This window comes from Aythya fuligula, chromosome 4 (assembly GCF_009819795.1).
Source record: "Aythya fuligula isolate bAytFul2 chromosome 4, bAytFul2.pri, whole genome shotgun sequence".
NCBI lineage: Eukaryota > Metazoa > Chordata > Aves > Anseriformes > Anatidae > Aythya > Aythya fuligula.
The window spans coordinates 72,644,663-73,786,804 of record NC_045562.1 but is presented as its reverse complement, the minus strand read 5'-3'; the positions used below and the strand labels follow the sequence as shown (position 1 = coordinate 73,786,804).

The window sequence follows — 1,142,142 nt, the reverse complement described above, 5'->3', positions numbered from 1 at the left end:
AGTACACTCTGAGATGATTTAACTATTGCTCTAACAGAGCAAGGGAGGTATTAATTCACTGGGTATGAGAGTGAACAAAAAATAATAATAAAAATAATACTGCATATATTCTCTTATTTTCTTTGACAATCATTGCAGGAAATGACACATTTTTGATCTTCCTCATTTCTTCCATGCACTTTTGTGTCCCTTAAGATTTCACCCTTCTTCCTAGAGCTGGGTTTTTGACCCTGCTGGGAACATGCAAAGTAAAAGAACTGGAAAGTACAAGCAATTGGGAACAATTACTGTACAAGGAGAATGTTCAGAAGGATGGTTTTGGTGTTTGCTTTAAAAAGAAAAAAAAAAAAAGAAAGATTAAAAAAAAAAAAATTAAAAAAAGAAGAGCCCAAATACCCAGCACTCGAGGTCAAATTACTCATTTTCCTTATGTTTTGATGAAAACATGTCAAACAGCAAAATGAAGTATTGTTTCTTACTGGGGTGCTAAACTCAGCATGGGATGATCTCAACCCATGGAATTTTGATGCCATATCTCTGTGGCTACACAGATTGATGTCTAGATAAATATATCTCCTCTAATCTCTGTGGCATACAGAGATAAAGAAAATGTGCATTTCTCTGAAGTTAAGATTGGACTTCTCATGTAAAGCAGGACTTAAACCACCTATTTCGTTAACAAAGAAAGTTTTTTCCCAGATGACCGGACAGAAAATGCCACTAGGATGATGATTTCATCTGCTTTGCATCTTGCACTCCTGGGTGAGTTGTGCTCTTTTCCTGCTTCTGCTGCTTTTGGGCAGCCAAAGACAACTTGCCCACGTTGCTGAGAGCCTGGAGCTGGCCAGGACCACAGGGTTTGAAGGGGATGCAGGGAGGGGAAGGCTGAGGTGAAGCAGTGCTTTTTGGTCAGGATATGTGGAGCCACCTCGTGTGCTGTTTGGGGATAAGCCCCAGCCATGCCCAAAGCCTCTGGGGTTGCTGATTTCTTTCTCTCCCAGGAAGGGAGAGCACGTTGTGCGCCATCACTGCAGCTCAGCTAACGAGCATCAACTCATTAAGATCCAGTTACCTCATTCCTTTCCATCTGTCTCGTTTCAGCCTAAGATGGGGCTATTAGAGTTAACTTACGCTAATGAGGAACAGGTTTATGATGACGCACTCAAACCCAAATCAGTGTCCGCGTAGGACTGCACGGAGGGACTGAAATGCCCAAAGTGAAAAGGCACCGACCTTCAAGACCATAGGGCCAGAACGATCTGATGGGTTGGAGCTGAAGGAGGTGCAGCTCTTTCCTCCCTCTTTTTTGCCCTCCAGCTGGGGCCAAGCTTACCCTAGGACTTATACCCCAAGCTTAACCTAGGCACATATAGCTCCGTGTAGTGGTGTGCGCAGGGCTTTTTATGTAATAGACAGACATCCCAACCCCATGAACCCGAGGTAGTGTTCATCACAGTAACCCTTATGCCTGAGTCTTGAAAAGGAAAGGTGATTTGTCAGTGCTAGAGACCGTAGCTTAAAGCATTTGGTCCACATTTGTGTGTCGTCCAGATTTACACAGGCAGAGCCATGCCCTTGGTGAACCTTTTCTCTGCAAAGGGAGGTCAGCTGCGGTGCTGCTGCCTGCAGCATCTCCTGGGTTCAGAGCTGGGAGAGAGGGATCCTGTTCACATTGTGCTGAAGTGATGGTATTCAGGTGATTGTGAAGATGAGTTTGCCTTGCCATGGCTGGCAATTCAATGTTCCTTTGGGAAATGGGGGCTGGTCTTTGTTGTGTGTCCCTCTGAGTCTGTGTCCAGCTGGAGGCTGGTTAGCTCTGCTGGCTTCTCTGTCCATCTGACCCCAGCTCTGCAAACGTAATAAAAAATGGGCTAGAAGTGATTGTGAGCAATGATTCAAACTTGTACTGCTGTATTGTTTAAAAGGAAAAAAAATAATCCTAAAATTCACAGCTCGTCTCTCGCGGCATTGCTGCAATTTTATTTAAGCACGGTAAAAATCAGGCTACACCTTGAATGTTTATGTCTTAATTAATGAGGCGAGGAGGATAAGGAGAGGAAATAGCTTTTATTAGCTGTCTGATAAAGGTAGAGAAGAGAAAATCAGACAACCCTTTGTGACACCTACCTAAAATTGCCCAGACGTGTATCATGCTGTCCCATTCCTCTTGCCTTCCCTGTTCCCTGAACCATCCTGACCAGGGTCACATCAACACCATTCCCATATTTACTGCATTTGCTGGTGTTCTTCTGTGTCTCTGTGAATGCCTCTGGTTTGTTGCTGTTGCTTGTTTGCTTTGTGTGTGTGTTTGTGTGGTTTATTTTTACACTTTTGCTTTTCTTCTGCAGTTCTGGTGGCCATCAGTGGTCCCCAGACCACAGGTGGGAGGGACAATGGCTCATGCCCCCATACTGCAGATGGATCTCCTTCTTCCAAATCCACCCCTCACTGTGGCTTTCTCGACTGCAGTGCCCCTTAATGCCTCCCTATCCTCTTCATTAGAGCCTCCCCCAGTCTTCCCTAAACTTTCTTTGCTGCTATTTCGAGTCTTGCTGCCAGCTGACATGGAGAGTGATTTATTAGCTTCCTCTTCTGGGTTCTAATTTAACTTTTGGGCAACTGAATAGAAAAAGGTAAAATAAAGGGAAAAATAGGAAAAAAAAAAAAAAAAAAAAAAAAAAGGAAAGGAAAAGGGTAACCAAGCACATTAACTCCTTTTTTTCTGGTCACCCACTTAGTGCAATGAGGATGCTTGTACTGAGCTTGGCTGTAGTGGATGGTGAAGACCCTCAGAGGCAAAAATCACTTTGGCTTCTTGGGGTGCAAAGGCAATCCTTCACCCCAAATCTCAGACACAGCCTAATACAGTGGACAGAAGCCAAGGGAAGAGGCCAGGCTGTTCGGTGTCAGGAGAAAAGCTCTGAATGCCATGCTAAGGCAGGTAGGATGGGTAGATAGGACAAGCAGATGAGTGTGGTTTAAAAGGTTGGTCTGAAATGTTTGTTATTTCAGTGGAAATGTTGATGTGTTCAAAATGAAGCATTCCTCGGGGATGTTCTCTTTTGTCTTTTGCTCTTTTAAGAGACATATAATAAAACTCTTTAATACCGAGAAGAACATTTCAGATTTGCATTTCAAAACATTTTTTAAGGGGGGGAAGAAATGAACAAAATGTAAGGCCAATTACTTCAGAGATTGCCAACAGAAGTTAAAATTAACAGAACAATTGCTAATGACCAGTTTTAAAAGAACAGTTGTTGATGTATAGGAAAAAAATAAATAATGACGTAAAGATAAATCAAAGAAGAACTAAATATATAAATAAAAATGCTTCAAAAGGTCAAAATTGCAATGAAAGGTTTCTCTGTTATGACAGAAAAATATTTTTGTTGGCTGTTTGTTTCTCTTTGAGATATTTCCCTTCCCCCAAACGTTGGCATTTGTTTGCCATTGCTTTAGTTTTTTTTTCCAAGCAGTGAGAATTTCAGACCTTCAGCTGCCTCACATGGCAGGTATGGTAAAAAACCCAAACCTAAGCCCCCCTGGTTTGCAGAAGTCTGCCTCCCATGGCTGACTTTTGCTTATAAATAAAAGTCCTGAGAAGCAGCTTTTTAAAAAGGATGCCAAAATAGGACTTGGCCCACATGTGGAAATTTTCTTGACGTTATTCCATCCCAGCAAACACTAGATAACTATAAGAATTAGGAAAGTCCTTGTCCCAGCAGCTGCTTAAAGTAAATGTGGAATATAGAAGATGTATGGAGGAATGGGGATTTGGGGAGGATTAGGAGGAGAGAAGTGTTAGCAAAGAGGATCCAAGGTGTTGGCTTGAGGACTTCCCTGTGGCAATCAGGAGCAGGGGACACTTGTGTGTGGGTCCTTCTGGGCATGAAGAGCACATGGTGTCTAACATGTGAAGGTGCCTCGGAGCCTTGTCCTGCCACAGACCTGTCCGTGCATCCACCTGGGCACAAGGGCACAGAAAGGATGTGGCCAAGGGGACAGCAGGGATGGGGAAGGGGGAAGAAAGTGTGAAAGAGAGAAGAAGCTGGGGCAGAGGGTGGCACGGGATGGTTGTAGTGTTGCTCTGTCAGCAGATGGCTGAGCTGACCTTTGTGTGCTAGTCCAGGCCAGGGCTATGCTTTGGAAAGAAGATAGTAATCTTGATTTTATTAAAGCCCCAAACCTCTCGGCAAATAAGTTTGCATGATGAATGTATATTAATATAAATAAAAATAATAATAAAAACATATTTTATCTATAAATTCAAGTTACATTGCCATTTTCCCAGTAGCTTTTTTGCTTTATTAAGTGAACACAAAGACCTCTCAGGCTTCCACCCTTTAATTTAGCACAAGTAAATACAAACAAATACAAATACATGGCATGAAAATGACTGGCAGAGGCTCAGGCTAAAATTAAACACCACAAACTGGGTTCTGCTCCTCAGCTTTGCCTTCAGGAAAGAATAACTAGAATTGCTTTGGCAGCTAATTTGTGACAGAAAAAAAAAAAAAAACACATAAAAATCTCTGGGTTCAATACGCGTGTGTTTATTATTATTTTTGAATGTCACCTAAAGTATTAGAGAATGAGGAATAAACATAGGGCTCATTTATTTCTGTGGTATTAATCAGGTTCACAGCCTGCTCCTGGAAAACTAGTTCTCTTGCATTGATATCTTCAGTCACCAGCTTTGCTTGTTTCTTGCCATTTAGGTCCCATTTCGCGGGCTGTTTTTTCTTTGGTTTTCTTTATATTTAAACTCCATACCTATGACAGAAGTCAATATTTAAACAGTGAAAGTTGAGCTTGTACTTAGATAAAAGCACATGGAAGTCTCGTCTCCATGAAATGATTGCAAAGCAAAGGGGATGGAGGAAAAGAAAGCAATGCATCATTCTTTTCCCAGTTTTTAATACCAAAACAAGTGGCAATGTCTAATGGAGGCTTGTTCCCATGGCCTCTCTCAGCATGAGTAAGGGCATTCACTAGCAATCTGGGAACAAATTCTGACATCTTTCCTCCCACCAAAATAAAGGCACCATCCTGTTTTACATCTTCGGAGAAATCTGGCCCAACATGCCAATGTGCTGTCCAGCTGGCTTTCCCCTTCATCCAGCACAAACAAAACCCCTCACGGCAGAGGTTTGTCTTGCCAGTTCTGGTGATACGCAACACCAGCCAGCCCAGGCTCTGCTTGCTCATGGATTGCTTCTTCTCTTGTTGTGGCCATTTTGGGATCTCTGGTGCTACCTGGAGGGGTGAAAAGGCTGGGCTGAGCCTGGCCACGTCTGTGCTTCAAAATCTCAAAATATTGATTTTGTAGCATGGGTAAATGGAGTTGGAGAGAGTTACATCTCTCCTGTATGCTTCTTTTTTTCCTTTTGTTAAAATGTAACCCATCATGAAGTGGAAACCTATGGCAGCAAGAGGAAGATGCCTCCTTATCCCTGTGCCAACACCCCGTTGATCAGTTAAACCTGCCCTGGCCCCACATGAAAGGTAAGAAACACATTTCTGGGGCTTTTTGCTTACGTGGCTCATCTTTGTTCCTGCCAATCCCCCAGTCAAACCAAAGAAGAGTGTTCCCATGAGTGATGCCAACCCAACAGTTTCCAAACCTGGGAATATCATCTTCAATAAGGAGACCACACCTGTACAAACACAGAAAGTTATTAAAAGAAGAGCATAATATCCCTAGCTGCTGGTCAAAATATTACAACTTGATGCAACCTACAGAGTTAAAAGTGGTGATGAATTTCACAACAGGCATAGCAATGGGCATGTAAAAGCATTATTCAGATGTTTGCTTTTCACATGGCACGTGTACAATAGGCTTGGTCCCTCCCCTCTGGCTCTAAAACTACTGCATGACTGCATTCTGATTTAGAGGCCAGAAGGGAACATCGCCTTTATCTTGGCTAGCAGAAGTGAGAAAACACTGCTGATAGCTCTGTCGTCTGGAGGTGAACTAGGTCAGAGTAGCCCCATTAAGAGAGGTTTTGCTAAAGGAATAACCTTAGTGACCCAGCTGGGCTATTTGGATGGCAGCATCGGTTTCTTATTAGTTGTTTCCAAGTGTTTCTGTGGTCTTTGTTGCTGCAGTCAGGGATCTTGGCTTCCCAGGACAGGGCTTTCTGCTACCAGGCAGAGCTGGGGAGAAGAATGGGTAGTGCTAGATAGAAATATGCCTGGTACTCCAAAGCTTGAAATAGCGACTGCTTCAGGAGCCAGTGACCATTTCCATTACATAGTGACCAATATCCATTACCAGGTGAATGCCCATCCAAGATTATAACATGTGTGTTACAACTTAAGAGATGCCTTTAATCAGGTTTCCCTGTTGTTCACTGTATGGGTGTCTCTTCAGATGGGAAATGGCATGGAGTCGCAGTCCCCAAACTTCTTCACTTGTGGCTTTGCTATGGCTATGATTCTTATTTCTGCAAGTGAATTTACATCAGGTTTTGAAACCACATGGACATGGTACAACTTTACCCATAACTGTGACGCCTGGCTGCTCTTGAGATGGGGACATAGTTGTCTCCTCTTCTTCCACATTGCTTCTAGGTGCTTTTACCTTGGTATTTCTGATGCTGAAACTTTTCAAGAAACCACTTGGTAACTGTAGCCTATTCTCTATTTTCTGATTTCCCAGGGTGAAGGGTGGGAAATCCAAACCCCAAAAGTGTGATCAAATCTTTTTTCCCACTGCAAAGAACTGTCTCTATTTCCTGAGCATCTCCTTCATATCATGCCTCCTAGTTGCGAGGAAGGGGTTAAAGAGAAAATTCAAAAGCATTTAACATATTATCCCCCCCATTAAAGACAAAGAAACAAGGGTATTAATCAAGATCCTCCTGGGAAAGGAGCCAAATTTTCTGTCTCCGCCGTTAAATTTTCTGGATCACTGCAGCCCCACACGAGCCAGACTCAGTCACCTGCCCTCACGAGGCTGCAGGGCGCTAAGGCTGGGGGAGCTGAATTTCAGTCCGAGGATGTCTTGATAGCATTTAGTGTACAAACAGCCACTATTTTACAGGGCCTGATTTTGCTCGTTGCTATCCCATGTACCTCCTCGCTTTTTTCATTCTGAGCATTTCCTTAGAAGTCAGAGAGACCTTGCATATCCCATGCCAGCAAAGTGCCAGGTGTCAACACAAAATTCTCAGGGCACTTGATAAGGTTGTGCTGTCTTTTCATGGGGTCTGCATGTGTTACTACCTCTCATAAGAATTCCAGGTCTGACATGCTAGTCAGGACAGTCTCCCAGAAGATAATATCAGAATCAATCTTTCTGATCTTGGCTGTTAGGGATCTTCAAATCTAATGAGTCAATCAGACTGAAGACATGACTCCCAAAGACTCATGGAAATTACTGTGGAGAAGACAATGAATAATCTTCTTGCGTCAGCTAGCTAAAGAGCTAAATCAGGTCAAGGAAGATCAGTCATTATTAAAACCATCATCATTATTTTTAGTAGGGACTAGAATATAAATATACAGAGAGAAAAAGAAGAAAAATACACTTCCAGAAAAGTGTGTATTATAAGCAGCTTGACAGTCAGCGGGAGAAAATGGTACAGATTAGAGGCAGCAATCTGGAAAGTGAGGCAGAGAGAAATTAGTAAGGCCACATTAAAAACTGGTAGGAACTCAGAGAAGAATTTTTCAGCTCTGTTCCAGGAAGGAAATAGGATTTACTGTTTGCCGTGCAGTGTTTGGATAGAGACTTGTCCATAAAATCCAAAAAAAGAGGTCCTTGCTGTAAAAAAATATATTGCAACACTGTTAGATGGGGGAAGCCTGGAACAGTTTTAAAGTCTGCAGCTGCTTCCAGCTTCTGGTTTGGAGCAGTGGCTGATTGCATGCCATGATGCAGGAGCAAAAAGGAAAGTGCAGTAATGTAATACAGATGTTTAAGTAGTGGAAGAGATCCTTGGTTTTGACAGCAGTTCTCTGGTATTCAGGAAATGACTGTGGTTAGAGATTAGTGCTTTCTACCGCTCCTCTTTCCTTCCAGGATGAAGGAAAATTAAAAATGAAAAATGAATGCAAAAGTTATCGAAAGCTGAGAGGCAGTTTTAGAGTTTGTTTTTCCCCCCATGTCTAAAACCATGCTTGCTGGAGAAAGTGAGAGAAGCAAATGTTTGCCTTAGGTTATATTTGTTTATGCAAAATATAACCACCAATTGCTAGAGACAACAAAGTCCAGACATCAGGTTCTCACCATCCAGGGTGCCTCCTAAATCCAAATAATTCCATGTAATGGGAGCACCTTAGCACAGCAGGGTCAGGAGAAGGGGTGAATCTAAGCAAAATTAGCATGATTTTTTGCTGAATGCTAGGAAAATAATTTGTCTAGGAGTGCTATTAGCATCCACTCTGGTTGATTTCAGACTTTCCTTCAACACAGTGAGTCTGCTGCTGAAAGAGAGATCAAGATAGTCACTGACAAATGAAGGAAAAAAGTCATTACTGAATATCATTTCAGGTTTGATACAGGATTGGGTCTGTGTCCATGCACAGCTGGTTTAAAAGACTTTAGGTGCAGAATTTGATGATGGGAAACAGCAAGTGCAACAGGACAAGCAGGAAGTTACAAAACTATGGCTGTAATCTCTGCCAGATCTACCCACCATACTGTTGCTGGATCCATTTCAGCAGAGTATGTCTGAAATAGCAGCCATTCCAAGAAGTCTAAGATTTGTCAGGCAACCAAGCAACATGTATGATTAAAAAATAAATAAATAAAAAATCGATCACAGTTAAATATGACTTCCACAACTGTATTTTCAGAACAACAATGTAAGAAGATGTCTTTGTGTAATGGTGGCCCACCTCTCATCTCTTCCTGTTTTATGATCCAGCTGGGTGCAGTCCTGTGCTAGTAAGAAATTCTGGATTTTCCTGCCCTTAATGATGATGGCTGTGGCACAACTGCCAGATTACAAGAACAGAGTATGGATCTTCTCTTGGCTGCAGATTAACTGTTAAGGTAAAACGCTGCACAAGTTGCCAAGAAATGAGCTAGATGAAAGAAAAAGAGCTGTTAATGGTATCAGACATAGAGATGTCACCACATCTCTGATTGCTAGAGGCTAGGAGAGCATATAAGTGCAGTTCTACTTGCTCTGCTCTTAAACTCTTTCCTAGGCAGCTGGCTGCTCTCAGGGCAAGGACTTTAGACCTTTTTCTTGTCGCAACAAGGCCACTCTTCATGTTTACACTGGACAAAGAGGAGGAATAAATGAGGCAACTGCATAGGGAGATCTACTAACCTCTTCCCTCAGGGATTTCACATGAAAATAGAACTGAGAAATAATTGAAGAGAAACCAGAGATGCATCAGCTTGCTGTGGGCCAGGCAGCAGGACACTGGTAACACTTACATTAGACCTCTGGTCTCCTGAGTTTCCAACAAAATTTGCATAGAAATGACAGAGTGAAACTTAAAATATATGAAACCTATAAAGGTGCTGATGACATGATATAGAGTGAAATATTATTCTTTGTTTCCACACTCTAATATACATACATATATATTGAATATTTCCTTGTGTATTGTCTAACTCTTTAAAAATAACAAGCTGAATTCAGATTTTAAAAAAGTCTCCTTGACTTCATGGAGGTAAAACTAAATTTTTTTTGGTCTTACAGCATGTAGGAAGAGCTGAAGCTGTATGTGGTGAGAATAATGCAATACATTCAGCTGAAGCAATACTTCAGGTGTCAGCTTCAGGGACTGCAGGAAATTATTTCTGTTCACACTAGGCACCCAAAAAGCAATGAACTCCTGGGGTTCTGATAGATACTTCCATAAATACCTATCTGTGATTGCTATAAATCAGCCCAAGGCTCAATAGGGTGAAACAAGAAGTATCACAGAAGTTAGCAGTGGAAAAGAAAATGCAGAACATTATGACATAAATCTTTGAATATTCATATTTCCTACATCTTGAACACCACGTAGAAGTTTAGGATGCTTATTTCAAAGTTGATATAGGAGAACTGCAGAGCAGTGCAATAAATTCATGCAGCTGTTAGGAACGTTTTCTCCGTGAAGTCTGATCAAGTAGGTTAGGAGTCCTCAGTCTGAGAAGGAAGTATTTAAAGGTGGGGATAAAAAAATCTGTTGGAATGGAGGAGGTAAAGAAGGACCAACTAACAGTGCCTTGTCTCTTCCAAACTAAGAACTTGAATGAGACTAATGCATGTCTGCTTAAAAGAAGTCAAGGAGGTGTCCATTTATGTAACAGGCTTTCTTGTCAGAGGATGTTGTGGCACAGAAAGTGGTTCCAGTGGGGAGTCTGCACAAATATGTGAAGAAAGATCTATTGGGGCTTACTAAATGAGCAAATTGCATCAGATTCAGTAACTCCTCTGAGCTGGAAGTAACAGTAGGCAGTAGGTATGGTCAAGGGAAGTGTCATGTTTTTGTGCCATATTCTGTCTCTCCCTATGTCTGCACAAGTCTGACAGAGAAATATGTGTTACTTTGACAATTTTAAAGCCAGATCAGGGATCATCTCCATTAGAGTCCTTCCCAATCAAAAGAACACCTTTGATTCCTCTCTGTCCTGTTGGAGACCAATGTTGTCACCCTCAGCTTTGCCCTGTTAGGACTGATGTGCCTCATTAACCTGTGCTGCCATGATCATCCCATGATCCACCCCAAAGCAAGAGTATCGGGTTCTGTGTCCCAAGGCTGAGTGTGTTAGTACAGGTAAGAAGGGAGCTGGACCTACCATTGTACTGGTGCCACTACAGGTTCAGTAGGTGCTCAGCTCTACATGCTCAGCTGTGGGAAGTGGGGAGGATCTTGGACACTCTGCTAGGAAGCTGCCTTCAGGTTCTGGCACAAGACTAAGACAAAAGGTCTACAGCTTTTGTCTGAAATCTGCCATGATCGCCTTCTCTTTTCTGGCTGTAAGTGTTGTATTTTCCCAGAAAGGCTGTTTCAGAATCACCAGATTGGTTAATGAACTGGAACAGTTTCATCAGAGATGAACACAAGCTGGAATACAGCCAAGAAACATAAATGGTTCAAGTACCTGATTAGTATATGAGCTTAAGCCAATTTGCAAGCAAAAACAAGGTCTGTGGGATTTAAGTCAATTCTTATTGTGGTCATCATCTCAGGACATAAAATGTAAGAGAGATGAATCTCCACGCAGTTGGCAAAAATTAGTAAATGTGTTGTTTCCTTCTCATATGATACACTTAATTCCTAAGTATCTGCAGGATGGCTTGAGTGGATTTTTTAGTGCTGGCTGTCCCAAAGCAATACTACATCCTTCAAAACAATGTACTCAAAGCAATGTGTTCCTATTAAAAAAAATACAAAGCTGACAAATTTGCTTAATTGGAGCTTTTCTTCCAAAAGGAGGTCAGCTCCACAGCAGCAAATCACAAAGCAGGGCACGACAGGCAAGGCCTGAGCAGAACGTGATGCATATTCAGGTTTCTGGGACATTCATCCAAATTTTGTTGAACAAGCTGACCAGCTCAATACTTGCTGATCTATTTTGTATATTTGTACTGCATTCTTGCCTCTAATTCTTGACAATCATGATTGCAAGTCATAATAAATACCCCACTCAGACTACATTTTTTAGCCAGATGCCTTCAAATCAAGAAGAAGAGTTGAGCCATGATGAAGGTATCATGTTGTTCCAGGTGTTGCTCACCTAGCAAATTCATAATGTTGCAAGATTTGACAAAATGCCAGGCAGCAACACTTTCCCTAACAGAAAGTAAATTGGAAGTTTCAAAATGAGATTTACATTTAAGGTAAATTACGTCATATTACAGAGTAATTAGTGATTGCATACAGATGAAGATAAGTTATGGCCAAGATATGCAAAAGGTCAACAACATCCATGAAATGAAAATCCTGGCTAACATTTTCACTCTTCTGATGCAATGAACTTCCCTTGAACTGGACAAAGTTCATCTTATTCATGGCAAAACGCTGCTGGTGAGGCTGTTGAGCTAAGGATCACCACCTTTTTTTTCCCTTGATCCTGACATTTTTAAACATAAGTGTATGGTAATATGACTAATACAAACTGTGTATGTAGTAAAAAAGCAAAGGTCGGGAAAAGACTCCATACACACAGTGGAGTGGTAAAGATAAGAAGAGTACTGATCAGGCAAATAATGTGTGCAAGTCACACAGCTTAGTGCATTACCAAGAGTGGCTCAGACACGCTGGCTGTGAGCATGATATAGATGAGCATGCAGAACATAAAAAGAAACAGACGAGATAACCCATGCAATCAGTAATGTTCACCTTTTAAACCTATCAAAACAGCCAGATCTAACTAATTTTTCTTTTATTGTTCCTCTGTCAGTTGAACACAGAGCCTTAAATTAAAAGAAGCTAAGTGTGAGAAAGTTTCTAATTGAAGCATTAAAAGAAATTTTCTAGAGGATATTAAAATGCCCTAGAATCAGCTGCTAGAGGAAATACAATACAAAGAGCTTCAAGCAGCAATTAAGCAGAAAGATAAACCACAATCCAGCCAATAAACTGGGGAAAAGCTCTTCCCCATGGAACTTGGCTACAGTCTCTGTAAAAATGTGTATCCCAGGGAGCTGGAACAGTCTTTGGGTTTCCTATAAAGCTGGGATGAGAATCACCCCAACAAACACTCCAGCGACAGCAGAGAGTTGTGGAAAACAGCCTTTCCTGCTGTGTGCACCAGTTGGCTTTATTTGATGTTTGATTTGGTTTTAGTGTTTATGAGAGATGCCAGAACTGATATGCTTGTAGAAATGTCTCTTGTGTAGCAACAATTCACTCCTTTGCTAAACAGTGATTATATCTTGGTCATGTGCCACAGCTGCCTTCCAGCTCTCAGTGCGAAAGATTCACGTTTCATTTCTGAATCCATTTCTGGAAAATTAACAGAATTAGTCACAGTGATACACATCAGTGGCAACTAAGGGATGTGAGTAAGGAATTCCTTGACCCAGATGTTTCTGGAGACAAAATAGTACAGCAGGGTATATAAAGCACCTAGAAAGTTCCAGATGTTAATAAGCATAATAATGTAGTACACAATTACACAAAATAACCAAATATAAAAAGAGATGTTATGAGTTTTTAACATAATAGGTAGGAACTAACTGAGAAGACAGAGACAGAGGACAGCTTGGATGAAACTGAAATATTGTGGAGAGGTCTTAGGAAAAGAAGTAGCAATATAAGAGTCTTCAGGAAAATACTTCACATGAAATGGAAGTAGATAAGACCCAGGATAGAACAGTTCTGGAGAACTGGCAAAGCCTTAAGAAATTTCTGATAAAGGACAACATATAGATTATCCCAAAATGAATGATATGAAAGTTGTAGGAAAGTTGCTTGGCCAAGCAGGCCTTTAGGGATGTCAGAAAATAAAGCATACAGGGTCTGGAAGCTTCATCAAAACACTAGAGACAGCTTTAACAGACAAACACATAGGGACAAAAAATAGACAGTCAGAGTAACAAAATGCATCAGAAAAATATAAGAAGAGTGAGATGAACGTCCATGATATAGTTCCTCATCTCAAGAGGAAGATGGTATCCATAAAAAAATAGAGATTTTTAATGCCTTTTTTTTTTTTTTCCAGATGTTAGGGGTTTGGCACAATTACATTGACTGACACAGCAGCAAGAAGTCAGGCTGTGCTGAGAGAAGAAAAAAAAAAGTATCATTGATTCAAATGGTCTGGGTTTGATAACATTCACATGTATTTGATGAGAAAAGCACAGTGATATGGTGCTGATCGTTGAGAAAATATGACTGGGGATAGAAAAAGGTAAGCACAGTGCCAGTCCTTGGAAAGAGGGATGGGCTACTACACTGAGTTAGCATCATCTCGGATTCCAGAATAATGTTGAAATGTCGAAATAAATATTCAGCTTGGAAGTGTCAAGAAGACAACATATGGATGAATAACAGCCAAAACACTCTTTTTAAAAAGAATTATCTGTGCTGAGGAATTTATTTATTTATTTATTCTGACAAGCTAATAGGTCTAGAATATAGGAGAGATACCATAGACATCAAATATCATGACATAAGGCCTGAAAATTATTTCACAAGGTAGTCTCCTAAGCAATTTTGGTAAACAAGGATTAGATAATGGTGCTATTTATTGTGCTGGCATTTCAGTGGAAAATAGTGAAGTATTAATAACTATTCTCTGAGAAGTACCAGACTGGATGATGTATTAAGAAACAGAAGCAGAAGTCTGCGGTAGGGCAGGTACCAGTCAACATTTTTTTTTATGACTTCAAGATGTTACAGACTGACGGCATTTGCAATCCATATCAACAAGAAGCAGAAGGCTACCAGCATATGAGAGGACAATGGTGAAATTCAAAACTGTCTTGAAAAATTGAAAAAAATGTCTGGAAAAACGAAGTCCAATTCAATAAAGCCAAACGTAGAACTCTAGCTCTAGGTAGGAATCTGTGTGATACAGAAGAGTGGATGAGTGGCAGCAGAAGAGAAACTAGGGCCACAGCAGATATGCAATGAATGCTTGTCAGGAATTTACACTGTTGTGAAAAAGGGAACTGCCCTACAGAGATGGGAATGCATGAGGGCGCAATCTACAAGACACCATAATTCAGTAAGGAGCTCTTATGTACAGCTTCAGAACGATAATTTGGTTTATCTGCTGGGTCCAGTTTTTGGTACCACAGTTTGAAAAATATGGAGACCCCATAAAGGAGTTCATTAAAGAACAGTGCAAAATATCAGAGGAAATATGGCCTATAAGGAAAATAGAATTAAATAGCTGTTCATCTTGGTGAAGATGAAACCTGCTCTTGGTTTAAACTTGATTTAAGACTGACAAAGGTAGAAGCACTAGAAAGAGCTGAATTAAAGGACTTCGTAGCTGCCCTTACAAGACAGATCAGATCCTTGGATACTTTAAAGGGACCTTCAGGAAGCCTATTCTCCATATTATTACATCCCCATGATCCCCCTCTGCTCAACAATCCTCTCTGCACATACTAAGATTTTTTGTACTGGGGTTGTGTCTCTCCAGTCTGCTCTCCCTGGCTGCACCTCAAGAGAGATGATGGAAAGGCCATCTAATGATATGGTAATTGATATGGTAATGATATGGTAAATACAGAAATCCTGGTAATTCTGGTCATGAGAAAGCTTGTGGCTTGTGATGAGCTCTACTACTAATTCAGAAAGGACATGGTATAGGATTATTGATGGCAGTTGATGAAAGAAGGGCTATCTTTAGCTCCATTGGCTGATCCGTTGGCTGATCAGGTGGTCCCCAAATTCTGGGTAGTGCAACATGTCTATCAAGGAGGCCACGAATACCTCAAGGTGAACAGGAATTTAAAAGTTAGGTACCATGCCTCACTCATAGGACTACATTCCTTAGGTTCCAGTCCCTTTACTGGGAATGAAGAAGTCTGGCCAGTGTACTGATATTGGTCCTTGTGGGAAATGGAGTTCTGTTGGAATTTCATTTTCTGTTGGAAGGGACCTACAGAGACCACCTTGTCTGACACCCTGCTCAGAACAGGTTTAGATCAGATTAAATCAGGTAGCTCAGGACCATGGCCAGCTGACTCTTCTACACCTCCAAGGATCTCTATCCTTGTTGCTTTTGTTAACGGTACTTCTGCATTTTCAGGATAAAAGCCTATTTCCTGGAGAGACTGAAGGGATGAAACTGAAAGTAGTTTCAATCCTATGATAATCCCCAAAGACAAAAATCAGGTGTTAGAAGATGAAGATGCAGAAAAGAATGAATTACAAGTGTAAAATACTTTAAGTGTAGAACAAAAAGTGTTGGGAGTGAAGAGGGAAAGAGTTAATTCATCTTTTCTATGGATCACAGTATGTGCAGACAAACAGATAACGGGGTGCTAATGTCCCAGGGTCTATAATATTTTGATTGGCATGAACAGCATAATAAGTCAGATATAGTTAGAGCTTGTTCCTACATGTCCAGACAACACGGTAAAAATTTAGAAATTTAAGGAGGGGTGAATCCTGCCAGCGCTTACTCAGACATGTTAAACTGTTGAGTTCAACACCGCTACTTTGGTGAAGAAAAGTTTTCAAGACAGTGTGCCAGGCATGTCCCTTAAAGAGATTAGTTTGTAGTCTTTGGTCAACAGTCTTTTGAAAGCATATCCGATTCCCAGGCCCTTTGGAAACCTTACCTGGCAGTAATTTCATTTGTATTTACAAATGCTATAAATTATAGGTGCCACATGGACTGATATCTGCAAAAAAGGCTGTTATTTTTCAGATTCTATGGTTAGGAATAACAAGTCCTCTTGCAGGCCAAAAAGCATGATTTCCCATTTGGAAGAATTTAAAGAATTAATTATTTGGCAGAACAAATGTACTTGTAAAATTAAGCATCAGAACACATTTTGCCCTTTGATTCCCTCTAACATTCTCAGATAAACTAACTTACCCCAGATACACAAATCATATACATTAGATGTCTAGCAAGAAAAAAGGAATGTTATGAATAAATGAATAAAAACTCTGGATTTTGAGAGTAAATAACCTGAGTTGCCTAAAATCTTTTGTTCCACAGATAATTGAAAAATGTTTGAGGTGAATTTTTTCCTTGTTTTTGTACATGTTTTTCCATGGTTATCAAAGACTTTGTGTCTGGAGTATGTGAGAGCCGTTCAAGGTCAGTTTGTCAAAAATGGAGTACATACATCCATTTCTAATCCACGGATCCAGAAAATATCGTAATAACATGGTAGAGCCTGAATTCATTAATTCCTGCTTTCCACCACCACATTGAAAATCCTGGCAAGGAGGATTAATGTACATACTTCAATATATATTTATATAAATGCATTTTAAAAGTTATTTTTGCTATGGTCTTGTTTACAATAGATTGCATCAAGCAAAATAATTTCTTGCGTAATCTGGGAAAAATGGGCAGACGAACAACTGGAAGTCATTGAAGCCAAGAACTCTGGCATCCACATGTTTTTTTGGAAACACTAAAGATTCCTAAGGTAAAAAAGCATTTCATTTATGGGACAAGTGACCTGTCTTACAGGAGGGAAAGTCACAGAGGATACATCCAATAGTGGAGGAAAGACTTCCAATGACAGTGATGAAAACACGTATCTCAGACCATTTGTTTTGTGATCTATCTCTAACCTAGATAATGCTGCAGGTGACATGCTGCCTTTAGCCTTTATTTATGAAGTAATTGTTTGAACTGGGTATTTTCAATATTGGACAGCCCAAAATAATGACTATGTATAGGTGTAGTTTGGTATCCAACGGTACCCAAAGGGATTTCTCACAGCTCATACTAATCACAAAGGTTAATAAGGTAGTGATAAATGAATTAAGTGCTAATACTGTGTGCACTGTGACTACAGGTTTGTAATTCTGGATTTGTTTTGCATGATCACCAAACACAAAACAAGCTGCATTGACATTGACATTGAAGGAACTTGCAATAGAGCCAGGAATAACCAGATGACTGTGTGGCTGCAGCAAAACACTTCTGTTCAGTGAAATGTCTTCCAGACAAGGGTCACTCTGAAACGCTTTGCAGCATTAAAGCCAGAGCAAACAAGAAAGTGAAGCACAGCTTCCCCTGAGGGTTTTATGCTCTACCCCATAGCTGGGCATAAAGGGCATTTTTAGTGCTGGTCACAGAAGATATAGTCTTAGTAGCCTGCTGAAAATACAAAGTGATAGGTGGTGAAAAGGTGAAAAAAAAGGTGAAAAGTGCAAGGTTGTGATGGGGAAGGTGAAGACAAGGAAAAAGTAAAACATGACAATCTAGGTTTCTGTGCTGGCAATGAAGCTTCTAAGAAAAAGACAAGTTAAAAACAACACTCTGAAAGCATCAGAAAACCTCAGTACCTCTTAGACAAAGTTTGGATAGAAAGTGGCAGGGAAGTATGAAAAATAAATGCTGGAGAACTTAATTGTGTGGTTGCAGTGGTTAAGGAAATGGGGAGGAGGAGGAGATGAGGCCAACTACTTTCCTGATGAAGAAAAAGGTGAGGTCAACCATACAGTCTCCTACATCTGACCTCTTATTTTTACACAATGTAGAATACTTTTTGTCAGAAAAAATATAAGAAAAATCTTTGGACATGTAAAAGAAGTTGTACTGGTTATTTTTATAGGGAAGTTACAAGATGAACTCAGCAAATTGTGGGCAGTTAATAGCCTAGAAAGTTCAAAAACCATGTTTGATCCTAGAGAAGCAGAAATTCTTGTGAGAGCAAGCTTCTTTCTTCAGTGTAATCTGCTTTACATTGCTGGTCCCCCTATATGTTATAAATGAAATCATCATCTTTGTAAAAGATTAAAAATGAAAATGAAAAAATGAAATCAGTGTCTTTGTAAATAACAGTCTGTGTAACAGAAAACTTAGATATGGTAAGGAAAGCACATCATTTGAATCATCCCATCGAGCTGCTGGAATGAGACCTGTGATGGTTAGCTCGTAGCCTTCCTGGAACATTTGAGTTGTGTTTTATGGACATGACCAGCAGAAACTACATCACTGTACAGAGCAGAACTTCCTGTGAACTGTCAACACACAAGATTATTCTTACAAATTCCCATCTGTTCATAAATTGGGGTCAGTAGCAATCTAAGCTGAGGCACAGGCTATTGCAAAGGCTCTTGCTCAGATGTCTCTGGCAATTTCTTATATGGCCACTAAACTTTGTTGCCACTTCCAATTACAAATTAAACACTATATTTAGCTTTTAAAAAACTTTGTTTAAAAAAAAAGAAAGAATCAAAAGACAACAACAAAAAACAGCTCTGCAGAGAATGTCTGGATCTCTCCGAAATGGTGAGGTTTCATCCAGCATCTGGCACCTCAAGAGTAGTGCTGGCAGCATGCTGCTTGCCAGAGAGCAATTAATTCCTGTACTGATGCAGTGCCTTTAGCACATATCAACACAAGGGATGTCAGCACCACTTATTTGTTTAGGTTTAACAAAATGGTATGACTTGGAGGGAGAACAGCCTTCCAGAGCAGACAGACTGGAACAGGTAGCCACAAATCACTGAGATTTCACATGGTGGACTCACCTGCAATAAAGTTCTTCTGTGGTTCTGTATTTTACTCCATGGGCATGTAGTTTAATTTACCAAGCTGTAATCATGCCAATATTAATTATCCATAATGAATCAGTAATGCAAAGTAAAACCTGACCACCAGGGAGATATTAGAGGTGATGTATCTATTTTTATGTGCATATTAATCTGCTAACTTTGACTCCAAACAACGTTGTTAGACTAAAAAGGCCCTCATTATTAAAATCAGGGCTGAAACTCATAAGGCAGGAAAGATACCTAATGATCTCATGTGGCAACTGTGACTTACAAATATTCATTACTAAAAACAGTGAAAGGCAATATTTCAAGACTTTAATTATCAGGTAAACAGCATCAGGTTAACTTGTATTAATCTTATATTTGCTTGTTTTCTTGACCTGTGTGACTGGCACATGAATTTGTTAGCATTTGTCATTTATATCCATTTAACAAAGATGTCAAGGTGAAAGAGTAACTGAGGTTCCAAGGTAGGCAGGGAATGAAATGATAACCACTATCTACTTAGCAGAGTGTATTTAAACTAAGCAAATAACTGTGAACACAGCCATGCAATGTTTTTCAATTATGTTCGACTATCCTGAAATTGCAGTCTTTCTCAGACTTGTGTGACATCAAGCACATGACTCTGCTAGTACTGAAAACAGGGATATCATGTTAATGAGTAATTAAGCTAAGTAAACTATATATTTGCTGAGTTTGAGATATGTAAAGTTCCTCTATAGGAAAATAAGATAAGACTATAATCTAAAGTATTTTAGGAATCCTGTGGCAGCATGCTTAGTATAGTCTAAAGGGATAACCATATTTCTTTTTTGAGCATCCATTTTTGAGCAGATTTGAGGTAACCCTTGTGACTTTGCTTCCAAAGGAGAGCACTATGTCTAATTCATTGCAAAGTTGCCTGTGCCTTTTACAAATAATTAAACAGACTGAGCCTGGCACTTTGAAATTTGGGGTGTCTTTCATATTGAACCACGCATTTATGCCTATTAACGTAATATGAAATAGTGTCATTTCACAGATGCTGATGAGCTGGAGCGTGGAGATTGTCACAGTCCAGTGGAGAACAACAGAGAACTTATAAGAGCACTTCAGTGTACAGCCAATAACTATTAAGTAGTCAAATACATGGGAGCAATTTGCAGAAGAAACCACTCCATATGAAGTGATGACAGTCTCAGCACACAGGAGGTGAAGCTCAAGATAGTTACAGCGTTAGGACCACTTACAAGGGCCAATGTCAAGGCTGAGATGCCTTTAAAAAAGCATCATCTGTTAATTGGCTCGAGATAGGAAAGCTTTAAGAGGGCACATGAGCAATGCAGAGCCGCAACAAGCTGCCACTCTACACAACAGTAATGGCATTATAACAAGAGCTTTGTTCAAAGACTTTGAAAGATTAAAAAAGAGGTGAAGGGCTTGTGGCAAAAGCCACATGTCTAGGAAAAGAGTTGATAAAAGAGTTGATGACTTGTAACTCTACCTCCACCGATTCTTCAAGCAGCTCTTTAAGGAGCACACAATAGAAGGAGGTCAGTGGAAAGTGAAGCAACCTGCTTGGAGAAATTTTAGCACAGGTAGGAGTAGCACTATCTCTCATGAGCTCTTAGAGTGAAGACAGAGCTAATCTGAAAATGAGAGTCCTACTAAACGATTGCAGAGCGGACAGGGAGAGACAGGGCTCTTGGTAAGCTTCCAGCTGGGAAGACATACATAGGGAGAAGTCTCATATTCTCCATATGGTGGAACCCATGGAAGGGAACACCATGACTACGACTTATTTTCTTCTGTTCATGAGTTGTCTTCTTGTTGCTGATAAGTACAGCAAACATTTCAATTAACTGTCATGAAGATGAGCTTGGAATAAATCAAGTTCTGGTCTCTGAGGTGTTCAAGAGTCAATATAAGAGTGTCCTGACTTTGTGCAGGCAGCCAATTTCTTGGGTAGATGGATGTCTTGGTGAAAAGATGGGGTCACAACTCCAGTTTCAATTTATGAATATTCACAGCTTTCCAAGTATACCACTTTTTACCCCTCAAAGCCTATGTTTCAGCAACCAGACAGAGGGATAAACACATAAATTATGGTGACCAAACTCTTATGCGAAGGGTCTCAGCTTCCTAATTACCTGGGTGTAGGTGAACTGAGTGTTTCTGAGAGCAATGTAGACTCTGGAAATGCCCTGAGATTTTCTATGTGTTTTACAAATCCTTGGCACTAAAGGTGCAGGGATAAAACCCATCTTAGTCTAGCAGATACAGACACACCGAATTATGGTCATGTTGGTCCCTCTAGGTCAAGCCTGGAGGTTCCTGCATTTCAGGGGAAAGCAACTTCTTTACATACTAAACATATGGAGAATACATTAAGGGTCTCAGGCTCCAGCCCTGTCAACCAAAATGCTTTTGTCCCAGAAAAGACCGCTTTTAAAGACAGCACAGCCCACAGCATTCACTTTGTTATTTTAAATTGTTTATGCATTCAACATCATGGAGCAGCTGAGCATCAGGACTTGGTATTCACACTGGAATCCATTTTGGAGAGGTTCACCCATGTAGCACTTACAGAGGAATTTCTTGGTCTCGGTCCAGAGCAGTTAGATTTGATCCAATTGCCTGGGCTGCAGAACAGCTCTGAGCAGACCCCCGAAGGGTCAATGACTGGTTGCATTAAATAGCTAGAAAAATGGCTATGTGCCACAAAGTGCTGAGCTGTAGTTAGCTGTTATCCACCGGAAAATGACACTAATTGTTCTGATAGGCTGATAATGATTATCCCTGAAATGGTTTCGATCCGTCAGTTGTCTAAAAGAGTAGACATGTATCCAAAGCTATTTGTCCCTTCCATCAGCCATCCAACCTAGAAATCGTGATTGTCCCTTCAGCAGCTTAACCTTTTCCAACAGAATGGGGAAATGGCCAGGCAACAGAAATGCCCCCGGCGGCACCTGAACTAAGCATCGGCTCAGAAAGTTGTTACATTAAATTATATTTGCATGCACAGTCATAACATTCTTTTATTATCCATTTGGGTGAGACTGAAATGGCAAAAAAAGGGCAAAACTGCAGGAAACCAATTTGAAAGCTGCGTTTCATTGTTCCAGAGAGAGCAGGTAATGAACTCATGCAAGTCTGTGCTGGGATGTGTTCACATGATGAGATCTACACGCTCAGATTTCAGTTTTCTCATGGAAGTTAAAGTTCAGCATTTCCTGGCCGGTGAGAGCCTCCTTAATGCTGTTGATTAATGTAGAGAATTCTGGATGGATTTCTAAAGGAGAAAAAAAAAAAAAAAAACAAAAACACAAAACACAAAACACAAGTCAAGGATCTTAATTGCCTTAGTTGTAATGTCTCCACTGTTGTTTTGGGACAGTGGCTGTATTATAGCTTCACAGCACATTATTTCTGATGACTAAATAATAACACCCCCCTAGACTAAGGTAGCTGAGCATGATGTGGAGCTTCCTGGGTTGACAATGGGGTCTAGAGGATGTAGTGGGATGGGAGACCCCAGACACAACTCCACGACCTGAGAGGTCTCTTCCTGCTCAGGGTTCCTATGAGAAAGTCCTGACCTCCCTTTCCCTCTTCACACACCATCCCCTTCCTCCTCCCAGTCTGCACAAAAGAATTGCCCAAAATTCAGACCAGCCTGAGTCTACAATGGAAACTTGTCCTTACCAAGGACCTAGCTAAGCTGCATTTTGCTTTCTGCCTCCAGTACATCTCTCATTCAGTAGAAAAGTGGAGATAGATGACTTTTCACATACATTTCATTTGCTCTTTCCCCAAAGACTCTTGTTTTATTTTTCTGAAAGTCAGAATAATTCTTTCCCCTGTCTGCCTATGAGCAAAGTCATGTATTGGGAGTTTTCAAGAGAAGTAGAAATTTTGGGGATGTATGAAAAAGCAGAGGAAGAGCAGGGGAAAAGCTAGAGATAGCATTTATGCATTGTTTAAAGTTGTTGCTGCCTTCTTTGCTCTCTTTCTTGCTGCCTGTGAGGAATATTTATCCATAGAGTGCTTTAAAACAGCTTGCTTTAGTAAACTGTTTTTTGCTGTTGATTTTTTTTTTTTAATTAGTAGATCTCAATTTTTTGCTTCATCAAAAATACGGTAAGGTTCTTTACCTCATTTAACAGTAGAACAACTGAGGTTCTTGCTGGTGAAGTGAATTGGCCCTGGTCATGTATTTTCTGCCATTGTCAGTGCTGGAAAAACAACTGAGTCTTTTGAGCAATGCACTGCCCACCGTGCACCGCTGTCTGAGAGAGCAAAAAATACCCCATAATCCCCACAGCACACCTTATAAATAAATGCTCTGTAACACATTGACATAAAAATGTTGATTTTCCATGCTGGAAATGCCCTTCTGGCATGCGGTGATAGCAATCCCATAGTCACATCTAAAACACCTATGCATCATCAGTGCCCTGTGGCGCAACGACCTCCACGTCCTGCCAGGTTATGCCCATGAGTTGGCACCGATCAGGGGGAGCTGCAGCCCTGAAATGGCAGAATTTGAGAAAGACAGCTTGAAAATTAGCTTTATGCATATGCACCAACCCCGGGGGAAGCGACCGCTTGCCTGAAGTAGTCACAATGAATGTTTCATGGACCATAAAGATTGTGAGGATCCATTGCAAATGTGTCCCATGAGTTCCTTTGCAGCACAAGGAAAACAGTATTTGTGGCATTCAATGTTAACTTCTTTTTGGCTCTACAGAATATTAGTTTTATTTTATTTTATTTTATTTTATTTTATTTTATTTTATTTATTCTTTTTTATATTATTTTTAATCTAATGTTGACAGAGGTAAGACCGGGTCTTTTCTGCTCATTTAATGCAGTGGCAATGCTTGCCCAAAGCTGTAGGATGTGGAGATCAGAGTAAAGAAAATCAACCCACAATTTGGCACACAAAAAGTCACTACTTCATTTCAGAAATGTTAAGAGGCACTTAAAGCAGAGCATGGGGTACAACTCATCCCCATCTTAAATATATTTTCATTAGCTTTAAAAATTCAGTTGTCAAGTTGTCACTTCTGTGCCTCCCCTTTTATCCGACTCCCCAGTATTGTCGATGGCTATAAATAGGGAGGGCATCTCTGACCACAGAGCACTATCAACACTCCCTGGTGTCTGTCAACAGCCTCTAAAAGATGTATTTTTTTTTTTTTTTCCCTCCAGAAGAGACATTGGTTTTACTGGTGACTTGTGTTTTTCCCCTGCTTTTGTACATGATAAGAGAATAAAGACCGTATATGGTTTTTATTATTATTATTATTATATTTTATTTTTTTTTCCCTTACTTCAGTGGTCTCTGGAAGCAGAAATGAGCAACAGAGATATATAAAACTTCAGGGCAAGTCCTGCTTTCTGCTGGTGTGTCTTTGATCCCAAATGACAAATGCATCCTTTGTGATTTTGCCTGGCCACCTTTTCACAACGGATGTCTCTGGGCCAAAGTTGGAGTTTACAAAAATCTGTAAGAAGCTGCCACAAGCAGAAGACATTTTCACTATAGATGCAACAACTAGCATCTGTGGGCAACAGGGTGCTCAGTACTGACTGATCGCCTTGGGGCTGGGAGTTTGTCCGGCTGCATGACTCTTACCTGACTGCCCAACTGCAGGACTCCTGGGCATTTGCCTCCCAGTTCAGCCCATGGCCTGTCCAAGCAGAGGGGAAACAGACAGAGAAAACAATGAAGGGAAGCCTTACAGGTTGGCATTGCAAAAGGCTAGGCCAGTCTTTAGGGCAGTAACAGATACACTTTCTATTTTGAGAGGATTGGCTTATTCTGCACTAAATTCACAGATGTCTTCTGCACCTCGATTTACACAGAAGTGAAACAGAGACAATGCCAGGCTATAAGGACTGTGCATGCTGACCTGGCCATTAACGGGATTGTTCTGCTTTGGAGATGCTCCAAAATGCTATTATTGATTTTCTGCATCATGTGGCAAATGTTTAGCACAGCTCTTGAATGTCTGAAGTCCTTTCATGCTTGGAAGAAAACATGACTGCTGGAGTCCCATCTGCAACAGAACAGAAAGGGCTCAAAAACCATTTTCAATAAAAAAGGAAGCTTTTGGAAATGAAACCTTTTATTTTATCTCCTTATGTTTTTAATTTGCCAGACAAGTGGGAGAGAAGTGCTGAGAAAGACAGCAGCGTGAACAATAACAAGGCAAAGATAAAAGCCATGCTCTCCTCCTGCTTATGCTTTAATTTTTCTTAGCCTTTAGCTCACATTATCATGTACATAGCAGTTTGCCATTCTGGGCTAAAAAGGATCAGCAGAAAATAAAAGCTCTGTTTCCCTAAAGAGCAATAGTAATCGTGTGGTTAGAGAGAATCTTGCTCAGATGGAAGAGATACAAAGAGGGAGCCCAGATATTGCCCAGCTCTTCTGAGTGGAGAATATCTGATATGAAACAAGCTACGGGCTCCAGTCGCATCACAGAGGCACTGGGGATCAGTTCCACCTAGTACTTTAATGAAAATTTTTATCTTCCTTATGACATAATATCTTTCAGACTATACCCTGCTTGTCAAATTGTGTGAACACTTAAAAAAAAAGGGGCTAAAATTGTTTTAGGGCTGTCACAAGAAGGCGGATGACATACACAGTGCAAATGTGTTGCCTTATTTCCTTAAGAAAGTATGCTGAAATGCCACAGAACTGGTTCATAGTATTTTTTTCCTCAGTTTCCCTACTCTACTGGGATGCTATAAGATTTCCATTGCTTTCTAGAGCAGAAAACAGAAACTCCCTGGTTACTACAAATCGATACCACGTAAATGGATTTCATTTTATTTACTCCTTTGGCAAACAAATGATACCCTCATCGGAGCTATTTTATATGTCTGCAATACATCGTTGGAATTCTTGAATGTCTGGCCTTCCATGGGTCTGGAGACTTCACAGAGCCCTGCAAAAGTTTTCTCACAATGTCTGAGGCTCCAAGAAACTCCTCAGACCTAGAAACACCATTGTGTCATCAATAACATGGCTTCAACAAAATTGTCTTCTTCCATGCTGGTACAGCCTATTTCACAAGTCACCAACCTCTTTTGACACTGTCAGAAATGACTAATATTTCTGCAAGGTGGGCCTCACAAGGAAAAACTGAAAATTAAAGACTTTGGTTATGTAGTTTATAACAGCAGGAAGAGATGTAATTGAATGGTACAAAAAATATGATGGTGCACAGAGCACACTACAGAAATAGTAGCTGGTTGTTCAGCTAATCTGGGAGGTATTTTTTCCAGGTGCTTTTTTATCAATACATGAGCCATCTGTGTAGCTCATTGCCACAAATTGTTATTGAAACTGAATCTTCAGAGGACTTTAAAAGTTGTAGACAAGTTGTACTTGAGTAATCATACCTATTGCAACGTAATCCAAAATGATTTTCACTTTGATCTGGAAGTTAGGGAGTCCCTGAAGTATTACAGGATCTATGGAGAAGAAAAGCAGAGAGCTTGCTGTCAGTGAGCTTCTGTTTGTTATGCAAAAATTTGTACTGATGCAGGGTAAAAACAAGTGGCTCCCCCAGAAAAATCAGATCGAAAGACATTGACATATCATAGGCAGGTTTTTGTGTTGGGTCTGCAGACTGAAAATTTGGAAATGAACTCAGAGCGTAATAAGAAAATGTGTTGCAATGGGGTGAAGTGCAAGCAGGTCAAGTTACTGAAACCTTCAAAGAGGTTTCCAAACCCAAAGTCCCATATGAGGGGAAATATCTGTCCTTCAGGATGTTACAACAGAGGTAGTCTCAAAGTATGACACAAAGAGGAACAAGTTGGCTTTGTGCTACTAAAGCTCATTTTGAATTTAGTGGGGTGGGAAAACCTCTATCACATTCAGGATTGGATGGTGGGCCAGAGACCAGGGATGGGGAGAAGGAGGAATTTGGTCTTTAGAATAGGGAGCAGTCAAAAGTGGTGTTTTAAACTGGTGGCCCAGCTGTTGGACAGACACTGAACCAAGCCCCTGAGATGATGTCCACCTGCATATCTCTGCCCATAAAAGGCATTTAGAGAGGCAGGAATGGGGTGAATTGGGCTTGGAGAACCACAGAGACAAGGGGAGCAGAGCCTGGAGACCAGCTTGTCCAGCACAACTGCAGCATCACTTGGCAACCAAAGCTGCAGGAGTTTTAAACATGCACTGATGAATGAAACCCTGGTGTTCAATACAAAGAAAACCTGTCACTGCACCTTGACCTCCTCCCCCAAACAAATTAAATTGAATAAAGAAACAACCCAAGATTTTTTTTTTTTTTTTTTTTTTTTTTTTTTTTTTCCAAGTATCTCTTTTGCTTCTGAAGTGGAAGAACATGGTCTGTTTGTACACTCTCCCTTTAAACAGACAATGAGCCCTCTTGTAAAGAAAAAGAAGGGGGATGCAAAAGTTAGTGAAAATGACACCCTGCCGGGCACATACGTAGGTGTTTTATATTGAAATTCACCAAGCAAAAAAAGAGAAAAAACAGAAATTTGAGGTTATTGACTCTCATTTTCAACCCCCACCCATGTTTTGAGAAAACAAACAAGTCCATCTGATCAAAAAGTCACGCTCAGAATGAAAATACCTTTCTGTGAAAGATTGGCAGAAGAGCTAAGGTGACTCTACCAAAGACTGATCACATCTGAATGCATTCAGGGCTGCAGGAACAGTGGGTGGCCAGCAGGCATGCTGTGAGGTGGGAGCAGACCCAAGGCCATCCATCTGTCTGCGATCATGCCATGTTTCCGCACTTTTCCAGGGCTTGGGGATTCCCACCCTTTCAACCCCATTTGCTGAGAGCTTTATAGTCAGAAAGATCATCTGCATCTCTAACCAACTTTTCTCTTCCTGCAAAGGAATCTTATTACTTTGTGTCCTGCCCCAAAGAGTACTTTTCAGACACAAAGAAAACTATCATGGTCTTTTTATATGCAGGTTTTTTTTTTTTTTTTTATTCCAGAAAGGCAGACTATTATATCATCCTTTCAGTCTTCTTATTTCCAGGCTGAAAAAGCTCAGTTCTTTTCATTGATTCATTCAGGTCAATTTTTAACACACCTGCCACTCTTGCTGAACCCTGGACTTCCTCCAATTCATTTCTGACTTTCTTAAAGAGAAGTCTGCTAGATTGAATATAGGAGTGTAGGTAAAACTTCACCCATTTCAAGGCAGAGAGAATTAATTTCTTCTCATATCTAACACAAAGCAGTTTTCAAAGAGCCCAAGAAGGGATTTATTTATTAATTTATTTATTTAGCAACAGTGTGAAAAGAAACTGAAAGGGGACAGACAAAAGAAAAATCCTTTTTATAAGTCATGCCGTCACCTGCAGCAGTCTTCATCTTAAGATGCTACAGATGCCCAACCCCTATATGGCTTCAGAAAAAAGGTGGAGGAATTTATGGAATTAAAATCCACAGAAGAAACATGTTCCCAGGATTATCAATATATGGCATTGGTCCCGACCAAGGAAGATTTATCCAATGCTTGTGTTTTGAGTTTGGGAGATTTAGGAATCAGCATAGAGTCTTTCAGACATCCTAAGCCCAGGTGTGTGAAAGCAGCTTATGGGGGATGGTAGTGCAGGGAAATTAGCTATTCCATCAGCAAAATGTCTAATGCACAGGGGAGTGAGAAGAGTATTTCTGCACAAAATGGGATGATGTTTCAGTTGCAAGTTAAAGACAAAGCAGTAACCCAGAGAGGAAGAAGCAACCACAAGTCTGACAGCACGTATCTCATGAATATCAGCACAGGCTGTAAATGACATTGAAAAACACTTAATAGCAAAAGAGATCCAAACCGTAGATCTGTCATTTCTGCTGGGAAGTTTTAAAAACAGCAAGAAAAAAACCAAACACCCTGTTTGATGTTTTTCATAGAATATCACAGTGGGTGAAAACCAGAGACTGTCCATCAATGGCAAGAGTGGCAGGAGTGCAGTTATCCTCCAGGGGTTGTGGTGCTCTCAGAGGAAGAAAATCTATTAGAGTTTGCAGCTATACAAAGAGAGACACTGGCTGTTGTAGACTTTCCCTGGTACAGAAGTCCTCAGCCTTTTTTTTTTTTTTCCTTTTTTTTTTTTTTTTTTTTTTTTTTTTCAGGTATCTCAGCATTTTTTGCAGAGTGGCAGATCCTAAAATAGCACCCTGAAGCTTTCTGACAATAGCTTTGATTTCCTAATTACTTTCCATGGGCTCGGAAGCAGTCCACAGGCTACGTTTCCCCCTGGGATTTGTAGACAACAACCTGAAGGCAACTGATAAGTTTATTAAAGTATCTGCTGTTAATTCAAAGTCCTGGAGTTCCTGCAAATAGCCTAATGATATGTGGTCGGGGGGAGGAAATTGTTCCCCACTCTACTCTTGAATAAAGCTAGTGGGACTTTGACGCTGTTCATATATTCTGTGGAGGATGGGGCACTGCATCACGAGCACCTTTGGTTGCTAGCATGGCCAAACAGCACTGGGAAAGGAGATGGTTCATGCCTCAGCCTGGACTATTAGCAGAGCAATTATGCCCCTGTTTATAGAAAGCACACAGACAAGTCCTATATTAGAGGACTCTACAGTATTTAATCACAAGAGGCAATATCGTGTCCAGCTTAACCTCTAGCTGACAGCAGAGGAAGGACTTTCTCTATTGACTTTTGAACCGTTTCCAGTAGTTTGTTTTCTTAAGCAAGTACTTTCAGCCACATCACCTAGGCATGAAGAGTGAGACTTCAGGAGAGAAGAGGTTGTTTGCCATCACACTTCAAAACTTGCCCTCAACTCCTGCTGTTATAAAGAAAAAAAAAAATAAGGAAAAAAAGAAAGCAAACCTTAGTCCCAGTCAAAAGTTCTTGTTGTAACTCCAGAACCTAATTATGCATCTTAAGAGAGTTAAAGGAGAGGGTCAGTATCTCTTCTGCTAATCTAAGCACACATTGAATGTTCTCAGTTTGATCTTCATTCAGACCAAGAAGTACTTTCAGATCCAGGGGGTGAATCACTCAGGCCTGCACTGAAGTGAATAATTTACTCTGTCACAAAGGAGCTCTGCTCCCTCAGGAGCATCTGATGCTTGCTTTTGCTCCTGTACTTTTCTTTTCATGCCTTATGGCATAAATCAGCACTAATGCCAGTGGGCCAAAAACTGTCCACACACATGGAGGAAGACAGTTTAGAGATGCCCCTGATTCTGCATCCTGGGTCTGATTCTCCAGTGATACCACCTGGAGTAAATCCCAATTCGGTTACACCACTGCAGCACAATTGCAGTTGTGGGGCTGATATTACTTTGCCCTTCTACTGAAGAGGCTGTGAGCAGAATGTGGTCCAGCATTCCCCACTTTTCTGGCACAGGCATAAATGACTATGGAAGGCACGTTAACGAACCAGGTAGGGTGAGTCTGGCTCCTACGATTTCTGCTATCAGTGCCTCTGTTGGAAAGGTCTTCAGCTAATCTCTATAATTGCAAAACAATATATATACTTAGGGATTTCTGGCCCAATTAAGTTTCAGAACAGAATTTAATAAATGGAGGGTACAGGGGACTGTAGTTGAAGGGAGGTCAAGTACTAAACAAAGAACGATTTCCTTAGGCTATGGTTTGTGTAAGAGATAGCATCTTTCCCCAGCCTTAGCTATTACCAGATGGTTTAAAAAGAAAGAATTTTTCAGGACCTCAAAATTGGACTATGAGCCAGAAAAATGTTTTTGTTGTTGGTTTATTTTGACACTTGTTTTCAGTTGTACTAGCTGACCTAATAAAAGACGTTGCTAACACTTTCATACCTTGCCTTTTCTGTGCCTTGTGGCTGTTGCTGTTACTTCTGTCAGGTGATATAGCACCATATATATCTGGCAATATCACCGGTGATATTGCCAGATATACCACTGCCACCATCCTATGGTGGACCAGCAAAGAGTGCCTGACATTATGAATCTCACAGCTTGGACTTTACAGGTGAGTGTGAGAGAAGGAAAACAACTGCTTGCCCTTGGAGCAGTTTTTCAGACTCTGCTCATTAAGAAGCCCTTTTGCCCAAGAAGCAGGATGCTGTTTCTTCTCTCATCTTTCCCCCCACTGCACAGACTGAAAGCACAAGCCTTTGTCTAACATGAAAATGGATTCTGGAAAATGTGTTGCTGATGGCAATTTTGCAATGCTGAGAGGAATATCAGCCATGAGATCAGCTCTTTGCCATCCATATATTCTTATATATAGCATCACTGGCTTGATTTTTTTCTGAAGCTTTCAGCCAAATGCTCACCTGCTCGTCACCTACCATCAAAGCAAGACTGCCAGAAGAGTTCATCTACCATTTAGACTCTGAAAAAAAATTAATTAGAATTCCTCTCTGTCTTTCTGCTTCTAAGCCAATCCTTTTGAAAACCAGCATTACAGCCAAAAGTAAGGGCAGGGCTATCTGAAGAGTCTCCTGGAAGCCAAGGCAGGCAGATCTCTGGGTGTATAGCAGACGATGTATAAGGATGGACTTTCAAAGGGATATCTTCCTACTTCCCTGTAGCTGTAGTGCCTGTGTTTTTATTTCAGCAGCCCTCTTCATTTTCCTCTAGTAGTTACCACATCTATGGCCATTTGGACTGAGAGATCAAGGGAGAGATGGGTTTGGTACAGGGTGAGCAAATCTCAGCTTGGTTTCCCAATACTGTAAGAGTCCTGAACACTCTGCCTATTAAGGTGACCTTCCTCTGTCACCTTAGAATAAATTTCTATTTGTAAGATTTCCAAAAGTAAAGGAAAATCAGTCTAGTACCAGTGAAGTTAGAGCACAAGTCCTTGACTTTCAAGGCAGGTGACACAGTGGGAAACATAGCCAAAGCACTGATAATTCCACATCTGTTTGCAGTTAACAGGTCCCAAACCACGACAGCAAAATCAACAGAAAAGAGAAGAAAACAAAACAAAAGAAACCAAACCTGCAGCAATCACAGGCAAACACAGAGAACTGACTTCAAAACTGCTTTGTCTGTTCTCTTTGTCCTCCCACAGGCTGAGGGGCAAATACACAGTTTCTTGTACATTTTGTAAGAAATATGAAGCAATTCCCAGAACAGGACCAGGGTTATGTTTTCTGGGGTCATTTTTTTGCAATACCTGCGATGAAATACCACTAGAGGCAACCTCTCCCTACCCCTTGCATCTGCTTGCTGGAATACACACTGCAAAGGGATATCTTCCAAAGGATGTCAACAGCCTGATGTTTCCAATTTCCAACAGAGTCCTTAATCACCCTGGAAATCTGAATTTGGTTTGGATTCATTGAACTCTGAGCATTGCGCTTCAAGGCAGATTTTATTTCTCAAAAGAAAGCATTTGTGTTTGGGCTATAACTTGCCGTTTTCCTTCATGTTTTGTTGCTCTCCTATTGTGGTGCTCTCTCTGTTTATGCAAAATACTAATGAGGAATTATCTCAGGATCTGGGTATCATCCTGAGGATGATTGTTTCTGGGATAACACTGTCTCTGAGCTCAATCAAAGCAGTTTGGTTTGCATCATAGTAAGTAATTTCATTTTGGTTGCTTCCATACTCTCTTGTGTCCACCAGAACTGCTCTGGTTATTTCCAGAAGCCATCACTGAGATAACTCTTGTTGTAATTCCTTGATGTTTTCACAGTCAGACTGTATCATCACTGCATCATGACACCCTACAGCCAAAAAGTCAGAAAGGCAAAGAAATAGAAGGATATTTTGGAAAGCAAAGGGCCACCAGAGATTCTTGTCTGTAGAGGTTAATATACACAAAAGGTGTTCAAATGCAACTATCAAGCACATTTGCCAAGTACTCCAAAATAAAATAAAAAGTGATTTCTCACTAAAACTTGTTATTTGTTTCTACACAGGGTATCCTTTGTGTAATCATCAGAAGCTGGTTCAACCTGGAGTTGAAATCAAGCTTGTAGACAACCTGGCATTTCCCTATCAGTGCTTCTAATCACTAAAACCTGCCACTTGTCTGTTGAAAGACGTTTTTCATCTGTTTCTTCCCTTTCTCTGAGCCAGAAGGGAAGACTTACAGGCTGGTTCCTGTTGCAATCTTATCCTAAAACCAGGACAGCAATGAACCTTTCTCATCTGAGTGGGAGCCTGATAATGGCAACTGTCGCTCTTTGTGCAAAGAAAGCTTTGTCATTGCCTGCTTTGTTTTCCATCTGAAGTGTTTTCCTGGTCACCACTTTCACTTCCATCACTGATTATATTCCACAACTGCATAAATTAAATGTTTTATGCATTCCTTCTACTGTTGGTGCAGATTTAGTTTTCAGACAGGGGAAAAAATGCGCAAACAATTTAATAATTAAATCCCAAAGCCATCTGGATTTAAAGGCAAAGGCTAGACAAACCTTAATACCTGCAGCGGCTGTCCCATGGGGGTGAGGAATAGCTCTGACTTCCCCTCCACCCTTCCGAGGCCAGTCTGAAATCTCACCCTAAATCCCAGGGACAATGAAAATGAGAGAGGCCACGAAGATCAGCCTTCCCATGGAGTCAGCCCTCTGCCCAGCAATACTCACTCTCCCATCTGGCCCAGTCACGTACAGCTCCTGTGAGCTACAATCAGGCCAACAAGCAGAACACATGGGTGGGAGCAGGGCAGCTCCTATGAGAAGGATGCCAGGCTACATGGTCAGAGTGACACCAACAAGACAGCGGGAGGAATGGGTCCAACGCCTTGTGAATCAATGCTGAGGGTGCATTTCCTTTTCCTGAAAAAGAAGTGCTATGTAAGACTGAGGGGATGATGTCAAGTATTAATCTGTGTTCTAAAAGTCAGCTGGTGAAGGGTTTTTGCTTTTATGGTGGTTCCAAACAGATAAATGGCTTTTATTACATGCCTGACAAAGACAGAGGAGTTGAGTGTGCACAAGGTGGTAACACCAGCACAGGTAGCACTTCCTGGGGGATCTGCAGAGCATGGCAATTTACAGCAGTGCTGTAAGGCAATGTGAATTCTGTTGAAGGCATGCTAGTGCCTGAACATTCCCTATCTCTTCTGGTCAAACAATACGAGACGTGGGGGTGGGTGAGAATACAAGCTGCCATAATCCATCTGTGCCCAACAGCAGCTCATACCGTGTGATGGATGAGAAACTTTCATGCATAACTTTCCACCTGTTTGTTTATATAGCTTATTCACAACACTTCTGACATAAATAGCTGGGAAAAAGAAAAAGGCAGGATTTTCTGCCTTGGTATATGAATTACCTTTAAGTATACTTAGAAATACTTTTTGATTTTATGTAGCTATCTTATTTTCACTTGCATTTTGTGCCCACAAATATTTCATGCCACCACAGTATGCAAATTGGCCCTACCATAATTTTATTGCATTGTTATTTTATGTACTCCTTGCATTGTATATTGTTACATAAAATTCTTCTTTCTTGGAATGGCAGCTTAACCTCTTTGGTGGGTGTTCCTTGAACTGTCCTTGTTCACAGGCAGTGCCTGGGATTCAATAAAAATGACCATCAAAATCAATGGATCTGCAAAGAGCATCACACTGGTTTTGGTAAGCTAAGGATCTGCAGGATGATAACATTACTGCAGCATGGTGCTAAACCAGTTCTAACAGTGTAAAAGCATCCATAAATGGCAGTTTACAAAGGAAAAAAAAATGGGTAAGTTCTTGGATGTTTCAGTAGATCGATAAGATACTGTGATTTCCAAAGACAGCAATTAAAAACTTACTGCCCATGGAGGAACACCCGATGTGTTTCATGTTTGGCTCTGCAGACAAGGCGTTGTAAAAGCTGTGTGAGTATTAGAAGTGAAGTATTGTGAAGATATTCAGGAATCAACGTTAGTCACATATTACTTCATTTTGCACTAATTTTCAAGTCTATGCAAACCATTAGTTACTGGGAAACAAAACAGAACCCCTCTGTGTGTTTCCTATTCCTCTATTTTATCTATGCTGAACTTTTTCTGTGTTGTCTGTGTAACATTCTCTTGGTCATTTTACAGACTGGTATTTTATGCATGTTTTGCAACCTTTTCTGTTTTCATGTGATCAGTGAATTTTTCAGTGTTTGATCTTCACAAGAAAATAAAAATCACGGACAGGCAGTGCTGAAGGCCTCCCGCTGCTTGGGGCATGTTCAGTTTGGAAGTGCCTGAGATCCTGGGGAGAAGCTGCTGGTTCTGTGCCCAGTCTAGCACTTCTTGAGCAAGAAAATGGACAAGAATGATATAATTAAGGGTTGTCCTTAGGACATTCCTCACCACCTGACCTGCCATGCAGATTTATGGTTATAAATAGGCCATGCGCAAAAAGCAAAATATAAAGTCATCAGTTTAATGGTGTGTGATCATTTCACGTTCCTTCTTAAAAGGAGGAAATTCCTTCAAGTGGAATGTTCAGCAAGAACACCCAAAATAGGACCTTTTTTTCTTCCTAGCCAGCCTTGGCTTCGAGCTTCGGACTCCTCCCAAGCATATTTCATGTGAGGCTCCAGGCAGTCTCGCCCCAGTCACTGGGCACTCGATCGCTTGTCTGGGCTGCCTATGCCAGGCTTGTTTGGAAAGACAACAGGTAGATAGGCACACTGAGGACTGCAGCCCAGGGTCCCTTCCAAAATCCAAGGGAGCTCTTTCCTCAGCCAATGTGTGATCTAGTGACATTAACAAATAGCTGCATTGCATTACATGGGGTGAAACGAAAACTACATTTATTTAGTCAATGGTATCGAGAGACTAGCTCACAGGGTGATTGGAAGTACGGAGCGTGAGTCACCGAGGTCTCACACAGTCCTTTGCGTAATGACTACATAACTAGAATCGCAGGCTCGTTTGTGCTGAAATAAATAGTCACGCCAAGATCAGCTTATCGGGTACAACTGTTCTGTGACCCTGTTTATGAAGACATCGTTGCTGAACACAATTTTTGCCTGTCACCTCTGAGGCTAAATAAAATATTTTTGCAATTTCTTTTGCCTGAGGCCATGGGAAAGCTTTGCAGATCTGGAAGGATGGGAGCATCAGGTGCAAAAAAAGAAATGCACAGAAGTTGAAATACTACAAAACCTGTGGAAGAGACAGAAATGGAGAACTGCAGAAGAAAGACTGTAGCATGTGCCAATATGGAGAGGACCATTTCTAGCTTGTACCCTTTTTCTGTGGGCATACACTGAAATTGCTGTAGAACAGAAGAACCAAAACAACTGTGCCCAGTTCAGGAGTTTTCACTGTTAACATCCACCAGCATGACAGCTCACTAAGGTGGCACTACTCAGATACAGAGAGAGCCAAAACTCAAAACCAGCCCCAAACAAGGTCCTGTGGCCCAAATACAACTGGGGAAGAGAAGGGCCAAATGAGGACTGAGCATCTGTATTTTCCTGGACATGGAGCTACATCCATATAAAGGAGCTGCACTTTTGCATGGAGGGCTGATACAACTGATGGGGAAATTAACCCAATTTGGCCCATGGGACTGAGGTACTGGGGAAGCTACATAACTGCATTACAGATGTATAAATAACAAAATAAAAGCAAATAAAAAAATAAAAGCAAATAACAAAAATGCTAGTTTTACAGTATGTTGTGGAGACAAAAGTATATTGCGTGCACAAACCTGATTGATTTCCCAGGAGAATAGGAAGGATGAACATAAGACTGAGGTAAATCTGCATCTGTCTACCAGCTGATCTGTCTGCAGGTTCTGTATAAGTCACCCTGCTTTTGTGGCTCATGGCAGAAGACAGCTATGAATTTACAAGGATCTCATGGGTCTTTAAGAGAAGCCTTGAGCCACTTATTCCAGCCCTCATTTCCTGGATGTCAGGACATGCTGCAAAGCCCAGTGTGGAGGTAAATCTTCAAGAGAGACTTGAAAAGTCTTTTGGCCTGCTGGGTTTTAGAGATTTATGACAGATAATTCTTTGGGTGGGATGTTACAAGATAGAGGTGATTCAGCATAAATGTTTTAAAGTGTGAACTTTCATAGAGCAAAGTAAAGTCAGGGTGTAGTCTTGAACAAGGATGCATGACAAAAGGAAAAGATTATCAAAAAGGGATACATGTGGATGACCGAAGGGATTGTCCCACTGTCTGTCTCAAATCAGATGGAGGAGTGCAGCAAAGTCCTTTTCTCCTCTGTTCTCTTCCTGTTTAGGAGCAGATTTTCATCACTCCTATGGATATCAAAGCCCCAGTCTCTTCTCGGATTACAATCATTGCTGTATTCCCAATAAATGAGGATCATTCCCCTGTTGTCTCCTATGAACAAACTTTAGTTCTTATCACAAAAGAAGGCATAATTTGGAAACTTCCACCTCTTATTGTCTTTGCTGGTCATGTCTATATATTTATCTCCACTGAGCATCCTGACAGCAGATGAGATGTGAGCTATGAAAAAAAAATATAGCGTCTTGGGATTTTAATCTTCCTTGGGACATTTGCTTGCAAACATCTGTGTGTTTGTGCAATCTGGCTTCTTGCAGCACAAACTCTGTTCTTTAGAATCATTTTGATGAATCCTAGGACTGGTTTCCCTCTGGCATGGGTGGTTTTTGTGTCCCCAGAGCAGGGGGAGGGATGGGAAAAAGGGGTGATTTTGGCAGATGCAGGGAAACTAGCTCTGACCTTCCCGTCATTTCAGGGTAGGATATTAACAGAGAGGCTCCCTTGGGTTTCATCCACACCATCCTCGCCTCTCTGCATTGACAACGATGTAAACAAGAATGGCTCCAAAACCCAGAAATCTTGCAGCTGCATCCTCCAAATAGACATGTTAGTGAAGTCACCTTGCAGGTTGATGTGGACAGACGGCAACCAAATCTGCCAATGCCATAATTAAAGGAGGACTTGGATCCCTCGAGCCAGGCTTCACAGAGCAGCGGTAGCTGAGGTAGGGATTGGTAAAGAAGAGCTTTGCAAGTTCCCTATCACCTTCTGCTGTCCTTTTGGCAATAAGCTTCTGTCCCTCCTGGCTGGCTCAGAACAGGCACCACAGCTCAGCTGCTCAGCAGTCCTGCTGTCCTGGACAAATACTGCAGCTCACTGCCGTCCTTGGTATTTCATTCTGCAAATCTACTGATGATTTCAAATCTTGTGAGCAAAAATTTATCTGGCTTTATCAAAGCTGGAGTGACATATATCCACATCAAGAATTTCACATGCTCCTGTAAGGATTTCTTAGTGCCTTCAACCATTTGTTGCTGAGTTGCACAGAATCACTATTCTCATTTTAGAGATACTGCGTCAAGGAGAGGTTACGTGGGGGTATTCGTCTCCCTTAATGCTTTAGAAATCTAAAATGAGATGTTCTGCTCTACACCACCCACTGTGACCTCCCATTAGAGTGAAACAGGAGAAATTGGTGCCTGCAGGGAAGAATTCATCTGACAGGCCTTTGGTAAGGCAGTTTAGGAGGACATGTATCATCCTCTACCACATCTCTATAGGTTCTCATGGAGGCTAAAGAGACCTGAGGGTGACCAGCTTGCATAATGCAAGCTGATGATTCTCACCCAGACTCACCTGCTGAGTCTGGAACAGACCTAAGAGGCCCCAAATCCTCACCCTTATTTTCCAAGACTACTCAGCTTCACCTCAGCACTTGGCAGCATGCTTGGGGAGTTTTGTGGAGATAGTCATTTGATAGTCATATTCCTAGCTGAATGAAGTCAATGGCTGTTTTTTACCTTGTTAGTAGAAACTAAACTAAATGTAATATTGCAAATATGGATAATAAAGATCCATGTAGTCTCAAACATTTATGTCAAACTGCAGCAAACAGCAGCTATTTCAACAGAAAGCAGCTGCTACTGCATCGCTGAGTTGTTATGTTCTCAGTGCAACACTCTGCTTTGGTTGTGGTTTCTTTACTGGCGCTGTGTTAGGGGTTATTCTGCTCATTCGAAAAAATACTTTGCTGTACTAAGTTTTACTTTGAAATCAGATGTAGTCTCTTGTGTTAGAGTCTCTGAGCACCTAAATCAAAATCTAGTAACTGTTTGCTTTCACAAAATCCTCACTTGGCTCACTTCAAGGAAGCATGGATTTACTTACTGTGGAAAGAGAAATGGGGAACCTGCTTCTCTTTTTGTGTTTTCTGTCTTCTGCCTGATGGGATGTGTTTGCCTGACAGATGCAGACATGGAGGATGTTCTTCCCCACCTCCTCTTCCTTGTAACCTCAGGGGTGTCTTCTTAAAAGACATGTGCCCAGAGCATGAAAACCCTGTGGAAGACCCAGCAGGGCAGATGAGGTGAAATGAGAGAGAGATTCTGTCTGATTTGGTCATAAAATAACAGCCAGTTCCTAAATAATTTGACTTTTGCCTGACTTTTAGCCTAACTCCAGTTGTTGATCTCTCTTCATCTTGAAGTTACTGTTGATGTTCACCAGGTTATTCTCTTCCACTGTCTTGGACTTCACACCACAAGTCTTCGCCTCCCTCTGCATCCATACACAAGGAAGGGAGATGTCCATACTGCTGCCCCTCCTCCCTCCCTGTCTTTGCCTTTAGCCCTGGATCATTTGACCCAAAGAGATGATCTAACCTTTGATATGGGTACCTTGCACCTTCTGTCTAGTTAGAACAACTCAAGAGAGTAGAGAGTAAACAAAGACACAAAGACCACACAGCTAAACAATGTTTGTATGGTCTAAAGACAACAAATCATGTGAAAATTTAAATAAGTAACATCTGCTCCTCCTTAGTGTTTCCCACTCACTTCATCTTCATCTAACCAAAGTCTACTGGGAGTCACTGCAAAGAGGAGCTTGAGGACAATTTAAAATCACAAAGCAATAGTCTTGGGGTTTGGGTCAGGTCTGGGACATCAGCAAGTCCCACAGAAACATTTTTATTTGCTGGGAAGGAAGGGTTCAGAGACAAGGAGCTGAAGTGAAAGAAATGCTGAAATCCAAGCATGGATAACTGATGCCCTGCCTGACTGGTTAAGGAGAGTAACTGGAAAAACAAACTGATAAGAATTTTTTCTCGATATTTTCCCAGATGAAGATTTTTTTATGAGACTGTGCTACTTTCTCATTTTTCAAATGGCAATGCTGAAAACATCAAAATACAGATAAACCTGGAGAGCCTTGGAATAAAACTTTTCATTGTTATGAAGTTCCTTTTTGATGTTAAATTTCACTTTCAGCAAGGTTTTCTATTCTGAGCTGTTTAGTTTTACTACTAAAATCTCAACAGTATTTTTTAATTCATTACATATCTGAGAAAAAAAAAAGGAATGTTTGTAATTTACAAATCTGGGTTGCAGTAAACCAAGTTCAAGAGGGATTGTTAATCTTTTCAGCAGATGTGAATAAAGCATGTACTTTAAGTAGATGGAAAAGCATTTATTTTTATTATTTTATTTTATTTTATTTTATTTTATTTTATGCACTGAAGAAAACATCTGGCCTACAACAAGGCATGCGAACCCTCCTATTACACAACGAACTGGCAAGGTAGACTTAATACATAGAGCCTAATTTGATTTACAATAATTAAAGCTCAGAGAACATTTCAGTGTTAATATTCCAAGGTTGGAATGAAAATTGGAAGACTGAGACTGTATTCCTTCTGTAACAAGCTGGCGTAATTGTTCTCACCATTTAGGGATAAGTTTTCACCATCCCTGCTTGCTTCCTACCCTGACAAAGGAAGCTCAGCTCCCTGGGACATGGTGTGTTGGTCACAGAGGAAGTCATCCTGCTTGTTCTGCTCTCTAACCATATGCCCAGGCTTCCCCGCTCTTCTTCGTACCAGTAGTCTGCAAGGTCTTCAGAGCAAAGACTTTACCAAATTTTTCTACTGTTTTTCTTAGATATCAGATCTTGAAACAAGTTTGGGTCATATTCTGTTTTTTTTTTTTTTTTTTTTTTTTTTTTTTTTTTTTTTTTTTTTAATACCATCAGTGTGGTTTCAGGAAAGAACCAAAGTGCTATAAGAGTGTGGAGGCTACAACATGGGCTGAGCATTCAATAGTAAAGGCTTTCTCAGAGCTGGAAGAAGGAGGATTTGGAATCATAGAATGGCTTGGGTTGGAAGGGACCTTTAAAAATCATCCAGTTCCACCCTCTCTCCCCCAACCCTCTCCCCAGATGAGAAGAGAAAATTTCTCACTCCCATCTTTATGTCTTTTTCCCCTAACTTCCTCTTAAAGCAGTGCAAAATTCTTCACAATGATGGTTCTGTGTTGGGTACCTCAGGGTTTTTCTGGCAGTAAGTGGGAGACATGGAGCTTTCCTTTTTCTTCACTTGCAAGGAGCTTTTGATAGCCTGTTCCTTTCCCCAACACAGAGATGTTTATCCTTCTTTACTAAAGTCTGACTCTGCCAGCACTGTGTTGCTTTATGTACTTTTCTAAGACAAAAGCAAATCAGAATACACTTTAACCATTTTTTTTCCCACTGATAAATTTTTTTTGTATATAAAAGGAATTGATATGTAGAGATTTTTTTTTTTTTTTCCTGATGGCATAGTATTTTTTATTTTGTCTGGATACAAATATGACATTCCCCTTTCAGAGGAACCAGCACTAAATGCTGTCTCATTTTTTATCATGCCTTTGCTTTCTCTGACACACAAATGAAAGGTACACTAATACAGTCAAACTGTATAATTTATAAGTAGTCACTGTTTGGCCTATGAGTAAAGAGCAGCATCTTTACCAGCAGGTAATATACCAGTTCAGAGATGAGCCAGAGGCATGATCCTTGTTAAAAAGCTTTTCCCAGTGATAAATGGGAAGGTGAGAAATTGCTCTGAAAGCTGGGCTCCAGCTAGTCTGCTGCAAGCTTTGGGATGGGCCAAAGGTTATAGGCTGGAGGTCTTAGAGTCTGGGCCCCATCTCCTCCCTTGGATGACCCCTACCTGGTGAAGTAGGTACGTTTCTGGGAGGGGCATCCTTTGCAGCCATTTTCAGTTAAATCCCAAACCTTCAGTCATCCTTAGGACATTTATAGTTTTGCTGGGGGCTGTAGTCAGTTTGGGTATTTCACAGGGTCCGTGATGGATCGGGCTGGGGCACTGACGTGCAGCCAGAATCCCCTATCCAAGCACAACCTTGTGCTGCCTGACATGATACCATCCTCTTCACAAGCCATTTCCTCCCCAGGATGACTGTAGCTGAGCTTTCCGCGTAGCTAATCCTCTAGTGAGCCTTTTGCCCAAGAGATCTGAAATATTGTTTGCAATGCAAGAAGACCTATTCCTTTGTGGAGGCAGGTGGCCCTGCACAAAAATCCCAAAGGACTTTGTGCTTCCCAGTCCCTGTTAGCCACTTCATGCTAGCTTTATAACTAGGACTATAACCTCCTTTAGCTGTTGGAGGTGGATTAAATAGATGAAGTTGGGAATTCAGGGAGCATGGATGTGATCCTCCCAGATTCCCCATTCTAAGGAGCAGTTTTCCTCCACAGACAACAAAGAACCCATAATCTGCAGTTATTAACCACCAACAGTGGGCTTCATAGAATATCCCTGAGAAACAGGTTTCTTCAACAGAAAGAAAATTTCTGGGGAAAAGTAAAACCCTGCAAAAAAATAATTCACCAAAAAACTTTTTCCCGTGGTAGAAGCCTGGATGGCAGAAGTGTTGCTACAACATCTCAGAAACACTCTGTGTAGTCAAGCTGATTCAGAACAAGGTTATTCATTTGCTTCAGGGCAGCCTAAAAAATCCTCAAACACCCTCCAGCTTCTCTCTCACAAACTCACAAAAAAAAAAAAAAAAAAAAAAAAAAAAAAAAAAGGGAGAGTATTTGGCTTTTTGCTGTGCTTTTTTATTCAGCCTTTTGGATATATGAACTCTGAAATGCACACAGTGATGGACTTCACTGGTACTGTGAGAATCAGGCCTGTCAATGTCATTGCCTGATTTATCGACCATTGACCTTAGATACATTGCAGCTCTGCAGCAGTCTTGTCTGCCTGGCAGATGTGGCTTCTTGGTTAAATTTGTTGTGTTCAATAGCCGTGAGTACAAAGTACTACATGAAGGCAAATGATGAGATATCTTTCCTGATACAGACAAGGACAGAGAGCCAAGTCTGCTGAAGCCGAGCTGCATTACTATCAGCTTGCACCAGCTGAGCATCTGGACCTTGTGATTTCCAACCTTCTCCAGCTTGTGCAGCTCTAAAATTATATTAGCAGAGTTGCAGGCATCTGTGTAATGAATTTCAGCAGACTTACAATAGGTAAGGATCTTTCCCACACCCAACAGAGGTCCATGAACTGCAGCTGGAAACTATTGAAGATTCAAGACCAGTGGTTTTCTATTTCTCTAACACTGGCACTAATGTTAATCCAAACAAACGGAAGACTTCCAATTTCTCCCAGAGGATACAAAGGGAGATACCAAACCCCATTCTTTTCAGTTACTCTTTGTTCACAGGGTATTTTTAGTCTACCTAATGTTCTTTTTATGTATCCGGAATTTTTAATAAATACATTCCTCGAAGTGATGGATTTAAGGAATTTTTTGTAGCTCTTACTCACTACATCTAACATGTCACCTTCTTGCAATGACAATTTTACACTTCAATCTGGGAAGCTAGGCATGATGTTATTATACTATTTACTGTACCCAGAGTTCAAGAATTAACAAAAAATCACCACATCTCTCACTTCTGGAACCAAACTCTTCCTGTCAATGGTCATTGAAGCACCAGGGGAATGCACAGGAGAAACAGAGAGAGGAGCTACATCTTCAAAACAAAAAACTTCTGTTCTTTCAGGATGCATTATGATGCAAGAGGTCCTTACTATGTCACTTGGTGCTTTCCAGGCTGTGTCTCAAACCCAGATCCTCTTCACCTATTTTCCAGGCTCCTACCAGTTTGATGAAGTGAAGACCTGGAGGATATGGAGGAGATCATACTTCACGTCCCTTCATGTCCCTTAAAATGCAGTTCTGTTAAGCAAGGGGAAGAAAGCCTTCATCTGAGGCAGAGGGAGATGCACAGGAATGTCTGGATATCAGATAAAGCAACTAACCAGTGAGCTAAAGCAATCTTTACCTTCTGCAGTAGGGTTACATCTAAACGTTTAGCAAGAGATGAAGGGTGAAAATTATGTATGTGATCACAAACACTTATGGTACTTGTGGTAGAATTTGTAACCTTGCCTTGTCCCAGATTGGTGTTTCCATATCCACACAATGAATCTAACACATACCTACTTGCAAATTCACTCAGCTGGATGTGGCAAGTGCTACATCAGACACAGAGGGAGTTTCTCCCATGGTCTGCCTTCATCAAGCTCAACAAAGGAGAGCAAGAAACACCCCTGCTACACAGATTTGCCGATATGTAAGTGTTGTCAAGATCAAGCTTGGAGAGGGACATTGGACAAAAAGAGAGGACTATGTTCAAACAGAAGCATTGTGGGGCTTTAACACCCAGAAATAGTACATGGCACTGAATTTTCAAATTAAATTATTATTATTATTATTATTTTTGAAACATTTGAAAATTAGTTTTTAAAGCTCTAAATCATGGAGATCCATTCCTGGATACTGAGCTGCTTCTGAAGTACTGGCATATCAACTTGTGACAGGAGACGGAGTGAAAGTCTTCACTGAAACACGATCTTGCTGAATCCACTGCAAGCATGAGACAGTTCTTTCTCTCTTTCTTTCTTTCTTTCTTTCTTTCTTTCTTTCTTTCTTTCTTTCTTTCTTTCTTTCTTTCTTTCTTTCTTTCTTTCTTTCTTTCTTTCTCTCTCTCTCTCTCTCTCTCTCTCTCTCTCTCTCTCTCTCTCTTTTTCTTTCTCTCTTTCGTTCTCTTTCTTTTTCTTTCTTTCTTTCTTTCTTTCTTTCTTTCTTTCTTTCTTTCTTTCTTTCTTTCTTTCTTTCCTTCTTTCTTTCTTTCTTTCTTTCTTTCTTTCTTTCTTTCTTTCTTTCTTTCTTTCTTTCTTTCTTTCTTTCTTTCTTTCTTTCTTTCTTTTCCTTCCTTCCTTCCTTCCTTCCTTCCTCCCGCCCTCCCTCCCTCCCTCCCTCCTTCCCTCTCTCCCTCCCTCCCTCCCTCCCTCCCTCCCTCCCTCCTTCCCTCCCTCCCTCCCTCCCTCCCTCCTTCCCTTCCCCCTCCTTTCCTTTCCTTTCCTTTCCTTTCCTTTCCTTTCCTTTCCTTTCCTTTCCTTTCCTTTCCTTTCCTTTCCTTTCCTTTCCTTTCCTTTCCTTTCCTTTCCTTTCCTTTCCTTTCCTTTCCTTTCCTTTCCTTTCCTTTCCTTTCCTTTCCTTTCCTTTCCTTTCCTTTCCTTTCCTTTCCTTTCCTTTCCTTTCCTTTCCTTTCCTTTCCTTTCTCCTCAAAAAGCCAGGCAACAGCAGTATTACTCGTTTGTAAGAAAGTAAGCACAAGATTTACTCTCTTCTGAGCTTAACCTCCAGGCTGTTTGGAGATTTGAAACTGCAGCCTGGCAATGGGCCAACACAAAATAGTAGCTCATCACTTGAGCATGTTTCCAGAGGAAAAAGCAAAAACAAAAACAAAACAAGCAGAAAAAAAAAAAAAAAACACACACACACACAAAAAAACAAGAAAGATCCACCCATCCTCTCTGTAATTATAGTCATTGAAAGATTCAGGGCTGAGTTCTTCAGCAGAATTTCTAGCAGACGTTAGAAAGCTGTGGATATATAAAGAGGGGGTGCCAACACTCTCCATACTATTTCATGTTTCACATTAACTTTGCTTTGAACATAAGAAGATATGCGGGGTTCTTTTTTTTTTTTTTCTCACGTGGAATTCAGCAGGTGGATAATAAAAACACAGCTTACAGAGCAGATCCAGGAAAATGGTCATTTTCAGCTCATAAAACTAATCTCTCATATAAAATAACTGGAAGGAAATGAGTCCTCTAGTTCTTGTAAATATTGAAGCACCTCATTAGACCATTAAAACTACCTTCCTCAGCAGCTTTATGAGTGTCTCCTTGGCACTTGCAGAGCTCCAGACCATCAGCTGGGCCCAGGAGCTTCAGGAGACAGGGCAGGCTAGAAGGACTAAAGCCACGGACATCATGCTTTTGACCCTGAAAAACCCTGAAGTATTTTCCAATGTTTAAATGCTGCAGAAATGCAGCTGCCTGAGGGCTAGGAACTCAAGAGAATAAAACGGCAAAAAACAATTCAGTTAAATCCTGAAACATAATATGGAAAATCAAAATAAGACATAATACGATGAGATTTATTTTCACTTCAGATTAAGGTTGCCAGTAAAGGTTGGTGTTGAATGGGCCTGCTAAGGGTTTACTGGTGCAACTTTCTGCATACAGTACAAAGAAGGACACTGATTTTGCAAATCACAGACCAGCTTCAAAACAGAAGGAAAGATGAATCTATTTATCCTTGTTTCCACCTTTAAAAGTATACACAAAAAAAGAGCATTTGTTTTACCATGAAAGGTTGCTCTATATGAGAAAACATCATTTTTTCTTGTGGAAGTGTCAAAGATGCGATGCTTAATATCACACAGTTTGTCTCTTGTTTTCTCACAAAATTTCTGTTAAAAAATACAGCAGGAGATTTGCTGAAATCAGGTGTTTCCTGAAAATAGTTTTGTTTGCACAAATTGGTGTACTCCTCACAAAAAAAAAAATAATAAAAAAATCCAACAACCCTTACTTTTATCCAGAGAAATTGTTGGTTTTGGTAAAGTTTAATCAACTGTAATGTGGGACAAAAAAAAACAAACAAAAAAGAAGGAAAAAAAAAAAAGGCACTCTGTATAGAACAAAATCTTACTTTGGCAATGAATGACCAATCTGAATAATTTTGTTTTTCATTTCTTATGCCCCTAAAATTGGTTGGTTGAGATCATCAGTCATCAAAGAAGTGAGTTGTTATGTATTTAAAATGAGCACAGTGCTTCCCCTGCTGCAGCCATATAATGAACCAAAGTGTCACCTGGAATAAGGATGCTACCGGGATTTACATCAGCTATAATCTTTTGCCCTTATCTTTATGCATTTACCAAATAATCCATCTATGTTTTATTAACAGATGGCTTTGTTGTGCAATTTGGGTGTCTGGCCTTTGCAGAGACCTCTTGGTAGATTGTGTTTTGAAGCAAACTGGGACATAGTCTGGCAGCCACGGAATAGTTTGTGGGGTGGAGGTTGGCATAAACTGTGAGAGAGAAATGGTCTGTGCAAGGACATGGGTGGGACAAGAAGGACCACAATAAACTGGAGAAAGTTGGTTAGGTGCACCAGACTCCAGGGCATGTGAATTGTTGGTAGGGTGACAAGGCAGCAGAGAGGGTGTATGGACAATGCGGAATCTGTCTGGGAGCACAGCAAGAGTGAGTCAAGAAGATATGGCAGAATTAGGATATTAGTTTCATGATGGTAGGACCATTGCTCATTGGAGCAGAGGGTTTGTGTTAACGAACACAAGAAGTTCTATAAGAAAAACGGAAAGGGAACATCAGAGAGACTTAGATTATGTGGGAATGGATATATATGCTAATATTTCTATACTTGGTTAGGGCAGGAACAGAAGGTCAAAAAGTGCATTATATGTAGAAGTCAGTGTGGACCAGAGGGGGGAAAAAAAACAACAAAAACATTCTTATTTAGTTCAGAAAAATAATTGCTGTTTGCTAAAGCTGTTGCCTGCTTCCAAATCCAGTCTAGCCTTCAGGGATGATGTCTCTCTCTCTTCTGTTTGCTTTCCTGCAAAACATGGTATCTCTTCTTGACTTCCTCAGATCCCACCAGGAGTCTCAGACACCTGTTTTAGTGACTGCAGAAATACTAATGCAAGTAATTACACGCTTCAGCTTTGTGCTCTGAGCAGTTCACTGGGTCCATTATATCTACAAGCACAAAAATGCATCACCAACTTGTTTTTCCTTTTGCATCTAAATGAAGACTTCGTCTCACACGGCATCCCTAAATCTGTTTCTTCTGTGATATCTGTGCATTGACATTTGCAGTGCGTGAATATCTTTTCTTATACAAATGAGATAATAAGATATTAACATACGAAATGTTAGGTTTGTTCTGGTCTAAATTCCACTGACACGAGTCTGGAATCGTACTAATGAAACCAGTCCAATGAATAACCTCAGTGAGAACTAAATCTGTCCCTTTCAACTGACATCCACCTTTTACTGAGAAGAGGCAGTGTTGTTTTCTTTACCACATCTGAATGCTGTTTTCCTTTCTTTGCTTCTTATTGTCCTTTCCCCATAGTTCCTTGAATTTCTGGAGTAGAATGAAGACAATTCAGAGGGACAGCTGTGTGTTGTGGGTGGTAGTGTGGGTGTGATATATGCATACCACACAGGCAAACAGGTATATAAAAAAATTGTGTAAATAAAACACTGACAGACTCCTTTTGTAGCTTGGTTCATCATCTTGTCTTACAACTTGGTGAGATAATTTCACAGAATGTTTGACATCAGTTTGCTACACATTGTTACCATGACAACAGGTCTTTTTCACACTTTTTGTTTTGGTTTGGTTATTTCTTGAAATATCATCTTCTTCAAGAGCTAGCATTATCTGAGTGACGCTTCCCCCCTACCTGCCTTTTTAAAAAGGAATTAAGCTAATTAGCGAAAACTGTTTAGCTGAAAAGACATCACTTCCCCTTTCCGGTGTTTTTCTGTTTTTGTTTGACAACATGAGACAAAAACACACAAAAAGCCCCAAACACCCCCAAATCCTGAAAATAGTGCACTGAGGGGAATAGCTCACTGAACTTCATGTGCAGAGCTGAAGCAATGGTAGGAACCAGGGCTTCCTACCCCCCATAGGAAGGGGGTACTGATTTACAGCCAGTGGAAAGCAGGGGAAATACCTTTGTTGATTTTCACTCTGAGGTGACCGAGGGTGGCATTTCCATAGCAATCCCACAGATGAGGCAGGCGATCTCAGCCGTTACTACTGGCAGCTCCTATTAATAGTGCTTCACAGCCTCCCAGCACAACAATGTGCTCTTTCTGAGCAGAGGAGGAAGGAGATTTGGTTTGAGGACTTAGAGGACTGGTTGTTCCCCTTCTTCTTCAGGTCCTGATGAACATGTCTGCAGGCACTGAAAGATCACCCTTCTGTGTCAGTGAGTTTTAACCTGGGGTCTTTGCTGAAATACATGGAGAAGTCAATGTTAACCAAGGGGCTCACTGTGATTACCAGGATTTTGGATTTAACCCCCTCAGTCAGGGCAGGTATAACACTGCTCTGGTTTATCATGTTCTAACTGTTCAACAATTTCTCCCTAAATAAATCCCATCATAACTTGCTTTCATATTTCATCCCCTAACTGTTATTAAAACCAAATCCTGCTCTTCCACAACAATGCCTATTACATGGAGTTGCAGGGCAGGTATGAGGAAATTTATCTCATGACCCCTAACATCTTTTGATAACCTGCAGGCTGACTCATCCTCTCTTCTCTGTCTCAGAGGTTGTTATATCAGAAGGAAAAATACAGCAATGGAACTCATGTTTCTGTGAGGAGACAAGTGTATAGCTCAAAAATGCAGAATTTGGTGGTTTTTGAATTTGAATGGTTTTGTACCATTCATAGAATCGTTAAGTTGGAAAAGACCTCCAAGATGATCTGGTCCATCCCCTGTCCCTAAGTATAACGTGCAGCACCCTGAGGGATGGTGACTCCTCCCTGGACAACCCATTCCAATGCCTGACCACTCTTTCTGAGAAGAAATGTCTCCTAATTTCCAACCTGAACCTCCCCTGGCACAACTTGAGGCCATTCCCACTTGTCCTATCACTCAGTTACTTGGGAGGAGAGGCCAGCCCCCTGCTCCCCACACCTTCCCTTCAGGAAGTTGCAGAGAGCAATAAGATCTCCCCTGAGCCCTTCTTCAGACTAAACAACCCCATTCTGTCAGCTGCTCCTCATAGGTTTTGTTAAGCAAAAGCAGGCCATTCACCAGCTTTGTAGCCCTTCTCTGGATGTGCTCCAGAGCCTTGATGTCCTTCTTGTACTGAGAGGCCCAAACCTGAACACAGCACTCAAGTTGTGGCCTACCAACAGCTGAGTACAGAGTTCAGTAGGAACCTTCCTCACAGCACCAGCACTAAGTGAAAGGCTGTTCATTTAATGGCCTAAATATGAACTTGGGGCCCATCCTTCCAAAACTGTAAACAGCATAAGCATGTCACCAAATGGCCGGGCCTGTGGATGCCTAGGGATCCTTCCAAAGCCTGTGAAGGGAGCAGATACCAAAGGGAAAGGAAATAGTGAAGGTTTCCCCCAGGGGACAAACACACAGAGTATCAGGAAATGTTTCATAGCAGTGAAAGATATTTGGCTGCGGAGCTGACTCCCAGAGGAAGTCTTCTTGGAGGATCTCCAAACTATTGCATGGGGCTGCACAAGCTGCAGGGGAACACACTTCAGATAATGTTGTTATTGATCATGTTTGCTGTGATAGCACTACCAACCCAAACCAGTGCTCAGTGCATAAAAGGCCCTATCTGAATGTAATTCAAATTCCACTTCTCAGTCTGACTGGAGATGGAGTTGAGCGACTCCAATAAAAAACTACTTTAAGCCTGAGGTCCACAGAGATTTTCTTTCCCAGCTGCCCTATGGGTGTGATCATATACACAGACCAGCAGCACTGACTGGAGCAAAGAGCAGTGGCTACAATCCCTTTCCTCCAAGATATATCTAAGAGTAAAGGCAATGGTTGCCTTTTGTAAGCATTAGTTTGAGTGTTGCAGCTCTCATGTAGAAATTGGAGAATATGGCTGGGAATGTTCTCCTTAACCTTTCAATTTCTTTTAATTTCTTTTAATTTTGAATTTATACTTCCAAAATTTTTAATTTTTACCTCCAAAATCAGTGTCCAGAATGCTGGGTAGTGGTAGGCTGAACACAGATGTGATCATGTGATCCTCTCTGTCCCTTGGAATGGGCTACCAGCCTGGGGAACTGAAGAGGAGAGACAGAGAAGCTGCAGGAACAAGACCTCTCCCTGGCCTACCAACATGCCCTGAGAACCTTTGGCAGAGCTAGAAACAACAACAACAACAAAATGTATATTTTCATAATTTAATTGACAACTGTACATTCTTATAGACTCTGCTAGGTACCTCTGGTGAGGATGAAGGATGAAGGGATGGCAACATGTTGGGAGAGAAACAGACAGTTTTTCTTGTAGTCAGAGGAAATAAAAGCATGTTAATACAGCCAGGATTTATGAACAGAGAATGTAGAGCAGGACTATTTTTTTTTTTTTCAGTTCATTTGTAGCTGTGAGATACCAGCCTTGTTTTCAGCAGCTTTCTCCCAAGGCCCAGCACAATTTTAACTAACCAGCCTCCTCTGTATGTCCACATAATTTGGGAATAGTTTTACAGCAATGGGGACAGTATGTGCTTTGCAGTCATTTTCAAATTACAACTGCAGCAGTTGATGGTATCACAGAGTACTTGGAGTGGGAAAAGACCCTGTGCAAACAGCAATTCTGTGCAATCAAATGGAAATAACTTCTGGCCCAAGTGGACTGATCGAGCTCAACAGTGCAATGTGAATAACACCAGCACAGATAAATCATAAAATTTACAACAAGTATCCTGTGCCACAGTGAAATAGATGAGCATTTGCTCTTCCCAAGTCCTTTAGGGCTGATCAGTAGTTTGGAGAGGTTGGCCCAAAGGAGTTAAAGCTACTGCTATCGCAAGATAACAGTAAATGAAATAGCTTTAGTAGCTTTCCCTTAAGAAAGCATTGGTCTTTTATCATGATGACAAATATTAGCAGTTTTCTAAGATAGACGCAACCTGGGATTTTGCTAATCCATCATATGGATGCGAAAATAAATTCATCCCATGATACAGGACATAACAAGTAGGTGTGACTCATTACAGGTTTTTATATTCCTTTGAAGCACATAGCATTGATCAGAGAATGAAACCTAATAACAGTGGTAGGAATCTGGGGATGAGAAAAAAGGGAAGTTCCACAGATTAATTGTGTTGAGAATGATTTTCTTTGTGATCTTGCATGCAGTGAGGGTGCTGTGTGACTTTAAATCCTCTCCTATTACTGCATCATCTATCTTTATTCGGAAACTCCTCATTTGCAGCAGCATTGGTAGGAACATAGTAAGATGGTTCATGTATAAAGATCAGAAAAAGCAGTGTCTGAACCATTTATGACTTGATTTCTACCAAAATGAACTTATTTGTCTAAATTTGGTGCTACAGCCAAGTATAAATAGAATCTGTCTAGACAGACACTATAATGGAGAAATGAGATAAAAGGTTTTAACTGTACCAGGCTCCTGACTTCAGTAGACCAATCCAGAGGCATTTCCAGACTGAACTGTGCTATCAAGAAAAGAAAATGGAAATGGTTTATTATGCATTCATCTGTTAGGTTTCCATTACTTGGATTTAAAAAGTCTGGGAGGGAATAGTCTGCTGGGTGACTGCTTCTGTGCCCAAATATCCATGGCAGTCGTCATCTCAGAATGATACCATGACACCAGGAGCACAGTGAAGAAATATCATTATAATGTCTCTGCTGATTTAAATTAAAGCATTTTAAATGTTGGACAGCTGAACTGAGAGGTGAACTATCAACAGGCTGATGGATGTGACACTACCATACAGACAGGTTTGGGTTGGCCAGGCCAGTTTCAGGCCTGCCCTTCCTGGGCAGTTCCAGGGCAGGGACTTTCCTGTAACTAAACCAGGAAAGAACAGAACACTAACATCATCAACATATGATTTTCAAACAAATTTGCTCAATACTGAAACTCTGAACAAGAGTTCAGAGGCAGTAAGATCAAGCTTACACCTTCTTCTGTCTTATATTCCATCCATTCCCAATGGGATTTCTGCATTTGTGACTTTATCCCATCCCTGTGGGAAACAACAAGGGGCATAAACACCACTACTTTCCTGCACCTGCCTCATTTATAAACCGTTTTTCTCTGGGGATTTAAAAGTGCAGCACTTAAGAGGCCAACAACATTTGCTGAGAGTGACAACAAGGTCATGGTGGAAAAAAGTTGAACAGCATGAAGCTGTTGAATGTATGGCCAATGCTATGCTTTAGCATACTCACGGAAAAATAAGTTGTATTATCTTGAATGCAACCTTAATTACAGCTATATTTACTCAAGCCTGATATTTATATCTCAATGAGAATACTGAAAAAAATCTTTTTTTTTTTTTTTTTTTTTTTTTTTTTTTTTTTTTAAAAAAAGCAGCAACAATTGACCTTGGTCTCATTTCTGAAAATCTCCAGAAATACCTTCTGAGACAGTGCATCTATTTAACCTTTGAAAAAAGGATACTGTGATAAGTAGAGATCAAGCTAGAGTGAACTGTTGGAGAAATTCAGACTAGAAATAAAAAATATTTTAACAGTGAGAGCAATTAACCACTGGAACAACTTCCTTGAGACCTCATGATCCTTCATCAGCTGATTTCCTTAATAAGAGTTGTTTTTTTTTGTTGTTGTTTTTTGTTTTTTGTTTTGTTTTTTTAATACAAGATATGCATTCCCTCAGAGGGAAAGAGTAGGCATTGTATCTCCTGGCTACCTTGTCTGTTACGGCTCAGGTAGTGGTGTTTCTGGGATGCTCTTCCCACAATGTTCCCAGGAAAATTATTGAATTATTGTATGTTTAATATCTTCTCCATGCCATCTTATCAGAAGATCTCAGAACAAGTCGTGTTCATTGAGGAAAACAACAACAACAAAAATCCTCCCCTGTTTTTAACCTGGGTTTGTGTGAAGACTTTGTTTGCAAAGTCCCAAACTTCCAAAACAAGTGATACTAGTTAAACAAAGAAGGTAAATCAGAGGGCAGGCTGGGATGATAATTCAGGTCAGCCATGTTTTGAAATCATCATGAAATTACAGGCCTGAGAATGGGAAATGTTAGTAAGGCTAGGGTAAATAGCAAAGTGATTCTGCTTGAGTCACTGAATATACATCGATGAGATCCTATCTTTTTCTAAAAGAGGGGATTGCACATGCCAGAAATTGCACTGGCTCTTCCAGAAGTGATCATGAGCACAGTAGCAGAGATCTCACAAGATGATGTTAGCATGGGGCTTGTCTGATATTACTCTTAAGGAGAGTTCTGCTCATTTGTGCCTGACCTTAAGTGCAAGTGGGACCTGGCCTTGATTTTGCTTGCATAGATAAAAATATGAAACTAAGCTTGTGCTGTCTTTCAAACATGCAAACGTACCTTTTCCTTTTGAGAGGAGGGAACACTGGCTACCAAAATTGATTAGGGATGCTGTACTAGGACAAAAAAAGAGCAAAAGAACCATGGAAAAAAGGCAAGTTTATTTCCTGGCAGTTTTAAAGTGCACATCAAATCAGCAATTACAAAATGAAAACAACAATAAAAAAAAGTTTGTTGGACTTTCATAACAAGCAGATCTCTCAAAAAGATCTCTCTCTCTCTCTTTTTTTTTTTTTTTTTTTTTTTTTTTTTTTTTTTTTTCTTCTTCTTTCCTTTGATGTAGCTTTTTGCCTGGGCAACCAGGAGTAGCAAAATCACTTTGAGATGTGACCACAGTCTCCAGATTGCACGGTATTGTGCAGATAAGGTGGCAGGCTGAATGACTCACTCATCAGCCAGTGCGTAGGATAGTGCATGCACAAACAAGTGATAGTCCCAGAAGACATCCCTAGGATGAAGATTTAAAAGTCAGTTTGTTTCTATTTAAAGTAGTCTCAGTCAGATTGTAAAAATAGTTCTATACCTGTTCTTGTTGGAACTCTTCAGAAACCCAAGTGAGCTAGCAAATATTGTCTAGAAGTTACTTATTCAGAAAGTTTTTAACTTCATGGCAAAACTATTTTGAATATATAAGGTAATTAGGAGATTTGGGTCTAATCCCCTACCACAGTAAGGAAGGCTCCATTTGTCTGAAATGATGGATATTTTTAAAAAGAGCAAATAGACATTTTCCTGCAACACATTTACATATCCCTGATTGTCATGACATTGTAGGAGATCAGAAGCTTGTTCGCATGGGGGACAGGCTGATTCTGGTTATTCAAGAAACTTTCTATCAAGAAAAATGAAGTCTGCTTTTATGTTATTCTGGAATCTGGGTTGTGGGAATAGGTTGAAAAAAAAACACAATGTGATTATTAATCTGTTCAGCAAGATGATGGATTACTTGTTAAATCCTTTAGGTTTCCAAAAATCAGATAGAATAGTGTCTCCAAATAAGATATAAGAGTTTTGCAGATGAATTAACACAGGAAAAGATCCAGGAATTTGCAACCATTACAGTGAATTTAGCTGTTTAGTAGAAATGTTTATGGATAGTCTCAGTGTCCTGCAAGGCTCCATATGCAAAAGCAGTTATGGAGGTTTGCAGTGTGATCTGGAGTGGGGAAGGTACTCCATAATTGAAGTTATTTGAGCTGTTTTGCCAAGACAAATGGTCTTTTTCAACCCAACTGCCAACAGCAGTAGTCCCGCTGCCTGAGCTTGTACTGTGGTTACAATTAGTACCAAGCTCTGAATATGTCAGAGGAAGACTGAAAGCCTCAAGTCAGGGAAAATCATAGCACTACCAGAATTGAAGGAATTACATGGATTTAACCTGGCTGAGCACATGAAATAAGCTCTTTTAATCATTGCCTGTGTTTTTTTCTGAGGGGATTGAGGGCTTTTTTTGTTATTACACAGCACCCTTTAAATAAAGTTTGGAGGAAAATGGAAAGGAAAAGATGAGGGATGAAATTCTGAAGGTTTAGAAATCCTTCAGAAATTCTGACTTCCATGGAAACAGGATTTTGTCTCTGATATACTAGGCAAAAACATAATTTGATCACAAAAAAAAATGTAGCAAACACTTTATGATGTTTGCTACATTTATACTTATAAATATAATAAATATATACTTATAAAGCAAACATACTTTATACATTATACTCCATTTTATATCTGTTTTCAAGCTGTTGCTTTCATGCAAAAAAAAAAAAAAAAAGAGATATCTTCCATCTGAAACCTCTAGCACAGGGGTTTTCATGGTAGTTCCTGTTTCGACAGTAAACTTGATGATTCACCAAACAGAACCTTTAAGAGATGGCAAGGCTGAAATGTGAGACTTATCACTTCAAGAAAGTTCTCTCTCTGTTTAGAAGGACAAACATTTTGCTTTTCTTCTGTTTGGTTGTAGGAAATTAAAATGCATTTTTTATTCATATTACATCAATGGGATCTACTGAAGTGTGGCAGTTTATTTTTAGGATGGCTGAAGGGTTATTTTCAGAATTCTCTGTCTAAAAATACACCCATATATTTGAAACACTGCAAAATCTTGGCAGGATCCATAAATAGATATTTAACCCTCAAGATTCCTTTCTTAACACAAGCCTTTGAAAACCGGCTAGCCCTGGCTGTGAGCCAAGAGACTAAGAACAAGATAAGCATAGCAGTTAGGTGTCCCAGACCAGGCATCAAACTGGAGATAAACCAGGGACTGACCAGGTTTGACCTTGTTTGTTCTGTGAAGTTCTAACTGTCTTGAAGGCATATTCTACAAAAACAAAATTTTTCATAAAATCTGATTAGCTCTGAATAGCCCTGCTGGTCAATAGCCCAAGTTACATGATTTTCTCTAAGAAAATAGTCTTGCCAGTCAGAATATGACATTTTAAAATGCTTCTACATGACAACTTATGCATCTCACAAGCTTTTAGCTGTGCTAAAAGCACTAGTCTTCATATATGAGGTTAGACCTTGAACTCTGGTCCTCTACAGGTGTCTCCGAGCAATGAAGATTTCACAAAAATCCCAGAGTTTTCTTCATTTGCTCCTTGATGCCTTAAGGCTCCAGTTGAGCTTGATGTGTAGGAGCCAGAGGGACTGCCAAAGGGAATTACACCAGAAGCTGCAGCTGAAACACGTACACTGCTATTGGGAATGCACTGAGATGTTAATTCCCTTGCTGCACCACCAGATGAAGCCCTGCAGTGAATGCCTATCATGCTTGTTCCACCAGAAGGCCTTGAAGGCCTTCAGGGCTTCTGCAATCCTCTGAAATGATTTATGTGTTATAAAAAGGGCCATGTGTTAAATGTTACTTACTGTGTTCCTAGTCTAGAAGTACTTTACTGACTTTTCTTCCCTTCTGCAACATCCTGGTGTCTATCTGCTTGCCCTTTCTCCCCTGCCTGTTAATGTTTGTTGGATTTGGAGATGACGGGACTTCCTTCAGCAGCTGTTTCTTCTGCTGATGTCCTTTCCCAAAGACTCATATTTCATGTCCACAAGGACTATTCTGCCAGAGAAGCCACTTTTATACCCCCAAAAACTTTTTGCATGCATCTCATTTTCAGGAGCCATGAACTGTGTACTCATTTGCAGTACTGGGTACAGCCTAAGCAATCACCTGAAGAACAACCCTCATGGATGCTTTATGGTTTCATGAGGTGTTCTTGTTCTGCTTGACAACAGTGCTTGGGTTTACATGCCATCACTGGATGCTCTTGCATGCTGATAGCTTTGCTTTGCCTGAGTACTGGGCTTGTAAGAGCCCATGGAGGTCCTGGGACAGGGGCAATCTGCTTTTGCTTCCCCAGTCCTTGCAAGTTTCTCCACCTGTCTGAGAGGATGAAGTTCCTTGTCTGTCTTTCTTTTAAAAGACTATCAGGAAATTTTCCAACACTTCACTGCACAGTGACTGAGAAGAGGTTTCCTGGTGGCCTGACATATAATAAAGCTCAGATTACATTTTGGTGCTTGATATCAAGGTTGAGGGTCAAATTTTCAAAGACATACAGATGGGGAAGGAAGGATTTGTCCCATTCCTACATCTCAGGAATCCGATGATATTACCAGCTTTCTGGAAGTGGTCGGAAAAACTCACGAGAATGGAATTTTGTTCACATTTGTGAGGACATTTTCAATGTAATACAGCTAGAAACAACCTGCCAAAAGACAACTGGGCATGAGAGAATCTGGATATGATACTCCATACAGAACAGTGATTATCATATCTCTTTGACAGAAAACCTTAAACAGTTATTCAGAATACCCATGGATGAGGGATTCCCAGCTATTTTTCAGAAGTGCAGTAACTGATCACCAATTATGTAATTATTTTAATTGGAGAAAATTACATGCCTGGCACCCCTTAGCATTACACCTGCCACAAGCTGTTAAGAGTCTTGTGGTCTGATTCCAAGGCTGCTTCATTTAAAGCATGAGTATTCAAAATCATCACTGCATCATATCAGCCCTCTGTCATTTTTGGTTTTGACTCTAGCTCTGTTGTGTTGTCTTCCTGAGAGAGACTCAGCCTCATATTTTTTCCTCTAGCCTTCTATTTTTATTTTTTATTTTTATTTTTTAAATGATGACTTGTAGTAAAGCTTTTATGTGAATCAGAACCCAATTCAAGGACTGGAGATAGCTCTCTCTAGCTCAAGTCATGGCTTTATGCCAGGAAACCCGTTTCTCTAAGTAAAGGCTAAAAAGAGATGAAGAGGTCAATTCATGAGCAAAGGGAGCCTGGTTTTCTGATGTGTGCCTTTTGTGAACATTTAAGTGGTTTCTTCTCCCAGACAGGACATTAAAGAGAATCTCCCTCTTCTGTGTGGTCACATAATTACAAAGCTTAAGAAGTTGTAGTATCTCTGAGATTGGACAACTATCCATCCATAAAGTTCCTTTCCTTGAAGTTGGCTTATAGTCTTAAAATATATAGGATAAGGGGAGAGTCTGTAGATGTTAGTTTCCTACACACTTTGGGCTCCCAAAAGTCTTTTTCTCTTTCCTGTGTTCTCTCCAGGCCTGAAGAAAGATGGCCATCTACTGCCAGCTGTAAACCATTTATTAGAGGGACGTGCAGGAGCAGCTGAAATACTTGCTTTCCTCAACACAGCTATGGCTTTTTCTTAGTTCAATATTGCATTAAGAAGCATATAAGGAAAGAGAAACAAATTCTTTCCTAATCTTCATGAGTTTCACATCCTTGTTCCTCTCCTGAGTTAGACAAACAACTATGGACTAGCCAATTTTAGTCCCCAGGCAGCTTGATTTAAAGTTTTTAGAGATATTCCCAAGAATATGGTTTTCAGAGCACATTTTTCATGTTTCAGGGAGTCCTGTCCACACCTGGGCAGGGGCAGAGTTGGATCTCGGTATACCAACATCTCTGCTGATGATCAGTCCTTACTCTGGCTGTCTGAAGAACATTGTGAAAACCCCACTGTGGAGCAAAATCCTCAGGGTGCAGTGTTATCCAAATAAATGGACCAATGTAAGAACATCATTATTCCTGTGTAAATGCCAGAAATGTAAAAATATGCCATCAATCTCCTGAAGAAATAGAAAAGATTAAAACAAAAACAATTAGAAAAGGTTCACTATGAAGCACAGCAGGAGAAAGGGAGCCTGAAAGACTTGCTATGTAATTATAGACTCAAAGAGAATTTTTAGCAAGGAAGGGGGTGTGAATACAGATCTATTCATGTGGGGATAGAGAAATCTCCATAAAGAAGCACTTTTGACCATAAATGAGCATTCATCAGTGGAACTGTTAACATAAATTTTCCTCTCTTTTCAGAGGATAATGGTACCAAGGGATGATAAAGGTGCTGGGGGGACAAGGATGGTGTGGATACTATTTGGATATTGAGGTACTGAAAGGGGGAGGTGAAAAGTGAAGATTCAGGAAAGAAGAATCAGGGAGAGAAGCTAGAGTGTCTTCTGCTGAACTTTCACCTTTGCTTCTTCCTCTGCCTTTCCACTTTTCCTTTACATGCTGTCCATTTCTTGGATCTCCGTAACAGCTGGGAGGAGCAGATCTCATCTGTACAGGCAGAATGGTGCTGTGTGAAAGACAGCCCATCACTCCCTGCTCTGAGACATCCCCAGACATGTGTGCATGCAGGAAAGGCACATTTTGTGAACCCCAGCATATCTGCACAAGGATCTGTGCCCCACCCCTTCTATTACCTCTGTCTTGCACTTTCTGCGCTAATGTAAGCGGGAAGGGCAGCAAATGGCCTCTAGGGTCTAAGGGGGAAAATCCTTCCCTGAGGCTTGTTTGAATGGCATAAGCATCCCAGACCCTTCTTGTCCCCAACCACAGGGAAGTCTTCCTTTTGGCAAAGTAAGGTCTATTCATGACTTTGGGTATTTCATCCACAGTTGTGGCCAAGTGTTTTTGCCTGGGGACATTAAGTATCTTAGCCATGTGATGCCCACACTGCCAATCTAGAGACTGACTGTGAGGCCATTGCCTCCAGGACAAACATCTCCCTTCTTGCAGGGCCAGTTAACTCTTTGTAGTTTCAAGGTAAAGATTTGATTTTCAGTAGAGTAGACCAGGGAGAATAAAGTATATGTTGATGAGGACATGAGAATCTTTATGTCTGTTCTTGTGCTCTTTAACATTCTGAAAAAGGAGGCTCTTGATACTTGTTTTGTTTTGAGGACACTGATAGAGAAAATCATCCTGATAGGCAATACTGCTACAATGAACCATAACATCTCATGCATTGTTTTCAGAAGAAAAGGGTAAACAGTTTTGTATTACTACCTAAATATCATGTCGTGCTAGATTTTTCTAAAAAAATAATCATTACATGAATTGCATTTCTTTTGTTATAAACAAGGCTGAAAGATCACTTCATCTGGGAATGGAATGATGCACAGAGAAACAATCATTCAAATGTCTACTGAACGCGTGTTTTCAGCAAGTACATGTGTGTGCTTTAAATGTCATGCTTCTGTCCCTTTCACATTCATTCTCTTTGACATTCAAAGACTTTTAAATTTAAGGCCAGGACTCACATGGACTCACTGACCTGTTGCAGAACAAAGTCAGAAGGAAGAATGTCACCAAATTTTAAGATAACTTAATGCTTGAGCTGTAGCACATTGTTTTAGAAAACTATCCTGTCTTGATTTAAAGACGTGAGAAAAAGTGACTTTGGTATGTCCTGTGGTAAACTGACATAATCTTTAGTTATTTTGGAAGGCACAAATCAGAGTCTTGATCTTTCATCTGAATTTGCTCAGCTTCCCTAGCAGATATTTGATCTTGTTCTGAATCTTTCTGATAAATGAAAGTGTGCGCTCATGTCAGAAATTTTTACTTAGCTTGGCCAAATGCCTGGTATCTAGACGGCTTCTATCTTTCTCCTGGATAAATTAAACTGAACATCTATATTCTCACACGTGCATGAACTTCAATGGCATCTGAACATTTAGAGAAATATGGAGGAAAGTATACAAGAATAGCTATTGCAGCACATTAAAGCTCACATTGACCATGACTTCCAATATAACTAGATTTTCAGTATTGCTGTTCTTTCCTGTTTTTCCCCAAGCATCCTAAGCATCAGAAAATGACCTGTCACTGTATCTTTGCTATTATATATAATAGCACTCACTTGCTATTGTCACTGTGCTTCACTGCTATTGTCATTACGATACCTTGAAGTTAGGCATACAGAGACCCTCTGCATATAGTCCTAGCACATGTGCTAAACAGTACTGTTATGACTGTATACAAGAGCAGGAAAGTCAAGAGAAAACTAAACATATTTTCTCAGTCTTTGCACTGAGATGTGATCTCTATTATCAGAAAGTTAAAACCTAGCCTGTCAGGTCCTCACAGATCAACAGCATGCAGAATGTTCCATTCCTTATCCTCCAGCACTACGGATGCATTCTTTGAAATGCTCTACAAGACTATTTCTACTGGTACAAAGTTCTCATCTGCTTTCTAAAGAGGTCATTTTTCAGCAATATCATTAGCACCAACTGACCTAAGGCCACTGAGGAGAGTGTTTCCATGCAGAGTTGCTGATATAGTTGTGGTTGTGCTTAGGGCAAAGACTAATCTGGCAATCTACAATGAAAATAGAGTTATAAAATCTGACTTATTAATATTACTGCTCTACAAATGATTGCATAATGTCACCCCACCATACCCTTCAAAATAGCAGCATAGCAGCAGGAGGAACAGCTGCTATGGTACTTCTTTTTTGGTTGAGCACATACTGGGAAAAAACTAATTCTGAACTCACTTTGACTACATTCAAGGCAAGATCTTTCCAACACTGTGTGTTTTCCAAAATTAGTTTTTTCATGATCTCTCTGGAATGGGAGGTGTAGGAAATGCTGATGTGCTTTTTGAGTAGTTGGTGCACTTGAAGTCAAAGTGTGCCTCACTCCTTACTTCTAAATGCAAATGAAATCCTATAATGGTGTATCAAAGTCATATACATGTAAATGCCAAAAGATAACAATTCTGGATTTCTGTTTGTTTCTGTTCTCATGTGGAGTAGAGTTAAAATAAAGCTGCCTATTTTTTAATTACATTTTTTCATGACATCACCTGAAAGAGTATGAGTCAGCCACACAGATCACACTTCTGACTTCAAAACTTTTAAGATGTTCAATATGAGCTCAGTCACTGCAACCATAGGCCCAAGCAAATGTGTTCTGGGAATTGTCACCTTCTAGAACAAGGCAATTGAGCATCAGTCTTTCTGTTTAAATTTGTGTGAGCAAGGAAAGAAAATTAATTGAAAGGATTTTGGTCCTGTAAAATTTAAATGATGTATTTTCCAATAGAGCAGTTGATTGTAATGCATGAGCTGGCAAGTTTTCCACACTACCTTGTCAGCTTGCTTCATCATCCTATCCTGAGAAAATCTGGTAGGGCTATAAGATAAGCATAATAGAAGGCCAGGTAAGAAAAACAGGTGAGCTACCAGTAAGTATTTTTCCAATAATTTTATCCATGGTTATTTTCTCATAAGGTAGATATTTTTGCTCCAAAACCTGGACTAATGCGAAATTATTTTCAAAGTATGTCATATATCGTATGTAAGGGGTCATTGCTAATTAAATTTCTATCTAATTTGCACAGGCATGCATTTCACTAGGTGGTGTAAATTTAGAAATGATTTCAAAACCATTAATTTCCTCTGTTACAAAATAAAACAACTGCTAAACCAGTTAGGCTGGTTGCCAGTAAAATCTAAACTACACACGATAACCAGCAATTCACCAATTCTGTCTATTGTTTTAGGAAAACACAATCAGTTCAGAGACTACTGCATGAAAGAAAATTTATTTGTATTTGGTAGATGTTTGTACTAGTAATTAAGTATGCTTAGAGGAAAAAATATCTATCTGTCTATCTACCTACCTACCTATATCACGTTATTGCTTTGCTGGCTTCAGCTTCCAATGCATGGCTACATGAGACAACAGGAGATTATCATAACACTACAGCTTGATTCATGTCTGTGTATTAGTGAGATCCAGAGCCAGCAAATCCTAGCACCCACATGATATAGAGGGGGATGAAAACTTATTTTCCAGCCTCAGTCACCTGACCTCGGTCAGAGTTACAAAGGTTAACTTTGTCACATACATCACTTGGCAATATTATTGCTTTTCCCCCTTCAAGAAACTTGAAAAGAAATATCATCTCCTTAATGTTTTTATTATGATAAAACACTAATGAACTACAAATGGATAATCTTTAGCTGTCAGTGAACTGTATATTTATTTGGACAGGTCTCACTTTTTGAAATGTCTGCAAGAAGTTTCCAAGAAAATTGCACTGTTTCTTCCCTCTGAAATTAATTCATGTTTTCATCTCCTTGTCCTCAGTGAAATACAATATAGAAATATCTGTCAAGGATCAAGACTCCAATAAACTAAATGCTGAACCTGAAATCTCTTAAGCACAAAAGACAAAGTGCATTTAGTTTTTACACTAGACATCTCAGCTCACAGCTGGCAGTGAAAGAGCCAAGAGTGACTGAAAGTGTAGGAGGTGGCTACTACAACCAGTGTTACCCTAGAACATTTGCATACCTCTTCAGTAACACAACTAGCCCATGGACAGCAAGGTATCCTTCAAAGTGATCTACTCTCAATAGGAGATGGAGGATTCCAGCAGTAGCCCTGGAGTTTTGCTGTTCTCTTCTCCGCTCCCCACTACAATATTTAGAAATACTTATCTCTACACTTTCTCCCCCCCCCCCCCCAATCATAGCAATCCCAATCATAGCAGCCCCAAGAGTATTGAGCAATGCGGAAATGGCGCACAGTGAATCATATGGTGTCTTCAGCCAAGGCACTTAGCAAACTCCTTGGTTTCCCCATAAGGTCTTTTCATTATACAGGGATTGTTCTCACACTACGAGAGTGGTAAGCTTGAAGTTACATCTGCTTTGCTGACCTTGCCTGAAGACTGGACATTGTTTGCATGTTCTCTGACTTAGAACACTCTGTATAGCTCCTGTGCTGAAATGGGAAGGAAACATTTTTCTCTATTTCCTGTGTTCTATGTGAACTTTTCCATTGTAAAATGTGTTTTTGTTTGTTTGTTTTTGGATTTTTTTTTAAACATAGAAATTGACTGGAAATCAATATTTTACATCTGTTAGGTCCATTTAGACTTCACCTGCAAGAACTCTGTAGTTTTCAGCTGGTACAAGACCTTTAATAAAAAAGCAAACCAACAGCTAATGGAGAAGGCGGAGACTTGGGAACAGCCATAATCATCACTCATTGGATAACATATTATTTGACATATTAAAGTGCCTACTGCAAAAGACTGTGGATGTATCACTTTCAACACAAACTGAAGGCTAAAGGAAAGTTAAAAGTGCAATGTCTTTTTTAAAAACAAAATAGGTTATAAGTGACAAATGCACACCCCCGGCCTGTCACATCTCTAAGATTCACATGCTGTTGTGCCAGGAATTTAGACACATGCTTACTAAAAGACAACTTTACCATGGGAAAATTGCCATCTACATAGAGAAAACAGACAGAAACCTGGGTGAGCTCAACCATTTTTTTTTTTTTTTTTTTTAATAAAAGCCTCAGCCAAACAAGCTAAAGGGTTAGATCCAGAAGAAGATGTTCTCAGTAAGATTTATCTCACCTAGGTAAAATTTCTTGAAGATTGATACTGTGTCTAGTCTTTAACAGGTTGAATGGTGATAAGGGAGAAGGAAACTTCTAGAAAGTGGTGGATCCTGTATATAGCTTAGGATGCAACCAATTGTACTCTGGAAGAGCATTTTTTCTGTACTAACTTTAGGTTACATGACAGTCTTTGTAAGAAGGCCAAAGCCAAAGTACTTTAAACAGAGCTAGAATAGGTGAAACGAATGCCTAACAGTCATAATACCTAACTTGTATTTTTCTGACCCTTGAGCTCATCTGTTCGGCACTGGACCCTTAATATACAGGAAAAATAAATCAATGACTAGCAAACGAAGGCTAGTAGATGTGATAATAACCACCAAAGCAAGCTGTTTGTCTTAAACCCTTCCCTTTCTATAGTTTTGGTGTGTGACTCTTACACACCAGGAGGCCCTTATTAACTGGGCCACCTTTGCTGGCATTCCTGTATATATTTGCTATTAAAAGAATGAAGCAGGATGTATGCACTCTTCATGTGTCATAGAAGGAGAAGATAAGTGCTACCCCCTTTCAAGCATATTCTGGAAAGTGGAAAACCATCCTGTCCCTATCATCTGTGGAGATTCAAACTCTCTCCTCCCATGAGGCTCCATTAATGGCTTTGTCAGCAGACAGCCTACATGTTGGGGGGACATAGGACAGCATTCTTTGCCTGTTGTATTGAAACTGAGCCTTTATACAGCAGATCTCCCCTGGATCAAAGAGGGGTAGCAGGAAGGCCATCTGCTAGCCAAACTATTAGTGTTGTCACCTGAAATGGGGAGGCTGGTTTCCAGTTCCTGTTCCAAGGGCTATTTATACCTTTTTATCTAGTGACTTTGAAAGGATTGATTATGATGACGTGGTGTCCTTCCTATGCTCCACAAATAGGTTGGAAGACCTGGAACTAAGATATCGACTGGTTCAGGTTTGAGAGGCAGAAACTGGAGCCAGTCTGGGGATCAAACACCAATCCTGTCTCCATCTGACTATAACTATGTGACAGAGGGGCAGGCAATCTCACACTCTTGGATTTTCAATCAAGCAACATTTGCTGGAATAAAACCAAGTTGCAGTTAGAGGCTGGAAGAGATCACATGGACACAAGCTTCAGGAACAAGTTTCTTTCCAAAGTAAACGCTTATGGAATGAAACTTGAGTTTCCGGTCATGGGAACCTCTTATACAGTGAACTCTTATAGAGTGGGAGACATGGAGAGTTTGGGCCTTTGTGACAAGGATCTGCAGTCTAAGTGCTGTCAGGTTCACCATTTTTTCTTTACATTAAAGGCCATTCTGTTTCTTATTTACCACATGAATGGGAGAAAGTTAGAAACCCATCAACCAAGTTTACCAGAGAAACACTAAACAACGAGAACAGTGATCAAATCTTCCTTTCAGTGAAGAATTCATCTTGAAGAAAATTATTTTTTTTTTTTTTTAAAATGCACTAAAAATATACACAAATGAAATAACAATGACAGGCACTTCTTCATCTTAGGTACACTGCTAATTGGAAAAGAACAAAAGAAAACAAAACAGCTTCTGGAAAAAATTATTAAGATTTTAACAGATATAATGTATTTGCCACACACACTCACCTGTATGTGCTTTCCTGCTAAAGTTAAGTAGCAAGCTCAAAGAGGTTTTAAAACATATTTATTAGTGAACTCTTTCTTGTTTCAGCTTACAGCATCTTGCCCAAGGTCCTTGGCGCACAATCAGCAATGTTCAAATACAGAGGGCAGCTCTAAGGTACTGTCTTATTGTCCTGCGTAGGGACCTTCAGAAGATTGGGAAAGAATCTCAGAGCCACATGGAGAAAATGGACAATCCAGAGGAAAACTGAAGTGGAAGAAATCCTCTCACCCTGCATAGTGTGATACTTGAAGAGCAAGGACATGGACATGCTGGGGTGAAGCTCAGGAGGATGAGTCAGGGACACACTCTGCCAACATCCTTTAGATAGAAAAATCAGCTGGTAGGCTGAAGAGAACAGCAATTATAATTCAGCAACAAATTTGAAGGCAAAAAGATCCGAATTTCCCTACTGATTTTATACAGAAGAACTACAAGTAGCACAGAGATACTGAAGCTTAAAATATATTTCTAAAACAACTGTAGGCAATATCAGGATTATAATTAGGATTACTTTATCTTTTGAGCATCTAAAGATGATTTTTATCTCACATCTGTTATGGGATTAATAGTGGCTGTATAAAACATGGTACCTGGGGGGCCATTAGCATACTATAGAGAGTGTAGTTTATCTTCAAATCCTGATTCTGTCTGTTGTTAAAATTGTAAAATGTATCATGTCCATCCCTAGCACAAATAAAACAGGCTTGCTTAAGCAGATTTAGACTACAGGAGCCTGATTAATAAGAATTGTTAAAAGATGATCATAACTAATTTTAATGATTCCTATTAAAAAAAAATCAATTAACTTTGAAAGAAAAAAGATCTGTTTGAAAGTAAGAGAGCTGCTAAGTATCACTTTCAATAGTGTATCCAGGCTTGTCATAAGTTCTTTGTATGTGAAAACAACAAAAAAAGCACACTACTCAAATAACGTCCCTTACTTTCACATATATGTGTGCACTCACACACAGAGAAAGTTTTCCTTTTTCCCCACCCTAGAAAGATGATGACGGTACACTGAAGATGCACGTACTTGTTCTGATGAAAAAGCCAAAAATCACTGGGGAAAAAAAAAAAAAAAAGGCTGGCAGGAAGCCAAGGAGATTGTTTACTTTGTCCCCCTTTGAGAGGTGTGACAGCCCTGTCCCCTTTCCAAGGGATTCCTCTCGCTGCTGGTGCTCTGACTCCCTGTAGACACAGCTTTGCCCAGAAGGGTGTTGTTCAGCCGCAGGGCAAATGAATTCTTAGGCTCAGAATTTTGTTCATGTTTTGTTTTATGACATGCCCTCTCCAGTGACAGGAGCATAGTTTTACCAATTAAAGTCATCTATGGAAGCCAGGAAGCAGGGAGGACTCCTTGTCCCCATGGCTCTCCCTGTCCCTGCTGAGGTTTAGTAATGTCAAACATAGCTGTGGTGCTGCGGCTCCCGCAGGGGGGCTATTTAAACAGCTGCAGACTCCTGGGAAAGGCCATCCATACAACTCATCCGCCACCATCTGACCATAAATATTTGGAGCTGGCTGCCCACAGCCAGTATCAATTAAGATGGACCTTGGCAATCCTGACCAGACAAGGCACATTCCTGAACAATTGCTGCTTTCTGCATGATGAGTCCATTCTCTCCCCATGGAGATCATCAGCCTATTCAGATATCATCCATACCATATCTACGCCTAAATGTCCAAATTGCATACTGGGCCCAAGTTAGAGAAATAGATTTGGTTGACATTTTACCTGGGCAAAGTAATCTCTCTCTCTGTCTTTTAAATATATGTGTATATATATATTTTTTTCCTTTCACCAATCTTTAACCACATGACACACTACCCAGATCAATCATGGGTCAATACAGGATTAGTTATTTGCTGCATATCATGAATGCAAACTTTGTAGGACGCCCAAAGTTTCCCTGTGCATGGAAACTATCAGGAGCGGGGTGTGATATTCTACTAGTTGATGGATCTAGGAAATACTAAATTCCTGGTTTCTTCTTCTCAACTTATTTAAGCAGAATTCACACAGCGGTTGTAATTTATATACTACATACTCATTTATAAATCTAAATATTAAAAATAAAAAATGGCACTTTCTAAATTGTCTCCAAACTTTTATATTTTATCTTCAACTTGTCTAAAAATAATAGACACTCACTATAAATAAATAACCATGTTGCGTTTTGCAGCAGAAGCCCACAGAGAAAGGTGGGTATTCTAGAGAAAATGGATCTTCCAGGAGCTGAAGTTGCCCTCTCACTCATACAAGGCAGATCAGAAATGATAGGATATCTTTATTAATGTTCTTTCTGTCAGGTACGTACAATCAACTGGCAAATGAAAATTGTTCTGCCATTAGCTCTGTCTCATGCATGTGCCAGTTTTGCTATAATTGACCACAATCGCTTTTCATCTCAGAACGTGCAGAACAATACTCTCTTTAAAAATAAATGAAGGCATCTGAGCCTAGCTTTTTGCTAGGTATGATAGTCCTTCTTCATAGAATATAAGTACTCAGATATTGCAAAGGTTAGGTCACGGCAGTGCCTAAATACACCTTCAGACAAATCAAGCAGATTTATGTTTCAGAAAGTCTGTCTGAGGCTTTCTGTATCCATCAGGTGTCCTCACTTATTCCTGCTGTTTCAGGGAGCTGGAACCCAACTCCAGCTGGAAGATTTTAGAGAGAAGGAAATGGTAGAGGAATTAGCAGTGTTTTTCCTGGTCTAGGAAGTCTGGGAAGACAAAAAGGAACAAAACTCAAAGAATCTTTCAGAGGATAAGTTGCTATAGCACTGAAACATCCAGCAGACCCCTTCCACATTTTAATTAGCCCTTGCTGGGCCAAAATCCAATGCTCTTGCCTGAATGCATAGTTTAGTACACCAAGAGCTAAAAATATATTTCCTTTCACTAGAGAATTTATGGCTAATATCATAACAAAACAGCTCTTCGGGAATTGAGAAAAAGTAGCCTGAAGCAAAACACTGTTTTCTCTTTCCTCTTCCCTTTCATTCAGTGAAAATGTAAATCATTCAGACAAATCTCTATGACAGGAGCCACAAAGAACCAACATGTCCCTTGACCCAAAGGTTTTCCTCAGTTTTCTTCTAGACTAATATGGGTAATTCAGGTCAGAACTTCTTTATAGGAAATTGTTCAAAATACCTGAAAAATTTTGAGGTTCTTTCTCTGTACATTCTGAGGGTAACCATAAGCAGCTTGATTCAGCTGCGTCAAAACAAACAAACAACAACAAACACTTGCAGATATTTAACTCCAACTTGATCAGTTGATCACAGACACATGATCTGGATGAGCAAAAGAACTCAAAATGCAGGTGCGTCTGCCTCAAAATCATGATTTCAGTCTCTGTTGTTAGCTTTACATCATCATCCCTTGCAAAGATACTGGGCCATTTTGGGCTTTGCTCATGAGATGCCCACAGTTTTGCACCTGCCACAGCAAGTCCTGTATCATGCAGCTTCTTTCGTGCTCACAAGAGCTGAAGGCAAGTAAGGTCACCCTAATCCATGATTCATTGACCAGCTGTGGCTGGTACTTGTGCAGAGTGGAAAACAACCCAGAGAGCTGTGCTTGCATCTTAGGGGAAAAGTACTTTAAAAAAAAAAAAAAAAAAAAAAAAGAAAAAGAAAAAAGAAAAAACGAAAAAACAACAACAATAAAAAAAAAGAAGAAAAAGAACAACCCCCAAACAAAATACCAAACGAAACACCAGCAACCTCAGATTAGTGAGACTGCTCCACCTGTAGCTTTTTGACATTTCCTTCTCTCTTGTGTGATTCCTGTGGCAGGTGTATCATCAGTCAAAAGATCAAACTCAGTGATGTCTTTGGCACATTTGGGAAAGCTTGCAAGGCCTGACAGGGCTGTATAGTTAAAATAAATCCTAACAGGAGGAATATTTAAAGTCATATTTATTTAAAATATTTAAGCTAACCTACAAGTGCTGTATAATTTGCCTTTTTCACCAATAGGTGGTGCCAATAATTTATGCATTTGTATCTTCTTCTGGGTAGATGACTCAGAATAGATAATTTAGCTGTGGAGACTGTGAGCAAACCATCTACAGGGAAGAGTTTTACCCCAGTAAACTTCTGGGAAAAAGTAGATTTTGTTGAAGTAGCCACAGCACAGAGGTGGAAAGTGGCAAGAAAAACATTATGCTTCAGTGTAAGAGTCTGGCTAAACTGGCTGGCTAAACTGAAATAGTCTTCCTATGTGCTATTCAGAAAAAATAATAATAAAAAAAAATTAATTAAGCTCTTAGCCAGGCAAACATCCTCCTCTGCACTAATCAGCATTGGACTTTGAGATATGCAAGTCAGCCTTTACCCTTACTTTTGCACTAAGTCAATAGGAGTATGTCAGAAAGGTCAAGAGGGAATGTATTCATTGAAGGAAAAGAAACCAAAAATATCCCTTTGTTAAAGCTTTTTACATTAAAAATCCACAGCTGGCATTTCTGGTGGGGTACATGTCAATTTTTGCTGGACAGCAAAATGCTGAGGCTTTCTTCTTCAGGATATTAAATCCCCTGTTTAAAATAATTGATACTATTGTATTTTGCTTACTTGTTTTCTGCATTTTGCTGGGTTAAGCTTCTTCTTCACCCTTTCCTACTGCAAGTTTGTGATCTTGGATCAATATTACAGTGTAATAAAATGTCACAAATTAAATAAAAGATAAGGTAAACTTTGAAAAAAGATAAGGTAAGCAGCTTAATATTATTTACTCATTTATTTATGTTTTTCAAGGCAACATATTCAACAGTGTTCAAAAGATTGGAAGATGCCAGGAAAAAAAAAAGTGTGCCAGAAAGCAAATTCTAGAAGCCAATTTTTTTTCAAAATTCAGTCTACTTGGCTTTGGAAAGTCTTTATCATTAGAGGTTATTAGGCATAAATTGGTTGAGGTATGCTTGAACATTTGTAGAAGTGACCCTGTTCCCTGGCAGAAAGTGACATTAAACAGCCAGGATCCACTTCAACTCTACTTGTGTGTATCAAAAAACAAAGGTAGAGTGAAGTTTTCTCTCCCACACTGAGTCAGGAGTAAATCTTCTCCTCCAAAACCTCTGACTCATCTCATTTGGAAATATTTATTTATTTATTTATGTATTTTAATTTCTCACAGAAAACTTCCCCGTATGTTATTAGTGTTGTCAAAAAAAAAAAAAAAAAGAGAAAACAAACAAAAAAGCCACCACCAAAACAACAAAACAAAGCAAAACAAACAAACAAATAATAAAAAAATAAACAATGACAAAAAACAGTGTTCCAGCTCCTGCACTGAATGTTGGGGATGGGGAAAACTGGTCCTTGTGGCTTTATCAAATAATATTTACTGGTCTAGTGCCTTGGGTGTCAAACCTGGAAAACACAGCAGTTTCTTTTGTTGTTGATAATTTACTACTAAAATAAGTTTTCCTTTTCCCTGTGGTTGAGTCAGAGTGTACCAGACAGCTTTTGCCAGCTATTTTTGTGTCAAACTGCTTTGACAGCAAATACATTTTAAAAATAAAATTGTAAATTCACAGTGGGAGAGTGGTTTTCGGGAAACAAGCCACAAACTCATACTCACCAATGCAAGACCATTTCTACCATTAAGGCAATGGATCTAAGTGTTAGACAATTCACCATCAGTGTGCAAAGTGGAATTATAAAAGACATTACAACAATGATTAAATCAATACATCTATTTGTGTCAGTGATTGAAATAAATCTGTAGGTGTCTGGTTGAGGCCCTAAATATTAATTACCAATTTCTAAATATATAGCAGAAGTATGAAACAGGTTTTCAAGGGATGGATTGTATTTCAGGATTTATCATTCTTTGGTCTCTCCAGTCTTTTTCTTTACCCTCAGTAAAGTTAATTTCACGCATGAAAGTCTTCAGTTCAGCAGCAACCTCCCTATGCTACTGTAACCCTCTGCATTCAGAGAGAACAATAAATTGGGATATCCAACAAGTGTCAAGTTTTTGCTTCCCCTTATCCAGTTCCTGACCCCAACTGTGATAAAGCACAGTAGTTTTTTTTTTTTTTCTTTTTTTTTTTTTTTTTTTTTTTTTTCTCACAGTTGAACTCCAGAGAATTTTGGCGCTACAGCCTCTCAAAGCTTCCAAAATGAAGACAATCTGGTGTCCATGGCTGCAGAAACAAACCTCCCCAGACATGCTCTTAATTAAAAAGGAATTAATCAAAATGGAACTTTTGAGCATTGAATTTAATGGAGTTTTCCTTTTACACAGCTACAGGTCTGGCCCTGTATCTATTGCTTTAATTTATTTTAACTGGAGCATGACTTGCTAACATGGCATGCTGCTGCATGTTTACCCTTTACTTTTAACCTATATTTGAAAATAATAATAGTATTTTACCTTTTTAAAATACCCAGTTTTGTCAATCGTGTGCAAAAATTATCTGAAGTAATACTGAATTATTTCTTTTGGGTAGCCTTGGTGATGTTACAGCTACTTTGCATTTTCTTAAAATATCAACCTCTCTGCAGTTCCCAGAGGATCTGTCTAGAGAAAATCAATGAGCTTCAATTGACGAAAGGAAGAAGAGACTGAAGAGGTGATGTTTTCATGTACATAAATTGTAAAGTGTATTCATCAGAATGTGGAGTAGCAAAAAGCAAAATTAAAGTCTATGGGAACTTACTTTTCAAAATATAATGAGCTTCTCTTTCTCCCGTAGCAAAAAAAATATGCAAGAGGCTCATGGAACAAGGAGGAAAGTCATAAATGCAATTTAATTCTCTCTTCCATAGAGAAACACTAATCATAAACTTTCTATTTTAAGTGCATAACGAAAGTAATAAAATATATGCACTGCACAAGAAATATCTTTCATGGGTAAACTTTTGCATCTCTAAATATAGTGACTCAGTACCAACTCTATTAAGCCTATGATCTTTATCTGGAACATCCAGAAGATGGATATTCTAAGTCCTTCATATTTTACCATCTCAGGGGCATTATACAGAGAAATAATTAGCTGTTGACATGAGACAACACTAGAATCCAGTTTTCAAAGGGTCCCAGGAGTTGTATTTGTCCAGAACTGGGCAAATTGGTTGGTTTGTCTGGGGTCTGTTTTCTCTTCCAGCTAGCAAGATGTGCCAGCTGCCTTTGGAAAGCCTCAGGCAACCCAGTCTCTGGCCTGAGCAACCCTACAAATCCTGTCTTCAGCATCTGCCTCATGACTTCCAACTGTCCTTGCCATTCTCTCTAAAGACATTTACTAAACATTTGATGGTTTGCTGGTATGACATCCATAGAGAAAAGGTCTCTATCAAAACTAGGGACACATGAGGCTAGCACAGTTGTTGGCATGCCCTATCTCCTTTGACCTGCCAGGCTGAATTGACATCTTTTTGTAAAGGCACACATTGTGAGGAGTTATGGGAAGACATCATAAGTGGTCTGAATTAGCCTGGAAAATCCTAGGCCCACCATCATGTTATACCAAACTGTTTCTTTTCTTCTGCAGGTAAATGTATTTTGTTCAGTTAATGTTGTTGAGATCTACAGATCGAAACACCATTTAAGAAATGGACCTGTAACAAGGATTATTAGTGTGTGAGCACATCTCTGAAATATTATCACTTTCATGTTTAAGAACACTGCAATCTCCCATCTCTGTTTTATCATGATTAGCAGGTGTGTGAGCACTTTGCTCTCTGTTGCTTATTGTGAGGAGCAGGAGCATGAATCTCTGACTCCCATTAAATAGCAATTTTCTACTCCCTGTCTTTTTGGGCAAAAATGAAAGGAATTGTTAAAAATAAATGCATGTTGACTCTGAGCTTTTTGATTAAACATCAAATGTAAGGACTGAATTTACAGCAGTAAGTTGTGTCCCTATATTAAATGTGTGCCATATGGTTTTCCAGCCTGTTTGAATTGACTGAATAAAGTCCCAGTAACCACATTATCATTTTTAAGGCCATTGCCATCCTATGTAAAAAAGGCTGTGGGGTCACTTAGTAAATCTTGCATGAATTTCCAGCTTAGCTAAAATCTCAAATAAATGTATAAAATATATATATTTAAATATTTATATTTAAATTACACATATATATTTATATTATATATATATAAATTATATATATTTATATGTTAAATATTTAAAATACATTTCAATATATATTTAAATATATATTTTTAAAAGTAAACTTTCATATAATTATGAATTTTTGCAATGGAGGAACATATTGTTTTTACATTAACATTCCCAACCACTGAAATCTGCAACCTTGTTTCCTCACCCCCATTCCAGCTAACGGATCTTGTTGTAGTTTAGGTGGAAAAGAAAACTGAGTGGCTGTTTCGCATGTTTACAATGAGTCAAGCCATAGTCACTGCATCAGTTTGCAAGTGCCTAGAGTGGGTTTTCCAGATCCCCTGGCAAAATGGTCTCTATACAGGAGCTCGATGAAGGATATGAAATCTCTCTGCTACAAAGATCTTAGATCTGGCACATTATTTGCCGAAACATGTTCAGGGTGGAGAAGAGAGCATGAGCATATTCCCTGCTCTCCCTTCTTCAGAAGTTCAGGTTGGCCATAAGTGACTTCATTTCTCTATCCAGATCTTGAACAGATCTGGAACAGAAGAGAATGAAACTACTGAGTGCCATTACTATTTATTCCTAGGCTGCTGACATGATTGGTAAAAGGAAAGGGACTCCAAAATCCTTCCAAGAAGAAATTTTCCATCTCACTCAAATTCCTCCAGGAGTTTATGATGTGAAGTTTTTGGGCCTTTCCTACTTTTTGCTTTATCTGTAACAATTGAGATTTTTTGCATTCTCTATAAAAACTGAGATGAAGCAGGCTGTGAGCCCAACACTAAGACCTCATTTCTAAATATGAGCCCTCTTCTCCACCCCTAGTATAATCCTAAATGCCTATGGAAATGTAGCCTTTGATTAATCTTTCCTCCTAACATCTGCTGATGTATGTATTGCCGAAAAAAACCCAAACCACTAAATGTAGTATTATGTTCTTATGAATCAGATTGAAAGATTTTTGTGACTTTTATTTTAGGAACACAGTCCTCCCAATCCTTTATTTGATTGATGAAAACAAGCAAACAATCAAATAAGCAAAAATTCCAAGTGAAAGGCTTGTGCTAAGTCCTAAGAGAAGATACAGTAAATAGGTGGCTATTCTGCTGAGAACAGTGGTGGCTTTCAAGGTAGGTACATCCGTTCTGCTGGTTGCTTCCCACTGAATGGTAAAGAAAACTGTTTTAGGATTTGGGCCCTAGAAAGCAGAAATGTGCAGGAGAATGAACAGGATGAGAAATCCTAGAAAGACAATGCACAACTTGTGCTGGTCTGGTACACTTTGTTCTTAGCTTATGGAAGCAAAATGAGACCTCATTAAAAGGTCAGCTTGGAAAGAGAGGAAACAGGCCAGTTCTCAGGAGACATTTTTGTCAAATTTCCAAGAATACAAACGCAGTTTCATCTGAGAAAGGGCCCTGTTCAATATAATAAACTTCTAGAAAAGAACAGGCAGGCGAGAATTATGTCACCATGTTTTTCTTTCTTCTGTGACTCACATCATGGCTGCTCTGCCACTCTGGCAGTGTTCGCTCCCTCGGCACCTCAATACACCTCTCCCAGATATTTCTGTTCATCATCCAAGCCTCCACTTTCTCCTAATTGAATTACCCTTCTGTTTTTCTTCTATTCAAATATTATCACAATTCTAGGAGACAGACCACTTTCCAGTCCTTCCAAGAGATAAGAATTGAAGAGTTAATGCTTAAGGCTGTGCTATCATGGATGATATCTAAGCAGGAGACAGAAAAGAGCTCACTCCAACCATTGTTCCTCTCCACTGTCTCCTAGATTTGCTGAGGAGCAGAACTGTCATCCCTTTGAAGGGAATATTTAGCCATCAAACAACCATATCCTCTTATTAAGTCTTCTCCAGCCACTTCTAGAAAGGCAGGTAACTTGGGGAGAGAGGATCTGAGGAGTTCAACATCTCAGAGATTTCGGTTTTATCCCTGTGGATTCCAGAGACAAGTAGTAAAAGAGAGGTGCTAACATCTCCCTACCCTCTTGTGCATTGTGTACAATTGGCAAATAAGACAATTTTTTTGACTTAAGTGAAGCTAACTATAGAGTTTAGACTATTACGTCCAGTTGTCAGAGATTTATCACTTTAGGAGTGAATCTGAGTTTCACTTCCATGAGTGGAAATCAGAAGGAATGCTAGAGTTTAAAATCTGAGTAAATTGAAAGAAAAAATATAGACCACAATTTTTTTGCAATCAAGTTAAAGCATCAGCATGTGATGTATGTAAGCAAATACTTTTTTTTTTTTTTTTTTTTTTTTTTTCCGGAAGTGCTTAGGTACACAGAGATGCACATAGAAGACACTTTTGAAAGTCCCCAAGATCTTCTCTCATGCAGTACTGCAGAGGGAAGGGGTCATGTCATAAGAATTTTGTTAAATATCACAAAAACATGTGGAGCTGGACAACACAAGAACTCCCATGTTCCCGGGAGTGTTAATTGTGTCTCATCCTAACTCCTTCATGGTTAGCTGTGAGTGTAGTGGGAAATGAGAAAAAAAGTCTAATGGTTTGAGATCAGTACAGAGTCTGTGGAATTGGAAGGTTTTTCTCTGTGGGAGTAAGAGAGAGATGATATGTATGCCCTTGACTGAAAAAGGTACTAAAATGAGGAATGAGACAGATCAATGAGAAAACCAATAGAAATAATCTGCTGAGTCCCCAGCAAATAACACCAGCTGAGCCAGGAAGAGGGCTCTGTGACATAGGTCCTTTCAGCCACCAGCATCTTTGATCAGAAACCTGAATCAGCTTTAAAATGTCAGTTTCCTAATAGCAAGTTCAAATTTCAAAGCAGAAGCAGAGTTCATGGAAAGACAAAACTCCCTTTAAAGGTTAAAGGAAGGAAGCAACAAGGCTTTTTCTTTTAATGCCCTTGTTAAAAATTATTCTGCTGAGGTTGAAAAGCAGGAGTGAAATGTTAACTCTTTTCTCTTGCTTGCAAGGAGGAGACATTCAGCAAGAACTTGAAAGGTCAAGGCCTGGCAAAATGCATCTACAGAATAGAGTAATATACTTTGTGCTTCCCCAGCACTTTTCACCCACAAAACTCCCTGTATACACATAGTAGTTCCTGAAGTACTCTGGAAAGTTAGGTGAGGAGATGGAGAGGTCAGTCTTTGTAACATGGACCATAATCTGCAACTAGGGCTATGTCAGGCCAGTTTTGCAATCTGATACCAATGTCAGTGGCCATATTTCAAAAACCATCCAAGAGTACTGAAATTTTGTTACATTTTGTTCACTTGAAAACTGTTCCTGGAGTTGATTCTGACTGTGGTGAGGGAAGCAGACAAGGCACAGTCTTGTAACAAGGTACCTGAGCAGAATTTCCTTGCACTTTTCCTTGTTGGTCTGCAGGAAATGATGTTAGTCTCACTGCCCCATTTCACTCATTTTTCCAGAATCTTACACCTCCCAGAATTACTGAACATATCCTTAAAATACCCTTGCACAATACAGGTATGCTAACATTAGGAGTTTACATTTGGGAAGCTGAAGTAGACCAAGGGCTTAAGACTACCAGGAGTTATAGACAAAATTCTTCAATAGCCCAGAACTACAGGTGTAAAGCTCTAGTGGTAGCTGATGACTAAGAGACCTCATATCACCATGCCATCCAGTTGGGTTTGGAGTGTCTTGCTCAAGCTGGCTCTAATCCCCAAGATCTTGGGGGTCTCAGCACAACTTGGGAAAAACTGGGACCTAGCTCCAGTGCCATCTATTCTGCAGAACCAGAATAGTACCTGTCTCTGTCAAAACTAGACTATGCCAAAGAAATAGCTCAACTACTAGCATCATTGCCCTGGATTTTGCTTTGTCTATGTGGGTCATCAGCTCCACCAGTGAATACCAAACTTCATCATACTGTGCATTTTCCAGGTTCTTTGCATTCGTGTGAAAGAGCACAGTGAGTGCACAGCTCAGAATGTTGGATGCCTTATTATGCCTAAGTATATCAATAGTAATATATTTCACTCTCAGATTGTTATTTTACTGGATATATTTTACCCAGAAAGCCAAATCATTCAAAAAACCCTCTAAATCCATAAAAAATTTGCATGCTGTGTTCTTATTTGGTGTAAATCAGTGTGTCTTCAGTAACAAATCTGGCCCTGAATCAGAGACTTTCTAAAATAGGAAACAGGAAATAACAAGTTATGAATTAGAAATAGATGCAAATGATACAATTAGTTATTTCTGTCAACAACTGAGAATTGGCTGAGTATTATGTCCAGAAAACCTCAAATATATTACTCCAAAACTTTTTCCAAAACAGGATTGTTTTCATAGATCCTATTGGAAATCCAAGGGCCTGAACCAAGAAAAGAAGTTGCCTGATAAAGGGAAGAATACTGTTCACAAAGTCTGCCTTCACAGATCGCATGTATTATTGCCATATAACATCACAAAGTTGAGAGATGGTGACCTGACTGAAGTACCTGGAGGAGTACTCATTTTCTGAAGCCTTCTGTTTTGTCCCTTGTCCTGAAATCTGCATTTCCAATCTGCAAGATCCCAATCTGCGTCATTCCTCATTTGCATGAGTGTGTGGGTTCCTGCAGCATTTGCTGTAGCCAAGAGGATTTAACTGAGGAAATGGAAAATGCTGTTTGCTGGACACACAGAGAGGGAATATTCCAGCTGGCACTGTTTTCTAAAACTACTAAAAATTTCCATCAGATTCAGAACAATGAATCCATCTCTCAGTAGCAGGGACCATATAAGTAGTCAAAGTAGAACTTCATCTGCATAAAACTGGGGGATGTGGAGGGACTTGTGGGGAAAGAAAAGGAACATCCTGACAAAGTAGCATCAGCTCAGAAGGTGGGATAGGATTCTGCCCTCACATTATGGTGATGAGTAGTCTCAGGGAGAGAGCAGCAATGAGTCCTCCCTTGGGTTACATTGAGACCTAGTAGGGTTGTCTCCTAAATTACAATGTTTTTTAAGTTCTGTCCTTAGCTTGGAGGAGCTGCAGTCACTTTTCCACTAGACACAAATTGGGCCAGCTTGCTCTAAATACATTACCTCAAGCCAGGCAATGGGAAACCTGAGGAGAAACACCATGTAACCCAGAGAAAAAGGGACAAGAACCAGCTGTTCACTGCAGGCAGATATCCTGTCACAGCTGTGGCAAGGTGGACTGGAGCCAAGCCAAGCTATGCTGAACACAAACACAAGCAGTCTGACTGATAACTGCCCTCTGACACCTCTCAGGAGGAAAAGGGTCACTTAAGAGTAAATTGATTCTTCTTCAGCTCCTGCTGAAGAGTGGATCAGCCAAAGTATATGAACAAAACATATGAAAAGGTGCTGATGAGTAGGTGCAGGCTTACCATGACTGACTGTTGCCAGGAAGGGATTTCCAGTAATAGGGTTCCTTGTTCCATCTTCTACAAGATAAATTATTCTGACTGAAAGAAATTAAAAATTAGTATATTCCATGACCTGACAGGGTGCTGGGAGCCCCATATTGGTTGTACCTCCATGATCCACAATCAAAATAGTCCATTATGAAGACCAACCTCTTTCTTCTTCCCTCTGGAGGAAGCACAGACTTTGAAAGATCATCATAAGCTCTCTCTAATTGTTTGGATGGTGAGAACAATACTTGCATTGTGAAGCATTTAGATAAGGCTATAAAGCTCTGTAAGTCCACTGGTTATTTGGCTTATTGGAAAGATTTCTGTATAGTATTTCAGAGTGAGTAACTCAGATCTTCAAAATTGGACTGACTACTTGGCATATGCTCTGGCTTTAAAACTGACAAAAATGTCCATTTTAGAAGTTTTGTGGTCTGTACTGATTTTAGTCAACTTTAGGACCATATTTATCCCATTTAATAACTGCAGCTATAACTGGCAATAACCCGTATATCTCAGTAATGAAATTCAGACAAAACTCAGGAAGAGAGATGATTGAAAAATTATGCCTGACAGAAACAGAGGAATTGGGAATGTATCATTTCCATGGTCTTTCTTCTCCAAAGTCTGACCATTTCACACAAACAAGGAAATTTTCACTTGGCGAGGGGAAAATCAAGTGAGAAAATCTGGATTATGAGCAATAGATATGATATGAAAGTTGTGTCTCAAAGGAAACCATTGAGATAGTAAAATCTTGCCCACTCTGTGTGAGATCTTTGCTGTTTTCTTGTGAATTCTTATGGCTCATTGCAAGTTTTATACAAAATGATGTAGGATAAATTCAGGACTTCTATATCCCATGATAGACACTGTGCAAAGCTGCTGCAAATTTTTCTTCAGTTATCCATAAAACAATTTAATGTTGTCTCACTTAAAATTTAAATAATCTCCCTTGTCTTGGATCCAAATCCTGGCTGCATCTGCATTTTATGTAGGTACTTCTTGAATGAAACACTGGTTTTATCAGACATCTTGACAAGAGAAAATGGACTTAAGTTGCACCAGGGAAGGTTTAGGTTGGATATTAGGAAAAAATACTTCACGGAAAGGATTGTGAAGTACTGCAACAGGCTGCCCAGGGAAATTGTTGAGTCACCACTCCTGGAGGCCTTCAAAAAACATGTAGATGTACAGCTTAGTGACATGGTTTAATGATGGACTTGGTAGTGCTAGGTTAAAGGTTGGACCAGATGATCTTAGAGGTCTTTTCCAACCTAAATGATTCTATGATTCTGTGAATTAAACTCACCCTGGAGTTATGTCTGTTAAAGTTAAAATGTCATCTTCCATTTGGCTATTTAATTCTACCTGGTTTTGCTCATGGCAATACGTTCCAGGAAGGTTGCAAAAATATTCTGCATATTTGATGCAAAGAAGGATACTCTGGGAAAAGAAAATGAGGAAAAGAAAATATAGAAAAATTATGACTGGAAAAGCCATATCAAAATTTTGACTGGAAAAGCCTTATCTCAAGCCACATTTGTTTACACCTTTTTTAAAGTCATTTTCTCTTTCTCGCCAGGTATGAAAGCATCCTGGGAGACTGAACATATGATGAAAGTGTAACCATCACCTCTTCATCGTTGAGAAATCATGAGTGCAGCCTGGGAAGTGTGTTTGCCTGGAAACCTAACAGAGTAGCTGAAAGCTACCCAAACAACCACAGAGCAGACTTGTTTGTCAAGTGCTGGAAAGAAGCCAGAAGGGGGTGGAAGACAGAAAAAAAAGGAGAATAGCTGTTTGTAGGAAAAAATAAAAATAATTGTATTCTTCCTTCGGACTGAGAGGCAGTTCCCATCTGCAGGATAAGTTGGCATTAACTTGCTGCCAAAAGGGGACGTGTGTTGCTCCCTGATGTACAACACTGCTGCTAAGCTGGAGAAGACCTACCCTCTGCCTTTAGTCTTGTAGCCCTGCAAAGAAAGGCAGCCAAGCCTGCTTGCAGAAGGGATCATGACAGCAGAGAGTTGGCAAGGCAGGATGTGAGATCTAAGGATACATTCCAGCAAGGATATGTGTATTTCTTTTAAAAAACAGAGAAAATATCAAAGGTGGGATTCATCTTCTATCACTTTAGTTGTCTAGGAGGTACACATCTAGTCTAAGTGTATCATCCAGAATCCCTCTGCAGAAAAGGGAAAGGTGGGAGACCTCCAGGGGAGGACTCCAACCCTTGTCCCAAGCCTGGTATTTCAGATTTTAATTATTTTCTGAAGGCGTCTTTTCCTCACCACCACTTTTCAAGGCATCTGAGATTAGATGTGTAGGACACTTTTTTAGACTGAAAGTTTGGGGGGATCATTCCAATACATAAGACCTGATTGCAATTGTTAGCAGCCTTCTAGTGGATGCCTACTTTAATATTCACTCCATTATCTTCAGAGGCACCTGGAATATCACAGTGCTTGATGGGTCCTGACCTCAACTGGTCAGTGCTCTTTTTTAATGAGACATCACAGTAGTTTTAATTATTATTATTATTATTAGGTGTTCTTGTTGTTGCAGTATTGTAGTTATAAGGACAAAGTTAAGTACACACTGAAAAGTCTGCATGCCTCACAAATAAAATAATAAAAGCTATGGGAATTGAACATGAGAAAAAAAAATGCAACAAGCCACTTTAGAGTTGCAGAGTTTTTTTCCACATGAAACAAACAACAACAGAGTGACCAGTGAACACTGTGAGGATACTGAATTTCTCTTTTCTTTTTTCTTTCTTTCTCGCTAATTTATTTATTTATTTATTTTTCTCCAGTGGAACACAAAAATCAATGGGATCAATTCATCTCCTATAGCTCGTTGACTATGGTTTGATGTCAAGGATTGAACTTCATTTTTGGGATAGAAAATGTTTGCTGAATACAAATGTTTTGCAGTGTTTTTTTAAAGACTACCAGAACCTACACCTTAGCTCCCTTTTCCATTCTTCATGCTACCTCTCTTCTGCTGAAGTAAATCTCAAAAGAAAAAAAAAAGGAAAAAAAAGAAAAAAAGTTGTGAGTGATATTAAGGGAATACAACTAAGATATCCCACTTTTTAAGTAAAGGAAGCCAATCCTCACCTCCAGGGTAACTTAAGGTTACCTGCCTGTCCTTTTAAATTAAAAAAAAATTCCCTCTGCCAGACCACATTTGTCTTTGCTGCCTCCCGTAGCTCCAAACACACCCCACAGTTAAGCACAGCTCCCATTTTTGTTCCCAGCACTACGGATTGGTGCTGTCCAATCCCGTCCATACAGACTGTGTGTTCAGGTTAGGAGCAGTGTGAGTAGGTTCTGTTATGGATTAGATGAGTCCACTTAAATCACACTTCCTGCTCCCTGGAGAGTTTGTTTAAGATGAGGAAAAATTTTTGGCTGTCTTTTCCAATGAGGACATGAAAAATGTTGCTATGTATAGGCTGGCCAAGGGAAAATGTCAAATCCTTATGGCACAGTCTGTATTTTGCACTGTCCCCCAGATCTGTTTCCCATTTGGTTGTTCATTTTCTTTGCAGGTTCTGACAGCCTTGCTAGCTACAGTTTCTTCCTGTATATCCACCGATCCTGATGCTCAGTTTGAGATATGTCTAGGACTCTCCTGTCATTAGTCATCGATGTAGAGGAAAGTTTTTTATTCTGTGTAGGATGAGAACTGATCGTCTTCAGTGCCTGCAGATGCTCAGATAAGTGCTACCGTGTCCTGTAAATACACACACAAGTATGTCCCAAGCTGTGTGCTTTTAAACTTTTTTGGTTCTCATGAATTAATGAAAAACTTTATCCTCCCAAGTATATATATTTGTATGTAGGTTGTTAGGAGAATCTCTGCTAGACCAGTAAGGATGAAATAAAATAGTGTTCAAAGTCTCTCAAAGATCACGAACTATTAATACTAGTGTGGAATTAGCAGCCCTGAAATCAAACATTCCCAGACTCTTCACAGATATACACAAAAACATGAAAAGAAATAACAAGGATATAAGAAATGTCCATTTATTTTAACCACCTGAATAATGAGATTAAAAAGGGCTCTCATCAAGTTGGTGAACAATACCAAACTGGGGTGAGTGGTTGATATACTGGAGGACAGGACTGTCATTCAAAGGGACTTAAACAGGCTGAAGAAATGGGCTGAAATGAACATCATGAAGTTCAAGAAAAAAATAGTCCTCGATATGGAGTGGGATGTCCAAAAGAATGTGGTAGGTATCCTTGTAGTCCCTGGAAACACTCAGTTGAAAAATGTCACTGATCCACTGTTGACAATAGTCTCATTTGCATTGAAGAAATGATTTCCAATATGAGCAGTATATGTTCTTGTCACAAGTTGTTACTGTACAGAGGGGACCTTTGCACACAGCTTGGCAACCAACCCTGTACTGTGAATTTCAGAGACACAGCAAGGAATTCTTCTATTCTCAATACATACAAATGATATCAAGAAATTCACTACCTACTTGAAGATCTAGATCCAAAGCAGATGTAAGGAAGAGCAAAGGCTATTTCTGTACTGACCTTCTCTCTCTGGATGTGGGATGTGGGCCCTCTCAGGCTCAAGGAGGTAAGGAGCATGCAGGTATGTGACTTTCTTTGCTGCTTCCAAGCACTGTAGTTCAACCACGAGCTCTATCAGTGACCCAAAAGGTCTCCTTTGATAAAATAAGGAGCTGGTGGTCTGCTGGTTTTTAGCTAGGGTTTCCTCAGGATATAGAAGCTCTTTGGCAATATCTGAGCCACAAAAGAAAATTTGCATGGAAGCCACTGCACTCCTTTAATTGTTCTCATTTCCCTTCTTGGTAGCTTTTCTATTTATAATATATCATTTTTGTGCACTGAGTGGCAGAAAGGCTTGTGGTATTCAGAGTGGGAAGAACCATGAATTTATATAGTGTCATAATGATCTATTTTTCTTTCTATTTCTTTCCTAATGATTCCTAGCATTTGATTTAGCATTTTTTTGATTACTGTTGAGCTCTGAGATGATGTTTTCGTGGAACTGTTGCTATATCATCAAGCTCTTACTTGAGTTGTAATGTTTTGATGAGATCCCGTCAGATTTGTTTTCCAGCATTCACCTTCACATTTGCCTCCCCCTTCACATCACATTTACCCACAGTGAATTTCTTCTGTGATTTTATTTCTAACTCAGTCCTGTAGTCTTCTTCCAGTTCTTCACAATTGGTCCTTGTCCTTATTGTTCCAGAATAGGTTTATATCAATTGTAAATTTTGTCATTCTCACTGTTAAAGCCTTTTCTAGGTCACTAGTGAATATGCTCAGCAATAGTTCCCTACAGTGTCCTTTTTGTTACTTCCCTCCATTATGAAAGCTGCTCATTTACTCCTAAAATTCATTTCTTATCTTTTAACCCTATCAGGACCATCCCTTCTGTCATTCTTGCATAGTTTATCTTTTCACGTGTAATAACAGAACTGTCCTCACAAGACATCTAAAGTGGCTCCTGTTGCCCTTTAGGGAATCTCATTAGTTTGTGTATTCTGTTGGGCAGAAAAACAGGTTCTCATCCTTGCTAAATTTACTGAAATCTGGAATAAATCTTTAACACCATTTTTCTTGTGATTTTTGGAAGGAAAGGGTTTGTGGTTTAGATGTTGATTTTTCCGTGTTCTGCTCATGCCTCACTCAGTGCCTTGAAAGTTTCTTACTCTCACTGCATACATATCAAGAGAAAATTTCACTCATATAAGAACTAGACAGCTACATGTCAAAGCATGTCCTGGCCCAGATTTATCTTGCCTCAAATTAATCTAAATTTTAGCTTCAATATTTTTAAGATTCCTCTATGGTCTATGGAAAAAAAATGATCTTTTCCTCTCCAACTCTTTTCAGATAGAAGGAACACCTTAAAAGGTATTTCTCTCTATTGATTTCAATGACTTAACTGATGAGTTAATCCTCAAACGTGGCTATGATTAATGCAGCTAACCCCAGTAATAAAAAATATGCTATGTAGAGCCTCAGTGAAGGGAGCTTTTCAGATAACAGTATAGTTTTGCTCAAATAGTTCTGCATTTCATGAAATATCTTCTGACAGAACTTTTCAGGTCAAGACGTATACCATGTCCCATCTTTAACACGTGGACTTGTGCTGAAAGGAGTCTGAGATACTCTAGAGTTGAAGCTGGCTGTGTCTGTGAGAGAAAATAAAAAGGGTTTTTTTAGATATGTAAATGGAAAAAGGAGAACTAAAGAATACATAGGGCCGCTCCTTGATAGGGAAGGTCTCCTCACAGACAATGACCTAGGCAAAGCAGAGACGCTTAACGCCTTCTTTGCCTCTGTCTTCAATGCCGATGATGGGCTTCGGGACCCAGGGTGCCCTGAGCTGGAGGACCGGGACGGTGGGGATGACAAACTCCCAACTGACCCTGAACGTGTGCGGGATTTGCTACTCCACCTGGATCCCTACAAGTCCATGGGTCCGGATGGGATTCATCCCCGGGTGCTGAAAGAGCTGGCGGATGTCATCGCGGAACCTCTCTCAATTATTTTTCAATGATCCTGGGAATTTGGAGAGGTCCCGGTAGACTGGAAGCTGGCAAATGTTGTGCCGATTTTCAAGAAGGGTCAGAAAGAAGACCCTAGCAATTACAGGCCTGTCAGTCTCACGTCAGTGCCTGGTAAAATCATGGAGAAGTTGGTTCTCGGACTTATTGAGGCGCACCTGGGGGACAAAGCAGTCATTGGTCCCAGCCAGCATGGGTTTGTGAAGGGTAGGTCCTGCCTAACTAACCTGATTTCCTTTTATGATAAGATCACCCGTATGGTGGACCAAGGGAAACCAGCTGATGTGATTTTTTTGGACTTCAGCAAGGCTTTTGACACGGTTTCCCATAGGATCCTACTGGACAAAATGTCCACCATACAGCTAAATAAAAACATCATACGATGGGTGAGCAATTGGCTAACGGGCAGGGCCCAAAGGGTTATGGTAAATGGGGCTGTGTCAGGCTGGCAGGCGGTCACCAGTGGGGTCCCTCAAGGCTCCATTTTAGGGCCGGTACTTTTCAATATTTTTATAAACGATCTGGATGTAGGAATAGAGGGTATTTTGAGGAAGTTTGCTGATGACACCAAACTTGGAGGAGTTGTGGACTCAAATGAGGGCGTAAAGGCCTTGCAGAGGGATCTGTACAGGTTGGAGAGCTGGGCGATCACCAACCGCATGAAGTTCAATAAGAGCAAGTGCCGGGTCCTGCACCTGGGACGGGGAAACCCTGGCTGCACGTACAGACTGGGCGATGAGACGCTGGAGAGCAGCCTAGAAGAGAGGGATCTGGGGGTCGTGGTAGACAGCAAGTTGAATATGAGCCAGCAGTGTGCCCTGGCAGCCAGGAGGGCCAATCGTATCCTGGGGTGCATCAAGCACGGCATCGCTAGTAGGTCAAGGGAGGTGATTGTCCCGCTCTACTCTGCGCTGGTGCGGCCTCACCTCGAGTACTGTGTGCAGTTCTGGGCATGGGCACCACAGTATAAAAAGGACATGAAACTGTTGGAAAGTGTCCAGAGGAGGGCTACGAAGATGGTGAAAGGCCTTGAGGGGAAGACGTACGAGGAACGGCTGAGGTCACTGGGCCTGTTCAGCCTGGAGAAGAGGAGGCTGAGGGGGGACCTCATCACAGTCTACAACTTCCTCGCAAGGGGTTGTCAAGAGGCAGGAGACCTTTTCTCCATTAACACTAGTGACAGGACCCGCGGGAACGGGGTTAAGCTGAGGCAGGGGAAATTTAGGCTGGACGTCAGGAGGGGGTTCTTCACAGAGAGGGTGGTTGCACACTGGAACAGGCTCCCCAGGGAAGTGGTCACTGCACCGAGCCTGTCTGAATTTAAGAAAAGATTGGACTGTGAACTTAGGCACATGGTCTGAACTTTTGGGTAGACCTGTGCGGTGTCAAGAGTTGGACTTGATGATCCTTAAGGGTCCCTTCCAACTCAGGATATTCTATGATTCTATGATTCTATACAAATACATGAAGAGATAACTTACAGAAACCTTCAAGAAGTACATGTTCAGTGATAATTGCTACAGAAACATAACACAGTGCCTCTGCAGCTCTGGAGAAAAGAGTTCTTATAAGGCAAAGCACCACTGTTGTGTAACTTAACCAGGAGACAAACAGCTATCACAGAAATGTTTCACACAACCCTTCTGGTGGAAAATGAAACTCAGTTGGAAAGAACCATCCTGTTATGCACAGAGATCTGAATCTGTCTCCTCAGACCACTAATGTGTAAGTCAATAGGAATTAATTTTATAGCACTTATCACAAGGACTCTGACACATCTATGTTTACAAAAGCATAAAGTATTGGGATGGGTTACAGTTTTGCAAGTCTGCAGAAACCTAGCAGTAAATTTACTGCTTTTCTTTTTAAGGGTTTGCTGTTTTTTTTTTTTTTTTTTTTTTTTTTTGTTTTTGTTGTTGTTGTTGTTGTTGTTTTTTTTTTTTTTTTTTTTTTGTTTGTTTTGTTTTTTTTTTTTTTTTCTTTGAGAGTTTCCGTCAAAAGTCAGAAATACTCAGAATTAAAACCAGTTCTAGCTGTGCTTACACCTGCTGCTATTCTAGCCATGCTTACATCTCTGCTGCAACTCCATTGTGAGAGATGACAGATATGGCTGAAGTATTCAGCCTTCAGGAGCTCATGTTGCATCACTTGGGCTAACCTCAATGTTGTATGAGGTTAACCTTACTGTTGTATGAGGTTAACCTTACTCATGCTGGGAGACACCCTCACAAACCTCTTTTATAGGAATTCTCTTCAAGCAGATCCAAAATCACTACTGTGTTGGTAAGATGCATTTACTTTTTTACTATGGAGGTGGTTATAGCACCTGCACTGAACTACAACAAGGGAAGCCCCACACTGTTCATTTATGGACTAACAGAATTGCTTCCAGGATATACAAAGTCTTCCAAAAATATACTAGCTGAAGATCCATGCTGGGACAGGAAACATGACCTTCATGCATTTATGTGGAACATCTTATATTTACTATTTATATTTATATTAACTATTTTTAATGCAAAAATATGTAAATCTTTACAAGTGGAAGTGGTCCAAATACTAGGAGCAGAAGAGAATCAACCAGGAAAACCCAGATGCAGTCAGGATAGATGAATGGGCTTAGAGGGGGCAGCTGGGCTGGGAAGGGTAGCCAGGAGATTTCCATCTCTGAAATCTCTCCTGACTGCTGTAGGGGGGCTGGTGAAGGGGACACCACCAGCTGTCTGGATCCAGTCACTTCCATAAAGGAAGGGGCTTTCTTAGTCCTGATTTCTTTCTTGTGGAAAAGGAAATTCATTCCTCTACCTCCACTTGAGGATAAATTGCTGTAACTCCTGCAGGTGTGCTGATGCTTTCACCTTACATTACATCTGCTGAAGACTGCCCTGTCTTCATTAGAGGTATCATAGAACATCTGTGCTATTGCTCCATCTAAATTATACATTTAAAGTTAGGTGCTTTTGCATTTTCTTGGCATGGATATTTCTGAGTGTACCAAGCTGACTGAACTCTTCACAAGAAAGCTGCCAAACCCTCATGCAGTCTGTCCTTTAATGACTAGATAAGTAGCACGTCTGATCCATAATCTCCTCCTGCTGGTTATTCTCTGGCAGCAGTGCATAAAATGAATATCACAATAAGCTCCTGGAGGGTTGGCAGTGTCTCCATCGACTGGCTCTGGGCCTGATGCTCCAGCTCATCATCAATATGGGCAGCTGGAGTAACCACAGAGAGCAATGAATGAGGGGGAGCACTGCCATCCCCAAAGCATTTCCCAACAGTGGAGTAATTCTCTGACACACTACTTACTTGTGAGAGGTGTTAGAACATCCAGATATTGCCAGACAATACCTGAAGGACATTAATTGCCAAGGAAGGAATAGATTGCCATAGGCAGCATACTCTTCTGAGATTAAAAGCATTTTATAAAAGTAGGCAAACAGATGGGAAGGGATGAAAGTGAAGAGTATCTGAATGAGTAGCGAAGATTTCACAGGTATCACATCTACATGAAACAGAGCTAAATTTGTCTCTAAAGAAATTTTACTCACCTTTGTGAAACAGCCAATATTCAGGAGAATTCAGCAGCTGTGCAAGATTACAAAGAAATTTTACATTCTGGTTTGGTTCAGAAAATCAATAAATAACATTGACTAAAGTATTAGGGAGAATATTTATATACTATATAGAATACATTTGTATTGTCTGATTGAGATTTAGTGCTATGCTATGTATAAGACTGAAGTTAGAGTAAACCTTGACTCATTCAGTCAGCAACTGAATGATTGAAATGATCTAATGGAACTGTGAGTTTTTCTAAACACCCAGTCATTCCTCCACTTCTGTATTCACATCATTAAGGAACAGAATCACAGAAATGCTGGTTGAAAGGGAACTCTGAACATCCTGAATTACTCTTTAACAACCCAGCCACTCATAAGGCAGATATTTTGGTGTCTTGTCAATAAATGATATGGACATTTTTTTAGTTACATAGAAAAGGCAAGCTGCTGTTCAGAAGACCATCTTTCATTTTTCATAGAAATAGAAGACTGTCCTAAGGAGAATCATCCTGGACTGTTATAGAAATTCTTATCAATAATGCATCTGTAGACACTCCCAATTTCAAAGAAAGAACACTGTGTACTTTTGGCTCAACCTAAAACTTGTTATACATCACAGGAGTGTCAAAACTTTGGTTATAATTACAAGAGCTAATTAGGACATAGTCATTAGAGGCGGTACAGACCTCCTCAGAGAGCGACAGTGTGAATTCTTTATTCAGGTTTCTTTGTGTGGGTTCAGGAGCTGTCAGGGTCATTAAATGCAGTCAGCAAATTAGCACACCAGTGCTGAAATCAAGACATCAGTCTAGCTTCAGCTCGAGTAACTAACAGCTCTGGGAATCAAAAGGATCTCTCTGTCCCTTGTTGGTGTTCAACCAAAGTCAATGGGGCTGTGCCAATTAACACTGGTTGGCCCGAGGCTTACATCCACTGAACACATGCAGCATATATTGATAGAAATTACAGGTACCATCTTTTTAGTGCTTTATCAGTCTTCTTGATCTATGAAATGGAAATATCTGTGGAGAATTGCCAAATCAACTTCCCTTTGTATTTTAGGGGAGGGACTGTCTTTTCACATAGACGGATGTTCTGTAGTGCCTCTTGCACTTGTAGGAACCTCAAGCTAGGATCCAGGACTTTCAGGAAACAAAAGCAGCTACAGAAGAATAGTTTGATGACCACAGATTGTTGAATCAAGGGAAAATTTCCAGTTCTGCAATGATGTTACTGCAGGTGTTGCAGACAGAGAACTGAGGATAAAGCTGAAAAATGAAACATCAGTAGCATAAGACCATACGATGACATACAAACATAGTCATACCTTAAGGCCAAAAAAAGATAGACAAATTTCTTCATAAAATAAAATCCTACTATTCACTGTGTGCTATTTGGAATCTAAACCTTTCTTGTTTCTTTTGATCTCTAGCAGAAGGGACAGAAAATACAGGGCTAGAAAATTGAGTGAGTGCCATCTTCAGAAGAAGCAAGCAAATAAAATTTCTTCCTGGTTTAAACCGTGTACTTCTGAAACCCCAAAGGGTTTCTAATGTGGCAGTTTAAATTGAAGGAGGATGGATGAAAGCATAATAAGTAAATAAATAAGCCCAAGGATATATTGGACATCAATGCTCTCTTGCAAGATCTTCTACTTAGCTGAAAACTAACACTCCCCCTAATAATAATAATAAAAATAATAATAAAAAATGTCACCAGCCCTAATGAATAGGTACTGCAGCCAGTAGGATGAGTAAGTAAAAAAAAAAAAAAAAAATCAGCTCATTAAATTGCAGAATTTCTGGGCACTTTACCAAAACTTAAAGATGTTAATTGAAGAAGACAATAAAATCACTACATATAGTGATTATGACTGCAATATGTTATTCATGGAGGTTAGCTTGTTTCCTCTGTCTCTCAGCAGATACCATTACTTGCACTCAGCCTGTCATCTTGGTCTACTAGCCTAATGAGCATTCATGTTTTCCACTTCCTTGCACAAATCCACAAATCTGAACTGTTATCATCTCTGGCATAAAGTTTTCTTTCTTTCTTTCTTTCTTTCTTTCTTTCTTTCTTTCTTTCTTTCTTTCTTTCTTTCTTTCTTTCTTTCTTTCTTTCTTTCTTTCTTTCATTCTCTCTCTCTTTCTCTTTCTCTTTCTTTCTCTTTCTCTTTCTCTTTCTCTTTCTCTTTCTCTTTCTCTTTCTCTTTCTCTTTCTCTTTCTCTTTCTCTTTCTCTTTCTCTTTCTCTTTCTCTTTCTCTTTCTCTTTCTCTTTCTCTTTCTCTTTCTCTTTCTCTTTCTCTTTTCTCTTTCTCTCTTTCTCTCTCTTTCTTTCTCTCTCTCTTTCTTTCTCTCTCTCTTTCTTTCTCTCTTTCTCTTTCTTTCTCTTTCTTTCTTCTTCCAAAAACTGGTTGCGGAGTCATTTCACAGAGCTGTGTTTTTATTGCCCCATTTGTCTTTGTTGTCTTTCCTTTGCAGCTGCTGATTTGTGCCAAAAGGTCTCTTCCTCTTCCTCAGCTCACTCGTTTTCCAGTTTGTTTTCATCTTTAATATTATTGTCTCTTCTAGTGAATTTTCTCTACTTTAATACAAATTCTTGAGTAATTTTGTATCACGGATAGCATTAGAAGTACTGCAGTTACTCATCCAGAAAGCCCCATTATGACTCCTGTTATAAATATTGATTCTTATACATTATAAACTTTCATGTTCCTAGGATTAGTGCTCATTGGTATCATTCACAGTAACACCTACAAGATCAATGTGGGAGGCTCATGCCATCCTTCTTTTTCTTTTCCTTCTCATGGCTTAGCAAACAACATTTCAACACACTCTAAATTCACCAGATAGTTTTCAGGAGAAATAAATGACCTGTGCATGGATCTGAGGTGAATATTTTAGAACACGAAAAGCTTGTGTGGGCTAGGATAACTGGCAAGCTGCCTTCTGGGGACAGATTTACTAACAAAAAGGAAGAAACTCTCTTTGTTGCACGGGATTATCTGCTGGAATAGAACATGGGGAAGGAGGAGAGATGCTCTTATATTTGAAAGCTTTGATAGGTATAAAACAATTTTAATAGCCTCTCAGAAGTCAACCAAAGATGTACCTTTGGCTGTATCTGTGCTGCAACAAAAAGAGGAGGATTAAACATGCTGATTTTCAAGAGGGAAGTACCTTCCTTAGACTTTTCTAAGGGCTGTCTTGTGGCTTCAAAGCTTCTGTAACATGCTTAGTGAGCCCTGGCCAGCAGCATTAATGACTTTCTCCATGGCCAGGGTGACCTAGTGTCACAAGAACGTACTTACACCTGCAGTAAGACATCAAGTACTTGCAGCAGTACAACTTTCAGAAACCGTTTCCCCTGTACATCTTTGGAGTGTGTAAACTGGGTACTAGCAAATTAGCACAAAATTCACATAATTTTCCCAGGACCATCCTGATCACAAGAAGGTTTGTACTTGGTTTTCTAGCCTCTTCAACTACATCATTACTTTGTACCAATATGATCCATAATCTAACTAAGCCCTTATATAGTCCTTCTAAGATTATTGGGTCTGCAAGCACACCCATGCATTTGATTTGAAATGCACAAGCAACTCTTTCTGAAGCCCATAAACCAACTATCCTTCTGCAGGGAAGGATACCTCAAACCTCATTTGTGCTTAGGGTGCATACTCAGTAAATAACTTTACTAGCTGAGCATGGTTCGAATAAGATTTTTTCTTAGACTATGGATAATTATAGTAGGGAATAGTAGCAACTTTACTGGGAAGACATAGAATTTTATTTTAAAAAACGGGCAGTTGCAATTCACGGGTGTTTACCTGCAACATTTTCTGAACCAAGAAATTGAACAAATCTTGTTGAAGATAGTGGGCACTGTTATGACCAGTAAGGCCTGGTCATTTCAAGCACCAATGGGAATTTTTTTAGATAGTTGTCCTGAGGCCAAAGAAACAAATCTCATTAATAAAAATCATTGGCCTTAAATAAGTGATGTATACCTATTATCCTAAAAGGATATATTTTATTAGTATGAAAAGTTATCATTGTTCAAGTATAAAGAAGCTGCTGTCTGCACCTAAGTGCTACACCTGTATGTGAAATTCTTCATCCAGCCAGGATCTCTACTAGAAATATACAAGCTTACATCAGTGTAAAATATTGCAGTTACTAACTGCAGTTTTTAGATAAAGTTAATCTTCCTTTTGATGCATGAGTTCATATAATGTCTCAGAAAGAAGTGTACAACTTTATAGCAATGCAATTTGTCCCATCTTCTCTGCCCTAAGTGAATTATTTAGGAAAAAGGGAAAAATCAGAGTGAGCACTCATGAACCAGCCTGTATCCATGTGTCTGTACTATAACTTTCAGCATTCAGGTGCATTTTTTTATTTATTATTTTTTATTTTATTTTTTATACTGCTTAATTTTAGAAACCTGGGCAAGTATATGAAACACTAATAATGCAACAAATTTGAAGGTACCAGTCAAAATGCTATCAAAACAAAGAAACATCAAGGGTCCTTGGAATCCTATTTTGCAATTAATGAGCTGTTGTTTCCATTCACTACAAGCATCCTGTAGAGCTTTTTCTTTCTGTGGCAAAAGCACTGCTGACATCAGAAGAGACAGATCAACCCCCTGAAGCCAGTTTATCTCCATCCTCCCCACAACAGCACTGTTTCTACAGAATAAAAACTAGAAGGTCAAATAGCTATAGGTGTCCAGCTAACTTCCCCAGACCCTTTTCTTATTTCACCATTAAAAGAGGATGGCCATTAGTGTTGATGAAAGAAGTGGATCTGAACCCTTTACTGGGAAAATCTGTGCTCTGAAAGATGAAAAAGGCCAAGACTATTATTTAATGATAAGATTCATTCAGTCTTGTGGTGTGGGCTTTCAGCAGTTCTCCAGCAAAGAATACTCTTTATCAGGCACCTGGAATATATTGTCCCCAGGGACTTTAAGATAAGAAAACACATTCTCAGTTTCACATTCAGCCATGGTGTGATTTGAAGGGTGATAACATTTCTCCAGCTGACTGTGAGAATCATTCACTTTTTATTCAGCCATATCTCCAAGCCCCCTTGATCAAGGGTCCTTTTCCTTTCCGTCAAGCAGCATTGTGTTAAATGCTCCTGATTTCTTTACATTTCTCTCTTCAGTACTGTTATCTCTAACTTAGACTATCCCAGTGTTCAAACATAGGGTCCTTATTTTACCTTTGTAGGAAGAGAATTGTGGAAAACAATTCTGTGATGGGTATTTAATGTATTTCTGGGAGTTGTGTATTGCTCATTTAAAAACTAAACTTATCCTTTATGGAAAGGTAAAAAAAAAAAAAAAAAAAAAAAAAGTAAAAAAGCAGAATGAGGGAAGCTGCAATTTTTCAACACTTGATGTAAAACCCTCCGCTTCACTCCTTTCCCTGCCTTTATGGTTTTGTTGTTAACGATGTTTCTAATTGTTAATTGCTCTCATCAGTTTCATCTCCAAAAATCTCACTTGAAATTACTCCTATGATTTGAGAAGAATAAAGCAGTTTTTTTAGGACTGTGGTGTGTGTGGAATGAATCATGGAATTATCACTTCAAAAGCCTTTTGTAGCATTTCATGTTTACACACAGAGACCATTTCAGTAGCATCTCAGAATATTTCAATAGAAAAAAAAAAAAAAAAAAAGATTTATTCTGATAGCAAGTTTAATTCCTGCCAGAGGACAGCTAAATTCAGAATTTTTTGTTGAAGTTTCTTTCTGAGGCTACCCCCTGAAATCTATAAGGATGTGGAAGCCTTTGAGCCTCTCCAAGAACCATCCAGCTTTAGAGAAGGAATGGGATGGCTTGCAGGAGCTGCAGAGTGAGGTAATTATGCACCTGACTGCTCAGTCTTGGCAGATGATGTTGAGTTGCCCTTCTAAGATAGACTGAAGTTCACAGTTACATGCTTTTGGAGGAGGCGAACAAAATACCTACATCAATCTTTCAAACAGTGTTTTTCACACACTGCAAACTGTTAAGGTGTTTATGCATAGTGCTGCTAAGGTTTAATTTCATAAGGAAGAATGCTGAGGAGGACTGATCATTTCCCCGTGTTCAAGAAAAATCCATTACCAAAGTTTATAGAAGGACTGATTTAAAATCATGTATCAAAACATGACTTTGACATGTGTGCAGTTGCCAGTATGCCCAATATATCATTAAATTCCTTTGCCTGGACATACTGCATAATGCACACTGAAAAACAAATTGAATATTAATGCCTTAAGAAACCTGTGTTTACAACTCTTTTCTTTAACACTAGTTTGCTCATTCAAATTAACAGAAACTTAATTTATAATGAGCTCTGTAGAAGCAAATGAACATTTTATATTTTTATGTTTTCCAATTCTGTATCACTGATAGTATATTAGAAAACAGTATTTATTTACCATGGGCAGTTCTTACATTTGTACACTGTTCAGTGTATACTCGTCTTTACCCATAATAGAAGATCCTTGGGTCAAATAGGTCCCTGAAACAGAGTTTAAGAACCTGCTGACAAGAACAACTGAACAACCCCATTCAGAGGACAATAAAGTGTCACTGAATATAAGCACTAACTTATAGTTATTCTCATTATAATGTATACCTACTACAAACTCATTAAACATCATGTGAGGACACATCATTAAAGCCATGAGGCTGATGCAGAGCAATTTCACTTCAGCATAGAGTCCAACATAAGGAGTGAGTTTTCGCCCAGTCTGCACCAAAACTGATCATTTCTGTATTTCCAGTTTCTCCCGTTTACAACACAGGGTTTTCACATTACCACAATAGCCCTTTTCTCAACAGTTCTAAGCATGTGGCGTGACAATCATTTCAAGTGACATTAAGGCCTTTTCTAAATCATTATTATCCGAGCAAGAACTACTATGCTGAAGCTATAGTCTACATTTTGCCCTCTGAGAAACCTTTTCTACACTTGGATACTGCCTCAGAGAACAATGACCCAGTAAAAAATGTGACAGATACACAACTGCCAAATGGTGATGGACAAATGTTAATGACATAGATTTCCTGTTCACCCTTCAACATAATTCCACCACAAGATGGTCTATTTCACTAAAAACATACCTAAAAAAATCTCAAAAATTCTTATTCTCCAAAGACTGAGGATCATGCTTAAGAATCCCATTTCCTGTTTGTTGCTATCAGTGTATTGAACTGTGCAGTTTTCTCCAGCTTTGGATCAGAGGCCACCAGCTAGGATGTCTGATTGCACAATGTATTTGGTCACGGTTCACAAAGCATCCCTACTGGAGCGATCCCAAATGCCCTCAGAAAAATCTGCTTCCAGTTTCCTATCTTTTTTATTTAAAGCATCCTGCCTGTGAATTTGCTGTCAGTATAAAAGTACTTCATGCAGTGACCCAAAGTCATGAGCTTACCATGGCTGGTAATTGGCCTCACATCAACTTGTTTTCACATTGGCCATTTGTCAGTGGCTCAATTAACTGCAGATTCCACTCTTACTAGACAACACTGGCAGTGTCAAGGAAAATTGAGTGAGAATAATGAATTATCATTGGATCTCAGAGGCAAATTCTTCATAGTGAAAGCATCACACTTTGCTTCCTTCCACAACATGCTGGTTCTGTAGAAAGAAGGCTTCCTTTGGTGCTATTGGTATTCTCACTTTCCTTCCTAAACACTTGCCTCACTCACTTGACATAAGGAATATTCTCGGCATCAACCATGCCACTTTACAGGGCTTGTACACAGTAACTGCAGTCATGGGATAGCCTAGAGAAGCATTACACTTTCTTATTACACTATTATATGATGTAGCTGGAAAAAGAAATGGGAAAAAATGTTTGCTTTTAAAGTTAAATCCTCAAACACTGGTAAACACTGAGAAGATTCTTTCTTTATGACATCTTTCTATGTGATGTTAATGCATGGAATAACAAAAGCTTGGAACAAGCTTCTGGAGTTCTCCAGTCTCAGGCAAAGTTCCTAGGGGGGCATGTATGCACTTTGGCAATGGCAGAAGGTTGCTGGTATTTTGTCTGCTGCTAAAAGAAGACTAGTAACAGCAAAACTTAATCAAGATAGAAGCCTTTCTTTGCAAGGATAATAAACAAGACCTTTGCTTGGTGAGATAGGTGCATAAAACGTAGAGCTTGCTACTGTCCCTGCCAGCCAGTCTGCCATAAGCTCAAATGCCTTGTCACAACGGCGTTGATTTTTCTGGTTTATAATTGAATTAGGAACCTGTCAGGGAAAGTTGCAAAAGATTGTACCTTAAAGTTGGATATGACCCAGCTGTTAGATAGTAAATGAATAGCTCTAGGGCTTCTTTCTGATTCTGTAATTCTTCAGTTGCTAATTCCAGGCTCCAAACTGATTTAAAAAAAAAAAAAAAAAAAAAAAAATATCATAAACGATTTTATAAAGCAAGAAGGAAGTTTGAAGTGTTGCAATTCCTGGTGTTCAATGTGACAATCAAGAGTGTGAAGTGAACAACACTTCCAAGAAAATATATCTCAGTATAGGAAGTCAAACATCCCCCAAATCAATTTAATTTTCTCATCTTGTCCAGTCTTGCCTATAAGAGCATTGTACTGAGTTCTACATATGATCTTTTTTTTCCTTTGATCTTCTTGACACAAAAGAGATAAAGAATATATTTCATATCCCTTACTGTGCTACGTGATATGTTATTGTCACAGCTCCAGGACTCATAATACAAGTATCTTTGTGAAATGCTCATATCCTCATTTCGTTTTTTCCTACCAGTCAAATCTTGCTGAACACTTACAGGCCATTTCTATACCCCTGAAGTAGGAAGGTGCCTTGCAAATAAAGGTGAGATTTTCCACATTTTCTGTGTTCACAGCTACTGCAACAGCAAGAAGGGCATGCAGATGTGACTTACCTCTGATTCATCTGAATTTTTAGTAAAATATTCCTGAAAAGGAATGGTAAATTCCACTAAATATAAGCCAGTGCATTAGCAGAGAGAATCAACTTGTTATATAGGAAAGCTTTAACTGTTGAGGGCATTTATTAATTCTAGAGTTAAACAGAATTACTTCAGATTCCCTCTACCAATTTTAGGATGTTTACTTCAAATTTGTATTATGCACTTGGGTCTGTAATCTGCCACAATGTCTTCATGTAAAGGCTCCCCAGTACAGTGTTCATTTTCAAAATCAGTCACACTAAAATTCATTTTCTCCCAGAAAACAAGAGTGAATTGAAATATAATCAAGTAATATGATTATGATTAGGGAAAATCATACCTTTGGAAAAATACTTAGAATAAAGTAATGTTAAGAATATTAAGAACAAAATATAGAGAATATTAAGAATAAAGTAATCTCCTTTAGCATGGGGAAAAGATGACACCTCCCAAGGGAAATAACTAAGCCTTCTGGGAAGGTGTTCTTACTTTGCTTGTTCTATGAATATTGGATAAATGAAAAATAATTTTATACATACAAAGTGAATGCCACAATAGGGGCAGAGAAACTAAGTATGTAAAAATTTCTTCCAGCCTCATTCAGACGTTGACCTAAGTTACTTATTGAATTGCTGTGCATTGACCTTGAAAACTATTAAAATGGTAAGTGAAAACTTTTTTTCAAAAAACTTCTATGTAATTGAGCTATATGGATGGTCCTTTCTCAGCCATTACTATGCCACAACGATATGGAACAAGCAGCATGCTGGAAGCAAATCATCCTTTGCTTTCTCTGTCAGCCTGAAGAAATAAGTCATGTTTGCTACAGCAGTGAGCAATGACAGGGGCTGACTGGCAACCTCAGGCCCTTCAATCAGAGACCATTCATCTATAAACACTACAACTAAGGCAGGAAGAGCCACAAACTGGTTACTTTTTCTGTCAGTTTTACATGTGTCTTTCTCAACATGCTCTGAGGAATGGAGAACTACTTTTATTATTTTTTTTTTGTTTCATATCTTAGAAGAAGGACCATTGGCAAAGTTGTTGGAGAACATATTAATTGTCATACAACAATTTATATACTAAAACTCTGAATTAGCGTGTATAATTTTGACAATTAATCTGAAAAAAAGGTTATATAAAGACCTCACTGAGGGGGGTTACCTACAACTGAAGAAACTCTCTAATGAGTTTTTTGTTGTTGTTGTTGTTGCATTATTATTTTGCACACTGTCTTGGAATGTCCTTTTACTTTTGAATCATGAAACCACACACACACACAAAACAGAAGTAAAGCAGCAGTAATTTTCCAATGAGTAAGAGGAAACACGTTTAGAAAACAGATTCATAGCATCTTGTTAACTCTCCAGCTTCAAGGCTCAGGACTAATTTTAGCTATGAGAATTAAAGAGATTTCTTGCACCTTGCTTTACCCATGCTAAATGACTGATTGCTAAATTACAAGCCTAGCAATATGTACATTGTTACTGGGTGTGAAGATTGCCAGCTTCATTGCTGCTTATCAATACCAATGACCACTTTCCATCTCTCCAGCATACTTCATCTTTACTCTTAAGGAAGAGGGTTAAAAAACAAATACAACGGATGGTTGCTAAGCAGTTTGACAATACAGATCTTTGATAAGATCTACAGCATGCCAACTACTTGTCATTATTACCTCTTCTTGGAAAAAGTCATGTTATTGGGTGACAAAATCTCTCAGTCTCTCTCTTCATATGTCTCTGTGGGGTAGGAAGAAGTGCTGAGAAGCAGGTTGAAGTAGTTAAGGTGGATGAGTAAGTACGACAGATGTAAGTAAAATGATAAGAAAAGCAGATGATAAATTCAGACTATTTTACTATACTAATCTCAGCCATAGTCCTCTATTCACATACAGACACTGTGTTTATTTTTATTGCATCACATTTAAATATGCTATATGTGACAGATGCATTTAAAGCAATATTCCACAATAAATCTAAGCAGTTGAACTCATTTAAGTGATGCAACTAGCCTTTAGTCAGAAAAACTAAATTCATTAAACTCAATAATGATAGGAGTGAACCTTAAAAGGGAGAGTATTCTTTTTCTTCTCAAGATGTATGAATTTCTGAAGTTCTGTTAACTTCTCATTACAGAGGAATGTAAAATTACAGGTAGTTGGCTTACCTGTAATGGAGAACCTTCGTTTTTTCGTTCTAATTGATTTTCCAGCAATGAATGGAAGTCAACTACTTTTTGGTTTCTGTCCTAACTTCTCATATATGGACTTTGTGTCTAGCATTGCAGGTGGTAGTGTAGTAGATAAGTCATCTGGCTTTACTGAAGGAGTGTGAGAATCCTTGCAGGAGAAGCAAGCTGGCCTCTTTTCAAGGAAATACATTTCTGAGACAACAGTGAGTAGTTATCTTGCCTAAGGGATTTTGGCCAGGAAGGAACATCTGTTGTGAGAACTTGCCTTGGAAAAGCTGTTGAAATAAGCCACGTGAGAAAGCTTGCACTTTAACATGCAAGAGCACAGTGGCATGGAAGGAATCAATGGAAGGGGACAGAGGAGCACAAGGTCAGGGAGTGGATACCCTATGCCATTTGAATATGCTTCCAGTTCCACACAAGACCCTTGATTATCATTTCCTGTTGGTTAATTCAATGCCTTCATAAATGCCTAACTAATAGAAAACATCCGGCTCAGAGATTTTAGACCATGTGAATGTTGATGTATGTAATGACAGTTTTCTCTTTAGAACTAGCTCTGTCCCAAGCTACTTTCAACTACTTTTAATGGCTAAGGAACCAGAAGATTAGAAGAACAAGGCTGGCCATGCTTTTGAGAATCCAGTGAGAAGCTGCCAGCTGCACAAGTAGGTGCTGATGAGTTACCTTCAGTGCCTGATCAACAGGTGTTAGAAAGGGAGCATGGTGTCTTAGTGATAACAGTACAATACCTGGTTGTTAGTCAAGAATGAAAGAACTAACTCAGACCTGAATATTACTAGATTGGCATAGCAGACAGATGGACTTCAGGAGAACAGAAGGCAAAAGGTATAATCAAGGCACCACACAGCATCCTCACCAAAATGTCCATCAATGACTTTGAGCATGCTTTTGTTCGTGCTGGTTTCCAGCCCCTAGGTTTCATTGCAAAGGGATCAGCTATAGATTGTGGATCAAGGAGGAAAAACACAACTGTAAACTTGTCCTCTGTATTCTTTTCCTGTGAAAATGTTTTGTTGTGATTTTTCATTAAAGACCTGGTCACATGGCACTGGGAGATATTTTCAGAGTCAATGTTTATGAGCCACAGTCCAAGCTGTAGTCTTGTCACCATCAGCCAAATTTCTAAAACAATGTTTTATTAAAAATTTTCCTTACATCTGCTTCTCTCTACTTTTCTTTCTGTAAAACCAGAAATGTTGACTGGGTATACTGAGAACTATAATTTTGCCCATAGTCTACCAGAAATTTTTTTTTTGAGATCTTTTAAGGTGAGATTCTAGTATGATCTATGTCTGTGGCTAGAGCAATTGTCTTCATTGAACTTCATTCTCCATTTTATGGGAGAATACATGCTTATGTTTGTATTTGGCCACCTCCTCCAGAGCCTCATTCTGCAGTCCTATCTGTGAACCCTGTACTGTTGGCTGGGCATGCAACAGCCTGCATGTGTTTTAATTTCTATGGCTAACTCTATTCTCCTTAATGCCAGCTAGTGATACTGTAGTCAAGCTGAATTGGAATGCCTTTTGTTTTTTAAAATGGTAGCTGTGAACATTTCCATTGTGGTTAGTTTCTATTAATTATTTGCTACTGCTATAAAATCCACTTTGTGTCTGGGACACATTCTCTCTTACCAGCCTATTTAAATTGAGCTGATTCAAGACCTCAAAATCTACCATCCCCATTCTCATCAAAATTTGCTTCACTTGTTATAAAGTCTTGTTTACAATCCCCTCCTGTACTATTCCCCATTAACACAGTGTTCCTCTTTCTGGCATGATGTTCCATATATTGCCAGTTGATTAAGGGAGAGGAAGGGAGCTCTGTAAATATTGCAGCTCTCCTTGGATCAGCAACCACTGAGTGCTCAGTCCCAGAGGATGGGGAAGGACTCCAATGCCTTTCAGTGAACCACAGTTCCCGCACATTCCAGCTGTCAAGGCAGCCATTGGCCCCTCGAACCAGCTCTCATCTGAATGTTTTTAATCATCCCCCCGAGCCCTTTTCAACAGCAGTTGAGTTGTCCCAGGAAGCCTCAATTACACTCTTTGCAAAGGAAATTATTAGCGGGTTTGTTAGTTGTTTGTTGTTGCTTGTGTGGGAACAGTTTACAAAGACAGTGCAGGGTACTTTTCCTTTGGGAGCCACTGGAAAAGAAAGTTTAGAAAATTCATTTGCAAAATGAACATTTTGGATCCCTAAAGAGCAAACATTTGGTTATATTGCAGGATATTTTTGTTACTTCAGATAACTGAATAAACACACTGCTCCTGACACCTCTTTGCCATCTGCTTGGAGGCGACAGTAAGACTACTTTTGCTGCGTTCTTTCAGCAAAAAGTCATCTTACAGTCTCATGACTCAGCAGCATGCAACTCAAAGAGAAGATGCGTACCTCATCAAGCCAGACATGCAGGGAGAATGGTCATGAAAAAGGAGTGAAATGGTCTTGAAATGTTCATGAAAAAGCCTAGGATGCATTATGGGCCTGGTTTCATGCACTTATGTTGTCCCCAAGGGCAGCCAGTCTGCAGTTTATGCTTGGACCCAGCAGTGTCAGGACCTATCAAGAAATGTCTCTTGATTAGGCATCTTCTACTGAATCTGTCCTCATGGTGATGCTAGGCAAATGATACTGGTATTATGTCCATAGGAATGACATGTTATTTGCCTTGGAGGTGTAATACAAAGTAGAGCCTGCTCCAAATTTCCCTCTCAAAGCACACACAAATCACTTAAGAGCTGTTTCACCATGCATTTCCAACCAACAAATGATTTCATCTAGAAGCAGGCTCAGGGCCACTTGCTCACAAAACTGCTCCTTGGATCCTTTTACACATGCCCTCTATGCTTGCATAGCCAAGTACTTCCTGGCATGTCTTGCAGAAGGGATTATGAGCCTATAGGACTCAAATTCATTTACAAATTATCCTCCCTTGAAGCTGATTTAGGTATGCTCATACTGTATGTGCTCTTGATGTCTCATCCATCATTGACTTCCATGATTTTGTACAGCAGAAAGGAGCTGGCAGGTACTATTATTATTATTTTTTCTTCTACTGAAGTAGGTGACAGTTGTAAATATCCTCTAGACAGGTTCCACCACCACTACAACAGCAACTATATCACAACAATAGAAGATACCTCAATAGGATGAAATCAGTCTGGTTGCTTCTGCAAAAACAAATTTACCTATAAGACCAGTTTCAACAGACAGTGACATATAAGAGGAAGGAAAAAAAAACAAAACACAAACTTCTTTCCCCCCTAACAAAGTACTTTTGAATTTCTAATGCTGCAGCACCACAGCTTGCAAGCCAGCCTCGTTAATCCACTGCTTATTTCCTCACAATAATGCAGGTGGTTACTTCACATTCATTTATGGAGCCTATTACTATTACAAAAAACCTACAGTAATCGTTGCAAGAGAAGCCCAGTTTACCGTTTGTTTGTTTGTTTGTTTGTTTTTTACAAAACAGTAATCTGGTCATATTTTTTATTATTTTTTTATTATTTATTTTATTTTATTTTATTTTTTTTAAACTGTTTTTCATTTTATTTTTTCCCAGTCCAAAGGAGACAGTAGGAAGAAGGAAAAAAAAAAAGCAATGATGACAATCAAAATAGCTGAAGAATCCTAATTTATTTATATCAGTTTGTTTTGTTGGGTGTTGCAAAGGTGTTGCATCACCTTTATTTAGGCTTTCTGAGTATTGACAAACTAACATTCTATCACTCAAAGTTAAAAAAATGTCTATGAACAAGTCTTTCATGGGATATTTTCCAATTTTTGATACTTACTATTCTATAGCCTGTTGTAACCACATTTAGAAAAGTATAAACTACAGAGAAATACATCAGTGCCATGCTGCCTTTTCCCCATGATATATAACCCTAGCAGATGGCAAGTGGCTCAGTCCACACCCTAGGTCCCGCAGATTGATGCTAGTACAAGGAGATCAATTTCATCTACCCATTTAATCCTATGTGGAATTTTGTATTGTGTCTCAAAATAAACAGAATAAAATAAAGTTATCAAAATTCTAAAACAGGATTTTTTTTCCCCGTACTATAGTGTTAGATATTTTATTCTGCATTGTTAAAATTTCTGTGTGTCACTTGTAACAGGCTTTTATTAATGGAATTTAAAACTCACAACAAGGAAGAAGCAGTTTCAATTTTATTGTTGACTGTTCCCAGCTGAGGAACATGTCAGACACAATATAGCTTTGCAATTACACAAGACTTTAAAAGATGCTGGCAGATGTTTTGAGATTTTGGCATTCTGTATCAATAAGAAAACAAATGCATGACAGTTTCCCACTGAGACAAAACATTACTGGAACAGTACAGAATATTTTTACTGCACCTATATTCTATGCCATGAACCCTACTCTATTTTAAATATTTATTTCACCTTTGCTGAACTTTCCAGTAGTTCATCAACCAATATATAAACAGATGTATTTAGAAATCACCTTCATATTTTTTCTTGTGGAATTATATAAAAGACTCAGCTCTCTAGTAATAGCATTTTTCCTGCAGTGCCCATGAGTACAAAATAAAAAACAGAAGCCTTTAGGGTCCTACATGCAAAGGCACAGGGGAAATCCAGGACCATCCAGTGTAGCACTTCTATAGCTCCTGGGAAGTCAGAATCTTCCAAAACTACCGGTGCTAAGATCTGTTTTCCTGTGTACAGTTTTACAGCTCTTAGTCAATCTGGGTGTATGAAACCCACTTAAGGCTTCTTTCTTAAAGGCATATCTCAGATTAGCTTTTGCACTTTCCACTTATTTTTATCTTAAAGAGCTCCAGGTTTCCTGTATTGTTAACATAAAATTTGTCTGTTATTTGCATCAATAACATGTGAAGAGTTTAGGGGTAGCAGCAAAAGACTAACTTCTTGGTCTAGAAGTTTTTGGTACTTAAAGAATATTTAGAGAAGTATCAGGATGGATCTCCAGTAATAAATACAAGTAACCTTGACACTCAAGAGGGTGTTATTCATACTTTCTGAAGGCAGAGCATTTGCTTAATTTCAAGAAGTTTAATTTCAGGAAACAGCAAGTTGAATTCAGAGGGACAATATTAACCTGAAATAATTGTTAAGTTGTTGACTTCACTAAGCTGGAAGAGATGGTAACATGTTGCCTTGAATAAGAGTATAGTTAATTAGTAGACAAGTCTAGAAGTAGGTCACAGTAAGATGGCAATGCAACTTGAAGAACTGAAAAAATTAAAAACAAAAAGAACAACAAAAATGATTTAGGATGTATTTATTGGAGGGCCCAGATTTTGGTTCTGATAAACCAGTCTTTTGGGCAAATACTTAGTAGTTAGATAATTCTGACAGGAAGAATAAAAGAATGCGGGCCATAGCTTCCCATCAAGACAATTTTAATACAGTAGCCATAGTGATATAAAAGACTTAGCTAGTCTCCTCAAGAAGTTTCATATTCTTTTATGAAAAAAATAAATAAATAAATCAGGGATCACATATGGAAAAATAGTCCAGATATTATTATTTTTAATCTTTGGGTGAAACAATAGTGCATCTTACATACGTATTCTGAAAGCTAAGGATATTCTGTATTTCCAAGTTTTTACCCCGCACTTCTCCCTGGATATTTCGAACCTGGACACATTCAACTTTCCACTGGATCATGTACTGTTAATGAGTTCAGCTATTATTTTTTCCCAATATTTTTCACATTTCCTACCACTATTCACTTTGCCTTGCTCATCTCTGATATGTGAGCTGGTCTGTGCATCTACTCTGAGGACAATTCTTTAGGGGCATCACACCCCTAGTCTGAATCTAATTATAACTGGGATAGTGATCCCCAAACCCTAATACTAATAATGCACAAGAGAGAAAAACAGTCAATTCTGCTCTTAAATATAACATCATTTTTACGCTTACATTCTTTTTGTATCAAAATGCAAATTGGCCAATTTTGTTCAACACAAATATCCATTCCTACTCATTGCTGTACTTATTTGTATTAAAAATTCAATATACTTAAATGTGGATATAATTTTATTTGGTGTACAGACATGTCTTCTGAGCAGCGGAATTAATGAATGAGTTAGTACAAGCTGAAACACTAGCTTTTATAAAACCAGTTACTTACTTGAGTGGATCTACTAATTTATGCTATTTGAAAATTTAGCCTGGTGAGCAACTTCATTTTTAGATACTGTTGCCAATCAATGCAAGAGCATTACTCCAAATCTTTTTTTGAATACCCTTATTTGTCTGTAATTGTATCAGCTTTTTTAATCTTTCACACCTTTCTCACAAAGGGAGGATAATTAGCAGGAGAATTTCTAGTTTACTTTCTGTTTCAAGTATTGCTGGAAGAAGGAATAATGATCTTCCTCTAGATAAAAAATTATTTCCTAATAAAAAGGTCTATTTTTATTACAAAGTCATTAAGAAATGCACATGGATGTGTCCTTTGATTCTGAGAGCCTATATATTTGCCAATCCCACCCTGCACTGGCACCACTGACACAAAGTTTAATGTGATCTTGAACCAGAGCCTATTGTTCTTTCCTGCAATTATTTCATCTTTTTCTTTTCTCTGCCCTCAATGAATAATGTAGGATTACCTCCATAATCAGTCTACTTCACTTGCAGTCCTGTTTCAGAATTCTTCATAGGGAGCTGAATGCCTTTCTTTCCTAGCGGTGTCAGAGGTGAACAAGGAGGCTTTGTACTAAACATGCTGCTGACTAACCTGAACTTCTAACTAAAATTGTTCTCTCTCATCATCTCTTATGAATCCTTGCTCCTAATCTAGGAGGACACTGTAATCGAACTAACCTCTGCTCTCCTAGACATTTTCTTTTCCTTTCTCTCTCTCTTTCACACTTTTTTTTTTTTTTTAAAAAAAAAAGGAAAAGGAACAATAACTTTCTGAGAGCATTTTCTTTTACAACTGCTTTGTCTGTGGTTACTGAGAAGTTTTTAGTTTGGAAATGAGGCTGCAGTGGTGGGACTACATTGTGTTTGAGCATTAAGCACTGTCCACAAATCTTTTGTATTTGAAAAGAAACAGCAAAGGCCATCTATTGTGAAGCAGTTTCTACATATTTGTGTTGTTGGATAACCTATGTTTTAAAGTGCTTATTGCCTGGGAATACTCATGACCTACTCAAGGGATAGACCAATGGGACACAAACAAATCTGCATGTGGCAAAATCATTATCATGGTCCTCAAGGCCAACATCTAAATTCCGTTACTCCAAATAATTCATGAGGGACATTTCAGGCATGCCCAGTTCTTTGCATTTGGTGGTTTCCCAAACTGCATGGAGCCCCTGGCTGTAGGCACACCAAGACCCCATGCCTGGCTCACGGCAGCCAGGAATCCAAAGGGTGCTCTGATGGACTGGTAGTCTTTTGAGTTTTACAAATAAAGATTCTCAGCTGCCCTTATAGATAGATGCAATGGACAGCGAACACTGAAAATGTATCAATTTTGAGCCTGCAGTGGCCACACTGGTAGGTATTATTTAGAGTAAACTCATAGCTCTCTATCTCCTCACTGAATGTCTTTGTAAATTGGAAGTGGCATGGGAAGACATGTAAAGTCTTGAAAGGTGCTGCTACAAATACCCTCTAAGGGATTAAAAATCGGTGCTTAGTTCTAGCTAGTCATGCTGCTGTAGAAATATGAATTAATATAATGTCCTCAGAGAAGTACAGCTCTTGCAGGACTGCGAGACCAGGTTTGAAGTGCTGAACACCTGCAGTTATCTGCGTTCAGGCAAAAATTCATTATCGTGGACAAGGGAGCCAAAAGAAGTTGGTTTGTAAAGGATGAGGGTCCTATCGCATGCCTTTTTATTTTTGTATCCAAGTGGAAGTTAAAGCAATTTACACTTCCTCTGTCACCACTGAGGCCAGAAGAAGACAAGAATACTTTCAGAGAGCCATTCATTCCATCTTGTTTAAAAAGCACTCTCAGGGTGAGGTTTGAGGCTCTAAAATTTACATAGTGAAATCCAAAAAGTCCTGTCATTAATTTTGCCAAGTACATGACTGATATCATTGGCTGTGACACACAGTGAAATAGCTAAATATCAGGAATGAAGAAACAAAGTTAAAGGTCAAAGTTTGTACAAGAGCAGACAAAATATACTTGTTCTGAATGACTTGGCATTTTAAAATGGAGAAATTAAAAGCTCTTTTGCCAGCTGAATGAATCCAATTTTCTAAAATGACTGGTGGGACATGCACCTCAACTATTTCGATATACCAGGTAGAAGTTTGCTATATTTATGGACATGGTTATATGCTATGGTTTCATCACAGGAATGACTGATGGATGAATAACTTGGGAGGTTTTTTTTTGTGTTTTTTTTTTTTTTCTTTTTTTTCTTTTTTTTTTTTTTTTTTTTCTAGCTTTATATCAAACCATTTGGTTTCCTGCCCTCTATGAAAAGTATGATAGAGAAAGTGTCCTTGCAATACTGATACGAACAAGTCAATGCCTAAAGAAATGGCAGAGATAAACAGGCCTAACTGCTATGCAATATCCTATAAACATATACACAGTAAACAGCAGAAGTCAGACCCGGCAAAAAAAAAAAAAAAAAAGAGTCAAGAACTCTTTGAGGTTATTGAATAAGCACCTCAGCTCATGCTAAAAGAATTCATGTAGGGATGTAGGGCAGGAATAAGCCGTTTTAGAATTACACTGTGACTGTATTTAATGAATCTTTTGCCACCTAATCAAGAAACTCATCCTGAAATTTTGCAATACAGCTAAATCTTCCCACACAAGCTTATTTATCTGAACAACTTTTCTAAACCTCATTGAGGAAAAATTAAGTTATTCAACAAGTCTAATTTTTTCCATCTAATTTTTTCCAAAATGTAAGGATATATTCTTGTTTCATTACTTTTAATATCAAGAATTTATTCATCAGTTCAAACATCATCCATCACTTTTTATTGATAAAACAATTACTTTTGATCTAACCAGCTTCACACATAAATATCAACAAAACTGAAATGAATGTGTTAAAGCCATGCTGAGTAAAAGCAACAATTAATCTTCTTTATTTATTTTTTAGATATCCTAAGAAGTTAATCTCATTTATATACTCTGTGAATAAACCTTTAAGAAGAAAAATAACATCCATTTACATTTCTCATTTTCATTGACTCACTGTTTTAAAAAGTGGTGTCATTGGAATATCATGCACCTGTGTAACCTCACAGCCATTTTAATAAGTTAATAAATGTTAGCAATGTCCAGTGTATAGTATGTGCAATTACAAAGTAATAAGAAAAGATATTTCCCAGAGGCATTGTGCAATCTCTATCCATGGAGATTTTCAAGGCTAGACTGGATAAAGCCCTGAGCAGCCAGATCTGAATGTGGAGTTGACCCTGTTTAGAGCAGGAGGTTGAATCAGAGACATCCCAAGGTCCCTCCCAACCTGAATTATCCTAGTCTCTGCTTTGACATCAAGATCAGCCAAGTGTTTTTTAAGATGATAAAACTACTGTCCAACCTGATGTTTCCATGGTCAGTGTCAGTCTGAAATAAAACAAAACTCATACCCTATTTCAAGGGAAGCTGCCCAGAGGTGAAGCTCAACTGTGTTGAATGGAAAGTGCCCTACTGATTATTGCTGGCAACTAAAGGTTAGCTTGCAAGCAGCTGACTGCTACAGTTGTACTTATTCCACTCTATAAACAGTGAAAAAAAATCTTAAAAAGGGAAAATACAAGGCTTAAGATTTTTTCTCCTTATCAGTAACTCTCACAGACATGTATTTATAAAAAGTGAACAAATTAATCATTTCTGTGCTCACAAGTATCAAATAAGTAATTTAGCAGTTATATGCCTGGAAGTCGTGCCCACCTGAACGTTTTCTAGAGTGAATGCTATGCATTATTAAAGCAATTGTAAGTGCAGAGAGCTGAGCTTCATTGGATTCAGAATATTGGCACTTTTACTAAGGATAAGGAAAAATAACTACAAATATTTGAGCAAAAACAAGTCTCAGAATAGGAAAGGCTAAAAACTCTTCTTGCTGGCCTAATGAAAAACAGTTTTGCCAACTGTTTACAGTTTTACAGATTTTTGCATGCTTTTTTGTCACTGGCAAAAAAAAAAAAAAAAAAAAAAAAAAAGGCTTTTTTTTTCTCTACCCCTTTTTCTTTCGACAAACAGATTGTGGGAAAAATTCTGTGCAACAGAACATGACCAAGGCTCTGTGTGTAAAGAGAACTCAGTGTCTCTTCTGATAGCAAAATAATATGTGAAGTATTTGCCAGAAGTCAATCAAGCCTGTCATCATCATTTCTTCTTGGGTAAATCTTACATATTTTTTCTATTTCTTTCACTTATTTCTTTCACTGCTCACAATACTCTTGGCAGTTCAGTGATATAGTAGCTCATGTATAAAGAATGACTTTTTTAATAATTAAAATATATTTATAGAGCTAAATGGAAAGAATTAAATTGTAATGCAACTTTAGTTGTTTTTAGGATTCAGACATATATCAAATTATTTGTATTTTAAAAATAATGCCTTTGAATACTTTTCATTCAATAGGCTTTCAGTTATCTGATTCAAGAAATACCACCTCTCCACTCCCCTAGAGCTAACTAAAGCTTTTGAAATAAGGAAAGATTGCTTGTATTTATGAAACAGGTAAAAAGTACAATAAGGAGCCCTAGATAACACGCTAATGTATTTGAACATCAGGAGAAAATTTTTACATACAACTGCAGTTATAGAAAAAAAAAATCAATAATAAGCAACATTGAGATTTGTCCAGGGAACCTTTATTCTGCACTCCTGTGCATATGCATTAGGAAATTGTTTTAATAGCATTTACAACTTCTGCACAGAACTAATGCCTCATTTAATGAATGGCTATTTATTCATAGACTATTTTGTGTAGTATCCGAGTAAAGAGGTGACTCAAATTAAACAAAAGCCCTGCAAAAATCAGAGGAACAGTGATAGGTAGAGGCACCCACCCAGGCAGGAAGAATTGAGTGCATTGAATGGGCAACTCCCACAACCAGCAAAGGAGAGTAATTAGACCATTGTCCTTCCTATGAAACCCACCAGCAGTGGTGGGTTTCAACTCTCTCTCCAGAGTGCTGTATAACTAATGGGCATTATGCTATACCCTACAGGGGTATAGGATTTTTTATTTTTTTTTTTTATTTTTTTTAGGAATGCAGGAAATAAAGTTTGAATAGAGTTAAAGTTGGAGTAGAGATTTTAGGGATGTACAAAATTTATTACGGGATGTTTTGAGGAAGAGAAAACTTTTCATCTCATTGGCCTGGAGAGGGAGGAATCTGAGTCCTACTGTCCACACATTTAGCTAGCTCATTTTCTGCACCTTCACTTAGCTGTGAGCCTCTTTAAAAGGTGCAAGTTTATCTATATCTCCATGACCACTTCTATGGTGTTGATGGTAAAGAGTGATGTAAAAACAATAAGATTAGATTCCTGTTTTATAGCCAGAAAAGTTTTCTACATCTAGACTGCACTCAGAAGCCTGATTTTCAGTTTGGTGTTGTTACAATACTTTCTGTGTTCCACCAGACAGTCACAGCTTACCTACCTCAGTAGCAGTTGCCAGTATTGTACCTTGATCTTGGGCATTCAAGAAGTGAAGACCAAAGAACAACTGATTAGAAAAGTAATGTCTTGTCCTCCACAAAAGAAATATGGAGGAAGTTCCAGGTGATATTTATAAGTATCTGTCTCTTTTCCTTCTTGGATGCCCCATTCCTTACAAACCTTGTGCAAAGACAGCAGCTGCATCTTCACCAGCCCACATAGGAGAGCCCATGTCAGGAGCAGCAGCACAAGGCATGGTTTTGTTATAGGAAATTGTTGGAGCTTTAGCCAGAGAAAGCCAACCCAAGGTAGATGGTGATGACAGAAAATTTTAGCTTCCATGTTTAAAGTTTGTCCAAACAGAAGAAAATTCAAATTTGGGTCTTCTGAGTACAAGTACTGGACTTCTCTAAATGAAAGATATACTACCATACTTTGTAAATTTAGACTGGAGGAGAACTGCAGGATTTACTGGTTTTCATAGTAAGTTTGCAGGCATGCATTTATTTACTTATTTTTTAAAAAGTAGGGGAATATCATCATATACCATTTAACCTTTTTGTTCTGCAAAATACAGTTATTCTATATTATTCAGACACAAACTACTTCATGCATCTTTCCCTTACTTTGGATAACTGAAAGGAAAAAAATGTGAAAATACATCCTTCAAATTTATCCATCTGAAATTGTATATATTTTCTCAGGGAAAGAAAATTCAAGATATCTTATTCTGACAAAAAATAAAACTGACAACTGAACTGTGGAAATTCCCCCCACATATGCGAAAAGAAATTCACAGCTCCCTGCATTTTTGTTACAATAACGCAGCATCCCATATGTTTTTAACTTTCACGTTCATCTGTTCCCTTAATGAGGGCAATAAACGCTTGTTTTTTCTGAGATGTTCATACAGAAGCAAATTGAGCATTTCTCAGCTCAGAGAGGAAGGAAGATTGATATTTGCTCTGCCTGGTAGAAGTTGGAAAACTAGGAATAGACCAGAAGTGGGAATGGCAATGGCAGGTGCATAACTTCTCCTTGCAATGGAGACTGTCAAACAGTCAAAAAAAAAAAAAAAAAAAAAAATTAATTAATGTGACTCTAGGTCACATTAATGAGCATAGCCAATTAAACAGTTCACCACAAACCAAGAGCATGCTTCCCATTTGTCCTTACTCTTGATGTTGTAAGAGTTGGGTTCATAACTGGTGAAGAGAACCCAACACCAAACTGATGTTCTGCTGCACGCAGAGTCCCTGGTTGGCTGCACTGGAGTCCAGGCTGGATTACAGAATCCTTCAAAATAACAGCTTAAGTCAACCCGTGCTGAACTCTGTGTTGCAAAGGCAAATCTGATTTTTAACCCTCACAGACTTCATTCAGCTCTAGCAAAGTATTTTCTACCAGTATTTGCTATATTTGCTCATATAGAAAGTTGAAGTGCTGCATGATGTGCAGAGTCACCTCAGACTGACATTGCCATAAAGCAAAAATTTCACCAAAACTTTACATAAAAAAGGTGTATATATTTATTCATTGTTAAGGTATTGGCAGACAAACTGACAGCTAAGATTCACATCCAGTGAATTGCATTTGGCACGTATATGGCGAATTTATTTAAGGCTGTGAATTAATTACATTCCCTTCTAAAAGCAAAGGAAAAAAAATCTGACTGGAGCCAGGAAAAATTCCTGCTAGGCAAAGGCTGCACAACCAAACCCTGGAGTCAAAGCAACTTCAATTTCCAGTCTTTTTCATAAAATTCATCTGTAGCTGAAGATAAGACACATCTTGCTTATGTTTTAGGACCTTGCTTTTGATTCAAAGACTTCCCAAGTCTGTTTCTAAAGGAGATAGGACCATAGGGAATTTAAGTCTCTGGAGAAAGCCTGGCATTTCACTCTCCTTGACTCTAGCTCTAATTCAAAAGCTCCCTGGAGTATGTAAGGCAGGAAGGTGATGGATAATACCAGCTGTTTCAGAGGACCATTTTGCCAAGCTGCCATTTGATACTGAATATATTTGACTTATTGCCACCAGAGGGTGCAAGGAAAAACAAAACAAAACAAAACAGTCAGATCTTCTTTCTTGGAGAAAGATATCCCAAAATACATGTGAAGAAAGATTAAAGAGACAGCAGGATATTGAGGAATAAAAATGTGATTTTTTTTTCCTTTGTCCTCTGACTCTAGGGCCCTCCTTTTTTTCTAATTTCTCAAGAATCTAACTGAAGACTACTACTAGTTTATCCATATTAGATGATGGATTTCTGGAATAACCAGATATCGGAACAAAAGTCACAGCACTCTGGGAGTGAAGACTTGCATCCCAGATGTCATGAGACTTATAAAATCACAACCACATTTCTAGAATTATCTGCAATCAAATCAAGCCAAGAGGAGAGGAGATAATTTTATGATAATCACAGCAGATAGATTTGTTTTAGAAAAGAGAGTAGGCAAAGTAGTGTCTAAATGGAAAACCTTCTAGGCTGTTTACATCTCCTAACACTGAAATAAAGCTCAGAAAAGGGAAATACAGGCCACAAACTGACAACGTGGCTCAGGATGTGCTTATACTTTTCACCTAAGTTTTAATTTAATATTATGTGTGCTATATAAAGAATATCAATTGGTGAAAAAAGTGCTGTGAACTCCAGGATTTGGTCCAAAAACAGACACTTACCTGGTTCATTTTGTTCAATTAATTACAAGAGCAGCCTCATGCAAAACACGGTCTAACTAAATCCATGTAGCTCAAGCAATTACCTCTACCTCAAGAGCCTGTCCCATGCATGGTTGGATTTTGCTGCTTTGCTTATCTTTTTTTTTTTTTTTTTTTTTTTCTTTTTCTTTTTTTCACTAAATCTAAACCATTTGCTTCCAGTTAGATCTATAAATGCCAAGAAAGTTTTGTTTGACACAAGAACTGTGCTTTCACTCCAATTTAGACTTAAAAAGACTGAGAAACTTAATTATCCTCATTGAAAATGTGATCGTCTTTAAAAATTTAGTGCAAAGATATCCTTCCGTTTGCAGTCACTTCATTAAAACAGCATCTTCCAAGTTTAGGAAAAAAATCAGGTGAGCTACTTAAGAGTGAAATGTAAGGCACGGTGCATATTTGATCCAGAAGTCAAGTATCAGGAAGAGCAGAGCTGCTTATTTATTACCTATATTAGAAAACACATCTGGTTTTGACATTTGCTATATGTATTGCAGGGCAAAGAGAAACTATCTTGGTTTTCACACCCAGGAATTAACTACTGTAAGATTATCTTGTTCTATTACAGCAGTTCCCTTGAAAAACTGCTATTTAATGGGATACAGCTGGACATCTGACAAACAGTACATTTTTGATGGTCTATAGGAAGGTTTCATTTCATTCAAAAAGTTCAAATACTTTTAACACCAGATTGATTTAATCACTGAATTTAATCACTGAATTTATTTTTCTTATCAATAATTTTGGATTCTGTTTCTAGATTCTTTTTACACCAGAAAAGTCAACTTTAGCCCATGGGAAAAGTAGTTAAAAATTAGTGAAAACATACTGTCTTTGATGATTCAGATGGCTTCCACTTTCTGAAGAGGAAACCCAGATTTTCTTTCAATAGGTCATTCTGAGTTTATACAGCCTACAGTTTGGTCCACCCATGCTATTGAACTGCTTGGCATGTGGCCTCAGAGTAAATAATCAGAGCACAAAGCCCTTGACTGTATTGCACTTCGTCATAATGTTTGACAAGTGTTTACATTGCAGTGACTGAATCTGGTGTACGTTCTTTTTGGCATCTCTTCTCTGCGGTTTCTGCTTTAGGAAGGAAAAAGAAAAAAAAAAAAAGATGTGCAGATGGTGTGACATCAGACTCCTGCTCATGGGAAGTTTTTTTTTTTTTTTTTTTTTTTTTTTTTAAGGCATTAAAATCTGACGTTTATAAAGCATCACATACCATGAAAGGAGCTTTTGCCTCCATCAGCAAATTGTCATCTCATGAGAAAGCCATTCTTTTGAGAGGTGAAGAGTGAGAACTGATGCTCAGATGAGATTATGACTATGAGGCTTCATGACTTCATCAGCTAAACAATACCCTGATGATTGGGCACCCCAAAGTTATTTTCGAAAATCTGGGTACACTGCTCATCTCCTTGAGCCTCGGCAAAATGAAACTGTTCACACCACAAAGATGCTTTACCCACAGTTCCAGTGAGGGTAAATGGAGATAATGCTTCCCATAAAAATCACCTGTGCTGACGTTATACAGACACTACACTTGCAACAGTGAAGAAAGAGCCCAGGACACCGAACAAGACAATAGAGAAAGAATGCTCTGAAATCAGTGAGGTTTGGAATTTTATTATCAAGAAAAGTGTGTTTGTTTGTTTGTTTGTTTTTAAATAAAGAGCTTCATCTCCACCAGAAGCTCTCAGCTTTGTTCACCGTTGTTAGCAAAACAGATTAACATACTGAAGACCACAGGCAGAAGAAAAGCATTGCTTTGTTGCTTATAAATCAAGAAAACTCCTTATTTATTTATTTAGTTTTTAATTGCTTAACTAATTCAAAATTCTCCAAGGGGTAAACTTGGTCAATGAACTAAGCTTGACCTTTGTAAAAAAAATAAGACCAACTGTATGACTTCTCTATTTTTAAACTTTATGCTGTCTCCTCACGTGATTTTTATCAACAAAATGGCAGCCAGTTTGCTGGAAGCAGCCCAAATGTTTTGTGCAATAACATTTTTATAGCATGCTTAATCATAGGATATGCATGTCTCCAGCTTGCATTAAAAGCACGTATGGGCTTGAATTCCTGAGCCAGTCTTCCCTGAGGTCCCCATCATATTCTCTGCCTATAGGTCCAGGAACCTCACATAGGCTCAGGATGTACTGGATCACCCCTGGCTTCCTGACAGTGATTTATACTCTCTTAGATGTGAGATGGTTGCAAAAAGAGGCAATATTGATGTACTGAGAGGCCTCGTGTTATTTTGTGGTGTGAATCCAGATGGTGACACCCTTACAAAAGTCACAGTAGCGCAATGCTCCATCTCCAGGAACAAGAATTGGGTGGTGGAAGCCAGGTCTGCCAGGAAAGTCTGAGAGTTTTAACTGCCTCTATGATAACTTTTGGGTCATAGGCATGGTCTAGAAATATTCGCTGTGTGCTATCCAGGCAGCATTTTGTAATTATGAGAAAAGTTAACTTCCAAGCCTCTCAGATAGTGTAGATAACTTACTTGGTTATTCCTGAAAATCTGCAGTGTTACAGTAGTCAGCTGTTATATCAGGACGAAAATACATAATTTATATCAGGAAATATGTTTTCAATAAATCTGTGGAGAACTTCCATAGATTTATTGAAAACATATCTAACATATCTATCCAAGTATCCAAATAAGGATACTGCAAGTATCTATCCACATATTTTGTGTCAAGTATCTATCCATAGATACTTGCAGTATCCTCATTTCCCTCTAATTAAGAAGTTATAGCTGCAATTAACAAATTAATAAATCTTGCTAAGAGCTACAGAACTGAGAAATATTTCACTAAGTAAATACATCACAGGAATTTGTGTTCTGCACATTGTCCTCAGTGCTTTTATTTAAGGAAAATAAGGTCAAAACACTATTCTTGACACAAAATACTTGGTGTTATTTAGGAGAACAGCAGGGGCAGCTTACAGTGATTTAGTACTTCTCACTGGTGGACTCTGCTCAAAATGGAGCAACAGTAGTGGTGATATGGTGCAGGGTGTAGTCTCTGGCACCAGCTGGGACAACTGCCCCTAGCAAAAAGATGCCTTTTTTTTTTTTTTTTTTCTTCTCCTTTCTCCTCCCTCATCTCACCACCCCTACATTTATTTATTTATTTTATGAAAAAACGTGGCTGCAGTTCAAAGAGTCCTTGACAGTCTGGAGACATGAGCTGACAGGAACCCCACTTCAGCAAGGGAAATCCTCATTTGTTAAAAGGAAGAATTTCTTTGCAGTGGGGCAGTCACAAAGAAGATTCTGTCCAGCAGCCATGGAATTCACACCCTTGGAGGCTATCCAGACTCCCCAAGCACCCTCAATGCAATTCTGAAGTTTGCAGGGAGGTGGAGGGGAATAGTTGTTTTTGGAAGGCAACTCCTCATAGGATTGAGAGCTTTTAAAATCTTCTCCAAATATTTTAAGTTACAGAGATCAACACCAGGCTGAAGGGTTTATGTTTGTCTCCTCACGTTATCACTGCTGCAACTTTGAGTCACTGACAATGAAGTTTAACTTTGCGCTATGCCTGTGGCACTGAAATGAGTTGAGAATTTAAACTCTGCTGCAAATCCTATATTGATAGAGTAGCTTTACCCTAGTTTTGGAATTAGATCCTTTTTGAATGCAGGGAAACCAGGACCTGCAATTCAAGCATGGGACAAATAGGCCCAAAATTCTTGTGTGGGCTAAACAACATACACTTCACCTCTTTTTAATTGAACCAAGGACAGTCCTTATATTCCCTGCTCATCTCTCCTCCCTTTACTTTCCATCTCCAAGTCTATTACTTGCAGCAAAAGTTTCTCAGGATGTTGCAAGCCTCTGAGGTACTGCCACAAGAAGAAGCACTGTCAAGAACTGCTGAGGCATGCTGAGGAAAGACAAATTTGTTTAAAAGGAAAGAAACTGTTAGGGCAGTATGAATGATATATCCCTAAGGATTAGTGTGAGAAACTATTGAGATGTAAGGAGCTGGTGAATTAAGGGCATCATCTAAATAAGGGATTCAGTGTGCGTATAGGAATATTGAATAGGATCCTGGGTGCACTAGTCCCAGCTACAAACTGGTTTTGATACTGAACTGTCTTCTCTTTGACCAGCAGCCCTGTTGCTGTCTGGGTTAGCCTACAGCACAGAAAGCTTCTGCTTAAACAGCAGCACAAGACACACAATTTAGGGAAAACATTGCTTGTGAGAATATAGATATACTGTGCAATTTTTACAAGGCCAGGAGCTATGCGAGTTTCTGCATGAGAGTATATTGAATCAATCGGCACATAGAGCATGCAGTGGCAAAATGCATTTATATAGGCCAGTTCACCTTGCCAAGTAAGCATCTCACTGAGTTACATGTCCCTAAATGAAATATATCACAAGATGACAGTGTCTAATATTGTAGGTTATTTGTTGCATTATAAGACATTGACGCTGAATGCATTTCTCACTGGTTGCCAGTTAATAATATGCTATTAATATCAGTAAATTACTTCAAATCTTATTATGATTTTGCAGGCTGAGCAGTTTTCTGTTGTTGTTGCTCTTGTATCTGTTGCAACATGATTTTTGGTGGAAAATGATAACTTAATGATTTGGGTAATAAACTTAGGGATTATCTGGGCAGAAGTTTGGAAATAGCTGTCAGGAATTCTGGCACTTGAATAGGATAGCAATGAAAAATAGGAGCAAATCAGAAATGTTGTGGAACCTCTCTCCATGAGTCCATGATACCCAGCTGGCCAGACCATGGCAAGAATTGGATAAAGTAGCTGTGAGAATCCATGGACCCATTCCTTGGGGCAAGGACCAGACAGGATCAACGTAGCATGCTGGATAGGGTTGATCTGAGCTAGATGAAACAAGAAACAGTATGAGAAAACTGAATGTTTGGCATAGTGACGTTGGTTATTTACCAACACCTTTGAAGAGGGGAAGATAAGATTTGGAAGTTTTCCTGTGCAGAGGACTGTCAACAAATGTGTTTACAATGGCTGCTAAGAGGTAAGTGAGAGGTGCACAGGAGGCTCTAAGGTTAGTGCTGCTGACAGCAGTGACTGCTGCAAAGAGGGCTGAGTGCACCCAGAAGAAAAGGGACAAGAACTGAAAAGCCTTAATGGTATTCCAGAGTGAGGATAAAAGGTCGAACAGGACACCCATTTGGATACAGAAAATATCCCAGGGTCTGCAAGGCCCTTCTTAGGCATGTCTGAGCAGCCTTATTGAGCCTTTCTGCCAGAACTTAGAAGGAACTTTACCAGGAAAAAGGGAAGCAGTTCTGTGTGTCCCTGCAGGTGTAAAACAAAACTGCCACCTTCTGGAGGATAATGTTTGGTTTCACAATGGGGTTATATATTTCTAAATTACATAACTTTATCACTGAATGGAATAATGCAATTAAACTTTGAACAACTGAAATCAAAGCCAAAGAGAACATGACCCTTATCATCATCTCTGTCAGAGGAAAAGAAACTGCTGAAATAAGATAACTTGCACAAGAAGTAGGCAAAGGATACAACATTTCCTTAATTGGAAGAATTAACTACTGGAATTAGAATACTAGAAAAAGAACTGGAATTAGTCACCTTCAACAAATCAAACCAATTTTGCAATAAAGGAGACAACCAGTGGCAAAGGAAAATGCTTGGAGAAAACCAGGCTCATTTATATTTATAAGGTAAGCTTGGTAGGGTAATATTGGTCTAAAGCAACAAAATCCATATCTAATCTAAATGGGAATATATCATGTTTCTGAAATAGAGGTTAATGAGACTGACAGGAAAACATAGATATTACTATTGTTAGTGGAAGGAACAATTGAGGTCTGTATGGGCCCTCCAAGTGACTAGCATCAAATGAAGCTTAGAGCAGTAAGGAAAGACATTTTATCAGACGATCTCACAAGCAGATTGCTCTGGAAAATGATGAAAGCAGTAAGGAATTATAGGAAAAATGAAAGTCTTATCACGTACTTTAGACATTTTAAGAAATTCTCAGAGGAGAAACACAAATGGAGAAACTTTGAGCATGATTCCAAAATTTCACAATGGGAAAGAATCAGGCAGGACTGATTTGCAATGAGGTATATACAAGCCATAAAACTTGAATTTGGATTGAAATAAAAATTGCTCAATACTACTACAGTATCAGTGTTTTTATTTGCAAGGAGCAATAATGATTTCTTAAAGAATTTATGCTATTACATAATACCGTAATTACTTTTTATGGAAATGATAACATTTATGTCTCAAGTGAAGATGGATTGTGACAGGAAGTTTTTGACTGATTGCTAGGAAACAATAAGCTGCCTTGCATTACAAAGCTATAAAACACAACAGGTTCAGTGCAATAGTGTAAAAGATCAGGTCTAAATGGGTGGGGATAGAGAGCAAGGAAAGAAGTGGAAAAGACAGTTAATCCTCCAATGCTTTGTTAAAACTTCTTATGAGGCAATTAATTTTTTATTTTATTTTATTTTATTTTATTTGTATTACAACATTGTTAAGTCAAAAACAGAGCTTTATACACCTCAAAATGTTTTCAGCATGTCAATTAATACCTTAGCAATTGTTAGATATATGGTGATACAAAGCACCTATGTTCTTGAACACTATTAGAAGTGGAATGGATGAACATTGTCTTTTTGATTCAAATACCACCAACTGAATTTATGGAGAAAGTTTGCACAGGTTTTAAAGTCAAAATACTGTCCTTATCATTTTACAACGTGTATAAGTGCTGGATGGATATTAAGTGGAATGGAATGCAATTTCCAAAAAACAAAACAAAACAAACAAACAAACAAAAAAACGACTACCTGATTTAGCTTACATGAACTGAAGAGTTTTTTCCATGCAATGTAGACAATCCAGGCTCTGGAGCAGATGGTCATTATGATGAGGGTGTTGAGAGGACTCTGACAAGTTATTAAAGGTATTTTAACTGAAGAACAGCCATGGAAGAGAAAAACCGTGATTTCGTAATAGTCAATCCTCCTTTAGAGGATGGGGATAACATTGCATGATCATTATAAGGGTTTGCCTTCAAATTTAGGGACCTGAAGGATTTCCAGAAGGAGCAATGTAGATCAACGTGCATCTTCAAGACCATTAAAGACTGGGATCCCACTCTCAGAACTGTCTTGCAGGGAGCAACCTGTTGTGCCAAGCCTCCAGTGCAGTTCTGACTATGCTACAGCACACAAAACTACCTTCTGCCCCTCTACTCAGACAGTACTTACGTCACCTTAGACTTACACGAAGCCACATGTTAAACCAGCACTTCAGACAAAAACCCCCTGTTAGATGGGCAGTGACCACAAATAACTGATGGCCAACATTTGCCTTTGAGTCACACACATTTTTCCTCCTTAACAATACTCTTGTTCCTGCTGGACATGTTGGTCCCAGTTACTATTTTATTGGCAGTGATATTGCTAGGGAATCTGACAGTTGTGATGGGCAGCAACAGGGGGAATCAGCCCTTTCCACACCTCTAAAGGGTTGTTGCTGGTGCCTCGGTTGCTTTGCTGATGAATCATGTGAGACTCATGTATCCTGGGGAGGCACAAACCATCCTGGTATTGTGGGATAGGTGGTTTAGTTACAGAAGTCATCAAATACAGAGTGGGAGGGGATCAAATCAAACAAGCACTGAAGGGGAGAAACTCCCTGCAACAAGACCAAGAAAACATCCAGCAGTTTCAAGAAATATTTTAGACAAATATTTTGGTTATAAAAGATTGTAGTGTAAATCCAGCCTGTTTTTTCCTACAGAAAAGCTGCAGACAAAGGGAAATTGGACATGAACTGTTAACAAATCTCAGACCCAGGGAGCTTGCGAAGGAGTACTTCAGGTCTCCTCTCTAATCCTATGTGGTGACAGCTCCTTTCTACAAACCATCTGTTTCTCCATTGCCTGTCTGCCCTCATCTAAAAACATGTAGCCAACCAAATCTTGTTTTGGTAGATGTGTTGACAGATAATCAAACAGGGTTTCTAACCATCATCGAGAAGCAGCAATTAGGAAGACCCCAGAGCACAAGGTGACTGCATCTACAGTCAGATCAGAAACATCAGATGCAGATTCCCCTTAAGGGCTTAGAATTTTTGGGGAAAAAAAAAAATAAAAATAAAGACTAGTTCTTGAGTTTTGAAAAACCCTACTTCTTATGCTTGCAAAACAAGACAGCAATCCACAGGGAATAAATTTCTTTGTATGTTCAGACAAATCAGTGACCAATTAAAAACTTAGTAAGAAATAACCTTACTCTAACCTCTGTGTTCAATCCTGAGACATTCTTAAACTGCATATAAACATGAACAAAAAATACACTCTGAAATATAAGATGCCTGTTTAACCAGGAGATGGGTCATTTTAATTTTTATTTTAATTTTTGCTATTAGGTGGAAAAAACACTGATGTGAAAGACTTGGGGGGAATATTAAAAAAAAAGCAAAAGCTGAAATGAGACTCATGCTACTGAATTGCATGGAAGAGTCAAACTTGCAGCCACATGTTAGCCATCCATTTGCCCTTAGCCTTGGGAATTCAATGCTGTGCCTATGAGCCTAAAATTTAATTTTCCTCTTCATACCTGGTAAAAGCTATTTCTCGATAGGGCAGAACACCAATCAGGAAAACCATATTTTTCACCCCAAATCTCCAGATAAACTTGACAGGACTGCTTTTAGATCCATGATTTTTCTCAAGCACAGGCTCAGGCTCATGAATACATTAAGTATTACATTAGTATTCACTCTTATTTAAGAGTCTGGACACTACCAAGTTCACTATCTACTGCCAGCAAATAGGAAATTTACTTTCCCTCACTCTCAATAGTTAATCCACCAAAAGAAAACCATGTCCTTAACAAGATACCCAGTGTGCTTAGATTGTCAATAAACCAATTTCTTATGGTGAAAGTACCAAGTTAAGTTTTAGGATAATGAATAGTTTAATTGCTACCAGCAGTTTGTTTATTCTAGTGCTATTCAAGTGAACCTTGAAAGAAAAGAAGGTTCTACATTTCTTCGAGGTATATTCAATTTGTTCCCCAGCCCAACACCTGGGGGAATTTTTTCAGACCCTAGAAGTTTTTGCAAGAGAAGGAAGACAGTGCTGTGCGTACACAGATTCATACAGGCATTTGAATCATAGTGGGGGATAATTTGAATAGAGGTTCAGCAATAGAGTTTAGCTGCATTTGTATTTTCAAGAAGTAAAAACAGAATTTGTTAGCTTGAACAGCTTTTCTATCTCCCAGAGAAGAAGAGAATATATACACTAGAGGAAGACTGCACGTTGAAAGCATTTTTAAAATTCAAATTAACTGAATATGTTTGTCTAATTTCACACAGACACAATATGAGATAACATATTCAAAGAAGAAGCACACCTAACAAAACAGTCACTGGAGAGACCTGCAGCAAGTGAACTAGATGAAAAATAATGGTTTTGATTTAATTCTAGTAAATGTCATTTTTGAGATTCAGTATTTTCTGCAATGCCTCTGAGGGAAAGTTATTTTGCAGCTTGTCTTTCAGTTCACTAACAAGAGATGAAAAGAGAGAACAAGATGTTTTCTTCCAACTTTAAAAGCATTATTCCTAGACTAGGGTCCCAGGTTACTAACAGGCACTTGTTACTACTAAGGTAATTAGAAGAGGGCACTATAACCCATAGAAGCTATGCAGACCAAGAAAAAAAGCTAATAAATTTGGTGAGCAAGAAGTCCTATTTTCTCTTCCTCTTAGTTTGTCTCTAGAGGTCTTTTCATGCAGTGCAAATCCTAAGAGTCCCTAAAGCATTTTAATTCTAACTAAAAAAAAAAAAAAAAGCCCTACATAAAGATTTTATGCTATCTTATATTGCAGGTTAGCCTGTAATGCTCTTATATTCAGGACTGAGAATGAATACCCAAATACAGGAAGATTCAGCCAGGTGTTATTTGCTAAGGAAAATAATAAATTGGAAACCATTTAATTCTGTATAGGACACCGTGGGATGAATAGGAGTTCAGAACAGGCTCAGACAACCTAGAGAGAGAGCTTGGGTAGTAAGAAGAAACTGTAGTTGATTGCTAAAACAAAATTAACATTTCTGCACTACCATAAAAAACAACAGCCACTAACCATGCTAAAGAACTAGTTATCCTGTCTTTTATCCCTTCATCAGTAGACGCAAGCAAAAGACATTAGGAGTAAGGCACCTGGTTCTAGAAAACAATATTAAAAAAAAAAAAACAAAAAAACAAACAAAAAAAAACACTAACAATTAATCCTACTTTGTATTTTTTTATGAATACTTTCACTATACCACAAGCAGAGCTGCTGCATCCCTGCTTATGCCCAAACACACATGTTTATAGGAAGCTAAATTTTCCTTCAAGGCAAAGGAAATACCTGCAGGTGTTCTTGCATAATAACTTGACTTAATAATCAATTATTGGAGTCCCTCCCCTGGGGGAGGGGAAGTTCTCTCATAAATAGATCCTTCCAGGTCAGTAGCCTTTCTATAATGTCTTTCTGTTCTTTGCAAATACATGGGGAAGGCTGGGAGAGGATTAGGAAGGCTGGAAAAGGTGGTTATGAGATGAAAAAGAACAGCTGAAGTTTATTTTTTCTTTTGTATGGTATTTCAAATTCATTTCTATATCAGCTGTTGCTCAACATTTCATGTTAAGCTTAAACCCTGTAAAGCATGTGTTTTCTAATAACAGGGTACTTTTAAGTAGGGATATTAATAGCGTTGCTAAATTTTTAGCAGTATTAAGCTTGGATACAAGGAAGAAGGAAAACAACTATTGTTAAAAAAAACATTAAACATAAAATGATTTTAAGTTGATCAAAAGCATTTTTCTTCTGAGTGCTATCAAGGTAAGGCAAAGCTCTCAGCGCAGGTAAAAGTAAATTTAAAATTTGTCAGATCTACCAATAGTATTCAGTGTTTAATGTTTGCTGCAAGCACAGGAAGAAATAAAAGTTGGAAAGGTGTTGAAATATTCTGAGCTCTAAGGTGAAACTAGTTTTTTCAACTTGTTGAGTTGCAATCTTTAAGATTGAAAAAAAAAAAGGTACTAATCTAGGAATGAAATATTGCATCCAAATGAACAGTCCATGTTTTTATAGCATCGATTTGTAGCCTGCTAGAAATAGTTTTAAGTATTTTATTTTAAAGTATTAGCATGAAATGGTATTTTCTTTTCATAGTTTGTCTTCTTGAAGTCTGAAGTTCCTTACTAATTGTTAGAAAAGTTAGGTACCTCATTCTCAGTAGTTCTTCATTTGTAATCACTAAGAAGAAAAAGCGTTTGTAAGAACTCACTATTCTTCATTGTTGTGTTCTAGATGTGACCTTTGAACCATGTTCAGGTGCTGTGAGACATTATATTAGATGATGATAAGAGTGTCTGCTGTTGATTACTACATCCATAGAATTATTTCAAATCCTAATTATTTCATCTGACCAGACAATTAAGGAAGATTGGACATTTTTGTTCTGGTGTTTGAATTCTACTATTGCAGCACCTTGGTTATCTGTCCCATTACAAGAAGTTTTGAATCCCAGGTACAGGAAGAGCAGGAAAAAAAATCACCTTTTTTTGCATATACTTTGTGGTAAATAAGTTGTTGAGCATGAGTATATGAAATACCAGTATACAAATATTTGATTAAGTTCAAAACTTAATTCCATACCTCCTAGATGGTTATCCAGCAGGCTGGAACTGGAGAGCATTGTGAAAATCTACATCATTAAAACAAAGCACAAAGCTCAATAGATTTGACTATTCCTTGAAATCAGTCCCTTGAAACTACAGGGAAATGCATACAAAAAATTGCTATTTGTTGAAGTGTTATTTGCATTTGCCTAATGATATTTGCATAATTTAGTCACCATAATTAGACATACTGTACATTATAAATCAGCATTTTTCTTCACACAACTGTTTTTGCTGTATTTTTTACTGTTAAATGACTTTTGTTTTAAGGGTGCTGGCTTGCATGCTCTTGTGAAATTTGCAGTCCTACTTTGTTTTTGAAGAAAGTAGTAGTCTCTACTGTTTGATATTCTAGCACTTGTGACTATGTTAAGAGCTCTCTTCTCAGAAATTATATCAGCGCAGGACTGATCAAAGCAAAACCATAGATTAGCACCGTAGCAACAGGTGTTGAAGCTGGATGAACTCAGATCCCACCCATCATTACTGTATCTGCCCTACAGGTGTTTGGCTACAAGCTTGTAGTAAATGATGCAGTGCAGATCTGGTTGATCTCTGGCTGTATTTGTGGAAAAAAAAGTTTGTTAAACATGGAATGATCCTGGCAAAAATGTTCTTCCCAGAGGCAGAATGATGTCTAGTGCAGGAGATAAGAGTAAATAGTCTTGTCTATTTTGGGTTTGAACTGATTTTTAACTGCTACTGTTACTCATTGAAATGCTGTAGTAAATTTAGCCCAGTGCAGAATGGCCAGCTCTGGTTTTCAGCTATCCCCAGTTTATTAAAAATTCATCAAGCTTTTATCATAAGTATCTTTGCTTGTTACTTTACATTTTTCTTCAGAGGTAGGAATACTTTTCATGTACATATGACTGCAAGGACTGAAGTTCAAAACAAAATACCAAAATATGAGCCTTACAGTAAAACTGAATGGTGCCAGTGATGGTTTGATGTATTTAAACCAAAATTTCCCTTCACAAGAGTTGGTTTTGCCCAGCCTAAAACCCCCAGTACCTGTATCAGACCTTTTCTACTTTGAAAGTGGATGCAGTTTACACACTGTCCAGGACTTCTTATTCTCTACTTATGCTCTACGAGCTCATAAAGGATAATCTTCTTTAGTGATCCATAATGTCTATATTTAAAGAATTACAAATTTCCTGTTATGAAGTAGATTCTGAGAATGGAATGGCAACTGGACTTCTGAAGTACTTCTGCATTGGTTCTTGTTCTTCTCTAGAGATTTACACAAATTCTTAAGTAGTAAAAATTACGAATACTAAATTAAAGTGAAGACCACTGCCAGTCTCATCAGTGTCTATGAAAATCCTATTTCTAAACTGGGTTCATGCTCTTCTGTGTTCAAATAGAACTCTAGTCTAACTCTGATGACTTTGTTACTGTATCTTTTACTAAAATTATTCTGAACACTCAAATGTTATCTCTAAATAGTTTGTAGAGTTATCTTGTTTGTCATTAATTACCCAAATTGATGTTTCTAGCTACTCATCAGCAAGCCTTCCTGAGTATTAAATTCCTTCATTTATTGAATAATGTTATTAATTATCCTATAAGTGTCTAGATGAATGTAATTTCATCAGTGTAATATAAATTGCTAAAGAGTTGTATGGCTTAATTCTACCATCAGCATATAATTGCATCACTTGCTGCTCTTGCCTACTGCATGGCTTGTTCAGCCATGGGAGCCAAAGCTTGAACTGGCATCTCATTTGGCAACCTGCTTGGCAGTTGGTGTTCAGATACAGCAGCAATATAAAGCTTTATAAAATTAGAAATATAGGACTTTCTCCAACCAATCTGTCTTTCAGGTAAAAGAAAGAAATCTTTCTTTGTATCAGTGGGGAAATGTCCTCCTTTTTGATTATATGCTCAAATGTCCTGATGTCATCAGAACCTCCATTTCTTCAAAATTCTTGTCCATCATTACTTACTGGTGCAATTGCATTATTGTGCTAATGCTAATAACTTTTTCAGTGATATCAAGAGGCAAGAGCACTAATGCCCCTAATGTAATAAGTATTGCATCACAAGTTTCTAAGGAAAATTGGCAGCAGTTGAAGAACAGGAAAAATAATTATTTTTCACTGCCCAATATCTTATCCTGGTGACTGAATGCAGTTAATAAATTTGTGTTTGGGCCAGGAACAAGCCAGTGGTCATATGGATAGTCAAGGTGTCAGGAAGCAAATCAGTACATCACTGTTCTATTTGCTACTATGAATGCACATTACATAGCTAGTTACTACTGGTAATACTTATCAGTCAATCTTATATTATTTACCTAAATCCAGAAATCTAAATATGAGGCTAGTAGACCAGCCAAAGCACCCTTTAACTTGTGGGAGAGAGAGGGGATCTCCTGAAAGTTTTCTGGAATAAAATGTAATACCTGTCCTATGGAGCTGTTTATTTTCATTCGCTTTCATTTTGGGTACCTCAGCAACAAATTTAGTCTGATTATTTATTCTTTGAGACTGATCAGAGAAGTACTATGATTAGATAAAACTAACATAATTTTCCTATCCTGTAAGAGTCTTAAAGTGACATAAAACGTAGCAAAGTAAAATATTAGATTGGCAGACAGGTTAGTATTCTAGATCAAACCAATGTAGAACCTAGCCAGGACTGTTTCACACAGTGGTAATATCAGAGGAAAAAAGACAAAAATAAGTTACATTTTTTGTCCATTATACTCACCCACATACAGAGCCCTCAGAGTTCATTATCTGTGTGTAAGTATACCTGTGAAATTCACTGTAACTGGGATAAGAGTTCATTGCATTTCAAATGTTCACAGATAGAGATAGAAAATTAGGGCCATTTCTTTGAAAAAAATAAAATAACATTTCAGAAGTAAACCTGAACAACAATTACTATAGCTTTCTATTACTATAATTTTCAGTAGTCTGGCTTGCAAATGTTAATATTTATTTTTGGATCTTCTGAACACCAGTCTGGCAGTGAGCTACATAGTTTACAAATTTCAAGAAGCATTTCCATCAGTAATGTTTGTCAGCTGGAAAATTTGTTTTTTGACATGATAAAGGAAGAATAAGCTTTTCTTCTAACTTTTCAAGTCTTATCAAGATTTAATGTGTTTTCATCATAACTTCTTATATGAATCTTTTCTGTAAATAGTTGAACAATCTTTTAGTCCTCTTATGAAATTTTTATTCCAGGCTCCTGATCATTTTCCTAACCAATTTCTGAATCCCTTGTGATTCTGCAATACACTTCAGAAAGTTCTTTTGTATTTTTTATGAGAAGTAGAATAACATCATCTTTAACTGTAGCTTTTATTTTAATCTGCCTTCCTTTTCAGTCTTCGCTGCCTACCCATGACATTTTTTTCTGTTCTGCGCATACTCTTCTGTATTTCTAAAGAAACTATAGGATTTGTGCTAGGTACAGCTGAGATCTTGAATTTTGAGATCTCAATCTAAGTTGATATTACCATGATAGAAAATTGTAGATTTGCTTTCTGGAATTGTCTATGATGCTTGCCTTAAGATGGAAGTATTTAGTGCATGTATTAGAAAAATGGAACAGAGAATAGGAACCTTTGGTGTTTGACTACTGACAGGAGAAAACTGAGAAATTCAATATAGCCAGATTTAGTGTTAACATGCTGAATTCTTTGCTTTCAAATGTTGAAACCATATGTATAGTTAAAGTACCCATAAGGGAACGCCCATCCTATTTCCTGCTCCAAGACATGATCATATCTATTCACATTTTCTAGCAGATGACTGTCTAGATGTTTATTTTTAAAATCCTCCAAAGTCAAATGCATAACTTTTCTCTTTTAGCTGCTTAATTCACTTGTAAGTTTTTAACTGTCACCTGAAAAAATCTCCCATTCTCCATTTTTTTTTTGTCCATTTCTTCTAGCAATATCCTCTGTCAATGCAAAAAGTAGATTCTCTTCATAACAGCCTTTCAAATTTAAAAGTAAATATTGCATTACTTCCTCTGTCATCTGTAGGTTATCCCTTTATAGAAAGAAATGAACCTTGACTTTCCCTTCATAAAATACAATTCACTTGTTTCTTACATTTACCTTCTAGTTATTTAGAAATAATATGGCTATTTTTTCTGTCGTGTTACTGGGAATGGAAGTTAGAAAAGCTCAGTCTATAATTGTATTTCATTCTTTTCCCTGTTTTTAAGGTAGGCAAATGTTGGGCCCCTTCCCAGACTTCAGAAATCTTCCCCATCTACTGTGTTCCCAAGGCAGCTAACAAAAGCACTGAGATTGTTCTGGTAAACCTGAAATCTTGGAATGATTTTCTTCACATGCAGCATATTTGAAAACATCTGATGTGGCCAGGCAACTCTGTTACAAATAATTAGTTTTTACGGCACATTTCTAAACAATCTGGAGAGCATTTGGTACATTTGATAAAACCTCAAAGATTTTAGAGCCTGTGAACTGGCACTTGTGAATCTGCTGACTTGCTAGAACACAGTCAACATGATATAATCAGAACAGTGACATCCCAGGTCTTTTCATCAAAGAGATGACTGTAGTCCAGAATCTCCCTAGGAGCTTTACATCTAGTTCTAAGATCAGCATATGCTTTGTCCAGCCACAAGGACTCCCAGAGAGCATATTTTGATGTTTTCCATCACTCAATCCTTCTGTTCCAGGAGTTAATCCTTATAAGTAGCTTCTGGCTCAACTGGCCTGTCATCTGATACTCTCAGAAGGCATATCAATCATTTCTTCAAGATGATCTTGTGGTTTTGCTTCCGAAAAAGGATTCTGGTGCCAAAAGTGAAAAGGTGAAGGCTGGCTTGTAAAACAGCACAGGAAACTTCCTTTAGGCTGCTTTCTCCTTATGTTACTGCAAGTGAGGAGAGCTACAGTTCTGAAAGATATATCGGGGGTGGGGTGGGGGAACACACGCATAAGAATTGGTGCGAATGAGAATCAAAAGAGAAAAACAGATCACAAAATAAATTACACAGCTCTCAATTGCATCAATAGGGTATTGAGCATGTTTTAGTGTTGGGCAGGGTTTTATTGTTTTTCTTTGGTGTTCCTGCAATACTTTTCTTGTTCCTTCCTTGCATCTTCTTAAACCCAGAAAGATTATTACTGACTGTATGTTTTATTGTCGTTTAGGTTACAAGTCACCATTCTACTGAGTTTTTGTAACTTTCCTTTTTGTGTTTTTGATTTTTTTGATTTGAGATGGAACAAGTTAAATGATATGACTCCTTTTTTTTTTTTTTTTTTTATTTCTCCTTGGCTGGCAGGGACCTGATAATTATTCCTATGCTTTCACAAATCCCACATGGCTTGAATTAAATGATCTTGCAAAACACCAAATCTCTTGGCTGTTCAAGGGGTTGACTTCATCTGTTATGATGTGCTACCAGCTATGTTGTGAGTGGAAATAAAAATTAAACTGTTTCAAACCTCCAATCTTTTGTTAATCTCAGTATTTTTGCTAATGGCTCACAAAAATTAAATCTTATATAAATATGGTATTAATTATGTATACAGCAGTATTTGCCACAAGTTTTGATTTTTTTTCCTCTATTTTCCTCTGGTCAGTCCTCAAGCTGGGGAATGTTAGAAAAGAGTTCGGAGAGAATGCAGCTACTTCCATTACTGCTTTTGAAATCTCCTCAATGATGCCTTCACTCAGCACTTGAGGAAGAGTCTCACTGACTGAGAAGATATTTCCATGTTCTTAAGGGAAAAAAGTTGTTACTGCTGCACTGGTTTGGAGTATCCTCAGAGCCTTCCAGAAGGTTCCTTGAAAGATGTTCTGCTCTTTACTGGGGTTCAGCAAATAAAGTTCAGGACTGAGGGATTTTTTTTTTTCTCCAAAAATGTCTGCTCTTGCAGATATTCATTATAATTCCCCTTTCTATAAAGCAATTCTTTAGTTCTCTTTACTTTACATATGCATTTACTCAAGCTTGTATATAGACTCCCTCTGATATACTTGGGACAAGGCTGCAGAGCAGTCTCTACAGTAGTTACATGTGACAGAAAATAATGATGTCCCAGAGGGAGTTAGGTGGAAATCTAATTCAGGTAGCGGCAGAAGTAGAAATACAGTAATAGAGAAAGTAATGTGGACTATAAAATTGGCAGGATCCAAATTTCTTTCAGATCCATGTCTCTCATATCTCAGAGTTTCCTGTATGAAAAGATGCTCTAACTCTTCATCAGTCTTATAGAAGATTGCTCCTGAATCATCAGAAGCATCAAATTCACTTCTGATCAGTTGAATGAAATGATGAGAGAAACAACTTGGCCAGTATGTGCAAGGTAGGAGGTAATAAAAACATTGCAATTACAATATCAGAAAGTAACTCCACAGAGAAATGGAAGCCTAATCAATAATGTTTTATAGGTATTTAGATGTGTGTCTACACATAGCCTTTGTAAAAGCAGTTTGCCTGTTAGTATAGACATTCCCCCATTTACTATTAAACCCATTATCCTGAAATAATTCCTCAGCCCTGGTACTTTTTCTATTCTTTACTATAAGGTTCTACAACACTTGAACATATAATGGGAACTTGACTGCAGGTGCTATTGCAAATAAATATAAAGGCAACCAGGACTGACTGAGCCTAAAGAATAAGCTTCCTATGGAATAGGGATAATTTAATTCAAGGTCATGGGGAATGGTTGCATCCTGTAAAGGATCACAGTGTTTTCAGAGAAGTCCTTAAGAATTTGGAATAATGGTTATTTTATTGGTCATAGATCAGTTCATTTTTTTTTGTGTGTACTTTTTTTTCCTGTTCTATTAATGGAAATTTTAAAAAGAATCAAAGATAAAACTGTCAGTCAAAAATTTCAAGCAGATTAGTTTTGAGATTTCACCACAAGTTAGTTGCACTAATAACAAAAACACCACTGATTTAGAACAGTGTTAATAATGTACTGAATCAAATCATTTTAAGTCAAAAAAAATAAAACACCAAAATTTTTTCTTTGATCAGACAGATGATGCAAGTTTTCCTGTTTCTTAATTGTTACAGTAAAATAGTCTAGTTCTTCTGCTGTTGGTGTGTATGAGTCTGAAGACAATGGTTTTATCAGTTTGAGGTTTTAGCCCAGATGATTCTTTGTAAGCCAATGAAAATGCCTGCCTCAGAATGATTGTTCTAACAGGAAAGTGTTTACAGGAGCACGTAGCATTAAAATAAATTATCTGTCTGATTACACTTCTGCTAACTGCTTGCCTTGACTAGATAACGACAATACAAGAAAGGAGTATACTAGATGTTACTGAATGGATCTGGTGACAAAAATTAAATGCAAAAATAATTATATTGAGACAATTTTTAGAATTTATTTTCCAAGCGCAGGAAGGGACTAATTGCTGATGAATTTGTATCCAGTTGTATCATCTGCTTTGTTAGGACATCAACAGTACAAGAGGTTTCTCTGACAGCTGTTCTGGCTGTGCTTTGAATCTTAATCAGACATCTTTGCCAACGAGTTATAATAGCACTTACCACATACTTTCCTTTGTAAACATTAGTTAATTAAGCAGAACTCTTTCGAAACAACAGAAACTGGAAAGTCTACTTGGCAAAGATGAGAGATGAACAGAAACAGAAGAAATAAGAAAAGGTAGCGCACAACTAAAACTCTGAAAGATTTCTTGGCGCTTTGTTGCTGAACTGTTCCCAGAGACATGGAAGCCCATGGAAAGACATGTGTAGACTCCTGCTATGGTGGATGTTGTCCCTGATGATACTTTCTGCTTCAGCTGGTCACATGTAGCTGAGCTGGAAAAGCATGTTGGTCCCTTTGCCTTTTTTTTTTTTTTTTTTTTTTGCACTGGCTTTGGTAGGTCTAAGCAGACATAAATGTACTCTTTTTACTTGGTCGTTCAAAGTACTTCAATTAATTACTTGCATTCACAATGGTTAAGAATCAGCTAAAACTGTGTTAGATAATCTAAATAGGTACTTTCTGTAGAAGAAAAGGATATTATAAGGACTTCCTTTTCAATAAGGACTTTCTTTTCGATTCACTATGTATTTCTATCCTCTAACATGTGTATATATAGCTAATTACTCACTGAACAGCCTTGTCCTTTTTGTGAGGTAAATACTGCATGAAGTCTCACAGACACACTCCACAAATAGCAGGGTTATAGAACAAGTGCATTGACTTTTCTCCCTTATCAGCAAGCACTGTCCAGGCAACTCTTGAATTTTAGTTATATCTAGCTTCCTTTCCTAGCTTTAGAGAAGCTAGCTACACATTCAGCCTTGCCTGGAGGGGTCATAACTGTTCCAAGAGAGCTCAGTAGTGTTCTCAACAAATGTTTTACCAGTAACAAGGGTTTTGAGACACTGTGATTATCCCATTAAAACCACATGTTATAGAAAACAAAAACAAAAAAAATCTGTGCTAAGATTGGAGAAGAAAGGTGTTTTAACAAGTGTTGTCAGGAAATATTTTTTCCTTGTTAGATGGAAGTAAAGGTGAAAAGTATGGAAGAATGAAAAAGTGGGAAAATAAGTCTACAGCCAGCTGTGGCGCATCCAATTCATTGAAGAATGGAGTCCCATTATTTTCACAGGGATATTTTCATTTTAGGTTGTTTCCATGATGGTTCTTGGAAAATCTTCGAATTTTCATGAAAGGAATTTATTCTCTGTGGAAATTACAAACATTTCACTGAGAAACAAGATTTTTTTAATAACTTTCTGGGAGATGGCGGTGTAGAGAAAACACATGTACAACTGTTTTTGACAAATTCAAGTGTTTCTTCAAGAAAACAAATCAAAAGAAAATTTTTAGTCATTCTAATACTTTGTGTCTGGCAAGCTCTAGTGAAATATTAGTGACATTTGTACATCTGTGGTATTCACAAGTCTCAGCTGGAAATGGGATGGGGAAGCATTGCATTAAGGCAGTGTAGTGTCTCCCAGGTATTATTCTAGTTGCAATTTATTTTGCTCATTGTCTTTTTTTTTTTTTTTTTTTTTTGTTTCATCACTTTTCTGTATGTTACAGAGAAACTTAAAATTCAGGAGTGTTTCAAAGTTGAGAGTTACATTCTTCTAAGTTATGACTGTTCATCCCTTTAGAGCATCTATTGCATCAGTGAGATGTTCAAGAAACATACTGTGTTTTAGTATTTAGGATCATTATTAGCAAACAGTTAATGCAACAGTAGAAAAGATCATTATAACACAGATTGCTTATGAAATGCATATCATGGTCAGGAGAGGAATAAATTCTCCCATGTTCAAGGCTGGTTGTTTCTTTGTTTTTTTTTTTGTAGCTGGAAAAACCTCTGCTTTCTCTACTAATTGTGAATTAGTTTACAGCTATGAGTAAAGATTACTGTGCTGCTAGTAATGTAGTTGTGTATTTGATATTAATTATCCAGATTGAGCTTTTCAAGAGTAATGCCATCTTGACTTTATTTTTGTAAAAAACAAACTATTCCCTGAAGAAGAAAGGTTCTATGTTGACAGCAGACTTCTATCAAGTGAAAGCTGTTGGCACCTGCATCATTTTCCTGTGTAGCTGATGTAGCTAATGAGCATTAACTTACTATTATGGAATAGTAAATCTACAGAGTAATCCATATATTATACTTGTAAATGAGCTCATATGACATCTTTAAATCTCAGTAGGCAAACACTTAAAAACCTACTTTACAATATTTTATACATGAAATCTTTTTTCTATCTAATGTTGGCTCTGTTTGGAGATTGAGTTATAAATAACCTCTGAATGCCAGCTTCAGGAGGCCTGATAAAAGCTATTTTGTTGTTGTTTTAATGAATAAAATATTGTCGCTGAACAACCACTAGCAGAGTGAGCTTTCTGGTGTCAAAAGAAACATGAATCTGTGAATATGTTCAGTGTAAGAACTCAAACTGTGCTAACAAAAAAAAAAACACAAAAACACAAGACAAAACAAAAAAATAAAGAAGGAAGATGGTGTAAAATGCACTGTCAGAGTAAGCTTGATTGGGAGTTTTGAGAGAATATCAAAGTTTTATGAAACTTTCTTCTGTGTGATTAAGGCAGAAAAGGTATTGAGGGGAGAAATTAAGGTTTTATATGAGATCAGTCTGTAGCATATGATATTTGAAGACAAATCTCACCTCATTACAAGAGTAAATCCTGTTAAGAGAATTGGTTACATATTTAAAATGTTTGTGACTTTCATCTCTTTCTATTTACAGATCTATTTTTATTATTCTAAAACTCAATCACCTTTTTCCAGTGATGTTTTCATACCCTTTTCCCTTGTGGTTTGTATGGTGGGCAAGTTTAAACTGTCCTTTCTATTCTCCCCTGTCCATCCTCCCCAGTATATATCTTCACTTTGTCATCAGGTGGTAGGACTGTTGAATATTTATTTTTCATCATAATGCTCCAGGTAGTAGTATGACCAATTCATTTACAAACATAGCCCTAAACTTCTCACTGGGATCATAATTACTCTTCAATCTTATATTTTGTTTCTGTGAGTTTGGTAAGATAGAGCCAATATGCAACAAGTAGACTTTTCCCTTATTTTCAAGTATCTGCACGTGCAGAAAAATATTTGTAGTCTCAGGTACCAAAGTATCTCCCCTATTCTCTTAGTTCCAGAGAGGCAGAGCTCTACTCATTACTCAGTATCATTCTCTTCCTTACATAAGGAAAGATCCTCATCTTCCATGAATTTCCAGATAGTGCTCAAGTAGTCGGTTGAAAAGTAGAGGAGGAGAGATTTTTTTCCTCACACATTGTAAAGGCTTTCTGAAATAAGAGCTTTAATTTTCATTGTCCTGAGTGTGTTTCACATTTGGCTTTGGTTGACTTTCATAATCTTCCTCCTAGATCACCTAGATCTGTGCTGTCCAATTGGTTTGACCTAGGCATGGATTTCTGAACTTTTGTTACCAGTTCTTTTGCTTCATTCTCTCTCTTTTTTTTTTTTTTTTTTTTTTTTTTTTTTGTGTGTGTGTGTGATCTCCTGTAAAGATGACCAGTCATTTCTTACTGCTAACCCTTTCAATTTTTATTACTGAACCCTTTCATGTCCTTTTTATCTTTAGTCTCACAACATTCACATGTTTCTTCCTGGAACATTAGTTGCTAATGACCTTTCTGTCCTCTTTTCTCTTCCTCTGTTCCAGTAATATTTTGAAGTTAACTATGCTATGGAAGCTGACATGGCAGCAAAGAAATGAGTCATCTGCTAGAGAGTGGACTTTTTCTCTAGTCTGCAGTGGGAATTTCCTTGAATTAAAATAAAAGATCAGAATTCAGTGAACATCAGACAATGACAACACAGAATAATGAATCTCAATGCACAGTAAACGTGCATGTGACCAGGATTTAAAGAGGGAGAAGTTTGGAGAAATGTGATTTTTTTTTTTTTTTTTTTTGACAAATGATGCTGGGCATATAAGTGACTAGGAACTAACATCCTAAGCAGGCTGTTAGCTGTATGTATTATTCTTTCTTTTGTTCACATGCACATTCAGTCCTTGCTTTCAAATGCTTTTTAAACTCACTAGCTTTGTCCTTATTTAATTTAATCTTTCTAATGTTATTGCCTCTCCATGGCAGAGCTTTTGTATAGGGGTGTCATTTTTCAAGAGAAGGTCTTTGACCCTTGTAAATGATGGCAGAAGGAAATAGAGTAAATGATATGTGCAACATATATTCATGAGTATTTTTTTTAGAAGGAGCCTGTCTGGAGAACACTGAAAACATTAGATAGATGCAAAAATGCCTGTAACAAAAAAACAGGTCATCCTTTTCTTCATACTGCTCCAAATAAAACCACCTTTGAATAAAATCAAGCACATCGGAATGGGAAAGAACAGGCAAAAAATAAGAATAAAGCCTGGTGACTTCACTCAGCCCAAAAACTGTCTGCCTGATAAAATGCATTTACTCAGGATTTTAATTGCAAGGACTAGAACAGCAGCACTGTGTAGGGAAGGGCTGAGAGAAAGAAGGAATTGGGAGGGTGAAAATATGTAATAACCTCTGTAATGTAAAGCTGCTCAGATCCCTGAAGCTGACCTAGCTCAGCTCTGATTCTTCCCCAAATGCTTACTCTTGATGGTTCTTGGAGAAGCTTGCTGATTTATTCAGCAAGTAATTCTTTGGATGAAATCCTGGTACCACTGCTGCAGCTCGAAAACAAGTGGTGAAGGATCATGAAGAATGTCATTCTCCCTCTGACAGCATGCATACCACGTTGGGAATTGACACTTTACCAGATATTTCAATGTCAGACTTCTCTGTGTTACACATTTGTTTGCATACAGCAGGAATTAGCTGTATGCTAATTCACAGGAAGAGATCATTATGAGGGCTATCGAGGACCCAACCAAAGCTCTAATTTCTAATTTGTTTTGGCACAAGTGGAGAGGGATAGAAAGACAGAGCAGTCTGTTCTACCCAGCCTAGCAAAAACAATAGGTAGGATGTATCAGCTGTAGGAGTGGGTGCCAAGAGTCAGAAATCTGTGTACAGTGGTGAATGAAGATCTGAAAGTTTATTTCTTAGGCTCTGTGAAGGCCTATTCCAACCTCAAAATGTAGCCAGGTAATGTCCAAAACATCACATTGAAAGAAGAATGGCATAAATCCTGAAAGTAAATAACATAGTGCACACTTGGACTTCAGGAAAAGCAGTAAAGCAAGGATACAGAGTGACGCGCTGGGTGGATGAGGGAAAGGCTGCGGATGTGGTCTACCTTGACTTCAGCAAGGCTTTTGACACCGTCTCCCACAGCATTCTCCTCAAGAAACTGGCTGCTCTTGGCTTGGACTGGCGCACGCTTCGTTGGGTTAGAAACTGGCTGGATAGCCGGGCCCAAAGAATCGTGGTGAATGGAGCCAAGTCCAGTTGGAGGCCAGTCACTAGTGGCGTCCCCCAGGGCTCGGTGCTGGGGCCGGTCCTCTTTCATATCTTCATTGATGATCTGGACGAGGGCATTGAGTGCACCCTCAGTAAGTTCGCAGATGACACCAAGTTAGGTGCGTGTGTCGATCTGCTTGAGGGTAGGAAAGCTCTGCAGGAGGATCTGGATAGGCTGCACCGATGGGCTGAGGTCAACTGCATGAAGTTCAACAAGGCCAAGTGCCGGGTCCTGCACCTGGGGCGCAATAACCCCAAGCAGAGCTACAGGCTGGGAGAGGAATGGTTGGAGAGCTGCCAGGCAGAGAAGGACCTGGGAGTGATGGTGGATAGTCGGCTGAATATGAGCCAGCAGTGTGCTCAGGTGGCCAAGAAGGCCAACGGCATCCTGGCTTGTATCAGAAACAGTGTGACCAGCAGGGCTAGGGAGGTGATCGTCCCCCTGTACTCAGCTCTGGTGAGGCCGCACCTCAAGTACTGTGTTCAGTTTTGGGCCCCTCGCTACAAGAAGGACATCGAGGTGCTTGAGCGGGTGCAGAGAAGGGCGACGAAGCTGGTGAGGGGCCTGGAGAACAAGTCCTATGAGGAGCGGCTGAGGGAGCTGGGCTTGTTCAGCCTGGAGAAGAGGAGGCTCAGGGGCGACCTTATCGCTCTTTATAGGTACCTCAAGGGAGGCTGTAGCGAGGTGGGGGTTGGCCTGTTCTCCCACGTGCCTGGTGACAGGACGAGGGGGAATGGGCTTAAGTTGAGCCAGGGGAGTTTTAGGTTAGATGTTAGGAAGAACTTCTTCACTGAAAGGGTTGTGAGGCACTGGAACAGGCTGCCCAGGGAAGTGGTGGAGTCACCATCCCTGGAAGTCTTCAAAAGACGTTTAGATGTAGAGCTTAGGGATATGGTTTAGGGCTGTTAGCGTTAGGTCAGAGGTTGGACTCGATGACCTTGAGGTCTCTTCCAACCTAGAAAATTCTGTGATTCTGTGATATTATTTTCCCTGCTTGGATTTGAATGTCTACAATTCCCATGTAGCTTATATAGCCTCAAACAGTGCTACAGGCTTTCGGCTTTAGCTCACTTGTAGATACCAAAATTACTGATGCTGTCTGGTTTTTAGAAAATACACAGTACAGTAGGTGTTACTTTCGAGTGAAAGGGGAAGTTTTTAGACAATAACTTTTAATAAACCAAGAATGCATTAGGTAAAGGGAAAAACAAACAAAACAAAACAAAAAAAAAACACACCAGCTCCATTTTTCCATATTCATGTGGCAAGGACTGTGTGATAGTAATAAAGAGGCCTCATTGTGTTCTGTGCTGTAACAACCACTGAAGAGAATGATACCTGTTTGCCAAAATACCTTAGTGGTTAACTTTGGGGAAGGATGAGAAGTTGCATATATTCAGATTGTGACTGTACTTATTAGTGTCCTTTAGAGCCTTCAGAGGAAGGTGGCATCAGGCCTCTTCAGAATATTTCTGAAAATTCTATTAAAATCTCTGCATGTATCTGCTGAGATCCCATTGATAAACACAGCATGTTGGTTAGGAAATATGAAGGAGAAAAATACAAAAAGGAAACACCTCAATTTTTCATTCTCCCGTGTATGATCAAGGAGCCTTGGCCTTTGGTCATGCCAGTCTTCAGGTGTTTTCAATAAGATTATGATTTAATCCTCTTAAGTTAACAAATAATGCTCCATCAAAGCTTTTAAAATCATGAAGAAGAGCATTTACATGTTGTAGCTGAACATCTTTGTGTGCATGACTTCAGTCATTTTTTTGTACTACATTACTTCAGAGTCCAAGGCCTTCACCAGAGATACCTGAACTCTGTTAGAATGGACAACACTTGTAACTCTATAAATTAGAACTTCATGAAATGGTGCTCAAGTTTAGATCAGAAGATTTAGCATTCTTCTGATGAGCTAGAAAGAATGTAAGGCAAGTCAATACAAGGATAATGATGCCAAGTGTCTTGTTAAGGCCTTATGACAATCTTGGACAGAATTATGTTCTGAGACAGCTCTTTGATGGTGAAGATGAAATTTCTCTAAATGGAAAGCCTCATCTTAACAGATTTATAAAAGCACTTTTGCAAGAGAGGTGCTGTACACAACTTTGCAAGATACAATTAAATAATCAAATATAAAGATTGATAATCTTTGGGGAAGTGGATCTGACACAGACCCTATTTTGAATAGGTACTGAGTTGCTCATCAGTAGAATCTTATTGAGACCTTGGCAGAATGTGTCTGTGGATGTCTTGTTTGGCAAGGAGATGTACACCCTTGTCTGTAACAGACTTCTTTGCATCTTCTTTTGAATCATAATCCAAAATAATAATAAAAAGAAAATGGAAAAGACTCTTTCCTTGTCATTCAAGAGCCCATGATCATTTTGATTGACAGACACTCACCACAGGTTCTCCGAATCTCCATCAATTCTGTGCCTGACAGGATTTTGTAGGTGGTAACAGAACATTCTATATCTTTTTGGATTTAGTCTAGATGATCTTTAATACACTGCTTCTAAATCAATAAAATAAATTAAATGAAAGGGGGGCTTTTTAAATGCACCTCTAAAATGAACTGCTTAATTCAATGTCTGGTTTAAATGCCAGCTCGTTTGGCAAATGGATACTCTCCAGAAAACTCGTACTGGGCCAGAAAATTCTCTTTTCCATCTCAAGTGCTTTTAAAAGTGCTTCAGAACCAATTCTGGAAATAGCAACTTGCAACCAGAAAGTTTCACTAATAAATCAAAATAAAAATCAAAGAAAATATTTGAATACCTAATTTCAGGGAAAATGACAAGGTTAAATGCCTTGTTGGCATTTGGATATTGTGCTGAGCACATTAGAAATGCAGATAGATTGCTGGGGTGTTGGGAAGGCAGAGATCCTAGCACATAATTTATAACCTGTCACGGTAGAAATTGTTTAACAGAAAAGGGAATATCTCTGAAAATCTCAGTATGAAGACCAATGAAACTTGGTCAGAAAAGGAGTCACTGTGTGATGGGATGTGATTCAAAGTGAATATTTCTTTTTCATTAAAAAACAAAGAGACAATTCTTGAGAAAAAAAATACGGCTGGTTTCTGAAACTTGACAAATTTAAAACCATAAATATAATAACAACACAGGAGATGTCTTCCCCTGGGAAACCTCAAAAAATGGTACAAAGGTGATTTCAGTAAGAAAGATGGTGACAACAGAACAATAGAAATATCAGTGTTAAGAACAACACTAATCAAGTAAACTGAAAAGGAAAAATATACTGCAGGTTGAACCGGTTTTAACTCCACTCTTTTTGGTATTGAGCTTTGGTAAAATTAAAGTTTGAAAGACAACTTTTAGTTCTTCTCATGAACTAGAGTTTAAATGGTTGCTGACAGTACTTCTGAATTTGTGGTCTAAAGATAGGAGGATAAGGAAGTTAAACCAAACCAAACCAAACCAAAACAGAACACAATGTTGATTCTACACATTTTTATTTATTTATTTATTTATTTATTTATTTTCACTGTCAAAATGTTGGTTTGCAATGAAGTTTATGAGACTAATTGTATTTACTGAAGTCTTTGAAACATGGAATAATTTGGGTTTTGGAGCAAATGATATTCCACAAGAAGATAGTGGAGAAGATAAGGAGAAAGAACTAGTCTGATAGCTGGAAGCCATGTAGTTGCAGCTATATTGCAGAGCCTCCACTTTGTGTTTAATAACATTTATCAAGAGGCAAAGGGTGTTAGCCTATGCTGAGGACTGAGTTTGCATCACTGCCAGACTGAACTCTCAAAAGACCGCTTAGATAAACCCATGGAAATCTTTAAGTACATAATTTATTAACATGAGAATTATCTGTCCAGACCACAGTCTCAGTTCCCTCTAAAATGTAGAAGAAATAAAGTATTTGAAGAAAACTTGTTTTGATAAACTTCACTCATGAAATATTTCTTATTCCTATTCTATCATGTTTTAATAGCTCAAGGCTTTCTTTAGACAGTGTTTTTCTGTGAAATATATTGACACTACTAACTTTCTTTGTTTTCCTCTTTTTGAATCAACCAGAAGAACATCAAGGTTCACTGAATAGAGCTGTTGATCTCCACTGCCTGGGGATCCACAAGGTTGTTTGGATTTGAATTTCTCTTTGTAATCTGCATAGCTCTTGCTTACTCTTTTGCAGTTTTTTCCACTGAGCATGAATAGCTGAACTGCTGATGGGAACATCAACAATCTTTGCTCTCCTGAAATGCTTGCACAGATTCAAGAGGTCAAGAGGCAGTCCTACTTATAGGGGCCATGATGCCCTTTTTCCAGGCTGTATGAAGAAGCATTGGCAGATGGCTTTTAGCTAAAACACAAAATAGATTGTGCCGCTAGAAAATGAGGAAACATTGGCCTTTTGGCTAAATACACAATTAAGGGAAGGGACTGTCCCTGGCTTAGTGCTGCTCCATTGCCAGGCATGCCAGGAAGGCTCAATCTAGTTGTATGCTGCTGTAAATAAGCAAATGCACCTGCCCTGAACAAGGGATCTGTAAGAGTTGAGGATTTGTACTGATGTGTTTTAAGGTACCAAAGCAGGTTCAAGAGAGACCAGTTCAGGAGAACTGGGGTTTTAATATTGTCTTACATTCTCTTTCTGTGCCAGGGGAAACTCAAGCTAAACCTTCCTTATGTTTCTGCAAAACACAATCTTATCCACGTGCAAAGACTTCAAAAACAAGCAGCAAAAAGAGTATGTGTAATTGCAGAGACCAAATTAGAAAAAAAAAAAAAAAAAAAGGTGTATCTCCAGAGCTCTCAAGAACTTTTGAAGAGATTGAACAATTTCTGTGGGACACAAAAAAAAAAGAATGGCACATCCCATCCTAATAATTGCAATCAAGCAGTGTGATCTGTACAAACAAATATGCTGTTACTTTCCATCCCCTTCTCCTGAGCCCCTGACAAAATGTGACAACATAGCTGTTCTTTGGCAAAAGGAACACATATTTCTTCATAACAGCCTCCTCTGAGTATGTAAAAATGGCAGAATCACAGAAAATGTTCATGTTATTGAAAAAGAGACTCCATGCAATTCAAAACTCAAGGTCATTATGACTGACAGGATGCTGGAGAGTATACTAAACTATTTGACAGCATTTCAAACACATGCATCAGATGATAGTTTTCTTTCTAAATTAGACATTTGCTGGTGGAAATCCAATAGGGTCAGGAGAAATTGTGCTTCAGCGTTGATATGCTTCTCATCTGCTTATCTTTGACATCATGTTTTGGTGTTGCATCTCCTCTTTGCTCCTGATAAATTTTAAACAGATGTCTCAACTCCCACCCTGCAACATCCACCTGCAGCAATGCCTGTTATTCATACCATATTTTTCTGACCCCTGAATTAGATAACTGACTGATAACAGTCTACAGTAGCCTTGATTTGCTAACTGGTAACAGGCTTTTCTTTCAGAGGAATGCCACAATATTAAAAAAAAAAAAAAAAAAAAAAAAAAAAGTGAGAACTTTCAAATGATCTGCTGAAATGATGACAGTGATTTTTGGCTTAGTGAAGGGGCAGTTCTGGCAAGAGGAAATGTGTGAAGACTTTCCAAAGGTTTAAGGAACAGCAGCTTCACTGATTGGACTGAACTCTGAAATGCTGCTGTTGCTCCCATGTTCAGGAAAGTGAAGAGGTCTGGAACAGTCCCTGTACATCTGTAAAACAGAAGCTTTACTGAGATGAATTTGATGTGTGAAATTAATTAATTCTATTATTCTGTGATTTTGTTCATGCTTGGATCTTATTTTATTTTTATTTATTTTTTATTTTTTAATCTCTACTAGATATCTTATTCAACAGTGAATGTGTAAGTGGTAATTTGCAGGGATATCATCTAAAAATATGTTTGCTGCACTCACATATGCGGAGTGATCTCAGGATGTATTACATGTAATACATGTAGATGTGACATGTATTAGTACTTGTAGTCTCAGTCAAGCCTTGAACATTGCTTGTGTCAGAATATGAGTATCTAAGCAAAGGGAATATTACACAAGAATCCTGAAGAAATTTCCCAGTAATGTCCTTATTGAATACTTGTCTTACATTCCTTCTACTCCTTTCTTAAGTTTAGTTTTCCTTACATAAATATGCACTATGCTAAATACAATAAGATCAAACTTTTGTAAATATATATTGTTTAGAGTTTTTGAAGCACTGATGAGTTGTGTGTTGACTACAAACTTAAAATGATTGTGTATCAGGTGCCCTAGGAAATCTTCTTAGGGAAAGAAAAAGTTTAGACTCATGTTAAACATGCAGCAAAACATGATGCAGTCTTCAAGAGCTGAAACTGCTGAGTGAATGCCTTGACTCACACTGAATATTCCACTCCTTTTCAACCAGATCAATCTCAGGGGAAAAGGAATATAATTTCTGGAGGCATTCATGTGTCTGACATAGAACTAGACGTGGTCCCTTTTGAACTTAAACATTTGAGCTTTTACTATATCAAGCTCTAAAGGGAAAATACACCCTTTGGATAAGGGTTTTCCAAAGACTACAAGATGTGCTTTTATTGGAGCTGTCCTGGTTAACATTTTGTCTTGGAAGGTAAATTTTGTTCTGCTTGGGGTACAGGCACACCATAGCTAGTTGTTGGAGGGAAGGGATTGTCCTGCTCTGCACTGGTGAGGACTCACCTCAAGTACTGTGTGCAGATTTGAGCACCACAGTATAAGGACATAGAACTATTAGAGTGTCTAAAGGAGGGCTACAAGGCTGGTGAAGGGTCCAAAGGGGAAGATGTATGAGGAATGTCTGAAATCACTTGGTTTGTTCAGCCCAGAGAAGAGGAGATTTAGGGGAGGCCTTGTTGTGGCCTACAGCTTCCTCACGAGGCGAGTGTAGGACACTGTGTGGAGCCCAGCCTGTCCCTAAGCAGCAGCCTCACCCCCTGGCCCACACCCCCTATATTTATTGTTCAGCAAGATGTCATGTGGTATGGAATACCCCTTTGGACAGTTTGGGTCATCTGAGAAGCTGAAGGTCCTTGGCCTAGTGTAAGCACTGCTCTGCAACAACTAAAACATTGGTGTGTTATCAACATTATTTTTCTCCTAAATGCAAAACACAGCAACGTACTAGCCACAATGAAGAAAATTAACTCTATCTCAGCTGAAACCAGGACAAGAAGTCATGCTCTTAAACCTCTTCTATTTTTAGGACAGTTCCCTGAACTCTCTCCAATATGACTAAATTAAAAATCACAGTCCCAAAATCTGAAGGCAGTACTCCAGCTGGGCCCATCATGGTACAAATGAAGAATAATGATTACCTTGTATCAGTACATTCCAGACTGGAATTTAACTTTTTCTATCAGAATTCATGCTGATTCTATTTTGTCTGTGTTCTGCCACAGTCCACAGTCTGCTGTGTGCTGTAAAAGCCCTTTTTTTTTTTTTTTTTTTTTTTTTTTTTCCACCGTTCCTCTTGTTTCTTTCTTATACCACTTTGTATTTTTTGACCTCATATCAAATTTATTTAGGTAACTTAAAAATCTGGTTCTGTTCTTCAGAGTGTTCTCTCTCCACAGTCCAGTCACCAGTGGAAAATATTAAATAAAACCAGACAAGACTCCTTAGGACCTCCAGCTGAACCATCGTGCAATTTACAGAAAACAACAACAACAAAAATGTCCGTTTCCTTTCTTTTAATTTATTATACACTGATTTTCTGTTGCTTTTATATAGTCTGCATTCCCTAATTTGCTTGAAAACTTACTACCAGAGGAGTGTGAAAAGCTTTCAAGACACATTGCCCCTTCTTGTTTCTCTCTGTTTAGGTATGCTAAATTATCAGTCAGAGAGTATAATTAGGTTGCTTTAACATAATTTGTTTTTATGACATTTCCACATTGGCCACATTTTTATCACCTTACTATGATGTAAGCGCTTATGAAATGTTTCATAATTTCACTTCACTGTTTCTAGAAACTGAAGCTTAGGGAGTTCAAAGAGAGGTACTTGTGGTTCCCTTTTTAAAGTATAATGCTATGTTTACCATTTTCCTAAATCTGCTCCACTCCCCCATGTGCTATGAGATCTTACGGACATTTTTTACTGACTCAGATTTCTTCAGTATCTGTACAAAATACTGACTTGAAGGGAGAGTGAAAAAAAGATTCTAAAAGCCCAGTGTGTCTAAAACCTGAAATGAGCTATGCTTTTGGAGATTGGTTCCTATGTATGTCATTTCTCATGGAGGCAAAATTAGGCTGTTAGTGTCAGGAAAGGTATAAATCATGGAGGCAGCTGCAGAAATGACTCAGGCTTCTGAAGATAAAATGCGTGAGATGTTAGAGCTGAAATTAAAGAGCATTAGAAAGGTATAAATAATAATAAAGCTGTGTAACTGTATATCTTTCAGTTATCTCAGAACACTTCTGGCAATAATTTAACTGCAACTGGTGAGAAATATTATTCCTTTCTTAGAGGAAAAAAGTCCTTAAAATGATTAATTATGTCATACAACCTTCTGAAAATATTTTTTGCAAATTAGGAAACCAGACTACCATTTTTCTATACTGAGTATCAGATGGTTTTCTTTGATTTCATTAATATTGCAACTGGCTTAACATATGATGTTATAAATTGACAAGCAGAATGCACGCCTCATGAACAACACATACGGAACATGTTATGTAGTAGAATTGTTGCTCCTTTCTATAGTCCTTCCTTTAGGTTAATTCAGCCAAATGAAACCATGAAGCATACCTTTGTCTACCCAATTTATTTCTCTGTTTGTCTGCAAGTTCAGTGCTAAGCAGTGGCTGATAGCTGTTGCTCTGGTTTGGTGTCATACTTCATTCTGATTTGTTGTTGTTGTTGTTGTTTGTTTGTTTTATTTCCCTTGGGTGAATATGCCATTAAACAAACTTGGGGGATAAAGACAGGTAAAAATGAAGTTTATGCCAGAAAGTCTGTTCGTATGCTGCTTACGTCTACTACATCAATAGCTGGTTTACTGGCATGGGAAGGATGCAGGCAGAGACTATCAAAGATTTTCAGCGTGAGGGGATTATAAATGGCCTTATCATAAATAACAATATCAAACAATAACATGTGGTGGTAATGTTTTGGAACTTTTTCTATTTAATTCCTGTATTATTTTATCTAAAAACATTTTCTGGACTTGAAAGGATGTCAGTAACACTGCTCAGTATCAACTACAGTCTCCCTCCCAAAACCTTAAGAACTTGAGCTGGAACCAAAATCTATTCTAAAACTGTGGGATTTTTTTTTTTTTTAACTTGTGTATTTATTTTACATAGAAGTGTCTTATACAATTTAACAGTGCAATAAAATCCCCATTAAAAATAAACCTCTGGCATGGAAATGCAGTTAGCAAAGTACTCTCCTTTGGAGACTTCAGCTATGAATCAACATGTAAGAAGAGTCCAGATAAATCTAAGACTTCATTTCTTACAGCCTGCAGCAATGTGAATTTTTTCTCTTTACTATAAATAACACTTGAGCATGTGTTTAGGAGACCCACCAAATGTGTTTGAAAGGCTTGTGTAGCCCTCAGCAAGGAAAAGATTACAGACCAAGGAACTGAATATTCTGAGAACTTTCCTTTTTTGTGTGTGTCTTTTTTGAACTATTCCCCCCTTAAATAAATAAATAAATGAAAATAAAAAAGACAAGATATAAGTGTATAAGTGTAAGTGAGGCAAAGAACATGGCCACCTCCTCCAGCCCAGGACTGCTTTTGTCCAACCTGGGGTCTCTGCCCAGGCTGGGGAATGCAGCTGAGGCTTTCCTTTTTGCAGTAGCAAAACTGAACGCATATCCCAGAGACACACAGACACACTGACACTGATAGTCTCTACCTGCATCCTTCTGTCACTGCCACCCTTTCTTATTATCCACTGTTGCATTGGAAAAGGCCCTTGACCAAATACCCTTACCTCAAGGAGCAGACAACTCCCCTTCTATATACTTTTAAAACAAGCATCTGCTTAGACCCTAAGCACTTTTTTTTTTTTTTTTCAAGAATGAGAGGAGTATATAGAAAATGTCTCCTGAAGTTGTCATTTCTCTAGTTTTCCATATAAAAACAGAAATGTATGCAAGCATTATGCAAGCATTCCTGAAAAGCCTTATTGTGAATACATGCAGTTATATCTTGTTGTGTTATGACAGAAGAAAAAAATGACATCAATCAATATTGGAAGGTCCAATCTAGTCAATTCTTAAGTTAGAGTGTGAAGTCTTGATGATGGGTTTTCCTTTTTTTTTTTTTTTTTTTTTTTTTTTAAGTGGTATATCATGAAAACTCTACTTTTGCTTTAAAAATATCACTTTTCTAACCAAAATTTTGATTAGAAACCAAAACTGAATGCTAAAACTGCATTTTTCAGGTCAGTATGACTAACTCCAAAATAATTCAGTTTGAAATGATCAACTGATTTTTGTTGCAAGGCAGCTGAAGACTCATCGCCCGTAATCTCATGAGAATCATTGCTTCTGAAGTGTTATTTTTTGGGAACACTATGTGCTTTCCCTTCACAGTCCTCTTCTGCTCCCCTTCCTCAACTACATGTTGAATAATGCACTTCCCCCTTCATGGGTTGTGTTTGAGGTTATGTCTTGAATGATTAAATTTGTCACAAAAAGTTGAGGACCTGAGAATGAACTAACAAACCGCAGCAACAGATTGACTATTGTCAGAAATATGGATTTTAATCTGTATTTTTTTCAGACTGTATAATCTATAATGGTCACCCCTTCCCAATTTTACATGTAATTTTGGAAATACTAAGGGCTTACAATGCATTGATTCCTGCATTGAGAAAGATAAAGTTTTCTTTTTACTCCAAAATCAACTCCAGACTTTTGAACATCACATGTTGAATGATGTTTGAAATATAGTGTGATTGATTGTGATGGTATTCCTTTATAATGTGGATTTCAAGGCTAAAATGCCATGCCAATAGTCTGATACAAAGAACTGGTCTTAGTTTCCAAAGGTGAACTTTTCTGGTTGTATTTTGTAGCCACCTAAAGTAACTTCTGGCCTTAGCATGGCCCTGCTAGTCATTCCTTACAGCTATGCTCCTGAGGACAGCTAACAAACCTTTGCTCTGAATTGAACTGTACCTTTGCAAGACTCAAATGCAACCCAGGATGAACTGTTCTGATTCACCTTCTTAAAGCTTTGAGAATATTTGTACAAGTTAGCTAAGACTTTTCTCAAGAAGTGGAAAAAAAAAAAAAAAAAAAAAAAAAGAGAGAGAAAAAGAAAAAGAAAAAAAAAGTTAGGCAAACAGACAATCCTGAAAACTTTGCAGATTTTTTTTTTCTTTTCCTTTTGAGCATCCTGACCTAACTCATGAAAGTTTTGCAAAAGACAAATAAAGATGTTTCATTCCTAATGGTACAAGTGTTCTGGACTTCTAGTTAAAGAGCTGTTGCCCCTTTATGTGGGTGGAACACAACGTTTTAATAAACTCTACCATTCTGAGTCATTCTAATCCTATTAGCAGTGAATCCTCTTGTTATTCTGTATATGTACTTAGCTCTCAGAGATTAGACTGTTTTTTTGTTTTTGGTTTTGTTTTGTTTTGTTTTCTACTGAAATCACCTCTGCTTCTTTCACACTGGTCAGAGCAGCATCATAAAGTCACAGTGCTCTGTCCTCCCTAGGGCAAACTGCAACGCAAATTGCTGCACTTCTGACAGAGGCAGAATTGCCCTGGAAGCCAGCACATCTACTCCCACCACACCTGAAATTATGTTTATATTTTGAGCACAAAGTGTTGATTGGTAAAGGTGCAAGATATCACATCACCTGAACATAATATGATTCCATCCTTGTGCTGTTTATACTCTATTACCTGATTTTTTTTTTTTTTTTCTTGTGACCTGCTTGCTCAATATATTAAAACAGAAAGAGCAAACGTGAAAAAATTAGTGTTTATATTAGTGTTGCATACTGAAAAATAGCACTTCTTGATGTTATCCTTCTGACTTTGAATTTACTTCTGTTATCAGAGATTAACTTCCAGGTTTTTCTATTGTCAGAAAATGATATGGTAACGACAGCATTTTATTTATTTATTTATTTATTATCCTGTGGGGCCATTTCAGGGCTATTTCATTATTTATTTCCTGCTCTAAAGGTATCATAACTTTTCTCTTTCAGTAAATTCATGTCCTCATAGACTTTGCATACCATGATTATGAGCAACACTGAAAAATCTGGAGAAGCCAAAAGAGATATCACACTAAAAAACAACATTTATAACACCCTCAAGTGGCAGGTGTGCAATTTGCTTAGGAACTTAGAGATCAATTACACATGGTGGTTTTGTTTTGTAGTAATTAATCACCATGCCACTAAACTTCTTAACTACTTTATATGATAATATTAACTAGAAAGACGAAGCAAGATAGCTGCTTGCTTCTCTGCAGAAATGTCTACCACTGCCCCAAGGCTGCTTCTATTTGTAGACCAGTCTGAGAAACATGGAAATATTTTATTTTTGTTTTGTTGCAAAATAAATACTAGCTCATGTTTTCATTAATGATGAGTATTTAGTTTCTGGGAATCTATTATTTATTACTTCTATGCTAGTTTTAGTATGTATAAAATTTCATACATTACTGCACATTACTGTAAGATTATTTCAGCATCTTACATGCATCGTGAACACAGTCTGAGAAATATGCCTACCATGTGCACAATTTGATTAAGAAAAATTTCTGCTTTGCTTTGAGATTTTCTAAAATATTTGCTTGGCCCAGGTCCCAAATAAATTAATAATAACAGGATGTCCAAATTAAGAGAAAATAAGAGAAAACTATAAGAGAAAAAATTACTCATCCTTTCAAACCTTCACCGACTACACTTATTTGAAGCAATATCGTTTTACCTAAAACTGAACTGTGCTGAGTTCCTCTGACTTTTTATATAGAAGCTACATTTTCCAAAACATTCCTATTACTTTTTTTTAGACTTTAAATTATCCATTTATTTCTAAAGTTATACTGTCTGAACTGGTGACTGGGACAATTCCAGTGCTTGAGAAAAGAAGGATCTTTCCTTCACATACCTAACTAACTGAAATGTTGTAGGCATCCCAGTAAGAAGAATGGGTTCTTATGGTAAAGCTGATTTATGCTTTCTTTTACTGTACTTTCCACATACATTTTCCATAGAAATCTACAGCAAGGAGTTGTTCATCTTGTTTCCATGCAGTTGATTATTCCCAGTTAAAAGTAGTAGTTTGTAATTCCCTTCATTGAACCACATCCTATTTATTTCACACCATATCTTTAATTTGTTCAGATCATTTTGAATGTTATGCCTATCCTTCACAGTTCTCATGGGATATGTGAGACCTACTAGTTTATTATCCTTTGCAAACTAATTGCCTTTTCAGCTCCTAATGGGATGCTGTTCTAGTACTTAATTGCTCTGAAATGGCTAAAAGCTTTCTAATTTCCAACCCAAATATATTACTGGTCATGTTTGTTCTTGTACCTACCCAGTCTTAATCTCAAATAACTCATTTCACCAGTGACTTCAATTCTAGTCCAATGCATTTATGGATGACAATTGGATCTTCCATTCAGCTTGTCACTTTCATAGACTAAATAAACAAAATTGTCTGGATTTCTTCCTATAGTGGAGTTTCCATTGTCTCCCTCTTCCTGGCCCTTCTGAAAGCCTCTTACAGTTTGACCTTATTTTTCTTGTTCTTGATAGATCAAGTACTGAAAGCCAGCAGTTTCTTTCTGTATTTTCAGTTGCAGTCAACAGTTAAAAGTAACTGATAACATAGTTAGCACCCCTGTCTAAAATTTCTATATCTATTAAAAAAAATTAAAAAAAAAAAAAATCAAAAGTAAGTATTCTGTATCATAGAATTATAGAATATCCAGAGTTGGAAGGGATCCACAAGGATCATTGAGTCTGACTCCTGGGTCTGCACAGGATTAGCTAAAACTTAAACCATATGTCTAAATATCTATGTCCATATGTCTAAATGCATATGGCCAGCATTGTCTAAATGCTTCTTGAACTCCAGCAAGCTCAGTGCCATGACCATTTCCATGGGGAACCATTTCCAGCTGTTGGGAAAGACTCCTCTGAAGACTTAAGTCCCTATTCTGTACTTGGAGAAAATCATTGCTGTAGCTGTATGAGCTTTCTTAATTTCTCACATTTTGAGGATCAGGGCTTAGTGGGGAGCATTTAAAGACTGCATGAGGGAAGGACTTTCTGGTCCTCCTCTGATATGTGACGATTCCCATCTGCAGGACTTAGAAGTCCTTCCTCTCACTCCAGATACAACTCAGTTTCTTCGGCACTGATGAGCCTGTTCCAATCACTTTTCACATTCCAAACATAACACCCAACAGCTGTTTTTGGTAAGCTGGACTGTTTTTCACCACTCAGACCTCTGACACTGCTGGTGTGTGGGCTTACAAACTTCAGTAGGTGAGAGAAGTAAGATCCAAACAACAGTACTCCACCAGCCTGAAATTACTATTGTTTTCCTGGATATTGATATAAAAAAAAGTTTCTTATGGGTTGTTTGTAGTCAAAGCAGCAGAAGCTGAATAATAATTGATTTCAAGGTTTCTTTGAGCTGCCATCCAGTCTCAATACTTCTATTATTAATTAATCTTTTTTCATGTAAACCACATTTGGGTCTTCCATTTAAAATGAGAAGCAGAAACATTATGAAGCTTGCTAGCAGATCTTGCATGTGCAGGTATATTGCTTGTATTTCTATCTCTGGCTACTTTATAGACTGTACTAAAAGGTTTTTGGAGGATCTCTTCTCTGCTGTTCTGGAACATACATTCTGGGTTCTCTTTTCTTTCTTGTTGGAGCTCTTGTGCAGGGAAGGTAAAGCTCTAGTAACTATAGTAAAATCCACTCTTAGAATGGGCCTGTTTTAAACTGATGCTAAGGAAATTTGTGAAAAAGACTTAATAGGTCAGGGCCCTTCCTTTCTAGAAGTGCTGGGGGAAGAAGAGCCACTTCACATACTTGAAATCTGCATAAAAATTGGAAGGGTAAATAGATTAATCCAAAGCCCTCTTGAGTGAGAGAGAATCATCAGCTGCAAAATTATATGTCATGCTTTTCGCTTAACCCTTTCTGTTGATCAGTAAGAATGAAAAAAAATGTTTATTTCAAACAAGAATGGCTCATCAACATCCAGACCTGGCTTTTTTTCATAAAAAATAATTTAAAAACGAGGTTGGGAAGAATCTCTGGAGGTCACAACTCAAAACTCCTCTATTGTTCAAATCAAAGCTAGCTACAGAGGGAGATCAAGTTGCCCTGAGCTTTGCCCAGATGAATTTTGGATGTCTCCATGGGTGGACAGTCTATACCTCTTGAGGGAATTTGATCCATTGCCCAAACACTGTCTCAAAATTGTAACTTTTCCCTCATGCCCAAATGGAATTTTCTTTACTATTTGTCCTTACACTGTGTTTGTTTAATAAGAAGTCTTACTCCATCTTACTTACAAGGTAAGATATTTTTAGACAGTGGAAGACTCCAGCCCCATGAGTATCTCGGATGTTCCTCCTTTTGTCTCTCCTCCGTATCTCTCATGAGGCCCCAGACTGCACACAGTACTTCACATGTGGCCCTAGAAGCACCAAATAGAATAAAACAATCAATTGCCACGAGTTGGTGGCTGTCCTCTTGCTACTACAGCTGAGGATGCTGTTGCCTTTGTGGTAGCCAAGTGTTCTGCTGGCTCTTCTACATCTTGCAGTCCTCACGGCATCTTCTTCCTTCTCTGCAGAGCTGCTCCTCAGCCAGTTGCCGACTTGCATTGATTCCTGGTGCTGCTCTGTCCCAGGTCCTGAGTTTGTATTTGTCTGCATTGGAATGAATGAGATTCAAGTTGGTCCAATCCTCCAGCTTGCTGAGGACTCCCCAAATAGTAGCCCTGACCACCATTGCAGAAAAGTCTCCCCATCAGCATGGTGCTGTCCACAGACTTGCTGACAGCAAGGCAGCATTCTGCTGCCTTGTTGAGACTGTTTAGGAAGATGTTATCAGCACCTATCACAATATTGATGCTTGAATATTTCCACTTAAACCTGAAGCTATTGTCCACTATCCTTGTAGGCTGGTGGTCCAAAGAATTTTCCATTCACCTGGAAATCTAACCATCTAAAATATTCATTCTCAATTTGGCAAGCAGGATATTATGGGAGTCTGCGTTCAAAAATCTTACCACAGTTGAAGTAAAATATGTCTATTATTTTGCTTTGTCCATAGAACTCATTATTTCATCACAGAAGGCCATTAGGCTGTTGTCAAGCATCACTCACTCTTGAAAAAATCCTTATTTATTATTTCTGATTTCCTTCATATCCATTTGTTTTCTGTGCTTGGAAATATATCCCATCGGAATTTGTTCCACAGTCTGAGGTGAGTTTGGCTGGCTAGCAACTACCCAAATAATCCTTCTTGCTTTTTTCCCTCTAGCTCTAATAAAGAAGTCAACAGGACTTGATCTTGATGGAGACGTTGATGACTCTTGTCTAGTGTCCCTTTTTCTGTCAAAATACTGTGCTTCCAAACTCTGCAGCTGTTTTCCTGAGTGCAATAGGTTCTCTCTCAAAGCAGAGAGCAAAGTCCACCACTGGATTAATTTTTCCTTTACAAACATCAAGTTAGACTTTGAGATCTTCCTGTTCATCCTTGGACAAGGTTTTTCATAGTCTGCCCACATGTCCTTCTTGGTTTCTTGGTGCACAGTTTGTTGTTTTAATGCAGACATTCTTCAAAGCTTGGCAGATGCCTAAAATATGCAAGGCATGAAACTTGCTGTCTATGAATCACTCCAACGTTGTCCTTGCTCCAACTCCCAAAATCCCTGGTGGGATGAATGTTACCCGAAGTTCAAGGGCTATCAGCAGTTGCCACTCAAATACCCAAATATCCTGCTGTAAGTTATAAACCAGTCAATGCTGATTGGACATTTTTAAAAAAGACCCATTCTGCAGCCTTATCTTCATAGTTTGGTTTATTGTTTGAATTAACTATTTACTTACTTACAGGCCTTGGGAAAAAAATGGCTTAAATTAGAACTTCTAGCATATACTCATGGCTTGGAGGTTTCTAGTAGTGCTTTGGCTCAAAAATACTCTTTCTTTTCAGTATTTTTCTGGACTCACTTCTCACCCCCAAACAATTTGGTGGATCGTAGTGTCATTAGAGTGGGTTGGCCAATGTGAGAAGCAGCTTTCATATAAATTTAGTAAGTGTCATCACTCACAGCTCTCCATTTCTAGAACTGGCATATGGAAAACTGTTTTGTGTTTAAGCAAGAAGAAGGTACCTCTTCAATTACTGGTGTTGAGCACGGAGTGAGTGATCAGCTAGGTGAGTGTGTCTTGGGTTCTTGAGTACATGAAGCAGAGAAAGTTTCCCCAATTTCAGTAGTACCTTTACAATTGTCTAAGTCTGCTTCTTTCAATTTAGGAGCAACTACAATCTCAAGTATTTTCCAGACTTGCTGGAGGTCTCATTTTCAAACTTTCAGTTCCCCCCTTCTAGGCCTCACAGACATCATTTGTGAATTCCAGACATGAATTGTGAGTGGAATTAATACTAAATGCATAGTTCGTTTAAGAATGGGTCTTAAGGCCAGCAAAATTTGGACTCAATGATCCTTATGGGTCCCTTCCAACTTGGGATAATCTGTGATTCTATGATTCTAAAATAGCAAGAGGATACTGCAGTTGTCATGGTATAAATCATACCTTCATATGATTTGCTTAATAAAACTGAATAGCTGAGACTTCCATAGCAGTGCTCTTCCTTAATGATAACTATTGCCAATGCTTTCATGTTAGAAACTGCAGATCAATTTCCAGATGACTAGTGACACTAAGTCTCCTTATATGACCCCAGCTTTGACAGGGACTGCTTCTGTATGCTCCTCTCACTATTCTGTATCATTTTGGTCAAAAGCTTTGCCTTCCATCACACAGGAGATACACTCACGTTACTAAGTCAAAAAAAAAAAAAAAAATTTTTTTTTTTAAATTGGCAAGCTGCATATTGAGCTGCGGGATCCTTATTTTCTAAGCAGCTGGAAAGCAATATAATCCCTCTTTGTTAAAAGTTAATGGGGCATGTCTTTGTCACCCTAACAGAAAAGTATGCATGTAACTATTTGCAGCATTATCTATCTAGTGGTGATTGGCCTCCAGTTATTAATACATTTTCGGTTTTCAGTGTCCTTTCTCTTGAGGATTAGCACCCTTTAAAGCTGTTTGGAGTCATGGCTGGGATCAGCACATATTGAGTAAATGTGCTAACACAGCCCTTAGGATCCTCTTAATACAGACTTTTAAAGATGACTGTCCTGAACTTTTCTCCATTTCTCCTGTTATTTACTGTAATTATGGCTTTGAGTGCTGAATTGCCAACTACATTGCCACTTGAAAATGAGTCTAGGCCTTGAAATGTTATTGCTTGCTCTGACTTTCTGTGATATCTTATACATTTCTTCATCTGATACTGAAGAAACCACTTGCAGAAACATTGATATCTTCTGTCCTTTTTTTTATTTTTAAATTTAATCTCAATGGATTAAAGTCCAATTTTGATTTTTTTCTACCTCTTTTCAGAGTAACTGCTTGAAGAAAATCAGATCAGATGTCAATAGATGTGCTTATGATTAGAGGATTAGTTGCTGGACATCCGAACATTCATATGCCAAAGAAAATTACATTTCTTTCTTGTGTGATTTTATTATAAAAGTTTGAGTTTGAGTTGAGTCTTTAGAAAACATTTATCTTGAAATCCCTTTTTGTTCTGTTGTATTGGGAAGTCCACACCCTCTTTGGGTTCTAGTTCATTAGATGTGCCCTCCTTTGAGAGAGCTCTTTGCAACATTCAGCTTGAACAAGATGAGTTTAATTTGAATAGTTATAGGTAGGTGGTTAAGGTTTTCTTACACTTTTTTTTTTTTTTTTTTTTTTTTGTGTGTGTGTGTTAAAGCTCTCACATACACATATCTACCAGTTGACTCCTTTCGATGGCATTCCCTTACATTTAGGGATGTAGTAGAGGAAGGTATGTTGTTTTTCTTGTTTTTCATCAGTTACCCCACATAATATATACTTTTTTTTTTTTTTTTTTTTTTTTTTTTTTTTTTTTGAATGGCCAAAAAGAGTCTAGGCATATTGGATAAGGTGGATTATTATTGGAGAGTATCACCAAGTGAATATTTGGTCTCCATGGTGGGGATTGAGCAGTAATCTAATTGGAGAAGGACCTATCTCCATGTATAAATACGCCACACATTCAATCAAACTAGATGTGGCTTTATGTCCAAGTAACTCACCTGGTCCTTCAGCTGAAAGGATCTCCATACTTATCAAGGGTTTAGGTCCCTGTGTAAAAAGGTACTGTCAAATATTGTCAATTTTAGATTTAGAAGGAAGTTTAAGGAGATAAATACATTTTTGTTTGAAGACACTGGAAAAAAAAGTTTGTCTCAGAGGCCCTGCTGTCTCTGTACAAATCCGACTGGATGCTGCTGGTGACACTGGCAAAGCATTCTTTCTTAAAGTATGTTTTTTGAACCATTATTTGAATTCAGAATACTTTGCTTTATTGCAAACAGCTGTTAAGGCCATTAGCTGTGGAAGAAGATTTATTCTTCATCTACTGAAAGATTTGGTACAGCTCCCATGCATAATACAGAGTTAATTAAAGTATATACTCTTCACCTGTGCTTGCAACTTAACAGTGGCATGCTGTTGAGGTGCTTTGATGTTATTTCTGTTTAAAATGAATCTTAGACATCATCTTGCTGGGCAATATATGAATTCACACGTATATGATGGTCCTATTTCCCAGAAAGCTTACACAAGACAAAACAGAATATGAAAGGATCAACAGGAGCAGTTTAAGAAAATGTATACTTTTGCTGTAATAAAATATATCAATTGCCATGCAGCAATGGACTCACCCTGTTGAGCTTGTTTCCTTCTGTAGTCATTTTGAGAGCTGGATTTAAAGGACAGCAAGGTGACTGCATGGATATTTACTGAGTTCTTCCCACTCTTGAGGGCAGTGTGGGAGAAAGCACGACAGTTGCTGGGAATTTTGCAGAACAGAGCTGCAAGAGGGCAGCCAACCCTTGAAGCCAACCCCACCTATGACTAATCAGCTGTGACTCACTGGAAGCTTTGCTTTCTTTCATTAAGTCTTTTCAACAGCCTAGGAAACATACAGGCAATGCATGGGTACGATTAAGTCAGAGCAATCCACAGGCTTACAGGATATTACGAGAAATAACACCACTAATTCTTCTGAGTACTCATATACAGAAATAGCAAAGGAAAGTGAATAATTTCAAGAGTGGCACAACCCCTTGTATAATGCCATCATGTCACCTCAAAACAGCTCTGGTATCCTAGCACAAAACTTTCTGCTCAGTGGCAAATGTTTCCTGGTGACTCTCAGACTGCGCAATGCTTGTTGTTGGCATCACTATTCATAAATCATCCAAGGAATGAAGGAAGCACAGCCTTGTGAATACAGAGAATGTCCAGTTTTGCCCAGTAAGTTTGACCAATGGCTTTTTTTGTTTGTTTGTTTGTTTGTTTTGTTCTGCCTACTTTGTACAGAATCTCTTTTGAAAGTATTCCCAATTGTTATATTTTTTCTAATTTCCATAGCTTTAGTCTATCTCATGCTGTAAATTCAGGCTTCTGTTTCTTCAGGTAATAGCATAAGACCTATTTTATGAGAAAATAAAGTCTCTTGCCACTGTACACATACATCTCTCCTCTGATAACTTCATCAATTTCTTCAGAATTCACATTAGTGGTGGAAAATTAAACACATCAAAAGTACATGAAATTCTGACAAGTGCTTTTCAGAAGATATGGGACACTTGCCAACTTTCACAGCTTTCTACATGCCATTTGCAGCGTCTTTTCCTTGTTGCCTCTCTGTTTTCCCACACAGAAAACTAGCTCCAATTCTAAGCCAATGCTGCAGGCTCCACAGACCATGCAGGGGTAGGTCAGCCTATGTTCCTCACCTCATTTGGCAATTTGTTTTTTGAAGGCTAAGCCTGGTCCCTGAGGCACTCCCATTACTCTTCAGGCAGTAATTGAGTTTCTGAGGTTCTTTGACGTTGTGATTGTAATTAAAATGTCAAAAGAAAAGCCAAGTAACCCAAGAGGAACAAAACCCTGTTACTGCCAGCTTGAAGCTACTACTGGTCTTTAGATACGTGAAGGTGCTATGCACACCTGCTGGTGGCTGGATCTCAATAACCTTACAAGAGCCAGCCCATACAGGACTCAACAAATATCCTCCTGCTTGGTGCCTGCACATACTGATCACTCTACAGAAATTCTGCTTTTGGGAGGAAAGAGTCAAGCTCTTAGAGAAATGTTTTTCCTAAAGCTGAACCTTCATCTCTTTTCATCTGCAGAGCCAGCTGCTCACTCTGCCAAGGTGGAACTTAGAGGAACCAAACCTTGTAGTGGAGAAAGAGAAAGTAGAGTTGGTGTACCTAATAAATTTGGGTATATGCTACCAGCGGGGAATTACCAATCTCACTACTTTCTCTTCACCAACATTTCCCTTTCCAATATGTGAGACTTCTTTGTGTAGGAAGTGAGAAAAATCTCACATCAAGATGTTTCCGTAGGACTCCCAGAGTCATTTTTCACATCCATAGTCTTGAAAGTTGATAAAATCAAGCTTGTCCTTATTTCTTTGTTTGCTTTTGGATGTTCCTTAGTGCTGGATAAAGGATCAGGCCTGACTAAGATGGGGCTTTCAAAAAGAGGCAATGTGGGCTCTGCCTTAGAATCACAGAATGATTTGGGATGGAAGGGACTTTTAAAGATCTGGTTGAATCCCGGTGCCATGGACAGGGACAGTTTTCATGTTGCTCAAAGCCCCATCCAACCTGACTTTGAACACTTTCATTGATGGGACATCCGCAACTACTTTGGGCAACCTGTTCCTGCATCTCACCACCCTCATGTTAACAAATTTCTTCCTTATGTGGGATCTAAATCTACTCTATTTCAGTTTAAAACTGTTGTCCCTTGCCATCTCACTACAGGCCCTGGTAAAATATCATTATCCATCTTTCATATAAGATCCCTTTTGAAAAGGATATAACCTATATATTTCAATAACGTATTGAAAGGTTATGAGAAGGACTCTTCAAAGCTTTCTCTTCTCCAGACTGAATGACCCCAACTCTGTCACCCTTTCTTCATAGAAGAGGTACTCCAGCTCTCCAATTATCTGTGTGGCCACACTCTGGACTTTCTCTTACAGGTCTATGTACTTCTTGTGCTGGGCTCCCCAGTACTCCAGCTGGGGACACATGAGAGTGGGGAGAATCACCTCCCTAAATCTGCTGGCCACACTTCTTTTTATGCAGACCAGAATATAATTGTTTTTTAGGTCTGCAAGTACACATTATCTGTTCATATCCACTTTTTCCTAAGTCCTTCTCTGCAGGGCTACTCTCAACCAACAAATTGTCTGCATTTATATCAGGAATTGCCCCGGTTCAGATGCAAGACCTTACACTTCGACTTATCCTACAAGAGGTTCATGTGGCCTCTTCATAAAGAAGAAGAAAGGTAATGTATCATTGACATGAAATTTGTATTTATAAGCAAGAATTTTTTGGGGGAAGGAAAGCACGAAATTTGACAAACTTGCGGTTTGCTATGAAAAAATATTTAGTTGCATACGTTTATTGAATAAAATGGGTAGTTCAATAGCATTCTAAAGTTACTTGAAATACCCATGCAAAAGATTTTTCTTTTATTTTTATTTTTTTAATCACTGATGTACAGAGTGCTCCAAAGTCCTGATTAGATTCAGAGAAGTGAAAAGTTGTCTTTCGTCTTCTTCATGAGTCAATCAGATTTTCTTGGGAAACTCTATTCTTTGCTGCAACATTACTGGTGTCTGACTTTATTTAAAAGATAGCCACCCCATATATCTTTTCAATAAGGTAATTGCCATCTTCAAGACATTCCTAGCTCATTTTATACTTTCTTTGAGAATCTTCTTACAAAAACAAACAAACAAACAACAACAACAACAAAAACAACAAACAACCCTGAAGGAGATGTAAAATGACACTTAAATCTAATTTTCTTGGATTTAAATATCTGTTTGGGTTTTAATCAAATGATGATGTCTAGTATGTCTTTGGAAAACATTGGTTTATCTAGGACTGAGTAGAAAAGATGATATGATTGTTTTTTAATCTAGAGAAATCTGGAATGGGAAGACCATCAGTAAATGTGTGACTGTGCTGCCATCACACTAACTTTCTGGCCACAGATCTCAAGTACTAGAAACAACCCACAGATTTGTTCAGACATCTGAGACATCAAAGTGCATAATCAGTGTTTGATAGAACTGCCTATCTTACTGTCATTTGTTAGAAATGTCTATAAAATGAGAAATGTCACCATCTTGCATGCTTGTAGTGGAGAACAACTCTTCAGTGTCAGAACAGATGATTGAAGAGATAACTGCTCATTAAAAGGTTTTGTTAAAACAGTATTTGTGACACCGTTTCATTAACTGAAGTATAAGTCAGCTGAGGAAATGCGTAGGTGTCTTGAAGCATCTGCAAATTGAATTCCAAGCCTTGTAGAGCTAGCACCTGATTCTCTAGGACCAAGTGCCTATTTCTTTCTCAGAGATATTTGGATTGGACTTGATCTACTTTGCTGATAATGCTATAGAAATGCTGGTTTATATTTCATAAACTGCACACTGTTGAGAGTAGACAGAGTCTGTACAGTCTTCTGAACCTTCTTTGTCAAGCTAGAGCCAAGGACTAACAAAACATTATTGATCGTTCCCTACATGCTGCTCAGTGTACACACAGACCTAGGTCACCTTGCTATTAATTTCTTACAATCAGGTTTGATTGGTTAACACGGTAATAACTTGGTATAGATAGTCAGTGGAGCAAGATGATAATCTTTTCTTCTTCTGTTGCTACTTATCCAATATAATGGGAAAACATTAACCAGAGAAGGTAGAAGAGCAGATTTTTGAAAACTTCTGTAGTCACTGAAATACCTACTAGACTTTTTTTTTTTTTTTTTTTTTTTTTTTTTTTCTCTTTGCACCCTTTGCATCGCCTACAAAATACATACTTGTATAGTTCTCTGAGATATTCTATTTTGACACCTGTCCTCCTGATAAAGGGGGAAAATCAGTAGACAGACATTGGCACCATCACCACTTCCCTGTTAGAATATCTGTTTGATAAGGGCAGAGATGGTTTAACTGGAAGATAGAAATTGTATTAACAGCCCCCAAGGTCACCATCCCAAACAGTTCTTTTATTCATGTAAGGATCTTTTTTTTGTCACTGAGAGAAGCTCCACAGATGGGGAAGGAATGTTTCCATAGAGGAACTTTAAGCTTGATCTCTGGAAGAAAAGGCTTTTCTTTATAAATGACCAGAAAAATCAAATATTAAAAAAGTGCGTCCCCTCCTCAGTAGAGTCACAAGTGCCTTATCCTTTCTCTTCACCCCTTTCCACAAAACACCAAAACTCGGATGGTGGGATTCTCCACTTTTCAATAAGCCTCTTGTCAAAGGACATGATAGTCAAACTTTTTGTGGAGAAGTGCAATGCAAACATCTGCATCAGAGATAATCACTGTAGGATTCCTTAGTAGCTTGTGGGAATCAAATGAATACACTCAAATGAGTCTGGAGGATGAGTCAGCTCATGATGAAGGTCTGTAAAGTAGGTCTGATGATTCATGATTTAAAATTGCCTATTTCTCTTATTTAATTCTTAAGAGAGTTTGGGTGACTAGTTTCTGTGTGAGTGGAAAGGAAAAAAAATAAAGGTTAGATCAGATTAATTCTGTCTGGAGAATTCTCCCCTCCTGTCTTAACTCCTTTTTTTTCCTCCTTTATTTAAGTAGAGATTTGTGATGCTATGCTGTTTCTTTGCCTTCACTAATTTCTCAGTGATCATGATAACAGGTTAGACATAAACACATGGCTATGGTCTCAAATTTAAAGTTAAGTTAGGTGAGGCAAAAATAGATTTTGAAAAAGAAGAACAAAAATAGGTTTATAAATGAAAATCACTGTAATTTCTGACACTTTTAATATATTATAATCACTAACGAAAAAAAGGATGCTCCACCTAAAAACAATATTGATGGGCAGGAAGCGGTGTCAGGTGTCTCTATTGCATATATTCCAGACTTCTACATTTTTGACATGAAGCCATCCCATGCATCTTACATTACAGCACAAGCCTGCCACTGTAGTCTGCAGGTCCTCATTATGACACTGAAAAAATAGTCTTTTCTATTAATGTAATTATAGGATGCGGACACTGGGCAAATAGGGACATGTTTGGGATTCTTAGATCTTGAAAACCAGCAATTATGATCGCAGGGATATCTATTAACATGGGAGTAAAACTGGCAATTGCTTGTGAGCACAGCGGAGCCCGTGAAGGTTCTTTTGAAATATTCACCATGCATGCCTTTCCTTCTCCAAGCTTCTCGTTAGATAGTATTTACTGTGGTATATTGCAAGTTTCAATAACAGGGTTGCAACCCACTTCTCCTTTAGGACTGCCTGTTTAGCACGCTGAAGGATGGAGCTAAATTTTGTCAGAAGTATTGGGATTAGAGTATTTTTCAAGTTGAAGTTTTTCAGCAAGGTTTAGAAGCCCTAAACTTTTAATTTGAGCTTTTAACTGTATTTGTGAGTCAGTGATTCTGAAAGCACTCCCAGCAAGAGACTCTTCGTTTCTAAATCTAGACTCTGAATTCAGTCTTACACGCTACAAGAAAATGTGCAATCTGCTGCAGAAACCTCCAGACATTTCTATAGCATCTAATGTCTTGCCATTTTCATGATGTGGAACTGCCTCCTCTAAATCCCTTTTTCCCCAGCTCTATAAAACAGTTATTTTGCAGGATTTCTCCACTGCAGTCTGCAGCAACATAGCTGAAGTTTAAACAGAAAAGAACAATTATTCGTGGCTGACACCACTGGTTAGTATTGGCACTGTGAAAGAGAATAGAATGGAAAAGGTTGATCCAAACTGACACTAAACCAATTGAATATGAAGTCCCTAAGCTAAAAACTTACCTTGTAAATGTAAATTAGCATGATGGCTGACAAAGCAGTTCAGAGCGTACAGCTCAGACTGATATGAACATGGCTTTGGACAGTTGCTTGCCATCTCAAGTCAGATACACCCTTGGCTCCTGTCAACCCCCTCATCGTCTCAGCTTTCCAGCATGAGATATCCTTCAGCACTGAAAACTAAAACCATGATTACAAATTCTGTACAGCCAAAGCTGTGGTTATAAAGTTGGGTCATGGTTTCAACTCCACCAGAGCACATCCTTCCCTTAAATGTCCTCTCACTTCCTAAACAGATCCACTCAATTAAAGTGACATTTGCTGTCTTTGCATTATTTACTCTACTTGCAATTTCTGTAATTTCTTTATTTTATTTTTTTATACTTATGTCATCTTTACAGACATATCATCCTTTCTTTGCAATGAAGATTGTGCCTACCACAATGAGTCTTTGCATGTATGTATCCATGTATTTATCCATATGAGAAAGTACCATACTGAATGCCTGACCCTCAGGAAATTCATAACCCAACCCCTACCAAGCTGTTTTCACCCATGTGCCCATGGAGGTAACTATAAAATTGTGTCTGTGTGTGTGTTTGTGTGTGTGAGAGAGAGAGAGAGAATGAATTAATCTCATTTAGTTTATGAGGATACACATTTTTCTCATGACCTCTGAATCATGTATTTAGAATGCATCAAATATATATATATATATAATTTTATGGTTAAGAGGAAGCATCATGTTTCTAATCACTACGTCCCAAGTTCTGTCACAGATAGAATACTCTGAGGTGATACAAACCATATTGTTCTTCTGTGTGCAGTGCATATGTTAATGTCTGGGAGTGTCAACTCTATCCATGATACCTGGTAGGGACAGGAGAACATCAGGTCAGGCAACATTCGCCTTCCTAAAAATTCTCCATGTTGCTCCTAACAGGGAGACTAGAATAGAGATAAAATCCAGACTGCCTTATATTTTTTACTCGAAGAGGAGCTTTTTCTGCTTCTATGTGCCTCAGAAGTGAGTTCAGTTGGCAGGACCAGTTGCCTAGCTAAGTGAGGAACAAGTGAAATAAAGAAGATGTAACTCTTTTTTGCAGTTAACAAGGCAAATCATCATGTAAGCATCTCCTCCTCCACATGCTTGTTAGAAGCAATTGTGAAAAACTTTACAGTTTAATTAGCAGTACTAGTATGGATCAGTGGCTGCAAAAAAGATGTGCAAACCCAAAAGGAAGTGTTCGTCTCAATGAGCCTGGCAGCTGTGTTTCAAGGTACAAATAATAAGGAAAAACATGTTGAAATTTTGAATATTTGAATTATTTTCAACTTCTGGTATCAGGTTTACATACTTCAGGAAGATATATTTATAACTATATATGGTTTGGTATTGTATGGGTGTGATGAAAAACATTAAACAATTCATTTCTGCATCTAAAGTCATACTTTTTCTCATAAGACAAATGTAAATCAACTGTCTAGAAGAAAAGCTAAAAGACATTATCCTTCACTGGCTTTAGCATCAAACTGTTAAAATCATGAGCCACAAAAGACTGAGAACTGCTCAATCAGGACAGTCAAAATTACTGAACAGTAAATTATGAGCTCCAAAATAAACTGGCTAGTCAATTCTCAGGAAAAAAAAAAATAGAGAAAAGGTTGGCATTGCATCTTCATCCAAAAATAGTAGGGCAAGGAGAACTTGAGATATCACTCTTCAAGTAAGAGACATCTGAAGGATGTGAAATGAAACTCCTTTTTTTTTTTTTTTTTTTTTTTTTTTTTTTTTTTTTCCATTTTGCAGTTTCCTGATTGTTTAAGGTGTGAACAAAAAATGATAATAAAGAAAACAATTTTCTAATTTGTCAGGTTAGAAAGTAACACTTGTCATCTTCAGGAAATTAAGTAAATTAATGATAGTTTAAATTGCTGACATAGTGAAATGGTAGTATTTGGTGTTCTAGTAGTGCTTGGTCTGTGACTAGAAACCAGTTTATTTTACCAAAAAAGTATCAGTTTCTCACACCTGTTCTCAACCTTCCCAAACATCAGGTTCACTCAATGCAGTATTTAAAACAGTGTCAGAAAACAATGAAAATAATGTACCAGTCTTTGGATGAGGCAGATTTTTTTTTTTTCACAAAGTCATAGATTTCATTTATTTTAATGTGAGATGGATTCTAATAATGGAAAATATCTTCATCTAGATTTTAAAGTGGTTTTCATCAAAGCTTCTGAGCTGCTTTTATATTAATTTCCAGGACAAAATGTGAATGTCAAGGATAGTCAAGTTTTATAGTTTCCTTTTTTCGTCCCACATTTTTAGGTCCTTGCAAACCAAATTCCCTCAGCCTTGTTATTCTTAGATTAGTTCCTTGTCTCTAACAAGGCATCCAGTTTTTCTAGATAAGACAATACAATGAAAGGGCATTATTTATCACAAAATTGTTGGAGAGTACTCAGTTTAGGATTTAATAGATTGATTTTAATTAGTATTATAGGGTTATCACAGAACTATACATTCATGGGAATTTTTCTAAAAAAAAAAAAAAAAAAAGAAAAGCTTTTCTTTGGAATGAGCAATACTCATTCCAAATTCTGCTTGTATATCACTGGAAACTTTGGCATTTGTAGCTTTTTAAATTTAAATATTTCCTCAATATTTCATTCCTCCATTCACAATAATGATTTGCTGTGGTGCCTATCTGTTTCATGTTCTCTGTACTTAGATTTCCACTTTTTTAGGGCCTGAAACAGAAACGGGTAGATGACAGTGAGACACATACATGCCTGAAGTTGGACATCTGCCTTTTGGCAAAACATTTTAAAATGATGTCTTTCTCTCTTGACGAAATGAGTTCTGGAAGACAATGGATTGAAGTCTGGAGATTTTCATTGTAAATCAGTTTCTGCTGACTGCTTGTCTGAAGTCTGTATTAATCTCCTCCAGCACTGAAAGCCTTAACAAGAAATCCGATTTGAGGTCTTTTTGACTGGGGATTTTGAAATTAATACCATTTGGTTGAAGGAAAATCTTCAGATGAGTCTATTATGTTACATTCTGGTGGTTTGCTGCTGTATTGATCTCTGAATTAATGTTTGAGTTTGAATTGCATTGCTTCTCCCTTTAGCAAATGGCATCTGTGACAACTAGGGCTTTTTAAGCACAGGACACAGTCTGCACAAGATAGGAAAAATTTGGATGACTGAAATATGGTTGTGTCCCTCTCCCATATAAAAGGGCAGTCTGTCAGTTTGCAGGGGTCTTTGTGCTATTTACTCATGAAAAGTTCTTTGTTTCTCAAACAGTTAAAGAAGCTAATTATCTTAGTCTTTGCAAGTCAGTAACTTTCAAAACATTTCTGATGCAGGGCCTGTCCAGGAAAACTCCTTCCTGTGATGTCTTTAATAAAGCTGTTTTAACCCTGTGTGATGTGAATTAGTACCAGACCTCTACAATCATAAGGTACCCCACCTGCAACCCAAGCACCAATGGCAAGTTATTGAATGATTAGAGGTTTTAAAGCTTTCTTAGAGTTTATAAACATCCTTCAAAGAGGTGTGTGATGTTTCAGATTCCTTCTACCATACTATTTCAGTGTTGTGTTCACTGAGATCTACACATGGTGTTTGTGGGCTTTCATAATATTTTGTTCTCTTTCTTCAGGTGGGAACTGTCCAGTTGCTAAGAGTTTAGGAGACAAACATACAGTTTGGAGTAGTGTTTTTGCTGGCTAAGTGTAATGTGGAAACTGAGGCCAAAATGCACTTCTTTCCCTTTCTTGACAACAAAGGGAGCCTCGAAAGACTGTCTTGTGTGGAAACTAACTCTAGAGAAAGAGGAATTTCTTTTCTGCTGTCTTGGATCTAAAACATTTAGATTCATTTGTTGCTTATCACCATCAATCTCTTGTGCTTCCATGACAATGCCGACGTCCCCAAACCAAATAAAGAAATAAATGGATAACAGTGTGGAAATGGAGGTGACATGATCCAGTACCACCTTCCATTGGCATACTGCTTTGGGACACTGCTAGAATGGGGCCTTTAGCCAGTCATTCACATTGTAGCAATGCTATTTTTATTACACTGCTGACTATTTCCAACTCAAAGTACTTCTACCTAAGCTGACAGTATTTCATGTCAAAATAAAAAAAAAATAAAAAAAAATAAAAATCAAAGCTTCGCTGACTGCAAAGAGTCTATAAATGACAGAAAGGACTAATCCAAGAACACCGAAGTGCAGCAATTTGTGGGGATGGGCATCTCCAGGCGCAGCCTGTCCAAGAGCCTGGCAATAAGGCAAGGTGCTGCCTGTCCATGCAACTCTGGAGATTTTTTTCCCATGAGTTACTCAGGAGCTGAGTGTTATCATCACATACCAGCTCTTTTTTTAAGCTATCATTTAGAATACAGTGCCTTCCCACGATTTACAGGCGGATTTCGGGCCCTCGTTTCACTAAGGGGAGCCCGGGACGGCAGCACGACCAGGCCGCGCCCTCGCGTTACAAGGGCAATGGCGCCCAGGCCCTCTGCCTACCAACAGTCTCTGGGAGGGCTGCGAGTCCTCGCTGCCCACCAGGCACCGGCAGGGGGGCCCAGCACATTGTAACCACCCTCAGTGCTGCAGGAGAGGGTATGGGAGCTCCTGCAGGGGGCACAGGAGTTCTGTCCCTCCTCCCTTTCGAGTCCGTCCTGACTACTGGCAGTCTCTGTGGCCGCAGTTTTTGCCGTGGTCTCCACAGGGCAGAGAGCTTGCCCCCAAAAAAGACTGTGGCGACCCAAAGAGAGAGCCTGTCCAGAACTATGCTTGGACTAGATGATCTTTAAAAACATTTAAAATCTGTTTGTAAACATGTTTCTGGTGTACATTAGGATCTTTTGATCCGTTTTGTGCTTTGAGGTAAAATCCTTTCCCCTTCCTTACACTGTCATCGGTTTTTAGACATGAAAATTGCATTTAGGTCTAATGTAGAGTCCAATTTTTCACTCATTTTATATTTTTGCCCAATAGATTTGGAATAGCTGTGGAGAATTAAAACACATGCTAATAACCTGGGACTGAGCTGAAGTCCTCTTAGGTGCAGAAATTGGTCCTCATTCATCATCAAAGTAGAACTTACTGAAAATGAGGACTTCCAACCTGGAGTTGGAAAACAAAATTTCAGGTGTTTGTACTCACAAAGTCCATCTATTACCTCAAAATGAATGTGAATTGCACTATTCAGAAAAGCGAGATTGACTGAATTGCTCTCTATATTCACGTTATTCTCGGCACACACTGCAATTTTGGAAAGCTGGGCTAATGGCACTTCCTGCGCCATCAGTGACGGTGCATTCTGCTGTCTTGCACAAAAGGTCAGCGAAAGAAATATGCCATTAACTTAGATGGTTGAATGAATTAAGCTATCTCTTGAGATGTCCAAACATTTGGAGATCTTTAAAATAACAACATATTTAAAGCATGTTACGTTCTGTACTTCAGATCTTTAGAACAACACAATTTTATTTTATGCTGTGCCATACAATCTGTCAAGCCAAAGGCTTTCTTTCTGACATATTGTTTGCACATTGTGATTTATTTTAGTATACTATACAGTTAAGAGTTGAGGGGAAAAATCTAAAATATTCTTGCTTTCCTACTCCTCCCGCTACAAAAATCTGAGAGTAAGTTGTCAAAAAGTGAAAGTTGGGAGGTCTGCATAATTTAAAGAAGTCAATTTTAAAGTGTTCTTAATTAGGAGATGTGCATGTTTTGTCAGCCGTAGCTGGTGCAGTTTGGATAATAGCAGACAGTTTTGACACAATCTGTACAGTTTTGCTATAATTAGAGACAGACACACAGAACATCCTTCACAGCAGAAAATGATTGGTAAAATACATAATTTCCTGACAGGCTTTAAAGATCTCACGCTGTCCTCTGTCAACATTTATTCTGTCACATAACACATAACCTCACTGTAATGTCCGTAAGAGCAACACATGCCTGAAAATGACCTTCTAATGCTTTCCTTCAAGACAGCATATAACGTGAACAAGTCAACCATCTTTTTATGAATAAGGAAAGTGTTAAAATCATAAATGTAGGCAGAAGCACAAAGACGCATTGTTATTAAGCCACTTGAATAAGAACTTGCTTCTGGTTTGGGATCAAGACCAAGTGGGACTGAGGGTTGACTGGAATTTAAAATAGTTTGAACAGATGTAAGGATTTGTAGCAAATCAATCAGTTTATTGAGTTCGTGACTCCAATATGGAGTTCTTGTCTGTAGTGGAAAAGGCAGGTATATGTTACATTAGACTGCCTTTTTCTAAGAAAAGAGAGGAGTGAATGTCCTGAGCATGGAGCAATGCACTCTTTGTGCCTGGCTTGGTGTCACACTGCAGATGTATGCACATTTAACAGGACCTGTCCTTTCTCTATAAGGATCTAATTGGCGTGTCTGGGTGTCCCCTTTTGCATGTGCCAATGCAACATCCCACAGCTGTGGCAGTGGGCATTGCTCGAACATCCATTGATACTTTTCAGGAAAAGCAGCAGGGCGGAAGCGAACTTCCCATTGGCAGCTGCAACCGCAAATTAATACAAATGGGTCACAAGTGAATCCAAAATATTTGGCTCTTGACTTCTTCCAATGTCTATAAACCCTCTTCAGATCTCCAGCCCAGTTATTCTAAGATTATCACATGCTGCAGCACTCATCAGTCGGTTTAATTGTCTCTTCACTCAGGACAGCTTTTGGACGATCATGAGGGCAGCACCCTGTAGCTGTTAACATTTTCTGCTCATTAAGTGAAAGAGAGAAGAATTAAACTCCTTTTCTGTATTTGGCGGCCAGTTGCTCTATTGCTATCCTCGTTTGAGCGTACTTTGTTGAAAGGTTCTCTTATTGCTGCACAAGGTCACACAGATACTAGAATAAAGTCATTTTGTTTGTGCACAAGGAATTAAAAACTCTGCCCTCAACTATTCCACATGCTTCTTGCAAATTTTACTATTTATTACTTATTTTGTATTTGAACTAAAGAGTTTAACTTTTATGCAAAGATCTGTCTTTCTCTTTTCTATCCTGTGAAGCCTTTTCTACACAAGCCTTTCATATAGTTCAAAAACATTCATAAGTTACAACTTATAAAATGAAGTGATTTATAAATTTTGGTTTAAGAAGTTTGGTGAACTTTCTTAAAAATAGATAAAAAATACAATCAACACAAGCTGCATTTCCATTCCAAAAGAACGTCCAAGTTTCAAAACAAGTTAAAACGTGTCTTAACCTCCATTTGCTTCTACTGTGGTCAAAGTATGCAATATTGTGTGAAGTGAGGGTTTTTCTTATTATGGCACAGTGTAAATTTAGTATTGTCACTTCATTTCTTTTATTTCATATTTGAAACACACCCTTCAGAGATGGGCATTTGGAGCAGACTGCAGGCTATTGAGCTATTGAAAATTCTTTAAAACTTCAGGGTGTCTTCCAGCATATAAATTCTGACCTGTTAAAAAGTGACACAAGACTGTTTTTCCTATTTTTCTTGTAGTATACACTATGCAGGTTGAAAAAGCTGTAGTCTTCTAATCCTTTTCCTGAGCAGGAATGTGAAACAAACACCTTCACTGTGGTCAATTTATGGGTATGGATTTGAAAGAAAAAATGAAGTATATGTGAAGAAAAAGCATAAAATCTCTGAGGCATGGGTATGAACTTCCTCATCTAGTCAACATGAGGATTGGTTTTCTATTTCCTTGAAGTTCCTGTAGCAATATTGAAATAAACATGTTTTACACATAAATCTATGAGATTTTAAAGTTACCAGATGGGAATTTGGCTCAAGGATGAAAACAGAGGTCTTTTAATAAATACTTTTCAGGGCAATTATACTCACTGACCTAACTTTTCATAAGCCATTTTCTCTGTTTTATTACTTACTCTGTTTCCAAAGACTTTTTTTTTTTTTTTTTTTTCCTTTCAGGACTGTCACTACCTAACCAGTGACAATGTAATTCTGAGGCTGTCTGCTGAAAAACAGCTGGTGAAAAGGAGGTCATGTACCACATCTACAATTTGTCCAGAAGAACTCAATAGTATTGCTTCTGCTCCCATTTTGGGAAGAATCAAGAAAGCTAGAAGGTTGATGTGAAGAAGATTAATATTGCTTTCATGACTTACATTTCTCAGTTCAAAGGCAATTAAGACCTGAATGCCTTCATTCCACAAAACCGATAAAGCTTTTTCCATATCTGCTTTGACTCATCTGTACTCTTTTATTCCTAGAAGCCAGAACTATTTTTTTTTCATGCTGCTTCTCTCAGCTTTAACTACTTCAATGCTCTGTGGGGATTTTTGAAATTCATCACAGAGTGATAAGTTACTCTGGCAAACCAACAAGGAAAATGATGCAGTTCCATTTCCACCTTCATATTTCCAAATCTAAATCCAGATCCCTAAAAGTGGAAAATGGTCTCTCTCTCTCTCTTTTTTTTTTTTTTTTTTTTTTTTTTTTTTTCTTTTTTTCCTTTTATCTTCCTTTCTCTATTGAATACTCCAATACTCCTCTAGAAGGTAAGGTAATTAGTTCTTCCCAGATCAAAGTTTCTGGAGATGCCTGACTTCCCCCAGTAATGTGAATTAGGTTCACATGTACCTTTCAGTTCAGTGCATAAGTATGGGCAGCAATTGTAGACTTTCACTCCTTTTGTTACAAACCTCAGTAAAGAAGCTTACTCTGGCTTGACAGAATGGAGTTAGGTGATTGCTGGAATGTCTGTATAGATATATACTTCTATGCACTCATTTCAGCCAGAGGGCTGAAGAAACTCCCGCTTTATCCATATTTTCAGCTCTTTTATGCCAAAATTGCAGTATACTCAGTTCCTGAAAAAGAGACTTGCTTTCCACTGATGCTTTGGTGAGCAAGTTTTCCAAGTTGCACTATTTACTGAGTGCAGAACATGTAGCCCACCAGCAGTTTGTGAGGCTGTAGGCTTTACTGCAGGTAGTTCAGCCCAAGGCCTTTAGGTAGGTAGAATGAACATCGACAACTGCCTTTGAACCCATACCAAGACCTTCTTGTCTATAACAGGCTGTGAAGTACAGCACCAGGTACAATAGTGTGAATGTTTTCAGTGGAGTGGTAAAGACACCACAGCTAGCAGACAATTGCACCCTAACCCATCATCATCTAGTTTCATGGTGTTGGTACCAAAGAGCAGCTTTTAGAGTTCTGGGTATTAGAGATAAATATAAAAATAAAATATTTAAAAATAGCACAATTTTAGCAGGAGATTGGTAAGACTGCATGGAAACAACAGGGAAGATCAAAAAACGCATAGCTGTCATCTGTCAGTTTTCATTTCCAGTAATATCATATGAAATTGAGGGGCCTTTGTCCTCTCTTGCCAACAAAAGCCCTTGAGGATTTTTTCTTGAATTTTAAATTCTGTTCAATAGAAAAGGAGAACAAACTTTGTTACAAACCTCCCAGAACACACTGGAGCCAGAATTACAGGATCATGGAGATTTTATGCCTGTGACAGTGGAACATTTCAGTTTCCAAGCAGATGCTAATGAACTGTGTTGCTTTTGCCACTTCACAGTGTTGGCCATGAGAAAAGAAGGCAATCTCTGATTTTCAGTGTCTAGAAGGCAAGAAAGAATGCATTGCAAAAACCTGGAATGCACAGTAGAAATTTTCTATATCAAACAATTGTGCAGTTTTGCTCTCTTCTCCTGATGAACTACTTGAGCACTGTTTGTGCCATGCACAAAAATCCCAAATATTGCTTTTCTTGCAGATTAACTTTATTGATATGGACATAAACATTCAAACTAGTTCAGTTTAATGGATTACCTGTCCTCATCTGCGCCAGTGAATTCTTGCAGCCTTGTCCTTAGCCATGTCCTTGCTTGCATATGGGAAGGAATCCGTACTGGCTTAATCTGCCCTTAGGCTCTGAAGCAATGAAATTTATGGTTACATGAACACTTGCTCTAATAACTGATGTGCTGTCCAGGAGCAATGCATGTTAATGATGCTCTTAGTGATGTATTATGCATCATGACTAAAGTCAATCAATACCACTTTCTGTGACTACTGCCTATTGAGGTGATGTGACTCATTGCCAGGTCTTTGGGTAGATCAATGGTCTGGCACTTTTCCACTATAGTGAATTGCTGCTAATCTGAGGCTTTCTCATTGTGAAGATGATTTTATTTTTATAAAGACATTAATACTAATCTCTTTTTTTTTTTTTTTTTTTTCTCTGCCCAGATTACAGATATTACAAAATCAGGTTCAGAGGTCTTCACCTCCTGTAAACAAACAAATCAAAAAAAAAAAAAAAAAAAAAAAAGCCCATTTATCTTAAAGGTTAGTGAGGTAAGAAATGAGAAGAGTCCTGAGTGGATAAGCTGTAACTGACCATATTTTCTTATTTTCTTCCTTGGGTTAGTGCAAAGAATGCATATAAAAAGAGACAGGCATATTAGTCTCTTTTCAGTTGGTAAAAGAACACAGTGGAAAATTAATAAAGTAAACTAAACAGAAGTAACAGGCCTGTTGTGCTTCTGGGGTCCTTTCCACGTGTTTCCATTTCAGGCCAAATGCCTTACAGAGTCACAAAACTCCTTTGCAAGTCAGGTCAGGTGGAGCCACATCAGCATCACCAAAATAATATTCAGTATCCAGTTGTGTATAGAGATGGCAAATTTCAGTACACCTCCAAAATTGTGAAACCTAAATAAGCATATACAATAGTTTAAGAGCTGGAAAATCTTCATAAAAAGGCCCGTTGACCAGACCGTTGGCACTACCTCTCCTTTTCCTTGTCCAGTACCTTCTAGAGACCATCTTCGGTTTTCAGGCTTCATTTAGTGCCTTTTCAGTGGTTTCAGAGTCTAGAGATAACCTTAGTCCCATCAGAAAACATTATTAGCCAAAAAACTTTGTGGCTTTCTGGGATTTCATACGGTAACAATAATAAGCGATTTTTCCTTGGATGGAGGTCTGGCTTGAGGAGGTCTCTGGTGAAAAGCTAATTATACAGAACAGTTTCTCAAAGGAAAGGTATTAACAGATTACTGCTCTGTGTTGCCATTTAGGTGTCTACAGAGAAAATACACATTCAGAAACCTTCATCTTTGGGAAAAAATTACTTAGATAATGTAAGTAGTAGTTCTTTAAAGAGTAGTTTCTTAAAAAACATGCCTTATAGGCATTTTATTCTATGAAAGAGAAGACTGAAAAAGAATATTTGTAATAGTCAAACACAAAAGAATATGTGTATCTAAGGGGTAGAGGTGAGGATGGGGAGATCTTTGGAGCCTGAGAGCAAAAGATGAGGAAAAGGTAGGCCGGAAAAGGTCAGCAGGCGCAAACTATGGAAAATGTTGGTAAGATTTTAAGAAATGAAAGTGTCTGGAGAAACCTGAGAAGGAATAATTTCCCTTCTGTAGAGAGGACCCAGGGAGACAGGCATCTGCACTCCAAGTTCTTCTGTACAAACTTTAAGAAGCTATAAACAGTAGCTGTATTATTTTGCAAAGATGTCCACAGACTGGGTGAATGGCTTGGGGACACAAAGCCAATGTTCCTGTGTCTGTAAGTGGGAAGACACCATTTTTCCTTTCCTAAAACAGTGCAACCTTACATGGGCTTCATGTCTGAATCAGGAGCTGAATGCAGAGTTTCTAGTTGGTGGATAATTTTTTTTTTTTTTTTTTTTTTTTAATTACATAGAATCCAGGAATATTTGAAATTCTGCAGTAAACTGTCTTAGAAACAATGGAGTGCATGTTATAGGGCTATATCCAAAATAATCCATCTGGTTCACCATCTATTGTCCAGTCTCCTTCCTTCCAGGCTTAGCCCAGATTGATTTGAAATCCTGATGCCAGTGTAAAATCTCCTTAAAATGCTACTATTTTTTCCAGTTTTGAGTAGCAACTTTAACCCTCACTGTGGAAAGGATCTTTTGCTTCAGGCTTTTCTTTCCTCAGTGCCACTTCTTGCCAGTAGAACTGGTTTGGGTAGGCCAAGGTCCTGATTTCTGTGACAGTCCCTGTGGCATGCTGGACCATGAGATTTAAATGCTGGAAATAACCATTTACTAGACCTAAAGCCATCTACCAAATCCAAATTCTTGCAAATATAAAGTTCCTCAGTTTAATTTTAATATAAAAAAGGCAAAAAAACAACACCTCTACTGATTGTTATTTGAAACTCTGAGTTTCTAAGCATCATATTCCACAATAAACAACACTGAGCTTTTTGCTTTTTTACTTTGTGTGTTTGTAATAAGAAAAATTGCCAAGATTTCCTCTGGCCCTGAAGAACAGTCTCTACCAGCCAGTTCCAAGCTCAGAGCTGAGTGCAAGATATTTTTGCCAGTGATATTGCAGAGGGTTTCCTTGCTGGTATGGACTTCTGCAAATCTGTCTGATTAATTCAGTTTGTCAGCTGCAATGTCTACACTTTGGAAATGCTGATGTTGGCAGCATTCTTGTCCCAGGGCTGCCAGCTTAGGGACCTTGTTCAAGTACAGCAAACATCCACCTGTCCTGTACCTGTCCCAAGCAGGGTGATAATTAAACTCTCCCTTGGGCTTGATGTCAGCCTTACTGGAGACATGGGCATGAAGCCCTAACCCCAACTAGAGAGAGGCTTTTGGTTAAGAACTAATTAGACGGAGACAATTGATACAATAGAACAGCTGAATTGGGAGTTGGAGTGTTTTATCTTTATTCTGGGGCTTGTTCAGCCTGGAGAAGAGGAAGCTCAGGGGGAACCTATCAACATATATAAATACCTGAGGGAAGGTGCGGAGAGGCCGGAGCCAGGCTCTGCTCAGCAGTGCCCAGAGTGGATTAGGGTATTTTCAATGTAGCACATTTAAAAAGGTTCCTATGAGCCAGTGAGGACAACTTTCCCTCCAGTGACATCTGCCTGTCCTCCAGGATATCACTGGATATAAATAAATATTTTATAGTATCTTCCTTAAGTAATTTTATGAACTTTTAAAGAGGATATTTTAGCTCTTCTTTCCCACGACTTTGAATACTTGGAAGACTTTGGAGACTGAACATAATAAAAAATAAAATAGCTTTAACCTTGACTTGATAATTTGCTAAAGTGACCAAGGAGCATATGAATCAATTAAAAATCATACATAGATAAGATGTAAGAGCTGAAGCTGGTCAAAGTTTTAAGACTCCAGGATCAAAAACCATTGCCAGTTACCCCACATAGCCAGCTTCATGGCTATGTGTCAGCTGTATTTTGAGTACATCTCAATTTAAAAATCAAAGACATCCAAGCTCAGTGTCTATGAATAATCCTTCTGCAGGTACCCAGATTTTGAAGACTTCATATAGCCCTTGAGAAGCCTTGACTTGTGTGACTCGTGGCAAAGCATCACAGATAAGAGGGAATTGGGGCAACATAAGGACCTGCTTTGTGAGAGGGAAATTCCTGTATTTTTTTTCATAACTTTTAATAGTTTTTAGAGCTATTGTCATTCACCTTTTGCAGGTCTGCACCCCAATCACTGCCTGTAAGAAGAGTATGAAGAAGGCGTGTGAGACATTCATTTCTCAATATAAACAGAAAAAAAAACAGAAGCAGACAAGTAGGTGCCAGCACTGCAGTGACAATGACAAAACAATCTTTTTTTTTTTCTGAGATAAGTTAATATAAAGCTTCCAAAACAAAGCTTTGTAAAGGCTCCTGGAATGCAAACATAAGTGGTTTATGACCTCTCAAGTGCTGTGAAGATGATTCTTGCTATTTAAAATACAGCTATGCTTAATGTTGCATATTTTCAGATCACTTATGAGTTGCTTTAAATGGATGCCACAGTTAGTCCCCTTCTGTTACACAAAGGACAATGTATTCAATGTATTAACCTTTCATTCAGGCTCTGATGGGGATATTTATATAGCACTCAAAAGGGCACTTGATGCTGCATATAGCTATGCAGAGACCTAGCCCGGGCCCTGAAGAGGTCTTATTTAATGGGATTTTGGAGGTGAAGTTAACAACAGGCTTGGGGCAACAATGCAAAAAGATGACAAGGTGCTTGGATAAAATATGTTTTCTAGAGGTTTGATAAATGTGTTTTGGCTCTGTCTGCCCTCTGCAGCAGAAACTCTTCCTTTCACGCTCCTGTGCCTGGAGGGGACCTGTAAAAGTGAGCACGTGGTGACAAGTGTCCTGTCCTTTTGGGGGAATTTTTTCTGACATCTGGGATCTGTATGTCCATCACTCTCAGTTTGTGCTTTGCTTATTAGTCCACTTTCTGCTCTGCTGCCACACCAGCTTCACAAACAGCCACTCACAAATTTTGAATATCTTCAAGCATGGAGGTTCACCAGGTACCTGTTGACCACTGTCACAGTGATGTTAAAAGCTCCTTATGCAACATTTACTTTCACCATTTAACTTTTCTGGGTAGACAATCATGAGACTTGCCTGGAACTTTTCCTTCACTGTGAGCTGCTGTCACAAATATCAGTAAGGTTTAAAGTCAAAGAAAAGCTGGTTTTACTGGAATACGAATTAGATACTTAAGGGTCTTTTACTTAAGGGACTTTTTTTTTTTTTTTTTTTTTTTAAATTAGTTCAGACAGATTATGACAGGACTAAAATGTGAATCTCCCCTTGCCACTCCTTGCAGAGCAGACCATTGATTCTGGGTTAGGCTCCAGTCAATTCAGTGGTAAATTTGAGAATGTAAACCCTGAACATTGCTCTCCAGTCATGTTGAGGGAAAGTCTACCAGTCTCCAGAGGCATCACACTATTTTTAGCATCTCCTTTTTTCTGATCAGCAATTCTTCTCCTCCCAGAAAGTTTAACCCTATGGGTCAGTTTTGTGGGAGGACACTCACCACTGAAAACATGACAGGAAAGAGAAAGTCTCTCCTTCAGTATGTTCAAAGATGCATTAAAATTAGTTTTAGGGTACCTACTGCCAAACAGCAAGTGATGTAGTAAAATCACTGGAACACTCAGCTGCTAATTGGGCCTATATGAAATTTTGCTAATATCTCAAGATCCACAAGCTGGTGCAATAACACTCAGCCAGAACTAGACCACTATAGGTCAGACCAGCAAATGTCTAAAGAAACATAGGAAGCTTCTTGAGTCCCATAAGAAAAAAGCTGCATATCCTTGCAGAGCTAAGACTCACAGGATGGCCTAACCCAGTAGTTTATGGTGGTTTTTAGGGACAGCAACTAATTTCACAAGCAGCAGATCCACCTTCTCCAACATGCTGACTGAAATCTACCATCAATGCATTGCACAGAAGAGGCAAGTGAAGCCCTGACTTCTTTGCATAACTGTGCTCCATGAAATCAGTCAGGAGTACTGAATAATTCAGTGATGTCTATCAGTGATGTGCCCTCCTACTGACCCAGCTATATTGTGCCAAGTAAGCCAGAATTTGTGTTCATTTTATCTATGGTAGGTGAAGAGAAAAAAATATATTAATTTTCTTTTTCCATGATAATTTTACTTATTTTGAAGACTTATTCTGACTTCCATGAATCTTCTATTTCCAGACTAAAGAGTCGCTAACCTTTTCCACCTCTGAACTGCTATGTTTTGGGACAAAGTCACTCATTATATAAAAGCACATTTGGGGAGATATTACAGAAATCTCAGTTGATTTTGCTTTGGAAATCAACATGGTCAAAAAAACCCTTCTGGTTCATAAAAGGATTTGAAGCATGCTTGAGAAATCTTAATTTTCTGAGAAATGTGAGAACCTGTTTTTTAGGCATGAGAAATAAGACCTATATAACTTTGTCTTTTTTTTTTTTTTTTTTTTTTTTTTTTTTTTTCCACACTCATATGCATCTGTTGCATCAGACTTATCTTTGAAAATAAAGTAGATGAAAATAAATTACTACTACCTCTGACAATTTAGTTCTGTCTACAGAAAGGAAGAAACATGCTTTTTTGACTAAATATATTTTGTCTGCCTGAAGAAATATGAGAATGCTTTCTATCTGCTTTATAAAGATAAATTTCAGCGGAGGAGTTTTATGATGACTTTTGGTTTTCTGGCAGAATTTTTAAAACAAACTCTGTCTGAAAAAGTATATTATGAATTGTTCTCCTGCAGTTGTTCACCTGCCCTCACAGTTCGCAGAATTGTCTGAGGTTGCTGTAAGGACTATCTATAATAAAAGTACCGTGAAACTTTAAACACATTTATCATGGCAACAATTCTTGGAGACAGGAGAGTGTTGTTTTTGTCTATCGGTTTCAAGAGAGTAATAATACTGGTGCTTAGTAACTTGTCAGGGGCTTTACAGGAAGACAGTGATTGAGAAGTGAATTAAACGCAGGATTCCCTTGTCCTGGGTTAACATTGTAATGACAAGAACATTTTCTTTTACATATCAGGGAGGAGATGTCTCTGCCCTCCAGTGTGGCAGCACTAAAGATGATTGAGGCTTAAAGGCCACGGCTTTAGGACACAATACTGTTATTCAGAAATGATGGGAAATCAAAATATCTTTCTTTGGTTTATTAAAGAACCAATGACATCCTTTTTTTTTTTTTTTTTTTTTTTTTTTTTTTTTCCCTTCTTGTTTGTTTTTATTTTATTTTTCTGAGATACATCTTTCTTCCAATCTGGAAATTTGAGTTTGAGTCTCTGCACATTTCATCTACCAACATATATAGCCAGCATATATTTAATAGCATATACATATTCACCACATCCTGTCTATCTTCTGCTGTGAAGTGTGTTTCACTTCAGTGGTAGCTATGTATCACCTTTTCAGTTGTATTAGCTTAGTGAAGTTATTATTATGACGCAGATTTTAAGATCTTTAAAATTTTAAAAAACTAAGATGGCACTGGTAGTTGATGTAGCTGAGGCAAGGCTCACTCAAATTTTGAACATTTGGTGAAATTAAAGCTGTACCAAACTTTTGTAACCACATTTTAACTAAAAATTTCCTTTGGAGTTAATTGTTATTCAGACCTTTTTCTTCACAGAGAAGAAAATTATTTGAAAATTACTTCCAAATACACTAAATATGTCAGCTGTATAACTCTTGCAGCCAGTCTGGAATAAATGCTCTGAATACACAAACACTTACAATGGTTTTAACATATGAGTTGACCCACATAAGCATTGAAAATCAAATCCGTAATCTAGAAGGAGGTATATTATGTAAAAATCGTCTGCATTGTGGATATGCATAAATTAAAGGAACAATGACACATGCCTTTAGCCACCCACTCACAATTTAGTAACATATGTTCCAGGCGGGCAAAGGAAGAATCTTGGAGGGAAACCAAAGTCCTTGGAGATAGTGGCTCTGCTTGCTTTGAGCCAAAATCACAATAGAAATAACTGAAAAAGCACCAGAATCATTCCCTGATGCCTTCTGTGGTGTCTCAGAGACCAGACAAAATGAGAAAGATTGTTGTCACGTACAGACTCTAAGCCAGTGCTAGGTTGCAGTGTTAAGGCATCACAGAAATGCCGATAAGGATGGACTTTGTTTTTTTTTTTTTTTTTTTTTTTTTTTTTGGACTTTGTTTTCTTACAGCATTAGAGAATTGCCAAGACTAATTGAAATTCAACAATAGCTATTTAGGATAATTTGAGATATATCGGATAAATCACCAGCATAGCTACAAAGCCTAATAATCCAACCATCTTAGTGATGCAGATCTAACTGAAAGCTGATGTTGATCTAACTATAATTGACATAATCTTTAATAACAGGTATTTTATGCAGATCATAAACTTGTCTTCCCTGATTTAGATCTTTAGGACTAAACATTTATTTAGGTCTGGATGAAGAAAATGATGCAGAACAAGAAAATGATGCAGAACCAGGCCTGAAAATAGTGAGGTAGATAAGAAAACAATTCTAGAAAAGCCAGTAATACTAATGACCACAAGACTTGCAGGAAGGGGAAGAAAACCAGTCAAACAGCAATAGTCTTTGTATAACAGCATATATGCACACACACCCCTCCTTACTTTTAAAGAACACATTTTCAGGTGCAAATTTTCAACTCAAGAACATGGAAAAAGTGAAGGAGGAATTCCCTGGTCATCTAATCCTGATATCTGTTACTCATCTGTGTTTTTGAATTACAGAATCAAGTCTTGCTTTTCTGTTTACAGAAGCTCTGTCTCATTTTTGACCCAATATGGACAGTACTCCCTAGAACAGAAGATTTTCAATTTTTATCCCCCACTTCCCAGTGGCTGATGCCTCTGCCATATTCACAAAACATTTTTCAAAACCTTCAATTTTCTACTGGATTTTACTGTGACTCTCATTGATACAGTACTCTGCCTTCTGAATATGAATGTGTTTAATTTTCACAATGGCTAACAGAGGTGAATGAAGCTTCCTTTATTACTGGGCGTATTTTGCAGATGAGAAACTGAAACACAGGAAGATGAAGGTCAAATATATCTGCTAATTTGGAATCTTGATTTTAGGATTTGCCATGTAAATGAGGTCAGAATAAATGTCATGGGCTCTACTGGCCTTTTTGAATCCTACCTGTGTATCTCTATGCATAGACAACCGATTTCAGGCAGATGCAAAGTTCCTTTTGATATAGCAGGATACAAGCCAGCTCTACACCAGACTTAGTGTAGCAATGTACTGAGGCCATAATTCAAGCACGGAAGCCATATACATTTGGGATTTAGGCCAGTTCATGTCCAGCCAATCTGAAGGAACACAAACTTGCATCTGCCTACCATGTGCCATGATTTTGTTCTTTCTATCAGTCTAGTAGCTTGAGAAAGAAAGGTGGTTTTCATTCCTCTAGAGGCTTACCTCTAATGTGTTCTGAGCAATGGAAAAGCCAGGGCTGCAGATGAAAGACGGTAGGTAGGGGATGTCTGCAGGATCAGTGACAAAAGAAAGGGTGCAAAGGATGGATGGGAGCCCCTCTCTGCTTCCCATTCCTTGTGATTTCTTCCAGAATCCCAACCTGATGAATGTTGTGACCACAGATGTGATAATAGTGCATCTATCCAGTCTCTAACAAGGAAAGTTCTCTGTCTGCCTGGAGCACAATGACCTGCGCTGTTTTTGCCCTGCCTCCAGCTTCAGACAATGAAACCAAACCAAACCAAATCACATACACACAAGTATGTCTGCCTAACTTTGTACCAAGGGAAATTTAAATCCCGCTCAACTCACCCAGGAGACACAAAATTCTGAAGCATGAATATTCATTATAATCATTATCTTAATGCTGAGCAGAAAGTACCCTGAGAATTTTGAGGCATATTTTGTTCCATCTTTAGTCCAAAGAACTTAGCATATAGCTGAAACTATTATAAAAATACAGATTGAAATAATTATTCAGCCTTTGATTCATTTACATTGATTGGGAAGTATTAGGCTTAAACTGAATTGTGTGCTGAAAGGGTCACAAACACAATGTAAAACAATTACTTCCAGTGACCTTTTCTCCTAACTCAATCTCAGCTTGATGATTCCAAATGAATGGGATGAATTATTGAAGTGGTTAGTTAATTTCCATAGAAGATCTGTGTGTTGATGCTGTGTTCAACGTGACTGGCTCTAAATCCAGCCTCTCAGCCTCTTGATGTTGCTGTATGTCCACTCAGGAAGCCTGCTATCATAAAGCACCCCATCCTTCCTTAAAGAGAAGTATTTCTCCTCTTGACATCCCCAACAATTAAACTAATGGATTAAACACCTTTATCTTATCAGTACAATGCTTGCTTTCTTCACCTTGAACCATTTGCTTGACTCCTGAATGTCAAATGTGAACTCCTGACTGGTGTCCAACGGTAAATTAAGCAACATGTTCCCCAAATGTAATAACACCTATTTGGTACTAATCAGGATTCTTTGTTACCAACATAGACTTCTATCTGTGCTTTCTTCCGTAAGACATATGCCTCCACCTTAATCACAAGGAAGGCCTAAAAAAAGAAGTGCCTGTGTAGCACAGGTTGTTTATCTTTGTTGTTGTTGTTGTGTTTTTTTCCTTTTTTTTTTTTTTTTAATTATTATTTTATTTTCTACAAGACTGACCTGTTAGTTATCTGTTTTTATTGGGGCTGATCTGTGAAGAACAATTGAGTTCCCATTGTCTTCCAGTGCAAAATGGCATTGTCTTAATATCTGATGTATTATCAGGCTGTCTGCTTCTGTATTATGCCTTGCTGAGTAGAAATGCTGGCAGACATAAATGCCAGATATAAATGTATGCAGAAATAAATCTATGCAGACATAAATGTTGGTGTGTTGCACTGAGTAGAGGCAGGAATGGACACTGAAACAAGGGCAGAGGGACACCACTGGGGCTTGTGTGCAGAAGGCTAATCATGGGGTTCAGGGACTGTGTGGATGCTTCAGCTGTGGGCAGCTGAAAAAAGGATTCAGAAAGGTTTGGATTCCTCTACAGAAGTCTAGTAGGGATGAAAGAAGAGGTTTTTATGAATCTGCATCTGAAGACAGTGCTAAGTCCCACCCATACTGATTTTGTCATCTCTAATCCGGTGTGCTTTTGTCCACCTGAACATCCAGCTAACTCATTCCAGCCTTAAGCCTGACACCAGGTCAACACAAAAGCTTTGTAAAGGACTGGAGAGCTCTGCCTAAAATATGTGAATTGAAATCCTTACCTGACAGTAGATATGCACCTCCTTGTATTTAGCGTTGGTGTGGCCTCACTTGGAATATTGTGTCTATTTCTGGGTTCTGGAGTTTAAGAATTATATTAATACGCATCTCTCTACCCATGCTAGCTTCTGCATTAGTTATTGGAGATCTAGTAACACAGTAGCTAGAGCAACATGCAGTTTTCTGCAGGTTTTTAAAAGTTCAGCATAAACCTGCCTTGAGAGCTAAGTGAAAGAAAGCCTCCCCTCCAAGGCCAGACTGATGGTGATGTCCTAGCTCCCTTAATCCACACTGCATTCAAGTCATTGCAGGAAAAGACATACTCTTAAGGCAATCTTAAAACTATTGATTATGCTGATGGTAAGAGGTGAGATGGGAATTTTATGAGACCTGCAAGAGAAGTCTTAAAAAGTTCCACCAGTGACATTTCTTTCTCAAAAACATCAGGTTTTGCCAACGTGCTGGAATAAAGCTAGGAATAAAGGTCTGAAGACACCCTGGAGATGAGGTTCCATCCTTCACAAAGGGCCACTTTGCTTCTAAATCTGGATCTTTTTTTCCACCAATGACACAAACGGATCTTTTGTTAGTATAAACCTCATATAATCATCCAAGTTTCCTCATTTAAAAAGTTTTATTAAAAAAAAAAAAAAAAAAGCTTTCTAGTCTTAGAAACCTTAGCCTTAGGATCAGTGAGACAACTGTTATCTAAACATACAACTTTAAGAGCAAACCTGACATGTTTTATTAATGTCTCTGCTCTTGAAATTAACAATGACAACAACAACAAAAGTATAATTAAACCACTAGCCTTCCTATTCTTGGTACTAATGAAAACGCTTAAGAGATGACTGTTCATGACATAAGTAGTCTCGTGTGAATAATGTTTGGGCTTCGTTTCAGTTCTGTCCCCAACATTCGCTTTTGTCTACTCTACTGGTATATTTTGGCTCTTACTTTATTTTTGTCAGAGAAATCAGTAGTTTCTGACATCATTTCAGTGCCTTCAGGGTAGAATGCTAGCAACTGAACAACTGGTCCTCTCCATGACATTTTCCAAGCCAAGCAAGTTGCCTTGCTGCTATCCAGAGAGGTCATGGATGTCAGGCTTGTGAAAGGATGAATTTAATTGGGATCACTTTGAGAAGGAAGTTGTTTCTTGCTCTGTATTCACAGTTATAAGTTATACTTAAGTTATACTTATAACTTATAGTTATGCTTATAGATTTCTGTGTGTGTAGAACTGGCTGTTTTAATGTGCACCTCTTCTCTCAGAAATGACCAGTTTTTATATTAACTGGAGACATCGTGGCCAAGATTTATCATGGTTACTTTCCAGCATTCGCCAAATGAAGAAAATTATTTCAGCCATATCTCCTGTGCCTAGGCCACAAGAAAGACCATTCTCTACTGACTCCCTGTGTGTCATCAGGTTTTTCTGCAGGTAGAGAAAATTGCATTAATTTCTGGAGTCTTTTGAAGCAAAGCTCCAACTGAATAATTTACTTCCACCCACCCTCACTCCCCACCCCTCCCTCCCGTAACCTTATTGGAACACCATACTTAGCAGAATTTTCAAAGAAAATTCACCAACTGTTGACACTTGTCCTTGTGTCTACATTCAGAAATGACTTCCTACTGATTTAAGTATTCCATCAGTAAACTCAAAAGCCAGAGCTTTGTTTCAGGGATAATCATCACAAGCTGATTCATGGCAGCAGCATGGCCTCTACTCATAGAAGCCTCAGAAAAAGATCTGCCATTTAAAATTTCTGATTGCACCAGTTCAAGGCTTGATTTATGTTTGACACTCCCAGCTGTGCTTTTCCTCTGCAGAAACACTCCAAACTTTTTAATTTCTTTCAGATACAAAGTAGAAAGAGCAAATACTATTATTATTTTTCATAGTAAAACTCAACTTACCTATCTAGATTTGTCTTTAAAGGGGCCTATTTCTTCCATCTTGCTATTTCTCCATACTTAAGATGAGTCATTCTTAATGGTAAGTATAAATACAACTGAGATCTTGAAACTCACTTTTATTTGTCTGCAATTTCCCAATTTGTATACTTAACTGTAGCAGTTATTTGAGCAAATCAAGAGAATGGGTCTGAAAATAGGAACACTGGAGATGCTGACTGGAAAGAAAGGTCTTTTTTCTCATTTGAGGGTGTTCTTGCCAAGAGATATTGAGTGCCTTCAACTTTCCTTCACCTCACTGAGAATCAATGCAACTTGGTGCTTGACTGCTGCATTTCCACCCAGGCGGGCAGCAGTGATTCATATTCATTTGCATTTTCACATTCGTAGGAGGACTGAGGAGAGTAAGGATGGAAGAAGTAGGGATTGATTTCTCCTTTGAACTCCAGTATTTTTTTCACTCCAAATAAATTTGCCAATTACCAACTGGATATCTTGTAATGCTTTCTCTCTGCTCAAGGCAATCAGTAGATGGAACAGAGAGAACTAAGTCTGAATAGAGCATTTATCTTGATAACATTCAGTATGCCAGCACTGAAGTTATAAAAATGTCTTTCCAATTACTCCAATCTCTTCTAATTTGTTTCAGCAAAGTGAGGAGAGTTCATGTTTATAATACTGCAGATGGCCGGGTACAAATACATTCACGATTCTTGAATGTTTAGTATATATTTAGTGACTCTTGAACATTGAAATTGAGGATGTATGACCTATTATGGTACTATGTAGATTAATATGTAACACTGTCATCTGGACTAAGTTGCTTTATATTCTAGTGCCAGTTTTATTCATTCATTTATCATGTAGGTTGATGTTTACATAACATATCTCTTCATCTGACATCAGGAATGCATGCTTTTTCAAAATACTCTTTCTGTTGGTAAAAACTAAATGAAATTAGTTTATTCTTTTCTGTTTTATCTCTGTCAAGCTTATGCATCCTGGCTTTCCTGTTTGGAATGACAGATTCCAGCAGACTGTCTTACAGACTTCAGTCTTGGTTGCATCATCCCTCAATTAAATATGCTGGGACTCTTACCAAAGCTGTGACTCCTGCTCTGGATAGCTCTGATATGGGATAATTACTCTATGACCACAGAGTATTGTAAAATTACAAGCAATAAATTTCCCTGAACTATGACTCCTTAGGAGCTAAGAAACATAAGGTCTTAACCTTTAAGATCTGTTCACTTAAAAATATTTTGTATTATTAGGTAATAAATATTTATTAAGTTAATAAATATTAATTATTAACAGTATCAGCAACAATATGAATGGTGGTTAAAAATACAATATTTATACATTATTTAAGAGCAATAAGAGCAGTATTAATAGTAATTAAAGTAGTAAATATTTATTAATGTATAGTACAAAGAAAGAAGTTATGTGTTTGCTGTAATTTATCATCCTGATATGTGGGGTGCAATTCATCTCATCAAGCTCTGTAATTTATTTGTCTGTCAGAAATTAGATTGTCATTACATGGCGGAGAGAAATGGATGCTTGTAGAGCAGAGTGCATTTCTTCCCACAGCAGGATTTACCAATATGAGATTAAGTCTTTCCCAGTGGTTAGAAAGGAAGTCTAATTATAGGGTTCACATGCTGGGATCTTTTTCTAGGATATAGGAAGCCCATAACAGTCTCCTGAGAAATGCAAAACAATATATATATCTTATATATATATATATATTCTCTGTCTGTACAATAATTCTGCAAAATACTTTCCACATGGAAACTTTTCCAAGAATATTGGTATGTGAAATGTATACCTTTTCACTCTGATCAATTTCAGCAGTAAACTGCAAGATCATGCTTAGAATTGCTTAATGCAAATCGTCTCTTAAACTGCTTTCGCAAAATATTTTTGTCTTTTCATTGCTGAAGAAGCTGTGCATAAAGCCTAAGATGGGCAAACCTTACTTAACTTGCTGTTATCAGCAGATACCTCTCCAAAATGATGCAGAAAATTGAAATCATTCTTACTGACCTGTGTGTTTTCAGGGCATTTGGTATAGTGGAGCTTAGATTCTGAAGCGAGGGATTTGTGTGTGTATGTGCACGCCCACTTACAAGATGGAGGTATTAATTAATCCAATTAACCTATTTTGGCTGATTCTCGTCTGTCTTCAAATGCTCCCTAAGTTTCTCTGAAACAAGCAAGTAGCCCATATTGAAGTCTTGCAAGTCTGTGTATATTAGTACCATGGGTTTCAGGAAATTACTGCAAAATTAAACACTAGTCCAATGGGAAATAACACCCCCATATATTTATTTAAAGTACCCCATACATCAGTATTTCCAGTATTTCTCATGAGGCATATATATACACCAAGAAAAAAAAAATAACCTCTACATAGAACAAAAAAAAAAAAAAGAGGGATAGTCTCTCCAGAAATCTATTCTCATCACTGGTTTACTTTGGTAACCTCTCTTTTCAGGACTGTGACATTTGGAAAGTTTGCTAAGTTCAAATATTTCATGAAGCAGAAAGAGATGCAAGGCACATTTCCAACACAGTCACCACAGGGGTCACAGTAATGCAATGCCTTCAGTTTGGAACTAAACGTGTCCCATAAGCAACAGACATAAAACATATACAAACCTCTTCGTGTCATGTGGGAAGCTGAAACCATAACACAACTTTCAAATCCATAAGTATATACTTCAAGCAAGTGGTAAAGACAATCTTCCTTTATTTCTAGTTTAATCTTTTTGTTCTCTTGAAGGTAGAAGACCTCATCCATTGCACAGAATTTCCTCTGTCACACTCTGAAGTTCCTGTGCGCTATCATCATGGTTTACAATGGAAAATTAACTCCAGAACAGTAATGTCAACAGACTTGAGTATTTACTTTTTGTGTTATATCTTTATCAGTGGTAAATTGTGTGCTTTTCTGTTGTTTGTTTTTCCATCTCTGCTAAAATAAATAAATAAATAAATATATATATATATAAAATGACGTAATTCTTTTTTAAAAAAAGGAAAAATAAATCATTGCTACAGCTGTTTGGCTTCATCTTGAGAGACTGGCAAGAAATCAGTGCTGAATAAACATCTCTGAGATAGACAGCACAGTAAAGGAGAAGACTAATTGTTATGGAAAAGGGTAAGGAGCTTAAATCTTGAAGGCTTTTGTTGTAAAATTTCCACAATGAAAACATCTATTAGAGGGCAAAGGATTAAGATGAGAACATAGTGGAAACAGTTCAGCATTAACCTGGTGGCTCCATTATGTCTTCACACTGTCGTGCCTCAGAGCTTTATAGGAAGAAGGGTTTTATATTGAGACTGGATAATTCATTAAATATTATTTTCTATCCCTTATGTAAATCTGCTATAGATCCACATTGTTAAATACTGCTGAAGATGTAGACTTATAAATATTTAATATTTATTGTCCAGATCCTAAAAATCATGAGTCTTTGATAAGCACCAATGTATTGTAGTTGTTTTTCCTTGAATACTTTAAGTAGCAAATCCCCTTCCTACTTGTTAAAAGAAAAAAAAAAAAAAAAAAAAGAGAGAAAGTAATGGGGTAGTTTGAATATGCAGTCTTCATATCCTTCCTTAGATAATGGAGTTGGCTGTACCCAATAAATACCACTGTTAATTACTTAGGTTTAGAACGCTGTAAGGTAGCACAAAGCTATGGATATAGAAATGCATTACTGAAAAATACAGTCTACTTCTTGAACTTTCCCAGGACTTGTAGTCATTGCCATTCAACATACCAGAGTTTTAGCGTAAAAGCCATGTGTATAAGTAATGTGGCAGGCGGTTGGAATCACCTGGTGTAATGTAATGTGTCTTTGGTGTTGCCAGAGAGGGGTATGTTGCAGTAAACAGCTTCTGGTTGTACCATGCCAAGCACTTTAAGTTAGCGAAGGGTGGCAGAGCCACAGAGATTTGGCTTATGACTTAGTGTGGTGGTGGGTGACGTATCATGTATGTTTTGAATTGCCTTGCCTTGATGCAGAGGTAGTCTTGACATAGTGTAGGCCATGAGTCCTGCATTAGAAATCCCAGCTTCTGGCAGGTGCCAGACACTTATCTGGTAGGTAGATAATTGGTCACAGTGGTTTGGAAAGGAGTTCTTAAAATATATAATTTATATGACTCTGCTGCTCTGTTTATACTCTATATTTTTTTCCAGATATTTTTCTGATTTCCTATTTTTTATATACATGTACTGCAGTACTGTGGTTTCTCCCTCCATTCATTTCATCTTGTATATACTCAAGCCTGGTTTTGAAACTTCTCATTTTGGCTCTGCCTATTTATTTTTATTTTTTTAAAAGACATGTTGTTTTTTTTTTTTTTATCCGTTGTGAAGGCTGATTGCTATTAAAAGGGTTATATTTATTACTTCATTACTATTTTCCATAAATCTTACAGGTGATATTAATTTAATAATGTTAAACAGTCAGTGAATTGACTTTGACTTGAAAAATAATAATTCTGAGGTCATAACCAAAAATAGCTATGTTTTTAGAGCAAGCTCATAACAACGTTTTCCTTTTATTTTGATGCATAATTCCATTATATTAAACAAATAACAGAAAAAGAATCATAAAAATAGAAGGAACAAGACATAATTATTGACTCAGCTTGGCCAGAAGGAATAGAGCTATTTCAGCCAAACAAGATAGCATCAAATTTTTATTCCTTGCATTTTGTTACGTATGACTCATCTCTAGCCAACACAATTATCATTCTTAATATTGTAACTGCTTTCAAAACTTACTTCACATCATTTTAGACAACTTCCCCTGTACTATTTACCAAAATCAAAGGAGAAGTAAATTAAAGCAACATATGCTACCAATACATTAAGAAAGTTAGAACTGAGAACTGGTTTGCCCAGAAATAAAAGTGAGTGAGCTAAAACTAAGAAGATTCTAGAATCTGAGTTAAAAACCACACCATGGCAACAGCCATATGAAAACTCAGATTGTACTGTTTTCCTGCTCAGAAGACTACAGAGGACCAATTTTTGAGAAGAAAGAAATGAAAATATAGTATTTAAGACTGGAAATGAATTCAGTAGCCTGTCATAAGATGTAAAGTTTTGGATATTTTTTTCAAAGCATATATTATTGTGGTTTGGTTTGAGGTGCTTTAGTCTGTAGCAGCTGAGATGCTGGTCCTTGCAAATTTGTAAGTAATTTTACTCAGTAACCAACATATGGAGGCAGTAACTTTGGCACCTGGTCTCCACTTTTCATCTGACTGAATGTCCTGCCCTTTCACTTCATGCAGATCGTTAAACCTGATGTAATCCTCTGCCAAATCTTTGGATAAGAGAGAAAAGGTTTCTGGGCTCAGCCCCAGTCAAACCTCAGCTGCCCCAACAACTTTGCACTGGACTGCTTGGGGAGAGATGTGTAACTTATGTCAGGAGGTTTTAATTTTTGTTTTTAGTCCCAGGACACAGAACTCTCAGCTTCTGTTTCCCACTCAGCTTCTGTTTCCCACAGTAGAAGCCCAAAGCAATAAGCCATTGTGAGTATATGAAAAAACATACGGATTTGTTGGTTGCACTGGAAACGGGATTCTGGTTCTCTGATGTGCACCCTCCAAATTCAGCAAAGCAACACAAGTATCCAGAAGGATCTGCATTCTCTTGCAACAAAATAGTACATAGCCTCTGGTGGTCATACAACTCAAACTGTTGTTTAGTTATGCCTGGAAGGTTTTAAGCTTTTGCTTTTAGAAGCCTAAGCAGATTGTGAATAGAATGTTTTATTTGGATGTGTTTTTTAAGGGTGCTGTGGAGATGCTTGAGCCACCTGTAGCCTTTCCCAGAATACAGGCAGGATTAGGCCCACACTTGCAGTTTCAGCTTGTTTTATCCAGAATATATATATATATATATTTTCCACAAATCAAACTCTATAAGGTGGGGATTTAAATCTCTTTACCTCCTTTTACACATTTCAATGCTTAGGCTAATATATGCTAGAATTGTCCTACTGTTATAAGGCACGATAACCTACCCCATATTATGGCATGCTTGTTCTGAGTTAAAACTATGCCTAGGAACAGTTTTTGCAAGGTGAAAAATAATAGGCGAAAAATTCCTACCCAATAACCTTGTAGTAGCTTGTTCTCATGGCTCAATCCCATCTCATGGTATTTATTTAGAATTTTGTCTTCCGTAGTTACTAGATAAGAAATGGAAGGACAGCATGACTCTTGCATCCTTACTATGAAATGGGAAACATTTTATCTTAGAGGGCCCTACTCTGACACACTGGGAGCTTTGTAATAATTAATTAACTGGATGAGCTCATAAATGTAACAAACAAGTGTGCCAAATGTGACAATGGTTCCAATTTCCCTTGGGTGTATTACCTGATTAATATCGATTTACTATCCAGATCACTTCTGGATTAAATAAAGTTCTTTCAATCACATTATATTTCAAACAAGTGTATAAAATGAAAAGAAAAAAAAATGAAAAGAAAAAAATAGCCATGAGTCATGTCTTATTCATTACCTTGAAAAGTTACAATCCAGGATTCTCGTAAAGCCAAATGACATTTTGAGAGAAGACAAGTACCATAAAATAACACAGAAATCTTTTCCAGAGAGCTGTTTTGATAGCTATGAATGCTACCCCACACAGACTTTATGCTCCACTTGGCACCATAAAGACAATTAAATGTATTGTTTAGCAAACTTTTACAAGCAGGTATTTCTGCAGAAAGAACCAGGAAGGGACAAATAACATTTTTAACAATGTGAAACTGGTAAGGAGTGAAATTCAACTCTTTAAGTAAGTAGCCTTTCAAATGACAAAAGTCTCCATGACAGGAGCATTTCATAGTTGAAAGAAACCAAGAATGTATTTAAAGATCATCTTTTTAAAAATTATTATTTCTTTTTTTTTTTTTTTCTACAATTCAATTGCTGCAGAAGCTGGAAACTTCTTGGGAAGGATCAAAAAGGTTAATAAATACTTTTTCAGTGATAAGAGCTTTAAGTGTTTTCATTTAGTACTGATCTTAGATAACTAAAATCCCTCTGAGAATGAAGTGCAATTAAGATCAAATAAGAAAATTACATTGGGAAAATGGGGGACAAACCAAGGTCGGTGTAAATTCCTGGCTCCTGATGCTTCTACTTTTTGGAGGACTAGGACCAGAAAGTGGGTGGCTGTTGGAAGCAAACATGTCCTCAATGTTCCCTTTTTCTGTCTCATCTGTGCCAGTCTCTTCTCAATCAGAATCTGTGATCACACATCTTCCTGCAGCGCAGTGACCCTGTTGTCTCATCTTTTCTGAAACATCTTGATTTTCTCATAAAAGTTGCTGTTGTTGTCTAACTGCATGCAAAGACCTTCTTTATTTCTAACAAATGCTCTTCTAAAGATGCAACACTTGTATGCTCATTGAACGTGGAGATGTGTGCTCTGAAAATTTCTTTAAAGAAATGATCAGCCATAAGATAGTTGTATTTATTTATTTATTTATTTATTTATAAAAAGGGGAAATATACCCCCCAAAATGTTAATTTTCCTAATTAATGCTAATGAATATCTTATTAAAAATTTACTTTTCCTGAACAGCTGGTAATTTACACATTACTATATGATCTTTCTCCTAAAATGAGAAAGAGACAGCTGTATTTCCAATCAGTGGATGGTTTCTTAAATCAAAGTATTCATAAAATCTTTATGATATGTGTATAGCAGAGAAGCTATCTTCCACTGACTTTTTTTTTTTTTTTAATAAGGAAAGATTAAATCTTTTAGGTCAGAGAAGAATCAGTAATATCCTTCCCTCCATGGTCTCTACATTATCTGGTTATAATGCTTTTCTGTTAACTATTTTAGTAGATAATGCAGTTTTTATTGCAGAAATCTGTTAATCTACATTTAATTTCTTCTTATTATTAATTTTTCCTTAGGAACATGGATATTTTGAAAGAAATCTCTGTCCAAAGTCTGCAATTTGGGTGACTCATGGTAGCTACCAATATACATGCACTTTAGGCTGGCTTTAATAAGTAATAACCTCTGTTCAGCTTCTGAATTTAGATCATACATTTGTTAGGGTAAAGGCCTTTTTGTAATACACTACATTAAAAATCAAATTTCCATAATGCTTAAATAGCTATCTTAAGAGGCTTAGCTGAAGTTTATATAACATTTAGATTGCTACAGTGTCTAAAAAATCTCATAATCTATCGATTAAGATGTATTTTATGTTTCTGCTGTTGTTTCTACATTTTAAGGCTGCAGATGGGGATAAAAATGGCCTATTTATTTTTTCTCATATCTTTCTTTCAAAATAAACAGAAAGTATTTGGTTAATTCTCTAAAGCTGTGTGTTGCAAAGAAGTGCAAAACGTTATGCTCATTCTGCTTAACTACTGCAGAACCTCCACAGGCTAAACACCTATTTTTGCATTAGCTGTGGATACTTAGGGTAACAAGTAGTAAAGCACAGAAATTGTGTTTAGTCTTTTGGGCTTCAGTGATAATCAGTTAACCGTAATAAGTTGGTTGGAATTATATAATTTATTTTGTACTCCTCAACTGTGAGATCATAATTCAGATGACATATTAGGAAGAATGTGGTGGGCAGTTGTCTGCTTTGACCAGTGCATGTAGAAAACACACTTGTCAACAGCCAGTGGAAACTATTCCTGCAGTTGCAGAAATGACCATATAGAACAATCCTTTGTACACAGTTATTTGTGAGGTGCTTGACATGCATTTTAAGATAATCTATAACAATGAATTAGACATGAGTGGGATGGGGCAAATAGAACCACGACCCATCTGGATCATGAAAAAAATCTGAGCAAACTTTCCCATAAAACAACAATAGCTGTTCAAAAACCACCAAATGTGAGTGCTTGTGCAACAAATCAAAAACCCTCTTGGTACTTAAAGGGGTCTTATATGATGGAGATGTGACTTTCTATACAGGCAGATAGTGATAAGGGAACAGGGAACAGTTTTAAAGTGAAAGTGAGGAGATTTAGATTAGATATTAAAAGGAAATTCTTCTCTCAGAGGGTGGTGAGGCAATGCAATAGGTTGACCAGAGAAGTTGTAGATGGAGGTCCTTGTCCCTGGAGGTGTTCACAGTCAAGTCAGATGAGGCCCTGGACTACCTGATCTAGTGGGTGGCAGGGGGTAGGAAATAAATGATCTTTAATGTCCCAACCCAAATGGTTCTATAATGCCATGACTCTACGATTCTATGATTCTCCAGTTCTATGATGAATAACAATATGAACCTAATAATAACACATTCAGTTAGTTTGCTCTTAGGAAGGCAGGTGAAAGCTGGAAAAAAAAATAAAGTTGTTTATTAAACAGCAATCTGAAATGCACTTCACCGCAATTCCCTCTCCCATTTTTGCCTTGCTGCTTAGGAACTCCATGTAAATTACATCTTAGGCAGGGAGAAAAACTAATCATGAAGTCAATCCTTGTTATTAGGAGTCTTCAGAATATTAGCGGACTTCAGATAGGGAGACAGCTTTAAGGCAAGGAAATGTTTTCCTCTGTTAAATAAGAAAAAAGTAACAAATCTGAGAAATGGAAAACATCTGAAATTAAAACACGCTCAAGCCAAGTCTCATACTGCTTGCTCCTTAGTGTAAAATGATCTCCACATGGCACATACTCATTCTCTATCTACTGCAAAGCTTTTATGCTAAATATATATTTATATATATATATTTATTATATTAAAAATACTGTCAAACTAGCCCTGCCTACGACATAGGCTTGATAGTATGACCTTAGCCAGACCAAAACTTACCCATGTAACACCTAAAAATATTCATTAGCTTCATCTAGCTGTTGAGATGATGTAATTAAACAGTGACAACTGAAATGGCTGTCCAGATAGAGGTGGGTTTTGAAAGGAATTGGGATTTTAATTGGATTATTATTATCTCCACAGGATATTCTAATTTGGCATAAGCCAAATCAGATGTTATTACATGGGGTTCAGGTGAAAAGGAATCTGGTTGTGAAGGCATGCAAAATTCTTCATTAGCAGTTTTGTCTTAGCAAGGAATGAGTCATCATCTTGCAAGTACTTCAAGCTTTCCTTTCACTGTAGGATTTTAATTGGCAAAATACTTCAATGCTTAATGACTGCAAATACTAGGTGTTATTTCTGTTTTCCCCACCTCCTGAGCTAAATGTATCATCACAATCTTAATTACTTTCCATCCAAGCAATATTTGCCGTTTATCACTACAATTTGAAACTTTTCTACTTGAATGTACCTGCTAATTTTTGCTGTCAAATAACACACTGTGGAGCAGGTATATGTCAACCAATGACAAGGAAAAGGAGATATTAGTGCTTTGACTGGTATATTAAAACATCACTGGGTAAAATTTAAAACAGATGCTGGAACCAGCATCTAAGTGTCACCTGAGAGTTTGGTGTATCAATAAATACCAATTTTTACATATTTAATTTGCATGCCTGCATTGTTGAGTCACTGTCCGGAGTTCAACCTGCTGGTTGCAGCTTTTTAAGGCACAGAAAGAATTGAAGCTAGGCTTCCCATTTTCTAGTCAAATACTGTAACTTCTCTCATATTGCCTAAAAAGTGAGCTCAGCTCCTGTCCAGAAAGAAATTACTGATTGCCACTGCATTTTGCAAGAAACTTTTCTTGTTGAGTAGCTGTGTTTTGGATAACACCCCAGTGACCTGGGTGCCAGCCAAAGTTTAACTGAAATTGTTATGGGGCCTTTGGCATCCCCTGGTCTGTCTTTTAGCTTCCCCTGTGAAACCTGCATATAGTTTCTGCTCAGTCTGGATGGGGAAGAGGGCTTTGGTACTAACTTATGGATTTGTTATATTTTGGGGCTGGGCATGATTTTGCCAGAAAACAGCATGGAAAAACCTTTTGCACTATAGTAGATGTGCTGAACAGAGATGCTGCGGTGCTATCTGGCAATTATTTTTGCCGGCTTATGTTGTGTCATTAATGGAATGGAGCAACAACTATGATGGGAGATCTTTAACCAGCCTGTGTTCACAAGCAGGCTCTGCAGCCCTAAATCACAGCTATAGCCTGACTATATTGCTTTAATTTTTACCCCTGATTTGTTGGATGTGTGATAACTCGGTTACCTGAGAAGCTGAGCCCAGTATTTCACTTAGATAACTATTAATCAGTAGTAGTTTAGCTGCAGTCCCAAGGGAACTTCATCTCAAGATTCCCATTGTACCTGGTGCTCTTCAAAACTAGAACAAGGAGGATTTATAATCAGCAACACTATAAATTTATCAAGGCCATCTTTTGCCACAGAGAAAAATAAATAACACCAGTCAGGAGTGAGAACTACTTTGCTCTTACGCATTTACGTCTAAGGCAGTTTCACAAGCAAACTGAAGATTCTTCCAAAGTATGGAATAAGCATAGTACTCTCATTTTTTAATATCTAATTTCTTCTCATTCAAGCTGTGACATAATAGAGAAATTAATTAAACCAAATGTCACTGTAGCCATATCTATAATGAATCTCAGTGCCCTAAAACACTCCAAAAATTGACACAAGAGTACACGAAATTGTATTAAAAGGCTATGACATTTATTATGTACTCAGTAATGGGTACTGATATAAGTCGTACCAAAGGTTTTAAGTATTTGAAATAACAGTTTATTTATACATAGCTGTACTGTAACTGTGACTGTGTCCTGCCTGAACATCTGAGCAACTCAGGTGTTCATTGATAGCCTTATTATAATCTAAGGAGTAATAATGAAAGACTACAAGCGACAGTTGTGATATTAAAAAATTTCCCTTGTAGGTGGATGTGTCCTCTGTCCGTGCTGCTGTCCTGTATCTGGTGAGAGGCTAGGTGCTCAGGTAACCACAGAGGTCATCCCCATATGTGTAATCAATGTTAGCCTAGTTTCAGTCATTGTCTTTCTGAAAGCAAACAATTCTCTGCCACCACCCAGCCTGATGGCTCCACAGGAGTTCAAGAAGTGTTTGGATAATGATCTCAGCCACATGGTCTGATTTTTTGGGTGGCGATTTGGGGACACAGATTTGTATTCAATAGTCCTTGTAGGTCCCTTCCAACTCGAGATATTTTATAATTCTCTGATTCTATGAGTTCTTCTTTGTATTTAGCACTTCTTCAAGGCAGACTCTACAAAGTTCTCCTGTGTCTGTATAGGTTATTTGGTATGGTGCACCTCAATAAGTTGGCTGTATTCTTCTTTTACTATTCAGCAATTGGTGATGTGATTATACTTCAGAAGGCTTTGGTCTTTTCTTGCAGTGGAGCAACCAAAACGTAGCAAGCTTAACTCACAGTTTCACACACACAGGTTCATTCCTGCTTGTTTACCAGGCACAGTTCTACAGAATTCAGCTAAACTCCATCTGTCTATTTTAAAAGCAGATGTACAAAAATACCTAAATACCAGACACAAATTATCATAACTGGTATCCATCTGGCAATTGTAAAAACTGAAACATAAAAAAAAAATCCAGGCAAGGTACTCATGAAAAAAAAATTAGAAATATTTTGCAAAAATTCTTGTACAATGTAGCTAGTCTTCTTGACAAGAGCATCATGAATATTTGCTTTCCAGCTTTGCACAACAGAAAGATCCTTTAACCTTATAAACTATCCTAGTTAAACTATTCTTTAAATAGATATTATTGGCTAATACAGAACCATATACACTATATAGAATTAGAAGAAATTCTTCTATTTTCCAGACTAAATATATTCCAGGGTGGTTTATATCCAGTTAGTCTTCGGTTAAATTTTACCTTGAGTTATCAGTATGTACAGAGGCTTTCAGATTCAGTACACTGTAGTGGCACTCATGCCTGGGAAGTAACAACTTGAGTCAATGTGAGAAAAGAAGAAGCTCATATAGGAGAAAGAAGTCAGAGGATGAGTTGGAATGGAAATACTGAACGAAAAAAATTGGACTGTGTTTTCCCTTCAAATCTCTCAACTTGGAGAGCAACAGGAAAAGTTTCAGGTTTACAAGGCTTTTTGCTTTCTGAAAGTTTTCAGCATCTAACAGTTCTGGGTTATATTGGAAATGTTTTTGCTTCCTTTAGCTATGCTGTAATTTTCATGAGCGAAGCAGACAGCTTAACAATAATACTTATCATGTCATGCAGTTCTTCAAAGTCTTGCACAAATATTAAGGAACTCTCTGGAAGATTAGAAGAAAATCATAGTTAAACACAGCTGCATCTAAGTTAATATTTTTAAATATATGTATTTACAAGAGACGTGTAATTAAAACTAGGAGGGGAGAATTCTGCTCTTGCTACAGAGTACAGTTGTCAGTCAAACCATTTTTAGACCTTGGTCTGAGGCTGTGTCTATCTATAATACTTCAGATTGACAGCAAAGTTCCATTGCTGTGAATGCAACAACTTATTTTTGTATAATAATGTGGGTTTTGATTGGCAACTCCACAATGGCAGAATTTAGCCACCCATGTACCCTTTTTACACCCTAGTTATCTGCTGCTACACAGTTCTATTGTGATACACACCCAAGCTGTCAATAAAAATGGGTCTAGTGCTCAACAACATGCAACTAGCACAGTTCAGGGGATCTTAACTTCAGAATATGAATATTCAAATAAGAATATTACAAATCAATAAAAAAGAACAGAATAACATTAAAAAATTAATGCTCTACTCTCCATGACTGGTTGGCTGCATTCTGAGTAGTGTAACAGGTGTTCCCAAGTCCATTACAAAATATTTCTTTCTTACACCTTGGCATATGCATTTAAAGGATTGCAGAAAAGAAGCCCAGAGAAAGGGCTGTATGTGTTTGTAGGAGCAATTAAGTATAGATAAATATGTCTGTTATGACCTCTGGAGGTCTGATTCAGATCCCCATCTTAATGTTAGCCCTCTCAGATAAACAGTCTGCTGATGGCTGCTAGTAAAACAGCTCTTAAGAGATTTCTCAGGCACTCTGTCATACTTCTCAGGCATTCTCTTTTAACCTAAAAATAGTTTGGTTTTCCTGCTTAGTAACTGTCTTTCTGACAAGAAGTTAAAGCAACATTTGTAAATAAGGACACAGAAGAACTACTCCAATTTATTGTTACTTGTGAACTACAGTTATTCCAAGATCAATCTTTCCATCATTCAGTGTTGGCCCTAGGGTTCCCAGCCCAAGCTTTGTCTCATTCCTTAATGTGTGCACACCCTTTGAGTTTCTGAGATGACAAAAGAAATGGAAAAAAAAAAGTAAAAATAGAGATTTCACTTCATCTGTATGCTGATGGTTCCCCAGCAAGTCATTTAGGTGAAAATACTGTTACCACCTTCACCTTGAAAAACAAATTTGGGGTAAGGGAAGGGTAAAATGCAAGAGATATGAATGATGGTAGGAAAGAATGGGATTGGTATCACACTACTAAAAACTGTGACTGAGGTCAATGAATGAGTTCTTGTCTTGTCATAGCTTGGAAGGACAGCAGCTGTAGACTGGGCAATACTAATAGGGATACTAATAGGGATGTGGCTTGGAGGAGACAGGCTTTAGCAGGCTATCCCTGGTCCTGGGTCACATTTAGCTGTCAAGGTAGCCCCTAACAGGGAGTATGACTTCTCTTTTCCTGGTGAATGAGTGAATTGGTGGTGAAAACAGGTTGTCAGACTGTCAACAGAATAGCAGTAAATAACTGGATGGGACACTGCCAAGTGCCTGGCATTCTTAGCTGAGGGGCACTTATGTAACTCAAAGAGGAAATGAATAAACATCAAGTCCCAGAAGTACAGGTTGAAATGTACGTATGTAAAATGAATAAACAAGGATAATATCTGATTTCTAATTTAGCTCTGAATTTTTCATGGGTGCAGAAAACTCAGCAACCTCTAGTGAAACAACTTTGAAAACCCAATAAATTAATTAATCTGCTTAATATTTAACTTGCCAGTTGAACTTGTGGGTTGAATATTCTCAGGGTTGTATCTCTTCAGCTGATCTAAATTTTAAGTTTTGCTTGTTTGCTTGTTTTGGTTTAGCATTTTATGTCACTGTGGGAAAGATCTGTGGCCAAAGAGGGCATGTCATTTTGTATCACACAGACCATAAATATCAGAGAGAATATCCCCATCTTGTCACATGCCTAATAAATCACTTGGTATCTTACAAAATTGAGTTCCACCAAAGGTGGTAGAAGTTGTCCACTGTCTCTTCCAGACAGTGTTCAGCTTCTAAGAGCATTCAGGTTTTCTTCAATGCATTGTTTGATTTCTTCTTCTTCCACAGTAAAATTTGCCTTATAGTTTTACGAATGATGCAATGTTCTCAAATAAGAAAGTATTCAGATACTGTCATGTTTTTTTTTTCTTTTTTTTTTTTTCTTTACTTGTATGTTGATCTTCAATGTTTCAATGACTTTAAGCAGAGAGTTACTTTTTAAAAAAAATTAATATCATGAGTATAGATGACTGATTTATATCTTGGCAATGAAATCTTAAGCTAAGGAAAGCTAAAACAGGAGAAATAATTAAATTTGACAAGTGTCAAGCAACTTAAAATTACACTGGGGTATAGCTATGTCTGATAATACTCCCTCAAGATGTTTAGAATTTAAAGTAGGAGATATTTTTGCTAAATACTGCAAGAGTTTAAGTAGAAGAGAATGAATTTCAGCAAATAGGCTTACCTAAGTGTCATAATTTTGGCTGGGATAGAGTTATTTTTCCTCATAGAGGCTTGTATGAAGCTGTGTTTTGGATTTTTGAAGAATATAGTGGTGATAATGCACCAATGTTTCTAGTTTTTGCAGAGCAGTGCTTACACAGAGCCAAGGACTTCTCTATTTCTTGTGCTGTCCTGCCAGCGAGGGGACTGGAGGTGTACCAGAAGCTGGAGAGCCAGGAGAGCTGATCCTGACTGGCCAAAAGGATATCCCACACCATGGCATTATTGCTCCACCATCCCACCTGGGGAGAGTGAGCAAGTGGCTGGGTGGTGCTCAGCTGCCTGCCAGGGTTAAACCACAACACTGAGACAGTTCTGTGAGTGTGCAATGTGTTTATAGATAAAGCTGCTCTGTCTTTTAATTTCCTGGCATTTCTTAGATTAGGGAAGGAAAACATAATCATTCCATCCCATAAGGATGAAATTAATGACAAAAATGTAGGTTTATAAGATGCATCAAGGCTTGTACTCAGATACTAAAGTGAACTAAATATTGGTTAAAGTGAATGAAGAGATTTATAATTTTCACAAAAAAACTAATGAAACTGACTATGTTTACATGATAGATATTGTAGAAAAATAATGTGAAATTGGTCTTGCAATTGTCTACATGCAGATTAGGAGCTTAATATTTCTGACATTAAAAGAAAGAATTATTATGTAAGTTCAAATAATAAAAGTCAATGCCTGAATTACAAGGTCTTATTCCTGTGTATAATCCATCCCTGATGATTCTTTTTTTTTTTTTTTTTTTTTTTTTTTTTTTACGTAAAGAACTGTTTGAACTGAATTGTTTACCAAAATAATAATAATAATAATAAAATCTATAATATGCAATACTTTCTTCCAAAGGCATTCCAGTTCCACTGAAAAAAGATGAAACTTCATGCACAAATTCTTTGGTGAAATACTTATTTTTCTGGAGGCATCAGAGTAGGTGACAATGAAACTTCATTTCACAGAATCACACAGAATCACAGAATTTCTAGGTTGGAAGAGACCTCAAGATCATTGAGTCCAACCTCTGACCTAACGCTAACAGTCCCCACTAAACCATATCCCTAAGCTCTACATCTAAACGTCTTTTAAAGACTTCCAGGGATGGTGACTCCACCACTTCCCTGGGCAGCCTGTTCCAGTGCCTAACAACCCTTTCAGTAAAGAAGTTCTTCCTAACATCTAACCTAAAACTCCCCTGGCGCAACTTAAGCCCATTCCCCCTCGTCCTGTCACCAGGCACGTGGGAGAACAGGCCAACCCCCACCTCGCTACAGCCTCCCTTGATGTACCTATAGAGAGCGATAAGGTCGCCCCTGAGCCTCCTGTTCTCCAGGCTGAACAAGCCCAGCTCCCTCAGCCGCTCCTCGTAGGACTTGTTCTCCAGGCCCCTCACCAGCTTCGTTGCCCTTCTCTGCACCCGCTCAAGCACCTCGATGTCCTTCTTGTAGCGAGGGGCCCAAAACTGAACACAGTACTCTAGGTGCGGCCTCACCAGAGCTGAGTACAGGGGGATGATCACCTCCCTAGCCCTGCTGGCCACACTGTTCCTGATACAAGCCAGGATGCCATTGGCCTTCTTGGCCACCTGAGCACACTGCTGGCTCATATTCAGCCGACTATCCACCATCACTCCCAGGTCCTTCTCTGCCTGGCAGCTCTCCAACCATTCCTCTCCCAGCCTATAGCTCTGCTTGGGGTTATTGCGCCCCAGGTGCAGGACCCGGCACTTGGCCTTGTTGAACTTCATGCAGTTGACCTCAGCCCATTGGTGCAGCCTATCCAGATCCTCCTGCAGAGCTTTCCTACCCTCAAGCAGATCGACACACGCACCTAACTTGGTGTCATCTGCGAACTTACTGAGGGTGCACTCGATCCCCTCGTCCAGATCATCGATGAAGATATTAAAGAGGACCGGCCCCAGCACCGAGCCCTGGGGGACGCCACTAGTGTGGCCTTCAACTGGACTTGACTCCATTTACCACGATTCTTTGGGCCTGGCTATCCAGCCAGTTTCTAACCCAACGAAGCATGCGCCAGTCCAAGCCAAGAGCAGCCAGTTTCTTGAGGAGAATGCTGTGGGAGACAGTGTCAAAAGCCTTGCTGAAGTCAAGGTAGACCACATCCACAGCCTTTCCCTCGTCCACCCAGCACGTCACTTTGTCATAGAAGGAGATCAGGTTCGTCAAGCAGGATCTGCCTTTCATAAACCCATGCTGACTGGGCCTGATCGCCTGCTTGCCCTGCAAGTGCTGCGTGATGACTGTCAAGAGGATCTGCTCCATGAGCTTCCCTGGCACTGAGGTCAAACTGATAGGCCTGTAGTTTCCCGGGTCTGCCCTCCGGCCCTTCTTGTAGATGGGCGTCACATTTGCTAGCCACCAGTCAACTGGGACCTCCCCCGATCGCCAGGACTGCTGATAAATGATGGACAGTGGCTTGGCCAGCTCCTCTGCCAGTTCTCTCAGTATCCTTGGGTGGATCCCATCCGGCCCCATCGACTTGTGCACATCCAAGTGCTGTAGCAGGTCACCAACCAGTTCTTCATGGATAGTGAGGGCCACATCCTGCTCCCCATCCCCTTCCACCAGCTCAGGGTACTGAGTATCCAGAGAACAACCGGTATTGCCGCTAAAGACTGAGGCAAAGAAGGCATTGAGCACCTCCGCCTTTTCCTCATCTCTTGTAACTAAGTTTCCCCCTGCATCCAGTAAAGGATGGAGATTCTCCTTAGTCCTCCTTTTTGTGTTGATGTATTTATAGAAACGTTTTTTGTTATCTTTAACGGCAGTAGCCAGATTGAGCTCAAGATGAGCTTTGGCCTTCCTAATTTTGTCCCTGCACAGCCTCGCTACATCCTTATAGTCCTCCCTAGTGGCCTGCCCACTTTTCCAAAGCTTATAAACCCTCTTTTTCCTCCTAAGATCAAGCCACAATTCTCTGTTGAGCCAGGCTGGTCTTCTTCCCCGCCAGCTCGTCTTTGGGCACGTGGGGACAGACCATTCCTGCGCCATTAAGATTTCCCTCTTGAAGAGCGCCCAGCCTTCCTGGACCCCTCTGCCCTTCAGAACCGCCTCCCAAGGGACTCCACCAACTAGTGTCCTGAGCAGCTCAAAGTCAGCCCTCTGAAAGTCCAATACAGCGGTTTTACTGGTCCCCTTCCTGGCCTCGCCAAGAATAGTGAACTCCACCATTGCGTGGTCACTCTGCCCAAGACAGCTCCCGACAATCACATCCTCCACCAGTCCTTCTCTGTTTGTGAAGAGAAGGTCTAGCGGGGCACCACCCCTGGTAGGTTCACTAACCAGCTGCGTCAGGAAGCTATCTTCCACGCTCTCCAGAATATTATTTACACATAAGACTTGGCTGTTTCAATTTTTTCCCTCTCAGTATAAACCCACTTTTAAGTGACAGACAATATTCACAGTGAAACCTACTTAAAATGTGTTTTGAGCAGTGTGGTGTTTGTCATCTCTCCAGCTGGGTAACAGCAGGATTTTTAAACAGGTGTTATGAGAAGGGTTTTGAGATACTGTAAATCCTGTTATGGTAAAAATGAAGACTTATCAACAAGTGAGACATGTACTCAAGTGTCTGTGACTTTAAAGTCACTGGGAATAAAATAAGTGATACTTAGGATTCATTATTCATGGAAGATTGAATTAGTTAATTCTCTTAAGATGCTTTACAGAGAAAGTGCCATTAATTAATGACATAGTAGCATGCACTGCAACACATTTTTTCATTTGAACCAAGGCACAAGTTTGAAACAAACCCCTGAATTTTCTCTCAGTCTTGCCTAGGAGCTTGTAGAGAATACAGTATCAGTACATATTTTTGAGAACAGGTTACACAAATAATGACCTGGAATGACAGAGGGGACAATATGACCCCTCCAGCCTGCTTTCTGCTTTTCAGATCGGTTTTTGAATCTGCCCCGGAAGGCTCTGAGTGAACTTGCATTTTCCAGCACTTCAGATTTTTTTCCACTTTTATCCTATGAGGTACAATCATGGATAAGTTTTCATAAGGATTAACAGTACAAACATTTCTAATTCAAACTAGTAGAAAAATCAATTGGTACAGCTTTTCTGGGGTGTTTAACACCACAGATAACAAATAATTCAAAAAAAAAAATGTTTATGCTAGGCTAAAGAAAGCTTGCAAACATGAGCACTGTTGAAAATCCATGACTGCGTTACTGACTAGGAGATTCATTGCTTTTTCATGTACATTTTGATGAAGCTTGGAAGTAACCAGCAGGTACACACTAAACGTATTAGTGTTCTGTTTCTCTGATTATTTTCTCTCCCATCTGCCCATATTTGTTCTTCTGTCAGGAAAACAATATTCCTCTGGGCTATGTTGAAACCTGCCATGTTTAGATGGGGAAGCCAAAAGAGAAGAGGCAGCAGGTATTTTGTCCCCTTAGGCTGCCACTTTGATATTTGTAAATTTTATATATATATATATATATACATGGAGAGAGAGAGAGAGGAAAGTAGGGAATTTCTTGAGTAGATTCTCTGCCAGCTTGCTGTAGTGCTTGTTGCAAGAAATGTAGAGGAGAATAACTAGTAGTGAAGAGTTGTAAAACACCTAGTGCTGCAGAATGAGCAATTGACTGGATTGTGAGAATCATCCACACTCTGCCTGAAGAATATCTTGAGCTATAACTTATTTTCATTTGCTCCAATGCAGCGGAGTATTCAAGCTCATGATTTGATGTGATCCATATGGAAAGATGCTTACATTTCTGTAGAGTGGTTAAGTTAAAGGTTGAAGTGGATGACTATCTCGTTTGCACTTTTCACTTTTAAATATTGTAGCTGTTTTCACGTGGTAATCAAGAAAGGTGTTTGTGAGTTTTTGAGAGTGTTTCCTTCTTTAAAGATGACTGGGTGCAGAATCTGTGGGACTTGCTGCATTGCACTCAACAGAATAGGTGTTGGTAGAAACAGTATGAGTGCCATCTGCCAATTGCACAAGAAAATAAAAGTATTTTGCTGGGCTAGAGAAAACCCCTGATAGTGAAAAAATATGTGATTGGGAAACCAAAGGAAGCAAAGAACTAAGAATAAAGAATATGTGAATCAGCTGTGCTGAAAGAACAGGTAAATGTGGAAACTCCAAGGGAGAGAAGAGAAAACAGAGACAACTAGACGTAAGAACTCAAAAATAAAAACAAACCAACCTACCAACCAAAAAACAAAACAAACAAACATAGAGAATCACAGAAAAACAAAACAACAAACAAACAAACAAACAAACAAACAAAGAAAAAAAAATAAAGAATCACAGAACAACAGAGGAACTACAGCTGGAGGGAAAACAAAAACTGTAAAGATGATGACCAAAGTTTCAAATAAAATCCACAAAGAAGGAAGTCCGCTAGTCAAGTGCTTTTTAATGAGGAAGATTCAGAGAGTCTGCATGTGTCTAAAATAAAAGCATGCTGTCCATCAGGACAAAGAACACAAATGTAGATCTGAGTCTGGAAAAGACCCAGAAAGTAGCATAGAAGAATCTGGTCATCATTAGGGACAAGTTATGCTGCCAGATTCAGGCAATACTTCACTGGGAGAAATAGTAATGACTGGAGTCTTAGGGCTTTATTATGATGATCTTGCACTTCACAGAGGAAAAGAAGGTGCTGAGGTGATAGTCAACAGATGGTTCAAGGGTTTGTACTACCAGGAAGATTTGGGAATAGTGACTGCTGATAGAAGAACTTTCTCAACTCACATATGGCTCTAGAATAGTATGTTTCTTGGGTAGAAAGACAATTTTAGAACAAGAAAAGATAGGAGAAATTTGCTATTAGTTCAGAGAATAAAAATCAGAAAAAAAGATATGACAATGAAGGAAAACCAGTCCACTAACTGAAGTGTAAGAGCAATATTTTTAATGAGAGCAGTGGCTATGTCGTTGATTAATGTATTTTGTTGGAGCTGGTGGCTTCAGATCAACTGTATGCTGGAATTTAAGGCAACAAAAAGAGAATGCAAATGTCTGGTTCAGGCCAGTAGCATGAAGCTCTAGGGATAACGTGATTAGAAAAAAATATTTATAAATACATTGTGAAGTTAAGCCAGACTTAATTGTCTGTTTCAGCAAAAATCATTTAGTAAAAGTTTGATGCTAAGGTAGTATTGGTACACTTTCATGAGAATAAAAACAGACTCCAAATAAGGATAAAAATTCAAAAGAAAAACTGTTGATGGCTGAGATAAATAGCTGGTGGAGTTAATTCAATTCAAAAGTTTGAAGTTAGAAGCTTTCGAGAGTTTTTGTTTTGTTTTGTTTTAAGTCAGAGATGCAAAAATAATAAGTAATGTGCATATCAAGCAAAAAGAAGCACAGTAAGAAATAATTCCAGGCCTCTGTGAATAATTAGCTCTAAAAAATGAATAAAGAGCTTAGAAGAAGTAGAAAAAGGAGCAATCAGCAAAAAATGATAAGCTGTTGGGCTCAAGACATATATGATTGTAATGTAAATTGCCAAAAGTCAAGTGGAGGTTTATGAAACAATTAGAAAAGGTCCTTCAGTCCTATAAATAAAAGAAATTAAGGAAGGAATAAAAGAGGTTGCTATGCAGAGAGACCTACAAATTATGTTGAATATGACTAGAAGACAAAATAAATATTCTGTTTTAGTTAGGAACAAAAACTCGTAGGGGAATGAGAGGATGGATAATAGGAAGGAAAGTACCGGAAATGTGACAATACTAGTAGTGGTGGAAGGAACATGTGACACACTCCAAACAGGTGGGCCACATGATATTAGTGTGATATTTGTATGATCAAGAGTGGAAAACATAGTTGAAATAGATAAAGTAAGTACATTAAGAATGGGACAAAGACTAAAGACTTGGTATAATGGAAATGCGGTGAAAATCACTACTGAAATTTGCAAGGTTTTATACTTGGAAGTTTTGCACTTGTACCGGTATGGTCAGCTACATTGGTACTGACAAAGGTATGACAAATTTGTAAGACAAACTCAGACGCGCAGATTGTAGAGAGAAGTAGTACCATAAAAATAGAAAGCTTATTGAGAGGAAACCAAAAGAACTTCAACAAAAACAGGGCCTGAGAGAGGATTTGACTGCTCTCCCCATACTTTTCAAGAAGACAAACAATGGGGAAGATAAAAGGAACTGCTGCTAAAGAACCTTCTGGTACAAGTACAAAAGTCTATAGCATTTTTCATCACCTAAATTATTTTAGATACATTTGGAAAGAAGTTAGAAGAGACTTCATAGCTACTAAATTTTTGGGGTTCTGAAATAGCCTTTCTGTAAGATCAATAGATCAAAAATCTCTATTTTAGTAGAGATTTAGTAGGAAGAGGAGTTAAGAGTTCATTGAAAAAACAAGACAAGGAGCGTAAAATTAATTTCAGAAATTTTGTGAAAAATACAGAACGGCACAAGAATCCCATAGGCTGTGCACATCTGCCAACTCCATGCAGATGTCTCAAATGCTCTGAAACATCCTGAGTAGTACCAAACATCTGTTAGACAGTCATTGTTCTCCAATGCAGACACATCCATATAAGCATCTGCCCCATGGCTGTCTTTGTCATCAATAGAGAGCTTCAGATACACTTATTCATCTCTACTGACAAAGAAAAAAACCAGCATAATTAGCTAAAATGCAGATGGAATTGTATAGTTGGTTGAGACAACTTACGTCTGAGCTGTATCTCTCTCAACTATTTTAAAAATCAGTATGAGACTCCAAATAATGAACCTGAAGTTATGGATATTGATGAAGATTGAGATGGGATGCGTTGAGTCTTCCACTGAGTTAAAGGTAGCAATAAGGGTGTAGGAAACACACTTTTCCTGTTACCTGTATGTGGGAAAGGAGAAATGGTTTAAATTATAGCATGAGACTTGTATAAGGTACCCAGGAGACTTTTATAAGTGTAAAGAGAGTTAAGCCAGAGAATAAGCTGCACTGTGGGAAATTGCACCACTTCCTCCAGAAAAACATCCCTGGGAAAAGGGTCAAAGTGTTTCTCCCAGTATCACTTAGATACCAGGTTGGCAGTTTTCAAGTAGCAGCTGGGATTATGTCTTGAATCTCTGTAGAAAATCACACCAGGTTTAAGAATCTGTGTTTAACGTTTTGCTGAAGTTTTGGGTGGTCTTTAAGAAGATGTGTAGCTTATTACTCTGGAATCTTACATGTTTTTCTGCCCTTAAACATTTAAAGAGAGGTCAAAACAGACTGAACAATGAAGGAAGCATATATCTCTTCTCACCTAGTTTGTATCCAAACTGTCTTTTCCCCAGAATCCCTAACACCTTGGGTTTTGGTCACATAGCACAAAATTCTCTTTTTATTTCCCTAGAAATTCTGATTTTGATTATTGAAACTACTTCCAATGTAGTATATTCCATCCATTATCTTCCCTGTCTTCTGTAAATAACTCATGTGTTGCAAACATATTTTAATGTCATCAGCATTACCAATTATGGAAATGGCCTTCTCTTCATTCAGGCTTTTCTTAGACTTTCTTAACACAAAGTCCTGAATGTCAGATAGTTTTCTACTGAGAAAGTTTTTCATTTTCTTTTATGTTTGCAAGTAGAGGTACGGTTACAGAGAAGACTGAGGATTGTAACCAACTAGCAATGTTTTAAGAAAAAAGCACTATTTTTCCTTGCTTGTATTTTACATCAAGATACATGATATGAACTTGCATACAATTTTGTTGTTGTTATTTTTCCCTCTAGCTTTCTTTAAAGCTCTCTCTTTGCTGTTTGTGTTAAAGACAGTGGTGCTTTAAAAAGCATTACCTGCTCAAGGCTGGACCCTTCATCATGCAAAGTGGTATGTTCTTTGTTCAACCATTTACCCAGACCTGTAGCCACGTAGTGGTATTCTGGAGGAACAGTAAAGTAGTTCTGTTGGAGGAACTATGCAAGTTCAGATATGCACCTCAAGGATGGTTCATCATCATACTTGGAAGAGGAAAGCCTTGCCGATCCTTTCATCACATCTCTTTACATCACATATCTGCGAGCATTTAGAAGTTACAGTGGCTCCAAAGAGGGAGGTGGGGATTGCTGGATAGGTTCACACTAAATGAGTGGCTGTTGTTCACCCAGAACACATCTTGGTACTTGGTGTAGGCTTCTTTCTCAATGCCCCCACATGATCTGCTTGACATGTCATCTTTTGTTGCTTTTTCTTTTTTTTTTTTTTTCTTTTTTAATTTTCATTTATTTATTTATTGCAGCTTTGGGGAAGGTTCTATGTCGTCATGCCTGTTTGCACTTTGTTTAAACACAGGATGATTCTGGCATTGACTGAAGTTTCTGAGTGGCCTCTAAGTCATATCTTATCATGATTTTTGAGCCTTTTCAAAAAGCATCCTGTTTCAGCTCCTCTTTTTTACCCCTCTATTCTTGGCTTTTGAAGTCTGTAGTGCTCTCATGGCTTTGACTATTCAGTCCTGTGAATAATGGCTCTCAAATGACACTCAAGTTACTGCATTTTCTCTTGCAGTGGCTGTGTACACTCAAACCTAAGGGAAAAGAACAGGCAACATGACGTGATTGTGGAAGTTTTTATATATTCAAAGGCTGGTTCCAAAAACTGTTCTGGGCCAACAGTTGTATTAAATTACTGCAATAAGTTTTACATGCTTCCTAATATTTCTTTATGCCCTATTTGAGAAGACTGTACACCTTTTATGAACATCATTATTTGTTTTAACCTAAATACCAGCAGATATGGACACGACCACCTTGTGAATTCCCAGCTCATATATCTAAAGAAAAGCTATCCGCATTTCTGTGCACATCTGTAAAAGGCATGTCTTGTCTCAGTATCTAGGAACAGCCAAGTAGGACAGAAGAATTAACAATGTCCTACATTACTTGGTTTCTATTTCTTCAAAGGACGGTGAAAGATTTATAGGAAAAACATGCTAGAAAGAAATCTTCATTCTTGCACGGAAACCAGCAAGTACTTTCAGAGGTGTGGCCATTTAGGAGGATGAAAATGATGCTTTTGATCTTAACTCTGGAGAACAGATTATCCAACCTCTAAGGCTCACTCCAACAGCTTTTGTTTCCCTCAAGTGACAGTATCTTCCCTCTTGCTATTATCTGTATCAGTGTCTAATCCTTCTTGGAAATCTGTAAATTCTGTTTTCTAGCTAAAGATATAGTGAACTAAACCTTCTAAGGAAACCTTTCCACTTCTCTGATGTCTTCTCTTTTCTTTACTTTCCTTCCTTTTCATTGCTGTGGAAAAAAAAAAAAAAAAAAAAAAAAGGCAGTAGAAAACAGGAGTGTCTTGTTTTCATTTGCTGTATAATGCATTTGTTTGTATGCCTCTTTCTTTACGACTCACTTCTCTCAACAACAAATACCATCCACATTAAAAAAGATAATGACAGCATTTAAGGATTGGAAAGTTCCTCTCATTTCATTTGTCCTTCAAAATTAGTCTAATCACTTTCTAATGGCTGTCTGTGATATAGTTACCCAAATCCAATTGCATTTACTTCCACTTAATCAGTTATTTTATGGTTCAACCCAAGACTGTCACTTATGATAGCTGATTTTCCAAAGTGTTTTAAATCAATTTAATTAATTTCCATGTAATCTCTCCAAGAACTTTTGGGATGTTGCTTCCTACACCAATTAGCCTCTCAAATTACTGGCATGTGCTTGTTAAGAAATCTCCTCTTATCTTTTGGTTCCTATGCACGCAGCTGTTTGAGCTTGTGACTCCTTTGATAGTCGAATGAGCTTACAAATTGCAAATCCTGGCCCATGCACTGCTGCTCTCCCTTTCTATTAATGGGTTCTCCTCTGAATGGTATTTCCAGAAGAAGATTGCAAAAATGAGGTCAAACAGCTATTTAGCATGATAGTCATCTAGCTACTCTGAGATAAAGGTCCATTTCAGACTTTTAGTAATGCATCTGTTTAAGACAAACCACATGGACTGAAATGTAACCTCAGTTTTAATTAACATAGTTCATTTTTCTTTGGATACTATTTCACAACTTCACATGCAAGGTCCTGCATCTGGGTCAGGGCAATCCCAAGCACAAATACAGACTGGGAGGAGAATGGGTTGAGAGCAGCCCTGAGGAGTAAGACTTGGGGGTGGTGGTTGACAAGAAGCTTGACGTGAGCCGGCAACATGCACTTGCTGCCCAGAAAGTCAACCGTGTCCTGGGCTGCATCAAAAGCAGTGTGATATCAGGGTGATGGAAGTGATTGTTCCCCTCTGCTCTGCTCCTGTGAGGCCTTACCTGGAGCCCTGTGTTCAGCTCTGGGGCCTCCAGTACAAGAAGGACACAGAAGTATTAGAATGAGTTTAGATGAGATGAGATTAGAATGACGTTTAGATGTAGAGCTTAGGGATATGGTTTAGTGGGGACTGTTAGTGTTAGGTCAGAGGTTGGACTCGATGATCTTGAGGACTCTTCCAACCTAGAAATTCTGTGGTTCTGTGAGTCTAGAGGAGGCCATGAGGGTGCTCAGGGCCTGGAGCAGCTCTCCTGTGGAGCCAGGCTGAGGGAGCTGGGGTGTTCGACCTGGAGAAGGCCCCAGCAGGACCTCCCAGAGGCCTTCCAGTACCTAAAGGGGGCTGAAGGAAAGGTGGGAGAGACTATTTGTCAGGGTGTGTAGTGATAGGATAAAGCAGAACGGCTTCAAACTGAAAGAGGACAGGTTTTGTATTAGATATTTGGAAGAAATTTTTTATACTGATGGTGGTAAGTCACTGGCACAGGTTGCCCAGAGAAGCTGTGGATGTCCCATCCCTGGCAGTGTTCAAGGCCAGGCTGGATGGGGCTTTGGGTAGCCTGGTGTACTGGGGCGTGTGCCTGCCCATGGCAGGGGTATTGGAATTAGATGACCTTTAAGGTCCCTTCCAGTTCAAACTGTTCTGTGATTCTGTGATTCTATACATACACGTATATAAAATTGGATTTAGAAATATTTGTATATAAAATATGTTTAAATAAAGGTATATACATCATCTTTCCTTAAGATTTGCAATACGATCTCTTGCCTTCTGTAACTAAAATGTAACAAGCTTTGCATCTTTTACATTTTACGACCTTCTGTCTATTTAAAGGCTATTTTGGTGTCTCGGCCTTCCTGACTGACTGGATAAATACATTAGCACCTCAGTACTTTATTACAATTATTTAAGGCAGAAAGAAGAGGTTAGTACAGCACAAAAGAGTGAGAAGAGAGGTTACAGGTTACAATCCTACCTGGGGATGGAAAACAGGAAAAAGAGAACCACAGGCTGGATGTAGGAGAAGCAACACTGCAGAAGACCAGTGTTATGATGACATGTCGATGTGATGACTCAGTGTTGGCTTTATGCATCTCAGATTAATCTGTGTGATTAAATATGAATTGCATTTAACTCACTGCTTGCAGCAACTTATTTCCATTTAGTCTTAGAGGGCTTTGGCAGGAAAAGGGCAGACACTCCCCCTGCTGTCCTTCTATTTAGAGCAGGATAAAGGTCAGTCCTCTCATTTCAGGGCACTGGCTATCATCTTTCTTGATTTAACACATTTGTGTTGCTTACAGCCTGCCTTTTGAAATCCTTTCTAATTGCTCCAAACTGATTGGACTGAAATGAAGGAGGAAACTCTCTGCAAAAGTCCCCTCTGTATCAGGAATGGGACTAGGATAATGATTGTAGTGTTGTTGGACATTAGCAGCCCACTCGTAAACCAGGGATGCCCAGCACCATAAAAAATAAATAATAAAAAGATGGACTATTCTGTAAGGAACTTAGACTTGAAATGTGAAGATGAAGGAAAATTTCCTAGCTCCAGTGACTGATTATGCACTCAGATTGGGATCTGAAATGTTCCAGGACTGATAAACACACATTTACAGGGATCAGTGGGTTAATGAGAACTGAGGTCCCTTACTATCCCCATTAGTGGCAGTGGGCACCATGTGTCTGCTGCCTTTACACCCTATATAGTGCCCTTGCTCAGGAAGAGGCTCTTTGGTTATGTGCATTGTAGCTCCAGGATTAGTTTTCATTTGCTTTTAACACTGTCTGCTTCTCTGGAAAAGCTAAGCAAATCCTGGGGCCATATGTCCAACTCCCAGGTCACTGGAAGAACTCCCAGGTCACTGTTTTTGAATCTCCCACTAAAGCCTGCTTGCATTTCTCTTTGACACACAATCTAGGACAAAAAAAAAAAAAAAAAAAAAAAAAAAAAAAAAAAAAAAGATAGTTTTGCATGCCTTGGTTGCAAGCATCCAAAATTAACAATACCCTGACTCTCAACAGCTGCTCAGGTCAAACTTGCTTGTTCTCACTATTCTGATGCTGTAATTCTTCGTGTATATTCATTTTTTTTTTGTTTGTTTGTTTAAGTCAAAGGGTTAAAGAACAATTGTTTTTCATACAAACACTCTTGTTCAGCTGTAGATGGACTGATTTAGCTGGAAGCAAGAAAAGTCTTTGTCCATTACTGTCTATTCACTGTTTCTATGTAAGAAGTCAGGGGAATAGAAACACAGTGCAGAGCAACTAATATCCAATTATCCAGGACAGAGTGGTAAAATATTGTAGCTGAACAATTTGTGGAACTGGACATATTTGCCTTTGTTTGTCTCTGAGTGGGTGAGAACACAGAAGTTTAGAGAATAGAAAAGCCCTGAATAAATAGCTTATTGACACCAACCTGGAACTTCAAAAATCAGAGGATAGCTGTCAGAGGAATAAAAGAGAGGCAACTACAGATTTGTCACATAAGTGACAACTAACTAGCTCTTTTCTCTGGGATGTTTACAGATCCCAACTGAAAGTTTGCAAAATGATAAAAGATGTGAAATTGTGGAAGTTCAGCTGTCTCCACTATCTTTCAATAAATAGCAAGCTTTCACCTTTTAGATCGCCTTTGGGTCAGGGGTTGTTTCCTAGCTTTAGCGAGGATGAGGACACCTCTCTTCCATGAACACTTCACTTGTACAACATAACATACAGGCTAAATTGGTACCTGCTTCTGTGTGCTCTTTCATTCCTCCCACTCCTTTACTATCTGATTAGCCCTGCACGGAAGGGGTAATAATTTCCAGAGCAGCCTCTTAACATCATTGGACACCAGAAGAGATCAAGATGTCAGCCTTCAGATGTGGCTCTCAAGTAGCAGCAACTCTCTGGCCCTTTGCAAAATGTGCTCACATCTCCTCTTTCCCAGGAGCTGGAATGGGTCCCTCTGGCAGCACCGTGGTGGTGAGTTTGGGTCCCCTGACTCACAAGCTGCTATGAGAACTGACTTAGCATGGTCAACCCATTGTGTAGTTTCTTGTCATCCTTATATAGCACTGAGCCATGTACGAACCAAAAAAAGCCCAAGTACAGGAAAGCAGTGTGTAAATTGAGGGTGGGAATACTTAGAACAGATTATAGGCTTTGTGTCTCAAGAGTTTCTGTTCATAAATTCAATATGTGATGGAAAACATTGTGTACTACTTGGGTTCTAGAAAAAAGGAAGCAACTTGGGTATGACTGACAGGGCTAAAATTGTATCCTTAAACCATGGGGAAGATGCAGGAAGGGAAGACGCAAAAGGAGCACATGAAATATGGAAAGAATGAAAAACTGAATACAGCAGAGAGGAGGTGGGTATTAAGATCGATTAAATATTTAGTCCTTTTAAATATTTAATTTTATAGCTTCCTGTCTAACTTACCAGCACAGAGGGTGCTGGAAGAAAGAGTGACGTTTTATAGGAATGAGGAGCTTTGTTCTCAGGAGGCAACTGACTGCCCCATGCTTTGGTTTCCCAGATATAGAACAAAACAGAAACCTGCTTTGCAGGGACATAGAGAAGTCCAGTGTGTCTAAGTCATTTAAATAACCTCAGGCAAGAAGAACATTAAGTCCTTGCCAGGAGAAGGAGGCTGATGGAGACATTCTCTTCCATCTCCCCAGGGATATAGTTCACTGCCAGCAGCAGAGCCCTCAGTCCTGAGCAGGAGTCTGCTCCCAGGTTCATCTGCTTTCGGTCTGCTTTGAAGATAAGCAAGCATGGAGAAGTAGAACGGTTGTATTGCCATGAAGCTTTCATCTTCCCATTTTGCTGGCCTTCATTTATTGTTGTTTAGCTCTCATCTGGCTGCAACTATTTCTCAATGCTTTGTACGAAGTCTTTCTGGATGAAATCCTACAGTGGGAACACATTTGGAGTACTGTAGTCATAATAACTGTGTCATTTATTTATTCAAATATATTCAGAAATAATACTGTTTTGTTTAGCAGATATCCACTGCTGCAAACCAGTTGAAATCCATGTCACACAGGGACCCAACTGTGTATTATTTTAAAGGGGCATGGTCAACTTTTCTGATCTTGTGTTTAAATTTTCAGTGTCCTTTGTTCTTCCCTGTACTTCTCCAGAGAGGACCTTTCAGGCATGCTACCACTTATGGCATACTGTTGTTTGCATATAGGAATTTAGTACCAGCAAAGACCTTTCAGCCCCAAAATCCCATCATACTTTGCTTTGTGTACTTTGATTAAACACACCATTAAAATTATTTAAGGTTTTATAAATTAGAGCTGTCTTTAGGCTGGCATAGAATCATAGAATTCACAAAATGGTTTAAGCCACCAATTTTTCTTGCACATCACTAAAGCAAGAAATACCTATTTCAGCCTTGTATATTTGTTCTTTATTTGGGTCTCCTACTGAAGCCCTCAGGACCGTGAATAAGTGTCATCTCCCACGTCTGGTTCATCATCCCTGACTTTGTCTATACATGTAGTCCTATTCATGCAGGTAGAACAGCTCGGTAGCATTTTTTTTCCCCCATCATTCACTTCATTCATTGAAGGCTTTGAAAAATATGAGGGAGAGACTCAATTTTAGTTTGGCAGGAAATATACAGAAAAGAGATTCAGCCACCGTGTTTAAACAATCCTGTCCTCTCTACTTTAACACTCTGCACAGGAACTACCTAGTGTCATCCTCTGGAAATGAACATGGTTCACAGCCTCCCCTTGTCCATGATGAGATATAAAAATAAAGCAAACAATACCTGTTGAAACCTGTATGGGTTTTTCCTTATTTTTCTTCAAAGGGAATTGATGTTTAGGGAAAAATGCTGCAGGGTGCTGGACAAATCTGTGAGATGGGACTCTCCTCACTGTAGGCATATTCAATGGATGAAGAGAGCGAAGCATGCACATGAGACACCGACTCTGTAATGTGCCAAAACAAATGAGCGTCAGACTGGGAAAAGATGCTGCCTTTGAGAAAGACAGTGCCTGTCCTTTGTGATTTGCACCGACATTTTAGTGCAGTATCCTTATCTCTTGTGAGCCATTCCCCAACACATCTTCTCATGCTAATAATTGCCTTGCTCTCTGGAGAGACAGTGAGGATGTGGTGACACAGGCAGCACCATCTCTGCCAGCATCTCCTTGCTTCATGCCAGTTGCCCTTGAGCATCTCTTTTGCCACTTACCTTGGTGCCTCTCATGTCAGCCTACCAAAGCATGAACAGTGCCCTAGTGGAAATAATCCTGTGTGCAAAACAAGTCTCCAGGAAATGGGTTTTCTAACCTTCAGTTTTAATACCTCAGAGATTATTGGCTGTGACTATGCTGCCTGCTGGCATTGGGTATCTTCACCTTTCTCATGGTATCTGTTATCTCTCCCTACCTCAAAAATCACATATGCATGAAACACATATAGTTTATTCAAGAGAATGGGAAGAAAGTTAATTGATTGCAAAAGATGCCCTGAATTCCCGTCCTTCTGAAAGGTCTTGAGATCTTTAAATCCTTATAGGCTTCCATTTAAACGATCTTAAAGATAACACTTTTCTTCTTTAGTTTACATACTTGCTTATTTTTGAAGCTACTAGCTCATGTGTCTGTGTGCTATGGTTTAGTTTATAGCAATAGTTTTGTTTGTTTCTTTGTTTTTTACCTAATGATTTTATTATAATTGTTGCTCTTTCCTTCTTTCCTTTGTTTCTTTTTTCCCCTTTATGTTGATGTAATGTTCTTTCTTCTGTTTCTCCTTTTAGTAGTTGTATTTTGCCATATGGCTTCATTAGTTTAAATGGTTTGATGCTAGATATCTCATTCTTGTTTCTATTAGCCATTGCAGTGGCTAATAGCGGCTAATAATCGTCCTAGCTGGGAAGGGGATCCATAGAACTGGTGTTATGTTTTTCTACAAATTTGAAATTGATTTTTAAAAAAGAAGTAAGAAAAGAATTATTGCCATCCCCATTTTTCAAATAGCCTGGTGAAAGCCTGGTGAATCATTCAAGGATACTTGCAGCAGTGTCAGGAGCTCAAGCTGGTGCTTGGGGTCCCTGGGGTATTGCCTTGCAAGGACCAAGTTACTGCATACCAGCTGAGCTGTGGTAACTGACCACAGGCTGACATGGTTTTACAGCTCAGACACAGTTTTACAAGGGTGAGGGAAGCTCTGGTTCACTCCAGCACCAGTGTTAGACAAAGTGATGGGTGTTTGTTTGAATATCCTCGTCCAGGAAGGGAGACTTCCCAGAGAGATGCCAGGGCTCAGCCAAGCAGGACCAGGGACGTGATCATCCCCTTGTACTCAGCTCTGGTGAGGCTGCACCTGGAATGCTGTGTTCAGCTTTGGGCCCCTCACTACAAGAAAGACACCGAGGCCCTTCATCGTGTCCAGAGAAGGGCTACAAAGCTGCTGAAGGGCCTGGGACACAAGTCCTGTGAGAAGCGGTTGAGGGAACTGGGGGTGTTTGGTCTGGGGAAGAGGAGGCTCAGGGGAGACCTCATTGATCTCTGCAACTGCCTGAAAGGAAGCTGTGGGGAGCTGGGGGTTGGCCTCTTCTCACAGAAAACCAGTGATAGTACCAGAGGGAATGGCCTCAAGTTGTCCCAGGGGAGGTTCAGGTGAGAAATGAGGAGACATTTCTTCTCAGACAGAGCAGCCAGGCACTGTGGTGTGTTGCCAGGGAGGTGGTGGAGTCACCATCCCTGGGGGTGTTTAAGGAAAGGCTGGACGTGGTGCCTGGGGACGTGGTTTAGTGCGTGACAGTGGTGGTAGGGGGGTGGTTGGACCAGACAATCTTGTCAGTCTTTTCCAACCTTAATGATTCTATAATTCTACAATTCTATGATTCAACTGCAAATTTTGTCTTATTTTCTGTACTTCTCTCTCCCTGTCTCTCTCTCTCTTTGTCCAGAAACCGTCAGGCCAACAGTTAAAAGAGTTTCTATCCAGGCTCCTTCTGAGATTTGCTGTGTCAGGAGAGGCTTTTTCTAGAACTTTTATTGCAATCTAGCAACATCATAGTTTGTTAACATTTTAGATACAGTGAAGACAGATGAGCCAAGTTTTTATCAGGAGGGTTACAATGAATTTATTGCAGGATAACAGAAAACAGAGTTTGGAGCATTTGTTTCTAAACTGGCATTTCACTATAATGCCCCAAGGCGTTTTGTTATAATCATAAGGCTCCTTCTAAGGGCACTAAGCAATCTCCAGAGAAACTCTCATTTTGATTTGCTTTGAGTGTAAAGTCTTCAGGGCAAGTGGCAGATCTTAATCTGTTGTCTCTTGAAATAAATCCATGTTTTCCACTTTGAACTGCAGTTCAGACTTGAGTTTGAAGCTAACTTGAAACCTTAAGGCCATTTCTGCTTTGTGTTTTCAGTTTGGATTTTGATTTCATTTACTATTTGGTACCATATTATTATGATTATTATTATTATTAATTATTATTTATTTATTTATTTTTCTTTATATGTCTAATTTGGGTTCTTCATGAAAAACATGAAAGAATGTAAACCTGTCTTGCACCTTCAAAGACTGCAAGATGGTTTTATTATTCTTATTCCTTTTCTTTTTTTCATCTCCAATCTCATAGCTGTCATCAAGATCAACACGCTTTTCCCAGCATTAAATCTGTTTTCACTAGCAGGACTTTTGTGCTGTATTTACAGAAATCTGTTGTGTAGATGGTCCTATAAAAACAACTTGGAGCTTTCTAAACTTGGCTCTGAACACTGAACTGACTTTCTTACTGCTGCTAACTTCATCTGTGATATGTTGCTTTCCTCCATCAGAAAACCTTGAGGAAAAAAATGCCTGATGACTCAGAAAAAAGACACAACAAAGATGTTAAATGTCTCACAGTGAGAGGGGAAAAGAGGTCAAACCTTCAAGGTTATCAGAGAAGAAGATGGGGAGTTTCTTTGGCTAAAGTATGTAAGTACCTTCACAGAGATAAATCCTGAATGAATAAAATCTTTTTCAATGAAGTAGAGAAAATCTGAACAGAGTAAGGTAGAGAAAAATTTTACAGAGAAATAAAGTGTCTATTGCAACAGTGACTGGAACGACATACTCAGGAAAATGGTGTATATGTCAGCTTTGGATAAAGACTGGCTGATTTTCATGAAAACATGCAATCTTCAAGAGCAATACAGAAGAAAAGAAGGAAATGGTAGGATCTTTTTATGCATAAATATGTGGTACAAAGTGCTGTGTATATATATATACATATAGTGGTATTTCTTGATGGTTGTATGAGGCTTTCAAGCATATTTTGTACTATAGCACTATTTTGCCCTATAGCACTACTGTATATGTTGGAGTTGACAAGTGGCTTTTAGCTAATTACTTTCTGAGAGAAGTAGATCCAGGAGGAGCTCCTAGGACCAAGTAAATCTAGTCTCATTGGTTGCTCTCATTCTCCTCAGCTGTTCGAAACACACATCGTATACCTTGTGGTCACAGGAAAACTTCAGTAATGAGAATTTATCCAGCCACTGATCTAGATGATCTAATGGTCCTTTTTGAACTTTCACTGCCTAAATTTTTTAATCACAAATGCACATGAAATCACAAATCACCTGAAATCCTTCAAATTTTGGCCACCTTCAGACCATTCATTAACAGTGCCTGTTAAATAAAGATGATCTATTCTGCCCTGATTCAGACCCGCTAAGATACAGATCTTGTCTGGATGAAGTACCTCTCTGGTAGTACTATTTTACTACGACAACTTGGTTGTACTAAGCCAAAAAGTTTATTCCAATTCTTACTTTACCTTGTTTGCAGTTTTGCAACTACGTGAGCTCCTATTGAAAATTTAGCTGAGTATCAATGCCAGTTTTCCTTCCCCTTGACCAAAATGCAGCTGTGTTTTCCAATCCTAATGCATGAGCCAGAGTATAGATCTACCTCCTAAGCAGGATGAAATCATCACTGCCAGTGTCAGGCTGGCAGTGTTAAATCTGTGTTTTGTGTTAGTTAGTTGTGTACCTGGACTGGCAGTTGGCACTGAGTTAAGATTGGAATTGCTGTTTGGCTGGAAAGAAGGAGATTAAAAAAAAAAGGAGATGGAGATAGAATTTCATTTATATTTGCATTGCATCCAGCTGTCCATAGTAGAAATATAGGGCTGGACCTCAAACCATCTTTGGTATGTTTGTTCCAGAATTACTATGTGCAGATCTATGAGCTCATCCATCTCTTGAATATTTCATCCTTGAGTAATGTACTCAGGTTTCCCATATAATTCCTGGCAAAAATTAAAAAAAATCAATGGTGATCCTAAAAGGCCAATGAGAGCTGGCTAAGTGAGGAGGCTGAGGATGGGAGCATGACTAGTCCCTTAACACATGCACCTACCGAGAAATTAGTATCTCTTCTGACAAACTTCTATGCGGTTTCTTCAGTGTTCAGGGATGGTGAGTTTCAAACTGTATCTTTTAAGCGTTAAAAGCAGAGTCAGAAATATATTCAAATATTAGAAAGATTGAAGATTCATATATTCTCTATTTCCCAGTTTCTATGTCATTGTGTTGCATTATGTGTCTTGGAAATCCTGTTGGGCTATTCAGTTGGAAAACAGAAACTCATTCTAATGAAATAATTGCTGAAAGAGGACCTTCAAAACTGAAAGCCAAACAAAAGAAGAGAAATTCTATATTATTAGGAAGAGACAAAGACACAGAAAGATGGCATATACAGGTTAATGGCCAGCATTAAGTGTCTGGGTTGCAGGTGAAGTTAAACACTGTAATCTTAATATAGAAAAAGACCAAGGGTAACTGAAAAACACAAAAAATTACTGCTCAGAAATGAATATGAAATGTTATGCTTTGATAATCAACCACAAATTATCTGTTTGCTGAAGCCGTGGAAACTGGGATAGAAAAACTTAGGATGAAGGAGGTGGTACAGGAGTTAGTTCTAATGAAACACAACAGATGTCTTCCCAGATGTTTATGTACAAAATAGTGTTTTCATGCTGTTTTCATATGATGAAAGAACATACACAACATGTCCTAGTCATTAATTTTTCAATCTGAGAATGCATTTTCAAGGAGTCATTTGTTATTCTTCAAAGCAAATGACAGTAAGCATTATGGAAAATAGACCTGTTGGGAAAATACACTTCCTTGTTTTGTTCCTTGAAAGGTAGTTATTTCAGTTATTTTTTCTAGCACTTTAAGTTTCCAGTCTTGCAAAAACATATGCACAAGTGGTCCCCTTGTATTTATCTGTAAAATTAAGCATATATCTATGTCTTTCCAGAACCAGGACTTAAAAATATCTTAGTCTTAGTGTCTACTGAAAGATTTAAATGGAAAACATGTACCTTTAAATATTTTTAAATTAATTTAATAAATGATAAGTTGATTTTTAGTTCTGTGCTATTTAATAAAGAAAAAAGTATAATCATTTATCTGTACTCTATGGCAAGAGATAGAAAATATCCAGGGAAAGGAAGATGTTTACTGTAAAAATAAATATATATAGAAATTAACACAATAGTGTCTGAAAGATGATGTGCAAGAGGGAAAACCTGCACACATCTTTAGGATAAAAGGTGATGATATTCTGTAGAAAACTTGAATGAGCCAGACAGCATCATAATAATGAATTCATTACAGCCACCTGATCATGTACCAGTGACAAAACTTTGGGGACTTTTTGTTCTTTAAACGGCCTTTTCTTCAAAACTTACATTTCAATCTGTACTATGCTAACTGGTAAAATAGAAGAATTAACAGATCATAGTCCTAGGACAAAATTATTGCAAGAACCAATGCCTCAACTTCCTGATCTGTAAATGAAAAGTTTTTAGCTTTATTACAACCCATTAAAAAAATCATAAATGTACAGCATTAGCTTTGGGCACACAAATAACCAAGAATTTTGTTCCAGCAGCCACTGTTCTGCCAGTGAAGCTGCTTTGCACAGTGCTACACCTGAGCTAATGATGCTATCACTGAATGTTCTTAGCTTCACTGCAACTTCTTCTATGTAGACTTTAGACTGCATTTCTCACGTCCAGTCACTGGGACAATTTCTGTATTTTGGGTTTAGTCTGGATTGGGTTACGTCAAGTTTTTCAGATTTAACAGTTCAACCACTTGAATTCAATCCAATAGTGTATGTCAGTTTGGGGAAAAAATAAAATAAAATAAAATAAAATAAAATAAAATAAAATAAAATAAAATAAAATAAAATAAAATAAAATAAAGACATTAAAAAGAAAAGTTACTATAAACAGTGTTTCAGTGCTTCAAAATCAATATGTAGCTTCAAGTATGCATTACAGTAGGTGTACATCCATGTCCACTACATTCAGTGGGTATGTAGACAATGTAGACTGCTGAATGAGTTTAACTGAACCTAGGCAAATGTATCTCAGTGAAGAGCATCACAGTCATAGATATAATATAAATATTTATATATAAATATTTAATATATATTTATATTTATAAATAATATATATAAATATATATATATATAAATATATAAATATATATTTATATATTTATAAATATTTATATATATTTATTTATTTATTTATGGGAGCATTCCTGCTCTTGGTTATAGCAATATAACATAGCTACTGCTATTGTCAAAGGTCCATCTAACCCCTAAACCTATGTTGTAATGTATCAAATATCATATGCCTATATGGTGCTACTAGTTTCATCTTCCAAACTAGCAATCCACTTGTGTTTCCTTGTTCTCCTTCTCTACAGCCAATGGTCAGTCTCTGTGATACTCATCTTCCTTCCAGGCTTTAAATCTGAGAATGGATCAAATATTTTCTCCTGTTTCTGGGAGAAAATCATAATTTTCCTCCCTTTGAATACTATGTACTGCCCAAGACCTGTTTACTCTTCACAGGTGGCTAGTGATGCTCCATTTTTTCAGCAGTCATTTCAGGACATGCCCCTCTGCAATGTTGCATAAATGTACAAAGTATTTCTGGGCTTAAATTTAGTCTCTCCTGGAATCCTGTTTGACCTTTACCTGGTGTAATTTGTGTTCCAGCTATCTTTGTGTTCCTTTCCCTTTATACTGTATTCTCTCTTCTGCCCACAGAATGTGAAGAAACAGGTTTCATTATACTCTTTTCTGATGGAGGAATATCTTTCACCAGCAAAAAGTTAAAAACCATGTTAACTAAAGCCCTGAAGGCCCATAGAACTATGAAATCTATTCAAAGAGGATAAATTGAATAGTAATTAGAGATGAAAGCTTTGTTATGCTTATGTAACCCATAATAGCACAATTTTCCCATGACTTGCTGCTCACAAGATAGCTGACCTTCTAACAGTTAGCCTCTTCTTTACAAATCCACCCAATGTGCTTTTAATTAAAATTTGCCTTTGAAAGTAGGTCCAAATGAACTATCATTCAAAACAAAACCATGAAATAGGACCCCTCTCTCTAGTTATAGTCTGAATTGGATCCTGCTAATTTTATTCCCACTATAAACAACATTCCTTTCAGTGTCATCCTGCTAAAAACAAGGCTAGGATCTGCAAGTTGGTCTCACCTGTGATAACAGTGACAAGAAAGTCAGCTAGCAATCATGCCATTTTTTTTTATTTATTTTTTTTTCCTCGATCTGCCTCTAATGATTCTGATTTTTCCAATCTCTGACCACCAGGAGATACGGACATGGGAGCAGAGCATCCTTTAAGTTTGTCAAATAAGGAACAAAGATGGAAAAAAAAATAGATCAGGTTTAAGAAGAGCATTTCAGCAAACTCTTTTGTTGGCACATTGTACTTAGAGGTGGTTGCTACACTAAGTGCCAGTTTCAAACACAGGTGACAAGAGACACCTAGCTCCAGGAAAACATAAGAGTTGCAAGGGATGTCAAGTAATTTTTGGGTGAACAGCTTTCAAAGTTCGCTAGATTTACATGTTTCTCTCTGATTTAGAAGAAAGAAAAAAAAAAAAGGAAAAAAAAAAAAAGAGTCTAGGTTAATTATATGTTTCTCTCTAGTAATGTTATACATGTTTAAATGTAGTAACTAGAGGACATCTACATAGTCCATGTGAGAATCTCCAATATTTGTCCCAAATGAAAAGCCCTTGGAAAACACAAAGTCTTGTTCCTTGTCTTCAATTTATCTGCCAATTCACATCACTGAGCATCTTTCTGTACTGCACACACAAAGCCTGCTGGGACACTTTTCATCTGAACAGAGAAAAAGAGGCAAGAGTTAAAGTTAGGTGGAGTAGCCTTACAGGGATCTGTAAGAAACATCTAAAGAATTTTAAGGGAAGAGTTTAAAGGAAAATCAATGAACTGATCTGAGAAAAAACAGTTGCAAGTTTAGTCTGTGGAATCACACCCACTGCCTCCACTCAACAACATCTAGGAGCTGAACATAAGTGAAACAAAATACAGCTTTTTTTTTTTTCTTTTTTTTTTTTTCTTTTTTTTTTTTTTTTTTTCCCCCAGTGGCTAAGAGTCGCCAATGCTATTTTTTATGAAAATGTGTATAAAATTGCAAACCCCTACCAGAGTAGTGCTTAAATTGTTAGTGTTGGTCTGTGGTAGCAATATCTGAACTTGTGCAGCTTGGACAGAAGGTTGCAATCCAGGATCACCGATCAGGGTGAGTTATGTAAGGACTTATCAGCATGGGTAAAGAGTGTGAAGCCATCCCCATGGCTCTTCAGAGAAGAGTCTTTCGTCATCATACCCTCCTATAAAAACATAAAAGAAAATTTGTGAGTGGGGCCATTATTTTCCATGCTGTTATCTGCCAAAACAGAAATCATTGTATTGCTGTGCAGATTTAGAGATCTGCATTTAGACAGAATTTCCTAGAAAGATATCATAGTACATTGCTAAGAAAGACTTTATATTACATTGCTAAGAAAGACCTTCTGTCTTCTTGTGAAAGACATGAAAGCTGCAGTAGAATCCCACATGGCAGTTATTACAAAACTAGTTTCCTTCTCCCCTATTAAAAGACTATTCCAAAATTCCTCAATATTACTGTACAAATTCTGTAGTAGAGTTATCAGCTTAAAGGTACTCTTGAGCCATTAAATTCAATTGTTCTTGTTCCAGGATTGTTTAACTTTAAAAGATCTTTTCTTTCCCTGGAATTTGTTCCACTGATGTACTGATAGAGGACAAGCACATCTCTTCTTTTACGTTATGTAACAAGCCTGACTTTTCCCCCCTCCTTCATCTCATGAGGGTTCTCAGCCCCACTGATCAAGGCAGTCTTTCTTTACACCTCTTCAAGATTCATTATTTCTTGTCCATGAATGGCCAGATTTGAACAGATATTTTCCCTTTCTTATACCAGGGCATTAATATTGCTTCGGTCTACTTGGAATAGTTTTTGGCTATTGCATTCATATTCCTTGTTGGTGCATTGCTCTAGCATTTTACAGCCACCTTTCTATCAGTTACACTACACAATCATTCTCTTTTCTCACTCAGTTCCAACTGGTAAACCCACAGCTTGCAATGCCTACAGTGAGTGCATCTCCAAGTATGCAGTCTTACATTTTTTTCTATCATATTTCATTGAACTTTGTTTTAAGTCCAGTCTTCAAGGTCATGCAGCTTTTAGGTTACAAAGTCCTGATTTTTCTCTTAATAGAAGATGCCCTCTAGTTTCATGTCATCAGGAAATTGAATTAACAGAGTGTCATTTTGTGCCAATTCATCAGAGAAACTATGAAATGAGATGAGGTCTCACACTTGTCTCCTGAGAAACAGCAGCAGTGCCTTCTGTACATGCTGTCTATTGTCATCTCCTCTTTACCTGAGGTCTTCTCACCTGGTTCTGATAGTCACTCCATGGCATTGCATCAGATACTATAACCATGCCCAGCTAGATTAAATCTGTCACATTTTTCCTGGAAAATCTCCTGTATTTCCAGAGAAAGGTATCAAGTTATTCTGGAATTAACTACCCACAGTAAATTCAGTTTAAATCTTATCTTATCTTATCTTATCTTATCTTATCTTATCTTATCTATTTATTTATTTCTATCTCTTCACATACAATGTTCCAAAGTGTCCTCTAAAATTTCACACAGCCTACAAGCCTGCTATTTTAGCATGATAAAACTTTATATTTAGGGAAAACTCAGCATCAGATATTATAAACCATAACTTTAGTAAAAATGTTTGCTCATGGACCTTTGTGTATTCTTCAGAAATCTCAGGTGGAGATTATTTGGATCTTCAGCTTTCCATGAGCTTTTCATACTCCCCAAGATACTAATTTTCTCCCTTTGTCTGGATTTTTCTGTTTTCCAAGCTGTATACTACATACTTCAGATAGGTTAGTCACTTAGCTCATGACATAAATGTGGGTTGGAAAATGACAGTTCTCTGATTGTGAGGTACTTAGAGATACAATAAAAAAGCGCTTTAGACATGGAAATTGTTCTTTTCATTGATGAATCACAGCCTTTTTAAGGAGTTCTGGTTGAAGTGACAATTAGATGGATCTCCACCATGTCTGCTTTCAAATTTGCAATATGTTCCATTTTTACTGATATGGACAAGCAATTATTTTGTGAAATACCTCCATATTATGGTGGCCCATACAGTAAAGTATTTAATAATATTCTTTTAAAAGCCTATACGTTGATGTCCAAATTGAGTTTCTAAATGACAATAACAGATACATATCCAAGCAGGTAAAAGCATCTGAGTATTATTTTTTTTCTGAATATCTTGATCATTCCTGCAACGTGACAGTACTGACTGTTTTATAGGATTATGTGCAGATCCCTACTTTTCGTCAGGGCTTCAGCAACAACATTGTGTATTTCGAACAGGAAATACCAGATAAAAATCTCAACTATGTACAAGGTTTCCAATCCACTAAGGGTATGTAGCTATTGCTGTAGTATTTGCATAGCTGAAACTTGAATTATACCTTTAAATGATTTTCTTTTTTTTTTATTATTATTATTTTTTATTTTTTCTCTCAAACATTAAAGATCAAATAAGCACATTATTTACTTACTATCTGTTTACTACTGCTTCTGAGCTGCAGCAAATGGCAAATCATCATCATCAACATCAATAACAATAATAATCATTGTTGATGATAATTTACTCAAATACAAAAATAGCCTTCTACCAAAATAGTTTTCTAATGTAAAACACTTTTTCTTTGGGGGAAATGGAACTGCCTGTTCAAACAGATATTATTTTATATGCATTGATGATCCTCTCCAGTTTTAAGGCAGCTTTTACCATCTTTGAAAGCTCAATCATCATCCAGAAGCAGACAGAAATAACTGCTAACGTGTCTTAGTTCTGTAAGTGTCCTAGAGTGAAGTTAAACTAGCACAAGCCATTGGAGGCATTTTATGTACAAAAGAATGGCTGAGTCTCTTCTGTTCTTGTTGAAGTCTGAATCTTTCCTGTATGTTACAATGCTCCAGTACAGGAAAAAGCTATTTAATGGCAAACTGCTTGTGAAAGATTCCCCAGAACATTTTGTCCCAACCCTTAAAAAAAAAAAAAAAAAGTCTAAACTTTTTGTTTCACGAAACTTCAGAATGTATGAATTTCCTGTCTAATGTGAGATGTTCGTCTCTGTGCAAGGCTGAACATAACCTACTGACACTGATGCATTTTTGTCATTCAGAAATGTACAAAAAAACCAAAGACATGAAGAAGGTTATGAGAACACAGATGAAAAGGTCAGTGTCACAACCATCCTGTGATCAGGTCTTTCTTCTCAGACAGTTCAAGTGAAGAGTTCACAGATTACATCTGAAATCCCTGTCATTTACCCTGTATTTTTTTCTTTTTTTCCTGCTCAGTATATTATCATCACTGTAAATTCAGTTGCCATCGGTCCATGGAATTTCGGTTGAAAAGAGAGAACACAGCTCATTACAGCAGTGAATCCACAATTTCTGTAAGAAGCATCTTATTCCCATGTTTAAACAGACTCATGACTTCTTATTAGAAAATAACATTCAACCTGGAGATGAATTTACCCCACAAAATAAGCACAGTATGGTGACTAAACTTGGACTCTGAAGATTGTTGTACATGTAGGTTTAAATCTTGGGAATTATAGCTACTGAAAACAACTGAATTGTGCTAATTTCCAGAGTCTGAGGATTTTCTGGACTAACTTGAAAGAAAACTGTCCCGTGCCTGGCCTACTCCTTAAAGTTTTGCATTAAATGATATCCGTTCAGAGTTCTGTGGGGAATTGTTGTATTTAATTCCTTTAATATCTTAGTTTAACTTAGTTTTTAACTAAATCATGTGACTTTAATTATCTCACCATGCAAACAAATGATTGAAGACAAAAAATAAAAGGCTGAAATGTATTAAATACAAATGTGTTCAATATGTCTGAAGATGAAATCTCAGAACCTGAATCCCAGAGGGTTTGTTTTGAACCATCGTTTCCTTCTGTTTTACTTTATACAGTAAAGCCAAGGCTGCCCCCAGCCCCATCCAGCCTGGCTTTGGGCACTGCCAGGCATGGGGCAGCCACAGCTTCTCTGGGCAATCTGTTCCATTGCCTCATCACCCCCATAGTAATGAATTTCTTCCTTATACCTAGTCTAATTTAGTCACAAGGTCATACTTCCTTCTTTGATTCTCTGCAAGTCAGTTTTGGCCACTGAAGACTAGTTCAAGTCAGTATACAGCAGTGAGCTGACTGTGCAGCACTATTTAATTACCTCTTGCTTAGTTCATTACTTGGACACAGCAGGATCTTCAGTGTCAATGTGCTGAAGGACATTAATACAGGAAAAATAATACGGAAAAGTGAAAAATGAAAAAGCAACTCAATACATTCTGGTAGGGACATTCCAGAGTGAAGAACAGAAGACAAACAGGGATACAAAAAGTAGAAAATCAAAAAAAAAACTTAGGTCTGTGGTTGACTGTATAGGTTACATGTCCTTTTGCAACTGGGTCCAAACATAAATAACCTTCCCAGAAATGGAAAAATATATTTATTTTTTTTTCTCGTGTATTTACTATTTTTTTCTCATGAAACATCCTGTCATTTTGACTTCATTAGTAAGATGGAAGAACTGGGTGCTGAATGTGCTGAAATAGCAGTGAAAGAATGTACAGCAATGATGTACAGTAATGACAGAAGGCAACAAAAAATATTAGATAGCAACCTACAAATGCAAAAAAAAACAAATGCAAAAAAAAACAAATGCAGGTCTGCTCAAAATAAACAGGTAACAAAAATCGTGGAATTGACATTGAAGTTGTTTAAAAGGAAATAGAAAAAAAACAATGGTTCAAGATTTAAAGAAATTAGCTTGAAAAGGATATTTCTGCAACGCTAATAAATATCGTAGAGCTATGCCACTTCCAAACAAGATAAACTGTTCAGTTCAATTATTCTAAACAGGAATTGAAAGTCAGTATACACCAGTGAGCAAATTTTAATGGTTTCTCCCATTGATCCTAGTTTTACATTAAATAATGTAGTGGAACAAAGCAGCGAATTACAATTACTACTTGGCCTAAACACTTTTGAAAAGATATCAAGAATGAAGACAGAGATGCTTCACAATCAGATACTGGCAATCAGCTAGTTCTTCTGTAAACTACTGAAATTTCCAACTCTTTTATCAGCTTAAATGTGCTTGGCTGGATGAGAAACGTGAGTAAGACACCAACAGTTTTGAACCCTCCTCCTGCATTATTCTTGTTTTGTCTACAGAAAGATTGTGTACTCGCAGATTTGAACTTTACTGATGTTATTTGCTTCCTGAATACATCTATAAACAAAATACAACAAATCAGTGGTAAGCTAATCAGAAGTAATCAGAATTACTGATTAGACCATATGTTTGACCATATGTTCAATGAGGGAAGAAGAGGGATTAAAAGGGCATTCTGCATTTTGGGGGATCAGAGTGTTGGTAACTTATTGTTATTTACCCATTCATACTGTTTTGGCTGTCAGTTTGTGGTAATCATGGTAGTAGCTGTAAGTACGTAGGCATATATGACTAGCAGCAAAATCTGCCAAAAACTGAGAGGCAATTACCTTTAGCACAATCAAAGCTTTTGTGAAAACTCTCCTCTTCCCTGCAAAGAAAATTGGTTAGACATCAGCAAAGGCACGTGTAGCTAAGGAAACATGAATCCTGTAATTAAATCTGACAACAAGTAAAACTAACAGTTATTTATACACCATTAACAAGAAGATGTTTAAATGAGCACAGTCAGGTGTTGTGAGAAGTTGAGAACTAATGCGTTAAATGAGAAAAAGGTCTATAAGATAGGAGATAATGCAATTCTCCAGAACAGGAAAAAGACCAAAAGACTATTTGCATTGATTCTAGTGTAGCAGTTAAGAAACTGACCTTCTGCCTTATTACTGTATTTCAGAAACATCATTACAGTCGTTGCTGAATATGATTATGGTCATTTGTGTACAAAAGCAAGTCTGAAGCTTACTTACACAAATAGCCAAATATCTGCACTTAATTAATTAATACTGAATTACAAGCAACATGGTTGGAGGAGAGGGAAGCTATGATGATTCACTGGCTTGTATCGTTGCAGTGTCTGTGTCCAGCAACATCACATATTTAACCAACACACTTAAAAAAAATTATCTTTATTATCCAGAAAGAAATGATAACCTATCCTGAATGTCAACCATTCTCCCCAGGCTTGCAGCTCCAAAATTTTCACTCTGAGGTTTACAGTTGATCTATCTATATGAAAGTCAGCTCAAATTCATAAGTGAAGGTAACAGCAACTGATAAGGTTATATAGCATTTCATAATAGTATAAAGCAATTCATAATAGTATAAAATGATGTGTGGTGTCATACAGCTAATAATATCTGTAAATGCTTTTGTCCCCTTAGGTTCATAAGTAAGCTAATTATCATAAGCACAGTGAGTGAAGAGGTCAAGTGAGCTTTGCTGTTTCCATTTCATCCTGGATTGGCACACATCTGTGCTCTGTGACCCAGTAATCTTTCTGCAAATGTTGAAATGGTATATATGCATTTTTCCTCTTCCTAGCTAGTATATTTCAAAATTAGAAATGTAGTTTAATAGCTCCAGTAACTACGGCATGCCTGAGAGTCACAGTAGATATTTACTTTCTGTAAACTCACTAAAGATCATTCGAGTTCAACATGGTTGCATCTTGATGCATAAACCAGAGATCAGAATCTGCCAGGCTTGAATTCTGTAATTCATTACACAAATAGAATGCTGGAAAGGGAATATTCCATTGTATTGCCCATTGGCATAGAATTTCTTTATGTGAAACATGGCATTGGAATTACTGCACTCTGCTACACTCAGCATGTTCTTAATGTGAACTCATCTCATAGAATCATAGAATCACAGAATATCCTGAGTTGGAAGGGACACACAAGTATCATGAAGTCCAACTCCTGGGTCTAAACAGAACCACCCAAAACGCAGACCATGTGTCTGAGAGCATTGTCTGAACACTTCCTGATCTCCAGCAGGCTTGGTGACATGACCAGGCCCCTGGGGAGCCTGTCCCAGTGCCCTACCACCCTCTGGGTGCAGAACTTTTCCCTAACACCCAGCTTCACCCCTCCCTGTCCCAGCTTCAGGCTATTCCTTCAGGTCCTATCACTGTCCCCAGAGAGCAGAGCTCAGCACCTGCCCGTCCACTCCCCTGTGAGGGAGCTGCAGGCCGCCATGAGGCCTCCCCTCAGCCTGCTCTGCTCTGGACTGAGCAAACTTGAGCCACTCCTCATACAGACATAATTTCCATGATCTTTGGTGATTTTAAGCACTGCTCTGTGTCCTTGTTGATAAGTGAAGAAGGCCAATGATTCTTGTTGGTATGAAAGGGAAAACAAGGGGTTCAGTGGTGGAAAATATTTCCATCCTCCAGAAAAGATGGAAAAAAAAAAAAAAGAAAAAAAAAGAAAAAAAAAAAAAGAATTAGGGTACTAGAGTTAGCATTGGAAAATCAATAAATATTAAATATTACTGAAATTAGGCCAAAGTAAAAGCTAGCTAAAGACTGTGATATAGGAGATGAGTTATTATCCTCACCTTATTTACAGTGCACATAACCAAGGGAAGCTCTTGTGGAAAGCAGTGTCACTAAAATACCAGCTATTTCATGCGTTTCTGTTTTAATTCTCCATGTATAAAGAAGGTAAAGATATTGTACCTTCTACTGTATCTCCTGAACTTCTCCCTGAAGTGCTCATGTTCTAGAAGTTTAGCTGCTTGAATGTTCTGTTTTTACATCCTTTAAAGTTGAGGTTAATCAGAATCTGGATGAGGGCACACCAAAAAAAAAAGTTGTGTCGTACGGACTCTATCTCAGTTTTACATGCTTAATTTCAAATCATAGACACCCTGGAGCATCTTGTCTGGCTGTGTGAGTCAGCTGCCTGCCTGTGCATATGAGTGAGGTATCCTGGTGCATCTGTAATGGCTCTGGATGTCTATGTTTACACAGCCACAGCTGCTCCCTAGATGTCTTTTCTTGCTGAACTGGAGCATATCTTTCAGGAGATGAACAGCCATGCTGTTCAACAGGCAATGGGATGAAGATCTATGATATGTCTGATGTGTGTCAGCTTTATGTATCCAGAAAATTCCCTTTGGCCCTTGGTTTATGAGAAGAATCTCCAAATGTGTAAAGACAAAAAACAAACAACAACAACAACAACAAAAAACCTAATGTTTCAAAGGTGTAAATGTATTCAGCTTGATCTGTTTTCTTGGAATGGCAAGCTGGTAAGCAACAGTGATACTAAGAGAACGTGGATGTTTCCATAGGCAGAGGATTTCTATAAATCATAGATGTGCTGCTGTAAAACAGTGTGGGGCATCCAGCTATATTCTGACAGTCATTAAGAGCAGTCCCATTCTTCTGTGGCCCTCAAAAGTTTTAGTGTTTTTCTCTGACCAGTTTAAATACTCTGTTCATGCACGCTGTTGTATAACTAATGCCACTGTTTCATCTGTAATATTCTTCTCTAGAAGAGGTGATTCAGTTGTACACAGATCAAGCATCTATACACAAGGAGAGAGAATAAGATGGTCTTTGCAAAAAAAAAAAAAAAGAAAAAGAAAATGCATTCCCAGGCTGGTGGGTAGTCCAAATAATAAAGTATACAAAAAGCACACTGAAAACATGTGGTGATGTTAGCTTCAGGATACACAGTATCAGCACACATACTGTTAAGAAGAACTGGCACTACTGCATTCAGTGTCATGATGACGACTTGTTTACCATCATTTTGCTTGACTGGTTTTCTAGATTGATTCTGACTTAAATCTGGAAATGTTGCTCAAGCACAATCCCCACTGAGCTCAATAAACTTCTCACTAGCAAGGATTTGGAAAGGCAAATCTCCAAGTCATTTGTTTTCTTTCCATGAGGAATATTTTTTGTACATAATGAATAAAACTGTGGACTTTTGTGAAGTTTTTCATTTACGTTTTCTAAAGTTGAATCAATTTAAATTGATTTATACCTTTGCTCAGTTTAGGCAGGGCTGTTAAGCAATTCAGTGAACTGCTACTGGTCTTCGAGTATATAATTTATATTCATTAAAACTGGAGAGGGTTCCAGAACTTCCTAATTTCACTTTTACTAGACTATTGCAATGAAAAATGAATTAGTATAAACACAAGAGATTCTTCACCTCATTCAACTCAAGATTCATGGGTTTTCCTTATGTAGTCTAGGCAAATATGTTACATGGAAGCTGAGTAAATAAGTGGCTTTAATGCTGTACTCAAGGAGTTAATTTTTTTCTTAGTCAGGCCTAGATCTTTTCTGTCCTGAGGTTCATAGAAGCAGAATCCAAAGGTTTCTTAAGAAAAGTCTCAAAGACCAGGGATAACAACAGTCAGAATTACTCATTTTCCCTCCAACCTTTATTTTAGCTGTCATGATTGTTAAGGCTATTCTTGGTTTTAAACCTCTTCTCCCTCATTGTGTTCTCTACCTTTTAGTCTGCTCTCCTCTCATACAGGGAAACCACTGCTTGAACAGCACTTAGCCTTTGCAAAATGCTGCATACTTGGGAACAAAGAATCCAATTTCTCATTAAAGGTTATGTATCTCAGGGATGAAGAGTGATTACTCCATGACTCAGACCCTGCATAATGGTTATAAAATGTCAGGAAAGAACTTCATTCATAGATTTCCCCCAGACCTATTTTTCTCTGGACTAAGGTGCCACTTCTTACGCTAACACATCTTCCTCCACTGATGTGATTACAATAAACCCAAAGTGGATAAATGGTAGGCAAAGCAGAGGGGTATTCACCTAACCCTAGTGGCTGATTTTGATGGACAAAAAGAATCCATTTCAACTCTACTTACTTGGACATATTCATCATGGAAGATCACTCCAAAATTTTGATGCAGTATACAGCAGACCTGCTCACTGGTTATTCATGAAGGTGCAACTCCTGTCCTCCCAGAAATCATCTGCACCCATTTTCTGGGCTGACATACCTCCTGTTATCTCCATGACCCTTCTGCCTATTTCTGATCCAGAGGAGGGTTCATTTGGAATTGTTGTTAGTTTTTCCTTCATCACTTCTCAAAAAGGCTCCAAACTGCTGCTTTGCTTCATCCTCTACACCTCTAGACTTCAGCTGCTAGTTCAGAGTCACCAATTCTGAACTGGCAAGATCAAGTGTTGTTTTTAACCTGGTCCTCCATGGGTAACACTAATGTGGTTATGGATGCTGCTGGGTTCTTTGTAGTGAATTTCCTGCTTTTGTGTAAAGTACAGACACTTCATCCTTGTGTTACATGTTTCTTCTAATTGCCAGCTAAAAGGACCTCCTGATGCTGCAGATCAGATTTTCTTAATTATATTTTGTGTTTCTTGGACCTTAGATTTATTTCTTCTGTCTGTTCATAGACAGACAACAGTCAGATTCAAAGTCAGGGTAAGGATCTTTTGTCTATACTGAGTGAAAGACAGACCTCACAAAGGACCAGATATGTAAAAGTACTTGAGTGCTAAAGCATATTGATAGGTCTACTGTGGAATGGCCAAACTTTTAAGAAGGTATCTACCTGCAGCTTGTAATATAAAAGCAGTACAACTAATTTTAAATGAACAAAACCAAAGAGCCCTTTCAGAGTTTTCTCAGGGAAACAGTAATGTGCATCTCATTACATTTTCCAAGATTGTGAATGGTGGTCACTGTTCACCACAGCTGATGTTGCAGCCTGTTTCACCATTGGAAATTTGAATCGGATGAGATCAGAAGGGAAGCAGTAAGTAAAAATCTGACACCTGTGCACACCAAAGATCAAAGATCTTCTTCGGAGGGCTTTGTAGTTTAAATTAAACTGTTACAGTTAACTGTAGGTTAACCTATACAGGTTGCCTGTACAGGTTCCCTTTTGGAACTGCTGCTGTTAAATATCTTTATCAGTTGCATAGAAGGCGGGATCCAGTGGGCCCTCAGAAAGCTTGCAGATGACACCAAGATGAGTGGTGCAGTTGATACCAAAGAAGGAAGGGATGTCATTCACAGAGACCTGGATAGGCTGGAGAAGTGGGCCCACATGAACTTAATGAAGTTCAGCAAGTCCAAATGCAAGATGCTGCAACTGGGTTGGGGCAATCCCAGACAGGATTAAAGACTGGAAGAAGAATTCATTGAGAGCAGCCCTGCAGAGAAGGACTTGGAGGTTCTGGTGGACAAAAAGCTTCACATGAGCCAGCAGTGTGTGCTTGCAGCTCAGAAAGCCAACTGCATCCTGGGCTGCATTAAGAGAGGAGTGGCCAGAAGGTCAAGAGGTGTGATTGCCCCCTCTACTCTGCCCTTGTGAGGCCCCACTTGCAGTCCTGCATTCAGGTCTGGGGCCCCCAGAACAAGAAGGATGTGGGTCTATTAATGTGGGTCCAGAGGAGGGACATGAGGATGCTCAGAGGGCTGGCACACCTTGCCTGTGAAGAAAGGCTGTGAGAGCTGGGAATACTCAGCCTGGTTGTGGCCTTTTGGTACTTAAGGGGGGCTTATAAAAAAGATGGAGAGAGACTTTTTGCATGGGTAGATAGTGATAGAACAAGGGGGAATTATTTCAAACTAAATGAGGGGTGATTTAGATTTTATATAAGGAAGAAGCTTTTCACTCATAGGGTGGTGAGGCACTGGAACAGGCTGCCCAGAGAAGCTGTGGGTGCCCCATCTCTGGAAGTGTTCAAGACCAGGCTGGAAGAGGCTTTGGATAACCCCACGTAGTGGGTGACATCCCTGCCCATGGCAGAATTTGTCATCAGATGATCTTTAAGGTCCCTTCCAACCCAAGCTGTTCTGTGATTCTATTCTGTGAAACAAAACAAGAACACATAAACACTTCTGGGTAGAGGGACCAAAATCCTGCTTTCTCATGCTAGTGGATGAATGAATGAAGCTGAAAGCAAGACCTCCACTGACATCCCCACAGACATGCAGATACCAACTTACTGGCTTTCCTTGTGGAGCTCCTAGTAGTGGGAGCTACTTTCCCACTAGTAGTGGGAGCTACTTTCTGAATTAAGCCCCTTTCCTATTGAAACCAAACCCTGAAGCTAAACTGAGAAAATATCTTTTCAGGATTTCTTGTTTCTTAACAAAATTCTGACATTGCAACCGGTTTCCAGACTTGGGGGTGAAAACTCAATGTGAAAACAGATTTCTGAGACTTTGTGGTTTTGGGGGGTTGGATAGAGTGGTTTCTTTTTACCTCAGTGCTGCTGCCTAAATAGATAACTTCAGAAAGATGTAAGTGTCAGTAAATGTAGGAGGAAAGTCTCATTTGTTTGGATTATAAATCAGGGCAGTGTTGCTTAGATTACCAGTCAGGCTACCATGGCAGCTTTGCTCACTGTGGCTTACTTTGTCGTGCCCTTAATTTTATGCCTTTAATTGTGCAAATGTTTAGTGTGTTTCAATAATATCCTGTGACCTGCCTTTTCAACTTTTAAATAGTTCACAACCTTTCCACCTGTTTCAGGAGGAGCAGGAATATGGGCAGACAGCACCCTCTGCAGCAAACAACAGGGAAATGAGAGTTTGATCTTTGCCATGGACCTTTATTTGTGCTCTATCTGATTTTTCTGATCAGAGACCTGTTCCATACTTCACTTTTGATGGCCACGCAAAACTATGAAGTTTGAAGCTGGCATGAAAGCCAAGTTAGAAGGAGGAATCTGAGGATATCCTGAAGAATGAGGAGCTTTATGTATTCCAAACATTTGCATGCCTCAGGCTATGTATTGCACCTTGCAGCCTTACATGAGTCAGTTGGCACTGTGATGCAGGCAAAGGGAGATAGTGACTTAATTTAAGTTCATTATATCCAAAATTTTAAGGCATGTGATGTTTCAGGCACTTTGCCCCCAATGGTTATCTTATTTTCAAATATGACCTTGTCTTATGCTACAAATCTAAGTTACAAATCTAAGATATAAGTTACAAATCTAAGATATAAGCCTTGTTATTATCAAACTACAAAAGAATGAGAGTTTTCCCCAGTAACAGTGACAGCAATGCCCCCATAATATTCCAGGTTGAGTTACAATGATCCTTCTCACAAGGAAGACAGCCTTTGGCCTGCAAGAAGTTTAATACCATCATCCAGTCCTTGGTTGTTGTTTGTTTGTTTGTTTGCTTGTTTTAATCTGCTTTCTAACAGATGCTGGTCCAGCTCCCAGATGTGCAGCCTTTCCAAGCTGGTGTCCTCTACATAAGCTCCTGATTAAGACAGACTGGAAAAAGCAGTAGACCTCCAAAATTTGAGCAGTTTAAGAAAATAGTAAAATTGTTATTTGATGAAAACAACAGGTGGTAATTTCAGATATTATGGGGACTACCTGACTGTTTCAGGTCACTTCAGGGTCAGCAGAGTACTGAATATGTATACCTGAAAAAATTGGCACTGCAAATGCAATTTAATGGGCAGCAGCTGACAGTTATGGTGTGGGTTTTGTGGGGTAGGTTTGCCCAGGTTTCAGTCCATGTCGATGTGCTTTGTATTACCTTTGATACCTTAATAAACCAACCTTATTGTAGCTTGGACTGTTCTATGCTCTGCAACACTTTGCATCATGGGGACACATGCAACCTCTTTGTGTAAGTGGATACTTCTCTTAATCTGTTTGTACTTCTGCTGAGCTGCCACTAAGATTTCACATTACTCTTTGGATTATTTTATATGTCTTTCTGGGAATGCTCTCTCATATGAGAACAGACTCTTGAGATTCATAAACTCTCCTTCTGCTGGGGCAGGGCAGCAATAGTGCAATGACGTTTTCTCTCGGCTTTTTCCAAATGCTTCTAGAAAGACAGAGATGCCCTCAAAAATTGGAAGAGCTCTAAAAAATAAATAAAGATGTTTGTAAACTGCTAAATTATGTTTCAAATTTCAGGTAACTTCAGGATTTCAGATCTGGTTAAAAGCAACTGTGTGCATGTGTGTTTTGTACACACACACACACACCCTTGCCTGTACAGAAAACTAAGCACGGAGGAGCAGTAAGTTCTTACTATGCCCACAAGATGAAGATTTGATATCAAATTTCAAATCATAATTATAAGACATTATTACATCATGAGAAAATTAGAAGAATGAATTTGATTCTCTGCTCTTTGAAAAATGTTTTGGCTCGCAAATAACTCTCCCTTAAAATATTATCTTGTTAAGGTCACCAAGAGGTCCAATTTCACTGAGTTGGAACAAATTCTGGTCAAAATTAAATTCACAATGGTAGCTTAATCTTTTTCTTTCTTTCTTCCTTCCTTTCTTCCTTTTTTCCTTTCTTTCTTTCTCTCTCTCTCTCTCTCTGTCTCTCTCTTTTCTTTTTTTTAAGTCATAGAATATCCTGAGTTGGAAGGGACCCACAAGGGTCATTGAGTCCAACTTCTGACTTCACACAGGATCATCCAAAAATCAGACCATGTGTCTAAGAACATTGTCCAAAAGCCTCTTCATCTCTAGTAGGCTCAGTGTTGTGACCATATCCCTGGGGAGCCTGTTCCAGTGCCCAACCACCCTCTCAGTGAAGAACATTTCCCTAACACCCAATCTGACCCTCTCCTGTCACAGCTTGAAGACATTCCCTTGGATCATAAGAACTGTGGAAGACTAGCAGCACTTCCTCAAAATTTAAAGCATGTTGGAAATGTGAGTTATTCCTCTTTGATCTGAGGTTTGGTTGGACAGTAGGAAATTTAACCAAATGTCACATACCATCCCTCTCTTTATGTACCCACATTTAACATTTCACAGGTTAGTGTTTTTTGACTGAAACTGTTGCCTGAACACAAATAATGAAAAGAATTCTTCAGTTACAGTGTTTTCTCTCAACGTACCCAAAACCTATACGAGCCTCCAACCCAGATCAGACCTAAGAACCATGTGATATAAAATCCTCTCTCTTAAAGTGGTGTTGTGGGATATGGATGAGAAATAGAGCATGTAAAAGCCATTCCTTGCTTTCCAAGCTTCAGAACAGTCAGATGTTTGGAATAACCATTTGCCATGAAACAGTCAATAAATTTGAAAAATCAGCCAGAGGGTTTTATTTTTTGTTTTCCTTTTTTTTTTTTTTTTTTCTTTTCTTTTTTTTTTTTTTTTTTTCTTTTCCCTCCTGGCATTCATTGAAATAAAACATAGTAATTATTTCACTCAGCAAGCAACTTCTTTAAGTCTTTCTTCTTCTTTGATTGCTTGACATATCATATGAAAAGACTGAGGGCAGCTAATGTGCAATTCGAGGCACTGATACAAAGTGGTTTTTTGCAAACACAGAAAGTGTAGCCAATTACTTTATAATGAAGAATATGTTATCGACTAGCAAAAAATATCCCAACGACCACAGTTAATGATAGAGGGAAATAATGATTTCATCACGGTTTCATTTTTTTAATTATAGATACCATTGTTTTAACAAGATCACATTCAAGTTTATTTCTAGGTGAATAAGCCATGAACAGAAGGCTGTTGGTCCAGGAATCATGCTGAGTTACATGGAATCACTTCAGGATGGAGAACATGATGCCACTCTATATTACTTAGAAAGAAATAGACACCAGGTACAGCAACTTTGTTTTCTTACTTTGGAAATAAGTAAAAGTAGATACCAAAGTGTTTCCTTTTTTTTTTTTTTTTTTTTTTTTTTTTTCCTCTGATAAATCCTTGTAAGGAAAAATAAGTTCTATTTGTATTTTACAATGGGGAAAAAAATATCCGGTACAATTTTGCTGTACGGCTTAGACTTGCAAATACTGTAGATGGATGAAAGAGGAAAGCATTGAGAGCAAATTCCAAGAACAAGGTACTAAAGAATTTCCATTTAAAATCCACTTTCAAGTGACTTTTAGAAACTAAAGTAGTGATAATGGTGTTGATCCTCTTTGTAAATTGACTAGTGATTTTCTGATGAAAAGAAATATATAAAATGGATTATAATTCTTATTTTGGAATTATTAGTCTTAATCTATAACTATTGAGTATAACAAATGCCTACTAAAAGTGCCATTTCAGCCTGTACATTTCTGCCTGGTATCCATATTTTCCATTCACAAATGAAGAGCTTTCATGTTGAACTTTGTCATTTTTACCTTGTTGTATGAGTGGATGAGATCATGAAAAAGTAGTCAAGGCAACAGCCTCTGAAATACTACTAATGACTTTTAAAAGCAGTAGTGTTTTTTTTTTTTGTTGTTGTTTGTTTGTTTTTTTTTTTTCTTTTCTCTGTCTCCAAGGTGTTTTGTAAAACTTTTATCTAATTTAATGCAGCCACATAGGAGGTGGTTGGTTTTCTTTGTTCTCTGTTCAACCTTAGTACTTTGCTTGTCTTCCTATATGTAGATACCTTTATTTTTCTCAGAATTTGGAATAGTCTTACCCATGGCAGCATTGTGCCTTAGGTTTGCTGCTGGGGAAGCTGTCCATGGATTCTGCTTCAGTAATGATGTATTCCCAGCTGAAGAATCTGGCTTTAGTTTGGTGGCAGGAATTTAGGTGTAAGGCTTAGAGGATTTTCCATGTGCCACAGCTGGACATGTAATATCTTCCAGGACAGAAGAGCCTACGAGATTAGACTGCAGATGCAACTAAAGTGATGGGTCCTCTGTGATGGACCTCAGTATCTAAGAGAACAACACAGTATCTGACTACCTCATTTATACCTGTAGCTTTCTAGCAAGCCTTGATTTCTTGATTCCTTTTGGATCAAAAGTATTCTTTTTCTCCTACAAAAGGGTAATATAACTATTTCCATACTCGGAGTATTCAGGTACTTATGTTCCACTGCATAGAAATACAGAAATGAGACTCAAGGCATCAAAAGCATACATTTATATCAAGACTGAGGGATATGATGTGGGTTTTGGACACTGTCTGCCCTTGAAACCAACATGGAGCTAAGCAGCTTAAGCAAACTTTTGTGAGATCCTTCCGTATAAACGCTTTCCTCATTAAACTTAGTGTAGTTCAAATAAAAATAAATAAATAAATAAATAAATTAGACACCTGTACAATTTTAAGCTCTCTAATTTGCCTCAACTTCAGTGGAGCAGGCAGGATCATGCACTTTCTTCTCTGTGCATTTTAATATTCATTTCTAATAGCTTCTCTGAAAGCCTAAATGTTGGATAATATCTGATGACTGCTTTGTGTGTTGTTGACTAGCTTGCTGGCATTGATGATCTGTTCTCTGCTCTTCCATTTACTTTGCCTATCAATTAGCCTGTTATTGTTCTGTAAGTTACAATAATTGGCAAGTTTTGCATACAGCTGACAGCCACTATACTGAGAGGTGGGGGAGCATGAATAAATTTAAATACATATGCATATTGAAAATGAGCGCCTAACAGTATTAAATATAGACACACTTAAAATAGCTTCTAAAATAAACAGAAGTCAAGAAGAATAATCCAAAGTAGCCCACTGACTGCAATCTGGGAGACAAGAGAAGTGCCCAGCAGCCAGGGACACAAAGAAATCTGGGGTATATTTGGCTTCCTGTCTAATTTATCACACACATTTTGTGTGATCCTGTGCTAGTTACTTCTACTGTCTATTTTCAAAAGTGCATAAGCAAGGTTGAGCACTCATCTTGATTTTGGTGTGTCATTTTCCTTCTGTGAGGTGGAGGTGTTACTGCCAATATATTTTCTGTGAAGAAAGATTTTACCTTGTACTGAGTCTATCTGGGATGGAGTTAACTTTCCCCAGAGCAGCTCACAAAGTGCTGTGAAACTGCAGCTAGAGAAGCCTTGATATTGCACCAAAATTTTTTCTGTTGCTGAGCAGTGCTGGCAGAGCACCAAGACTACCTCCCAAACCCTCCAGAACCAGTAGGCTGGAGTAGGCAAGAGGTGTGGAGGGGACATTACCAGGGCAGCTGACCTACAGTCACAGCTGGGATTCATAATCATGCTTCGGGAGACTATTACTGTCTTTTGTCTTTATAATCATGGTTTTGGGGACTTGTCAATACCTCACGTCTGCACATTTTGAAAGTTTAATGCATTTGATCTTGCTGTGGTTGGAGCTAGAGTTTTGAGAAAAAACAGGACTAGGATCCCAAATGCTTCACAGACCAGAAGTCCAGGTCCAGATTTCCTGGTTTAATTTAACTACTGGCTTATGCTGATGTTATGTGCCCACATATTAACATTACAGGTCTATAAAAGTTATTACAAATAGAAAATAATGAAGGCGCTTGGCATTTTTTCCTGGATCATTGGCACAGTATAACAAGTTATAAAAAGACTGCAAAACTAGGCAGTCTGTGTGTCTTGTTCTCTCCCTTGCAAACCGTACCTGTTTGCCAGAAATGATAAATCGAAAATCTTATCTATCAAATAATAAAATGAAATTAAATGGAGCTTGCCAGGACAAGGTTAGAGGAATCAGTTATGTAAGAGAAAAATAACTGGCCTCACTGACAGAAACAAAATACCATTTTCTTAAAATCTAGTTAATGAAATTGAAATAACCACAGCACTGCATTGCACCATCAGTATTTATTTACATGAAATCCCCTAATAATACCAAAGCTCTCTAGATGGCAATGTCAACATAAGTTTCAGAATATCATGCAGACGCTTCTCTCTATCCCATAACTAACTACCTTTCCACCCTAGGGAACATGCTTTTCTTAAATTTTAAATTGCTGAGGTGAGGTGGATCCTACTAACAGAAGGTAAAATAACCCCTCATATTGATAAAGCAAAACACTTAAGGCTGCACTTCTGTTTAATCAGGAGTTTGTACCCTGTTGATTCCACTTATACCCTGCACTGAGTTCCAGTGTCCTTTTAAAGGAGAAATCTTGTGAAGAAAATGACAAAGGTGGGTCAGAGTGAAAGAATGAAGTGCCTATTAGTCAAGAGTGGGGTGGTTTTAACTTTTTTTTCCTTTCTCTCTTTTTTTTTTTTCCTCCTTTTTTTTTTTTTTTTTTTATTCCAGTCATCAGCAGTCCCAATATTAGCTAAAGCAAAGATGTAGAAATATAATGTGATCTTTTGTGAGCAGGAGATATGAATGTTCTCTTTTTGCCTGAATTGTATTCATCTTAGGATTGCATAGTAATTTGCATTACTTTCATCTCTGAGCTCACATTTTTCTTAACATACTAGACATAAGCATTTATACCTTACAAATTTAACCCAGAGGATATTCCCTGGTATTACATCTTAATGTCTAGGCAGCTTGCCTGGCTTTTCACTATTGCAAACCTGTCTTTATTATCCATGCAACATGAACTGCATAAGAATCAATGCACTTTAACTTGGGAGCCAATTACTCAATATTTCTGATTAATTAGTTGAAATTGTAGTCTACATGCTTGGATTTTTGTTTTAATTTTTGTTTCTGACATTTTATGGGAGCTGTCTTGATTCCTTTTTCATTTTTCTCAATGCAACTTCTGCTTTATTTTCCGTGGGGAAATTAGTTTTCTACTCAGTCTTTCATGCAGGCAAAGAATAACTCTGTAATATTTCTTTGCAGAATGACTAGAGGGCTTTTTTGTGGAACATTCTCCTACTGTATCTGGCATTCAGCAGCAGAACTGCTATCTGTTACAGCAGCAAAATGGGAAAGAAAAGAAAATCACTTTTAGAGATGTGAAGGTAGGAGAGGTATAAATCAATACAAAAATGTCTTCATGTCTCCCTGTATTCCTTCAGTCAAGTTAATTTCCCATAAAGTCTTTTGGTTCATTTAATACTTCAAACTCCAAACTGGCCAAGCTGCATTAATTTAAATCAGTTTAAAATATTGTCAGATATGACATGTTTAGTAGAGCTGGCAAAAAAGACATCTGGTTAAAATGCTATCAATATCTCAAATATTCATCACAAGCTTTGTGTGAACTTTAAAAAAAAATAGAGTGGATGAAGTTTTTTACCTAACTACTTTTCTTTGTGATTACAAAGTAATATATATACAATTAAATATTTGATTCATTAAAATTATATTGAATATTTCACCCCCCCCCCCCCCCAAAAAAAAAGGAATTATAATCTCTGAACATTGTTATTATTAAACATCTCTTCAGTGAGGACAGTGAGTTATTTCTTTAAGGGAAAATATATTGAAATCTGAATAATGCACAAAGTTATCATCAATTTTTAATATTCTGGAATAACAAGTCCACAGTTGTCTTCCACTTCCCTTCTTCCCCAAAGGGAAACGTCCTGTGTTTCCTGCTGGACCATCCCCAGACTATATTGGACTTGGCTCAACCATGACACCCTGGTGCAGAATAGCAAGCTTTATGTGTAGTGAAACCCACACATTTCAACATATGGACCTGAGAAGTGTCTTGCTGTTCATTACTTTTTTTTTTTTTTTCTTTCTTTCTTTTTAAATTACACCATTTCTCCCCAAATTTTCCAAACTTGTCAAAGACTTCAACAGACTCACCCATAAATAGAGCTTTTTGTTTGTTTTGTTTGGTGATGGGTACATTTCCGATTATCTGTATGTCTCATTTATCATATCCAAAGTGTTTGAAGGCTTCAACATTTAAAGTGTTTTTTCATTTGTTTGTTTGGGTTTTGTTTCTCTACAAGTTGACTACTGACAATATCATTGTTAAATAAAAATGCATACCTGCTCCCTGAATGACTTTGCCTTGGAGGGTTCTTAGAAATTAAGGAGATAAAATGGCCACATTGATGTTGCTAAATCTTCCTTTGATACCACTGATCAATATGAACTGCTCTCAGCTTGCTTCAGTATTTGCATTTTTAAGTTCTGTCAGGAACATAAGGGACCAACTGGTTGCATCTAGAAATTGCAGTCCATGTGTGTGCTCTGAATCCATCAATCCACACCTGCTGCTCACTCTTAATGACCAAGCAATTTTTTCAGTCAGAGGATGAAACTGTCAACAGTTACCTCAAAGAAATACACCTCATCTGCAGCAAAATTCTTCAATTATCGTTTTATTTCTACTGCTAGTGTCTACAAGCTCATCATTCTAAATAATAGGCTGGGAAGATGTAAGTAAGTCAAAAGAACGGGAAAACACACATACACAAATAACTGACAGAAGTCTTACTGCTTTTTACAATATGCTTTCCACAGTTCCACCACATATTGACCCTCACCAACAATTTAGTCTTGTTTCCACATCAGTCCCACCTAAAGTCCTCAGGGAGGCCAGGGCTTCCCCAGTGCTGCACAGATGCATTTCAGGGGGACCTACAAGGGAGGTGAAGCAGCTGTTCTGAAGACCTGCAGACTGGGACTGCCTTAGCCAAGATCATGGTCTTGGCCAAGATCACAGTACCAATTGCTGAGAATTATGCCTTTTCTGTAGGTCTTTTGCGTATGTAATAATTCACACTGCAGCTCAGCAAGAGGCTTCATTTGGGTTCATCAAATCATGTGTGACACTTAAATTTTACCAAGAGTTGGCCATAATAGACCAGTAACCATATACTAGAGGTGATTATGGGTGTAGGTTTGTCTCATTAACCAATACTAAAATCAGCTGAAAAGCCCCTTCCCTCCTCCTACTTTTCTACTCACAGGATGAATCCATGCATAACAAATAAGAAAGAAATTTAAAAGGACATTGCAGAATGTCCTTTTTAAAACAGTGTCCGAGAAATACTATTTGAATGCATTCAGATTGACATAGGAAGAAGCTACTGTAATGAAATGTTCCCAGGGAAAAGATGTCATGCATGTCTGTAAAATCTAAAAACCAAATGAATTATGCTGATAAGTAAGCATACAGTAGCTTGCAACCCTCTTTAAATTCCATTTCCTTATCCAAAAATCTTAAAAAAAAAAAAAAAAAAATTATTCAAGGTTTTGTCATTATTCTGGGACACAGATGAAAACTGATAGGAATGAGAGTTTAGTGTGTATAAGAATGTATTCTAGGGGAAAGAATCTGGAAAAGAGAAAGAGGGAAAGGATCAGAGATTGTCCTAAAAATGATCCTAAATACTAACCCAAAATTGCGAGAACTTTTAACAACACAGAAGAAAGGCATATCACCATTCTGTGTTATTTGGAAAGTTTCCTTATCATGCGATCATTAGATGATTAATGTATTCACCTACTAATAATTATGGTGCAAAATAATAGAAGACTCATTGCATAACCTGTCAAATAATGCAAACAAACATTGAAAAAAGTGTATCTTAAACTGCAGAGAGAGATCAATTTGATTGAATGAGTCAGGTAACAAATAATTAGAGTTGTACCAACCAAAACAAACAAAAAGCAACCAGGATGACTCAGGATTTAAAGCAACATCTATTTACTGTAGCTAGAAAAAACCTTTCTCTGGGGTAATCTATTCCTTAATTTTCTCATGCGAAAGACTAGTCTGAATTTTTCTCATGCAGCTTCCTGTGAAACACAGAATGACTGTTCTTGAAGCTACAAAACAACATGAGTGAGTGGCCTGGTCCAACTTGTAATCCAGTTTGTGAATATATTTTTGTATGTCCCTGTGAACTCATCTTTGAGGACAGAGAAATCTCTCTTCTCTCATCATTTGCTTATCTAGGGATATGACAGGTACATAGCTGGTAAATAGGAATATAAACAAAGCCCATTATAATCAACAGTGGTCTTACCCTAGATTTGGATGAGCATCAAATCTGATATTTGGGTATGCAAAGTTATCCTGAAATATCATGGAGAGAGAGAGGGAGAGAGAGAGGGGGAAACTATTGAAAATATTTTGGACTTGCAGTGATTTACATATCTACTTTAAGCTTACAGGAATTACAGAGATGTGATTGCTATATGAATTGCCTTTATGTTTCTTACAGAAATTTATTTTGTTTAGCCAGTAAGAGGTTAAAAAAATAAATGAACGCATGAGTAAATGAAACCCTAATAAGCTGTTTGGCAGCAGAAGGAATACACCTAATTGCAGGTTCTTCCTCATGACACTTGCTTGGTCTTGGAACTTACATTCTTTATTTCAGAACAGACATGAAAGGCATTGTGTTCCATGTTGCCACACCAAGGGAAGAAAAAAAAAAAAGAAAAAAGAATAATAGATTTTTTTTAAATCTTTTTTTTTTTTTTTTTTTTTTTAAGGCAACAGGGCAATTTGGTTTATTTTTAGAAGCATTTTTCTAAATGGTTTTAAAGTCATCATTCTTTAGGGAATTTCTGTCAAACCTCATTTAATCAAAATGGCTCTTTTTTTTTTTTTGGGGGGGGGACTTTTTTCCTATGGATGTTGATAAATAAGGCTAAAATGCAAATATGAATCTAAGGACTTCTGACAAATAGTGTTAATGGGAAGCTTTCTTTTTCATATGTCTGGGAAATGACTGAAGGTTTTCAAAGTCAGCTGATGCTGAGGGACCAACAGGTACCATGCTACACTCAGACTCTGTTCCATCTCCAGAAAGCTCCACCACATGTTGTTAGGGTATTAAAGAGGAACTAGATAAAGAAAGATCAAGTTCTCCATCTGGCAGAAACAACAACAAAGCAAAAAGTCAGTAGAAAAATGAGGTTCTAAAAGTTATTAGCTAGGGTCATCGATCTTCCAAATAACCTGATGCATATAGGATGACGCCAGGGAGAACTTCAGCTAAGCCACACACACTTTGGAAACACCAAGGCCTGGATTGAGACCATTTAACTTTAGGTATTCACCTGAGGCATCTGTAGTCACTCTGGAAATGGTCCATTTCCAGTAGAGGGAGAGAAGCAACCCTGAAAGCCTGAGATCTTTGGCATCCATCTCTATTCATGAACTCTAGCAAATGCAAGGCAGCTGGGTCCCTAAATAAGGTGTCTTGGTGAAATGCCTAATTAGTTGGAACCCATCTGAGTGGAGACCTCTGGATCTAGGAACCTGTGCGCAGTGTGCAATTGAACTTTTCTCACATTCTGCCCCCCCCCACCCCCCCAGTTCTTCCTTTCATCTCTCAGTGCTTCCTTCTCTTTGCAGTTCCCCACCTTCCTTCCTTCCCTTTTTCTCTTCTGTTTCTACATGCTCACACACATACTATAAGGAAACCCTTAACTGAAAAAATATCAGGTAGAAATGAGAGAAGTTCAGCTTCTGACACACTCTGTGTGTTACAGCTCTCCCTCTATCCTGGCTGCTACATTTCTACTGAAATTATAAGCTCCTTGGAAGCAGCACTGTCTGCTCCTCTTAGTGCAATGTCAAGCACAATAAGGACTTCTGAGTCCTTAAGTACAAACATAATAACAGCAGTTAATAACACTAAGGCAGTGAGCGGGTCAGCCAGCTTCACTTTCCTTTCATCTTTGTGAGCTTGAAGGTTCACACCAGTACAAATGGGAAGGCAGATGAATGAGAGCACTACTTTCATGTGGCAAAATGTCTGCAAATAAACTGCAGAGCAGGTGTTCAGAGGAATTAAGTGATTCAGAGTAATTTACGGTGGCAAAAGCATCAAATTGGGAATTGCTAAAATGTAAGTACTGAAACATCATATTTTATTACATTTCCAACTAGTAAATGTCAGCTGCTTTATTCATTTTAACATCATATCAGGTGCACCACTAAATTTACAAAGCACATCATTTAGATTTCTAACAAGCATGGACTCCTAACCTCACATACCATTAATTCTGCGTCATTTGTGAGTACCGTGAAACTGGAGATATATTTTCGGTTGTGATTGGCTTGCATTCTAATCAGTTTCTTAGCCAATTTATATAACAATTTCTATGTGTCTTAAACAAAGCATTAGTAGTTCATATATCACAGTGTTTGTTTTGGTTTTGCTCTTGTTCTAGTAACTAAGTTTTCCTAACTCATATCTAAGGGAATAACAAAGCTGATTTACAAGCTAAAAACTTGGCTTACCAAGTTAGATAACAGAAGGGACCTCCCCACTCCCAAACAAAAGAGTTGGCAATGAAATCATGAACTGGCTAAGCAGTCAGTTAAAGGCATGATGACTTCCAAAATCAATTAAAAGAGCTTACTGTAGGCCTTAAATCTTCAGTTAATGAAAAGGGAATGTTTCCTATTGCTAAAATTAAAGGCCAAAAATAAAAATCCCTTATCATGGGCAACTTAAAGACATTTATTTAATGACAAAGTAAGCAAAAAATCATGATGTGTTTAAAAACAGAGTTTGATGTCTAATGTCTGATGAGAAAACAAACAAACAAAAATCACCAAGGTCATTTATATGATTTTGAAGCTCTGCAAACATGACACCGACCCCTTTCTGTTGACATTGTATGTTGCATTACAATTCAGGTCTCTCTACTGTTACTAAAACCCTTTTTGGCTATGGCCTATTATTCTGGACTATTATATGGCTTATTATTCTGCCATATTGCATAATATTTCAATATTATATTATATTAATATATTATTATTATATAAAATATTTGTCATATTGCATAATATCTGCAATATTGCATAATATGCAATATGCATTGACTGAGTCTCTCTCTCATTGTAAATATTTTAGAGAACACTCTCTATATAACTCTGTCCAGGAATTACTTTTTGACCCACAGAGATTTGGACGTGTCCTTGGGGGAGGATAACGCTCACCTTTGTCATTTGACAGCAGCATTGTGAGTCATTCTTGAGCTGGAAGTGGGAACAGTATTGGATTGGTATTGAAGGGAAAGTTTGGGTAGGTGAGGTGAATTCAGTGTGGGTGGTGGGTCGACATAGCAACTAATATAAAAACTTACTGATGACAACAAGTGGGCAGAATCTCATTATTTATGCTTGCTAGAGAGCCTGTAGTGAATTCTAACTAAGCTGTTCCTTCCCTTCCTAACATAAAGGAAGGGTGCCATCTAATGAGCACTAGCAGCAATTCCTGCCATATTACAAGCTTTCTCTGCCTTATAAAGGAACAAACTTCATTTATTGCATGACAACTTCACAGAATCACAGAATCACAGAATTTCCTAGGTTGGAAGAGACCTCAAGGTCATTCTGTAGGTTCAGCAGCTCAGCAACTGTTGACCTGGACCATAAAGCAGTTAATCGTATTAGGACCTGGCTCATGGCAGAGCACTTACGGATAAAGATGCTTCTCTGCTACCTGTGTGCTTTCTAATTTTAAATTAACAATTTTAAATGCCATTTTTGCCTCTCTCTCTCTCTCTTTTTTTTTTTTTCCACCTTGCACCTCTGTGGCTATTGTAAGAATGCTTTTGTTGTCACCGTATCAGCTTTAGCCAACTTCAGTGCAAATAAGAACTTAGTAAGAACTTTTAAAGGTAAGGATAATTAAATGATGAAATTAATTGTCTGGAACATTGCTAAATCTCCATCACTGGAATCCTTTGAAAGTAAGCTGAGCAAAATACCTGATATGGTCAGAAGTAATACCTGATTGTTCCTTGGGACAGAAAGATAGACTAGGTCATCTTGAGAGGACATACACAATAATTTTACACATGATTCTAGCCTTAAGTGTATCAAAAAAAAAATGGACAAGGAGCAAGTTCTACATTTTTAAGACCATTTACATTCTTAAAAAAAAAATAAATTAATAATTCTCCTGAACATGAATCTAATTTATCCCATGTACTTGTGAAAAACTGACTGATTTATTGCCAGGACTAATGTTCTTTTTATCCAGTAGAGCAAACATTACTGACTTCTAGAATATTTTCCTCCTCGTGGCCATGTTCTGAAGCACTCAGGACTCTCAGATCAAAGGCACAACAGCTGTATAAACTTTAGGGCAGTTTGAAGGAAATCAGCTGCCATTCTTAGGCAGTGGCTTGCAGTTAGAAGTGAGGTCATTCCATAGTCTCTCACTTAAATCTACCTAAATTAAACTCTCTACAGGATCAAACGTTAATTTAGGAAGTGATTTTAATTTCAGCAGTGCTGTGATCAAGTGACCTCTAAAGGTACAAGTTAATATTCCCTGCTGCTGCAGCCACTTTTCCTCTATTCTTTTCTTGAAAATAAAACTGAAATTACTGCCATTCCTTTCGCCTATCCTGGGATTTGATACTGATGTACATGGCCATCACCAGCTCACACAAAAGACTCCCTCTGGAAAAAGAATTTTTTAATCCAACAAATACCACAGGCAGACTCTTGTACTGAGTTTTAAATGAAAGCTTCTTCAGACTTTTTGCTCAGCAGGGACCAGTGCAGTCCCTAGCCTGAGATTTGTTTTTCTTGCTTCATGGTGTTCTCAGAAAGAGATATCAGGCCCTTTCTAGTCAGCCCTTGCTGTCCATGGGTGCTTGCCTCAGGCACTGAGCTGTGAGCTTTAAATAACTTCCTAATGTTCAGCACCCCATCCCAATGCACATTTTTCCCAGGCTATAGCTTAAATGCAGTTAAGAATGCTTAAACTCATCAAGGTCCAACAGGAATGTTTGTCTAGAAGAAAACTATGGGCAGGTAGCACCAGACTGCACTAAATACAAAGTATTTGATAGACAAGTCATCATAAACCATGGGAAGTCTGAAAAGTCATATTGGGAATCAAAGTGTTATTTACAGCATAGACTGAGGCTGGACAACTGAGTGATGGTGCTGCCAGATGTAAAATCATGCCCAGCTCTCTGTTCCCACAGCTGCACTACAAAACACCTCAATTTATTCCTGTGAAGATTAAATCTCCACTCTTTGAAGATGAAAGAGGACAGTTGCAATGCAAATAGAGGATAGCATGCCTGTGTACCTGGCAAATGATGCAGGTAGGTGTGACGTGCCAGTCAGCACCAATAGTGTGGCTGAAACTTTCTCATCCTATTCAGTAAGCAATGCCAAAGCTCAAAATTTATGAGATAAAATACTGATAGTGATAGATTACTGGCTGAGACAAAAAGCTACCATGTAAGCCTGGAACTGATGGCAAGTATCCTCTGTAGTGTGGATACTGCAGAACAAGAGCCAAAGGCTACACACACATTGTACACAAGAGCTACAAAGCATTTGTGAGCCAATTTTTCACCTTTCCATGGGTTAGTGTTAGAGATGTAGTAGGTAGCTGCTAGCATCCTGCACCAAACCAACTCCTGCTGACCAGTGCAAAAATCTCCTCCCATTTAATCTGTTTTGTGACAATAGGGCAAAAAGTGGCAGTCAGGAAAAAAAAAAAAAAAAAAAAAGTTATTTATAGTTCATGTTGAAATGGATTTTAGAGGGATCCGATGGTGGCTTGGTAAAACGTTGTCTTTCCATACAGAGCCTTTGACATTAAGTATAACTTAGTGATATCATTTAGTGGAGGACTTGTTAGTGTTAGGTCAGAGATTGGACTAGATGATCTTGGAAGTCTCCTCCAACCTAACTGATTCTGTGATTCTGAACTTTTTCTGGCAGAGATTTTTATTCATTGACCAGCAACTTATTTTTTGGGGGATCTGTCTATCCTCCCACGTGCCTGGTGACAGGACGAGGGGGAACGGGCTAAAGTTGCACCAGGGGAGGTTTAGGTTGAATATTAGGAAGAACTTCTTTACTGAAAGGGTTGTGAGGCATTGGAATGGGCTACCCAGGGAAGTGATAGAGTCACCATCCCTGGAGGTCTTTAAAAGACATTTAGATTTAGAGCTTAGTGATATGGTTTAGTGGAAGACTTGTTAGTGTTAGGTCAGAGGTTGGACTAGATGATGTTGGAGGTCTCTTCCAATCTAGATGATTCTGTAACTCTGTGACTTCAACATGTGCTGATATGGTCAAGAAATAGCAAAAAGAGACTCCAAAGGATGAGCACTGAATATTGTATCTTCTGAACTCTGTGAAAACAATAAACATGGAGGTAATCATAAAGACATTATTCTTTACCCTTGACACCATCCAAAGTTCATTTTACAAATGACCTTGATCTATAAAGAATAGGGAGAAACAAAATATCTGTTATAGGAGACACCAGTAAGCATTGGATCTTTCCGCAAACTCCCTCCCAGAGATGAAGCTTCTGAAATGACTCCCAGACATGAGGCAAGGAGAAGATTCATGTATCTGTGAGTGGATTTTCTCATGTCCAGATAATATGGGAAGGAACAGAGGGAAGAGGAGGATTTTAACCCAGTTATCAATGCAAAACTGGGGCTTAGGAGTCCTAAATTAGGTTATGAAAGTCTTCTTTCAGAGACAGAGACCCATCTCTAATATCGCCTGGTGGTTCTCGTGCTGAAGGTATGTTAGCAAAAATGTTTAGAAATATTTCTTGACGGACAGTCCAAATAACCCCATTTCTCACAGATCCACTTTTTGACAAGCACAAGTATGAAGAAATTGCCTTTGGCAAGCTCACAACTGGCTTCAGTCCATCTCATTTATTAGGGCGGAGAATGGGTTTGTTGATCTGATCATTGTACTGAAGAGGGGTAAAGGATGTTCACGGCATGTGAATTTGTTTCTTTGTCAGGAAGAAAATAGTTTTATTTTTAGATAGGATCACACTGTGCAGAAGAATGTGTTGTATCTAAGTGAGAAATATCTAAATTACCTGATTTCCTTTTTGTTTTAAATTCACTTTTGCCCATTGTTTGTTTGTTTGTTTGTTTTTCCATTTTTGCCCTTCTGAATGGGAAGAAAAGGAACTTTTTTGACATGTATGCACAAACCAAAGTTATTTAATATGTATGTCCAATACATATATGTGTATATATAATGCATATGTATCTGTTTAGTTACAAAAATAAGTAACAGAATACAAAATAACCATATAAAAAATATTCTGAAATGAGTCAATGTAAAACAAAACATTGAAACGTATATAACCTGAACAGTGAAAAAGTTCCATTTCAGTTACATTAAATTCAAATATTTAGGTACTTTTTGGAATTAGATGTAGGTCTCCACGCATTCCAATGTATTTTCATTCCAAAGAATATTCCACAGAAATCTTTTGGTTAGATCTGATTTTATGTTCTGATTTTATTCAATGAGTATCTGTTCCCATGGAATGTAGCAACAGGACAAGGGTAATAGCTTTAAACTAAAAGAGGGAAGATTTAGGTTAGCTTCTGGGCAGAAATTCAGAAATTTTTCACTGTGAGGGCAGTGAGGTCCTGGCACAGGCTGCCCCAAGGAGCTGTGGCTGCCCCATTCCTGGAAGTGCCCAAGGCCAGGCTGGATGGGGCTGGAGACAAACTGGGCTGGGGGCAGGGGGCCCTGCCCATGGCAGGAGGCTGGGGAGGCTCTGAGGTCCTTTCCAACCCAAACCATTCTGTGATTCTATGATTAAGGCACTTACTAAACATAATGTTCAGAGAAATGCTTTCTCTACCTCCTGCTGTGACATCTGAATTTTCTTTTGTAATTCCTATTTTAAGAGAGATCTGAGCAGATTCAGCAATCTGTCAGACTTTTCTACTCTGCCATCAGTTAATATCTAATCAAGTGCTTCTGAGGTCTAGTGGAAGATACCTACTAACACAGCTCAAACCAAACAGCCAGAATTGGTGTTCAAATCAGTGGCTGTTTCTGAAATATTTATTCTGAAAACTGAACTCACCCTGACTCAAAGGAGCTGACACTCAGTAAAGCAGTGCTAAGACTTTATGCATTATCCTGTGAAAGGGCTATAAAGTATATAAAAACTGTTTCTTGCAGTCAAGGCTCATTTTTTTTTTCTTTTCTGATAGGACTGCTGCATGGAGTTTTGATGCAATTGACTCTACTGGTTTGGTGAAGAGTTGTGGGAACTGAGCAAGCCCTGGATGCAAACCCATATGTGAGCTGTCTTGTCACACTGCCATGGGGTGGTGTCTCCATGGCCATCAATAAATCTAATTTTGGATCAGGATCAGTTTGGTTGAAGAATATTGAAGCAGGGTCTCAGGTGGGTATGAAGAAAGGATGGATATTTCTCTCATAGGGAACACAATTTTTGTATTTGAAAAGACATGTCCTACATGCCAGATCTGCCACATGGGGATGCATTGAGTTATCTTGTATGGACAGGCTCACAACGTCCAGATATACAATAGTGGTTATGGGGCCATCCAGATGACACAAGAGACATGCTGGCAGACTGTGTGAGAATAGGGCAGTGCAATGCTACAGATAGAATGGCACTGTCATGGGCCTACAAAAACACTTCATGAGCTGGACAATGTGGTGAATACACAGGTACTATGGTCTTCAGAATTCCACAGGGGTACTGCAGCTGCATAGTTTCAACATGGCTTTTGGATTGACTGCATAAGGAGATAGAAAAAAAAAAAAAAAAAGATATATACATATACACACACCTGCAGGAATGACAGAGATGACTTGGGATACAGTTGCTGAAAGCTCTTTAATCACTCTTTGAATAATATATATATATATATATATATATTTTATGCACACCTCTGTTTGACACTCACTTTAAAAGAAAAATAAATTGCTATGCCAAAACTAAAGCTGTGATATTAAATCCTCTGAATATAACCACACTGGTTTGCCAAGTAAGTGAGCACTAACTGCAAATACAGCTTATTCTTCTCCACTGTTTCTATTTTTGTCATCATCTTTGGTTGCATGGTTACATCTTCAACAGACCACACGGTACTCAGCCAAAAGCTGTGAAACTGGTCAGGATATCCCATCTACTCTTGTATGTATTTTGTATGTATTAACCACATATCTCTAAGGTATCAAAGAAGCAAATACTCTCATTTAATTTTAATACTCTTTCCATAAAATATTAACACTGATCAATCAAACAAGCCTTACAGCATAGTAATTCTACAGGTCAGGTAGCAATGAATGATCAGTCATTCTGTGACAATATGGGTTTTTCCTTCTGCTGTGTATTACTGGGCAACTTTCTCAGCCTTGCTGGTGGTGTGCTAACCAAGATAGGGAGGGGAGGGTTTCACTCTTCACACCAGATCTTGAAATTCCCTGGGAAAATGTCCTAAAGCTTCCAGAATACTCATGTTGTCTCAGTTGGCAGAAAGCCTGAAAGATATGCCACTGACACCATTTTCTCTATATGTGCTAAAAGTCTGTCACTGGGGCACACTGTAAACCACATGCAAGATAAATCAGGCTTTATTCTAGCAGTATAAAAGGCCTATGCTTATTGTAACAAAACCAGAAGAAATGTATAAGAAATTAGAAAGCACATACTCAGAGCATTCATGACTTTCCAGTGGTTGCTACAAGTATACCTTGTAAGATGCATCAGAGACTCAAGACAGCTCACAAATCTTCCTCCTTTCAAACAGTGTCTTTTGGAGTGGGTTTCTACTGAAGGCTCTTCTCCTCTTAACCTTTCTACGTGCTATTGACAGTAAATGGCATTTCAAAGCATCTATTTAAAATATCCTTATACCTTTCGTAGAAGAATTCTTTGCACAGTGCACTTGTTCACGGGTACTTGGCATAAAAAAGAAAAAAAATTAAGTATTCTTCACTGTATTTGATAATGAATCACTTTCTGAGATAAGATCAATTGGATATTACTCCTCATCTTCTTCCCACTATCATTCCCAGTTTACCATCTTTTGGGAGACCTAATCAATTGCTTTTGATACAAAAGTATATTTTAACATTTTCAAAATCATTGTTATGGCAGTTTAATGACATTATATAGTTAGCCTTTATTTTGCAAAGACTATATGGAATAGCACCACCTAATTATACAGGACAATAACATTGAACTAGACCTTAGATGGCTACCAGGGGAAGACTTATTTCAGTTAAATGGTAACAATTAATAAGATTGATTAATTAATAGAATATTTAATAATTTATTTTTAAAAATCATAAATGAAAGGACTATAATGGTCTGGTCTGTCAATGGTCAGGAAAATTATATAGGAGGAAGATCTTCAAATTTTGACAGGGTAGGTTAATGAAAAATAGAGCAAGAAAGATTGTCGTAATTATTCTGTGACTGATCTCATGAAAACATGATGAGTAAAGGTCAACAAAGGTTTACAGGGCCTCAAACCTTCTAGTCATGGATGGCTGATGACAGAGGAAGTTAAATGACAGTAGAGTTTAATAGGTGCTCTTTGTTTCAGGGGCTTTTGTGCCACAGATGCTCACAGGGTCTTCAGGAGAGTGCATGGTCCTGTCCTTTCAGTCTGCTCTGCTATTTTAGAATAATTGGGGTAAATTTTAGTAGACTTATTCCAGCAAACCACAATTGTTTGTTTTTGTTTGAGGGGTTGAATTTCTGAGTAGGTACAGGGACAGGAAGGGTGGCTATTGTGGGTAATGCTACTAGATGAGATAAATGACAGTTTCCAATAATTTTAACAGATATTTGGAACAGTGAGTAATTTGAGTTTTATGGAAAAGACATTAAAGACATAGAGATCTTTCTTCAGTTTGAAGATCTATGTTGCTTGAATATATGTTTATCACACTCTCAAGCTAATGGAGAGAAAATATGGCAAGTTTTCAGTATTGGTTTATTATACCAGTATATTTAACGATATTTTAAAATTTTGATTGAATGTTTCTCAGTTGGTAAGATTAGATCATGGTATCTGATACTTAAATGATAAAAACAATAATATTTTATCCTATGTCTCACTTGAATAACCCCACACCACATAGTTTACTTGGAGCCTCAGCAGTGAAAGACTTCAAGAGACAATGAATTTCACACATTCCTTACTAAGATGTTCCCTTGGTTAATTGAAATACCTGTAAAAAATATTCGGACTTATTTATAGGTCTGAATTTTCCTAGATTTCTTTTCCAGATATTAAATCTTAATATGTCTTTGTCTGCTGGTTGAAAAGACATGTCTTCCTTCAGCTGCATGCCAAAGCTGACACTTTTTACTTTTTATCTTGAATGGAGTTTTCCAATGTAAATTCAGATTGGCAGTATGTCTAGTCCACGAAATACATCATCCAAAATTCGTGGATGTTATTTGATGAAAATAGTGAGTGCTCTAGAGATAGACTCCATGGTAGAAATGCAAAGTATTCTTTGGCTTAAGTTTTTAAATTACACTACATAAATTATTCAATGCTAACAAAATTGCTTGCTGAAGCTCTGTAGGAGCTAGCAGGATGGGTTGTGCTAACCAGTTTAAGGACAACTGCTAGGGTGAATAGCAGGTTGATAAGACCAGATTAAAAACAAAACAAAACAAAACAAAACAAAAAAAAAAAAAAAAAAAAGAGAGAGAGAGAGAGAGAGAGAAACAAACCAAAACAACAATAACAAACATCCACAACACCTTACGTAGTATTCTTTGGAGTTTGCTCAGGTTCAGCAAGATATCTAGTTCTGTCAGCTGCAAATTCCCAAACATTAAGAGCAAAGAAACAAACTGTTAACACCCTATCAAAATATGCATCTTTTGCAACATACGCAAAGCTCAAAATGCATATTTCATTAGATGATGTCAACAGTATTTTCATACCATTTGAGGGTGGAGGAGGAATATATCTTGATTTGAATAGCCAAATACTATAATTCAAGCAATACTTTTTTTGCAAACAGAGATTAAATTTGAAGCACGGAGATACTTGTTTTATAATGACACAAATTGCTACAAAAATTGACACCAAGTTAGGTGCGTGTGTCGATCTGCTTGAGGGTAGGAAAGCTCTGCAGGAGGATCTGGATAGGCTGCACCGATGGGCTGAGGTCAACTGCATGAAGTTCAACAAGGCCAAGTGCCGGGTCCTGCACCTGGGGCGCAATAACCCCAAGCAGAGCTACAGGCTGGGAGAGGAATGGTTGGAGAGCTGCCAGGCAGAGAAGGACCTGGGAGTGATGGTGGATAGTCGGCTGAATATGAGCCAGCAGTGTGCTCAGGTGGCCAAGAAGGCCAACGGCATCCTGGCTTGTATCAGAAACAGTGTGGCCAGCAGGGCTAGGGTAGTGATCGTCCCCCTGTACTCAGCTCTGGTGAGGCCGCACCTCGAGTACTGTGTTCAGTTTTGGGCCCCTCGCTACAAGAAGGACATCGAGGTGCTTGAGCGGGTGCAGAGAAGGGCGACGAAGCTGGTGAGGGGCCTGGAGAACAAGTCCTACGAGGAGCGGCTGAGGGAGCTGGGCTTGTTCAGCTTGGAGAAGAGGAGGCTCAGGGGCGACCTTATCGCTCTCTATAGGTACCTCAAGGGAGGCTGTAGCGAGGTGGGGGTTGGTCTGTTCTCCCACGTGCCTGGTGACAGGACGAGGGGGAATGGGCTTAAGTTGAGCCAGGGGAGTTTTAGGTTAGATGTTAGGAAGAACTTCTTCACTGAAAGGGTTGTGAGGCATTGGAACAGGCTGCCCAGGGAAGTTGGTGGAGTCACCATCCCTGGAAGTCTTCAAAAGACGTTTAGATGTAGAGCTTAGGGATATGGTTTAGTGGGGACTGTTAGCGTTAGGTCAGAGGTTGGACTCGATGATCTTGAGGTCTCTTCCAATCTAAAAATTCTGTGATTCTGTGATTCTGTGAAAAACTATCTTCTATTTTCAAGATTATTTTTCTAATAAACTTAGTGCATTAGGTGGTAGGAGCTGCAACCAGCTTAGCAGACTGAAAGCAAGAGATTTTACAAGGCACTGGGAGAAATTCTCAGAACTTTTTCTGTGTTTGCCTTTTGCTTCCAATCTCTTACATATTTTGATTAGAATTAGGTGTTAATTTCAGAAAAGTTACCAAAAAGCCATAAACATTTCTCCAGAGAGAGGATGTAACAAAGGGTTACTTCTACAAAGAAAAAATTACTTTGAAAGTGGTATAATCAGTTTAACAAACAAATAAAAAAAATTAATTTAAAAAAAAGGGGGGGGGGCGGCATTAAAACTTAAGGTAGAAGGTCTGTTTGGTATTAGGCAGTTATGAGATACAATTATATTAGATTCTAATTGTCATAGGGTTTCTCTATAGTTGGTGGAGAGACACAGGGCAGTCCAGCCCTCTGAAGATTTGGCACTTCTTCTGGCACTTACCTCTCTCCATTGCCTGTGGGTGGAACCCAAATCATGTAGACCACAGTTATTTGGGTCAGTTATTTGCCTAAAATAAGATGAGATGAATCTGTGCTACAGCGTACATCAGGATAAGAGATATTACAGCAAGAGGAGGACAATCTAGATCTAAGCACATGGGGATCATGGCTGAGTAAAAAATGTCATTACTTCATGAAAAATATATTGGATATAAACAAAGAAGGCATTTATCTAAAGATTTCATTCTGACCACCAATACAGAATCACAGAATTGTCTAGGTTGGAAGAGACCTCAAGATCATCAAGTCCAACCTCTGACTTAACACTAACAAGTCCTCCACTAAACCATATCACTAGGTTCAACATCTTTTAAAGACCTCCAGGGATGGTGACTCCACCACTTCCCTGGGCAGCCCATTCCAATGCCTCACAACCCTTTCAGTAAAGAAGTTCTTCCTAATATCCAACCTAAAACACCCCTGGCGGGTGTTTACCACCAATCTGTTGTAAATCCCATCTTACCAAAATGCTGATGTCATCAGGAGGTGTACATCCTTGAAGCATACACAGCACTATTTCGATAAAACCACATAAGTTTTGAGAATCAAGAGAAAAAGAGACCCTGCAAGATCACCTAGTGCATTTTCTAAATCTAAGGCAGGAAGTTAAATGTAAAAATTCTGAACTCAGGAATATGAAATGTATTCTTTTTGTATGTTTTCTTTTCTTTTAGTAAGACTTTCATGCTTTCTTGAATGTTTCCCAGTCAAATATCAATTTTAGTAATTAATCGGATCTCATCTGCCTCACAGGGTAACATATATTTCGTGTTCTTATGTTTATTTTTTTTTTTGATGAGCATATGACCTCTTAGGAAAACCAGTCACAAAGGAAAATGAGAATAGTTATTATTATTATTATTATTATTATTATTATTATTATTATTATTGTTGTTGTTGTTGTTGTTGTTGTCTGAAAGCTGCTTTCCTTGATTCACAAGCAAGAAAGTGTGGGGGAAAAGGACCACTTCACATAAATCCACTCTTAATTTGACTGTGGTAGAAGTTTCATTTAATACATAAACCCACTCTTAATTTGACTGTGGTAGAAGTTTCATTTAATACAAAGAAAACAAAGATTTTTTTTCCTAACTAATGCATGAAGAAAATAATTTTATCCTTCATTTCATTTGTGAAAACCACTGAACCAAACATCTAAAATAAATTTCCTTTAGCTAAATTAATTGTACCAGCCATCAGACAAGTGCACTCCACTGCTATACGCATGGAATAAAATGCTTGTCTTTTCAGATGCAGATCTCTGAGGAGCACTTTATAGTGCTGTGGAAAGGAAAGGTCAAATAATGCTCTGGATAAGGCATACAGTAGAGATAGTATAACAGACTTGAAGGCCCAGACTGCTTTTTTTCATGGCTCCCTTGAAAATTTCGGATAAATTCTCAACAAGCCCCTGCAGTAGTTTATCCTAACTCTGCTCCTATCCCAATGCTTGATTTCAACACGATTTGAGAGCCATCAGACAAAGATTCCACAGCCTTCCAAGAGATGATAAATGCTTAGAATATATAACAGACTGGTTATTTATGTAATTCCAATGACCTTATATGACGCAGACAATATTAGAAGTGACACATTTGCATGTGAACTCTGCAGACAAGCAGTGAAACAAAGCCATCTGCTGCAGTAAATTTTTTCAGAGCAGTGCACACATGATAAAGATTATGTAGATGTAGATTATGTAGTGATTACTACCATTGCATAAGTCTTGCAAAATTCATGGATACAAATCAAAAAGGAAGCAGAAGGGAAAAACTGAATCATTCTGCTTGACCTCTTGTATAGCATTACCCAGATAATCTCACCCAGTCTTTTTTTCGTCGCTTCTAGCTGCAGTTTACCTTCCAGAAAAGCAACTAGTCTTCTGATAGGGAATTCGCTATTGTTCTTAGCTGTCATCCTTAAAGTTAAATATTTCTGATTTGCATTTATTTTGTTGTTCCTTCCAACACATAGGTAAAACAAAACAAAAACAAACAAACAAACAAACAAACAAAAAAAACCACCTCAAAACGTTTTATTCCATGAAAGGTATGTTGTCCCATTGAAAGAGAGATGTTATTTACGGACATCATCTACCTAGAGTAGTGCAAAGCATTTGATGCTGTCCCCCATGATTCCTTGTCTCTAAATTAGAGAGACATGGAGTTGGCAGATGGACCACTCAGTGGGTAAGCAGCTGACAGGATGGTTGCACTCAGAGTTGTAGTCAACAGCTCAATGTCCAGGTGGAGATCAGTACAGAGTGGTGTTCCTCAGGGGCCAGTATTGGGACCAGCACCGTTTAACAACTTTGTCAGAGACACAGACAATGAAATTGTGTGCATCCTCAGCAAATTTACTGATAATAACAAGCTGGGGGGAAGGGATGCTGTGCAGAGGGGCCTGGACAGGCTTGAAAGATGGGCCTGTGTGAAACTCATGAAGTTCAGCAAGGCCTAGGGCAAGGTCTTGCATCTGCGTCAGGGCAATATCAAGCACAAATGCAGGCTGGGAGGAGAATGGACTGAGAGCAGCCCTGAGGAGAAGGACTTGGGGGTGGTGGTTAACAAGAATCTTGACATGAGCTGGTAATATTCACTTGCAGCCCAGAAAGCCACCAGTGTCCTGGGCTGCATCAGAAGCAACGTGGGCAGCAGGGCAAGGGAGGGCATTGTCCCCATTTGCTCTGCTCTCGTGAGGCCTCACCTGGAGCCCTGTACTCACTTCTGGGGCCCCCAGCACAAGAAGGACTCAGAAGTATTAGAATGAGTCTTAGAGGAGGCCATGAGGGTGCTCGGGGCTGGAGCAGCTCTCCTATGGAGCCAGGCTGAGGGAGCTGGGGATGTTCAGCCTGGAGAAGAGAAGGCCCCAGTGAGACCTCCCAGAGGCCTTCCAGTACCTAAAGGGGGCTGCAGAAAAGCTGGGGAGCGACTTTTTGTCAGGGGGTGTAGTGTCAGGACAAGGGGTAGTTTTACTCTGATGTTGGTGAGGCACTGGCACAGGTGGTCCATAGAAGCTGTAGATGCCCCATCCCTGTAAGCATTCAAGGTCAGGCTGGAAGGGGTTCTCAGCAACTTGATCTAATGGGAGGTGTCTCTGTCCATGACAGCGTGGTTGTAATTGTATGTTTTTTAAGGTCCCTTCCAACCCAAACCATTCTATGATTCTATTTAAAACCTTAAGGTGAGAACAAGACTTTGTACTGAAAAGACTGTAATATAGAATAGGTAAGTGTAGGAATGAATAAGGGCATGAGGTACACTAATCTTATTTCATACTTATTTAATGAGCAACTGTTTTTCTTATAGAAATTTAATCTGATTTCCATCAGCAGAAGGCTGAGGTGAAAACTGAACTGTTGGACAAACTCTGAAAGCATATTGCATTTTACTTAACCTCACAGCTTCCTGATTAATGAGAAAATCTTGTGCTTTTTCTGAATGTGCTTTCAACATTCCTGATCTGTCCATTAAAACAAATACTTGGTACTTTTTTGCAACCAAGGACACTTGCCCTTAGGAAAAATCACACCAATCAAATGGAAGTGTTCAGACATAGGATGGTTACCATGTGTTTCTCAATTAAAAGAGAAAGAGAATTTCTTTGAAAGATGTTTTTTCTTTATACTCTGAGAAAAAAAAAAAAAAAAAGCAAAAAAAAAATACAACAACAAAAAATGCTTCTCACCCACATAAAGAATTACAGATGAACTACACAAACTTTTAAATCTAAAAGTAGAAATGGTCAAATCAGTGAGAAATAAGTAATATATTGTGAAGTGGAAAAGCAGTGCTGAAATAAATATTATTTGACACTAGATAATGCCATAACAACTGGAGCTGGATTAACACTGACATGGTAATCAAAAATCAATCAAAAATCCTAGATTATACAGATTCTGCTTAGCTTATTTTTACATTTTCAGAAAGCCTCATGCAATCTTAATTTTTTTATTGCCACTAGGATGCATAAACATGAGCATGCTTGCCCTGGAAGATTCTTTTCAACCTTTAGGAAGCAGTGGAATCTTCAGGTAGTAGTCAAGCTTTTTGTAACAACAGCAGCTAAATTTTTATCCTTTCATTTCTTCCTTTTTTTTTTTTTTCTTGTCCTTCCCCCAGACTGTCATTTAATCAATAGTCAGAAGTTGCTGGAATTTTGAAATGGAACATCAAATATTTCTGCAAGAATTGGCAAAGCTGCTTGGGGCATGATAACTATAATGAAGAACACTCTGCATTGACTCACATCCTGTTTCATTCATGTGAGGAATTAAACTTGTACAAAGGATTAGTTGATGACAAATTTGGTTGTCTATGGATTACAAATGAGAAATTTACAAAAATATCAACATGCAAACAATGTAATCATGTATTACAATTGATTTTCACTGTAGTGTACAGGATTTCAGTTGTTCTTTCAAATTGCACACAACTCAAACTAAATGTTAAGGAAAATGGGAAATTCTGTCTTCTGATGAGGAAAAAATGGGATAACTACTCATACAGAAAAAGTATGTATTGAATGGGTATGGAACACTAGACTGGTAAATATGTGATCATGGCATAGAAATCGATCTTTTTACATAGCGCTATGGGGATATATATATTGTCCCAACATATGTATGTATCATTCTAGAGCCATAAAAAATGAAACAGGTGGCATTTATCCTCCATTCTCTCATAAAGTGAAGCCCCAAATGGTAAAGGACTAAAAGTAGGGTTAGGGAATGAAATATGGGATCCAAGCTACCTGAAAGGAGAAAAATCAGTTGTCATTAAAATACTCCAACACCAGGATCCCATTCCATTGTATAAAAAAAACTGAAGCAATTTACCCAAACTAAACTGAGATTTCAATAATAACCATTCTAATATGATATGGATTCTTGAAGTAAAATGATAATCAAATGTTAGTGTTACTGAAGACAGCCAGGCTGCAAAAGTCAGTAATTGTTTAGTTCTTGAGACAAGCCAGTGAAGTTATCCACACGCTTTTGTGGTGGACAGATTGCCATCCAGTGAGAGTAAAATGTAGAGGGAAACTGAGAAATCAACCTTAAATGGCATGAAATTCAAGTTTTTTAATGCTCACAGAGGCGGGGATAAGAGAAATAGAAGGGGCTCATTTGTTTCTTGGAAACAAAGTAGGTACCTGGAAAGATCTGTCAGATAAGTTATATATATATATATGGGATAATTTTATGCAGAATACAGAAAAAGTGTCAGCTAAGCAAAATCTCTGCAAACACTTCAGTGGTGAAGCTGGGATGTGGGTCTTTGGATGTCTCTGTCTTTCCTGTCAGCTCTTATGATGGGGGACATCATAACCCTGTTGATGGCAAAGGAATCTAAATGTCACTTTCAGAGAGGTTAAAAGGAAACTGAGCTAAAAAAGACCCTTGTTCAATTTGGGAAGAGAATCTTTTGTTCCTGCTAGAAGCATTTTCAATCAGCGTTATTCATGCAGACACCCTCCTGATGCGCAGATTATCTCTAGGATGTCTTGTTCAAGTTTTGACTGTATTCAGGTAATAGGAGAACATATGACTGATTGGTTGGACATTTGTAATCTACCTGGCAGCACAAACTGTATCGAGCAATTAGCATAATAAATGGCCTTGTTCTTTTGAACAAAGAAGAGAAACATCTTCTGCTTTGGTAGGTTCATGATTCAGTCCTGGTCCCCAGGAACACTTCTATCCAAAGTAATGCAGCAAACTCCACCCCACCTGCAGCTACTTTTGGAAGCTTTGGAAATGTGTGTGTTTGTGTATAACATACACACACCTATATCCATCTCTGTACAGATACATGTAGATCTGTTTTGAAAAAATTTTTAGGTGAATGTTTCAAGGCAGGTGTTGTGCCTAGAGGCAATGCAAAGCAATAAAAGGTCCAGGCTGTCCAGTTCTCAGCATATGAATAAATAATCTCCAAATTATTGAAAAGTCACATGGCCAAAAGAGAAGTTATCATACTTAATTCTTACTGAATTTAACTTCATCTGAGTGCAGCTACATTCTAACCTACAAGAGGTTGTGTTTGTCTGCTCTGAAACAAAATTTAAAGGACTACAATTACTCTTCCTTTTGAGAAAAGAATGCCTTTGCCATTAGATACAGTGATTTGATATCCGTGTGCTTTTCTAGTCAAACATTACCCACTCGATTTTGCAACACACTGGGAGCAAGATTGCTCAAAGAGTTCTCTGGAGACTTTCAACTCATGTGAGTGAGTAATTGATTTGAAGGGTGGTTTTATACATTGATTGTCCCTAAAGAGCTGATGTCCTGGCTTTTCAGGCTGTGAATAGCACAAATCTAAATATTTGTCCTGTATAAGAGAAGTTGTTTAATGGTGTGGTTTCTAGACAAGTTTTATGATGCAATGAGCACTTGGCTTCTTGTAATAGCATGAAAAAGACTCACACAGTCTGCTCAACAACTTTATTATTTAGTTTTAATTGAAGGAAAACTTAAATTGCTTGTTGAGCATGAAAAAGAAAACAAGACTTTACTTTCTTATAGTTTTGCTGAATTCACACCTGTAAAGTGTGAATCGGAGTTGTGACCTCTTAAAAATATCCTGAAAAAAAATTACTTTGATGAATTTGGCTTTCCCTGTGCCTCAAAAACAATACCATGTTTGCTGCATACCTTAAACTATTTATAAACCCCAGCAATGTTTTCTTTGACAACCATGCAATAATGTTTGTAAATTTAAAAAATAATAATAATCATGAAAATTTTTGATTTATATTCATTCCTTCTGTCCAGAAGTGCAGAAGTGGAAATTAAATTGCTTTAATTAAGATTAAGTTTCCAAAGAGAATTGTGGCATCCAGATCATGTTCTACAGAGAAAAACAGGTTGGAGTCATTTTGTCCTACTGGACCCCTACTCTTGCTTGCAGCAGCTTTAGAAAAGTGGGTATGCCTGGATGTCCATAACTTGTGAATTGCTGGAAAAGGACAGGGGATAGCCAGGAAAAAAGTTGTTTGTACTTACCCATTTTCTTATGAATTTCTTAAATAGCTGCTAATGATCTGTCAGAAACAAACAACTGGGTTCAGCTGGACTCTTCTGGAATAGTTTATGGATATAAGGAAAAGGAATAAACAACTTTCATTTCCTGCAATTTTAACAGGATGAAGCAACTCCTACAGACCAAAAGCTCAGGTTTTGACTCATTTTCTTTCTCCAGCTCTGTGATGTGCAACCACAGAATGTTATTAATTAAAATAGGTCCCAAAGGGCAAAGACTGTTGTTGTTGTGCTAAAAGATAAAAGAAAAGAAAGAAAGAAAAAAAAAGAAAAAAAGAAAAAAAAAAAGGAACCTTCACAGTTTTGCATTGAAAGGAACTGAAATAATACCATTTGAAATTCATTTCCACTGAGTGTTCTGAAATTTGATTACTTACCCTCAAAAAACACAATCACTGGGTCAAATCATCAAAATCATCAGGTGGTGTTGATCAGCATGGCTCAAACTGCAGTCATAGACTGCTGTGATTCACATGAGCTAAGCCTGCTGCCTTGCCTGTCTTATAAGTACATCAGAGTGCATGCCATGAAAAAGCATCGTGCTGAACCAGAGATTGATAGGCATCCCAGACTCAGCCACAAGAACTTGTTTTCCATTCTTGTTGACCAAAGTCACCTCTGATTGATTTAATATGTGTTTTCCTTTTCTTCTCCAAGGCCGCCTGAGCTATTGTTTTATAACTGTTTTGTGTTACAGCCCATGTTTGCTGTTTCATTCCCACTCTTATCCTTAGTGCTGTTTGCAATAAAATAACAGGTGAGCATTAAATACAGAGTTGGACATAAAGGAGAGGAAATTGCTTCAAAGACAGTGGCAAGATCATTGGAAGAGATATTTTCTTATCAAACATTGTATTACAGTAATGTGATGAGGTGTCAAGTGAAAATGACACAGGTTTTGTATGGATTATGTTACAAAAAACAGTCACTCTCTCCCTAGACCGCTTACTGAGTGCACTTCAATTTTGTTTCCATTTATTACTGAGAAACTTTCGCACACAAGGTTTGGTGAAGGTGACAAAAAAAGGTTCTCAGAATATTATTTTGCCTAGATTGAAATGACGCAAGGGACTAATAATCTTTTATACTGCCTCTTCAGGAGGAGCATGCAGGATTTTCTCTGCGCCCCATCTCACACAATCTAATCTAAGGGACATGTTACTTTTTTGTATGATAATCTGGGCACCAAGATTAAATTTTCACAGGCTACACAGTGCAAATCAAAGCAGGAAAAACAAGTATTTCACACATCAGTTCAGTGTTCCAAGTGTCCTTGCCTTTTTAATCTGTTTTACCTGAGGTTGCTCTCCTTACCTGCAATGTTGTCTGTCATGTTTTCCAGACCAAAATAACCAGTTTTTATAAAGGGTCTCAGCTCCATTCTGTCTCGTCTTGGAGCGATTGTATGAAATTAAAGGATGTGCAGTGAGAATACTTTGCCGAAAACCAGAAAATTGACCCCAGTTCCAAGAACTCATTTATCACAATTGTGGCTGAAATTTCACAAAGTCTAAAATCTCTTACAATAAGTACAGACACACATACAAAAAAAGCCTGTTGTGATACCTGAATAGAGCTCCCAGACAGATCTACAAGTCTGAGACAGAAATAGAAACCTGCTAATTCTTCATTTATATTCTGTGGTACCACCGGTGTCCAATAATGGTCCTTTGTGAGGAGTTCGTTAAATCAGTGTGAGTAGAAAGATATTACCTCAGTGAGAATGATATAGTCAGTACACAGGGATACAGAAGTATCTTGCAAAAGGTGATGGTCATCTAAAATAAGAGCTATAAATAGTTTTGGTGAAGTTTCCTGTATTGGCATTTTCCAGAGGCAACATGCTATTCTATTTTATTCTCTTATAGATAAATAAAAGGACAAGAAGAGTAGGGGACAGTTGCTTATTTCTTTCCCTTAATTTCCTCCAAAGTGCTCTACGTGCTTCAGGGCAAATTAATTAAAAAGATTATATTCTGTCTGCATAGACTGAAATGGAACCACAGCAAATAAATAAATAAATAAATAAATGAACAAATAATCACACACATTTAACTGTTAGTCTTCTCTCATTATTTGAGGCAAAGACTTGAAATCTCTCAGAATATTAATTTTCTGCTCTTCTCCTACAATCCACAGAGTTATAAGCTTCTGAAAACTCCCTTTTTTTCCTATTCTAAGGAGGCCTATTTCAATCTAGCAATGAAATACCTGCAACCTGCACTGATCATCCTATATCTCCTTACCACATCTTTAAAAAATATCTTATGGCTACAACACAGACCAATTAGACCTCTTTGGAGTTACAAGGATGAGGAGGATTTTCTCAAAAGCTGGATTTGTGACTGCCAAAACACTAACAGTCTCAAGGGAAATATATATAATGCAGTAATAGCATAAAATCCTGAAGTAAGGTTTGCAAAGGTGCACTTGACTTGGGTCATTCAGAAATTGAGTTTTTACTTTGTCACGAGTCATATTTTTTGCATGGTATTTTAACCAGTGGAAGGTATTTGCATCTTACTTATCTTGTAGAAAGGTAGATGGGATTGGAGGCTGGAAGGTAGCATACAGATGAAGAAAATCATATAAATAAATGCCTGAGAACTAGATTTTCATACTGCCTCTTCTGCTTTTTTAGGAGCAAATTATTACAAGATTGCAGCTTGCAAGGTTTTTTTTTTGTCTTAATTCTGGTTGCTCTTTTCTACTGGCATTTGCAAAGAGCAAAGCTTTTAGAACTGCATATTCAAACTGTAACCTCTAAAAGGGTGCATGTGAATGAGCTCCTTTTGCCAATCAATCCCTTCCTAAGCTGGGAAATAATATCCCTTACCAGCAAATTTCCTATCTCTTTCAAGAGATCAGACTATGATTGCATGTTGTTTCCTATGCCAGCTATTATTTCAGACAAATACCTTATGTTTTAGAGAAATGCTTCCTTTAATAGGATTCTAGATTTAATGTTGTGATATTGTTATATCTCAGTAAGATTTGACTCACTAACCTCCAGCAGCAAGTATCATTCTCTTTGGGTTCAGCTAACTTTGAGATGACAAGAGCTACTTTCTCCTACTGCTTTCTGTATGACACCATCCTCTTTAATAGGAACAAATTGCCATACAGCAGAGAAGTTTTCCTCTCTGGTGTTGCAAGTGTTACATAACTTCTGACACCTGTGAATAGTAACTAAGTGTTAACATTTCAAAAGGTAAAAGGGTTATGAGTATTTTACTCCAGGCCATTGTGTTTGAAGAATTTCTCATATTTCTGAAAATAAATAAATAGATAAATAAGAACTTTGTTGTTAAGATATTCTTTAGTAGAAAAAGTTGAGAAGAATTCTTCCACTCAGCTTGTTTTTATTTTACAGTTTTGTTTGGTGTTAGTACACTAGTACCCAAGCAACACTATCCTCAATGCTTTAACCACACTATTAATGTGGTCTCTGATCAGCCATTATAATTGCTTCAAGATAATATGCCTGGCCTTATTACTTTCCTGGTTTTTCTAAAACAAACAAATGAATCCTGAATAATAATGTGGGATTCTATGGCTTGGCTGCAAACATTTTCTTGACATCTTTTGCTTTAAAAAAGGAGCAGAATTTCCATCTGAGATGCCAGGAGCACTGTGTTGTTCTCATATATAATTAGAATGCCAGGAAAAATAAAAGCTTGCAACTAGTTTAGTGTTGAGACCAGGGCTTTCTCATCTGAAGGAGCAGAACAGAATGTCTTCATTAGGATTATAATCATTAGCATATAACTACTCACTTGAAAATCCTTAATGTAAAGTGCTCTTGATGCTACAGAACTATTACTCTAATCAGAGCACTTTTTTAAGTTCAAGGGTTTAACTGAAGATACAGACAGCAGATATGGAAAACTTACCCAGTACATAAAACTGTACCAGGAGTACGTTATCATGTAGGTGAATATGATTAACAGGATATAAACTTGGCCTACAGCTACAAAGGTGTGGATATATTAAATGACATCTATCTGTAGTTCAAAGATACGCTAGTGAGGGAGATAGAAGCAGATACAGAAAACCTCAGCTCCAACCTCTCTTCTCATTCTATCCTATGTTTTTATTCTTTGCCATGATCTTAGCAACTGCTACTACTTGTTAAACTACTTTTTTTAAGCAATAAACTTACCACCACTTGAAGGATTCATTAGCACCATCAAGTCCTGTCAACGTGTTACCATTTTCTAATGGTTTGATGCAAGCCAGCAAAATATAGCCATCTTTTCTTTTGAATGAAACTCCTCTCTTGAACTAGAAAGATCCTTGGCTGACCCATAGTTCCTGGCAAAATTTGGGGAAAAATTGTGCTCCAGTGAGGTAGCTGCTTCTATAAACTCTGGGCTCCTTGCCATGGGATGCTATATCATCCTCTGCCACAGTCCCTCACGGTGAGGACACACTGTACACTGAGTAACAACAGCAGCTGTTACACTGGCTCTAAAATAAGCTGGCTCTAAAGCTTTCTGCTAAATACATGTCCCATATGGACAAACAGACCATTTCTACTTTGTCATTAGAGCCAGAGTCATACAACGTTTGTATGTCAAAGAGCCTAAAAAGGTTAACTTAGATGCTTTGGTTTTGAGAGTCTCATATCCCATTTACACATAATGAGCTGTTTCTGAATGTCTGCAGCCCTCATCACAGAGTTTATTTTATCACAGATCTTTTTTTTTTTTTTTTTTTTTTTAATCATGAAGATCATCAGAGTGAAGTGAAGATATATTGCTTTTGCATCTTCCCATTCACAGTTATTTTTATAAGTCCACCAAAGGCCTCTGGCAATTGAATCTCATCAACTGACATTTAAAAATTTATTATGATTTTGTCAACAGTTTTGCCAAATGTATTCAAAAGTCTTATCTGCTGTTTCATAAGATACTCTCCCATGAATAAATCAGAAAAGAATAGGGAAGGAAGGAAGCCTAGTAAAACACAAAATATTTCTTAACTATGCTTCATACTGAGAAATGTTGAGAGAAACTCCTGCCAATACACACATACAAGTATAAAGATATACCCACAAAATTCTGGTGTTTCCTTTTCAAAAGAAAAAAAAAATATATATATATATGTACAACTTGACCTGAAAGATTCTCTGATACTCCAATCCTTTCTTTTCTATAAACAGTCTGTTTCTGAGTCGGGAGAGCCCTCTAGGGTTAGTTCACGCACTCAGTGTTCCTCTAATTAGGCCTTGGAGAATCTCAAGAAGCAGCACACAAACTGGGCTGCATCACAGTTGGCTGGCTGGCTGGACACAGGCACTTTTGCCTACAGGTACAATTACTCAGAAATCTGCTTCTGAAGAACACAGTTTAAATCTCTGTGCTCCTAAATCCTACACTTAGAGAGATCATGTCGTAGAACCAACTTTCCCCCCTCCAAACAAAATATGACAACTTCCTATTCTCACTACAAATATATATGTGTATATATATATAATTTTATAATTTCTAACTTTGGTACCAACTTTTTTCTGGGCTGTAGCAAAGAGGAATCCCACAACCCCAGTGAGAAAGGTAGGGAGTTGAGAAAATAGTCATGGTTTTGAGGGGTTTTAGGTACCAGTGTGCAGGTGTACATGTGAAATTGTGTTTCTTGCCTTGTCAGATTTAAGCTGATAATTTCCCTTATTTATCCTGATTATTTATTTATTTATTTATTTATTTATATTATTTTCACTTTTTGATTCTAAATCATGGCATAAAAAATGTTAGCTGAAAGACTCCATTCAAGTTCAGTGGATATTGGCTCCAGTTCATGTCAAATACAGGGGCTATCAGGATTCTTTCTTGCATGTCGCACACATCCCCAGAGCATATATTAATACAAAGACAAAAAACCTGGTAGGCAACTCAAACCACAGCCATGCTCAGAACAGGTTCTTTTCCAAACTTCAGAAGTCTTGTTATTCTTTCACATATAAATCATCATTGAGGACACACAGATGAATGGAAAATTAGAAGCAGTAACAGGAAACACAACAAAAACAAGATCAGCTTGTCTGAGATTACTACTACTATATATATATGGGCAGAAGTTTACCACATACTGTTTCAAATAAAAAGTCCCAAAGACAGCTTTTCCAGTGTCTGTTTGTAAAGAAGCAGGACTGTTGTACCAGCAGCAGACAAACAGTGGGCTACAAATACCTGTTTTTCAAAGTCATCAATCCCAAAATGTAGACAAACCATTTCTCTGGTATTGTATCTCTCCATGTCTCTCCCAGGGAGAGACATGCTCCCTGCTAGTATCCACTATTTCATGTTCTATTACCCATTTCCACTCTCAATATCAGAGTTTGTAAGTCAGTCTTACATCGGGTTTGGGGAAAAGGAAGCCAGTTCAAGTGGGCAATGATGTGTCTCAGAGTATCATGGCTAACTTCAAAACAAAAGAAACCCCTGGTGCTGTGAGCCACAGAAGCCTGAAATTGCTTTCTTTGAAGCCAGATGTTAATAGCTGTAGCCTCCACAACTTTTCTAAAAAGGAAAACAAAACCAACCAACCAAACAAACAAACAAAGAAACAGAGGCTGGTTTGTGACAGAAACACTCAGAAAGCCAAAGGTAAAGAACCCAAAATGTGCTTTTCATGTTGAAATTCCTTTAGAGGAAATTCAGATTCCCATCTGATTTTGCTGACAGAAAGACTCGTAACACTATAAAATGTGCCAGAATAACCTTTGTGGATACTTTAATGATTGGCAATTTAGTTACTGAGTTTTAGAGTTTCTGATCCCTTAGTGCTGGCAAGCGTATAAAACGTGCAGGTTAGCCTGAGCTGAGCATTAGCAGCTACATCAGAACATCTACAGTCACAACCTGTGCATATTTACCCACTTGTATTTCCAAATCTTCTTAATCCTTTGTGTGTGTGTATTAAAGAGATATCTGGTGGTTTTCTCAAAGTTTCACGTCTGTGCATAGAAAACAGGAGGGGACATGGGAAAATTAGACCGAAAATCTCTGTTCTCCATGCTGGTACCTGCAAGAACATGCTGGAACATAGCTTCTGGACACGTCTCCTTTTCAAATATCCCCTTCACCACCTCACAGTAGCAATAATGGTGAGCTGTAGCACATCTTGGATGAAATGTGCTCCTTCAAACTGAGCCAGAAGAGGGAGACCAAGGATGCACTAAGGCAGATGCCAGCTCCTTTCACTGCTGGCCAAGCCCCAGCTCACACCTTTTCAGGAAAGCCTGACTGCAATTTCTGGAACTCCATAAACTCTAATTTATGGAATTGAATAGATCCACAAACTAAAGTGCTGGATCTGTGCAACTGCTTCAATTTTAAAAGACATTGTCAAGATCTAACTTGCTTTTTCAAATGCGTGAAATTGTCAAGATACAAAAAAAAGCCTGTATAAACTGCTAGGAATACATAAAAGTGGACTTAATGAATGTTTGTTTTTACAGCTGGAAAATCTAAATGTTGTTGCAAGAAACCTGTTTGGTCATAAGGTGCAGCTTGATCTGTTTATGAATAAGATTATATCACAAGCCTATCTCTATTACTTGAAAATAGACCAGGCTAGCTCAGCAAGCTAGAATATTCCTATCATTTTTATGCTCCTAATATTTGGCCTTTCCTGGGTCTGCTTTGCAACTTTTCTCTTGATTTGCACATGCTTTCATGTTTTTCTCTCATTCTTTTTCTCATTATATTATCATTTTGTATTTGTAATGGTTTTGATACAATGAAACCTCAAAAATGGATCAAAGCCCTTCCATAGGAGATGGCATAGAAAGATATAACAGAAAGACAGCCCCTGCCACTTAAATCCTTCAGCTTGAGCTGATTTGTAATAGGAGTGGACAAAAAGGTGGATGCTCAGAGGGGCTGTAAGTGCCAGTAAAGATCAGGTGACTTTTGTAGTAAGATAACACATTAGGATATTCTCCTTACTCACCAGCTGCTCTAGGGGCATTTAGGATTCTGAATGGAAATAGCATGCATGATTTCCTTGTTCCTTACACTGGAGCTCTGAGCAGCACAGTGCAGAAATGGAGCTTTGTTATATGTTTCACTGTGCCTAAAAAAGACAATGTTAAAAAAACTCAAAAGGAGATGCAGTGTTGCATTCCCTTGTTCTTTAAGGAAAAAAAAAAAAAAAAAAAAAAAAAAAAAAGAATAAAAAAAAAATAAAGTACATTCTCAGAGAACTGAAAAATAAACATCCTATTCCCTACAATGCTGCTCCAGGTTCCAGGCAAGGCTCACTGAAACACATCAAGAATAAGAAGCTGCTTCAAAACTTGATACAATATTTGTAAAAATAAATGTTTCTAAGTGTCAAAATAAGTTCTTTCCTTACATCAGTTTCAACTGAGGTGTTCATGGGCAGATTTCGTTTACCCTACTTAATTACATGCATTGCAGATGATCAGATTTTCTACTGGCATTCTTAAATTCATACCCAGAGTTCACTGACATCTGTAAAAATGTAACCTGTGGCTTAGTGGGTTTTGAAGATGGTCAGTTCTAGGTTGTAGTTCCAGCTGACCTAAAAGAAAATTTAATACATATATATATAGCCATGAGCATTTAAATAAAATGATCCTATCTACTTCTGATAAAACTTGGAAAAGGCTTTAAAAATTTTGCATTTTTACAGTTTTTCCTCTCTTTCCAACATGTTCCATGAAAGTTAGATGGCTTCTATTTAGCTGGTAAGCAGCACTGAAAGACAATGTTCAGGCTCATCTGCATTGTTTTTATCCTGATGTAATTTTTATTTCAAGTACCATTATACAGTGTAGGGATGGAATTGGCTGAAGCTGATGGCAATATTTATTCTTCCATAGTAAATATGTAAACCTTCTTCCAAAGCTGAGCATCTTAAACAACAGGAACAACCAGCCAACATCAGAAATGAATATTACTTAATATACCAGTGCAATTACACAGGCATGAAGATGGCATATGAGCAGACAGAACTAGAAACAGCACACAGGCAAACATGGGACACAACAGAAAGTTCTGGATTAGAAGAAAATGCTTCCAGAAGGATCAGCAAAGCAATCTGAAAAAGGTTTATGGGGAAGAGTGCTGGAATATGATCTTCAGGCACTGAAGAAAGAAAAGGAAATCTGTACTGAGCAGAGAGTCGGGACTGTGTGATGCTTTCTGTACATAAGCAGCCTTGCAATCAAGGAAAAGCCCGAGGCAATATCGAGTCCTCCTTGTAATGGGAACAGCAAGGTTGACTATTAACAAACAAACTGTTCAGATCAGATGCAGAAAACTACAATTTGAGTCACCAGGCCCAGATTCAGAAGCATTTGAGGGTCACATCAGAGTCAAAGACACATAGCTGAGTTGACAGAAGCACAAGAAGCTAGACCCCATCTGAACAGGAAAAGGAAAGGAAGAGAGATATCTGACAGGTACTTTAGATGCTGCAACCTGACATTCAGGTGCAGCCAAGATTTCCAAATCCTGCATCTCAAAAAGATCTTATCATTTGGGTGTTCCCACACTTATTGCCGAGATTTTGTTTTACATAAAGAGGAAGGATGTGATAAGCCCTCTCAACAAGGATTTTATTTGATTTTTCCCTAATGTTTAGTAGTTAGGGGGTTTGTCTGGGATTTGGAAAACCTGTTTTCAATTCCTCTTGGTTTGAAGCAGGGACATAGGTTCAGCTTTCCTGTAGAGAAGTTGCTGTAGTCATGAGGCTGCTGGGTCATTTTGAATAAATTTATCCAATGGAACCTGCTCTGTTCTGTGTACATAGATATCCAAGGCACCTAAGGGTAAAAAAGAAAAATAAATAAATAAATAAATTTGACTGATAATTGTTCAAGCAACTGCTCCAATTAATACTTATTCATACAAAATGGAGTATTTCTATTCAAAGAGTTTATAAGAGATGTCTTTACAGAAAGGTCTGAGACTTGCAGGTTTTTTTTGTTTGTTTGTTTTGTTTTGTTTTGTTTTGTTTTCTGTCATTTAAGACAATATCTTCCATAACATGGAGCAGAGTGGAGATTTTAAAACATATCTTCATCTGTCCTCCCTTTCTTCTCCCTCTGCTAGGTATTCTTTTCGGAGGGATAAAAACAACTCTGGCTTCAGCATTCAACACAAGCTGAGAGCTCACAGATGAAAATCTGAAACAAAGATATGTACTAGATGCACATTATTTTGATTTTACTGGGGATCAGTTTCCTAAATGCCTTTAAAAGTGGGCCTTAAACATTAAGGATTAGAATACCAATAACTAAAACACCATCTATGAGTTGAATTGTGTGTTTAAATGTCTTTAAGACAATTAGCACTCTGGGCTAAATGGCACAGCATTAATTTATTTTCAGACTTGGTTCTCACTGCAACATATTCTTTTCTTAGAAAATGATGGAAAAAATAATCAAGTGGCTGCACAGACTAATAAATCAAGGCACCTTTTCACCAAACAGAGAAAAACAAAACTGCGCACTAATGAAAGAAATTATATCAAAAAGGGGCAGTTACAGACTGCATTAAATGCACATCAGGCAGTAATTTAACAACTGAGTAACCAGAGTTATAGTATTCAGGCCTGATCCCTACAAAACTGAAATATTGCACTGTGCTGACACCTGGTGCACAAATATATTTCCTCATGAAATCACAGTCCCCTGCCATGTCTTCCTAAAGAAGTTTTCCCTCCCAGAGAGGTTAGTCTTAAACCTTCAAAATCATCCAATGTTTGCAAAACACTTAAGGGACAAGTCAGGGAGTGATGTCTTCCTGAAAAATTCAGCACAATTAATTTTCATCTGTTTACAAGATGCATCCTACTACATTAAATATTTTATTAGAGGCTTGGGAGGCTTGCCTTTGAACTGATTCTCTTTGCTACTTCTTGTCTAATTTGGCAGCTCTGACAGGCAGAGGCTAGAACGGGCAGATCTTTAGGTCTCATTTGGCCCAGGTCACTCCCTAGGATTATAACTAGGAATGTTTCATGGTCATGCCTTACCGTGCTCCATCCAGCACCCAGTACTAGCTTTCAGCATTTGGGAACCAGACTTATCCATAAATGTATCCCAAATAATTCTCAGCAGAAGCCAGAGATTTTTCTCTCTGTTGGCCCTGTCTCCTGCATAACAAAGTGATACCTCATTTTAGGGTCTTAGTAATAATGGAGTCTTAGTAATAATAGGGTCTTACTGTAATAATTCATAATGAGCACTACTAAAACAACATGTAGGTAAAAGAGTGACCCACCAAAAAGCTTAAAATATTAAAATGGCTTTTTCCAAGTAGATCTTGTATCTTCGTGTTTGGCTGCAAAGTATCCAGCCCACTGAAGTAATAAATAATACCAATTACATTCTTTAGGCTTCTTTTAGACCACTTCTATTTAGCTCAGCTGTGAAATGAACACTTGGTCACCTGTTCTGGGAAGAATTTATTCACCTAGGCATGATGCTTCCATGTGCTGCAGGAAGAAGGCATACTGTAGCCAAGTTAATTTCAAGGGCTGGATTATTAGTTATGGCTGTCTTTGGTTTACGTGCATCTGTCTAAACCCCACATACTTCACCAGCCTTTTGCTCTTCAAAGTTCCCAACATCAGAGCTGTATTCCTTTCATAAAGAACAATACAAGTCTCTGTGCTTGAGGGCATTCATGAAAGTAAAACAGTGATGAGAATCTGTGACATTCCATATCAGATGTATCCTGCTAACAAGAGCAGTTTGTTGTAATTACCTGTGCAGGCATGGTGACCTAAAACACACATTACACCAGAAAAACAATCTCCAACAGCAAACAGTGTGCTTGTTTACTTCCCTTCAAGCTTGTTAGGCTTAATCCTCCACACCCCCTCTTTTTTTTTATTATTTTTTATGTTTTATTTTTTTCTATTTGGCAAATTGATTTATAGTATCAGTTTCAAAACTGAAGCTCTTTGCTTTCATTTTTTAATACTCTACACTACAAAGTGCTCTTCTCTCGGTATTTAATGTTAGGTTCAGTTTGCACATGTTGAAGAAAAATAGCTGCCTGTTAAGAGTATAATGTGCCTCATTTGATATAGAATTTAGAGACAGCCAATATATTACAAGAACCTCATATAATTACTTGTGGCTATTTTTTTTTTTTTTTTTCTGTTAGTTCATGCTAGACACACAATGACTAATCTTCCTCAGAGTCCTTCAGTCTTTTTTTTTTTTCTTCATCCCTTGGAAACTCCCACTTCTTACCTAGAGGCATCTCTGCTCAGCAGTCACTGGGTGTGGGACAGAGGGCGATGGCAACAGGTAGTTTTCAGATGTATCCAAACCATCTTTAAACAAGATAGCTCAGCTATCTGCAGTGATCAAACTGGATAAAAGAAGGCAAAAGTCCTGGGGATATGATGAGCTCTGGACTGAGTTAATGCTTTTGTAGGTGTTTCTTGGTGCACGGGGATGTTCTACACAGAGTACCACTGGGCTTTTATCTGGACTTCAGTGTCAGCGCAGACTACATCTGACAATTGCTGGTGCTTTTGGCATAATACCCCTAAACTGCTATGCCGTCACTGCAAGAGAGCTAAAGCCATCATGATTTCATGTCTTGATTATTACAAGGTGGGAAGGTTGCTGGTTGTCAGATCTGCACAACTTCCCCAACACACACACATCGCTAGACTTGGAGGAAGTACATCTGAGCACATCATTTCTTATCTGTGGCTATTCCCTTTTATTGTGATGCGAAGCAAGCCATTTGTCTTCTCTTATCTGCTGATCGATACTGTCGTGGCATTTTCTCCTTCTTAACCTGGCTGTTGTTCATTGCCCTGTACTTACACTGGAAAAAAAGGTAATCATTTAATTCGATATTTGTACAGCTCAGCACAGTGGAGATGTGCTCCAAACTAGAAGCTGCAAAGCCTTAAAACAATCCAGCTCAGGTGCAAGGACATTTGAGTGCACAGTTAAGTATTTTGCTCATGTTGTCATGTAAAACACGGATGGTTGTTGAGTTCTGGGTACTGAACCATCTGTACAGGCAAGCTGCTGCTAAATCAGCCTGGAAAGGGGTCTGAAAGTGCATTTACATGCACCCCACTGTCCTGGGCTGTTCAGAGTGGAGCAGCATGGTTGTCTACTCCAGCCCAAGACTGAATGTGTGTCAGAAAGACAACTGCCTACCCACTGCCCATCACATGTTTTTCTTTGGAAGGGAACCAGAGCAGAAAAGTGGCAAGAGACTCGCAAGGTACTATGCTACCTCTCCTGGAAGACGGATTCCCTTCCCATCCTGACAGGAAAGTTGCCCCCTCCTGAAGCACATGGTGAGCTCCTGTCAGCTGGGCTGCTGTGTGGCCTGCAGTTCAATCACATGTGCTATTCCCCTGTCTTACAGCAAAAAATATTTAAACAGTAAGGTCCTTATTATGTGTTGCTTCTCACAGCTCCTAGATATGTAAAGGACATGCTCAGGGCAACAGCTTTTAAGCTTTGTGTGGTACTGACTAGTTCTGCAGGCATTGATTAAAGGTAACAGGGAATAGTGGTTATGCCTCATTTGCAAATGGATAGACCAAGAAGGCAGCAAATCCCTGCCTGTTAATCCATTGAACAGGCACAATTTGTGTCAGACACATCAGCTGTTTCTCTAAAACAAAGAATGCTCCACAGCCCATCCACCATGCACGTGCATGCATTCTGATACTCCTTGTCCTGACTTCAGCACACTGTGCAGCAGTTAATATCAGAAGCAGAGCTCGAGGTCAGCATACAGTCTGGCTGGCATTATGGGAAAAGGTTTGTAAGAGCAAGTCATGTGTGAAAAAAATTAAATACAAAAACTCACTCTGGGTCACAGATGGGGTCAAGCAGGCAGCTAATTAACATCCCACAGTAACCTTGTCCCTGCCTGGCTCTGCCCTCACCAGTGTTACTGAAAACAGGTTTTAGAGATTTGATCCTGTAAATTAATGCTTTTTTTTTTTTTTTTTTTTTTTTTTTTTTTTTTTTTTCCCAATTCAAGGAAAAAAAAAGGAAAGAGAAGCAGTAGATTTTAAAGACAGGAAAAGGGACCTTAAACCATTTTTTTTTTCCTTAGCTGCCAGGAACCTAAGTTCTTCTTGCAGAAAGCAAAATCCTCTGTGGGCAATTTAACATTTAAGGATGCTCAGAGAAGTGAATAGTTATTTAGTGAGCAATTGGTATCCCTCTTTGTGCCCAGGGAGAAAGAAAGGGTGTGCTGCTTTTGCAGCCACCACTCATGAGATCCCGTCCTTCAGTTCATGTGGGAATGGTCTGAGGTCAATGATAATCACAGCTAAAGCTGTAACACAAACATGGGTCAAGACATTTTCCATACAATATTTGTAGAAAGTTTGACTGATAGCTTTCGCCTGACAGTCCTAGTCACAGTCTTTTCTAGGTCGACAGTTCCCCCCAAGCAGACAGAGAACACAAATATCTGCAATAGGAAGAGCCAAGTCAGAATTCTTGAACGGGATTTACGTTTCTGCAATTAATAAATCATCACCAAGAGATGTGATAGACTCTCTGGAGCTTTCTCTTCAGATGCCTCAAGATCTGAGCTCAGCAGGGAAACTGGTGACTTATGCCCTTTGTTCCTCGTAGGCTCGCTGGGGAGCGGTGTCAACACCCCATTAAAAAAACAGATAGGGAGAACTGGTGGTGCTCGCCTCATTGCCAGGAGCTTCAGAATAGACCTCTGGGAGAAAATTCAGTTAAGAAGGTCACAAGAGGGCAGCCACACTTGGAGTGCCACACAGACATGGTGAGTGTCTTAGACTGCTGTGGAAGGGGTTGGGGCGACGTCTCTTCAGACAGTGCAAACAGCAAAACTTTAGGCACTACCTTTGAACAGCAAGCAAGCTAAGTCCTTGCCCTATACTAGCTCCTGGCTGTGGTGATATAGAGTAAAATCAAACTAATTAAAACATACCAAAATGCAAAGCACTGATTTAGTCCTAGAGTGAGTGCAGTCAGCCCATATCTGACCTTAAGAAGAATTTGGGACAGCCCTTTCCACAGTAAAGTACGGCTTATTCATATTTTATCTCAATTTATGAGATTTGCTTTGGGCTATCACATTCCAAATTGGATATTCATGGCTACTGGCTTATCTGCTAGCTTGGAAGTTGCCCAGGATGTTCTCTTACAGAGCATACAGGGGTGTTGCTTGTTTTAAAACAAATTGTTTTCTCACACCATAACCCCATGATATTACCTCCTCTTTTATGGATGGGGGCAACATTGTCCTACAGATCATTCTGCTTCATAGCCCAGCTGCATTTTTTCTTCCCTTGGACACTGTTTAGGCAACCTAGAGGTGTGACAGCATTTTAGCTTATTGCTCATTTCTTGTGTATAGACAAAAACTTGCTGTCCATACAACAGGTAAGTTTGGCTTTCTGGTTGACATCAAGTTAGCTCACAAAAAAAAAAAAAAAAGTGATATAAATGTTTAAAGAAAAGTAAGTAATTGCTGAATTTTCTTTAAGTTTGACTAATCTTTTGTGTAAGCCTATTTATATTAACTTTTTTTGAACTTCCATTTAGATACTTCTGGTTATGAAGAGAGCTGAAAAAACGTAATGCTGTTTTACAAATAAAGAGCAACCTCCCTTTGCCAAACTAAACAAAACCCCTAAACCACACTGCTGAAGTGCTGTCCTTTTAATCCTTAAAATTATTTACATTTTTCATTGAGTTCCATATTTTTCTCTTTTCTATTACACTGCAGTTAAAAAGAATCAGTAACATTTCTTTATTTCTGTACAGGACTCCTTGAACATGAGAGAAAACACAGATTTGTTTAAATATTACATTCCCAAAAGGCCTGTAAAAACACTCACCTATAATTACTTCTTATTAGTCTGTTTCCTTTGGATTTGCAATAGGCACTTCTTGCCTTGCAGAAATATGACTTACTGTTAGTAAATGTGTCAAACAGAAATTTTGAGATCAAATACCTCTATTTAACTAACACTGTGGGAAAATATGAGCAAAGTGAAAGTTTCCACATCATTGTCCACTCTGAAAAGTAAGATCAAGAGATCGCAGTTCTTCTCCAGTAAGGGTGCCATGTGGTTTGAATTAACCAGGGTTTGAATACTGGGGTAGGTTTGAATGGATTTTAAAATCCCAATAGGGCTTGAGTTTGTACTGTGAACATCTCTTCTGAAGAGCAACCTGATGGTAAAGATCTCAATATATCTCAATATATCTTAATATACCTCAATATAAATAAATCAATGCCAATATATCTCATTCTTCCCAGCTAGGAAAAAAAAAAAGAAGAAAAAAATAAACAAAAAAGAAATGTTCCACAATTTTTAAGGCTTTTAAAGAATTTTTCAGGTGTTTGGTCTTCAGCTGAAAAATTTCACAAAACTTAACGCTTTGATCTTATAGGTTTCTGTAGACCTTGCCTTGCATTCTTCTTTTCCCCTTCTTGCACAAGTCCATGGAGCAACTGATAAAGTGGTGTTAAGATCCAAGGCTCTTCCAGGCTCAATGCAAAACAGACAGCTACAGTAAAGGGAGATAAAACTCATTTAAAACATCCAGCAGCTCGCTGTTCAGATGTTTCCTGGAAGAATTATAGTAGTGTCCAATCCTAAAAATAATGCTTATGCTAAAAAAAAAAAAAAAAAATAGAACTATAAATTAAAAATTGCTGGAAACATCAAAATTCATGTCACTGAGCTTGGATGCTCAACTGCTGGCCTTCCAACATATCATTTTCTCTATTTTGTACTTTACAAAATTTATTCAATTGTATGTTTCACAAAAAAAAAAAAAAGAAAAGAAAAGAAAAGACTGTCCATTGTGTAGACAAGTGCATCTTGTGATGTCAATTAAAGTTAAAATGAGATCTGCAAGCAAATGGACTGAAATCAATAGAAGGATGTTGGGAGCCATACTACAATGGGGGTGCACTATATATATCCACATACTGAACCCTCTGCAGAAGCAAATTCAGCAAAGGTAGGGTTTTCTAGAGGCTCACCATTTCAATACAGAAGCAAGGCAGACCTGGGCTCTCACATGTACCACTGCTTCCCTGGTATCATTTTACTAGCTTCTCTGAGCATTTGGCATCCCTTTATTTGTCAAATTCTGCTTTTTAACCACCTAATATTTCTGTTCATTTCATGGGTCTCCAGACTGAACCTGGTCATCTTCTGAAGTCCAGGTTTTGGCTTCCAAGAACATGGATTTCATAGATTTCTGGGAACTGTTGTAATTGTGATTGTAAGCTTGCCTTCTTGCCTGAACATTTTTTAATTTTTATTTTATTTTTTTAAGTAGAATAACATTCATCTGGACATATTGTTCATGAAAACAAGATCATCCCCATCATTTTCAGTGACTTGTTCTGGTGAGGCAGGATCATACATAGTCTATTAACTTGGACATGTCTTTCAAGCAGAAAATTATGAGTTATAATTAGGAAGACACAAGGGAGTCCTGAAAGCAAGAACAGTTACTCCCTGGGTGTAGATAATTTTTTCATTAAAACTAAAATTGTCAGTGATACCTTCTCAGACTCTTTTTTTTTTTTTTTTTTTTTTTTATTTTTTTTTGGTTCTAAGGAAATTCTATTTTTATTTCCTTTTAAAATAAGTATCCTAAAAAAAAGCTCTCATATTCCCTGTTCCATTCTCTTCCAGGAACTGTGTCAGGATACCAGTATCCTGTAACAAAAAAAAAAGTCCTATACCTATATATTACTAAAAAGATCTAAAATTATTTCTAAGTATCTCCATTAATTCACTGAGGTTCATCCACTAAATCAATAAATAAATAAGAACACATAACTTTTCTTTTTGCAAATTGTTTTTTCAAAATACCCATAAAATAGCAAAGACCAAGAGTCAGCTCTTAAACTCTAAGTTTTTAATTCCTTGTCTATCATCCCTTATTACCCAAAGAAAGGGTCAGACTTCACATTTGAGTTTGTCTTGCTTTCACAGCAGCTTCAGAACAAAGATGTCATGTATGGATTTGGACTGACCTTATGGTTGAGACCTTTTTCTGCTCACCGTTCCCCAGAAGCCTCACAGCCAGTTGCATGCAGTGATTTATTATTATTATTATTATTATTTGCAAAAGGATTTGGAGAGTAATAATTGGAAAAGAGATTGACACTGATGTGCTGTGGATGAAACGAGCTGTTTGGGGTTTTCAAATGTGACCCTGAAAGTAGAATTACATTATATCAGAATTAATAAAGGTTTTTCTTCATGCAAGGAGAAAATCAAATGCCACAAGGTGTCTAGATTAGTTATTTTCACACCCAGTGACCAGAATTATTCTTTCATCTGCCTTTCCCTCATCTTTCCACATGACCGTTAGAGAAGAGGAGAAAAAATGTACTTCCAGTTGCCTATTTGCTGCTGGAAATTAGTGCCTCTTGGCTCATCTAAATACTTTATTGAAGCTTTCTGAAATATTCTTGGGGGTTATAACTGTGGGTTCAGAAACACAGTGTTATCCTGACACATTAAATACAATATAATAGTCCTGATGGCTGCTTTCACAAAGATCATTAGCCGTTTTGACATCGCTACTTTCTAGCATTCAAGTATAAATCATTAAGATGTGCTTCATTTCCTAATGGGTAGACCACTTACTAAAATTAATCTCTGTGAATTATAGTCCTAATACGCAATGTATTTATGTGGGTGGATGTGGCTGAAAAACACTTTTCCATTATTCAAATCATTTTTCTGTAAAACAGGAAAATTTCCTTCAGCCCAAGGAATATCCCATTGCCCCATTACCTACAGCCAGAATTTGACCTCTTCTCTTATACCAGCATCACCTCCAGGCACTTCACAGAGCTTTTTTGTTGAAATTGTTGAATATTGTAATCTTGTCCCTTAATCTCAGTGTGTTTCTGCAAATTCTAAAGACAACGTTTGCTACTGAGCTGGTACAAAGCACATGCTTCTTATTTAATGACCCATCTTTTCACCTCCAAATGCTATGCAGGAAAAGAAAGCATCCTTGCAGCAAGCCTGGCACACCTGTGAATCTCAGCTCCCAGTTCAATCCTTCTCATTGGTGTAGTTGTATGAACCCATTCCTATATATGAGAAACTCTAAATTCAAGGAAACATGGCTAGAAAGGAACTTGGAGAGTCAAATTATCCATTCCTCTGCTTCAGGACAGATTCTGCTTTGTGTAAACCCATTGTGTCAGGCAGCATATGCTCTTAGAAATTTCTAAGGCTGAAGAAGGCCCATCTCAGGAACCCTATGTCAGTGTTTAATCCTTTCTTTGGCCATCCTAAATATCACCAAGACCATACCATTATTTTGGATAACCCAAGGATGTTTTAACAAACATTTTTAAACAAAGAAGCAGATTAGTCTTGTCAACTAATTAGTAAAGTACCCATGATACTAAACATCTTCCCCTTCTTGTATAATGAATATACTTGTCTTTTCTCTTTTCCAAGTGACAACGTTTCTTCACCCTCCTTAGGTAAAAGCATAAAACATTAACAGTGAGAAATACCTATTTATTCTCCATTTCACATCATCCTCCCACTTTTATTTTCATTATGTTATGAATCATTTTGCAATAAGATGTACACTGATGACATATTTATTTTCTCTTCAGTGAAGTCATATTTAACAGAAAATTATCACTTTAGCCTCTCATGTGCAGACAAACAAAACTTATTATCTAGACAGATATTTTAGTGGCTTTTTATCTCATGATTCATGGGCATTTTAAAATTCCCTTTGAGAGAAGGATGTGAGTTTGCTGAGGTAAGCAATAGATTTTTAGTACTCATCTAATAATAATATGCATGTCACCCTTCTTCAAAGAATTAAATAACTAGAAGACAGAGAAAACCCACCCAGGCCATGAACATGGTTTGATAATTATGCTTTCCTTACAACCTAAAAAATGATAGTTGCCACTATTCTTTTTAAAAGGTTTGGGGAACTCAAGTTGACAGACACAATAGTGCTTAGAGACTGCTTAGAGACATTTTTGTTTAGAAAAAATAGAAATGGGTGCAGGCACAAAATGGGTTGAGGGAGGCTGTGTTTGTGGGAGAGTAGATGAGGGAGGTGGTAAAAGTATTCTGGTGTCCTCTGAGGATTCATTTCCCCAGGCCTTCTCTGCTGAACCATGTTTGTACAGCATTGGGTGACTTTAGAAATCTGACTTTAGAATCTGTTCAGTTGCCTGTGACACTCTGTACCACAGGACTCCTACTGTTATGAGGTGGTTTTTCAGTGAAGTAAACAAGCCTCAAGGTCAACTTTGACAGCTCGTTTTTTAACCAAAACCTGCTTTTTGAAGAAGCCCAGCTATGTAGTTCCATCTGAATCTGGAATGTTGAGGTTGGCAGTAAAAGTCAGCCTTCACCCAAGTAACATGTAATGTGCATACAAATCTGCTCTTGTAGGACACCTAACTACCTTAACAAATCTGCTCTAAATAGTTGGTTTATGTTAAGAGAGAGGCAGACCTGAAGCCACATTTCATGAATTCCCAAATGACACTTTGACCACAAGACTGCTTTTGGCCAGTGAGTGGGTGGGTTTCAGCTCATTAATCACATAGTTTCTTAGGAGATTCTCTGTGAAGATCCTTTCAACACATAAAATACAAAAGCCGTCTGGGGCATCCTTGGCCCCCATGTTTAAGACATGCAGAATGACAGTTTTGTCCATGTAGGTGTTAAATGAACCTATAAATAACCACAAAGTATTATTTAATGGGATTTCTAGTTTGTTTTGTATTGCCTTTCTCTTTGGTTCCAAGTCTTCTTGCTTCCAAGTCCTATGAGGAGCAGCTGAGGGAGCTGGGCTTGTTCAGCTTGGAGAAGAGGAGGCTCAGGGGCGACCTTATCGCTCTCTATAGATACCCCAAGGGAGGCTGTAGCGAGGTGGGGGTTGGTCTGTTCTCCCACGTGCCTGGTGACAGGACGAGGGGGAACGGGCTAAAGTTGCACCAGGGGAGTTTTAGGTTAGATGTTAGGAAGAACTTCTTTACTGAAAGGGTTGTTAGGCATTGGAACAGGCTGCCCAGGGAAGTGGTGGAGTCACCATCCCTGGAAGTCTTCAAAAGAGGTTTAGATGTGGAGCTTAGGGATATGGTTTAGTGGGGACTGTTAGTGTTAGGTCAGAGGTTGGACTCGATGACCTTGAGGTCTCTTCCAACCTAGAAATTCTGTGATTCTAACAGCTTTAGAAAATTATTCTGTCATGAAAAAAATATATTTTTTTATCATAAAAACCAGGAATGTACAATAAAATGGGATGTTTTCAACAAGATCATTCTGGGTAAATAAGTTATAGTTTATGTGAATGAGCATCCTTTGAGTTTCAAAGGCAAAATTTTGTCCAGACTTGTAGCAAACTTCTACAAAATAACCATTCTCCAATGAGCTCGCTCAAAAGGATTGTGCAATTGTGAGCTGAGGGTGGCATTCTGATGGGATGCCACATATACAGGTACAGATACAGATCCAGGGAATTCCTGTAGTTGGGAGCTCAATGCCAAAAGCCTTAGTTTAGCATAATACAGACATGTTATAGTGTCATGTCCATGAATGTAGCTTAGTGTAAGCAAGTCTTTGAGTTGTGGGTACTTTTGAGTACTTTTAGGGTAAAACAAGTGAGAAAACAAGAGGATGAGTAAGTTATAGACAGGCAAAAGAGGTAAATATGTAAAAAACTGTAGCTAAACTGATTTTCATTGAGTGCAATATGTTCTCCCCGAAATTAGCAGTTGCTGCTGCTGACTTCAGCTTGCAAGGAGTGTGGGTGTGCAGGACTTTTGAAATTCTTACAACAAAACATCTCAACAAGAAAATCCATTATGAAACAGTGAGTGATTATATTAAGGAAAAAAAAAAAAAAAAAAAAGGACTTGTAAATGATATATAAATAGTTGTTTGATTTTTCCTGACATAATTTTTAGCGTTGCCTCTATGGAAGTGTGTGTATATCATAAATGCATACTTACTTTATGGTAAAATTTTAAAATGAAACTTCTGGAATTTTACTTTTCAAAACAACAACAACAACAACAAAACAAAAAAGAAACAAACAAACAAAAGACATCTATCCCAATATTTAATTTAGAACAGCATAATTTCACAAAGCTATTTTACTTCATTATTCTTCATGAAAAAGACATTTCTAAAAAGTGATGCAATAATTATGTAGATAGGTACTTCAACAAGACATCTCATATAAATCTTAAGATTTTATTGCAAATGTTCAGAGCAGTATTTGCCTGCTCAGGAAATCTCAGATAACCTTTAAAAAGTTCTCTGTGTACTTCTGTGTTGCCTGCCTGTTCTCATTCAGGAGACCATTCAATATTCATTACAGCATTTGAAATTAATGTCTTGAGGGAATAACTCTCCAAAACAGGAGTCATCTGAGAGGTATTGGGCTGACCACGAGACAATGCTAAGGAAAAATAAAGGAGGCATCAGACTTCATGTTCTCTTGATTTAATGTCAATTGTGCAAAATAAAAGTAACTCCTATACAAGGACCAGTTGAACAGGATAAGACTTTTCTGACTACAAGACAGCTAATGAAGGATCAGATATCGATCAGTGAAGTTATGAGTGGCATGAAGTGGATGGATGGGGTGTGAGTGTCTCTAAAGAAGCAATTTCAAAAATAAAACAAAAGGTATAATACCACGTAATATGTAGCTAAGATGTGGAAATACACAGGGAGTTGTAGTTGCAAAATTTTAGCGGGAAGACTTGACAGGTTCATGGAGTAGAAATCCATTAAATATTCTCAAATAGTTCTATATTTTTATTAATATTATATGGATACTGCAGACAATAGCTATGGCTATCTTGAGACATCTGGAAGTTGGGAGAACTATCACAAAGTGGAGAACTATCATTTTTCAGTTGTTCTTGTACTCTTCAGCAGACAGCTACATTTAAGCATCACTGCAGACAGACTACTTTTGATCTCACCCAGTGTGGTTACTCTTCCATTCTTACGGTTTGCAATCAAATATTAGATAAGGTTCATCTTACAATACTTGTCAACCAAGTCATCTGCCTTCTGTAACCTATTTATCAAGGTTCCCCCCTCTAGCTTTCAAAACAGACAAGCATCAGAAAATGATTTATTTCATTTATTTTAGGAAGGGATGAATCATTGTGTAGAGATGCTTATGCATCTCTGCTACCCATGGAGAGCCAAGGGCAAATTTCTTAGATCATCTGAACACATGGACATGATATCACCATCACACATACATGAAATGACATTTTGAGGTTTGTCTTTCTGACTGATTGCAACTTCCGTTTCATTTTTTAGATGCTCAGTTGATTGTAATCCCTCTGCAACATTCATTTTGCTTTATAATTTTTATGTGAGATCATGACTTCCTCATTTAAGTCACTGAAATCTAACCTGATAAGGACAAACAGTTTGGGACATAGTAATGATAAAGGCTGGAACACCTCCAGAAAGCGTGAGGGGTTAGATAATTAAGAATCAGGAATATCAGACAGATTTTTCCACTAGAAATGAGAGTTTGTATAGGCTATGTATACATTCATCCAGTGGTAATATCAGGAAAGGGGAATGAATCTCTTCTCTAAATCTTCCAGACAAGAAGCCCAGTTGTCGAGACCAACTTACAACCTACAGGTGAAAGCCTTCATAAAATGACTGTGTTCACTCTTTTCTACAGAATGACCAGGTAAGAATATGATTCATAGGTCTGATCTACATTCTGTCATTAGCAGGGTAAAACCCATGAATCCTTGGGTTTGAGAAAGTTGCAATGGAAACTTTGTTCAATGGTCTGTTGACTTTCCACAGATTTCTAAATTTTCTTTGATTATAAATTGCTCTTGACCAGAATCAGGAGACCACTGACCACAAACAGGACGTGGCAGTACGATGGAGATGCTCACAATGTGTAGCAAGGTCCTGGGGATCTTATGGGTGCTAAGATACAGCGATCCAAATCTGGTCCTTATTTGCTAGAAACAGCATGGGATGCAGAAGATCAAATTCCTCTTCCCTAGCTTACATGACACACAAAAACGTGTCATGTAAGTCCAGTTTAGTTATCCCAGATCCCTTTCTATTTATATATGCATGTCAAAAAGCAACTCACCTTAGATACCTGACAACATGAGTTACCTTGAAATTGCTTAGCTCTTTTTGTTGACTTTAAGGATGGTAAGACAATCTTAGATTTTGGCACTTTAGAGGTGGATGTCTTAATTAGGGCACAAACAAACACCAAGCACCTTAAGAAAACAGTCAGATGGGATGAGGTAACCAGCTGCCCATTTCAATAACTTCACATTGACTTTAAGTCTCCAGAATGGTTTTGTATGGATAATTTGTCTCTCTCATACTGTGAGACTCCTTTACATTCTTTTCTTCCCTACAGACAGTTACCAAGCCTGTGACTATTACTCTTTTTGATCCTTCCCTGTCTGTCACCTTTTTGGCATGCACTAACAGCGCTTTAAAGAGGTGGGTCCTCTTTAGTGAGGAGACAATGGGCTTTGATGAACCCTGTGAGAAAATTGCAGAGGGGAAAGAAATGGATTCCGATTGCCTAATTTTCACAAAATACAGGCAGACCAAACACATTTGTATAAAATGTTACCCATAATTGTCACCCAGACCACAAAGCAATACTGAGAACAATGTGTTCTTATGGCAACTGAGACCATTTCTGGAAGATCAGAAAAAGTCAAGAAGGAGGCTTTGTGGGACACATAGGATTTCTCTATCAATCACATTCAGATCCAGGAATTATTTAAGCTCTGGTGCAAGCATGCACAGAGGGTAGCAAGATTCAGTTCACCATCAACCTCACTGTGAACTACAGTTTGCCTCTTACAATGAGAACTGTGATTGCAGTGTCAGAAGTCACCTGTAAATGAGAAAGTACAGCCTCTGTTAAACAGCCTCTTATCTGGGAGTAAGCTAATATGATCAGTAAATTCAAGTTGAACAGCCAAGGTGGCAGGCTGAGGTCTAAATCAAAATTGATATTCATTAGGATAATTGTCTGGTATCACGTCACAAATGCAATGCAAATGAGTAAATGCATACCATTACATCTCTAAATTGCTAGTTGAGTTGAAATAATGCAATAGTTTGTTTAATCTTATTAAGCATTGGAAAGCCAGATGTGTAGCACTTAGCCACACAAAGGCAGAAAGATAAAAGATTTTCAGATGTGTAATGCTACATTCATTATAAAACTGAGTATGCAAAAACATCAGCCTTGGGATAATGAATAAAACCTTTCAAGAAAAAGCTGAAATTTAACAACATCTATCTAAATGAGTATATTTGAGATATTTCTGGTCAGGTTTCCACATCATTGTGGATGCCCCATCCTTGGAAGTGTTTAAGGCAAGGTTGGATAGGGCTTTGAGGTCTTCCACCTGGTCTGGTGGAAGGTGACCCCATGTGTGGCAGAGGGGTTGGAATTAGATGATCTTTAAGTTCCCTTCCAACCCAAACCTTTCCATTATTCTATGATTCTATGATCATCACCTGGGACAATGCTGGAGAAATACAGAAATGAGCTACAAGAAACATCTGAGGGCTGAGAGAAAAGCCTTATACTGTAGATTCTTGTCAAAAAGAATTTTTGTGTTTTAACCCAGCAGGCAGCTCAGCACCACACAGCCAGTTACTCACTCCCCTGCAGTGTGATGGGATAGTGCAGTGGGTTTACGTGGCAACGTTTTGGTAGCAGGGAGCCATAGGGGTGGTTTCTGTGAGAAAGATCTAGAAGCTGCCCCATGTTTGGGAAGGGCCCCATTGTTTTCCAGATCTGAGCCAATAAGCGATGTTGTTTTGTGCCTCTGTGAGAGCATATTTAAGACAGGGAAAAAATGCTGCGCCAGACAGCAGCCGGGAGTGAGAGAACAGCCTTGCAGGTGCCAAGGTCAGTGTAGAGGGAGGGGGAGAGGTGCTCCAGGTGCCGGAGCAGAAGTCCCCTGCGGCCTGTGGTGAGGACCATGGTGAAGCAGGATGTCCCCCTGCAGCCCATGGAGTACCACGGTGGAGCAGGGTTCCATGCTGCAGCCCGTGGAGGAGACCACGGTGGAGCAGGTGGCCCTGCACCGATGGAGGTTGCCGCCTGTGGAAGACCCCTTCCGGAGCAGATTCCAGGCCGGACCTGTAGCCCGTGGAGAGGAGCCCACGCAGGAGCAGGTGACCCGGCAGGAGCTGCTGCCCGTAGGGGAGCCAGGTTGGAGCAGTTTTCTCCTGAGGGATGGACCCCGTGGTACGGACCCATATCTGGAGCAGTTCTGGAAGAGCTGCTGCCTGTGGGAAGCCCATGCCGGATCAGTTCATCAAGGACTGCATCCCGTGGGTGGGACCCCACAGCACAGGGGACGAGAGTGACCGAGAAGGAGCGGCAGAGAAGAAGTGCTGTAGACTGACCATAACCCCCATTCCCCCATTCCCCTGCGCCGCTCGGGGGGAGGAGGTGGAAGAGGGTGGATGGGGGGAAGGTACTTTTGGTTTGCTTTTTCCTTTGTTTTCTCACTTCTCTCGCTTGTTAGTAATAGGCAATAAATCTTACTATCTCCTTATGCCGAGTCTGTTTTGCCCGTTACAATAATTATTGTGTGGTTTTCTCGTCCTTATCTCAACCCTTGAGCCCCTTTTCACATATTTTCTCCCCATTCCTCTTTGAGGAGGGGGAGTGAGAGAGCGGCTGTGGTGGAGCTCGGCTGCCCATTTGAGCGGAACCACGACAGATAGGGAGAGAGAATTTAAAAAAAAAAAAACAGTAAAAGTGTGAGGAATCTTCGACTCAGATAAGGACAGTTTAATATGAAAAGGAAGAAAACAATAATAACAACAACAAGATCAATAATAACAATAACAATAATAATAATAATAATAATAATAAAGTGATTAAATTTGTCACCACCCACCAACCAATACCAATCTAATCTCTAGCCAACAACAGCCCCAAACAACAGCCCCAAACATGGGTCAACTCTTCCTCTTCCCCTGAGTTTTATTGCTGAACATTATGCTAAATGGTATGGGATATCCCTTTGGCCAATCTGGGTCAGCTGGTCTGGCTCTGTCCCCTCCCATCCTCTTGTGTACCCCCAGGCTCCTTGTTGGTAGGGCAGCATGAGAAGCCAAAAGTCTGTTACTCAGTATAATCACTCTCAGTAACAACTAAAACATTGGTGTTATCAGCATTATTTTCATCCTATATCCAAAACACAGAACCATACCAGTTAGTCTGAAGAAAGTTCAGTCTATCCCAGTTGAAACAGGACAGAAACCTGAGAAAGAAAACTTGATAATCAGTATTGATTAGCTTGGTGGGGAGAAACCCCCAAATACAGGAGAGTCCTTTAATTTAGGAGGAAAAAGATTAGCCAGAACCAACAGCTGGAAAAAATAAAACTTGAGGTATTCAAATTGCCAGCAGGACATACATTTTTAACAGTGAAACAAACTCCCAGAGGAGGCAGCAGATTTTCCATCTTTGGCTATCTGCACATTAAGACTAGATGTGTTTCTGGAAGTGATGCAGGACAAGTGGATCAAATCTCATGAGCTTTATTTTGCAAGAAGTCAGACTGATTGATCTGTTGGTCCCTTATGGCCATTAAATTGGTGCTTATTAATCATAACGAAATGACTAAGTTCCCAGAGCCCTGACCCAGCCATGCACAGAACTCTATTAAAAATCTTGCTGTATTATCTGGGATCATTCCCAATCTGTGATAAGTCTAACTCTCTGGGCCAAAAGCAATATAAGTTCACAGCTCATTCTTCTCTAAACACTGGAGCAGCAGTTCAATGTGAAATTTCATTTTGACCTTCTCATTAACCTCACAGCTTTTTCTCTATTTTTTTTTTTTAAATTCTTTTTCAAAAAGGGTTATTAAAAGTTGACTGTAATTGGATTACAGCTGAACTTGGTATCTGATAGTCAGAATGTCCTTTTTTTTTTCCCTTTTCTTTTAGGAATTAACAAATTAAAAGATATTTTACAAGAAGTGTCTTTCTACATTAAAAAAAAAAAAAGTTGAGGAGAAGTCCCAAGAATGCAGTGAAATGTGCAGTGGAATGTTTAATTGAAAATTTAAAATAGTTTTAGGCCATATCCATTATAATCAGATATTTATTAGCAGTTGACAACAGATGGATAAATCCTTTCTGGTTGGACACATACCATTTTCTCCATCAGTAACCACACTTTCCTGTCAGATATTATCCCACAGTGCAAAAGGCTTCCTGTGTAACTACTGCTAGAAAAAAAGGCAAACTGCCAGTGGACACCATCTTTGTTATCACCAGCTTCCCTTCCCTAGCAGGTAAAATCAACTTTCTCAGCAGCTGTGGCTCAATGATACAGTACTTGGAATCTCATCTTGACATCTCTTCATGCTTTCTCCAATATCAGCTTAATTATTTTTAAAAAGATGTTGGAAATTAATTCACAGACCCTTAATTGTTAAATAGTTTCAGTTGTTATATACGCAGAAGTGTAAAATAGAGGAGCTACTGAGTTAGGCCACCTAAAACACCATTCACTTCTCCAGCATAGGTTTCTGTCCTCTCATCCTGGAATCACAGACTGGTTGAAGTTGGAAGGAAGGCACCTCTGGAGTCCAAGTCCCAGCTCAAGAAGGGTGCCCAGCCCCATGTCCAGGCAGCTGCTGAAGCTCTCCAAGGAGGAGTCCCCAAAGCTCTGGGCAGCCTGTGCCAGGGCTCCGGCACCCACCTGGCACAGAAGAGCTGCCTGAGGGGCCACCTGTGTTCTATTTTTTTTGCCTCTTGTGAATTATTTTGCTGCATGTCATGCTCTTCCTTCCCGAACCAAGGCCATAACTATATTTGCAATACAGTGCTGAGTAGCAGACCCTTTCTTCTAATCTGTCCTTCTGGTGATGCCCATTTGCCCAGCAGGTTTGTCTAAACTGTGTGGTCCGTGCAAGACCCTGTTGCCCTGGGCATTCCAGCTCTGTGAACAAAACTGTCAGAAACTCAAGATTATGGAAGTTTATCTTACTAAAAGGGCTTGTGGAGAAAGGTATTTGGTCTGTGGTGTAAAGCAGCTGTGGTCACAGAAAAATTTGTGGCTTAGAAAAAAAAGAAGGCAGTCAGCTAACTGAAATTTTCTTTTCCCAGGAACCTTTCAGCTGAATCACATAATGAGCTGTGCCTGAATTTATTTATTTATTTATTTATTTATTTATTTTATTTCTGTGGTTGAAATTAGCGATGTTTTGATCATGAAATTTAGTGATTGCAGCTGGGAAGCTATGAAATTGTTCTGCTTTTCATGCCCTTTTCTTTTTTTATTTTCCAGCCAATTTCTGAATATCTCTGAAAGCAAATGCCTTCATAGATTTTTTTTTTATTTTATTTTTTTTACATATAATAATGGTGGTTATGGGGAAAAGTAAAAAATACTATTTCCTAACAAGACTTTCTTCTCCCCTCTTTTTTATAATGACTCAAAATGAAAGTAATTCAGGGTGACAGGTTCTCACTGCTTGTAGTACAGCATACAGAGAAACAGCATAAGACTCAAATGCAAAGCAATGAAAGCCATGACTGCTTCAGAGCTTCATACAGCAGAGGAACATGACTGGTACTTTGAGCAGAATATATTTCTTGAAATAATCTAACTCCAGCAGGTGGATAAAAGTTTGTGTCATTTCTGTTGCAGAATTTCATGGTATCATGTATAACACTCTTGAAAGTTTTATTCCTGGAAAGTTCAGCTGTGACCAAAAGACTAGAAAGGCAGGGATTAAAAAAAATATATCCCCAAAGCTCTGAGCCAAAGATGTAGTATAGAATTTAAATAACATTTCAGGGAGGATCACATTTGGATGCATTTCAGAGAAGCTTATTTATTTTTTGAATAACCACATTACTCAATGCAGTTTAGAAACAGGCAGGAGGGAACTGCCTCAAGGATAAACAGAAGACATTGAAAAGGGTTGTTATACCCCAGCAATGTATTTGGTAGACTGTAAAAATAATAGAGTTAAGCTGAATGAAATATAAAGCAGAACAGTTATGAAATAAAATCTGGACAGCTCAGGATACACCCTGCAGTCTCTACTCTGGAAAACAGAGAGTAAGCATGTGCCTGGTTGCAGTAAAGGATTTGTTTGAGTGAAGTGTGTCAGGTTGATTTTCTTTCTGTACTTGTTTCCTTTACAAAAACATCTACATGTATAAGGCATTCCTCACTGTGGTAGGGAGACTGGTCCATATTCACATCTTTTTTATTGTGCAGGTCAATAAAACAATATTTGCTGATGGACCCATGCTTGCTGCAGGCTGTGACCATACTCTTGATAGATGGGAGTTCGTGTCTGATACGCAATGCATGGTGGTTTGTGGGTGACCAAAACAAGCAAAAGTCATAGGAAAGCGAGTGTGGAGGAAAGGAACTGAACAAATCCCATGCAGACAGCATCAAGAGTGATAGAGCATATAGTGCTGGGTGATTCTCTTAATAGTCACTGTTTGTTATATTATTTTACTACTCATGAAACCTTTTTCCACTATCGTCGTCTGAGTGTCAGCATAGTTTCCATCACTAATATCATTCCAACTGCTATGAAGAATGACTTATTCAATATCCTGATATATTTCCTTATGAATATTTGTCCAAGACATTGTTTCTTCATTGCATCCTCACCTCCATTGTCATAACATGCTGGCAATACACTTGCCCATAGCAAGAACTTCCATGACTTCCTTATCTCTTTTCAGTCCTGGACAAAGCATTTGTACAGCATGCACAGATTCTGTGTAATGAGCAAAACAAAACATAAAATGTGTCTTAATGAAGATTTTCAGTTTCGGTTCTATTCTAGAAGAGAAAGTAAAAGACAGTCATCCAAACATAACATTTTTCACAATTGTTTGTATGATAAGTTTTTCATCCTAAAAGCATTTTTTTTTTCCTCAGTTGTTTCTTGCTGGTCCTAGGAAGCTGGTTACTGTAAAAAGAGTTATTTAAGAGACTATTCTTTCATCTTCTATTGATGGCTACGAACCATTATAAGTACACTTATACTTGTGGGAGAAAATTCCAACTATAATTTAGCATACAAATAATAGTTAGATTTATGTAGACAAAAATATTTACTACCATGAGAGAAGTTTTCTTTGATCTTTTTAGTTGTTTACCATCTTTCCCAGAGACTTGATTACACCTCTCGTTCAGCATCTGGGTCTGTAAAGTTCATCTACACATGAGAGTATCTTCCATGAAGTTCTGAAATGTCCTGGAAAATAGTAGTGTACCTGAAAGTGTTCCCATATGGGACATTCTTTTCTGGACCTTTTCTTTATCTGAGTAACATCTTAACATTAAATTGATTGACATTCTTGTGAGAAAAGCTGCAGCTCCATAGTAAAAAATATATTAGTATTGTCTCCATAAAAAGCGTTTAACACAGTAGGTGAATATAGACAGCAATTAGTTTCCATCCCTTCTTCAGGGGGTTTTGTGTAAATCCCATGAGGTTTGTACATTTACCTAGTCTCTTACAGACCATTTTGTCACATTTAAAATGGACTTCAAGGCATTTTTAGAAAGCTATTACTCAATGTCAGGCTTAAAAAGAGACTAAAGACAGAGAGTATTCAGGACCCACAACGAAGATTGCAGTAAATAGGCTTGAACTGTTAGGAGATGCAAAGAAAGCCTTAGCAATAGGAAAGCTGCCAAGCTTCTCAGAGGAGCAGAAATAATTCTTTCGTCATTGTCATTGCTGACTCTCCAGTCAGGTTATGTTTATAGTAAACAGGGAAGCTGATTTATAGCAAATATGGAGACTATTTAACAGTGTAGTTCCCCTTAATCTCCAAATTTGTAAATTACAGCTAACAGGACTATGGCAATTATCATATTGGGGTTATTACACCTTCACCTTCTTGCAGAACAGTTCCCTTTCAGTGCCTCTTTTCAGCATGGATTTGTTTCTGCTCATCCTTTTCTTTGGATCTAATAGAGATCAATGGAAATACGTAGTGCATTTTGTTGTTGTTGTTGTTTTGTTCTTCCCCACAAATTGATTCACAGCAAGTTTGCTTCATTCAAAGCCAAAATCAGTTTGGCACGCCAGGAACCTCTGTATAACACAAGAACAAGTTCAAATTGGCTTGTTGGAAAGTTTCATGAGCTTCATACCCCACTAAGAAGTCTAATTTGATCTTTCTCTTAGACTTCTCAGAAAGAGTTGTCAGGCATTGGAATGGGTTGCCCAGGGAAGTGTTGGAGTCACCATCCCTGGGGGTGTTCAAGGAAAGGTTGGATGTGGTGCTTAGGGACATGGTATAGTGGGTGACATTGGTGGGAGGGGGATGGTTGGACCAGATGATCCTGGAGGTCTTTTCCAACCTTAGTGGTTCTGTGATTCTATGATGCTGTCCTCTTCTCGAGGCTTCTTTTCTGCAACAGTCCAGGAATTAAAGAAAATTGTAAAATAACGTTGGTGTGTTATAACACAGAATTACAAATGAAGACAAAGAGCGTTTGTCCATGTAGGAGCAGTAGAAGAAAAAAGGGTAAACCCCACATCTGGAACTCCTGGTACCTTCTCATTCATCAGATCCATCATTAATAAAATTACCAATAGTCTAATATATTTTGTTTTGAAATGTGTTAGAGAGAATCTCACCAAGTAACATTAGAACACATAAAACGGCAAATTTTTCTCCTGGTAGACAGATAAGCATTTGGGGAAAAACAGTGAAGATGGAATCATCATATGTGAGGTCCAAATCTGAAGTTATATTTACATGTAGGCTCCAAAATCCCATGTATTTTAGCAACAGCTTTTCAGGGTATATTTCTTAATACATCTGAGCTCTTATTTCCATGTCGGTCATGGGAAAGCATGAACTACTCATCATTTAGAGATTGTGCTCAGAAACTGAAAAATGGATATTTGAAATTCTCTGTGGAAAGAAGAAAAACACAGAACAGGTTGTTTAAAATAACAAAAATTGAACAGGGATTCCAAGTCCATGCAAGTGATAGTTGTCTTTGTCTACAGCTCTGGCAAGTCTAACTAAGCAAGCCTGGGCAACAGGGGTTTGGGAGAGAGAGTTATGCTGAGGGCTTGGAGACAGTGCTTCTGCCTCAGCCTCAGGAAAGCTGGAGTTACTGGCTCTCTTCCATGTAGCAGGATCTATCGTCAAGCCTTCAGTTCTGGAAAGCTGAGCTCCCCATTAGACCTCCCACAAGAGCTTTTCAGAAACATTTTCACCTGGGAAACTAGAAGATTTTTACTACAGATTTTCTGCAAATGTTTCACCTTTTGTTTAGCTTTCTTATCTTAAACAGTTTCTGACCAGCAGTATTTGTGATATTTTTTATCAATTAAAAGTTATACATATTATATCCAGAAAAGAGCCAAATATATAGGTAGTTTTAATAGGTATTTCTTTGCAATCACATTAGTGCACTGAAAAGCTTGAGAAAAACTTAAAGATGAAAGAAGCATTTTATTTCTTTGAAGAGGCTTTTCTTTTCTTTTTAGAAAAGGTTAGAGACTATGTCCAAGTAAAGCTCCTCGAGATACAGACTTGAGAAACAATTGAAAGAAGTAATTCTATATTAATATGTTTGCATTAGAGTATCAGCCCTAGTATCTGCTGAAATAACACATTGACAGAAGTGGTCATACACTGAAACTGAGAGACACTTAGCTAAATAGTAAATTTTATATTTTTTTTCTTGTGTTTCAGGAATGCCTACTTGTATCAAATCCAAATATTACACTGAGGACCACTCAGTAGTTAGTGGGGCCAGTCCTTAGCTTTCAATACCAGCCAAGCCAAATCGTAGCGGTGGGAGGAAAGTCATGTTTCTCCCTGCCCAAATCTGGTGATGGTATTTGTAATATACTATATTTCAATAATCAGACTCCTGCATATCCCACATTCATTTAAACACTGCGGTCACTGCAAATCTCTGTACTGCTCCCAAACTGTATAAAGCAACTGAAATTCAAAATTCTATGTACCCTCAAAAGTACATCCACACTCCCAATATTGGGTCAGATCCTGAGGTTTTGGCGAGAAGAGAATTTCAGCATTAATCTTGCCAGTTTGATCATTGGTTTGTGCAACTGGGAGCTTTCTGTCCAGGTTCTGTCCATTTGCTTGTTTAGCAGACTAACTTCTTAAAGAAGTTATAGAAACAGCTAGGAACACTATAAACTTTCATCACCAAAGCACTGGAGTAGTTACAAATCTCTTTTGTGCTGCTATATTAAAGTCAGCACTTTCTTTACATTCTCTTTCCTCTCAATTTGCCTGCTTTCATTTGCAGGTTTTGTTTTCTGTGTTACATGCAGCCTTGTTGTGGAAGAATAAAGTGATTTGTACGGATTGCTGAACATCCAGCTTTTGGGACAAAAGACGGTTCTGTACTTATATCTTAAAAATGCATCACCTGCTTAGCCATTTTGGTGCCTTCAGCATCTGTTGTGTATGCTCTGGTTAATTTTCTGAGCATACACATATTTCTGCTAAAAAAATTCTGTAGATACCAGTGGGTATCACACCTTCATTTTTTCTAGAGTTGCTGTGTATGGCTCCTGTCTGTGTATAGTATACATAAAAGTCATTGCAGTACCATCTTTGTCTCTTTCCTACTGGGAATATAAAAGCCTGCCAACAGGATGTTCATTCCATGTCTCTGTATAGTAGGTCTCTGGTTGTGACCCCAAGACCTATTATAATGTTAATGTATTCAGCAGCAACGGCTCAGGTTAGCGGTTGAAGGGGTGTCAGGAAACAAATGGCAGAAAGGAAGCATCTTGCCATTATTTCTTTGTTTAAGGAAACCTGTGGACTTTTCTTCATTGTTACAGAAACTGCCATGCTCTCCCAAGGGAAAAACATCTGAGGACAAGTATTTTCTGCAAGACCTACAAAGAAGGTTTAAACTCAGCACTGCCCGTTAGGCTTTCAGTTATCTCCAAGGCTCAACAAATCTGAGTTAAGTGCCTGAGCTTCCTACACAGCACCCAGGGAGAAGAAGGCAGATGTCAGACTGCTACAAAGGGGTTGTGTTAAAAAGTCGGTAAAATTTCCCAGACTGTCATCTTGCCAGATTTTGCTGCAGAGACAGCACTTCAAATCTAAAAGCTGGTGCAAAGCTAGGTTCATTTTTAACTCTTCAAGATGTAAAAAGCAGTGTAATCTTGTGCTGATGCCTCCTACCTGTTGAGTTTGTGCCAGAACTTGTGAGCTGTAGGTTATTCTGAAACAGGGCTTGCTTGGTTTCTCCTCTCACAGCTACAGATAATTAAATATTAGTTGCCAAATGGGCTCATGCTGCAATCTCCTGCTGCCTAGGAGAAACATCTGCAGATGAGTTGCATAGCAAATCTCTGTCTTGATTTGGCCTAGTAAATATTTAATTTTCCTAGGGATAAAGGAGACAGCTGGAAGCACATTCCTTCTCCAAGCCAGACTGAGAACCCAAAGTAGAAGATGAATTTATCACTTTATTCAACTGAAGGGGAAAATGCACAGCTATCTGCTTTGAACACATCATCCCTTACTGCTGACCTCTGAGGTTAGACTTGACCCTGGAGGGAATGTAGGCTAGGGACAGTTATTTTGTGATTGCTGTAGTACCTTTGAGGTCTAAGACACCAGAAACATAATGACTTGGGTATCTATGCCCACTGCCAAAAATATAAGTGACTGGGAAACTCAGGAGCGCAGGTATCAAAGTATTGCAGGATTTTGAAAATCTGAATTTAGGTTTTAATGCCAAAAGTACCAGATCTTTGTGACTTCTGATGAGACTGATTTTAACTATATTGCAATTCAATGGAGAAATAAAGATTACTTGAGCACTTTTGCCTTAGTTTAAATTATGGTTCTTACCTTCAGAATGTGCTTTCAGAGTGTGTGCTCAGAGTATGACTAACAAGTGAGGTAGAAAAAAAATATCAGAATGCAAACTGGGTATGAGGCAGTGCAGGATCCAAATACATTTGTTTGTACATCCCTGGGCAAATCATGTAAAACCATGAGCTTGAAGATCCCAGTCACAGCTCCAGTTGTATGCCACAGCAGGCTACATGTAACACACATCAGGCAAGGGGTTTGCTATTTGTATATTGCAGTAGTACATTGCCTATCCTCCTCTCAAAAAACACACATAAATGTAACTTGCCAACCCACATACCAGTGTCTAACTATAAAGGCATTGAATAGCATCACAGCACACTGTAAATTTGGAACTGTACCTTTTTTTTTTCTTTCTTTTTTCTTTTTCTTTTTTTTTTTTTCTTTTTTCTTTTTTTTTTTTTTCCTTGCAAACCTCTCTGTAAAGAAAGGGGAAAACGCCACAATGGGGAAGCATAGCTTCAAGTGATTATTCCTTAAAACTTCACAGACTTCAAAGGGTCTTCTGTAGCTTCCTTCAGACTGCCAGCGAAAATATGGACAAGTAATAAATTACAAATTAATGAATTGTGCTTGGCTTCTCTTTGTATACATTGCAAGCCCAAGGGACTTAAAGATATGGGATCAAATGACATAGTTTGTCACCTGATGAGCAACCTTTGTTTCATGCATTTACTTTCTCATTTCATGTCTAGTGATCAAAGTAAAGAGAATTTCCAGAAAGTTCCCTTTACTGTGGCTAAAACAAAATGTGACACAAAGATTCTAAATATGAAAATTGCATCAAGGCTTCTAAGGTTTCAGCTAAACGAAAAGCTCCTATTGACTCATTCAGGTCTTGTAAGATATAATTAATTTTTTTAATCTCCATTCCTCTTGAAATTTCATTCATTCCATTTCAAATGATGAAAATTGTTTTGTTTTCTTGTGCTTTTTTTTTTTTTTTTCAGTATCTTAATTTCTTCCCATTCTTGTCATTGTAACTACATTAAGCAATATTTTCCACATAATTAAAAGTTTCTACATAGTTATTGTAAAATTACATTTTTTTTTTTCCCTGAAATTGAGGCTCTTTTGAAGTGCAGATATTTCTCTTGTTTATCATTTCAGAAGCACTCACTATGAATGCAAGAATGGTTGGTCATCCAAGCCCATATACATTTTAGAATTTCTTTTGATAATTGCTTTTTAAAAGTGTCTGCTTCTAATTCTTTGATGTTTATCAAATTGCTAGGCTAATTATAAACTTCACTTCTGAGCTTGTTCTCTAATTTGAACATTAGAAATGAACGTCACCAACCCTTTACAGATGAAACACAAAGAACAAATTGCATCTTAACAGCAGGGTATAGAAGCAGCTTGCAATATTAAAATCTATTGTGTATAACAGACAGGGAACATTTGGGTGAGCAATTGAAAAGAAAATGCTATCTGCAAGATATGTCACAAAACATGATGTCAGATATCCTGAGGAGCCTGGTAGAAATATCATACTAGCATGAAAGTGCCAGATTTCTAAATGCCTTGGCCCATGGGAGTAAGCATTCAAAATTGCAAATAAAGTATCTGCAATCTGGCTTACATATTGCTAAGAATAAAACAGCCATTATTTATGCCGTATGATGCCTGTGGAATGAAAGCTGCTGGTTGTGTAACTGCCCTGGGTCTCATGCTGTTTTAACAAAGTATCCCAGTGTCAAATTGTTATCATTTATGGATTTAATGCAAGCCCTGGAGAAATCCACCACAACTTCAGAAGCAGACAAATGAAAGAAGTTCCAAAGCAAGAGACTAATGGTTAGGTCCAAGCAAGTTACTAAAATCATTTCCTGCACTTTTGAAAGAAGAGGTATGGACTCCTAAAAGAATCACAGAATCACAAAATTGTCTAGGTTGGAAGAGACCTCAAGATCAAGATCAAGATCAACCTCTGACCTAACAATAACAAGTCCTCCACTAAACCATATCGCTAAGTTCAACATCTAAATGTCTTTTAAAGACCTCCAGGGATGGTGACTCCACCACTTCCCTGGGCAGCCCGTTCCAATGCCTAACAAACCTCTCAGTAAAGAAGTTCTTCCTAATATCCAACCTAAATCTCCCCTAGTGCAACTTTAGCCCATTCCCCCTCGTCCTGTCACCAGGCACGTGGGAGAACAGACCAACCCCCACCTCGCTACAGCCTCCCTTGAGAGAGCGATAAGGTCACCCCTGAGCCTCCTTTTCTCCAGACTGAACAAGCCCAGATCCCTCAGCCGTTCCTCATAAGACTTGTTCTCCAGACCCCTCACCAGCTTTGTCACCCTTCTCTGGACTCTTTCGAGCACCTCGATATCCTTCTTGTAGCGAGGGGCCCAGAACCGAACACAGTACTCGAGATGCGGCCTCACCAGAGCCGAGTACAGGGGGACAATCACTTCCCTAGACCTGCTGGCCACACTGCTTCTTATGCAAGCCAGGATGCCGTTGGCCTTCTTGGCCACCTGAGCACACTGCTGGCTCATATTTAGCCGACTATCCACCAATACTCCAGGTCCTTCGCCGCCTGGCAGCTCTCCAACCACTCATCTCCCAGCCTGTAGCTCTGCTTGGGGTTATTGCGCCCCAGGTGCAGGACCTGGCACTTGGCCTTGTTGAACTTCATACAATGGGCTGAGGCCTTGTTGACCTCAGCCCATCGGTGCAGCCTATCCAGATCCTCCTGCCCTCGAGCAGATTGACACACGCACCTAACTTGGTGACATCTGCGAACTTACTGATGGTGCACTCGATCCCCTCATCCAGATCATCAATAAAGATATTAAAGAGGACTGGCCCCAGTACCAAGCCCTGGGGAACACCACTAGTGACTGGCCTCGAGCTGGATGGTGTTCCTTTTCTGTTGCAGTTTACCAAGCTTTCCATCCCCAAAGCCATCAAAATAGGAAAAAAGGTATTATATACCTTTATTCCAATAAGAAATGAAAGTTGTGCCCACTTCTGGAAAGTAGTAATAGAAAATATAGGAAGAGATCTTAACTGATAATTTAGTTTACCCCATATACTTAAGGATCTGTCTTGCTGGAAATTATTTTTACTAGTTCTTGTCTTACCTCTGTATACTGAAAGCAGAATATTGCCTTTGCATTTTCCTTTTTTCTGTTTGAAGACCCACACCATGGTATAGTGTGATCACCTACTGTTGTTTTCTCCAGGTTAAGTCACTGCAGTTCCCTCCATTTTTTCTATTGGTATTTTCAAAGCTTCTGATCTTTGTCCTTGCTTTCCTCTTGATGCAGAGAAAAGAGGCACAGCTTTACTGAAAAGTGGCATTCAAGTCAAGGACAGAAGATCCCAGATTAAGCTTTAGAAAGAGAGTGAATGACCCCTTCTCATGTCTTACAGATGCCACTCATGTTTATACAACCTAATATTAAGTTTGTTCTTTTCCAATAATTTTATTTTATTTTTTAACTGTGACGTTTCTTTATTGATGTCAATTTGAACTTCAGCAAACTTTTTTTTATAATGGATTAGCTGTCTAATCATTTTTCCTCTTTCTGCATTTGCAAAGATTATCCCCATCTAAATGTAGAACCATGCACCTATTTGCAATTAATAGCACCATTTTTCCCTTGTTTATCAAGAGTACTTATTATTCTATTTATCCCCTTCTGTGTGCTGATAACCTCTCTTTGCTACAAAATGTTACTTTGTTTACAACCCTGAAATCATACTTTTTTTTTTCTTTACTTTTTTTTTTTTTTTTTCTGTCAAGATTAATGGGTATATATAATAGCATAAAGAGATTCTGTGCCATGTCACTCTGTCTGAACTGGCAGTCAACCTTTGATAATTAGAGGACAGTTTTCTGCTCTTTTTGTACCCTCCGTAAAGCAGTTACACCCTTGGTACACCCAGCTAACACTTTCACATCTTACAGTGAGGATGTTATATAGGATAACATAAAATGCTTCATAACCACTATAACATCTTGAAAAGAAAATAGATCAGTCTGACTTTTTTTTTTTTTTTTTGATACATTCATGGCTCCTAAACTCCTGATTTTCTATGTATGTCAAATGTTTATTATGTGCTAGGTTTTTTGTTTTTGTTTTTGTTTTAGCAGCTGGATATTAACATGAATGATGATAATCCTGTAGAGTTGATTTTAGCAAATACATATGTATGTGTATATACATATACACACTTTTCCAGCTATTAGGACTTCTGTGTCCATTCTCTAGGAAAAAAAAAAAAAAAACAAAACCACTGTTTGGAAGTTATTTCAACCAGTTCTCCATATGAGTGCAACTAAACAGTATAAAGTTAGATAAGAACTTAAAGCTATTTTCTAACATTGTCTGCATGTTTTCAGTCTTCTAGTCTTTTGCATTTACTGGATCAGCCTTTCTGATTAGAACAACTTTTATTAGTATATCTGGCAAAGACTAACTATTTTACTGTTGGCTTCAGTAAAAAAGGATATTATGCATCATTATCTCCCTGCATTATTTGTTGACAACTCCCACTGCCTTTTGAAGCAGGATTAGAACTATCCTTGTTTTTTCATTTACTATTAATGTTGCCAAGATCGTCTTTTTGTAGCTCTGGCTAGTTGTCTCATAATAAATATCAACCTTTCTGATTTTCTTTTCTGATTCAGTCTTCCTTGTCAAATTGTGAAAATCAAAGGGTTTGATCTACCAACACATATGAACTGATTTTTAACTTCAGGATATTTTATTAAGGGTATGCAATAAAGTACTTTTTGAAAAGAAACATTTGGAAGATTATGACACAGATTTTGGTGTTTCTTGGAACAGCTTTAAAATATGTTCTGAGAAAAGTGCAAGAGGACCTATAACTTTTGAACTTATTCCATTTGTGAAGGAGAGAGTATATTTTAGTTGATTATTTTGAGTGGCTAAGACTCTGAGCATGCCTATAATCTGCCTAAAGCATTCAATAAACACTTCTCTAAATGAATAAATATGAAAGGCATCATCATGCAAATTCATCTCTTCCTCCTGTAATCCCAAATTACAATATGGTGCTTTCAAGCTCTGCATTTAGATTTCTTCACTTCCTGCTCCTTTCTTTCATAATCCTTTCTTTAATTAGACTACATTTTTAAAAACAGAAAAGAAATTAAAAGTAAATGACATGTGAAAATGTTTTTTGTTACATTAACTTCACAGATGGTGAAAGCCTACTTCACTGAATATGAGTATAAACATTAATCCTATTCTATTCTCTCTGCTAAGTAAGACCTAACCTGATGGAAAGAGAACCATATTGATATAAATATTTACAGTGCACAGACAGGCGGGATTATGCATTAGGATAAAGTAAGTTTGTTGGTTTTTTTTTTTTTTTTGTTTTGTTTTGTTTTGTTTTTTCTCCTCCTTGTTTTTCTAGAGAATGAGTTATTAGTTCTTGCATGGATCATCAACTTCATGGGGTTTTATTCCCTGACCTGTTACTAATATGCAAGTTGTAGCATAAGTCATCTTGCATTTTTAGTCCTTGGTGTATTCTTTAGGAAAATGGAGATAGAACTCAACTTTTAGGGGAATGTTTTTAAGTTTTGGGGAAATCCTAACTGGCATAGTGTTATAAAATTTTATGGATTTCAGCAACTTCAGGATAATTAATTAAACATTAATTTATTCTTGTAAAGTATATAAACTAGAAATTTGCCCAACCGTAGGACACATTAAAAAAATCTACTCTCTCCCATAGTCTGAAACCTTGAACCATTTACAACAATGGAAAATTCATTCATTTTCTTCTCTATATTTTTGCAGTTAGAAGATCAGATCTTTCCTTAATACTAGCTTTTTGTGCAAATCTGATGTCTGGCTTGGTCCCACTTGCACTGATCCCAATGCAAAATTCTCCCTCCCTGTTTCCACATATACACGCACACACAGACAAATCTGTTCACTAAAAATTCTTGGCAAGATCAACCAGCCAGATAAAATAAGTCATCTGAAAATAAATTTCTGTAGTGACTTACACAAAGCTTGAATAAACTGTGAAGTCCCTTGAAACAGAAGAAAAGAGAAAGAAAAAGAAAGAAAAAAAAAAAAAAAAAGAACACAGAAGAAAGAAGAAGGGTACAAAAAATAAACTATCAGAATGTTCATTCTAACAAGGATTTAGCTCCCTCCATGTCTTCGTGGCAGTCTGGCACAGATCACTCACCTTACAACTCACCTTACAGACAGCTCTTCAAATATACACTCTAGCTCCAGACACCAACCCCCTGGCATCCCACCTGAGAAGAGACACCCCACTTTCATTCCCTGATGGCTTCTGTGCTTAACAAGATGCTTGCTTAGGTATCAATATTATAAGTGTAGCCATGACCATTATATGTCAAGGTTCAAGGAGGATGTTCCCAAATGAATAGAGATACCTCCCTGGGACCTTGATCCAATCCCCTGAGGAGTCTGAGACATTGTGCCCATTAGTTGTTTTAACTTTAATCTTCTCTGAACTAATGAGGTTGGTTGTTTGGGGCCCCATTGTGGTTGTTTTTTCCCACCTGCTGCAGGAACTGTATGTGCCTGACATACCTCATTTCTGGGACCCATTTTGCAGACCATAATCCTGAAATTTATGTGCAGCAGCAACAGTCTTATGAAGAAGAAGAAAATAAAGAAATATCATCCAAAATAAAATATACAATACATCATATAAATTTCAAAATAAATTTTAACTTTACTTAAGTATACGTGTCAATTTTCCAATTCAAAATGATATTGTGCTTAGCTTTAAACAATTTTTAAATAGATCAAAATGAAAATTAGTTATTGGATTTTTAGAATGAAGAACCTATATCATTCTGATAGGGCTGAATTAATTTTAACAGTGCTAGAAAACCCAAGAAATCCCTGATTCACCTATACATTGCAGCTCTAACTGCAATACTAAAAATCCTTGCACAACTACTCACAACACTTGCAAAGTGAAAAAAAAAAAAAAAAAAAAATTAGAAGGATGTGAGCTCTATTTTGAAGGCATATTTCATTCTCTGTTTACACACTGAAATCTCCCTGTCAATATTAGATGCAGTCATGCAGGATGTGCTGGAACATGGATGGAGAACTGTGATAACTACAGCTGGATACAGACCTATATAGCCAGGGCAGTTTGTGACAAAGAATATGGAACATTATGAATCGGCTTGGATAAAACCCAGCCCTGCTTCATTTGGATAAAATGTGAGAAAACATACGTCCTCCAACTCCAGACTAACGAAGTTACATTTTGCATGGCACATACTGCCATGGGCTAGAATGATATTAATTATGTGGAAAAAGACCAGCCTGTCATTTCTGCTGAAAATGATAAGAGAAAACAATTCCCTGTAACAGTTGCAAAAACACTGCTGAGGAAAAACAAGATTAAAGGCTGGCTTGTCAACCTGGTGTCCTCCACTGCTGGGGCTGATAATTTACAACAGTACTGTATTGCTATGTGAGGAGAAATAATGTCAGCTGAAATCCCATTCAGCTCAGGGAAGATTTTTGTTCCTAAGAGATCAGGGTTAAGCTACGAGTTATTATTTCTCAGGGCTGGTTCTAGTTGCGAACAAAGTAAGCAGCTTTGCAATAGGCAGAAAAGTATCTATTGGTTTTGGCTACTCCAGAACCTTTGAAAGCCTGACTGGCTGCTGTTGCCACTGATGGAGGACAGGGTATGTGGGGAGGTGGCTAAAGTGGGCAGGAGATTCTTACCAGAATTATCCCTGACACTTTTTAGGATTCTCTGTGAATTACAACTTTATCCTCTTTTGGCTTGATATTTAGTGAGAACAGTCCTGGGAAACCAATATTGAATATTGCCAACAGTGCTAATAACCTTTACATTGAGCATTTTTCTTCTGACCATATTTCTCAAACTTTCCTAATGGAAAGTAGAATTGTACATGAAAAACTAATCTAATGAAATCTTAGACAGTCCAGAAACAAGGTGGCATTGTAGAGGAGCAGGATATTTGAGGTGGCTCTCTGATGATTACTGCGTTGACTCTTTCATAGACTGGTTTCTTACCATCAAGAGCTTTTCATATTCTGATAGTTTTAAAGACAGAGGGTTTCCACTGTGACTAATGGCAGCAAAAATGGGCACTGATAGAAAATGAAGTAAAGGAAAATTAGGTTTACTTTAAAAAAAAAAAAAAAAGAGAGAGAGAGAGAGAGAGAGAGGTAGAAGTAATTGGGCTCCAAGTAATATGGAGCCCAATTATTTTTAAATATTAGCAGGCTTGTTAATTGAGAATATATCAAAAAAGAGCTCATCAAAATTGACAAGAATTCAGCAGTAATCTTGATAGCATCAAGCAATAGTATTTTTTGACTGTTAACATATTCAAGCGCGTACATTAAAGGGTTCTGACAAAAACTCAGAGAAGTCAGGAACGTTTCTGAAGTTTATCTTTTAACAATCCTAAATAAGAAGTTATTTTCCTCCTCTCTCTTTCCCTCTTTCCTCTCCTCTTTCCCAATATCTTGGAAAAAGTTTCTTTCAGTATGTTTCATTTAATTCATAAACCGTCAAGACCTTATCCAAGGTCTGTTGAAATCAGTGGAAAAAATTTAATTGACTTCAGGATCTTAATCATCACCATTTGGATCAAACCAGCCAGCTGCATCAGTCCTTAGCAATGGAGACAATTGAAGTAAATTGATAGCACATGGTGCTCGTGTAGAACTCAGCTTAACAGTGCCTGAAATTCTGGAAGGATTTTGTCACTGAGGAGTCACAGATGAACCAACATAAAACAGGATCCTAGAATTTCAAAATGCCATTCTTCTCTTTCAGGGCATTGTATCTTACTCATGTTGAACTTCAGTTGGAGAAATGAAAAAGGGATGTTTGTGTGAGGGTTGATCTGAAGGCCATGCTGACAGACCTTATTGGCCTAATTCTGGAGCACAAAACAGGGCCCAGATGAATTTGTAAAAACTTAGTCTTAGGGGTGAAGTGAAATGTGATAAACGTGTACAGCTCCCAGTCCTCATTACTTCTTCTATATGTGTTCCTCTGATGTCCCAACTACTTACTTGTGACAGCTGCAGGCCTCTGTTTTGATATTCATTCATTTGGGTAATCAGAAGCTGGCAACAGAAATATAAGGGCTTTTTCAATACTGAGACAATGTGGGAGGGAAGTTAAAATAATGAACTTATTCCTATATCAAATAGTGTTTGTACTTCCTGATGTAGCAAAGACAGAGGAGATGGAAATAGTTCACTAAAAATCAGAATATTTTTGATGATCAAACAAAGTTAATAAAATCTGAGTATTATAATTCATCCGGAAACTTGGAATAAAGAACTTAATTGTTAGAAATTGAGAAGAAATATATTAAGAAGTATTCTTAAAACTTAAAAAATAACTTAAAAACTTAAAATCAACCACGTTGATAACAATAGTGATATTTAAATGAAATGTTGATTGTCCATTAAAAACTTTTTCCTTCACCATGGTTATCTTTTCCTTGCATAAGCTCCTTGCATAACTCTTTTGGGAAGGGCTGTCATCCTACATAATTAAAGAGTACCTGGTACTTCAGTTTAAAAGGTATTTGATGAAGTTTTATGAGGCATGTCTCAGATGTCCACAGGAATTTAATACACAGGTACTTTAAGCTACACAGGTACTTTAAACTAAACTGCAATAAAAAGCAATGTACACATTGTGTCTACTATAACTATTAAACTTGAGGTCAAGCTCACTTGACAGATTTTTGCAGGTGGGGAATGAAAAAGAAAAACAGCATATAATAAAAAAGCTCAGCCACACTATGTAGTTTCTACGATAAACACAGTACACCTGCCCAATTTAGTATGACAGGTCTTACTTTTGTGACCAGACTTTGATTACTGCTAAAGTTTAATCCACTAGAAATCAAAATGATGTTCTTGTGGCTGAAGATAAATATTAAACTGTTTTTAAAATTCCAGAAAAGATTTTGACTGAAGAGTGAGTTTCTATTCCCAGGCTATGGACGATGGAATGTTGTCATTTTTGGATCAACCAAGTTTAACGTTCTTACCCCCAAATTATCCCTCCTTTAGCTTATGTAACAGTTTTAAACTGCTGCTGCAAAAGCAGTTCTAGGAAATAACCACACTAATGGTGAAATTTCCATATGTACACACCATCTGAAAACAGTTCTTTTCTCCCAGCAGGCCTACTTATAGCCAGTTGGCATTTTAGCTGTTTTTTCTAACAGCATCTTTGTGTAAAACTTTTCAGAAGTGTCATATTTTCTGTTCATTAGCCAAAAAAAAAAAAAAAAAAAAAAAAGTGGTTTGCACAGCTTGGTAAAGTAGAAATGGTCATATTCATTGAAATTAGTTATTTTAGATAGTTTAGGAAGGGATTGAAACATATAATGTTTCAATATATATATTGAAACATATAATCTAAACCACGTAGTGAATGGATGCTGGGCACCCATTCACAAATGTACAATTGAAACATATTTTTGTCCATTTTCATAAATTATTTGCAACTCTTTAAACATAAATATTTCAGACATTATTTCAAATATATTCAGACAGTAATAAATCAGTGTGAAAATGAAAAGTGTCTTCTTCCTGTTTCTTAAATGGGGAAAATCACCTGGACTGATTTTCCTGTTAGTGTACAGGGAAATTCACATTCATAACTCATAGGTGTGATATTCCTCTCCATATAATCAGAGAAATAAGTCAATAAATTTTTACATTGATTATAGCTTGCAGTTAGATATATAGAGAGAGGAAGAAAAAAAAAGTACGCAAAGGAAGTGCTACAGTAATAACTCACATCAGAATTTCACATGATGGATAGGACCATCTAAGATCTCCAATATATACTAGATTGAGCTGTTCTTTGTAGGACAGACGACTTTCTAAAATTGCTTTAGGTCAAGTACTGTAGTATGTCACCATATTTATAGAGGTAGTTGTAGGAACTGTTAATGAAAGGATACTCTTTTCTTTCCTTCCCAGTAATTCTCACTGGAGGCATCATGAACTGGGACCATATGTCAGACCGATAGTGTTAAAAGTTCCCAAATTTAATCAGAGTTGTATAGGATTTCCTTTAGTAAAAGACGATATAAGGATCTTCCTGATCTTGTCAGCCAACTCTGCAAAAATTCTACCATCCGCTTCTGAGTAGGTTCAATGACTAGCTTTTTTGATAAGTTAATATGGAGCATCATAAAATCTCTTTATCCCATTTCATAAGCTAATCTTGTTTGATTAGAAATTATTAACCCTGCCTGGCTGTAATAAATATTTGAGAATGGTTTAATGATCAGCGCTGTTAAAGAGTAGTGACAGATCATAAACATTCAAGATGGAAGAGTGCTCATAAGTCATAGGTTGACCCTCAGCACGTGAAATACATGGTAGGAGATAATAGTATCAAAGACTCTGAAAAGGCAAAGCCCGGGAAAATAATATGGATCTTTAGGCAGGCACTGACATACTCACTGGTGGAAGGTAAAGGTATCATGTTCAAGGTGGAGAGCCTGTAAATGACATTTCTGAGATTATAGAACCCAACATACAAGAAAATCTCTGCCTTAGCTTGAGAAGATCTGATCTGCTCAGAAGATGCCTTAAAAAGCAGATGAAAGGCATACAAGTTGATACCTTTCTGCTTGAATGTGAAACTCCACAGTGTAGAAAAAAAAATCTCTACAACTAATGAAGAAGATGTTATGTGTGATGTTAAACCTCTGAAGTTAAGAGGTTCCAATCAAGATAAAAGATTTGGCTCCTGGTTTGAGGATGGCTGTCTATATATTTCATCCACATACTGCTCCATCCTCTGATGAGAATTCCACAAACCAAAAAGAACAGATGAACTTTTAATTTCTTCTTCCTTTTTTCATACAACAGTTGCACCTGTTTTATGGCTGGTGACATTTTTAAGAGGATTTTTAGAAATTCTAGCTATCCATTCTGATTAATTTTTTTTCCTTTGTTTTTCAATGGAAAGTAGAAATCACATGCTACTAACCTTGGGGAGGAATAGGTTGGATCAGTATTTCAAAATTGTACCAGGACTGGCTTTGCTGGGAAAAAGAAGGTAAGTGGGAAAGATTATTCCTTTTTTTTTTTTTTTTTTTTTTTTTTTTTTTTTTATGCTGCAGAAGTGAAACCTATCTTCACAGAAAATATTTAAAAATACAATGGTTTTTGTCATGAAAAAAATGAGTAGTTTATTTCCACTGTCACATGGTAGCTCCTGATCTATTATGTAAATCATCATGGGTTGAATATGGGTTGAATTACTTATTATTTCTTCACCTGCAGATCTTTTCTCCTGCAGTCTTCTGGGGCCTCCTGGCATTAGAAAGGCTTCAAAGAGACAGCTACTTCTTAGCCATTTATCTGTTTCCATTAGCATTAAAACATTAAGGAAGACAGAGGATGCAAGAAGCTGCAACTGAATTTATTTTATCTTAATGATGCAACCTGAAGCTTCAGCCCCATAGAGCTTGTACCCCTGAGGCCGATGCTAAACCCTATGCAGAAGCCTATTGTTTGCTGAATGTATCCATCATAAGATTATTGTGCTTGGCCAAGTTGCTTCACTTTCTCTTTGTTGAATGTATAAATTGAGGAACCCTCTGCTCCACTCATTGTCTTTGCAGTCAGCAGAAAAGCATTTTATGTTTAGCTAAGCGTAGATTCATGTAATTGCAGGATTATCTCTGGAGGGGGATATTGCTCAGACGGATGAGTGACAGTTTGGAGTAGAAGCATTTGTTACAGCAATGTTTCCATTGCTGATATTTATTTATTTATTTATTGTTAGTAATGTAGTCATTACTCACTTTTTCATTCATATTCCATAGCCCACTGGAAAATCATAGAATCATTGAATCATTCGGGTTGGAAAAGACCTCTAAGATCACCTAGTCATGAATGCCATTAAAGGAGAGGTCTGAGCCCCTGAACTCCATTACTTCATACAATTTACCTTTAGGTCATACTGTGCTTGGAAAAACTAAAAATAAAAAATTTACAATGCCTTACCTATTTGACCCACAACAGAGCAAAGACAAATTTCTTTTTCCTACCTGTTGTTCTCTATATGGCTCCTTATTGATCTGAATTCTCAGTGTTGGTCCACTTCTTTCAAGTGCCTTCATCAGATACTATATTTCAAAATAAATAAATAAAATTATTTCCCTGATAACCTACCAAAATTGTAAATACACCATAAAGGGAGAGAAACTGTTGAAGTTATGTCACACTGCTGCACTGCTGGGTTTGGGATCTTTGGATTGAACTGAAGCCATTACAATAGAGTACATATCGTTATATCTATACTATGCAATAAATCAGTAGAGTTATGAGGCTAGTGAGAGCATGGGCATGCAGTGAGGCAGCCTGCCTAAGGTAAGGTACTTGGTTTCTCTTAACGAACTTTTCATGCTGAGTGTAATATAATAAATATATTTGTTCCTGAAGCTCAAATTAACATGGGAATACTAGCTTAGGTATTTGTATATCTGCTTTTTACAAGCTATGATGTAAGAAGTAAGCTGTATCCTGGCAGAGAAATTCCTTACTTTCTTTCCACTTATCCTTTTAGTCTCTTATCCTCTGACTCACTCACTCACCAAAACCCCTTTCTATAGTACCACATCAGCTTCTAGCCAGTGAGATAAATACTGGCACACACTTCAAAGTGGGATAAGAAACTATTTGATAGGGTACATTTATTTTCCCATTTCCCTAATGTGCAAAATTATTTGGTGAATGGAGTTGAGCTTAACCTGAACTTCATTGTCTGAAACAACTGTATTCCCATTTCCAGCAGAAGCAGGTCTCAGGCAGGGAAAAGCAGCTGCTCTGGGGATTTTTCTTGAAGTATATAGGGACTGGAGGTAGGGAAGGGAAGGCTAGTAAAAGCTGCAGCTTAGAGGCTATTGAAGCTAGGAAGAACCAGACAAGATAATGTAGTGGTGCAGGGAGCTGCTCTTGAAGACAGAGACTGGACTATTACATTTGGCCAACCAAGAATGGATACAGTAGAAATAGCACAGTCCCCCAAAAGATACCTATCCACAGCCTTTACTTTATCCTTGGCTCCCCAAATCCCCAAGTCTTTGGCAAATATGTGGTGGTGGAGGACCCCAGAGGCATGCCAATACAAGCAGAGATGGGTTCACTTGAAACCCATAGCTGTTGAAAATGGAACTTACAATGAGTTGTTGTATTGTCACAGGTGAAGCTGAAGTTCTATGACAACATGTAGCTGATCAGCCATAAAGTCAAACCTATTTTTTATTTGTTTTGTTTGTTTGTTTTGCTTTTAATGGTAAATAAGTCTTATAAAGATGCTGAAGATACCTGATTCTCTCAGACTGTCCTTCTGTGTCCTATTCTCCACCACCCTCACCTTCTTCTTGTGATGTCCAGTGGTCTCCCTCCTCAATGACAATGTCTTCCTTGTGCTGGGGATTCCCAAACTGGGCAGAGCACTCCAGACACAGGCTCATAAGTGCCAAAGAGATGGTAAGCATCACAGATAATTCTGTCTTAAAATTATATGGGAACAAGACAAGAAAGAGTTTCATTTGGTAACATTCATTATTCCTTCTGTCTGAACCACTTTCCCAGCAGATTAATGTCGTCAAGAACATTAATACATTTTAAAATGTTATGGCCAATACTGTTCAGCTCTTGTTTAACAAATAAGTGTGAAACAGCAGCTTTTAATGACAATCCATCACCCAAAGTATGCAGTTAATGTGAAGAGCAGCATTAACTCAAGGAAATCTGCTAAAGCAAACAAATACTCCAGCACAAACTATGTGCAACATGGAAAGAAAGCATTGCCTGAAAGTGAAATGGTATCCCAGGCCCTGCTAATTGTGGGACTAAATGATGTTAAATCAGTCTCACAGGTGATATGCAGAGTCTCTGAGCAGACTTCAGATGTAAAATTGTCACAGAAAGCTCAGAAAATGCTTGAGCATGTCTCCCTAGTAGCTCCGATTATGTGTGTTCAGGCTAGTGCAATTCTCCAGCATGAACAAGTAACACCAGTAATTCCTGACAAATGGAAAATGTCTTTTGTCAGGACCTATATGGAATGCCATCATTGTTTCTGCAGTCCCCAAGTGTATACCAGTTGGTGTGGATTAATATGGAGCTATCTTCAAGGATTGACACACCTTTTGTCTTCTGCTTTGGGACTATGATCATAAGTCTTAGGTGATTCTTCATATATTCACAACCCAGTCAAATGAAGCAGTGGCAGGAACCTTAATTTAATCACTCATGTAAAGCCACGTATACCAATGTAACATAAAAAAATCTTTTTTTGAGAAAGGAACAGCTGTGTTTAGTAAGAGCAGGTAGGAAAGTGCAGGATGCAGTTGGACTCTTCCACAGTTACAATGATAATACTTTGCATTTCTGTCTGGAGATCCTTTAAATCCTAAAAATCCTTTAAAACTATTGATAAATGATATTTCAAATGGGTAAGGCAAAAACATTGTTATTATCATTTTACAGTCAGAGGAATTAAAGCACAAAGACATTAAATGTCAGATAAGGTTTAGAGACAAGCTGAAGACAGATGATAAATGCCCCTACTCCAGGATCAGAATTTTTGTGTCAGCATAATCTTAATTTATCAATGCTTTTATGTACAAAATGATATAATGGTTTCTTTTGATCACAAAACCTGCTAAATGAAATGCTTATGGGTAAATACTGAAATTTTTTCATTGACTTCTCAGGCAAGGTTTTTAAAACTTTTTTTTTTTTTTTTTTTTTTTTTTTTTTCTTAGACCTGCTCAAATTATTTCTCTTTATTCAGTATGTGAAATGCCTGTGAATTATTCAGTGGAATTTTTGTGCTTAATTAACCATTCTTGGGTTTCTAGAATTCAGCTAATGCTTTCAAAGTGAAATGCCTGAAATTGTACATGAAGCCCAACTGAAGCAGATAATTTAACTATGAGTTTTGAAAACATTGGCTTTATGGACTGTATAGACAAGTTTTCCCATTTTGAATTTATAGACATCCTTCCAACTCAGGTTCTCTTTGGTTATCAGGGACTAAGAGTAAGAGTTCTGACAGAAAATATCTTTTGACTTTCCACTATTATATTTTACTTTTGGATACTGTGGAAACTCCAAATGCTTTGTAAGCATTAGAGTGAAAACAATCATAAAGATACACATGGGACAAAGTGCATACTAGTTTTTGCTGGAAAACATCTGAAAACATCTGGATAATAAGTCATTCATTTATGAATTCAATCAATGGATGTATTGATGCTCACCTGTAATGTTTTTCATTTTTATTTTTCTTCCCCTGTTTGACACCAATGAGATAATGTAGGTTATATAATGATATAACATAGGTTCCCTCTACCACTGATGGAAAGGGGTAGAGACCTCTAAAGGTAGCCATATAAACTGCTTTGAGATGAGACTGATCTCCCTATCAGTAGATGCCCATCCATCTCCAGTAGCATGATAAATGTTTAGCAGGACAATTACCTGAATCCACAATCTAGTTTTTCTAGTTTTTGGGTTGATTTTTATCAAAACTGAAACTTTAATAAATAAATAAATAAATAAATAAATAAACAATTGCTGGCATATACTTCCCATAAGTGCCTGTACCCACTTGTTATACCAGACATTCTGTATCAGAACTGTGGAATTGCTTAGGAGAGTTCTTGGTGTCCACTTTGTCACTAAAGTCTGTGGTACCACCACCCATTGATAAAAGTTCAAGTAACATTTTGGTAGCCAGAGGTAGCTGAGTCCCAGGTATTCCTGCCTTTGCTGCTGAACACTAACAACACAGTATATGTAGATGCACAGCATTAGTGCTCAACACATTTAAGAGACATCATCACTCCCAGCCTGCTCTTGACTTTCTATGCCAGTTTTCCACAAAATATTAAGTCATCTTAAAGCACTGTTCTTGCTTTTCAAGTTGCTAAGTGGCTTCTGAGGCTCAAGTGACTGGAAATATCCTCTACACTCCAGGATGAGTACAGTGATTAGAAATTTTCCTCTGTAAATGGATCTTCCTCCATAAGAAAGCATAGATATTTGTGCAGGGTACTGAGCTCTGATGAATAAAAGAAAAAAAAAAAAAAAAAAAAAGAAAAAAAAAAAAGCATAATAAAGGAGAAAAAAAAATAGCTTAAGAATTTGAATTCAGTGAATTCGGTGAATTCAGTGAATTGAGAATGTGAATTCAGATGTTTTGCTACTTTCACTTTCAAATGAATGTACTGAATGCAATAATTTCTGGGTGCAGTCATAATAAGTCATAATATACACTTCGATACTGTTCAATGAAAAACAGCAGTCTATTTTAGCATTTAAAGTACCCTCTTAATTCTGCAGTGGTGGTAATTAAAATTATTACTGTTACATACTGCCAGGAGACAATGGCTTTCATTGTAAAATCAAAATCTCAGTTCCAGAGGATTCACATCAGTAGGTTTGCCAATAGTCCATTGATTTCTCAATGGGTTTTACACATGGGAAATAGATACAGCCATGGAGAATGGCAATGTTGATATTTGTCTTGCCACTGTAGAATATCCCTTGTGAAATCCCAGTCTGAGGCCAATGGAGAGTATCTAGGTTCCCAGATATGTTATTTATTCTGCCTCATATGCTCAGGCTCGAGTGGACACAGAGCAGCTATGGAAGTAGTTTTCACTTGCCCAGGACTATAATGGATAAACTAGAATGAGTTGTGCTACTTATTGCAACAAGGTTCAAAGGACAAGCCCTTATGACCATGCTGCAATCACAGTTCTAACTTGCGTGAATTACACTGCATTGCAGGTCACAGCACAATGTTAATTAAATTTTGATAAAATCAATTTGCAGTTCTTGTACTGCTTAAGTCAAGAATAGAACACTACTGAGCTGGGCGCCCAGTCGGAGAGAGTTATCAAGTAGAAAATTACAACTGCATTTTATGCATTCATCTTATTTTATATGCAGAAAAGGTTAACGCGCTGGAATCCTGGCTTTATAGGACAGGTAAGTTCAGCTGCCATTAGTGGGATTTTGTTCCTTTATGCCACCTTAGACAAACAGATAAAAGGGGAATAAGTGTTTTTAGGAAATCAGCCCTGGCTACAGACTTTAACCTCAGCACTGGACCTCAGGCTTTTCTATCATAGAAAGTTCCATATCATTTGTGATGACATATTGTTGTATCAGTCTCCAGAGAAGGACTACTTAGCAGTTGCAATATGATGTCCAAGGCTCTCCAGACATCTGGGACATAGCTGAGGCAGACAGCAATAACAAACAAGTTCTTTCTGCTTTCTAAAGCAGGACAGGCACTTGGAAGATCTGGGCCTAACACCAGCTGAGTGGTCTGGAACTTTTCAAGTCCTGGTCTTGGTCTAATCTGACTTTAGTAGAGGGATAACTGAGTGTCATGGTGCAAAAGGAATTGTTTTTGTCAGCTTCCATGGCAGAGAGCATCTGTGTTGTCATTTCGTGATAAGTGAGTATCCTAGGGAGCATCCTTGCTAACTAGTCTGTGATGCTCCATACTAGGAGGTGGACAGTGAGTTTCTACATGTGACCTACCCCTTCTATCTCCATGATTTATTTATTTATTTAATCATCAGCATGTTGCTTGGTTTGCTCCCTCTGGTCCTCACTCAGACAGAGCATCATCTTTCTTTCCAGAAAAAACCCTAGTTTACACATGCTTCGTGAATCCAGATTCATGGTGCCTCATCTTGTTCACTGAATGTTGATGAATAACTTGGCAGTGCCTCTGACCCAGGTGTGCCCTAAGTAACAGATACAGATCAATGCATATACATTAGAGATGTAGTTTCTGAGCCTAAGATTTTTCTGTGACAGCTACAAGGTTTCTGGACATGCTTATTGCACCCTCTTGTGTTTGTTCTCTATAAATGCATGATTTATTTAACTTTACACTTGTTCTGTATTTTGATGATGTCCCAGTTGATATCTAACACCAATCTTCCTCGTGGGCCTCAGTGGTAGAGCAAGAAGGTCTGGAGAAGAGAATAAGACATTTGTGTAGAATGGGGTTCTCAGTAATTTTGTAGCAAGTAGGGATTTAATCAATCAGTGGATCTAATTAGCATTATTTTTTCATTTCAGTAGCACCCATTAAGATTACAGTGGCTCATATAATTGATGCAAGTCACAGAAAAATATGTACAACTTAGAAGGGTAATTTCAATACCCTATGGAGTGCAATACAAGCAGTTTTTTAACATCATTCTGTGACTTAAGCATGAGGGATTAAATTCACTGTTACTTTGCCTGGCACTTAGCTGAAAGATTTTCCAAGCTATGAAGGATGTTATGTGGCTTTCCGGTCCTCCTCACATTTTCTGCTGGCCTGTGGTGGGCAGGTTGCCCAAGTCCCTTTCTTCCCTTGCTTTGCACTTTTTCCTGGGCAAGGAAGAGATCCTTCAAATAATTATCGATTCTGATACTGTCAGCACAAATTCTTCTTATTGATTTTTCCTTCTAGCTTCAAGTTCTTTCTTGCAGGTTAGGGCTTTCTAGGGCCATTGAACACACTGACAACTTTGAAAGACCAAAGCCAGATATAACCTTTCTTCTCTTTCATATTAAATTAAATGTTAAGCTTACTTTTATAAGACTTTTAAAATGATACTAGATTTTTTTCCTGCTTTGCTTGCATTGAAAGCAAAGTATATAAATTCCTTATATACTGTCCAGGAACAACTTTGTAGGAAGGTGACCAGTCTCCATGTTTGCTTTGTTATGGATATGTATTGCAGACTGAAATTATAGTAGGAAAGAAGGATTAAAAATTCTTTGCACATACTTTTAAGGCAGATTGTTAAAATCCACAGTTTAACTACATTGTTATAATGGTGATGTTTCACATTGATGTAAGCTTCTGGATTCCCATCATAAAACAGTAATATTAGAACTGGCCTCATTTTGAAATTTTCCAGTGGGGAAAGCAGGTAAAAATATTAGGAAAATGTCAGCAAAAAAAGTGTCTGTTCTGCTTGCTCAGCTATGATGATGCACAAATGTTTTTCAGCCCTGTGCTTTTGCTCAAAATACTCTGAGGATGTCAGGACCAAGGTATGCATCTGAGGGAAACTGGAGTTTCAGCAGGGAAGAGGCTTACATATTTTGCTTGTAAAGAACTAGAAAAACTGCTGGCAGTGTCATGATCAGAAAGTAAATGTCAGGTTAGAAATATTGTTTTGGACAGTATTTTTAAAGATGGTCAATTGAACAGGATGCATTTTTTTATTTCAGCTGGATAAGAACCCTGTGCAAAGCCATGAGTTATGTACATATAGACATACATGTAAAGTAAAAAGTAAGGTGGTTAAATTCAGATAGAAAAGAAATCATGTGGCATAGTTGTTGCCACTGTTGCTGTGGTAACCAAGCATGACAATGTGTCAGACAAGTTAATTTTAGACAAAATAAACTGTTTCTTAACAGTGTTGGAAAAACAGATTGATTTTGTCTTAAAATGAACTCATTCGCTCTTTGGAAATACTCGGATCAAATAAATATACATTCACCTCACAGTAACTCAGAAATAGGGCTTTTCAAACACTTTGGGACCATTTCTATTAGCCATATCTCACTTGTTAATGTATTTTTCTATACCTTCCCAAAGTGATGTGAGGGCCAGATGAGAAGGTAATTTCATTTTTTTTCCTGTATTTCTTCTGGGTTGCTTGGCCTTCATCCTCAGCATCCTCTCAAAGAGCTTCAAAACATTCCTTTATCTTTGAAATGCTGATTTAACTATATACTGTGTTTTCTCCTTAGTGTCTTCACCTTTGCTACTGTTTTAATGTCCTCCAGGCTGCTTCCATCAGACTACCATTAATTTTCAATGAAAAAGTAGCACACGTAATGCAGGGTAACTCTATTTGGAATCTGAGTAGGAAGAATTGAAATGAATTAATCAGTGGGCTAGAAGATGGCAGTTGTTAAGGCACCAGTGGTCATGACCTGATTATAAGCAGAATAAATAGAGGGCAGTCCTATGCAGTAATAATTTGCTTCAGTGCCAGAAAAGTGTCATTTCCCAATGTTGAGGAAAATTATCAGTCAAACATGGTGGGAATTTCTATCCCTATTTTTATAGGGATAGAAAAAATCAGATTTTCTTTTAAAAATAAATTCAAATAAATTATTTATTAGAGAGAGAGATACCATTTATGAATAATATCACAGAATATCAAGAAATGCTCCCTATGAAGTGTTGACCTGAAAATTAACAAGAAGTCATAACACATTTTTGGTGATGACTACTCTGTTTGTGTTTTAGTCAAGGAATAAATCTCCAAATGTACCAAGAACACCACTTTCAAGGTCAACAAGTTCAGATAACTTCTAGAAGACTTGGATAGATTTGGCAGAGAAGACATTTCATGTACTGCTATGAATGTTAATAAATCTTTTAATTCCAATGAAATTCCAAAATATGGAAAGACTATATGTGACATAATATTATATAAGGCACAGAAGAAGCTGGAGACCTAACATCTATCTATCCCAAGCAAAATAATAGAAAAGCTTATATGAGTTCTCTAGATAAAGACTGTGAATATAATTAATGCCAATCAAATCTGTCTCTGGAAAGTCGGCCTTGTCAAACAAATCTGATTTCATTCTTTAAGGAGATTACTGTTTTGGTTAGAAAACATACTGATAAATGCAGCAGATTTTGTTAAAGCACTCGCTTTCATATTGCACAACTTTCTGACTAAAAATACAACACTACAGAATATCAATATGGACTGCCAGGTAACATGGTTTGCCTGTGAAGGAGTCAAATCTTTGTGAAATAGATATACATGTAGAATCACTCATGACCAACACAAATTATCCTGTTGATTTACAGAGAATATGAAGGTGAACCTTAATGTCTGATAAGCTGAAAAATAATTCCAAGAAGTTATGACTAAGTGCCATTTTGAACTGTGCTCTCAAGATGTTTAATAGTGCCCCAGTGATGCTCACGGTTCCCAAGGGATGCTGAAATGAGACTGAGTATCTCATAAGCAACACTCAGAGTCTTGCAGGATCAAGGCTGTATTTCTTACCAGGAGAAAAAGATAGCCCTACTACTGAAGCCTACATTTTCTCTCACTTAATTTCTTCCAATTACTCTTAATTGTGCCCCCAGGAATAGGCCTCTGTGAATAATTGATTTGGGGGGTGGTTGTTGCCAAACTGGGGGGAGGGAAATTATTCAAGGTTGATGGGAAATGAAGAACATTTAATTTTTCTCACCATAATAAAAGTCCCCCTCTCCAGCATTTTTTTTTTTTCTTTGGGGGGGGGGGGAAGTAAAATAGTCCTTTTAATTTAAAACAAGGTGCTTTGGTTCATTTACTTTTTCTCATTGTAATAAACAATGAAGTGTAACTATATGCAACCATGAAGCATCATATGAAATGTGAAACAGTCAAAACAAGCCATTCAAAACCACTGAAAAAAAAATGTTTCAAATATATACCTATAACATTTTGGAGCAGTGGGTCTGATATATATCGAATTCAACCTAAATTTTTGAGAATCTTCATTTCCACTTTCAACAGGCATTTTATAGTAACTGAACGTTTTTCCCCTTCTCCCTCCCAACTCACTCAGTTTCGTTATAATTTTACTTAACCCTAGTTTTGGTATTGGTTTGCTATTCAGCCTACAGAAGCAGGTAAATTCATGCTCCTCTCCCAAGTTCTCCTTTAACCAAACTCTACCTAATTAGCTCTTCTGATCTTTCAAAAGGCAGAAAACTCTCTTCACACTAACCATTCTCTTTCTTGAATTTTGCTTCAGTTTATCAATGTGTGCCTGGGCTGGAGCTGCTAAGAAGTGAGCAGTGTGTTAACATGCCAGTCACAATGGCTACCTTTCATAGATGGATAGCTGGATTTTGCTATTTTTCTTGCAATTACCATTTTTGGCTCAGATTTCTTTGTTTTACCAATCTCCTTGAAACACATTTCAAGCTGGCAAAGGGCTGTTTAGCCCTTCTTTCTTCTAGAAAAATTGGAGGTAGCTCATTTGTAGGCATGTATGGGAAAAACATAAATCCTGGTTGCTCCAACATCTTTTAATAGTTCACAGTTTCTGAATATTTTACACTACTGTGTTCACTAAAATACCTGTTCTCTCCCAAATCAAATATTCATCAATTTTTCCTAAGGCAAAAATTTAATACACATACTCAGTGCTTCCAAACATTACTTATGAACATCTGCATGTGTAGATGCCTAAGGCTGTAATAAAGCCAAACCTGTCTGTATGAAATATTGCAAGTAAAGACACTGGAGGGTCACCAAATCTGGAAAAAGAGAGAGAAGAGAGAAAGGAAAAAACTACCAAAGTTTTCCAGCACATTCAAATGTCAGCTGTGCTCTAATATTCTCCTTTATGCAGTAAAGTGAAAGCAAATTGATTTGGTAAACAGTGAGGGATAGCTACAGATTACATGCCGGGGAGATATTCAAGCACAGGAAGAGTTATGAGAACCAGTGCACGTTTTCATAATTCATCTGAGCAGAACAATATTTGCTGTCCCTCAAGGTGATCCAGCACACAGTCCTGCTGCCTGTATTTAGTCCTTTCAAAAGCATGTTGAGGCTGATGGTGCCAGTGTTTTTCTGTTTCTAAACCTGCCAGTATTTTTCTGTTTTTGAGTTTTTCACTAAGAAATGTCACCCATGTTCATGTTTGTTCAGCACACATGCTTCATTGATTTAGGTTATATGAACATACCTTAGCTGTGTCCTTAAAACCGCATTAGTTGTCAGTTGAATATCCATTTAAATCTGCATTTTATTCATAAATGCAAATTTACAAACATTCTTAATTGTGTGTCATGCATCAGTGTGATTACAACTCCATCTCCTCTGTTTTGACATTGTGGATTTAATATTTTCCAAAACCACCAGCCTAGATAATGTATAATGACTTATTGCTTATACAGAGGCAAATGTTTCCCATCGTGTGCAAATTTGGTCAATACCTACTGAGAAAGAAGACATCCTGCAATTAACAGGAATAAACTAATAATAGCCACTGCTGTGGCCCTTTGTAAAAGCAGCACAATGTTTACTTTCTAACAGGAATCAAAGAATATTCATTTGTTGAGGAACAAAAACACAATAAAAAACATATGCTCTGCATTGTCTGCTTTTTTGTTGTTTATCAGATAATATTAACCAATAATAAAATATTAAAATCAATTAAGAGTAAGAATAGGAGGTCAAGATTTGTGTGATGTTATGTTTCTGGTCTTCATTTTGACATCCCTCCCTGTCATTTCACCTCTCCCATTCCCTCCAAGTTCTATTTTTCTCCCCTGATCCTTGAATTATTATTATGTCTGCCATGATTATACATTTAATAATTTCCCATGGCTGATCTTCACCTCCTTTCCTTAGAGTTGGCCTAATTATAGTTGGGCAGTGGGCGTGAAAAGCCAAAGCTGCAAACTTCCACCCCACATACCTGTTGCATGCTCAGAGTGAAATACCCCTATGAGTTCTAGTGTGATAGCCACAAGTGTTTCAGTGACCATTTGTCACTCAGCCTTGAGTGTCTGCTATTTCTTCACCTATGAACTGGAAAATGAAGTATGAGGGTGTGTAATTACAAACTCAATGACTTTTTAATTTGTCATCAGTAGGTTAGGTTGTTCAGCAGGACAATAATAATAGTTATAAACAACAACAATAATAAAAGAACTGGCTTGTTTGTATTGTGCAAAATGTGGATCTGCTTACTGAATTCTGAATTAAAAGTGGCTTCACTGCATGCAAACCTTCTTGACGGCATGGAATTGAAAAGGAAATGTTTTACCTTTGGCAAACATCTAGTAGAGTTATTCTACCTGTAAATCAATTGATGGTCTTCACTACCATTGACTTTTGTGCTTAAATAATCTGTTTTGTTTTTACTTTGCTTCATTTTTTTGGTAAAAGAGTTTACTGAAGCTGAGTCTTTAATGGTAGCTGTGTAAAGCAGGTCTGCCTCATCAGAATTACACTGCTCCCTGCTTCATAATCATTTAGGACTGCATGTAATAAGATGGAGGACAGTTATTCACCTGTCTCCCCACTGAACAAAGCAATCAGCCTTAGAACATGCTACTGCACAATGCCTTGCCGATGATTGAATTGTTGCAACACCACTCCAATCACGACCTTGCTCTTTTGTCAAATTTTGTACCTTTAATTGCAAATTGGTCCTTGACCTGGATACATCCTTTTTCACTGGAACACTTTTGTGTCATTTCTTTTTTGTCTGTGTAGACACAATGATTGACACCTCCTCTCTGATTCAAAAGGCACTCAGTGAAAAGCAAGAAATACTGAATCAGCAGTTCCAAATTCACGTGTAATCATCTTCCTTTCTCCATGATAGTCAGCCTTTGATCTTTATTCTTCAAAATATGTACTCAATCTCCGCGTAACAGTGACTTTTCCTTGGAAGCTGCTGATGTTGTGTTCAAACTTACCATTTCCTTTGGAATTCACTCTATACCATCCCCTTGCTGCCTATCAACAGCAGCAGAAGTGGAAGATTTGGGTCTCACTCATTCCCCAGCTGATATCATGAGTTATATTGAGCAAGGTAGAACTTCTGGGACTGTGCCAAGCAAGGTCACAAGGGCAGCTGTGCCAAAAAGAAAGGCTTCAAGGAACTTCTTTACTATAGGTGACTGGAGGACACTGGATAGATGATAAATAGTTACAAGATGGAGAGGGAATCATCCATCACATTGTTTTGTTGTTGTTGTTTTGCTTGTTGTTGTTATTATTATTATTATTATTTGTTTGTTTAATTGTTTTTAGATAATATAGCAGTAACTTGGTGACTATACTGAGCTACCCTTCTATTCTGCAAAGCTCTCCATCCCGCACTGAAAGGGTACAATTTGAAGAGAACAATCCTGTTAGGAGTGTTCCAGATATTAATTATTGTTAATTAAAAATATATAGATTATTGCTCAAAGTTCAGCTTCAAGGTGCAAGGTATGGCTAAGTCACTGTCTTCACATTCACAAACACTTCAGCATCAGCAAAATCCAAGATATATGCTCAGCATTCTCTTAACTCTGATGATTTACATCAGCATCAAAAATGTATCTGATTTCCTTTAGTTACACTTTTTAGCAGATTTTTCTCTTGTAGGTCCTTTCCAAACCCTTTTTAGTTTGTCTTTATGTTTCACAAATAGCAGACACCTGAATTTGACAAACTATTTCAAGACTATGCTCCAGAGAGATGCAGAAGAATTGTACAAAATAATAGACTTATTTTCCCAACAGCTCTGCTATGTAATATTGCAGTTTGTGTGTGTGTGTAGGGAGAGATGCAGAGGGGGAAAGGTAGAGTTAACTTTTTCCTCAGAGAAGTTACTCAAGCCAGATACCCTGGCATATGATTTTGACTTCTGTAGGATAGTGGAAATGTTCCTCTTCTTACTCTCTCTAATACTCTATTTGCAAATTTATACTAGGTATCTTGTCTTTAGCTTTTATGAAGCTATGGAGATTTGAAAATAATTAATCATGCCAAAAAGTCTTGGTGCTAAGGAGTGAGGAATCTGCAATTCTGCAGGCAGTTAGAAAATAGAGAGAGACTTTTCTGGCATTCTTAATTGACTATCATTTGTCAAGAATTTACACACAGCAAACTTATGTTAAGGATACCCTCGTAGGGCAGATTGCCAAATCAGAGTAAAACATAAGTTACAACACCCACCAAATAAAGTATCTGTAACTATTCCCCCAGCCCACTTCCCCTTACGTAGGTTTATGGTGTCTGAATTTGTAAAGAAATGAGGCTGGGAAACATGTGAACTTGTAAATGTCTACCAGGCTAAGCAGAATTTAAAAAAAACTATAAAGCAAAGTATCAAAAAATAGAGGAGAGACCTATAGAAAAGCTCCAGGTAGTCTAAAAAAAAAGTTGACTCCATAACCATGAAATCATCTGTTGCACAGATGAAATTGTTTAGCCTTGTTCAGGAGCAGAACACTAAAATTTATCCTGGGAACAGTCATCTCATCATGAAAAGGTCTGTGCAGGTTTTGCGAATGATGGGATGAATTTAAGGAATAAGAAATTAAGAAGAAAGATGTTCCAATACAGTGAGAACTGTTAAACTGTAGAATAGCCTCATAAGGAAACAGATAGAAATCCCATTGCTCAACATATTTAAAATTAGACAGAGTACAGCAGGTGTTATGTATCCCTCTCCGTCTGTAATAAAAAAATAATACAAAGAAATCACCCAGGCACAGCTGGGGATATAAATAACAGTGTTTAGTTCACATACGGCTTAGAAGGCTACTGCTATATTCCTATCATGTATCGCAGTATGGAGGGACAAATATTTTGCAGGGACAAATCTTGGAGGGAGATGGATTCCACACCTTGGTAAGCGTGATCTTGTCAGAAAGCATTGATCACACACCTTGGTAGAGTAGATGCATATTTATTTCACACTTGCACTTTGTTCCAGAGGATCTTGGAACTGTCTTGGCCCTGTGGCCTTTTATTTACATGGTCTTTTACTTACCTCCCCACCCTCTAAACTTTTATAAATGATAAAAACTAAAATATTTCTTCTTCTCATCCCATATTCCTTGATTTCTATATGTCCCAAAAGATCATGAAATGTCAAAACTAGGTATGTTTTTTCCCTAAATTGTCAGGATACTTAACTGCAACTGACCCAGGAAGGGAACCAGCTGGATATATATTATCTAGTTTCCATAGTCCAGATCTACAGACATTCAGGAAAATGTCAGAATACAAAATTAGCTGAATGGGTGATGTTTACAGTGATGGTGTCTATGGGAAAACAGGAAACATGGACACAATATGTCAGGTTCTGACAGAGTAAAATCATTTTGACAGACAGTGTCTGCCTCAGCAACCTGTTTAGATTTCACAGGAAAGTTAGCCATAATGTGGTGATGATGATTTTCTTTTGCAAGGATTAGCCCAACTAGCTTCTGCTGTGCAATTGGGTTAGACACCTTCATAATTGCTCTTTCTGTGAAAATAAGAAAGGAGAGTAACCGAAAGTTGACTGGATGTGTGAAAATAACACCTCTTGCTGTTGTTCAGCTTATAGTGAGGCTGTGCCAGGTTTGTCCAAAAAATCACCCCAGCTTTGTTATGTTTTCTGTCGCTCTGTTTAGTCCCCGGCATGTTGCATAAGTGAAGATGATGTATGTGGCTTAAAAAGAGGAGATGGAACAAAAAGTGGGCTTCTAAACTGAGCACTGATTTCTTCTGTTTCATCAAAACTGACTGAATTAAACAATAAAAAATAAAACAAAATAAAATAAAATAAAGCATAAAATAAAATAAAGCATAACAGAACATAACAAACATATAAAATAAAATAAAATAAAATAAAATAAAATAAAATAAAATAAAATAAAATAAAATAAAATAAAATAAAATAAAATAAAATAAAATAAAATAAAAATAAATAAGGAAATGCTTTCAGTTAAACATAACTAGTGTAGGATTGCTGTCAAGGTAGACAAAGCTGTGTAGGTAGTAGTAACATACTTATCTTCACACAGAAAAACAGTCTCTAACGTAATGATCTGGAAAGACTTTTGCAACTTTTCTGGATAATATACACTCAATTCCTATCTGTATAGTGGAAATGTTCAGCAATATGGATGGAGAGCTCTTCTGCCTGGCAGCATATTATGCTCTATTTGAACATAGGATGTTTGGGTTTGAATCTAGCTGATGAGACTAGCACTCCAATCTGCTCCATTTCCCCCAGGTGCTCTGATAAGAGGTATTTTGTAAATACCTAGTAGAAACAACCTGCTGTGCAGTGAAATACTGGAATAATGCACTGCCAGGCTCTGCAAGAAAGGTTCTCTGTTCCCACTTTCAGGAGAAGAGTTATCAGTCCTAAATAGGAAGGGCTTCCCTACAAATAAACTGCCCTAGGGAATGGGGTAAATAAAGGTAAAATGCTGTGTTCTGCCTTTCCCTCCCTGCAGAGCACCCTTAATTGAATGGCTCCTGGCTCAGTACACTGCATTTTAAGAATGCCTTTCTGAAACATCTTGCTCTGTCAAGCATTACCTACATCAAAGCACATGGCCAGTTTGGGGCTTCAGTTGCTGCTCTGCCAGGCCAGGTGCTGGTCTCCTGTGATGCATCTTGTTTTGGTATCCATGTTGTTTTACTACAACAGATGTTTACAGCAATGTAGAAGCAAATCTACTCCTTTTTTTTTTGTTGTTTTTTTTTTCTTTTTTTTTTCTTTTTTTTTTTTTTCCCCTCAGTTGTTATCTACTTTGATCCCAAACAAAACAGTTAATTTGTGTGCAATTGCTTTTTGGCTTTCACATGCACATTTTCCCTTTGTGATTTTTGCCTCAGAGTCATCTAGAGTGTTTAACAGATTCCTAATCTCATATAGTGTTGCTAACAAGGAAGCAAGATTTCTGGCAATCCTTATTGCCAATGCATTCAACTGTGGCCTATTTTACCTCACTACGTGGATGAAAGTTGTTTAACAAAACCCGTGGATGGCTCAAGCAAGACAAGTTTCAGCTACCTTAGATAAGTGTCAAGGGGACTGAGCCAAGGTCCACCAAGTTGAAAGAGTGTATTTATTTCATTGACTTCAATGAGCTTTAGATGGGGAAATAAGTCTATTTGCTACAAACCATAGTAAATTGTAAAAACCCTTCTGCAACCTACCACAGGGGAGGAACGGAGTCCCATAACATGTTAATGAGGATTGCAAGCACTTGAAAAGGTTGTTTTTATTGGACCCTGCTGCCTTCAGACTTTCTATAAGTTCTGTAAGACATTTCCTTTCATTTCTGTGTTTGGTTGCAACCTAGTGGTGATATCTGATGCCTTTTCCCCTCTTGCTACATGTGGTAAGTTCCTGTTTCAAAAAGAAATTCTACCTACACTTTTTTATTTTATTTTTTTTAAGTCAAAGTCAAAGTAAATTGCTTCTGGTGGAAAGTGGTTCTTTACAAAGAACCAAAATTTTACAAAGTCTGTACCGCAAAATTGTATAAAACCAAATAAGAAAGTAAATTTAATTGGGGATTGCATGATTTCAGAGTCTAGAATCAAACTCCTGTTCATCTACTGTTACAAACTGATACATAGCAAATACACAGATATTGAGGGTGCTGGAATTTTTTATTCAAAACTTTTCAGAAAAAAACTAATTTTCTGCTTGAGCTCTTAAGTGTCATTTCTACTGGGATTGAAGAGTGTGATTGCCAGTATCTGCTTCAAGTCTAATTCCCATATTAATCTCCAAATTACTTGTCAGCATTCTTCTGACATTGCCTGAGGGCATCAGTCATTACTCAAAATACCCATGGGAGTCCAGAACTGGTAGTTCTACTTGAGGAGACCAGGGAGCTATCTAACAGGCTTGCACTGTGGATGTGAGATCAAAATGCTGGAGCAAATAAAAGAACTTACAAATCAATCCACTGAACCTAAAATTGATTTGTTAAAACACTTCTCCAGGTTCATTTTCTTTCTCTGTTAGAAGGGATTCAAACTTTAATCTCCTAAAAGAATACTTAAGCAAAACACTGTGCTATAAATGGAGAATTACTGCAGAGTAAGAAAGAACATGATCATAACTCTTCTCATTCAACCTGGTCTTGCATAAATAGCCCCAAATTATCCTAAGGGGTTCAAATTATTTTTGCATGCTGAACTGCCCTGTGGACCAAAGAAAACTCCACTCTCATGAAAAAAATTAAGACATTAAAGGAAGATTATGATATCACAAGGATTCAATGAAGACTTCCATGGCCCTATCCCATACCCATATCTAATAGCTAACTCAGCATGACCAACAAGGTAAAGACAATTTTCTGCTAAACTTTAGCAAAAGAGAAGAGGTGAGAAGAAGTTGAGGGAAAGTTAAAAACTGAGTTATGTGGCTCCTTGTTGACAAAGGCTCTGTCTACATTGTAATCGTAATAATTGTGCATTGTAGTAGTAATAATTGTGCACAGAAATTACATCCTTTCTCTGTCCTTACTAGCAAGCAATAAAATGAGAGAAGGTTTGTGAAGAGTGGGGAGGGATGTGATGTACTGAGTAAGTTCTTAGAGGGAGACTGTAAGCATATCCACCTTCTTGAAAGAAGAAGAAACCCATTGGGGTGAACAGTAGTAAGAAAGGATGTGGACGAAAGTCAGGAAAGATCCGAAATGGATATTTTGGCACAGAGAAAGGTGCAATGAACTGAAGAGACCAACCTGTCAACCAATGGCAATCCATCACCCTCCACTTGTGTGATAGCTACATAGTTGTCCAAAATGTGAGCACAGGCAGAGGGATGAAAAAGGAGTAATAATTTTCATTTCCATTAAAAGGGCAAAACCAATGTAATATGAAGAAGTTTCATGGGAAGATATTAAAACTTTTTGCCTGACTCACATTTCTTTGTACTGTTTCATGTGCCTTGAAAAAAAAATACCAATTCTAGAACACTTCCAAACATGTCTCTTAATTGCAGTTAAAAGAAATATTTGTCCTGATGCTTTTGGAGGGTGGGGTCTGTCCTGAAGGACATTATTTTTATCTGCATTAAATTTAAAGACTTTTGGCGTGGCCAGAACATTAAGTACAAGCTTAGTATGCAGGAGAGTTGGGTCATGTGTGAAGAAGGAAGAGTTTTATTTCTGGAGAAGATCCCTAACACAGTGAGGCTTCCTTCTGTTTTGGACTCAGTCCAAGCAGCTGTCATGCACCTGACTGTTCAAGAACCATTTAGGCCAAAGGGTAAGCCAAGAGGCTGTCCACAGGTTTAAAATATATCTTCAGAATGCTACCATGCTCACTGTTAGCATTGCGTAGAATGCTGTGTCTACTGCTACAAAAGGTGAGGGATTATTCAGATATACTTTCCCCAAATTTGTAATCCCCTCACAAGACTAACTAAGAGAAAATGTATTTAAAGCAAAAAAATCAGCTGATTATTAATTTCTGCTTCCAAATGAGAAAGCAATAGTTATTACCACTTGCATGTTTTGCTCTGTTTGTTTCCTCTACAGGGCAGTATTAAATCACTAACTGTTCTGCCTAATGATAAAATCCACAAAATGAGTTTCTTCAGATTGGTACATAAAATTAAATTTAACTGAAGGTCTGACATGATTAATGAAATAGTGGAAGAATGCATTTTTCTGAGTCCTAAAACACACAGGAGTGCATGATGGTATCAGAGTAAAATGAGTTAAATTCCTAATAAAACACACAAAGACTCGCACCAACACATATACATTTTCCCTTGTGGTTTGTTGTGATAAAGAGGATTTGTATACTTCAGACATCACACACAGATATTTCAAAATAAATGGAAATGGTGTTTATGATGCTAGTCATCATGATGGAAAGAAGGATTAGAAAAATAATTTACAGTGTAATTTAATGTGGAGGCTAAATTGATCAAGTAGTTAATTTTATTCTTGTAAAGCAATGTAATATGTGTAAAGCCGTCTCTGTGTGGGATTATTAGGTGAAGAAGTAATAATACCCTATGTTATCTCACATTACTATGTTATCCCACACAAAGCCCATTAAGTCTATGTAAATGTTCCTGTTGTACTCAGTGGCCTCTTCTCTGAGTCATGAGCAAATCTGATTACCAGTTCTCAAAAAATAAATATTCCCTCTCCCAGAATTAGAATATTCATAAGTGGAGGTAGTCAGTGAAGTGAAAGAAGTGTCTTGTCACCTTAAAAAGTACACCCCTGTATTAAATCGCAAGCAAAATGTTATGGTTCAAAGTCTGTCAGCCTGAAACTAGGCAATACAACTGTTCTGATTACTTGCACCACCTGAATTTGCCCTCTTTCAACATATGCACTGGGGAAGCTGAATGCAAGGCCTGGGGTAACCCATTTGAATTCATCTGACTGTGATATGCTGACAAATGAACTGTACACCACAACTTGGGTTTAGTCTATGCTGACGAAAGTAAAAAATAGTTGGCTGTTGACAAGCACCGATTAGGTCTACATGAAAATGAGCTTAGGGGTCTCAGTGACACTCCCACATTGTAATTCGTTAATGATGCTTAATATCTTCTTGGTCTCCAAGCACCTTGTAATCATTACAATGTATTTATCTGCATAACACTTGTGAGACAGCAAAGGGCTACTTCATAACGTTTTACAGAAGGAGAATGCTTTAGAGAAGATAGGTCATCTAAGCAGGCCTCCACAGATCTAGGGACTACTCTACAAAGGGTTCTTGAATTCAACCAAACAGAATCTAGCTCTTCAATACTCAGTGCTTAGTTTTTCCATGCACAGGAGAAAAATGCCAGCATAGTAAGTGATGAATTGTTTATGATACAAAGTAGAAAATAAGTGGGGCTTAGGTGACCCCTAGGTACGATTACAAATTTTTGCCTGGGTTTGGTCACCTATTGAGGTGTGTGAATCTTACCAGTGGCCAAGAATGAAACCAAGCTTCTTAATAGAAACTCTCAGGGACTGAAGAATGATTTTCCAGTAGCTGCAAAATATGGATAATCTCTCCTTTTGTCCACGTGACTTTGCTCAGTGCTTGCTTGGTTGTCAATCTGACGTTTCTCATAATTCTAAAATTAATTTAAAATGAAGAACAAGGAATAAAGGAAGATCCCTCTGTTGTTTGCCTAGTGTCCCTCCAGTGGCTGACATGCGCCTGCTGAAAACTCGTTGTGTATATGTCATTCTTGTCCAATGTGACAGTAAAATTATACTTGACAAATGAGCTAGTTGTCATATCAATCAAAGGAAGATTTAAGGACAGGCTTACTTTTTTTTTCAGGCTTTCAACTTTTTCTTTTTTTTTTTTTTAACAGCATTTTGTTACCACATGAGGCGTTACAAATGGCCCAGGAAAGCAGCGCACTGCTCTCTTCCCCTTGGCTTCATTTATGAGTCTAGTACTTAAGCCATTTATGTAGAGAGATGGAATTATTTTTACCTCTCTGATTGAAGATCAGGAGGAATCTTTAGATTGATGTTAACAGGAGCAGGAACAATTAAATTTTTATCTGGATATCTATGGTCTGGAAACACTCCCACAAAGACAATTCTTTCATGGAAAGTCACATCTAGAAGGAAATTATATTCTATTTTCATCTACTGTAATATTCAAGGCAAAACTCAGCAGTCAGGGAAGACCAACCCATGTCCAGCATCTCAGTGGTGTCTGAAATCACATGGAAGCCCTGCTTGGCTGTAGTAGTGATTCCTTGTACTATATATGGGCCAATCATTTTGCACTTCACAAGATTTTTCACAAGGCATTTAAAATTTGAAATTGTGGTTTAGGCTAACTTTAGGGTCTTAGTCTAACATTTTTAGTCATGTGAAATCAGCCTCCCTCAGCTCTGCTTTACTGAGATTGTGTGCCTGTCGCGTGGTCTGATCAAGGGCACTCATTTTTGTGTCTTCCTATATCTTATGCTGCAGTACTGTCAAAGTACTAGGAAGCAAACAGGATTGAAAGGATTGTTTTATATTATTTATTTTACCTTTTCCTTCTTTTAGTGTTAGCCCCTCCCCCATTTTCCCCCCTTACCTTGAGCTTTGTTTTCATGCGTTCTGCTTTGTGCTGTGCCTGTTATTTTGGGTTATGTCCATCTTCTATATAATTGCTTCTGAAAGGCTTAAGGTAAACACAGAAGAGCAGACTGATAAACAATTGCTGCAAGAAAGCCAAGTATAATAAAAGATAGCAGCATGGAGCAATATTTGGGAGTAGGATATAATTTTAAAGGTCAATAATGCACCAAGAAAATTTTGCCTGAAGCACAGCTCACATTGATAACAGAGAGTTGGTATCTTTGGATTATTTAGCTGCTAAATAAGTTTAAGTCAACCTCTGAGTTTATCTTTCTATCTTCCACCTTGTTTCAGGCTTGTCTTTTCCTTCCTTCCTTCCTTCCTTCCTTCCTTCCTTCCTTCCTTCCTTCCTTCCTTCCTTCCTTCCTTCCTTCCTTCCTTCCTTCCTTCCTTCCTTCCTCCCTCCCTCCCTCCCTCCCTCCCTCCCTCCCTTCCTCCCTTCCTCCCTTCCTCCCTTCCTCCCTTCCTCCCTTCCTCCCTTCCCTGCTTTCCTTCTTCTCTTTCTTTCTCTCTCTCTTTCTCTATACCAGATTTATCATGGCTTATAGAGTCACTTAGAAAGTCTCAAAACACATCTTTGTATTGTTAATTAAAATTGTTTTTCACATCATAGGCTTCTGCAGCAAACACTTGCTGGATTAGTAAGTCAACAAATAGAGAGTAGGTTTTTAATTTCCAGGTTGTGTTACCTGTTGGATAAATATTATTATTTATCCATTATTAACACAGGTATGATTTTTAGTAGCTGTTTCTGTGAGCACAAAACTCATGGTCTTTCTGTGTTTGTTTCCCTCTCTATCCCTTGTCACTGTGGCAGATTCAGCTGAAATCTTAAAAACTGATGTTGTCACAGGAAGACCTGTGACATGGGGTCTTCGAGTCCTACAACAATACTACCAACAATCTTAAAAGCAAAAAAAACCAAACAGATTAATTTAATAATTCATCTGAATATAATGAGGTTTAGGAATTATTTATCCTGAATTTTGTTATCAAAATAGATAATTATTTGAAGTTTAAAAAATATTTAAATGCTGCATTACACTATAACAAGCTCTCAACTTCTAAGATAATAAAGCCCATGACAATAAAGATATAGTTGTACTTGTCCAGATTTTTCAGTAGTCAATTAGGATTCCTGAGTTCTTCATTTCTAAACTGGCATCATGAACAAACCTTGTTTTTGAAAGCTGGGTGCTCATATTCTTTTTTTTTTTTTTTCTTTTTTTTTTTTTTTCCAGTTGAGTGCTTCCAATTAAGACTAGGAAATTGTTGATTATTCCTCCAAATTTGACAATAAACATCCTACTATAGTAGCATGACTTAAGGGAAATCTACAGTTTGATCTAAAACTGCCAACATTTTGATGATTTTTCTCCCAGGCTGCTCAAAGCCCTGTGCAAAGGCAAGTGAAGGTTATCAATGGATTTTAGTTTTGATAAACACAAAGTTTACATTTGCAGACTCTGTTTGGTACTCTGCTGTTGTCTGTCTATCTGTCTGCATGGAAAAACTCCCCACTGACAAGCACAATTAGAAACTGGATGAGAAGAGTAAGGTCTGCCTGTTCCTTGTGTGGTAAAGTGCATCTTGGTTTTTATACGGTGTCCTGTTTCATCCCATAAGAAACCCATTCAGGATTTAATCTGTGTGTCTATAAATGCCAACACAAATTGCTAGGCAGGGAGGAACTTTGAGTAATGACCTATTCAATTTTCTTCACGTGTTAATTCAATGCTCCCACCATGTCCTGTGCAGGCCAGAATAGACTGGCTGCAATTAAGACCTCTCAGGCAGGCTCTGTGTTTATGGGATGCATGATAAATCATGAGGCTTTTTTCTGGCACAGGTTGTAAAAACGATAACAGAAAATGATTGCACTAGCCATTCTGGCTTTTGCATTTATAGACTCCTAAGCTATAACAGCATATATTTCAGAAACAGAGACTACAGCCCTATAACAGGCTTTATGCTATGGGCTAGTTACAATGAGCACTCGATTCTAAGTGCATGATGGCATGTGCCATCAAATACAGCCATGTTTGGGGCTGAAAGTGGGAACTTGTACACTCCTCCTAACAGTTCTCTGGGACAGACAATATAATCCACACATCAATACATGTTGCTATTTTGAGACTTTGTGAAGTGAGTGCTGTCCATGAGCACATCTGATGTTTTATTATCCCTAAGAACCAGCAGCATCGAAAGCTACATAGGGAAAATTAGGCATGGGGAAAAACGGGGCTGAAAAAATCCCTCGGGGCTACTCGGGAAAATCCCTCGGGGGAAAACGGGGCTGAAAAAATATTAAACTATACCCCATTATTACCACAAAGTTTGAACTTGAATACCGTAAGCCGCCTCTGGGACATCTGTGAGGCTTTTCCACATGGGGAGCTGACTTTTCTCTGATCTTCTTCTCAGTCTCCCCCAGTCTTACTTCTGAAAACAAAGATCAGAAAGAGGTTGTGGATGCAATAAAACTCTTACCATATCTGACATACAAATGCAAAAGACAATTAATACCATCAGCTACAATAAATTGTGCTAAAAAAAAAAAAAATGCCCAAGAGGCATCCACATATGGATCTCAACAAAACTGATGATTTTAAGAAAAGAAGAGCTATTTCCTGATATTAACTAATTATGCATTGCTCTAGGTATTTTCTTTCTTTTCTTGCAACGTAACATGTACCCACAAGAAGGAAGTTACTTCAGGTTGGCCAGTCTCAAGCTCTGATATTGATGTGCAACTAGTACAAATAAGCTAATGTTAAACTTTGGCTGTTTCTAATTATCCTCTTATTGAAGCCAAAAAAATCCTGTGTATATGTTTTAATGCCTGTTTAACTTCCTTTCATACTTCTATTTTTGGTTCAATAAAAATGAAAGAGAGAAAGAGAGAAAGAGAGAGAGAAAGAGAGAGAGAAAGAGAGAAAGAGAGAAAGAGAGAAAGAGAGAGAGAAAGAGAGAGAGAAAGAGAGAAAGAGAGAAAGAGAGAAAGAGAGAGAGAAAGAGAGAGAGAAAGAGAGAGAGAAAGAAGGAGAGAAGGAGAGAAGGAGAGAAGGAGAGAAGGAGAGAAGGAGAGAAGGAGAGAAAGAGAGAAAGAGAGAAAGAGAGAAAGAGAGAAAGAGAGAAAGGAAGGAAGGAAGGAAGGAAGGAAGGAAGGAAGGAAGGAAGGAAGGAAGGAAGGAAGGAAGGAAGGAAGGAAGGAAGGAAGGAAGGAAGGAAGGAAGGAAGGAAGGAAGGAAGGAAAAAACACCTTGGCTTTATTTGCTTTGGTTTTCCCTCTGTTGGTTCCTGAATTATGTGAAGGTGGACACATGACTGAATGCACTGAATTATTGCTCACTGGCTGATCCCTGAAAACCACCAGTTGGGTTCACAGCCCATCTCAGTTACAAAATAAAACATGCTGGCTTGAAATTCTTTTGTGGTGTTTTTACTACATAATTCAGTTTGGCTAACGATATTTCAGTTACTATTATGGGGTTGTGAATTAAACCAGCATGCTATGCTGTTCAGAATGACCTTGTATGATATCACCTTCTGTACCGCTTCATTTCTCTAACATAGGTAGAAAATCCTAACTCATTTGCCTAGACAAAGAATGTCAGTATCCCACAGTTCCCACTCAGGGATAAATTTCATATACATATTTTATATGCAATGTATGTATGTATGAAATGGTGAGGACCCCAAACACTAATCCTGCATATAAGTGATTAAACATGTATTCTGAATCTGGAACCAAACCCCAAAGCCCATTACAGACATAAATGCCCTGGCAGGATTGCAGCAGCATGTCTCTGATGCAGAAGAAACTCTAAAGCAACCTGCATTACATCATTCCAGGTTCACCTTCTCTTTCTTTTTAAATCAGTCCGTTCACCTTAATCAATAATTTCTTTGCTTGTTTCTGAGTGTCATTTGCCCTGCTTCTTTCTGGCATTCAGACACCCTGAACCAAGACAGGCCTATTCATCTTCCTGCATTGCAGCTCTCCATAAGTAAGCCTAGCAGCTTTAATATTTATTGGCAGTTTAGATTCACCTCAACACAGTCATGTCTCTAAAAAGTAGCCAGATACTGCTTTTTCATGTCCCCAGAAATGTTTCTTATCTCCGGTAAGTGTTTAGGGCCAGGCTGAAATAAGCAGCTGTTTTGCTATTGATTCTGAGAAGCCTTCACTTTGGCTGTTGCTCTGTTGATAAAAGCAATATCACGTTTTCAAAATGCAATGACATAAACATGCATTTATCATACAGCTTATCATCCTCCTCTCCACTCTGTGTACTTTTTGTGTAATAGGTTCTGCATGAGCACCCAAACCCAAAGATAAACAGAGCAGGAGTTAAACGAGCACAGAAAGCTGCTTCCCACAACAGTGAAGCTCCAAAGGTGATGCAAAATTTGCAGCTCTGTGGAGGTGACTTCGGTCCTTCCACTAGCACAAACAGAGATTTATTTCCATGTCTTTTCATTGCATTAGTCTGGCTCTTACCACCCAGATTTGCTGCCTTTTTGCCAGGAATCTGCCCAGAAGAGGCTCTTTGTCACCTTGTTCCAGGGACCTTTTTATACCTCAAAGACTCTCTTCTTTTCTGACTGACCTTCGCTTCTCCCTGTCCAACAAAATGAAAACCTTAGCATCTACTAGCTGTATTTACAGTGTCATAAAAGATTTCTTGCTGAGAGACATATATTCCTTGATATGATTCTTTTTAGGGTAATAGGAAATCATTGTGCAAGAATAAAAAACTCTGATTTTTATCTTGTGCCCTTGTCTTCCCTTTGTGTACCACAGTGTTTTAATTAAGCTGTAATTTCAAAGCTCTCTAAGATAGGGATATATCTGTCTTTGCTCACATTAAGTACTTTATAGCATGTTATAAAGACAGAAATTTTGCAAATCAGTCTGCTGGCATGTCACCAATATACTGGAGGTTAGTTAATAGTGAGCTCAGGAAATGGATAGCTCTGTGAAATCTAGTTGTTTTTGTTTTTTTTTGTTTTTTTTTTAATTGTGATTTGCTAATATCTCTTAATATCTCAGTGCATTCAGTTCATGCCCATTTGAAGGACTTCCTGGGACAGAGGATGGTAGATTTTGAAACCATATCATTATGTCTTCCTTTTCTATTAACTCAATCTATGACATCATATTATCAACAGCAACTATAATTAGGTTTATAAATCCCACACTGATCCAGAAAGGGGAAAACAGACCTTAAAAATACACTAACTTGCTCTTGCAATGATAAGGAAGGTATTAACAAACAAATAGGACAGCTGGAGAGAAGGAAGAACTTAGAAAAAAAGTATTTGTGACCTAAGGAAAAGTTTTAGGAAAAATAAAAGGGTACGCGGCAGTGGGGATCTATTGGAAAATAATAAAGACAGAAAGGAGTCAATCAAAATTAGGAGTTCAATTCAAACTAATGACTTTTACAGGACATTTAACATAGAAGCTAAAAATCCAACACACATTTTTTACTCTCTGCTACCTACCCTCCAGAGGAAATCACAGGAACCAAGCTTAAGACAAGTCAAAGGTCCAACAAATTCCACTAATAACAATTCCAAGAGACTTATTGTGCTGGAGAGGAGAAAAATGTTACTTCACTTTCCTTCTGTTTGAATTATTTGACTTCTACAGAGACACGCTTGGTATAAGCTGTGCGAAATTTTGTTTTAGAAAAGGAAAACAGAAAATAAACACAGGAGTCGGAGAATATATGTGCATAATCACTACTGCATTGGTCATTTATCACCTGGAACACCATTGCATGAAAGTGAGCATGCTTCAGCTTGAGACTACATTGAGTGTAGACTAAAACCTCATGAACTGCAGATTTTCAAAATCAATGCAGATTTTGTTGGGTACAGAGGTAAGAGGTAAACAGGGCCTCCTAGTAGCAAGGACAAACTTGCAAGAGCAAAAAGAACCTTGTTTATTAAGTATCCGTAAGCTACTGAAGTTCTGGAGTTTAGGTATGTTAAAGAAAAGGGAGGGCAAAGGCTGATTTTCTGACCATCTTTGGCTCCACTGTACTATTACAGTTTCCTTACTACTGTGACCAGAACTGTCTCATAGGGTTCTTTTGTATTATCTATTGGTCTGTAAATACCTATATGTTCTATCCATTATCTTACTGTTAAACCATAATTTATTAATGGAAGAAATTTTCTTGGTCTTCCTTGAATGACTTTTAGCACAGTGCACACATTTATCCTTAATTTATTTGTTAGTAAAGAAACAACCCATGTGTTTTTGGATAAGTTTCCTCTGTGTCTTCTTTGTGCATTTGGGATAATTTTCTCTAGAACATTCTCTCACCTTTCACAATCTTCCCCATTTTTTGCTACTGTATCATCACTGATAACAATTGTAAAAAGTTCTAACAAGTGTGCTAGAAAGAGTACTAATTCATTGGCTCTAATCAAGTGCCAGATTCAGAGGCAATGAGAGTGTAGACAAGAAGGATGTGAAATTCAGGTTGGAGAATTGAGATTGCAGCAATTAAAGGAGGGAGGAGAGCATGAAGAAAAGAACTCCATCTTCAAAGAAAGATAGGGAGGGACACCTTTTGGATATATTAGCAGTTAACAAGTGCCTCCAACCTATTTGGTAGAATTAAACATGTTTCCTACTAATTTTCTAGACATGTGCATGTTCTGGGAAGAGAAACATTAATTAATACTAAATATCTAACTCATGGCCTGCCTCAGCTTTCAAGGCAAATTATAAATATTGCCAGGAAAGATCATTAAAAACAACACAGATGGAATGTTCAGCTTGATTTGTAGAAATTGCCTAGAAGCAAAGGTGCTGTGAAGATGGATGAGTTTGTTAAAAAGGAAAGAATATTTCAAATATCTTTTCATAAGAAAATGAATAGCTTCTTCCTACCTCTGCAATGTGGTCAGAAATACCAAAAAAAAAAAAAAAAAAAGCTTTTCACAGACTGAAAAATAATGTGTGTCTGGTGCTTTCTCTTGACAGAAATTTTTCAAGGGTTGGAGCACAATTACCAGCAAATTCTAGAGTCCCTTATCAGCTTTTCCTTCCTCCAGCTCTCTGCTCTATCTCATGCTAACATGTTTCTTCTATCTTTTACCCCTGATTCTGATGGTCAGGATGAAATCCTGACCAGGGAAACCTCTGATATTCCTTGCCAGGGGGAATGTACACTTAGAAGTCTTAGTACACTTAGTTAAGGGCATTTTAATTCAGGTGTTAAAATTATTTGAAACATTTGGAAGACGATTTTCAGACCGGCTATTAGAATTAGTAAAATATATTCTTTTAACATCCAGGGAAATATCTGTATATCCAAATGTTTTTACATTTCTGATTTAGTTTCAAGATAATCAGTTTTGAAGAGATGATGATAATTTAGATTCAGAATCACAGAATTACCACATCACAGAATTACATAATGTCTGAGGCTGGAAGGGATCTCTGGAGATCATTTGGTAAAACCCTTCTGCTCAAGCAGGGTCACCTACTCAGGACTATGTCCAGTTGGCTTTGGAATATTTCCAAGGGTGGAGACTCCACAACCTCTCTGGGCTACTTCATGGTGAAAAAGTGTTTCCTGGTGTTTGGAGGGATAGTCCTTTATTTCAATTTGTGCTCATTTTCTTTTGTCTGGGCATCACTGAAAAGAGCATCATTCCATTCTCTTTGCACTCTCCCTTTATATAGAATAATAAGATACTCCTCCGAAGCTTCCCTTCTCGAGGCTGAGGAGTTCCAGCTCTCTTCACACTAGAGGTGATCCAGTCCCTTAATTTGCATAGAGTCTTCATGTTTCTCTTGTACTGGGGAGCTCAAAACTGAACACAGTACTCCAGGCATGACCTCAGTCCTGCTGAAGAGAGGGTAAGGATCATCTCCCTGGACTGCTGGCAAAACATTGACCTTTTTTTGGCACAATGGCACACTGCTGGCTCATGTTAAACTTGGTATCCAGCAGGTTCCTCAGGTCCTTCTCTGAAAAGCTGTTCCTCAGATAGGTGCTCCCCCCAGCATGTATTGGCGCATAAGATTGTTCCTCCCTGAGTACAGAACTTCACACTTCTTGTTGGACTTCATGAAGTTTTGTCAGTTCATTTCTCCAGCCTATCAAAGTCCCTTTGGGTGACAGCATAACTGGACCTAGCCTTTCAGCCAGTGTTCAATCCACTTCACACTCTGCCCACCCAGCCCATACATCTATGTTTTGTCTGAGGATCTTCTGGTAGCACAATATCCACTGCTCTTCTCTCACCTACCAGGCCAATAATTTCTTTGTACAAGTTCATCAAGCTGGTGTTCCGACATCTTCACAGGGATAAAAGCAAGGCTGAGCAGCTTGTAATCCCCTGGGTCCTCCTTCTTCCCATTCTTGAGGATAGGAGTGACATTTGTATTTCTCCAGTCTTTGGGCGCTGCTTCTAATCACCACGATTGTTCAGTTATATAGAGAGGGACCTCACAATGACATCTGCCAACTCCCTCAGCACTCATAAGTACATCCCATCAGGGCTCATGAGCTTGTGAATGTCTTTGCTTAAGTATTCCATTACCTGAGCCTCTTCCACCAAGGGTACATGTTCCTTGCTCCAGACTTTTCCTTTCATTTCTAAGTCTTTAGATTTCTAAGGACTAAAAGAGATCTCAGGATCTCAAGAAAGACCTCTAGAATTAAACAAACTTTCTATTCATAGCTACAGTCCCACAAGATGATATGTCTACTGACCCTCCTGATCTTCTGAGGGAACAGTTAGAGACTGAAGAGCATATCTAGAAATCAGGATTTTTATCTATAAAGATTTTTATTTTTTTTTTGAGGTCACAGTAACTTTTTCTGCCAAAATTCTTTACTGCCTTTATCTTGAACTATAGCTTCTATCTTGAAAGTGTGGGAGTACCCAATCTGTGTTATAACAAAAGGTTTTTCTCCTCTGTGGGCTCCTTTGATCACACAGATAAGTTAATTTATCAAAGATGTTTATTTGAACTTCAAATTTTATTTCATGGCACCAATCTCAGTAATATAGTGGCAATTGACTTAATCAGGGTTGAGGGTCAGACTTCAGGAAATACTAATGCTGTACTACAAGAAGTGGGAAAAATTTACCCAACACCAAGATTTGTAGTGAAATCACTTAAGTTTATGTGATCAGATGGAATACATGTATGGCTCTCACAATTTCACAGAAACAAACTGATATATCATAAACTGTTATGAACATTTTTATTATTTTTTTTTTTGCTTTTACAGAGAGCCAGAGAACAACCATGACAGATTCCCTAACATCTTGTAAGTAAATCTCTGTCAAATAATTTTAAGGATATTTAGACTCTTTGTTTAAAACAAACAAAACAACAACAACAACAAAACTCATTCTTTTCATTTTCATATTATTTTTATGCACTTTCCCTTTCTCCTGAACAGGCTTTATGAAACTGCTGCAGTACATAAAATATGGATTTTAGTACCATTTGGATAATATTTCCCTTCTCCTATTATGGGACAGATATTTTCCCAAGACAATGTAAAATAACATAGCTCTTCAGACGGCTGCCTGGCAATAGCTCAAAATCTAGGAAGGGAAGGCAGAGAAATCTTTGGAGAAACTGATGAAAATGTCAAGGATACAGGAGGAAAAAGATGAAATCTCCGTTGCTGAAACATTCTTGCCAACTGATAGGTTACATTTTGCTTTAGATAGACATTATTGCATAGAGGTTGAACATCATACATAAAATGGATGTGCCCACACAGGAGTCTTTCTCTCACTGCTTTTAAAACACCGTGGAAGCTTTATCACAAACCCATCCATGACTTTGACACCAGAGCTAAATATGCTGCTACAAAACCTAAAATCAATAGGCTGGAAGGTGAAATGATTCTTCAAATCAACCCTGACTGTCACAGTCACTACTGTGTGACCACATCCTTGTAGCTACATCTGCCAATGATCCATGCATAAGACTTCACTGTCAGAAACACTGCAAAGTTCTGCGTGAATTCAGAGGCCAGAATACAGTCAATTATTTGCCTTATAATGACATATTTCAGGCTTTGAAATGTAGAGAACCAAAAATAGTGAACAGAGCTACCCTGATAATCAAACACACCTTTACATTTATAGAGTATTTGAAAGTCCCTTGTTAAAAGTGCTGCTTAAATGTTAAATGGAAGTACATCTAAATATTTGGGAAGTATTATACTACTATTACTACTTTTATTTTCCAGAAAGGTTGCAGAACCAAGGCTTTCATTATCTGTAACCACTTAAGATTCCAAGTTACTTTTGCTAAAGAGGGAATGATAGCTTTGGTGTCTGGGCTAAGATCCAAATGAGTAATTACATTCTGCAAGCCTACATTCTTCCTCAAGTTTTATATTAGATCAAGTTCTTTTCACTTAGCAATGCTGCTTTTTAAAGACTGACATCGTCCAAGCCAGAGGCAGCTGCATTTCACTGATGGGTGAAATAATTCTTATGTAAACATAATTTGAATAAATCAAGTGCTTTGTGGTTTTCAAAAAGCAATGTCCACTTCAACTCATGTTTTTCATTTGTTACATGCATGGAATAAAATCCTGTAATGCAAACAAAACAAAAATCCATCAAATCTCTGATTTCAGGAAGCTGCCTAAGCACAGGCAATAGGGAAAAATGCTTTGGGCAGTTCACATTTACTTTCAAGTGTTTTGTTCATAAACAGCTTTTAATGAAATGGATTTAAACTGAGTATGATGCATATAAAAATAAAACAGCTATTCACCTGCTGAAAATCCCATTAGCAAAACTGCAAATAAGATGAACTGAAATTAATAAATCTGTGAACTTCCTTGAGATATATTTTAGAAGTCTCCAGCTCAGTAAATAATTAATTGGTATGAGATTTTGCTTCTGTTCAGAAATATAAACTCTTGCAGCATAGATTAAATGTGCTTTACTTACTAATGATTCTCAATGCATCAAAGCTGAGAGGTGGCAAGGCAGAAGAGCTGAAATGAATAAGTAAAAGGCAACAGTGAATTTGTCAGGCTGTACTAAGGTGTTTGTAAATCAGATCTTGAACTTAAAATGTAGTTCTGTTCACAAAGTATAATTCAGAGAACTGTTATGGGCAACTTGTAGCACAATACTCAGTACCTTGTTGCTATGTCCAAAGTTTTATTCTAGATGATTGGTTATAACCAAAGATAGTGAGTACTATCCTTCTGCTGTTTTCTCCATGATGAGCTTTTTACAAAGAAGAAAAGGAAAAGAAAAGGAAAAGAAAGAAAGAAGGAAGGAAGGAAGGAAGGAAGGAAGGAAGGAAGGAAGGAAGGAAGGAAGGAAGGAAGGAAGGAAGGAAGAGATAGAGAAAGAGAAAGAAAGGGAAAGAGAAAGAGAAAGAGAAAGAGAAAGAGAAAGAGAAAGAGAAAGAGAAAGAGAAAGAGAAAGAGAAAGAGAAAGAGAAAGAGAAAGAGAAAGAGAAAGAGAAAGAGAAAGAGAAAGAGAAAGAGAAAGAGAAAGAGAAAGAGAAAGAGAAAGAGAAAGAGAAAGAGAAAGAGAAAGAGAAAGAGAAAGAGAAGAGAAAGAGAAAGAGAAAGAGAAAGAGAAAGAGAAAGAGAAAGAGAAAGAGAAAGAGAAGAAAGAGTAATGTTAGCACGGGGAAACCTGTGCTAACAGAATACCTCCTTTTTCAAGGTATGTTGTGTTTGCACCAGCCATTTCTCTGAGGTAGGGTTTTCCTTGCTTTATTTCTGCTCTTGTGCCTTGCATGTGCTGGCACCCCACTCATCCCCATTCCTCCCAGCTTCCTCCCAGGCCAGGAACAAATTGTTTTCTTCTGGTAATATCCAAGTGTCTCTTCCCACTAGCACTGCTTTTTGATCCAGTTTTGCTGAAAGACATATTTTTTTTTGTCCTGAAATCTTGGAATTTAAGTGGAATCAATCATAAGCAATATTATTGCTACATAATAGCTCTTATTAGGCTCAATCTTGTTATTGCAAGCTATTGATTAGACTGGGCAAATTTCTTACAGCTTAAAGGATTTTACATCATTTACAGTAATTACCAGTCCTCCTAACTGGTAAAGATATCTCTGAACCCCCTGAAGGACATACCGGATGGGCTGAAGTTGTAGATAATTTCCTTTCACTTCTGTGAAGTCGGGATTTTCTCCACTTCAAGAAGTGGAGAATATTTTAAATTTAAATATAGATTTCCCAAACCAGCTCAGCACCATGGGGAGCAGCAACTTGAGGAAAGGGTGCACTCTCCCTGCTTCCCATATTGGATAACCCGGCACATCTCTTTTCTCCAGCTGCAGAGAAATCCCACACATTGTTTTGTTCACCTTAAGTCTGAAGCTGGGTATGGGGAGATATTTCATGTTCCCTCAGTACTGTGACTGAGCTAAAAGCACTGCAGCTTTCTACTGCTATGCATGTGGGCTCACTGACCTGGAATTTCCTTCTGAAAATTTATCTTCCCAAAGTCTAGCTATGTCTTGCTGTGACTGTGTGTATGCACCCCAATTTGAATAAAGTACATTGGCATTGTAGTCACCTTTCCACTCAGGAAATGTGTCCATTTTCTCTGGATGAATAAGTACTTTGCATGTTAGTTTCAGACACTAATCTACCTGTATAATCATTGTATAATAATTTATTTTTATTTTTACTTTGCTGCAAAGTAATCAAGGGCTAACACTTTCATAGTAAATCAGTTTATTGAAGAAGTAATAACAGCGAGTCATTTTCATTCATCTAAATGACGGCCACTGACATTAGAATATACCTTGGTACAAAGTTTAACTATTAGTACAGTGATTGAAGAGAAGAGTGCCTTTGAACCATGGACTTCATTCACCTTGACATTGACAGCTCATGACAGTTTTGTGTTGGCACCTGCAAGGCTGATCTGATACTTAGTGAAGTTTCTGCTGGTATCTCTGTATATAGAATCAGGTTTTCTGAGTGTAGCACCTCAAATGTAGTTCAGTGAGTACTTTCTGACATGTGGATTATATTGCAAAGGAGTGCAGAGGGACATAGTGACTCTTCAGTGTAGCAAAAAAAATTATAACGTTCCAAATAACAGGAAGCATATCAAAAGAGTTGTATAGCTTTTTTCAACCTTAAATGTTTTACTTCTTCTGGCGGCATAGTCTGAATCAAGTAAATAACTACAATGAGTCCAGGGCAATGACCCTTGAATTTGACTCCTAGTCCTGGCCAGGATTTAAAATACAACCTTGGGCAAGGTCAGGTTCAGACATTCTGTACCTCAGCTTCCCCATCTGCAGAATGACAATAATTCCTGTTCCACAAGAAGACTGTGGGGCTTAATTAACATCCATAAAGCACCTTGAAATCCTTAGATAAAAGGTTCTGTAAAAGGGCAAAAGTAATTACTGTTATTATAGTGATGCTGCTATAAAATATTCATGATATAATGGCAAGTCCAGTGAACATTCAGAAGCTTGTAAGATCAATTGCTGTGCATGAATGCACAAGCACATTAGCAGGTTGTACAAGATGCAAGGCAATTTCCTTCCAGCTACCAAGGTCCCATCCTGCCAAGGACCAAGAGCCCCTGTTCCCCTCTGAACTTGATGAGAAGCTTTTACTAATAAAAGGAAAAGTGGGATCTAGCATCTTGCAGAACCAGTCTCTTAAAAATGCAGTGGAGATTCTCATCATGGAAAAAGAAATACTGAGATTTTTTTCATATTGAAACTGTAGTAAACTTCAGTGGATTGTTGTGCTGGCACCCATCACCAAAGAGATCCATAGCTGACACAAAGCATGGCAGACTTTCTTAAGTCAATGCAGCTATGCTGATTTATGGCAGTGAAGTTCTTAAGAACACACAGTGTTCTCGAAGATGAATTTTTAAAACAAATGACAAATATTACCCCAAACTAAAGTAGTTTTGCACAGACAAAATAAAGAGATAAATACATAGACACTTTTTTCAGATTGTCTTGACTCGGTACATATTTAAATAGAATGTCAAAAAAAAGTGTCAAAATTATTTTATCATTTAAAAATATATAAAACATTACTTCTTTAGGATTTAAACCAGCAACTGGATACATTGTGGATTTAAATTATTACTATTCCTCCCGTTCTTGCATTCATTATTACTTAGAGGTTCACAGTACCAACTGTTTGGTTTTGAAGCAAATAATTATTCATCACCTTCTAACCAACTACAGGACATACCTAATAACTATCTGTGTTTTGCAATTCAGGTATTTAAGGACTTCTGACTTAAGGACTTCAAAGTAAGGAGTCTAAGTAAGTGCTAAAAGTCATATGAAGTCAAAATATTCTTGGCACTCAGGCTAGTTGCACCTTCTCAGCCTTGACAAGTTCTGTAGCATTTTATGACATCCCAGCCATTTTTTTACACATCTGAGCTTAAATCCACTACTTTTAGCCTATTCAAAAAACAGTACCATCTTTAGTGTCCCTCTGACCATTTCCTCAACTTTTATCCATACTTTAGCACTCTCATTTTCACTTCATTCATTCCAATATTCATTTGACATTTCCTCAGATTTTAATTGGTAACAAAGGAAGATTTCTTAAAACATCAATCCCAAAGATAATATCAAAATATATAATTACTTCAGTAGGATGTTCTGTGAATTTAATAGAATGTTTTTTGGGAAGAAAGTATTCCTCTTCAGCTCTATGAGTCTCAGTGACCTGTAAAGAAGGGGAAATTTCCCTATGCACAAGAACACAGCCAAAACAGTCAAAATTTACTTGTTAACCCAGTGTGAAGACTGTGGCTTGGAATAAATCACTGAAGCTCTGAAGAGACATAGTATAAGTAGAGCTAGGAGTTTTGAGAGGAAATTCTTCTTCACTGGAAATTGTATAGTTGAATCTGTGTCTATTAGTTAGAATTTCTATCTATTTGCAGTGAAGATCCGTGAAAACCACAAAAGAAAAAAAAAAGTGCCTAAAAATAACAGTGCACTCCTTGACTACCTCATAGATTTCCAGGAAGCTCTCAGTCTGAATGGTTTAGGATCAGACATTTGTAAGCTTCCCAGGACCTTGGAGTCTCATCTGGTTTCTTTTCATAGGAGAACTGCACCAGAACTTCAAATCCTTTGAATAAAAATCAAATTTCCTATCCTACAAGCATTTGGCAAGAAACTTTACCAATTTCCAAGCTTCTTGGCACTCTGTTTAACTGTTTTCCACAGAGGAAAGCATTCCAGTTCCCTTTCTCCAGCCCATTCCAACAAAAAGTCAGGGACAGTGGGAAGCAAATTTCAAGTTTGGATAAAAAAAATAGTCTTGATGTGATGGAGTGATCATAATACCTTCATGGATTTGTAATGAAATGCAGGCATATTTAAATTCTGCATATACATGTAATTATTAATAATAATATCAACAATAATGATAATAATAGAATAGTAAGACAAAATAAACCAACCATTTTCCTTTTGCCATTTATTTAATATTTACATTTTTCCAAGATTTCAGGATCATTTGTGGAACATGATTTTTCATTTCAAGGTGGCTCTTGGCTATGGAATGATACATAGATGACCTTAACAAAACTCTCTTGGAGTACAGGAGCCTGAAGCATTGCTATAATTCATGGCAGATGTCTTCAATTTGCATTCATAGCCTGTCCAGCACCCATGGTGTTTCTTGCATCCTGGTGTTTCATCAATTCACAGTATTACATAAATATGTAAATATAACATTTAAACCCATCAGATGACTGAGGGAGAAGAGATGCACCAAATGATGAAAAAAAAAAAAAAAGTATTTAAATATTTACTGAGAAAATATTAATGATATGGGAATATTCAAAAGAAATGGCAAGTGCCGTGTATGTTAGTAGCTAATAAAAACAGTGACTCGGAAGAAAGATCTTCTATTGTCTGAAATATTCAACACCCACAGCTTTCAAAACTAGCTTTATGACATAACAAAACTTTTTTTTTTTTCTTTCCCCCTAGGAAATATTTGTGAAACTACTTTCATACAATGTTTCATTGATTCTTTTCTCTCCTTTTATAAGGACATTTGGGGAATACATTTGTGATTTTTTTTAGCATTGGGCACTCATTTGTGTATGAATACAGTGGAAAGTCAGAATCCTCAAATCCATTAAAACTGTTAAAACATCCACAAAAATGCAGATTGTTTTGCAGAAGATAAGATTTGAAAAACCATTTAGAACACTTCCAATGAGATCAGTCCTTAGCCAGTGAGTAGAATTATCTGCAATCCCAAAGAAAGCCCAGACTACGCAAGGATATAGACCAATACTTTTCTCCTGCAATTATTAGTTGTAATGAAAGGGACTATTGACAATATTCAGATTAGACATACATATATCTTTGCAAATGGTCAAATGAATGAGGTCAATATATGGCAGGAGGGATATACTGGGAGGGAGAAAGGGTGTCATGATTTCTCTATTTAGGCAGATGGGATAATCCACATAGTGAACCATCCCAGTACCTGTAGCACTCAGACGCACGCTGGAAGAAGCAGCTGGAAAACAGTCATGTGGTACCTTTTAGCAGCATAATCCTTGCCTCCAAATACCATGTCCATTTGCTTGACAATCCTTCACATTGCACTTCAAGATGTTCTCATCCCGCATATGTGTCTTTTGGTCTGTTCCTCATACACTGAAGAAATTTCATCTTGTGGTAATGAATTCACAAAAAGAGTGTTTAAACAATCAGACCTTGTGAACAACAAGTTTATGCATATGCATTAGCTATTCTAAAATTTATGTTTAATGAATAATCATAATTATAATACAACCAGTTTCCTGCTTCAGGAGGAGTGTCATTTTGCATTACAGGCTTAAGGGATGTGAAAAATTAGGGCATTCCAAAGATGGTAATGACAAACAAAGCGATGACAAAGGAAATATCAAGGCTAAAATGACCAATGCAGTAGATGTGATTACTGCAGAAATTTAGTAACAGCAAAAAAGAATAAGGAAGAGGGAACTTGCGATGCATTTGATGCCTACAATAAAATACTGGACTAGGTACAAATTGGTTTATATCAGAAAAATATAAGGACTAAGATATTCAGTTAAAAGCATCATTTCCACAATCATGTTCTAGAAGGATCATTTCAAGAAGATGGGAATAATTTGGGAGCTGCACTTTGTCACGAGCAGAGGTGAGGATGGATGGTGCTATGCAGAACTGGCTGTGTAGGTCAACAAGAGGTTCAGCTTTTCTGCAAAAGCCTGGCTCTTCAAGATGTGATGGATGCAGAACTAAGCAGGCTTCAGCTAGCCAGGATGTCAGTGGATGATAACAGGAGACAACTGTCCAAGTGACAGAGTGGATCTTGTCAGAAGGGGGCTGGTGATGGAGTGAGAAAAGGAGGAAACCATCAAGCTCACAATGGGAAAATGAGGAGTTCAGAATAGGCCCTTATTAAGCCATCCCAGTAGAGCTGTCAGAGAGACAGTCTGATGCATGGGAGAAGGGCTGAGGGAAATATATTACAGGCTGAAGAGTGGTAAGGTTTCAAAAAGATGTTAATAGCTCTCCATCTTTCATGTAGGCTGGGTGTGGACTGAAGTTCCCTGCACAAAATATGTACTGTACAGGGGGAATTTCATCCCCCATTAATTTGCGGCCAACTCGCCAGTGGGTTGGTCCATTTCATTTCAGTTCATAACACTACCAAGTAGTTTTGGGAGAGTAAGCAAAGACTCATTTTCCTTCCTTGAAACTATTAAAGTCATTTATGTGAGCAAAATGTAATTATCTACACTGAAATTTAGCCAGCAGCCTGGCTTTGCATTTTTCTTCTGAAGGAAAGCCACCTGTAATAAGCAGGATTCCTTCTAGCATGAAGCCAAAGTATGGATTCGATTCTGTCTCCAGTGGAAAATAGTGTGCCCTGAAGCACTGCTCCTGAAAAGTGCTAAGTTGACTCCAGCCTTCAATCTTTTCAATGTAACAAGGGTGCCTATCACCTCTTCGCATGCCCTAATGCAGCACATGTATAGGGGTAATTTGAAAAGGTGATCTTTGTAAAGACAAAGGGAAGTTTACTCTCATCTTCTGTAAATACAGAATTTGGCAAGAGAACATGTTGTGCTTTCTAAAAAATAAAAATAATACATTAAAAAAAAAAAAAAGAGATCCTGTGTTAACAAATCCTGACCGTGCAAGGGAGCTGGGTTCAACAAAATCATAGTCCCAGATGGTATAGCTGGAAGGTGCCTGGGTATAATTCAGTGTGGAAAATCTATCTGGCCAGAATCACAGACTGGGTCTGGACCCCTTAGCACAGGTGGTGATGAGGAATGTCAAAAGCCAGCCATGAATTGCCCAGACAAGAATTCCCTGGTGGGACTTCTCTGCAGCCTGTGTGCAGAGCCCCAAGGCATCACACCTTCACTGCAACCTGGCCATATGGGTAAGTGGGTGGAAATAGGAGCAGACATGCTGGGGGCTGGGAGACTTAGTCTGGTTATCTTCTGCCATGGCAACCCTCCTCTGGCACATCTTTGCAGAGCATAAGGGACAATCTTGCCTTTGTAGTTAAAGATAAAATGGAAATCTCAGAAGCAAGTCTCCTGAGCATCTGTGCCACCGTATATTTTACTGTTTCATTTGTTCTCTGCAGTGTCCCACTGAAATAAGTAATTTTTTATTTGCAGAATTCTGTCACTTGGAGGATTATGTTTTGAAAATATTCCCTATGTATCATGTCACAGTTGTTCCCTCTTTATCAATGAGTTCATCTATGGAACTTTTCCATGAAAAAAAAAATATATATATATGAAAAAACAGTATAGAAGAACATATATATATATATTTACTGACATGTCTGTAAAACAGTCCTTCCCTGCTCTCTGCACCAGGTTGGTGTGAGGATAAATTTGTTGATGTTCATGGAACGATCTGAAAATAAAATGCATTACACAATCAGATTGCAACCATACAAGTCTTTTTGTCCGGTAGGAACCTTGTCTCATTTAACCACACATTAGTGACCTCTAAACTGGATTACCACATAGCTCTTGTGAATGTCTATTCTTTAAAATCATTGAAGATATAGCTTAGATAGATGTTGCCTCACTCTCTGAACTTGGATGGAAACAGTCCCTCAAAATTCATCCAGCAATCTATGTTCTGGTTGTTAATCCTGACCTAGAAGGCTGTCTAATTTGTGAGGCAACTTCTTTCAATGCTGTTCAATGTGGAAAAACAAAACAAAGAAACAAACAAACAAACAAACAACTGTTTAGAACTCACTTCTAAACTACAACTTGTGTCCAGCTGGAGAGAGTGTTTCATGGACAGCCCTTCCTTCAGAAATTACAGTCTTTGGTGAACCCCTACCTGTTGTTCTTTTGGGCCACAAGATGAGGGATAATTCATCTCTTAGTCAGCCCCTGGTACTGTTTAAAACGGCATTGCAAGTGTGATGAAGGGTACTGCTTTCTTCAAACTTCAGTACGTTCACTCCTGAATTCATCACAGATGTTTTGCTTGGAGCTCCAGCTCACTAAATCACTAAATCAGGTTCTTTGACAGCAATCTCACTTTTCATTGAAAACATAGTTTGGATGCACCACAGATCATAATAAAAGACCTTCTCTTCTCTTCTCTTCTCTTCTCTTCTCTTCTCTTCTCTTCTCTTCTCTTCTCTTCTCTTCTCTTCTCTTCTCTTCTCTTCTCTTCTCTTCTCTTCTCTTCTCTTCTCTTCTCTTCTCTTCTCTTCTCTTCTCTTCTCTTCTCTTCTCTTCTCTTCTCTTCTCTTCTCTTCTCTTCTCTTCTCTTCTCTTCTCTTCTCTTCTCTTCTCTTCTCTTCTCTTCTCTTCTCTTCTCTTCTCTTCTCTTCTCTTCTCTTCTCTTCTCTTCTCTTCCCTTCTCTTCTCTTCCCTTCTCTTCTCTTCTCTTCCCAGAACTGAAGGAAACTACTTATGGTCAGAGAAGAAGGCTATGGCCTTAACAAATAGAAAGGGATAGGAGGGATAGAAAGGAAGCTTTTTTTATTTTTATTTATTTATTTTTTAAGCAGGACACAATATCCTTAAATGCTTGGTACATATTGGCTTTTCTCTTGCTTTGCAGGCTGACCTGCAATATTTCTGCAACATCATCTGTTTAGGGCACTCCTTGAAGTCAATGTTTTGAGCCACACCAGACATTATTAACCTACCTTTGAGTGAAATGTTCAGTCCTGGTTAGAAGTCTGATCCTGTGAAATATACATATATATATATCTATATATAGGCATATAAATTTTTAACAGGACACTGCAACACATTATTTTAACACATTTTAGCAGCCGACTTCATGAAGCCATCTACAGATAAAAAGAACAGCGTTAAAGCTTCTTAAAGTCTTCTGGGGAGTCTGTGTCCTTAGGGATCTTACCACATGTCTTAAAATACTCTAATTTCTCTTCTGAGGGTATTGACTGCTCTAATTTTGCATTTGGGGATTGTACTCCCAAGATAACAGAACACTTGCACACTGTGATGGTTTCCCTGACTGGGCCAATCTATCTGAGTTCTCCATTTGCCACTACTAAACAGAAGCAGAAACATAACATATTACAAGGTAATAACTTTCTTCAGTATCTAATTTCTACCACCTCACAAATGAATATATATTTTCTTATTTCACTGCCCAAAATGGAGTTCTCCTTTCTTTCAAACCCCCTAGACAGCCACTGTATCCTCCTTGGGACAGATCCTAATACCCTATCTTTTTAGGAACATATCTCTAGCCTGCATACAATGTGCTTAATTTCATGGAGCAGTGATCCCTGTCTCATTGAGTTTGCAATCTAAAAAACAAATTGCACTTAAGTCTCTTTTTATGTATACATCTACTGAGAAAGAGAATTAAAGGCAGTTTTTCTTTCTGAATGGTACAACACTTTGCAAGTTTCAGAAGATGATGCCTAAAAAGAACTTGCTGGAAACAACTGAAAGATTTTGTGCTGTGATATTTGTACTCCTAACATTGTTTTCATTTTGAGTTGTTTGAAATTGATTCCTCTTCGGTTTCTTCAGTTTATGGAAAAATCCAACAAACAGATGTCTAAAACACTGTTTGAATAATTTTCAATATTTGATTACAAAACTGTTTTCTCTTTTGTTAATAATTATACTGAATTATTTACACTGTCTTATATATACAACATATACTTAATTTAATTTTGAATTTAGAAAGCCACAAACTTTTGAAAAAAATATTTTAAAAGTTTTTGACAACTTTTAATGAAAAACAGTAATTTTTCAACTCTATTTCTAAAGGAAATGTATTTTCCACAAAAAAACTCTCAACCAGCTGTACAGGCAATCTTAACAAAGCAGCATAAACTTTGTAAATCCATCATATAAATGCAAGATCCAGTGGGGTGAAATGTGGCAAATGTTTAATAATGCACAGCAGCACCATACAGCAATTTAAGAGGAGAAGACAAGAAGAATGACATATGGAATTTACAATGCAGGCTGAGTGTAAGTAGGCAAAATGTAATCATCTGAATGTGAATTTTGCCACGGCAACAGAGTAGGCATCCCTGCACTTATAGATATTGCCATGAAATCTTTAATGACAACTTGTCAAGGTGTCTTTTATGTCTTCTTTTTAAGAAATGACATCCAGAAACACAATGACCCCAACTTCCCACTTAAATATTGGTTAACAACAGCTGAATGGAAAGAGCTTCCCATGGTGAATCATTAGTACTATTTCTTTTTAATAGCGGTTGAGTTTTTGGAGATGTGTCTGGATGGATGACTTAAACACTGCTTAGACTTTGGGGTAGATGGGCAGGTCAAAAAGGCATCACATGGAATCTCATTTTGGTGTAGGAGGGTGGGGATGAAAACTTATAGTTTCTATTTTTTAACTTTTTTTTTTTTTTATATATATATATATTATTATTATTTTTAAGTTTGAATTCTTTCCTCCCTTCACCATTTGTGTGATAGATTCTTATTTGCTGTCAAGCCTCATTGGTTTCTTCCAATGTGTATGGGCTTATTTTGTAGCTGGAGTGATAATATAAAGCCATAAAGTATTGATGACCTGGCACATTGTTTTATTTTTTACATTTTTACTTCTTTTCTGTAGGGAAAAGGAAAAAGAGGAAAAGGAAAAGGAAAAGGAAAAGGAAAAGGAAAAGGAAAAGGAAAAGGAAAAGGAAAAGGAAAAGGAAAAGGAAAAGGAAAAGGAAAAGGAAAAGGAAAAGGAAAAGGAAAAGGAAAAGGAAACGCCCTTTGTTCAGTAGAGAATATATTATCAAGGATAAAACATAACTTCAATTCACCATGTTTGAATGCAAAATGAAATATTTCCTAAGACAAAATTAGTCAAAATGTAGACCAATTCAAAGGCCAGAATTTACAGTAATGCCATATTAACACCTAATAGAAACGTTCCCCAAGGTTAATGAATTGTTCCTATCTTTGTATAATATTTAAAATCTTAAATGTGTTCCTAGAGCCAAACTATTCTTTGTGATGTTTGTTTCCATGCACATCTCTTTGAGGAGGAGTAAAATCTGGCTTATTTCTTCCATAAAGAACAAAAACATTACCAGGATTTTCAGAATTGCCCAGGCAGTGGCTGCCAACTATGGCAAAGGGAGATGGCCATTAGAGCTCTGGAAGAATCTCAGGAAATGCCTGTCTGATCTTGGCTGGATTTTAGACAGTAACAGATATGGAAAAACAAATAAACAAACAAACAACAAAAAAAGCCCTCAGAATTAATTGTCTTTGGAATGGAAATATGACGCTGTTGTTTGAAGGATGCTGGATTTCAAAAAATGTTTCATTAGAAGGAAAAATTAGAGTCCAAAATGAATATAGAGCTTTCTATTATAAAATCATAATATTGTGCCTGAGGTGGTGATTATTTATTTATTTATTTATTTATTTTCCCAAACAACGTCTAGGTCAGTATCAGATGCAGAAGTCCTTAGACCCCTTCTAAATAGACATTGCATATACATGCACACATTGTTCTAGAAATCCCCTCCTCCAAAGTTCTAACAGTCTGGCCTGCCTTGATGTCAGTTTGGATCAGAATTCACAGTTTATACTATAATCTGCAAATTAATACCCAAAAAATAAATAAATAAATAAATAAATATGTTCTCTACCTTGAAAAGTTCATGAACTAATCTCTTATAAAACCACATCAAGATGGGGTTTAGCAATGATCACTGCAATCTGGTGCAATCCCTACCTTGGCTGTACACTTGTGCAGACTGCTGAGCACCTTGCCCTCGATCTTGCATGTAACCTTTGGCTCTATGCTTACAAAATAATAATAATAATAATAATAATAAATAATAATAATAATAATAATAATAATAATAATAATAATAATAATAATAATAATAATAATAATAATAATAATAATAATTTGTTCCTGAGAAGAGAAGAAGGAGACAAACCTAGGGACCAGATGAAACATTCCCCTTGAGAAAAAGTCACTTTCTCTATTGCAGAAGATGAAAGAGTGAACATATTATGGAGCTATTTTTGTATCATTAGTTCATTTTGCTATATGATATTGCCTGGAGTTCCATGACTGAAGGGATAAAGCTCTGTCCATCTACATCAGGAGAGATCTGGGAGACAGGGAAGTTGTTCATTAGATAGAGACATCAAGCCAGAGTCATATAAAAAGTATCAGAGAAGAGAGTATGGAGCTGGAGTAGAAAAACAACTATGATCAGGAAAAGGAACGGAGAGGGCAAACTGAAGAGTGAACAGAAGGAAGAAATGGAGTAGAGCCAAAACTGTATGTAAATCACAAGGTGAACCTTGAAGAAGTTACAGTAAGATGGAGAGAGGCAGGTTAGTGAGATGGTGGGATAGCATGGCCAGGGTAGTGACAACAAAGATAGAAAAAATACTGGCAAATATACTGGTAACATGGCCAAAGTAAGAAACCTAAATATAGCAAGGAAACAGAGATGTAAGTTATTGCTTCTGATTTCTCATGTTTTTGTCTTCATGTTTATTTCCTTTCTCCTTCATCTGCCTTATAGCTCATCCTAGAAAGGATCATGGCTTTTGTTGTCCCTCTGACAGTGCTGGGCACCTTGTTCTTGCTGAATCAAGGCACAAGGATGATAAGGAAGGAAATATTCAGCAGGAACTTTCTGTGCTTCAGTTTGTGCCTGTTGCCTCTTGTCCTGTCACTGGACAAAACTGAGAAGAGAATGGATAGGAATTGAATGGAAAAAAAATCGAAAGGAAACCTGACTTTCCCAGAATCCCTAGGAATTTGTCACTGATGTCAGCAGTCAGAACTTCAGACATGACATTTTGTGAAATTTTCAGGTGGGGCCTGTACTTCCAAAAGTAGGTATCTACACGTGGTGTGTAGATACCTACACGTCATAGTTAATGGAGAGAAGTAGGCATTTCAGGGCTGTCATTCATTTCATCCAGAGGGAAATGTGTAGAAGAGGTAAAATCCTTAAAAAAAGCCTATTTCTTTCTTATAAATAAACACTAAGCCTAGGAGGTCCTGGCTCATATGTAGATATTTCCGTAATACACTGAGATGAATCCTGCTGTGGCTGGAAAAGTGCACTGTGCAAAAAAAGCCATGAAATAAGCCTTGTGAAGGAAAGTAAAGTGTCAGGCTGAGGGTCATTCTTTTCACAGTGCTTCTCTCTTTGCTTTCTAAGATAAGTCATTCTCAAGAGTAAAAATGTGAATCCTGCAATCTGTGAATTATTCGAGTGTATAATATTGCTTGCAGTGAGGGTTGCTTGGGAGGCCTGAGGCAAGTCTTTTCATCAACTCCTCTGGGACTGGGGGAGTGATGAAGGTGGTGGATGGAGGAACTGGCTCGAGCTGGGGAGGCAGACACTGAATTAGTCATCTGTCGTGATGAGGAGTAGGAACCAAGCAGGTAAATTATGGAAAAAAAAGAGTAAATATGCATCATCCTTCAGTCTCCTAGTCTCTCATTTCCATTTCCTCATGAAAAAATGAACAAGCAAGCAACTGAAAGTTCCAAAAACTTTAAAAGGACATCCAAAACCTGTTGGGAAAGAAAAATCTGCAGCACTTCAGAAAGTACTGGATATTTAAACAGATGGTCTGTTTGCTTTCCTGACGAATAAAAATTAAATTGATGTTTCTAAAGCAGCATCCAGGCCTTTAAAGACAATAAACCGACACGATGTTGTTTCTACTGACGCGCAGAAAACTCTGGTAATGGATGATGGGAGCAGATTGGGTCCAGTCTACTTTCTGTGAACCAGAAGATGTACAGTGTTATAGGTACAGATGGCATAGGCGCACTGGGCTGCTCCTATACGTCTTTTGTTTAGTAAATACTATATTTAATGGCCTGCCATTAACCGGTGAAAATAGTAAGTTAATTTTGCATTTAAATAGTAAAACTTCAAGGAAGTTCATAATTGCATATCTTTTTACCAAATGACAGGCCATATGCTAGGAAATTTCAAGCTGCTAATTAAACAAAACATGCCCAAGCATGTTTTTTAACAAATACTGTACATCGTTATTTAAATTCAGGGCAAATACTGTTCTGAGCACTACAAATAGCTAAAATGGTGTTTAATAAGACACACCACCTGCATTTCAAATTGGTGCCACCCACATTGAAATCTCTTTCTTGAATAATCCCACTTAACAGTTACTGGGGAAAAGAAGCGCATTCATGGCTCTTTCTGTAAATTCGATACCACTGTTCTCGGCAATTCTCGTTGGTTATTAAACTCACTGGGGTAAAACTGCCAAAGTGCTGACTGCCAGCTTCCAGAGAAGTGTACAAACCAAATTAAACTGTCCTCAAAGAGCTCTGAAAATGGAATAAATGGAAAAAAATCAAGATAAAGATGGGGTTGTGACCACACACACACACACACCCCAACATACACAAACTGTATTTAGCTACTCAGAGCTACTCACAAAGCCTTTAAACATATGGAGCTCTACTGATTGTATAATCTTCAGATAACTGCTAGGTCCATCCCTTAATCATCTGGAATGCAGCATACAGGATGGGAATGCACAGAATAAATCTTAAAAAAAAAAAAAAAAAAAAAAAAAAAAAAAGGAAATTATGGCATTAGGACATAAATACATTTTTTCCCACTCCTCCTCCATTCTCCCCAAGAGAATGAATCTGAAACATAACAGCTGTTTGCTTTAGCATCCAAGCATCCACCATGCACTGGGTTTGCAGGTGTTCAGAATCCAAAGCCCATTGCTTCCTCTACGCCAAGACAGCTGGTGCAAAGTCACGAGCTAATTGTTACAATTCTCCTACCAAGGAACTATAGGGGATAGTTATGACAATTAGCATGGCAGAAATGGAGTAGGGAAGGGAGGGACTTCAGCAAAGACATCTGCTGGAAAAATAATGACAGTACATCCCTTTTCTAATTTTTGTTTGTTTGCTTTTTATCTTTTTTTTCCTTTTTTTTTTTTTTTTTTTTTTTTCATTCATTCTGCAGCTCATGTTTTCTTGCAGATGACTGTGCTCTCCCTGAGATTATTTATCAGTGTGCTGCTAAAACAACTTCCAGTAAAAGCTGTGGGATTGTCTTAAAATGTCTGAGAGCTTGGAAGTACTTTCAAGTCTTCCATTCTACCTGGTTGGGCAGAAATAAAGCCAGAGCTGGCCCTGGCACTATAAATAGCAAAGCAAAGAAACAACTTGAGGATTCTGCCTTTCAGCATTAATGGAAGTTACTTTTTGTGTGTGTGTGATTTAGAAGGGTGGCATAAAGATGAAATGTATCATTTATATCTGTGGTGTGAAAGGCTCTAAAACTTCTGTGCAGAACACCATTAAGATGCCCTTCCTGCAGTCTCTGTGGTGGCAAGGGGACTGTTTGTTTTCATAGGTGCACAGCCTTTTTACAGACATAAGCGGCAGGTCAGTTGTTTTATTTTATATCTTCTTCTCAATCTTATCCCTTAGGAAAGGGTCCTCTGTAATACACGCTGTCTTCCCCAATGGTAAGGATAAACCAAATGGGCTTCTATAGCAGAATGCATAGCGTGGCTTAAAATTTTGACCACCAGCCCTGTTGCCTTGGGTTACAGCAGATTTTATGAGTTTTTAAGATCTCACTGCACCATCAGCTCTGATGCTGCACTGTAGAGCTCTCCAAACTCTGCACCAGAATTCATATATCCAGCTTTGTTCATCCATACTTTTTGGTGTTCACTTTGGATTTCAAGTGGCCAGAGGTGAGGAAGATATTGCTGCCCATAGAAACAAATCCATTAGCTCTAAGTCCATTCTTGTAGTATATATTTGTTTTGTTTCAGCTTCCAAACACCACTACTTACTATATGTCCCATTCTCTTTACATATGCTTTTAATGTATTTTTCTTCTAACCAATCTGAATTACTAAACCAAACCACAACAGCTCAAGAGAATCCTTTTAAGTCCATGAAACCTGTTTGGAATGTATATTTTAAAAAGCACCAGCCACTTTTAGCCAAGAAAGAATAAACTAAACTTAATGGAAACCACAATGTTAAATAGCTTGTAATGCTTTGAAAATGATCCCTTCCCACACTCCATTTGGGTACAATTTTCAGAAATGTTCAACCTTGTTCTCTCTGTTCTTAATGAATTCAGCAGGAATTTCACCACCAACTTCAGTCAAAGCAGTTAGGCCAACATTGAGCAATTCTGAAAATCTCATCCTTTATGTATCAATCTATCCATTTTTAATTAAGTACAAAGAGGACTTTAGTCTATATTATAGATTAATGGGCTGAAAAAAAAAGCATTTAAATTTACATAAGACAAAGAAATTATAAGAAATGCAATAAATCTAACAGTTCTGGAACATTTTGTTTTCTTTCTTTATTCTCTCTTTTCCTTTTCCTTGTATTGCTATACTTGAAAAAGAGCCAAATAGATATTCTTAATTATTGTTAAAAAAAAAAAAAAAAAAAAAAAAAAAGAATTGCTGAGATCAGCATCAAGTCCATTTTGACTTCTAAGTTATGAATCTGGAGTTATTTCTAACAAGATTTTAAATAGAAATACTGAAAACCCTTTAATCTTTATAGTATTGCCAGCTAATATCCATAGGTAAGAATGAAAAGTAATTAATTCTATGTGATAAATAGAAATAGTTTCGAAAGCAGGAGGGAAGAAAGTTAGCACACAAAAAAAAAAAAAAATTACTTAATCAGCCTATTCAGCAGTATTTCATTTCATCATCTATTCTGAGACCTTGGTTATAATGATCTACATACTGAACGGCACCTGACTCTACTACCTTTTTGACAAAACCCTCCTTAAAGTCCTTCTTTTCTGTTAAATTTATTAGAAATCACATAAGACTAACCTTGTCCTGTCTCCTTTCCAGAAGATCTGTTCTTTTCTTGAGCTTCCCTGCTTCCTTTTAGCTGCTCTGCAGCCAGCTCTAGCACCAGCTCTGTGTAGGTACCTTATTTCTGCTCCATCTCATTTCAGAGATGTTATGGCAATGCAAAGAATAATTATAGTGATCTACATAAATAGCGGTAATGATACAGACAGCTCGGGTGAGAAGAGACTCAAAATTAACATACTTATTGAGTTGCAGATATTGCCATAGGAAGACATAGCAACCAGGACCTTATCCTGAAAGTCATTAAGGATTTCCAAATATATATATATAATATATTTAGTAGATTCAACAAACCTGAGGGCTGGTTTTGTGGGTGAGCACCACCCAAAAAATACAGCAGCCCTTGTTTTCTTAAGAAAGCTCATTTTTCATGGCCTATACAGATGAGGACTAATCAAGGAAAAAGTATTTATTTACCCAGTAGGTGCAGTCAGGGAGACCAAGAAGTCTGCAATACAAAACACCAGACAAAGAACAAAAATCTTTGCTGCTCACTGCACAAAATGCTCCCCCCGGGAATCCAAAGTCGTTTGCCACGCTGTGCTTGCCAGAAGCCTGCCTACCGCTAGGACAGAGATCAATCTGCACCGCTGCCTCAAAGGCAGAAACTTGCAGGGATTTCACAACACGTCTTGAAACTTATCTGTAACAAAAACACATCCACCACTATTGTCCAGATGAAGCGTGCAGGGTCCCTGCTGTATACAAGAGCCTAGATTGAGTTGGCTTTACCTACATAATATTTGCCAGCACATGCTCACATTTAGGCACTTGTCCGTGACGTGAATTATTGTATTGTAATTACTGTTTTATGCCATGTTCCAGCCACATTCTGAATGTCACACTTTTTAATTAGCTACAAGCCCATTAAAATGATGCCTTTTCAATCCGTGTGTCCTGGGAAGGTTGGGTTGTTTTAAAGGAGTGATTAAGGCTTGTAAACACCAGCAAGTGATATGGCAAAAATAACTGTATTTTTTGTAAAAATAAATAAATAAAACCAACCAAACAAACAAAAAAGGCCCTAACATTCTGTGAATAATTATTTTCTTCCATTAGATGGTATTCTGGCAAAACCCTCTCCAGAAATTGTTGTGTGTTTAAGTATTTTACAGTGTCACTCTCTTTAGATAGTGTGACGTTCTTTTAATAAGTCATCAAGTCACACCTCATGGCTTTCCTGTTTAAAGATGAAATGGACCCCTGACACTTCCAATAAATCATACTTATTACAGGCACACATACACAGAATCTTTAGGCTTCATGATTTTCATCTGATTTCTGTTAAGGGTTACGGTAATACAGAATGCTAGATTTGTTCACTTTTTAACGGAGCAGGATTTTTGAATCTGACCTTGAAACAGAGAAAGGATGGAAGGAAGGAAAAGAGAGAGAAGGAGAGAAAGAAGGAATAAAGGCAGGAAACACAGTGGAGTGATTGCAGGAAAAAGAAAGGGACATAACCAAGGAGGCAAGGGTACTGTAGAGAAGAAATAGGTTAAATTTGGTCTGCTAAGCCTTACTTGTGGTCTCACTGAGTAGCAGAATGGATTTTTCATAAATAAATAAATAAAAAGACCTATAGATTTTCAGACACAGATATTTGAGATAGAAACAGTTTAGTTTGGGGGGGAAGGTCATTTTTTCCTTTTATTTCCTTTTTCTTTCTCTCTCTCTCTCTCTCTCTCTTTTTTTTTTTTTTTTTTTTTTTTTTTAACAGAACTTACAAATTCTCTACAGAAAGAAATTTTTCATTAAAAAGAAAAAAAGATTTTGTTGACAACCCATTTTTCTATGACATGAATTTCTGTGGAAGTTCCTAATATGATCCCAAGGGACAGGACTGCTGCCACTGCAGTGACTCACAAAACAAAGCTCTGGTGGGGGTATGGCAAGGGGAAAAGAGACAAGAATCCCAGGTGGGCACTGAGTGGCTGTCTGTGTGTCATTGATCCAAGCAGATACCACTGACTGATAAAAGCCTTAGTAATGTCAGAAATGATGGCAAAACAGTCCTTTAATCCGAGGCATCAACATTGTTGGTTTTTTTTTGCACTGGCATGGAAGGAATAAATCTTAACTGAAACTAACTATATGTGGAACTGAAATGAGGAGAGTAATCTTCAGTTTTCTTCATTATTATTATTTTTTGAATGAAGTGCTTTTTAATTGCAGTTATTATTACTTGACCCCAGAGTACATCTCCTTTTTGCCTACTTCCCTTTCAGACACTGCACTGCTGATCATCAGCAGTAAATGTATAATCTTATCTAACTGCTTAACCTCAGCAAAGTACATTGTTAGTATTTTAAATATTAAGGGAAAATTGATTTTCCCCTTTAAAGAACTGTATTTCTGTACCGTGGTGATTAGGTGTGAATATTCCATTACCCTTTCCCAGATAAAGAGAGCCTCCTGGGAGTGCTTCGAGGGGAAGTATTGTACTGTAATGACTATTAGATGAGTTCCACCTCCTCAATATGGAAGTAAGCAGACTGCAGTGATGCAGTTTATTTACTAAAGGGTTGCTTAAAAAAAAAGAAAAAAAAAAATCACTTTAACAATACCATGGATGTTTCCTCCATGGAGGAGGAAACTTGAGAGCTGGGTAAGAAATGGAAGAGCAAGAAGTTAATCTACCAACAGAAAGCATTGTGTGGGTTTTCCCAAAAAAATTTAGGATTTCAGACTGCTCGCTAAGTGGCTGCAGCAGAAACAGAAAAGCAGAAAACAAAGGGGAGAAAGGGGAGCATTAGAGCTTCAAAATTGCCACAGCAGTTGTTAACCAGTGGTTCCAGACCTAAAATCCAACTTCTTCTTCTGCTTGGAGAGATTTCAGCCCACCTCTCCCAGAGGAGTCCCCATGCTGCTACGACGTGGCATGTTCCCATTAGGCAGAGAAAGCACTCAGTGCCTCTTGTTGATGCAGTTCCATCTGGCATTGCTAATTAAACTTTCACCTACCATAAGGTTTGATTATTAATTGTCCTGACTGCTAAACTTGTTCTTCTTCCCTGCCCCAGTGAAAGTGAAATAGCAATTTAGTGAGCCCCAGCTCAGACTTGGTTATGCATCCACGGGCACATCATTATTCCCTGCAGGCTGGAGTCTTCACTTTACATCTACACGCTGCTTGTTTCAGAGATTGCGGCCTCAGGTGAGTATTGTAGTGACATTTACTCCCTCAAATTCTCCTGTTGGACAGGTCCCATTTTGTGTTCGAAATTCCCTGAACCCAGGCATGAGGTGGGATACTCACATGGGAAATGGGACACCTCTCTCCTAATATCTACTCCAAGAATGGACTAGTAAAATGGAAAAGTAGTAACAGAAGCTGCTATGCCCATGTACCCAACAGCAGAATGATAAAAGGACGAGACACGGCTTCCAAGACCACCAAAGCAAAAGAAAGGGTGAAATATGTGAGTCCTCTGCATCCAGAGACTGTGTTTTGGTTAGCTGGGGATGGGAAATAACTGCTCTTCTCCAGTTCTCCAGTTTAGGGAATACAGTATTTATTTCTTCATTGATTTTCTTCCTGGTGCTGCAGATTAAAAATATTTAATCTTTGTATTCACAAGAGGATTTTTCACTAGGAATGAAGGGAACATGTTCATGTTGTCTCATTCATTTCAGTTTTCACCAAATTTATTGCTCCACTCCTGTATAGCTATCTATAATAAATATATATTTATATGTACTATATAAATGATAACTATCACTTCACTCTCCACTTATAGTTGAACTCCAGATCCTTTTGCATTCAGTTCTATACATTCAGAAGCAATTCAGTCTTGAGCTAGGAGTTGCCTTTTGTTAAAATTCAGCCATCAGTTTACAGAACAGCAATAAACCTTGCCTTGGATACGGTATCAGAGTGGCAGAGGAGCAGTGTGGAAACCTTGCTTGGGATACAACTCATCCGACAGAGTGAAAGAGGTCTCAGCCTCCTGAGGACATTCAGCATGTCATTTCACCTTGCACATGTTGGTGGTCTAGCAAGATAAGAGAGGTGCATTGCTACCAAATCCTCCAGGAAAGGAGAGGCTTGTGTGATCCCAGAGACATTTTGGGTTTGTTCCATGCTGATTTCTGTTTTGCCCATTGAAGAGACAGATTTGTCCTAAAAAGCTGGTATTCCACTAAAATGTCCCTGAGGAGGTGCATCTGCCAGTCCCTGTTACATGTGCTGACAGACACAGTCTCGCCCAGCATCTGAATATACAAAGAGCCAGAGCCTGGGCTGACTGAAGCGGTACAAAGCACCACAGGGAGGGCTCTGTACCTCTGACAATGTGTTCTGGAAAAAGAAACCAGCCCCTAATTAAATATCATGCTTTAGAAACCACATAATTCTTAGTGTTTTGTGCAGAACATGATTTAACATTTTCAGTGCTGTGTTTCTTCTTCCCTTTCTTGACAATACTGGGATTACCTGCACGTGGCCAGTCTGTAGCCACAACCCACTTGGCGATGACCCCCTTTATGGAGCTCCAATGCTTTACTCTTAGCAGTGTTATCACTGGTCTACTTTGAGGTCTCTTGCTGGTGGCATAAGAGGACAAGGACCATTTATATTGATGAGAATTTTGTGCATTTTGTGCTACTAAAATCAAGGCATGCCCAAGCCCTTTTACTGAGGTAGAAGCAGACTCTGGCTTGGGAGGCAGATGTCCTGACTTTGTGTCCCTGAAGTCTTAGCCCTTCTGTGCAGCCACAGGGAATTTGGTTAGAGTTTCTCACACAGCTTGATTATGCCTCTTCTTATTTACCAAGATGAGCATGAGCTCTAGACTGAGAAAAAATCAACTCAAGAGATGAAATTTTGCTTCCATCAAAAGCAGGAGGGATTTTGCCAGCTGTAATGGAGAGATGGAACAAGCTGGGTCAAGGGCTTGAGGACATTGCACCTGAGTACCCAGCTGTGGAGGAAGAAGGATTTAGATCACCAGTGAAACTCAGCCCACTGTCATGCTGCATGAACGTGACAGAGATTTTTTGGCTGATTAATCTGGCTTGTTAGAGTTGTAATATGTATTACATTCCTTTAAAAAGTCAGTGAAGTCTGACTTCAAAAAGTCAGATGAAAATCTGTTGAGGGAAAGGGAGCTGTTCTTTTAGATCTAAACTGACCATCTCGAGAAGGCTTCAAGACTGGAAGAGATGGCAGGTGGAGGAAAGGACCAAAACTGAGAGTTTAGCAAAAACCTGGAAGGCTACAGGCCAGTACTGGGGGATTGCTGAAGAAAACAAATTGCACAGAATTTGTTGCAAGCCAGACAACCACTGAGTTGACTGAAAACAAAAGGAGAAACAAGGACAAAGAATCTTGTTCAAAAACAACTTCTTGCTTTGCTTTACTTTATTGCTTTGAATCATTCTGATTAAAAAGGTAATTATTCTAGTCTGCTTTGAGTTTACAAGGCACTGTGGTCTTCATGGAGATATTAGTAAATAATCTAGGCACATCCTTCTGAAAGCTGTGCTTGATTTGTAGTCCCATCACAGTAGTGAAAAGAACAAAGAAAAACAAAACAAACAAACAAACAAAAAACATAACAACGCTTTCCAAACTGAATCAGAGTGCTATAGCCACAAGTAGGAATCAGCCTCATTAATGCTGGCTCTAGGCAACTCATTTTTTTTTTCTCTAAGCACTTCTCTCAAATAGCTGTGAGGTTTAACAAGAACTTAAAAGGGCCCAGATACATATTGACAGATTGTTGTCACCCCTTCCATGATTTGCAGAGGAGAGTGGATGTTTGCTCCTGTTAGCTGCTGCCTGAAACGTGAATAAGTCCCTGTTCTCTGACTCTGATATGGTGCTCAGCCCCTCCATCTATAAAGAAGGACTTCAGCTGCAATCTAGTTTGCTAATTATTCTAAATATCTCCCAAAAAATCGAGGGGAGGCTGCAACCTCCTTCATAATTAAAAATTGCTTCCTTAATGGAAGCATGACACTAAACCATGAAGTCTTAACCTCACTTTCCACTGATAAAGGTATTATGAAGCTAGAGACCAATTTTTTCTGTCTGACTTCCCAACCTCCCTCTTCCCTTCTGCTTATGGGAAGATGATGAATCTTTCCATCTGTGAATTACCCAACATAAATTATTCATGGAGCACTTTTATCAACCCTATTAGCAGCACACGAATCTAGGTAAATGTCAAGTCATCTTCGTTAATCCTTCATTCAGGCCGTTGGAAGTGATACTGCACTGACTGGTAATGCATTTGACCTCCTAGAGTATTCATTCTGCCAGAGAGTCGCATTTTGATGAGAAAGTCTCAGCGTTTCCTTGTGGCAGAGCTTGGACTCTATCCTTTCTGAATAATATGGTGGTAGGAGGTGGCCCTGATGTTTGTATATTTGCTTCTAGCTCATGTATTTCAAATGGAGAAAAATAAAGGACCTATTAGCTGATCTCATGTACATTTGTGTGATGCCTTTCCTAATGGCACCCAGCTCTCTAACACCTTTTAGAAGTTGCACTGCTTTGCACTTCTTCTGTGTCCTAGAAGATGACTGACTACCTCATATTTGGCTGATTTTACACAGAAGATCCAGTGAAACTAATTTTTCACTCTAAACCTCAGACAAGTTCCATGACTAACAGTACCAGTGTAGTGGGTTTAAAATGTGTCACTTGCTGTTATCTGGCACAACAGCCTTCCTTCCACAAAGACTTGGGTCCTTTTGAAAGAGACTTCAACCCAAACATGCAGTAATTAGCAAGTGCCTTTACAAGTTGTGATGTCCCAAGGGCTTCAACAAACCTTAAGAAACAACAGATGAGGAGAGAGAGAGAACCAAAGTACCTAAATTGGGATATTAATGGGAATTATTCCCATTTGTATGCTAGGCTTCATAGCCCATAACTTTCTGATTGCATAGATTTTATACTTTGCAGTATATTTAGTCACACACTTTCTTTCCAGTCCAGTGGATCCTGAATTTTTTCCTGGATGCTGGTGTGGTCTCCAGAGGTGGGGTAGTACAGCCTAGTGATGAGGACACCTTCTGCTTTTTTTGGACACATGGAGGCAGGATGGCAACAGAACTTGGCATGATGGCTCCCATGTGAGTGCTACATCCTGCACACAAGTGGGTTTGTTATTTTTAAATCATCCCTCACAATGAACAGTATGTCCTGATTTCGTTTGGTGGGCATCCCAGTACCACTGCTTTGTGTTAGTTGCAGTCCTAAGACTAAGAAGTTGCAGTCCTAAGAAGACCTAAGAGACTTAGAGATGTTTTCTGCATCAGCCAGGCTAGGGCACAAAATGTGTGTCATGCCACTCTGCCCAGCCAGGACAAGTCTATCTTGGAAAAAAAAAAGGCAAAATGGGAACATTTTGAATGCCTAATAAATATGTAAGCTTAAAACAGAGGTTTTCAAGAGCATAGGATCTAGGAACCTGCTTTCTCTGCTTTCTGTCTTTCCAGTATTGTTTGTGCTTTGCAAGAGTCTGGTGTGGAAATATCCATATTTCTGCCATGTTAACCAGAAGTAGCCACGTTTGAAAACTCTCTGTCAGCTTTCCCTTTGCCAGCCCTGAGCTGTGTGGTTCTGTATTGTCTGTGGAGACTTCATACCTCACCTGAATGTCCGTTTCACACCTCTGTTTTGTTCATTGTGGTCACACCTTATGGTTTCCAATCTGTCCTTAAATAGTTTGCCCTAGGATACACAGAGAGTCTGTGGCAAAGCGGGAACATGAATGTCAGCTAGTGTCTAAATCCTTCCTCCATGCTTCCTGTAGGTGCTGCGGTTGCCTGGAAAGCCGGCACTGCACTAAAGATAAAAGAATGAGAGCCGCCAGACAATATGCTTTCCACTTCCAGGCTTTCTAGTCTCTCTTTTTGCACCTCCTTTGTTGATCCCACATGTAAAATATAGAGTAAATAGTGACGGATGCCAGCTGGAGCACTGCCTTGGTACAGACGTGAGATGATGCCCCCCACCCCCCTCTAGTATCCTTCTTTTCCATAATCCTTTCCTAATCTGCTGGCAAGGAAAGAAAGACCATATTAGAGCTACAGCTGCCCCTCTCGGATGGATGTAGAGACACAAGTTTGCACATACGTTGCTCTGTTTCTGCCAACTCTGCAACAATAATGAGTTTTACTATTTAAAATAAGAGTGGCAGAAGTGAAGCCTTTGGGGAGAAGTAGAAGAAAATGCAAGAACTTTGTAGATAGAAAATGGGCAGCCACAGTGTCAGAAATGGGCTTGAACTCATTCCACTGAATAGGTTATGAAGCATGCAAAAAAAAAGAAAAAAAGTTTAGGATTATAAATCAAACCTGTTCATTTCACACACTTGTCAGCAGGCATTTAAAACTCAGCATCTCCTCCTTCCTGAATGTAAGAAGATAGATTGTATTATCTGTAAATGGGTATGGCTTTCTGGGCATAAAATAGTCTTTTCAACCATCTTCTCTGTACAACAGAAAGCCTCTTCCACATGTTTGACCAAGTAATTAAAGAGCAGTTGTAAAGTGGTCAGCCTGAGAGAGCAGGGGACAAAATGGACTGACCCTTTGGGCAGTGCAGCACTACACTATGCCCCTGCAGAGCTCCTTGTTACAGGACCCTCTATGAAAATTTATGTAGGTGCAGAAAGGAATTGAAGAGATTTATAGGAAAAAAAAAAAAAAAAAAAAAAAAAAAAAAAAAAAAAAAAAGCCTTCCATTGAGGTATGTTAAATATGAAAACAGCACCCTTCATTTAGGACAGCTCTAAGCCACATTGTAATAGCGATTGAGCCTGTCTTCTGAGGAAGAAAGATGACACTCATTCCTCTTCCTATGCTCTTCCCAGGCACCCAGAGTTGATTACAGCCTGAAACAGGATGATTAGGACTTATGACCTGACCCAACACAGCCAGTCTCAGAGTCTGCATGTGACTTGTGACTGTTGCTTTCCCAAGCAAGCCAGGGACGTGGCATGGTCCTAGGCTGCACATCTGCTGTGAAGGAAGCTCTGACACAGCATTGCCCTGGAAATAAAAGCACTCCTAAAGCTCTGGCTTGGAGAGCCCAGAGAGTTTGGCTGGTGAAAGCTAGAGCTACTTTCTCCAGAGAAAGAGAATCTGCCTCAGAATGTGTATTTGCTTATAAGCTGTAGGAACTCTGAGTACCCAACACTGGAGCCTCTTTCCCTTCTCCACCTGGAAGACAGGAGAACATTTCTCCATGCTTCCCTCTTCCTTTCATCTTCCTTTTGCTAGTTAAAACATTCTCCTTTGTTTCCATTGAACATTTTATGACTTAAAATTCTTAAAATATGTAGACCACGAAGGAAGTATTACAAGCACTCTCTTGCCCTGAGTGACCTACCAGGAATGTGAATGCTACAGAGGCTTGCAGTTAGATATCATGATTAAGTTAAGGGATTTCAATTTTACACTAGTCATAGTCATACCTTATTATCCATGACGTATGGATGGGGAAATGGGCATGCTGATAACAAAGATACCCAAAAGACATGCAGGCAAGAATCCGAGTTTCCTTTCCAAGAAAAAAGTGATCCCCAGAAATAAGTACTTGAATGTGGCTGATAGGATTTGCAGACCACAATCCAAGTGATACGCATATGCAATTTTTTTTTTAGCTCTGTGAGTATCTAGATAAGCCTATCTGGTAGTAGCAGCAGCTGATCCAGTGACATGTGCAAACCTCAAATTCCCCAAATATGAGATTACACTTTACATTTAAAAGCATCTTTCCTGAGGATACCATTCCATTTTGCAACTATTAAATATTAACTTGATAACAGACTAGCCCACCTCATGTGAGATGTGTAAGGGAACAAATAACTATATTTTGTATGAGGCACCCAAAAGCAAGGACAGAGAAACCCACAAGTATGGATTATCCTTATGCACCTGTTTGTTGTAAATGCTAAGACTACGAAGTCAATTTATTTTCACTTGACACAAGTGTAAACACCTGCCTGGAATGTAAGGACATGAATAACCCTGACTGGAAGGCTGCAGAGAAATAAGGCAGTTAAGAGAACTGGGAAAATTTTTGAATGTATCTCCCACCACTGACCTTATACCCCTTTTTATTTTTTATTTTATTTATATTTTTTTTCTGGGCAGATTGTTCAGTCTCTTCATGCCTGTTTTACACCCCCACAACACAGATGGAAGTCTTAATTTTCTTGGCCTGGCTTACCTTCTTACACTACTGTCCCCCAGGATGGGAAGTGGTTATTATTTTGAGTTTGCAAAGTGCTTAGCACGGAAGGGCCCTAGGCTCCAAAAGCTACACTAGTGTAAGCAATAATAAAAATCAACCAATTCTCTCCTTCTCATTGCACAGAACTGACCACAGTAGAGAAAACAGCGTCTGGTTTTCTACCTCTGGCAGGTGGAAAAATCTCCCTTCTTTCCCAGATGACTTTATCAGTAATTGGGAAGGAAAGTTTTCCTGCTGAAAGGCCAGCTTGTGTACCTGGTGGGGAGACATTATTATATCCAGACTTGAAGCTAATCCACCAATAGCTGGTATATGAGTCTGGGTCTCCTGGGTGTGAGAGGCTCCAGAAACTCACATACAGGTGAACCCAGTGAGCAGCCAGGTGCTAATCCCAATGCAGCAAATCTCAGGGAAGGCAATGCTTGTTGCAGGCTGGTGCTTCACAGAGATAACAAATGCTTGCTGCCTCCAGATTGGGAGGGTTGCAACCTTCTCCACAGAAAAGAAAAAAAAATAAAAAATAAAAAATAGCACCATCTTTTAGCCTCTCAGCAGCAAGGAGACAGATGTTCTTTTATGCACTAATCTTCCTCTATACCCCTAGAAAATCAAAGGATTTTGTCAGTGAGAAACTACATGGCCAAACTCACTTAAAATAACATATTGCGAAACGATTTGGGTCATTATGAATTAGGCAAGCTTCCCACTTTTCTAGGAAACTAAGCAACTCTTTAAAAGAGCTGTGTCAGATACAATCCTCTTTGATACACTCTGTCCCCTGTTGGTGTCTCATGAGGAGCTGTATGCAGAGAGTGACTGTATATCGAGAGCAACAGATTCCCCTCTCTCTCACATCAGTGTAAACCAGGAATAACTGTGTTACTGGGAACACACAGGGGCATCAGGGTTGGAGGCTCTGATGGGAGTAATCTTTGGGTGCAAGTGAGGGCATTGAGCAAATACCACTCAGGGGGATGCATACTATACAGTGACTTTAACGGCAGCTTCCAATTTTCCCCTTTTTCTTCTCTCTCCTCTTTCCTGTTGTGATCAAAAAGAGATTGAAAATCAAGTCTCCAGAGGTGGAAAGCTAAAGCATAAGTGTGCATTAGTTACCTTGTCTTATTTGCCTCTCCCAGGTGCTCTCTATTGTAATAGTTTCATTCATTGCATTTAAAATCTCATTCCTGCCAATCACATGCATAATGAAAATAGAAATCATTAGAGCTGAGCAAATGATTTCATGATTACTGACTTATTCAATGAAGTTGCTGTACTTGACAGCTACCTTTTCTGAAATTGAATGCCATAGACTGATCAGGGATGTTTAAAATGTAATCCATATTGCTTATTGCTTATTTATGACTGTCTGTAGAAGTTGCATGGCCTCAATGCACAACCTGGATGACCACGAACAGTCAATTTCTACCATCTACTGGCATAGGTCACTTTAGAGTTCACTTTATACATCACTTTTGATCTATGTATTTTCCATAATTTCACAGCATTTAAGGCTTGAGGGCTTTCTTAGGTCACATAATTTAAGTTTCCCCAATTTCTTCTAACATTAACAGTAACATTTTTTTGATGAAAATAGATGTGGTTCCTGGTTCAGTAACAGACAGGATGAAAGAAGTTGTTCAGTGAGCAGAGGAGGTAGCACACCAGCTTTGCTATAGATTGATGCTATCTCTGTGTGACTCCTAGTGTCTTGCTGGGTGAGAAGCAATGTGTGTTATGCCTATTTCAGAGCTATGTGTGCCAGTCTGTGGGCTGGTACCTGCATGGCTGGCCAGCTGCCACCAAATGAATTGGCTAATATGAGTTCTTCCTCTTTTAAATCCAGAGAGTATTAATTCTCTTTCCCCAATTACTTTAATGCAACACCCCCAACATCAGATTTCACCACCCTTGTGAATATTGAATTCTCACTCAACCTTCTCTCTCCTTCCCTTCAAATCTGATTGGGATTGACTAATGAGTTTTAAAGTCACCATGGGATATAGCGAGGAGCAGGAGGAGATCTGATTTTGTAGACCTAAGATCACATTGCTATGTCTTTTAAAGCAGACAATGATGCAAACATGACTGAAGATAGAAAGAAATAAATTAATGGCACAATGTTTATCTCTTTTCTTTAAGCTCTGACAAAAAAAATAAATAAATAAATAAAAAATAAAAAATCACAGAAATAAGCAAGTAGCCCATTGTAATTATGTTAGTTCATATTCTCAAGCAATAGAACTTTGGTTCTGGCCCCTCCAGCCTCTCAGGTAGGGTCAGCAGCTGTCCCTACCCATTTTATTTTTATTTTATTTTTATGCCCCTACCCATTTTTTTATAATAGATTTATATATATTTATTAGATATATGTTTGCTAGATTTATATATACATATTTACTATATATATATAACTATTTTATGTTATATATATATATATAAAAGAATAAAAGTGGATCATTTCTGAAGAGATTAAAAATCCAGTAGGTAGATTTTTAAAACTTTTTTTTTTTTTCTAGGTGTTTCAGAATTGTGATAGGCCTAGTTTTAAACTACCAATGCAAGCTACCAATGCTTTATGTATTTTTGAGAATTCATTCAGTGAATGCACCAGCCACAGAAAAACTTCAGTGCTCCTTGTGCACTGCTTTAAGAGCTTAATGTTTGGCATGGATTCCTTCCCCTCTTACCCTCCCTTGCCTTTCTTTCCATACTCTACTTTTACAATCCCCACAATGGCATTATCAGAAGCACTAACGTTTCGTTTAGATGGATGAAAGACCACAAAATCGTGTTTACCAAAGAAATCACAGGCAGAAAGTAAACATCTAGAGGTTAAGTTATTGTGCTGGTATGCCAAAGTCTAAATTGTAGCAAGCCTTGCAGAACTGGTAGGGAGGAGGTTGGAAGAGGATGTGAGAGCGAGTCCATATGCAAGGGTGGAAAACTGGTTCTATAAGAGGTTATCTCTGGAAATGGACTTTTCATTTCTAAGAAGTTGGTGTTACCTGGTCTTAGTGGGGAAAAAAATGGGGAGCAGCCTTCTCTGCAGTGTTGGCACTCAACTTGTGCCTGTTGGGAGCTGTTCTGTGATCCACCACATTCCCAGCACAGTTAAGCTGTCTGCTGGCTTGAGAGAAAGGAAGCTTTATCATCTGTATTTATGGTATCTCCTTTTCTAGAATACTTCAAAAAGAGCTAAAACACAGTAAGCACTGACTATAACAGAAAATACTGTGATATTATAATGACATTTACTCTGAGGAACAATGATTTCCAGAGGTAAAGAGCTTTTCCTCTGCATTAGGTTTCTGTATGGATGTAACTGTGTTGCTTGCATCTGAGTTGAATTAGCATGATCCCATATGATACAGATGTGCTGCAGTGGTAAGAAAGTGGTTTTCCTTGACTTACTCCCAAGTAGCGAGGGCTTGTACTGATACAGTCACACAGGTGTAGCTATAGTTTTGTTTAAAAGCCAAATGTGCAGTGGCACATAATAATGGCCTTCGAAGAACCAAGGGCAACTAAAACTCAAGCATGCAAAGCTGAGCTGTATTTGTAGCAGTCCAAGCAGCAACAACCCCAAGATGATTTCAATAAAAAAGGCAGGAAATTCCTTAGGCATATGATGGTCTGTAACCACAGCAGCACATTGCTGCATAGATCAATTTACAGGTACTTTCCAAGGAGAAGAAGTCATTGCATATTTTATTAATATTTGTTTAAAGAAAGCCAACTATGCAATTTATGACTTAATATGCCACCAGTCTTAGGAAATATTGATTTCTTTTTTAAATGAGTGAGAATATATACCTGATATGTCAGCTGAGAACAAGTTTTACAAAAACTACTTACCACTTTCATTTTGCAAATGGTGTGGGATTTTTCAAGTGGACATGCTGCAAAATCATAAATGCAGAAAATGCCACATCATATGATATGCATCAAGAGCAGAATCCCAAAGAGAAAACTTTGATTTCTGACTTATTCATAAAGGAGATAAATGATGGAATCACATGATTTTTAAATTTGAAGTAGTGGAGAATCTTAAATGATTTGCTTGGAGTGTAATTTTACATTGTATCTGAAAGGGTACTTTTTATAAATGAAAATACTGAGAAAATTTGTCCTTGGCTTCAAGGAAGGCATTTCAGCACAGAATATAGCCCAGAATCTGACTATCTGACTGTCACCTAGACTATTTTAAATATTTTTCTGTCTTAATAAAGCTAAGGTTTCTCTTTTACCTTTAAATTGTCCTAGAAACTTTGATCAATGCACAGATTACAATAACCATTTCAAATTAATCCTCTAATTCAGTGCATACAGGTTTTCAGAAAACATTATCACCCCTAGTGAAATGAAAACTGCACAGCCTGAAGTGTAATGTTGCTATCATTTTGCTGTAATTAACTGCTGAAGATCTGACTTAAATTTACAAAGACATAGGTCAAGTTAATTGCTTTGTTGCTTAGCAAAAGCAAAGAACTCAATAGGGCTACTGGAGCAGCAGCTACCTATGGTTAATAAGGATTTTGAAATACTGGTTTCCTGAGACCAATACAGCTTCAGAAATGTGATTTCCTGCAGCCTACAGAGTTCCACGAACAATGACTTGTTTCCAAAACATCTGCAGATGAACAAAGAATTTGCTTCAATTACATCCAAAGGCATGTAAAGGAGAAACACAAAGAAACTCAGTAAGCTGAAGATTTATAGCCTGGATCTCCTTTTGTTTAGTCAGAACAAGGTGCTTAAATACCAGATTTTTTTTTTTTTTTCCTAGAAATAAAACTGAAAAATACATGTATTGTAAAAACATAAGCTTCTTTAGAAAGGAAAAAACAGAGCCAATCCCTAAATATGGTATTATCAGTCAGATACGTGATTGCTTTTAAGGATTTGGCTACTAAGTCTGGTTGATATGGATATTTTCTTGATTATACTGGTATAGCTGCTTCTTAATAAGGGAACATTTTTTTTTTTTTTTTTTTTTTTTTTAGATTAAGAATCACCCTTTACACTCTGCCAGGAACAAGGGTGTCCACGTTATTGTCCTGGTCTAAATTCACTATGGTAACTTCAAAGGTTTAATCATCCCTTATAGGCTACTCATTGGGAATATGGATTTTAAGTCAGTGGAATTTAGGTTGCTTGAGGACAAATTTTTAAAAGTATAATCCTTTTGAAATCTGTAGCCAAATATCTGATTTTACAAATCAGGTTTACTAATCACTGTGGGTAAACATGGCTACATAAACCTGCAATTTGTTAGTCATACTAAAGTATTTTATTGAGGAAAAAAATAGGAGATGTGTTAATTAATGCTCTTGTTGCAAACTGGTAAAAAAAAAAAAAAAAAAAAAAAAAAGCCTACATTTTAATGTCTTCATCTTTTGTATCCCTTAGCACATACATGTAGATTGAATAATCTTGCTACTTTGGAGGGTCCCATATATTCAGGAGGACAATTCTGTTATAATTTCCCCCTCCTGTTTCTAGTTTCCATAATGTTTCACTGGTGATGTGATTTTATTTTCCTTTGCCCTACCAGGAACTGGCTGCAAACAGATTTATCTCTCTGTAACCAAATAAATTAACATCCAAAAGAACTTTCTATCAAAGCCTGCAAGCCTAGAGGCACGGTAAAATTGGTATTACTGTAGAAGACAATTATTTGGTTTAAGAAGGATAAAGATTCTGCAGGGATTTCATACTAGTTTAAAATTTGCAGGGGCATTATAACTATAAATCAGGAGGAAAGTAAAAAGCCTCAGATGGTCCAATTTACTGACAATTTTTCCTCCACATTTAAGTTAAAAAATATATGTAATAGCAAACAGGGTTTGTTACTGTTGGATTTGTTTGTACTGTGATAGCATCTAAAATAGTACTGGAAGCTTTCCAAACTCAGTACAAGTTTCAGTACCACTTTGAGAAGTGTACAGTACCTCAACAACATGCATCTCAGAAAAGTGCTGCGTGAGAAAGAAATCTCATTAAAGGACCAGATATTGCTGTCCTGACTTTAGGCAAATGCTGGAATTTGGCTCCTAATCCTGGTGTTGGAAAAGCAAGTAATTATTGCAGATGCTTCAGGCATTATGTACCTAGCTAGAAACACCTTGAAGAAGGCTGAATTTCAGAAAGTATTATGCTCTGAATATAATTAGTGGCTTTCAAAATTCTTGGCTTTCCGGGTGCTCTCTGACAGCGACTGAATTTTAAATTCCCACAGATGGATTTATTTTATCAGCCCTTTAGATTTTATGTTTTGCTGGATTGCTATTGTTTGGTTTGGATTTTTACAGGAACCAGGACAAAAGGTCATTCCTAAAAGGCTGTATTATATGTTTTGTTTTAAGCATTTATTAAACTGAATAGTAATATTAACAGCATCCAAACATGGATCATTTTGGTTAAAATGAAAGCTGAAATGCAAATGTCAATCTGATCCCTTGATAGGGTTTTGTGTGTTCACATTCCCTTTAAACCATCCATTTTCCAGTCAAAGAAAACCATCTCTGACAGATTTGTGATCTGTTCCAGCAGGGCAGATCTGACTAATTCCCATGTTGGCATTAGAATTGTATTTCTCCTATAGAATTAACCACTCAATCATCAAATAATGCACTGCTACACAATATATTTGTTTGACTACTGACAGTTTTATATGTATCCCTTTTATTCCCACATAAGCCTAATTACACTCTGCTGTACCTTTTCAAGACACACAGTATTATTTTATTCTCGTAAGCACAATGCACTAAAAAGTCTGACCCAAACTTTATGAAAATCTCACCATAATTTTAAAAGACTTATAACTGCCTATATTTTGTCTTGACGCTGAGCTTACCCTTTTTGTATTCATTTGTCATCATTTCCTGACAGTAGGGAAGAGAAATCCACTTAGGAACTTATATAAAATGATCTTGTATTTGTAAGTCTAAAATTAACTTCTCAGATTGATTTCTACTTCCCTCACATTCGCTCTTCAAACAGAATGCACATAAAGATGTAATATCAGTACATGAAAATGTCAGTTTATGGAACTATTAGGTGTATGACAAAAACAATGGGAAAACTATGAGCATAGCCTTTTTTAAATTTTTTTTTTTCTAAATATTTTTCTGACAAAGAATAGTATTCCGCTTGGATTCAGAGGTGGTTCCAGGTTTGTGTCTTGCTCTAGACTGTCAGCCAGCAACAAGACAATTCAGACTGTAAGAAAAAAAATATTTTTAATCATTTTACTTGGTTTCAATTTTTCTATCAGCAGAACATTGCTCATGGGGTAGTTGTTCTGAAATGTCATACCTGGAAGCAGTGAAAATTAAACCACTGGCCACAGAGATGCGGGATTTCTTGGGGACTCCAGTAGCACAATATGCTCCCTTAGCATTGTACTCATCCGCATTTCTTCTCTTGGTGCTCCTGATCTGTGGTTTTTCTGCTTTAGCACTAATGCTATCCACATAACTCTCAGATTATACCTTATCTCAAGTAATCTAGGGTAGAAAGGCCAATTTACGTATCTTAATCTTTGGTTTTTTTGTTTTTTTTTTTTTTTTTAAATAATATTTTTGTTGAGGAAAACAAACAAACAAACAAACAAAAACTCAACTGGGGCTGTAATGTGGCAACCAGTGTGCGCTGCCCACTGAGCATCTATCTGACTTCTCCTCAGCTTCCTTGGGAGGAGATCGGCTAAAAGGGAAAAATCCCCTTTTTCTCTATTCTTTATTTTGAGTATTTGACTTTCCAGTAAGTATTGCCTTAAACATCATTTGCTGGAATTTTGTGTCTTTATAGCAGTGAAGAGCTGACCATGTGCAAACCACCGAGTTCATACAGGACTGCTCCTATCTAACATCGTGTGGCACATCATTCAGAAGTTTATTCACTCCGGGATCCTCTCCTGCCATAGTGCAAGACAGGCATCTCCAACACACAGCAACCTCTTCAATTCTGAATCACCACCTGGAAATGCCTATTCTTTCCAGCTGAGAAGATATTAAGCTCTGTGTTAGATTGTCCTTCTCTTATGTTTGCTAGTTGGAATGAAGGCTGCTGGTCCTTGCAGGCTGCAAGTATCCTTCCTTGCCAAACAGATAAATGTCTTCTTGTGACATGTGTCACAGTTGCATAGCTACTTCTGACACTTTTACCTTCTGCCCTGCCTTGAAAACCTCTGAATCACAGAATAACAGAATCAAAGAATATCTCAGGTTGGAACTATTGACAGCTATCCATATTCAAAAAGTCATGATCCATGCCTCAAAAATTAATAGTACCTCTTCTCAGTGCTGAATTCTGCCATGTGCATAAAACTCTGTTCTCAGAACTAGTGAAGAGAAGTACAACTTCTATAGCCAGCTCCAAATGAGAGGTTTTTCAGCCTGTAAGATTGTCTCCAACAAAGAAACATATAATAAAAATGTTATAGGTATTCGACATATTATAAAGGGATCCTGCCTTCAGATATCCTTGTGAAGAATGAGAGGCTGAATCTGGATCACTATCAGTCTGGTGGCTTCTCTAGTTCCTGGCTCTAGTTTCTACACTGCAGTGTTTTACCCCTGGGAACATGGAAAAGGTCACTCCTCACCTCAGACCTTCTCTTCTGTTTCTTTTATATTTTCCCACTCTGTACCCTGGCTCTTCCTGCTCTTCATCTAGTTTTCCTTTTATTCCCCTTTTACTGCAGACTCAGCCCCTCTGTTGGCTGCAGTCAAGGGAAAACCCTTATGACGACAGTCAAAGAGATTTGACACTCTACAACATAAAGGGCAATGTCTTGGAAGGGCAGAGCCATGCAGCACAGATTCTGGATGTCAGATAACATTATCAAAGGGTAAAGTTTAACATAATTCTTAGTATGTGTTTTATCTTTGAAGCAAGCTTTGCCTTATGCTTCTTTCTGTGCTTCAGATGGTGATCAATCAGATGTATTTGTGCTTGCAATATTTTTAGTTAATAAATCCCTGTTACTTCCTCTTTTCATTCCATTCTAACCCTCATATAGAGTCAAAAAGTAGAGAAAAAACTGTTGCTTAGTGCTTGAGAAATGTTGCCTTCTTTTTCCCTCATATCATTCAATAACTTGTGCATTCATTAAGACTAGGATTTTAACATATACAGATTAATTGTACCTTCTTTCATAGATAAGTGTCCAGGACAGTGCATTTGAGAAATCTTGAACCCCTGTGAGTTTAGATCATTGTTTAGTTATCTAACTTTGCCATTAAAACCCATTGTTTTTGATATTTTTAATCTTGGATTGTGATTTGCATAAACAATTATGACCAGAGACCAAAATTTTTAACAGCAATGAACAAAGCTATGCACCCATTCCTGTATTTAGCACTCAGTTAAAATGATCTAATTTTAGAGGTGTTAAACACCCCTCTGGTTCTATCTCCAAGATTTTCATATGCTCATTAGGACCAAAATCCATGCAATGTTTGGGTAGATGGACTGTGGTGTCTCATTTCTGCTGACTAAATCCATACTTAAATATTCAATTTAAATCTTTTCTGTTTATTGAAGTACCTTGCCAGTGAATTATAAATAAATTGATGAAAATTTAGTGTGTTTGTTCTTTCCAGTGACAGTCATGCAGTCTATCCAGTTGTATCTTTTCGAGCCTCAGTATAACTGTCAACACTTTATTCATCCACTGCAATTGTGTTCCGGAACACATTTTGTAAAGCATTGAATCCATGCATTCCCAAAATGTCATCCAAGGGTGTCCAATCTTACTTAAACATTTAATTACATATTTCTATGGAGTCACAGTTATATTTCCCCCAAAGGTACATATTTGTCAAGATATCCTGTTATCTTAACTTTTTGGAGATTTTGGGTGATCCAATTCAAAGTAGCTTACCCCATTCCACCTGTTTTTGATATCTTGACAACAGCTAAACCATAGAAGAAAGAAATTACATCCATGCTATAACCTAGGTCTTAGTACCTGTTAGTGCTCCTGATCCTGAGCACAGTCCTTATTGCAAAGAATATGCTCATGAACCTCTTAAAGAATATGCTCATTCACCTCAAGGTGAATCTCCTTTCTGCTGTCAGAATTTTCAAGATACCTGTACGTAATATGTTTACTTGCCCTGCTGTGGCTTTTTTGGCTTCAGAAGAAAAAGAAAAAAAAAAAAAAAAAAAGAAAAAAAAAAGTACCAGTTATACTTTTCAGTTTTAATCTTGTTCGATTTTCTTTGCTATGAATTGCAAATAGATAAAAGGCACTTCCACTTTTCTGATGTCTTTATGTGCCTAGGGAATTATATGACCCAGTATCTGAACATTTGCTATTAGCTGTAGTTAAAATATCATTAGTAGAGCTCGGATTAGTAGATAGAAGCTACCACAAATACGTTTTGATATTTTATTTGAGGGAAGGTCAGGAGACTCTTTGCAAGCACGTCATCTCTGCTAAGCCCAACCAGCCCAGTCAATTAAGAGCACAGGCTCCAATCACAAGATGTAAACATTCTCATACCAAAGCTTTTATGTGTGATGTTTTGTTCTGAAGTTACTTATGTTTGTGGCTTTTATAAATGCTCTTTCTCCCTTGGGACAACTGACTTATATTGGTGAGTAAAGGTCCTTAAGGAACCATTCATTTACCCAAAGAGCTCAGACTGCAACCTTCTTATCTCACGTCTTCACATATCTTTCTGCCACATCCAGTACTTGAAGGCAATATATCATCCAATTATGCCAGCTAGCCACTAGCAGAAGGTTCCTATCAGATGAAGACATACAGCTAATATCCAGTATATTTGCAATGCAACCTAGGTGCAAAGTGATCATATCAGGGCTAGAAACAGACCGTCATTATCGTTTAAAATGACCTGTAACTATCAGGTCGTCTTGTTCACCAGCAGTATTGTGCTGCTGATTTCAGTGACCGGTTTTGATCTGTTATCTTTGGAACCCAGCTGTATTTTTCAAAGATAACTGCTGGCACTATATTAACTTCGTTATACTTTTCAAGCTAACTGTAAAAGGTAAACAGAAAGAATTTTCAGATTTCAATACATCATTTGCATTGTTACACCCACATTTACTTTATTATTAGCTTTAAAGAAAGGTTACTTCAATGCACATCAGTGGAAAATTGTTAGACTGTTAACAGAGGATCACAATAAAGAGTAAACAGAAATATAGTGGCTAGACAGAGGGCCTCCGACGTGATTTGTGCAGATTTAAGCCCAGTTTGAGTATACAGCAAAAACACATTAAGAATCTTTCATCCTCTTCTCTAAGATACTCTACACCAACTTTGCTGCAGTATTTCCTTCTTCATTTAGGAGCCTGGAAAAGATCTGAGTACTTCTGAAATTAAGTGCTCAAAAGCTTTCTCACAGACATTTCATGCAGTGGATGAAAGTCTCACTCACTTCAGTGGGACCCCAAATAATTTTTTTCTGTAATGAGCTTGTATACGTTTCCTATGTTTTACCCATGTCAAATAGCCATGCGGTATTTTATATCACAATATTTTGACCACTAATGCAGAGGGGGAAAAAAAAAAAGTAATTTTCTTTTTCTCAGTATGAATATCAATGTGTCTCAGTTCACATTATATACCCCTGAGATTTCAAGAGCCAGTGTGATTTAAGAATGACCTAAAGCAACACTTTATTTGAAAATGATGCCCCTGGTACCTAGGATGTCTGTTCATGCTGCAACCTGACATGTTTTTATCTCCACCTTAGGGGAGAGTTTAGCTTTGCATCACTCCCACATGACATGACTGGACAAACATATTCTACCAAGAGTTCTTCAACGTTATTTCCTCTCTGCTAATATCTCACCACATTACTTACTGCAGCTCCAATGAAAAGAAAAAGGAGAGCAGTTACAGCCCTTCTCCAAAAATTCAGAAAAAAAAAAAAAATCACATTAGCAGTATTCAATTTTGTCTGTAAAGCAGTACATGGCTCAAACCACAGGGTGACTTGCAGAGGATATCAGAGGGAAGGGAAGATGAGTCAAAGGACTTCTCCTCTTTCACTAACGAAAGTGACTGAAAGCCTTGGGAATGTACAGAAAAGGCTACTCCTTTATCCAGATGCATCTAAAATTACAGTGTCCAATCTAAGCTCATTGCTTAGGTTTTCTCAGTAGTAAATGGAAAAGGGTTGGCACCTCTAGAAGTGTGATTCATCCCATCCTTAGATATGGATCCTGGATACATGAAGGCTGTCATTGACTGGGTATGTTATGCAAAAGGCAGTGATAATGTTATTTCAGAGCAAGAGTACCTTCATAGACAACAGGTCATTTGTTTGACAAGCAGAATACTCCTATATATCTGTGAAGGTAGATTTAAAAATCTAGCTTTTTTAGCATTGAATGACTACTGTTGGCTTTGAGTCAAGACTTCAGCTAAATAAACTGAAATGCCACCATTTGGGAAAAAAAAAAAAAAAGGAAGAAAAAAAACCAATGTGCCATCCTATATGCAAAGATGGGAGAATATACATAGAAAGAAACAACAGCAACAAGTCTTCAGCAATTACGTTTGCTACACCTAGACAGAAGGACAGAAGGAGCTGTGAAAAAGAAGTCACAATATTTCTCCTGCTTATCTGAATCTTGCATTAAGGATGGTCAAGCTTAGTGGGAGGTGTTTTGTTTCTGTTTAGTTTTTATCTCATTTGATTTGATTTTGTTTAGCTCTCTTACTTCAGTATGAGATGTCAGCTTGTTTCTGTTGATTGAAGAAGGTACATGTGCTATGGCAGCAATTTCCTAAGGAAGAGACATCAAAATTGAAAGTGAACTGACTTAGCAGTGCCCTGCACCTGGCAAGGCAATGCAGCCTAAGAGGTAGGTTTACAATACCCACATTTCCCTATGTATGCTTGTACCTGAACTGCTGCTATGAATTTATCACCTCAGCAATAGCATTAGGACACACTTATTATTCCATGTCGTCCCATATTTACCTATCCCAGTAGAGCTGTATATTTTATATTCAGTTTCTCCTAACTCCCAGAGTAGACCATAGTATTGCTTAGTTTGGTAATTGTTTATATTCTCTGACACTTCTCTTTGTCTCTCCTTGCCCTGCCCCTCATCTAGTCTTGAGGTGAGGTGAGATGTTTGCCCTTCTTTCTCCACTTCATCATGCCTTTGGATACCTCAAAGGGTTCAAATTTGATACTTCTGTCCCAGGCCTTTTCTACCTCAGTAAACTCCACATGCCGTGAACTACGTCATTCATTTCAGGAAGGAGCATCCGTAACAACTCCAGGAACACCTCCTGAGTAAAGAGATGACTTTTTGACTCTTTGTTGGAGCTATTAGAGGTCATTCGATACCATCTAGAGCCCTGGACACCCATGAACATTGCCTAATCAATAAAAAAACAACTTCTGATACAATTGGGTTATTTTTTAACCTAGGAGAGGGGATCCTTCCCTGAAGAACAGGTATCAAGAAGAGTGGCTTATCTTCCCCTTCAAATATGATAACCTGGAGATACCTTGATACCTATGAGGTGGAAAGCAGGTTTTATAATGTGGAGTAGGACCACCAACAGGATGTGCAGACTCTGTTTGGTCACCTTTGTCCAGGTCTGACATCTTTTGCTCCAAAGTGTGTTTACAAGCCCAAAGGACCATCACAGCACTTAACACAGACCTTTCCATGGAGGTGCCCAAAGCCAGAAGGTAGAGCATCATTGATGCCTTCCAGGTTGCACCTCATTGGTCAACTCTTTCTAGGGCACCTAAGGACTCACAAGGATGGAAAATTAAAGGAAGAGAAATGGTCTCATACTTCCTCTGAAACTGTGCTTTCTACATGTATTGTGAAGTCTGATTGGAGCACATGTTTTCATTAAGAGCCTGATCCACAGATGATTGAAGAAAATTAAAGGAATTCCCTTTGTCCTGACGAACTCTTCGGTGGTTGTAGAAGACCAGACCCCAGTTAGGAGACCCGTAATCTGGGTCTCCAGTGTGAGCAAACTCTGGGGATGTGAGAAGATTTGCATCCGTATGAACCCATATCACTCATAGCCCAAAAGTTCTCAATTAAACGGAGGAAGCTTATAAAGGTTTGTAAATAACCTCTGGAGGTATGATTGTGGCCACAGCATGCATGACATCTCTGAGTGGGCAAGCAGCCCTTCTCTTTCACCGTTGTTTGAATAATTGGAAAATCACTCACCCATTACTATTTTACGGCCACTACCACAATCCTCCCCTGAGCTGACACCTCAGCTGGGGATGCTTCATTTCCATTTAATAGGATGAAAACCATGTGGCCGTGAGTCATCTGGTTCTGTCTCTGCCACCTTAACAGGAGCACATTTGCTGTATTCAATCAACTGTGCTACAGTTTAAATTGATGGCAGGGCTCACACCTCATTTCCACACAGAGGCTGTGAACTCTCTGAGGCTGTGAACATTTCCCCTACCAACCTCCTCTGTTCTAGAGGCTGGTTCATTTTTTATTTTATTTCTTCAACTGCCGTTGTATGCTAGATACTATGCAGACAGACTAGGTACCATCATTCCCTAAAGTTTTTGTTAACAGTACTTTTTCCTTCTGTCTAAGCTCTTCTGTTATATTTATTATCACATGTGATTGTGTGTGTGTGTGAGCGTGTTAGGATGCTCATAAATCACTGTTCAACCCTAACCACACTCTGAGACCGCAGTTCCATGGTGCTTTAGCTAATGTAAATCAGAGCTACTGCATTCAGTCTCTCCTTCACTCCCAGCTGCATGTTCCTACCTTCAGCTTTGAGCTGGCACTAGCAGATTTATTATAAAGGTTGATATTTTATGCAGTATCATGCAGTGAGCTGGCTCAGGGAGCCAATGCAGTTAGAAACCAGTCATATCAGGCTAGTTTTCAGCCCATCCATTTCCCTGAACGACATTATTCTGTACTGACAATGCAAGGCAGAAAATGACACCATGTGGGGAGAATGGGATTGAGGACATTATGACAGCAAACCTGATTTAGAATGGTTTAAAATGTCCTGGTGCCTCTCTTTCTCTGTGTGTGGGGTTGCGTGTATGTGTGGATTTTTATTTCTAGGTACATGTGAATAAAGCTCTATAGATCAGGAGTTTCTGGATGGTTACATATAGCACAGGGATGGATTGGGAGGCTTTTACAGGAGCTGCAAGGTGCTATTTCCCAGGCAGGCAAGCACTGATCATGTTCTAATCCTGACCTCCCTGCAGGTGACATTAGGTGATCACCTGAACACACCCATCAGTCAGCCAGTGATTAACACTGCTCAGCACAGCAGGAGTAATGAGTTGTAACTGCCACAGCTTCCCATTCTGCTCTGTTACTGGTGGGATGGGCATAAGTGGTGCTAACACCTGTATTTCCTGCTGATTGTTCTGGGACCAGGTCTGCATCAAGTATATAGGGGGGTTGTGACGAAACTAATATGTTTGTTTGTTTTTGTGGATTAAGGGCAGAGCTGGAATGATAAAGAGGGGGGAGTAATATGTAGAGGGGAAGATGCCCAACAGGCTTGTGGGTGTGAGATGGTGGACAGGTGTGCTAGGTAGTTGTGATATGCACACTAACATCTTAGCCTAGGAGGGTGGAGAATGGGATAAGAGTGTGGAAAATGAATAGAGAATTTTCTTTGTTTTTTGTTTGTTTTTTGTTTGTTGTTGTTGTTTGTTTGTTTGTTTTGTTTTCCCATTTTATTTTATTTTTTGCAAACCTAGATGTGGAAATTATTGCTAGTATGTGTTATGTACTGTTCTGCCACTATAGCTTATGGCTGTAGATCACAAGTATGCAGGTGGAAACAAGGGTAGTATTCTTCAAAGTCTGAGTGGGTCCAGCATTTATGGTGAGGTAGGAGAGACAAGGCTTGGATACCTCTTTTGATACTTTGTGGAGCAGATACCTTCACTTCTGGACAGTGGAAGGCAAATCATCTCCTTCTATCTGGTTATAGCAGTAATGGTTCCTCCAAGAGAAAAGCAGCAGTTTGATTGCTTTACCAGGTAATTCATTCTTAATTTGTGTTCCTCGATGATCTTTGAATTTTCTGTATTTTTTTTTTTAAATATTTTTTTTTTAATATTTTATGCAACTGTAAAATTGTAATGTTTTTTTTTTTTTTTTTCTAATATTTATTCAATCTTTATTACAAATACATTAGTTGTGCTATTATTGCAATTAATTAAGCTCTTTCTCCTGCCCCATGACCTATAGTTAAATGGACATCTTTGCTCTCTGCATAAGATATTTACTTTTTTAGCATTTCTCCTACATCTTCTGTGGTATACAAATCCTCTTTTTTTTTTTTTTTTTTTTTTTCATTAGCAGTTATATTTAAATGTCAAAAAAACCCTTGTTTTTCCTGCATCTCAAAGCTATTAAACTTTTCTTCATGGGTGGGTAGTTTTTTATCCCAACTTCTGAATCATTTGACAATTCATGTCTTAAAACTTATGTTGATTATAATTATAAAATAGTAATTGCTGGTAAAACAAGTCAAAAAATATTTTTTACATGATATGTTGTATTAAAGCTTGAATAAACATTTACCAAATATGCCAAAATGTTGATTCTTTTTTTCTTTTTTTCTTTTTTTTTTGGGGGGGGGGGGGGGGGGGTCAACAACTCTGGAAGAGTGAGTTTAAATTTCTTAAACAATTAATTTCTCTTCCTTTCTCCTTCTGACCCTGAAGGAAGCTTAAGATCACTTAGGTCTTAGTATAGTTCTCTTAGTTCTCAAGGACCTGGGAGTGATGGTGGATAGTCGGCTGAATATGAGCCAGCAGTGTGCTCAGGTGTCCAAGAAGGCCAACGGCATCCTGGCTTGTATCAGGAAGAGTGTGACCAGCAGGGCTAGGGAGGTGATCGTCCCCCTTTACTCAGCTCTGGTGAGGCCGCACCTCGAGTACTGTGTTCAGTTTTGGGCCCCTCGCTACAAGAAGGACATCGAGGTGCTTGAGCGGGTGCAGAGAAGGGCGACGAAGCTGGTGAGGGGCCTGGAGAACAAGTCCTACGAGGAGCGGCTGAGGGAGCTGGGCTTGTTCAGCCTGGAGAAGAGGAGGCTCAGGGGTGACCTTATCTCTCTCTATAGGTACCTCAAGGGAGGCTGTAGCGAGGTGGGGGTTGGTCTGTTCTCCCACGTGCCTGGTGACAGGATGAGGGGGAATGGGCTTAAGTTGAGGCAGGGGAGTTTTAGGTTAGATGTTAGGAAGAACTTCTTCACTGAAAGGGTTGTTAGGCATTGGAACAGGCTGCCCAGGGAAGTGGTGGAGTCACCATCCCTGGAAGTCTTCAAAAGACGTTTAGATGTAGAGCTTAGGGATATGGTTTAGTGGGGACTGCTAGCGTTAGGCCAGAGGTTGGACTCGATGATCTTGAGGTCTCTTCCAACCTAGAAATTCTGTGATTCTGTGATTCTTAGTTAAGTGTCTCTTGGCAAGTAGGGTGGATCAGAGCAAAGATGTGACTGGCAGAACACAAGTTCTATTTCCTTTCTTTTGTTTTTCTCCAAGTTTCTTTCAAGCTGCTAGATTAGACTATCTTGCTCTTGCTGTTCCTCATGTTTACTGGAGAGAAAAAAAAAAAAAAAGGAAGCAGAGCAATGCATTATGTGGCACTTGTGGCAGAAGAGAATAGGAATATCTGGATCCCAAGTCTGCCAAAAGTGACTTCAACCTACTACAGGGGCTGCTCAGAAACACCAGGTTAGCATAGAAAGGACAGCCAGATAGTGCTACTGCTCCAGTTTCTCAGGCTAATTAAACAGCGTTCAATAAAACAGGGCATTGGCTAAAGCACTAATCTGTAACTGTCCAAGCTGTTTAATTAGTAACATGCTCTTTTGCAGTTTTGATCTTGTCAACTAGTGCTCTCCCAGGCAGTGCCCAGGTTCATTCTGGGGAACATGACTTCTCTTGAGGTTGTGTGAACTTACTTTCCACCTTGTGCAGTTCTCCAAAGCCACTCTAGCATGCTTGGCATAGTAAAACATACTTATGTGAGCTCCTCCTGAACCTCACCAAAACTTGTTGGATCTACTGTAAGTTTCATTTTCCAACTTATTTTGGTCATAGAGACACAACATTGAAGAACTGCTGGAATGAAAAGTATACAGTTGGATGAATGGTTGAGTTACCTCAGTGGAATTGGTTTTGAATTAGGGTATCTTCTACATGCACATGTAAGTAGTTATTTTTTACAACTTTTAGAAACCTTCTGAAGATCTAGAAAGGCCTCCCAGTACCTTTCTGCTGGAAGATGAATTTCAGAACCTCTGAATCCTGACATAAACCCAATACTAACTTACTATTTACAGAGGAAATTTAGCTCTAGTAATGGTGTCATCATGCTAGCTCAAAATCTAAGTTTTGACTTTGTCTTTCACCCTGCCTCCTCCTCCCTTCTGCTGAATGCTTCCTGGATTTCATAAGGCTGTTTTCCTTGGTTCTTCTTCTTGATCTACTACTCTTTTGTAGGTAAATCTCTCACAAATATTCACCATTTTTAGCAGAAAGCTCACTGACTTATCCCTCTATTCTAGAATCTATCTCCAGGCAAACAAACATCTTCAGTGTGGGTATGCACCAGTTCAACCTCAGAAAGGTTGGAACAAGGTTTATAATCCTTTTCTGTAATCCCTCTGGTCTATCTTCATTCTCTATAGCTGTTCTTGTGTTCATCCATGAGTTCAGACATCATTTTCTGCTCATATTAACCTTCAGGCAAGGAAGGTTGGGGGCTAGGGAAGAATTATCTTAAAATACCTTTAAAAATCCCAGCCTTTCCTACCTAACCTCAAGGCAAAATTCTAATCCAAATTGCCATCACCTGGGTTTCATCTTCTGTGGTTTTACCAATGTTTAGTTAGGTTTAGTGTCTAGTTTAAGCTTGTGAACTAAGCTCCATGGGCAGTTGGTGAAGAGATATAGGAACCCTCCCTGGGTCAGTTTTTCCTACCTTTAAGACAGAAAATACAGTGTCAGTGTAAATGCATTCCTAGAGGTGTTCCTTTCCTCTGACCATTCATGAGTCATGTTGAGACTCTGTCCTGTCATACTGAACAGTTCTGTCTTTGTTTACCCCTAGTTCCCAGGGTAGCTGTATTATTCACTTGTCTTGGGTCTCTTAAGTTCAAGTTCTTTGGGGAAGGAACTGGCTTTTCATTGTGTGTTTCTACAGCAACTAACACAAGCTGCAGTGCCAGATCAAGATTCTCTTCATAGCATTAAGATAAATAATAACAGTGAATTAAGTATGGGTGTAGGATCAAACATACAAACATGTATAAAACTTTCCTTGGGAAGTAAGTCATTTATCTTAATAATAAATAACTTAATAATAATAAATATAATATAATAAATAAATAAACCCAGGAATTAATCTAGTCCATGACTAAAAGAAATGTGAGCATTAGGAATCCTTGCTGGACTAGTAGAGGTTGTGTTTATTTTTTCACCCTAAGAAACAAGTACAGCAATCTTTTTTTTTTTTTTTTTTTTTTTTTTCCCAATTTTAACTATTTTGATTAAGAAGAAGTTTTGTTATAACTGTAAAAGGAATTGTTACATAATATTACTACACTGCATATAAACCCATACACTGTCACTTCAGACAGAGGATTCAGAGATTGCATTTGACTAAAATGGCATTTGATAAATGATTGCAGATTGTTACAAAGACCTTAAAATGTTTAATATTTTTCAGTGCAAGTTCACATGGACTGCCTTGTCCAACAATGTTGTGACTGAGAAAGCTACTCTCTTTATCCATCAAATAGATTTGCACCCATATTTGAGTGTTTCTGAAAATGTTGATTAAGGACTACTCTTAATATCAAGACTAGACTAAATGCATGCAGAAGTATGAAGTGGTCTCTTCACAGCTCAGAGCAGGGCACTCAGTATGGCCAAGACTGCAGTTAGGTACTCAGTGTTAGTATGTGGTTATTCTCTCTCACTAGAGAGGGAAAAGGGGAGGGGAAAAAAAATAGACAAGTTAAAGTTAAGAGGTATTGAAAAGTATCACCAGACTGGGATCTGCAGTATCTTGTGCAAGAGGAAACCTATTGTTCTCACTATCAAATCTCAAGTGAACAACACAGAATCTGCTGACATCTCTGTCCTGGTCTTTTAGACAGAGTAGTAATACTTATCCCTACTGAAAGGAGATTTTACATAGAATCATGAAATGGTTTGGGTAGGAAGGGACCTTAAAGATCATCTACTCCCAAACCCCCCTGCCATGGACAGGGTCCCTGCCCCCAGCCCAGGCTGCTCAAAGCCCCTTCCAGCCTGGCATTGGGCACTGCCAGGGTTGGGGCACCTGCGGCTTCTACAAGCAACCTATTCTAGTGCCTCATCACCCTCATATAAAATAATTTCTTCCTAAAATCTAATCAACACCTACCCTCTTTTAAATTAAAGCTTTTACTCTTTGTCCTATTGCTAATGCCTCCACCCCACCCTCTGACAACGAGTTCCTCCCCAGCTTTCCTGTAGACCCCCCTTTATGTATAGGAAGGCTGCTATATGGTCTCCCCAGAGCTAAAACCCCCAGCTCTCTCAGCCTGTCTCCACAGGAGAGGTGCTTCTCTCCTATGGAGAGGACCATTCTCATGGCCTCCTTTGGACCTGTTCTCCAACAGGCCCATGTTCTTCTTGTGCTGGGAGCTCCAGAGCTGAATGTGGTAGTATTTTGCTCTAGAGTTTGAAGAGGGAACAATTCAGATTACTCAGGAAAAGGAAAGAGTGTAAGCCCCTACCACACATTCACAAACACTCATGCAAATGCTTAAAAAAGAAAGGTCTGGAGCTAATTCAATAAAAGCTAACTTTCCTTTACAAATTGTGTTATGATTATTCATCTACAGTTGATTTATTTATGAAGGTTGATATTAAATTGTGTCACAAATCCCTTCTCACCTCCCAAAAAGCCACAAATACCTTAAATGAAAACTTAGGTTTCTTTTCTGAAGGTTATGAATTTTGAGTCCAATATCCAAGCACACACTCAACTGTAATCGTCTTTGATGGGACTCCAAGTTAAGCATATGATTAAATGCTTTGTGGCAGAAGTAGAAATTGAGCATTTTTTAATATGCCCAGTGGAATTTGAGACTGATCATTAGGTTATTGGGCTCACCATATATTCTTGCTACTTCTGGAACTACTCAATGGCATACTAGCACTAGGAATACTAAAAGGAAAGGTGGTAGGTTTTGTGACATGATCAGTGTACACAGATCTTGTCATTTTTGCAGAGCCTTGAAACAGGCCTGGTAGTGCTATAGCTGAAAGCTGTAAGGGTCAGGTTGCTTTCCAAGAAAAGAAAAGGGTGGTCATGTTTTATTGAAGATTTTATGCATTAATAGATACTCACTTCGGAGAAAGAGTTTGTGGGCTAACTCAAGGTCAAAGTATGGTTATAACAGAGTATCCAGCTGGCTGGCTTGTTGGAGACTACAGAAAAGCTTACTGAATTCTTTGTTCTGTCTTCACATATTTTACAATCTCCTGTTTAAATATGCATCATATACATAATATAATGCAGAAGACGGAAATATGTTGTTCACTTGGCAACGATTGTAAACACCTCAGGTAATTACATGACAGCTGTGAAATGTGAAGCAAGGGAGAGGAAGCTGAAAATGAGGAGGGGGATTTGGAAGCATGCAGACTTTTATTGCTTGTATATGAAAGTAAACAATGAATTTGTCACTCCAGAGCTGAGAAAATCTTCCTCGGGATCTTTAAGACAAAAAAGTAAGTCCTTGTTTATTTACTTACATGTACGTGCATACACAGAAGAGTGCAGTTAACTGTGGTATGGCATTCAGATGCTTCCCATATTTGTCTGAGCTCATCTGGCAGTAAATGTTAAGGTCATTCCCAATTTCAAAGATTAGTGCAAGTCTAATCTTGCACTGAACTCAGGACAATTGGGAAAGTTCAGCATATGTTGTTTGCTGATGAACAAAGAAATTCAGGCAGGAAGTTGGCAGACTTAAATCTATGTCTATTAAAGTCTGCTTCTCCTGCATGGTTTAGCCATTTCATTATTACTTTTTTTTTTTTTTTTTTTTTTTTTTTTTGACATAAAAGATATTAGGGAAAATATAGGCAAGCCCCTTCAGAATATGAATCATGATACACAGTTGTTCAGACCTGGACTGCTTGATATGTTATTTCTTCCACTGTTCTGATACTAGCTTCCGCAAGAAGCTATTTCCACAGGGGTAGTTGTTTTTCATCTTCATAAATATAAACAGGTTTTAAACAACAAAAACATTTTAGATAGATGCAGATGATAAATATATGCACAAAAGACAGTTAAGGGAACACATACTTTTCTGAGGCTGTGCAGAAGAGGAAAGACAAACAAATATGTAGCTTCTACTTTCTTACTACTTGTTGAAAACAAGTAACAAAGAAGAAAATCATAAAGATTCTCTTTTTGCCTTTGTCTATAATGTGTTTTGGAAATCTCTTTTAAAACTTTGATATGTTACGCCTGTATATTTCCTGTTTATTTTGATTCTCAATATTTTAAAAATATTTATGAACTTAAAGGCGCATTTAATTTCTAACTAATGCTAGAAATCTGTTCTTTGGTGTGGAACAAGGCCTTAGAACAAAGCAAGAGTGGTCATTAAGATCAGGTATGTCAGATACTCTCTATATCCATCTTATATATCCTTATATCCCTCAAAGTGCTTTGAAGGCCACTATTGGTAATCCCATTTTACAGACTAAAACATTGACTTACCCCTACTATGGAATACATATATGGGAACTCTGCTTTGATATTTGATCCCATGAATCACAGATAAAATGATGAGCTAGAATAGCACTAAGAGAGGGTGAGTTTTCCCATCACAGATGGCTCTAACTCATGTCATTTGACTGTGGGCATTAGGAACATTAGGAACTTTTTCACCTAGAGTCACGAGAGAAAAAGAAGTATTTCTACCTAAAACCTAGGTCATCTTCTGGAACAGCTTATGTCTTTGCTCACACTCCTGATAGATTACCTAGTTTGATAGTTATTTTGACACTTACTAGGAAGAAGAAAGACCCTTTTATTTTTTTTTTTTTAATTTATTTTTAATATATCATGGAATGACAATATCTGAGCTGAAAGCAGAGATAGAAAGGAAACCGTTCCCAGATTCGTCTTTTACAAAATACAGCACCAAACTGAAACATCATAAGGTCTTCACAACAACATACAAAAAATAGTGCATTGTTACAATAACTATAGAACACACTACTTTTCAGCTGACTTCTGATTTAGAATTATTGGTCTGAGTTTACCAGATAGATCAGCTTTTGATAGATCAGGGAGATGTGCATTGTACTCCAGTGTGCAATGTCCACATAGCCTAAGAAGCTAAAGAGCTATAAGAAACCAAGAATTAAGAACCCAAATAAAAAAAACTCAATACCAAATGAAAAAGTAATGTCTAATGAATATTGTATTTATAAGGGACCTAGATTTATCATTTCCCCCCAGAGAAGACACCTGCTCAAATATTCTTGTTGGGATGATAATTAGAAAGATGACTCTCATGTCTGGGATGCTAATGAGCAAAGTCACACATTTGGCTGCAAAGTGTTCCCAGATAGGTCTGGATGAAGTAAGCTGAACTGTAACTTGTCACCATAAGAATTGGAGTTCCCTTGATCACAATAAATGAAAACTATGAACACCAAAAATTGGGGTGCTTTCATTATCTGTATATGCAAAATGGTCTGGGAGAACACGAGCAAGTTCTGGGGTTTGAGTGATTCATGACACACATCCTAGTTGATCTCTTGTGAGTCCTTTCCTTTCCTTTCCTTTCCTTTCCTTTCCTTTCCTTTCCTTTCCTTTCCTTTCCTTTCCTTTCCTTTCCTTTCCTTTCCTTTCCTTTCCTTTCCTTTCCTTTCCTTTCCTTTCCTTTCCTTTCCTTTCCTTTCCTTTCCTTTCCTTTCCTTTCCTTTCCTTTCCTTTCCTTTCCTTTCCTTTCCTTTCCTTTCCTTTCCTTTCCTTTCCTTTCCTTTCCTTTCCTTTCCTTTCCTTTCTAAAAAAAAGAAGGGAGGGATGGACTCTGAACAATCTGAGTCTGTTAAGAGACATTCTTGCTTGTTCAAGCAACAAAATCCTTCACAAATGAGAGCAGAGTGTGGTTCGTGTATTATCTTCAGAACACCGGATGCTTTCCTAGAAAGTACCATCAGTGCCAGGGGCTGAAACTGTCTTCATTTACGTGAAAAGCCCTAACTATCACTGACAAAATCTAACTTAGAAATGAGATCTTGTCAGATGGGACATGACAGCCACATTTAATAGACCATGTGAGAAACACCGTAAATTCTCAATGGCTGATCTTGCCATTGGATGATCTTGATCATCACAGGCAAATTCCCAGCAGTTTCTTTTTTCAAGTTTTCCTTTTTCAAGTTAACACTTTCATGAGCATTGCTTCAAACAGGAGATTTCATGTGAAATTCTTTGCAGTCCTCAGATAGAAGATGCAAACAAATATATTCTTGTGATTTATTATTACATACACGCAGTCTTTGTAGCGAAGCTGGAGTCTAGCTACTTCTTTTAAAGGAATTGAACACTACTATTAGAGAGGCAGAAAGTCATTCACTGACTGTGGTGGCTGAGCAGAGCTGGTATAAAAGCACAGTTAACCAGAAGACTGTCATCTAACTACTCCCAGTTCTGTAGTAGTGGCCATCTGGCAAGACCTGAAACATTTTCTGCTATACCTTGTGAAGAAGAAGGCGGTTTTGTGTGAAAAGCTCATGTGAGGTGATAAAAGTGAAATGACCTACTGAAAAAAAATTTGATGCCAGATTTGCACTGACAGATGTGCATGAACCTTTGACTACAGTAATTATGATTTTACATTGACAAAGCATTTCTCATACTTGGTCCCACAGTGCCCTATGTACTATCACACTGTTGAGGTGTTGACATTTTGTTGGCAGGAGGATACCAGCCAGCTAAATCAAGGGATGGTAAGTGGGGCATTGAGGAAAGTTAGGCAAGGAAACGAGAAAATATTGTGAGCATGGCGGGGGGGGGGAGGAGGGGAAACACTTGAAAAGGTAGCCCAAATGCATTTGCAGGGCTAGAAACAAAACATCTAGTTTTAATAGATTATTTATAAGTCAACTTTGCTGTACTTTGAGGATGGCTCATGACTTTTTAACACTCATTGTCAGTACTGACAGTGTGAGTTTTGATTTCAAGTGTTCTAATCCCTTTTTATTTTTTTCTCATACACTCTTTTTGTATAAGCAAGGTAGTTCTGAACATTCCGTTGTTAAGACTGGGGAGAAAGTCCACAGAGTTAAGATTATATTTGTAATTGAAAAGTATAGGGAAGGGGGAAGAAAACAAACAAACAAACAAAAAGCCTTCTCACATGTATATGCCTGTTTAGACAAAGGAGAGAAAGTATGAGGAAGTATTTTCTGGTGACAGCTCAGATTTTAGAAGTGTCCATCTCTTTACGCAAGAAAGTGTGGTTGGACCAGGCCATACCAAAGGGAATGTGTCTAATGACCTACAGTCATTAAGATCATTTAAATATGTTGATTAATAAGCTTGAGAGAAGGACTTGTCTGAGTCAAGTGAACCTTGAGATGGTTTTGAACCTGCAAAGTCATCAGTCCGAATCACAGATCTTTTTCTGCCATTTGAAGCATCCTACAGGGCTAAGGTCTTGGGACAGATTTTCTAGTGACCTATATGCTAGCATTTCCAGTGTTTTTGCTTTCAATTATTATAAAATGACCCTGCTTTTCTTCTGCATTTCAAGATTTGTTTGCATTTACTTTAGGTTGTAGCAGAAAAAAAAAAAAAAAAAAAAAAAAAAAAAAAAAAAAAAAAAAAGAACAGTATGAGGGATGTATTTGAATTCCCAGGAGGATTGACCTCCAGCATTGTCTCATATCTGGCACTTAATGATAAACAAACTCTCCATCTTTTTCATGGAAACAAACAAACAAAACCAAAACAAATAAACAGGAAAAAAAGAAAAACACAGATTTTAAATTCATACAGGCACTTTGGGGGTGGGGAGAAGAGAATTTGAGAATACATTTTGGGAAACATTTGTATTTTAATTTTGCTAGGAGATAATATGCTCTAATTAGATTGCAGCAGGCTGATAATATCCACACAGACTTACTCACGTTATTAATATTTCATGCTAACAGGGACCCATCATGCATTCTTTAACATTATTTCTTTGCGCTTCACAGGTCACAGACAGGTCTTCACTTTCAATGTCTATATAAGAACAAAGTCAATGTTTTAGCAAACACTTTACAAAAGAAAATGGGAAATTTTCTTGACATAGAAAGATAAGAATTATGATTTACCCACTTCTGGGACATATACTTATTCGGCAAATGACTGATAGAAAAGATAAAAATTTCCTTGTAAATTACTTTGAATTTTTTTATACAAAACTCATGTATTTGTGTGCATAGGGGAGGATAGCTGCAATACATCTTTGCAGCTAGGCTTATATGCATTTTTGTTTAGTGCGGGAGGTCAAGGCTTACGATTCTTCATTTCAACTTCAAAGAAGTAAAGTTTCCCAGGTACCTCCAGTCTATTTGTTCAGCAGTGTACACCCAGCTTCCCTTCATTTGATGGTTCAAGAAGGCATTTTTAAACAGATATTAGCAATTTGCCAATCACCTGCTCACACACAGAGTTGCCATTATCAATGAACTTTGATGTGAAAATGTTGTTTGTTTTTTTTCTACACAGATTTTGCTGTCCAGATTTCTTTTGGTAAGAAATGGACTAAAAGCCTGGTTTCATCCATTCAGTAATGAATATAAGCATATGTGAGCCTTCCTTTGCTTTATAAAGAAAATTGTGTCCTTTCTTTGCAGTCCAGCATGTAGGGTTTGACAGTGGAATTGAAAATACAAATGGAATGAACACTTTTCAGCTTGTGAAAAAAAATTAATTTCAAAAAGTTCATCTTTACCTTGTAGTAGTAAGCCTCTTGATCATGATTTTTTTGCTGGGAAAGAGGGCTCAGTTAAAATCACAGAGTATATATCTAAGAAAACAGCTGAGACCTTCATACCATATCCTTCAAATATCAAGGAAGTAGTGATCTGTCTCTTCAAAATAATATTCTGCTCTCCAAGCTTTTTTAGCCTAAAAAGGCTCTTCCTTTTCTGTTAATTCCTACTTCCCCCAATTTCCTCTTTCCTATCATTGTTTTCTGTTGATTTATAATTCCCTCCAACTCTTCCCTTGTCTCTTGTTTAAAATCAATTTAGTTTTTTCTCCCCTCTACTACTTCAAAACAAAATTATGTTGGACTTCTGTTTGGGTATTTCGTTTTAATCTCAAAGATCACTTGCCTTTCATCTTTCTTCTTCCATCTCCTTGATAGGGGAGTTTTCTTTCCATTGTGGTCTGTCTTCAGCTTCTGTTTCATCTTTTGAATATTTTTACCTTGCAGATTGATATTTTGCTCAGATTTCTTTTCATTTTTGTGCAGTTAAACCACTCATTCCCTGTTAGGCCTCTGACCTCATAAACCTATATCCTCTTTATCCATCAAGAAGATCAGAGAGAAAAATAAAAAAAAAAAAAATAAAAAAAAAAAAAAGAGAGAAAATGGGAACTAAGAGGGAAAAAATCGATACATTATATGCACAACACTCACTTGTGGGAACTGAAATCATCCTGCAATATCTGTGTTATTGTAGCATCTATGAAATTCCCTGGCATCAAGGTCTTACTGTCCTTCACAAAGGACCATCCTTACTTTAAAGGGTTTATAATGTAAGCAACATGGTGCATAAATAGCAGAACAAAGATGGACTGTTGCCTACCTCATGCAGATGGAGAATTGAGATTAAAGACAAGGTTTCCTAAAGAACTCGGCAACTATTTAGGAAGTAAAATAAGTCCAAATTCCTCTGGTCTAGCTTTTGTCTTCATGCTTCAGCCTGATATGTCCTTTGGGCTGGCTCCAGGCCTTCAGAGACCACTAACATATGGACTTGAGTGAAAGTCATGCAAGAAGAATGACTTTAAAGACTAGATTTTCCTCGGGACATTGGACATGAGGCAGTGAACTAAACTGGAAAATCTGGCCATAAATGTCACAGGAAGAATTGAGCACTTCTGAATTTGTGGCTTACTGCTTGCGGAGCAAAGCAGAACAGCAGACATAGTGACTCGCTGGCTGCTTTCAGCAGGGGTTCCTCATTCCTTCTGATCCTCTGTCAATCAGAAAAGTTGTGCCTAAATAGGAAAGTCCTTTCAGAAGAATTTGTATTTTTGCTAGTTGCTGTGAGAAGAGTTGGCTTCTTATGTATTTAGAGGATAGAAAGTAATCTTCTATGTCTTCATTGCAAATATGAAAATAAGGAAATTTAAAAGTCTCACATGGAGACTTCTTCCCTTCATACTTCTTCATGACCCCATGGTAATATTCCTCATCCTCACTTCTGTGAATGAGATTAGAGAAAATTATAAGGAAGAGAGTTTGTTGAAAAGTTAAGAAAAAATAAAACCAACCAAAACAAATGCACACACACAAAACCAAACCAAAACAACAACAAAAAAGACCAAAAATAAGAGTTTCAATGCAAATCATCTTTAAATAATTCTCTTTATACAAATAAACTTTTAAAAGCTTCAGGCTCATTGGGTAGCCTTCAAAAAAATCCAGAGTTTGACTGACAAGGTTCTCTGGAGAAATAGTTTCCTGTTATTTCTGTTCTGTAATGAAAGTTTCATTTGGGGGGGGGGGGGGGGGGGGGGAGAGAGAGGGGGGAAGGGAGTCAATTTAACACTGAGGATTTTGCAGTGAATCACAATGTGCCTCTGATTCAGTGTATTTATCACCATGTTTCACTTGAGTAAGCATGCTGTTGATTAGAAACCAAGCCAAATTATCAGGCAGCATGCTTAATGTCTGTTTTTCTGTTAAATTCACACCGTATTTTATTTAAAGACAAAAGCAACATTACAGGATTTACCAGCATCTTTTCTTGTTGCATAAGCAGTCCAAGTTTTAGCATCCCTGCAACACATACATTCTGAGTAAGTTACTACAAGCTGTTGTAGTCAGTGATTTGTTTGGCAAAGCTGGTCTTTAGCAAACCAGATTTGTACATATATTACTGAAGTAAGCAAATCACTGTCTTCCAATCATTCCAGTCAAATAGCAGTTTGAAAATGCTGCTGTGTAGCTTCCAAACATATTTGGAGAAAAACATTCACTCTTTCTACCACATTACTTTTCATTAGTGTAAGGGATGAACATGACAACAGAAAAGTTCACATAATAAAGGATAAAACTCAGGGCAGCATTTTTAAATCCCCTTAGGACCAGATTTTCAAAGATCTCCAGGCTCCAACAGATGTAAACACACAATTATTGGGATTTTCAAAACATGCCTATACACATTAAGTAAAAGAAGTACTGTGGAATAAAATAACTTATAATTGGGCCATTAATTATTTTTATAACAGACGTAGAAGATGATTTGTGAGTGATGATATCTGTGAAGGAGGAGAAATGGTCTGATTTATATGTGTCTTCCTGTCTATGTGAATACTCCTTGTGATGTGGTTTTAGTCTGACTTTTAAAAAATGTTCACTTTGGTAGGATTTATCCAACAGGCAGACATCAGATGCAGGCTAATTAAGTCATATCTTATTAAGTAAATCCCTCACCAGAAACAGGTAGGCTCTCCTAATGGTACTCAGGCTACTCATTTGGTTATCTGTTTCTGGGTAAGATGAAGAGAATAAAAATATTCATCACGTCACTGTTCCTACAGACAACTGACTCACTTAACTCTTCAACACTTAATTCTTACATGACTAAGGTTCATTTAGAAATCCTCAGTCTAATGGTTTGAACTGAGAGTTAAAGCAATCTTTTTTCTCCTTTCAAGAATCACATTTATTCTCAGAACTATCACTCGACATATATTTACAATATTTCAGAAATACATTATAACATTTTCATTTGTCACTGGCAGCCAACCAGAGGACTCACAAAGGACTGACAGAGTAAAAAATAGAAAAATAAACAAAAACATTAATAGGAGTGTACTTTCCTGTTCTTAATTTTTGCACTTTAAAAGAAAAAAAAATATGATGACTGCAAATACTTTATTATGGGGCTTTCTAAAATATAAATATTGTATTAATGCAACTCAATTACTTTTTCATTGAAAATGTTTTTAGATAAAAATAAAAGTTTATCTCATTATTATGAAAGTGCATTACAGAATCTCCCAGAAGATTTAACAGAAATTAGAGCTTCATTTTGCAAACTACCCTTCCATCTTAGAGTCCCTAATTCCTCAAAATCTTAGAAAAAGATGAAAAATCTAGGCCATTTATTTCCTCTTAAAACTGAATAAAGTCCAGATGTCACCTGTCTAACGTTAACCTTAAAAAGGTTAAGTAGTGTGTTTAAGGAAGTGGATGTTGTGATTTCCTAAAGTTTGCACAAAAAATGTCCAGTTCAGTCAGAAACTGTCTTACCTACAACAAACGACCAAATCTTCCCTCCCTGGTCCTGACTACTATATCCCTGGTCCAGGATATAAAATCACTTATTCTTTAGTTCAGAATGAAATTTTATGACTATTTAGATTTTATTTATTTATTTATTTATTTTTGCACTGATATACACAGAGTGCTTCAAGTTCTCTATGAATATTTAAAAAGACATCTCTAATTTTTAATCTCTTCCAAACTGAGATAACTAGCCTTGATTTCTTATTTTGGCCTAAGACTTGAGGAGCTGTTCTCTCAGATGATACAATTACTAGATGCTTTGCATTTTACTGTGCAGCTGGTGCAAAATGCAGCTTGAGCACATGTTTTTGTAAATGGAAAGTCACTAAATCCAATTTTTTTCTCCTCTCTAATTGCATTTTCTGCCATCAGCTATGAAAATGTGACCCACAGAAACTTAATGCTTCTGCTGGCATTACCTCACCTCCCATGTGGATACACACTCCCTGCTAACTGACTCCTTGTCAAATCCAATGATAAACTACCACTTGTGATAGCAATGTGCAGCCGTTCCTGTATTTTCCCAGTAACATCTACCAGAAGCTTGGCTGTAATCTTCCAGGCTACGAAGAGGGATAGGTAGCATGTACTTCCAGAAGAGGCAACCTGGCCGCAAGGACCTGAACATCCTTTTCCTCTTTTACAAGTGGGGATTTCAGATGAAGGCTGGACCATGTGAATAAGGCAATGGGTTTGGATGAGCAGGGTTCAGTCCCCAGCCTTGTTATAAACTTCTGTGGCTTCAGGTAAACCTTGCAAGTTTGCATTCAAATGTTGAAAGCCAGAGGTGTCCAGTGCTACTTCAGATGCTCTGGAGAGAGGCACTTGGCTTCCAGCTGTCTGTAGCACGCTATGATATATCTGTCAGTCTTAGTGTTTATCTCATACTCAGGATCATCTTGGGTAACGCTGGTGGCAGCTTTAACTCTGTTCTTCATAAAACGAGCTAATAAAGGTTGTTCTTTCTGCTGCCTTCATAAGGCTGGGATGTCCTCAGTGAAAGAACTGTAGTTGTTCATGTACAGCTCAGCACATCACTGCCCAGTTTCTGTTGACAGGTAAATCCAGATAAAACTCTGGAATCATTGTTTCTTTTGCTGCATTTCTGGATATTAGTAGTGTAGTAGTTTGTGTTAGTTTTTGTCAGTGAAATAGTAGAAAGGAACGCAGGCACAAAGTCAATTGTCAATTGCTTGTCAAGCAATAGGATTAGGCTTGAAATTTGTTTTTTTTAAGCATAAAAGGGAGAAAACAGACTTTCAGCAAATGAACAGGGAGAACAAAGGAATGAGGAGAAGGTTTATATTTATAGGCCAGATGTGCCCATGACGTGGGAGCAGGCCACTACCCTTTCCCCATGGGATTACATACATTGGAAGCGCTTCTGGCCTGATAGATGCAGAAGTGAGGTTTTGCAGAGACTGTCAGCACCCAGGCAGTGACTGACACCTAAAAAAGCTTACAGAAATTAAATCATGAGAAAAGAAGAAGAACAACAACAACAAAAGGTCTTGCCACGATTGTTCAGTTATAACACCCAGGTGAGAAGAGACACAGTTTGGCCATTCCTTTAAATGACAATATTCATTCAGTAAATAGGAAGAACTGGCCTTTTGCTGCATTATTTCCATGCTTTCTTGAGGCTTTATTTTTTTCTTTTTGTATGAGGGGATCTACCCAGCAGACCAGAGGGACTCTGGGTTTCTCATTTTCCTGATTACCCTGCAGTTGTGTACAAGACTGGCCACACAGTTAAAGAGCTCTTTGCACCCCCTTAATAGCTACAGCCTGGCCTGAGTCCTGCAGGTGACTGCTCCAAAATGTTTTCTGACAGGTCAGCTCTTTCCGTACTAAAGGAGACTGAATAAACCAGCATATGAAGAAAAATCCCTATTGTTTTAATAAAATGCAAGTCTGTCTACGGTACTTAAATCTCCTTGCAGAAAAGAAAATCTTTGCATTACACGACATCGATGTAGGAATACTGATAGTGTCTCTCTCTTTTTTTTTTTTTTTTTTTAAGTAAAAATAAAATTCCATCTTTGAAGGGCCCCAAGGGACTGTTATTAGCTGCTTTTGCTGCAGCCAGTTATTCTCTAGTCTCGCTGAAAATGTGTCACCTCATAGACATGCAGGATAGGTCTAAAGCATTATCAAACAGCCTTGACAGAGACAATTGCTCATCCAGTTGGGAAAGGGTTCATTGAGAATGGGCTTGTATCAGGTTTACAGTAATGCTGAACATTTGCTGTAGACAGCATGTCCAGTCCATGAATCGCTCACCCTTGATGGAGCAACTTTGCCTCTGGCCCTTTCAAGATCTAACACAGCCAACATTTCTGCTCTGCTGCTATTAAAGGATTGGATGATATGCAGACAAATAGGCTGCATCCAAGATAAACTGGGCTTGTTAAGGATTTTTCGATACTGGGTTTCCTGCCCAGCCAGTCATATTTATATGTCAGCTTGAAGCACATTTGCTAAATCTACCAGCACTGGATATTGCTGATTTGTGGGAAAGGTCCAGGAAAAGTCACACTTTTTTTTCTCTGTAGCCACAGCAACCTCCTATGCTCTGATAGTCATGAGACCCACAGATGCTGTCGAGATTAAAGCATGCTCTCCCAGCCCCTGGGCTGGCTACTCCTGATTTACATCAGCCTGGGTCTGCCTCTTTAGGAAGGCTTAAATTTAAATGGGTAACCAGTGCAGGAGTGCCATGCTGCCTTTTCTTTGCTAGAATTTTATCTCATAGTAATGATACCAAGTTAATTCAATTCAAGTTTAGAATAAAACTCCTTTTTTTTTTTTTTTTTTTTCTTTTCTTTCCTAAGCGAGATGGAAAACCAGATCACAAAGATGACTTCTAAAGGAGCATTGTTTTCAAAGCAAGCTTCAAGTGAGCTGCAGCAATCTATCAGCAAGACTTTACTGTGCAGTACACTAATTTCCCATTTCCACTTCATTTTGTGTGTTTAGCACTGTAATTTGTACATCTCAGAACTGCTACTGTAAAACCTTAGACAACCTCAGAAAAAAGAAATTTACAGCCCTAAAGCAAACCAGGAATAAAAAGCCCCACCAAAAAAAAAAAAAGAAAAAAAAGAAAAAAAAAAGTGTCTGGACTTATCTAGAATATAAATGTGTCCACAACAAAGGCTCTTTGTGAGTGAACCCAATCTGCATTGCCAGCGCTCTTAATTTTGCAAACTTTTCACATCTACTTAATTGTTCTCTGTATTAATTCATGTTTTGTTTTTTTTTTTTTTTTTTTTTTTTTTTTTTTAAACATTTAAATGTACATATAATAAGTAAATTATCTGTGAAATCCCTTAAAATGTGATTCACCTAGGTGCAAAACTGATAGGTCTTTTGTAGCTGTGAAGAATTTGCATACAGAAGCCGTAGGAGTCCCTGACATGTTGTTCAAAAATTAAATAACATGTATTCATCAGGCAATAGACTACTCTTATACAGTAAGAGAATATTCAATCAGCTGAGACAGATGTTTAGAGGAAACCTCCTTCTTGAGGCAATGTTATGTTACTGACAGGTGCATGAAGGAGTCTTAACTGTACAGAGCAAAGCTGCAAAATCAAATGCAAAATCCTTTACTTTTTTTTTTTTTTTTTTTTTTTTTTTGTCTCAGAGATGAAAAAGCATCACTTTTAACAGGGAACCATAGCCACTTTTTTGTGGCTGATGTCAGTTTTAACTGTTTCAATGTGTGATCTAAACATCAGCTGGGGAAACACTCACTTCCCTTGCAGTAAGTGGGAAACACTGTTGGGGTGTCCTATATCCAGCCAGGGGCTGACAGGGAAATTCAAAAGTCCCTGTATGGCAGGAATAACTATCGAGTGAGAAAAAGTTCCCATGTGACATTCCAAGAAAAGAGCTGCTGTGCTCCCCACATGTATTACATGTATGGCTCATTTTCTAACTGCTGTACAGGAAAGGCTTAAAATTCTATCTGTAGTTCACACAATAAGACAGAGGTTTTCAAAGAAAGGGCTGTCTTCTTTTTGGTGCCTTCAGAGGAAAGGAGTAACATTGGATAACTGAAGTGTGTATTGGGCAAGTGAATTTCCTAGCTAAGTAATATGAAGCAACTGAGGTAAAGGCATTACAGATTTCTGTTGCTGTCTTTAAAAGATGGTTATAGGTCTTCTGCATGTGCTAGCACTCTCAGCTCGGCATCACAGTTTTCTAAGCTCTGTTTGCAGCTGCACAATTAATCTGGGTGATACCCACACGGGACAGGTCTGGACATTAAGAAATATGAATGAATAAGGCTTCAGAAAGACAAGAAACTTCCAGAAATATAAGTAATGTCAGGCAAAAGAGCATTTTCTAACAGGAAAGCATTCTGTCAGAGAATATCTGACCAGCTCTACACAGCAACTGCAAAAATTAGTACCAGCACTTTTGCCAAGGGGCAGGGAAGGGGAAAAGGCTGTTAGTGAAGTTCACTTGCTTTCTTTTTCCTTTTTTTTTTTTTTTTTTTTTTTTTTTTTTCCTTCTAATTCCCTCCAGAATATCAAAGACTTTTTTTTGGCAGAGCATGAGGAGAGAAAAATTCACACTTGCATCTCCTCTGATGGCAAGAGATCTCAGCTGAAGGGAGTCAGCATCACTGTCTGTCTTCAGAGGGCTCCTTTTGCTTCACAACTGTAAGGTTTGTGTTGGGGGGAGAGGTTTTTTTTTTTTATCCTTTTTTTTGTTTTTTTTCTTCTACACTGTGTTTTTCGTTTTAAGAATTTCTTGGGTTTACTCAGAAACGCCTGCTGGTGTTTTCAGTGCTTCTCAGTGTCTCCAGTAACAATTATCCCAGGCCAGCTCTGCTCCAGAATCTCATAAAAATATGCTTTGAGATACGGAGACTGTCTCTCTCACACAAGGGTTGCAAATGTCATTCTCTGTCAATTATTTTCTGTGGGAAATTAACTTGCTGCAGGAGATGGGGCAAGTCTCATTGAAATCATCTGTGCTGAATGGTTTCTTGAGGATTTTTTTTTCCTTTTGGTAATAGATTCAACAGATCAGTGGCCAAGACTGTATTGTCTTAGTTTTTGCAAGCCACTGGTGAGCTTAAAATTGTGCGCTGGCACTTAGAGATACATGTCATTTTATAAACATGTACTAAGGACATGGATGCAGACGTCTTTACCATCTGAACAGCTCCAAATGCTTTTCAAGCTCTCATTTAAATGCAGCGCAGCTCTCACCACTGTTCTGGCATGGCTTTGCGGAGAGCTGGGTGATGCTTGCACCAAATGTAAATCATTACACTGACCAGCTCCATGGGGCTGTCTTGCAGCATGTTGTGAGTAAAAAAATAGCCCCCAGATCACTGTGACAACAGGAGGACTGTGGATGCAATCCTAAAAATCTGTATGGCCACAGTCATGGTTTCACCCTGACCAGGATGAGGGATGTGGCTGATGATCAAGGGCTGTTGCTGGAAATGCATGTGTCCAGATTTGGCTTGCTGGTACCCAGCTGCCAGAACAGATTTGGAGGCAGCTGGCTTAAGTTAAAAGCAGGAGCAGGAAAAAAAAAAATGCAAGAAGGATGTTCTTCACTCTCTCTTCTAAACTGGGGTGTTGCCCACAAAATAAAACATTTTTTTTTTTTTTTTTTTTTTTTTTTTTTTTTTTTTTTTGTGTAACTCTTAATATTATACATTTGAAAACTCCATACAGAAAAACTATTTGCTTGTAATGGAGGAAAAGAAAGTAGTCCTTCAGCTATGGGAGGAGAGGATTTGGTCTTGCAGGGTGAATTCTTTCAAATTGTTCCTTGTCTGGAAGGACAGCCAAACACACATGAACAAATACCTCTCTTATGTATAAATAAAATACATTTAAGCAAACACGTCAGTTCTAAACAAGATGTTCTGATAGCTAAGAGTCCTCTTCTGCTAACTTCCACCTGCTTTGTCTTATTAAAAACTAAAATTTCACCCTTTGTAGTGGATCAGCACTGAACTGCAGGGGGGTCTTGGACCATGGTGATGGCCTCCAGTGCTTCAAGAGAGAAGCGATAAATTATCAGTCCTCTGGCTGAACACATGCGGGGGCCTGGCAGCTTGTTCTCTTCAACTGTGTGCCCATCAGCATGGTCAGGGCTTTAGAGACCTTTTTTGTACAGTCAGTAAGTGATAACACCAGAGTGTTGTCAGAAAACTGCAGCAGGATGCTCTCAATTAGGCAAAAGCATTGGAACTGTGTTTCTTTTATCCCTATTCAGCTCAGTTTTGTGCATGTTGTCTCCAATTCTTTGAATCTGTTGTCCAAAGGAATGCTCCAAGTAGTTAAAAGGCACATGATGGAAATTCCTTTTTGCCCTTTCATGTTGTTACAGAAATGCTCTGAGCACCCTGTTGCGTGGCTGAGGAAAGCTTCTAACTCTGTGCTCAGGAAGTGTCAGCAGTGTCCTGCAAAAAAATTGCTGTTTTGCTCTTTGAAAAATGTCACTGACCTTATGAAAAATAATCTTCTGACACAGGTTAAAAGAGTACATTATAGTATAAAGTCCATGTATGATAGTAGTAGAAATCAAATGGTAGAGCTGCAAGACCAGCCAACCACATGGTCACAAAGTGAAACTTTCCCTCTGCTTATTTGCCAGGCAAAATGGGTAATCTCAGCTGCATACAGCAGTTTGAATTTTTACATTGTTTCTTCCATCACAGAGCATGGTGATGGAGGCCACATAGCTATCTAGGTAAACAGATCCCAGCCAATATCCTTGCTGCTTAAAGAGTTCGATTCTCCTGCCAAGTCACAGTCTTCTTGCATTGCACCATCAGCTGAGCACATGAGGTGATGGGGACAAACACCACCAAGAGGTTTTTATTTTTCAAATCACTGAGATGCTCCTTTCATTTCTTTTGGCTTCTGCTGAATCCATCCCTGCTGCATCTTTGCTGACTGTCTCTGCTGTATCTGCCTCCATGTACTAGTGCCATAGCCACTAAATCCTCTCTCAGCTTCCTTGGTATTAACCACTGTTGTCACCAACTATGTCTTGTCAACACTGCTTGATCTCCTTTGTGCTTCACCCTGTCTTGATTCATTCTACCTGAAATTCATCTGTATATATACAGGGACAGAAATATAAGGAGAGAATTCTGCCATTCAGTCTTTCTTTATTTGGAAAAAAAAGTCTCTCCCCTACATGCACAGCTGAAAAAAAAGGAATTGATTTATGTTGCTGCAACTCTACTGTTTCTACCTGAAGTTTCTCTAATTTCCACTGGTGTAAGGGAGCTTAAAATCCATCTCAGAGTACAGCACCTCACTGCTGTAGAATTGCTTTTGACTGGGTAAGAGATAGGAGGCATATTTCCATCCTGAAATGCATTTTCATTGTTATTTCATGCACAGGGCTCAGTGAAAGACTGTTACTGGAGTTCTCTGCAAATCACCTGAATTACCGATAATCCTTTAGCAGCCCATGAGCAATAGCATGCTGTAATAATAAATGTTTCTGTGTGCCCTGGATGCAGCAGAAGCCCAAAGCCTGGCTGCCAGATGCATATCCAGTGTAAGAGAGCAGAAGAATTGCCCCAGCTTGCACAAGGGCTGAATTTGGACCCTAGCATTTCTAACGGGAAGCCTTGCCATGTGATTATCTCACTGATTTGCAGCCCACAGTCTGGCTCTGGGTTACCTTCTTAAAATGGATCTTTTAGTAGCAAATGTTTTATTTAAGGCTAGGAATACATTTGCAAAGTATAATCTAATGTCCCAATTTGTCTTGCTACATATGCTTCATATATCATGGAATATGTTCTCTTTGCTCTACTACTGACGCCCCGCTTAGACGATAAACCATGCAAATGCACTGGTGTTAACAGGCCAAGGTAGGGGTGACCTTGCTTTTTTTCTGAGCCACTTCACCCAAAGTGAAGAGAAAGAAAGACTCCAATAGGTCTGACCCCTGCAAAAGTGATCCTCATCTGATCACTGCTCCATTACTTTCCAGTTTGCACCAGGTAAGACACAGCCCAACTCTTTCTGATTTCCTAAAATATTCATTTATACTTCCTTTAGCACAGATCCTTCCAGCATTTCTCTCTATGAGAGGAAAAAGTTCTAGTTCGGGCAAAGTTGCCCATCTGCTTCACTGCCTTACCAGGAGTCTCTACACTCCTCTCTTCTAATCAGTCAGTGGCTAAACAAATCATGCCACCCTAAGTCTCTACCTTACCCAGAGCCAATACTATTTTTTGTTCTATTATTTCATACCTTTTCTCACCATCATGACATCATCCCACCAGAGGTAAAGCAGCCACTTCTAACGGCTTCAAGTGTGCTTTTTTTTTTCTTCCAAATCATGAAAAAAATATTTAGTCACATTCATGTTGCAAAATAAATGTGTGATATCCATGTAAGCGTGAAGATTGGTCTGCAATAAAGACAGCAGAATGCCTCAAGCAAGATGGCTATGCAGAAATAATCACGTATTTTGGGTGGCAGAGTTCATTTTATTCGTGATTTCAAACATGCTGAAGGTACGCCATCAGTATTAGACAGTGTGCTGTCCCAGCTTCTGAAAAGTTCAAGAAGAACTGAACTTCTGAGAGTGTGAATCGTTGATGGGAGAGAAGTGAGCCAGCAAAGACTTTGGATATTGTATAACTCATCTCATCATTTAGGTTTATGTGAGAGAGAGAAGAAACGTGAATTCTGCTCTCAGGTCTCATGTTATCCTCAGACCTGACCTGAATTTCTTTGTGACCTAACAGACTTGGTGATGGGAATGAATCAACCTGAATAACCAATGCAAATAGCGTTGCATCAGGCCTATAGTCCAGATCTGTGCCTGATCTTGTCGTTTGTGGCTATAACCATAAATCTTTACCTATTAAAAGGTAAATTGTTATTTACCAATTATTGCATTCAGACATTGATAGCAGAGTTTTATTTTAAATACATAATTTAAAATATTTCAGTGGTAAACAGACTTACCAAACTTCACAGAAATGCCTAAGAGCAGTAGTAGATACTTGTTTTCTGCAGTCTTGACTACCAGTATTTGGCAGAGAAATTAAGTTCCCAGATTCATTTTGTTAATCTATGTCATTTCTGTTATTCGAGCAATACATGCACATTATTTGGCGTAGTGACTCATTATAAAAAGGGAAAGCTATAGTTCAGTGAGAACTTCTTACTGCTGCGAACGACAGGATCTTTTATCTTTGCTAATAATTGGTGTGAAGCCTCAAGTTGGGTCCACTCAGAACTATTACTTTTCTAAAGATAAAAATGGAATATTTACCTAGCAACACCAGGGAGCCAGAGCTTCATTGCACTGGGTACTGTGCAAATATCAGACCGAGAGGGAGTCGCTGCCACAGAGAGTTCAGGCAAGAGACTTTGTAGAAGGTAGGAGACAGAGAGAGAATCATCAAACAATCTGATCAGCCTGAAAAGCAGCAGCCTCATTAAACTATCTGCCTAATCATTGCCAAGATTGGCTCCTTTTTCATTGGCAACACAACAAAGGATTTCCAAGCAAAACGTGAAGGTGAGTAGTGAACTGGCTGTATGAGTAGACTGCAATTTTTACCTACGGAATTACAGAAAACAGGACTGGAAAGGAGTTGAGGTGATCATCTAGGCTATTTCACCTTCTCTTGTTCAGGGGCTGAGGAGAAGAAAGGAAGAAAACAAATGAAAAATATATTTAATAGAGAGTCATAAAGTCTGCATTCGTGTGGCAACACCTCAGTAGGTGTAGGACACCATCAGTGGAGTTGGGATAGGCTGAGAAAGTCTGTGAAAGTTCATGAGTGTTTAATGCCAAGTGCTTTGTGGTAGGTTTCCAGTGAAGGAATGCAAAATAAAATGGGCAAGGTGCTTTATTCCTTTTAATGATGAAGCATAAGAACAGTCGCTTCTCCTCTACTTCAAAACGATATAGTTGTGTGAAAAAATTGCAAGGGTAAGTGGAGGAGATGATGGTGTGACACTAGAACAACTTGGACAAGACAAGCCAAATCTTAGAGGCATTACCTTCCCCACAGCAGCATACCTTAGGTCTTAGAGATGTCTTAGGTCTTCATGGAGGGCCCAGAGACAAGTCAGAATCAAGCCAAACCTATTTGACAGAGCAACAGAGGAGAGGAACACACAAATCCCCCATGGCTGCATAAGCAGAGAGTGGATGTTTGATAGGGAAAAATAATAATAATTAAAACAACAACAACAACAACAACAACAACAACAGTTCTGACTATACAGATTTGAGGTCTACTTGGAACTTTCAGGTGGACAACACCATAGCCCAAGCTAGGAAATGTAAAAGATGAGCTGCTGCTGGCTGGGCTTATCTTACAATTACAGAGAGAGTGTCAAAATGTTGAGTGTGAAAGCCATGCTGCAGTTCAGGCATCCTGGCAGTTTTCTTCAGCTTTTCAGAAGCTTAAGCAAAACTTTGACCAAAATACAATTATGCAATTAAGTAAAAGGCTGAGGTTTCAATACTGGTAAAGCTGATTCATTGCCTATTGCTCCACTATTTAAAAGGGCAGGCTGCCAACTACTGAAACACTGACCCTAATGTTTTTCAGCAAGTGGGCCTCCCATCCCCTTAGAAACCCTGCCTGATCTTGTTGGTTTGAAAATGCTGCACGAGTAAATGTGCAAGAATATGTGACTTGCATAATTCTGAAACACAATAAGTTCATAAGCCCATAGCTTGCTGTTTACAAGCACATCTACAACTCTTTCAATTTGGTAATGTGAGTGAATGAGCAAACAGACTCAGCAGGCACTTACCTGATTTTGCTAGCATATTCAAGACACTTCATTTATGCCAAAAGATATAGAAGATGAGGTGGAAAGAGAAGCTCTTCCTGGTTCTAATATCTAAACATATTAAGTGTAAACACTTCACTTTTATGAGAAAGTTTAACACTTAAATCTATGAATATGAATCTCTGGTAGCAGTTCAGATGAAAATTATCATCCTTCACTCTCATCGCTTCTGTCACATCTATTAGATAAAGTCCTTTTCTGTCATTCTTCCATCTAGCTCAGGGTCCAAGATTACAAAATTAGCACAGTGCTATAAATTCTTCCTCCTGTCTGATTCTTTCCTCTGCAAATGTATTTTCCTTTCTCAATCCCATTTCTTACTTTGTTGATGCATTATTATGTTTCAGAAATAGATTGCTTTTTTCTTTTGCTTTCTCCTTTCTTTTTTTCTTCAATCAATTGACATGCTATAGCTAAAAAAAAAAAAAAGGCATTTGCCTTCATCTCAGAAGCCTTCAAGAAGACTTGTTCCTAAGCACCAATGTCTAATACTGTAACATGCTGCAAATCCTCAAATCCTTCATTTCTGTTTAGGTTTGGAGTGTGCCTTTTAGCATATAGGATGGTAACTGAAACAGCCTTCAATAGCAATTTAAAATGAAGTGAAGAACGAGTTGATTCTCATTAAAAATCTGTAATTTTACTAGGCATTTCAGTTTCTTGTTTTCTTTGTGAATACTGTACTTTAAATACTTTTCTGCAGTTAATTGTCAACCTACATTTAGTTTTCAGTATGGGCGATATTACCATGCATTTTTAGAAACTATAGTTACAATAGCAAAGTCTGCTCTCATCAAAGGACCAAGAATTTTCTGGGAACTGAATTTCCATTTGAGTCACTCAAAATTAGCCACATTATTTGTTTTATTAGCTTTACCTTAAAGCTTCTTTCTCCAGAGTTTTGTAAGTAGTATCTCTCAAAACTCCTTCTATACTGTTAGCAGATATCATTGCTTCTGGTATTTAACCTCTCACTGCTATCCAGACAACATATAGATTTACTATACCACTGATACTGATTTCCTATCATCAATGACAATTTAGGCTGGTTTAATCACCTTCAGTAATAAGACACCTGAAATACCCACACTGCACAAATTTTATGGTTTGAGAGCCAAGATTTTTTATATCTCTTAAGTGCACTTTCACTTTCTTTATTGCACCAAGTATGAAGTTAAATTCACCAAGTAGAATAAATCTCTTCCACTTGTGCACAGCATGAAAAAAAGTAATTAAAAGGAGAATCATCATGTCTGCTTGAAAGAAAGAAAAAACTGCTTGAAAGAAAGAAAAAAAAAAAAAAAAAAAAAAAAAAAAAAAGAGCTAAAACATTCACAGCTTGTTGCTTGGATTTTAGTATCCAGGGCAAGATGTATCTCTTCAAATTTCAGACATCTGTGGTGTTGACACCCATCCTACCTAAACTCCTTTTAGAGACAGTGGAGAAAACTGTGCCCTTGTAGGGGAAAATTCATGTGACCAATTTTAAGCATCTACTTAAGAATGTGATCATTTCTCATCAGTGCTTCTTGTCTCCATTGACTGAGGGCAATATGGACAACCAAGTCAAATGGCAATATTCACTTTTATTATTTTAAGTTGGGCAAGATGAATTCCACAACTATATATATATTTAGAAATATGACATAGAGCTTATTTGAACAAGAGATTGAGTAAATGTGTACTGTCTTGCCATTCTACGTTTAACAGATCAAAATTATAAAATGTTTGTTTTTCAGAAGAGCTAAGTGGTTCCTGTTCCCATCAAAATCAACATAGGGACATAAATTCTTCTTGAAAACTAGTACCTTGCCTCTAGAAATCCATATAGTTCTGCTGAGGATGGTTTTAAAACTTTAATTTAGCAAAAACTTTTCCTGACTACAAGTTTTAAGGAAGCGCTTTTGTATGCTTTCCTAAATCCATATTGTTAGGCACTAGCTTTAAAAAATCTCCATTTTCAAAATCTCTGCTGGCATTAGTCAGAAGCCTTTGTAACAACTGCCTTTGGTTATGATGATTATGCTTCTTTTTCTAACTTTTTAGTTGCTTTTCTCATTTTTCTCTGTTCAATGAAATTAAATAGATCTGCCTCAATTATAAGCCTTCCTGAATTACCAGTCTTGTGGGCTGTTCTGGGTTTCTGCAGAGAATGTTTAAAGTAACAAGAAAACCATGAAAACAGATGTAAGCATAATAAATTGGCAAAACTATTTCTTCTTTTCTTTGTTCAGGCTCCATTTTGGTGACCTACCTACTTGGCAAAGATTTTCCAATAGTTAAGGCATTTTATCTTCAGAGATTATTTTTTTTCTAAATACAATTCTATACATTTTGGTGAAAATGAGCCTGTGAAATTAACATTATTCTGGATAGCAGCAAAAAACTGGAATCGTCATCTAAAGGCATTTGCAAACGTTCCAGGAACATCATTACATATGTATTTTTAGTCTTCCTACTGGCAGCAAGAGCAGTGTAAGACAAATTTGCATTTCAAGGCTGGAACCAACTGCATTTTGCATGGATCTGATAAAAACATCAGGAGAACAACGAGATACTTTGGCATGCACATACATTTCCTAAAATGACAGAAAAATGAGAATTTCAAGGATGCATTTTTACACCTCCCACATCAAAGTCTTGCTGTTTAATATCCCTTGAATAAGCTGCAAATTTGTCTGACCTATTAGTAAAATTCATTCATTTCTACATTTTTTCCATTCCTGTAAATTCCCATAAAAAGGCTATTTCAGTAAGAGTAGAAATACTGTACAGATACTCAGCAAGAGTAGGGATACATTTAAATTCACCAAACACAGATTTTTGAAATAGTAACAAATGGGACTTCTCCACAGAAAGCTGTTCTGATTGGAACCCATTGAAACCTGTTTTTCATAACTTAACTGCAATATCTAATCTTTTATGGGCTCCCTACAGTAAAGATGGATCAAGAAGACACAATATGGCCTGGAGTCTCATTTCCAAAGGTCATTTCATCATGGGCTTAAAGAACAAAAATGGAAAAGTTTTCTGCACAAACTATACAATGCAGAGGGCTCTAAATGAAAATATACTGATTAAAAATGTCAATAATGCTCTATGGTGCAGAAAAAAAAAAAAAAGAAAAAAGTTTACTTGCGTAGGGTGTCTCACACCTCATATAACTTCTGGGATTGTTTGTCCTTTATCACACTTCCAAATTATGAAGAATCTCAACCTCTGTGTGATGGCAGAAGCCATTTTATTTTTAAAACTGCTCGATGATTGCACAGAAAAGATAGACACAATAAAATGTCCTTTGCAGATATTTTATTCTTGCACATAGTTTTGTTTTATCCTAGGTAAATTATGTTAGATTGAAAGTACACACTCATCAGTCTCTTGAAATAGCATATGCTCTTTTAGTATTGCAAACTGAAAAAAAAAAAAAAAAAAAAAATCAGAAACAAAAGAAATATCCTTATTTCTTGGAGAAAAGGTCAGAGAAAATAGAAAGCTTAACTGAATGTAAAATAAATATCCCCAGCTACTGTGGGATATACCACTTGCAGCTAGGATGGTGGTAACATGCTTAGTTTGACATGTGATGTTTCCAACAGTAATATGTTAGCAAATTTTCCTAATCTAGATGTTCTGTTACTTTTTCAAGTTCTCACATGTCAAATCTGGGCTCCAGCCCTGGCTTTCCCCCAGGAAATGTACTGGTCCAGTGCCTCTGCATTCAGCCAGGCACGGCTCTCCATCTCTTCCGTGCTCCTCCAGCTGGCTGTGAAGCTGGACGGGACAAGAGAAGAGTAGTCCTCATCAGTGGCTTATTCCTGGCCTCCTTGCTCAGCTGGAGCATTATCTGGCTTCAATGCTCAAGTGATACTGGAAAAGCATGCAAAATCTATTACAGCATCCCAGACCTGGTGGTATTTAGGTCTCAGAAGCTTCTCCAGGGTGAAAACTGAGCTGCAGTACAGAATAAATCACATTTGTCTATGAACAGGCAGGATCTCTTGTTCTTATTGATCAGATAGCCTCTTTATCATTTTCTCTTTTGAACATCTTGCTCAGTTACAACCAAGAAAGTCTTCAAACTACCAAGCTCCAACAGCCTTTTAGAAAGAAAAAAAAAAAAAAAAAAAAAAAAAGAGGAAAAATTGTTTTTATTAATGTATTAATTTTATCCCTTTCAGAAATATTTGCTACCCAGTCAATTTGTGAGTCCTGCCGAGGACAGATGTGAATCAGGAATACCCAAGTCACTTCCTTAATCCAGCAAGAGAAGTTGCAACTGAGGCAAGGGAACAGGAAGGATTTGGGATACAAATCTGTAGGAATCTCAGCTTCATTAGCTCTACTAAACAACATCTTTAAAGTTATTAACTTTATGATCACCACAATATCATGTAGCGATAAATTCCAAGGGTATTAATTGTGATTTTTACTGGAAAAAAATTATTTTGATTTCTGGTTTAAGATTTGCTGCTTTTCAATTTCAAAAAATTCTGTCTGTTCTAGAATTTTAAGAAAGTACTAACCAGAATTCTCCAGCTACTTTATCTGTACAGCTTCTTCATTTATACACCTTCATCATGCTCTGGTTCATTTTTTCTCATGTAAGTGAAATAATCTCACATTTTAATAATTGCTGCCACACATTATAGAATCATTTGTATTTCTGTTGTATCCAACTACACATGGTATTCAAGGTGAAGGAGCATTTTATTTTATACAGTTTCGTATTTTTTTTTAATAATTTTCCTTGCTCACTTTTTGCATCCTAGCAATCTTATTCATTTGACCTTGCCTCCACAATAAGCATGATTCTCATTATTTATGACTCACATATCTTCTATTAGAGCTGAAACAGTCGATGCAGAATTTGTGCAGCCACTAGTATAAAATATACATCAGTATTGCAAGATGTATTATTTTCATCCATTATTTTTGTATCTCATCATTGACTTTGCTGTTTATTCAACTTGGGAGGCTCCTTCTACCAAGATTTCTTCTATCTTGAAAACCATCATGGTTGTTACCTGTAAATTCCTCTCTACCCTGCTTAAAATCTCTTGTAGAATTTCAAAGCATTCTTTAAGCAAAACCATTTTTGGAGGTGCATCTTTCAGCTTGCCCGGTGATAGCTTCTTGCCATGAGGAAAAATGAGTGTGTCCCTCCTCCTTCATGAAATACTGAAGGGTTTCAGCAGATCACTCTTTAGGCCAGCACTTGTGCTTGCAGCAGTACACCTGGACAGAACAATAAGTTTGCAGACTAGGACAGATATCTTGGTGTTCTGTGTATGCTGGTGCAAAGCAAATGTAAGCTCAGCTCAGCTGGCTTGCTCAGGCCATTTCTAGAGACCTGTATATAGGCCATGTTTTTGGAAAATCCAGAACATGTAAACACCAAGCTATTTTCAAAGTCTGTGGTATACAACTTAGGTATTATTCATCCAACATAAGATGTGGATTTAAGCTAAATATCACAGAATCATACAATCACTTAGTCTGGAACAGATCTCCAAGATTATCAAGTTCAACCTTCAACCTAGCACTGCCAAGTCTACCACTAAACCATGTCCCTAGCACCACAACTATGTGTCTTTTGTAGACCTCCAGGTATGGTGTCTCAGCTACTACTCTGGGCAGCCTGTTCCAGTGCCTCACAGCCCTTTCAGTGAAGGAGTTTTTCCTAATATCCAGCCTAAACCTCCCTTGGCACAACTTGAGGCCATTTCCTCTTATTCTACTGCTTGTTGCTTGGGAGAAGAGGCTGACCCCCAGCTCCCCACAGCTTCCTTTCAGGCAGTTGCAGACAGCAATAAGGTCTCCCCTGAGCCTCCTCTTCCCCAGACTAAAAAACCCCAGTTCCCTCAGCCTCACAGGACTTGTGTTCCAGGCCTCAACAGCTTTGTAGCCCTTCTCTGGGCATGCTCCAGGGCCTCAGTGTCCTTCTGGTAATGAAAGGTCCAGAACTGAACACAGCACTCAAGGTGAGGCCTCACCAGAGCTGAGTTCAGAGGGACAATCACTGCCTTAGTCCTACTGGCCACACTTTTTCTGATACAGGCCAGGAAGGATACTGTTGGCCTTCTTGGCCACTTGAGCATATTGCTGGCTGATACTCTCAGGTCCTTTTCCACCAGCCAACTTTCCAGACACTCTTCCCTCAGCCTGGATCCATCCTGGTGTGATGATCTATTCACCTGTTATCTCCTGTGCTGAATTTCCGTATCATCAAAGTGTTTGTCTTGTAGTCTGAATGATTTCACAGCACTTTTAAAACAAACTATCTCCATGCTTTTTAACCAGACCCACCAAAATGCCATCCACAAACTATCATCTATCATACTGGAATGTCCATCCTAACTTCCAGGCAAAGGTTCTCTGCACCCTTCTCTCCACACCCTCTCACTGTTTATAATGGAAGGGTCTGCAGACACCATGTTGATTCAGAAGCAATGTGAGCTTTGAATAGATCTGTATTCACAAGTCACACAGAGGAAATGTTATATTAGCAGCACGCAGATGAGCAGTCTGTGCCAGCAGCTGCTCAGCTTTCCAATATCTGACAGCTATAGACCAAACCCATAACAGTGTCAGGAGGTGACCTGGCCAGAGTCTGTCTTGTTTCCAACAACAAGGCATGCAGTTGTTTTTTTCCACTAAAACTACTACCCAGGACAGCCAAAAGCCAAAAGAATTCATTGGCTGTTAATCTAAGTAACATAATGTTAAATTTAGCTACAACTGTGTTTGTATTTTGGGGATATTTACTTAACTTAATGAGGAATGTGATCAGCACTAATGGGGAAAGTGCTCTGTTTTCATATGTGTATGCAAATGTAAGCAATTAGCATGTGCAAATGAGGAGTAGGTGTCCAGGGGAAGGTTGCTGTTTGCTTTCTATGACTTGTGCATGTTAATTATCAAAATAAGATTTGAAAGTGGTCTTATAGTTTTTTTTTATTCCAAGGTTGATAATACAATTCATTGAGCATTAAAAAAGACAGGCTTGCATTGTAGCTTTGGTGAGCTTCCAGAAATGTTTTACAAACTCATAAGCTTTTCCTGATCTAAGACTTTTAAATTCTTCATTTGACAAGAAACTGTGTTTTTTTTTGTTTTTGTTTTTGTTACTGTTTCAGTAAATGTACAGTGGATCTGGACATGTGCAGATCTAATCTTTACGGTACTTTTATATCCAGGATAAAATTCAAGGTTTAAGTAAAATCAGCCAAAGTTTCCAAAGAATTTAATTGTAGGCAACTGATTCATACTTGAGTGCCTGACATTAATTGCCCACAAATGGCCAATTTGTGAGTGAAGGTTCTGTAGAGAATTCCTAGAAAAACAACCCCCATTTGAGTCATTGTACTTGAAATCAAGGACATTTCCTTAAATGATTGTGTATAACTGTCTAGCTCGATACTCCCAGATTAGAAAGTCTTGGTCATGTAAAGTTACGAACACACATGTAAAGGTATTGAAACTATTGTTAGTGATTCAGCTTGGAGCCTGCAACCTACTGTATACACTAGAGATGCAAGATAAGTGCCTGTCACAAAGAGACTGTATTTCAAACAGTGTAGGAAAATTCAAGGGAAACCCAAAGAGGACTTAGTTTCTCTTTTTGCTGTTGTTGTTGTTTTTCCTTTTAATATATTTTAGTATTTTTTTCTTTACTTAGGCATTAAGTCTTAAATTTATTTATTTATTTATTTGTAGGAATTAAGACTGAATTCTGGTCCAAGCTTTTGATTTCAATAAAACTTTACTGCTGTGAATGGCAAATAAACAACTATGCAAAGAAAGAGCTGATGATGGATAGAGAAAAGTTCATAAGCCTCTGTCAGACTGCTGTCAACCAGCTGTGGTTCAAACCAAATCCTCCAACAACTCTTAAAGTTATCAGTCCAAACTGAACCTTATCTTCTAACTTGACAAACCCATGTCCAAGTGGCAGCCTAGCATTTTGCACCTCACCATGTGAGGTGCTCCTTGCATCAAGGGTGGATGATACGTCTCTGTACCTAGCAGAAGAGAGTGGGAAGTGATGGAACCAGATTTGCAGAGCACAAGTGGACAGGGACATGTACTCATTCATACAAGGTTGAGAGATGACATTATACAGTTGTTCCAGACATCCTTATTCATGAAAAACTTCAAAACATTGTGATACATATTTCCCTTTATCCAAAGCAGGCTTTTTCCACGCATTTACATCCTGCTGTTTCCTAAGCAAATATGATGCCTGTTGGCTGGATCCCCAGGATTAGTGAAAAACTTGGAAATAAGAAAGGTATTTGCAGAGACAAACACCCTTCAGGGAGACATAAACAAAGATTTCTGCTTCACTGAACTCTGCATCCATTTATGGACACAATAACTGAAGAAAACTGTGGTCGAGCTGGAGAGAATCCAGAAAGGAGATCTGAGAGTGACCAAGTTGCTTGACTGAATTGTTTAGCTGAAGGAAAGGGAGGTTGAGATCAAGACTGATCATATGACTCCAGCCTTCAGGGGGACAGTGAAATCTCCGCTGCAGGATACCTTTTCAGAAGAAGGTGAATAAAATCTATCAGATATGGATTGGAAATAGTTGTCCTTGTCTTGAGAGAGAGGGAGTGACAAGAGGGCCACTTAGAGCCCTTCCAGAGAAATTCCTCTCTATATATTTATGTGGCATCCTATAGTCAGGTGAGCATCTATCGCATCTGAATGTCAAGAAGAGAAAGAGAGAATTGGGCTTGCTTAAATTTAGGAAGAAAAGTCATAGGGTAGATCTGTCATTAACTTTGTAGTGTGAGGGTTTGAAAAGACAGAGAAAGAAGTTTCTCAAGTGTGCACAGTGCAAGGACATAGGGCAACACAGACAAGTACTTCAGTGTCAAAAGGAAGTGTTTTTTCCTTTTTCTTTTTCTTTTTCTTTTTCTTTTTCTTTTTCTTTTTCTTTTCTTTTTTTTTTTTTTTTGTTTCCTTTTTTTTTTTTTTTTTGCTTTTGCTTTTCTTTCTTTATCTTAAGCTGTCTCTTGTATGGATGAGGACATCTCTTTGAGGGCTGCAGCTACAGAGCTCTGCATTGCTGCAATTTAGAGCTAAAGACCAAGAAACCATTTCAGTTGAGACATTATCTTCTCCCACAACTGATTACATACTTTACATTTGGTAACTATTGGGTTAAGGAAATGGTAAGGAAAAGAAGAAGGACATCATAGGAAATAAACCTAGTTTCCTTACCCCTACCTAAATGTTGTAGCCAGCATTCTACAAAGTCACAGCTCCTGTCCCTGGGAATCAAGCCTTGCTGCCTCCCACAGAGCTGTGGTTGAGTACATTTATCTCTAAGGTCATCTATGCAAAAAGTGCACATCAGCAGCCTTCAAACAGTAGTAGTGTTTAAATCAATCTCCCAGGAGATGGGTAACATAACTTTAATTTCTACCTCAGTGCAAGGAGATAGAAAGCTACTTCTGTGTCCTTCCACAGCCAAGCTTTAAGGACCTTTCTAAGATATTTTGCAAGGAAGCAAGACTCCCTCTTCGTCTTAGTGTTAATGTCACAAAGATGAAGGGACACCCATTAATCAGAAGAAATACCTTTTTGGCTACTATTTAGGGCAGGTGGAAGAAGGGACTGTTGTGTTCTCCTCAGGATTTATGTCTGGATTTTTAATGAAAGACCTTTTGTAACCCAGTGAGTATATAGACTCAGGCGATAGGAATAAAAAGTAAGAAGAAGAAGAAGAAGAAGAAAAAAAAAAAAAAAAAAAGGAAGAAGATGAAGCAGTTGTCTGAATTACCTGACTCTCCTGACTCTGGCTCTGGTCAAGCAGAAATATATCCTAAAGGCCAAATATAAACATATGATATTTAATAAACATAGGTCACACTTTCTGGCTCAATATTAAAGTGAATCAAGGCACTGCATTGCACTAATCTGCCTCAAAGGTTACAATCTTTTTTTCCCAGAGACCAGGACTTGTGTGATATTTCTGTGTCCCTCAACTCTAGCTTAGTCAGTAAAAGAATAAGATGTCAGCTCTGTAAGACAGCAGCTTAACTTAACTGTCTTCATTAAAATTTTAACCAGATAACATTAAGTATAAAATTTGCAGACAGATCCTAGAGAGGCGATCTAAACCATCTGCAAAAGAGTGATCATAGCCCTAGTAAGTCATTTTCAGCCACAGGCACTTTAACCAATCTTCTTCAGTAGTGCCAAATCCTTTTCCCCTTGAAGTGAGTGGACTTCTGCCATTATCTTCAATAGGACAACAACAACAACAACAACAAAAAGGACTCAGTCATAAAGCTCATCCCAGCCTGTTTGAATTTAAAAATGCAACAGAGCTCACACCATCAGAAGGACGTCCTGGAAAGAGTGCATTGCATATGTTAAAAAATGTGCTTGTCTAACTTAATTGTCCTTTAAAGCAATTAAAATGTTGAAAGCATATTGCAAATCCACATGAAACAATTTACATTTTTCTTAATGGATGTAAAGGAAGTTACAGTCAGTGACAGACAGGGAGGATATTCCTGACCATGCCACACTCAAGTCGCTCCACCTATGCCATGAAATGGGTTAGGTAAATCATACTCAGGAATATTTAAGACAAACTGTTATAACTCAAAATAAAAGTGATATTAAAATCAGACTATGTTCAGCTACTGTATCTCACGGAGTAGGTAGAGATTTCTCAATATACATTAATTCTGTTGCATTTAATTTTCCAAACATATTTTGATTTTTTTTTCAAGTCAGTAGTTTACAATTTAAACCATACTTATTATAGCCTGTATTCTTATATCTTAGGGTATAAAACTAGTAAAAACTATCTAGAAATTGAGGTTATGGTATTGGAAGACCTCTATGGAAACCAGCTGAACAACTCAAGTGCAATAGGTCCATCCAAGCATGCAAAATCTGTGCAATGACTGATGCTTTCCAAAATCATCCAAATTATTGTATATGGCTGTGTGTTCAGCATTGTGTGACAGGAGCTACAGGTAGGTGTATATATCATACACAAATCTTGACTACGAAACAGCTCTAAATGTGTGATCATGCACATATTCTCTAGTTTTATCTAATTTTTCCCTTAGGGTCATGCTCAACAGCACCATACAGGGAAACTTAGCTATCAGATAGTCCTAAAATTAAATTCTTAGGACTTTTATCATCTCATTCATAAATCAATCAAGTTTGAGTTTGATGCCAATTAGAAATGATGCTGCCATTCCTTCTTTTGGAAAGCTCTGACACGCAGCCACACTCTTGCAATTAGGAACTTAAATCCCAAATTTATTCATGTTTGGATAATTAAAGTGATTTTCATCCTGTGATCTGCAAGTATTGGGTAGTCTGCAGAGAGTTTCTAGAGGCCTCCTGGCCAGCACAGACTCAATAGATATGTATTAATTATTCAAGGTTCACAGCTCCAGTAGGAAACCTTTAGGTTTCTACAAACAAAATAAAGAATATCTGGTAATGTCAGGTATTAGCTAGTGTCAGCTAACTAATACCTAATACCTAATAACAGTTCCCCCTTTATAAATATGAAGTAGCAGGATGCTGTGCCATCATTCTGGGGATATGGAACTACTTCAGTTTTCTGGTATATGTCATATATATCATATATACAATATATGTGATATATATCTGTGACGTCTCACATTATATATATATATATATATATATATATAATGTTGTATGTGTTATGCACGTTGTATGTGTTATAGTACATTCACCCAGTCAGACTCTTAGTCTAATACCACTTTACCTTTGCAGAATAATTTTGAGCTAGCAGCCCTTTGCACCATGTTGAGAGAGTGCTTTATCCTGCCTAGGTGTAATCAATAGTGCTGCTAACTGTTTCATCAACATCACTTACTGCAATGTCTGAGTTTTCCTTGGGGAACACTGTCACACAAATATTACTTGGGCTTAGCACTTAAATCCATGTGAATATGGTCTATAAAGCACAAGCTGCAGGTACTGTAGCATAATGCAATGAAGCATTTCAGGTCATACTGGTATTTGACTGCATCTTTTAATAATTGTTGGTTGGGTGCACAGCAACTATTAAACACAATACAGCCAGATTATTTTATTTTTTTTCCACTGCAATAACAAAAGGCCATAAAATGCTCATGTCTAGCAATTCATTACTTTGACTTTGCTATGGTTTAGGGCAAAAAAAGCCCAGTAATATTTGGAACAAAATCAAATTGTCTTAAACTGATGTTGTCAATACCATCTAAAATCTCTTCATTATGCTCTGACTAAATGCAACCGACATAATACCCGACAACATCTACCTAAAACTCTCACAGAGAGGTTTAGAAATGTGGATGTGTTGAAGTGTGCTTTTTTTTTTTTTTTTTCAAAAGCAACATGAATTTGTACTCTTAAGTAAGAAGCCAAGTCCATGGCAACAAGCTTATACAAGCGTTCATTTTTAGGAACACATTTCGTAGAACCAGTCTAAACCAATTTTCAACTAATGAGAATTTCTGATGTGAAATAGGTTTCTTGAGTTTTATATATAATTTGGATTTTTCTCAGAAAAAGAACTCCCCTAAAACTGAAGTACAATTGCTCAGAACAACAAAATATTTCAGATGGGTTAAGAAGCTCTTTTTTGTTTTAAGATTGTGTTCAACTGCTGATTTGGATTAAGGTGACCCATTTTGAAATATGATGCATCCTGGGATCTTAAAGGACGTTTGGTGGCTATTTTTGCCCAAAGAGAAACAAGATTTTTTAAAAAAAAAAAAAAGAAAGAAAAACAAAACAAAACAAAAACGTTCAGGCTGAACAGGAAATTGATATTCTTCAATAAACTTTTTTTTTTTCTTTTTTTCTTTCTTTTTTTTTTTTTTTTTAAGAAAAAGCAGAGTCTTCATTATGAAGATTCACTACCTCTGAAGATTAACTTCATGAACTCAGCTATTCTTAGTGCATTAAGTTAAGCATGTGCTAAGTCCTTGCAGATAAAGAACTGTATTGTTAGGCATCTGCTTCATTTCTCTTGAGCATGATAGATTGTAGAGGGGCAATTTAGCAAAGTCAGACTTCTTGAATCACAGCAGAGGTTTTATGTTCCCTTTATTTGACTCTACACTTAATACAAATCTTCAGAATTTGTTGTTGTACATCATAATTATTTTTAAAGCTTTTAAAAGAGTAAATAAGGAATGGATGTTTAAAAAAATAAACCATTTATTTCTAAAGGTATTAAGAACCTGAAGCTTGGCCCCTGCAGCGTGAAATTTCTACAATAGGAAAGTTCTATACACTTTTTATTTATTTTCTGAGAATCATTTTTTTCTGTAAGGTTGCCTCTTCAGGTTTTTCTCCAGTTACTATGAGAACAGCAGTTCCTTTCTAGGCAAAAGCAGACATCTTCAAAAACATCATTACATTCCACAATTTGATGCTCTAAGAAAAAAATAACAATAACCTGATATTGTAAACCATGTGACAAGAGTCAACAAATAACTCAGCCTGGTCTCAATAAGGGTTTTTCTTCAAAAAAGAAACTCTTGAGAAACCTGCACTGTGGGACAAGAATCTCTTGTTAACACATGGTGAAAATCAGTCACACTACCACAAAATTAATTCTCTTTTCCTGACAGGTATCTTTTCAACTCCAGGATGACTAAGCTCAATGTGTACATCAGGGAGCAATAATAAGGTGTACAGTCATAGCTATCTCTTTACAGAACTCACAACACTTCTGAGCTTCTTCTTCTGTAGGGACTTTCTGTTTCCTGACATTCTTTGTGATGACTTGTACATCATGTTCTTTTACCTGGTGATTTCTGGTATGTTTTTGTCCTTTCACATTCTTTGTTTGTTTGTTGGGTAAACAACTAGAATTTCAGGTAGACTTTATCTCTGCTATCTCCAACTTTTCTTAAAGTTAGGAACCTAGCTGAAAGCTTGTCTGCAAAGAAAAGAAGCCTCTGAAGGTGAATCTGTAAAGACTCATTGACTTCATGATATCATTGACTATTGAGGAAACCTAGACCAAGCACCCAATTTCCATCTGTTCAGCAATAAGATTCAGATGAATCTCATCCAGATGAGACCAACTCTTTTACAATCAGTATCCTGACCATCCAAGAGCAAGGACAAGTGGAGACTTCAGTGTGGATGTAGAAGCTGCCTGAAAAGATGCAGGGTAAAGGCTAAGTGGAAGAATGACTGGGTGCATCCGATTACATTTATTGCTCAAAATTAACCCTCCCCATCTCTATAGTCTATCCAAGTTGAACATTCCTTGGTTGATTTATGTGCTTTTTTAAGCCTTTCAGAACAGACTTCCCTTCCCACAGGCTATAAACCTTTATTAATCAAACACATTTCTCCAGTTCTGGAATTCATAAACCAAAAATAAAATAAGAAAAGAACTTAAAAACAGCTGTATAAAGACAGATACAGAGTGGTCAGTGGCAGATCCTTACGGAAAGTGTATATCTAAGAAGACATTTATAGTGAAATCTTATCCCTGGCAAATCCTGCAGGCAGGCAGTGGCTTAAGGACTTGACATTGCAGTTAATAGCTCCTAACTGATATATAGTCATTGAAAAAGTCTAGTCAGTTTTTGAGCTCATTCATTCAAGTTTCCACAACTTTCTGGGACAATTTAATTATGCTCCTTATGAAGAAGTAATTCACTTTGTTTGTTTTGAACCTGCTGCCTGATAATTAAATTGTGTGTCCCCTATTACGTATATTTCAAGAAAGGAAGAATAATGATTCCCTGTTCATTTTTTCAGTATCATTAATTGCTTTCTACATCTCTGTTTGTGTCCATCCAAGCTAAAGAGGTTATTTTATAGGGTTTTTCCTATAATGGGGGAGGGGGGGGGGAGGGAGGAGGAGGAGTTCAGGGGTTCCCTCTTCCTTTTCTGATATCCATTTGGAATCTCCATTTTTCTCCTAATCATTCCTGATATGCCTTCTGCCTTTATCCAGACTCTTTAAGTTTTGTACAAGTCTGCAGTGTTTCCAGGATCCTTGCCCTGAGTGGCATTAATTAACATAGAGCCCACCAATGAGAATGGACATTTATGATTTTTTTTTTCTTTTCATATGGGTTACTTTGTGTATAGCAATGCTTAATTTCATCTGTCATTCCCTCTTCCAGTCAGCCATACCACAGTTTAAATAGAAAATAATCTAAAGAAGTAACAATTCATTCCTACAATGCTTCTTCCAGTGTCCAGTGAAGCTAGCAGGGAGAACTAGATGGACTTTCAGTTGGACCCAGATGGTATTAGGTTCCCATATATTTTACAACATTTTCAAAGCAGAAAACCACTTCTGAAACATAAATGTTTTCCAACCATGTTCAGCAGCTGAGCTGCACATTCTGGAAGTTAGAAAAGGGCTCTTTTGCCCACAAAAAGGCTGGATGGCAACACCACAAAAAAAAAAAAAAAAAAAAAAAAAAAAAAAAAGAAAAGGAAGTAGTACCACAACACAGTTATTCAGATGCATTTTAATTCAAATTGGATGGGACTGCGGGGGAGGAATGCTGAAAGCCACAGAAATAGAAGTTTTCCCCTCTTGCTTCAGTTTAATTTAAAACATCAAACCATTTTTAATGAGTTTTAGTGAAACCAAGTCTTGGCTGTGACCTTCTATGCCAAAATTTAGCCTGAAGAAAATTTTCAAAGCTAATTTATAAATCCTATAAAAGAGGGACATTGGTGGTGGAAACAGTGAGCTGTGGGCCCCAATAGGATATACTGTTACAGCCTTATTTTTAACTTTTAGCCTGAAAAGAGTCTCTGTAAGGTATTTACATTTCATTCCAATGCTGAAACTCTGCATGGAACCTTGTCTTTATAAAACTTTGTCTTTAGCATTTTGCATTTTATTAGAATCAAGGAGACATCTGTGTTAGCAAAATAAAGCATATAGAAGAGAGAATGCATCACTAAGATTTTATCTTGAACAGAGAGAGTAGTGGAGTAGAGTGGAGTAGAGTAGAGTAGAGTAGAGTAGAGTAGAGTGGAGTGGAGTAGAGTAGAGTAGAGTAATTCAGTTGGAAAGGACCCACAACCATCATCTAATCCAATTGCCTGAGTACTTCAGGGCTAACCAAAAGTTAAAGCATATTAATGAGGGCATCATCCAAATAACTCTTGAGCAATGAGAGGCACGAGACATCAACCACCTCACATGGAAGCTTGTTGTGGTGTTTGACAACTCTCAAAGTAAAGAAATTTTTCCTAAAGTCCAATGTGATCTGGTGCACCTGTGTGCCACACCTGTGAATCCTGCTATCAGTGAGAAGGGAAAAAGCAACCAGCACCTCTCTCTCCACTTCCCTTCTTCAGGGAGTTGCAGGGAGCCACAAAGCTGTTTCTCGGCCTCTTCTCCAGACAAGACAACCCACGTGTTCTCAGCCTCTTCTCATAAGGCATGTCTTCCAGCGCTTGAACCAGCTTTGTTACCCTCCTATGGATGCTTTCAAATACATTAACATACTTTTTATATTGTGGAGACCAGAACTGCACACAATATTCAAGGTGAGGCTCACCTCTTTTGACTGGCTGACTATGCTGTGCTTAATGCATCCTAAAATGCAGTTTGCCCCCTATCACTAGGCAATAACTTACGTAAAAAATAAAAATAAAAAAATATACAATTAGTAATGAATAAGTTACGTTGATCATTTTTTCTTACTGTCCTACAAAGACAGCAGAATTTAAGACAAAGAGAGGCAAAATGCCTTTTCATAGCCCCTCACTCCAGACATCTATTTTTTGAGGCATCCATGACTTAGGAATAATAAGAGTTTGCAAACATCTGGTCTACTGTGTAATGATGCCTTATTGATTTCCGTGTCAACAGTTCACACAATGCTTGGGACCTTTAGCTCCAAAATGTAATATCAGCTAAAGGTAAGGTCCATTATCTCACAGCCTCTGGCATTCTGCCTTGTACAGGTCAAGGGCACAGGTACACTGTGTCACATCACCGATCTGATCTATTCACTGTTCTGCACCATTCCCCACCATACATTCCCAGCATCTTCATGCCCCTCAGTAGTGTGGTCTCATATGTGTTACCTGCCTATATGAACTTATTTTCTCATCTAAGGAAGTTTCCAGTTTTACCACAGTCCTCTTATTTCCTGAATTTATCAGCTCTTGCTGAACGTACTAGTCTCCAGAGTTTATTATTCCTTGGGAAACTTTCATCCACTACCTTCTCAGGACATATTTCTGCACTCCTCACCCTATTGTTTTCTTGTAATTCTTTCTCTGCCCAAACCTACAGACTTATATAAAATTTGCATAAGCTCACACAACAAGAAATATTCATGACAAGCCAAGAAATAAAGTTAAGAAAAGAGATATGAAGGTACAAGAATTTTGGTTAGGATTCACCTTCCTTCTTAATTTTGACTTTATATAGTGCTGGTGTCCACATCTGAGCTGATCATTTAAATGGCTTTCACAGAAGATCACAGAACAGGTCATCACAGTATATGTTTCAGTCATCTATTTGCAGTGAGATAAATTGTGCTGTAGGCGGATTTATTTCTCTCCATTGACTGTGGAGGGATGCTTGACAGCTCACTCAGAGGTAATTACCTGCCTTGCAAAGGCCTGAGGTCAGTTGAGCTGGCTCTGTCCATATCTTTCCCCCACAGAACAGGAGGTCATCATAGTATTACTCTGTCCTGCACTGAGTTTGAAGAAGGGAGATTTCTTCACTCAATTTTGACTAATTAGTTAATAACGAGCTGCATTTGTCAGCTTTCTTTGTAAGAATTTCACTGTCTTCAAGTAAATGCTCTACACACAAACTTCCTGGCAAACTATAGCCTTCAGCCCTTTAAATCTAGCTCAAATCAACCACCACTGTGATTATACCAAGCAAAACAGAGAGAAAGGTTCAGCAATGTTGACAATAAACATATCCCCATGGGGAAAAAAAAAAAAAAAAGTTTTAATTCTGCGCAGAATAGTGGAAGTTGCTTCAGCTTTTAAAGAAAATATGCCCTTTACTTAACACTTTGGTGATGGTGGTGGCAGGGGTATTTTACGATTCTGTAGTTTTCTTTGTGTACTTTCTTCTTTTGTACCTCATTTCCAACGTATGTGAATGTGAACCTAGAGATCTGATGAATATTCCTGGGTCCATTATTGACTTGCTGGAGTAAATGAAGAGGTTTCTTAACCTTTCTGGACCTGATATCCCATTTGTGAAATAGGACTTATCCTTTTACCTCTACAAAGCACTTTGGGACTTAAGCAATTATCCTTACATTTGTGGTGGTTTAACCCAGCTGGGCAGCTAGCTGAGCACCACAACAACTGCATTCTTGCTCCCCCTCCTCAAAGGAAAAAGGGAAGAAAATACAATGGAAAGGGCTCAAGGGTTGAAATAAGGACAGGGAAATCATTCACCAGTTATCGTCATGGGCAAAACAGACTCAGCATAGGGAGATTTATATAATTGATTGCCTATTACTAACAGACTAGAGTAGTGAGAAACTAAAATCAAACTAAACATACCTTCCCCCCATTGACCCTCTCTTCACCCCAAGCAGAGCAGGGGAACAGGGAATGGGGGTTGCACTCAGTCCCTGACTCTTCATCTCTGCCACTCCTTCACGGTCACTCTCTACCCCTGCTCCCATATGGAGTCCCTCTCACAGGCAGCAGCCTCTTCAAGAACTGCTCCCACACGGCTCCGTACCATGGGGTCCATCCCCCAGGAGCAAACTGCTCCAGCACAGGTCCCCCACGGGTGGCAGCTCCCCCCAGACCCCCTGCTCCTGCGAGGGCTCTCCATGGGCTGCAGCCTCCTCCAGGCCACATCCACCTGCTCCACCGGGGGCTCCTCCATGGGCCGCAGCATGGAGATCTGCTCCATGTGGGACCCATGGGCTGCAGGGGGACAGCCTGCTCCACCAGGGGCCTCTCCACAGGCTGCAGGGGAGCTTCTGCTGCATGCCTGGAGCCCCTCCTGCCCTCCTTCTGCACTGGCCTTGGGGGCTGCAGGGCTGCTTCTCACTCCTCACTCTCCCAGCTGCTGCTGCCCAGCAGTTTTTTTTCCCCTTTATTAAATCTGCTCTCACAGAGGTGCAAAAAAAAACTCACTTCCAGATTCTAACACAGGCCACCCCTGCAGGCCGGCTCTCCCAAAACTTTGCCATGTAAACCCAATACGACATTCAGCCCAAAGCCAGCAGCTCAGAACAAGAAGCATGATGCTCGTTTTCACAACAGAAACCAGGAAAACTGTCCCTACCGAGAGCTCACTTAGAGATTGGGGGAAAAATAATAATAATAATAATAATAATAATAATAATAATAATAATAATAATTAATCTAAGATGTTTAAATATCTTCTCCAGTTTCCTGTCCACCCAAGAAAGAAAGGAAAGGAAAAAGGGGGGGGAAAGGGAAAAGGAAAAAAATAAAAACAAAAAGAAAATGAAAGAAAAAGCACTTCAAAGGGTCTCCTTGCCCAGAGCATGGAGATCTGAGAGTGTGCTGTTCAACATGGCTACAGCTCCCAAGCTAAAGAGAGATCAAAACTGCAGCTCCACTAGCTCTTCCCTACAATAAAGTTAATCACATTAGCCCCTTCACAAGAATAAATCTTTCATTTCCATTTCACTTTGATTTTCCCTTTTCATTTTTATCTTTAATATGAAATGGTTTGAATAAAATCTTTGGGTGCAAGGAGGACAAGTTGGTGGCAGTAGGCGTATTTAAGATGAGACTGCAAGGTGGATGCCCTGGAAAGGTCATCGTCTTATAGGGTAGGCTTAAAATTTGACCCTGTGTTCCATTAATCTGCTTAAGGATGTCTTTCTGCTTTTACAGTGTCTTGGCTTGAAGGAGGCTTTTGTTTTGAAGCTCACCTCTTCATCATGTAGAGAGAAATATATAAAGGAACGGAAAATAAAATGTAAGCAGAAAAATATTTCATTTTTCACGGATCTGAGTTTTGTGAGTGACAAGAAGAAAGAAGTTTGGTCTGATATTGCCTCAACCCTTCCAATAAAAGCCAATAACTATATGTCAAAGAAGACAGGAGAAAACAACACCTCGAAGCTAAGGAAACTAAAGGTGCTATCATTTCATTAACACTTTAATTCAGCTCTATGAGCCTGATTCTGTACACTGTGACCTCTGATGGAGTTCAAATGTCTCTAAAATACTGACTGTGAAGCTCATGTTAGTCCTTGCCACCTAATTTGCAATGGTTTGCATAAGCATGCATTATCTTCTGTTTTATATGTTTTTGAGAATCAGGCTCCTGATTTTTGGTAGATTAAGTGTAAAGAAACAAATTAAGATAAATAATGCAGAGATATGGCTGTCACTTAGGGTAAGGTGGGTTTTTGTTTGTTGGTTTGTTTGTTTTTTTCCACATCAATAATTTTACATATATTACTGCATGAATGATTTTGGCAGGTTCCCACTCCCTGAACTAGCTTGCTTTCCTGACTAGGGGGGGGTGAGAGGAAGGAAATAAAAATCAGTCTAGAAAAAGCAGAAAATGAATTCCCATGCTCTGAAAATCTTTTCAGCTTCTGGTATGCACAGCACATCAACCCAGTTTGTTGTCCCCTGAAGGGAGCTACTTATTCATGGCAGTATTAATCATTTTTTTCAATTGTTTTCTCACCCCTTCCTTCCCAAAATCCTTCTTTTCCTACCTTGTTAAATTTAAAGGCATTAAACAAAATTAAACCTAAACAGTCAAATTATGCCATCAGTTTCTTGCTGCAGTCTCATGCTAATGAATACCTGAGGAAAAATGTGCTGGATTTAAGAGGACTAACTCATGCTATAATTGTTTAGCTTGGGTAGAGCTCTACAAGCCTGTATGAAAAGGACAATAGTCTTTTCTTTTTTTTTTTTTTCTTTTTTTTTTTTTTCCTTTCTTTTCTTACAATTGTTTCTACATCTGCGGTTGTGGTTCAGGGCCCAGAGACTTGCTGTTCATGAAAAATTAGAATGTGCAGCATGTTGTCAAAGGAGCTGAAGTTGCAGAGGGATGTGAAGATCTCAGGTTCTGTGATTTGCGTGGGTGTGTGCCCACAGCTTTTTCTGTCCTTGTTATAAATACAAAGGTTTAAGGAAGTGCATGCTGTCTGGCTCCCTAGTACAAAGGCAGAGGGATTTGCAAAGCTCTTGTCACTGCTGTAAGCCAAGGGGTGATTTCAATTAGGACTATTAGGCTAAGTAAAAATCACACCCACAAAAGAGTTCAGGCATAGGATGGGGTGAGTGGAAGAGAAGAGATTCCCATATGCACTCAATCTGCACTGATCAAGGAAAGTCAAAATGCTCTGGGCAAAGTCAAGTGCACAAGTGGTAATGTGGGAGTACCTTTTGTTCAGTGTGCTGTGCCCTTCCTGAGATGAGGGAGGAAGGCTACATGAGCAAATATGTGATATGGTCCAATTCTCATCATGGGACAAAATTCAGTCTACTCCAAGCCCATTCCTAGTTCCTGTCAGAAGGAAAACAAAGAATATACTAAATGTTTTTTAAAGTAATGGAGAACCAAATATGCTATTAAAATTAATAATAATATTTTTTTCCTGTTTGTTTCAATAATTAATAATAATTACCAAAAAAATGCAGATATTTATGTTTTAGGTATCCAAAATTTGTAGTAGGTATGAATATGAACAGTTGAAATGGATCTACAGTTCATTCTAAGAATATAAAATGTAGAAATAGCTCCAACATTACACAAAACAAAGTACAGGCACCACAAATTCCTAAATATTTTACAGCAACAATGTGCTATACAATTTTGCCACATGTGTTAGAAAGCGTAAGAATAATAACAAGTCTCTCTTGCTGCAGAAACGCATTATGACTCAGGCATCAGGCAAGGGTTCACTGCTGTGATATGATAGAGCTGTCACCTTTTGATATGTGATGCCAAAGAAAAAGAAAGATTCATAGCTCCCTTCTCAATCAATTTTAATTAAGCTGAGAGAGGAGAAGGTTGGCTGTGGAGGGGGAGCCACCATATGCTGGTGTTATCTGGAAATATAAAGACAAATAAAAGAAGACATTGCTACTTCTGTGTTCAGGTCTATCTGCTGCCCTTTTTCCAGTATAGATTTAATAAGGAGGTCAGCGGGGAACAAAAGGAGAAAAAAAAATAAAAAAACAGAGTAAGTAATGTCTCTATGACTAGTCCTGGACCAGCTGTCTTAGCTGGAAATCTTGGACGTTTACCCAATGCATACCCTATTTTTAACTAAGAGGGCCCTAATCCTGCAAATGCAGACAGGTTTGTTTAGCCTCCCACATACAGATAATTTAATTGATTTCAGGGGAGCAGCTTTCACTGTTAGCATTAAACATCTGCTTAATTTTTGAAGGAGCAGCACCCTAATTTTCTTTTCCAAATAAACCTCATGACGCATAAAGTAATAACTGACAGACAATAACTGTGTAAAATTAATTCACTCCATATGTGTTTACAAGGCTAAAAAAGAAAACTAATAGAAAGAGAAATGTAGTTTTCAAAAATCTGTCAGGCAGAAGCAGTTTCACAGGAGATTCATAAACCGTCTTATGAGCAGTGTAAAATGCTTTGTCAGGGCGTTTGTGCCATGCTCATCCCTAGGGTAATCCTCCTGTTTGATGTAGGAATTAAGGAGGAGAAAAGGAGAAAAGGAAAAGAGCATGGGAAAATCAGCACAGCGGTCCTGCAATTAAGGTTCTGAGCTGTGATTTAGTGTCCTGTTCACTTTCCCTCTACAATGGTAAACACTCTTTGTAACCTTGGGAGTTACTGTAGGCTGTAGAAGCAGCACTCATTATTGGAGCACGAAATACCTCAGAGCAGCACCAGACCCCAATAATCCGATGGAAAACATTCCTCATTTCAAGATCTGTGGAAGGATGTGAAGTTTTCTAGTGCCACTTTCCATTTGGTTTTAAACAGAGCTTTCTTACACAAAGGCCAAAATAATGGTAAAGTAAGCAGTACCTCTGGCTCTCCTACTTTTCATGGTAAGAAATTTTGCAAGGCACACTTAGGTCCTACTTTCATTGGTTGGTTTCTCCATTTATTTTTATTTATTTCTTCTTTTCAAGAAAGGCAGAAGTGGGGGACAAGAGGGTTGAAAGATCTGAGGACCAGAAGTGAAAATAAGCTTTTGGAGTAGGAGCTTTTGGGAAACGTGATACCTTCTCGTGGGGCACAAGGCAGAAGAGTGAAGCAGCACAATTGCAACATATGCCTTTGAAAAATAGCATGCAATGATTGCAACCCTAGAGAGAGCCACTAGAAAGCCAAGGTCAAGTTTCATGAACAACCTTAACTGTGGCATTTCATGAGTTTCACATCACATATTTTGACTTTATAGCATTACTATTTTTTCTTCTGATTATTTTCTGTTATATATAGGAACACATTCAACCTGCACATTATTTGTAAGTATGGTGTTTAAAACCAAAACAGATGAAACCATGCTAGTAATACATGTTTGTGTGGGGAAAAAAAATAAAAATAAAAAAATAAATAAAAATAATAACCACAGGGGACCGGGGAACTCTTCATGATATCTCTTTGGCTTTTTTTTTTTTTTTTTTTTTTTAAGCAACTGCAGTGTGAAATATTACCCTCAGGACAGGGAAAAAAAAAAAAAAAAGTCATCTCAGTGTTACACACAGAAATTTCAGCCTTTGGCTCCAGGCATTGCATCATAATCTCAGTAACCCTCTATCCCTAGGCGATGTTTTCCTCCACAGTCACTATTTATAGGCTGAGAGAGAGTGCAGACAGTGCGGTATGTTACATGCACGTGGTGGTTTGTTTGGGTGTATGTGAGGATCTTGAGGTTTGTTTCTAACAATTTAGACAGCTTTATTTTATGTTCTCTGAACGTGTACATGCAGAAAGCTTTTTTCCTAACAATTCTAGACAGAGTAGTGAGAGGTGTTTCTCATATCAAATGATATTGCGGAAAAAAAGAAAAAAAAAAAAAAAGAAAAGAAAAAAAAAGACAGAAAGCCAGAAGACATCCAGAGACCCTTCTCTTTTTTCACATGTTCAGTTCCTGAAGTAAAAAAAAACATATCCAACAACAACAAAAAAAGTCAGTCAAGTGATGTTAGTGAAATTTTACATGGATGTAACTAATCAAAATTCATTCTATGACATCATTTTTATCTTAGCAATTTGTGAAATATTTGGTACAATGGGCCACATTTGAGGCAGGATTCATTTCATCAGTCTTAATCATGTAATGTCACAGATAATCCAAGCTTGGCACTTTTAGCATCCCCTGTGGAGTTAATGAAGAGTGATAGCCAGTTCATTCCAACTGAGAATGTACATATAGGAAACTTTGCCTTTGGAGAAATCTTTCTGTTGATATAGGTAACGTGGCACATAGATATTTATTTTTTGGGGCAGATGAAATAAAGTAAGATATGGGATCATAGTGTCAAAAGAAAAATCAAGTTGGAAGGCCCCTTTGGAGCCTCTGCTAAAAGCAAGGCAGCTCTAACATCAAAGTAGGCAACAAGGGGCTTTGTCCAGCCTAGACAAAGGCTGAAGACTGTGCAGCCCGTGTCACTCAGATGTTTTTTTTATCACATAAAAAGTTATTTGGGAAGGGAATGTCAGGGGACTGTGTGGTCCAACCTGCTGCTCAAAATATATGTCATCTTTCCAAGGTGATAGGATACTTCATGGCATATATCATTGGTTATGAACCTTGATATTATAACGTGAAAAACATTTTCTCCTTTGTCGCTGACATGGAAAATAGTTGTTTTTAACATACATTTGTCCTTTGGAAACTACTGATTTAGTTGTCAAATTGGGCCCTTTAGATGTAAGTGAAATTATTAGTAAGATGTGTCTATTTCAGTGGAAGAACAAAGGAGGAATTGCAGCTATAAAGTAAACAAGAGGATGAGAAGCAATTAGAGGATGTCAGTGAGCCGGCCTGAAGGAGAAGGAAAGAGGTTTTTTTTGATGAAGATTGGGTGCTGGGAATTATCTTATTTATTGTTTTCACTAATAAACACCCCAAAGTCAGAGGATGTTAATTAAACAGATGACAAAAACTGGGAGGCATCACTGATACAGAGGACTGAAATCTACTGAAATAGTTGAATGGGAGCTGAAATAAGAGAGATGGGATGAGATTTAATACTTCTAAGGTCACACATTTGGAAACTAAGAACAATTTATCTAGTAAAGCTGCAAGCTTTACGGTGCAAACAGCTGATAGAAAACTATACTATGGTATATTAGTCAGAGTATGGCTGTGAGCCATCAACATGGCATTGCCATGGAAAAGACAAATGTGATTCGAAGGGATATCAAGTGGAATGCATCAAATAGATATCAAAAAGTATTAATTCTGCTGTCGAAAGCAGAATTGTTTTCTCATCTGGGGCTGTGCAGACAATTCTGGCCACTCCTGTTCAATAAGAATATTTAATATTTAATATAGCATTCCTGTTTAGTAAAAGAAGGAAACTAAAATGATATGCAGATATGAAAGAGAGATTCCAGTGATCATCTAATCTGACAATAAAGATTGGGACTGAGGCAAACAGACAGTCTTTACATTTCCAATGTATTAGAGCAGCTAAGAAAGCAGAATCTAAAATTCTACTTGATTGATCTATGCTTCCTTCTGTAACAATGTTATAAATGTTATCTATTCAACCAGTACTCTAACAAATAAATAAAAGAAGAAAAAAAAAAAAAAAAAAAAAAAAAAAAAAAAGAGAGAAGAAGAAGAAAAGGAAAACAAAAGCTTTGTCTTCCTAGAATAAAGTGTTTTCCTCTTTAAGCTGCTGTTATGTAAAGAGTTCAGGTCAGCATGACAAATACAGACATATTAATTCCTCAGCAGGAACAGATTCAAATTCACTATCAAAACCAATGGAGTTTGCAACCCAGCACTTGCAAATGCAAGGAGCTTGCCTGCAAGATAAGACTAGGACTAGGCAAGCAGAGAATAATGTCTCCTGGTAGGGTGTCAACCAATATGGTATTTGCCAAAAAATGGTTGGCTAAGGGAGATACATTCCACAAAGCTGTATAGCTTCTGATTATCAGAATGACATACAACACTGAGCCTTATGTATTATCTCCCAGCTAACGCAAGTTACATTTTTTTCCTAACAAGACAAGATGGTCTGTGAAATCTTGAAATTGATTCACAAAAATATCAAACCAATCAAAATAATAATAATAAAAAAAACAACACACACTTTTTTCCATAGCGTTTTCTGTCTTTGGGGAATGGCGGATGGGGTGGGGATTAAATGACAACTGAGAATACAAGAAGTCAGGAAAATTACCTGTTTTCACTTGCTGTTGGAGCTGCTGTGCTCAAGATGAGGGTTGGAAATATGATAGCAGTCCTTGTGCCTGGAATTGCATAGTTTTAATGCCAGATTTTGTACCCAGAAGACTCCAGGCAGATGAGGAAAAGGAGAAAGACAGAGAAAGACCTGGCCTAAAGCTTGCCAGCTTGGATTTCAATAGCATAAAGAAGAACCTACCTCACCATTCTGGGCTTTACCTGGTTGTGTTTAAGCAGAGATAAGACAGGTGAAAGAAAGAAATATCTATCTACGATTTAAAAAAAAAAAAAAGAAAAAAAAAGAAAAAAAAAAAAAAGGAGTAGTCTGTATGAAAGGACCCTGACATGCTGTGGAAACAGAAGGGCGCTTTTCATAACTCAAGTCTTTTCTTTTCTGAAAATCAATTCCCTTTGCAACAGGTTACTTATTTTTACGTGGTTTTGGTTTTGGTTTTGTGTGTTGTTTTTTTTCCTTTTGAAAATCAGCAAGTTCCTCAGGCTAATTTAGCAAACAGCCAATTTATTTTAATTTGCATCGTATTTGTGCACAAATTTGAGTCATACAGCATGAGCATACTAGCAGGTATCCACTAAAGAGCTTCCCAAGTGAGCGTGTTTCTTGAGAAAACATCCAGAGAGAAGCCTAGGAAAACGAGCTGCAATTCCCTCTTCACTGTAGTCTTCCACAGCAGTAATTCCACAAACTTCAGCATCCTGACTGCAGGCCCACTTGAAAGTAATCTTGGCAAGCAGGAATTGAGCAGCACCGTGGTGTTGATATGCATCCTGGAGCAAAGGGAAGGAAAAACAAAAATCAAAATTAAGCCTCACTGAAGGTCATACTTAAGATGGAAAATTACATGGACTCACTGCTGTGGTGTATAATCCATCCTACGCATATTCTAATTTTTCTTGCTGTTAAATTTTGAATGTGTTGCACAAAGAGATTATGAAATTGCAAAGTGACTGAGGATAAAAACATTCTTCCTTCCTCTCTCTTGAGGGGTAAAGTCTACCTGTAGTTCTTGCAGTGGTATGCGAGCAAATACACATACCTCAGAAAAAGGACAGAGAACAAAATCCCTAACCTAGATTTTTTTCTGTGTGTCAAAAAGTATTTCAGTGAGCTCAAAACTAAGTGGAACTGAATGCCCTCAACAGCCATCCAGACAAAGAGAAGAACAGTAGAGGAAAAATAGAAAGATAGTAACAAGCAGAAAAGCAGACAAATTGAAGATAACAGCACCCAATGCAATAATCATAACAAGAGCAATTGAATTGCAGCTTGAAAGGTCACAGCTAGGTGGATGCCATGAGAGTCTTGAATGTGTATGTTTGTACAGAAGCCACAAAGCCAGATGCAGACCCTCCATAGAGAGCCTCCATTTCTATCTGTGCTTGGAGATCCCAAGGGTACGGTCACCTTCCTTGTCCTAGACATCCTGGAGGGATCTCCCTCTTAGCTGCAATGCTTGCAGACCTTCTCTTATGGTGCTCTGCCTCCATATACTGCCCTGCCTTCCATGGGCAGTGGCTTAAAGATACGCTTCAGCCCCAAATCCAGACGTATTTCTACTTCATCAAGCAGCCACTAGGCTAGGATTTATTGATGAGCACTTTATGAGCAGCTGATGGCAGGGATTTTATGAGAATTGCTGGTGAACGCACTAAACAGAAATGCAGCATTAATTGAATTATGCTGTGGTCTGGGATAGATCATTACACGCATAAAAGCACAGACCTGCTGGAGGTCTGACTTACTCCAAAGTACAAAAGCAGCTACAGGTTTTGTGCAGCATTTATCAGAGTGAATTTTGCTCTGTCACCAAAGTCCATAGCCAAAGCTCAGCACAAATAACATGAAGCTCAGAGTCACCTGAACAAAGAACTGATGTAAGAAAACCGTTGGCTGCTATATGTTTTCCTCTTAATTTCCCCATTAATTATCTTCACAAGCAACAGTGTTTAAATTAAAGTTATCAGTAAAAACATCTGAATTCAAGTTGCACATCAGATCACCAAGTCATGTCTGTGCCCAGGGACTAGCATTACCAGTGCCTGCCTAAGCCAGAATCACTTTGTAGATAGTTATGTTAGGAATTTATTCAAAACCAACTGCCTGTGCTCCTTCTATAGCTAATGGAGAGCATTAGGTGATGCCAGATGTGCATTCATCTTATCCTTAAACTGCATGCCTCCTTAAGATAAGATGACTAATTTTGCAAAGGCTGAAGATAGGCAACGTGATTCTCATCTCAGATGAACATACATCCGTGGGCAAGTGGGTAAGATGAGAACAAGTTGTGGCACAAACTCAGAGCACAGGTTGATTTTGCACCTCTGGATTTATCCCAAGATGCTTTAACTGATTTATTAATGTGTTCCTCATGATAACATTAAAATTACACCATTCTATGCTCCTTTATTATCTGGAATGAAGAGAATTCAGACAATTAACAAAACATTTTTTCCACTTGCATTTGGCCTCCCCCCAAAGGTCCTCTGCATCTTTGAATGAGTACGGGATAACCCTAAGAAAAAAAATTATGTGCAGCAGACAGCAGGTTTTAGTATGTCATTGGCTGGGAGAGGGGATAAGATATAAGGGTTCAGACTTTTTCAGTAGCTTCCTGGAAAGCACAAACCATCAGTATGTGGATGTTTGAAGGAAAAGGCTTTACTATATCTATGTGAACCAAGACCTTTCTCTTGCTACACTCCAGCCCCGAAGTTGCATAATCACATTAGTGTATTAGTACTTCTGGAGAGGGCTAACCGTGTCAGACTTATGGGGCTTTATGGTTTCCTGACAGCAGCTGGCTCAAATCCAGGCAGCTAAGAGCCTGGGCAGAGGAGGCTGGGACTGTCTGCACCACCCATGCAGGCGTGACCTTGGTTACCTTTAAATCTGCAATGAAGCATCTGACTCCTTTTCAGGAGCAACAATAGGCAACACTGCTGTTTGACCACGTCGTCGGAGCAACTGTAATTCAGCTTATGAAGAGAGCGAATGTAGCTGGCCGACTTCTTGCTTTCCAGCAAACAATAAAATCCATGTCTGGGTTTTAAGCAGCAGTTCAGAACAGTGAGGGTAGCTCAGATTGCAGGTTGTGCATCAAGGCACAGGGATAGGCAGGTGGATAGATATGGAAGTAGTGTCAATAAAAGCAATATGTGTTAAAGTTAATAAGCATCACACTGAAAATGCCAAGGGCAGCTGAGCTGTTCCAAGCCATGCAGCTACTGGAGTAACATCCAGCAAGTCACAGGCAGGAGGAGAATGAGGGAACCATGTGGGGAAGTGGTTGAGGGCATCAGCTGAATTGTTTTCAAATTAATTGCGATTAGAAGAGATTTTTCAAAAGCACCTATCATATGTTTGATTGTCCCATTGCCTTTGAAACAGTCAGTCCCTTGGAAGCCCCCACATTGGCCCTTCATAAAGCAGTTAATGTCTATGAAACTGAATCCATTTTACAAAGGCAGGCATTGCTCTCTGCACACTTTTAGGGGAACCAAGGGACATGGGCAAGGCAGACCCTCAGTGGGAGAAGTGTGACCTAGAAATCAAACAGGAATCTTACCCTTGTCTCACCCACTTGTCCTTGTCTTGTTTCCAATCCAGATACCAAACCCAGACTGTTGTACTTGCTCCAACAAGCACAGAAGCGTCCCCTGTGGCCCCTATGCTAATTTTCCATTCAAGAGCCTTATACATTTCTGTGACATTTATTACACTTTAAAGGTTTCTTCTTTCTCTTACTGGTTCCGCTGTTCTGCCCTTACAAGGCATAGCCATATTTTTCAAAGGTCAGGTTATGTTAGTCCATTCTGGCTTTAGAAACCGTAAGCTTTTCAAGCCAGTAGCCTCTTCTGGCTTGAAAAACTATAAACTTAACTGGATGTTTTAGTGGAAGAAATGCTGATACTGAAAATAAGTCAATGCCTCTTTTCTTCTTCCTATCTTTTTCAGTTTGTTGTTGTTGTTGTTGTTGTTGTTCCAGTAGATACAGTAAAAACTTAGTTTCTCAAGCTATGGCAACCAGTCCCAGCAATGAGGCTGCATTTCTGCTTTGGGGATGGCTATGTTTTTTTTATTTCCAGCCACGCACACTCACTGTCAAATTCCATGTCATTTTTATTTAATCCGATTCTCTATCAAGCTGATTCTCTGTCTCCCAAGCCTTCCTGTCTTCCAGCTGGGCATTTTTTAAGCAGTGATTTGCAAAACATTAAAGCAGGAATATAAATAAATTACTGTCTGGAGAGTGAGTCATCATTATTTAATAGGAGACTGTATCAAGTAGTGGCTGCATGTTTGCAAAGCAGATCCACAATGACCCCAATTTTATCCTGCAATTTTTTGCTGCTCTCCATCTTCCTGAAAGCTTGCCCTGCTGTATCATATCCCATGATATTTTGCCTGCTGGTAACTGAGGCTCTTGCTCTGGACCCCTGGTGTTACAGGAGCTAAGGGGAGGACTGAGAAGCACACTAAGACCTTGGGTACAAGTGCTGCCCTCTGGTTACATGGGTTCAGAAGACACACCTTATGCTTGGGGCCTCATTAATCACTAGTTGTTCCTGAGCTGAAAGGCACAGAGAGCACATGGATGAGAATCTGGCTGTACGCTAGTGTGCACAGGCTTCCCTTAAGGTATTTATGGCCTGTGACACATCCCTGCTCCTGAAAGCTCATTGTTGGGTGTTGGGATCAAGATGGGAACCTACTTAAATGCGAATGTGCACATGCCCCAGTGTGTCTCCAAATCATGGTTGCATTTCAATTTCTTGAGGCCTAAATTCAAGGAATTCATCCTGAGGAAGATCTGACTTCAATTTTACAATGTGCAAAGGAATAGAGTAGTGCTTCAGGGATCAGTTTGTTCAGAGACAGAGATCCTTCCTTCTTGCAGTAGCTCCTCTCAGTTGGGTCTCCCAACATCACTACAGAGACTGATCTTATTTCTTCACATCCAAAATCCTGCTACAGAGAATGGTGCAGGGAAGACATCATTAAAATAAACCTCAAGCACTACTTGTTCCTCTGTGCCACTTTATGCTTGCTATGGCATAGCTCCCAGTTATGTTTTATAAATATTTAAGCCTCACTCAAGAGCCATGTAACAATCCCACCTAGACTTCACTTTGAATTCTCCTTCCTTCCCATTACAGTCTCTCAATGCTTCTAGCTCCCAGTCACTCCACACTAGTCACTCCCAGTCACCATGTAGCCAGTGGAAAAGCTCCAGTCAACTAGAAGAGCTGCACATTACTACCTTTAAAAAAAATGCAAGAGCCTCCCAAACACTTGAATGATGCAGCCAAAACACTGCCATTTTTCATTTTGAATTCTCTATTCATGACTCTTCTGTAAGAACATAAGTTAGCTAAACCCATACTAGTCTCATATATAGTTTTCATATTGTTTTTAACAGTGATGCTCTACTGAATGGCAAAGTTTCCATGGATAGCCAACACAATACTGATAAATTCTTTATTATTCACATTGCTTGAAGTTTCTATCCCATCCTTTCTCCATGTAGAACAGATGTGCTCTCAGAGCATCTATTTTATAACCTCAGAATCATTTGAACAGGCATGAGAGACCTCCTGATGAAAATGCTAGCTAGGAAAATGTAAATCACATTTACATCTGGTGTCAAACAAAGTAATTCCCGTGAAGTAAAAATCCAGCACCCATTAAAACTACAATAACATCCACCACCCGAGGACCTGACTTGAGTCTGTGCATTTGCATGGGACCTAGTACAGCTAAAGAACCACTGTAATATAAACAAAGTACTGATTAATGATTTCCTACTTTTTGATGAAAATACTGTATTTACTTTTCTACACAGAGAGCTCATTTGTAGAGATCTCAGAGCAGAGCAAGATTTGGAGTCTCCTATTGGTGTTAATGGGTACATTTATGCACTCCATTCTTTTTTTCCCTCCAATAACTTGTAAAGAAAATCCAAGGGGGAAGAGAGAGGATATTCTTGAGATCGAAACAAAAGATTTCAACTTATGACCTAAGTAATGCCATTTCAGATTTCTACACATTTGTATCTTCTTTGGGTAATCAAAGCCTGTGTGTTTATACCATATTTAGGTTAGCAGGATCCTGGTCTTAAAGGGTACTTTTTGATAAGCGGTTATAAAAAAGATATTTACTCCTCTTAACTTATGCCCTAATGCATGTTTTATGTCCCACAGGGACTCCAAAGGGCAAAGAATCCAAGCTAAGTATCTGCCTCTCTCCAGCATTTATATGTGGAACAAACACTAAACACTTAACTCATGAATAAAGCATCTAATAGTAAAAGTGCCTTTCTCCATAAAAAAGTAACTATGAAGTAGTAGAATGCAACCTCTGAATCCTGAGTTATTTTGCTTTGAGTAACAAAGGAAAATTGGGAAATGTTACAATATACGGAAAATGAAATTAAATTTATCTTGGAAAGGAATCCCATTTTTAGTAATTTTAAGGTCACTGACAGCAATGCTTATACTCGACACCTATCACCAGCTATGGCAATCCTTATTCTTAGTAATGGCTATTTCTCCTAGCTGGGGAATGCAGAACAAAGTGATAGATAACTGTTATGCTTTTATACTCCTGGAGGCTGCAGATCAATGACCGAGGTTCTCTCCCCTTTTACCCTGAGGCTTTTCCCTTTCCTTGGCTGAGAGCCAGCATTGAAAATACCTTTACTCTCAGCCAACAAAACAAAGCCGTATAAAAGTAAGCAGAAAATAATAAATAATTAGTAGCCTTTTTAAAAATGTTTTGAGCTAAATCGCTTTCTACTAGCAAGGATAATCATCTTAATAGGTTGTTTGTATTTGGTTATGGTTTATCTGGAAATGGGAGTCATTAAAATGCCTTGACAATAGGACAACCAAAACTGCTAATGAAGTGTAATTATAACATAAGATATATATAATTAAACATAATAAATTGACAAGTCCTTGACAACCTGTAGTGAGCTAATCTCATGGCATTGCTCACAATTTCTAGGAGTATTCAACGCCCTTTCTGAGCTAAATGCACATTTAGATAATACATTTTCCTTTCTCAAGCTCTCCCTGCAACTAGATAGCACATTCGTCATTTCCTGGCAGTATTTAAAATAGAATTTTAAAAGACCAATTGAAACCTATTTGCCCTATAGCCCATGGTAATGACCATTACTACAAAATGTGAGTATACATATTTTATATACTGAGAAGTGCCAGTATCCTATATACTAATGCACTTGCATCCAGTGCTAAACTACTGTGAAGGTTGATGGTATTTTTCTGGAAAGGCTGAGGAGTATATGCACATCTCATTTAAAAATCCACCTGGTGTTGATATTCACATAATAAACTTCATAAGCAGATGATAAATTGCATTTTTATGTCTTCCTCACCTGCACCATACCCTTTAGTCTATTTCCTTCTCTGGGTTCCTTCCAACTTTCAAAATCTCTGAATAGCTTCAAGCAGTCAATATATTATCTTAAATATAAATATGTAAAATTTTTAGTTTGTCTAAACACGGTATTTTTCTTGCCTGAGCTTAGGGTGTTCTCAGCTGGATGCAAAATGAACAATAGTGTTTCTATGCAAGTTGAAAATCCAATAACTTATGATTCATTGAGTCCATAAGCAAGTACGGGAATTTTGCCATCACAAAACGAAAATCCCCAGCTCCTTAACAGGTGCAGCATTTGCACCTAGATCCCAAACTACAGGATTCATAATGTGTGTTGTCCTCCAACTATGGAAAACATTGTTTTATTTTATTTTCCTGTTTTTTAATCAGCTGCTCATATTTCCCCTACCTCTTGTTCTAGCTGGACTAATGGTAGCAAAAGCACATCACTTCAAGTGTGGGCAGTCCTGCTTCCCTCTTCCCCACAGAATTGTCCAAAAGTGAAGAGATTCTACAAACAGAACACTTATCGTGTGTTTTGTTCTAGCTATAAATAGTTTTAGAGGGTTCTGTAGCTTCCAGGTTACTCTTACTGCTTCATATGAATGTCTATTCACTATGCACTGGCAGGAAAACATCTCTGGTCAGAATCTCAGATGGTGCAAATAGGAGAGACTGGTTGAGTTTGCCAGCTGGTGATCTGAAACAATGTATTTTATAATTGAAAAGTTTTTTTTATGTTTGAGTAGACTGAGAAGAGAAACACTGTGTGATTTAAAAAACAGCTCTAGAAGCAATTATTTTGGGGAAATGAATGGGGAAAAATGTTAAAGTTTCACAAGTAGCATCAAACATTTAGGACTAGTCCAAGATTTTCTTCAATTTTAGAATGATTTATGTAGATGCTGTCAATGAGATCATCTCAATAATATGTGAACACTTCCCAGTACCACACTGATCAACATGATATCATTTGTCACATTTGTCCTTCTGTCTCTGTAGCAAATCAAGTATGTGCAGTGAAGTGCCTCTCTTCAAAAGGGTTGTGAGGTTTGTTTTGTTCTTACTTTTCAGAACAGTATTAATCAGGGCATGGGGAGGCTGTGTGTCTTTTAGTAAATTTATATATTTTCATGATGAGATTAAAAAATTAGAAAAAAAAAAAAAAGCAATCAAACAAGTATCCTGCACGTTGACAGAAAGATGATTAGATTTATAAGGACACTGTCCTGGCCTCAATGAATTTACTGCACACCTGACCTTTTACTGTATTGAAGAAAGTTGGTCTGTGACAAAGAAATGAACATTTCAGCCATGATATTTACTCTGGAGATTTACATGGTCTTTTAGTTATTCTGAGACTACATCCTAAGTCTTGAGGATAAGAAGTGAGTTCATGAATATAAAACAAATATGTCTTATTTTTTCTTTAAACAAGTAGAAAAGTTATGATCAATCTATCTTAGTCAAAAAGCTTAGTCAAAAAGAGTTCATTAAAAAAGTAGTCTTTTTAATAGAAAAAAAAAAAAAAAGATAACTCATATATTCTTACTTCACTCCTCAGACTTATTAAACATGCTACTATGCTACTCAAAGAAATCTGGAAGAGAAGCTCAAATGTCTGCAGAAAAGTAAAGTGATAAAGAGATTAATACATCATAAGAGAGACAACTACAAAGAGAAAGAAGAGAGAAAGGGAGAGCTGAGAAAGGTGGGTAACAGATGCAGAAACTCTACAAGAGCCTCTGGGCCAGAATTTACTGAGGAGTTTGTACCCTCAAACCACCTCCAAAACTAAAAACTTTGTGCTCACTCAAAGCCCTGAGGAGGGGAGGGAAAAATGCATTTCCTTTTTTTGTTTGTTTGTTGTTTGTTTTTCTCATGGAAAAATGCCTTATTTTGTCCTTTAGGATGACAATACTGAATGGTACTGAATGAACCTGACTCTCAATGTTCTTGCATTGCTATTTTGGCTGTTGTACCTGCCATAGTATAGGCTAGTACCAAGACAGGAAAATGGACGAAGCCCTCACCTGAGGTCCCTTTTAACCCAGTGCTTCTTTGATTGGTGCAGGAGGAAGGGAGAATTAGAAATCCAAGTACCACAGAGGGACTTGACAGAAGTTGTAATATTTGTGTTAGGATTACTTGGTCATGGTACTGATCCTGTGACTTTTTCATAAGACTGCTTTAAAGCACAAGACTTGTACACATTTCAGATCTGTCAGCATTGTGGGACATGCTAAGATTCTTCCTGTGTGCTTCTAGAAGTGGAGAAAAATACTTGGACAAGGATTAATTGCAAAGGAAGAAAAGCAAATCCTAGAAGTTCCTTCTACTTTGTTAAAAAGGAGCACCAATGCATGGAAAGTAGTTGCATTACACTAGCAGCTGGGGTAAGGAGGCAGAATGAAAGTAGAAAAGTATGTTTCACCCTTATGCTTCTTGTCTTCTGAATGTGGAAAAAAACTGCAGCCTCCCAGACAGCCAAAGGCAGCAGAGACCTGCAGGACAACACTGGCTTTTTCTGTGGCTGCCGCAGCCAGGTATCCTTAACAAGGTACTTGTTAAGTACCTTGCATGATAATCATTGCTAATTCCCTCTATACCCTATAGAGTAAGGATGAGGATACACAGAGATGACTTCCTCTTGAATAACACTACATGGGTCAGGGGATGGAGAGCCTCTTACTGAACAGTCATTTCCAGAGAAGGCAGACAAGTTAGAGGAGAAAAATGTGAGATGTACAAAAAGAAAAAAAAAAAAGGACCCCACTAACAAACATCTCATATTTGGTTTCTATTTCTTCTCCTTCCTCCTTCTAACTTCCTTGGAGAGTAATCATATTCACAAACACAAATTAGGTGTCTGTTCCTATGCAGATGAATCATAAATCAATCTTCCTCTTACAAAACTGACTCTTCCTGCTCATGCTAACATTTTGGCCTCACAGTTCTTCAGCTGTCAAGCCAAACTCAACATAATTAAGACAGGTTTCTTCATCTTTCCTCCAGACCCTCCTGTTTCTTCTTTCTTCTCTCTTGGTGGGCTCCTTTGCCTTTCATTCAGACCCATCAGCTGTGAGGTGGGTCTGTCCCCACAGACAGGAGCTGCCTCCTAAACCCTCTCCAGCAGCTTAACAGAGCCGTGCTGCCTGTTCTGCCAGGCTAACCACCAGCTTCATTCCTTCCTTGTACTTCCCTCTGACTCACTTGTCTCCTTTTATTCTCTGAGCTAATCTCTCAATGCCAAAACATCTGATCCCACCCACCCAGCCTTTGCACATATTACTTTGCTCAATGGAGTTTTGATCAATGATGTTGAAATGGAGATGTGACAGCCATAAAAACTATAAATAACGAGGGTAGATTTGGTAGGTCTTTAGTTCCAGACTAAAAGTTTTTAACTTAATCCTCTTGAGATAGAGTAAGGGGATGGATCAATCCAGACCAGCTCATTTTCAGTCCGCTCTTTCAGCATGAAATAACATAACTCACGATGACATCTGTGGGAGCAAAAGAACACAGGCCATGTTAAGCCCAGTCAGAAGAAAATAATGTATGTTGCTGTTTTGTTACCATGCATTGATTCATGCCAGCTTCTTTGGTTTTTCTTCTTATTTAGCTGTCTGTATTTTAGGAAAATATATAGAAGCTGTATTTATAGTAGATTTTTTTTTGTTTGTACACATAGGTGGAAATTTCTATGCCAGTAAATCCTAATAGCAATATGTATTAATTTTACAAATTTGGGTTGTTTATGTAACCAATTCAAACTATTTTACAGCAGTCAAAAATATGCCAAACATTTTCTAACTTACAAAAACTGTGATTAAACTCAGTTAGGATTCAATAAGCTCTTTAGAGGTTAATTAAATTTTTATAGATTTATTCTTCATTCAGTGCTGTAAAAGGCTCTTCTGCTCAGTTATCGTTGCCAAGTTGATGATGGGGGAAATTGAGAGCCCTGATCTACATCAATCTTCTGAGTTGCCAGACATTGAAATAATTTTCAGAATATCAGTATGGCATGAAATGGGGAAAGAAGGAAGAGATGGGATTACAGATGAAAGATGGTTGGGTGATCTGTGGGCTATCAGGAATGTTAGACAAGCACAACAGAGATATTGAAACTTTCTCTCACTGGGAATTAGCTACAGAAGAATGAACACTTTTAATCTCATTTTCAGGCAAAATGGAAGGACACTACTCCACTGAGGCTAAATAAAAATGGGATATGGCTATGTCAATTCCAGAAAATATTAGAGTCAAATACATTAATCAAAGAGTTGGGTTCTGTGCCTTTCCAAATTACTGGAAAGGCTGCTACCTACCACACTACTTGCAGTAGTAGTACAGTTTTCTCCAACATACCATCTAGAAAAGCCAAGTGGGGATGGGTGTTTTCTTGAACTAGGTGTCAGACAGATAGCAAAGCAAAGAAGTCAATATCCCAGGAGGATTACAAACAATCAATATATTACATCCATAGAAGGTGGTTGTGAAAAAAAAAAGGCTGAGAGATTAAGATAACAATATAAACTTTTAATGTGAAAGGTTCAGCTTCTGCTTAATCTACTCTGTAAGTCCCCTGTGCAGAGCAAAGCTGAAAACATGCTTAAGTCCATCTCTCTTCAGCAAAACACTGTGGCACGTTTAATTTTTAGTCTATGATGAAGTGTTCAGCTAAATATGGATTGACTGCTGAATCTGAGCCTGAGGATGTTGTTAAAATAGTGGTTAGAGGAGATCCAGTTAACATTATTTATTAAAAAGGTTTTAACAGTATTCCTTACAAGAATCTCCTTAAGAAACTAATCTATCATTGGTTAAAGTTCTGCCTGGGGCTAAAAACTGGTAGAAAGATAAAAAAAAGGGTCAGATTTGATAGTCATATTTTATCAAAGAAGGACAATTGTCACAGGAATCCACAACAGGAGTGAAATTGTATTATGTTGCCTACAGGGATAATAACTATGTTCACTGAGTAGGCAGAAAAGTGTCTGGGAACAGTTTGTTTGTTTGTTTACTTGTTTTCCCAAAAGTTATTACAAATTATAGCATGCTTACTTCTTATTTTATTTTATTTTAACCAAATGATCTTGAAGGTCTTTTTCAACGTTAATGATTCCACGATTCTCTGGTTTTATTTTATTTTATTTTAAAGAAGGTGTAGATAATGAACATCTTGAATATTCTAGTTAGGCCATGGATCTCTTGTCTCAAAACTGTGTTTAATAGCTGAACTCCTTGGAGGATAGTTCTTGCTTTCATATTGACTTGGAAAATATCTTGCTTATTCCCAGTAGTAGCTGAGACAAATAGCAATAAATATTGTTAATAATCTGGAACAAGGCCTTTAGCAGCAAAACAATTTTTTGCCAGGAAAAGTGTATTTTATGTCACATACTTTAGAACAGTCAAGACTAAATAAGACTTTGGAGAATTCTAGATGGCCAGACTAAACTGTCTGCACAACATTCATGACAGATGAAATTCACTGCAGATAAATTCAAGGTGATACACACTGTAAAGGACAATTCACCTGTTCATACGCATAGCTGAGTTATAAATTAACTGCAATCACTGAAGAAAAAGATCTTGCTTTCACTAAGGACAACTCCATGAAAACATCTGCTCAGTGCACAGCAGTGATCAAGAAGCAAACAAAATGTCAAGATGTATTAAGAGAGGATTACAATGAAAGGCTGGAAGCATTATAATGCAATGGCCATGCATGGTGTGCACTCACCTTGAACATTATGCCCCATTGTGGTCACCCACTTCAGAAGTAATTTACTGAAAATAGAAAGGATTCAGAAAAAAATCACCGTCTTCAAAACAGAGATTTTATTGGTGAGGGTAACAGCAAAATAAGCGACTCAAACATATATATTGGAAAGTTGTTTTCCCTCTCATACACTTCACATTTTGGGGTTGGCCACTATCTAAATGACAAACTGACAGAACGCACTTACAAAAAAAAAAAAAAAAAAAAGGACTTCAAGAACTTAACCACTTTCAAAATAACTGTCATGTTAAATTCATGTTAACATGAAGAAGAAACAAAACCAAACAAATAGATAAAATTGAATGGCAGATAAGGATGTTTGTAGGAAAAATCCAGGTTATTGAATATATACCATATGCATTAAAGACTTCTTTGGTTTTAGCACTGCAGATTCTCCAATTTGTCTTATATATCCTAGACCATTTTGCTTCATCTTCAATAGATGTATCATATGGAGATGTATTATAGCTAGCACACACATAGGTACATCAGCAGAAGAGCACATTAACAGAATTTTGCACCACAAGTACTGTATATTATTACCATATTGCATTACTCATAGTTTTTTGGCCTACTGACAGATTGTTTCAATGTGTTATGTTATGGTTTTGTGCTGGATTGCTTTAGGATTAAGCTACCTGAATCAATGATAACTGAATTGCTGTTACTCTATAAAAAACTTTTCAAGACAATGCATCATGATAAAAATGTTAAAACAAAGGTGTTAAAATAAACTTTAAAATAAGGATGTTATAATAAATAAACTCAGAAAATAGAGGGAAAGGTAAAATTTAGACTGGGACTTGATAAATGAGAGCAAAACTCATATCCTTCAGCAAGCAAAAAGCATAAGAAAAAAAGTTCAGTGAAGGAAAAGAAATACAAGACAAATACTGCTTTGGGAATTATTTCCTGACAAAAACATTTTAAGGATCTGAAGCACAAAAATCTATTTTATGCTTCTCTGTGCCGTTGATCATGCATTCCTTCAGGCAGCAAAATCCCATTGACTAAACAAGATTTATGAGCAGAGAGCAACAATGGGATCAAAACTGAGGTACCAACCAGTTAAAATCGGAGCAGGGCATGAAGCAGTTTTTCTGTCTTTGCAAAAATGTGTGTGATTTGAAGACCAGTTCATGTGTATGTAAAGATGGACTTCAAAACAATATTAATTGTGAAGAAGTAGAGAGAAAGAAGGAAAGATATACCTCCCAGTGTGAACAGCTAGAGAGAAAGCAGGAAAGATATACCTCCCAGTAAGTCTGCTTGCTAGGAGAGTGGAAAGGTATACACTGAAAAATAAGTTCTGATATGTTCACTCGTTTTCATGTAAAGTAAAATCCAACAGATTTTCAAAAGAGTTCACGTTAACAACACTTGAGTGATTCAGACACATTCTCAAGAAGGAACAGCTGGAGCTCAGGTTCCTCCTGAACCCCCTGGTACAAACAAAGAACATAGAAAAGAGGAAAAAAAGCTGTGGTGCATGTTGTTACTTTGTAGCACCTGGACCACAAAGGTTTACCTTCTTGTATTAGGAATGCAGTGCCCAAAATCTCTTTTCCACTAAACTAATGGCTCTTTGGAATAGCAGATGGTGTCCCTGGATCCCTTATCCCTATTCTTCAGTTTGACTAGAAATTCTGCCTGCACCCAAAGGTCGTTGCAAAATAAATAAATAAATATTTAAAATGTTTTGATGAAAGTGCATTTTATCAAAGAAAAGACAATTTCTTAGAAATGCCCCAAATAGCTGTAGGTAATACATAGTTTCCTTTCTTTAGACAGACCTACCTCACCTTAAAAATATGCACAATCTAGAAATACATTGCTACCCATCTCTTCCTTCAGATGCATACTTTCTCCATCTCCATATTCTAGCTACTCCCATACGTATAGCTAAGTAGTAGAGCTATATTTTGGTACATTCACTAGTTATCAGCCCACCTCCACAAAAAGAAGTGGCTGCTGTCACTAATATAATCCATATTATATTAAATATGTAATGTTAAACATTAAAGCTACTCTGCAACTGTACTTTAAGTAAGGCAGAACTAAATTTATAAAGGTTACTGAATAAGAACCTGATTCTAGCTTATGCTATTATGGCAGTTTTACCTTGCTATGCAGCTGAGCTACACCAAAACTGCTCTTTCTCTCCCTCTCCTCAAAGAAAAAGGGGAAGCAAACACAATGGAAAGGGCTTAAGGGTTGAAATAAGGACAGGGAGATCACTCACCAGTTATTGTCATGGGCAAAACAGACTCAGCATAGGGAGATTTATATAATTGATTGCCTATCACTAACAGACTACAGCAGCAAGACAATTAAAGTAAACTAAAAACACCTTCCCCTATCCACCCTCTTCTTCCTATTCACCTCCTCTCCTTAGCAGCACAGGGGAACAGGAAATGGGGGCTGTGGTCAGTCCCTGATGCTTCATCTCTGCCACTCCTTCACGGTCACTCTCTACCCCTGCTCCCATATGGGGTCCCTCTCACAGGCAGCAGCTGTTCAAGAACGGCTCCCACATGGCTCCGTACCACGGGGTCCATTCCCCAGGAGCAAACTGCTCCAGCACGGGTCCCCCACGGGCTCCCCCCAGGCTCCCTGCTCCTGTGTGAGCTCCTCTCCACCAGCTGCAGCTCCGGCCCGGGGCCTGCTCCTGCGAGGGCTCCTCCATGGGCTGCAGCGTGGAGATCTGCTCCATGTGGGACCCGTGGGCTGCAGGCAGACAGCCTGCTGCACCGGGGGGCCTCTCCACAGGCTGCAGGGGAACTTCTGCTGCGTGCCTGGAACCCCTCCTGCCATCCTGCTGCACTCACCTTGGGGGCTGTAGGGCTGATTCTCAGACTTCTCTCTGAGCTGCTGCTCAGGATTTTTTTCCTCTTTCTTAAATCTGCTCTCACAGAGATGCAAATAACATCAATCACTGGCTCGGCTCTGGCCAGCGAAGGGTACCCTTTAGAGCTAGTTGGAAGTAGCTCTTATCTAACATGGGGCAGCTTCTGGGCTCTCACAGAGGTCACCCCTGCAGCCCCCTGCTGCCAAAACTTTGCCATGTAAACCCAATACAACTATGCTTATTATTTACTTCAATTATTGTTATGTCAATTTCCTATTTTTCCAGTAGAACCTAGAAGCTCTGAGCTGAGTCTCCTCTGAGCTGGGTCAACAGTCTTCTAAGTAAATACTGTTTATACAGGCAGGTCCCTCTAGAAATATCAGTAAAGTTATTGTTGTTAATGCAGTTCCATTTCACAGATAAACTACAGTAACAGGTCTCTTGTATGCTGATATCCCATTGCAAATACAAGGTAAAAATGTTAACCAAAGACACCTTAATTCAAATTAACACGTTTTATTTTGTGTGTGTAACGGGTAAAGAGCCTGAATATGGCTACATGCTGTCCCTGAAGGCTTTCAAAAGCTGAATGGGCAAAGCCCCGAACAATCTAGTCAGATCTCTCAGCTGACCTTGCTTCAGGTAGGAGGTTAGACTAGAGACCTCCTCAGGTCTCCTCCAACCATAGTGATTTTACACAGTATCTTTTTTTGAGAGAATGGCCCATAACTCACAGTAAAATGCAACTTGCTGGTGTACCACCTTGAGTTAGATTTTTTTTGATTTTTTTTTGTTATTATTATGACCTACATCACTGAAAACTGATAAAAATTGACTGTCCCAAGAGTGAATATTTGCCCAAGCAATTCAAGAAGTTGACTAATTCAGATAAACTTATTTGCATCACAGTCAAAGCATTAGTTTCCCAGAGGATTAATAAGAAATAGTTTCTGCCCCAAAGAATCTGTAATCCATCTATTCAGGAGAGATATGTTGTGGAGGGTTTTGCTAAATGTTTCCAGTTCATTACACTTTCCTTTGCTTCTCAGGAAGGCCTGCATTTCCATCATCTTCTCATTACCTCAGCTGACTCTGTAGCATTTCTGTATTATTTGTGTGAGATTATTCATTCAACAGTTACAGCATCTATGGAGTAAAGGACATGACATATGGGGCCTTTCAAACTGTGAAACTGTGAGTTAAGACTTGAGTTTACCCTATAACATTAGGTTGGGTGTCTACCTCTTAGCATATAGTATAATGATCACAGTGCTTTGCAGTTGGCGATATCTGAAAAAAAAAAAAAAAAAAAAAAAGAAGAAAACAACAACAAAAACCTGTTTCTGAAGTGCTGCATGTTTGTCTTGTTGAATTCCATAGCTCTTGTGCAATGTCAATTTGCATCCATCTTGTAAATTGTTTTTCAGCTCAAGGTCAGCATGAGGATCAAGCAGTCACCATGAGTATCCTGTACATGTAGTTAGAAGCAGCTGTTGAAAGCAGCAGTTACCTAATGACTAAATACAATGAGACATTAAAAGATGACATAAATAAGGTATTGAAGGCCATCTTTAAATAGGAAGTAAAGGTTTTACTCAGTAAGGATGGTTTCAAAGTTACAGACAGCCTTTATGAAAGATGAATGGAAAACTGCTGTCCTCCAACTATTTTGGTGATATATGAGCCAAATAACACACAGACCATACTTTATTAACCTTTGCTCTCCTTCTTTCTCCTCTAGATTGCTAGCAACCTGGAGATATTTCTCTGCCCTCTGGCTTATTTACGTGACAAAACAGACAATTGCCATTACTTACGCATGTAGCATCTCATAGTGCTAGCTTAGTGGTATAAATTTGCCACTGCCTTTTGCCACATGAGAGGAAGAGAAAGGAAAAAAAGGAAAGGGGATAAAAAAGGCTGCTAGTCAATTTTTAGCTTTAGATTTCTTGATTGCATTTTTTTTTCTTATATCAGTGTGATTCATGAATGCTGTTGTAAGTACTTAGAGAAATGGTAAATTTTATTAATAGCCTATCTGGCCATGATTTGGTGGATGGAGATAATAATTTACTCTCATTCACTAATCACTATGCAATAGTCTTGATAGCTTGTTAAAGTAATCAACAAATCTGTTACAAGAGTAGGCTGCTAGAAAATTCCTTAAATTCTTTAGTATATCCTTTTGTATCAGTAGGCTTATCTTCCTTCCTGATAAAGTGATCAAGATAAATCACTCTGTTTTTGTAAACAATCTTCATACCTTTAGCTTTAATTTCAAATGGACAAACTTATACTTGCAGTCAACCATTTGTAAATGCCTCAGTTCTTGCTCTTAAGATATAGCATCCACCAAGCTGCCATACGGCTATAATAAACTGGATGAGAGCTTTCTGTGCAGTATCTACTCCATGAGGCATTCAGAGTTGGCACAAGCACTGCATATTCCAAAGCGATATGCTACAGTGTCAGTCTTACTTAAGTTTGAAAGCCATGCTCCCACTCCCTCCTGAATCCAGTTACATCTCCTATATATCAAAATCCTATATGAAAAATATGATATGGATCTTGGTATAGAATCCAGTCACAGAGATAAACCCGCTGCTCTGGATTGCATGTTGTATTGACTATCCCTGTTAAGCACTGGTCTAACCATTTCTCTAAAATATGTAGTGATGAAGAATACAACTTCTTCCATGGTCTGATACCAAATTACCTTTTGTAGGAAGACTTTTCTACTTCTAGACTTATCTTCCTTGAAGAAAACATAACGTTATCCATGGCATACCTCTATAGGATATATCACTATGGTATATGTCTATACTAAGAAAATCCTTTTTTTTTTTTTTTTTTTTCCATACTTTGTTGTAAGTTATGAATATAACTTATTCAGTATGAGTAAGTCATGAAAATAACTTATTCAGTAAATTTGTGGGTGACACAAAACTGAGAAGAGTGGATGACACACCAGAGGACCATACAGCCATCTAGAGGGACCTTGACAGGGTAGAGAGGTGGACTGACAAAAATATCATGAAGTTCAACATGAAAAAATTCAGAGTCCTGAATCCGGGGAGGAAAAACCCCTAACACCAGGACGTGTTGGGGGCCACCCAACAGGAAAGCAGCTCTGCAGAAAAGGATCTATGAGTCTTGGTGGACACCAAGTTGAACATGAGTCAGCAATGTGCCCTTGCTGATAAGAAGGCTAATGGAAAGCAGCCCCACAGAAAGGGATCTGAGGGTTCTGGTTTATAGCTAGCTGCATATGAGTCACTAGTGTGCCATAGCAGCCAAAAGGGCTGACTTTTTCCTGGACTACATCAGGCATGGCATTGCTAGCTGGTCAAGGGAAATTGTTGTCCTACTCTGTGCTGGGGCGGCCTCACCTTAAGCACTGTGTGCAGTTTTGGCCACCACGGGATAAAAAGGACATAAAAATATTAGAGTGTCCAAAGAAGCACTACAAAGATGGCGAAGGGTCTAGAGGGAAAGGAGTATGAGGAGCAGCTGAGGAGCTTTGTTTTGTTCAGCCCAGAGCAGAGCAGGCTGAGGGGAGGCCTCATGGCGGCCTGCAGCTTCCTCACTAGGGGAGCGGAGGGGCAGGCGCTGAGCTCTGCTCTCTGGGGACAGCGACAGGACCTAAGGAAACCGCATGGAGCTGGGACAGGGGAGGGTCAGGCTGAGTGTTAGGAAAAGGTTCTGCCTGAACATCAGGAAGCATTTTTATATGATGTTGGTGATAAAGCACTGGAAAAGGTGAATCAAGACTCCAGGCTTTGGAAGTTCCCAGCCTCTAACATTAGGAGCAGAAATGACTGTCCATGTGTAAACATTCTCAGATTACCATTATATTTCTCTTTGTTCTCCCTTTGACCATCTCATGGTGCAGCAAGGGCACAACTTCTGCATATCCCAAAATCATTTTCACTGATCCACTAAATCTAATCACATGCAAGAATGAGACATGGCCACAACAGTATGTAATCCACTAGCATAGTGATTTTTTTGAAAAGGGAGCTTTCCAAAATGTTTGTGAGAGCAATCCCATTGAGACTATTCTGGCATGCTTACAGTAATGGGAAAGCATTTGTTTTCTGCCCTCATTGTGAAAAGTATCAGTGCATTCACCTGAATGTTCTTGAACAAAACCTCAGCAACAAACTGGTCAGTCTTTTATTTGCACAAATGTTTGAAATGTTTTTCTCCTCTGTATTTGCCCTGCTCTATTGCACAATGCTACAATTAATTATGCTTATGTCAAAGTACAGAAATGAAGCTGCTTTAGAAATAAATGTATACAGTCATTGGTTTCATTTACTCTGTGTATTTCTTGTAGCCATTTGTCTAGGGCAAAAATCTGATTTGTTACCTTGCAGTTCTGAAATGAGGCATTACATTTTTATGTATTTTCAGAGCAGTGTTGGCATCTTTTTGAACCTGTTATAGTTGAAAAAAAAATGGAGAAATTGAGAGCATTTGCCCCTCTGAAGATAAAACACGATTAAGCAAAAGCAGTTTAGCATTATATTGCAATCTGATACAATAATGTCTCACCACTGACCTAGTGAACCTGTCACAGCACTGAGTCTAATACAATATTAATTGCTTTCAGCATAAGAAATGTTAAACAAATGGACACATTGAAAGCTAGTAAAATGATCAAAACCTAGAGTTGTCCTAGCCGCCTGAGCAGGGCAAATGGGCAAAATAATTATGCTACTCCCATTACCCATACTGCACAGAAGAAGGATAACACAAAATAAAAAATAAACATGCCCTTTGATAATCATTTGGGAGATATCCTACAAGTATCAAAACAAAATTAAACTCACTGAGATTAAATCTAAATACCATTAAATACAGAACATCTTTAACAAAAATGAGTCAGTGGGCCATAAATCTCTTAGCAATAGATTTTCTAACAGAAGTCTCACACAATCCATAAATCTCTGGTTTGCATTTAAGCTGAAGTATCACTGCATTAGAAGTATTACATACACCATATGCACCACTGCAGGAAGAGTTGGTGCTGAACAGCTGATGCACAGGTGGAGGTGCCCAACCTTTTGTATCCGTACCCTGGCTTTGCTATTCAGCAGCAACAAAGATCCCAGAGTTCAGCTTCTGCCTGCTCCAGGGTGAAGAGACAGTAAATGGGACCCTGTTTGCTAGTATTTGGTACCTTTTTGGTCTTGTTCTTGCAAGCCCCTCAGTCTTGTGCCAGTTCCCTGCAGTTCAGGGAAAGGGAGGACCAGAGAGAGATGACTCTGCCCACTGAACAGGTCATTTGGCAGCTCCAAGCTTAATGCATTGCTTGTCTGTTTGTCTTCAAAACTTTCATATGATGAGCTAATACATGGTTTCTATAGCATTTCTGCTACATTCTAAACATGGGTTTGGTTCTCTCTAAAGCCTCCTTCACTGTCTTCATATTTTGACAACTCTGAGCAGTTCAGCCTTAGGGAGTCAGTACTATTCATCCAGAAAGGTGCCTCAGTTTGTACAGACTTGTTGGGAGACAGAATAAACCTGATGCATTATCGGATTATGTCCTGTACAAATCCCAGAGCTACATGCATATGCCAAAAACATGCATTAAAAATGCACAAATATTTAACCTCTCTTTGAAGAATATGTTCAGAGTTCATTGCTGTCCTTTAAAACTGCACTGTGGCACTACCCTTCCCTGGAAGTGGTCAAGGCCAGGTCGTTGGGGTTTTGAGCAACCTGATCTAGTGGAAGGTATCTCTATCCATGGCAGGGGGGTTGGAACTAGATGGTCTTTAAGGTCCCTTCCAACCCAAACCATTCTGTGGTTCTACCTACCTTTCTTATTTTGCAGTGGTAGCTGAAGAACTCAAAATGAAAGCAAAAGACAGCTCAGTGCCCCTTTCACTCTGAAAGTGTTTCAGCCCACATCTTTCTCCTCACAGAATACAATTTCAATCTTTTTTGACTCTAGGCTATTCTGGGTGCAAGGTACTTCATTTTTCATGCATGCATAAGAGAAAGAGAAAAATGGCATAAACACATCTCTCTTACATATTGCTTCATTTGATATAGGAATGTTTGTGTTTCTAGTTGTTTTGCTGGGACAGTTTCTGTAGTTTAACAGCCATTGTATAACACACTTAAACTGTCCAGATAATGGAGAGAGAACCCAGAATTAGCTTTTTATATGACCTGAGAGCAAAAAAAATCAGTCACCTCTTTTTGGCATGATTATCTTTCCTGGCATCTTGACTTCTGTAGTTTTACAACCTACTCTTTGGGTTTTAAGTAGCAGTTTCAAATAAAATATTGCCAAGTATCTAGCCCATAGTGTTCCCACGTGATCCCATATATGATCCACATATGTCAGCTGGTGTTTTTTGCCTTCTTCAGCAAGGTAGGAAAAATAAGATTGAAAGTTCTCAAGCTTGAGGCTGATTTTAGCTCAAGACCCATACTTCATGAGTGAACGCACAGTCCAGTAAGTTACTGTATTTAAAGGTAAAGATCATAACAATAGCTATCCTTGGTTATCTTATGAATGTACTTGTTAGCTGGAGGTCCACAACATTCCTCGATTCTACTCAAACTTAGGTTGAAAACACGTTAAATTCTTTATTAGAGACCAGATGGATCTGTATGAAGACCTGCATGTTTGAGATGCTTTTAAGCAAAGTTAGAAGCAGAGCTGGGAATTGTATAGATTGTAATTTGGGAGCTATGTTCTTCAGTTTCACACAAGTCCTTCTTTGAGTTTCCGTTCCTTATGGGGATCTGCCCTCCAGCATAAGCAGTGGAGTCATCTACATCAGGAATCATATTCTCCAGGGTCTTGAGGCTCTCTTGCCAGTTGCTGCATACTGGATGTGAGTTTTGCCAAAATGCAGTGGTGATCAATTAGTTGCCTGAAGTGGAAAGGGTTTAGATGACATTCCTGTAGCCTATCAGAAGATTTTTTTCCTGTATCTGTACATATTTTGGACTTGCTGATTTTCTTTTTATCTGCAAGTCAAATAAAGCTCCAACTAATGCTTCTGACTTTAGATATCTGTATGAGCTGGTATCTACTTTTGCCTTTTATATTCCTTCAGCTACTTTAGGGGATCTATAATTCACAGTGTACACTCTAGGACTATTTAAAATGAACAATTCAGAAGTGCTGTTTTTATTTGGATAATCTTAATGTCATATAAACACTAGACAAACCAAACACTACGAAACTTGGCAGCCCTGGCTTCTTTTTGGGCTTTGTAACTTCAAAAATGTGTCAGAACTTATATATTCCAGTTGTTCAACATGTCCAGATGTAACAGGTAAAAACACAGGAAATTTACTTTCTTGCAAATTGAAATGGCTTCCATTTTGTTGTGTGGAATTAATACATACTTTTTCTTCTTACGTCCTTATGTGTTTGCAGTGTCATGTATTTTGCTGTAATAAATTAGCCTTGTATTTGCACTAAAAATATTTGCAGTAAAAATATAGGCCACATTGCAAAAGTCAATAATTTCAAAGGGCATGTTTTTTTGGGTTTTGTTTTTTTTTATAAGAGGCTTTTTTAAACCAGCCACTTTTCAACAGAGATGTTATATCTACAAGGGAAAAAAAAAATAGAATACAAACCAAGTCTAAAAGCTTTTTAGTATATATAAGGTTCTCTTGCATTAACATTCTGATGCATCACTTTTTGGGAGGGATAGTGCATCTATCCAACATCCTCTCTTCCATCCCCTCCTTTTTACATTTTTTTATGCTTTATTTTTGGTCTTGCTTTTCAGAGCAGGCTCATCGTGCTGGGCAGCCATGATAACAGGCTGATAGATGTGGGGCAGGCTCAAGGGAACCTGAAAAATGAGGCAGTTCTTCTGTTGCATGAGGTTTTGCCCTGGCATTTTTTGATGGGGGAGAAGAGCTTTTGGATGAAAAATCAGCAATGATCCAGGAACATGTAGCTGTATCCCTCTGGAAATTGGGAACTGCTGATTGCTACAAATCTGTTTAAGGTTGGAAAATCTGCAGCTGGCAGAGACAGCACTGAGGCTTATGGTATTGTCCCTGAGGCTTTCCATCTACTGATGAACTGATGCAGGATTTAAGTGAATGAGCATTTGCAGGTGTCATTCAGCCCCTCTTCCTTGCATTGAGCAGTGCTTTATTCTTTAGATCCTCTAAAATCAGTTGCAAAACATATGTCATAATGGGAATGAGAGCAGCTAAGTCTGGCCTGGAGAGAAGTGACAAAAATGACATATTGCACCTGAAGGAAGCTTGACACAATGCGAAGAAGAAAATAATAAATTAATTTTTAAAAAATAATAATAAATCAGTGTAAACTTAAGTTCATTTGCACAGCTACCCAAAACCCCATTTTTCATGCTGTGAATCATTGTTTCCTGTTCTCCAGCTCTCCAAACATACAGAGGTTAAGTAGGATGGAGGTTATATATGGAGATGAGCAGCTTTCAACTGCTGGTGGGCGACTTGCAGCTGAAATCGCCCATGGGCTCCCATGAGGAGGTGATGTAAGGCTAAATTAAAGAGAGCAAATGCAGGCAAATGTGACTGACCACAGGACACTAATGTGAGCCGCTGCCACTGCAAGTGCTCGAGACAGCTCACATTTCTGAGGCTGTCATTACTAGCAACTCCGAGACTTTGCTGAGAAAAAGCACTTTGTTTAAATTATTGCACTTGCTCTGAGTGCAAAACGCTTTGAGTTTAAATGAGTCAAAGGCAAAGAATACTGCTTATGCTAGACATGGAAATTTCAATCCTTCAGAGAGATGAAAAAGCACTAATGCTTAATGACTGTGTGCACATCCAGTAATTACTAAAGAATAAAGTCTGATATCAGTGGTATAGGAGAGTTAGGTTATGTAAGGCTTCCATTAAATGAAGAGAATTTGGGGAAGAGAAGGGTGTGCATTCATGGCTTCTTTTTCATTTGAAAAGTTTTACTTCTGGTAATGAAAATATGCTGCCTCTCCTTTTAATAAAATGGAAAATGTGCTATGTTGCTAGAAATACTTTACAAAAATGTTTCTCTGAGATTAAATCAGGGAGTTTGGACCCTGGATTCTTTTTCCTGCTCTATAACAACATCACTTCTATGTTTCCTTGATTAAATTATAAAAACTACTGTAATCTAGGAAAAAAAAAAAAAAAAAGAAATAAAAAGAAAAAACTTGGTCCACATACAAGGCTGCCAACTACCAAAGGTACTCAGTGCCAACAAATTTGGTTGAAATCAGTGAAGCCTGCAGATACGCATAGCCCTGTGAAGGCAATTGGTGTCCAAAAATAGTGGCAGATATAATTAGTGAGGACATCTGAAAATGGATTCCTATCCATGCATTGCAACATTGAATAGAAATACAGAGGGAAAAAGACTGAATCAGAAGATATACTCCAACAGATGCCCACAGTTCTGCCTGAGGTATTTAGTATTTCCTGTATTTAATTGATTTTTTTTCCATTAATCCAAACATTTTGCATTCTTGCAAGCACCTTTTGAGCACTAATTAATTCTTTCTTTTTTTTTTTTTTTTTTTCCTGTGGTCCAAGGACACTCTCCATCTTCTGGGTGATGAATCAAGGTGTTACAAGGTGAGACCAAAAGGCTGGAGATTACCAGTGCAAGAGACACTGCTCAGCACATGGGATGAGATGTCTTTGGATCCAATACTCTATGAATCTTTCTGAGTGTCACGCTGACCTTCTCATTTCAAGAGGAAATTAAAAACAACCTATAAATATGGTGAAATGGAATATAATGGTAACATCCCCCACCCCCTATATGCAGATGTACAAAACAACTGAACACTTTTTCACTACTGTTTGGTGCAAGAAAGATAAATCCTGTATTAGGATGGAGTTTCATTCTTTCCTCAAATTCCTCTGGCATTTAGATCTGTTTATTCACTTAGGACACCAGAGGTGCTTTTTGAAGACAGTCAGCACAGACATTTAAGTAGATTCCTTTTAATTTTCCAAGAAGTGGTAGCAGAAGTACTTCAGAATGTCATAAAATCTCAGTGTTTTGAAAATTTTAAGATTGCAATATCATAATAACAATAGTAATAAATGCAGGAAGCAAGTCTCCTGAGTGGGTTAAAAATTAGAAAAGGCAAACAGTGAGGGGGGGAATGACTCAGCCCAAGGTCACCCAAGCTCAGGAGCAATGTCAGTGAAAGAATGGGAAAATCCAGGCTCAGTGCCCTGGGGAGTGAGTGTGCTCCCCTTGGCAGCGGGCAGCGTCTGGGGAGTGAAAGCGTCTCTCCTGCCTGTTTCCTTGGAGATAGAAGAGCAATCTCTGCAGCAGCAAGCGTGATGCCTCCTTGCAGACAGAGCCAAGCATTACCTGCCCCTCAGCTTGGTGGGATCCATGCAAGCAAAAGTCTGCAGCATACAAAGGAGCTTCTGACCTCCTTCGAGTGAATGTGTGGGACGTGGTGAAAGGAGGTGAGGTTATTTCAGAGCTGGTTGTAGAAAATCCAAAGTAAAAGCTAAATCTTCCCCCAAAGCCTGTACTTTCAAGTCACTAGGAGTAAGGTACATTGAATATGCAGGAGACTGGAAAAGGAAGGAGCATGCCAAGTTATGTAATTCCATTGGATGTTCTTGCTCTAACTACTGACCTGGATCAAATCTGCCGCCAACTTGCTCATACAGAAGTTAGTGGCTGGTGCTAGTGAAGTCTGAGACACACCATTATGTTCACTGCATGCATTTTTCCAATGGAAAACTTATTAGAGAAATTAGAAAATAATATACTTTTACAGAATATGTATATCATATATATATAAACACACATATATAATCTTATATATATAAGAGTAGAAAAGATTTGTTTTTATGTGCTTCTATATAGGTTTGTGGCTTTTGGCATTTTGTACAAGCATCTGTGTTCTAGTGTGTTTGGTGGAGGAGTTTGTGTCTTGTGAGGTGGCGGAGTGATGGAAGAGATGTGAAACTTTGCTCATCTTACTCATCTATTGCCAGACCTCTCATGCCAGGGGACTGGACTCTGAGGACAAAACACTGCCATCTGAAGAGCTCTTCACTTTAATTCCAGTGTGCTATGGCCCCACACTCAGAAAACAGTATGCACCTTTTATAAAGCATGACCTGACAGATCTGTAGTGAGTATCAGAATTATGTCGCATTAAGCCATCTCAGATTTGTGACTCAGCCAGAGAGCTCAGCTATGCCCAGCAACCTCTCACTTTACCTGACCTGCCAATTAACTTGACCTGTCTTTTTTTTATAGGCAGCACCTTTTAGCAACTCTGTTCTTTTTTTCTTTACTTTCAGTTAATTTTCATTTACAAGAACAGATGTTAGTGGAGACTGCAGTCAGCATTCAGGCTGGCTGGTCTACACCTATCTTTTCTCTGGTGTGAAATAATCATGCTGTGAGATGCTGGAAGACTGAGACTTCTCCATCCTCCCACTACCACTACAACACAAATTCTTCAGTCACCTCAGCTGTGACAGCAACACTGCTCTAACATCTTTGCATTGAAGTCAAACTCATTACTCATACTTGCAGACAGTCATAACAATTCCACAGAATCATTGTTGCAGATAAAAGGGCAAATGAATTTATGACAGCCAATTAAAGCACAATTAATAATTAAATGGTGATGTGAGTTCTTAACTTGAATAGTATTTTTTCTAGAAAGAATGCTGGCATCTGACAGTGGAGTCTGTGGATAAATATCAAATAACATAACACATCAAAGGAGTGGTGTCACTCCACCAATGTTAAAGAAATATTATAGGGGAGCTTGGTCCATTTTTCTTAGCTTCCAAATAAAGTGCGCAGATTTTAAAACAATATATTAGATGTGAAAAAAATCAGTTTTGTGACAGGCACTTTCTCCAACAGAAATGTCTTTGTTGAGCATCTGTTGGATTAACTTTTTGCAAAGACCTGCAAAAGGGTCATAAATGAAACAAATAAAGAAATAGAGGCAAAATAGAATGCACAATATATCTATATTCTTCTTCTTCTTCAAACATTTGATTTAGGAAGACACACCTACATGCAAGACAAAAGGTTGCATGTGGGTTTTTGGTTATCAGAAGAGTAAAGAGGAAAGACATACATCACGGGTTATAAAGCACAGCTTCCTAAACCCATGTAGCTCAGAAGACAAAGGCATGTAGATTTGTGGATGTACTTGATTGAGTCTCCAGATACTAATGAGTGCACAGGGCATGAGTAAGAAGAGATTTGGGCATCTTCTTCCTGATGAACTTTTCTTATGGTAGGGAAGCATCTTGCAGTGACCTATTTTTGATTGTTTACTCTTCCCCAAAGCTTCACATTTCAGAGGTTTTCCAGTTAGGTTATTACACTTTGTTTTTCTGCCCCCTGTTTATTTTTAAACAGCTTCCCCTTTAAAATTTTAAAATAATTATTTCTCTGCATGTAACCAACATGAAAGCATAGTCTTCCACCTCAACTCATGTGGTTAGGGAGCTCTTATTTAAAATGCTTTCTTTCTCCCTACCCCCTTCCTGTACAAAAACAACCCAAACAAACAAAGGAGGCTTTCTTGGAAAGTTGGCAAGTATTTTCAGAGCTCCCACTGTCTTTTCTTCTTTAAGTTCTTCGGCTTGTTTGTTTAAATGTTCATGTCTTCAGGCCTTTCTTCCTGATTTTATTGCTGGAAACCATGAGAGATGCTATTTGTTCCAGAAAGCAAATTTATTATTTCTTCTCTACCCCATCTATGACTTTCCTCCTATTCAAAGTAAAAAAACAATTCACTTCTAATATGCATTTTAACTCCTATGACATAGAGCCTCAAGCAGTGAAACAGCACATCTTGGGTGGGTTTTCACAACTGAAAAGCAAAAGTGGAAGGCACTCTCTAAAGTTCGTGTGATGCAGACCACCAATGGCTGATGATGGGATTGAACGTGCTGTAATAAAATGTAAAATAAATAAATAAATAAATAAATAAATAAATATGTATTTTACATAACATGATACCAAATCTTGTAAGAATTGGCACATCTCATGAAGGTCCAGGGGGTGTAGCTGTTAGCAAGCCTTGCTGGGTAGTGTGTGAGCACTGTTTCTCTGATGGAGGACATGCTGCTCTGCCAGCAGAAGCCCAAAATGATACTCACACCAGGTTAGTGGAAAGCAGAATGCACAGACAAAGGGGAAAAGGAAAAGGGCACCTTCACATGGACGTGCACACAAAATTTTAAATAATTTGTCCAAATGAAAACGTTTCCAAGGAGCCAAGAAATGCATTGACTTTAGTGAAAAAAATTCCCCCTTCAAATGCAATTTTTCTTTGTATTCATTTTTTAAAGGATGAGAAAAACCAACATAGGATAATAATAGAACAATCCAGGAGATGGTGAATGCCCAGGAACACTTATTTCTATCTCATTTGAGAAGACTAGAATTTGACTCCAGTAATTCCGCAGCTCAGCGTAGGGCTCTAGACACAAGACCGTCCATGTATTCTAGAGGAGGCAAGGTCTTGTTTGGGAGTTGTAACTGAAAACACATTTACAAAATTTTAGTTATGTTCTGCATCAGACTGGAAAATATATTTCAAAACCTGAATTTTCCACTAATCAAAATTCTGGACTTCTTGCCATTCTGCTTCACAGATCGGCATCTAAAATTGTGCAATGGTCTTTTGATTACCTGCTGAGTCTTGGTTCATCTATATACATAAAAAGGTAATTCAGGTCATTCAGTTGTAAATAGAAAGATGATTTCTGGCAGGCACTGAAATGCATGTGGGAATTTATTTATTTTCTACACTGAATGAAGTTCTTCATGCTAACCATTCCTGCCTAAAATACAATCACAGCTAGTGGCAGCCAAGCATTCACCATGCTGTTCTTTTGAGATACATAGCCATCACAATAAAGAACACAAAGAAGAATTAGTGATAAGAAAGCCCTGGTAAAAAATGGTTCTGTGCTGATTGCATTTAAAGATTTCCTCAATTCAAAGTTAAAGTGTTAAAAAGCTTGTGATGAAAGATATTTTGCTTTTAATGAGAGCTGAATGGTGCGCCACCACTTTGACAAAAATAGGTAGAAGGCCAATAATTTGAAATGTTTAAGGGTCTCTTTGAGTATGTAGTACTACAGATTGCAACATCAAAGTATTGGAAGTTATAGTGGCTTCTTATGTTCCTTGTGATTTTTCTTTTTCCCTGTAAGAATTATAGTTTAAAATAGAATAAAAAATATAAAAACTCACCTCAAAGTAACAAGTTGATTTTTTCCAGCTGCTGGTTCTGGGGCAGTCTTGGCACTGTTATTTTGCAAGGTATCCGCAATGCTTTAATTGTCTTCCCCAGCAAGAGGGGATCAATAAGAGAGAGTGATATTGATTCAATATGGGAGTGGTCAAATTGGGCACCTTTTCAGGGACGACTCAGAGTCATCCTGGTTTGCTAACATTTTATCTACATTTAGCACAACAGTAAATGAATATACACTCCAAGAAAATGGAGAGTGCGGGTCAGTGTACGTTCAAGGATGTGTGTGCAGATATGTTTGCAGTTTCATTCCATCATTTTGCATTCCCTCTAATTTTCCCATGGGAGAATTTTTGTGTTATGAAGAGTCACTTGTGCAGATGAGGCTGTCTTCATGTATCAGGGTATTTTCTGCAGTCTTGTGTTCCCATTCTGTTTGTCTTCTAAATTCTTCTATCTCATGTCGCTGGCTGCTATGGAGATGCCGCACACTTTCTGGACGTTAGCTGAGATTGCTGTTAAAACTCATCTGGGGATAAAATGTCTTTTGACCAGCTAGGCATATAGTGGCTGACCTTCTTGTGGTTCTGTGGTTTGTCTTCTCAGGATTCAGGGGTGTGATAATAGGTAAAAGACCTGTCTCCATCTCACATAGCATTAACATTGCTTACAACCAGAAGACCAGATATGCCACTTTCAAAATTACAACTCCCCTGAAGTCCACAGAAATCTGGTGACTCAAGACCAGAGCTTTGTTTTCCAGTATCACTCTGAGAAAGCACTTAGAGATCAAGCTAAAAAAAACAGGAATGTAACCAAACTACAAGGAAAATGAATATGAAAAAATGACAAAGGATGTTGATTTTCCCTTGTGTGTCTTTTGCAGTTCTTACCATGAAAGGAGTACAAAAATGGAACCTCAAGCAAATTGGAAAGCTCATGTTCTCCTTTCCAAAGGGGTTGTGAGGGGTATCTATAAATTTGAGCAGAAATTCATCTTGTTTCCAAAAACATGGACACATTTTTGTCATGCTCATTTTCAAGCAGAGACCCCAAAAATTTCTAAGTGCAGTGTTTAATATAAAGTGCTATGTTTAATTGCAACACCAAAATGTTATACTAGAACAAGAAAGATCAACACATAGGGAAATCTTAAATCTTAGGTGAGACAGATGACAACGAAGACTAAAACTGCTTGTTCCTAATGTCCATGCAGGATAGGACCCTTTCTCCAGTACTGACTTCCAACTTAGCTATTTTCCTGCTTTGAAAAACTGTACCCAGGAGAGTCTTCCTTCCCCCATCACCTGCAAATAGAGTAAATTATACAAGAACAAATCAAACATCTTTACCATCTGTCACAGATGTAGATAAGGAGAGGCACAGACATGAGGCAGTAGAAACTTAGTAAAGACATGAAAAAGGTATAAGATAGTGAGTCAGTCCAACTCATGACTCCAGACTCATCAGGAACTTCCCTATAAATAACTATGATGTTGTTTTCATTTCTTTTTCTGGAGTTTGACTGTACTCCCACAGGCCTGTATGTGTATTTCCCACAGCGACTTAGTGGGAAAAAATCTGATTTTAATGTGAAGAAAACCTGTGTGCCAACAGCCGCAGTTGCAATCAATTCAAGCTACCCAATAAGGAGGCAAGGATGTCCCTTCCTTTGCAAGAAACAGAATTCAGGAATTCCCATCGAGGTGAAAACTGATAGCTGGGTAGGGATCAATACGATAAGGAAGGAAGGATCAATGTCTTCCCCTTCCCTTTTGCCTATGAAATTTCACTAGGATAAATTGTATTCAGTTTCTGTTTACTTGTCTTGCCTGCACTCACACAACTATTGGGTAAGAGTCTGTTTTCTATCTCGTATTTGCTGTTATAAAATTTATAAATTAGTCTGCTATTTCAGCATTCTCTCCCTCTGCGTTTTGATCCTTGAGTCTGGGTAAATTAGGACCATACGGCTGAAAATATCAGCAACTGCAGTTGATTTTTTTTTTCTTTAAAATTGTCTTAAGCCTCATAACATGCCATATGCACTAAGCAAATATAGTTTTAACAGAGCCTGTATAAGGCAACCATCCAATATCATCCTATAAGTGGATCCCTATCTAAAAAGTAAATAAAACAGTGTTAAGACTGGGAAGAAGGAAGTGGAGCTTAAGTTAAGAAGGATTTAAAAGCTGTTTCTTCTTTGAAGTGTGTTTCTTTTTTCTTTTTTTTTCCTTTTTTTCTTTTTCTTCTTTTTTTTTTTTTTTTTTTTTTTTTTTTTTTACAAATCATCTTAGAGTATAAAACTCAGCATTAAAATTTGTGTCCTCCCAGATCACCAGCATGGATTTCACCCATAGTTTATAGAGCCAAAAAATGTAGTTTGTACATCATTTAAGTATTGCCACATGAGGGGATGTTTCATAATCCATGGATGGTATCTGCTTCTCCTCTTGGCTCTCAAGTCACGTCCAAAGATGTTGCATGTTTAATTTGGATAACCACTTGATTTGGAAATGACTCAATCCCACTTAGCTCATATTAATTCATAGAATGGACTGGCCTTGGAGCAGCTTCTAGATGTTATGTTTGGAGGACTAGTACTATTCCAGCCTAAAGCCACCTGAAACAGACACAGTGTGGATGGTGGGTGCTCAGCAAAAAGTATTTTACCCTAAAAATCTGCCCTGATGGTATCACAATGCTTAGTAATGCAGAGATGGTCACAGATCATCACAGAAAGCCACAACCAGAGAAGAAGCGAGATTTTTTCATTAGCAAAGTCACCTCCAGAGGGATGGTAGCAGTGCTAGGAGCTGAATGCCCAAATCCTGAATGCCATTTCCTATTCTGAACAAATACAATGACATCCTCACTGGTTCTTCTTAAAGTGGAACATTAATTGAATTTCTCTGCTCGTTCTTAGTGGGATCATAGTTCGCAATTGTCCTCTAGTTGCATGCCTCACTGCAATTTTACTTTATCTCACATACTGTGATTATGAAAACTGGCTGTGTGGCACATAGTGAATCACGCCGTGATTTACTTTGAAGAGGTCAACTTAAAAAATTTCCTGAGAGGAATGTTATTAGATGCAAACGGCACCATGACTGAATTAAAATGCAGCCTAAGTATCCTAATGCCCATTTCATCATTACTATTGTATTTCTCCCTCTGTTTCACCATTTTAAACTGATTGGAGGTTGGTGCTTTCTTTCTTTAAGGTGAATGGGTCAAAAGAAGTTTTCTCCAAACACAAGGTCAGTTGTATTCCACTGCAAATGATAATAAATAGCTCCAAAGCCTCAGTTACACTTTGTGATAAGTGAACGAGACGGAAAGAGAATGTAATGGAAGGACAGATATGGAAAGTGTCATTTAGGAATCACTCAAACTAAAGCTCCCTCCCAGAGGTTTGCAAGCCTTTTCATCAACTGGCATGAAAGGATGGAAGCCACTGTGCAATGAAACAAGCATTTCCCTCTTCTTTCAAGCCAGACATTCTTATAGCATAGGTCTGCACACGTCTTTGCATGTGATTTGAATGTAGCAGGGGAAGTCCTCTCTCACGTCTAGAACAGCTGAGACAGACGATTATCTTTCTGTGTCAGCTAATAGATAAAGGGTAAATGAATGGTGCCAAAACTGGTGCAGCAGATAGTTTGAGTTTGTTAGTAAATTTGTTGTTCTGTACCTGGAATGGTTTCCTTTTGCCAGTCTGCATATGCTATTACCAACGGGATGTTTTAATTGCTGCTCTCGGATCCTGCACAGCTATTTAGTAACAACAGCTTGTTTGCAGTTTCTGCTGTGCTGCCATCTTTAATCATGTCACTCCAAAATGGTTTATGTAAATCAAAAAGGGACTTGAAGCAGCCATTAATCTCTACTTGTCAAGATTGAGCCGGCCGGTGGAAATGCAGTGTTTCCTGGCGTGACATAGCATCCTGGCAATCCGCCTGCAGATCTGGCAGCATGCAGATGAAGACACCTGGCAGTAGGAGAGAATGTGGAGGTATTTTTAGGATTGATGCATCTCTGCTCTGAAAGTAGCAGCAGCAATACTGCATGCACAATGAGTAAATGCCCAGTGCAAACATGCATTTTGACATGTTCTAGTTTATACATGCAGAAAACAGCTACTGAAATGTGACACATAATAATAGTTATAATAAAATGTATTTGCTGAATTCTACCTATTTCTCTTTTTTGAGTTATCCATCTTATACATTCTTTTGGAAAACATTATTTGTACAAGTAGCTGAATATTTTCTATGGCTCATTAGTCAACGTTTGATTGTAATGATTCCATATTCAAAGACTCAGCGATGCTCAACACGATTATTATATATACTTAAAAACACTTTCTGGATGGCTGTAAATCATAGAATTAAGTTTCATGAGGCTGTTACTAATTTCTAAGTTGATATCCCAAAATCTACTGGTATGGTTATTTGTGAGAGTGGGAATTATCAAAAAGAAAATACCGCTGTGATTTCAAATCACTTAAAATTAAAATATTCATGCAATCTTCCTCTGGTAGTGGCCAAAGTCATAATTAAGAGTCTTTTTTTTTTTTTTTTTTTTTCTTTTTTTTCTTTTTTCCAGCCACAGTGCCTATATACAAGATACATGATTAAGTGATTTCAACTTTGTTAATACCTGTACTAAACCAGAGCTTTAGGTCAGAAAGGCAGCACTAGAAGTCACAGAAATATTGTCATTTGAATCCCTCTAAAAATGTGATTGTACATCATCTGCATATAATTAGAAGCAGGTGCACTATTAGGCAACAAAGAGGTAACACTAAACATTCAGTATAACAGGAATCTGAGATACAAAGAACACTTAGAGAAGCAAATTAATCATCTTGGGACACCATAAAGACAAATTAAACTGGTTATCTGTTAAAAGATGTTTGGAAAATTCCTTTTTTAATTTTTCCTAAAAGACATATAAAAACTGTGAAAATGCCAAGAGTGAAGGTGATAGATTAGATGATATGCTACCTGGAGTAGACTGGATGTAGGTAAGGTATAGAATCTAGCCCTGTTGAAACATAAGGTCTTTGCTTCATACGCTACCAAATGTTCACATGATGCCAGTCCCCTGGCATCAGCAGCCATTCAGAGCTGTATTTAGAAAACCGGGGCTTGTGCAAATAAAAACAAGAGCCCATCTATGGGCTGGCTTTACTTGACCTAACAGTTGCCTCTCATACAACTAATTCTTCAGTTTTGCATTTCATTATTTCCTTTCTTGACCCAAGTCCATTCATATCAAAGGGAATTCTTCCATTGACACTGGCATTGACAATAGGCATTGGATCATATCCTAATTTAACCATTCCCAAGAGAGCGAGTCTAGAGCTGCTTAACTGCTGTAAAATCAGCATTCACAAAAATTCATTTAGAATCTGAATGGTTATTCAATTCTGCCAAGCCTGTATCCCCTTTTATCACTAAAAACTCCATAATCAGGTATTTGCCCAGTGAACAGCTGTACTGCACCTATATGTTCATGTGTACAATATTATATTATTCTTATTTGTTGTTCATCATTCATTATCCTCCAATTAGACCTTACTGATTATATTTTTTACAAAACCACCATTTCTAGAAGAGTGATATTTTTCACTTCACCCAGCATTTTGCAGCACTGTTTTTGCCAATCAGAAAAAATAAAGGCACACCATTATCCCTGGCTATCGTCTTCTTCGCATTTCCTAATCTTTCTCTTCCCCGTGGCTTTTAATAGATAATTTTGTGACTAGGGAAGGAAAATTAAAATCTGTATACATTTTGTTTGGTCAACAAACACAAGATGAGTGTGCGAAATGAATTATGATAATTTCTTTTTGAATCATCCCCACTTTAAAATTTCCAGACATCTATTCAAAGAAAGGAGACTAGCATGTCTCATTCAGAACTAGCAAAAAACAAAACAAACAAACAAAAAAAACGCTCTGAAATCTAACTAAATAGTGCATGAACACATCTTCAGATGAAATGTGTTTGCTTAAATTAGTCATTGAACAATTACAAATAAGAAATAAGTATGCAATAAAATCAGTGTGATTTGCAAATCATTTGTGAACAGAAAAAGAACAGCCAAATACACCGGATAACTGATTAATTGCAATTAGAATGTGGGGCCCTGATCATGCATAGCTAATTTCCTACTGATCTGATTTCATTGAAAATAGGTTTTGATCCATGCTAATGAATTCTCTTCTCAAATCAGTGACTTTACTCCTCCTAAGGAGAGTATTGGTTCACTTCTGCAATGAAAACAATTCCCATTTCCTAAAGAGCTTCATAAAAATTTTAACTTATTTGATTAACAATGTGACACATTTAGAAGCAGTATAAATAAATAAATAAATAAAATATTTCTCCGGGGCCTGTTGACATTTGCTTGGCAAAAGTATGCGGATCCCTGTTAGCGCATGGATGGGTGTGACAGCATCAAATGATCCAATAAGTGCATATCAATGCATTTGTTTTATTTAAAGAAAAGTTTTGCATACACATTCATCAGCATACTCAATGATATGTATTTATCACTCTTCTTCTCCATAAGTATAGCAAACTAGTAGCAGTGTTTGATTTTTCTGGAAAATCCATAGTCTGTACACGGCTTGATAGAGTCAGCATTTTGCTCAGAGTACTGGGCTCCTGGTCATGTTCCAGCTGAAGCTGTCAAGAATTTTGCTCGTGACCTGTTTGAGAGCAGAAATCGTTGGTATGTATACCTTGCCTGCAAAGAATGGATATAAAGCAGACCAGCACCATCAGCAATTTGCACAAATGTGCTCTCAGGCAGAGGAAGGACTGGCATCTGCTGAGAGCATCCAGGTGGGTTAGCAAACTGCCAGGGCAGATGATCTGCAGCGCAGTAATTGCAACAAAGCAGTGATGAAGAGAAAGTAACCTGAATGCACCAAAATCACTCCAACATTCAGATGTTTCCCTCCAAACAAGCTAATCCAGTGTTATTTTCATCTTTCTTACGTCTTTGTTCAGTCTCTGAAAAATCACGGGTGGGGGAGAATTTTAGCCTGTGTTCTGGGATGCACGTAAGCAAATGGGACTCACACTTGCAGAAGAGAGAAGAGGATCATTAAAAGTCATTAAGCTTACATCAAAGGTTAAAATGACTTTTGCTTCCTACCACATGCAAGCGTAAATTAAATAAGCTGAAACAAGCCAAAGGAAATGTAACAGCAGAGCAGACTCAAGCAGAAGCAGCAAGTTCTTTGTTTTCCACCTCTAAGATGAAAGATTTTGTGTAAGAACTCAAAGGGAGAATATATCCACAGTTTTGTACAGGGGAATTAATAACCTGCAGATGTATTAATCTTCTAACACAAGTGTTGAGAGAATTCCTGAAACATAGAAATCATACAGGCAATGATTACAGTTGGCAGAACGGAGCCTGACACCAGTTTAACCCTGAGGTAATGCTGATGATTTGCAGCAGCGTGGAGGCAGAAGCTGGAGATAGCCAACATGACAGACTTGTCACAAAGCACATAAAAGGGAAAACTGCATTTAAAATAAAAAATACTCAAATAATTTCAAGAGAAAAAAAATGCTCTGGAATAAAAGGGAAATTCATTGAAGAAATATCCTGCAAAGCACACAAAGCAAGAGCACCAGAGACAGTCAGACTTGTAGTAAATAAATGTTATTACACTGCCACGATTACAGCATCTTTCCTGTTTTCAGGCTGGTTGAGCCATCTGGCATGGGCGTCCGGATAAAAGTTATGCAATTATTAAAACAAGCTAAATTAAATTAATTTAAATTAATCACAGCATATGAAAATAAGTGGCCAGAAGCATCAAATCGTAGTTGTTTTGAACATGATGACCTATTTTTCTGGTTTTGCTGGGCTTTCTCTAATTATGGGCTAACATGCTGTCTTTGAAACCAGTGGCAAAAGTCCAGTTGAGTGAAAAGAGAGAAAGATCTGTGCAGGGTGTTGTTTCCCTGGTACACAAGCAGTGACATGCTTCATTAAACGGTGTCCACATACAGCACTCACTGAAGGATATCGATACTTCTTATGACTGTGTTTTGGCTAGTTGAGTAGAATGTGAAGTTAGTACTACATTATATCAAAATGTTTCCTATGCTATTTTGAGAAGGTCTAAAAGGCTTTTTTTTGTCCCTTTAAATGTGATGAAAGATTTGCTCTGCTAGATATTCAAAAAATAGGTCATTTTTATCCAAGTGTTTCCAAAATGATCATCTAAGGTCTTTATTTGTCACAAACGCAGGTTTTCTTTTAAGAATTTAGCCAAAGCCTCAGTGACAACGTGTTTAAAAAAAAAAAAAAAAAAAAAAAAAAAAAAAAAAAAAAAAAAAACAGTGTAAAAAATGACTAACAGAAAATGGCTTGATTTAAAGTGCTGAAGAAAATGGGAAGGCGTTCAACTAACTAACAGCCTCACAGAGCTGCTAGGAATACGAGCAGTTGAGAAGGAGAATCCCAAGAAGGAGAATCCGTTAAGTTATCTCTATATTTACCAAATCTGCTTGCCAGTACATGGAGGGAAAAGGCAGCAGCTTGCCTACTACTCGGTCAGAGGCAGCCTGGCTCCAGGTTTAAGAAGATGCTTATGTCCTACTGACTCACCAGGATGTGTTTTGCATATGCAAAGCTCCTGATGCATGCCTGAAACCAGGCAGTGGAGGCACTGAGGCTACTACTTTCCCCTGCTAAAGCCATGAGTAGCTCCAGCTTCAGTTACAGCTCCCTAAAATGCTTTTCTGCACTTTCATAATGCATTAAAATCCACCCACAAAGTACATACATACACTACAGCCCAGACAAAAGCTCCCTCTGAACTGTTTGGCTTTTCTTTCATTTATTCTCAAGTGTTTTTCCTATTTTTTTTCTTATTACATTGGCTTTAGATCAATCCTTTTACAGAACTTCTCCCAATCTATAACTGAATGTGTGTGAAGAGCCAGTTCAACTACTTTAACGCATTGGGTCGGAGTCAGAGCGGCAGACAAAACCCGCTGTTGATTTTTTTTTATGCTCCTAATGTGATGTCTCCCACTGGGCAGAACCATGTGGCACATATTGAAGGGGATTTTGTGGAATGCACAGAAAAACTGTACTAGATATTGACAAGTAGTTTCTCAAAATGTTCAGGGAGAAAAGGGAAAATTGTTTTAAAACAAATCATTTTTCTTAAGTGAGATCCATACTTCTTTCAATAAAGTACAGGCAGGAATTTTTATCAGTGGCATTTTATTTTCTTCTTTAAATAGAAAACAGTAAAAATGCATTCAGTGTAGGGTTCTATTCAAAAAACTAGCCTAGGCTTCCCATTCGTACCTTACCTAACACAATTAAAATGCAGAAGTGCTAATAGCTGTAGAGAAATCCAGGTGTGGAAGACATCACTTGAACCAATGTGGAATAAAATGTTAGGCAGAGGGGATTCTTTAACTGTAATTAGATTTTAACCATAAGTAGCTGCAATTTTACTACTTTCTCCCCCTTCCAAATTGTGAAGAAATTCATTAGAGTAAGGCTGATAATCTGCATACTTTCAGTATAAGGAAATTAAAATGAATAAATTATCCACCCAAAATGACACAGGCATTTACAATAGGGGTCTTATCTCTAATAGCATTGTTATTACCGTTATAATTGTTACAATAAATATTTTTGGAAAATCTCAGCCAGTTTCTCATATGCACATTTAATTCAGAGCCCCTTTCAAGTAAATATCATGCTCATTATGTCTGGGTTTCAGTAGACTAGCCTGAAATCTTTGCTTTCGTAACTTCTCACCTTCTGAGAATGTTATTGATCCCTAGATGTAACATGTTTATCTGTCGGGGAGAGGGATGAGGAGTCTAAAGATGCAATCCTATTCCTGGCCTTCTCATTTAAGACTTGTGAACTTTAGTAAAACACCTTTAAAAAAAAAAAGCCTCAATAGTGAAACAGGTTAATGCCCCAAATGTGCCTTCTCTATTTAAGGCAGTGTTTTTTGTTTTTGTTTTTGTTTTTGTTTTTTTTTTACAAAAGGGTTGGATTAAATGAAAGAATCGCTCGTTTTTATAAATAGGGGTTTAGATCCTTGGCTGAAAGGCTCTAGAAATGCTAATTATTTTTATTCCAGCATGTATGTATAAATGATCTCGCTGAACAATCAAATACTGCAGCCTTTTATATTTTCTTATGCGGTTAGTTCCACTAGGATTACAGTTATTTTAAAATATACATGAAAGACAGCAGTTATTAGCAAAAACCTTAGAGATTTGTATTGACAGCAAGGACCAGAGGGTTAAAGTCAGCTATTTGGAAATCTCTGTATATAAAAATACCCACTAGACATATCAAGCATTTGGGTGCGTATACAATTGAGCATCACATCAGCTATCGGTGCTTGTAAGCTAATAAAACCCCTGCACAAAAACCTGATTTATATGCATACCTTGGGGTTTGCTCGCATTAAAAATGGCAAGGGCAAATATCTGTGAAGAATTACATTTGGCTCGCTTTGAAAATCGGCCCATTAGCATCAGTCTGTATATTTAGATAAACAACCCGTCTCCCCCCTTCCTCCCAAGTGTTTATTGTTGTAATGACCACGTTAGCACAGAAACACAGTGAAAACAGGTGAGCGTTTAGAAAGGGGCAAGAGAGGGGAGTTCCCGTCATACAATTAATCAGACAAACGAGGTATTTGGAGAGAACTGCAGGCAGCTGAGTTTTCTGAAATGTTTGTTATGAAGTAATTGCATTATGAAAATAATCAGCTGCTCTGCATTCTGATCATTAGAAGCTGATGATATAATTGTGTTATAATGAAAAGCATTCTGGTGATTATTCCGCAGAGAACTTCTCTGCAGATGATATTCAAATTTACTTTATTTTGGTACCGTTTCAAAGAAGCTGGAGGTACAATGCAAACAGCTGGACTGTGAGGTAATGTTGCTATAACTTCTGAAGTATGTCCCTTTAAAAAAAAAAAAAACTATTATCTTGAAAAAGTTCTCTGTTTATCTGCATAATGCCAGCTGAACTTATTTGTGTTTTACAGTGGCTCATTAAGTAACTTTGTTCTGTAGCTGCAATGAGAACCAGCGGTTTTATTCTTCCTTTTGCCTGAATAATTAATTAGAAAGCATCCCACAGCCATAAAGAATTGGTAATACTGTAATTATTTCCTATTCTGAATGATGTTTCATCAGATGCTCTCTTCTGCTAATGCTTTATGTTAAATCCCAACTGCTCGCAGTACTGGTGACTGAACTAATTTGAGGTACTTCGCAGGGTATAATGCTAGTCAGATCTGTTCCCATTGGGAACTTCACTGTTGATTCAAAATAGGCATGTTATATTTCATAAATTTAACTAAAATATATATATATATATATATATACACACACACACATATATATATTATAAATCTTCAAACTAGCAATCTGGTGTAACCCATCATATATGTGAATGGAGGCTATCTCCTAAAGAATTCAATCCATTGAGCTTTGATAAAACAAATGATTTTATCGAGGAACCTATCCTATTGAATACCTAGGATCCGGGGGATGTAGGTAAATGAATCTCCCTACCCAATGAGAAAAACAAGTTATTCCCCTGTCTTGTTAAAAGCGGTGTATTTTTGTGCTGTTTCCCTGGTACCTGAGTGCACCTCAAGCAGTAAAACATAGTTTTATGCTCTATTGACTGTATTACTTGCAGGGAGATGTCTGGGCTACAACACTAGCTAATCTTTGACTTGTAACAAGCTCTTTGAAAAAAAAACATGAGTAGAAAACACTACCATTCCCCAGGTAAATGTAGATGCAGGCCTATTTGATGGGCAATACGGGTGAGAAAGCAGAGGTGAATGCTTTTTACTCAATAACACCCATCAGTATTTTTACTCAATAAGACCCATCACCCTGTGCTAGGAATAGGCATTTCCAATCTCTGAATTTCCCAGATGATTTAAATCCCCTCCCTACCTTTTTATTTGTGAATTTGAATTTTATACTTGTTATTTAGTGCAGAAAAATTAAAAATAGCCATACAACTTGGTGTGGGGCTAGCCAAGTAGCAGTAACGATAGCTGGGAGGAGGAAAGGACAAGCAGGTACAACCACAGCAGGATGCCCAGGTGGCTTTTGGAGATATTCCAGGAAGAAGCCCGCACAAGCTCTCTGGGCAAACTGTGCCAGTGCTCCATCAGTAAAGAAGCTCTTGCTGAGTCTTGGCCTTGAATGTCTTGTGGTATTGAAAATATCACCCTAATAACAAAATTGTTACATATTATGTAAATATAAGAAAAGGATATCGGGAGACCTTTAAGGACTTTGTAGTTACAGTCCTGCACAGCTGAACCTGCACCTTTTGGGAGGTCAAGGAAGTCTCAGGGTTGGCGTGTTCTTGTTCCACCTTTCCCTTGTACAGTTCTGCTGTACAACCACAGTAATCAAACAGCTGCAGCACTGCTTTGGTGCACAAGATGAACTCTCTCTGCTTTCCTAATTCTCAGCTCTTCCAAAGGTGTGTTCGCATCTTCACCACCCTGCACCTGCGAAGTGCTGAATCAAGTGAGAAGGCTGGAACAAAGTGCCCTGTTTCTCTTGATAATGCTCTTTTTCAGGGAAAGTAAAAGCCCACACCTTTCATTGACTCTAATTGGAACAGCACGTAATTGGCAGTGCTGAAAATAAAGCCACTAACACAGATGTTCCTTGTTGTCTTAGAAATTTAAAAAAGTAGCAGCACCTGAACATGAAAAGAATCTGTAAGCTTCTGAAAGGCATTTAGATGCTTAATTCCAAATTGCCTTAGTAAGATTTAAGTACCTAAATACAATTAAGAAAAAAAAAAAAAAAAAGCTGCCTATAATTTCTGAAGAAAACAACCAAGTCTTAGACCTCAAAAGCCTCATCTCCGTTTCCTGATTTAAGTACTGTATACTACTTCTAGGCAGAAGGAGATAGAAAATATCAATGGTATAGAAAAATGTTCTCCTCTGTTCTCTGCAGCTCAACCAACAAAGAGAACTTTGGCAGAGTCCAAGTGCATTAAAGCTGGAGTTGATGTCTCTTAGTCTATTGGTCTATGAAGCTGATGGCTGACATGCCCTTTCTTACTTTCCTACTGCAAGGGTCTCAAAATGGCATTGTAATAATGAAAAGCTATAGTGAAAGAGCTTGCTTGTGGCTGGAGGTACAGCTTTGACTCCCTCGTTATTATGCCTTTTGCAGGGAGCTGGATGTGTCATGTAACTGCGATGTAAGTTTTTGAGTAGTTGCTTTTTCAGTGCTTTTTATTTTACTGCAGTAATCAAAGAGAAAAATCATTTCTTTGACATGTTATGTGAATCCAACAGAGAAATGCTGGAGGGAGGCTTTGGGATTTGCTAGCTGCATATTCTACTGGCAACATAAAGGAAGGGTTGGGATAATTCCTGCACCTTTGATGGGTTTGTGCTATCTCCAGATATTGCTGAATCACTGAGGCTATAGAACTTCCACCTGGAACTCATTAAAACATGGAGGGCAAGCAATATTTGTGTCTAAAATGTACCATATTGATGCACATGTTGGATTAACTTTTGTTTCCTTTTTTAAATGCCACCACAGAGAAAGTCACTGCATGTACGTAATAAGGTCTCTTCTCACTACCACTTCCCAGAATATCCAGAGACATAAATGGATATGTGGTCCTTCTGGGTGTGCGTGGGAAAGCCTTTGGCAGCTTCTTGTTTGTAGCTTTTATTTACGAATTAGAAAAAAGTGTCAGAAGTCTTTGTTCCTCATGGGGTCCCCTTGCTGTCTATACATTGAACAACTGCAGGAGTGTACCTGTTAATGTCCAAGTGAGACAGTAAGAGGAACCATGAATAAAAACATGGTGTGGAAAATGTTTGGAAGCCACTGTTAATGGATATGGTATGTTCATGGTATATTTTGGCCACACCTTGAGTGCCTTGAGTGCTGTGTTCAGTTTTGGGCCCCTCACTACAAGAAGGACACCGAGGTCCTGGAGCGTGTCCAGAGAAGGGCTATGAAGCTGGTGAAGGGCCTGGGACACAAGTCCTGTGAGGAGCAGCTGAGGGAGCTGGGGGTGTTTGGTCTGGAGAAAAGAAGGCTCAGGGCAGAGCTCATTGCTCTCTGCAAGTGCCTGAAAGGAAAGGGTGGGAAGCTGGGGGTTGGCCTCTTCTCACAGGTAACTAGTGACAGTACCAGAGGGAATGGCCTCAAGGTTCAGGTTGGAAATGAGGAGACATTTCTTCTCAGAAAGAGCAGTAAGATGTGGTGACGGGGTGCCCAGGGAGGTGGTGGCATCACTGTCCCTGGAGGTGTTCAAGGAAAGGTTGGGCCTGGGCATGGTTCAATGGGTGACAGTGGTGTGTTTGGACCAGATGATCTTGAAGGTCTTCTTGAACCTTAATGATTCTAGGATTCTGAGACAGGTAACGCCTCTGTCATCTGTGACATCTGTGAACAGGGTCCTCACAAAGACATTCTGATATAGTTTGTTTATTTTAAGACCAGGCCTTTGTCTAACAGTTGCACTAATCTACAGGTATGCTCGATTATGTTGTTGCATATACTGCTATGGCACCTAATGTTGATGATATTCAATCATCCACTTCAGCAGCACCTATGAGCACGTCAGCCAGGCTGTCTTCTCCTGCCTGCATGCCCACTGTGCTAAGCAAATGATAAGTATGGTTCAAACAAAATAAATAACCATTCTTACCCCTAAGCCACACAGTCTAAAAATTATGCATAGCAGGGTGTTAGTAACAGATGGACTGTTACAGTGTATGCCATGAATACCTCCTAAGAAATGAATATATTGTGTATCAATATTGTGGTTGGGGAAATAAAAAAAAAAAAAAAAAAAAACCCTCGTGAAGAGTCATTACTGTGAGTAAGCAGTATAGTTTGGCACTTTTGACTGGGGTGGTGGTGGGGGAATAACAAAAGCAATCCTTCTGTATAATGGAATAAATGTCTGTAACACCTCCATTTACATCGGCAGTCAATTCTCACTTGTAAATAGCATGCAGGCTAAACTAAGGGAAATATTAATGGTTCACAGATTGAGAATTTGCAGAAGAAATTTTTAGTACGTAGTGTGCTTTTGCAGCCTATCCAAAAAGGGGGCAAGAGTATGTGTGGGGAGATGCTAACAGAAGTCTTGGAAGACCTTTAATTATAATGGTATAAATGAAGTCTTAGCAATTCACACCGATTTCTTTGTAATAAATGCATCATAGATGTCTTCAGTATCTGCCATAATGTTATAATTTCCTCTGGTAATTATAAGTCTAACTTCTGTGTAGTGAGTTTACATATCTATAAAGCTTAATGTTTCACATCCTACACCATGCTCCCCTGATAACAGCAGTTTGCTGCTACTATTGGCTTTTTATTATACGGCCCACTATTACTGAATATGGTTTGTAATAGCCCATTTCTTTTTTTCCTTACTCCTAGTTTAAAACCAACCATTTTTTTTTAACGCTTGTAATATGCATGTCAGTCAGAGCTGAAACATTTTGCTTGGGGGCAAATTCTGGTCTTCATTGACGGCAAAACTCCCATTCATGTGAACGAAGCCAAGATTTGTCTGCAGCTGCTTACAGCTCATTTCATTTGGAAAAGTGGGCTAGGCTTGTGCTTGGCTTTTGGTAGTGTGTCCTTCCAAGAAGCTGATAACCTTTCTACAAACGTCCTTCCTGAAAGGAAACAATCAGTGGAATGATAATTAAAATGAGTTGAAGCAGAGACTGAATCAACCAGGAGGCCTTAATGGATTAACTCCTTTTTATTCAGGGAACCTTACAGCACTCTTTCAAGAACAAGGGCAAGCATGAAAGGTGTGTCCCCTAATCTGGAGATCTGCCTAGCAAGAAACTAGCTCATCTGGTGAGAAAACCAAGCCCAATTTTCTGTACCATTTGTTGAACAAATGAACACCTAATCTCTGATTAATTAGGACACTTACACAACTGCCAAACCAGCTCTTAATAGATCTAGTCTCTGATGCCTCTAAAAGCTGAGAAGCCTTAGTCCTTTCTGGCTTTTCTCATGCAGTTGTTCTCATACTGAAGTTTTATTATGCTTTCTGCATTACAATCAGCAAAACCACCTGATTACATTATACAATAGAGTATCTGACTCACTCTTATAAATATCTCTGAGAATTTTTCAAAACCCCAGGTTGCTAATGTTTAAGTCAACAAGAAGAAAAAATTAGTTCTAGATCTCTTTTCTTAAGGAACTCAGACACTAAAAAAGAAAGTCACAGGGCAAAAATTGCTTCCTACTCTTAAATCCTGTGATGTGTTGCAAGCAAAATAATTCTAAGCTTCCACCAAGGCTGTCCATTCCCAAAGGAGGTAATCTATCAGCTTATTGTACTGTTGCAGGTTACATATTCACTAATGGTTTATTAGTGTGTGTATTGTAGATGATCAACTCTATGATTAATGCACAAGTGCTACCGAGTTTCTCATATTTAATAAATATTTTCAGTACTCTTATTGCTTTATCAACATAAATTACAATAAATGTCTAATAATTGTAAATCAATACAAACTCTGCAGTAAATCATTATGAACCACGGAGCTGTTAAAAAGCCAATCCAAATATTTTTCATTGTTTTATTGCATTTTTTTTTTTTTTTTTTTTTTAACAAGTGTGCTGGTTGAATCTCCTCTTTGGATACTTTTCCTCAAGATGAGGTTTGAGTTCTTAGTTTTCCTATAGGCTGATGAGGCAACTGTGATTCTTGAGGTCTGTGGTTAACTTAATTTTACCTAGTCTCTGGTAATCCTTTCCTTTCTCTTCTATTTAGTTATTATAATTGAAACTTGTGCATGCGCTGAAAACAAGGCACCCTTAACTTCTCAAAGAACAGACTGAACCACACATCCTTGGTTTCAGCACAGAGTGGGCCTTAGGATGAGCCTTCTTGTCTAAATTTATTTTGGACGATGTAGCTTTCCCATGGCTGCTCCTCTGGGCGTCCTCTACTAGCAACGTGAGAGGGAAGTCTTTAAAGAGCAAATCCCAAAGTAGCTCACTAAAGCAGGAAGGATGCATCTTCCTCCACAAGTGACAAAAAAGGGATGACTAACTTTGATTCAACACCTACCTATTGGATGGCTTAAGTTAAGGAGAATGAATCATTCTGCTAGTGTACTGGTTTCCCTCATCTTTGTAGAACAAGAATTCTGTTGTCGCTTCTGCTTTTATGTAGTTCTTGCTCCAACGTATCTAATAGTTCAATCTTCCAAAGAAATTTTACTGAATCATATTATTGAGTTGAAGGTACATGGAGTCTGGGTACGCAGAGACTAAAGCCTGCTGAATTTAACTGCAGGAAATGCCATTTAGTGAACAGGTTTTCAATAAATTTTAGTATGGCTATTTGCACTGGATTGGCCAATCTGTTTAATGCTTCCTGCCCTTACAATGTGAGCCATTATATATGAGATTATTTCAGATAGTCAGGATTGTAATGTGAGTGAAAGTACTTCTAACAACCAAGTCTTTACTCTGTTGGAGTGAGTCAGTCCCAGCCAGCAGAACTGTTCAAATTACTGCCCGTTCCTGAATTATCCATTTAAAAAATCACTTCTCACCAATTCCAATCACTAGCACTGAGGACTTCTATCACACCTCTGCTCAATATAGTTTATAACAAGTACAACTTAAGACACCTTCCACAAACAGCCCTTTGACTGGATATTTATACTTGCTTTCCTGTATGTAAATAGTCTATCTTAATTTTACTCACCAAATGAAACAATTGTAAACTACTGATGAGTAGATTTCAACGCATCTTTCTCTCTTAATCACCAGGAAATATTTGCCTGAAATTCTGCAGAGGGAAGATAGCCAGCAGCTGGGGAGTATTTTGCAAGGCAAGATATCATTACCAGTTTGGTGCTACTCTGCCTGTTAAACTTCAGAAAATTGTAATGCAAGGAGATATAGCTGCAGGTACAGCAGGTATTTAATCAAGTTTTCCCACTTCTCCCTTTCAAGTTGTGATTAACAATTAGTAAGCTCTGTTAAACTCTTGCCTGCTGCTCAATAAACGGATCTGATTGTCAACATATTTCCTTCCTAGTGACATCCTTAAATATGCCCACACAGATTGCTCCCACTTGAGGCGAACTTTTAAAACAGCATCCACAATTTCAGATGAAGGCAATATATGCAGACATGACCCAAAATACGACAGAAGCCTATTAGAGTATTTAGGTACCATTTGCTTTGCAGGAAGCTTTCTGTTGACTTTCTCAAAAAAAAATCAAGGATGATCAGAGAGAGGGGAAAAAAAAATAAGAAACTGATGTGCGTGGGAGAATGAAGGACAGAAGATATTAATTCTCAGAGTCAGTGAACTGTAGTGTATAAAATGAAGCCCTGGGAACATATGCCACATGCTTGTGAAGCGCTGAATGATACCAACACTCCTTTTCAGCAAGCACAAACAAGCCAGCCAGATAGGAAGATGCCATGAAATGAAAAGGGAAAGAAAACAATAGAATTATCTGTTTTAATTTTCCCCAAAGGACAATGCAACTTATCACACCAGCTACAAAAGTGCATAAACTGTGGCCTAATACTGAAGATTTATAGATTATAAACTCAGAAGAGACAATTACATTCACCTAGTCTAACCTGTGGTACAGTTCATAATATATAAGCTTTCCCTGAGCACTTCTTGCATCAAGGCTATAACTTCTTGCAGTGTTGGGGCTCTTCTAGAAAAGCATCCCAACATTAAGACTTAAAATGATGAGGGAATCAATACCATGCTTTAGTAATTTGTTACACAGGACATCAGTGGCTTAAAAATGTGTGTTTTATTTCCAAAATGATTTAAATGGTTTTGCCCACTGGCTTCTGCTATGCTTTTGTCAGCTTGATTAAAGAGCTTTCCATTATCAGAAATCTTCTCTCCGTGTTCCTACTTTATAGATTAGAAGGTGACTTAATCATAATCTGTTCTCAGATAAACTAAATAAATCAATCTTGTTTAGCTTTTAACCATAAAGAAGGATTCCAGACCTCTATGGATCCAAATACCCTTCTAGTCACTGCATGATGTGGTGCCAGATCTGATATCTCTGACATAGTTTCTGTCTTTCTGTGACATTTACCTTGTTTTAGTGAACCAAGTAGCTTAAGTTGGACCATCTTGTCAACTGATTCAGAATACTCTCTGAAACCAGCCATTTACTGTGGTTATTTCTTATAACTCAAAGCTCTCACTGATAAGTAGTGTAGGGATGCCATCTGATTGCTTATCACAGTTCTATAAGGCAGTACAGTTATATTGCAGATTTTTTTTCAGAGACTTCTGGTTGATTCTGTTCACATTACACTTGCAAACATTCCTCACAGAAAAACACAAGTATCTTGCTTGTACATATTTAGACTAGTTTCTGCATTCTTGTTCAGCTTTTCACCTCTGGATGGCACCTTCATAGCCCCCTTCTGATGACAAAGCTTGGAAGACATTATGACTTTATTTGCCTTTAATTAAATGGGCGTAGTGGTCTTGGTACCATTTTAGTGAGCAAATATCTGCTTCTTAAACTTATCAAAATAGCTAATACAGTTTACATACTGATTGGTCAGAGACTGTGAATACCACAATCTACTCTCTTTACTTGCACATATGAGAGGTGCTAACAGTATTTGTGGCAGCATATGGGCTAGTTTCACATCACTGCTAAAATATTTCCAAGCTGCATCAATACGGAAGAGTAGTCAGAGAGATTTTGACTTGGTTACTCTGTCACTTGTATGAGGAAAGGCTTTTGTAGCTCTAAGCGTAAGGGGGACAATTCTGGGGAAAAGGCTTACTACATTAACAACTTTTTTTAACCTTTCTTCTCATTTACATGTGTTTCAACAGTCTTACAGAAGGTGGTAGCAGCTACCCTAAAGAAAGGATTATGCATGACTCCCTTTTACAGGAAATACAAGATTTGTATTTATTTATTTATTTATTTATTCCTTCATATGGACACCACTTTGCTCTTTAATTCTCTATGATATTTATATAAGAAGCAGTTGAAGTAATTCTCAAAAAATATGCTAAGAAATAGGAACATTTCATGTGTTGTTCATGTGTTTATGGCCAAGAAGTCAAATTTAAATCGGAATCTCAGCACCATAATCTTTTAGCAAATGTTACCAGCTGTTCAGCTCCACGCTTTCTTCTAAAAGTGAGTAAGAAAATGAAAATCCATCATATCAGTCAGCTAGAGGTTCTTAGTACTCTTACCTTGACAGATGATACATCAGAGTGCCTGGAAATCTCAGTTTTAATGGGCTGGGATCCATCTTCCTGCAAATACTAAAATAAAAATATGTATCGAGTCATTTATCGAGTGAGTCTATACATATATAGGCTCACTTTTTATATGTTCTTCTGAGAAGTAGTACTTAATTTTTCTTCTACACCTAATATGTTTGACTATATTTTTCTTCATGGAAAGGCCCAATGAAAGTAGGATGAGGACTCTAGTGCTTTGATATCCTTCCAAATTCAAAGAAGTGTGAGAATACAATACTTAAGGGGAGGGGTTGGGGAGGGAAGGGATGCAGAGAAGTAAAATAGGTAGGAAATTTCTGAGAAGTTCCCCAGAAGTTTGGGGGGGGCGGGGGAGGGACTTTTGAAAGTGGAATAAAAATGCTACTGTTTTTCTTCCCCCTACATCTTACAGTCAATGGGATCTCAGGGCAAAAAAATCCTTCTTTGTATGCATATGTAATTTTATATTATATATATATAACTCCAAATTCTCTCTACATAGAATTATATATATAAATTGATATATTGTCATATATATGATATATTACCTAAATTTTGTTCTTCTCTCATAGCTGTGCAGGGTCCTGCATGAGAGAGCACAGATGCTGAACATGCTGTTAGATGTTACTGTAGTAAAGATCAATATATAAACTTAGCGTAATAAAGATAAATAAATTATCTGGGGGTGAGCATGGTTCTTAAACAGTATAACACAACAGTAAAACAGTGTTTTACAGTGGACAGCTGAAATATGTGATGTAAAATCACATCTAATCTAGGCTCTGTGCCAGATAGGTGTGACCTTGGTGGCAATGGGAAATAACACAGATTACACAGTACACTTCTAGTACCATAGAAACAGTCCTGGAAATATGATCTTTTAAATTATTTTTTCTCCTTTCTGGAGGGGAAAAAATAACAAAAAAACAAACAGACAAAACCCTATACAGAAAAGCTGGTTGCCTGTATGCCTTATACCAACCAAGCCTAACGACACTGGGGTTTGTTTGACAGCAAAACTGCTGGAATAACTGAGGAAAACAAATAGCGTTTAAATCCACAACGTTTAGTATTTCTTGTAGGAAGGAGCTGGCTAAGTATTAGAGTAACTCAGATGCTAGCTCCACTTGCGTTTCTATATCAAATAATATTTTGCCTTTAAAGGCAATCCCCTTCATTCCCCAGCACTAGCCTGTTTGACCCATTAATCTGTTATGACACTGACCTTTGGCAATATTCTCAAACTTTGCTGTCCAGCTGTCAATTTATCATCTATATAGCTCCATTTTTTTCCCTTGTGCTACTGTTTGACACTGGAAATGCTCCACACTAAAATCCAAACATCTATAACCTTATCTTTCTTCAGATCCCAACTTACAGTTCATCTTTCACAAAACCTACTCATGTCATTACAGACCAATTCTTCTCTTGGCTTCTCACCTCCAGCTTTTTCCCTTGCATTAGCAACAGTAAACATGCTAGAAATACATGAAAACCTGATTTCATTCTTCTTATTGTCTGCTGACCAAAATGAAAGAAAAAAAATCAATTTTTTGATAATACATTTTACTTTCATTTTTAGTCAGGCTGGCAAAAAATGAGAAGAAAGATGAAATTATTTAGAAATGGAAAAAAATGTTTGACCCTAGATACAGTAATTCAAATTGTTTCTTAAACTCCATTTGTATTATAGTAGAATTGATTTTTTTTTTTAATGAAACACTTTTATTTAAAAACAATATTTTCCAGCTTCTCCATTTTTCAAATAGTAAGTGCATATTTTCATTGACATGATTCAGTTTCTTTTCATTTTCATCAAAAAGACTTGATTGGAAAAACGTCTCATACTCAGTAGCATGGGTAGAACAGACAACATTGCAATACTTCTTTGCTATGTACATTTCTGTGCAAATTCAGTCTTCACATCTTGTGCTTTAATCTGGAAAGTTTTCTGGGCAATAACATCTCCATTTAGAGTTTGTACAACACCTGTCACAAAGAAATCTGGACTTCAGTACAGCCTTTCCGGATATATTCCAAAACAAATACCAGTGATGGGTGGAAATCACCTACCTATCCTGTTCTTTCCAGGTTTAGACTCACATGAGGTGTCTCACAAGAACTATACTGAGCAGAGATATTCACATGAATAAAGTAATGGTGTTTATATACCCAAGAGGAAGCACTTAAGTGTTGTTTAATGTAAAAGAACAGAACTATTAACAACAGCATAAATATTGCCAAGAATCTTGGCAAGAGATGATATATTACTTAAAGAATTTATCTATATCTATTATTGTAAACCTTTGGCAAGACAACAACAGAAAATTTAGCCAAGGTGTTGGCTTAAAGGTCTGAAAAAATGCTTGAGAAGCTTTGGATAGGAAAATTCACTATCTGGTATGCTTTAAATGGCTTTCAAAGCCAAACCTACTTGGTCACAACTGTACTTGAGGAGCACTGAGATGACCGTATATGGCTGCTGTTGGAAGACATGCATAGAAGACAAAACAAAACATCCAATCTAGGAGCCACCCACTATCTATCCATGCACCTGGTGCAGTCATTAAAAATGTATGTGCAGTCATTAAAAAGTGTATGTATGTGTGTGCATATACGTATACAGAATCATAAAGGTTGGAAAAGACCTTCAAGATTATCTGGTCCAACCTTCAAGATTAGACAAGATCAGACCTTCAAGATTATCTGGTCCAACCATCAACGATATATGTTTATATGTGTATATGTGTATTCATCTCCTGGCATTTGGAGACAATATTCCCATTGAGTCAGGGCTTGCTCCCACAGGTCATATCTAGCCAAAGCTCCCTAGCTCTATGTCCTGTTCAGCAGCAAAAATGCTGGTGGGAAGCAATGATCTCAAAGTTCTGGCCTGCTTTCTGTTAAGATATACAGTGCCCTTCCTTAATATCACACAAAGAACACAAAGTATATAAAGGACATAGGATATCATATAGAGTAACTGCAGTAATTATTCCTAGCTCAAGCACAGAACGAAGTCATCCCGTTTCTTTTTCCCCCTCCCCACTGATTCCCTCTTTCCTGCAGCACTTTGTAGGTTTGGGACTATAATCAGCAATTCTATGTGAAAACTTATCATCTGATTAAGCACCGTTGGTTCAAGCTGATAGGAAGAATTGCCTAAAAATAAGGAATCAATTCTGAGCCAAGTGTTGTAATTTTAAAACCACTACTTAAAAGGTATACAGTAATGTAATTAGTCAGGGATGTAATTAGAAACATTCTGATGATGGTGGTTTGAGTGAATGACATTTTATGCTTAGTTCCACATTTCGGAAATGCTACAACCTGATTCAAGATCTGAAAATAACTTTTGCCTTGAACTTTTTACACTGCAGAACTGGAAAAAATAATCAGGAATCTCTCTGAGGTGACATTCTCCCGACACTTCCCCAAAATGCCTTCTCTACAACACTGCTGTTGTATCATAGTCTTTATTCAGATGAAAAAGCAATTTCAGGTGCCCCAGCTTCATGTCAGATTGAGTAAAGACTAATCAGACTTTCAATCTTGAAGACGTTCTTTAGGGCAGCGTGTTATACAGACACATTTAATAGATGTTCTGCTGATGCACTCTAACTGTTGTATTTATTAGCATTAGGCTTCTTTCTCAATTCTGCCACATAAAATCTTGGCTTGTGGAAGTATTCAATTAAAAAGTTTCAATTTCCATGGAAAATGGCATTACTTATTTATTTTCTCAGCCATCTAGAGTAGAGCTTCAGGGTGAAGTTACCAACTTCTTAGCATGTAATCTTGTATACGGGTTTGTGGTTAACTGTCCCTGTATGCAAATGCAAGTTAAACTGACTTAAGCCATCCTAAAATGAAAGAGAATCAAACTTAATCAGTGTTGACTTATTTATTTAACAGGGCAAGGGCAAATACATGAAGACGTATCATGGTGTAACTTGTAAGACTTTTGTATCTGAACAGCACTTTACAGTTTAGACCAGGAAATAAATACTTGGGCTAGAACTACCATTTGGATAAGCTTCAGAGATTTTTCTGTGGGGAAAAAAAAAAAATTAAAAAAATAGTCAGGATTACTACTATTTTGTGAACGAGACCAAAAACTTATAAAATTAGGTGATACTTTGCAGTTACCTATCCTAGTGAGAGTACTGTTACCAGATGTCTTAATCTCATTGTTTTGGTGGAAAAGTAATAAAGATGTTTTTTCTAAGGATGTAATAATAACAAAAAGTTAATAATCATGAACAGAGAAATTTGAAATGGATATGAACAGAAAAGATTTCATTGAGGGTCAGTGTTATGGATGGTTCTTCATGAACATTAGCAAGGAAAAATATATAGTTTGGGGTAGAAGTTCAGACTAAAACTGTAAGAACACCTTCAAGTTTGGCAATATAGATCTGAAGTCCTTTGTGCATACAGTTATGAATCTGGAGTTTTATATTACATAAATTATATATTAAAAATTATTTATATATTAATATTATTTAAATATTAAGAAACCAAAAGGAATCAAACAAAAAAGTCTTCTCGGTATATTTGAAAACTGTTCATTCCAGGAGAAAGCAACTGATATATTTTTAATGGCAGAAGCATGCATCATTTTGCTTCTGTGTACACTGATGGAAAATTGGATAATTTCAAGGTTGTATAACCTGTTCCTTTTCTTTTTTTTTTTTTTTTTTTTTTTTTTTTTTTTTTTTTTTTTATTCTTCTGTGAAAGTTGGAAGGTTAGGTCTCTATAATTTGCAGAATCAAATGTTCTTTCACATAATCAGTGATGGATGGAACGTACAGATGTTTCATCATTTAATGCTTAGTGAAGCTCTATCCAGAGTTTCTTCAGATCTCCTTATCTGTTACATACTATCCTGCGTATAAGTATTACTGATTTTTGCTATACTAAATTCTTTCCACTGAGTGACTTTCTTTAACAGTGTTTCATGATCATTAATTATTCTCCCAATGGCATTCTGGTTTTATTTTTTTATCTTTGATCTTCTGTTTTTGTTTCTTTGCGTTTGGAGGGGATGTTTGCTATGGTGGGTTATTTCAGAATCAATCTATCATTGAGAGGTAGTATCAGTTAAATAACTCCTATTTACTGCAGACTTGGTATTTCTCTCTGAGCGCAGTAAAGTGTTAAATAGCTGCCTTATGCTTGGCACAATGCAGTAAGCCCACAACTCCATGACACTATACTCACTGTGAGAGAGGGACAGTAGCAGCAGACTGAGTGGACATCAGTGCCTTGGAGAAAAGCCTTGCATTGTACCCTGTGACTTGTTTTTCTTGCTTGTGACATCTTGCAGATTTTTGTTTAAAATGTGCATAATTTTGTAGATACAGCACTTACAGACTCTAATCAGCAGTTAAGATAAAACAGTATGGCTTTTGTTCCCCTCCTAAAGCTCTTTTCATGTAGTGTCACTAGTTGCTCAACAGCCGCATTTATTCTGAACATCTTGTACAGCCCATGCAGTCCACATCAAGAACGTTCCTCAATCATTTTTCCTACAACAAACACTTTCAAAATACTTTTTATCCCAGGTTTATGAACCAAGATTAATCCTGTGTTAATGTCTATCCTTACTCATCCTGCAGCTGTGCCTGACCCCCCAAAACGTCAAAGCACAACTCCCCCACTGTGCCATCATCCGCTCACTTTGCTGATGGCCCTGATTTGGCTAAAAAAAGCCCCAAATGTGAACACTGGAGGAGGAGGAGGTCAAGCTGATCCCTAACAAGACAGTTCTGACAAAATCATGTAGGAGGATTTCTTTTCATTTCAACCCTAGAGGCATATAAGTAGACCAAAACTAACAAGTGCCAGATATAAATCTGGTACAAATGGATCTCTTTTTAGTTGAATGGAGTAATGCATCTTTCTACCATCTGATGATTTGGCCCTTTACTTCTCATTAGTAAGAAATAAATACGTTTTTATAGATGGAGGAAAACCAAAACACATTAGCTTTGAAGGCTGTTCATCAGTTCTTGTGCAACACCACTTAGATTAAGTTGGGAAAACTTAATTAAAAACATGAAATTTAAATTTCTCTTGAGAAATTAAGTGCAGGTCACTTCTTTCTGTATATGTGACTGACCCCCTTATTGCTGTTTGCTTTCTGTACTACTGTAAATTAACTAAACAAAACTGAATCTGTGGATTAGAATTACACTGTGCTGTTTACAGGAAAACAGTTTTGTGCTGCCCTTATAGTAGGGGGGCAGACGAGAGCTTGACATTTGCCTCTGCTGTTTGCCAACAGCCAGCTGGTCTGACAGCATATGTGTACTAGCAGAAGAACTGGCACGAGTACAGCTTTAAGTAGCATGTGCTATTTCCTGCAACAAGGGGGTCAAAAACCTGGACACGGTGAAAGCTGGAGATACTTTAAGATTTTGAGAGCTATATATAGAAAATGTAGGACAGAAATCCATAGAAAGAGAAGTCTTCACTATTTATGGAGCAGTTTACTACACTTTGTGCATAAAGAACTGAATATTGGGGTCCTCTTAACAAGAATTTACCTAGAAAAGCTTCAATACCTTGTCAATCTTAGGGTCTGGTAAGTAATTTTGAGTTGGTTTTTGTAAATATATAGAGTCTATGGCTGCAAATTTTTCCCTCTCTGTTTAAATTTGTAGTACAAAAAATTACATTCCCCATTGAAATCAATACTGCTTTTTTTGTGCGGGCAAGAGTGTTTGCCCCATAGCATTGTAGAAAAGAAAAGAAAGGAAAAGAAAAGAAAAGAAAATAGAAGAAGAAAGAAGGGAGCGTATAAGCTGTTCACTTGATTACAATTTTAAGACCCAGCTCCCACAGTGGGATATCGCTGTATCCTAATACTTTGGTGCCTAGGAAGCTCCCCCAGAGAACTCACTAAACCACCTGCTTCTCTCTTATGCTGCACAAAGCACAAGCATCGAGGTTGCATCAGACGCTATTTGCAACCCAAGGCCACGTGCAGCTCACAAACATACCTTCAGATCACCTGAGCTGACAGGTATGTTCCAGCACTGGATGGGGGGCACACAAATCACTCACAGCCCCTTTCCACCATGAGCCCAGCGAAGGGGCAGAGCCAAGCCACTAAGGGACATTAGGAAGGTCTGGGACATCCAGGGTGTCTGATGGATTTCAAACCCATGGTTCCTGCTTCAAGGAGTGGGTACAAAGCTGGAAGAGTTGTTGAACTGCCTGTCAGCTGGACATGTACACATGTGCACAAAAGCACATATTCTGGGGATCTGGGGAGAAGAAGAAAAAAAAAAAAAAAAAGGAGGAACTTAATTTTGTAGCATCTATTAATTTGTTAGTCGTCAGGCTTGCTAAGCAGAGTGCAGGAGGTGAGGGGAGGGGGAGCAGTCCCCATTCCTGCTATTTGACATGAGGAATAAAGAAAAGAGAATCCATTTATTACCTGAATCTGTGGTCTACTGGTCTGTAGTCTGCTTTCCTTTAGCTCTAGGAAGACTATATTTCTAACTTGTATTTGGCTGATACTAAGATGGTTCTAGGTTGAATTGTAAAGACAGGAAGGTTCAGAAGGTGCATACGAGTCAATGTGCAGGAGGTCTGCATTACAGCCAGAAACAGCATCTTCTTCTCCCGTGCTGCAGTCCCAAGTCTAAGCACTCTGTTACTACTGCTCTGTTTCAGAAGAAAGGCTTTCAGTTTTACTTTAGCTTAGGTTTTGGTTCCAGATAGCTAGCATCTTATTTTTAATTTCCGCTACCCTATCGTGAGATAATTTTCCAAGTGTACATCATTAGGATCATTTACCTCAGTAATTTGGATAGACTCATTAAATTGCTTCCTTTTCGTCTTCACAAATGAACCATATTTAATGGCTGTATTACATAACATACACGAGCGAGAACTACTCTGAACTTTCTTGAAGGGCAGTTTAGTTCTGTTCTACCACATTTATCTAAGCATCTAACTCTCATTTTTAAGATGCCAAATGTTCTTTCAATTACTATTCTGGTCACTTTTTGAGTTTCATTATAATTTATAATGATACAGTACTCAGAGAGAATCTGGAGATAAAACAGAGGGAGATTAGGCAATTTTTCAAGTGATATCTGCTGTCACCTTATAAAGAAAAGGAAAGATTGTTATAAAATGTCTTCAGCATATTCGAGTGTATTGGAATACCTAAACGTTCACTTACTAAGAAAATGTTCTTTCACAAACATACTGTTTGCATATAACATTACAGAAAACTGGGTGGGAGAAGCGAGATGCATAATAACATGGTAGTATTAAAGCATATATGCTCTAGATGTTATAATTTCAGCTCAGACCTGACATCCATGCAGCTATAACTCAACTGCCTTGTAATTTACATCTTTATAATCCCCTGCAACTAATAAAAGGTACGCCAATTAAGATGTTAACTGAACAAACGGAGGATCTTGTGATAACAACCTTTGCTCACTCCTTCCCTTTTTACCACCAATATTAGCATGAGGTGCTTCATTATGGCCAGACCAGATCGTGCTGTTCCTTTGTTCCTGCAAAATCTTGCCTTGTGGGCAGCAACCTGGCAGCCTCCCCATCACCAGAGGCTCCCTGGTGTTCCTGTAATGTGATGGAGGGAGTTTCATATGGAGGCAGAGCGAAGAGCCAGTGTACATCATCATCACACTTCACCGGCACTGAAGACAGAAAGAGTTCAGGATATTTTGTCATTAACATAAATAAAAGTGGGTATAGTATATATTATTATACACTATAAAAGGCACTCACAATATGTTCAGCCACTCAGCAAATAATGAAAGTATATATTCAATATATTAATGCAGCATAATTAATATTCTAAATGGCTCACGGCCTGACACCCATGTTTATTTTTTAAAAAAATGCTCATCTTTTGTGATTGTTTGCATGCCTTTTCCTTAAAAAATCAGTAAGCTTTTAAAAACGTGTTTACAGAGTTGAATAAATCACAGATTTTAACTGCACAGGCAGCTTTTTAGTGTAGGTTAAGAAAGCGTATCAGTAATGAACAGCTTGAGCACCATTCATGTGATGGCCTATACTGACCATCTACTTTTAGAGTATCAGATGCTGAATAGTAAGGTGTTTTGTTTTGTTTTTCTCCTTTCCACATGTAAACATTTTTTTTAATTGGCTGTTATGCTGTTATTTCTGACTGTGCTCCTCCATGTGTCCATTGCTAGTGTAGCAATTACAGAAATGCTTAGTACCCCTGTCCTTCCGACCACAACGTAAATTTATACCTGTTGAGTGTTTAAACAAGCTGTGGAGAAACCAGGTCAGCGTGCATAATACATCTCAGACCTGAGTGAATGAATGCACGATGGCTCTCAGTGATAGCAGAAGGCTTCTTTGGAAATAGGAATTCACAGAATCAATTTACCTGCGTATTCCCAGTACATGCTGCCATGTTTGAGTTAGCAAAGATAGATACATAATAGAAAGCATCTGATGCATGCTGCTTTTTGGTGCACAGTACAAATAGTTTAACAACAGACACACCTAAATGCATGTGCAAACAATATATCATCCTCAAGCCAAATGTCTTTTAACAGAGCCAGAGCTCTGTTAAAAAAATCTTGACCAGGAGCACTTTTCTTTTTCTTTTCTGTTCCTCAAAGCTCTCCCAAACCACATGCATTTATACCTGCTGGCAGGAAAAAAAAATAAATAACAAAAGCTTTAAAATAAACAAATATACAATAATAATAATATACAAAAATAAACAAAAATAACAAAGCTTTAAAATAAAAGCATAAAATAAATATATATTGCTCCTTGCAATTCAACTACAAAAAGTCCTATTACTGTTGATGTGTGTGTGGAGAGTGGAGGTAGCTAGAGTTTGAATATTAAAAGCAATTGCTTAACATTTTGTAATAAGAATCATTTTTCATAGCACTACATAGCTCATACACAGTTATATGGGATCATCCTCCTCTTTCATTCCCAGCTGCATAACATCTCTGAGCCACCTCTGAGGTTTGGAGAGGAAAAGACCAAGAAAGAAGTCTGAACTGTACCCCTTCAAGCAGAATACCTTTCAACATGTGCTGAAAAAATGCAGGTAACTCCAGCTTCTGCAGTTCCTCGGCTCATCAATCTTAAATCAGCTCTTTTCTGCCCGCCTTTTCAGAATATTATACTTTCTGACTCTGTCTCCCTTCTTCTGTATGCACTCTGGTCATTTTATTCCTTTCTTTGAGACTTTCTCTTTTCCTTGTTTGTTAGCAACTTCAGAGAACCAAGAAATATGATACTATTAATCAAACTATTTGTAATTTCCTAACAGAACTCAAGCAAACCTTGCTGCTCTGTTGTAGTACTTGAATCACATTTTGAGGGTGTGTCATAAACCAACGCAGATGTCAGCTAGTCTTAGGAGATACAATCAACAGACATCCAAAAAAAAAAAACCCTTTTCCTTTAAAACCTAGGAGTAATACATGTATATAGGACACACCTGGGTCAGTTTCAGGGACTTATATCTATAAATTTTAATTGAACATCTTGAATTGAACAGTAATTTATCAAGTTTATTGCCTCACACAAGTAAACTGTCTTTTGCAGCTCTGTCTCCAACCTATAGTTCTTACACTGATGTCTAAAAACCTAAAAACAGAAAATAGCCTTTCTAAACTCCTTTCTATACTTCTTGAATGTGAGGACCCAATTCCCAGTTTGGGAAATCTTTTTCCTCATAGAAACTCTGGGTCAACTTCATCCTGTTGTATATGAATGGATGCAGAAAGACATTTCTTTTACTCTTGATGTAATCTCAATCAGCTAACACTTGCAGTGGCCCACTGGCAGCAATATTAAATGAGTTCCTTCTGTAAGATTTCATCAATAAAATTTGTAAGATAAATCTGTGCTGTTTTTATGTCTGTACCTTTAAGAGGCCACCTGTTTCTTATTTACAGAGGAGCAGATGCAATTCCCTGCTTCCATTTGGATTTCACATGGCATTGCGCTACTGGAACAAAACCTAGGACTGTTAATGTTTTCTGGCAATGATCTGCATCTACACCATTGACTTGAGAAACCACTAGAAACCATTTTGTCAATGTTAAATATCATTTATTTTTCAGTCACTTCTTACACAGAGCAGTAAGGAAAGTCAGTTAAGCTAACAATACTGTATATAATGACATCACTCATTTATAAGACTAAAGCTATGTTTATGTGGGTTTATGATTATGCAGGTATATGTTAAAGCCCTCAGATGTATGAAAGCAGATGTATGAAATTAGCCCTCATCTTGACTTTGATGAATATGGAAAATTAGAGCATTGAGAAAAGGCCTGGACATTTTTCCCAAAAGGAAAGATAACTTTGTTTTGACAAGAATGACTTCATCTTGACATATTTATAATACAAAATAAAGCTAAAATAGAAATATTTGTAGGAACTGTCATAGCAACCTGTTTTGATTTAATTTGCCAAAATTCCATTATGGAAATCCACTCAATTTTTAGAAAATGCCTCATGCAATTTGCATGAAGAAATCTTTAAATGGAATGGAACCTAGTTCCCTGTCATAGTAATTTCCAAAATAGGATAGCAGTAGTCTTTTTTTCCCCACCACCTACTGTTGCAAGTTCTATGATCATTATAATTTGCTAGATGTTCATTCCATACTTTTGAACAGGTTCATTAATTTAATGAAGTATCATTGTTTTCCTTCCCTTTTTTTTTTTTTAAGGGATGGTTCATTCAGCTGTCATTGAAAATGCAGAATGCTTTGAAAATGTAAATATTCTCGCAGCATCATTCCCATTTGATGTGTGCTTTAGGTAATGCGTAACTCTTGACCTGATCGATCAGGATGTACAACCATCTTGAGAAGTAGTATGCTGCATAATTCAACTTGAATGTGCATAGCATTTCTGACAGAGAAATCACAGTTTTTATTGAAATGCAGCATTCTCATTTTACATGGAGCATTATATATGCTTCTCTCACAATTAACAGGTGCATGTGGATTTTCGGAAAGCCATTTTCTTTCTGTTTGAAACTACATCCACCTACAGACTAGAAATGAATGAGCCTGCTGATAGATAATTGCCTGTCTTCCTAAGCCTATGTGATTTATTTGCACTGGTCATGTTGAACAGGCAAACACAAAAAGGAATTCTTTATATCATTCTTTAACTGTCACTGAAAAGTGAGGACAGTGTAAAAGGGTGTGAGACACTTCAGGTTTATTTCTTTTGATTTATGCATCTATTTTTAATCAAAAAAACTGAATTCCACATTGCTGTATTGCTACTGTAGATGATAATAGCTTTCTTAGCTGATCTTTGTGTACTTCATGAAAAAATACCTGAACTTTTATGAAAGTTAATTAAAAAGAAATAGACTCAGTAAATTAGGTTAAAAGATCCATTAAGATGCAAGCAAATGTACATGTAAGCTTGCAACGGATTAGTCACAAGCAGTAGCAGTTCTTGCCAGTGTCTTTCTCTATTTTTTTCTCCATTTTTCTCTTCTTTTTTACTTATAGCTGCTGGTTCTTCAGAAAAATCAACTTTCTGACATTTGCAGGTTTCATCAAGACCTGAAGGAAAAGACTAGAATCATCCATAGACTTTTCATTAGTGATGCAGACTACTAACAACCTTATTAACTTTCTTCAGGCGATGTCTTAGTTATAAGTCTCTTGTGCATTTTGCAGGTGTAAATGGAGAGATGCATCATCTTGGACTTCTGTCAATAGAAAAATAAATAAATTAGAAACTTCACCTACTTTAGGATATGGGAGATATTTTTTGTAATCATCACTGTGTCTAAAACAAATCTTGATTCTATCTCCTCGTGGCTTTGTGCCCACAAGATAGAAAATATATAATAGCATTTCTTCTGATAAAAAGTGTTTAGCAAGTAATATATCACACGTATCTGTTTTAAATCTTAATTAAATACTGAGAATCTTCAAAGTAGTGCAAACCAGACATTATAAGCAAACAAAGGTTAATTTTTATTTTTTTTTTAAATGGGAACAACAGTTCTACAGCTAGTTATCTCCAGATTACCATGACGCAATGTTGGATATAGATACTCTTTGTCGTGTTTTGTCTACTAAAAGTCTCATAAAGACAACATGAGTTTGTATAATAGGGCCTGAGTAAGAATCAAAATTTTGCCCAATACTTTTAAAGGACATTGCAAAGAAGGGCTATGATTCAGAAGAATCCCATTTTCACATGGATGAGCAAGTACCAGACAGACTTCCATCCCACCTTGTATGTAGAGAAAGCACAGCAGGATGCAGTGATTGAAAGAGCAGAAGGTTGAGGACAGTCATTTCCCTGAAGTGAAGCAAGTCCACTGGCTGTTTTCTTAAATGGAGGAATACTTACTGAACCACATTTGGAAGCCACGGCAGCACAGAACAACCCTTCTGTTCCTCAGACTGAAAATTGTGAAGGGAGTGATTCTTCCTCTGTGGCAGTTATTAGGGTTCAGATATTAATCTTTCTCCCTAAGCTTTTCTTTGGTAAGGAAAAGAAAGGTATTCTAGGGACTGAGCAGTGCCAGAGGAACTTCAGCTAGCTCTGCAGAGGAATGAGCAAAAATACTTCCTGCAATTTTTATCAGTGTACTTTCTGCCTAGGTCCTCTAACACCTTCTGTCCTCTCTCTTAGAAGCTCAGCCCAGCTTTCTCCTTTGGTCTCTCTCGCTCATCCTGTTGTTCTCCCACATAGGCAAGGTACCTGAACACATTCTCTGTGTACATATGTGGCATGTTGTCCTGTAGATTGCAACATAATTGTTTGTTTATCTCCGGTAAGTTTCACTAATTGAAATCCCCAGCAAGAAAAAAAAATATATTCTGGCATTGGATAGGATTCAGTCCTGGCCAGTTTTCCTGCTGCTTTGAAGCAGTATGCAAACATAAGAAAATAGAGCTTGTTTTGCAAGGAGCTAACAACATCAGCAGCACAAGACATGAGGTGTTTACAAACAACAGATGGGAAGCAGCTAGAGGGTGGTGGTCAACACGAAAAGCAGCGTGCTCTGCCTAAGAGCTGCTTGCTCAAGGTTTTGGTAAGAGCCAAGAGCTTTAAGGAAAGATAGAAAAAACAATTTTTCTCTTATATGTATAATTAACTCAACTTATATGTAGCTTTAAGGAAGTAAAGGTGGTCATTCAAGGAGGCTTGAAGACCCGAACAGTTACATTTTCCTGGTTTCATTCCTTTTCCTAGCTGCAACCTATGTCCAGACAGTTTATGTGAATCATTTTATAAGGGAGAGATTTTATGACATTTGAATTGTTTACAGCACATTCTCTGAACAGATGCAAGATTTCTAAACCTTTCTTTTCCCCAAGCCACTTTGAAATACGAAAGGGTACTGTACCTATTACGCATTGTCCTGTTGTGCAATTAAAGGATGAGAGAGACCTCCACAAACATACACTCCTCCTCTGATAACAGGTGGTAGCAAATCAAGTTCAAAATAAAATGTTAACAGACTTTAAAGTCTATTCCTGTGGTTTTGAGAAGTAAACATTTAAAGAAAAGGCCTTATAACACTCTCCAATAGTGGTCATTAATCTTGTGAGCATTATTCCAACAGGAGCAAAGAGCAGATTTCTTTCTTGTATTTCTTTTGAAATTTTCAGGTCAGCTTTCTGAAAGAAGCTAAGGCAGTTGCACCATCCTCTCCAGCACAAAAAAGTGCATAGCCATACCCCTTGTGTTTTGTTTTTTTTTTTTCCTAAACAAACTGCATCTGCTACTTGTCTTCTGGTTACTTCAGTGCTACAAGTCAGGGTAAGTCCCTGGATGCTCTTAACGACAGAATCTTTTGAGCCAGAGAAAACAGTCAAAAGGGAAGGCAGAGGGCATGGTATGCCAGAGACTCTTACTGGCAGCACCCACCTTGCAGATGACTCTTCATACAGAATCCAATTTAAATGACCTGCAGGATGTGGAGGTTTTACTTCTGCTTATTGTGCAGCTCATACTAACATGTGGCACAGCAGCATGCTGCTGCAGAGGAGAGACAAGAAATATTTGTGATCCAGTGCTCAAGCAAATGTGCCAAAAATGACATACCTACCCAAAAGGTACCCACATGTGTTCGGGGGTGGTGAATGATTTTAGTCATTCGCTCTATATTTATGTGTACTCAATCAAGTCTGAAAGGTAATGTCTCATTAATACAAGGTACTGAAATATCTTTCAGAGCTGCTGACAATCTCTCTTCAGCATAGGCAGGCAACAATCTACTTGAAAGAAACCATCTATTACTTAGTTTGTCTATAAAGATAACCGAGCCTAAAAGCAGCTTAAAGCATTCCAAGTTCCACCTGTAGCTTTCAAGTCTGCTCGAGTTGCTGAGCATCCGGGCACGTTTCACTTGAGCAAAATAATGTTTTTGTCTGCCTTGCTAATCAAACTGCACAGTAATCCTGATGGTTTCATGACGTCTCTTTTCTATATGTAGCTGAATGCTGGCAGTGGGAGATCCCATGGCAGTTGCAAGCGTTTGTTAGGAGCTGTCAGTCGGCCTCCCTTGGCTTGTGAGAGCTGCGTTCATTTACAGAGCAGCTTTGCAGCTTGCTCCAGTTTTTAGTAAACAATGGTAACAAACTCAGTTTTCTTCCTTTTCTTAAAGACAGTTAACAAAAGTTCTTTATCACGTTCTGGCAAACCTCTTAGCAACAGTCCAGCAATGCATGCCTTCTGTCTTAGGTAAAAATAATCTGGACTAGGTAAGTAATCTGATTTGTTTCTTAAAATGGTACACTTCAAACAGAAACGCACACAGATAGTTGAACAAATCCTTTGGTTCAAATTTACAGGAGATGTATTTGCAGCTTAGTTACTGCTGAAGGAAAGAGGTTCTAGCATTTTTCATAACCATGCTTATTTACTGTTTGTGGTTCTTACACGTACACTATAGCTCATGCTCAGTTTAGTCAAATGCCTGGAGATACATTTAGCTGACGTTCAATTAGCGATGCAAGGCACTGTGATAAAGCAGTAGACAATTTACTATATTCTATTTGGCAACCTTGCTTGTTTCCATTAATATTTACAATAGGCTAGCCACTTACTGCCCCTATCTAGGAGAATTAGCAATCTAAAAGACAGAGTACAGAAATGAAGGCAAGAAACTGAAGGACTGTCGGTGAAATTTACCTAACATCACATGGCTCGATTCAGCATGACAGGAAAGACAGTAGCAGTACCTAGAAAAGTGGTTTGATGCAACCTTAAAGCCTACTAAAGGCACAAACAAAAGACCTAGCTTACAGCAACAATTTACACATCATCACCAAGGGCAGGCCAGCCTAGCATGATCTCTGTTTATACACTCAGAACTGGTTGTGTGTCAGTCTTAAAAGATAGTGGGAGAAGGTTAAAGTAATTCAAAGTATTTCTGTATAATACCGACTTACACCTGTTATATGGCTGTACGAAGTATGTAAGTCATAATGAATCTGACCAGATTTAAATCCATATTTCAGTAAGTTCTTGCCTAAGAATTTTTTTCCCTGCTGCAGACTTTCCCATGGACGCTGTTGTTGTGCCTTGATAAACGGAATAGAGGTTCCAGTTCAGCTCCCTTCCTCATTTATTGGGAAAATGAACATACAGCCTTACAATACCTTTCTCAGGATGGGGAGAAAGGAAGAAAACCTACTGATGACTACTACCTCTACCTGAGGGCAGACAGATACCTGTAGAGGTTTTCTCATGGGTCGAGGCAAAGAAATAATTTTGGCAAATCCCCTCCAAGCCTAAAACAGGCAAGAAGAGGAGAAAGCCTGGAAGGCCTCATCTCACTCCCTTCCTTGTTGCCTGTTGGCTCACATAGAAGCCAAGAAGGCAGATGGACACCCCAAAAAGCTCAGAAGAACAAAAGCACAGCAGCAGGAGTCACGCTGCCTCAAAAATGGCCGGGTCCCTCCAGGAACACCATCTCTGAGGGGATGCTTGCCACTGGGATTTGTAGGACGCCAGGCACAGTGACACTGGAGCAGGATGGGGACAGCACAAGTCCCCCATGTCCCACCCAGGAGAAACAGCTGAAGAAAGTGCTGCAGGGCAGCAAAACTCACTTAAGCTTGGTACAATTTGCAACACTAATTAAAATGAAAAGAGAAAGAAGAGCAATGCTTTGTGGAGATGGACAAAACCTGGTATTTGGGGTGGTGAATGCAGGGCTGAGCAACACACGTGTAGCAGGAAGGCTGTATGAAAGGGTTTTTATAGTTTAGAAGAAAAGCAGAGGTGAACTTCTTGCTGTTGGTCCTGGCTGTATAATAATAACCATCCTCTCCCTGCCTTTCAAAGGTACCTGGAGCAGGGCAGGACCTTGTTATTCCCCAAATCCCCCAGCCCCACTTCTCCCCCGGCTCTGCCCGGTGGCCGCCCCCCCTCAGTGCTCCCAACGCCCTCCCTGGGGGGCCGGGGCCGGCATTCCCCCGCCTCGACCCCACAAGATGGCCATCCGCCCGGCCTCCCCCATCCCCTCCCGCAGCCCTTTAACCAAACCCCGACCTCAGAGCCCGATCCTCCCCGTTATCCCCCGACCCCCCCCCCGTTATCCCCATCGCCCCCCGCCGCCCACCTGCGCCTCGCCCTCCCCCTGCCGGCCTCCCTCGGGCGCCTCCCTCCCCTCACACCCCCAGCCCCGTGCCTCCTCCTCCTCCATCCTCCATCCTCCTCCTCCATCCTCCCCCCGTCCCTCCCTCACGCCGTCTCCATACCCACAGCCCCGGCGCCCCCCGAGCGGCGGAGCCCGGCGCGGCCTCCCGCTGGAGGCAGCAGCGGAGAGGCGCAGGCGCGCAGCCTCCACCCCGAGTGGCTGCCGCGGGGAGGCCGGCGGCGGCTCCCGGGTCCTCCCCGGAGCCGAACGGGAGGCGGGGGCCGTGTGAGGGAGCCAGAGCCGCGCACCCAGCCCGCCGGTGACCGTCGCTGCTGGGGAGGAGGTGGAGAAGTAGGAGGAGGTGGTGGTGGAGGAGGAGGAGGAGGAGGAAGAGGAGGCGGCGAGAGGTTCTCCCACCCCCACCCACCGAGCTGAGGTGAGGCCAGGGCAAAGCATCCTTTCTTCCCCTCATCCCTTCCTCCTTTTCATCCTTACCCCCCCCCCCTCCCCGAGCTCCTTTCATCCTCTTTTCCTTATCCTCCTTCCCCCTTATCTCGCCTTTCCCTCATCCTTCCTGGTCCTCCTTTCCTTTCTTCTCTCCTTAGCCACCTTTCTCCACTCCTCCCCATCCCCCAGACTCCTTCTCCCCGTCCCCACGTTTCACACCCACCAGAAATAATGCTTCCTTCCTTCCTTTCTTATTTTTAACGAGCATTTTTAATTTTCGGAGAGGGAAAAGAGCCGGGGAGAGCCGGTGGCAGACAGAGATAATCCCCCCTTTCTTTAAAGAACGGATCTGAATTAATGCTCGTTCGGTGCTGCGCGTATGACGGGAAGAGGGGGATTATATTTAGGGAAGAAAAGAAAGGGTCAAAGGTGTGTTGCTTCGCTTCGCCATCTATTTGCCTAGCGTCACTTCGAGGTGAAATCCAGCTCCGTGCTAAGAGCAATTTATGATTATTCTCCTTTCTTCAGGCGTCAGAGATCTCCTCGTGCCTTTTATCCTGGTGCGTCCCCATCGTGTGCGGCCACCGCCGCGCTCCTCATGCCCGAGGGTCGGGGAGGGGGCGGTGGTCGCTGGCCTCCCTCCGCTCCATCCCTGCCCTCTAGGCCTGTTGAAGCCCCGCCGGCTCCATTGGGTGACCTGCAGCTCCTGTCGGAGGAAAGTTTGCTGGGTGTAAGAGGCGGCTTTGTCCGACCATGGAGCGGGCTTTGGGTGATGCTTGGTGGATTTTGGCGACGAGGCGGTGGTCCCTTGAAGCGTTGGGAGGCTGATGGAGTGGAAGAAGTTTTGCTTGGAGGCGGCGGTGGGGAGCAGCGAGGCTCTGTCCCTGCTGACAGATCTTGTTTGTGCTGTGGCAGTGCCTGGGGAAGTAACTTCAACATATTTTATCCCAAGGAGTGCGTAGCATGCACCTGCTCCTCTGTGGGGTAAGGGGCTGGACGTGCTCCCTCGTGCCGGGCCGGCGGCGTGATGCCAGCTTGCTTTTGGAGGTGTCACGGGTGATTTTTGGCACGGTTCGGTGGTTTCGTGCCTCCTCAGCTGTGCAGTGGCACATCTCTGTGGTAGTTAGCGTGTTTCAGGCAATTTCAGCCTGTTCAGGCTTCTGTTTGCTGAGCTAGAAGTTTGTTTGTGCTTCGTGGGGATAAACACTTGGAAACCCCTGTTATTGTGGCAAACTATAGATGCTGCAGCAGCTGGTTGAATAGCAAAACTCTGTCAGCCCTAACGATGTGAACCCCTGCATGTTCTCCTCTACCTTGGCGTGTATTCCCTGAGAAATGTTGATTGTGTTAACTTGTCAAGATTGCAGTGACTGCGGTGTGTGCTGAAGCACAAGGTGGAGAAGTAGCATCAATAGGAGCAGCCTCAAACGCTGTTGGTGCACACAACAGAGCCGGTTGGCTTTGTGGCTCTCGCAGTGCTTCTCCTTTTCTCTTCTACCTATTGTTTCCATGATTAATATTATGTATTGTAGCAAGCTCCTTGTACTCCAGGTCAAAGGGAATTATTTCTAGAAGAGAAAAAGTACTGCCCCGGAGGGTGAACTTTTGCACTCAATTGTGTAAAGCTTTGTTTACAGACTGCTGCAGAAATCCCCTCAGCTGTGGTGTGGGTAAGGTAGCTGTAATGCCATCAGTGGGCTCTGCTGGTGACAAAAGCCTCCACAGGAAAGCTCTCATGTCACTTGAGCCCTGCATGGAAATGCAACCCTAATTTATGCAGATTTTTGAAAGCGCTTTTTTAATATTAATGCTGAACATGCATGCTACTACTGAAACGCCTTTGAAACTGAAAACCAGGAGTATTCATAGACTGAGACTTTAAAGCCAAAGGAAGCAATTAGATCTTCTACTCTGACCTCTTGACTGTTACAGTCAATTGGATTTTATCCAGTTACTTCTGAGTGCAATAACTTGCATTTGGCTGAAACACATTTTCCAGGAAAAAATGGAATTTTGATCGGAAGACGGTAAGAGGTGGGGAACCCGCTGCTTGTTAAGTTATTTGGCTCCAGCTCCCGGTCGCTGGTTGCTGCTGTGCCTTTCTCCTCTGTGCTAAAGAACTCAAAGTATTTTCTTACCATGGATGTGTTTATCTGCTAGTACCCTGTAATTTCTCTCTCTTCTGTTTATAAAAACAGACTCTTTTATTATTAGATTTGTCACTGCACACATTTTCCTCACTAGTCAATTTCGGTGGCTTTTTTTTTTTTTTTTTTTTTCCAAATCCACTTTTTCAACATTTTTGTGAAAATGTGAGCTGGGTGCAGCATGCCAATGCCTTGTCTCAGGAGTGTTGTGTGAGTTTAAATATTACCTTGCTAGCATTACTCTTCTGTTTATAGATCACATTTACATATTAACACTTTGGCTGCAGCACTGTAGTTTATAGTCTCATTTTTACTGCTAACATTCACCCTCACAAACCCTTGGCAGGACTGTTTCTTTCCAGAAGAATGTAAAGTAGAGCACGTTTCTTGGTTGTAGCTTTGTAACTTTGGATGTAACTTTATTTAAGAGTTTTTTTTTCCTAGCATATGTTGAGTATACCAAACACTCTTGCCTGCTTTTGCAACTGATTTATTTCAGTTGTGTAGCATTCAATCTATAACTTGGGTGTTTTTTTTTTTATTTTATTTTTCTTTTTTTGTTGTAAGTGATCATGTCTACTTACAAGTAATTGAAAAAGTGTTTCATGGTATTGGCTCTGTTTGGGGAATTGCTTTGGGGAGTTACATTGTGATGCATTCTTGAAAGCTCTTTCTTTATGAGATGTCCCTTAAACAGGTTAAGAATTGGTTACTGGGTGCTGTTTTGTAATCAGACTGCCACAGAATACCATACCAAGTGCCATAAAAATTTATACATGCATACTGGTGGTTACATTTTTTATTATTTTGCTCAGGACTGCCATCATTCTAACCTGGCTATAGCTATAAACACTGTCTCACTGATTTTTTGTTTTACAACCGTAGAGCACAGTTGTAACATTAGCATTCTTTCATGCTTCTGGAATTTCCCCGGTATTTTCAGACCTATTAAAAATCTTTATCGGTGGGGTAGGCATCTCCTCAGACACTTCTGAGGGAATCTTTCTCCATGGTGACCCTTTTTGGTCTTGCTGACCAAAACCGTTGCAGAGTAATGCTGTTTTAGTGTTGTTCATGTAACAGGCTGAAGAAGTAATTCATCATTCCCATGAGACACGAGGAAGTCATCTCATTTCTTTCCAAATGCAGAGCTACTTACTGAATGCATCTGACCTTTCTGCACTATTAGCGGAGATTGGCTTCCCTGTTCAGTAGCACACCTTTGTCAGGGCTGAGATGCCTTTTGTTCTTACAAAGCCCCCTGCTATTTTTCCCTTCTGCCAAGAAGTGTTTTCAGCCTCAGCCATCAATTTTTACATTTACTGATTCAAGAACTATCTGTGATCTCTTAAAACTCTTCTTGCTATGTATGGTTTCTTCTAATAACAGCATTTAATGAAATGTGTTTTGTTGCCAAATTAGAGCAGTTATGACAATGCCTTCTAGGTATTACATGCTGTTATGCTGTTTGAACATGTGAGTATAGGATTTTTTTTTTTTTCTCTATAATGACTCAGGTATACAAGTTACTGTATTTCAGGGCAAAGTAGGCTTTTGCTTTTAATATAGCATGTTTCAGGGCTTGGCTAAAGGAAGCTAAGCTATTTATTTTCTCCATCCTTTTTTCATAGCGAGTACAGAGGGTAGGACATACTTTGGTTTCAGATATAATAAAATACAATATGTAGCTGGAAATGTGCAGGGCAGCCATAGAGGAGTAAAGAAGAGCAACATGAACCTGATAGTAATTACACCAGCATACTTGGCCATAACTCATTTGGGGTTCAGGTTTGTAGTAATTGTCCCCCAACACTTAATTTGGGGTAAGATGCAAGAAGATAGAATAAGAACAGATTGTAGGGGACAACATAAGTCACAAAAATGCTATATTTTAGAGGCTAGCTAAGGGCTTGACTAACATAAACCTGTTTGTTTATTTTCTATCAACACAGCATTTGTTATGGTGTGCTTTCTTGAGGAATTCCATACATTTTAGTGTTTATCAGTTGGCCAGCAAGGACTTCCCCAAGGGAGGGCTTCCAACACATCGAGCTTCGGCAGGAAGCTGAGTTGTTGAGACTCCAGTCTCTCTGTGGGGTTCCCTTATTGATGGGTAAGAGCCACCAGCTGTATCAACTGTGCTAGGAATATGAGTGTTCTCAAACTGCTGCTGAGTCTAGAAGACCTTGAACGTTATTGGACAATAACTGTGTTAATATTTTAATATAAAAGAGACAAAAGTGGTTAATGCTGCAGTAACAAATTAGTTGAAGACACAGCAAAGAGCAGAAGCCAGGTTTTGGCATACTAAAAAAAGTGGTTAATAACTAAGTTAATCTTGTATTCCAGCTTATTGTCTTACAGGAATTCAGAATTTTAAGAATCCAGAATATTTTCAGAATTACGCGGAGTTGCTTGTGACTGTTTTTGGTTTCCTGGAGTTTGAAGCAGCAATCCTAGATTTCTTTTTGTGTTATTATATGGGTATACTTTACTGATCTGTATCGATTGCTGTTACCAAAAAGCTTATCCATTGAATGTTTTCTAAATACATCTCAAAGAGTGCTAACAGTACTTTATTGTATTGAATCTTCAGTTGGGCAGGCTCAGCACTCTACACTCCACTTTCTGGATAAAAGCAATACATTGTTTATAAATGTAAAATGCTTATAAATGGTTTCCTATAAATTGCTTATGAATGGTTTCCTCAACATCATGCATGAGCCAAAAAGAGAGTCCTAAAGTATCTGCTTCCAAATGATGGTTGTATACCAGAAGGCATTCTTGGGAGTAGTGAAGTAGGTTGAAGTCATATCTAAATAACAGAAGATTTCCTGCTATTGGAAATTAAATTTGTGAGACCATCATCTACCTATACAGAAAGTCAGGGTTTTTATGTTATGGAAAGTTACCATGCTTTGTAACAGTGTTTTCCTTTTGGGTTGGAACAAACAGGTGAAGTTTAGAGTTTCCAGCAAATTTATTTTTATTTATTTATTTATTTTTCCCCAGACGGGGAAAAGCATACCTTTCTTTGAAGTATTTTACTCTGCTAAATCAGCATTTTCTGACAGCATTTTCTCTTTTGGAATATTTTTTGGCTAGCTGTACTCTTCAGTTGCATCACCCATTGTGTTAATATTCTAGTACTGAGAACACTGGAGGACCATTTTCAACACTGCCCAAGTTTAGAGACTTAAGTAGTTAGAATTATTTGGTTAAGGGAAGCTGAATCCTGTAACACAGGAAAAACAGCTCAGAGTTTTCATTTGGGAGGTAAAAAAAATAGTAGTTTTTTTGCGGTTACACGAAAGAATCTCTGTATTCAGTATTTTTTAAAGCTATTTTTTATAAATAATCCAATCTGTTGTTATCACTGGTGTAATAATTACTAAACATTTCTCTCGGTGGTGTCCCTGTCCTTTTCTTTGAAGCTATGTATTTTAAAAACAAGACTATGTTTTGTAATGCCTAAAGGATACTAGGATGTTAGAAGACAATTTGAATGTTAAGTGGAGTGTAGATTTCACGTCCACTTTAATAAGCAGAAAGCAGAAGAGATTTGTGTCCAAGGTTCCACCCAGTTGTGTCCACCCAGTTGCCCAGGTGACTTCTGCAAATGGGACTTAAGCTTTTAAGTTACTTAAGGCTTCTTGTAAATGGATTAATCAGTTTGTCTTTTTTACAACTAATCAACTTTAATTTTTAACGCTATTATTTACTAACAAAACCTCCCCTGTATATCTCAGTGTGTATGGGAATAGAATGATTTTTCCTTAAAACCACTTTCAGCACAGCAGAGGCAGCTGAGGCTTTCAATTCCCTAAGTTTTACTCTAAAGAAATCAGTCAGTGGGAAATACTTTATTCCTTATGTTTTAAATGGAGAAACTTTGTACACTGTGTGCATAGCTGAGGAAACTGTTTTTATCAGTACTCTAAATCTTTTCAAACTTCAAAAGAAACTCCAAAAATCTCTTCATAAAAGGTGAACTTTCAAGTTAGATTATGGAATAAAAATACTACTGGTCTTGTTCTAAAATTTTAGTAGGCAGTGGTTTTATTTCTCTTATAGTATCGTAATAATGGTAGCAATAACTGTGCTTGTTCCAAAGAAGCCATATTGAAAAACATTAACAGAACCTCTTGAAAAGAGGCATAAAAATTATTTGCAGATTTAACTTGCTTGAATAATCTGGGGCAGGCTATTGATCTGATGAGGTTTTGTTTCTTTGTTTTCTGCTCCACTGGTTTGAGAAATATTTTCTTGTTTACTGCTTGGTAAAGTAGGATGTCCTTTTTAGTGGTGTTCTCTAGCTTTTGAGTCAACTTAGAATTTTTTGTAAGTGATAATATTAAATAAATGTGTGAATTTAAATAGAGATCTGAGTTGATGTTCTGTGTTATTACGTACTGGCTTCCTTGACAGGTAACTGAATGGTCTCTATGATACAAAACGTGATCAGCTGTGGCAAGCTACCCATGGTCAATCCTTCATACCTGTACCATCATACATCCCCCTCTGGATGCAATATCCCATCTGTAAGCAGGATGGGGCTAATGAGCATAGGTGAAATTTGTTTATGGCCTATGTTGTGAAATACAGCAGCTGATTATTTTGTTAGATTAAATTAAAAGATCTGTAGGAGATAACTCCTCTTGAGAGGACTAAACCTCATGCTTGAAGTCCTGGAAGCAAAAGCTGCAGTTGATGTAACGCATGCCACCATGTTTATTTTTACCAAAATAGAAAAGGATAGATAGTAATGTTTTTTATTGTGTTGGAACATTTATGTAGAAGAAATGCTTATTTACGCTTGATTTTGACAGAGAATTTATCAGAACTCTTCGTATATGGTTGTGTAATGGTTTTAAGAGTTGACTCTTTAGATAACAAAAGATGGTTAACACTTTGAAGGAAAGTTATAAAATGGGTAATAACTACAGTTTCAGGTGAGAAATATCAAAAGTAGAAAGGTTGCATATTTAAAGAATCTCTTTTCTGTTTGTTTACAGATAATAATCAAAACATAACCCCATATTTTAGGGCCAGCAGTGCTTGAACATAGACAAATTGAGCTTTGGAAATGCCATTTATTTTTCCTTTTTTTTTTTTGACTGAGCTTCTACTATCACTCCTTGGCATTAGCAGTCCTGCGTGAAATAATTTAGCAGTTTAAATCTGCAAGTAGGAAGATGCTTTCTCCATTTGAAAAATGTAGGAAAACTGGTGAAGTTAATTCTTGCAATTAAAATCCACAGGTGATTTTTTTTTTTTTAAATGGAGCTAGAGTTGCAAAGAAGCAGCTATGATTTATTACCAGTTAGAAAGAAACAAATGACATTTTGTAACCAGGTTGGTGTGTGTATGTTGGGTTTTTTATTTTATTTTTTTGATTGGGGTCAAACTGAGAGAGATTGATGTATTTTTATTACAGCATATGAACTCATTTCTGGTTCTCATACAAATTGTCTTGAGTGCTTACTATAATCAAGTCAGAAATGCAAATGCAGAATTACAGCTGCTTAGTCTAATTTTAAACGTATCTATTATCTCTGTAATCTACATTTCCAGTGCTTAGATGCTAGGCAGAAATACTTCTAAGAAAAATAAATTGTCAGGAAGTCCATGAATGAAGAAGGATGAGGCTGTGGAGGGGTAGAGTAGGAACAAATACATTCAAGCCCTTGCATTCAGGCCTGAGTCCTGGGAATTTTGGGTCAATGGTGGTGTAAGGCTACTGCACACGAAGTTTCCTGGGTGCTGAGGAGCAGCCAGGGCCCAAGTCCTGAGCAGGAATATCTTTTACACGGGTTGTGGTTGTGTGAAAACAGCATCAAACTGTATGTAAATACTGTCATTCCCTTGTCTGCTTTCCTCATCTTCTAAATAAACCTAAGTGTGCTTCCAAAGCATCTTCTGCAGCTTTACAAATACTTCTTGGCTTGCCTTGTTCTAATTCGGTATTTAGTAGCAACAATATTTTTGGTTATGAATTCAGCTAAGAACTGGAAAATCTAGTGAGCATGTATGTTCCATATTCACCTTCAGTGGGCAGGGAAGAAATAGTATTTTCTAATTTGTTATGTTATCATGTAAATTTCCTCATTGTGACTAGAGAAACTATCTGCTCTCTTCCTGCAGGATCTTCTTGGAGCGCCAGCTGGAGGTATTGTGTGGTCCCAAGAGACCTCAAATGCTGCAGCATAACCTAATGAACATGACAGAGTAATATAGAAGCATACATTAAATGCAAACATAGCTAAAAAGCCTTCGGAATTAATGTCTTCAAGTAGCTGAGAAAGCTGAGTGACTGTAGTAGCTATGTAGACCTCTTTTTTTTTTGCTTTTAAGTAGAAACCACTGATTGTTCGCCTTCATGTGCACTTTAAGCTGGGTACACATTCAGCAAGCTACAAATTTGGTGGCAGCAGAAGAAAATCATAGATGTGTGGACAGATTTAACACACAAAAACTGTTGTGGTTTGGATGCAAAAATAGCAGGCTTGCAAACAGAATGAGGTTGAGAGCTGTAATGATGGCATGAACGTAGTTTCTTTTTTGAGGCTCTGCACTCCGTGTTCTCCTTGGTTCCTGCTAGTTTTAGGACAGCTTTGGCTTGACAGGCACCAAACTTGTTCCCTTTTCTGAGATGCTGCGAGAGACTGTCTTAGGGTTGACAGACCCTTCCTAACTTGGTTGCATCTTAAGGGTGGAGTCAGGTTAACTTTAAGTGTTTGATGGCTTTTGGGCTTGTGAAAATGATGCTGAGATGCACTGACAACATGAGTGTGTTCGGGTCTCCTGTCAGGTTAATGAGTTTATTTTTGCTGGGTGGTTGACAGCCAGCCAAAAGAAACAAACAAAAAACATTGCATAGCCCAAGAGCAGCTTTTTGGCTGATTTTTTTTTTTCCATAAGAAGATCAGTCAGGAGGAAGGGGAAACGCTAGAGGTAACTTTCTTCTTTTAATTGGTTTTCCATAATGATGTAAAAATCAGGACCTTTTATTTTTGTGTACTTTGCACTGTAAAAGTGGTGGAGATGGCATGGGGTTCATTCTGTTGCTTTTGTTGGTTGCAATGTCCTGAAGAAAGGTCTGTTGTCTCATAAGGACATTGCAGCACTTGTGATGGCTGGAGCCTTTCCTGATCAACGTTTGGGATTTAATCCACAATGGGTAAGTATTTCTTGGAATAGGATGCGAGTGAGTCTGCTCTGTAAGAATTAGGATTAGCTACACTCCCCAAAGGTGTAAGATATTGGTAGTTTAACCACTTTTCTTTAGGTGTGTTTGAACTTAGTGGTCTGACTTGGACAGCTTGGATACCCAGGTTTAAAGTGTTATGATGTTGCTCGCTCAGCTCTTGGCTACACTGGCATGGGTTTTTCTCTTTCATTAGTGTTCTTTGTTAAAAAGTGTTTATTTTATTTGGAATGAAACTGTGACCATTTAAGTGAGGGAAGAAATTAGAAATCAGTCATAATAACATGTACTTTAGAAAGGACTAAAATAAAAAATAAGAGGAACATACATGTATGTAAATAGAAAAAAGTAGTCTTGAGTAGAATGAACTTCTTTTGTGCATTAAAAAAAATGAACACCCATATTGTTTCTCAGCACTATGGCTGCATTCATGTAATGCACCTTTTGTAGTAAGTGAAGTGCCCCAACTGTGTTTGTGAAATACGTTTCTACGATTTGGTGAAATGTGCAAAACATAAGAGAGACTTTTCCTTGACAAGGCAGAAAGGTTTGTTTTTGCTGAGGGCCTCTTCCAATGTAGTAGGCAGGTTATCTTAGCAAAAGGACCCATTTGAGTGTTCAGATCATGCAAGATAAAATCATTGGTCTTTTAATAGTAATGACAGAATTTTCGTTAATGTTGCAAGCATTAATGAAACCTAACACTTCTGGTGCTGGCTTTGCCTTTGGCTGTGGAATGTGTCTGTGTTTTCTGAGTTAAGTATAGTTCAGTCTAGTCCTGTGTGGCATTACAATGATACGTAACAAGTTGCTTAGATCTCTGCAAAATTAGAAATCTTACCTGTGTTACTTCACAGAGCTCTTGTGAGTACTGATTGTGCCTGCTACATGCTCTGGTAAGATGTATGTGAGCGGGATCTTATAACGTTGCAACATTAAAAAACAAACAAACAAAAACCAGTAAGTGTCCAGTATGTACTGTGTTTCTTTGCATCCAATTTCTCAGCTGCTGCAAATAGGTAATACATTCTGCTCAAACTTTCGTTTTAATGAGCTATTTTGTGTTCCTGTTTTGATCTAAAGATAGCTCTTCCTCTGAAGTGAGAAACTAGTTCTGTCATGTTGGGCCAGTTGAGCAAAACATTACAGATGGACTCAGTTAGCTAACATGAGCTTGCAGCGCGCCGCTGTAGATACCTTATGTTATCCAGCTTGCTCTTCACTTAGGTCCTGGGTCTTGTGCAGGCCCTGTCTGTCCTGGCTTCTTGCTTGTTGTCCAGCATCCTCAGCTCATCTCAGAATGGCCAAAAAGTGGCGTTGAATTATTTCAATATATTAACATGTTTCATTAGGTTTCTCTCAGATGGTGCTAACGTGGGTGGATGAATGCCATAGGAAGAACCACAATTCTTGGTTAGCCTTATGGTGGCAAGGTACACTAAAAAAATGTGAAATTTGGTGAGAATACTTACATATCAGAGATTCCTTGGATAAGTGGATAAGGAAAATTAGGTATGTAGTCTTTAAATGATGTGTATTATAGGTCTGTATGTCTGGTATGCAGAATATCATGTATGAAGTATCTAAATTCATTGTGGGCTGATGTTTCTAAATGCAGAGGGTTCTGCTGGAAGTATTACAAGGTAAAATACAAGATACATTGAGGGCCATGATCATTGTCACTATATTAGAAAGGTTTCGTAATTTGTTTCTCCAAGAAGCTTTAGGTGTCTGAAGACCAGCTGTTGTGTCTTCGCTTTAGGACTCCACTAAATAAAATAGATGAATTTGGTGAAGGTTTGGAATGTAAATTTCTTGCGTTGCAGTAGTGCCACTGCCATGTTCAGTCCTTGCACATCTTTAATCACTGTTAAAGAATGTGTTGAAACTAGTGGTGGTGGGGAGGGCACGTTTTATTTCTGTTAAAGAAGGTATTTGTTTATTGCTAATGCTATACCTTAGTCCAGACTTCAGTCCAAAGCCTGTGTGTCTGTATAATTCTAAATAGCTTAATGAAAACTGTGTTGGTATTAGAGGTTTTCTACGTTTAAAATATTTGAATATGTTAAAATTGAGTTTTGCAGAATACAAGGAAAAAGAGAAAAATAGACAACCTTATTGTGTTTTGTAATAAATTATGAACACTTCAGGTGATTTCCAAATATAATAGTTGCTATAGTACTGAACAGTTCTATTGCTGAGCAGTTTTATGGTAAGTTATGTGCTTAAGCCAAAGGAAAAGACAGTTTTCAGGAGCAGTGTGAACAAATTTTTATCATTGTGTTGAGGCCTTAGCAAAGTGTGATCTATTATTTCTTGCATTTCATTTCAAGACTGGTGAATGTAAGGAGATGCTTTTTTTTTTTTTCCTCTCCTACAGACTTTCTCAGTGTTGCTCCAATCCAGTATTTGTTGTCACTTTGCTATTTTTGTTACTGCTTTGTTTTTTTTTCTTTTTTTTTTTGTGGTGAAGGCTTGTGATTTCATTAACAGCTATTTTAAAACCTGAAAAACCTGACAGGGCTAAATAGGAAAATAATTCTGTTTGCCATGTAGATAAGGACAGAAATGCACGAATAAAAATCAGGTTGGCCTCTCCTCCACGCTTCACAACTCCTCAGCTTTAGGAACCGTTGGGGAACGGGTCGCGTTATCTTCAATTTTGTAAATAATTAGCATTCTTTGTGCGGTTATTTTTATAGAAAGGATATTTCTAGATTAATTTGTGGATAATAAAGCCAGCTTGATGTACTGAAGCTACACTGCCCTCCATCATTGGCCAGTTAAGAGGCTTTTGTGTTTTGTTGTTGTTTTTGTCTGTCCAGCGCAGGGGATGGGAGTTTATCCAGCGTGGGAAGCCCTGCACTGAGAGAGGGAGCTGAACAACCTGCACAGTTACCCTGGGATAACCCTTGAAACTAAAACACAAATGTTAACTCCACCTTTAATATCCACAAGATGTCTTAAGAAAGTTTTCTTGTCACTTGTAGCGTCAGAGCACGGGGTCGTGTTTGTCCCTTGAAGTAAGCACCAGTGGTTAAATTGCACAGGCTTCATGATCCATGTTTTTTCCACCTACCAAATAGCCTGGTGACCTCATGTTGATGCTGAGAATGTGAGTTTTGTTCATGCCATTCTAGATCAGCCCTTGAAGCTCAAACCAGGTGGGCACCAGTTTTAAAATACCTCCTCTGTTTTGGGGATTATCCCTATCACAACTGGACCCTTGCTACCTTGCAGTGGTACTCCCTTTGTTTTCGTGTGGTGTGCTTTGTTTAATATAAGAAAACAAGTCCACACTACATTTATTTTTAAGTGAAGAGAAAAAATGACTTTCTCTGGAATGATGACAATGAGCTGTTTATTACCACAAGCTGTGCATTTTATTTTCTTTTAGTTAGAAAGCAGTGATTTGTCTGAATTTTTGGAGTGGTTTTTAAGTGAATAATGATATAAGAGCCGTCTTACTTGAGGCTTCTTATAAATGTAGTTATTTATATGAGAAAAACTGTTCAAGCTTGGATTATTTATGCAGGGGAGAAATACTGGCTCTGGATTGATGTAATTTTTCTTTCCCATCTTCTCTGAACTAATTTGTTTTCTCTGTGCAGTGAGTGCTAAATACACTGGCAACTTTGTTGTAGACACTTAGGAGCTCCTTACAATGTTTCACTCGATAAAATGTTCAGATGTAGCCTCACCTTTTGTTCTTCAAGGCAAACTTTGTTCCTTCATGGCTTCAAGAACAACTGTTACGGCCTTTCCCCTTTCATTTTTACCAGACCTGGCTTCATTAAAAGTAGAACTGAGATACAGCCTGGTCCAATGGTTTTGGTGTGTTCTTTTCTTCACTTCTCTGTTTTTCCCCTTTGCAATGAAGGGATGGGTTATGAGATGTACTGCACCATTCTCCCTGTCTTTTGATTGTGCTTTTGATGCCAGTCTTCCCCATGACAGTCTTGTCTGAACTGGGGTTCAGACCCCCACGGAAATGGGATATGGATGCACTCTGTTTATCCAGCAGCTTGTTCCCAAATCCCTAACTCTGCTGTGGGGAATGCACGCTCAGTGGTGAAAAGAGGATCTAAAGAGTGTTGTTAGCAAGCAGAGGATTTTATTTCAATGAAAATTTTTGGCTCTCCTTCCTGGAGCCAAGAATGACCTAATTTCTTGTAGATCCACCAGCAGGGGCTGGGAATCTGTAAAGAGATTCTTACTAACAATTGCCTGTCCCCAAGAAAGGACATCGCCTTCTGTCCACAGCAGGGTTTGCTTCTGCTGACCCCTGGGTTTTGTAGCCCTTCTGCCGAAATCAGTGCTTTCAACTGGGATATATGCAACATCTTGGCAGGGATCGTGGTTCTCCTTTGCTTGTAGCAGCCACCTGAGGTTGGCCGAGGTGGGGTTGATACCAAATCGCTTTTTCTGTTATTATTGGCTTCCCAGCAGCTTTGCTGTTGCAGTCCAGCACTCTGAATTATGTTGGTGCAGTTTCATAAAAATTCTGGAATGGTGAAGGGCTCCTGTATTTCTGCTGCCTGCTTTGTCACCTCCTGGATTTTAACGAAACTTGTTATTTTTATTATTATTTAAGATAACGTGGTTTGAAATGGTATTGATGCAAACATTTAGCTTTTCTCACAGTTTAGCCAGTCTCTTTCTTCATTTGGACTTGTGCAGCATCTGTCTCTGAATCTGACTTCAGAGGCAAAGAACACTGGAGCCTTTTCAGATTGGATTTTTATTACCTGGAAACCTGCAGATCACATGGCCCTTTTTTGGAGATCTGTCTCCTTTAAACAGTATTGAATAATTTGCATCCACATGTCAAGCAGTGGCACCTGCAGGAGGAGTAGAACCAGCCTTTTCCATAGTAATACAGCAGTAAAGAGAAAGTGTGGGGGAGAGGGGGGAAAAAGAGTAATCTCACTGGACGTTATAAGCTCTCGTGATCAATTTTAAACAGAGATGTTATTTGAGAATAGCAATCTTTCTCCTTTAGGTAAAGATCCGTATAACATGAAGTATAGAAAAACAATTTTTTAATAATCTTTTTAAATTTAATTTTATTTCTTTAGTTTAATACTGGCAGCTTTTAAAAGACTCTTAACCTGGGGGCTGAGAACACGTAATTGGTGCAGGCTATTAGAAGTTTTAATGATCATAAATGTCAAGTTCTCTATCTTGCTGCTGATCTACCGTATCTTGCTGTAGCTGAGGCTGCTTTTGAGATGGGGAAACAGATCTTGTGGAAGTCAGGTTTTGCACCAAAAGGTGCTGGAATGGGGTATGATCATAAACTTTTTTAAACAAGTAGGGGAAGAGCAAGCATGAATCTGTCTCCATTGTATTCCAAGTAGCTTAGAAAAGCAGCCTTTGAGAAAATATGGTGCAGCATACATACAGAAAGTGTTCGACGTGTGAAGATAATAATTTTGTGCTCCAATTTATCAGTTGATTTCCGCAGATCTCACTTACACTGAGATGTGGAGAAATCATTCTCTGGAGATTGTGGAAGCGGAGGTGATTTTTCAGTTTGCTGAAGATCAGGAGAAATAGAGTAGTTGCATCAGTTACCATAGGTTGGTAGGACTTGTGTAGGTCTGTTGTTCTTTGTCCTTATTTATTTTTCATTCTCTCTTTCTCTTATCTGCTCCTGTGGGGGTTAAATATTACTTCAGTTTCAAAAAATGGTCTTGCTGCCTTTACTAATGGTCCCTGAAGAGAAGGTCTGTGGATATTGGAATCAGTTAGGTTTGAGGAATAGTTATGGCTGATAAAGTCTGTAGCCTATGGTATGATTTAAGGGAATTGTAGACTTTATTTCTGCCTCGGCAGAGGTAAAATCAAAGGTCTTTGAGTGGTTTTGAGAAAAAATAGAGGAAGCATATACAGAAATTGCGGTTAATGTGAGAAGCTGTCTTGTTTTTTAAAACTGTCTTTATTTCCTCCTCTGTGTTTGATTTGAAATTCAAAAATTTCTGCTCTGTACAGAATAAGGAATTAAAAAGTAATTGACGTATTTTTCTGGCTTGCAGTTAAGAAATAAAAATGAGTAGAAGGAATTCTGACTTATGAAAGAGAAGTTAGATGCTATTATGTGCAACTGGGAAACACAAAGGCAGTTTAAAATACTTCTGTGTTTAAAAAAGCTAACATTAAAGTGAAAAAAAAGAACATTGAGTAGAAAGACAGATGAAACATGAGCTTTTGAAGAACTTTCTATGAAAAGGGCAATAAAACTAAGATTTGTTATGTTTTTACTTTTTAGGAGCTGCTAGGGTGGCTTCCTGTCAAATAACATGAAAAATAGACTGTGATGAAAGACTGAGAGTAAATTCTATTTTTTACTGTTTTCAGCATTCTCCATTACATTTTGGCCAAGAATAGTGTATTGTTTTAAAACAACGTTTTTAAAAATACATTTTTGTTGCTTTTTTCTTTAACATAAATGAAACAGTAATCTCAGTCAATCACTATCACAAATTGGTTGATACTTCCTTCTAGATTTGGGCCAAACTTTCTGGATACTTTCTCTTTCATAGCTCCTAGTTTATTTAAAAAAATCAACAAAAAACCTCCTTCCTTTTTATAAGCAAATTATTGTAGCTCTATGAATGTTTGAAGACTGAAAGGAACAAATATGCATGAGTCATCTGTTGAGGATAAAACCTGATACATTTGTGAATGAAATCCGGCTTTGTGAAGTAGAGCATGTAGTTTGTTGTTATTGTGTTCTGGGGGATTTTTTTTTATATTTTTACTTTTAACATGTGTAAGCTAGGAAAGTTTTAATTAGACTTGTGAAGTGCTGTCTCTCATATTTGTCGACCTGCTAATATTGGGATTAATTGGATTTAGTAGAACTGTGACTGGGAGTATCTGCAGTAGCTGTGCGTAAACATTTTTGGAGCTGTCTCCATTCGTGATATTTAAGGAACTTTGATTCCCAAACCTAAGGACAAACACTAAGATGCCTGAGAAGTTTGAAAGTTATCTGTGAATCCCAAAATCTTGATGAAGATCCTCGATTACTAAGTAGCTTGTCAAAGAGCTAGAATTTTTAGCAGAAATGTGAGTTCATCTGACAAAATGTGTGAAATCTCCACAAGTCCAAATGTATGTGGTACATCTATGTTGATTTCTGCAACTCTTTTTGATAATTTTGACTATAAATGCTATGTTTAATAGCAAAATCTGGTATTATTATTGTAGTGGTGTTGGAAAACAAAGAGGATGTGTTATGGGTTGATTCTTCCCTGGCTGTTCCATCCTAGCCTGTAATAGCAAGCTGCTTATGGATTTCCTCAATCTCAGGGTAGCATCTGGACAAAACTTTGTAATTGAGGACAGCTACATTAATGTTTCATAACTTCTGTCGTTAACGTTACCGCCTTCATCTCCAAAACATTCTACTGCAATTGGCTCTGCAAATTTGCGGGAAGCACAGGCAAGATTAAAAATGTAGATTTGTAATGAATTTGGGCAGTGATATGTTAGTATTGCCCCCATCCCTCTTCTTTTCTGACCGAAGCTGTGCAGAACCTCTGGTTTTCAGATGGTTTCCAACTGAGACTTCAGCATCAGTTGCTTACTTAATCATTTTACATGTGAAGTAGGCTTGCTTTTCGCCTCATACTATATTTTGTACTGGTGTAAAATGCAGTTTCATCTGGCAGCCTTGCCCCCAGTCACCAAATATAAGATTTATACTGCAGTATTATAAACACCTATTTTTTTCTATCAGCAAATAGTCTCTTTACTCTTTACCTCCTTTCTTCCAAGTCATATATGAATATGTAAATGACTGTGGATTACAGCACGGGCTCTTGGGAGACCAGGTTCACTCTTTAATTTCTTCACAGTAAGGACTGTGTGATGACTTCTCCTGTAGGCGTTAAGTCCTCACGGAGTGTCCCAAAAGCTCTTGGGATGGTTGAGGAGCAGCATGGAGGTCAAGGTCCACACGGAGACTTATTTCAGAGGGAAGAATAAGTACTGAGGTGAAACCGAGGGCTGTGAAGTAGAAAACTGAATATTAGGATCTTCGCAGAACTGTTTTTTGAAATACTAAAGACTTGGTAATTTCATATGGTGAGAAAGAAGTTGGCAAATCTGAAGTGGAAAACAGCGAGGAAGAGCCCAAACAGCGCATGCAGGCTTCTGTACAAATATTATTGGTCCAAAATACAAAATATCAGAACTTGAATCGTAGGTTTCATGTAAGGATGTTGACAGAACCAGCGTGAAGAGTGGTACCAGGAGTTCAGTCCGTGGACTAGTGATCCTCTGTGAGCTACATAGGGATGATGTAGGGTTGTGCTTTCCCTTTCTAGAAAGCTTAGAAACCAGTGAGGTAAACACACTAACTCAATTCATATAAGCGTCCAAAAGTAAGCGTCCAAAGATGTTACAAAGAGGTGAGGAGAAAAGCCAAATTAACCATAATAGTGTTTAATTTTCAGAAGGAAATATGCATAAAGGAAGACATGCTTCTACGGAAACTAAAAGGAAAACTAAAATGTGTCGTGTGGCATGAGAACAGGCTGCCCAGGGAAGTGGTTGAGTCACCATCCCTGCAGGTCTTTAAGAAATGTGTCGATGTAGAGTTTGGCGGCATGGTTTAGTGATAGACATCAGTATTAGGGTAAAGGTTGGATGCGATGATCTCAGAGGTCTTTTCCAACCTGAATGATTCTATGCTTCTGTGATTCAAGGCAGTAAGAAAAATAAATAATATTCATTAAAACAGAAAATGAAGAAAAGTCATAATGAGAAATCAGAATAGTAGAAAAAAGGCTATTTTTAAGCTAGTAAATATTTTTCAAGAGGTATCTTCCAAATAATGTTCAAGTATTCAATGCCCAAAATATCATAATGCAAGCCAAAAATAATTCTGCAAAAATATTCAATACGTGAAAACTTAATAACGAATCTATTTCAGATCCTTCAGAAGCAAGAAGTGTTCCAGAGAGTTGGCAGCAGGAATACAAGTGAGGTAGGAGAGTCAAAGAGCAGGAGGCCCAGCAGAGAAGCCAGGGAAATTCTCTGCATCCTTGCTAACTGTGAAGCAGCTTGTGGGAGAGGTGTCTGAGGCTGAAGTGTTAGTCAAAGGTGTTTTGGAAGAAATAGATACAATTACTTGAATCAAGTCGCTATTATTGAGTGTTTTTTTTTTTTTTTGTGCTAAATCACACGTAGTGATCTCTTTGTCTTCTATGGCTGACATGAGTGCTAGGTTTCATTCCATGGTGAGGCGTAATTGGGTTCATTTCAACTTCCTTTATAATTATTCAGATGGATTGACATCTGAATTTTGCCAGTTATTAATGCTTAATGTAGTATTTTGTTTGAAAATACATGTAAGGTGACAGTATCACTTTTTTTTTTTTTTTTTTTTTTTTTTTTTTTCAACTACGCTTCCCATTATATTGAAAACTATCTGTATTCCGCCAAGGTGCCCTGTAGTAGCTTATTTACCTGATGACCTGAAAGGTTTCTTTTGCCATTTTCAAGTTTATCTCAAGTTTATTTCAAGTTTATCTGTGCCTCTTTGTTCTCTTAATCTTCATAGATACTATTTTTTCAGATACATTGATCAAAAATTCATTATTAAGATGGAAACTGCATATGAAAATGTCTTCTGTTGAAAATTAATCCGATGTTAGCTAATTTTTTTTTTTTTGAACACCCAGCACTTCATTGCCACCTGTTTACTTCTTGCATTTCCTATAGCCTGCAAAGGCTGGTTTCCCATCACAATTCGCAAATTTCTATGGATTTATGCAAGAAACTACCTCACGTTTTAAAGCCAGTAATGAAAAAAAAAAAGGCATTTTCTTCTTTCTCAGCTTCAGGGGATTTTCAGTTATAGTGAGATTCTTCTTGTAGTCAGTCTGGAAAGATGTTACGAAGACTGAAAAAGAAACAGGTTGACTATGTTAGTTTCCTCTATGGTCAGAGGAAAAATGTAATGGTAATCAATTGGACAGGTTGCAAAAAATGCTAAATACAACCCTGCATCTTTTGTCCTGGCTTTGAAGGTATGGAAAAAAAAAAATATATATATATATATATATATATATTTATCTGATATTATTCCATTCTGTATTGCCAGATTCTTCTCAGATCCATTAGTGATGAAGTCAGTTTCCTTCTGAGAATAGCACCATAGCATCAGAAACACTTTTAATTCTTTACCATATCCTCATACAGGACAGAGAGAAGCTTGTTTGATTTTTTTTTTTTTTTTTTTTGTAATTGCAATTCTTTTAGTGTGTGTGTGTGTGTGTGTGTATTAAAGTTTCATACTGATTTTGAAATGACTCTTTACAGAACTTGGAGCTGCAGAACTTTCAGCAGCTCAGATTTCAGCAGTTTGACCACATGGATGTGGCTGTCTTTCCCAGATGAATGACTTTTGAGGATTCTCACCGAGATATCCAGCAATGTATCTCTGGAACCATGCAGTCTGTATCCCTGTGTGTTTATAGCTCTCTGCTGGTTCAGAAAGTCAAGTTGTAGAGTGATGGCTGTTTTAAGCATTGCACTCCAGACTTGTTTATGTAAGAGATATAGAAAGATCCCATGTTAAAATTCTACTTGTCTTCTGGCATATGGATTTTTCTGAATTTTCAAAAGGGTCAGCCAGCTTTTTCCTCCATGAAGCTGAGGCAAAACCAGGTAACTCAACTTACTTCTGTATATTTGTTTGATAGTCTTTTACGTTACCCTTCTCAAGAACAGAGATTTACATCTGCAAAGCTGAGTATATTCCCTCTACTGTTGCAAAGCATGCTTTCACAAGGCAAACGCTGTCCTGTTTCTGGGTACAAATGGCTGCAAACAAGGGAATTTCTAGTTCATGATAACTGCAAATTTACTTGAAGTTGATGGATGTCCTGAGCATCCTCTTGCAGGCTCGGCAGAGGGGATGTTCAAACAGCTTTCCAAGTGTAGCAGGCTTGCCACCAGCTCCTATGAAGTTGCTGTACTTTTCTCATCTGTTCAAAATTCAGGTGCTCCTGGCTTCTCAAGACTGATTTTTTTTTTCCTTCTCCCTCTGTGTTCGTGATTCTTTCACCTTCAGTCAGTAATAGGAAATCCTGTGTGAATTGCAAAGCCTGTAGTACCAGGTGTCAGTTGGCAGTCACCAGGCTAGAGCGTTCCTTCAAGTCAGTTGTTTTCCAAGAAGAAAATTGTTCATTTTATATATATATATATTTAATAAAACCATGCTGTTCATTGCATTTTGTGCTGGTTTGCCTCGGGGTGTGAGTAAAAGCACGATCAACTTAAACAAGGCATCAGTTTCTTCAGCATTACTGTAAAAAGCATATTAAGCTTTTCATTATGGTTTTGCCGTTTTTTAGTTTTATATCACCTAGTAATTTACTCATTATAAGAACATTACATGGAAGGTCCATGTTGAACCAATCACACTTTACTTGCAGAAAAATGCTCTCTGAACAGGCTTTCTGCCTGTTAAGGAAGACATGCAGTTAGCAAAAGTTGTACTGAAAAATCCCAACCCTTCTGTTCAGTAAGAAGGAAGTGTCAGGTTAGGGTTTTTCTTGTGATGACAAAAAAAAAAAATAGTTTATGGACTCAAAACTATTTTTCTCAATAATTGCTATGCTTTTAATCCTATATGTATACTTAAAGAAGGAACAGTTTGAGAAATGTTCATTCCAAAGTTCAATGTATAATGGTGAACACTCTTAATGACTTTTAGCATTCAATATAAGATAAATAACATCTGCTTAGCAATCTCTGAAGACTTTTTTTTTTTTTTTTTTTTTTTTTTGTCATTACTTTGCTGTTAACTTACCTCCTAGATCTGTGTCAATATAGCAAGAACTTGATCCATAGTGGGTCATGCTGTGCTAGTGTTTCCAGATTTAATTCCTGTTTTCTAAAATGTGGAGGGTAGTGAGAGAACTTGACCTCGTAGTTGTTGTATGTATAGTTTAATGATGTTTTTCATGATTTTTACGAGGTAATGGGGTACTGATTCTGGCTTATTTTATTACCTTTGATTTTGAGTCTTGGACAAAGGTTTGTGCCAAGTGCTGTATAAATACAGGATGAAAATAGATTTGGTCTCCATTTATAATGACAGACAACAGCAGGATTTCGGTGGAATGCCACAGCAGGCTGAGTTCATACCAATTGCAAGGCAAGGTAAGGTCTGGTGGCAGCAACCTGTCCCCACCCCACCATTGCTGATTTTTACCTTTTCTTGGCTGCACCACCTATTACGAGCAGAGAAAGAAAGCACTGAGTAGACAGATCTTTGGAGAAGTTTTCTCCCAGGTGTCAAACGCAGCTTTTTGAGAAGGTGCTAAGAAGGTGTTTAACAATTCAGTCAGCTGCTTTATGGGGTGTTTGTAGCTGAAGTCAACTTCCTGATGCTGATGGCTTATTTTCAGTAATTCTTTAGCTGCAGGGCTAACTTCATCAGCTGCTATTGGTGATTCTCATTTTGCACCGCCTCCTGAGCTCTACTAGAACTGTTTGTGCACAGCTGATCCGTGCTAAATTAACTTTCTTTAAAACAAAACAAAACAAACAAAAAAAAAACAAAACAAAAAAACCCCCTTCATTTTAAACCTGGATATTTTTTCTTGGTTTCATTTGGTTCATTACTCAGCTGAACAAATACCTGTGTGAGCAAAACTCGAAGCACAGCTCAGGGATAGGAAGAGGTTGTGAAGAATAAGTAGATGCTCCTGAAACCAGCACTGCTGCAGAAGGAAAAGCTCATTAAACTACAGCCCAGGAGGTGTCTGTTGTAAAGTTTCAAAAAGCTTTGGAAGTGAAGGTGAGCAATATGATGCAGAAAGGTGATTTAGTTAGTGAAGGAATTTGGAGAAAGCACTGACTAAATAAAGCTAAAATATCTTTGTAATAGTTTCCTGAGTGCTCTGATGGAATAAGACTGCTGTTAACAGAAAGTATCATCCTGCATTTCACATTCTGTACCGTTGCAAAGAGGAAGGGAGGAAGCTGAGCTTCAGGTGTATCAATGGATCATAATGCATAAGAGTGAGATATCTAGAAGGTTTACATATAACTTGGATTGGATGATGTGGAAGGAAGGCCAAAAATAACACCTATATAACAGCACAGAGAGTAATTTAACTTCTGGTTGTGGATATGATTATCCAAGCCTAAGATACAGAAGCCACGTGACTTTGTTCTGTACCTCTCCAGTGTTTGATGATTGCTCTAAAATCTAAATACCAAGACTAAATGCAGTATAACAATTCTGTTGCTTTCCATAGGCCCCTTAAAACCTTTTAAAAGTCATTACTTTTCACACAATGCTCATTCTCTTCAGTGTAACCAGTGTTGTTTTTTTTTTCTTGCTTTATACTTTTGCATTTTGTAATATCGAAACAGTTTCCTTGAATGAGACCAATTTACCAAATAACTCAGATTTTGTGGCTGAACTGTCTTTATTGTTCTGTGTTGTTCTTTGTGGTGTTTGTTGTTTTTATTACTTTACCTGCTTTTTCTTTGTCACCTTTTTTTCTCTATAGAAAATATAAGGTACTTGGGAAAATATTTTACTTCAAGTAATGGATTGCCAGTCTCAAGAAGCTGACATTCTCTTCTATGCGAGAAACAACACCAATATCTAAATGGATTCTCTTGAGACAGGTAGATAAACTGGTGATGGCAGGCAGACACTTGCGCTGGAAAGGATCTGTAATAGGTAGCTAAAGCCTTTGATTCGATCAATGCTCATTAGTTGTAGTGAAAAGACGGTGAAACATCCTTTCAGGTGATTATTTATATTGGTCACCCGAATGCTGATGTAAGCCGTTGCCAGTTGCTCTACATGAAAAGTTGATGTGCAGGTGTTCTTAAATGGCATATCTGGTTTTGAAGGTATTTTGTGTGTGTCAATTACTTGATTAACATAGAGGATACACTGAAGAAGTGAAAAATACATTACTTGATAGTCGTCTTCAAGTTACCTGCAAAGCTAAGTATGTTTCTGCATAGATGAAAGGCTGGCAGTTGTGATTGAAGTCATGATTTGAATGAAGAGATGTATATAAACAGTAACCAATAATTTCAGTAATGTACATCACCTGTGCTTTATTGCTGCATTCATAGTGTTAGTAAAATTGAGGAAAAGTATGACCACATCAGTGAATATCTTTTTTTTTTTTTTTTTTTTTTCCTCAAGCATGCACGTTGATTAACTTTGAATTACACTTAAAAATCAGTGCAGAAAACCATTAAAGTATTCAATTAATATTTGGAATTAACCCCACCCTGTCTTAGGAGTGTGGGATGCTCCATGTGTGATTTGTGTAAAGATTTCATGTACAGGACACCCTTCCGAAATGTTTTCAGAGACTAAACAATTTAGAATCATTGAAGAAACCTTAAAATGTTATTAGAACTGAAATATTAGCTTAAAGGGGCTGAAAATGCCTCTATGGTCAAAATTTGTCTTAAAAAAAAATTAGATTTTAGAACTGATACACAAATTAAGAAGCTTAAGAGTTAATTTTCTGTTTACAAGGTAAAATAAACACAGTCAAGCTCTTCCATGGTGAAAATTGTGGTATTAAAAACTGTTCTCAAATACTCTAATTTTAAAGTGAGCAGAGTGTGTTTAGGACACATAAAAAGCAAGTAAACAAGCAAAACACTAGAGACGCACAGTATATATAATATTCTTTAAAAACTTTCTTTATAAAAAGAAATATTTCTTGAGTTGAAGAGGACTGATTTGCCTAAATGTTGAGTTTCCCATCTGTACAGTAAACTTCCTTATGTGGCATGAAGTCGTAAGTGATTAAGGAATCTCATCTGGGACCTGGAAAAGCAAAGCTGGAACCGACAAGACAGGCGGGAGGAATTTCTTGGCTCCCTTTCTGGAGGATCGGCATTGCAAGACTGGTAAAGGAAAACCCAGATTCTATTATTAGGTACAGGAAATAATTCTGTTGGGTTTATTCAGAACTGTCCTCATTTCATTTGTTTCCTTTCTGGCTATAATAAACCCTGCTAACTATTTAAGTAGTGGTGCTTTCACTACTGCTGTAGCAGTTTTGCTCGTGGTATGAAGTTGCAGGCTTTGTGTTTGAAGAAGCAGTGCTGTTACAGAACACGAAGAGCAGTATAAGGTGTCTGGTGTAGGTTTTCTGAATTGTATCTACCGGAGAGGTGTTTTCTCCCATTTCTAATTGCAGCCAGGAGTTCAAAACTAGCAAGTTTATTCAATCAGTTCCAGTTCAGCTGTATCTGAAATTTCCTCCCATCTCTTCCTCCAGTCCAGTGTTGATCAGGTTAGTAACAGCACACACTGCAGCATGTGAAATAAAGAACAGAAATTGCTGCTGTGGGAGCTGCAATGTGCAGCTTCACCTTGGGCAGAGCTTAGTGCCCGCATGTTGCCACTGCCCTGCAGGCACTATTTGTCCACAGTGTGTGTGGTGGGAGCAGCCCAGAACACACAGCCACCCACTCTGCCCTGGGATGGAGGTGGTGGCCTGGCTGTGGCCAGGGAGTACCAGCAGCACGTCAAGGGAGTACCAGCAGCACGTCAAGGAAGTTCCACTTCACGAAAAAGAAACGATTTCTTCTGGGTTTTGGTTGGGATTAAGTTTGGGGCTATGGAAATTTTGGTGCCTTTTGAGTTTGTTTTACTAAAATACCAAATTTAATGTGACTATGAATATGAAGCTGATGGTTTTGGAAACTGAAATCTGAAAGACAATTTTAAAAAACAAAACAAACAAACAAACAAAAGAACAGACAAACCATTTTGCTGCCTAAAACATCAAAAATTTGAAAAGTATGTATTTTCATGAAACAGCTTTTCTAAGTAATGTTAAAATCATTTTATTCCCTTGATTTTCATGAAGAAAAAAATAATTAGACATCCACCCTTTAGTTCTGATTATTCCTGTATTGGACCCAGAGCTTCACAAATGGAAATTTTGGGACTGAATTACATTTCAGTACAGGAACTTCTCAGTGTCTGATTTTACTGTGGAACTGTTTTATAAAAGCTTAAAAAAAATCCGGTGACTTAGGTCTCATAAAAAAGAAAAGTAAAAGGGAATAGCACAAACGAATTGGTTTTGATTGTTAGGCAGGCAAGCAGTGCCAGCAATATTAAGATCTTTTGTACAGAGTTACACCTTTAGAGGTAAGAAAAAGCTGAATAGAGCAGCTGTTTAGGTTGTTAGCCTCTGCTGCACCATCCTCTCTAGACTCTGTGGGAGGAATTTCCATGGCTTATGTCGCCATGTGGTAAATGCTTGTTGCATGCTGGGGTTAGATGCTCAGGATGGTAGCCTGGCACTGGAGAAGAACATGTTCTAGCAATGCATGCTCATCTTAAAAATATGCATGAGTTTGCATGGGTTTCTTGTTTCTGCTCTGTTAGGAACATGACTTTGAGACCCGTTTTGATAAATAGCAAAGAATAGAGAATGGGGATGAGGATTTGCAAAAATCTCATGTACATCAGTGCTTAGTAATAAATGCCAGTGTCCTTATTCCAGTACGTGAAAGAGCTCAAATCAATTCTCATGGACTCCCACTAACTCAGCCTTTTTTTTGAACTGAAGTTAGAGATTGAGCTCCACGTGAGGCACAAATGCAGTTTTAAGATCTGAGAGTACTTGTTGGGAACGCAAGGTCCTGAGAGCTTGTTCTTGGACAGTATTAATTTATTTTTAACCCCCACAGACTCACACCTTAACTGAATTTACTGACCTGTGAAAAATCCATTAAAAGGAGAGTATTTTTTGTTTCTGAGGGTGGGGAAGATCTCTTTTGGGTATATTTTTGTTTTTGAGAAGCGTGGATTTTTCTGCCTCAAGCTTTGGAGCTATTGAATCTCATATTTTTGCAAGCTGGATTTGCAGATCTCCTTTTTCTTCCCCAGGGTTGTTCTTTAGGAATTCGCTGAATCATTGCTGTTAATAATCTGTTGCTTCTTACTTTCTGAAACAATGCAAACCAACCAAAATCATACGAGACAAAGAGTTAATGGCATTCCACATGGGCAAACTCTCACATTTTTGAGGACCTGCAATCAAAGGCTGCAACAAGATACTTTATTCCATCTTTGGGTGTACTGTATGTGAGAAAGATGCTTAAATAATTCCACTTAGTTGAATTTATTGATGATCTCTGTCTCAAGTATCTTTTGTGAGAAGTTGCAGATGACATTTTTAGTTTCAATGACTGCTTTAAAACAGCATTTACAATGTCATGAAACATTTCATTGCTTCTGTGAAGAAAATGAAGGTTGAAAACAGCCTAAAATACTAGTCTGGACCGTAGAATAATGCTTGGAAATAAGGAAGACAGATCATGAACACACTTGTTCCTTAAAATCTCAGTTTCATTTAGGAGGGATATTCTCTGTTACTTAAATAAATTAGACTTTCTCTGGAAATGGATATAGTATCATCATTATTTAACTCTATGTTTATATATAGACATATATGTTTCTTTGTAGTGGATGAAGCATTTTAATTCCACTTTGATTAGATTAATAGTAGTCTTATGACTGTAGAAGAGTTGTTCTGTATTTGAATATTAATTACTAGATTAAAAGGGTGTAAGACTACTACAAGTGTATCTGTATAATGTAAGAACACACTGCTGGCAGACACAATTTAAATTTGAAAGGAGATCATTTCTTTTCTGGTATTTTATTGCTGGCATTTTAGGCAGCGGAGCTCTCTCTTAAACACTTCTTCCCCTGTTTAGCTGTGGGGTAATGCATAATTTGCAAGTCCTGAAGTCCTAGCAATTAGAGTGGGAAAAGACCTGTCAACTTAAACAGATCATGACAGAGAAGGATTTTTTTCCCTGAAACAACATCTTCGAATTTGTGATTAGAACAGACACACACATTCTCTTTCCAAAAGTCTATTTCACTCTCTGTAATATGGGTCATTGTTGGAAAAATGGCATATAGGTTCAGTTCTGCAGTTCCTTTGTCGTCTTTCTCATTTATGTGGAAGAATTTTCATTTAAAAAAAAGGAAATTGATGTTTTCTTCTTTTTATCCCCTCCCCCCCCAGACACTTTTCTAAGAGGCAGATGATGGTTCTTGATCGGTGACCTTTAAGAGTAGCTGATTTACATTTAAATACAATCTTTCATTTAAATTCCTAATAAAAATAACAAAACAGGAAGCTACCCAATATTCATACTCAAAATTGTAATTAAATTGCATAAAATTGGCAACTAAATGGTTCTTATTTTTTTTAAAAGTATCTGCAGGTTGCGTACACTACTTCCCTTACCATTTAAATCAGTATAAGAAATATCTCTAGTTAGGAACACTTTTTTGTGTGTGTATGTGTTCATGTCTTTTCAGGTTTAGAAATGGAGACTTCAGGCTATTACACTAATTTATTTAGTTTTTAAATGCCCAAGGATAGAAGGAGTAGAGTTTTCCTGCATTTTCAAATACCTGTTAGTTTCTGAACTTTGAATGAAAAAGATGTGGAATTGGACTAAAATAGACTGAAACAAAACCAGTTTTCTCTCTGTACCTCCTGAGAAGGCTGGTTTCATGAGCTGAACTCTTTTTCAGCTCCATCAGCTGTGAATTGCTCCCATTGAACAGTTTGGCTTTCATTAGGATGCTTGTAGTGAGTGAGTACTATTTGAGTTTATTTGTCATTTTCTTTATTTTTAATTAACAATTTATTAATGCTGTTCTGTGGAGTGTGTGCACATTATATATGAAATAACTTCTGAAGTAGAACCATAAAACCAACTGTGTTCTAAAGTATTTGTATAGCACTAAGAAACACAACTGGACCATCAGTTCTGGCCTTGGTAACTCCTGCAATGGAGTTATTTGGAGGCCTCCTATTTGGAGGCCAATACGTATAGTGATTCTTGGATTAAATTTAATGTTTTTTTATGGCAAAAAAAAAAAAAAAGAAAAAAAGAAATAAAATAGGATTTTGCAAAGTATTCCTGGAAAAGAAAGAGAAAATATTTATTGAAAAACATTTTTATGTAATTCCTCTGAATATGTATTTTGCCCTTCCACCCCTTCATTTCACCAATCTGACAGTTTTCTTTACCAAATTATTGATAGAATTTTTAGAACAAAGTATTCTCTTGCTTCTTCTAGGTAACTTGTACAAGATGGTCACTGTAAACTGAAAGAAAAATTTTAGTTTCCAAGGACATGCCATTAAAAAAAGGAAGTTTTTTATCCTAAGTGTCATTATAAACTGATGAACTTGCAAATTGAAATTAGTTTTGCTCGTTAGTTTTCACCTTAGTGAGCTAAAAGTTCATTGTATTGATGAGAAGTTCTAGAACTAATATGATTAAAACTCGTGAACGCTATGTGACAACACTGAAATGGAGTTGATCTCTGATGCCATTTCTGTTTCAAAATACAATAGAATCTTGTTAATTTGCTCAAATGGATGAGATCTATGCAGATTTAATAATTCAAGTTACAGAGTACGTAGTACTCTGAGTGACTGAGTGACACAGCTTATCTTTTTCATTTTACATCGGAGGGTCAATTTAATGTAACAGGGTAGCATGTTAACAGATACTCCTTTTTATATTAAAATTCTCTCTCAGGAACATGAAGTCAGGTTTCACTCCAGAAATGACATGAAGTCAGGTTTCACTCCAGAACTATGTTAAGAAGCAGGGTAAGATGGAGTAAACACAGCTGCAATGTGGTACTTGCCTGGAGGCAGATGTTCTTTGTACGTGTCTTTCTTTGACTAGAAGTAGCATAACCACAGCAGTCATACATGTATTTCAGTTGCCTCTGGAGAAGTTTTTCTGTATTTTTCCTTACTGTAGATGCCTTTATGACTGTAGCCAGATTCTCCAATGCAGAATATGGAGAGAAAAAAAAAAAAAAAAATTCTGCCAAAATGTGATGAATGTACCTACAGGACAGCTGGGGAGGGACTCTTTGTCATGGGGGCAGTGATAGGGCAAGGGGTAATGGCTTTAAACTAAAAAAAAGGCAGATTTATGTTAGATATAAGGCAGAAATTCTTTGCTATAAGGGCAATGAGGCCCTGGCCCAGGCTGCCCCTAGGAGCTGTGGCTGCCCCATCCCTGGCAGTGCCCAAGGCCAGGCTGGATGGGGCTGGGGGCAGGCTGGGCTTGATTCAAAGATCGAAGCCGAAATTCCTTTAAGTGGTATATTCTTTATTGCAGCGCTGGATGCACGGGGGATCTCTCCACCTATCGTGCATACTCAAAGCAGAAAGCAGTCTTGAATTTATACAATCAATCTATCAATATTCTACAAGCACCTATACATATGCATTACCTATCCCCGCCTTCCCTCGCTTCTCATGCTAATTAGTCTTTTGGCACCTTGCGCCTGCGCAGAGCCTTCCAAGAATTGTGGGCAGGGGTCTTTGGGACGTGGGCAGGGGTCTTTGGGAGGAAGACCCCGAGTCTTCCTCACAGTGTACTTTTCACCTTTGGTCAGGAATCTGCTGAATTGGCAGGTTTCTTAATTGCGAGAGCTGGTTGTTGCCAATTCTTCCGTTTGTTGTATCTTTATAATGAATTCCAATGTCCAGTTTTGAGATTTATAGTCCTTACGTTTGTTTCTCTGTCCGTCTGCCGCTTCCCTATCATGAGTTTCAGTGTCTTGTTTCGAGATATACAGTCCATGTCTGGGGATTGTCCTTGCCTCCCCAATGCCTCCCCAATGCCTCCTTAATCAATCCCCCCTTTTCTTTTCCCATGCAAATTCTTTTGCATCATATACTTTCATTATTTACAGTAACACAACAAAGCAGGCATCTAAACAACATGCACACAAATATTCCTAACACTACTAATGCGATTAGAGCAATGAATACTTGTTTCAACCATTGGAAATTGGGCAACCAGGAGGTTAACTTATTCCATAGTTCACTAAAACTCCATGAAAGATCATCTTTACTGATCTCATGTAGGATCCTGGTCTGCTTCCATATTTCTTCCAGGTCGGTAGAGATCCTTCCACTCTGATCTACATACACACAACAACTTGTGTTTATTACTGTACAGACTCCCCCTTGAGTGGCCAGTAACAAGTCTAGGGTCATCCGATTTTGTAATACTACCTGTGATAAACTAGATATCTCTTCTTGTTGAGCCTTTATAGCATCCAGAATTTTGTTTTCTAACTTCTCTATAATTGCAGAAATATTAACTATTGCCTTTTCCAATTCACTCACTCCTAACCATGTGATAAACCATCACACAAAACTATGAAAAGGGGTGTGTCTCTCTACCAATGTATTGTTAATTTTTCATCTGATTCTCCGGATATGATTTCTCAGGTAACCTCGAGGCACTACATCATGTACTGTCATATTGGGGAGTACCGCTCCAATAGTGCAAGTTCCCTTCCAATTCTCAGGCAAGACCTTACGGGCTGTATCGTTGCATAGCCAATACCACCCTTTTCCTTCTGGAACTGTCCAGCTGGTTGAATTTACCCAGCTGCTAGTCGTACTAATATTAATTGTTCAATTACAAGATGTCTGATTTCCCACATAAGTAGTATCCGTATTTATACAATGCTGTTTTCCTATACCCTTAGGCGGGTTACACCTTTGTACACATACATAATAGGATTCTAACGGCATGAAGCTACTCACTTCTAGTTCCAAAACTTCTTAATATTTTCGACCCCAAGATGTGTTTTCCCACAAATTAGTCCAAGATAAGTTTGCAGGCGAGGGAATCCCGATTAACGATACACCCTTATTCCCATGCTGTGGCAGATGGGTGCATACCCAACAGTTCGTCTTATTAGTTACTTGAGAAATTGTTTGTATTAAGGTCAGGTGTAAGTTCTCATACCAAGTTGCCCACCCCGAATCCGAGAATCGCACCCCTGCAATCATTAGGATCTGAAAAACCGTAATTTTGTTGGTCCAATTGGAGTGGTGGTCTATATCCTCGCCGGGACCTTCTTCACCCTTGAATTGTGGATCCAAGCTGCTTGCTTCTTAATCTTAATGGCGGTGTGTGTTGTCAGTAATACTTGGTATGGTCCCATCCACTTTCCTTCCATTTTTCCTGTAGGGGTTGTCCTGAAAAAGTCTTTATATATATATATAATTCCCGAGCTTAAAGGGGTGGATTGGTTGATCCAACCCTCTAGCCCTGGTCCCTAAAACAAATTTATGTACTTTATTTAATTGTTTCTGAAGTTCAGTTATATAAGCATATAAATATTCTGATCCTAACTGCGTTAGGTCCTCTCCACTAAATAGAAATTGCTATGGCCTTCCATGTAAGATTTTGAAGGGACTCAAATTCCCTTTTATTCTAGGTTTAACTCTAATTCCAAGTAATGCTAAAGGGAGGGATTGAGGCCATGACAAATTAGCTTCTTATCCAATTTTAGCTATTTATTGTTTAATTAAATGGTTCATTTTTTCTACCTGTCCACTTGCCTGTGGTCTATAAGGAGTATGCAGTTGCTAATCTATCTTTAGAATCTTACTTATCTGTTCTACCACTTGAGCACAAAAATGTGAACCTCTATCAGAAGACATTGCTACTAGAATCCCAAAGCATGGTATTATTTCATTTAACAAGACTTTAACCACTTCTCTTGCTTTGTTTGTTCGACAGGGAAAGGCTTCAGGCCTTCCTGAAAACGTGTCAGTCAGAACCAGTAAATAATGATACCCCCCTTTTCTAGGGAGTTCTGAAAAATCAATTTGCCACTGTTGCCCCAAATAATTTCCTTTACCGATTATTCCAAATTTTATTCTATTCTTGGTATTGGGGTTATTGTGTAAGCAAATGCTACATTGTTGAGTTACTTGTTTTATCATATCGTCCCACTAATGTCTGACTCAGGCTCTTCTGCAGTGTGCCAGCTCCCCAATGCGTTTTATTGTGTTCTGTAAGAACTATGGGCCATGTCAAACTAGAGGGTATTACTATGTGGTTATCTTTTAAATATACTCATCCATCTGGTTTCATTTTACCTTTCAAATCTTCAATTAATTTTAAGTCTTCTTTTATATAATTTGGATATAGTTTGGATTTTACCGTCTGGTATCAAAGACAATACCTTCACCTCAGTTATTTCAGCTGCCTGCTTAGCCTCTGCCAATCGATTTCCAATTTCAAAATCGGTGTTCCCCTTTTGGTGTCCCTGACAATGCATGATAGCTACCTTTTCTGGTTGTTTTACAGCCTCTAACAATTTTAAAATTTCTTCAGCATACTTTGTGTTTTCACTGAGTGGTCAGCAATCCATGTTCTTTCCAAATTGCTCCATGAGCATGTACCACGCCGAATGTATATTTAGAATCTGTCCAAATATTTACCCTTTTTCCCACTGCCAGTTCCAATGCTCTCGTGAGAGCAACTATCTCTGCCTTTTAAGCTGATGTTCCAGGGGGTAAAGGCTTAGACTCGATTACCTGCTGAGTAGTTGTTATAGCATATCCAGCTTTACGTTGTCTTTGCATAACAAAACTGCTCCCATCCGTGAACCAAGTTTCTTCCGCATCTTCCATGGGCTCCTCCTTAAGGTCTGGTCGGCTGGAATACACAGTCTCTATAGTTTCTAAACAATCGTGAATCACAGGTTGTGCTGGAGCATCACTAAGAAAAGAGGCTAGATTCACAATATTAGTTATCACAATTTCCACGTTGTCCTGTTCTACTAATATTGCTTGATATTTCAAAATCATCAATTCTTGTTTAAGTTGTTTAAAGACTTTTTGTGCTTCTCCAGTCCAGACTAACTTTGACTGGTTAATCTTTATCAATTCACATAGAGGCTTTACCAATAGTCCATAATTATAAATCCAAAGGCGACACCAACCTGTCATTCCTAAAAAGGTTTGTAGCTCCTTTACCATTTGAGGTTCTGGAGTCCGGCAAATGACTTCCTTATGTTCAGTTCCTAGTTCTCGTTGTCCTTCCGAAATTTCAAATCCCAGATAGGTCACACTTTGTTGAGCCAGCTGGACTTTCTGTCAAGAGACTTGATATCCATTTAAACCCAGAAAATTAAGACGACTTATAGTCCATTGAATACAACTCCCTTTAGTCTCAGTAGCTATTAAGAGATCATGTACATATTGTAACAAAGCACCTTCAGTGTCCGGAGGCATCCATGTTTCGAGTTTCCTTGCTAATTGGTTTCCAAAAATAGTGGGGCTATTCTTGAATCCTTGAGGTAGTAATGTCTACGTAAGCTGCGTCTTTCTGCCTGAATCGGGATTTTCCCATTCAAAGGCGAATAGGTTTTGGCTTTCTGTGGCTAAGCCTAGGCAGAAGAAGGCATCTTTTAAATCCAGTACGGTAAACCAGACTTGACTATTCTTTAATTTAGTCAGCAAAGTATAAGGGTTTGCCACTACTGGATGTATATCCTCAGTGATTTTATTTATGGCCCTCAAATCCTGAACTAGCCTATAGCTTTTTCATCTGCCTTTTTAATTGGCAATATGGGTGTATTTTATTCTGATTCGCATTCAATCAATAATCCATACTGTAAAAAATTATTAATTATCTCTTTAATTCCTTTCCTATCTTCTATCCTCAAAGGATATTACTTAACCTTAATGGGTTTCTCTCCTGGCTTTAATTTAATAATTATTAAGGTCACATTTTTACCTCTTTCAGGGGTTTCAGTAGCCCAAACTCCTGGACATACTTGATCTGTGATCTCTAAAGGTATTTCACTTTTAGGGTCAGTTTATATTAGTGCCAAACTTAACACATTTGTTAGTTGTTCTTCTCCTATACTTAATTCCATTTTCCCTTTTTTCAAAAACAATTTCTGCTCCTACTTGCTCTAATAAATCTCTACCTAAGAGTGCCCATGAGGAGTTAGGCATATATAAAAATCTGTGTATGCCCCATTGTTTCCCTAACTTGTACTTCAAAGGATCACAAAAATAAGCCTTTTCGGTTACACCTTGTCCTGGTTTCAGTTAGAACAGAGTTAATTTTCTTCCTAGTAGCTGGTAGAATGCTATGTTTTGGCTTAGGATGAGAAGAGTGTTGATAACACCCTGATGTTTTAATTGTTGCAGAGCAGTGCTTATACCAAGCCAAGGACATCTCAGCTTCTTGCTCTGTCCTGCCAACAGGCAGGCTGGGGGTGCAGTAAGAGCTGGGAGGGGACAGACCCAGGACAGGTGACCCAAACTAGCCAAAGGGGTATTCCATGCCATCTGACGTCAGGCTAAACAATACATAGGGGTGGCTAGCCGGGGGGAGGGGGCCGGACTGCTCGGGGTTAGGCTGGGCATCGGTCAGCCGGTGGTGAGCAATTGCATTGTGCATCACTTGTTTGTACACATTATTATTAGTAGTACTATTATCATCATTGTATTATTATTATTATTATTATTATTATTATTATTATTATTATTTTCCTGTCTTATTAAACTGTCTTTATCTCAACTCACGGGCTTCACTTTCCATTTCTCTCCCCCGTCCCAGAGAGGGAGGGGGAGGGTGAGCAAACGGCTGCATGGTGTTTAGCTGCCGGCCGGGTTAAACCACGACACATCTTTTACCCTAACATAATAATTCTGTGAAGGCATTAATGCTTGATTTAGAACTGAATACGTTGCCCCATATCAATAAGAAATTTCACTTCCATTCCTCCCCTAGCTTCATTATAACCAGCGGAGGTACTAGGGTAGATTCCCCAGGTCCCCGTTATTCCTGTTGAAATCAGGGGTCGATTACCCTAGAAAAGGCTAGTCAATTTGTCCTCCGAAGCCAGGTCCAAACCGTTTTGTTTTATTTATTTATTTATTTATTTTCATTACATTTCAGAGTTGGTCCAAAAATTCCATAGGGGTTTCTTTTAGACCTTGTTGGAAGCATATTCTCAATTCCCAATTCATCCAGGTTTTAGTATTTACTTAACCGTTCATAATTTTCAGGATGATTCGGGTCTTAGTGGGGGTCGGTCAGGGGAATGCAATTGTCCACAGTTCCCTGAGCGGTCCCATCGGCAATCTGAGCTCGCACATGAACTCAGGTTGTTTTAAGAGTTAACTGGTTTTCTGTTTCTGTGACAACTCTCTCGGACCCATCATGGTCCCTTTGCCCCAAAGGGCTAACACCCATGATTTTAAGATCTCTGCCTCGGGCAGAGGCAGAACTATTAACATTCCTACATCCTCTTTCCCTGCTCATTCAACTTCAAACACCTTTAACACTTTCAACAACCCTTTTAACACTTCCTTTATCTTTCTCCAGCCTGTACTTCTCTAATGCCATCATCAAAGGCTCAGTCAGGGGCCAACTTAATTCCGTACCTTTTCCCACCAAGATGCTGAAACATCAGTATACAACATTTCATCCTGTTCTGCTTCTCAAAAAACAACACTAACTGTAGCAAAATATTATAGTTTAAAGTTCCATTTAGGGGCCACTTTTCTCCACATTCCAGCTTATAAAGCAGCCACCACTGATTACGATATTTTATCAATGTTTTCCTGTTCACACTTCCACCGGCAGATCCTCCAATATCCTTCCAGTGACTTAAAACACATCCTAACACACTTTTCTTTAAAATTTCACTGCTTGTTTGCCCCCCCATTTTCCAGTTTACACTTTCAGAATACACATGTTACTTACAAAAGCGTATCACAAAACGTATCACTCACAAAAATACGGGCACGCAATATCTTTCAGTAGCGATGTCACAAAGCTACTATTACCAGCAATATTGCTAAAATCACAATAACAATAGTCAGAGTCAAATTCCACATGCGATAAGTCAGAAAACCGAACTGTGTAACACCGTAACGATATCTCTCTTATAACAATGCCACGAACCTACTATTACCACCAGAAAAATAGCCAAAATCACAGTAACAATAACCAAAGTTAAATACCATACTCCATGAGTCAGAAAACCGAAATAGACAACACAATTCCAGATGGACCTTAAAGCGAGCTCTTTCCTTAAGGTCCCCAAATATACTTATGGTGCTTACCACAAAGTATATACCAAACACTGCCTCGCAGAAGATCACCTTCTGACTTACAGACAGTTCCAGATACAGATGGACCCCAAGGTCCCCAGATATACTTGTGGTACTAACCACAAAGTATATACCAAATACTGTCCTGCAGAAGTCACCTTCCGACTTACTGGACAGTCCCAGATGACCGGTCTACCAGAAAACCAAACCAGAATAAAGAATATACTCACTTACAATGATGGGGTCCTTGTCTGCCTCCGCAGTGATCCGGTGAGTCGAGGAGTCCCTCCGGGAAATCCCGGGGGTACCCTAGGGAGTCCTGTCCCCAGCGGGTCCTGCGGTCCGGCAGAGAGGTCGTCCCATCTGGGTCGCCAGATTGATTCAAAGATCGAAGCCGAAATTCCTTTAAGTGGTATATTCTTTATTGCAGCGCTGGATGCACGGGGGATCTCTCCACCTATCGTGCATACTCAAAGCAGAAAGCAGTCTTGAATTTATACAATCAATCTATCAATATTCTACAAGCACCTATACATATGCATTACCTATCCCCGCCTTCCCTCGCTTCTCATGCTAATTAGTCTTTTGGCACCTTGCGCCTGCGCAGAGCCTTCCAAGAATTGTGGGCAGGGGTCTTTGGGACGTGGGCAGGGGTCTTTGGGAGGAAGACCCCGAGTCTTCCTCACAGTGTACTTTTCACCTTTGGTCAGGAATCTGCTGAATTGGCAGGTTTCTTAATTGCGAGAGCTGGTTGTTGCCAATTCTTCCGTTTGTTGTATCTTTATAATGAATTCCAATGTCCAGTTTTGAGATTTATAGTCCTTACGTTTGTTTCTCTGTCCGTCTGCCGCTTCCCTATCATGAGTTTCAGTGTCTTGTTTCGAGATATACAGTCCATGTCTGGGGATTGTCCTTGCCTCCCCAATGCCTCCCCAATGCCTCCTTAATCAGGCTGGGGGAGCTCTGAGGTCCCCTCCAGCCCAAGCCATTCAATGATGTGATGTAAAATCCATACATTGGGAAACTTGATCACACATACTGACACTGTATTTTGGTGGGGTGGGCCTAAACAAAAATATTTTCCTGCTTTTACCTGCACATTCCCCACCATAACCTGCCTGCTGAGAAGGAACCATCTGCTCTCTTTCTTCCACTGGTTTTCACTGTAGTTGATTTTGCAGAAATGCAAACATCTCCCCCTTGAAACGATGGGATGTCAGAGTAGAACATGCAGAAATGCATCTTAAAGTTAATAATTCAGACCATCTACAATGTGGGTTCTAAAGCAGGTGAAGCATATGAATGTCTCCAGCAAGTAAAAGTACGCATTTATTTAAGTCTTATACTGAGAAGCTGAACAACGGCAAATTTTATAAGCATTTTTGGGTAAGGTTGGAAAAGTTTTTTAGTCCTTGCTTTCTCCCCTCCTGAACCCATTAATGAGTTGATGCCAGTTGAAAGCTGTAATATACCTAAGGATTAAATTAAAAAGGTAGAGAAAATCAATGATTATTTGAATTGTAGGGAAGTCTTTCGTCCATTCATGCTCTGCATAAGTTTAGGAGGGGAATGTAGGAAATGGGATTTCATTACTTACTCTGTCATTCAATAACTCATTTATGTTTTGTTTTATTTTAAGAGACCTCTTATTGTAGAATAATTAATTCATTGGTTAAAATGAGATGTTTTAAATAAGCTTTTTGGCTTTTGTCACTTTGATTGTTGCTTTTCGTAGAGGCCTCTGTTTCTGCTAGTGTCCACTTATTTTTAGTTTATGGAAGCTTTTGTTAGTAGGATTTTGTTTAATTTTATTTATTTATGCATTCCTGTATCTGATTGTTTTGGGTAGTTTAATGTGTTTAGGGAGATGGTAAGTTGCGCTTTCTATATTTGGCCTTTTCCTGTTCTCTTTTACATTTTTCCTTTTTGCTTTATGCTGTAATTATTTATAGACTTTTTAATGGGAATAATTTACAGTTCAAGGCATTTGGACTTTAATACTTCAGGATTTATTTGGATTTTCTGGTTCTGTGTGGGTTTGTTTTTTGTTTTAAATCAGTGATGAAATCAGTACTACTGGAGACCTTGGAGCATCTTCTTCCTGAGTTGCTTGATTGTAAAGCTTCCATATTTCTATCATTCTGTAACTTTTTTTTTTTTTTTTTTTTTTTAACTTTGTGATCATTCTCAAACAGATACGTTGAAAACTCTCATTTTCTCATTTCTACGATCCTTTTTGTTTTCTCTTGAAGTTTATGTGAACTTCTGTTATGGGTTTAATACATTCCATTTTAATGAGGTAAAACTATTTCATTACAATTCAGCAGCGCAAATCAGGGGTTGAGATATACGTAGTCATTTCTCTGTTCCTACCTGTACCTCTAAAGTTAAATGCACGTATGAAATATATATGAAACCGTAAGCACATTTGTCTGTGTGCTTTTAATCAAGCAGCTAACGGTTTCTGTGGTCATTGCGTTATAAGAACAACTCTATCTTGATTTTGATTAAAGACTTCACTTTCAACATTAACTAATTGTTTCTTCAGTCATTGCCAGAACATTAGATGCTTAGACATCTTTGTATTTCAGTATGATCATCTGTTAATGAAGGTAATAAAAACATAAAAAAAAATCACTACTCTTTAGTGTCTTGAAAATCAGATATTTTTTTTTTGTACTTGCCATTATGAAACATGAGGTATGCAATCACATTGTTTTATGTACCTCTAGCTGTCTTTAAAGAAAGCCCTAATCTGAAAAAATAACCATTTATTTTGTGAAGTTCTGCTGTATTTAGCACTCTGGTAAAAGGAGGGTGGGGGAATGCTATCTCTGCAAGGACAAAAAGTCTGTGGAGGAGTATGTGCTCTGCTGCTCGGATGCTTTGCTAGTGAGCCTGGGTGAGAGAATCACAGAATCATTAAGGTTGGAAGAGCCCTCCAAAATCACCTGGTCCAACCATCCCCCTCCCACCAGTATCACCCATCACTGTTGGAACACTGTCTCATTCCTAAATTAGAGAAACCCCCTTGTAGGAAACCAATATTTTGTTCTGTTGGATAGGAATTTTCTCCTGACAAGGACTATACCTTTTATGTTTAAAAAAATGATCTATTTTGCAATAGAGTAGAATACAGCCAGGTGTATCTTAAGTGAATAGTCTCATGTAAATGAGCTTATTTTGGAGTAGCAACCATTTTGTCAACTCTCCTGTTATGAGCCTAAAAGTCCCCTGTTTTGAGACTCAGGTTATGCTAAATGTTTTTCTAGTCACAGTACAATTGGAACCTTGATCTGTGGTGTTTGAAGTTGACAGTTTAATAATTCTTTATATTTGATTATATGAAAGAATTATTATATAGCATGTACTACACTGGCTGTAACGTTTTGCCAGGAGAGAGCTAAATGGTGGTGTGTAAATCACAAAAGGATATACAAAAACAATCTACTTGAAGCGTTGGGGAAAAAAATTCTAAATGGGGAAAAAAAAAAAAAAAAACACCTCCACGCAACTAGTCTACATGTAGATTTTTAGCTTTTTAATCAGAAGCTTTGCTTCTGAATCTTTTGTTGCTATGGAAAATTCTTGTTTAATTAGCTAAAAATCTGTATAAATTCTCTATGTGATGTCACTATACATTTCAAATATTGAAGCAAATTCTTGCAGATCACCTGAAATGTCTTTTATAATCACAGTTTCAGAAAGTCTCTATATTTGAAGGTTAATACCAGTTGTTTGAGCGATCATGTGGAATTCTTTTGGAAAAAGTTTCATATTTTTATGATGTGTTCCTCTGAAATTGTTCACTATCAACACTAATATTTCCACTTAAATGTAGATAAAGAAATCCATTCATGTAAATGAAGACTTTGGTTAATCTACATACTTGTTGTTGTTGTTGTTATGAATTACTGAGCAGTATTCTTTGAAATAGTTGCTATGGAAATTATTTTTTTTATCAGTGCTTTTGGTATATATGCAATTAGGCATTCAAAGAACAGAAGAAATTACAGAGAAAGTTTGAAAAATGAAAGTAAACCTTTTAGTGGAAGTATTCGGAATAATCATTGAATTCTAGGCTGCCTAGCACTGTCCTGTACCTTTTTTGCTTCTGTTCTCAAATTGACTATCTGCTTCAGTGCTACTGGTAAAATTGAAGGCTTTCCAGGAAAATTTGACAAAAGAGAATAAATGTATATATGTATATATATGTAGTATAGCCATTGTTCTTATATCTGCCTGTCCAAAGCTCGGAGGAACAAGGTTGCTGTTGACCCAACTCAAGGACTAGTATTTGAGGTTTGGGTCTCCCCTCGATCTCAGGAGCACGGTAGTTGCTTCTCTGGCTTTTGAAATGAATGGTTGAGTGCATATTTCTTTGCAGTATGCATATTTCTTTGTAAATAGTTCATTTTCTTTCCATGTCTTGGATCTTAAAACTTTATGAGCTTTCTAGACCAAAGTTAGCAAGCACAGAACTGGCATTGCATATTAACAGTGATTATTGTTTGTATTGGTTTGCTGCTCTAAGAAGAACTTTCTTCTGATTTATTATGGAGTGTTAAGTGAGATCCATAATGTGATTCTGCTATGTGTATCACGTACCATCAAACTTGTAAGATAAAAGCAGACAAACGTATCAAAACCTCTCATCCTATTTCTCTGTTTGATATTTTGAGAATATATGCTGATGTTCATTGTATACTTGACTTCAAAACAAACAGATTCAAGGATAATCAGAAACTACCAGGAGAAAGTAACAGATCTTTTAAACACTGTACAGTTGGGAAAAGGTGGTCTTAGAAATGTTTTTAAGAGAGCTACTAAGAGAGGAAAGAATTGGAAAAATTGTCTGAAAAACAAAAAACATCAACAAAAAAACAAATCTGGAAATATTCTCCAAAGGTCCTTAATAGAGGAACAAGATGTGCACGCAATAGAAAGGGAATAGGTAATGTGCCCCCACACTCCCAACAGAAAAAAAAAGATCATTTTCAAAAGTACTAAGGAGGAAATCACAGTTGTAAATCTTCTCTGCTTTAGTCACCGTGTAGTCATCATCAGTCTTACATAATAGGAACTTTATAATAGGAACTGAATCTATTTCCTATTGAAGCCAATAGAGAAAATTGTTAATAGCTTCAATAAAACAGGATTGGAGCCTATATTGGGGTCTGTAACGGGGTGTGTGTGTGTGTATATAAAATCGCTTTGTGTCTGATGCACATTTTGGCAATTTGGCAGTTCAAATGAATGCTATACTAATTTGCAGCATTCAGGGTCATAATTATACCTTAAATGTGGTGTCTTGAGTTTAGCACCAGCAAGTATATCCTTAAAAAAAAAAAAAAAAAAAAAAAAAAAAAAAAGTAAATTTGATTTTGCCAGGGTATTTAATGAATCTAGTGAGATACTAGTAAATGGCATGGCTCAGATTTTAATAAACTGTATGTGCTGTTTCGGTTATTGTAAGTTGGCCATTTATTAAAAAGAAACACGCAATACATGGAGAAGAACAAGAGTAACCCTGAACAAATAGAGTTTCCAAAGTTCTGGTAGTTTTATATTGATTCTACTAGTGGAATGCTATCCGGAAAATAATTGCCACAAGATTTCATCATTAAGAAAACAATAGTGACTATTAGAGAAGTTAAGTTATACAAAGATTTACGTTTTTTAGAGAGTCTGAAGTACTCCGAAAAGTAATTGTAACAGAGCCCTCCTTAGTTTCTGGATGAATGAATTGAAAGTCCCTTAAGTGAGTAGTAAACCTGCTTTCTTCGAGTACACCAGGGTTTCATTCTAAATTTTATATATAATGTTTTCTTGCATAACACAATATATGTATTGCTAGTATGACTCTGCTGTCATAACATTGGATACCTCATACTCACAAAATTATTTTTTCCGTACCTCTGTGAAGTGAAGGAGCTGTATTTGTTTATTGCTAGCAAAGAGTGTGGCACAGCTGAAGTGACATCTTGAAACTACTAAAAAAGCCAAAAGCTGAGAAAGGATATGAAACTAAATTTCGTAGCTTCTAATCCAGTTCTCTGTCACTTACACCTCAAAATATCTAACACATGCCCGGTCGGAAAACAGTGTGTGCGAGCTTCTGGCTGCCGTCAGGACAAGGGATGCCGGTGTGGGATGCATCTTGCTGTGGAGCACGTACTGCACAGATAGTCACCAGGAATTATTGAATTTCTGTCCATGAGTAGCTTGGCTTCATCTTGCTTCAGTGCAGCCACCTGTCATGTCAATAGGGTAAGCTACTCTTCTCCTTGGCTGAAAAATTTGAGTATCACTGGACTTGCCAGTCATAGGAAAGTGGAGTTATTTCCTAGGATGCAGTCACTGCCATCATCGCAAGATTCTGCGTTAATTAAAACAATTTAGTGAACTGCATCACAAGTATCTGAAACTGTCGCTTTCTTTAAGCAACCAAGCTCATTGGCGTAATCTGTAGGACGGATACATTTCCAGTGATGGCCCCAGGAAGCTTTTATAAATAACTGCCGCTGCGCTGGGAGGCGGTGTCTGTGACTGGCATTACTGGTGTAATTCAAACTTATTAGTGTGGAGGTTCTGCAGTGAAATAAATGTTCCTGAAAGGTCAAATTGAATGTATGCAGTCAGGTCTGGCCCTGTTCCCAGAGTTTATGAATGAAAACATAATATTGTGCTTGTAAAATCATATCCTTTCTCTTTTAGTGCAAAGTAACTCTTTTAGCATACTTCCTTTAGAATTTGTAACTGCTTGCGTAGTCAGACGTGAAAAATCAAGTAGTTTGCTGTTCTGTATTCTTGGGTACAAGATTTTCTTCTGATTTTCATCTTCATTTCAGAGGATAGCTTCTTTTGTGTTACATACTGAATGCCTTATAACGTTTCGGCATGACTAAGCGTATGTGTATCTGTGATGGATACTGAATTTCTTTTCACCTAACACCTTGTAACTCCTTGATACCTAGGGCTTTGGGCTTCTGTAGTTAGCGAAGGAGAGAGGTAGAGACTGAAACAGCAAATGACGTTGGGAAAAACCTGAGGCTGTTTGCTGCAGTACAAGAAACTAACTCAGTAGTTTCTGTAGGAGTTGCACAGTGTTAGGTAAAGCTGAAGTGGTTTGTAACGCTGGAGTCCTAGGTAAAATACATATATATTCAAATCCTGGTTTGTTCTGATTATTATTTTATGAAGTTTAGCTCTCCTTCACTCTCCAAGACCTTTCATGAAAATCTCATAAATCACAGTGTAGCTATCAGTGTGAGCATAGCTTTTTATTTGGCCTTTCTGAAGTTGGTTGCATATTTTAACTACTTTCCATTTCCCATTATATGCTCTGAATTAAACAGCTATTAGAGAATTTGACTATTTTACTAGCTATCTTTTTTTGATCATTTTATTATGTCCAAACTACCTGAATACCTGCAGAGTACAATACCCAGGTTATAGAACAAGTAGTTAACATCAAGCTAGGGTACTGGTCTGAAGGCAAGCATGTTTTCTGTGCCCAGTGGCTTCCACTGTGGCTGGTGGAGTCATTAATCAAATGTAACTGTTTTTTTCAAACTGAGGTGAAACTGTTAAGGTAACATGTCTGTCTCAGGTATGATATTTTTAGACACTCTTTGTAGGTTCTCCTTCTGCTTGTTATTGCACGTTGGCTGTACTGAGCTGTGGCAGCGAGCCAGAACACATTTCCAGATGAGATTCAAGGAGTAAGGTGTGATCGACCAGCTGGTGGATAGCACCGCTCATCTTCTAGGTGGTGTGGAGTAATGCACTTTTGGCCTGAAATGGTAGAAATTGCCATAACTTGGGCCTGTGCTTGAGCAAATAAGTTTATTAAACAAGCTGAACTTAATATTATTAGTATACGGCAAGAGGTAGCACGTGGCACAGTCACGTGCCGGTGTTTCTAAACTAGTTGGGACCAAGCAGAGTTCCTATTCTGGACTGAAATGTAAATCCTGACATAACTGTTATGACTTCACTGATAACTTAATGAAACATAAGCAAGTATTAAGTATCAGTTATGTTATGTTTATTCAAGTATTATGTTTAGGTTGGATATTAGGAAAAACTTCCTCTCAGAAAGAGTCATCAGGCATTGGAATGGCCTGATGCCCAGGGAGGTGTCCGTCCCTGGGGGTGTTTAAGGAAAGCTTGGATGTGTTACTTTGGGATAGGGTTTAGTGGGTGACATGAGGGAGGGAGGGGTGTTAGATCATATGATCTTAGAGGTCTTTTTCAACCTTAATGATTCTGTGATAAAAAGGTTGTTTTCTTCCTCTGTCCTTCAACCAGGTTCTTTTCAGAAGTATGGTTTCTGCTTTTCTGTGTTTCACAAAAAGGGAAGAGCAAGAAGCTAAATGAGTTCAATAATGGTAATTTTGTTTTAAACAGTAGATTTGAGTAATTGGAGGTACAGGAATGCTATGCCTTTTATTTTAGTGAAAATAGAAATGCCATTCAGCCTTACTTGGAAATTAAACCCAGCTCACTCAGGTTTATGAGTTTTGCATTAGTATTAGTATTTGCAATTAGTATTGCATTGGGCAGAAATAATGCTATTTGTGAAACAGTGTTATTGTGCCCTTCAGTTGTTTTATTTAACCAAGGACAAATTCTGTCATTTTGAAGACCTAGTAGGTGGTGCAAATGATGACTATTTGGATGCTAGGTTCAAATCAGGAAGCCTGTATTACTTCAAAGGGCTAACAAAGTCCTCCAAAATGTGCTATTGTCTGGAGAAGGGCCTACTGGCCAGAAAATATACAAATACAGGATTTAAAGGTAATTTATATAAACTGATGGTCTAATACTGCTAATAATTGGAATTTAGGTATGTATTAGAGTTTAGGAAAAACTGCATGCCTAGTGGTTTATAATAGGAAATGGAAATGTACAGGCAAGATGTATGGTAGACTCATCATAGGCTTGTAAACAAGCACCACGATTCATATTTTTTGGATTCAGGCTTCTGTGTAGCTAGATGCCACAATGTTCTGTTGGATCAGCAATGTGCAGTGTTAAGCTCTCTGTGTACTACATGAAAAAATCCTGTGTGACAAATCCCATTTCAGCTTGAATTGTGTGGCTTGGCAAATCTGAGTCAGTCGGGTCCCTGCAAGAGGTGAGATTAGAAATGGACTCGGGGGCTATCAGCTCTGGCTAGAACACCAGTGGACACTGGAAAGCTGAAAGTGGATGGTGAGAAAGGCAGGTAATGCATGGAACCTCCCCAAACAAATTTACTTCATTAGAACTTTAGTACTTTAAATTTTCCTGACCAGCAGTCATAGGAAATATAGGGAATCGTAGGGAATTTCTGCTTTTGAACAAAAAAATGAAATTGTGGATGGAAGGGTTTTAGATTTTAAAGCATTTGTGTTTTTTCTCCTACGCTGTAGGAGAAGGCGTGTAGAAATGCTTAGTAAGTAAACTAGTGCTCCTTCCTGTTTAACTATTAAAAATGTTGAATCATTTGTATTAAAGGTTGTTTTTGCAGAGTTTCATACTCCTAATAAAGTGTATCTGTATATTATCTTCTGCAGTGAATATAGAAATTAAGAGTAACTTGACAAATTGATCTCTTTAATTTCTGGAAGAGCTACATATACATTTTTATTTTATTTTTTTCCTAGAAGGAGAACTTGAATTTCTTAATTCATTTTAAATTACATCTACATTTTTCAGTGTCTTATTGCCCCCTGCCCCCAGTATAAGAATAAAGAGGAAAGAATTACTAAAAGAACAACAGTCTTTTAGTCATAGAATCACATTCATATGATCTCACAAGAAGGTAAATTAAGTATTTAATATGTAACTGTAGACTTCTGTACATTTTTAGTTGTAATTTTTAATTGCAGTTTGCAATAACAGTGCAAAAGTATACTATGGTACTTTGGGACAGTATACTTTGTGAGATGTATTTGTAGTTTGGCAGCTGCTAAAAGGACAGGATAAGGATGTTGTATGGAAAAATCATAGCCATAAGGAATTGAAATGATAGAGGAGATGATTTATGTGATTCAAATGGGACAATGTAAAAAGGTGTTTCAGAGAACAAGGTCAACTGTGTCCATATTCTAAAAACTGTATGTTTATATTAAGTTTATTTCAATGGAACTAGTAGTAGTTGGGTCCCTATAGGGTACCTCTGCTCCTTTTTGTAAAACAGTACATTATCTTAAGGAATGAAGCTACGGATGATGGATGGATAAGTCTTAATGAAAGTAAGACACCAATGATGATTATGACACTGATTGTACCAAGAACATATAAGAAATGGTCATTTTTTACCCTTAGGCATTTGTCCCACTGATAGTATGAAAGCGAAATCTGCAAAATAATCTCACTGATTTCCTGCTTTCTTCTCAGGCATAAGTACTGTGTTACTAAAGGAATTGAGGTAGCATCAAAGATAGTAATGGAAAGAGATAAATGTGTGTCCCCTATTCTGAAAAGAGTGGTATAGAAATTGCAAGAGATGCCATAACTGTACAACTAAAAATGGGTGCTGATGTTTTGTTCCCTTTAGGTCCTCACATTCTTTGAAGCAATATTCCATGTGTCCTGAGATGAGTGCTGGTTTGGGTTTACATACCAAGGTTTTGGTAGTGGAGGGTTGCAGGGGTGTCCTCTATGAGAAGAGTCCAGAAGCTGCCCCATGTTAGATAAGGACCAGTTTCAGGGGGCTCCAAAGGCCCCACTGCTGCCCAGAGCCAAGCCAATAAGCGATGTGTCATAAATCCTACCCAAATAAGTACTTTCAAGATGTCTGATAATATGAAATACTAACCTTAATGGCATTACTTGATCTTCTTGAATTCAGGCTCTGACTGGGATATTTCAGTCGCTATACAAAATACAAAAGTTAAGCTTTTCCTCATGGTAATTGTTGTTATTATCTTGGTAAGAAAAAAAAAATGACTAGGTTGAAATCCTTTCTAACTCAATTTAAAATTGTATGCACATACATATTTCTTTGATAGTCCAGGCAAAAGACCTTGGCCCATAAATTTTATTTCCAGCATTATAATTTTTTAGCAAATACTTCCTTAAATTACAGCATGCAGGTCTAAATGTCAAACCTGTATTTCTATAAGCAAATTTTGCTGCGAAGGTAAGCAAGATAATGGTAGATTTGTGGGATTAATATGTTGTATGGTTCAGGAACACACTGTATAACATCATTGTTTGAATTTTGCATATGTTTATAGATCAGATTAATTTATAGGTTTGATTGAATGTGCTCTTTGTTGTGATGCAACATTTGCATAACTAAGATTTGGATTCAGTTGATATGTCAATTTACTTTGCATACCTACTTGCAAAAAATAGTGAGATTATGCAGTGAAATTATATAGAGTGATACTGATTATTTTTCCCCAAATTGCACCAGTGGTTTCCAATTATTGCTTAAATGTTCCTATATACTGTGCCAGCCACAAAGCAATGTTCCTAAATTCATATTCACCTCTTAAACAAAAAATAAATTAAAATATGGAAGACTTCATACTGCAAAATCATGATGAACTTCTAGGGAAAGCTGAAGAAATATTTCTAATGAAATGATATAAAAGGCAAAATAGGTTAAGGTTAGCAAATTTCTGATGCTACTGCACTTGAAAAGTTTCAATGTCATAGATGCTGTCTTTTGAGGTAATTTAAGGTAAATAAAAAGAAATGGAATTGTTTAGTTATCTTTTTGACGCTTAAACTTCAGTCCTTTTTACAGCAAAATTAGAGTTGTTAACTTATCTGGGCATTGCACAAGCCATTTTGTTATTAGCAATTTAATGTGTAAGCAATTTAACAGAATGAAAGAAAGCTGGCGATAATTTGATAGGATTTGAAGATATGACCTCATAGGTTATTACTTTTTTCCCCCTACTGGGGAAGCTTAAGAACAGGTCTTTCATGCTGGGAAAATTAGAACAGTAGTAGTTTATTGGTATCTCTTTTAAATACATTGTATTGTATATGTTGGGAATTGTTCAACTTTAAATTGTAGAAACAATTGCATATGATTTAGAAAACATTTAATAAACAAAATAATTAAACTAAGGGTAAAAATCAGGGGTTTGAATGGTGTAATAATTTTGTGTCTGGAGAAAAGTGATGTCTTCTACACTAACATTATTAGAGATAACAAAGGAAAGACAATCCTAAGAGTCATCCAAAAATGAAGTGGATTATTTATTGCTAAGGCTTCTATTTTTATTTGTCAGATGATATTATTGTGATGTATTCTAATAGGATACATTTTTACCCATGATACAGAAATAATTGTTTCAAAAGGAAAAAAACTTTCTTAATAATAACCTTGTTTCAAAAGAGTTTGACTATAGTAAATGATATTTTTAATTACTGGTAGGAATGTTTGAGCTCCTGTCTGTGATCTAAAGAAGCAATTAAATATTGTTAAGTAAAATCCTATTTTTTGAAACAATTTTGCTTTCTTTTGAATGTTCTCATTAGCTATTGTCTTGGCAGTAATTGTGCAAGAGTATCATGGCTTAAAAGTAGCATAGAGGACATAAACCTATAATGCTTCTTTGGAGAATGTTTGAACTATTGAATATCCTGTTAAAATCTGGAACTAAGGAAGAGAAGAAGTGCAGAAATTAAAGCAATGTGAGTATTTGACTGCATATGCCATTTGTCAAACTAAAAAAGGCTGATAAACCTGAGGTGAGCTAATGAGGTCTTACATTTTGTTGTTGATGCAAAGGGGAGAGAAGAGCACATACATTACCTGTGTGGTCAGTGTCTTTGTCTTGAGTAACAAATGGGTCGCGTAGACATCTACACCTTGTCTCCAACGTGTCTTCAACCTCTTCAGGAACCAGTAGGCTATGGAGTTTTGGCAGGTGAATTGGTACTGCCATCTCTGGGTGCACCCTCAATATCTACTGCATTACTTGCTTCCTGATCTGCCCTTGTCAAGGCAAAGTTACTGCTGCTGTAATTGCTTGGTACTGTGTGCCCTGGTTATTTTATCACACAGGAAGAGGAAAGGGCGTAGATTTATCTCACTCCAAAAAGCTGGCCCAATCTTTTATTCGCTTGAGGTTTCCTTATCTTCCAGGAGGTTGTCTCCAAGTGATTTGTCTTTCTTTTTATACTACAGTAGGCAGTAAGCCAGGGTGTGGACAGTTTTAGACTCCATTAAACAACAAGATGAAATGCTTGATGCCTCAGAGTAAAGGTGTAGAGAAAGCACTCAGTGGGACTTTTCAGACTGACCGCCAAGCCTCTGCCTTCATGTCAGGGGCTTCAGGTCAGTGGTTTATGTTGCTCATTTTTATTTTTTTGTTTGTTTTCCCTTTTCTGAATGTATCAAGTTAATTTTTGACCTGATATAAAACTTCTGGCATATGCAGTACACGGCGTTCCAAAACCCTTGCTGGTAACAACAGTTATTTTGTTGTTGTTAATATATATATTTCTTAATTTTGTGTTGGGAAAGACAAAAGCAAAAGATTGTTTCACTTCCTCCATAATACTTAAGATTTTGTCAGCTCAGTTTTGTTCCCCACTCTGGTCTTCTCTTTTATACAGTGAAGATTCTCAGTCTATTTGCTTGTTCCTTGAAGTCCTTGATTGTCCTTGTTGCCACTCTGTATTTCTCCATTCTGTTATACTCTTTTTAGAAAAGTGATGGACAAATAGTATTGATGATGGAGATTTATAGTGGCATAATGGTGTGTTCTGTTTTTTTCTTTCTCTGTCAGAATAATTCTTTGCTTTATTTTGGTTGTTACTCTGTGTTAAGCTGGCACTTACATAAAGCTATAATAATTCACAGATTGTGTTCATGCATATTAATAATCAATACAGAGTCCATCACTATGTATGTAATCAGGAATCTGGTCCTTTTTCCTGGTGTCTTTCACTTTACATTTAACAAAGTTAAATTTCATCTGTCTTTTTCATTGCCATTTTAAGACCTTCAAAGCACTTCTGTTCTGTAGTTCTTGTTTGATTGGAATGAAGGGAAAAAGGAGAAATGACTAAATGGCTGGATGGTGCAGGCTGGCATTTTGCACTTCAGTAGATGTATCTAGTCCTTAGATCAGTTATTCTCAGTACCTTGGTTTCTCAGGAAACCAAAGAGGAGGGGGAAAAGTAAAGTATTAATTCTTTTTAGAACAATTGATAGTTTGTTTGAATTGTAAAAGTATCTTGGGTCCCATGATCCATCAGTGTGAGTTACAGAGCTAATCTATATCAGCATTACCATGAATATGGCGTTTTTTAAAAAGTAAAGAGGAGGCACTCAAGAAGATGTGTTATAACAGTGTTGGAATTGAACTTTCTGCAATGATTAAAGACTTATGAAAAGTGTTGGCAGTCAACAAGTCTCCACAAAATGCTAGACTTGAGAGCAAGACCAAAGGAGAAGATCTACCCTGGAAGGGCTCAGTGGAAAAGAGAAAATACTTTTCATAATCTCTTTCATCTTGGTTTTCTTTCTAAATTTTCTTTGTTAAAATGTCTGTGTTCTAATAAAACCTAGTTTTACTAATTCAAAGCCCTTGTATTTTTGGTTTGCTTAATTGAAAGAAAAACTGCAAGTGGATTCTCCTCAAAGTAATGGTTGATGTAGAGCCTAATTACAGACACTGTGATTGGTCTGTGGAACTCTCTCAATCTGATAGCAAGTGCAGATGTCGTCTAGAGTGGCCACTAGTTTATTGGGGCTGTCTTGTGTTCACTTGTGATAATGTCACAGATTTCAGCAGCTTATTTAAAAAAAAAAAAAAAAAGAAAGTTTTTTTCTAAAGATTTCTGGAACACTTGTGTCAGTTTGCATAAGAACTGACTGATGAAAATCAGAAAATTTTAAGATTGTCACTATACTTTCTTTCCATATCTCAGTTGTTGGTTGATAACAGAACTTTGAGGAAATTATTGATCTTATAAATTTGAGTTTTGGGCCTCTAAAAAGGACAATATTATTGAAGGGCTATTTATGTTCTGCAGGTAATATTGGCCTGGAATTAATGCCAAGAGGACAAAGCAATTGCATCTTGGCAAAAAAATAAGTCTTGAAATGTATGAGAAGGGAAGTCACAGAAATAGCAGGCTCCCATTTGTCCTTGATTGGTTGCTTCCTCCTAGACTCCTTTATGAAGGAAGTGGGGAAAAAAGATCTTTAGCTATGAGTACTACACAGAAAGCAGAAAATTATGGACTAATGATAATTCATTAGATCTCACAGTGCGAGCTAAAGTATTAATAAAGTTGCAGTGTAGACTTGAATCAGCCATGGCTACTCTGCTTTCAGACATTAGAAAGCTGGAGCTGCAGTGATAAGAATTGTTTTAAAATAATATTGCACAGTGGAATTATGTTAAGACAAAGCGAATTTAAAAGGTAGGATGTAAACATGCAGTAAGAAATAGCTGAACAAGAACCACAAGATAGCCACAAGGGACAAACACAGTGCTTTGTAGGTCGCAGCAGAACAAGTGATAGGTTGCTGTGGAACGTCTTGAGCATGCAGCTGAGGAATAGCAAGAGCAGGACATCACCTACTGACTAGATAATTTGAGTACAGTACACAAAACCAAAAAACAGGTGGGCTTAAAAAGTGAATATATCATGATCAGGGACAAGTGGTGATAAGGGATGCTTTCCATGCCTCTGCAATGAAGAGAAGTGATGATGATGCTTGCTGCTATTAAATTATCTTCTCTGTTTTCTTCTGTCCTGGTGTGAAAAAAAAAAAGTAAATCTCTACAGTGTTTCTGCATTGTTGTGATGGCCAGCAACATACACTCATATTACGTGAGCCATGGATGGGAGCCAAAAAAAATAATTTTGCTCTCTTGAAAACTGGCTTTTTTTCCATCATAGTTTATCAAGGGAGAAATTTTAAAGTAGCGATATAGTCAGGAAATCAGCTACAATGAATTTTGTTTCTACTTTTCATGCTGCTATTCTGTATGTATAATGTAAGTACCAACCGTCACTAGATTGTTACCTTTCCATCTCTCACTTCTGTGAGTAATTCCTTTAGCTAAAGCTAAAGAAGCATTGCTTAAATCAAACAAACCTCAATGTGTTCATTCTTTACATGTATATCAAACAATTTGCTGTATTTTATGGGCACTTTAAAAGAAATACTGGATTGTACCAGTCAGTGCTTGTGGGTGTCAAACCACACAAATTATGTCTCCACGGAGCATAAATCTCTAGATGTCAGTGGCCTGTGTGACCTATACTGGCACATTTGTAATTAGCTGGAACTCTTAAATCCATGTGCTTCTTTAGTTAATGGAAAGTAGTGCAACAGATGGTATACAGTGCCCATTGCTAGAGTTCAGGGTTCTAGAATTCAGTTCGAAAAAAAAGCTGAATTTTGTTATTGCTGGGGCACGTAGATCTACTCTGGAGACCTGCTTATTTGTTGAGTGCCATCAGGTGGTTGTTGAAGAGTGAGCATGGTTGGAGGGGATTTTCTGAAAGCAGGCCAGCCCTTCGCTTTTTTTTTGTTTTGTTTTGTTTTTGTTTTCTGTCTTGTGATGCATTTAAGGTAAAGTAGCATGGTTCTCCAGGTGCAATGCTTTTATATTTTATTTTATTTTATTTTTTGATTGAACCAGGCGTCCCCTCTACAAAACTTTGGGCAATGTGTTTTCATACACTCACTGAACGAGTGCTGGAAGGCAGAGATGCGATTAGTGTAATCGCCTGCACAACACGCGCCGTATCTTTTAATGAATTAAGCCATGTTTACAGTAATCCTTACCTTTGAGGCAGTGAAGTCCTGAATTTAAAATAAGCAGTGATGGAAAATCCATCTCAAGTCCTTGTATATTTTTCCTTGTAAATAGTTTCACTATTCAACAATATTTTAAAAGCCATTTATTTCTATTAAGGATTTGCTTTGTTTCAGCTTTCACTCACTGCATTTAAGAATTGCTTGGCCTGGATTAAGAAGTTTGTCACAATCACTTTTTTTTTCTTTTAATGGTATCTGAAGTTTTCATAATTAAAAATCTATAAATCTATGAGAGCAGTGGAAATTTTGTAACCCTTGCATTAATTCTTGGTTAACAGTTTCAAGCACCTACGCTTCCCATTGTTTTGTGAGAGATTGATGGTGGATTGATAGCCTCACTGAGGTCATTCTATCATCTAAATTTGAACAGGCACAAGTTTTTGTTTGTTTGTTTGTTTTGTTTTGTTTTGTTTTCCTGCTTTTCTGGAGTGTCCTCCATGCTTTGAGGAAAAATAAGGACAACAAAATGAGTCACAGTGTAATAGATGAGAGAGGGAGTACAGGTGGGTTTGGTCTCCCTCCATGTCAGATTTTTTGTTAAAATTATGTGTTTTAGGAGAAATAGCTACTTTTGTTGTTTTCATTAAGCATGTCATTTACGCTGTTATTGCTTTGGATGTCATCTTTCAGATGAAGAATTGCGTGTGTTCTCTGATTGTCTACATTACTCATTTCCTCTTGAATAAAGGGCTGCCCTGAATATGAAACAAACCTTTATTATCCTTTAATTAAATTATTTCATTTGAAAACATATTGGGGGTGATGTGTTTCTTATGCCGTCACATGGTATTCCAAGATTAACTAATGAAAATACACCAAATTCTGTGAACGCACAGCCGGGGAATAGAAAAGATTTTGGATATCATCACAGATGCCTATCTATTGTGATTTAATTAGAACATCCATCAGCATAAGAATAACATCATGAAAATTCCAGTAATAAGAGATCAAGGAAAATTAATTAGTTTAGTTCTTGTTTCTAAAACTTACTATTTCCAGCATTGTGAAATCATATTTTGTTCCTTTGGGGATTAGTGGAAGCATGGGAAATAATTATGGAATGATGCATGTGGCTTCAGTGAGGATGACACCTATTCCTGCTAGGGAAAGAGCAACTTAACGGGAGTCTGAGATGTTCAAAGGAAGAGCAGATTTAATGAACACAAGGTTAGCTGATAGATTTCTCTAGGACTTGTAGGAATTTCTCACAGAGGCAGTCGATGAACAGTTTGACAAATGCAGATACCAGCAACAAGACAATATGAGCATCGAGGAGTTGGTGGGAGCTTTCAGAAAGGTTATTAACGTCCATAAATTCTTGTAGAGGGAAATGTCAACTGTGCTCCCACGGGGCTTTGTTTGAAAACAATCCTGTTTAATGTATTGGTTATGGAGTTGGAAAGTGGAACAGCTCCTTCTCCTTGGTACTGAAGCTTGGAGACTGTACAAGGGCAAGGGGGAAACTGTTGTCACCCAGTATGTCACAGTGAAATTGGACAAGCTTTGGGCTGGTTGTATCTATAGACGGATAACTAGAAGATCCTGCTCACTGCAGGAAACTAGCGTTGCATTTTCTGCAACAAAAGCGAAAAGCTCTTAAATGAAATAATTAATAGATAATTTAAAATGTAATAAAGAAGAAAGGCATATAGAGATGATGCTATCAGTATTGATATTGTAGTGAAACTAGCTGGGAAATAGTCTACTTGAAAAGATAGCCTAATAATAATAATAAAAAACAAAACCTCCCCCACCTAAGTTTGACTTGGAAAAATGTGTAAATTGTTTAATTTGAAGATAATCATGGCTAATCTTATGGAATAAAGGGTTCTCTTCCAGAGATATGAAGGAAAGCTGCAGGGAAGTATGGAGGTAATGCTTAATTCTAGTTTCCAAGTTGGAGGAATTGTAAATGGGAAATGGGATACTTTCAGTGAAAGGATAACCTCTGCATGCAGAAGCTTGCAAAATTATGGTTAGAACCAATTTTAAGATTTTTTTTTGAAAGAACCATTTGAATTTGAGGGAGAAATTCTGTATTCAAGGAAGCAAACATGCATTAGTTTAAATCAAGTATACTTGATACTTTTATGTAAACTTGATACTTCTAAAATGTAAACAGATATTACCTGTGCTAGTTTCATACATTGAATTAAAATAACAAGAGGGTAAGCAGATTATATATATATATATATATTTTGCAAGATCTGAGATTAATACCTGAAATTAATGTCTGTGATAAGGATGAGCAGAATTTGAAAGATATGTTTTAAAAAGGTATGGTTTTATTAGTAGAAAAAGAAAGAACATCTGTGTACATAGATCATATCTGCAATAATCTAAATAACTTAAAGGTATTATTTTTATTGTAATTACAAATTTGATGTTATTCTGGGGGGAAATGTGATGGAGTGAGAATGCATAGCATAGGACCTGCACACCAAGTAAGTACCTGAAATAAAATCTCTTTTTTCTTTTCTTTTCTTTTCTGGGTTTGCAATGTGACCCTGTGTGAACCAGCATCCCAGTACCAGCGATCTCAGATGCCTTGATCACATCCAGAAGTCTGAGAGAGGACTTCTATTAGGAGGCACTGAAGAGCTGTGAAAATACAGAGCGATTTGTGGGAAACTCTTTGGCTGTATGGAAGTGACTTGACAATCTTTTGTTGGGGCTTTGGCTCCTTTTGATATAGATTCTTTAAAATCTTCTAGCATTTTAGGAAACTCCTTTATCTTTACTTTAAAAATTTTTCAGTGGACAAAAGTGTGTTCTTATGAGTAAAGCAAGCAAAAAAATTGAACATGTGGATTTTACGCATGGCTGATTAAACCTGCTTTCAAGCACGTTCATTCTGGTTTAATACCATTTGGAATAAATTAATTTTCATATCAAACAATTCTACTCTTAATGTTTGTGACAACAGACAAATGGCAATCCCCCTTTTTTCCATCCTTCTTACTGCTAGCCCTCCCTGAATCACCAGGTTCCCTCAGAGAGAGCCAAACATTAGATTTGTAGGCGTTAAGAACTGGAAATTGTATCTAACATCCTCCTAGAGTGAAGACCTTCCATGTAGAAAATTCCACCTAAGGGTTGAATTGATAGCCCAGCTTCTTGTTCCAGCATCCACAAATTGTCCTCAGATTCATCTTACAGCTCGTCTAAAACTCTTTCTGAAGTGGGCCAGGTGAGGACTGGATGCAGCTCCAAGGTTTGCTGGACCAGATGGGATGTGCAACCGCTGCCACGTTGTGGTAGCACACCTCAGAGTGCCAGCTCCGGCAGCCCTTATGTGGGAGCCCGAACTGGCAGTCAGTCCAGAACTGTAGATGTTCGTAAGCCTTTAAACTAGAGTTGGTTTTCTAACCCATGTAGTAGATGGGAAAACCATTTGAGTATTGCTTGCAGCTAGGCTTGGCACAGAATTCTGAAATGTTGTTGATTTTGGTTAAAGCAGAAGTGGAAGGAAGTCCTGTGTGTGGGTGCAGGAGGAACCTTTCTGTTACAGTGACCTCTGTACTGAGCTTATACCTTCCTGATGAGTTCTTAGTGATCTCTTTAGTTCCTACAGGCATTTTTCCCTCTCAACTCAATCATGTCTCGGTGTAGGCAGTAGCCTCCAAGAATGAGCTGGTTAATGTGACTGAGAAGTGTGAGTGACTCAGGCTTTTTATAACTTCCCTGTTTGGGTGTCAGGGGACTCCATGGTCACCGTCCCCTTGACTTTGCTACCAAGATAATCCTCCCCTTCTCAAGGTTTTTCTCCTTGTTATTAAATGGCTTTCTTGGTAGAAGATGGGATTTCCATATTGGGCTGCTTTCATTTATGAAATAATTTTCCTTGAGGGCAGACCAGAATCTCAACCCAGCATGGAGGTGGAGGGTTAGCAGAGGGGGTGAGGACTGTGAATCCAAAAGGAAGTGAAGAGCTTAGAAAAGCTCAAAGTAAAATTTTGTGTGTAGTTGGGCTTGGGCGTGAGGCCAAACGGTTTATTTTGACTCGTTTTTCCTGTCTAAGTTTTAGGAAAGATGAGAGAAGAATCCAATTTCTGAGACAAAATAAACAAGTATGTCAAAAACTTGTTACTTAAACATGTAGAGACAGATACTCCTCCAAACCATCTTGATTCATCTTTTTTTTTTTTCTTCTATTTTTTCCACCTTATTTAAGCAAGGTGACGGGAACTGCCCATGTCAACTCTTCATTTCAGCCAGATCTGCTAAAGGCTGTACTGGCTGTCAGGGACCTAATGAGAGGTGGTGGTGTCTGTACGAGGTTACGCCATGTAGGTCAGCTCTCAGTGCATGTCTGCAGTGCTCCGTGCTGCAGATGGATGACTGGTAACAGCAGAATCTCAGCTTTATGTCCTATGAGGTATCACTGCAGTCCTCTGTCAGTCTGATTAGCCCAGAGGTGAAGTTTCTTAGGCTGAGTGCATTGCTCATACTTTTGATGGCTGAGCTTGTTTGTCCTGTGCTCCAGTGTGCTCTGTAACCATGCTAGGTAATCGAGGGCCAACATTGTGCATCCCTACTGTCAGGCTGTTAGACCCTGTAGGCATACCCAATGATATAACCGTTCAAGTATTTAAATTTCTAGCTCCCAGTTAAGCACAAAAATGCTTCTGTGAGGTGAGACAGAATTTTTCTGCACACTGGAACAGGCTTCCCAGGGATATAGTCACGGCATCAAGCCTGTCAGAGTTTAAGAAGCCTTTGGACCGTGCTCTTAGTCATATGGTCTGCATTTTTGGGTAGACCTGTGTGGAGCCAGGAGTTGGACTGTGATCCCTTCCAACTTGGGATATTCTATGATTTTCTGTATCTATTGGAATCCGCTGTGTGTGGAATTCCATACTCTTAACATAAGCATGTCTACATGGTGAGAAGTGTTTGTTTTGACAAAGTTCTCAATATAAGATGCAAACCAAGAATGCACAGAATATCTATCGTGCAGTTTTGCAGGCATCTTAAAGTTGTTTGTGTCCATGCTGCTGATGAAGAGGCAGTTCTGTCCTGCCCATCACCTCTGCTGCTGCATTCAGAGCTTTTCCTGCAGCTGGTGCTGCTGCCCACATGGCTCCGAAGTCAGGCAGTGAGCTGAAAACTCATTTTTCTTTTGCAGGATTAGTTAGTGTTCAACGGGGTTATGTTCTTAATGGAATTTATAGCGCTGTTATAGCAAAGAATCAAGCACACGCAGTAAAAGCTGAGCTGGCCTCTCAGCCTGGAAGATTATGTTGGTTTAAAGCATATATGGAAGCATGTTTGGGTGCATGGAGTGTAAACAGAGATGATGTGATAGAATTGTTTGCAAAGTGTACATTTTTCTTAATAGTCCAGAGAAATCTTTTGAAGTATTAGGCCTATAGTAAATTTAATGTTTTTGAACAAGGGATAATCTATGGTTGGATTTTTATTTTTATTTATTTATTTTTTTTGTCCTTCTCTTATCTGATTGTCTTTCTGCCTTACTTGTCCATCTTTCTCACCTTTTTCACCTATGAAGACTTTAGTAGTGAATATAATGTAATTACAGGTCTGTGCTGACAGTCTTTCCAGTCCAGTATTAATCCTACAGATTTGCTAGGAATCAAGTAGAATAGGTATTTCTTTGCAGAATCACAGAATTTCTAGGTTGGAAGAGACCTCAAGATCATCGAGTCCAACCTCTGACCTAACACTAACAAGTCTTCCACTAAACCATATCCCTAAGCTCTACATCTAAACATCTTTTGAAGACTTCCAGGGATGGTGACTCCACCACTTCCCTGGGCAGCCTGTTCCAATGTCTTTAATTCAGTAAGAAATATTGAGCACTTTTCTTTTGTCTCTGTAATATTCTGCATTGCACATGTGAACTGGACTAACAATTGGCGGTTCTAGACTGGCAATACTTATACTTGTAAACAAGTTGTAGAGTTAAGATTGTTCTTGTAGAGTTAAAATATTTTAAATATTACATTTAGGTTGCAGCATAGAAATGCTGGCACTTGTTTAGCCACCACAGTGGCCATTTATGTAAGTCAAAGGGAATTGGGTCTATTATGGAGGAAAGCAATATGTTATAGTGTGATGGACAAACAGGTAATTTCACATGCGAAATGCTGTGCTTTTGTAGAAGGTTCCAAACAGTAAAATACTGCTGTTCATAACAGGTTGATGCTAAGGGTGATTGTGGGATTAGACTTTTAGAGACTGCAATGTTAGAGCAGAATTCTGCTGGCATAGTTAGGACTTGGCTCTAGTATAGGAATCCAATCAAATGAATTGCTGACTGAAATAAACAGTTATTTTCTTTATAGATGATACTTTGAAGACAGACTGCCTAAACAAATTTTGTTCACATTGGAGAATTTGCTGGACTGGGGAGGGAAGAGACATTTCTCTATTGCTATATTTAGGAGAAGCTGAAAGCAAGAGATGCACGTACTTTGGCAAATATTCTGGGAAGAAAAGTACAGTTAGGCAGTAGAATTCCTTAGATATATTATTGAAAAAATGTGAAGTTAGTTTCAAGAGTAGGATTGCCAATCATCTCTGCAAAACATTTATTTAAAAGTCCAATGGCTAAAATACACTGCTATTAACATACTTTCCTTATGTGATAATATTAAATTTCAAATTCATACTTAATAATCACAGCCTGCCAGTAGATAATATATGTGAACAACAGAGAATGTTTCACAGAAAATTTATTCTAAAAATGTCTGAACTATGCAATTATAACAAAACCGCGCAAAGCTTAATTCAATGAGATTTACCCTGAAGAACAATTAGTTTGTATTTCTAAGTTACAGGGGTTGGAACTCAGTGGAGAAACCTAGTTTCACATTTTGAAAAATGAGTAGATGGTTGTCTAAGTGTGTTGCTGAGCATTTTTAAAAAATGACAATAAATTGAAAACTTTAGATAGAAGCAAAAAAATTAAGTTACCTAAGAAAATAGCGGATATCATTCTAGCCTAGACAGTAACAGGGGATCTCTTTTCCTTACATCTCCTTCTGTTTTCTTTCATCTGTCATAATAAACTTTTATGTTTGTATGAAAAATGTTATGTGATGCCATTATCCTGATAACACAGGATATCTTCCTCGTAGGTACTGCAAAGTATAAGCTATGAGTGATTTATGTTTTCAGTGAAGCACTTAAAGCTAATGGTTTGGGGGATATTTGGTCAAAGTAGAAATAAGATATTGTCATCATCCTTTCCTTTATCCAACTGAGCAGTTCTAGTTCACCTGTTCAGTCTAGGAAGATTGTTGTAGAAATGGTGAGGAAGAAATATTTCATTTGTTCATATATGCTTGGGCATGAAACTGCTTTTCATTCTTTTGTTATTCAAAATTTTTATTGTGACAACAGTTGGAGAAATGTTGGGGAAAATGCACTGATTTGACTTTTTTATTTCACTTGTTTGCTTTGGGAGCAGATTTGAAATGAAAAAACCTCTTAGAGGCTCTTAATGAGTTTTTATCTTGTATACATCTTTTATAGTTGAAAGCATTGCTTGCCCTTTCATACAGAGTTTTGAAAGATTTTTCTCCTATTTCTTAGTAAAGGTTGAAACTGAGGCAGTATTCCAATTGAAAAAACTGGTCATCCAGTTTGCATCTTTTTTGTCACCTGTATGATTGCCATCCACTGAAATTAGTTTGCTTTTGTAGGCTTTGGACTATCTTACAGCTTTTAATTAGGTATTGCATTATAATAAGTATGTGTTTCAGAACCCATGTTAATAGTAAGGAAAAGCACACTTACTAGAAAGAACTAAGCTGTATTTCACACATTTACAGGTATCGTAACTGATAAATTACTGACTATCATCATTGCCTACCTATAACTTGTTCTGTGAATGCAGAGGCCAACTGGAGTAGCAACCATCCTTTTATAGACAGACTTGCAGGTTCTGAAAGATGATTAAACATTGTTGGAAAAATGAGAATAGCTCCCACATTAACCATGTTTACAGCAACTAGAAGCTGTCTCATACTTTTATTTAATGACACACATGGGTGCTTTCAGTGCTGTAAAGCATGAAGCCTAATGATTTTTTGCATAAGAGTAGAAGCTGAATAATAGTAATTTTAGCATACACTAGATATTATCAGATAATTCTACTACTAAATATTTGCAGGTGGGAGGAGACTGAGGCCTGTATTTATATGTGATTTATAAATACACTGATTAGAGAGTTCTGTTATGCCTCTCTTTTTGAGCAAGTATTGCAAGTTGTCTGCCAGTTGCGCAGTGAAAATCTTTCACAGACTGTGAATGAATTTTGCATAGACTTACCAGTCTGTTAATTTTGAGTGATAGTAATTAGTCAAAGACATTCTCTTTACAAAAGTAGTGGAACCTATGTTGTATATTCTGGATGATATTTATAAGTACTGAATGTGTACCTTATTGAACTAAGCTTTATAAATTAGATTGTTACTCAAGAAAAGGTAGTTATAGTCTTGATTTTATTCACTCAGTTCTTTGTTGTTTTGTATTACTGGAATTAATTTGTCAGCTAAACATAGTAAGTTTTCTGAAGAAAACAATTTTTAACACTTGGGATATTATATACAGAGGCCTTAATCTGCATCTCAATGTATAATATGTTATTTTGTCTTTCCCTACTTTTAGTATGTTATTCTTATAGTGTTCCAATTACATGGGATTTCTAGTTTTTCTTTTCAATTAATTAGTTATTATATGATTAAAATAAAGGAAATATTTAAACCCGAATTATTTTAAATTAACATTTATGTGATTGGATTTCTCAGGGTCAGTGTTCTTTCAGTGTTTTTCAATAGACAAACTAGTTTACATGTGACATTGCTCTTCACTGAATAGTTTATCACTTTCAGTGCAAATTGCCAGTTCTCTGAGGTGGACTGTATGTGTCCTGCAACCTGATGGCTGGATTTTTCTGTCGCTGGAATTTAAAAATGAAGACAACTGTCTTGAAAATTTAATGAAAAGCCAAAATGGCAAATAAAATGACTGCTGTCTTTGTTTTAGGCCTTGTTTAAACTTTTAAGCCTAAGATGATCTAGAAAATCCTTTTTGTTTTTGAGCAAATACTGTTCTTCTTGGTGCAAAATTAAGAAATCATAACTACTAAGGGGAATTTTTATTCAGAAAGCGGCACAGGCTCATTGAATTACTTGTATTCCATGCAAGGAGGGTTGACCTTGGCTGGCTGTCAGACACCCACTGCCACTCTCTCACTTGTCTCCTTAGCAGGAGAAAATAAGATGGAAAGCTCGTGGGTGGGGATAAAGCAGAGATCGCTCACCAGTTACCATCCTTGGCAAAACTTGACTTGGAAAAAAAATAATTCAGTTTATTGCTAATTTAAATAGATTTGCATGCTGAGAAACAAAGGCAAAAACTTTTTTTTTTTTTTTTCCCTACTCCCTTTTCCCCTGGCTTAACTTACTCTTTCACTACTCTTTCTTCTTCCCCCATTTTCCCCTTGAGAGGCACAAGGAGGTGGGGAATAGGGGTTGTTGTCAGTCCGTAATGTTTGTCTGAGATGTTCAGTGCTTCACTTTCCTCACACTTCTCCCCACCTCCAGTGTGGGTCTTCTCCATGGGTGCAGTCCTTTTGGGGTAAACCTGCACGGGCTGCACTTGCTCCACTGTGGCTTCTTCCCAAAATTCCAAGGGCCATCCAATCCATACCAAGTACATTCAATACAGGATGTATGCAGCATGATAGGGTATCTTAAGGGTATAGGAGAGAAGAATTTTCTGAACACAGGCTTTTAAGCACTTGGTGGATGTGGCAGTGGTATGCTTGAGTGTTCTCAGGAGCAGAGGGACAGTAGCAATATTATGGAGAAGTATTATATGTATATGGGAACAACGTGTGCTGCTCCCTAAAATGTATACAGTATTTGGACTTTATAGTATTAATATGTGTTCATTTTGTGTCATTTTGTATCTTCTAGGGAGTATGACTTCTGCAACGTCACCTATCATTTTGAAATGGGACCCGAAAAGTTTGGAAATCAGGACTCTCACAGTAGAGAGGCTACTGGAGCCACTTGTTACTCAAGTAAGTAACTTCTATTTGTTTTACTTCTTCTTTTAGCATGATGCTATATTTACTCATTATATGTAATTATCTTAATAATTGTAAATAGTAAAATTTTAAATAGCTTTTGTTCGTGACCTCTAGTGGAAAACTCTGTTGAAATGTGTTCAGAAGTTCTTGTTCTAAATAATTAATAGTCTGAAAATATGAGTGGGAATACAGTAGCAACAACTGTTTAGCTATGCTTGTCTTTCAAAAACAGATTAGAAATTTATGAAGCAGTCGATTTAAGATAGGGATCTGACTGAGCATATGCCCTTGGTGTGTTGTGTTGGGAGACAGGTTCAGCAAAACCAACTAACCAAATTAAGGAAACATGCCCAGTCATTCCTAAATGGACTAAAAATGGTACGACAAAAGCGATAGTAGGTGATGTTTATAATGTATATATTAGTGGTATCTATCTTTTAACCAGAGAGATCAGTTTTTACATAGTCAACATCTTTGTGCATCTATGCCTATCAAGTTTCTTGTGTCTGTATAGAGTTAAATGTGCTGTGAATGCATGAGCAGGAGTGATGTGGTCTGGAGAAATATGGCAGTAGACATCAAGCTTCAGTCATCAGCAGGGTGAAACTTGCTGAAACTGTGACCTGGTGCCTTTCTTTTCCTGAGGTGCTATTAGAAATAGCCAGCTAGTTACATAACCACCATAGTAAGCTTTAATATGGGTAGCCCCTTTATTTAAAATACATAAATCATTTTCCTTATAATAATGCTAATCATATTAAAAATGAAGAATGCCAGCCAACGCCATCTGCCTAACCACCTGTTACTAACAATTTTCTTGTAGACATTATGGATCTTGACGGGTAGAAATGTAGGCCTTGTTTTGAGCATGAGACCAGACTTCGAGATGGTTTGTTTTCAGAATAAAACAGATATCAAATATAAATCCCTACTTCTTTATTTCTCTAAAACTGATGTCTGTGTATGGTTCCCACACTCTTTAAAAGCAGTCAATTCCCAAAGAAGTTACACCTAGTCTTCTTTCTTTGTTTTGGAGAAAAAAAAAAAAAAAAGCATTATCTTTCTACAGATAACTCTGGGAATGTCTGTGACACTGCACAAAACTTTACACATTCAAAGACAAATAAATGATGTGAAACGTACATCGATCTGTTGATAAAGTGATTATTAGCTATCATTATAAACCTTTACAATTGTTGATATGGAGGACAGGCTAAAATCCAGAAGACATTGCAATATGAAATGAAAATTATGTTATGAGCTCTATGTTATTCTGGTCCACCTGCTGGCAAGAGAAGTGAGGCTGCTGTGGCATCATGGTCAGTTGTGAAAAGAGTAAATTACTGAGTATTCTGAGAGTGATTTTCCTGTTTTCCTTTCATTTTGTTTTATTTTTCAACAATGTGCACAGAAGAGAGAAAATAATCTATCAGCTCAGAAATGAAAGCACTATCGTAATTTCATAGTTCCTGAAGTTAAGTTAAGGTTTAGCTAGATTTTGTTTGATGTTGGTCCTCAGCAACATAAATACAGCAATTACAAGTTGAACTACATGATGTGAATTTCTTCATTGCTGAAAACTGTTTCCAAGATCCTTACGTTTGTATATTTTTACATTTGTATTTATTTACTATTTCAGCAGTATGTCAAGAAGACTAGAAGAAACAAAATGCAGTCCAGGGGGGCTAAAGCAATGTCTGCAGTTTTATTCACAGTTTATGAATACTTCCATTCTGATTTCTTCATGTCATAGGCCTCTATATAGTATGAACATATAAAAAAGAACTTTCTGAACATGTGATTTATTTCTCGTTCTAGAGAAATAAGTAGTTCTACCTATTTTCCTCTAGTTTGAATCTAATAAAGTTTGTTTGACTAAAGCATGTTTTGTGAGCCACACAAACATAACCATGAAAATTTTGAGTGAGGAGAAATATGCTACCTTCAGAGTATGTTTATCTGTTGCATTTTTAGCTTAAGTTATTCATCTGTTCTTTGTTTTTCTCAGATAATTAACAAAAGTTAACAATCATCCCAGCTTGAAAGCTTTTCCTTTCTTAAAGCTACATAAACAGTCTGGTCAAGTCAAGAATAGTATCTTGTTTATCTCAGTTTGGGCTTGGATTGCAATCTGCCTATGCCGTGATAAACTCCACAAGAACTGAGCCCACATTGCATGTGCAAGCATGTTTCAATCTCCTTAGAAAATTTAAAACCATTTCCTAAAAAGAAAATCTACTTTGAAAGTTTCTTTTTAAAAAACAAATAAGTTATTTAATCTCTGTTCAATTTAAACTCAGAAGTCCAATGTAGATTGATAAGAGCTCCTTAACACGGAGATCTTACAGATGTTATTTCACAATTAATTAACAATAGGTCACTGATAGAAGAGAGATTCAATGGCCAGACTGCACAAGTTCCTGAGCAATCTGGTCTGACTTTGAAGGTAGCCCTACTAGATGACATCCTGTGCTCCTTTACAGCCAAAATTAGTTGGATGTTGTGATTTTTAGCACTGTCAAGACAAATCCATGCTTTGTTTTGGCATCACACTTGAATATTGTAGAAGATCCTTGTGCTATCCAGGCTGTGTATGATTTTGAAGAGTGCTTGGAAAAACAAACAAACAAACAAACAAACAAAACAAAACAAAACAAAAACCGAAACAGTTATACACTAGGCTTTAGGCTTCAAAAATACTGATCAAGCCTTTTGTGTCTATCTGGTGTGTGTGTGTAGGATTTAAGTTCTGAACTCAGGGTATATATAGGCTCATAAATGAGTAACGTTTATCAGAAATGAGATTTTCTCATGGTGGAGTATCCAGTGATTTCTGTTGAAATTCTGTGGAGTAATACGGAAATGTGATGTGGATTTGAAAAAGAACATGGAAGTGAGTCGGGAGAGTGGCACATTAAAACTTGAATTTTAGACAAGCTCATTAGTGTTCCAGATGAGAAAATATGGATAACCTATGAATTGATTTAGAAGAAATTATAAGACAGGAAGGTTGTCTGAGCTGGAGGCAAAAAAATCCATTAACTGATCATGAGAACGCATTAGAAATGACAGAATTGCATTTATTCTAGGCAGCCCTGAACTGGCAAACTAATTAAAACTTTCTTTGGCTGTCAGAGGTCTAAGTGTGTTGGAAGTTACTGAAGCATCCATTTGCCCAGTGCTTGTTGTCATATTTAAAGTGTAACACATACGTGCTCGTATCTGCCATATGTCTTTTTCATGTTGCTGTTACTGAGATTTTGTGGAAAAAAATAAATGTTTTGTGAGTTTATAAATGTTGACATTATTTATTATAAATCTTAAAATTTTTAATTCTATGAAAATTATAGAATGAAACCTGTAACTAAAATATGTCCTTAAGAATTAGTGCCTCTTATTCTCTCACCTTCATGCTTGTAACCAAAATGAATGACAAGTTTGTCAGACTGTGAGTGATTTTCAGAAGAAAAAAGAATTATTTTTTTACAAAGGAATTAAATGCCCTTACCTGATATTTTATGTACCTGATATTTTATGTGTAGCTGGAAGGTAGTGTTTGTGATTGAGATGTTTGTGGTTGAGATTGCCGATAATGACTCAGGATAGTTTTTGGTTTTGGTGATTTTCCATTTTAATTAAATACAAATGTGACTTTTCATGAGAATGAAAGAGATTATATAAATCATGAACACAATTGTTTTAGTCTTTTTCAAAAAAAAAAAAAAAACAAAAGTACTCACATGCAAACATATAAATGAAAAAAGAGTTATGTATAATTTTTGAAGATCAGGTATGCTTATGCTTTGTTGATGACATATCAATTTTCTAGTGTTAAATAGAACATTTTCTACTTTCTATTTGGTAGTTTGTCATAGGTATTTTAAATAGCAGTCTGGCTGTTCTACAAATGTACCTTTATTATCAGAGCCATGCAGCAGTTGCGCTTTCCAGAATATTCATTTTTGGAATATCATGCATAAGTTCAGAATTGTAAAAATAACACAAATAATAGTAAGTGTTCCAACTCTGAGTCCTGTTATAGTAGCTTAGAATGAAACAATAATATTTTGCAAGGCAGACAGATGCCATTGATTTAATGGTTTTGCATTTTTTCTTGTCTATAGTATCATTCAATAAAATGTAGTAACCTACATATAAAATAAACATATAATTATATAAAATTCCAAATAGTTTTAATTAGTGAGACATATTTAGAAAATTGTAATAATTATTGCTGATGTTATACTTGATTTCTCATCAAAGAGTTTGTGCCTAGTCTAATCCCTTGTGCAGTATATTTTGAAAATGAACTGATTTCTGTATAGCCTTGAGAAATATATTTATATACTCAACCTTTCCAGTTATTCAGAGATTATTTGTATTTGGTGAGCCATTATCACATTTGATCTGCAAATCTGGTGGACTAATTAATCTCCACGGGAAATTATTGATTGCTATTGTCTGGGAGCTGCATCTGAACCACAACACTGCACATGCACACATGCAAACACAGGCTTCCTTTTGGAGGTTTTGTGAATGTGTATGCATGTTTAAAACAATTTTCAGGAAAATGGTTACAGATGATGGAGTACTGTATGTCTGATGCACACGTCCCACTTGTGTTAGTAAGTGTGCAGAATTTTTGTGCAATTTCTCTATTTGATAGCTAAATTCAGCTGAAGCTGTCTTCAGGACAGGCCTAAAGGAAAATGAATTATAAAGGCTCATTTTTGATCATTTGAGCTCAATTTAGTAACATTATAAGGTCCAAATTGTTATTTTCTATTTGAGCACGACTATTTTCCCAATTGCAAAGTTATTTTTCATTTAAACACTCGGATCTGTGGCCTTTGTGGCAGTGCGGGAGGTTGGACTGTGCATCAGTCTTGTCTGGCGGGGGCTCATTAGGCAATAGCCATTAGTGTCAGGGAGCCCATGCTGCATCCCATCAGAAAATGAATGTGGGATTTTTCATTTCTAACTGAAACTAAACCTTACATCTCATTTATGAAGGATTTCTTGGTTGAGAAGGCACATCATCCACCTTGCTTTCTCCAGTGTTGCTCTATTTATTGCTTAAAATGCTCTCTGAACTCAAAATTAGCAGGTGCTTATTTAGCTCAGGGTGCTCTTTAATCTGTAAAATCCTTCAAGAAATGTCTGCTGCAGTCTGGCCTTGACAGTTTCTTCTTTGCCATAAGATTTACTAACATCTGTGCCTCTCTGTAAACTCTACTTGGGATCTTCTCGGTACAGAGACTTTTTGTGCTTGCTGAGAGATTATTTAACTCAATTTTATCATTTCTATTTTTGTTCTCCATGACTGGAAAACCTTGGGCTATTTATAGTATGTGGTGTCCTGCAAGGTCAGGACCTTGTCAGTCTATATTTGCCTTCCTGTGATTTTATTCGCTGTTTAAAGGTATTTATGTATGCGTCTGTACCTCTGAGCTTATGCATATGTAGCTTAGCATTTTCTGGAGGAAGAATGGAAACTCAGGGGGCTTTAGGTCTTGCCCACTGCGCCCATATTCCATTTTTATGACAAAATGGTGCCAAAACCCAGAGTAATTAAAAATATTGTCTACTTCCCTTCCACCACACAAGCCAATGTGGAGAGATGGTGAGAAAAAATTAATGCTGGAGATGTAAGTTTTGCTGGCACTATGATAGATTTGCCCCAAATTGTAACCGGAAAACCTTACAACTAAATGGGTCTACTGTATAGCTTTGTATTCATAAATGCTAGAGTTTTCATCCATTGAGAAATGTTTTGACTTTGGTCAACCTTAACAAATTCTTAGTGGTCAGGGTTACCAGAGGGGCACAAAGTGTCCTTGGCTTCATGTGGTATGGATGAAACTGTTTTCATCACAGTTTAATTTAAAAAAGCATTTACTGCTTTGACTCTTCACTCTGAGCTGTAACCTTCTGAAACAGGTTTGCAGTGTCCCAGTATGGCATAAATATATCCATGTGCAGTGAATAAGTTCTGAGAAGGAATATGCTGGATGTCTCTGCTACCGCCGTGAATAAATAAATCACATCTGACTTGATGCAATAGGTCATGTCATAGCTTTATCTGTTGTATGAACAGAAGATGGGTGCTCTTTCATGCCTACAGAGTTGATCTCTTCTCTCAAATTGAGACTCATTTATATTCTTAGAGATGGACTCTTCTGGGGTCAGAGCTGTGACTAAAGCCAAACAAAGAAAAGAGACATGGAAATAAACATGCATCTGCCCACAAGAATTTGTACAAACACAGCTTTATGTAGAAAAAAAATCATTAATTAACGTCCCCTCCACAAACCTCATTGCTTGGCTAGCAGCGATACCAGCTGTTTTTGTGAAGAATACCACCAGGACTACTTTGTTCAGCACTGGGGCCCTCAGCACAAGAAGGACGTGGACCTGTTGGAGTGAGTCCAGAGGAGGCCATGAGGATGGTCAAAAGGCTGGAGCACCTCTCCTATGAAGACAGGCTGAGGGACTTGGGGTTGTTCAGCCTGGGGAAGAGAAAGCCCCAGGGAAGCCTCCCTGTGTACTGCCCGTACCTAAAGGGGGCTGCACGAAAGGTGGGGAGGGCCTCTTTGTCTTGACTGGAAATAAATATGATATAGAAACAAACAATGACAACAAAACACACGAACAGGCACATAGCTGAATATTAAGCCAGAATTAACACTGAGAAGTTTTGTCAGTATTACCAGAGTATTACCAGTTGCTGCTCCAGTGCAGGAATGAATGTACAGAAGTGGGGCAGATGATGGGTGAGGGGGATTTGGACAGATCTTTCCTATAAGTGTAGGGCATTCAGCAGGGAAGGGCTAGTGCAAGCAATTGGATAGCTAAAAGCTGGGAGAGTCCTTGATAATGCCTTCATCCTGACTCTTGAAACAGTGCAGAGCTCCGAAACTTGTCTTCTTGTCTTTTTTTTTTTTTTTTTTTTTCCTAACAATATGGTTTTCCTGCACATGCTTTTCTTGTAAGCGTTTCATGGAAGAGTTTTCAGAAAGTGACGTTTCTTCCAGGAATTTCCAAATTCTAAGCAAAGAGCAAAAAGTATTCTGAATAATTTTTGTGATACTGTGGTGGTTTTACAGAGTACGGCACTGTATGGGCTGCTGCCGGGAAAGTTAACATTCCAGCCAGACCCAGTACAGATACCTTTTTTTTACTTGTGTCCTTGAAGACATAGCAATATGCACTTTAACAGAGCTGAGCCTTTTTCTGTTCTCAAAAATCCAACTCAGCTGGTTCTTAACAATTCTTCTGATTTATGTAAGGTCATCGCTATAGAAAGGGAATATCTAAAGTTTTGAGGGGAAAATGGCTTCTGTTGCATTTTTTGTAGATTCTTCTTAGTTTGCAGATTTTTTTTTTCCAAAATATCGTATGAATAACATGTCACTTCCAAAAGTTTTCGAAGTATAAAAAAGGATAGTTACAAATATATTAGCAAATTGTTCTCTTTCTTTCATGTCAAAAATACTAATTAAAGCAGGAGATCTAGATCCACTTATGCTTTAAAAGATGAACGCATAGTTATAGCCATTTGAATTGTTCAATGGATATATGGCCTTGTTACAAAACCAGTAATAGACTTTGATTTTGTCTGATAAGCAAAACCTTGTTGGTACTATGAACTTATGCTTAATAGAAGTATTTGACATAAGAGCTTTTTCAGTGATGAAAATAAAACACCTTAAATTATTGCAGTGGATATAATTGCTGATATAACAACTTTCTGAACTATAATACTTTTATGTTTAGTGTAGTTGAAAAATGCAACTTTGAGTGCTTTAGCAGGGGGTTAACTTGAAATAAACGTTTTTAACATCACCAAATGAGAATCAGATGCAATACAAATAACTAGTGCCAGGCCTACATACTGTATGAGCAGTGAGTTGGCATGGTTTCTTACGCAGCAGCTTCAAAATAGCTGTTACGATATCCAACTGAATCACTGTGTGAGCTCACAGTGGCGAAAGACAATGTGATCTGTAAATGGATCAGCTGGTGGGTATGAAGTAAATTTAGCGAGACAGTATTATTGTTAGAGCATTGCATTAATGAGATTATTATTGGAAGGATTTCCCATTCTCAAAAGTGATGTTGACAAATTGGATATGGATCAGGGAAGATTAGGTGAATGGCTCAAGTTTTGTTTTTTAATGGCATACTGAAGACTTTGGATGTATTTCATTCCTATGCAGGCTTATCAATAAAGAAAAATTGTCTTAAATTAACTTGCAGTGTAGATTTTAAGACTATTTCTTGTAGCATCCACAGAATAAATGATATTCTAGAACTAATTTAAAATAAATTCAAATATGGTATTCACACCCTGAAATTAAAATGTTCCAACATGAAAATGATATTCAGTAATAATTCTAGAGTAAGTACTTATGTGAGTAAGCTGTAGTAAGCTAAGAGGTATTTTGATCTCAACCAGTATCTGTATGGGGGAAGAAAAAAAAAAGCCCAAAATGTTTTCTCATATTGTAGGGTTTTTAATTGACAAAATGCCCTGGATGGAAGCTGAAAGTAGAAATAAGTGTAAACTATAAATAACACCCACTGGAATATTTTTATTAGAATGGTGGGGAACTGAGTGCTACTGGAATTATTTGATTAAAACCTGAGCATTTTATTTGGATGAAATGCTTTAAGTCTACCGGAAGTTAAAAACTGAGAAAAGAATGACTGGAAGAACTAAAAGTATGTGCAGTAATGGGCCTTCTCACTTTATGAAGAAGGGAGAAAGTAGGAGCAGGATTGCTTATTTGCTTTCATAGATCAGCTTTGCCACGAAAAAGAGAAAATTGATACAAAACTTATGTGATTAAATATGTATACTTCTAATGACTTCCGTAGTCTTTGGAAGAGATTTCGATATTAAGTTCTTGTAATCCATTTTAGCTTCGCTCTTGACAATGATGTAAAAATCCTTTTTCACTTTCTTATTTTTCAGTAACTTAATTTGCTGGATGTCATCATCAATCTATAAGAGTTAGAAAGGGTACAAAATAAGCATGATTGCAAAAAGAATATGCTAATTACAAGATTTTGCTTTGAAGTGTTAATTAACCTAATTATATGAGATCCATGTTCTGGAAAGCAATGCTAATTTTTTTCCATAGTCCTTCAATACATATATCTGAAGATTGGCTGATATATTTGAAGTCGAAAGAATTCAGGGCATGGATATGTGGATAATTTGTTTTCTTTCCTGTGTTAATCGATTTAGAATATCGATTCCATGGGGTGTGTACCTTTATATGCATTTTTATTTATTTTTTAGTAATCTTCAAATTTTTTGTAAAATGTGATAGTATGTAACTAGAGAGACCTGAGCATTTTGGGTATTTTTTAACAAGTCATTGCTTTTCAGTTAGAGAAATTCAGATATAAATTGCCATTTTGTTTTAATCATATGGCCAAAATTACAGTGTTTAGTTTCCTGTTTGGTAAATTGATTTTAGCATCTTTTCTGACAACCTCATAGGTAGTTCTTGAATATTTTGCATCTGGGCATCAAATGCTTATGTTGTGGGGAAATATCCCCTTCTACTTGTGAGCAATTGTCTTTGTCAATGGCTGATTGATATTTTCCCCCTTGATGTATTGATGTTTGTTTTTCTTTTATTTAAATTTTTGTGTGTACTACTAGAGTCATTCAGTAGTCATTGATGAGACTTCTCAGTTTATTATTGTATAACAAGTTATTAAGCATAGCTAGCATATGCTTAGCCAATTGAACACAGATGCATTCAATATTGTGATATGATGTTTGAAGAATATAAAATAAATAATGTTCTGTGGAATAGAAATTTTCTGTAGATATGTTCATGTATATTTTTTTAATTCTAAAAGACGTTAGTATAAGAATTTTCATTCTCGTTTAGTGTATTGGATCAATGTAAAGCAAAGGACTAGTTGCTCTAATTTTCATTACTGGCTAATAGCTCATAAATTAAAGGGTATTTAACAAAAAAAGCATAATCATAAATTAGCTACTTGCCTTCTTTTATGTGGATATTTTTTTGTTTAGAAATAAGTTTTAAAGATGAAAATAGATGGAATTGATTATACATACCCTTTTAAACCCAGAACGGTAGCTTAATTTTTAGCTTAGGAACCTGTTAGTGTGGAAGAGAATAAACCAGAAGTAATTCCTCCCAAGTTACTGCAAGCATGACTCGTCGGATTGCGCTCCCAGAACCACAGCAAGGCTGAGGCTGGAAGGCACGTCTGGAGGCCACCTGGTCCAAGCCCCTGCTCAAGGAGGGTGCCCAGCACGCATCGAGGATGGGCCCAGGGCCTCTGGGACTGGCCCTGGGCACCTCTGAGCAGAGCCTGGCTCCATCCTCTCCACACCTCCCTGCGGGGCTTGGCGGACACGGACGGGATCCCCCTGCCTTCCTCGTCCCCAGGCCCAGCAGCCCCAGCTCTCTCGGCCTCTCCTCACAGCAGAGGTGCCCCAGGCCCTGAAGTAGTTTGAAGGCAGATGTTGATCCAGTATGGATCTGATATTGAGTAGCCCACAGCTGGGCACAGTACTTCAGGCGTGGCCTCACCAATGCTGAGTAGAGCATACAAAGCAGTATAACATGAGTATGGTACATACCGATATACCAACCTTTCATATTGCAAGCTAAGCCTGTGTTTTGTGAACATCATTTTATTAGACACACCAGCAATTTTGTTGCATTTAACCATGGGAGTAGACCTTTTACTAAGTTGCATGCTCATTTTTTGCTTTCCTTGTTCTCAAACCTTATCTGCTTGTACAAATGGTTAAACTGACAGTTTTCAAAGAAGGATTTTAGGGAAATGAGATTTGCAACAGGAATTAATTTTCCTTATTCATTTCATGTTGCTCTATAGTAATGAAATTGTATTGTATCTGCTTATGCTAATGGTAACTTCTTTTATTAGAAGGTGTTCATATAGAAGCATAATGAATCTAGCATACTGAATAGTTTCAGAATGTTGTTTCCAGGGGATACGTATTAACCTATTCAATTTTTCCCAGCAAATTACACATATCTACACTTGGTAGTGGAGAACGATTAAGCTTTTATTACTTTGCTTGAAATATTTTAATTAACCATATATTATTCTGTAAGGTTATACTAATACAAGTACAAAACAGTGGCAGCTAAGGTACACCTATTCATTTTTGAAGGGAAGAGATATTCAGTTACATTTTCCTGAGCTATTGCCAGATATTTTTTCACTTCTCTGAAAAAGGAATTAGCTCAAAAAGCATTAAGCAAAATACATGCTCGAGGATCAACATGCACACACATTTTTTTCCCTGTCTTCCACTCAGTACACATTTTTCAAATCTGATTTCTTCATATATTTTACTACACGATCTCTTTGTATACTTCCATGAAGTATTTCTTTTGAAACTGAGAGGCTCTGTGCTTTCATGTACGTGCAATATGATATTGTTTGTTATGTGTATGTGATGAATTTAAAAGCTTGTTGTAGTGTTTTATTTTGTTTGTTTTTAATCCTTTCTAGAAAAGGAAATGTGCTTTATTTGAGAAGTTCTTGCCTGACATAATGGAAGTGTTTGTTAGAGTAACGGAAAAGATGCAGCTATATTATTGTTGTAGTACCAATTATGATCAGTTAGTTCATTTTATAATGATCAATGCCTGGTAAAATAAAGTTTTGTTTGTGAGCAACTTATGTGAAAAATAAACTCCCTGTCAAATAAATTTGGAGACTCTGAATTTAGAGTTCTAGCTTGCTTGTTCAAGATGTGTCAGGGTTATTAACCAGAAATGAATGGAAATTTATGGCCATGCCATCCTCATCCAGAGCATATGCTTAATGGCACTATCACTAATATCAAGAATTTAGGACTGATAATTTAATTGTGTGCAAATTTGGACACAAAACAAGTTATTTGAGGCTCTGACCTGCAGCTGGCTGCTTCTTCTTCACGTGGTAGACCGGTCTAGAAAGAGAACTTTCTCCTTCCTTGCTAGCTTATCTTGACAGCTAAAAATGAGTTGGTAATATTACTTTCTAGGCCATCATTTATTGCTTGGTGTCTGATTACTAGAGGCTTTCAGTCTCTTTGTCTGTTAGGGTCTCTCATGTGTTCCTGGCTCAGTTACCTTTCAGGTTTTCTAGAGTTCATTGCTTGCAGTAAAGTCAGGTAGAAAGCTGCAGTGATGTATCACGGAGGGTGAAAAGTTGACCTCCTGTTCTAAATCAAAGAAAAACTTAAGAGCCTTGGCACTTTATCTACTGTACTTTATCATCATTCCTCAGGCATCATTTTTCTGATCATTACTTGAAACTGAAAAGGCCAGACGTGGCTTTGAGGTGTGTGTACCTGCTAACATGACAGGCCACGTACTTTTTGTTATACCCTATTATACAAATATTATAAAGTCTTGGGACAGAGTAATCAAAGATGTACCTGTCATTATTGTCTGTCAACTTTTTTGGTAGGTATTATAGTATACAGAATGGACTGACACAGCTCACTATTTCTTTTTCTCTCAAAGGGCATGTTGTGAATGCATTTTTAATTCAATTTTAGTTTGTTTTGAACATTAGGTACAATGTAGCAGGAGTTTGTTGTTAAAGAAAAAGGTTTGGGGGGGTTGTCTGTGACACTAAAAAAAAAAAAAGTTGTGATCTTTCTGGTCTTTAGTCTCCTGTGAAAAATTTATTTCTTGCAGAAAAACTGCAAGAGGAGTGGAAATTACTGCTGCACTCCTCATTCTGGATTTTTGTGGGTGTTTTAATTTACTGAACAAAAGTTACTAAGCACTTTGAAACTGAAGACTGAAATTTTGAGCTCAGTATAGTAGTCATTGTATAATATTTTATACATCTTTAAAGAGAGCTTAGTACAGCATGTGTTCTTCACACTTCTCGGCCTTTTTCATTGAAGAGTAAAATTGGTATAATCAAGATATACAATCATGTCCTCTGTTCAAGTGATTGGCCCTGCAGTTTTCTCTTTAGACTTAAGAGTATCCTCAATTAATGGGAAGGATTTTGCTTTTTTTTTTTTTTTTTTTTTTTTTTTTTCTTTTCCTCTTTTGTTTTGTTTCTTGCTTTTGTAGTTGTGTAGTTGTTTTGTTTTTACAACCCAGCAAATAGTCTTTTATGCTGGATGAGCCAGCAAGAACGGTAAATGTCCATAGATCATTTATTTCACATCATGGAACTGAGATAGAAAGCCCGGAGTATCAGTTTGTAAGAAGCTCGTTTAGTTTATACCCAACCAGTTAGAATGCTATATTTTTATAACCCAACCAGTTAGAGTGGTGTATTTTTATATATACTTTGCTAGCATAGAAATTCTAAAATTGTGTCCCGGAGGCTGCTGCAGCTCCCCCCCAAGCTCTGGGCAGCCTGTGCCAGGGCTCCGGCACCTGCCTGGCCCAGCAGTGCTGCCTGAGGGGCAGGGGGAGCTGCCGGGGCTCCAGGCTGGGCCCACGGCCTCTGGGCCTGGCCCTGGGCACCACTGAGCAGAGCCTGGCTCTGGCATCTCCACCAACCCCCTTCAGCTGCTTTCAGAGACATTGATAAGCCTCCCCCCTCCCCCCGCCCAAGCCCCCAAGCCTCTTCTGTTCTCCAAGCTCTCCTGGCCTCTCCTCACAGCAGAGGTACTCCAGTCCTTTGATCATCTTGGTGACCCTACTACACTGGATCTTTCCAGTATGCCCACATCTCTCTTGTACTGGGGAGCCCAGATATCGCTGATGCTGCTTGGCCTTGAAATGAGGATCAGGTTGGCCTTGGAATGGGATGCATCCCACAGCTGTTCAACCAAGTCCCCTGTGGAAGCCAGGGAAGCAAGGCTGGTGTTGTTTCCTCTAGGGAAGTAGATGTAAGCCACCACAGACTGTAAAGGGAGAGTTGTGACTAGATCTGCTTGTCCGTAGCTATGTTTTTGTGAGCTTGTGCCCATAGAAGTACTATTAAGTAGCCAATAATTTGGCACTTAACTATCACAGAAATGGGATCGCTATTCTTGAGAGGAATCGAAGTGAAAGTTGCTATGCGTGGCCTTGAGTGATGGTCAAGAGGACTTTTTAGTTTTGTGTATCTAAAAATAATCACTCTAAGAAGGTACATGCTGATGCTCTCTTCAGATGAACTTGTTAACCCATTAACTCCGTTAATTCCTTACTCACTATAGTCCCTCGGCTACTTGAGATTGAGGACTTCAATGACTGCAGCACATACTTCTATCAGGAGTGCTGTTCTCTGGTGCTGTTATCTTTTATTTTTGTACAAAAATCATGTACGTTGTTGAGTTACTGTTTAATCGGTGCATACCACAGTCACATCCAATTGTGAAGTGTTTATCGAGTCATTAGCCAACCCTGTAACTGTGCCTGAGTTCCCAAGAAGATGCAGTGATATATAAAAAAAAAAAAAAAAAAAAAAAAGGCGGGGGGGGAGAGGGAGCACTAGAATAGCCAGTGGTCATGGCCACAGTGTGGATTTTGAACAAGCTGAGGAAAAGTCAGACAACAGTCAAAATCCCTTCATTTTCATGTTAGTATTTTCTTCATAGATCTCAATTCTTAAGAAACATTTGGCTCACAAAACTGTTTCAAAAAACGTGAAAATATTCTGATAGTATTTCTCTGTGCCAGTTTAGAACCAGGTGCAACTTCAGAGCTGCTGTGAAGGATGAAACCTTGACCTGAAATGATTATCTGCTATAGCTTCTGCAGACCTATGCCTTGTGGCTTCCAGTGGTCTTGATAGCAAATGTCAATGCATCATAAGGAAGCCAATGGATCTTTAAGTTAATGTAACATAGTCCTCTCATCTCCTTGTCCTTCTTGCCTCCCTTCCAATCTTTTACTTTTCCCAATTGCCTATTTTTATGTGCCAAAATACCAATAAAACTTATGAATTGCATGTCGAGAAAATGTAATTAAATATTTTTGATCTGGAAGGAAAACTACTGAAAATGTACAAGCTTTCATTCTTTATGGAGTGGAAATGTAGTGAGAAGAAGCAGTTATAGAACTTTGGAGATGATGATTTTAGTTTAATTTCAGGTTTTAGCTTCTTATAGCAATTTTGTGCAGTATTGTCTTACTACTCCTATTTGACCAGACCATTTCTGGCCACTCCTTCAAATATGTCCTTTGGCCAGAGAATTTCTAGTTATTACATCGTTTTCCTGTGATGATGTCCTGTGATCACATACGTCCTGTGATATTTTCTTACCTTTTTTCTTCTTCACTCTCCTTCTTGATATAATATCTAGATTCTTTTAAAATCAGTGCATTTACAAAATTACTGCTTATTTTAACTCAGAATTTCTTGTGCCTTTTTTTGATACCAGGCTCTGTGGAGTTCCTTGTTTTCCCCTTAGTAGGGCTGGCTAACAGTAGGTATGTCAGTCGTTCCTTAAGGCTCCCATGGTAACATCTGGTTCCGAAGTACTTTTCACTCTGACACAGCTTTTGGGCTGCTGTGTTTTTATTATATAAAAGAGCACGAATCAGCAAGGTTGCATGTTCTGGTTCAGAAATTCCTGTTTGAGAGAAAAAGTGGTTTTGGTTACCAGGCTGTTGGGTCTGATTTCATCAGCTGGTTATATATTGAGTTTTATAAGACTTCAGAGAAATCTGGTTCATTCATTGGAAAACCAGTCACGTAACAGTTTTTTTTCTATATAACTGGCAGTCAACTTCAAATTTAATTACTTTTTTTTTTTTTTTTTTCCACTGGACTGCTGGCAAATAGTTAGGTAATGTATACTCTTTATGAGTCAACTCAGTTGCAGCAAGTCAGCTGCTCTTCGAATGTGTGTCTTTCATTGGAAAGCTAAGGCTTCAAAGACTAAGAAGATATATATTTGGTCATAATATATTCTTTTTTTTAAAAAATATCCTATTTCTCCATCACACTGCCCAGTACTGTATAAAATATTATCTTCACCGATTTCCTTGTCAACAGTTGCTATAAGCCTATATGAAGCATTCTTTGAGGTTATATGATCTGCTATGCACATATATGATACTATCACTGTTCACTAAGTATTTATATGAGATGATACTTTTATCAGCATAGCATATGAATACTTTGAAAAAAGCTTATTTGGCCAGAATATGAATATGTGTAATTAGCATGTAATTTTACAAAAGTCCAACAGGGAAGCTTATGTTGGGTTTCTGTATTTCCATTTATTCAGGATGGAACTATCAAAAATCTAATTGTGTCATTAAAATGTGCCTTATGCTGCATTCATTAAAGTTCTACTTTTGTCCACTGAGAGTGTGTGGGCCACTTGATATCCATAAAGCCTTTATTAACATTTATAATTATGCTTCATATTACTGCATAAGTCATTTTTACTTTTCGTGAGACTTTTATGATGTTGTTCGTCCTTGAAATTTTATTTAGTGCCACTGTAACTTAGTAAATATCATACGATTTACTGAAGAACTTCACAAAAACAGAGTTTTTTTTGTTGGATTTTATTGTCATTGCTTTTTAAAAAAATCTGTTTCAAACAATCCTGTGACTTTAGAAGACATCTAGCTTTTAATAGATTCTAGGCTTAATAAATATCCTATCTTGATACAATCTGCATAAATGAAAAAAATACTGGAATTTTACATTAAATATTTCATGTTGGTCAAGTCAACGTGTTTTGTTGACCATATTAATCAATTCTGATTATTCACCTTATCCGTGAATATTCAATTTTATTATTCATTTTTATAAGTTTCATTATATTAATGAATATTAGTTTTTATCGCAAGAGTTCCAAATTCCTCAGTGGATTTAGAAAATATATTTTTCATATTTCTTCCAATATTAGACCTTGTATTAAATTGTGTTCCCTAGCACAGTCTATATGCTAAAATTGGTTTTATTTAGAGATGAAATGTGTACCATAGTTCATTATTTATTAGTTATTTCTGCTTGCCATATCATATTTATTTATTTAACTTGTACTTAGTTGTTCCACACAAGGAAACATAACCCAGTTGATGAGTTGCCATACATGTGATTGCGAAACAGTCAACTCATCTGCAGCTGCAGGCATCTGGATGTTTACTGGGAAACAATTGGCGAAAAAAAAAATGTTGGAGAGCAAAATGGTCACAGAACAGGTGCTCATAAACCAGTCTTGTCTTACTTTTCTGGGCATTGCATTGAGAATAAAGAAGCAGCTATAAGACACATCCTCCCAAGGTAAATTTTTGTATGGTAACAATGTTGTCCCTGAGTCTGTTACCAAACGTGTAGGTTCGCATAGATTAACATAAAGTTGTTAGATTAGCATAATCTACCTGTAATAATAAACAGATCTGCTTTTGCCTTGCTCTCTAAATGACTAAAGGCAAAAAGCATTCCTAGGTATGACAGATGAGCAGTTGCCTTCCTTTTTCAAAGCAGAAAAGAACTAACAAAAAACTCCATGTCTGGAGAATGCTATAGGCAAGTCAAAATTTTTAAAGCTCAAAAGAGATGTCGCTGTTTTTGTGAGGCCTTTTTTGAGGTGCTGGGGTACTGCAATGATGATGCATCAATGCACTTTGAAATAAGTTTATTGTAAAAGACTGGTGCTCTATCGGTTTTTATCAGTGTTTATTTTTCCCAGAAAAAAAAAAAAAAACTGTGATGGAAAAGATGGTGATTTAACATCTCCTTTACATAAAGCAATGCTTTTTATAGTTTGATATAAGAGAGGGAAACTTGAATATCCTTTTGATTGCCAACCAGGGACAGTCTCTCATTAGTCTGTCAAAATAAAGCAGTGTGCAGAAACTGTTTAAAGATACTAGCTACTACCACATACTAGCCACTGATTATTATTTTGGATGAGCCTCCTCTGCATATTTGCTTACCTCACCCGTGCCACCAGCTTTTTTCAGTGTGGGTAGAAAAAAATAAGAAATTGGGGAAAAGCCCTGTAAGTTTTTTTAAATTGTTTCTGCTTATTGCTCAGTTTGAGATTTCTGCAGTAGAGAGGTGGGATCACTTGGCATCCATGGCTTCCCTGGGCAACCATCCCCATCTTCCTACAGAGCAGCCTCTTCTCCCTTTGCTCCCTTCATACATTGCATGTCTGCAGTGCAAGATGTGAAGATGCTTGGTCTTCTTGACAGGAGGGCTGTGAGATGTTGGCAAAGTGATATATTTTGGGTAATATTGGTCTGGAAATGGTAGAACCATTGTTGATGACCATGTTCACAAAAACGTAGCGTAATCCAGAGTGGGAAACTGAAGCAAGTGGGAAATTGTAAGTTCATGCAAATTTATAAGTACTCAGAAAGAGGATTAGAGGTAGATTGTCTCAAGTCTAATACTCACTACCTAATTCTTTGTTTATGAGCTGATAATAAGTCAAACTGCTACTTCCCAGTTTTAACAAGTTTGTATTGTTAGAAATATTGTGGCTAAGAAGCTATATTCCTGATTTATAATGTGGTTTCTCATAATTCTGTTGCATGACTCTGGTATTTACTGCAGGCAATGTGCCGGTTCACTCTTACTCACATGATTTATGAAAACAATTGAAACTCCTGTTAATCCTACTGTAAGTAGTTGTTTAATGATAAGCAAACACTGAAGTGCCATTCTGACTACAGGTGTTTCCTTGAGATGGCTCCCTGGTAGGAAGTGTAGCTTTACTTTCCCTGTTTCTTTTTGATTCTTGCTTGGTTATGTGCAAGTGTCAGTTTGAGGGGAGAAAAAAAGATATAAATAAATAAATAAATAATAATAATAATAATAATAAAAAAAAAAACAGCAAAAAACAACCGACCACCACCAACAAAAATAAAAAAGACAGGATTCAATTCTGATTATCTTTCTCCGTGTGATGGTGGAAATCAGTTCCAGCTGTCATGAACTGATTTTGTACATGTACTAAGTAAAGAGACATTTACCTTATGTTATATAAAAGTGACATAATCTTCATTCTTCTTATAGATATGTGACAAGATTTGAAAATATGTTAATTTTGTTGTTGACATTTGACAGCAAATTGCATATAAAAAAAAAAAATACTGATAAAAGTTTTAGCATGTAGGTTCTGCAGATATCCCCAGAGTTATTTTAAATCACATATGCTTTAAGAAATTGATTCCTACAGATAAATGTAAAATTAAGTTATTCAAAGACAGAGTAAATGTGCAAGTGCTTTCTCTTGTGAAGGAACTTTATAGCTAGAAGTCTTTTTCATTTTAAATGTGTATTTTACTAGAAGAGATACTCTAGCTTTAAAATTCAATTTGCTACATGTTAGGATAAAAATTACATGGTAGCTCCATAGCTGTGTGGAGACTGCAAAAAGGTAATTAAAAAATCCTGCTGCAGCAGAGGTGTTTGTTTCCATACACTGCCACTGCAGATGAGTAATGCTCTACATTACTCATAGAGCCACTCAAAACCATCTTCAGATTTGTCAGTATCAAATGCAATAGTAGACTGGGACAGATTTATGACTATTTGTTAACATGTTAGTGGAGTTGTGACCCATTTGAAGGGCAATTTTTAAACAGATTTTTCAGGTGGGGCTGAGTATGCGTTTCAGTATTCTGGTAGCCAAGAAATGTGTTTTTCAGTGGCAAATAATCTTCTTGGTTATACTGAAGTTTTCTTCAAACCCTCTAACACTGAAACACACCAACGTGGGAATTACAAGTGCTGTGACATAGCTGCTGAGTCCAGGCAGCCTATTTCAGAGGCAAAGCCCTGCTAAAAACAGCCCAAAACTTCAAGGACAAGTACTTTGATAAGTACCTGGTGCTTATAAGGACAAGTTTCGTATTGTCATGTATCCTGTCTTCAGCTGTATCCAACAGGAGATGGTTCCAGAATGGGTTGTTATGGGTGACTGTAGGACTTGGTAAATGTGTAGTGATCACTGTCTTTGAACAGCCACTGGCAGGAGCCAACAACTCCTGAGTCTCACACAGGGGTTCAGAGTATATATCATAGGAACTAACAGGCTATAACAGAACACAGGATATATCATGAAGGTTTGTTTCTGGGGAGGGACAGTTACTCTCTCTGTTCATTCTTCCTCTGGTTTTTGTTCCACTGTATCTCTTTTTTGAGGGAGAAACTGGAATTTCTACAGTCAATAAAACTTCTGTTAAATCTGTACACAGGTATGAGATGTCTAAAAAATAACCCTCCTATGCTTTTTAGGTCTGGGTGTGTTGTACTGTCCAAGTAGCATGCCAGATGATGTCCAGTTTAAGCACTGCACTTGAAGAAAGATTTGAACAGGCACAGGGAATCTAGATAAGAGCCATAACAATGATCAGAAGTCTAGAAAGTAGGACCTTCTGTGAAACACGGTACAAATTGGAGCTGTTATTCTAAGGAAAGAAGACAGAAGTGGGATGTAACAATTCTCAAATGCATTAAGGGGGAGCAGGACAATTTATTTGCCATGCCTGTAGTGGATAGGATGGGAAATCATGGACTTAAATTGCAAAGGGGAAGATTCCAGCTAGATATCAAAAAACCTTTTTTGAAGTAAGGCTAGTGAAGCATTGCAATAGATTTGCCAAGGAGGTCATGCAATCCACCAGTATTCAAGGTCTTTGAAGCAATTAGGTTACGGTTCTGCCATACAACAGAGGTAGAGCTGATTCTGTTTTGGGGTGAGATGACCTAGATACTTTTTTTTGAGGTCTGTTCCATGCATATGGTGGCAGAATGACTTTTTTTTTTCTATTTTCTTTTTTTTTTTTCTTCTTCTGAATTTCTTTCCTATGCAGTCTTTGCCTTGTTGACCATCAGTGAGTAGAAGCATTTGGCATGCGAAGAGTCATTTCACAGCATCTCTTTGATCTCTTTTGAATAGTGATAGTTTTATGTGTATATCCTTGTTTCCTCACTTGAAATGTTAATAATTCTTAATATTTTCAGTATTGAAGTTTATCTACCATTTTACTACTAAAGGCAGCAAATGCCCTTAGTGCTTCTTTGTGGTCAGCTTTACTATTGATTAACTTCATTGACATAACAGTTTATGTGTAGTGTGTCATTTGTTTCTTTTTTACTTTATTCAAATATCAAACACCAGAATTGTTATTGAGTTCTCTTGTATCCTTTCTCCTCTGTCTTATGCGTGTCCTTCTCTAAGTTTGAAGTCTGAAGGATTTCAGTTAAAAATCTGTGTCACAGGCCCATGAGAAAGTAAGAAAACTGATGGAGACCTCTGATGATTTGGCATGTAAGCGCTTGGGTCAGGGAACTTAGCTGCTACGTTTTAATTACTTTTATTATTGAATTATATTACTCTGGGGTTTGTGGAAGATTGCAACTACAATATGAGCAATTTACTGAAGGAAAAAAAAAAAAGATGTGAACAAACTCAAGGCATAATATTAATTCATTCAGCTTACAGAAAGCAGGAAAGGTCACAGTGCTGTTTTGACCTTTTTTCTCTCTTCAATTCTCGAGACATTTTCCTTTAAGAAGAAAAGGATTGCCAGATTCTACTATCCTAAGCCAGTTGTAATATTTTTATTATGTGTTGGGATTGGGATGTGGACTGGGTCAAGTATAAACAGCCAGGAGGTTTGTCCTTACTCAGAAACCGATAATCAGAAATAACGAGCAATCAAGGCTTACTAAATGTTGGGGGAGTCTTCGTGGTGTTCTGCCTCTTCCTGTGAAAATTCCCTGTTATCTCTTTCAAGAGTGATTCTGATCTCTCTATTAAAACCAGGGAATGTGTTCCTCTTAGGTGTGTGTGTATATGTAGGTTTTCATTTTTGTTATTGTTACCGAGGGCACCGTTTCAGGTCAGCACTGAGGCTTCTTATTCTGCTAACAACTTATTCATTTCCACTTAGTCTAGGAGAGCCTAATATACTTGGTAAGGAACTTCTGGCTTCCCCCCAGCTGGTGCTCAACTTTGAGACTAATAAGCGACCTAATGCCTTCTTAAAAATCGGGGCATTTATCAGCCAGAGATAAATCAGCAGACGTTCCTCCTTTGGTAACAGCGTTTTAAATGGGGACTTTATCTTTGAGTGCAAGCTGTGCCCCCAAGTCATAGCGAAGCGAAGTTGTGATTCATTACAAAATGCTCCGGCACTAGCACCATATGCCTAATGAATAATGGCATGTTTTTGGGCTTCGGTTATCTTCTGGCGTGTGCCGCCGTGGATCAGAGCTTCGCTGTGCCATGTGCTGTACAAACTCACAACAAAGTGGCTGTTCATACTTTCAAGAGCTTTTAGCTTGCTTAGTCTGTGCAGCTTTCCTGTTTTGTTAGTTCTTTGTACATCCATCTTTTCAACTCAGCGTAGGGAGTTTTTAGAAAGCTGCTCAAGGATGGATTATTTGAAGCAAAGGGCATGGTTGCTATAGAGGGTACATTTTTTTTTTCCAAACGAATTGAAAAAGGGGAGGGGGAAATTCAGCCCCCCTATACTTACATAGCAAATATTTTGCTTTCAAAAGGTTAATAGGTGTGAAATCTTGCCTGTCACCTTCCTCGTGCCATCAAACATTAAAATAAATCAATTTTTCCATTCATAACTGATTGTATTAAAGAGATCATAAAAATTATATACTTAGCTGCTCGAATTCATATTCTGGCCAAAAATACTCAGCAAACGCAGAATGGATTTCTATGGTAATTTTTTCAGGTTCTCTAACTCAATATCCTTTCTGTGAGTTCAATTTCATGTATGAACTAAAAGTGAGTATTTAAGCTTCTTGAACCTTAGTTCCACCTGTACTTGCCCATGTAGAAAGCTATCAGGCTATTTAGATTTGGACTTAGAGATTGGTGGTTGGTGCCAGATACTGGACACACAAAAATCTAAGTGTAAATTCTCTTTGTAAAAGAAAATCTGTCATTTAGAGGCAAATGGTACTTCACTTAAAAGCCAGGTTTGTGGTTTGCTTCTTGTTTTCTAGTTATAATATCTATTTTGATTTGACATTTCATTTAATTGTTTTATTTATCTACTATGTAATCAATAGTATTAAATAAATTTGAATGCACAGAATTTTCTATTAATTCCCAAACAACACCCCCCCCCCCCAACCTGTGGCAGAGAATAAACATACCCAGTGGCTTTTCTGCTACCAAGTGGCTTCTAGCTTTTCTAGATGTGATTGTATTAACAGAAAGAGCTTCCCTTTATCTAATGCTGCAGGATATCTCTGGATGTTAAGTTTGGTTGGTTTTGTTACTTAAAAACAGATCCTTTCCTGCTGATTGTATTCTGATTAATCTACTTGCACACTGTTTGTATTCACAGTCATGGGTGAAAATCTTGCAAATTATTCAAGGTTTGTTGTTGTTTTTAATATGCAGAGGAGTATTAGATAAGAGAGAATGACAGCCAGGAAATGTAAATCTTCATAATTATTCTTAAATGGCACACTGAACTATTTATCTTCCTGAAAAGAAATGCTTCCTGCTATTCAATGTGTATAATCCCTTCCTTAATTTCAAATAAATACTTTTATTTGAAGCATTTGTACTCTGTAACACGTCTTTTTCAGCTGCTGATGTTGTCAAGATGTTTGTGAAGCTTTACAGTGTTTCTTGTTAGCTCACAACTAAGCAGTTGAAGCAAAATTCTCCTACTCGTTCACAAATTAATCATTTTAAAAACTCTGTTAGTATCTTTCTGTATAGCCACCGTATTGTGTGACCATCTTCTGGGAAGCACGCAGTGAGATTGCTCTTACAAATTCTTGGAGGCGTGGATTAGTTTACCACAGTTCAGCATAAATTGATATGCATATACATTAGTATGCAAATATATATATGTGTGTGTGTATTTTTTCTTCTGGAAGGTATGTTTTCCCACTTCAGAGACAAGCTAACCAACCAGCTGAAAAAAATATACCTAGCAAGCTTGAACCAGTTTGTGTTGAAGTGCAAGGTCTTTCTTTCTGTGTTAAAGCATAGAGATCCCAGGAAATGCATAACTTACATTTTTTTTCAGTGGGCTAATAGTTTTATTTGGCAGAAATATATACACTGAGCAGTCTCTTTACACTTCCTTTGGAGTGGTGGTCGAAGGCAAGGTAAAACTGAGAGTTTAAATGAAATGGTCTCAATATTGTCTGATGGCCTAATTAAATCTAACCTACATTTAGCTTTCAAAGGAATATGGGTGACTGACACTACATAACGTAAAACTGATGAAACTTTTGACAAGGATATTCCAGAGGATGTATTTAGTATTTTTCCTTCCAGTTCAGATCTTTAAAAATAAAAATAAATTGTTGGGCATGTGCTTTTGTATATCATACTCCCATGTCTACTTTTAAAACCTCTTTCTACCTTTCTGACAGTTTGTCAACAGAGCAAATCACATTTATTTGACCTAGAATTTCTTGGAAAACTAGATCATGTAATAAAGGCTTTCAGACTTTTTATTTTTAGAGCATTGTAATATTAGATGTTTCAAGTAATAAATGGTACCAAATAAATTGAATTTGAAAGTCTGATATTTAATCTTCAATCCTTAATATTAGTCCTCAGGAAATACCTTCTGGTTAGTGCTCTATCATGAAAATCATTTGTATGGGAAAAAGGTTGCATAGTTTATCATTAGAAAACTTAAGGCCAAAAATAGGAAAACAAAGTAAAAAAATGAAAGGACAAACCAGCTTGCAGTCAAATGCTGCTGGAACTTCTAAATGTAGCATTATAATTGATAAAAATAGTCTGAATGTGTTGACCTGTACTATATATAAGAAAGTTCATTCACTTCTCCTACTATTACTGTATTTTAAAGTTCAAGCTGACCAAAGAAAATTGCCTTCAAAAAGTCAAAGATTTACATATTAAATGGAAAAAGTGCATGATCATCTGTTTTGATAGCTAAAGCCTAAGTAGTATCTAAACATTAAAGTAATAGAGTTCATCTTCGCATAATGGTTCTTATTTCTGCTGAGTAACATTCTTCATACATTCATTAACATATATTCTGTATTTTAAGCCTTTCGTAGTCAGCCAGAACTCTAAAACAAAATGTTCTTGACTTTAAATTCACCGTAATTGGCCATGGTGGATTTGTACTAGTTTAACTCAACCAATTTCTGAATAAGGCCATTTATTTAAGCAAGCCAAGTGAAAACCCAGTGTAGGTATGGTCTGCTGGTGTAGCAGCATCAGCATCTGTGAGCCTGCCTAAACCATCCCTGCTGCAGATGCAGAGCACTGAACAGCTCTGCTTGTGCGAGAGGAGCTTAAGCAGTCAGCAACAGTTCTGGTAGCAAATCTTTCTAGTACAGATCTGGCCTCAGGTCAAGTTTTCTACCAATCCAAAATAAACAGATTTGGTCTCAGCTAGGCTTTTGTAGCTCTTTTATTTCTTCTTTTTCAAGAACCTCTTGTAACACCGCCCAGACTACATCCTTCAGCAATAAAGAAACATTTTTGGTTTCAATCACAGGCAAACCCCATCATTCTCTTATTCTTGTGGCTAATTCCCTAATTTAGTAAGTAAAAATGTATTTAATTTGTGTCGATACATATATCTTAGTGAAACTGATGTTCAGTGATATGGGATTATGTTGTATAGTGGTTCAATAGCAAAATCGTCTTTTGTTAGCTCCTTCATAAAAAGAAAGGCAAATCAGTTTTGTTCCTTCCATTATGTAGGTATTCATATAGTTATGGTAAAAATGAGGAATTATTTAGACACAGTACAAGGGATGTATTTATTTAAATGTAACTAATCAAATAATATGATTAATGAAAAAGAAATTTATTATTTTGTTTCATTATATCTAAGATAAAAGTGCCCAGGAATACCCAAACCAGATACAAATACACTTGTGGAAAAACATCCGGATAAGTACTTAGCCTGATGTACAAGCTTTCAAGTTGAACAGTGGAAGAATTTTACTTTCTCCTTGTTCTTTTAATCATTTGCTCTCCTTGTCCTCTGGTGCTTACACAATCATTTCCATTAATGCATACTAATCTTAGCGTTTGTTATCAGTGTCTAGTCTTTTAGGCTGTACTCAGATAAGATTTTTATAAGCTGTTACACATTCCTTGTTAACTGGCTGAAACCTTCCATATTGTCCTTTCAGATGTATTTATTTACACATTTTTGATACTTTGCAAGTCAATCCTTGCTTTTTTCTTGTTAGACATTTGCAAGTTTAGTCTGACTCATATGCATTGCTGTGAAGGTGTAGAAACTAAACTGCATCCTCAAACAGTAAGTTGGATGGCTTTTAACATCTCTAGTAGTATTTGGGAAGAAGTGTGATTCTTTTCTTGAGCAATACTTAGCTGCAGAAGAAAGTTATGCTATGGACCAGTTATGTTACAGAATGCTGGCATTTTGGCAAGGCTTTTCTTTTCATAATTATAGAAAACACAGTTAAGAAGTGCTTGTTAGGAAGGTGACTGGAGAAACTCTACTTTTTATTTTTAGCAGTAATATCCTACTGAGATAATTGGTGTAAAAATGTAATATGGAATTATATATTGTTAAGGATGACAACTTTGTTAAATAGCTTATTGTTAAGAATACAGCCTGAAGTCCACATACTTTAATGCTAAATAATATATTTGGTCTTTAATAAGAAGCTTATTTTGTGCGCCATCGCTGCCTGTGCTGGTATGAGTTGAAAACCAACTTAATGTCACTTTCAGTGTTTCAACACCTTCTCTTTGGCACCCGCTGTTCTGTTCTGCCAATTGCCACTTACTGCTGGGAATATATATATCAGATACTCTTCTTTTACATCTCTAAGACTTTTATTGGCTGTTACTGCCAGTTAGGATTATTTTCCCTCAAATTTGTAATTTTGTTCTTTCTTTCTCCATATGGTTAAGTTTAAGCCAAAGTTATTGTTACTGCACTACTATTCAGAAAATCAATGCTGCCAGTGGTAATGGTGAGAGAGAGTGGATTAGGAAAGACTATTCCATGTGCAGCAGGAGGGGAAAACAATCTCATCTCTTTACCCGTGGGGGGAAAAACACAAACCGAATTGAACTGTCAGGTAGGCAGACAAATGCCTAGTGCTGTGGTGATTAGACAGGTTTAGGTACCATATGCAATGGGATAATTAGATGGATTACTCATGCTTTTGTTGAAACAAACAAAGAAAAAAAATATGTTGATTTCTACTCAACTATATCTGTCTGTGGAATGTGTGGGACAGAATAGCTGTTAGATCTGTGTGGGATGATGTTACTGCTCTATGTTCTTCTGATAAGAAATCAGCATCAGCAGAAGGAATGAAGAAAGGGTTTCTGTTCCTAGCAGATCCTGGGAGAAAGCCAAGTAGGAGATGTTAGACAGGACTTGCTTCTAGTATGACCAACAGTGGTTTCTGGTGAGGTTCTCCTGACATGTCTAGAAGCCTGTCTCTAAATAGGCTATTTGAATTAGCAAGCTCAGCTGCCATGGCAGGTCCCCAAAGAATAAAATCATAAAATAAAATTAAATATGTTTAATATGTTTGTATGCCAACACAGAACAGTACCCTTTTTAACACATGGAATACGCTCTCCTAGGCAGTAATACCAGCCCACAGCCCAAATGGATGAGGTTGCTGTTCTGTAATAGCAGATACAGCATGTACAGATACATACATAGATGTATATAGTAGCAAGAAAAGACAGCATTGAGTCTCATTTTATTTGGATTGTATTAACTGGAAAGTTGAATTGATTTAAAAAGAAATAACAAAAGCTTCTAACAAGCTCCTTTGAGTTTCTCAGACAATTTGTTTGCAATTACACAATTACCTTTCATTTTGTAAGATAGGTTTCTTTCCTGTATTGTTATGTAAAAAGCACACAAAAGAGAGAAATCGAGTGTTTTGTCAAGGCAAGGGCTCTTGACTGTATTTGGAATATATCTGCATAAGGCTGTAATAGCCTAATGTCATGATGCAGGCTGACGATGGGCTGCCTAGGCACAGCTCTATAAAAAAAAGGTTGTTAGAGTCCTGGTGGGCAACAAACTCAATGTGAGACAAGTGCAAAGGAGTCCAACACGAGGAGAGGCTGAGAACCCTGACTTTGTTCAGCCTGGAGAAGAGAAGGGAGAACTTAGTGCTCTCTACAGCTACCCGATGGGAGAATGGAGAGCAGGTGGAGCCATGAGCCGTGTTCATTGAGGAGAGACACAATGAGAGGACAAGACGCAATGGGCACAAGTTGCAGAGAGGGAGGCTTAGTTGATGGGAGGAAAGAATTTTACATCGTGAAGGTGGTCAAATGTTACAAAGGCTTGTGCAGAGAGATGGTTCAATCTTGATGCTTGGATATACTCAAGGCTCAACGGGACAAGGCCTGTTGCAACCTTACTTTACATCAAAGTTGTCCTTACTATAATGAGGGGCTGGATGAGAGACCTACAGAGGTACCTTCCAACTGAAATATGATAACGTATTTAACATCCTGATTTTTGAATTTTAAGTTCATAGAATGGCTCGGGTTGGAAGGGACCTTAGTTCCAACCCCCAAGCTGGTGAAGGAGACTTTATCCATTGTGTGCAATGTGTAGAATAAGCAGTCCAAGAAAATAACATTCAGGTAATATTCTCTGCTATCTTTTCGACCAAGAATTTATCAGTGCCATGTATTTACAATCTCTGCAGGTGTTTTCTTCGCTTTTCATAATGCAAGCATGAATGCAATTGAATGGTGGAGGTGTAGCTATCGATACTGGTGGGTGATTCTTTAAAGATTGCATTTAAAGTTATTTCAGAAATGAAACAATTGGCAAATTAAAATGGAAAGACTGAAACAGTTATTACCTTCTGCCTGGATACTTCCACCTATTCAGGAGGTTGTCATCGTGGTGAAATGGGTAGCTGAACATGAAATGTACCAGCATCTGAAAACTCATCATTAGAAATTGTATTCTGTTCGAGTTCAGTAATTCAAGTCATTCTTTCCCCAAACTGGATATTCGAGTGCTCACTTACTGTTTGATCAAAGGTAAAAAAGCAAAACAAAACAAAAAACATTTTAGGAGAAGAAAACAAAAAAGTGTAGTAGTCTAGCATGGTCTGCTGTAGATGATTATATCATTTTGTAGAGTTACAATTTCATTTTAGTGAAGTTGTTTTGGGTACGGATTGAAATAACGTGGTAATAACAATTGCCTTAACCTGTCCGGATTTTACCTTAAAGAAATTTGCACAGTCTTCTTGGAAAAAAGATTTTTATTAATTTTCCTGGTAGTCATTTTAAATTGTTTTCTTCAGTTTCCCCAGTTGTTATTTAAAAGCAAAACAAAAAGCAAGCAAACAACAACAAACAATTTTTGACTCAAAGAATAAATTAATTTCATTATTCTTCATGCTGTTGGAAGTAGAACTCCCAGTAAATTGAATCATATCCATTTTGGGGAGATTTTGACTTTATCTGTTGCATAAATAGGGTTGGGAGATTTGTTTCATCTGTGGTTTTTTTTTTGTTGTTGTTGTTGTTGTTGTTTTTTTTTTGTTTTGTTTTGTTTTTCTGTTCCTTATGGGAAATATTTTTTTTTAAATAAAACTATATTGCATTTTACAGAGAAACTAGAGTACTAACTCACTGCATATGTCTGAAATATTTCACTTCCATTACTTTCCATTAACTGAAACTGAAACTCCTGGGAATCATTTTCCTTAGGTTTTTAGTGATGTATAAGACTTTGAATGCTGTTTAGGAGAGTTCACAAACAGTTTGTTCATCCTAAGGAAGGTTGTCTTCGAGGCTCCCTCAGTAGCTGAGAGACTGGAGAGAGGCTTTTGAAGTCACCACTACCCATGGTGGTCCAGCATCCTTCACCTCTGCCTCCTTCAGGAGCATCATCTTTTTCTGTTTTGCCCTTCCTGGGAGAAATTTCAACATAGTTTTATGTTGAAATATATATTTTTATATAGTTTATAGTTGCCTGCTGTCTTAGTTTGATATGCAGTTTAAGACTATTTGAATCTTCTTACGTTATTTTTTCTAATACAATGCCTTACTCACTGGAAAACAAACAAACAAAAACATAGTATTAAATCCTGTATTTTGGATACAATGGTTGGTAAGGAAATAGTGTTTTTTTTTCTTCAATAAAATAAACCCAGAATTACTTAGTAAAAGCGGGAGAAGCTTACTAAAGAAATTACCATCTATTTTGCCTTTTTTTTTTTCTCTTAATACTTTGTCTGCTTTACAGTTAAGTTCTTTAAAGAACTCAAATAATGTTGTCTTAACTGATTTTAACAGTTTTTTTAACCACAAAGATGTCAACAAAATATGTTGAATATCAGCTAACGATTTTGCTTTGTAAAATATGTGCTGTTTAGTGATAAGTACCATTCAGACCCAATAACACAGCCCCAAAGTCCCCTAAACCCAGGGATTTCACACATTGTGTGTTCTGCTGTTCCTGCAGTGTAGCGTGCCCTCATGTGGTTAGATGCAATATCTTCATGGAGTGAGTCAGGCATGCTCTGAATTTATTCTGCTGAAGAACTGAGAAAAATAAAGACTAAGAGCTAACTGGGAGCCTGTCTGACACTAAGATTTTAAATACTATTTTTTCTTCTAAAGCTCTCAAATGATTTGTTGCTTGGAGATAAAAAAAAAAAAAAAAAAAAAAAAAAAAAAAAGTGCTAACATTTGGTTCTGATTCAGCAACAGATGCGTGCGTTTTGTTTGTCTTGCCTTTTGAGATTTGGAGGATCCACTTACCAATATTTAGGACAAAGTGGCTTCATTTCTGATTGGTTAATGCTGATTACTTTAAATATGGCAGTGGAAATTTCTTTGTTGATTTTCTCTTGCTTAATACATAATACCAGCAGTCTTTTACTTTTGATACAGTTTGAGTACCACAAGGCTTAATCTTGTGCTAATAATAAATAGCAAGCCGTATATGCATTTCTCACATAATGCATGTTATGAGTTTGAAAGCTTGATTATTAGTTCAGTATTCAGCTTTGGAAGGAACTGAAGTTAATGAGGTGTTATTTTGGATCTTTTATTTCTCATGATTTACGTAGATTGCTAGCAGCTTGTCTTGAGGGCTTCATAGCCTTAAAGCAACTTGCATATCTTCATGACTTTTATTGTATTTATGCAAGTAATGTAACAAAGTCTTGCCCTAAAATAAAAACTGGTGAAATTCAAGAAGAATAGGAAAATGCACTTACTTTATTGATGGCATTCAGTATTTTAATTATCAAGGCAAAGAAACGGTGTCGGTATGACATTTGGACTAGTAATAGCTTAGAAGTTAAATTAAAAATATTGAATGCAAGGAATTACTTCATCCTCAGTTACTGCTCGCCTGTTGCTAAGATGATTGCACGCTACTGAAAGCTAATGCTTCTGCCTGCTTTGAGGTCACTGCTGCTTAGTGTGTATTTTCTAATCACTTGGAGCTAACTCACCTGCCTTTCCTGGTTTCAACATATGATGTTACCAAATGAGTGCATGCTGTTGTTTCACAAGGACAATGATAAACAATGAAGATGGTCAAAAGATCATGGGCGAGAGGAGTTGGTATCTCTAGACGTTGCTCCAAGTTCAGTCTATGCTATATGAAACCCATAAATGTCCTTGGTGTGGAGCTTGGGAAGACTCAGAGGTCTGGAGATGCCAAGTTCTTTCAGGCACCCTTTCAGGCTCCTGGCATGTAATTCATAAATCCAAATTCTGTGATAATGCTTAGGCTCCCTGCTCAACACACGGAGATGCTTATAGGAGGGACTGACAAAATAGCAAGTGGGAGAAATGTTGAAGGAAGAGGAGCTTTCTGAAATGCCGTCCCTTTCTGGAACTCATGCTTCACTCTGAGCCTGTTAATCTGGTGATTAACAGACAGTGAGTTTGCTTGGAGTTGGTCTAAGTCCTCCTTCAGGGATAAAAAATGTCTCACTCTCATTTCAAACCCAACCACATTAGCTTGGCAGCCTATGTTAGTTACAGGAGTGACTATATTAAATGTAGGAGATTGAGGAATGTTTAAGACGAGGTTTTGGGGCATGCTGCTAGGACTGCTGCTGCTTTTTTACCCTATCACTGTTTAGTGTAAAAGGAAGACAGAGTCTAGAGAGTAGAGACAAAAATAATGTCTTTTTGTTTTAGCCTTTCCTACCTGTATGTAATTGAAAATGAACATGACTTGAAATGGTATGACCACAATTGCTTAGTGTAACTGAAAAAGCTAAGAAGTACATGGTATAACCAGCACTGCTTGAGTACTTCAGTGTTAAGTAGCTTGAGTACTTTATACCAAGTCCGTTTGGGGCATTTGAGCAGGTTTACTATAACTGAAGACTCTGTCTTAAGGAAATGCTTAATGTTTCATAAGATGGATAAATGATGTGATATGTGGTTATAGCTTACATATAGCAATGAGTCGGTAAGAGGTTAAGATTGTCTGATCACTTTTGTGAGATGTGGCAGATTTGGTCAAAAAATACCAGAAGGGTGTATTTCATCCTGCCTTTGGCAGTTGTGCTTGACTTGGAGCCGGCTGTTTCTGGGAGGGAGTTTGGGCAGTCAGAAGATACAAAGGAGCATCTTAAATTTCACTTTTGGATTTTACATGCATTGTAGGCATTGAGCAGATTTTTGGGGAATCAAAACAATTTTGTTGAAGACTGTTTTCTCGGAGCGATAGTAACCTGGAAGTAATTACAGATTCCTTAATTGGACCAATTAAACGCCTCCTTAAGCATTTCCAGCTTGGCACGAGCTGGAATTGCCGACACTCCTAACAAGACACAAGAAACCTCTATGGAGGAAGAGGATTATTTAGTCCTTAAGACAAGTTCTGCAATCATAGCAGCACAGACAGAGGGGACCTTGTAATGAATGTCAGCGCTTGTCCTTCCTCCTCCAGGGGTTGGTCGTGGTCCCCAAGAAGATCCTAGCTGACGTGTCCACAGCACAGCATGGCCCCATTAACCAGTGGCACTAACTGGTGCTCTTGTCATCAAGTTTTGTACAAAGGTGGAATGAGCCCCAGCAACTGAACTACATTTTCAGTATCTTTAGGGATTTTCCTGGGGTCACAGCAGAGGCAAGGTGGCTGGGTGGTTTGGGGGAAACACACTGCGGGTTTGCTATGTCTGCTGTATAAAAGATGATGTGTAGGAGGAAAATGTGTGATGTGTTTTTTGTTGTTTTTGCTTCTTTTTGTTAACAGAACAAGTAGAAGGGAATTCCACAGAGAATTAATACTTTGAGAAGAACTTTAAAATACTTACTGAAGAACTTTAAAAGTGCCTTATACAATATTCATTCACATGGACTATAAGCCTCCTCCCGTAGTGTGAACACTGATAAGAAGAATATAAATGAACAGTGACAGAGTTGCTATCTCTAAATTACATCCTAAAGGTACATCATGTTGACAGAATAGAAATATGCAAATTTGTCCAGGAATTTGTATAAGATGGGGGAAAAGTGAATCAGAGCAGCTAGCTGTCCTCGAGCTAGATTGGCTGAAAATATTCTGGCTCCAGTCAGCATGCCCTGAGTTATCTATGTACTGACATCCATAAGGTAGGTGTGTCACTGGCTTATTTATTTATTTAACATCCTGGCCAAAAATGTATACATTAGAGAGAATTGTCTGCTGATTTGTTGGTTCTTCGATACAGCAGGTGTTTGCAAACATTGAAGGGATCTGGAATGAGAACAGAAAGACTGGATTAAAGCACTGGTGTTTAGTGTGGGTAGTCGCATTAGTCAATGAAAATTCAAATATCTGTTTTTAACAGAAAAAAGAATTTCAGTTTTAAGAATTAGGTGGACAGCTGGTGCTAATTGTGCAGAGATAATTACAAGAGTTAATTATGTAAGCTGTTAGAAAAAAACGGTTATGATTTATAGGCTAGGGGCAGTGGCAAATTACTTAAGTTGATCAAGAACTTTGAAGATTATTATTAAAAAAAAAAAAAAAAAAAGGAAAGAGTTATATTGAAGACTGAATCAGCAGGTCATGTGCGTTCCCAAGAGTAATAATGAAAAAAAAATCACACAGTTTTTCAGGCAGTACTTGAGACTAAGCACAGATAGGAAAAGAAACAAGTTATCTGCTCCCGTTTTTCATGTGAATGGAGCTGTAATTTGAAGGAATTTTTACCACATTTTGTTTCATAAATCTCATGGCTGGATTAGGATTACCTAATGAACTACTGCTGAGAGCCAGATTTTAAAGATTGCAGTATGCAGAGCTGGGATTATGTAAAGCCAAAAGTCCCACATAGTTTTTCCCTCGTTCTGGATAGTCAAAGTGAAGGTCACAAGCTCTGCGTTCAGACTGGTTCACAGACTGGTTCAGATTTTGATCTTCCCACAGCCATGGCAGTGCTTTAACCCATAACGCGATCTGTTTCTCTCACAAAGTATTTGAAAGGTTTCTGTTTCATCCTTCTGCCAAAGAAAACCAATTGTGAGAAAAAAATAATAAACCCTAAGACAGTTTGGAAAAAATTACATTCTTGTTTTCCGGACAGCTATGGTGATTTTTCTTCTGGATGAAATCAACTACTTTCAGAAACAGGAGGATTTTAAAAATGGTGCTCAGGGGGATATCATTAGTATAACCACTGAGGACATAAGCCTAGCTTTCCACTTGGATGAGTCTTATCTCTAGAAGCAAAAGGGTCCTTACGCTAAAATGTCACGGCTGTCTTTTTGCAGGTCATTGAGTGTTTCCAGCAGATTGGTGATACGGAAGCGTATGAGAAGAGAGGAATGAGAGGAATAACTTGTAGCTGCTCACATGCAAAGAAATGCCTCTGGGAAGAGCGAGTTAATATATACTCGAAAATAGGGGTGGCAGGGGCAAATAGCAGTGTTTTTCTTGTGAGCAATTAGTAATCTTTCCGACAGGCCCTTTTACACTAACTTCACATGTTGCAGACAAACCATTTATGTGAGTTGTTTTAAAATAATTCAGTTGAAAGAGACCTTCGAAGGTCATCTAGTCCTGACCTGACTTGTTTACGTAAGGTACGTTTTTATGGCCATGTTTGATTTAACTTCAGTATTAAAACACGAAAGCAGATGAATGTTGTCCTCCAGCTGGAAAACCCCACCAGCCCTCTGTCAATATTAATATATTTATCTAATTATATATAACTACTTACACTGTATATAATTATATACATATTTATATTTTCAATATTAAGAAATGACAAGGCCTGAGTACCTGGTGGGCAATCAGTGACGATCCCCAAGGAGTAGTATTACAGTGAAAAAATGCCTATCAGTATATTCCTCCAAAGTGTCCAGATTAGTACATTGTGTGATGTGGTTATAGAAAAGCTTCAGTAAATAAACCAATCCAATTCAAGCAGATTTAGGGGAAAGAGGTATGTGGGGGGAAAGTATTGCAATTCTTACATTTTCGGCCCATGCGTTTCAGAAATCTGCAGGGAGGACAGTTTAATTCACGCCGTCAGGGATGCTCTTCTTTCTATGAGCTGGAGCTGCTGACTGGGATTAATTTGATAAATGTCTGAGCCAGCTCTGGCCCCTTTCACTGCTGGCATTCCTGCCTGCCTGTGACCCCTGCAGCAGGGAAATCTGTGCTAATACAATTTTCTCCTTTTATCAACGACGTCTTCACCTTTCTTTTGTGCTGCTGGAGCTGTGTAAGGAAGACTTAATTCAGGGTGGGACTGAGCTATTAATTAGTGAAGTTCTGTTGTTCCAACAGAGATCTGTGCTAGAACTGCGTGAAGCTTCTTTAATAAAACAGGAGAACAAGGTTCCCTAGTGTGATCACAAAGCCAGGATCATTATAGGATTGCCAAATGAGCTTATGGTAATTATCAAGTGATATATTTGATAATTGTACTAAATTTTTGTGAGATCTGCATTAATTAGTAACTTCAACTGATACAGACATTCCTTCCTTTGTGTATGCATAGGTGGAGTAAATTATTTAAAGTAAACCAGTTAGCTTGAAAGCCCTGGCAGAAAAGTGAGCTATGTTCTTGTCTAATTTCTTTCTTTCTTTCTTTCTTTTTTTTTTCTTCTCCCCATGAATACAGTTAAAATCTTCCAGGTAGACACTTCTCAAAAACTCAAGCACGGTGTTAATAAGAACAGGTTATTTCTTTTCTTTCTTTTTTATTCTACAACTTCAGTTATAGGCTGATGTATGGCTTTGTTCGAAGGGGAAAGCAGCTAAAGTGTCATGGGTTTTTCTTTCACTGATGGGAGAAATTTTCCTCTCCCAGTGTGTCTGACTTCTCTGAGTGGTACTGCTAATTTTGGCAGAGACTGCTTTCTTAGCAGTTCCGACTGTTAATTTCATGTCATTTCAAATAAGCTGACACCAGGTATCCCAGGTGGGCAAAATTGCCAGATTCTGATTTTATGAGCAGTTTTCTTTCTGTAAGAGCTGTGTGTTGTACAGAACCCAACCTGGCCGTGCAAAGGCTGGAATCCAGAATTCCCCTTTCCGGAGCAGATGTCCTCAGCACATGCTGAAGAACATTTCCTCTCCTTGCTTTGCTGTTGCTCCATGATGATCCAGCTTTCTTTGGAGAGAAGAGAGCCCCCCAGCATTTCAGTTAGTAATACTAACTATTTAGAATTACTAACTGCAATACTTTTATGGGAGGTGGGAGATTTCCTTAAGTAAGGAGGTTCCAGAACTTTACCCCGCTTTAGCTCTTTTATCAGGTTATTCTATTAAAGAATATAGAATCTCCTCTGGGATCTTGAATAAAATCTGTTTTATAAAGGAAAATAAAATATTTGTACAAATCATTGTACATTTTTTTCCCCTTATATCCAGCCAGAAGCTCTTGTTTCAACATCTGCCTGTCTTCCGGTACTGGAGGGGTCCAAAGTGGTTGTTCCAGATGCTGTTCAAGGAGTGCTGGGTGGAGGGGGATGATCACTTCTCTCAGTCTGGCTATGTTCCACCTGAGGTGTAGGCAAAAACAGCATAGTGTAAGAGTATCTTAGTCTACTTACTAAGAGTATAGTGTATAGTATTAAGAGTTTATCTTAAGGTGTAAGAGCACAGGTATTTTTGGCTGCCTTTTCTGCCACGGCAGGCTGATGGCAGCTTGCTGCCTATGAAGGTCCATCAGGTTCCTCGAACCAGATTTGCCCCCCAGCCCATCAGTCCCTAAATCAGTCTTACAGCCAGGTGTTCCTCCGGTACTGCTGCATGACCGGGCTTTTGTCTTCGTTGACTTCTGTGTGGTTCCTGTGAGTGGCAGGCTTGCCACGAAGTGCATCAACTGGTCCCCAAGCTGCTGTCATCTGTGACTTGATGCAAGCCAACTTCACTGCTGGCACCAGGTCTTCATCCTTAATAGAGAGCTTAAGTCATCTAGGAATAAATGCAGAGGAGTATCTCTAGCAGTCCTGTAAGTCCGCACCAGTTTTCTCTGAATCAATGCAAACTGTGTTCAGTTTTGGGCCCCTCGCTACAAGAAGGACATGGAGGTGCTTGAGCGGGTACAGAGAAGGGCAACGAAGCTGGTGAGGGGCCTGGAGAACAAGTCCTACGAGGAGCGGCTGAGGGAGCTGGGCTTGTTCAGCCTGGAGAAGAGGAGGCTCAGGGGTGACCTTATCGCTCTTTATAGGTACCTCAAGGGAGGCTGTAGCGAGGTGGGGGTTGGCCTGTTCTCCCACGTGCCTGGTGACAGGACGAGGGGGAATGGGCTTAAGTTGAGCCAGGGGAGTTTTAGGTTAGATGTTAGGAAGAACTTCTTCACTGAAAGGGTTGTGAGGCACTGGAACAGGCTGCCCAGGGAAGTGGTGGAGTCACCATTCCTGTAAGTCTTCAAAAGACGTTTAGATGTAGAGCTTAGGGAAATGGTTTAGTGGGGACTGTTAGCGTTAGGTCAGAGGTTGGACTCGATGATCTTGAGGTCTCTTCCAACCTAGAAAATTCTGTGATTCTGTGATTCTGTGAAAAGGAAGATGGCCGTAAATGTTAATTGAATGAGGTGCTCAGCTTTCTAAGCATGGCAGTAGCAATTATAGTAGAGATTTCTGGCTCATCATGGCCCAAGACTAGGAAATTTCATCATGTCCTTTGGAAAACATTTATGTTTTGGAAAGAATATATGCACTCTGTGTCTGCTTGTCAATGCTTTCTTCTCTATATATGTCATTTCATCATCCTGAGCCTTTCTCATATGCTCAAATTTGTATGGGAATGGGATTTCTGGCACTTGCAGATTTTAGATGTTTTGCTATGCTCATAAGTTTTCATTATCTGGTCTTGATATGCTGATTACTTGTTGAGGCTGTACATTAGGAACAGTCCATGTTAGGCTGCATCATTCTGTACATGTTCACTCCTACACCTGCTGTGATTGACGAATTCAGAACTTGGAGGCTTTTCTGCAGGACACGTATTTACATGTATAAATTATTACTTGTGGCAGAGATTTCAATTTTATGCTTTTGTTATAAGTAGCTGAAAGGTGTGTATGTTAAAATAAATCAGGATATAGTGTGCGTTTTCTATTCTTAAGGAAACTAACCTCTGGTGTTTTCTTCTGGTGCAGTAAATGAGACTGTCTCTGAAATGAAGTATTTTTTTTTGATCAAATTAGTTTGGGACCTTGATTCAGCAAAGTAATTAGTTTAATCTATTAAGGTCATTTAAGTGAATGTGCTATTGAGTAATTTTCCAAGCAGATTGAAGTGTTTGGAATAGAGAAGTGAAATTAAACCGGAGTTGGGAGAGTTGATGTGCACAAGGTTGGATACCTGAGTGACTGTGCTGGGGCTGGAATCGATGGAGCCTCTCTGTCTCCCCTGTCCACAGGACATGTTACAGCAAGCGATGTTCAGATGTTGCACTGGTACATGCTGATGATTATAATGTTCTTTTTCTTTGTACTTACTATTAAGAAATGTTTTTTCATTAGCTGACATCAGTCTTTTCTCTGCCTTTGGAGTCTTTTTTTTTTTTTTTTTTTTTTTTTTTAGGGAATTTATTGTCAAGAAAAAACACTTTACGTGTATCTTAAAGCTCCAAACATTCAAGTTGTTGTTATTTATTTATTTACTTATTGCTTTCTTTCTAATAACAATGTGAAAAATCTCTATGTTCCTGCTCTTGTCCTCTTAACCTGGAATCAGAGAGAAAAATAAAACTGGCAGGTCACCAGTAATCTTATTGTTGAGGAGGGGTCTGTCAATGAGAGCAGGAACTGCTCTGTCTCCATTTCCTTTTAATTCTGTTTCAAATACTTAAAAACAAAAAAGCAGGTTTCTAGGATTTCATTTAAGACCTTGAAAATTGCCAGATAGAAGGGGTCTCTGCTGTAGTCCAATTCTTGTACTAATCTCGGTTTGCAGAACTAACCTAAAAATAGCAACGTACTAGGAAAAAACATCCAGAGTAGCAACCAACTTGGTTATAAGGGGCACTCAGTCACTTTCTTTTTGTTATTGTATTCAATAGAAATTAAATTTATGTAAAACTGATCTGAGAGTCAAGTTAGGCTCAAGATTTGTCCTTTGTTTCTTCTGTGAGTGTTGTTACCTGTTATGCCAGGTCACCTCTTTGTAAGCAAAATAAAAAATAAAAAATAAAAAAATGCTGGCCTCTGAATGCTGCTATTTAGGTAGTGGGGAGATGAAGTTGCTGTTTCTCTTACATGTTTCGAAATCTTTGCTTAAATTTACAAATCATCGAAGGTGTATTGGCAAACAATATGTTTGTAGCACCATTTGTGAACTTTGCTCTCTTGCTAGCCAGTATCGTGTGTGATTTTCTGGTTATGTTTGAGTCTGTGCTTTTGACATGCCAGAGATTTTTAAATGATTTTTTTAAAATGCTGGGGGAAAAAAAAATAAAACAAAACAAACAATAATAATAATAATAAACAAAACAAAAACAGAAAACAGCAAAACTTTAAGGAGAGAATTGGGATCAAGGGGAATACACCAGCATTTCTTTTTGAAAAAGCAGATTTACTCTGGTTATGCTGTGTTTTACATGTCCTTTACATGACATGGTAAGAGAAAACTCCATCTTCTGGGGCAGTTGGTGATCTCCTTTGTGCTGGGCTGATCTGGACTCACAGCAGCCTGGTGCATTAAGAAGGGCTTTACACTGCTGCTGCTTCCTCCTCCTCTCCAGAGCCTGTGTGTGTGAACCTGATTTGCAGAGACTGTGCCACAGAAGGAGGTTCTTCACCTTTCAGAAACACCAACAGACACCTCTGTGCCTCTTAGGAATTTTTCTGTGTTTCTGCATATCAGCTAGCGCAGGACAAACTAATTGGTATTGATGAAAATGTGATGAAATACTTTATTATTTTTTCATGTATTTTGGGAAGTTCTGATAAACTTTTCATAATGTTTTACGGTGTTTTGATTGCATTTCTGTGGGTGTCTGTAATTAGATATCTAAGAAAACTATTTAAATCTGACACAAGTATTTGCTGTGAGCACACTTTCTCTGAAAAAGACCACTCAGCTTTTTTCCTCTTCCCAAATAAGTGTTTCTTTATCTTTCTTTTTAAAGGGATATGAGTTATATTTTTGGCCATTCCTGTTCAAAAAGAACACTATTAAGTGTTACTTTGAAAACTCCTTAGACTTATGACAGGTACAGAGAGAAAAAGCTCCTGATGTAAAAGGCAAAATATATCAACATTTATTTCTCATTTCCTGATTTAACTGAACCTATTGTGTGCCCTTACAACCATCCTTTGAGCATCCTGAATAAGGTACGAGGCTTCTAACTGTTGGTGTTTTGGGAATTCAGCAAACCATCTCCCTCATCTGGGATACCAGCACCTGCAGCTCATCTGATTATGTGCAAAAAACTGAATTCAGCGTTTGTCCTTCTGCTTTCTTGGAAAGAAAAAGGAGCAGTAACTGATTCCCAGCCAGCTCCCATTAAGCAAAACACACATAATTAAAACTGATGTATGTTCAACCAATTACTATTTTTCATTCTGCTTTGCGCATTATGTGCTTATCTATTCACAAGATGGATTTTTGCAGGGCTTCTCCCATACTTAGCAGTTTTAGGAGGAAAGCCTCTCTTGTTGCACGACACAGTTTGTGTGAATTAAATCAAGATGTTTACTTTGCTATGTAAGTACATTTTATTTGAAATTGCCTGTTGAGAGTTGTTATGCCCTGAGGGCTATGTGTAAATGGCTTGTTGCTTCTACTGAGAACATTGTTGGGCTAGTAAATCCAGCATGTTGAACCATTTTATTAAAGCATACATGTACATATATCTAAAATACATATTCTATGTGTACCATCAAAATGTTTTGGAGATCATGGTGGTAAAATATTTATTCAGGATTTATTTCACTTAACTGAGAAATCTTATACCTATTTGATTGTTCTCACCCTGGTTTTCTGTGTTTCCCTCCTGTTTTATGAGACAGTATCTATTTCTAGGAACAAACTTGTTGTATTCTACGACAGTTATAGTCCCCATTCCTGTTCGTTGACTGCAGCAGTTCAGTACTTCTAGATGCTCTTACAAGAGATGTGTAACTCTTTTGTAGGTAAGGTTAGATGAGAAGAAATTTGGTAGTCGAATCATTCATAGAAGGAGCAGACTTGCAGATAGCACAATCCTGTCACATTGATTTTTATTATTTTTAATGGAAAACTATGTTTTTAGGGTACCAAAAGAGGTCTGTAATCTGACTGATCCTGTGTCTTCACAGGATTTCAGCAGTTAGTCTGCCAGTTACAAATTATTTGTGTTGGTGCTATTTGAAGAAGTTGATTCTTTTTCTAAAGCTATTGATATAGTATCTACCTGAGAGAGTTCTACAAAATACTCTGATTTGACTTCATTTATTGACCAATTTATCTTTACTTGAGATCTTTTTCTTCCCTTTATCTGTTTATTGCCACTGGTATGTATTGCCACTGTTCTGGCAATATACCTCTAGTTTGTTCATTAAGTTCAAACAATTAAGATCAAGTTCCAATGTTGTTCTCTTCCTTTTCAGATCACTTCTGTGAATTTCAGTAGGTGCTCAATAGTTTTGTTGCCTGTTGCATCTGAAAGGTTGTCTTAGTACTCCCCGTGATGTACTGGATAAATCCATTCTTTTGGATAAACCTGAGTTATATTACAGAATTATCCGAGTGTCTTCATAAAGTCCTAAAATTATTAAATAGATAATGATAAACCGTGAAAGGATATTCAGGAACTTTTATTGAATAATAATTTAATGGGAAAAATAATAAAAAAGAATTTATTTCTAAATATAAGTAGTGGAATAAAACAGATAACAGTAGAATACTATCCTGCTGTACCCAGGCATTTTTTCCCTGTACCTCTCTGTGTATGGTGTTTTCAAGCCTTGACAGCCTTTTCTATTTTATTTTTATTAAGCTTCCTTAGTCTCCCTGTTTTCAGATGTGGTTGAAAAGGCACAAAGAGTGTGATGAAAGGCTCTTTGGTCACAACTGTAACACATTGTCGTGCTTCCCGTAATAGGAACGGGATAGCAGTGAGGTTTTTTTTTACTTCCTTTTAGGATCTTTCTTGCTTTGTATTGTCTGTCTATTGCAAAGACTTTTTTATTATTATTATTTTTCTTACGGTAGATTTTTAGGTTAGCACACAGATATGCAACTTAAATAGACTGCCCTGGGTTGTATTCTGGCTAGGGTGAATTGGATCACCGATTGTTATGGATCCATTGCTTGTTTTCATGTATTTAACACCTGATGATATCTGATATTTGGGCTTTACAGAAAAACATCCTGCTAGAGCTGGAGCGACGTTAAATTTTTGTGGTCCATCCACCAAAAAGCTGTGATGTATGTGCTGTATTGTATATGCTGTGCTGTATTGTTAAGCTATGTGGTTCGGGTTTCTGATCTGACAACTGAATAAGGAATTCTTGTAGGAGATTCTAAAAATATGAAAGCAGATTTCCTTTCTTTTTAAACACTGGGGAGAAAGTATGATCATTTTACTGTCCACTGTTGTCCTACACTAATGTGTTCTAAATATACTTAAGCACTATTACACAGGATAGTTTTAACCTGTATAATCTTTGCAGCAGGAGCTACTCATTCCTTAATGTCTAGAAAACAGCCACAATGGTTTTGTCACTGCTTGAACGTAAGTGGTGGTACTTATCTCTAGAGGAGATTGCTTTTCAAATAGTTACTGACCTGTATGTTTGTTGGGTTTTCATTTTAATGGCTTATTCACTTTTTAAAATGAAGACCAGTGACAAAAGTTTCTCTTCTTTCTCTCTTTCACTGCTTGCCTGCTGATTTGCTTAGACCAGACTAAATACAAGCTAAAAGTAAAAACCTTTTTTTGGGGTGCATGTTGCTATGCTTCAGGCTTTGAACTTTAGATTTTATATATTCAATACATGTGACCATTGCATCATTTCAACAGAAAATATTGAGAATATTGAATTAGATGACTATCTATTTTGTTCTTAAGAGCAGAAGAATTGTTCAGACTTATAGAAACTTCTTTTCTCTTTCCCAAAGGTAACAACGCTTGTTAACACAAGCAATAAGGGACCGTCTGGCAAGAAGAAAGGGCGCTCTAAGAAGGCTCATGTGTTGGCTGCCTCGGTAGAGCAGGCTACTCAGAACTTTTTAGAAAAAGGAGATCAAATCGCCAAAGAGAGCCAGGATCTGAAGGAGGAACTGGTTGCTGCTGTAGAGGATGTACGCAAACAAGGTATGTGGAACAAACTACTCAAGGGTGTAACTGACATGGTTGAGTCTCTTCAAGATTTCTTCCAAAACAAGTGTATCAGCTTCTCTGATAGTGTAACATAAGACAAACCACTCTTATATTACACTACATGTATAATATATATGTAACATACAGATATTAATATACCTCTACCATTGTCACTGGCAATGAGTAATAAGACTGTTTTAACTTTGTAAAGCAGTATGTAGTTTTTTCCTTTTCCTTGTTCTACCACCCAGTAGTAAACTCAAATATTATTTACCAACCATGCTGCCTAATGCTAAAGCTTATTGTTTCATTTTGGACTTGTTTTTTATTCTGCTGTGTAACAAAATGATATAATTTGTCACTTAGCTAAACTTTGAGCAGTAGTTTAAAGTCTGTGAATGCAAATGTAGAATTAGTATTATGGTACATACTTTTCTGAACAATCTAATTGTGGTTTCAAGCATGTATTGAAATACACGCAAAGGTTGTCATGCTCTGAAAATATGCAGATATTAATATTAAAAACATTTTGGTGAGTATTGGTGATAATAAGATAAATGTTTTCAACCTGTGTAGGTAAAATTGCAAGTTTTAAGATAAGCAGCCTTACAGAAAATTGTTTGTTTGGGCATTGGAGTCAGCCATTGGATAATACGTACTGGCAGAACTTATGCTGGCTTTGCAAAATGTAATTTTTGAATAAATTGATATTATAAGAAAACTGCTTTGAATAAGAAAACTGCTTTGAACTGCTCTGAAACTTCACAAATATCATGGATATCCATGGTTCTGTGGGAATCATCTGACAGTTTTTCTTCAAAAGGTTAAACATATGTCAGACGCTTTCAGATTTACATGTGTAGTAGGGGAAAAATATATCTTCAGTACATGCCCATAAGAAAAACTTACCCTTTTATTGACATTTATTGTAATTATCTTTGTTGCAACAGACTTAAGTACCTTTTGGTATTTTCCATTGTAAATCCTATAATCTAAAGATACCATCTGCCCATACCATCATTCCTAGGCTTTAGAACAAGACTGGCGGATTTCCAACTGAGATTTAGAAAAAGAGTCTCAAGTACTTAAGTATAAAGTACTTACTGATTTTCAGTGAGGCCCCCAGCACTCATTTGATGTTTTTTTCAGTTCTTAAAAATTGGACTCAAGTGATCATATGAGTGGGCAGGGTTACAATCCTGTATACACAAACGTTGACCTGTGAATGTTCCAGTCTATTCTATCCTGAGGCTGTCTTCCACTATATGTATAGTTGATTTCACAGTTTTCCTGTTTCTATGTGTTTTTTGTTTTTTTTTTTTTTTATTTTTATTATTCAATCGCCAGTACATCATACTGTACTCTCATATATAGAACATTATGCCAGTTTTCTGTTTTTGTTCATTTCTTTTTGTTTTCTTTTAGAATTTTGAAGCTGATGCTTGGTGGTTCTGTCATGAAGTTTCATACGTCAGCTACTTCAGTTTCCTATTGCTTACATTATTTAGTTTGTCCTATGTCACATTCTAGATGAACATCTTCAGTGCTCCTTCTGAATTTGTAGCTGTCTTCCTTTGGGGCTGTGATGCTGACTCAATTTTGCTAGCTTCTCTCGAGGAGCTTTCTACTGTCTCAGAGTCATCAGCCCTGATCCATCAGTCATGCTCTCTGATCCAGGCGTATGCACCACATTCATTAGCACTGTGTCTGAGCTCCTTATTTAGCTTTCTTTGTCATTAGATCGTTATAGTAGTTAACAATGATTTCTTTGCACATTAATGCTTTGTAAAGCTAGAGGCATTTAAGAAGAATGCTGTGGAGAGTTTTGGTTTTCTTCCTGAAAATGGATTTCTGACTTTTAAATTGCTAACGAGCCTTTTATTTTTTTAAAATCCACCCCCCTTTTTTGTTTTGTTTTGGTATTTATTTATATATTTATTTATTTTAAAGTGCTGGCAGTAGAGAGACGAATAGAAAGCTTAAGCAGTATTGTGCAGAATGATACAGACGTCTTTTGTCAACAGCCTAGAAAAATGTATGTCAGAAAAGTGGAGCAGCTTTTTTGGGTTTGTACAACACGAGTCCATAATTAAGAAAGCAGGAGATGCGAAACGTCAATATTAGCACACGAGCCACATAAACTAGACCAGCCTTGGTGCAATGTGGAACGATATGTTTAGCTCAGTGGCATACAGAGCTGGATTAATAAACCGGGGCTGTGTTTTGCCAGACTATTGCTTGTTGATTTTCTGGCAAAATTCCAACTTGGATAATTACACCATCAACCTAAAAATGTCTTCTGCAGTTACAGCTGGCTCTGGTGTTCCTCATTTCCTGTCTTAAATTGCTTTATACTGTTTTGTGCTACTATATACAGTTGTAATTCATCCTGGACAGACTTGCTTTCGATTGATAGGTGTAGACTAACAAGTGAAGAAGTGTACTCTATCATTTGTGAAATACTTCGGAAAGAATGTGGATGAAAATAATATATAGCTTTAAGAATATATAGCTTTAAGAAAGAATATATAGCTTAAGACTCTTGGAATCTGAAAGGATAAATTATATTTGGATAGCTGTAGAAAATTCTGACGATCAACAGTTTTGATTTACAAAGCTAAGTTGTAAAAAAAAAATAAAATACAATCAACATATTTTTAATGTTTTTCTTACTGCATTTCACACAGCTTTATGAAAAATATTTTATGTATAAAACTCATAAGTGTGTAGGTATATGTGTGTGTATATCCCATAATAATTCTAATATATGTCCAGTTTGGTCCCATAGGTCTTAAGAAAGCCAAAATAGTGAAAATAAGCTTCAGTTCAAAGCCATATAAGTGAAATTATCCAGTTGCTGTACAACTGAATAATTTGTGGCATAGCTGTTTATTCACATGTTGTCAGATCTGTGTAAAATATCACTGAGATGGGGAGCAAACGAAGCACTGATGTTTGTCATTTGTGTCTTTGTTCATTAGAGGTGAGGGAAAGCAGACAGTCTTCTGCTTACTGAAATTTTGGGAGGAGTGAGATTTTATATATATATATATTTTGATTCTAATAACTCTAGGCCCTGAAACTGTAAAGCTTGAGAAATGCAGAGGATCAAAGAGGAACTCATAAAAAACAAGAAATGCGGTCTGGGGAGAGGACAAGATGGGCATGTTTCCCTGGCGTAGGTGTTACGCCTTTATTGATCATTGCAATTGATCCTTTACTGATCATTACAGAGGAAGTATGTTCCCTGTGGAGGAGACATTCAGGCTCTGATTCACATGAAAGAATTGTTGATCTGTTGGGCTCAGGTCAAATAAATTTATTAAGAAGCAGTTTAGAGTGCCAAGGGAAACAAGACAAGGAAATAGATAATGTATATTTATTGTATCTATTAAATGACTTAGGAAACATCTGTCCTTGGAAAATTAATGCTTTTAGTATAATTTACCTAGAAATTTTCTGGCAAATAACTGAAAACTTAATTAGAAGCATGATTAGGTCCAGCAGCAGGTTGTTGTGTGTTTAAAATTCGGCTTTTCAAGGAGCGTAGATGCAACTTTGCACCATAATCTGAAATTTATACTTCAATCAAGGAACAGGAGATAGAAGCTGACATTTTTCATGTTTGAAGATAACATAAACTTGAGGTAGAATTAATTTTCTGCTCATTGAGATTTATGCACGTTGCATAAAGAGAATACGATCCATGTGCTGTTATGAGCGTCAGTAACTTGAAAGTATATATCAACAACTGACACAAAATGACTAATATTCTTAGCAACATTTTTCTTGGTGATGGAACATGCTAAAAAGTATGTTTTTGATGCCCTTCTTAAATTCACATACACAATGCCATCTTTTTTATAACAATATATAATACTATTTTAGCACATATGCCTCTTTTGATTTCAAAGACAACAGTATGGCATAGACAGATTATGCTTTTTTAAATCCTTTCGGCCCCTTTTTCCCCAAGTTGCATTCCATTCTCACACTGAAGTCATTCCTAGTAAGCTTTTTTTTTTTTTTTTTTTTAAATTTACATTCAAGTCCAGGGTGTGAACATTCTCATAGCACGTTAAACTGATGGCTTGGATGTACTTGCTCAGGAGAGTCAGCTGCAGCAGGCTTTCCAAGAGCCCTCACACAACCTACTTTTTCTGCTGTCCTGATTTTTACTTATTTTTTTAATAGATGTTCCCATTAGTACCTAAAAACTTTCCTGGAACATCTTGGTTGTAGCGGTTAAATTTAAAATATTACAAACCTTGGTTGAATGAATTGAACTTTGGTTCACTTAGTCAATGAGAATTCAACAAATGGATGTAGTCTTGCTCTCTCTTTGTGCGTTCTCCAGCATTTTTCCAAATTTATAAATATAAATAAATAATGAAATCATGGAAGTAGAATTACGTCCTAAAGGCGTTTCTGTAGAAGCCATTGGGTATCACAATATAACCACCATCTGACGTGAAAAAGGAGGAAATCATTTTTATAGAAAAAACAAATGAGGAAATATCGTCTCATTTCTGCGTTTGTTTTCAACTGTGAATCCCAGGGACAGCATTCAGAATGAAGGGTTGATATGTGCTTGTATTTAAAACTTTCTATTACTCTAATATCTAAGCATGGGTTGCTTGAGGGCTTTTTTGGCATTTCTCTGAGTCTTTCTGACTGATCATTATTCCCAAAGTCCGAGTTGAATGGAAGAACTGTTGGATATTTGGTTTGAATCTGATGAATATGAAGGAAGAGCTGATACTAATATTTTATCACTTAGAATTTGTCTAAGTAACCTAAACTATTGCTTCCTACCTGGATTAGGGGCTATTATTTAAAAAATAATAATAATGAAAGGTTATCTTGCCTTTTCACTTAAAACTGTGTTCTTCTTATGTTTATTTGTAATCCTCTTCAGTGAAATACATGATAACTATTTTTTTCTGCTTACAGAAGTTAGTGACCACTATTTCTAGAGAGAGAAAAAGTCTGTGTGTACGTTTGTGTGTGTGTAGAAAGAAATAATTGAAGAGCAGTAATTTATTTTAGTCAAATTAATAATAATTTCTGAAAGATGAAGTTGGACTTGTGGTCAGTCCTTCTTAATGGGAGAATGAATTTTGGTCTACGCTTTTGAAAGAACCTGTGTGTATAATAAGCATATTCTGTATTTTGCCAATAGTGTCTATGATGAGGTACTCTATAACTTGTTTTTTGCCCGTCTCTCTGATGGCTCCCATTTGTGCAACAGGAAGCTTTGAGCTTGGAGATCTGAAGCTGTGTATTCAACAAGTCATTGAAGCTGTAGCCTGAAAACTCTATCTTCTTATTCAAAAATATTCATAATCTATTTTGAATTGCTTGTTACATTTAGAAGTGAATCCAATGATTATTCATGTTTGCAGTGCTCATCCTAGGAAATATAGCATGCTAAATGTCATTCTATGCAAATTCTCTAATGCTAGCTCTTTCAGTCTGTTTTCAAATCCATTAATTATTTCATCTCTCAGAGAATTTACCTTTTGAAAGACATTAATGTTCCCTTTGCAAAATGATTTAAAGCACTTGTGATGAATGAGCAGACACTGTATAGAATCTCAAAGAGTTGTTATATGCATAAATAGTGCCAGGGGTTGCTGAATCCAGTGGAGAGGCAGCTGCAGCTCCATGGCCCCAGCTCCAAGCAGCAGTAGGGCTGAGCATAAATTCACAGGAGGCACACGTATACAACTCACATATACCACAAGACATAGCTAGAGAAGTACACTGACCAGTAATTTGCTTGCACATGACCTTCTGTCTTCTTACTCCTTCATTTTCCCTTGCTTGTTCCTTCCCATGCCATCTTGATCACCAATGATTTCTCCCCTAAGCATCCCATAAGAAGCCTTGTGCAGTCCCAAGATACACATTCTGTAATTGGTCCCGGACCCCTGGGTAGTAAAGCAAAAAATAAGGAAGCGTTCAATGCATACAGGTTATTTTCGGTATACATCCCAAATAGCTCAAGCTGTTGGGGAGGTCTTGAACTGATGAAGGTACTTTTAAATTTTCCTGTAAAATGTTTCCAGTTAAAGCCAGCTGAGGACTAAGCGCCTGCACTTATTCTCTGCATCATTTTCAAAAGATGTGATTCTGTCACAGCCCTGGTTAGACTTTTTCTAGTATTCATTGCACTTTTCAATGTTTTGTTCTAGATCATGATTGTTCAAGTATATGAAAGTGACTTCAAGAAATATTTAGTATAAAGGGTGGTTGGCACTTGATATCTTGTCCAAATATCACAGATTTTTGACACAGATTTCACAAAAAAACACAGTGATATGTTTTAAAAGTAATAAAAATTAATGCTGGGTGATTTTGCCTTTTCAATACTACATTTAGCTACAATGTCTTTTTTGAAGATTATATTACTGTTGTAGCTTTGTAACAAGGGAAGCATGAAATTGCTTTAGAATGTCAGCTTCTGACAGTTGTCAAAATTTAAATTTTACTCCCAATTGTAAGTGATAAAAATACTGTACTTCCAGAAATAATTTAATTGAATTGTAAAATCAGATTCTGAAGACACCGCTTGTTTCTTTAGAAGCAATCCTTCTATTAAGAAGGATTGTAATTGAGAAAGAATTGTAGAAATACACTGTAATTAAAAAAAAAAAAAAAAAATCGAAGGATTTTAACTAAGGCATATTTTTCAGTATATATTTTGCTCCACCACTGATCAGAGTGTACTACTACAGTGCAAGAAATTTCTGAATTTAGGTCAAATTTTAAAAATAGTTAAATAGTGGTTTTTAATTTGTTTTAAAGTAGGGTCTTACAAATTGGAAAAGGTGCCATAGGCAGTTATCTTGCTCTGTTCTGTCTTCCAGCAGTACTTTCAAAACTAGGAAGTTTCAGCCCACAGTCAATAATCCCCAGCAGTATTAAATGTGAAGTATTTTCAATTAAGTTTTGAGATAACCATGAACAATGGGTCTGCAGGCAGATTTGACTGGCATGCATGAAATCTGTATTTAAGCCTCTGTATTAATTCAGTACAGAGATTTGAATTGAAGTCTCTGAGTCCTCAGAACAGTGCCATTACCATAAAGCTGTAGAGCACCATGGGACCAGCCTCTCAGCCCCTCTATTTGAAGTTGTTCTAATTTATGGTTCTGTGAAATATCGTCTGGATCGCAGCTGAGTGCCTGAAATCACTATTGATTCATTGGACAGAAATTCTGAACTGATTTTTTTTTTTCATGTTTGGTTGAACAAAAGATGTTTGATTCGTGCTTTGAACTGAAAAATTGGTTGTTTTGCAGCCTCAGATTCCAAGTACTTGGAAGGAGAACCTTTCGTAGCCTGGCAATGGAGTGACCTCTGATGACTGTGTGTAGGTGCCCTCTTCGACTTTCATCACCAATGATGGAAGTTTTCAACAGATCAAAAGCAATACAAGTTTCTCCAGCTGCCTAATGAAGCAATGGATAGGGTTAGGAAAACTGAGGGGGTGATCCAGAGATGTTGTCTTGGAGACCCTGGAGGTCTTCAAGAAACATGTAGATGTACAACTTGGTAGCGTGGTTTAGTGGTGGACTTCAATACTAGGTTAAAGGTTTGACTAGATGATCTTAGAGGTCTTTTCCAACCTGAATGACCCCATTATTCTATGTTTCATTCTGTGTTCTTTATTTTTGAATGCATTTTCCATGACCTGGTCATGGCAACCAACTTTAAAAGCAGCTCTAAAGACGCTTTGTTCTCCAGTACGGGTTAGGCTTAATTTTGGGTATGGTTTCAGAAAGTGGTAGTCAGTGAGAGAAGCAATACAAAATGACAGCATGAAAATTTGAATTACACTTCCTAGTGTCTGGATCATAAAAACTGCAGAAGATTTTAATTAATTATCTTTCCATTTACCATTTCAACACATTGTTTCTTGCAGTACATTTTTCGCATACTACAAAGGCTTACTATTCTGACTAATATTCTACAGACTGAGGGAACAGAAAATGTTTTAATTAAATAACGTGTTGCTCTCCTCTGATAAGTGTCAAATTACCATATTCTGATAGCCAGCTGTATCATTTTATCTCAGTTGTAGCCTCTTTGTCAAAGATAAACAAGTTTTGAAGTTTAGGTTTTCAAGATCTTATGGCTGCTGTTTCTGTAGGAAAACTGAAAAAGGAGGCAGTTCTCTCGAGTGTATGGAATTTATCATTAATTTTATATCAACTAAAAGTCTAGAATCTCTGTGATTTCTCATCTGATTGTGATTTGTGATGTTTGCAAATCTCATTCATTCATAATTGTTTTAAATTTGACTTGTTTTTTTTTTTTTTTTTTTTTGTGTGTGTGTCTTTTTCATTGTGGATACTTCAGTTTCTATCCTTTCATGATTTCTACAGTATTTGACAAAACATATGTTGTTTTTCTTCACAAAAATATATCACACCTTCTCATCAGTACTACCCATATTTCCTATCTTCCTTTCACCTGTTGGTTCTGTTTCTCACATTTTTTAAAGGAAAAAAAAAAGTGTTTTTTATTTTTTTTTTATTTTTTTTTTTACATTAAAAAACTTTAAGAATATGATGACACAAACCTGAGAGGAGTGGCTGATACCCCAGAGGGCTGTGCTGCCATTCAGTGCAGGTCAGGCTCGATGTGGAACCTCATGATGCTTAACAGGGGCAAGTGCAGGGTCCTGCACCTATAGGGTGGAAAAACCCCAAGCACCAGTACAGGCTGGAGAGCAGCTCTGCAGAGAGGGAGTCCTGCTGGACAACAGGTTAACTGTGAGCCAGCAATTTGCCCTTGTAGCCAAGAAGACCAATGGGATCCTGGGGTGCATTAAAAAGAGTGTTGCCAGCAGGTCAAGGGAGGTGATCCTCCTCCTCTACTCAGCCTGGAGTAGGCCACACCTGGAGTATTGTGTCCAGTTCTGGGCTCCCAGTATAAGAGGGACACGAAACTACTGGAATAAATCCTAGAGGAGGGCTATGAAGATGATCAGAGGACCGGAGCACCTGTCGTATGAGAACAGGTTGAGAGAGCTGAGCCTGTTTAGCCTGGAGAAGACTGAGAGGGGAACTTACCAACTTGTACAAATATCTGAAGGGAGGGTGTCAAGAAGATGGAGCCAGAGTCTTTTCAATGGTGTCCAGCAACAGGACGAGAGGCAACAGGCACAAACTGAAGCACAGGAAGTTCTGGCTAAAATGAGAAAACACTTCTTTACTGTGAGGGTGACAGAGTACTGGTATGGGCTGCCCAGAGAGACTGTGGAGTATCCTCAGGAGATATTCGAAACCTGCCTGGATGTGATCCTGTGCAATGTGCTCTACGTGACCCTGCTTAGCAGGGAGTTGGACTGGATAATCTCCAGAGGTCCCCCCCAACCTCAACTGTTCTGTATTGTGTGATCATGTTCATAATCTGCCTATATCTTTTATCTCACGCCCATCAGAAAGCCCATGTAACTGGTGAGCTGTGGGCAGCAATAACTCCTTCTTTATTAACCTCAGGCTGCATCGCACATGGAAATGTATTCTCATCAGAGCCAGGTAGTCCCTGCTTCTGTCGAGTCATTCACAAACAGGCACTAAGTGAGTAGAAATAAGAAATGGTATAAACTAGCAGGGATACAAAGCAATGGAAAACTTACCCTTTAAAACATCTAGTGAGCTGATCTAACCATCAGTCCTACCTACCTACTCCCTGCTTCCCAGGAGATGATTTACTTTGTCAGCTCTCAATGTGGAGTAACTTGCTGTTCCTTCCATTCTCAGTACTCTATGGTAATTTTTGGTAAACTTTGTTACAAAAATGTAGCTTGCTAGAAAATATCAACCCTTGAATCTGAAGCTTATCTCAGAAAATATCAATTTCAAGTGAATATTTCCTTTGGCATTTTTTTTCATGTGATAATACAGAATGATGGAGCTGATTCTAATTATGATTTTGAACTTCGTTGACAATGCCTAGCGCATAGATACAATCTACTGACTAACTTGCTTGGCTATACAGTATTTATAAGCCTCTTCAGGTCACAGAATGAAAGCAGTATCCAGAATGATGCAATCTGTTTGCCTGATGACAAACAGCACAGTAGTTCTCTCAGACTGCTTCTTTTTCACTGACTGTTGGAATATCTGTGCATGCTTTTCAGCTGTTGTTCCTTGCTATAGCTGATATGTTTCACTTGAGTACATTAATCACGTTTCACTTTACCATCAAATTCATAAATTGTTATGAAGAAACCCATTAAATGATTAAATTCAAGTCTTTAATTGCTAGGGCTTAGAACAAAAGATTTTTCATTGTCAGTTAAATTCTTCTTATTTTTTTTTTTTTTTGAATAATTATTTTAATAAACTTATAGTTCATTAAAAAAACAGCTTTTTCAAGTAATTCCCACTGTAGTTACTTAAATAGTTTGCTCTTGCTTATGTGAGGAAATACTCTGCTCATTTTGAATCTGCTTTTTGTCTCAGTTCTGTAGCTATATGAAGCTAAAATAAAAGCAAAGCCTTTTATTTTTAATATCTCAAATGTTTACGATAAGCATAAAAGTTGTGGAAAAATGTCTAGTTTAAAAAAGAAATAACAGGCTTTCTGCAGGTGTGAATCATGTACCTCAGTATCTTGCTGCACAGCAGAAATCCTTTCTGTTTCTTACTAATCTTTGGAAGACAGTTCTGCCACTCACAGCATCTGAACTGCTTTAACAAGCACACCCAGGTTTTCTTGAAAAGGATGTTATACCGTTGGGCTCACTTCTGGCTGCTGTGAGAGCAGGGTATCTTGCGTAAAGTGTTGGATAATCAGGTGTACCAGGAGCAAAGCAAGGAATAATTAGGCAGTACAGATGCTGCTTTGAGATAAACCCAAAAGCACTGTCCTTGTCTTCAGCAAAACTTTGAAGTTCAGCTGCATGACATTTGGCATGTGCCAGGAAACAAATGAGTCCACATTAGAATTCTGTTGTTTGATTTTTAAAATTTCCTTCTGCTTTTATTAATATCTTAAGAGGCCCAGTGTGTTTTTAAGTTCCCTAGCATCAACCACAATCTTAAATTTTTAAGATGTTCTTTACATCAGCTGTCCAATTCCATGAAGCCTAGTCAGTTGTTTAGTCTATCCCTGAAGGATGATAGTCTGAGAAGTAGCTGAGAGCTGTAGACAAAGAGGGATTAGAAATGGTAATGTGTTCTTACATCCAAAACAATTTACTTATGAATTGAAATTTAATTAAAGCTTTATTGTACTTAAGTGTATCAGTGATGTTTCAAATGAACTATTAATCTGACTATTAATTAGAAAAGTTCTTTCTGAAGTGTAGCATTTGTGAAATAATTGTATTAGATTGTCATAGATCTGTGGCTAAATGTCTTCAAATTCTGTGTTCTCAGTATTTTACTATCTCTTAGCAAAAAAGTAGTTGGGTTAATTTAAATGATGCATTTCAGTGATCTATGAAGTCAATGAGGTCGTAGTGTTATTGGATGTAAATGCGAATATCGAATCTAAAATATGTACTAGCTTTAAGGATATCCATTGTGCTATAAAATACATAGTGATTCATCTTCTGATATCACTCTATCTAAATGTCAAATGTAAAGCTAGTCAAATTTAAGTCAAATAGATTGTCTGTATAATCAATTCCAGAGGGATACAGCTCTAGTGGCTGCAATTTAATGGGAAAAGATCAAGTTAGATCATATGTGGCCTTTCCTGGCATTGAAATCTGTTAATACAATGAAAAAGTGGTCATTGTTCCACAGAAAGAGAACAAAGTCCTAACTGCTGATGAAAGAGGAAGTAAGTTTTAGAGGATACTGTACTAAAAATTTAAAACAAAGGTGTGTTCAGGTAGGAGAGATGAAAATTTAATAGCATTCATGTGAAGCTTTGGGAATTCTGATTAGCATTTAAAATGCACATTTATATTTAGTAAGAATACAGCACTCTTCAGTATGAAAATACTCTACAACTGACTTCCCAAATGCTAACAAATGATTATACGATGTCCAAATAGAGATTACTACTGAAATGCACTCATTTCAATTACAGAGAATGGAGTTTGAAATGCAATAAACAAAACATAATGTTTTAAGATAGGATATAAATAATGAAATATGATTAATAAGGCAGAAGGAATATAGAAAGTGAAAAACAGCCATCAAAGACGAGATTTAGACCATTATACCTGAACCAGAAACTTGACTGTAGATAAGTATACTGGGATGGTCAGTAGGGTGTCCCAGCCTATTTGATGGGATGACTGCAAAGGGGATAAAACTGCAGATCTTTGTGTCCTGAAGGGTTCTTTTTGTTTGGTTTAACATGGATGCATAACTGCATCCATGAGAAAAAGATTTAAAGCAAAGAGAAAAAAAAACACAAAAACAACCAAACAACAAAACAACAACAACAAAAAACTACTTATGTTATTTAAACACAGCCAATTAGCAATTATGGGTTGTTCAAATCTTTCATATTATCTAATATCATGAACAGTGTTCTACATGGAATCTGCAACTCAGTTTGGGTCTATACGTGATTATATTTTAGAACACTTTTATAGCGATGCTTTGTCTCCAATTAAAAAGACAGTACTCTAAAATACTTGTCAAAGAGAATAATATTTTCTAATCAGGATTCCTGTTCAATATCCATAAAAAACAAAGGGGTTGTTCTGTTTTCAGGATACAGAAAATTACATGTTAGTCCCAAAGAAGGCATAAGCAATTTGTTTTGTGTTTGCTGCTAGACTTAAACATTATGCTGTTATATATGAAGAAAAGAGCTGATAAGATCCAGAGGGTAGATCATTTTGACTTCCAGAGTTTAGAAATCACACGCTTCTGGTCTTGTACCAGCACTGCTGTAGTGCAAGATCCTGAAGTAGTTTAATGTCTGGAAGAGGGGGAGATTTCACACAGTCACAGAGGCTGGAAGGGACCTCTAAAGGTAGTGTAATTCAGTGGCCCTGCTTGAGGCAGAGTGATCTAAGCAGGTTGCTCAGCCACGTTTTGAGCATCTCTACTGATGGAGACTCCACAACTTCTCTGGGCACCACTGTCCCCTCATTGTATAAGGCTATGTGGTTGACTGGGCATGGTTTTCACTTCATAAATGTATGCTGACTGCTCTCAATCACCTTCCTTGTAAATTTGGAAAGAACTTCCAGGATCATTTGCTTCATCTCCTTCCCAGAGATCGAGGTGAAATAGACTGGCTCTCTGGATCCACATTCCTTTCCTTCTCAAAGAAAGGAACAATATCTGTTTTCTTCCTGTCTTCAGGAGACCTCAATCATGATGGTCTTTCAAAGATAATTGAGAATGACCTTGGCCAGCTCCTTTGAAATGTTCCCTAACCTCATCCTCCTCCACCAAGCCTGCCTTCCTGCTTTCCCACTGGTCTCAGGAACTGGGGATTCCCAAAGCCAAGTCATACCAATAACAGGTGGTTAGTTAGACAGATTACTATTTTTATAAATATGAGTAATCTGTTATTCCGCTTAATGTGGCCACACTGATATTTTTTAATGGGATTTTATCAGAATATTTTATTTGTAAATTCTATGAAAGTCCACATTTATGATAATAGCATGGTTGCTTTTTGACAGTTGCACTTGGAGGTTGTTTAATTTTCTTAAAAAAACAATCATGTCATCATCCTTTAATTTCTCTTCGATATGTGTGCATATATTTGTGTGCATATGTCTGTTTAAGAACAGCATAGGATGCTTGTTTATTAACACCTTTCCTGGCTACTGGTATAATAAAAATATTTTCAGTAAAAAAATAGGAACACGAATAGTTGCTAAATATACATATGCATATATGTAAAGATTCGTTGACTTCATCTGTTTGTCAGCCTCTTTTTTATTCCTCAAGTTAATTTTCCCTTTCAATATATAGTATTCACTTAACACAATCCAGTTTGCTGGAGCCTTGTTCCAATTTAAGACTTCAGTGATGAGAAGTAGAAATTTCAGTGGAATTCAGCATGAGATGTGCAGTGGATTGACCTTTCCTTTTGCACTTTTGACATTCCGTTCATTCTGTTTTTGGAGTGAATGAGCCAATATGTGCTGTATCTTTCAGAGTTTTGGTGACCTTTTCAATCATCCCTTGATAGCTTTTTGCAGAAGTTAAGCTTGTGTTACTTGAATTACCCAATGGAAATTACTGTGTGACCTGTATGTGTACATGATTCTGGATAAATACACTTAAAGACATCTTTATCTGCTCCTATATGACTCCTTGAATTTAATATTGCAAATCAAATGACATCTTATTTTGAAAATCTATGGAAAAAAGGTGGGTTCTTATTTTTTTGGTCATTTTGTTTTTTGCGAGAATGAGGTCTAGCAGACTTAATTTCTAGATGCTGTAATTTTGTTGGGAGAAAATGACTCAATCTGATTAATTTCAAATCTAAGCATGGATGGAGTAAGTTTCCTGATTAAATCTCATCAGAGTAACCGAAGTGATTTGATAGTGATACAGGGAGTCAGTAACTGCAGGCTCAAACCTTCTCAAGCAGATGAGTTCCCAGCACCTACATAATAGCTTTGTCATTAAAAAATCATAATAACTTAAACAAAACCTTCTAGTCATTACTGAGATTCAAAACAAAATAAACAAAAGCAACAGCAAAACAAAGAAACAAAAAAATCTCAAAAAACTCTGTCAGCCCCAACCCAAATGGATCCTAGCCTGTGAAATGTTGTCCATCTATGAGACCTAATTTCACAGTAGCAGCAGGGTTTGGAGTGATCATTAGTATTCAGGAATTAGGCTGGATTTCTCTCTTTTTGTTTGGTCTTTCTCTCACTTTATTTTTTGTTTGTTTGTTTGTTTGTTTGTTATTTATTAATGGTGAGCAGTTCTTATGTGGCTGATAGGGCCTTTCTCTGCTGAATGACCTAGGTTTTATAAATCACCTACTAACCCAACTCAGACTTCTCATTTAAGAAATGTAAATTAAATTTATACTTCATTGTTAAAGCAAGGTGCCAAAGAATCTAGTATATGGATGTTAGTCAGTAAATGGCAGACGTGATGTGCCTATGAAAAAGCTCTACATATACTTTGAGAGTATCAGGTGAAGTATTTCTAGTAGCCGAGAATGATAAGGTATCTCCCAGAGAACTGCAGTTCTTATCACATATATTCCAGAAACAGCCAGTTCATAGGGCTGCTGAAATGATTACAGGAATATCCGTGCAAATCCATGCAAGAGAGGAGACTGAAATGTTGTTAATCTGTCATGGCTCATCACAAAAAATGCAAGAAGTGAAAAAGGAACAGTAGGAAACATAGTGGAAGAAGAATACTTATTTAAATGGAAGGACAAATGGGGCATAAGAAGAAATGGGTATAAATTAGCTATAAATACAGCCAGTATGGAATTAAAGTGTCTCTAATGAGGAAAAAAAAAGTCAGATACTGGAGTTCATTTTGGAATGAATTTTCTACTTCCAGTAGGATTAATTGGGGTTAAATGTCTGAGCTGCTTCAAAGATAGAAGCTTGGTAAGTTTATGAGTGTAGTTATTATCATATTAAGATTATTATTAATTATATTATGACATGACTGTCTGCAGTAGCAAGGAAGCAGACCTGATGACTCAAGATGTCTGTGTTTCTTGCACTGACCTAATTTTCCCTGAAAGTAATTTAATACTGACTACAGAATAACTTGAAATGAATTTGGAAAGAAACAGATAACTGAAAATAATAGGGTTGGCTTTTTTCAGATAAAAAGGTTTCTCTGAAATGTAATTTTACTAGCTGTAGCTCCAACGTTTCTTTTGGCCTAAGAGTGGTTCAATACCACTGTTGTACAAGGATAAGAACATGTTAACTGGCACTGAGATAGACAACCCTTGGTCCCTAGTAACATCTAGCTTGCTAGACTATTAGATTTAAAATTGTGAAATGGTAGTTCTTTATAAGGGTCAAATGACCTGCTATGAACTTTTACATTAATTCCTTTCGTTTTTGCTTAGATGGTTGAATATATTTAATACTTTCTGCTTAATTACTTAGGAGAAGATTCTTTTTACTTAACTCTAGCTTTTAAATGCTAAATATCTAATCCAAACTTTTTAAGCTGCTGTTTTGCCTCTCCATATGTTCTTTGTCCACTACTGCTGATTCAAATATGTTTGCTAGTTACATCTGCTGGAGTAATCAAACCTAAGAAGGTAATTTTTCTGCTTGTTTTCCTGGTGCCACTGGACAATTACCAACTGTCATTCACTTCTTTTATGGTTCAATGTAAATATTCATCTGAATGATGAATATTAACAGTGCTACTGACTGAAAATTTGGCAAAGATCTATTAAGTCTTTTTAATATCTAAATGGAGTTTAAAGAACTCTTGGGCATATGGTTCCAAAATCCAGAGCTTTTTCAATATACTTAAAACCAAAATATTTTCATATACAAAAGGTTTTTAACTGGATGCTCAGCATCACTTCTGTCTCATCTGAAACCAACTTTGGGCTTAAATACCAAGACTTATAGCCTTGGTATTTTTATACCCTTATACATATCCCCTTGGGTTCAAATCAGCTCATTATGCTCTTTGAGATCATATTGGTTCAGGCTCTCTACAAAAAGCTGTGACAGTTTCTTTTAATAAGTGACTGGAGGAAAGATGATGCCTTCCTAGTTGTTACTCTGATTAAATTAGTCCCAGTTATCTACATTCTCGATCAAATGTTCAGAGATCTGAATCTAACTCTTGCCCACGATAGATTCTCAATTATTATGTGATTGCACTCAACCTCTTACTTTCCATGGAATATTTTGAGTAACTGATTCAAATGATTAGCAAAACTTTCATCCTTATTTTTCAGCACAATCTGAGCCAAGAGCTGTTGATACCTAGAACTTTGATTCTGGAGTGCTGTGCAATATAACACTAAAACATGTCTAGTTATTTGTTTTATTGTCTCTTTATCTGGCAGTCATTGCTTGTTCCTTGTCTTTTAAAAAACATTTTTGGAATTTTGACAACCTTATGGAAATTTAAGAAAAGTATGCAGCCATGGCCATGAGCAATTAGAGTTCTTCTTCTGAAAGTGTGTGCTATTGACTTATCATCCAAGATACATGTACACTGCACACAAATGACAATGTTTAGTTTTAATGGTAATAAAATAACAAAGAGTTCTGATGAGAATTACCCGTTTGGGCTATCTCCTTTACTATTTGCATTGTCTTATGGGAAACTATGCTTTCTGGTATTTTTTTGAATGTTGCTATAATGGTCCTAAAGGCAATGTAAACAGGTGTTGATTTGTTAGAAATTCTTTGAGAGTTTCTATATTGAAGAGAAACAGGATTTTTTTTCAACATTAATAGCAAAGTTTGTGTTACTATTTCATTCTAAATAGCTTTTGTTCCTCTTTTAGCCTGATTTCCTAGGGAAATGAGGCTTGTATAGTTATTGATCTTTTGTTAACTCCTAATATATTTGTTTTCTAGTTTCAACCAATACAAAAGAATATAAACATCATACGAAAACAATTAAAAAAAAATCAGCAACTGGAGGGAGAAGTAAAAATACAAACTCAGACTTGTGTTCGCATCAAGAGCATGGCAGGTCCAAACTGCTTTTGCCCCAGCATATGCTGCTCCTGCCTGATTGAAAGTGTCACTGTCCCACACTGGAGTGGGTTTGATGGCATTATAGTAGAAAGATAGGTGAAAATGAATATGAACCTTTTAATTCAGCTTCTTGTATTATATGAACAAATAAAACTGGTTTGAAAAGAAAGTCATAAACTCAAATATAGAAATTGCTGAAAGTTTATGATTTTAATGCTAGATTTTAAAAAGCAACTTGAATTTGGAGCTTTTGTTATTCAATGGCTATCAGTATAAAGAAAGCTAAATAGATTGTCTTAAAAACTGTTTTTGCTTGGCATAGCCACACCGTAATTCCAATAGATACATAGATGGGTTTGTATTCCATTGCTGGGCTGGCTTAGTTTTGAAATGTTTTGAAAGGTTAGTTTTGTGGTTTCTGTACTGGGTTGTTTTGCATTTTGAAGTCCCTTAAAACACACAAGTGTGTTTCTCATAGAGTGGATTAACAGTAGTATCCCCAAATTTCTACTTTGAATGCATACTTTTTCTCCCATTTCTTAAGGAAGATGATGTATTTTCACTTTATTTTTCAGCTGACACTGTTGAGAAGTAAGATATAATCACCCATTTCCTACAAGGATGAAGGTGACAGCAAGTGATGATATTCTCCCTGTTGAGTAGAATAGTGTTTTATTATTTTATAACAAATTTTAAGAGTAGTTTGCTTACTTAAAAACATTCTAATAACCTTTTAGAATCAGTGGATTTTTCTGGGAGCCTCAGCATATAATGTGAAGTTTATATTCTAGTCAGTTCATCCTTGATGCTCACATCACAATTAGGAATCAGTTGGATTTCAGTTCTGATGTTACAATACTGATTGCAGATTAGTTATTAGCATAAATATTTAGGTTTTAGTTTTAGTGTCAGCTTGAGGTTCCCATATCTGGAACTGTACAATTCTGCCAGTAACTTGTAAAATTTAAATGCATCTTGCTGTGTTCCAGATCATTAGCGAAAAACTTGCTTCTTAGGTGGCTGGCATAGTTTTGGGAAATTACGGTCTGTAATATGTTCTGTATTATTTCTGCATGGTCTATGTGTTCTATTGCTTTTCTGGTAGTTAGAGAAAAAACAAACGTCCTATAGTAGAAGCCACTTCATTGTCCTCTGTGAGTCATATACGAAAGGAAATGATGTGTGCAATTCTTTCTCTCTTACCACTGCATTAAACCATTAGTTTCTTTGACTTCCAGAGGTGTGCTGTTTATTTTTCATTCACATTTTTTATTTATTTTATTTCTTTTTTTTTTTTAACATATCCAGTTTTATCTGATCTCTGTGTGATGTTAATCACATTTCTGTGTAATTTAATGTAATACTTCCCTTTTAGTTGAGCTTCACAATCTGTGTTTGCTTAAATTGGATTACCAAATCTTTGTAAGAGAGTTATGATTTTTAAACTCTTTTATGCTTAGGTATGCCACTTATTCTTTGCTGTAAATAAGGGGAAAAGAAGTTCCTAATTTCATTTCAAAGCCTTTGCTGCTGTTATCTTATTTCTGTTGCTCACCCTTCTTTCTGATATTATCCTTCAGCTACTCCCTGCCCTTCTTTTGCTACCGTATTCCAACCTAGTCCTACTGTTACTCCTTTAAAAGCAGTATTTGCTATATTAGCATACAATTACTAGATCTCAGCTTTATGGAAGGCGCCTCAGCTCTTTCATTGCACAGGCACTAAGAAATGTTTATTCTTTTTTAATACTTCAGTCTACTCAAATGGAGAAGTGATGTTAGTCTTTAAAAATGTCAAACTGCTTACCAAGTATTGTATTGAATAACACGATTGTGTTTCTTGGCGAAGAAAGGATTCTGAGATCTTGGTTGACAGCAAGCTGAACATGAGCCAGCAGCGTGCCCTGGCAGCCAGGAGGGTCAACCGTGTCTTGGGGTGCCTCAGGCATGGCATGGCGAGCTGGCTGAGGGAAGGGATTGTCCTGCTCTGCTCTGTGCTGGGGTGGCCTCACTTTTGGAAACCATGTGCAGTTTTGGGTGCCGCAATATAAGGACAAAAAAACATTAAATAGTGTCCAAAGGAGGGCTACAAAGATGGTGAAAGGTCTAGAGGGCAAGACATAAGGGGAGCGGCTGAGGTGCCTTGGTTTGTTCAGCCCAGAACAGAGCAGGCTGAGGGGAGGCCTCATGGCGGCCTGCAGCTCCCTCACAGGGGAGCGGAGGGGCAGGCGCTGAGCTCTGCTCTCTGGGGACAGCGACAGGACCCGAGGGAACGGCATGGAGCTGGGACAGGGGAAGGTCAGGCTGGGTGCTAGGGAAAGGTTCTGCACCCAGAGGGTGGTCGGGCACTGGAACAGGATCCCAAGGAAAGCAGTCAAGATCAAGAAGCATTTGGACAGCGCTCTCTGACACATGGTCTGATTTTTGGGTGGTCCTGTGTGGAGCCAGGAGTTGGACTCCAGGACCCTTGTGGGTCCCTTCCAACTCAGGATATGGTATGATTCATTGCTAAAATTAAACAGGAATAATGTATCCAGGCAGCGCATGTGGTATTTATTATCCCAGAGAGTGTTTTGCTTTGTCCATAGAAAGGCAGCTATGGGAGCTATGGTGGGGGTGGGGAGGAGAAGGGGGGAAATGTGAGTATCAGGGCAGTTTGGGATGGAGAATACAAGGAGTGATAAGAGAAGACTGGACAGTGAAATTATGACAGCAATGGTTACTCTGTTACTCAGTTTTTTTGTTTGTTTGTTTATTTTTAAATTCTCTAGTAGAAGTGATAGCTCTTCTAGGTGGAAAAACACAGAGTAAATATGTATGTGAGCAAGAAGGCAAGGAGTTCTTGTAGGATTGAGGGAGGATGTAGCTGGTGGAAGAAGGAGTTGTAGAGAGATGCAGTAGGGGTGATAGTGTTGGTTTACTCTGTCCTCTCTGCCGGCAGAGGTGAGTTCTGTAATTGTGTAACACAGTGGTGTCTGTCTTTTGTTGTGGCGGTTTGCTCAGCAGTCTGTCTAGGTATTTTGTATTCCTTCTTAATTGTTACATGTGACTGCTCTAGAACAACAGCAACAGGTTGGGAATAAAGAAAAAAGGCAGGAAAACACCAAGGCAGCTGCTGTACACATTTTTACAATATATTTCCCTTGTGCAATTCAATGTTGGGTACTAAGCCATTAATATTTTCCTAACAGCACTTAATTAGTGGATGGTTTATACTTTCTGGAAAAAAAAAACAAAAAAACAAAAAAACAAAAACAACAACAAAAAAAAAACATGTAAAACTATTCTTTAATTATATTATTTTCAATTCTAGGAGAAACAATGAGAATCGCCTCTTCAGAGTTTGCTGACGACCCGTGCTCCTCAGTGAAACGAGGCACCATGGTGCGGGCTGCTCGTGCCTTGCTTTCTGCCGTTACTCGTTTGCTCATCCTGGCTGATATGGCTGACGTCATGAGGCTTCTGTCACATCTGAAAATTGTATGCATTTTTAACATTCTGTATTGTTTATGCATTTTGTATATGCACAAATAGGGACAAATCAGTAGTGAATATCAGTGTTCGCATTTCCTACTCTATTTCATTGTGTTTTTTTTTCTTAAAGTGCTGAGCAGGAATTAGGATGAAGCATGCATTTCTGTGTTGGTCTAATTCATTTTCTAATTTTAAGGAAATTAAATTTTGGAGACTTAAAGCAAAAATTGTCAGATGTCTTCCATGACTGGAGTAGTACTGCTGATAAGCACCCTGCAGAACCGAACAGATGCATCTGCTTGACTCACTTTGCATCTTACCTGGATCGTTTACTAACTCAGTACTTGTAAAGTATTGCTATCTTGTGGCAGAGTTTAGGTACTACAGTTGTGGTACTTGAAGTCTGCACAACTTCTGGAGGTGTCAGCAGATTGATTTTTTATTTTTTATTTTTTCTTTCTGAGAAAATAGTACAAGTGCTTAATTGGGTATCAATGAAACAGAAAAAGGGGAAATACAGTAAAGAGGAATTACAGATTACAGGATGTATTGGTATGGATTAGTATTCACATTTAATTGCAACTATTCATATTTTTATGTGGGCATGTTAAAACTCATTGAAACACAAAGTGTTTTTTTCTCATTTTTAGACTACTTTGTTTTTATTGCATAAATAACCCCAAAACTCTGAAACAAACAAAAAATCTGCAGAAGTTCGTATACAGAATACTTAGAGCCTTCAGAGTATATGTGTGTGTTTGGCAGAGGAATTGCCTTCTTTTTAATAACTGTCCACACAAAGTGGACAGCTTTTTTTTCTTTAGTTTGTCTTTTTAACAGTGTGACTGTACAATAAAATTATGTTCTTGCAAAACGATGGGAACCTTTCAACTGGAAAATTGTGCAGATAAGCTAAATAGTATGAAAACAGTTTTTATAATAAAAAAGCAGATTTTTCTGCATGTATACTAGTGAGTTCTGCTCTAGTAACAGAATGATGTTCTCGTAGCTATCACGCACGGCTCTGTGATTATGTTCAGTGTAAACATCATCTCTCTTGAATATGCTTTTAATTTTTCCCCACTATAATACTGCAAACAACTATAATTCAAATAATCCTTTGCTAGTGAGACTAACACTTAATATTATGAACAACAGCTTTCTCTAAGCACCACGATTAAAATTCAAGCTTTTTCATAGGTGGTGAGAAATATTGTTCTCACATCTGAGATTTCCTCCTTCAGTTACGGCAGTGTGCTATGTTATTGAGAAAACAAATGCCTAATAGTCTTTTGGAAATAGGTGTATTTACTTACACAGTTTGCACCCTGGATTTGCAAGGACAGTGTATGGCACTGTGGTTTGTAATCTCTGCATTTGTCAGTTATCACCGTGAATATCCTAGCCTCCAGTTCTCAATGAAGCCAGATGTCTGTGGCTGTTTGTAGCAAAATTAAATTTCAGGACCTTAAATTTGATTATCTTTTTCAGGTTAAAAAGTATAATTTATTTCTGAGGATTGGACATTGTAACTATTTTATCTTACCATTTTATAATGCAAACTAATTTTAAGTTAAAAATAAATTACTAGGAATAAAATGTTTATATATATATATGTACATGTATGTATATATTGAAAATCTGTTATGATGGGACGGCTCTTGTATTGACTCAGTGGTAACATTCAAAGATTGGTGTAAGTTAACCATAAAATTAATAAACTCAAATCATTCACCATGTCAAAGTTATGAAGGCTGATTGCAGGGATCCTGCAATGTACTACAATCAGTTTTCATTGAAAGCGTGTCAAAGAAGTGTGTTACACTTCAGACTTCATCAGAAATAGTGCATTTTAATTAATGTTTCAGAGGGGATATATGCAGTTGTGATCTGTAAGGACACTCAGTCATTTCTTTCAGTAACAATATAATATGTGATGTGATAATTTCACTAATATGTGATGATGGACATTGAGCATTATGAATCTATAGTAATTAAGTATATGCTAGTTAATCAGGGGAAGCTATCTGCATAGTTGAGTGTGGTTGTGTTTTTTAAGGATAGTGAAGTTACTCAGAAATGAATTTTAAAAAGTAATTTTATAAAAATAAATAAATAAGGGTTTCATGCCCATGTCCTTTCAAATAGCCTAAGTAACCAGTTTATTCATTTTGAAATTTTATGGTCTGTACAGTAGATAATGCACAGTAGAGCATGATCAACATCTTTCAAAATGTGATTATCAGAGTGGAATCTGTAACAAATCCTCTAGCAATTTTATTTAATAGAGGGCTGGTAGGGCTTACAAAAATGTACATCAGTTTGTCATGCCCATGTTTGTCATTACAAATGTTAGAGATTCAGGTGGTTTAATATAAATGCTTCATGATCTGAAAGAGCAATGTTCATATTTCGCAGCTAAACCTGCAGGAGCAAATTAGTTCGTGCAGCGATGCTTTTAAAATTTTTATTCAGTAGGTTAAGGAGTGAGATAGTTTAGCTTTAAAAACTGCTGTGTTTTCTAAGAAAAAAGGAGGTAATTGGATTTGGAATAAAGTGTAGCTTGCAGCTCTCCGGCTTAGAAAAATACTTCCAACAATGCTACAGATTTAAGTTCTGGAATTATACCTTTTCCTATAGAAATCTACGAGTTTTCTATTCTACTGCCTTGTAATTTGTGGATAGTCTTGAATCTACAGAAGGTAGTTAAGAGATCACAATACAAATATCCTCTCTCACAAGTAGAAAACCACAGTTAGAGCCACACAAATAACTAAAAGACAAGTTCTACACATATTTGTTTTTTTCTAAAATCGTTAGACGCCATCTTCTACCAAATTTATGGATTTCCAGTGGCATTTGAAGAATAAGCTGCGAGCATATTCTTGTATAGGAGTATGTCTCTATCAGAATTAGCTGTTCCTCTTAGAGGAGAAAATGTATCTGTTTAAAAGCTTATACACATTCTCATGAATTGAATCAATTGCTTTTAGAAAGAAGGATGAATAGAAGGTATTCAATTTTCAATCTTTTTGCTTGGAATTGAATTTTTATCTCATGAGGGAGAGAAATACAAATCTGAATTCCTGCCAAGTCACAGGAAAAGTTGCTTTGCTTTCTGTGTTGAAAGAACATTTTATCCCTTCATATATTTTTTTTTTCTTGCTGTACATAAGGCAAAGTTTTATGATAGATTTAATAGATTAACTTGTTAGTGTAACTAGGGCTTTATACGTTTGTCTGCTAGCTACAGGATGACTGAAGAACTGCAGCTCTGTTTTCCTTGATAGATTCTTTTTTGAGTTTTGAAGTAACTGAAAAGAATCTCCTGGTAAAGCTGAGAAAAAGGAAATAATAACTATGTTTTGGGTTAAATCTATTGTTCCGTTAGTTTAACAATAATGCATTTTTTAATATATTAGGGTAAATTTAAATATTAATAGTAAGTTTTAGTTTCCGTCTTTAAAATTCTTGTCCAGAACTAACAACTTCACTGTATTTTCACAAGAAGCTTATACCACACATTAAGAACATATCCATCTCTTTTGTTCCAAAACCCACAGATATTAAACATTTTATCTGATAAGTATGAGGGGGGAAATGAATATAGTTATTCCTTTTACACTGGCTTTACATGATTCCAAAGTACAGTACATGCAGAAAGGCAATCAGACAGCTCCTCTATTAAGAAACCTAATTAAAGTTAGTGGGACTATCATAAAGCCACTGTACAGTGATGGACCTAAAAGCTAAATTGGATCCATATAATAAAGAGTAATGAATAGAATAATTACAGATTTTGTCAAATAGTGCGACTGGATTAAAATGATAACAGAGCTAATGTGTCATGTTCTAGGTAGAGGAAGCACTTGAAGCAGTGAAAAATGCAACAAACGAGCAAGATTTAGCAAATCGCTTTAAAGAATTTGGGAAAGAGATGGTAAAACTGAACTATGTAGCTGCTAGACGACAACAGGTGAGTGAATTCTAAAGCAGTGGTTGAGAAAGTTAGACTTGGTTCTAAAGATCTTATGTTTTATGTTCAATTCTGGTTTAAAATGTACAATAATGAATTAATGTGTCATGGCCTATCATTTAATCATACTGATTTTTCTGAATGTGATGAAGTTTTTGAACATGCCTTTACTTTCTTTAAGAATATTGTTCAAGTGGATTCAATTAATAATGGAATAAAGGGTGAAAAGGCAAGTGATTCAGGAGGTTAAGAATAGTTTTTACTTGATTATTCCTGTTTAATTCTAACCTGTGCTGATTTGAGGGTGCTCTGGCAGCTGAAAAAGCATGAGCTCTTTAGTAGTCTAGTCTAATTCAACTTCTGGAAGAAGAGAAATCTAATTTTTGAAACCAATATTGTTAGTTTTTAGATACTTAAAAAGACAAATTATTTATTACTATAGCAGATGGAAAAAATAACAGAAAGTCATAACATTTATTCAGTGCCTATAATAATACAGCTTTGTGTTAAACAGAAATTTATCCTAAACGCCATTCTTTCAAAGAGTCTAGACAGTCTGTCATTATGGAGTTGTGTAAGGGTTCTTCAACTTGAGTTGTATTTGAATGCTGCTAATCATTCAGGGATGTTGTCTTTCTATGGCACAGCACACCTGGTTTAGAAAGCTGGCTTTTCACATCCATCCTTTTATTTATTTTTTGCATTACAGTGATACCAATTTACTTCCGTATCACATGTATATTTCTAACAAATTAAAAATGTAAAACCTAGTAATGTGTAACCAATGCTATTTTGTATATATTCAGACACTTCTTTTACAGAAGTGTAGTTATAATTACAGGAAAAAGTGAAAACAGAATAGGAAAGCTAATGAAGGTATATGTCTCGAGTTCTTATTGGAGATTGTATAAGAGAACAGAAAATCTTAGTATAAATCTTTTAAATTTTCCTTCTTAAAGCACGTTTTTACAATGCTACTAAAGAGTTCCATATACTTGTGGAAAATCTTGGCAGAATTAGAAGGTAGTACTTAGATTTTCATATGCTTTCCTTTAATCTCTTCTGTTTTGTAACTGACAAAGCTTTTAGTAACTTAATTCTCTTTGAGAACTGTCTATCAATCATGTGTTTGAAATTCATCAATGGCTAAAACCTTTAAACCCAGAATGTCTGGGTTCTTTCGTAGTTTTTGCCTTAGGTTTTATGCGTGAACATAAGTAAACTATTCAGCTCTCCAAGATTCTTTGTTCACAATTTTAAAACAGAATTAATAGTGTTTTCTTACTGCTTATGAATGTTGTTAGGACAACCTTACCTAATGTTTGGAAGGCTTTCATGGAGATTTTATGTATAAATAAATTTTCTCATGGATGTCTTCCTATTCTGGTAAGGTAATGCACAATATCTGATGTTTGTTGTCAGAGGAAACAAAAGAGAGTATATGTCAATAAAACAAACAGTAAAGTATATGAGAAATAGAGCAAAATATGAAGAAAAGGCAAAATGTGCCTTATATATGCAAGGAAAGCCCTAGGAAAAAGCATCTAAAAGCCAGTGGTAGACAGGAAAGCAAGACATATTCATGTGTTTTCCGTGACAAAAAGGGGGAAAAAAATCTTTAGGAGGAATCCAACTCATGAAATATTCATAATTCTTAAGAACCCATGAAGCATATGTTCCATGAATTAAATAACCATAATAAAAATATAATTATGCCTATAACAAAAATAATGAGGGGTGTATTTGCAAGGCCTTTGTGCACTAAAACCATACTCATTAATAAAATCTTTTTTTTTTTTTTTTAAAGGACGTAAGTGTAATATTTAACAAAAATATGATGCTGCAACGATACTGCTACAGTCTTGTTTTCTATGGAATCAGCAGACTGAATCCAGTCAATCAGGAAGGGAAAATACAGATTTTTTATATAAATATATATATATATATATTTTCTTGATTGTCTGCTGGTCTTTGAATAAGGCATACACATGGGCTCTTTAAGAGTAGTTCTGCTCTTTGTGAGCAGAATGTATGAGCTGTAGCTACACAGAAGGAGTGGACTTTACTGAGCAGGAGAGAGATTTTGTGGGATTTATGGTAGATTCTGTCATTAATTCCATTCCTGTGATATCGCTAGACAGTGACAGTGTAGACAATACATTCTAACACTAAAGGTTTCATTCACAACCAAATATTTACATGTTTTTCTGCAGGAACTGAAAGATCCTCACTGCAGGGATGAAATGGCTGCAGCTCGAGGTGCTCTGAAGAAGAATGCCACGATGTTGTACACTGCATCCCAAGCGTTTCTTCGTCACCCTGATGTTGCAGCCACTAGGGCCAACAGGGATTATGTCTTCAAGCAAGTCCAAGAAGCAATTGCTGGTATCTCCAATGCTGCCCAGGCCACCTCACCCACTGATGAGAACAAGGGACACACTGGCATAGGAGAGCTTGCTGCTGCACTAAATGAATTTGATGTAAGTATCAAAAGTGTGCAGAAAATGAAGTGTTTCACCATTAAATCGAGAGTGCTTTTTAACTGAGTGGGTTTTGAACAGGACTCAAATTTCTCTCTTCATTCATGTCAATTTCCTGAGACTGCAGAGGCAAAGTGCAGAGATTGATCTGCTACTTTTAATGAGGAATAGTTGCTGCTAATGGACTTGAATTATAAGAGCTTTTGCTCATACACTGCAGCTGTTATAAAGAAGTTGTCGTATGTCCTAGTGTCCTTGAAAACTCTACTACATAGTTCTAAATAATGCAAAGTGTGATTAATCTGTCAGTTTTAGTTCTGTGACGTTTTTCATGCCTTTTGTTGAATGGTAAAAACAGATTTTTCCTGCATGTCAAGGCGGAAGGTAGAACAGGAAAACAAAGATGCAGGTGGAAAATAGTGTCCTAGAAACATTAAAATGTGTTTGTTGAGTCATGAATTATGTTCATCAAATATATGAGTCAAACATCTTTTCAAGCACAGTTATCAGTAACTGTAGCTGCAGACAAGGTTCTGTTACAAGGCTCTGTTACAGTAGCAGCTCCAGTTTTGCTTCAGTAACTTTCTTAACACCTAATTTCATTAACAACCCTTTTTTCTTTATGTATATTTTTCCCCATTTTAGACTTGAGTGCAGTTTTTTAGAAAGTATAAAAACTTTATTTGAAGACAGTATATGAAAATATTTTTTCCCATTAATTCTGATTGTAGATAAGGGTCTGCTAAAATTATTATTAGGTAATGGTATATTTTTCTCTTAGACTAATGCAGGAATTTGCTATGCAAGCATCTTTAAGACCTTCAGGAGCTATTAAATCCTGCTGTATTTAGGACTGAAAGTGAAGGAATTTGGGGAGGATGTTCATCTCTTGTCCTAGTGAACTGGGCTTCTCTTCTGCATCTCTGGTTTGCTGTCATTGGGCCTGCTGTGGAGATAGTAATCGGAAAAGTAAAAATTACAGGAGCAATGGAAGCTCAAGGACTGAGAAAGATACTGTAAAAAAGGCAGAGAATGAGTATACAAAAAATAGCAAAAGGGAAATTGGGACAGATCAAGACACATGACAGCTGAAAATGTGTGGATAGGCACAGGAGGAGAGATACAGGCTGGTAGCTGAGAAGCAGAAGGGTTCATGCCATTAGAAAACATCCTCTGTTCATGTTGTGGTGCCTCATGTGGTGCACAGGAGAAGCCATGCTCTGGGAATGAGACAGGGTTGCATAAGGGTGGATAATCAATTTTCTCCTTCACTGGCCAAAGAAGTTGCAAATGTAGTGAATGAAAAGGATTTGCAGAAGGTGAAACTGATAAAACCGTTCAGAACTGCTGCAGGACGCTGAGATGGACTCAAGTTTCATCACGCTTTTAGATTAAAGAAGCAGTACTGCCTGTGTTGATGATACAATCTTTTTTAGTATCTATATTTCTAGTTTCTCCTGTAATATTGTTGTGGGTCAAGATTTAAAGAATTCTGCCTCGTTTTCAGAGCCTTCTCAGCTGACAGGTCCCATACTGGTAAGGTCCTGAGAATAATATCCCTGATTGCCCTCTGGCTTTGTGTGGGACTTTGCGTGCTATGGACAGCAGAGGTTTGACAAACTGACAGAAAACACATGACTCTTAGCAGTTCTAAACTGATGATGCTACTGCAATCTGGAAAAGGCAGCTGGTCAATGCAAAGGGAGTCATTGTGCTTAGTGAAAGTAAATTTAGTGATTCATGGGGCTGTGGAGACCGTGCGAGACATCTGATATTGTGCCCTGCCTCTTTGTGAGACTATTTGTTCATCGTTTATATCTGCAGGTAAAGTCTTTTCCAATTTACACAATGTCATCATAAATGTGTATGTGAGATGTGTAGTCATGGTATTATGTTCTCTACATAGTTACAACGAGGCTTTTTTTGAGAATTTTTCTAATTTTAAGAAACAAAAAATTTCTTCTCTTAGTGAGGTTACCAAGACTTAAAGTATTGCCTCATCTGCTCTCTACATTTCCTATTTTGCCTCCCTGCTTAGCTGTTGAATGAGATTTGTTTGGACCCAATTTTGTAGCAGAGACAACATTCTGCTAACTTCAGGGAAACCCTTGGTCATGGGATGATTCTGAATTTACCCTTATATTTAACAAGCTAGAAAGTAACTGAAATTACCAGTCTCACGTAACTATGTCATGGGTACAAATATGGCAGGAAAAAAGTATTATGTCAGCAAGGGAAATTAAGGTTATTTTTTGCAGCGAGAGTGATTTTATAGTACATTTATTTACAGTATCAGACATGTTGATTAAGATCAATTTGATTTTGTTATAAAGTGCATAGTAAGCCTGGTATTGTATGACAATTCTTCCATACCAATAAAAAAAAAAAAAAAAAGTTTGCAGACTTTTCCATAACATTTACCAGTTCTTGGGCTTCTGTATTTTAAATTTCAGAATCAGTGCTCTGTGGTTTAACACTTCAAATAACTGCAGTGTAAATTACCTTAATATTTTCTCTATCAAAATATCATCTCATGTAATGTAAATAATTATTCTACCTATTTTAAACACTTCTGTTGTTGTGTTTAATTAGGTTAATTGTCATACTGAATAGTGTCATATGCCTGAGTTATCAGCTGCAAAGTCTTTGGGAAGAGTTATCATTTATTGCCTCTCAGAGATTGTTTATGTAGAAGTGAAGAGTTCACAAATCTGTTTCTTCTCAGCGTTTGCTGCTTTAAAATACTGTTTGAGGTTGATTGATGAAAGTTAGAAAAATACATGTTCAGTGCCTGTTTTTTTTTCCTTTAGCTTACATGTTTCTGCATTATTTCCAGATCATTTAAATCCAGATATTCTTGGATTTACTATTGACAGAATTAATTATTAAAGTTTGGTATATACTTTATGTTCATTTAATATTCTGGGTTCTTGCTGCAACTAAGAGCACAACTTTTGCTCCACTCATGAAACTTACCCAAATTTCTGCAAGTTACTTTGCTAAGAACTTATTGTGAATTCTGAAAATACTGCTTACACTGAGTAAATGGTAGTTTTGGTCTGGAAAGGCTGAGCAGGTCTCAGCCTCTCCATTGCCAAGGGACTGCTGTTGCCACGTGCTGTCAGTGACATGCAGAAATGGTATTTATTGGGCACTGAGCATCTCCAGAGAGCCAGAAAGTGCCTCCAGGCAGATCATGGAATGAGGCTGGGACGTGGTATAGTGGGTGACATTAGTAGTAGGGTCTTGGGGGTCTTTTCCAACCTTAATGACTCTGTGATTCTATGATTCCAAGTTCCTGGAAATGCAGTTGTGGGATGTGCAAACAGCACTCTGATAGTGTAAGCATTGCTGAAATTCCAGTTATAGGAGTTTTGAATATGGCACCCTAAAATACTTAATACTTTAAATAATTGTAAATGTCTTGCTTGCATTTTGATAGGAACAAGTAGGGTAATCATCTTTCTGCTGTGAGGGTAAGAGTAAATATTGATCCATAAAAATTAATATTTCTGTGTTTGGAGCAGGGTTTGGGTTGTCCATGATGGATTATGAGTCAATGATAAAATAAATAAATAAAGTCTCTGACTTAGAAAGGGGGAGAAAAAAAAAAAGAGAGAAAAAAAATTGTTTTCCATTGATGAGAGAAGCCAATACCTGTCACCTTTTGTATTAATCCAGAAAGAAAATACGAAAACTGATAAGGCTGGTTAGCTGCCTTTCTCTTTGAGTTTTGTGTGTGTGTGTACACATAATAAATTGGCAAGTTCTGTATCTATCAATGGAATGAAATGAGATTGCATTTGTTAAAAATATATATATAGTCCCAGTTTTTTAACAGATGCTAATTCAAGCAGACACACCTTATACTTGATGTTATTTTATTGCTCCAGTGATTTATTGTTTCTCTGTGCAGACATTCACTTGTTTTTAAAGCAGCTCACCAGCAACATTCAGCTGTGTTACATCTTGAGCTGCTGTGCCTGTCACCCTTTAACTATCTGATTTCACAATCATATTATCTTGAATGAATATGGAAATTTCATTTATAAAGTGATTGATCTGCTAGAAAAGTGAAAGAGGTGGTCAAAATTATTTTTGTTTTTCCTATGTAAGGTATTTCTGTATTTAAGTTGCTGAAAATGCACCACATTTTGTTAGGATTTGAACAGAAAGCTTCCAGGCACAGTAAGTCAATCTTCAGTAACTTTTTAAAGAATTCAAGTCTAGCATTTGGGAGATGACTGCTTGTTATGAGAAACTGGTCCCTGTCCTCCAGGCTGTAAATGGAGTTCATAATTAATAAGTGGAATATCATAATGTACTTTTCTGAGATATGAATAATGTCTTGAAAATATTTTTCAGGGTTAGTGATTGCAGTGCTCTGTAAATGGAGCGAAATATCTAATATCTGTGTAATGGAAAAAATGGGTAGAAACGGAAGAGACAGCATACCTGAATACAAGAAAGGAATAACAAAGGACATTTTTTTAAAATTATTAATAAAATTAAGAGTAGTCCAAAGGTGACGTAAACGTAACAGACAGAAGGGATGCAGTATCATGTCATCATGAAATAACTACCTTTAAAATGTTGCTTTTTGGACAAATGACTATAGCAAATGGCCAACCTGGGAATGAATCTCTTAAAATGTTTATGCAGTCTCAATTTATTTGTAAATATGTTCTTCAGAGACGTGATTTGTGATGCTGGAAGAAAATGGACTAAATGTGAGCTTCAAAAAAAGAATTGAAATGTGTTTGTTTCAGAATTGAAGTCATAAGAAACAATTGCAAAAATGTACTGTGTGTCCCCCATAAGAAATTGAAACAGTGTCCAGGGGAGAAGAGTGAAATAACTATTTCTGCATAGCAGCAGTTATCTACTGAATTTAAATAAGACAGCCAGGTTCATGGAATGAATGGAATGGAGAGAACGTGATGCCAAATCAGATAATCTCATGTATGACTCTGAAATATACTTTGTTTTTCTTTTCACTTGTGGAGCTGAAGTGGCTTTCAAATTGCAGTAGTGCTGAGCTGATCATTTCACATACGAAAGCAATCCGGCTGCATCCCTGTATTTCAGGAGCTCCTGTTTGGTGAGGTGCTTTATGGCTCTTCCTTGGATCCCTTGAATGGGGAAAAATCCCAGAGTAGCCATCTTTCACATGTTAAGAAAACAGTAAACAACAGAACAAAGTTGTATATTAGAGAATATTTAAACATTTAATGTTTCCAAAAAATGGGGAATGGCCATAATTCACAATTTTCCATGCAGGATGAGATAGTTGAGCAGCAAGAAACTCAAATTGTTTTATTCACCTGCTCTGGAAGTTCTTTCTGCTTTTAGTCTTGGTAGCTGGCTTTATGACATTTTTTGGTTAATGCTTCATCTGTGCCTGTGTATATATGGGTAAGAATGTGTGTTATTGTGGAAATGTCAGCTCCACCGTACCAGTGGCTGCACTGTGACAGGATTTTGGTATCAAATGTCTAGCAGGGACGCGACCTCTGTAAAGGGAAACACTGCTCCCTGTCAGCAGTGAGGAGCACGTTCATTCTTTTCCCTTTCAGCATTGAGAATGCCGATGAGCGTTTATTTTCTGTTTAAGAGCACCACCTAGTGGACTTCTTGATTTCTCATTTCTGTTGCTTTGAAACACTTTATCCCAGTTCTCCTGGGTAGTAAATTAGCCTCGTGGAAAGATTTTCCCAGTCAATAATGCCATTTGTAAGTTTAATGCTAATACTTCTTTTGATTGTGTTTTCTTTTCAAATACAACTGCTTGTAATAGGCAATAATCAGGTTTTATTTGCAAAGCAGACTTTGTAGTGAACTCTCTTCCAAACAAATTTGTTAGAGACAGTAGAAACAAAAATGAAACACAGTGTAAGAATCCAATCAACACATACGTATATATGTCTATACATAACATAGATTTTTTCCAGCAATATAATTATTCCATCATTATTCAATGTATTGTGGGTTTCTTATTTTGTTGTTAATAATAAGTGTGACTAAATGATTATATCCAAAATATATTAAAGTTTTGTCAGCAGCTCAAAATTCATACTTAGTGAAACTATCCAATTAAAGTATACTCATTGCTATTTTGAGTGTGTTGATTTAGCACCTCTGAGATGCTCATATAACTCACACGTAATAAAGGAACACCACCAATATTTCACAGAAGTAATATCTCCATTTAGAGCAAGGAGTTGGGCAAGGCTCCTTGCTGTGTGGAGGTGGGATTGGAGCTGCTCCATGTGCCCCTGGCTCAGCTCATCTTCTATCTTCTTTACCTGAGTATTTTATTCATCAGACTTCTACAAATTTATTCATGCTATTTTCCCAGAAGAGAAGATGTTCACTTATTTCTCTATTCTTTTAGCAAATCAAACTGGCTGATCAAAAGGTTCAGTGCTGGATCAGAGCAAGCAGGAGGAGGGCATTTTGGGGGCTGGAAAAGGGGGACCTCCTTTGCCCTGTGCTGTTACACTGTTCCTCTGTTGGTGTTGTATTTTCCAAATCTCAGCTGTGTGGCATCTATCTGAAACACAGCATAGTGGCAGATGAAAACATTTGTTTTGTCACTAAGCAGGAATTAAATATAAATAGCCTTGTTTGCACTTTTGAGGGATATAGACGTACACACATAAAACAAACCTGTGAGCACGCTGCATTTATTTTCACGGTTGTGCAGGCACTTCTCCAAAGAAACACATTAAACACTTCTTTATACAGTGTTGGCTCCCACGTTGTTCTGAAAAACTGGGTCCCTCACTATATTATGTGCTCCTTTTTACACAGTGACAGTTTTTCATGCTGCCTTGTGGTAGTGACATTGTTCCTGTCTAAGATATATATCTTTTTTTTTAATATATGTTTTTTAATGGCATTTGTCACTGCAGTTTTGGTTCCTTGTTCTGACATATTGTTTGTTTTGCAGTAGCATTGGCCTTGAAAAGTGTATTTTCATTGTGGTAAATCACCAAGAATCATGTTATGAAATGGTCCCTGCCCTGAAGGTTTTACATTCTAAATAGAGGAACCAATAAAGTGTGAAAAGAGAAATAGAGGAAAGAAGGTATCATTTGTCCAGTTACACAACAGATTAATACAAGAGTCAGTAAAGGACCCTCAAAGCCCTAAATCCCAATTAAATTTCTCTACTGCTGTGCTCTGCTGTTTATCATGGTATTTAATATATCACTTCAGTTTACTGGAATTATCTTAGATTTTCATTTTTGCAAAACAGTATTATACAGAGATTTCACACTCGAAATGTATTTCTGTTCTATCTAGGTTATTTCCTCCTGCAGAGCTCCAGCTATAATTGCAGTTGCTGTTTATCAGTTTTATGCTACTACATGAATATTTTTCAAAATTTACAGGTTTTTTTTTTTTTTCTTTTTTTTTTTTTTCTTTCTTAGCTTCTCATATTAGATTCACACACTCCTGTCATTACACTCCCTGATAAAAAAAGTCTCTCTCCAGGGACATAACATCTCTTAGTTTTTCTTTCTATGTATTTTGGCATACTTGAGCAGATGCAGCAGAGAGACCTCAAGATGACAAGGGGGCTTTAGGACATGACAAATGGGGAGGTGCTGGCAGAGCTGGGAATTTTTCAGACTGCAGAAGAGAAGTTTTTTGGGCATGATCTTGTTGGCATTTTTCAGCTGCCTAGTGGGAGACTCATAGTAATGGGATGAGACACAACTGACACCAGGGAAATTCTATTTGAATATTAGGGGGGAAAAAAAAAAACAAAAAACAAAAACAAAACAGAAAACACAAAGGTGATAAAACAGTGAAAAGAGGCAGAGAGATTTAGAAAATCTCTAAGGGTAGAGATTTAACAGCATGACTGGATAAAACTTAGAGCAATCTGGCCCTATGTCAATGTAGTCTCTACTTTAAGGAGCTGTTTAAAGCAGGTGACATCTGGAAGTGCCTTCCAATCTAAGTTACTCTAGGATTCTGACTTTTCATTAATGTAATATCCCACTCAAATATTTAACAGACTTCTGTAGCACAGTAAATAAGAAATTTATTTATTATAAACAAATATTTTGTAGGATACGGATGAAAAATTCATGAATGCAGTTCTTTTGTCCTCTGTAAGCTATGTTTTGATGGTCATAAAGGCCTCTTGATTTACAAAGAGTTCACAAATATCTTCCTTTTCTGTTTTTATTATTTTTTTATTTATTTACTGTCACGGTAAGGAAAGCTGGCTTGGATGAATTATAACTCTTAACAATCCACACTTCATTATATAAAGCATAAATAGTATTTGAATGTAACTTGTACAGAACTTCCTAAATTTGTTAATGCAGTATGACATAACTGCTTGTGAAAATAGTGAGTTGGGTTTCAGTGATCAGAGATATTGGAAATGTTTGATCTGTGGCTTGTTCACACTGTAGGACAGCAAAGGATGGAAATAGTTTAGGAACATGTCCTTGGTAGGTCCTTGGCTCCCACAGAAGAATGTGGAGTTCCAGGTCTTCCAAAACCTCTAAGGAGAAAAATGGGATTTGTGACTCCCTGAGAGGTGTTTGAAAGTAAATGTGTAGGTAGGGAGCTTTACACTTTTGGATGTAAGGAAGAGGAGAAGTGAAACATTTATGAAAGAACTGGCTGCGTTGTTGTAGCTGAAACATGAAAATTACAACAGTGCTGTATAGAGGTTGCCTTGATCAACTTCATGGATTAAGAGGTTCACTACAAGTAGTAAAAGTTGCTTATCAGAAATCCTCTAGTCTCTAGTAAAGAGTACTTGCTATCTTTGATCATGACAAGTTCTAGGGTAATCAAAACCACAATTTTTCATCATTAACAGAAATATTGTATTTGAATAAGGGAACAGAAAATAATCTAAAAAATGCAGCTAATTATTGTTACACCTTTTCTTCTTGTTGGCACAAATTGCTAAAATAGGTCATTTGATGCAATTTCACTCTTAATTAAATATGCTATTGTAAAGATGAATTTCCATAGCCGATTTCTAAAAATTGTAGTGCTTACGAACGTAAGCATGACAGTGAACTCTAAGTATTAACATTTGACTGAAAAGCACAGATACATAAATATGCATAGGCCTAACTCTCAGAGAAGTCATTTCTAATTTAGATGCTTGTAAAACTGCTCTGCTTACTGCTGTGAAACACAGACCCTAGAAGATACGTGCAAGATGTTATTTTACAATCTAGTTTATGCTGCATTTGTTTCTTTGAAGTCAGCAGTTCTTGGAGCTGGAACAAAATGATATCTGGTTAGAATTCTTCCATTTTTTCCTTTTTATTAAATAATAAATTTTAATAAATTTCCTGACATCCTTGCATTTGTTCCTATCTAGCTGCTTTGCATTCACTTAGTTTACACATTTCTCAGAGATTTCTCAAGGATTTCTCATCCTTGTTCTGTACAGCGTAATGGGAGTTTTTTTTTTTTTTGTCTGTCGAATAATTAATTGAAAGTTTTATTGAGAACTAAGCAAATCTTTCAGGAAAGCCATACCTCGCTAAATTAAAGAAAACATATTGACTTGGAATCAGAATTTAGCCTAGAATAACTTTATTTGAACATCTGCTAATTCATAATACATGTAACTGATAAAATTTTCGGTGTTAAAGGAAGTTATTGGGTATATATCTTGTTGCTAAATCTCAATTTACGTTTTAATACACTATATGGTGTGTTTTCAAATTAACTGCAGTGTTTAGCTTGTGTCTGTTGATTGCTGTTGGCTATTTCAGCAAATAGACAAAAAAAAAAAATTTCAGCAAATAGCAAAAAAAAATGCTGTGAAAAATCAAATGGTTCATTAATAAAAAACTTATCTGCTTTAAAGTACTTGTGATAATTAAAAAACATATACTTTTTTTCAGATCTCTTTTATTCATGTCATGTTTTATTTTCTTTTAAAACTCAGATAGGAATTGCACAGTGTAGAGAACATTTTTAAACAATACGTTGTTATGAAACCTATTTGCATGACTGCAGCAAAAGGTTACTGAATGCCATTGTGTTGCTAAGGTGCCCAGGAGTGGGAGCACAAGATTCTTTCTTTGTGTTTGTTACCTTGAACTACAAGGAGAGAAAAGCAAGGCAGAAGATAATCTACTGATGACTCAAGGCTCATAATATGACATGAGATTGTACACCGCTGGGGAAGAATTTGTGTATATTAGCCCTACTTGATATTTGGTAGCACATTTGATATTATAAAGTGTTTAGCAGTGATTGTAATTTAAGAATTCAAACGCTGTAAATAGAAGACAGTCTTGGAAAAAACAAACATTTTCTAGTGCAGCAAAGATATTTTGCTAACCAGTGTACTATCTGACAAATTAAAGATGTGTCTAGACTGTCTTCCTGTAGTGTAGTCTCAGAGTTATTCAACTAAATGATCCAGCACTTTTTCCCAATATGATGATGATGATGATAATAATGGCTTAGAGAAGCTTTTAGAAAAAGGAATTAAAAAGATGTTTCACATATTTACGTAACGTAGTGTTCTTGTAGTGTTATCTCCCTCTTTTCTGAGGGAAAATTCCCTCAATTTTTTTAATTTATTATTGTACTAATGTAGTAGCATTTTAGCAGTATAGTCTACTAATACAACTAATCAAAATGAAGGAATTAATAAACATAGAGATTATTCACCTTTCTTTTCAGTCATAAAAAACTTGCACTTCTTAAAAAAAAAAAAAAAAGGCTGAATATTTACACCTTTCAAATTAATTTCCTGACCAGTGAAAAAAAAAATCAGAAGTTTCAGAAAAGAACATTATTCATGACTTTACTGTACATCAAGATAAAATATATACGCACAATGTATACAGTTAGAGATACAAACATATTACATACATGCTTCTATAGTTTGTGTTATTTTGTTTTTCACTTATGATTCCAAAATTCATATTTGAGCCAGTTGTGCTATTCATGCCAGTAGTGTTTTGTAACACATATATACGCGGTGAATTATTTTCGTACATGCATTGGCATTTCATAGTTGCCAGATATTCCTTTGATATAGATTTTTCAGGAATTTGGTAGATAATTCATCCATATGAAAGATTAATACCCCATGAAGCTGCTGAAAAAAGACTTTTTTTTTTTTTTTTTTTTTTAAAAAAAAAAAAAGAAGCAGCAAGGTGCTGCTAATCTTCTCACTCCTGTTTTGTTTTTCAGAATAAAATCATTTTAGACCCCATGACTTTCAGTGAGGCCCGATTCAGACCATCTCTTGAGGAGAGGCTGGAGAGCATTATCAGTGGAGCGGCACTGATGGCAGACTCCTCGTGCACGCGAGACGACCGCCGGGAGAGGATCGTAGCCGAATGCAACGCTGTGCGGCAGGCCCTGCAGGATCTGCTCAGCGAGTATATGAATAATGTAAGTTACACAAATTTAGTATTGGCTTCTTTTCTGTAGATGTTTAAATTTTCCATATATAATATTCTGGCTTTAATTATTAAAAAAAAAAAAAAATAAATACTTCTTCATACGGGGAGTAAAGGTAACACTATTTGAGTTACTTAATTTTTTAACGTGTTGCGAACTTATGACAGAACTTTGGTACAATTAGAAGTTCACAGGAATGTCTTTTGGTCTGTGAAGGAACTCCTTGCTCCCCATAGCTGTAGCATTGAAGTTGCTTCTTAGGTACTAAATAGCCAACAAATAATTATGTTGAGATTAAAATGAAACCTAACAGCAAGAAATGTCAGTGGGAAATGACCCAAGAAGAATTTTCCCTAATGAAAATGAATATATTTCATTATCAAAGTGATTTCCACTGTGCGATAATGGTCATTGCGTGTGCTTATTAGGATGATACCTGTAGATGCTCTGCTGTGTGGGTTAAACCACTGAAATTCTGTGCTTGCTGTTGGAGCTATTAAATATTCAGTTGCCCTGAAAGTAGTGAGTAATATTAATCAGTGTTGCTGCTCACACAAAGAGATGTCTGCAGTGTCTTTAATACGGCATCTTTATTCCTATGAAGGGATTCAAGAGATGTTGAATTGTTCAACATGGTGTTAACCTGCAGTGCATAACCTTTGTTCTGCCTAACTTATCCCAGAAAATTCTCTCCACCTAACGTATTAAAACTCATAAATACAACCCCTGTTTCCTGTGGAGGACATGTGAAGTCCTGAGCAACATCGACAACCTTTTTTAAATGGCAATTTAATGTTGCGAGAAATACAAGAAATGATATTTTCTTCCCTTCTAAAAACGTGGTAGTTGCCATTTGAAACAAGCAGTCATTGTACCTATGGTTGCCCCCTTTGCAACCCTTTGAGCACTGAAATATAACACTAACAAAGAGTCCTAAACTCTCTTTACAAACATACTTTATATGATCTGAAATATTTGAAAACAGGTATCTGAAAAAAAAAAACATTATTAGACTGACAATATGGTTTGCTGTTTCTTGTCTGTCATTGCTTGCTACCAGACTATAGGATTGCATATTTTGATCTTATTTTTCTGGAATTATTAAAACAATGTTCAAGGAGGAACCTTTAACATTGTTATTTACATCAGTACTCTTACGGTTACTTGGTAGACTGATACAACGTAGTATCAATCATGCAAAATTCAGTCATATATTTATTTATATATATGGAAAATGACAGATCATTTCTGGCTTATGGTTGTTGATCAAATGTGCGTACTCCTTTGGTACTTGTTATGAGGTACAAAAAAAAAAAAAGTCAAATTGAATTTTCTGTGGTCATACTTTCCGGTTACAGACAATGAATTGCTGGGTATTGGCAATGTCATTTACAGCCATTTCTAGTTCAATCTTTCTCTGGTTTAAAACTGTTCCCTTCAAGTTATCTACGTCTATGATTTGGGGGTCAGAGTGGAGTTTCAACTGTTTGGCTGCCAAGTAGATAATCCCATTTACCATGTTAGGCATTTACACTGCAAAGATCTGTATAAATTGGTTGTGGTTTACGTTCTATCTTATGTTAAATTTCCATAGATTCTAAGTAGAATATAGAATGCAAAAGAACACACTCAGAATAGAGTTGTCATTCTTGAAGTTTCATTCTTGATCTGTTGTTATTGCACCCATGGATGGTATTCTAGGCATGAACGGGGAGGGTTATAGGCAGCTCTGAAATACAAGGTTGGCTGTGCAATGATGTGAGGTGGTTGTGCTGAATGCTAAAGGCAATGCAAAGAGAAAAATGGGGCTTTGCCTGATTTTGCTTGCAAGACAAGGAAAGAGCATCCAGCTAAACAGCATACGAACTTCTGCCTTTTAGGTAGTGTAGGATGTATATGAAAACTTCCTCGACCTGCAGGACTCTCCCTGTGAGCATCTCTTTCTTAGAAAGTGTATTTCAGAGAGTCATGGATGCTCTGTGCTCATGCAGGGCATTTTTAGTATGTCTGTCACCTCTCCTGACACTCCCTGCACCTGTGATCTGTGTTTGTCATTAGTTGCTTCACTAGCCTCTAGTAGATCAATATGCTCTGCTACACAGGAAAGTAAAATTTAGCACTGACAACAATGTTGTTTCTTCTATTCATCTACCCAGTCTTTATGGATCCATCACGGTCTAGTACATAGGTAACAATGTTCTTTGTTAGTTTTGTAAAAGGGGTGAAATCTCTCTATTATCAAAAGTTTTACTGAAGTAAGTTAAAACTGGTTTTGCAATTCAGAAAACTTAGATAGTCAAATGCCATAGGTCACCTTATCATTTGGTGAGGGAGACACAAGACTGGTGAAACAAAAATTCAAGATATGTGGCGTAGGGATAAGAGTCTTTAAAAAATATGGAAATACCCACTTTCAGAATGTTGGCAACCAAATCAAAAATATGAAAAAAAATATGTGAAAGAGCAGGATAGGGCAGATTTCAACTTAGAAGTGTAAAAGTAATGCTGGTTTTGCATTTATATTATTGTCTGTTATAAAGGACTGTCACAGTGATAGAAGACCTTGAAAAGACACGTCTGGAAAGGTGTTTTGGTTCCTCCATCCTTCTCCTGAGATAAACGTTGGTTTATTCCATTTCCTACATATCGATTTAGATTTTTTTCAAGCTTTTTCCTATTCACAAATACTCAGATGTTCTGGTCCCAATTCAGAGGTTACTTAAGCAATTACTGTTGTAGGAGGTTTTTGAATTATTGTTACAGTAAAATTAGTCCCTAGGATCTTTACCAGTTCTATGAACAATTATGTATTTGTATAATACATTGCATTGATTGGAGTCTCACAGTGCATAAGCACTCAACAAGAACTTGTATGGAGATGAGATATAAACTGTTTCATTATCGTTTGTGTATCTTGTAGTAGATATCTATTAGTACATATGTTCCATTTGTCTTATCACTAGCTATGTCAAAACATTTTCACAGCATGGTATCTGTTATTTCCATGCTGAACTCAACTGAACTTTAAAATTTTTCATTTCTGGGAAGTGGGGGCAGAAGGAATCTCAGTCTGCTAGTCTAGATATGACATTTTCCATCTCTCAGAACATCAGAGTTTTTTTCCTCTGCATTCTTAGGTATCTGTAATAAAAATGATCATTTATTAAATTACATTACTAGTCTTCTGTCCTGCAGAGGACTAAATACAGCTCTGCAGAAGCTCTTAATACAATTGCTTTCCATTTATCTAAATGAAAAAAAAATGTTTAGCGGATGGTTAGCTCTGATTGTGGTCTATTTTTTTTTTTTTTCCTCCTGATTTTCTCTTGTGGATCCCTCGTCCTTTGTATTGCAGACTGACAGGGAGCAAAAATCTTAAAAATAAATAAATAAATAAATAAATAATATATATATATATATATATATATATATATATTTCTAGCTCTTAGACTCCTGTATTAGAAGTACACTGGCAAATTGATGTAAATCAGCTCTGGGTACCCTTTCCAGCAAGCATGAGGGTGTTGCTGTGTTGATGTCTGGTTACGATGAGAAGGGAAGAAAATAGTATCTTTAGAAAAATATGCTTAAAAAAGATGCTTTGAATACCTCTGACATCACTGGTTTCAGTGCCAAAAAGAGGCAGACTGTGAATTTTGGGTTGCTGTGGAGTATCCAAGACAATTTTGGAAAGCAGTTGACAAGTGAGTAAGCCACGACTGTTCAAGACCTCTATAATCACTTGAATCCTGGCTTGGATGAGTACAAGTCCACATTTGAAAAGACATTTCCCATCTGTTCAAATACCAGGTTATCTTCTCAAACCTTTGGGCTTGTTCTTAGGCCAGCTTTCATTCCCGTACCTTCACTGGCCTGGGACCTCATGCTCCTGCTCTCACCTACAGCTAGCATTTCAGAAGAGCTTGGGATTTGCTTTAATTGGATTAGGGTTTTGGGGTGGAAAACAATTCTTTGTATGCAAATGGAATGAACAGCCCTTTCTGAAGTCCTTGTATTACTATTTAATGTGTAGGTGTAAGATCCAGAACTCTACAGGCTAGGCTTGTTTTTGTTTATATTTTACTGATATTACCATAGGAATAATGTTGCTTTGTGTTTGCTATTTTTAATCTTGTTCTCTAAAGTTACTCCCCATTTCTGACTTCTGTTCACTGTAGCTGAGGTGTTACAGGCTCTAATTCCTGTTTCCTGCAGAGAAGAAAATGTCATATCTTGAAGATGCAAAATGTAAGAAAACAGCAAGAGTAAACACAAGTGTACTGTCAGCTTTTCTTCACAGATATATCAGTAAAAAGTTTGAATTGCTCAAAGTAGAATTGTAATGCTGCACTACATGAAAATGAAATGTCCTTAAAGGACAGCTAAAGTTATTGTGCTTGATTGGAGAATGAAAAAAACATGATAGCAAAGGGAAATCTATAAACTCTCAAGATAGTGTCAGCTCCCGTATTTAACAGCTCCATCTGAATTCATATTTAAAAGAGAAAAGTAATAACTCGTGAGTAACCTTGCATAAGGTTAGTCCGGGCGACAGTGAGCAGTAAATTACAGTTATGAGGCAGAGCGATGTCCGTAGCTGTCCGGAGATGAGCAGCCAGGGCTGAGTGACAGGAGGCTGGCTGCTGAGTCACCAGGATCTATTGACGTGGGCATAACCATCTTGGCAGGACAGGTACCATTGTTGAGCTCCTGTTTTTTTGAAGCATTTCTATAAAAGAATGGCTTGATTGAAGCTCCAGACTGTTTCAGGCTGGAAATAAGCTCATTTACTATTCACTTTGCTCTTTTGGAGGTTATACAGGCAGTTTTGTCCTTCTTAACTTGGAAGAAACAAGTAGAAACACAGTAGTTATGACCTGAGGAGTAGAATATATCCCCAAATTTGCAATTATTTTATGATGTGCCATAGCATTCCTTCTCAGTCACTTTAGGCTTTGCATTTATGCGTCCCCCCTGAGTGCCTCGACTTCTTCTGCCTGTACATAAATCACTGTCTGAGTCTGCCACCTGTAATATAACTTCAAAAGAATTCAGCCACGTTTTAAGGAACCTTCTGCATCTTCTTTTTTGATGGTATCATCAAGGCCCCATAGGGATGTGTAGTATTTTTATGATGGTTTTACAGAACTGCTGCACTGCTGAGGGTTTTTTTTTTCTTAATCTGTTCATTCTGGTATTTTCTGTTTTTTTTTTTTTTTTTTTTTTTTTTTTTTTTTTTTTTCAGGTCCATGTTCAGTGTTTCTTTTGTGTTTTTTTCCTAGCAGATCCAGGGAACCACAATAATGTTTGTCATCAAAAGCCACTTCAATAGAAAAGCCCTGTGTAAAAGTGGAACTTTATAGTGCAGAAATGACAAATAGGCTAACAATTTCCCTTAACTTTTGGCTTTGCTGGTCGTGAAATAACACAGCCCTGTGGTGTTTCATCTGTTTGGAGCTAGTAGGTTTTCAGATCCATTTGTGGGAGTAAATTCAGTTTCTGAACTGCCGTACTGATAGCTTTGGCTTGGTGGTGTGTCCAATGGAAAAGTTTTTATAGGTACCTACAGTATGCTTTGTGTCTGTAAAGCAAGACTGTGATGTGCCATTGGGAAAGCTTTGTGTCTTCTGTTAAAATGAAAATAAAGCAAATGAGATTTTTGGAATCCGAAGCTGAATTGATATATTAGGTTGAGTGATGTTTCTGAGTTATTAGGAGGAAATTCATCACTCACATGGTGAGGCCCTGGCACAGGTTGCCCAGAGAAGCTCCATCCCTGGAGGTGTTCAAGGCCAGGCTGGATGGGGCTTTGGGCATCCTGATCTAGGGAGTGCTGTTCCTGCCCATGGCAGGGAGTTGGAACAAGATGATCTTTTAAGGTCCCTTCCAACCCAAGCCATTCTATGGTATTTTCTATGATATTTTCTATTTTACAATTCTATGATATTTTCTGTTTTCCCTCTAAATTATCGTGGAAATTTTGAAAAAACTTGAAGGGTTTGGGGGAGGAAGGGAGTGGAAAGGTCTAAATTAAGGTACATTCCAGTGCCTCTACGAGTTCTTTTCCTTATTATCACTTCATTGTTATTCCATTATGATGTCAACTACATTTTTAAGGGTCTATTTACTACTATACGTGCTCATTATTGGAAACCATATGTTGAGTATTTCCATAACTGAGAAGGTGAACTTTCCTGCAATTGCAAGGAAAGTACAGATTTATGTTCACAGAAATCAATTTTTTAAAAAGTAATAGATCAATATTAAGGTATTTAAGTCATGTTGGATGTTAGTCATTTACATTTAAAAGTTTTGACATTTCCACACTAAAGAAAAATCTGTAATAATGTTACAGTATTTGTTTAATTGTAATGTTTGACTGGTAGAGGGTGTATTAATGTTTGTCTGTACAAAGATGTAGGATTTCTTTCAGTTTAATTCCCTCCTCTTTAAAGACTCTGTGCATCTCCTTTATTCACTGCACTACTTGTACTGGAATTAACTGGGCAAATATGGAATTGTGTTGGTTTGACTATTGAACTGAAAACTGGGAGAAAAGAATGAAGTGGGACAGAATGGCATGGGCTCAAAAGCCATGGGGAAGATGGTTTGGGATTTCATTTTGATGACTTTTTTTTTTTCTATTTAATATATATATATATTTGATTTTGTTTTGTTTCTAACCAACCCAAATTTTCCTATAGAATGTGAGTTTTTATTTCCTACATGCCATGGCTTGGAGAATGTGATTTAGTAAGTGTAGCCCAAATTATTAATACTTGGCCTCCAGAAAACTTTTTTTTTTCTTTTTTTTTAACAACTGTGTTTATTATCCATATTTGTTCTACCTCACGTAACTACACATGCATGCTATACTTCTGACACCTTATCAGAGTATGTGCCCCTTTTAAATTCAGTATATTCAAACAAAAAACATTTTGAAAAAAAAAAGAGCTTTACATTTTCTCCTACTGAATGAAATGTTACGACTCATTTTATTTTGCGTTAATTAGTTTTGATTTTTCTGAAGTGTGTTCTTACAGAAGTAATGACTTCTGCATCACTGCTTTTAATATTCTGGAAAGCACAGTGGTAATGTTTGTGAGACTTAGGCTATCTGAAAATAATGTCGTTAAAGCTATTTGTTCACCTGTAGAAAAGGCCTTTATCAATTTTGAGTATACAGCATGATTCATAACTTTTTTGTTTTTTCTTTGCACTGAAGTTAGCATTTATGGGTCATTAGTTTGTTATTTTTCCTTGTCTGCAAGTCAGCATCAGTGAGAAAGTAGTTTTTCATGCATTTTAGACTATACCAGTAGCAATATGATTATTATCCCTATGTACATGGTTTTTTTTTTTTTTTTTTTTTTGTGTATGCATCTTACTTTTAATGTTCGTGTAGTCCATATATATATTGTTGTGTGGTGTATGCTTTTGGATGCACAGTAAAACATGCAGAATATTTTCAGTGTTATTGGAAATTCACTAAAATAAGCACAGACCTAATGAAATTAGTGAGTGTTCAGAAACCCACGTCAAAACTCTGTCTCTTGAAGGCTCCATAAGATCTTCTGTTCACCTAAATGATTTTTATTTTTATTTTTTAATATTCATATTGTGGCCAAATTTTGGTAATCATGTGGAAAACCTGAAGGCATCAGTGGAAACATAAACAATAAATTAACTGTACACATTTGTTTCTCTTTCTTTGAGATCTGATTATTCTGCAGCTGAGCAGAGGAGGGAGTAGCTGCAAAGATGCCTTTGGGTTCCATGAGAGTGCAAGTGCACACCGGCAGTGTATTCTTGGTAAGGGCGTTTGTGTCCCAGGTTAGGAAATGGGTCTGTGTCAGTTCTCTCAAGCATTGCCAAAATCTGATGTAAATGGTATTAAATCTGTGATATGCTTGAAATCAGCTTTGAGCAGTGTGAGCAGTCTTTCCTACTTCTCATTACAAGTCTGTAGAAGTCACGTGCGAATGCTGAAGGGATAGAGGATGTGAAGGGAAACTGGTCCTGTCGAGTACCATACAATAGCGCCAAGGCAAACTTTTCCCCCAGGCAAAGGAGACAACTCGTTGTATTAATGTTACTACGGTGTTTACACTTCTTTTAGCAATCAAAACTACAAACCCAAGAAGATATTAGCATCCACTAAGCTCTGCCATATGCACACTGCATTGGTTTGTATTATCCATTTTTTATTTACACAAGGAATGTTTTTGCAGATAAGAGCAATGCACTGAAGAATTTGTATAATTTGGAGATGTCCAGAAGAGGGCACACTTGCCCTCTCCAGCTTTGTTTTCTACATAGCTGAAGATCTGCATTCTGATGTGGTATAGCTGTAATCAAAGAAAATGTAATAATATACAAAATGAAGAGGTTACTTTTTAGCAGTTAAAGGAAAAAAAAAAAAAAAGATTCAAATGGCTATTTGAGGAAAAGAGATATATATACATATATACATGTATTTAAATCAAATTAATAATAAGTGCATTAATTATCCAGTAGAAATTGGGTGTTAAGTTCTACTTGCGTTTTTGAAATGCATTGATATATTTATATTTCAGTAGCAAATTTGGCAGGCAAGGGATAAGAGCCTCCCATGCCCTTTTGGCATTATTTGAGATGTATGATGCAAAGCTCAAGAACACATGCAAAACAATAAAGGCTAATTTATGAATCACTTTCTAAAACAGTCGTATATGATAAAATGTGATGAGATATATCCATGTGCACTGGGCTTTGACATTTGACCTGGTAAATTATCTTATGGCTTCTGAAATACAGTAGAGCTGTGAGGACAGATAATGTCTCATGACCTGGTAACTTATTGCTTTTTCCAGAATTCTGTATTAGCCTGACTCCCGCAGCACGTGTAGTTCATTTTTGTATTTGGCCTTGAGAAATGAAAGAAAAAATAAGCATCTCTACTGTAATCAGCTCCCTAAACCTTCCATAGTGAAATAATAGAAAAAAAAAGGGCATTTATTCATTTCTTTAAGAAGGCTGAGCTGGAGGAATAAGTACTTTCTGTATTGGTTTGGATTATTTATTTATTTTTCAATTTTGAATATTGATCCAATTTTCATAATGTTTGGATTTTTTTTCAGAACCTCTCCTTTTAACAGATACAGCAACTAATTTAAAAATATTTTAGCATGCATTTGGCTTCAACACAATGGAATGAAACATTCTGTGAAATTGATTTATTTATAATAAAGCTTTGAGCTTATGTGCTTTGTAAAGTAAGCTATGATTAAGCTTAGGGTAACATATTGACTACATATTTTCACAATGCATATGTTATGTAGGTTGTTTACATGTTTGTCAGTTTAATTAACAGATATCTTGACCGATTCTTTCATTTGTTAGGCAATTGTTTTTAAAAAGAAACTGAGAGACTGAAAACCCAGATGGATGCATTACAGTACATGACAATGTTGGAAATTGTTTCAGGCACTTGGTAAAGCTTTGAGTTAAGTCTACAAATTATAATTTCTTTTTAATGGAAATTCTTCCAATTTATGTTGAGGATTGGCTCATATCTTTACTAACATCACTTTTTTTTTTTTTTAAATTCTAATGAAACTTCAAAAGACAGATCCCCAAAGATCCCCAAGAAACATCCCCAAAAGAAAAGATCCCCAAAAGACAGAAAGACACTTCTGGAGCTTTAAGTGAGTGAGCTCTTTCTGACAGCATCTAAAATACCTTGGGGCTTGATGTGTAGTAATCTAGTTACTATAAGGCTGTCAAATTCATTGCCAAACCGTACTTGAATCCCAGGATCAGATAAATTAGATTTTAATTGAGTTTTAAGACTAAGCCAAATAAGTAGATAAGGTAGAATTAACCAGAGACATATTAATGTAATGAAATCTTTGGTTCTCTTAAACCATTGTGTTAAACATTGTACAGATTCTTGCTGAAAAGAGCCAACATGGTAGAGTAGAAAGAGATTGACAAATCTTAAAAGAGGTAAGACAAATGATGGTATCTAATGTACTCAAACACATAATAATAACCACATTATTTGGAACACCAGGAATGCACAAAACTAGTTAACATTGCTTTTGTTATATTTTATTGTCACATTTTAAGGGGAGAAACATTTCTTGTCAGAAAGAACAGTCAGATATTGGAACAGGTTTGCCAGGGAGGTGGTGGAGTCATCCCTGAGGAAAGGGTTGGATGTGGTGCTTAGAAACATAGTTTAGTGGGTGATAGTGGTGGTAGGGGAATGGTTGGACCAGATGATTGTGGAGGGCTTTTCCAACCTCAGTGATTCCAGGATTTTGCATGGAGAGCCAGCACACAGTTAATCCAAACATTTGACTGCAAGCATTTTGTCAGTGTGAATTTAAATTAAAAGTTATGAAATGAAATGTTTAAAAGCCAAGCATAAAGAAGTTAATGCTTTGCAATTTCACATCATGGTTTAACTGATGAAATATATTTTGAAACAGAAAAACAGAGACAGTTTGTTTGTTTATTTATTTATTTTTGCCAGAAGCTAACAAGGAACTTCATTTACTGAAGCCTGCTCAGACCTTAAATGAACAACCATTTTATTTATTTCTTCAAGCAATTGTTTCTCCTTTCAATGTAAATAAATAAATAAGTGAATGAATAAATAAAAGGTATGCCTGATTGAGAGTGTTCAAGACTAGACTTGCAAAGTACATCTACATCCAACCATTTGTGTATACCAAACAATAAAACTTGAAGGCTCATTAGCCTGGAATGACCCAACTGTGTTTTATGCATAGGGGTCATTTCTTTACTAATGAGCCTCTAAGCCAGATGGCTAACCCCACAGTAGTCTAACTGCATTAGTGTGATTTAGATTTTTAGGCAACTTGCTTTTTTTTTTTTTTTTTTTTTTTTTTTTTTTAAAAAAAAGGAGCTACTGGCCCTGCTGAGGTACAGCTTTTGCTAGAACTGTGTAAAACACAGTGTTTTTGCCTTAGAAGATAAATGGTTAAGGTGAACTCTGCATCATCTTCCAATATATTTACTAATTTGTAATACCCTCGCTGTTCTGGTCAGGAAGTTTTTTGACTGCCTTTATCTCTACTGGATTTTGTTTCAATAAAAAATCAAATCCACTCTAACTGCCTCGTGTCTGAGTGTGTATGAAAGTGGTTGTGTATAAACTGTGGAAGAAGAATGACTCTGCACAGGTGTGACAGTGAAAGACTACTGTTGGCTTTTTAATGTCTTCCAGAATTTTTGGTTATTCTTATATATTCTTATATAACCTTCTTCAGGTATAAGGAACCTGAGCGTTGTGAATTCCCTTTGGTCAGTTGAAAGAGTTTGACACATTCAAAACACCATATTTTGAGTTGATTGTTTTTGAGGGATGCTTTTCTCTCAGCATGAACTAGAGTCCTCATGACAAGTTTGTAAAGACATGAAAATGTACACAAACAGGCCTTAAGAGAGGAGTTTAAGGGCAGTTTGCAAATGGAAAAGTCAGCAAGGGTGTCCTGCAGATGGTTTTGGAAGAGTGTGTCAGACATACTGTACAAATGATCCCCTATGTCTTTTCAGCAATCCCGTATGTGAAAGAAATTTTGATGTAGCAAATTTAGTGCCTGTTCACAGTGAGTAACTTCAAATGATGATTTGCTCATACCTTGTGGGATTTGCGGTGATGTTAAATAATTGTATATGGGTTTTCAGCACTGAAAATTGTTCTTGAAAGAAGGTGGCTGCATTTGAAGGGAAGAGGATGTAAAAGGGATCAGATATACGTGGCTTACCATCTAAGCTCTGATAATGGTCACAGAAGAGTGTAAGAACCTGACAAACATATTGTGATTGTGATTCTTTGCAAATTTATTCTCTCCGCCTCGAGCAATTTATGGTTCAGGGAGTTCCTGAACTGAAGTTGATCTTCTTTTGTTGAGAAATGAATAACTGAGGATCCTTACTTAAATTGTCTGTAGAGCATTAAGATTTTTAGAGATATACATAGGTCTCTGGAATATCTATTTTTTAATCATTTTGTCCTTTTTGCCCCCTTTAGTTTTGCAAATTGTTTAGTCCAGGATGTATAAGGAAGGAGAGAAATATAAGTACTATTACCTTTGGTAGTTTTCTTTGTAGGTATTTTAAATTTTAACTGAATAATTTTTTTTAGACATAATCAACTTTACCTGTTGTTGTTTTAAATCTTGAGTACTGAAACAAAACTCATTGTGGCCTTTCAACGTATCAAGTCTAATACATGGAGATTTGCTTGCTTTTCTGTGTGCTATTGGTTTCCAACTCTACCTGCCTCTTTCTAGCTCCAGTAACTTCCAAAGTAATGTGATAGCAATGTGATTTTGTGTGTTGGGGAAACCTGCCTAAAATTAGCTGTGAAGATGCAGAGTGGAAGATGGTCTGGAACGTTGTGTGGTCTTATTTTGTTCTTCCTAAATAAGCTGTGTCCTGGTAGGAAGGGCAGCATCTTCAGGTGCTCCTGATCTCATAGCCGCATTGAGTGATCATGCAGACTTGGCCAATGCACTTTTCTTTGTCAGAAAATATTGGAAAATGTTTAATAAAGCTTTGCTTCAGTAAAAGGGTTTTGCTATAATCGGTCAGACCCCAAAATGTGCAAGATAACAACTATTTTCCGTAAAAGGAGGAAGAAAAGCAGTCAAAACATTAAAAAAAAAATAATTTTAGATGTGAAAGCAAAAGAAAATCTTAATACTGTTGTGATTTCCCAGTGCTTATAAATTTCTCTTTAAGACTAGGACACAAGTCATTTTCTGATGGAGATACTAATCACAGTGGAAGAGAAAAGGTGTTTTTTTGTTTTATCCTGATTTGAGCTCATATTTCTGAGTTCACGTTTCTTGATATATTAGGATGTGTGTGCGCGTGTGTGTTTCTCACATTTCTAGCTTCTTTTTCTTTAACCAAAGCCAAATGAAGTCTCTCACTGAATATTAAGTGTTGGGTAGAAAGTTGTTTTCAAATCTGTCATTACTTTTAAGATTTATTTTTTGAAGATTAAACTACTTTCTAATTGAGAATGTGAATCTGGTCTCTGAGTCATACCTTAATTTGTAGTCTGGGAAACGTAAGTGGTATTTTTTCTCTTTACTTTGTGTTGCTAGACATAATGACAATAATATAACTGTTGTTTTTTCTTTTTTTTTTGTCAATCCATATAATTAAATGACTATGAAAACTAAAGAGCATTCCATTCACTAAAGAGTGGTTACACGTTTACTGCCATGTAAGCAAAATTGTAATAACAAAATGATAGAGCATCATATACTATGTACATTTTTATTTGTTAATAACAATTTTAAAATGATAAATACTTTTCCTTCTGTAAAATTCCTACTGAATCTCTTGAGAATTCAGCAGCACTGTAAATGTAATCTGCAGTTCTTTACAATTATAGTTTAAATAGACCAAGTCTAAAGGGAGTCTGCCTATTTGATTTTCAAATTTGCATCACTTAAAATCCAATCAGACCAACTGTTCAGATTTTTATTAGATATGAAATACACGAATGGGTTCAACGCCATACTATGTATAGCAAACACATACCTTGTTTTACAGCATGGATTATCTAACTTGTTACTTAGCATGTGGTTCGACCTTCAGCCCACAAAGGCTGCATACTGACTCCTTGAATAGTTACTGTATTAAACCCTTCGATTTTCAGTGACTGGTATTTTATAGGCCAGCAGACTGCATTTGATTTTGTGAATTTGCTGTAACATATTGAGTTTAACGGATTTATGCAGGAATGTAAAACAAAAATAATACAGCAGGCACTCAGAATTTTAGAACACAAGGGCATTAGGCTTGCAGATGGCTGATATCGATAATGACATTGAATAATTTAGTATGGAAGGTAATCTGGTTTTGACAGAATGCATTAACATTTAGCCAATACGTACAGGTGTTTGGGTAGTGATCTGCATGGTCTCATCTAAGGGAGACTGTGGTAGCGATCTGAAGTACAGCATTATATTCTCCTTGACTGTGCTTAAAGAAGGAGGATCTATTCAGAGCATGCTAAAATAGATTTTAAAGACACTCAGTACTGCAGTCTGTAAAATCTTTTCTCACTGTGTGGCATCCTTTGTTAATTTTGATCATGGGAGAAATGGAGGAGTGTTTGTTTAATGCTTTGATTATAGCTGTTCATTGCAGGGTGGGCCTAAGAAAACAAGTAGGGAAAAGAAAACAAACAAACAAAAAACAACAACAAACAAACAAACAAACAAAAAAATAACCATTAAAAAGAAGAGGTTTCTCTCCTCTGTTTATCTATTGTGTTAAAAAATGGCCTCTGCCTTTTCCATCCAAATTCATAATGATACACTCCAACTTTATGCCATGGAAACATTTTTAAAATACGGTAGACATAATGGTATTCTTGGTAGTTCAGAATTTGAGGGGAACAATCAGATCAGGAACAGCTTACTGGTGTTCAGATCAGCTGGCAGAAGCTGTTTGAGTTGTATTAGGTGGGTGGTATGTGCATCACAGGAATAAGTTGTCATATTTTTACAGTTATGATCCCATAACACATGCACACTCACACACGGATCATAGATCATACTAGTTTGTTTTACTTCAGCCTGAAGTCAGATTACCACCACCATTATTGTTCTTAATCATGTTTGGAAGATAGTAATCAATTTTCTCCAACTGTTCAATAAAATAAATTTCTCTAAAATCCATATTAATAATGTGCACCAATACAATACTTTAAGGAGTATTCACAATGACATCAAGTAATGAGTACACGACATGGATGATGATCATCATTTTTATTAAATTTAAGCTTAATATTTTTTTCAGGCAAATTGTGGATATTTTTTGCCTTGGTGGAACAGTTTGAATATTTGAGAAGATGGGGAACAAAACAGTTCCACAGGATGTATGCAAATGGTAACTTTTTCAGTGGTTTTGGGTGGCCAAATGTAGTGCTTGAGCCATGAATCTCTTGCAAGCCATGAATTTCTCCCTGGTTGTACGTCATCATCAGCAGAGCTGGGCTAATCTACAACTCCACCTTTTGGCAGAAACAAGGCATGGGGAGCTTGCTGAAGGAGACATTAGGGTTTGACTTCAAATGGGACCTTTTGTAGGCTAGATCATTTTTTGTGACCATTTAAACACTGGTTGAATCCCTGACTGTTATTATTGAACCCAAATAAGAATCTGATGAAAGAAAGGGAGGGAGCTTTGCTTTTAGTAATGCATAGTATGGGAGTTTAAATTGAGTTAAACTTGCAATTTGCTGCATCTTTTTTTTTTTTTTTTTCTTTTCTTGCCTATTCCAAAAATCAATACATTTTCTGAAAGAACTGAACACCAGGTAGAGCCAAATGTGGAGAATTTCAGCTGAACAGTTTTCAATATCACGGGAAATTGAAAATTAGAGAATACAAGGGGAAGAAAACTTAATACAGTTAGCACTCACTATTTTTATAAAATAGACGATAAGTATTATGAATGCCAAGAATATCCTAACCATCATATTGATTTTCTAATGTTTTTTCCTGACTCTGGTATTGCAGTGCAGTGACATTTCATTACAACCAATGGAACTATAATAACAGAAGTGCAACACCAGCTGATGGAAATAAAATTAAATCTATCTTCAGTAATAAAGAAGTGACATCCACCAAGAATAGAATACAAACCAGTTTTCTAGTTTTATAATGTTCAATTACAACAATCTATAAATAAAAAGTAGGTATTCGTTGTAGCAATACTTCTTGTATAGCAGCTAAAAGTCAGATACTGTAAATTCTCTTCGATTCTCTACAGAAAAGTTCCTCAAACAAATGCATATGCATGTACATAATTTCTCCTTTACTAGAAAGCTACACGATTGTTAAATTTGCATTCTGCAAAATATTTAACAAGTTTTCTTAAATACCTTCACATTTGTGGTGACAGGAACATTAAAAACAAGCCTCTGTTGTGAAAGAGATGCTTATGCTATTACAATTTATCCGAAATTTTCAAGACCTCGAAGGTTTAAGCAACATCAAGAATTACTTTGGATAGAAAATTCATTCTGATAATTTCAACAACTGAGTGCTAATACATTTGTTTAAAACAAATAAAAATCTGACCTAAAAATAAATATGCAGTCTATATATTTGCTGTGATAGGGTTGAAATACTACCACTTACATGAATATCATGATCCTGAGAACAACTTGGCTCCTAAAACATGCATAACTTAGTTATGCCCCAGTGCCTCAGCACTGACAGTCAGAAGTACATCTCCAAGTAATGGCAACAATTCCTGCATCTTGCTTTGTTTAATTGTTTACTCAAAATATTAATACTGTCCTTGTTTGGATCCCTCTTCAGCATTTTTGCAAGGCTTTTTACAAACTGCAAGATTTATTAAGCAGAGGCAAGAGGCTACATATTTTTTTAATTGTTTGTATTACTGCAAAAGAAATTATACTGCATGCACGTTGTGCGGTATATAAGGCATGATGTAAAAACTCATATTTTAGCTAATTTTGCTAGTTCAGGGAAAACAACATGGTAACGTTTGTCTTCTTGACTTTATTCAATTCTCTTTTGCAGAAGAAGAACCGAAATGCACAGTTGCTAAATGACCTTTTGAAAGAGTTATTAAGAATTCAGAGTAATTCTTACCATTTTCATCTAGATCTTGATGTCTGTATTACTCTTAGTAGAGTCATTTTCATTTCTCCATTTCCTTTCAAAATTTCCTGACATATAACTGACAAGATCTACCTGGAACATAATGCATGAAGACCCCAGCTGAAAGGGAGCAGAAAGAGCCTGACACAGGGATATGAAATGCAACCTTTGCCTGTCACTTTGATATTAAAGTGTGCCTGGCACCTGTGATTGTATTTCTTTGACGGGGATGGTAAAAAGTGTAGTTGAGGTAAGTTATAAACTGATCCATTTTTGCTTTATAAAGGTATTTTTTTTTTCCCATATCTGGAATTTTATATTTTATATACTTATAATTTATATTTTTGTAAAAACACATTCATTTTTTCATTTGTCCTCCAGGTTCTAGAAAAAATATGTCTTCCTATTCTGATGTATTTATTTAATTAAATAAGTTAGGGGTAGAAGTGGGCCATGGATGTTGGGAAAACCTGATTTCTTCCTGTCCTCTTTAAAACCTAAAAACATTTTCATTGAATTCTATTAAAATACTGTCCTGTGGGCAGAGGACATTTTTGGGAAAAGAAAAATCCCTGTCTCTCTTTCAACATTATATCAGGGTGATTCAGGGACACATCTGAGTTTGGCAGTTCATAAACATTGCATGGTTTGTTGGCCTGGTAAAAGTGCTTTTTTAGCTAGAGGTGTCTTGGACTTAAGTAATGAAATAAGAGAAAGGGAAGCAGGACATTCCTGATGGAAGTCTACATCTGTGGGAAGGGTTGGTCTCCCAGTTGCTGGCTTCCTTACATAGTTGCTAGCTAGCTTCTGTAATTTCTTGTATGGAACTCAAAGTAAATGTGACAAACTTCCGTCTGTATCTGCCATCTTAGTTTGTGAAGGGATTTGGCTTTTATCAAGTTTGCCACCAAGAGCAGAGTCAGCCTTTGGAACTGGTTGCCTAGAGGTCTCCATCCATGAAGTTTTTCAAGACCTGGGTGGAAGAAGTCCTGAGCAACCCGGTCTGGTCTCATAGCTGACACTACTTGGAGCAGGATTTGGACCGGGTGGCTCTGAAGTCCCTTCCAACCTTTAGTATTTTATGAGGCTATGATGTTTAAGAGGGTTTGGACACAGCAACAGGCCATTTGACATTCAGAGTTCTTGCACGTTTCCAGCTGACAACAAGCTTCTATTTCTGGCATTTTGCAGTGTGTGCTAGAACTGGTATTCTTGTCTGCTTAAGAAGTAGCACAAAAGTAGAATATTAATTAAAAATGGATACTGATTTCTTGTAGAAGAATGGTACCCACATATACTTAACTCCTAACTGATTTTCCATGTACCTCTGCCAATTTTTAAGCTAAAAGTAGATGTTGGCTACTTTCAACACATTTGCTCCTCCTTTGCTGATTATTATAATGCAGAAAGATCATAGTAGTAGTATTTTGCGTTTTTTCCGTAAATCCGGGAGAAAAAAATTGTTACTACATAATTTAATTAATGTCTCAAATTCGTGTAGTAAATTCACTACTTAAGAAGTGATCTTTTTTTTTTTTTTGCGTGAGCCCTGAACTCTACAAGCAAATTATGTTTCAGAATAAAATAAATAAAAAAACAAACACAACAAAAACACAAAAACCAACACCATTCATTTGATGACTTTTACTTGAAAAGCTTGAATCACTTTATCATACTATGTGACTATATATATGTACATGCATATATATATTTCATTTTCATGCATGGTGTGCACTTTAGCACAGCGAGACTTAAATTGCTGGCAATTAATCAAGAATTTACTAGCGGAGCTTGATAATCTAGTTCTTGTCATTGTATTCTCTAGTCCTCAAAAATTTCTTTGAATCTTTTTGATTCACTATATGAATATATGAATCTTTTTGATACCAGTAATTAAAATCCACTGCCGAGCAATGGATTTTTATGGTATGTTGTTCAAAGTTTAAAATGAATGGATTTGCAGAAGTATTATAGTTTTGTATTATAGATTTATTTACATAAATAGAATTTACATTGGGGCTTAATGATTTTACATTCATGTACACCTGCACTCATTGGCCAACTGGGAATTTCTTTTGCTTTTCTAAAGCATTTAGAGGGAAAAAAGAACACAAGTGATAAATTAGCAATAGTCGGTTATTAGAAAAAAAATGTTATTATATTTTGATAGCAGGCACGGGGGATTATTTTTTTTTACCTTAGAGATGCACTTACTCTATTATTGTTTTTTGATATGTTTTGCTTCTGCACATTATGACAAAAAAATAAAATTTGTAAGTTGGGCCCACAAGTACTTGCAAACTTTTGTTATGTTGATTTATTTTATTTTTTTTTTATATACTAGGTACTTATAAATGAAAGGTAAATTTGTTTAAGTACCTTTAAGAGGTACTTAAATTTTTTTGTTCTTGCTCAGGATGTTGGAAAAACATTTCCCTTCCTTCCTCAAAAATACATATGATTGGAATTTGCACATAAGTTAGGTAAATGTAAAGCTCAAAAGTCAAATAAGTTACATGTTATTAACTTGTATTACCTATATCATTACAGCATAAGGAAACTTCCAGATAAGTTCTTTGCTGCTTATCATTTCCAAAAGAAAGAATGATTTATGAGTATTCTAGCGGAAATGACATTCTGCCAACCTCATCTTTCATGAAGCAAAAGAAGACTAATGAGGTCCATCTTTGTTTTAGAAAATAATTTCACATTCCTTGAAAATGCTTCAGATTTCCCAGTGTGTCTGTATTTGTAAAGCAAATCTGTTGAAATAGCAATTTGCACTGGATTGTGCTAGGACAGACTAATTTATAAGGAAAGAACTGACTTTAAAAGTTTTCTTTTTGTAGTTTTCCAGTAATGTTCTTTGAATTCTGTGGCAGTACCATGTGTTGAGTTAACCTAATTAAAGCACATTGATTGATTGTCATTTAAACTATGTTCAAACTATGAAAGTAAAACTGCTATAGGAAGCAGACTTTAAAATGTGTTTTATGAGAACATAGACTATTCTTTGCTGATGATTTTGTTTTTATATAAGCCTTCAAAAAGATGAAGAAAGCTAACTAAATCACCAAATTACATCATACAAAGAGAAACCAATGAAAGAAGTTTCCTGATCCTAATTTATCTTTCACCAGATGATATAGTGACTGGACAAATGTATTCTCCACTTCTTTCTGCACCAATACCATTTCAGTTCCATTTCATTGTTCTCACTACTTGAACATGTGCTCAGGAAGTGGAAATTTAGGTAACTTACATTCTCCTCTTATGGAGGAATCTGAATCCCAGACTCCCTGCTAGTGTGCTAACACGGAACCTGGCATGTTGGGGTAGGGAGTATGTGAAAATACATTTCAACTTTTTATTGAAAATCATAAAATCCAGTAGAAAATTTGCATGTGCGTTTGGGGCAAGAGTTTGCTTCCAGTACAGTCAATGTGATTGTTTTGGAGATTTTATTTTCTCCCTCTTTCTCTCTTCCACTCCTCCTCTCTCCCCTTCTCTCTTTCTCTTTTTTTTGGTGTGGTGTTCTTAATTTTTGATTAAAAAAAAAAAAGAAAAAAAAAGTGGTTTTACATACTTTTAAAGGCTCAGAAGAAGAAAATATATATTATGGTCTAGCTAGCTTCTGGAGTACTCTTTTAATCCATATTCAGAGTAGTAAGAGGAATTACAAATCCCCCCCCCCCCCCGCACTTTGTGACTAAAGAACACCAAGATTTCTTGTATAGATTTCAACATGCTAATAATTGTTGTCTTAGAGTGAAAAGTATTGTAATCAAATCTTATAAGGTGAGCACTTCAGGTGAGTGATTAAGGAATAACAATTATGTTATCCAGTGAGTAAATTGAAATGTGGGGAAGGTAGGAGAGTTGTTCCTTTGTTCTCCGTCTTCACCAAGCTGAAGGTGAGTGACACTCAGCGGTATGTGACTGATCTGTCGCTTCATAGTCTCATCTTTATACTGTAAGAGTTTGGAAAAATCTGTCTGTCCATTATAAATAAATGTTAATAAGATACCATGTATCTTTAATTAGCTACTCATTCAAATTTTCAATGTTTTACTTACTTCTCTTTTAAAAATTGTAGATGAGTGCAGAGATTAAAATAAATACAAGAATCAGGGCTCTAGCCTGTAATCACCCTGGAAGAGATCTCCGTTCTCAGAAATAAGGTCACCTTGGCAACAAAATCTTCTATTGTCTGAAAGAAGCTAATCAGTGTGATTTGGCAGAGGAAGGGAATGAGAAAAGCCTCTGAGCCGCTTCTTCTCTTTTTGGTCATCTTTTGCTTTACGAGATGATGGTAAGGTGCTTGTATCAGAAGCTGGATAAGGTTCTGCCTTTCTTCAGTGCATACAGACTCAGAGCACCAAAGGGAATTAGCAAGTCCCCAAAAGGGATAGGAAGTATTCATCTTTTTCTACAGATCTGTATCAGCTTAGGGTTTACATGTATTCAAAGAATAAATGCAATGATGCATTGAGGTTGATGTAAAACTTTTCTGTGTATTCCCATGTGTTTGCTTGTTCTGTCTCGTTAGTCCTTGAGGATTAAACAGAAGACCAGGAGGTCCTTAGCTTTGGTGGGATTCTGGGAAATGAATTCCTGGGCACATGAGGACTGGTGAGTCCGGCCTGGTTCCTGGGAATAGGTACGTGGGCTATCAACTTGCAGGATGGAGTCATGTATACTATCTCAATATTCACAAATGTTACCTTTACTGCCAGAAACCTGCTTTTTCCTAAAAGCTTGAAACATTTTGATTGCTTCCTCTAATAATGATGTACCTTTTGAACCTGACTCCTGTAAAGCAAATCCCAAATCACTTATAGGGGTGAATGCTAGAGATGAAAATGTAATTGAATCTTCCCCCAGCTTAGATGGGCACGGGAACTTAAAACGTTTGCTTTATTTGTTTACTTTTGCCTTTCTCTGGCACCCTTTTGCTAGCATTGCTTTCACATTTCTCTCCTAATTAGTTTTCTGCCATTATGGTTGCCTATGCCTTTTTTATTTTCTTACTGTGGTGTGCCCTGTTTCTGTTTTTGTTTGAGAGGATAAGGGAAAGGGAGGATTGGAAATATTTAATCCAAGTGAAGTCTTTTTATAGCATATTTGGATGAAATATACTCATATGAGTTACACTAGATATCACACTAGATGATCTAGTGGTCCTCCTTGTCTTTGCTTTTTATTGACCCATGGATCAATAGCAAAACAGTATGTATCTACTTGTCTGAATATTCGCCTGTTTCCTCACCAGAAAACAAGTTCTGATATCATCAATAAGGCTTACAGTTTACAATGAACTCTGTAATGCCAAGGTAGAAACTGTACAGGAATGACAGGCTGAGTCTTGCCATGCACTTTGCATTAGAAAAGAAATATTTGAGTCAAATTGGATAAAGAAGTAAGGGTAGTCGAATCTATGATAGGATCGCCAGAATTAAATTCAGTGCAAAAAGAGGAATTTTAGCATACAGAACTACTGATAGGGTTAGAACTATTTTGTTGGACTCTGAGCTGCTCTGGTGAAAGGGTATGTAAAAGGAAAAGACAATTCGAGCCTCTGTGAAGGCCCTTACCTAGACCTCTTGCCTAACTTGGCACTGGTACTAGTGGAAAGGATGGTGACAAATATGACCCAACTTTAAAGAAAGACCTAAAGAGTACTGGAAGAAGCCAACACTAGCAGGTCTATACAAAAGGCTAAATAAGTGTGTGTGTGCAGGTATATATAAACTTAGCAAAGGTGTAAGTAATAAAGTAATGAAGTTTGCAGGTGGTACAGCATTGTTTAAGTGGTCTGAATGGTATCATACACAGAGTATCAACAGAAAAGAAATAGATGAAACTCAGTGGTGATGAATTTAGTGTCGCATCTCTGCAGCACATGATTAAAGACAAAATTATTAAATATATCTCTGCTTTACATTATCCATTATCGCTTGGGTCAAAGAGTTGGGGAGGAAGGGGAGAAAGCATCATCTCATGACCTCAAAAGGAGTACTTGCGAAGAAATAGACAGCCATATGGTAAATGCTTTTTTGCCACTGTACCAATTCATTGTACACCTGTATTTTGAATAAGTGTAGCTCTATTCATGTATTAAAACGAACAGAGAACATTCAAGGAAGATTGACAATAATGATTAGAAATAAAGAGTTGCCTCTGAAAAAGGGAGAGAAATTATATTTCGTCTTGCTTAAGGAACAGTTGAAGGGAGATACTGTAGGAGATCTGATAAAGACAAGAGTGTTACAGCAAACGTAGATTGGGAATGATTGTTCACTCTCTTGTACCATAAAGAAGTAGAGATAAGTTTAAGAAATCAGATTTAAAGCAAACAAGACATAAGTAATTTCTTTTGCATGTCATGTGTAGAATACTTAGCCTTTAGATGTTTTGAAAGCAGGAGTTTAAGTTATTTCAAAGAAGGATTATATAAATCCGTAGAAAATAGAACATTTGGTGGTACCTAATCCTGATAGTCCTCTGTAATCACCTGGAGAGTTTCTAACCTACAGACTGCGTGAAGGCAGACTAATGAGGAATTCTACCATTTCCCAGACAGGTCCTACATTTCTTCCACTTCTACATGCAATTGGCATCTGCTGAATTTCGTAAGCATTCTAAAGCACCTCTAAAATCTGATACAGCTTGAAAGTGTGTACATATAGTATATATGTTTATTACACCATTATTTAATTAAGTTGATAAGGGGGGGTTGCATCCTATTTTTTTCTATGTAGCTCTACCTCAGCACAACTTTAAAAGATGAAAAAAAAAATCTGTAAGGAGAATGTCATTTGCATAAGTCCAGTCCCAAATAAGAACTCTGGTTTCTACTATAAAAGTATATTTCTCTTGAATTCATATTTTGATTATATATCTCTTAAAAGTACATTGTGTGTGACCATCTTAACGTGCAAGTTTTTTACAATTGAGCTTACTGAAATTAGTAATAAAATGCCTTTGGAGCTCACTGACATTGATTCTAACCACGGAAAAAGCAAACACCCAATGTAATTTGGGTACTGTTACATAGTGATAAGGATTTCCTACTGCTAGCCGTAGATAAAAGAAATAAATAATCAAACATGCATGTTCTTGCACAAACCAAATTAAAGAAAAATCTGTATTTCTTTATTTACTACTTTTTTTTTTTTTTTTTGGTTACTGTAACCAGCGGTAGCTACTAAAAAGTATAACTGACATTGTAGATTGAAAAAGCAGCTATAAGCATGAAGTCAGCACATAACTCATTGCCCATTTTGCTCTTTATTTGCAATTTCTCGCTGGCATAATCTTTTCCTGCCTTCAAGACGTTGTATATACGTTTTCTAGATTATCTTCTGAACTTTTTAGGTTCCTTGGTTTAGTTTTAATCCATTAATAATTTCCATAGAATGATGTGCTGCATTTAGGAGGCAAGGACAGCACGATTCTGCAAGAAAATTTTGTTATTTAAAAAAGTCAAAATGATATTTTTTTCCAGTTAATTTGCAGAGGGAACACATTATTGCAATAAATCTTATAAAAGCAAGTAAACACAAAAGCAGAGTGAAACTTATTTTAGAGCACAAGGTGCAGAATACTTATTTCATTGTACTTGGTATTAATAGAGTCTGGTAATTCATGTAAATTGTTTGTGTTCAGTGACAATTGCCACTCAATCCTGCAATTCAATAAACGACTTTGTCATAGCTTTAAATGCCGATATTCAGACAGGCAGAGGGCATTGTTGTTACAATACACACAAGGTACTGGTTCAATAGTTATTAAATAACAAAAACCAACTTATCAGGTAAACCGCTGCTTAAACACTTAGCAGAAGAGTTATGATTAGAAAGATTTTTTGAAAAAAACAAAACCAAACCAAACCAAAAGGAAATAGAAAAGACAAAGGAAAGAAAGAGAAAATTGAAGCTTTATGGAAGAAGGCATAAAACTCATTGCACAATCAGAGCAAATGGTTCAGCACTTACTTGGAAGTCTTAATAATGAGTACAGACTGCAACATTGTTAATGAAAAACATTCGTGGCTTAATTTTATACCTGTAATTACAAATACATGCTGTATTATTTGCTTTTTAAGTGGAAAGTTGCACAGAATATCTTTCTGTTCAATCTTAACTTGCTGAATTCAAGAATAAGAAAGAGAAGGCATTCTGTAAAAGCCCTGCAGAGAAACTTGTACAGAGACCTTGCAGATACCTAAAATAGGCAATGAGGAAAATAAAAGTGGTTAAAGCTATTAGGGAGTGGTGTTACCACAGGTGCTTGAAGTAGAGAGCAAGTGTAGATATTTAACTGTATCTACAGGAGATATCCTGTTGTGAGAGAGAATTTGGCCTTCTGTGGAAACGTGGTCAACTTTTCAAACACTTTCTGCTCAAATGGCCCAAATAAATATTCTTTTACTGTTTTCTCATATATTACTTCCTGTCTTATTCTAAATAAATAACTAATCCAGCAATAAGTCATGGGATAACTGCAGAGGCACTGACTGATGGCAGCACTGCATCTTTCGGCTGACTGATGTCGTCCCTTCCTTCTGATCTACCTTATATTTCATTCTGATATAAAGTGCTGTGCCTATACAAAATAAGCCTTCATGTTTTAATGGCCTTGACATGATAAATAGGAGATCTGGTATAGATTGCAACAGCCACACAGGTGGTTAGAATTATTTGTGAATATAAATCAGAACTGCTATTCCTGATTTTATCTAGCTAAAGTTTTTCCAAGGGGGTGCATCTATATATTTTTGTGTAAATTTGTTTTCTGCTTACTTTTGCCTATTTCTGTGTATTTTGGTTTATGCTTGATTTATTTATTTTGATCAGTGCTGCAGTTAATGGTTTGAAATTTTGAGTATATTGAAAGTATATTCACTTGTGTGGATTTGAAAGTTAATATACTTTTTTTTTTCTTTTCTTTTCTTTTTTTTTTTTCTTTTTAATATTTATTTCAGATTTTTTTTCTCTTGCACTGTGTTTAGAAACTTTTTTGTAGCTTTACTGGGGAATTGCAAAGTAGATGAACCTGTCTATTTAATAAAAATTGAGAGTTAAATTCCTGACACTGCCCCAGGGTTATTTTTTTTTTCTGATATTTCAGTCCTCATGTTTAACAAGAGGTCAGGCCATCTCCTTCTTAGATGAATTCACAAATCTGAAACCTGTATCTAACTCCTGAAGTGTCTTTTCATCAACTATAGTCATTAAAACCTGCATAGGATTTGTATTGTCAGAGAAGGAGGCTGATTTTATAAGAGGTACTTGTCAAAATCTGGATAAATAGATTGTTTATGTACTATCTGCTATTGTTTATGTACTATCTGCTCTAAAGTGATTCAAGGCATTTTTATTTTATTTTATTTTATTTGTTTTTATTTATTTATTTATGGCTAATGCAAAATTAAGCACATTAAATGAAAAAAAATATTGAACGATTTCTATGCTGGTGTGAGAATCTGCATTCTCTCCTATAAAAGTAGAAGATACTTGTAGAGGGCACAGGAATGAGAGAATTAATACATGATTTTATTGGTGTGTCTCTATTATATCTTGTTTAGTTTTTATAAGGTATGATAGATTGATGTCATTGAAGTCCCTAGTAAAATATCCACTGTCAGATTTCCTTATGAATACTCCAGAAATTATTTGGTTTTAATCAGTATTGGCATTCTAGTTTCTTGTTGGGGTCACAAGAGATCTACAGAGATAAATATGAAGAGGATGTTTTATTTCTATACTCAGTATGGAAAAATGTATTTAATGAGAATATATAAATCTTTCTAGGAGGGGGAAAAAGGGAGCCTTCCTTTCATTTGCAAAAGCCAGCAATCATGATGAACAAGTACCACAGTGTTAGACATGACACCATCTGAAGAAAAAAAAAGGGAATTTTGTCTTCAGTTGAGCCATCTACAGGTAGTGCATCGTAAGCATCTAAATTATTTTGAAAATTCAGGTGATCGTCAAAAGACAGTAATAATCCCTGTAAGTCAATATTAAACTCTCATGGCACTCAGTGAGGAAGAGATTTCACCTTTTGCAACTGGTTAATACATAACATCACCCAGCAACTTCTTCATGTTGAAACTGCAGTTCACTGGACATCACGTAACAGCAGTGATAATGTGGATTTATTATAAGTAATTAGAGTAAATGGTGCAATGATTGTCATTGGTACATCTTTAACATCTTTTATTGTATATTTTCTTGAAGTTTACATCATGCTTAGGGCTGTCCTGTTTCTTTTGGCCCATAAGTAGCTTGAATTACATTTTTATGTCAGTAAATGTATGAACATAGACTGGAAATGAAAGTTTGCTTTTGCATGTGAATCTAAAATTTCTATGATTTTTATCAGTTTCTTCAGAATATTAAGTAATTTACTTTCTCATAGGGATAACAATCTCTTGAAGGTGAAAAGGAAAACAAGCCCATCTCTATTTCATTATTTTTTTGTTGTTAAAGAAAACTACTTATAACCATTTCCATTAAATATGAACTACTTTCTCGCTCTCTTTGAAGACTGCAATAATGGATCAAATTGCTCAGCACAGTGTGTTAGAAAAAATAAAGTAATATTTTATGGTATTTGCATTTCTGACCTGTTGACGTTACTCAGTGAAAAATCAGTACACCTCTGAAAAATACTGATAGCTTTGAGGCTTTTTATTTTTTTGATCAGCTTAATTTTTTCAGAGCCTTATCTAACTAATTAACTTACTTAAAATTGAAAATATATATATATAATATAAAAATAAGGGATTAATTTATCTCTATCAATACTGCCAAACTGTATGATCTAATAGGTTTATATAAACAAAGATGCTAATTGTGGCTCACTGAATCCCTAAGCCAAAATGACTTCAGGCATCTATCAGAGGTGATCCTGGGAGATTTTTCTTGGTTACAATCTCATTTTCAGACTGATATGAGAGCCAAGTAAACATCTACTGAATGCTTTACCATACTCTTTTAGTAATAATCAACATTTGTTTTTTAGCTATGAAAAGATAAGCATTTTAGAGACCTTCTTAAGAAATAGTACTGCCCAGTTAACAACAAAGTAATATATAAATTCTAACAGAAATCCTGTATCCATGGTAATCACAGGAATGCTGATCTATGAAATTATTGAATGGATATTCATGAATTGAAGGGAGCAAAATAGGAGGATCTTGAATATTTATCTTTCAAAACTAGCATACAACCTCCCCCACAAAAACTAAACTAATATATATATATATATATTACAATTTATGCGAAGTGTAATGCATAGAGAAGAGTGCTATCAACATATACATAGTAGAACCATAACAAAATAATAACATAAAATGTATATAGTGGTAGAAAACAAAATTAGTAGATGGTAGAAAAGCTTCTTAAATCACAGAGTTCCAAATTTTACCATTTACCAAATTTACCATTTTCAGGTATGCTGTATTTAATGGGAAATGATATCTTTTCTTTTGTAAATGGCTTCCAGATAAAGCCTCCAAGAACTTACTATGTTTTTGTTAATCCTTTCCCATTATAGCAAAAACTTCATTTTGTTCTGTAAGGCACATTTAATGAGATACAAGTGCACCTAGAAGATTAAAGAGGCAACAATTAGATCCTAGCTCTTGTTTGTTAATGAAGAAACTGCTTCTATAAGGTAGACAACGTGTTGGGTGTGTATTAATTAACTAATGCCTTCAGTTAGCACTAAATTCTTAATTAAATATGACTGTGCTTATAGTGGCAGAAAGAGTTCTTACCATCCTTTTGTCTGATTACATCACTTGCTACATTAAGTTCATTAGAGATATTAAACAGTGAATAAAGGCCAAGGGAGATGAACCATTTTTAATGAATGATGTACGTTATCGAAACCATTTATTGAGTAAGGAGATGTAATAGTTATGAAGAATGTTTTTTTTTCTTCTTGGATGTTTTACTGATATATTTTAATTCCCAGTGATTTGATGTGTGTTTGTTTATTTATTATAAATTATTCATTAAATATTGTAGGGAAAATAATTATGATCAGACCTCAACATCATCTAATATTTTATTTTAGTTTCCTTCAGATTTTTGAAAATGCACTGATAAATGCCTGTACAATCATTTCTGCTTGTAAATTTACTTATCTCAGCCTACACTGAATTAAGGATCTTTAGGGAATTCTTTGTAAAGAGGGAGAATACAATGCAATACTCTCAGTAGTATTTAAATCCTCTAAATCCATGAAGAAACTTAGGGTCCTGGAGGCTAGCTATGGATCCCAAGGACTATTCAGAAAATTCAGTGCTAGTGGCTTCCTCTCCATACATAGAGAAGAAGTACATCATGAATAACCAGTAGATCCCAACAATGCTAATTCAACAGCATATCAGCTAATAGGGGGTGATATTAGTAGGAGTAGTGATATAGTAGGAGATACCTACTATAACCTGGTTTTTCAAAATTTTTAGGCTGTATCATCAACACTTTCAATTCCAAACTTTTGGCATACATGTATTTCCTATATCTCCCCAAGTTTTTCCTTCCAAATACATTGTTGCGTGATCCCTCTGCTCCTTCTGTACAAATCATATTATTTCTTCTTTAGATTAGATTAACATCTAGAGGTTATTACTAATCTCATTTGAGATTAGATTAACATCTAGATTAACATCCTGAGATTAGGCAGTTTTTATGTATACTTTTTTTTTCCTGTTCTGTTTGGCTCTCACTCATATAGAGTTGTTCTATCCTGCCTTTTTACTTCTTCATCATTTCAGTGCCCTACTTTTGCAATCATTTTCCTGAATATTGACAGTAATTTCAGTTGAGTTTGTGGATCTCTTTCCTTAGGCAAAATCAGGTAAGAAATGGGAGCATGTTAGGAATGGAAGGAATAAATCATGTTTGCAGAAGCTACTGCTGGCTCAGAGACTACAAGAGCTTTGACATTTGCTGTTACTGAGTTTTGACATTTACTATTACTGAAACAGATTTTTAACACTATTATTCAATAATGTTTTATGAAGTAGTTTCCCTCTTTTTCCTTGATAACACAGCCATACATATAGCTGAGGGAGGGGATTGCATTTTTTTTAAAACTCAAAAGCAAACCCAACAATTTATTCGATCATTTCTGACGCTATTTCTCTTGCCTTGTATGTTGTTTTGACTCCTGTCTCCAAGCAGAATTTTACCCATGTAAGATTTTATAAGAAAAAATAAAAACACCGGTTCTCCAATAATGATGCTGCTGAACAGGACCAGTAACTACTTACAGGGTTTTGTAAGCAGACTTAAGGAAGCCTGTGGCTCTTGTAGGGAAACTTCTCAAGACATGGAATCAGGCTTTTTGCTTCATACATCTTGGGTACTGTAAAATAGTGCTACTTATCATTGAAAAACAGTAACAGTAGGTGGTATGAACACTGAAGCATTTAGTTAATCTTCCAACTGAATTGGTAAATAATCTTAATAACAGTTTATTTAATTTTTTGATACTTTGTCGGTTAAGTACCCTTTTCAGTCCTGGTAGGTGAAGATACTGCTAGAATTATATTATTATTAAAGCCATGTAAATGGAATAAATTATAATTCCTTAAGTATGCAGTTAGAGGCTTTTCTAGTTATGGCAGAGCAGCGTTGATTTCATAGTTAAGATTTTGTTGCGCACGATGTTCACATTGCTTGATAACAGAATACTTAATGTTTCCTCTAGTAGCTCTTCTCAAGAATCTCCCCCCAGCATTAGCACTCATCTTCAGCCAAGCTTATATAAAGAATTTTAAGTCCCAGCAGACAAAAAGTAATTGAAGAAATTCCGTTGATGTACTCCCATTTATGCACTTCATTGAGGAGAAGCTTACCCCTTAACAAGTTCATGTTATTTTAGTGTTTTAGGATTTGTGTACAACTCATATGACTCAAGACTGGGAACTTATGCAAGATACATTTGCATATTTAAGAAGAAGGATTTCACTGGCTTGTTTTTTCCTTGTATTTTAATTTCAAAAGTAAAGGGATGGAGAATGCATAAATATATTTTACCCATAATTATTTTGGTTTCTATAGTGATTTTATTGGCCTATGTAGGTTTATATTCATTAGATAAATAGTTTAACATTTTTTTTTTACTGGATTGCATGCAGAATAAAATACTCTAGGCAGCTAAGTATTAGAACTTGAGATATGTGGACTTTTACAGATGATCCTGTATTTCTGCGATATCATTGTCAGCACTTCTAGAATGAGCCAGGTAGGAGTCCTTTCTGGTAGGACTTCTGAAGGCAAACAGCTGATTGTAGAGGCTATTTCTGAAAGGGCTTAAGATGGTTTAGGCAAGAATCTCAAAGTAGTAGTAAAACTCACAATTTACATTAAAGAAAGAGAAGAAAAATAAGAAAAAGTCTTTGAGATTTTTCTGGTGATATAGCACCATATTAACAATGAAACAATTTTAGTTCTGTAAGACCTTTTCACCAGTCTTAACTTATTTTAAATTGAGATCACCTCCAACAGATCTATAATGCTGATTTGACCAGATATTCAGATATTCTAATTATCTTCATGTATAGAACATTTTTGAATTTTGTGTTCAAACTATTGCAAGTTTGCATCTTGATCACTAGATATATCAAGTGATCAAATGTTCTTTGCTTTTAGGATAAGAGATTTTTTTTTTTTTTATGCATAACAAATGTATTGTTGTTCCACTCATTACAAAAAAAAAAAAAAAAAAAAAAAAAAAGCCTTTTATTTGGGACTAGCTTGTAGTCACAGAACTAGATTCTTTGTCTGTTCTTTTTGCCTGTCAGTTCTCAGTCTCCTTGAAAGTTGCAAAGCCAAAGTTATTAAAGGCAAATATATCAAATGGCTTGTCAAATCTTTCTCTAATCTCAGTGCAAGCTTTCACCTCATCAGAGGTCCAGGAAGGTTGTGAAATGAAATTCAACAGTTAAAAGAAGCTTCTCTTCCAAATACAGAGAACAGTCTCTGATTCAGAGACTGTTTTCTTCTATGTATGCTGAAGAATATACCCATTATCCCAAGGGGCATGTGTGTGTGTTTGAATCAGAATATTCAGTGACACCAAACATTTATTTTTTTAACTATCCTTTTAATACATTTTTTTCCTAAAATTAAATATAAGAGCTCCATTTGAAAATACGTGTGTGTGGATATATATATATATATATATATATATATATATATATCTTTATGTATATATATATATATATAAATACTTCATTCCATATCTAGTCTTTTTGACTGGAGAAAAAAAGAGAATAAAGTCCAGAGACATTTCATTCTCAGGCCTTTACTAAATAATTTTGTTTTCTGACATAAATGAAGTTTCAGGAAGATACAGACCTGCTAGTTAGAAAATTGGTTCTTTTCTTCATTTTTCTGATCCTTTACCCATTTCTTTGATTTCAGCTTAAAGCAATAATGCAAACTAATTACAAGTAAAAGGATATTACTTTAATTGCCTTCCACTATAGGTGTGAAAACAAGCAAGCAGCAATCATAGCCATTACACCAAATGCTGCAACTTTAAATTTCTGACCCTACTACTCGCAGACAGAGCTGTTCAATCACGGTAGCATCTTAGTGTGGTTGAGTAGTTCTAATTATTGCCTTCTGTGAATGCTGCATTTTGAACTTTGTGCCCTGGACCATCTTGTTCACAGCAATGAATTCTCTGACATTTTCAAATAAGTGCTAGATCCAGCTGGGAAACAGAAAATAATTGCCATTCAAATATATCATAGTTTGGGATTTCCTTCTTTCTTCACTGGTCTCGTGTGCAGTGAAGTTTACTGAAGTTCCTAAACTGTAACTCAGAACAAACAGTTGGGAGGAAATCAATTCTGTTTAATTAGCTCCTTTCAACAGGTAATGCCTCACTGAAATCTTCCTCATGTGGATCTTGATGGAGAAGTTTGCTTTCCAACAACAACTGCATTTCTCCCTATTAGAGAAAGGTCAGTTCTCAAAACATATCAAAATGTGTGTTCTAGTTTCCCCCAAGCTTTCCACCGACACTGTGGGGAATGGGAAAATGTGAGGTGTTTTATACTTGTTTTGGGGTTTGTCAACCTAGAACTTCTCTGAGGACAGGTACCCTGATGGTAATTAGAGCCTTCTGTGTAAATGCGGCCTGTGCTTTTCAAAATGAACAGGAGGGTTTCACGTTGTATTTTAGTTTGTTCAACATGCAGCTCAACAAGGTCAAGTGCATGGTCCTACACCTGAATTGGGACAATCCCAAGCATGAATACAGGCTGGGCAATGAGTAGATTTAGAGCAGCCCTGTGAAGAAGGACCTAGGGGTGTTGCTGCATGAAAAGCTTGATGTGAGCTGGCAATGTGTGCTTTCAGCCCAGAAAGCCAACCGTGTCCTGGGCTTCATCTAAAACAGCACAGCCAGAAGGGTGAGGAAGGGGATTGGCCCCCTCTGCTCAGCTCTCATGAGACCCCACCTGGAGGCCTGCATTCAGCTCTGGGGCCCCCAGCACAAGATGAACATGGACCTAAAACAAGTCCAAAGGAGGCCATGAAGATGATCAGAGGCCTGAAGCACCTCTCCTATGGAGCCATGCTGAGGGAGCTTTGGGTATTTGGCCTGAGGAAGAGGAGGCTGCAGGGGAGAGCTTACAACAGTAGGCCCGGCATTTCCATAGCCCCCTTCAGGTACTGGGAGGGATACTGTCAGGGGGTATGTTGATATGACAAGGGGTAATGGCTGTAAACTAAAATAGGGCAGATTTAGGTTAGACATTAGGAAGAAATTCTTCCCCTTGAAGGTGGTGAGGCCCTGCCCAGGCTGCCCCGAGGAGCTGTGGCTGCCCCATCCCTGGCAGTGCCCAAGGCCAGGCTGGGGGCAGTGCCCCAGCCCCTGGATGGGGCTGGGGGCAGTCTGGGCTGAGGACAGGGGGCCCTGCCCATGGTAGGGGGCTGGAATTGGATGGACTTTAAGGACCCAACAAACCCAAAACAATCAGTGATTCTCTTTGATTGAAATCTGGTGGAAAAAAAGGCAGGAATTACAAGTTTTCATTACATACAAGAACATGCAGGTACAGGCTCCAAAATGTGTATCTTAGAGATTAAAATGTAACACTTCGTGTACGAGCAGTGTGAGAAATGCAGTCCGTGGGCTGCAAGAGAAAAAGTAAAATGTTCCTTCGAGTGTTAAGGAGTTGGGAGAATGATCTTGCTAGAGAGAGGAAGGGTGTAGGAATAGTGTTGAAGAAACTGTTTGTGGATTTTATTTAAATTATGTTTTTCCAGCTTCAGCAGGACAGGTTTTGCAGTGTATCTGCTGTGGTTGTTTGTGTGGGAAGTAAACAACCATATTTATAGGGGCTTTAAGTGTCCTGAAAGTTCAAGGACTGAATAAATTATGTTGAAGATGAAAGATTGAAGCAGTTGATTGTCATTAACTGTTCTATGTGATAAAGATCCTGAGCGTATCTATATCTGAAATTGTGGAATTTCAGATCTTCAGATATTTTTTTTTTTTTTTTTTTTTTTTTTTTTTTTTATGTACAAGATTTGTTTTTCAACTTCATTCTTAATGAACTGGAATACTGACATTTTTTTCCTCCTATTCACTGAGAAATGATAATCTTTTGTCAGCTCTTTGTAAGGATAGTTTAGGCATATTGTGTCCTGAACCTTCATTATAATTCCTGTACTGTAACATAGGTTTCACCTGTATTTTAATACGATTTTTTTTATCATTCCAATTAATATGTGTATTGTCAATTGCTTGTGATTCAGAAACTTCTTGCTGGATTGTGTGCATTAATTTGACTTAGTTTCTCTGTTATTTACTAATATATATATTTATTTGCTCATACACACACGTCTGCAGAATGGAAGCACAGACATTTTAGCAATGTTGTTCTGTCACCTGTCTCTGGGATACTTGTTGTAATATTGGTTGAGTTTTAAGGATAGGAAAAATTTGGAAGGTCAGTCGCTACTATTAGCCCTATTCTATGAATGGTTTCATCACACTAAGCTGTAAGTTTGCCTCCCATATTAATATATTGTTATACATATCCTAACTTCCAACTTAAGGGGAAAAGAAAGTCTTTCCTGATTGAGAATCCTGTGAAAAAGAACGTTGTTATATATATTGAGCTTGTAAAGTGTGGAAGGCAAATGCTTGTGCTTGCGCTGGATATTCAGAAGTACCTAGTTAATTGCATTAATTTTTAATATTCTTATTATACTCGTTATAATTGAAGAGTTTCAATGTTTCTATGTTTGCTATATAGTCAATGAGAGAATAGGAGTTGATTGAAGTAAGTTTCATGCTTCTTTTTTTTGTTTAAAGTCAAAGGAGGAAATGTTACATTTAAAAACAAACAAACAAACTTACCAGGAATCACTGTGTCATCTCTCTTGATACTTCCACTTGGTAGGTTTTGCTTGATATGGGGAGGTGTTCCCCCCCCCCCCCCCCCAGCACTGGTCTGTGTTTCTTTGTTCCACAGGGGCTATATAGCTTGTAGAATCTAAATGAACTTTATCATGAGAAGTGCTTCATATCCTTGTTCCTTGTTTATGCAGTATGGGCGAGCAGGAGTCAGAATGTGTTTCGAGCTTTTTTCAGGCCTCTGCATGGCCCTGAAGAATGTCCAGATAGTTGTGGCTCGTTACTATGACTCTTCTTTTTCCTTTTATTTCTTTTTCTGTTTTCAATTGAATAAACTTTCTTCCCCTGTAGATTTCGTAGAAGATGTTCTGAAGTTTTATGCTCTCTAATGATACTTTCTCTTGCAAAAGGGGAAACCTTTGAAGACAATCTATGCTAGTCATTTTGAAGACCACAGTCTAGCTCACTACTTTTTCCTTTTTTTTTTCTTTTTTTTCTTTTTTGACAAAAGCAAACGAAAATATAGTATTGTGTGGTGTACTTCATTCTGGTAACTTTATTTTTAGTACTGTGGTATTGTATGGTGCATTTCACTGTTGTAACTTTATTTTTAGTACCATGGTATTATATAAATAAATGTAGAGTATAATGTGGAAGTGAATTGAGAATATAGTTTAAGGAACTTCAGGTAATTATCTGGTTCATCCATACTTTCTTGAAGCCCTCAGTTATGACTGGACTATTTCTGACAAATGAAGCACTGATTTTCCTGTGTGTTAAAAAGTTGTATGAGGAATTTGAGAGTTTTAACTAGGAGGGGAAGCTAGCCAACAGCATAAATGTAATACATAGAAATATGCTCTTCAAGATACTCTTATGTAGATGGGTGTTTTAACCTCAGTCTTCATGGAAGTACTGCTCTGTAATATCAAAAGGTGATACAGATGGCTGTATTCATGGAAGGATTTCTTTTATAACCCAGTGCAACCTTACTTTTTTTTTTTTTTTTTTTTTTTTTTTTTTTAAAGATTGTTTCCACATTTATGTTTTATCTATTTGACTTTGAAAGAGAATTAGCAAGGAAATCTATATTTAAGATTTTAGAATCTCTGTACATTTTAATAAGGCTTAAATATAACATTCTGCTAAATACTGTGGGGAAAAGGCCAACTGAAATCACTAATTGCCAGCCACTTTTTTTAGAATGGCAGAATTATTTTTGCCTGTAATAATCCTCAGCAGTTTGCTTTGCTATTGTTGGAACATGTTTGACTACCAGTTGTTAAATGAGCCTGTATCATTTAAGAGTGGGAGAAGAGCATTTGAAAAAGGAATTGGAGTATATTTATTTTAAATAGGCAAATTAAGCTGTCACAAATACCATTAAGAATAATTTTTAATAGACAACCTTCACATCATTCTCTAAATTAGCAATTTAAACCTTCCTGTGTGTAGTTTTCCTTTATAAATTCCTTTTGGAATGATCAGGGTTTCTGTAAACGTTGGTTTCCCTAGCTTGCTTTGTGTTTGGTTTATTGTTATGTATTCCCAGCTCTGAGTTTTTTATTTTATTTTTTTTTAACCTCAATTAAATATAAGAGTATGCGAACATGCATTTCAGGACACTGTATTCGCAAAGACCTCAATATTATACACATTTCTATTACAAGAGGTTATTTCCCTGTTTGAAAAATTCTATTAGAAATCTTTCCGATGTTTTTAATACCCTGAGAACGTGATACACCAAAATGATACCTGCTGCTCCCATAAAGGTTCCTCTTACCAGTTTGTCAGCCTTTATGGGTTAAAATAACAAACATGGTTATTTTACCATGTGTTACCAACATGGTAACAAGTCTTCATGGACACCTCCATCCTCGTCACTAATCTCATGGTGGCATTATAAGGTGTTAGGTGGGAATCATATCACACGGAGCTGTTCGCTTTATAAAAATAGTGTTGAGTAACAAGAAGGATGAGGGGAGGGTCTTGAGATTGTTTTCACTCCAAGGTATTTACATGGGAAGCATCAGATCTGTTGGTACAAGGTCTATGTGCTGTTCTGCCCAGAAAAGACAGACCGATCATTAGAGACTGTCTCTGTGTATACGAGAACATATTTATATACTTTTTACATAAATATTTTCTCTCTGTCCATTCTGGATGCCTGTTTATGATGAGCTAATCTGTGTTATATCAGATCAAAGAGAGTGTTAGAGGAACTGAAAAGGAGAAGTCAAAATAGTGATCTAGATAAGGAAACACTTAAACCTGAATAGCGGGGGTAATTAGTTTTAAGGAAGATGCTGATTTAGTGCACAGCAGCTTAGATGACAGCATTGGAAAAGCAACAAGGAAAGCAGTCAAAAGCCAGTGGACAGTTAAGGGATTCATCTTGCAAATAAGGGAAGGGATCTGGAGAAAGGACCGTCAACTGCCTGAACAGGATGACGCACGAATCAATGCAAAAATAGGGAGTGGATCTGCGTAATACAGGCTCTTGGGTGCAGAAAGGAGATTCTGGAACTAAGTTGAATTATGCTTAGACAAGTTCATAAACAGCTGAGACAATGTGTCTGCACGTTAGGAAGAATGCAAGATTCATCTTCTGAAATGGTGTGTTTGCCTTGCAATGAGACTCTGTTTTATTTTTGGAAAGAATGGCTTCTGGAAAAAACAGTTTTGTTTATAGGAAATTTATTCTGTCACAGGTTTCTAGAGGAAAAGAGTTTACATTTTTCAGTCCAAACAACTTAATGCAACTTTTGACTGCCAAGTAAGGATGTCAGAATGGTGTAGATCCATCTAAAGAAAACTCCCAGTAGAGGGCAAGGAGGCTTGAAAGGCTTTAAAATTAAGGTTGCTCTGTAAATTGGCATGACCTGAGCAAGCACTCAAAATGAAGAAAATAAAAAGAAACAGAGACATACTTTAAAATGGATTCTGATTAAGAAAAATATATGTTGTCATATGATGTTCTGAAATGTAATTTAGTACATGCTCATATCATCACTTTTTCCCCCATTAAAGTACTTATTGTCACTTTGCTGAGTGTTTACTGAGGGAAAACAATGAAATTTGTCACCGAAAGAGTCTATAAAGATAGATTGCTTACATTATAGGAACTCTGGTATGAACATTAAACAGGAGGTTTGATATTCAATGAGGAGCCTGTATGCTTATTTCTTCTGCAAACAAATGAAGTAATACATTTTATTAGCTTTTAAACTCCTTTGCACACATTTCAGTTATTAATATGGAATCTTCATGTCCACAGAGTAACTGTGTAAGCAGTTTTAAATGTGGGATGGACATCAGTCACTAGAAATGTCCACTTTTCTAACATTTATCAGTTTCATATAATGGGCTGCTTTAAACATCCCATCAGAACTTTCATGTTGGAAAACTTGCTTTTCTGTGGTTATTTGGTGGTATAAACTACCTGTGGACCAAAATATGGTTTAAGAGTTAATCAGTATTGTCCATTGCACCTAATAAAGAACCAAATGTATACAGTTATGTTAATTTACAGTAATTTGAAAATTTGAAAACAAAACCAATTTCTAAGAGAAAAAAAAAAAGTGTTTCTTATTGATTAAAGCGTGGAGGATCTTTTAAGAAGTAGAGTCAGAGAAAAAAAAGTAGCCCAAAAGATATTTGAAGAATTTGATTGATAAGGTATATTATGCATAGAATTTCAACCCCATGTGAGATTAAGAAATATTTTATATTCTGTTTACATACAGTAACTATGCGATTAAAGTAAGATTAAAGATATTTGAACTTAAAACATGCTGGAGGGAAACATTTCAGCTAAATAGTGGAAATGGAATTCCCAAGCATTGGATACTTCTATTTGGTACCTGGACGCCATAAGAAATATTAATAATTTCTTCTTCTAAGAATAGGACAGTTCTCTAAATATCCAGAGTTAACAAAGTTTGAATACTGAAGGGAAAAAGCAAGAGAGGTTTGTAGCAAATTCCTATGTCTAAATAAAGGGATCAACAAACTTGAACGTGGATATCTAGAAGAACTTGAGGAAGAGACGGAGACCCAAATTATCTGTTTTTAACTAAAATTAAGTAGTACAGTTGTGTTTTAGGGCACCTTGGTTGTTTTTGTCCATTTTAACTCTAAAAGGTATATTTTACTTAGAGGTTGAGTAATCTCAGATAAATTCTTGAAAAAATAATAATTGTATAACCTAATTACCACTTTGAAATCTTTTCAAGTAAAACAGCCCTGAAACAAAACCTTGCAACCTTTTTTATATTTAGTGACTTAATCTGGAAATGTTTTATTTCACAGCTCTCACTAAAAAAAAAAAAAAAAAAAAAAAAAAAAAAAATAAAACAAAACAAAAGCCAGCTGTTCATTAACCCTTTGTCTAATTTGACAAATAGCTTGGATATCTCCCAGCTTTCCAACTTGGATAGATTGGGAGGCAGGATGGAAGGAAAGCTCAGGTTTCCTGAGGTCTCACAGCTGTAAATGAAAAAGTATGGTAGTTTAAGTTCACAAAAGTAACTGTGCTCGTCTTAAATTACATGGGCATACACATCTGAGTGTACATGTCTTATAAGAGTTGGATTGAATATGTATGGTGCATTTTGGTTAACATAAAAGACTTGTGAATGTCTGCTATTGAACCATGGATGCTTCAGGAGAAGGCTTCTGAAAAATAGAATGAATTCATACTAGTTATTTTCTAAATTATTTCTATCTTCAGCAGTCTCATTTGTCTTTTTAGGGCATCTGCCAGGTTCTTGAGCTGTGGCAATCACAGCCTGGTTGCAGAATTTCTTTTCAAACTGAAGAGCTGTTAAAGGGTTAAAAAATGCAGATATTGGGTAGGTTCCTCCAAGTGGATTTCATGATTTTTAACTTCAGATGCAAAACTCCATTTATTCTTAACTGTAGGATTTCCGCTTCTTATCATAATGTAAAGACTGCAATGAGAAAAATGCAGAATGCACTTTAGAGGTTATCCTGAAGGTATCTCCATGCTTAAAATAAGATCTGAGAGGTATTAGTTAAGTAGTTTAACTCTCCATTTCATTGCACTTTCTTACTATCGCTCCCTCTTTTAACACGATATCTTTAGAACTTCTGTACTCAGTTTAAATGTTTATGAAGTTGAGCGTACAAATAGCTGTTAGCTATTAAATCTACGTGATTGCATAATGAGCTATTGTCCTGACTCTTGCATCATTCTCTGAGGGATTTGTGATTTTTTTTTCTTTTAAAATTTTATGTAAAAAGGGAAGAAATACACAGAGGATATTTAATCTTTTCTTTTCCTGTCATTGCCATGGAAACATTAGAAGTAAAAGGAACTGTAGGAAGAAGATGAAAAGGTAGAGACAAAGAAGTAGAAGAAGTAAAGAAAAAAGGAAAGCATGCAGCAGGGCATTAAGTTTTAAGACATTTATTATTTGGATACTGTTTTGATTCAGAAACTCTGTCCCGTTTGGAAAAGCAATAGTATTTAGACCTGAAATACAGGTCAGTTTGATCAATTCCTATAAAAATAAGAATCATTTATCCATTCAGTAGAAATACTCAAAAACCACCACCAACAAAGAAACAAAAACAAACAAAAACCCTTCATTTTTATTTCTGATGTTTTCATGTCTTTTCTGATGTTTTCATGGTTTTACGAGTCTGATAATGGTAGAGATTTACAGCTGAGATGCATTACGCTAGGATGAATGCTTCTGGGGTAGGATGCGCATTCTGTTTGCTCTTCTATCTATTTTACATGCCTTGGACCATTGCCCAAAACCTTTGGAAAAAAGACATCCCTGATAAAGTGTAGAGATGTTGCTGAAGTCTGGATCCCTAAACATGATTTGTCTGAAGGATTTATCATTGTTCTTTTCTCAGATGTGTGAATCTAATCCAATTTTATCTTGATGTCCTTGCTATAAATATCACAATTTCCCTTGTAACCAGCCACTCCCTCTTTTTCTCCATCCAGCAGTCACTAATGTAGCAATCCTGCCTTAGATTTGTATTTTCTCAGACAGCATTCCAGTAGGTGGCAGCCCTGTAGCATTGTTTGTGGATTTTGTAGAATTAATAAAATGTACTGTGCCTTGCAAATGGCTTCTTTTGCAAAACTCCTTGTAATAATTCTGAAGTTCTCAACCCTTTCATGCCTATGATGTACCACATCAAGAAAATAATGTCCCCAAATCTCTATTCTATATATATAAATCATTTTTTTTTTTCCTATAATGATGTCTGCTACTATATTCTATAGCAGGTAGTGCATATAATATATATCAGTTCTTTCTTTTTGTTGCTGCCCTATGTTCTTCAACACCTTATTGTGGGTTAACTCTAAAACCCATCCAGCAGTTACAGCACATTAAGCTTGTGAAGCCAGCCAGTGTACAAACACCCATTCTCTGATTTATTTTGAATGAGTAGGTGCTGGGTGACCTGCTGCCACCATTTCACTTTTGGGAATTGATATTTTAGTCCCATAGCCCCGTTCTTTGGGCGAATGAAATAAGCTGTTGGAAAAAGTTAGGCTGGCATGAGCATCTCTGTATCCCCTCTCCAGTTCCCCCTTCTCCTAATCTGAAATAGTAACAGGAGCCCCACTGCAGCATTATTATTTATTTTTTTTTCCCCTTTCTCTTAGTCAAACAACCTTCATTTTACCCATTTTTAAAGACACTGTTAGATTTTATAAGCACAGGACAGGAAATCAACATCCTGTAATGTGTTAATTACTCCTACCAAAGGAGAATAAGTTTAGCCATAGCTTAATTGTTATGTCTGTACTGTTAAGGGATTTAAAACCAGAAATGTATGGTCTCCGAAACACTATTTTAGTTTTTCACATACAGACCCCGTGAAACTTACTTGGGTTGTGGGATGAGAACCTGCTCCTTCAAGAGAGGGAGGATACAAGGGAGAACACTGCTTTCTAGATAAAGCACCTGTATGAATGCCATGAAGCTGATATTTTCTGGACCTATTCACACATACAATATTGTCACAGTCCTTTAAATAATGTTGGTGTTGCTAAGCAGTATTCAAATCATTTAGAGATATTTTGAAAGCAGTGAATACCTGTTAGCAGGCCTTTGGGCTATGCTAGTTGATTTACTACTGAGCCATATTCATACATTTTTCTCTGTTTTTCACTTTTTCCGTGATTGTTTTCTTTTTGACTCCAAGATTTCGGCCTTTAAAAGTACAAAACCTGCAAGAATTGAAATGAGTGAGTTAGTGGAGAGGACTTGGGGAGGCATTGGGGAGGAAGGTACACAAACAGGGATACTCTGCTCATTAATGCACATTTCATACTGCTCTGCTCCTTACATTTGAGAAATTTAGGAAGTGGAGACAAGAATTGCCAGACAGCGTGTTGTTGCCTGGCAGCCTTTAAAAATCATACGATGCTGCATGAGTCTGCCTGACCTAAGTGAAATAGATATTTTTCGCCCCTTTTTGCTTCCTGTTAATTTTTGAAAGAGCTGTTGGGCTACTGCCTGGATATATCACTAAAAATTTCTTCAGATAAGGAACTCTTATAGATACCGGTATATTTTTAGAGGTGATGCAATTCATGTTTTAGTTAAGGTAGTATATTTTTATATTCTTAGTTGGAAATGATAAAAGATATTCTCTTAAAGAATCACTTTATTGCAGTTTGTAATGGTAGTGTAGGCTGCTAGTAATTATGAATAAAATAGGTAACCTGTGGATATTTTAGCTGTCTGATGCATAGGTTGTATGTCTTTCTGGAACTAAGACTTGGCTGTTAGTATTTTTGCTTTTATTTCAAAGGTGTTGTATCCTTTTCCTTTAAGTGAATTAAATTTTTACAGTAAATCATCCTCTTTAAATCATTTTTTTCCTTAATCTTATATATAAAACTCGCATTAATAGCAAAACAGAGAAATTCTTACTCTGATATGCTGCATGTGAATCTCCTGCATCTCAATGCAGGTTTTTCAAGCAAGATTTAAAGAGATACCATGTTGGGTGTATAGGGGTTCCTTTTAATATTGGCCAGTCCTATTAAGGACAGAAAACCAGGACTGAGTGTTAAATATATAGAACTAGTTAATTAACTTAGTGAACCTCTGCCTCTTATTTTCTTCTGATTGTGTCTTGAAGAAATCATTTACTAAAGAAATGACAGTTTTAAAATGTGTTGTTTTCTATGTGTGTTTTAAAAGGTCTACAGTGGGTCACCACTGCAGATAATAATGATGACAGCAGAGTTTATTACAGAAGGAAGTAAGTAACAACAACACAGTTCAGAGCTCTGTTCTGTAGGTGCCATACATACTAATTGGCACGGTGTTTTGAGGAGGTGATTAATGAGTTTTCTGAGACAGTCTGCAAATATTAGAGCTCTTTAATATATCAAATAACAAATATATGAATTTTAGGGGAAAGAGCTTGTGAGGAAAAAAATTGAAAGTCTAAAATATATGCTAAACACATATCTTCTCAGCCAAAATATGTTTGGGGCGTTCCTTGTTACATTTCAATGCATTTCATCTCAAAGGGCAGTTACCTTATGCTTTCTCCTGCCAAAAGAGGAATAATATGTTGAATGATAAGCTGTTGTGTACTTCATGAGTTCTCAGATATAATCGGACTTGTTCTTCTGAGTTTTTGTAGTCAAAGCTGCTTTTATAGATCACAGGTTTGAATGGTGCTCATTTCTTCCACTGCTGATAGGGTTGGAAGTTCAGACTGCACCCTGCACAGATAGTCTTGTGGTTGCAGAGGCTTTAATTTGTGTGAGTCTTTATTAATCTAAATGTTCACTTTCATCTCCCAATGTTTATAAAAATACAGATCCTTCTGTTTTTTAACTTTGCAGAGTACATGGTCAGATAAGATGGTCATAAGCTTTTCATTAAACACATTTCAATAGACAAGATTCTGAGATCCAGAATGTCACCTGAGAATTAAATAATGCCAAACACTAAATTTAGAGATGCCAAATATCTAAATTGCCAAATATCTACATTGGACTAGCCTAACTTTTGGCTAAAATGACTAAGCTTATGGTAATCCAGCCTTGAGGTACTGTGTTTAAATGCACATTATTTTATGAGCAACTGAGCTCATAAAGTTACATTTTTTGGTGATTATCTTCCATCATTGCATTTTAAAATTTTCTAACAAGCACACGTCAGATAATACCTTCAGCACCAGTGGTAGCAATGCTTCTTCTTGGAGGCAAAAATAAAAATTCAGAATCAATATCTAATTTTTCTGAACATACAAATCCAAGTCCAGTTGTAGAACATGGATCTGTAATGAGGTTTTGTTTTGTTTTTTAGGTCTTTGGGGAGTTTTTACTTAAGGATGTTTACATGGACCACTTTAATCTCTAGTCCGTCTTCTTGGGGGGTTGGACCCAATGATCTCTTGGGGTCCCTTCCAACCCCTACGATTCTGTGATTTTGTGATTCTGTGATTCTTCTAGCAATATTTGTGAGTGTCCAGCTTCTAAGTAGTGAGCAGGCTTTGTTTCTGATGGCATTAACACATAAAACCCACAAAATTTATGTGTTAGCAGGGTTTATGTTACTAACCAGTCTGCTATATATATAGCATTTTTTTTTTTTTTTTTTTTTTTTTTTTTTTTTTTTTTTTTTCCCTCTCAACAAAATGTGCTTTTAGGTTTAATTTACATGGGATAAGTGTTAACTGCTTAAACAACAACAACAAAAAAGATGTAGCCAGCAATGGACAAAAATTGACAGAAAACCATCTCCCTCGAGAAAAGAAGATAAAACCCCCAACCCCCATGAGTTCAATGGAAAAACTGGTTCTGAATTGGAAAGAGTTACCATACGTTTCATAGCCACATTTAAATATCTACACTTTTAAAATAGTAATTAAAAAATTTAGCTGTTTATTGAAGTCAATTCACCTCATGAATTGGGGCCATCACAGTGGAACACTTCTTTCTTTGTAATTAACTACTGTTAAATGAAATAATTCCTTACAAACAAGAGTTTGGCAGTACTAAGAGAAATAAATGCTGCTCCTAAAACCAGTGACAGTGTTCTTTTTTATTTTATACTCAGGTGCAGGTATTCCAAGATTTCTCCCACTCTGCTTAAGTTCAGGTCTCTTGACCTATTCTTTGTCAAACTGTGCAACTTCAGAGCATAATGCAGTTGGGAACAGCGTTTAAAAATCTTCTTTGTCCATGAGTGAGTCTATGTCAATGATTCAGTCTTTCATGTCAGTATTGTCAATGAATCCCATTTCTGTCTTTGAAGTGCTAAAATTACCCAACACTACATCCTGAGAGGAGATTGCTGATCTTATCCCATTAGGATCATTCCGGTGCTTGTGTCACCCATAGTTTTTGAGTTGTCCTGCCAGACACGTCTACTACTTCGTGCTGGCTGAGGGGGCAGTTACCTTCACAATATTGCCAGATATTCTGAGTGTATCATAGGTAATTAGGTTCTTCCTTTTATAGCCTTTCAATAGTGCTATATTCCTCACTCCTCACACTGTTTCAGGAGAAAAGAGGATGTTTTCTTTATCCACAGGACTCCTATCCGCTTCAGTCATGCAAAAACATGTTGCAGTACTTGTGACTATCAGTGACAAAGAAACTTTCTGTTCTGTGTATCTGCATCATGGATTCTAATGAACCATGTAACACTGCGCATTTGTTACTAACTCCGAGGTGATTGATCATTTTCATCATGTGTGGATAATGATTTCCTGAAATAGAATTCCTAATATCATGACAACGTGCACAGCCCACTCAAACTGATTCACTCACATAACTATGGCAGCTTCTTATTTTATTGTTCTGGCAAGGATTGTCTGATTAGTAAGAAATTATGATTTATTTAAATAATCACACTCAGTGTACTTAACAAGGAAACTTAGCTCTCTCTTAGAAGTTCTCACCATGAATTATCTTCTCAGTAGCATAGTAACACTAGGTGGTGTTTTTTTTTTTTTTTTTTTTTTTTGACAATGGTAGCACATAGAATTGAAGTTTCTGAACAGCCATTCCTACGCTAGTAAAATCAGTAATTTTGGTCAAAATTAACCAGGGGAAGTTATCTAGTTCAAATTTGCTCAAAGCAGAGCAAACCTCTATGTTAGATCATGTTGCTCAGAGCCTTGTCCTTCATGCCTGAAGTGTTCGTTTCCATTAAAGATCGTGTTTTCTAAAGTAGACAATTTAGAAAGAGTAATATGTTTCTGCCTACACTGAAGTAGGTATTTTGCTGTAAGGTTGAATCAAGTCATGTATAAATGGTAGACACTGCTATTGCATGCTCCCCCTCTATTCCACTCTCATGAGACCCCACCAGGAGTAATGTGTTCAGATCTGAGGTCTTCAGCACAAGAAGGACATGGACCTGTTGGAATGAGTTCAGAGGAAGCCACAAGGATAATGAGAGGGCTGGAGCACCACTTCTACGAAGACAGGCTGAGGGAGCTGGGGGTGTTTGGCCTGGAGAAGAGAAGGCCTTGGGGACACCTTACAGCGGCCTTCCAGTACCTAAGGGGGGCTGCAGGAAAGCTGGGGGGGGGGGAGGGGGGATGGTTTGTCAGGGAGTGTAGTGAGAGGGTAAGGCGTTTTACACTAAAAGAAGGTAGGTTTAGAGTAGACATTAGGAAGAAATTCTTTGCTGTGAGGGTGGCGCAGGCTGCCCCAAGGACCTGTGGCTGCCCTATGGCTGGCAGTGCACAAGACCAGGCTGGATGGGGCTGAGGGCAGCCTGGGCTGGATTAAGGACCCCCTGCCTATGACAGGGGGTTGGGGGGGCTCTGAGCTCCCTTCTAACCCAAACCGTTCTGTTATTCCATGCTACAGCTTCAGGGTAGTTTTTGTGTCCTGAATATTGGTTAGCAATAGTAAACTGATAATATATCTGATTGCCCTAATTAAGTGCATTTGATTACATCAGCTTGGAACATTTTCTATAATATGATTAAAATTGCACTGGAATTCATTCAGCGGTTTTATACTTCAATAATACACAATATGGAGTGAAAACCTGGCAGCAGTCTGATGAATTCAATGTTGCATGCAGGAATACAGAGTAAGCACAATTACAGGGTTTTAGAAGTAGTGGACAAGTAATGCATTTCAACATATTTTGCTTTTGTCTTTGCTTAGTCTTCAAATTGAAGCTTTAAATTTCACAAGTGCAACTTGAAACTCTTTCATGGTTGTTTTAATAGTTCTTTTTGAAACCATTCAAAAATGCATGCTTTATTGTTTGTACGTACTTCACATTTTGCATGAAGTGCCTAAGTTTTTTACTTCACTGAAATATCTTGCTCGGTTTACTTCCTGCTTCTTTTCTTTCCTCTCTTGTTTTTTCAAACCTGATGTCTAATACTTTTTTTTTTCTTTTTTTTTTTTTTCTTTTTTTTTCTTTCCCTCCCTTTAAATCTCCTATTTTTCATCCAATCCACTGGGGCTCTTTGTGTTGTTGTTGTTGTTGTTGCTTATTTTTGATTGTTTCCTTCATTTTACTTCTCCCCAGTACAGAAAAAATCCATATTGGTGTCACTAAAGGTGGATTCTTTGAAAATACCTTCCTTCCAAGTTAAACATCTCAGGGACACTTTCCTCACTTCAGTTATTTTCTCTCCTCTCCTTCCTTCAGTACTATTAGATTGTCTGTTTTGCTTTGTTATTTCTAAGTTTTACAAAACCAGGAGAAAGAGTCAGTGGAAAAGAAAGGAGTACCTTGGAATGAACCTTAAAGGTAACCAAGGAGTGGAAGGTTATGAAAGGGGAATGAGGGCATGGAACTGAGCTGTCAGTAAGCAAATGGTAGAATGGTGAAGAAATTCTGTAATGGTTAACATATATATATATTTTTTTTTCTTCATGTTGTTTTCTTCTTATTGGTTTGTCTTAATTTCCTAATATTGTAAAACTTGTGATGGGTATATTTTGTTGGTGGTAAAAAGCATGGAATTCTTTCAAAATAAAATGTAATAAAGTACATTCTGTACAGTCCTATAGGCTGAGAAGTGGGGTAACAATTTAGCATGATCTGGTAAAGGTAATATAAAACTGTTACTCCTATTTTTGAACTTATGATTTGTACTACATACTTAGCATCGGCTTCTGTGTGTTAATTTACTAGTATAAATCAGCTTCAACTTTATTGGGAGCATAAGGTCTCAAAGTGCTATGTTGCCAATCTCAAGATTTGCTCCAGAAATAGTCACTCATAAGATGGTATCAGAACCAAAGGATTTCATTGTGCCTTTGAAGTAACAAATTCACAGTGCCAAGCAAGCCATAGAACAGGCTTCTCACAGCAACTACTTACCCTTACCAAACGGATTGCAAAATAAAGTTCATGGTATTCTAGGATAAAGAAAAACTCCGTTGTCAGAGCAGAGAAAACTCAGTGGAAGCTGTGTCGTGGGAGGAGACCAACAGAAAAAGGAGTGCATCCGTGGGACAAAGTAGTTGGTGCTGAGGACCTGGTGTCCACATTACACCCATATCATAAGGATTTCTGTTGATCTAGGTCTGGTCCAGCCTCATGGTGCAAGCACCTGGCAGTGGCTGGAGCTCCCGAATTGCACCTTCTGGTTTAGTTTTTATCTGAAAGCAATCCTGTCCACATATCCTGAGGCCATATGTGAACCAAAGTGTACTGAGCAGGAGCCATCCCAGATGCACAATCTCAAAATGCAGATGCAGTCACTCATAGTTCCAAAATTGCTTCTTTATGGAGTTTTATCTATAAAGAGATATTTGGGTGGATGATTCCCCTAGCTCCTGCCCCATCTTTGGAGTAATGTATCGTAACTCTGTTCCTTTAGTTAAACATTTTTCTTTTTGCTGTCATGTTATGACTAGTAGTTTCCACTTGATGCCCATGATCGAAACCGTTATTTTCAAAAGAATTCATAAATAACAAGCAATTCTAAGTGCCAGGTGCTGTTTCTTGTATGTTCAAATAACATGATTGCATTAAAAAGCTGTCACTACAAAACTAAAACTAAAAATGATTTTTTTTTTTTTTTTAAATCAGTATTATTACTTATAATATAACTAAGGATTTTACATCCTTTTTCTGGTAGGTGGAAACCTTCTCCAAAATTTAATCATGTACTCTACTTTGTTACAGGAGTAACAAAGATTTTTCATATAGGGAAAAGACATTCCTGGGGCTGTTGGATAATTATTTTTCTGTCCTAACCAGAGAATTCAATCTCATTGACAGAGTACTGAGATTTTATGCATATGCTTTCCTTTTTGTGTGTAGTGTGCTCTTAAATAAATAAATAAATAAATAATGTTTAGGTTATATAGTAATTTAGTTAATTAAATGAATGTGTTTTCCTGAGAACTTTTATCAGCACCACCAGCAGATATTGTCTGTATCAATTCAAACATTCATACAGAAATTTCAATTTCACATATTATAGTCAAGACCTCATGTGTCATTCTTCACTGCAAAGTTAAAATAAACTGGAGTGAAGTTAGGGTTCACTTATGACTATTGGCTACCCAACATATTCAGTATATAAATGGAATGGAAACCACTTAGGATATAATTGCATCGTAAAAGACTGCTCTCAACAAGACATATAAGTCAGTATTACCACTTATATTCACTACATCAGTATTCATTTCTAGATTGAAATGGTGGTGGTCATTGAATTTTTTAACCATTTTTTTAATATGATTTGTTCAGCATTCTATTATTGCATGAACCATGCAAAAGTACTGGAAATGGTCAGAATCACTGTGAACTTAACATCAAAGTTGGTAAAGAGACATAGTCTCAAAGTAGCTTTGAAGAGAAAAGGTTAATGATTTTTTTTGTTGTTGTTTGGCTGAGATTTTCTAACTAATCTAATTTTCAACTAATTTTTAACTAATTTTCATTTTCATTCATGGGAGAATTTTTCAAACAGTCCATCCTGTTCCCAGGAAAAAGATTTTAGTGTTGGTTACTTTATACTATGTGTCTGTAGCTTGTATTGTTGAAACCAGGGTTCCTATTTAGGAAGAGTATAAGAGTAATATTTGGAAAATGATAACATCTGGCTACTTTCATACCAACGCTGTGTGAACCAGGAGAGCCCCACAGAGGTAAGCAAACCTGTGTCTCAAAATTGAGATCAATGTCTGGAAAATACTGAAGAGTGTATCTGCATGAGAAATTAAGCAGAAAAGATTTGCTCATTGCCTAATTCCATCAGGCAAAAACAAAACCCAGACAAGCAGGAATCATACTAAGTCATACAAGAGGTAATCGTACAAGTTATTGGTTGTTTCTTGCCAGAATCCTAGAATAATTTCGGTTGGAAAAGACTCTTTCGATTGTCAAGTCCAACCATCAACCTAATACTACCAAGTCCACCACTAAACCATGTCCCTTAGTGCCATGTCCACACATCTCTTAAATACCTCCAGGGCTGTGGACTCCACCAGTTCCCTGGGTGGCCTGTTCTAATGCTTGACCATCCTCACCAGGAAGAAATTCTTCCTGACATTCAATCCTCCCCTAGTGCAACTTGATGCTATTTTACTGTGTCCTATCACTTGTCACCTGAGAAAAGAGAACAACAAAGTCTGAAAGGAAAAAGAATCTACCACAGGGGAAAAGTTTTAACTGGGAAGAAATAGGATTTTGGGGAAAAACAAACAAACAATGACCTTGCCATTGTGGATCAGACCTTATAGTCCTTTAGCTTGGTGTTGTCAGGCTGATGTTTACCAGTAGCAGGTGTTTAGCAAAGAGTGCAAGGAGCAACGAAATCATGGGGCGAGCATTCCGCTGCTAAGCTTCCATTCAGCTGTGATTTAGAAACTTTCTGAGCTGAAATTAGCATCTGAATCACCATTTTAATAGCCATCAATGGACCTATAATCCACTCATTTTTCTAAAGACTTATTGAACCCACTCATATGTGTGAGCTTGCCTGCAACAGAGTTTCTGAAATTAATTAGATATTGTATGAAATAGTAATTATTGTTGTTCATTTTAAATGTCCTACCTTATTATTCTGTACTTTCAAGACATTCTGTTTTAGATCTCCTAATTTATTGATTAATGGCCAAGTTACAAAATAATGGTTTTGCCTTTCTGTATTTTGCAGTCTTAATGACCATTTTTTCATTGAAAGCCTAACTGCACCATACACTAGTCTCTCAAGAGATGCTAAGCCCTTAAATATATATTTTGCTTTGTCATTTTATTCTTAAAGAAAGAATATTCTGGTCACACAGTGTGTATATGATTATCTTTCAAAATCCCTTTTCATATAATGTTTAGTAACTTGGTACTATTTAATAAGTTAATTTAAAAATGTGGAGGCAGTGCTCATATTCAGCTGAATAATACATTCGAAGAAAGATGCTGTGATAAGTCATGCAGTACAACTTATTAACCTTAGGTGGACAGTTAGAGAATTGCTTTGCATCTTCACAGAATTGAACAGAATGAGGTCAAATCCCAATCTATACAGGGCTGGTTTCCAGCCAAGTGGTTCGGCAAAGTTTTCTTGGAATTGGCAGTGCTGTTACTCCTTCTGCACTGGAGTGAGAAGTGTCCAGAGAGGGTATCTTCATCGGTATTCATGGTAGCTACCAGCAGCACGGAACTACAACATGGCAAGTTTGTGTTGATGCTACACAATTTATTATCTTTGAGTGACCTTTGGCTGACAGTTAGCTACAGCTGAATAATATTGACAAATTAGGGTGGATCAATTTAATTTGTTTTTAATACAATATGCTAATTACTCTTGAAATTAGATTTTCAGGAGGTTTCGTTGTAATGTTGGAAAAGGATACTGGGGAAGGAATTCAAAACTTGCAGCAATAAGCACAATGCCTTAATTTTAGGCTATTTCTGTAAAACATTACTGCCATTTTAACAACAAACAAGGGATCAAAATAAGAAGTAGATGCTTGGAAAAAAAAATGAGACAAAGTAATGAAGTTACAGCGAGCTGTTTAATGGGATGTGATGATGGGGAAAATAAGTTTGTAGATTTGACATGCGTTCTCTCAATTTTGCCTAGATTCATTTGCAGTGTTAGACATATTCCTTAAACTTCCTTAATCCATGCATTCTTTTTTAGAGGGAAAAAAAAAAACACAACTTAATGTGGACCATCATGTGTTAATTTGTAATGTATTAAGATAATTAGCTTTTGCTAGCATTATAAAAATAATTATGGTAGTGTAAAATGAGTTGCTGGTCTTCCTAAATTAATTAAAGAATAATGAGATTAATCATGACTAGGAGGGAGTCTAACAATTTTAATATGGAAGAGCAAAATGGGATTATTTGGAATATACCATCTTTTATCCTCCTTCTGCTAGTATATATGCATATAGTTTGTCATGCGGATGGCTTCTCATAGGGCAGTATGTAGGTGCTAAGTAGGGAGTAAGTAAGTAAGGAGGTCAAAAGATAAAATCTCCCTGTAAATTGGTGTAGTGCCTTGAGTTTCATGCATCAAGAAGATACAAAATCAGTATTTTTTTGTATCTTCTAAAAGAGAATTCGTACGTGATAAACACTTAATAAACACTTAAAAACACCATTGTGGTGGTGATTTTACCCAGCTGGGCAGCTGAGCTCCACCTCACGGCTCCCTCACTCCACCTCCTCAAAGGGAAAGGGGGAGAAAATATGATGTGAAGGGCTCAAGTGTTGAGATAAGGACAGGGAGATCACTCAATAATTATTGTCATGGGCAAAACAGACTCAGCATAGGGAGATTAATAAAATGTATTGCCTATCACTAGCAGGCTAGAGCAGTAAGAAACTAAAAGCTGGAGCAGGCTGTGCTCTGACATGGAGCAACTGCTGGGATCTGCTCACAGAGGCCACCCCTGCAGCCCCCTGCTACCAAACCCTTGCCAAGTAGACCCAATACAACCACAAATGTGATGCTTTTTAAACACAGGGAAGACATAGGTTCTGCTTTAAGTTTTGACATGATGATCTTACCTCCAAGAGAAGAAGACTATGAGCATGCAGGAGGGAAAAGAATAAGGGCTGCAGATACTCCTGGAGGCTTTCCGTGTGCAAGTTGCTCTTACTGGCCTTTTCTTTGAGGTGGAAGAATAAAGAGCTAAGGATAGAAATGTCTCAGACTTTGATCTGTCCCTAATCTGCATGTGATAGGAATCTCCTTTCACCCACTGTCTTAAATAGAGTATGGACTGCTCATCAGAAGTTGTCACAGGTATTTTAACTTAGGCAAACACGTGTAGATCCATAGATTTCTCATTCTTTTTGTGCCCTGAGAAATATTCAGGTTTTCTCTACATAGAGCAAATTAATTTGATGGAAAAGTACGTGGTGGCTTAATCATTTTGGAGACTATTTTGTTTCAAATAATCAAAGAGGCTAATTAGATCACTGAATTTCACAGAAACATTTTGTCTAGTGAAGGTCTTGGACAACAGGGGATTTGCAGAAATGAGCAGATCTTTTCTCATTAGATACTGTTAAGCTATAAGATACCATGTCATATGGTGTATTAAGATAGACACTCATCCAATCACAAAAATCATTTTGCCATTTTAAGTCATACAAGCAGAAATGTTGTTAAAATCTAGACATTCATTAGAAAGGCAGTAGATGAAGCAAGGTAAGTGGGAAATTTGACTTAAATTAGTCAAACTTTTCTCATTAATGAGGTAAGTTTAAGCCTGGAAAAAAGCTGTCATAGGCTGTTTGTTCTGGAAGAGGGTCTGTATAGAACAGACAGCATTCTAGGCTTTTCCTTAAACTGCTCTTTTAAAGCATTGTAATCTGCTTCTGGTACAATTTATTGATAGTCTGACAGCAGCCTGCTGTCAGTATGAAAGCCTTGAGAGTGACCCAGCACTGTTTTGTACTTTGATAAGGTTGTGCTTTGAAAAAATACAGCTTTGGACCAAAAAAAACAAAACAAAACAAAACAAAACCTTTTTTTTTTTATTTTAGTGGCTATCACACAAATTTTTTGGGCTTGTTTTCATATCATCATTACTTAAGTTGTTTTGTCTTGGAATGGTTTATCAGCTTGTGTGATGAGATGTTAAGTAGCTCAAGAAATATCGTACTCATTCTGAAGTTCTTTGTTAACGATCTGCTTTAAAATGAACTTTTGAAGCTGTGAGAAAGAAGTTAGATCCATGCAGGTGATGGGAGTTGCCAAAGGAAGCAAATTACGAATGCTTTCTTTTGGGGCTTTTCTCAGGGCTCATCAAGACCTGGTCCAGGTTGTGTTACATCAAATGGTGTTTTACAGAGGTTCGTAGGGGGGTTGCAGGCTTTTAAATCTCCTTTCACAAGTATGTTTTAGTGTATTCTAAGGCAGCCTCAGAAATGAAACAGGTAGTTTCTAGATTGTCAAAGGATGTCATGGCTCTGGAAATGTTATTGTCAGTACAACTCTGCTGCCTTTCCTGAGGTTATTTATGGAGAATTCCCAAGGTGGTTTGCATTTGCCAAGAATAAACTTCTTTTGCCCTAGACACCTGCATTCTCTGTCCCCACTCATATGCCACAAAACTTTCTGTATAACTGTGTATGGGAATGATGGAAGAACTCTCAGGATACACACCCAGTTTCCAGTATGTATGCAGCTGGGTGCCGCTGGGGCTCTCAGAAGCCGCAGCAATACTGCCAACTGAGATGTGTTTTATGTCTCAACTGCAGTCTAAAAAATGACACACTGACATTTTCCCATTTTTTATGTTACTCATAAAAACGAGAGATAAGTAAACTAGCTACTTTGAGTCACTGATCTTTAATGTTTGACTTACTAGAAGATACACATAAAAACCCTAGGTACACCTAGGTATTAGCTACTAGGTAAGTTAGGAGCTGCAAGTGCAGGGCTTTGTGCATGAAAATCATTGACAACAGAACAGCAGAATTTGGTCCTTGTGATTCTTTTTTCCCATAGAGTCGTTTGTCAGAAACTGTTGTAAATTTGTTCTGAAAAATACTGAATATTCTCGAACCTGAGCAGGAGCGCCGTGTGTGCTGTCTGGGGCTCTGTGCGTCGTGGAACAGCCGGTTACACCAACAGTGCGGTTTGTGCTTTGGTGTAATTCATTTCCTTCCTTCTCTGCTGCTGTACTACAAACAGCCCATCTGTTAAAGTGAGTAGATTGCAGACAGCATTTTAACTTTTGCTGTATGAAGTATTTTTGATGTTTTCTGTAAAAACATGAAGCCCTCATAAATCTGCTATGTACTGGTTCTCTACAATGAAGGGTATATATTTTTTTCTACATTTGAGAGTTGAAAACATATAGATCAGTAAAAATAATGATGAAAGAAATGAATAATAAGGATAATTAACTTATTTCTGATTTTCTTTTTTTTTTTTTTTCTTAGTATTGTAAAACCCATGACAAAAACTATCAGAAACTATCTGTTATCACCAGGCAATTTTCATCTTTTTCAGTTTGATTTCTTTTTCCTGAGGATGACAGACAAATTGGATTTTTCTGATTGGCTGAGCGTCTCCTTTTATGGTCTCTCCCTACATGGTCAATATTTTTATTACAGCATCACAATGAAATATTAGAATGAAAACATTGCATAAACGATGATACACATTGCATGATTCATCAACACAAAGTGTTGATATATATCAAATTGGAAAATTTCAAATGGCACATGAAAATATCCAAAATATCAAATTGGACATGAATGAATTGTAACATGGGTGAATGTTATTTCTGTTTTACAACTTTTAGGGATTTTTTTGGATTTAACCAGGAAAATGCTGATTCATATACAAAGTTTATGTTGAGTTCATGGTGTTTGGAAGGGGAAGAGTCTTTAGTACAACCAACTGGCAATATATGTAGGACACTTGATGCTGAATGAGTGATGGCTTTTGCCTGAGTTGTCCTATTTTTGGTGGTGTGGTTGCACATTTGATTAGTTTCTTGGTTCTTTAGATTTCCATTAATGCAACTTCTATGGTAGCACTGGTGGAAAGGTTTGACACATCCACATTGATAGGCCTGAGCTGACATTTCTACTTAAGAACCACTTTCTTTCGTTGTTGCTGTTGAAATAAGGTAAGATATATTTAAGTCTTTGTGGGATGGTAAGCTTCTGTGTTTCGTCAGATTTCTCACAAATCTCTTAATTTATTTTCCCAACTAGAACACAAAAAACACAAAATACATTTCAGGTAAACAGTTCAGTGTAGGCACTTGGTCATGGTCAGTTTGCAATCCCTAGAATGAGTGGCAGGATAAATAGAATCATAGAATCATAGAATCATAGAATATCCTGAGTTGGAAGGGACCCTTAAGGATCTTCAAGTCCAACTCTTGACACCGCACAGGTCTACCCAAAAGTTCAGACCATGTGCCTAAGTGCACAGTCCAATCTCTTCTTAAATTCAGACAGGCTCGGTGCAGTGACCACTTCCCTGGGGAGCCTGTTCCAGTGTGCAACCACCCTCTCTGTGAAGAAACCCCTCCTGACGTCTAGCCTAAATTTCCCCTGCCTCAGCTTAACCCCGTTCCCGCGGGTCCTGTCACTAGTGTTAATGGAGAAAAGGTCTCCTGCCTCTCGAATAGATTATGCCTTTTTTTTTTTTTTTTTTTTTTTTGGCACAGAAGTACAATGGAATATCTGATACTAAGTCAATCTTAATGGCTATTTTCTTTAGTAAGTCTTTAATAATGTATTTCTGGGGTTTTGACTATTTCCACATAAGACTATATTTTTGTTTCATTGACTTCAACAAACAACTGGCATGCCAGAGGGAGTTTTTAAATTGTGATTATTTCACATCGCCATCTTATATTTTTTTATAATGTTATGCCACTATTCTTACTTGTACTTTTCTGCTATATATATATTTTCTTACAAGTTCCTTGGTACTCTGTTTTGAAACAGAAAATAGTTACATTTATAACATTAACATTTCACCATATGCAGTATTCTTAAGTCTGCCTTTAACACTGCCATATTTATTTATTTTCATTGGTGGTTCATCCTTACTATTATCATTCCAGTGACAACAGAACATCATGGTTATAAATTAAGCCAGATTGTAAAATACCTGGAGGGGTTACATGTCACTTAAAACATCTGTTATATTCTTTAATTACCAAGTAGCATTTAGATTATAATCCTTGGAAAGCACAAGAAAGCTCACAGTGAAAATCTGATTTTCCATTTTGAATTTAATCAGAGGAACTCAGTGCTGACCATCGGTGGGTTTTCTTGGTATCCTGGAGGGTCTGTGATGACTGTTGAGCTTGCCAAGTCTTTGTATGAAGGTCACAGTCCTGAATTTGGTGTGTGACTAAAATCCACACCTGTCTATTTTATTTTAGGGATGTTTCGCTTTTTAATGTGAGCAGAAGACTGAATTTTCAAGCCTCCTAACATACTGAATTTTTCTTAAGCAGCTGTATGTTTTGCCATCTTATAGAGCACTTAGACTATTGCAATACCAGCCTACATGATAGGCTAGCAAAATATTTATTTGCCTACAATTTAAAACAATAAGTATTTAAATACATTAAGCTGTTCCTCTTATTTTTTCTCCTCTATAATTCCTTTTGCTAGAAATCTTTTACTTCTTTTACTTGGCAGTTGACAATTCTCTGCAGGGTTGGTTTAGCAGACTAGTAGTCCTTAATTATTACGAAGGGAAGTTAAACCTCTAGATATAACAGTACTGATTGGTATAATAAATATAAAAATTTAGAATCTACAAAATATTGAAGAATACGTATCTAATAATAAGCTTTAAAAAAAAAAAAAAAAGCTTTTTAAAAATATATCTTTTTAGTATTGTTATTATAGGTCAGATTGACAGCTGGACTTGATGACCTTGAAGGTCTTTTCCAACCTAGATGATTCTATGAATATTTATTCCATTGATCGTAATTACAGGGAGCACTACAGATGCCTTTAAAAAATCGTAATTAAATTTTATTATTTTAATGACACGGATATATGTACAAAGAAAGTTAGCCCAACTGTTAATACTCTTATTGAATTGTTTATTTATTGACATCTACTTGACTGTAGATGCCCACCAGAACTGCCTACTGCAGTTTACTTCTAGGTTCTTCTTGTATTATCTCCATGCTTATAATGCTGGAGAGAGAGAAAGAAAGAAATAAAGGAAGAAAGATTGTGTTTTCAATAAGGAACATAATTACAGCACTATACACCTTATTTCATATAAGGTGTATAACATATAAATTTTAAGATTTAAGGTACAAATTTGCCAAGTCTTAGCTAGTGGAACTCAACTGTCCAGAAAGCTCATCCCGCTTTCCCACACAAGAATACAAGAGAAAGAAAATACATTTGTAGACTTTAAGAAAAAATATCTAGATAAAACAATATGTTTTATACATTATGTTTTCAGTTTAACCTGTTATTTAGGAATATAGCATTGCTATAAGTTGGTATCTAAAACTGATACATTTGAGAAGTTGGCTTTGTGGTAAAATGTAATGGAGATGTAGGTACCTCAAAAATAAAGAGGATAATTCAGAACCCCATATAATGTAGCATTTTTTGCATTGAATATTGTGATGTTGAAAACACAGTGGCATGGAAGTGATAAAAGCAGTATATTAATATTTTAAAACTTATTGGTATCAGAGGCTTGAAAATTAGAATCTTATTAAAACCATATTCCTAATTATATGACCCACAACAAACAGACTGCAAATTACTTTTTATTTAGCAATTTGGTTTTGGCATTTGCAGCATATGCTTCCTGTTGCATTTTACTGTGTCAGTTAGTAAGGGTTGGGGAATAAATGTATCACTTTGCAGCATCTCATAAACTGCTGGCTTCTAAACATTGATTTCAGGGAATTCAAAATGCTGAAAAATTGATAAGTCATTTCCTCTTTTTTATCTCTCTTTTGGAAAGCTTTCATTGTTGTGTCTTGCTATGAGATACATGGAAACAACATAAGCATTCAAATGATAAATAACTATATATATATATATATATATATATCTTTTATACTTTTATTCTTCTTATTACTGACATTTAATTCCAAAAATAATTTACATATGTTCAAAATGGATGCTTAAACAGAATGTATGCAATAAAAGTTTAATTAAAACACAAGTCAAGTTCTTTTACCCAGTAATTTATATAGAGAGAGGTTTTTATGATTGAGATTATTTGAAAATGTCCTTAAGAAAGTACATGATTTACTGTTGGATTTTGGTCTAAAAATGTCGTTCCAATACCAAACTTAAAGGTAGAAGTATTTACTACACCACATGCTAATATTCTTGCAGAAAGTTAAAGGAAATATTAAGTTGCTCTTCTCTGAATCTTATGCAACTGCAACTGTCGATTAAAAGACCTTTACTAGATTATTTGCTTGCTCTGTCTAAGGAAACACTGCACATATTGTTCATTTTGAAAATTGTCTATAATTGCCTCTTATCCAGCTTCAGGTTACTGCCGTGTTAGCGAGTCTTTCAATTTACTTAGAAATTATCCAGTAGTTAATTTAAATAATATAATGGGAAATTCTTTCTTGATTAGGAATCTCGTAATGTTTTATCAATATACAGTGCAAAACAGATTAAGATGTTATGTCAGCTCCTAGTGATGTGGATGTTCAAGGATAGGCTGAACATGTTGCTGGAGGTAGAGTGGGTCCAGAGGCCCCAAGGATGCTCAGAGGGCTGGAGCCTTCCAGTGCCTAAGGGGGGTTATAAAAAAAGATGAAGAAAGACATTTTACTAAGACGTGTAGAGGCAGGATGGAGAACAGTGTTTTAAACTGAAAGAAGTTAGATTTAAAATGGATATAAGGAAGAATTTTTAATCTTTCTGAACAAAATCCCTTGCAAAACAAGCAGTGCCAAAGTGGTGAGCCAATCCTTGAAGTTAATGAATTTCAGGACATGTGTGTAAAACAAATGGTACCTAATAACATTTCATGAGTCTTTTTTCTGTAGGTGCAGACAAGGAAAATTATTATTTTTTCCCTCTGTCTCTTGAAGCAGTGTGTCTGCACTGAAGTTCTTGTGTACTGGTAAGATAGAACTAAATGCTTCAGAATTATTTGCAGTCTCTGTGATGTGCTGCTTGCAGGATAGTTCTGGGATGCATGATTAGGAAAGCCTTGTAAATTTATAAATATCAATCTTACAAAGTGAAAAATGCTCACTTTGATAGGGCTGTGTTTCACTCACTGTCACTGCTGATCTGAACTTTTAGGTAGAAGATAAAAGATTTTTTTCTTTCTTCTCCTCTAATCACTGTTTCTGACAAATTCAGAACTGATGGAATATGCCATTAAAAAGAAAGAAGAGGAAAAAGAACAAGCAGAACCTCTGCTTTGTGCCATTAAGGATTTTTTCTTTAGTTGGGTGACATTTGGGGGATAGGCTGCAATTATTTATTGAATATTGTGCTTTTGAGTTGAAAGAAGAAGACACGTTCTCTTATTTCCTCTCTTTCTCCATATACTGCTGATAATAATTTTTCTTTTTCTTTTTTTTTTATTTTCTTTCCATTTTCTTTTCTTTCCATTTTATGTTTGTGTACCACTGCATTCCTATTAAGAAGGCCCTGTCAGCCAAATCAGCTAAGCCACTGCTTGTCTATTTACCTCTTTTACTTTTTCTCTGGACATTTCTAACTACTCTCATGAGCTCTTGTCTCCAGACCACACTATGCCATTTTTGGAAATATTTTAGTTCTGTTTATCCACATAAACAGCTTTATGTACCACATTCTATTATGAAACCATGACAATTGGGCTGATACTGACCTCTGTCTTTCTATGGGATTTGTTATTATTATTATTATTTATTATTATTATTACTATTATTATTATTATTATTAAGAGTGTGGTTATTTGAGGCTGTAGGGTTTCTCTGCAAAGAGATAGAGATGAATAAATGTTACCCAGTTAACTTTCTCAACCTTTCAGCCAAATGCAATAAAGAGCCCGTGCTGTAAAGACAGAAATACTGTGATATATGTAATATAATACTTGACTCTAATGCATCAATTTCTGCCATAAGATAATTTTACCATTTATTGTTGCAATCTCTGCTTGCAGTCAATTAGGAAAGAATAGAAGGAGATGTCCTATTCTCTCCTTCAATATATTAGTCGTCTGTGAGATGATGGGACTTTTCTAATGTAATGCATATTCCTACTGTATCATATTGGTGCTATCCATAATGGGAAAAGAGAGGAAAAAAGAGAGATGAGTGTAGAACCGTTCTTTTTCTTCACTTAGGGTTTTATCCAGAACAAATTAAAATGCAGTTAAATCACTGAAGTACAACATGAACATTTAAAAATAGGAAAGGTGATTGGAGATCGGTGAGATCAGCAAAGCTACTTGAAACTACACTTGCATTCTTTTATCAGACCGATAAAATTTCAAGGTACCAGTGTCCATTGGAACAGCTACTTCGATCTGCAGAGAATGTTCAAGTCAAGCTCATGACTGGGGAGAGGACTCATAGTGCTCTGCCCTGCTAAAATCACTAAGCCACATTTTTCTTTCAAGTAAGTATCAGGCCCAAACCAAAATAGCTCCTTTCAGCACTCATTTGTCATGATCAGGACAAGTATCATGCAAATATTAAGTATCATGCTTGAAATCCTGATATTATACAAGTGACCACAGGCTCACACAGCAAGGGAGAAAGTATATTAAAGTCCTTTAATTCTTGCTCCAGCAAATCCACATATTACATGCACATTTTTCATTTATCTGTGTCCTATTTTATTCCTCTGCTTGAAATTATTTATATTATATATCATAACATTATTATTAAATTTTATGAAAAAGTTAGTACTCTGTGGGAACTGGTACACTTGTAGCAATAGGGGGTTCTGGAAATAATTCTGAAAAAACAAGGCAAAACTATTGTTACATTTTCTTACAATATTTAACAGGATTTTTTTTGGTTGTTGTTGGGTTTTGCTTTTTTGTGTTTTTCCTCCTCTTCTGCCCTTGAGCTGGGTGGTTGCAGTAGAATGGCAGAAAGATATAATTTAATCTAAAAAAGCATGCTATGTTGAAAGTAACTTCAAAGCTATCATTAAACATACTTACAATAATTAGTTTCAAAGCATTCTAATTCCTAGCAGTGTTTGAAGAATTCAGCATCTAATGAAGTAAAATAAATTACACACCACTTTGTTCATTGAATAACCAATTTTCTTCCCCTAACCACCATTTATCAACAGAGCCTTTCACTGGAAAACTTCTCAGCTCTCTAACTCAGACCCAAGCACACTCATTTCCCCTCCCACACACACATAATGAGCTTGATTATAACACCTTTGTTGGATTATAATTTACAAAAAGTAATAGTTCACATTGGATTAGGGTTGAATCAAGATTTCAGATTCAGGAAATGCTCATTGCAAACTCTCTAATGCCTTACTTTAAAGAACTCTTGTTATTGGTGATGAATGAGGAAAAAATGCACATCCAAAATTCTGTATTATGATATCCTTAAATAATAATAAATTGAGAAGCTCTGTGCACTATGTAATTGAACTATATTTTCTTTTTGGAGAAAACATTTGAAATAGCATTTATTAACAGTGATTTGCATGAAGTCATGAAGTCAACAGGTTAGTAATTTAGTGACTTTCAAAGTAAAAGAAAAAAAAACAAAAAACAAAAACAAACCAAAACAACAACAAAAAAAGATTTTTATGTATACAAGTAATCCTGCTGGCATTAGGGGAAAAACTTCATCTCACATTTTGACCAGAGGATATGGAGTGTGGTTTCCCTCCCAGCGATACATTTCAGCAGCAATAAGAAATAGAAAGTGTGAAGTTTCCATGTGAGAGTGAGTGGAAAAGGAAAAGGGGCTAGGTGCTAGGTAGCGGTCATGTAGCCTGGCTTTCTTGCTTTTTATATTTTTCAAGTATAATGAGAAAGTATGTTTACTTGAAATTACTTCTGGACTAAAGGTGAACTGCAGTACAAGTCATGAGGTGGCTGTTGTGCAAATTATCCAGAAATACAGAGTGAGCTGAAATTGGATTCTTCATAAAGCTAGAAGAATCCAGTATGTGTGAAATCCCTGGTACCTCTGGGACATGGAAAAGTACCACCAAGAGCAGGGTTTAAAAGGAATGATATTTGTTGTTTCTAGTACATCTAAGGTTATCCATTTCCTCTATCCATTAGAAGAACATTTCCTTCCTTTTCTCAAAGGGAAAATCCCAGCTCACTTTTAATTTCTTCTCCAGTTTGACTTTTTTTTTTTCTTTCTGTGCAATTGGACCAAGCATTTATTATTTCATTTTTTACTCATTCTTTTATTATTTGTTTGCATATGTTTATCTCATGTTGCACATTGGGCCTGTCTAAATTTACATTTTGCATTGTGTCTGTTCACATAGTCATGACCAAAAGGGATAACCATTCCTAGGCCAATTAATAACAAAATTGGAAAGGATTTTGTGTAAGGGAGATATTGTTTGAGTGTTTACTGTGTTAGCTGTCTGCTGAGATTCTGAAATAATGTTAAAAATGACAAAACCACCAGAAGATTAATTGAATAGTAATTTTGAGAAACAATATGACTTATTTATGGCTAAGGACTGTAACATATCAAAATGAGCTTTCATGCACTTTTAAAATGGTGATCTTAAACCCCTGAGAAAATGAAGACAATTTTTAAACAAGTTTCCTCATTATTTTTCCTTTTATGATGAATATTGTGCAGAAACATCTTAAAACCTTGGGGAATGTTTTTTCATACATTAGTCTCTTTGTGACATAATATTTCTTTTAGGTAATGCAATGAATAAGCAGATATATATATATGTATATGTATGTACATATCAAATTATAGATACAGATATCTTGCTAATGTTTTTAGGACTAGATGTAAGCAGCAAAGATAAATACATAAATACAGGTAATACAGCAATTATTACACAAACTAGTGAAATTTTGGAAATTAAAAATGAAAGGCAATGCTCTGTCTCTACTGTAGATCTCTTGGTGTCATTCTGTGTTGATCATTCAACGAGGATTGTTTGTCGGGAAAAAAAAAAAAGTGATAAAATACATCGTTTACCCACTTTTCACTGAGGACGTGATGCATTAGAGCTCTGTTTTCTTCAAAATTATAATGGCTGGACATAGCAGACACAGTTGTTGATTTGCTGTCATTATTATAATGCCACATGGATACCAAACGTGACATTGAATGTAGAAGAAATAAAGTATTCTGTAAAAGTTGCCCTGGTTTTACTTTGAAAGTTTTGGTTTCTCTTCATTACTGTGCAGGAATTTTAGGACTATACTTGGCTATTCTGTGACCATATTGAGCAGGTTTTAGTTTTGTTTTGATTTTGGACTTCCTGTATAGAAAATACAGTCTGTTCTGCTTGTACTGAATTACCAGACCTAAATATATCTATTGCAGCTTTTGCACATGGAAGCTCTCCTGCCTCTGTATTCCCAGCTATGAAAGAAGCCTGTGGGACTAGACCCTTGCTTTCTCTCTCTCTCTCTTTTTTTTTTTTTTTTTTTCTGTAATTTAATATGCAGAATGAATGGCATAGCTTCTTTGGAAAACAGTTTCTAATAAAAATCCCTGCAACTTTGTGAAAAAAAAAATAGAACAGCATAGGCAACAGGAGGTGCCTAGGAGAAAAATATATTAATAGAAGAAGCGCGGAGTGACGGTTCCCTGCAATGTTTTCCCAGCCTGTGCTAAATCACAGCTTGTAAAGTAAGATGAGGCTGAATATGTAAAATGCATTTGTTAAAAAGTTAGTGGACAAGTTTTCTTTCCAATAATTCCTTCTGCAGATGTTATAAATATGTATCTAATAGCCACAGTTCTAAACCCTTATGGTTAACTGGTTACTGGTATTCTTGATTGTTTTTTGGCAAGAAAATACAAATTTGAATCAGGATGCATAAAGCACTGTTCATTATTTTATTTCTAAGGTACTGCCATACACATATTTTTCAAAATAGATGCATGTATTCAAATCATTACTTTCTTCAAGAGCCAGTGAATTCTTTTGTTTTGTTTATTTCTCAAGCAGCACCACAGACAAGTTGTAAAGAACTTTACAAGTTAAAAGGAAAAGTGAAAGGAATAAAAAGTCTGATATGTTTCTAAGTGCCAGCCCCTGCTTTATGTACAGAGTTGGGTGTTGCAGGTTATAAGGAGTTTACCATACTGAACTCCCTTCTTTGCGATTGTATTTCTGCTTTCTGTTATTAAAGCTGATGTGAGCTGTGCCGCGTAATGCTCCACTGGAAGGTGCTAAATTGATCTTTTGTAGTAATTGGGTTTGAATGAAAGTATGCCCAGAAAAGGAAAGAACATATTCTTTGCTGCTGAAGCTAAGCTGTTTGCACTGACTGGTGGAGCTGAAAGATATCCAGATACCCTTTACCAACACAGACTTCTCGCTATGCCAGGTTTTACTGTGGCCACAACAGAAAATGCAAGACTTCCCGTCATTTTGATGATTGGTGCCAAATGTTCTGTATTTCCCAGATTTATTTTCAAAATGTCATTTTAAGAAAGTGTTCTTAATCACCTTTGGCTTCTTGACTCCTAGAGATGGCTTGCCAAAAAATCAGGAAGCATATGAATTTGACCAGTTCAATTCTAAGCTTCCTGATAACTTGTCAGATAATTTTCCTCAAAGCTCAGGGAAGACAGCAGGTTAGATGGGACCCAGTCAATGTATCAATGATGTTAACAGAATCACACAGGCTATATAAATCTGTATAAATTAGCACTTTCAACAGAAAACTAATCAAGCCATAGACATTTTTTATTTTTGATAGTATTAATGGACCAATATTGCATGGAGTTAATCCTTTTTTTTTTTTTTTTTTTTTTTTTTTTTTTACCTTCTGCTGTAGATATATAGTATGTATTTTCATATAAATTCTCTTAGCGAGTATGCAGAGTTTGAGGCTCCTATCTCTATTACTCCCTTCTTTCCTCCAACATCATTTTTGACACTTTTTTCCAAGGGGTAGGTGTTTGGGTCCATACATGAGTATGTCAATGTAGCATTGACAGAAGGTTGAGAAAATTGTGGGCACCTCTGCAAATGTCCATTTAACCAGGACCTCTCTGGCCATCAGTCACTATGAGAGCTTGAATATCCACATCTTAAACCAGGCCAGTCCTTTAGCTCAGTTGCTTCCTTCTACAGCTATTTCAATCCCTCTGAATTCTCTTTTGGGCTCTGACTGTTGCCTGTGGAGGATGGCAGATGATGGTGGTGAGGCTCAGAGTGCTCTCATATCTTTGGGGTGGCTCTCATGCACCTGAAGAACGTTATACTTGAGTACCAAAAATGTAGTTTGGGGTGTGCATCTCAAGCCATGTCAACTGCTGTAAAAATGTCATCCAGAGGAAGAAGATTCATTGACCTGGTCCATTTTTAGTTCCAAAACAGTGGCCAAAAGCTAATGATTCAAATGAGAGAGAACTAACTCTGTGTTCAATGCTTTATTCATACAGTTGCTTTTCTTGTCCAAGGAAAAAAAAAAGACCGTCCTTGACTCCCACAGCATTGTTGTAAAAGAAATCATTGTTTTTGCATACAAAGAAGTAAAAGACAAGTATCAGCTAGGTGACTGAGGTTAGTTTTTATGGGACTTTTTTTTTCCTTTTCTTATTTCAGAGGCATGTCCTGCTTGTCTCTCTGCTGTTGAATTTTGCAGAAAGGAAATCAGCTTTTGCAGATCACAGATTAAAATCTAACAGCACTGGTGTTTTTCAAGGCAGACATGAAAATTAATAAGCGGTGAAGGTTGCAACCCTTCTTGTAACTGAAGACCAGGTAGTTAACCTATATTCTTGAATTTGTATTGTAGATCAAAGAAACGTAAATAAAATTACTTTCGGAGGTCATCTTATCCTAGAGGAAGAACAACTAAAACAATGCATATGTATGTGCATGAAAAATACATTCCGCAGAGTACAAGCGTATAGGATCTCATACTGACTGTCTCGCCTATATGATAGCTTTGCCCCCAGGTCATTATTCAGTGTAACCTTGGGTATTTGTATAATCACCACAACTCAAAGTATAGGTACTTTTGACTAATGCAGGGTCTTGTGATAACAGCAAGTGCCTTTGTCTGTACCTGGAATATCATGTTCTGGCTCCTGTAACTCTTTGAACAAGTAAGGTGAAAAATGTGGGAAATCTGAAAAACAGTGGGCCATAAATGTTAGAGGGACATTAATAATTAAATGCATTGCAAGTCAAAAAAAAAAAAATCAGTACAGCAATTCTTAATGATATCTTCCATGGGCCATATAAGTCAATGAATTTCAAGTACAACCATTTGTGCTAAACAAGGTTAAAATGGCTAAAAGACTGACTATATTTTAATGTGCTATAAAAGAATTAAAAGCCTCCAGCAGTCCATAAAATATCATCCTTCATTTCTGAATGCAATGCACATTACCATGGAGAGATTTAGTCAATCACAGGGCAATAACTAACCCTGTAGGGCTGCTGTAATTGCTAATGTAATTGTATAACTGAGGTTTACCCAGTTTTAATTCCACTGTTGCCTATTTCTTTATTTGGAAATAAAGTTTCTTCATTCTTTTAAAGAGGTATTATGTTTCACACTATTATATTTACTTCATTTGTTTAATATACAGCTAAATTGTCTAATTACTGCTGACATGTGGCACTCAGTATTTAGTTTATTGAAAATGAAATGCTACATTTGTTTACTTTGCTTATCTAAACATTTGCAAATAACTGACAATAAAATGTGTTTACTTTTATATGTTTCATTCTAGTGCTGCAGCCAGTTAGCCCCCTTGAATCTCAGGATTTTTCTGATACATGATGCATGGTCTTTTTGCGCTGTTGCAAAGTTTCCATACTCTAATCTCACCAATATTTTTATCTGTCCTCCTGATGTTGATGTAATCAGCAGCAGGATAGCCCAAGTATTTGATTATCTCCATGCTGGAAGGGGCAGTCTTGTTGAAAAAGATGTTGTAAGAAATGTATTTGAAGAGTTGTGTTGAGATAAATTAACATTTTTTGAGTGGGGTAGATGACGTCAAAGAGAAGTCTATGAATTCGTATCACAGCCATTAATCCCAGGTTGAAGTGATGACTGCCGTGTCCTATGTAGGGGCTGCACCAAAACGTGTGTATCCTTCAGGGTAGGGCACCTGTGTAACTGCCTGCAGGTAAAGCAACAGGCATGAGGCAATGGGCTGCTGTTCGTGGAAGTTGAGAAAGGACAAAAAGTACAGTGACAACAGAGTGAGCGAAGAGAAGGAACTAGGTACTTCCCGTCCTTCCTCTTCCTCCCCTGTGATCCAATTTTTCCCCTCTTTTCCCTTTTGCAGAACACCGTGCTTGCCTTTTAGAAAGAAAAATAGAAAAGTGCTTGCACTTTTTAATTGCAATCCTTTCTAATTGTCTGTCTGCATTACATAATCAGAACCTGTCATAGTAGAGAAGCAGAAAAGCAAAGATTTGACTTGTAAGTTTGTTAGGAGCAACAGCAAGTAGGGAGGAGGCATTCTGAAAAAAAAGTGAGAAAAGTTGCTTTTGTGTTTTGTTGCGTTTTTTTAATTTCACTCCCTGGTTGCTTGGCATCTCATTCTGAGCAGCAGCAGAGGCACAGCAGCTGTCAGGCTGAGGAGGCAGCTATGGCATTGATATTCTTGCTTTCATGTTTCAGCAGTTATCTTCGCGACTATAAATGACAGAACCTCTTCTTAATTCATTTAAAATAAAAGCTAGACTTCTGTAGACATTGATGGGAATCATGTGGGAAGTATTCCTACCTACCATGAAAATATAGCTTCGTTAAGCTTAGGGTAAGAAATGCATAAGATATTTTGAACCAAAAAAGGGGTTTTATTTCCCTTTTTGTTACTAACTAATGTAAATTTTGATATATATAAGGTCAGTTTTAGAGTGATACGTCCTCTGCTCCTGATATAGTAGGAGATTGAAGCACATCCTCAAGCAGTGTACAGCACGTGCATTTTCTTACAGGATTTCTTGTAAGGGTTGGAGCTGCACCTTAAAAACAGTTGAAAAAGAATAAGGAGCAATGCTTGCTGTACCAAAAGCAGCGAGGCAGGAGTAAGAATTTTGCTGGATGATAGTAAATGGAGAATTAATGACCATAAGGTCTGCTTAAAGGTGAAAAGAACAAAGAAGAAAAAGACAATCCATGCATTTTAGAGTCGTGGATAAATAGAAGGACTTTGTGAAAGCAGTCACCATTTATTAGTCAAGTACAAAATAATGAATGAAATGAATGTTTATTACACACAGAATATATGCTTTTGTCTATTGAGAATGAAATGTGGAAGAATAAATTACAAATAAATGGAATCTAAAACAGATTTTTCCATAATGTGAAAATAAAGCTACAGTTCAGTGCATCCTCCTAAAGCGAAGAGCAGAAGGAGAGTGGGAACAGAAGAACATGATTAATCTTTAACAGTAAACTTTTTTCTTGTCACTTTGAATGTCTTGAATCAAAGGCAACCATGCGTCAGATGTTGAGTTTGAACAAAATAAATTATAAAAAATGCCTGATTTGATGAAGTGAGTGAAAATTGCTGATTGCTGGTATCTGATCGCACAAAGTCTCCCTTCACCTGTCTTTAACATTGAAGGGCTGAAGAAAGTACCCATTTTTTTCTCCTATCTAACTTCTGTGTTTGTTTTTTTTTTTTTTCATTCGTTTCTTTTGTTTTTAAATTGCTTAATTTTAAAGCAAAAGAGAAAGGCGGAAGGGGATATTTTGAAGTTGTTACTTGTTTTTTAGTAGTAGGATACATTCCATGGACTAGTGTACAGTATTGCAGTAACTATCTTCAGGAATTTTGCAGGAGCAAACTTAGAGCAGCCCTAACTTTTAATTCCTGTCAGAAAGCTGTAACATCCATTGATAGTCACCTTTGAGCACAGGCAGAAATTCTGTTACCGTCATCAAATGAAATACAACAAAGGGCCACTACAGACGTGTCAGAGAAATAATGAAGCTTCAGTCCTGCATGTCAGTGATTTAGGAGTTGATTGCTTTTGTCAATGAATGCCTTTGCATCTCTTTGACCTACTGCAGATGGGTAAATTTTTGCAATCTTCCCTTCTAAACAAAAGAATAATAAAAATGAGGATCATCAGGCAAGAGAAGGACCCATGCTTGTGCCTGTACCCCTAGCTTGCAGCAAACTTTGTGTCCCTGGTGTCACACAGCCCACGGTGCAGTGGCTCAAGTCCGTCCTCCCATCACTCAATGTGGCTGGACCAAATGCCACAAATGCCCACACCACCAGGCAAACACACCAGGAGAATACAGGTATATGTGTGCTTCTTGGTGCTCGTTCCAGGAGTGAATCACGGTGCTATAATGCCAATAGGAAGGAAAGCTCGCCAAGGCAGAAACTTGCATTTCTAAAATCATACCTGAAACCTGTAGATTTTAGCTCTGCTTTTTTATATTTTGCAAGACATATTGGCTGTTTACTGTATAATGACATTTAGGCTTACAAACAAAAGCCAAATTTATTTTAATGCCGTAAAGATTTGGTTTTTTTTGGGGGGGGAAGGAAAAAAAAAAACACACACAAAAAAACACTGGTGCTATTTCTTTGCCTTATTGCGAGGCCGGAAAAAATGTGAAGAAAAAAGGACAAAAGTGCCCTCCACAAAAACCCTTTCTGCTGAGTCTGCGTGGCAAAGATGAGACAGAAGCATGCGTGGGAATTGAAATAAACTGAACCTCATACTGCATGTGAAGGGCTGAAGACCATTTCTGGTGCTAAAGTAAATTAATTCTGGCCTTGCTCTCTGCTCTTCTTTCTGCATTACCGGGCTCTTCAGAGCGTCAGTGCCAGAAGCAATTTCAGCCCAATAAAATATTTTGTATATTTACTTTGTGTACTTCAAATGCAGCACGAAATTATGCTGCCTATTTCTTTTCTCCAAATTCATGGAGATATGCTTAGAAATATTCTTTTGCCAAGAGGTTAACTGAGTGCTGTGAGAGCATTCTTCTTGGTGAAGTGGCCAGAGGGTAAGTCCTCTGGTTTGCTTATGAAGTGCATTGTGGAAGAAAAACTTAAGACCATGGATACCCCATGAAGTAGAAAACAAGTTTCAAGCTCTACAATAAAGGGCTTGACTGTAGCATGTACCTATTCCTAAATTATTTTTGTAGGAGTTTCCTTATTACCTTAATAGCTCATTGTGCACAAAAAAAAAATTACTTAGTGAGTAACCAGCAGTGACTTGCCCTTTGGTTTTGCTGCAGACTGAATCATATGCCACAATGCAAACAATAATTAAAACATCTCCGCTCATGTTTTCAGCATCCAGGATCCTTTATTCACACTTTCCCTCCTAGCAGTAGGGTTACAGCAGCCTGTTCTAATGCCGCCTTTGTGATGCTGTTGTTTCACTAAACAACAGCAGTGATGTGGAGTGGGGTCAAAAATGCTATTTGTGAGATTATAGACCATAGATAATAAATAAAATCTGAATTTTAATGGATTTAAATGAATAAAAGAAGCCATCTTATCTTCTATGTAATAGGTAAATATCTTCTTCCAACTTTTGTCCTTTGAAGATCTTTCAAAGAGAATATCACATTGTTCTGAGTGGCTGCTTTCAGGGAAAAAGTGGTAATTCTGTCCGTACAGGAAAGGGCAGATGTGTCTGACAGCTCCCCTCATAAAAATACTAGCAATAATAAAATACAAGAAAAGGACTGAGGAAAGTATGCTAACATTGCAAATATGGTTCTCCGGAACCCCGTGGATATGGCATGTGAATGCAGCACCATGGGTTGACTTGGAAGAGTGCAGCACCTTTTCCAACCAGCAGTTAGGATAATTCAGGGCTACTGGTTTCATGTCGGTACCAGCAATGAATTTGGTACCAACAGAGCTGCCGTGCCTGGCCCAACAGCCACGACGCGTCCTGCACCCATTGGAGTGGTTGCTCTTGGGGCACAGGCTGGGATGTGTTTTTTTTGCATAAAATAAGTGAAGTCCTTGCTGCTTCCTCTACACTGGAAGTTCTTCCGATTCCTTTCAAAATCGTAAGAATGGCATATATGAGGTGCTATAGTTGTGGATGACTGGAGAAACTTAAAATGCTTCTGAGAGATGGGGAGAAATGAGGCATTTTCTCCATCATCGGTTAAAGGAAAGCCATTAATGTCAAAATCTGAAGCTGGGGTATTAGTGTGGTGTCTGCCATGAGATGGCTGCAGTTTCAGCTCTTGGGAAGCTGCCATCGGGAAAGAGAAACACTGTTCCTCGTGGACAGTTGAAATTTCTCAGGCTTTTATCGTAAAGGGAGGTGGGAGGTGGGCTGGTTTCCTTCACTTAGTATTTGTTGTTGTTTGTTTTTTATTTATTTATTTATTTTTTTTAGCCAGACTACTCTCCCAGGTCACCTTTTTTGTTGCTGTCTTAATCGGGTGATGTTTGCTGAGTCGGGTCATTTTTTTTCTTTGCTATAGACCCAGACGTGGAAAAAAACATGTTTGTTAAGGTGGGAAGGAGCATTCAAAAGTGTAACACCCCACTTCAAAAAAAGAAATAATTCTGTGGGTACAAGCACACATGCAAAGGGATGTGTGAATGTGAAGGGAAAAGCATGATGAAAAATCTCTCTATTTTATGCTTTAGCAGTTAATTTAGTATCTATATTTAGCACATTTATTCTGGTAACTCTTTAAGTTTCTAGTTATTAATCAGTGAATGAGGATTTTATTCTGTCTTTTTAAAGTAGAGTTTGGGGGAGAAAAAAAAAGAGAATCACACCCAAATACCTCCCAAGTGTTGATTTATTTGGAAATACAAGAAGGCAAAAACTATCACTGTGAACCCTGTATTTCATATGCATATTTCCTCTCTTTTCATAAACAAGATAATTTTAATATTCTCTTTATTGTCTTCACTTTTTTTTTTTTCCCTCCACAAGACAGAAAAAAATGAACTTTTTTTTTTTTCTGTTCTTTTTTTCCATCTGCTTTTCAGTACCTCTCAGCCAGCTTCTTTACACCTCCAGGTATATTTATTTCATGTACCTTCACCACCCTTGATCTTTTATAAAGCAAGGTGGTCATTAGTGATAATTGGAGGATGAACATAGCTGTGTAGTGGAAATGAGATGTTAGCTGTTGCTGCAGTCAAGTGCACCAGAGAAATCGAGGCAAAGTTTTCATGTGGATTTATTTGAATAATGCATAATCCAGGAATTTGAACATGAGTCCACAAAGTTATTTAAACACTCGTGCAGATAGAAGTAGATAAGTAAACAAAAATTAGATATACTGAAATTGCTTGGTGGATCTGGTCTCCTGTTCAGGACACTGAGCTTTTGCTAGAAGACATGAAGACTAATTGACATCAATATAATTTCATTTTCCATTTGTATTGGCAATTGTGATTTGATCACACGCTTCTGGAGCCAGCGTTTTCTGTCACATTGTGCATGTTTGTGTCTGTTTCTTGTCTTTCAGATTGTAAACGATTTAGGATAAAACTATGTTACTGCCCTTTTCAACACGGGCATTTAACATGCAATGATTATAACCCCACTGGGAGGCAATTCTGTGTTTTAGGAGATATCAGTTGTCCACCCTAGCTTTTAGTGCTGTCTGTCAGAGTTGCATATTCCAGAGATTTTCACTGCTAGATAGGTACTGCTGGCCTTCAAGGCATAAGCGTTGTGATACCGAAATAAATGTGCATCTGAGAGATCCCTAAGCCCCATTTGCAATCAGTAGGAGCAAGGGCTGGAATGTGCTCGGTGTGCAGTGGGAAGCGGTGTCAAATTGTTATCAGCAGCTTGCACCCCGGAGCAACAGAGCAGGTGGTTCACAGCTCAGCTAAACTGGGAGAGATGGAAGGAAATGCCATTGGAAGTTGAATTTTCAGGCAGGTAGAGTCAAAGCTCTAGGTCATGGAAGGAAAACTTGGTCTGAAAACCTGCGAACATTTAAATCCTCCTTCCTTGATTTGCCTACTCTATTTCGACCAAATAGCAGAAATTCATCTTGTGGGGCCTTCTGTTTGTTTGTTTTGGCAAGTCAAGGTTTGCATTTCCAACATTAACTCTTCTGAAGGAAACTCTTCAGTTCTGTGACTCACCGTCCTATTGTTCTTGGTGTAGGCATCTCTATGCAGCTTAAAAACATCTTGTTTCTTTTTATTCTCTATAGTATAGTTATGTTTCTCCCTCTCTTTTTCTTATTTTCTCCATGTGGTTGATAATCTCTGACCAAGAGGTTTGGCCTCACTGTCCGCACATGCACCTGCCTGCTGAGTGGAGGGGGATTGCTGCATAAACTGAGGAAAGGAGAAGGAAAGGAGAGAGGATAAATAAAAGCAATGGAGCTGCTGCAATGGAATAAAGTAAGCTAGAAAAAGGGAAGTGAGGAGGAGATTAAATGAGGGGAGATAGGTGAGAAGAATGGCATGCACATTGTAAATCTTAAGCTCTGGCAGCTTTCTGTTTCAAGCATGAAAAAATAAATCAATACAAAGAATATTGCTCAGTACTAAGGTTATTAGCAAGTGGAGAACAAAGATCCTGCTGGGTTCTGCTTTTCCACAAAAAGAATACAGAAAGACAGGAAAAATATTTTAGAGAGTTATGTATAATATAACGTCCCTATGTACCACAAGACTGCGTTAAGAACCGTGTAAATGAAAGCAACCCTAAAAACATTTGTACCTCAGGTAGCAAAGGTAGGGGCATATATCTGCTTGCCTCCTGAAAGAAATGCATTTTTGTGGGCAGCAGAATTTAGGATTCTGTAGTACTTTGTGTGGATATCACATCAAGTTAAAGATCACTTTACTCTTTGCAATTGCAACACTTGATGGTTTATGAATAGTTGAATTCATTTTTCCAAATTTAGGCTACTTTTACTGTAATTAGCTAAATTTACTTTTAATTAATTAGTTCTAAATAATCGTATGCATCTTAATAAACACATCATAGTCTTGGTATAATATGTTTCCTTGTTTCCTTAATGAAAAAAGTGTTACTTTGCTGTCATTGCTACAGACTGCAGTGCAGCACAAGTAAAATTTCCTAAAGTTTTAATTAATTCCCATTATCCTTCAGAAACAAATAAATAGAATTTCTGGCAAAAAAAAACAGACATAGATGTACAGATGTTGTATCATTTCAATCATCTCTTTTGACCCCTGCATAACACAGAGCAATGAATTTCCCTCATTTTAATTCCTATTCAAAGTAGAGTATATCTTCCAGAAATAAATCCTTGCTTTCTTTTAAAGTGGCCCATTATCTAGCATAACCATTAGCAAACTTTTCTAATGGTTAATTAGTCTCATTGTTTAAAAAGTGTACCTATTTCTTGTCTGATTGATTTGACATTCAGTAGTTGTTTACTCTTATATTTCTGTCTGCCATTTAGGCTGCATTTAGCTATTTCATTTATGGACAGAAATAGAGCAGGAGTCTGGGGAGCAAGTAGTTGGTAACTCTTTATGTCTGCAGATAATTTTGGAGCCCTTCTGAGTGTCTCTGTAGATCAGGAGAGAAACTGGAGGGCTTCCAGGCACTCCTGCTCAACTCGCAGGTTTGAGAGCTGAGCAAGCAGAATCCTTTGTTTCTTTATAAATATTTTTTTCCGTATTGTTTTTAGGAGTGGAAAAAGGTATCATCTGCCAAAAGGTTCCTGTGTATCTGACAAATTTTGAACACTTTGTAGTAACTAATCACTGTTTGGCTAACTTTGCTCTTCTTTGGTTCAAGTAGCTTGCAGTCTGATTCCAAATTCATTATCTGGTGTGTTAGACAAGGTTACACTGTACTTGCATTTTGTCAGAAGTTATTTTGTTTTCTGGGGCTGCTGGTGTTTGCATCTCCAGCCAGGCTGTTATGAGTGCTCTTGTAGCAGAGCAAGAATTCAAAACTGCAGAGGTACTGGCAGTAAGAGAGCAATGGAGGGGTTATGGAGTGCCTACTGCTTTGGCAGCAGGAAAAAGCAAGACTTATTATGCTGAAAAAGAGAAGAAGGAAAAAAATAAAAATAAAAATAATAATAAAAAGCTTACTAATACAGCTTCTTAGTATAAAAATTCAAATTCCCATCACTTTCTTTTCGAATGGTTGATACAGGCTGTAATTCTGTGTTTTATCGTATTGAGCCCCTGTGCAAGAAATACTGAAGCAGACCAAAGAGCCATCGCCAACCTGGCAAAAGTCAGAGGAATACAAAGAAAGAAATGTGAAGGACCAGGGTAGGTATATGTGCTGAGAAGGTTGTAGAGGTCAGGGAGAGAAAAGCAGAAGAGCTCAGTCCAATTGCAGTTTCAAGGTAGCACAGCAAATGCCCAAAAAGCAGAGGAGGCTTCCAATCCCTTGCAGAGCATGGTTGGTGCACAGATGAGTTTTGTGAGGCTGTAAAGGAGTCTCTTACACTGGCTTTTCCAAGGTGGAAGCTGACAGACTTGACCTTTTCAAAGAGCATCAGCAGAACCCAATTGCCCGCTGAGGCTTGTCCCACTTTGTGTTTTGTTGTTTCTTTTTTTTTCTTAAAAAAAAAAAAAAAAAGCACTAACACAATCTAGTTACTATTTTTATGTAACAAACAAACCACGAAATACATTTATGTTCTGCAGATCGATAATAAGGGATTTCAAGCCTAAAAGACAACTGTCTTTCAGGTTCTTGAATTGTACACAAAGGCAAGTTGACATGTTGAGAGATGACTTCTGATGGGAGGAGCGGTTACAGCTCACTCCTTGACCCCTGTGTCGAGGTTTTATGAGAAGCTGGACCTCGATGACCTCAAATCGCAGTTGTTCAGTGATCTTGCAATTAAACAGAGAGTAAGAAAATGTGATTTGAGGTCAGTTGGTCATTACTTTTACTAATGGCTTTGACTGTAGGTCGTTATGTGGCATCTTTTCATTAGGAATATAGCTACTGCCACATTGGATTAGACTAATGGTCTTTTAGTTCCACTGGACTCTTGAAACTTGTATTACCAATAGCTTTTTTCTTAAAACAATCAACAACAACAAAAACCTGTGTTTTGTGTTTTGTGTTGTTTTTTTTTTTTTTTTTTTCTTCCAGGTTTGTTAGAAATGTCCTGTGAAAGTGATGGTCACCTGAAAGTAGTGTTTCAGTACTTATTTATTTGTGATCTGAAAGAAGAATCATTTGCTAAAATCTCACTGCCTTTTTGTCAAGTTGTGTATAGCTGAAGGTTAAAAATAATCAGATGATGCTTCAATATATGTATGTGCTCCTGTCTAAATTGATCGGATGGTTAGACGCAAGAAACTGTAATTTATCTAATGTATTTGTCAATCTGCAAAAGCATTTCAATTCATTAAATGCAGTTGGACTTGATGATCTTTTTAGGTCTCTTCCAACTGAACTATTCTATTCTAATTAGACCAGTGGCTTAGTAAGGGCACTGTTCCTGCATCTCACAGAGACGTATATAAATGGACTAATTGTTGCTGAAAGTCATCTGAAAGCAAACACACAAAATAAAGAGCAGAATAAGTTCAGAAAGATGTAGTTTATATTACTGTTTTTACAGAAAATATTCCTAAATATTGCTGTTAATACCTAATTGTAGAAGTAATCTTTCAGCTGGAAAAGGACACACTCAAAAGTAAACAGAGGCAAATTTGTTTTCTGCCCGTGCACAGAGTCTTTAGAGTTTAATATTGTTTGTTTGGGAATCGGGGTCTTCGGCTTGTATTTCCACCACCATTTAGAGGTTCATTTGCTTTGATAAGACAGTTAATCTCACTGGGCCTTTTCCCCAATGGTAAAAAAGAAATAATAAACCTTAGCAGTCTAATTATAGGTGTCTCGTTAGGCTTAATTAATTTGTTAGGAATGGTAATATGCCCATATGAAAATTGGTGTGTGGTGTGAAGTGTGTGTGTATAATTACATTTAATACACACACACACTCAGAGTTCTCAAACGAGCACTATTAGGGCTGCAAGGCCAAGCAGTCAGAAGGAAATGCGAGTTTTGCATATGGCTACTCCCTTGTGACTACTCATTATGGGAAATATTTAATTACACTCTGATACGCTGTTATCCCAGCAGAAACCCTGTCTCATTCACTTCATATCAGTTGCAAATGTTACCCAACACATTTCACAGGATCGCAGAATGGTTTGGGTTGGAAGGGACCTTAAAGATCCTCTAATTCCAATCCCCTGCCACGGGCAGGGACATCTCCCACTAGAATTTACTCCTCTGGTACTGCTCAGTTTCATTTCAGTTGTATTTCTTTCTCCTTTCTGACTCTTCTTCCAGCTCTTCCTTTTCCCCATCACCTTTATGTCATTGGGAAGTTCCTCAAGTGTTTTTTGTTCTTTTTTTCTTGACATCTCAAGAGCAGTTCTGGAGTTCAACAGACCGATGCTTAAGTGAACACAGTGGCACCATCTACCTAGTTACAGTTATGTTACATGAACCAATTTCTAACTTGACTTGCAGGACTGCAGAAGGCAGAAAGGTTTGCTCAGGTTGGATGTTGTCATGTCCCACTGACTTTGGAAATGATCATATACTGACCGATTTGGTGTAGCTTTTCAAAGTGTAATAAGAATCATGCTTTTGACAACAGATATTAAATTTTGGACCTATGTAAGATGAATCTTCTGGTAATACTCATTGCAGGGGATTTTGACATCCAAGCTTTTTGACATCCATGTTTCATGTTCCTGGAAATGAATCGTATATACTCAATAAACTGATGAGTAAGAAAGTTGCTATCTAACACGAGGAATGAGAAAACTCATGGGAAACCACTGAGACCGGTAACATGGAACTAGAGGACATATTATTGCAGAATGTGCACTGCATTTCACCAAGCTAGGTGTGCTCACTGACTGTTTTGGAATATTCTTTATAAAGGCCAATTTTGTTTTAAAGAACTTTTGCTGTTGAGGAGTGCAAATGCAGCCAATCTCTTATCTACTGAAGGTAGCTAAAATGTATGCATTTGTACTGTTTAGATATGCTGTATGGTGTTACAGTGGCACTACCTTCCGCTGCTCGGATATTTGAATTTATTGAGGTTCATTGAACAAAGCCTGTTTCAGTCAGCTGGGAGAAAGGGTTATGAAATTAGCAGAAGTGCCATCATTAAAACCTATTATTTTTGTACGTCAATAGAAGATAACCATGCTTACTGCTTTTCAGAAAATAGTTTTTTTTTCTTTTTTCTTTTTTTTTTTTTTTTCTGGGGCAAAAATTACAGCTTTATTTCTCTTTTGTCTAAAACTATTCATTATTTTGAAAGTAACAAGGAAAATACAAGTAGAATTGGTATTTCCCATATATTCAAATGTCTCTGAAAGCCAGGATTTTTGTAAAGGAAGAGAGTCACTACATAGGATGAAAAAATATCTTTAGTTTTACATTGTGGTGGAGACCAACTACTATAGGCTTTTCTTTTAATCATTATTTTATTTCTTATTCAACTAGTAGCTTGTTCTGAAGATGGAGACTGAGGTTTAGCTCCCCGTTCAAGGTGTACCCAAGGCTGTAGTGCAGAGATTATAAATGATAGAAAAGACCAAGAAGATCTGTATCTCAACAGAAGTGGGCAGGAGTGTTTCTAGCCCCCAGATCCACGTGCACAGCGCACATCATTGCTGTGGCTCAGCCCTGTGCCAGGACTGGATTCAAGAACCTCTGCCCTACCTTTGCTCCTTTGTTGTAAATCAGAGTGTAAAACCATTCTCCTAGCCCAACGTATCTGGACTGAGGAACATGCCATGAGCTGAGGGGAGCTGATGCTCGTTTTCTGCTTCTCTTAAAAGGATGTGGTCCCATCCAGTTACAGTGACTCAGTGCTGGTGACCAAAGTGGTACAGTTTTGGTTAAATTATACATGTTCAGTAAGAATAATAAATATATTGATTTGGTAATCCTAACTTTCTGGTTCTGAAATTGCTGCATACATAGATATATAACTGGATTGTCATGTAGATCACATGGGCACTAATGCTAGACTTCAGGCTTTAATTCTCACATGAAAAATGACTCTAGAATCTGTTCCTTCGCAAACTAATAAAAAACATCACAGTAGACAGCATTTAATAAGCTAGCAGATATGTCAGCTTATTGTTTGGTTCGAAGGCAGAGATAATCATGACATCAAAAGCATTGTAGCCAAGAATATTCCTGCTAACTTTGCAATATTAATGATAGCTGTAAAATCATATTTGAATGATGTCAATGGCAAATTATGCAGCACCTACTGTCTTAAGTATTTCAACTTTTTTAACCGTGTTGCATATTTCCCTGTGCAAATAGCTCTAGGGCTAAGATTTCAAATAATTCCAACAAAAAAAAAAAAAATGCCAAAACCATAATGATCATTTTAGAGATGACCTTTAATAGGTATTTCTACATAGTTTGTACCCAGATTGTTTGCAAACAATCAAACTTCTATTTTAAATTTTAAATCTGATATAATAAGTCTGGCACTGTTAATATGCAGATAAACAGACACTAAAATTCTGTTATAAAAATGTAAAATACGGGAAAACCTGTAACATCTGCATACTAACTATCTATGAGTCATTTAAAAGTATAATTCTCCCAGGTACTAAACAATTGCAAAGTAATATTAATGCATTTCTCTGACTCAGCTGAGTCTCTCCCTCTCTAATGCTATGAAGTAATTGTAGGTGCATGGGATGTGGTTTGAGTGATGAGGGAAATTTGTCAAAACCACTGAGCTGGAGGCTCATCCTCTGCGAGGTCTGCTAGGGATCATGTCTAATCTTGAATGTGCAGATGGTGAGGATTAGGTGTGAAAGGATGTAAAAAACAAAAGTGCAGCTGGGGACAATGAAGTTCATTATGAATCTGTTGAATATTTTTAACTGCTAGGTGACAGCTGTGTAAAATATTCAGCAAAAGATGGCATTTTATTGATTCATTGTACGTATTATTTAAAAAAAAATCTTGCTTAAAAGTGAACAACTATTTGATAAGAATCTGAAGCATCATAAAGCTTGAATGTATTTGTTGAAAGGTAAACGAATGTACCACGCAACCACTCCTTGAGTTTTCCAGATATCATCAGAGCTATATCTTAAAGGCTCAGTGAGCAGGACTACAGTGCAGCATGCTGCCAAACTTCTTTAATTCCCTCCAACTCCACCAACAATCTTAAAATGAAGAGTGTCAATAAAACAAGTCCCAAAATCAGAAGGCTTAATGAGGAGAAAGAAATAGTGTCTCTTTCCAGATGTAGACTTAAATTACTTCACAAAAGATTGTATATTAATATCTCCATTTTGTATGGAAATCTGAAGGACAGAGAGGTGGCACACCTCATACAGCATAATTCAAAGGTGAATAGAGCTGGGAATAGGGTCCCTGCACCTCGAGTTGTGCTCTTGTGGCCTTTACATGGGGTGCTCTGGTGTAACTGGTCCTGTGCCACTGGTGTGCCTTTTGCAGGTCAACTCAGAGCTAGCTGCTCTAATGGGGGAAGAAGGTGGAGCAGGTGGATGGAGAGGAGAGAAGACAACAGGGCTGGCATACAGACAGGGTAGTCGTCTGGAAAGAGGAGAAGAGACAATGTGCACTTTTTTTTTTTTTTTTTTTTGCTAACTTGGCTTACCTCCAGCAAAAAGAATTTGCATTGCTCTCAGACTTTAGGTTTATGAGGTCTCACATTTTCAGCATTTCAGTGGTGCTGCCTGACAGTGAAGAGCAATTATGAATGCAGCTACTGGTCACCAAGGGGAAGACCCTGGAAACAAATATGTGAGGGAAAAAAAAAAAAATAGAGAAGCAGTCCAAGTCTTAGGTCAAATCATATCCATGGAACAAAACAGGGAAGTCATGTAATGTTAAAACATGTTTCGTTTAGCTCCTTAAATATATTATTACGGGGACAGAAGATTACTATTTAGAGATTAAAAATCTTTTGGTACGTAAGATATCCATTGAAATAAAAGATTTTGTTTTGTTTTTTAAATCTCATTTTATCATGGTATTTACTCTCTATAATATCTGATAGTGCTGTCACAGTGGTAAAAATCTGTTAATCTTCTCCCTAGTATCTGAAACTCTTCTTGAATGCCCATGAAAAATATGCTTCTCATTAGAGTGTCCTAGTACCAAAACCCAAGCACGCTGTGGAAGAGCAGTGGAGACAGTCGCTAGCGACATGAATGTTCTCCCCTCCTTTCTTGGAGAAAATACCTAATTAGCAAAGCAATTCTACAGCCACATGAACAAACTCATGCAGGAATCAGATACAGTCATATTTACAGTAGTGCAATTTTCATCAATGCCATCTGCTGTCTACTGGGAGAGAAAAGACACTACCATTATGTTAATGAAGCTACGTCTCCGCAAGCTGTTCTGCCTGAGATCCATCTCTGAGATGATGCTCGTGATTCTCACCTTAGGACCACTCTCTAGACAAAGAAGAAAATAAGTTTTTGTTTTAAGGAGGTGAATGCTTTTTATCACGTATCCTAGAGATTCTTTAGAGCTCCAAATGTTGTACCCTGGGAGTTTAGATTTCTTCTTACTGACTATAAAGAAATCCTAGACAGTTAACTCCGACATAGACATTAGGGACATGTCTACTTAGAGAAGTCCCTCCCTGTATCCAGATAAGGGTGTAAAACTTAACTTGACAGAGCCATGTGGTAACTGCCTCTTGTTGGGAGAAAGCATGCCAAGATACACCATGAAGCTTTCTAATCTCCAAAATGTTTTCTTTTTCTTTTCCCTTTTAATACCAAAATACTACACAAGAATATCATAACTCTGGAAAAAAGACTCAAAAGCCATAGTGCAGAATTTAATGAAGAAGCTTGGAAATTAGTCTTGCTGTTTGCTGTGTCCCTGTAGATCCCTTCCTCCAGCCCAGCATTCCTGTCCAGCAGCTTACAAGTGATTTCCTGTTGAATAAATGCAATGCAGCCTTTTATGTGCTCCTAGGAAAGTGGAAGGGTATGTCAAAATACATGTTTTAGAAATGTCACTGATGTATCTTTTATCAGTACACAAGCAGTTCAGATCAGCGCTATTAGTAATCCTTCTTGTTTACAAATTTATCCTACCTCTTTAAAATAAAGCTTCTTATAAAATCTTCAAAAAACAAAAAGTTTTTTTTCCCCTTATTAAATTGGATTGGTACAGGGGTGAAAATCAGAGATGTGTTCAACTTTATTAAACCTCTAAGCACTTTTTAAGGCTTTTGAAAAATGATGCAAATACTTTATCCTTGGCCGATAAGACCTCTCTTTTTAAGCAATGCATTGGTCATTGAAGATGCCAGATTACCTGATTGCCAGATTGCCAAATTGTTACTGCGAAGTAACAATCTCCATTCATGAATGGATGCATTAGATGCAATGGATTGTGATGCTAATTTTCATACTTCCAGCTCTAAAGTTGTTCAGGGCATAGTATTTAAGCACAAAGGAGTTTTCAGACAATGCTGATGCTGTGAATTTTTTATTCCTTCCCCCTTTAGCTTGGAATGGCAAGTTAAAAATTGGATCCCTGACTACCTTCTCTTCATAAATGTGTCTCTGCTGAGGGTTCATACTGTGATTCTCATACATTATCTAAAGACGTTTGTTATTCTTCTTTCCTCAGTTTTATGTATTTTTATGTATAACTATTGACTTTAATGGAGCTGCTCCCAGTCTTCCCTGCATGTCTAGCTTTTTTTTTTTTTTTTTTTTTTTTTTTTTTTTCTTTTTTCTTTTTTCTTGTGTTTAGCTGGTATTGTGAATTGAGAATAAAGCCACCAGTTTGTCCTTTGGAAATATCCACCTCTATTACTATTTATTAGGAGCATTATGAAAACTATGAGCTGAAATGGAGACTGATGTGAGGAGAATTATAATTTTACTAATGCATAGAATATAAGCATTTAGGAAATGGTGCTTCTCACCCTGGGGATCAGGTTGATTGTTCTTACAGATATATATGGAAGATGATTCAATTATGCTCCTTTTAGTGTATTGATAAGGATATACAGTCATGGATAAAACTGATTTTTTTCTCTTTTAAGAACTCCAGGCTAAGTTATAAACTTTGTGTTTCTTCTTCTCTAATTTGTGAAAGAAAATCAACTTAGAAAAAATGAAGAATATGCAGTAAGACCTCTTCCATATCTTATATTTTCAAAGCAGAGTGATTTTTTCTACATAAATCCTATGTCTAAAGATGTATAAAACCACATACTGTACACTGAAAATAACTGGGAAATGTCTGAATCATTTGTTACACATAGGCACTGCACATCCTTTGTGCCAAGGGTATAAATAAGCAGTTTATATTTTGTTAGTTGATCTGTATTATAAACCATGTGGATGCTTTGTGAAACTCTGGAGTGCCAGATCCCGTTATCCTTAAGGTCAACAGTGAAACACCAGTAATTAACTTGTTGGCAGCACAATGGTGTAGTATCACTCAGACGTATCCCAGCTGCTATTTTAATTGAATGAGAACTTTAATGAGCAAAGTGAGGTTAATGTGCAATCCTGGCTTTCCAGCCGATTAGATTGACAGTGTTTCATTTTACTGTCAGAGTTATCAAAATGTGTTTTTTCCTCTCCATGATATTCCCTTATTATAAGTTTTGCAGTAGTAGGGGAATGCAATTGATATGCAGTCAAATTGTTCCTGACAGAGAAATTTTAAAAGCTTTTAGAGTGGATGTAAAGGAGGAAATTTTGTCTTCGCAGAGTCTGCTTAGCCCATCTATCTGCATTAAGCATCTAACAGTTACACTAAGCAGAAATGACATCCTACAGAAGTCTAAGTGCTGCTTAACTTTTTAATGTCATTCTTGGGAGATCTGAAGTTGATTTTTTTATTTTTTTTTCCTGGTTGCTATATCACTCTATCATAGCATTTTATGAAAAATAAAACAGTACCTGTGTTCTCAATAGTGGACTTCGTATTTCTTCTGTTGTGCCATGGAGATAGCAGTTTGTGTCTTGGCGTATGGAGTGAAAGCCCCATACTGATGAACAATTGATGCTTGTCTCTATAGTGATTTATGACAGAAAGAATACAAGCCAAAAAGAAAGTTCTTGCATTTCTTGTGACTAGACTCCTACTACTGCAAACAGATCTTTTTGCCTTGCTTGTGAACCTATGAAGGTTCTCACTATAATTAAAGCTTATTTTTGCCCCTGTTAATTCTGAAGTGCTGTTTCAGAACCTCAGTCTTGTTATTTTCAGAAATTTTATAGTTTTCAGATTGTATTTAGTTCCGGCCCATTCAAACCCAATTAGTTCTCTGCCATCATTGTCCTTCAACTTAAATAAATGTTACTCTGGACAGGTGCATTTCATGGCATCTTTCAATGGAACAGTCACCTTGCAGCCTTCCTCTGGCTAAAACTACACAATCCCAGCTTTGTCAGCCTTTTTCAACAACAGCATCCTAGCACATCCCCCTAACACCTTTTCCTGCTCTGCTCATATAAATTCCTCTTTCTTGAATATAAATGACTGAGGTGCACAGTGTTCCAGATGAAAACTCACCATTACCTTACACAATATCAATAATATTTTCTTTCTGTGCTCACCTGACAGTCCCAGTATTGCATTTCCCTTATTCACAGGCACATCATATTTATTTAAAGTAATGGACCGTCTTCCCTCCATTGCTATTTGCATGTGATGATTCCGTGACTTACAACAAATTCATATCAATAGTCCCTAGTTTAAGAGGTTGGGCTTCATACTCTTAATTTCTAACCCATGTCTAATATTTAACACTCATAGTTCCTCATGGTTATCCATTTTTTCATGTGTGATATTTTCATCTGATTTTGCATTGAAGATTCATACCAATTTTTCATGCACAATCAAATGTCATGACTGCCAGCATGAATATCCGAGGGTACGATGTGCCCTATCTTATCTACATTAAATCAAGGTATGTTATGCAAAAAAAACAGGGAGGTTGAGGGGGGAGAGTTGATGACTCTCCATAGTTATGTGGTTAACTGCAAATGATAAATATTACACTTCAGATCCAACCATCTTTTTATCAAAATGGTCATAGTGGCAGCCTGATTCAGATGGCAGTACGTGATCTTTTGGATGAGCAAGGTGAAGACCTGCTTGTTCACAGCCTCAGTGCACAGAGCTGCACTCAGTGCACTGCACATTTCCATCCTCAGTATTTGGCCTGTCAGGGTACAGAGACGTGGGATGAGCTTCAATAATTACTCCCCATCTCCGATAGCTGACCCTGCTTTGAGGTTGGGTGAGAGACTTCCTGAGGGCTCTTCCAACCTCAGTGTTTCTGTGGTCCAGGTTCCGTTTATGTGGAAGAATACAAACTTTTTTTTCTTTTTTTGCGAAGTGTTCTAATTCAAAAAACATTTTACATCGTATTTCTGCTTGGGCTCGGGATATTTGAACATGTGGATAACCTTCCTGAACACTTTTCTCTAATGAAATAACCCTGAAATGGAACATTTCTGAAAGTGTTTCTTTGTATTTAATATTACCCGCGAAGGCTTCATCTAAATTGACATTTCTGCCTCTCAGTTACGCTTACAAGAAGTATAGAAAAGGTCTATGATCACTTAATGTGCAATAGATATTACAGCTAAGAATAGTCCAAGGAAGTTTTACTTTGGAGAAAGATTTATTTGAGGGAAAAAGTACTTAGCTATTCACATGAGCTAGGTCATATAAGTATAAAAGTTATTTTCAACATTGTATCAAATTCAAGGTTAAAATCTCATTCAACTCTTTTTATTAAAGGTAATATTTATAGTATTGGTTACATTGGATTGTGCTGCTCGAGACATTTTAATATTAACAATGTAAATGGTACAACAATGGTACCTCTGAGAAATATGTAATATATGTATGTGCTGCTAATACTATTCTTATTACCATTATCTACTTTATCTCATTTCCATTAAAGTGATGGATACTAAGCAATATGAAATAGAAATAGCCATTTTCTCTGTGTTCTGCTTTGCTAGCCGGCAGTATGTAAGTGATGAAAACTCTTATTTTATCAAGCACATTTTATATTCCCAAACTGGACTGTAATAAGCGAAAAGCAGAAAGAATACTAACAATGAGTTTGGTCATTAGTATAGAGACTGAGTTGTGCTAAGGGTAGTCAGTGATTTACTTGAGAAACATGGCAATTCCTGTGGCCACCCATAATTTAAATATTTTTTGTTATGTAGTCAGGTAATGAGTATGTAGGAAATTATGGTGTATGTAACCTAGAAATGAAAGGTGATGGGCTTTTATAGATCTTAAAAATTCAGATGAAGTTGTTCAAGGTTGTGTTTTTTTTCAGTTTCAAATTTGCCTGTTCATCTTCTTTTTAAATCATCATAGAATTGTTTGCAGTACAACTAAAGAAATCACCCTGACCCTTCTTCTCATTTAACGGTGGGATAAAATAGAGCTTGTCTCTAAAAGATGCGCTTTTAGCCTGGTAAAGTCCTCCAGAGCTTGGCATTACTCATGCTGTACTTGACTAATGTGTAACAATCCATCCTTTTTTTTCTTCTTTAGAGTAAACAAATAATCTTCTCTCCTTGGGCATGTTCCCTGCATCTCTTCAAGGTGTTTGCAGTTTTCCTATGTACCTTCTCCAACAAGACTGCAGTTATCTTAAAGTACGATGCCCTAATTGGACTCAATGCTTTATCTAAGGATCTGTTCCCCTAGCCACTGTCACCTTTCCTTTGTCTTCTTATTTATTATTAACTCTACTAATACTGAAAAATATTTTAATTGACCTTCTCCACTCATGTAAATAGCAGATACTTCCCTACAGTACTGCCTTCAAGCATGTGATGCTCGGGTGTATAGATGTGGGATTTTCTTTAAAGCAAGGAAACAACGATTCTTTTAAAATTCATAACTGCTTGTTTGCCCTAGCCGCTAAAAAATATGCTGCAATTGATGTAATTACCATGTTGCACAGAAAAATTCCAGGAAAAAAAAAAAAAAAAAAAAAAAGGAAAGGAAATGAATATGAGCCATCAGTATGCAAAGCAGTAACTCAATACAGTAAAAAGAATTTATGGGTTTCTGATTACATTCAATACAGTTAATTGACTCACACTTCTTTATTACTTATAAACTATGAATAAAATTTGAGAAAGGCACACAAACGCACACTTATTTTATTAATCAGTAACTTTGTTTTGTGTTGCAATTAAATCCTAAAATAAACAGACCTAGGAGTGAAGAAATATATCTGGTTGCTCAGCTTTCTCGTGCTATCACAGGAACAGTGAAAGCTGTCAATGGCTAGGAGCCACTAGACCACCCTATATATTTTGTGAAGCAGATAGACAAGTCTTTTTTTTTTTTCATTTTCTGCTTACTTGCAGAATTCTTAACACCTTTATCTTTTTTTGAGCGAGGGCCATTTTTGATATTTCTTTGTTTGCAGATGCTGCAAAAGACTGAGAGGAGTTACAGCTCAGGATGCCCAACACTGCTAATATAAAGCCTCAGGAAATACGTAATTGAAAATTGTAATTGACTTCACATAATTATATCCCTAATTTTCCAAACATTAGTATGTTAATCCCCAACCAAAATTTGAAACCTACTCTTCCATTTTGTTTACTTGTTGAAAAGACCAAATATTAAAAAATACTTTATCTTCCTCCCTTGCCTGATTGTGCAGTACGGAGATGAAATTGTACAATTATGTGTTGGGACAATTCAGCACTGAGAGCAGCAGCCACCCTGCTACAAAATTGCTGGGTAGCTGCCAAGCAAACAAACAGAAAAAAAAATAATTTCATATCACATTATTTTGAATACTTTGACAAAATACTGGAAAGCAACAAACCTTACTAATTATCTGCCTCTGTCAAACACTGAAACTCCCAGTGAAACATTTTAACTCTTCTGAGCAAGAATTTGCTCGGTATTAACATGGTGCCGAGATCCACGTGTACCTTCTAGGTGCTGGTCAGTGTCATCAATCTGGAAACAGCGTCAGGATCAGCAATGACATAGAAAATCAAAATATTTTACTTATTATTTATTAGTCCTACTTTATTACAGTTCTGTCACACTCCAAGCTGTGGTTAAGACTCATGTGGACAAATACACTGAAGGCTTAACTGAGGAATGCAAACAGAAATGTACATGGATGGATTCTTCCTCAGCTTCTCCTTTTCCCTTATTCCCATTCAGCTCTTCTCCTAGCAACTGATTCAAAGCAGGGTCCTATACAGTATTTGTTTTATCCTTTGTTATTTGTCTTGAATGCGTAGAACTGAAAGCTGCTTTTATTATTTATGATGATTATTATTATTATTTTAATGTGTATGTATATATATTGTAACCTCTTCCAAAGTGCAAGATTTCCATCTTGGCCATATCTGAAGAATTTCCTTACACTGTTTTTTAAAGAAATTCGGGCAAAAACAGGGAGACTCCAGTTCTCAGAAAAATTCATTCTGCATCTCCCCGATCACTGAAGAATATTATGGTGGGAAAGCTGTCAAATCCCATCAAGTGCTTTAAATACTACTTTGCTAAGTAACTCCACAGGGCTTATGGCCAAGTTGTGCTTAAAAGTTTCTGCAGTAAGTTCACTGCTACAGGTGCATTCCTAAAGCCAGCATGTAACTTCGTGAGAGAGCCCTTCACCACATGAGCCTAAAAGGGATATTAGGAATTCTTAAAGGATATTTATGTAACACGGCTCCCAGGAGGGCAGACCTGGTTTCCAAATTTACCTGCTTCCTATTCCACGTGCTGGACTCCCCTCCTCTTCCAGCCAGACTGGCTGCCAGGAAGGCAGAAGCAATGCCAGCAGTGTTTTGATTTTCAGATTATAAGACTATTTTATCTCTTATTATCATTAGCGTCCATTTTGCTAAACTACTTCAGTCCAATGGGACTTAAGGCAAACAAGAACGGAAAGATGTGTGTGTAAAATCCTGCATTTGCTGCTTTGTTTCAAGTGCCCTCTGCAATTCTGCTAGCATCAACTGGCATCAGGATTTCCAAGACTTTGTCACAGCCCCAGTAGAGTGTCAGGGAAGGGGGATGTTCCTGCTCCACCCCAGCTCAGTGGAGGGTGTAGGAAATATTTGTGCTCGGGCATTAATCTAATTCTTTATACATAGCTGAGCCAGAAGGGGTTGAAATTTCTAAAAAGACTGGCATTCATCTCCAGTACATGTACCCCAGATAGGAACCTCTTTTTATTCACCTTGGTCTGGTGAGCGGAGAGGCTGAAACGCTGCCTTACACTGGGAGACAGCCTCCATTCCCCCCTTCTGGCGTAGGTCTTGAAAATGTAAATGTTATTGAATAGTGTCAATAAAGTCCATAAAAAAAAAAAAAATAATAATAATAATGCTAGAAAGGCTGATGGCTTTGGGCTGTTTTGGTTTGGTTTGGTTGGTTTTTGTTTGTTTGTTTGTTTGTTTTTCCCCTGCTCTTGCATCTCCTTGTTTCTACATTTGCCATATTTTCAAAATGTGCTTTCTGAACACAGGCTGATGAATGCTCAAACCCAAATAACTTTTTTTGTTTTTCTCCACTAGGAGGGGGAAAATAAGGAAACTACATTCAAATACAAAGGAAACAAACAACAACAACAACAAAAAACCCTCAGGCACTGAGTGAAAAAATCCATGTTTGTGTTAGAAATTGCAAAATAGTGACCTCTTGCTCAGGTGAACCTGAGAGAGCACTTTCTTGCTGATTGCAGCAGGGCCCAGGTTAGACCTACTGTGGTACGGAAATCTGTGCAGAAAGCTACAGCACTGCAAAATAATTTTGAAAGCACATGTAGAATCCTGCTAATAATTGTATGGCTCCAGTTGTCTGCACCAACATATTGCAGCTAATTTGACAAACAATAGAAAAAGGATTTTCAGCAAAAATGTGTGGGAAGGGATTAAAAGCATGGAAACCATCCTCTTGGATACCATGCTTTTGAGAAAGCAAAAAGTTGAGATGGATTCTTAAAGGACCTTGTTTGGCTTTAAGAGTATCTGCTGTCACAATAGGTGGCTTTTCCTTGTATTCTCTCTTGCACTTCACAACTAAGAGGAGGCAAAGCCCTCTGGGCTTGTGTAAAGATTTCAGGATTTTTCTTTCATAGGTAACACTTCAGTCTTCTCCATTGAAAGACCCTGACCCCCACTTATAAACAATTACCAAACAAAAATCTGCAGTTAAAGGTCTACTTTCACATACTGTCTGTTGAGTTACACAATATATCTTAAGTTGGCTTGTACAACCAAACCTCTATGTACTGTTTCTGGTTTCTCTTTTTTTTTTTTTCTTTTTTTTTTTTTTTTTCTATACTGGAGGGAAAAAAAATCAATCTAGAGTCAATTAGTTTTGTTTGGATTTCCAAAGCAACAGCTAGACAGTACTGATGAATTTAATTAGCAGTAGTGAAGTTTCACCTGTCAGCGCATCCCACTGTCTGAAAACTAGGAGCTTAAACACTCTCATAGTCTGTCAAACTGGGGAACTGTCTGGGTTGTAGTAAATGGACCACTCATCCTTTAACATACAAAAGGAAAAAAAAATAATAAAGAGGGACATTAAAAAAAAGAGTTATTCGTATAGTGTTTTAGTGTGGTGTGTGGGAGTCTCTGAGACTGACATGCTTTTGTCTGCTTTGTCTGCTAGTGATTTGCAAAACCTAAACCTTCCCCAGACTCAGCTACCTGCTGAGCAGCCTGATGGCTGCGACGAGCACCGAGCTCTCACCACTTCTTCCTGTATCCAGTGGTCATTGGAAAGAGAGGAGTATCTGATGAAGTAAGGGAATCCCATTCAAAACGCTGAAGAGCTGCTATGGTTTCATTTATCCAGATAAGCTTACTACATAGCTCTATAATGGCTGGGGAAAACTGAGAGATAACATGGTTGGGTCACTGAATTAGAATAGTTCAGTCAGAAGGGACTTTCAAGGATCATCAAATCCAACTGCCTGAGCACTTCAGGTCTAACCAAAAGTTAAAGTGTGTTCAGAAGGGCATCAACCAAAGGCCTGCTGAGCACTGCCAGGCAGGGGGCATCAGCCTCCTCTCCAGGAACCTGTCCCAGTGTCTGAGCCCTCACAGCAAGACAATTTTTCCTGATGTCCAGCCTGACCCTCAGGGTGCTGCAAGGAGGCCTCTCAGCCGCCTCTCCTCCAGACTAGGCAACCCAAGTCTCTTCAGCGTCTCCTCACAGGACATGCCCCCCAGCCCCATTACCAGCTTTGTTGCCTTCCTCTGTACACATTCAAATATCTTAATGTATTTTTAATAGGATACCCTGAAAATAAAGGAATGGGTTGAAAAGGGAATCCTTCAAAATATCCACAACCTCCTAAAGTCTAGAAAGGTGGTTTCATTTTCTTCTTTCTTTTTTTTTCCAGTGGCTTAGAGCCATGGTTAGATATCTGTGGGGTCAAGCCTTGTGAGAAATTCACTTAAACAAGGTATTAACTGAATCTTTTCTCTGTGCACAGTGGCTCATCCTGTAGCCCTTTGAGTATGATGAGATTCAGTTTACTACACAAGGATGTGTTTGAAGGATTGTGATAAGTCATGGGTAAAAATATACAGAGAAAGCCAAGCATTTAACCCTAAAATCTGCTGTCACTGTAGTCCAGATGTGGGAAATCGTCTTTTTAATTTCCATTTGAGTGCATTCCTGCTCTAGGATTAATTTACTAATTGGAGGGAGGGGGGCACCAACTGGTCTCATTCTCTGTCAAGGCATGTATTTCCTGAAAGTACCATAGTTACCCCTCAGTGTTTTCTTTCTCACCTGTATTATTTATGAATTCTTCATTTTAGTCTCACTGAGGACTGGAGAAGAGGAGGAGGTCCAGAAGGGGTAAATATGGGAACCTGCTCAAGGATTCTGCCTAATCAGTACAGGAAAACCAGACGGTGCCTCTGAGTTTCATACCTAGCTGTGCAGAGCATTTGCTGAAAGCCTCTTGGATATTGGGACATAATTTGAAATGGGAAACAAAATCTGACATTTAAGAAAAAGAAAACTATGACATACTTAATAGAAATGATTAGAATTGTAATCTCCCTGAGACATGTTAATTAAAATAACACAACAAATGGTGCCTCAGTGCAGAGTTTGACATGCACTGTGGCTTTAAGTTGTTTTTAATAAACATAGTAGACAGTAATATCAATTTAGGAAAAAAGATAAGCAAGAATAAAATTCAAATTTAAATGCAAAGGTTAGACTAGAACAGATGACTCATGCTTTATCTATATTGAAGTAATTATACAGTGAGAACTCAGAACACTGACTTTGGACTTATAAAGAGCAAATCACCATAGTGAGATTTATCTTCTAGCTAATTTTATGGGCAATACAAAAGTTTCTAAAAACTGCTGTTTGAAGGATGGGCAGGAAAGGTCATTGCTTCTTTAGTTCCCCCTATTTTCTGTTGAAGGACTTACTAATCATTCATGTTTACAAAATCTTTTTTTTTTTTTCTTTTTTTTTTTTCCTCCCTGAAATTTCCTGTTGAGGCTGCTGATTGCTTTTTCTGTGCATCTCTAAACTTTTCAAATTGCATTCATGTTTGTATATGATCTGCTAGAAATGCTTGTCAATACACTTGTAGTATAAGAGTCTGCAGGCACGGTGATAAACAACATGTTCTCCAAAGAGATTTGCTAGATTACTGTTCTTTTTATTGTGTCTTAACTCACCTGCGAGCATCTTGAATGCTTGCTGGGAGTGGCAGCTGTGTTTTCAGAAATGTTTGATCATAAAGCAGAACAAAGACATTTTAGTTATGAGGATTATACAGATCTTGACTGAAGCATTTTTAAAGTCTGATGCCAATAGATGTCAACCTGCAGTGTGTTAGAAAAGTCATATTAGTGGGAGGCTATGAGGTGGTTTGCAGATGGCTGAAATGCTGCACCAAAAATTGGAAAAGATGATTTGTAGTAATTATTTTCCCCTCAACCTCAATTTCTCATTTGAAATTTTTTTTTTTTTTTCTTTTTGGTTCCCTCAAAATCAAGGTTATAAAAAAAAACAATAATTGTCTAATCTGTTTTCTGTCAGCATTCATGAAAACCAAATTATTAAATACCATAATTAAATTCTTTGCAGATCAAATTATTTCTCCCTTGACAAAAAGATGTAAAGATGCATATGCTCTGTAGTACAGAGTAAGTTTTCACCATTCTAGGGAAAAAAGTTCAGGAGTGCAGGTGGAAAGACAAGACATGGGGACCGTCCTCCTTCCTTGTTACTTTCTTCTTTTTTTCTCTACACCCAGTTGCAGACCTGGATGAACTGCAGCAAAACTGCTCTGGCTGTGGAGTGAACAGAGGGATTCGGTGGTGAGAGGTGCAGGCTGCATTTTGCCTTGGAGATTTCCATGAAATGATTCCCTCTTCTCTCGTAACTATAAGACCCTTTTGGGCACATCTTCCCTAGCTGATTCTTCTGTTTGTGCTCATTAATAAGAATTCATCTGCAGCCTCTTTGTCACACACCATTTCCATTCTTGCTTCTCTCTTCAGGTGTCCTCTCCTGTAGATGCCTACTACCTCCATATTCCCGTTTCTTTAGACCACATTAGGACAGATTAATTGATTGATACTCCTAATAGAAGAGGACAGTTGTTGGGAGGTGGAAGTGTCCTAGAATCATTGAATCATTGAATTATAGAATGGATCAGGTTGGAAGAGACCTTAAAGGTGATCAAACTCCAACCCCACTGCCATAGGCAGGGATGCCACCCACTGGATCAGCTTGGTTAAGGCCTCATCCAACCCAGGCTTGATCATCTCCAGGGATGGGGCATACACCACTTCTCTGGGCAACAATTTATGCAATTCTGCAGAATTTGGTTGCCTTTTGTGAGTGCGCAGATTCATCAGGCTGCAGAGTACATAAGGACTCACCACTATCCTGGGGAATGGGGCTGGGGTTTGGTCTTTGGTGTTTGAGTGCCTATGAGCTGTAGAAAAAGTTATGATGAAAATACTTGAAGTAGTTAGTAGGAAAGTAAGTGTACCTAACCAAATACCGTATGCTATATTTACTGCTTTGGAAATGATTGATTTATACCTTTGAACAGCATTACAGATGTGTCTAGTGCTGTCCATCTTCAAACTTCTAAGAAACATCTGTCAGTCTTTCAATCCACTAACCAGACTGTTTCCTCTCTCTAGCCACTCATGAAACTGTGTCAGTTTTCTTTGTAAATTGCCTTTCATGTTAAATTTTCAGTTCACTCTTCTGTTTTATAGAGATTAACAGCACTTACTTTCCTCAGTGGTATGCTATGCACTGCAGTAGGTATTGTTCATAAACAGTTTACATTTTCATTTTACCTAAGAGTCCACTTAGCATGCCATAGTAGAAATATGTGGGCAGTCTCCTTCTTTGTGAGTGTTGGCAATCCATCTTCAATTCTGCTTGCAACAAGGGGAGTAAAGACCAGCAAAAAGAGTATGTAGGCTAGGAGAGGCGTGGAAGAATCTATTCACAGGATGAATCTGTAGGCATGGACATGTCTAAGAAATCATTTGATTTCTTCACTGTTTTGTGATATAAATTCCAATTGGTCCTATCATTTCTTTTTGACATTGCAGGAGGAATGGGTGGAGTCATTTTAGAACATTGCTCAGCCACCTGAATTTTCAGCATTCATGCTGGAAATTAAATTAATGGCTTTGTGTGTATATATAGAGAATCATATAATGATCTAGGTTGGAAAAGACTTTCCAAATCAGAAAGTCCAAGCATCAACCTGTCCATATTACTTATGGAGATGGGTCTAACCAGAGGGTCCCTACAGTTGAAGTTATCTACCCCAAGCAAACTATTCCAGTTTCTGCACTAGCTCAGACATTGTTGTACTATGCTTTTATTCAGTGCAGATATGCATGCAGTATGTGATATTTTACCTTATGCTGAGGTGCCATAATCAGTGAAGGAGTGCAGAGCTATTGGTTAGAGAGTTTGGCTAGAACCTTAGGCAATGTCTTTCTTGACAAGATGATGGAGAAAAGCAGGAAAACAAAGTCTTCTGTGACTCCAAGTCTAGTGTGATCAGTGGAAAAGACCTGGACAGAGCTCTCTCTTGATTTATTGCATCCCATGCAATGAAAGAAAGGCTGAAAGTCCTTCAGATAGTACTGATTATTTCCTTAAGTGTGAATACATCAGATAAGCTTGCCTCTTACCTTCAACATACTGCTGTCTTGTATCTTGTTCTAAAATAAAAATAAAAATAAAAAAGGACTTCTGCATTGTAACATAAGACTGTGTTCAGTGCTGAAAGATTAAAAAAAGTTATAGAAGCGAAGGTTCTCAGAATTTCTGGGTTAGCTTTTTGACTTTTAAAGGAAGAATTACAGTAAAAGCACATTTATTAAAGTTTAATAGCTTCTGTTTTAAAAACAAATAGGTGAAAGCAGAAGTGGGATTTTATTTTCTTCTGCACAATATAGCTTTGTCAGCTAATCAGTTAAAAAAATAAACTCCAGGCAATAAATAATTCTGTAAAACCTAAAGAATAATAGCCCTCAGGCAGCAAATGTTTTCAAGACTACAATGTGAAATGATGCTGGAGCCCCAAAGCAATTAGATGCCTATAATTACATGAAGGTATTTTTATAATATATGAAAAAAAATCTAAAAAAAAAAGAGAATTTCATAGAAAATAAAAGTCCACCAACAAAAACAATGAAGTCTACTGTAGTGTCAGGAGCTTTTGGTAGGTAGTGGTTAACAATATTTTTAACTGTGATAGCTATTTACATTTCACAAGTGTTACCTATTTCTAGACCTAATATAAAAATCTTTAGATATTTTAGATCTTCCGTTCCAGCTTCCCTAACTTTGCCCAAGCAGTTTTAGTGCGTCTGTTCAGAAAATAATTTTTTTCTTTAATGATACAAGCTTCATATTCAGCCTTGTTTTCTCCGAAGAGTCACTAATGTAATTTTAGACAGAGTTGTGACAGATGGGCTCTGAGGCAGATCTGTTTTCTGGAAGTTTAGGTAGTTGCTATGACATCATGAGCCCTGAAATGTTGGTGGGAGGATGGCTTTGGAAAAAAAAGTACTTTGCATGCATAAGCGATCACCTGTACGATGCCATGAATAGTCTTGGGAGATCTGACAGTGAAATGATAGCTTTGGAAAGATACACATTCACTTCATAAAAATACCCCACTAAACATGAAAATGTTGTGAACGGCAGGAAGATGATTCTAAAATTTGAAACCAGCCAGCGTGTTTCTGGTCTCCTGTCTTGAGTGAGAAAACAGGGAAGTATCCAGGTACACAGACCTTCTCAAAACAAACTGGTCCTGGACTTGATGTGTTAAGTCCATAGTAGCCTTCTTCTTCCTTGTCTGTTTTAATGATTGGTTTGGAAAGGTGCCGACCTGTTGAGGGATGGTGTGTCCCTCGTCTTCCCTTTTGGGAAAAAGAAATTCAATTTGGCATCTTGGAAGGGAGATCTTTTCTAAGGTTATATTATGCTAAATGTTTCTCTTCTCTAAGTTCATTTCATGTTTTTGGAATCAAGAATTGAATTCTTCAGTTATGATTGTTTTTTATCCGTTAACATTTTGGGGGTTGGAATTAGTGAAATGAACTTGGCAGGTATAAGGCTTCCCTGAAAGCAAGGAATCCAAGCAGAGCAGTGCATATAGACAAACCTATTGTGATATGTGAAATATTTAAAAAATTGTGGAGACGGAGGAAAATGGGGTACTTTTCTGATGTCTGTGGAAGGACAGTTTTTATAAGGTCCCTTGTGTGGCATGTCAGATCTGATCAGCCAGCTTTTTATATGTGGCAATGTCCAGCCTTGCTGGGGGTTAGCACAAATCTAGTAGGCAAACAGAGAAAATGAGTGAAGATGGACTTGCATTAACACTACACAAATATCAGCTGTGGTGGCCACGGCTTAAGCACTTTTGCTGAATTTCTAGGGGCAGTATTATTTAGCAGAGGGACAGACCGAGCATCAGGAGATCATCTTAAATCGCTACAGCTGTTTGCTTCTGTGCAGCTCAGCCACTTCTTCAGTCAATTCCCCATTAACTTAAACTGTAACAAGATAAATGGAAATAAAGCAAGGTTGCATTCAACTAAATCAAATTGTGATCGGTTAAATTGAAACAGCGTTCTCACGTGGATAAATCCTATTACACATGAGAAAGGATTTAAAATAGACCTAACTGCAGGAGGACTTAATTTAGGAGTCTGGATTAAGAAAAACAACAAAAATAATCTCTTCTCAAATGAGAATTTCTTATGTTGAAAGATGAAAGAGTGTGACTTGGAAAACAGCTTCATCATAATTTACACAGCTACTAGGAGAAGCTGAAATGTGAGAATAACTCTTTGCTCCCAGTCACCAACACCTAAGCTGCCACCAGCAGATAAATGCTCGATCGGCACGTTGAGTAAGCTATTTACTTCAGTAAAATTATTCTGAATTTAGGTTTGGGGGCCAGTATGAAAAATAGGTTTTTGCGTGCTAATGAGAGGTGGAAGAGCAGCAATCATGTCTGATGCGTATCTCCACTGTTGAAATTCTGGATGCAGGTTGGAGGTCGGCAGAGAAAAGCAGCTCAGAGGATGATGAGAAATGCAGATCCAGCTGGTTCCCAGCTTGGCCTATGTAAGAGTTCAGCTAGAGTCACCCAAAGAGTTTTCTTCAATAAAGTGTTTCAAAATAATAATAATTAAAGATATGGTAGGGGAGGGGAGGTGACTGCTGGGAGATGTTAATGCTACATTCTGATTGTTGTTCTCATATTCAGATTTTTTTTTTTTTCTCTGAATTGTGAAGTGGATTTTCTTTGTCATGTAATGCACAGCATAGGCATGCATGAGGTGGCCTACAGACCATGGGCCTGTTGGAAGAAGTCTCTTTGATGAATGGCAGTATTAAATTTGCTTGTTTAGTTGGAAGATTTTTCCAACCATTTTCTTTTACTTTAATACAGCAAACAGCTGCTATGAACTATTTATTTTTCCCCCAATCCTTTTCAGAGTAAAAATACTTTTGCCTGTAAGATAGACTTTGCATTATTAATGTTTAATATTCGTGACATTCTTCTCCAGATCTGTTTTCTTATCTCCTTATATCTGTGTTTTTATCTCAGTGTATCTACGTGTTTACATATTCCTTAGACTTCCTTATATGTCTACTGAGCATAGACTTTTTTGTTATTTTCTGTGTTTTTTCTTTTTTTCCCTATAGTTTCAAGCTAAGCAATAAAAAGCTGTGTCCTGCAGTGAAGAGTTTTGCCTTTCTCGAATGAGTGATGGACAACTTTGCTGATCTCTCTGGAGCCTGCATGGCTGAGAAATCAGTACTGTCCACTGGAAACTTAATTTTATCAATTTAAGTTTAATTAGATAATTTTTTTTTTTTTTTTTTTTTTTCCTGATGTGGCTTTAAGATACCTGTCTTGGGGAAGGTGGGGAAGAGTTGCTAACAGTTTGAGATGTTTGAAATGTTTCAGTTAGTTAGTGCGGGCACAGGGCTGGAATACACATAACATTATTTTCTTTTCATAGAATGCATTAGTCCTAGAAAGGACCTTAAAAAACATCTAGTTCCAACACCTGGCCATGGGCAGGGATACCTCCAACTAGACCAGGTTGCCCAAAGCTCCATCCAATCTTTTGACCTAGAAAAGTGTTATTCTGGTACAGGATTATTGCTTGCATCTGGCAAAAACCCAGGCCATACACACTGTGGACTGTTTGCCATTGTTAGATAAGGCTCACTGGGAAGTTTAATCATAAAGCATGTGTGGTAAGGACCATGATCAGATGACTGAATTGAACTGAGGAAGGTGATTTGGTAGACCAGATGTATCTTTCAATATGGAATACTGTATTATTGCTGACTTTCATCAACACTTGGCCTTTTTTTGATGGTGTGTAGCAATTGTAGCATGCGTATTGGGTAAGAAAAGATTTGTCTCATGGAGCAAGAATATCTTAAAAAAGAAAGTTATTGTGTCTTTTTTTTTTGTTTGTTTGCTTTCTTAACTGAATACAAAGTCTATGGTTGACATTTGAGAAGATCTGAGGCTGTTAATCCAAACTTCAGGTGAATTATTATTAGAATTTCCAAGCAATCTCTGCAGTCATGGATGAGGTCAGTTCCTGACCCTTTTTGAATCAAGGGAAGATCAGCCTGAGGGAGAAGAGAGACTAATTAAAATGAAGTCTCTGGGCCCGATCATCTTTCTGAGGCAGGTAGCTGCAGGATTTGAAAAATGACTTTGCTGTCCAGCCAAATTCTGACTATTTGCTTGGCTGGATGATAAAGCTATACATGACTTTAAACAATGTAGAAGGCTGCAAATCTTCTTTGGTGAAGAAATACCCAGAAGCAATAGGGGGACATTGCAATTTCTGAAGTGGAGTCTCTCAGATTCACTTTTATACCTATGTAAAAGAATTGCAAAAATATAGACTGGGGGGGAGAAAAAAGGCCATTGAAATGTCCAAGACAGGTTTATATTTAAAACATAACTTTAAATTGTTTTACTTTAATAGGCTTAACTTTTTTTATTTTTCTTTAATTATTTTGATTTGCATGAATACATAGCTTTTTACTTTCTCAAGATATTTAGTGGTATATTAGAAATTCAAAAATAGAAATTACAGGCAGTATTGGAAACAAGTGGGGATAACTGGGTAAAACCAGATAATTTGGAGTGTCTGGCAATTAAAATATATTAATACAACTATAAAGTATTATAGTGCAAAGTTCTAACTTTTTAGTAGTACTGACTGGGTTTGCTAGGACTATGATTATGTTAATTTCGCTGTTCAAACTATCTGAGTGGCAGATAATAATTACTAGGGCAAGCAGTCTGAAAACCTTGGTGCTAAAATGGAGTCATGCAAATTACTGATTATTGTGTTAGTCCACAAAATAATTCAGATGCAGGGACCAGCACTGTTTTCTTCTTGGAATTGTCCTTTTTTTATGCGTTTTCCTGTACTGTAGCTAAATGTAGTGCAGCTGCATTTACCTTTTCTTACAAGACAACCTCCCACTCTCTCACTAGTGCTTAGATACCTTTCTGATGTTGGTGGTGATGATGAAGAACAAAGATTTAAATTTATTTTGTTTGGGTAGTCTGCCATTAGTGGCAGCAGCAGGCAGGCTGAGGAAAAGACGTAACGTGAGTCAGCAGCACATCCCTGTAGCCAAAAAGCCAGAACTGTGCCCTGGGCTGCATCAGCAAGAGGGCAGCCAGGAGATGAAGGGATGTGCTTATTGCACTACATTCAGCACTTGTTAGGCCATCCAAGATAACCTGCAAATTTATTTCTGCATATGTATATAATGATAATACATTTCACTGCATTATACAGATATTAAGTGATGTTTGTGATATTGGTATATGGCATTTAATACCTGTGCTGTTTGATTTCATCATTCAGCTCTCCTCCGTATGAGTGTGCACCCTTATGATTTATAGACTGCCAACGCTTAGGGTCAGTACCTAAAAGACGGAGTCGCCCTGAAGCTCTGAGATTGGGTTATTTACTATTACTGGCTTGGCAGGGGTATAATTACACATAGCAGAACGATTTTTCCAGAGCTTTCCTGACTGCTCTGCAAAGACCCCCAGGGAAGGGAAAGGAAAGCCAGGACCATCTCAGCATTGTTATGATGCAGGCACAGGTTTTAAACTTCAGCAGCAATTGCTTTAACCCCGTCACCAGTGCAACCCTGGGGAAAAGTGAGAGGGGTGAGGTAGAGAGCCATTGTGTGTTCTCTGCAGAGTCCTAGGGTGCTCAAACAGCCAGTGCTTACACCTCCAGTTGTCACCTACTTGGTGCTTGCATCAGTGTTCAGGCTGCATCGCAGTAAAGGCTGCAGTAGGCTCCTTCCAGCCCCAGACAGCTTCGTTTTAGCCATTTTAATTCAAGATAAACAGTATTGTTTCCTTTAGCCCTTTACCATCAGCAGTATGCTTGCCTTTGGATATAAGGTAGATAATGTGATCAGAATATAAATGTTGAATTACTTTTAAACCCATTATTTTTTAATACAAAAATGTCTCTATAACAGTTTAAAATATGGTTGAAAAGAAAACAATATAAACTATTGCTGCAGAACAAATATTGGCTCTAGCCAGATTAGCAATATTAGAAAGTCTTCGTTATTTCGAGTAGCTGAGTTGTTCAGCTGGAATTGGAAGACAACTCTAAGAATGGACAATTATGTTTATTTGTAAATGAGTGGGAAATTATGGCTTATTTATAAGAGAGTTTATATGCATATATGTGTGTGCAGGTTTTATATCTAGTTTGCTCACTTGAATGCTTGTTATTTTCTTTCTCTGGAAGAAGTTTTTATTATATAGTGAGGAATTATCCTAGGTAGCTAAGCACCTACCTATATGCACATGGATTCTTTATGATTTTAAAGAGTTAAGTAGAAATGCAGAAAAAAAAAAAAAAAAAGGAATGTGTGTTTTTCTTTTTTTTTTTTTTTTTTTTTGTTTGTTTGTTTAATTTGAAAACAAATTTTAATTTTAATTTAAAACAAAGTAATGGTAGGTTTTTAAAACGTCTTGATTCACCCCCAAAATAATTACATCAAGCTCTCTTTTGCAGTTTTGTTCCCCTGATAAGGACGCAAGGACTGACACAGTGGTTCCACAGAAGCAGTGGCTCAATGATCGTGAGCTCCTCAAGACAACTGAGTTGTCTCTTAGTTGCCAAAATTCATAGCCAAAATAAAATATTGGCAATAAGCTCTTCCGATATGCATATCAAGACGATGCATGATAATCTCTGTTATGCTTTTATCCCCCTCCAATTAAAAATATGATTTTGTAACACACCAGCAACAAAATCCAACTTCCCAAATTATCACATCAATGAATTGGAAAAATGAGGAAAATTCACACTCCTTATTTAATGCATTTAGCTGAAAAATTTCATACTAAAAACATTCTGCACTTTTACAGTTTACAACCCCTAAGCTTTGAGATTAAGTCCCAAATCCTGACTTTCTGTGTGGATAAGGTTCTTATCAGCTAACTGTAACTGTGTAAAAATTAGGCACCTAATTTAAGATAATCATAGTCAATGGAGAGATACACAGAGGATAAAAAAAAGATCATAGACTATTTAAGATACCTATTTGTGATGGGATGAATTATCCCTTGGAACTGTCAAGTATAATAATCCTTTATTCTTTCTTTTTCTAAAGTAATATCATTTAGCATAATATAAAGTTAGATTTTGAAACTCTCTCCATACCTAACTATTCAAATTAAGAAAAGAAAAAAAAGAAAAAAAAAACACAGAAAGTTATGTGGATAAAGATAATTGCATTCATCACAAATAAAGAATTTAATATTACTTATCTGCCTTATTGCCTTTTATCTAGAGATGTCAAAATACATGCCAAAGGATAAGAAATATCACTACTGAATTTTGCAGATAAAGAAGCTAAGTACTGTCTGTTATTTTACTCAAAGTCACAGAAGACGACAGTAATACTTAAAGTTATTTTACCGTGTCTAATGCCCTGGCCATTGGGACATGGTGTTTCCAAGAAGTTTTCAGCCCAGGTTGGATTTCCATTACCACTCGTAACATTTGGTTGAACCATGTATATAGTCTATAGCACTGTTTAAAATAAATAATTAAATAAATAAGGTAATAAACTCTGACCAGCCATCTCAGTCATGGGGTCACATTCAAATTGTTGCTTTTCACAAAAATTACTATATCTTCCTTTTTCTTGGGAAAGAAAGAGTCAGCGTTTAGTGTCTTCTCCTGTTGCCAAGAAAGCTGGGTATGTTGCTGATTCCAGGTGAAAGGTTTATTCATATTTCTTAATAGGTTAAAATTATGTTGATATTTCATCACAAATAAGGGTGCTTTGTGTATTATCTGTAGATTTCTTCCTCTTTTCGTCTTTTGTTTAAGCAAATATCTCTTGTGCTTGATTCTTTCTCTTAACAACTCCTGTCCTTTCTTCTGTTATACTGGAGCTGAAAGGAAAATACTGCATTAAGCAGAAATTATTTTCCAAAGGCATTTTGATATTAAAACGAGCAGGTACTTTTAAAATGAAAACAACAGACAAGTTTGTAGTCATCTTAATAGTAAGGATTTGTTGTGGTCCTCATAACATTTTCATGTTTTGATACTTATTGCAGAAATTATCCTGCTTTTACCCCATTTTGTACTTTGTTTCTTTTTCCAAATCTTCCAAATCTTTACATATTAGAATCTTCATTTTGATTACTAAAGAATCTTAAAAAATTAGCATCAAATTTTCTGACAACGTCTGTATATTCATATTTATTTCCTAACCAAGCTTTGCTATGAGATTATAGTGTATTTTATTTTAGGGAAATAATTCCTTTGGATTTTACATGTTCTAAGGAACAGTGCCTAGTGAATTGTTAGGAACAGCAATACAACTGTGGGACTCAGACTGTATAAATGAGTTTTATGTTTTTGAAATACCAATAGCTACAGTGTAGGGAAAGAAGAAAAAAAAAAAAAAGAACAAAAGAAAAAAAATCAGCAGTTGCTAGCAAAAATAACAGCTTTTACAGGCAAAAGGGGCTCTGAGGTTAAATTTCACAGCTTACCTATCTTAGTTACAGTGAGAGCTGGATTGGAGCTGCATCTGAAAAGCAGCGCCTGAAACCCCTGTGGTTTTGTCTGGAGCTTCATAAGGATTTGCAGAGAGGGGTGGCAGGCTGTGAAAATTTGCAGCCCAGATCAAACTGGCTGAGGGACTTTGTGAAAAGGTTTCCAGACCATAAACTTACATGGGTGGTGACCATGCCAAAAATTAAGATCCTTTAATACTTGAATAATTTTTTTTTTTATTTATTTTTTTTAATTAAGTGTCTGTGTTTTATAACCATGGAAATAAACATTTAAAAATAGGGTTGTTATGTTTCAATAGATGGATGCATCTAAATGTGTGTGCATATGAGGAAATTCATAGTTTATATATATACATATATATGTAAGAATAAATATATATAGACAGAATAGAAAAAACAGAGTGGTTGGCAGTGGAGCTGAATATTTACTGCTTAAGGTACTTTTCAGCATTATCAGAAAGCAATGTAAGTTGCATCTGTTGTCCCTGGAAAATGCCAGAAAATATTTCTGATTTATTATGTGGGAGGAAGGAAGTGAAAAGAGATATGGTGCTGAAAAATTGTACACAGTAGGAGAAAGAATTGACTAAACAATAATTTGTAAAGTTTTACACTTGCTATATAAAAACACCCTCCACTGATCCGAATTTCAAGTTTGTAAATCATCTATCTCTTCTTGTTCTATGTGCTACACAGAAACAGTCCGTTGGCTTTTTGTTGGGTTTTGTTACTTTTTTTTTTTGTTCTTTTGCTAACAGAAAGGATGCAACTGTTAAGCTGGTATAGCTTATTTCTAACATAAAACAGTGCAAAACTGTAATATCCCATCTTCCCTTCTTAACACTATTTTAAACATGATGTCTTTTCCTTTGACCTATAATAATAATAATGTCATTCTATTTTGTGGTTTAGGTGAGTTTACCACTTAAATAGCAGACATCTCCATTCTCTCCTCTGTTTTACAGTGGTTGCAATTGCGTTTAATTTTTGATTCTTGCAAACTGCCTGGTTAAGCTTGAAGAATATGTTCTAAGTAGAATAAACCAAAAATCTTTGGTTTTCAGTAGTCAGATAGTTCTGCTTTTCTGATCTAAACGAGAATTGTACTTTTAATATGATTATGTTGAATGGATAATATAAAAAAATATCAGTCATTATAAAATAAAAGCTGGAATGATGTCAGGAAGTTTAGTAGGTCACTCTAAAACCCTACCAAATTTTAGAGACAAAGAATTGCTTGTGCAAAGTAGATGTGATGAAACTGAAAGGAAAAGTAAATAAATAAAAATTAAAAAAGGAAATTTCTGAAGTGAATGGCTGAATACAACAGGAGAGTTTAAGCTCTCAGGTTAAATGATAGTGTTGGCCAAAGTATAACATGTCTTACAATTAAACTTTAATATTTAAGCTTTGATCGTAACCACTGATCAGTGACTTATGCTGTGTTATATAATGAATGAGGCTGTCTATAGTTGAAAGATGACGAAAAGAAAAAGAAAAAAAAGCTTGTGGCTAAGCTTCAGGGTCCTGCCTTTTGTTTTGACGCTAAATAATTTGTATGTTTTTTTTGTTGTTGTTTTTTTTTGTTGTTTTTTTTTAATGCATGTCCCTAATCAAGGTGTGCAGCCTTGTACCTAGACTGGGCTTTCTGATGGCTGCTTTGGAAATGATATCTCATGTGTGTGCAAGTTACCTCTGATGCTGATGTAATGTCTGAAAGAATGTTGACTTCTAGATCTGCCTCCGCTTAGATTCACAGTGGGGCTCAGCCCCTGAAAAGAGGATGACCTAAATTGATTGGTAAATTCCTAGTATAACATTTTCCATTGGAAAATATTAGGATCAAAAATCTCACTTTGGGGTGAATTCTGGTGATGTCAACTTCCCAAACTCCCTATTCACTTTTTTACTGGTTGCTTATGGTGAAAGCATTATAGATAGCTCTGGGAGACTGAAAATATTTGGTAAGTGAATGGTAGCTTGAGTTTTCCTAGAAAACTGTGGCATTGCTATTTGATGAGTAATATGGTATTTGTTCAAAAATACTGTTCTTTGCGTCCCCAGAGAATTCTTTTCTGAAATAAGAATTTTAATTTCCATACAGCTTCTACAATATTACTCTACTGGATGGGACACTGCTCCAATATATTAGAAACATAGCTCTATTTCCTGTTTGTGGAGTCTGGGGGTTTTGATCCATCAATAGCTATTTTGAAAAGCAAAATCTAATTAAATGAAGTTAGTAGAAGACTACAGACCTTATGATTTCCTTATTTGCAATGTGGGTGTATCCTCTATCAGAGGATTATGGTCATGGAAGAAAGGGTAAGTTTAGTCTATGCTGTATGTGTTGCTCTGTGGCAGATCAATAAATAATTCTGGAGACATTGTGTGATACTCACTGTGGTTAGAAATTGAAAGGTTTTAGCAGCATGCTTCTGGCAAGCTCTTATTCTTCACAATAAAGAGTGAAAATAATGATTTTGTGAAACATAATTTGGCCAAGTACAAACAGGTTAGCTTAAGGACATCTCCTTGATAGCTGCTAACTCTTGGATAAAAGTCAAAGTACCATTGTAAATTTAAAAGTATTAGGGTTATTAAGAAAACAGCTGGGGACATGAATAGCATGGGATTTGTTAAATGACCTTAATAAAGGTATTGATACTGTTTTCTCATATCTGCCAATTATTGTCAAGAGGACATGGGAAAGAAATTAAAGTCATCATGCAAAACTGAAGTTGAAATACTAAGTTGTGAGGACATATATTCCAAAACAAGAAAAGCCTAGGATTTTAACAAAGTTTGGTTTGCACCAGAGTACACAAATGGAAGCTAGAGGGAAGGGAATAAAAAAGGGAAAAAAGAAACAGAAAAGGTATTCTAGTAAAACCCGAATGAACTTTACATTGTTTTCAGAAGTGGTTTGGAGATTAACATAGTTTCCTTCCACTTTCTGCCACTTTTATGATATTTATTTCACTTAACTTTCTCTTTCTCTTTGTTATTGTCTTCCTCTCCTTTCCCTCCTATTTTTTGTGTCTTTCCCTCTCTCTTTTCTTCTTAGGTTTAAAACAGCAACAGAAGAATATCTCCATGTGCCTCCTAAGATGTACTTTTTTAAAAAAATAACGATAAGTTTTATACATCCCTCTTCCCTTCAAAGCATACAAAGCATTTCATTTGCAATTATTTTTTAGTTATTGCCACAATGCAGCTACCCTTTAAAAGGTTGTAGCATTTTCAAAAAGATATAACAACATTTGGAAAATATGGAAGTATTGATCAATATGAATATTAGATGAAAATGTGGATAGAGAAAAAATAATTAAACAAATCAGAATATTGTGAAAATAGGGTTTTTTACTGGAATTGCCAGAAGCATTTTGGAGGCACATTGCAGTAGACATTGCAACATCCTAAAAAAAGAATTCTGCTCTGAAGAATTTAAACTCTAACTAGGCAATGAATAAAGGGTATTTTATCAATCTAAATATTAAGTTAGGCTACAGGAAAGAAGACTTTCTCCTGATAGTTACATTAAATCATTTCTTACTACAAAAATAGTCCCATCATTTAGAATAACAATGAACTTGGATAGCACCATCCATGTCTGAGAAATCTAATGTCATATCCCAAGTCATGCAAGACGTCTATTCTTCAGCTATGTCTTAATTACAAGAGCAGGATTTCTGTCTTGTTTTTCTTGCAATGTTTGCCATCTTCATTGCCAACTCTTGCCAACCTTCTTTGACGTCAAGTTGATTTTTTCATTTGATAGTAGTTTCTGTAATAGCTCACCACTGTCTCAGTAAGGTGTGTGTTCGTGCCAAGTCTTTAGTTTACTGTTAGCATGAAGAGAAGCAGGCCAACTGCGATCTCACGGCAACGCCACCACTTTCTGCAACAACCTTGATTGCTCTTGGAGGCTTCTTGTAAGTACTGACCACTGCTAGGATACCCCATGCATGCACTAAGTACCACTGTTACCTTTGCTGTAGGCAATCACTGAAGACACAGTAATGAATATGTTCCTTTCTGTACACATGGGTACATGGAGGTGCCATTCTCTGCTGAATGGGAAAGTGGGGAAGAAGAGGGTTCTAGGGAGATTTTATTTAACATTGCTGTGATAGGAGAATTGAGCAAAGAGCTGCGCTCAGGCAAAATTCCAGTGCTAAAGCAATCTAAAAGATCACACAAGCCTGAGATAGTCTTGAAATAGTATTTTCAGCTATGTTATGACATTTTAAGTCCTGCATTTTTGATTTTGCTTTTCCATTTTTTAATTTATATATATATATTAATCTGCTCCTCGACAAAAAGGTTGGGATTCTCTCTTTCTTCATAAATATGTTTTGATAAAATAATCATACTAGTCTCCATAGAATAGATAGTGCATATGTTATCTATGTATAGTTATATATGTAAGATAGTAACTCTCTTCTGGTAAGTCTTACAGGTAGTGGTGAATTTGCTGTTAGTAGTAGTCAAGCTGTTTTACTCCCAGCAGAAGACAGGTGAGTTTAGCATGCAGAAAGAGGAGGCATCAGAACAAATTCTCAAGATATGGACAGAATCCATATAAGATGTATAAAAAGAAAGCCCTCAGGACGCTATTGCTATGGGGTTACCAAGGACATGAGAATGATGAATAGGTAGAGGAAACAAAATTTTCATACGATCATAACTTAGGGTGTAACAGGGGAAACATTAGATATTTTCATGGATCATTTCACTCATATAAAGTAGGTGAGGTAATGGATGAACTAAGGTAAATATGAGAGACAGAACTCTTAGAGGAACATTTAATCCATCTCATGTCTCTTGGTAGGACATGTTGACTCAGGGTAACTCCAGTGGCAGGTGAGCTTTTGAAGCCACAGAAGTAGATAGTAAAATAAAATATAAAAAAGGAAAGGCTGTTACGTTAGTTCATGGTTAAGAAACTGAGGGAAACAGACTGAGCGTGGAGAAAAAAAAAAGAAAAAAAAAAAAAAAAAGTACAGTGGCAGAACAGTGCTAGAAAATTAATGTAAGGGGAGAGGTACAACAGAACCTTGCCTTGCAGCCCCAGGGACATGTGTTTTTATAGATGCCGTGAAGGCTGTGTGCAGTGGAGGCTTTTTCCTCAGGCAAGAAAGGAAAAAAAATCTATGTAATACTATTTTCAATGTTCTTTCTTTTGAGTTTGCCTTTACTGTCCAAAGAGTATCCCTTAAGTTTTTGGGATCACAGTCATATAATTCAAAGCATCAGAGAGGATATTGCAGCAGTCCAAGAGCAGATAAATACCATTTCTCTAAAGCCTAGTCTACCTCTTCTTCACTTCAAAGCTTGCTGACTTGGACACTATTAGTTCTTTGTTACTTCCATAGCACACATCCTATGTTATGATTGCATGATACTGGATAAAATTCTATGAGTTAATAAAAGGAAAATCATCAGTTTTTAGGTGTTTATTTATTTAACTTCCTGCAACACAAGCTTCATCTATATTTTGTACTACACATCTTTTAAGACATGGTGCATTTTGTTTCTGTACCACGACAATGTTGTTTAGCTCTTAATAAGTTTAAGCTCTCTCTTCTTAAGTAGGTAGCACCTTAGCATCACAGGGGTGGAATTCATCTCCATGCTCTAATGATCCGAAATGCAAGGGTCAAATCTAAGCTTGTTTAGGATCCCATGCATTCAGCTGAATTTTCTCCAGAAGTGGATTCCACTTCTGGGAGGAATCCTGGTAAGGCCTTCCCCTCTTTCTTGGTTGTTTGCAAAGACAGTCAAGATAATTAGCTCAGGCTTGATACATCAATTTTGCATGGCTATGTTTAGATAAAATGAATCCAGTCCTTAATCTGTCTGTGCTCTAGTCATCATATGTAAATTAACAATATTAATGGTTTATTTTCATCTATTTCCTATAGAAAAAAAATAATTAGATATGACAGAGATTATTGTTTTGGAACATACAAGCACACAGTACATCAGGAGAAGTAAAGAAGAGAAACAGGATAGGTGATTAATGGAACAGAAGGCTAATAAAGATATATATAATCATATTTTTACATTTAAATCCTCAGAAATCATAATGACCTAAAATGTTCGATATAGCCTCCATCATTTTCTGAAAGAAAATGTTATTCAACTGTCCGGTATTTCTCTTGGAAATTATTTTTTGCAAGGAAATGGAGAGACTTTCAGATTTGTTTTTGTTTTACATCTCCTCCTCCACCCTTCTGTTTGTTAGTCTTTCTGGCAACTCCCAGCTGCCTCATATGTTAACATAACTGTGGATGTTGATGGTACAGAAGAAGGTCAGTTTGAAAGACTCAGTGTTTTGAATTAAGTTATTTATTTTGACACTTCATGCCTATTAATTAGGTGAGTCATATCCTTGATTCACTGTAGAGTATATCTTTACAAATAGTCATGAAAGAATTACTGAAAGACCACCAGCCAGATCTCTAAATGGAAGCTGTCTTCTAAATATGTAATGCTACACTGTTTATTTTATTTTATTTTTTTTTTAAAGAAGAGAGCAAAAAAGAGTATACTATAGAAATATAGAATGAGAACTGGAAATATGTGAGGAAAGAAAAAATGACTACATCTACATTTAAGTTTTACTGTATTTAATTCCACAAATGACATTATGATGGACCTGTTATTTTGTACATTTACACAGTTATCTTTACCCTTATGTCAGTATTAAACTTAATTCATAATATCTATACAAATTGCTTTTGAACCAATAGAACAACTTTAATGTAGTCATTAAAAAAGTGGAGAATTTATAGAAATATAAAGTCACCAGTATTAATAATTATGTAATTCTCAGCATAATATATTCAGCATAATAATTACGCTGAATTAAGAGACTATTTGCACTTACTCAGAACATGCCATTGGATATCATAATATTAGTAGGAGAACTAAAGAATAATGATTCTGCTTTATAAATGTATGTTCTGCAAGAAAAAAAAATGTCAAGGGAACAAGTATTAGTAACAGAATATTATTCTAGTAAAATATGAGTTCAGCTTGCTGTTAGCCACATGCAATTGCATCTACCCAGAGGGAACAGTTTTTTAAAGAAAGTAAATCTGGACTGCAAGTTGATTGATCCTGGTGGATAGAACTTGGATTCATCTGGGAGGGATGACATAGACTGGACTTTATTACTTATGTTCTTGTTGTGTTTTGCTTTTTTTTTTTTTTTTTTTTTTTTGTGTGTGTGTGTGTGGTTAGGGAAGGGACAAGTTGATCTCAATGTTTGTTTAAGTTTGGAGAACTGGATTTCATTCATATACCTTCCAAACACTTTAGAAAACAACTGTATAGAAAACAACTGTATTTTTCACTGGAGACTTTGATTCATCCATCTTGGGATATTCTATCACAACGTGAAATGTAGTTTGCATTTGCTTTTTGTGAGTTGTGAGAAAGTAAATGTTTCAGAATTGGTGTGCATGTCTTACGAGATATGGCAAATTCAAAGCCAGCAGCATGGATGGATAGAACAGAAAGGCGTTCTCAGCTAGGTGGAAAGAGATGTTTTATTTAATGTAATTCAGATGACAAACCAAGTCAGTTTTCTTGCATCTGCTCAGCATCAACATATCTTGCAAATTCAAAAAACATGTTTGTAAGGAACATGATGTGAGGGCTGCAATTCATGAAAGCATCTGTTTTGTCCTTGACCTTTACATTTCAGCACTTCCACAGGCTCCTGGAGTCTGTTGTTAAATGCCAGCCTGGAATTTTGTAGGCATAAAAGATTATCAGGTAGCAAAAGCTTTGCCTTTCAAATGAAGATCAATACAAACCCTGATATTGAAGCACACAGAGCTACATGCAAAAGCATTCAAATGTGGAAACGCAGGAAAGTATTTGTATTCTGACAGCACTAACAATAGCAGAGTGAAAGAGGCCAACTTCTGCCGCGGTGGAGTCTGCATGACCAGCATTGCAACCTGATGGGAGACACATGTTTCATAGGAAGGCAGACATTCACCAGAATATTTGTAGTTTCTTGCTTTGCAAACAGGAAAGGGATATTGAGATATGTTGATGATGTAAGACATCTTGTGAGGATTTTATGCATCTATACCAGTGAAGTTCACATATCAACAGTTATTAGATGCTCAGCACCAAAGCAGCTATTGGTCTTCTGGTCTTCCAAAAAGCCACAGCCAGCTGACTTTTTCAGAAGCAGCATGATTCATCTCATCCTGTTTTCAGCTTTCACAGTGGGGAAGCCCACATCAAAACTGGCCTTAATGTTCCCATAGTTAATGGGAAAAAACAGGAATTTTTAGTGGATGCTTCAGCTGATATGCTTTACACATGTACTTGAAGATAACTTTATAGTGACCTCAAAGTGCCCTGTCCCTATTAACTGCAGAGGGACTTCAGAAATCTATCAGAATAGATATATATGCTGTAAGCATCTCTCTATACTTAGGTTAAAGTGCTGCTGTGTTTTTAGTTACTAATTGCCAAATTCCCACACTTTTGTTTTATTACAAAACTCCTTGTTTATTACTCTTCAGACTGATGTTTCATGTGAGCAAAATTATTGCATTAACAGACATACAATTCAGGTGTGAATTCATTTGTGGGGAAAAGAGAGCTGAAGTGATGACTACTTAGAACTTCTAATCTACCATATGTGCTCCAGGTTATGTTGTATACGAGAGTCTTTGCAGTTGAAAATCTCATTTTACACTCCAAATGGAGCAACGCACAGCCCTGATCCAATTTACACTGGAAATAAAGGTGCTTGAAGACTTTTGAAGTACAGAAAATATACTCTTAACTACTGAGAAGTAATAAATAATAATAAGTTTTACTAGATAATAGTAAATATTACTTCACAGTGATAAGGATAATAGGAAATTTGGAAGAGAGCCTGAAGAAGGTGTGAGATATTTTCACAAAGATGTTGACTCTCTAATCTGGTTAAAATCTTTGTTTTAAAACTTGAAAACAATATTTTCATCAATTCATCAATTCTGAGTTGTCTTAGATGACTTAAAGGTTTGCTTTTTCTTCCTTTTTTCCTTTTTTTTTTTTTTTTTTTTTTAAATTTTGAGGCTTTGCATTGTGCCAGTTGAGATGTTCCCTCTTGCCCCGCAAGTTTCTGCAAACACTTCCATTGCAATATGTGGCAGGACATAGGAGCGCTTACTAATTTCATGTTTTCAACATATTAACTAGTTGTAGAAAGAAAACAAACAAACAAACATGTTTTCAAAGAAATTTCATGTATTTGGGGGACAGAAGTATATGCAAATAGGTTGGAAGCATGATTTCTGTTTGTGAATCTTCAAGCAAGCTTGTCCACATAATCTTTTAATAAATAGAAAAAACTGACATATTAGCTGCTATTTATAATTGGTAGACTAAGTAATATTTTTAAATCATTTTCATAGAGCTTTTCTAATGCTTTTCAATGCTTACAAGAAAATTATATGATCAAGGACAGGGCATCCGTAATCACATCACAAGCGTATGAAATTTCATCTTCATCTTTCATTTTAATTGCTTGATCTTCTTCTATTTTTCAAAGATATTCCGTGCTGGAAAAGTCCATAAACAAACAAACAAATAAATACAATGTCAGTATGAAAGACAGAAAAAGTTATGACAGTTTAAGAAATTACCCGATTTTTCTATTCTGACCTGCAAAGTAAAGATTGTTATAAAATACGACAATAGAACAAAACACGAAGGCACTTCATTATCTTTAAAACCTACAGAAATAAAGGTTTCTATTAGATGTCTGCCTGTTTTATTTTTTTTTTCTCTTTTTTTTCTTTTTTTTTTTTTCTTTTTTTTTTTTTAAGCACTTCAGAGAATTGCATCTGAGATGAGATAAATGCAGCTGCACATTTAAATTAAGATTATCTTTAGGCTAGTAATCTCATTTACTGTTCAGCAATTTCGATTCAAGTCAAGACAGTACAATTAGTGTCATCATCCTGCTGATATTTCTCGTTGCTTCGTGGCTGTATTTACTGTTGTTAAGACAAGACAACTCATATAAAGTAGAAGTCAAGCCAATAAATTATTAAAGGCAAAGTAAGTCAGCAAGTATTGCTTCTGCAGCCTGATGAGCTGGACTTTCCTTCAGACATTGATTCTGTGTTAGCTCTAAAAAGAAGGTCTCATTAAAACACTTGGCAAAGTTAATAAGTTTCCATTTTAACATGGAGATAAATTTATTTCAAATGACATTCTGAAGTGTGTGTGTTGTTTTTTATTTTTTTTTACCCTTCTCTTAATTGCCTGCTTAAAATTATATTTGCTTTGAATATTTATGTTACGAGGATTGAAAACGTAAAACCATTTTCTCTATGATAAATGTTACCCACCCTAATAAGAAAAGATTTTGCTGTTACCTATCTAGGCTTGTGTTGGGTTGCATTAGTCTGCAGCTTGCATGGATACAATGTCAGACATTTTGGGTATACAAAATGGACAGTAGTTCTGAACAAATGTGTTTGCAACTAGCATAGATTTGAGGGCTTTTTATTCATAGTGTTTTTTTTATTGTTATCATTCTTATTATTTATTTATTTATTTTTATTTTTCATTAGAGGGTGCCAGAGGAAAATAGATTTCCATGGGTGGGTGATTTTCTTCAAGCCTGCAGCATTAATTCCATTTCTGAATTTCGAACCCTGATGGTCTAATTTTTTTGTTTTTAATAAAAGTATTATTTGTATGAGAGTTTCTGTATGTTATCGGGCAAGATATGGTGCTTGTGCTTCTTTTCAGTAGCAATGTATTCCCTGAGCCCCACTAGTAATGTTTCCTTTGCAAGGAACAGATAAGTTGCTGCGAGAATTGCATTCCAGGACTGGTTTGTCCTAAGGTTGCCTCCATGAATATATTGCTGTTATTTTCAATAATTTTCCAACAGTAAAGAGGAGACCTCCCCAGTATATAATCAGCTAAGTCAGATAGGGTTCAAGTATGAGGGATTTTTTTACAAGGAAAAGTGGAAATGGGGGAGATGGATCAAAAGAACAGGAAGGAAATATTAAACAAAAGCAGGAGATATGAGATATGGAATATGAGATATTTGAATTGCACATTCAATGCATAGGTTAGCATCAAACTTATAACTATGCATGTTGTTTAAAAACACAGAGGCAGAGGCCTGTATATATTGTTGCATCATAGACAATGTGAACTGTGCCAACAATATGTTGTGCCAGAAGCATTTTTAGTTTCTTATTGCTCAGCAAGGTGTTTAATATGTGCTTGTCTTTAAACTTATGAATAATGGGATTGATTTGAATGAGGTGTTCATGTCTACCTTACTGTTTCTGGAAACCAAAGCATATGGTGCTATTAAGACCCTGAAGTGTACTCAGAGCCAAGTGATTGTGTGTGATAAACACACACGTATGCTTGTCTATCTTTCTCTCCACTTCACTCTCCTCTGTATATCCATATATATTTTCAGTACGTTTTCAGAATTAAGGAAAAGATTATAGAAAGACTTCTCTGCTCTTACACAGATTGTCCTCTATGTATATTTGTGAATCAACCCTGCATCAAGTGTCTTTTTACCTGGCTAATAAATATACTTTTGAAGAGCTGATTTTCTGATTTGCGTTTTCTTCTTTTTTTTTTTTTTTTTTTTTTTTTTGAATATGCTCTACTGGGTTTAATAGAGGCTATCTGGGGGTAAAAAGGGGGATTGTGAAGAGAGAATGCCATGAATCATGGAGAATGCCACTATGATGGAGTCACTCGTGCCTCCCTTCTTGGTAAAGTATTGATTGCGTTTTGTACCATTCACAAGATAATGATCTAGCTTCCAGAATCTGATAATCCTGTCATGAAGTAGTGAGTAAAAATGTTGGAAAGTGACAGTGTTCAGCAGATGGATCAGAAATTCAAGTATAACCCAGGTAATTGCTTCGCTAGGGAGTTTCTAAAAATAAATAAATAAATAAACAGGGATGACCTGACAGTTGTTTTTATTGTATTATAATTCATTGGTTTACTGCTCATTATCCTGTCTGCAAATCAAGCCACATTAATTTTACACTTGTTCTTTACATAACTGAATAACTTGAGCAATAACAATTTGATGATGAAAAGCACCAGCAGAATTTCAGTTCTCCTGAGGCTGAGTCAAAGTGTGCCCAACAAGTTTTGGACCAGCAGAAGTCACCTAAGAAAATGGATCCCATTTTCTGAGGAATTAATTTAGGAATGTCCTCTTACCATAGTATATATATATATATATATATAGCAGAGGGAAAAACAAAACAAAACAAACAAATACACCTACAAAAGAAACTTAAGTATTTAAAATTTCATTCTTTCAGTAGTATTGCTGTATTTAACCACTTTTTCTAATATCTGCAGAGACACAGGAAAATAAAAAAATGTGAGTTAATGAAAAGTTTGGTGGATAGCACAGAGCCAAGGAAGTGAGATTTGATTATCCATATGGGAATCTAAATTGCAAAATGTAGTTGTCTTTAATGGGATTTGGACTAAGCCAACTACAAGCTCAGTTTTTGAGGTGAGTGTCAGCATCATTGGACTGAAAAAAAAATCATTCCCAAATGGCAAATTCATTAGTTAAATCGAACTTAAAAGACTTTTGCCATCTTGTTTTAAGTAAACTAGAACTTTAGGTTTTCTACCCTTAAATCTAGCCTAGAGCAAAGGAAAAAGAAATTCTTCTGTGCATAGCAGCACTACTGAAGATGTCTCATAATGGTGTGGTCCTAGGGTTGGGTTCTCTGGTTGGGTTCTCTGAGTGAAAATTGCTTATAGCTTATTTATAAGGGGCAGAACAAATAGGATGTCTCTTCTACTTCCCTGAATATGTGTTTTCAGAAGTCTGGTATCTGAAGAACCGCTACCACCCACCTATGCAGTAATCCTACATAGAGAGATGGGTTCATAAATTCTCTCTAGAGATGAGGAGATAATTTTTAAGTTTGTGTACATACATGGAAGCCAGCAAATGGGTTCACAATGACATGTGAGGGCACAAACCATGAACCTGATGGCTGCTAAAAGCATAGGATTCATATTCAGCAAAACCAGACCTACCATGTTAAGTTTGCATGCCCCATGTTTCAAATTTTAATTAGTTAACAAATATTTAGTTGAGATAAAAAAGTAGATTAAATGTACTCAGATTTACTGGGAAAGACTGTTTTGTTTGGCTATATATGTTTATCAGGCAGATTTGGTTCCTATGATGGTAAATGCTCTATACTCAATGAAAATTACATTTCCTGCCCTAAAGCAATAGCTTCATTTATGTATCTTCCTAAACATAATATTAGATGCAATTTACCACTGCTACATTTTTGACTTTGCAATCAAATTTTGGTATTTATTCCACAGTTATTTATTCAGTGGAATTGTTTGGATTATAGAAAGTTGCCATAAGACAGTGAAGATTGTGGCTACAAGTTTCTTTCATTGTTGAAGTAACTGCCTCTGTAGGCAATGAGAAATTCTGTATTTATACCACCTGTATATTTATAGTTCCTGTGGCAGGCAGTACCTGTAAAAATGCTAACGCCAATCGTAGGTCCCGGTAGTCCCATGTCAGTCTGTCTCAGAACATGCTGTTTGTATCCCATTGCTCTTGTTAGTGGAACTGATTGATACGGTAGGAAAAAGGGGAATAAAAATAAATGAAATCAGTTTATTTTTTCTCTCCTGTTTGTCGACGTTTTGTAGGAGATCTGGGAAGTTTCAACTGTCTGTATATTACATGAAAGGAAAGCAAATGGTAGAAGCAAATGGCTTTCTTAGCAGGTAGAAAGCCTGGGTCTACCCTACGTGTTAACACTGCAGAGTTCACTAACTGATATCTTATTAGTCTTTCAGGAGCAATATATTCTATCTTCAGAAGGCCCAGGATTTGGTTTGCAGGTAGTCCAATATACATAAGTCCACAATTAAGAAAATATAAGTTAATAAATGACAGGGAAAATATAAACTGGTATTTGAAACATCCCTTGAGTCATCTGGAAAATAGTTCTGTAGGTTCTTAAAATGTGCAAGTTAGTGGCTTTATACACTAATGACCAGAGTGTCTCCACTTGCAATGTAAAAGTAATAAATCTAGAGTCTGTGAAGCTGTGGGTATGAATTGAAAGGGTACTGATATGTTCAGCTTGAAGGAGTTGTTCTCATCTGGAATTACTTCAATTTTTGATCTTTGCTGTCCCTGCAGATTTTTTTTTTCAAGGGTTTTCCAACTATTTATGAACAAGTTGCAGCCCGTAATGTGCCGTTCTGTTGAACTATTGGCAAAGACTACTTTAAAAACTGGTCTTTATTTTAAAACAGTGGTACATTATTTTTTCACTGGTACCTTGGTCTGTTTTTCAAAAGCCTGGTATAGGATGAAAAGCATTAATTAGCTGAAAATGCATTCCTTAATTTATGCCACGCACACAGTGAAGTTCATCTAGATCACATAACATAGTTTGTTGTTGTTGTTGTTGTTGTTTTTTCAACAGACTGAATCAAGCACAAATCAGTATTAGGTAACCATTTCACAGCATTTTCATCATCCAGTAATACGACTCTAGACCAGCTTTTGAAGCTTGACAGTTGAGTTGAGTTCATAGCATAGTTAGAAAAAGCTATACTTGTTTTCTGTTATGCATGAACAAAAGAATGACAACTGCATATGTTTGGGGCAAACTCTGGTATTTCACCCTGAAAAAGAAGCAGCCTGTACTTGTGTTATTTCAGGAGTGAAGTAGGGATGAAATTTATATGTGTTTCTATTTGGATGCACAAGGAAACCATCAAAATCTAGATCATAGACCATTCTTCTTAATTTTCAGCCAGTGCTGATTCAGCTGTGCTGGGCTGTTGCAGGTACACAGCCAGGGCTCTGCCCTCTCTGGACTTCACCTCTCTTTAAAGGATTAAAAATAAGCATCTGCATGTTCTGTATATTGTCAGCAATGGGAGGCAAGAGGGTGATTTTATTGACCAAGCTGTCTGTCTTAGGGTGGGTAGCATAAAGCTCTGGATATGCATTTCTCTTTCCACTCTAATGCAGTTTATAGGCAGAATTTTATGGTGTTTCAAATCAGGTAGGATAAATTGTGTGCTCCTTCCCTTTCTCTACCTTAATGTTAGAGTGGATTGTTAGAGTGGATGTCCAGCTTTTGGTGCTCTTTTATGGGAACATCCATCCCATATTGACATACAGAGAAGTATTTCTGATTTGGCCGATAATTTTCCTACCTCTCTTGACTTTTTTTACTTGATGAATGAAATGCCATTTTAGGTTATTCATTCCATTTTGCTACAAAATGAGGGTCCTTCTCATACTGTCATGTTTTAAAAATTGATAATTAAACATCTTCTGCCTCTCACCCTGGGAGAATATTCCACCTTCAAACATACTTCACTTGGCAGAGTTTGGAAAGTTTTAGGTTGCTCCTTGAATGGATTTCAACCAATATTATAGTTATAGTTATAACTGGTGTTACAGTATTATAGTTTCCTTTAAAGCATTCTTAAATGAATGTTATGGGAGGCAATATGCTCACTGATGTTCAAGTTTTACCACTATCTTTACTATGGTCACAGTTTTTTTGTACAAAGCGTAAGTGTACCTGTGATGATGGTTTCCATGTTCCATCCTGTGGTCTGACTGCACATGATGTTGTGATTTTATTTGTGAGTTATACAATTAAGTTATATAAAACATGCCCAGAAGTCTTGTCTTACAAGTAGTAAAATTAAAAGCAGTGAATTATTTTATTTACATCCCAGATGTGCAAGCTGTATTAATGTTGCTGTACAAAATAGTTGTAGCTAGAATTTATGCATTAATATTTATACATAAATGTTATTTGCAATGGAAATTTGCTTAAAGATACTCCATTATGGTATACAACTGACTTCTGTAGAATGTGCAATTAACCTCACATACTGGTTTCTGGTTCTTTTTTCCCTACCATTGATACCTGCTTCATTAGAAACTGTGCTCTTTGCGATAGAGCTTTGCTTAAGTGAACTTTCTTTTAGACTGTTACATCTTCCAGAAATCAATGTGCTAAATACTGCCAATATTGGAAGTGGAAGTGATCTTTTTTAAAACTACTACAGATCTTACTTAATATTTCTGTGATAAGGTCAGGATTTTTTTTTTTTTTTTTTATAACTTTATCAATTTTTCTGTCACCCCTCTTTTCAACCCATAAGTAAAGAAATAACTAAAATAAGGTCATCCATGGAATTACTTGATAATTTGAACTTACGTATTTTAAAAGGGGGAAAATTTTCACGTAACTTGCATTATAATTTTGTCACTAGGTTAAGCACCCCTTTACTTTTATGCCTGCCACCTCAAAATTAATTAAAGCATCATGCTAAGCTCAGTGACAGAAAAAGTGAATGGGTTTGGCACCTGAGGCAGGCATGACTGTCTGAAAACCACATAAACCTCTATGTGGGTGGAGAAGCAGTAGCACTGCTTTTAAGATTGCTTCCAGAACTCACATTGTCACAGCTGGGGACCAATGACAGTCTTCAAAAAAACTTTAAACACACCACAAACTCATCCTGCCTCAAAAAGTTGCAGTATGGGTTACTTCCTGGATTTTATTTATTTTTTTTTCCATTTGATAGAATGAGGTTCTCTGCCAAAAGCCATGAAGCTTCAGGTTCTTTTTCTGCTGGATTTGACAGGATGTTTATCGGTTTACATTGCAACTGTACTCTCAGATATCTATTATTCAGGTTTCTCCTCTCAAGAAGTGGGTGTAGGTTGGCCACTGGAGCGATGTGCACTGTCTCAGAGAGATGGCATCATCCTGGGCTTCTCCAAATAACTTAAAGGGAAATACTTTGATATCTCCCCTGCATTCTGGTAGTGATTGTAGCACAAAGTCACTTTTTAATAATTATGACCATTATTTCTTCTATTAATATTTCTGGGAGCTTGGTTTTGATGTGATAAAGCACTTAAAATTTTCTTCTTACCTAAAATGTGCAGATGGGCTCTGTGTACGTACACAATAAAGCATTAGATCTGGGCTAAAATGCATGCCTTGATAAGAACCTGATTGCGTCTGCTTTCTGTAGTGATTTACAGCATTTCTTATTTGTGTTGTGCCTTATTTTCTGTGATTACATTATCAGTATTTATTGCAGTTTTGGATTAGTTCTGCTATCAGTGACATCAGATCAGCAAAGGGCATTAATATGCATTACAAAAAAACTCTGCAAGAGAAGTTGTAGATGGAAGAAGAGGCATTTCATATGATTTTATTGAGAAGCCATAAATTAAAGTACAGAACAGTATTGACATTTAGGTATGCACCCCTTTATTTGATTTGTTCAGTAGTATAATCAGGACTTTTTTTGCACTTGGAATATAGTAGCTTTGATTGAATTTTTTAAAAAGAGACAATTTTTTTTTTTTTTAAAAAAAAGAAAGAAAAGCAATAAAAATTCTGATGCTTACCTTCTTCCTTACAAATCCTGTTCCTCTGAAATACTTCTACTACTTCTGTGCCTAGAAGTTAAGTATGGCAAAATTTGGTGTGCCAGCATGACAGATCAAGTTCCAAATTGTTATCAAACAAAGAGAATGCTGAGCCTGTCCACAGGGCTCCGATTTTGCTGTGTTCACCAGCAGAGACACAGCTGAAGAAACTTAATCCTGGGAGGGATTAGTAGACTGAAGGTAAAGTGAAAAAATATTCTATTTAAGCCCACACAGGAAGAATGGGAAAAACTAGGTGGGCTGGGGAAAGGCATGTGCATTGGATGCCCTTCAGCCTGCTGACTCCCTCCAGTTTATTTATTTATTTATTTATTTTCTGTGAGCCCATATTCTGCAGGGGATCCATCATTGAGGGGATTCCCTTGGGCTATTGCAGTTTTCCATGTATTTTATTCTGGAAGGAGGGAGCATTCTGTCTAGGAGAGAGGGAAATGAAGCGAATCTCATTTAGAGAAGCTGTGCTGGTGCCTAATTTCTGTATTGTTAAAGCACAAAATTAAATTCTTGGTAGCTGTGCAGTTTTATGTAATTACCACCATTTTTCACTGAGCAAGGGGAAAAAAAAAGTGCTGTTTACATTAAGGACCATACAGTGACTCTACAGGAGAATCTGGCCAAGGTTCAGATCCTCCAGAAGTGAAAATATTGATGAGTTCACACCCTCTTGCCCTTAAACTTTTATTCCTGCAGTCTTTCATCTCCCAGACAACCTTCCACTCTGAAATTCATGATGTCCAGCAGTGGATCTCAAAACAGCTACTGCATCCCAATCCAGCAGATGCATCTGACATCCTGTAAGAAAAAAGGAAAGGAAAGGAAAGGAAAGGAAAGGAAAGGAAAGGAAAGGAAAGGAAAGGAAAGGAAAGGAAAGGAAAGGAAAGGAAAGGAAAGGAAAGGAAAGGAAAGGAAAGGAAAGGAAAGGAAAGGAAAGGAAAGGAAAGGAAAGGAAAGGAAAGGAAAGGAAAGGAAAGGAAAGGAAAGGAAAGGAAAGGAAAGGAAAGGAAAGGAAAGGAAAGGAAAAAGAAAAGATTCATGATCCTATTTGACCTGGCATTTGTATGGGAATGAGATTTTGCCATCATTTCTGCTCTGATGAAAAAAAAAAATCCTCATTTTCTATCATAACATTTCTATAGCTGTAATCGAGTATTGTGAATGTGCTCACCGGTTCTTCCCTGGCATGTTTTAAAAGTGCAGAATATAAAATTAGTGATTATCCCTAGAGGAATGTACATAATTTTGGATTAGCTTTTAATCTGCTGGTGGTTTGTGTTGTAAGTAAAGGTTCCCACCTTAACCACAGCCAAGTTTATCCAAATGTTCTTTCTTATCTGCAGGAAGAAACTTCCTCAAAGAACTTCAGTGCCATTGATTCGGATCCCCCCAGTCTGATTTAAGCAACGACATATGAAAAATCCAATTGATCCCCTAAAGAAAAGAGCACATGTTCCCACATATACTCTATTGAGAAGCCGAGAGCTCCATTGATAGATTATTTCTCAAACCACCACAAGAAATAAACAGCCTTGCAAATTGAATCAAACGGGAATCAGCAGCAGTATGAAGCCCTTTAAATGTTTAGAGCTAGAGAAAGGGGATATGGGAGTTAAATAAGGAGGAGGAGAGGAGGCGAAATTGTTACTTAACTACCAGTTTCGGAAGGGAAATATGTTTTGGGATTGCATTTTATCTTGTATGTATTGAAAAGGAGACAGCATTATGAGAAGATTTTTACAGCTACTGGGACTTTTATTTTGTTGTACACAGGGCTAGAAGAGCAGAATTGATGTTCTGCATGTTGGAAGCACATTGGTTTCAAAATTTCCCTGGATATAGCAGCATAACCTATTCTTTCACCTTTAACATTTGAAAACTTCGTTTTTGTTGGAATTCATTGCAGTGCTGCTATAAAAATACATTAGGCAATAATACAAACCTTGGGCTTGGTCCAGGTATGATAGTGTCAGTAGGAGTCTTCCTACTGACTTTGGATGAGACTCGCGATCCTTCTCCCAGCAATTATTTATGTGCTTGGGGAAAAGAAGCATTTTTAACAGAAAAATCTAACCCATCTACAGGCTTGTTGTGGCATTCTCAAGGTTTTTTTAAGCCTTTCTAAGATAAGATACAACAGTACAGAAACCATTGACTCTCAGTGTCCTATTTTTTTAAAAGCTGACAGAAAGGAAATCATTTTCTATTATATCCATTTTTAGACATTTGAATAAATTGCCTGATTGTTAAGGATACTAAGCATTCACACTTCAGAAGAGCATTTTGTGTTAGTAAATGACGCAGGATGTTTTTCCCCCCAAATGGAGCATTGAAAAGAAAAGGAAATATTCTGAAAATCAGTCAGTGTTACTTCTTCTGCATGGAAACAACCTATACATGCTTTTTTTTTTCTTTTCTTTTCTTTTTTTTGTTTTTTTCCTTTTTTTTTTTTCTTTATATCATTATATATTTTTCCTTTTTTTTTTTTTATTTTCTTCCATAGTTAAGTCAATTTTTGATAACACAATTTTTGATAACAGGTTTCTGCCTGAGGGTTTTTGTTTGTTTTTGATCTTTTTCATAGCAAGTGCAATGGCTTTACTTCTCTGGGGACAGCAAAGCTTGTAGGAGAACCAAACATCAAAAAGTAGCCGAGAGAGAATGACTGTTGGTGTGTGATTTGGGGTCTCAGCAAACCAAGCAGAAGGAGCCCTAACGTCCAGGAAGGGCTCTTTGAATTAAGGAATGTGAGGCAGGAGCTTGCAAAGAACTCAGGGTTGCATGGAAAGTCTGAGGATGGATGCATTCATCAGACTGGACAGCTGGTTGGGAAGACATGTTTTGAGTGACCTGGGGGAAAAAGAATTTTCAGCACAGTAAAAAAAAAATAAAAAATTTAAAGCATTCCTTTCTTTTTTTTTGAGGACATCGTGCAATGATGGGCTCTTTGTGGAAAGCAGTTTGAGATGTCGGGGCATGCTGGGGACTCAAAGTAAGGGATTTTGGAGAGATGAGAAGTTAGGGTGTTTCCAATGGGTTAAAAACATAGTTACATCAGCGGTGGTGGAGACCACAGATCTACCTAAGCAAAAACCTTTTACTCAGGTTCTTAAATAAAGAATACAGTGCTAAATGATCCTTCTCTTCTGGACTCGAGGAATTTTGAGATAGAAGTTGCATCTGGGACATCTTGTATAATAATTCTTGAATTTGTTTTACTGCTTTTTCAGTTCTTTTATATATGACTCCAAGATATATATGACAAATATTTGTATGAGAGTAAGTATTTATTTTCTTCTGTCTAATCATTCAGTGCACTTGTCCCCAAGGCCTTGTATAATGAGAACAGTGAATAATTGCCCTCTATTCACCTTTTCCATGAGGTTTATAAATGCATAGGTCTGCTTATTTTTTTCTTCAGAAAGCTCATTTTGAATGGAAAAAAAAATTAATATATATATATACAACTATATTACTCTTTTCTGTTCCTTCTTTATCCTTGTTTGTTGGTTCACTTGTGGCATTGCAGGTACATCCAACATCTATACGGATTCATGAAGAAACTGTCTTGTTCTTTAGTCCTTTTGAAATATTTCTGTTGGTTTATCTTCTTTATCATCCAAGAATATTGTAGTTGTGTTTCTAGGGAACAACCCAAACTGACACAAAATTTCTTTCCTGAGTGAATTGCTAAAATAGAAAGTTTTTTTTTAAATTATTATTATCATGATTATTATTTTTAATATACTGTGCTGGTGCAAGCACTTTAATTCTGAATTTCAGCTGATTTTGTTGTTGTTGTTGTTGTTGTTGTTGTTTTGTTTGTTTGTTTCTAAGCTCCTTGAAACCATTCACAGTGTTATTAGTTTTTACTGTGCTGAATGTTTTGGTATCATAAGTAGTTTTCACTAGCTCACCAACCCTAGATCAATTATGGATATACAGATGAGCCAAGACCCATAGCAGATGTCATTGGGATTCTGCTCATAACTTCCCCTCATTGGAAAAGTAATCATCTTTGATCACTTAACAGGACACAAACCTGTAAAAAAAAATAAAAATTGTCCATTGTAAAATTGTAGGGATATGGTAGTGCTGCCATTCAAGTGCCTTAAAAAGCTTAATTACATCTTGCTCATTTACCCTTGCCTGGTGCTACATTTGTATGCAGTCGATGTATCTTAAGATCTCTAACTTAGTACATCAAATATGGAGAGGAACAGCCTGAAAAACTTAATTTGTGCAATTGAGTAAGAATATTTTGATAGTAAGTAAAAGAGAAACAGGAGCAAATCCAAGCAGATTTGAAATTACAATAAAGTGTTTTATTTACTTATTTTCCTAGAAGTTATTATGATAATGTCTTGTTTCCAGAGAACATTTGAAAAAGCTCTTGATATACCTTATATTCAAAATGTTTTTATGCTATATTTATCTCATAATCCAAGGCTATCATTATTATTAAGACTTTACTCCTCTTCATTCTTTAGTTTCAGCATTTCTCTGACTCTTTTTGCCTTGCTCTGAGCCATTGGAGACTCGTATCACCTAGACATGTATTACAGACCGGGTGCTCCTACTGGCATTAAATTCTTCTGCTTAAGAATGTTAAAGTCACCAAATTTGGGATCAGCAGGATTTTGGTCTCTGTTACAATAAATGAACAAGAATTCTGGGGAGCAATTTGCCTGGTCTATATTTTGGAACTGTCTCATTCAATTAAGTCCATATGGTTAAAGGGAGCAGGACAATAATGATGTTTGTAAACTGACATGATCTCTTCTTATTGTTAGATTTACTTGTAGCTTTCACACACAGAAGTTAGGCTTTAAGTTAATTGTAAATTATTTTTTTAAGTGTTTTATGATCCCTGAGAAAACTTCTGCAGGCTGTCTAGTGGTCATGTTCAATTTTAAGTTTCAAAGTTCTTCTCAGAGTACAAATTGTTTTTATAATAATTTCTTAATTGTCTTCAGATAAGTAAATTAAAGAGAGAGAAATTGAGAATTGAAATCATATTAACAGTGCTTCAGAGAAAGTTGTAGCTATGAGATCTTGGTTCTCCTATCCATGGAACATCTGTACCCTTCACAGCTAGGATAAATAATCATTTCTCTTGTCGTTTATTATTTTGTTTCTGTTATGTCAGTGTATTAATAAAAATGTCAGTATATTAATAAGGTACATCATTCTGTTTTGTCAATGGAGAACTCTAGCCATTTTTTAAAAAAAATTAGTCTTTTATTGTTCTGTTTAATCATATTTAAACAAGCATCACAAAGATAAAAAATAAGAAGGGTTTGTGGTACGTGTTTTAAGAAAAAATATGTTCTCTGATTTTTCTGTTATATTCCTGTCTTACCAGTAAATTCGTCCTTTATACTGTTATATCTCATTCCTGCCCATTTAGGTGCATATATCTGGAAAATCCCAGCAAAAACATCTAAACTGAATGGGGTAAAATATTAGAACCTTGTCAGAAAATCTTTATTTAAAAAGGACATAAATCTGAGGTTATTCAGCTTCCCCCTACCCCACCCCCAGCTGAGTTATGTTTATTAAAGTGCTTGTTTGCATTATTTCCAGACACAAGTTGAAAAACAATATTCCATACAGATAAAATATATTTATTTGTTGGTAAATGGAAGAATTTTATGTCATCAGTCTTTTGAGACAGTATTAATATTTATTGGGTAAAAAAAAAAAAAAAGTGGGGCATTTTTAAAGATGTCAGCAAGTATGGGACAGCTTAGGATAAATTTCTCTGAGGTACAGGACCGTGTTCTCAGCTTTATGTACCTGATAAATGTTGTTCAGCTTTTGTCAATGTCATTGGAGCCATTAGCAGATCGCTTCAAAAAGTTCAGTCATTTAAAAATGAACTGAGCTGTTCTTTATGGACATCCATTATTAAAAAGAAATATAACAGAGTTGTCATGAATGACTTTCATCTCACATCAGTTCCCCATCCCTGTAACTACATTGCCTTCAAAGGAGGTGTTCCTAATCTAAAACCATTATAGATTTTAAAGTCAAAAGGGCCATTTTGATTATGTGTAATCTGACCTTTGACATAAAATTCCACCTGCATTAGGCCTGATGATTAAGCCTCTGCTTCTTTGAAAGGTGATGAATAATGTATCCCACCTAACTTCGTCTCTCTAGAAAATAGTCATATATTCTCAGCTTTCTTAAGTAAATGGAAAAAAAAAAAAAGAAAAAAAAGAAAAAAGAAAAAAAGCATATTTCAAGGAAGATTCATCACACATGCTTCAGTTACTTAAAACATAAGTTGAGCTGCCTGCTGGGGGTCTTGTCTATCTCCAGTACCTGTACTCTGTTTTAGGCTAGCCTTGTAATTTAAATACTTGGAACTAGCTGATACAAACCCATCCTATACGGCTTTGATCTTAACATTTCACTAGGTGTTGATCAGTTTTCCCCTGGGTTTATTACTGCAGCTTAAGAGTTTATTTGTATTCTGTGTTTGTTGAGCTGCAATAGCCAAGTATTGAATCTGGTAACTAGATCTCTGTCAACCATCACAGACCATCAGACTCTTTCCCTCCTATAGACAGCAGTAAAACTGAAGGTGAAACTGGATCAGAAGACAGACACTCTATTTGCATTTCATCTGAAGTTTGCAAGATGTTGGGGATGAGTCTATCTATCTGAAGGCTTTTGCTTTTTTGTCAGTCTATCAAAATAAATATCCAAAATATTCCATCTGAAAGTTGTAAAATGTCTCAGGAAAAGCACCTGGGTTATCAGTGCTTCAATTCTACTCTACTTAAGCTATTCGGTAGAGCTGTTTTTCAGTCTCTATCTGGATGTATGAACCCCGTTAATGTTGACCTGCCTCCCTCCAGATATAATTAACCAAGTGTCATTAGGACAAAACTGAGAAAAATGTTACAGCATTATCGTTCTCTTTCTTCTTGGGGGCTACATTTGGAACTGGTGTTTGCAAAATCATGTTGCATTGATGTTAACAGGAGCAGGACCGCAACTTTTGGCAGCAAGCACTTTTTAACTGCAGGTGTCCTACACGAGGGACATGCTGAAAATGCTTTCAGGCCAGCTATTACGGCTAGGGATAAGACTAGCAATATTTTCTTAGGTACTGAGTGATGCTTGTTGCAGTGTGCTTCTTTGGAGTGAATCTTCCTATATAGAGACACCTCTGATCAATAAATTTGGGAAATTTGCAGGGCAATGAAGTGGGGAGGAAGTTTACAAGACCAGGCAGAACAGAAATCTCCTGGATACAAAGGATTTCACCATGTCTGTGGTCCATCAGATGATTACTGAAATGAAGAAACAAACAGAAAAACCCTTAGCAGGGACAATCTCACCATGTCTTAATTGGAGAGCTGTTAAAATATAGCCCTGGATGAAAAGAGGTTCAGAAGTACTACAACTTGTTTATTTCATTGATTATATAAGTGCTTTTACTTATTAACCAGGAGTGAAATTCTGCTGTTAACTGAGCATATATAATTTCTGTGACTGCAAGAGTTTCGGGCAGAGGGCAAATTACACCTTGGATTGCTTTTATTATTTGCATCATTTGCAGTCAAGAGAAAGCTTTCCTTTTCCAAATGCTGCCAAAAACGATGTTGCAGCTTTTTTTTTTTTTTTTTTTTTTTTTTTTTGTAATTAGGCAAATTATTAAGATAGTCATGAAACAGGCTCCTGATATGTTTCTGAAAAGCATTCAGAAATAGAGTACAAATCCCATCACCTATGAAATGAGAATTACTGAGCAGCCGTCAAACTACGATACGTTTCCAAGAAAGAGTTGCATAAAGTGTCTGATTAACAGATAGCAGCCCTGGAAAGTCCAACAGAATCACAACGTGGTACAATTTAATCAGGTACTTGAATGCATTACAGGGTTTTCCAGCCATTGTTTTGTTCCATACTGTAAAAGCTAAAACTGGGAATGAAAGCCTAAGCCAAAATGTTTTAAAATCTGCTTGGTGGTAGGCAATTTGTCTTACATTTTGGCATTCCCAGTGCTGCCACCGAGTGTCTCTGAGCCTGTTCTCAGCTTGGCCACCACTCGTGGCACACACAGAGCAGGCTCTTGCCGTAGCCATCGGGGCTGCAGCCAGCTGCCAGTCCTCCTGCGCATCCTTTCTACCACCTCACTTTGGCCAGCATGAGCTTACCTCATTAACAGGGCTGGGCAAGTAAAGATGACCTTATTGCGGGATATTCACGCAGTATAACATCCTTGTTAAATGTTGCTTGTGGATAGTGATGGAGCTCTCGAGGGACTGGATCACAGCTTTGTTAATGCCCTTCTGTGTAGTCCATCGCTGCGCATAAGCGCTGTGTTTTGCAAGCAGGGTGTTTTACTGAGAGCAATTCGTACCGTGCAGCATCAGTAAAGGAACAAAGTCTTTTGTGAAGGTAGAAAGGGAGCAGAATGTCTTCTGTTCAGTGCTCTATGAGGCTCTTTAATATAACTGCAGTCTAATAGTGCTTTGTGTGTTTTCATAAACCGCAGCGAGGCACCCTGCCTACGGGTCATTTGTTAATTGAAGTTTCAAGGCATTCAGCTAATACATTCTTTCTGACAGTAGGTATTTATTGGGAATAATGTATTTTATTCGGGCAAAGTGGGTGAGTCTGCAGAGTCACATGGAAATAATGCTGCTGCTCCCCTGCACAGAGAGCCACAGCCTGCGCCAAGAAGAGAAAGGAAACCACGAGGGAAACTTTGTTAGGGCTTGTTTGAACTTCAGGGAGAAACGTCTGTGTGCTCAAAAGCCAGTCCTGGCTGCTGCGTGTCTCCTAATGAAGAATTATAGTTAATCAACATAGCCTCTGACTTCGCATCTGAGAGGTCGCATGCAAGGCTTTCACTTCTCGAGGAGGTGTTAGTCCTTTTCATACCGAACAAGAAGGGACTCCTAATGACACCAATTAAGAGATGTGAAGGCCTCGTTCCACTCTTTATGGCATGATAGGTCAGTTAAAATGAGACAACAAAACACGCAGTGCAGACGGGAGCAATTTGAGCTATTTGTGGAAAGATGGATGTCCGTGGCTTAACTAGCAGAAGACAGAATGAGCTTGCACAGCCCACCCAATTACAGCCTCTCCATCACAAGAAAACGAAATAATTTGGAAACTTCGCAAATGTTGCCGTGTATTTATTTGCAGAGAAAATGGTCTCTCTCTCTCTTTTTTTTTTTTTTTTTTTTTTTTTTTTGAGCTTATTCCTGGGCCAAACCTGTCATTATGTAGGTATCGTTATAAAGACAAAGCCCCATAAGTAACAACTGCTTGAACTATTAGATGACTGGAGCTGGCAGGATTTGGGGGATGAGGCTGGATATAGTGCTGGCAGAGCGGGCTGTTCAGCACAAGACACATTTCACAATTTTGCCACTGCCACTGGATATGGAAAATGTTAATGAAAAATCAGAAACTCTATTAATTCCCACTGTAATTACGCAGCTGGGCTTTAACCTTTCAAAGACCCACATTTTTAATTACAAAAACAACTATTAGTTTTCTTTGTCTCTTGTGAGCCTGTTGGTCTAGGTGTTTGCTCTACTCTTGCCCTTACTGATGAAGGATCTGGGGCTGAAGAGGAAAGGGGTGTAAATAATTGTTACAGCCTGACAATTACATGGATAGGCAGTGCACAGTGTGTCTGAAATGCCAACCACAAGCATACCTTCACTGTGCAGGATTGATGTCTCACGTTGATAAAATATTCTTGCCTTGTAAAGCTCCATCTTTTATTCCAGCTTGTAGCCTCAGTGTTGCTTGTTAAAATAGCACAAGATCTGGTTGACATGAGGTTTTGTGGAGACATTTCTTCATTAAAACCATTGCTCAAATTGCACTTTCTCCTCCATTTTACAACCAATCCATTATACTCTGCACTAGAGGTTTTTTTTTTGTTTTTGTTTTTTTTTTGACAAACAACTTTGTACCAAAAATACATGGCCTCTGGTGTGAGTCTGTCTGTACTTGTGGGGCAGTGCTTGAAAAGGAGAGCTGCAATATAATAAATCTTTCCTTCTGCTTTCATCTGGGAACATTAAATTTATCTCATAATTTGAATTTCACCAGTTTGCTCGAATTCATTGCAGACTCTTTGTCTCTTTGGAGACTGCCTGTGGTCTGCAGACCCCAAATTTCCAACTGTCTCTTGAAGATCAGAGGAAAGCACAGTATTTCGTGGTTTTGCCTGGGAACTGGCCAGATATTTAGGATGTTGTGAGTGTTTCTGGTTAATGCTAATAGTGACCTGATTGAGTGGGAGAAGGGGGAACTGCAGAAGACCAGCTGTTACGTAGGATGTGGGTTTCCCATCCTGAGTGGTTTGTGCAGGACTACTGTGGGAAACCAAATGTGGTTTTTAGGGCTGACCTAGCTACTCCTACCACAACGATGAGTAACAATGCTACTTTGTTCAATAGCAAGTGCTTTCAGCAGCCCAACTACCATATCTTTTGCAAAGTACTACTTATACGGACATAATACAAATAACTGTACATGGGAGGTGAGGGGGAAAAGCTTTCCATAATACTAGGAACGTAAGCTGATTCAGATACTTAAAAATCTCTGGGCTATATAAAGCTTTTCACTAAGGGACTACTGAGAGAAGCCATTTGAAAACTCATTAGCAAATTTAGCATATGAAACTTGAAGTACAAATATATGGTGTGACACGGTGTTATTTGTTCAGTACACCAATATTTTATGGGCATTCTAAATACAGAGACCGAAATGAAGGAAATTGGTACTACAGAAAGGTAAAGAGAAACTATAGGAATAGAGATACAATAGAGACTCATTTAGAAGGTGTCCCCAGCTGCCCCGTCTTTTGTTAATAATAAAGGAAATGTTTTCCAGTGAGTTAAATACTGTCTGATTACGTGGATGAAGTTACACAAAAAATAAGGAATGAAATCTGTACAGGGACAGCTTTCTTGTCCCCCTCTTGTGTTACTTTGAGTTACTTCGCTAAATGCAAATCCCAGAAGTCACCTTGAAGTTGGAAACTTTGGAATAATTTCCATTTTGGCTTTTTGTGTGTGTGTGAAATGGTACACAAAAATATAGCTGCAGATTACATGGTGGCAATAAACTGTTCTGATCCAAGAGTGTGGCAGCAGCTGTGCTAGTGTACCAGCGGTGGTGAGGGGTCCTGCTATGCCCTGCCATACCCACTGATGAGACCTGGTGAGGTCCATATGCCTTGAGGCACCTGATGGGTCAGTGTTTGGAGTTACTCCTTCTCCCATCCATATGGCTGGTCTGTTCCATCTAGAGGCAGGGAAAATTCTAGTTAACTTTGTGCATTAACGTTGTGATTTTCTGTCTTTGTTATCTGTGCTTGTTTGTTATTTACTGATGTTTACATTTCAACATGAGGGTTTCAAGTTCACTTTTTGCCCATAATATTTTATTTTATTTTGTATTTTATTTACTTTTTTTTTTTTTTTAAATTGTCTACCACTTGTACAAAGCACTATTCAAGATACCTCCTAATTTAATCGCACAATACGTGCCAAGAATTGAGTCAGTGTCTATATGTTAGAGGAGTGAGTTAATCACAGAAGAGTGATACTGATTTAAATGCCCTTCAAATTCAGTGTCCACTGTGTAGCATGAACCACGAAGGACAGAATGAACTCTGTGCAAAAGAAGGTAACTACGAATCTTGTAGAATTTTAAATCCACATTTTAAAATCTGTAGCTTGTGGGCCTAATATAAGCAAGTGCCGGGTCCTGCACCTGGGACGGGGAAACCCTGGCTGCATGTACAGACTGGGCGATGAGACGCTGGAGAGCAGCCTAGAAGAGAGGGATCTGGGGGTCGTGATAGACAGCAAGTTGAATATGAGCCAGCAGTGTGCCCTGGCAGCCAGGAGGGCCAATCGTATCCTGGGGTGCATCAAGAACGGCATCGCTAGTAGGTCAAGGGAGGTGATTGTCCCGCTCTACTCTGCGCTGGTGTGGCCTCACCTCGAGTACTGTGTGCAGTTCTGGGCACCACAGTATAAAAAGGACATGAAACTGTTGGAAAGTGTCCAGAGGAGGGCTACGAAGATGGTGAAAGGCCTTGAGGGGAAGACGTACGAGGAACGGCTGAGGTCACTGGGCCTGTTCAGCCTGGAGAAGAGGAGGCTGAGGGGAGACCTCATCGCAGTCTACAACTTCCTCGTAAGGGGTTGTCAAGAGGCAGGAGACCTTTTCTCCATTAACACTAGTGACAGGACCCGCGGGAACGGGGTTAAGCTGAGGCAGGGGAAATTTAGGCTGGACGTCAGGAGGGGGTTCTTCACAGAGAGGGTGGTTGCACACTGGAACAGGCTCCCCAGGGAAGTGGTCACTGCACCGAGCCTGTCTGAATTTAAGAAGAGATTGGACTGTGAACTTAGGCACATGGTCTGAACTTTTGGGTAGACCTGTGCGGTGTCGAGAGTTGGACTTGATGATCCTTAAGGGTCCCTTCCAACTCAGGATATTCTATGATTCTATGATTCTATGATTCTACATAATATGGCAATGGCGTATTGTTAGTAGCATAGTATACTTCAATATAAATTACAATATAGTATTATATGTGCAAGTATAAAGAAATACATAAAAAATAGTATTAAAGCCCCACTGGTATTAGAGTATAAAAATGTATTAGAGCTCACATTTCAGTTCCTAACAAATAATGCAATAAGAAGGAATGAAAATTATTCTTGACTAGGACCATCTGGTTCCTTATCACAAATAAATGATTACTACATAATAGTACGTTGTTTCATTGAGGTAGAAATTACATGAAATCTTTGAGACAGTAAACTGTTTAAGGACAATAAACTAAACAAAAGTAAAATTAATTTGCAGCATGCATTTATTTTCATGGTTTATGTCAACAATGTGAATAAAAAGTTAATATTAGCTCAGTTTCTTCAGAAAACAATTGATTTATTTTTTTTTCTTTACCTCTTTTGACAGGAATCATATTATATAATTGATAGATGTCCACGTTAAAAGCAGTTGGTTGGCTATTACTCCCAACTGAGAAATTAGTTCAAAACTATTCGCTTTTTAATGGTTATTTATCTTTTCTAAATTAACCCTAAGTAATTGATTATCATGGAAGGCGTCTACTTGTTTTGGGGCCAGAATTGGGCTGCAGCTTCAGTCTTCGCAGCTCCTTGATGTTTCTCCTAGAGGTAGTAGCTGTTAATAAGATTATGTCCTTCTGCTTTTATTTGCTCTTCTAATCAGAGCAGTTTCCTGGGGGCCCCATTTCTTGCATAGACAGCCCTGTCCTCCTGAGTGCTCTGACAGCAATTGTCTTTCAGTACTTATACGTGGGGTTTATAGATCTTGAACAGAAGTGATTGAATTTTTTAGCACGTTTCAGTATCAATGCCTTCCACAGCACTAATGATAACTATCAGTACTGGCTGATACACAAACTCCATCATATATCTGAAAAGCATATTTACCTTGCTGTTTGTTGCTTTCAAATCTCACCTGAACATCTTATTTGCTTTAATAATGACCAGAGGTAGAAAGAAATTACATAGAGGGGTTTTAAAGCTTGTCTTAAAGTACCTTTCAGAAGTCAAAATGCTAGAAGTAAATGATTCAGTGTTTCTGGACTACTGTTATGTTTTGTTTTGTTTGTTTGTTTGTTTTTCAGCCACTTGCTCCACCTACTTATGCAATGAATATAAACCTCTCAACACCGCTGTTCTGATGATGCTGTCAGTACATGTAGGAGTACGCATCACTTTTAAGCCCTCATCGCTACCTCAGGGGTAGCATTATAACGAGACTGCAATAGTTTCTATCTGTTTCTCAGAAACGGTGCATTTGTCTAGAAATAGCACTATTTGGGCATAAGGAATGTTGCAGAAAAAGGCATGGAACAGGTTTTGTTTTCCTTTGGAGCTAGTTTGGATGTGGATACAGAAATATATATATATATATATATATATTTTTCTTTTCTGAGAACGTTGACAGCCTTCCATACTTTCAAGTACATTTGTCTTACAGAATAAGCTTAATTAAGAGTAGCAACAATGGTTGTAATAACATATGGCCATAAGTAATATATAGAATGGAAATTTATAGGTACCTTCTGAGAACTTAACACAAGGGATAACGTATATAGAAATATTAACGCAAGGCATTTTAGGAGACAGCACTTTGCTAGTCCCCGTAGAAATGTAGTGGTAGGTGACACCTAGTGGACTTCAGCTTTAACTACAGCAATGTGCCCACGAATGCTTCAAGATTGGAGTTGAAAGGAAAAAAACATTCCTGGAGCAGTTGAAGCCGACCATTCTGCTCTCTCTATTTACAGACATGAAAATTTTGTACCATACCAGGATTCTTTGTTCTGTTAAAAATGCTAATCATGATGGGACTGTAACGAGAGGGAGCAAAAAGCTTTTTTCAGCCTCTCCATCTTTCCAATGAGTTATTTCTTTTATGTTTCTTGAGGATGCAAGATTTAGAATTGTAAATACACGATTTTTGGCTATTTTTTATTCCAAAATATAGGTTTACCTTTATGGGAAAATTATTATATATATGGGAAAACTATGTTCGTGGGGAAAGGAAAAAAAAAAAAAAGACAAGAAACAAGCAGGGTTTTCTGACAAAGAACAGAGTATCTCTTGCAGTAGCGTGATAATCATGATCTTTCTCAAGGCATGGTGTCATTACACAGAATGAATCAAATTAATTGATTAATTGTACTGGGTTTCATCTCACCAAACAACTTAGATATTCCTTTGTATTATTCTGATGAGTTGTTTTGGGGGTTTTCTTGAGTCTTACATTTATTTGGAATCTTAAGCATTGCTTTACTGGTGCGTGCAAACACCAGGAAATAAAACTATGAAATATGCCTTCCTTCCTTCTGTAGCTAGAGCAGCGTTAAAGAAACACATACAGTCAAATTTTGTTCTCTAATGAAAATACATTTCATTTCTTAATCTTATTAACAAAAATTAAAATAATGAAATACTAGAATGACCATTAGATGCTTACCAGCATGCATGTACTCGTCCAACAGTTTAGTGCATATAAAATCATTTGAGTTCATGTTGGAAATTTTACCCTTTTGGGTTATTTTTCCTAATTCTATTTAGTGCAGGTCTAACTCAGGTCACTTCTATACATTTTCTTATGGATGTCATTGAAGAATTTTTTAAACATTGTTTTGGGTCTGATCTTAAAGTAAGCAAGTGTTGTGCCAGTAACTTTGTTCTTGACTTAGTGATGTCTCAGCTTCTTAAGGAGATAGTCATGAGAGCACAGTCACCTCAGGGAGCATAGAGTTATAATATATCCAAGGGTATTTGTAGGGAGGATGGATCAGGAAGATTTGTCCTAGCGCGAGGCAGCTGAGGCACTGCCGTGCCTTTCTTACCCTTTATACCTCTGGAGAAACTTCATTTAATAACTAGACTCCCCTGAAAGCACTGGTGCTTGATGTTCTTCCATGGCAGATGTGCTAAATTGGCCAGATTCCATTTTAATCTCTCGTATACTGGTTCTCATAATGAAGTCTTGACCTCCCAGCAGATGGGGTTTCCAAAGCAGTTCTGCTTACCACTAGGAGGATCTATGGACCAATGTGTGCCTGAGTGTATGGCTTTTACATCCCATGGAGTAGTGTAATGGGTCAGGGGCTGAAGGGTGCTGGAGTCAGAATAACTCTTGGAGTTATTAAATAAGCACATATACATGCATCACAGCAAGAAGATGCCCGCACTCTTTTCTTTGCTATGATCTTACCATGTATCTTTCTAGATACTCCACGCAATTCAGGCATGATCTTCTGAAACTGCTTTAAACCTTTCAGATTACTTGGTAACTTGAGAAAACAGGCCGAATTGCCATGCTTAATTTCTAACTGTGGAGCTTTTATAGGTGTGCTACAGCTTGGATAGAATGAGTTTTAGCAAATGTATTGGATCACTTTGCAGATGGTAAATGTGGCAGGTGGAAGGTAGTGTTGTTCGCACATCTGTATCCTACACTCAGGTTTCTTGAAATGGTTGATTTAAAATATCTGCTCAGAAGATAATTGAAAAACAAAGTAATTCTTCTGCAGTAAAAGGGAGAGAATTTAATATATACATTGATTTGCATTCATTATGTCGTGCTTAACTTACTCTATAGAAATCTCTTTTATTTTAATCAAAGATCAAACCACAAATTGTTACATACCCATGAGTAAGCCCCATTGAACATACCGGCGGGGTGCGTCTTGAGGCTGTTTTAGTGATGAGAGCCTCCATCCCCACGGCACTGCTCGTGGCACACCGCCTGTTCCTGTGCCATATGTGATGTCCATCCCCAAGGAGCCCGTGCTGGTACACCACAGAACCAGGTCTGTACTCAGTTTAGCTCAGTGACACACAGCCACATCGCAGATGTAATTTGTTCAGCCTCCAAATCAGCACAGTGCTGGGTGTGAATGCGGAGCAGATGGGCTGCTTTGGTATAATAATACCCTTGGACACTCACGGAGGCTGCTTATTTTACATTTAGAGGCACAGAAGGTGCATTGCACAAAAGCATTCATGGAGAGCACCAAGGGGTGGAAAATTGAGAACACCTGGGACAGACAATTTCTGCTCTGAATGGCCTGATAACACCTATCTTTATCCATAAGAGGAGCCCAAGATGAGTTATAAAGTAGCAGCTCATTGGCAAATACCCTTTTATATGTTCCATGTGAGGATTTGGTGATACCAAACGTATGTAGATTGGTTTGGGTTGGAGTGGACCTTCACAAATCATCCAGTCCAACAACCTGCTGTGGGCTGGGACCCCTCCCCACCAGCCCAGGCTGCCATCCAGCCTGGGCCAGGACCTCACCATCCTCACTATAAAAAAAAACATTTCTTCCTTATCTCTGATAAACAGCAATAGCACTTTCAAGATACTGCTGTTGCACAATTTCTGGAACTGTGTTTGCTTACCCCGTTATTCCTGAGAAAGAGGCAGCCATGGACACTATCTTCATTTGGACATGGCTGGCTAACATTGTCCCATACTTAAAGCAGTGATATATATACTGCATTGGTGTACAGACAGCTTCATTTCTATGTCATTTTGTGTTTGGTTGATTGAATGTACATGTTCCATGCACCCAACTCAAAGAGGAGCAAATTTGGTGTTGGATATTAGATGGATGAGCAAGTTTGGTGTTGTTTATCAGATGGAGGAGGTGGCCCCTCATCTAAAGTTGGGGGTTGCAGTCAGTCCTCACAAGCCTTCTCAACTTCAGTAGCACCAGGTTCATGTTCTTCTTGAGGTTTTTATGCGATCTTGGTGTCACGTTACTGTGCATGAGACACTGCCATTAGAGTTTCCAATGCAAACCCACCAGGTCACTCCACCAGCCCTAAGGCCTAAACATCTTAAATTCCCGTCTCGCCCAACACGCTGACTCAGCTGTTGCTACTGCAAGTAAATCTGGGCCCGATGTTGAGATCTGTGTTTATTTAGTGTGTGCTAAGGACAGACTTTCCCTGAGTCAGCATTTCAGGGCTCAATGCATAGTGAATTTATGTAAAAGCAGAAGTTATAGGCATGAGGTCTGCCTTGTCCACCAGGCTGCAAAAGCCTCAATATTAAAAGAATAACTGGAGAACAAGATTCCTGTGCTTGTGCTAGCTCTGACGCCTAGAGTGAAAATAAATTAAAGACCTTGTTACACTGTGAAAGACTTTCAAAAATTAATCTTACAGCAGCCTGCATAGCACTGAGGGCTTAAATGCATTATTGACCAAACTGGTGTTCACGGTCTGTTGTGAAAACTAGGAAGGGCTTGCATCAATTTATCTTTCTCATGTAATATCCTTTCAGTCATAAATCTTTAGGCTGGGTGGCTCTTTGAGCAGTAAGATTAGGCTGATGATCTGCGTTTAGTTTTGTTTGATGCAAATAAGCTGAAAAACAGGTTGGGATGTTCTGGAAAGTCCATAGGTATTCAGAAGTGTAACCCTTGCTGTACAATTCAGGTAATATGAGGAACAATTTTGGCATGTGATCCACATTTTGTAAAATAAACTGTGGACTTCAGAGCTAAATCTAGCCACAAAATAACCTGCAGTCTTTGGACCACACTGGCCATCAGTTTCTGTGTTCTTCTATCTGTTTTCCAGTGCGACCCAGGGTGCTGGAGCACATGCTGCAGTAAGCCCAGTAGATGGAGCAGGGTGGCAGCAGTGCTGTGTAGGTTGAGCTATAAGGCTATAGGGGCAAATCCACCCGATTACCTGCCAGGGAGAAGAAAAGAGGGAGAGGAAAAGGGAATATGTGAAGAAGCAAAGAACAGACTGAGGAAAGACAATTTAAAATAAATAAATTAATTAATTAAATAAATTAAAAAAGGGAGGAAACCCACTTGGCAGACATGTAATGGTAATGCAGAAAAAGGTATGAGAACAGGTGATGAAATTTGGTTTTAAGCCCCAAGTATGTTTAAATTTTTCTTTAATCTTTATTTATCTGTATTTACCTAGAGTTTTGCACCCTCCATCTTATATCATAATTAGTAATAAAAAAATGAGGTATTTGTATATATAATGTTATATTTTTGTCTTGAGAATCTTATTTGAAGTTGAAGTATCCTCAGTAATGCATTTAAGCCAAAAATGTACTGCAGTCGCAGTTTTCATTGTTTAATTTCAGTAGAAGAAATTTTACTTTACTTGACTACTCCAGAAATACTCATCTTAAATTACCTTATGAGGCTGAGCTCTACTTTTATTGCTCTTTTCTGTTATTTTGTTTTATTTTCTTGTTGATGAAAGAAAAACTAAGCTGTTCAGTGGTGAATGTTCCACTTCTGCTGCTAAATATTGTTGAAAAGTAATATTATTTCACTTGCTACTTGTGAAATGAACCCTAACTATAAAACTGCAATGTGATAGTCAGATAGTGAAAGTAGTAAACTCCATTACAGAGTTTGTCTCTGTGATCATTTTGGGATATTAGGAAAATGATGATGTATATATATGTATATATATATATCTGTTACAGTAAATCATGTTTACTGTTGAATGATCTATATGAAATTAAAGTGGGATAAATAGCGGAAAGTTGTAATTGAATTTTTTTTTATTTTTTATTTTTTAATGGAAGTACTCAAGACATACATTTAACTTACAAATTGCAACATAGCGTATCTTCCTCCAGCAAAGTAACTATTATTACAGTAAGAAATACATCAAGTCCTGTAAAAATAAGTAAGATCCTTTCAGACATAGGTAAGATTTTGATTATACGTTACAGTTCTTATCTTGTGCACTTTAAAGCATTGCATCAATTTCAGGAATGTTCTGGGTAACTCTGATTTCTGCCAGTGCAGATACATATGTTAATAAAAGAGCAGCTGGGGCCATGCTGGTAATCCACTCTGGTTTACATAAGAATTTTGTTTAGAGGAGAGTTCCTCATTACTCCTTCTATGATGATAATGTGATTCCAGAATTTCAGTTGTTGATTTTCACCCTCATGCCATGAGAAGCTGTCCTTCCTTTTTACTTCTCAGTGAAATCATTTGGCAGGCTGCATTAAAAAATCCATCAGTGAACACAGTCAAATTAACAAACAAACAAACAAACAAACAAACAAACAAAAACACCAAAAAAACTTCCCAAGTGAGAGGTTTGTGTTTTTTTTTTTTTTTTTTTTTTTCTTAATCCAAATATTCTGAAGCTAAATATATTTGTAAATCTCTGCTCCGCAACATGTCCTGTCTGAGCTTTTTACATCTCTTATATTATACATATAAAGTGGTCTTTCTTAAAACCGGAGACATTATCAGGTGTAGGAAATAAATGTTTGGAGGAGGCAAAGGAAGAGTCAGTCTGTCGAGTTTTGACAGTGAGCTTCAGTTATAGCATCTCTGCCAATGCCCCCCTACAAAGCAAGTGTATCACGGTATGGCATGGAGGCCCTTAAATGCCATTACCTGAAACCAGATAAGGTAAGTGATCATAGTCTGTCTGGTGGATCCCAAACTGAGGAAGAAAGTATGATCTACACACAAAGTCCACCAGTATTGCTACCGGGGTCAGTGGGCATGCCATCAACATGAAAGCACCGAGTGTGTAGAGGCAACAAAAATGATAAGTTCACAATTATGAATTTTCTACCCTATATTGGGGAAGGGAGGAATAGGATGAGAAATTAAGGAGGCACTACTGTAAGGAATTGCATGTGTTTTGATGATTCTTGTCCTCAGTGGGGTAGGATCATTGTTTATGAGCTCCATAAACTTTCTCTTGCATGGAATAAAAAGCAAAAGAGTAGACGCTGCTATGTTAGAATTGTGATATCTGGGAATAGCCTTGAAAATGTTAACAAATCTCTAATTAGAAGCAGGACTGTTCATGGGAAATGTGAATCATTTGCTGAGAAAAGCAGATCTGAGCAAATGAAATGCCTCCAAATAGCAAAAGACCGGGAGCTATACATGGAACTTGAGTACAGGATGACTTCATCTCAATATCCACGATGCAACTAAAGTCGTAGGTGGCAAAGTTAAAAAAAAAAATAGGCGAGACTTCAGTATGAAAGCAAGCAAGTCAAGGAAATATGGAGCAAAGTTGGGTGCCACTCTGCCCATTTCAGGGATAACCCAGCACAGAGACAGACTGGACAACCCAGATTCTGCTTTCCATTTAATCACCTTTGGCAGCATAATGAAAGTCACAGACTAGTTAGGTTGGAAGGGACCTAGAAAGGGCACGGATCTGACCATGTGTCGTCTTGGCTCAGGTTCCTCAAAGCCTTACCTCTGCGATGCTTTCAGTGTCCCAGGGGATGGAAATTCCAGAAGAACAGAAGAAAAGCTATACCAAAATAGCAGAAATCTATGAAATAGAGGTAATAAAAAGGAAACAGAACTAGCTAAGATATATTGAGGCTGTGCTGGCAGCCTCATGCAGCAAAGAAGACAAGAAACTGAGATAGAGTTGATAGTCCAGCCCTCAAAAAGTCACACACATTGAGGAAGACAGCAGCTGATGCTGTGATGAGCCAGAAACCATATGCAGCAACTATACACTTCGGATACCACGACAGATGAGCCAAAGTATAGCAGAAAAATGCAGAGGCATGGTAGTATGGTAGTAAAAGCAGAGCCAAGGCTAGAGCCAGGCATGTACAGAAAAGCTTGGTGCAAGAAAGTCAAATAAAGGTAGAACAATTCAAAGACCTTCTAGGCTGCTGCCTGGTGGAGAAAAATCATCAACATGAAGTCAAGTCTCTTCCAATCATTAAAAAATAAACCAGAATTAATTCTTATTTGAGAACCACTGGAGTGCACTTTAAAGCCAATAAATTAAAGCATGATGGCAGTCAATACCGTGTCTTTGTGCTGAACTCTGTACTGATAACCCTGTGCCCTCACAGGTCAGGAATGCTTACAGGGAAGGAATATTAAGAGTACAAACTGATAAAATCAAGTGCAGCAACATGTATAGAGCTACATGGAAGGAACATGGGTTTCAAGATGTGAAGAACAGACCAAAGAAAAAAAAAGCAACATTGGGATGTATATATAATTGCAATTTAGCTGATTTAGCTGTAGATACAGCATATCATACTGCATTATGTACTTACAGCATTTATGCAAGTACTGATGTTGACAATGAAGCAGTCTAGTTGTACAAGCACAAAATTACCCAGTGCAAGGTGCACAGTGCTTAAATGAACAATATTGCATGTTTTAGAGTAAAGTTCAAAAGAGGGAATTTGCAGTTTATTGCTATAAAATATAATTTTTGCTTCTGTCCAGTGAAGCTGACACTTGCTTTTCTGTGAAATGGCAAAGCTGGCAGAAGCAGCCTGGGGTTCACAGCCAGCATTTTCAGTAGGAGATGTTTTCAGTGCCTTTCTTTCCCTTTCCCTTCTTTCCCTTTCCCTTCTTTCCCTTTCCCTTTCCCTTTCCCTTTCCCTTTCCCTTTCCCTTTCCCTTTCCCTTTCCCTTTCCCTTTCCCTTTCCCTTTCCCTTTCCCTTTCCCATTTTCTTTTCCCTATTTTCCTTTCTCTGTTTTCCTTTCCCTATTTTTCTTCCCCTTCCCCTTCCCTTTCTCCTTTTTTTCTTTTTTGAATTTCCATTTTCAGTCAGCTTCAGTCAAGTCATTTGGGACCATTGAGGTGCTCTGCATTTCCAGAAATCAGAGGCAGCTTGTCTTAAACTTTACAATCAAGCATTTGAAGCATTTTGGTATTCATATATTCCTTTGGGCCTGTGTGAGTTTGGGCAAAGGCACAGTGAAGGTGGCAGCGGGATATGGCATTTCTGCCTGTCATTTTGATCCTCTAGGATTTTACCTAAAGGAGAATTATGTCAATGCAAGCAGTCTCACTGAATCCTACAATTTAGGTATATGACAATTCAAGCACACTCCAGCTCCAGTGAAAATACATGAGAAACAGAGAATAAGAAACAAGCCAGATTACTATCACCATTGCATACCCAATCTATTTTCTGTTTGGCATACATCTGGGTATATTACAAGGTTTTTTGTTTGTTTTATTTTGTTTTATTTTTAGTAGGCCTACAAAAGATAGAAAATTAAAATCTGAACAAAAGATTTTCTACACCACTGATGGCTGAAAAATATTTTATTCCTAACTTTCCATTGTGAATTCATTATCTGAGAAGATTGTTTGGGTTTCGAAAACTGTCGTGTTTGAAATAAACAGAGAATAGCTTTTGCCACCTCCTTCCTTTAACTTAGTGTGAATGTTATGTGGAAGATAGCTGACATAGAGTTATGATATCAGCATCATTTAACTTCTTGCACTTAATTTACCTTATTAACATTTTTATTGCTTTTTGGTGCTATTGCATATATAGAAAAATCATAGTGGTGGAGTCATCTAGTTCAAGCTAAGCATCTCTATATGGCCCAGGGATGCCAACATGCCCTCACTGTAACTTTAAAATGGATTAAATAGTTAAGCTTGCTGGCTATTCTAGTACCTCTCCATCTGGCAAAGGTGTGGAATAATCTATGACTTAGAATTTTCCCATTTTTAAGATCGCATTTCTACAGTCTGACCAAATAATATGCTAGAAAGAAAAATGGTGTGTTGACCACAGGACTGGTATTTGATTTCAAGCCTTGATGCACCAATACTTCAGTAGGAAATGATCTTGATAGGATGACATTTTGCAATTTATCCTCAGACAGCATGAAGGCTGTAAATTATCATACCTGGTGTTTACCATTGTTTCCCACCCATAATAGTTGGGAAGTTCCTGAGTGAATATGTTATTGATAGAATTACTGAAGGTCACAGATAACAACAGGCTGTTTTTCTACAATTATGTTACAGATTTTAATGAATACTTTAAAAGAGTATTGGCATTATATATATGATTTTTATAAGAGTGCTATATTATCATCCAAATTTTTAGTGTTCCATAAAGTATGGGTATGAAATTCTTCTGATTCCTTGTAAATGATTTCAGTAAGTATGTATTTCATAAACTTAATGGTGTCTGGATATCAGGAGCATGTAATTTCACTTCAACTTCTGCTAAGTGGTTAAGAACTGAAGGTCATTGGTGTGAAAATCTCTTAAGTTTCAGAATGGTCTTTGTAGCTTAGGGACTCAATGTCATGGCTTTTTAATGATGATAGAAATTTTATAAGATAAGTAAAGTATATATGTTTTCATAGAGTTTCAAACAGTCTGAAACTTTATAGGAGGAAGTTTATTTTAACCTTTAAATCTGAATTTATTTGAAATAAGTGGGCAAACCAGTATCTTAGATTATTTATATAGAATTTAATATATAAATACACAATTTCATCTAAATAAATACTAACAAAAAAAAAAAAATCACATTCACTTTCTTTACCAAATCATTATTAAAAGACATTTTAGAATATAATTTTGTTCTTAGGCTTCTGAAGGGATAAGATGCATGAAGCTTCTTAAAGAAACCTTTAAACCCTAGCAGATGATTTTACTACTGACTTTTCTCCCACTGACTATTTAACTCTCTTTTTAATTCAATTACATCCTTCTCCATTTAGTCAATGATAATTGATTAATTTCTTTTCATATATTAATATAACTTAGTTGCTAATAAAGCAAAGCCATCAGAAGACATCGAGCTGAAGTTGTATTTTGCAGCAAGCTACAGGCAGGGTTGAAGTGTGCCACGAAGCATTTAACAACTACATGAAGTAAGCCGGGGTGGGAAAAAATGCCTCCCTTGCAAACAAAGTCACTACAATTAGTGCTTAGAGTTGTTAGCTCGCTTGATTTTTCCTTATTTCTTTTTCACACATTTGAAGCAGCTTCTGGGAAATATTTATGTGGAATTAAGGGGTGAGAAAAGAGCCACTAAAGATGCAGGGGTAGTGAGAATGGAAAAGAAAACCTGAGCGTAGGCAGAGTGAGGATGAGAATAAGTAACTGTGCATCTGGTTCAGCAACACTCAATCTTTATCAGCCCCTTAAGTGATGGTCTCTGTGGTAGGCACCAGTAAACCACAAGTCCTGTGGTAGCCAGGCCATAGACTTAATATTGAATTTTCTCTTCTGCTAATTGTTTATTGTGCTGTTTAGCATAAACATGGCTACTAGCGTCTCTGCTTTATTAGGGCTTAGTTAAACAGTTTGGAAAGCTCCTGAGTATGGACAGAGGACTTGTCTCTGTAGTCCTCAATACAATCCATAGATTTTTATAATTGCTTTTAAGAATGACATTGGTATCATTGATGTATCGCTTCCTTGGCTGGGCATCTTTCAGAGCAGCTTTCAGAATCAGCTTCCATGTTTAATTTCCCCTAAATCACTGTTTATTCATACAGAGAATATGTATTTCTCTGAGGATTGCCTTCACATCTGGTTATCACTGCTATGCTTAAAATTAGACATTTGCTCATCCTAAATCAATTATTTCTGGCAGGTGCAAAACCAGAATCCCTTTGGTACCTGGCACCAAATAGAGTTAAATGGAAAAGAGATGTGTAGGTTGGAGGACTGTTAAGAGCATTTTAAATCAGTTAAATCAGATTCTGTTTTGGTTACACATAATAATCTTGGTTCAGTTACCATCTGAAAGCTTTCCTCTTGTTTTTAGTATTAAAATGTCTAGATACTGAAATGTATACACTGCTAAAAAAAATTAAAAAGAATTTGAATTTATTGTCATCAGCAGTTGGTCCCTACCACGTGCACCACTACAGTCAGGTTTGGCTGAACTCAGTGACATGCACTCAGCACTCAATGGTAGAAAATTGCAAAGCACAGGAAATCCTTGTCTTCCTCGGTCTGCACTGTTCCGCTTTTCCCAGAATTTCCTCCCAGTGGGGTCTTCTCCCCATCTTTCCAAAATGCCTGGTTTAGGCCTTGAAGAAAGCATACAGGAGATGAAAAGCCCAGCTTGCTGCATGATTTACTATCCCAACATCTCAGGCACAAGAGCTTTCAGCCTTGATGATCTGGAATCGTTTTGAAGATATCTAAGGAGAGCTTGCTGCCTGATTAATCTAATACTAAAGAACTGCAGTTATTTAGGCTTACATTAATATTAATGGAGTGTTGTTTCTAATAATGGAAATAATATTTTTTAATCAAATCAATTTAATACATTGCTCTGTGGTATTCAGTTGTGCCTTTCATTTGCATGCTGCCTTTGTTATTCCATCTATATATATATATATACGTGTGTGTGTGTGTTTAGATGGGGAAAAAAAAAAAAAAAAAGAACAAATTGCTAAAAATTGAGTGTAAAAAGGCTTTTCTTACGTAATGAAGCTTTCTCATGGAAAGCAAAAAAATATTTTGAAGCACAGACCCCTACTATTCTTTTAACACAAAGTAACTGGGGGACGTGGGAAATCCAGTTTGCTGCACCAGAATTGGTACAGGAGTTTGATCCTGGCAATCAAAACGATTGCCATGACTGCAGGAGTGTGGAATTAGTATCTCCAATTGCAGCTTTTGGTTTGTATACAGAATTATTCATTGGTCTACATAGAGGAGAACTATTTATTCAGACCTTTGTCTGTCTGAATGATTTTATGTCTATCTTTCTCTTTCCAGTGACTGCACTCAGTAGAGTGAAGAAAATTCTTTGCAAAAATGTCAAAGACTGATGAATCAGGATTCTCTAATAAAACATGTAATAATAATAATGGTAGTATCTCGACGTTGACTGTATGGTTATCTACTGTCTTTATTCTCTGTTTGCAAATCATTTACAGAGACAAATAATTTTCTTCTTCTGTTATGGAAAATTGTAGTATCTTTTAAGATAACATTAGAAAAATATGCAGGTGGAGAAGTTATTGAGTTCTGTGATTTATGTGGGAGTTCTTGGCATTGTTTATGTGTCTTTTTTGAGGGAGATTAGCATGGAGAAAGCATGCATCTGTAGATCAATTTGTCTTCCTAGAAGAGATCTATTGTCACCTGCTAGCTTGAGAGATGGAGTACCATGGACGGGTCTAGGAAAAGTAAATAATAGTGCTAGTAAGTAAGCTAGGAATAACAGTTTTATGCCATGACAATTATGCCCATTTTAATGAGTGAAGCAAAGTAATTCACTTGATTGTGGCTTTTGCGTTATAACTCTGAAATTAGCTCAGGAAAGGTTTGAATCTATGGAATACTTAATAGTACTGAAAAAAATAAAATAAGGAGACAGGTCTTTGTCCTCACATTCATGATTCCAGTTTATCTCCAGAGCTAAGGGTGTTATATTCAGACGATTTTCCATCATGTCCCCTTCTAGTTTGCACATCTAGGCTGATTTCAGCGGTAAATTCTGAGCTGCCTTACGCTTATTTTCTGTTTTTGCTTTTATTTTATTTTGTTTCTATTTTCTGCGTTTGGATTGGAACTATTTATTACATGCAAAGAAAAGGAAATATCTTCTTGACAAAAACAATATCAGAAGTGTGAATTTTTGCAGAAATTATGAGCACAGTGAAATAGGACTATAGCAGATACTGTTTTGCAGTCTGAAGTACAGCATTTGCTGTTGAGCATCCACTTCTACAATACTGGTAAGCATATTATATTATGCTGGTATAAAACATTCCTCTTGGAACCATTATAAAACCCCAGGAGTAGAAAATGTGGAGCAGGAAGGGGCTCCTTGAATTACAGAAAGCAGTCCCTTTTAAGCATCAGCTACCAGCTTATGACAATCCTTTTCTAAATAGACCAAGTTTTCCCTCAAAAATCATATATTCCAATTTATATTAGGTATTTATATGTTTCGATTTATTATGTCCTTGTCTTGTGGCATGGAAGACAGGTAGAAATGCAGTGGCTTTGAAAGATGGGGATGACTTCATAATTCAGGGGTGATCAGACCACAGCTTAGGTATCTGTAAATTTGGCAGTCATTAGTTGATAATATTTTTGATTAATGCTGTCTATAACTACACTAAAATTGGCCAAAATTGGATGAATCGCCAGAGAAGGACCAAGCAGTGAAATTCCATGCTGTTCCTTTTGCACTGATTTTTATGTAGGTGTTTTGAAGACAAAAATCCACAGGCACAAAAAAACTTCAGGCTTTTGATTATCAACACTGGCGTTTTGATCTTGTGCTGACCCTCAGAACTGAAAACAAATTTCCCTTTGCAGAATGTGAAAAGATACATGTAAGGCTGCTGAAAGGCTGTGGTAATAAGTGCCATTATGTAGAAATCCCACTTACAGCCAAAGGGAAGATCTGAGCAGAAGAGTTAACTGTAGTCTGCTGTACAATAATGCTTTATGTCTGCTATGTTTTGTTAGATTTAAATAGGTTTTGTCACTTTGATATGCTTTTCTTAAAAAAAGAGTGGAGTATGTGACTAACTAGCATGAGACTTCTGTACAAAAATCTTCAAAGTCAGGCTCTGGTAGGTCATTTAGGACCCTAAATATTCCTTCTTTACTTCTTTACTTCTCTTGATGATCAGTTTTTCCTGATTCCAATCTAGCTTCCAAAAAAAAAAAAAAAAAAAAAAAAGAAACAACAAACTATTTCTTTTGGCTGATTTCTAAATTATCCACAGGAGGAGAATTCATAGGCCACCTACTCAAAGTACTTTTGAACGCCCTCTAAGAAATTTCAGTTTGGTAAGGAAATACCAAAGGCTACGAGTACACTTTTAAAAATGCTATTAAAAATTGGTCCTGGGTCCTTGCAATAAGGAAATATTAGTTAAATACAGCTCCCAGCCATCTGATCCATAGCTAAGTGAGGGATTATAAAGCAACCTGGCAGGACTGTTTCTTCTGGGTAGTGGCCAGCTATTTCTGCCATGCTGTTTCCATTTGAATGAAAAATCAGCTGTGATACAGACCCTTATTGTTCTCCACGCCTATTGCTGTAGTAGATTCAGGGATGTTTGTTACGGTTTTGAAGGTTTCAGCACAAAACGGAAGATAAAATAGCATTCATAAAATAAAATTGAATTGTTAGTCTGCATAAATAGAGTAAGTACTTATCAAGCTGCTGCAAAAAAGTTGACAATGACCATGATTTTTCTCTGAAATGGCGGTATTTTGGCACGGATTGGATTATCCTCGCAGTGACGTGAGATCATGGGTCATCAGCTCTATCACTAGCAAAATCATTAGGAAAATGTTGTCCTGCCAAGATGAGAAAAATCCTGGTTGACTGCCTATACATCTCTTCCCTGCACCACTTTTATTTGGGCATCTTTTGCTGTTTGCAGAGAGACTCTGCAAGCACACAGTGTAAGAGCACAGAGCAAATATTTATTGGCTACTACACACAGCAGATTTCTGAGCTAAATACTACTCAGCTAAGCATTAATATGTTTGCTACCCAGTGCTGGCTTGGTGCTGCTTAGCCAGGTGTGTTAGGGTTCTCCTTCATTGCTCCTTGGGACAGGTTTTCAATTTTGTCCTGTCCTGTCCTGTCCTGTCCTGTCCTGTCCTGTCCTGTCCTCTCCTCTCCTCTCCTCTCCTCTCCTCTCCTCTCCTCTCCTCTTCTCTCCAAATTTTAGTTACCTTTTCATAGCAGTATTTTTATGCCTGAATTTTGAGCTGTATCTTTGACTCCAGGAGAAGAGATGCTGGGTAAAGGGACTCATCTTGAAAAGAGTGATCAGGAGAGGAGCAGGAAGGGAGGCTGGAGAGCAGAATGGATGAAGAAGATTTCAGTGGGAGAAAGGATGGATGTGGGCTTGACAGCAGCAGAAATGGAAGCCAAAAAAATGAGAATAGTTAACAGAACTAAGTGTTAGGAAGCTAGACATTTGAAATGTTTGAAAGCTAATGAAATGGGCAAAAAAGCAAGGCTTTTTACAGCAGTGCCTTTTTTCCCCATTAAATTGGAGAGTGTTGGAGAGCGAGCACAATAATTAATTGTTACACATGCCATCAGGGTGCAGATCAAAGCAAAACCAAGATCAAAAAACCAACTATTATTATTTTTATAAAGCATTGATTTCTGGTTGTTGTTTTTTTTGGCCATTAATGGTTTTTAGTTAAGTACTGGCTTTCTCTATTACTGTAATGGAAATTAGCGTGGCTCTTCAGAAGTTAATGGCATTCAGCAGCTCACTTTACGTGTGAATTTGGCCCTCTAGATCTAATCTGCATATGCCTTGTTGACACCAACACACTTCTATAGACTTCTATGGACTCCAGTGATGTTAATCCTACCTGAGGCTTATAAGGACCTTGCTGCTTAATTTAAATATATATATATATATATATTTCTGAAGGACTTTAACTCAGTTTGTAACTCTGGACAGTCATTCGCTCTCCTGATTTTACTAATTGCTTACATTGCTTCCTAAAATTGTCTGATTTTAAAACTGGCAACTTTTTGTAATAACAGTACATACACATCTCTTCATTACTGTGCAGAACTAACAATGTCAGTGGATCAGGAAGATGGGAAATTGGATAATTTTTGGCTCTTTAGTGTTTTTAAACTGCTGGTTCATCCTCTGCAGCTGCCTTGCATTTTATAGGTGCACTAAATTTGATGACCGTGAAGGGTTGTTAAACAATATACTGTGATAAAAATAGTTCCCTGTGCTGACATTATGTGTTTTTTTTCTAAACTAGCTCCATAAATTACATCAACAAAAGCTATTTGCACTTTTTCTTTTTTCTTCTTTTTTTCCACAAATTGAGACAGGTAAACTAAATTGTTTCTGTAGGATTGAAAGCAAAAAGAAGCACATACAAATGACGGACCTGCCCCCCACCCCCACCCCCTCACCTCCTCAGTAGCTATTCCCTTAAAATCACCCTGTTCTTGCGAGTACTGCTATTTAAAGACACTGGACTTTTCCATGCCTCTGTTGCTGGACCAGGTACCTGAGACAGTGTGGCATGATAACCTTATTACAAGTTTTTTGTAGAGCTTGAGATCTGAATACAATTAATTAAGTCCTGTACTTATTTTAGGCTAAACGAAGTAATGTGATGCTTGACAAGTGCATTGAAAGAATTAGGTGACTGACCCTGGTATTTCTAAAGAAATTTCATATACTGACAGGGTTATAGAAGCTTGCTTATATTATATGTAGTATGAAATAAGGCTGAAATTAAAATGAGACTTTAAATAGTATCATTTAAATAGCAGATAAGCATTCAATTACTTTTATCTAATAGGTCAAGGAGTTGAATGATAGTACTGTGGGAGATGCTGACAATTTCAACAGAAGAAAAGTAAAGGAGAAAATATATTCTCCTGAGTCAAGAAAGAATTACAGTAGAGAGAACAGTAGAGAGGACAAGCAATGGAGGGAAACTGATAATAAGCTATATCATAACAGGAAAGGTCATTTGAAGAAACAACAGCTTGATTATACAGCTAATCAAAAGAATCAGGAAGGCACTTTTACCTGCTATTGTTTCCCAATTTCATACAAGGACATATACTATCTGCTAATGAAAGCATCATAATTACATGTCTATACTCTGTCTTCCAAGTGTTATCCTTCATATTGAAGGTGTGAGGTCAAAAAGAATGTATACATTGTAGGAGATAATGAAAGGACAGATAAAAACTGGGTGATGAATACTGGTTTGAATATTTGGAGAGGTTCAAGGCTGGCATTTTGAAACACTGGGAAAGAAGTTAAGACAGTCAATGACATTCAGTTGCCTAAAAAGTAAGGTTTTAGAAATTGCAGCCTGAAAATAACCTTATGTTAACTGTTGAAGTTCCTTTGAGCTTTAAAAGGGCCATTCTCGTTGTACCTATTTCCTTTATGTCCCCCCCGACCATCTAGCTCTTTCAAGACGGTACACAAATCAGTTAAACATGCTGATTTAAAATCTCCGACTGTCTCCAACAGTTGCTGTTTAACATCTTCCTTTTTACTATGGAATGTGAAATATTTCATTATCAGATGACATTTTATAAATACAGAATATACTTACTGAACATTTATTTTCTTTACATTGATATGATAATCTAAGAGATGAATTACTGCTCATTTTATTACACATATGCTCAATAGCAATGTGTTAATTAATGATCCAACCCCTCGTTTGCTTTTTTAAAGTCCTTTTATTGAAATATAAGAGAAATAAATTACCAGGTTCCATCAGAAAAAAAAAAAAAAAAAAAAAAAAAAAAAAAAAAAGAAAGATAAAATTACTACATACCGTGAAAGACTGGATTTTTAGATTCACATACACTTTTCACACCTATTGTGATCTGCTTGGTCCTAATGAACAGTCTTAATGAAGTTCCTCATGATAGAAGGCACTGTAGTTTTTGGAGTGAGAAAAAGGAAAAAAAGGGAAAGACATTTGAGACATTTGAACTCTTATGCTATGATGCTGTTAGTTTTGCTTTCTGATTATCTCCTAAAATTTACTTAAGCTATAGAATCCAACTGAAGTCAGGTTAATTTCTAAAGCCTGTTATGGATTTACACAATTTGATAGTGTTTCTTGAAATATTGCTATTTCTTCTGAGAGAAAGAAAGAAAAAAAAAGCATCCTCAACTTGTGTAAATAATGCGGGAAGGGGGAAAAAAGTTGACAAGATGAGTTCATAAATCAATGATGATGAAGAGGAATCTGTCATCGGCTCAGCTGAATTACAAGTTGAAAATAGTAGCTTCACAGCTTTTGAAAAAAAAAAAAAAAAAAAGATAATTATGCCAGGTTTACACTTTGGCCTGGATTCTTTTGTTTTGTTGTTGTTGTTGTTTTAATATTGTTTTGTTAAGGTGTACATATGAGAACAGTCTGGTGATAAATTGCATCAATTTTAAACATAAATGAATTTTATTTTCACAAGTTTGTTTTCCTGTTCCTGTAATAGCATACATTTATGATTCATCCGCCTGTAGAGTAGTTGTTAAAAAAGATCTAATTCCAAATTTAAAGAAAATTTTAAGTATCATTTTTATTTTTCAAGAGCCCATGAAAAGCTCTTGTGAGCTGCATCATCATATCATTTCCATTAGGTTTGTGAAGGAAAGGGAAAGTAGGCCACACATATTTGTCAAGAGCTTCTTTGCTGTGCCTTGGCCTCATGGTCTTTTCTGCTGCAATGAAGAATATAGAAAATAATTTTCATAATCCCTTACTAGCACCTCTCAGAACAAAGGAGCAGAAGCAAACCTCACAGGAAAAAGAGGTCAAAAGGCTATTCTCAGAAATCTAAGTAAGTGAGCTGAATCAAGCCCTCCTTACAATCAGTTCTCAACAGTTTGCTATGTAATGGTTGGGAAGATGCTTGAATATCACACTTGGCAATCCCTGACTCCTTTTGAGGCACAGTAATATTCGACATTGACATCCTGTCATGAAGAATTAGTTAAAACATTGAATCTAGAGCAACTAAGGGGGATGTGATATGTATGTAGGTGTTTGAAAAGCTTGGATATGAAAAAAAAAAAAAAAAAAAAAAAAAGAAGATAAATTGTTGAAGCTGATTATGTAACTGCCAGTTCCAGTGATGAGAAATGAGATGAATCAAAGCAGGGTAAGGGCTGAAGATTAGCAATGTCTTGTCTAAGAAGGTCAAGACAAATACAGAATGGCTGAAGGCTCAGTAAAGGCGATGAGTATAATTCCCGTGACCATCTTAGTTATAGGTAAATATAATTTCCTGGTAATGGAATTAATAAACCGTATGCTGAAATCAATAGGAGCATATTGTTGCCTTCTCTGGGAGTTGTATAAGGGCTAGATGACTTTGCAGATATCTTCTGGTTCATTTTTTATGCATCTATGAAAATTAACTCCCTCACAGAATGACATCTCTTGCTAAGTTAGTCCTTGACAAGACTTCTTCTCTGCATTTCTTTGAATGTAAAACTTGTAACTGAAGCAAACTCTGTTTAGAAGTTTGGGATTCTGAAGCAAATAGTCCTCCAGCTGGCATAAGGTCAGGAAAAAATGGGGAAAGGGCAAGGGAGACACTAAATGGCCTCCAAAAGTCTTGTCTAGACCTATTTTCTTCAACTCTGTTATTGCATCAGCACATTAATGTCACTTAAAATCTGAGGAGGTACATGGTTTTTCCAGACTCTAATTTCTCTCTCTCAAAGTTAAAAACATAGGTAATTTGTCTGTCCTACTGAATTAGGGAAACAGCATCTCAGAAATTTAGGACAATCTCACCATTGTAGATCAGATTTTTATTACAGTCTGCATATTTCTCCTTCCTTCCCCAAAAGCAATCAAACAAAAAGACAAATCCAGTCCAGAGGAATGAGATTCATTTCCAGACATTGCTGTTGCATCATCACTTTCCTTGAAAGGTAATGTGTCTTTGTCTGATCTTTCAGACATAAAAGTGAAAACTGTCCTAAAGAAAGAGTCAGGATCCCTTTCTGGAGGGTTAAGTATATCATTTGTCACTGAAGTCTTGTTAGTTTGGCTGCTGACATGTCAAAAAGAAAAATGTTTGAGTAAAGCTGTACAAAGATCCTGGTAAAGGAGCGTGTGCTTGTTTGTATCAGCAGAATTATTATGTAATAGGATGGCAAATCTGTTTGTGATTTTGGCCACATTTTGCCTTGTAGTCGCTCTTCAGGTGTTATATATAACCCTTCACTAGGGTTATATATTTGTATCAGCAGAACAATAGTATCAGCTAAATAAAAATAGAGAAGTAATGAGGAATTGAAGGAAGCCTAGTCTCTTCCCTTATCACAGAGACTTTTTCTTCTGAAGACTTGCTCTCTGCACTGCATCAGTATTTTTAGCATGATGGGCATACTCAGAGCTTCACTGGTAAAATTAATTCTAAGAACTCCAAAGAATGCTGGTAAATATTAACTCCTTGATTATATTAAATTGTTGTAAACACAATGCAAATCATTTGAAATACTCTTCAAGATTATCATGACTAATAGGGAACATTATATCTGGAATATAAATATCTATCAGCAGGAATATATATAGCCTGCTTTTTTCCCTCTTTCTATATATGCTTTTATATATATATATGCAGATAAATATATATGAGGGAAAGAGAGAGATGGAGGGGAGGGATTATAATATCTAGCCTGTTTGTGCTAAACCAAATATAAGCGTATCAAGGCCAGGCTGTGAATTCATTAATTCAGATGGTGATTGCATTGGAGCTAAGAGATGAACTGCTGCTTTTAACAGTCTTGGAGTGTCTGTGTGAAATATAAGCATGGTTTATACAAATTACTCATCTGATCCCCCCAAATAAATTGATTGAATTCAAACTCTTGGCAGTCCTTGCTCTGAAGTCTTAAAATGAGGTAGTTAAAAAATAATGTTCATAAAAATATATTTAATCATGAATATACAAAATAAAATCTCTAATGTGTGGTAATCAGCATTTCTGTCTGCTTCCACACAGTAATCATTTTTAGGAGTGACTGTAATGAAAAAGCAGTAAAAGTCAAAAAGTATCAGGCTGTGGTTACTCATACATGCACATACAAAAATGAACTTCCAATCAGATTTTACCATTAAATTATATATATATATATATATATATATATATATATATATACATATACGTGTATATATAAATATATACATATTCTCATTCATAATATGTCTCTAGATTACTTCTCTGGATTCATTTGCACAATGGAAAACTTCCAGTGTTCACAGATTTAGGTCTTACATCAGTGTTGGTTCAGTGAGGGATTTCGCTAGATCCAGTGAAATTTTGCCTGAATTAGGAATAAAGAGAAACCTTCTAAAGACTGAAATTTTCCAGATCCTGTTCAGGACAAAATATATAAATACATCGAAATTTCTTATTGAAGATTATAACAGAATTCAAATGAAGACACAAAGTATGTCCCAAAGAGATTTAAACCCCAAAATGGTATTAAATGCCTAAAAGACTGATATCACTGCTATACTTAGGAAGTCGTTATTTTTGGAAGTCATTCTAATTTAATCTACACATTGAGTAACAGGGAGCCTTAAGGATGCAATGCATTTGCAGGAAATGTGTGCATCACATTAGCAAAAGAAATGAAAGAGGAAGAGTTATAGTAGAGAGAAATGAAAAAATACAAGGATGAAAAAAAAAAACAGAAATCAGTCTTAAAATCAAGTCTGCAGTCAAGGGAGATAGTGAAGGATCCTTTCTTGAGGGCTCATGCAAAGATGGCTTTGCTGCTAATAATGGGGAAGGGGAAAGTGTTGAAGTTAAGCAAGAGCTGAGCAAGAAATGTGGTTGCCAGGTGGGAAAATTAAGCAAGAAGGGGTGAAAAAATTTTCAACCAAGGGAAACGTGGCATAAAGAAAGGAAAAACCCTTCCTTACAAACTAGATGTGAGGTAGAAGAGTGCATAATAATAACGAAGAGCCCAAAGTCATTAGATTGGAGACAGAGAAAAGGGTTATTTTAAAAATAGAATAGAATAGAATAGAATAGAATAGAATAGAATAGAATAGAATAGAATAGAATAGAATAGAATAGAATAAAATAAAATAAAATAAAATAAAATAAAATAAAATAAAATAAAATAAAATAAAATAAAATAAAATAAAATAAAATAAAGAGTGAGATACCTTTTTGAGTATTCACCTTTGAGACTGATCTTAGGCTCAGTAATATGTGAAGTCTTTCCATTCCTTTCAGTGGGCATTGATACATGACATGAAAACTCTTGAGCATGATCTCCATCTCTCCCTCAGAATATTCAAATTCACATGAAAGCATTACTTCTTATCTATGTTTTATTTTGTTTAATTGAAACAGACATACAAAAAAGATTGGTGGTTGCAATAATATTTGGGGCATAATTTAACCCCATGTTTTACACAGTACTGAATTACATGATTTTGTTTGGCATATTCAGAAGACAGTTTTGACTTTTCATAATAATTAATATAGCTTCTCTCAGCTCTGTAATGTCTCTCAAATGTCAGCTTGCTTGGGTCCCATCCAGACGAAGCACTGCAGTGCTGTCAGTAGAGCTGCCATTCTCCAGAAGAGATATTAAAATTAAACTCCTGTCTTCGTATGGAAGAAAAAAAAAAAAAAATCTCAATATAGTTTTAAAACCAATATTGTTTAGTATTGTCTTGTCCAATATATCTTCATTCTGATGACTAAATTATTTTCTGAAACAAAATTGTCATAAAATAATTTTAGAAAGTGCTTTCCAATGCAACATACTTCCAGACTGTATTTTATGAGAGGAAGGATTTATTATTTTATATTGGCTGACTGGCTTATTCCTGGTCACTCTAAAGTATATCTCCAGTTAAGAATATGGTTAAGTGCCTGGCTGAAATAGGCAGATAAATTAACAACCCTGCTTGTGCAAATGTATTTTTGTGTGGTCAATCCAGGTAAATGAGTTACTTCATTAAAAGAAATGTGCCTCCTTAAAAGAAGGGAGTTTGATGTATATAAAGTACTGAGAGAACTGAACTTGATGAATGCAATTGAGCTATTAATGAAACAACACTATGCTGAGAATATATTTTTTTTTTTTGCAATTATTCGTAAGCACATATATGCACAGTTTCAATATTTATAAATAAGATAGTAAAATACTAAATGTTTCCTTAATCTACTTATCATCCCTAAGTATCTTTACATGACAAAATGTAAATGTAGAAATACATGTAGGATGTAGGTGAGTTAACTGTACATCATGGCATGTGCATATAGGTCAGCAGAGTATCAGCAGGACATACATGTATTACCTACACATATTTGTAAGACCTGTGTGGAAGTACTCTGTCAATGTGGGGTACAGGCTGCAAGAAGGATGAAGACTGATTGAAGAGGAAGGAGAAATAATGATCAAAACCCTAGAAAAATATGACTGATGAAAGAAGATTGAGTGGACTAGTGTTGTTTAGTCTGGAAAAGTGAAAATTGCTACCATTTTTCCTCTAGGCCCTGAACTGGGCTGAAAGGGTTGCTGCAAAGAGGAATGGAATAAGGGGGTTTTACTTTCCTAAGACAGGAAAAATAGTACTGGAATAGCACTGCAGCAGAGAAGATCCAGATTAGAATTAAAAGAAACGTTATCTGAAGAGTGTTAGCACTGAAGATGCCTGAGGGCACTGCAAAATCCTCATATATATTATATTATTCTTTTGATAATACTTAGACAAACAATGTCGGGAATAATCCAAATGATTTTGCCTTGTAGAAGAATGTGCTAAATAGCTTCTTAAATTGCTTTCAGATATGTTCTTGTATCTTTTTTTTTTCTTCAGCTAAATAATTTTTTATTAATATTATTTATTAAACTTGTATATAATAATTAGGAAATCAAAAGTATAAAGACATCTCGAAATTAAACTGTACCATATCGCAAATGAGGAACCCATCTGGAAGTATTAAGGCTTTAGTCCTGTTGTAAAAGGTCATGAAAGATCAAAGTTAGTGATACCCACTCTTTCTCCTGAAAGTCTTTCTTCTTTAAGCTACTGCAGCAGAACAAAAAGTCTTGGAATGAAAAGTAAATGGAAAATGCAGAGATCAACACTGGCCCAATTTTAATAGGTGAATGAAATAAAACCAGGGACTTGTACCTCTGTCCTACTTTGTGTTACATTTCATTACGTCAGTTTATATGCTATCAAGAGCTTAAGAACATACACACATGCACATGCATATTTCACTAATCTGTATGTACCATTAGTTATTTTTAAGTTTAAATCAAGTAAATTGTTGAACTGCCAGTAAGTGAAAAAGGTCGTCATTTTGCAGCATAAAATACAGTGTTCTTGTTGTTCCTAAAAAGCAATATAATATGGACAGCTATTTGGAAGAGTCCTTACATGGTTCAGTTGCAATAATGGATTAAAAAGAAAAAAAAAAAATTGGCACAAATAAAATTTATTTCAACTTCTGTACTGAATTGTATTTAGAGCTAGAAAATGCTTCCTAATATGTAACCCAAATATCTTGCTGCAAACTGAGTTGACTACTTCTTGTCTTACCCTTCATAGATATAGAGAACGATTGAATGCAGTTTCCATTGCAACAGATTTGAAAAGCTCATGTCTTTTTCAGTACTGCTTTTGTCTATAATAGAGTTTCTTATCCTGCGATTATCATCTTATACTATTCTACTGGCTGCTTAGACTAGTTGAAATTGGAAGTATTCAGTTAGCTTTAAGTCAGCCATTTGATGTGCTGATGGCAGTACCTTATTACAGGGCATTTTTATATCTTTCTTGCAATTAAGCAGATCTATATTTTCAAAAGACGTTGCTTACCTACATGAAGAAATTACTCTGAAGTAGGGTGTGAATTTAGACTGCAACAGCTCCTGAGCCCTGATGTGGAAACTTGTATTACACAGTCAGCCAGAGGTAATGGACTTTGCTGGAGGTGATTTCAGTTATTTGAATGGAATTTGTTCCTGAAATTATGGCTGCTTCTGGAAATAAGTCTTCAAAGTCATTTTCAGCAAGCTGCTGTCCTCTCTGGTGCTATGTATGAATCTTTAGGTTGCTTGCAGACTGTTCATCCTCAGCCTGGAAATCCATACATTTTGTGTGTGTGAGGAAATCACTTGTCTATAGCCTTGGCCTCACACTACTAAGAATTCAGCAGATCTCTGTGAGGAGCTGATACACCCTTACCATTCTACAGAAACCTCACTCGTCTTTTAAAAATCTGAAGCCAGCCAACTGAATACACAAATCAGCAGAAACTTCCAGTAGAATGAAGTCTGTAATGTCACTATAGAAGTGGAAACCCTCTCAATTTACTTGACTACCTTTGATCTGAGAATTATTATTTTTTTAGCTACCATGGTAGGAGTAAAACAGGAAAAAATGTTGTTGTTGCTTGATCGTGCTGATGTGTTTATTTAAAGCCTCTTTATGCTACAACCAACCTTTTTCACAGATTTCCAGAAGAGTGGTATAATCCTTTATCTTTTATTAGCTGTCAACCAGTGTCTAACATGGGTGGCCACTAAGGGTGAAACTAGACAACAGCTAGGTTATTTTTGAATCTGCAAACTTCAAACTTGCTAAAACTGCAAACTTAATGACTGAGAATTAAAGGTTGGTATGAGATTTTACTGAGTCCTTGATGGAGTAATGTGACTTAAGAAAACAAATTGTTCTCCTGATCCATGCTCTAGTTTAATCAGTATCACCAACACAAAGCTCTCATCTATATATATGAAGCACACTCCCAGCAAAGAGAAGGGAAAAAGGTTTGTAACTCATAAGGTTCTCCATATTACTGGTGTAATTTTCAATTTTTAAAATTCCCCTGGTAAAATCAGACTTTGAAATTAACTTGATTGAGCTACCAACTTCTCTGGACAGGTCTAGAAATAACCATTTTGCTTTGAAAACCTGAATAAAATAGGAAGATTTGTAACTGAGCTCCTGTTACGCACAATTAGCCTTGCTTCCTCCAAGAGCCATGCAGCGAGGAGTTTAATCAGCTCACCTACAGGCATCATGATGTCAGAGGTTAATGGCACAACATAACTAGGTCAACTTCCATTCCCTGCGAAAACATAGCACTTGATCCATACCTGGATAGGAAGGTATCCTACTGTTCATGTTGGATGGGAACAGCACTACTAATGGCAGATTCTAGTTGATGATCCTAGGTTTGTGTTATACCAAAAAAATACTGCCTGAGATAATGGTGACAGAATCAGTCCAGTGATATCATCTACTAGACAGAATCAGTCCAGCCATAAAATATACCAATTTTTGAAAATGCATACAAGCTTTGAATATTTGTGTTAAATTCTGGGATAGACAGCTAGTGCTTTATTAACCACCAATACTGTATTTTTAAAACTGGTGTCTAAAAATGGGATCTTTGCCTGTGGATACTCCTACTTCTTGGCAAAGCTAGAAAGTCTGCGTATCTGGGTGTAGGTTTGTGGCAAATGGCAGATGTGTTCCTGATTTTGTCATGTCAACTGCCATCCTGCCTGAAGAACTATTGAGGAAATGAGGCAGATTGGGATTGCAAAATAATGAAGTGTTAATTCAGTTATTTTATCAGGTATGATATCTTAAGATAAAGGTTAAGGCAAGATTAGTAGAAATATAAAGAAATTCAGGAGACTAGTATTTGTTTTGAAGAAAGCATATATTTTTATATACATTTGTTTGCTCATTTGTATTAAAATGGATTCAGAAAAAGGCACTGAACTTGTGCATAAACCTGAATTACAGGAGATAGGATCTTCCCTTTACCATTACCTTGCTTCTTTGTTCATTTACTCTTGCAGTGAATTAAGCACTAGAAATTTGATGACATTTTCATTAACTGTCCACATGGTCTGAAAGTTTTCTGTAAAAATTACCTCATTTACCATTGGTATTTTTACTAGTTTTCTGATGGTCTTTCTGTCTTCTGCTGGGCTTGCATGAAGTGCCTGCTTACACATATATAATGGTCTCATAGTTCTTTTCAGGGATTACAGACTTGACCAAGGCACCCTTTCTTGTCCCAATTTCCTAGAAGGCATCATTTAATTGTTAGCTGTATTATTATGTCAGCAAGAACACAAATGTCAGTAGCTGTTTTGTATGAAAATTAAATAGTTTAGGTCTTGTAATATGCAGTTTCTGTAGTTTTGTGTTTTTCTTTGACATATCACTTCACGCTTAACTATAAATAATAAACTACTTAGATCATACATATCAATAACAAAGTCTGTTAGAAGTGAGAGATTGCTTGCTTAATACCAACAAGTACTTCGGAGAACATCAAATTCCCTGACAGATGAGTGTTGCCACAAGGATTTATTTTGTACAGGCTTTAACTAAAATAGCTTCAGTTGCATTTTACTATTTAAGGATATTGAAGTAGAAGGTTATAGTGAAATGATTTATAGATAGTAATTGCATTCCCCAGTGTACCTATTTCCATAAATGAAATCACAGATTCAATTTGTACTTGATCTTGAGCACAACAATGTCAATATTTGTATATTCATCAGTTTAACTAGAAATTCATTTTCCTTTGTTCCTCCCCAAAATATTTAGAAGTTATAGAGCACAGGCTAGCATTACTTTTCTCTTCCTCATCATAAGATACACAGAAATGTGTTTTTATATTTGGAGCATTTTGATTGTTAATTAAAAGAAGAATCTGAATTTTTAAGTGGTGAGGGAAACAAAGAAAGGCAAGTATTTTTATACCATACTTAGACCGTATCATCAGCATCCTGTAACAGGAGAATCAGAAAAAAATACTGAGTCCTGCCTTGTATCTGGAAGTTGAATCTTAATTAACGTATCTTTAGTTTCAGAGATAACATGCAATCAAAACTGCTACTTGACCAAACTGATTACACAAAACCATGTTGGACTGAAGGAATGAGAACCATCATATTTGACCATTCACCATAGAATAAATGTCCATAGTGAGTGCCACAGCACTCTGCTGTAAGATAAGCAGCTTAGACCATTCTCTGATAGTGAAATGATGAGCAAAGAAATGAAGTGCTTTAAGTGAAGCCGTATAGCTCCCATCCAGGACAGGAAGATTGTCAGGCAACTTGTAAAGCTGAATATGACTTAAAAAGCTGCACATGAGCTTAAAATGATCAACTTGGTTACTCTAAATAAAATGTTTCTTATGAAGACTGGGGTAAAGGAAAGAGTTAGGGTGGTAGTATTTCTTCATAGGAGGCTCGAAACCCTCTGCATTATTCTCCAATGTTATCCTCGTTAATGCCACTAATAAAAGAGTGCTTTTTTAAATATCTTTCCCTCCTATCACTTCAGCAATCGCTTTGCTGGCTAAATTGTTCTTTTGTTGGCTCCCTAAGTTGTCCATACTTGAAGTTGCACGCAGATCAACGGGCCAGTCTGAAAACTGTTGCTTCATATGTTTGGTGTCACAGCTATTTAGACACTTGAAATATCTTGCAATTATCCAATCTTGTTGGGATCTGCTACTCTGGTCTGCTAGCCAAAACAAGGAGTTTACTAAAAAAAATAATAAATTACTGGCTAATATTATTTGCATGGTAATTGCTTTGCAGTGCCTATTAAATCAGTGTTTCTGGCACAGCTTTGTGATAGCAGAAGTAGGGTTATTAATATACTATGACAAAATGCTTTTCTCATTTTATTTTTTTTCCCTAAATTAATTACTATTTTCCCATAGCAGGGAGGGGGAATGTATCCATTGTTATCCTCAACTTCATGGGATTTTGATGAGGGTCATTGCACAGGCTGGAAAATCAGTGTTGCATGTAGGGAAATACTGGGACAGGGTCAGCAGCACTGTAGACTTCTTCTGCCTTTGTGTTTCCAGCATGAAAATGACTGATGACACGTTTCGTTCATCAGTCTGAGATGCATTCTCAACGCAGTTAATCTGCATATATGCTGGAAGTCCAGTGCCTTCAGACTGCTGGATTTCGTGTTGCTGCCTTCATTACCAGCTGCCAATCATTTTGACATGTCCATATGAAATGGACTCACTGCCCATGTGCTGTGCTGGATGACAAAGCTAGCCAGTTGTCCATCTGGGATTTGCTGGTGAGAAATTCATCAGCCTAGATGAAGACTAATTCAGGATGCATAAAGCAGTGGTTGTCTCTTGGTTTGATCTCCGTTCGATTTCTCTCTCCAGAGCATTAATGAGAATTATATAGTCCATATGTTGTCTGGGAAGAGTCTTCTGAACCCGAGCCTGACTATGTTTGCTAGGTCTGGTCACAACTACTAGTTGATCTTAGTAAGCATTTGGTGAAATTTGGGATTTGGTGAAACAGAATCGTAGGAACAATTGAAAATGTTCCTGCTCTAAGCACTTCTAAGACACTTCATACAAAAGCTCTGTTGTCTGCATTTCATTATTTTTAGTTGCTGTGATTTAAAAATGTTAATGTTAAGACACCAACATACATTTTCTTAATTCTTAACTGCAGTTGAGACTCACTGCAATGTGTAGCTAGTTTAATTAATTATTAGACATATGTAACTTTCAATCAATAATTTAGATACTTCTGGCTTACAATTTTTGGAATGGAGCTTGGTTTATGAAGAGTGAACAAATATACCATTCCATCTGTTAGCCAAAGCCACCTGGCACAATGTCATTTTGGGCATAATTATGTAGTTGGCAAGAGTTTCAAAAAAATGTGATTTCTATAGTTTTAATCCCAATTGTTGCTTTACTTTGTAGTGATGGAAACCTTACTAATACATCAAGGCACGGTTCTTTTTTTCACAGCTCTGAACAAACTAACTTGCGTTCACCTTGCAAAAAAAAAAAAAAAAAAAGTGTAGCATCAATGAATATAGGAATCAAGAGACAGGCGTGAAATAATAGTGAGAGCATTCTCAAATGAACGGAATTGAAGCTGGAGTGTTTTTATAGGCAGTTGAAAGGACTCATGTAGAAGTTGCATCATTATCCATTTAATCTCTGTAGGAAGAGACTTGGGACAACTTGGGAAATTATTTTTTTTCTTGATGGTAGTGTGATTTATATATTTTTTTCAGAACTATGTTAAGTTTTACAAGATTGCTACATCTGCAAATCTATTTTCCTATTCTTTCGGTGGTTAAATTTCTTCTTTATTCCTCTGGAAGCACAGAATACAGACATAAGAGACTTAGCAAATTACTTTTGAAATACAAAGAAACTTTCCCCTTTTAACTCCTGGAAGGGGAAAACAAACTCATATATGGTTAGCTCTAGTTTAAATGAAACTTCTGAAGTCTGAAAAAATAGAGCATTTAAAAAGAAAAGGAAATTGCTCGAACTAAGTCTTTCCTGCTGGTTGGAAACAGTTTTTAAGTTTTGAGTTGAACATCATGCAGAAGCTTCACAAAAAGCATCTATGCATTATGTATCATAAGGCTTCAGCTGGGGCAAGGCTGATTTAATGATGTAAACAGAGTAGTGTTTGTAAGGCACACCTGAAGCAGATAGTTCATATAAAAGATAGTCCTTCTTTTACTAAAGACAGTGAGAATATATATATATATATATATATATATATATATATATATATATAATCAATCTGGACCTTGTTTCGACATTTTGCTGTTGTTCAGAGCATGTGGTCTGACTGAAGAATGTGTTGTAAGTGCATGTGGCATGCAGACAAAGGTAAAAACTTGTGAGTGAAAAAAGAAAAAAGAAATGACGTTATTGCAGGGGGTTTATTTACAGATAAGAAATGCCTGCTCAGAGTAGTTTGCTTTGTTAAGGTTTGCCTCTTCATGGCAAAACATCGTTATGCCATATTTTAGCATCTGGGGAGAGAGCATCCTTCGTTTGAATTCTTTGGATGGTTAAAGTCATTCAGTTATCATTCAGTTTAATTAAATGGCTTTTAAGATTTAATTTTAGTGAAGGGAAAAATGATCTACCATCGCAATTATGATTTATTTATTTATTTTATTGTGGCAGACAGAGGCATAGGAAAGAGCCTTTTTTGTAATGAAAATGCTTCTGGTTGTCTGTAAAATGTGTTATCTCTAATGCAGAAAGAATTCTTGATATTGTTAATTAATAAGCAGTGTGTCTGGCACTTAATTTACCCCAGTAATGTCATTCAAGGGAAAGTACAGCATACACCAGGCTGTCATTCTGAAGAAGCCCCCATTCTTAAATTTGTAGAAACTTTTGGCTCATCACCTAAAAATTGAGGATTTTCTTTTTTCTGCCATGAGAAGATATATAGGAAAAAATATTTATGAATAGGCATGTTATTGTACTCCAAAATGAATTAAAAATTCCCGCTCAATATTTTGTGCTTTACCAGATGCTGCAAGCCACTCACACACCATCACTTAAAAGTGCCAGAAATATATATATGCCTCTCTGTAATTGTTGGTGGAAAATGAGATGTCCTTAGTGGGTCAACGTGGAAGTCTTCTTTTGAGATTCAGCAGAGTATCAGCTGTCTTTAGGATTTTCTCTGTAGGATTTTCCTTCTTATCTTGTGCCCATCCCAACAGTAATCAACTGCATTTTGTTTGTTGTCTATTGTCTGTACAGTTCCTTATATTCTTACTCTTGAAGCTGTCTTGACAGTGCATATTAGGAATATAATTGTGTCTGTAGGTACATCAGTAAAGGATAGACTATGACTATCAAATTTGCTCTGACTGTGGATAGTAATGAATTCATTTTACGCTGGAAGAGCAAATTGCTCACATTATTATGTACAAATCATTTGAATAATCTGTTTTCTAAATATTTTTTAATTAGGTAAAATTATTAAGACACGTTGGATTTTTTTTTTTTTTAATTTAAGACGTGAGAAGTCAAACTGTGCCTTGTTTATTGTGTTATTCTTTAGTTTCAGTTGAACAAATTAGTAACAACATATTCGAATTAATATAAAAATGCCAGCTGTGAGTTCCATCCAAACTAATATTCAGTCTTCACCAAAAGCCACCATAAGATACAGCAAGGCATAATCTATAATGGTTCATTGGTAAATTTAGAATAACCTATAGGAGAGCAGTGCAGCACCACATATCATTGTTTTATTTATTAAAAGTAATACAGGTGTGTTACAAAAATAACGGTGTGTTATAAGCTTTAATCAGAAACATGTTCCTGGGCAATTTCTTAGCAAACCATTAGCAGAAAGGGTTACTTAATTCATCTGTTTGTCCTATACACAAATTAACCTGTAATGGAAAAAAGAAACAAACAAACAAAAAAAACAAAAACAAACAAACAAACAAAAAAAAAACACTTGTAAGTTTTGAAGCATTGGTTGAGAAATGTAACTGATGGAAAGATTTTACAAAAGCAAAACACAATCCCTTTCCACTTCTTGTCTTCCCTGTGAACCATAACCTTTATACAGAGCCTATTAGCTTGAGGATGTAGTAGGTCCCTGAAAGTGCAACCAAAGGAGGTTCATTTCTGCGCCAAGCCACTGGGTTTCTTGTGTTTATTTATTTATTTATTGTTGTTTGTTTGTTGTGAAGAAAATTAGACCAAAAAAAAAAATATTCCTAACGAGTGATTGGTCGTTATTTCAATCACAAACAGAGCACAGCTCCTTTTCAGTCCTCATCAGCACCTCTTTGTGCATCCAGCTTAGCATCTCAGACTCCTTTGGTCCACAAAAGGTCCTAGGCTGCTAAAAGACTGAAACAAAAAGTGCTCTGTTATATTGTGTTGTGCAGAGAAATTGTTAAAAGTGTGGGGGAGGAGGTTATGATTTTTGTGCCTGTGCTATAGAAGATAGAGGAAGCAGTGACAGACCAAGGAGATGGTATTTCTTAGGGACATGGGGTTGGGAAGGGTTCCTCCAGCCTCAGTTTCCCCAGGTGCCTGTGGCCATGCAGGCTGGTTGGGAAACAAAAAAGACCAAGCCCACCCCGTGTTGTGCCTTGTCCCAGCCACTGGTCCTAAAAAAAAAAAAAAAAAAAAAAAAAAAAATTGGGGGGTATATGTACTCTATTAGTTCAGTGTCCCCATTTCTATACAACTATTTAAATTTTTTGCATTAGTGACATGTCCTACAATGAGTTCCAAATTTGCTTGGGTTTTTGTGTTGTTTTTTGTTTTGCTTTGTTTTTATTTTATGATTATTTCTGTTACTAAACAGTGCAGGGGCCCCTGTCACACTCCATATCCTCCTCCTGCAGGTAGGTACAAGCATATCACAAAAAATTACCTTGGCTGTAAAACAGCTCCAGCTCCGACTAATGACAAGCAACGATGAAGGAGTACGGCAGGTGGTTTGATGAGGACTGGTACAATAACAATAATATAATTTGAGGTCATATAAAATTGTGAGTCGAATGAAAAAGAGGGGGTACGTGCATGCGTATGGCTTAAAATCAATTGGCAGTGTTTTGCCTCTCGCTTTTGGGATTGTGTGATTTATTTATTTCTGCAGTAACCCTGTGCGGACTGGCCGCTAGAGGGGGAATGGGTACGCGTTTTGCTGTTTGCTGCAGCTGGAGGTCCTGGCTCTTCGCATCTCTCCTTACACAGAAACTTTCCCAGACCTTTCCTCCTTTCACTTGTTAGCAACTTATCTTTATCATGCAGTTATGTTATTTTGTAATTTATGCTTAACAGAACTAGGACAGTTTCCTAACTGAAGGCATAGCAATATCGGTCTTTAATTTCTAAGCGCTCTTTAGTTGTATATACATTTTAGAAGTTATTTCACTTTTCTTTTTCCTTCCTTTCCCCCTCCACACACTGAGCAGAGATTTTCCATGCAATACCCGAAATGACAGTTGTCCAATTATTGCATATAACTCCCATCTCCGAGGCATGGATGAACAGCTTCCCTTATATTTTGTCTTTTGCTTTGTATTTCACAATTCCGAATTTCATCCATCAAAGCCCATGCAATCTTCAGCTTTTGGAAGTCCCTTTGCATGTCCTCCTGATTTTCATTACTTTTTGCAGCATAAATAATCTGTCATTTGAAACGCGTTGTCAAACATTTCCTGATTGTTGCTAGGATGATTCAGCAGCCCCAGCCTTGGGAGGATGCTATGCTCCCGTTTCTGCTGTGCTGAGTAAAAGGCCACTGTATTTTTGGGCATCTAGCTAATTTTCTATGTCCATGGAGCTTAGCTTATTTATGGGAGCCTGAACGTCTTTTACAGGTGTTCCGTAAAAACCTCTTTGGAAGACCAGATAGAAAATTGCCAGGTTTTGGATGTCACTTAGGTAGCCCCAATGCACGGGTTATAATGGATTAGAGCAGCATGCTGTTGCTCCACAGACTAGCCAATTTCTCCCTACTGCATGATATTACAGACCTTAATAGATCTAACTTAACAGCTACTGAGATAAGATTTACCAGCCCGTTACAGTCATCTCTACTCAGCTGTAAGGTAGGGGAAGTACAATGCATTTCAGTCATTCCATTTTTGATGCAACAGCTACATTTACTAGAAATCAGCATTTTTTACTAGCTCCTCTGCTTTGCTCATACATCTATTTATTTTATTTTTTAGTTTCTTGATAAATACCATTTGGACCTAATGATTTATGGTTTTAAATGCACTACTTTGCTTTAAATTCTTGAAGTTTTATTTCCCATTTACTGTCAACTCACTTACCTGGAAACGACAGATTTGAGGTAGATTTAAGTGTTTGTTTCAAGTTTCATTTTCCAGGACTTATTCATCAAATCCTCATTAGGAGTTGTCATTAACAACCATAGCTTGACTCCTTTGCTAATGAAAAATGACAGATTGGGGCTAGGTTATTCTACATAATAGGAAAACATAACCAGGGAAAAAATAGAAAACTTTTCAACTCCCTTTTTTTATGGAAGACATGGAATGTAACATCATAAAACTACTTAGGGTAACGTTTTTGGGAAGACCTTTGTTCCACCAACTAGAATAACATTGTGTAATGCCAACAGGCATTGGAATGAGGGAAATACATGCACAAAAACAACACAATTGGGTTTACTTGAACCTAGACATGCCACTCATCAAAAAAAATCACCAACACGTGGTTCAGCATATTTGACGTTTTGTGCATAACAGATAGAATTAAAATAGTTTAGATTTTTTTTTTTTTTAATATACAAAACAACAGCAACAACAACAAAAACCCCAAAACAATCCATATTCCAAGGGAATAGCTCTGGGTCCAGCTTCAGTGGACTTCATGGACTGTTGTCTTCCCCACTACAAAGCCATGTTTGTCTGTACTCATTATGTCATGAAATATTGCTACAGTGCTTTGTCATCCCCTGACGAGTGTCTCCTATGTCGGTTATCACCTAACTCTCTTCCTGATTAACCAGCTATGGGCACTGTCCCCTTTTCTTTTAGCAGTGATTTTCTCCATTCTGTACCACACCTTTTTGCCCTGACCTTCTGCAACTTGAAGCCTCATCATATGCAATGTCTTTTGTTTTGTGGGTTCCCCCTTACCCCAAGTGTATTTCGGATGCATTTCTTCCATTCATTGATTGACTCCATCATTTTTTTTGCATGGTTAGGGCCATAGGATTCACATTCAATTTATTGGATTACAGCAATTAGATGATAAAGTCATTGCATCTAGCTTTTGTTTGGGAATTTGATCTGACAGCAGCAATGGGTGCCAGGCTGCTGTGAGGGTACTTATGGAGCAAAGGGAAGGTTTATGAAGATGGAGGCAGCTGCATAATATGCCAGCAGAGAAATATAGAATGTCCAATATGGAGTGACATTTACGTGAAATTAAGGTAAACATTTGACATGCGGTGGCCTCTTTAGCACGAGGATTGCAAACCTTTTAGCAGCAGCCACAAATTTCTGTTTGCAGTTAGAAAATTGCTTTGGGAAATAATCTGGATCGGAGAAGTAAATTTTCCGTCAAGATAAACTTCAGAATGGAGCCAAGTTTTTAAAAAGGGGGCAAAAAATCCCCAGGTGGATTATCTCATTATTATTAACATTCTTTAATATTTACCAGACTCCCGTAGCAAGCCAGTCTGTCAGCAGAGGCACTGAATAGAGACAGGTTCAGGTTTATTCCTAGGAGCTTTCTTTAGCTCTCGACTTGCAAACAGGGTTGATTGCAGGTGTGTTTCAAACGGCTGGCAGCTGGTAAAAGAACCCAAACCACTGGAATTCAGCAGCTGTGGGCTGTTCTTGCTATTTAGTTTGGGATTTTCAGGGCTTCCTCCCTCCAGCCTTCAATCACTCTGCTTGTGAGGTTTGAGGAATGGAAAATGGGTGAGCGTGTAAAGTGAGATTAAAAATAGAGGGAGAGTATGTATTTTAAAGGATATTCAGAAACCTGTTTTCAAGCTGAGGCCCCAGCTATCAGGATGCTTGCTCATAGCTTTTTGTAACCACTAGGGTACAGAGGTGTGCTGCTTGAGTGAGATTTTCTATATATAAACTGAATTGCCTTTATTGGATAAACCCTTTTAATCAGATTGATATGTCCATGTATTATTATTATGTTTAATCTCAGATTTCACTGAAAATACAGTTTTAAGTCCTCTGTCTCTGGTGTCATGCTCTGGTTTGCTGTTAGGACAAGGATCTGTCTCAAAAAAAAAAAAAAGAAAAAAAAAAAGAAAAAAGGCCAGAATGAAGTTTGCAATGAATGAGCCTGGTTTCTAACCATGTCAGTCAGATGAATCTGCAGTGCTAAAAATGGCAATTCTGTGATGAAGCCAATTTTTGTACTTACCTATTACCTTTGAAATCTCAGATTTAGGCTCTCTTAGCTCAGACATGGAACCAAATCGGTCAGGTTCCCATAGCACCCGTGCTGAAAGACATCCCTGGCACTAGTTACGGCGTCTGGTGAGGATGTGAAGAACATGAGAGCAGTGAAATGGTTTAAAATAAAAAGTGCCTGAGCACAGTAGTATGTGCTGTTTGCCAAGTGCAGGCACTCACAATGTTATTCTTTAGCCACTGCCAATTATCTCTTGATTTCTCTAAGGGATGTACATACGTGGATTTTCAGGATGAGGAAAAGTGAAGGAAAAGGTGAAAAGCTGGTGTTTATCTTAAACTGAATTTCTTCTCTGGTAATGCAAATCTAGGTCCTTTGAACTCGAATTCCTTTCACTGCAACCTGTTACATTTGACCAGCTCGCCCAACTATCGCACCAGCAAAGGCGAATAGAGCAGTAATTGGTTTAAAGGCTGAATAATTGTGTCTGAATGCCAACAAGTGACGTTATCTTTATAACAAAAACAATTGCCATGTTCTCGTGGAAATACAGATTTCATTGCAAATGTGTTCTCTTTAAAGCAGCCACAGTGCAATAAAATTACAGTGCTTTGCAGCATTCAGCTCGGCTCTTCACAGCCACCCACCCGATTACAGGCTCTGTCATGCCAGCAGAAGATTGTTGCTTGGTTTCTGTAATATTTTTGTAGCCTTGCTTCCCTCTACATAACTTTAGAGGTAGATCGCACTTACTCCTTTCCTTTCACCAGCTTTGTCTGGGGAAGAAAAAAAAAAAAAAAGAAGGAAAGAAAGATATCACTTGGTCTCGATAATATGGAAAGCCTTTTGCATGGCTTCATGGCTCTAAATGTGCTTTGTTGGTTTTCTTTCACACAGAATATGCTCTGAATAGTTGCTCCTAATACCATAATAGCTCTGGTTTATGTCAGTAATTCTATGAAAGGTTAATCTTTAAATCACCAGCATTTCCTAAATTCCTAATCAACATCATGCTTGGAAAGGAGCTCGTGTAAATGCTCAATTTGTTAATATTAGACTGGGTTGAGCAGGTCAAGGAAAAGTATAACCTTGGTGCATAATGATAAATTGAACCCAGCAAAAATACCTCAGATATGTTTGTCGTAATAGCCATGCATGCAGAAATCGAATATGAGGGAAAATGAGCGTGGATATAATTAGCAGGAGAATCTGCTATAGTACACGATCCCCCTCTCTCTAAATGGGGGTTTCTTAGAGGACAGAAAAAATGAGGTATATTTCTTATAAAAGTCTGATTTTCTAGAAAGTGTGTGGTGAGCCATGGCTGGGATAGGTAGGAAATCCAGCCAGCAAAGTGAGGGGAAGAGGCAGTGGAAGAGCAAACAACCTGATGGACAAGGGGATGCTGAACTGCCCGGGAAGTAGTTCATGGCAGAGGCAATGATGTGAGGCGAATGTCTGAGAAAGCATGTCCATGTGTTCCTCTGCAAATGCATGTGTGTGTTTGAGAAGACAGAAAGAGATGCTGGGTATCTTGCTTAAATCACTGCTGTTTGTCCTCACCATGGCTTCAACGTGGGAGGCGAAGGTACTGAAAAAATCTCATTTACCTCATGTGCACGGTGGTCACCTTGCCTTCTCACCAGCTCTCGTCTTTCCTTTCATCTCTGCCCTCACCCTTTCCTTTTCTCTTTCATGCTCAGTGGAAGTGTTTGGTGCGGTGCCCTCCTTTCCAGAAGCTGTTTCATCCCTGCTTGCACAGTTTTAAAAACTGCTTTCTCCACCCACCATCAGTCTTGGTTTTCATCTGTGCTGGGCCTTTAGATTTGCCACGTTTAAAAAAGAAAAGGCAGAGGAAGCCAGCCACAGACTCATTTACTTGTTGTTTCTCCAGTCTTTTTTTCTCATCTTTTGTCTCCTCTTCATTTCTTTTATTATTATTTTTGTTATTATTATTATCGCACTAGCAATAAGCTTCCTAATCAAATACTTCTTCTTATTTGCCATTCTCAATACCACTGGAGAAGCCAGAGGGAAGGGAAGAGGTATTCAGAGCATCCTTTTGCTATCAGAGCAGAACCAGACACATACAAGAAACAAATTTAGTCCATCTCAAAAGCGAATGAGGGGCTTTTTACCAGAGCCAAAGAAAATGATCAAATAGATACACTTCAAGTACTCCTCGATGCCTTTGCTATAAAAGCACAGAACATCTAATAAAACGTACAAAAATATCCTTAGGTATCAATAATAGTTTTTCTCTGCACACGTGCGCAAGGCAGTTGCCACCCAGGCATGGGACTGCATCTTCAGCCTGCTGCAGAGCATCTCGGTACGGCTGTGACACGGAGAAGAAGCTCAGCCCCCTGGTTGAGCTCCCTGCAGTACTCTAACAGTGTGGTAAAGGAGGGAATTTGCAGCTTTAACACAGAGTTTCTTTGTATTTTATATTATTCAGGCCAGAAACAGAATGTGGTACATTAGCATTGATTCTGTGGTTTCATATCACTTTTTTTTTTAAGTACAGAACGAAAGGGAAAAAAAGACAGGAAGGAAAATAAATCATCCCTTATATACATTCAAAGCATACACAGCAACAGTTCCTTCATCACTGGGTGCACTATGAGGGTGTATTGATGCTAGCAGCAAGAGATTGCATATTAGAGATCTATAACACTGAGAGTGTTAACCAGCCTCAAAAAGGTAGTTCTGTAGCTTGCCTTTCACCCTGTCTTACAACTAAAAACATTTCCAAAAAAAATATAATAATAATGTTAATTACCTAATTATAACAGAAAGATTGGCCCTACTAAGTGGAACATTAAAAGGGGAGTATTTAAAATATTCATTTGATTTTCCCCAAGTATCTCCTGAAGGAGAAACTGTCACAACTAACCCCAAAAGCTTTTTTTTTTTTTTTTTTTTTTTTAGCTGTATAGTAAGCCAGGATAAGGGGATCAAAAGAGAGGGAATGACATATGTTTGGACAGTTGGCAAACATGAAATCTGAAAGGAAGAGTGAGGGAAAATCACTGCAGTTGCCATAAATACATTAGAAATATAAGAATTCTCTTATATACCAATGCAAGCAGCCTGGAGCAGGATGAATAACTGGGTTTTTAATAGCTGGATTGAAATTAAATATTGCACATTTATTTTTTATTGTCCTCGTAGTTCTTTCAGAAACTTTCAGAATAGACATGTAGTAAGTCACACCCAGGGACCCCCCTCTTTCCACCAGCAGAGGGGTAGCCAGATCTTCAGGTGGTTTCTGGAGATCATTAGGAGGTTGTCTCCAGAGGACACTACCCTTAGACAAGATTTTTGCATGAAGGTTGTGAAACACCTCATTTTCTGCCATTTAGTGAGCGCTGTCCTCTCCATGGAGGATCCATCCATCATCCTGCTGGAGGTGGCAAGTCATCAGTGGTCATTACCACTTCTTCGGGAGAAATGGCAACAGGCAGTACCGAAATTAAGCCCTCCCTTCTGAAATCGCTGCACCTTTAAAGCAAAATGTTCCGTTTGGTTTACTCAAGCTGCTGATGCAAGATGCATGAAGCACAGAGATGAATAAATTGCAAAGGCGGAATTGCTCACGTCTTGCAAATGTTGCTCGACGTTGCTAACACCAATAAACAGCAGGAATAATTCCAGAGGGGTGCAAACACTGGCGTGTTTAAAAACCAACCCACAAATATGCTAAAAATACATAGAAATACAACCACAGGACGATTGTTTGTCAAGATCAGTTTTGCATCAGGTTTACAGGGCCAAAAACATGACAGCACTACTACATTTCCTTGTAGCAACAGGGGGTCACTACAGAAAGAAAGACTGTATCTGTTTTTCTTTATTTTACCGTATGTAGCCAATATTTTAGCAGTTGTGGTTGGTTTGGGAGGCTTGCTGGCAGCTACCTGTAATCAGTCCTTCTGATTGCAGTGCTGGGTGGTGATTTGAGGAGCATATAACACAGCCCAAAGTTAGTCTTGTGTTTTATTTTTTCTTTTAATCTTTCAGTTAAAATCCCTATTGGTTTCAGTGGGGGGGTTAAAGGGGAAAATACATATTTTGGCCCTCAGTTAGCATGGTACAAGGTATTTTCTCTCCTTACCTCCTCTACCTTTGCACTTAGGTTCCCATGTGGGCACCCTGCCTTGCAGGTCCCTTAAGAGTTTCAGGATGGATCAGGCCCTCATGGGTTTGAGGCACAAAAACAGAAATGTGCAAGTGTTTGAACAGAGAAAGGCCTAGCTTTGACAGTGACAGCTTGTTTCAAAGCTGAAGATAAATTTTCAGTGGCTTTAATTAAAAATATAAATAAATAATAAAAATAAAAAAGTTTATTATATTTCTCATAAAAAATCCTCTCCCAATACATTTACTCTCATTGGTCTCACTGATAATGTTATAGTCTCGTTAAATAATAAAAGAAAGAAGGTTATTAAGAGGCTATTTCATATTTAATATTACACAAGGTGAGGGATGTACCAAATAGAGGAAGAAAGTTTGGAACCCTCCAAAATAGTGTCAGTTAGATAAAAAATATATAAAAGTTACTCTTTACAGTTAAAATTAGCAACTAAACAACTGGAAAAACAGTTGCTTTGCAGGAGAAAAAAGGAAAAAATAAGATCTGTGCCTAATCTTATGTTTATAAGTCCGTTGTAGGCTTTTGAGTATAGGTGGCAGTTGGAGGCTATAAAAAAAACAAACGCATGTTAAATTAAAATGGATGTTAGAATTCTCATTTTTTCCTCCATTTCCAACTCAAAAATAGCGAAATATGTACAAAGCATAGCAATGTTACCCAGTTCTTGATTTTTACTTTACATTTTGCTGGCACATTATGCTATATGAAGAAAAATTCAGGGTATTCTGCCTGCTGTTATAAAACTGCCCTGTCTTCATTAGTATGAGAGGAGTTGTTCCAAAGATCAAGCAGTAGGTTGTTCACATACCGGAATGAAAAACCCGAAATACGAGGAAAGGAAGCCTTTATTTAAGGGCAATCAGAATAAAACAGCCGTGTGATTCTACATTACCAAATGACTGCTCGTAACCATGAATTCCATCTTTTCAGTTATTAGGAGGGAGGGTGCCTATGCTCTCAGCCTCTGCAGAGGTTTCAGGGTGGTTTGGTTAGTGGATGCTAGTGATGGCAGTGAGGGGCATGGGGTGGCTTTGCTGGAGAGCCCAGAAGTGTGCCAGGATGGCTCTGTCCCCCTCGCAGCGTGGCAGCCGAGGTTTTGCACACCCGGCACACACAGGTTGCACCACTGACAATTGAGCCGCTTCTGCTCTCCTCCTCTCATCGTGACTCTACAGTGCACAAGGGTTTCTCTGCTCTTGGCATGTCTCAGAACAAGCATAAAAGTGGGAATAGCTAGTAAAAGCCCTTAAATTTATTTATTTATTTTCATCTTTTTTTTTTTTTGTCTTAAAGAAAATGATGACTAGCACTTTTTCGGCAGTGTTTCAGTTATTTGGGTTTTGTCATTTGTTTGTTGTTGTTTGTTTTTTTTTTCTTTCAATGAGACTCTGCAATATGATCAGTTGTGATACAAAATACCTTTAGGGGTTACGATGCAGTTTTTTAGGGATCTTACAGCAACTTACAAGTGAGCTGTGCTTAAAAAGCCTCAGAAATCCTGTCCCAGGGACACGGGCAAAACTTGAGCCTTTCTGAGGTGCACCAGCTCCTTGCTGTGCTGACATCCAGTTACAGGTAGCACATTAACAAAAATAAAGTTCCAGTGTCATGCTTCATACCGCCAGTAACATGATGTACGTGAATGTGTAATAATTACAATGGGAAGCCATCGGGTTAATTTTCATCTGTCTATTTTTAACGTGGCTTCATTGCTCCCAGACTTTCAACACTCAGAATGAAAAGAGGTTAAACTGTTGCATTTTGTATACAGGGAACAATTCATGTAATATACACCAGTCTGTAAAAACTGTAAATGCTATTTTTTTTTATTTTAAACATTTTCCTTAGTTTACAAAAGATCAATAATCGGTACCTTTTTACACTCTCAGTTTCCTGAATATTGACAGATCTTCAAAGGGACTATTAGCATAGGAAATCTTAAGATTGGCTGTCCTGAAGATTTTAAGACACGATAAAGCTAAAATATCAAGTCCTGCCGGCAGCTCCTTCTGCGATTTTGGCAGAGGAGTGCCTGTGAAATCCTCAGCAAAGCCCAGCAAACCCCCCGCTCCACTCTCTGCCTGCACGCCGCTATTTGGTTGCACACTGTTTAAATCCCCAAGGCAAATCACACCTCGCACTCCCTCGCTGGCTGCTGGTGACAGGAGCAAGATCCGTACTCGTTAATGATCACCAGGGCTCCCTCGATGTGGTTGGGTTTGTAATCAACATAATACTCCTGGGCTGACATGGCAGCCATTTGATGCATGGTCTGTTTCTGCTTCTGCTTCCTGCGCTGTGTCACAAAGCACTGTCTTAGCTGCCTGATGCTGGCAGGAAAGCACTTCCAGGAGACGTACAACACTAAAACCACGATGAGGAAGCTGAAAATCAGCGCCATGGTCCCCGTCACCACCTTGTGAATCTGCACGGCGTTCTCGGCGCTCTCGCCGGGCAGCGTCACGGTGATGGCGTACGTCGTCGGCTCCTCGTCGGCATCCGGCACGTTGGACGTGGCGGTCGCCGAGCCATAGCCGAACATTTGGTCGCTGTTGTTGGTCACAGGGGAGAGGGTGTTGATGCTCGTGGGGTCCGCCGCGTCCTCGCATAAGTGGAAAGCGTACACGGCATCCAAAACGTCCTCACCCTGCGCGTACTCGGGGGTGGCACAGAGCAGGTTGCTGTCGTAGCGGCCCTTGAAGTTGCTCAGCCAGGAGGCCAGGGCGCAGACGTTGCGGCCGCAGTCCCAGGTGTTGGCAGAGAGGCTGATGCTAGTGAGGGACTTCCAGGAGTCCAGGATGCGAGAGTCGATGTAGGTCAGCCGGTTGGAGTCCAGCTGCAGGGACTTGAGGTGAGGCACGCTTTCGAAGACATGAGGTTCGATGTACTCGATTTCGTTGCCAGAGAGATCCAGCTTTTCCAGTTGCCATATCCAGTCCAAAGTGTTGACGACGATGGTAACTTTATTCCGCCGCAAGCAGAGCGAGTGCAGGGAGATGAGCCTGGGAAAGTGGGCTAAATTCACCTTCACCAAGTCATTGTGCTCGAGGTGCAGCTCGGTGAGCTTGAACAAGCCTGCAAAAGAGTTTCGAGCCAGGCTCTTTAACTGATTGTATCCTATGTCTAGAAACTTCAGGCTGCGACAGTCCTGAAAAATTCTCACCGGCACGAACTTGATGGCGTTCGACCGCATGTGCAACGTCGTGAGTTTTCTCAGCCCGTGAAACAGGTCGGGCTCCAGCGCCTGGATGTTGTTGTACGATAAATCCACACTGCGCAAGTTTGGCATGGGTCGGAACGTGGTGTTGGGCAGTTGGGTTATTTTGTTGGAACTCAGGGTGAGCTCTTTCACTCGCCGCAATTTTTGAAAGGCATTCCCCTCCACTGAGCAAATGTGATTGTGATCCAGATAGAGCCACGTGAGCTGCATTAACCCTGTGAACTGTCCGTCATGCAGCTCTGAAAGGCTGTTGTACCGCAGAGACAAGCCCATCATGCCCGACAGGTTGCGAGGCATCTCTGTGAGATTCAGTGATTCACAGTACAAAAGCCTGCCCTCACACCGACATAGCTGTGGACACCCACTATTCACGGCTGGAAGCATTTTAGAAAAGATACCCAGCGTACACAATATCAACCCCGGGGGCTTCCTCAGCAGCCAGTTTAAACAGAGACCGATAAGAAGGAAATCCATTAGCAAGAATATTTCCAAATATGCTCGAGAATGTCCATTGAATCTTTTCAAATTCTACATCATATTTTATTTAAGGGAAAATAAAAATAAAAAAATAAACAACCAAAAAAGCCAAAACCAAAGCAGAACAGCAAACAACAAACACAGAGCCAAATATTTCACTTTACAGCATGCAGGAGCTGTGCAGCATTAAAGTTCACAGACATTCAAAGGTAAAATGATAGTGATTTTGTTCATGTTAAAGGCTGCAGCAAAGAAAAAAATCTTTCTTCATGAAAGAATTTAATTAAAAAGTGTCTTACCCACCCTTTTCCAGAGAGTGACAACCTCCATTCAGTTGCTTCCTTTGTGTTTGGACTAATTATATGCAGAGCTAAAAAAGACCCCTCTGTGCTACAAATTCAGTCCCTTTCAGTGCTGTGCAAGGCTGGCAAGCTCACAATGTCTCACTTCGCTTCTGCTCAAAGAGCTCAAGGCTTGTCCAGCTAGCTTTTTAGCTGACTCCTAGGACCTGCAAGTTTCAGAACTATGTGCATGAGCTTGATCTTCTCCTTCTCCCTCTGTCCTTTTCTCTGCAGTTAACACTGTGGCGTGAAAAAAACTCCAAACTCTTTACTAACGACTCCACAGGATTTGGCAATCTGTTTAATGTCCATCATTTGCAACGACCATTGACCGGCACAACCTTTACTCCATAGAGAGATTACCATGCATTCACTGACCGGCTAAGGGTAGCTTTATTTCCCATTCTTTGTTCGCTTTGCTTGTTAGGTGATGCTTAGAGCAGAGAGACAGCAAGAATCCCTTCCCTTCAGCCGAGCAGTATGTTGGTAGAGCATGCAGAGGCACCTAGTGTTCACTGAGTGTCGTAAGCTGCTCATGATTGTACGCCTGCACTGTGCATCTCAGACATGGGCAGATGGAAAAGGGGTGGGCATAAAACCAAACGCCGGAGCGAACCGGGAAAGTAATATATGCTCTTTGATGAAATGGAAAATACTTTAAGCCTATCTCTCCATTTCTCAAACACGCACGCACACACAGCCGCACAAATCATCAACAGCGAGGCAGTGCTAAGTAGGAAGCTCGAGAATTAGGTTTCTTTTTTTTTTTTTTTTTTTTTTTTGCTTTTGTTTAAAGTCTGAATTTATAAAGCCATTAGCCGGGAGAGGGAGATACTTGATTTCTTGGTTGGGAAGGAATATGTAAACCAGTATCTTTGGATTGCTTTTTCTCTCTAATTCTGTTGATGAGATTTGCCTTTCAGAGACTTCGGGGTGGGGGGGATGGGGGGAAATGTGTTTTTATTCTGACATTGTCTAAATAGAGCATGATTTGAAATTCTGTGCATTCTTTCTCATAGAAATGCAGCCAGAGCTCTGCAAATAGGAATGTCTGCTTTCATATAAGCTTTAATTACATTTGGTCGTTTTCCATCCTGCATATTTTGTGTGTGTTCAGCACATGCCTTTCCTAAAGGCTTTTTTTTTTTTTTTTTTCTTGCAGTGTATGTAACGGCACACAAAACTATTATTCTTGCAGTATAAAGAATACTGTGCTTTTGGAATAAGATCAGCATATAGGTTGCTCTGGCTGTGTCGGCAGCATGCAAAGAAGGGGTGGAAAACCCAATCAGTTAGTAAGTTCTGCAGATTGTGCTGCTTTTTGTTCCATGTACCAAAAAAAAAAAAAAAAAAAAAAAATCTTGCCTGGTAATTTGCAGTCCTCATTATCTATGGGAAATGCATCGACAATGAGCTCTCTCTAATTTTTACTGACTGAAAAACATACAATACTTCTATCAGGAAAACGCTGGCCATCTTTTCATATTATGAAATAGAGTCTAAAGCCTGTGTGCTGGTGAATGTGATCAGAGCTGACAGCTCACGATTCTGCACGAATCCTCTATGAAGAAGTTTCACATGGAAATACAAGAATTGCAGAAGATCGTGCTAATGTTCTCTTTAAGTCAAGATCGGTTGCGAAGTACCGGAGGCAGGGCAAAACTGTTTCATTTTCTTGCTTTTTCACAGCCATGCTAATTTTAAAAATCTTCTTTTTGAAGTATTTGTTGCAGAGGTATGAAATGCTGGAGCTGTTCGTTGTGTGTGAGTGTGGCTGGCTGCTGTGAGTGTGTGTTCGTATAGATCAAGGAATGCAGTGATTTGATGCAGTAAAAGTTGTTTTGCAGAAGTCGTGGAAAACTTAGACTCTTGTTCATAAAAGTGCGTGAAAGAGATTCATTAGAAATGTATTTGCTGAAACCATTCTTAAATAAATTACAAATATAAATTACTTTGAGTGCAGTCTCAGAACCTGGGAATTGATGTGCTTTAATGCTCCCAATCCAGTCTATTCATGTTCTGCTATTCACAGCCCTTGCATTTCAGGGGTCTCAAAGCAAAAAATGTGATGCTTTAACACCATATGAACCTCTTGTATGTTTTAGTATTTGGGCAGGAAAGCTGAATGTGTTCCTCCTCTCCCAAAATCGTGCTGTCTTGTTCAAAGCAGGCTGTTTATGCAAGTGTCCACTGGTTGCAGTACACCTTAATTCTGTTTCTCAGTACACAAAAGCAGGAGGGAAAGCAACAACAGAAGCAGGATAAAGAGCAGAGAATCAGGAGAAATGACTAAAAAAGCTCTTGTGCAAGAATGCATTCCAGACTGCAATCCCAAATATTTTGATGCAGTTAGCTAAAATAAAATAAAATAAAAGATGATTTGAACTTTACAGATACTGATCAAAGGTTCAAAGCGATGAGGCTATTTCACTTGAAAGACTGCAACCCTGCAAGTCTTGATGAGGTAGGTCTCAATTCCCTCTCCCATATAACAATTTGGAGACAGATCTGCAAAAGTAGCCCTAAAAATTTCATCTCTGTCTTGAAGGAAAGCTGACATTTTCTGCAAATCAGATGACGATAATGATCACTTAGTTACCATCTAAATGCTATGTATAAAGTGAAGAATTCCTCTGGTAGAAATAAAACTCCATGATACATCAATGTGAAGGGCTGAATACTTTTTTTCTGTGATGCTTCTTCTTGCTATCACCTGGGATACAGCTTGGATCCTAACCAATCTGCCTATTCCCACACTGGCATATAATCTATTATCATTTGGTTGCCAGAGGTAGAAATTAGAGCAGACAGTAGAAAACCTATATAGCATCAGCTGGAAGGCTGACAACTAGAATTAGAGACCCAGACTTAATGGCCCTAAGCAGAATCTCACAGCTCTGTCAGAGCTCTATTGCACAAGAGACTCTGCTCTTATTTGTCCAAAAATGTGTTTGTAGAAAACAATCCAGGTAGTCTTAAAATGAGAGACCTCAGTGTACATTTGGGACTGTGATGCTGAGGCAGAGTGGTAACCAAGTGTGAGAAATGGGGCATGGGGATCTGAAAAGACAAACCTTGGTGAATATATGGCTTAGCTCTGAATTACCTTTTGTAAATTTGTTTTTCTCTGTTTTTAAACTTTTTGCGATGTACTTCTTCAAATAAAACTAGGAATCCACTTTGAGCATGACTGCAATGCAAAGGGCTTAATTTCTACTGTCTGAGCTGTTATCACAGCCAAACTGTTAAGTTTACACATTTTCTGGTGTTTCAAAGCCTCTGGCAAATCTCTATAAATTAGTGGATTTAAATTAGCTTTATTAAATGTGCTATTATAGATCATTTTAAGAAGCACAGACTAAGTTTATATATTTTTAAGGGAGATTGATTAAATCAAAATAAAGTAGGTTACAGAAGAACAACTCACGTAAAGTTTTAGAAAGTTTAAGTGGGAAACTATTGGAGTCATCACAAGTGAATGGGGTTGGGACAGAGTAAGCAAAATCAGAATCTGGTCCCTAATGTCTAAGTATGCATGTATACATGTTTTCAAGTATTAACCACCAGCAGCAAATAGTCTTGTTTATCATGTATATAAAGTACTGAGTATACTTCTTCCTTCTGGCATTTTCTGAGTGGTTTCTATCAGTATAATAAAAAGTGAGGCTTTTAGTAGTAATTTTAATTTCCTTTCATGAATGGGCAGACTCAAACCTTGATCTTACACAGTAGTCTTTAATTTTCAGGTGCACTGAACCATGGCATTTCATATAAAAGAAACATTTAAAAACAGAAAAGGGAAGGAAAAGATGTGACTGAGTAAAGCAAATTAAATCTGTTATTTCTCTGATATTTATATCTTGGACATCCCTGACATTTGGTTAGCTGTCCCTTCTACATAAAATTTAGGGTTTCAGGTAATAAGAAGTCCATCACCTGTATAACTTGTCTCTTTTAGCAAATGTAAAAATGAACTGTATTACACAAGCTTTTGACCAAAATAGCCCTGGCTACTCAAGATGCTAAAGTAATAGTGATAATTACCATTCATTTCTTGCAGTGCCGAGCAGACACACTGAGTTTTTTACTACCTTTAAACAATAGATATTCTAATGTAAATCATCTTACTGTTTTTGACAATGTGATAAACACTTTAACTCTCAGTACAGCCACTCCATTGTGATCATCAGCCATGTTCAACAGTAGATATTCATGTATAGCTCTATTAAGCCACTCATGGAAGAGACCTATGTGCAGAATTGTCAATGCAGTGTGAAAATGTCAATTAAAAATATATATATATTAGTGATAAGATGAAGTGTCTCTCTCCTCTGTTCATTACTAGTAGAATACTTGAATAAGCTAGACAGTTACTGACTCTTAGGTATCTGTGAAATTACAGATGGATTTCTGAATGCTCTGTCAATGTTCTAGGCAGTGTTATTGGTTGTGAATGTCTAGGTGTAATGGAAAGATAAGTTATGTTACAAAATTTAAAATATCTCCTTTTGTCAATAATCAACACATTGTTGAAGATCTTTTAGCATCTTGGTCAAACTAAGACTGTTGTATTACAGTCAGGTTGCCAGGTTGTTGGAACTCCTGTTTTATAGGAAAAGTGAAAAATTTTACCTTGGTTTTCAATTAACTCTTGCTAATTTATATCTCTAAAATGTCTTGGGAAGTCTTGGAGTAAGCATTTGCAGAGAGCAATGATTAGCATTTGTGATAGTTTTAGTCATATTTAATTAGAAATCAATTAGTTACACCTTCAGAAAAGCTAAGCAAGAAAGATGCTTCAGAAAGGTTTGTTTGTTTCAAGACCTTCCCAAGCATTTCTGGAGGTGCCACTGAATTGAAAGTAGTTGATTTCCAATTAGTTTAAGAGCACAGAGGGCCACAGCTTATCCATATACCTGAATATATCTGCTTTGCTCTCTTCTGCCTTTCCTAGTTCATCCATAAGGATTATTTTTTTTTTAATAAAATACAATGTTAAATGCTTGATTATTTGCATTTCAGGACTCATTTTCACTGAAATTACTCTGTTTTCTCACTTGGATGTAGCTAACCAAGATGGCTGCTGACACCACTGCATCTTGTTTTGGTTGGTTTGTCAGTTATTTTATCATTGCTCTATTTACTCAGATTCATCAAACCAGAGAGAGGTCAAATGGTGGAACCATGAATACACAGCAGAGTGGCAGAATAGCAGAGTTGCTTAGGATATTGAAAAATCACCTGTAGCCAAATCAGTTGTGGCCCTAAACCTATCATGTGCCCATAACTTAGACAGGTGCTACGTGCTCTTCCCTTGGAAAGACTTGTGTTGCTCAGAAAGTTGGAAAGTCTCATCTGGGGACACAAATATAACCATGCCAACACACTTCTGCTGTAGTAGTCATTCATATTACGTTGGGATTGCCTTCCTGATGCAAAACTGTTACGTTTTTTGTTGAGGACATAATTTTGGTGGCAGTAAAGACTTTACAAAGTCTTTAAGTTTCAGGAAATAGGGAGAATTGAGAGGCATTTATGAAATCAATTATTAAAAGCTAGGATGAACAAATTAAAAGCTGTTCCTGGCAGTATCCTAGAAGGTCTTTTTACAAATGGATGAATTGCTCTCGGAAAATTTTCCCAGAGCAGAAAATCTGTTCTTCTCAGTATTAGACAAATGGTTGTTAATCTTTCTGTTGTTGTTGTTGTTGCTCCTTTCCAAATGTATTTTAATGTACAATCAGAAAAGATAACTAGCCTTATGCTGGCTTCTGTAGATACCTAACTACAATAAACATAGGTTGATGCTAAAGTCACCGTGAAACAAGAATTTTGGAATCAAATAAAGACTTTTATTGAGTTTTCTTCCATCAGAGAGGGTACCATTTCAATTGACTCCAAAGGCTTTGTGGGGAAGGCAACAATGCTTTTCGATACTGCTACCTGGAAGTTACAGAAATATTCCTGGATCTGACTTGTGGGATTACTGAAGGCCTGAACAATATGAACTAGCTTTTGGAGTCATGGAAAGAAATGTTGGACTGTAGCAGAATGCCTGTAGCAAACAGGCAATCGGCTCTTTGGCAGACTACATTATTCTCAGTTATTCTCAATGTGTTTCTTGGTATATCTTGGCAGTTAGAAAAGACAGTGTTTTTATGTTTCTCTCCTTCTGCTCTGATGATAGCCATAATCTGAAGGGAAAACTAAGTAAAATTTGTTGAAATCATGCTTGTTTCTCTATTGAGTTTCATTGGGATATTAGGAGGAATCTGAATCATTACAGAGAAGTCATAATGCATAAAGCAGATTGCAGCCTCACATTTCAGACAGAAGTCATTGTGATTTTTGCAAACTTAAGACGCTTTGTTGACTACCTGAAATATTTATGGCTTAATTACGTATTATTTGCAACTGATGTAATGTCTAAGAGCAATAATCATGGGTCAGGAGTCTCAGAAGGACATATTTAAAGGCATAACAAAAGATGGTCATGCCGTCTAAAAAAAGAGAATATCTTGACCTTTTTTTTTAAAAAAAAAAAAAAGCTTAAAAATACTGAAGCAATATCAAGCAGTTTCATAAGATGGGGGTTGTGTGTGGTGTATATGTAATCTTAGAAACCCAGCTTTACTCAACAGCTAATTTAGTTTTGTGAGAATCAATGGCAGGCTTTGAAATGTGCCTTCCTGCCTCATGTTTAGTTTTATTTCAAGGTGTTTGTGTGCCTACACTAAAGTTTTATGTCTTATAAGGAAGAAATGTACAATGTAATCAAAGGTTTGTGTTGCTCTTTTACACTCAATAAATGTGCAGAAAGGTATACTCAACCCTGTAAACATTCCCAAAGATCCCAAAGATCCTGAATTTACCTGCAAAGCTAGAAGAGGCGTATGTAAACCATGTTAGCAACACATATACAATAACAAAAATGCAAGTTACCTACACATTATATATGTTCGTACAGGTGAAACAGCAGATTTGAGGGCAAATAGTAATAAAACCACAGGGTTTGCTTCAGATGTTTAAATAGCATCATATTTCCTCTTCTACTGCTGTAATTTTAATTCTTCAATATTTATGTAACGTGTAGAGTTTATAAGTTTTATCACTTATCCTCAGTTTATATTTTAAGTGAATGGAGAAATGCATAATCAACTCGAAAAAATTGGAAAGGCTCAGCCTGTTTTCAAGATGTACGATATTTTACTTTGTTTGGAATTCTAGAGACCATTTTTAAAGAACACTTGGCTTACTTCTACTCTTTTTTTTTTTTTTGTAGTGCAAATTAATTATAATTTGACAAGAGAGTGCTTGATTTTCTTCTTCAGATTTGGTGTAGTGCCAAGCTTTATTAGTTAGAGCCTCTAAATCAAAATCAAAGGTCAGTATCCATGAAATGCCTGTGGCTCAAGATATATTGTAGATCTTTCCCCATTATTTAGAGATTTTTGTCTTTGAAAATGTGTGTATATATTTAAATGGATACTACTGTATGTTCATGCATGTCTGTGGAAGAATAACCATTTCTCATGATTACATTGGTAATATTCCAAAGAGCAATCCTAAATATGTGAGAAATTATTGGTGTGAAACTCTTGAATTATGTACCTCTGTGGCATAATCTATAAACTCAGGCTGAAGGTTCGTGTCCCACAGCATGTTGTACGCAGTGACTCCACTTCTCCTCCCAGCCATTGGGGAGATGGGCAGAGATCCTTCTCCCAGGTCTCCCCCAGCATCATCCTCCATCCACCTGTAGCTTGTACTGGCACATTGCTCAAGTGGGTCCATTTGGGGAACAAGCAAGTAGGGGACTAAAAGTGATTAAGTGAGCCATGGTAGTGATTGCTGAATATGCCAGAGTTCAGTTACTGAGCAGGGAGAGGCACATAAAGATTGGTAGCTTGAAAAAGAAAAGAAAAAGAAAAAAAGAATAACATCCTGGAAGCGGTATTATATGTCCTGACCCTCACTCTGCTTCTTCTATTTCTATACAAGTTTTACTGCTTTTTCTAAGACTTTAGTCTTCCTACATCTATTGATCTATTGTTTTGTTGTTGTTGTTGTTTTCTGTTTCCAGCCTTTGATTTCAAGGATTGTGTCTTCCTGTATAACACTCAGCATGGCAGGAATCTCTTTTTGCTATGTCCTAATGAATATGATAATAATCAACACAGCTTGGATGCTCATGGCAATAAATGCTGAAAAAGAATAGTTGAATTACAATTGTATCAGAAAAGTAATCAGTACAAATGAGGTTTGGTAACATTGGCTTCCTACAGCCTCTTAGGTGGGCTTGAACCATGCACTGATATTAGGTCAGTAGAAGTCCCTTCTAGCTGTTTTCCTGGCCATGAAAACCATGAAGGCAATGAGCTTCAGAAGATATTGAAAATGTAATGGGAAGAAGCTTCCCTAATGATAGAGATAGCAAATGAGGTTGGGAGGTATTTGCTGCTTTATCTTCTGACCAAAGAAAATAGTATCGACAGCAGTTTAAAAAGCAGTTATCCTCCCCCACCCCCATGTCCCAAAAATAAAAAGGGGGAGAAAAAAAAATAAAACATCACTTTTGGTAGGTGCTATTTTTCCACGGTCCTCAGTCTGCTGGACTGTGGAGTCCACTGGATGCTTCTGCAGCACTGCAAAGTAATGCTGACCTTGGGATACTTCCCTGAAACACATTCAGCTGAGTCTTTTGAGATATGTTCTCTGACTTTCTGGATTTTCTGGCACCGTTGTGTCCATTAAATACTGATTAGATTTCAGAAATCCGAGAGACCAAATAATGCTATCATCTGTTCTCTACTTATCTTAATAATATTGCCAGTAATATTCCAATATATCAATTCTAGGATATTCTAGACCTAATCTGATGCATGAAAAATATGGACACTATGCTTTTTTGTTTCAGAAGCAGAACAGAACCAGTTTATTTATGGATTGAATTTTGCTATATTGCCTAGAGATGATGGTAAAAAGTGAATTAGCTACTTTCAAGGACTGTTAGAGAAATACATCGTTTTTCATAATGTTTGATGAATTGCTTACAGTACTTGTTTTACTTAAAACTGCAATTAAAGATCGCCCTCTAGTCAAAAGAAAAATGTGATAAAAATGTGACTTGAAACTGGGCAGAAAATTTTCTAAAGCCCTTTGGGATTAATTCCAGTAATTATTCAATCTGACGTTTTCCAGAGAAATGACCCTTTATGTATGAACTCCATTAATCATAATAACATAGTTCACATGTCAGAGACTTCCGTCCTGTCACTTCATATATAAGATTTAATAATAGACTAATAAACATCCTTACTTAATATAAGAAAATAATAAACTGGTTTCAAAACATCTCAATGCATCTGAATTGGTTTTATCTAGGTTTTGGCCTTGTGAGATGGGACACGTTGTGTTTGTGTCTACACAAATGGGCTGAATTTCTAGGCTATAGCTGTCATTGACATCATGTCTCCTGCTAATTTTGTGCAATTTCATTCATAGCATTTTAAGGACTTTTTGCTTTCTTTTCTCCTCTGACCTGTCCTGCAGAGATTTGGTTTGTCTATTTATCTGCCTGGTTGTAAACATTTGTTTTATGAATTTACTTGTGTAAGTAATTGGGCTATTATCTTTTGCATGACTTGTATGTAGGAAATAAAAAATCTACTTTACGTTGTCTACTAACAGAAGAGTATTATTTTTCTTGCATGTGAACTTATTGCATATTGTTGGAACTGCACAGTGAATATTGAGTATCTGTCTGTGATGATAAGCAACTTTTAAGAAGATTGCTGTTATGTCTGTCATTGTTTCATTAACTGAGGATATTCCATAGTATTTTCTTGCATTAAGAAGTGGTGATTTAAAAATGCATCTGTGATTAGATGGTCCTATTTGAAGAATTTACCATTATCTTTTTTTTTGACATTCTTTTTTTTTTTTTTTTTTTTTTTTTTTTTTTTTTTAACTGGGAAGTGGAATTATCTATGCTCTGATGAGAAGTGATAAATATAATCTTTGCTGCATGTGGATAAAAACCAAATGAGATTGCTTTTACACAGCCTCCTCATGCATCTTCTGACTTATTCAAAAATTAGAGAATAATTCTTTGTCTTTGGGGGTTTCCTTCATATATATATAAATACATATATATATTTCATTATTTCATTATGAAGCAACATACGGTGTACCTAAACCATTACAATGACTAATGCTTTCAGTTCAGGATTTTTACATGTCAGTTGTCATTCTTTGCACATTCCAGTAGATGGCAACTCCGGTCTTCTTGACATTTCATCTCCATTCAAACTAGAAATCTCTTCTGTGTCCCCCGCCCCCCTGCCTGCTGCATCTCATCTATATAAATGGCTAAAAGTTTCAAAGAAACGTGGTTCAATTTTACTTTTATTGAAATCACTACATAGTATCTGATTTGAACTCAAATAGTACCAAAAAAAAAAAAAAAAAAGCACCAAAGACCCATAAGCACCAATTCTCCTGGATCATAAAGCACACACTGAATCCCCCATAACTTTTAAAAACATTTTAGGAGTTTTCATAAAAAGGATGAGTACCCAATTTTATTTTTATTTTTAATGTGAAACAAATGAATGGATCGGCAGAAAATACAATGTGCTAGCTTTAAGTTTGATAGCTTGACTAAACAATCTAGTCTGTATCTCTTTATCCTAAATATCAAATTATTTATTTTCACTGTGCACAGTAAATACTTGATTAAACTTTTAAAAAGTTGCAAATGATATTTTTTTATGAATATGGCGATGATGAGGATTGTCTTGGGTGAGGGGAAGTGTAGGACCCAGGGCTTTCAGTGTCGTGTTAGAGATGAGGATTTTCTCAGATTCCCCTCTGTGCTTTTATTCTGTCCCATCAATTGTGTTATTAAAGCATCAGTGTAGAGGAGTCTATTTCTCCATTTTCCTCTGCTGACTTTCACAACTTAAATACTTGCATGTAGAATTTCAAGACATAAAACAAAGCATCTCTCTCTGTGAATGAATGCCAGACATCAACAGGCACAAAAGGTTGTGATTGCTCTGCCTGGGTTGGAGACTAATGATCATAACAGTCACACAAAGGATCCTTTCTCTAACTCTCTGTATCAAGACTGCAGTTTAATTTTCAAATCCCTTCCACTAACTAGCAAGGTTTTATTTTGCAGTTGATGGTCAAAAAGGGACAGAGGGAGGAACAGTATATATACATGTATATATATATATATATAAATATGTATATATAAATGAAAAGCAGGTCTAACTTCAAAAGAATACATGTTACTTAGCAGATTTGTTGTTGTTGCTGTTGTTTTTGTTTACCTACTTCTTCCACAGAACATTTTCAGTAATCGTGCAGGAAACTCAAACTGCCAAAGTCTGTAGCATCAGTGATGCTATTTGATGCTCCGTCTTATGGTCAGAGACAGAGACAAACATTTATTGTTTAAAATCAACTGCAAAAATTTCTAAGGCACAGCAATGTTTAAGGCCAGATTTAGATGTTCGTGCTTTTATTGGTTTAGTAAAATCCTTAGTTTTCAACCCAGACTTTATTACTCTGTGGACATTTTTACTTCACAGAAACAGTATTAAAATAAATTATGCTCATATAGGACAAGCAGAATATCGGTCTATTTAAGCCTGACTGATTTTTATGTAACAAATTAGAGAACAAGGTAATTAAATCTCTTTTGAATGTCTGTTTCATCTCTGGAAAGAATCCCAAGAACCTTAGAAAACTGACTTTCAGGTTATATACAGGTCCTGGGTCTATTGCAGCCAAGTGGCTTGTTGCTCATTATCGCATTTAGTGCTACAGAAACTACTCCACCAGAGTCTTTATTAAAACTTGCTTAAGGCTAGCATTTTCCCTTGGGTCAATAATGACTTTAGAGGAATGGATGTAGAAGCTAGATTTGTTCTAGCTACTGGAATGAATTATGTCTCATCAGGGCCCCCAGGCTAGTATTTCAAATTCGCCACCAGGCGCTTCATCAAAAATTCCATTCCAGTATTGAAAAGACCTTGTGCACCTATTAGTAAAAGCAGAACATGCATCTGAAGATCTTCCCCCTGCCCAAATGATGCAACTGTATATTTTTCTCCGTTGACCCCACTGAGTTGCTGTGCACACCAGTGAAAAATCAGGTTTAGAAATGTCTCCTGAAGATTTCATGCATCAGGGAGATTGTTGCTAGTGATTTCCGATTAAAATACGGAGCACAAACAAAGCATCAAGCTAACTTTCTACTGCAGTGCTCCTACAGCTAATAGCCATTAAAATCCAGCAGCTCATTTTAGTGGTGTGAGCACGGTATTTATGAGGGGGTACCATATGCAAATACCTTTTCCTGCTGCGAGCCCTTGCTCAAAAGTTGTGCAGTAGCAGTCTATGCCCCTATCCTACTCCTACAAGCAAATATTTCTGAAATATGCAGCTTCCTTAATAAGTAAAAACAACTTTTTTTTTTCTCTTTTCTCTCTTTTTTTTTTTTTTTCCAGTTTGGAAAATCTTCTCATGTTGATGGTAAGGTAAAATATGAACATAGATGAGGCTTTGGATCTGTGATCCTAAGACAAATTGCTAGCTCTCCCATTTCTGTTTTTTAAGAATGATCTTGTGAAGTTTACAAAATTTAATGGCATAGTATATGAGCATTTGTTCTCTTTCCATGTCTTTACAGTCTGAAATATCTGTTGAAATGCAGTGGCGTTTGATATTAAAAAGAGAGAGGTAATGGGTAATAGGCAGACAGGTGTTTGGCTTTTCTTTGTGCTTGTCAAGGATAAAGTCTTTCAGCACGTTACTTGGATGGCTCACAAGCACATTCACATTCACATCTTATTTTTTTTTGCTGACTGGATTTTCCCTTAGTGCTATGTTCAGAGATTTCAAATGCAACATTACCAAGGAGGTGCCATTAAAATCTGAATCAAATGGTGAATGTTAGGATAGATGTTGCACTTCAACTGCCACAACTGTAGCCTAATATTAAATATAAATAATTATTTTCATATCTACAGTGACATTTTCCCTATAACCATTTTCATGGTTTATTTCTTGACTATCAACTGCAGAAATTGTAAAATATTCTTCTGCCTTTGGTATCTATCATACGCCACACTCCTTACTTTTCATCGCAGAACAGATTTTCCAGATGTTTCTCTACAGAACATGGAATAAACCAGTCTAGCATCTACAGTAGAGAGTATAATTGTGTTTGCCTTCTTGTAATATGTTTCTTCATTCTGCATTGGGATTTTAGAAAATAGTATTTTAAAAACATCATGGCAAGGGTAATTGAGTAAATATTGTGTATAGGTAAGTTTTCTTCACAGTTTGTAAGGTTGAGACATTATTTCACATAGGAGAGAAAATTATCAAATTCATAATCCAGGCTGCTCAAATCAAAATATAAAAAATAGAAAAAAATACATATAGATTTTCTGTGTATACACAGTATGTACGATCCATTTCTCTTTTTTTAGGTTCTATTTAATCCCTAGAAAGAAAATGCAGATTTTTGATCAAGATATGAGACATCAACTTTTCAGCATGAACTTTTCCTGTTCAGTTTCTATTTTAAACAGTAGTGATCTAATACAATAGTGGACCCTATGTTAGGTGCTCAGATTTATTGTTCTTTAGACATCTTTTAAATTGTTTGTTTCTTTTTACTTTAAATACCTGTAAGTTAGGCTTTAGCAATGTTTTTTTTTTTTGTTTTTTTTTTTTTTTTTTTCTAGAGCATGGAGAATAACCAGGATTTAAAAACATGTTCTGATCTTTTACAGATACTCAGGAGCTGAAATGCATTCTCAGCAAAATCATGAGATTTGGGTTTCTCAAGTACCTTTAAAGTTTTGAGACTCAGATCCTGACAGTAGTTTGGAGCCTTCTCACCAATAACCCATCTAACCCAGTCTTCTTAAAAAAAATATAAACCATTTTTATATCCAGAGTTAGAAGAAAACCCTATGCAATTTTTAAGGTGATTCTTTCAATTGGTTATGGCCGGGCAAGTCGTTGCAAAACAAACCATCATAGTTCATAGAAGTGCAATGGATTTAAGAAATCACTTAGTCCATCTTTCTGCTGTAAAGCGTATCAATTTTGTGGTTCCTGTCTCATTGGCTTCTCCTGTAAGCCTTGAGAATTGAAGATTTCTCAAGGAAATCTATTCCACTACTTTTCAAATTTTGAAAGTTTAGCAAACACAATGCGTTCAGGGTTTTACTGCTGATGGGCTGGGTTGAGACATGGTGCTAAAAAGACCATGGTATTCGATCTGAGACATTGGTAGCTCTGCACACAGCATCTCCCTGGCTGCAGCGAGGTTTCTCACTCTGAGGACAGTGCTTGCTTTTTCTGCAGCTGGGTGACACCGATGACTCATGTTCCATTTGTGATTCACTAACGCCCCTGGAACCCTTTTTTTTTTTTTTTTTTTTTTTTTTTTTTTCAGATTTTCTACTACTCATTCTGTTTTATAGCTGGTTATTCTTGACTGAGTGAGTATCTTGCACATGACCCTGTTGGATAGCACCTCTCTCTTTTTTTTTTTTCCTTTTTCTTTTTGAGGACATAAGTGTAATTTGTCAGGTTCATTTTTAATTTTTATTCTGCCCTCCAGAGTACTTTTCAGTGCTTCTTAGCTTGGTGTCATCTCCAAATTTAATAATTGTAGTTCGTGTTCTATCACCTAGGTCATTAATGACAATATGAAACATTGATGGACCCAGAAAAGACCTTTCTGTGTCATTTCTGAGTCAAAGAATTGCTTTTAGGTAGCAAGCTCATTATATGGCATGGATAATTAGATTATATTAATAAAACCAACAGAAGGAAATGTCCACATTTCCTTTTCTTCTCTCAATTTTTGCATGCCCAGATAGAGTGTAGGGTACAAATAAACTTTGTAATTTAAATAACAAAAACCTGCAAGGATTTACAATGAAAGTTTTCCTCCTTTCTTAAAATGGCTTTGATCCCATGGATGCTTACACAAACACAGACCTAGTCTTTGCCATTTGAGCTGTGTAACATCCTTTCCCATAGCTTTCAATGAGGTCAAGCACTCACTTAAATGCACAAATTGCTTTGTGCTGAATTACATATTTTCTTAACTTTCATTTAATGACAAATAACATTCTAAAAAATATTTTTTTTATGTTCTGCTATGGAAAAAGACACATCTCCTTGTTTATAGCTGTAAGGACTGTAATACACACTACATTCATATACTGTATCTCTATGAGCTCGACATAATGAATTACTGATTACCTGCATTACATGTAAAAATTAGTGTAGCTGGACAGCTATGTCCCTGAGGAGACTCGAAAGCATTAATTAGTCAAGTCCTGGAATATATTAAATCCATTAACTTGCATCTATATTTTCCTGCCTCAAACTGTAACAACACAATGTCATACCAGTTATTCAGTGACCATCATACAGAATATATTTGACTAGGACACTCTTTTTTCTGGCTTTGGTTTGCTCTGTTGAAACAAAGTTATTTATTCAATAGTATTTTAGTATATTCCAGGGATATAGTAAAAGAATTTGGGTTTGGTTTGTTGGGATGGTTATTTATAAGCCCCCACACACACTATAAATGACAAGCTAATACGATTTTTTGTTATCTTAATAGTATTTCCATGGAACTTGGCCTCATGTGGAATAATCTATTATATTATTACTTTCAATTTATTTGACACCTGTCCGATACTCTAGACACTTCTTTCTGTCTAAAGTACTTAGCTTCCACTACAATGGTGGTTTTGAAATTCCAATATTTTTTCTTTATGTCACTTATCTTCACAGTATCTGTGTGAAATATTCCTCCTTATAAACAGATAGAGAAGGTAGAAAGAGACTAAACTAACATGACAAATACCACACAAGCATCCTATGCTGAGACAGAGAATTTGTGCTTCGGAAGTCATAAGCTAGCACCCCAGGCATTCAATACTTTCTTTTTTTCTCTAGCTTGTTGGATAAAACACATCATTCTCAGCCCATCCCCACATAGTGATTTGGTTTTCATGCCTACAAGATGGTAATACCATAATGATGTATTTAAACAAAACAGCTTGTCCAGACCTGGCTTACTGTTCTGTGCTTTTTCTTTTTCTTTTTCTTTTTCTTTTTCTTTTTCTTTTTCTTTTTCTTTTTCTTTTTCTTTTTCTTTTTCTTTTTCTTTTTCTTTTTCTTTTTCTTTTTCTTTTTCTTTTTCTTTTTCTTTTCCTTTTCCTTTTCCTTTTCCTTTTCCTTTTCCTTTTTCTTTTCCTTTTTCTTTTTCTTCTTCTCCTCCTCCTCCTCCTCCTCCTCCTCCTCCTCCTCCTCCTCCTCCTCCTCCTCCTCGTCCTTCTCGTCCTCGTCCTCGTCCTCGTCCTCCTTCTCCTTCTCCTTCTCCTTCTCCTTCTCCTTCTCCTTCTCCTTCTCCTTCTCCTTCTCCTTCTCCTTCTCCTTCTCCTTCTCCTTCTCCTTCTCCTTCTCCTTCTCCTTCTCCTTCTCCTTCTCCTTCTCCTTCTCCTTCTCCTTCTCCTTCTCCTTCTCCTTCTCCTTCCCCTTCCCCTTCCCCTTCCCCTTCCCCTTCCCCTTCCCCTTCCCCTTTCCCCTTTCCCCTTTCCCCTTCCCCTTCTCCTTCTCTTTTCCTTCTAGAAGAGGTTTCCTGTCACACATGTGCTGTTTCTCTGTCTGTCCCAGCATGCAGGCACTCATATGCCCCATCCCTTGGGGCAGACCAGATAGGTCATGCTGTCTTCTAACCATCAGCTTCCATCATGGGGTCTGCCAAGGGCTGGCAGCAGGTGGACTCAGAGCTTTTCTGCTCAATCCTTTTGATATCAAAGGCTTAACAGCTCTAAAGAAGTATTTTGCTGAATCATGTGCATTTTTGAAATGCTCTGTATAAAGTAAAATTTCCCCCTGTGCAGCGTCAAATCCCATGTCTCCTATTAAATGTGTAAGAGATTTTTTTTTCCCATGTGGTAAAATTTATCATCTCTAGTACTAATTATTACCATCTCTAGTACTAATTATTAATTATGGGGGGTTACAGTAGAAGATGGGTGCCCACCAGCACAGATTCAAGGTGCTGTTTTTTCTACACTCCAGCATCACCTGTGCAGAGCTACTTGCAGGAGCTCCTGATGGCCATCCCATTGCCTTTGGTGACAATATATTTCCTAAATCCACTGAAATAGGTACTACAGAGAATGTCTCATGTTGCACCATGTGTCCTGCTTGAGTGGCATAGGAAAGGGAGTTAGATCGGGCACCCAGACCATTCCTGGATGAAGATTAATATTTTCAGACACATTGTGACTTCTTGTATCCACTCACTGTCATGGGATACAGGTCAAGGAGCAAATCTCAGCACCATCTTTGGTTTGCTTGGGCTTATCTGTGCCACAAACATGGGGAAAGCTTTGCTGACAGCAGTTTTGCCCTTACAACCCCCAAAAGATCCACTTTCCCTTGCAGGTGAATGTGTATATTTGGGCATGAACTTCGTCCCTTATGGGTTACAAGTGTGTCATCACCTCAACCTCTCCTCTAGTACTTTCTTTAAGCTCCCTTTTCTGTGTCCTGTATTTTTGTTCTCATCGAGCAGCCACAGAAATGCTGCTGTTCCTCACAGACTAAAATGAAATCTCAGAGCTGGAACTTGACAAAACACCTGTAAATTGGCAATTTGAAGGCAGTCACTGCTGAAAACGCTTGTAACCCTTTTGCCTCTCCTGCAAATCTCAGATATTTGTGTGGCCAGAATAAACCCGAGCTGGTCAAAGCTCCCTGGCTGTCTCTGAGAAGCTGGGTTAGAGCACAGCTTACACATCGAGTGTCAGAAATTACAGCTGGCTGTGAAAGCCAGTAAAATAGAGACCGACAATTTGTGAGGTCGAGATTGGGAGTAATGAGAAAAAGAGAGAAGAATTGATTCAGAAGGATTTAAAGTGGAAGATTATTGATATGGAGAAATACAATATTAGGCAAAGGCAGAAAAAAAAAAAAAAAAAAAAAACACATAAATTTACAGTTTAAAGTTTTAGGAATTTGATAGGGCTGGTAGAAACAGTATACTTTTGGAGACAAAAATTGTACAAATACACATCTAGAGGACCACTTTTTTAATCTTAGGAGAAAAATGCAGCAAATATGACTTATGGACAAAGTGGTACTGATAGCTCAGGATCTGCTGAAGCAATTCTGTAGTTCTTTATAAAGATCTGAAGACCATATGTACTGGTTTTATTCACAGCAGAGAAGAATATAGCATGTGGGTGATTTAGTTTGACCTGCTTAGCATGTATAGAAAATGGTATAATGCCAGTTTGCTGCTACCTGGGTATGTTGCCTAATAGTTTGGAATAGTTAAGGATATAATTTAAATTAAAATTTAGGAACATTAAGATACTCAGTTGCTTTGGGGACAAAAAAAAAAAAAGAGAGAGAGTAGTAATAGTGAGGAAGTGAGGAAGTCAAATAGTGGAAATGTAAGATGACATTTAAATTAAAATCTTGCCTCTATTTGTAAATGTGGCAGTGTTTAATGTGGTTTTGATCAGTGCAATATGCTATCCTTATATCGGCATAGAAACGAGATTTGTTCACAGTGTCAGGCTGCCGTGGGTGGTGGGGGATGTCCCTTCATAACAAGCACTTGATTTAAGTGGGACAAATGAGTTAAATATGGGTCTGTGTCTGCGGATACAGAAAGCCAAGCTAAATGTCCATGTCTGTTCCTGGTGGAAAAGCTTCACAGAGTTGATATAGTGATTCTCTGCAAGCATCATTGAACCTAGGAGAAAGTCATACAAGCGGACAAGGTCATATAATGCCCCAAAGAAATTGCTCTAAACAGTGTAATCTACAAGGGGAATGAGGGAGTACAGATTTTTTATTTGGGTGAGGTTTCTCCCTCCAGAAATTTACCCTATTTTTCTGCTTTGAACAGATGTCTCCTAAAACAGTGTGTGGGAAATTTCCAAGAAAGTCCATGCGCTTATATTTTTTTATCCTTCTAAAGTATGATAACCATTCCAGATATGACTGATTATATTATTTTGTGTAGCTTGCAACGTTTTGTGTTTCAATTCATTTTATTATTTTTGTATAAGTATAAATAGCACTCGTACTAATTATCTGAATCCTGAAAAAATACATAGAATTTCAAAAATATTAAACAATATCTTTCTAGGCTTGTGAAATTATTTCTACTTTTTTTTTTTTTTTTTTTTTTTTTTCTTCCTTCACAGATTTAATTGATATTCACATCTATCTGTGAAGGCAATCACACCAGTCATTGAAAATAAAGCTTTGTCTTTATCCTGTACTGCAACAGAGACAGAAGGCTGAATAGTCAACTAAAAATGTCCATGTAGATGGACATTGGTTCTCTTAAAATGCTAAATGGTCCAAAAACTGGGGGCATCACTAAAGTACAGAAATGCAGAGGACAGGTTTTAACTGAGATATTTAGAGGGACTGAATTTTCAGTAAGTGGCTCAGAAAAGGAGGAGGTGTCTCCATGGAAGCCTCATGAGCTCCTTAGGTGTTTGTCACAACTCCACAAACTGTTCCATGGATGAAGGAGAATGACTTGGATGAGCAAGGAGGCGTGAGGAGGCATACTGACCCATGGTAGCAACTCAACCCGCATCAGCACAAACACTTTTAAATTTGTGTGAAAATAGAGCAAATTCTTAAACACGTGTAGATGTTCTGCAGAACACTGAATGTGCAACAGACACAAAACAGCTTACTTTGTGCATATATGGAAAGCAGGAAATGAACTCATTAAAAGGACCATGAGGAAAATTTTGATTCTGTTTTGATTCTGAAAATTACTCATAACAATATCTAGCTGGTCAATTTGAGACTGTTTCTATGGAAAGAGAAAGCAAACAAAAATGCCACTAACAGTAGCAAGGCTTGAATCATACTTTTGATGTGGGCAAGGAAAAGTAGAAGAGATGTAAGAATCAGGGTTTGTGGAGGCAGATGACTAAACCATCAAGCTATTTTGCCTGTAACTAGCATATATGCCAATATTATTATTACTGATCTGTCTTTACTACATTCTTTCCCACTCTCTGTAGTACACATTTTAATTAGATTGTAGGATCTTTGGGATGGGCACTACCTGGGTTTTGCACAAGTCCAAGGAGACTGACCTTGACAGAGGTGACTGAGTTATTCTGGAGGTGTGTCTATGTGCTTATACATATGGATAAGTATTTGCATATGTTTGTGTAACAGAAAATAAATGTTACATAGCATTTGCAGGCTTCAGCGAAATGATTTAGAGGGAGTAGGTGGTTACTGCCCTAAAACACAGAAAGGGTTTGATGATATAAGAGAGTAGGAGGATAATTAAGATTGCAAATATTTTTTTGTTTTGTACCTACTGTAGCTAACTCTTCTGTTTCTGTGTCTCTAAATATTTAAGTTTTCTCTAAATTCCAATATCTTTATTTCATGCAAAATGTTTTTAGTTTTATTAATAAATGAAAGCTCTAGCTGATGGGCATGCATATAAATGTTTGAAACACGGTTGCTTAAGACATAAAGCCAAAAGGCAAATTAGCAGCACAAGAAACAAAAATATTAGTTTCTAAAAAGATTGTGTATTTTAAGCAGCGTTCTTTTGCTTTCATAGTCTGTGTGACTTTAAATTCTTGAGACTTCCATTATAATGTTTAGGGATCACACCTTTATTATGTTCAAGACAGTATGCTAATGCTATCTGCAGGGGATATAAAGATGGGAATCGTTCTACCAGGTGCTTAGAAAAGAATTTTGAAAACATATTAAATATCCAAATTAGTTACAAATTTCTTACTGAATGCATATGATTTATTCTAACAGTCAGTAGGAGAGTTTTTTGCCCTTCCCCTGGTTTGCTAATTCAATGCAGGTCCTACAACTGGATCAAATGGCAAACATTTAGTAGTGTTTTAAAGGCATAGAACATTGAACATGGCAAACTGGTTAAAGCAACATTTAGCTGTGCGATTGCTCTCAGATGCTATAGTAATTGACATTTAAAAAGACTTGGGTAGAAGAGTGTTTAGGTTACAGGCTTTTTAAAAGAAATATTTGCAGATCATATTTACAAAACAGTATCTTTCACCCTCTGTTTATAAAGCAGTAAACTGATCTGTTCATTTTCAGTGCATTCTTTAACAAAGATTGTTGTATCTAAATACTGATTTTTGAGTTTTCAATTAGTTGCAATGCATTATTTCAAAAAATAATATTTTCAACTGTGTGTATCTGCACAGGAAATCACAAAGCAGCTTTAATTTTTATTTACAATTTAGGTGGTGAGAGATATTATGTGCCCAAATTCTCTTTCCAGTTTGCTGGAAAAGTTGATCCTACAACTGCTGTGCACCTTTTCACAGCAGAGCACAGCTGGGCTCTCACAGCTACTACTCAAATATACCATATAGCATGTGAGAATGTATAGAAGAAACTCAAAACATTTTCATAAATATAAATTTTGTTCCTTAGATTAGTGGAGTAACTCTCAGTCTGGTTATACAGAGGGCAGAAGTAAGTTAATGTCAATGATTCTAGTTAGAGAAGAAAAATAATGAATCAAATCATTAAAATAATAAAAAATAATGAAAAAAAAAAAAAAACATAAACCAAAGTTCATCCCAATGAACTTTGAAATTCCTAAAATACTTGAAAAAAATATCTCTAATTTTCTTTTTTATTTTATTGTGTCATCTGGGGAATGATATAACCTGTAAAACTCATGTTGTATAGAGCAACACAAATGGCAATAAGAACATCTGTCTGTTATCCTTAATGATGCTGTTTTTATTTTCTTTTGATTTATATATTAGCTAATAACTGTGCTGTATAAAATAGTTTGTGATCACCTTCACTGACGGCTAAAGTGAGCCTTTCCACTGACCATCATAAACATACCATTGGACACAGGAGATTAGAAATGACCATGATTTCTAGTCCAAGAAAGAGAAAATTTGTCTGTATTCATGTATACACTATATAATAAACTGATATAAATCCAGTTGGATTATTAGGATTTATTTCCTAAGGGAAGAATCATGGCCACACCTCATGTGCTAGATTCAAGGTTTACAGAAATAACCAATTATAGTAATACTTTTCTTATAAGAGAAAAATATCAGAAGTGATAGCAAAACCTGTTAATTCAAAATTCAACATAAACCACAAGTCTCAAGGATGACAAATCAAAACTTTTTATGATATTCTGTATTCAGAAGAAAATACTGTTCCACACCAGGTTTTGATGTGCTACAGCATTTCACTCTGTAATATATAGTGAATTTATTTCATTAAACGACTTTTCCATACTTTCCTGGCGCCATTCACTCTAGCATCACTACAGTTCCAGTCTCTGCCTATCACTTCTGGGGAGTTTCCTTTTGTTCTAAAGTGTAAACAGGGCTGACCAGTGGTGCTAACTGAACATCCCCAGGATACTTCACATTACTCTGTAAACCTCATATTCCTGCCAACTCAAACAATATCATTTTGCTTGTAGAAGCATTCTACTATTTCAGAAAAAAAAGTTTTTCTGCTCTGCCATACCCACAATCTTAAATACTGTTCACTCACAGATAAATTGTGAGTATGGTTTATATGAAACTAAATATATTGAAATATTCAGTGACATTATTAGATTAATATATAAATCTCTATGTTAATTTTGCAAACAACATATTTTAGCTATATAGGCAGCTGAGCAACAAACGAGGCTCATCTATCCTGTGCACGTTAACAGAATTACCATGGAAAAATTAAGATCTGATCATATGATTGAAGATAGTACAATAAAATGTGGATAAACGCAGGGGAAATTCTAGCTGAGCAGACAGCTGTAATGCTAATATTTTATTTTCAAGTGTATGGTTCTGCACTTTCAACAGTCTTTTCATATGAATTGAAGTGGCAGAAAAATAAGACATTTAAAATACTGTCCAATATCGGGCATTGACCTTCTTAGCTCTGAAAATATTAAATATGCCAGTCAAGAAATCGTGATTGTTTTTTATTTATTTATTTATTTTGATTGTATAAAGATAGGATATACTGGATTTGAATGATAAAAGAACTACATAGACACACACAAAGGCATAAATATATGCTATCCATCTTTCTTTTATGTCTTGAAAAAATTTGAAGTCATTTGGAATACTAGAAATAGCTTTCTGAGGCAAGAACTTGTTCTTCTGCATCTTGCGGTAATTTGTTTCCTATAACAAAAAAAATAATGTTTTGGAGAACAGAATGATAATGGACATAGAGAATTTTACTAGGAGAGACTATTCGTCATAGAAAACTGGTCTGAAATTCATTAGTCAAAAGGAATGCTGGCATAGACAGCCCCCTTTTAGCCCCCCCCCCCCTTTTTTTTTAATAAACACTCAAAATTTTATATTATTTATCTATATTAGGTGATGGATAGACATTTTTTGTTGATTTAGAAAATTACAAAATGAAATTTCATCTCTGAGGTTGCAAGTGCCCGTTATTATGTGCACACAGTTATGTATTTGTCAGATTACATAAATAAAATAAATACATAGAAAGAAGCCCATGAAATATTAATTTGGTAAATACAGTTCCTTTAGTTCATTTTTTTTTTAATTTATTTATTTTTGCAACTGTGTAGTGAAACAGGCTCACCAGAAATTTTTCTAAGTACAATGCAAGTTTGTGATGGACTTGAGGTTGTCCTCTTCTAGTCTTGTCTATGCAGAGCACGGGTACAACCATCACTGAATGTACATAACGACCAGAATGATCATCCTGATGTAGTACTGTTGCCTTTGCCTAATTTTCCTACTTTATGGAGAAGTTTCCATAATAACTTGGCATTGGCCATTGCTAAATTCAAAGGACAGACTAGCCCCGCCTTAAAATTACCGTTTTGAAAGTATGGTAGTATTGAAGCCCTGCACTGAAATTATTGTGTAGTATCCGCTCCCCTCCTTGATGTGTAACACTTCCTGATCCCAGAGAATGAGCTATTAATATATAGATATTTCAGCAGAGAAGAGCTCACTTGATATATTTAGAGGCTTGCTCTGCATCATTACAGAGTGCTTTGCAACACTGACTTGTTAAACATTTTCCTGTAGCCAACCCTAGTCAACCCATCTGTGTTATGTGAAATTCTTCTGAAGGTCAAACCTCAAACATGGTTTCAGGACTAAGGCAAAAATGAGTTTACGCTTTGTAGATAGACTTTTTTTTTCTCTCTCTCTTATGAGCAGGTCACTAAATGGCTGTGTGTATTTAGAGGTCATGCCCTCACAAAGTATTATTCTAATTTTCTGAGAAAATAGCCCTTTCTGATCTCTTTGTACTGAAGAGTCGGGTCCTGCACCTGGGGTGCAATAACCCCAAGCAAAGCTACAGGCTGGAAGATGAGTGGTTGGAAAGCTGCCAGGCAGTGAAGGACCTGGGAGTATTGGTGGATAGTCGGCTGAATATGAGCCAGCAGTGTGCTCAGGTGGCCAACAAGGCCAATGGCATCCTGGCTTGTATAAGAAGCAGTGTGGCCAGCAGGTCTAGGGAAGTGATTGTCCCCCTGTACTTGGCTCTGGTGAGGCTGCACCTCGAGTATTGTGTTCAGTTTTGGGCCCCTCGCTACAAGAAGGACATCGAGGTGCTTGAGCGAGTCCAGAGAAGGGCAACGAAGCTGGTGAGGGGCCTGGAGAACAAGTCCTACGAGGAGCGGCTGAGGGAGCTGGGGTTGTTTGGGCTGTAGGAAAGGAGGCTCGGGCGACCTTATCGCTCTTTACAGATACCTTAAAGGAGGCTGTAGCGAGGTGGGGGTTGGTCTATTCTCCCACATGCCTGGTGACAGGACAAGGGGGAACGGGCTAAAGTTGAGCCAGGGGTGTTTTAGGTTGGATATTAGGAAGAACTTCTTTACTGAGAGGGTTGTGAGGCATTGGAACGGGCTGCCCAGGGAAGTGGTGGAGTCACCATCCCTGGAAGTCTTTAAAAGAAGTTTAGATGTAGAGCTTAGGGATATGGTTTAGTGGAAGACTTGTTAGTGTTAGGTCCGAGGTTGGACTCGATGATCTTGAGGTCTCTTCCAACCTAGACAATTCTGTGATTCTGTGAATCTCTTATGTATATGAACAAAAACAAAAGCCTATATTGTGTGTTGTTGTATTCTATCAAACATAGAATATCCTGAATTGGAAGGGACCTTCCAGGATCATTGAACCCAACTCCTGGCTCCGCGCAAGACCGCCCAAAAATCAGACCATGTGTCTGAGAGCGTTGTCCAAATGCTTGAACTCCATCAGCTCAGTGCTCTGACCATTGCCCTGGGGAGCCTGTCCCAGTGCCCAAACACGCTCTGGGTGCCGAACCTTTCCCTAACCCCCAGCCTGACCCTCCCCTGTCCCAGCTCCATGCCGTTCCCTCAGGTCCTGTCGCTGTCCCCAGAGAGCAGAGCTCAGCGCCTGCCCCTCCGCTCCCCTAGTGAGGGAGCTGCAGGCCGCCATGAGGCCTCCCCTCAGCCTGCTCTGCTCTGGGCCGAAGAAACCGAGGGACCTTGCATGCAGTGCTCGAGGTGAGGCCACACTAACACAAAGTTAGAGCAGGAATGATGAATGACAAATAAGAAATAATGAAAACAATTTTCTCCAAATTGTGCTTGTCGGCTGCTAAATCCAAACTAGTTCCCTCTTAATCACTCTCTGCTGCCTCTTGTTTTTGATCTGGGACTGAATTTCACATGTACTCTGCATAAAAATTTTGATGTAGATATAGTTATCCTTTAAAAGGACAACAGTATTTTAGCCACTTAGCATATACAATTCATTGTAACCAATTACAACCAATTTATGTCACCTTTTGGTTGTTGGTGGTGGTGGCTTTTCTATTCTTATATGGTTTTCTGCTTTCTTCTCCTCAATCCCTGCAATTTTTAAAATCAGTTATGAGGAAAAAAAAATGCAGGAAAAAAAAAAGTTCTTTTTTTTTTTTTTCTTCTAATTGAAATAGCCTCTACTTATGCATCTAGGTATTAGTTGCAAGAATCCCCTCTGTTCTCTTAGAATCATCATAATCATATATTCCTAACTGATGCTTTGATCATAACTTTTCTGTTAAAATGGCCTCCTTTTTCCTCTAGCTTTCAAGGCTAAGCAATGGGTATGCAGTGTGACATGGCTGCAAGACATATGTAAAAGCTAGCCATATTCTGCCTTGTTTTAAAAAAAAAAAAAAATCCTAACTGTGGTGCATCCCTTAACCCTCCCAGAAGTCCTCATCTCCAAGATAATGTCTGCTTCATACATACCTTAAATTGGGAGTGTCAACTGAATATACTTAGAATATGTGGAATGAGCATCTCCTGAGAGTTCTTAAAACTCCAGAAAATTCTTCGAGAAACATTAAATGAAGTACAAATAGTGGAGTACAGCATAGGTTCACAAGTTGAGTCTTTACACTTCACTCCCACATAAAAGATCATTAGTAAAATAAAGTTTTCATTCCTGTGCTTGCTCCTGCCTGATAAGTGAAAAAAATAAATAAATAGAGGGAGAGAGAAGAAAAAAAAAAAAAAAAAAAAAAAAAAAAGATTGTTCATTATATACTGGAGAGGTAATATTCATCATGGCACTACTTTAAGATGAGATACTTCCTACCCATTTCACACTTTAGAAATAATTACTTAACACAGTGCAGCCCATTTTATTCACAGTAACTTTTTTTTTCAGTAATTTACTTAGTAGTTTTGAAGTGAAAAGGATCATGCAGTGTGGAAAGCCACAGAGCTTCTCCTGCGGGGCTTTAGTTTATTTTCTAAAATTTCTTTAGGCATTTGATCATCATGGAATTGACTCACCCTTAACGCTAATTGCCATACTAAAGAAAATTTCAGTAAAATATCATCTATTAGAAACAGAGTTGGACTGTGAAACTGAGCTAAAGTCTAGTTCCCAATGACTGGATTCGGTTGCTTTCTTCTTGGTATACATCATAAGCATTTGTAACATGCAGAATCACTGTAATTGTTCTTGTTTTCTTGAAATCATAGATTTTAAAGAAAATGTTTATTCAACTATGATGTTGTAAGAAATGCCAATGGAATTACAAGGTATTTCACAAAGAATAGAGAAATAAATAGGGAGTGTGGAATGCTTTGTTGTATTACAACTGAAATTGCGAAGCCAAAATAGGAAATGATTAAAATACTATTATGTAAAATAGTTGATATCTTTATACATTAAAATGAGGTTTTTTTTTGAACATCACAGTTTTTGAACATCATAGATAAAGAAGAAAACCAGAGGTAGAGGTCAGTTGTCACTTCTATCGCTTGCAATTAGTTCCTAAATTAATCTGTTATTAAAAGGTACTCTTATCAGCTGCAGATGTCTGTAGATAACTTTTGAGCTACCACATTTGCAAGTCTTGGTGCGAGTTATGCACTGTTCCCTGGTAAAAAACCTCCTACAATAAATAACTCCAGATCAGTAGCTCACCTCAAAAACCATTGCTAATTGATAAAGGAAGCCAATCCATGATAATTTACAAATTTAAATTCTACAGACTTTCAACCCTTTTGAAAATGTACACATCTGTCTCATTGGATGGATTTTCAAAGGCATCTAAATAACTTAGAAGGGTATAAATAACTTTAGGGCTGGTAAACTAAATCTGAGTACATTTTAACGTTCTTTGGACAGCTAGTCTCCCTTTGGCACCTTTGAAGGCCTGCTCAGTTTCATTTATGAACATCAGAATGGAGGTGATGCCAGTTAGCATCTATTTCAACGTTATTTCAGGTCTTGCACTAGAATCACAGGTTTCAGTCTGCTGCAATTTCATTTAACATTCTTTAAAATTTTTTACACTTCATTTCCTACAAGAAGACTTTGTGGCAACCTACCAAAGGAACTATCTTGCTTTTAACCCCTTCTATGATATTTTGTGTCTTTTAGCTGTTCCGTGAAATGAAGATGTATCAAGCAATTTTTAAAAATAGGATTAACTTTATCTTTTTAATTATTATTATTTTTAGATGCTAGACAAGGTGTAAATTGTACAGTGGTTTTGCATTTTGCATATTCATATACACTCTGCCATTTCCATTAGCTATAAGATGGGCTGCAATGTCACTTAGCTTAGAAGTTTCAATGTCATCATTATCAACACTGCAGAGTGAACTTGTCCTATTGCACATTCACAGAAATAACTCTTTCTGGAGGCATGAAGACGTGAAGAGCTAGTCATTCAATTACCCTATAGGCCAGGCAGGGATGGTCAAATTAATTACTGTCTCATGAATATAAAAGATAAGGGGCCAAATCCAAAGAAAAGCCTCAGAGTCTATGAGCTGGGAATTACAACATGACCATTTTAAGTGTTTTTTAACACACTCACCAGGACCTGGGGTACACTTTGCAGCTGTTGAAAAAAGTAAATTTGTGTCAATCCAGAAGATTGGAGGAGAAGGCTTTTTCTCACACAAGGCTTGTGCTCATGCTTTATCCTGAAGACATGTATCAATAGTTACTGTTTTGAAAAGACTATGTGAGGTTCATATGTATCCAAACCACATAGTCATCATTCTGCCTCTTATATTTTATTTAGTAGTGAACTATCACTATCAGTATCAGGAAATTAGAGGATTAGGCCTGATTCCCTGTTTGGCAGATTCACAAATCCTTTTGCAACTCTGGGCCAGGTGTATATTTTCACCTGTGCTGCTGAAACTAAGATATGTTGCTGCTTGGTGTAGAAGGGTTGAAAGGACTCCAAGAACCAGAGGCCATTCTAACACATTTACCTGAGGACTTAAGACAAAGCTTCAGGGGCAGATTTGATTTGTTTTTGTACCCACCAGTCTTGCATCCCTGCCTTTGGGGAAGAAGAGGATGAGTCCCTTCTCTTTCCTGCATCCATTTCATCCATTTAATCTAAGTCACCCATCTGATTCCAAAATTGCAGTTTACATCCAGAGGAAATTTAGAGTAGTTATGAATAGTGAATGTTTCAATCTTTTAATGGAAATAATGTATAAACTCCTGCTGACTTGAGAGGGAGCACAGAGAGGCTTTGTAAATGCACCAGTTAACATTTCAGCAGAATTCTTTACATTTATTATTTTATTATTTTTTTTCTAAGAACAAAACAAGTCTGAAAAAAAATCTGAAATCTAAAAGGAGAAATAAGGACTCTAACAACTTGAGAGATTTAAAACATTATTTTATAGCTAACTAGTTTGTAGTAGCATTTACAAAGGTGTTGTTTAGTATGTTTGTGTTTTTTTTTTTCTTTTATTTATTTTTTTTTGGGGGGGAAAAAAAAAAAGTTTAATAAAGAGTGTTGATGAAAATGTCACAGGGTTATTTTCAGCAGTCTTTTGCTTCAGATATCTCACATGGACATTTTGTTATTTTGTGCTGGCTTTTACACTAATGCCCTGTAATTGTGTTTCACTTCCTCTGATTAAGCTGACAAGTAATTTGAATGGATATCACTTAGCACATTGATCTGAGGAGGTGACAGGAATAGACCACAGTTTTGCAATGTAAAAATAGAAGGAGCTTATCCATTGCTCTTACTTTCTTTTGAATGTCTCTGTTTGGAGTTTAAACAGATCCCATTTATCTATTTATTTATGTTGTGTGTTTTATTTCATCACCAGTGTCTGATGCTTGTGGTGTGCTAGAAAGAAACATATGGGCAGAAAGAAGCCAGTACTCAAGATGACCAAATAATTGCTGTAATGAGAACTGAGTTATTTTCTTTCCCAGGCTTTCCTCTATCTCCATTCATTCAAAACAATAGCTAAAGTTACAGTATGTGTCCAATTAAATCTCCTGCTTACTGTTTCCTTGCAGGTGAGGGTTTGCTGGAGGTGTGCCAGGTGAAAAGCATTGCTGCCAGACACACAAGCCACTGCCATCAGATGTCTGACACATGCAATAACCTGGTGTCATGCAGGCTGCATGGTACCCTGCCAAGTAGGGTGTCAGAGTAGGAAAGAAGCAGTGGCTACATTGGCTGCAAGAAACATCAGCCCAAATCATTTCAAATATTGTTTTGGTGGAGCCTGTAATTGAAAGCATTCAGGACTGGTTGACAGATAAAGAGGAAAAAAAAAAAAAAAAAAAGCTGGGTGATCTGAAAGGAACTCAGTGATAAGGGAAAAGAAACTAGTAATGAATTCAAAAAAGCATTTAATTCTCTCTTGTAAGTACAAATATTGAGTTTCTTCTTACTTGGCATTGACTTTCAGCTGCATACATTGATGAACACATTTTTGATAAGTTATAAGCATGACCTCATTTCCTTATGGATCACCCAAGGAATGCAAGCATGATGCAATTATGAAGAAGGAAATGCAGACATGATATCAAATACACATCTGTTAGATAGTGACAGACAATCCTATTTTTTGAAAATCCTATTTTTTAGTGATAATTGAAACTCAAAGAGTGCTAAGTAAAGTCAGGACAATTCTATGCCTCGTACAGACAGGCCAGATTTGGGGGGTTTGAACTCTAAGGCTAAGTAATACCTAGTTATATGCCATTAGCAAAAGGCATGGATCTAAATATAAAAACATAGTTGAAACTTCAGTATGTTCATTTAAAAAAATGATTCATTAAAAAAATGATGTTCATTAAAAAAAAAAAAAGGCAACATTTCTGAACACCTCTAAACTCTTTGATATATTTCCAGCAGTCACTTAATTTCTCAGAGATGTCTAAAATGTTTCTTTGCTGAAAAAAGTGCATCTGTGTACACTACATAAGCCAATGTTATGGTAAAATATTGTCATCAAATAATTTTTTTTTTCTTTAAATGTTCAAAGAAACAAAAAAGATTTTGTGAGCTGGAGAAATGAAATTATGTGGTTGTCAGTGTAAGAGGGAGACCTGGAAAACACTCCAAAATTTTCAAGGAATGCTTAGATTTCTCAGGAAGTCCTACATTTAATTTGGGGAATAAAACTTGTCCCTGGGATTCACGATATATCCTTTAATTTAAAACAAGCTAGGAAGAGAGTGATTTTTACTGAATGAGGCATAAAATAGAGACCCGTTGTGGTAACAGACATAAATATCACTTCTATTAAGAGTGCTAACAAGTATTTCCACTAATCTGTAACAGAAATGTAACACAGATTTTTTTCAGTAAATTTTCCGAGTTTATATGCATGTAGTATTGTTCATTACATGTTGTAAGATATCCTGAAGATTTCTACTGCTTATCTTTTCTTAGTTGCCTTGTATTACTTAAACTTTTTAACAGATAATTTTTAATGGAAAATAGGGTAGAAAACTTTGTTAATTTTTTTTTTTTTTTTTTGATGTTGTGGTGGTGTGTTTTTTTTTAATGACTTAGTAACTTTAACAGGGATGCTTATAATAACAGACTTTTCTCAGAGCTTGTAAAGTTGGTAAATTTTGTCACTTTTTATTTACATACTTCTTCACTATGAACTTCCATATCTGAAGGGAAAGAAAAAATATGTACTACCTCCTTCTCCTCCAGTTATTTTAGATTAAGAGAAGATATCCAGAAGTGATTTAAAAGCAGATTGCAATTTACAGCTGGAAAGCAGTTGGTAGTTAAATGAGGAGTTTATAGTGGACCCTTTGCAAGTGGATGTCTGTGAAGAAATTAGAATAATTTGGAATTCTGGAGTAAACAGTTCTGACCTTCTAAATGGAAGCATCTGCAAGATTTCATTTAACTGACGGCTAGGGAGATTCTCAGCTGGTGTAAATTAGTGTGACTTCATTGGAGCTGATGGTTTTATAACAGTTTACACCAATGAAATTTCTGTCCTCAGAAATTCTATTTTTTTAAACACATTTATCTGCAACAGCATCAATTTGTGTACAGACATCTTCTGAATGGAAATATGCAGTTTATTCTATGACAAACCTGATGTTTTCCTCTTTGGGTCCTCTGAGTAAGCGCTGCGAAGGAAAAGATGCTCTTTAACTAAAAGAAATGTGCTGCAAATCAGTATTCTGATGCATAATGTTATAAAGTCAACTCCCTTCCAAACAGGAAGGAATGAGGGGAAGTTCTCCGGGACATTAGGACAAAAACCTGGACCAGATTTTCTAATTTCACATTTTCTGGAGAAATCAGCCACAGGTACTCTTTGAAAGGAACCAGTTCCTGTTTATATGCCTGCCATCTTTGGCTGGACTATTGGGGGAAGAGGGTTAGTGTCTGTGGGTGCAGCTGTGCGACAAAGCACTGAAACATGGGGCAGGTGATGCTGTAGCCCCTTAGAGCACTTTTAGTTCAACTGGGCAAGATACAGGGAAGGTTTTGGTTACTTCTGTTTTGGACTTAGAGCTCCAGATTCCTGTTTAACTTCTATGGCTTTTTTTTTTTTTTTCCACCCTACCCCCCAAAAAACAATAATGTTTTCTTATAATTTAGGAATATCCCACTGGTTGCCTTTTCTGCTTTTATTGGATACCACCATATGCTGTAAAATCCTCTTCTGGCTAGTAACTAGAAGAAAAGTGCCACAGTGATCTTGGAAGCTAGTTCAGAAATGCACAGAAATATAAAAATATTCAACGTACATCTGAAAATTAAAAAGAAGCCTTGCTGTCTTCACTCTTAAGAATGGCAAAGGTTGCATTTTAGGCAAACTCTACTATCATTATAAATATAAATTCTTTTAGCAGTTCTTTTTTTAAGGAAGCCTAATTTCCAGTATATGGTTATGGGTAACTATTGATTAATGATAACAGCTGTTATTTGAAAACTAGTATGATCAAGCCCTAATCCTAACTGGTCTTTTAAATCAAACTGCTGTCATTGATAATCTTCCTGAAAATCCTTGGCTATTGCTGTGAAACAAGAAATAGTTACAACGGAGAATGGTACAAAACAAACAAACAAAAAAGCAATAGCCACAAAGCAAACAAATTAAAAGAACACAAGTTCTCCCTCTTGTGAGAGGATGAAAGAGCAAACCACACACAGCTGATATTAACCACACCACTTAATTCACCAGCTCCAACCTCAAGGGCATTTGGCTGTTATGGTGATGTGGACTGCATTAAAATGTGGATAAACCAGAGAGTCTTCTTCACCCTTTTCCATAGTCAGTTCTCATTATTTCTTTAGTTTGTTACATGCTTAGTTCTAACTGTGTGCAAATCTAGATAAAACTTGTTTGGGTCCGGGCCAAAGACAAGATTTGTGCACCTGAGATACCACGCTGGTACCCAGCTCATGGTTCATTTATGTTCTGTTGCCTTTATTCACTGCCTGGGATTGCAAGGATGCAGCTTGCTCAGTTTTCTGCATAGTTGTGATTATTTATGCAACGCTGGAACCAATTACACTCACTGTGATCTAGTCACAATTTTACAAGGTAATTAAAAACTGCTGAAAGCAATTGTTTCATTTAGGAAGAACTTCTTGTCCGTAACTTACATTTATGAGCAGGTTATTTAATGAATGACATTCTAAAACTGAGTAGTACCATGGAAGTGCCCTGAAGAAAGAGTGTAATTCAGTTTTTTATTGCAGACTGGCAAGATAATATACATACCGGGATCTTTTTGTCTTGTCCTTTCTCTGTGGTGTCCAAACCTTTCTCCTTTGCAACTGCTGCTGCATAAACAATAGTCAAAAGACCTGAGTTGAAGGATTTCTAAGCGATCTTTCCTGCCCTCATTTATGCAGAATTCTCCTTTTTTTCCTAAAGGGAAAAAGAAAAATGATTAAGAGGAAAAGGAAACAAACAAAATCATTCCATGTGACTTGATTCTTTAGGAAAAAAATGAATATAGAAAGCAGATGATTGCAGAAGGTACAATCTGGTTACTTAGAATAAATGCTAAAAAGAAAAAACATCATTTACAGGTATAAACATAAAGAATGGATGAAATTACTGAGCTGAGCAGAACAGTAATTGACATTCACACCATGTTTCTAAGAGCTTTACTCACCTTACCAATTTGAAATATATATATATATGTGTATTCTAAGATGTCTTGTTCAGCTCATCCACAGGGGGACCACACAACTTTTCTAAAATATGTTTTCCTGACCCATCTCCCTAGCTAATAGCTAAGGTTTTCAGCTTCCAGTGAAATTTAGCCTCTACTCAATTCTACTAGGATATATGGGTTAGCCTTTTCCTGACCTGAAATTAGTCTTTTTAACCTGTCAGAAGGAGACTATGTATTGGTATGTTTAAACCCAGCTTTCTGCTTAAAAGCACTGAAGCAGCTTACGTCTGATGTTCAAAATGTTTTTCCTCTTAGTAGTAAGCTTCTCTTCATCACTTTTAAAAGGGCTATTGAACATGAGCATAGTTTTTAAAGAGTGATGTTGTTCAACATTTAAAATAAAATATTAGGACAGATATATTTTTGAGCAGCAGTTTACACCTTAATAAAACATTGTGATATTGAAGTTCTGAATAAACTGTAAATAATGGAACCATCTACCTAGGGGATGATGAAAATATAAGAGTATATCAAGGTTTGGTAGCTTTTGGATCAATAGATAATCTCTCCAGCTGTCTCCTAGAGGCTAAATTGCTCAATAAATGGCATTGAGGGTGTCTTGGATATGCAACGTGCAATATGTTAGGAGACTGAGTTCTCCCAGGTGTTTGGGCTTACATCTAAAGCAGCAGAGATGACAAGGGAATGTGTGAAAACAGTAGTCCTAAAATTTCTTACACCATTTTAGGCTTTTATTATTAATAATATTTGTGATAAATAGAAGCACTGAGCTTCTAGATTACGCACTTTAAAGGAATAATTTTTTTTTGGTAGCTCTCTCTAATGTTTCTTATTTGGTAGCTATGCACATTGTTTTTGTTTTTTATCTGTGATAGTCATGCACATTGTTTTTTTGTATCTGTGGTATTACATTGTAGGCTTGCAATTGCTGCAGTTTTTGTGTATTTGGTAGTACTTCATCCCCATCTTTAATAGGTTACTATTGCCAGCCATGTTCATCTGTCATTGATTGTAAAAACAAAATTCTTAATGTGCTCAAAGTAACGGGTTTGCATCTCACATGAGTGCATGCATCATGTGTGATGATGCAGTCTTTGTGTGCATGTAGACATATTTATTACCATAATATTTATGCCTTCTTTATAATAGTAATGGTAGCAGCAATCTTATCTGGTTCATGTGCTGAAATGACAGCTTTATAATTTCCCTTTCAGTGTTACTTGGAATTAGTCAAAGCTGCCAACACAGTTCCAGTCTAAAACATCCTCTTCCAAGGTTGTGTGCATGTCATCCAAAATGCACTATGGCTCTAGGCTGGTTGGCCTCACTGTCTGTGTCTTGATTCTGTGATACTCTGTAGGTCTGGAAAACAGCATCCATTTAAGTGCCTCATGCTGATCAAAACAGTTCCGTAATGAGCAAGTCTTGGGAAATAAATGGTCTTAATAGTTGTGAAAATATTTGGGGAGATTATTATTTTATTCCAACAGTATAAACTGTGAAAAGCTTATGGAAAGAAGAAAATGAGGGAGGTAATAAGGGCTTTTTCGAAAGAAAAACTGTGCTATATCCTAAGAGAGATCTTTCTAGCAGATGCTGGAAATTCTTTTCTAATTAAGGTGGGTTTTTTTTATATTATTATTATTATTTTGTTATTTCCCTTTCTAACTTAATGGAGTTGGAGTTCCCTATCTAAATAAGAACTTGCCTTAATACTATGAAGTTTTAACTGTAGGGCTTTTTAATCTTTGTTTAATATAAGGAATATAATGAATTTATATTTGGTTTATTGTTCAAGAAATATACTTGACAGTGGTTGTGACTGTAGGCATTTACTAAAGCAAAATAACAGTAACTAGATTTCTCCAGGTACTGGCGAAAGTTGGAGATGTTGGAAATGTTGAAAATGGAGAAAAGTTATTCTGCATCTTAAGGCTAGCTTAAGAATGCTTGAAAAATATATTCAGGAGGCTGGATCTTGTATTGCCTGATCTGGGAAAGGGACTGTGGGAGAACTGTAATGGCACAGCCCCTGGTCAGAAGCCCGTGGAAGTCAGCTTCTCTTGAGAAATTGGACACGAATCAAGCAGGCAGGGAAAAGCTGTAAGGATGAGAGTGACACGGATCGAAAGAATCATTTGAAAACCTCTCAAGTAGAAACAGCACCCAAATGCTGCTAATGGTCACTAGGTATCAGGGACTTTTATTAATATATGCTCCTATAACAAAGTTATTATTTAATCATGAGTAGATGTAATTCTGTCCACAGGAACTCTAAATACTAGTGTTTTGGCATTCCAAGGATTCTAGGCATTTCTTTTCATTCTCCTTTTAACCCAATGCCAAGAGCAGTTTTTACATCCTTTTTATCCCATTTCCAAAGTACCTTTCTTCCCTTTGCAGAAAGTTTAACAGAGAAATGCTATAAGGCTCAGTACCAAGCTTTATGTTGTTTTTTTTTTTTTTTTTTTTTTTGTTTGTTTGTTTGTTTTGTTTTGTTGTTGTTTTTGTTGTTGTTGTTTTTTTTTTGTTTTTTTTTTTTTTCAGAAACACAGGAAACTGCTCAGTTCCTTTCTATCCCTTCTAGGAATGGAGGCCAAAAATTTATCAGAGAGCAACATTAATATAACAGTATTTAAGGACTTTGATAAATAAACTTTAATAAACTTACATTTTCAGCACAGAGCAGATGGTGTTTGACAGACCCGCCTGAAGCTATGTAACATCACATGCCATGCTATTTATTTTACAATAATGTGATTTACTAAACAAATTTCTCCTCCTTTGAAATTGTACTGTGAAGAAGGGCTTTTCTACCCAAATTTAAAGGCAGCAGCCATTTCATAAGTAACAGGTGAAGAACACTTAAAATTCCTGGATATGGAAAAACTGGCCTCTTATGTGTTAGTAAAATATTGCCATGGAGAGAGCTAAACTGGATCTCTGTCCACATGGTTTGGTGGCCTGTTTTCCAGCACAGCTTGGTTCATGCCATTTAGCATTTCAGACAGCGTGTAGGCATGATTCGGGCAATTGCACAGAGCAAGGACATTTTCAGTGAGCAATATAGATGAGGCTTTTCTCTGTTTTGAAGGGAGAAGGGGCTGGCCAGATGGATATTGCCAGTTTGCGTTGTGTGGCCTAAGGGTCACAGAAGGGCTCCCTGTTGTCTTGTGTATCTCAATAGGATGTACCTTAAGGGCCACTGTTTATTTAATTTAAAACTACACTAAAAAGTTACAAGAAAATTTCAAAAAGAGGTTCAGGAGAGGTGTTAGGTGTAGACTACCATGGGCCTACCCTCATGGGTTAGTCCATGTGAATTGGTAGAAAGAGCAATACAAAATACCCAAGTTAGGAGCATAAATCCCAAACTTTTAGGTCAATCAGAAAAATTCTGCTTTCCTCCAGTGACCGTTTAGGGAATGTCAGGTGCCCTTACTCCTAAACTGTGCAGTTTATCAGGTACCTAATTTATTCCATGTCCCTTAGCTGACTATCCTGCAAGAAGTCCCAAGCTCCTTTTCAGGACAGTTTCATGACCCCTTAAATTAGTGCCAAGCATGAAGTGCTTGATTTCACATGTCAGTGGTGAATGCAGGATACATCTGTCCTGCACAAGAATCACTGAAGAAGAACTGCTAACTTGTTTGAGAGCTGTAAAATACCATCCCAATGTAGCCTTAAATGGTGTGGTGTTTGCTTTTTCAGTATTCTCATTGCATTAATACTCACTGCAGTTTGTACCAGTATTCATATTATTCTTGGATTTCTTAAAAGAAGAAGAAAAATAAAAAGGATATCTTTAACACAGAAAAAAATATATATATTTATAAATATATAAATGCAGTTTGTGTGGCTACATAACCTTCAAAGTCAATGGTACAAATCTTAAACAATGAGAAGGAATAGAAGAATTTAAATGATATATAAGAAATTTAATTATTTGAGTAGGAAAATAATGCATCCCGAAACAGTGATATCACCAAGGACACTTGGTGCAGCTAGTAGATAGCACACAGCTGGAGTAATTGACAATTTTCTTGAATGTATCTTTGTAGTCTTGTAGACCAGCAACCTGGCTGAGACCAGCTTATCTCACAGTCCCTGTTGTGCCATTGCAGAAATTAGGAGAGGCTTCCTACACCAAATTTATCTGCCCACACGTGCTTCATTTTTATTGTGAAATTCAGCTTTAAAAACTATACATTGCGAGCACTTCTAACAGTTGCCATCTTGGACAAAATACTTGGGGTTGAATTCAGGACATCTGAAATTAAAAGCATGTTCCATGATGACTTAGGCTATGGAGCCATAGTTCTTTAGCCGGGGACCAGCAGAACTCAAAGGAAAGTGAGATAAAAATATCAGCAGGTTACACGGCTGCCTCCTCTTGTATGATAACAAATGCTCTCCCTGTCTGTTTTCTACTGTTTGTGGGATTAGCTCCAGAATTTGTAATGGGTTCGTTTTAGAAACCTACGAGGTAAATATATATTTTGTATTAAATTCTGGTGGTTTTTGATAATGTTATGTTTGAATTTCTAAATAAAACAAGGAGACAGGTTTTACAGATTTCTAAATGATCGTAAAGGCATTGGCCCCATATCATAATTAGAATTACAGACAATAATAGAAAGCAGGCGTTCCCTCAAATGAATGCTTAAAGCAGAAGACTGGAGCCCAGGCCATTTGCCAGTGTGGCCATGGAGAGCTGATAACACAGAGCTTTACATTTGAGAGATCATTATTGAAAGGGTATGTTTAATCCCCATCCCACCCCAAAAGTGACTTCTCAATAGGTCCCAGAAACATATGCTATTAGGCTCGGTTGGAAATAGAAAATCGCTCTTAATCATATGCAAGGAACAATTCTAAATAGGAGCATTTGAAAACACCATTGGGAATGAAAGAGTCCAGCCAGAAAGAATGGAAGATCATTTTGATTCTTGATGAAAAGCTATCAAACAGAGTTCAATGTGGTAAGGGATGTGACAAATCTTTAGAGAGGCAGTCTTCTCTTAAAAGAAAGGTAATGCAGCTGACAAAGTCACTTAATGCTTTTTGTACCATGGAACCTAAAAGAATGTGTTCTTTTTTTCAGTGGTTATGAGCCACAGAAAGCTTCCCCCTCCCACTCTCCCTCTCCCCCTTTTTAATCTTTGTGAGGATTTTTGCTTTGAGACTTCCTGCAGGAAACTGTTTTAAGTGGAAGTCTTCTTTATACTGCACCTAATGTCTGCCAATATGATTCCTGTTACAGGCGTAAGGACCATTTTCCTTCTGTCCTCAAGCTGTGTTGCTGCTTATTATCATGTTTAACATTCCCAGTGCCTGGCAGGATAGAGATTAGAAGCTCTTAATATTCGCTTTATAGTGAAAGGTCTTGCCAGATTTTTGGAGCATGGGCTATAATATATGCACATAATTTATTGTTGGAAAAGTTCTGAACTCTCCAGTGAGTCACCTTAATCTTTCTTCTTATCATTTTAGGTTTGTTTTAAAATAATCTGCCATGCTCCCCCCTACACACACACACGCATAAACATTTAAAATATTGCATTGGAAATAACAACTTGATGGAAGCAAACAAAAAGAGATGCAGAGATTTCCTTTGACAAACTTGAACTGTTTAAAGAAAAAAAATATATTTGTGGACTGCTTTTCTTTAACTCCAATATCTCATTTTTAACAGACTGGACGGAAGGAGAAGGGGGACCCACTCAACATTGCTATTGACAAGATGACAAAGAAAACACGAGACCTTCGAAGACAGGTAATTTATGCTTTTCATAATGCTTCTTGAATTTCCAAGGAATTCATTGCTTTTCAACTTCAGGCTGATTTTGCCACTTGGAGAAGCGTAAAGAATTTGTGGCCTTATTTAGATATGTCACTACATTGCACTTGACATTAAACAAAGTACTAGTATTTCCTTAGCCAAAAAAAAAAAAAAAAAGGAGGCTGGAACGTATTCCAAATTTAACACCCAATGGTCTTAATATGTGGGAGGATAGGCAGATTGGCCAGACCTTCACTGCCTTTGCAGCCCAGAATCCCCAGTCATAAAAACAGTGGCATATGTACTTATTTGTATTTATATGAATACTCTCAATGAAATAACAAGAATAATTAGCGGAATATGAAAATGCTTGTAAGAACAAAATATTTTCAAAAACTTTGAAGTTACCACATTAAATGAAGATCCTATGAAGAAGGATCTTCATAAATCCTGGAGAAGGCTGATACATAACTGTTATGCATAGTTTACATTTTCTTATATTACTTTTAGCTTTGTGGCTGGTAATAAGACTGGAAGATTTGTCTTCAGACAAGTCTTGAGATGGAAAAGAAGGGAGACTGGAAAAGAAATAAAATAAATACTCTGAGTTTTTGTTTACATTTTCAAATTGGAAAGTTGGAAATACTGCATCTTTTTACCACTTTTTTCTACTTTTGAGAAGATCCCAATTCTGCATTTTCTGTTAAAAAATCACTACCTGACCAATCAAACCTTGACCCTATGGAAATGATCTAACATCTATAAATCTGCAAGACAAGTAAGGACTTAAATGCACTTTCAGATACCTATTTGCAACTTGATAGTTTTGGAAAGACACATTTTAAAAACAATGCTCTTCTTTTTTTCAACTCTTCCTGATGTATCAGAAAATGTGTTTTGAGGATAATATTCTCAGAGCTTATTTCTCTAAATAATATAAATTTTGCAATGGACTTACAGGCAATATGAATCATCTGCTCCCCTCTATAAAGCCTAGAATCACATCTGTTGTTCAACTAATGACAGAAGAAAGATCTCCGCTGTTCTGACCTCCAAATTTGTAGGATCCTAGGTTCTGCAGTGGAGTTTGTACCATGTGTTGCCTCCCACCTCTGTTCTTATTGCTTAAAGGAAGTAGCAGACTAACACATGAGTTACTGTTCTGTGTGAGGTTCTCAGCAGTTGCCTGAATTACTCATCCCTAAAGCCAAATTTACTCTGAAACGTGATTAAAAAATGGCACCTTTCTCAATAAACTCTCTGTTTCTCGTGTATATTCAGCCCCATGGGTGTTGAATTCAATCACAAAAAAGTTGAAACTCTGTATGTGGGTAAAGTGAAGCACATACATAAATAGATTCCTGCATAGATATGAAGCTTTTAATATAGTTTCTGGTATTTATGACTGTTAATCACATAGGTATAATGTTTATTAAATTGTGACAGTTGCTAGTAAAGATCAGATCCTAACTGCACTAGGTGTTACTTAAGCATACAGGAAGACAAAGTCTCTGCTTTCAACAATGTATATTCAGACTATGAATCAGTGTACTTTAGAATCAAAACCTAGATTCTGCTTCATCTTACGCATAATCAAGAGGATGAAATGTTCATATGTCTACCCAGACCTGCCTATACATCCCCTGCTAAATTTCACAATATGTGTCTGTCACTGAGGACTTAGGGGAGAAAGGATCAAAGATTAAGAAGAAATGAACCACAGCTGAGATTGCAGTGTTACACTCTTTCAGTCTTTCAATTTTGGGCTTAATCATGGAAGAGACAACCAACCTCGAATATCAGAAAGTCTTTTGTTTTTAATGAATACATTTTAAACCAGACTTGTTGATCAGATTTATGAAGCTGACCACCATAAAATTGGACAATCTACAAAATATGTTTTGGCAGTGATGAAGGTATATATATACCTAATTTGGTAGTCAGGTTCCCTTGCTAGTCTTCAGTAGTCAACTATCCAAGACTGTTTTTTCTTTCACTCCCCATGTTACTTAGCTCTTTATTTCTGAGATTTTATTTCATTATCTACGTAAAATGCAGCTATATGAAATTATTGTGATTGGGACACATGGCACTAAAATTCCATCTCACAATTTAAAGACACATCAATATTTCCCATTCTGATGGAATTACAACTTTATCTCATCATTTAAACTTGCCTGGACAATGGAAAAGTATTATGGAGATCTAATTATATGTCTTAATATAAACTGCCAGTAAGAACATCAACCTAAGTCAGACTGAACAAGTTCTTGGAAGCAGACAAGTCTCACCAGTCCATAGGTTACTGCTGCCATTGCTTGCTTTATTTTGAACAATTTGGAAAAAGCACAGAGTTCTGTGTATGATAACAAGTTGTGCCAGTTGGCAGGATTTTAGATCTTTTTTTTTTTTCTTTTTCCTCGCTCGTACGCTAGTCTGTTGTTAAAAAAAAAAACACTAATGCAAAACCTAAAAGTTGAACAAAAACATCCTGCATTTTGTGGTACAGCAAGCTAGACTGGTGACAGCAGCAGGGTACTTGTCAATGCCAGTTATTTTGTGTGTTTATCTTATCCCCTTATGGAAAAAAAAATACTGACCCCATACTAATATTAATACTAACCCCTTAAATACTACAGTTAATCATAAAGCAGCATGCTCACACTTTTTCAAGCACTGCAGCTCTGCGGTGACATTGAAGCAGAGATAAGCAGGAAGGACACACCAAAGAATTTGGCTAAGACACAAACCGGATGCACAGCGAGGACCAACATGGTCTATAGATCATCTGGAGATGTATGAGCAAGGCACCAGCTGTTCTGCTGTCACCACCACTGGTGTCCCACCTGTTAGTGCCACTGCCTCCTGCCCTGCTGCTGTCATCTCTTTCTACATGCCCTGTTCCAGTTCATCAGCTGAGCTTGTTCAATCTGTGTTAGCCAGTCAGTTTCCCCACAAGGTATAATAACCAAAACCATTAGTTTTCTCTTAAAGAGCAGATATCTGTACTGCTATTAATTCTAGCAGTGCGGCCTGTCTACAGTATTCTATACAGTAGATTGAAATCAAATAATTCCTCATTTTTGTCCATTCAAGCCAGACTAATACTTCATCTGCCTCCAAGAGGAGGGAATTGTAGAGAGAAAGGAAGGTTTTTTACCAGCAATTCTCAGCTTAACTGGAAACATTGCTCTCATGTACCTGTTAAGAGCAATTCATCAACTTCCAGCATCTTTAGTTTTATATTATTACTAAAGGTAGTTACAAATACTTTATGAAGTAAATACTCAATAGAAAATTTTATCTTTCTTTAAAGCTCACATGATTTTATGACTTGAAAAGACTATTGAAAAGCCACATCTGTTTTTTTTCCAATAGTTCCAAATTTTCATTTTGGAAGGTAGTAGATTGCTTTAGCTTTTCATTACAAATTTGAACATATAAAAAAATATTGAAAACTAAAATTGAAAACAAAATTTTAAAAAATTCAAGAAAGTTTTTGATTTCTTTTTTTTTTTTTTTTTTATCATTTAGCATTTTGAAATTTCCAGGTTTCATTCCAAAGTAGAACAAGGAAAAAATTAGTATTAAAGTAGGACTTCTGGTTCCTGTTGCAGTTTTAGGCAGCAAACATTTATAATAAAATATATATATAAGAATTGTGAAGTGGAAAGTTCAGAAATGACTACATTTTGATGAATACATTTGGTACTTTGAATGTTTAGACTGATGTGCTGTACTTTTGTTTTAATGTAGCAGTTATGTAAAATAAGTTAATGCTATTCTTTAATACCTATGTGTGCAGTATCAAAAGGTAGATTTTAACATCTGATAAATGACATAAGGTATGCATCCTTGGGAGCAATCCTGTTCCTGTTGGGCTATAGTACCCCACAGCACCACAAAAACAAACAAACAAACAAAAAAATGAGTAATATCAAAATTTTTATTAGTAGTTGCATACAGATAGTAGCTAGAATGGTGATTTTATGTATGGAAAACTTTCGTTATTTCTTGAAATACCCATGCTTGTTTTCATGGTTGTATGAATTCTTGGAAGCAGACAAGTCTCACCAGCACATAGCTTACTGCTGCTGTTCTTCACACTGCTCTCTGAAGCAAAACATTCCAATTTAGCGTTTCTTTTTAGCAAAAAATTCTTCTTCTCAGATTGTCTTTTCCAGACAACATCCTGCAAGCCTCTGAGGAATACATATTTTGTAGACACAGGACTGAAAAAAAATAATTGAGAAAAACTGAATTAATGAAGACTTGTTTTCTGTACAATTGTGTTGTCAGTATTGGTCTTCTTAAAAATAGAATCTCAGGTCTTCCCTTATGATCTCTGATTTTCATAATTTTTTTTTTTATCTTCTCATATCCATCCATCTCCTCTCTGCTGCTACCTCTTGTACAGTAGCTCCGTTGTTACTCTGGGCTGGCAGGTAAAATGCGGGAAGAACTGATGCTGATCCTGGCACCCGCTGTGCCGAGAGGCCAGCTGGTACCTGTGGGGTGGCTGACTAGCTGGCATCTGTGTTGGTACACTGGCCAGCCGGCTACCGACTTCACATTACAAATTTCACTACGTGATTGGTCATTTACATTAATTGGGCTACACTGTGCCCTTATGTACACCTTTGTAAGATACTTGGTGGACTACAGACATGGTATTCATTAGTTATTAGTTATTAGTTATTATTAGTTATTATTAGTTATACATGGTATTCATTAGTTATATTCTCCAGCTCACTTCCCTTCAACTGCATAACTACAGTTAATATACTCCTTAACTCTTAGTCCTAGACAGTATTGTTTCAGTAGCTATACTCAGCTGAAAGTCAAACTTTTAAAAGAGTAAAGGTAGATGAGGAAAATACCTCCTGTAATTTATTCATGCAAATTTGGTAAAAGGTCTTGAAGAGAACTTCTTGATCATAGTCAACGTTTATTTACTTCATAGGTTTCTGAAAGTACTCACAGTTTTGTGTACTTTCTTCAGTATGAATTACAACAATTTGAATTAGATAATAGGCTTCATAATGTGCTTAGCAGTATTTGTCATATATATTTTTTTCTAGCTCTTGAGAGGCAGCCTATCTCCATATGCTCTTTATTTTGGTCTTTTCCCCTTAAATTCAGTTGTATCACTGCTGTTTATGAATGCTATTTGTGGTTAAAAAAATAAAATTGTTTAGTACTTTGGAACCTGCCAAAAATTGATGTAGACTCCAGAGGGGTTTTCAGAATAAAAAAAAATATGAGTATTAGCTCATGCAATTAGACTAAAGGGACACCTAAAACTGAAAAACTGTGTTCTGTTGGAACAGGTTTTATCGCATCTAACCCATACAATGGAAAGTATGTCGTGAATAGACACTTATATAATGTTTTCAGTCTGTGGACTTAAACTCTGTCTATCTTCAAGTATGTGCATAGATTGCTTCTTTACAGTATGTAAAAACTATGAAGAAAACACAGGACCCCCTCCAAAAGTGGAAATTGTATCACGATCATTTTACTGACAAGCTGCCATCTCAGATACAAACTTGATGACTTGTGAAGTGCTGTAGGGAGGGCCAGCTGCACCTAAAAATGAAATCTTGCTGTCCTGAATCACGTTTTACTGATTTAAATTATTTATCTGTCCTCTCCCCCTTCCAAATGAAGACAAGCAAGAGTTACTGTCCAGTCTTCAGAAGAATAATCTGAAACACGGAAAAGTAAAGATGCTTCTGCAGATGAAGCTGCCTCAATTTAGATATTCTATTGTATCAGCTTTAAAGGCAGACAGCATCTATACATTAAGATAAAACCCAAGGGAAGTGTGAGTGCTTAGGAAGCAAAATGAAACTAGGAGCTTCAGAAGAACACAGTGAACCCAGTCCTAATCAAATTTATTAGATAACCAATTCCTTTCAGCTCGTTTCAGGAGCTAAGCAGCACACCCAAATAAATAAAAATTTGAATTGGGAGGAAAAAAAAAATAAAAGCAACCTGAAACCCCTGAGGGTTCATAGCAGCTGGTGTCAAGTTTGGGAACTGGGTGATAATACAATCAACTGGGAGAATTCACCTTCAGAGAGAGGTTTGGGGGGGTTTAAGGATGTACTTTGGAAAAGCTCAGTTTTCTTCATATATAGGGAGTCATGAGAAAACTGCTTCCTAATTTACATACCCCAAAGACAGGAGCTTAAAGGTAGGTTGTATAGGTAATCCTTTGACTTCTACGCTGTAGAGACAGTCAACACTGCAGCAATAGGCTCGTGTCTGGGAGGGCTGGAGAGGCGAGTTCTCTCATTACCATAAAAGTAGGTTTTGTGTGTCCTTTGTTGCAGACAAGAGGGCACCGTTTAAGGTTATAAATCCTGAAGGTGGCTCTATTAATTCATATAATTTAAGGAGAGTTAAAAACAGAGAGAGAGGGGTCATGGACCTTACCTAGCTCATGTAGCACAGTGAGAATTTTTTAAGAGAGTTTATACAGAGTTTTGAAGATGCAAAACGTCATGCAAGTGTGAAGTAGCAGCAGAATATCCAAGAGGGTTGTAACTTCAAATTTAGTCTCGCATGAATATTTACTAAAGATTTATTTTGTGAAGACAAAGTTGAAGCAAGGTCATGCTTAAATAGACAATCCACAGGAGTCTTGCTAAGTTTGTGCTATATTACCAAAGATGAGGTATGGGTTGTTCCCAAGGGAATGTGGAGCGTGATTGGTGATATTGCCTCATTCTGTCGCATGAAAATGCTCCTTGACAAAATGTTGGCATTTTTTTAAGGTGAGCCAGCCATAAGTCAGTCTGAATGTCTTTGAACCTAAGGCCACCTGCAGCATCAGCCCTTGCTCATTAGAAACTCATCACTTCTTCCTTGTTGCTTAATAGGTTATGTTTTCACCTGCAGTGACTTTAGTGCTCTTGATTATGGAAATCTGGAAGCTGTCTTTCTGAAAGCCGTCTATCAAATGCTAATACAGATTTATTTCTGTGCCAGTGCTACGTTTAGTGCTTGCATTCATTTAATGTGGGTGCGCTGCATTGCGTGTGTGTCAGTACGTTTTTACTGTGTTTCCCTGTCAGCTTGTACAAAGGTATTAGACAGCAATCTTGTGTAATGCTGTGTTGTACAGCAGAGATAGTAATGCTCCATTTGATAAAGTCCTTTACTCTTTCAGCTTCCACTGAATTTACAGCCAATCCTAAAAGCAATGGAAATAGTCAAAACCTCTGAATTTCACCAGCTTGGACTGAAAGCCCCCTGGCATGCTGTTAAATACTGCATCCTCGGTTTGTCTGCTCCTATCTGATAGACTCACTGGTGTATTTACTTTCAGAAAGGAATTTTAGAAAAGAAAAAAAAATCTGATATGAAAAAATAGAGGCAATGAACTATCACTTAATCATGATTTTGACTTGAACTTATTTAATGTATGCATCCCTCAAAATCTACTTCTTCTAGATGTTTATCACTGTGACATTGAGGTTTTTATGGTGCTCTGAAGTGCTTCAGAGGAAATGGAGAGTGTTTTAATACTGCTGATTTACTCTTTCAGGTCTGCAGTAATTTCCTTACAGCCTAATTGTAAGGCTGAGTTTAATTTACTCTACACATAATGTTTACTGATGCACATATGGTGCCATATTTCAGGAAACTATACCCATATCAGGTAGTTTTGTGCAAGGCTACAGTGTGTAATATTTCCATCAAATGAAGAAAATTTTCATCTGCAACGTGATGCTTGTGATGGATTATTTTTGTCTGGCAAAATCCAAAGAATGTGGCACCTATAGCTTTTCTTGCTTTCTGTAATAGGGTCTGATTTATTTATTTTTTTCCCCGCTGAGTGATGTTGCCAGTACAAAGAGTTGACTTTTGAAGTGGCTGATAAAGAATTACGAGCCAAAATTCAGTGACAAAATATATTGTGTATGTGTAGATCACTGCACATAGTTCATCTATTATTCCACAAATAATGAGTCTTCCTAAAAATTCACATACTTCAAGAGATCTTTGTACTCAGTCCAGGAACTTTAGAAGCTACCTACCCCTGTAATCACTACAGAGAAACAAGTACGGCATATCTCATTAAAAAGAGTTTTAAAAACACTTATAAAAGTGAGAGATGCTCAACAGAAATGTATAATGTTTCTTCATTCCTCCCTGCCGCCCAAAATAAAATAAAAAAAAAAAAAATCAGAGAAGATTGTATTGATGATAGTTTTACATAAAAGCTTTAACTGTTTTGCGGTGTCAGCCAGAGAATGACCTGTAGTCACATTAGCTAACAAAACTCAGAGAAGCTTGTGTTCATAAAGATAGCTTCAAATTTTGATGTCCATTATCAGTAATGCAGTAGCAGGAGGAAGGGAGCAGTATAAATGGAGTGAAAAAAGTAGTCCCTTTCCAAAGACTTTTAAAACTCTGTCTTTTTAATGGATTTATGAGCAATGGTAAGGAGTACGTAGAATTTAATTTCCAAATGGGATTTCAGTGTTTCAGTAGCTTCTTAATTGACATTTTGTTCAGTAACATCATTTCTTAAGCATTTTAAAGTGTCTTTAGTGTTGCTTGCTACTATACAAATAGAAATACTAAAAGCTGTGTTTTCAGTTTCTGCTTTGTAAAAATTACCACAAGGAAATTACAAAAACAAACAACTGAAACAAGCAAACAAAAACGAAACAAAACACACACACACAGGAAAAGCAAACAAACAAACCAAAAAAAAAAAAAAAAAAAAAAAAACAGGCTGGGATACCCTGCAGTAAGAGCTTTTTTTGAAAGGGATGGATGGTAATTGCTAATATCAAATGTCATCTCTGCCCATAAGGTGGGATCAGTTTTTGAATTTGAGTGACTCTTGGGAAGGATGATGGGAAATCTATTTTTCAGAATGCTGTCAGTTTTTAATCTTTTTTCAGCCATTACATGCAGCTCCAGTAGACACGTCTAACAAAGACAGCAGTCATAAGCTCTCACTGTAGCTAAATTTCTAGTTCTTAGAGAAGCTAATGATATATAATGTTTATTATGGCAGCCTGTTTGTTCAGCTGGGGTAGATGGGAATGCAAGTGTGACACATAACACTTACTGTTTACCCTTTAAAGCTTGTTAGATTTGACTGTTTCTGAGAGAAGTTACTATGTATGCTTATCATGGCAAGGATTAACTAAATAAAGAAATTCTGTAGGCAAGTTCCTTCCCTTTTGTGACTAAATAGCTATTTCACTCCCCTGGATTATTTTGACTTCACTGATGCTTCACTTGTGTACACATAATAAATAAATAATAAATAAAGCTGTGAAATCAATGGGGAATAAGTATTTAAGTAATTGAGGTCTTCTGTTGTTTTGGCCATGTGCTATACTGAGAATTCATTTGTAATGACCAATGACTAGGAGAAATGTTTTCTTTTCTGTCTTGCTCTTTCAAATTTCTGCTGAAAGCTAGTCATTTGAAGTTGCTTTTCATTAGTAAATTCATCCCCAGTCTTTCTGTGACTATGAAAGTTTCTCTTTAGAAAGAAGAAAAACATGTAGAGAATTACAAATAGACTTTATATTTCTTCTTCTTAACTTTTTTTTTTTTTTTTGTAGACTCAAATCTCAAAATATTTTATGTAGTATATTCCAGAAATCTGTAACTTAGGTGTCCATGCATGATATGTGCTTTAAATTGTTAATCATTTTGCTGTTTAGTCTATGAAGACAAAATTAACATTATTAGCATCCACATCTCCCCAGAGTTCCCATTTTTTGTTCATGTATTCATAGGCTGAAGTGTGCAGATTTGACTGAGACTTTCTTTTTAGCATTATATTGCAGCAGCTTCTAATGGCCACTGTCTCATTCTGCTGCTCTCAGTTTCACAAAATGTTGGAGAAGACACACTGGAGAAGGTTTTATTTTCATCTCTTTCAATTTAATTAATACCTGCATGGGAGTGCTTTGCAGCTACAAATTGTTCAGAGCTGGATTCAGGCTGTCATGCACGTTAAACAGAAAATGGTGAATAAGGTGGTCATTGGTAAACTTTTGTTACAGATAGCTTTATACTGCCAGTCTTTATAAAGTTTAACAATCTGTTAGAGTCATTAATCTCCTGCTGTGACATTACCTTCCTGTGTCAGGATTAGACATTTAATTCTCTACCAGACCGTAAGTAGCACTGAGACATTTTGGTTCTAAAATTGTTATATAGCCATGGAGAACATCATTTCAGTGGGCAGGTTAACCTCTTTGAGCTCAATTATAGCTGTGAATTGACAATGATAAAACAGCCCTAAATAGTGCTTAGAACAGTAGAACACGGTGCTATCAAAAACAGCAACTGACTCCGTGCACCATAAACTGACTAAATTGACTGAACTGGAAAGACGTAAAAGCTGCCTTCAATGTTCATACTTTTTAAAGTATTTGCAGGTCTCGGTGTTTCCCTTTTATATTCTTGTGCTCATCTGGTCAATTTATTATTCTTTTAGCTGTATGTTAATTAAGTTTTCTCCATGACAAAAATAATTAAGCAGACCTTTATTTGTTTTCTCTAACAGCGAATTTCATCTAGTAGAAACCATCTACATTTTGAAGCTACCTCTAAAGTAAAATTCAGTAGGGGAAAAAAATATAAACTATTGCCTTGTGAGTAATAGCATTTGTCATAATATTTACATTGGAATACAGGGTAAATTAAGGAATTGCAAAGACATTTGTTAATGTACACATTTGCAAAAGATCTCATGCTGTTTTTAGAGTAAAACTTGACCTTTTTAGCTGCATATTTTATGACCATTTAAATTCAGGTCACAGACTTCTCCCATTCCCTTCTGAGCTGATGTCAGTCGTATGAAACCATAAAATCTCTGGATACATAAGCCATCGCTTTGGCTGGACTTTGTTGCAATATACCAAAGAACGTACAAGATTAGTTTTCCAGTAGTTATTTACTTTGATGAATAGCCCTAATTGGATCAAATAGACTGGTAATGCTTAGCTAATACCTTTAAATGTCTTGTCTTGTGCAATTAATATTACCTTGTCATGTATCCATTTGAGCTATTGGATGAATGTCTTGTGTTCATACTCCTGTCACATCTAATAAATGATTTTGTCAAGTCATTCTTTATAGTCTGTGGTGATGGATAGCAAAATTTGTGGTCTCTTGCGTATATAAAAAGCATTAAGTATACCTTTCAACTTCAATGCGAGGGTGTCCTAAAACTCAGATAACCAACTGCTAAAGAAATGATAATGCCTGTTTACAGGAGGGTTCAGGGATGTGCTGCTGCTGAAATCTATGAATAACACAGTGTATGAAAATAGGATTTGTTAATTTTTTTATTTATCAAACCTCTGACAGACAGAATTCAGGATTTTTTTTTTTCAAGTGCTGGGGCTATGAACTGCAGAAAGCAATATACAGTTGCCATTACAAATAGGATATTCATTTTGATTCAGATACAACTCTGCTGCATATTTACAATGGTAAGCCCCAAATTGCTGCTTAGCTGATGCTCGAACCGTCCTTTTTATTGACTTCTAATGTGTGATTCTAATACCAATGAATATAAGCTGTGTGTTTAAACATCCTGAAACTTTTCTTAGGGTTTCATTGGGCACATTCTTATAATCAGATCTATAATAGCACATTAACCTTGATTAAAAATTGAATTGCTTCTTCATTTAACTCAACCCTTTGAAACATTATCCCATAAAGAGTAAACAGAAAAAATGTTAATGTTCATTTAAGATTTAAAGTAGTTTTTTAGACAGTGAAGTTAACTGTAGTTTTTATTGACACTCATATTGAACTGCAGCAAATAGATTTATTTTACTTTTTTTTTTTTTTTTTTTCTCCTGAGAATGAGACAGCATATGGGATTTTTTAAAACCATTGTGTGTTCATTTGGAAATACTAAAATTTAGTCTATTTCAGTATGCTGGACTTCAAAAAGTCTAATGTACATACTAAACTGAGGCATTCCACTTAGGAGCAGAATTTCTCAGCAAGAGATGGGAGATAACTATCTGCAGAAGGTGATTAAGCGAACTTGAGACAAAGCCTTTCTGGCATCATTTCCATTGGCTACATATGATGCCCTTATTTGTACTAGTGAAGGACAGATATGTGGAGTGATTAGAAATCTGGCCATATTGCAGCTTAGGTTTCGCAGCATTATGCTGTTTGCAGTGTTTTCTGAAACTTGACATTTTAGTGTGCACATGTGTATGTACCTATATAAATATACACATTTTTGGCAATGCTGTGGTATGTTTGGAGTAATATTGGTATCTATATATGTATTGGTACCTATGAAAGCTATTAATGATTTGGGATCTCGTTGCATTAGATGCTGTACAACTGGACCCAAAGGACAGTCTGAAATATTTCAAAATAAGCATAAAAGAAGAGTTAGCAAGTGAATATTAATGGATTTAGAGGCAAAGAGAGTACAAGGTGACAATGTGATAGGTTGTAGCTACAATACAGCAGCTTCCAACTCTTGGCAGGTCTCTCTGATGCTTTCATCCTTTTTTTTTAAATTTTCCATTCAGTACTCTTTATATGTAGCTATTATGTGTTAGCTATTCTGAGTAACCTTTAATCATTTTGGAAGTAGAAAAATACTTTTCCAGAATTAACTTTTAACGGGAATTAAGAATTGCTGTTCTTAATGCACCAGTTGCTTTAACTGTAATTTAAGTAAAAGGAATATCTCATGCAAACATAGATATGTTTAAAACTTTTGTTTTGCTGCTTGTTTTTAGTGTACTACTAAGAGGTTGAATGGGAATATTCAAAGTAGGCTTTTTCTTTATTGAAATAGAGTTGACAAGTGATGCTGTCAAACTCCAAATGCATCTTCTATCATGTATTTATAATGCCTAACAACGTAACAGTTTTCAATATGATTGGGTGTTCAGGTGACACCTTGTCTAGATAAAGCTTTCTAGTCTGGACTACAAAATTACCTTGCCTGATCTAACTAAATGATTGATTTAAGGTTTAAGGAAACATGATTTAAGGAAACTTGTGGCTAACCAGACCTTTACGGTAAACAGCTTCCAGCTTGTTATGTCTAAGTCCATTTTTTTTAATTTTTTTTTTCCACTCTTAACAACCCAAAAGCGGAAGAAAATGTGCTAAAAACATTTCTGATCCATACTCCTATAGAGCCATTTTCCAGGAAGAATTATTTAAGAGTTTAGTTATCTTTCTGGATGTCTTTCAAATTTTAGTCAAGTTTGACATTAATTAGTAGTTATTGGTAAGGAAGAAAAGAAGTCAGTGACATCATTTTTACAGTAATATAGTTTCAAACGTTTATATTTTTTTATGTAATAACTGATGTTAAATCTTCAATAACTTATACAAGAAAAAAAAAAAAAAAGAACCACCCTATAAATTATAGTATGTTTGCTAATCCTACCTAGAAAGTGCTTAGAAAGATTTTCTGTTTACACCTGCTGAAGATATTTGAAAGAGTATGAAGTATAAGGCATGTGCTAAACTCATTACAGTGCAGAATACTATTCAGTACAGGAATTAGAAGAGGCTTAGATATATTCAGGCTAATATTTTTAATGGTTGCTTGAAGTTAAGCTCCTTAATCCATATTTGGCTTTTAAGTGAGATGAACTGTTTTTTAAAGTAGTGTGCAGCTTTCAATTCTCATCAATTTACAATGTATTATGTGGGTAATCATCATCATCCCGGATAGATCCACTCAGTCCAGTGGGATGAGATGTGCGAGTCAGCTTGAACCTCAGGAGTGTTTTGAAGATCTAGGCCCTTAACAGTTGGGTATTTGTATGCTTGCTGCAAGTGGATAGCTTGGAGTAATGAAGGATAAAAAACCCAAACTCCCTTCCAATGCTGTGAGATGTGACACATCAATGCTCTGATATAACAGTTAATGAATACAGTGGGATTGTATATTTATAATTTTCCTTTTATTTACTGGTCTGTTTTCTTTTGTCACAGCTACGGAAGGCAGTAATGGATCATATATCGGATTCATTCCTGGAGACCAATGTGCCATTGCTTGTTCTCATTGAGGCTGCAAAAAGTGGTAATGAGAAAGAAGTGAAGGAGTATGCGCAGGTCTTCCGTGAGCACGCCAACAAGTTAGTTGAGGTAAGTGATGCTATTGATGCAGCTAGACTTCCATATCCTCTCTCTAGGAGAGACAAAGCTGGTGAGGGGCCTGGAGAACAAGTCCTACGAGGAGCGGCTGAGGGAGCTGGGCTTGTTCAGCCTGGAGAAGAGGAGGCTCAGGGGCGACCTTATCGCTCTTTATAGGTACCTCAAGGGAGGCTGTAGCGAGGTGGGGGTTGGTTTGTTCTCCCACGTGCCTGGTGACAGGACGAGGGGGAATGGGCTTAAGTTGAGCCAGGGGAGTTTTAGGTTAGATGTTAGGAAGAACTTCTTCACTGAAAGGGTTGTGAGGCACTGGAACAGGCTGCCCAGGGAAGTGGTGGAGTCACCATCCCTGGAGGTCTTTAAAAGACGTTTAGATGTAGAGCTTAGGGAAATGGTTTAGTGGGGACTGTTAGCGTTAGGTCAGAGGTTGGACTCGATGACCTTGAGGTCTCTTCCAACCTAGAAATTCTGTGATTCTGTAATTCTGTGATTCTGTGACTAGGAAAGTGATCGATTAGCTGAAGAGTTAGAGGCAACACTTCTGTCCTAAAGGCTTCATGAGTTTGGGTTGACTCCATGTTGATAATTGCATAGCATGCATGGAACATGCATGACATATGCTGTATTTTTAGTAGATCATTAGAGCAATCAAGTGTGTTTAAAATGTATTTCTGGTATTTTGCTAAAAGTTGTGAGCAAGAAGAAGTAAATTTCAGTTCAGCTTTACTAATAGTGTGATAGATTTTCATCTCTAAGTATAAATCCAAATGGATGCTTTAGAATACTGTATCAGCTACTGGCCAAAGGCAGCTCTAAGCTTAAGACCTGGATGTGCCAAACCAAAATAGGAAAAGGACATATAGAGAAGGTATAGTCTAAGACTGCTTACTTCTGGAAGGTATGTATTCTGTGTATGTATTTAGTATCATGTCTTTCTGAAGAGACCTGTTGTGTAAAGTCTACAAACAGTAAAGTCAAGGCTTCACGGATGGTACTGAAATAGCTCAACTCTACCGCAGGGACAATAAAATATAATGATTGAAAGCTGGTTGCTCATTGAATGGCCTTTTAACAAAATGATAATGTTTGCTGCAGTTTGCTCTCTGACAGTTTAAGAACTATGAAAAAGCCTGTATTTCTTGAAGACAAAAAAAAAAGCTCAGTGTTTGGTATTATGTGGCACTATTAACTTCTCTGTACTAGCATTATCTTGAAAAATCTGTAGCCACTTCATAGTATCTTTTCTCTTTAGCCATACTAATGGTTCTTTAGCTGACTGGGAGGGAAGGGTATTAGGAATATTACTGATTTGACAGGCATTGAGCTATACTTTTTAAACACTTATATTCTAAAAAAAGGCACTGTCCTAAATCTCTAGTACCAGAGCTCAAGAGAAGAGTAAGGATTTTGTAGCTGTTGACTAAAATGTAGACGATTAGCCTTTAGATATCTTGACCTGAAAACCTAATATTTTTCATACATTTACATATTCCAGACTACTAGAAGCAGATCAGTAATTGTCTTGTATGTCTCTGACATATGATACTAGACTGTTGTCCATATTCTTTTCCAAGGATATGTTCTTCTGGATAGACCTTAGTCTTTTATTTGTAAGGATATTTACGATTATGATTATTATTCTTTTATTATTATTATGTCTAATGAAGTATCTTTAAAGAATAAGTTTCTAATGGAAATGGAATTTTGAAGCCTGAGTTTTAGGTTCTTCTGTGCACAAGAAAATAAATGTTTGGAATACATTTATGGCCCCTGTACACACAATTTTGCACTTAAAATAGTTTCATCATTTTTACTTAATGATGCACAATGGTATCTGAGCAGATGGGCTTCTGTGGTTTTGTGGGTCAAGTATTTTGCAGATCATAAAATGTGGTTTAAAGATGAGACATAATCAAGTGAATGTGGAACGAAAGATCCCTTCCCAGGCACAGGGCCAGAATTGCATGCTAATATATGCAAACACAATTCCACTGAAGTGCATGGAGTTGCACTTGCTTATGTTAGAGGAATTTGGCACTGCAAATCCAATACTCTGAAAGCTCTATAATATTAATCATTCATTTTAAAATCAGAATCTGAATTTTTTGGATGTCTTAGCAAGTTCAATTGAAATTCTGTCAAAAGGTCAGGAAAAATAACCTAAGTTTTAATACTTCTGCTTGTAAGAGCTGCGTTTTTACTATTCTGAGGAGGAAAAAAAAAATCATAATATTTTACGAATTACAGGAGAGTTGTGTTTTTTTTTTTTTTTGTATGGCCAATACATTGTCAAAAATATATGGTGTTAAAATGAGGCTTATGGAAGCTAACTTCCTTATGTAGTCCATATTACAGAATACTTAAATCTCCCATTAAGAGTTCCTTTCATTATTTGTCTTCTCTTTCCCACTTCTTATCATAACAGTTTGTCTTCTGCTTTTCACTTGACTTGCTATGATATGCCTCATATCATTTGAGAATAATATTCTCATTTGAGAATAATAACTACAAAGATGAATTCTCATTTTTCTAGAACTAGATTTCTCTACAGGCTACGTCAGAAGTTCAGGGTATGTCATCCTATGAAACCTGAGGAACTTTATTTGTGGTTTTCAAAAACTTTTTTGTCTCACTCGTCCCCCAGAGTCCAAGAAGTCAGAGAACCTCAGGACTGAGACCAAACCTATCAGTGATGTGAATCACCCAAAATATCTCAGATTGTACCAATAAATAAACAAATATTTATTAGATGGTACTATTCCAGTCTTGGATGGCTGACCCCCCTTTCTCAAATCATATTTCAGCAACCATCACTTAAATTTATGTTCTGAAACTGAAGTCAGAGAAATGATGGTGCCTTTCCACATCATGACCTTTATCTTACGAATCCATTCAATGTTTTTAAAATTTTTATCTAATGACTGAAAATCAGTAAATGGCTGAGTTGTATTGCCAACTTCAAATGTGACCTTGGGAATTCATTTAACTTCTGTATCCAGGCATCTTCATTCATAGCATAAGGTTAATGACAGATAATTCTAATACCTACCACACAATATACTTAGCTGATAAATCATCTCAGATTTATTCAATGCATCTATCAGCACTATATGGCAGCTAATTAATTAATTTTTATTATTCTGTTTAGTAAGACTTCTTAGGTTTAACTATTACTCTGCTGGACTTTTAGTTGTTTAACTGGTTGTTTGCTTTCTTTTTTTTTTTTTTTTTTTTTTAACATAACTCATTAAATCATTAGATTCAATCAGTTTTTCTGGGAGATGAAATTCATCAGAAGTAGACTGTTTAAGAGCCATGATAGCAACCTGTTTACTTGCTTCCCATAGGAGACATCAACACGTTTGACTTTGAACTAATAACTGTGAAAATTCTGATTATAAAGTCTCCTAGCTGAAATAGTGGGTTGGATCAGGCTTTTCATTCTCACAACAAAGATTGAAAAAAGGTTCAATAGAGTTCTACTAGTGATTTGAATGTTTTTTTTTTTATTTTTATTATTATTATTGTTTGTTTGTTTGTTTTTAATATTCTCATACAAGAACAGCAAGGACTTCACTGTCCAGTGATTAGTGAAGATACAGGAGCTAGTCAGTTGTGTTTTTCTTGATTGAAACACCTCCAACAATTTGAATATTATCATCAAGGGGATTTTTGTTCTTTAGCAGGAAGTAATTCCAAACCAAGTTTGAAATTGCTAAAAATGGTCTTTTGAAAAGACAATGTCCTATCAATTTTGCATGAATTGTTTTTACAAAAAAATTAATAGACCCTTTTATGTATCTATCAGTTTTGTGTCATATCAACTTAAAGGTTTCCAGGGATGCCCAAAAGAATCCAAGTTATATGCTAAGAATATGTGGTAGTGGAAGAACTGTGTTAGGAAATGGTTTATGATGATTAAAATTTGATATAGTGCAAGCAAATCAATAAGATCACAAGGCTGGATAATAATTTGTAGCAGGTGAAACCTAACAGGAGCATTTCAGTTCCTGTTTGCTTTATAGTATCTTTGCCAGTTCAGCTTACAGGAATCTTTATTAACTTTCTCCTGACCATGCAGCTGTCATTTTGAAAAGGATACTGGGATTACTTTGGGGAGTTTAGAGTTGTATTTTTTCTTTAACAATGTCAAGGAAAAATAAAAGTTAGTGTTTGAACTCTTTGGTAAGGCACAATGCAAGCTACTCTTGCATTTTCCAAGAACTGCATTTGTATATCCCCAGTTCAGACTGGCCGTATGTTTTTCCCATCATAAATATGGAACCAGGCTTGCACACTCAAGACAGGAGAGAAAAATAATTGCTAGCATGCACAGCACACAAAATGAGCATTTGAACCTGCTCAGTGACCTCTGCTTTCTTGATTTAGGAAGAGGGGGAAGGAGGAGGGGGAGGAAGAGCATAAAAGAAAATTTTACTGTGTTGGACAACAGTGAATGTAGTCCTGATGTACATCAGCAGTAACAGAACTAAATTTAACCCAGTTGATGCAATCTTTTTGTTTGTTTGTTATTGGTGGTGGTGGTATTTTATTTATTTATTTATTTATTTATGATCATAGACTTGCAGGTTCGATTTTAAGGTTCTAGACTTCTTTTTTTTTTTTTTTTTTGTTTTGCAAAGATTTTCAGGTTCTAGACTTGTAGGGCAAGGTTGTTATTTGGTGTGAATCTGCAATGCACGTGAGATCAGTGTGGCTCTGCCAGTTTAGAGTGTGGCACTATAGCTCACTTCCAGGAGCTATGAGTGATCTTTATAAGCCAAACAAGAACAAAACCCAAAACTTTATTCTAACTTCATGAACTGAATTGGATTTTCATTTAGGACAGCCAAAACCTAGAGCAACAGGCTTAAGAAGAAAAGAATTGACTCATTTCTGAAACTTTTTGTTCAACATAGACTGTTTCTACATGATACATCTCATAAATACTGTCTATACTTGAAATGTTCTGTTATTTTTTTTATATATATATTTAACTGCACATCACTGCATTATCAGAGTATACAACTAGCTTTTTGCTTCTGGTATTGAAGAAAAAGTGTCAATATTCTTTCATAGCTTCTATATCCAACTTCCATCATGAAAAATGTACACCTCTCTGGGATTCCTCTTGAAGACTGATTAGCTTTTATTCTGTTACTTTACTTGACATTAACTAAGCTAGATAAATAATACTGAGAAGATAGTAATCCTTGGTTCTAATGAAGGAATGTTAAGAAGGTCACAAATTAGTTTAATTCAAGCCCTTCAAGTTGAGAGGTTTTCTTTGGAATTAAAGCTGTGGAGTATCTCTATGTCCTAGTGTTTTCATCTGCTCATTTTAGTTTGAATTTCCATCCCAAGCCTTTCTTCCCTGCATGGGCAACAGATGCTCTTTATTCCTAGTAAACATCATGAATATATTGAAGATTGTTAAAACCACAAATCCAATTATCTGAAATGAGAGTATGAAAAGCTTGTACTCTTTGTAGTTATATCTTCTGAGTCCCTGTTGCAGCTAGTAGTAGTCCATCTCTTCATCTCTTCACATTGGAGGTATACATCTTTAAGGCAAAAAGAACTAGAAGTCTTCCAGGATACCAGAAAGCTATACCAATAGTAAACACTATTTTTTTATTTACAGTAGCCACTAGGTAAACTATATTGGTAGTCCACTGGGATCTGTACCAGTTTCTTCTTCTGGTTTCTAGATTAACACTGAGATGAAGTCACCTTACAGAAAAGGTGAGGCATAGAAATAACTGCTGTTCTGTGACTTTCCAAAGCTCTTGTGTACCCGTCCGTGAAGAAGATAAGTTATTAAAGGAGTTAAATAATCAATGTCTAAACTTTTGAGATTGTTTTCATACCAAAGTCATCACTACCTTCAGGCAATATGGATACAGCTCTGAAGTTTACAAAGTCTCTTACAGAAGACTGCGGAACCTTCCTGTAATATACAGGCTGCATTGTTAATACAGAAACATGGATAAAATTCAGCAGTTTGGGAATGGAGAAGTTGGCTACAGCAGACGATGAAGGCTGTCCCTCAGCACCTGCCCTGAGAAGTTTCTGATTAAAAACAGGCATACAGTATGGCCAAAAGGGGCGTAAATTCCTTATCTGAGGGCTTCTTGGTTCTGTTTCTAAAAATTATTCTAATAAACTAACAAAGACACTACAATCTATCATACTATTCATGTTATCTTGAGCAATCATTTTCTTTTATTCATCCCTTTCCTTTATTCATAGATTGCTAAACTTCTACATCTTAAAGCAACACCAAAAGGGTTGAAGGATTTTATTTGTTTGTTCTTCTTTCTATGATGCACATAATAACCACATGCTACATAAAATAAGCAGCCTGTGAGCAATGATGTGTGGTTGTCTGGTTTTTTTTGTTTGTTTGTTTTGTTTTTTTTTCTGTGTGTGTGTGATTGTTTTTTTTTTTTTTCTCTTCCCTTCTGTCTTCAGGAAGAATAGAAGATTTAAAATAAAAATAAAAATTAAAAAGTAAAGAAAGGCAGAGGTAAATTGCTTTGGAATCTCCATGTCAATTTGAATGCATTTCTGGCTTTGTAGACATAAAGCTACTATTGGTTTTCTGTTATCTGATTTCCTGTAGGTCACCATTCATGAGCAAATGACTAAACGATTTCATTACATGTTTTTTCTTCTTGGGAAAAATATATATTTCTGGAGAACTTTCTATAAATTAAAATGTACTTTGACCACTTCTTCAATTTTCTCTGTAATTCTTTAATATAGCTTTTCTTTACATACTCAAAAAGAGTTATTTTCATGAGAAATGTTTTCTTCTCCTTGCAGAAAAAATTATTCCCAGTAATTTCCCAATATTTTCCAGTTAGCTGATTTTGAAAGATGTTTAACTTCTAACCATGTTTATTTACTGCCTGCGTAAAAGAGATGAAGTCCAATTACTCCCTTTTTAATCACTGAGTAATTTTTAAAATATATTTTCCAGTGAATAACACCTGCTTAGCTAGAGGCTTGCTTCTTCAGTCTGATCACGCTGCTGTGCTGTGTGATTCGTGTGGTACGGTTTCCCAAAATAAAATGACTTCCACAAGTTCTAGTACCTATTTATGTCTACTATCTCATACAATCCAATTACATAGCAGTCTATATGATTGAAATTTGATAATAATACAATCTAGAGCTCTTGGTATCATTTTAATTGATTGATCATGTGTATTATGGGATTGATGACGGTTCCTAATTAGTTGTTTCAATTTATGACCTTAATATACTATGTCATACAACATCTAGCGTGGGAGTTTCACCGTAAGAAAGAATTCAGTCGAAGAACACCTCTCTTAGGTTATGAAAATTAAGACAGAAATAAGGGGATCAGTGAAGGGAAGGTTTAAATATGAGACGCTAGAATTTCTATCCTACACATTGGAAATGTACAGGATAGAAATAGAGGGGCTAATGCTGTTTAGGAAGCCAAAAAGTTCAGTACAAGCAGTATGTACTTCTGAGGAGAATGAAAAGATCATTTGCAAGAAAATACATCAGAAATAAAGGAGGGCATTCAGACATGCTCGAAAAGCACAGAAGCTGAACAAGGAGAAGCCATGTCAAAGACTTGAGGACAGAATGGCATGGTTAACAATGGAGCTTTGAACTGATATAGAAAAAGAAATTGTAATCAAGAAATCTCATGATTTTGAACAAAAGCCCTAGAAGCTTTGATTTAAAAACAAATAAAAATGCAATCTACATATATAAGGCAAAATTTCAAATGTGGGCCCCTGAGTAATTAAGTTTATTCATCCAGAACAAAATATGCAAATATGAAAGGCATCATCTGCAAATCCTAGTGTCATATTTACACTAGAGTTATACAGGACTGCCTGTGTTGCTTTAGCTTATGCAGTGTGCAGGTCAGTGTACTCTACCCTGCTGTATTCCATTACCTAGGCTCTAACAAGTGAAGTGATTATGATAATGCACACATCATACCTCATATGCCTCATACCTGTACTTGTTCTTCTGTGCCAAGACAGCAGCTGTTTAGTTGGTACTGCACGGATGTCAAAACCGTTCTCATTGCCCAAATGTTCCTAATCAGTGATGTTGTGTTGGCTTTTCTGTGTTCCTGTGGCAGGGGAGTACACTGGGAAATTTGCAACAAACTGTTTTTAAGTGTTCATAGTAGCACACAGGTTTATTTACCTTGAATATATTAACAATACGTGGTGTTTTCCATATTTAGCAAAAACAAAATTATAGGAACCAAAACTTCTTCACCCTAAGTTTCCTATTAGAAATCTTTTACTAATACATAATCTTTAATCAGTTATGCCAGGTAAGTTCACCAGTGAATTCCCCTCAGTACTAAAGCTAACTACTAACTACTCCATCTGTAATTTAAATATGTATATTTCACATTTTTTATCACTTACAGTTTTATCCACAATTTATCTGTGCCATTGAGGATGTTTGTTATAATAACTCTGTTCTCCATGTAGGTACTTATATAAAGTCATGAAATAACTCTTAAACTTCATGCTGTTAAAATACGTTTCTTTTGATCTCTTCCCATAAGCTGATTTTTCCAAAAGTGATTACCTGTGTGACTTGTGTCTATACCATCTGTTTTTTTCAGCAATTTCACAAATATGCCTACCTAAAAATATAAAATCTCTTGCTTTTTCTTACCATCAAGTAGATGGCAGTACTACCTGTAAGCACAGTGTTTTGTGGCTTCAGTTGAATGAAAAGGTCATGTCATGTCAATGTTCTTTGTGCCTTTTCCCAGGATTTCAGGTGTTTTAAGTAATGAAATGAACCTTTTGCCATTTTGGATAAGTTCAATAACTGTAGTTATTGTGGAACATTTGGTGTGGAAGTTTCAAAGCCTTGGATAGCCTGTGCTACTTTAAAAAACTTTCCTGTGAAAATAGATCCTCAGATAACCAGCAGTCAGATGAACCATGCCTTTTATTCCCCCGGGATAGTTGTTGTTTGGACAAACTGTATGTCTCTTGCTGGAAGTTTGTTTTGTTTTGTTTTGTTTTGTTCTGTTTTGTTTTTTCTTCTCTACAGAATTGCATGAGGTAAATGATAACAGAAATTGAGGTTACTTGCAATACTGCTGCTGAATCTCGAGCATTTATGGGACTAGATTTTTTTTTTCTGCGTTTACTCTTCATTGTTATTATTATTATTATTTATTGAAAACCCATGGATTACAAATGTGAAAATCCAGCATTTCATGTAGATATGGATCCAGAAAATTATTGTTCATAAACTGAAAAACTGGAGCTCAGTGATGAAGGAAAAAACACACTGGAGAACCTGTAACCCTGGTATATCTAATTAGATAAATAAAACAATACTAAACTAATTCAGAAAATATCTAGATGTTACTGAGTAAAATGCTATAACCCTAATAAGCTTCCTCAATATTTGAAAATGCTTTATATAAGTTAATTTGGAGACAGAGTTCTAAACCCAAAAAAATCCTGCCTCACTACTCTTAGAATAACAGTATAAAAATATATGGATCACACTTCAGTAGAAAATCTTCTCAGATACTTATGATAGTCAAAAGGATTGACTTCATGGCTTAGCATGAGAAGTGTTTGGTTTTGTTGCTTTATTTTAAAGTTCAGAGTTCTGAAAATCAAATAAAATAGTTAAGTGGATTTTCTTCGAAGCTCCAGAAAGTTTTTCCTATGGCCTGAGAGCACGCATAAGGAATGTCAGCCTGAGGACAGCTTCTTGAGAAACTTATAAGTAGCTGAGAAAAGGATTTTAGAGTAAAAGTGTCATCTCAATAGTAAGTTTAGTGTCACAGTAGACAAGTTATAAAACTCCAGGTAAAATTGTATTTTGATGATCCTGAAGTGGTTCCAAGACTTCAAAAGCTCAGGAGAGGAGGTTCTGCAAGTCTTAATCTCCTTACAATACCTTATGCTTAAAAGCACAAGATAGAGAAGGGAGGAAAAGTCATGAGTTATCAATGCCTATACTCATTGAACTCAAAACGGTTGTAGGATATGTGTCCTACTTCTAAAAGATGAGTGACTTACAGGCTAATGATATCACCCAAACATCTTTGTCATTATACCTAGTTGAGAAAGTCAAGTCATTGCTTTATAATAGAACCTTTTATCATAGAGAAATAGTTGAATTAGAAGTTGCCATATGACATTAAGTGTTATGTGTCTCCTTGAAGCATATGATTCTGCAGTTGTGCTCTTTGAAGTACCAAATAAATGTTTGTTTGTTTGTTTGTTTCTTATAATCAAAATAATAAAAGTACAATTCTTAACCATGGATATGCAGAATGTGTAGCAGATCAGCTGTTACCATGCTGAGACACAAAGCATAGTGTTCCATATTTTAAGGGGATTTTTGAATTTTACCATGCCCAAGGAAACCGTTAAGAGCCGCTAAAAGATCTTAAACCAGTGTTTGTGACATGAGTGAAAAGTCCCATGGATATGTTTTTGTTGCAAAAATGCTGTTGGCATAATGTCAGAATGAAGATGAAGGAACTCAACAATGTATATTAAGAAAAGAATGAGGAAATTAACATATGGAAGTTTTTAGATATGTAAGAAGAAAATGCAACAGCAGCAGTAATGATACCTCATTTGACATGGAGTATAAATTCTTCAGTGGGATAATTATTCCTAGTGGGATGCCAGCATAGCTGAATAGAGTTTACACAGGAAAGGAAAAGAGCTGAGGCTTTGTGTTATCCCTGTCAGACAATAACAATATCAAAGGACATCCCTTTTATAAATGAATGTTTGGTAATTTTGTTTGTTTACATTTTGAAAACTGATGCACACACCAGAAATGGTAGCAGCAGCTGCTACTGACGGCCATACCTAGAACAGTGTGTAACATCAAGTTGTATGTAGTATGGGAACTAAACACTGTATTACCTTGACATCCACTGCTTAAAAGATAAAATAAAACAATTAAATAACAAAAGTAGGAAGCTGTAATATTGCATATAATCAAAGTGTAAGTAAAGGAAATCAAAAAGAGATCTAATTCTGTACCTCAAATTTCAACATCTCAATATTACAGTAATCCTTCGCCATTTCATTGAATAATAGGAAGTCTAAATAGCATGAAGAGATCACTGGCAACCTTATATAAAAGATTCTAAGTAAACATAAAATATTAATTATACTGATTTTGGACAAGTCATTTTTAAAAACCCTGATATATAAAAGCATTATCATCATAAATCATTAATTTCCTCTTGTTATTTTCAGTCAGTCTTTTATTTACTGTCTGTTCAATTAAAAACCGAGGTTAATGAATCTTTCAAATGTACTGTATAACATTCTAGAACTCCTTATTTCCCCCCCAGGTGGAAATTCAGGAAATGGGAATGTTTTTCTCCTCTCCATTCATTTTAGGATTAGGGAGGAACTTCTGAGTCACAACATATATTTTCATTTGCGAAAGTGCCTGATAGCAGTTTTCTCATCTAAAAAGATGTACAGAGAATGAGATGGAAAAAGCCAGAAAAGCTCCAGTAGGAGCCCTAGAGTGCAATATGCAAGTACAGTGTTACCTTAAGTCTTTCCTCACATCCTTCTATCTTCCCCATTTTCTGCAGAAGTTACCTTCATTCACATCCATACCATGGCCAAAAATAAACTTTTACTTTATTTGTATTTTTAAAACAGCTCAGAGTTCTGTTGAAAAACTTGCATCTTTCCCCATTTTTTGATTTTACTGATTTGCAAGTGAATGAGATGTTATCTAATTATACCTGAATTTGATAGCAATCATTAGAATGATTCATCATTTGTTTGCATTAAAGTCAGAATACAAAAAAACTTCTCCGATATTTTCGCTGAATAGGATCTCATGCTTTGTCTTTACCTCAGCCTTCATAAATACTTTCTTTCTCTTCCACAGAAAAATTGTTTCCCACGTCTTCAAAATGGGAGAATAGCAACTTCTATTCCTTCTCATTTTATGATATGTTCAACCCTAAAAAATATTTGGCATTTTGCAAACCACAAGTAATCATGAAAAAGTAGATGCTCAGTTGATACAAAATGAAAAGACTTTATTCATCTTCATAGGAGCTGTGGCAGTCTCCATCAAATGGGTGTCGATCCATGGCTTCAGTCTTGACTGAATTTAGTAGAACTTCATCAGCTCAGGTTATCTAAGGATTTGGGTGATGCTTCTTGCCTCAAACACTGCTTAGTGCACATGTACCAAAAGTCTCTCTTACGTGAGATTTGTTGTCTTTGTTGAACTTACTGGAAATGCTTTTTAAATTTAACTATTAACATTATATTCACTTTGTAGGTGATATCCTAGAGGGTGAAATGATTTGCCCAGAGAGTATTTAGTGGACCTATGGCAGATCTAGAAAAAGAGTCTAATCATTATGGTTCCTATCCGTGTGATTTATCTGTGAGGCTTTCACACTCCTTGTTCTAGTTTCTAGATTTAAACCACACTATCTTTTGGATTATTGTTGACTTGTTATTTACATATCACTTAAAATAGTAAGCTAGATACAAGTGAGCAAAAAAGCTTCAAGCATTTAGACACCATTAGATACAGCCTACGCTTTGCTATATATAAACCAGAGAATGTAAAAATAGTAAACTTCTAGGATTAATTTTGAATTGCTGGAACCTTTCTAGTGTACAAGATGAGATTCATTGCCTCTGACTTTGACCTTTGATCCTTTAAATATCCTTTTGTCATTTATCCTTTTAGTTGGCTACTGTCTACATCCCTTAGGTGTCTTACTGAAAAGAGAGGCACGTCTAGAAGGTGTTTCTCCCCATCCTAAAGTAGGGGCTCATAGCTAAAATAGGTGGGATGTATTGCCAATGAATAACTTTCTAATGCGACTTTGTAGGAATCCTAGTCAATTAGGTGGCAATAAATATTTTAGACAGCTAATACTGAGTTACATATAGGGAACTTCCACTTGTAATGACAGAAGTCATGTCTGTCGTAAAAGATTTCTCCCACAGAAATTGCTGCTATTAACTGTGGTGTGGTTTCCAGGTTTTGTTTTTTTTTTCTAATTATGTCTTCATTTTCTTTCAGTGAGGATGTTATGTTCTTGTAATTGCCTTCTTGTGAAAGCCCAGAATGCTTCATTTGCATCAAATTCTTTCCTTGTAATAACACCATAATATGAAGTCTCTTTGAAAGTGAGACAATCAACAGTCCATGTGTCTAAGGAGAACACCATTTCCCACCTCATAGAGGCTATGTTTCTCTAATATTTTCTTTTAAGCTGCAGCAAAGGAATAATACCCTGTTGTCACTGCCTGGGGTTGGTTGAATTTTAACTTGTTTGACTGAGCTCTCTGAGATTATTTTAGTCCACAGTGTCTGTCAAAGATGCTCCTTATTCCATCTTATGTGCATTGAAAGTTATCTTGGCGTGTATAATTTTAACACGACAGATGGGACTCAGTGCAACTTGGCTGACCTCTACTTTAAGCATTTAAATAGCTAAACTGATTTTATTATCATAAAATAAACTTCCAAGAACTTCTTACCCTTTAGACCAAGCTGAATAGCTAACAAGTGCCAGTTGCAATCCTGTAATTGCTGTAGATGAAGAGGTCAGCATTCATGACAGTTTCATGAGAATGAAAGATACTTCAGTTGACTTTAATGAGAACCATAGGGATGAAATACCTAGAAAACTTATGTTTTCCCCTTACTGAGAAGAGAAAAGCAAAATAACACTGGTGGTAGTGCACACAGACTTCATTAGTGTGTATTTCCAAAATCATATTCTTATTTTTCAGCATTATTGAAAGACTGAGGACAAACTTGGCAGCACTGAGAATAGAAAAAAAAATATGCTAAATACAATAAACACACTTTATCTCAAGACTGGTGCCTCTTGAGAAGTTCTTCTCTTTAGCATCATTTTTCTGTTGTTTTCAGTTCCTGATACCCACTTTTCTCCTGTCATTTATCCTCCTTTTATGCTGGATTGTAGCATCATTCATGACTGCTCTAAATCTTGAGCAGGCCAGATTTTGTTGTCTGTCAGCCTTCCCCGGAGGCACTCAAGAATCACCTCAAGAAAACTGAACACTGTAAGTTTATGCTTTATCTATTACAACATGAAAATCAGAAGTGCTTTAAAAGCAATTAGAAAGGACACTCACCCTGTACACTTCAGTATTTGAAAGAGGGATAATGGTCTCATGACAAAGTTTTACCCTTTCTCAACCTTTTTTTTTTTTTTTTTTTTTTACCTTTACAGTTGGTATTATAACACCTCACATCTGTGGTTCATTTTTCCCCCGTGAATTTAGGCTCTATCCTTCTAGCTCCTCTCCAGTTGTTGGGCTAAAGCATGAATACCTTTGAATCAACTTACATTTTGACAAACACTGATCAGGCATCCACTATTACATAGAATTGCATAATGAAATTGATGGGCATAAATTCCAAAACATTTTTACACATTCTTTACAAATTAGCAATATTTATGAATATTTGTTGTTTTTGTTTTTTAAATCTGAAGATATAACACAGAAATGCATTTGAATATATGTTTGGGTTGCCGTTAATATGCTATGTGATTTTTAGAAGGGTCTTTGTGTCTGATTGTTCAATTACACCAACTACAAGAGTTGTGTTAAACCACATAGTTATGGTTATATTTGTGACTGCACTATGATCTAATGATATAGTAAAAACTGATCTTCCTTTAACAAATGTGCAGTTAAGCTGTTTAAGTCTAGGTCTAGATAGCGTTTTTATTGTCAATGTTTGCAAAGAAAAAGAAAAGAAAAAAAAAACAACTTTATGCAATTAACTAATAAAGGTATCTTTCATAGCAGTTATTACTGTGCAGATGCAGAAATCTATATTTTTACTTATAGACCCTGTTCTCCACAGCTTTATTTTATTTTATTTTATTTTATTTTATTTTATTTTATTTTATTTATTTTATTTTTTTGTACTTTGCATTCTTTATGCTTGCCTTTTTCTTTTGTGGTATAATAAATAAAACCAAGGTCTTGTTTGTTCTTCCTCATATAGTGTACTGTAATTATGGCATTTTTGTTGTTGTAATATTGATTTGTTAAAAAGCCCATCTGTATTTTTGTGTATAAAGTAATGAAAATCTGAATCTTACAACAGGACATTATTTAATCATTACTGAGATGATTTGTAGAAGGCTTGCAGGAGAGAGAGATAAACGAAGAAAAGAGTTTAGTGATCTGTAAATCTGTTTCAATCTCAGTAAGAAACTTTATAATAAAGTTAAGAAAATATATATAAATAATTATCTTCAAGGAGATTTTGTGATCAATTGAGGTTTCAGTTTTGTACCTCATTCTTCATCTCTGCCATACCTACGTGATAATTATTATTTTTTCATTTTGATGTCTGTTTAGAGAGCCTTTTATTATGTTAGAAGACATTTAGGGCAAAATTTTCTTCTTAGGTTCCTCTTGCAGAATTAAACCTTGTATACAGACTCAGTGTGAATGCTGCACCAACAAGGAAAGAAGAATATTTTAGTCAATACTTGCCATGTAGGTGCAGGAGGCTGGCTGTAAAGAAAAGGGGGGGGGGGGAGGGAAGTCCTAAAAAAGTCCTTAATAGTTGGTATTGAGAACCATGCAAATATGTTCAATGTTATAGAAATGCAAGAAACTATCAAGAATGGTAGTTCACCAAATTTCATAATGTAACTTCTAATTTCAAGATAATTTCTTATCTATACATTGTAGAAATTAATTGTTTTGCCAGGAAGCTTCCTAACCTGGTACGCCCCTCTGACTATTACCCCCTTTTGATAGTCCAGGCGGGCAGTGATAACATCGAAGAGAGAAGCCTCAAGGATATCAAAAGGGACTTTAGGGGACTGGGTCGGTTAGTGGATGGAGCGGGAGTGCAGGTGGTGTTTTCGTCCATCCCTACGGTGGCAGGGACGGGTTCAGAGAGGACACGGAAAGCCCACCTGTTAAACACGTGGCTCCGGGGCTGGTGCCAACGCAGAAATCTTGGGTTTTTTGATCATGGGGCACTTTACTCAGCACCTGGCCTGATGGCCGCAGACGGGTCCCTATCTTTTAGGGGAAAAAGGATCCTGGGCCAGGAGCTGGCAGGGCTCATTGAGAGGGCTTTAAACTAGGTAGGAAGGGGGATGAGGCTGAGGCTAGGATTGTTGGGGCTGTGCCAGGGGGAACAATGGCAAGGCCGGAGGATAAGGCAATGGCCCAGCTGAAGTGCATCTACACCAATGCACGCAGCATGGGTAACAAACAGGAGGAGCTGGAAGCCATCGTGCGGTAGGCAGGCTACGACTTGGTTGCCATCACGGAGATGTGGTGGGACCAGTCTCATGACTGGAGTGCTGCAATGCCTGGCTATAAGCTCTATAGAAGGGACAGGCAGCATAGAAGGGGTGGTGGTGTGGCTCTCTATATTAGAGAGTCTTTCGAGGTTGTAGAACTCGAGGTTGGGAATGACAAGGTCGAGTCCCTTTGGGTTAGGATCGGCAGGGACAACAAGGCTAGTGTCCTGGTCGGGGTCTGCTATAGACTGCCGAACCAGGATGAGGAGACGGATGAGGAATTCTACAGGCAGCTGACAGAGGTTGCAAAATCATCAGCTCTTGTACTCGTGGGGGACTTCAACTTCCCTGACATATCCTGGAAGCACAACACAGCCCTGAGAAAGCAGTCTAGGAGGTTTCTGGAGAGCGTGGAAGATAGCTTCGTGACGCAGCTGGTTAGTGAGCCTACCAGGGGAGGTGCCCCGCTAGACCTTCTCTTCACAAACAGAGAAGGACTGGTGGAGGACGTGATCGTCGGGAGCTGTCTTGGGCAGAGTGACCACGCAATGGTGGAGTTCACTATTCTTGGCGAGGCCAGGAAGGGGACCAGTAAAACCGCTGTATTGGACTTTCGGAGGGCTGACTTTGAGCTGCTCAGGACACTAGTTGGTGGAGTCCCTTGGGAGGCGGTTCTGAAGGGCAGAGGGGTCCAGGAAGGCTGGGCGCTCCTCAAGAGGGAAGTCTTAATGGCGCAGGAACGGTCTGTCCCCACGTGCCCAAAGACGAGCTGGCGGGGAACAAGACCGGCCTGGCTCAACAGAGAATTGTGGCTTGATCTTAGGAGGAAAAAGAGGGTTTATAAGCTTTGGAAAAGTGGGCAGGCCACTAAGGAGGACTTTAAAGAAGTAGCGAGGCTGTGCAGGGACAAAATTAGGAAGGCCAAAGCTCATCTGGAGCTCAATCTGGCTACTTCCAGGCAATTCCAAAATATCGCAAGTCAGGCAGGCGGGGCAGGAGGCCGGCGTGGCTGACCAGGAATGTTCTAATGGAGATTAGGCGGAAACAGAGAGTGTTTCGCTACTGGAAGGAGGGCCAGGCGTCATGGAAAGAATACAGGGATGCTGTTCGTGTTTGTAGGGAGAAAGTTCGAGTGGCCAAAGCACAGCTAGAGTTGAAGCTGGCTGTGTCTGTGAGAGAAAATAAAAAGGGTTTTTTTAGATATGTAAATGGAAAAAGGAGAACTAAAGAAAACATAGGGCCGCTCCTTGATAGGGAAGGTCTCCTCACAGACGATGACGTAGGCAAAGCAGAGACGCTTAACGCCTTCTTTGCCTCTGTCTTCAATGCCGATGATGGGCTTCGGGACCCAGGGTGCCCTGAGCTGGAGGACCGGGACGGTGGGGATGACAAACTCCCAACTGACCCTGAACGTGTGCGGGATTTGCTACTCCACCTGGATCCCTACAAGTCCATGGGTCCGGATGGGATTCATCCCCGGGTGCTGAAAGAGCTGGCGGATGTCATTGCGGAACCTCTATCAATTATTTTTCAACGATCCTGGGAATTTGGAGAGGTCCCAGTAGACTGGAAGCTGGCAAATGTTGTGCCAATTTTCAAGAAGGGTCAGAAAGAAGACCCTAGCAATTACAGGCCTGTCAGTCTCACGTCAGTGCCTGGTAAAATCATGGAGAAGTTGGTTCTTGGACTCATTGAGGCGCACCTGGGGGACAAAGCAGTTATTGGTCCCAGCCAGCATGGGTTTGTGAAGGGTAGGTCCTGCCTAACTAACCTGATTTCCTTTTATGATAAGATCACCCGTATGGTGGACCAAGGGAAACCAGCTGATGTGATTTTTTTGGACTTCAGCAAGGCTTTTGACACGGTTTCCCATAGGATCCTACTGGACAAAATGTCCACCATACAGCTAAATAAAAACATCATACGATGGGTGAGCAATTGGCTGACGGGCAGGGCCCAAAGGGTTATGGTAAATGGGGCTGCGTCAGGCTGGCGGGCGGTCACCAGTGGGGTCCCTCAAGGCTCCATTTTAGGGCCGGTACTTTTCAATATTTTTATAAATGATCTGGATGTAGGAATAGAGGGTATTTTGAGCAAGTTTGCTGATGACACCAAACTTGGAGGAGTTGTTGACTCAAGTGAGGGCGTAAAGGCCTTACAGAGGGATCTGGACAGGTTGGAGAGCTGGGCGATCACCAACCGCATGAAGTTCAATAAGAGCAAGTGCCGGGTCCTGCACCTGGGACGGGGAAACCCTGGCTGCACGTACAGACTGGGCGATGAGACGCTGGAGAGCAGCCTAGAAGAGAGGGATCTGGGGGTCGTGATAGACAGCAAGTTGAATATGAGCCAGCAGTGTGCCCTGGCAGCCAGGAGGGCCAATCGTATCCTGGGGTGCATCAAGAACGGCATCGCTAGTAGGTCAAGGGAGGTGATTGTCCCGCTCTACTCTGCGCTGGTGCGGCCTCACCTCGAGTACTGTGTGCAGTTCTGGGCACCACAGTATAAAAAGGACATGAAACTGTTGGAAAGTGTCCAGAGGAGGGCTACGAAGATGGTGAAAGGCCTGGAGGGGAAGACGTACGAGGAACGGCTGAGGTCACTGGGCCTGTTCAGCCTGGAGAAGAGGAGGCTGAGGGGAGACCTCATCGCAGTCTACAACTTCCTCGTAAGGGGTTGTCAAGAGGCAGGAGACCTTTTCTCCATTAACACTAGTGACAGGACCCGCGGGAACGGGGTTAAGCTGAGGCAGGGGAAATTTAGGCTGGACGTCAGGAGGGGGTTCTTCACAGAGAGGGTGGTTGCACACTGGAACAGGCTCCCCAGGGAAGTGGTCACTGCACCGAGCCTGTCTGAATTTAAGAAGAGATTGGACTGTGAACTTAGGCACATGGTCTGAACTTTTGGGTAGACCTGTGCGGTGTCGAGAGTTGGACTTGATGATCCTTAAGGGTCCCTTCCAACTCAGGATATTCTATGATTCTATGATTCTATGATTCTACTGCCGTTAAAGATAACAAAAAACATTTCTATAAATACATCAACACAAAAAGGAGGACTAAGGAGAATCTCCATCCTTTACTGGATGCGGGGGGAAACTTAGTTACAAGAGATGAGGAAAAGGCGGAGGTGCTCAATGCCTTCTTTGCCTCAGTCTTTAGCGGCAATACCGGATGTTCTCTGGATACTCAGTACCCTGAGCTGGTGGAAGGGGATGGGGAGCAGGATGTGGCCCTCATTATCCATGAAGAACTGGTTGGTGACCTGCTACGGCACTTAGATGTGCACAAGTCGATGGGGCCGGATGGGATCCACCCAAGGGTACTGAGGGAACTGGCAGAGGAGCTGGCCAAGCCACTATCCATCATTTATCAGCAGTCCTGGCTATCGGGGGAGGTCCCAATCGACTGGCGGCTAGCAAACGTGACGCCCATCTACAAGAAAGGCCGGAGGGCAGACCCGGGAAACTACAGGCCTGTCAGTTTGACCTCAGTGCCAGGAAAGCTCATGGAGCAGATCCTCCTGAGAGTCATCATGCAGCACTTGCAGGGGAAGCAGGCGATCAGGCCCAGTCAGCATGGCTTTATGAAAGGCAGGTCATGCCTGACGAACCTGATCTCCTTCTATGACAGAGTGACGCGCTGGGTGGATGAGGGAAAGGCTGTGGATGTGGTTTACCTTGACTTCAGCAAGGCTTTTGACACCATCTCCCACAGCATTCTCCTCAAGAAACTGGCTGCTCTTGGCTTGGACTGGCGCACGCTTCGTTGGGTTAGAAAGTGGCTGGATAGCCGGGCCCAAAGAGTCGTGGTGAATGGAGCCAAGTCCAGTTGGAGGCCAGTCACTAGTGGCGTCCCCCAGGGCTCGGTGCTGGGGCCGGTCCTCTTTAATATCTTCATCGATGATCTGGACGAGGGCATCGAGTGCACCCTCAGTAAGTTCGCAGATGACACCAAGTTAGGTGCGTGTGTCGATCTGCTTGAGGGTAGGAAAGCTCTGCAGGAGGATCTGGATAGGCTGCACCGATGGGCTGAGGTCAACTGCATGAAGTTCAACAAGGCCAAGTGCCGGGTCCTGCACCTGGGGCGCAACAACCCCAAGCAGAGCTACAGGCTGGGAGAGGAATGGTTGGAGAGCTGCCAGGCAGAGAAGGACCTGGGAGTGATGGTGGATAGTCGGCTGAATATGAGCCAGCAGTGTGCTCAGGTGGCCAAGAAGGCCAACGGCATCCTGGCTTGTATCAGGAACGGTGTGACCAGCAGGGCTAGGGAGGTGATCGTCCCCCTGTACTCAGCTCTGGTGAGGCCGCACCTCGAGTACTGTGTTCAGTTTTGGGCCCCTCACTACAAGAAGGACATCGAGGTGCTTGAACGGGTGCAGAGAAGGGCGACGAAGCTGGTGAGGGGCCTGGAGAACAAGTCCTACGAGGAGCGGCTGAGGGATCTGGGCTTGTTCAGCCTGGAGAAGAGGAGGCTCAGGGGCGACCTTATCGCTCTTTATAGGTACCTCAAGGGAGGCTGTAGCGAGGTGGGGGTTGGCCTGTTCTCCCACGTGCCTGGTGACAGGACAAGGGGGAATGGGTTTAAGTTGAGCCAGGGGAGTTTTAGGTTAGATATTAGGAAGAACTTCTTCACTGAAAGGGTTGTAAGGCACTGGAACAGGCTGCCCAGGGAAGTGGTGGAGTCACCATCCCTGGAGGTCTTTAAAAGACGTTTAGATGTAGAGCTTAGGGAAATGGTTTAGTGGGGACTGTTAGCGTTAGGTCAGAGGTTGGACTCGATGACCTTGAGGTCTCTTCCAACCTAGAAAATTCTGTGATTCTGTGATTCTGTGAAAGTTTCAAGCCCTATTTCAGAAAGAGATTCCTGCTTCACAGTACCTGTTTGGAAATCAGTTCCAGAATTTCACTCCCATAATGATCATAAATCTTTTAAATTTCATTTTGAAGCTATTTATATGCAATTAAAATCTTACCAGAATGTGAAGTGCTAGTTATTTTGCCTCCTTTGTACTCATCTCAAATACATTTGTAACACATTATTTTAACTTCCCTTAATGTCTTGTTTCCCCAGCTTCCCTAGAAATTCTTTTTACTTGGTGTGGTCCATAGTGCTCTTTTTGAGCATGTCTGTATTCTAAATGAGGTTTTGCAATGATTTGTACTAACAATTGAACATATTTTCTTAAATTACCACTATCAACTTCTCAACCTTGCTTTAGTGTCTTGGATGCTTCCTCTCTGATTTGATCTGTTTGGTCTTTAAAATTGATTGAACATGTATGGTTCTTACGGCAGATGATCATCTGTGCTTGTAACCTATCAAAGCCATTATAATTCCTTATGACTGATCAGGCAATATAATTTCTGTTTCTGCTTAATCTTTTCTGTACTCTGCTGTTTCTTTGTCTGATGGACATTGAGGTAATCCTTGTTCCTTTGGCAACTCCTCCAAGAGCATGTCCACTTTTGGCCTTGTGGGTACATCTAAATTTTTTAAATAAAAGAAAATCAGAGAGCCGGAACTATTTGATGGCTTTCTCTTAATTAGGAAGACAGACATAACTTCTCTTTCTTAAAGCTACCATTTACATCCCTTGGTACGTGAGATACTTGTGTTTTACAACAACAAAGATCTATTGGGAACATATGTAGACCTTAAGGGACAGTCAGATAATGTTCGGTCATTTGTAGAAATCACTTTGTGCCCAGAGACACTTGTGAGACCATCCTTCTTTAAAACAAAGGCTCCTTCCCAGAATACTAGTTTTTGATGTCTGAACAGCCACAATGACAATGATATTGGAATGATAATGATATAACAACAAGTGTTACTTAGTCTGGGATTTTTTTTTTTTTCCTTTTTTATTTTATTTTATTTTTTTGGCTTTGCAGTTTCAATTTCTTTACAATGTACTGACTTGTTATGTCAGTACCCTGAAAAATCTCAGGAATTCATAAAACGTCTATGAAGCTCAAACTCTCAGGTAATTGATGATAATTATTTGATAAATATACTCACATCTACAGTATGTGACTGTATAAGGCTGAAAAATGGCAGGATGGTGCAGCAAAATGTCAGCTGCATGAAGAATCAGTTTAAATTTTCAATGGAAAGGGCTCTCCATTTAGAAATAAGACAGCTCATTAAATTGTGTTGGCGACATCAGACACTCATCTAAACATAAAGAGAATAGCCTTAATAGTAGATGGTAAGGCTTGTAGGCGGCAGATAAAAGTAGCTGTTTTCTTTGCATGGCAACATGCAGAGCCGTTCTGATGTCGGAGCTGATGAAATGATTGATGGAGCTGAACGTGGTCTTCAGAGCCCTCCAAACAAGTACATGTGGTGGATGTTAAATACAGAAATGCATTTCTGTGTAATTACAGGTTTGAGTTATTCTAGGAAAACCTACTGGAGAGAAGCTGTATGAAATTTCTCCTATGAATGTTTCCCAGTAAGAAATGCAGTTTTAGGTCAATATTAATTATTTATGAATGTTTACTGAATTTGTCCAATAGACGTGGCCTAGAAATGAATAGGAAAGGTTGGAAGGTCGCAATGATTTGGTTTAAAATTGCAGAGAGGGAAGAATGTATTGAAGAGGATATAAAATATATTTGGTGTCAACCTGAGGCATTTTTTTGTGATTATTTTTCATTGCAGCCACTGAACAGAAAAAAAAAAAAAAAAAAAAAAAAAAAGATATTATTTAAACAGCTCTATTTTTGGCACTTGTTTCATACACAGATAGTCTGTCTGGCACAGTTTCTTAATTTTTATTCTCTTATTATGTTTTCCTGAATCTGTCATATATGTTTATAATAGAGCTCAACTCTCACCCATGTATGTATTCTGGTTAGCTTACAATAATGTTCCGGAAGAAAGATGCAAGGATAAATTAATGTATTAACAATATTTTAAATTGTGTGGGAATCCTGGCATATTTTAGAAACTTTATCGTGTTTCCTGCAGTAGTGTGTAATATCAAACATAATGCCATGACTATTATTGGACTATTTTACTCAATCCCCCTCATTTTGTTGATACATTCTTTATTTCCTTCCTTAAGTTGAGGTGTGAAAGTGCCAGAAAAAGAAAGCTGTGACTGTGGTGAAAAGTATCATTTAAATATTAAAGAAAGTTAAATCGAACTTCACAATGTATTTAATGTTTATATTAGGGGAAAGAATTACTATAATCAGACGATATCATCTTGACTATTTTCTTGATCAAAAATCTTGATTTTTTTTTTTTTTAAGGTGTTCAGGGAGCCAGAGTTGTCCAGGAGGAAAAAAATCATTACAATTCATACTGTTTCATTTCCTATGTTTGTCTGTCTTTTTACTTGTAAGTCAATGGACTGAGTGAGATACAAGTCCTATAACTTGTTAAATAGAAAATCCTTCCCTATAAAATCCTATTAAAATGTATTGAAGGGATTGTTTTATTTTAAAAATATAAGCTAATCTTATAACGATCAGAAAAAAATATATGTTAGTATTTCTAAACTCTGTAGCTGTTTAATGTGGGTTCATACACTCAAGACATAAAGTATTAAGCGTAATATTGTCTTTAGTTCAACTGACTGTCACTAACTTTTGGAGAAATGTACTAATAAATAAATGCTGATATTTTTCCTTCATGAAGCATAAATGGGTAGAATTGCTTCGACTTTCCAGAACTAGAATTGCCTTACATTAGTATGTTTAACTGCTTCAGCCTGAGCCTGACCAAAGGATGACTGTTTTATTTTAACCTCCATTTGAAGGAGTTTCTGAATTACTTGTAATTGACTGCATGTACTTTCAGAACAAAGCCCTCTTTGTTCTTATAGTTTTCTCTGCATAATGGTATAACTATGCACTAGGAAGGTGTCAAGTATAAATGCTTTGTAGCTTTGTCTAGAGAGGTTAAAAGTGTGGGCTTGAGAACTTGCAGGCCAGGAATGGAAATTGTTTTATCTAGCAAAGCTGTTGTGTAAAGATGAGGAACGTATTAACTCTTCTTTCCGATGTATTTTTAAGTCAAGGAGACACAACTGCTGTTAGAAAAGGGGAATGGAAATGGGAGAGGTCATAACATTTTCCAGAAGGTGACTATGTATCAGCTGTGAGGCTTTGGTGACAAGAGTTTTTTGCCTCACTTCATTCATTTGTGCTATGAAAGCAAATCCAGTGTGAGCTTTTCTAAAGTTGTCTTATTACGTGTTTCTCTAAGATCTTGAAGCCAGTTTTCACTGCTATATTGCTGAATTAAAATCTGAAGCATTTGAAGTGTTGCTTTGACTAGAGAAAGCAATGGCAGTCTAGATAAAATGTGAGAACCTGAGTAAGAACAGTTTTCAAAATTTTGTTAATTATAGTGATAAAGCCAGAGAAAGATGAATAAATTTGGGGTATGCAAATTTTACTCACCTAAAACAACTGAGTTTCAAATTTGTAATATTATAGACAGAAATTGAACCCTCCTTGCTCTTCCCTTTGGAGCTTGTTTAGCCCTTCATAACTGCCCTGTCATGTTGAACTAACTTGGAAAAAATTAATATTGCTGCAAAAAGTGATGATACTTACTGTCTCTGGTTATTCTTTGCCAGTACATTTAAAAAAAAAAAAAATTACCGACAAAAGGTAAAATCTCTTTAAATCAGAGCTGAGACATCACTGATAAGTTAAAATACTCTCCAAATATATAGCAGTTAATTATACATTACCTACCTTTTTACAGTGGACTTGAGGTTTTAGCTTGTTAAAGACGAGAATTTGCTGCCTGATAGCAGCAGCTGTGCTATCTGTGAATATTAAGAAAGATGATTATCATAGTTAATTTGAAAATAGCCTGTGTACCAGCAATCTAGCGAAGAAAACTCTAGTCCCACAAATCTTCACAAATTGTTCACAAGTCTGATAGAATAATTATTATTTAGGTTGGGTAGAAATTATTTTTTAATTGACTTAAACACAATGTAAAGATAAGAGTTTCCTTTAGAATTACAATGGGGAAATCAAGGAGTTTTTGTGGCTATTTAATAAATAGCTTAGATTTCGTTTCTGACTAGTAAACACTGGACAACTTATAAAAGATGGGCCCTCAGGGGTCTGCTTGAAGCTTGTGAAATTTGTATCTGTTCTGTCTTCACCCATGTTTGGGGAGTATTTTGGAAGCCCACAGTCTGAGATGCTGGCTTTTTTTGTCTGGAAAGTAAGCTCATCACTCTGTGTAGGTTCATTAGATTGGTTTTGAGGGTAGTTAGCTTTGCCTTTCTCCAATTTGATACCGAAATGGCAGTAACAAACTGCTTCTGCTCACTGTCTGACTCAGACATCCAAGGAACCATAAGAACCAGGTGGAGTGGGGAAGAGAGAAGTGTAAGGATGGTCAGCTTTTACTATTATATGGCCACCTTACATGTATTGGGGTGAATATATAGAGAACTGGAAAGCGCAGAGTTCATTCCTCAAATAACAGAGCCATTTATTAACCAAAAAAAGTAAAGCATTACTTTCCTGCTGACCATTTGCTAATGGAAAAGTGCAGCTCAAATTTGAAGAACAGCTTGCTAAAGGCCAGTAAGTGATTTTGAAAATGCATAAAAATACTTCAGAATACTTTGGAATCTTTCATAATAATAATGCAAGCTTGCACTGGCATATTTGGGTATCTTTTCTTAATTCCAATTTGAACCATGTTTCTTAGGAGAAAGAACTGTCACTTGAGCACTCTCAATGGTATATTTGGCATTTTTCTATAGGGTAGGCTTCAATTACACTCTGTAAATCCAGAGGAATAAGATGAATTCTGTCCAGTACATCTAATTATACCAGTATAGAAGAATGCGATATCTGTCCTATTTTAGATTTAGGATTTTTCAAAAGAAGATTTATTCTTAGCTGGAATGTGAGTTTGAATGTCAGTGTTGAATGTCAGCTGGAGTGTTAAATGTTAGTTTGAGTGTTTGTTTGAATTTTGGTTCCTTTAGCCCATGTAGATGAAACTAGCTTTTCTCAGCCTGTTGAAACAGTGTAGATTCTTTTTCCCTCCCATAAATCATGTGAATTCAAGTAGAACATTAAGACTTTCAACTTGACTGTGTTTTCTTTCAAGCCATTCTCTTGAAATGAGATCAAGATATTCAATGTAAATCACTTCTGTTCTCCCTTCTTAAATTGAGTGCTTAAGCAAGGAATAGTACAACATGAAAATCAGTGGTTCTTCTGTGAATTTCTAAAATGAGTAAAGCTGATCTTAAGTACACCAGTGTCTTCTCAACATATTTTCTGTTCAAATATCCTCATTGAAAGTCCATTTACCGTTATATATAATATTTTTTGTCTTCTGAAAAAAGACAATTTAGGAATTTTGGCTCTGAAGAGTAACCTGAAAAAATATTCTTCCTACAAATTTTTGTCATAATCACAGAATACTGAACAGTTGTGTACGAGTATCTTTGTGTGTGTCTGTATGAATATTTTTATGATGCTATATTTCCTCATTTAAACCAAACAGGTAAACAAGCACTGCAGCAATGTATTCTCAACCTGGTTCTAACAACAGTCTGTGTTACTATACAATTCTGTATGATTTTACATTGTTTCTTGATGTTTATTATGACTACAACATAAAATTAGTATAATAGATAGCAGATAATAGCTTGTAGACTATTGACTGTCACCCTCTTAGAAAAGGTAGTTTCTCAGACTGGAACAGCCAAAGGTTATTTTTCCATCGACTCAAAAACAAAATTGTTTTCATTGTGTTTATGCAAATAAACACTTTCAATATCTGTTATCCTCAGACTATGGAGCTCATGTCTGTCATTCATGCTGATGTAAATCAAGATTAATTCTACTGAAGCTGATTACCAAATAATGCTAAATATATGGGGAAAATGATAATCATTGATTTGATAACACTAATTTTTGAAGAAAGAATGCAAAGTATGTTAAAAGCTTCTAGCAATGAAAATCCAAGTTACAGCACATTGTGTTGCCATTTGGGAATTGCTGTCCCTGGGACAAAACCCCATTTTGTTTGGTTCTGCCACACACAGTCAAAGCACTCGTGCCATTCCTTCCCCTGCCCTTTTAGCTGGCAGTAAGCTGTCATCATGGCAGCTGCCAACGGGTTTAGAGAACTAAAAAAAAAAGAAAATGTATATATAAAGAAAGTAAGGATTTAAAATATATGTATTTTAAAAAGCATCAGTTCCCTGACAGCAGAAAAAAAAATAAGTATGTGAGAATAACACCTGTAGCAAGAAATATACACCTGACTCTTTGGCTTGTTGTTATTCTTGCTTCATTCTTATGCGGTTTCTTCCTGTTCAATATCAGTTTATAAAACTATGTTACATGTTCACTGACCCCTGATAACTGAACAAATCCCAGTGTGCAGCTAGATGAATAAATCCCAGTTTGTAGTAGTGCTAATATATGCTGCTGATGGTTCAGTGAATTCATAACAAATTAACCATTAAAAAAATGTGGGTTAGAAGAACAAGCTATAGGAACACTTTGGGTTTGTGATACATTATTCATTTCTGGTAGCAATGTGCTATATATATATATTTACAGTCTACAACACATTCTTCAGTCAACGAATTCTGTCTTTTTCTTGCCAGTGGAAGAAAGGCTTTCATAATCAATTGCCACATTTAGAAAATCCTATTTTATTTACTTCTTTCTATACATGACCTGGCACTAGAGAGATACTACTATACAGAGTCCCATAAACATTTCCGTGAGGCCATTATACATATGGAGGAGTGAAAACTGAGCAACATTTACTACCATTTGTGTGTCGTTGGTGGATTGATTGTGGAATTCATTTCTACCTTGGTTTGTCAAAGCTACAATTTATTGTCCAAAGAGTGTGTTCCATGAGCCAAGGCTGGTGTAAATCACTGAAGCTTTGCTAACAAAGGAACAAAGCTGCTGTACATCAGCTGGGGATCTTCAGCTTTGTCTCATTGGATGGATTGAATGAAGAGTTTTGGTCATTTTATGTCAGTCGGTGAGTGTTATATTTCTACTTTAGAATTATCATCTAGTTAAGTGTTGAATATGATCTGCAGTTCTTTAACATGCAATTGCTTAAATGTTTTTGTTGATAGTTGCACTTGAACCCCCCCTCTGTCTCTCTCTCACTCTCACATATGTAATTTAAAGTATATATATTTAAAAATTCCTAACACATTTTAGTCAGTTCAAAGTTGCTGTTGGCATTTCTCACTGTTAGAACAGGAATTGGTTTTCAAATAAGTAGAATTTTTGAGCTCACCAAGATGAATTTTAAATAACATGACATAAATAGTGTTCAACATTTTTATCATTACGTTTCTGTTATTTGGGCTGTCTAAGATGCTACAGTTGTCTGAGACAGCAATAGCAATACATTAAACAGATCAGAAAAACCAGCATGCTACCTGTTCTGAAGATAACTTGTCAGAAAAAGAAAAATCCTTCAAAGATATGTTTTAATATTTTTTCTTTGGTCTTCCAAGTACACAGAGATATTTCAGGATCCTGGGTAATATGTGGAAATTTAATTTACAAGATGAAACTGCTTAGACTCGAACACTGATCCATTGTCGTATGGTTTCAAGTGTAGAAAAGACATTCCGAAAAGACATTATAAAGAGATGTCAAATTTTCTTTTAGATAAAAATGTCATTTACACTGAGGTATGAAACTTCAGAGTAGATCACATTTTAAGAGAGGGTTGTTTGTCTTTTTTAAAGTACTAAGATTTGGTGAAATTGTTATATAAAGATAGTCCTAATGGATGCAAATGCCTTACTGCTGTGCAGTAGATATGTTTTTCACTAACAAAAATCTAATGGCTCAGATCCAGATTTTAGCTAACAATAAGATTTTTAAGGATAAATATGTGGAGGAAACAAAAATGTTATTTTTTTTTCTTCTTGTGGTCATTACTCTATGTCTTAATATCATACATGAGAATGGGCCCTAAGTTCAGGTTAGCTCCTGCTCACAGTAGTTGGTCTAGTACAACTGACCTCACTACACACTTTTAGTGTGTAGAGTCATGTTTTTCCCCAGTTACAGCTTTCATGTACAGGAGTTATAAATTCATACAGCTTGTATCAATGCAGATTTGTGAGGCTAGATTAAACAAACATCTGCCAAGAGTGGTTTAGGTAGAGCCCATCCTGTTTTCAGATGGGTATCATCTGTCAAGTTTGCTTTCAGTTCTAATTTCCACAACTTCTGTTAATAGTGTGTTAATTATTATGCAGTGGAACGGACACTCCTGTGGCATCTAATCTCCTGATGAAAGTAATCAAACTATGACAGAATGTTCCCAAAATTGAAAGAAACTTGATTTGCCTACACTTACTGAAGGACATGGTGAGGTGTTACTCCCCACATGCTCCACAGACAAGCAGTCCATGGTTTAAAGGAAAATACTGGTAGCATCCATCAGTTCCTTTGGATGTATTCATGGGTACAATTACAGCTCAAACAACTGCATTTAATGGGACTGCATTTAGGATCTGGATAGGCTGCACCGATGGGCTGAGGTCAACTGCATGAAGTTCAACAAGGCCAAGTGCCGGGTCCTGCACTTGGGGCGCAACAACCCCAAGCAGAGCTACAGGCTGGGAGAGGAATGGTTGGAGAGCTGCCAGGCAGAGAAGGACCTGGGAGTGATGGTGGATAGTCGGCTGAATATGAGCCAGCAGTGTGCTCAGGTGGCCAAGAAGGCCAACAGCATCCTGGCTTGTATCAGGAACAGTGTGACCAGCAGGGCTAGGGAGGTGATCGTCCCCCTGTACTTGGCTCTGGTGAGGCCGCACCTCGAGTACTGTGTTCAGTTTTGGGCCCCTCACTACAAGAAGGACATCGAGGTGCTTGAGCGGGTGCAGAGAAGGGCGACGAAGCTGGTGAGGGGCCTGGAGAACAAGTCCTACGAGGAGCGGCTGAGGGAGCTGGGCTTGTTCAGCCTGGAGAAGAGGAGGCTCAGGGGCGACCTTATCGCTCTTTATAGGTACCTCAAGGGAGGCTGTAGCGAGATGGGGGTTGGCCTGTTCTCCCACGTGCCTGGTGACAGGACGAGGGGGAATGGGTTTAAGTTGAGCCAGGGGAGTTTTAGGTTAGATGTTAGGAAGAACTTCTTTACTGAAAGGGTTGTGAGGCATTGGAACAGGCTGCCCAGGGAAGTGGTGGAGTCACCATCCCTGGAAGTCTTCAAAAGACGTTTAGATGTAGAGCTTAGGGAAATGGTTTAGTGGGGACTGCTAGCGTTAGGTCAGAGGTTGGACTCGATGATCTTGAGGTCTCTTCCAACCTAGAAATTCTGTGATTCTGTGACTGACAGGAGACTCAGTAATGCTACATTTTATTGGAGGAATGCTTGTATTTCCTATATCCTTTCTGTTTTTTCCTGTTCCAAGGTATCAGGAAGGATTTGATTTAGAGAACAGATCTTGGAAAACTGAATGATAACATCTGATTTGATGAACCTTCCTAATAAACACAGGGAAGAAATACAACCTTCTACTTCCATGATTCGTTCATTCACACGTGGTGGACTTTAAAGGTGATTTACTGAAAAGGTCTTGCAGAAACCAGAATAAAATTGCTGGAACAACTCCTTGACCCAACCACTTATTTCACGTGTCCAGAGTGGTATTAAAGGTGTTGTTTTCAGCATGTCACAAATGCCCATAAAAGCATGCTAAAACATCCTGTTACTACAAATCTGTCTTCTCATAAACAGCATATAGCCCCACAGAGAGACAGTAAATGTCCTATTTCCTAGTTGAAGGTTTTTCCATTGTGCAACTGTTGCTGGAGTTTGTAGGAAGAAGTAATATCTTTTATTAGACAAGCAGTCCTGTAAACACCAGACGTTATGAATACTGGTTTCTTAGAGATTTGTATTTCTTGGTCAAGTGTCAGGTCCAGATAAGCTTTTCTCACAGAATTTATGAAGCCTCTCACCCTCTCACCTGCTCAGATTCCTCAGTGTGTGCTATCAGGTAAACTCATTCTTCAGTGACGCAGTGAGGGGCTAATAAGGCATGTGTCCTTAAACCACTTGCCTATTTTAATTGAAACTTTAAGAGTATAATTATCACTGAGGTTTTACTCTGTTAATTTGAATTACGTTAATCAGAATTTGAAAAAATGATTCAGGTATAGTGGTGGAGAGACTGCAGTTTTGTCATAGACTCACTAGCCCTTTGAACCAGCATTTTGTAAAGGAGCCCAAAAGCATACTGATACTCTTATTAAGTCTAATAGCAGAGAGAATGGACTTATTATATTGGTCTCTGCACACCAAGAGGACCATAAATCACAGCACAGTGAATTAAAGATCTGTCTGCAGTCCCATCTAGAATTTTGATGTCAGTTTTGATTTCTTAGATATGTTTGTTGTCATTTTATGGTTAATGTTAAAAGTTACACAAACAGCTATTGATATAAAACTCCTTATTAAAAGCTATTTGTGTGAGCTGCATTCATATGACAAGTAAGGTTTTCTGGATAAGTCAAAGAAAAAGCCCGTAACAGCACTTTGTAACTAACACACAGGAAATAATCCTGTTTTTGTTCAAATGGTTTTAGGTTTTTATGAGCTAATGATGATCCTTTCAAAAAGGTAATCAGCTTTCATGCATAGAACTGCAAATGTATGAGAACTAGGATAAAATGTATGACTGAGTCAAAAATATGTCTGTAAAAATTTTTAATCAAATAGAAAATAAACCATATCATTGAGTTTAACAACTAAGATGAAAATTGTTATAGTACTGACGAAAATGTGGAAAAAGTAAATTTCTTAATTTAAAAGTGCATTTTTTTCTTAGAGAAAATATAATTCAAGGATATGAATTCCAGCACGTGGAATAACTTTTGTTATTGTTGTTGAATGCGTGTTCCCCTTTCAGCAGAGGAAAAGGAACTAAATTTCAGGGCAGTCTTTCCTCATCTCATTGTCTTTTACTTACTTATGAGAGCAAATCAAGAGAAACCATGTGTTATATGGAGGAGGGCTAGGTAGTTTAAGTTAAAACCATTCTAAGGATTTTGCTTATAGTTGAAAAAGCTGGATTAGCTGGTTCAGGCCCATGCATTTTCTCTGGTTAGTTTACTGGTATAAATGCAGCTGCTGTCTTCTAATCAGCTGAAAGTCATTTCTCTGTCTCTGATTATACTTAGAGTGACAGGACAAGAAAGGAGGGATATTTTACTTTTTTTTTTTTTTTTATTATTATTATTTTAAATAATACAGAAGTGGGAAAATACCTCTAATTTCCACATAGTACTTCTCCGTGAAATTATTTGGGTCTTTGTTTCTTGGTATCAGATGCTCATATTTTAAAAGTCTTTTCCAAGAAAAAAAATAAATCACTGTGCTAGCAGGAAAGAGAGACACTATGGAGCTGAGTAAACTAAGTAGTATTTGGAGCTAATATCTCCATGCCAGGATTATATATTGGCAGGATGAATAGAAGAGTGAGCATCTAATACTGTTGCATGGTCCACACATTCTGGCTTTGGGTGGATGAAAACACTTTGCATTAATGTGGAACAATAGCTAAGTTATTGTAAAACTATTTTACAGAATACCATTGCACAAAAATCAGATAAATGTAAAATCCATCTTGCTCTGAATGTCTCTTTGAAAGCCTTTAAGATATCACTGTAAATAAAAATACTACCTCTATGAAGACAATCATAAACTTTTACAAGCTTTTCTTTGTGAGCAGGGAACCAATCAATCTTGATTTCTTAAAACAATTTGCATTTTACATACCCTCTATCATGATAATCTCAGATTTCTTTTACACTGGCAGTCTTCCTTCTCATGCAACATCTCCAATTTTTCATCCAGTGCTTATGACGACTATAGTTGCTATTGTTGTATGCTTATATATAAAGATATCTCCACCTGTGCTATCAACCACAAGCATCTGTAATAGAAAGTTCCTTTCTCTGTATGCTCAACTTCAACAATTCTTTCTTTCTTTGCTCAACTTCAGTTCTAATTTTGGTTCTGTCTAGGTCAAAAATTGTGTTTCTTCAGGATCAGTAATTGCAATTTGTGATTATACCCTGGAGTCTCTGTTATCACACTGCGTTCATATCTTCAAAGCTTCTGTTGCTATCTTGGACTTTTTTGAATTCCTACTGCAATCCCCTTCTTTTCTTCAACAACATTCTAAGTATAGCTTCCTAATAATGCAACTAATTTTTAATTATCACAGCCTAGTCAAGCATGTATCCCTGTTCCAGGGTCACTGAATGGTTTGCCAAAATAGTGGACAGTTATTAGATAGATTGCTTTGGTAACTACTTGCTATTAATATCTATTAATTATAGTAGTGCCAGTGGTAAGTTATCAAGCAGTAGTAAGTTATCAAAACAGCTTTATGGGATCCACTCATATACATTGCAGTCTTGTTAATCTTGTTTCTATAGGACACCAACTGCCCCCTCATCCTTTGAGTATTTCAGTATACAGTGTTCATGATTCATTACATTCATAACAGGCCTTCTTGCATATTTTAGAGCATAAAAGCTACCGTTGGTTAAGGCTTCTATTGTCTTTTATTGCAGAAATGTTGGTATGGTTTTTGGTATTCCTCTGCATTCCTTGCTAGTATGAATACCAAATTATGGATTTAAAAAGAAAAAAAAAGCTTTACCTATTGTCAAATGAAGTAGAAAAATAACCTGATCATGCTAACAGAGGCAAGGGAATGTCAAGGTAGGTTGTTGGTCTCTGACTTTCATGAAAGGAATTCTTGGATGTTAATATTCTCTTTTTGTGAAAGGAAGAAAATAAACATGTATCATACCAAGGTAAAATACAGTTATACCTGTAACTCATAAAAATCACTAAATTAAATTAATTAATTGAAGGCATACTACCAAAACTGAGCAGTTGTGTTATCCTTGTCTAAGCCACAAAACTATGTTTCATGCCCCACATGAATAGATAGACAACAGATTACTTACAGCTGTCAGCTGCTTTCTTGTAGGACTGCGTTTCACCAGTGCAGTGCTTTGTTGCTAAAGCATACCAGTTAAAATAAAGCAGTAATCTGGTCTTAACAGTATTTTTGAGACTAAGACCTGCTCTTATTCTTCATGGGTTGCCACAGCTGTTTGTAACTTCAGCAACAGATACTCAGAAGCAGTGTAAGAATATGCAAAAATAATTCAGAAATAGCATCAGTATAGCAAACAAATCTTTGAAGGGAGAGAGCCACATCACCTGAAGCTGAGTGCTTCCTAGCCCTGTAACATACACTCTCTGGAGAGAAGCCCTTTTCTGCTGTCTTCATTGCCTGTCGTGCTGGCCAAGTGGCAGGTATTTGGGTTTCCCATTATAACTGACTACCAATTAGTTGCATTCCAGCTGAATGCCTCAGAAGCATACTCTTTAGAAAAAGTGTGAGGATCTTATGCAATTCCCACAGGAGTTTGCTGTCAAAGAAGGAAATATTTCTATTAATTTCAGCTCTGGGAAGTAATATGCCAACCCACTTTTCTAAATTCCTCAAATTCTGGTCTATTTAAAGACATAGTTGAACACAGAACATCTAACAAAGGTGTGCCCAGACTTTTAATTGTGAGAATGGGACTTCATTTATGGTAACTGGAACAGCTGTTTACTCCAGCTGATGATGTGCGTTGATAGTTCTGGCAGTTCTCCAAGTGCCCAACAGCATTGCTTAAATAATTTTATAAATAAACCTCAAGAGCTTTCCAGATTATTTTTTTCAAGTTCAAATTGGAAAAATGCTTTGAAACAATCATCTGTCTTTTCTATAGTAAGTTTGTTTTTCCCTGTTGTCCACAGAGAATGCTTGGGTTGACCCTTCTGAGAAATAGCCATGACCTAGAAAATTAGTCTAAAATCACACATACACACTAGCATCACACTCCAAACACATCTAGTGATTACCCCTCTTGTTTTAGAAGACATTTGAACCAGTCAGGTGTATTTATCACAGTTGGGGCTCATCAATGCTGTGTAGAAACTTGATCTATTTACGCTTGTATGGTCAAATTCTACTTTAGAAAAAGAAAGGAATAAAGAAGGGTCAATACCGAACTGTTGTTGAATGTTTTTTTAGATTCATATTTAAAATTATTATTATTATTGTGTAACTTTGAAGTAAAGGATCTGATATAATACAGTATCTATTCCCTGTATTCTTTATTGCAATTCTATAATTGAATGGGATTTTTTTCTTTCAGTTATGAAAAATGTAAATCAGAAGGATTTTTCAAGGTGCTTCATAATTGATCTCCTTTCTATTTCATCCTATAGAAAATTGGCATGGCATGTACCAAACTTGTCTTAGAAAATTAAAGGTACTCAGATGGGAATAATAACATTTCACTGAAATTGTCTGAAGCAGGGATTTTTGCATTTTGAATTGAGCCTTCAGTACACATTAGGCATCTACGATTTGTAAGTTTCTTTAAAAAATCTCTCTCCAAGACACACTGAATTTCTCCAAGTCAGAGTTGTTTTGAACTTTACCAAAGGCAGAAATCTCCAAAGGGTTTTTCAGCCTGATGTGGAAGAAGTCTCAAGAAAGTTTGTGCATGTGATGTAAGGCCTTATTCCGGTAATAAGTACAAGTGAATATGTCATTGACCTTTTGAGAAGTGAAAGGAGTTTTTCATAGGTTCCATGGACAGCAGATTTGTTATGAAATAAAACATTCAGATGTTGTGCTTTAAATTCTCAGTAACTTTCTAACATCCTGCTGTTACCAACCTGTTTAGATACGAACAGAACATTGTTAATGTGTGAATAGTTTATATTAAATATGTTGAGGTTTAGGTATTAAAAAATTTTCAGAACAAGCATCAAATTAAGTTAATTAGATCATCTGTAATTTACAAAAGAAATGCAATTTTTACATCTGTGCATACACTTAAATTTGTAAATACTTGTGAATTAAAAATGTATCTTGTATTTAGGTAAGACCACATGATTGATTTATATTAGTGATGGGCAACTGGCCATATTATCCAGTATGAGTTTCGCCCATACCAGTGGAATAGGTCCTTAGAAAGAGACCACAGTGTAGTATTTTCAGCGTAATACAAATTGGCACTGCAGTCCATGAGGAGGAAGAAACTGCTGCAATATGTACTCTGTGACATTTTGACTGTTGGCACTTGTTTGTGTATGTGCAAAAACATCCTGTCTAGTGATGAATATGAGTTTTGCTTATAATATAATGCTTGAGCGAATACAGTAAAGATGAGTAATTTGAAAGTCTTGGATAACTTAGCTGTAACTCTGTGCTCTTGTTTAGCGAATATTTGTTGTGGCTCCAAGAATATCACTGGGCTGCCTCCAGCAGTACCACCAACATTAATATATGTCAAAATTTTGAAGGATTCAGAGATCATAACAATATTTGGATAAACTACTAAGATGGATAAATAATGAAAGGTAGTCAAGATATCATGGTTCAGCAAGTTAGTGCTCCTCAGGTGAAACATGATAGCTGATTATTTTCTTGGCTTTAGTTCACTGTGAATATTAAAGTCTTACTGAAACAACTTTCAACTCAAACTAAGTAGCCTGGACAATTTCAGTTTCTCAAGTACGTGGTGTAGACAGATAAGTTTGATTGTGTCTTGGGCTTAAGTAACCCTATTTTAGGGAAAGAGAATAACTTGCTGTAAGTTTTCTTCCATTGTTTCTATCAGTTAACTAAAGTGGAAAATGAAATAACTTAAATAGAAAAGGCGCATTACAAAAGCAATATATATATATATTTATAAATAATGTACAGAATTAAGATGTAAATAGATTGCATTCTTTCATTCTTTGCCTTGAGATGGTTCAATGGTTGAGGAAGCTGGATAGAGCTTTTTTTGTCTTGTTCTTTCTAATCAAACTGTTGCAAAAAAAAAGAATAAAAGAAATTGAAAAATTGACTACATACATTAGTTGCAATATTCTGTAGCATTTGTGTAGATATTGCTGCTTTTCTGTAGTATATACTTTTTTTTTCTTTCATTTTTTTTCTTTTTTTTACTCTAAGCAATGGATTTCTTTGCTTTCCTTTTTGCTTGCATTGAATTCACAGTGGCCATGTTAAATCTTTGAATTTATGATCTTTTGATGTATTGAATAAGAGGACTGTATATATTGATAATCATAATTACATTTAATAGTACAACAAGCTCATGTCAAAATTGGAAGTAGTATAGTTTAAAAACACAACTAAAGATAGCTACACCTAATTCTCATCAGTGTAAAAATAACATAAATTGGTATAAAATATCCTTGATTACTTTTATAATTTAGAGTGCAAATTTATAGCAGAACTTTTCCTGTCTTTGATGTAGTACAAGTGGGAAAGGCAATGAAAAGTCATTATTCCAAACTTCAACTGAGTGCATGGAGCCATGAGAAATAGCTCATCTACACTGATGTTTGTGCTATCTTGACTGTAGTCAAGTCTTGACTGTAGATGATGGCATGTATTACCCATGCCAGCTACAGAAAAAATATTGTAGGCATTGCCTACCCATGCAGTAGTTACACTTCCAGCTACCATGTAAGTCTACTTTGAGAATAAATCCTATCCTTGGTGTGTCCTTTTAACAACAGTAGAGGTGAAGTCCTTCCATCCCACCTTTATCTGCTGTATTTTACTTAATGCAGGAAACTGCTTGAGGCTGAAATACAATCAAATACATGCAAATACATTTTGTAGGGATATATATTTTAAATAATTGAAACTAATTTGAGTGATTAAAGATAGACACCTAACAAGCTGCAGGTTTGCATCTTGGGCTATCAGTGCTAGTGATAGGAAATTAGTATGAAGGAGTTAGTAATTCACTTTTCCACCTCCCCAGTTCTAGGATTCATTCAGTGGCCTTGGTGATTGCAGAAAAATGCAATATAATGAGAGCTGTAGTGTTTATTTTCTTGTTCACTACTTTCCCATGCTCTTGTAGGACAGGTTTAAGGTGTTTAGCAATTGTTTTGATGGTGTAGAAGTAGCTTAGCAGATCTGAAATTCTGGACAATAGTGTTTTTCTATACAGCAGTCTCACTGTTATTAAGTTCCCCCACGCATTTCAAGGATGATTCACAGTTCATTGATATTAGTATTTAAAATGTGTTCATTCATGTACATACTCTTCAGATATTCCACAATGATCTTAATACAAACTTAAGTTCTCTTCAGGCAATCAGTGAATTCTATCTGCTCAAGGAACTTAGTAAACAGCAATGAACAAAAAAACAAATAAATAAAGAACCACCTGGTTACTTCCACAGCCTCTTATAAAATTCTTTAGTGCTTCAGTGGAAACTGAATGCTTGAAGCATAAAGGTAAAGGCTGTCAAATCAAGGTTTTGGCAAATTGGCAGCTATGATAACATACACCCTTATTAATTTCCTTTCCAAGTTATCTGCTCCATCCAACACTAGATCTTTGGAGTAGCATATTAAATGAATTCCCAACCTTGAAAAGTTTGAATTCTTCACAATACGTGCTGTGTTAAATATCCAGATGCAAAACAATTATAGTGTACCAGTAAAAAGTCTTTTATTTTAGTAATACTACTTTCAGCAATCCCCAAGGCCAGTTAACTATTATTAAACAATAAACTAGACACATCTAGAGGATTAGATAGTCTACCAAAGATCTGGAACAATCTCTGGAAGTGCCTTTCTCCTTTTGTCATTATTCAGAGATCAGTCTAGCACCTGATATCTCAGTTCAGTGTGTTGGAATTGGGTCTAAGCTTTTTTGGTCATAGGTAGGAAAAGTATCTGGAGCTGTTGAATTTGAAGTAGACTAAAGTTGTTGAATTACCTCGTGGTCTCTATGGACTCAGCATGCATATGGGCCTTGTCTTGCCAAAAATCTTGATGGTAACTTGATTATATACATAATAACAAAGGCGATCAAAAGTAATTAAATAGCGTAATATTTTGTGATTGGGTTCACTTAAAACGTGTATAGCTTCACAGATCCAGGCATAAATGATGGCACCAAATTATTAGCTTTAGCAAGTAGTATCTATTTCTTGCCACATTTCAAAAATAAGTTTTGGGTAAAGTCATAGTAGTTCTGATTTGTAGTGCTAAATTCAATTTTATCGAGATTGCATCTACCTTTGTAGGATTTGCTTATCTCTATGCTTATTTGACATAATCAGATCTTCCCATGGTACAGGCTGGTATACTCCCAGATGAATTGTGAAAGTAGTATTGCTTTCTGACTGTTGATGATAAAGGGCTATATTTAAACAAGATTTAAAATAAGCCACAGAATCTATTTAGATTAGGATTATACATGATACCTATCAATATATTCTTTTTGAAGCAGATAACTGTAATGCACTTTTGGTGCATAATTAATGTCGCCATATTTGTACTCCTTCTGTACTGATAACAGCAACCAAAATACTATTTTGAACTCTAAATTATTATTTTTTTTCAGAAAGGGAGAAAAACTTTTCTCAAGTTATCTCTCTATCCTTTCTTGGAAAATCAGGACACTTTACAATATCCAAACATTACCTTACCAGATTCTATTGAAAGAATAATTATCAGAGACAGAGAATAAATGTGTGGTTTTTTTTGTTTGTTTGTTTGTTTGTTTTTCATGGACTTTGGTCTGCAAAGTTTTCCTTCAAGATACCTCAAAGGAAAAGAACTGCTTAATAGTTTGATTGCCATTTCATGACACCCAGCCTCTTTCAGTCTCATATCTCACTGCTATCTGAGAAAAAGTAAGATATACCATGCATCTGGAGCCGTAGGACAGATTTTCATCATGATAATCACAAAATGAAAGGGCAATCTAAAAAGCACTTATTTTAAATACAGGAAGATAGCTTTGGCTGAACTTAGTAACATTTGCTAGTTTTAAGGTCTGTAATTTCCACTCGTGTTACTGCATTCTAATTATTATCCTGCTTAGCTTTTGTTTCTCATGAAGATTGAAGTGGTCTGTTTGATGTGCACAAAGAAGGGACTACAGAAAATGGTAAATTAATTGGAAGATGTCAGCTTTGGAGAATGTTTTTGACATGAGCGCTGTAAGGCTGTTAACAAACAGACTAAGTCATTTGTCTCACCATGGAATGAAAATAAAAATCACAACATTTTGATGAAAACTTGACTAGGAAATGCCTGCAAGATTTTTTGAAGCCTTAGGTTCTTTTCTTCCCTGAGCTTTGGCACTGTGATATATGCAAACCACGTTCCACATAACTGTGAAGTGAAATAGGTTCTATGAAGAACAGATGGACCAGGGCTAATGTGGCGATGTGCACTAGAGACGAGAACAGATTAATACCACAAGGGGAGACTGGAGGAAAATTGGAAAGATGGGGGTATTTGAACTAATTCATGAATCATTTCCAACTGATAGTTATGCCTTCAGGCACAGTGAATAATATCAAGGAAGCATATTTAAAATTTTATAAGTTTGTTTTAATGTAGATGAGAATTAAGAGCCATACTTTCCGATGATTAAAAGAAAAATATGTATTCCCCCTCCCAGAATGTATCTTTGTGATTTAAACCTCACTGATGAACATAATTATGTGCACTGTGAAATGAATTGCTGTTTTGAAAACCCATGGCAGATTCGTGGACTTGGCACACAGCTTTAGGGGATGGATTTTTTTTTTTTTTTGAAAGAAGTACTGTAGGGGCTGTGAGGACATATTCTGCAGCTTGTATGTAAGCTGCAAAGATTCAGCTCTGTGGTGTCTGGAGGCATGTGCTGATTGCTAGATCTCATTTAGGTGTCCCTCTGAGTCTCTCCTGCCTTCATCTCCAAACAGCCTTCAGTCTTATGAGGTTCAGACTTCCCAAAACTGTGCCAGAGAAAACACATGTGTACTCCTACAATTTTAAAGGAGATCTTTAAGCATACTTTACACAATGAGGCTTTCAAGAGACATTTTAACTGGCCAAGTTATGATACTTGCTGATGGACATTTTACTCTAGGGTACACAGTCACATACAAACAAATAGGTCCACTTGAGAATTCAGGTAATTTTAGCATTCTTAATACCATGGAGATCTGAAATAATTGGATACTCAAGATAAATGTCATTTCACAGTATCAGTAAAAATGTCAGAGTTTTGTTTATGTTGTCTCAAAGCATACCATGTGTTAGGACGTCAAAATTAATTTTGCAAAAATGAAAAGTGTATAGATCAATCTGTTTACCATTGTTCATAATGGACACAGTTAATAAAAGGAAACTGTATAGGTAATTGTTTAGATACTGCTCTACATTCTCCATATGATTTCTCAGAAGATTATTCTCGGGCTCTAGAGGAGGATGCAATGCACTTGACAGCAAGGGAATATTTCTCGAAAAATCTAATGAAGAAGATGACTAGTTCAGTTTTGCTAGTTAGGAAATAATCTATGTCAGTTTTTCATCAATACAGAAGATCCTGGATCATGCCTCTTGTATACAATTCTTTCATTCTAGCTAAGGCTCAATAAATAGAGAAAAAGGTATGAAATGGCTCATTTGCCTCAAACTTGATTTTTATTCTGCTGATTTCATTGTAGGTTGCAAATCTGGCCTGTTCAATCTCAAACAATGAAGAAGGTGTGAAGTTAGTGCGGATGGCAGCAACACAGATTGATAGTTTGTGCCCACAGGTAAGCAAGATTTGTGCTAACAAGTGATCAAAAACTCTTTCGGTATTAAAAAGCATCAGGTAGCTGAGACAGGAAAAACATTATAGCTTTGCCTTTGTCATTAAACTGTTGCCTGCTTTGTACAAACTGGGAAAAATTTCATATCTTGAGACATAGGTGTTGAATGGGGTGTAATGCTGTATTTTTAAGTGTATTTAATCTTAGTGTCTATTCTCTACCTTGTGAAAATTGTTGCCACCCTTTGTAACACATGATTTTGAATAACAGGTAATAAATGCTGCACTCACATTGGCTGCCAGACCCCAAAGCAAAGTAGCACAGGACAACATGGATGTCTTTAAAGATCAGTGGGAGAAACAAGTGCGAGTTCTCACCGAAGCTGTTGATGACATCACTTCAGTGGATGATTTTCTCTCTGTTTCAGGTACTGGGATCAAGGGAGTCTTCTAAAACTTCATTGCTAAATTAAAGTAATGGGTCAGAGAAGAGAAAAGCTATAATTACTAAAGGATCATTATTGTATTATCCCATCCTTATTGGACTGCTGATCTTCTGCACCTGATGGGAGCAACCAAGCTATGCCAATTAGTCCTTGATAGCAATGGTTGGCTTTTTGTCTCCCAGAAAATAGCATCCTATATGTGCCTCTATTTCTACAGAGAATTGTAGTTTCAGCTCCGTCACAAAGTAAAATTTTGGCCACCTTTTGAAAATATATTACTGACTTGTGAAAAGTGGGACAGTATTTGTAAAAACTGTCAGAGTCCTCATGCAGTTGTATTCATGAGGAGGAAAGATGAACTTTCCTTACTTTATTTTGTAGCCTTGCTCGGATCAGCTGTCTAAGCAGTGTGGAAGATGTACCACACAATCCTGACCCCTTGAACTTCCATACCAAATCACCAGGCTCTGAACATGGACAGGAAGAAAGGAAATAAGCAGATGCTGTGTATGAGGCTCATCTAGGCACATTGTCAGGACATGACCACTGTGAATATTTCGGAAGAGTTAGAAAGCATTTCTGGGTCCCACTGCTATTGGTGCAGCAATGCATCCAGGTGGAAAAGTAGCAGTAATAATAGCAAATCTGCGCAGCTCTCTAAACTCTTTTGGAAGGACTATAATGTGAAACAAACTCTTTTACAAAAACAGACAAAGTATTTTAGTCCTTATGTAGAGAAAGGGTGGACAAGGGAGGGACGTTGACTTTTTTGAGCCACTATCTTTTCTCCATCCTCCTTGTAAAGTTCTGCAACCTGTAGCAGAGTGTATTGTTATGGTAAAGTCATGTACACTAAATACTATAATTACAAGTGCTGCATGTCCTGGATTAAGTATCTGCTGCAGAAAAATCATTTTCCTATGCCAGTTTGAAAGAGTTTATTTTTTGTGAATAGGGTTGTGGAGTGCCAAGGTTAGTTTGCAGCAAACTAACCTCATGGAAAAGCCAAACAGGAGATAGTTTAATTTTGTTTCTCTCTGTGGTGTTTTCCTTGACATTTCCTTAATTTCCAAATAAAGTTAAATATCTTTGGACAAAAAAATATATATATTTATATTCTTTTTCAGGGGATAAAATTCTTTTTCACTTTGCTCTTCATTTTGTTTGGTTGTATCCCACTATTATCAGAAACAAGGAAGTGGTTTGTTTAAGTATAACTACACTCCACTGTTCAAGACCACTGCTAGAGTGTTTACCGTAAGCCATGACAAGAAAATGAACTCTCAGAATAAAAGGGTACTTCAGAATGGTAGGTTTTTATCTGAGGATACAAACACTTTTCAGCAGACCTAGTTCTGCAAGGAAAGGGCAGAGCAAGATGTAAACTGCAGACCCAGTCCACATAGTGAGGAGATGGGAAACATGCTCTGAATAGCCATTTCATTATTTGTTTGGGGACTGTTATTCACTCCAAACACTTGTATTCATAAAACCAGAAGTTATTTAAATAGATGACATTTTTATTTTTTGTTTTTCTCAGGTCATATTTTCTCATAACACCTATGTTGATGTAGCCTTGACTCAGAATAACTGGCTTTAGATCCAAACTTTCCAAGGCAGATGGGAAGTTAGTATATTTATTGGTTTTAGATTTCTTTCTAATACTGTCCACAGATATATATTTGTATATATATTTTTAAAAATAAGAAAACATCTAATGCATCCAGAAAGCCTGTCACTGCTAGCTCTAAGCTTGGAAGCCTTAGATTACGCAGAGCAGTTTTATTTTCAGTTGTTAAACCAGTGAAGCATCAAAAATGGCCTGGTGTCTGATTAAACGTATCTCATGAAATGACACTTCCTCCCCTTCATATTGAGTGTCACAGCTGATGGCATGTTTTATTAATACAGTGGCTATCAAAAGAAGGATGAGAGGGATGGCCACAGTTTTAATAAATTACTTTGTATTCCAAGCATAGTGCCTGTTCATGTTCAGAAAGTACTTCTTGCGGGACAAAATTTGGCCATGACACTGTAAAGCAAATGGCAATGGTTAGGAGGAAGTAGCAAATAAATATTTCAAGAAAACATTTTTTTTTTTTTAATGTGGATGGAGAGTTTTGCCTTTCAAATGACTCTGATTAACAGCACAGAGGACTTCCAGTTTTCATTCAGAGTTGTTGCAGTTTAAAATTCAACATTAGGTAAAACATTTCTGGAACCCTCAAATGGTCCAACATTGGGATTTTTAGCAGTGGAGCTTAGTATGTCACTATTTTTGTGGCAAAGGATAATTAACTAAAAGTAGTTGATGACCTGATTGATTTTATTTTAAAAGAACAGCATTTTATTTTCAGTTTCCTGGTGGCTGTGGCAGAAAAAGCATGTTGCTGTTTAGAGTTTCAGAGTTTCTTAGAGTGAGTTAGCTCAAAATAAGAAATTCAGTCATGGTTTTATTATTAAAATCATTTTTAACTGTACTGGCTGGAGGGAAACGATGTCTGAGCTAGTCAGAATCAGCTTCATCCTTCCACGGTATCTGTGAGAATATCAGACAAACTACGATGCTGCAGCATGTGAAAAGTAGATGGCCCGATTCTGAGCCACGAAAAACCAGTGCAGCTCCCAAGGTTTCCATAAGCCCAATTGGTATACCATCATCTGAGCAGACTCACTGTAGTCAACTGTTATTTCAGAATATGCACAGTCACGTATGATTATACTATGTGTCATGAGAAATCCACACTTTAATCTCAGTGCAGATGGCATGGATCTGCAGAGATGAACTGCTCGTGCACAGACTCCCTGCTATTTGCTGGGAGGCTATCGCAAGAGCAAAAGGCTATTTGCTGTTGCCTTTTCAAAATGGTTCATTTTCTTTTCTAACTTATTTAGGCACAAACGAAGCATACATATTAAATGTTTATAGAAATGGGTAAATTCATCTTCAGAAAATTGCCCAACTGCTTATTAAAGTATCTGCATAATATCTGATCATGCTCCTTTTTGCAGTGATTTTTATTATGTTGTCATTACCATTTATGCGATGTTTGAAATTAATATGACAACTTTTCAAATAATTATAGGTTGGTACTCTCAGCATAGTTAAGGGGACATAGCCCACTACCTTTTAAAGATAGACGTTGCATAAGATAAATATCATTTTTTAATGTATTGCTGTTTGTCATTTACTCAAATCAGTAAGCTTTGCAAAGAATGAAATGAAATGAGACTTATATTTGTTTTATCTTTTTTCCTACTTTCCAGAAAATCATATTCTAGAAGATGTGAATAAGTGTGTGATTGCTCTGCAAGAGGGGGATGTTGATACCCTAGACAGAACTGCTGGGGCCATCCGGGGCCGTGCAGCCAGAGTTATTCACATCATTAATGCAGAGATGGAAAACTATGAAACAGGAGTTTATACTGAGAAGGTACTGGAAGCTACCAAACTGCTCTCTGAAACTGGTAAGTTTATTTGAAATATTGTTCAATATTAAGTCACTTAAGACCTTCAGTTAATTTTCTGAAATCTGTAACTCAGAGGGGAATCTGAGCTTGAAAATGAAATCTAAACAAACAAATTAATGACAATGAGTGCTTTTGTTATTCTCTACGCCGTGCTACTGCAGCAGTCGTATTGACAAGAGCTGTATAAGAGAAGAGATTCAGTGACCCATCAAAGATAGTCTACTTTATCAAAGCTGCAGTGTATTTCAGTAAATAATACACAGCCTTTTCTTCAAGAACTGAGTCTGTTGATTATGTTTTGTGTGTCTCTAGAAAATCATTACAAACATTACTCTGTGGTCTGCGCAGGTGAATGTACTTGCTGGTGACTGAAGTGTTTCTAAACAGAACAATTTTTCATTGAAAATACATTTGAGCAACTGAAAATATATTATCTGATTGAAAAAATATAAAAGTCTGTTAGATTACATGGATAGATAGATTGGGAAAAGAAAAAAAGAAAAAAAAAAAAAGATTGTAACCTGTTTTTGCCTTCAGAAACCAGAGATTGGATTCATCTAAGTGATTACATCAAGTTTGATTACATCTACGCTGGTCATTTTAGACTCCTTTATACTCAATATTATCTATTGCTGTGTGCAGCTGAATTGTTCAGTGCAGGCAGTACTATCAAGAGCTCTCATCTGAAAGCAAAGGATTTTGTTCAGATGGATCATACTTCGGATTTCATTGACTTTATGGACTAGATCTCCACTTGTGGTACAAAGGACCAGCTATTATAAAGATGCATGTAGTGTAGATGCCCGAAAATGGCTGAACAGATCGTCCCCTATCTATCTGCTCTAGGCTTTAAAATACTCAATATTATTTTAGAAGGACCAAGTAAGAATGCACCAGTTCAAGATGTGGCAAATGTAATGCCAGACAAAACAAACAGGTCCCTGTGAGATAAAAAAGCAAAAACTATTGTAGCACTGGCAGCCTCTGTGACTGGCAGCTCTTAGAACAGAAGTCAGCAAAATGAGATAAAAGAATGATTTAATATTGGTTGTTGTATTATTGTTGTCCCCACCTAATTGTCTTTGAGCTCAAGGACTAACTCCAAGCCCTATTTCCACAGGTAAATTGCAAAACCAAGAATCACGTATTCTTTCTTTTTCTGGCTTTTCTTTTTGATATATTGTACATTATATCTGAAACATGGATTCTTGCAATTGTGCCTATGACCAGAAAGCTTTGCCTTGAACACACACACACACACACACACCACACACACTGTAGGTTCACTTGTAGAAACTAACTTTCATAGACTCTGCTGTGAGCTGCAGAGACACATTTCTGGGAAGAGTCTGGAAATCAGAACTGTAATCTCCAGCCTATGGTACATGCTCCATTTGTGTACAGCTGTTACACAGCTATTTCCTATGCAACAATCATGTTCACATCAGTTCTGGCAGAATGTAGAGGGTCAAATTTTTTTCTGTACAGCTTGAAGATAATGCAATAAAGCTTGCCTCTTTTCTTCCTCAAAGTTTAATGATGCTATTTAAGAGTCTCAGAGGTTTTTCATGTGGAAGAAGCAAAAGGGGATCAGAAAACAGTCATTACTCCCCCTATTTTTTATGTAATCAATGAGAGATCAATGAAATGAGTACTGGAAATTTAACTTAGCTGTGAAAGTTTATGAACTGCTATTATGAGGTAACTGAAAGAAAGTAATCTGGTTTGTTACAGTAAAATATTTTGTTGTACTCTGTGGTAACCTCTCCATTTGATAGGAAGAATTCTTCAAAATCTCTCCTTTAACAATAGCATTTATTTATAAAGTAAAAAAAATACATCTTTTCAGACTTTTTATTCAGCTAATATTTCTGACCTAATGTTATGGAAAAACATTTACTATTATTTTTCAAAGGAGAAGCTGTCAGTTACAACACAATTAAATAAACCAACAATAGGCACAGGGAATGCTTACATTCTGTATTTAACGTTGTTTGATATAACTTGATTTATAACTAAGTTTTAGAAGCTCTGAACTAAGTGCGTCTTGATAACATCAATTTATTAATGCCAGACTCAATGTGTAAAACTGAGTAACTGTTTCTCAAAGTTATTACTTATTTTGTACTTAGTAAAATGTAAGTGAACTTGTGAGTAATAAACCAAAAAGAGAAAAAGCCAAGCTACACTACACAATACAGTACTCTTTCTATTTGCAGCTTTTTAGACCTTTCACAAAGGGATTAATGATTGTTTCTCTGTGATTGATAATTAAAAAAGGTAAACTTTATTAACTCATTTTGTGACCCTAGGATAAAGTGCTGAAAATGGTATTTAAACCATTCTATGCCATTCTCTGTCTTTCTCATTTATATTCCTGTCCTCTTCCCCCAAACTGGTTTCAGTCTACACATGCATCTGTACAGATATGTATGTGGGTATCTATGAATGCATACTTATATTTATATATTTATTCTAGTCATTAGCTTGAGATCCAGTGCAGATTTTATCAAACAGTCACAAATGATGAGTGATTTATTTAGTCATGCTCCACCTATCAAAATCTCAGTAAGAAACACAATTATAAACATCTTATCCTTTTTTTTTTCTCCCTCTTTATTTTTAATTGAACATTTATTTATTTTTAAATGAAGTGCTTTGGAAAGCTGGGGAAAATTTAGTTGAATAACAATTGAAGGGAAATAAGCAGAACATATTTCTTTTATAATTATTATTTACTTTTAACTATCAGTTCAGGAAAGGAACACTTCTCTTAACTTGTAAACCTCCCTTTCAAGGGGTCTCATAGTTAAGTGAGTAGTGGGTTTGATCCACAGATAGTGAAGAAATACAGACACACTTTTTTTGAAAGAAAAACATGTTGCTAATGTTTTTTGGTGGAAGAAAGTTTATCTTTATTTAAGTGATGTTAATAGGTTTTGAGAAAATGCAACCATGCAAATCTTCGTTTAATAACTGGTTTCACCTTGAAGTTTTATTTGTCTGTTGTTTTAATTTACAGCCTACACCTCCTTTAAAATATATTGCTGTGTTTTTTTTCCAGTGTTTCAGTGCTTTCTTGGCTGTGCTTGACTAACCCACTGACTTTATAGCCAGCTACTTGTTAGAGGCTAGATTATCGTCTCTGAGAGTAGTATTACATAGTGAGGTATTGGTTAATGTCTTTTTTAAATTGGGTAGTTTTATTTTCCTTTAAAAACAAAATAAAAGCTTGTCTCTCATTTGCTGACATTCTTATAAATCCAAGATGAAAACTATAAAACCACTGAGTCAACAGGGCTTGCTTGGAACAAAGACAAAACACAGATTTCAGTGGATGTTAATTGTCTGCAGGAGTAAACCAATGCTTCGGGGTTTCATTTTTGTTTGTTTGTTTTTATTTTGTTTGGACCACGGTGAAGTTTTCCTAATATCTTTAGCTTGGTTTTCTAAAGAGCAAGGGCCAGTAGTTTCCCGGAGCAGCCCCTGCTCTGGACATCCCTGTGGAGACAGGGATGGGCTGGGGCCAGGCTGGGCTATCAGTCTACAACTGGAGATTAGACCCAGTGAGAGAAACTAGGGCCAGACAAAGCCCAAGGATTGGCAGGCAGGTATGTGCTGATGGCTCCTGTTGAATTTTTCCTTGCTATTTACCATCAGCATTTATTTAGCATTTGTAGATAAATGTGAAGTTAAAGAATTCAGGAAAATACATAAAATATAATTCTGCTGCATATGGCTGAACACAGTATGAAAGAGAGAAGGGTGGAAAGGAAAAGGAAGGAGAAAGGAAAGGTAAAAGGAAAGAAAGAGGCAAAAAGCAGTGCAAGGGAGTAAAAGAAGACAAAACATGATTTCTGTTTAAATATTAAGATCTTTCATACTGCTAAGCACCCTGTCCCAGCAGTGACCAAAGCCTACCAGAAATATTCCATTGCCTTTAATACAGAGGAGATCAAGGTCTACTCAGCAATTGCTTGAGAAGTTGTAACAACTGAAGGGAAGAAGCATGAGTTTCCAAACAAGTGGAGCAAGAACTGTCTGGAAAGGGCTGTGGAAAACTTTCCAATAGCTTTTTTTTTTTTTTTTTTTTTTTTTTTTTTTCTTTTCAGTTTGCATTGGGATGTCTGGAAAGCACGTGGGAAGATGCCGTATTTGGGTTATGAAGTATTTAGTATTTGGGTTAAAAGCTCCTGTGAATGACAGTGGAAATTTTGAAATCATCTACCATCTGATTCAGACCAGAAATGTGATTTTCATCTTTGAGCATGTTTTAGAAATATCCTAGTAACCTGCTAACTGTCAAGTTGGTTTTAAGTAGGTCACTCGCCGACTTCTATTTTAACTCAAATTCTTTATTTTGTCTTTATCAAAATGGACTGAAGTTTAAAATCAGCTCTCCTGGCAATTCAGCAATAAGCCTGTGAGAGTTTTATCAGTGTGAGTAGGACAAACTTTAAAGATATTTATCACTAGGCAAAAGCAGCTCAATGATGTTATCAAAGCTAATACTAAAACGTGGTAAAGATGGATTTTTCAGCAGTGATATGAAACGAAACAATGAAATAAAATGTAGAAGCAAGAAGATGAATTTAAGCATATCTGTCATTTAAAAAAAAAAAAAAAAAAAAGCAGATTGACTCTGAGAGAGAGCTAAAAATTCTAAAATGGAGACTATTATAAAAGGGAATGATGTTAAATTCATGTTTTATGTGAGTTTTAGGTGGTTATAATACAACTTCTGGATGCCATCATCCTGACAATATGAGATCATTTATCCAAGGACTCTTATGAAATTATGGCTTTTATTCTGCAAAGCACTGCAGCATTTTCTTTAAAATTTTGCTGAACTGAAATCCAGAGATCAAGGTATCACCAACAAAAAACATTTAATGCATTATTTAAAGAAAATGTATTTTACAAAAGGACCAGTGTATACCCAACATCACATTCATATTTCAACGAAGTACTTGGTTTGATTCAAAGAATTTTTAACCAGAGTGTCCATCTTCAATATGTGGAGAAATACAGTGAGAAATCATGCAGGATATATTACAAAACAATTAAATGAGACACATAAGAGATGATTAAATCACCATGGTGTCTAAAACTTTCAATATTGTTTCTTTTTCTCTGCACTTTTAGAGTTTTAAAATGGAGTATAATACTAAAGGGGAATATAATGTAACTGATTTGGATTTTTAAAGGCTTTTCATAAAGTTGTTCACACACAGCTGTTTGGAAAATGGGTAACCATGGAGTGTATGTTAAAGTCTTTGATGGATTAAGAACTGGTTTACAAGGCAGAAGCAAAGCATTAATGACCATTTCTCAGCAGGCAAAAAAATAAATCCTGTAATGCTTCAGGGGTCAGCACTGTGGTTGATTTTGTATAATATATTGTTTAACAAGTGAACAGACAGAAGCAAAATTTGCCAAAAGGAAAAAGCTGGTTTGTCAGGTGAGAGTAGGGGAGTTTCTGTATCAGAAAGATGACAATAAAAGATAATTTTATTTAATTTCTCTAGGTAAAAGGAACAATTTAAACTACATTATTTGCACTGACAGGAAGGCTCTGAGCTAATTCATTGTGTCAGAAAAAAATGTTTCATCAATATGGACAGGTGGGCACAGAAACCTTTTCTGTGTACAATATCACTCAAATCAGTGTTTAAGACATTAGCCTGTATGTTAAGGAGGATATTCATTTAATGCCCCAAATAGTTGTTTCAGCTTTGATCTCCACAACTTAAACATCTTCCGGAAGTAGAAGTTCAAGATAAGGATGACAAAATTAATGAAATTAATTAACCAGCCTCATCTCCTATGACCAGGTAACCCACCTGGTGGATGAGGGAAAGGCTGCTGACGTAGTCTACCTAGACTTCAGCAAAGCCTTTGACATGGTCTCCCACAGTATTCTCCTGGAAAAGCTGGCAGTGCATGGCTTGGGCACACACACTTTCCTGAGTTGAAAACTGTCTGGAAAGCTCGGCCCAGAGAGTGGTAGTGAACAGAGTGAAATCCAGCTGGAGACTGATCACTGATGGTATTCCCCAGAGGTTGGTGTCCAACCTAGCAACTCAGCAACAGTTCAACGTAGATTTTGTTGGCAATGATCTTACATTCAGTGCCACTGAAAATTCAAGTACAGAAAAGCTTTAAAATTTTTATTTGTTAGCATGATGAGGCCATCAGTAAATTAGAAATGTTGCTATTAACTTGGGACCTGATTCTGTCAACATTTATGCAGGTGCCTGATTCAGTTCATGTAGTTAGACCAAGAAATGTTAATGGATCACATTTTTCAGTCTTAGTGTATATATAGCTGTTGTCAAGACCACAGCTCAAACTAAGAAACTAGTATTTAGTTTTTCCCCCAAAGTACTGATTTACTTTTGAATTTAAAATTAATAGCCAATGTCTCTCAATGTAATAAATGAACCATCACCTGATGCATTTACAAGTGTCAACTCCAGATACAGATTTGGTGTCTCTGTCTGAATTCTGCTTGTAACTCCTCTACAGTCAGCCTAACAATATCCCTCTTTGTCCAGTAAATAACAGATAAAAAAGACTGGTGGTTTTGTGAGTACAACTGAATTAGGTATTCCCCATACATCGCCATCATGGGTCTCCTCAAATGTGGACCAATAACCTTTGCTGGAGAATAACACAGTTCTTAACTCAATTTCCAAAAACTTTACTGCATCAAATGACAATTTAGAGAAACTTTAAGAAATAGTATCTTATTAGTTTAAGATGTTTTTTCATGCTTATCTAATCAGAAGTAAGCAATGATAAAAATATGATTGGCAAGGAAATGGTTCATAATGTAGTTTAATAGCTATTTCCATTTTTAAAAGGCAGATAATGTTTGCGGGTAATAATATAAATTAAGGACTAAACTGTAGCCAGATCTGCAAGGTCAAAATTGTTGAAAGAATCTTTCACATGCAGTCAGCAGTCACCATAGTAATAATACATGTGGTCAAGAATGAATATGTGGTCACCGAAATGAACAAACTGTAAATCTCCATCTCCTCTCCCAGGACCTGATGTTTACGAATCTACTATTGCTGCTTCGTGAAATAATCAATGGAGCCATTTCGGTTGGCATTTTTCAGTGGCACAGTGAGAAAAATGATCTGTAGAGCTTCAGCCCAGGACCTTATAGGTATAAGGCTGACTGAGTTGAAGGACTTTGACAGTTAGCTAGAAGGAGATAAAATCCTATACAGAGAGAATATGGAAAAAAAAAAAAAGGAAGATCCTATTATCCTTTGACAACTGGGTTCTGCTTTGATCTGTCCCTATTCTTGCGTATCCATTTCAAGAAAAGTGTAGTAGTAAGTCCAATAGCATTGTACTAGGAAAGTCATATATGAATTTAAAATGTCTTTCAGAAATTAAATGTTTATTTCTGGTGAGGAGTGTTTCTCCCATAGCATATTTTGCTGGATGTGGTGCTGAACAAAGACCCTATAGCTGCCTATTAAATATTTGAGTGCCTATTTCCATGGTACTGGGAGGAGTTCTGATTTAGCAAATAAATAATCACTTAAAATGTTTCACTTCTATATCTTCCTGGGGTTTGTGGTGGACAACAAGTTAACCATGAGACAGCAATGTGCCCTTGTGGCCAAGAAGGCCAATGGGATCCTAGCTGGCATCAGGAGGAGTGTGGAGAGCAGGTTGAGGGAGGTGATCCTCCCCCTCTACTCCTGGTGAGGCCACACCTGGAGTATTGTGTGCAGTTCTGGGCTTCCCAGTACAAGAGGAACATAGAACTTCTAGAGAGGGTCTAGCATAGAGCCACAAAGGTGGTTAAGGGATTGGAGCATCTGTCTTATGAGGAAAGGCTAAGCGAGCTGGGCCTGTTTAGCCCAGAAAATAGGAGATTGATTGAAAATAGGATCTTATCAACTTCTGCAAATACCTGAGGGAACAATGTAAAGTGGATGGGGCCAAACTCTTCTTAGTGGTGGACAGTGATAGGACAAGAGGTAACGGATATAAATTGAACAGGAAGTTTCATTGCCATATAAGGAAGAACATCTTTACAGTTTGGGTGATAGAGTGCTGGAACAGGCTGCTCAGAGAGGTTGTGGAGTCTCCTTATTTGGAGATATTCAGAGCCCTCCTGGATGCAATCCTGTGTAACATGCTCTAGGTGACTGTGCTTGAGCAGGGGGGTTGGACTAGATGATCTCTGGAGGTCCCTTCCAACATCAACCATTCTGTGAATCTGTGATTGAGAAATAGATTTCAGATAAAGAGTATAGGAGCATTCTGTATTATTTGGAATAAATTATGTTACATAAACATAGAAATATAAGTCTGGATGCAACAAAAAATGCTTTTCTTAAAAACATTTTCTCACCTTTCTTGTACAAGCTGTAGAAAAATCTTAAAGATGGGTTCTAAGAAAAAATGGATGTAATACTGAACTGGAGCCATACTGACATAGATCATGATTTCACAATATATCTTCTCAAGCCTCTTCTTTATATATTGTAATAATTACAGATTGCCATTTTCTTTTACAATCACATCACACTGTTAGACATATTGCAAGAATGCACTTGACATATCTTCCTGGTCTGACAGCATGTCACAGGTAATTGTTCTTTGAGATTCCTTTTCTCATGACTTCCATGTCCAACATGTAGTAATTTAATTTATATTTCCCTTGTTTTGTTTCTAAGAGTGTCTTGTGTGAGCATGTCAAAAATTTTACCAAAGTCAAGCTGTATCATGTCTACTGCTTCTCCCTACCCGCTATTTAGCTGCCCTGTCAAAAAAAAAAAAAAAAAAAAAAAAAAGATGTTGTAATGTTTTGATGCAACCTATTTATGACAAATATGTTGCCTGTCCAACATCTGCTCATTAATTACAAGATAATTAAACATTACTGCTTTACAATGTGTTTCATTTCTTTCTGGGTACTGAAATTAAGCAGAATATCCTATAATTCTTTCTTCCTTCTTTGCCTTTCTAAAAATAGATGCTTCTTTTTCTTAATCCCCAGAACATTCATTGTTATTGTTATTCTTGAGTTCTCAAAGATGATACAGAAATTGATTTGATTATTTTCTTAAGAAATGCAGGGTAAATTTCACTCTGCTCTGTTTACTTTAAGATACTTTGATAAATACAAATGTTTATGTAGATAAATACCCTTTCCTAATTCAGGTCTGTAGCGTTTGCTATTATTTGAGTTAAATACCTGATCACGTCTGCTTTTTAGGAAATTCTAGACAGAAATTTAAGGACCCTAAATATTATGTCTCTTTGCCTTTTCTTTTGCTGCCATTTTTGTATCTCTATGTTTGCTTGTATTATCCCTATGACCCTAAATAATTTCTTTCTTTTATTCTTAATGTTTACTTATTTTCATGATATTTCTAATGTTTGCTTTTTGATTTTCAGGTTGGACTTCTTTATACAATCGCATTAGACTCCTACTACACTTTTGAGTGTAAATTAAGATAATTTTAAATATGCACTTCTTAATACTCCATTCAGAACTTCAAGTTTTCTCAAACTCCCTTTCTACTTAAAATATTTCCCCTTGGCTTAGCGATGTCTTGTTAATGTTTAATTTTTGAAGTCTATTGTCACCATCACTTTTCCCTATTTCCCCCAATATATCCCAAACACTTACTCAACTTACTGAACATTATTTGCATGAAAGATGCAATTCAGTTCTTTCATCTGTGTACATGAGCAAACATACATAAAGCTGGCATAAACAAGATTCGAATAGATTAATCTGTTTAAAAGGCCCCTCTTTAAGAAACAACATTTAGTGAGACACTGAAATGCCAGAAGGGTTGAGCTTGTAGTGGCTGCCAGTCCTTCAAAATGTAAACCAGTCTTGAATCATAGTGTTTTTTATTTGTTTGTTTATTTCTGTTTTTACTTTAAAACAGATGTTAAGTAAGATGCATAAAACATACTGTTTTCATTATGAGTAAAATAGATTTAAGGACATTCATTCAAGAAGAAAATGTGGTTTCCTGACACAATGAAAGTTTACTTCCTAGGAAAGATTGTCACTGCTGCTGATAAAAATAGCACTAGAAATTTCCCACTTCCTATCGTTTAGCATCAGGCTACCAGAAAGTTTATTAAAATAGGGTATAGGGAAAAGATGGAAAAGAAAGACAATATAACAACAACAACAAAGGTGATTGTTTGAGTTAGAAATCTTTTCCCATTCTTTCTATTATAGTGCCAAAAACTAAACCAATTGATACATGAATTGGACACCTATATGCTCAAAGAAAGCAAATAGCAAAAAAATATGCAAATATGAGGAAATGATAGCTATCTATAAACATTAAGCTTGACCCACGTTCTTTGACATTTGTAAAAATTAACCTTAAAGGATTCTGGACCAAGGTCCTGACTCCAGCCCTGAAATATTAATATAAAACCATTGGAATGCCTAAGTATAATGTAACTGCATTATAATTAGCGAGATTTGATGTCTATGTTCCTGTGGTAGGATTTGTGTTTAAGCTGTTAGAGGACTGATACGGGAAATGTTTCTCTTTCAGAATAATGCCAGTGATTATATGTACAAAAGAATCCTATATAAAATTTGAAGAAAAGCCTCTGGTATTATAGTTACACCAGGGAAAGCATTTAAAATATTTATATAAGATAAATAATTGTTTTAAGATACATATTCATGAAGCACCACTCCATATAATACCATTACCTTAAATCTGTGGCTATTTTTTACAATACATACAAGATAATAATAAAGAAATCAAATGTCATTTTATAGACCTTCAGAAAAGTAATTTGCTAGCTTTTTCATGCTAAAAGTGTTTTGTCCCTTATGCGATTTTTATTATACAATATGAGCTAGAATACAGTTAGCTGGTCTAAATTGGTAGGTATATTGGCTACATTTTCCTTTGATCATTTGGTATAAATACTGTACTGTGTTCATTCTAAGTTTAAGTTTAAAAGTATTTAAAGGTTTTAAAAATATCCTCCTGATGGGTCAGATAACTTGCAGTCTTTTAAAAGGAAGTTTTACATTCTTCATCGTGCACTTGGAGGCAAGTATGTGAAGATGGCTGTTTTCTTGCTATCAGAAAATGTGTCAGAGCTCTGTACATATAGAGTCAGTATAAACCCACTCTGTGTGCCTTCCTATGTCTTGAAGTTGTGACAACAAGATGTACCAAGCCTACTGGAAAGTATTTATGCCCAAGGGCAGGGGGAGAATGTTCACAGAAGGAGGTGTCTAATCTTGCTGCCTTTCATTTTGTTTAATCTAGTTATGCCACGTTTTGCTGAACAAGTTGAGGTTGCCATTGAAGCATTGAGTGCGAATGTCCCACAGCCATTTGAAGAGAATGAGTTCATAGATGCCTCCCGCTTGGTTTATGATGGAGTTCGTGACATCAGGAAAGCTGTTCTGATGATAAGGGTATGTAAGGCACCCGGGAAATAAAAGTTGGAACTTAAAGGAAAGTATCACACTGGATGAGAGGAATAGAAAAGCTACTTGGGCTCAGCCCTGTTTCATAATAAGCCAGAAGAGCTTGACATTGAAACAAGCATAAAATAAAAGTATGTGCACTGGAAAAGTATTTTAAAGCAAAGGGGTGAGGTTATTTTAGGGGACAAACAAAAATTATTTTATTAATCACCTAAAAGATGATTTTATCACAGCTGCCTGTAGATCATAGAATCACAGAATCACAGATGTAAACTGTAGAACTCTTTCCGTAGTAATACCATTATTTTGCCAAGATTTTCAAAGTTTGTGTAGAATGTTTTTGTTTTCTTAATGTATGTGTGCTGCCTAGGATATGAGGTAAGTCTGGTTAAAATCTAAATGAATAAATAAATTATCTTGCTGCTCCAGTGAGCATCTGCAAAGATGGTTTTGAATGTTTACTGAACTAAAGAATGTGTCATTTCAGTGTTGACTAACCAGTTGATTCAATTTGCTTAAGCATCTATAAAAAAAAAAAAAAGGCAAAACAGCATGATAATTGTGAGAGTAGATGTGTGTGTCTTGCTTTTTAATGTAGTCCGTAGTCTAAGATTTCAAAAAAATACATAGATATATATTAGATACATATGTTTTGGACATCCCAATTTAAGTTTTTATATGAAACCCAATTTTCCTTGAATCTGTCCTGAAGAAAGCAACGTACAAATGAAGTTACTGTGAAAATCCCAGAGAAAACTGCCTCACTTCAGGTTGTGAATGTAGTATAGTACTCATGAAAGACTTCAGGCAGTTAGAGCACTCCCAAATAGCTTCATTTTAGTCACCTGCCATTATATATTAAAAAAGCTTTTGACAGATTTATATTTATAACTGCAAAACAAATCCTATTCCCATACCCAGAGCTAATCTCAGGTAGCTTGAATTATAGGCATGTTTGATGACGGGGGCAAACATACCCTGTTTCTGGATGTGAGACATTTGGGGTATTTTCCAGATCAGGATGGAAACACAAGATCTGCATAGTAAAAGATCTCTCTTTTTCCTTTGACTATCTAGTTCTTTAGTCTGTAACAGCTGTTGCTAAACTTTTCTTAGGACAAGAGCCTCTTCTAAGTACATATCAGTCTTTTAATCCCATCAGACATTTAAACTATTTCATAAGAGGCAATCATGAGCTGGGTTCTTCTGCAGACCCATTTTCTACTGTCACCTGCCCGGAGTTCTGGCTTCCAGGACCCCCTTCCTGGGTAAAAGTGGGACATCAGATCTGTCCCACTGAGGTTGCTATGAGGTTTTCCATACTGAATAAGATTTTTGGCTAAGCAGAAAGCACCATTTTAAATTCACTTCTTTCAGTGCCATCTTACTGTTACGTTAAGCACTAGCTTGGAAAGCTGATCAGCATTCAGGCTTCACGGTCTCCTTAGAAACATCCAGGTTACTTTCGCAGTTGTATCACTACCACATTCCTCTCCATGTATGATATGAGCTAATGAATTCTGCTTATCCAGATTGGGAAAATGCATTTTTTACATTCAGACAATTAACTTATTTATGGAGCTAAATGTGGTGCTTCTTACCCAGGCAGAGAACTAAAGCACATAAATTGATTCATTATCCTTATGAGTTAACTGGGAAAATTCACATCTATAAATTTACATAAAGCAGAGTTTGCTGAGTCAGAAGCTTATTTTCTATAGGAAAAAAAAATATACATATATATATTAATTTCAGTTTGAATCTCTTCTTAGCATTCCCATCCAGATATCTAATGTTGAATCGGAATATACAATGAAAGGGTAGATATTAAGCTATAAAAGACAGTCTTTATAATATTTTTATCTAATAATTTCTTAATTCTCACACACCCCTTTAATTCAGGTTGTAAAACTTATTGAGGAATTATTAAAAACAATAACAAAAAAAAGAACTTGCAAACCTTTTAGAGCTTCTGACACAATTATTTTCAGGCAATAATTGTTCGTGTGCATGCCATGAAAGACTGAATTTATCTGAGATGATTCTCTTATTCCATAAGCCACTTTTAAAATTAATTTTTGTTGGTATTATTACATTTAGTAAGCTAAAGGAAAGGGAGGAAATCTCTCTTATTTGGAAAGGGGAGATTTTATTCGTTGTCTGAAAGAGAAAGGAGACTCATTTTACACTGAGGTCTATTATTATGATCTATACAGAAGAAAAAATCTATTTCACAATAGAAGTAGTATAAATAAATTTAGGAGTATAATTACAGAACCTAAAAATAAGATAGGAAATATTAACTTAGTTCCTTAGTTTATTTTAAATTACTACAGAGGGATCAAATTGCGCTTTGTTTTTTTATAACTACTTGTAAAATTCCTTCAGTAGTTAGATGGAAACCTGCTTTACAGTTAGAAGTAATCACAATGCCGTTTTATTTCATTCTTATGTGTCTACGAAGCCAGTCTTTTTTCACACATGTCCTTCGCTATTGGCAGCCTTGCCAATAGCAGGTTAGTTGCAACTGTATTAACGTGATATATTTGTTTGGATCAGGAGTGCACTTTCAAAGTCAAACTTCAGTTGCTCCCACTTGCCATGTTTTGGTTCACGTTATTGAGTAGTTTTACAACATATGAACTTGATCTTTTGGGTGATCCTGTAAGATCTGCTCTATCTAGGAGCATGTTAAATGTACTCTTAACATTATGGGAATTTCATTCCATGGTTGCAAAGCACACCTACACTGAATAAAAATCAAATTAGGGTAGTGCAAATGTGGGGTCCGCAGTACTTACTGTTTGGATCCATACTCCATTGAATCCATACTTCTTAATATAGGATTAGCCTTGATCACCCATAGGGTGGCCTCTGGAATGAAATCCAAGGTGTTACTACATCTCAGCCCCTCTGGAAAATGAGACTTGATGCAGAATCACATCATCTTTTTAAATAGGTTGTCTCTGAAGGACACTAAAGCAGAGTCCATTGTCTATACTGAGAGCTTTTCAGGTTGAATTCGAAGTATTAGTTTTTACTGTAAATAATTAAACAGCTGAAGACCTGCTGTGCGAGAGGTTCTTTGTCTTTACTGCTCAGTTGGTGCTTGCAGCACCTGAGTCACTCAGGCTGCAACTGCCTTTGTACAGAAGCAAATGCCTAGAATAGCATGGAGTTGAACATAAAAGCGTATTGTACAGGCTTTTTTTCTCTTAGCTTTTAGAAGTAGAAGGTATTTTAGTGGTAGAAAATACGGAAATATCTCTCTTTCTTCTCATTACAATGTTGGCCTCACTTGGTGTTTACAGTGCTGAATTTCTTATAATTGCATCTTAAAATTTTTAAGCACGTAGGGAACTATAGTGTAGTGGGTCTTTTTGAATTGGTGAAATATTAAACAATATTAAACAAACAACACTTGTAATCCTACATATCTATGCCATTCTACATCTAATACATGCAAAAATTACATTTTCATAATGGAGTTACAAAGGATAGAAGAAAATTGTAGTGATGGAAGATATTTGTTCACAGCAAGCTCTTCAGTCTAGCAGCCATAAAAATATTAAAAATAAAAAACTAAAAAACACAATGACTGGAAGCTGAATTTCACCAAATTCATAGTAGAAGTAAAGCATGCATTCTAAAAGTAAAAGAATATAATTACCAGGTAATTTATCTTGGATTGTGCAAGTCTCTGCACAATCTGGGAGAATTCATCAGAATTAGACGAATGCAGTGAAGAATATACTCCAAATGTAGTAGAGACACTTTATATGAAAGCAAAATAATCGTTATAAGTCTTATGGCCTGTGCTATATAGCAGTTAAGTCTGAAAATTATGAAAATGGACTTTTTTGTTCATTAATATCAGTGAATTTTTAAAATCTATTAGTTTTGAAAATGATTCTAGCTCCCTCTTCCACAGGTGTTCATCAGAGTGTTGTTTAGATGCTGTCTCTAAGTTGAAATCCAAGTTTCCTTATTTTGTATGACCATAGACTCAGATTTCTGAAGGACTGAATCTGTCCTTCTATCTTCCAACTCAGATAAATTAAGTTTCAGACTTTGTTGTCTTGGAAACTAGGTTTTAAATACCATGGTTGGATTAGTTGTACACAAAAATTAGAGTTCTTATGATATATTTAGAAGTCTCTGCTAAGGAGATAAAAAGCTTAATTTCAGTTACCTCTCTATATTTTTTTTTCTTTTTTTCTCCTTTGTCTCTAAACAAACTGAAGACCTTACTATATAGGCTGCATCTCCAAAGGATCAGATAGAACAAAGCAGCAGTGAAACAGTGAAAAACATGAAGCATGTTTCAAATGGCCTACAGAGAAGAGTACACTAGTATTCTTCATCTTAATGAAAAATGTAGCTGCTTTTGGAAGAAAATGAGGGTGTAGAATTCTCCACACTTGAAAACCTTAAGCAAGTGAATCTGAAATTACTTCTGGATTAGATCTCACTTGTACAGGGGGTAACTACTAGAATTTCTTGTATTTGTAGTATATTATAACAATTCAATTACATTGTCCTTTTGTTTTGTACTGCCTTTTCTCCAAGTTAAAAATTTATACACATTAAGTTCCCATCTGTTAAAGAACACAAATTTTAAGATTGTGAATACCAGGCATTAACAAACAGCAATGCATTTTTCTGAATGTTTAAGAATGAATCACTGAAACACAGAAGTTTCAGAATGTTTTGGCTCTTTAAGAGCCTGTGCTTACATGTTACACTTTTGGGATGTAATGTTTTAAATATTGCAGCTGGCTGATCTCTCCAGCTTAGGCTCTCACAGCCTTTACCCTGCTTCAGCTCTGATTGCAAGAAGCTGTGAAAGGGCTACGTATTACCTTTTATAGTCTTACCTCTACAAAATTGTGCAGACAGAAGAAACAAAGACGAGTATACCTGGGGAAGGGAGTTGGTTTTGCAATGCCCAGTACAACTGATTGGTTGAATGGACTTGGAAGAGTCAGATGGTTTGCCAAGGAGGGGCTGAAGCTTTCCTGCCTATTCCTACTCTTTGCTGTAAAGGCTGGGCAGAAGAAAATCTGAGCCCTATGACTGGAAGTGTTCTGTCTTGCTTAGGGAGTTATGTGTTTCTGCTAGTAGCTGGTTTGCTTACGACAGAATTTAAAGTCACATCCTGCCTTCAGGCAGCTAAGCAAAGAGAATGCAGTGATCAAAGATGTTTGGACAGATAGACCATTGGACAGTAGTACAATGATGGGTACCAATCTTTCATTTCTTTTGTATGGCAGAAGAAAGAAGACAAATTCATTTTTTTCACCTAGATTTCATCTCCTGTCAAACCTGTTAGATGCACTATTTGTACATACATCTCGTCAGAGATGCTGCCTGAGTTTTATCACCATACTGTCATACTTGGTTATTTCTTCCTTCAGTGCTCAAAACACATATTTAATTCATACTCTTTAAGCCAAATGAAGATGGCTGTGGGTTTTTTTTTTTCTCCCCATCATGTGCACTTCACCATGTAGCTAGCAAAGCAGATGATTTTCTGTTACAAACAGTGATGTGCACTTCATGTTGGAAACCAGGCTGTAATATAAATATCTCCAAAAGACTTCTCAACATTATGTTAGAGGGTTTGGACCAGTTCCTAGTGACTGAGCATCTTCAAGACAGAGCTGTAATGACAACTGGCAATGATTAGCACCTCTGCTAGGAAACTTGACAGCGCCTCCAAGCAAGAAATGCCAGCATGAATGATTTCTTCTATGGCAGTAGCCCCTCAGGTTAACACTGAGACATGTGGGTACCCAGTAGGGTGAGGATCTCTCTGTAGTTACTGTGATCTTCTTTTTCTATTACTACTATCATTTACTGTACCTACAGAAGTTACTTGTGGACAGACTTTTGTACTAGATGCTATTAAAGTGCAAAATGGAATATAGTTTTCAATTCTGAGGCTATTTCTGTTCCTGGACCATCTGTATCAAATATAATACTAAATATTTTTTTAAAGTAGGCTGTTTCCCTCTTTCTTTCTGTTCTGGTTTTGACTGGAATGGTTAATGTTCTTGCTAGTAGCTGGTATCGTGCTGTGTTTTGGATTTAGGGTGAAAATAATGCTGATAACGCATCAGTGTTTTAGATATTACTGAGCAGTGCTTACACAGAGCCAAGGACTTTTCAGCTCCTTGGGCTGCCCTGACAGTGAAGAGGCTGGGAGTGCACAAGAAGCTGTGAGGGGACAGAACCAAGACAGCTGACCCATACTGGCCAAAGGAATATTCCATACCATGTGGCATCATGTGAAACAATAAATATAGGGTGGCTGGCCAGTAGGTTGTAAGCAATTGTGTTGTGCATCACTTCATATATATTTTGTATTCATTATTATTATTATTATCCTTTCTTCCTTCCTTCCTTTTCTGTCCTATTAAGCCGTCTTTATCTCAACCCATGAATTAGTTTTTACCCTTTATTTTTTTTTTTTCCAATTCTCTCCCCCATCTAACCCCATCTCACTGTGATTGTGAGGGGAGGTGTAAGCAAACAGCTGCGTAGTGCTTAGCTGCCTGTGGGGTTAAACCACAATGCTCTCCTGTATATTTAACAGAGATATTTTTCCTCCTATCCTGTGCTAGAAGGTGAAAATACCAAACAAAAGAAACATAATTTGTCTTTTTTTTTTTTTCTCCTTCCCTCCCTTTAAAGAACCTGAAAACAAGCCATATGTAACTAGGTTTGGTCAGTGTGCTCAGATACCCTCACATCGTTTATATAGCACCAGCAATGGAGATAACGCACTTTCAGTATGGAGGGTGAAGCAAATTCCAAAGGCCTGGATCTGAATATAATTGTTGGCACCAACAAGACAGAGCAGTTTATGAATTTTACATTTGCTTCAAAAAAGGTTGACAATTTACTTTTTCTTTCAAGAGGAAATCTATTATTCACTTTGATAACTTTTTCTTCCAGGATGTGAGTTACCTTTTCCCAGGTATTTACTTTCTCTTTTGAAGATTATGTGAGATTCCAGGAATATAATGGTAGTAGTGTCCATTTATAAATTAAATAATATTGTTTTGAAATACTACATTCCGGTTACTAATGTTTCCAAAAGATGTTTGTTCCTGGAACTGCATTCATCATGTTAACAGAGTTTTAAAAAGTTACAGCAAGGTAATGATATATGCCATTTGTAAAGGAAACTAAAGTTGAAACAACTTAATTTTTAAGCCAATTCAATTTCAGTTCTTGACTGCTTGGGCAGAAAAATTAATTTAAAAGGAAAGAGAAACAGCATTTCCTGGGCAGGTAGTTGATGAAATAAGAACTTACTGTACATAGGACTTTGTATCCTTTAAAAGCTTGTCATCCCCTCTCATGCTTTCTCTCCCATTCTCTCTTTCTAGACCCCTGAAGAGCTAGAAGATGATTCAGACTTTGAGCAGGAAGACTATGACGTTCGCAGCCGAACAAGTGTTCAAACTGAAGACGACCAACTTATTGCTGGCCAGAGTGCAAGGGTGAGTATAAAACCCATGTTCTAAGCTAAGTGTTTGTATAGCTACGAATGAAAGCTATGCCTCAGAAAGCACATGCAAATTTCAGATCGTCAGGGTCACTTAAACAGCAGGAGTAATTTCACCTAGGTGTTTAAAGTTTTTCATGTCTCACCTATCTGAAAAGTATTGAGTTTATTGAATGATTTTCCTTAGGCTTAGGTTATACCCTGTTACCACCTATTTGCTCTGGTAAGTGCTGTAGGAGGAGGCCGTGCAAGTTTGGAATGTGCTTTAACTGTGGCAGTATTCAGCAAATTAAAAAATGAAATTAAAAAATAATAAAAAAAAAAAAAAATCCCATCAGGGCACCATGTACTGTATCCAGAAAAAATCTTATTTTTGTCATGTTTCCCAGTGTGCAAACTTGTCAAGGAGAGCTGTTTAGGCTCTGGAGTAGTCCCTGTAATTTAATTGTAATTGAAGACATTTGTTACTGAATCAATGTAATTTTACCAGGGTAATTATATCATGATGAACTGTACTCATTGTGATTTGTGACCTTAGTTTGTGCATGGGGAATGCAAATTAAGCTGATGAGTGCTTCAGGGGTCACAGGTGCCAGAGAAGTGAAGTTTGTTGACACAGTCGTATGCCAAGAGAGACACATAGGTTCTATGATTCTTTGCCACTCTCTGATGAATGTTTACCTTTCACTAAACATGCTGCTCAGCTCAGATTAAAATAATAATAATAACAATAACAGAAGTATCATTTGGGGGATAAATGACATCATGAAAATATGTTTGGCAGGAAAGAGAGTTAAACAACAACAACGAAGGCCTTAGAATTTTTCAGCGGAGAATCACTGGAGTACTGGGAACTATCTGGATTATTTCCACGGCTGTTTTGCACATTTCTGCAGGTTTCTTCTGGTAATAGAACTTGCTGAAAGTGAAATAATGAACTAAATGAGAAACGTACACATTCACAGACACACACACACCCTCTCTCTCAAACAAAAGCTAGTAGCTGGGAAGGTAACTTCTTACCTTGAATTCTGGAAGAGGATTTGCAAGGCTGAGAACATTGAAGGCCAAAAGGCAATGGTGGCTTGAAAGAATAGTTCAAAGGGTGTGGAAGGAGAAGTTGTCAGCTGTTGTAAGATGACACACAGTACGTTAGGACTTGAAGTAAACATTTTAGACACTGAAAAGGAAGGGTAATGCAAACCTAAACAAAGTTTATTTGGAGGTATGGGAGGAATACAAGACAGGTACAATGAAATGTGTGGAAGTTTCTTTTTTAAATTAATTTCACTGAATATTGAATACAGATAGTAAACATTCCATACCAGATACCAGAAGAGCTGGTTCTCTGTCACTGTATCCCAAGAACAAAAAATTACTGTCTGTTATTGGGTTGCCTGGATATGATGACTAGTAACCTCACCACCTAGATGAAGACCAGTGTGATTGCAGATCCAATCCCAGTGAGTTGGGTGACCAGGAACTGGCACTGAAAAGCATGAAGTTGGAAGAGTTGCAGAAAGACATCTGGATACCTATACCTTACTCTGAGAAACATAATGAGTACTCTGGATGTACATTAATATCTTTGGGGTATTTTTTTATTTTAAAGAGCATAAAGTTCTGTTAATTGATTACTAAAGTAAGTCTGAAATATAAAGGTACTGAAGTGTAATATTGGTATTTTGTAGTCATTGTTTTGTAGGTTGCATCTAAGATTGGTTATCATGTCATCTTTGTTGATCTAAAAAACAAATACAGGCTGCAGTAATACTTTTGCAAAGAATCTAGTTCACCTAGGGACTTAGGAGTCTTAAATTGTATTACATTTATTGCAGTTATTATCATTGCTGCACTTAAAACCTTCTGCTTTGATCAGCTGCACACTGTATAAGCATAATATATTATAAAGACAGTCCCATTACTGGGTAACTTATAATGCAGTATGTCACAAGAAGCAACAAGTGGATGAAAACATAAAATGAAAACACGCTAAGAAGAAGTGACACCATCCACAATCTTAAGTCTTGAGTGACTCATTGAAATGAGTCTGCTAAGCACAGTAATATCTTATTTGAACTTTTTCCTTAGAAAAGCTAGATTTTAAGTTGTGGATTGTAATGGATTTGTTTAATATGCTTACTGTATAAAGCTATTAGCATTTCGGTAGGAAAGCTTGTGTTGGTCTTCAGTAGGAATAAAACTTGAATATATGATCTGCGTTTGCTGCAGAATATAGCTCCTTTGAAAATGTATCAGCAGCTGGAATAGAAATGTTAAAACATTGCACACCAATTTAAAGGCTGTGCAGATGAAGCTGCCCACTGAGAGAAACCACATGCAAGACATACAGACCAGCTTTCCAAATTCTACTGCTCCCATCATATTCTTTTAATTTCAGTTAATTCAACTGTTTTAGTGTTTTATATGTATGCTTATTTATTTATTTATTAGCTTGACTTACACTGACTTATATTTTTCTGTGGAAAGACTAATATGCTAACATTTTAAACTGCTGAGTTACATTGATAAGGCCTAATTAAAAGTCATGTGTTGAATTTTAATTTGATTAACTTGCAAATTTCTCATTTTCTGATCTACTGTTTATAACCTTTCTTAATTTCAGTTGTGGAAAAGGTCAATTATGAATTTTTAAAAGCCAAGAGCGTTTTAAGAATATGTAGAGAAAGATGTCAGCTGATTGAAAGTGACATAAACAAGAAAAAATGTAACGACACTTAAATATATGTCACACCCCATTAAATGTGGTCTTGAGAGCCCTAAAGCCAAATCGTAGCTCAACTTGGAAATCATTATTGGAAGTGTCCATTTGATCTTCAGAAATAATTATTATAATTTTGTAGGCTTTTCTTTTCTTTTTAAGTGGGTGGGGGAATTTTCTGCTTTGTTGATAATGTCGAGACAAATTAGTATCAACTCGCTTAGTGTCTTTTTGCATATCTTCCAAGATACAGTTAGACTACTAAATTTTATTGAAAGGTACATTCATTACAGCTCACTTCAAATGTATTATCTTGCATGTCATAGCTTATTTTAGTGTTGGGTTAAGCAGAAAACTGCTGTATTCATGACAGAGATTGAGAGTTGAGGAGTTGCTGGCAATTCAGTCTGCCATTTCCAGTAGATTTCATTCATTTTCTTTCTCTTAAAGGTTGAAGATAATTACTGTTAAATCTTAATCTTCTTCTGTAGAGTGGTGAAGAATCTGTATATCATGGCATTAGATCATTTTTACATTTTTGAAGGTAAAAGAAGACCTACAAACATCCTGTGAATTTGTTTGTGCCTGTATTAACAGAAACTAAATGTCTGCTGGACTTTGCTTAGTGTCTTCCACTGCCATAAAAAGAAGCTAGAAGTTGGGCATGCAGTTTGAATCAATAAATATATTTCTAGCATCCTTTTTTCATGCCCAGCTTCTCCCTTTTTCTTCCCCAGGCTATCATGGCTCAGCTTCCCCAGGAGGAAAAGGCTAAGATTGCTGAGCAGGTAGAGATATTCCACCAAGAAAAGAGCAAGCTGGATGCGGAGGTAGCCAAGTGGGATGACAGTGGTAATGACATCATTGTGTTGGCAAAGCAGATGTGCATGATTATGATGGAAATGACAGACTTTACTAGGTAAGGAAAAAATAATCCACGCTAAGGACTTCTTCATACATTTCCTTTTTGTTGCAGTTTATAGCCTATTGAGATGATGCACTGTGTTTTGGGGGATGCAAAGACTGATAACATGGGTCATACATAATGGGATGGGTTCTACAGTTCTCTGTGCATGATTGCTCTAGATATTTCACCAAATTGGATTAAATACTTGAAGTTTTTGTCTTATTTGCAAATTTGTTTTATTTGCAGATCATCTTGAATTTCAGCAGCAAAGATAGTCTGTGACCTTACAGACACTCAACTGACATTTTGTTTAGTACCCATCTAAATGCATGTGCCTTTCTGAACTTTCAACATTTCAACACAATTTGTGTCAATCAAAAATAATGGCAAAACTATTTATATAATTTTGAAGACTGAACTTTCTAAAAAAAAAAATACCAAATTAAATGAAACTGTTTTGATCTAATACTTCATTGTAGTCTGTCAGTAACGATTTTTTTTTCTTTCATTTCTTTTTTCTATTGATGTCTTGTTCTTTTCTAATTGCAAAGAATCAAAAGGCCATTCAGTAGTGATATCAAGTAAACAGAATTATTTTGTTTAAATATGGTCATATTATTAATCACACCAGGGATAACTTTTTACAATATGCTTTGAATTACAGGTCACCATAATAAATAACAGCTTTTCTGATATTTATTTTGAATGGGAGTTCAAAATTATAAATGGCATTTATCAAAATCTGATTAAATAAAACTAGACAAAAATCTCTTTTCATTTGTCTTTTGTCACGATTAAAATGCCTTGTGTCTGGATCATTCAGCCCATTTCAGAAAAAAGTCTCTGCAGTGACAATACAGTGTTTCCACATACCTTATACATACGTTTGTATGTAAATAATATTAATTTACATGGGTAGTTAATTGGTATAGGTATCAGCAAATATTTTTATGCATTTTAAATTTAAATATATATAGAGAAAGTTTGCCTACACTTGAATAGATGACTGCTGTATTTCTTTCTGAATAATTATTCTCTCAGTTTACTCATTTTTCTCCCAGCTTTTGCTTTCACAACTATTCTTTTGGCAGCAGACTCACAATTTCTGTATACCAAATGAGAGTGCAGAACCTTCTTTGAAGGGTGATGATTTCAAGAAGTCTTAGTTACTTTTTGTATTATTCTTGTCTTTGGCTCTCTGATCCTTCTGTCAAAAAACAGAGTGAAAAACTGCCCAAGTAGTGCCATCATTTCACATAATGAAGAAATAATGTTCTCAAGCAACAGTCCAGAATATCAATGCTTTCTGCAGCCTTCTGGACAATCTTTGATCCATTAAGCATCAAATTGAAAGTTTTGTAATTGTGTTTTCTACCATCAAAAGAACAGAACTCATATGAGAATGAGAGAAAAACCACTGGCACATTTGAAGTAAATTAAAAAAAAAAAAAAGCAGAGTGCAGCCCTGTCTACATCAGATTTAATAAAAACTTGTTTAATATATTCCATTAAAACAGAACAAAGCCTTTTATACATGTTGGTTGACTGTAACCTCAGCACTATTAAAATAGATTTTTTTTTCAAGTGTATGGAATTTCTGACAGTCAAATTGGCTGCTGTAATTAATGTAAAAGCATATGAGGTCACTATGAAGAATTTCTGTTACAGTTTAAGTTCAACAGAAGTTAGATACTTGTGTTTCAAGATCTGTTTGAAGTGGAAATGAAAGTATGTAAAGAACTGTAACAATTCTATGATTCTAAGATAAAAATGGAAATATGTTTCAGTGTGTGTAGTTTCACCCTGATTGGCAGCTGAACTCCACCATACCGCTCTCTCACTCCTCCACCTCAAAGGAAGAGGGGGAGAAAATACAATGGGATACAGGTTATATTAATCTCCCTAATACAAATTAGGTTATGTTAATCTCCCTAATACAAATTAGGGAGATTAATATAATTATTAATATTAATAATTAATATATCCCTAATTTGTATTAGGGAGATTAATATAATTTGTCTACATCTACTACTAACAGACTAGAGCAGTGAAAAACTAAAAGCAAGCTAAAAAGACTTTCCCCCCCATTCACACTCTTCTACCCCCTCCGCCTGATGGGCTATGGGGAATGAGGGTTGCCATCAGTCTATATCACTTAATCTCTACCACGCCATCATTTTCACTCTCTGCCTCTTCACTTCACTGCTCCGCGTCCCTCCACATGTCCCTTTTGGAGCTGGCTGGAGCTGGGTCTGATCTGACATGGGGCAGCTTCAAGGCACTTCTCACAGAGGCCACCCCTGCTGCCCCCTGCTACCAAACCTGTGACATATAAACCCCATAATAAACCCCAAACGTGTTATCCTTGGCATCACAGATGAAAAAGATGTGAAAGTAATAGCATGTTCTTCTTAGAAAAAAACATCTTCAGTTTTACATTAAAATATCCAAGTTTGATCTTATGATTTTCCATTAACCTTGTCCAAAGCTGTATTTCTCCACATAGTATCACAATTAATTAAATAAGGGAAATCAGCTTCTTTCCAACTGTGACATTCTCAGGGGCAGTAGCAAATATTCTTATAAGCAGGATTAAAGTTTTGTGTCTGAAACAAACTACAGTGCAAGTTTGCAGTGACTTTTTTTTTTCAAATATATGTGTTACATATATTTTTTCAAATATATGTAACTCTAATGATTAAAATCAGATGTTTGTACATCATCTTAAAAGTATAGTATCAATCTTAAAACAAATTATACGTTTTAAATTTAACAATTATGCTTCAAGAATCTTTGTTTTATGTCTTTTATATATAAAAAAAAAAAAGTTTTCTATACTGTGCCATTCTGTTCTAGACTTGACAAGCTTAACATCAACCACTGGCTTGAGAATAACATACTTTTTAATGGTTGTGTAGTCAAGAAAGAATGTCAGCTTAACGGGCACTTAAAAATGCATATACATTTAGTGTAGCTCATGTGCTTAAGGCACCATCAAACTAAATTGCTAGTGTGGCATTTTGTAAGAGAGGAAATATAGCAGACCAATATCTTAATCAATCTGTACTGTACAAAGTAGTTAAAAGGTATCTTTGTAATAAGGTAAGAAGTCATTCCTGTTGCTGTTTTAAAATCAAATACCAAACAGGATCACTAAAACAGCTTCCTTGAATGATTGTTCATAATTGTATTTCACAGAGGTAAAGGCCCACTGAAGAATACATCAGATGTGATTAATGCAGCCAAGAAGATTGCAGAGGCAGGATCAAGGATGGACAAATTGGCACGGGCGGTAGCTGATCAGGTAATAACAAAAACAAGCAAACAAGCATGAATATAATTTCTATCAATGAGTTGCATTTTTCAGGATAGGGGTATCTTCTGTAGCAATTAGCTTGATTTTTGCAGTTCAGAAAAGTCATAAATAAATCTTAAAACCTCAGAAATTCCTCAGTTGTTCCACAACCTCACTTTCTGGACTGGGGAGACTATTATAATTAGATTAATATATTTGCTGGCATGAAAGCGGTAGACTTAGACACTCTGTTGCCCTTGCCATATGCCTAGGACTTCTTATATTGTTTCAGTTCTTTCTTCCAGCAGTTCCTTGCTATTGCACTTTTCTTTCTCAGGATATGCTGACTCCCTGTCTTCAATTTGCATACCCCTTGCAGGGTATTGTGTTCTTCATCTTACAGAGCCCTGCTCTATGCTCTAGGATCTGTGTCCACAGTCCCAATAACACATTCATTTCATACCTATACAAATAAATTTGCTATATTCAGACCTTTTCTTTCAGATTGGATTATCTATTATTTATTATCTATTGGATAGCAAGAGAAAGCATCGTATAAAAGTCAAGAGCCAAATTTCAAATCCGGGTGTTTTGTTCTAGGTACCTAATTTTAGATTTATGCAAATTAAAGTTGACAATTTGTTCCCTTTGAAAAAATAAAAAATAAATCTCTTTTCTCTAACAATCCACTGGAATACTCTTTAGTAAGCATGAGAAAGTATAGGGAAATGAACTAAATAAAAAATTGGGATTTATTTGGGTTAAGAACTTTTATTTGTTCAACTAGTTCTGATTTCCTTCATCTTTCATTTTGCATGTTCACCAAATGCTAATTTAAATGTCTGATTTGCTGGCATACATTGAGCAAATGAGCCTTGGGCAATAAAATCTGTAATCCTTGTGCATCTAGTGATCTAGAACAAAAAAGAAGGTGAGTCGGTGATGATAACATTGTAAAAACTCATGTGAAAACCTCATAGTACCACCTAACTATGAGTATGGGTGCCTCGCTTCAGATACTCTTTGTAGAAACATTTCTATAAATACTTTTTATGCAGCTTTTGAAGGAGTGAGATCTTCTATCACTAATAGTAAAATATTTTACAATACTTTCTTTGTAGAGTTTTTCTCTTATATACTTATTGGCGTTATTTGTCATCTTCCCACCGTTTCTTTTCACTGTCATCAGCAGAAACCTTGCTGGAAGTGGGAAGTATAACTTCCTTGCCTGTAGTCTTTCTCTTCAAAATAAGTATTTATTTTTTGTCGTCAAGGAGGCATGCAATATCATGTAACACATCCTGCTAGGGAACATGATCCAGAGTGGCAAGAAAGAAACCTGAATCTGCACGTTTTTCCATAATCTTAGAAAGCTTGTATTTGAGGTTTTCATCCCATTCCCATCCGTCAGATGTAGCAACTGTGTATTTTAGTGTAAGAATGAGAAATCCATCTGTCAGCTGATGAAATCCCCAATCTACAATATCTGCAAAGGTGGAATATTTTCAAGAAACCTGAGGTAAAATAAACAACATGCTGTGCTTAGAGTGTATGGGCTTGAGTCACATTTTAAATCTCAGACAATTGTAACGTACACACTTTAATAATAAACAGTAAAATCACCATGAGAATGAAGTGTTTGTTTTAATGCTTGCAGTTTAATGATATTTTCCAGAACTTTGGAGATGCTCGTGCAATATAAGCTATTTATGGACAGTTGCATTTTTAATTACTGTTCCAATGAGAGAGATCTTACAGTTTCATTTGCTCCAAGGTACTTGTATTTAAAGCCTTGTCAGCTCTCTAGAGGTATTACTTTAAAGTTCATTTCTTTCAGTTCATAGACTTCAAGAGTAGGGTAAATATTTCTGTATTAAATTGCTGCCAGTAGGGAGAAGAGGTCTCTCAGGGATTCATACCTTAAAGATATGGCAACTGTATGAGAAAGAGAGGCATTATAGCATTGTTGCAAGTATGGAGCAGATTCATTTTAACTGCCACAGTGAACCGCCAGCTTTATATATTGTTAGTTTTAAAGGGAGAGGAAAAAGCAAGTGACTGCTTTCAGGACAGTAAATTATACTATATGCAACTATTTCAACTATTTCACCTCAAACTCGTTCCATGCTGGCATTAGGTATTGGGGATAGAACAGTCATCTCAAGTCAAAACTTGTGATGCTTTTGACCCATGTGTGTTTAATTCTATCAAGTTTTGTTTAAGTGCTGTGATAATATTTCACCCTACACATGAAAAACTGAGTATAAACTTTTTAAGATGCTAAAAAATGCATTTGGAAGTCCCTAAATCTTTGATTTCCAAGCAATACATTCAAAGATCATTGGCAGTCAGACTTTATTAGATAGCCCGGGTAAGTATATTTTAGACATGCTGTTACCAGTGGGCCCTTTTAGCTCTTTCTAATCAGAGTGAATTACTAGGGTCTGTTCTCTAGAGCAACACTAAGAATATTAATTATAAGAGTGTTGTTTATTAAACTGTTGATATTGTGGGGGATGATGCCGTTTCTATTAAGTGTCCCAAAGACCATGAATAAATTACACTTGAGCCTTTTCTAGTTGTATTTGTTATGAAACCTTCATTAAGTCTACTGTGTTTGACCTAATGTAATTTGTATTAACACATGATTGATAGCACACGGCATTCAAAATGGTACAGGACTGTAAATAGCTTTCCACCTAGTATGAAAAGCTATCCCATAGACATGCTTAGAGCCCAACTTATCTCATTGTATTCTTAAGAAGGGCTGCAAGACTGATGGTATCTCCAGAGACACTGTGTAATATCTCACTTATAGTTTAGTAAATTGTTTCCCTCTGGCACAGACTAAGGTATTTAGGCATTAACAATAAGCTTGCCAAATCTGTCGATATTGAAACCAGGCAGGCTCGCATCTGCCTCTTGAGTACTTAATGTGTCAGTAAGGGCCCTGGCTTCTGCAAAGTCTGAAGCAGAGCTGTTTCCTCTGAAAGTCTGCACAAATGCCAGAGAAGCTGGCATGACAGTCAGCAGTTGGCAATAGAGTGGATGTAATCAATTGGAAATGGTCCCTATTGCATCTTAACTATGGTACCTAGCAGGCACCCTGATACCTGGAGTTTCAGATCAAATATGGTCTTTTGCCTACTCAACAGATTTCTCTGCTCTGTACAAACTGATATCCTCAAAACTGAACCTCCCCACAAAACATAGCAATCATGTTAGTTCCTTTGTCTTTCATTAGTGGCTGACTGAAAGGTTTTCCTTTTTACAAAAACCTTATGGAGCATCTTCAGGTTACAATTCATAAGCTTGACTTTAATGAAAGGTAGCTTAATTTTTGTGTTTCAGCAAGTTATCTTTGAGAAAGACAAAGAGAAATGGGCCACCTACTATTATATATGTATTGTCACTATCTCCTCTGATTACCTCTCTATAATAAGCATATAAACTCAGCTACATTTAATCAAATATTTCTTTTGTCTGCAGTGCCCTGACTCAGCCTGCAAACAGGATCTGCTAGCCTACCTACAGCGCATTGCCCTCTACTGCCACCAACTTAATATCTGCAGCAAAGTGAAGGCAGAAGTTCAAAACCTGGGAGGAGAACTTATTGTATCAGGGGTAAGCTGGTATTTGTATTTAGCCATTTATGTTTCCCATTGCAGTACTTAAAATGGAGCATTTTTGATGACAGTAATGTATATAACAAAAATACAGTGATTCATGAATAGTCGTTTTAAAATTTTATCACCATTATTCCAGACCTTACAATAATTTGCGTAAACCAATTGGTTTTTCCAATTACCCTTTGTTTATAGAAACTTTGTAAAATCTTCATTCTTCCAAAAGGAAAGTAATTTCATAGCCTAGTAAGTCATTGCCAAGCTGTGAATATTATAATTATTTGGAGCTTTTGTATATTTGCTCATTATAAATCTTCTTTCCTTTGTTACTACTGGTAATTTCCTTCTTCTGTGCAGAAGCTAGCTTTGTATGAAGTACATATTGTTAAGATGGTGATGACTAATGGGATTTCATTCACTCAGGTTCCAATGCACACTAGGTTTAGCAAAAACTCTTGGAAGGCCAGCAACACATTTTAATTTTTGATGCACGTGCTGTTTTCAAATACAGTTGCCCAGGCCGATGATTACATACCTTCTCCCATTCTGTTATTTATTTCCAATGAATACTTGAAACATTTTACTTACAATCATTTTTAGAAATAAAGTCAGTAAGGTGCAGCAGAGCTCGTATAAATAATGAGTTTTCTGTGTTTTTGAAACTATTTTTTCTTTCCTTCTCCTAATGCTGTACTCTGTACTTCTGAGATATTAATAGAACCAAGTAGTAGCCATTAATTCTCTTCAAAAAAAGATTAAAAAAATAATTATTATTGGTTTGTTCGTTTAACTAATCACCCTAGTATTAGCCCCATGATACCTTTGCTATCTTCAAGCTCAAATACAGACCATATGTATGTAAATGTATAATATGTTTCACTCTCCTGAGTGTGTTTTTAAAATGGTGGTGGTTTGTGATACCCAACATACTCAAGACAAGTTTGTTTTCAAAAGCTGTTTTGAAAAAGCACCCTTTAATTGTTTAAGCCCAATCAAGTACGAAGATTGTTAGGACAACCTGCGTCCATCATTTCATCCATAAGATTCCCCAGTGAAATCACTGGCCTTCCTCAAACATATCAGAAGTCAGAACAAATATTCTCAACTATATAACATTATGATTTTTTTTGCTAAGCACTGTGGAAGGTCTTAAACATTTGCCAGGCTTTCTTGGATCCACCATTCTGAAATCCTAAAAGGAGCTGCTTAAACGTTCCTGTGTCTGTCCTGCAATTGGTCGTCACTTCTTGACGTACGTACTTATATAATTTTAATACCTCAATCTTCCCACAGCAATGGAAAATCCTCTTCCATTTCCCTGGAATTAATGGAGTGATCTGTCCTTATATCACTGGCAGCTATGCTACATAGTAAACGCTATGATCTTTTCTTACCTACTGCCATCTGGGTCAAGCTTATCATACCCATTAAATTTTCATATTCATCTACAGTTATCTGAATCAGTGCTTCTACCAGCTTGGCTTTTGTGGTTGTGTGTGTTTCTTTTTTGAGTCTCTTTATTCAGTGTATGTGGAAGCTGAATAAGCCATTGTGAATCTCTAGCATCTATTTGTTATTGGAACATCACCATCCGTTGTGAAATTTAAGTGGCCGAACCGCTTGACTTCATTTCCAGTCTGGCATTGTTAGCATCTGCTGCTTACCAGGCTTCATCACCATTGTGTTTCTGTTTGGTTGGGTTTTTACACTCAGTTGCAGACAAGGCAAAACTAGCTTCAACCACAAATTATTTGAGTCTCTTCCAAAGATTCAGTAATGTTGACATACATAAACGTTTAAGATGGCCCGGTTTGCTTCTTCTCCTGTTGCTCTGAACAGGAGACGATGTAGAGAGTTTGATACTGTGCATCCCTTTTTGACAATGTTATCTTGTTATCTGCAATAACATAGTTAGTACAGTGCTTTCCTGAGAGTGTTTTCCAAGCTGTTTATCTTCAAGGTGCTGGCTACTGTATGCTCCTTTGCTATCCAGATATCTGGTATCCAAGTGCACATCTACATCTGCTTGTCTACTTGCCGCTTCTGCTTCCATCTTCTTCTTCATTTTCTCTTGGATAGCCAATTACAAATAAACAGTATTTTATTTGCATTTAAATGAAATACCATTATTTGGCAACTTGCATACAGTACAGTGCTAGAAGTACAATAGAAATCCAGAGTTAAAGCTTCCTTTAAAACTATGACTACTGAAGTAAGTTTATGTGAATGCACTATATTTAAAAGTATTTTGATGTAAATATCAAGAACCAGGGTGATTATTACCATACAGTAATTTATTACTGCATTTACAAAGAATCACAATAAAATTCAGATTGATCCTGAAGATGAGTTGTGATTCAGAACAATTATGAAGACTATATAATCTCTGCTTGAATTTTTGCATTATTAAGAGTATTAATCAGTATTTATAAATGGAAACAATGCATTCATATGCATGTATAAATGTATGTATGGGCACATGTATATTTATGTAAAAAGGAAAGAGGTATAAAACCAATTAAAACCTAAATGACAGGTGTAAGACACCCCACAGCTTTTTTAGTTTTAATCTGTCAGGGGAAAACATGTTGCAACAACTTCAAACATGCCATGTTTATAATGTATAATGTGCTATGTATCTTTTGGTGACACCTTTTCTTTTTTTTTCCCCTTCCCCTTCCCCTTCCCCTTCCCCTTCCCCTTCCCCTTCCCCTTCCCCTTCCCCTTCCCCTTCCCCTTCCCCTTCCCCTTCCCCTTCCCCTTCCCCTTCCCCTTCCCCTTCCCCTTCCCCTTCCCCTTCCCCTTCCCCTTCCCCTTCCCCTTCCCCTTCCCCTTCCCCTTCCCCTCTTTTTCTTTTTTCTTTTTTCTTTTTTCTTTTTCTTTTTCTTTTTCTTTTTCTTTTTCTTTTTCTTTTTCTTTTTCTTTTTCTTTTTCTTTTTCTTTTTCTTTTTCTTTTTCTTTTTCTTTTTCTTTTTCTTTTGTTCTGTATGGTTTATCTCTGGTAATAATCATACAGCTGATCTGCTTTGCTTTTTCCTCTGTAGACTGTTATGAGACTAGCATAGCATATACAGCATATGAAAGGGCTCATCATAGACTTTGCTGCAAATAGAAGAACAGGTCAAAAAGTAAGCAAGTGTCAAACTTCTGAAGTGCAAATTATTTCAGTAACGGAAATAACCCACTGTTGCATTTTCTGCTTTCCTTTTCCCGTTCCTTTTCTCCCAGTTCTTTCTCTCCTTTGATCTTTCCCTTCAAATTCCCTTCATGCACTTAGCAAACTTATTTTCCCCAGATAACTTATGTCAATGGAGAGTTAGCATAAATCAGCATAACCTCCTTAATGTCAATAGTGGAAAGTCAATTTATACTATGTGTTGATTTGGCCCTTTATGTTGCAAGGTGAAAATCTTAAGTACTGATTCCAATTCAGTATCTCTTTACTGCTGCTCTGCAGCTGATCAGTTCATTTACCTACTATCCTAATACTATTTAGGGTAAGAGCTTGCTTTTTTTTTTTTTTTTTTTTTTTTTTTAATTCTTATTTATGTTAGTAGCTTTACTTCTAACAGAATTATTCTGAACAAAATCTAAGAAAATCACCTAACATTACCTCCTATAATTTTCAGTTTTGATTTAGAACTCTACAGACATAATCAGCTCTGTTATTGGAAAATTTGCCCGTAGAATCCTAAACTCCTAAGCCAGATAGAAATGCAGTGTCATACAGAGTAACAGCCATGTACCTTTGAATACAGTCCAAAAATACTGAATCAATAGCCATGGCATACTTTAAACTCATACTTTACTTGTGTCCAATTTCCAATTATTTTCAAGAGCCAATTAATATTAGCATAACAGGCTCATCTATGATGCTAAGGGACAGATTCTTAAAAGATTTGAAGATACAAGACAGGTCTGCTAAGGTTGTGACTTCATCTAGGAGATCTGTTTGGTGACCTAAGTGAGGACTTTGGGGTAATAAGAAAGATAAAAATGCTAGAGCTACCCCAATAAGTTTTTTTTAGGTGGCACAGGTTGGTGTATGAGGATGGGACAGTACAAAAATTCTCAGATGATCTGGGAGGGTGAATACATGAAAATATTAACACATTAGAAAATGCTAAATAATTGTCTCTACACTTATTCTTGATTGGTGATGAAAGTGAGGTAACTGGAAATAGGTAGTTCTCATCAAATTTAAAAAAGAAAAAAAAAAAAAAAAAAAGAAGTTATTTTAACAGTGTGCATCTGGTAATTACTTCAGATGAGCTGGTGGATAGGTTGCTTATCAATTCTGCCTATCACTCCTAAATCTAGTAATATGAAATCACTTAAATGACATCCGTTTCTTTCATTTAAGTCTGAATTTCCCTTAACTACCCCGTGCTGTTGTTATGCAGATGGACTGTGAAGTATCAAGTTGCTGCTTATGAACTGTATAGACTCATAGAAAAGTCAGGTAACTTGAATTCACCTATTAAAAGTAAATAACGCCATCCCTCATTGAATTTAGAGTAAGAGCCTGTGAATAAGTAGTTACTTAAGAGCAACTGACATGGTATTTCATTTCATTGTATTAGAAGGCCTTTCTGGTTTTGTTTTTAATTTAATTTAGTTTAATTTTATTTTATTTTAATTTATTTTATTTTATTTATCTTTGTTTTCAAGTAATTAATCAGAGAGAATCTTTGCATTTAAAATGTACAAGATTATAGAAAAAAATGTGGTTGTCACATTTGGTAAATAAAGTAATTTAATGCTTCCTGAATCAGGTAAGAATTGAGCTTTTATGTAAAAGAAAGTTTGCTGAAGGGTGAGTTGGTAAATTGCCAAAACTGTGAGGTTCCTTTTCTTTGAGATTCTCAGGAACACAAAAAAGTTATTTCTGTTGTTTAGCTAGCAACGAAATAGGTCTTACTTGAGTTGTAACAGAATGCTACATGAAGTAAAATCACAGACACAACCTGACAGACAGGACTGTTTATATGTTTCTGGCCTGGGCTGCTTGCACTGGCAGAGTGTCAGTGTTTTCAATAGAAAACATGTAAGCTAAGGCATATAGGTTTTCAAAAAAACTGTGTGTTGAAAGGGAATACATATATGACCAACATTTTAAACTATACTTTTCCTAGCAGCACTTAAAGATTAATAGATGTCACTATAGAAATTTTATCTCCTCCCCTCCCCTCTCCTCCTCGCCTCCTGTTGCTTTTCACTTTTATGCATTGCTTCATCCACAAGACTGTAGTAAGAAGTTAGAATGACAAAAAAATGAATTAGCAATCATGAATGGTGTTACCTGCAACAGTGGTTTCCTATAAATTCACAAAAAAAAAAAAAATAATAATTTTACTCTCAGTATTCAGAAAGTTGATTATTTAATATGGAAGCACATCAGAAACTACTTGTGTGTATATACATAAAATCACATAAAAATAAGCATAGACTCATGCTGTGAAAATAGTTATGTGAGATGGAATGGGAAGAGATTTGTTCAGGAGGCGTTGGTGGAAAGGAGTTCTGTACTGACTCCTGGAATGGGGACATTGGGTAAAGGAAATAACTTAGAGGTAACAAGGAAATAAGCCAGGAAACCTGAACTAGGTGATACAAAAAGATCAAGGCAAGAAAAGACAAACAACAAGTAAGTAGGAATATGAAATCAAGGAATTGCAGTGGGGGGAAAGGACTGATGTAAAGTTAGGACAATAAAACTCGCTAGGTTTCTACAGTAATCTCTATTCTCCTATTACTCCTAGTAGAACAACCAAGGACAGAAAATCCTAGCATACTTATTCCATCTCTGAAGGTACCATTGTAAAAGAATAGCTTCCAGGACAGGTGTGCTGGGTCTAGATGGGGAAAATGAAGGACCTTGATGTACATTGTGCTTTGGGCTGTAGCTCATGTCATCTTCTTTGCAAGAAATGAAAGTGAAAAATACGGGAAGATGTCTCAGCTGTACTTTTTGGGAAAAATACATATATTTAAGTAACCTCTACATGTGTGTTTGAATGTTTGCATATTTAGTGATGAGAAGGTAAAATAAAACCATAGCAAGTGTACCCTGTTCCAAAATACTTTGCTGTATGAAACATTTCAGCAATATGAATGGTTTGATTAACCTTTATTTGGAACATATTTTTTGAGTTTTTCTATTTGTGACCAATACAGGAGTCTCCAACCCATGCTGGCAACAGGCTGTATCTCTCAATGCACTGTCCAAGAAAGGGACCACATGATGATTTGGTAACATAAAAAAAAATTATCATCCCGACATTGAGTCAATTTACTACCCCTAAAGGACAAAGACATCAGTGAGTTATGCTGGTTAAGCAAAATGAATGCTGATAAAATACCTCATGGTCATATATTCACTATATATGATGTATTTTATGGAAACACTGTATTAGGAGTTTCTGAAAGTTGAAACAGTGAAGAATTCTTAATTATCCTCTGCAGCTCAAAGATGAATAGGAAAAAGAGATCATAAATAGATTTATATATTGGCTTTAAATCCAGCTAACAATACCTCTTCCAAATATGTAACAATAACGAAGGTTTAGTTCCTTAGATGAAGCTTGCCTGCTGCTTCTCAGTAAAAGTAGCACGGCCCAGAGAATTTGTATGCAAATGCTGTCTTTGGAGGTTTTCAATCCCCAGGTCGACTATGCAACAGCTGAGATGAACTCATGTTGGCAATCAACTCATTTCAATTGGGAAGTTGTGTAAGAGATCTCCAGAGGTCTCCCTCAAGTGAAATTTGTATGGTATTGGGATTCAGCTAAGAGGGAGATCCCATAGGATCTTATTTATATCTTTGAGTTTACATGGTTTTGCCTTTATAAGTGTTGCTGGATTGTAGAGTTGGATAAACCCTGAGTTTTTGGCATCTGGTGGATCATAGGTATGATCCACATACATAATAGCAGAAAAGACTTTCGAAGGACAATTTTCTTATTTCATATTAGTATTGTCATTATTTCTTCAAAGCAGCTGTGTAATGATGGCTTGGTGGTGGGCTGAGTGTATGGAAAGGAAAGGTATAATGTAAGAAAAAGTAGATGAATGCAGCTTAACACATCTGAAAAACTGAAGAAGAAAATATACTTAAGAAACAATCTCAGTTCTTTTGAAGATACAGCTTTTTGAAACAAGACTTTGCAGAAACACATGCAGTAAGAGAAAATATCTGATTGTATATAAATGCACATGCATACACACATACACATAAATATGAAACGCTATATCCTGCATAAACAGAAAGATGTTATCTACAAGTTAATTTGTGAACCAAAATCACACTCCACTTGTTTTTATTAGAATATATTCATGGACACAAGAAATATACACACTCTTTATATGTCTACATTTAGAAGGTTAAGATTTTGACAGGTCAGACTTTTATCCTTATTAAGAAGCATTTTAGCTACAGGGAACATGTTCTTGTGCTTTATCAGGTAACAAATATTCATGAATTTCTGAAGATTACATTTACTGAAATTCCTCATTAGAAGAGTTCTCTGTAAAGAAAAGCATACCAAATAACATTAAGCTATTTAATTCCTTGAGAACAAAGCAAAATATTAAAAATTCATTCAAGATTAAGGTCTGAAACAAATTTGATTATAGAAAGAGATTTTAGATTTGACAGAAATACTAATGTATATACTTCATTACATACTGTATTTATTTTAAAAATAGTAACTACTCTAAAATCCAAAGCTCATCTGCTATTGCAACATATATGGCTTCAGTCCAGCTAGTTTCTCTATTCCAGGTCATGTTAAATGATAAGGGAAGTAACTGGGAATATGAGGAAATTGGCTTTCTGATGCAAACTGCACCAGCCCTGCAATAGTTAACAAGGCCTAGAGACCACTGTAAAATTCCCTAAGGTATGGTCCTGAAGGACTATGCCTATAAAAATTGCTATAAGGAAAGACTTCTTTGGGATCTCACATTCCTTTCCTATTCTGTCTTACTTCCTTTAAAGGAGGTGGTTTGAACAAGTTTCACCATTTTGTATTAAATAAGAATCCTTTCCTCCATGGCATTTGCAGTTGGCTTCCGTAGTTCAGAATACAGATTTGCTAATAAGTATACACCGTGGCTTTAAATAAAAATTAGTTTTGTTTTGTTTGTTTGTTCGTTTGTTTTCACATGGGAATTTAGATACCAAAAATTTAACACACAATAGGAAATTTTGGACTCTTTTTCTTTTGCAGAAGTACATCTTTTAGTTCTCACAATGATTTCACTTCCTCATTTGAATAGTGGTGAGACTTAATCTCACTTCTAAAGTACTATCAGATGATGCTTTTGCAGATATTAAAAGAACAACAACTTCAGTTCAGACTTATTGGTTTCCTTCACTTTAATTATAGTTCTTGACAACCTGAGTTGCAATGAGTAACACACACATAGAAACACTCTCAGACAAGAAGACATAACCTCAAGGGAAAACATCAACAGGTTTTCCCAGCCTGAGTGGAATTAATTTAAAATACTGAACAAAACAGCTTATAACAAAGGACTTAATAAAACTCATGATAGGGACGTATTTCCAATGCAGGAGGTCATAATAACCTTTAGGAAGGGATCAGACTGGGATAGGAAGGCTAACAGTTGCCTTGTATCTTTTACCTCTGAAATGCTTCTTCCACACTTTGAACATACTATTTTTGCTATTATTATTTATGAACCTTATAGAAGAAAAGGAAAAAATGTCTGTTCTCACATCACATCATTAATCTTAATTAACTGATAAGCAGCTTCATCAACAAAGAAGTTTTATTTTTTATAATGTGTTCAAAACATTGATATGGAGTCAAAGTGAAAAACTGACTAGCATTTTTTTCTAGTATTTTATTTTATTTTTTTTTTTCTTATTTTACCTAATACATCAAAAAAATTTATGAACTAGGCTACTAGGTAACTAGTAGTATTATCAGAAAATGAGGAAAAGCATACAGGTTTTTTGTCCTAAATCTCATCAAAGACCAAATTAGAATTCTATAAACCTGAGTTAGAGTATCAATTTCTGATCCAAAATTCTGCAGAAACATTATCATCATTTTTCATATCAGCATTGCCAATGTCAAAAAAAACGTTATGGTACAGTTTTATTGAGTCAGATGGGATGTTATACGTTTTACCATTCCTTGGCTATGACAGGTAACGAGCAAGTAAGGTTTAGCTATTGACCCATCAAATTGATCCACTATAGCAACAGGATGTCTTTGGGTCACATGCGTGTCTGTGTTAGGGTCTCAAACTTTTATGGTATGTGTCAGCTTGACATTTTGGTATGCCCTTTTTAACCTACATCCCTTTTTTACCTACATCCATTTTTACCTTCTGTAGGTAAAATGTCTTTACCTAGGTCTTTATCCATAGAACATGGAACGTATTTGAGCATTTGGTAATCTTCTTAGTTTTTCATAAACTTGCTGTATTCAAACTTCATACACGGCATCCACTGGTACCTTAATGGTTCCTGTCTATTCCTAATCATCTGTTCATCATTTAAGCAAGAAATAAAGTGCTTTGTCTTTTTGTCCAACAAATCTTTGATGTCAAACTGAGCATGGACCCATTTTTTTCTCCTTGATTGCTAGTGCCTGGGTTAAAGTAATCAAATCAATGACCTGACGTGTGTTTACATAAATTTCTTATTCAGTTAGGCTTCTCTTAAGACAAAAAATAAATAAATAAAAATCAAAGTCTTCATTTACTATCTCTTTGCGTTCATTTAATTAATCTTAGTATATTCCTTGGAACAGCTGGAAGATTTCCTTCCTTCCTTGCATGTATATACATTTTTAAAATGTTTTCAGTTAGGTATATTCTTTCTCTGCTTTTGTTCACTGTTTAGGCAAGCAATGCATTCTAATGTATGTTCACAAATCAGTCTTATCTTTTTTGCTCTTCCCTTAATTTTCTTGTTATCGACTACAGTTATTATACTAATTAGGCCAAAACAAAATTTCATATGTAAGCAGTGCTAGCCCAAAATTCCATCTTGGATATTATCTGCTACCTAGTCTATTGAACTGTTTTCTCATTATCATGATCAAATCTACATTTCTTGTGTTGTTACTGGAAATTATCCTTCTCCATCCTCAGTCTTCCAGAAGTTAATTGTGCTACATCCATATGTTTCTATTTCAATAAAAGACAACTTATTTCTCTTTGGGAGCTCTCAGAACTGCTACTACAAATGTAATATTTTTCATATTTAAGGACATACCCTGTGAACATCCTTCTCTTAATCAAAATGACCAAGCTTTGTTAGAGGTTTCTTGTGGCCTGGTAGTCACAGGAGTTCAAAATATATTCCTACTTTATTTGGCAAAAACAACTGTGGTGCAATAGTCAGGTCATAAAATACCAAAACTGTGAATTAACTAAATTCTACATGGTACATATTACCATAAAAGGCTTTAAAAGTTCAAATCTTCTTTTCTCTTTGGCAGACTAATAGAAATGCATGTCGAAAATGGGAAAGTAAACCATATAGTAGAAAGCCGTTTGAGCAGGTCATGCTGTTTAGAATGGCATATCATAATCTATATGCCCTTTATAAAAAGGGCATCAGAGGTGTCCCCTCTATCTTCATAGACAAATGGCTTGAAATCAAGACCATGTAACAAGAAATCAGTTAGACATATGTTTAATTCGATTCTGAACTGATTTTCACAGCACTATCATCACTTTGCATTACTCAGCTACAGCTTAGTTTTGCATTGTGTTTCTGAGGTTATTTATCATCTCTAACAATCACAATAACTCTTCATTTAGTTAACTGGACTAGCCAATTGAGTTTTTACATTCACAAATACACTGCTTTAAAGTAGCTTCTACAGATACTGCAGGACTAGACTGTGATAAAAGATTTGAAGGTCAAGAAAAAAGAAAACACCTGACCTCTGTTAGGGGAAGTGAATAGTACCAAACATTAGTAGCACACTTTCTTTTTTTGATAGCAGGAATGGAGAGAAAAACAAAGAGCACACAAATAAAGCAAGGAGTACACATTAATCATTACTAAGACTGAAAAAATAATCATGATTAGATTACAATTTACATGATCCTTGTAGCAGCAAAAAGCCTAGGGGAAAAGGTCAATGTTAACTCTGTGTGCTTTTAATACATACTCTTTAAGAGAGATTTAAGGAGCATTCATTTTTCATCTTCCAAAAAATAGAATCTTATGCTAGCACTCTTTACTGGTACATGAATAGTTTCACTTTTTCCAAGCAGTTTTATTTAATGGAGTTAAGCCTAGCAGCATATACCTCTTTTTTTCTTCTTCTATTTTTTTTTCTTCCAGTACACAGCTACGTTATTAAGAACATCCCAATGGATAATATAAGCAATTATGTTTACTCCCAAACCTGCTTTTCCAGAATTTGGATGATAAAAATTCCATTTACAATACATTAGAATGAATATCCCAGTTTAAGCCCTTCAGTTTCAAACAAAAATCTTCTTGGGAAGTCGTTTGAAAAAATATGCTTCAGCTTGTAAGGGTTTCATTGTCTAAAAATTTGTGGTCTTTTAAAGCATCACCTCTTTGCAATGTTATTGATATTTTCTGGAACTTTAAAGTGTGCTCTGTAAATAAATCTATGCCCAGAATTTTTATACTTCCCTCACTTGTTCTTTCAGCACAGTTTGTCAGCCCTCAATTTCAGTGTAAAAAAAAAACACATAGTTCTTTCCTGACCTTCTTCAAATACTGCTGAAGGTGGCCTCCCCTCTGGCTGACTCTATTCAAGGGTGAGTCCAGAGGGCTGGGTTGTGTAAAGCTTATGGAACAAATTCAGCACTGGTGGACAAGTGTAATTCCAGTTGTAGTCATTGGAATTTCTCCTGCTTGCTTCAGTGCTTTTATTTTTAGGTGCTATTTCCAAACCGTTCCTAAAATAATACTACTCTGAAGTCTATCATCCAAAATCATGTCCAATCTGACATCAATCAGCTTTTAATGGGGATAGAGCTTTCTAGCCTGTCTTTTGGTTTTCACCAAAAGGTGCCAAAACTCATCCCCTTTCCCAGTCAGCAAACCCTTTAGGGCTTGCATGCCTAGCCTGTGCTATGGGAGCAAGTGAGAGGAACCACCAGACAGCGGGGTTACTCATCGTGGAAGAGTCCCTGTTTCCTTGACCAAGCATAGCTCCTTCAGCACACGCTTTCCTCTCTCTTCACCTCTACGCTACGGCGCAGTATTTCTCTTGCTCTCTCTCTCACTATCTCTTTTCTGTATCTCTCGGAAATCAGACTGGAGTTCAGAGCACTTTCACTACCTTTTATGAGGTAGAGTGCGATGTCATAGATGGGGGCAGGGCTAGTCAACTTTCTACCCACCCACCCACCTGTGCTGAGGGAGCTACGCTTGAGACCGGAAGCGGTGACTCCTCAACGGTGAGTAACCTCCTCTCATCTCTAATTTTCTCTAAAGGTGTGTGGGTGGAGGGAAGAGATGTGAGCATGGTTTTGTTGGTTGTTTTTTATTATTAGTTTTTGTATTTTTATTACCCAGTGTGCTCACAGAATGAATTGCATGTATTGTTTTAGTCAACTATGAAGAATCATTTCCTTCCCCTTCTGAATTCCCAGAGATAATGGCATCTATAAAACAGGGATCACATTTCTCTGTGGAAGTGATCTATATATTTACTGGTGGTTAAACCAAACCTTTTATGTTGTTTATCTTGCATTGTGAAAAGGCATTCTCTGATCCTCTTGAACTCAGTTACTACATTTCCATTTAATTGCAATAGCGCTTGGTCATAATTTTTCTAAATTACTTTGTGATTAAAGATAGATGTTGGTGTTTATATATTTATCATCCTTAACTGTTGATAATGCTAGTTTCTACAGGACAGGATTTTTATTTTCCATATTTTCTGTTACTGCTTATATTTGCTTAATCCAGAATGTTTATGAAGCTATATATTGATATTAGGCCAATTATAAGGCATGTCTTGTAGATTAAATACAATTCAGAGGTAATCTGTAAGCCGGAAATCCAACCCCAAGAGATGTAATTGAGTCTTAACCTTGGAAATTATAAATCAAAGCTTTTGATTTTTTTTTGTGTGTTATGAAATTGATATGGACAGGGTAATTGCTATCTGGATTTCTTGATGTTTTTCTTGTGTCACTATCTATACACTACTATTTTACTTTAAAGTCCTGTCTTGTTACCTGTTTCTCTTTGCCCAAAGTATTTCTGCTTCACTGTTTTAATATCCCTCAGCATTTAAAAAAGACAAGATGGACTACGAAGATCTTCCTTTCTTGTTCTGCCTCTTGGGTATCTATTAAAGTTGTTGAGATGTCAGAGCTCAAATACTAAAGGGCAGAAGAAGGGTCATATGAAGATTTTGGCCCCTAGGGATACCACAAATCTCACTGTTCTTGTTCATTTAATGCTCTTTACCAGCTCCATGTGGGGCCTTGTCATATCACAGTGAAAGGCACTAAAAGACAGTAATGCATACTCTATAAATCAAAGGGAGTGCAATCACAGGCTTTTCAGCAGAGGTGGTCTTATAGCCTGATTGATTAAATACTTTATTTTCAGGTGACTAGGTGGCTTTGAGGAATTGGGTATAGGATGCAGAGCTTTCCGTCTTCTAGTCACTGGCATGTATTGGGAATTTGTCAGTAGTGATGGATAGATAGACTCAGCGATGCTCTTTGTATGAATGCACAGGAGATCTGAATGAAATTCTGGGAAAGTCTTGTTTACAAAGCTAACAGAACTTTCACTAATGATTGTTTTCCTTCCTGTTAGAGAGAAAAATAACGACCAAGAAGATAAAAATTGGCTCCCCAACAGGTGGTAGCTTTTCTGGCTTTGAATAACATGCTCAAGGAGTGTTATTGTTACTGCTTATTCCTTTTAGTGAACCTAGCATTGAAGTCTCCAAATCTTGTTTTGCAAAGTCAAGAACTTGTCTAGCAAATGTAACTTCCCTGGCAAACTCTGATCTTTTAAGTAGAAAAGGAAAAGCAGGTTAGTCAATTTAATGTTTCATTGGGAAATCTTTATAGGAATAGGAAGTGCTGTTGTTAAAGAGGGTTTGAGGTTTGTTCTTCTCATAGGCAAATGCTTTGAGGTAAAACTTAATTTAGATCCTAAGCACGTCCTTTGCTGATGAGTTTACAAAATTGTTTTTTCATGTAATTATTCTTGCATAATGCAAGAGACTTTAATTTTTGCACAGAATTGGCAAAGCATAAGGACCAACTGAACAGTGCCCCTAATCTCACTGATATGAAAGCATATTGGTAGCACAGTGAGATAAATTCTTTTTAAAAGTGATATAAGGATTGGGAACAGGAAATCAGAATTGGTATCATTCAGTAATTAAGGTGAATTAGAGATACTGATCATCACAGGGGGGATATAATGAAACAGAGATGTCAGTGGATTACTTTAAATCCAGAGAAAATTGCTCTCTAAATTTATCTTATAAGATGAGCAAATCAGCAGTTAGTTGACTTATGTATAGGGGGGAGTTTGTAGAGGGAATTATACGCAAAATGACATAAAGTGTTGTAATAATTAACCTGGAATCTGCCTGTGCAAAATCTAGTACCAATTTTTTGTCATGCAACCCCAGGATATGTGTTTGCCTGAGTAACTAGACACTATGAGAATAAATAGCCTAATTTTACATTTACTGAGCTAATTCCCCTCTCAAATTATTTTACTGGCAGATATCATTTAATAAATAAATAAATAAAATGTCTAGAATACACAGGTTCCTGCATTTTCAACGTTGTCTTAAAGGTGTATTTTGTCACCTACAATGTTTCTTTTAACTTCATATTATTTACAAATGTATAGACATAAAAGTAAAATATAATCAAGCCTAATTTTCATGTGATTTCACTTAGTATATAATACAAAACCTTTTGAAAACAAATATGTGAGCAACTTGTTCCAATATATGCTAATTTAAATTAGTTAGATCTTAAGTGTTATGTAAACTTAAATCTATTTTACAGCACTATTTATTTATAAAAATAAAGATGTCTTTAAAATTGCCTAGGTTTAGGTAGCTAACAACATGATGTGTTAGTGGCTTAAATAAAAAACAGTAATTGGTAAATTTATACATTTATATTTTAGCAGGTCACTATTGAAATTACAGGCTTGTTCCTCAGTCATATTGGCAAAGGTGTGAACAATACCTTAATAATGGAGATCATATGTAGGATCAAACATCTTCTCAGTATGATTAAGCTAAGTGTAATTCCCAAATTTTTTGTATTTTACAGGCTGATTTCTCTCACAAGCTGAATTAAAACTTTGTGGGTTGGTTCTTACCTTCTTCTTCTATATGAGAAGTGAGGGAGAGCTGTGAAATGCACCATCTGTTCACAAATGGTGTCAGCTGGCAGATAGATGTTCATCACCCTGCCCTCTCTTACTGTAGTTTTAGGCTGTTTTGACTCAAAATGAATTACTTTTGGTTTAATCTTGTTTAAGCAAAAGAAGTCACAATGATAGTGCATGAGCATTCTAGAGGACTCTTCATGTTGATTTAAACTGCAATCCTCTTAAACTTTGACCTCAGCTCATTTAAATTGTCAACAAAAATGCTCAACAGCACTTTGAGTATAGGGTTTCAGAGGAATCTAGGACTGCCTTAACACTCAAGACTTTTTGTTCCTGGGACAGTTCCATCTCAAAGACATTAAGCATGATTCTGTTCAATCATAATCCTTTGAATTTTTATCCATTCCATCTGAGTGTCTCAAAGCAAACACAATAGAGTATCCTTGATCTATAGAATTATGAATTTGAAACAGACTTGAGTCCTTCAAGACTTTGGCAATTTTCAAGACCACCTCTGTCTTACATTCTACATCTTTCATACATTACAAGAGTAATAGTGTAATGAAAAATGAGTATATTACTATTAATATATATATATTCTTATTGAATTATGGAAAGGCTTTGACTATTCTCTCTAATGTTTTGTGGAGAGTAATTCATCTAGCCAAATGTAAATAGCAGATAGGCAAAGGCCATATATTGTTATCTACAGCTACCTAGCAGGAGGATGTAGAAGAGCCAGATTTCTCAAAGGTGGATGGTGACAGGACAAGACACAATAGAGAGAAGCCTGAACATGAGAGATTCTAGTTAGGTAGAAGGAAAAAGAGTTAACTCTGAGGGTGGTCAAACTGAAGCACAGGGTGAAGATTTCAGTCTAGAGAGGCAGGAGACTACCCATCTTTGGAAGTACTCAGAATTTGAGCAAAGTACTGAAAAATCTCATCTAATGCAACTTGCTTTGTTCGGGGTATTGGGCTAGATAACCCCCAAAAAGTTATTTTCATCATAAAGTGTTCTATGATTATATGAATATTTGCATAGTTGTATGTGAGTAATGAAAATGATTTTTTACAACTCCAAGCAAAATTCTACTCATTTTGATTTATTATTTTCTGTCATCTTTGCTTGTTCTTTCCTTGTGCACTGCAGCATCATTTAAGATTTGTCTCTGCTTTATTCTGTTTTCATTTGTTTGCAGTCTCCAACAATTCTTTCCTGTTCTTGATTATTACTGTTATTTTATTTTTCAATAATATTTAGTGTTAGCTAAAGCTAAGCACACAATGAACAAATACATTCACAAATGATGTATTTACTGTTTTACCAGGAAAAAAAAAATGTAACGAACACTTATTTGTTCATGTTGTTTAACCATTGATTAAATTGCTCAGACAAATAGAACAGTTAATTCAAATACATTATTCACAATTAAAATGTCAGAATTTCCTCTACAAATAATTTGCCATATATTATTAAGTCTGTTCTTTCAGTGCTAGGGCTTTTCCTAAAAGCTGAAATGTGTCTCTTGAAAAACACTTCAATTTTGTTTCTTATTTTGTTGTATACTGTTGTTAAAGTTGTAAAAAGTGCTCAGGGAATCAAAGAAAGAAATGTTTCCATTCACTGAGTTGAGCCACGTTTCCTCAACTCCAAGGAAGTAAAAGCCTTTTAGCACCTCAGAAATGATCGATATCTTGAATGAGCAAGCCTTTTATATGCTTCTATGAGATGTAAAATATGCATGAAGAGCAGCAGGTACAGATTAGGAAGCAATGAACAACGTCCTGGTAGTATCTTCCCAGAGAAAGATTTTGTTTAATTCATTTTGACTCTGTTTGATGCATGCCCTTTCCCAAAAAAAGCCCTTTCCCAAAAAGCAGCTTGCCAAGTCTCTCTGTGCTGAGATGGGCAAACATAACTTTAAAGGTACAAATGTAGCTGAAGGAGGAAGTTTGTCTCAAAATGTGACAAATGCTCACAGTAGAACACGCATAGATAACTCACATACAGCTACCATTCTGACATCCCTACGAATTAAAAAATAAGTTGGGAAAATGTCACATTTTTCAGCTTTGCAGTCTGAAATCCTATGTTATCCTGCTTTGCTTTTAGTTTTCATCATAACAAAATCAGGAGAAATAATAGTAGATAATACATTCCCATGTAAGGAATATAGTTCTTCTGTGCTTTATTAATTATTTGTTTATCCAAATTCTCCTGCATTTTATCACTGAGAGTACAATTTCCAGCTAACCAGGCATGTTTTGGACTTCTTGGAGGTAAGACTGTAAAAAAGACATACTTTTCTTGTTATATTCTCTAGATAAACAACAAAAAGTTTGCTTCCAAAATTCAGTTTGAAGAATTGCTAGATTTTTGGGGGCTTTTAAAAATAATTACTATCTTTAAATTGCATACAGGTCAAAGGTTGGTAGCACAGACTAGTTAGATATCCCATATTTCCTATTTCAGATTTAACTGCAATTGTATGTGAAAGAAGGAATTTATACACAGATGCGTTTGATGGAGTTGTAATTGCACCTTTCAATCTGTGACGTCAGGTTCAGATTATTTAATATTTTGTTACACTGACCACTTACACAAAGTTTTGCACTGACTTTTTTATTGTGACTGATAAAGAGTTTCAGTAGACTTCTTATTCTAGTCTTCTTTAGTAAGCCTCCTGTCAATATCACAAAACCTTTGACAGGATACGCTAACTGAAGCCATATCTAGTATATTTTTTACTTCAATTTAGTTGCATTATTTTTTTTGTTCTCCTTGAAGATTAGGTAGAATCATGCCTTCAAATCATTCACACCAAAGTCTGTTTCCTGTCAGGAATTCCATCCAGGAATTCACACCCAACCATTACCTAGGACAGAATGATTTTAAAGATGTAAATGTGGTTATACTAATTTTGCTAAAATTAGTAACACGTCTTTGAAGGCCATTAAAGAATCTTTTTTTTTTTTTTTTTTTTTTTTTTTTTTTTTTTTTAAGATTATTCTTAGGGCATTTCTGTTATAGGCATTATAACAATACATTGTTCTACACAGAATGAAACAGAAGGTTTAGAAGAAGCATTTCTTCCTCCATCTTCAACCTTAGCAAAGAAAAGAGTGTAGCATACACAATCATAGTGCTGGAAAAGTCACTGGGTGAAATCCTGTTGTCATCTACAAAACTCCTTTGATTTCATGAACAGAATTTCTTACTTGGTCTGTGGAGTTGTTCCAGATGTTTGGGCGTTCAGACTGTCTAATATCCTAATGCAGTAACAGAATCTGAAAGTTTTGAGGCAGTATTATAGCATGAAAATGGCTGATAAAGCAAGCTAATTTAAAAAATTCAACCCCAGATATGATTGCTTGTCCTTACAGCATTTCTGGTATACGATATGAACTGTGCCATTTTAGCATCTTTTCCCTGCCGTGCAGTGACAGATAATGAGCAGAAGAAAAAAGCGATGGTCTGAGAACTTTTTCTTTTTTGATGAACATACACTAATGTGTAAGAATTTTTCTTGGTAGCCCACCATAGTCAGGAAAATAAATAAATAAATAAATAAACAAACAAACACTTTGGCAACATTTACAATTGGGTTACTACAGTATTACTGATTTACACTAGGTTACTGGATACACCCAGTAAGCAATTGAAGTGCATACATAATTTCTTAGAGCTGGCTGAACAGCAGAGTTGGAGATACCTAATATCTCTAGTGCTATAATACATTCTGGGGCCAAAGACAACCAGATTCAGCACACTTTTTTGCTTACAACTCCAAGATCTGAGGATACTTAGAGGATTACCAGACTGTAACTTGTGAGTGAGACTTGCATTGGTAAGGGGAGAAGAGAGAGCAGAGTAAAGTAAGCATACGATGCATGCTTGTAAATAATCATAATTTTGATGCCCACATTTCAGTCTCTCAACTGGGAAGGCAATGTTATTTTTCTTCCAAAAAAGAATTTTTTCAGTGCTCTCTGGTAGTCACTATGAAATTTATGCCCCATGTCTGCTGGATGAGCATTTGAGTTGGTGCATGGTGCACTACTTTGGTGCTAACTGTGAAACGAACAGTGTGCAGGGCTCCTGTTGTTTCAGCAAAGTAGCCTTTATGTCTAGGATAATAAAAATATTTTTTTTCTGTAGGACTGCTAGATGTATTTGAGGATGTGGAGGTTGTATTTCTTAGCTTTACAGAGTTATTATTCTTATTTTATCAAAGACTTTGAATACTGTCAGTTAATTCTACAAAACTCTTCACTTAGGGAATGAAGTATGTCCCACAATTTCAGTGATATCAAGCGCTGAGTTACCTTTAATGATTATAGGCATATCTGCATATTCTTCTTTTTTTTTTTTTTTTTTAATTTCATATTAAGCATTCTCTTCAAAGCAAATTAATAGGGATATCATTTTTTCTTATACCTTTCTGCTTTTAAAATAGGCTGGAGTAAGTAAATCAACTGTGTAAATGCATCTCTGCAAATTGTCTAAATTATATTGCGTATTCTATCTTTTATTCTGAATGCCATTATTCAGAGTATTTTTTTTTATATATATATATAGGCTCTTTAAACTTGTATAATGGAGTTGACTTTGTTAAGTAGATCTGTGTTTTCAAGGGGCAGTTCATAAAAGACAGAAGATGTCTATAGTTCTAAATATACATGTGCGCTTTCTGTTGTGCTAACAGTCAGCCTCTGTTAAATGCAACAAAATGGATTTGGGAGTCCTTATAGTTTACTTACCTGTAATAGAAAAAATGTAGATGAGGACAGCTGTTGAGCAGATGGGCCAGTTATAAAACACAGCTACCCCCAGAATTAATAAAATATTCAGCATGTCTGAAGGAGTAAGTTAATTGCAATCAAATGTGAAAATTCACAGTTAGGAAAAGAGGAGCATAATACCATTTTCTCTGTGTACCCACATATCCCTTTTTAACCCCATTGTGACCACTTTACATCCCAAATTATTACTTTTTGCTTGTTGTAGAATTTCAAATGCATATGATAGTTTTCTCAGAATAGACGCACATCGAGTAAAATCCTTATGCACATCTTCAAGTTACTGACTGAAATATGGCTTCAGGCATTGGGTAGTAGTGCTGATAAATAGCAGATGTCTCCCACCGTAGGGATGAGTGCATCTGAATACCGAATAGGCCATTCTTGCATTGGCTGTCACTAATAGTATCATGTTTTATGCATGCACTGTGCTACAGAAGTGTAAGATGAGTATTATGAATAAGAGCTTTTTCTTTTATTTTTATATATATTTTACTTATATATGTAGGACTAGATTTATTATTAAGCACAGCTGAGAGGAAAATGTTCTATTGTGTAAGACTATCATCTGGAAAAATGTTATTTCTGATTCACCCTCCAGATTCAAAATTGTTTCATGTAACCTTAGTTGCTCTAGAGGCTATTAACTAACTTTTGGATTGTAGTAACAGAACCTATAGCTGTCCAAAAAACTAGCTTCAAAAAGGAGGAGAAGCAGGGAATGCACCTAGAATTCTCAGATAGCCTTAATGGCTTGACCATGCCAAAATTATTTTCTAAAGGCATAAAATCAAGTCTTAGCCAAAAGTATTCAGAGGGTTGTGTGTTCTTTTCCAATGTAGAATCATAGAATGATCTAGGTTGGAAAGACCTTTAAGATCAACTGCTGCCCAGGGAAGTGGTTGAGTCACCATCCCTGGAGGTCTTTAAAAGACATTTAGATTTAGAGCTTAGTGATATGGTTTAGTGGAGGACTTAGTGTTAGGTCAGAGGTTGGACTAGGTGATCTTGGAGGTGTCTTCCAGCCTAGATGATTCTGTGATTCTATGATCATCAAGTCCAACCATCAACCTGACCTACTGAATCCTGTCACTAAACCATATCCCCTAGTGTCACATCCACACATCTCTTAAATCCCTCCAGTGATGGGAAGCCCACCAATTCCTTAAGCAGCCTGTTCCAATGCTTAATCACCCTCTCATTGAAGAAATTCTTCCTAATGTCCATTCTAAACTTCCTCTGGCACAACGTATTGAATAGACAATTCCTCCTCCCAATCTGTACCAAGTAAAACAGACTAAATTCTATTAATCAATAATTTTTGACACTAATTTTCTGCATTCATACATTTCAAGGTCAATGTGGGCCATTGTTATCATTTAAGCTACCTGCCTGCATAAATGATGGGTAGGCTCCCTGAAATAATATGCTTTGAAAATCTCCGACAGTTATGCTAAACTAGAGTATACATATTAAGCAAAAACACCCAATATTGATTTTACAATTTCTAGAGATAGAATCACCATCCTTCATGAGTTCTTGTGATTAATTACTATCACTACTAAAACTTTTCATCTAATTAATAACTAAAATTACATGCTTTACCTTCTAGCCATTAAATTCTGTTATATCTTTGTCTTATCTGTTAAACCTGAAATATTATCACATTTCTGTTACCATGTACTTGCTGATTTTGATCAACTCATTTTTCAATAATTTTCTTTATTAGTGGAAAACACAGAGCTGCCTGAATCTTTCCCATAAAACATGTCTTTTTTTCTTGATCGTTCTTTCCATGTCTTCAATGTTGTTCCTACATTGAGAAGAGAACTGGGTACATATGACATATTGAATATGATTATTTAACCTTTTTCATCAGCCTCCTCCTTTTTATGTTCTCAAGGTTCATATTATTCCTTTTCCACAATTTTGCTGTATCTAATCTAATTATCTGTACTGATTCAATGAGATGCTGACTTACTCCTGCCTATGATAAAGTTCCTTATCGTGTAAGTAGGTATCATCTGCTATAAAGTTGTCCAAAGTAAAATCTACATTTCTGACTTTTATCAGCTTATTAGATATCAATCACTCGTCCTCTTTACCAGCATCCCAATTGTTATCTGCAAATTTCATCAGTTAAGTTAACAGCATGTTAACGAAAATAACATAAAGGTGACAACAGGTTTCTTCAGGAGACCACTGCAAAAGTCATGGTTTAGCAATGATTTCCCTGCCTGTAAATGATTTTGGAAATTTAGTTATTATGATTTACAAGCATTCTATAAGTGCCAGGTTAATTTTGTATCAGCTGAGTTTTAGTAAAACTGTTATGCAGTACCAAGGAAAACACCTTTAAAAGAGCCAGTTATACCAACAGCATTGTTATAAGCAACACAAAGTTAAATCACATCAAAATATGATGTAGGTTACTTTGAAAATAAAATGGTTTTACCCACAAAACCATTCAGTTACCATTAACTGCATTTTGTTCCTCCCTTTATTTACTGAGTGCGTATAGATTTTACATTATTTTGTCTGGAAGTGCTCTCAGCTGAGCTGGCCTATAATTTCACAGGTCATTCTACTTGCCTGGCTCAAATATTCCCTGACTAGCAACTCTGTACAGTTCTCTTCTACTTCTTCAGGTATTTTGGTACTGCAATTGCTGGTTATTTCATTTCATGTATAGGTATAAGAGGCATTAAATCCTTATTGTAACAAGATTCTGGAAAATTCTTCAGATAGTGCTGGAAAAATGCACCACAGTTTATAAGCAGATAAAAAACTCCTCAAAGCGTTATGGATTTGGAGAACAAAAAAAATAAATAAATAAAAAATCTTGGCAGATAATAAGCTCTGCTGCTTTGCTGCTTCCAGCCTTGCATTCATTAATTGCAAAGTTAGCTGGTAGCATTTTTTTTTTCTTTCTTTCTTTTTGATTTTTTTTTTTTTCTGAATGATTTATGCCTTCCCTGAGTAGATGGCAGTTTTAGCCTGCATAACTGACCAGTTCCAGGTTCTTCAATGATTCTGAATCTTCCCCGGTCTTCTTTTTTCTTGAAGTTTTATGGCCCAATAACCTGGATTTATTTCTTGTGTTTGAAAGGGATCTTTTTCCCAAATGGATTTGTAAACAGATCTGAGTAACAGAACACTCTTACTTTGTGTAGCTAGTCAAAGACTGTTAATTGTTTGTACAGAAAGCTTTCATTATATTCATAATTTCCTAAAAATTGGTAGGGAGTGAAGTTTGCCTCCTGTACCGTGCAATAATTTCGTAGTGGTACTTTTACATGAAATGTTAATTCCCCCTTGCTTCCCTGCCTCCTTCCTCCCCCTCTCCCCTACACTTTATTATTATTATTATTATTGTTAACAACATTAACTGTTTGGAAAAATGTATGTCTCTACACATGGATTTTGTAAGGAATTAACGTACTGCTGCCTCATGTTACCTTTATGACACTAGCTCTGCCGATGCGAAGTACAGCTTAAAATTGATGTAACACAGCAGTGTATTAGGATCTAAATGTTAATTGGAGTGATGTTCATTCAGTTTAATTCTTCTTTACTGAGCCAAAATGCAAGCAACGAGCTGGAGGCAATAAGAAAATCACTGGAAATGCTTAGGTAGCCAAATTAGATACATTGGGTGGTTACCAGCGGGTTTTGGAGAACACTCATATCCTAATGCTATTATGGGATTTTTATGTCTCTTTTCTGATTCCAAGACTTGAAAGCATATTACAATATGAATGGGTATTGAGGACAAGGACTAAGTACCTGCACGTTAAAATTAGATTAATAATGGTGAAGATAGGGAGCTCTTATCTGCTATAACAGCAGATTGGAACTAGAGGTAATTAAAATGGCATCAGAATATGTAACATGGTTTTCTAAAAGACATCAATACAATTCTCATCTGATCTTGCAGAATTACACGTGCTTCTGCACAACCTTATCAATAAACACCATAGAATTATTAATGTGTTTAAAGATGTAGATTGCACCCTTTGTATAGATTTAAGCATCTAATTTATGTGCCCCCTCATTTCAGCATGCATTCTTTAATCATTCAGTTCCTTAGAATATGCCCCGTTTAAAATAACTTCCAGAACTCTTTTCACAAAGAAATGCTGGAAAATGTGAGACTATTAGAAGTCTTCAACAAACGGAATTCATGGGAATGCACAATATAAGCATGATCCAGTCAGTTTATCCACATTGATTACAAAGTAAATGCTATTTGGCGGTATCACTTTATATTCAGAATCAATCCACTGGTGTTTCAGAAAGAATTATTTAACAATGAATAATGTGTGATTGTAGATCTCAACAGTAAATTACAATATCCTAATTTAATAGAGTATGATCTGTTATTTGCCAACAAACATACAGATTGCCTTATAAATCATGCAGTGGTGCAGTTATAGAATAATACTATACTGAATTATATTTCATTACTGCCTATTGAACAGTCATGTTTTTGCTATATAATATAATTTTCCATCTTTTAACTTAGTTTCTTTTACTAACAGAAAATGCAAATTAGTCCCGAGGAAAAATATTTTCTGGGGACAGGCAATTAACTATGCATTTCAGGGAATGGCACCAACTACGTGAAAATCATCAAAACGTTTTTCTGTATTGGACCTCTCTGTATGTAACTGTTTATGTATTTAATGAATTATATTGAATATAAGACCACAGCTGAGGAAATCAAAATAATAGGTAAGTCTATAGATGAATTTACTTCCAGGTACAGGAGTTCTCTAATGTCTATTTTTGTTTCATGTTGGTCACTGACATTTTTCAGTATGAGGTTTCTCCTGCAGTTATAAACTGAACTCTCTTATTCAGTTAATGATTCAAAGTATTTGAGGTGAATTGTAATATTTTTTTATTATTATTGCCTTGTGAGTATTTGTCCCAGTTACCTTACTTAAAATTCATGTTAAGGAATTGTATACTCCCAAAAGATATAGAAAGAAAGGTTTGTAGGGAGACAAGCCTTTTGTTCCAGTTAAAAATAGCTAAGAACTTATTGTGAAAGCAGGGTGGAATTACAGAATCATGGAACAGCTGAGGTTGGAAGGGATCTCTGGAGATACCTAGTCCAACCTCCCTGCTCAAGCAGGGTCACCTAGAGCACATTACACAGGATCATGTCCAGACAGGTTTTGAATATCTCCAGAGAAGGCGATTCTACAACCTCTCTGGGCAGCCTGTTCAAGTGCCCTGTCACCCTCATAGTGAAGATATTTTTTCCTCACATTCAGGCTGAGCTTCCTGTGTTTGTGCCTGTTGTTTCACATCCTATCACTGAGAACCACTGAAAAGAGTCTGGCCCCATTGTCTTAACACCCTCCCTTAAAACACTGATATACATTGGTAAGATCCTCTCTCAGCCTTTTCTCCAGGCTAAACAGGCCAAGCTCTCTCAGCCTTTCTTCATAAGGGAGGTGCTCCAGGCCCCTAATCATGTTTGTAGCCCTCCTCTGGACTCGCTCCAGTACTTCCGTGTCCCTCTTGTAATGGGCAGCCCAATACTGGGCACGATACTCCAGGTGTGGTCTCACTAGGGCTGAGTAGAGGGGGAGGATCACCTCTGTAAACTTGCTGGCAGCACTCTCCCTAATGCACCCCAGGATACCACTGGCCTTCTTGTCCACAAAGGCCCACCGGTGGCTCATCATTAACATGCTTTCCACCAGGACTCCCAGGTCCTTCTCCAGAGAGCTGCCTTCCAACAGGTCAGTCCCCAGCCTGTACTGGTGCTTGGGGTTATTCTTCCCTAGGTGAAGGACCCTGCACTTGCCTTTGTTTAACTTCATGAGGCTCCTCACTGCCCAACTCTCCAGCCTGGCCAGGTCCCTCTGAATGGCACTGCAGCCACTCTTCCCAGGTTTGTGTCATGGTGAATCCATGCTGACTAAAAATAAATTGCATCCAAAATAGTTCCTTCAGACTAGGAAAGAGTTCTAAAAATTTAAGCCAGATTCCATAGTAGAATTTAAAGGCTTTATCACAAACAGTATATACCAATTTTTCAACATTGTAGGAACATCCTAAATAGTAAATTAAATTTTTACAGTACTTAAGATCATATTTTTAATACCTATTGATTTGAGGATGTCTAGTTGGCAAGTGCCTAGTTTGTATTTTGGAACATTGAGATATTGGTTTGGAAGTCCCATTATCTGCTTACCTTTTTTGAAATATTTGAGCAGGGACATGTACTTGATTTCAGTATATGATGGAAGCCTGTTGACTGGAAGTCCAAATGGTTTGAAGTTCAGCAAGTTCTTGAGGCCTCTTCCACAGGACCTAGGCACCTAAGGCAGTCTCATGCACAGGAGAAACACAAGGGTATATGTACATAAAGCCTGCTAACCATAAAGTATGATTCCTTGTGAATATGAGTAGCTCAAATATTATAGTAACTACAAAAACCTGCACTTAACTGTTTCATCTTTTTTGTCCTTTAGGGGTTTCAAAATCTCCTTTTGTCTTTTCAGACGGTGTTCCCTAGCAAGCTTTAGACTAGCCTCACACTACTCCTTTAGACATCACTGGGGGTGTTATCCTGGGCTTCACAGGAATAGTTAGAAAAAACACTTGGGCACTTGGGAAATCTCTGCTGAGCTATTTTGCTGTTTCTGACATTTAAAAGTAAATTTGTAAAGGCTCAAGTGAGAAGTAACTTTCTTTTTCTTTCTTTTTTTTTTTTTTTTCTTTTTTGAGGAAAAATTAGGAAACTGGATCTTCACCCATAGGAAAAGAATCATTAACAAAAAACAGCCAACACAAACTTTTCCTCTAAAGTATTAAAATAGTTTATGATAGTTTATGTGAAGTACCATAGTCTTCTTACATGGTGCATGTTGCTGGTGCTTGTTACTACAAGCATCTTGATTAATCCTCAGTGTACATTTCATCTTTAATGAGATCTGAGAGTACCCAGACTTCAGTCAGGAAGTGGTCCAGTCACCCTGTCATGGAGTAACCCTGCTGTATTTCATTGTGTTTTCTTTTCATAGCTGGACAGTGCCACTTCTCTCATCCAGGCAGCTAAAAATCTGATGAACGCTGTGGTCCTTACAGTGAAGGCATCGTATGTAGCTTCTACTAAGTATCAGAAGGTCTATGGTACTGCTGCAGTGAACTCACCGGTTGTATCTTGGAAGATGAAGGCCCCTGAGAAGAAGCCTCTAGTAAAGAGAGAAAAACCAGAAGAATATCAGACAAGAGTGCGAAGAGGGTCCCAGAAGAAACATATTTCCCCTGTACAGGCCTTAAGTGAATTTAAAGCTATGGATTCATTCTAAAACACTAAGCTTTACCAGGAGGGTTTTATATTCTTTTTGTATGCATACCTGCCGACTTGTATGCGTCTGGCATGGGGTGGGGGGAAACTGTCAATCTGCATGCAACCTGAGACTCTATTGAAGTTACTAACTTTCTGCAACGCCAAAATTTATGGTGTTCTCTTCTAATGTTCAGTGGACTTATTCCAAGCTTACTTTTTAATCTAAACTCTAGTATTAATTTGGCCAAAGAATTTGCATCACAGGGGTATGTGTGAATTAAATAACAAATTCCAGTCTAAACCCAGAAATTTTTATGCATGCAAGAAACATTAGGTTGGCAGGTATATTAAGTGGAAAAAAAAAAATAAAAATGGAATTGTAATGGTAGACCATAAAGCTTGTATTGCTTCTGTTCCAGTGCAAAAATGTACTAGCCAATATGCTTAAATGTGTGGCCCAATAATTAAATGATATAACTTTTAAGTCATCTTCATCATAGTATGTGAATTTTTAAAACAAATACAAACTAATTCATCTTAAAAATGCTTCTTTTAAACCATATTTTGTTCTTTATATTCTAGTAGTGTTATGATTGCTCACGTTTCAATTAATCCCATTAATATGAAGAGAGGTTTACTTTTGCCAATTGAATTCCTTATGGTGGAGTATGAAGCACAATATGGTGATTGACATTGCCTTTTATATTATGATTATGATTATTATTATTATTATATTAGTAATAGAAGACCTGGTGGTGGAATGTTTAGAGACACGGAAACTGACAATGTGAGAATTTAGAGGCAAATATGTAGGTGTAGCTTGGATTACAGGTATCTGACATACCGTTGTAACCACTAACTCAATAAACTCATTTAACCTTGGAATCCTCAATATGGTTTGTCTCTTAATGAACAAGTATTTTCTGCATCATAGTTGAGGTAGAGAGATTAATTTTCCTCATGTTTCCTTTATTTATTTAGTCAAGGAAAACCAACATTACACTCATTTTCTAATTATTATTATTTTTTATAACCAGGATAGCCAAATACGAGCAATGGGTCAAAAAGATAGTTTAAATCTTTACGTGAGACATACATGCTAAGAAGGTGATGACATTTTTTGTTCAAATACACCACCTCAGAAACAGCATGAAGATAGTTCATAAGTTTTAATAAGTTTGTAAGCTTGACATCTAAGAAACTTGGAAATCGTCATCATGCCACACTGTATAGATATGTATAAAGACCACTGCATGAAGAAATGCAGTACCTGCATTTATTCCCTTTTGATCCCTACAGTTTTGTGAACTACCGAGGTTGCATTATAATTGTGAAAAGGTCATGGTATATTTGAAAACAAAGCAATGAGCATGCATTTACTTTTCTTGTAATTATATAATAACAACATAAGATAACTTTTGTGATATCATAAGGGATATGAAACACTGTGAGAAAGTGAGATATACCATAAGTGACACGGCTATTCCTTACAGTGTTTTTGAGAGGTGTTTGGATGCTTATGTCAGATTTATTATTCCTCAGAATAGCAATGTACCTAATTCTGTTCTATTGCCCTCCTACACAATCTAAAGAAAGAAATATATTCTCCAAGGCTTTCTAGGAAATGATGATTTTTGCTTTGTTTAGTTCTGTATAATAAAAAGGTCTGACATAAAGTGTAGGAATAAACTAATGGATGAGGATTTGGGAAATGTTCAGTACAGCCAGTCCTCTACAGCAAAAGGGAACTCATCACCAGTGTAGTGTTATGAAGAGCTATGATGGACCATGGATCAGAAAACGGTGTCTGTTTCTTTGCAACTATCATCTTGGTTCACAAACCAAATGTATGGGTACCATGCATATTCTTGAATACATGCAACCTTGAAAATTTTATCTTCAAATTTTATTGACAATGCATAAGAAGCAATTATATTGCTACATCTAGAAAGTACAATTGTAAGTTTCTTAATCACAGAAATCAGTTATTTTTAACTAATGATTTGTTTCTAGCAGATGAATGTGCAGAAAATGACTGGTTTGAAGATCAGTGTGGAGGTCAGGCAGGCATCCCTGAACGAGGGGCAGTTTTCATTCCAGCCTTGTCTTCCATGCTGTGGTCACTCTTCACATTATTCACATGCCAGCAACTGTTTGTTCTATGTGAGAAACTAGAAACTGGAATTACAAGAGTGACTTATGTTTCTCCCAGGAATGGCTGTATCTTTTGATCTGCAGCCATGAGGAGAAGGCTAGAGAAAGGGCTTTGGCTTAGTTCCCACCTTAAAAAGCTGTGGAAAAAGGGCTAGCAGAATATTTCAGTTTTGTAATTTACTTCTTCAGCAAGAACTGCAGCCAATTTCTGGATTAAGAAGTCAGAGAAAACAGAAAGTCTGAGAACTTTTAGATAACTTTCAGAATCATTTTCCTAGGATTATTTTTCCATGGCGGTTTATTTATTAAATTAAGAGTTTAAAAATGAGAAGAGTTGAAATGGTTAAATAGCTTTACATCAATTTGCTACTGAACAAAGTGTAGTAATACAAAGTAGTAGACGTTTTGGATGGGACAAAGAAATGAAACCTGAGTGTGGTAAAGTAACTCACTGCATTACTCATAGATAGCATTTCTTATCCTTAATTCCCAATGATGTCAATTACATCGTTAACCATATACATGAATTTAATTGCTTGGCTGCATATAAATGGCAGTATTCATGTGCTTAAAGTTGAACAAATGCTTTGATAATAAGGAAGTAGGGGATAAAACTCAACACAGATTCACTTTGATCCCATATTTTCTTGCTACCGTGTTATTAGAGTGTGAAATACTGATCAATAGTCCAGCTCTTTTGCATTTTAAAAAGAGGTGGAGCAAGATGTTGAAATGCAGTATAGGAAACAATCCCACATACACAAAACACTGGGTAGATATATTTTTATATATATATATATATATATATAAAACATTATTTTACACATCAACATGGAAGCTGGTCAAAACAAGTTTCCTCTGTCTTTATGAAACTCATTTAATAAAGAAGATGTATATTTATAGGCTCAAAATGAGCCTGCATTTGAAAATGTATATGTCAAGGGGATTGTCAAGCAAAAACCAGAATTGCATTGTTTGTTCGTTTTTTAAACTAGCTCTCCAACATCAATCTAAACCAATGGCTTTTAACTGAAATAAGGCAATGTAATGTATCTCATTTCACTCGATATGCCTTCAAACAATCTTTCACATCAGACTCTGTTGTTCAATTATTTTTGCAAGACAGAGAAAGAATTCTTGTGAAGTCAGGAGACTGGAACAGAGTATGTTTTAAACTTCATCAGTACTTTGTCTGGAAGAGGAACGTCACAGCTGAAGCTGTTTCCAAGGATGGACAGTTCATCCTATTGCATCTTAGTGATCACAGCAATGAACTTAAGCATTTATTTGGAACATATTGACCTTGCTGTTGAATTGCACCTGCAGAGATCAGGAATAGTCTCAGGGATTTTTCTGGTTTCTCACTGAATGACCAAGTGCAACCTCAGGCGAGGGTTCACACATTTATCCTGCTTTAGATATTTTTCTTTTTATGACTCAGTTAACACCAAGCTAAGGAGAACATGACAGCTTGATAAAAGCTGTGGGAGGTAGAAATGTTGTATTTTCCTGCTCTAGTTATAGTTTTAAATGAATAAATATTTAATTACTTATGCAATGTTTCTTTCTTTTGATAATGTCAGGTGGGGTGACATAGGTGAGAAGCTGCTACCTAATATTAGTTTCTCTTGGTAAACCTTCAAAGGTCCAGTTTAGTAATTCCTGTGTAAAATTAGACTTGAAGCAGAATGTGAAATTTTTTACCTACCTGCTTTGTCCGTGCTTGATAAAATTAAATACAAGGAAGAAAGAGAAACAAAGTGATATTTCCAAAGCCTTCTGTAATATTCAAAGGTAATTACTTTGCTAGAAGGATGTATTCAATCCTTTTTTTTTTTTTTTTTTCTTTCTTTCTTCAGAAACTTCTCATGCAGAAATTATTAAAGAAGGGGTTTTTTGGCCTGCATTTGCAGGAGGTCATATTAAATTGCCTTAATGTCTCCATCTCCCCACCTAACCACAGATTTGGCTGCTAGAAGGAGGATAGATTAAAAACAAACAAACAAACAAACAAACTTTTCTCTTAATATCTTTAGTGATTTTTCTTTAACTCTCTGTGTTTGTGTGTACTTTGAGTGAGTCTATGCATGTACACAGGAGCATTCCCAAGATACACGTACATTTATGTGGCCAAAAATCTAGCCAGTAGCAATCTACTCCTCAAGAAACAGTTGTTGCCTTTATTTAGCTTGAATATCTTTAGGGTTTCACAAGACCTTCTGTGTGGGCTGTATTGAGTTTTTAAGATCTCTGAAGATCCTGATGACCAGCTTTTCATCTTCAATACGTGTATGTGTATGTATATGTAGAATCATAGAACAGCCAGGTTCTGAACAACCTCAGAAGATCATCAGTTTAGTGGGAAATAGGGGCCTAGATGAGATTATCTAGAACCCACACCAATCACATCTGGTATTTATGTGTGTGTTTATATATATATAAATAAATATTTGGCTATATGGAATTCAAGCCTGGTTCAGACGAACCACAGGCTCCTTGTTTTCATTAACCTGCCAGCAGTGGTACTGCCCAGCATTAGTCAGCCAAGTGCAGGGAACCTGCTGGAGCTAAGAGACCCTGTTCTCATATACAAGTTTTATTATCAGTTAGACCCTGGACTACAACTGAGACCTTAAGGAATATACATTATTTGAGACATAATTGTGGAGTAAATTAAGATCACAGGGCTATGTGAAAGACTGCACACCTTGTTGTTTCATTTGCTCCTGAAGACAGGATTTTAAATCTTCAGTATGCACAGCTAGCAGGTCAGAGAAGCTCTATGGTATTTCAGTGAGCCATTTGCTTGCTTTGGGAAGAAAAGCTCTGCGCTATTCCGTAGTGCCATGATATAAGGTGATTTGTACACTTGTGTCATTGTGTAGTGTGTCTGTGTGTGTTGGTGGGGGAAAATAATCTCTTTTCTCTTTATGGACAGTGACTACTAGAAATCACATCTCAGACACTACAAAAGACTCACTGGAAGCAGTTTATATTTATATATATATGTATAAATTACATAGATTATATAGATTTATATTAGCATGGCTTGGTGGAATCATTCCCTGCATGATACCATGGGGTGTACTACATGTATATTACGTCAGCTATATTACATATTGAGTAGTCAACAGCACTCCATAGGAAGAAAATTTAGCTTTTCACATTGTGAACCTTCAGGTGCTTCTGTTGTTTACAGAACTCATCTTAATTTTTCTTTTAGATACAACACTGACTTGTTAAGTGATTAAGTGAAAATAAAAAAATCACAACTTACATCCTAGCACCTATTCTGCATGCACACACTATGAAAGAAGTACCTATGGGAAGCGTAATATAAGCTCACAAATCATAGGCATTTTCTTGACTGACAAAAATTGTATTAGGTAAGACCTTGTTGGCAGCTTTCTCTCTTTCTTTCTTTATAGCTTTCTTCCCTGCTTTGATTGATCCATCTTAGCTGTTCTTTCTTTTTTACAGGTACTACCCATTTTTAGTTAGAAAGCTTTTATTTCAGCATGAAAAAGCTGTAGTGTGAGTGTTATGGACAGGAGAGCTCATCTCAAAGGCTGGAACAGTGGAAAGTCTCATGACTGAAGTGGAGTTGTGTAACTGTTTCACCTAGTAACATTTTAGGGCTAGTATTTGAGTTTTAGACAATTGAAACAAACATTTTCCTCACTACTTTACTTTTAAAAATGTCACGAGAAGAGTTTGTATTCTGTTTCTGAAAAATAGTGTTTGTGCAAAAGACATGCTATTTTGTACTTTAATAACACTTAAGTGAGTAACTTTGGGAGGAGGAGAGTAGAAAACACATTTCAGTATCCCTGGAATGAAATCTGGACCACATGAGAAATGGCACATTTATTAATGCGGTACAGTCATCTCAAAGCCATCACAGGATCTCGTCAACTATGACTATTGTCTTGGAAATCAGTGAAGAAAGAAAGGTTGAAATAACAAAAATAAGTGTTTATTTTGATGTAGCTTACTTGAGGTTAAATTTTGAAGAGAAGGCATACAGACATCAGCTGGGCACATCATGCTTTCCCTGGCTGATGCATTAGTTCCTACTTCACTTTGTGCTAATACCATGGGTCTACAGAATGGTGTTTGGACAGGTCCAGGCATCACGGCTGCAAGAGTAAATGTCACCTATAGCATTTTAGAGCTGTGCCAACCTTGTTCAAGGTAAACATCTGCAGTCTGACTCCTATAGCTAGAGTGTGGCTGTGCAGGACAGGACATGGTAGGCAGAGGTCAGAGACCCCTGCAGAGATCTGGGGGGTCTCTGACCTCTCTGACCATGCTGTTCGGTCTGTGTTCCATCCCTGGTCCCCAAAGCAGCAGACAGAGCAAATGTAGCTTGCTATGCAATCAAGAAAACAGATGAGAAGAAAATAAATAAGCAAATAAATAAACAATAGAATAAAGCCTGCTAAGCTTTCTCATAAATTCGTAGATGGAAAAAAAAAAAAAAAAGTCTTGATCCACTAAAACTGCTGTCTCTTCTGAAGTAATGGAGGCTCCTGTTTAAACACCATCATCCAATGCATGACAAGAAAAACAATGCTGAATGTCAAGTAGTAATCCAAGTCTACACACACATGCACAAATATTGTGTTAGTTTATTATTGTACTGTTGTGGGCTGGCTTTTCAGACATGCATTTTTATTACATTTTAACCATCATTTTCATCACCCAAATATTTTTTAGTTAGTGGGATTTCTAGGAAGCTTAGAAGAATAAATAAATACAATTCCCACCACCACCACTGCCCTGATAGATGTCTCTTAATTCTTCTAGATATCAAACATACCAATTTTACACCTCAAACAAAATCACTACACCTGCAAATCATCTCCTCAAAAGCCTGAACTATGTGCGCACTAGCTTTCAAATTCAAAACATTTTATATTTCTCCACCTAAGAATTTTGTGGATTAAAGGAAATTTTCAAGACTAGGTCTATGATTATTACCTCATATGTGTAAACTGACTGGATAAAGATATTTCACATTAATACTTGTTTTGGCCAAGATGAATCCAAGCCCCAATACAAATTAGACTGAGATAAAATGGCCTGACTGATGATGTTCCCATATCATGGAGTTATGTATAACTAGTCAAAGTTCTTTCCTTTGGCTACAGAAAGATAAAGCAGAAACCTTCACCCAGACTCAAACAGAGCTGCAAAAGTCTGACATTTGTCTCTGTTTCAGAAGTTACTGTCCTGGTTTAATGAAGATGGGGAGAAATCACTCCTTAAACTTCTTTTAAATAAATAAATAAATAAAATTTCTCAAATGCTTTTCAGATGTAAATATATATATATATATATGTATGTATATTTTGCTAGGGCAGTTCCAAAGCCTGATAATTTATGCTGTTCTTACTAACAAAACTGTCTGGCAGAATATGGTTTGTTAACTGACCTTATAATTGACCTGTAGAGCATCATGTGCTGGGCATACTAAGTTGTCTCATGATAATGTTTTCCCCCATCAAGGCTTATTGCTTTAGTACAGCTCATTAGTAAAAGAGGACATAAATTATACTTGAAAAGAGAAATGGAAATGTTGATGTGGGAATGTCTCAGAGTATCTCATGTGTTGCAGAGGGTATGTAGGCCTTTTCTTCCTGATGCTTTGGCTAAGGAATGCATTTATTTAGGAGTTACACCTCCCATTAAATTTAATTGCTTCCCAGGAGGCTCCTGTGGTAGAAGCCTAATTCATTCAATGAAAGGTGGATCTTATCTGAGAGTATGTGGTAAAGGTATGGCTAATGCAAGGGAGAATTCATGTTAACACACTATCTTATGTGGGCTTCCATAATCTATAGGTGATGGTGGTGGTTTCAGAGGCTTATACTCAGATTGTCAGACATAGCTGAGCAGCATAACAGAGTACATATTTTATGGTATTACAAAGGTTATGCATGGTAGGTAACCTATACTCACAATGCTTCTACAGGAAGCATTGAGCTAACCTGCATGAACTAATTCAAAAATGGATTTCATTCATTATTGATGAGCTAGTTTAGATTGCAGAGAAGTTTTTATTTTTCCTTTCAGAACTGGTGTTTCTTTATTCAGGAGTTCTTTTCTACATTATTAATTCAATCATGCAGAGCACCTTGCTGCTTAATTTATTGCTTTCAGATTCTTCTCAGTCCAAAGCCATGGGATTTTAGGTTTGCAGCAAAGCTCTATTCTTACTAAAATAAATACTTTATTATTTCTGATTTTATGGCTTTAAGGCTCTAGCATCATGCCCCAAATACAGCTCCTTTCACCATTTGTTTTTGTTCGTTTGTTTGCTTTTTTTTTTTTTTTTTTTTGTGATGTTTTTTGTTTGTTTTGTTTTGGTTGGTTGGTTGGTTGTTTTTTTTTTTTGGTGGTGTTTTGTTTTGTTTTCCTTCCAAGCATTTTATGTTCAGGAGGCATCATTATTTATGATACCCTAATTGTGTGGACATGTTACGATACCTCGCCATAATAGCATTGGGAAGACTTCTCTGTAGCCTACAATTCAAGAAAGATAGTTTCCTAACATTTCTATCTTTTATCACACATTTCTGCAAGAGAAAGCTTGGACATGGTCTGAACTTTTGGGTAGACCTGTGTGATGTCAAGAGTTGGACTTGATGATCCTTAAGGGTCCGTTCCAACTCAGGATATTCTATGATTCTATGATCATGTGCCTCTATAGCAGAGAGGTTTTGATGACACAAAATATTTTCATAGTTCTTCCTCTTCCGCCACTCACAGCATAACTGCCTCTTGAATACTGCCTATTCTGTACAGGTAGAGCCCTGATGAGTACCATGGGTTGAAAATGCCCAAATTATTCAGTTTAAACACAGAAATATCATATTTTTTCCCTATAGTAATCTTTCCATAGGAGACCAAAATAACATTAAAGTCGAGATTTGTGAGGATACATACAAAAACATTTTTCAATGTAAATAAGATAAAGAGGTGTCTTGAGTAAACAGAATAGTAATTAAAAAATATATATATATAATAAAAAAAAAAAGGCAATGTAAGCAACTTTCCACTTGTCTACTGCGTTATTGCAGCTGGTTCCTTATGTTCAGGCTTGGTTTCCATCAGTTATTGGCTTCCTGATTGGCAGCAAACACAATCCTCAAATAATCTTTCTTTTCATCTCCTGCAATTATTGGACTGTAAACCTATTGTATTGTATGTACATCTGTCTGTACATCTACTACACATCTATTACATGCATTGTGCAGATATCCTTCTCTGAGCTGCCTGCTCCCTTGTTTTTCTCCTTTCTTTTTCTGGCCCCATTCTGGAGGCTGATTTACCCTTTCTCCAGGGGAACCTGCTTCTTTCCATCACTCTTCCCAGCATTTCTCAGTCCACTCAGCTGAGATTCTCAGATGAGAGACTTGAGATGCTCTGCCCTGTTTGCTGAATCACAACTGTCCAAAGCAGGGCTAACCCAGGCCACCTTCAAAGTATTGTTTGTCAGAAGCAAAATGTTCCCTCTGGGTTACATACTTTGTGCTGATTGCAATGAGAGGAGGGATAATAGCTTTCTCTGTATTATCTTGTTGCAATACACTCAGCAGTGACCCTAGATTAATCTCTGCTGTCACCTCATTCAGTTTGCTCCTCAGGCACCTGAGAACAGCTTGGTTGGGATTCCCCATGAAAACATCTAATGGGTTCTCTGCTGTTGGTCAGCAGGATAAATGCTGACACAGCCAGAGGAGAGGAGCCCACTATTTCTCTACAGCAGTTCCATACACTTCCCAGCTGGTTCAAGCTTGAAACCAGGCTGTTTTCCCACTTTTTTTTTTTTTTTCTTGTTTGTTTGTTTTATGTTTTGTTTTGTTTTGTTTTATATGGTTGATATCCTGCCAAGATGCAGTTCCTCCATGTAGCCACTGAAGAGAGAGATTAGTTTCTGTCTTCTGTGACAGGTTTGTGAGTGTGTCCTACTAAATGAAATTTTGCTTTGCATGGCAGGACTCTGTGTGCACTGTCTATTCAGCATTGGCCCTATTATCAGATCTTTTGCCTTTAAACTTCTTATTCTAGGCTTTTAATCTCCAAAAGTACAGGTAGACCCTGAAATGCTTGTATATTTGTTGTGGTTGGCTCCCGTTCTGGGCAAATGCCTTAATTTGTTAATTTGTTAATTAATGCCTTAATTAACTTTTTAGCAGTCTGCAGGATAGAAAAGTGAGCAATTAATAACATTTTTTTTCCCCTGTAAATAAGGCGTATAAAACAGTATTGGGGGGTCTAAAATGATCATTGGTGTTAGGTTGGATTTGGAGGCGCAGCTAAGATTTATTAGGTGCTTTCCTAAATGTCAGATTTGTTTTTAAAAGACTTCCAAAAAGAAAAGTAAAAATCTGGCAGACCTGGGAACTAGTATTGGTGGGAAATAAAACCAGACACCCCTGAAAGATAGGTGAGGATGTTTTTCTGGTCTCTTCAAAATAGCCAAATATCTAAACTGAGGGAGTTTTGGGATGTCTTTTTTGATCAAGGTGGGGAAGAAGTTCATCTTGCTGACTGGTCTCTGTGTTTAGAATGAAACCATGACTGCACAGAGTGCTAGGGCTGGCTGAAGAGGTCCCAGAAGCAGCCTGTGTACAATAGCATGAATCTTGATAAGGGTTTGTTTAACCTGTTTGCTTCGCTTTTATTCTCACTTCTGTCTGCCTTGTCTCATTAACCTGCATGATCTTACTGGATGTTTGCACGAGGCTCAAACTCTGAAGCTCTCTGCTGGAGGAAACTTCAGAAATCAATTTCAATTTGACAATAAGTGATCAAGAAATTGCTGAAGACCTACTTCTGAATTAATACAAATATATCGAGGTAAAATAATAACAAAATAAATAGGATGTTAGGTAATATGCTATGTAAAATCTATCCACAATTAATTCTATATAAAAATCCATACATTGGCAGATTAGGTCCCAGTAAAGAATGGCTAATATTAAGGCAATCACTCATATCACCAATGCTGCAGCTCCTTATGAAGAAACTTGTCAGGAAATCATATTAATCTTATTTGAAATTGTCACAAACATCCTTTATTCTAGTTATCTTTGCCTGAGGTTCTCTTAAGAAACCATGTACCATTTTGTAATATTATTGCTTCACAACTGGGTTCTTGTCCTGTGCAGTAACATTAAAGTGACTTTTTCTCACTTATGTATAAAAATTGAATGGAAGAAAATTCAAAATATGCTCTTTAGCATAAAATGCTTATTTTGTCACAATAACCCTTCAGTCATTTTAGCTTATAATACACTCATAGCGAATAAAGATCTGGTTCTTATAATTCACTACTGGTAAAGAAAATAGATATGACTCAGATTTAAATTTTCATTATCAAGGATATCTTTTCCACGAGCATTTATTTTTAAGAAAAAATCAAAAAGTATTTATTTTATTATTTTAATCAATTTAATATCAGTGAATGGCAGCTCACTGCCTTTTTTCAATCTTATTGCCATTTTAGTGGGTTTTGGGGGTGAAATTTAAAATATTCACCCAGATTTTCCTTTGGTACCCCTAACACACAATCTCAGGAATGCTTGACCACTGGGACTTGGCTACTTGGCCTTACAGGGATCAGAACTAATTGAAGTAACCTGTGACTAATTCATATTATGGAAGAAGGCAAGGAGGCACCAGAGAAAGTACGTGGGAAGCTGCTGGGTAGTACCCAAAGGCCTGTTTCGTCTTTTTTGAACTCAACAAAGGTAAAACAACTTGAGAAGCAATTTACCCTGTTGTTGAGTCCCTCTCTTTTACTAGAGAAAGAGGCAAATTACTGATATTTAGCTAGACTAATGCAGGGTCTTCTATATATAGATTCATCTATAATGGTTTGTGCTTCGGTGTACACCTTTTAAATTTGTATATCTCAAAAATTTGTGAGATTCTCATGATGAAAGCAAGAGCTGAGTGTGGTCCTAAATAGATTTAGAGAGCTTTGGCTTTACCAGCAGGCTGTTTGAATTAGCGCGTTCAGGTGAGCTAAGAACATTAAACTACCTAAATTTTCCAGTGAAGGCATTCAAAATGCAGGAAGCAGTATTTATTTGATGAAGTCTCACCAAGAATTCTAAATAATAGGTTCATATCAAATAATGGTACTCAAGCACAAGAACATTGCAATAGTTGCATGATGGCTGAAGGTTTATTGTTGAATACAGCTGTCCTCATGCATGTGCCTTTTTATTATTAACTTCACAACAATTGTAACTCCACAACAATTTCTGAATTTCTGTTTTTATTCAGAGGTCTTGCTGAAGGCATTTAAACCTACTCACACAAGCATACCATGACTACAGGGCACAGCACCATTTCAGTTTGATCATAAAACTAAAAACAAAATCAGAAAACCTTGTTACTAACGAGTATGTGTCCGTATTAAAGCTGGGGTATTTAAGATTACCTCCTGAAACACAGAGCACCTTGACACCAAGAGACTTAAATGTCAAGTAGGGGAAACATACAGATGGGTAAGAAAATGGTCTTGAAGTTTGGAAACAATAGGGTTTCAGAATTTTATAATGTTTCAGAGCTAAGTGAAGAGCCTTTTGCTATGCTTTGTGACCCCAGGATAGTCAGTGAACCCTTGTGATGCTCCATGTGAGAAATTGTCATTGGCAGCTCTGAACTCTAATAAACTGGCCAGTCTGGCTATTCATTTTCCTGGAGGAGGACAAAAAATAAGACAGTAATCAAATCATATGTGGTATCAATAGCTCTGCCATGGAAAGGAAGTATAATTTTGCAATAATTTTACAAGAGGTCGATGAAGATTTAAACTTATCAAATACATCCAAAGCTTGAAAGACTTCTGTGCTCCACATCTACCTAGTAGTACAGTAGCCAATGCTATAACCAATTGAAAAGCTATATTTTGATATATACTTAAGCAAAATCCTCCTTCCCTCTTCTCAGTTCTTCCTTAAAATAAGTATAGGAAGACTTTAGATATAACAGACCTGGCTAGGAAACTGCCAAATTTACTTAGAGGAGGGAAAAATATTTATTACATTCTTTCTTTAATATTTTCTGAGCGTTTCATTTAGGGAAAAATAAATCCAATAACCATTGTTTCCCAAAACACCAAATATATTTCCATTCTCAGTAAGCAAAATTTATACTGAGGCACTGAAGGATTACAGTGAGCAACTGATCTTCCTGCTGTCATTTTTTTTTTATGCATAAAAAGTTTTCTTTGATTTAAAATGTTTTGTTTTTTTTTTTTTTTTTTGTTTTGTTTTTTTTTTTTTTTTTTTTTCTTGTTGAAGAAAAATTTAGGAATATATTTCCAACTAGTTCTGTTTTGAAGTGAATCAGAGTCTCTCCGACGAAGCAGAGTCTGATCTGATTTAAGCCAGAATGGTCGTGCTGATATCGGAAGTTAATTTCTTTAAGCTGTTGTAAGTTACTAACAACATGATGGTTTACTGCTTTCTTCACCTGAAATACAGGCAGGATTCATCAGTCTGCCTACTGGAATAGTTACCCACTACATCCCTTTAAGAGACCCACTTTTTGAATGCTGTACATTTTGTTAAGCCATAGTCTTTAGGACTGACATTTTCTACACAGTGTGTTTACAAACAGTCTGAAAAAAAATCATCTGGACCACTTCCATCCCTTATGAGGATGGGGAGGCAGTGTGTGTATGTTGGGGAGAAATACTCTGCTTTGGTCTGAGTAAACAATCAATATTGGTTTTGCTGGAGAGCGGGTTTTCTCTCCATTGTCTGCAGCTGAGCCACCATCCCTGGTCCTGTTTTGCCTGAGACCAGTAGGTACTTCTGAGAACCACTGTCCATCACATCTCTTCAACATATCAATGGAACATTACAATATGTCATTGGTGTCATTAGCTCAAAAGGCTTCTAGGGTAAACTTGCGTAGCACAGATCAGCTTTCATAGAGATGTACATGACTTTGAGGAAACAAGAATGGTCAACAGAAATAAGAGATGTTTTTAATCCATCCTTATACATGGTACATCCTCTCAGAACTGATTCTTCATTTAGAGTTGCATTTCAGTAGAGAGGTAATCTGTTGGCTAGATAGTTGTCAACACGTTAAATATTCCTCCTGAGAGTGAGGTATTCTTATTTTTAAACCAAATAGTGTATGATCCCATGAAATAATGCCTTGTACAAATCTTGAGTATTTAAAACTGACACCATAAACTTTTGCAATCAACCAAATGTGTAATTGCATGAAAGAATGTATCAAATTAGTTTGATAGGATTTGCTTTCAGAAGAAAATGTGAATTATATTACCTTCCTTTAGGTCTTTATCTGTTATATGCTGTGTCAACCATTATTTTACTCATAACCACTGTCAGGCTGATGTGCCTGTAATTACTTTGTTTATCTAAATACTAACACAATCTCCAGCTGAAGAATGTAGATGCAGGGCATATGGGATTGCTATGTTTTCAGATTTATATTTTCAAAGATTGGCAATTGCAGACATTCATCAGACATAATGTGGATGTATAAATCTTCCAGTCAAAGATGACACTGCTAGGTACAGCTGAGCTCCAGTTCATTACATCCTAACATCCTAACCATGAAAAACATGATATTAACTGAGCCCTCTAGAAATGCTTATTTCCCACTATTGGTTATGAAGGGAGTTTAGGATGATGTGGTAGTTTTACCCAGCTGGGCAGCTGAACTCCACCACAGCTGCTCTCACTCTCCCTCCTCAAAGGGAAAGGGGGAGAAAATACAATGAAAAGCATCCAAGGGTTGAGATAAATACAGGGAGATTACTCCAAAATTACCATCATCGTCAAAACAGACTCAGCATAGGGAGATTAATATAATCAATTTCCTATTACTAACAAGGTAGAGGAGCGAGAAACTAAAAGCAAGCTAAAAATACCTTACCCCCACCCACCCTCTTCCACCTTGGCCCCCTGAGAGGTGCAGGGGAACAGGGAATGGGGACTGCAGTCAGTCCACGACACTTTGTCTCCACTGCTCCTTCATGGTCACTCTCTGTCCCTGCTCCTGCATGGGGTCCATCTCATGGGCAGCAGCTCTTCAAGAACAGCTTCCACATGGCTCTGTACCTCGGGGTCCATCCCCCAGGAGCAAACTGCTCCAGCATGGGTTCCCCATGGCTGGCAGTTCCCCCCAGACCCTCTGCTTCTGCGTGGGCTCCTCTCCACCATCTGCAGCTCTGGCCCGGGGACTTCTCCAGTGGGGGCTCTCCATGGGCCGCAGCTTCCTCCAGGCCACATCCACCTGCTCCACCAGGGGCTCCTCCATGGGCTGCAGCATGGAGATCTGCTCCATGTGGGACCCATGGGCTGCAGGGGGACAGCCTGCTCCACCAGGGGCCTCTCCACAGTCCTCAGGAGAACTTCTGCTACGTGCCTGGAGCCCCTCCTGCTGCACTAGCCTTGGGGTTGCAGAGGTGCTTCTCACTACTTGCTCTCCCAGCTGCTGTTGCTCAGAAGTTTTTTTCTTAAATAAGAAGTTCCCTTTCCTAAATAAGTGCAAACAATGTTGGTCGCTGACTCAGCTCTGGCCAGCAGCGGGTCCCTTTTGGAGCTGACTCTGATCTGACATGGGGCAGCTTCTGGATTCTTCCACCTCTGTAGCACCCTGCTATCAAAAGCTTGCCACGTAAACCCAACACAGATGATTTGCTCATAGGTATCCACACAGCCCACTTTTCAAATTAAACATTGTTCAAAGAAAGTAAATAGGGCAGTGGAAGGAAACCAAAGCCTGTCAGTTGAGCAATGTTTCTCACAGAAGTAGAATGTGATTAAGTGACTGCCAAGGTGGAAATAGCTGTGTTTAGTATACATACATCTATGCATTGATAAGAGTACATCCTTAACATTGTGAAATTTGATACTAAGAGTTAGGAAATCTTGTTGCCTTCTACCTGCATTTCTCAGTTTCTATTCCTTGTTGAATCTACACTATGATCCAGTCTTTAATTACATAAGTACAGACAACTTTATTATTATTATTATTATTATTTATTTATTTATTTATTTATTTATTTATTTATTTATTTTACAACATGCTCCTCTCTTATTCCACATGTATGATGGACTTTTGGGCGTAGGGGAGGAGCCTGTAGTCTGTGACAAACTTCAGTCTCACTTACTGTCAGAAGCTGTACTGACAGAGCCAAAAGATTGCAAAAAGAGGAGATAACCTCGTGGTAAGCTAGCTGCATGCTGCTCTAGGAAGTTAATTATATTTTAGCCCTTGTCTTTGACATGTGTGATACACAGAAAGTCATTTAAACCAGACTTTGCATAAATGGTCATTAATTGAGTGTCCCTCACTTCCTGGTCTCATACTTTGAGACCCTGTGTGATGACTGGACGCAGTCTCACCTCCTGTTGTAGCAGCCAAATCACTGGGTACTGTGCTTGCAAAAAGTTTGATATACAAGGAAAAGTACCCTAAAAAAGTTACATTCCAGGTGTTTCACTCTGGACATTCCTAATTAGTGGATATATTTGTTTTAATCTCTTTGTGCTTCTGTTGGTAAAATGGAGATATTGTTTCCTCCCAGCAAGGGTATCTTAATTAATATTTATGAAGTACTTGGTTTCTATAGTGATGAGCATCCTAGAAGGTTCAGGAAGAACTGAATAATTATGCTTTTGAAGCTAGAGTTTACTAGGGCAGCGTAGCTAAAATAAGGGCCAATAAACTAAGAGATGAGAGTATCAAGTGGCTGCTGATTAAGTGGGCATTGTCCTTTTTTGCTGAATGAGCTGTGAAACAAAAACAATTAGCTTTCTGTCTGTCATGAGCAGCAAGTAATTAGATAAGTGCAAAATTGGGTGGCTTTTGCTATACAGCAAAAGCTTCAAAAAAAAAAAAAAAAAGAAAAAGGAAAAAAGCTTTATCATGAAAGCTTTTTAGAACATTTGCTATCCTGTGGAAATAGCTATTTTCCCATATTAAAATAATTAGAAAATCATTCAGAATTGCCATCATTCAACTGTAAAAGCATTTAACTCAAGAAACAGGTTTCAAACTTTAGAGACAATGATCAAATTCCAATTCTTTCTTTTTTATTGTGTAGACTTCCATGATGTCTCAAAGCAGAAGATACTCATAACATATATTAAGAGTGTACACGTAAAGATCACCTGATTTTCTGTCCCTAAGAAACACAAGTTTGTCACCTCATTGTTATGATATGGGAAGAAACAAGGTCAATACAAACAAGATTCACTTGTTCAGTCAGTAGTTAAATGAAAGCCAGAGGTATAACTACAGGAACTTATTTTGGGTGATATTATGAAGGAAGAAGTACTTCAGATTCCTGACATTTCATGCGTTCATTGTGCATATGAAAATAATTCTGCCCTGCAATAACTGCAAATAATCATTGAGAATGCCCTTTTTTAATCAAGATACAATTGTACTGAAAGTATCTCAGTGGTACATGCAACCACTGGCTACTCTGCAGCCACACTTGTAAATTCATTCAGCAGCTGCATTTGAGACCTGTGTTGGGAAAAAAAACAAAACAAAACAAACAAACAAACAAAAAAGAGAACAAAAGAATTCTCATATGATGCATCTCATCATTGGAGTTTTATTAAAAGAAAAAGAAAGAAAGAGCGGAAAAAAAGAGGAAGAAGAAAAAAAAGGGGGGGGGGGAGGGGAGAAGCACAACCATATTTTACATGCAGAGAAATTGAGGTCACTTACATTACAGACAACAGAAAGCAAAGTATCATAAAATGCCATTTCCACAGTATTGTACATCCTAAAGGTAGAATAAAAAGATGTTCATTGCTGTATTAAATAAACAAAGAATTGGTATAATATACAGCAGATCAGACAATCTTCTTGTGCTAGATAAGTCATCATCCTTCAGTGCATTACCTATCTGCAAGTGAAAAGACTGAATAGCACTCTGCTATCATATTTAATAGAGCAGTTTGAAAATGTTCTATTAAACATTTTTTCTTAAAGTTAGTTTTCAGAAATCTGACAAAAAGTCTAAGACTTTTTTAAAGTAAGAATTATCTTTTTTTTTTCAGTTTTCAGATGAAAATCTGCATATGGGAACAATCACATCTATACTAGTTAAAGAAGAAAAGTAGTAATTTATCTCTGTTTCCCTGAAAAAAGCTCCCCCTCCCCCCCCCCCCCCCCCCCCCCCCCGCCCCCCTTTTTTTTTTTTTTTTTAAATCCTGGAATCCTGGATATAAATACAAATGTTTGCTTTGTCTATCAAAATTTAGATCCAGATATAATTTTCCAATTGACTATGGAGAGCATGATATTCAAGAGTCTTGTTTTTTTATTATTTATTTATTGATTCTAAGACTAAATGAATGACTTGTGTACTGCAAAATATTGAGGGAAGATTTTACAATCTTTACCCTGAGAATGAGGCATTTTCTGAGGGTTAAAAACATTGCTTGGTAGGAGCAAAGGTGGAAGAATCTGCTCACTAGCAGAGATAGCCATGAAATGTCGTGACTAATTGGAAAAGCTACTCTGAAATTAGCATTTGCTGAATGGTTTAATAAAATCAGCGTGGTATGAAAAAAATAACAGCAATTACAGTGTTACATAACTCCCAGGAAACATCTATCAGACATCACAGACTAGCTGAAGATGTATAATTTAGCATTCCCCTTCCTCAGAACTGCTTGTTCTTGCTCAAGATGGTCTCTTTCTACCCTATCCCCCATCTGCTCCACCTCCGCTTCCTATCCTGTCTGATTGCTTTTACTTTTTTTTTTTTTTTTTTTCTTTTTAATTATTATTACTGATCTTCATTTCAAGGAATCAATATCAGTTCTGGGGTTGAATCTTCAAACTGCTGAAGGCCTCTTCTGCCAGTTAAAAAGTGATTCCAACTCTCATTATCTTCAACTCACTGGTTTCAGTTTAATCTACCAATTTGTCTATCTAGGTTCTGATATTACTGTCTACCAGTGCTAGTGGTGTTCTGGTTGCAATTGTGTGTTGACAGGAAAATTTCACAGAGGAATCTCTTCTCAGCAGTGCTGCTTTAAATTTCCTGTGTGTGAGTTCATAGGAGTTCAGAAACACTGAAGAATGTCTGGGAGACACCAGTGTGCTCTCAGGTTAGATTTACCCCAATGAATATTAATTCTTATATCTTCTTATTTTTATTTTTCTTATTATATATAAGATATAACTATTTGAATGTGTTTGGTACAACCTAAATTGAACTTATGAAAACTTAACTGAGGCTTCCACACACTGGGTCATAACTCTTTAGCAGCATTTAGGAGGGCATTAAAGACCATTCTGGGATGTGGTTTGTACAGATGGCATTTTTGTGAAGATAAGCAATATAAAACTCCCTGATTCAATGCTGTCACAGCTTAGTGTGGGAAGGTGATGTGAAGAGATGGGTACAATGATCAAATCCCTAGTTCCCAGCAGTGTGACCCTTATCATCAGTAACCCGAAATGCTCTGAATCCCCTTCCATACTCTTCTGCATTGCACAGCTCCTGGCTCTACATCTGCTTTTTGCAGGTCATCTGACTACGCAAACTACCTGAAGGCTTAATTTCAATGAATGGTGCTTATAAAGATATGTAAATCACCTAAGATAGGACAAAAGTTTAGTAATAGCTTTGCTGCCTTGAAGATCAAACTTTTTTTGTTGAAGAAATTTTGATGGAATAATCTGATCAATTTACATACTTTTAGATGTATCCAGATGATTTTCTAGTGGTAACCCATGATCTGTGAACAGAGAAAAAGAAATAACCCCCCCGCCCCCCCCTCTTGCATAATCTCAGATGTCTGCTATCAATGTTTCCAATTTGAAAACATCTCTGCCAGACCACACAGCCTCCTCCTTAAATGTCGGCAACATATGAGTTTCCAGCTCTTACAGAGAATACCTTTTACTGTGCATAGATTCAGCATGTGATAAAACAGACAGAGGCTTAAAAATGCTTGTTTTTATTTTTATTGAGTTTTGATATGTGTAAAATTACTGTAATATAAGGTGAGTTAACAGTAGTCTGTAGTTGAGAGTGCTAAAACAGTGTCTGAAAATGAATGGCTGTTTAATAATCACAGGCAATTAAATAAAAAGTAAAAGGGTAAGAATCTTGCTTGCCTAATGAATAGGTCATTAGAGAAAAAGTGGTAAGAGGAAAAAAATCAATGATTTTGACATGAGTAGAAAGGTAAAAAACACTGAAGACTAAATTTTCAGACCTACTCTGACAACATCATTTCCCATGATGGTGTCATAATTGTGCAATTTTGTGTGACAACAAAATTCTAGTTATGCTGTAAGAAATTTTATGGTATGCTATTACAGCTTTAAGTTTCCATGAAATGGTCACTCTATGAATTCTCCTGCAATTTGTAACTTACACTTTTGACCACAGAAAGGACTCTTTTTCTTGTTTTCTCATCTTTTTCTACTCACTCATGAAAATTTACACTTGTCAGTAGCAAAGAAACAGGATTCAACCTTGAGGACAAATGATTGTTTTGCTCAGCTTTTCACTGGATACAAGGAGTATATAGAAAAACCCAAATTGTCCAGGAAAATCATAGAATAGAATCATAAAATATCTTGAGTTGGAAGAGACTCACAAAGATCATCGAGTCCGACTCCTGGCTCCACACAGAACCACCCAACAATCAGCCCGTGTGTCTGAGAGCATTGGTCCAAATGCTTCTTGAACTGTGGCAGCTCAGTGCCCTGACCACTGCCCTGGGGAGCCTATTGCAGTGCCAAACCACCCTCTGGGTGCAGAACCTTTCCCTAACACCCAGCCTGACCCTCCCCTGTCCCAGCTCCATGCCATTCCCTTGAGTCCTGTCACTGTCCCCAGAAAGCAAAACTCAGTGCTTGCTCTTCCAGTCCCCTTGTGAGGGATCTTCAGGCTGCCATGAGGCCTCCCTCATCCTTGAGAGAAATTTAAAGAAAAACACTTACTCTCACAGATGGTTTTTTAGATGAGCCAAGTGAGCACTTGTTTTTGTGGAAGGAAATAGATTACATATTTATGTAAAACATTTTGGTGAAACTACATCCTATCACAAAGTAGCTATACAATGAGTAGTAGCAAATATCATACTAGAAAAAAAAAAAAAAGGGGGCTCTAAAGAAAATAGCCTCACTATGCTCTTTTAATTGGCATCATTATAAAAAAGCTTTTGATTTGTACTCGTGAAAAGTCTTGTCTATTGGCATGTACAGTGGGAACACGGTGGCTACTATTATCTCAGGTTCCTTGTGGTGATAAATAATTGTTGTCATCACTTAGAGTAATTCTACAGAGAGCTTATGTCCTTTCATATAATAAGTCATATGGTATTACCTGGGCATTTATCTACAATTACCTTAAAGGAGGCTATAGTGAGGTGGGGATTGGTCTCTTCTTCCAAGCACCAAGTGATAAGACTAGAAAATGGCCATAAGTTGCACTGGGGAGGATTAAGTTGGACACTAGGAAAATTTTCTTCACTGAAAGGGTTGTGAAGTATTGGAACAGCCCAACAGAAGTAGTTGAGTCACCATCCCTGGAGGTTTTCCAAAAACATGTAGAGTGGAGTTTAGTGACATGGTTTAATGTTGGAATTGGCAGTGCTAGGTTAAAGGTTGGACCAGATGATCTTATAGGTCTTTTCCAGCCTAAATGATTCTATGATTCTATGGTTCCATTTCAGCAAAAACAGTTGAAATTATAAAGATTCTTGTATGAAAATTATTGTACAGTATAGATCTGTCTGATTTGTGTCTAACAGAGTAAGTCTTGATGTTCCTAGTGGAAGTCTAAATGATCAGAGATTAGATGTTCAGAGTTTCAGTGGCTAAAATTGCATTGTATGAATCTGATATCAATGGTAAGGTTTTTCTGAATAAAGATAGATTCTACAGAGCAGCTATTCAAGTTATTATGGCTATTCACTAAAGACCTTTTATAATAAAGGAACACAAGCAAGAAATGGCAGGGCTTTGTTAATTGCTTGTTAAAGTAGGTATTTACCTTTGGTCAAACAAATCACACTCTGAGATATTTATTTTTTTCCTTTGACTAAAAGAGAACCTGAGGTGACTTGATTAAGTGTGGAGGTATCAAAAGTCAATCTACATGCTCTGGAAGAGACAGCATTAGTGAGTGTATTGGCAGGTGGGGGACTTGTATTATTTTGTTAATAAAAATGAAGAAAAAATCAAAATGCCTTATCTTAAATAAAAACTAGAAAAAATCAAAAATTACTCTATTGTGATTCTTACTGACTTTCAAGTTTGTTTTGAGATGGAAATGAACTTTATCCTTCAGTTGGAGAGTTGACAAATTAAGCATGATGAGGGCATAGATCAGTAAAGTATGTGACATCTTGTGAGAAGAGTTTAGTTTTTTCAAGCCTTTCCACAGCTAAGGATTAGCACAACTACTACAATGTTTTTTAAGTAAGTTCAGCATTTCCTAATGTAATATTTGCTAAATTAAAAAGAAGAGTGCTCTGTGACAGCATTTAAAAGGCTGCTTATTTTATTCCTTGAAAGCAAGGTATGGTTCCTAGCATGTTGCTATTTTTTATAGGACAAATATGTCTCAGTGTGTAGTCTAAGATTACAATAGTTTTTCTCTTCCTGATTGTATCTATTCTTCTTTAAACATCAGGAAGATCAAAGATTTCATGTCATATATAAGAAATATATAAGAAGTATTTTCCTGTTCATGACATTATTCATAAGAAGAGTCAGATGGAAGTCAGATAATACTCAGATGGATGTCTTGTGAAGATGGGTTGTTCCATCTAGTTGTTCCATCCTAGTGGTTGATGGAACAACCACTAGGGTGGCGATTTAAACTCTCTTTCCCTGTCTAAACTAATGAATCTTTAATTGTATTATATGAAATTAAACAGACTCAAAAGGTCAAGAATTTCCTTCCCTCTTTTCACTCTAGAACAGTTGTTATATGGAGTTTAGTGCATTCTCCTGAAAAAAAAAAAAAAAAAAAAAAAAAGTTGTTTTCAGTCCTCTCAGGGAGAGTAAATCAGGCATGAGGCATGTGTTCCACATCCTGGATGAGTGCACTAATTTCTGAGCTGCTGAAGAAAATGGAGACAACTATCTTTTTTGGGATAAGCACAAGATCTGAAGAATAAACCAGAGTCTATTTGAGTCATGAAGGCTAGAAGGGACCTCTGGATGTCAGTAAGACTTGCCTTCTGCTTAGACCAGGCCACTGAAGTTGGATCTAACAGTTAAGTTAGAATAAATGCTCAGGGCATGGTCCTGGGATTTCTTCAGGGGCAGAGATTCCACAACTTCTCTGTGCAACTTGTTTCAGTGTTTGAATATTGTTGTGGTTATTATTATTGTTATTATTATTATTATTTATTTATTTATTTATTTAACTGATTTTCCCTTGCCATAATTCATGATCATCACCCTACAGTCTGTAGTTTTGAATATGCTTGTACTGATACACAGGATAATTTCTAATTTGCAGGTTTAGAAACAAAATCAGAGACAAGCTTCCCAATCTATTCTCCAAACAAGTCTCCTGGAGGTTGTGAGCTGATAAGGAGATATCCAACTTTTTCCTAAGGAAGAATAAGCCTTCATTACCTGAAAACATCATGTAATGAAGGTGCGCTTACCTATAGACTCTTTCTTGTTCAAGAATACAAGATGTGCTTGGTTGCACACAGTCTGGATCCACAGTGCCTGTGATTCTTACTTACATGAATTCAGATACCTTTTAATGTTATCTGTATATCTATCTCCTGGAGAGTCACGGAATTTTTCAGTGTTTCCTGATTCTGGGAAGTACTATCAAAATACCAGATTAGAACTGAGCATAACATAAACTCATTTTACACATAATGCACTCATTTTACACATAATACACATATTTTGGGGAGAATCTGGGTCCAGAGGAGACCCTTACAAAGACAAACAAACAAACAAAAATCATAAAATAGAATAGAATAGACTCACCACGAGCCACCTCCTTTGAACATAATAGAGGTTGAAGACTTCCCTTGAAGTATAAAGTTTTATGAAAGAGACTTCATTTAATTGGATAAGATTAAATGAATGTCCAGGATTTTGAACTTCACCTGTATTATATATAGTCTTAAAAACTGGGATAAATTGAAATGTTGCTTACCTTTAATCTCAATTGATAAATTTTGAAGAGTCATTATATACTATCCCCCCAGGATCCACTTTTTTTAAAGCAACATTGTTGAGATTGCTTCAGAAATTCAACCTTCCAGTGACTTAATCATCAGTGTATTTTTCAGGTCATACATTATCATAGTATCCAGCATGTCTCTTTTCTACTTTTCTAGAATATATTTTAAATACTTTAAGTTCTAGTACATAAAAGAGGAGAGAAAAAAAAAAAAAAAAAAAAAAAAAAAAAAAAGCAACCCTTGAACAAGGTACCTCAGTACACAGGAAAACAAATGAATAAAACTATTTTCTGTTGACCATGCATGATACTGATATAAGAACTAGATCCAATTATATTTGCTCTTTGACATGGTTCACTTGTTCATTTTCTCATTCATTTTCTCTCCTGCACTAGAGTTCTGTCCTCACTAGATAACGAAAATACTTTGAAATCTGAAGAAACGCTGAGTATGCGAATATAACATCTAACACATGTAATATTCTTCTATTCTGAAAAATTGATCTGTGAAGAAAACCTACAAAATCTTGTTTGTGATTTGAATGCTTTGGACTAGTTTTATAAAACAGTGTGACCAGCAGGGCTAGGGAGGTGATCGTCCCCCTGTACTCGGCTCTGGTGAGGCCTCACTTCGAGTACTGTGTTCAGTTTTGGGCCCCTCGCTACAAGAAGGACATCGAGGTGCTTGAGCGGGTGCAGAGAAGGGCGATGAAGCTGGTGAGGGGCCTGGAGAACAAGTCCTACGAGGAGCGGCTGAGGGAGCTGGGCTTGTTCAGCCTGGAGAAGAGGAGGCTCAGGGGTGACCTTATTGCTCTTTACAGATACCTTAAAGGAGGCTGTAGCGAGGTGGGGGTTGGTCTATTCTCCCACGTGCCTGGTGACAGGACGAGGGGGAATGGGCTTAAGTTGCACCAGGGGAGTTTTAGGTTGGATCTTAGGAAGAACTTCTTTACCAAAAGGGTTGTTAGACATTGGAACAGGCTGCCCAGGGAAGTGGTGGAGTCACCATCCCTGGAAGTCTTTAAAAGACGTTTAGATGCAGAGCTTAGGGATATGGTTTAGTGGGGACTGTTAGCGTTAGGTCAGAGGTTGGACTCGATGATCTTGAGGTCTCTTCCAACCTAGAAATTCTGTGATTCTGTGATAAATTTAGTTAGAAGAAAGGAGTATATATTTTCTTACGATATTAAGTCACCCTAGTTATTGAACTTTATAAGTAATGATTTATATTCCTGTGATGACTTCTAAGCATTCAAAACTAGGTTTTACCAGTACCAATAAAATCTCAGTCTGTAGAAGACAGTTGCAAATCTGCACATGTCCAATAGTATAGAAAAAGATATAAACTGAACATGGGCAGGAAATTCAGAAGAGCTAGGACATTTTCTTAGACCTGATGCATAATCATAAGAAATATATTTTGTCCCTCTGCTCCACCTTCTATGCCTTTGTTTATGTATTTAGAAAGCTATTTGAATAGTATTGGTCTTCACAATCTGTGCAGTACCTGTCATCACTGCTTCTCTGGTATTGACTGAGGACTCCAGATGTGACTGCAACATAACTAATAACATAAAAACAACATAAGAAGGTGGGATAAGAACAGAAACTGATTTTATATTGTCCTCAAGGGCCATGTTTCAGAATGAAAAGGAAGAGAAAAATAAAAGAAAAAAAAAAAAAAAAAAAAAAAATGCAGCAAAAATGCTTCTTGAGAAGAAATACAATAATCTTGTTTAATCCTGAATCATTGTTGCAATCAATTCAATTTTGTAGGTAGACTCCCATGACACATCTATTCCAAGAGTTAACAAGAAACAGAGCTGAAATACCAACAACTCCAACAGGCGACCAAATTTTCTCTTATGATGAAAATATCTGCTTGGAGAGGTTTCAGATCTGCATGATCAGTGTGAAATTGAAATTACTCCAAGTGATTTTGATGAGTGACTGTCTTCACAGATGAACTGTTTGATGTTAATGCAAGAAAGAAAACAGAGTGATATGAGAGTAAATGAAAGCTTTGGGGGAAAAAAAGGCAAGAAAAAGCTTTTTTTTTTTTTTTTTTTTTTTTTGTCTAATCATAAATGTGTTTGATGGAGTAAAAAAATATTGAAATAGGACTAGAAAGGTGAGCAGGGTTAGACAGATAGGTGGGCTTTATTCTTTACACAACAAAAGAAGAAATGAACAGCAGCAAAAGGTAATGTTCAACAGCACATAAATAGCTGAAATATGCACATATCCACTGCATACCTCATGTTGAATTAAAGGAGAATTATATTAAAACAAAAGGGTTCTCATGCAATTTGTGTAACTTATAATAAAGATTCTGCCTTTAGCAGCAATAAGACCTTTTGATCTTAAGAGGCATTCATAATGACAAATAAGCCCAACTTCTTCACCTCATTTTTGTTACCAGCAGCTCTGACAGAAATTGGGCCATTCTTAATTCAGAAGCTGGTGCTGTGCAAGGTGACACGTACTCCTACTTTCCTTTCACTGTGGATAACAGCTATTACTCTGGAATTAACTCTTCAGTCTCTTCCATAAATAATCTGACCTCTCACTAGGGAGACTGATATTTCAGCATAAAACCTGATACATTTGATGTGTCAGTTTTTTTTTAAACTTCAGTCTTAGTCTCTGAATGTAGGTGCAAGTATATGCTGGCAGTTTTTTAGGGATCAGTATTGAGCTTCCCCAGAACTGAAGCATTTCAGTTTTCAAAACTATTGTTTATCAATGTAGCACATTGTATTGTCACTAGCCTTTACAGTGTAAGGTCACAAAGTATTGGAAATGTGCAATAAATCTCCTGGTGTTTATGCATCTTTTTCATTTTGACTTGACAATATAATATATATCCTTTCCCTAAGACAGAATTGCCTGCTGTGTTGTAAAAGTACAAAATACCTTTAAATGCTGCTAATCAAACTCTGGGGGCAGCTAATGGAAGTAATCTTAGCCCATGCTAAGGGGCTATGAACAGTTTTGCTGTCTACCATGCAGAGCTGCATCCAAATTGTGAACTTCAGGAGTTCAAAAACTTGGTCCTTGCTTAATCCTTACTCTGGAGGACAGGAAACTATGCCAACTCTCTATTTGGCATGGCTTAGTTCCTCTTACATGCTCACTCAGGTTGGCTCAGCTCCACTAGCCAATGTCTTGGCAAGATGGAATCAACACTCAGTGTTGTGTTTTTTTTTAATGATTTTTTTGTAAAACTCATCATCCTCTGTAAAAGCTATCCTTCCTTAAGCAGAGAATGCTAACATAGATAAAAGCAGTACAAGGCTACCTTTCTGCCTTTTTTCCTTTACAAATCTGCAAGTGACTAAGAAAAAAAAAAAAGAAAAAAAAAAGAAAAAAAAAAAAAAAGAAAAAAAATAGTTTTGTATTCTTATGGGGCCAACAAGATTTAAAATTTTATTTTTAATTTTTGAAAATGGATGGCCAGGACAAATATAGACAAAAAAAAAATGTAGTTTTGTTTGCAGGAAAACCCCTAGGTCTAATTCTTAATGTCATGGGTCTTGACTGACTTGTTCAAAAAACATTTAATTCTTCAACATTGCTTGCATTTAATATGGCATATTGTACAACTATTAAAAATGATTTCTTTTTCTACTTTAAAGAGATTTTTCTCTTCTCTTTAGACCAGAAGGCTATGTAATTGTCAGTTCTACATCCCAGATTAAGCATGACTGTTTATGTCATGCAATTCATTCCCTGCTTGGTCTGGTTGAACTGAAAATCATACTGAATAGAAATTAGGTCTGTAGACAATATTACTGTAGTTTCAACATGCAGTGATACCATCTATCATATTATTTTCTAGTTGCAATAGCAAAAGACCTGAATTTTCAGAATGCTTCAGTGCCCAAAGATGCCAATAAAGATCTAGAAAGATACCCAAAAGCAAGAATGTTAGTCAAGTACAGTACTTCCATGTCTTTCCTTCATTCAAGTCATACAGAAAGATGGAGGTGTTTCTGAAATATCCCTTTAGGTATGTTTGCACCTCGTTAGACAGTTGCTTTTAAAAATCTGGTAAAAGCTCAATACAATGAGCTTCATGCCTTTCAAAGGTAAGGAAATAAAGAATGAAGGGAATCTTATGAAACTGGTGGTATGGAACAAGTATAAACTAATAAAGAGCTCTGTGAAGTATATTACAGTGGGATTAATTTTCAGATGTGCTCAGCGCACACAGCTCTTCTCCAGCCGGAAGATGCTGTTGTTCCTCTTTGCTTTGTGATGTCCTTATGATATTTGTTTATGTTAAGGCCACAACAAACTGATATTATTCTCTTCCAGAAAGGCATGTTATGGACTATAAACATTTTCTAGACCTCTCTTTAGTACCAGGTTATCTACCAAATAGATTTTGGATATTAAAGGAATTTAGAAGAGAGCAAACCAAAGGAACAGATGTGTGAAAAGGATGAGTATTTGCACCCTAGACCATCTGTGTCCTGTGGCTGAATAATCCAAGTCTGACTAGTCTTATTATTTATATTTTTTAGAAAAAAAAAAGAAAAAAAAAAAAAAAAAAAAAAAGAAAAATGTAGAAGTTTTATTTGAAAAGAAGTTAAGTTTATCTTTTCTCTCATGCTTGCTTTATTTACAGAAGATTGACACAAAGCTTCCAAATGTTAAGTTTGCCCCATCCCTGGAAGTGTTTAAGGCCAGCCTGCATGGGGCTTTGGGCAGCCTGGTTTAGTGGAAGATGTCCCTGCCCTTGGCAGGGGGTTGGATTTAGATGGTCTTTAAGGTCTCTTCCAACATGAGCCTTTCTATGAGTCTATGAAGATTGGAAACCATCCTGCAGATAAACAGGAAATTGAATACGTTTGTCTCTGTTTTACTACATATGTAAAGAAAATCAGCAGTCATTTGATCTTCCTAAAATACATTGTGTAAAACAGTGAAAATTTGAATAGGTAAATCTGTCTTTAAATATCACCATTGAATCAAGACTTGTTCAATGTGGAGGAACTTTCAGGCATGTGTTATCTCCAGGATAGTACCCATAATTACTGGTAGATTTTAGAGGAAGGATGAATGACACATTCTGAATGAACATGCTTAATGAATCCCTGGTTTCTACTTAGTGGCCTCTGCAGTGGCAGTGGAATCAAGAGGTTATTGAAATAAATTACTGAATCAGTACACAATGAATCAGTGGCTGGCTTTTTTACCCAGGGTAATAACCTTTCTGTCTGCTGCAGGGATCACAGCACTTGGAAAAAAATTCACATTTTTTTTTCTTTCAGTTAGACATACTTACGGGGCCACCTAGCTAAACATGTGAATGGCAGTGACAGTCTGGGACAGTTTGCATCTCATCAGCCTCTGTTGGACAATTAGTTTCATCAGAAGACAGTTCTGTTGCTAAAAGCACAATCCAGACCTCTTTGAAATAACTGGAAAAGCTGCCATAGGTTTTGGATCAGACCCCCTAATGCAAGCTGGATGCAAGAAAAGCTGCTAAATTCAGCTGGTATTCTTTTCATGCAGATAAAAGATAAGCTCTTACTCAAGCTGTGAACTCCCAGGGGGAGAAAAATGAATAGAAGAGTTGTTCAAACACAACAGGCTTGATTGTGCCTGACCCCGTGTGGGTGCAAGGGAAATGGGAGCCAAGTGCAAATAAGCTTTCCCGTCTCCCTCCTGAGAGTCTACCCCAGGCTAGACATGGTTGTGCTCCCTGAGATCAGGGAGCCCGGGGGCTAGCACAGAAAATGATGCCTGTAGCAGCGAAGAAGAAAGGGATGTCAGGAAGTGGAACCGTTTAGCCCCATTGGCACATTGTGAATCCTTTAAATTGGGGCAGCTGCCTCTGCACGGAGGGAGGCACCAGCATCAATAAATCTGTTCAAATAGGCATGTGCTTAGAGTTGTGCATAAACTAATCTGCTTAAGGAGATTTGTTTCTGTGGTCCCAGAAAACCTTGCTGGGATGGTATGCGTTGTAACTGTGCTTTCTGCACAAGGTTAGCACAGCAAAGAGATCAAGCAGTTTATATTTATATATAGATACATATATATATATACTGCTGCTATGTGTGCTGTTGCTCTTTGAGGATGCACCTGGTTCTTCAGTAAAAGACAAAGAGGACCAGGACCGATGGGTAAGAGTAGAGATGCAGATGGCAAATCCAGGCAGGAGATGGACACAGAGTGTGAGGACTAAGCATCAGCAACAGACATCTGGACTGGAAACGTGGTGGCTGAAGTGGTGGACAAAATGATGGGATGTGTGCAGCTCTGAGGCTGTTTCAAATGCCTGGATGCCAGTGAGTGCTCAGCATCCTCCCAGCTGCAGCACTATAGAAAAAAGCCATGATCTGTCCCGAAAGTATTCTCTGTTTCTCCACTAAAGAGGACGATCATTTATGCAAGAAACATGAGACCACCACAGCTGTTCAGAAAGGATTTGGAGAAAATACATGCACAGAGTGATACTTTGGACTGTGCTTTCTGTTACTGCATTTCTGTACTGATGTATTGAAACAAGTTCTGGATGTTTTCCTGATCCAACAGATCAGATTAAGGCTCTCAAATTTGATATTATATTTGTAGCAAGAGAAGAGTCTGCATCAGTATTGTTACTGTTATGGGGTAAATAAAACCAAAGAGAAGGTAGCTAGTGAACCTTGCTAAGAGTTGATGTAAACTAAAGCAAAGTGTTTGGTGTCAGTGATGGTTCATAGTTCTTTAGTAATTTTTTTTGTTTTCTTTTATTTTGTTTTTCTGTCCATTTTCTGTATTTTTTGACCTTTATAGTCAGTAGGAAAGGTTGTCAATTCTGTCTCCTACTGAAAGAACATTTCCCTTTGTCACTGAAAGAGAGAAGTCAATGGGACATTTTTTCTGAGCTGGCATAACTCCACAGACCAATGTATTTCCAGCTAATTCAGGACCTGTGATGACAGACTCACTCATTTAATGACAGAACAGGCAAGCACACCAGAGGTGATGGCAGTAAAATCTTATGTGTTCTTCAAGATTGGACCATGATAAGAAGGTTGTCATTTCATTCTCCAGTTTAATTCCTTTCTTCTACTGAATTTGCCATTCAGTGCCCGCTGAATGTGCAACTCATCTAGAGCTGTGAAAAAAGAAAAAAAAAAACACGTTTCAGACAAAAACTATCTGGTTGGATGTCACCTTTTAAAACTGTTTTATGCTGATAGTGGGTATAATGAAAAGGAATATTGTTTCAACAAGCAACATTGAGTAAGTCTGCTTTGACTACATCAAATCAAAAGAGTTTGGCCTTCCTGAAATTCACCTTTTTTTTTTTTTTTTTTTTTTTCCTGTTGAAAGCATTTAAGAAAAGTGATATCACTTTTCAAACCTTTGGAGTACAACAATATCAGCATGTTTTGAATGTCAATACCATTTGACTTTAAAACTTATTTAAGATAACGCATTGAAAAATTCACTGAGCTTACATGAGTTTACACCTATATCTTAATAAGTAGATGAGTATTGTTAGTGATTGACACAGTGCCTAATACACCATGTTATGAAGTAGTTGCCAATGCAATCAGGTTCTGAACAGGCACTGACATGTTAATCTGGGAACAGTGATATGAGATCTTCATTAGCCCTTTTGTCATTTTTTCAGCCTCCTTTTCTCTGCACTTGTACCTCCCTTTTTCTATAACCCCAAGCCAGGACTTAGTCAGCAGCATTAGTCATTTGACTTCCGTCCTAACATTCAAATACAAGGAAGAAATCTTGGCTCTGTTTAAATGCACTGCAGAAGTCCTTCTAACTTCAGCATGGTCAGATTTTCACTCTGAGGTGTTGGATCTTTATAAAAGCAGAAGAGTCAGTGACATTTTGCTGCGTCACTAAATCCATGCAAGCAGAAGTTACTTTTGCCAAAGTGAAGAATATGCACAGTTAAGCTTTAAAGGTTATGCCAGAACAATTCCTTCAGTCTTTTTAAATCCAGCTGAAGGTGGCATCAGATTTATTTTCATAAGTCTTATGCAGGAGAATGAGACTGACATATCAAATCTGTCTCTGAACCAAGTCTCTCTATTTGGTAATCTGTACTTTGGCTATATATTCAAGGTGTTTATATATATATATATATATATATATATATAATATATATATATAATATATATATATATTTATAATATATATATATAATTTCATTGAATTGTTGAAGTTAGTGGGAGTTTTGTGATTTATTTCATTGTGTATAGATGCATTATGTGTCACAGATTATTGAATACATTGTTCAGCATACATATTTAATTTCTTATATTAGAATTCATAACCACACATAAAGATAAGGTGTTTGAAATGAATTACTGTATCTTCAGTGGTCACATCTTGACTAATTTAAGCTACAGTGCTAAAAATTAATAACAGGAAAACTGTGTTTGCAGCTGTTAATTGTCTATTTTTACAGAGAAATACTCTTTTAAAGGTGGTTGGTTTTGTTGTTTTCTTTTTTTTAATCTCCCTTTAGAACATTCTTCCAAAATGGCTTTTAAGCTACTTGAGGCAACTCTGGTTCTGTGCTCTATGCCCAATATTTTTACATAAATAGCAAGAAAAAATTGTATTAACTGTATTTCACAATTTCTACCCGTAGCTGTAGTTTTCTGAGTTATTGCACTGTTTGTGTAATCTTTAGAAAACACTTACATGTTTACTTATGCTTAGCTCTCAATATGCCTTCATTATGTTCACAGTGAATATCATTTTTCTGTGTGGGAATGACATAAAATAGAAGTAGAACACGTTAACTGAAGCCGTTGCAGAGGAACACAGTCCACTGGGTATTTCTTGTGCTGCACCAGTTGTCTCTCTCATACCTTCCTGTTCTTCCCATTCCCTTGAAGCCAAGTCCTATAGGTAGTTGCTTGTACTCAGGGTCCTCTGGAAGTGTGCACTCCTTACCTCCCCCAAGGAATAGCGGCTTTTCATGCATACTGTAAAACACCTTTCTGTTCTTTGGCAATGCATAAGACTCAGGAGGTTTTCAATGGTGCCAGATACTGAAATGACCTATCAGTACTGCTAAGTACTTAGAGACTGTTTTCAACCCCTCCAAAATGATAGCCTAAGTGTGTATTCATATGTGGATAGTGGATTTATAAAATGACATCTGAGAGGAACAGTTTTCTCCTTCTATTTTCCATTTTCCATGAGGTTAAGCTGTAACTGGGTACTCTGAGGACATCCTTGGCTGACGTAACCACATGGTGAGGGAATTCACTGTTTATGTCAGATACAATTTGTGCTGTGGTTTGTCTTTAGGAGGTACCTATTTCTTGTTTGCAGGGAGAGATAACACATCACATTTAATTTAGAAAATCCACATTTTTTATTTTTTATTTTTTTCATTAGTATTGCTGACAAGTATCAAGAAACTGAAGTATTTTTGAGTCCAGGCAGAAACTGAGTACTTTAAAGCAGAATCATTTTATAAAAAAAAAAAATAATAATAATAAAATAAATTGTAAAAATCCCCAGCTACTGGGTTGGTATATTCATTAAAATAAATTGGTAGCAATAAATAATGCTTAATTTTAAGTGGAAGTTTAAAGTAAGGTAAGTGGGAGAATTTAATAATTACTACCTATATGACCACAAGACAATCCTGTCCTATTTACTCCCAAGGGGTTTAGGCACACTACTAGAGTGTGCCTAGTTTACCTAGGTCGGTTTAGGTGTCTTTATTTGTTGCATTCCCTTTTCATTCATAACTGATAGCTGTAGTTCTGAGATCTTAAATTTCACTTCATCTTTGCACAATATCTTTTTAGGTCAGTTAAGTATTTTTATAGTAGGTAGTTTCCAATTATGATTAAATTGACATGATTACCATAACTTAATTTGGCAAACTTTGTTTGCCATGCGAGATTTGAAAGCTTTTGTTTAGTTCAGCTGGTAGGGGATTTTGGCTGATGTTGTGGAGATGCCAATGCCATTTTCGACTCTTTTGTAGTAAATTATTCAGAAGTATGTGGAGTGGTAATATTTAATAATAAAAAAAATAAATACCGGGAAGATCTCTGAGTCTTTATTGTTCACACATTACTGCTTACTGGTGATCTGTGATCTCCCTTCATCAGATTATGTCAAATGGCTACACAATCTGGTATGCCATTCTCATCATGGAAGAACAGGTTCTGCCTGGTTATACCTCCAGATCTCTAAGCTTCTAGTGCTTTAGCAGGGATGGAAATCTAATTCCATAGCTTAATCTCTCACAGAGGCTGTGTGTGTGTTACATGTGACCAAGTAATTAAAATTTGTCACATTTGCTCAGTGGTTTGAAATAGACATTTTCATAAAATTTACACTTGGGATTGTTTTGCTGGGTTTGACTTATCAATTCCTGGTGCAGACTTCTGAATAAATAAAACATGGACTGGTATTACTTAATATCATTTCATACAATTGGTGAAAACTAATTTGATGATCTTGTACAGGGATTTCTTATTTCCCAGAAGAGCCAATAGATGACATCTACCTAATATGCCAGTTAAAATTCGTACGTGTAGCTTATATGAGAAAATTGATTGGAACTCATTTGACTATTGAATAAGATTCACGTCAGTAAATATAGTGACTGCATTAGTATTAGCTAACCTTCCAAACCACAAAATACATTTTGTCTCATTTTATTTGTAGAAGAAAGGCACAATTATTTTGTGAATAATTTACTTCTTAATCTACTCATAATTACATCCTGTTATAATAATTAAAATCACACCCTTTGATTTAGATTATTTGAATGGAATAATGATTTATAAGCTTAAGGTTTAACTAGATCTATTTTTCTCTCCCAATCTTCAAAAAGCAAGATTATGTAAGATCATCTGTTGGTTGCACACTTCTGTTCAGTTTTCATCTAATTTGACCCACAGTACCAAAGAACAGATACTTGAGTACCTGTGATTGAAAGTCAAGAACTGTATTATTTGGGTTGCTCTTGGTGGAGATGAAATTTTCTTAAGGTTACTTCCTCACAGAAATATAATTGTCATTAAGCTATGACTGAACTTTAATTTACTTCAAAATCTTGTGCTTTTTGGTGTCTGTCAGATAGTGCAAAATACTGTACAGTACGCAGTTATTTTATGTATGGCATCAAGGAAAGCTCCTTAGAAAATGTGGAGGGTTTATGTATATTCCTAATCCTTATCTGTATTCACTATTTAAAACTCTTAAGTCTAAAGACTTAAATATTTGCTTTCTGTTTTTAAATGCACTTTGATCCACTTATGAATTTAGATACCCTAACTGCTGTGTTGGTCCTACATCCTACGTTTCAGTAGCAAATGAGGTCTGAGGAATATTTGCTCAGCTGCAGACTTAAGGAAAGATCCTTTCCCTGTGTCACTAGCCTGAAGGAGGATGGTTTTCTAAGTAATCCCTTTGCTTGATCCACATTTCAGCACCCAAACAGGGCAAAAGACAGAAAAAAACATACACATGCCTTCTCTCTTTCAGTTTTGGTGATTTTCTTCATGAATTATTTTGCTCTCTGGCAAGCGTCAGAACTGATATTTCACCTAATTATGTTCAAACAAAGAGCAGGCTTCCTGCCAAGCCCAGTCCCTCATGATGCTCTAACAGATCTGATACAGGTGTTGATAGACCTTCTGATGTTTTCTGCCATCACTTTTCACAACAGCAGCAGAACAAGATGATTGCCTTAAACTTCCCAGTTTCAGCTTGCACAGCTGTTCAAGCAATTACTTACCCCAAAGTTATGTAATGGGTAAGCTGATGTTATACAAAGATTTGTTTGGGAATGTTAATGTTTAAATATATATGAATTAACCTAAAGGGCATATACGAGGTCAGCACCCGACCAAGTCACCTTAATAGTCTCCTATTTGCTTTGGACACAGCTCTGGTTACTGCACAAAGTCCCACATGGGTGTAGTCTTTCATTATTTGTAACACAGCTATGCAGACATTTCGTAAGAACAAAATATCACTTCAGAAGGGATGAATGCCTACTTTTTGTTGAAAGATATATACTGGATTATTTAAACATAAATAGAACTACCTTGAGAATGTGCTGCTTTCTGCATCAGTAATCTCAGTGCCCGTCTAAACACAAGCCACAATTTAGTAATCAAAAAGCTGCAGGGTATGTTAACATTCTATGATACTTCAGAGCTCCTTTTTTACATTCATATATATTATATTTCTGCATATGTGTTTGCACAATTTAAATTATGGAGGCATCTAATTTTCTTTCTCTTCTAATATATGTTGTTATCCTTAGCTTTACCAAATGAAACTGTGAGAAGAAGACGTAGTAGGTAAGATATTCAATATTCTGAGTTTCTGTATGTCTGGTCATCCATTTTATGAAAGTTGAAATCTAGCATGTAAAATGTCTAAACGTCTATACTACATTAAAAGTAGCACCCAGCAGTACTGCATAATCAATTAGTACTTCATGAAAATGCCTACTATCTAGCAGTTTGTATTCGAAGCATAGTCTTGTGGTCTGAACAGTACTATAGCTTTAATTTTTGACCATGCTTCAGGTTTTGAGTATAATAGGCTCAACCCTATCTACTTAATGGGAATAATAACGTATGTCTGTCTCAAAATGGGGTTTTAAAATGAGGTTATAGAATATACATATAACATCAACACATTTTAAACAATGTCTAACCAGTGCAATATCATACACTCAGCTTCCAAGTCATCTCAAAAACTTCCTGTCCTTATAGAGAAGCTTAGAGTCTCAAGAGCCTCAAGACATTGTAGTACTGTCACATATGGAATTCCAGGAAATCAAACAGGTTTATCTAGACCCTAACTTTCCACAGTAAAAAAAAAAAAAAATAGTATTTTTATATGATCATGACTAGTCCAAAAAATAAAAATAATATATGGTTTTACTTCACACATTTATTGTTTCCACAGATTACATGCTTAATTTCTTTTGAAGACCTAAAAAATCTGAAGGCTTTTCTTCTAGGCCTTTTCTTATTTTCAGTCCTGAAGTAATCTTTTTATGGTTTGCACATTTTGTTATTTTCTGTCATAACTGCAATTAAAAATATAGCAACCAGTGCTAAATTTTATGCAAACCCAGAGACATTGACTAAACAAGCACTGAAGAGTTAGCACCCTCATAAACAATATAGGCAGAGAATATGGGACCTAGCCCTTTAATGAACAGAGAGAATAGTAAAAGGAAAATCAAAGCTCTGGCCATGATAAACAGTAATGGCATAACATGCAAGAACAATGTTTATGCAAGGGAAATAACTAAGAAAAAGGAAACATGGAGTGAACAGGATCCCATGAGGTCTATAAGAAAGACAGGCATGGAGTGACATTGATGCCAATGTACTGTAAAGCAGCGTAGACAGTCAATTGGTGTGAGAGACAGAAAATTCAGTCAAGACTGTAGGTAGAATTCTGCAAAAGAATAAAATTCTGCAGAAGAATAAAATTTTGCCTGCTTTTAGCTACTTTTATGCTGATTTTCCCACCAGGTGCAAGCTCTTTTAAGTCCTCTTAATTTTTTCCCCTGGTGACAATGCAGGAAGAAAAGATGCCATAGATGCCCTGATATCAATAACACATGTGTGCCAAGCAGTTTGGGGTATAAGGGCCCAGAAGCAGATTTTACTCTATATTTCTCTCCTCCCACTGTGACAATATCTATTTTACTTGATCCTGCTTCTTAGACTGTCATCAGAATTTAATTCATCTACTGGCATTATCACTCAAAACTGTGAGTTTTCCATCAGCACTTTGAGAAAATATTGATGATCTCATCAGCTTTGAATGCTGTTTCTGCTTCAGTTGCTGAACACTACCAAGTTGTTTGTACAGACATTGCCCATCTCACCTAACTATATGCTTTATGTGAGGTGCTAAATTTGGTAAAATTGCTCCTCATGTCTCAGTGTGTGGAGGGTTTTGAAAGAGTAATATGGAAGAAAGAGGATGGTGTTTTTTGTTGTTGTTCATTTCTTTATGTGTTGATTTTGAATTAATAGGATAACTTCCCTAAATTAAACTTGTGTCTTGAGATGACAGAGAAATAGAATAGATGTATCCCTGCTTGTGAAGAGATATTCCACTCAGGAAAGTCTCTTGATCTCATGATGCTGAAGCATCATGTTGGAGATGGTAGTGGTTTCTTCTTCAGAAGAAATCAGAAAACTGAAAACTGAACTTGTTGAGAAAGTTAAGAAAGATGCTTGTGAAGTTGATATGTATGGGAGAGCATGTGGTAGGGAATAGGAGTTTCCATTGTGTATATGGGCTTGCTGGGAGATGTGGTGACCAATTTCTGCACCACAGTGAGGCATTGAATAGCACCTAGAAAGTTACTGGAAAGATCTGGAAGGGAAGAAAAAAAAAAAAAAAAAAGAAAAAAAAATAGAAAAGAAAAGAGAAAATTAATCAGGAAAAAAAATAGCTTTGTCTTTTTGCTATAACTGTATATTCAATCTCTCACCAGCATAATTTTGAAAAAAAAATTATACAAGTGTGGTTTTTAGAAGGTAAGCTCCCAAGAACATGATTATTTGGCTATTCTTGTTGCTATAAATAACAAAATTGGAAGTTTATGATAGTTAATCTCGTGCTGTTTCTGAGGGTTTCCTCAATGATTTGGACTCAGTGGGGCTGATTTGATGAATTAATTTGCTGCCTGCCAAATGGCTGGAGTTGAGTGGCACTGGGATCCAGCTACCTGCAGAGCTTTTTCTAGCTAGAAAGAGCCAGCACAGTATTGGATCTTGCTTTATGCAGTGGCTGCTGCATTTGTAACTCTGACCCTAGGCTGAAAACGTGGCTCTGACAGGGGTCTATTAAAGTCCCTGAATGTCTTGGTGTAATCCTGACAGTTTTTATTTCATCTGCGATGTCAGGCAAGACAAAGTTCCTTAGCCACTAAAATTCTACCTTGAGAATCCAAGCTTTAGGCAAAATCTCATACCCCAAAGCTTCTTTTTTACCTTTGAGGCTCAGCTGGTACAAAATCCCATCCTAATTTAGAGTAGTTGTAAACTAACTGAAGAGCAGATTGCTATGCTGTTGCTGTAGCTAAATGCCTGTGAATGAAACTTCTGTCTTATTGGAATCTAATTTATAGATTCTATTTTATAGAGCTTTTTCCTATTTTTAAAACTCTTGTGTGTCTTTGGTCTTTTTCTCCTTCATGGTAGCTGAGCGTATGACCTCCACTTCAAATGTGATAGATTGCAACGACAGGTTGAGATTCTGGTGCTTGTTTAGTTTGGAAGTAATTGCCACATTTCTTCACCTGGGATCCAAAAATCTGGGGGGTGGAGGGAGATAGGGGGGAGGGAGGGGGGTAGATAGGAGAAGCACAGAGACCTTGTTTTTCTGTAGAATGTATGGTTTTAGCACTGGATTCCTGTGCTGCAGGCTAAACAAGAAATTTACTTCAATACATAAAGCAAAGACAGAACAGGATAAAAATTGGCTTAGTGAGATGAGTGCATTATAAAACCCTCTTCAAATATGGTAAGTGCATTGTTTGCACCAAAATATGTAATCCACTTACTAATCAAGAAATACAGATAATAAAAGTAGTATTGAAATGGTTCAATAATATTGTTTCCTGACTCTTTCTGTCCTAAGGTTGTGTTTTCGGCTGTTTATAACTCTACAATATTTATCCTTTCTTGGTGGCTGCTCTGTGCTGAATATTTTAGGGTAGGATTTTGTGAAGAAAAGACATGTTCAGAAGTCTTAGCCTTTTTTTTTTTTTTTTTTTCTTTTTTTTTTTTTCCCCTATAGAAAATAGAAAGTGTAGGGATGCTAATTTAGAGCAGGGACAAAACTATCTGATAAAAGCAACTTAATAGGGTTATAGCCTGTGGTGTAGGGTCAGTAAATAAGGAACAGAATATTGGGAAACAGGAGAGCTGGCAAGAAAAGTCCCCAAAAAAGTCCCCAAAAGATTGGGGACTGACTAGCTGGACTAAGAATGGATATCTGCTGAGTCAGCTGGAGAAAGAGAAGATGACCAGTCAAGGAAGATGAAAAAAAAAAAAGAAAATGGGGAAAATGGGAATGGATGGTCTCATTACTGAATATAGAGTTAAGAAACATGATGGGTCGATACTAAAATTCAAGAAAACAGAGATCATAGAAGAAAAACTCAAATCTGGGAATAAAAGTGTGTGTACCCAGAGGCCTTTAGGGCTTGGTTTCAGGTCTCATATAGGAAAAGAGTTCAATGTTCAGTAAATACCTGAGAAATGCACTACATCCTATTCTGCTCTTCTATATATTCCTGTGAAGGATGATTACCCACTTAGGGTTATCAGAAACTTTGTTAGTTTACTTAGCAGAGAACCGTGTGATGGAAATGAGTCACTAAGCCCACTCATGAACCACGTGGTTGTCAGTATATTTTCTTATACTGGGATTGGATGGATATTTTATTTACAGTTAGCTGGTCTGAAAAAAAAAAAAAAAAAAAAAAAAAAAAACAACACACACACACATAAAGCTAGAAAAAACATAAAAAGTATTTATTATTTTAAATTATATATCTTGTGCTTTAATTATGTCTTAATTCAAGCACTAAACATTGAGAAACTGTCAGAATAGATGTTGCTTCTGCAACTTTCATTTAGTTTCTGCGCATAATATAACACCGTTAAGAGTAAGATATGGTGCACTCCCCTCTACACCTTCTTGAGATTATTATTTTGTTCACTGACTGCATAAAAATGCCTTACCTGGAGATGTAAAATTAAACCAAATCTGTTGCTGGACAGATTTACAAAATGAAAAGTAGGGCTGACTGTATTGTTTCATGATTGAAAAAGGTTAGGAACTCCTTGGAGATGGATTCTCCCCAAGACAGTCTTAAGGACTCGTGTAAGTTTAGGAAATTTTACTAGCTGCTGCCACCTCTGTGAGTGCTGGCTTAGCTGTGAGACCCTCAGTTCTTCAGTACTCAAGGAAAAACTGTGTCATCCGCAGAAATACTGAACTAAAGATGGTGAGAGCTGTTCTTTAAAGAGAAAAATGCAAATATGCCTAAAATGTTATATTGAGATGTTTTGAAGGGGAGATCCAAAATGAGTGGTCTTAATCTTCCTCTAACTCAATTCCCTTGTAGCAAAATGAAGGCAATAGTATTTTTCATGCCAGAGAGATGTCTTGAAAATTAATTAATGTTTATGGAGCATTTGGTTACTATAGTAATGAGCATCACTGAAGAACTCAGGAGGAAATTGAGCACTATGTACTCTGTGTAACAGTAACAAAAAACAGAATTAGCATGAGTTCATGTAATTAGAAAGTATATTAAAATGCACACTGGAGTGCATTGGCTGACTTTTGTAGTTTTGATTGTATGACCTTACTAACCTTCTGGTCTTTTATTTATTTATTTATTTATCTGTTTGTTTGTTTGTTTGTTTGTTTATTGTATTATAAATGCTATAGTGGTGGTCTGGCCAGCTATTCCTGACTATAAAATATTTCACTTATTATGTTGGTGCTTAAGGTACTTTCTGTTAAGGCTTTGTGAGAATTCTTAGAGTGCCTATGCATAAATAGCAGACATTGATATACTGCTTTCCCTGACATCTAATTTGTTATGTGTGTAGCATAAGTATTGGTCAAGTGAATCGATAAACACTGAATACATTAGCTCTTGTATGAAGAAAATGAATCTAGTAACTATTCAAGCTGTATTACTTGTGATTTCAGTCACTTTGACTGATTCCCTTTCTCTTTTATTTGGCTGTATATTCCCGTGACAACAGATGAACTTTGTCCAGAAGATGTGATAGGAAAGTGTTTAAGACCAAAATATACACTGTACCCTACTTTTCTTCAGTTTTCATAGTTTCACGTCAGTCAGTACGAAAAGTTATTCGTTGCTAGTTTAGCCATGTTCTGTGAATGAACATAAGGAAAATAATAACACTTCCTAATCCCCCTTTGTGTTAAAATGAGGACATTAAAACTTGACTTTCTTGCACCTTGTACATTTGCACATTGTTCTTGTTTGCTGCTTCTACCCATATATTCTGGATTTTCAGGTGTGGATTTTTACATCCTCACCTCCACTCTGTCCCTTTAGGAAATAGATTAGAATTCTGCTTTCTGACCCTGAATTGAATCCTTTTTTCAGCTCTAATGGTTCCCTACCTCTAAGAGAGTGTTTTATACATTCTATCTTGCATTCGACGTATATTGGCTTTAGTAGGTCATATTGGTAGACTAGCTTTTGCATTTTGAAATGCAATGAAAGAGTTAAAACAAGTAGGACCATATCCATATCCATTTTTTTGACAAGTTTGTTCCACTTCACTACATTTTCAGAAGTCTTTGCTGGAATAGCTTGATGGATCGGGAAAGTGGTATAGAAGAAAGATTTTTTTTTAAGGTATTTTTTAATGGCTCATGGGGAACTGAGTGGCAAAGTGGCAATTGCTGGTATAAGAGGAATGACACTTTAATATGTAGGTGACACACTTGATTCCTGTGTGGGAATTTTAAATTTTTTATAGATCAAGAGTATCACTACATTGCACTTGATGTTGTGATCTCTGTCATTATGTCAGGGCAGTGTATTAAGAGGATATATTTTTGTCCCTTTTAACTAACAGTGTAATGATAACTAATAGGGTAATGGTCAGTGCAGGTAGATGATCACTTAAAGGGAATCCCAATTGAGGCAGAAAATAGAAGGTGTTTGGGTTAATTTACAGTCTTTTTCTGGGCACCGAGGCACTCAAAATAGCAGTTGCAGAAACTCAAGGTCACATTTTCTTCATGCAGCGCTATATGTTTTAAGGACCAGAATAATAAATCTCTGTGATATTTTGAAAACTCTGGCTTTAGCTTCCACTCAGCAGCCATCCATCTAGGAGACATACAACTCACATCACCACAATATCTGAATGCCTTGCATCTTTAATGTATTGATCCACACAGAATTCCTGAGAGGCAGAAAAATGCTATTATCCCTATTTTAGAAATGCAGAACTGAGGCATAAGGAGAGATAAGGACTTAAACAAAGTCATAGAACAAGTCTGTTTTAAGTTGTGATGTGATGCCCCAAACATCCTTCACCCTTCTTAAATGAGCTTACAACCTCTAGTATAGAAAAGGCTCTGCTATGCTTTTTAATATTCCCTATTCTTCATGAAGACTTTAGGTCAGAAAAAAATGAGAGTTTAACTTCTAAATCTTTACACCTTTTCCTAGTATCTGTATAAAGATATACTTATTTTCCCTGCTGCAAAAACAAATCTGAAAATCTTGCATATTCCTTTTCAGGCTTTTGATTTTTGCGTGCATATATTACTTCAGAGCTACTTCACAAATTAATTTTCACTGATACAGTTTAACTGTTCACCATTTTCAAAGCAGACAAGATCTTGATAACATAGAATGCAATCAAAAGTTTTTAATGTTAATTTGGTAATCTGTGTTGAGACTGCATTCATTCAAAGTAGTATGTAAGAATTTTTACATTGTTCTTATCTCCCCTTCATTATGCCCCATTATTTGGACATCTACATAAATTACTGTCAATTTATTATAGTCTTAGTACTTAGATCAGGCAGTCAGTCAACTGGGTTTGTTTTAGAAGCCTTACTATGCAATTCTTCATGTGACTTGAAGATCATATGGACTTGCTATGAGTCTTGTTTTATAAGACAGGCCAACCACACTGTAGAAGGGAGATCCTGTCTGTGATGATTTTAGTTTGATAATGGTTGTCGGTTAATTTGGGGTTAAAATTTGAGGAATTTTAGAGGAAATGCTATTATCTAATAAGTAACTAAAACTTGGATTTTTTCTTGGGTTATTATTTTTGCTCTGGATGGCTCAAAGCATTTTTTTCCAAAGTACTAGTTGAGGTGTTTTAGATTTAACTGCTGTGAGAGCTAGATGTAATCTTTTGAAATGAAATGTAGAATATGTTCTAGACTGTGTAGCCTAGTTTTACTTTTAATGCATAAATGTTTGTTATAGCTCCAGTGCTTCAATCTGCAGTTTCTAACAGCAATCCAAGTTACCAGCTTTCCACCATTATCTTGAAGCTGTTTATTTCTCTTCTTCTTTTTCTCTTTTTCTCTTCTTCTGGGGTTACAGCTAATTCAGGCTTTCTTGGAGGAAAGAATACCCTAAACATTAGTTCCAGCTCTACTTGTGATCATATATGCATACACTTTACAGAAATGAGAGCAGAACTTTCCCTCAGAACTTTCTCATCAGAGAAACTCAGAGAACTTTCTCATCGGCATTTTATGGTAATCCATCTCTCATCTAGCCAATATACTCATGTCTACACAACACTTAAAGCTTTGAGTTGTGATTTAAGCTGGCCAGCAGCTGAGAACCGCATAGCCATTCTCTCACTTCCACAGCAAGTGGGGGAGAATGGGGGAGAGAATAAGAAAAATGTAAAACTCGTGGATTGAGAAAAGGATGAAAATTTCTGTTTAATAGGACAGAAAAGAAAGGGGAAAATATAATAACAATAAAAACAATAAATATATATATATACACATAAAAAATGTATAAAGAAGTGATGCACAATGCAACTGCTCACCACTCAACAACCGATGTCCATCCCAGCCCTGAACAGTGGCTGCCCTTCCCTGGACAACTCCCCCTAGTTTTATTGTTCAGCATGACGCCATATGGTATGGAACATCTCTTTGGCCAGTTTGGGCCAGCTGTCCTGGCTCTGTCTCATCCCAGTTTCTCAGTTTCTTGTGCACCCCTAGCCTCCTCACTGGCAGGGCAGCATAAGCTGAAAAGTCCTTGGCTCTGTGTAAGCACTACTCTGCAACAACTAAAACATCAGTATGTTATGACACCCATCATGATGAGTCTAATGGGAGAGGCTCTCCAGATTCCCTTACAGACCCAGAGGAGTTACTGCCTATGGGATAAATTATGAGACAGTTTTATAACTGATGTTCATAATTAAGAATCTTTATCTTTGACATCGGTTGAGAATTTGGCCATTTTATATAACGGTTCTCTGAATAACCTTGTTGATGTGTCTGTTACAGAGGACTTAGGAACAAAGTCCTCTGTAACAGTCACATCAACAAGGTTATTCATGTCAGTTCTTTCTCTCTCTCACCCTTTCTCTTATTCTTAAACCATAGGTTACTAAATCATAAACGTAGGGTTCTATAATAGGTTAGGTGGAAAGCATTCAGGCTAAATAGCTTTATATTCTGATCCTTACTCAAAAAACATTGCTATTCTGGAAAATACTTGGGGCTGGTTAACTTCAGCGAGACTGGCACCAGATAAAAAGCAAACAAATAATGTACCTTATTGAGTTAGGACCATTATCTGGTTTTCCACTAATGCAATTCCACTGAGTTAAACTGATTTCTGACAAATGAAGGGAGAAGAAAATCAGTGTCAAGGTCCCACACTGCTCTCCACAGCTGGTAATTTATGGGGGAATGTGAATACTGACATGAAATCTCCAGACACCATTAAGTTCTTTTGAAATCATGTTCCAAAAGTGAAATGGGACTTCCCATGAGTGACTGATATGTGTAGCTTATGGAATTAATTCTGGTGATGGTGTTAAACTCCGTTCATGAGCAGAAACTTTTGTTGTTATTTGTTGATTGCCTTTTTAATATGATTTTTGGAAACAACCTAAGAGCTTAAGCAGCAGTTGTTCCAAAAATAGAGTGAATACAACCTTTTGTTTTAGTGGGAAAGAGGCTAAACCTTTGAGTTCTTTCTATCCTACATCTGTGGGGAAAATGTTGTAAAAGGAGTCCCACGAGGTAAGAAAGAAACCACTAGGCAGGAGAAGAGGTGTCTGTCAGCATATAGAAGGGAGAGCTGGAAGAATTAAGGAGATTTTCTGAAATAAGCTTACACTTATTAAAGGGAAATGATTGGAAAGTAATGAACTTTTAGGAAAAGTTTGAACCAACATATGTGTATATGTGGGTATCCTGAAGATAATAAGACAGTGATTTGTCAAAGACTCAGAAGTGATAATATACTTCCCTGAATATACATATAAAACTTTGATTTAATCAATTCAGATAAAGAAAAGGTGTTTTCAGGAACAGAAATGGCTAAAGCCCAACAATTTCTCCTCAGTCTTGAAGTGGTTGCTTTTCACTTCCTTTACCTTAATCAGCTTGAGGAGACTGAACATTTCATGCAATTGAATGGGTTCTGTCCTGGAATTGTTAAAAGGGTATGCTAAATTTGTTTGAGATTAAAGTAAAGAATGTAACTTGAGAAGTAAAACAGGAGCTGAGATCTCAACTGCTATTCATGACACATCAATTTGAAAATGACTAAAGCCAGCACACTGGTCATGATATAAATTACTTTAAAGAATTTTGAAAAAAAATATCCTCTTCAGCTGTGATACATGCTAAAAATAAAAACAAATTTTAGATTTTAGGATTTAAGCATTTCTTGAATGTACTAAAATTGTTTTGTATGTTCTTGCCTTGCTGGGTGCTTTCAGCCCTTCTAAATTTGATATATTTCAACTGTATTAAAAAAAAAAAAAAAAAGTTTTTTTTTTATTTATTTACTTTTTTTTTTTACTTTGAGATAAAGGAAAAAGAGGGAGAAAATCACACCTATTTTAAAAATGCTTGCTTAGCCTCTCCACTTCTGAAATGTGAAAACCTGAGCTCTGTAAGTAGCTAAAAGCAAAACAAGGAAGGAAATTTTACAAAAGTATCGTCAAATTCTTTCTTGCCTATTGAAAAGACTGATGTTCACAGTATTCCTATTTAACATACTCTTCTTATTCTTCCTTTTATGTCAGCCTACGTAGCATGGGTATATATGCTAGTATATAGGTTGTAAACACGAGAAATTAGAACAGACTTTTTGATAAGTCTGATGAGGTTGGAAGGAACAAAATACGAAAATATGAATCTGCCTCTGAATGTTCATCTGTATGTTCATTCTGGGATCATAAGTTATCCTTTATTTTTATTTTTTTATGAATTCAATGTTTCACTAATGATCATTTAGAAAAATATAAATAAATTACTCCAGAAGAAGGGAGACTGTAATTATCATTTTTGGCCCAGAAGGAGACCAATTGTAGACTTCACTGTTCTAAGTCCTGTGCAAAACCAAAGCAAAAAGGTGTTACTTTTGCTGAACTTGAGGGTTAAGTGTAGGAGTATATAAAATAAACTGAGTGTTACCAAGTGTTTGAACCCCACTATTTTTGAATGAGAGGACAGCAGTTTCAGGGTAGCTTTTGACAATCAGCCAAGAAATCTCAATTTTATTTTTGTTTTGCTTAAGTCCTTCTTCATGAAGCATTTAGTGTGAATTTGTTCTCTGGAGTCTGGTTATTTGTACTGTCTTTATTACAATGGCTACAAAGTGTCACACTGAAGGTAGGTAGTGATGAGAATATAGTAAGTTTTTTAAAAGAACTGTCATAGACGTTAAAGAGGGAGAGCCTTGAGACAAATGAGATAAGGACAAAAAGTCACTGCAGAGATTTCATAGGAAAGGAAAAAGAAACCTAACATGTTCTGGATAGATTTGCCTTGCTGTAGAAATGGAGAGAAGTAAGTTAAGGATGAGTGTTTGAAGTGGCCTTTTTGCAGACACAGACATAAGCAAATCAAATTCTATTAGAAGGAGATAGGGAGTGAAGTTACCCATAATACAAGAAACTGAGAGGAAACCTAACTTAGCCCTTGGTGAAACACATACTCCCATCTCTGATTAAGAACTTTTGGGTTCAGGTTGCAAAATGCTTAATTAAAGTAGCAATTTAAAGATAATTGCCATCAGGGAAAGCTCATTTTGTGCCCCTTCCTTTAGGGCAGCAAAATGGTTGTCTTACCAGTACACAGCCATTGAAGAATTTCTGACTCAGTATTCCTGAGGACCCGACATCTTTTGGTGCTTTCATTTTTGTTGTCTCTTTTATGAACCTATTGCCCTATGGACAAGAGGCAGAAGAAATTGTGTGAATTTGCCGAAAGGATGGAAATTCGGCTAGGATGTTACAGCAGGTATGATATATTGCTCATAACTGCAGTATGTAACACCTACTTTGTAGCCAGGAGAAAATAATTACTCAAGAAATCAGCATGGACAGAGCTGTAAATAGACCATTCTATCTCTTAGTAAAAGGAAGGGGGATGAGAAGAAAAATGGGTGGGTGTTATGCTGAGAAAGGTCAATGCAAGGGAAGACAGGAGAGAGGTAGGTTATGTTATTCAACTGTTAAATCAAAAATCTAGACAATTAAGCTTTAATAGTTTTGTTGTTCATTGAACTGCTTGTTAAAATGATGTTCCATGTTTATAGTTAAACTGTAAAATTCCCTCCTGTATCCAAGGCTAGAGATGAAAGGTTGTATTTCTTAATTTTGAGAAGATGCTTACAGCCTTATTGTCAAAAATAAAATACCGTGTGGTGAGGGGAAATTCTATTTTCAGAGAAGTCTGAGTTCTTCTTTCCCCTATGTGCTTTTGCATATGGTCAAGTTATTTCTGCTAATCTACTGGTTGTGTGCATTCCTCTGTGGCTGACTCTCTGCACAGGTGCTTCTGTATGCAAAGAACATATATAATATCAAGTATTCTGATTAAAGTCAAATGTCAGATTGGAAAGCTGTGTGTGACATTGACTTGAAGCAGGGAATGTGGTTTTTGAAGTGATGGTTATTAGAGTTGTTTTTTTTTTTTTTTTTATCTCAGTGATGCTCAGTTTGATAGCTCACAGTGACACTGCCATGAGCACTTCACTTCTCTGTAATTACTGTTTTCTGCCTTTGAAGAACACATAGGGGTAGTGCTGACTGTGCTCCTCTAGCTCTTGTTGACCCAGTGCAGGTGGAAAACATGTAACTTAAATATATTCTATGAAAGCAAGTGCTTACAAAGTCTTGAAGGGGTTGCTCCTATCAAGACACCACTTATGCCATGTGTTTTCAATGTGCAGTGGCTCTTTGTCCCTAAAATCCAAGTGGGGGCAAGTAGCTGAATTTCCTAATTTGAACATTCAGAGTTAAACCTCCCCTAAAGTAAAGGCAAAGGGGACATCCCAATGACCAGGGACTAGTTTAGAAAAGCGTGGGCTTGAATTTGTATCAAGAGTCATGTCAGATCTGGAGAGGGAAGTTGGTGGGATGGATGAGAAAGATGTAGCATTAATATATCACTGTATGGCTTGTGATAGAGCCCCATTTCAAAGGCAGTAAGGAAAGCAATATATCATGAGCTGACTCTTGATTTTTTGCTGTGTCTCTTGTGTTATATTGCCTGACCCCCAAAGCTGCTGATGTACGCTCTCCTGTTATGCTATTTTCTTCCCCAGTTGCCCTGCTTTCCACTGGCAGCTTAAAAGTTGAGGAGTAGTTCAGTTTTAATCAGAGTTTGAAATTTAAGCAGAGAGAGTTTTAGAAGTTTATGTTAACAGTACTATGGTTTATTCCCATTAAGGTTTATTTTTCTGAAGGTTGTTGGGGTATTGATGGCGACAAAGAAAAACGTCATAAAAGCTGATTCAGATAGACTTGCATTTCAATCTTAATACTGCTACTACAGGTTAAAGTTTCCTACTCACCAATAAAGCTAAATATAACAATAAACACCACTATTAATATCTAATTATTAAAATATATATATATCCAAAGATGTAATCTTTGAGGGGGACATTTCAATATGTAATCATTGTAGTGACACCAAAAAAAAATAAAATAAAATAATAATAATACCAGAAATTAATGGGTAATTTCTAGCAGCAGGACCTGAAATGTTAATGAATATGCCCTTGCATACTAGCCCTTGGAATTTTTGCCATTACCAAATTAAAGGTAGAGAAAATGAGAGAGAGAGACACAGGTCCTGCAATTTTATGCATCTAGTATAGGTCATCTAACTTATTTCTCTATAGATCCTGGAGACAGACCAGTGCTTACAGTGAGCAATTCAATTTCTTTTAGTTGGCTTTCTGAAGACATTGACAGCTTGACTACAAGTTAGATTTCGATGAGTCTTACTTTAAGTGATGCTTTCAAGGACATGTAAATCTCCTATGGCCATCTGGGGAATTGAATGCAAATCTTTCTTATGCAACTCAGGAAAGCATATCATTTTTGATAACAGTACCATAGATGTTAGAAAGGACTAGCACCAACTTCTGAGAGCCACTGAGAGCTTTGATGGAAATGAGGTGGAAAGAAACAAAATGTGTGAGTGTCTTTACAGCTTACAGAGGCTCACAAATACTAGCAGTTGAGTATGGAGACTAAAGCAATGTCCACACGGTGAATCAATTTTCCAAAATTGGAAGAAAAAAAAATATTTTTTTTCATCTCAGCGGGGGAGAAGAATTTTACCTCTGCATTAAAGAAACGTATTTAATCTGCTTTATTTTTATTCCAGTGCCCAAAACAAAAGTCTATTATTTAATTTCTTTAGTTCGGTTCCATCAATTTAAAATATATTTTCTTTAAAAATTGCTACTCTTCTACAATCATGGGCCTGTTTAATCAGTATTAATATTCCTTAGCTTCTACAATTCTGTTAGTGACAGCCTTGTCCGTAGTTTGTTGTGGGACTTAAAATGCTGCAAACACTAATCTAAACTACTTAGAATCAGTAGCTATTATTTGACATAGTCATTTCTCTGCTTGAAACCTTTGCTCTGTATAGTAATTAATCAAAGCTTTCAAAAGTCTAAGTAATTAAGAGCATGACAGTTCTAATGGAAGAATTGTAAGCTGTCTGTAATACATCTAAATAAGGCAAGCAGTTAGTGTAATTATTTCCTTGGCACAACATAGAACATCTGACCCTTTCCTTCTCTACCTTGCCTCTAAATTTCATGTGTGTCCACTTTTTTTAATGTTTAGAGAGAAAACAAAGTACTGAAGTGCTCAATTGCTGGGGGAAATGACCTTGCTGGAAAGATGAAATCTGAAAACTAACCACCTTGCCACTTGCGAGTGTAGAGAATAAAACCTGCTATTTGTGAACCTCTCAGGATAAGAAGTACTTCAGTAGGAATGGTTTTAGCAGACTGCAGTGTTCCTTAAGAAGAGGGGAGAAATCTCTGTTCTGCTCTGATCATTTGTTTTTGTGCTACAGTAGTGCATTCAGCTCAGCGGTCGATCATGCATTAATAAACTTAATGCAAGTGAACTTTTGTGAAGTGTTCTTAAAAGCACGCAAATCCTGTCTGAGGATCAGCAACATGTAGCTGACATAGCTTCCTCTACCTGAAAACACATCAGTCATTAACCACTTAGTTATGTCTCTGGATGAATTTGGGGAGTGAAGTGAGGAAAAATTAGATATGGAAAAAGAAACCTAATTGGGTGAAAGCTAGTAATTAACCTTCATTGAATTTGGCAGGAAAGCTAGTTAATATGTATGCTTCAAGATGTTTCAATTTTAGTTCTTGATGGTATTTTTGTAATTGGTTTAAATTTCCTTGAGCATGCTTTAAGTGATCAGCTATATCTTTGACCACTGTTACCTCCGATAAATACCCAGATCCGATTGCTTCTACTCTATCACAGCACAGCACCTACACACCTGACAACAAGCTCTGTGTTTAAAGGCATGATCCAAAGTTATTAGTCACAGGTATGATGTGTGATTTTGTAGGATTCCTCCTATAGTCCTTGACTTATTTTGACATGATTACATGATTTGACATGATTACATGAGTGCTACAGGTATGTACTGGAGGATGTTGTCCGATTTACAGCACTGCATGTATTCCATTGCAGGGGACTCCAGTCAAAACTGGGTTAGGTAGAGCTGATTCAGCCTAGGGAAATGATAGTGGAGTGGGTGGTACTTTATGCCACTCTGAAACCTTATTATTTTTTTATATGTCTTTAAAGCTGAGCTCTCAAAGCAAAGTTAAGAAAGAGATCATTCCAAACTGTTCTCAAGTCCAAATGGATTTGGAATCACTTTAAATCAGATCTGTATCTCTTCTGTACTGGAGTTAATGCAATAATCTTCCCATAAGACCTTCATAAACTGATTTTTTTTTTTTTTGTATGCTTTAGTCCTGCTGCTGATTTTGATCTTTTCAGCTTGCATAGCTGCACATACTGAAAAGCTGTTCAGTTATATCTTATTTTTATGTTTCACTATCTTATCAATGCACTCATGCACACAGATGGAAAATAATAAAAAAAAATAAATCTGAAGTACAAAGTTATATTCTATGCTATAATGTGATCATAGAGACAGGTTTTCAAAGAACAGTACCAGACTATATTTTTAATGCCTTTGGCATTTATTTCCATTATGCTGTATGGTGCAATTCTGATAAAACTTCATCAGACACATTCAGGCTTTAAGATATTGCTGTGAAGTGTTGGTGTCACTCTGAAATCCAAATGAATCCTGCAGTACTTGTTCTGTACTGACAATAATAATTAGTGGTAAATATTAATGTGAATGCAGAAGTGTAAAAAAAACATTAGATACAACATCAGTGAAGGCTTTATGCTCTATAAAGCTCCAGAACGTGACAATTTTCAGCTGTATATACAGAAATAATTGCAGAGAGATCTGCCTTGATGTGGGTAACTCCTGTATGTTTTTTGGTAGATGAAGATAAATTGCTACCATTTATGTACCAGTTTTAAAATAAATCTCTTAAGGAGCATATGACCAGCCTGAAACAGGAATAGGATACATTACATCATGCTGTAGTTCAATATTTAATTACTGAATGTTGGAATAACCATGCTGTTGGTTTTTTGTTTGTTTGTTTTGTTTTGTTTTGTTTTTTCTTCCAATTTTCTTTAAATATAAACCCATTAACTATTTCTTCATTTAAAATTAAGTGGTTTGAATGTTGAATTTGTTGCCTGAGATTTACTGTCTGGTGACATGCAGGACCAGTCATACAATTCTTTTCCCAAACACTACTTGTTCTCCTTCTCCCCATTCTGTGCTCTCCCCAGCCCCCAAAGCAACCCATGACAGTCTCCATATGTGCATTGCATGACCCAAGAGATAAGCGAAGTTGCTGCTTTTTTAATGATGAAAGCACAAAAACAAACAAACAAACAAAAACCTCCTAGGCTCTTGGGAAATAAATAAGCAGTGAATGTGGAAGCACACCAACAATGTGATATTACGGAATCTGTTCTCTTTCTAGCTAACCAATAACAATAAAACCGTGATAATAACTATGAATTCCACTTTCTCAGTACAAAGAGACAGTTCTAATACTATTGCTAATACTAATACTATCAGAAAAATAAATAAAAACTTAAATTTAAAAATCCAGACCAGTTCTTTTATTCATTAGTACAAGCTCATTAGGTACAGTTGACATTGCTCTCTGTTTTCTCTACCTTTCCAGAAAATCAGCAGTGACACTCCAATATTTGAAAGAGAGTATACCTACATGATTAATACTACTGCTGTGCAAGCCCTTCCCACAACCACACTAGTGATAATTCCTGGTGTCTACCTGCAGTCACTAAAATATTTCTACTTTTCCCAAGGTAGCTGCAATGGGAGCAGAGGGATTTGCAAACAGCAGTGTGTGAGATGAGGAGGCTGTGCTGACAGCTATGGGTGAGGTTCTGCTCTTTCTGTGTGATCGAAGGTACATATCTGTCAGGGTGGCCATGGATACTGTCAGCTGCAAGGTGTGAAACTTCTACAGTCTGTAGCTACAGTGGTAAGTAGAAGATCACAGCATGGAATAATGAGCAATGTGTTGCAAGAGGTGTGAAAGTGATCCTGGGAGAAAATTAGAGGGTTCAGAGAAGTACAGGTATCTTCTCCAGTAGAGTTCAGTTAGGGAGGGAGCTAGTAGAGAGTTAAGCTAGTGGATTTCAGCTGCTTAAGAGGGTGGGGTGATTTAAATGGGGAGCAATAATTATTATGAACCCTCCGTGTAAAGTCTGCGTGCACGAAGTGTTTGAGGTTATCAGTGAGTATACAGTCAGAATTTCATTTCCATGTAATCTAATTCCGTAATCTAATTCTAAACAGCAGTCATTGCCTGGCTACATGGCTGCTAAAGTTAAAGAATATCTCATCTCGTACAACACTTGTTAGAAGCAGATCATTTTCCTTTGTAGAGGTGGAGAAGGGAAGGAATGGGAGGGTGGGAAAGAGGTGAAGTACTTCTCCAGGGCCACTCTGCAGAACTAAAAAGTAAAACTGGAAACTTTTGAGTCCCAACTCAACAGGCTATTTACTGGCAAAATAGCTATTTTGTGATTGCAGAGTATTATCTTCTTTACCTCTACTGGTCTTATCCAATTAGTCATGGTACAGTGTAATCAAAATTTCCACTTTGAAATGTTTGCAGCCTTATTTGACTGGAAGAGACTGAACTTTCAGGAATAGTATAGAGTTTGCCTAAATTTAGCCACATATATAGCCAGAAAAATAAATGGAGAAAGTATTATGTCATGGGTACAATAATAAGTGCATGAAAGAAAGCATAGTCCCTTTGATATACACACCAGGCTGAGTATCTCCCCAGCAACAACCACTCTTGCAATACTCCTGAGTGTCTTCCCTGTCCTCAGACTGTTTTTGTTGTTGTTGTTTTCTTTATTTTTATTTATTTTTTCCTCCAGTATTTAAATTACATTGTAGGTTTTAAAATAAAACATTGGTAGCAAATAATTCTCAGAATGTCTGTAAGTCCAAAGCCTACCTTTGGCAGTGTGTCTGACAGATATAATGATTTAAATTTTAAGATTTAAAGATTAAAATCATGCTCCCTTGATTCACATAGGTCACTGTCCTGGTTAGTTATCTTGATATCTTGATGTGCAATCTGCACTATGCTACCTATATACAAGAGTCTCTCTCTCTCTCTCTTTTCTCTTTTTTTTTTTTTTTTTTTTTTTTTTTTTTTAAGAATCTTGTTTCAGTATTATTTCTTCACAAAAGCACTGGACATCATATACCAGATGAATACTGAGCCACTATAATCATTTGGAGCACGATCAGTGTCATTTCTATATCCTGAAGTGTGAAGGGGAGAAGAAAAAGTAGATCCTCTGTGTAAACTTAATGAAATAAAGCTTTTGGTTAGGAGCATGCTGGGATGATGTGTAGGAACTAGCTTTTTCCAAATCAAGTTGTCAAGGTTGAGCAAGTGGGGACTACATGATGCTGTCGCTTAACCTGATATAACATGACTGCAGTACTGACAAATTCACTGTTGTATGGACTTTCTCTTGGTTTTGGCTGCTTAGTTTTCACTGTACAGCCTACTCATTTTTACAAAGGCATTTTGCTTCAGGCATAAATCTGAAGCTTTGTGACTCTGTTCAGATCTTGTAGTAACACTGGTTGTTGTTTAAAAGATCATCTGGATTATTTAGGATCATTTGAGGAAAATGTTCTGTCACCTCCAGAAGACATAGCTCACAGGAAATCAATTCAGGCAGTCATTTAGATCTTGGCATGTTTACAGAAGACAACTAAACTGAGATGTTCCTAAACTTTCTGTGGCAGAGCTGTTCTTCTCTCAGTGCTGCTTGACAGGTGTCAGATATCTCAGTGTGTTTTCTCAATGGCAAATACCTATCTCACAAAACATGGGAACTGATATAGTGGGTGTCTGTGCTCATTGTCCCACCAGAGATATCAAGGACTGGATGACCATGAAAACTGAACTTCATTGTTCCAGAAATGTCATCCAGAAACTCTACATTACCTTTTTATTTTTTTTAACCTTATTATTTTTAGTGTTTTTTTCACAGACCTTGAGAGAGGTTTTATGTTGTTTCTTGATGCTGTGATGTGGTTAGTTGATTCCTAAGATATAAAATGTTATGCATTAGTTTGTTCTCTTTCAGTAAATGTTGGTGTATCAGTTCATGTGATAACAAAGGATTAGTGATTTACATTCAGCTATGTTGATCATCTAGTTCAAATAATTAAATAATCTGAACTTCATCTTTGTTTTTTTCTTTTTTTTTTTTCTTTTTTTTTTTTTTTGTCATGAGGGTTAGAGTCTTGAAATTTTAAATACTAAGTGGTATAATTTTTAAAAATTGAGCACATCAGCTGCCACTAAAATAACCTGACTTCATATGTTAAAGCTTGAAAAAAAAAAAAAAAAACAAGGAGTAAGACTAATATTTATTTTTGAGAAATTGAGTGAGTTAATCAATATTCCTCTTGAATTCTTTGAAATTTTAAATAAAGAAACCTGAAGAGTTTGGGTGTCATTTTTTCCTCCATCTCAACACACACAGTTGGAGCATTTTAAGATTGTTTTAATCTGCTGTAACAGCAGAGAAAAAAGACTCTTGTGTTCAGTCAGTCTTTGAGCCTACAGTCCTTTTTTACTGTAACACAGCTTATAGCTTGCACTCACATAATCTCTCTCTCTCTCTTTTTTTCTTTTTTTTTCTTCTTCTCCTCTCTTCTCCTTTTTCTTGCTCCAAAGTGTAAATTGTTTCCTGCCACTCTATAGAATTTTTCTCCCTTAATGATATGGAAGGAGATAACTACTCACAGTGCTGACAGAGGTAAGAGTACCAGAACAAGTAATGATTCAGACACAGGATGATATACTGCTACTGGGAGTAAACTCAACAAAGATTCATATCCCAAAACACCAGTTAGTCTATCAGCACTTCTGCCATTATCTCTTAGACCACAAATCTGAGAGAAAGTTTCAAGGTCAGTTGTAACTATATTGAAAATCTGCAGATCTAAGAAAAGTCCAGTGAATTAGCAACCTCTTCCTTCTTGAATTGTATTTCTAAAGTGAGGACTTAGATGCCTCTATTTAACTGGATGGGTGTAATAGGATAAGGGTAAATATTAAAGCCTGTGCACATAAAAGACATGCTCGGGGAGGGGAAGGAGTAGCATTTGACAGAAGCATTGGGTATTTTATATCACAAAAAGTATGAGGTCAGAAGGAGTTAGGAGTTTTATGATAAGGAGTTTTATGATTACCTGTGTAAATAAACTTATGCTAATAACATTGATGGCAGTATGCTAACTTGTCCATAACAACAACGAAGTGAATTGGATGTTTTAAAACTGTCTTTAATTGTTTCAATGACTCTTTAAAAACAAAAACAACAAAAGCCTAAAGCACAAGTTAAAGTTGCAACTTATGAGCCACTGACCTCTAAAGGAAATTCAGGTTTTGTTGGTTCCTATAAGAATTAATTAATTTTTATATTAACTAGAAAAACTGTGTGTTCTACAGTGTTCACTTTTAGTACATTAATACATTTTTTCACTAACTAATGTGAAAAAAAAAATCATTCTAATCCTTGGAAGTCTTCTCCACCCTTCCCCTTCAGTTTATGGCATTGGACATATTACAAACATAAGTAAATGCTGCCAAAACAAAGGAAAGACAGATAGCATTGTAGAGATGAACTTTAAAGCAAAAAGTTAAGGAAGCTAAGGATCATATGCATTATTAGGAGGGAAAAAAATAAAAGTCTTGATTATTCAAGACAGATCATAAGAGTGAATATAGAAAAGTCCAAATCAAAATGAGAGAGATCATTTGGTCTTTGGGAATGCTTCCAAGATGATCTTCAGTTTATTAGCTGGAAAAGAAAATAAAGTGAAGGTGCTGGTCCACAACATGAAGAAGAGTAAATCTTTTCTACAGATAGGAGATGGGAGGAAGGAAAAAGGCTTAAAGCTATAACACTTCTTGCATTAGCTATTCTGGGAAGGAAAACTGCACTTAGAGCCATTAATATCTGTCACAGATACTAAGTTCTTTTCCTGCGAGAAGGACATGAAGCAAAAATTGAAATACATATTTGGATTGGCTGGGGTTGATGAACTTAGGCTGCTAACTGTGTGTCTCATTGTCAAATATTATTTTCTCTTTTAAAGGAGGTATCAGGAGGAAAAAGAAGCAATATTTCATATAAAATATTTTCAAAAGCAAGTATGATTCAGGTCACTACCAGAAATGGTGCCAGCCACCACCATTCTTTTTAATAGTACCATTCTCCTCTACTCATATTTGTACTTGGGGAAATAATAATAAAACACCTTGTGAATCCCTGATGAGTATAAAATTATGATTGAGGAGTGCAAAAGATCTGCTTTGGAGAGTATTTAAAATGAGTCACAAACAGAAAAGTAAGCATGAATCAAAGGAGGCTCTTCAGGGACATATCCTAATGTGGTGCTATTAAATATTTCCATTAAGATCCAGATGATGGAATAGAAACTTTACTTATTGAATTTCAGGCAGCACCAAGCTGGGAGAAACTGCAAGTACATGGGAGGACAGGGTGAGAATTCAGAATGATCTTGACAAATTGGAAATATGGCCTCAAAATTGGGTTGAGATTCATCAGGGATAAGTTCAAAATTCTGTATTTAGATAGAAATAATCAACTGTAGTGTGGACCAACTGAAGACAAAAACAGGAAGAGTGATAAGGAGTCTAGAAATGTTGCCTCTGAGGAAAAACAGAGGAATTTGGGTTATATCTTTTAGAAAAGAAGAGACAGCATACAATAAAAGTGTTATTACAAAAAAAAAAAAAAAAAAAAAAAAAAAAAAAGACAAGAAAAAAGGTGAAGGGACTGGAGCGGAGAAGTAAAAGCTTAAACATCTCCAGCAAAGAGCTGGGTTAGACACTGGAAGGAGGAAGTCAGGATATAACAGTTCATTTTCTGAGCTTGTGTTGTACCTGACTTTTAAGTATTGATTACAGAATTATGGTGTGTGATACAAGCAAGCCAAGTCATATGGAAGCCAATGACAAATGCAAGGTTACAGCTACTTTGTTGGCCAACTATTCATTATGAGCTTGCTCTTGGACAATCTTGCAAAGTTAAGGCTTTCACTGCATGGGGTAGACCTGTCTAAAATGAATTTCTTACTGGTATCAAACCTTGAGTTTTTCAAGAAAGCATAACATCTTTTGCTGTATTTTGCTATCCTTTATTTCCCTGGAATCTATTAGCATGAAGTTGAAACATATATAATTTCTACACATGAAATCAGGAACAGTAAAGTTATTGTAGGAATATTGTAGGAGTTATCTGTTCTCTTCTGTTGTTTGCTTGAAAGAAGAAATATTTGTATCTATCAATGAATTTGAAACTGAAGTGTACATGCTTATAGTAAGCTTTAACCTTCATCTTAACTTTTTGAGTAGCTTTTTACATTAACATTCTGTAGCTTTCTCATAGCCTAATATTGCTATCTGAATTTAAGACTGAAAGTACATCTAACTTCAGCAATTGCTTGTCACTCACCTGTTGAAATCTGCATTTATATTGCTAATTACAGTGAGCAATTTCTTTTCCCTAGCACTATGCCCACTAGACTACCTACCATTTACCTGAATTTTCAGAAACCATTTTCCATGATAGGTCAAGAGAACTTCAGAATAATATCCACTCTGCTAATGCAAAAAGTATTTTCTTCTTTAAAAGTGCAATAGTTTCAGCACTTTCTCCTCTTTGTATTTGTTCATGCTCCCTGGAGCTTAGTATTAAATGAAACAGAAGCATGTTGGATGGATTCCTTCCTTCTCATGACCTGAAATTAGCTTTAAACAGCCATTTAGGAGCAACTCTTGCTCATCCTTACTAAACTTTAAAGACTGTACATGATTATGTGGTCGTGTAGCTTCTCAGACTAATCATTTATACCATATCTTATCCCTTTCCAAAGTGGCTCTTTGAACACAAAATCTTAAACAGCAATCATGATGCTATGTTTCCTTAAAGATAATCTGTCAGGTATCTTATAACTGTGATGAAAACAGTAAGTTGTCTTTGAAATTAAATAAATTGTGCCCCTCTTCATGGGATGCTGGTAGGGGAATGTTAAATAGACTTTTAAGTGTTCATATGGTAAGGGGTTCTTTAAAGCTACCTTGTGTGAACTATATTATAGGAATACTTTGGTAAGGAATACCTAAACAAAGCATTAAGTTAGCATAATTATAATTACAAAACAAACAAAAAACACTAAGATTTTATTTTATTTTACTTTTAAGTAGTCAAAGAAGAACTAGGAATGCAGTGGAATGTACCATTGTCTGTACATTCAATGGGGAAAGATATTGGAACAGTCATAGGATGACTGATCTCAACTCAATTTGGGATTTTAAAAACAAGGTCTGAATTATCATCCAGAAGATTACTTCTCTTACGAATATTATATATATATATATATACATACATATACATATATACATACATATATATATATGTGTATTTCCTGTTTTTAACTTTAACCCTACAATTGAAAATATCCAAGAGCCACATATCTCTTCAAAGAGACTGTTATATTTAGCATTTACATGAAATGGGAGAATCTTGTTCCTAATTTGAACTATTTTAGATGAGTTTTGAACGACTGTAGCAATGCCAGTGATGGTATGGGTGTGCTGTTGGCTGCAGGGCTAAGGCTGCAGTCTTACAGTGTTCTGAAAATCCTTGGAAGCAGTAGAGTGATCTGAGAATCGTGGGTAGAGTTGGACATCATTTAATTCAATTTGCAAAATCTGGTGTTTTCTCTCTGCACCTAAATATCAGAGGCTAGAAAAACAATCATTTTAATTTTCTTTCCTTATAACTCCAAGTAGTGCATTTTGATAGCAGCTAACATATGGAAAGCTGGAAAAAAAAAAAAAAAAAAAAAGTTCTTTGAAATGTAAGTCATGCTTGTCAGAAATAGAAACCATGTAATGATCTGACAATAACTAAAACAGTTTGCGTGGCCCCTTAACTATATTATTTGTTTTGATTTGACTGCAGTAGAAAGCACCCATGCAAGTACTCTGCCTGGCTTGTCAGTTATTTAAAATCACAAGCTCTAAATCAATGCCATCAGATCCTTCTTTCAGCTAAATAACAACACAATCAAATACTACCACCTGCAGACCCTGATCTGCATCTCTGTCTACCTTCTTACAGAAGCCAATGAACAACACTATACAGAGTTAACTAAAGGTCTAAAGAATCTCTTCTATATAGCTGTGAGTTTAATTTGCACTTGCTTAGTCCTGTCTTCAGTTGGCACCCTCATGCAGTCTGTGTCCTGCAATCATAAAAAAATTAGGTTGGGAGGATCTGCAGTCCAACCTCCTCAAAGGACTAATTTCAAAGTCAGAGAATTAACCATCTGAGTCTTCACAGTTTTCAAAGATAAAGATTTGAGCCACTCCTTTGGAACACTATTCTTAACAAGTTCTTGGTGAACTCCCTTCCACCCTTTACAAAAAACAAAGCTAAGCAGAGCTAAACAAGCTCTGTTTCCTCACCATTCTGTGTACAGCCCTCCAATGTCTTAATCAGTGTTGTACTGAGGTGGGGGCACAAAACTGCACGTGGTACTGCAGGTACCTCTGCATCTCACAAATGCTGAGAAGAAGACAACATTTCCCCATGATTGACTGGTTTCACTCTTTCAAATGCAGTCAGCTATGCAGTTTACCATCACTGCTGCTAACACACACAATAACTCACATTCAGAGTCTCCACCATGATACCCAGACTCTCTGGCTAGCCAGCACACAGCCTGTGCTGTTTGCTTTCTAGAGCTTACAACTTCTGTCTTTCATCTTTGTTCCTATTCCTGTCAATGTATTTCTTGAATTTGTTAACCTGCCATCTAGCTAATCATCTCTTCCCTAATTTTGATTTAACTTAGAACTTGATGAGATTTCCTACAATCACTAGGAACCTGAGATGAAACTTCTCCCCTGGTCCTCCATCCCTGGGAGAGATGGGAAAGAGCTTGAGTGAAAGAATCTAACAAATTTTGATACCTGCAATGGCAACTGGAAAACACATGCTGTGGATTTGGGGTGCAAGTGGAAAAATTTTTTGCATTTAAACATCATATCAGTACCAGACTGTTGATGATTTCCACATCAAGGGAAAGGTAGCATTCAAGTATATTCCACAGATAACTATGCAGTTGAAAAACTGTCCAGAGGTGATGCCAGTGGAAAAGATTAAAAGAACAGCTGTGAAGGAAAAGGAACTAATTTGGAATGGAAGCTGTACTCAAAATCACCATGTCCCAGTAAGGCTGATCGTGATTCTTTCTGCTTCAGATCTGAGCTTCTACATCTGAGCTACAACAGAAGCTGCATTCACCGTGGAGAGAGGAAACATATTCAAAAAAAGCAAATATGCTTAATGAGATATATATTTGGAACGAATTTCTCTGTGAAGCTGAGAAGGAAATGGCTTTGCCTGATAGCTCCTCCTGAAGGGACTGTGGCTCAGAGCAGTATCATACTTGCCTTCATCTTTATAGTGAAGCAATCCTGGAAGCAGATAAAGTGGGCTGAACGAACACAGAAGAAAGGTGTAAGTTTGCCAGTGAAAAATGGCACTCATTCAAAGCCAGAGAGAGTTGTTTCAGTGGGGTTCCTCTGCTTTATTTTGTTAAACTTCAGTCTGATTGCAGCTTGAACTCAACAGCATTTTAAAAGCTATGACAGCACAAAACCAATCATCTTATTGTCCACTCTATGTCATCTTATTTTGGTACAATACAAATGTGTATGTGCTGTTGTATGCTCAGTGCTGTTGTATGTGGATTTAGTTTAGTGCTCAGCCTTCCTTTACAATTCCCAAACTAAAGATGTTAAAGAAAACCATCAAAAGAGAAGTAAAAAAAAGCAACAGCACCTTTTCATTTGCTCTGTGAATCCATATGGATTCTTGTGTTTATGATGTTATATTTTGATTTCTCTAGGAAAACATCTCCCTCTTGGATTGATCAGGCAGTGGCAATAAGGCATAGATTTTATTTTTAGATACAAAGCAAGTGGCTCACAGACACCTTGTTTAATGAGCTTCTGTTATATACTGCAACAGGGGCAAAACTTCAAGTGCAGGAGTGTAAATAAAGAGCTCTCCCAGCTGAGGAAGTAACATTGTCACTGCAATCCTCATGTAGGTTAATTCCTTAACCCAAATCACTGAGGCGTCTTCAAAAGTGAAATATTTTCAGCAAGGCAGGCTTTAGAAAGCTGCTTAAGTATTGGAAGCTGCAAGTAACTCCTTCTTCTCTTTCCAGAGGGCTAAAGAAGGTTTTCTAACGGTTGTAGATATCATTAGCCATCACCTTCCTCCCCTTTGCTACCTCCAGGACCCAGAACATAGGTTACATCCATATGGTGGATTGAACTAGGACCCTAACACACTAATGAGCTTCTTGTGAAGAAATTCAGAGCATGATTTAGGAGTCAGGACACTGCTAAGGTCATTCCCAACAGTCTACAATCAGCTATTTATTTATTTATTTTTATTTTTTTTCAGACCCTGGAGCTGCATATTCTTTCCCCTGTATTTAGCTTTGGAGGCTGTGTTAGCAGAAGTACTGAATCTAGTATGTAGCTATAACCAAAACCTCTTTGACAAGGTGGTTCAGGAGTAAGGTCACTAGAAGTCCATAACTATTACTTATAGTCTGATTCCTGGTCAATAAGACTACCTCCATGGGTTTCTGCAAATTTCAGCTTGCTTTATGTTTGGCAGCTCAGTCTATTAAAGCATTGGTACTTCAGATGGATGATTGTGAAGTCTAAGAAATATGATAGTACCTGGTTGTTTGAAGTCACAGAGTAATGAAGAGACTTCTGAAAGAAGGTCAGAAAATGCTCACTGAAATCTGGTGTTTTGTACATGCAAAATTGTTGGTATAACAGAATTAATTTCTCTGGGCAAAAATGTAAGGAAAGAAAAAGAGCAAGTTAAAGAAGTGAATGATGTTTTGAATCAATAAAGCTGCTTTTTTTTTTTTTTTTTTTTTTTTTAAGGCAGTAAAGCAAGTGTAGTGGGAACGCCATTAAAACTGATGATTTAAAAAATGCATTTAAAAAAATATACACGATAGACAGGATTTTAAGACTGTCCATACTGCTATGGGCATAAGAATACTAAAATGTATTTCTGTTTAAAGACTGACTCTTTGCCAGGCTAAAATCCAGCAATTTTTCAAAAAATGACACATTTCATTTAGTTGGGTTTTGGAAATGACACAGGCAATGATCAACAAAAGTTACATGAATGGTTACCTGCAGAAACTTAATCTCTCCTCCTGCACATCCCTTGTAATGGAAACTTAACTGACATTTCCTGGTGATCCTTGGTTATATGAATATTTCTTACCTTTTTATGAAATAAGAAAGAGCTGCATTTTCAGCAGGGAGCAGAAGACTATATATGAATCCTGTATGATGTTCTCCTCCATTTGACTGAACCTTAAATTCCATAGGTACTAAATCAAAAGAAGAAAATAAAGACTGCACATTCCTGGCCTGTTTGAATCCATGTTCATTGGGATATCTCATATGAAATTTAGCAGCACACTGTTAATCAGGGTCAGAGTTGTTTTTATTTATTTATATATTTATTTATTATTATTTTTTTACTGATTAAGGCTTATCTCAGAGAAGAGATTTCCTCGATTGTTTGTTATTCATATTTTATAGGGATTGAGATGCCTCATGACCAGAAAAATGCTCCAGCCTGAGGCAATTTAAATGGATACTGTGACTTCAGCAATGGCTAGAGTTCAACTTTTGCTACACTTACTGTATGGGTTTTTCTATGAGAAACACTGTAGCTGTGAGGATGGGACATTGCCAATGGGCACATTATCCTGATTTAGAGTCAAAGAATGGTTTCAGTTGGAAGTGACCTTAAAGATCTTCTAGTTCCAACACCCCTGCCATGGGCAGAGCCCCCTGACTTCCCCCAGCCGCATCCATTCTGGCCTTGGGCACTGCCAGGGATAGGGCAGCCACAGCTTCTCTGGGCAACCTGTGCCAGTGCTTCACCACCTTCACAGTAAAGAATTTATTCCTCATATCTGATCTAAATCTACCCTTTTTTTAGTTTAAAGCTATTACCCCTTTCCTACAGCCCCCTTTACGTACAGGCAGGCTGCTGTAAGGTCTCTGCGGAGCCTTTTCTTCTCCAGGCTGAACAACCCCAGCACCCTCAGCTTGTCTTCATAGGAGAGGTATTCCAGCCCTCTGATCATGGCCCTCCTATGGATTTACTCTAGTATGTCTATGTCTTCCGTGATGAGGGACCTGGTGCTAAACACAATGCTTCGGGTGGGGTATATGTCTGTTTCGACCTTCTCTGTCTGAAATACGTCAAAGTCACTTTGAGGGCAAGAAACTTTCAGAGTTTTCCAGGTGCTCCTCTCTCTACTTGGCCTTCAAGGAAGGTCTCTTTTTAAAGATGAGGTTGGTAATTGTATAAGAAGCATATCATTCAAACCTTACAGCTTATTGGCAGTAGCATAACAATGTATGGTAGCATATTTTAATGGCTACCTTAGAAAATGGAAAACCTTAGAGAGTCTCTCCACTCCGAGAAACTGGACAAGTCTAGCAGAGAGGATTTGGGGTTGGAGCACAGGACATACATGGGATGATGATCCTGTACAGAATGGGATGAGAGAGCTGGGAGAAGGGAAGGTGCAAAGGGAATTATAACAGTCTTCAACTACCTATGGGGGGATACAAAGAAGACAGCAGCAGACTCCTATCAATGTTGCACAATAAAAAGTCAAGAGACAAAGGCCCTGGGTTTCAGCAATTGAAACTCTAATTTGATGTTAGGAATTCCTTATTCTCCCCCAGTAGTGTTTACAAATAGAGATAGAGGTGCAGTAAGGTGGTGGAACCTTGGTCCCTTGTGATTTTTCCAATCTCATCTGAACTATTTCCCAAGGAACCTGATTTATTTTTGAGGTTTCTCCTGCTCTGAGCAAGAGTTTGTAGAACAAACCTCTGGAGGTCCCTTACAAAACAAAACAAAACAAAACAAAAAAAAACACTCACCTTATTCTGTGCTTCTAATAGTATGTAATCACTCTTGGGGAAAAGGAGACCCCCTCTGCAATAAACAAGAAGCAGTGATTGCAATGCTTTTTAATTACGAGGATGAGCTCAAAGGGGTTATGTCAGCTCAGTTCAGAGCAGCTATATATGGCATAGTACAAAAGTCAAGAAAACCAAAGTTGCAGGGATCTATAAATACTTCAGAGATCTCAAAGGGCTGTCCAAAGTGTGTATATCTTCTGTTAATAAACCAAGCATTTCTAATTAGTGTAAGTGACTGCAAAACTCAAACCAAAGAGCACAAATTAGAGAGAGCATAGTCTAATTTAATGACTCTAGAAGTTATTACCTGTCTACATGAAGCCTGACATAAGGCAAGTATTGACTGAAGTATGTGGATTGGATGAGAATTTTGGTGGTTTTGTTCCAAGAGAAAGCAGGGAGGGAGTGACGGGTGGAAGAGAGGGGAAGCTTTGGTTTCTGATGGTGAAGCTCAATTACCCCAGATATGAAATCCATATGCTTGTTAACTAGGAACTGGCTACATCCCAACATGAAAAATGAAGTTTACATTGTGTGTGCGAACCAGCAATTTGCATTGATTTGCACATGATTTGTGTCTAATTTGCTAATCGTTAAACTCCATGTGATATGTAAATAGGTAGGAAGTTAAAACTGAGGTTTTAAATTCATTCACTTTGACAATTTAATTTTGTTGGCAAGAACTGCCTTCTCACACAATCTGACTCTGCTGAAGTTCACCCTATGCAAAAGGCAGGCAAAAAGATCTTTCACTCATTCTGTTTCCTTCCATTACTAGTGTCCAAAGCTTGATTAAACTTTTTTAGCAGTGACCAGTTTTTTGAGGTATTTGAATTATTCCACAGCTATTTATATGTCTTGTGGTCCATCTACAGGTGAGTCTGACCAGCACAGCTAATTATCATTGTCAGATACATGAAATATAGATGAAATGCAAGGCAGAAAATGTAGAAGGGGCAGAAGTGAAAATAACTGCTTGCAAGATGCTGAAACGCTGGTTTTAATGAGAACAGAATCACACCCCAAATTTGCAAACAGATATTTTATTTCAGATAAATATATTATTTTATTTTTAAATGATTATAAATGCAAAAAGACTGCCACCGCAACATGTGAAAAAAAAAATAATAATAATAACTTGTTCTTTTTTGACTGAAATAGTTATGAGGTGGCTAAAACAGGATGTCTGATACTATCAGTGCCTCAGTAATCTTGAGTGATTTCAGGATCATAAGAGAAGTGTCATTAACAAAGCTGTAACAAATGAAATGAAAAAGAAAGTGCCAAAGTCCAAGTATCTTTTCCTTTTTTCTAAAACATTGTTTTAATAAGACAGAAGGATTTTAATCTGCTTACCACCAATGGTGTACTTTCTTCTCATCACAAATGTAATTGCAGAATGATTATTACTGGTAAAAAGATTTGTCCAGACCAGTAGGAAAGCTAAGATCCAATAATGAAAAAAATAAAAAAGGAAGAAAACTAAACAAATAAACAAAAAACAACACTTATCTGAGAAGTTGCCTATCATTACCAATCTGTGTATTTGGACCACCTATAATAAGCAGTGCTGAGGTCATCTGACATGCAGGCTCAGCAGTATCTGTTTGTATGTGAACAGAAGGAAAATGGGCCTTCTGGTTCAATGTCTGTATATAGAAAAGAAAAAAAAAAAAAGTGATTTCTTCAAAGACAAGGGGAAAACAGTTACCTATTTGTATTGTTACCTATTTGTATTGTTACCTATTTGTATGGTGCCGTGTGACATGGAAACTTCTAGGCAAGAGGATGGAAAAGACAGAACTACCCACAGCGTGTTGTTCTGAATGGTTTTCAGGGTAGAGGATCTGGCAGCTGATTTGAAGATGTGAAAATAAAACACAGTACAAACAACACCCCACACAGTACCCCCCAACAATTCTAGGTCAAATTGGTGGTACAGGAATTTTGTTCAACTAGCTGGAACTTAAGTACAAAATTTGTCCTTGGGGTGCCAAACTCTACAGCTAGAGTGAATTTGGGATTTGTTTTAAAAGGAGCCAACAGGTGTTTTAAAACACATCTTACGTTGACCTATTTATAAACGCTATTGCAACCATGAATAGAAAGAGTTGAAAAACTGATGTTTAGAAGTACATAACAGATCAGACAATAGGTAATGTCAGTGGACATAGTCTTTCACCAGTAAAGTCAATGGAAGCATTTGTCTTTACAATACCAGACTTTTGAGTCTGAGGTCAGCCTGGATCATTCCAGCAATCCCTTACGAGTCCTATGAGTGCCCTTCCATTTTACTGCCTTGTGCCTTGCAGCCTTTAAATATTGGAGTATTTAATTGATTTAACACTATTTTGATAGTCTTACAATGCGAATGCTGACCTTGATAAGGGAAATCTTTTACTTCTCGACTTTTCTTTTTTTTTTTTTTTTTTTTTTTTTTGCAGTTGTCAGCATAGCAATTAATACATACTTAACAGAATCCAAAATTAGTCTCTCCTGAAAGTAATTGTGTTAATTATGCAATTATTTTATTTTATATAGGCAGAAAAAAAAAGTACTTCAATTATAGTTTTTTTTTAAATGAAAAATCAAGTCAACTACTACTTGACTTATATATTCATTTATGAAATAATTTGTCACTTGACATTTTAATTCTTCAGGTATTTTTACAGCACAGTTATTGTGTACATAACAAAACTAGTTTATCTGAGACTTTTTCCAGTGTTAAAAATTTGACATAGTTTTATCTTCTATATTTGCTTGAAATTATGACTCTGGGAAGTTTGGGCTGAGTTTGAAATTACTCTTTTAAAGTTAAACTTGAGGTGAGGAGAGGGATTGGATTAATTTCTTGTGTAAGGAAGGCTGATTAGATCAAAGTCTTTGTATATCTTTTGCTTTATTTCCTTTTTATACATTTAAAGTCCGTTGGCTATTGTTGCTACATTTGTCAGAAGTGGCATCATCTCGAGAAATAGAAAAAATTCTATTTTGAGAAAATTCAGTGAGTACCCAAACTAGTGCTTACAATCAGAGAGAACAATATAGGCTCAGTCTGTTTTATTTGGCAGCCAGAGTGTCAATCAGCATATACTTTATGCCTTCTGATCGTGAAATTTCTAATTTTATAGGTAGACTGAAACCAGTTTCAGAGTGAGCAGCTCCCTGGGGAATAGCCTGGATCCATGATGAGGTAGATGGAGAATTGCAGTGCCTTGCCCTGGACAGAGCATTGCAAAGAGGAAAAGATTTTGGGAAGAGATGATGAGGGAAAGCAGAAGGAGATAAGACTGAAATCCACAGGAAAGCAAGCTGCTTTGGTTCAGATGCCTATGAGTTATTTTAATTCTCCTCTAAAGGATGTCTCTACAGTGCTTTATCTCCATAACAATACTGTTCAAGACAGTATCTGCTGTGCTCAGAGGGAAACTCTCATTTGTGTACAGGAAACAAATAGCGTCAATCAAATAACACTTATGACCCTTTCTGCATAATACTACAATAATATGGTTCTGATTTACGATTACTCTGACTACACTGGTAATTAGGAACTCAAATGAATTTGAAGCCTTATTATTGTAAACAATATAGGAAGACATTCATAGAAGATTTACAAAATAATATGCTGTTCGATAGTTGGGAGTCTAAGGAGGAGAAGGGTAATTTATAAACCTGATATTAAGTCCTTACTGACTCTAGTACTTAATAAGTCTTCGTTGATACTAAGTGAACTTTATCAAAAATCAAGCAATATTAAGGAGTTCACATTTACCAATGAAGAATTTGGCAAAACATCTGTAGGTCCTGTATAGAAAAGCAGTATTAATTCTGCTACCCATTTTTCCAAGATTGCTGGCTGTCCTTTGATCCATGGGTATTTTTACCATCCTCTTGTCATGCAGCTAGTCACAGTCTACTGTTTCCTCTGGATGTGGCCATACTGTTGTTTTGTCAGAAATTTTAGCATGGAAAGGATAATGCCAATTTTATATTTAAGTGTATTGCTGGGATGAAAAGGGAGGTTTTCCACGAGTCCCTGATCCTCCCACCCAGCAAAATATGCCTAGATAGTTTTCCCTGAGGGTCTGTCCCTGTTGGGTATCCTATAACCCAACAATACTTGCTCTTTCCTAAAGGAGGGGAGACTGGGGGGGTCTCATCTGAGCTTTATGTTGAAAGAAATAAGCTGTATGGATTGGATCTTTATCAGTTGCTGCATAAGGAATTACACTGTAGGGAGTCTGATGATACTGCTAAATACAGAAATATTCTCTGCCATCTATCTTTTCCTTTAGTGCATTCTGTAATCAGCTCCCTTATTCTGTTTTTACCTCACTAACTCATACTGCTGTGATTGACTGGCAGATAGAGACCACAGTGTTGCCAATTTGCATTTGCAATCAATAGAGCACTTAGATTTCCAACGACATTATTAACATACATTTAATAAACAACAAAGTTAACTTTCAGCTGACATTTATGACTATGTATTGAAGCAGAAACACTTAACGCAGAGCTCTTCATGCATTCAACTGCCTCATATACCTCTACTTTCCATTTTCCTTCTCACACACCACTCAGAGAACTCCTGCTGAAAAGCTCCAAAATATTTTGCCTTCTGGCATCAGCAAATAAATGTACACTATTTTTATTGAGAGCTAGGTAACAAAGAAACAGATACACAGACTTCAAACTATGGCATAATTTCCTTATTTTTTATTTATTTATTTATTTATTTTTTTTTCTGGGAGCTTTGTAACATTTCTTTTATTCTAGGCTATGTTTGCTTTGCAAAGTCACTTTAAGTAATCACCACCCAGATTTGAGCAGGAAGGTTAAGCTAAACCACCACTAAGCACCCACACTGTGAAGTTGACTTACTGGGTTAAATGTAAGGAATTTGCCCTTCTTGTATTAAGCTGTAATGACAGGGTAAGCTTTTTTCATCAATTTTTTGGGTCAAAGAGAAGCTATTACACAAATCTGTGTTAAGACAGTGCATCATTTTCTGTGACTCCTTGGGGTATATCACTGTGATAGGAGATGGATCAGGAGACAATGCTTCTGGTCTTGAGCGTATATGGGTGAAATGGAAAGAAAACTGGAGAGCTGTCAGTGCAAGTCCTTATTTCCCTTCATTTTCAGAGTGGGTATTTTATTGCTTTGAACTTTAACAAGCTGTCCCAAATCCAAGCCTCTAGCTAGGCCAAGTCTATGAAACCATAAATGCAGGATGAAGGTTGTGCTTGATCAAGGGAGGTGAAGACTTGTGAATGAGTGAGAGCAAGACTCAAAGTACACACAGGAAATGCTCCAGGAAACTGCAGTGAGAATATAACTTTACTTTAACATCGGGGGAATGGATGTTGGGAAAGAACAAAAGAAAAGCTAACAGGCAAAAGATCAGAGGATGAATGTCTCCTTTGTTATAAAGTGCAGCAGCTCTGAGAAACAACTGGGCTGTGCAGTCAGCTTAGGAGTTTGCCGAAGTCTAGCAGTGAATTGGATAGTAGCTATTGTGGTTTTGTGGCTGTGCACACCTCTTTCATGTTCAGGCTCATGATCTGTCACTAGAACTGCTTGTGCTAGAAAGTCAGTAGAAATTTCAGTTAAGTAGCTGAAAGCTAAGTGGATATACACAAGTTGAATTGGCACTAAGTTGAATTGGCCTTGTTTTGTTTATAGTTTTTGTTTTGTTTTGTTTTGTTTTGTTTTGTTTTGTTTTGTTTTTGAAGAGGAAGCAAGAGTTCCCAGAAACATTATTTTAAAAAGGTAAAATCATTCAGGAAAGGAATTCATTCAGTGCTTCCCATTGGCAGGCAGGTGTTCGGCCACTTCCCAGAAAGCCAGGCTTATTATGCATAATGCTTTTTTGGCCATCACACCCAATGTCTTCTCCTTCCTCCTCCTTTAACCCAGCTTTTTTTTTTTTTTTTTTTTTTTTTTCTTCTTCTGAGCATTATGCCACATGGTAGGTCAGCCATCCTGGTTCTGTCCCCTCCCAGCTCCTTGTACACCCCCAGGCACTTGCTGACAGGGCAGCACGAGGAGCTTAGAAGTCCTTGGCTCTGTGAGCACTGATCTGCAACAACTAAAAACATTGCTGTGTTATCACCACTATTTTCATCAAAAATCCAAAACACAGCATCATACCAGCCTTTATGAAGATACTTCTCTCAGCCAAAGCCATGACATACCCTGGCCTCTTCTCCATTCACTGATTCACTGAGAAGCATTCGGCTCTCTTCTCTTTGTCTCCATCAGGTGATTTTACATGTTAAGAAGTTCCCTCTGAGCCTTCTCTTCTCCAGGCTGAAAAATTCCAGCTGTCTGTCTCTTCTTGTATGAGAGATGCTCTAATCCCTTAATCATCTTTGTGGTTCTTTGCTGGATTCACTCCAGACTATCCATGGGTGTCACCAGTGCTGAGAGGAGGGGAAGGGTAGTATGTCTGATCGTTGCTTTCTACCAGCTGTGTTTCCAGGCTTTTTGGAGTTTTAGGAAGACAACTTTCCTCTAGGTATCTTTTATTTCATGTTTTGCGGTTCTTTTTTTTTTTGAAAGCATAAAGAAAAAATAGTCTATATGTAAGTGGCAGTGGAAGGGAGGACATGGTGGGAGAGAAAGCTTCAGCCTAGTATAACAGATTTAAATTCTGGTCCTGGGGAGGAAAAATAATATTTTTTTATTTTATTTATTTATTTATTTATTTTGTAACAGAAGATGGATGTTAAGGATATCAAGTTTGGGGAGCTCTTCTCGTGAGTTTAAATACTTAAACTTATTCTAAAAGTAAAGAAAATTATAGTGAATAATAATAATAATAAAAGTTAAAGAATGTGAACTTTTTTTTTTTAATAGAAAATTTCAGGAGAAGAAGTTTTAACTCAGAAAAAAAAAATCTAGTGGACAAGAAAAGCAAGATATTTTAGCAGATATGTTTAAAAAAGACTGTTTCTTTTTATGGTGTTGTTTTCCTTGTGTAAAATTTAAAATATGGACTATACCAATGTTTGAATGACTGTGTCACAGCAGAAATAAGTAACTATGTTGTCCACTAAAATAGATTTATTTTACTTGCTGGTACTAATCATTCAGACATGAAATCAAACATGCCACCTGCAATTCCTATTAAGATATTTGATCTTTCTCTACTGTTAGGCTTTCCTATAAATACATCCCTAGGATCCTTTGGGTCTTGTGTCTTCTTATCTTAATACTAGTAATTTGAAGATTAAGGAAATGCATTCTTAGGTTTCACAGTTAGAAAACAAAAATATGAGTTGATTTTGTTAACATATAACAAAGAAAAGGGAAAGGAAGAAAAAATCATGAGTTGAAAAAGTAAGAGCCTAAAATTAAGTTTACTGATAGAGAAATTGGAGAATACCATTGCAATCCATGTTGGTTTGCCTTAAGTATATGTTCATTTTTTGTCAAATGAGTTTCCTTTCATAATCAACTGATCTCTGAACCCTGTCTTCCCCTTCTTCTTCTTCTTCTTCTTCTTCTTCTTCTTCTTTTTTTTTTTTTTTTTTTTTTTCTTCTTTAAATCTGATGTATTTTTAAATTTTAAAATGGGTGACTTAAAATTTATTGTGATATATGGGCTTGTATCTCCAATAAAAGAGAAGAGTAGACAGGGTCTGGTCCTTAGAAACTGCTACACCCCAAGAGCTAAAATGACCTCATGCTGATGAATGGTAATCCTTGAGGTATATGCCTGTTCTGTTGAGTGGCTTCTGTTTTCTTTAGTTTGGTCTCTTAATCTGTTTTTTACTTAATATTGATTTCAGTTCACTGCTTTTCTGGAAGTACAGTACCAAAAGATTATCTTTCAATAGTCTCCAAGCATGAGTGGCTTAATAGAAATCTCTCATCTTATTAGAGGTTTATATTCTTACAGCAGTCTCTCTTTCTCTTCTAACACATAGGCTGTACTGCAGACAGGTGTATCTACAAAGACATTCTTAACTCTTTACGTTAATGTTTGCAATGAAAATGAGATCTGGGCATGGATAATTTCTTCATGTCCATATTTTACTTCGAATTTTGTATCCAATTTCTTTAAAACAATTTCTCTCAGAATAGTTTTGGAAGAGATTTTATGCAATTCCTGTTTGAAATCCACTAGGAAGATTTTTTCAGAATAAAGCAGGGGTAGTGGACAGTGGAAAATTAATTAAGTGGATTCAATTAACTATTCAGGCAGACTGATGTGTGATTAAATAGATAGTATCCAGGAAAGTATTATAATAACCAGGCATTTCTTAAATCTAGATAAGTCTAATAAATTTTAGTTTATTTCAGTCTCTAATGTTATATTTCAGTTTTGTGTTAGAGTGACGGCATGATGAAAAGTCCTAGACTTGGACTTTACTCGACATCTCCAAATGAAATGACCAGAGATAGGGATAAAATCCACAAGAGCCCCAGGGTGCTCTTGGGTGACGTGATTTTTCCTGCTCAAGTCCAGTCATGATCTTCAAAACTCATAACTAATTTACTAGGGTTTGTCTACATGGCAGGATGCAGTACAGCTGAGAGATGCCCGAGCTATTTGAGAATGAATTAATGCCAGGACTAGAAGCAATCATGTGCAGCTTGTCTATAGTCCCTTGTCTATCAGAGACTTAAATAACTTGGGTCAGTTTGAACAGCTTTGCATTATGCCACGTTCATAGGTATCTAGCACTGTTCTTTTTTTGTGCCCTGCAGTGGTCCCTCTTGGTATGACAAACAATCTTAGAGTGCTTGAGCCTCTGTGAGTCTGCTGTGGGGTCTGGCCTTCTCCCTCTGGGCCTATTTAATGCACCGCTATCTAATGCACACACACTGCCCACCACAACCCTAGACTAATTCAAATTAAAAAGAAAAAAAAGGCTAAAAATTTCATCCAATCTAAGTAGAGTTGGGCAGTTTCACTGTAGAAAAGAGATGTTAAGTTTTTTTTGGAAGAAATGAAACACAGGCTTGTTTCCTTGGGATGGGGGGAACCTGAATTCAAGCTCTTCTAGGAATGTTTTCACTGTGTTTATATAAAAAAAAAAAATCATCACTGGGTTTCGTGTAACACAACTTAATGCAAAGATACTTCTTTCTGTCTCTCAAGTGATTTTGGCAATTCTGTAGCTTACCTGTACAAACATGAAGGCTGGGATCTGTGAGCTGCAATCTTTCCATTTCTGAATTCTCTAGACTGCAGAAAACAGTATCACTGAGAGGACATCCTTACGGGACAGTTTTTCTGAGAACATTGCCCAGATTGTAGGTCTCCAAGTCTGCCACACAGACATTTGAATCACAGAGACAGGCAAGATTATACATACGAATTGTAGTATCTGTCTCTCTACCTGGAAGCTATTAAAAATCGCTTAGAGGCAAATTATAGTCAGGAGACAGTGGGAGTGTGATAAAGCATCCTCACTAATATTAGTCTGCATAAGCAGTCTGCATGTCTGGATGTGCATTTAGCCTTTACATTACTCTTATTTCCACTTTCAAAATTTTGTTATAGCAGATTTGAGGATTTCTTGCCCTGCTTTGAAATATATGGAAATCTGATAGTCTTAACAGAGGAAGCATTGCAGCAACCAGACAGTTGTGTATGGAGAAACTTCAGAATGTTGATTGTTGGTATTAGTGAGTCCAACAGGGAAGAGAAAAGAAGCTGTGCATTTATGAAGAAGGTTGGACATACATGTTAAAAAAGGCCTCTGCACACCTGCTGTACGATGTCTATGTCTAGTAGCTATTTTGCTATGATTCACATCTGCATAAGCCAAAAAGATACCAAATGTTTGTGCAATGATACCTGTGCTGAAAAACTGTGGAAGATGTTGTTAGATTAAATTTATTCAGTTTTTCCTATAGGCCTCTTCTTTTGTCAGAGACTGAATTCTGATAACAACTGCAACTATACAGCAGTAAGTCCCTGAAAAAATGCAACTGTCTTGAAAGCCTTTTGGGAATGGCTTATTAAAAAGTAAGAATATGAATTTCTTGAGAATTAATAAAATACAGTTTAATTACTTGAAAATTCAGCTCCTAAAAAATATAATAATAAAAAATAGAACACCTAAGGGTATATTCAGAATTCATGCAGAATTCTGAATTGATTTGATTAAAGTAATAACAGCTACTCTTCCTTCTCACAGAACTCCTCCCCCAAAAAATGACTACAAACAGTGAAGAGGAAAATCCTCATTTCTAATTTGAACATTATAAAGACCTGACAGATCCATCTGCTTCATTCTTTGTAGGAGAAAATAGATGCTGATTAATTCTGACTTTATTAATCATTAAAAAACAAATGATCTGAATTCTATACCACATAATCCAATACATAAAACAATTCTACTTATATTGTCCTTCCTGCCCTTAGTTAATGTTTCTGTCTTTTGTGGAATTACACCAATCATCATTTTTTTCTCTTTATTTGCCAGATGTGATTCCATTTTTCACTTACTGTTTCTTTGCCATATTGGAGTTCATTTTCTTTAGCTTGTTGGGTTGTGGGTTTTGTTTGTTTTTGTTTTTACACTTCCAACATAAACTTTGATTGCTTTTTAACAGACAGCTTTTAATAAGGCTCTTTCTATTAAAATCAGACTAATGTTACCAGGATTTAGTATGCCCATTGTATGAAATGGGATTTTATATGAATACATGAATTTCCATTTGAAAGGGAACAATTCTAGTTTCAATGTTTCATATTTATTCATAGTGGCATTGGCCACGTCAGTTAAACCATGATATGCATCAGAAAGCAATCTTTCCCAGCATCAGATAAATGTTTGTCATTTTGGATTAAAATACTTTTAAAAAAGACATTTCATAATTCTTTTTTCAATTCAGGACTTTTCTGTCCATTCTTGTTTAGACAGTTGCAAAAATTCACCTAGAATGGTCAACCTTGCCTCTTAAATGCCAAAAGTATATCAAATAAAATAAAGTAAATATCAAAAGCCTGGGCTTGATACAACTTTCTGAAAGATCGTTGATCTTTAGTAGTAAGTATAACATAAATTGTGAGGTAGGAGTGTATCTGACACTCCTTAGAATGTTTTAGAATGCAACTACTTTGGATTAAACTGCTCACTCTTCTCAGATTTGGAAACACTATGATAGGAAAGTAAACAGATGTAGGTTGTTCTGATTTCAGATTTGGTAACTTCTCATTATGAGTAAAGTAGAAGTATTTCTTTTTTGTTGTTGTTGTTTGTTTGTTTCTTCTGATAGTTTTCTGATGGGAAAAAGGACACTACACGAGGGAAATAAAGCAAATGATTTCTTATATTCCACTGCCTAATTTTATCTCAATGTATATTAAAGAAAAAAAAAATAGTGTCTTACCATATTAGAGAAAAGAAATAGTGCTTGCAAATTTCATGGTTTATATTCTCCATGCAGATCACAGCATTTGTGCTAGAGCTGTTTGAAAACTGCAAACAGTATTCACAAAGCTCATTATCTGGAATCTTTATTACTACAACCTCCTCTTCTTGTGCCCTTGACAACTGCTGTCTTGCCCCTCAATTTATTTGAAAGGCTTCTCTAAGATGTTCTTTCTAGCTCAATGCTCTGATCATATTATCCATTTTCCCCAGATGACACTGACTCCTCCTTTTTCATATCTAACATAATCTATTTGTTTATGTTAAGGTCCTTCCTGATTTAGTTTCCATTGAACTGTGGCTTTTTTTTTTTTTTTTTTTTTTTTAATGGTGCCATGTGATAATTCTCGTATAACTCAGTTTCCTAGTTCTTCTTTTATAGCTCTTACACACAGACAATTTGCAAATAGAAAGCCAAATGATCAGAGAAAATTTACTCTAGGCTGCTCACTCAGCTCTAAATCATCTCCAGGCTAATTCACATATGGTGGATTCATGTTCAGACCTGTTCATTTTTTGCCAACTAAGTCTTCTTTAGTGAACATAATGTTTTAAATGTTCAATATTTTAAAGAAGTTCTTGTATTTTATGTTCTTGATTGTGTTCCATATTCCTGATCCTCTGGATTACTCATAAATCTAGGCCAGTGGGTTGCCATTTTCACTCCAGTACTTCCTGTAGCCTTTGTGGGATAAAACTGGATAGTTCATCACATTTCCAGTCCATTTGAATGTAACATCTGTCACACAACATAAAACTGTTTACTGTCCTCAGCTGAATAAGACATTCATAATGGGGGGAGAAAAAAGTTTTCTTGAGGCTGAAGTAGCTTATTTATTTATTTATTTTTATTATTTTTTTGAATGATCACATTAATCATAAGCTTGGTTTTGATTTCCTGGTGGACTGAGACTGCCTTGGAAGTAACAGCAGCAGCTACTTCTGCTCTTTGGAGGGAGAAAGAGGGGGGGAAATAATATTATTAATTCATGCCTGTCTCTAGCAATAGTCTGAGTATGGGAAAAAGAACTGTTGAATGAAAATGCTTTACTGCCCTCAATAAAGAGAACAGGGCTTTTACTGAAACACAATTCCAGCTCTTCTCCATACTGTCCAGTTGTACATGGGGATGTATGTGTTGCATCCAAGAAAAGATAGTTGATTATTTTCAACATCTATAGCTTTCGAGGGTCTGTTCACCAATGGCTTTCTTCATTTGATATGTCTGTGGGATATAGAGCAGGTGGAGATTTCCTGAATCCTTGCACCAACCCCAATTCTTTCACAGACAAACAAAATCAGCATGCTCTGTTTTGAAAGTGGTGAAGTATATTATCCATGCCACATCAAATTATACAAATGCTTCCCCTCCATGTTCCAATATATTATCTGTCAGGTTTCACTTCAACATAGTTTTTATGCCATATATTAAAAGTGTTATATATTAAAAATATATATATGTATATATATTATACCAGAATATAGTCATGCATTCCTCTATTAGAGCTATAACAGAATTAAAAGAAAGATGTTACAACTACCTAGGTCATCATAACTGATGTTTAAAATTTGTTTTAAACCTTTTAATTTCTAAAGCACTTTCTTAAAATGATGTAAAAATTGTGTTTGAAGAAGCCACTTATTTGTATGTCAGGGAAATGACATTATGGCCTTCTAATGTTGTCATTTTCATATCACAGGCCATGTGCTGACACATCATAACAGCTATATCACACTGTGAGAGTAGCAGGAGGGATTATCATTCTTAGCACATGAGTCTGTCTTTCTTCTGGCACAGCTGTCCGTAATAAGGTGTACTAATCTGGTTTACATACTCAACAAATAGTCCTTTGTTTTCTTCTCAGGTACCTATGTTTGATGAGTTTTCTGGTAGCTGAAGTTGCCAGATATATCATCATCATTTTGAATTGCAGTCTAATTTGATACATTGAGGCAAAAATAACCTTTAGTGAATTTCCAGGTGGTATTATTATTATTGTTATTGTTATTATGGTTTTTGTTATTCTATTTTATTTTATAACAAGGCCTGTTCCTCCCGCTGCTGCCTTAATAGAAAAATATATATATTTTTTATATATTAATATATATAAAATATATATATATATTTTTTTTCATGCTTGGTTTTCAGATACAGAGTGATTATTATCTTCTCTCCCCTAGCCATCATTCAGCCATGCTGTACATAATTAGCTCTTTTAATCTTTGCTAATAATATTTCATTTGATTAAAAGCTAGTAAGGCATTTATTATAAAGTGCACTTTCATTTTAAGTCAGCAAAGCCAAGTCATGTCCTAGAAAAGCATGTCAGAGCAGCCTCAGTTCTCTCCTTGCCAATTTTTAAAAGGGCAGTAGGGCTTGCAGGTAATAGAAGATATTGGATATAATTTAAGCTGGAATCACTGTTTTCCTTCAGTTTAGATGTCCTGACTGCTTTTTCCTGTAGCTGAATAGAGAATATAGACAAAGAAAATGAATATTAATAAGATATTTAGTCTTTTTTATTGTTGTTGTTCAGACAAAATTATTTATGTGAGCAGATTTGGTGGTATATTGTGTTACGAAGAACATTACAATCTTTCAGCAGATGTATTTGAACAAAGTCCTTATGGTGGTCCCTGTTTCGCCATGCACATACATGGACAAGTTGTCTCTGAAGAATAAATCTCAGCTGGCTTAGAGGCACATTTAAGAGTCCTTGGGCTATTTTTTTTATGTCTGTCTAGCCTTTTCTTCATGTCTCCTGACAGAAGTGCATACTATACAAGTAACACTGCACCTGTTTCATCTTTTTTATTTTATATTATTATTTTTTTAAGACTTTTTAATGTGCAACTGCAAGACATTGTAGTCTTTACATTAACACTTTATGTATATACAGCAGATATGGTTACTGTATTTGGAGTTCATTGTACCTATATGCAGGAAAATATTAGGAAATATCACAGAGATAGGCAGATTAATTGTCAGATAGGGCCAGTTACTTTTATAGGATTTATAGGATAAAAGGATAATTCTCAAAATACATACCTGTGTTCCTAACTTAGTTCTCATTTTGTTCAAGATCAAGATTTAAACCACCTCTGGGACTCTTTAAAATCACTGAAGAAAAAAAATATGACAAGAGGCAATGTGTTTGTACAATTTGTTTTCCATGCACTTTTCCTTATTGTTGAGATTTTGGTTTAGTGGATAGCCTTTCAGTGGTGTATGCAGTTTAAGGTCAAGACTGTTGTATGGTGAATATTCTCTAACCTCCCAAACATAGAAGTATATCTTTTATTTTATTTATTTATTTATTTATTTATTTATTTATTTATTTATTCATTTATTTATTTCCTCTTGGTGAAAGTATTTCTTTTGCAGAGAGATCTAACAGTGTCTTAGTCATTCCTGCTGATGCTCTAGCTTTTACGTCTGTAAGCAATATTGTTCTAAACCTCAGTGATACTTGCTTCTTGGGGACTTTGCATTATTTTAAATGTGAATTTTTCCAGATTCTAATTCAAATATTCCTCACTATAAGTTATCTTCTGTTTCTTTGGTCATTTTTATTTGTTTTCTTTCTTCAATATAGAGACACACAAATGGATGACCTAGCTTTTTATTTCTCTAATAAGACAGTTTTACTTAGCTTTGCATTAATACCAGTTTTTACAGAACATGTGACGTTGTTTCCTTCTTTGATTTTTCTTTGCTATATTTTTATTTGTTTCGCAAACTTAGGCGGTGGAGCTGAACATGATAACTCATGATAGTCTTGCATGATAGTCTAGAACATGATAGTCTTGCAAAAGAAGGAAATGACCCTTCAGTTCTACTAATGCTTCCTGTCCTAAACATCCTATAATTTTATCAATCTTCTTGTTGCAGTGCTGTACTGAATACTGCACTGTATAGTGCATTGAGGTGATTATCATGATAACCTCTGATTTCTTCTCTAATTCACTGTTTTCTGAGCCAATATTTTCATACTTTCAAGAATTACTTGAGTATTGGGTTCCCAAGTGTCTTATTCAGCCTCACCTTGCACTAATACCCATTTTGTGGGTTTGCAACTGACTAATCAAGTTACCTTGTTACCTTTTCAGTATAAATCTGAATTTGAGTTGAAGATCTATCAGAAGAGATTTTTCTAACATTTACATATAACATTTTGTTAGAAAATACTGCCGGCAGTAGACCAAGAACAGATTATGGGGAGACACTCTTCAAACTGGTCTCAATCACTGATATATCAGCAACACTACTTTGATATCCAAGAGTGATACAGATTTTAAATGATTCTATGTGGCGTAAAATGTTTTCAAATGTGTGTCCCTTGGTACCTGCTCAGACATACCCGTCTTAGTTAACAAAGTAGTAATCTTGTCAAAAAACCAGTAATTCTAGCATTTAGGTTGACACTTTCCAGAGACAATAGTGGCTTTCACTTACTGTATTTCTTTTGTTTTCTTTTTGAGGGTATAAAATGAATGTCTGCTTCTTAGCTTCGTAGTTTCTTAGCTTCATTAGTTTTTAATTTCTGTTTCTTTATGTGAAAAGAAAATATAGAAATAGGGTGTTGCAAAGCTAGTACATGTATTTATGTATAAGATTTTTAAGATGTTTTTTCCTTCGGCATTATTAATTAATATTTTTCTCGGTTAGTGTGCTTTAGTATTTGAAAAAGAAAGCTTGTGTGTTGGAATCCTTGAATTTCTTTGTCCTCAGGGAATCCAGTTTCTGTGTTTTACTACCCTGTTTCTAAGTAGAAGATTATAAAGTCCCTGCAAATTTTGCCTTGTTCATTATTCATTATCCTTTGCACAGTAGATGGTGACAAATGTCATTACTTTAATGGCCATCGTTATCCATTGTCATAATTACGGGAGATCATTTAATGAAATCGAATATAACATTGCTTAATGTAACAAATTAAGAGAAGATGTCATGGCTAGGTACACAACATCACCCATCATTTTTACAGATGAATCAATAAATTAAACAATTCCTCCTTATTAGTTTGACAACATGGTCTTGCTAAAGATTCACAAGGGCAATGACAAAGGATGCCAGATGGTCCTTTTCCCTTATTGCCTCCCAATTTGGTGATGACACGGGAAGCTGGATTCTTCTGCCACTTTCTGGGGCTTAACCAAGAATATTTTGTGATTGCCATAATTATGCCTGGCTTGTGTATGGCTGCACCTCTTTGAATAGTCCATTAGGCATGTCAGCTTCAAGTAGCTGCAGCTTGATATTGCTATAGCCAAGAAATGTCTCCTTAATTTAAGAGACAAGCATCTGTGTCTCTGCAACAGATGGCCATGAGCTCTGTACCATGGATTACTGTGGGTGGTCTGGCATATGTTTCAGAGGGCTGAAGCAATCTCAGCACCAGTCTTTTCTGCAGAATCCATGCTATATGAAGTGCCAATGCTCTGTAATAGATATGGTGATAATCCTGGATAACGAGGGAAATTTATTGAATCATGGCAGCTTCCACTTCAGCCAGTAAAGTCCACTGCTGAGAAAGCTATTTCACCTTTGTAGGGTAGATGTACCTTTCAAGAAGGATCAGCATGAGTGAGACAGAGTTGACTGTTACGAAGTGAATCAAGTAAAGCAAATTCAATAGTTTGGAATGTGAACAATGAGTCCACATGGAATGTGGAATGGAGCAGGCTTCTGACAGCTTCTTTGGCTCTAAGTGACTTCAGAGTAACACAATGCTTATGTCTATATCTGATGGTCAGAAGATTATGACATGGGTCAAAAACTTATTTTATACTTTTACTGAACCAGAATGTGCTCCTCCCTAATGTAACAGTCTCTTCAGACACCTATGTACACGAAGGCATTTTATTATGTAGGTGGATTTCAACTGTATTTTGTGTATTTTTGTTAAGGTAACAGAGAAGTGAAATGGCAATGTGGTATGTATCAGAGGTGCTAAGTAGTCCATGATTAAAACTTCATGCCCCTGGCGTGTAGTAATGGGAAAGCAGATGCCAGTGAATACAGATTGAATTATTTTGTTTCCTAGGGATAGAACAGTAGTCATACTTTTGTAGTATGCCTGTAAGCAATTTAAAAAATCAGTAATGATTCCTTGCACATTCAATTGTTGATATTTAATCAATTAACTGTGTTGGATTTTACAGTCCTATTAGTATAAATCCTTGTACAAAAATATTTGATTCGACAACACAGACAAATTTTACCTACTGTTGTGGTGGTTTTCACAAGTAGTTACTATCCAGATGTATAGGAATTTCTTGCTGCTGTATTACATAAAAACTTTGTCTTTTTCTCCAGGACACTAATTTGGGTGGATACTAATGGTCTAGTCAATCTCTGAGATCCTGTAGGCCATCCGTGCTGACATAGCACAGAACGTGTGCTGATCATGGGATTTTGGATTTTGATTTGATAGTAAGATCAGGAAGAACAGAGCATATGGTAAGTGGGCACAGAGGAAGAGAAATCTAAAGAAAAAAAATAAGGGGGGGGGGGGGGGGGGGGGGGGGGAGGAGGGAAGAGATCAAGAGGGAAGGACTGAAAAAATCCATGCAGCATGGGTCAACAAGTGAGGAAAAGTATCTGGCAGGCATGTGGGAGGGGGATTTAGTCATGGATGATTCTGGCTTTGGAGCACGTTAAGGAGGTCTAGAGTCATTTATATGGTCTACATTTTGTCTACATGATCGAGGGATAGTCACAGAATCACAGAATGGTGAGGTTGGAAGGGACCTCCAGAGATCAACTAGTCCAACCCCCCTGCTCAAGCACAGTCACCTGGAGCATGTTACATAGGATGGCGTCCAGGTGGGTTTTGAATATCTCCAAAGAAGGCGACTCCACAACCTTTCTGGGCAGCCTGTTCCAGTGCTCCAATCATCTCAACATCTTGCAGAAAGAGAATTGCCTCCTCAAAGGGTACGAGGTTCAGACAGCAATGAATATGTGATATTTAGAAATTGTTACCATAGACAGAAAGAGCTGGAGAGGAATAGATGGTAGGGAGCAATTAAGAAGATGATATATTCTGTTAGAGCTCTTGCCAAAGGAATCCCTCACCTCAGAACTAAAACAACTATTAAAACTACAGTGATGTAGGCAACTCATGCAGATGTGTATATGTTAATAACTCAGAAGACTTCTGTTAGCAGGCACTGACATTGTTTGTCTTGTGAATCCAACAAAATCAGGCTAGTAGCAGAACTAATTGGCTGCCTTGCCAACATATATTTTCAGATACAAAGGAAAATATCTTCTGGTCTGCAGTTCTGATTTAAGAATGAGCCTTAGTTCTGACAACGAGGAGTACACCAGAGTTTAAAAGATTAAAAATTGTAGCGTTCAGGACTTTTTTTTTTTTTTTTCTCAGAACACACAGTCATTTCTTAAAAATATTAAGGGTTGTCAGTAAATCAATGGACATTTAGCCACATTGATTGGGATTGACAAACTGCAAAAAGCATTGCACTCCTTGAGGAGATTTTTTTTTTTTTTTTTTTTTTTTTTTCCTCCCTCTTAACGGGAACAACTCTGAGATTGTTTTCAGCCTCAAGGACAGAATACATAATTGTGTTCATGAGGTACATCTATCACAATAGAAAAGAAATTCCCTTGTGAGTATTAAATGTGAGATATAGGGAAAGAAATACTAAGACAAGAAAAAAAGAAAAAAAAAGAAAAAAAAAAAAAAAAAGAAGATTAAAACCCATTCTACCTTCACTTCACAACCTTTAGATCTCAGCTTTCACTATAACTTAACTACAGCAGGAAGTTGCATAATGGGTAATCTCTTTCCAGCCATTTTACATATCTCATTGATTCCTGGATTATCCTAAAGCACGATAAAGTATGTGTATTTCTAGTAGCCAACAAGAAAGTACAGATCTCATTAAAAATAATAATAATAATAAAGACAAAACAAAAAGCACCCAAAAGGTAATGACTCCTCAGGAAACCCATCCTTCATTTTCACTCTCATCTTTCTGAAGCTTAAGAACAACCGTATAATTTACGGTTAGCCTTAGCGTTATTTTGATTTATGCACTGTTTATACCTAAAATATCACAAGAGAACTGTAAACACTAGATCAATCCTATTTAGAGAAAAATTCCACTGATGCTGTCCACAATGTTTCCTTCTTGGTTTTCACTTTTCAGTACCTCAATGTTAATGTAAGGTTTTCAGTCAAATTTTGTTTCATTACAGTGAGATAATACAAAGTAACTTCACTCAAATCAGTGGAGATATTGAGAACTTACCCCATTTTCATTACAGTAAAATTACATTTCAGTAAAATTAATAATTTCATTTATTCATTTTGTTATGGAGACTCTTTGATGTTAAAGAAAGTACCATCCCATGACACTGAATATTCAGTCAACCTCTGCACCAAAATGAGACTTATAATCAATTGGGTTTGCAAGCACAGATCCGTAGAAAAACTGGGCTGTACGTGGTTCTGAATAGTTGTTTTTCAGTAAATTCACAGGGTTATCTGAATGTTACTTCACAGAACACTTTTCTAATTTCTGTGTGTTGAAAAATCCTGTTTAAGATGACATTTGATAGAATAGGAAATGCACCTTTTCATTTCTGAGAAGTACAAAACTTAATTGATTGCTTAGAATACAGAAGGGAAGAAGGAAAACCAATTAATGCAAACTATCTCTTTACCATCTCTTTTTTAATTTAACAGACAACATAAATGTGTTTCCTCAGAACTTTCATGGTGCCTCTGAATATTCGGTGTTACATGTAACTTAGAACAGTTTTATTTAGAACTGAAAGGAATGTGTTGGGTGTGATTTTTTTATTTTTTTTTATTTTATTCTTTTTTTCTTTTTATTGGCCTCTCAGGAGAGTGGTAAGATTTCATAAATATTTTTAAGAGTTTTAGATCCTTGGATAAAGTCCAAGGAAGATCCTTGAAAACAACAACAATAATAAATAGTGTACAGAGTTCAAGTGAGATTCTTTGATTATTATTATTATTTTATTTTTTTCCTGCAATTTATCTTCCTTATCCAGTATTCTGGCTGGCCTGTGTACTTGAACCTACACCAACTCTGTGCTTACATTTCCAAATTAATGTAGACTTCATATAGAAATAATATTTTCTTGTTTATGGGCAGAATCTTTCAACAACTAAGGAAACGAGTGAGCCATGTGAACAGCTGGGAACTGAATGCTTGTAATAAGTAAAAGGGCAAAGACTTTTATCTCCTACAAATAGCTTTGGACTAGAAGAAAAGTTCAGATGTCCAAGTTTTACATTCTACCCAAGTAGAATACTTTCATGATGTAGCAGTGATCTTGTGAATATCAGGTTGCTGCTTCAAAACAGAAAAGTTCTCTGACTTTCTTGGTTCTATCAGACAAGCTGTGGGAAAGAGTTAATTAATCAACTCAGACAGCAGGAAAAAAAATATCTACTAAACTGTAATATTTCTTTTTCTCCTGAGGTATGTTCCAAATTTTATGTATACATATGTTCATATTGTGCTTCACACCAGTTTAATTTTTAATGCCAGAGGGTTCAGATTTATTGTCTCAATTTGTCCGCTTAGGTATTAGGTCCTGTGACTGTCAAGAGGCTCCCCAGGAAGGTAGCCCTGATGTTTGTATCTTGCTTCCTGCAAATTTGTGGGTGTTCTGATTTGGAGTTTTTACATATAGCCTTTTTTTTTTTTTTTTTTTTTTTTTTTTTTTTTTTTTTTTTTTTTTTTCTCCCCTGCTTGAATAATTTACTTAGGTGCCAACTTTGTGAGATAATTTATCCTGAGCTCCAGAGATCTTTTTTTTTTTTTTTTTTTTGTAAGTGCTGAGTGTGATCTTTGAGCATGCTGAATGACAGACCTGAGAAATTCAGCTAGAGTGGTTCTTTCACTAAACACGAAATTGTGAATAAGAGGTTGTTCTTACCACATAAAAGCAATATCCAATGGTATTTGTGCTCAAAGTGTGAGTATGAACTGGTAATTAGAAAGCTGGTTTCCTCTCAAAGGAGGCACTTCATGGTGACATTTATGCCTTGATATTCTCCTTCTAGGAGTTTTAAATTTCAAGAGTGATGAGCTGCATTAGATGAAATATATTTTGGAGGCTATGAGCATCATTGTGATCCTAGCTCTATAAAACATTCTGCAGTTCCCTTCTCCTACGCAGTTATTTAGTTCTTTCTCAGAAAATAGAACAATTAAAAAAAAATAAGTCAGTGGTACTTCAGACAATTCGTTTCAGTGTTGTGTAGTGTGGGTTAAAATTTGGCTTAATACCACATCTCAAAAATTAAGTTTAAAGAAAATGATGTTACTGTATATTAGTGATGGTCTGTCAATTGCAGTCCTTCAGTGACTAGTTTTATATATAGTTTTATATTCAGACTAGATTTATATCCGCTTTTATCCATGACTTTACTCATAATGTAGCCTGATTTTGTAAATTTTGTGGTATCCATGCATAACATAAGTATAGGCTTAGAGATCTCCTGAAAGAGATACAAGAATTGCTCAAGAGCTTGGATAGTTTTATAAAGAATGGTATAGTTAACTTCATAAGACATAGCAGAAATGAGAAAATATCTGATGCTGGAGGGGTCTTTGAATTAGAAACAGAAGCATCTGAATATCCAATAGCTCAAAGGCAGAAGATGGCCAAGCTACAGGAAGTTCACAATGTGGCTTTTGAACTGTTGGTGGAAAAATAAAGTAATATCAGTACACGTTCATTTTGAATCAAGAATATTAAGAATTAAGAATCTCTTCTTAAAAGAGATTCCTTCATTCATCTGTAATTTATTGAGGCTGGTACTGAAACTGGATGGACCCTGAAGACTATACTACCTAAAGTTACTAACTGTTGGCAGTCTAGTAGGAGATGTTGCATAAAAAAACAAACAAACAACAACAACCAAAAAGTACAGATAGTTTATCTAGTGAGTTCATAAAATGCACCAGTAAGATTTTTAGTAGGTTTATATCAGCATATCTTCTTCAGAGACAAAGATTATACGGATTTGGTACTCTTCAAAATTTAAATAACTATTTTTCTTATTTTAACCAACTTCATAAAAATACTTGCCTACTGGAAAGGTTTTCAGTTGGTGACAGGATTGTTCATACTGCAGTTTCAAAGCAGGTTAACAGCAATTATTTTGTTCATTTGTAGAAGCTGACACCTAACTTCTAAATAACAGTCATACTAGGACTGCAGGGCAACCCAGCACAAAAAAAGGGTGTTTTCATTCTTCATGGAGAGTTTCAATACAAAGTTTGTTTTCTGTTTATGTGTATTCTATTAGTGGACCAACTTCAGGTATGAAGTGCAGCACAGTAGACATCTGTTACAGTTTGTATTATGATGGTGACTTATTCTAGATAGATAAAGTTCATTAGCACTGTGGTTCTTATGATCTTTCATCTGCACTACATGTAATTATTTTATGGAACCCTACCAAGTGTCTGATGCACAGCAGTGCTCAGTTGTCTGTATTGTTTTCAAAGAGATTCACATTTTTTGTGGAAACTAAGGCACATTTTACAACTCTGTTTTCCCTCTGAGTTTGTGGGAGGGTTGAGTAAAATGCCAAAACATGTGATTCTTCACACAGAATCACACTCTGCTGATTTTGTAGACCATATCTCTTGCATATGTTTCCTACATGAATCTACTTCTTCACTCATGATCTGGAATTTTGTTGAAACACTGCTTTTCTTTCTGCCCTGGTACTAAAAGTCATTAAGGATTTCAACATTTTGAGCAACTGAGATGATAAATGGTGCTGAATGACTGGCTAATTACTGATCTTTCTAACTGTATTTTGTGGTCTCTGGGCAATTACACACCTGGCAGAAATTAGTAAGCTTGGAAATACACTGTCAGGAGCTCCATGTCCTGACACATTTTTCCATTCCAGCTTTCTGATTATCACCAAGTCAATGTCTTGCTCACTGAAGCTTATGTTATTTCACAAAAGTTCAAACTTGTAGAGATGCTAGCAGGTGCAACATTTCAACTCTGCTACGAGCCAGTAAGGACACACAGAAGGTCAGGTTACACGTTTATTATCACTTAATGCTCAGAGTTTGAATGAAATGGATGTCTATCAGGTCATGGACTCTGAGAGATTTCTGAGCAAATCAATCACAGAATCACAGAATACCCTGAGTTGGAAGAGCCCCACAACTGTCACTGAGTCCAACTCCTGGCTCTATACAGAACCAACCAAAAAACAGACCATATGTCTGAAAACATATAGTTGCAAAAGCAAAGATCCTAGTGCCACTAGAAGGATCCTAAAATGTCCTGGTTGATGTCCATTTATTAGTTGAAAGGGATATGAGTCTTTTCCAAATCCTGCACCATATATGCCATCCCCACCACACAGTTAAGTTTTGGTCACAGTAGACTGTGACCTTAATTTTAATGCTTAATTTCCTTAATTCGGTTTTTATTTCTAACTTCATATTTTTTCTATAGTATGGAGCTTTGACATTCAGAAAATATGTTTCAAATCATGATCTGATACAGGAAATAAAGATTCTTTTCCCCAGAATTCTTGTCTTTGTATAGGAGAAGTAGTAGGGTTTAGAGGATGTCATCCTTGCAGTGACAATTACAATGCTGCATGCAAAATCAATTTAATACTGACTAGAAATACAAAGGTATTATTGCTAATAGTTAAACCATTAAAGTATGAACATTGCAGAATTCAAAATGTTCAGAAAAAGAAAGACTATGCTTGTTCTGGGAAATCTGCCTAACTATAGCAAATGAATAAATAAATAGATAAAGAATTCAAATATTTAACTTAGCAAATTATGGTCAGGAGAGTATCTACTGATGTTCTATATAAATTCATCCACATGAAGAGCAAATTTCTGAAAGCAAAGGGCGCTTTAATCCACTGGGGAAAAAAAATAACATAAGAAACTGTAAAATGCACAATTTCATCAATTAGTATCACTACTCATTACATCAACAACTCTATCACTTTTTTTTTTTTTTTCTTTTTTTGAATTGAAAATTAATGACACTCTAAAAGGTGTTCTAGGTCAAGTACAATTTTTTAATTTTGATGTAGGAATAGTTTGGAGAAATTTTTTAGTGACATATTCAAAACATCGAGTTAATGAAGTAGCTAAACAGAGACAATTTACTGATGAAAGGGTGAGAAAAAGTATTCTTATTGTCTAATAGATGATCTCTTCTGCCAGGATCAACATGTGACAGACTCTGTATCTTGAAGAACTAGATAAAACTTGACTTATTGTTGAGATTTATCCTTTCCTTTTTCTTTTTCTTTTTCTTTTTTTTTTTTTCCTTTTTTTTTTTTGTGTATTATTTATTTATTTATTTATTTATTTTTAATTATGATTATTTGTATAGTTAAATGTCTATCTTCTACATAGAATTGAATTAGTTTGGAAAAGTAGTCTAAATGTTAGAATAGCCATTTGATAGTTCAAAATCAAGGAGGACAAAAGATATGCAGTAGCTTACCTACATATTAGTCTTGGAATTAAACTTATAGTTTATAATTATACATATTTCTGTGTTTGAAATAAAATTTTGGACTAAAAGCAAGAGAGGAAGAGACTAACTATTTTTGCTATTTACATATGCATATGTACATTGACTATCAGTGTATTACTTTGGTTATTAACAATTCTAACTCCTAATTTATTCTTTTACCTTCAGGTTTCCTACAGTCAATTTGAACTTTAAGAAACTGTAAGACTGTTTGTAAGCCTTGTAGTCGAGGTCAGTTGCCTTGGAGCAGGCACAGATGCAGCCACAGCACCTGACCATGCATTATGGGGGGATCTCGGGCCTTTGTTTTGCCAGGGGAGAGTTGGGAGAGCAGCGTGACCTGGCCACACTCGCCAGGGCAATAGCAACTGCGCCCAGGCCCTTTGCCTAGAAACAGCCTCTGGGAAGGCAGCACTGCATCGCTGCCCACCAGGCACAGGGAGGGGCACCCAGCGTGTTATAACCACTCACAGCATGCTGCAGTTGTGGGTGTGGGAGTTCATGTGGTGGGGCAGAGGGATTCTGTCCGTTCTCCCTTTCAAATCCATCCTATCTACTGGAAGTCTCTGTGACCACAATTTTTGCCATGTTCTCCACCAGGCCAAGAGCTTGGCCCAAAAAGGCTGTGGTGACCCAAATGAAGGGCCTACCCAGGGAGGGCTGCCCAGGGAGGTTGTGGAGTCTCCTTCTCTGGAGATATTCAAGGCCCATCTGGACTCCTACCTGGGCAGCCTGCTCTAAGGGACCTGCTTTGGCAGGTGGGTTGGACCCAATGATCTTTCGAGGTCCCTTCCAACCCCTTCAATTCTCTGATTCTGTGATTCTGTGAAATGGCCACAAGTTGCACCTGGGGAGATTTAGATTCAGGGAGATTTATCAGGAAAAGTTTTTTCTTTCAGAGTGGTCAGGCACCCAGGGAGGTGGTGGAGTCACCATCCCTCATGGGGTTCAAGAAGGGCTTGGATGTGGTGCTATGAGATATGATTTAGTTGCTTGGTGGGTAGTATTGGTGATAGGAGGATGGTTGGACTGGATGATCTTGTAGGTCCTTTCTAACCTTGTGTTTCTATGAATCTATAATTCTATAAACTGTAAGACTGGCACCAAATTTTTATGTACTGGGACATTATTCTTAGAAATATTCCACTACACTTTGTAATTCAGTGTAGGAAAAATGCAAGAAGGAAAGAATTAAATAATGAACTTTGAGCATCCATTTTTTAGTTCCCATGCACAATAAATCATATATAGTGAAGCCTCTTACTTAAGAGATAATTAAATTTGGGATTAAGAAGTATGAGGTGCCATGTTGGAGACAAAATGAGAATAGTTGGAAAAAAATAATGATTCATTATTGTGATCCATAACAGAAAGAGAAAAAAGGGGAAACAATCTCTCAACACCCTCTGATATAAGAATTATAAGAAAGCTACCTACTGATGATGGTTTGTGGGACAGATGGATGGAATTCACTTTTTATTTGTTGTAATTTTTAAATGTCACATGAATATATAAAGACTATATATTTAGTTTTGCTCTTACCATCTTCCCTTTATTTATAAGCTCCATCCCACCGTCAGTTTTGTAAATCTGAAACTGGAACTACAATCCTTGAAACTCCTCCATTCAGCTGCTACTTTACCCCAAATACTCTTAAGCTGTGGTGTTCAATGTTAATTTCCAAAGCACATGAAGTTCCGATTTTTGTCATGACCACACTCTCAAAGCCCACATATCATTATCAGTCTAGATGCATGTATCACACCTCTGTGATATTGTTCCCATTCCCCTTCAAAAAATATTACTGCTGGCTTTTTTTTTTTTCCTTTTTTTGTTTGAATGTGCCTTAGAGAAACACCAGGTGAGTGGCCATGAGCCCTTTTCAATACTGGCTGCAGAGAATATAGTCTTTTTTTTTTTTTTTTTTTTTTGATTAAAAAAAAAATATATATCTGACACTATCGTCCTTACCATTGTTTGTTTTCATTAAGTCTCCCACTCAAATGACATATCTAAGCCTTATCAGGAGCTACAAATTAGATGTTTGTTCATGTCAACGCAGGAGTTATGCTGGCTGAGTCAATGGTTTACAGAAGTACACATTCATCACACGATAACTTTTCCTTCTCTAGAACAAAGCCTAGAGGTTTCTATCTTAAATCCACACAGGTGAATATTTTAACAGTAGCTTGAAGAAGAAAGTTGCTATTCACTCAGACATTTCTCTGTTCGGTGGAATAGCTTCAATAAGAGAGTAAGAGGGGTGGAAGCCACTCCACTCCCTCCACCATTTTCCCATCCCCTATACAACTGTTGCAAACTACTCACTAGGCTTTTATTTAAATACTTTAATACTTTTATTTCCTTTTTTTTTTTTTTTCCCCTTCATTATTTTTCTTTAAAAAAATTGCATGTCTTCTGCTCTGTTATTGGATCAAAGATCACAAAGGCCTAGCTTTAGGAAAAGCTTGTGTTTTTGGTGCCCAGTGTAATTTGAATGTTTGAGTTCTGGAGAGTAGTTAGATTTAAAAGGCACTTTATTTCCAGTGGAGGACCTAAAGTAACCCACTCATAGAACTACTCGGCAAAGAACATAACAGAAAAGCTTACACTGTAATAAAGAGCTATTTGTATTCAGTCTGGCTGTTTTTACATATACTTTTTGGAAACTAAAAAAACAACTAACCAACCAACCAACCAAAAAAAAAAAAACCCACCAGCAGTAACAAAACAAAAACAAAACACTCAGAAATCAAATTAAGAAAAAGGAGCAGGTGATATGAGAATCAAAAACACAAGAAGTGAGAACTAAATTTTGAAAATGGTAAAGCTGAAATCTTCTCTATTCCAACAGAGAAATGTGTTCCACAGTAACAACTAGGGATCCATAACTGATAATTAGAGAAGAAAATGAAGAATGAAGCAGGTTCTGGCCTATATAACAACAAGAAATAACACAGGGACCCACAGTCTCCTGTGGTGACGCTTAACACTTGAAGTATATCAATTATAGCCCTGCTAATTTGTAGTGTTTGCTAAATAAATGTACTCTATCCTGTAGTCTTTGATAGCAGAATACTGGTGAAATGACATGCTACTCTATTTGTGCTTTGGAGTCTCACAGTAAGCTGGAGCTGGTATTTACCCATGTTGATGAGAGTGCCCTGCTTGTTTTTCTTTAAGTTCTCCTTGGTGAGCATATCAAAACTGTTCCCCTAATCGGCAGCCTAAATAAGATCCTTATGTGGGCAATAGAGATGAAGACAATTAAAATTAACTGTTCTAATATTGAGTATGATGGTACATATATCCTTGTCTGTATTTGAAATTTAAGATACTACCAGATCAAACATGTCTAACAGTAGCTGTGTATTAATTTTAGAGTCACTTTGGATACACCCTGAATACTTGATAGCAGAATTTGATTTCCATTAGTATAGGCTTAATTGTAGAAATTATAAATGTGAAAGTGCTCTTAGTTCATGGAGCAAAATTGTTCCCAGTGGTGTCTCCTCATTTAAAACCATTTTTCTTTTAAGATGAAAATATGCCTCATTGTTCTTCAGATAATCTCAAGAGAGTCTGGCAGCTGGACTAAGCAAAAATTCAACCTGATGATAACACAGTGATTGAGGCACTCTGAAATAGTTGCATACTTACCCAACTTATTTCTATAAAGCATTCTGCATGTATTTTATAACCAGAATAAATGTACTGGCAATTGAAAACTGGAAGCCTGTTGCTAGAAATTATTTTTGCAAACTGTACTTATCCAATGGCAATAACACATTTTAACATCTGCTGTTACCTTGCTGAGTGTATGAATTTAGCTATTACTAGGAATTTAATAAACCCAGTGCCTTCATCAACTGCTTTCCAAATTGCTGTATCATATGAGGAATTCTTCAGAGAATCAAAGTCATGGTATGTCATAATGCATTTAGTGAATGACAAATGCAAACACTTTGAAATATACATGCAGGTAAGGGGAAAATACATCTCCTGGGTTGGAAACATATTGAATTGTGAAAGCAGTCTAAAAATCAAATGAAGACCTAGAAAGTATATGATATAAAATATCTCTATAAAAACAGAAAGACTAGATGATGGTTATAAAACATCTACAGAAATGGGCTTGGTTCATCAATACACTCCAGCTGTTTTACAATGATGGTAAAAAGCAACAGTAAATGCTAAATTGGACTTATGGCTGATTTGCATTGTTTGACTGAGTCAAAGCCTCTGAAGCAGAATAGTCCTAATAGTTTGTGTTCTTGCAAATACTGTCATGCTCTTTGCATTGTATGGTCCATCATAAAAGTTGTATAACCTTGCTCTTTTGTAAATTATGCTTAGTACTAGAGACCAAAGACAAACATTTTCTACTGATTCTTAGGCTGATAGTTGCAGGTTTATATAAATTGAGACCTAAATTAATTTCTTAGCTTCTGGACCCTGGTGGGCCCTATCGGTGCTCTTGTGCCACATTAAGATGAGTCTTAGAAGCTTTTCATGCCAGGGAAAGAAGACACCTCATCTAAAGACTTTCGTTTTCCAGCAGTAGTTTGTGCAAATCCTTCCTTATTGCTGACTTTGTTTCAAATGGCCTGTTGGCTGTTCACCAATCAAAACAGTTTAGATAGTATTGTCAACTTACACACTGCTTGGTTCTTAAAGAAGATGGGCAAGGGAATCAGCTACTCTGTCTTCCTGTGACACTTCAAGAACAAGTACAGTGGCACTATTTCAGTAGTCACTTCATGTGTGACAGCTATAAGATTCATTACATAAATTCTACTCTTACTAGAAAGGAGCAAAGCTATAGTAGAGCAAGACTGTTTTGTTGCTATTTTGGTTCTCACATCCAAGTGTTGCTGCTTGATAGTGTGCTGTTTCTTATTATTATTAATTTTTTTTTTAGGTTAAAACCAACTTTCCTTTGTTTTCATCTCTCCTCTGCTTCATTACTCATTTTTAATAGATGATTTAATAATAAACAGGGCTAATTTTGTCCCTGGACAAAATCACATCCTCCATGAAGAATTCACTTTTGTTTTATTTCTTCTTCCACTTGCTGCACACTTCAGTATAGTTATCACTGAGATATATAAATGCAGTTAATATTGTTCATTACAAAGTAATTTTTGCCTTGTGTCCTTGCTCACAGCACTCCGTCTGGACTCTTTTGGGGCCTGAAAACTATCTGATAACAAAGATTCTTCCCACTGATTATACAAAAAAAAAAAAAAATGCAATGCTTTTGAGGAATTTTATCTACAACAGCTTTTGCAAATAATTCATGGATGTTGTAGGTTGTCTGTGTTCACTCCTTTTCTGTCTTCCTTTGCCTGCCTGTCTTGTATTAACTTGAAACTACAGAACTTGAAACTACAGCTTTCAGATCTTGAAGCTGTAGATATTTAAGGTAAAGTCTTTTTAGGAGAGCTTTTAGAGAATCTTCTCTCTTTTCTGAAAGAAAAGCCTTGAATATATTTTATATCAGAACCGTATTATCTCAGCATTTCTCTGCTCATGCCAGCAGTTCTGATATCCTGCAGTTACAGAGAAACTGTAGCTTTGGAGGCTTTTTCAAGAGAGAAGGAAGGAGCATTGTCCTCTAAACCTTGAGTAGTTCAGTTATTTCTTTTATGACCAGTCCTGGTGGTTTGGAAGAAAGTCATCAAAGGAATAAAAAGTCCAAAGGGGAGAAATGATTGGCTCCATCCTACTCAGTTTGTTCAGTCTGTTTGGGCTGGATTCTCTTGGATAGGCATCTTCTGAACCATACTGGGAGAAAAATCAATGTTGAAATATCACAGAATCACAGAATCACAGAATTTCTGGGTTGGAAGAGACCTCAAGATCATCGAGTCCAACCTCTGACCTAACGCTAGCAGTCCCCACTAAACCATATCCCTAAGCTCTACATCTAAACGTCTTTTGAAGACTTCCACGGATGGTGACTCCACCACTTCCCTGGGCAGCCTGTTCCAATGCCTCACAACCCTTTCAGTGAAGAAATTCTTCCTAACATCTAACCTAAAACTCCCCTGGCTCAACTTAAGCCCATTCCCCCTCGTCCTGTCACCAGGCACGTGGGAGAACAGACCAACCCCCACCTCGCTACAGCCTCCCTTGAGGTACCTATAGAGAGCGATAAGGTCGCCCCTGAGCCTCCTCTTCTCCAGGCTGAACAAGCCCAGCTCCCTCAGCCGCTCCTCATAGGACTTGTTCTCCAGGCCCCTCACCAGCTTCGTTGCCCTTCTCTGGACCCGCTCAAGCACCTCCATGTCCTTCTTGTAGCGAGGGGCCCAAAACTGAACACAGTACTCGAGGTGCGGCCTCACCAGAGCTGAGTACAGGGGGACGATCACCTCCCTAGCCCTGCTGGTCACACTGTTGTGTGACCATATATGTATGTGTTGTATGTGTTGTGTGACCATATATATATTGTGTTGTGTGAAATATATGTATGTGTTGAAATATATATTAACCATGGCAGCACAAATGGGTTTCTCTACAGAAACTCCTAAAAAGTAACAGGTTTGCATAAGGAATTACAAAACAATGATGTGTATAATAATAAAAGTTTACCATTGCAAGTGTGAAATACTTGCTGCAGCATATTAGGCACATACTAATAGAAGAATGTATCCGCAAGTCTAAATAAAAGGTGAAGCTTTCAAATATTTGCAAGTGCTGTCTATGGTAGTGATCTGTAAAAAGAGAATTTTGTTTTTCTCCTAAATAAAGCATACAATTGATTGTCTGAATTTCAATTTCCTGAAGAGACACAATTTCTGCTGATTTAAGAAGATAGATTTGATTTCCTTTGTATACATAATTAGCAACCCTTTTCTAGATTACTGAATTTATACTTCTGACAGTTTATAAGCTTTTTTTTTTCTTTCCCTTGAATGTGGTGTAGCTGTTTGAGACTTACGACATATAGCAGAAATAAGTCAAATGTTCTAAGAGGCAGATACAATGCAAAGCTCTCTGTACAATATGTCAAACACTCTAATGAACTTGAATCTCCATTCATCTTTGCTAGCTTTTAAGTTGAAATAGGTAAATGAATGTGAAATCACTGAAATTAATGCCTTTTTGAATATTCCCTTTTCAATGCTGTAATTTTTGGAGGTCATAGGCTTTAGCAAAGAAAATTGAATGCTACAAAGCATTAAAAATGAGAGAAAGAGAGGGTGGAATTTTAATGAAACTAGACTTCTAAAAAGTTGTGATTACCATCAGATCACAAACAGTTTTACTTATCAGTCCTCAGAGACAGCAGGAAGGTAAAATTTTGACAAATAAAGACACAATCTTGTTGAAAGAGTGATAGATTTAATTTCTTTAGGAATGGACATTTATGTTTTGGCAGTGGGAATTGACAGAGTGCAAAGAACCGTGGTGAGGAATAGTACTTTACATGAATGAGTAGCTGGAGGCCAACCCATAATCTGTGTGCTGTACAAAAAGGAGTTTGGTGATGAACTTTTTTCTTTTTTTTTTTTTTTTTTTTTTTCCAAAAGAAGTTCCAGGAAGGTGAAGCTTTGAAAATACGCAGAAAGTACTTGCCTTCATATTGCTTCATAGGGGGCAATTTTCAATTTTATCATGGCTGACACAGATAACTTGCTACTGAGATCAGCCTGGGTATAAATGGAAATCTCCTCCCTTCCTGTTTCCTACTGCTAAATGTATAAGGTTAGCACGTTTTCAGAAATCTTTGCAAGATTACACAGCAGTTGCTGGAAGATGAACACATTACTCCCCTCTCTCTTTTGTCAACTGACATTAACCTATTAGAGGACATCAGTGTTCAGGAACGTGAAGCCCACATACTCATGAACCTGACCACCATCACCATCCTGAAGGCTGTACTCTGTGGTATCATCACATCAGGCTCTGACTGAATACGTCTGTTTCGTAATTAATCATTTCACAATTTCTGGATGTTTGCATCTGGGCTTGCATGTTTACCTGATAAGGATCATCAGTTCCTAAGCCATCAAGGTTAAATTTTAATGTATGACAACATAAGCTATGTTTTGTGAAGCAGAGATGTCCCTTCTTGAATGTTCTTGCAAACAAAAAGATCACAGAACTGTCTCACATTTCCATGCTTTCAAGACAATGCTTACTCCAAACCTCAGTATCACTCACATCTATATTCATGTACAAGTGTACATTTTGCTGTCTGCTCTTACTGCAGGGAGACTTAGACCTGAAAGCACATTTCTGTGACAAGCCCTCTTATAAGCTCCAAAGATGTGGATTTCAGTATTAGTGTATATCAGGGAGAGACATAATTAATGAACTCCAAGTGAATCAGTGTTACAGATTTACCCAGCTGATATAAAATATGTTGTGATCCTTTGTTATAGATCATGAATCTACTAGAAATATTATATGCCTTCAGGTATGCTCAACTCAGAGCGAGAGGTGGCTATTGTGAAGAGAACAGTGCGGTATTTTTCTCAAGCAACTCTTTATCTAATAATACCTAGATTAGGTTAGAAATATAAGTAATTTGTGATTTAGTTTGTTCATTCTCTGAAAGAACAGACTTTTGAAGAGACGGTTAAAATTAAACCGGAAGGTAAAAGACATGTTATCTCTATACTAATAGCATGAAGTGGTTACTGTAGCAATAAACACTGGTCTCAATAAATGGATATGAAACAAACAACATTTTCATGTTTTTAAAAAACATTTATGTGATTTAGGGATCAAAATATTTAGCTCTGAAGATGCCAAAACTCTGAATTAATTTTGGTGGTTTTGATAATTTGAACACACAGATTTGCATGTTGGCTCTGTTGGGCCAGTACAAGTTTTATCAAGTTAAAAGGCAGTACAAATTAATGTCTGAGGAAGATCTTTTGACCAGATCATGGATCTAATCACTGTGAAATATGATGAGAATCAGAGTCCTGGAAATAAACTGGTTTTTTTGGATCTACTTATAGATGTTATCCATGCCTGGGAAGAGTCAAAAAGAACTACATTATACAGAATTACATGACAATGAATATTACAAAAAGCTAAAGACAAGATAGTTGCATATACTTTCACGAAATATACTTACCCAAAACCTTCAATTAAACATATGATAAATTCATAACATACATAGAAAGTCAATTCCAGTCACTCAGCATTCATTTCCCCGTTCTTGACTTTCTGTGCTTAACTTCGTGAATATAATATTGTTTTTTGATGTAAATATACATCAAAGATGACTATAATTAGGAAGATCACAGTGATTTTTATCAATGATTTTATTTCATGAATGCACAAGTGTATCCAAATGATAGTTAACGAATAGTGTTCCATTAATCTCCACATTAAACTTCATTAAAGAGCCGGTGTAGATGAGCCCTTTCCTACCTAAATATCTTAAGAGAAATCCTTCTGACAATGTGTCTAACAAAAAGTAAATTTCCCTGAAAAAAGTTCCACTATTTCAACTTGATGGAAATAACAAACTAAATATAACTCTGTATTTCTTACTTATATATATATGTATATATATATATATAATCTCCTCCTTCATACATAAGCTTGATTATCAGTATTTTATCAATGCCTCTTGTAACTTGAGGATTAGAATGTCTGTGTGTATACACATTTTACATTCAATGTGCAAATCATTATGCCCTATGCTTGTTTACTGATACAATTCAAATAACAGCCAGAACATATTGCCGACACTTTCTGTTTTTTCTTGAGATTTTAACATGCCTGGTTTCTTCTGTCTGTGCATGGCATGCTTCATCCTTTAAAATGGGAAGTGTGTGGCTTGCTTGCCTTCACTCTTTTTATGCCTTGCTTATTTTAAATGTGATGTGTTATTATAATACTTATCACAATGAAGCTCCAGTCTTATTTTCTATTGTAAGGTAAATGACAAATATTGCTTATTTGGTGTGGTAAATATGGTATAAGAATAATGAATTAGGTACACTTTCAAACCATTGTATTGTAGCTACAACTATACTCTATTTCACTTTTGTTCCCTCTTGCAAATGCTTAAGAAGGTTTACCTTGTGAACTGGTAGAAAGAATAGTATGAAGAATGGACTACTAAACAAAGCTTCAAATTAGGGATAGCACTGAGCATATTGAAATCTTTTCTTTCATAAGAGTGTATTAGTAAAGAGTCAATTATTAACTCTGCTACTTGATTTATTGATTTATTCCAACATTTTGAATGTATTAGAGGTCAATGTATTTAAGGGTGGGTTTTTTAATTATTATTTCAAATGGAAATTAGGTTAGTAGATTATAATAGATCCCAACTCCTGGGCCCATGCACTGGTATGTCAGTAGGATTTATTATAACTTGCATAAGTATTACATGTAATTTTCACTTTTAGTTAATGAGATTATATGTGGTTCAATAGGTATTTTCAATGTGATTTGATGGTGAATTCTTACTGAGAGATCTAGTTCTTAGCTTTATCTGTATGACTTCTTAATTTATGATCACTTATTTTTAAACCTCTCTAATTTAAAGTCACATTCACAGTTAAAATATGCAAATGTATCACTAGGTTCATCCATACTGCATCATTTATGAGCGTATTAATTTGTGCAGGTCCAGCAAAAGCTCATTGAACATGAAGGCAGAGAGTCTGCAAAATGTGAGTTTCATTTAAGAGTTAAACAGGTAAATGATAAGCCATAAAAAGGAGGAGGATGAAAGGCCACCATTGTACTGCTGGGACAGGAGCTCAAAGTGTAAATGATTCTGACAAGGTCTAGAACATACATTGTCCTTAAAGGATTTTTAATCTTCTGAATTCATTAAAGTGTTATGAAGAAGAAAGATAAGAAATTTGATTTATTAACTGATTTCCTATTTAATTCCAAACTGAAATGATGTACTTATTTATTGAAATATTTTTGGGGGTGGATATTTCTTCCTTAATTTAAGCAAACACAAACCAAAGGAGTTGCAGAATCTATTGTAGTTACTGTCAGAAAATGATATGACTTTTTAGGCACAAGAAGGGATTAGATTGCTCCAGTCTGGGCATCAAGTGGGTAAAATGCAACAGCAAAGAAAAATTATAGTTAAAGATTTTCACTTCTGTAAGTTGGTAAGCAAAGTAACTTCTTTCCTGCAAGTCTGAAATGAATATTGTTCTAATTGCTATTGAAGTCCCCCAAAAAGCTGCTCTCTAACTTAGGTACAAATCTTTTTTTTTTTTTTTTTTTTTGATTGACAGTATCACTTCGAATGCAAGTAGTAAATCTCATTCTGTTTCATTAGAGTAGGGAATAAAGGGAGCTAAAAACTTCTGATATAAAAAAGGTTGTTCTTCAAGATGACATGAATCAGAAATTCTGATTTGTCTGGGGTTGTTTTTTGTTTTGTTTCTTATGCAATCTACTCTTAACTTCAAAGGAGAAAGAAATCTTAAATTACACCAGGTAAGGATGTCAGGATAACAGTAGGATCTCATACGCATCAAATAAATCAATGTAAATATTGTAATACATAGCACAGGGAAATTTCGTCGCGTAAGTGGGATCTGAAAAGGAAAATGCAAGTTGCTGGTTGACGATATTACAAATAATTTAGATAATTATTTATTGCTGGAGAATTTAATGTCAAGATTGTTTGGTGAATTAAGTAATTTCTCATGTTGTTAGCAGTTTGTGTCACAGAATTGTCATCTCAAGTGCTAGTCTAATGGTGGTGTTCTTATTATTAATACTTACTATTTATTAATATTGTCACTGCAAGTGGTGCATAAGTACAAGTTCAAGGCAGTTCTTCCCTGGTGAGACTTGGATGAAGTCATTAGACAAATCCTACCTGAGCAAGAAATTCAAAAAATAGGGGAGACATAGTCTACAATGTGGTTTATTCAGTTTAGATATCATATGTATGCAGATGAAGAAGTTATATCTGGGCATGAACTGGGGTTGATATCACATGTGATGAAATGGAGAGATGTAGGAACAAAGAAGATAAAGAAGATAAACTGGTATAGGAATGCTTCTTCACTATGTTCTGAATTGGCTGATATGTTCCAACATGATTTCCTCATTAGATGGAAATAAAATAAAACATTGCTTCTATTGTTGCTTGTATTGGAATGGTCTAATAGATAGAAGAAAGAGTTAGAGGCATATTTCATCTGCATATTGGTGGTGATTTAGTTTTTATAGCATTATTTCCTAGAAATAAGATTGACTCTTAGATACATAAGCTGAGAGCTTTTGGGAACTAACTTGTGCAAAAGCATTGTTTGGGGCAGTCATCAAAGAATATTACCAGAACCCTTTCATAATGGTTTACTGTTCCTCATATAATTTTAAGTTGATTTTTGTGCAGAAATTATTCTTGAAAAAGGCTGTGAAAGGAAAATTTTGTTGTTCTGAAATAATTTCATAACAATGGTGACTTTACTAAATAATTTAGTTCAAATGAAATGCAAGCAAGTATTTGTGAACTTATATTACCATGTTATGTATGTACAAATCTCAACTTTGTTTATAGTAATTTGTAATACTTCCTGCTAATAATTACAGAACCACTGTAATTATTAGCAAGAAATGTTCTTTATTCATTATCTGGAAAAAAATATTCAGAGTAGAATTACTTCTAAATGCTTATTAGTCTTAAGATTTTGACTCCACTTCCTCCCCAGGGGTGGATAGCTGATGACAGAATTCATAGTCTTTATAGAAAGCAGATTTTTTAAGGAATGACTGGCCACAGCGTATTTGAGGGCAATTGTGAGTTTCTTTTCATAAGGCCCCAGGGAAGCTAGCAAAGGACTTTAAATAATTCATATGGCAAAATGCATCCAAAGAGCTTAAAGTCAATAAAGCCTCTAGCTCCTTATAGTACTTTATGACTGAGTCTTAGTATATTAATTCAAAGCTCTCAGAGGCAAAGACACCATATACTCAATCTGCTTGGGTGCAAATGTGAGATACCATATGGGACTTAGCCCCAAGAGGGAGGACACAATAAACCCACAGTCAGAAATCTTAAATAAGAAGTGGGATTTGTTTCTTTAGCATAAATAACACTTTTTCTACCCTGTATTTCATGAGCCTACATTTCTGATGTGAATAATATTGAGTTGAAAAAGTGTGATAGAGTAGAATTCTGTGTGGGATGGAAGATAAATTTAGGTCTTTAATGAGGGACAGTTTGAATTATGTGCCCAGTGTATTGGTTGTTAAATACATTTTTCATTGATGCTAAAAATGTTGAAGTTTCAAAATGTTTTCCACCCAACACTATTTCTTTCACTTCCTATGGATGTTGTGGGTTTTTAGAAAAGAGAAAATCTGCAAATAATACAAAAAGATGTACAGAACTCATGATTCCTTTTCTGTAGCCTGTACTCAAAGGAAATGAAATCCAGCTCTAATCAGGCAGTTATTTTATATAAAATAATATAACACTTCAGGAAGTACCAAGAGTACACAAGACAGATTTCTAAGAATCACTGAAAACAATTACTTTTGTTTGGGTTAAAGTTAATATTGTTTTATTAATTTCAACATTTTTTGCAAATTCACTAGGAAAAGATACTAATTTTAATTTCTAACTATTAATTTTTTAACTATTCTAACTAGAATACTAATTTTCTAACTAATTTGAAAGGTAGTCAGAAAATATGAAACCTAGTTATTCATAGATTACATCCTTATATCTGTACAGTATAGCTAAATTAGATCTTTGAACAAAGCCATAAGGTTTTTGTGATATCTCTGCTGAGATCAGTCATTCAGGTCCCAACAAATTTTAGGTGGAAAGAGCCAACTCTAAGACAACACCAAGAGTTAGGCTATGAAAAATGTGATTGTTTGCTATTTAGGCAGCTACTATTTGTAAGAGAATTTCTTTGCAGACTGTGGTTGTTTGAATGTAAGAGCGACTATCCCATGCTCATAAAAATCATGTGAAGATGCACAAAAAATAGTAGCATGGTGAAATTAATGAAGATCTTCAAGAATGCAGTGTGGAAAAAAAAATGCAGTTTTGGAAAAATAACTGTTCTCTGCCTCAGTCTCCAAGTCTATAAAAACAAGTAATAATTATTCTGCTTACTGGGATGACTGGCTCAGGTTAACTGAAATTTTCAGGAGTGCAAAAGTCTTCACTGATTTCTGTACAACTCTTGCTGTTAAAGTCCCATATGTGGTGAAATGATCTCAGTTGTCTAGATAAAACTACATTTGCAAGTAGCTAAAGTATGGTTGTTAATAATCTTTCAGAACTTATTAGCACTAACTACTATAGCTCTACATATTTTTGATGGTAATGTCAATGCGCAGTCTTTCTTACATTTATTATACTTTGTGACCTGGAAGTGTTCGGTTTATTTTTGTTTGTTTGATTGTTTGTTTGGCTGTTTGTCACTCATGTTGTGATATTTGATGCTCTGTGTTGATTAGAGCTCAAGTGCAAGACTCTTGTGCTTGCAGAAAGTGCCACACATAGTCTTTCAAGTTTCTGTTATGCACCACCCTTTTCATAATCCTTTTTACTGACTGACTCTTTTAATAATAGGAAAACCTTGTACACTTTGCTACAGGTTCCTCTATCCTTGTGTCCACCATGCCCATTCTCACTAATATGTCAGGATAGGTAAGAAAAAGTCTTAGCACAAGTAATGTCATTTCTTTCAACTTTTAATTTTCCCTTGGAAAGTGCTGGGAGGTTGTTAAAAGCAAAATAATTATGAATGCCAGAAGCCCCAGAATCCTATTCTTCATCTGTTTTAAACTTCAGTGTAAATGTAACACATTGGTGGGTCAGGTCCTCAACTCAGATGCCAACAGAGGATATGAGAGCTGGGAGGTGGCATGTTCAGAAGTTGTCACTAGAACAAAAAACTCCTCTGTTTCTTTGGCAGGTGAATTCTGAAAGCTCTGTCCGTCCATTCACCCACCCACTTATAAAATCATTCAGATCTCCTTCTGGTGTCAGCAGATGCTTAAGTGAGTCATAGACTGTTTCACCCTCTAAAGGCACAGTTAATGAAGAACACACAGAGAGATCTTTAATGAGTGAAGTAGACAAAACTGCCCAGCTCAAAACAAAATGAAGCATGGATTTGACTAACAGAGTATCCGCAATTGGCAAATATAATGAAGGAGATAATGCTAGAGGAATAGCCAGAGCTTGGATGTCAAGTTGGGGTGATATTACATCAGTTTGTTCCTTTTTGGGAATGAAGGCAAAAATCATGACTCAGGGATCAGCAAGACTGTAGAATGGATAGAAAATTGAGGTTGTCTTTGGCTCCATCCATATTGGACTCAGTGACACAGAATCTGGAATTGTTTCTCAGAGTCTGGAAAGCTTGAATGATCTGGGTAGAAAGCTGAAAGTTGAAAATACCCAGGCTATCCATTAATTTCCCAGAAAACCCACTGTCTTGCTGTACAGGGAGGAAAGGAGCCAGGTGAGACTGAAATGAAGTGTTTAAATGGCACAAGACTCATAATTTTTACTGAGTAATATTGGTTCAAGTATAGGGAGAGTAGGTTTTAAGAGTGTTGTGGCCTTCATCTAAATCTTTTCATAGTTGAGAGACCTTTAAACAAATAAGAGGAGGCTAAAAATGGACTCATCATGTATGGGTACTCAGGCATGAAAGCTGAACTGGAAATCCTTTACATTTGACAAACTCAGACCTCAGCTTGCCTATTGAGAAAAATATGCATGCACTGTTGCCAACATTGTACTCAGAAAGTAAATGCAGTGAGGCTTGTGATTCAGAAGAAAGAGAACAAAGGGGGAATTCCTGGAATCACTATCAGATACTCATAATCAGAGACTACTGAGAATTACAGGACTCTAAATACTAATTCATCAAATTTATGTGTAATGAAATTGCTGGTCAGGGGTTTATTATAGACTGCCTAATATGGCTAAAGATACCTAAGCTACATCAAAAACTGTGTTGCAACAAGCAATTTTAGCTGAGGAATACTAATCACCATTACAACAAAAACCTCTGAATTCTCAAAATGACAAAAATACTGAAAAGTCTTGTAGCAAGGGATACTTTTGATATTCTTGGCAAAAAGTTAATCACTAACATAAAATACAACAACTCTGCAACTAACCAGTGATTATGGCTGGGTCATCTGTGCTTTGTGCAAAGCATTTGTGGCCAACAACAAACAGCAAGTACGTTGCAAATGAAACCAAAGGAAGCAATGAACTTCAATAGGCAATATGAACCAGGACATCTTAAGAACATATATAACTTCTCCCATATGTGAGGATAATAAGAAGGTAAGGAGTATTCGTGCTTGTGTAGAAAAAAAGGGACAGCTGCTTGTTCAGAAGGTGAAGGCAGTAGCTTAAGTCAAATGCAAATAGGCTGCATTGATGCAAATGATGATGGCAAGTACAAAGACAAACTGATGTTCTCTCTTTGGGAAAAAATAGTTTGCTTCTCCAAGTACAGTTTGAAAGGTGCAAGTAGGAAAACACATATCATCTATTATGTAGGTAGAATGGATAGTTATCATTAATTACAGAGGCATATATTGATACCACCTAAAGTTGTGAGAGGAGGAAAAATAGGCTCCTGTCTCCTTGATTTGTGTCAACTGCAGAACTTGGATCTTTCTGTCCCTGCTGGAAAAGATGATCAAGCACACTCAGTGATGTTGTAGATGGAGTACAAAGCTTACAAAGCCTAATGAACTGGTAAATCAAGGTAAGTATTAAAATAGACGGCTGAGGGACCCTTTGAATCATGAATGTTTGTTTGTGACCAAGTATAAATTCTTAAGTTTGGAAGATTTGTATTAATTCCAATATTGAAACAGGCTAGAACAAATGAGGCAGGGAAACATGTTGCATCAACCAGGCAATGTTTTCTAGATAAAGTAACATAACTGGTAAAAAAATGGAAGCACACTCCAGTAGCGAAGGGCAAGAAGGTAAAAACACAAGATTAATGTCAGCCAGCATAACTTCAAAGAAAGAAGTTTGTGTAAAAAAAGCACATGATTTGTTTGACAGAATTTCAGGTCTAGCTGAAAAGGACTGTTTGTGACAAAGAAAATTTGATTTTCGCTAATGCATTTGATTTACTACTGTCTGACATTTGAAGAAAAGAAATTTTCCATACATAGAATGAACAAAGAACATTAAGTGGATTAACAACTTTACAGCAGACAGATCTCAAAATAAGTATGTAATGGTGAGATGTCATTAAAGAAATTGTTTCTCATGATTTCTGGTCCTATATACAATTACCCCTAAGCTGTCAAATCCTGTGTTTGGCAGACATTGCTAACCCAATAAATAATGTTGCCGTAATCTGAGATACAGAAAGAAATGGTTACAATTCACCAAAATATGTTGTGATACATTTGGAAATAAAAAACTCAGTTTTTCATGCAGAATAGGTGAATCTCTTGAAGAGCAGGAGCCTAGAGAAAGTTTAAAAGTTATTCCAAACAATCACCTCAATTTTCATTCAAAGATTTTTAGACAACAGACTGCAAGAATTCTCATCTATCTATCATTGTCCTGGTTTCAGGTAGAACAGAATTAATTTTCTTCCTAGTAGCTGGTGGAATCCTGTGTTTTGGCTTAGGATGAGAAGAGTGCTGATAACACCCCGATGTTTTAATTGTTGCAGAGCAGTGCTTATACCAAGCCAAGGACACCTCAGACTTTTGCTCTGTCCTGCCAACAGGCAGGCTGGGGGTGCAGTAAGAGCTGGGAGGGGACAGACCCAGGATAGGTGACCCAAACTAGCCAAAGGGGTATTCCATACCATCTGACGTCATGCTAAACAATATATAGGGGTGGCTAGCCGGGGGGAGGGGGCCGGACTGCTCGGGGTTAGGCTGGGCATCGGTCAGCGGGTGGCGAGCAATTGCATTGTGCATCACTTGTTTGTACATATTATTATTATTTTCCTATTATCACCATTGTAACATTATTGTTATTATTGTTATTATTATTTTGTTATTATTATTTTCCTGTCTTATTAAACTGTCTTTATCTCAACTCACGGGCTTCACTTTCCATTTCTCTCCCCCGTCCCAGAGAGGGAGGGGGGAGGGTGAGCGAACGGCTGCGTGGTATTTAGCTGCCAGCCGGGTTAAACCACGACAATCATCTATCTATCTATCTATCTATCTATCTATCTATCTATCTATCTAATTATTTATCTATTTAGAGACCTTTGGGTGTATATTTAATTATAGAGTCAACATTTTAAACAGGTTTTGTGCATTGGATCTCCACAGTGTTTCAGCATTGATAAGTTTTTGAAAGAAACATCATTTCAAAATGAGTCCATCCAACCCCCACCATTCTATTCTGTAGTATTATATTAATTTATTTATTTGCCTGTAAGAGAGAGGAGATTGGCTTGAAAACATTTTATACCTAAAGCTTAGCCACACTGATTTGTCTTCCTGTGCTACTCTTTAAGCAAAATGGATCTAATGGAGGATTTAGTAATTTGGCTGCCTGTTATGAGTCTATATTGAAATAATGACTAGTCAAATTGCATGAATTGTGCTTTTCTTCCTACAGACAGGTGACTGCATTATACTGTATCATGCATAAATAATAGCCTACATATTCATTAAGAGAAGAGAAAAGATGAGATGAGATGAGACGAGAAAAAACTTGTATGTCATGAAAGAAGAAACAATACTAACTGCCAGAATAATCAAAGAGAAGATAACAACCATAGCTAAATCCTAAGCAGATTTAAGAGCTTTTTGGCTGGCAGGTGAGCTTGACTCATATGTACTTCCTAGTGGAAATGGTATTTATACTCCATCAGTCCCTTCAGGTGTTCTGGTAGACTTATTCCAATTATTCTATCATTATAATAAATTTGGTACAATCCTATTGTGTCCTATCTTTCTTGCTGAGAGATGCAGAATGGAATGGTTATTGCTGATTGGTGAGCTACCAACTGGATCTCTATTATAGTTAAAAGGAATATTTTTATTCTGTCTTCCTATATTTGTCTATTAAGGCTGAGACATTCAAAGGAATATGACAGGTATTCAGCTTACAAAGCTGTGGGAGTGAAATGGGATCATTTATGCTTTTAAAGATTTTTCTTTTTAGGATATCTAAATGGATACCCCAATGGGAACATTATTACTAAGATTTCCTAAAAAGACAAGTGCCTCCAAAGGTGTTTTATAGTTATAACCTGCCAGCACCACTTTTAATTGCTTCTAGTGTAAGATCTTTTCAGATCTTTTCAGATCTGTAATATCTTATACGGAAGTTCATCCAGTAAAACCACGTCAAACCTCCGAATATGGCTATTCTTCAAGCCTATGCATATGCTGAAAGCATGTAATAAAGCAATGCTGCTCTCATGCGGGAATGAATTTGAATCACCTCTATTGCTTGTAAGTGCTCCAAATTTAAACTTGGGCACCTAATTCTCATTTCTCTATTACCAGAAAAATCCAGCCCAGATTCTTATCCCATTAATAATTCTCTGGTGTTGAGGGATTTTTTTTTTTCCTGGTGGATTTCAGTGATAGCGATTTGCCTTGGAAAGCAAGTAACATGTATTGATACTAGAGCAGAGCCAATAAAAATCCGTAGTGCTTTGATTTCAAACCAGCATTGTACAGATACAGTCAGGTCTGTGAACACAGAACCTATAACATCAAGAAAATAAAGCAATCACAATCTTAAAAACTCAAGCATTTGTTGATGTGTATGAAAGAAACTGAGTAGCTTCAATACTGTGTACAATTTCACCTGATTTTGCCAATATCTTGAGCTTAATTCAGTGTGCAACTCTATTTCTTTGACAGTGCAAATCTGAAGAAAATATTGGAATTACAACAGGTAGAACTGGAGGCACAAAGCAATCATTTTTTATCCTCTTCCTGTCCTTCAAAATGACCACTGTCAATTAATTGCTTATTTGAGTATTTGAGTATTTGTTACTCAATGCCAAAATGTTAATTCAAGGTACTGAGTTTTCTGTTTCTATTTTTTTTTTTATTCAAATGTTCAAAACAGTACTAATTAGTCTGGCTATATAAAATAACAGTCTTTAACTGGTTTAGAGTTCCATTTATTCCGTATACACAGATCTCCTCTTTGTCTTCTTTTTGGTATGCGTACATGAGTATGTACACATATTTTGCTTCCACATAATTGTTCTAGTGGCAATTAGAACAATTGCCTCACCTCAACTAACATCTCCATTGCCTTCCACATTGCCAACTTACAAGCAGTAGGGATTCAGCTTTTCTCTCCCTGAAAGAAGAGAAGTAAAGGGAAGGTGCAGCTGCCCTGAGGGGCGTGGTGGGGTCAGCTGAAACCTACCCAGATTGTATGGCATTTCCACCTGGGGTTGCCCAAAAGCCAGACTGGCTTTTGAAGATCACTGTGCTTTGAGGACAGTCAAAGAGAGTTAACAAAGTGGCTGTAGTGAGTGATGCTCCCCACACCACGCCACTCGAAAAAAATTATTGAAAACACTTAACATTTTGAGGTTATTTTAATGGAGGTTTTGCAGTCAGTGTTTGGTAATCTGCAAGCCTTTCATTGATAACTGTTCTTTTATTCTCTTGGGTATGTTTTTAAGTGTCAGATGTGAGATTTCTGCATCTTTTCCTCCTGCTTTATAGATTTATTGCCTGAACTCAATATTTTGTTTTGAATCTTGTTTCCTTATGTGTTTTTGCTCTGATTTTCTCTATAAATAAAGCAGTTCAGAGCACTTCTAATATTATCATTCAGTGTATGCAAGCTGCTATACTAATTCCAGCTTCTTTTGCCACCCTGCTTTTATAGACGCATTCTCATCACTTAACACTGCAGTTTAATTGGTTTCTAGCTCACTACATATCTCTGCCTAACTCACTTACACACACACAGACTCCAATCTGCCCCTCCTCTCCCCATAACTTCCCTTCCTGCTCAGGACGCAGCCTGAACATAAGAAATCAAAACCAGGAACAAGGCTGAACCTGTTTGAACCAGTGGGTGCAGTACTGATGGGTATATTGATTTTCTACAACTTCCAGGGAGGTAACAACAAACATTTTATCATCGACCGTACTGCATGTTCTTAAGTCACTCCTGCATGCTGTAGCCCAGATAGGCTCTTTGCTCAGCATGGTACTGCATACCGTGTTTTCATTTTTGAAATTCAGTATCTTACCTGGAGTCTGAAGAATAATGCCTGCTTCTGCTGGAAATACAATGGAAGATCTCAAAAATACATTTTTTTTTTCACCACGCTTACTTGGAACCCACTGCTGTATTACATATTTTTCTTAATAATATTTATTGTAGTTATCCTCATAATTTATGTGACAGAGAATGTTTCTTTTATTCTCCTTTTTCCTGTTAAAAAACAAAAGCCTAAATCTTCATGGTTACACAAGCCTCCAGTTCCACTGGGAATCAATAGGGCTAAATAGGATTAAACAATATATTCAAGGACAAAATGGTAACCTGTAGCTATAAGCTTAAATCTACAGCTAACAAGTCCTGTTCTGAGTTTTGTGCCTTACCGGTGTCTTAAAGCTGCATTCTATAGAACTGAAAATTTCTGAAAATTTGTACTTTAAAACCGTTTATATCATTACAATCCTAAATTTTCTGCTGATGTGTCCCCACCCTGTTACAGTTGAAACACTTTTTTATGTTAGAAGTAAGGAATCTTGGGAACAGAAGCTATGGGAAGACTGCTTTGATCTTTTGCAGCACTATCATTTTGCCTAAATGCCCACAGTGGCTGCCTCATTTTTCTCCTGTGTGTAATTACCTCTGGAGTTCACACAGCTTGGCACTTACCACTCTTGTTGCTCATTTTATCTTATACTTAGTAGCCCCAAGGCTCATACTGTGACTAATAATTCCATAGTGAGATTTTTGTATTATTCTGCAGGCCCTGGGTGCTAGTCTATCATACCTTCAGACATGCTGTGCCATAGCTGGAGAGATTCACAGGCTGCTATCCTGCTCTGGTTTGAGCACTTTGTAAGCTACAGGTGTCTCCTTCCACTTGCACTCACTCCTTTCTTTCAAGGGTATGACTTTTTTCTCTCTACACCAGTAAATCACACCTGAAGCATTCTGGTTTTGCTCAGTACTATTCCTCTGTTATCTTTGCTCCCAAACTGGCTTTGATTTAGTGGAAGTGCAAGTCATCTTTTACGATCCTGGAAGTTATGCTAGTCATAGCTCCACTGGCAGCACATCTCCTAGCCCGGACAGCTTGATGGCTGGGGTTTGGCATAGTGAGCCATGCACCTCTTCTCCAGACTGAGCATGAGCTGAGTGCCTTTATTCTCTTGAAGAAGGTATGACCTACATCTGTTAAAATCTCTATGGTGAAAACCTCAGTATTGTTTGAAAGTCAGGGCTGAAAAACACTGTCAATATCCTTCCTCATCTATTTTGTGTGGTTTTGAATCCTGTTCCTGCTCTACCTCAAAAAGCTTCTTGTAACAGGTACTTCTTTTTACATTCTTGCAAAATAGCAGACTGTTTTGTTGTTATATTTTCCATGGATGTTACCCTGGTTATTAATTGGGAGGTTGAGCTAAATTAATTCAATGTTGCAGGACAGATAGGTTTTTTCTTCTTGTATGTCTCTGACATAGATATAAGGGATTTCTGCTTGCTGCTTTCAAGTTTGGATTAGCAAATATTTAGCCATAATCCCTAACTTTCTCTGTTATTGAGATGGGTGATCAGCACTCATAATCATTTTTATTGGGGCAACTGATGTTTTGGGTACTGGACTCTACCTGCAATTAAAACACCAAAAGGCAGGGGTTAAAAAATAGAACCAAGTTTTCTTGTTTATGTCCAGATTTCTTTCTGCTGGAGGATAATACCTTTCTGTTGAGGTATGTAGATGTGAAGGTGGCATAATACAAATAACAAATCATTCAGCTTTTCCCTTTGGACAGTTGTTAGGGATAAGGACAGCTGGAAGTCAGTAGCTCAGAAGTTTGGAGATTTTAGCCTTCCAAACTTGTATTGCTTAAGCATGCACTTTTTTTCTCTGCATGCAGGGGCAGTCACAAAATGGCTGATTCAGGAACAGGACTGTCAAAGGATGTGTGGGTTAAAAGAGGACAGTTGTTTCTGCCAAGTACTTGGTCAGGAAACAGTAACAATTAGAAATGAATGCTTTACTTTTACAAGCCAAATATTAGCACATTTACTACTTTCCAAAATTATTACAAAAAAGCTGCAATAATTGTTATTAATCATTCAATTAAAAGTAATGGGGCATGATACCTATTACCTAAATAATGAATTCTAGTGTCAGAGAGTCCATCCATATTGCTTTTATTTGCTGAAGTTCACATCCTCGCTTAGTGATATTCTAGACTGGAAGTGAAATCTTTTGCCAGGAGATGAATTGATGAATTCTCTCTGAGAGTGGGCTGCATTAGCCCAGATTTATTTGAATAAACACATGGAACAATAGCTGAGAACAAAACCCTTTTTTTTTTTTTTTTTTTTTTTTTTTTTGAAAGCAAATGTAATTACCCAACAGAGCTTGTCACAGAAAGTAGTTGCCTTCATTTATGGCAAAGTGGAAACACCAAGGAAATTTTCATGATGGATTTTTTAAAGGTCAGAGTGACCGTTGTTCCAGCAATGTGTGTGTAAATACAGAGAAGCAAGAAGAGGAGAGATGTCCAAAGCATTGCAATAGTGCTCAAGGCCACCCAAATCCTTGTTCTCTGCTGTGGACTAGGGGCACTCCTTGTTTTCTCTTTAGGTCATTCATTTCTTCATCTGTAAGGCTGGGGAATGTGGACATTGCTGTGTCACTGGCGTACTGTGATGCATGATTCACTGACACCTATGATTATACTTCAGACACTGGTGTGAAACAAGGGACCTTCAATAGTGTGGAGAGTTCTGCAGAGCTGTTATTTTTCAATTGTTTCCTCTGCCAATGTTTCCTTTCCCCTTACATGTTTTCAGGGTAATAAAACTGGAAAGTCAGTTGTCATCAACTGTGATGCAACTGAAGTTTTCTGAGCATTCTTCAGGATTATGTAAGGAGTATTTCTAGGTTTAAAAGCATTATTAAACAGATGTTTAACCTTCCACCAAGTGATACTCAAGAGACATTCTTTCATTACATGGGATGTGCAAAATCTGCATGGGTTACATAAACTCATAAACTCTTTTAGGATAATGGTGGTATCTTGTGCCTTGTAACTTCAGCAGAGCCTGATAAGAAGACATCTCAGATTGCTAAAGTGAATGTTGCAGTTCAACATAGGATTGTGTTAAGACCTGAAGTAAAAGACTGAGAGACCTGTGTTTTTTTTTTTGTTTTTTTTTTTTTTTTAAACAAATTATTTAGTCAAATTTACAAAGACCTATTTTTATCTTTGCTTCTTTCTCAACCAAGACCCACTAATGAGCTTCTAGCACCAATTCCATTGATATATGATTAGGAGTTTACAAGTTAATATGAAATATAAGGTTCAGTATGTAGAAAAAGCTTCACATAGAGATTTATTCATTGTCTGTCCAAGTCGGGGAGAGCTGTTAATATTTTTCTAATGTCTACTCAAGTGCAATAGTTAGTACCTATTTTTCTGAAGGACCATTATCATTTCCAAGGCAGTAAGGGCAGTCAATACTTGGAAGAAGGAGTGCTGAAACTGCCTCCTAAATAAATTAAGGATCAATAATGTTTGGTGGGAGGAAGGAGGATTTTAATCTAAATGGAGCCCCAGGGAGATTTAGGAAAAGGATTGAACATAAAAACTAGCACACTTTACCAAGTGTGCCTTCTTCCCATTATATCAACCCAATAACAAAATGAGCAAGTCACTGGCCATGGGGTAAAGCAAACAACAACAATATGTCAGGTCAAACCCAAAGAAGGAAGGAAAGAGCTTTTGTATTTGATCTTAATATACTTAGACTATTCTTCAGTTATTGTCTTGATTTCCTCCTGTCCCTTCTGCACCATATCTCCTTCATTACCCTTTGTTCCTGTGTTATTGGTTTGATGATGGAAATAAACTTTAGTTCCTTTCATAAAAATTGGCTTCAGATAGGTCAGTCAAGTGGAGATCTGTATAGTTGGGAAAGGAAAGGGTCTGCTCTCTCACACAAAGCACCCTGGCCCTGTTCTAGATGTTGCACTGTGTACATCCACCTAACCCATACTAGCTACAAAGAGATGATTAGTGTAGGAGCTGAAGGTGGACATGTATTTCCTATGACCAGCAATATACTCAAAAAATCTTTCTTGTTTTGACAACATAGTTGAGAGTATAGATTTGAACTGAGTTTGTGACATTGCATGGGAAAACTGAAAAGCACAGAATACATCCTTTTTTTTTTTTTTTTTTTTTTAATCCTCCACATGATTAAAGTGCTCAAAATGAGCAGGAATATTGCTGAGGTGGACGTAAACACAGCAGGTAAAAACAAGTCACTAGAGCAAAAACTTCATATATTTTGTTGCCCATACTTGGAATTGTGAATGCTGAAATCTACCTGCTGTCCCAAGATGCTGTTGGATTAGTAAAAGGATTGACAGAAATCCTTGTATAAATATAATCTAATTTAAAATTTGGGAATAAATTTTACCATACCAGCAGCTGAACTGAACTTGAACATGCACACGTTTTAATGAACTTGGATGATGCATACACACTTTCTTGAATTTGACATTTTAAACTGAGTCTATTAAAATGAAAATCTAAGACAGTCTTTTTTGTACCTAAAGTCACAATCACTTTCCTTGCAAGGTTTCTGTCAAATCATTTAATCTTTACATAGTTTAACATGTCTAAATTAAGAAGATAGTATCTTGATCTTTCAGTATTTTTTTTCTTTCTGCAAAAAAATGTTTCATTTGAAAGCTGTTTTGTTCTTAACTAGCTGATGGTTAAAAGACACTTATTGGATACCAATTGGAACTATGCTGATAACAGATTTTTCAAATGTTAATTTAGTTGACAAATCAGTAATTAAAAAAATATATATATATATAGGACTAATCTATTTAATCAGAATATTAAATGAACAATTTTTTAGGCCATTTGAAAAATTAATTTTACTTATTGCAACCAAAAATGTGTTTTATACTCAGATAAAAGATGAGACAAATGTAGATGAAGACAGAAAATGAAATATTTGGTTAATATTCAGGATTAAACCTTTGAAAAGTCATAAGAAGAAGATATTGGCTAAAATAGTTCTTCAGTCACTCACTTTTCAGCTAATCCAAACTTCACTTTTCCCATGAAAAACATATCCAGAAAGTTATACCCATCTTTATTAGACATTTCTCATTTTTTATCCCTCTTTTGATTGATCTACAGAGAGCATTAAGCATCCAGTGTGAAACCAATTTCATTGTAGAGAACCAGAATCCAAATCTCTGATGATAAACACCATTATCAAACATTTATTATTCTGTAGTGTAGCTTCATCCTGAGATTATGCCATCTGTGTAAGTCAGTCGGTGGTAAAAAATATTGCTACATATATTGTAGATTGATATTTACTTCTAAGTTTTTTAGGTCTGCTTGTGGAAGGATTACCCACAAAGATGCATTCCAATCCATATGAATAGTTATGGACTCTCTTGTTTTCCAATTATTTGTAATATATTTAGTCTTTTTGTAGATTTGACTTTAGGATGCCCCCAACAATGAGAACTTCCTAGTGTAAGGTAGGAGAAAGATAATGTCTACCCTAACTATTGAAATAAGATTCAGGAAACATGGTCTTGTGAATCTTTTACGTGACTTAAATAATGTTAGAACTAAAAATTAATTGATTTTAAACTGAGGTGTCAAATACAATAGAACTTCCAATGACACATCTAATGACACATCATTTCCCCTCAGAAATGACCTATAAGAAATAAGGTAAACTAGGAGTAATCACTTCATTAATATTAAACCATCACAATGATTTTAATCTACACAGCTTTGAAATCAAAGGTGGTTAATAAAAGATTTATTTAGAATAAAATAGAGGTCATTATTGAGTGTTCATCTTTCAAGATGGTGAGGAAATTATCCATGGTGAGGAAAGGATTATGCTTCATAATATCATGGTCTGGTTTTCCAATGAGGATTGTCTACTCTGTCAGCTGCTGTTTGAAAAACACAACCTGTTCAAGAAGAAATAATGAACAATACAAGCAATGCATCTTCTAACTCAGAATGAAAATATGGTATTGAACAAACATTGGTCTGAGAAGTATAAAGCATTTCAAACAGATATTACATATTTTTACTTCTAATTTAATAATTCTAATTCATATCCTTTTTCAGTCAGTAATAAGACAAAAGAAATTCTGATTTCTCTGTAGCTTTTCATACAGAACTTCAGAATTTAATACAAGTTCTAGTAAAGAATTCTCTGTACATCAGAGCAGCACAATTAGTGTTGGCATTCATTTCTATCACAAGCCTTTTTTATAGTCTATGTCTATTTCTTGAAGGTAGAAACAGAATAAGGCAGCAGCACAAAATTGTGCTATATTGTTTCATCGTATTCTCTCCCATCCATCATAAACGTTACTAAGATGAAAAAAATATATATGTAATATATAATGTTTACATACGGTTTTCTTTTCCTGAAGCACTGAATTCTTTTGAAGTATCAAAATTAATATCATCCTCTAAACCCAGATAAGTTTGTTTTCCAAGTCTGTCCTGAGGTGACAAGCATAGGAGTTTCAGTTTATAGAGAAGATAAAGGTGTTTGTTCCTATATGAAAGAAAAGAGGTGGAAGTATGTATATAATGTGTATAATGTGGCCTGAGAAGTAGGAAGGATAAATAGCTTTTTTTTTCTTTTTTTTTTTCTTTAAATATTGACCAATAAAATAAATTTTATTCTAATCCTTTAAGGGATCCTTCTTCCATTTTAGAGTTATCACATCCAAAAAGAATGTGATGAAATTTTGATAAACACCAACCCAACATTTACAACCCCCAAGTTGAATCCTAATGCCTACAGTTTGTCTCCACCTACCCCAGGACCTGGCACAAAAAATGTAGTTTGTTACAGATATGCTTCACTTCTAATAGTTTGCGCATATAGAGATCAATTATACATGAGACTCCCCTAGCATCAGTGTGAAGTATTTTTGTGAAACACTTAGGTGTTTCTGTATTTGACATCTTTACAGTTGTCAGCCTAATAACTTCAACAGAGCTCAGTAATCCCAGTAGAGCAAGATGCCTCTGTGAAAATTTACTGCTCCTCATTAACACATGTCCAGGAGAGATCATATAAAGTGATTGACTAGTTTTGTTCCTTATTTCTTCTGGTCATTGTCACATCTCATTCTTTCCATTTCATAATGGGAAATGAGCTGTCCTGATGGTATAACCTGCCCAGTTTTCTCTAATGATTAGTTGAGACTTTCAATACTCTTCATTCTGGTCAAAACCAGAATGAAAACTTCACCGTGGTTCTAGCCCTATAAATCTTAACTATGTCATTAATAAGTAAAGTATTCAAGTAAATGCTTGAATAGGAACTAGATGCATAAGAAATCTCAATTGTCATGATAAAGATTCAGGTTCACTGTCATTATCATCATGTTAAGTTGGTATTGATTTCCTTCAAAAGTCTACTTTGGTTTGCAGCTAATAAGAGTTCTGATTAGTTGCTGTATTTCTTACATTCCTCTTCAGCCAATCATCTCCTACTGACGGTGTGTAAAACATTGTTCAGGTGACATAAATTCATTGAATCATATGAACTTAGTTTGGAACAGTCCTTTTCAATTAACATGCTCACTGTGCTGATGCATTGAGCTTAATTTAATGAAAGAGGAGACAATTTGTATATTTAGATTTTATTGAAATTTCTGTGGAAGTATTAGCTTTGATAATACAGTACACTTCAGTGTTCAGGCATTAACAAAAGATTGAAACAAATAAACAAACCAAACAAAATCACTCAAAACAAGTTATGCTTCTGTCCTTGTCAATAATTTACAAAACAAGCTAATTTTGATTACACTTTGACAACATACATTTCTCTCAGTGTGTTCATTAACACAGAAAAGCAGGAACAGCATTACTGGAATCCAGGAATAATGCATTATTTTGAATTATATTGCTTCTCATGTTCAACTGTTTACAGAATTTTAAGAAATAAAAACTTTTCTGTTTAATTATTAAGTGATGTATTTTTTATTCCAAGTGCAACAATTAGGTTTAGAATTTTTTTCCCGTCAACTTGATAAACTGCTTTTCTGCACTGAACCAGCAAAATCACAGCAGTAATTAAATAGAATTGTTTTGATTCATCCCCATCCATTAAACAAAAGAAATACAAAGTATTATCTGTAACTAACAATGATGTCTAAATAAAATTGTCTTCTTTAAATTCAGAACAAGAAAAAAAAAAAAAAAAAAAGGGCATTGTATCTTCAATTCACCCTGTAATTGCCTAAACTCAATAGAGGAAGCTGGAGGATGAAGAGATGTTGGTTTGTCACTTAGAATAGGTGGTGTGATTTGGCAATCACAGCTTCTATTTCTGTTTCTGCCAGAACCTGCCCTGTGACCTTGTACAAATAATTCATTTCTATATTTTGTTTTCCTGATCTGTAAAGCCCAAATCTCCCACATAGAAGGAACGAAAAGAAATCAGCTAGGACTTAGGGTGTCATTGCATTGACTTGAAATTGGATTCCCCGGGGTACCTGTCAATGGAAACAAGGCTCAGTGGTATATCCATCCCAAATTCAGGTGTTGTTTCTCCATCTTTATTAGTAGACTGTCTTAACAGAAAGAGCACGCTCCCTAAGAAATGAAATAACATGTATTCTCCCTAAGGGCGTGTTAGCTGCCTTTTACTGGATATCACATTTTTTTTATGGTAGAAAGCAAGGTATTTAGAGGAGTGTGATCATGGTCTATGACTAGGATTTCCAGGCACTGTAATAGCCAGAAATATTAATGGTAATAACAATAGCATATTATGCAGAATGTAGGTTTTTATGTCCAGAGTCCTTCCAGGTTATCATTTGTTTCTTTTTGCTGTCCTTACACCTTGGCATTCAGCCAGATTCAGAATCAGCACTACTAGAAAGCAACTAGGATTAAGTGCTAAATTGTCTTGCAGCCAGGTGAAATGGAGCCAAGCTCTTCAGCTTCAAACACAATAAAGGATCAACACTGGCGGGCTGTAAAGCTGCATTCATGTAATTCTTTGTGGCCATAGATGAATCCTCTAGGTTCTTTGGGAAAAGAAAACAAACAAACAAACAAAAAAACACATTGTAAATTATTGTTTTCCTACAGTCTTTCCTGACCCTGCATACCATTTGGGGACTGGAAGAACTCCATAGTATATGACATGATCACATTCCTCATCACTCCATCTTCTTCAGGCCAGGACAAGGAACCCTTGTTTCCTAAACTGCAGTGTCCAAAGGGGATCAGTTTATATATGGGGACCAAATCACAAAAACTTATTTGAGCCAGGTGGGAAATTATTTCCTACTAGGCGTAAGTTTAGCATAAAAGCCTTACTTGTTTTTAGCGTCTGCTTTCAAGTAATGGAATTTTCACTTCTGCGATACCAGTCAAGAATTTCATAAGCAAACAGAATAATTTGCCCTGTTTGCAACCATCAAAAATAGTTACTGCAATGACCTTCACCTTCTTCTCAGACACTGTAGTTTCATTTCTAGTGCTGAATATAAGGTGAATTTGAATGAATATTCAATGCAGACTGTGGCTGTCCATGCTGCTGAATTAACAGCTCCCTTCCTAGTTCTCTGTTTTGGACTACTGTAGCTAGCTCTTTTGAAGACCAATCTGTTACAGACTGGGATAGCTCTAAGAAGGGTAAAAAACTCTGCAATACATGGTTCCAAGGTGTAACTCAGTCCTTTCCTTTCTTTATCATTGCAAACTGTAGTGGGTTTACGTGGCAAGGTTTTGGTAGCAGGGGGCTATAGGGGTGGTTTCTGTGAGAAAGATCTAGAAGCTGCCCCATGTTTGGGAAGGGCCCCATTGTTTTCCAGATCTGAGCCAATAAGCGATGTTGTTTGCACCTCTGTGAGAGCATATTTAAGACAGGAAAAAAACACTGCGCCACACAGCAGCCGGGAGAGTCAAGGGAGTGGGAGAACAGCCTTGCACCAAGGTCAGTGTAGAAGGAGGGGGAGAGGTGCTCCAGGCGCCGGAGCAGAAGTCCCCTGCGGCCTGTGGTGAGGACCATGGTGAAGCAGGATGTCCCCCTGCAGCCCATGGAGTACCACGGTGGAGCAGGGTTCCACGCTGCAGCCCGTGGAGGAGACCACGGTGGAGCAGGTGGCCCTGCACCGACGGAGGCTGCCGCCTGTGGAAGACCCCTGCCGGAGCAGATTCTGGGCCGGACCTGTAGCCCGTGGAGAGGAGCCCACGCAGGAGCAGGTGACCTGGCAGGAGCTGCTGCCCGTAGGGGAGCCAGGTTGGAGCAGTTTTCTCCTGAGGGATGGACCCCGTGGTACGGACCCATATCTGGAGCAGTTCTGGAAGAGCTGCTGCCTGTGGGAAGCCCACGCCGGATCAGTTCATCAGGGACTGCATCCCGTGGGTGGGACCCCACAGCACAGGGGACAAGAGTGACCGAGAAGGAGCGGCAGAGAAGAAGTGCTGTAGACTGACCATAACCCCCATTCCCCATTCCCCTGCGCCGCTCGGGGGGAGGAGGTGGAAGAGGGTGGATGGGGGGGGGAAGGTGCTTTTGGTTTTTTTTTCCTTTGTTTTCTCACTTCTCTCGCTTGTTAGTTGTAGGCAATAAATCTTACTATCTCCTTATGCCGAGTCTGTTTTGCCTGTTACAATAATTATTGCGTGATTTTCTCGTCCGTATCTCAATCCTTGAGCCCTTTTCACATATTTTCTCCCCATTCCTCTTTGAGGAGGGGGAGTGAGAGAGCGGCTGTGGTGGAGCTCGGCCGCCCACTCGAGCGGAACCACGACACAAACTTAGTGTAATCCCACAACATCTTGTCCTTTTCCACAGTATAAGGGCAGCTTCCCCTTGCACTTGTCCTGAGCAACTCTACAAGTACTACAGGATACAAAACAAGCAACATGCAATTATAGAGCTACGGAATATTTTTCTCTCATCTTGTTTCTCATCATCATGTTTCTGCCAAATGTCTCCTGTAAAAATCAAGATAACAGTGTGCTTCCATTGATGAATTCAATGAAAGCTATGATCATGCCTTGCTCAAGGCTACAAAAGTTAAATTTTTTACTCAGTCTAATTGTCTGTGGGAACTAGTCCTGATTAGCTGGTGAGATCTAATCCAACATCTACTTGACTTGCTCCCACTCATTTTGTTTTGTTGTTTATTTTTTATTTATTTATTTATTTATTAATGTGTGGGTTTGTTTTTGGTTTGTGCTTTTGTTTGTTTGTTTGTTTTTGGTCTTTTTTTTTATTATTATTAATTTTATTTTGAGATATACACCCTTATTTTTGTCTGGGGAAAGTCCTTTGATAAGGATTTAACTTTCCAGCCTTGTGCTTCCCTTCAGTAACTATTGCATATAGCATTTCTGTACTTGACTGCTATTAAAAATTCTCAAGAGGGAGTTGTCATCTCTTTACTTTTATGAGTAGCTGCTATAACAGGTCAAAGAGGTGAGGTATGAGGAACAAAGAAGAAAATGAAAATTCAAGAAAACTTGAATTTCTGATTATTCTGATTCCCTCTTTATATAATAAGTTAGTGAACATTGATTAAATAAGGGATTTTTTTGTTGTTTTGTTTTGTTATTTTTTTGGTACAAGGAAAACGATTCCTTATATACTGTAGATACTGTTTTCTTCCACTTAAAATTATCTAAACAAAGGGGTGTCCAGACCTTTTCTCTATCTACCTACACATGCATTCACAGAAGTAGAATAATTCTTCAGTAAATCTTTGTTAAAACTGTTTCTAAACTAAACTAAAAATAATTTCTGGAGGTTTTTATATATGAGTGTATTGGTATGAGGCCAATAATAACTTATGAGGTAGCATACTCTGTGTTGTGAGCAAGCTTATCAGAAGCTGTTTTTCTCTGGAAGTCACGCTCCTGTTACTGAGCAGTCACATAAAAGACAATCTGTATTTGGCAGAAATTAAAAAATCTATGAAAGTAGAAAGAAGAGAGAATTGAATAAGTGAATGATTACACTTTAATTGAGTAATGGTCCATCCAGGAACCTCTTAAACAGGACTTGCTATTAAGAAATTGTCCTGCTGGCCTTGTCCAATGAAAAATGTTTGCTGCAGATAGGAAGAAGTTCAACAACAAGCTATTTTGTTGGCACTACGATATGGTTAATTAACTCAATTTCAAATGGTGCTCTTCTAAAGTTCAGATCCAGTGCAATATACATAATGGTAGTCTTCTACCACTGGAAGACTGCAGAGGTACATTTTCAAAGAAACAACAGAGAATTGGGTGCTTAACACAGTTTGTGAGCTTTTAGGGTCTTTTGTGGCCTTGATAATCTTCCCAGTAAGTATACAAACACCAAAAGCATGTTCTGATTGTCAAAACCCAGATAATGGAATGAGACATTATGGATTCTGATCCTGGTTTAACTCTTTATGCATTATTTGATTTTGCATAAATGATTCACTATCTGTATGCCATTTTCTCTGTCTGTAAAATGAGGAATATGATGCTGCAAGCTCTACAGAAAAATATTATTTAAAGAACACAATTACTTTCACTTGGTGCTACAGATTTCAGGGAATACCTACATACGTACTCTTGAGCCATCTGGTGGTATCTTGTCTTGTAATAATTTATGAGCGTAAACATTAGAGGTCTTAGTCACAATTTCTGGGGGAGAAGACAGAAGGAGTCTTTACTACCAGACGGCTGCTGCCATATCACCAGATCATCAGCATATTGAGTGCACCACATAGATCCGGACATATTTTCCTACAAACCTCCTTTAAGAGGGGCAGACTGTATTTGGAAAAAAAAAAAAAAAAAAAAAAAAAAAAAGAGTTAAGGGGCAAAACACAGATAGGGATCAGATAGGGATATTCCTGTGAATTAAAACATTAAAACCCTGGCTTTACGTCTTTACCTGCAGGAATTTGAGAGAGAACAGGGAAAAAAATAAAAAATAAAAATAAAAAAAAAATTAAGCTAATTTGTGGAAATTTTTTCTTGGTTTATTCTAATAACCTTGCTGCTTAGTATTAGGAAAAATTTACCTTTTCTCTTATCAGATGACACATGGCACCTGATTCATATGGGAAAAACTTAGGGTTATTCAGTGCTTCATCAATGGGCTTGTGCTAATTTGGTATTCAAATTTCTTTTGAACCAAGAGATACCTTTCCATTAGTATTTATGGGATTTCTCTCATAGCACCAGGAATGAAACTGAGAAATAACTTTAGCAAAGTAAATGCAGAGCACTAAATGTCCAAAATTAACTCTTATTGTTTGTGTGCTTTCCTTCATTTCCCACACTGTCATCTACATTTCTCTCCACATTTACAGGTAGGGCAAAAGTTACTCTCTGTCATATGTGATTTTTTACTACTAAATGCTTTGTCTCATGTCTCATCTAATGGTATGTAGCCATACGAAGACTCATATGTAACATTACTCAAAAAACATAAAAATCAAAACAGGTAACAGTGGTATTTCTGTCTCTCATATTACTTCTTTTTTCAACTTACCAATCTTGGTGGAAATAACATAACTGCAAAAAAAGAGTTGCTTTCTCTGCATGTGTTTCACTGTTGGGTGGGATTTGTGGTGTGCTGTCATTTCTCATTCACAAGGCTTTTTCAGAAGTAGCAGTGATTTGTACTTGCATGCATGTTTGTGTTGACAACCCAAGAGGTAGCAACTGGAAAATCTAACTTCACTAAGTGTATTTCATTGCGTCTATTCAAAAAAGAGAGAGAAGGAAAAAAAAAAATAATAATAATAATTAAAAAAAAAAAAAAAACAAAAAAAAAAAACAGAGAGAAGTGAGGCCAAGCTAATTAAAGTGTGCAATACATGGTGGATGCAGAGCAGTGAAAATCACTCTTGCGGAGATGTTTGTCCTTATACAGAGCAAGATGGTAGTAAAGAGGGTTCATTCAAACTCCATTGAGAGGAACTAATCAGTTACACATTGTCTAAATGCACTTTGTCTTCTCAGTGAAAATGGAAGGGATCCAATTAAGGATGTACTGAGCTTTCTTTAATAACTTTATAGTAGAAGGAAGGAACGTATGAGGTTAGACTCTATTGCCAAAGAAGAAAAATCTGATGTTTCTAAGCTCCTAGAAAATCTACTAAAATCTAGCTTTCAGGAACTCATTTTGTGGTTTAAGAAACACAAGCAGGCACTGAATCTTGCCTTGGGACAGGCAGAAGGGTTAACTGATCACCTGAGGACCTGAGGTTCATCTCAGCCTTATTTTTTTGCTAGTGACAAGTCTTCAAGTCATTGGTGATTAGCTGTATAGATGCCATTCAAAGAAATAAATGCTCTATTGCCTCCACGATGCTTGGGTGGCTGCATCAAATTGCCTTATGCTTCTGGGTGAGAGTAAAATAATGTGCCTTGTTTTACTCCATTATAGTGAGGAGTCATTGACTCGGAAGCTTCAAAAGATTCTGTCATGGACAGAAGGTCTTTAGCTTTAGCAGGAAGTTTCAAAGATTTGCCTAGAAAGGGCTATTGGGATACAGGCTTCATTGTCAAAAGATAAGATTCAGTTGAAACTGAAACAATAATGTGGATTATCTCCCTGACCCTAGGCAGGATAACCTATAATCAAGTAGGGATACATTAGCAAGAGCAAAGGAAGGATCAGCAAATGGTAAAAGGGTAATTTTATTATCATCAATTATTGGTATTAAACATTTTCATTGTCCCTTTCATCTTTCATATAGCACAGACTGGAGTCCAGAGGTGGCTATGACTGCTGCATAGGGAGGGGCAGACAATACAACCTCTCCCTCAGATTTCCTTTCTGTAAGGTAGGGAAGAAATTACTTAAGCATCTTTTTCTCAGAAAATTAATTTTTAAACGTGTTGTTAAAAATCATAGCAAAACAAACAGCTTACCAATAACCTTAAGCTGCACAGGTTTATTATGTCTAAAGAATTTGATGAGTGAAACTGAAAAAAATATTTAAAAAAAAAAAAAAAACACAAAAACAATGCTATTAATGGGGCTTCTCGAAATATATTTTCTTGGCAATATAGGTATGCCAATAAAGTTTAATTAAAATAGCAGGCAATCATGATCTGATTCAATGGGGTGTATACTAATCTCATGCACTTTCATGAGAACCTAAAAAGCATATGACTTGAGGATCACAATTGAAAGCAGGGTACTTTTAGCTAGAATCAATAGATCTTTCTTTCACTCAATTAATTTCTGCATAATATGATGAAACATTTGCTTTTCTTCCCATCATCTCAGTACCAGGAATGAGGCATGATAACAATTTTTGGCACAAAAATATGTGTATGAATGTTTGAGTATTTTTCAGGAAAGACAAATGCACCTGTGAGAGATACAGGAAAGTGTTAGTCATTTTTATCATTTTCTTTCATTTTTTTCTTTTGCAGAACACAATATATATTTATAAATATATATTTCTGTGTGTGTAAGTGTGCATATGTACGTATGGACAGACACCCTTGTAGTCCTTACAAAAAGAAGGAAAAAAGAAAAACAAATGAGAAAGAATATTGCAAGAGTGTTACAACAGCCAGTGTCATGCTGTCATTAATAGATTCTGGTCAGTGTCATTAATGTATTCTGGTCTTTTGCACAATGATAAAAATAAGGCTGTGTTTGCTGTTTAAATCTTACTAAATATTACAAGAAATTATACGATTATGTATAAGTTTATATATCAAATAATCTTGTGTCATGGAGACCATCTGTAACATGCACATTCTTCTTAGGTGGAATGAAATCTGCCTTACCAAGCACAGACCTGACTGTACAAAACTAGTTCTTTATAACAATATACATTTTTGGTTATATGTTATATATATATTACATGCTATATACTATATATTATATATATAATTATTATATATTATATATTATTATTTTATATATTATATATGTATATTATATAAATATATATTATATTATATATATATTATATGTATATAAATGTATATATATAGTATTTATATTATATATAACCATTTTTGGTTATACCATTAGATGGCTGAACATGACTTCTAGAAGCAGAAGGAATAAAATGATATCCTTCTCCCTTTGAAGTCAGTGATAGTTTAACCTAGCTTCTTAGAGCATCACTCTAATATGTCTGTATGTGCTTACACATTTTTGAGGGTGCAAAGATACCTATGGCATCTTTTAGTTCACAAGTGCTGATGAAACTTTGGTCATCTGCAAGTGCTCAGACTCTAAGGAGAGCAAAGAAATTTGCAGAATAAAGTTCTATGTATAGAACAAAATATACAGTTTGGTAGCTAATAAACTGTGAAAAGCTAATCTTTGTCACTTATTTAAAAAAAAAAAAAAATCTTACTGACCTCATCCTTGATGCAGACACTCTAATAATAGTTTTAGAGGAGGAAAAAGGAAGTATAATTTTTCTTATCAGATGATTTTCCTCTTTGAAGTGTCTTTCTGTGATAATCCACTGAGAGTGCTACATGGTTGTTAAGGATGTGAAATTGTAACTTTTAACATTTTAAGTTCGAAACATTACTACTTTAACATAAGCACCCAAAACTATGACATTTTTCAGACAGGTTCTGGCAGGAGTGCTTCCTATTCCAAGTTCTTGTTCATAAATGACCAGCTAGGATCTGATTCACCATACAGTGGCCCTGTTTTTTCTGGTCTCTTATAGGTATTTTGTATAAGTAGTCTCCTCAACAGAACTATTCCCTTCAAGAGGAATAGTTTCTATAGATACCCTAGATACCCTGGGCAAAAATAATTTAATTGTGCTTTGAATCTAACATTTTTTTTAAGGATATGGCTGATACAATTACATGCATATGTGCATTTAGGTGAAATATGTTGTACGTTGTATTGTCTTTTTTTTTTTTCTTTTTTTTTTTCCTGGTAGTCTAAACTAGGCAGCTGCATCTCTCTAATGGTTTACATCAACAAAGATACTCCATCTCCTCCTGCTGGCAGGGAAAAACTGTATCTGAATGGTGTAAACTGAAGGGAAATGATTAAGATGAAAGAACATAGCTTTTTCAGTTTTCCCCTTTTCATAATAGTTTTCATGAACTAGGTACTGATACGAAACACCTGGGAAGGGTCTGAAGGGGAGCAAATGCAAATGAAGTGACATAAAAACTGTGGTTTGCTCACATTAAGCTGAAGTATTATAAAGACGTGGTTTTATTTAATGTAAAAATGTAAAAAAATGCTTTTTAGTAATTTATAGACTTCTTTACATCCATACTCCAGTATCCCTAAGGACAATAAAGTAAAACATAAACAGAAAATACAAAATGAATAAAATATATCTTAGCTTCATTTGTGTCAAAATCACAATAAAGTGAGGAAATATAATCAGCTTAGATGTTGTTTTGTTTTTATTTATAAAGATTACTGTTTCAGTCTGTGTTAATTATCATCATAGTGGTTGGTAAACATGGAAACACAGAGAAGTCTGTGTCTCACCTTGACAGACAGATTACTATCTAGTTCTAAATGGAGAAACTTAGTTTAAAACTAGTTTTATAAATCATTCTTCAAGTCTGTTTTTTCTCATCTGACTCCATCATTATTTTTTTAACAAATGCACTTTCCTTTAATTTCACACTTCTTAGTGGATAATTCTTTGTAGTTGGATGAAAGGAACTGAAAATTTAATATATAGTGCTGTATAAGCCTAACCAGTTGTGCTTCTCTATGAATGGTATAGAGCTGTGTCTTCCCTAGAGCAGAGCAAAACATGTTAAACCAGATTCAATTGTTTGTTAAAAAACAGTAAAATTCGTTTTGTCGACAAAATTGGTGCAGAATAGGAAAACAGAGTGACAATACCAGAAAACACAGAAAACAGTGTTGACATTTTCATTTTGTCATGGTAGCCCATCTAAGATGGCTATTTTTTTACTATTTATTTATTTATTAATCAGAGAAAAAATAAACCAAAGTATTTTTATATTGGAATTGTTCTTTCCGTAACTCTCTTTAAGACCATACAAATCTTGTTACAATGTTGATTGAATGACCTTAGTTTGGTGTTTTGTAATCTGCTCAGTTTTACATTATGTGGTTTATTGTTGCTTGCTGTGTTTCTGTGAAGCAATATCCAACAAGCAAAAATACATTGCATCTTAATAAGTTATCTCTGAAGAAAGTAAATAGTATACTGAGTCTTCTACTGCTACATCATGGAAGACATTTTGCGATCAGGGTCACAGCTGCATCTTCTCAAAGTATTAAAAAAACCCGTACAATATTAAATTTATAAAAACCACTTTTGTGATTTTAATTAACAAAACTACCTTTGTGATATATAGGAGTGGTGGCAGAAGAAGCTCTATCATTTTTTAGACTGGATTAATTATGTATACATTAATGATAGATATGATAATCATTCATTACTTATTGATTTTTATCTGTCATGGCGTAAAGCAATCATCTAGGTTGGAAGAGACCTCCAAGATCATCGAGTCCAACCTCTGACCTAACACTAAGTCCTCCACTAAACCATATCACTAAGCTCTACATCTAAACATCTTTTAAAGACCTCCAGGTATGGTGACTCAACCACTCCCCTGGGCAGCCTATTCAAATGCCTAACAACCCTTTCGGTAAAGAAGTTCTTCCTAATATCAAACCTAAACCTCCCCTGGCACAACTTTAGCCCATTCCCCCTTGTCCTGTCACCAGGCATGTGGGAGAATAGACCAACCCCCACCTCGCTACAGCCTCCTTTAAGGTACCTGTACAGTGTGATAAGGTCTCCCCAGAGCCTTCTCTTTTATGATGTTTTAAACAAGCAAAATCTCTTCCATTTTGAAAAACTCTCCTTCCTCTAAATATTTAATAAAAGTAAACTCATAAAACTGAACTAGAACTAACTTTCTGAAGGAAGAAGCAAGATTTTCTTCAATAAAGTATTAAAGAATTTGTTTAGAAGGTTCCAAAACCAAGTAAAAGTGTTCTTCTTGTTATGATGTGCTACCTACTTGTCAAGGGCTGGGAAAAGCAGAGTGTATGCTCCCAAAAGAAGGATGCTTGACTTTTTTGTAAAGAAAAATGTAATGGAATATAGCAAATGCAGAATCAGATGTTGGGCATTAACCTCTAGAATCAGAACATTTCCAAAGAAGTAGGAATTTTTAAGTAAGTATTAGAATATTTGTTACTAAAAGGTTTGAGTGTATGTGTTCCTCTACGATGTCACCTTCCTGGAAAAGCTTTAATTGGCAGAAAAGAAAAGAGAAAACAAGAGCATATATTTCCTGAATTTCATTTTCCTCCATTAACAACTGAATACAAAGAACAGATTTGTGATGCTACCAGTTCACAGCAGTTTATGTTTCTAGAAAATTTAAATGTTCAAATGCTACTTCTTATATCTGGAAGTATCTAAAGACTGTAGGTACCTGTGTTTCCTAAATTAAATTTGTCTGTGTGCCTACAGATCTGGATATTGATCTCCTAGTAAGTGCATCAGTCTTTGTTGGAAAGAAGGCTATATTAAAGCTTTGCCAGGGCTAACAAGCAATGTGATCCTTCTGTCTCAACTACAGGACTAAATTTAATAGGTATTCTCAAGTCCACTTGCTAGATACCACACTTATAAAATCAAAGCTGGCAGGAACACTGTCCTAACATATCAGGAAATTAAATTATTTACCTCAGAAATACAATATAAAAGAGTGGCAATAACCAAAATGTATTTGAGTGCCAAGTGCTCTCAACACTAAGACACAGATTGCTTTACTAGGGACATTCCCTGATGTGAGAAATTAAACCACTGAAGTGGTTTAATTTGTATTGGTTAATTAGGCATTGTTTGTCTAGAATGGGTCTTAATGGCTATTATTGTATTGATACATACAATCATACATAATGGCTATTATATATACTGATAAATACAATTTATTGCGATCTCTGTCTCGAATCTAATTGATTCTCAGTGACCATTTCTCGGTAGCATTCTTCCATGACTCTAGAGATTGTCTCAAGCCAGAATGACTCCATGTTTTAAAAAGTGTTGAAAGAGACTCAGAGACTTCAAATAAACACCCTGAGAAATTTAGAGTTTGAAGGCTTAGAGAATTAATCTGGTTTTGGATAAGCACCTGAATACAGAAGATTTAAAGGTATATTCAATCCACAAAATTTTCCTCTCATCAATTTCATCTTTACACAATGTTAAAGGAGTATGTTTTCCTATCTTTATTTTTAAAATGGGGAAAACAAAATCTCAGTATCCTCAAGTATCCTCAGCTCCCACTGATTTCAAGGAGAAAGGATGCAGATGAGCCTTTTTTTTTCTTGCCAAATTAGATTTTTTGGTTGATCCTCAAAAAATACCTATGGAGAAGTGATCAAAGAATAACACTAAGAAGAAGACTATAATTGTTTGTTTGTTTTAATTTCATGTCTGCATGCTGATTCCAAAGCAATATGAAAACATATATCAACAGAATGAGAGAAATTTTGTGTTTGTTAGATAGGATAAATAAGTAGCATAGAATAGATGGAGAAGATATTTATTCATCAAGAGGCTGACGAGAAAAATTTTGTTTCCATTGGGGACTTCTTTATTTCTAAAATTGAAAAGTAAGGAGAGAAACTGTTTTTGATGAAGATTGTATTTCTCTGTTTAATTGATTTAATGTTCTTAGTGGTTTTGCAGATATGAATTTTACTAGCCCAAAGAGACACTGGAAGCTCAAATTAGTTCTGTAATACTGTAATACTATAGCTCTTGCATGTATGTAATGTTCAAATGAAGGCTTCAGATTGTCAGTACTTTATGCTTCACTATTCTACAGTATGATGGGACAGGTAAAGCAAATACCTCTGAATTCTTCCTCAAATCACCCATGTTTCTTTATGAGCTGACCTCATAATTCTGCAGTTTTGACTTTCTTCACATCTTCTCCCAGCTGGGAGAAACATTGCCACAGATGATGGTTTAGGTTTAAATATTTACAAAATATTATGATGCTACGAAGAAGCCCTGCTGGGTTAAGGTCCCCATGAGAGTATGATTTGTATGCAATGTTCCTTGTTCTACTGAGCTTCTATGACAAGGTGCTAAGTTTGCTCACTTGGAGACCTCTTTGAGTGTGTAACTTAACTGACATTTAATGCATCCTAATAAGAAATCAAAGCCTAGGAATATTTAGTTTGTAGTCATTTGTTTAGTTTACTACCATCGCACTACCTTGGCATTTTTGCACACTGCTGTGCTTTCTTTAAAAGTGAACATTCACCTTGGTAGTAACAGTCTACTCTCTGGCACTGCAGGAATTTCTTATACGGAAAAACTCCTGGATTTTTTTTTTTGCCTGTTTTCCAGTTATATCAGAAACTTTTTCACTAAATTTTAGATTAACCCAAAATTATAGATTTATTATTTTCTTTATCTTTTTCAATTTAGAAAGTAATGATTTTTATTACTAGTTAAATGCTCCCCTTGGTTTGTTTTTCTTGCCTATTTCCCACAGAGAGAAATGATGTCAAAATAGTAAGTACCTTAAATAATGCACCTCACTATGACTGAAACTGGAAAATAAAAATGCTAAATAGCAAGGTGACAGTAATGGGTATGAATGTAGGGGGAAAGGATCAGTTTGATATGCTGTCCACTAACACAGCACTGCATATCAGCATATTACTTAATAGTAGATTAAAGAAATTTTCTTTCCTTTCCCATGAAAATTACTGATATCTTAAAAACAGAAGTCCCTCAAGCATTGAAATAAAAAAAAAAATAGTAATAATGAAAATAATAATGAAATAATAATTATTATGTTCTAATATGAAATAAGAAAAATGTATAGTATTCCAGATTAATTTACCCCTATCCTGGATATGTGTCCTGGAATAGATTGCTCTGATTTAGAAAAAGTTTTGAAATGCAGTTTTCATAGTCCATGATGTAAGTATGCAAAAAGCTAAACTAGTGGGTCGTTGTGTTCCTTTCTCTTTTTTTTTTTTTTTTTTTGTATTTGTGGTTCTAAATGTAGTACATTTAGAACTATGTACATAGATAAGAAATGAATACAGTGGCATGTGTATAATATATATTTATATGCATAAATGTATTCATATAAGCAATGAACACTTTGACAATAAAATGAATCTCAGCCTGACATACTTTTCTTAAATAAAATTTGAGCTGCCATTTACATGTGAAACATTTCTTTCTCTTAAAAGAGAATGGCGAACCATCATTAATGATTTTTTTACCAAACTTATCAGAAACACATGACCTAAATTCATAAAAATGAGAAATATGCATAGAGAGGAGACATAAACATATGAAAAATAGAAGAGACCTTTACCTTGTCTACACAGAACTATTAATGAGCAACGAGCAATTAGGAAGAAAAAAAAAAGTCTAGTTGGAAACATTACATGGTCTAAATTGCTATGCCTTCCAACTGCAATTGTAATCTGTTCTTATGCAAATAATTTAGTGACACATAATCTGCTGAGTGAGAACATGCCGTAATGGAAGAGATCTCAGTGTGTGAGATCTTAAAGCCAAATGAAATGTGAAGAATACTCACTACCAAGAACCTTGTAGCTGCAGTGATCTCATGCCATAGAATTGAAATGCACATGACTTTCCTGGAAGAAAAACTTTGTAATATTTATATTAAAACCTCATAATATTTATGAGGTTTTACTTAATGGTAGCCTTATGGTGTTGCAGTAAAAAAGGAAGTTAATTCGAGGCTAATCAGGAATAAAATGCCAGTAATCTGACATATCTGCCACTGAAAGTGTATATCATAAATGGAATTGGCAGACAATGACATGTTCAAGTGTGACATCCAGTTTTTTTGTCTTTTAAAACACATTTACAGTATGTGGTTTATAAAACTTTATGTATTTTTTTTCAGTCTGCATTTTGTCTGTGCTGTGGTCAGACCAGGCACAGGTAAGAGATCTGAGATTGCTCTTTTTAGGGTGTGTGTGGGGTTAAAAACATTTGTTTATTCAAAATTATGAAACACATCAAATCCAATTATGCATTTTATGTGATAGGAGAGGAGATCACTTCATCTTTTGTTAATTCAGCACCAATGTGTGAAACATTCCTAGCAATGTTTATCAGTAACTGGAATATAACTGTAAAATAAATATCAGAAAGTTTATGTGTTTTTGTTTTGATCAGCTACATTTTTTTTTTTATTATTTTTTTTAGTGTGTGTGTGTGTGTGTTTGAAGGGAGAGGGGGGAGAAGAAGATGAAACACAAAGAAACCCACATTTCTATCAATCATCATCTAAACAGAGTTTGCAGAGATGCCATTATACTGATTTGTGTGGGATATTTCAGGAAAAAAAAGTGTCAGTGAAATTATCTTAATAGATACTATTTAGAAATAACTCATAATTTTATAATAAGTATTTCTCATTTCTATTTTTCTATATCAAGGGAAGATTTTACTGTACTGACTTGTTGAAATAAGTGACTAGAAGGTTAAGGGTGAAGGAGAAGGTAATTAGGTCCTTTCACCCACATAAATATACATGTATGCATATGTTTTATGGCAGAAGAAATAAATTTCCTTATTTTTATTTATTTATTATTTTTTTTTTTCAAAGCAGTAGTATAATCACCATCCCAAGCTCATATGATCTGAAGTAAAACATCTCTAGGCTACTTGCCAATGTGATCTGATGTATTTTTATTCTTGGAGATGTTAAGCACTGACTGGTTTTACCAGTAATTCCCCTCTGAAAAGTAGGGCATGTATGTAAGTGCTTAATGTAAATAGAATTACAGATTTTGATGATCCTTCATAATAAACACTGGGGATTTTTGAAAAGTTCTCCATACCAACTACCTGACCTGAACATAAGTGGGAACCTCACTATTCTAGGCTGTCTCTACAAACACTGAACTCAAACACTGTCAGTAAAACAGTATCATTATAAGTGATCTGAATTGTACCATGAAGACATTTAAACATCCAACATCTACAAATAGCCTGGGATGACTAGGATCCTAAAATAATCTTTACACTTGGAGGGGAATTCAGGACCATGGGAGTTATGCTGACTGCATATGAGAAATCCCTGGAAATTGGAATCATTTTGCAGACATGATCAAGGTGGCTTATTCTGATTTAGACCTGGTTTGGAAGCAATATTACTATCTTCAGGTGATGTTGTACCAGATAAACATAGAAACATAGAATGGCTTGGGTTGGAAAGGACCTTAATGATAAACTTTTACCAACCCCCCTGCCATGGGCAGTAACACAACCTGCTAGATTACATTGCCCAAGGCCCCATCTAACCTGGCCTTGAACACATTCAGGGATAGGGAACCCACAACCTCTTTGGGCCACCTGTTCTAGTGCCTTCACCTCTGAGTGAAGAATTTCTTCCTAATATCCGATCTAAATCTATCCTCTTTTAGTTTAAAATGATTCCCCTTTTTCCTATCATTTTCTGCCTGAGCAAAAAGTTGTTCTCCATCTTTTTTACAAGCCCCCTTTAAGTACTGAAAAGTTTCAGTATGGTCTCCCTGGAAACTTCTCTTCTTTAGGCTGAACATGGCTCACTTTTGTCTCTTATTATCATTGTCTCTTATTGACATCTGCAATTCATCATTAAATTAATTCCAAATAAAAAAAATAACTGCTGAAACTACAATGGTCCCCAAATCTCTGTATCTTATTTGCTGCTTCTTTGTTTAATCTTAACTTTCTCTATCTTTTCTTTCATCTAGTGAGATGTCAAAGCAAGACAGAAGATAAATGATCTTTAATGGATTATATATCTAAGGTAAAAGGCCTTGTATAAAAATTATGGTGGGTATACATTAGATTGATTAGAGCATGTTGTTTGTATTTTATTTGGAAATGAAAATGTAGTAAGGAGGGAATTTCAATAGCAAAGTGGAAATGGTTGTCATCAGGATTAATGTTAAATTATCACTCTTGTCTGCATTATCTCACACTAAGTTTTCTTTAGTGGAATTTTAATAATGTAGATTTTATTGTGTATTATGGTGATAAGATCTTTCTAGTGTTTACTTGATCTAATTTAGAAGGTAGCTATAGTATTAGGGAATCTGTCCTGCTGGATCAATAGATCAGCTTTTAGGATGATATTTCTGCAGGAAACTGATCTTCATCTTTTCTTTTCATCGATGATCTTGCTCTTCAGTTTCCATCTATTCAAGTATGAAGGGAATTTCCTTTATCTGTAGGCACAAACATCTTCACCACACAAATTATGAGGTCATCTCAAAGCAAATGAACTATTTTGGCTTATAAATTTCTCCATAGAACTTTATAATATATAACTGTTCTGGTTTAAGCCCAGCAAGCAGCTGAGCACCACACAGCCTCTCAGCAGAGTGAGTACTCTGCCCAGGTGGGATAGGGGAGAGAATCAGAAAGGTAAATACGTGAGAACTCCTGGGTTGAGACAAAGACAGTTTACTAGGTAAAGAAGAAGTTGTGTGTGCAAACAAAGTAAAACAAGGAATTCAATCACTACCTCCCATTGGCAAGCATTTGGACGCTTCCAGAAAAGCAGGGCTCACCATGCATAATTGTTTCTTGGGAAGACAAATGCCATCACTTGTATGTCCCTCTTTCCTCCTTCTTTACAACAGCTTTTATTGTTCCACGTGATGCCACATGGTATGGGACATCCCTTTGGCCAGTTTGGGTCAGCTGTCATCTCCCAGCTTCTTGTGCACCCCCAGTTTCATCTCTGGAAGGGCAACACAAAGAGCTGAAAAGTGCTCAGCACTGTGTAAGCCCTGCTCTGCAACAGCTAAAACATGTCAACTCCGTTGTCATCAAAAATCCAAAACATTGCATCATAGAATCCTCTATGAAGAAATTAACTCTATCCCAGCCAAAAACATGAAAACATTTGCATATAGGGATAGATAGAAACTCTACCTGATATAATCATGTCTTAGAAAAAAAAAAAATGCTGTATTGATATACATATAATATACAATAAATGCTGTAAATGATGTATTTATTCACAAGTTTTACAATCAAATATAGTATTCCAGCATACAACTCATGTACACATATTCTTATAGCATTTCACAAACACTTTCCTCACCACTGGAATTGAACCACTGAAACACATTGTTGCAGCTATTTCACAATTCTTGTCTGTGCAATGTGAGGATTTAAACTGAAAATGGCCTTACTACTTTCACAGCTTTAATGCATATTCAAACATTTTCAGTCAGCTGTCATTTAAATTCATAAATTCTTTTAATTTGTGTGAGGCACTGACTGCCATCTCTGTTGTCAATCTGAACTGAGCTCTGGTATTCTCTTGAAATAGTTTGTTCTACACTGGTCTTCATACAGTTTTTAGAATTTTAGTATTCAGAGAAATTTCAAATAATGCTTTAGAAAATGTTACTGACTACTTGGAACTAAATTTTCTAGCTTTTGTTCCTGCATCCAACTGTCATCTGTTCATCAGCCATAGTGAAAAATTTAAAAAGCATTTAGCAGTAAAAAGGTTCATGTTCTCATGCTTTCTGCAGATACTTGTTTTCTGTGCACATTTAGAAAATAAAGTTTTACCAATAGAAATGTTCACAATGACTGAAACTTAAAGACTTATACAAGCATCTGCAGAAGGTGAGATCTAATCTGCAAAGGAAGGCATCTTGTGGGAAGTCTTTCTGTGTTCATCCATTCAAAAGTGATGAGCAACACATGTTGAATCTTAAGCATTCACACAGTCCCCAGGGTAAAATACTGGAAGAAGACAATAGTGAAAAAAATGCACACAACATTCAATCGAATACTCATTAAAATAAATGAAAAGACAGTTTGAAATTGGGCTAGGTCTATAGGTCCCTTACCTAGTAAGGTACTCAAGCATATGAGAAGTCTCATTGTCCTTAGGGAAACTAAGTATATATTTAAAGTTATGCACATGTTTAAATGTCAATGTTCTTTAGGGACAGAATAAATTCAATCAAGAAAATTAACTCACCCTCAGTGTGTGTGTGTGTGTGTGTGTGTGTAAATTTGCTTAAAGCATTTTAAATCATATATTCAAAATCTATACTTCAGTCTAACATCCTATTCAAAGAAAGTTTTCTACACAGTTTACACTGGCAGAATATCTTTTTCTAGTTCATCTAGTTTTTCTAGTTTATCTAGTTAATCTTTTTGAAGTGGAAGAATAGTAGATGTCATCAGCTAATTTCTCCAAATCCCTTGCTTATGTCATATGCTTATTATTATTATTATTATTATTATTATTATTATTATTATTATTATTATTATATTTAGGTTAGACAATGAGCATTACATAAGGTTTGGGCAAAGACAACAAACGTTCTTAATACTAGAATTTTAACTTGAAGTTCTAGGTTTTTTTTTGATTGCAAATCATTGCTTACTTTAATATTTAGTACTTTAATGTCTGTTTACATGAAATGTGCTAATTATTAAGGAGTTCATCAAACAAATTATTTTTATTCTCAGAAATATGTAAAGTGCATTATTCAAATGTTTCATTTCACTTTGTTATTTTATATATCATGGAATGAAAGAGATTCAATTTCAGATTGTATTTTAAAGCAAAACTTATTGATACTTTATGTGCTGTTGTCATGTCAGCTAAAGAT

General features: G+C 37.2%; 2 protein-coding genes across 6 annotated transcripts; one reads left to right on the top strand and one right to left on the bottom strand.

The window, feature by feature from the left end:
• The first annotated feature begins 518,374 nt into the window (after positions 1-518,374).
• Positions 518,375-1,003,048, top strand: CTNNA2 (catenin alpha 2). 5 transcript variants are annotated; one of them, XM_032186536.1, is made up of 19 exons: positions 518,375-518,444; positions 581,542-581,648; positions 625,093-625,288; positions 646,227-646,393; positions 650,244-650,363; positions 652,577-652,843; positions 664,049-664,252; positions 885,025-885,105; positions 899,095-899,247; positions 941,143-941,235; positions 941,503-941,659; positions 944,945-945,145; positions 956,449-956,600; positions 964,010-964,123; positions 967,588-967,769; positions 970,956-971,061; positions 974,542-974,676; positions 986,967-987,110; positions 1,001,888-1,003,048. In XM_032186536.1, the coding sequence occupies exons 2-19, from the start codon at positions 581,547-581,549 to the stop codon at positions 1,002,173-1,002,175; spliced, it is 2,862 nt and encodes a 953-aa protein (XP_032042427.1). In that variant the 5' UTR covers positions 518,375-518,444; positions 581,542-581,546; the 3' UTR covers positions 1,002,176-1,003,048. The 5 variants fall into 5 exon arrangements, with proteins under 5 accessions (XP_032042427.1, XP_032042428.1, XP_032042429.1 ...); XM_032186537.1 differs by lacking the exon at positions 518,375-518,444 and adding an exon at positions 518,592-518,884; XM_032186538.1 differs by lacking the exon at positions 518,375-518,444 and adding an exon at positions 518,944-519,015.
• Positions 843,104-845,016, bottom strand: LRRTM1 (leucine rich repeat transmembrane neuronal 1). The gene has a single exon (XM_032186541.1). It carries the CDS (start codon positions 844,952-844,954, stop codon positions 843,389-843,391), a length of 1,566 nt encoding a protein of 521 aa, XP_032042432.1. The 5' UTR covers positions 844,955-845,016; the 3' UTR covers positions 843,104-843,388.
• Positions 1,003,049-1,142,142: the final 139,094 nt, after the last annotated feature.

Excerpts from the sequence above, each read along its gene's own strand:
- LRRTM1 (XM_032186541.1), bottom strand. The coding sequence starts at position 844,954 with ATGGATTTCCTTCTTATCGGTCTCTGTTTAAACTGGCTGCTGAGGAAG.
- CTNNA2 (XM_032186536.1), top strand. The coding sequence starts at position 581,547 with ATGACTTCTGCAACGTCACCTATCATTTTGAAATGGGACCCGAAAAGT. Across the intron at positions 625,289-646,226 it reads AGAGGATGTACGCAAACAAG|GAGAAACAATGAGAATCGCC; the intron begins GTATGTGGAACA and ends TTTCAATTCTAG. Across the intron at positions 646,394-650,243 it reads TTCTGTCACATCTGAAAATT|GTAGAGGAAGCACTTGAAGC; the intron begins GTATGCATTTTT and ends GTCATGTTCTAG.